This window comes from Corythoichthys intestinalis, chromosome 1 (genome assembly GCF_030265065.1).
Source record: "Corythoichthys intestinalis isolate RoL2023-P3 chromosome 1, ASM3026506v1, whole genome shotgun sequence".
NCBI lineage: Eukaryota > Metazoa > Chordata > Actinopteri > Syngnathiformes > Syngnathidae > Corythoichthys > Corythoichthys intestinalis.
This window is the reverse complement of record NC_080395.1, coordinates 44,356,698-45,507,847: the sequence shown is the minus strand read 5'-3', so window position 1 is coordinate 45,507,847 and position 1,151,150 is coordinate 44,356,698. Positions and strand designations below refer to the sequence as shown.

At 39.5% G+C, this 1,151,150-nt stretch overlaps 6 protein-coding genes and 2 long non-coding RNA genes across 25 annotated transcripts; 2 read left to right on the top strand and 6 right to left on the bottom strand.

Annotated features, from left to right (window-relative positions):
- Positions 1-41,574: 41,574 nt before the first annotated feature.
- On the bottom strand, positions 41,575-54,236 carry LOC130927164 (uncharacterized). Its single transcript, XR_009066364.1, has 4 exons — positions 53,981-54,236; positions 52,727-52,837; positions 42,624-42,695; positions 41,575-42,294 (listed from the first exon to the last, which is right to left on the bottom strand). It is a non-coding gene; the product is annotated as an uncharacterized LOC130927164 (long non-coding RNA).
- Positions 50,075-74,600, top strand: zgc:162592 (uncharacterized protein LOC561993 homolog). The gene is made up of 2 exons (XM_057852776.1): positions 50,075-51,173; positions 73,408-74,600. The coding sequence occupies exons 1-2, from the start codon at positions 50,390-50,392 to the stop codon at positions 73,698-73,700; spliced, it is 1,077 nt and encodes a 358-aa protein (XP_057708759.1). The 5' UTR covers positions 50,075-50,389; the 3' UTR covers positions 73,701-74,600.
- An 11,850-nt stretch (positions 74,601-86,450) lies between these two features.
- LOC130920253 (cytochrome b5) lies at positions 86,451-89,929 on the bottom strand. Its single transcript, XM_057843343.1, has 5 exons — positions 89,505-89,929; positions 87,868-87,996; positions 87,772-87,798; positions 87,663-87,697; positions 86,451-87,508 (listed from the first exon to the last, which is right to left on the bottom strand). The coding sequence occupies exons 1-5, from the start codon at positions 89,697-89,699 to the stop codon at positions 87,427-87,429; spliced, it is 468 nt and encodes a 155-aa protein (XP_057699326.1). The 5' UTR covers positions 89,700-89,929; the 3' UTR covers positions 86,451-87,426.
- Positions 89,930-94,004: 4,075 nt separating this feature from the next.
- Positions 94,005-113,152, top strand: dhx38 (DEAH (Asp-Glu-Ala-His) box polypeptide 38). Of its 3 annotated transcripts, none has more exons than XM_057850522.1 (27): positions 94,005-94,046; positions 94,364-94,691; positions 94,777-94,955; positions 95,029-95,166; positions 96,278-96,440; positions 96,688-96,806; positions 96,925-96,998; positions 97,603-97,758; positions 97,824-97,985; positions 98,073-98,180; positions 98,255-98,376; positions 98,461-98,598; positions 98,682-98,868; positions 100,765-100,950; positions 101,041-101,181; positions 101,278-101,388; positions 102,583-102,699; positions 102,796-102,903; positions 102,995-103,107; positions 103,193-103,401; positions 105,556-105,710; positions 105,811-105,966; positions 106,135-106,269; positions 106,361-106,486; positions 106,585-106,680; positions 108,783-108,901; positions 112,201-113,152. In XM_057850522.1, exons 2-27 carry the CDS (start codon positions 94,372-94,374, stop codon positions 112,280-112,282), a joined length of 3,720 nt encoding a protein of 1,239 aa, XP_057706505.1. In that variant the 5' UTR covers positions 94,005-94,046; positions 94,364-94,371; the 3' UTR covers positions 112,283-113,152. The 3 variants fall into 3 exon arrangements, with proteins under 3 accessions (XP_057706505.1, XP_057706486.1, XP_057706494.1); XM_057850503.1 differs by having other exon boundaries at positions 94,018-94,246; XM_057850511.1 differs by having other exon boundaries at positions 94,018-94,246; positions 94,349-94,691.
- Positions 113,153-162,751: 49,599 nt separating this feature from the next.
- LOC130912788 (uncharacterized) lies at positions 162,752-245,182 on the bottom strand. The gene is made up of 6 exons (XR_009062645.1): positions 245,136-245,182; positions 244,248-244,310; positions 243,067-243,198; positions 230,124-230,258; positions 170,580-170,651; positions 162,752-162,833 (listed from the first exon to the last, which is right to left on the bottom strand). It is a non-coding gene; the product is annotated as an uncharacterized LOC130912788 (long non-coding RNA).
- A 153,375-nt stretch (positions 245,183-398,557) lies between these two features.
- On the bottom strand, positions 398,558-932,114 carry zfhx3b (zinc finger homeobox 3b). Of its 15 annotated transcripts, none has more exons than XM_057852651.1 (16): positions 931,918-932,114; positions 795,228-795,350; positions 707,144-707,184; positions 660,324-660,414; positions 660,171-660,225; positions 610,164-610,536; positions 535,832-538,339; positions 534,567-535,146; positions 524,531-525,027; positions 489,434-489,665; positions 426,238-426,345; positions 415,784-415,920; positions 415,070-415,270; positions 412,791-412,914; positions 406,072-411,528; positions 398,558-404,986 (listed from the first exon to the last, which is right to left on the bottom strand). In XM_057852651.1, exons 7-16 carry the CDS (start codon positions 538,301-538,303, stop codon positions 403,248-403,250), a joined length of 11,547 nt encoding a protein of 3,848 aa, XP_057708634.1. In that variant the 5' UTR covers positions 538,304-538,339; positions 610,164-610,536; positions 660,171-660,225; positions 660,324-660,414; positions 707,144-707,184; positions 795,228-795,350; positions 931,918-932,114; the 3' UTR covers positions 398,558-403,247. The 15 variants fall into 15 exon arrangements, with proteins under 15 accessions (XP_057708634.1, XP_057708718.1, XP_057708885.1 ...); XM_057852735.1 differs by having other exon boundaries at positions 795,228-795,347; XM_057852902.1 differs by lacking the exons at positions 795,228-795,350; positions 931,918-932,114 and adding exons at positions 709,083-709,138; positions 709,219-709,331.
- A 149,105-nt stretch (positions 932,115-1,081,219) lies between these two features.
- On the bottom strand, positions 1,081,220-1,111,171 carry crispld2 (cysteine-rich secretory protein LCCL domain containing 2). Its single transcript, XM_057850152.1, has 15 exons — positions 1,111,062-1,111,171; positions 1,108,129-1,108,451; positions 1,106,658-1,106,776; positions 1,101,444-1,101,576; positions 1,097,878-1,097,993; positions 1,097,399-1,097,499; positions 1,096,507-1,096,680; positions 1,095,076-1,095,136; positions 1,094,827-1,094,893; positions 1,094,603-1,094,736; positions 1,094,488-1,094,531; positions 1,094,334-1,094,406; positions 1,094,184-1,094,259; positions 1,089,860-1,089,990; positions 1,081,220-1,082,336 (listed from the first exon to the last, which is right to left on the bottom strand). The coding sequence occupies exons 2-15, from the start codon at positions 1,108,378-1,108,380 to the stop codon at positions 1,082,285-1,082,287; spliced, it is 1,533 nt and encodes a 510-aa protein (XP_057706135.1). The 5' UTR covers positions 1,108,381-1,108,451; positions 1,111,062-1,111,171; the 3' UTR covers positions 1,081,220-1,082,284.
- An 11,417-nt stretch (positions 1,111,172-1,122,588) lies between these two features.
- Positions 1,122,589-1,148,559, bottom strand: usp10 (ubiquitin specific peptidase 10). Of its 2 annotated transcripts, XM_057845587.1 has the most exons (15): positions 1,148,298-1,148,559; positions 1,142,577-1,142,645; positions 1,142,281-1,142,326; positions 1,141,311-1,141,370; positions 1,137,549-1,138,691; positions 1,135,179-1,135,270; positions 1,134,858-1,134,967; positions 1,134,728-1,134,783; positions 1,134,548-1,134,651; positions 1,134,159-1,134,258; positions 1,133,801-1,133,981; positions 1,131,308-1,131,473; positions 1,130,739-1,130,883; positions 1,129,335-1,129,400; positions 1,122,589-1,129,259 (listed from the first exon to the last, which is right to left on the bottom strand). In XM_057845587.1, exons 1-15 carry the CDS (start codon positions 1,148,316-1,148,318, stop codon positions 1,129,072-1,129,074), a joined length of 2,547 nt encoding a protein of 848 aa, XP_057701570.1. In that variant the 5' UTR covers positions 1,148,319-1,148,559; the 3' UTR covers positions 1,122,589-1,129,071. The 2 variants fall into 2 exon arrangements, with proteins under 2 accessions (XP_057701570.1, XP_057701578.1); XM_057845595.1 differs by lacking the exon at positions 1,141,311-1,141,370 and having other exon boundaries at positions 1,122,591-1,129,259.
- Positions 1,148,560-1,151,150: the final 2,591 nt, after the last annotated feature.

Here is a 1,151,150-nt window from a genome sequence, read left to right as displayed (position 1 = left end):
CATGGAGTTGTTATATTGATATTTTGTGTAGTATTTGCAATTTTCCGAGATGTTATTGTAGAAGTTGTTGTCAGGATCAAGATTTTCATTTGGGTCATCGTGGCACTCTTCAAATTGGTCATCTAATTTTGGTTGTGATGAGAGCAAAGATACAGTTGTCATCATTAATTTTCAAACGGCATCAGCTACTCGAGCTGCTTTATCACTTTGGTTTTCATGTCTTGTGTCTTGATGAGGATTTTACAATCCGAGGTCCAGGTGTTTGCAATTTTCCAAGCTTTTTTGAGTTGACGTGCTCTTCTTGCTATTTCAGCATTCTGGCGAGTCAGGTTATCATTTAGGAAGATGTTTGATCCATTCAAGCGATGGCCTTGTTTAAGTAGAGCGATCTTGCTCTTCCTGTCACCCAATCTCATGACCACCATCGCCAATCTTCTCCCCCTAGATGGGAGCAGGAAGCAATGCTGAATGTTTTGGGATTCCACTTTTATTCCATATTCTTGTAGCTTAGCAGCTACCTGTTGTTCGACTATGGCCTCCCCTGGGTCCGACTCTTCCTGAGTGCCTCTAGTCGTGGCATGGGCATATGATCTTGGCTTCAGTTGTATTCCAGAGATGATGAGATCATTAGCGCGTCTACTCTGGTCGAGCTCATCCGCTAGAAACTCCAGTTTTTCAGGGTCAGCCCAGGATTGATAAATCTAAATTCAAGATTTTTAAGACCTTTTTTCATGCCATTTCAACTGAAAATTAATACTTTTCTTGCACCCATTATTAAGATAATATTGAATCATATTAAAAAAATAAAGCACTGAACATCAAATTTAACCTCAATTACTAAGTGTGTTTGACAAAAGAATGCACATTTACTGAAGATACAATTAAAACACATTTAAATATATAAGGTCTTCCAGATTTTTTCCCCCCCAGGATAAAATGGATTTTACACTATTTTTGTAAAGCAACTTCAGAAATTACATTTGCAATACAACAGGTTTCCCTTTTAAGAGGACCTAGTCAAGGTGGTAGGTTGGTGGTTGTCAAGTTGGTCACCTTAACTGGTGATTGTCAAGTTGGTCACCTTAACTGTAAAGTGCTTGGGAAAATCTTGCAATTGGCAGTGAAAGTTTAAAAAACAGCCACTAAATGGCAGTAGTTTACCATTAATCACCACAAAATAAAAAAAGCTACACATGACCATTTCCCTTGGTAATTGTTTTTTTTCTAATCACATTACAAGAAGTATACAAAGCACATGTTAATCCTTTGTTAGCTATTGAAGACATTTCTTTCAATCAGATAGAGACAATCCATACTCTTATACAATCAAGAAAAACATTTAAATATACCAGGAGGTGTTTTACTATCACCTACATTATAATTTGCCTATCACCATGCCATGTTATTCAGATCAATGTTACCCCGCACTCGTTCCAATAATAGTGTCAACCGTGTTGTGTATCTGAGGGTGATGGTGGATCTATGACTCCGGTTTATCCATGCTAAGGCTAGTGCACCTGCCAATACCCCATTGAACACGGCTAACTCTTGAGTTAAAACTACGAAATTCACATTCATTCGAAAGGCAAACCGTGCAGAAATACATTATTGCATCTAACACATTTTAATTGGAGAAATTGGCAACTTACTTTGAAATGTTAAGCAGGTCCACTGCCTTCGCATGACTCATAAAGTGCGACCCAAAGTATCTGGATGCGACTTGGTCGCCGATCCAATACCTCACATGCTGGTCCAACCGTTTGGACTTGGTTGTCTTGTTGAGGCTTTCGTCGAACATAACAACTAAGGCATCTGAGCAGTTCCTTATGTTAGCACACAGTACTGTGCGATTGCCTGCTGTTGTGATGTTGATGCTAATGATGCTAACGGCGCGCACGCACGAGGTGCATTATGATTTGTAGTGCAGTGCATCGTAAAAATTCTACGCGTCATCTTCGTTATAGATTAAAAAAAAAAAAAAAAACTTTGTCACAGATATAATTTAGGTTGCACTGAGATGTTCTTCAAAATTAAAACCACGGTGAAAAAATTCCATACTTACGACAGCTAATTTAATACTTTTAATACCTTTAATAATGGAAAACTAAATTCAATGCTTTTTTAATACTTTTAATAACCCGCGGGTACCCTGTTTTTTGATGCGGACATCTCTCTCTTCCACCGCCTGCTTGAGTTTCTCGTTTTCAGCCCGCAGCAGCTGGAGCGCTTTCAAAATTTCTTGATTTTGCCTTTGGATCAATTCGGTCATGGTGATCTCCAGTTTGTGGATGGATAATTTTATTTCTTCCAAGTCCTCAGATTTTTTCAGAGGCATATTGAGAGTCGACAAGTTCGTGTTGTGGCTATCTGCGTATGTGTTGCATCTATTAGCATTTGTTTTTTTTTCCCTTTCTCAAATCTTTTGGATTTTGCAAATTGCCTGGCACTTCCCGGCCACTGTAGGTTGATACTAGTTATTTGGATTAGCGCCCTTATCGGTGAGCCTGTGTTTCTGATTGAGCTATCCGGTCAGTGATGATCGTCATCAAATTGCGTTGAGCATGTAGGGAAAACCAAAGTAAGCCCGTCATATTGACAAGGGTAAGTGGTGTTGAAAATTGATGTATGGAATTATTCAGTGACACTTAACCATTAAAAAAAAAAAAAAAAAATGAAAGCAAAAGAACCATTGTTTGCTTTCTTGATGTATCTATATGAATAAGGAATCAATAAAATAATATGCAGATTTTCTTAACTGGAATGGAAAAACGATGGACAAATACAGTACTATTCACCAACCTTCTCTTGATCCCTTTTTGTCAAAGTCAATAGTGTACCGCACGAATGCTATTTTTAAACCATGATGTCGCCATCTTAACCAACTGCTTATTTTCTGCCGGTAATCTTTCAAAAAAGAACATGCCAAGTAAACACTGCTGCTATGGAACTTGTACAAACGACTCTAGACATTACGACATATGAAGGATGTTTTCTTCATACGTTTCCCGAAGCCAAAAACTCGGAGGAAAAAATGTGAAGAATGGATCAACTTGTGTGGACGTCAAAAGACCAGTTTAATGCCAGCAAGGTGAAGCCATTCACCTTCATATGCAGTAAACATTTTGTTGGGGGCCATGGTCCTACAGAGGACGAAGAGGTAAGCCATTTTGATATTTTTACTTGTTTTTTAGAATGGCGTTTTGCCGTGCTGCTACGAACTGACAATGAATGACCTGAAAAAAAAAAAATGGTATCTGACTGCTACTGTCGTTACCTTTTGTGTTGTTAAAAAAAAAATCTTTAGTAAGGGGGGAGTGTAAATAAATTACAGAATTAAGATGTTATTAATAAAAAAGTTAAAAGCGTTAGTTGGCTGTCACTGAGTAGCATTTGTGATCGCTACACAGAAATAGCAATGTAAATTACCCCCAAGGTAGGAGACGTAAGACAACCAAAGGATATAATATATAAGAAAGACTGGGCATATGGTGGTAAAGGATAGATTGTTGAAAAAGGAGAATGTCATTGTCAGTAGCGTAAGGTAATGCACAAAAAAAAAAGCTACCTCTGGATTAGGTCGGCTCTTTTTCCCATCTTTTTCAGCCCTCGGCACTCAAGCCATCTTTTTAACTCAACATTTGTATGTTCTTCCACATCTTTACCTGTGAATTTGGCACCACGGACATCATTTTCTGACAAAATTAGTAGGTTTAGCTCAGTAAACATCTCGTTGGTACTGTTTTTCAATGCATTTACTATTAGGGACAAACGGGAAGCTGACCCGCCTAGCAACAATTGCTAACGTCATGAATATTAACGAGCAAGAGCGACGTGTTGCTTGCGGTATGCCATTAAAATCAGATAGTTTCTTCATCTTCAGTTGTCAACCACTTTGCAATGTGCATTAATCCCATTTTCAGGACTGGAGTTGAGATTCCATTTGATGTTTTCACTAGAACGAAATTGAACAATGTGTAAAAACCTTAATAATAATGAAAGGTTAAATTCTTATTATTATTTAAACCTAGGTAACTCCAGGAGGTGCCATTGAATGAGAAGGTCCCATTCGGCATTTGGTTGCCTGACTGTAACGAGTAAATGACTAATAGGAGGCGGAGAATGGAATATCTCAGCACTAATTAGCTGTCTCCTCCTTCCCCCGAGAGAGCAGCGTACACCTTTGAAAGGCTTCCAGCGAGCTCCACTGATCTCATTCACTTGATTGCTATCCCCCACTCTTTGTGCAGGCTCCCTAATGCACGCAAAAACATACAAACACTGTGTTACCAAGCATAGCGCTTACGAAGGACATTCTAACCAAAGTTTATTGCTTTTTGTTTTATTTGTTGACATTGAATGTAGTGCTTGACAGTTGGCGTTTGTAACATATAAGTTGTGTAAAAAGCATTTTCCTAAAATGAGGCACTTGAAAACCCCTCATGTCCAAGCATCCTTATGCTTTGTGTACCTCTCTTAAGCTCACTATGCTGTTTTGCATCATCACTATGATCTGCCAAGGACTCAAAGAACGTCCTCCTACAGTGCAGCTTGCACATCTTTCAGAGGTCAGACGTCGACTAAGTTCCTTATTCTTTAGAAAAAAAAAGAAAGTTATAAGCGGGGTGTTAAAATAGTCGGTGGAGTTGATTTCAACAAATTCCGTACAGTTTGTTAGTTATTTATTAATTTCCAGGCTCCGGAGTGGCTAAGCTAGTGTGAGTCAATGCTCCCTTCCTAACATGTCAATAAAAATGATATTCACTGAGCTAACATTGTGAAATAAAATAAGAATGCAGATCGTTGTTCAAAATACCCATGTGGCCAAAACCAAACTGCCGTAATTCATTTATTTCTGCGGGACTATTTTTTTAGATGCGTAATGCGACAATAGAGAGGAGTGCTCCGGCCACTCGTGCTCGTGCTGCATTCGAGGAAGGTGAGAAGTAGGACCTATCCCACTCGAATGGTACCAGTTTTTTTATTTTGGCCATCAACAGTGGCGGTCCTGGCTACTTTCGCGCCCTGGGCGAACCACCCCATCAGCGCCACCCCCCCCCCCCCCCGACATCCAAACTACCCCCCCCCCCGCCGCCGACATCAAACACAAGAATGTGTTACGTAGGCTCATGAGAGATCAGTCTATCCCCCGCCCCCCTCCTTGCTTTTCCTCTGAGAGTGAGTGAGACTCGTCCTGCTCACTCACTCTGCAGTTGCGAGCAGCTGATCCCCCTCCTGTCTCCCCCTGCCTTTTCTTCTGACACACACGACTCTCAGCAGCAGTTGACATAATAGTAAGGGGCGCCCTAGCGCCCACTCTACTAACTTGACGTGGAAATGAGCGGTATTAGTCTATAAAACTAGCGGATTTTATTTATTTATTTTTTTTCTCGAGGGCGCTTTGCGCCCCCAAACAGATTGCGCCCTGGGCGGTCGCCCACATTGCCCATAGCAAAAACCGACTGTGGCCATCAAAAGAAATATGACTTCCAGCAAACATGGCCTCTCTTAAGCGATCTAATAGTGGAGGAAAAACGACAACTAAGGTGAATAAACCACACTGTAAACTGCCTTCTTTAGTTTTACTATTGACGGTTTGCTTTTCGACGGGCAGCGCATTTTGTTGAGTGACGTCTGATTGAAGCAATTTGTGAAGTCGGGGTACTTTTATTCTGACTTCGCGACTAGGGCGTGACGTTCCAATGTTATTTTTCCTGGTCGGAGGTTGGAAAACTCTGATTTCCCACCTTCATCGAATGCAGCATCATTCTACGGAGACTTGACTGAAGAACAGCAACATAGTGAAACGTTCATTTGAAAGCTGTGGAAACAGACAGAAGAAATAGGCAAATGAGAGTTTTAGAGCTGTCCCGACTAGTCGACATAGTCGACGTCATCGATGACGTAAATCCGTCGACGAGCACAACATCCCGTCGACGGTTAATGAAGGAGGGTTAAAAAAATATATGCGTGGAAAGTTAGAATGTCGGATGCTCTGTTTGCAAGCGGGGAAAGCGGCACAAAGCCAAAAAAAAGTGCACCAGAGTGTCCAAAACATTGCCTTATTTCAAAGAAACAAAGGAGAGTACACTCTTCTGTCCTTTCTATTCAATGCCAAGCTTGGCTGCACGTCGGCCGTGAATAAACACCTCAAGCGCCTTCACGCAGTTTGTAATTTTTTTTCTTTCATTTTTTGTACACCAGAGGGTGCTGTCGCCTTACTAAATAATAATGTTTCATTGACAATGGGCCTATAAATGCTATTAGTATTGTTCTTAATGCTAATTGAAAGGTTTATTTCATGTTATGGTTTCTTTTATGGTATAGAAAATTATATAAGGTTAAAAGGTCGTAAATATATACAGTGTATACAGTGATTGCACTCAAGGGAGAGATTGTCAATGATAAGGTAATAAATTAAGGTAAAGGCAATTCATATAGGCAATTCATTGGTATATAAATAAGGTTTAAAAGGAAAAAGGTGAAAAGTTTTTGTTAATTTCTAATTGTGTTGCTTTATTTGTGTGCACCGTAGCTCTTACAGTGTGTTTACATCAAGGATGGAATAAAAGTTGTAAACCATTAGTTTAAGAGACCATCTTTTCAATCGGGATGCTACACTAGTTAATTCTATCAGCATTTGAACTCATTGTTTATTTGTGATTTATTATTGTTATTTACGTGTTTATTTGTACTTTAATAAATAATTTGAGTGTTCCAATATGTTTTTTGTGAATTGATAAGCGTCAACAAAAATTTCATTGCTAAATTGGTAAAAAAAAAAAAAAAATGTAATTATTAGATTAGTCGACTAATCGTAAAAATAGTCGGCTGACTAATCGGGAGAAAATTAGTCGTTTGGGACAGCCCTAGAGAGTTTCCACAAATGATCAAGAATGAGGAACAATACAAACTGTGGATACTTGCTGTTGGCCACAATATAAACTCACTGGTGGAAAAAAATATCAGTCCACTCCACAGCCTGTTTTCTACAGAGCTATTGGATTACAAATGTTGCTGATCATAGTGCAGTTATTGACATGCAATGGTAAGTTTTAATAACTTCATCCTGAAAACATAACTAACACTATTGATTGCACGGGTCATCTGGGATTTTCATGCGTGCATATGTTGGTTTTTATTGGCATGCTAAAACGGACTCATTGAGTCGTGCTAGCTTAGCCACTCCGGAGGCCTGAAACTAATGAAAACTAACGGCACGGAATTAGTTAAAATCAACTCCTCCGACTAATTAAACCCCCCCTAACTCGCTTAGCCACTCCGGAGCCCTGAAACTAATGAAAACTAACGCCACGGAATTTGTTAAAACTCCACCGACTAATTAAACCCCCGCAAACTCGAATGATTATGTTTAATGTAAAAAATTCTGAACTTCCCCTTTAAGTTCATTTTTCTTAGAAGTGTTAATGTACCAGTTGCAATGAGCAACCTATGGGCTATAACCTGCCTGTTTTTGGTTTGTTTTCAAAGAAAAATCCAAATTGCCAAAAAAAACAAAACAAAAAAAAAACATCTTATTTGAGGGTGGGTAAATTTGAGCTAAGAAATGAATATTAATGTTCCTCCAGGCTCAATTTTAACTCCACCTAACATTTTAATTTTGATTTGAAGATAACAACGGGCATGAGGCAAGGTACAGCCTGAACAGGTTGCTAGCCAGTCGCAGGGCACACGGAAACAAACAACCATTCACAAACACACTCACAACTACGGACAATTTGGCGTGTTCAATCATCCTATGTTGGGAGGAAGCCAGAGTACCAGCAGAAAACCCATGCTGGCACGAGGAGAACATGCAAACTCCACACAGGAAGGCCAGAGTCAGGACTGAACCAACAATCTCAGAACTATAAACCGGACGTGCTAGTCGCTCTGCCACTGTGCCGTTTTTATCTGGTCTATGACCCCTTAAAACTGCAAAATGCTGAGTGTAAAATAACACTTCAGTTGCCTTTATCAGAATGCACATACATACAGTGTGTTGCGTGTGTGTGTCCCTGTTTGCGTGTGTATGTGTGTGTTTGTGGGTAGGTGGGCAGGTATTTGCACCTGTTATGTGCGTAGGTGGCATTGGAATTGTCTGTTTTGTTTTGCTTGCTTTTATTGTGTAAAGTGTAGCCTTTTCATGGATGAAAAGTTTTATCCAAATGAAATCAAGAAATGATCGAGAATGTTGAAGGTCACATTTACTTTTTAAACAAGCCTTTTCAGTGACTTTTAGTGTCAGAAGTGGAACCCTAGTGATTACAAATTGTAATATTCAATTATGACTCTTGGAGCAAATGGCATCAAAGGTTCTTTATTTCCCTTCACAGTGATCACTTCAAACAGGTTATTTGAGGTCAGGGATTTCCCGTGGATTTTCAAAGAATTAAATCAGTGATGAGTCCACTCAAGTCCGAAATAGTACAATCAAGGGACCACACACCTCACAAATCGAAACCTATTTACGTGCTTTATCACAAAATGGGACCAACATGCACTGCATTTCTGAAGAAGCTCCAGGTTAAACGCATCAACGTTGTAGTTATCACCTTATGAAAAAACTGATGAAACATCACTATTAGGATTCAGCATGAGTTATATTTTCATAACAAGCATTTTCGTTGTCCAATATTCATAAGTCTCAAGAATCTTCTGCACTGTTTGCCAAACACAAAATTTGTTGAGTCGTCTTTTTTTTTTTTTTTTTTAATAAAGTTTCAATTTGAACTTACTGTGGGAAACACACAGGGGAGCTAAAATATTGCAAATAAGGTGAATTTAATTTAGTTTCAGGTCCTGGCTCAGTTGGAAAATTGCATTTACTGGACATCCAACTTTCTGTCATCGAAACACTGTTATTTATAGTCTGCAAGACAGGGAATCCAAAGTATTAAGGCTTATTGCATATCTAGCACAAAGGTATGTTAGAAAGTCATTCGTCCCTCGACAAAAACACTTGTCAGAGCTTGAAATTTTAAATCAGCAAATTTTACTTGAAATTTCAAGTTTTGATGGAAACCCACACCCCCACTCCCCTCAAATCCAAGTTATCAATTAGAACTCAACATATTAAATAAACTGGACTTCCATTTAATTGTTTGAACTCAACATTTTAAGTAAACTGGACTTCAGTTACAGAGATAGAAAACAATTTGATCGTGTGCATCCCGGGGCAAAGAATCTTGTTTAATAAAATGAAAATACACAATATTTCATTTTTCCGACGTGTATAACGGAGAACATATGCATATAAGTCAATATTTAGTACTACTACATATTAATTATATACATAGGTAAAGTAGCCTATTTCTGGCATTAGGCTTAATCTTCAAATTAGCAGGAGTTTAATTAGTTGGTAGAGTTGATTTCAACAAATTTGTTTGTTAGTTATTTGATAGTTTCAGGGCTCCGGTGTGGCTAAGCTAGCGCAAGTCAATGGGACCAACTTAGCATGCCAATACAAAAACAATACAGATCTACGAAAAGATCCAACATAGTCAAATAAATTCAAAATGCAGATCTTTGTTCCAAAACACCCATGCGGCCAAAACAATGTTACAAAAAAACTGCCTTAATTCATTTCATTCTGCAGGACTATTTTTTTTACATGTGTCATCCAACCACAATATAGAGGAGTGCTTCGGCCACTCGTGCTCACGCTGCATTTGAGGAAGATTGGAAGTCGGACATTTCCCGCTCAAAAGGTACAAGGTCCAAGCGAATTTAAACAGCAAAGATGGCTGATCGCGACAAGTTGTTTTTTATTTTGGCCATCAAAATACGTTTTGACCTCCAACAAACCTGCCTTCTCGTAAGTCAGGGGTCCCCAAACTACAGCCCGCGGGCCACATACGGCCCGTCTCCACATTTGGTCCGGCCCCCTGAACAATACCAGAGAGCTTTTTTTTTTTTTTTTTTCTCTCAATAGTGTTATTTATTTCCTGGCCTTTTTCTGTGACGAACTCAGAGAGGGTTATATGGTTAATAGATACTAACTAATTAATAGTGTTATTATTATTTATTATTATTATATTATATTGTTATTTTTATTTTATTTATTTTTGTTCCGTGAAGAATCCAAAAAGGGTTATTTGATTGTGGCTATCTGAAAAACAATAAATGTTTACATTTAGGCACTCCTGCAATCGTCACACTTTTTCTGTTACAAACTGAACCCGGCCCCTCGTCAGAGAAGGGAAAAGTTATGTGGCCCTCACAGGAAAAAGTTTGGGGACCCCTGTCGTAAGTGATCAAATAGTGGAGGCGTTCCAATGATACAGTGGTACCTCAACATACGATCGCTTCGACACACGATCTTTTCGACATCCGACGTAAAATTTGACTCGCCATTTGTTTCTACATCCGAAGACATGCTTGAAATACGAAGATTTTTGACAGTGCCGCAGTTTCTTTGTTATGCCGGAAGACGGTCGCACGGCTGATTTTCCTGTGAGAGAAATCAACATTGGATCCAAAAAGGTTAGTGCGGGTTGAGAAAAAAAAGAAAAGGTGACGCTTTCCATTGAAATGAAGATGTGAATGATAGCAAAATATAACCATGGTGTGTGCATCCATGAACTGGGTCGACAATAGGGCCGTAGAATGTCGATCTCGGCCGGCGGTCCTCCTCCATTCGCCAGTCTTCATAAGTTAAGGTGACAATTCTTATTGTGGTAACATCGCTAAAGAAATCACAGCTTCGTCAGGTTTTGAATCATTTATTCCATCAACTCACCTAGTGTCCGCTGCTGTTGACGCAAGGATCGAAACAGAAAGTAAAATAGCGCTCTCTTGCTCACCGTCACGTTAGCCCCGCGGTGCATTCAGGTACAGCAAAAAAATGTCAGCCACATTAGAACCCGATTCGTTACATTATTACAGGTAATATCATTATTATTGCTATTATTGTATTATTGTTATTCTGATTTTTATTCATAATTGATTTGTTTTGCTCTTTGTAATTGCTATTTTCAATACTAACAGGGGTATTTATTAAGGATTTAGGTTGGTTTTGGGGCTGTGGAACGAAAAATGGAATTATAATGTATTCTTATGGGAAAATCCTGCTCGACAGACGACCATTTCGATTTACAAACAAAGGTCCTGGAACAAATTAACTTTGTATGTAGAGGTACCACTGTATTTTTCCAGATCGGAGGTTGGAAACTCTGACTTCCAACCTTCTTGGAATGCAGCATTTGTCTGCTATGTTAACTGACGGCTGGCAACATGGCAAAATGTGCATTTAGAGGCTGTGGAAACAGACAGAAGAAATGGGCAAAGGAACAGGTTATTTGCTGCTGGCTACGACATAAAAAATGCCCTGTGCCTCTACAGAGCTTCTTGATTATAAATGTTGCTGTTCATACTCCAAATATTGACACGCAACGTTTTAATAGCTTTATTCAACACTATTGATTGCATGGGTCATGTGTGCATCTGTTGTTTTTTATTGGCATGCTAAATCGGCTTAATTGAACCGCGTCAGCTTAGCCACTCTGGAGCCCTGAAACTAACAAATAGCTAACAAACAACGGGCATAGGTTTGGTCTCAACATTGGTCGGGATGATATTACCGTCATGCACATAATGCAAACAAGGATCCAAATAAGGGACGACTAGCTTGACTTTGTTGTACCTTGTGGAGGCTGGCCTGACTGTAGTAGGTTTGACAGTTAGCAAGTTTAATGTTATGCTAACTCTGATGCAGGTCAGACTTTCAGTAGCAAAATTAGTGGTGTTTTCCCACCTCCACAACATTGACATCTTTTTTCATGACTTACAGTACATGCTGCTAGACAAAAAAAAAAACTTCTAAGATCCCTCCTTTCCGAAGGGGGCGAAGGAGGTGGCATGTTGTCAACATGAATCTGTTGGGCTTGTGTGAGTATGTCTGTGTGTGTGTGTGTTAGTGTGTTTTTGGCGGGACGGGGTGCTTCAAGTCATCAGCCAACCAACGTTCGTTTGAGGGGGAAAAAATGGCCCGGTACATTCAGCAAGTGAAAAAGGGATAGATGTCAGTCTGAACATAATGAAAATATAATTCACTTAACAATAGTAGGGTCTATTCTATCCTTACAACATATGGTAAGACAATCTAAATTAAATAAATTAAATAAATTGACAGCGATAGACGTCAAAGCCATTTGAACTGGAGCTGGCAGCGATCATTTGGTTTCAGCCTCTCTCGTTTCAAATGGATTGGACGTCTACTGCCTTTAATGGCAGCCAGTGATTTAAATATGTGAGCTTGATTAATATGCATTTCCAAACCCACTTTGTTTGTACAGCTCTACTAAAAGAATCAACTGAACATAAGTGAGAGCAAATCACAATGAATATAAACAGAACTATGAATATAAAAACAATACCTTTGTTTTTTGTTTTTTTTTTATTAATATAGTGCCTTTCAAAAGACTCAAGGACTTTTAGTGGTGACAAATGAAATACTTGAGGCAACAGCTCGCAAAAGAATGAATTTTTCACGCTCACTTTTTGAATGTGTGCGCATTTCAATGTCAGTCATGTGAGTCAGCTCCACAAAACAGAGGTCATAACGGTGTGTGTGCTTCTTATCAGAAAATGACATCTGGCATAGACTAAAATGTTTATTATGGGATGCACAGCACAAGATAAAGGGCAGTGTGCATCCACAGTGTTATTTAGAAAATATTCTATATTCTCAGAGAAATATTGTCTCCTCAAGACAAACTAAAGATAAATACATTTTGTGCAACTCTTTGTCACTTTATAGAAGTGGAATCACTAATAAGGAGTGTTTATTAAACATCATTTATTAAACATGAGCTGCAGAGATAGCTGCCACCATTATGAAATATTAAGTACCTTCATGCAAATTGACCTCCTGGCTCACAAGCCTCCCTTTGCAAAGCAGTTGAAGTGTCCAAGAGAGTGCAATTTTGCACCCAGTAACAGCGATAGGTGTCGAATCCAGGTAAGTAATTGGATGATATTTTTTCTTAAATCTAGTTGAATAATTTTCTTCATCTTGTTTTGATTTTTAAAGGCTAGTTAACAGATTAATGTGTCAGATTCTTCCACTTATTTTTAGTAAATATTACAGTTTGTTCTTATCAAGCCCAAAAATCTAAAAGTCGGTCATTTTTCACCTAAATCAAGTAAAAGTGCTTTCAAATAATGTTTTGAACAATATCTATCCTTGATTTAAGAACATCTCTAACAAACAAGTTTTTTTTAGATTAAATATACGTAGAAGCTTTTTGCTTAAAATAGATCTGTCTCATTTTTCTAATCTCAAGAAATCTAAGTAAAATTCACTTGAAGCACTGGCAGATAGTTTTACTTATTTCTGGTAGATTTACACTGAAAACAAGAGAATTTAAGTTTGTCTTTTTTTCAGTTTTAAGGAGATGGGTTTTTGCAGTGCATATTTATAAGTTCAGGTGATACACCGTCGATTCGAACCTTTGTTTTCAAAAACTACTAAAGAAACCTTTAGAAAACTTCCAGAATAAATTTCTGGATTTTATTAGCAAATTTAAATTGCAATATTTGAACACAAATTAGTGTATTAACATTCAAAGAAATACAAATTTTTAAATCATCTCTTATCTATCCAGGAATGCAAAAAAAAAAAAAAAAAAAAAACATTTATCTTAATACCACTCAAAATTGTCTGTCTAAAATAAAAAAAAAATTAAAAATTTAAAAAAGACTTCTTAGTCTGGGAATTTAAAAAAATAAATAAAAATTTAGCCTTCCTTCAGGATAAACACTACTTTTGTCCACAAACACAGCCAAACTCAACAAAAAAATTAAAGCTCCTTTGGGCTGCTTTAAGACCACATAAGCAAAGTACAAATGAAAACTGGGAGAAAGGGGGTAAACCCTGGTTCACCACATTTCTTACAACTGAGCAGAGTTCACTATATTTCTCATATTCGCATACAGGAGGAGACTTCTCCTGAAGCAGCTTCCTACTCAGGTGAGCAAGTTAACACAGTTTAATGTAATGGTAATGCTAAACTGTGATGCAGGTCGAAATTTTAGTAGCAAAATTAGTGGTGCGTTTCCCACCTTCAAAACAATTACTTTCCACATTACTTACAGCCACATTACATTACATTACATTACTTATTGCAAATAAGGTTGCTTAAAAGTAGTTGGGGACAATTAAAGCATCATGAAAAGTTGAATTTTATTTTTTATTTCCTACCATCCCTATGCAAATCTATGCCTTTGGTGACAGAATTGTCACATTTTAACTTGAAAGTTTAGATTTATTAAACAAAAGTTGTCATGTTTTAACGTAAAAATGATGTATTAATGTAAAATTTGTCTTATTTTAACATGATGGTTTTTGCTTTTTACCATGAAAGTTGTCAGTTACTACCAGGAAACTTGTCACATTTATATGATAGTTTTTTCGCTTCACGAGTCACATTATAAAGTGAGTTTTCACGTTTTAATGCAAATTTTAACATAGAGGTTTTTGCTTTTTAATGTGAAACTTGTCACGTTATTAAGTGAAAATTTTGCTAAATGGCGTATCACACGCAGGCTATTTTTAGACCGTGAAATCGCATCGTAAAGCGGAAGTAAAACCCAAGTGGGACATTATAGACCCGCCCTCGCATAGACCCAACGTAATTAGTGCTACTTTGCTCCGGTAATCTTTCAAAAACGAACATGCCGATCACGCATTGCTTTTTTGGAACTTGTAGAAACGACTCTAGACATTACGACACATGAAGGATGTTTTCTTTATACGTTTCCGGAAACCAAAAACTCGGGAAGAAAAAATGTGAAGACCGAATCAACTTGCGCGGACTTTAACACCAGCTCGGCGAATCCATTCACGTTTCATATGCAGTAAACATTATGTTGGGTTGGCATGGTCTTTCAGAGGACAAAGAGGTAAGCCATTTTTATATTTTTAACTTATTTTTTTAGCGTAACAATGAATGAATGAATCGGACAATGAATGACCTGAAAAGAATTACAATGGTATCTGACTGTCACTGTTACCGTTTCTATATATATATATATATATATATATATATATATATATATATATATATATATATATATATATATATATATATATATATATATATATATATATATATATATATATATATATATATAAAACAACTTTAGTATGGGGGAAGTGTAAATAAATTATAGGATTTAGATGTGTTATCAATGAAAAAATTAAAAGTGTTCATTGGTTGTCACTGAGTAGCATTTGCGACGCTACACAAAGCTAACTAAATTACCCCCAAGAACGATAAGAGACGTAGGACAACCAGAGGTTAAATAAGAAAGACAGGGCTGATGGTAAAGGATAGCTTTTTGAAACAGGAGAATGTCATTGTCAGTCGCGTCGATAAAAAAACCTAAAGCTATGCTTAGGTCGGCTCATTCTTTGCGTCTTTTTCAGCCTTTGACACGAAAGCTATCTCTGTAACTGAACATTTTTATGTTCTTCCACATCTTTGCCAGTCAATTTGGCACCAGGCACATCATTTTCGGAGCGAATTGGTAGGTTTAGCTCTGTAAACATCTCCTTTGTACACGATTTTCATTCATTTCCTATTAGGGACAAACGGTGCCTTGTCCCTACTTAGCAACAGTAGCTAATGTCATGAATATTAATGAGCGGAAGTGACGTGTTGCCATTAGAGTGAAACTTGTAACGATTCAGTGCCATTGACGCCAATAGACATCAAGTGGGAGAAGTTGACAGTGATTTAGCAAATGATGGTTTTACTTTGAAATTTATCGCATTTTAATGTTAATCTTGGCATGTTTTACCACGAAGCTTCATGAAACGTCTCTATTTAACCCTCATGCGAGATTTACATATTTTGTAACGTTTTTGATGCTTTCTTCTTTTACATCAAAGAGTAAGCATAGAAATAAAAATGCTAGGGATCTGAATAATCCCCCGGATTGCTAAAAAAGTCAGATGATAAAAATGGAACAGTGTCGTCATTTGTAAACTGTTGCATTAAGTGGCTAGAGAATTTGAGTACGTATGAATTCAAATTACATAATATGTAACCATTGACTTCCATTATAATTCATAATTTTTGGTTTATTGTACACCTGATGTAATTCATTGCTATTTCCGTGATTTTTGCATGAATCTATTCAAAGGCGATCAAATAATGCGCGTGTTGTGCTTAGAGTGTGTTTGGACCGCTGAACCAACGGGTGGCGCCAGAGACCAATTAGTGATTTTCGTTGCAAACCAACGCAAACATTGGTGCCCTTCTTTCACTCTGCGACTGCTTGCTGCAAAACTTGGCTATGAAGGTCGTGCATGCTCGTGCACGCTCGTACGTGCACGCGCACGCTCCTGGACGCGCGCCACTTGCAGGAAGATTGAATTGCATAAGTTATTGACGGAGGTTTAGTGTCATTTGAAATCGTGGGGTTGTGTGAGTGTGTGCACAGGCAAGTTGCAAGTTTTGTTTGAAATCCCGCACTTTCATTGGTTGAGACACCAGCCCCTGTTTCTAACATCAAAGGTGAAGGAAAGGCAGAGATCAAAGTCTAAAAAAAGGACAGGAAAAAAAGTACTTCCTTGAATCTCAAATGTTATAGACCCTACTCACCAACGTCACAGAATGACGTGTCGCTGTATCCGGCCGCCATATTGTCCGTCTTTGTTTATCCGTATTCTCAATGGTTTCAATTTGTCGTGCAATTTATAGTGCAATTCATGGAAGCCCCGGTGCTTTCAGACGCTGTAAACTCATTGGATGCGTTGCATAAAAGGCGTTATGTGGAAAAGCTTCAGTCTATCCATTCGCCAGATCCATATTTGATGCCTGAATCGATATTTTTCGACCCGCTGTCTTCACCCTCTCTGCCTGACATCTGCTACCCTGATATCTACAACTATCTTTTCCACAGAAACTCGACCTATTCTCACGAAACTTTGAAAAACATTAGGAGCAGCACTCTAAGCAACATTACCCTGTGTGATTTCTAAAATGTCGACAATCAAAAAAAAAAAAAAAAAAGTTGACTGCGATGGCCGACGCTTCAAGGATAGGTGGATATTGGACTATTTCTTCAATAAAACCCGCAACAACTGTGTCTGCCTCATTTGCAAAGAGACAGTCGCAGTTTTCAAAGAGTTCGATGTGACGCGATAATATTACCGAACAAGACACGCTGACATGTACAACATTACAGGGAAGATACGCAGCGAGAAATTATAGCAACTTGAAGCTAGTTTAATTTCACAGCAGCAGTATTTCGCAAGAGCCCGAGTGTCGAAAGAGAACGCCACAAAGACAAGGCTGTTGAAATTATGGATTTAAACAAATAATAAAGACAATGTGACACACAGAAGGGCTTGCTAACATTTGTTTAAATAAATTGTTCTATGTAAATCAGCCAAGGTAGTCCCCCGCATTTTTACCACACCAAATCTGGCCCCCTTTGCAAAAGGTTTGGACACACCTGTTTAACTGATGATCCGTAGACGAGGCCAGCTTCATTCACTTGGTACCAGCTAAATATTATTCAAAATGTAATGATGGTGGAAGAAATAAGCATCTTGAATTTGAAACTGTATGTTGTCGGCGATTAGCCTCGCAATGATCTTATTTGTGGTTGTCAGCCCAAAACCCTCTAAATATAGATTAAATGCATCTTACCAGATATAAAATGACAACTACATAATCCGTGGTAATTGTTTGGAGCCCAGTTTTCTCGTCGAATTGCAGCAGTCCATCTCGCTCTCCTCTCCGGGTCTCTCGGAATACGGTAGAACTTCAAGTCTCTCCGTCTATCTTCTCTGTTATTGCAACCGACCGCCACAAACGCCTTCACCATTTTGATTATTAACGTTAACGAGCAGAAAAACACGCCATAATAGGAGGAATTCACGTAGCGGTAATGCGTCAACACGACAAGTAGACGGACAACATGGCGCGGAGGCGTGGTTGTGACGTCATGTGAGTAGGGTCTATTGGTCCAGCGTTCGAATTTTGTTTTAAACTTATTGGTTCGTGAACTTTTCAGTAAAGTATATAGACCCTACTCACCTACGTCACAAAATGACGTGTCGCTGTATCCGGCCGCCATATTGTCCGTCATTTTTAAGCCCTATTCTCAATGGTTTCAATTAGTCGGGCAACTTATAGAGCAATTCATGGAAGCCCTGGTGTTATCTGACGCTGTAAACTCATTGGATGCGTTGCGTAAAAGGCGTTATGCGGAAAAGCTTCAGTTTATCCATTCGCCAGATCCATATTTGATGCCTAAATCGATGTTTTTTGACTCGCTGTCTTCGCCGTCTCTGCCTGACATCTGCTACCCTGATATTTACAACTATCTTGTCCACACAAAATCAGCCTATTCTCACGAAAGTTTGAAAAACTTTAAGAGCTTGGAGGCTTATAAATACTTCGTTGCTGGTTGGGTGAAACAGGTCCTTGTCCACGAAAATTCGGCAGGAATCTATCTTGTGCTCGGGAAGGTGAGTTCCGAAATTTTCCATTCAAAATAATTTGTTCTTGCTAACATCCACTGTCAAGTCTAATGTATTTCATGTCATTTGTCAATGGAGCTAGGGCTTTTAATGTTTATATGGTTTAGCTATAGCACTCTCACTACATACATATGTAATATGTAATAAATATGAAGTGCGATACCACTACTCCAGATTGTCCCTAGTTGAATTTATTTTTTGGCTTTTGACCTCAATAGGCAAGGCAAGGCAAATTTATTTATATAGCACAATTCAACACAAGGCAATTTGAAGTGCTTTACATCAATAGTGAAATTGTAAATTAATTGTATGACAACTGTCTTATTATCCCCTTATAATTATATATTTTCAGGTAGTTCATTCACAACGTCTGAGTGTATGTTGTCGGCGATTAGCCTAGCAATGATCTTAATTGTGGTTGTCAGCCCAAAACCCTCTAAATATATATTAAATGCATCTTACCAGATATAAAATGACTACTACATAATCTGTGGTAATCGTTTGGAGCCCAGTTTTCTCGTCGAATTGCAGCAGTCCATCTCGCTCTCCTCTCCGGGTCTCTCGGAATACGGTAGAACTTCAAGTCTCTCCGTCTAGCTTCTCTGTTATTGCAACCGACCGCCACACACGCCTTCACCATTTTGATTATGAATGTTAACGAGCAGAAAAACACGCCATAATAGGAGGAATTTATGTAGCGGTAATGCGTCAACATGACGAGTTGACGGACAATATGGCGCGGGGGCGTGGTTGTGACGTCATGTGAGTAGGGTCTATAAAAGGGTCGACCGTTGGAACATTGTCCCAACTGACTCAGGCAGGATGGAGCGAAGTTCCAACTGACTCAGGCAGGATGGAGCGAAGATTCACAGCGGAGAAAGCGATGAACAGAATTTATGTCAGTAGAACAACTAACAAACAATAATAACAAACTACTGCAACAACTAACTCTCAACGAACAACAATAATTACAACTACTAACTTTTTTTTTTAACAGTTCCAACAGTCTCTTTGTGTGCTTGTTGCATATAGCAGCCCCACATGGGTTAAAGTTAAAAAATGACTTAGTTATCACACCTCAAAGTAGCCTTACATATTATGCAAAGTAACGCGAGAGGGGTAAAAACAATAACATCGCACGAGCGTTAATGTGAAAACTGTCACATTTTCCCTTGACATTTTTCACATTTTATTGTGAAAGGTGTCACATTTTAATGTGAAACCTGCTGTTCTAACAGGAAAGTTGCTACTTTTTTACATGATATTTATCACATTTTAACATGAAACGTTTCATGTTTTGTCAAAGTTGTCATGGTTTAACATTGTTTGTCACCTTTTAGTGTGAAAGTTTTAGTATTTTCAGCGTCTTTGACAGCAATGGACGTCCATTTCACTTTGACCATGAGAAGCTGACAGTGAATGATAGCTGCTAGCCTCCCCAGTCAAAATGGATTGGATGTCTGTTGCAGTCAATGGCAATCAATGAGTTAATAGAAACAACAGATAAAGCCAGAGACAAACAAAGATGATGGATGCTTCAGTGACTTTTATCAATGTGTTAGATTCAAAGCTGTACACCCTCATGTATCATCTCCCATTGGTTGGCTCGGTGAATGTGAATGGAATAAAATGACGGAGTTGTTTACAACCTCTGCTAACTCGTTGCATCCGTCCAAGATAAATGGTCTTAATTTTCTTAGGTACTTAGCCTCTAACTGCCCAAAGTTGCCTACTAACTCCACGCACTGATGCAACGCGTGCATTATCTACAAGCAACTATTGGGAGAATTGTTCTCCCAACCTCAAATTAGCCTTGTTTTTATGCGCACATTTTGATCCTCTGAACAAAGGTTGTAAACAGATTTCTAATTTAATAACTTGCTAAAAATGTCCAACTCAAACCTGTCCAGTTTCCATTTGAGAGCATGTAAAGAAGAAGGCTATTAAAGAGAAGTCTTAAGCCTGGCCTGAAAAATTAAAGAATCTAATTGACGATTATTATAAGCTGGTGATTTGTTCCTCTGACTGAAGTGATTAAAACGAGGAACCCTTTTTCTTTTCATGACATTTTTTAAGCTTCTCTTGCAGTTCAAGATGTGAAGGTGGCCTATCTATTAAACTTTTCATGTACTGATCTGTATTCTGTAAGTGTGACTAAAAAAAATGGCTGTATAGATGATCTGAAATACAAGTGTTTTTATTACCTGGTCTAGTTTCTTGCTTTCAAGGTTTCTTTGCTTTAAAGATGTTATAAAACTAATTTGCCCTATTGCATCATGTAAAGAACTGAAACTATTAAAGCAATATCTTTTTACTATATAGCCTTTATCGCATCCGCATGAGAATGCTGGTGTGCAAAATAGCTTTCCTATATTTCTTTACTCTGCAGAGAATATATGTGGGCAATGATAACAGTTAAAAAAAAAAAAAATACAAAAAATAAACTTGCACTGTAATTTTAGAAATAAATGAGGTTGGATAATGTGTTTATGCAGCTCTTAATCTCACTATTGAGTCAATGGAGATATAAACAGTGCTCCACCGAGGTTGTACTTAATGTTTGATGCTTGTCTAATTAACCTCAATGGAATGCCTTGCCTTAGAATGGGTCATTTTCTAAGTCAAATCCATTTTAACCCTTTATTGGTCTTTTATTGATTTCATTGGCTGCCATTGTGGTGCTAGACATCCAATCCATTTTGACTGGGAAAGACACCAAGGTTCCCTACAACCACTGTGTATGTGCATTCGCTGCATTACAGTACATGACACATGTATGAACTTTATTATCTCTGGGGCTGCTAGCGGAGCTATCTCAGCGATAGCAGTGGGTTGAGGTGCAGGGGCGGAGGTTGTATTTATTATTATTAGCATAAATAGTCATTTGCTCAGTCAGTAGTCAGTTGCAATTAATTATCATGTTTCAGTGCTACTGAAGGCAATATACATCCAATCCATTATGAATGGGTAGGCTGCCAGTGAATTTTCACCAGTGTTGCTAATCTTACTTTAAAAAAGTAATTAGTTACAGTTACGAATTACTTCTCCCAAAAAGTAAATGAGTTAGTAACCTACTTCAACGTAAGAGTAATTAGTTACTTGGCAATGTAACTGACGTTACTTTTCATGTTCTACACATTTTTACATGATCAGTTCTATAACGTTTTTCACATCAAATATGTTTATATAAACTGATTGGATTGAACTGCCTTTTTTACCCCCCCCCCCAAAAAAAAAACATGGGTCACCCATTTTATTTTTTTATTTCACATATATACTGTAAGAGTGCAAGGGTATACAAAATTAACTTTCAAATGCTGTGAGAAAAAAGCCTTTTTGTTTTTCCTGTTGTACTGAAACTGCAACAAACCGCGACACCCGTACAGCGGTACGTACTGAACCAAGTTATTTTGATTTTAAAAAGAAAAATCACACTAGGTTTATGAATACGTCATTCAAGAAAAGTTTAAGGCAAGTGATTATTTTTGGTAATGAAAAACAAATTATTATTAGATTTTAGTACCCACTTTGTGATGATAATGCCACTGAACAGGAAAACAGTCCATTATTTGCTATTAATTTGACCCACCTGAACGCCATGAACTGTATGTAAAAAAAAAAAGTTTGCCCGAGAGTTTAAGATGACGTTCGTCACGCTAAATGCTAATGCTAGCGAGAACGCGAATGCTATGCTAACGCTACTACTACCTAGATTCGTATTTGCAACGGCGTCATAACACCCTTCCCGCCTCCCCTATCCTGCTCTGCTCGCGCGGTCTCTCTCAGACATCTTGTCATTCAACCAAAATGTAGTAACGCATGCCTTCACATCCTCAGTAACGGCGTTGCAAAGATGGGAAAAGTAATTAATTAGATTACTCACTACAGACAAAAATAACGCCTTTAGTAACAGCGTTACAGTGATCGCTTGTTTTTCACGGTTATTGGGGACCAGAACCCACCGCGATAAGTGAAAAACAGTGAAGTAGCGAAAACCCCCCTTTTTTTTTTTTTTTTTTTTAAACCTGTCCTGTTCAGCTGCTTGGGTACAGGAGAATTTTATTTTATGTACATTACATTCTTTATATATTTTTTTGTGTATACAGTACACTAATTAGAAAAGTAAATCCAATGTTAATATACAATAACATGCATTAGATGAATAAAATGTACTCACCACACTGATGATCTTGATAAATGAAGAAAAAACTCCAGAACAATGGATACGAAGGTAAAGATGATTTATTGAGAAGCTTGAGAGTTACGCGATCTTTGTAGGCCTTAAAGCCTCGCCTCTTCACTTCTTCCTTGAAAAGGAATGTCCTGGATGGCATCCTCTTCCAAAAAAGTCCAGTCTCGTCCATGTTAAACACCTGCTCCGGGAGATAGCCACCCTCTTCAACTAATTTGAGAAATTGGTCCTCAACTTAACGAACAGCTGCGTCATGGTCCGCTGAGGAGGCCTCCCCATGCAACGTAACGTTGCGAAGTCCAAACCTCTTTTTTAATTTTTCGAACCAGCCCTTGCGGGCAACAAAACCACAATTTTCTTCACTTGAAGCACTGGTACTAGGCTGTGGTTCATCTTCGTCGTAGTCGGCATCACCGCCACCTTCATTCAACTCTCCTTCAGGAATCAGGCTATCATAAAGCGCTTTGGCTTTTGCTCGAATCATGTTTGTGTCGAGACTCACCTTCTTTTCCCGACAGTCCGATATCCACACTGTTAGTGCATTTTCCATTTTTACAATCGTCTTGTTGCGAGGAGTCACGACTCGCTTAGTGTCCCTGGAAAACAACATTGAGGCGGTCTTTCGGTTTTTCGCCTTGTCTTTTTTTATGTAACGAACGGTTGATTCGTTTAGTCCATAATGGCGTGCAACAGACACATAGCTGTGGCCAACTTTAAGCATGTCCAGTACCTGAACTTTCTCGTGCACCGTCATCATTTTTCTTTTCTTCTTGGGTTTGCTAGAGGATTGAGCAGGCGGAGGACGCTTTGGAGCCATTTACCTTCAATAGCAGCAAGGTTAAACATCTCGGCCAATCAGCTTGTGATATTCCCGAGTGATGCTGGCCAGCGAATCAGAGCGGCGGAATATGAGTTGGGCGGGCTGTCCTTGCCTTCTGTTAGGGAATGGGCAGATTTTACACCATATTTTCTCCATTATTTTAATTTTTCATGCATGTATGTATATTTTTTTGACCGAAAAAAAAAATCCGCAATAGACTGAAACCGTGAAATTCGAAGTGCGAAGTAGCGAGGGATCACTGTATACTCTAACGCCGCTAACGCATGTCTGATGGATTAGACGTCTATCGCTGTCAATGGCAATCAATGAGATTAGCAATTATATCCCATTATTCCATTTACAGTCATTGCCACGTTTCTGCTCTTAACTGCTCTGCAAGTCCCAAAGGCAGACATGAGGTCGGAGTAGCCATTTTAATTAAATATTCATCTTGGCGCTCGAGGTGGAATATAATATGCTTTGAGTCAACAAAAAAGTCTAACACCCTTGCTGCAATGTACTCTGCAAAATGATAATGCGCAATTATTGCCACTGCTTAAACGGCACAGTGTGATTGATTACATCGAAGGTTTACTGTTGCCGCACGCACACAAACAAGCAGTCCTGCTCGGAAGGTGAGTTTAATCTATCCGTATTAGTTTTCCAACAACTGTCAATGGCTGATACTGGGGCTCACTGTGGATGCAGTTTATTTACTCTGCCTCAAATACGCTTCTGAAGTTCATGATTACACTAAACCTTTCAGTCAATCTACGGTGTGGAAAAGCCGTGTTGGGTTTTGGTTTGTTTCAGTCATTCAATCACAGAGACACATACAACTTCTTAACAGTTTTAGTTCTGTGTCCATCTATCACAGTCAGGTTCAGTGCTGCTACAAAGAAGGATAACATTAGCAAAGGACAGAGAGTTACTAATTCTACCAGAGAATTTGTGTTTGCTTTGTTTTTAGTTGCTTTGTCTTCAGTTCATCGGTCTGCTTATTGATTGCGTCCTTTACCTGACATGTTCAACAAGGCATCACTCAATGCTGTTGATTTTTCACAGTGTTCAATGGAGTTTGGATGCGAAACCGAATGGCTCAATACAACTAGGCCTGTCTGTCTCTGCCATCGCAATTCTACACTTTCCCTCGCCATGTGCAGGATGAATTGTCTCTTTTGGAGGATGGATGGATGGATGGATGGATGGATGGATGGATGGATAGATAGCCATTTAACAATAAGGAGCTTTCATTCATTCTGCCTATCTTTTCATAATTCATGTTTGTTTTGTGGATTGCTTTTCATTTCTTCTCAAATGTGCAGCACAAACATTACACACAACCTAGCTGGACCTCTAGAAATATTCAACAATAAATTCAGTTTTTAATAACGAGAATAGCACTCAGTAGAAACCAGATTCCCACCAAAGCCCCAAAATATCCGAATTACTGTCTGCGCCAAACGACACAATCAGCCATTTGGTAAGTAACACTTTCATGCACAAATTAATCTTTTTTAAACACTTACAATCCACTCATTAAACTACTGAAACATGAGCATTCACAGCCAGTCTTTTTGGGTTAACGGAAGTTGACGTCTAGCTCAATGGCATCTGATGAGTTAAAAAGTACTGCAGAAGGCAAAAAAAGGCGATTTTCTCTTTTTGCTGTTTTTTTCTTTTTTCTCTCTCAAGTAAACGAACAGTAGTTGACGACAATTAATAACACTGGAAAAAAGTGAATTATGAATAAAACATGGTGTCATGGCCTCAGTCCCTGCTTCAGCATTGCCTGATTGCCTTCAATTATCCCCACCAGTTCTCAATCCACCAACTCACAGCTCAGCCAATAGCACTGCTTCATTCAGCAATCAACCTGTGTATTTAAAGCCCTGAGTTCTACTTTCACCCTTTCAGACTGTCTGCAAAGCCTGCTTTTTACCTGCCTGCCTAGCTTTTCAAATCTGACTTTTGATCCTGAACCTGCCTGACTTCACCCTGCTCTCCTGCCCCGATAACTTGTCTCTGCCTTCTGATTTTGGAATCCTGAATCCTGCCTAGCCCTATTTGCAGTGATGGTAAAGTGAAGCATCATGAAGCAATGAGGCTTTCCATCCAACTGGTTCGCTCCTGGGCCGAAGCCTCATGAAGCCTCATGATGAGGCTTCATTTGTTTTCTTGCGCCTTCATATAGAAAATAAAAGTCATGACAGACAGAGTGGTTAAAATGATGCCATGGATTTGATGGGGTCAAAAGGGCAGGGAATTGTGATGTGAATGAATGTGCCTGTGTTACTTGAAAAAATGATTGCTTTATTTTAGACATTGACATATAAACAAGGAACAAGACACAATTTTCATTCATTTTTATTGAGGAAAACTAGCATTTCAAAAGTTTTTGGCTTTAAACTGTTGCATTCATTTCATCTGTCACATTTGCAATATACATGGTAGGCTATGCTGTTTTCTCATTGCATATTAAAATGGCTTACCTGGGCGTGGTTCTATTTGAGTTGTCTCCTTATTTTCATGCAGGGCCCTATAATGCCTCAGCATAGATGAAGTGTTCTCTTGGTACCCAAGTTCTTTAGAACAAAGTTTACACTTCACCTTTTAAAATATGAGCAAGTAAAAGAAAAACATTAAAACGAGGGATACACTGTGTTGTCACAATAATTTACAATATATATTCACACAGGTTATTATAATTTGTAACTTTTTAGGAGAGATCTGCTCATAATGATCACAGACAGGGGATGTTCTCTTTTTCATTGTAGAGGGTGCGTCAATTGCAAAACATCCGACTGAATTGAGGTTTGAAGATGCAAGGTGGGTATGTCAGTGTCACCTGTCAGCTCATTGTCATCTCAGTGCACCATTTTATTTCTAATCACCCGCAAAACTATTTGTTGGCGATGACGTAGGAAGCCCGTCTCGCGAGACGTCGGACGTAGCAACGCGCGTTCAGAGGCTTTGGGCGTGGCCACAAGCGTAATTAACCCATCCCTCAATGCGCTTTACAGATTTTTTTCCGGTTTACTCGGCACACGCATTGGCGCCTCGGCACATCACTACCTATTTGTACTGCCGCCTGCTTTTCGCCTGCCCTGCTGTTGTGTGTGTGCCTCCCCAACAGGATGGGGGTGGCGTGGCTCAGTGGTAGAGTAGTTGTCCCCCAACACAGAGGTTGTGGGTTCGATGTAAAGCACTTTGAGAGCCTTGAAAGGTGGAAAAGCGCTATACAAGTATAACACCATTTACCAACACCAACCCTTCAATAAAAGTATAGAACTGTGTAAATGTGACATTTGTGGTCCTCCTCTGTCTGGCTCATGACACATTGAACAAAGTATCAAATTAAATGAGAACAAAAAGACAGGAAAGAATCAGAAAGTGCCATTGTAAACCATAATAATTTTTAATATTTAAGCTTTTTTTTTTAAAATGATCCAAAATAGTCACTTACCTTTGAAGAAGAGTCGATTATCTGCTTTTACAGTTTTTTTTAATTCTGTTAATGAAGAGATGACGACACACAATTTAGGAACAAAAAGAAAGCAATAATCACTTAAGACAAATACATTTTTTCAGAAAATAATTAAAAGCTGGCCAGCCAGGACAAACATCCCAGAGAGCCCCAAACAGGTGCTTTCGAGAAGATCTGTCCCGAACTCTTAACGCGTACACTTTTCGTTATTTCCAACGTGAACAGACAGGTCTCCAGGTTAACCCATGAAGTAGCAGCTGTGTTATTTGTATAGAAAGGAATGAACCAAGTACAATGAACAAACATATAGGAACAAATATCTCTATACCCTACAAGGGTTAAAGGTCTTAAAGGGAACCTCGATCTTAAAGACATGTAGGCTCTAATAAACCACAATTGTTCACTTGTACTAAAATGTGTTGTTAAAAACACATAAAATGTTAAATCAATGGCAATATTTTATGATATTTAGTACATATTTTGACCGATAGTTGGCGCCATGTTTTGCAGGCTCGGAGTGATGACGTAAATGGGACGTTTCCAATTGTGTACAACAACTGTGTATTGCTGCCTAAACTCACTAAGTAAAATGCCACGATGTGCTGCTTTTGGATGCATCTTCCAGTCAAATGGAAACTAGGGGAGTGATGTGACTCTCCACAGATTTCCTATTGACAAGAAGAGGAGAAAGGTTTGGGAAAATGCCTATAGACTGACAAAACTTTCTAAAGACCCAAAGCTTTGTTCTCGCTATTTTTCTCCGACTGTGTTCGAGGCTTTTAGTCGACGACAACTTGTGAAGGAGCTCACCGGAGTGGCTGGATACAAGCGGAGACTAAAATCAAATGCTGTTCCAACTATTTTCCCACACAAGAAGCCTCAACGCGCTCGGATAGCGAGTGAAATGCGTGCAATAAAGCGCCAAAGACAAGAAACTCTGGCCATTCTCTTTAGCGGGTAAGTCGCTCCTGTCGCTACAGCGGTAGGCAAACCTTCGGGCGTACTGCTAGTCACAGAGGAAGCTAATAATTCACCTCTACTGTCAGTTCATCAGGCAGTAAGTGTGTCTGTTCAGTATTCACCTAATATGAGTGATGCTGCCACTCAAACTGATCCAGATAAGTCCAATGCAGCAGTACAGTGGCCAGCTGATGCACGCCGAGCACTTATTATGGACCACCTTTACGTAGCTAAACGTGAGTTGGATGTACACGACATGGAGGACACTCGATCCCAGGATTTGTTCCCGTCAGATGACAAATTTTATGAGGAAAGTCAGCCATGAAACAATTTGGATCCTGACTATCTCACGTGTGCATTCATAGTTTTATTACCTTCAGTGAGAGTTTATAGTGTCAATAGTCATGAGTATAATAATGCACGAATGACAAAGTGTGTTCAAACTTTTGGCCTGTACTGTATGTAAAGCACACGACAGCTCTGAATGCTAACAATCTACATAATTATAATGGAATAAGTTTCATCACCCATAACTCACCTTGAAGATCTGGTAACAAAAAGCGGAGTTTTCGACAGCATACACTCTCTCTCGCCGTTGTCATTGAAACGCACTTACAATGAAAGTACACCGCCGCAAGTACACCACCAGTTTTGCCCAACTCTTGTCTCATCAGGTATTTCCTTCTCTGCATTTTGTCTTTGCTGCTCGTCTTGTGAACGACCAACAGTGCTGTACTACTCTTCACTTTTCTGCTCTGGTTCAAATTGGAAGGGCAGAACCGCCGACATATTGGGGTAGCTAACGAGTGACACACTGGAAGTCCGGCAGTGGGCCATGTGACGTCACCGCACTGCGACGTCAACAAGAATGGCGACCTATAAGTTATAATAATTTTACAAATGTTATTAAAACGAAAACATTAAGAGGGGTTTTAATATCAAATTATTATAACTCATACTAACATTTATCTTTTAAGAATTTCATTTCTTTAAGATTGAAGATTCCTTTAAGTGTCAATTTTTGAATACCTATTCACTGTAATGACCACAGGTGGATTGGTGCAGCGTCTGTAGGGATGCAGACTCTGCACCGGTCCGTAGTGGTGAAGAAGGAGCTGAGCCAAAAGGCGAAGCTCTCGATTTACCAGCCGATTTACGTTCCTACCCTAACCTAAGGTCAAGAGCTGAGGGTCGTGACCGAAAGAACAAGATCCTGGATACAAGCGGTCGATATGGGTTTCCTACGCAGGGTGTCCGGGCTCTCCCTCAGAGATGGGGTGACAAGCTCTGTCATCCGGGAGGGACTCAGGGTCAAGCTGCCACTCCTCCGTGTTGAGAGGAGCCAGCTGAGGTGGCTCGAGCGTCTGTTTCGGATGCCTCCTGGATGCCTGCCTGGAGAGGTGTTCCGGGCATGTCCCAACGGCAAGGAGGCCCCGGGGATGACCCAGGACACGCTGGAAAAACTATTTCTCTCGGCTGGCCTGTGAACGACTTGGGATCCTGCCGGAGGAGCTGGTTGAAGAGGCTGGGGAGAGGTAAGTCTGGGCTTCCCTGCTAAAGCTGGTGGCCCCGCATCCTGGATTAAAGTGGTAGATAATGGATGGATGGATGTTACGACCACTGTCCCTGAAAAGGTTCAGATTCATGCTTTTTTTCAACTCGCAAAATCAGGCAATTTGTCCTATAAGTCCACAAATAAAAATAACTCAAACATTGATTTGTTTTGTGGATATTACGTTTTCCGTTTCAGAATTAATTTATTTTGTAAATCAGTGTTCCACCGGATGTTATTGTAAAATTAAAGCTAACTTTTGATTTACTTTGTAACTCTTGATGAAGACACACTCTACAAGTAAAATGACTAGTGTCCTATTAATTATGAATCTCTCTCTCTCTATTTGGTATTCAGCAGATCATGTTTCCCAACCATGCTCCGATGTATTTCGTTCTTTCTTTCTTTCTTCTTTCATCCTTTTTTTTACTTTTACCAGCTGCTTGTTTAAGGCCAAGTAGAAGTGACAAAAAACAACCAAAAGCAGAATGTGGACTTGAGGTCACAAAGTTTAGCAGACTAAACACAAAACAACTTGATGTGAATATTAATGCATAAAAGTTTGAAATTGCATTGTATGCATTGCTTCTGTTAGCAGTAGGTGTATCAATTCTGCAATATCAGAAAGTCCATCTTTAATGTTGTAAAATCCTCTAAAAGTTACTTGACGTTTTTCCTTTCTTTTATCTGTTTTGTGTTCCTCCAATATCTGGGCTGAGGCCCAATGATGTGGTGAGCCGAGATGAAAAATCCTCAGATTGTGTCAATCCGACTCCCTCCGGCACAAACAAACTTCCATTGACATCCCACCTGTGTGTCTGACATTTACAAAAGTTTGATGCAGATATCATGTGAATAGATGGTGTCAAGATTATGCCAATTTCCAATCTTTCCGAGGCCGCTGAGACACGGAATATAGCAAATGATTGACAGGCTAAATAAATGGAAAAGTTGAGTGAAAAGAAACAGTCAGCATTAATCAAATCTGCTATAAATTTGGCAAGTGCGCTATATTTCTAGAAATATTGTGTGAGATGTTCTGATGTCACTTAAGAATTATTGGCAACAAGTATAAATGCAGTTGATATTGTTTGTGTATTTATACAGTACAAATTATAGTACATGTAGATTAAAACATACTTGTTTACTCCTTAGCTCAGAAAGATCTATTAATCGCATAGCCACCATTCTTTGATTGTTGACACATTTCTAAGGCAAGTCCTAACAAAAGCCTGGCAGAATTGATTAAGGATTATATTTGAGTGTCTCAATGTGTACTCATGAAGGCATGGATAAAGGTTAAGGATTACGCCATGTTAAATGAAGTCAATGATCCTCATCATTGAGCTTTGTGCGCAAAACCTTTCATCAACAACAAACTTGAGAGGAATTTTGCTTATATTTCTATTTTTGCAATGATTTCAAAGTGGTTCAGGCTCATTAATGTCAGTGAATTAATTAACAACATCGTCCTTTTTAAATACCAAGTGGAGTTCATTACATGCAGTACAAAATATGATTCAATTCTTCTGAGATGAGACACGATTCCTGAGGGCTTCATTTGACCTTTTGTGTTTTATGGAGCAAAATGTCTCTCCCTCCATAATTTAAGGTATGTTGACAACATTAATATCATTTTTACATTTATTTGTAACATGGCGCAAAAAATAGCCACCTTACATGTGTTTTAGGGGGAATGTGCCCTTTTTTGTGCATGCAGTATATTTTCTTATTCATATTTCAGATTTTTGTAATTGCAAAGTCTTCTAAATCAACTCACACAAGACTTTTTTTTTTTTTTAAACATAAATTTAATGTCTGCCCCACCCTTCAGCCATTGAAGAGCTTACGTGCGACAAAAACGTTAATCTTACAGCGTCTGTGAATTTGGGAGCACTACAAGTATGAATTATTTAGGATGTCTTAAGCCACATTATTTTAAATGGACACGATGTGCCCATGGTGCAATAGATTGATTCTAATGGCTCTATTCAGTCAATTGAATAATTAATAGTAATTTCCTATTAACTCATTGGCGGCCATTTACGGTGCTAGACGTCCAATTCATTTGGGCTGGGAGGGGCGAATGAATGAAAGTTCATTTACCCCTCTCATTCCATCTAATACCGTAATACCGCCAATGTCATTGAAAGATGAGCATCCAATGCCAATGTACAGTGGTATGAAAAAGTATGTGAACCTTTTGGAATTTCTCACATTTCTGCATAAAATCACCATCAAATGTGATTTGATCGTTATCAAAATCACACAGATGAAATAACAGTGTCTGCTTTAACTAAAACCATCCAAACATTTATAGGTTTTCATATTTGATGAGGATATCATGCAAACAATAACAGAAGGGGGAAAATAAGTATGTGAACCCTCTGCCTAAGGAGACTTAAAGAGCAATTGAAACCAATTTTTACCAAAAAATTTAAGTCAGGTGTGTGCCCAATCACTGATGAATGGTTTAAAGCTGCCTTGCCCAATATAAAACACACACCTGGTAAGAATTGTCTTAATGGGAAGCATTATCTGATGTGCATCATGGCTCAGTCAAAAGAGCTGTCTGAAGACTTGCGCTCAAGGATTGTTGATTCGTATAAAGCTGGGAAAGGATACAAAACCATCTCTATGAGTCTGGATGTTCATCAGTTGACAGTCAGAGAAGTTATCTACAAATGCATAGAGTTTGGCACTGTTGCTTCTCTCCCAAGGAGTGGCCATCCGCCAAAGATGACTCCAAGAGTTCAGCACAGAAAACTCAGAGAGGTAAAAAAGAACCCTAGAGTGTCTGCTAAAGACTTTCAGAAATCAGTGGCACAGTCCAATTTCTCTGTGCACTCATCAACTATATGTAAAACTATGGCCAATGGTGTTCATGGGAGGACTCCATGGAGGAAGTCACTGCTGTCCAAAAAGACATTGTTGTTCCTTTAATATTTGCAAAAAGGCACTTGGGCACTCCACAGATGTTTTGGCAAAATATTTTGTGGACTGATAAAGCCAAAGTTGAATTGTTTGGGAGTAACACACAATGTCATGTGTGGAGGAAAAGTGGAACAGCTCACCAACATCAACACCTCATCCCCACCATGAAATATAGTGGCGGGATCATCATGATTTGGGGCTGTTTTCTGCCTCAGGGCCTGGACAACTTGCAATCATTAATGGAATAATTAATTCAAAAGTTTATCAGGATGTTTTGCAGGAAAACCTGAGGCCGTCTGTTTGACAGTTGAAGCTAAAAAAGAGGATTGATGCTGCAACAAGACAATGATCCAAAACACAGAAGTACATTAACTTCAGAATGGTTTCAGAAAAACAAAATACACGATCTGGAGAGGCCAAGTCAAAGTCCAGACTTGAACCCCATTGAGATGCTGTGGCATGACCTAAAGACAGCAATTCATGCCAGACATCCCAGGAATCTGGCTGAACTACAGCAGTTTTGTACAGAAGAATGGGCCAACATTAGTCCTGATCGATGTGCCAGACTGATCTGCAGCTACAGGAAGCGTCTGGATGAAGTTATTCATTTACCGTATTGGCCCGAATATAAGACGGCCCTGATTATAAGACAGCCCCCTCTTTTTCAAGACTCAAGTTTAAAAAAAGACTTTTTCGACACCAAATTAATTTCTATACAGAAAATAATTATAGTACATCTAAAACATGATTATAACAATATATTTGAGAGAAAAAGCATGTCATTTTGCCTCATTCAAATCTTAATATCTGAACATTTAAATACGTAAACTAAAGTGCAATCACATTCGTAAATGAATGGCTTCTTTTTTTGAAATGTAAATAAACCAATCTATTGTGATAAATCAACAAAATTGCAATAACTGCATTAACCATCAAAGTGAAGTCTAACTGTAACTGTAGTCTTGAAACAAATCTGAATAAGGAAAAACATTGCAATAAAATAATGCAAACTGGTTAAACTTGAGAGTAGCTGAGATCTGTCATGACAGAACATCATTTCAATGATATCTGGCGCCATCTAGCATCTTGAATGGGTATAATTTCCAGACCGCGAATGTAAGACGACCCCCACTTTTTCAGTCTTATTTCAATGCAAAAATACACCGTCTTATATTCGGGCCAATACGGTACTTATTTTTCGACCTTCTGTCATTGTTTGCATACTATCCTCATTAAAATAACAACACCTTTAAATGTTTTGGTGATTTTAGTTAAAGCAGACTTTTTTTGTCTGTGTGATTTTGACAAAGATCAATCACATTTTATGGTGATTTTATGCAGAAATGTGAGAAATTCCAAAAGGTTCTGATACATTTTCATACCATTGTTTATGTCCCAGTGTAAAAAAATCGGATGTCTATCGCTGTCAATATCATGTAATGCGGTAAGTCACAAGTCTTTTTTATTTATTTATTTTTTTTACATTTTTTTTAACAAGTGGTCACTTGGGAACACATTTTTGACTAATACACTAGAATCTTTGTCTTTTTTTGCGGATAAAACTCTAATGAAACAATGTTTGCGAGACAGAATTGGAATACAGCGCCTTAATGAACCCATAATGGCAGCAACCATTTCAGTAATGTAAAAAATATCAGAAATAAAAATGACAGCTGCATGTGTTCAGTATACAGCAACCACCACAATGGACCAGTGTCTGCTTTTACTGATAAAAACCAAACAACCAACCCCCAAAAACCTGCAGTGTTTTGTATGGTTTCCAGAATCCATGATTTCTATTTTGCTCTGACATATTGAGGATGCAGCTACATGCTGAGCGAACAGTGCACCAATATGAATGGAAAACAAAAGGCTCAGATGAAGTTGGAATCCTGGGAGAATCTTCAGCAAGCACCTGCTCAGACAGATAAACAGCAGTAAATCCAGAAAAGGAAGAGGTGTAATGTGAGGTAGTTGGATGATCACACGTGTGTTATGTGTGTGTAGTGTGTGCCATTTTTATCTAAGCCACCGTTTGAGAATTAACACTTCGATTTTAGGGAGAAAAAAAGCTTTAATTTAATGATGGTATTTTAAAAAGAAACAATTCCAAAACATTAAAACGTATTTTTTTTGTAGTTTGAGTAGAATAAAACTGAACTATACTTGATTAATGTACTGTTTTCATTAAACAAACGGTTGAACATTTCATTCAGTCTTTTACACGCTACTAGAGGCAACCAATGTAGCACTGGTGGTCTTAAAAGCACTTTTTAAACCACTGAAATAGAATATTAGTGATGCTGCTAACTATTACAGCATAATTTCTGCCAAATTTATACACATATACAGTACATAATCATTTTGTTTGTAACAGGCTGAAATATCCCTGGTTTCCTGCCTGTTGGGGGCATCCGTCGTTTTCTCATTCATGTGACTTACAAAAGAGTTAAAAGATGCAAAATTTTAAACAAAAACAGTTCTTTGCGCTCCTTTTCTTGCAATTTTGGCTGTTTAATCTGATCTAAAACCTTAGAATTCACTGTACAACTGCAGCATACGCTCCTGCATTAATGAAAAAAGTAACTAATGTCACACATCATGGGCAGTGATGTGCATGAATGCATTCAATGAACAATCATTCCTGAACACATTCATATTTTGGGCGAACATGAACTGACGCATCATATTTTGTCTTATGAGCGTTACTGTGAACGCACTCATTCTAGCGGTTCATAGTCAAGTACTGGTGTCGTGCAGCAAAGAACATACGCGACTACTGCGGTATATGTGATATCAACTCTTTTTTTTTTTTTTTAATGCACCATAACTCTTTCGCACATCTTACTAGATGTCATATAACAGAGCAGTGATTTCCTCTATCCCCCAAGTGTCATCCAAATGGGTGTGTGAACCCGGGGTTATCATGGGACACGTAGTCCTTATACCACATTCATGAGTTCAAAATGAGTCTTTCCGACAAAACTGTAGATAAGTCAATAGGCTAAAAACACTATTTAAAAAAAATACAAAAACTAAACTTAATAGCGGAAAATTATCCAACCTGGTAACTCAAACTGCCGGGGGCTGTCACGGTTGTGTTGTTTTGGAAATATGGCAGCTCCCGAAGCTGCCATGGTGGCGAATAACCATTCTTTTACACTCAGTTGGACCTTATTTAGTATCTTTGGATAACATTTAAACAAGTTGCATCACAAACATACTTCTAAAACATTCATACGGCATAAATAAATGCTTATGCAGATAAAGGCGCTAAATAAGTACTGTCCATTTACCATTTAAGGCACGGGAAAGACGCGGTGAGAGAGAACTTTCCTTCGTGTGCGTCCATGACCAAGCGTAATTACATAATTCTTTTATTTATAGAAAGTTTTTGGTGTTTACTTTGGAATTGCTGCATTCGCGAACGTAACCTTATGTGCATGTGCAGAACCGCAAAGTAGCGCATGTGCAGAACCGCAGAGTAGCTAATTCTGATAGGGTACAAAATCTGACAGGACACTGGTCCATTACAAACATTAAAGTGAGTTTTACGAACAGGTCAGTACCGATGCAGATTTGAAATTGAATATGAAGATGAATCTGACACAGTTTCAGTGTGTTAGTGGATAAAATAACTGCTATCTGTGGTTCTGATATCAACTCTGTCAATCATAGCTTGCAACAACTTTAGTTCAAAGTTTTAAATTTTGAACTATGAACTGAACAATTCTTTTTAAAATTTGTGAACTGCAATTTTAACTAGTTCATGTAGACAATGACCTTTCCCATCACTGGTCATGGGATGGGACATTTGGATTCAATATGCTGCATAAATACATGTTTGGTACTGAAATAGTTAACACAGATCCTCCTTGTTTAACAAAAGGTGTGAATGAAGCTGCCCTCACTTCTTTCAGCATCGTCAATATATCAATATTCTAGCTGAGCCCTTTTTAGCCTCTCCCTGGACCTCACAATCTGTTGCGGAGGAGCGACCCCATGCATTTCACTGGTACTGCCTGCTCGTATCGTCTATTTAGTCAGTTTAAACTCTCATACATATTGCACACAAGTGTTTAACTTCATTTGTTCGCATTTATATTTCATACGATGTGTGGTGCATTGTGTGAAGGATTTAAATTCATACCAGATTACCAAACGGCAAACTGATAAAACCATGGTCTGCCTGTGTTATCTGTGATACTCCCAGCTGAAAAATAAATGTAGATACTTTTTTGAAATTTACAGTAAAATCTGCAATAGCTGACAGGACTTTTGTCAGGTTTGATAGAAAATGGCTTTTTCCCAAGAATAAAAATAAATTGTCGTCATCGGACCCTCATAGCGAGGTCAGTGAAAGACGAGACTCGTTATCTATTATGGTTGTCTTTCTCATCAGGATTATTACTGCGGAGTGTACATGGTATTTGTTTGTAGAACAGACACTTGACAAGGTGACCTGTTTGAATATTTTATGTTTTAATTGAAAAAAAAAAACCCTGTCATTTGCCGTATCTTATGCCAGAGTGAATATTTGTTTTAGCTATTAAATTGTGCCTTTTTGGATGGAGAGCAAGGTTGCGGGGAAGATGGTTATTGTGAATATGCAGGCTTTGTAGCTCATATTTTCACACAGCAACTCATTTTTAGTCCCGGCGTGTTACTCAGCATCAAGAGTTTGACGCACGTCGGCATGACGTCAACAGATAAACATTTCTCGCTGCGATCATTAGGAGCTGACAAAAGAAGATGCCCTAGCTGTGAAAGAGGAGCAATCACAAAGCAGACGAGGTCACCAGCCTTGTCGCAAGCTTTGTGGGCTCAGCCGCTGCTGTTTCCTTTCTTTTTGGGTTTGTTGGAAACTCAAGTCAAACCAAATTGTATCAACCTTTTCAGGGAGGGTGGTCAACACAGTAGACAGTGGACAGCTATTCAAAAGTTGTTTTCATCTAATCCAATTAAAAAGAAAAAAAAAAAAAACAGAAAAACTTTACTCTTTATAGTTATTTTTTTTTTTATTTAACTCTACCCTTTATAGTGACTGTTTCTGGTCATTTAATAAAACTTAAAGGGGAAGTTCATAATTTTTGACACAATAATCTTTGAGTTAGCGGGGGTTTAATTAGATGGTGGAGTTGATTTCAACCAGTTCCGTGCAGTTATTTAGTTATTTATTAGTTTCAGGGCTCTGGAGTGGCTAAGCTAGTGCGAGTCAATGAGCCTGTCCTAGATTGCCAATAAAAAACAACATATGCACGCACGAAAATCACAGATGACCCATGCAATCAATAGTGTTGGCTATGTTTTCAGGATGAAGTTATTAAAACTTACCATTGCATGTCAATAATTGCAGTATGAACAGAAACATTTGTAATCCAAAGGCTCTGTAGGTAACAAGCTGCAGAATGGAGTGATATTTTTTCCACCGGTGTGTTTATGTCTTAGCCAGCAGCAAATGTGCTGCCCGTCGAAAAGCAGACCGTCAATATTCAAACAAAAGAAGGCAGTTTACAGTGTGGTTTATTTACCTTAGCCTTCGTTTTTCCTCCACTATTTGATCGTTTACGAGAAGCCATGTTTGCTGGAGGTCAAAATGTCTTTTGGTGGCCAAAATAAAAAACTGGTACCATACCACCTTAGCCTCTCCGGAGCCCTGACATTAATAAATAACATACTGCATGGAATTTGTTGAAATCAACTCCACTAATTTAACCCCCACTAACTCAAAGATTAAACCTAATGTCAAAAATTCTGAACTTCCGCATATGGTATTAGCAATTAGTATTGACTTAAAAAAAATTGTATTTATTAGATTATTTATCAAAAAATATGTTAAATAAATTACAATGTTAATAAAAACTACATTAATGAAATTAAAATGAATAAAAACAGATCTATTCTCTGGCTTGTGCCCCAAGTAAAAGTTTTTTTTGTCATCGTGTCAGGGGAGATAATCTGTTTTCCCTTCCTGTTTTTAGAAGAAAAAGGCTCTCACTCCAGAAGTATTTTAGAAGTTTACTTAGTTTACTTACTGACATCCATCGCACACAGAGTCCAACGATGCTATCTACGTAGCAGAGCTCAGGGGACTGTTATAATACTGGAAAGCGGGGTTAACTGGTAAATCAATGATCCCATGATTATAAGACAAAATACGTAAGAATACGTCATATCATGAAGCGTAGGTGGCCAGGCCACACTTTTACCTATTAAATGGTACATTGTAGCTTTTGAAGAACAGCTTTACCTGCGCCTCGCCTCAGGGTGTAGACAGCTGTGCTCTGAATTATGAATTTTTAGATAACGCTTGTACAATAATTAAGCTTAGCTATGTATCAACATTTGAGAAGCATATGTCTGGAAGCAATTCGTTGACACATAGTAATTAACATGCTTGTCATTGACTGCAATAGTCGTCCAATTGAAACTGGGAAGACTAGCTGCTAATGCTCATCTTTCAGTGCTGTTGATGACACTAGACTTCCAATTAATTTTTTCCAGGGAGTCGAATAAACATATGTTCAGTCGTAATTCATTGGACGTCTAGCGTCATCAATGGCAGCCAATGAGTTAAATGGATGCCTCATAGGGTTGAAAAAAAAAAAAAAACATTATATCCAGAAAATGATCAAGAAGTGGTCATTTTCACCTTCAGTAATTCTTGACATACAGTCTTAAATGAGCTTGGAAATGTTCTTATGCAATCTGGAAATTGTTCTCTGATACGTGGTATTTTTGGACTCGGGAGCAAAGCAGAGGCCTTATGACAAGCACATTGTGTAACAGTGTCACTATGGGATGGTCAAATTACCAAGAGTGTTTTTTTTCCCCACTTTCAGCATTTCAAAGCAACAGATTTCTATCTTTGGGCTCATGCGGGCTCAGTGTTTAACAACACAGCATGTTCTTTTGCAAAATCCCAAAGATGCGCTACTGGAAATGGACTGAACTGAATCGATAAACTCCTACAGTGGTATTGTTGCTTCTGTCATACCTCGAGGATATCATCTCTCGTTCTCTGGCATAAAAGGGTACATTACTGAATTTCAGCCAAATCGTGGGCTCTGTGATCATGTCATTCTTTGGATTACGGAGGATTTTGAATATCATTTTGACTGTTGAATTCTTTACATTTCTAGATCGCCTTCATTTTGAAAGCTTTGGGACTGCCCGTGGTGACTCCACCCATCCATCCATTTTTAACATGTATCCTGTTCAAGGTCATGAAGAAACTGGAGCTTGTCCCAACTGACTGAAGCCAAATGGCAGACTGCACCTTGGACCGGTTGCCAATCAATTACAGGGCACACTGAGACAACCATTCACACTCATCACCAAGAGAATGGGGATTGACGACATATTGAGGTCATAAAAGTCAGCTCACTCTCAGATCCTTGACATTTGCCTGTATATTTATTAGGTTTTTCTTCATTTTCTTTTCAAGGTTGTTGTTTGTGTAGAGCAGGGGTGTCAAACTCATTTTTCGTAGTTCAGGTTTCCTTAGTGGTTCATTTTCTCTGCCAACAAGGACAACTAGACAATTAATCAAAGATAAAACGAATCCGTAACTATTTTCGTAGTAAAATATAATAATTTCTCCAGAAATTGCTTTTTTGAGTTTCTTAATGGAAAATATTCTTTTCACGTTTTTATTTTTTTCATTCATTCAAATTTTTTATACAAAAACCTAAAGTAAAAGAAAGTATAACATTAATGTTCTTCATTTTTAGAAATATTTTTTAATCTTAAAGACTTTTCTTTAAAATTTTCCCCTTTTTTAAAAAAAAATGTATTAAGCATTTTTTAAATAAAAAAAAATAAAAAAGGCATAAGTAAATATTCTCTCTTGTCATGTATTTAATATTTAATTAATTAATTTATTTGAATTAATATTTAATTTTTAAAACATGTTTTAAGCTGATAACAAAGGACAAAAAACGGCATCTTCTTTTTCCATTCTCCATGATCTTTCATTTTATTTATTTATTTTTTATTTATTATTTATTTTATGAGGTCGATGCTCATGATTTGCTTTTGCGGGACAAACAATATTATGTGGTGGGTCGGATCTAGCCCACTCCGAGTCTGGTGTGCTTCTAAGTAGGTTTTTCCTCAGTGTTACCCAGCAAAGGAACAAAAAAAGACAGTGACACATACAGAACATGGGAAGGACAGGGCCAGGGAGAACAGGGTCACCCAAATTCCACATAAAAATGGGAAACAACAGGGTGTAGAGGGTGGGGGAAACAGCTCCTATGGTTGAGGGGCACAGTGTGGAATTAAGAAAAACAACTCGGCACATAAGCAAAACAACAACAAAGTCAGACTTAAACATGTGATATCAGTCTTCATGTTTTGTAGCCTATTTTAGCGCTTTGTGCCATACAAAAACAACACAATTCCAAGGTGAGTGAAAACTGGTGTAAAGACATAGAAGATATCGAAGGCTTGTTTTGTCTGAGTTGGCAGAGGCCTATTATCAGTGAGACAACCTGTCAGCTTTTCATCAATCGTCCATCAAACTTCGCAGCTTCCCAATCACTTCTAAACATCATCCATCAAGCTACGCTGGCCGAATTATATAGCGTTGCTTCCCACACAAACACTCGCTTGCTCACAAGTGCACACACACAGACAAATCAAATCAATGGCTACCTTCCTCCACACCGGGAAGCTCTGCACACAGTAGGTGGCCTGTGGAGGAGTCCACCCACTCACAGGATATTCAATTGCAAGCATGTACAAATACATCAGCTCTCTCTCTCTCTCTCTCTATTGTGTCCGTGTTCGCCTGGGACCTACTATATTTACACATACAAGACTTGTGTGCACACCCACACGTGTGCTGCCAACACAAAACCACACACAATGAGTGATCTTTTTCTGCCCCTTGAAAAAAGCTCAGCAAAAAAAACATCCAAATAAAAAAATGGATTTATGAATGGATTAAGGCACTCACACCACTCTTGGTTTGTTGCTTGCCCATATTTAGCACTAGTTCCTAAGCGACCAAACAGGAAGTAGCCTGGTGCCTCTTGAATTTACATAAGCATTTTTGGTCTATTTTAATGTCGTTTTCCATTACCATTGAACTTTCAACAAGGACATTTTTTTTGCTGGATTTCATAAAATTATTTACCTTACCCATTGTCACATGATAGTATCAAGTACACACACCCACACACACAACCCCCCACCCCCACCCTGATAATATAAAGAAGCCACACATGTAATGATGTACTCATATGCTGTCTGTTGATGGATTAGGAAAGATGACATTTTCAGATGTTGAAATTCGCCCCCACGGCCAAGGCCCACGGAAACAGTGACAGCCGAACAAAGTGCCGCTCTGCCGATGCTGCCCCCGCTCGCGCCAACCGGGAAGGCAGAACTTCGCGCGTCCACCTCCGATATTAATCCTTTGTACTGACTCCATGTTCCAAAAGTTTGAAAAAGACTCGCCGAAAGCAGGTTGACAATTTATTCGTCGACAATTGTCAAAAACAAGGCAAAAATAGACGACGGAGGAACAGTTCTGGATCCAAAACAAGGCTACATGTTTCCGAGCAGCAAAATCTGTTATCTCAGTGTCCAGTCTTTTTAAAGTCCTTGGTGAAGCGGGCCGTGTCGAAGGTGTGTCCAAAGGTGTGTCTGGGCGTTGCTTTTGGGTCTTCCCCTCTGTGGCCGGTTTTGGGCGGCTTAGGTTCGTGCGCGGATGGGACACCCGCTATCAACTTTGTTGTCCGGGCAGTCTCTGCTTGTTTTAGGACAAAGCGCTTTGTCCTTGGAGTTTGCTGGGAGAGTTGATTGCAAGAGTTGGTGTGTCAATCTTGTTCGTGACGCACGGCTTCTGTAATAAGACGGCATTGTGTATCTCTTCTATTTCTTCTCATTAAACTATGGTGTGCTATTTATTTTATATTAGTAGTGCAGTCCTATCATAGATATGAAAATGATACTATTTCCTGATTAATTATATGACGTGTGTTAGAGTAATGCAAACAGTTAGTCGGTGCCTACGAGAAACTGTACCATTTTTCTCATCTCCCCCTCATTAGCCCGGATAAGGTGATTCACTTTACTGTGTCAAAGGGCATGTAGTGGAGTCTGCTTAAACAATAGTTAGATGAATGTGTTAGACTAATGCAAACAATTATATGGTGTGTGCGATGACGGTACCTTTTCCCTTCAACAGCAACATGACTTTTATGAGGCAGCACTGCAGCACTGGATCATTGATGATTTCACAGCCTTTCATAACATGGAAGAAAAGAATCAGGTAGAGGATGTGAGATGAGAATATTAATCCCGCAGCATGAGTCCAATAGCCCTACTGTCTGAACAGTATAGTATGCCTCATGTTGAACTCTGGACAAACCACTCATTAGGACAGTGAGAAAGTAATATATCAAAAAGCCAGAAGCTGTCAACTCTCCCCCAGGGATCCTATTGTAAGGGAGTGCCTAAGGGCTGTATGGATCCATGCAACGTACTGTGTGTCTGGCATTGTATAGTACATAATATATACAATACATGCAGAACGATGGTGCCTTGAAATATGAGTGAACCATCTTGAAAATGTGGAATATACACCATTTTTATTTGTTAGTGAATTAGTTAATGTGTCTCGCTCCTAGGTTAAAAATTACATGCATAGACATATAGATATACAAGTATATCAACTAGGAGAGCTGGCACCACGCCGCGAAAATGGACAGGATATTTATTGCCATCAATGGATGTGAATGAGTTAATTAGCATAAAAAAACTGTACTATTGTACTAGATCTGGTGAATTCTGGGTTATATTTCCATGCCTTGCAGCAGGAAATTGGGTGACAGTGTCCAGAGAAAGCCCTACATACATCGTCTTTAATCACCTGGCTGTCACAAAGTGTAAAACAAATTGGTTGGTTAGGGAACATCTTTCCTGCTCCTCCTTGTGTTGTGCCTGAGCGGCTGGTGCTGGCCATTTACAGTGAATATAAATAGTCAACACATTCCAGTTCAAATACCAGGAGTTTTGTACAATAAAAATGAGACAAAATTCTTTCAAAACTTTTTCTTTACAACACAATACAATTTCTTGAATCTTTTAAAGACAGGTAAGTAGACAACATCAACTAATAAAATGTGGTTATTTCTCATTTCACAGGTGTGTTTAGACATTTTACAATCACTGGCTGCTTAAAACAACCCTAAATAATGACATATGATTGTGGAAATTTGACAAGATTGGTTTTGGAAATTTCAAAACTGCGTAGATGTTGCACAACATTAATTTTCTGTGAGTTTTTAAATTTTGTATTGTTGACTGACACACTGGTATTTTTGGATGCATGAATTATGATGACTCATATCACAGTGTCATACAACTGTAGCTTGATCAAGCAGCATTTCAGTCGAGGACACCAAACAGTAAAAGTCCAATTCAACAATTGCAAATCATCAAATGAGGAAAATAAATTAGAAAGGTGAGTGGTTATTTGTCTATGTATGTCCATTTGCTTCTTTTATGGAGAAAAAAAAAAGTTTGGCAAGTGGGATTCCATGACAAAATGACTATTTTAATATGTTATTTTTAAACAACTTCCTACTAAATTCTAAAAGTTTGGGATATTCACCAATGAAGCGAAATTTCAGAATGAACCAATCACGCGCTGTCATATTTTCAGGAGTGAACAACCATTTTCAACTGTTGAAGGTTTCAGTGGTTTTTACACAGCTTGCTGTTCCCTAACAAGGTATGAAACCCCAAAAGGGTAAAAGTGAAATAAATATAAACAACATTTTGAAATAAATACAATTTTGATGAATAAAAGACAAATTATGAAATACGGCCATTAAATTGTAAATAAGGTAATGTTATTATGAAAAATAATTTACAAGATAAAAAGCATTTTTCACAAAGTATTGTTTTTTAACCTAATAATGCCTTTTTCCACAACAGCCTTTTTATTTCATGTCGTTTGTCAACACAATGAGATTTTAGAAGATAAAAAGCGTGCTACACAAGAATTTTTTTTCATAATGTCTTTTTCCACAATGGCCTTTTTATTTCATAATGTTTTTCAGCACAATGAATTGTCTTCTGTCAGTCAAATACATAAGGCGGAGTCAGTTAAGTGATTGGCTGGATCGTGGTGTCTGCTCATTAGAATTTGGCAGCGTCTGGTTGTTAGCGTTTGGTAGCGTCTGGTCGTTAGCTTTTGGTCGCGTCGATAAACTGTTACCTCGGTCAGGAAAACTTCCAGAAAGCATCTAATCAAAAACACACTGCTGCTGAAATCATCGCTCAGGTTGAGGTAAAGGCCTTTCATTCCTATCCAACCGGTTCCCAACTTCTCTAAGGCTAGGTTCATACTGCAGGTCTTCCAATTCCAATTTTTGTCATATCTGTTTTTTTTAGTGTGCCCGTTCAGACTGCCTTTGTCCATTGAGCCCATTCAAGTATTACGCATGCGCACTAATTCGCTGTCCGACATGCGCTGAGCAAACTGACCCGCATGCGCAAAAGCATCAAAAGCAAAATAACTACGCACTGTGCATGCATGACACATAGGGCTCATGTGTGTGCGTCAGTTTGCCCCGACCCAGCCATGTAAGCAATACTGAAATGTTGCTCATTTGGTGCACAGAGAAACTGAGCATTATCAGGTTTACCCTTTTCTGCATTGTATTTTTTTATGATTGAGGTCAAACCAGCCTCCTACGTAGTAAAAGCCGAGTTCAAGCTAGGCGCTATCGCTATTGAATAGCTACATCGCTCCAGTCTTGCATGCTGCGCTGCTCTCGCCCTTTGCTGACGTAATTGCTGCATGAATTATGATTTGGGAGACTTGACAGTTCAGACCGCCGCCACATTCTGTAAAAATGTGGCCCAGATGGTTTTTAAACCACATACGAAGGCGTCCCAGATCGTATTTGAAATGGTCCACTTCTATGCGACTTGTCCCGTTCAGACCGTCAAGTTAATGCCTCACTCGAGTTGGAAAAACCCGAAAAAATTGGATTTGTGCATTAAGGCCTGCAGTATGAACTTAGCCTTAGTGACTGTGAAAGTGACGCTACCAAATGCTAGCACACCTAGCCAAACACCATGATCCAGCCAACCCCTGAACTGATTTTAGGTAAAATTTTTGATGTAACAATTTAAAGCAACTCTATGTAACGTTTCGGTTTTGGTCGTTTTTAGCAATGCCGGTGGACAAAAGCAGTAGTGTTTTACCTTAAGGAAGACCAGGAGGACCAGCGCACGACTGCAGTGTCATAAAATCATCAATCAATGAAAAAAATCAATCTCCCGGTCGCCTGCAGATGGATTAAACATTTCTGTTTCCAGCGGCTGTGTGAAGGATGAACAGTAATGAGGTAATTAATCCAGTTGTGGCTAAACAATAGCATATGACAATTAGCAACCTGTGGCTTAAAGAGCATTCGACAGGAGAAAAAAAGTCTTAAATGGCATTATTATGTGAATTAGAACCATATTTTGAGACGATTCGACTATATACAACAATTTAGCAAAGCGCAGATGACGAGAAATTAGTTTTTTAATCTGCCGGTTAGCCACGCCTACCATTATAGGGCTTTAGCGTCCCCAACAGGTGGATGACGTCAGCGGTAGACTGGGCTCATCGGTTTTACTATTCAGCCCATTGAGGGGGAATTATTCAGAGCGAGGAAAACGCGACTAAGAGAGCCGCAAAATGTCATTGTTTCAGTCTCTCTACTCCAATATTTTTACAGGATATTCTTTTTATTCAAGTATTTTTCCCCAATAGCTACAGTAAATAAATGGCTTGAGAAGGACCAGTCAGCCTGTTGAGGGGGAACTATTCACAATGAGGAAAACACGACGAAGAGAGCTGCAAAATGTCATTGTTTCTGTCTCTTTACTTCAATATTTTTACAGGATATTCTTTTTATCCAAGTATTTTCCCCAATTGCTAAATAAATGGCATGGTCATGACAAATAACAGTCTTGTGCTAAATGGAATATGAAATAATAAAAATGCATTTATTCAGGACGACATGGCAAAATGACTCCATAATGGTCAAAACTGTCGACTTCACCTTTACTGTCGCACCTCCCGAACGATATTTTATGACACCTAAATCGGACATATGTCATTTCCCTTCCCGGGCTTCGGAGAATGTAAACAAACCAAAAGGCGTGACAGCTGGCCGACATGCTAACCCGAACCGAGTGATGTTTCAAAGTCTTCGAAGCGGAAAATCACACATAACGAGCCTGGATTTATTGACATGACGACTGGGTTGTCGATTGCCTTTGCGGATCGGCAAACCGCCCGGCAGAGAGCAATTTACAGTTCGTTCCCCGGAGGAGGGTGGCTGCAGTTGTTGTGCAGCTAACGTGCTGCTAATGTGCATGAGTAGAGCTTTTTACATGCCTATCAATGATCAAACGTAAGTAGTCCTTTATTTAAAGAAAGTTTGTAGTGTTTACTTTGTAATCGCTGTATTCGTATTTGACATAATACAAAACAAGATGTTTACTCACTTCCTCGTAAGTCCAATGGTCCCACAGTAAATATCCACGGTGAATGGGAACCTTTTGAAACTCCAAAAAGGCGCATACGCCTCTCCCTCATACAGAATGATTTTTCTGCAGCCGTTTGGCTGGTGTGATGCGAAAAATAAACGTATTAATCCACAAAATCAGCTGAATCCTTCGTCCTCATACACAACAGTATGCTGTATAGTGAAGAGGACGTCTTCTACTGTACACGTCACAGCGCGCTCCTCCTCAATGCAAGACCGAAGCCGGAAGTCACTCATTTTCATTGCGCGGGATTAAAAAAACTAAATAAATATAGGGATTGCTTCCACACACATCCAAACGGTCCATATCATTCAGGAGCATAAAATACCGCGTGTATTATGAAATAAACATGCTTTTTCGTGTCACATGCACTTTAAATGTGGCTAACCTCCCATCCCACCCAAACTCGTCAGCGCTGAAGAGTTCGGTTGAGGGCGTGATGCCCTCAAACACTGTATATCCTGGTAGCCTTCCTTTTTTTTCCCTCCTTAGACAAAACTGTTTGTCTCTTGTTGCTCTGGCATCTTTGCAGAATATGCGCGAAAGCGTACGCATCGACTTCCATCTTAATAATGAATGGGGAACGGGGGAAGTGACGTATGTCGTAAAGCAGTCAGCACATTTGTAGTTTTTTTTTTTGTGTGGCAGGGATCTTGCCACCCTCCTCAATGTTAATTAGTGCCGATGAAAGCGATACAGACCACCTTAGGATATTAAAGAGGTGTCATTTAACTAGTTGTCAGTCGACATATCATCACAATTGTTATGCAAATATTTTATAAAGGTTGAAAAGTTACTTAGTGTTGCTTTAAGTCAGTATAGATATATTTGTTGAGGTGGTTAAAAAAAGGCACGAGATTCACTGTCATTACTCTCAAAATACCTCAAATTGCGAACATTTGTCCTCATTGTTTCTTTCTTCTCGCTTCTCATGCATTATTTGTGATTGTTGGGAGAAATATTTTGTATTCATAAATGTGTCCTCAGTTGATGTTGAAATAATGTTCCTATATACCCCAATCAAGTGACGTCACAAATCCGCCCCCCTGACTGGTGCCGCCATGTTGTCCGTCAGCTCATCGTGTTTACTTATTACCGCTACATACATTCCTCCTATTACTGCGTGTTTTTCTGCCTGTCTAAGGAATCACCGCCTAGTAAACGAACCCAAAAACCTTCCTGACAATCGTTAAAATTGATTAATCAAAATGGTGAAGGCATGTGTGGCGGTTGGTTGCAGTAACAGAGGAGATAAACGGTCATTTTAGTAGTTGCTGTGTGCCCATTTTTGAAAAGGGCAAATCTCTAAAGCAGCACGGTTTGTTTAACTCGGTCCATGATGCGTTTGTGTCGACAGCCGTCAGACAGCGGCGAAAACATCAATATGATGCCAACACGATCGCAGACATCATCAGACGGAGACTACGAAGCTCGTCGCCACGGTTGCGCAGCAAGAAGGTGAGCGCAACGCCAGGTGTTGTGCCGAAAAATAGCCGCCCTGCGTGAAATGTCCCCTCTGACTGGAGCGCTCACACGGAAACAACTTTCTTGTACCGTGAATATGTATTATTTTACTCTGCTTGAACTAATAAATGTCATACCTGTGTGATTGTCATTGGGATATGGTTGTGAAAACCTGTAGACTAATACATTTCTGTTCAAAGATGGTTATGTGGCCCAGTCCACGATTTGTTACTAAAATACAGGAATGTAATTTAATTATTTAAAACTGATTTTACAGTCGTAAATCCATTACTGTAATACGTCCATGAAAACATTTGATGTTTTCACGTCAATAAAACGTTATAAAAAAGCGCTCCACTCAGGGGGGACATTTCACGCGGGGCAGCTATTTTTCGGCACAAACCGGCCCGTTGTCGATCAAGTTTCATTTTACAATCGTGACAACGGTGACGCTCAGCTGACCAAATGTCGGTTTATATTTGGGCCGGTGCCGATTTTGGGTACCCGACTCAACGTGACATAAACTGGAGTATGATTGGAAATTTTGTGGTCTCAGGACGAGCTCTGACACACGGGACAGGACCGGACCGGAGGAAACATCGGTTTGGGCATCAAACATGGATCTGCTGACTGGATCAGCCGAAGCTTTTCCAAATATTGGCTTTTATGCAACTCATCCAATGAGTTTACAGCATCTGAAAGCACTGGGGCTTCCATAATTTGCAAATGAATCTACCTTTAGAAACTACAATCATTGACAATACGGACACACAATGATGGTCAATATGGCGGCACAATACAGCGATCACGTGATAGTGTGACGTTGGTGATTGGGGTCTATACGGACACACAATGACGGACAATAATCCAGAGACAGTTCAGCACCTTTTTTGGACTTGTTCTTTTTCCAACAAATTTTGGAAAGATTTTTGTAAGTTTGTTGACAGGAATCTACTTGTGGACTTCAAGCTAAAATGGGAAAATGTCATTTTTTGTTTTTATAAAAAGATCAGGAATGAAGATATTTTTATTGTTAATCTGCTTCTTTTGTTGTCGAAATTCTACATCCACAAATGAAAGTTCAGCAAGCTGATACCATCATTTTCTCACTTCCACAATGAAACGGTATGCTACATAAATCTATTGAAAAAAATCAAAGAATAGAAAAGCGGAGAAAATAATTGACATTTGTGAAAAGCTATGACTTTTTTGTGAATAGTTGACTATAGTATTATTCATTTATTTTTTTTCTCTAATATGCAATGTTTGTTATGTTTGTACCCCGTGGCATATGTGTTTGTATTCCTTTGTTTTTTTTTTTGTTTGTATTAGTACTGTCTGTATTTTTGTGTTTGTATAGTTGTTTATTTTGCTGTGTTGTTATTGTTGTTAATGTAAAAAAAAAAAAAAAAAAAAAAAACAATGACGGACAATATGGCGGCACAATACAGCGATCACGTGATTGTGTGACGTTGGTGATTGGGGTCTATTGCTTGGTATTATTGACATATTATCTTTTCACCACAAGATGGCAGGATGGGACTTAATTGTCTAAGGTGCTACTTGTATGACTTCTTTTTGTTTGACTTTGATTACTTTGATTTGTGGGATTTGCCTGTGAAGAAAGCAACGAGAGAGGATGTATCCGCATGTCGATGGAAATTAAATACGCCGAGTTTTGGCTGAAAGACAACTTATTCTTCGTCAATTTTTCCTACGAATTCAACGTTGAGCTGCAACCACCTCAACAGTGATACATCACATTTGAAGTTAATGTTGAGCCTCCAGAAGGCAGCTTGGCTGCACTAATTGCCTCAGGTGTGCAGTTTACTGGCGGCCTCCCCGCGTACGTCCGCACACACATCTGCTCCCTTGAACGCACCCCTATAAAAATGTCCCTTTGAGGAAAACGAAACATGAACGCGTCCCTAAACCTATCTGGCATGGACCTGGACCTTCAAAGGATGGCGCAGATGCACCACCGCTACGTCAAGGTGAGCGTCATTATCCTCCTGGGGGTAATAATCATTTTGGGGAACATCGCGGTGCTCCTGGTGATCACGTCGTCCGTGGCCGGCTGGTCGAGGAGCTCCCGCTATTTCCTACTCTCGCTGACGGCCGCGGACTCTGCCTTCGGGCTACTGGTCATGCCCTTAAACCTGTTGGTGAGTCTTCTCAAGGACTACACGGACGGGCCCGACCAGCTGTGTCACCTGGTGGCCTTTTGCAACGCCACAGTGTACGCCACATGCATGTACACGCTGGCCGCCATCAGCCTGGAGCGTTATGTGGCGGTGCTCTACCCACTAAAGTACTCGTCCATAATGACAAGGAGACGGACTCTACTCCTGATCGCCTTCTCCTGGTGCTTCCCAGCGTGCCTCCTGTCGCCCATTTGCTTCCCGGGCGGCATCATCGAGGTCCGCTTCTCCAACGCCTCGCTCGTATGCAATCCGTCCTACTCCAGCAACGTGGGTTACTCGCTGAGCTTGGCCTGTGTCATCTTCTTCCCGTGCTCCGCGGTCATGACCTACGCCAATTTGAGAGTGTGGTCCGCCGCCCGGAGACAGAGCCGCAAACTGCGGCAGTTGGCGCACGTGCAGCGGAGGAGACACAACGTGGCCTCTAGGGTGTTGGTGCCCGTCATGGCTGCTTACTTTGCTTGCTGGACGCCGTGCATGGCGGCCATGATCTACAACGGTAAGCAATTTTGTGGAGAAAAAAAAATACTATACTAATACTAGATAGCCTAAAGGTTTAAAAACACAGGTGTCAAACACAAAACCCAAGGGCCAAATCTGGCCTGCCACATCATTTTGTGGCCGGCAAAAAGCAAATCATCTACTTAGGTTTTGTAAACAAATTATAAGGATCTATAATTCATTCATGGCATGGCATGGCTCAGTGGAAGAGTAGTTGTCCCCCAACCCAGAGGTTGTGGGTTCCATTCTCTGCCCTGATGAACTTGCCTAAGTATCCTTGAGCAAGATACTGAACCCCACATTGCTCCTGGTGCTGTGTCACCAGTAGGTAGATGGTAATGTAGTGTAAAGCGCTTTGAGCACCTTGAAAGGTGGAAAAGCGCTATACAAGTATAACACCATTTACCATTTTCCGGCCGCTTATCCTCACGAGGGTCACTGGGTTGCTGGCACAGTGGTAGTGGTTGGCACGTCCGCCTCACATTCTGAGATCACGGGCTTGTGCCTTCCTGTGTGGAGTTTGCTTGTTCTCCTTTGCCTGTGTGGGTTTTCTCCGGGTATTCCGGTTTCCCCCCACGTCCCAAAAACATGCATGGTAGGATGATCGAACACTCTAAATTGTCCATAGGTAAATGAGTGTGTGCACGAATGGTTGTTTGTCTCCTTGTACCCTACAATTGGCTGGTAACCAATTCAGGGTGTACCCTGCCTACTGCCCATAGTTATCTGGGATTGGCTCCAGCAACCCCGTGACCTGAATATGATAGTAAAAAATATTGATTAGTTATATACATTGACTCGCTATCCAATATACTGTATTAAATTACCAACTATTACATTTTTCAGGGCACTGTAATTTGCATGCCATTAACCCTTGTGAGCTGATTTTTTTTTTTTTTTTTGCGACACATACACTGTAAAAAAAAAAAAAATCTTGTTTTTACGGAAAAATACTGGCAACAGTGGTTGCCAGAATAATCATGTTAAAATACAAAAACTGTAGACAGCATTACAGAATAACTAGTGCATTTCACTGGGATTCCATGTAACATTAACTCTGTAATTTTTACAGGTATGCAATGTACAATAATCAATACATAATTGTTTATTTTACAGATATTCAATGTACAATTAACAATGAATTTGTAAACATTTATCAGGATTCAATGTAAAATAAGCAGTTTTTGGATATAAAATTTACAAGTTACAAGTACAACTGCTGTATTGTTGAAGTATGAACTGTCTTGACACTAGGCACTGTCCTGAGTAAGCCAACACTGTCTTAGGACAGTGCATCGCTCCCCTGGACAAGACTTGGTTGCCCCAGGGACAATGCCTGGCTGTCTCAGGATGGGGGCAGTGCCTGATTGTCTTGGGATAAAGCATATCATCGTGGTAGAGTGCGTTGCCGTCTCTGGACAATTGGCCATGTCCCGAGACAATGAGTAGGACAATAGCAACAGTAAAGTGCAGTTACTGTTCCCACGGTCTCTCCCATTAATTAAATCTGTAAAGCCAGTCTATAATCAAAGAACGTAGTTGCAATAGTACCTTTTCAAATGGATCGCCATTCGTGGTCTGAGAGGTCCTGAATCAACGTCAGGACTCTGGCATTAACATACAATCGCGTAGCACTGGTTCGCTCCACTTTGGTCCCCTTCTCTGGATTTATAGAGAAGAAACATGTAGGAATTCAGAGAAGACAGAGGAAACAAATGTATATAATAAACAACCGTACAGGGGAAACTCAAATACATTATACAACTGCTTACACAACAACAAAGTAAAGGATAAGTGTGAAGTTACACTTTTCCTTTAATTCTTTATTGGTAGGCAGGGAGCAAAGGGGGCTCCAGAGACCCTGTCTTTTATCTTTTCTTTCTTTCTTGCTCAACATGAATCATAACGTTAATATTTCGCATAACATGTTCGAAGTAGATAATGCATTTCCATTTCCATAAATTGCAAATTGCAGAAACGTAACTCTACATGGGTTGTGTCTTTGCACATCTACAGTAGAGGACTGAAGCAGAATATGTGTGGTTTGAGTGATACAATCGGCTTCCTCTATACAAGTTCAAAACATGTTAAGCATTTCTACTGTATCACAAGGAAAATCAGGTAGAAGTTTGGGTCTACTATTTAATAAAAGTCAATACCATTCAAATCATACATTAATGGGTTGGTTAGTAATCTGCCAAGGGGAGATTGGCCCCATTCTGCCTTCCATTCAAACTCTTGAGTTGTGGTCTCGCGTCAGACTGCGTTGACATTACTAACAGACTACTCAGGCGTGGGTGGCGAGAAAATAGGTGAGCGGTAAAGAAACATGGAGTATATGGAGACATTAGTGGTGCTGGTCTTTGCTGTGATGCTTTTACTCTCCCAGAAGATGAAAATGATAACGTAGGCTATAGCCAAGATGAGACAACTGACTAGGCTACAGAGTGTCAATAATACCAGTTCATTCACAAGAAAGAAATAGATTTCACGCGGCCATGATTGTGATGTGGATTTATGTTGTGGGTGATTAATTTATTAGGTCAAATTTAAGCACGTTTCTTATTTTCTGGCAATTGTAGAAAGTGAATATACTGAATACGAAAAGGATAAAAGCAATTCCAAACATGCAATCATTCTACTGTTAGCCATCTGTCTAGTTCTTAAAAAAAGGATCAAAGTGCAAGGCAGCATAGGCCCTGTGGGTATTTATATGCATATTGCTTTGGATAAAAACTCAGCGAAATGACTTAATAAATAGAGCATAACAATGGTTAAATTAAGTAAATTATAAAAACAAAAAACCTCTGTAGAAACTCCAGGGTTGATGCAAGTGCAGTTGGGTAATGGAGGTTGAATGAGTAATACGACCCAAACATCATGCACAAGGAGGAGATAAAGGAAGAGAGGTTCTCGTTGACGATAACGTGATCCACACACAGCATCATGCTTCTGTAAGAAAAGCAGGATTGGCCTTAAAGAAAAAAAGAAAGAAAGTAATCCAGAAATTAAGTTTACATTTTCACATGTCAGCCTCTAACTCATGTATTAATGGTGAATAGACCCTACCCACCGATGTCACAAAATCACGTGATCGCTGTATTGTTCCGCCCCCTTGTCCGTCATTTTGTGTCTGTATTATCAATGTTCTCAATTGATCGAGCAATTTATAATGCATTTCATGGAAGACCCGGTGCTTTCGGATGCCGTAAACTCACTGGATGCGTTGCATAAAAGGCGTTATGTGGAAAAGCTTCAGTTTATCCATTCGCCAGATCCATATTTGATGCCTAAATCGATGTTTTTCGACCCGCTGTCTTCGCCGTATTTGCCTGACCTCTGCTACGCTGATATTTACAACTATCTTGTCCACACAAAATCAGCCTATTCTCACGAAAATTTGAAAAACTTCAAGAGCTTGGAGGCTTATAAATACTTCGTTGCTGGTTGGGTGAAACAGGTCCTCGTCCACGAAAATTCGGCAGGAATCTATCTTGTGCTTGGAAAGGTGAGTTACGAAATTTTCAATTCAAAATCTTTTGTTCTTGCTAACATCCACTGTCAAGTCTAATGTATTTCATGTCATTTGTCAATGGAGCTAGTGCTTTTAATGTTTATATGGTTTAGCGATAGCACTCTCACTACATACATACGTGTATGTTGTCGGCGATTAGCCTAGCAATGATCTTAATTGTGGTTGTCAGCCCAAAACCCTCTAAATATATATTAAATGCATCTTACCAGATATAAAATGACTACTACATAATCTGTGGTAATCGTTTGGAGCCCAGTTTTCTCGTCGAATTGCAGCAGCCCATCTCGCTCTTTCCTCTCCGGGTCTCTCGGAATCCGGTAGAACTTCAAGTCTCTCAGTCTATCTTCTCTGTTATTGCAACCGACCGCCACACACGCCTTCACCATTTTGATCATTAATGTTAACGAGCAGAAAAACACGCCGTAAATAGGAGGAATGTAGGTAACAGGTAAACACGATGTGTTGACGGACAATTGGGCGGCACCAGTCGGGAGGGCGGAGTTGTGACGTCACGTGGGTAGGGTCTATACAAGTACATACCAGCAAACCCACGCCATCAGAAAAAAGGGGTGAATTTATTCTAGTCAACATATACAGTATGCGTCAGGCTTTACTCGTCAACTCAGGTAAGTAAGGTTAACTTACCACATACAACAATTGTTGGAGTCAAGGGAACTCGATCCATGACCACTTCTCCAGCCAGGCAAGTGTCCTCCACGTAATGGAACATCACATCATCTCTCTCATCAAAATAAGCCAGAAGAAGCAGCACTATCTCTGTGACCTGTGTGCTTACTGCCTGTTCTCCCACCATAATCTGTAGCTTTGTTGCAGCTTGGTAGAATTGGATTTGGATTTGTTGACAGCAACCGTCTTCATGAAGTGCAAGAGCCGTTCCCCCTTTTGTTCCACATTTTTTAAGAAGGTCTCCTTTAACTCAACTCCAGTGAGCTCTTTGAAGTGAACATTCATGCCAATTTCATGAAACCAATATGGCCAATTTTCCTGGAGGTACTTCATGTCTTTCCCTTGGTTCACATCTTTTCGCTGGCTGTAGAATGTGGACTTCATCAGCATTTCCAAAGGACCTGGGCTTTGTTGATTCTGGCTGAACAGATTTTTGAGCTCATCTTTCTTCTGCTCCTGGGTTTCGGCCATTTCCCCAAGGGGCATAAACTTCACATGCCAACGGATGCACCCATAGGTGTCTTGAATCGCTGCACGTTTTTCAGGTGGGACTTCGTCAGTGTCAGAGTCATGTGATTTTCTTTTTTTAATTTTTGGTGTTGTAAGTCTTTTCACATTTTCGATCCGATTTTGAATTTTTTTCACGAGGGAGCCATGCCCTGTGCCAATTATGTCGCCCTCAATCACATCTTGAAGTGACTTGGGGTATTTAGCCCCCAATTTCTTAGCCACCTCAGAAGCATTCTTCTTGTTTAAAGACGTTGTTACTTTCATCATTTCACGTACCACAATTCTGACCATCTCCTTCCTCAGACTTGGATTTGGATGCCTTTCCCTCTCCAGGGCCTGTGTCAACTCCTCTGGGAACTGTTCCCATGGTATTGTGAATGACTCTGTAAAAATGCCACTTGGGTTCTGACAGCTGCTGGACGACGATGACCCCGTTGGCGACAGACGTCATGGATTGGGAAGGTCCTGGTGAGGCAGTTAGGCAACCACTTTCTTGGGCCGGACCTTTACAACAGCATATACACGAAATAAACATTAAATTGAACTTAATAACAAATGTTGAGAACAGATCACATCATAAAACCACCAAACAGTCAGAAGGCTGAACAGTGACATTAAACTTACATTTCAGACGCCATGCGGCAACCAGCCTCCTGGCTTGTATGGGCCTCAGGGCTGACAACAGATCTTCTTTCAAAAACTGTAAGTCATCAGTGGTCTCTACCCCCAGAGACTGGAGAGTTTCCTCCAAGATCTCCCTTGAAGCATCTGGCAGGTCAGGCAAGGCCTCCATGATGGCAGAGTGTAGAAATGATATGGACATCTGTACAACTTGCATGAGTAATAATTGATGCATTACTAAATAAGTAGATAAAGATGCATAAGTAAATAATTACAAAATGTAGCCGATTTAGGGTTAGGGTTAGATTTACTACATTTACTTCAGAACATTGTAGTTTGGGACTAATCCATATTGAAGTTAAAGGAACACTCCAACATTGTGATACTTGAATATGTTATTCCCTGATACTAGACGAGCAAATCAGTACCACAACCAATTTAGCAACTGCTCGTGACAGCAAATGGATCCAAATCTTGCCTGAATTAGGAGGGAGTATGTGCTTACCCGTTTTCCTTGTTTAAATGAGGCCACATGATGTCTTGATTAATCAGTTTGAGTGGACACAATTGGACTTGATGGGTTAAAAACAAATTTATTTAATGTGGACTAACTTAGGCAAAAGCCAGCCGTAATTTTACATAGGCAAACTACGACCTCGCTTTTCTTTTCTCAACGTTTGCACGGTTCTCCCGCAAAAACGACAACGAAAGAATCATGGCAAGGGGAGCTTGAAAAAGGCGAACCAATTATCTGCCAACAGTCCAAAGCAAAAAATGTACCAATGCTGATAGCTGTCTACCAACGAGTGTAAAATAAAATGAACACAAGATGTATCGTTTAACATGAAAACAGTGTAGCTCGCTTCTGTGAATCCTAAGGTTTGACTGAAGGGCATGGACAAAGTCTTTGTTCTCACAGAGAAAATAACACTTCAACTTGATTAAAAATAAGATTTGATTAGTCTATGGTGTTAATGGTGTTATACTTATATAGCGCTTTTCCACCTTCCATGCATTCAGTTATGGCCGGCCACATGATGTATAGCCTTCGGAGAAGATTCAAAACAAGACATAGGCTAATTATGTAGGCTATATCCTCAATAACTTGGCTAAATGTTAAAAAGGTAAAACTGAAGTGGTGGCAGTCTTCCTTGTAATTTTGGAAATAGGCCTACATGTTTGAAATCTGCAGAATTGTCATTCGAACACAATTTTGCCGTCATTTAATATGCATTGTATTGTTTTGGAATACAATATTTATATGCCACAATAACACAAATAAGTAATTTTAACAACGACGTGTTTCAAAAAACCACATTTTCGTGTTAAATTTACAATAATATTTAGTGTGAAGTTTTACTAAATTGCACTGTAGGGAAAACAATGTTTAGCTGTAATACCCTTTACAGTTTTTTAATGTTGAGATTTTACAGTGTTATTCTGTCATTTCTACGGACATTTTTTACAGTGTAGGAAAAAACGTTCCATTTTGGAACGTTGCTTTGAAGTGTAATATCAAAGTCATTTCTGATTATTTTTTTACTTGCGACTACTCAAAATGTTCAGTGGCATCAGATCTATCCATAAATATATAGTTTTTATTTATTTTTGATGCACTTTATGGACAATAAATGCAATATTGTGCTAAGAGCAAAAGTAACTGTTATCTGCATACACTGTATATAAAAAACACATTCAAATTGGAATATTCAATATGGACAAATTAGAGCCTTCGATATGCGAATAAATCATAACAATAAAAAAATTTTTGAACGCAAAATTTTTGGGACGCAACATTTAAAAAATTTTTGCGACACATAGGAAAAAACGTTCCATTTTGGAACGTTGCTTTGAAGTGTAATATCAAAGTCGTTTCTGATTATTTTTTTACTTGCGACCACTCAAAATGTTCAGTGGCATCAGACCTATCCATACATATAGTTTTTATTTATTTATTTATTTTTGATGCCCTCTATGGACAATAAAAGAAATATTGTCCTCAGAGCAAAAGTAACTGTCATCTGCATATATATAAAAACACATTCAAATTGGAATATTCAATATTGACAAATTAGAGCCTTCGATATGTTAATCATAACATTAAAATTTTTTTCGAACGCAACATTTTTGGAACGCAACATTTTCAAATTTTTTGCGACACATAGGAAAAAACGTTCCATTTTGGAACGTTGCTTTGAAGTGTAATATCAGTCATTTCTGAATATTTTTTTTACTTGCGACCACTCAAAATGTTCAGAGGTGCTTGACAGCGATCCGACATTTACTTGCGGGGCGGGAATTTCTGCACAGCGGTGCTTCGCGTCACACACAGGCACACAAAGCTCGATCAATTCATTCCACAAGTGTTCGGAATACATTAATTGCAGTTAGGCTTTGAATTGCAAATCGTTGCACCGCTAGCGCGCACACACTCATCACATACTCATACTCACGTGCACGTCACTGGTATTGCGTTCACACACGCCAGCAGGCCTGAGCTTTCGATCCAACCATGCTTTATTGCTTTGGTATCAGAATGGTGTCATATCACAGCACATACGTCAGCGCAACCAAAAATGATAAATAGCTCTCTAGCGGCATCTACTGTATTATGGCGTTTATGACTCTCAAGTCAAAAAAATTAGTTTTCAGTTGTAGTTCAACCGCCTGTGAAGGGATGCATTGGGTAATTGCGGGAAATGCACTGTAACACATCAGGGGTACAGTGCATCAAAAATACATGTAAGATTAGCATTTATAATAGGTGTTTATGGGAAAATAGTCTCTAGCGGCATCTACTGTATTATGGCGTTTATGACTCTCAAGTCAAAAAAATTCGTTTTCACATGTAGTTCAACTGCCTGTGAAGGGATGCATTGGGTAATTGTGGGAAATGCACTGTAACACATCAGGGGTACATACATGGAAAATTTGCATTTATAATGGGTGTTTATGGGAAAATAGTCCAAAAAAGGGACTGTTTTTCCTGTGCGTGATAATAAAATGTATTCCCACATATAATTATGTCAATAATAATTTTGACATTTTGACATGCTTGAAAAAGAAAACATTTTTGGGACAATTGGATACCATTACAGCGATTCTCAATGGCTTTTTCATGTGCTCTCTCTTTGATGTAAATCTTGCTAGTCCCAAAATGGGACGTTTTTCCCACAAGGGTAACATACATTTACATCACCTTGTTCTGTTCTTCTGTAAGCATACTGACTCTCTGCTGGAGTTGTACGTATGTATAGTACAGTACATTACAGGTCAAAAGTTTGGACACACCTCATTAAATGCAACACAAACGAATGTTCTAACCCCATTGATAAAGCAATAAATTCCATTTATCAACCCTGAAAAGGCATACATGTGAAGTCAAAAACCATTTTAGGCGACTCCCTCTTGAAGCTCACCAAGAGAATGGCAAGAGTGTGCAAAAAAGTAAACAGAGCAAAGGGGGGGGGGGGCTACTTTGAAGAAACTAGAATATTAAAAATGTTTTTAGTTATTTCGCCTTTTTTCGGCGGCGAAGTACATGATTCCACAGGTGTTCAGTCATTTTTATTACTTTCAGAATTTAGAATGTAAATAGTCATGAAAATAAAGAGAACACACATGTGTCCAAACCTTTCGCCTGTACTGTGCATACATATACATACAGTGTGGAGAGTAATGGTGTACGATACTAGATATGTTGGCATCAATTTAGTACAAGAAACTACAGGGCTAGTATTGCTGATACATTATTTAATATGTAGGGTATATGGGTCAGAAAATCGCTGAATCAATTTTTTGATGACCCATACTAGCAGAAGAAAAAAAAATGAACGATACTATCATTTACTGCCATAGTTTCTGGGGAAAGTCGTCTTACCAAAACTTATCTTGACAGCACTACATGCATTTCATTTTTCTCTCTTAAGGATTTTCTTGCACTGAAAATAGGGTTCATTTTTATCAACATGACGATTTCTCAAGCATTTGTAAGCCATTTCACCATATAGATTTGCTTATTGTACCCCTAACTTCTAAGATATTTAAAAATTTCATAATAATCATGAAATAATCACATTTTTTCTCCTTTAAATTTGTAGAAATACAAGCTCATTAAATGTATGAACAAGCCAACAGACATCTTTGGCTTTCAAAAGTTCTTCTGACCCTCATTTTAATAATTATGGCAAACTGGCACCAGCACCCTGCCACCTGGAGTATTGTATTTGGCATCTGACATGTGATTGCGGCTCATATTGGCTTGTTTGATGCTCTTCTCAATGCATAAATGTCAGATCTGCTGAAAGCATGCTCAAACAACTTATGTATGCAAACCTTCAAATGAAAGTTTTTGAGGTCAGGAGTTGTTCATAAATCATTGAAGCAAAAATATAGTGTTTTGATGAAATGCATAGGTTACATGGCTAATTTTGAAATTATACGAGTGTCTGCTTTTGCTTGACTTTTTCAAACTAATTAGCCATCAAGTTATTGGCTTTATGATGAGTCAATTCCATATTAGTACAGTTTCCTTGTCATAATGACTTTGCGGGGGGAAACAAAACTTAGTTTGACATCCCACCTAATGAGAAACGATGTAAAGGCATGCTCAAATATTCATCTCTTACATGCAAGTTTTAAGGATCCACAGCCAGTATATGTATACATATCACTTAAAAAACAAAAAACAAAAAAAAACCCATACCTTTTGTAGTGCACTTACATGCACATTTGATTTACTCGTTTCCATGCACAAAACTCTAAATAGTATCACATAGTAATATGATGGAGTATGATTTATTGGGTTCAGACCCGCATTTTTGAGTGTTAGGTGAAATTTTCTTAGCTCATGAATAGTTCTGTTAATATCCTTGTCTCATTATTTACACACCTTAAAATGTATTTCGGTTGGTATTGTACCCATGTAACATACTGTACCCCTGATTTGTTAGTTTTTTCCCATTGGCTACAATTGACCGTGATGAAAATCCAATCCATTTTAACTACTAAAACGAATTGCACGTTCACTGCCGTAAATAGAAGTCAATAAAATAACTAAAAATCCATCTATGCTCTACACGAGAAATTGAAATAGCCTGTTGGTCAAAGAAAAAGCAGGACTGTCGGCCATTCATGCAAACGAGATTGCCAACCCCACATGCTGGTGACATTTTGGATCTTTTAGACATCTTACTGTCTTGGGCATAGTTTAGTTTGAGAAGAAAGTGTTCCTTTAAACTCTATTTCAACCCCATACTTTTAAGAGTAAACTGCACCAAAATAAAAAAAAAAAAAAAAAGTAAGCTTGGCTATTATTGACGTAGCCACATCTTAAAGTTAGAATTCCTAGAAGAAAAAGTATATCCAATATTTCTGAACATGAGTTGACTTTGGATTACTTGATTGTGAGTCATGCTTTTCATGCCTATATCCCGCACCCTCCATCAATTATAACAATTGCTTGAATGGTCCTTTTTATGGATGCCTTGGCATGAAAACACCGATTTAAGGCCAATTTTATGAGTCGTGCCTTTTTGGAAATGTTCTCATCAACTTCAGCCATTTTTGTATGGTGCCTTAATCAAGACTGAATGTGGACTCGCTGCAGAGTAGTTTTTAGACATGAAGCCCTTTTCCAAAGAGGCTTTCGTTTCATCTGATATGCAGGGGAATCCCTTAAAGTTCAATCTTACTGTATGTAAATTTATGCATGTGCAATTATTATTATTATTTTTTAAACTTATTTGAGACTTTGAATGGATCATTTGTTCCTTTGATGAGGTTTAAGTCCTTTTTATACAGGTAGGTCCTGTCTATAATCAATGAATTTTTAGAATTTTTTTATACACCATCACAATGAATTCCAAACAGTAATGCACCGATATAAAATCAATTTAGAAAATTGGTGTCTTGATTATGTATTCCCTTATTCCTAAATCCTGGTCATAAACACCTCATAATTCATATTAGTCTTGTCAGTAGTTACATACATGATCATTGAAGAACTGTGAGCCTTGGAGCTGCCATTCTTTTTGGGAAAAATAGCTCTTTGCTATACTTTTTCTTTCCATGATAAAAGCTTGATTCTGTTGTTTTATGTGAGCAGTAATGTGCTGTAAACCAACTCTATATTCTCTTAGGAGTGTTTAAAAATTTTTTTTTTTTAGAAAATTTGTCTTTTATTTCATATCTTCTGCAAATAAATCAAACGAACGGGGAACACTTTTTAAAGTTAGGTCTGACAGCTGTTTTTAACAATTTTTTGAGTCCATCCATCCATCCATCCATTATCTTCCGCTTGTTCCGGGGTCGGGTCGCGGGGGCAGCAGCTTTAACAGGGAAGCCCAGACTTCCCTCTCCCCAGCCACTTCAACCAGCTCCTCCGGCGGGATCCCAAGGCGTTCCCAGGCCAGCCGAGAGACATAGTCTCTCCAGCGTGTCCTGGGTCGTCCCCGGGGCCTCCCGCCGGTGGGACATGCCCGGAACACCTCTCCAGGGAGGCGTCCGGAAGCATCCGAACCAGATGCCCGAGCCACCTCAGCTGGCTCCTCTCTACGCGGAGGAGTAGCGGCTCGACGCCGAGTCCCTCCTGGATGAAGGAGCTTCTCACCCTATCTCTAAGGGAGAGCCCGGACACCCTGCGGAGGAAACTCATTTCGGCCGCTTGTATCCGGGATCTTCTTCTTTCGGTCACGACCCAAAGCTCGTGACCATAGGTGAGGGTAGGAACGTAGATCGACTGGTAAATCGAGAGCTTTGCCTTTCGGCTCAGCTCCTTCTTCACCACTACGGACCGGTGCAGAGTCCGCATTACTGCAGACGCCGCACCGATTCGCCTGTCGATCTCCCGCTCCCTCCTACCGTCACTCGTGAACAAGACCCCAAGATACTTGAACTCCTCCACTTGGGGCAGGATCTCATCCCCGACCCGGAGAGGGCACTCCACCCTTTTCCGACTGAGGACCATGGTCTCGGATTTGGAGGTGCTGATCTTCATCCCAACCGCTTCACACTCAGCTGCGAACCGCTCCAGTGAGAGTTGGAGGTCACGGCTTGATGAAGCCAACAGCAATAAATCATCTGCAAAAAGCAGAGATTCAATGCTGACGTCACCAAACCGGACCCCCTCAACGCTTCGGCTGCGCCTAGAAATTCTGTCCATAAAAATTATGAACAAAATCGGTGACAAAGGGCAGCCTTGGCGGAGTCCAACCCTCACTGGGAACGAATTCGACTTACTGCCGGCAATGCGGACCAGACTCTGACACCGGTCGTACAGAGACCGAACAGCCCTTACCAAGGGGCTCGGTACCCCGTACTCCCGGAGCACCCTCCACAGGATTCCCCTAGGCACACGGTCGAACGCCTTCTCCAAATCCACAAAACACATGTAGACTGGTTGGGCGAACTCCCATGCACCCTCGAGGACCCTGCCGAGGGTGTAGAGCTGGTCCACTGTTCCACGGCCGGGACGAAAACCACACTGCTCCTCCTGAATCCGAGATTCGACTTCCCGACGGACCCTCCTCTCCAGCACCCCTGAATAGACTTTACCGGGGAGGCTGAGGAGTGTGATTCCTCTATAAGTGGAACACACCCTCCGGTCCCCCTTTTTAAAAAGGGGGACCACCACCCCGGTCTGCCAATCCAGAGGCACTGTCCCCGATGTCCACGCGATGTTGTAGAGGCGTGTCAGCCATGACAGCCCTACAACATCCAGAGCCTTTAGGAACTCCGGGCGGATCTCATCCACCCCCGGGGCCTTGCCACCGAGGAGCTTGCCAACCGCCTCAGTGACTTCAACCCCAGAGATCGAAGAGCCCACCTCAGAGTCCCCAGACTCTGCTTCCTCAAAGGAAGGCGTGTCGGTGGAATTGAGGAGGGCTTCGAAGTATTCTCCCCACCGACTCACGACGTCCCGAGTCGAGGTCAGCAGTACACCATCTTCACTATACACAGTGTTAATAGTGCACTGCTTTCCTCTCCTCAGACGCCGGATGGTGGACCAGAATTTCCTCGAAGCCGTCCGGAAGTCGTTTTCCATGGCCTCACCGAACTCCTCCCATGTCCGAGTTTTTGCCTCTGCGACTGCCGAGGCCGCAGTCCGCTTGGCCAGCCGGTACCTGTCAGCTGCCTCCGGAGTCCCACAGGCCAAAAAGGCCCGATAGGCCTCCTTCTTCAACTTGACGGCATCCCTTACCGCTGGTGTCCACCAGTGGGTTCGGGGATTGCCGCCACGACAGGCACCAACCACCTTACGGCCACAGCTCTGATCGGCCGCCTCAACAATGGAGGTGCGGAACATGGCCCACTCGGACTCAATGTCCCCCACCTCCCCCGGGACAAGGGAGAAGTTCTGCCGAAGGTGGGTGTTGAAACTCTTTCTGACAGGGGATTCTGCCAGACGTTCCCAGCAGACCCTCACAATACGTTTGGGCCTGCCAGGTCTGGCCAGCATCTTCCCCCGCCATCGGAGCCAACACACCACCAGGTGGTGATCAGTTGACAGCTCCGCCCCTCTCTTCACCCGAGTGTCCAAAAGATGCGGCCGCAAGTCCGATGACATGATTACGAAGTCGATCATCGAACTGCGGCCTAGGGTGTCCTGGTGCCAAGTGCACATATGGACACCCCTATGTTTGAACATGGTGTTCGTTATAGACAAACCGTGACGAGCACAGAAGTCCAATAACAGAACACCACTCGGGTTCTGATCGGGGGGGCCGTTCCTCCCAATCACGCCCCTCCAGGTCTCACCATCATTGCCCACGTGAGCGTTGAAGTCCCCCAGTAGAACGAGGGAGTCCCCAGAGGGGGCGCTCTCTAGCACACCCTCCAAGGACTCCAAAAAGGGTGGGTATTCTGAGCTGCTGTTCGGTGCATAAGCGCAAACAACAGTTAGAACCCGTCCCCCCACCCGAAGGCGGAGGGAGGCTACCCTCTCGTCTACCGGGGTAAACCCCAACGTACAGGCGCCAAGCCGGGGGGCAATAAGTATGCCCACACCTGCCCGGCGCCTCTCACCATGGGCAACTCCAGAGTGGAAGAGAGTCCAACCCCTCTCGAGAGGATTGGTACCAGAACCCAAGCTGTGTGTGGAGGAGAGTCCGACTATATCTAGTCGGAACTTCTCTGCCTCACACACCAGCTCAGGCTCCTTCCCTGCCAGAGAGGTGACATTCCATGTCCCAAGAGTTAGCTTCAGCAGCTGGGGGTCGGACCGCCAAGGCCCCCGCCTTTGGCTGCCGCCCAACTCCCTACGCACCCGACCCCTTTGGCCCCTCCCACAGGTGGTGAGCCCATGGGAAGGGGAACCCACGTTGCCTTTTCGGGCTGAGCCCGGCCGGGCCCCATGGGGACAGGCCCGGCCACCAGACGCTTGCCTTCGAGCCCAACCTCCAGGCCTGGCTCCAGAGGGGGGCCCCGGTAACCCGCGTCCGGGCAAGGGAAACTGGGGTTCATTAATGTTGCTCATCATAAGGGGTCTTTTTCAGCCATACTTTGTCTGGCCTCTCACCTAGGACCTGTTTGCCATGGGTGACCCTACCAGGGGCTTGAAGCCCCAGACAACATAGCTCCTAGGATCATTGAGACACGCAAACCCCTCCACCACGATAAGGTGATGACTCATGGGGGAAATTTTTTGAGTGCGCGTGTAAAATGTATTTGACTTAGTTTATAAATGTATGTATGTATGTATGTATGTATGTATGTATGTATGTATGTATGTATGTATGTATGTATGTATGTATGTATGTATGTATGTACGTATGTATGTACGTATGTATGTATGTATGTACGTACGTATGTACGTATGTACGTATGTACGTACGTACGTACGTATGTACGTACGTATGTACGTATGTACGTATGTACGTATGTACGTACGTACGTATGTACGTATGTACGTACGTACGTACGTACGTATGTACGTACGTATGTACGTATGTACGTACGTACGTATGTACGTATGTACGTACGTACGTACGTACGTACGTACGTACGTACAGTGGGGCAAATAAGTATTTAGTCAACCACCGATTGTGCAAGTTCTCCTACTTGAAAAGATTAGAGAGGCCTGTAATTGTCAACGTGGGTAAACCTCAACCATGAGAGACAACGTGGGGGGGGAAAAAAATCACATCGTTTGATTTTTAAATAATTTATTTCCAAATTAGAGTGGAAACTAAGTATTTGCTCACCTACAAACAAGCAAGATTTCTGTAGGTCTAACTTCTTCTAACGAGGTCTAACAAGACTCCACTCATTACCTGTATTAATGGCACCTGTTTTAACTCATTATCGGTATAAAAGACACCTGTCCACAAACTCAGTCAGTCACACCCCAAACTCCACCATGGCCAAGACCAAAGAGCTGTCGAAGGACACCAGAGACAAAATTGTAGACCTGCACCAGGCTGGGAAGACTGAATCTGCAATAGGTAAAACGCCTGGTGTAAAGAAATCCACTGTGGGAGCAATTATGAGAAAATGGAAGACATGCAAGACCACTGATAATCTCCCTCGATCTGGGGCTCCATGCAAGATCTCACCCCGTGGCGTCAATGATGATAACAAGATAGAATGATGAGCAAAAATCCCAGAACCAATCGGGGGGACCTAGTGAATGACCTACAGAGAGCTAGGACCACAGTAACAAAGGCTGCTATCAGTAACACAATGCGCCGCCAGGGACTAAAATCCTGCACTGCCAGACGTGTCCCCCTGCTGAGGCTAGTACACGTCCAGACACGTCTGCGGTTCGCTACAGAGCATTTGGATGATCCAGAACAGGACTGGGAGAATGTGTTATGGTCAGATGAAACCAAAATAGAACTTTTTGGTAGAAACACAGGTTCTCGTGTTTGGAGGAGAAAGAATACTGAATTGCATCCGAAGAACACCATACACACTGTGAAGCATGGGGGTGGAAACATCATGCTTTGGGGCTGTTTTTCTGCAAAGGGACCAGGACGACTAATCTGTGTAAAGGAAAGAATGAATGGGGCCATGTATTGAGAGATTTTGAGTGAAAATAGTCTTTCAGCATGACAATAATCCCAAACACACAGCCAGAGCAACAAAGGAGTGGCTTCGTAAGAAGCATTTCAAGGTCCTGGAGTGGCCTCGCCAGTCTCCAGATCTCAACCCCATAGAAAATCTGTGGAGGGAGTTGAAAGTCCGTGTTGCCCAATGACAGCCCCAAAACCTCACTGCTCTAGAGGAGGTCTGCATGGAGGAATGGGCCAAAATACCAGCAGCAGTGTGTGAAAAGCTTGTGAAGAGTTACAGAAAATGTTTGGCCTCTGTTATTGTCAACAAAGGGTACGTAACAAAGTATTGAGATGAACTTTTGGTATTGACCAAATACTTATTTTCCACCATGATTTGCAAATAAATTATTTAAAAACCTAACAATGTGATTTTCTGTTGTTTTTTTTCACATTCTGTCTCTCATGGTTGAGGTTTACCCATGTTGACAATTATAGGCCTCTAATCTTTTCAAGTGGGAGAACTTGCACAATTAGTGGTTGACTAAATACGTATTTGCCCCACTGTATGTATACACACACAAAGGATTGGGCTCCATATAACTGTGTGCAAGTAGATTTGGAGAGAGAGACTGACTTTTTGTTATTTCAAGTATAAACAAGTGAATACTAAAACAAAATTTTGTTGCATTGACTCAGCTCAGTGGTAAAAGTGTTGAAATGTTGAAGTATATAATAAATAGTTAAGAGAAAGATAAAAGTAATAATATAGTAAGATGGTAACCTGTGGAGAATAAACAGGAAGTTACTGCTATTTTGGAATTAGCATGCCAATGTTAGGTTTTAATCAGCATGAAAATTTATATATATTTTTTTACCCAAAATATTTCACCACTGTACTCTATTTTACTTGTCTTCAGTGTCCTTTTCGCTCATTAGATATTTGTGAAGCGTCAAAACAACACATAAATGTGTTATTTTTTTATGACGACAAGCCTGCCTCACTTGAAATTTCCTTAAGAGTTCATTTTCTAACACCAGTAAAGCAGTTGCGAATTGCCAACTGTGTACTTTTTTTTTTTTTTTTTTTTTTTTTTTTTTTTTGGCCTTTAGGAGTAAGAAAAGTAGGCATCACACTACTGGTCTGTAAATCACTTGGGAATCAAACACTTTTGAGCCTTTGAATTGCTGTAATTCATGAATAGAAAAATACTGTACTATTTATGTCAAACATTTTCCAATGAATGCTGAAAGTACCCACTATAAGGCAAATTAGAAAAACTTCCTTTGTCCAAAATTGTCCTTTGATTTATAAGTAGGATTTGGAAGAAATTACCTTTATAACTCAAAACTGATGGATCATTTTAAGATAGATAATAGAGAGATTTAGATAATTTTGCACACTTTGGTTTACGCATCTTCGCCACCAGGGGTCAGTATATTAGACACGTGGTAAGCTTTTTAAAAATGCTTTTTTTTTTTTTTTTTTTTTTTGCTTAAAAACAATATAACCAAAAAATATTGAAAATGAGTACAACCATAATTAGAAAAAAATTGTAATTTTTAAAAGTCGTAATTGATAGGGCTGCAACTGATTATTTTATAATAGATTAATCGGATAAATAACTTTTTTTCCAATTACTTTCACAATTTGACTTGTTGCTTTACGCATGTTGTAAGAAACAATGGGGAAAAAATGGATGACTATTTCCTTCAAAAATATTTCATTGCAGCCTCCTGACTTAGTCTACAACTGTACTGTTTTAAGTACACAAAACTTGTTAAAGTTCTTAAAGGTTCTGATTATAAAACATAAAAATAATTTCTTGGTACACAATCAGACAAAAGTCCTATTCATTTAAATAAAAAAAAATGCTGCTGATTGACTTTTTTTGTGGGCAAAGCGCTAATATGAATTATGTCAATGACACATTTGCTTTCTTTAAACAAGCTAAACAACAAAATCGAATAAGGACGAGGCAGACTAATGAATCTGTTTTCTTTATCAAGCAAATGTTCATAAATGCAATCCAAATCCAATTTCAAAGAACACTCTCTTGTATGACAATTTACAGTTTGAATGGGAGTTTGTGTTGAAAGGAGAATCTAAGCTTTCATATGAATGGGTTTATCCGTGTAGTTTCTTTATAAAAAGAAATGAAACAACTTTGCTATCTAACAATAACTCAAGTGCTTATATGCTTCTCCAAAACACAATACCTACAGACACTTAAGACATTGATTGGCATAATTGCTAACTAGCTTAGCCCTCTGTGCTAACTTAGTGAGGTCTCATGAACAAAGAATACAAACAATACAATTGGCTTCATTTACCCAACTCTGATGGAGGCACACTAGATCTAAGAGCACAAAAGACAATATACAGTGCCTTGCAAAAGTATTCTGCCCCCTTGAACCTTGCAACCTTTCGCCACATTTCAGGCTTCAAGCATAAAGATAAAAATTTTTAATTTTTTGTCAAGAATCAACAACAAGTGGGACACAATCGTGAAGTGGAACAAAATTTATTGGATAATTTAAACTTTTTTAACAAATAAAAAAGTGAAAAGTGGGGCGTGCAATATTATTCGGCCCCCTTGCGTTAATACTTTGTAGCGCCACCTTTTGCTCCAATTACAGCTGCAAGTCGCTTGGGGTATGTTTCTATCAGTTTTGCACATCGAGAGACTGACATTCTTGCCCATTCTTCCTTGCAAAACAGCTCGAGCTCAGTGAGGTTGGATGGAGAGTGTTTGTGAACAGCAGTCTTCAGCTCTTTCCACAGATTCTCGATTGGATTCAGGTCTGGACTTTGACTTGGCCATTCTAACACCTGGATACGTTTATTTTTGAACCATTCCATTGTAGATTTGGCTTTGTTTTGGATCATTGTCCTGTTGGAAGATAAATCTCCGTCCCAGTCTCAGGTCTTGTGCAGATACCAACAGGTTTTCTTCCAGAATGTTCCTGTATTTGGCTGCATCCATCTTCCCGTCAATTATAACCATCTTCTCTGTCCCTGCTGAAGAAAAGCAGGCCCAAACCATGATGCTGCTACCACCATGTTTGACAGTGGGGATGGTGTGTTCAGGGTGATGAGCTGTGTTGCTTTTACGCCAAACATATCGTTTTGCATTGTGGCCAAAAAATTCAATTTTGGTTTCATCCGACCAGAGCACCTTCTTCCACATGTTTGGTGTGTCTCCCAGGTGGCTTGTGGCAAACTTTAAACGAGACTTTTTATGGATATCTTTGAGGAATGGCTTTCTTCTTGCCACTCTTCCATAAAGGCCAGATTTGTGCAGTGTACGACTGATTGTTGTCCTATGGACAGACTCTCCCACCCCAGCTGTAGATCTCTGCAGTTCATCCAGAGTGATCATGGGCCTCTTGGCTGCATCTCTGATCAGTTTTCTCCTTGTTTGAGAAGAAAGTTTGGAAGGACGGCCGGGTCTTGGTAGATTTGCAGTGGTCTGATGCTCCTTTTATTTCAATGTGATGGCTTGCACAGTGCTCCTTGAGATGTTTAAAGCTTGGGAAATCTTTTTGTTTCCAAATCCGGCTTTAAACTTCTCCACAACAGTATCTCGGACCTGCCTGTTATGTTCCTTGGTTTTCATAATGCTCTCTGCACTTTAAACAGAACCCTGAGACTATCACAGAGCAGGTGCATTTATACGGTGACTTGATTACACACAGGTGGATTCTATTTATCATCATCGGTCATTTAGGACAACATTGGATCATTCAGAGATCCTCACTGAACTTCTGGAGTGAGTTTGCTGCACTGAAAGGGGCCGAATAATATTGCACGCCCCACTTTTCAGTTTTTTATCTGTTAAAAAATTTTAAATTATCCAATAAATGTTGTTCCACTTCACGATTGTGTCCCACTTGTTGTTGATTCTTGACAAAAAAATTAACTTTCATATCTTTATGTTTGAAGCCTGAAATGTGGCGAAAGGTTGCAAGATTCAAGGGGGCCGAATACTTTTGCAAGGCACTGTAACTCTTGACACTTTGTAATGTTATTGATTCAGCAACCCAACCTGAGTGTAGCATTGAAATATTTCTGTATTGCTCCAATCACTGGCGTGTGCAGCCTCACGTTACACAAAAACAAGGACCAAAACGGGACTGCTCATAGCTGTCGTCAAAAATCGATTATCAAATTTGTTGGCAACTAATTGATTAATCAACTTTAATCAATTAGTTGTTGCAGCCTTAGTTTTAGATCCTTGCAATTAATCACTTTATTTTGCACAAAATCCAACCATAAATTCGAAAGTAGCACAGTAAACAATTGTAAGCACTCTAATGAACAGTGGCCTATACTACGAACCGAGTTCAACCTCCCCAGAAGTAATCCAGTTTACCATCGGGTAACCGGAGTTGACAAAACCTGGTTGTCTAGTTTGTGGTCAATCGGTACTACGACGCTGATTATGAGGTTGATTAGTCGAACCTGTGTCAACCCAGTCAGAGTTACTGCGCGTTCACATAAAAGGGGGCGGTGACCAGAGTCAAACACTACTTGTGACGATGGCACGGGCACCTTACTTCACGGAGGAGGAATGCGCGATGATCATGCGGAATTATGAGGAATTAAAATCCACCCTCACCGCGAAATCCAACACCGCTTCGGCGAGTAGAGCGCAACGGGTCTGTTGACAGCGAATTTACAGATCGTGTGATTTGTGAACGCGTCAATATGCCAGTTTACTTATGTCCATGAAAAGAAATAAAGCCTGCAGGACAAAGGACAATAAAATATGATTTGTTACATTAACAGTAAGAAATAATTGTCACGCATCACCACACGAAACAGGATGATTGTATGTTTAGTCCCCTTGACTGTACGAATACGTATGTTCTTTTTTTTAGTTTGGGCCTAAAAAATCCGAGTCCGATCAATAAACTTGATTTGCAGGCCCGAGCCCGACAACCCCAATAAAAAAAATTGTTATATTTGTGAGGACTCAGGAGAAGAAGGAAATGCGGGGATGCCATGCGTTGTTGCGTAAATAAAAGCCCGTCTTTTGTAGCGATTTTTCAGTTAAACAAGACTGTAAGATGCATATTCAATAAACATTTATATCTTTTATATTTGTGCGTCTGTCCTATCAGTGGATTTGACATTTAATTTAATCTCCTCCAGTTGGCAGAAAAAAACGCAAGTTTTCTCAATGTTTAAATAGTCTACGTATTTCTATGATTATTATAAATGCATCAATTTGAAGCGTTTCCATACCCCACTCCGAATCGCACGGCATACAGTGTTCTTACGCAGATATTCAGCATCACCGATGGAATACATATATTGTCCCTGGCGAAAGAGCGCACGGACAGGCACACACAATCTGCGCGGTTGTGAGGGCCTGACTCGGCGGGTTACATTAGTGACGTCTGCTGCCTAGATCAGTTGGCACAGGTTAAGAATTCCCTCAGCTGAAAATCTATATCTTTCATGGAGAACATCTTCCGGGTACGCCAGCGGATTTTGGCGGTCCCGAAATACCCGTGCCCTCCGGAGAGAGCCCCTCACAATCCGCGCGCCAATGTCGTATGGGTCGTCCAAGTACGCTGTCATTGTCAGGAGGACACGTCCGCGGAGGAGTGCTGTTTAAATAGAGCGTGGTTAATTGGAATCCTGATGTTAAGCAAGATCTATCTCTGACACGACCAGGTTTGGCGTGTGTTGCCATGGCAACACTTCTCGGTTCCAACATATCCACCTTTCGTAGTCTCGCATAACCGCGAACTTACGTCGCACGTGATAAAGTTACTCTCGAAGTTACCCTGCTAAGCCAGAAAACCGGCTTCGTAGTATAGGCCACAGGCCTCCGAATTGACAGTTCTGACCTTCTTGCCCTCTGTTTTGCACCCAGCACTCTCAGGTAGCTGTGTACCTGAATGGCTGGAATTTGTTGTAATGTGGCTGCCGACATCCAGCGGTTTTCTCAACTGCATCTTCTACTTCTGGATCAACAAAAGCTTCCGTCAAAAGTTCCACCTTATCATGCACAGACTTGCCCAGACTGTCTGTCCGGCTCTCGTCGACAACCTGGGATGGTTCAGAGCCTTGAAGGTTCCGTTTGGCTCGGCGTTTAATAACAACAATGTAGTCCATGAACGTTCTTCGAGCGTTTCCTCCACCGGCACGCTGATGACCTTGATCTAACAGTTCTTTCCACATGAACATTCCTCATTATGATAGGAGTAGGAGAGGACTTGTGTTTTTAGAGGAATGACTGGTTAATGCATTGAAAGGGGACTTGAGTTGCAAATGGTTTCATGCTCGCATTAGGCTATGATGACAAGTGTATTAAATAATTGCAAATATGCACTGTATAATGTAATTTGATTTGTTTTATTCCCTTTTATGAACGCGCAGTCTCAAGATTGTGTTCTGTTTATAACTCCTCTGTATTTTGTTTTTGTTTTACCCCAACCTATTCCGCCCACAGTGTTGCAAGGATTGAATGCACTGTCAGTGAACACCTCTTAAAACCACCTTTTAGTAGTTTTAGAGTAATGCTCGAGCCTAGCCTGTGCACCCTATACGCCAACAGTCTTTATTAAACATAGCTACGAAATTAGTATTTTAATATTCTGTAGAAGTCAATTCAGTCGACATATTTGGATGTGTGCAAACGGTCGATGTCGACATCTAACAGCTGGGAGAAGTTAACCTTTAAGTCACGCCGTTTGAGTGTACGCAAGGAGAAAAGTAATTAAGCTGCGACACTGTAGAAAGGTCACTCTGGGTGTGCTTCCAGAAGATAACTTGGATAACTTCTGAGGTTGTTTGTTTTGCTGTGACGCTCCTCATCTGTCCATCTAACGTCACTGTCGCCGCCGAGGGGCCTCTTCTGAGTGACAGCTGGCGTGAATGTTGCTTGCAGTGAAAAGGGAGGCGTTCATTTTGAGCTTTTTTTTTTTTTTTTTACAAAGGTATAAAATGTTATGTATGTAAAAAATTTCCTGTTGCAACATTTTGTTTAAATTATTTTTGTATGCTAATGGATTAAGGTTTGATAATCAATGGGTTTGTGAATGACTACGAAATAAAGCACTATGCCTTCTGAACTGTGAGAGTTGCTTAGTCGGACAAAATACTGCAATGCGTGCAGTTTGCGTGAATTATACAATGGTGATAACATAAAAGAAAAATAATCATAGCAAACCTAAAAGAAAAATACTGGCCTTAAACCAAAATCGAATTGTTTCTTTCTTGGCCCATGGTCCAACCTAATGCAACGTTTTATGGAAATCAAAGTAGATTAAGCACTATCTTGCGCACAACAAAATAAACTGTAAACACCCCTCCCTCTTCCATTTTTGTTTGGCCTTGGCAGAGTTTGAAGCTGTTTGAGTGCTTGTATTAATAGTTTGATTTTATTGCGGTAACAGAACGTAAAGGAGTGCTTTGTTATTTTGTATTATAAGTGTTGTGACTTCCATCTACCTCACAAAGATAAATTCAGGAGTTGTGTATTACAGTTCCTATAGGTTCTGATAGTACATTGAAAGTTACCTGTAGGGCTGACACACTTAATAATCTAGAAACAATGGGATAGTCTTTAATGAGCACCAAAGGTGCAGGAAATATTAGAAAGCCAGCTGTGCTTTGATATGAATAGAGATCAGCTCACCTGTATGGCTGGTGCACAACTCTATCGTTTGAATATTAAGTTAACTTTTTCACTGCCACAGATATACAGTATATCTTTAGCAATTATATATTTGAAAGGGAATGTGACAGACTTCACCAGCTTTTTTTGTGAAATTAATGTTTGTAAACTACGGTATTAAACGGGAGAAGACGGATGTATTGAGTTACAAGTCTCTGGTGATAGTGCCGGTTCTTCATTTTGAATTTGAAATCAGCACCGCTTTTAAGAAGTTTGAGAAATGGATTTGAGTGTTGGTGTGTTACCATACTTTGATTTGAGGGAGAGAAATGCCAGCAACTTGGAGGTTGACCTCACATGCCAAAAATGTTTACTCAGCAAACTTAGTTATGTGTCAAGGTATAGACCCCATTAACGTCACGTCACAACACCGCCCCCCTGACTTATGCTGCCATATTGTCCGTCAGCTCATCGTGTTTACATATTACCGCTAAGTACATTCCTCCTATTACTGCGTGTTTTTCTGCTTGTCTAAGGAATCACCGCCTAGTAAATGAACCCAAAAACCTTCCTGACAATCGTTAACATTGATTAATCAAAATGGTGAAGGTATGTGTGGCGGTTGGTTGCAGTAACAAAGAAGATAAACGGTCATTTTAGTAGTTACTGTGTGCCCATTGTTAAAAGGGCAAATCTCTAAAGCAGCACGGTTTGTTTATCTCGGTCCATGATGCGTTTGTGTTGACAGCCGTCAGACAGCAGTGGAAACAACAATAGTCGTGATGCAAACACGATCGCAAACATCATCAGACGGAGACTACGAAGCTCGTCGCCACGGTCGCGCAGCAAGAAGGTGAGCGCAACAACAGGTGTTGTGCCGAAAAATAGCCGCCCCGCGTGAAATGTCCCCCCTGACGGGAGCGCCCACACGGAAACAACTTTCTTGTACCGTGCATATGTGGCCCATTATTTTACTCTGCTTGAACTAATAAATGTCATACCTGTGTGATTGTCATTGGGATATGGTAGTGACTCGTGAAAACCGGTAGACTAAATACATTTCTGTTCAAAGATGGTTATGTGGGCAAGTCCACGATTTGTTACTAAAATACAGTACTAATATTTTGTGTAATTATTTAAAACTGATTTTACAGTCGTAAATCCATTACTGTAATTCGTCCATGAAAACATTTGATGTTTTCACTTCAATAAAGTGTTATGAATAAGCGCTCCAGTCAGAGGGGACATTTCACACGGGGCGGCTATTTTTCGGCACACAGCGGTGTTCTGTCAAAATTTACTCCCTTATAAAATTTTTCTCCCAGAGCTTTTGTGGTGCTGAAAAAGCCCCCTTTTACATTCATTTAGACCCTCAATACTATCCAAAGGTGCTAACTACACTGGATGCATCATAAACATACATGTGCAACATGAAAATGGCGTAAATTAATACTTAACGACACGGCAAAGTCGTTAACAGTGAGAGAGCGGGGTGCAGTTGTGTGCAGCCAACATGGTAGGATATGTCTGAGAACTTTTCTACATGTCTTTCCATGATCAAACTTAAGTAAATATTCATTTCTTTAAAGAAAGTTCGAAGTGTTTACTTTGGAATCGCTGCATTCGAGGCTATTTTTAACGTTATGTGCATGCACAGAACCGCAAAGTAGCAATTTTTGATGGGTTGCAAAATTTGTCACAACACCAGCCCGTTGTCCAACCACCGATCAAGTTTCATTTTACAATCGTGACAATGGTGACGCTCAGCTGCCCAAATGTTGGTTTATATTAGGGCGGGTGCCGATTTTGGGTACCCGACGCCTCATCGTGACATAAACTGGATTATATCTGGAAATTTAGTGGTCTCAGGACGAGCTCTGACGCACGGGACGGGACCGGAAGGGAGGAAACATCGATTTGGGCATCAAATATGGATCTGGCGACTGGATCGACCGAAGCTTTTCCAAATAACTGCTTTTATGCAACTCATCCAATAAGTTTACAGCGTCTAAAAGCACCAGGGCTTCCATAATTTGTAAGTGAATCCACCTTTAGAAACTACGATCATTGGCAATACGGACACGCAATGACGGACAATATGGCGGCACAATACAGCAATCACGTGATTGTGTGACGTTGGTGATTGGGGTTTATAGGTCAGGGGTCTCCAACCCTGGTGCTCGAGAGCCGCTATCCAGCTTGTTTTCCATGTCTCTCCCTCCTTTAACACACCTAAATCAAATGATCAGCTCATCAGCGAGCTCTGCAGGAGCCTGATAACGACCCCGATTATTTGATTCAGGTGTGTTTAAGGAGGGAGACATAGAAATCAAGCTGGGTAGCGGCTCTCGAGGACCTGGGTTGCAGACCCCTAGTATAAGTGATAGACACTGGCTGCTGTAATAGCGAGAGAATGTTTTTTAAAAGTGCACAAAATTACCAACACTAAATTTGTACACAACATGGATGTGTTCAAAGGGAACAAACAACAAATCATAAATTTCACAACAATACCACAGTGTGAAACAAAATTTACTGCAAATCATTTTCACGTTTTCTGTTTTCATCACTGATAACCCTTCTTTCATAATATTTTTGCACCAACATCTGTTCATTTTTTTGTTATGTCTGCCATTCTTGGCCCTTGCATCACACACTTTGGGCCCTATTTTTGGGCCCTTTGGAAGCGAAACAGCCCCACAGCATCACGGTCTCATCTTGGTCTTGGTCTCATCTGACCAAAAGCAGGTCCCAGTTGAAGCCTGGGACCGTGTGTATTTTTGTGTGAGACATAGATTGAGCTTTTTGGCAACAAACACTCTAAGTGGGTCTGGCGTGCCATGAAAGATGCGCATGCTGAAAAGCACCTCATACCCACTGTGAAGTATGGGGGTGGGTCAGTGATGCTGTGGGGCTGTTTCGCTTCCAAGGGCCCTGGGAACCTTGTTAGGGTGCATGGCATCATGAATAATTTGAAATACCAGGACATTTTAAATCAAAATCTGTTGCCCTCTGCCCGAAAGCTGAAGATGGGTCGTCACTGGGTCTTTCAGCAAGACAATGACCCTAAACATATGGCCAAATCTACACAGAAATCGTTGACAAGACATAAAATCAAGCTCCTCCCATGGCCATCTCAGTCCCCAGACCTTGTTTTGTTGGCAAAAGGGGGTTGTACAAAGTATTAACACCAGAGGTGCTAATAATTGTGACACACATTGTTTGATGTCAAATAATTTTTTCATTATGTGGGATTTTTTTCCCCACTGAATGAACGCACTTGTATTGAAGGTTGGATTTTTCTCTTTTTCCATTAAGGTCCCACATTATTTGAAAAAAAAAAAAATTATTAGAAGCTAAAAAACACATCTTTTCAGGGGTGCCAATAATTATGGAGGGCACTGTATGTGGTTGCGGAGTAAGCCCCACAATCAAATCGTTCCTCTTTGGAGGCCGGAATCAAAACTTTGCGTTTTCATCCTTCTTTTTCACCATGTAAAGGCGAGGCCATTCTGCAACACAATCGTTGCGTCTTGGTGTCGCAGCGTCACCATGTAAAAGGCCCCAAAGACTAGCAGTTAAAGGACATGGAATGAAGCCGCTTGGTTGTGTGCAAACCAGTCGGCGATATTTTCTACCATTTCAAATGCATCCCATCCTCTTTCCAAAGAGCAGGCATGCACCTGTACACAAAATTACAAAAACTGAGTCTAAAATGCCCTCTTGCAGTCTAGATTTTGACATCGCACGAAAATGAAGCCCTGTGTCTTAACTTTTACCAAATCCCTGAGACAAGCAAGTTTACCGAACACATGGGGTAGGATTGAACCCAGGTTAAGAACCACTGCTGTAGAGGAATAAATTTGCTTTCTCTGGCTTTTTTGTTGTTGTTATGCGGTTTAATGTTCTACAAAATAAGATAGTGGGGGGGGGGGTCTGACGCTAAATTACATTGAGGTTGCTCTATATGAGGTGAAACTGTATTTTATCCTTTCGGTTTATAAAATGATTTAATGATTTTAAATTTGAAAAAGGCGATCACATTTTGGTTGAAAAGTCATACACATTCGAAATACTGCTATGTATTTTCCAATGGAAAATCCTGGATTATCCCCTTCATTTGTTTGGCAACAGACATCTAGTTAAAAATGGGCATCATCAACAACAAGAATGAAATGGAGTGAAACAGTACAGGATTTATGATAGTTTTCAAATGGAGTTTACTCTTGATAACTTCAAATCAAGATAAATATCTCCAGCATCTTCTGGGAGTTTACTGCATCATTTGCTTTATAACACACCATATCAGAGGGAGAAATCTACCTTAATCTGGTATTAGTATTCACCTGAGTGCTCTTCTTATTGATCCCATTTCCTTATTGCAGCTCAGTTGATCCAATGTGCTGCTGCCTTGTTTACAGCTACACGTTATATGAATGTCCTAAAAAGGGGCATATGTCAGATTCATACATCATTCTGCTAACATTTGAACATTTACTGTACATGGAGAAATGGTGGACCAGATACATGTTGCCTACTCTGAATGCACAACACAGTGCATTTTTTAACATGTGAGATTAGATGGTATTTTAGTCATTATACTCTGGGATGTTGGTTAGTAGTTGCAAAGAAACCGTAAACTGCAGTTTACACAGATAACTAACAGATGACAAAAACTAATGTAAATTTTAAGAAAATTAACATGCTTTGGACCCTCGTGAGGATAAGCGGAATGAAAAATAAATAACATGCTTTGGGCTAGGCATGTGCCGGTATGAGATTTTGACAGTAAGATAACCTTAAAAGAGAAATATCACGGTTTCACAGTATTGCAATTACAGCTCTAAAATGTATTAGAGATGTCTGGGTGAAAAAAAAGCTTTTTTCCATTATTTTTCAAAACATTTTAGCAAATTGGAACAGAAGTATAATGTAATGTTAAATGAAAATAAATTTAAAAAACAACAAATGAAATAAACAAATATTCTAAATAAAATTAAAATATATGCAGTCCTTTAGGTGAGCCTAAACCCTTAGCCCCAGCTCAACATTATTACCATCAGCACACAAATAATTGAATCATTTTCCATAAAAGCGTGTGTACGAGTCGTATCATGTTTACATTATACACACACTATTTCTCAACGCAGACAGTCGCCAGAGAGAGAAAAACCCACTACGATTTACCACCGCAAGACACACTAAACACGTTGGCGTTAACTCTTGTAGCTTCTGGGAAACGTTAATGACAGTTAACTAAACTTTGATTTTGTATTAATGCGAAATCACATTGAAGGTATTGGTTCTTCGGTAGCCACCCTCCGCAAACATGTTTTACATGTTGGTTGGCCCTCCTCCTGTAAGCAGTGGCCATCTGTAACTTTTCTGTAGCCGAAGTATTCCCAGACCAGCGATTTCATGTTCTTCGATGGGGGAAAAAGTTCAGGACTTTCACCTCCTCCAGCCATCGTGTTGCACAGCTGACTCACTGACACTGAGCAACAACTGATGGGGGAAGGTTGAGCCTTGCAACTGCAACCGAAGGATAAATAAAAATGTCTTGCACATAAAAACAATAATTATATGAAAATCTTTTTTTTTTTTTTTTTTTAAATGATCCTCACATATTAAAAGCAAATGCACTGAATTTAACTCATGGGCTCCCACTGACAGTGATAGACGTCTAATCCATTTGATTTGGGAGGGGCTGGCAGAGAATAATCATGTTTCAGTGCCATTGAGGGGAATATCCGTCCAATCCAGTTCCCAATCCCAGTCCAAATTGATTGGACATCTCTCACCACCATTGACAGTCAATGAGTTAAAATTCAAATGCTGAAGTGTACTTCTTTGCAATTATTTTCACATGCTTAACAAAACTCACAATTACGACTGAAAATCTGATATATGAAAGGGCTCAAAAGCGAATTTTTTTTTGATTGGCAACTAATAGCAGGGAGAAGGTCAGCTAGATATAAATACAGTACAAATAATTGACACTGAAGGTACCTCAGCAGGAAAGCATTTAAATGTTCCTGAATGACCTCTAACCTTCTTCCAGGGAAATATGTCCTGTTGTATTGAAGCTTTTAGGCAGTTGTCAAAGCTTTTATAATACTCCTGGGATATTTGTCAACGGCTAGAAAATCCTTCATGCTCCTTTTCACGTGGGCGTGTCCTGAACATAAGGTCCCTGAGTGCAAATGGGAAATATCATCTCAACATTGCTCCGTGTAAAAACTAATCATGGCGAGCATGTATCCCGTGAAGTTGACCTTTTCAAAGATCATGTATTTTTTTTACAGTCTTCTCGCGTCACTAAGTGTTTTTCCAGTCATTTGCGAATTTTGCTGCAACTTGTCTCCCAGGACTGATGTGCATTAGCAGACTTGCCTCTTGTTGGAATAATTGACAGGCTTTGATGCTTAGATGAGAGCTTGGTATTCTCCCACAGGTGTTCTCTGACAGCGAGGCATCAATCCGGATGGCCATCCCTGCTGATATGGAGGCAAGTGATGAGCACAAAGACGACACTAAATAAGAAACATATTTTAAACGTATTATGCACCAGTTACATTTAAAAAAAAAAAAAAAAAAGAAAAAACAACAGCACATAGGGCACTCATTTAACTGATTTTGACTGCGGAATGTTCATTCGACCCTCCTGCTCAAAATGGATTGGACAACTAGTGCCATCAATGGCACTGAAACATGAGCATTCACGGCAAGTCTTCCCGGTTTAAATGAATTGGATGTCTGTCGCCATCAGTGGCATCCAATAGGTTAAATATTATTGGGTGGGGGGTCAATTTTAGAGCAACTTTAGGCTGTAACCAGTGTGTTTTTTTAATTCATTTTAATTTAAATAATTTAACATTCTCCCAATGGTCTATTTCACACATCCACAACGATGTGCTATATGATGTTGTGACTGTCTGGGTCGGGCTGAACCTGGAATGAAATTGATTATTTACATTGTAAATTCCGTCTGAAGGTAATAAAATTATGAATGAACACATGTGGAATTATGTATTTAGCAAAAAAAAAAAGTTACTAAAACGTGTAATATTCTAGTATCTTTAAAGTTGCCATCCTTTGCTCTGATTACTTTTTTGCACACTCTTGTCATCCCCTTGATGAGCTTCAAGACGGAGTTCCCTAGAATGGTTTTTGACTTCACAGGTATGCATTTTCAGGGTTTATTAGTGGAATTTATTGCTTCATCAATGCGGTAGGGACCTTAATTTTTGTTGCATTGAATGAGGAGTGTCCAAACTTTTGGGCTTTTCTGTATTTAAGAATACAATAACTATTTAAAATAATAATAATAATAATTCCTTATAATTGCTTAATGGTCAAAAATAGCCACCAGCTTCATAAATAGTTAAAGTGCCCATGACAGCTAAAAGCATGTTTATTTCATATTTCACGCGGTATTTTATGCTCCTGAATGAAATGGACCGCTCTGATGTGTGTGGAAGCGATCGATTTATTTATTCAATTTTTTGAATCCCGCGCCATGAAAATGAGTGACTTCCTGGATTGAGGAAGAATGCGAATGTGACGTCACCCGGGTCACCATCTCACAATACAGCCATTAGCCATAGCAGGTAGTCTTGTACACCAGACTCACCGCTGTTCCAGCAATAGAGTCTGGCGACCAATGAACGGATCAAATTTCCAGGGCGGAGCAAGCCACAGCAAACAGACAGCGGAGTGGACCAATCAGCAACGGGCAGACGTGAAGTTGGTAAAGCGACAACTCGCGTGGCCCGAGCGGAGAACGGAGAAGTTTATTTAGCATGGCTAGCGCGAGACAGCCTGTTGTCAATGACTTGTGTCTATGTGTTTTATTAATTTAAAACTCATTTTATTGTGGATTGGAACAAATTCTCGACTCTTCTGTTCGTCATCTGTGTTGTTGTGGAGACGACTTCCGACGCGGAAGAGTGACGTTACTTGTTAAGAACACGTCACGCAAATAAACAAATCTGATTGGACAGTTGATTTTGTTCTTGCTCGAGAGGCCGTTAATGGGCTGGGTCCCAGACTATCCTCACAGTGTTTGAAAAATACAGGAAGAACAGTCTAGCCGTGCCAGGCTACATAGCATGCAAAAGGGCTGCCGCTTCAGCTGATTTTGCGTATCAATTCGTTAATTTTTTCGCATCACGCCAGTCCTCTGTGCTGCAGGCTTTTGTTGCTGCACCGGGGAGAGGCGTGTGAACCCTTTTGGGTTTCATAAAGTTCCCGTTCACCGTGTGGAGAATGGCCAAAACAAGTCCGACAACTGTGGGACCATTGGACCGACGAGGAAGTGGTAAACTACGTGTTTTGTATTACGTCAAATACTGTGATCATGGCACACGTTTTAATAAGGAGGTGGCTTGTATTTTGTGGGTGACAATACTCGCTGTCGACAGAGAAGGCCACATGGCCGACGACCGGCGGCTTGTCGCACACCCCCCTTAGACCTTTTAGCGTGCCCGTCCACATAGTGCTTTCCTCGGCTTTGCCCTGAGTAGCTCCCCGCTCCGACGTCGGCCGATTTGTCCATAGAGAATGCGCTATTTTCGGCGTTCATTCCCCTCTCTCCCCTCTCTGCCTGCCCACTGGGGCCGCATCAGAACGACGAGCTGGAACTTGCTTGCCACCGGTGTTCTGTCAAATTTTGTTTTGCACCCCATCAGAAATTGCAACTTTGTGTTAAAAATAGCCACAATAACAGCGGTTACAAAGTAAACACTACAAACCTTTACATAAAAGAATATTTACTAATGTTCAATCATGGACGGCCATGTAGAAAAGTTCTCCTCAGACACATCCTGCCATGTTAGCTGCACACAACAACTGCACACTGCTCTCTCACTGTTTACGTCTTTGCTGTGTCGTTAAGCATAAATTTACGCCATATTCGTGTTGAACATGGATTTTCACGATGTTACTTGTTATTTAGCACCTGTGGATAACATTGAGAGTCCCACTGAATGTAAAAGAGGGCTTATTCACTGCCACAACAGCTTTGGGAACAAAATTATAAGGGTGCAAAATTTGGCAGAATAGGGGGCTGGCAGATCGTTGAAGACAATCAACCCTGCCGCCGTGTGTGACATGAGTCGGGGTAGTTTTGTGTGATTTTTCGTATTCGAAAGGCGAGAAAAGGACTTGGAAACGCAGCTCGTTTCAGGTTAGCATGTCAGCTAGCTGTCACGCCTCCTGTTTTATTTACGCTCTTTCCTCCGTCTCTGAAGCCAGAGCAGGGAAATGACAAAATCCGGACTAACTCCGGAGGCATAAAATACTGTTCGGGAGGTGCAAGAAGTCGACAGTTTTGACCATTATGTAGCAATCCCCCCCCCCCCCCCCCCCCCCCGTCGTACTAAACAAATGCATTTTTAATATTTCATATTCCATTTAGCATAAGACTGTTATTTGTCATGATCATACCATTTATTTAGCAATTGGGGAAATATACTTAGATAAAAAGAACATCCTGTAAAAATATTTGAGTAGAGAGATTGAAACAACCATGATATTTTGCTGCTCTGTGTCGCATTTTCCTCGTTCTGAATCTTCCCCCTCATTGAGCTGAATTCTAAATCAGCTGAAATCGTGACCCTGCCGACATCATCATCCAGCTGGGGACACTTGTGTGCTATAATGACAGGCAAGGCTAAACGGCAGATCAAAAGACTAATTTCTCGTCATCTGCGCTTTGCCAAATTGTTGTATATGGTCGAATCGTCTCAAAATATGATTTTAATTCACATAATAATGCTATTTAAGATTCTTGTTATGCTGTCCCAGGCACTTTAAAGGTGTGATGTGTCGATTTTTTTTTTTTTTTTAATTACCAGAAATAGTCACTTGCTCTATAAAGGGTTACAAGTTTAAAGTGTCAACTTTTGAATAGCTGTATTATTTTATTATTGTTCTGCATTATAGTGTTAAATGTGTAGTCAAGGCCCCAAATCACTATGTTCACGATGTCTCTGAGTAATACAGTTACCATCTGGTTAGGGAGGAATTATCACACTGCTCAAGGTGTTGCATTAGTACTTCAAGCATGTGTGACAGCTTTGCCTGTAACGCATTCATTACACGATGTTACCTGTCGTCTCCGTTTGAGGTTTTTTTTTGGTAGTACATTTTAATAATGTCTTTAGAACGACACATTGAGCTAGTAGTGTCCCCTTGTGTTCAGAATGAGAATGGCATATATGGCGTATTTAATTAGTGTGACCTGAACTTGTGCTCGTTTGATTATACTGTATTACCTCAAATTATCACAAAAGGCTGAAAAATGGGGAGGGGGGGGGGGGGGGGGGGGGGGGGGGGGTCATTAAAAACGCGATTTGGCAAAGTTGCGAACCATTGACAAAAGTGGACGAATATGGGCACCCCACCAGATTTTTGGGTTGAACTCTAACAGACGGTTATCTATCATTCAGTGACCACTGACCTGTCAAATAGTGTTCTGGATGACCGGATTGGACATAGACTCACTCTAACATTTTGTACAAACCGAAAGAAAGTGGTGGTAGTTTTATATTTAAGCTGAACCAATATTGTATTCAATATGGAATTTTTTTTTTTAAATGCATTAGTTTTCTTCACCAAATGTCCGCTTTATTCAGGAAATGCTAGGTTTGTTTACACCTAGTATCTAGTAAAAAAAAAAAAAAACAAAAAAAAACACACATGTAGGACTGTAGGCTTTATGAAGTTTTCTTTGGTTTGGTCCTAACAACTCTTGGCTAGCCAGACGCTTGGACACTGACTTTAAATTGGTTTCCGATCTCCTTTTGACGGGCCAGAGGAAGGAGCTGAGGAGTGAAAAGGTGGTATCAGACAAGCAAATTAACTTAAAATACAGAAAGACTTCAACGCCCAAGACAAGGAAGATTGGTTGGCAGAAGTTATCCAATCTGAAATCTACGTTTTGAATAAAACAGCATAAATGTTCAATGTGTGCATAATTATTCCAACACTCAAGCAATTGGATTTTCCAATCCTTCTATTTGTATGTTACTTCTTTATGTGTAGAACATGAAGTTATATTTTAAATTGTGTGATAATTCTCTACCTGGCAGGGAACAGTTATTTCAATTAATCCATCTTAAATGTCTTTTAAAGCCAGAACTGAAATACTCCCTTTTAATAGTTAACATGATGAATACTTAACTCCTTCACACTTGTAGTGCTGATAGTGATCATTTGCTGCCAGCCTCCACCAGATCAAATGGCTTGGATGTTTGTAACTGTCAGTGGCAGCATTTTCAAAGAAAGAAACAATATTAATTGCTTTCAGAATTTATTTGAATCAGGTACTTTTAATGACATGAGATGGCAGATAAAATACAACAGCATAGGAAATTTATACAACTGTGAGTGTTATGTTTTGATTTAAACAGTGCAAGTTGTAGCACATATTTTGTAAAACAGATTTTAAAGGCAGGTACTGGATATCCATTTGCACAGGTGCACAATGCTATATTAATGATATAATTAACAAAACAAAAATCATACAATTGCATGGAATCTTTTGCTGAACAGATAACATATTTTTCCACACTTCCGTGTATAAGTGTTTCTGAGGTTTGCAGACAGAAGGAATTCGGTAAAAATCGCCTAACAATAAGGGCTGGGTTAACATGGCTTCATGGGAAAAACAAGCTAATAACCCCCATTCTGCTATCTTGTTGAAATTGTTATAGTATAAATACTTTTGCCATACAACCTGGACAACAGTAAGACAACTCTACGTACATATTAAATTCCCCCTTGATAAAGTCTAGATTTGCAATTTACGTCGCCATTTTCAGAGCGCTAGTGAAACAAACTGGGAAAATATAAGACTATAAAGAATGCAATCAAGTCTGGAACTAGATTTTTCCCCATATAAACTGCAACTAAGAATAGGCATTTTCAGTCTCAATGCTGATCAGATTTAAAAAAACAGCCATTTGCTTCTAAGCAAAGTGTTCTTATCCTTTCCAATCAGACAAAAAAAGCAGACATATGCATAGTTAAACAACAATTACAACAGGCAAAATGATAACAAAGTATCTGGAGGCAACGAGTTCCGTAAAGTCTCCTCGACTGCCTGTTTGCTGGGGTAGGTGGATGTCGACTTTACGGGAGATAAACAATATCCGCCCTCCTCTTGTTGTCAAGAATAGAGACGGTTCGAGGGGATAATATGCAAGGTGTTTTGGTCAAACATGTCAAAGGCCTCCAGATGAGAAGAATGAGAAATGGTGCAGTCGGCACTCAAGAGGAGATGTAGAACCGATACAGGACTCCAATGACAGTCGCGGCGATGGCTGGTATCACCCATGTGGTCCAGGAGTTGCTGGGGTATGGGTATAGAATATTATCATTGTTGAATATTCAATGGTGAGGGTGTCATAACACATCAGGAAATAACACTTGCCCGCATGCCACTCTTTGGGAATTACTGGTATAAAAATATAAAAACAATCTGCAATGAGATTTTGATGACTGACCTGGACCCTCCTGATGGGAATTCTACATCTGGCAGCTGCAGAAACAGACGTTGGGAAGTAAAGTTTGGTTTATTACTCCAAATGTTTACCACAAGATTTTTACTCTTACCTTTGGCTTATCCTTTTTTCTGTCATCCTGCAAAGACGGGTAGATTTAACGGAATGACAGTAAATACTGTAAAACATATTCGTAGTTCAAGTTTACCATGTGAAGCTCGCCGATGTAGTACTGCTGCAGCATCTCTCGGGCGTCCGTTGAGTGACCCACATCTTCAAAGCTCTCTGTTGCATCCGAACCAGCCTGCTCCAGCAACACCTCCTCACCTCCTGGATGCTAAATGCACAAACGCACCATCACACAATAAGATAACGATTCAGTGAATGTTGAACAGAAAGATTTGCCTCATGTTCAGATTCTGTAATCAGCAGCCTCCACAAAGTATATTTCTAAGAAGCAGCTAAAAACACAGTTTAGTCAAGAGTTTGGACTACAACGGTATCTCTACTTACAAATGTCTACAAACGAAATGTTCAGGTTATGACACACCTCAACGGGAAAATATGGCCTCTTGTTACAAAAGAAATTTCAGGATACGAGAGGCAAAAATACAGTGCTGTAAAAGATATGTATGTGCTTCCTGTTTTTAAAGGTCCCGTCATAAAATCTTGCTGCCCTACTGGTAATAATCTTTCCCATCCCGCTTCACTAATGAGAATCTGCTCTCATTTTTGGCCCGTTGTTGATAGTTCATTTTTGCTGTGGCAGTACAGCACAGGCGCGACGATCATTGTTGTTATAGTGGGCTTGACGTCTTTGCCAAAACAGCACAAGTCTCCTGCCGTGTTTGTCTCACAATGAGTTTTTTTTTTTGTAAAGCTACACCAGGGTCACTATATAAGTAGCACATTACAGCACCGGTCACCTTGTGTTTTTGTGTCATAAAGGGTGGGATAGGCGTTAGGCACTTTCTTGAAAGTGAAGAAAGCCATCAAAGCAGTACACCTTCAAGAGCGTGACTATCCATCCATTCAATAGGAGTCAGTTTCATGAAGAGATAGTGAGACTTCTCTGGATTAAAGAAAAAGGAAATCACTTGAGACAAAACCACCGAAATGCTAGTCTGCCACAAAGCCAATGCCATTTTCGATCTCCTGAAAGAAGAGGACACTGACTCACTATTTTTCTTTTTTCTCTATTTGCATTATTTTCTATTATCTACTTCATTCCAGATATCAACGGTTATGTTAGGTATATGGAATGATTCAAATGTGTTTGTCTGTTGTTTTATTCCAGTTTTACCCCAATTATAAAATTTAATGTGTTTAAGTAGTACTTGGAACGAATTAGGGCATATACATGGAAAACACGTCTCTATTTATGGAATTTTCAGGTTACAAAACTAATTCCAGAACCAATTAATTTCGTAAATAGAGGCATCGTTTTTAATCTACTGTCGATAAAACTCATTTATCCGCTTTAAAAAAAAATCCTTATGTCTATGAAGATTTTAATGATTTGTAATATAATGTAATTCAATTAAATGTACGTTTGCGCAAATATCTGGTGAATCATGAATCAAGTTTCAAAGTCCTTAGATTACATTTACTGCAGTAAAATGCACTTTTACCTGAAAAGTATGACCGAAAGTAACCTTATTTGGTAACAACGGGCACATGCGCAGTTTGAATGACCAATCACCGTTCGACATTTTATGACACACCAAATCCTCGGCGAATTCCAGGAAATAGCCATCGCCGAAATTTGTCGTCTCGTACCAAACGTTAACTCACATCGCGGTTGTCACAAACATAAAAAAATTAACTTTGTAAGGGTACACTTACTTCTTCGAGGAAACTCGTGACATCATATAGTTTGTCGTGAATGATGAGCCATGTGTCGTTGCTCTTGTTATGGAGTTGTACATCTTCTAACGTGTAGTACTTAACACCATCTTTTAAGCTTTTGCCGTTTTCTTCGCCGTTCACCGTAGGTCTGTTTTCTTCATTTATTGGATTACCTGTAATTTCCTCACCCATTTTAGGTTTTGCTGCAAGAAATACTCGTCAATGTTGACTTAAGTAAAGCCACGAATTCCGTTCAAAAGGCCCACCCAATTCGCACAGCACTAAACGTGATAAAGGTTGAACGAGGATAACAACATAAACTTTAGCACGCGAAGAAATTCCGTAAATTAAAATAATATCACCCCTGGCCTGGACGCCCCTTTACATCAGCAGATAAGAGATAAGCCCAATGACATGAGTGCCTTCTACTTGGCAATCATGCGCAAACTCGACAGGTCAGATAGCCAATCAAATTGAGGCTCCAGGAGCGAGAGCCAATCATATTCAACACTTGATAAGCACTAGACCTAAAACTTCAATGTTGCGCAACGTTTACGCATAAGCTATTTGGAAGATTTTGCATAGATTTATGGGGCAAACATAATTTACTGGTCCAATATTCCGAAGTGAAATAATAGGTATATTTGAAATAAATATTACGATGTCTTCTCCAAGAGGAAAGTTGATGGATAAAATTTCTGTAGTGATCCCCACATTGATGGCAAAATATCTGAATACCTTTGGACATCGTTATAAAATATTTATGGCTTGTTTCCCCAGAGCATAACGAAGTCAAAACCTTTCACCGAGTGTTTTACACTTGCCCTCCTCCATCACAGCCTGGCCAGAACATGGAATGCACCGTTTTATTGTGTATTTCTAAAGACAAATAATCAAATCATCTACTTTGCGTCTTTCCAATATTATCTGTTTTTATTGAAATAAACGTTAGCTTGTTCTACCTTTTTCCAGCCAATTCAAACTGGGACATATATGTTAATTTGTAGCTCTGCAGCAAAGTCTACTCTGGCTAAACCTGACATCCAGGCAACGTTACTGATCCCAAAGTCCAAAATGGATTTAAAATTACATTGTTAGACTAAAATAAACAGATTATGCCCTAATTCTCACCCTGACTTTAATCTCAAACTGACATTGACCTGTCAATAAATGAAAAATGGTTGCAAAAAAAATACAGCTAGTTAAGTAAACACATATCTTCAAATTAGGGTTCCATCCATCCATCCATCCATCCATCCATCCATCCATCCATCCATCCATCCATCCATCCATCCATCCATCCATCCATCCATCCATCCATCCATCCATCCATCCATCCATCCATCCATCCATCCATCCATCCATCCATCCATCCATCCATCCCCATTCAATTCAATTCAATTTTATTTGTATAGCACTATATTACAACAAGGTTGTCTCAAAGGGCTTTCCAGAGGCAATATGACAGTCAGAAACAGCAGATGAAATAAATAAAGGTCAAGTCCTGGGCATCCCCTATCCTTAGACCCTCGATGTCGGCAAGGAAAAACTCAAACTCTTTGGGAGAAAATGAGAAAGCTTGGGGAGCACCACAGTCAGGAGAGATCCACTCCCAGGACGGATTGACAGGATGCACCAGGACTGCTAATGGGAATTAGCAGACAGAGTTACAGTTTGTAAAGATGCAATAGAGTAAGGAAACAAGAAGAGGCCCATCTAGCCAGATGAGACGGGGGGGTCAACGAGGACATCCATCCAGCCAGGGGTCCGGATAGTAAGGAGGCTGCAGCTGAAAAATAGCCCCTCCCCAGAGGGGAGAGGGGAAAGGGGACACTGGGTGACTAGTGATGAAGAGACTAGTCAACTAGATATTAAAATTAGAAACTAGAAATAAAGTAAGACGAGTGGTAGGTAGCATAAGAAAAAGGAGATAGGACTCAGTGGCTGTACTTCCCCCAGCATTATAGCTTCTAGTGTAGCTTAGACTGAACTGTGAGTCTAGTCCAATTTCAACTAGCCTGACCATAAGCTTTGTCGAATAGGAACGTTTTTAGTCTAATCTTAAATGTACAGACTGTCTCAGCTTCTTTAATACTAGCTGGAAGCTGATTCCATAAAACAGGAGCTTGGTGGCTAAAGGCTCTGTCACTGACTGTACTTTTAGAAACCCTGGGAACTACCAGTAGACCTGCATTCTGAGAACGGAGTGTTCTGTTGGGGCGGTATGGAACCAGAACATCGGTGAGATAAGATGGCCCCAACCCATTAATGGTCTTAAATGTAAGAAGGAGGATTTTAAATTTAATTCTAAACTCGACTGGAAGTCAGTGAAGGGCCTGGAGCACAGGGGTGATGTGCTCTCTTCTATTAGTTCCTGTTAAAAGTCTTGCTGCAGCGTTCTGGACTAGCTGAAGACCTTTTAGAGAACTTTTAGGACAAGCTGCAAGTAGGGAGTTACAGTAATCCAATTTAGATGTAACGAACGCGTGAATTAATTTTTCTGCATCGTTTTTAGATCAAATATTTCTAAGTTTGGCTATGTTGCGTAGGTGAAAAAAGGCCGTTCTGCAGGTTTGTTTAATATGAGCTTTAAATGATAAGTCTGGGTCAAATAGAACTCCTAGGTTTTTAACTGTGGTGCTGGAGGCTACACTTACATTGTCCAAAGTGACTATCTGGGCAGTTAAAGAGTCTCTCACACTTTTTGGGCCTATTATAAGAACTTCTGTCTTTTCAGGGTTAAGTAGAAGATAATTAGTGCTCATCCAGGTATTTATATCTCGGCCGCAGGTGCTTAGTTTATCCACTTGCCTGATCTACTCAGGTTTAATTGATAAATACAGTTGTGTGTCGTCAGCGTAACAATGAAAGTTAATGCTATGTTTTCTGATGATGTTTCCTAAAGGAAGCATATACAGCGTAAAGAAGATGGGCCCGAGGACCGACCCTTACGGCACACCATAACTGACTCTAGAGTGCGGTGATGATTGCTGGTTTACATTGACAAACTGGTTCCTATTAGATAAATATGATTTAAACCAGCAGTGGGCTGCTCCTCTAATGCCTATGTCACATTCTTGTCTCTGCAATAAGATATTATGGTCAATTGTGTCAAAGGCTGCACTCAGGTCCAACAGAAGCAGGATCGAGACTAATCCATCGTCAGCGGCTAGTAGCAAGTCCTTACTTACTTTGACTAATGCAGTTTCAGTGCTATGATGAGCTCGAAAGCCAGACTAGAAATGTTCAAATAAACTATTGTCCTGTAGGTGCTGACAGCGTTGTTTAACTACCACTCTTTCAAGGACTTTGGAGAGAAAGGGTAGATTAGAGATAGGTCTATAATTGGCCAAGATGTCAGGATCAAGAGTAGATTTTTTCAAGAGCGGTTTAATAACTGTTTAATCGGGTTAATAATAATAATAATAATAATAATAATAATAATAATCCATCCATCCATCCATCCATCCATCCATCCATCCATCCATCCATCCATCCATCCATCCATCCATCCATCCATCCATCCATCCATCCATCATTTATATGACATTGCCGTTACCTTGAACGAAATTCCAACAATTTAATGTGTAATTATAACGAGACACAAAGATGTTGTTGACAGGTACAGTCTTCCTTTTATTCACATAAACATATATAAATTCATTTCACATAGTCACACATAAACAGTCACTGTTCTCATGCCACAGTGTTTTTTCTATTTTGTGAACACCAGAGTCAAGTACTGTTTTGATAACAGTATAAGGAGTCTGTCTTGTCCAAGGTTATGTCCACATTTTCTTCACTCTAGTGTTTTTTCATGTTTTTTTTTTTCATAAAGAGGGTTGTTCTACCCTGGCATAATGACAACTTTAACAATATAATCTCGAAGGTCGGGGCAGATCTATCTACTTGGGGGCACCTGCGTGGGGCTCTCGGGGACGTTTGTCCAGGCCAGCCAGCTTTTAACTATTCATTCCTTAACAAAAGCATTTATCACAGGCGATCATTGCTTTCTTTTTGTTCCTGAACTGTGTGTTGTCACAGTGTGTGTCTTGTTTGTTAAGAGAATAAATAATCTGGAAAAAGAGAAAATTGACTTTTTTCTACTTCAATAGGCAGCAAGGTTTTGAATGGGGTCAGGAAAGGGTAAAATACATGCAGATCTTTAACATGTTTTACGTCTGAATCGTGTTATTCTTGCCTAGAGGATCTGTACTAAGTATGCATCTGACAACCGGGTTGAATAATTGCGCCAATGAGAGAATCACAACAATTAAATTTGTTGGTATATTCCCCAAAAGTATTGTTTTACTTTTAAGTTTTGTTAGTTTCCTTATTTACACTGCTTAAAATACACGTCAAACTTGTTAAAACGCCGCAGGAGTGGTTGAATTAATTTATCACACCTTTTTAGAAGAGTTGGCCTTTATTTTAAGTGATCGTCTCCTAACCAGCAGGGGGCAGCTATGCGCTAAACGTTGCCAGAATTTCAGTAGAAGAAAAAAAAAAAACAATGGCTGCACCCTGTTCTGGCAACATGTACGTTCGGTTGACGAATGTGCTTTCAAAAATAATTCTTTATTGACTAGCCACGCATGTTTTCTAGCCTTAGTTGTTTTAAGTTAGAGTAAGTTAGAGTTGCATTTATTCAGCCTCAAAGACGCGCTTGGAGCTTTTTAGCGCTTTTCTTTCAGTCAGGACTGCTAGCTTACCAGCTTTTAGGCTTTCGCCACCCCTAGGTAGGTTTTACTGTCGTAATCGCTGACGTTAACAGAGTACAATGTATATGTAACTGAACGTCGGTTACACTGTTATATGAAGTTACCTATGATTAAATCTAGGATTTCCCCTTGCAGGAGGGGAAATGGATGACGATGACTCTATGCATAGACTGGAGGGGAGTGATGCTCAAGACCAAGTTGGAGGACTGATAGTGAAGAAAAAAAGTGCCGCTGCAGAACATCATATATTTCGGGCCCCTACCCCTCGAACGTCTCTGCTGGGCTTGGATCTACTGGCGGCCCAGAAAAGAAAAGAAAGGGAGAGTAAAGAGCAGAATGATGGCGAGGACGGAGCCAGAAAAAAATCCAGGGTTTCATCTTACAAAGACTGGGAGGAAAATAAAAGTGACTCTGGTTCCGATGATGAAGATGTAGAGGATAGTGGACAAGATAAAAAGGAGAAGTAAGTTCTTGACGCCGTATGTTTCATGTGTTATTTTCAGTGTACAACCTGTCGTTGTAGCCTGTTTTTGTTTTCACCACATCAGTAGAAAATACCGTACAAGTGGCTCAGAGACGCCTTCCAGTCCCGGAGGAGTGAGTGAAGAGTTTCGCCGCCGATACGAGCAGAGGGAAAAAGACAGACGTGAGCAGGGTGTCTACGTTTCCTCCAAAGATGACCGCAACAGAGACAAAGACAAGCGAAGGGACCGACGAAGTGAAAGAGGTGATTTTTAAAGCGCTCATGTAGCTAATTGTTAGTTCTCAACTATGATGTTAACATTGCTTTTTCTTGTGAGATACCCGAGAGGGCAGCCGCTTGGAGCGTTCACACCGCAGTGAGAGAAGCGAGCGCTCGCAGAGAGACGGTTGGTTGGATCGCATCAGTCGGGGTAGCAAGCGGGATGAACCACAAACACCACAACAACGCCCCAGAGGTAGGTAATAATAAAAAAAATACACTTGTAGCAGTAGTAGTATTTTTGTTTTAAATTCTACTGTATTGCTTTTCTATACACTACAAGACAACTTTGACACCTTAATTGTATAATTACAACCAGTGCTGGGCAATATGGGAAAAATCACAATACGAGCCATTTTACATAATGACAAAATATGCCACGGTTTGGTATATCTATAATTATTTAATGAAAAAAGTTATTAACCCTTTAAAGTCGGGGCCTATTTTGTCTGATTTTGCATGCCTTTGATGTTGCCTTTATAGTTCAGAGAAATAATTGTTCACAATGGCCTGGTTGGGTTCTTTTTTCCAGGACACCATAACCTTCATGTCAAAAACTGTTCTCTTCACTGACCAATTATTATCAACAAAAACATGAAAAAAAAATCCCCCCAAATTTTGTCAAAAATATGTAACGTTGATGTCCCATTGACATCCAAATATGCTCAATGAACCGCTTTGAAGCTTAGTACAATTTATTCAACTTGTTAGGATGAACATTCAACAAAAAATAAATGAGACTGAATAGTTTTATATTTGATTATTCAACAGAAACCGCAGGTATAGCCATAGGCATTATTGGCCTTTATACATACCATGGTCAAAGCAGGTTATATTCAGTAAGCCAACAATGCAAAGTAGTGAAGGGAAAAAGAAAAAAAAAAAAAAGAAAAAAAAAAAGACTTTTAACCCTTTTAAGTTTGTGTTGTGGGGTCATTTATCTCACCCCTTTTTGGCTGGTATGGGGCCATCTACTGGCCCTTTTTGCATCATTAATATTGGAAATATCCGCACTGTGTAGAGTTGATTACGGTGTGTTTTTATCATATAATATTAAAACTGAACATAGTGATGATAGGAGGAATTCATGATGATACGTAATTTGCCATCTTTTTGGCGATATAGATCTTTGTCATCCAGCACTAATTTCTACTGAGGTAAAACTACAAAAACTAACATTTATGCAATACAGGCTGTGCTAGTGAAGTGCTAAAAATCTTTTAGAAGATTTTCATAATGTCATATTTACTTAAATACGACTTACATGTACATACTAGACCAGTTATACCTATGTTTTTCAAACTCAGATGGTTCTACGCCTTCCCGCTCTAACTGGGAAGAAGACGACAGTGGTTATGCCAGTTCCCGGCATTCCCATTGGGAGTCTCCTTCCCCCGCTCCTTCTCAAAGAGAATCGGATCGCTCAGAACGGAGTCGGCACACGGGCCGAGAAAGCCAGAGAAGAGACAGGTGAACATTTTATGTTGAAAACCGTAGTCATCTTATTATAGCATTCACAGTGGTGGCAATGTTTTATCTCGTCACATTTAATGTTTTGTATGTAAAGTACTGTCCATTATTGAATATTAGAATTATTTACACATGTTGGCTGCCATTGACGGCGATAGACATCCAATCCATTGCTCTCAATGGCAGTGGATTGGTCAACGGCAGTGAATAAGTTAATATTGCAATGTCAACTCGGCTCTGACTTCAGATCAGTGAAAGGAAACTATGCTGCCGACACACCCCTGCCCACTCCGTCGTACAAGTACAACGAGTGGGCCAATGACAGAAAGCATTTAGGATCCACACCTCGTTTGTCTCAAGGAAAAGGTAACAATAAATTGCCCCCAAACCCTTAAGTGCCACTTAAGTGAAAATATGATACTGTATTTAATGCCTCTTTCATATTATTTTGGACATGAGTGATTATTTTCTTTGTTTATTGTAGGTAAAAAAGAAGGCGGGACTGGAATTACGTTTGACAATGAGGATGAGAAAGAGCAGTGGGAAGAAGATCAGAAGGTAGGTCAGTTGAATGATATGTATACTAGGGACTAATTACAATTTATTCCATTTCCTTCATTTTGAAAATTAAAATTAAAAATCAAAATCCATGTACAATTAATTTCACATGCGCTGCATTTTAGGACGAATGTGACATCAGTTAAACCCAAGCTCCTTTATGTTGGAGTTAACTTGGGGACTGCCAGTCAGGATGTGTCTTTGAGGGCTGTGCTTTTATCAGTTTTGAGCTGTGAGAAAAAATGGAATGGCAGAGGAAATTCTTAACTCAGATATTGTAGTTTTGGATTGAATGTCGATCACTGTCAATGGCAGCTCATAAGTTTATTTATGAAATTACATTAAAGCAGTACTTTACAAAGTAGGAAGGTTTTAATCTGTTTCCTTAGTTTGTATATTGTATGAGTTAAAATGGCAAAGTTACTGTGTACTCAATGTAAAAACCTTTCCTTTTTGAAAGCATCCAAATGTTAACATATTACCCCCGTGCAATCCTCACTCCACTGGCTTCCAGTTCCTTTTAGAATTGATTTTAAACTACTAATACTCCTGTTTGTTTTTAATTTTGTGAGTTAACTATATCTGTTTGTTCCACTGTTTGCAGCAAGCCGACAGAGACTGGTACATGATGGACGAAGGCTATGATGAGTTCCACAACCCCTTCACTTCCACGTCGGAAGACTATGTTAAGAAGAGAGAGCAGATTCTTCAGAAGCAAACTCAGAAACGAATATCCGCTCAAAAACGTCAAATCAACGAGGTATATAACACTAGCATACCATTCTTGTTATATCTTAATAACAGCTTATGTTTTTCTGTCATTAGGACAATGAGCGTTGGGAGACCAACCGTATGTTGACTAGTGGCGTGGTGCAGAGGTTGGAGGTGGATGAAGACTTTGAGGAGGACAATGCGACAAAGGTTCACCTGCTGGTTCACAATTTGGTTCCTCCCTTCCTTGATGGGAGAATAGTATTTACTAAGCAGGTAGATTGGCTTGGCTCTACAATATGCAATTGTGCAGTTTTATTCATCCTCTAGCCCTAAGTCTGCTCGTTTGTATTTTCACTGCAGCCAGAGCCCATTATCCCAGTGAAAGATGCCACCTCTGACATGGCCATCATCTCCCGCAAGGGCAGTCAGCTTGTTCGTAAGCATCGTGAACAGAAAGAACGAAAAAAAGTAGGTTGCTAATCTAAAATGGAGGAATTCTTAAATCAGTTCAACATATGAAAAATAATAAAATATCTTTTCAGGCACAGCACAAACATTGGGAACTGGCAGGCACAAAGCTGGGGGACATAATGGGCATCCAAAAGAAAGAAGACGATGCTTTTGAAAGCCAAGAGGTTGGCGAGGATGGCAAAGTAGACTACAAGTGAGTGTCTCTGGCTCATAGTGGTGTTTGGAGCCACATGTATTCATCATACCAACCAGGTTCTTTCCTGATTTGACTTCATAGAGCAGAGCAGAAGTTTGCAGATCACATGAAAGAGAAGAGCGAGGCCAGCAGTGAGTTTGCCAAAAAGAAAAGCATTCTGGAGCAAAGACAGTACCTACCAATTTTTGCTGTGAGGCAGCAGCTTCTTAACATCATCAGGTACACGTGCATTCAAAGACACATCAAAGATTCAGTTATTTTAACAGACCTGACAAAATTGTCCCCCTTACCCCCTCCTACAGGGACAACAGCATCGTGATTGTAGTTGGGGAAACGGGCAGTGGAAAAACCACGCAGCTGACCCAATACCTCCACGAGGACGGCTACACCAGCTATGGCATGGTGGGGTGTACACAACCACGCAGAGTGGCCGCCATGAGTGTTGCCAAGAGAGTCAGTGAGGAAATAGGCACCAACCTAGGGGAAGAGGTGAGGCAAACTATCCTCATTTATGGTTTGTAGCTTTTTGACTTCAATGTTTGGACGAAAAGGCCACACTTGACACATTTTAATGTCATTTGAATGTTGGATATACCACCATAAAACCTTTCAGAGTTGGTTCACATACATTTTAAAAACGAAGCAAAACTCGAAATGGATGCATTGAATATTCATGCCATTTTCTAAATGTGCGTCAGGTTTACTGAAGTCGCTAAATTACTTATAAGGGTAATGTTTGTCTAAATTTGTTATGCAATTAACTCAAGAACAGTCAATGTTGAATCTGTTATTCAAAATGATCTGTGATAAGCATAAGAAAGGGAACACTCCCATCTAGTGGTGGAAAAAAGAAGTATTGTCTAATTATTTGAATGTACTGTAGATAATTTTATTTTAATTGAGGGACCCAGATCGTTGATCGCTGTCATAAAGAAAGGTGTTAAAAAAGGGACCAATATTGTCTCTGTTAGTAATTGAATTTTACAAATAGTGTTGTGTAATATGGGAAAATTCTAATCAATGATATAGGCCATTTTATATCACCATTGGGATATGCCACGATGTAATATATATTAAATTATTTAATGAAAAAATATCTAACGATTATGACAGTTTTTCCCCTGTTCTATGTTATTGGTCAGCTGAATGTATCGAGTAAGCTCTCTGACAAACCCTGGGTAGAAACTAGAGATGCATGATAATATCGGTCACCGATAATTATCGGCCGATAATGGCAATTATGACGTCATACAGATAATCCAGATAAAACGAAATTCAACCGATAATGCAATCCGATAATTATATACTTGAGTTAGCCTCCAAATGTGGGCAATCAACAGTTTTGTCCACTTCTGCTAGTTTTAAGGAGGTGTTTTTGCAGTGTAGTAATGTGATATATGTTAGGAATGGCTTACTTTTAAAGGCATTTTTGTGCAACTTGGGTGTTTACTCTCTAAGTAATTGTTGCCAAAAGCTTACCATTACACATCATTGCCATTGTTTAGTTGTTGGAATTTACTACTTGTTCACATTTGATGTGGAAAAAAATAGGACTAAATTACATTTTTGCACAGTAACATTTGCTTTTTGTATACTTTAAAATTTTACACACATATTTGAATAGAATTATCGGCGTGACATTATCGGTTTATCGGGTTGAAGGGGCAGGAAATTATCGGTTATCGATATCGGTTGAAAAATGTATTATCGTGCATCACTAGTAGAAACAGTGACATCTAGAGGTTGAACTATTACATAAAGCAGTGGTCCCCAACCTTTTTTGCGCCACGGACCGGTGTTATGTAATGTGGGCCTTTTTTCCCATGGACCGACACTGTGTAACAGAAAATACAGTAAATATAAAAAAACATGACCGGGCTAAAAAAAAAAAAAAAAACGCATGGACTGGCAATGTGTAACAGAAAATACAGTAAATGTAAAATAACATGACTGGGCTGGCTAAAAAAAAAAAAAAAAAAAAAAATACGTGCAGGGAAAATGTAACTCCGGTCCCTGGCCCGTTGGTTGGGGTTTACTGATAAAAGGTAGAACTTAACCACAATGTTAGCAAACAAGGTGTGTGCAAAATGACAAATGAATAATGATAATTGGAATTATGAAGATAGTAACTTAGTTTATATTCTGGGGAAACATATCTGTCACCATTAAGTACTACTACATAATAATAGCTCATTAGCTGCTTTTGACAGTGCTAGACGTCTAATCCATTTCAACCGGTAGGGCTTGCAGCGATCATTTGCTACTATTCCATCCCACTTAAAATGGATTGGATATCAATTGCCGTCAATGGCATCCAATAAGTTAAAGTCATTGTATAAATAGATTTTGTTATTTGCAGTTGCTGTATTCTTCTCTATCACACAGGTTGGCTACGCAATTCGTTTTGAGGACTGCACGTGTGAGAAAACCATGATCAAGTACATGACGGACGGCATCCTGCTCAGGGAGTCACTGAGGGAGTCCGACCTGGACCATTACAGCGCTGTCATCATGGACGAAGCTCACGAGCGTTCCCTGAACACCGACGTGCTGTTCGGTCTGCTCCGTGAGGTCCGCTTCGCTTGTCACCCACTCTGCTTTAAAGAGGCAAAGAGTCATGCATGCCGTGATTCATTCCTTGTTCTTTGTCGTTCCTATCAGGTTGTATCTCGGCGCACGGACTTGAAACTCATTGTTACTTCGGCGACAATGGACTCGGACAAATTTGCCTCATTTTTTGGCAACGTACCCATATTTCACATTCCGGGAAGAACATTCCCAGTGGACATAATGTTTAGCAAGGTTTGTATGCTTGAGCTTTTTGGGTTTATGAACACCATGCTGATTGTTTATTGACTTTTATTTGTCATTTCTGTTTGGTTTTTATCTGTGATTCAGACTCCTCAGGAGGACTATGTGGAGGCAGCAGTGAAACAGGCCCTGCAGATCCACCTCAGTGGGTTGTTCGGGGACATTCTCATCTTCATGCCTGGTCAGGAGGATATTGAGGTAAGGCACAGGTGCAACGACAAAAAAAAGAGCTTTGTATATACACTTCATTTAGTTCCGCTTGATAAATTAAATATTACATTTGTTTTAATTTTATGTTTTATATAGTGATGATGAAGGTTTACGGATAATTAATCAAACTTCACGTTTTCTAATTTTAGAAATTAGAATGCATAATAAGGAACAATTAAAAATGTTTTCATTGAAGAAAGAGGTGGTAATTAACGTGATGCGTTTAATAAACCTGAATGTGAGTTTAACTTTTTTAGCTACTGAAATACATAAATATTTTAATGATATTGATCTGGACATTAATAGATCATCTGGGAAAATAAAGATCGGGACATGAATGAAATTCTCTCTTTTTTTGCTCTTAACTCATTGCCTGTCATTAGCCACGTTTACATGCTGACTTTTATCCATACCGATTCAAATCATTCCGAATGGAAATTTCACATCAGCTGTTTACATGTCACTTCATCTATTCCGATCCAGCGTTTACATGTGACTGCCTTTATTCCGAAAGGACGTTTGACAACTACCGTCTGACATGCGCAGATTAATCAAAACAAAGCGTCACGTTGCAAAACATGGAGATCGATCGTCAGATCAGCTGCTGTTTTAACTTTTCGAGTGGAAACAAAACTTCAGAATGATACGCCGTTCATTTAAAAAGTTGTGTGGGTGCGCTGTGCGTGTGCTTGGAAGCCATGTTGCAAGTGACGTTACTTACGTCACCGAGTGAAGTCACCACGTCAGTACGGAGCATGCGCAGAAAGAACGCAACCAGACACCATTCCGCTTCCCTGTTTACATGATATAATTTTACTTCTAATCAGTTTGGGAAAAGGAATATTCCACCCCTGTGAATCGGAATGAAATTCCATTCGGTTTGGGCCTGTTCATTCCGAATGAGGTGTTTATATGGAACACATTTATTCGGTTTGAACAAATATTCTGATTGTAATTGGAATATTTGGCTCCATGTAAACGTGGCAATTGATGGTGCTAGACGTCCAATCCATTTTGAGTGGTGAGAGAGGTTTGCAGAAAATGATCGCTGTCAGCCCCCCAGACAGACAATGAGTTAACGGTATAACAATGGATTTAAAATCAAACGAACAAAGTGTGTTTTAACTGCAGACTTTTTGTATATTTAATATACTGTGTTGCTATGAATCCTTGTCCTTGTAGGTGACATCTGATCAGATAGTGGAGCGACTGGAGGAATTGGATAATGCTCCTGCTTTGGCTGTACTGCCAATTTATTCCCAGCTACCCTCTGACCTGCAGGCCAAAATCTTCCAGAAGGTTTCTTTATATTGTTCTCTATGTATTGCATGTTTTCTGTTGTTCAGTGAGTTTGGCTACAGACATGGTCACCACCATTTTTATTCGCCCACTTAGGCCCCAGACGGTGTTCGAAAATGTATCGTTGCGACAAACATAGCAGAGACTTCCCTCACCGTGGATGGTATCATGTTTGTTGTGGATGCTGGATATTGCAAACTCAAGGTATTCCAATGCTTCAGCCATCTTGTTATGACAGTAATCCTTCAACAATGTTTTGATATACATATATATTGATCTATGCACTTAATGATAGGTGTTCAATCCTCGTATTGGAATGGATGCTCTGCAAGTGTATCCTATAAGCCAAGCGAATGCAAACCAGCGTGCTGGTAGAGCAGGTCGTACAGGACCAGGGCAGTGTTACAGGTATTGGTCTATTTTCTTAGCTGCAATTAAGAGTGTCATCGTCCCGATGTAGTACTAATTAATTCAACAAAAAAATTCCTCCCAGGCTTTACACTCAGAGTGCCTATAAGAATGAGATGCTGACCACCACCATACCAGAGATTCAGAGGACCAATCTGGCTAATGTGGTCCTGCTATTAAAGTCGCTGGGTGTTCAGGATTTGCTGCTTTTCCACTTCATGGACCCGCCGCCTGAAGACAACATGCTCAACTCCATGTACCAGCTTTGGATCCTGGGAGCGCTGGATAATACTGGTGCGTCAAATGGCTTTTAAGTCTATGAATGATCAAGTTTTACTGCCATTGACTGTGTTAGACGTCCAATTCATTTGTACTGGGTCGAGCAGGCAGTTCAAATAGAATGAAATGACGTCAGCCGCTCTCAATATTTGAGAATGAGGCAATAGCTCGCAGAAAAGTGTTATTAATTGGAAAAAAGTTAAAATGAATAAAATGAGATTTGGTGCTATTTAGTGGTGAGTTTATAGTTTACCGTATTTTTCGGACTATAAGTTGCAGTTTTTTTCATAGTCTGGCTGGGGGTACGACTTATACTCACGAGCGACTTACGTGTGAAATTATTATATCATTTCGCATGTTTTTTAGTGTTTGAAGTGACACTGATGGTTTGGTAAATTTGTTAGCATGTTCTTTACAGTTATAGTTACCTGAATAACTCTTAATAGCTATGTTACGTTAACATACCGGCCATGTTTGCATTTCGTTGTTCATGCGTCATGTAACATCATACTCTACACTTATTCAGCATGTTGTTCTCTATTGTATTTTTATTTTAAATTGCCTTTCAAGATGACATATCCGTTCTATGTGTTGGATTTTATCAAGTAAATTTCCCTCAAAAATGCGACTTATACTCCGGTGCGACTTATATATGTTTTTTTACCTCTTCGTTGGGCATTTTATGGCTGGTGCGACTTATACCCAGGTGCGACTTATAGTCCGAAAAATACGGTACATCTCAACGAAATATTCCCATTGTTGAATAGCCTTCCCTTCTTTTGACAATTGTGTAATTTTAAATATTCTATTAGATTAAGAAATATAAAAATCGTAAGTACGCTATGACTTTAAGTAAAAAGTGTTTATTATTCCACTCCTTAATTCATGCAGCTCATACATTAAACAAAAAAACTTGAAATTTCAAAAGTCAATGAATTTCACTTTTTATATTTTGATGAAAAACTTTTAATTGCAACATTCTAAGTAAAATTGACTCCCGTTAAGTAATTTGACTCAACATTTTAAATTTGCAATACAACACTGATAACCGACGATTTATCTGTGGAAACGTCACTAACTGCAACAAACTTTGTCCCCACGTCACACATGAGACCATTGTTTACATTTGGAGTAAATTTGCTTCCATTGATTTACAAACTCTTGCAATGCTTTATATTGAGGAACACATGCGATGGCTGGAGGTTATTATGGACAATTAATTTTCGCTTTTGTTATGAATGTACTTGAAAATGAATGAATGCAGCTGGCTGTGGAAGCTTTTTTTCCTGCAAACATTCTGGTGTGGACTTAATTATTTTTTTCAGGACGTATTCGGGCAGGACTCTCGGTTGTAATGACCTGCTAGGTGTAGACATGACATTAAAAAGGAAAAAAAAAGCCTTTTTGACGCAAAACTAAAAAAAAAAGTTATTGGTTAAAACTTATGTAAACTGTACTAGAATTAAGTAGTTTGAACTCAACATTTTAAGTAAATTGGACTTCCGTTAAGAAGTTAGAATCAAATATTTGTTTAAATTAAGTTGTTAAAAGGAATTAAGTATACCGTACTCAAAATAACAAGTTACTTAAGAGAACTTAGGAATTTGAGTTCTGTCTTCTTAAAATCAAAAGTTAGCATGCCAGTGTTAAATCAGCATTGATAAACAGGCCTGGATGAGATGAGTTGGCTGTTTAGCCAGTGAACTAATTGCCTGGTAACAGATTCAGTATTTGATTCGACTGGTCGGGCCTCAATTCAGTCTCATCCTTAGCCATATTCCAAGGATTTTTCAGATTTAGGGGTGAGGAGGGACTTTTGATGATTCCCTGTATGGTGTGTTAACAGCAGATTCTCTCTGATTAAGGTTTACCCGCTCTAAACTTGCTGCTCTGCTTCTCCCACATAGTAAGCTTCTTAGACTGTCGTCTAATCATTCAAATCAGAACTGGCAAAGTTTTTTGATCTTGTTCTTTTCCCCAGCCTTGAGTATTCAGAACTGTCAGTTCATCCCTCTATGGTAAACTGATTAAAAAAAAAAAGTCATTATGCTGCCTTCTCTGTATGCTAAGCAGGCTTTTGTTGGAAAAGAAGTTTATAGGCCCTCTTGTACATGGCCATACGCCATACACTTAATTATTCTTTATGTATGTCTTCATTGCTTCTCTCAGGTTCTCTGACGCCGACCGGTCGGATGATGGTGGAGTTTCCCCTCGACCCAGCGTTGTCCAAGATGCTGATTGTGTCCTGCGACATGGGCTGCAGCGCTGACATCCTCATCATCGTTTCCATGCTCTCTGTGCCGGCCATATTTTACAGACCTAAGGTTTGACCCTCTCTGGTTTTTGGATTCTTTAATTTTGTCGCTGTATGCCAGTTTTCTTACTACTTATTAATGTATGACTACATCATATGTGCACCCGTAGGGCCGTGAGGAAGAGAGTGACCAGGTCAGGGAAAAGTTCTCGGTGCCTGAGAGCGACCACCTGACATACCTTAACGTCTACACGCAGTGGAAAAACAACAATTATTCCAGCATCTGGTGCAACGATCACTTCATTCACACCAAGGCTATGCGCAAGGTTGCACTCCCACACGCACTCTTGACAATGGATGACATGATTTTCAATTTGTTCGGCTCCAGACATTTTTTTAAGTGTCACAGTAATAGCTCTGCTTCAAAGTTTCATTTGTATAAATACTCATACATATTAGGTGTTTAAGTGTTTATTGAATGTGTTGTGTGGCAGGTGCGTGAGGTGCGCTCCCAATTAAAAGACATCATGGTGCAGCAGAGGATGAACTTAATGTCGTGTGGATCAGACTGGGATATAATTAGGAAGTGCATATGCGCCGCTTACTTCCACCAGGCTGCCAAGCTCAAGGTATTTGGTTTCACTTCTCTGTTTGGCATATTAGAGTACATGATAGAAAACTTTGCACATCTGTGTAATGTAATGTGTAATTTGCTCCCAGGGCATTGGTGAATACGTAAATGTGAGGACAGGTATGCCGTGTCACCTTCACCCCACCAGCTCCCTCTTTGGTATGGGCTATACTCCTGACTACATCATCTACCACGAGCTTGTAATGACTACCAAGGTGAAACCTTTGAACTGAACTGAACTGAAAATGCCTTAATCATTGGTGATGTGTTTTTTTTAACTTATTGTAATTATTAATTAATTATCGTCTTGTAGGAGTACATGCAGTGTGTAACTGCAGCGGATGGAGAGTGGCTGGCAGAATTAGGGCCCATGTTTTACAGCATCAAACATGCTGGGAGAAGCAGACAGGTATGACTGAATCTTTTTGTGAGTTACAGAGCCTTTCCCAAAAAAAAAAAAAAAATATCAGGTTTTATGCAGGTCATTAAAAAACATTTAAAGTCATTAAATGGATTTTGTGAAAATTCAGGCATTAAAAGCATTAAATTAAATGTGCGTGGGATTAAAATTTATGTAAACTTGACTGGTTTGGAAATGGGTGATTATACTTCCCAGTTTTGCTTCCTATAAGAGGTACGTTATCATAAGCCCAGTAATCACTCCTATGTACCGGGAGCTACTCTGGTTGCTAATTTTAGGGCGGAAGGTAATACCCATCGGGTGCTAGTGTTCCTTTCAAAACTGAAAATAAACTTTTTTTTGTTTTGTTTTGTTTTAAGCCACGTTCAAAGTCCCCTCGGCAATAAAATTTTCGCAAATGATCACTCCAAATATAATGTAGAAATTAGGCCTGAGCGATATTGGAAAAAACTATCGTTCCGATTTTCGGGGAATTTGCAATATATTGCGATATTAAAACTAGAAGAATTTTCACCAGAGTTGAATAGCTCTGTTTGGAATAGGCCAGAATGATATTGGAAAAAAATTAAACATTGCGATATATATATATATATATTCTTCATCTTTTTTAAGGTGCACCAGCACAAAATGTAGGCGCACCCACATTTTTCATTGCATCACCTTTAATGACATACTTTCAACTCATTCACACACCCACGATCCCAGAACTGTGAGGTGGAGGTGCTAACCACTGTCCCACCGTGCCGCCTTCATAATGTGAATTGTTTTTAAACAAGAATAATAATAAGAAAAATGCTTGTCTTTATCAAATGCTTTATTGAGTAAGTCCACTCAAATTCACCCACGCTGCCGAGAACAGCCTCTCACTTACACGGTGACTAAGTTGGCACAGCACACTTCAGACTGAACTGCAAGTTTAACAATGATTAACACATTTGTACCTTTGATCGTAGAGCTACCAAGCCTTCTCTGGCCAGATCAAAGCTACAAGCCTGTCAATCATCTTTAAATTTAAATACCAATTGCCAGCTGCACTGGTGACCAAGGAAACATTTGTGGTGTCCAGTGAGTTTAATTAATGAAAAATAATGTGCCTTTTTCCTGCTGAGTGTGTATTATCATCACAATGATGGTAATATCCTTGTAGACTCTACAATTATGTGCTCGTCGTTCAACGTTCATTAGAAATGGTTGGAAACATTTATTTATTATGGACTAAAACCTTTGAAGTTTAGAGGCGAGTAATTCTCGACTAAAACTAGACGAAGACAAACACATTTTGAAATGACTAAGACTAATACGTATTTTTGTCCAAAAGACAAAGCCTAAGACGAAAATTAAAAGGGCTCCCAAAAACGACAAAGGATCAATTTTGGGGCAGTTTACATGGCGACTCTGTGACACAAAGACGCAATGACTGAGTAGCGGACTCGCATCACGTGCATATGGTGTCGGGGAAGACGGAAGGTGAAGACGAAAAATTCTGAATCCTGCCTCCAAAGTGGAAGAATCCGATTGCGGGGGGTTGAGGGGGCCTCCTCGGCATGCATATCAAAGGCTCCTGCGGCGCGAAACCGCGGCGTTAACGCCAGCACTCGTACACGTCACATTGAGCGTGCGCAGCAGTACTACTAAACATTAAAAACAGCAAATATGGGGAATGTCGGCTTTAATTTACTGTTCTAGTAATATTTCTAAATTAAATATGTTGAACGTTTCAATTTTTGTGTCTTTTTGAACAAAAGAAAAATGACATTGCTTCGAGTGGGCGGGCATATTTTTTTTCGGGCTGAGGGAGCTTGGTAGGGTCAAAGTGCATCATTCTCTGTCGCCCTGTAAATCTGCACTACCCCCTAAGGCCTGGCATGAATACTACATCATTTCCATGCGGAATTGCGACATTGTTCAAATGGAGACGCAAATGCAAATTTGTAATTGTTCGTATTCTCGGTGAGTCACCATGTAAACGGCCCCTTAGTCTTCTCAAAAGATGATTCAGCTGTTTTAGCTCCACGGAAGGATGTTTTTTTTCCCAACCCCAAAGCTTTATCATTCCTCTCATGGCTTCTGTGTGTTTGCATCACCTCCAGGAAAACCGCCGGCGGGCCAAGGAAGAAATCAACAACATGGAAGAAGAGATGGCTTTGGCTGAGCAGCAGCTACGAAGCCGTCGCGAGGAGAACGAGAGGAAGAACACCGGCAACGTGAAGTGAGTTGCTGAGCGGTGACAATGACGCTCCCGTCAAGCCCACCTTTCTATTCTTTATGCACAGCAGAGATAGAAGCGGTTCATTTAGCCACCTGCCCTTGCCGCGTCTCCGCCCCTCCCTTTCGGTGGACTCTCTCACTCTTCATGATGAGCTTTTCTCACCTCTGGTCCCCGCAGACGAGACAAAAAGAAATAATATTGACTCCGGGTTGACCCCCATTACTGCAGCAATTTAAATTGGGCGGCAGCAGAGCACAGAAAGCAGGGGGAACCTTCATTTTCAAATTAGACCCCCAAAATTAATTTCACACCCATTCCCGAGTTTTACAGAGAGAAAAGGCTTTTAAAGACATGTTTAAAAACTAACTTTCTTGTTAATTAATACGCCGGTTTATCTACATTGTGTGACTGTGCCGGTGTGAAATCTGCTGAAAATAATCACACTCGAGGAAAGGGATTAGAATGAGATTCAGGCAGCAAGTGGGATGTGTGATAATGACTGTGTTGGGATCTCCGGGGTCTCGGCGGCCTCATCATCCCACTGCTGAGTGACCCACTCCTTTCTGTTGGTCTATTCATGCCAACTTGAATACTTCTTTGGCACTATTTGATGAACTGAAAAGTAATGTATTTTCCGGACTATGCCACTCTGGAGTAAAAACGATCCCCTTTTGCCATAATGGCAAACAACAAAACAAAAATAGAAACCATAGGTCGTACCACATGATAAATCGCTTTTTTTGTTGTTGTTTGTTTTAGGATAATGTATGTTGTGTATTATGTATCTATACACAATCGACTTACTTGGGGTCCAAACCACCTTCACGGCCAGCTGTTTTGCACAGCAGTGCTAATGCAAGATTCCTCCAGATTAGCAAAATACAACATTGAGATGATCAAAGGGCCTCTTTTCACCGGGCATGTCCTTCTTTCATTAATTGAAGATATATATCATCTTTGTGTGTATTGTGAGGTTCTCAACTCTAACACATTTCCAGCCATACCATACATTTCTCATACAAAAGATATAACTTAACCATTTTCATCATGATAAAATGAAGTCGCCTAAACTTAAAACTGTTCATTTTTTGCTGCAATAGACTTTTTGATCAAAACAACACGCTTTTTAGGTCTCTGGCAGCAAAACACACGGGCATGGACAGTATACGTAGATGACACATTGAATACGGCTGCCTAATGGAGCCAATGTGCCATACAGCAAGGGTTGCCAACTCCCTGAAACAAAAATAAGGGACACCTCATTGGTAGAGTTTTTTTAAATTATTTGACTCAAACCTGAAATAAGGAAATGGGTGCATATGTGAGTGATATAAGCACGTGGAAAAACAATAATTATCAGCAATGTATTTTGATTAAGAAAATAAAATAATTACTGGACTGTCTCAGGAAATATACAATATTCTAATTTCCTGATACAGTCAGGAAATTAGAATATTGTGTATTCTAATTTCCTGAGACAGTCCTGTATATATACACAGGACTGTCTCAAAAAATTAGAATATTGTGTATTCTAATTTCCTGAGACAGTCCAGTATTTGTCCCAAAACTGTATGATTTAACCTTTTGTTTTTGGCTGTTTTTTTTTTTTTTTTTTTTTTTTTAAAAGATATTTATTTTATATAATTGTTATTTTGTCTCTTTAACGCATGTAAAAATGTTTGACATGCCCTGGGTATTGTTCTTTTGTTGTTCTATTGTTCTGGGCTTGTTCGCTACAATTTTTCTCGGCACAGTGTCATCTATGTGAACTGTTATTGCGACACAATAACCTAGTACATTACCATCGTGACCCCAAAAATACATTAAAATACGTATTCATTAAGTTAAGTGTTCAGACGTCCGTTCAGACGAGCATGGGTGGCCTCTACACTGCAAAAACACACCTCCTTAAAACTAGCTAAATTCCCGTGTTTTCAGTGTAAATCTACTATAAATAAGTGAAATTATCTGCTAATGCTTCAAGTAAATTTTACTCACTTAGGTTTCTTGAAACAGAAAAAATAGGTAGCCCAAAATAAGCTTAACAGACTTATTTAACACAATAAATTTATATATTTAATCTAAAAAAAAAAAAAGCTTGTTTGTCAGAAATGTTCTTAATTCAAGAATATATATTGTTCAAAACTATAGTTGAAAGGATTTTTTTTCTTGATTTAGGTGAAACATTACCAACTTTTATATGTATTGGTTTAATAAGGACATATAGTAATAATTACTTTAAGTGGAATAATATGACACATTAATCTGTTAACTCTTTAACACTCAAAACAAGTTGGAGAAATTATTTGACTAGTTGTAAGAAAAATAAATAAAATGTTATATATTTGCAATGCAGTGTCAAGCACACACATGCACGGATAAAGACATTTACCATCAAATTAAAACAATCATATATTCGGTTCTCTGTGGTCAATCGGTGCCAAATAAAAACTGGGAGAGAATTTGAAGTCCTCACTTTCAAGTTATGCCGACGGCGCTTTAAAGACGCCTCATGATTGATCATGCATCATAGGACTCGTAAGGGTTAAATACAAAGAGCATTTTGTGCTGTAAGAAAAAGTGAGGTAAACCATCCATGCTGCTATTTTGTCTTCCTGACAATTGACAGTACCTCGACCAATGAGATGAGTGGGATTTCTCGTTGTCGTTGTTCTGTCAGCTCATTGGTCACAAAGCAGGAGGGTAAATACATTTCCCTGCATGTTCTTGGAAAGCATCAGACACCATTTTCGAGTTTCATGATAATGCAGCACAAAGCGCCTCCCCTGTAAGATAAATACAGGACGCGTACTTTTGTTTCTGAATAGGGGATGATTCCGTTTTTCAAGGGATGGTTGGCAACCCTACAGCCGTCTGGAATGGGCCTCCTATCTAATTCGAGTGCATTTATTTATGCAGTTGGCGTAGATCATAAAAGCAGTTATTTCCTTCATTTTATATCTTTACGTGATGATCTTTTTACGCCCAAAAATGACATTTCAACTATTTTATTTTTTTACCCATAGCTTATATCCTATAGTATTCTATTAAAGTCTCATGAGGAGAGGGTTGTGTGTATGTGTGTGGCTGTCAAGCGTGCGTGATTAAAGAAGATGGATGACACTCTCAGAGCGAGGCTTCATCCACTCGTCCTTTCACTCTCATCGCTCCCTGATGGCCTCGCGTTCTCGCTGCTCCTCCGGTGATCTGTCCATTCCCCGTCTTCTTATTTTGCTCACATGTCTTGTCGCTCATTGGTCCAGATCTGCCTTACACAATTTGTCTTTTCTGTGCCTTAGGTCGTTGAGAATCTGCACGCCGGGGAGACGTGAAGAGGCCCCTATGACACCCCGACGCACCCCTTCCCGATTTGGACTGTAATGGCGGAGTCATATGGCGAAGCACCAGCACCTGCAGTTCACATGCAGACCACTAGGGAGAGAACTTGTATAAGACAAGGACCACCAAAATATCCTCACGCCCTTTTTTGTCTTTTTTTTTACCTTCAGTGAAAAAAAGGATCCAGGAAAGCTACTGTATGAAATTTCTGTACAATAATTGTCCGTGTGGACAAGAAAAACCCATGTCCATTGAAATGTCTTCATTTATGAGAACTGATTTCGTTTCTATGTTCGTCATTCTGTATTGACCACGTCCTGAATTGTTGTCATAAAGAAGTCCTTCACCCACTTCAGCAATATTCATATCATTGTACTCATGGTAAAAGTGTGCTCACACAGTCACGCTCTCGTTTACTATGTGCTCAAAGTTAACTTTGCTTGTATTTTTGCAAGGTGAAATAGCTTTGCTCCATACCACATTGAACGCCAGCGATGTTAAATTCACACATTAATACTTTACCATATTTCGTTTTTGTACATCTTTGAATGACATGACGCACGGAAACTCATCTTGCATTTTTAAACTTAAAACAGTCTTCATCTCAGTGTGGGTCCCCCCCCCCCCCCCCCCCGTTTTTTTATTTTTATTTTTTGAATATTGCATGGGGCGTTTATTAATATAATTTATGTATAGCAGAAAAATAAATGTCAGCTATTTTTCTAATCTACGGTGAATTGATTATTGTGATGCCTATTTTGTGTCTGCGTTGCAAATGTCCGACAATGTCTAAATGAACCCTTTCAGGGACAGTGGTCACTACAGTAGCCTATTAAAAAAATATCATTAACTCATATACTGCTGCATAAGGTCACAGCGTATGTATTGAGGTATTAGAGGGAGATATTAAAAAAACCTATTGATGGCAAGAGTTGTCCAATCCATTTTAACTGGGAGGTACAGTGTTTTTTTTGCAAATTAGAATATACATTGGTGGTTAAGTGGTTAGCATACCTGCTTAACAGTTTTGACATCAAGGGTTCAATCTGAGGCTCCAGCCTTTCCATGTGGAGTTTGGATGTACTCTCCAATGGAGAGTCGATTATTAGATGCATCGCGGTTCGACACGTGACGATTCGATTACGATTCATAAATGTTCAAAAACGATGATTTTCCCTAATAACTTTATGACAGCCGCTCGTAGCGGAAAGAAATTCAAAACACGTCTGCAGTCCGAGCACCTTTAACGGACGCACGAACAACGTTGGATGTGAAGAGAATGCCACCGGCCACCAGAGGGCAGTGCCTTCACGTAAGAACGTTGCTTCTACTAAGAGGGGGCGAGTGAATAGTTGGGAAGCGAGATGCTGTAGTTCGTTGCTCCTTGTTTTTAAGTTGTCCAGCAGTAGGTTCAAGTCTTGTTAATTGGAAAAGGTCCCTAATGTTTTACTAAGTCCCGTGTCTGTCTATCAGAGGTGAGTACACGAACCCTCTTGTGCTGTTTAGCTATTGTTGTTGTTTTTGAGTTCTTACTAGTTAGTGCCGAGCGCTATGCTAGTCGCTAACATGTAGTTCCAGTTCAAGTTTGGTGTACAAAAGTTACTCCAAATGCAGAACGTTTACATTAAGTACAGCGGTAACACTACAAACATGTGAAATGGTACAGAAATCTGTGAAAAAAAAGTATCTTGGTTAAAAGAAGTCTTATTTAAAGACACTTTTTTTTCCAGAAAATGTGGAATTCACTCCACAAGTGTAAATGTTATTGTAATGTTTAGAGAAATAAGTAGTGCCTTTGAAACAGCTAAGAATTTTCACCTTCTTGTTGCATAGACCCCAATCACCAACGTCACAAAATCACGTGATCGCTGTATTGTGCCGCCATATTGTCCGTCATTGTGTACGTATTGTCAATGATCATAGTTTCTAAAGGTGGATTCACTTGCAAATTATGGAAGCCTCGGTGCTTTCAGATGCTGTAAACTCATTGGATGAGTTGCACAAAAGCCGTTATTTGGAAAAGCTTCGGTCGATCCAGTCGCCAGATCCATATTTGATGCCCAGACCGATGTTTCCTCCCGTCCGGTCCCGTCCCGTGTGTCAGAGCTTGTCCTGAGACCACAAAATTTCCAATCATACTCCAGTTTATGTCACGATGAGGAGTTTGGTCCCCCAAATCGGCACCGGCCCGAATATAAACCGACATTTGGTCAGCTGAGCATCACCGTTGTCATGATTGTAAAATGAAATTTGATCGACAACGGGCCGGTGTGTGCCGAAAAATAGCTGCCCCGCATGAATTGTCCCCCCTGCCGGGAGCGCTTATTTATAATGCTTTATTGACGTGAAAACATCAAATGATTTCTTGGACGCATTACAGTAATGGATTTACGACTGTAAGATCAGTTTTAAATAATTATATTACACAAAATATTAGTAATGTATTTTAGTAACAAATCGTGTACTGGGCCACATAACCATCTTTGAACAGAAATGTATTAGTCTACAGGTTTTCATGACCATATCCCATTGACAATCACACGGGTATGACATTTATTAGTTCAAGCAGGGTAAAATAATACATATTCACGGTACAAGAAAGTTGTTTCCGTGTGGGCGCTCCCGTCAGGGAGGACATTTCACGCAGGGCGGCTATTTTTCGGCACAACACCTGTTGTTGCGCTCTTCTTCTTGCTGTGCGACCGTGGCGACGAGCTTCGTAGTCTCCGTCTGATGATGTCTGCGATGGTGTTGGCATCATATTGATGTTTTCGCCGCTGTCTAACGGCTGTCGACACAAACGCATCATGGACCGAGTTTTATATACTCAAACCGTGCTGCTTTCGAGATTTGCCCTTTAAACAATGGGCACACAGCAACTACTAAAATGACCGTTTATCTTCTCTGTTACTGCAACCAGCCGCAACACATCCCTTCACCATTTTGATCAATCAATGTTAACGATTGTCAGGAAGGTCTTTGGGTTCGTTTACTAGGCGGTGATTCCTTAGACAAGCAGAAAAACACGCAGTAATAGGAGGAATGTATGTAGCGTTAATATGTAAACACGATGAGCTGACGGACAATATGGCGGCACCAGTCAGGGGGGCGGAGTTGTGACGTCACGTGATTGGGATCCATAGGCATGTTGAGAAATAAGTACTGCCTTTAAAATTGTTAATGTTTTTGCACTTTCTGTTTAAGGGCAGCTTTTTGTTGTATGGGCATGTTTCCATCGTTCCTGTTGAATCATTAGGATGTTTTAAATGAATAATGGACATAAATTTGTTTGGCTACTTTATTAATTAGCAATGTATATGATGCATCGATAATCGTGATAACTGTGATCATCATTCAATAATCGAATCGTCGCAGCACCCTGAATCCTAATCGAATCGAATCGTGGGGTGCCCAACATGGCACACCCCTATTCTCCGTGTCTGCATGGGTTTTTTCTGGGTGCTACAGTTTCCAACCACATCCGAAAAACATGAATGCAAGGCTGATTGAACACTCCAAATTCTCGATAAGTACCCTGACTCCTGTCAATAGTTAGCTGGAATAGGCTCCAGCAACCCCGCGACCATCGTAAGTCGAAGCAATTCAAAAGAATGAATGGAATCCACTCCCGTCTATTTATGATTATTCATTCAGTATTGATCACAGTCTTCTACGTAATGTTAAATGGGTGTCACCTGCAACACTTTAGAATGTCTTGACTATTTTTCAATTGTTTAATTAGGCTTTTATTCCCCTCCACTATTAAACCTGATGAGTTCGACTTGATGATGAACCCTACCCATTTAAGCTTACTTCAGTCACTAATTTAAGTATTAACAACTATTGAATTTACAGTGCCCTCCATAATTATTGGCACATATTCAAATAATATGGGTCCCATATTATGGGTTTTAATTTGAATTTTTAAAAAAATTATTAGAAGCTAAAAAAACATCTTTTTCAGGGGTGCCAATAATTATGGAGGGCACTGTAAGTCCGTTCATATTAGCACCCTGCGACCCTGATCAGGAAAATTGTTCAAAATGAGTGGATGGATGGATGTGTTGTGATGAAGACATGGAGGTGAGTGAGCATAGCTGATAAGATTGAAATAAAAAGTTCGGGTCTGTCCATCACCCCCTCCCTCCAAAATATGTCAGCCATCTTCATGAGTGATATGAGCCTTTGAAGCCCCTCAGCTGCATCAGACGTCGATGCACTTTAGATGAAGGGCTCGCCTCCACGTGGGCGGATCATGTGTGGGCCTCTATATGTAAATCTTCAGGTCAGAAGACTGTTGAACAAAAAGGCTGTGCTGACATTTCTTGATGTCTCTCGGCAGATTCCTCTTAACTAGCGCGCATCTCTTTGGACCCAAAACAAACTTCAAGTCGTCATTTTCCCAACGGCCCTTTCTTCCTGTCCCCTGATTGACTGTCTCTGGCTTGCGCTCATGCAAATAAGCATGATGATGAGGGGCCGCCTCCCTCCGTTTTGCCAGTGGGCTTGATTGAGAATGGCAGGCGGATAAAATGGACCGAGGCAACTTTAATGAGACAAACGCGAGCTTACAGGCTGACATTTGGAAAAAGTCGGTGTGAACGACATCGTCAGCAGTCACCTTTTCCGCAAAGCTCTTGGTGGAGGAGTTCCTGTAATGATGGAGGGAACGAAGAAAGAAAGCCAAGGATTAGGTGCGGAGGCCACACCTCTTCAAGTGGCTCCTCTGCCACACCCAAAAAAGACATTTGATAGGAGAGAGTGATTAAATGAACGCACATAAACAAACAAGGAAAAGTTGCTGCTGTTGGGCAGAACCCCATATACCCGTATATGGGTGAAGTAGATCCCTCCAAGTTCTTGAGTGATGATTGACTACTGTACCCCAGTAATTCAAGTTTGGGAGTCATTCTGATTTAATAGCATTTTAAAAGTACTACGTATTTTACATTTTTGTGAAGTGTAGTATTCTTCCAGCTTCACGTTTTTCCACAAACTGAAAGATCATCTCTTGTGATAATCATGAATTCGAGTATTCTTTTTCATGATACCCCATTTTTTTCACAAATTTTGGGTATTAAAGTATTTCTCCACATATTCACAATTTTTCCGAATTGGCGTTTACCTCGCCAATTTTCGATTTTTACCATTCGAAGTAAGCCTGAACGATATATCGTTTAAACATCGCCATCGCGATGTGCGTGTGCGCAATAGTCCCATCGCAAGCACGTGCGATAGTTTTTCTTTTTTTTGATCCACATATGCCTCACTTTCTGGTCTGCGCACAGCCTCCTACCCTCCCTCTCCCAGCCTTTTGATCCTCTCAGTCACTGCGGCACAACAATGGCTTTGATCTGGCCAAAGAAGCAGACTTCACACGGGCATCTGTCAATCATCGTTTAACTTGTTAAACATTTGCAAGGAAGCCGCGCTGGAATGAATGTGTGTACTGTGGGGACGTTGGAGACATTTAAATGCCAGAAGTGATCATGAGGAGTTTGAAATTTCTACATGTCACTTTAACGGTCACAGCTAAAGTAGATAAACAGAAGCATTTAATAAAGCCAAGCATTTATCTGCTACAGTACTTTATTCTTGTTCAAAAATGATTTGGTTGGACAGTTCTGTTTAAAACTTATCATAATTATGAAATTTGAAGTGCTTAAAAACCATTTATTTATATACATTTTTTAAATCACTTTGGGGGGGAGGGGGTTGGGGGGGGAGTGAGAAAAAAACATGTCTTATACACGGTGACCCAAAAAAAAGTTTACACTGCCATAATACAACTTAAATGCCATGTTTATTCACCTTAGAATTAGAATTGAATCACAAATTATACATTATTGTAAAGAACATGTACAGTCCAATCTATTTTTCAATGTGTCCTCCCTTAAGTGTCACAACAGCCTCCAGGCGCCTGCGGAACGCTTCTTTATGTAGGATGCTGTCATCTTTTCCCAAGATCTAACAATGGACCTCTCCAAGGCTGCCGCAGAAGTTTGTGGCTTCTTACAGGCACTGTCCTCCACAGTTGCCCATATGCTATAATCCAGGGGATTGAGATCTGGACTGGGGTGGCCACATATCACCTTGTCAATCAACTTTTTGGTCCGCACTGATCGGCACTTCCAGACCCAGGTTTTCGTGAGGCTGTTCCAATATCTTTCAGCTTCTTTTTAACTTTGTAGACTGCACATCTGGATATTCTCAGATTTGCTGCAATCTCAGTAGGTGTCAGACCGGCACGCAGCAATTCATGTACAGCTAAAGTTTTCTTCATTTTCAGCAGAAGCACAGGAATTGTAGAGACGAGAGATTACCAGCTGCATTGAGTGACCTTAATGAATCACTTAAGCATGACAACCTATTTAGATGTGTTTCAATGGCTTTTAAACAAGCAGTCAACTGAGTGTAAACTTTTTTTTGGGTCAACCTGTATGTATCTCTTTCCAATGCTAAATCTGAATAAATACATTGGGCACAAAAAACACACACAAAAAAAAAAAATTAAAATGGGGGGGGTGGGCTACTTCGCGGTTTTTCACATATCGCGGCGGGTTCTGGTCCCCATTAACCGCGAAAAAGAAGGGATGACTGTACACTGTGGTGATCTAAAGTCTTTCTAAACAGCTATTTAAGTCATCTTGTGAAAATGTCTTGAAAAAAAAATATATAATTTTTTTTAATATCGCAATATAATATCGCAATATATCGCAAACCCCAAAAAAAATCGCAGCAATAGTTTTTCCCAATATCGTTCAGGCCTAATTCGAAGTATCCTGTTTATTCACGATTTTTACGAACATGAGTATTCCCTGCCAATTACCCTGTTTATTTGTGCAATTTGGATTATTCCCCACGTTTCTTGAATTGAAGCATCTCATTGGTTATTTTCTAATTTGAGTATTCCCTCACTAATTAGAATTTTTTGCCTTTTGGAGTATTCCCCCATTTAAACGCGATTTGTAGTAAGCCACGTCTATTTGCATTGTTGGGTTATTCCGCTGATTCAAGTTTTTCAAGAATTGAGTATTTTTGGGGGGGTTTCTGATGTTTAGCGTATGAATTGGAGCATCCCCTTGTTTATTCTGGACTTGAAGTCTTCACCTGTTGATTCAGGTTTTTTGCCTTTTGGAGAACTCCTGCGCTTACTTGCGCTTTTGAGTATTCCGCGCGTATTCGCGAGTTGACATCATCCTCATTTATTTGCATTTTAAGGCATTCCCCCACTTATTTGTATTTTTGAGTAAATTTGGACCTCTCTCTCGGTTATCTGTGAATGGGAGTGATTTCCAGGTGATTTGCATTTCACATAAATCCCTGCTTATTCGCAGAGGTGTAAGAGTAGTAAGAGTAGTGTTACTTCAAAATAATATTACTCAAGTAAATGTTGTCATCCAAAAAATGGTCAAGTAAATAAGAATTTGGTTAAACGAATACTCAAGTAATAAGTAACATTGTGAGTAATTGCTAACGATGTTTGATTTATTTATTTTTTTCAAACAATGGTATTTATATTTCCTCAATCTATATGAACTTTTATTATTATGTTGTACTACAACATATTACATAATCACATTAAGCCAAATAAATACAAAAAAAACCCATTGAATTACGGCGAGAGAAAAAAATACAGAAATTAAGTATAATTCGTCCTAAGAGCATAAATGCCATCTAGTGGAGAAAACATTTCCTCTTATGAAACTAAGGCCATGTGTACATATAGCAGGGCATTTGGCAAGGTGTATACATGGCCTCAAAGGATCATATCTCCGGTTTTCGTGGTCAGTCGGTGCTAAATAAAAACTGGGAGAGAGATTAAAATCCGAGCTTTTGAGTCATGTTGACAGCGGTGCTCGATGTCAAATACTTAATATATTACAGTGCTTTAAAGATTTCACGTGATTGAACAGGCCGGCGTGATCATAGAACGGCAAGCTGGAATCTGATTTCTATAATGGAGTTATGTGATTAATGTCGCGACATCTCAGTGGTGAAACTGGTTGAGCCACTGTTGGCTTCTCAGGCAAAATAAAAAGTAAAATACAATATGTAGAATAAAGAGAAAAATGTAACGATTACAGTAGTCCAAAGTAATGGAGTAAAAGTAGTGTTTCTTCTTTACAAATCCACTCAATAAAATTAAAGAGTATTGCTTTGTATAACCACTCTTAGAAGAACATTTTTCTCAAAAAGTTAGTCAAGTAAATGTAACACTTTACTACCCACCTCTGCTTATTTGTGATACCTCGCGTTCTCCTTGCATTTGGAGTGATTTCCTTACTTGCAAATTGTAAAGATTGCTCACTTATTTAAGTTTTTGACAAATCTCCAGTTTGTTCACAAATGGGCTCTACGTGCAAGAGAATCATCTTGCCTTCTCTCATGCATAGAGCCCATTGGAATGATCCCCCATTCACAATGTATGCATTTTTCTTATTTTTTAAATGGCAACTATAACTGTTAATGATGGATTTTTGCCATTCACTGTCAATTATACTTGATATTTTTCACCATGCAGATTTGGCAGGTACACTCACATAATCACAAGTAAGCCCTCTGGTCACCAATGTCAAGGCATCAAGATCTGTTTTAATTAACAGCTGCAGAATGAGAGGTTTGGTGGCTCCCGCGTGGGTTTTGTTGGCCGTAAATGAAGAGACTTCTGGGATGCAATTACAATCCAAGGCTGCATTAGGAGCACAGCGGGCCCGATAGAAACTTCAGCCCCCCGTCCTCCGCTCCCTGTCGCCCAGCAGGAGACGGCCTTCACTTGATTGAATTTTCAATGCTACGTGCACCCCATCGCCCTCCTCTCCCCAAAACACATCTCTCCATCTAGTCTAGACGCCCACATGTGGTTTAAGACTGAAACGAGGCAGCGATGTACTGCTTTTGTATACAGTGTGTAAAGCAGGGGAGGTTGAACTGTTGTTTTCCTAATTCGCCCTACTGAGATGTAGTGATTTGACTCAATGGGTGAATCTGCAATGATTTAGGTGCTCTTAACAACAAATATTCAAGAAAATATACAACTACTGGTTGAAAGGAACATAAGTCTTTATAATAAAACCAAGAATTAGAATCACAGTAATGGAAAGAGGTATAGATGTGAAAATTGTACATTTTGGGAACAACTGCAACAAAGAAACAAGTGTCAAAGTCAAGCCACAAACCCCAAGATTACACACCAGTTATTATCTGCATGTCAAGTGACAATAAAAAGGTCACACAACTGAACAATTGATTGTAAGAGGGTTTTACACAGAACGTTATCCAAATACAGTGGGGGGAATAAGTATTTAGTCAACCACCAATTGTGCAAGTTCTCCTACTTGAAAAGATTAGAGAGACCTGTAATTGTCCACATGGATAAACCTCAACCATGAGAGACAGAATGTGGGAAAAAAAAAAAAAATCACATTGTTTGAATTGAATTTATTTCCAAATTAGAGTGGAAAATAAGTATTTGGTCACCTACAAAAAAGCAATCATTCTGGCTGTCAAAGAGGTTTAACTTCTTCTAACGAGGTTTAACGAGGCTTCACTCGTTACCTGTATTAATGGCACCTGTTTTAACTCATTATCGGTATAAAAGACACCTGTCCACAAACTCAGTCAGTCAAACTCCAAACTCCACTATGGCCAAGACCAAAGAGCTGCCGAAGGACACCAGAGACAAAATTGTAGACCTGCACCAGGCTGGGAAGACTGAATCTGCAATAGGTAAAACGCTTGGTGTAAAGAAATCAACTGTGGGAGCAATTATTAGAAAATGGAAGCCATACAAGACCACTGATAATCTCCCTCGATCTGGGGCTCCATGCAAGATCTCACCCCATGGCGTCAAAATGATAACAAGAACGGTGAGCAAAAATCCCAGAACCACACGGGGGGACCTAGTGAATGATCTACAGAGAACTGGGACCACAGTAACAAAGGCTACTATCAGTAACACAATGCGCGGCCAGGGAATCAAATCCTGCACTGCCAGACGTGTCCCCCTGCTGAAGCTAGTACACGTCCAGGCCTGTCTGCGGTTCGCTAGAGAGCATTTGGATGTTCCAGAAGAGGACTGGGAGAATGTGTTATGGTCAGATGAATCCAAAATATAACTTTTTGGTAGAAACACAGGTTCTCGTGTTTGGAAGAGATTGAATACTGAATTGCATCCGAAGAACACCATACCCACTGTGAAGCATGGAGGTGGAAACATCATGCTTTGGGGCTGTTTTTCTGCAAAGGGACCAGGACGACTGATCTGTGTAAAGGAAAGAATGAATGGGGCCATGTATCGAGAGATTTTGAGTGAAAATCTCCTTCCATCAGCAAGGGCATTGAAGATGAGACATGGCTGGCTCTTTCAGCATGACAATGATCCCAAACACACAGCCAGGGCAACAAAAAAGTGACTTCGTAAGAATTATTTCAAGGTCCTGGAGTGGCGTAGCCAGTCTCCAGGTCTCAACCCCATAGAAAATCTGTGGAGGGAGTTGAAAGTCCGTGTTGCCCAACAACAGCCCCAAAACATCACTGCTCTAGAGGAGATCTGCATGGAGGAATGGGCCAAAATAGCAGCAACAGTGTGTGAAAAGCGTGTGAAGAGTTACAGAAAACGCTTGGCCTCTGTTATTGCCAACATAGGGTACATAACAAAGTATTGAGATGAACTTTTGGTGTTGACCAAATGCATATTTTCCACCATGATTTGCAAATAAATGATTTAAAAATCAAACAATGTGATTTTCTGTATTTTTTTCCACATTCTGTCTCTCATTGTTGAGGTTTACCCATGTTGGCAATTACAGGCCTCTCTAATATTTTCAAGTGGAAGAACTTGCAGAATTAGTGGTTGACTAAATACTTATTTGTAGAGGTGTGCAAAATTTCCGATTCTTAGATTATTCGCGATTCGGCCGTGAAAGATTCGAGAACGATTCACAGACATCCAAATTCCGATTATTGAAATATGCCAAGTAAAGCTGGAAGTACAACACACTCAGCGCGCCGCGCGGTCAATGAGGAACGGAGCGAGAGTAGCTAAACATCATGCTTTTCATTACCCGGCCCCTCGCGTAATGCTAATGCTCAACTCACGGCTCTAGCTCAACTCATGCCACGAGATTAAAAAAACACAACAACATACCTGACTGCTGCCGAAAAGCTGCTACAAAGTACATCCACATAATGTTACAGTAGATATCATTTATATAGGACTAGATGCAATATAGATTCGGTAGCGTTAGCAGCACACCTACAAAAAGCTAGATGCGGGCGTTAGTAAACGGCCGCCATCTTAAAGCAGTACACTTCCCTGCAAGGCTGTTGTAGCGAACCTTCCAAGCAAACCTAATTAACTTTTTATCTAAAATACTCCTAAATCGGTAAAATATTGACTTGAATCTATCTTTAAAATAGTTTTAAAACTTTCACATGTCGAAAGTAGACAAAAGGGAAATTATGGAATAACGGGAGCAATTTTAACAACTTTAACGGTTGATTCACAACATTAAATTAATTGAATGTAGTTTAACCCTTGAGAGTCGAAGGACGCGCCGGCGCGTCCTCAGCGCACGTCGTCTTTGAAGCACCCTCGCGTTTTAATTACGTCACCCACATGCCGTTGGTTGGTCTCGTTTTAAAGTGCGGAAGTTGCGGTTTACTCTCGTTGTTATTTGAAGTCAATCGACCAACTAAAACGTGAGATATTGTCATTTAAGTTTTATAGTTTTATTGTCCTCTCAAAAAAACATTAAAACGCTGCATGGATCATTTGTTTATGTCTATATTTCCATCATTTCTTGTCCTTTTTCAAAACGGAAGCTCCATGAAAAAAACACAAATCAAACGAACCCTTTCGAAGTCACAGTGGAAGCACAAAATGCGTTTTTTTTTTTTATAAATATAACTGCCGTGCGAGGTTCCACCGAACGAGAGGCAGGAGTGTTCTGACGCAGCGAGGGGGCGAGCGACGGCCGTTTGAATCAAGCAAGCGGGCGAGCGACTTTGTGTGACTTTGAGGATGAACGGAAAACTAAATTTAGTGCAAGCAATTGTGCTTTTTGATCAACTTGAAGAAGAGGGTGGTCCAAATTCGTCATCATCGTCTTCTTCGGAAGAGTCCTCGAGTGAAGATAGTGACGGATTTGAACACGTGGGTGACGCCATCGACGAGCAGAGGTAAGCCAACTCACTTTTTTTTTTTTTTTTTTTTTTTAATGCTGTAAAAGTTTCTTTTGATATTGCAAGACAAAGTTAATTTTGATGCAATATAAGTGCGTGTTTGTGTATGTAATATTAAAATGTGCATATCAGATCAAAGTATAATTTGTGGTCTTCTTTCTATATGAAGATTAGGGATGTAGCACATATTCAGCTACGGTATTCTTTCTATTGTCATACATATAGATTTCCATTATTATTTATTGCTGTATATATTTTTATTTTATACTTTATTATTTTCATAAATACTGACTTTTGTTTCATGTACATTTATAGTGACAATGAAAGTAAAGTGAAATGAAAATGGAAGGGTGGAAAGAGGACCGACACCCCATGGAAGTGTGGGCTGTGATGTAGCCCTGTGTCTAATTCCAGGACGAAACTGCTTTTCGGAGTGGCATGCCTGAAAAATATTTAACTTGTTTATTGTAAATATTTTTGAAAATACTTTTTTCCCCAATGTTATATATATATATTTTTTCCCACAATCAGTCTTCTCAATTTGTGTATATAAATGTGTGTTCAAGAAGCTTGATTGTGTGTACATAGTTTTCATCAGGTGATGGGCCGCAATACCTAAACTCATAAAGAGATGGCCTCTAAACACTTTTTGTGTTAGATGGTATATTTTTTCACTGTTCTTCACTGTTTGGTCTGCTGTATATAACCTGTTTTGACTAGAGCATGTATAAATGCAAAAAACGCCTATGGCTATACCTGTTGTTTATGTTGAATTGTCAAATAAAAGACTATTTATTCTAAATTTTTTTGGTTGAATGTTCATCCTAACATGTTGAATAAATATTACAAAGTTTCAAAACGGTTCGTTACGCATGTTTGGTTGTCAATTGGACATCAATATTAAAAATTTTGACAAAACGATTTTGGAATTTTTGGTCTTTTTGGGCCCAAAATGATGATTTATAATTGGTCAGTGAAGGAAACAACAGTTTGGACATGAAGTTCAAGGTGTCACAAAAAAAGGGACCAAACCAGGCCATCGTAAACAATTCTGTCTTTGAAATATAAAGGCAACTTCAAAGGCATGCAAAATCAGACAAAATAGGCCCAGACCTTAAAGGGTTAAAGCTGCTGATACAGAATGGGGACTGGAGTTTTTTATTTACTGTTATTTTTGTATATTTTATTTACTGCTATATGTTAACTTGATACTGAAATAGTAGTTTGGTTTAGCCTGAGAGTATTTTTGAACAATTTTGGAACTAATGTACAAAACATTAAAAAAAAAAAAAAAAAAAAAAAGGAGGGGGGTGCATCAATAATCGTTTTATAATCGAATCGGAGCCTCTGAATCGTAATCGAATCGTTAGGTGGCCAAAGATTCCCAGCTCTACTTATTTGCCCCACTGTAGCTCCAAAAAAAGGGCGAAAAAAGACCATTGCTAACTATTTGAACTTCACCAAACTCTTTCCCATCCTTGGCTTTTATCAAGACAAAACTTTCAAGCACCTGTACATGAACTCACAGACTACTTATCTTGTTATGTACAAATATTAGGTTGCATTGGCTAGATAATAATGAGCACTCTTTGAAACCTGTGCTTACCAAAATCAAGGATATACGTTACTGAAGCGACAATGGTAAATCGTTCTGACGTCTGAAATTACCTTCGGGCAAAAGGTAATTTTACTTTGGTAAGTGTAGAATTGCCGGCATTTAATACGCCATTGTATATTCGTATAAATGAAATCAAGTCCATCAAAAAGCCTCGGCCTCTTACATTTACTGCCAGCCATCCGAGTTAAATGGGCTGAATATCTATCGCCTTCAGAGTGATTGAATTGGCAAAACTTCAACCATAAAACTAAATTGAATCCCTAACCTGACCCAAAGTAAAAATAATGCTGGATCATTCCTGAATTGGAGGTCATTTTACATCCCACCCTACATGCCGTTTCTGTACAAATGTAATTATCCTCAGACCAAATCTTAAAAATACCATTTTTGATATTTTAGGGGAGTTGGGGGGGGGGGGGTACTGTAGGTATAGATTTTATTAACAGACATAAGGTCCAAATTACAACATCACAATACAAAAAAAAAAAATTATTTGTGCACACAACTCTGTTACTTTAAAATGTTTAGTATTGTAGAAGAAAGCAGTGAATCACATGACACATTCACATCTTACATTTGATGAATAAAACACAAATATATTGGTTTTTTATTTACTTATTTCCGTAAGTAGGTCTATCGTCTTGGTCAGAAGTCAAAGCTGGCTAAAGAAACTAGCCTCTACTTCTGAGAAAAAGCTAACATAAGTACAGATTTGCAACCCTGTTGCTATGCCAAGTACATAGGCTATATAAAATTTACTATGTCAAAGTTTACCATTGATCTGTAAGATTAACTAATCAAACCTTTAATAGTTCATTATTATTTATTATTGATGACTATGTAACAGAAAATGGGAAAAGCTAGGCCTATTTTTCAAGTTTTTAAGCAAAAATGTCCTTCAATTTTTGATTGGTCCTGCATGTGTGTGGTCAACACTATCCTAAATCCTAACTTACCGCTTTCCCTGATACGAAAACTCAACCCTAAATATAATTCAAAACCATGGCTTTGAACCTTATCCAAAATGTACTACACAAGCTGTAAAACTGAAATTAATCATGAGTAATTATACGTATTTATTCACCTAGTACACAAACTACTAACCGTAAATGGTAACCCCACCTTCTAAAAGTAACTAATCCTTATCATTGAATCAAATTTGAGCCAAGTTCTAAATCTAGTGCCAAAACCAGGGGTTAATTTTCCTGCCTGTGTTCCGGGACTTTGGAATTTGGCCAGATCCGGCACCTCTCGTGTATAGAAAATAATATAAAAATGTTTTTTAAAAATGTATTGTAATAGCCCCGAATGGAGGGAAAGGAGGAGAGGAATCGTTGATGGCTTTCTCCACTTTGTTGTGGCAACAATAAGAAAACAATAAATAAAATAACAGCGGACTGCCGCCACATTCGACCGCTGACTTTTGCTTCTTGCCCGTCTCCCCCTCGCTTCCTACTACCTCACATCCCTTCAGTTCCAGCGTCTCTTAAAGGAACCGTGCATGGTTACGGACATTATATTATAAAATAAAATAATAATATGCATAAATTCATTTACAGAACAAATCCCAAGAATTGCATGTTCATAAAAATTTAACGTCATTTGAAAGAGTCGGAGATTTGTTGATGCACTGAAAAGCTGGATAAACAAATCACGCCTCTGACGTTAAAATAAAAATAAAATTTGGAAATTTACGGCATCTGAGGAGCAAGTAGCCAGGATTAAACAGTATTTCAACATGCCAAAATGACAGTTGCATTTACTTTTTTCAAAAAGAAGAAAGGTGATTCAAAATGAGTCAGAAAAGCAACAACCAGCGATGAGGGCAGCTGCAGCGATCATGCTAACGGAGGAGGCATGCTAACAGCAGGAGGCTAGCGCCGCAGCAGCTAGCCAGGTTCACGGACAGCCAGCCAAGCCGGGGCTGTAGTGTGCTACCGTGGCAGCAGCTGGTCAGGTTCAGCGCCACCCGGAGTTGGGGCCAGCTACACTGCCAGCAGTCAGTCAGGTGGACCACCAACAGCCGAAGCAACAGGCCAGTACCCTAATGGGAAATTCGGGTTTGGTCTGCACAATTTGTAAGGCGGTGGGGATGAAACTCGCAAAAGAATGGGTTTGTGTTATTCATTAAAATCTCAATTTTATTATATTTCTTTTTTATGTTTTACAAGTTAGACTGTATGTTACTGTAAGTCCCAACAGTGGTTATGTGTGCAATTGCCCGTGCAGTGCAGAGTATAGCCTAAATAATTGTAAAATGTTGTCATAACATTATACCATGCATATTATCTGAAATTGGGGCTTGTAAGTCCCACAGCATGGCAAGTGGGCATTTGCATGTTGTTTTCAGCACCATTTTCTGCGTATGTTCCGGGAAAATTAATATTAGCCAACAGTTTGTAAGTTATAGTATATGTGTACCTCCCTGTGCTGATGCCGACTTCAGGACCATGCAAGGCATCAGTTTCCACAGAACAGACATGTCCAACGTCCGGCCCGGAGGCTAAATGCGGCCCGTGGACAAATTTCATCCGGCCCCCAGCCTCTGTCATAAAATCAATAACGTCTGGCCCACACACATACTTAATAAATTGGTCAGCAGTACCGCTACCAGCATATGAAATAGCTTACACACTAAATGCTGCTCTTCATTTACCCACTAAAAGGCAGCACTCTTAAGCAACATTACCCCGTGTGACCCTTTACTCCCAATTTTCTAAAATGGCGACAATCATCAAAAAAAAGTTGACTGCGACGGCCGACGCTTCAAGGATAGGTGGAAATTGGACTATTTCTTCACTAAAATACGCAACAACTGTGTCTGCCTCATTTGCAAAGAGACAGTCGCTGCTTTTAAAGAGTTCAACGTGAGGCCATGTTATCAAAAAAGACACGCTGACATGTACGACAAGATTACAGGGAAGATATGTCGCGACAAATTGAAACAACTTGAAGCTAGTTTAATTTCGCAAGAGCCCGAGATTCGAAAGAGTACGCCACAAAGGCTAGTTGCGAGATTGTAGAAATGATTAATTCAAGAAAATAATAAAGCAAATGTGACACACAGAATGGTTAGCTAAAATTTGCTTAAATATATTATTCTACATACAGTAAAGGATGTCAGCCAAGGTAAGCCCCCCACATTTTTACCACACCAAATCTGGCCCCCTTTGCAAAAAGTTTGGGACACCCCTGCTGTAGGCTCTGTCGGGTCACAATCACGCTGCAAAGCTGTCTGACATCCACGTTTATCTGTAAAAGCCAAGAAAAATGAAATGTTAATGAGGGATGACATGATGGGCCAGGATGAAACGTAGTGTGAACGTCACAAAAGCAAACAAAAAGTAAAATGTCTAAACAACTTAGAGTCCAATTTCCACAATTCACCTTAATAAATAAATGTCCTACTTTTTTCATCTCTCTCAATTTTCATGACATTTAATGCCACAAGAAAGAGTGAAAGAATATGCCTGTGTCAAAGTAAGAATGGACAAGTATTGCACCATCCTATAATGTGTTCTTTTCCTGCTACATTGTCTCATCCTTAACCAACGCTTGTGTACAGTGAGCTATCACGCTTAGTTTCCTTCCCTATGGACTCAATGGTTACTAACAGCTCATCCACCATTGCTTAGGGGTCTTATTTTGTTGTAGAAGAAATACTTTATACTGTCAAACTCAGACATCCCATGTGATTGAAGGCCGACAGGCATGGAACTCTCCGAGCTGCCCTCAGAGCCGCCTGCCTTCACTCAGCCAAATTCTAGTGGGTGGAGTGGAAGAACAAAGGCAAACTTGTTAAGCTTTAGACGTTTTTATTATTCTTTTATTTGGCTGCGATCCTCGTGTTCATTAAGAGTTTGCCTGTGTTGGCTCGTCAGGGTTTGTGGCTCCAGGAGTTTCATCAACTGAGTCTTGTTTTGAGAAACTCAACAAAGCTTAACTTTCAGGAATGGAAAAAAAAAAAAAAACATTAAATGTTGATTTTTACATGAATTACACATGCCCACAAAATCAGAGCACTGATGTGATTAAGGACAAAAAAAGAAACAATCAATAAGTTGCATCATACTAAACGGTACACTTAATGTCTTACATGACGCTTAGTAAAATAAGTCTTAATTGTAATGCCTCAGCATTGACTTCACCATTCACAAGACAGCTCCTACAAACATGGCGCCACGCCTTCCCGTTGGGGGCCGACCCAGGCAGAGCGTTTGGCTTTCACTGTGATAAACTCAAAACACACGCTGATGATAACTGCCTGTTTTTTTGCTTTGAACCAAGAATCTAGACTGTTCTATGTTCATATCTAAAAAAATTCCGGGATGTATGCATTTATTTACAAGAATTTTCAACTTAAAAAGGTCTTTGCTTGGTGATGGCCGCCATGTTGTATCCATACACAGTAGCGTAACTTTACGTTCAAATGATCAGCTAATTTTTGGCCAACTGCCCTTTTTTGTTTTTTTGCAAAAAAGTAGTAATTTAGCCATTTCTGCATCCATACAATTTTTTTTCCCCTTTTACGTGTTTTAAGATGTGCCTCCATGCTGAGGCAATAGTAACATCGGTATTCAACCTAAATAAGTTGTGACTCTATCTAAAAAAATGCTAATTTTGCTTTTGTTGAGTACAAATTAAGATGATTCTGCATGCATTCCTCAAGTAAGTAAAGTAAGAGAGAAAAGGGGATTTATTAGCTGTTGAAAACTTGCACTAAATTAAAAAAAAAAAAAAAAATTAAGTAGATACAGGTGAATGTCCCTGAACTTGGTGATTTTTGTGCATCTAGCGTAAAATTTGAGAGTTTTAAAGTCATTTTAAGTATTGTTATACTTGTATAAAAAATAATTGGGATTTTATTAGGGAACGACTTCAAATTTTTTTATGTCACTGCTCATGGAGTTTTGGTTTTAGGTCGCTAGCGGCTTTGGTTTTGAAAATATTTGAATTTTAAGTTTTGGAAAATAGGCCCTCTATGGATTGGCCCCGAGCTCTGTGTCCTGTCAACTGATAGTGAAGTCTATGGTCTTAGACTTTTTCTTCCACTTTGAGCCCTGCAGCCAGCGTTGCTGAGTTAGAAGAATTACTCTTGCTCGCACTACGTGCAAAATTGTTGTGAAATTAAAGTGTTTTTTTTTTTCAGGTGTCTTTTAAAGACCACGATATACTGTACAGCGCACATTTTCCCAATTTGCATTCGCCAGTCAGAGTAGAAATCATATTTTAAAATCGTCAAAAAAAATTATATTATAATTTAGAAAAACGCCATTCATCACTGTGGGCTGTTTTTAAAGTAGCTTTAAAGGCCTAATGTAAATAAGCAGTCATTAAATTAAATGGTGCAGTGGGTGCACTCAATCTACTGCAAAGTTATCACACAAAAACCAGACACGGATCGAAAACTAGCTTTTTTCGGCCATCTTAACTGTACTTTTGACAAGCTTTCCAAAGCTACAATAATAAATCCGATTAGTTCTGGTGATGTAACCACAATTTTTGTGTAGATTTTTGTGGTCAAAGGTGAGACACGTTTGCTTTCAAAAGTGTTTAGGAGCCATGCTGTATTCGAATAAACATACTTGTGATCCTCGTTTAGGGGAAATTGGCGCCACCACTCTGCCACCTAGGGCATCACATACTAGTATATTAGCTGCTAGCATATTAGCTGCTGTAAGCAAAATGATAAAAGCAACTTAGAAATAGGCAACTATTTTTTAAGCTGTTTTCCCAATGCGTGATAATTCTTATGCTTACAACAGTACGCTCAAACATTGAAGGGAAAGTTCAGAAAGTAAATTTTGACAGGCAGGGACCCAGCGGTCGCGCTTTGGGCCCTCAAGTGCGCAAGTTATTTTATAGCGCGAGAGGGGAAGAGAAATAGTTCGTTGCTCCTTGTCTTTCAGTTGTCCAGCAGTAGGTTCAAGTCGTGTTAATTGGAAAAAGTCCCGAGTGTTTTGCTCCGTCCCGTGTCCGTCTATCAGAGGTGAGACACAAACCCTCTTGTACTGTTTAGCTTTAATTGTTGTTGATTTTGAGATGTTACTGATTAGCGCCGAGTGCTATGCTAATTAGCGACTTCGTTAACATGTATTTCCATGTCAAGTTGTGCGTTGCTTGGTGGTGTACAAAAGTTATTCCAGATGCAGAACGTTTAAAACCAGGATTAAGTACAGCGGTAACGCTACAAACATGCGAAATAGTACAGAAATCTGTGAAATCAAAGTATATTGGTTAAAAGATGTCTTATTTTAAAAGACACTTTGTTTCCAGAAAATGTGGAATAGATTCCACCAGTGTAAATTTGATTGTATTGTTGAGAGAAATAAGTACTGCTTTTGACACAGCTAATGTTTTTGCACCTTGTTGTGAAAAAGAGCATCTCAAGGTCAGCTGTGTGTTGTATAGGCATGGTGAGAAAAAAATACTGCCTTTAAAAGGGTTAATGTTTTTGCACTTTCTTGTATTTGAAAAAAAAAACAAAAGTTTAAGGACAGCTTGTTGTATGGGCATGTTTCCATCGTTCCTGTTGAATCATGAGGATATTTTAAATAAATAATGGACATAAACTTGTTTGGCTACTTTATTAATTTGTAATGCATAATGCATCGACAATTGTGATAATCTTGATCACTGTCAATACCGTGATCATCATTCAATTATCGAGCCGTAGCACCCTGAATCGTAATCGAATCGAATCAGCACCCTGAATCGTAATCGAATCGAATCGTCGGGTGCCTAAGATGGCACAAACCTAGCGCAAAGTGTCTGCTTTCGGTGCAAGGGATCACAAATGCACTCAAGACATAATGCCACCAATCGTGCCTGCTCCATATAGGTTTGCTGGAGGGAGAAAAAGTCAGCTTGAACAAGGCTCATGTAACGCTGTTAACTAAATTCCCAATCAGCCAAGTCTTGCTCTTCAATTTTTGTGCCTCAGCACCCCCTTATTACACGAGTGGAACAAAAGCTTTAATGGCTTTATTTGTGAAACAGGCCTCTAACTAGATGTCAAATCAGAACAGAATGCAAATTTGGTCTGCTAATTCGGACGGAGCCTCGGCGGTGTCCAAATCCCTCTTAAGCTTCTTGTTGAGCACGTCTGCCAGCTTTGTGTACACAATCGCCTCCTCAAATATTCACACTGCATCATTAATGTTGGCCCCCTTTCGCGCCGCTCAATTCTAGCAGAATAAACAGGATCACACGTGCAAAAGTTCTTCTGTACCGCAGATAATTAGCGCATGGCACAGTCTGAGCAATGATGTGCCGGGGTGAAATTAAAACTTTGCAAAGCACGGCTAAATGAAGGGATTTGAATGCCAGGGGGAAACGCGCTTATCAAATAAAGCTCGAAAAAATGTGCAGTGAATGAAATGAGCCAATCATTTTTCAGTGAGATGGGAGCCCTGCGGAGAATAAATAAGCAATCGTCACGTCATGCAGGGAGAACAAATGAGCGTGGTACACAATTAGGCAGGGTCACATTCTGCCAGAGTTGTGAGCGCAGGATGGGCTAATGAGCTGTCCCAGTGTCTGGGTGATGAATGTGCACAGGAAGCCACACACGCGCGCGAAACAACGCAAAAGACCCTTGATAATCTTAAAACATGCTGTTTTATAGAGCATGCTCATGATAAACACAGTCATTTTTACAAAGAGTTCTTTTGGCCTTGAAATCCCAAAACTCAGGTTGAAATGTAATTCAAGACTGGCGGTACAGGTTACGGGATTGTGCACCTTTTGCGAATTTGTTGTTTTGTTCTGATTTCTGAAAAAGAACATTTTCCTATTATGTGTGTCAAAAAAGGAAATTAAGCGTCTTGCGCTTCCCTGGTCATAATTAGTAATTGAAAAACGCGCCTTTATCTGTTGTTCCATTATGAATTTATCTAACACTAGTGTGTAAATAAAATTTGTCCATTATTCGTTTCGTATTCTGTAGTTCGCATTGCTGCGACCTGGAAAAATTTCTTCTGCTGCTTTTTATTCTGCGGCTGCAGTGGGGTCTTGCGTGGTGCTACTGCTAAAACTGTACAGTGATAATTCCACATACGATTGCTTCGACACATGATCTTTTCGACATTCGACGTAAAATTTGACTCTCCATTTGTTTCTACATCCGACGACATACTCGATTTTTGACAGGGCCATAGTTTCTTTGTTTGTGTGTGAGAGAAATCAACATGGGTTTCAAGAATGTTAGTGCAGATGGTTAAAAAAGGAAAAAAATTGAGGCTTACCATTGAAATGAAGATATGATAGAAAAATATGAGCATGGTGTCCGGGTCTGTGAGCTGGCTCAACAATACGGCCGTAGAATATCTATGATCTCAATGGTTCTCCTCCGACCTCCGTTTGCCAGTCTTTAAGTTAAAGTGCGTATGTCACCAAAAAGCATGTTTATTTCATATTTTACGCTGTGTTTTATGGACCGCTTGGATGTGTGTGGAAGCGATCGTTTTATTCCATTTTGAATCCTGAGCCATGAAAATGAGTTACTTCCGGCTCCAGTCCCGGGTTTAGGACGAATGCGAATGTGACGTCACCCGGGTTAGCATCTCACAATACAGCATTGCTTTATAGCATGCAGATGGACTGCGGATTCACCTGATTTTGCGGATTAATTCGATCAGGCTTTTGTAGCTGCACCAGGGAGAGGCGTGTGAACCTTTTTGGGTTACAGAAAGTTGCCATTCACCCCGAGATCGGCCAAAACAAGTGTGCGACAACTGTGGGACCATTGGACTGACGAGGAAGTGAGTAAACATCGTGTTTTGTACTATGTCAAATACTGGGATCATGGGTTGTTGTTCCGGTATTCTGTCAAATTTTCCACCCCATCAGAAATTGAAACTTTGTGCTTTATCCAATCATTCCAATCATTATTATTATTAGTGGTATTTTTATTTTTTCTTATTCTATTTGAGATTAAATGTGATTTTTATGTATAATTTTATTTCCTGTTTCGATTCTTTGTTTTTACGTTCTATTGATTCAATGTGATTTTTATGATCTTCATGTGATGTAAAGCACTTTGAATTGCCTTGTTTTAAATTGTGCTATATAAATAAATTTGCCTTGCCTTGCCTCCTCTTTTTACAACTGAAAGAGCTTGTTAATTTTATGCTTGAATATGTCCATGGAAGACCTCGAACAACGCCCACAAATGATAAGCTTCCAGTTCAGAGGTAACCCGCGCGGACAATGACGTCACACACAAGGCTGCTCCTTTTTGCACAGGCAAAGTCTGCGCAAATGCAGGCATCCCTTGCAGGAGTGTGGCGTTTATAAACGCACCTTAAACATAGTGCGGACAGGTGCAAGGACAAGGGGGGAAAAAACTATCCTTCCTAGTGTAGACATAGCCTAAGATGCTAGTCACATGATCTGTTTAATTTTGACCCATTATGAAATACTTCGTAGGATTGTTGTTCATTGCATTAATTTTTGTTGTTTTATTGCTTTACGACTTTTATAGACAACATTTTACCAGCTATGGCTATTTTTAGATTTATATATAGGAAAGTCAATTACATGCAATTACATTTTTCGGCCACTTGTGGGGGTTGGGGGGGCACTGCCCCATCTGCCACCCCTCACGAAAATAACATGATGGGGGAGAAGGTCTGTTTTTTTTCTTTTCTTTAGGTGTGTGGAAACAAGGTTTTAAAATTGTAGAACAAGCTAATATTCGCACCAGGGGTAAGCAATACCCCGCTGCAGTCACACAATGTGAAGTAGTAGAAGAAAAATGTTTTCCAGGTCACGGTAAAGTATCATATTTCTCGTCTTGTGCTAAATAAACTCATAATGGAACATCGGATGAAAGCTAATTTTTTGCTTTTCAAGAATGGACTACAAAATCTTAGAAAATATCTGCATTAGAGATAAAAATGGTTAAATTGTATTTGGTGTGGTAACATTGATTGGAATATAAAATATGTTTCTGCTGGTTGGCTTAAGTATTCAAGATATTTAATGTTAGTTATTACAAAGACACATTGGGGTGAATATATAATATCAGTTTAACATGTTTCTACGTTTGACATGAGATGGATATATCAGTGTTAGCTACGTCTTGTGTGTCTACATACGCCTAAAATGCTTGGATTTTAGCGTTTCGGCTATAAATGTATCTCAAAAACTATAGCCAAAGCCTCATTTTTCTTTTTTTAGTGACACAAATTTTGTAAACCCTCGCTACTTTTGTCCAGGAAGCATTTTGTTAGTGGTGTTATGAATCGGGAAACCAAAGAAGATTTATGCCCAGTTTCTTGTTGAAACACACATGAAATAAGATTCGGAAAACTCTGCTCGTTTGCCGTTTTCGTTTTTCTGAAATTAGAATAAAAACAAATCGCTGAAAATGACATGAAACGTTATAATGACGAAAATGGTCTTTTGAACATTTCTTATGGGACTTTGGAATCTGGAAATTATTCCATATTCCTTTGCTATTTTTGTGGTACCTTTTCTCAATTATTCTCTAAAAAAAACAAGTGCTCTTGTCTTGTTTTCATTCCAATCTAAGAATGCACTCTAATGTGAAAGCTTGTTTTGCTTCTCAGCTGATGACTAACAGCCCGCGTCGTCTACTTTGCCATTACAACTTACATCAATTATGGTGTGCAAATGCTAAAATATGACTACAGTATAATGAGTTAGACGGTTAATATTCTCTTGCCCCTGAGTGTTGTCAAGTCAGCTTGTGTTAGTCGGACAAGATGTAGAAGCCAGAGTCACTGGTGCAGAAAAAGACAGCCTATCAGTTGACTTACCATCTGGGTCGCAAGCACCGGAATTTAGACATGCATTGGGCAGGTGCAGTGGCCAAACAGACAAAAAGAAGAGAAGCAGGCTTTTAGAGATGACTCCAAGTTATTAACTATTCAATCACAAAAAGGAGAGTTGAAGGCGTGAAAGGTTGCGGGCCAAAGCTCTTTTGCTTCAGTGCATTAAGAGCCATGGACCAGCAGCACTCTGGCAGTCGGAGAGATTGGCTCCCATGGAAGATGACTCCTTCCCCTTTAATAATAGCAATCTGCTGTGAAAATCTAATCCCAAGTACCATTTCACTGAATCTAGCAAACGTCTGCTCAGAAAAGCGTGGAACATGAATATTACATTGTCTGCTATACAAATAAACAACAGCACTCCTGCCCCGCCATCAATCATGGACAGCAGTCAAGGTAAGTGATGTGGAAGAGTAAACTGCTAATGAATACCGCAGAGTGAGAAATGCACATTTTAATATGCCATCATGGGTACACATTGCATTACCGCGTGGAATTAAAAGACAGTTCTTCAGAGGAGCGTCTAATCTATTTTCACGTGCCGATGTGAATGCGAACGAGCCGGAAAGGTCGTCGAATGTGACCCTTTCACAGTGTTGATCACCTGTGTGACACCACAACGCACAAACAACTGGCCAAGCGTGAACGCCAGCCCTTAGCGTGAGTAATGGCTCCGTTGTTGCCATTAAAGTCAGATATGGATGCTCCCTTTAAGCCCCCTACTCTCCTCCTCACTGGCCTAATTCCCTCGTCCTCGGCAGTGGATGAGAAGGATCAGAAATCCATCCATATGCATGGCTAAATATCCGAGGAGGGGCTGTCAGGTCTCAGTCTGGGCCGCTTCTCTGAAAGTAGCGCTAATGACACATAATGGAGGCAAAGGGTCAAGCTCAGAGCAGCAGTGCTCCTAGAGGGACCACCCCCACCAGCCAGCATTCAGAATGGGCCTTCCTGCACCAAACTGCCAATCAGAAGCGAAAACAGAGCAAAATGACAAAGGTTTTGCTGATCTGATTTTTTTGCTGTTCTTTGGATCTTGAGTTTGCTTTCAGCTAAAGCTGGGCTGTTTTGACGATGATCTCGGTGATCAGTTGAGTCTTATTTAGTTCATCTATGTGCAAAATGACTAATTTGGCAGTCTAAAAATCCATTGTTGAGTCAAATGATGTTTTTCAAGTGTTTTATTACAGTGCAGGTGAGGTCAATTTGTAGGCGTGGGTAGACCTAACAGGTTCTCCAATGAGAACTTCTTATTGATTTCAATCCCTAATCTTTAAGTTTAAAGGGTGGATGACTCCAAAAAGCATGTTTTTTTTTTTTTTTTTTCATATTTCATGCGGTGTTTTATGCTCCTGAATGAAATGGAATGGACCGCTTGGATGTCTATGGAATCGTTTTATATATTGAATTTTTGAATCTCGCACCATTAAAACGGGTGACTTCCGGCTTCAGTCTCGGTATTAGGACGAATGTGAATGTGACGTCACCCGGCCAAACGGCTGCAGAAAATTGTTGCTGCACCAGGGAGAGGTGGGTGAGCCTTTTTGGATCTCAAAAGGTTCACGTTCACCGCGGATATTGGTCAAAACAAGCCCTACTACTATGGGACCATTGGACTTACGAGGAAGGGAGTAAACATCGTATTTTGTATTATGTCAAATACTGGGATCATGGCACACATTTTAATTCAGAGGTGCATTTTGTGGCTGTTTGTCCACTGAAAATGCCACTCGGCTGACGACCGTGGCGGCTTGTTGCACACTCCTCCGCCGGGAGAGCGCTATACTTGGCTTATTGCCCCCTTCGTGTGCCCAGTGTTCTGTCAAATTTTCAACCCCATCAGAAATGGCAACTTTGTGTTAAAAATGGCCACAAATACAGCGATTACAAAGTAAACTCTACAAACTTTCTTTAACTAAAGGACTATTTACTTACGTTTGATCATGGACAGAAATGTAGAAAAGTTCTCCTCAGACAAATCCTACCATGTTAGCTGCACAACAACTGCACGCCGCTCTCTGTGTTGTAAAGCATTATTTTACGCGATATTCATGTTGACCATGTGGCAGCTACGTGCTTCTCCGTCGTTGGCTGGTTTGCTTGGTGGTACTCTCCAGCTGCTTACCCGGGGAGCTCTCCTGTCCGTAGCAGAGGAACCAGCTGTAAATTGCTCGCCAATAGGCGGGTTGTCGATCGACGAAGACAATCGACAACCCCGCCGCTGTGTGATGTGGTCCAGGCTAGTTTTGTGTGATTTTTTTTTTTTTTTTGCTTCGAAAAGCGAAAATAAGACTTTGAGACGTCACTCTGTTTGGGTTACCATGTCGGCTTGCTTTCACGCCTCTTGGTTTGTTTATTCTCTGAAGCCGGGGAACTGACAAAAGCCTGACTAACTACAGGGGTATAAAATATTGTCGGGGGGGGGCAGTAAAGGTCATTTTGTAGTAATATTGAGTAATTTTGCCATGTCGTACTGAATAAATGTTTTTATTATTTCACATTCCATTTAGCACAACACTGTTTTTGTCATGACCATACTATTTATTTAGCAATTGGGGAAAAATACTTCGATAAAAAGAATGTCATGTAAAAATATTGGAGTAGAGAGACTGAAACAATGACATTTTTCGGCTCTCTTCGTCGCATTTTCCTCGCTCAGAATAATTCCCCCTCAATGGGTTGAATTCTAAATCAGATGAAACCATGACCATGCCGACTTCATCCTCCTGTTGGGGACGTTAGATCCCTATAATGGTAGGCATAGCTAAACGGCGGATTAAAAGACAAATTTCTCGTCATCTGCGCTTTACCAAATTGTTGTATAGTCGAACCGTCTGAAAATATGATTCTAATTAAAAAGTAATAATGCTATTTAAGACTTATTTTATCCTGTCGTACACACTTTAAGAATTAGTGTTCCACCACACAATAGTTTTAATTTTTAGAGTTCACCAAAACCACCAGTTTGTAGATTCTGGGCTTAGGCTCTATTATTACAGTACAGTTGTACCTTGACATACGAACGCATCGACATACGATCCGAAATATGACAATTTACAACAGCGTCGCAATTTCATTGCTTTCCTGTAAGATGGCAGCACAGCAGATTTTCTTGAGAGAAATCAACACCATCGATCCCAAAGTGGTTAGTGCAGGTGGTGAAAAAAGTGACGCTTACCACTGAAATGAGGATGGAAATGATAGAAGAATATGAGCGTGGAGTGTGCGTCAGTAAACTGGCTCGACAATATGTAATATGTTTAAAATCTTGAAGACCTTTGTTCGTCAGTCTTTATAAGTTAAGGTAACAATTATTATTATTATTGTAACATCTGCAAGGAAGTCGCCAGTTTTGTCAGGTTTTTCATCATTTATTTCAGAACTTGTGCAACACAACGCGGCTACTATCTGCCGTAGCCAACACCACCACCATCAAAACATGAAAAGAGAAAGTAAACCTTTCACCACTCTTCGGCACCTCTCTCATTCTCTTGTCAGTCACACGGTGCGTTCAGGAACAGCATGCAAAACACATCCACCACATCAGAACCCCATTCGTTACATTATTATAATATCATTCCGATTTGTATTCATGATTTATTTGTATTGCTATGTGTAATTACTATTTGTAATTGTACCTGCAGTATATATACTGTAAAGGATATAGCATAGGTTTTCGGGCTGTAAAATGAATTAATTGAATTATAATGTATTTTCATAGGAGAATCCTGCTCGACATACGAGCATTTCGACTTACAAGCCATGTCCTGGAATGAATTAAATTCGTATGTAGAGGTAGCACTGTATTTATTTGATGCCAAGGATTGTTGGGTCTTCATTAGTCATAGTTGAGTCTTTTCTAAAAGTGATAGTCTTAGTACAGTTGTAGTCAACAAATTACCCAAAAGTTTCAGTAAAAAATCTTAGGTTACTAAGGCAACTACACGTGCAACACGCAAAAAAAATGTCATACATTGTGAACATCTGACAGAAACTACTCAGCATTTTCGTGTTGTCTCGTCAGACATTAGCTGACTAACTTCTCTTTGTGTTTTAGGCTACACTATGACTGATAAAGGCCTTAAATGTGTAATTAGACTATACGGCATGTCGACTACACTAGTATGCCTATTATCCGGATTAGTTGTTAGACTGATAATGTAGGCAGGCAATATTATCCGACTACACATGTATGCCTATTTTCCGGATTAGTTGTTGGACTGATAATGTAGGAGGTCAATATTATCTGCTGCTTAATGTGGACTGCGTTCTCCGTACAACAATCGGATACTTAGTAAATGACGTCATGCCGTCGCCATTTTTAGTGCGGCATGATGGCATCGTAAACAATGGAGGCGGACGATCGCGACGTGGCTTTCCTGCCCCTCTTTTCTTTTCCACATATTTTTCTTAAACTTCCAAACTACGTCTCAATAACATGCTTCAATTGAGTGCCCATTTGTGGTCCTCCCATGGCGGATGACGCAGAGATGAGCGTTTTTACAGAGCTCGTCTCCCGCGTCGTCTCAGATCAGCCAGCTGCGGGGCGGGCCCCTCCCAACTCAATGCCGACCGAACGTGAGTATATAAAAATAAGTATAGGAAAATTAAACCCCGACAAGTGACCTGCGTGGCACCCCCAGTCAAAGAGTTGGGCGATCAGTTTTTTTTCAATCACATTTCTGCCTGTCAAAACTGTCACCACTTCAAGGATCGCCGCTGTTATGCACATGTACTCCTGGTTGTGGCTTTCAGGAAATATACGCAGCGCCACTCAATATGCTTCTATTTGTTATTTTCCAAGTGGTGAGAGTGCAACTGAGCATCGATTGTAACATCCCAAGTAACGATGTCAGGCTTTCGTGTTTTTCTAAAGATTTATTTCACACGCAACTCAGCCACTGCGCATAAAACCCGAGCGTGCTCTCCCTTCACTCTCGCACCTGCGTGATGCGTTCAATTGCGTTCACGAAAAAAACAGTGATCACAAAATAATGACAGTCAAGAAGGTGTAGTAATTTCGAAATTTGCCACCGGCGAGTAATGAGTTTCCGGTTCAGAGGTAAACCGCGTGGGCGAAGACGTAACATATGAGGCTGCTCCTTTCTACGCATGCGTAGTTTGCACAAATGCAGGCATACCTTGCAGAAGCGGGGTGGAGGAGCTTACACACACCTTAAACATAAGTGTGGGCAGGTATAAAAATAGTCGGCAAAATACCCTGGAGAAAAGTATCTGTCCTAGTGTAGACGTATCCTTCTCGTCATCCAAGGCACGCCTTTAGCTCGTTATCGATAGATCATCTTCATAAAAAACAAGGGTCTTCAACGAAATATTTTCGTTATCGTTGTCATTCTTGAAAACAACACTGGTGGTGAGTAGGGAAAATTCTATTTTACTGGCCCATTGCATAAAGTATAAAGTTTGCAGCTCTTTCCTTGATGATGGAAAACTCAGAGAAAAGCAGGAGGGTCGCTGTGTCCGGCTCAAAGTAAACACAAGGAATGATGGGATGGAGAAGCTGCTCAAGCCCCTCATCAGCACAGTCAACACATAGCAGATTGGGTTCACATCTCTCCACCTCTGAATTCCCTCCATCCAACATAGAAGCAGCCCCTCGATCACTCTCATTTTCTGAGGATATCACAAAGAAGTGCAATGCAAGCAAATACCAGGTAGCAGAACCTTGACTTACATTTGAGCCAAGTGGAGATGGTTTTATAACTTGGAGTCATGTGTCCATCAACAAATGACCCTCACTCAAGTAACACTGATCACATTTGATTGTGTAGGTTTGGATTCATGTTATTAAATGCTTTGCATTTCGTCAGAGGGAACACAAGGTGTCAAAATTATTTGTCAACTGTGGGCTTGTGAAACCCTTTAAGACATTTGTTGTGATTAAAGGCAAAAAAAAAAAAAATGTTACCTGAATTGACTAGAGGTGACTGCAACCTGGCATCAGTGGAATAGGGTGGATGGATGATCCATAAATACAATTTATAAGCAGAGGCCCCCAAGCGGCCAACAGGATCTGGAGCAGAATTTAAAAAAATATGTTCTATCTTTTGGAGAAGTATCGGGGGATTAGGTGAGCAACATAAAAAAGGTAAATACAGATTAGTTGCCGGAGTTTATTTTGATTTTCCACATTTCCACAGTGGCAGTAATAATACCTAATTATTTGTCTTTACATTTTCTTCTAAAAACATTTTTGTCACCTTGGTTCAGGTACAAGTGTTCAGTGACATTATTTGAGTACTTGTTAGATTAGTATTCTGTCTTGGCGTATTCAAAGAAGTGCTGTCAAAGTTCAAGCATTAAGAGTTATTAAAGAACTTTTATAGCTCGAACTCTGACAGCTTTAACTTTTAAGTTTAGATTTGAGGGTATTTTAAAATTATTTTTGTCACCTTGTCTCAAGTACTTTGTTCAACGACATCATGTTTTTGCTGACATTTTGTTGTTGCTTTGTAAAATGCATGAATGATCTTACCTATTCTCACATTTTATTGTTTTTAGATGATGATATTCTGTTGAGCACTAAGTGCTTTATCGCTTGAAATGTTGTGTAAATCTTCTCTTGCAGTGTCATATTTATTTTATTCTTTCATCACACTCATTATAATCCCGCAACAAAGAATGATTAATAATCAACATTATTGGAAGAAATAGAGGATAAGTGTGACACCCCCACTAAGCTCTCTTCAGGTATGATTCACTTTAATATGAGCTCCCACTCACACTGATTCTTGACAGACTTTGAATGTCTGTCCATGTAAGACGATGCATTTTTTGGGGGGGTTCACTCAAGTAGGGAAAAAAGTAACCTGCAATGTGGACATCAGTGTACTTGGTACCTTTAGCATCTCCAATCTAACAGCACTAATATGCTATTAGTTTGAACATGCTTCAGCCATCAGTGTAGGGCACACAATGTGTTCAACATTGCACAAGGGGTGACTGCAATGGGTGCCACGCTGGGTTGCGTGTGAAGAACAACTGGAGTTGAGTCGGGACGAGCTATGGCTAACATAGTAAAACGATAAGGAAGAAGGCAATAATAATACAATATCAACGTATTGGTTGTCCAACAACCAAAATGGCGGCATCATAACTGCAGCTCTTTCACGCCTCCTTAGTGGCGATAAAATATTTCACCTAAAAGTTATATTTATCTTATTGTGCTTATTGACGAGCTGTAATCTTCATCCCTGCCACAAAAGTGGCATCCAAAAATAACCCCAAGTCTCTTTTGTGTGTGATGCGCCGTCTTTAGATGACATTCACAGCTATAATTCTGCTCTCCTTACCGCCTTGGTATGATGTAGTGAATTATAGATGTGATTAAAATCTGCTCAGTGTGTTAGCGGCCACCCCATTGTGTCACTGGTTTCTCCGGCTTTAGCGCCTCAGCCAATTTCTGCTTGTCAGGCTATGTGTGTGTGTGAGTGTGTGTGTGCACGACCGCCATCACAATGACCTTTCCACAAGCCCGGGGAGCACGCGATGCAGAGGAGAGGCAATAAAAGTAATGAAAGAAGCAAAGGCAATTAAAGTGGTGTGTGTGAGGGGAGCGTGGCGGAGATGAGCCTAACTGGAGGCGGCCCTGCAATGCACTACAGCAGCATATCCCCCATAATCCCTCTGTGATCGCACAGCCACCCTGGTGTGCTCCCAGTCTGATCATCCTCTTGCAGCATTCACCGCCCTAATCCCAGCAAAAGGACAGACGTCCACAGATGCCGTGTACACACACACTCTCAGTCCTTCAGTGAAGAAGAGTAACCACAAAATAATATGAGAAGTGAATGAGGAAAACTACTGAATATTAATACTAGTACATGCATGCAATTTAGAACATAATTCCCTCTACGGAAGTACAGTCTGCTCAAAAATGGAAAAAAAGGATCAAATACTGTATATTATATATTTAAAAAAAAAAAAAAGCCTTTAGAGATGATGAATTGAATTAACTCACACACACTGAAGTTTTGAAGTGTGTGAGAGCATTTCATTAGTGTCAGTGAGGGTTTAAGTATCACTTAACTAAATGGCTCCCATTGGCAGTGACAGACAAACCACACTTGCTCTCAAAATGATCTGTTTTTACATTGACCACACAGTAAAATTGGCAAATCACCACTTTCAACACTAAAACTCAGGAAACATCATTAACATTCCTACTTTTTTCATAGCTTTAATGTCATTTACAGTGATACACTGATCCCGATTTTTTTCATATACAACAGCATGCACCTTTGATATTTCAAGCAATCAGGTTTATGATAAACACTGAACATTACATGTTAACCAAGACTGTTTTTGAAACTACACATGCAGTTCTTTAAAAAATATATTGATAAGTTAAATAATTTTCTATAGTAAATATAGTAAATTTTAACAGGTCTCTATAGTTTTATTTTTGTCTTCACACGTTTTAATGAACAGTCTGAATTTAAGTCAAATGTGAGCATTCACTAAACAACAGGTTGTTACAACTTCTTAAAATAATTGTGTAAATATTTTTTTTACAAAAATCATAAAAAATGTATGTACGTATGAAAAAAAAAAATCAATGTTTTTTTTTGTGTTTCCTGAAAAATCTGAAAAAAAATATTTTTAGGGGGCGTCGAGGTATTCTCTGATTGAATTCACTCACAAAGGAAAGACTGCAAAGAAAATGACCAATAGTGACTACATAGAACGTGTGAGCCTTTTTGGGGTTTCAAAAGGTTCCCATTCACCGGTGGATATTGGCCAAAACAAGCCCTACTACTGTGGGACCATTGGACTTACGAGGAAGTGAGTAAACATCGTGTTTTGTATTATGTCAAATACTGGGATCATTTTAATACGTAGATGGCTTGCAATTTGTGGCTGACATGCTCTTTGTCCACTCGGCCGACGACCGAGTCGCAGATCCCCCCACCAGGAGAGCACTTTACTCGGTTTTATGGCCTCTTCATGTGCCCGGTGTTCTGTCAAATTTTCAACCCCATCAGAAATTGCAACTTTGTGTTAAAATGGCCGCGAATACAGCGATTACAAAGTAAACACCACAAATTTTCTTTAAATAAAGAACTATTTACTTACGTTTCATCATCATTAGCATGTAGAAAAGACCTCCTAAGACACATTCTATCTGTCATGTTAGCTGCACAACAACTGCACGCCGCTCTTTGTTTACATCGTCGCCGTGTAGTAAAGCATTATTTTTCATTACAGAGGTTGCGCTAGACTTTTTCGTTGTCTGTCATTTTGACTGACAGTGTCATAAAAATCCGGTCATAATCTATTTTTACCCGTCACTTACATTTTTAAAATGATAATAATGACATATTCAATAGTATTTAGTTTTCATTCATTTTTAATTAATATTCTGTCCGAACAAGCTTAACAAGAGGCAAACAGACAGCGGAGTGCACCAATCAGCGACGGGCAGACGTGCCGTTAGCAAAGCGACGAGGGCAGGACGAGGGACTGGCGCGCAGAATAAACATACGAGGAGAACGGAGTTTATTCAACATGGCTAGCGCGAGACAGACTGTTGTCAATGTCTCGTGTCGATGTGTTTTAGCTCATTTAAAACTGAATTTACCGCGGATTGGAACATATTGTCGGCGCTCCCGCCATCCGTGTTGTTGTAGAGACGACTTTCAGCGCGCAAGAGTGACGTTGCTCGTGAAGAACACGTCACGCAAATAAACAAATCTGATTTGTCGATTGATTTTGAACCTACTCGAGAGGCTGTGTCCCAGACTTTTCTCTCAGTGTTTGAAAAATACAGGGAGAACAGTGTGGCCGTGCCAGGCAAACACTCAGTTGCCTTGACATTTTTCCGAGTAAGGCCAACGACGTCATGCATCAAGAGAGACAATAGCTAATTAATATGCTCACTCGCCACCCTGTGGTCTGGGGTGTGCATTGCAACCTGTCAAAATGACGGATAGACATCAGTTTTTCCCGTCACCGTTTTAAAAAACCGGTCAACGACGGAAAATATTCGGTTAACGCGACCCCAGTTTCATTATATCCGTGTTGACCATGTGGCAGCTATATGTTCCTCCGACGTCGGCCGGTTAGTCCGGCGGTACTCTCCAGCTGCTTTCCTGGCGAGCTCTCCTGTCCATAGTAGCAGGGGATGGAGCTTTGACTTGCTCTCCGCTGGGCGGGTTGCTGATCGGCAAAGACAGTCGACAACCCCGGCGCAGTGTGACATTTTCCGGGGTAGTTTTGTGTGATTTTTCGCTTCGAAAGCGAAAATAAGACTTTGAAACGTCACTCGGTTTGGGTTAGCATGTCGGCTAGCTGTCACGCCTCTTGGGTTGTTTACATTCTCCAAAGCCGGGAAAAGGAAATGACAAAAGCCCGACGATAAAAAGTGGATTTCAAAAGGCCTGACCTCATATCAATCATTCACACAAGACAGTAAATTTCAGGACTTTGAAACCCTGATATCTAAAAATGGCCTAGAAAAAGACGATTTTTATAGATACCTGCAAGTTAGACACTATTTTCACCATAACATATTAAAAAATATAAATAGACATGAAAATTTGGTCCTACAAGAAATTGTAAACCTTCTTGAGTCCAAAACCTGCAATAAAATTATTTCCAAATTGCATAAAATTATTAGACTAACCAAGATGGAGAACACTCAGTATATAAAACAAAAATGGGAAGGGGAGGGAAATATGCGACTAGACGAAAAAAGCTGGGAGAACATGTGCCAACTGCAATGGACTATAACGAGCTCAAATATATGGCGTGAATTCTGCTGGAAAAACATCATGAGGTACTTTATAACCCCGATCCAAAAACGACACCTGGGTAAAGGAGATGCCTGCTGGAGAGACTGTGGAACAAATGGAGCGGACCATTCACACATATTTTGGAAATGCAATGTTATTAAACCATACTGGACTGAGATTCACACACACTTGGAGAATATTTTCGGGCAACATATCCCTTTTAAATGTGAATATCTGTATTTGGGTGATTTGAAACTGAATAAGCTGAAAGTCAATGATAAAAAACTGTTCAATATTTTATTAGCAGCCACCAAGAAATCTATTACCAGGAAATGGCTCAAGAAACAATCACCAACCATTGAGGAATGGATAGATATTATACATGAAATTTACATTATGGAGAAGCTGTCATTTTCACTTACATTGCAGATGGATAGATTTTACTTGATATGGTCCAAATGGACTGAGTACGTGAAACCAGTTAGAATGGATTTCAATTGACGCTCAAACAAAAAAGTACATCCCTATCTTGCTGGGTAAGAAAACAATTCCTGATGTGCTCCCAAATTCTTTATTTATTAATTAATTAATTTTTTTCTGTTGTTTTTTTTGTGTTTTTTTTTCAAGTTATTGTGTTATTTTTTTCTCGTTTCCTTTAAGAGGAAAAGCAATGAATCGAGAAATGGACGATCTTTATTCACTATTGTAAGTACAAAGTACTGTGTATTATTTGTGAGTCAGAAAAAAAATAAAAACTTAAATTATAAAAAAAAGCCCGACGTGGCATAAAATATCGTTCAGGAGGTGCGACAGTAAAGGTGAAGTCAACAGTTTTGACATTATGAAGTAATTTTGGCAATGTTGTACTGAATAAATGCATTTTTATTATTTATAGACGTCATCCACCTGTTGGGGACGCTAGAGCCCTATAATGGTAGGCTTCGCTAGACGGCGGATTAAAAGGCTAATTTCTTGTCATCTGCGTTTTGCCAAATTGTTGTATATAGTCGAATCGTCTCAAAATATGATTCTAATTCACATAATAATGCTATTTAAAACTTTTTTTTTATCCTGTCGTATGCACTTTAAAGCAAGTACTTTTGTACTTTTACTCAAGTATTTTTTTTTCTTAGTCTGGTACTTTTTCTTAAGTAATTTTTGTACCTATATCTGTACCTTAAGTAAAAAAGTGAGTACTTCATCCACCACTACTAATTGATTTTACAAATACCTACAAAACACCACTTGATGACAGTATTGCTCAAGAAAAACACCTTCCTCTTCCCATCAAATGTGTCATTATCACATCTTCTGTTGGTGAAGGATCTTAGTTTATCGTATCATCCCTTTTGTGATTATTTTTTAGAACGGCGATAGTTTGGATCATGAAAGGGTTAATTCCTAGAAAAGGTCCTACGATTTGTAGTTTAGGCTGCAACGTGCAAAACGAGAATAAGCAAAATAAATGAGCAAACACACATTCACACGCACAGAAAAGCAACTCTCTAAAAAATGACTCTCTGTCCTCTGCCCTCAGCAGCCTTTCCTCACGGCAAGTGAGTATCATCAATGCCCTCTACTGTAGTAGCCGCACAACTAACAGCAATTATTTCTAAAAGCAAACAGTGAAACCACTATGAAAATATGTAAGACACATAATCCTCCCCCTCCTATTTTGCCCGCTGGCCAATGCAGGGAGGGATAAGGGACTTCGGTATATGTTTTGTGACAGTGTTTAGTGACCACAAAATGGCAGCACTTAACCTTTTATAGGGTGCTGATTTTACCCATTGGCTGCCATTCATGGCACTAGCCGTCCAATCCATTTTGACTGGGAAAGCGGAATATTCATGACACATTATGTGAAGTCCTCGTATGTGGAGGCCTGATTTTTTAAATGGTCAAGTATAGTAACTTTTCCTGCAAAGAGTTAAGAACGCTACAATCAATGATGTGGTCTGACGGGGCGATAACACACAGTGAATATAAAAGGTCTATACTCCCCTGTTTAAATGCCAAGTTCACCATAAATCCTTTCCAAACTTCATGAGACCTATAATCTGCACAACTCACTTGCACAAGTGTGCACACCCGCTTATAAATAACTGGGATAGAGTTAACTGCCACCTATTTTAAAGTACCTCGATTAACCCCAAATTCAAACTTGTAAGTGTGAATTTGGGGTTAGTTTATTCTATCAGATAGCATGAAATAACAATGGATGATCAGAACAGTAGCTACCTGAACCTGGACAAAGACCTTGGCATAAGAAATACAAAGAAAGAGCAAGGCTGAGGGTGTTTGTCTTTTTAACAAAAGAATCTAATTACGACTGTAGTATACGATCCGTCAAGAGGGTGAACTCTGAAGGTTGGACACATTGTACAGTCCCGATAATGACCAGAATTCATTGTGAAGAGGCTGATGTGATGCCCCCTTCCATTTTCGAGCAACCTCACTTATGCTTATGTTAGAGGAGACGAGGCACCCTTCTTTTTTCACTTTACACGCATTATAACCACGTTTGCCACTTAAGATGCTGGGGAGGCTTACCAGTGAGATGCAGATGGGTCTAAATTTATCAATCAAGCAATCATTCATCAAACTCACCAATCCAAAAATGAAGAATTTTAATATTTATCAAGACATTTGATTAATTAGATTCTGCCCTCATCAGTTCCTCATCTATTCAACAGTCACGTCTCAGCTGTGATAGAGATTTAAAACACATAGGTGGGCAGATGAGAGATATACTCCTTAATACGCATGGAAAAAAATCAAATTGGGATTAAGGAGATTAATTTCAGATGGTAATTGAGAAAGTAACTTTTTCCATCAGATCGATCAAACTTTCAAAAAGATGTCAAGTGTAGTGTGATTTAATTTGCCAGCAGATGAATGGGTGGTAAATTGCTGCGCCTCCAACTTGTGTCCCTTTGGTTGCCGTTTAATCATAGATCACCACATTTCACCACTTTTGAAGATATGACTCATTTTGCTTGTTTCCTCTGGGGTTAAAACATAATTACTAGTTTTGAAGCATAAATTCACACTGAAACTAATTCAATTTGTGAGCATGGCTGGAGGGTGACACTTAGTGGTGTGTAAATGGTGAGAGGTTTCTTCAAATCACAAGGCAAGTATAGGGAATAATGTTATATTAGTGATGAATACATGACCGCAACATTTTCACTTTCACACTCACCAACGCGAGATTCCTATTTTACAGGTCAATGTGATTAAAAGCAACAACAAAAATTAAAGGGTTGTATACAGTGATCTATTTTACGGCTGTCAAACGATTAAAATTTTTAATTGAGTTAATCACAGATTAAAAATTAATTAATGGTAATTAATCGCAATCAAACCATCTCTAAAATATGCCATATTTTTCTGCAAAATATTGTTGGAATGGAAAAATAAGACACAAGACGGACATAAACATTCAACATACTGTACATAAGTACTGTATTTGTTTATTATAACAATAAATCCACAAGATGGCATTAATTCTTTCTGTTAATGGGATCCACGGATAGAAAGACTTGTAGTTCTTAAAATATAAATTTGAGGACAAGTTATAGTAATTTTATATTAAAACCCCTCTTAATGTTTTCATTTTAATAAAATTTGTAAAAATTTTAATTAAAAAAATAAACTAATAGCTCGCCATATTTGACGTCGCCGAGCTGGACGTCACATAGGCTCCTTGCCGTTCTTCCACAGTGTCTTTAACTACGTAAGGTAGTGATTAAGATACCCCACAAGGTGTCAATGGCGAGTTTTAAATTAATTAGAGATCTGGAAATCTAGCCAAGGCAATGTCTGAGTAAGTTATATGTGTATTTTGCATAGGTATTTTGATTGGGAATGCCAGTTTTCTTTGCATTGAGCGCTTTTTGTGAACATTATTTTTTTGAGAAGAATATTATTTTTGTTGTGCTTTCACTAAATGATACTGTAGCAACTTAAATGTTCCGCCCAAGTGCATGATGGGAAGTTGGGCAACCGTGACTGTCAGTGGTGGCTGCAAATGGTATACAGTATGTTCTGCGTTGTGTTCTATTAAGCGTGTTAAGAAAAAGATTCTCCTGTGAGGGATCGGAATATTATTTTTGTTGTGCTTTCACTAAATGATACTGCAGCAACTTAACTATTCTGCCCAAATGCATGATGGGAAGTTGGGCAACCATGACTGTCAGTGGTGGCTGCAAATGGTATACAGTATGTTCTGCACTGTGTTCAATTAAAGCGTGTTAAGAAAAAGATTGTCTCCTGTCATTGTCCCAATGTCGTTCGCCACAATACTTGTATTTGTTGTGAAACAGTTGCCAGAGCTTAAGCCAATTAAAGGCGCGGTCCAATGAATGCCTGTGTCCACTAGCGTTTCTCTGCCTTTTCGCTCTCAATGTGCTATCACGGCGTCATTGTAAACTGTTTGAGGCAACGCATGAATGGGCCATTCTGTGCATGCGTTAATTGCGTTAAACATTTTAACGTGATTAATTAAAAAAAAAAAAAAAATTACTGCCGTTAATGCGATAAATTTGACAGCACTAATCTATTTTAAATTAAGTTCAAGGGAGGAATGACTAACTTGTTATTGTTACTATAACAAAGAAAGAATGATTGCTGCCAGACCTCCCAGTCAAAATTGACTAAAACATGAACATTCACAGGCAGGCCTCATAGTTTAACCTCTTGATGCCTGAATTTACATTTAACAAATATACATAAAACATTGCAGGAACACTTAGGTACATACAAATAATATTAATTTAAAAAAAACCTAAATATAGAAACTGAAGTGGAAAAATACAGCAAAAATGTGAAAATCCTAAAACTAAAGTATACCCCCCCCCCCCCCCCCCCCACACACACACACACAATCATGATTATTTTCATGTCCTTAAATATCCCCCCAATGCTTTTTGATGTACTGTATATTTGTTACCACATTTACAGCCAGACCAGGTCACAAAGGTTATGTTATATATAGGCATATATATATATATATGTGTTATATAGCACTTTTCCACCTTATGGTAGATAGTAAAAGAAGGAAAATGATATCGGAAACACAGCGATATCATTCGATTATTAATCCTTCGATTGCTTCCAGTCCCTCCCAGTTAAAATTGATTGGACGTCTATCGCTGTCAATGGCAGCCTAAGAGTTAAATATAAATTCAGGCATCCAGGAGTTAAATGAGTTGGACATCTGTCGCTGTCAATAGCAGGCAATAAGTTTGATACTATGGGGAAAAAGGCGGGAAAAAAACCCAGTGTTGTTAGGTACTATAACCACAGTGTATTTGTTTTCATTTATTCTATTTTGATTAATTTAGTTTTTGTCAATTGATAATTTTACTTAATAAAAGAGGAACAAAACTAGCAACAAAACAAAAATATAGTCATGATTAATAATAAAAACAGAAAGTATAATTGTAATTGAGACCTGGCGTCCACACGCCTGGTGTCTCTTAGCCAAACACTGTTCATGTTGTTGTAATCACTGACTCCAAGAACATTAACAGTGATAATCCAAAGAAAAGTTCTAACAACGACTTTCAAAAAAGTAGACCATATAATCCAAGTCGAGAACAGTCAAAAATAAGGAGAACAACAATAAAAACTGTCAGGCAAACAGAGGAAAAAAGCTGGGCCCAAGGTCCCATTCAAGCAGCATGCCCGTCAGCATCCTAAGAAGTGATGACTTCTGACAGAAAGGTTCAGTGTTTTTGAAGGTGCGGGGAGGCAGATCGGAAGGGTTGTTGGGGCGGTGTCTAGGGGTGTGCCAGGAAGGAAGCGATGTCATCTTGGAATGTTGTTATCAGGCTCCAGGATGACTGAGGATGGGGGTTATTTCTCTTCGATCGTGTTTCGCGACAACCAGGCAAGGACGCGTACTTTGTTGTCCCTACCGTTCATCGCTATCTCGGCGCCATCCAGGCCAGCATTCCACAAGACACCACGAGCATTCCTTTCATCCACTCATATTTAAAATGTCTTCTGTTTGTTGATTACACTATGGTTTTAATAACAGGGTCCCCCCAGGATTGATCAATCTAAATTCAAGACTTTTAAGACCTTTTTAAATGCCATTTCAACTGAAAATTAATACTTTTCTCGCACCCATTATTTAGATAATATTGAATTATATTAAAAAAATAAAGCACTGAAATTTAACCTCAATTACTAAGTGTGTTTGACAAAAGAATGCACATTTATTGAAGATACAATTAAAACACATTTAAATATTAGGTCTTTCAGAATTTTTTTACCCCAGGATAAAATGGATTTTACACTATTATTGTAAACCAACTTCAGAAATTACATTTGCAATACAACAGGTATCCCTTTTAAGAGGACCTAGTCAAGGTGGTAGGTAGGTGATTGTCAAGTTGGCCACCTTAACTGTAAAGTGCTTGCAATTGGCAGTGAAAGTTTAAAAAACAGCCACTAAATGGCAGTAGTTTACCATTAATTACCACAAAATAAAAAAGCTACACATGACCATTTCCCTTGGTAATTGTTTTTTTCTAATCGCATTACAGAAAGTATAAAAAACACGTTAATCCTTTGTTAGCTATTGAAGACATTTCTTCTTAATCAGATAGAGAAAATTCATACTCTTATTTAATCAAGAAAAACATTTAAATATACCAGGAGTTGTTTTACTATCACCTACATTATAATTTGCCTATCACCATGTCATGTTATTCAGATCAACGTTAGTATGTTACCCCGCACTCCTTCCAATAATAGACAGTGTCAACCGTGTTGTGTATCTGAGAGTGATGGTGAATCTACGACTCCGGTTTATCCATGCTAAGGCCAGTGCACCTGCCAATACCCCATTGAACATGGCTAACTCTTGAGTTAAAACTGCGAAATTCACATTCACTCGAAAGGCAAACCGGGCAGAAATACATTATTGCATCTAACACATTTTAATTGGAGAAATTGGCAACTTACTTTGAAATGTTAAGCAGGTCCACTGCCTTCGCATGACCCATAAACTGCGACCCAAAGTATCTGGATGCGACTTGGTCGCCGATCCAATACCTCACATGCTGGTCCAACTGTTTGGACTTGGTTGTCTTGTTGAGGCTTTCGTCGAACATAACAACTAAGGCATCTGAGCAGTTCCTTGCGTTAGCACACAGTACTGTGCGATTGCCTGCTGTTGATGCTAATGATGCTAGCGGCGCGCACGCACGAGGTGCAGCGCATCGTAAAAATTCAACGCTTCATCTTGGATTAAAAAAAAAAAAAAAAACTTCGTCACGGATATAATTTAGGTTGCACTGAGATGTTCTTGAAAATTAAAACCACTGTGAAAAAATTCCAGACTTACGACAGCTAATTTAATGCTTTTAATACCTTTAATAATGGAAAACTAAATTCAATGCTTTTTTAATACTTTTAATAACCCGCGGGTACCCTGAATAAGGGGTGTGTATTGCCTAGCATCTGGCGATTCGATTCCTATCACGATTCACAGGTCACGATTCGATTTGATCCCATTTAATCCCGATACTACACTTTAAGACGATTATTGCGATATTTTTAGAAAAAAACCCAAGTCAGAATAAACATAAAAGTCACATTTATATCAATTTATTCTTGAAACCTCATCCACCACTCAAGTAAATATGTTTGTTTAATCTTTGAACAACATATGGCTTTAATGATAACACTTTCTCTTTTTTAGTGCAAACCTGCTTTAGTCCAAACTTGCTTAAATGCAGGATTATCTCTGTCTCTCTCTTTATATATATATTTTACGGCTGTCAAACGATTAAAATTTGTAATCGAGTTAATTACAGCTTAAAAATTAATTAATTGTAATTAATCGCAATTCTTACCATCTATAAAATATGCCATATTTTTCTGTAAATTATTGTTGGAATGGAAAGATAAGACGCAAGATGGATATATGCATTCAACATACGGTACATAAGTACTGTATTTGTTTATTATAACAATAAACAAGATGGCATTAACATTCTTTCTGTTAATGGGATCCACAGATAGAAAGACTTGTAGTTCTTAAAAGATACATTTGAGTACTAGTTATAGAAATTTTGTATTAAAACCCCTCAATGTTTTCGTCTTAATAACATTTGTAAAGTTTTCAATCAGAAAATAAACGAGTAGCCCTCCATTGTTGATGTAAATAATTACACAATGCTCATGGGTGCTTAAGCCCATAAAATCAGTCGCACCCAAGCGCCAGCAGAGGGCGACAAAACTCCAAAAAACACAAGTAACAAGTTGGCATTGCACTGTGCTGTCATTTTAATCTGTTTGAGCGGGGCATGTGCGTTAATTGCGTCAAATATTTTAACGTGATTAATTAAAAAAATTAATTACCGCCCGTTAACGCGATAATTTTGACAGCCCTAATATATATATATATATATATATATATATATATATATATATATATATACATACAGTGGGGAGAACAAGTATTTGATATCAAATGTGTAAAAAAAGTGTATCAAATACTTGTTCTCCCCACTGTATATAGCAGGGTTCACTAAATCCGGACCTCAGTGCCACTTTTCCTGTCGTGTTTTCCATGTCTCCCTCCTCCAACACACCTGAATCAAAATAATCAGGATCATTATCAGGCTTCTGGAGAGGTTGATGATGACATAATCATTTGATTCAGGTGTGTTAGGGGGAGAGAGACGTGGAAAACACGACAGGAAAAGTGGCACCGAGGTCCAGATTTAGTGAACCCTGATATATAGGGTTAGGGTTAGGTCAGCTGCGTGCTGCAATTTAGTGGACGGCAGTAGAAGTGCAGCCACTGTATTGTTTATTTCCATGAAAAACACACAAATGAGGATCGATATAGATGGATTTTGAATCGATAGAATTGCGTGATGTAATATCTCGATATATCTCAGAATCGATTTTTTTAACAACACCCTTAGTTTTAATACTTTTATTAAGTAACACAAGCAATAAAAACAGATATGTTTATGATTATTGATTAGCATGTTAACAAAAATACCATTCCCCTTCACCGGACATCACATTTTGGGTTATGTGGGTCATACCTGTTTACCAAATGTTAATATTACAGCCTACATGACCCAAAATGGGATGTCCACATATGTGGACATCAGGTCATAAAGGGGCTAACCTTTATTTATTTATTTATTTATTTTTAATACAACCAAAACTAGTGAATTGCCCTATTAAGGGCTGAGAGAATATTCAATACACAACACACTTTTTGTCGTAATTGTATTTGAATGCTGAAAAGATAATACTGAGCTGAATTAAGTATGCCACAAAGTGGAATAATATTGAAGGATAGCGATTGAAGGAATAATGTTTGTATTTTTTGGAAACATTTGAAGTAAGGGAATAAGAATCTTCCAAGAAATGCGACAGGAGGAAAAGACAATATGAAATAGCCGTTAGTATGATCATTTTAGCAAAGGGAATACTTCTTCAGATGGCTTGAAATGAGATGAACATTTGAATTTGGTTTGAATTGGTCAAAAGAATTAGGAAGAGAGAAGAAGTTAGGTAGAACAGTTGAATATGGGAATGTGGGATTTTTGGAAATGTGCACATTTTTGGAATTGTAAGACAGTTACCAAGGTAGTTGGAACGATGGTGATTTGAAATTCGAAACACATGAAAATTGTTGAAGTAGATGAATGTCCAAAAAGTGGTCCAAGTAGAATAAAATAAAGATATAGCTTACAGTAATCAACATTCACACCATTGTATGTTTAAAGTTGCAGTACACCTGAGTTATTTTTTGATTCAGGATGACCTTTGTAAGGTACGAGGAATAAAGCCTTTAAAGGTGCAATCATTCAAATGTTTAGCTTCAGACATTTAGGGCCTTCATGTAGTGAATTGAAGAGGAAAAGATTTGAATCCTGATAAGATTCAAGCAGATAAAAGCGGCACCGGTGTGTTTACAGAGCAGTACACCGAGACACTTGTTTCGATCAATATATTGATGCTTTGTAATAGGCTCTAAATGACTCCGGTTAGAGACTGCTGTGTGGCAAACCTTCACACTGCTCTGAAATCCTTTTCAGCCCACTTTTCCTGAAAATGTGTCAAACACAATCAGCTACATAACCTACTTAAAAAAAACCACAGTACATTATTTACTAATTTACTGCCACTGACACCAATAGACGTCTAATTCATACTGGAAGGATTGACTGTGAAGGCTCATGTTTTAGTACCATTGACAGCGCTAGAGGTCCAATCCATTTTGAGTGGGAGAAGTGAATGATCGCTGCCAGCGTCTTCAGGTCAAAATGGATTGTATGTCTAGAACTGTCAATAGCAGTCATGAGCTAAGCTAGTTATGCAATATTTCAAATAACTAAGGGACATGTTTTCTCACTTTACATTTTATTGACGTTGCTGGACATTGTAGGTATTATTATTTTATATTTTAAACAATACTCATTGATCATTTTCAATGCTGACATTTCCAAAATCAGTCCACAATATCTGTAACGTGTACTTGATTTTAAACGTTTCCATAAGCAGATTGATGTATATCTTGACCATGTGAATAAAGCTGCTTGACTGACTGGAGTTGCTGCGAGGAAGGGATACTCCTCCATTGACAAATGAGGAGGTGTAACAGCTAATCGATAGCTCATGAATTCACTGTGCTCACCCCTCACCAAGCTAATCAATATTTCGGGCAATTACAATCCCCTATCTGCATGGCTGTAGGGCCCTCAAACACCCAATTTAGTCCTTAGCCTATCACTTAATTACTAAATCCCCCCTAATGTCTATTGGCAGATGGTGGGTGGTCATCCATGGGCCCCAGTGGATGAATGAACATGAGACCTTTGCCAAGGTGCTGGTTAAAATGCTCGCGTCCCACTTTAGCCGCTAAGTTAAACACCAGATTTTGTATCGGAAATGATTCACCTATTGATCTGCTGGCCCACACACCGATGCCTGATGGAGACAAAGTCAAGGGTCTCAAGTCATATATATTCTTGGGTTTGTCTTTTTTGGAGTACAGTGGATGAAATTCAATGTCAACCAGTCAACTGGTACTTCCTGGTAATAATGGCTTTTATTTACATTTTTCTTCACTATTGCTCATCAGAAATATTAAATGTTGGTGTTTTTTCAATTCATTAACCAGAGACATTCAATTGGGATGTACATGATAAAGGTGTTGTCTTTCCTAAATGTATAACATTTATTTTCATACAAACACCCGCTTATTTGAATTATTTCAGGGACAGTGGTCACTACAGTGGACAGCTGTTAAAAAGTTGACCCTTCAGACCTTCAACCCTTTAGAGCAAGTGACTTTTTTTTGGTCATATTTAAAAAAAAAAAAAAAAAAGTAAATGTTAGCAATTATTATTATTCATATATATTTTAAATCGGTAATAATTATTGTATTTTGTATATAATTATTAAAAAAAACATTTATAGATTGATACAATGTTAATTAAAAAAAGATGAAATTAAAATGAATACGGCCCAATGTAAAACTCTATCCCCCCCCCCCCCCCCCCAATAGTATTTAACCAATTGCATGCCAATGAACTGGTAAGAATGGCTGTGAATGCTCGTTGATAGCGCTACACATCCAATCCATTTTGACTGGGAGGGCCGACAGGGATCATTCGCTACTCCCAGTCAAAATGGACTGGACGTCTAGCGCCGTCAATGGCCGCCAATGAGTTAAATGAGTGCCTTATAAGGGCTTAGAAAAAAAAATCCCAATTCGTGCATGAAAATGTTAAAACGCTTTAAATGGAAAAAAAAAAAAAACTTAAAACGAGCTCAGTCAAGTTAAAAAAATATATATACTTTATAAACACTATACATACACCTGGGCTGGCACTGAATGAAGTTAAAAATATCTTGCTTCAGATTACAGTATATATATTGCAATGCATTTTAAGCCATTTCAAATGTCTTCCAGTGTTTGTTCAAACATTGAAATTATACCTGAATGTAGCCTCCTGCCAAGCGGGGATTCTTCGGGACCTCTGTCATGTTTTACCATCTCTCACAGATTCTTTAGAGGCAATGGCTGTCCAGTGGCACGCTTACATGAAGCTGGCATCTGTGCTGAAGTATAAACAAACACTGGCAATGAAATAAAACACATTTTCTATCAGAAATAAACATGATAAAGGGGAAAAAAGGATAGTTGGTTTTTACAAAAGGCTTGTTATGTTATGTTTACATTGAAATATTTTGAAACATTTTGTCACTGAATAAATAGTTTAGATATGCCTGGTGAAATAATTTCTGACAATTACAAGTGAATTTTATGTGAGTTCTCAATGTGTTGATTAGTGATGCTCGAAAATACATTTTTCAACCGATACCAATAACCGATAATTTCCTCCTCGTTCCAACCAATAACCAATAATGTCAAGCTGATAATTCTATTAAAATTTTTTTAAAGTATACACAAGAGAAAATATTACAATGCAAAAATATAATTTACTGCTCCTTTTTTTTCAACATCAAATGTGAACAAGTAGCAAATTCCACCATCTAAATCACAGGTGTCAAACCGATTCCAGAAAGGGCCAAGTGGGTGCAGTTTTGCTTTCCAACCAATGAAGAGGACACCTTTTCACCAATTAGATCTTTTACATGTGTAAAATACTATATTGGTGGCAGCGGTGGGATGAAATGCTCAGGTGCAACGGGGAAATGTAAGAGAAAGAAGTGTTAAACATCATCTTAACCAAAAGAGCACAGGTCTCTTGCAGTTTTGTCTAACAAAGAGTGTTTTTGTGCCGACACACGGTATGCTACAATGGTTTCACTTCCATTTTCAGACCTCACCTCACACGAAAGGTAAATTTCCACATTTTGTCTTTTTTTTTTTTTTTTTTGCATTATGTTCTATTAAAAAGATTTAATGTGGTGTTTTAGTAGAGCTTGGAATAAATAAGGCAATTTACATGTAGTGATGCAACGATTAATCGATTAACTCGAGTATTTGATTAGAAAAAAAATTTGAATAGAATTTTGTTGCTTCGAGTATTCGTTTAATTACAATAGCGTTGTAATGGTTTATTTTGAAAGTGTTTACATTTAGTTTATTGATTAGGGTAGATACATTGCCCTTTGGTCTGCCTCATTTCACATGGCTGAATCCAACTGCTCCCTGTTAAGACCAACGTAAACTAAGTTTTTTTGGGGGCTAATGTTTTCTTAATGCATTCGTAATTTAGTTTATATTTAGCCATTTTTTTGTGGGGATATGAGTCTGAACCAAGAGCTTTGGGGGGGGGGGGGGGGGATTGCATTTTATAGTATTTAAGCTAGTGGACTTTTGCTATGTAAGTTAGCCAATTGTGATAACCTCATAACCTTCTGTGTGACTTCTCTCTCTGTATGTACAGTATATACATATTCACCGGCCACTTTATTAGGTACACCTGCCCAACTGCTCGTTAACACTTAATTTCTAATCAACCAATCACATGGCGGCAACTCAGTGCATTTAGGCATGTAGACATGGTTTAAGACAATCTCCTGCAGTTCAAACTGAGCATCAGCATGGGGAAGAAAGGTGATTTGAGTGACTTTGAACGTGGCATGGTTGTTGGTGCCAGAACGGCTGGTCTGAGGGTTTCAGAAACTGCTGATCTACTGAGATTTTCACGCACAACCATCTCTAGGGTTTACAGAGAATGGTCCGAAAAAGAAAAAATATCCAGTGAGCGGCAGTTCTGTGGGCGGAAATGCCTTGTTGATGCCAGAAGTCAGAGGAGAATGGCCAGACTGGTTCGAGCTGATAGAAAGGCAACAGTGACTCAAATAACCACCCGTTACAACCAAGGTAGGCAGAAGAGCATCTCTGAACGCACAGTACATCGAACTTTGAGGCAGATGGGCTACAGCAGCAGAAGACCACGCCGGGTGCCACTCCTTTCAGCTAAGAACAGGAAACTGAGGCTACAATTTGCACAAGCTCATCGAAATTGGACAATAGAAGATTGGAAAAACGTTGCCTGGTCTGATGAGTCTCGATTTCTGCTGCGACATTCGGATGGTAGGGTCAGAATTTGGCGTCAACAACATAAAAGCATGGATCCATCCTGCCTTGTATCAATGGTTCAGGCTGGCGATGGTGGTGTAATGGTGTGGGGAATATTTTCTTGGCATTCTTTGGGCCTCTTGGTACCAATTGAGCATAATTTGAACGCCACAGCCTACCTGAGTGTTGTTACTGACCGTGTCCATCTCTTTATGACCACAATGTACCCAACTTCTGATGGCTACTTTCAGCAGGATAATGCGCCATGTCATATAGCTGGAATCATCTCAGACTGATTTCTTGAACATGACAATGAGTTCACTGTACTCAAATGGCCTTCACAGTCACCAGATCTCAATCCAATAGAGCATCTTTGGGATGTGGTGGAACGGGAGATTCGCATCATGGATGGCATCATGTGCAGCCGACAAATCTGCACCAACTGTGTGATGCCATCATGTCAATATGGACCAAACTCTCTGAGGAATGCTTCCAGCACCTTGTTGAATCTATGCCACGAGGAATTGAGGCAGTTCTGATGGCAAAAGGGGGTCCAACCCGGTACTAGCATGGTGTACCTAATAAAGTAGCCGGTGAGTGTAGATCCTCATTTATTTTTTTACACCGTTTGAGGCTCAGCTCAGCTATTTTAATTTTTCATGTTCCTTATCCGATTACTCGATTATTCGAACTAACTAGTTATTCGATTAATCGACTACTAAAATAATCGATAGCTGCAGCCCTATTTACATTACGAATGAATTTTCTATCTTGAGGTACCACTATATACACTTTTTTTTTTTTTTTTTAAATTTCCTCATACAGTTCATGGTGACATTTGTTGTTACAGGCACTACCATAAGTATAGATGGACAGAAACTGCATACCAAACTTTTGTGATACTATCCACAGATAGTTGCACTCATAATTTGTTGTTCTTTTTGGATTGAATCAATTCTCCTTTACAATCTGCTGCTGCATCTCAAGGGGACATTACAGCCCTTCATGGTACTGTTGTATGGGAGAAAACATAGGATCATTTGGTTGTAGATGGTTGTGCGTGGAAGTAATGACTGATAAAAGGTTAATAAATTGAAAGTCATCCCTCACCAGTCAATATACAGTTTGCCTCTTTCCCACGCTTGTCTCCGTCACCATTTTGAGAAATGAGGCCGCCAATGAAAACCACAAGCTGAAAAAAGCAAAAACTCAATGACCCGATGAAAACACACTTCAGTACTGCACTGCCAACAAAAAGAAAGTCTCATTTCTAAGAAAATACAGTGATACCTCGGCTCACGAACGCTTAAGCTCACGAACTTTTCGCCTCAAGAACATTAAATTCGCGAGCATATAGTCTCTGCTGGCGAACTAGTTTTCGGCGGACGAACCAAGCCACGCGGTCGGACAGCGCCACGAGAAGCTGACGCACGCTCACGGCGTCCCAGTTCGTCCCCTCCCTTTCGTTGAGTGCGGACGTGGTTTGTGTTTGATAGACATTTTGGACCATATTGAGTGTACTTTTGCTATTATGGGACCGAAAAAGAGTTACATACAGTCCTTATGGAAGGTGACTCGTGTTACCAATTCGCCCTCGACTGGTAATTGGCGGTGCTTTCAGCTTCCCACCGTCGTGAGAAGTGGACCGGCGAGTCACGTTGGCTCGTTGTCGTCGGTTGTCTTCGGTTCGCCCGATTTCCTCTCCAGAAAGGAGGCGGCGTGCATACAAACACCCAGAGGCGTCGGATGGCTTTTTGTGGGCACTTTTATTAACAACCAAAAGCATGTGGGGGGCACAGCAGTGGAGTCTACGCTAACTGCGCACTTTGCCGGTAACACTCTCCTTCCAAACAGTAACTCCCTCCCTCCTCCTCCCACTCCTCCCACTCCCATACCATCGCAAAGGTAAATAAAACAACTTTATTATACAGTACAGTTTATTTCTTTAATTATAATACAATAGCACACTTATTATACATAAACTAAGGTATATTTTTGTGTAGTTTTAAGGCTTATTTAGTAGAAAATTATGTTTTATGGGGACCTGGGAACGGATTATTCTCATTTTAATGGTTTCTTATGGGAAATAAATGTTCGGAAGACGAACTTTTCGCCTCACGCACACTTTCTGGGAACCAATTATGTTCGTGAGCTGAGGTATCACTGTACCTGGGTCTCTACTGAAACTAAGAATATAACAAAGCATACAGTAATTCACATGCTTTGAGCTGGCATAATACTAACGTATGTACAGTATGTGGTTGCAACCAAGTCAATGAGGCCTACTAAAGTGCTTCCCCACAATGAGACTAAATTTAGGGCTCCCACTGATTCTTCGTTAGCGTGAAACGTAATCATTACACTGCTATGGTTCTTTATGCTTTACGGTCTGTTAACTGTTTTTTTTTTGTGCAACAAAAGAGATTGGAACCCACCGTTCTATAATGGTTTTCATGTTATATTGTGTATGACAGGACTTAAATAAAACAAACATAACTGATTACCTTCTGTGTGACTTCTCTCTCTGTATGTAATATATATACAGGTAGTCCCCGTCTACGATGTACCCGACTTATCTGATTTCGACTTTACGACGCCGGAGTCTTGTTTTTTTTATTTTTTATTTTTTTTAAATGTTGACTTTTTGTTTGTGATGCATGCTTTTATCTTGGTGCGAAAAGCCTAGAGCAGGGAGTAACAATGGTACGTGAGTAACAGCACATGTACATACGAAGAACATATTTGCGTACACGAAGAAGAGTGCACGAGCAGACATGAGGTAGAGCGCAGTTGCAGGTAGTGATAGCTCCCACGAAGAAGCCGTGCAGCCGGTTGAGAGAGAAAGGGGACAGATTACAGCTGCGAGCCAGCGTATTTGTTGCTTGTAAAGCAGCCAAAGAGGCAACACCTTTATTCAACACGTTTTGTACTGTTTTTGTTTTGTGTTTTCAATTGTGGTTGAATACCTGGAGCGAGTTTCTGATTGTTTTTGATGATGTACGGACGCTAACTGATACATGCTAATTGTTTTTTTGTGGATTGTTATGGGTGTCAGCAGCTAGTTATGAACGCAAATTTGAATTGCAACTATTGAAGATGAAACTGATTTAATTTAATTATTATTTTAGTTTCATTCTGCAAGTGATGATGTCATGAGCAGCTGAATAAAGTCAGCAAACCACACAGACATCTGACAACGTCATTTCAGAGTTTAGCTCGCTTTCTAGCTAGGACTTAGCTCCGACATCTTGGCGAGGACAGTGGAATGATGTATAATACATGTTTTTGGATGGTTATTTTGCGATTTAACCCTATATTGCCAAATGTACAGTGGGGTAAATAAGTATTTAATCAACCACTAATTGTGCAAATTCTCCCACTTGAAAATATTAGGGAGGCCCGTAATTGTCAACATGGGTAAACCTCAACCATGAGAGACAGAATGTGGAAAAAAAACCCAGAAAATCACATTGTTTGATTTTTAAAGAATTTATTTGCAAACCATGGTGGAAAATAAGCATTTGGTCAATACCAAAAGTTCATCTCAATACTTTGTTATGTACCCTTTGTAGCCCAAACGTTTTCTGTAACTCTTCACAAGCTTTTCACACACTGTTGCTGGTATTTTGGCCCATTCCTCCATGCAGATCTCCTCTAGAGCAGTGATGTTTTGGGGCTGTCGTTGGGCAACACGGACTTTCAACTCCCTCCTCACCCCGTGGCGTCAAAATGATAACAAGAACGGTAAGCAAAAATCCCAGAACCACACGGGGGGACCTAGTGAATGACCTACAGAGAGCTGGGACCACAGTAGCAAGGGCTACTATCAGTAACACAATACGCCGCCAGGGACGCCTGCTGAAGAAAGTACACGTCCAGGCCCGTCTGCGGTTCGCTAGAGAGCATTTGGATGATCCAGAAGAGGACTGGGAGAATGTGTTATGGTCAGACGAAACAAAAAAAAAAGAACTTTTTGGTAGAAACACAGGTTCTCGTGTTTGGAGGAAAAAGAATACTGAATTGCACCATACCCACTGTGAAGCATGGGGGTGGAAACGTCATGCTTTGGGGCTGTTTTTCTGCATAGGGACCAGGACGACTGATCTGTGTAAGGGAAAGAATGAATGGGGCCATGTATCGAGAGATTTTGAGTGAAAATATCCTTCCATCAGCAAGGGCATTGGAGATGAGACGTGGCTGTGTCTTTCAGCATGACAATGATCCCAAACACACAGCCAGGGCAACAAAGGAGTGGCTTCGTAAGAAGCATTTCAAGGTCCTGGAGAGGCCTAGCCAGTCACCAGATCTCAACCCCATAGAAAATCTGTGAGGGAGTTGAAAGTCCGTGTTGCCAAACGACAGCCCTAAAACATCACTGCTCTAGAGGAGATCTGCATGGAGGAATGGGCCAAAATACCAGCAACAGTGTGTGAAAAGCTTGTAAAGAGTTACAGAAAACATTTGGGCTTCGTTATTACCAACAAAGGGTACATAACAAAGTATTGAGATGAACTTTTGGTATTGACCAAATACTCATTTTCCATCATGATTTGCAAATAAATTCTTTAAAAATCAAACAATGTGATTTTCTGTTTCCCCCCCCACACACATTCTGTCTCTCATGGTTGAGGTTTACCGATGTTGACAATTACAGGCCTCTCTAATATTTTCAAGTGGGAGAACTGGCACAATTAGTGGTTGACTAAATACTTATTTGCCCCACTGTATCACATTTGATACACCTAAAATTTCACGATTTCATGATTTTAAGAATAATTCAGAATTTTGACATTTCTTTTTGAAAAAAAAATTATAATAATGATGGATGCAAGTCAGCACATGCATCTGCAGGTTCCATGAGAAAAACAAACAGGATTTAGCAAGGGTTATAGATATCTGAGCACTTATTACACATGTTCATTTTGACTTTTCTTTTTACAAATTTGGAAAAAAGGTTTCATTAGGACCTTATTTTTGAAATTTTGGGATTCTCTGATAATTGCTTCATATTGCTGGCATTAAAGGGTTAAAGGTACTTGAATGGTGAAATCCAATTTAGGAGGAAATTCGGATAACGTCGCCAGCGTAGCAACGGAACTCGTTCATAACCTGGGGACTACCTGTAAGTTTGTTGTTAATTCATTTATTAGATTAATTTATTGCTTGTGTTTGGTAAAAACGTGTGAAAAAGACCATCCATCCATCCTCTCCCGCGCCTTGACTAAATAATTGCAAATTTGATTCCAATCGCAATATTGAAGGGGTATAAAAACCACACACACACACACACATAAACGCACACAGTGTTAATTTCCTGTCACATGGGCAAGAAAATGGCCTCAGGGGGAAGTGCGGATGGGCTCATGGAGCTTCATTGAAGGGTGGAGTGGGCACCTGCCTCTCTGCACCCTCCAGCTATCTTCCCACCTGCTACACACCACTCACCCCCAGATTGCGTGCCCCTAATTTGGTTTTGCACCAACGCTGACATCCTGTACCAGGCAGAGCAGAAAAATGTGGAGGACTGGGAAAGAACAGCTTGGTGACAGGTGCCAGCTCCAATGAGCACAAGCCTTCCTCTGACTTGTTAACTATTCAATTAAGTCGCACATCACGTTGAGCGTGTGCCAGCGCATAATTACCTGTGAGACCTTGCTTGTGAATAGCGTGTGCGTGGATGACAGCTTTCACAGCAGGTTACTGTTCTAAGTAAGGAGAACTTTAACATCAACATAGAATATATCAGACTGCTCGTGTGTGTGTGTGCTTTCACCAATCTCCCCTCACCATTTCCATCTCCCAGCACCAATAAACACTTCATGAACAGAAGCTGCCTTATTGCGCTCAGTAAAATATGAGTGTGGGCATTAGGTGAAAATAAAAACAGCACCATTTAGGCATGTTTGAAAATGACTCCCGACACGTGGCCTCTTCATCTCGCGCCATTAAAATAACGACGTGCCAGCGAGAGCTCAGCTAAAGCAGTGCTGCAGCTGACACCCATCAAGATAAATCTATATTTCATGGCCACTTACAGATGTATAAATAGCCAAATGAGGTGCGCTAAACATCTATAAAATGGCACTAAAAGGTTGCCAGAAGATGGCGAGTGTCACGAGCCAACCGCGCCGGTAATCAATCTGGACCGGGGGAGGAGAGCTGTATGGCGTGGCTAAGAAGCGAGGAGCAAGCGCCACCACGGGCAGCCGGTAAATCACACGTGCAGGGCACGCACGCCCCACTGACACACAACCACTTCAGGTGACACTGGGCCTGATGGATTGCCGCAGTTCACTCCATTAAGGCAAATGGGCACTGACATAACAAACAATTAGTCACTGCTGCAGGTATGGACTTAACATGCCAAAGGCCTGGCAGGTGATGGGCAGTTGCATGAGTACAGGGTGAAATTATGTAGAACGGAATTTGCCACGATGTTGTCATAAGATGATGAGGTCCAATACAAAAGATAGACTGCAAATTCTCTCTTTACTTACAGTGTACTGTAATGCGTTGGTTATACAGTGGGGCAAATAAGTATTTAGTCAACCACTAATTGTGCAAGTTCTCCCACTTGAAAATATTAGAGAGGCCTGTAATTGTCAACATGGGTAAACCTCAACCATGAGCGACAGAATGTGGGAAAAAAACTGAAAATGACATTGTTTGATTTTTAAAGAATGTATTTGCAAATCATGGTGGAAAATAAGTATTTGGTCAATACCAAAAGTTCATCTCAGTACTTTTTTATGTACCTTTTGTTGGCAATAACGGAGGCGAAACGTTTTCTGTAATTCTTTACAAGTTTTTCACACACCGTTGCTGGTATTTTGGCCCATTCCTTCATGCGGATCTCCTCTAGAGCAGTGATGTTTAAGGGCTGTCGTTGGGCAACACAGACTTTCAACTCCCACCACAGATTTTCTATGGGGTTGAGATCTGGTGACTGGCTAGGCCACTCCAGGACCTTGAAATGCTTCTTACGAAGCCACTCCTTTGTTGCCCTGGCTGTGTATTTGGGATCATTGTCATGTTGAAAGACCCAGCCACGTCTCATCTTCAATGCCCTTGCAGATGGAAGGAGACTTTCACTCAAAATTTCTCGATACATGGCCCCATTCTTTCCTTTACACAGATCAGTCGTCCTAGTCCCTTTGCAGAAAAACAGCCCTAAAGCATGATGTTTCCACCCCCATGCTTCACAGTGGGTATGGTGTTCTTCAGATGCAATTCATTAATCTTTCTCCTCCAAACACGAGAACCTGTGTTTCTACCAAAAAGTTATATTTTGGTTTCATCTTACCATAGCACATTCTCCCAGTCCTCTTCTGGATCATCCAAATGCTCTCTAGCGAACCGCAGACGGGCCTGGACGTGTTCTGTCTTCAGCTGGGAGACACGTCTGGCAGTGCAGGATTTGAGTCCCTGGCGGTGCATTGTGTTACTGATAGTAGCCTTTGTTACTGTGGTCCCAGCTCTCTGTAGGTCATTCACTAGGTCCCCCCGTGTGGTTGTGGGATTTTTGCTTACTGTTCTTGTTATCATTTTGACGCCACGGGGTGAGATCTTGCATGGAGCCCCAGATCGGGGGGAGATTATCAGTGGTCTTGTATGTCTTCCATTTTCTAATAATTGCTCCCACAGTTGATTTATTTACATCAAGTGTTTTACCTATTGCAGATTCAGTCTTCCCAGCCTGGTGCAGGTTTCCAATTTTGTCTCTGGTGTCCTTCGACAGCTCTTTGGTCTTGGCCATAGTGGAGTTTGGAGAGTGACTGACAGAGATTGTGGACAGGTGTCTTTTATACCGATAATGAGTTAAAAACAGGTGCCGTTAATACAGGTAACGAGTGGAGCCTCGTTAGACCTCGTTAGAAGAAGTTAGACCTCTTGACAGCCAGAAATCTTGCTTGTTTGTAGGTGACGAAATACTTATTTTCCACTCTAAATTGGAAATAAATTCTTTAAAAATCAAACAATGTGATTTTCTTTTTTTTTTTTTTCCACATTCTGTCTGTCATGGTTGAGGTTTACCCATGTTTACAATTACAGGCCTTTCTAATCTTTTCAAGTAGGAGAACTTGCGCAATTGGTGGTGGACTAAATATTTATTTGCCCCACTGTATAGTGATTATTATTTAGATAATGCGGACCAGAAAAGCCTACACACCTCTTTTCAAACATATGTGATGGGGGAAAAATGTGTCTGGGTTCTCGACTTCACATCACTAACCTTGGTGCGCACTCACCTTACTCTATCACACCCCTATCTGAACAATCTTCCCTCTTTTCCTTCGCTTCAAACATTTGTATCAAGTGTTGATTACTGTATATACACTCATAAGTAAGAACAACAGAATAACGGAATGATGAAAATAAGCCTCTCAAGAAATACTTCAACCAAAATAAAGTTTTACAATTATCCCATCCAGTAAGTTGACAAGAGTGGGTCTTGTCTCATGGACATTAATAATAATAATAATAATACATTTTATTTATTGAGCGCTTTTACCGATGCTCAAAGACGCTTTACAGTTGAAACAAAGAAAAGGCTCACACAACGTGAGCAGTACAAAATAATAGAAAAAAAGAATCATAAAAAGCCAGTTTAAATAGGTGAGTTTTTAATCATTTTTTGAATGAGTGACGATCAGAACAGGTGCGGATTGGTTTAGGAGAAGGCTCTGCCATTTATGCTCTCAACATAAAGTGGACCAGAGTTCAGGCAGCAAAGACGGGTATTGAACCTACAATATTTTGTAAATATACAGTTAATAAATACAGCAAAAAAGATCGAGATTTTGTTATGTTAATATGAAAGGTATGGCACTACACAAAAGAAAAAGATATGACGTGAGGCTGTCTTTGTCTGAACTAAATATAAGCGTGATAGAATAGCAATCCACTCTTCAAGTTAAAGACAGAAAAGTTACCTTACCCATTGTGATCCATCATGAAACATACGCATTTTGCCTTTAGTGTGCCGCCTCTCCATCAATGTCCTTTTTGTCTGAAAGTACAAAATAAATCCACAGGTCTATGAATATATGCTCAGCTCTCTCAAACGCGCAACAATATACAGTAACCTGCCACTTTAGAAAAACATCAATTCCTCCTTTTCTCATGCTGAATCGAGTTGTTGAAGCCCTTAGTTACACCAAAAATATCTCTTGAATGACAATGTATCTCAACTTTTCCAAAGGATTCCCTAATGACAGTCATACTGGCCTCTGCTGCTTTTATTTTGGACCATTTTTTCCTGTTGTTCCCCTGCTGTGAGGAATGTGCGAATCAATGAGAGTCAGTACAAGGGCTTTTTCTTGATAAGCAACTATATCACAAAGGGCTGATTGGACGTGCCTGATTGAAACTCCAACCTAGTTCAATCGGGAGATATGTACACAGTGGTTAGTGTATGTTTCAATAGTAAAGATAACCTCTCAATGTGCTCCTTAACTTTCAAATTCTACCAGCTGTCACTTTGAAAGTGTATTCAGTGTAATAGAATAAAAATATTTGAGGATCATTACGGATGCTGATAACTTCGCACCGTAGTCCAATATGCACTCATAATATGATAAACAAACCAAAGTTGCTCTAAAAAATTTAAGGTGTGCTAATCGACTGGTTGGCCAAAAGATCGGTGCCTATTTTCTCAAATTTGTGAGATCAGTGATCGGTAAAATTTTAACCGATCCTGTCTGCCGATTGCGTCTAGAGTCAGTTAGCTATACTAGCCCACTAGGATTTGGTTGTAGACATTTGTGGTCATTATTATGAGCATTTAAGTTCACTGGTTGAATATTTTGATACTTTACCGATACCAACATAATGTTTAGAATCGTATTGTCTGCCACTTTTTGCTACATTAATGTGGGAGGGAGTGAAATTTTTATTAGCTTTTCATATAGTCAATGTGTGGTAATTATTTTGTGGCCGTTAGATGGCCTTATTACTCTTGTCTTTTGTTGGTGAGTAAATTCAGATAATACCTGTTTAGTAAAAGCTCAAATTTAGCTCACATTCAACCTGCTCCAGCAATAAAAGGAATTAAGATGTAAAAAAAAAAAGAGACTTGATATAATTTTGTGTAGTTTTTTGTTTTGTTTATCACTGTCAATGGCAGTGAATGAGCAATGGAATAAAATCAGACATTTGAGAATCATTAAAGATTCTTATAACTTCACAGCATAATGAAAAGTGCACTCTTTGACCACAACATTAAGCAAATATGCACATTTGGATGAGTGCCAAAGCATGTGTTTTAAGAATAAACGGTCTCGGCTCGTCAGAGGGTGAGAAAAATGCACTGCTGGTCATAGTTGAGGTTAGCCGCTAACCGTTAGTGGCCATTCCAACCACCCCTAGTCTTAAAATATTTATACCAGTGGGTTAACGGGAATGGTGGTGAGGAACGGGGATATCAATGTGTAGTGAAGCTCCATCTTTGTAACTGAAATGTTAAGTGATGCGTGGGCAACAACTGTGTGATGATGAGAGCTTTTCTTTAAAATCTGGCCAAATTGTCATATGACACAAAAAGAAAAAGAAAAAAAGATCAAGACGCTCATTGATTCCAACAAGTAAATGCACAGTATAATGTCTGATGAGAGCTTGCAGCATTTTTGTTTCAGCATTATGCTTGTGCTTGCATCGGGGAGGATGCAGCCGACGAAATTCGACACATCCTAGTGATTGTAAGCCAGCCGGATGTGCACCTCCCTTCTACCAGAGCACCGAAGGCACTTTAATGACACCGACTCGGGTGTACATTAGATTATTAGGCTCTAGAGTACAATATCACAGACTGGATAATATTGTTTTTCCCCCTGGCTGATGATTCATTATAAAAATAAGGGATGGTTTACCAGATGTCCCCTGGGGTGAAAATAAATCACACAGACCTGGAAAATCAAACTAAAACAAACACCGCATCCGTTTATTTATTCTCTTCATTCCAAAGTAGAAGAGATCATTTGACTCACTTTCATTCAATTTGCTAAACTCATTAAGTGTTCTGGCTAATTGCACGCCACAAAATGAGTAAAATCAGATACTGACTTCATTAGTGTCGTTCACAAATGGCAACCTCCAAGCTTTAGAGGGGACTTCATGAGCACCAAGAAATGGAGACTTTACATAAAAAAAAAAGCAACAGAAGAAAGCGCAGACATTTTATGTCCAATTACCATTTATTTGAAGCGTAAAAAAAATAGGACATAGACTCCACCATCAGTTGACAATACAGCTCCCACTGACATTGCGACACGCGTTCCCGTAGGGGGCCGGACCCAGGCAAAAGTTGAGTTGGCTTTCACTGAGATAAACTCAAACACACGCCGGATATAAATGGAAATAGGACGAACGTTTTATTGCATACAAGCAGGCAGGAGTGTCTCAACAGTGATTTGGTCGATGATACCAGGTAATAATATTTTTCGCACCATGCATGCACTTTTGAAACATTGTGAATACAATGAAATGAATGAAAAAAATTTGACTAACTTGAAAAATTTTCGGAAAACGAATGATAACTGCCTAGTCGTTTGCTTTTAACCAAGAGTCTAGAGTGTTTTGCTTTCATATCTATAGAAATTCCGCAATTTAAGCATTTATTTAAAAAAATGTTCAACTTAAAAAGCTGTTTCATAACGGCCACCTGGTTGGATTACACAATCCCGTAACTTTTGCTTGAAATATTTATGTAATATGAAGACCACCTGCCCGTTTTATTTATTTATGTATTTATTCATTTATTTATTTTGTTTATTTTAACAAAGAATCTAGACTGTTTTACGTTCATATCGTCATATTTATTTATATTTATTTACAAAAATTTCAACTTAAAAAGCTCTTTGTTTTGTGATGGCCGCCATGTTGGGCTCAGTAGCAGAATTCAACCTATATAAGTTGGGATTGTTTAGAGAAAAATGCTAATTTTGCTTTTGCTGAGTAAAATTAAGACTATTTTGTATGCTTGCCTCAAGTATTAAGGTTCTGATGTGAAAATTGAGTGATTTATTAGCTGTTGGAAAAAAAGTATTTTGGGCAAAAAATTATATGATATGTCAAATTTTGCTATTGATCCTAAAAATATAGGTGATTATCTATGCATTTGGTGATTTGTGTGCATCTAGCATAAAACTTGATGATCTTATCACCATTTTAAGTTTTGGTATACTTGTATAAAAAAAATAATCAGGATTTTATTAGGGATAGACTTTAAATTTTTTGATGTCGCTGCTCATGGAGACTCATATGTCTAAGGGAAGTGCCTGTTTTGTTTTAGGTCGCTAGCTTCCTTGGTTTTCAAAATATTAAAAATTTTAAGTTTTTGAAAATAGGCCCCCTACGAATCGGCCCCGTGTCCCGTCACATGATAGTGAGGGTCTATGAATAGGATTTGGACCCATCTGTTTATGTGCTAATAATAAAAAGACAGGAAAAGAACAAGTTTCACCATCGCATCAACTAAAGAGCATACAGAAAATACAGTATGTATGTATTGTACAGTGCATTACAAAAGTGAGTACACCCTTCACATTTTTGCAGATATTTAAGTATATATTTTCATGGGACAACACTGACAAAATGACACTTTGACACAATCAAAAGTAGTCTGTGTGCAGCTCATATAATAGAGTTGATTTATTTTCCCCTCAAAATAATTAAATATAGCCATTAATATCTAACCCCCTGGCAACAAAAGTGAGTACACCACTTAGAAACTACATCCCTAAATGTCCAAGTTGAGTACTGCTTGTCATTTTCACTACAAAATGTCATGTGATTCGTTAGTGTTAGTAGGTCCAGGTGTGCATAGGGAGCAGGTGTGTTCAAATTTGTAGTGCAGCTGTCACACTCTCCCATACTGGTCACTGAAAGTTCCAACATGGCACCACATGGCAAAGAACTCTCTGAGGATCTTAAAAGACGTATTGTTGCGCTACATGAAGATGCCCAAGGCTACAAGAAGATTGTCGACACCCTGAAACTGAGCTGCAGCACAGTTGCTAAGATCATCTAGCGTTTTAAAAGAGCAGGGTCCACTCGAGACGGGCCTCGGGTTGGTCGTCCAAAGAAGCTGAGCGCACGTGCTGAGCATCACATCCAAATACTTTCTTTGAAAGATCGTCGCAGGAGTGCTGTCAGCATTGCTGCAGAGATTGCAGAGGTCAGCGTGTTAGTGCTCAGACCCTACGCTGCACTCTACATCAAATTGGTGTGCATGGCTGTCACCCCAGGAGGAAGCCTCTTCTGAAGACGGTACACAAGAAAGCCCGCAAACAGTTTGCTGAAGAAATGTCAACGAAGCACATGGATTACAGGTACCATGTCCTATGGTCTGATGAGATGAAGGTTAATTTGTTTGGTTTCGATGGTCTCAAGCATGTGTGGCGGCGACCAGGTGAGGAGTACAAAGATAAGTGTGTCATGCCTACAGTCAAGCATGGTGGTGTGAATGTCATGGTCTGGGAATGCATGAGTTCTGCAGATGTTGGAGAGTCATACATTCCACTGAGGGAAACATGAACTCCAACATGTACTGTGAAATACTGCAGCAGAGCATGATCCCCTCCCTCCAGAAACTGGATCGCAGGGCAGTGTTCCATTATGACAGTGACCCCAAACACACCTCCAAGATGAACACTGCTTTACTGAAGAGGCTGAGGGTAAAGGTGATGGACTGGAGAAGCATGTCTCCAGACTTGAACCCAATAGAACATCTTTGGGGGATCCTCAAGCGGAAGGGGGAGGTCCACAAAGTCTCAAATATCCGGCAGCTCCGCAACGTCGTCATGGAGGAGTGGAAGAGCATTCCAGTGACAACCTGTGAAGCTCTGGTCAACTCCATGACCAGGAGAGTAAAGGCAGTTCTGGATAATAGTGGTGGCTACACAAAATATTGACAATTGACATGTTGTATGTTAATATTGACAACTTTCACTAAGGGATGTACTCACTTTTGTTGGCAGGGGTTTAGATATTAATGGCTATATTTTGAGTTATTTTGGCACTGAATCATGAGCATAAAAATGAATTAACTGTATTATATAAGCTGCACACGGACTACTTTTCATTTTGCAACGTGTCATTTTGTCAGTGTTGTCCCATGAAAAGATATACTTAAATATCTGCAGAAATGCAAGGGTTGTACTAACTTTTGTGATAAACTGTATTTATGAGTTGACATCTAAATGCAAGCATGAGGAGTTGCAGCGTACGTTACAATTTAGCAACAAACATTAGATTATTGAATCGATCAGGGCTAAGCTGCAGTGTCATTTTTGAACTGCTTATTTCTCTCCTTACCCCATCAGACATATGACGCTCCATGGCTATTTGTGATGAAATTCAGAGTAGGCGAGATGGCCAATGAGGTTGAGGAGCAGTATATGGGGTTTCTTTCTTTTTCAACAAGCGTTAATTTTTCATTATTCAAACAAATAACTGTAAAAGACTCCGTTCAAAGATATCATTAAAAATACACGACCCATTTGAAGATAATTGCTTTAACCCTTTAACACCTAAGCCTATTTTGGCCGAATTTGCATGCATTTGATGTTGCCTTTATATTTCAAAGAAAAAAATGTTTACAATGGCCAAGTTGGGTCCCTTTTTTCAGGACACCTTGAACTTCAAGTCCAAACTGTTGTTTTCTTCACTGACCAATTATAATCCACATTTTGGACCCAAAAAGACAAAAAAAAATCCCAAAATCTTTTTTCAAAATTTGTAATGTTGATGTCCCATTGACAACCAAACATGCTCGACCAACCGTTTTAAAGCTTGACTATATTTATTCAACTTGTTAGGATAAACATTCAATAGAAAAAAATAACATTGAACAGTTTATGTTTGACAATTCAACACAAACAGCAGGTATGGTCATAGGCGTTTTTGGCCTTTACACATACTATGGTCAAAACAGGTTATATACTGTGCAAAATAGTGAGAAAAAAAAATTTATATATCATCTAACACAAAAAGGGTTTGGAGGATATCTCTTTGTGAAGTTAGGTGTTGTATCCATCACCTTATCAAAAGTATATACGTACATGCAATCAAGCTTCTCGAACACACATCTACATAAAAATTGAAAAGATTATAGTGAAGAAAAAAAATATATAACATTGAAAAAAAGTATTTTAAAAAATATTGACAAGTAGTTAGTTCAATTCAAAATTTTCAGGCATGCGACCCAATAAAGTTTTTTTTTTTTTTTTTTTTTGGCGCACTCAATAAAGCTTCTTCTTGAACAGGTCACGGAGCTGCGTCACACACAACGTCACACAGCCTACTCTTTCGCCGCTTGCACGCTGTTGTCACTTCTACTCGCCGAGACGCCGACTCATCCCAAGAAAACAACGACAAATACGGCTCATCTTCTTCCTTGAGTTAATGAAATAATGCATTAGCTAGCGCTAAATGTAGATTTAGATTCATTCTGCACGTTTCAAAGTCGCTCGCTCAAACCAATCGGCCGTTGTTTGCTTCGAATGCCTCCCTTTCAATAGTTGGCGCCTCGCTCGGAAATTTATTAAAAATGATCACATTCGGTTCGTCCTTCTTGACATCACAACGGCTCTTGGGATATGGAGTCTTTTGTGCTGCTTTTGGTTTTGAAAAAGGACAAGAAATGATGAATATGGAGATGGATACATGGTCCATGCAGCGTTTTAATGCATATTTATGAGTGCAATAAAACTATAAAACTCAAATGACATTATCTCCTGTTTTTCTTGGCCGATTGACTTCAAATAAAAACTGGTGTGGACATCAACTTACGCACTTTCAAACGAGACCAACCAGCGGCACGTGGGTGACGTAATTACAGCGTGACGAAGCTTCAAAGACGATCTGCGTAAACACGTCGCTGCCGACACGTTTGGTGTTAAAGGGTTAAACAATCATTAAACAGCATGAATTGAATGAAAAATGATTAAAATAGAAATTGCCTTATTTTGTCACCTTAAGCACAATAGCATCTCTACAATAGTAAAAAGCAAAGCCACTAAAAGGAACACATTTTTGATGGACCATTATACTGCAAATTATTGTGTGGACCTTGTATACGGGACTATGGAGTGTTTGTCTTCTAAACAGAGTACAAAGTGTGTGAAGTGTGTCAAAAGTCTCTCCTCTTCTATGTGACTCTCAAAAGTCAAAAATTGTGAAAAGTCTTTTCGAGGGACGCACTTGAAACCATCGAATGTTTTGTCGCAAACAGTCAACAGGGCCACGAGAAACGTTTTGAGAAGAAAAGACACAAATTAACCTCCAAACATTTGAGAAGAATCAAACGTGAAGTTATCAGGAACCCATTATTCTCAAGTGCTCCCATAATCCACAACCGCAACCTACCTTGAGAAGCAAATAAAGGCCGTAACAAGACCACCTCTGAACAAGACACACAAGCCAAAATGTCAAAAATGGGCCAAGAAATACTTTATCCAAAAAAAAAAAAAAAAAAAAAAAAAAAAAAAAGATTTTTCAACGGTTTTGTTAACTGAGAATGACTGTTGATGGACCAGATGGATGGGTCAGCAACGGATGCAGAACTCCTCTTTGACTCAAATAGCAGCAAGGTGGAAGTGGGGTATATTGGTTTTATGGGGTGACTGGTGTCATCAAAAATGTACTTGTTGAACTTTTCAATTTAAAAACAGACTTAAAATCAACTTTCAGACCTACTACCAATTTTCAGAAGACAAATTCATAAAGCAACTGTACAGGAAGAAGTCTGCATCTTTTGAGAAGCCTTTATTTTTATGCAAGCTAATGCTCTATCTCATGCATATACAGAGGTATAAAAAAGTATCTGAACCTCTTGGAATTTCTCACATTTCTACATAAAAATACCATAAAATCTGATCTGATCTTTGTCAAAATCACACAGATGAAAATACAGTGTCTGCTTTAACTAAAACCACCCAAACATTATAATATAATATAATATAATATAATATAATATAATATAATATAATATATTTTCATACTTTAATGAGGATAGCATGCAAACAATGACAGAAGGGGAAAAAAATAAGTCAGTGAACCCTCTGCCTAAGGAGACTTTACCAAACTTTTAAGTCAGGTGTGTGCCCAATCACTGATAAGACACAGAAGGTTTGGCAAAATATTTTGTTGATAGATGAAACCAATGTTGAATTGTTTGGAAGTAAAACACAATGTCCAGTGTGGAGGAAAAATGGAACAGCTCACCAACATCAACATCATCCCCACCGTGAAGCATGGTGGAGGGAGCATCATGATTTGGGGCTGATTTGCTACCTTAGGGCCTGGACAACTTGCAATCATTAATTGAAGAATGAATTCAAAAGTTTATCAGGATGTTTCGCAGGAAAACCTGAGGACATCTGTCAGACCGTTGACGCTAAAAAGAGGATGCATGCTGCAACAAGACAATGATCCAAAACACAGAAGTAAATCAACTACTGAATGGTTTCAGAAGAGCAAAATACACGTTCCGGGGTGGCTAAGTCAAAGTCCAGACTCGTTGAGATGCTGTGGCATGACTTAAAGACAGCGATTCATCTCAGGAATCTGACTGAACTACAGCAGTTTTGTTGAGAAGAATGGGCCAAGATTAGTCCTGATCGATGTGCCAGACTGATCTGCAGCTACAGGAAGCGTCTGGTTGAAGTTATTGCTGCCAAAGGCGGGGCCACGAAATATTAAATGTGATGGTTCACTTACTTATTTTTCCCCCCTTCTGTCATTGTTTGCATACTATCCTCATTAAAATATGAAAAACCAATAAATGTTTGGGTGGTTTTAGTTAAAGTGGACACTGTTTTTTCATCCGTGTGATTTTGACAAAGATCAGACAACATTTGATGGGGATTTTATGCACAAATGTGAGAAATTCCAAAAGGTTCGGATACCTTTTTCATACCACTGTACGTATGTTCTTTTAAGAAAGCCAAAACTTCACTTGTGTAAATGTTCTAGTTTGAATTTGTTAACATTTTGGATTGATAGTCCTGTAACTATAAAACAACATTATTCCACAAAAGTTAGGGCTGTAAAATTTATCACGTTAACAGGCGGTAACTGATTTTTTTGATTAATCATGTTAAAATTTTTGACGCAATTAACACATGCACGGAATGACCCGTTCATTCGTTGCCTCAAACAGTTTACAATGACGCCGTGTTAGCACATTGAGAGCGAAAAGGCAGAGAAATGTGGAGATAGAGTGGACACAGGCGTTCATTGGACTGCGCCTTTAATTGGCTTAAACTTTGGCAGGCACTACTAACAGTCATGGTTGCTCAACTTACCATCATTCATTTGGGCGGAGCAAGAGACGATCTTGTTCATAACACACTTAATTGACCACAACACAGAACATATCGTATACCATATACAGCCACTACTGACAGTCACAACTTCCCATCATGCATTTGGGCGGAGCAGGAGACGATCTTTTTCTTAACATGCCTAACTGACCACAACACAAAAAATACTGTATACCATTTACCATTTGAATTGCGATTAATTACGATAATTAATTTTTAAGCTATGATTTTAATCGTTTGACAGCCCTTACAAAAATACAACTTTCCTAATGATTGTGCACACAATGTTCAATGTGTTTAACTCATTGCCTGCCATTAACAACGACAGATGTCTAATTCTTTAAATTGGGAGGACTAGTCGTAGATGATCATCATTCAGTGGCATTGGCGTCACTAAACATTCAATCCATATTGACTGGGACAGGTTGGCAGTGACTGATCCAGTCAACAGCAGCCAATGAGTTAGATGAGTGACCTAAAAAAGATTAAATGTAAATAGTAAGCTTTTTAGAAGGTCAAAGGTCTTCCCTCCTTTTCCGTCTAACCTTCTGATTAGTTGCCAACCAAACTGCTAGGCATGTGGCATCATTAGCATAACATTTCCATGCATCAAGACCAACTATGAAACCATTTCATCAAGCTCCTTGTCATATACCAAATTTCTCATTTTGTTTGTAATATCACTTTCATACGAGGCTGTGATGGCAGCGGTATTAGAGAATTGTTATTCCAAAGATAAATCGAGTCATCAATCAAAATTAATAAGGGTTAAGAACGAAGCACAGTCATGCATGCATGCTTACATACGCACATGGAGTCAAGGTCAGTGGTAAGAGATTAGGTGGAGGAGGGGTGACCACTGGCTCATTTTGAACCGGCTACACCCCCACCACACTAGCCACACCAAAAAAAAAAAAAAAAAAAAACCTAGTTTAATCTCTCATCTTGAGACACTTGAAGTTTGTAGCTTCATTGTCAAGTGTAAATTTCTACCAACACACAAGCCAGAAAAAATCATCCAAAACTTGTCAGCCTACCTCCATAAATAAATTTGAACCGCTGCTTTGATTACAAATTGTTACCGCTGACTCGCCCTCCAAACTGCCACGCTCGACAATTAATTGTGAAAAATAAGGACGGAGCGTGTTGAAGGAGCTGAATTCAAATAAGGCAGAGGAATCAATGAATTCGAATCAATCTCAACTAATTAAAAACAACTACAGTATATTGTAAAGCGATCAAGGTGGATAAAGATTAGAATAAATGTACTATGCGAGAGAAACATGCTGTAATGAAACAATGTAAATTGTGTTGTTTATTGACACCTTGAAAAAGGAGAACGTGACACCCTTGATCAGCTGTCATGACACTCACAACAGCAATTCATTATACAGTGACAACTAATAATACTCAACTAAATAACAACTAGAGCGGAGTTGCCAAACATAGAGGCGACCTTCATGCCATTGACAACATGCATAGTATTTCACGTATCATACTATTGTTAAACAAAGCAGTAAAACTGCTAATTGAATTACAAATAAAGACTGCTGATAATAAAGAGTATACATACATCCAAATAATACTTTGCTGTCCTTGTTGCGTACATGTCTAGTCAGACATGTCATTTAAGGCTGGGGTAGAAAAAAAAAAAAAGAAAACAAAAAAGAAAACAATCAGTGTCACCTTTACAAGACTCACACTACAAGCTTCCCCTACCACCATGGGTCAGAAAATATATCCTTTTGCATTTATATAATGTATTCTGTTGATTACAAACTCACATTTTATTTTGTTTTTAGTAAAAGAATAAGAAAGTAGACCTTCTTCCTCTCTCTCTATGCTACTGTAATAGAATTTTCAGTGAAATAAAGCAAGATGTCTGAATTTGTGGGTGGTGGGGTTGCCAGTTGCATGTAGCAGATGACTGATAACTAACTGCCTATTCATGAGCGAATATATGCCCTTGCCTCTGGAGAAATAAGCAGGCACTTCTTAGAAGCAGTTGGCTTGGATTTGAACTGTCTCCTTGCATTTTTCATTTGTATTTTCGTAGTTTTTGTTTAATCCTACCTCCCACCCATAATTCTCAATGTGCTTGTCCTGTCTCGTCTAGTAGTTTTTCCTTTGACGGGACGAAGAGCAGCTACAATAATTACAAATTACCCATCGATGCCACAAGATGACACAAATCACTACTTAGAAAATTTAAATTATTTATTTATATTTATTTTTTAGATATTGCTACGACATCTTGCTACGATCTTTATTTTAACATGATGCCTTGTCACCAAAATGCCACCACATGATGACAGCAAAGCAATACTTAATTATCAGACGTAGCTTAGGGCTCAGCACAAAACTGTGGAAAATTTCCCCTCAAAAATCTATGAATTCACAAATGTGGAAGAAAACTGTTTACAGCATTGTGTTATCTAAACTGTCGTGAGACCCAATACAGAAAGATAGATATATGTATGTTCCATGTTGTTCAGTTTATTCTCAGCTACAGAAAACTAGGAGAACACAGTGGTACCGTGACCTACGATCGTATCGACATACAAAGTAAAATTTGACTCGTCAGCTGTCTCGACATGTGACGCCATGCTCGAAATTCGACGGTTCACAACAGCGTCGCAATTTCATTGTTTTCCTGCCAGACGGCAGCACGTCGGATTTTGTTGTGCGAGAACTTATCAAGGTCTCAAGAAGGTTAGTGGAGGTGGTAGTAGTGGTGAAAAAAAGGAAGGCGACACCATTGAAATGAGGAAAGAAATCATAGAAAAATATCAGCGTGGCGTGCGAGTGAACTGGCGAGACAATATGGCTCACAACACGCCTCACTGTATCCTTCTCTACCTACACACCAGTTGTCTCCTCCAACCTCCGTTCACCAGGAAGTTAAGGTGACAATAAAAAAAACATTTATATATTTATTATTTATCTATGATATATTTGTTTAGCTATGTGTAATTGCTATTTGTAATTGTACCTGCAGTATTTTTTCAGGATTTAGCATTGGCTTTTGGGCTGTGGAACGAATTTATCGAATTATAATGTATTCTTACGGGGAAATCCCTCTCAACGTACGATCATTTCGACATACAAAACAGATCTCGGTAACGGATTAAATACGTATGTCGAGGCACTACTGTATTGAAATAATTTCATGTAGTCAGTGACTGTATAGTAGTTTAACTCACTTTTAATCTGATAATTATAATAATTCCTGTAATAATGTAACGAATTGGGTTCTAATGTGGTGGATGTGTTTAGCGTGCTGTACCGGAACCCATCGTATGGCTGACGTGCCAGAGAGAGAAAGGTGCGCTAGAGATTTTACTTTCTCTTTTAATATTCTTTTGTCATTAGCCTCAGCTGCGGCGGAAAGTATGTGTGGTGTGTTCAGAGGTTGCGCTAGACTTTTTCGTTGTCTATCATTTTGACTGACAGTCAATGACATATTCAATAGCAGTGTTGGTCAAAAAAGGTGCGTTACTTACTCAACTCTGAATAAATTGAAGAAACTACCAGCCATGTTGTGTCTACTCTCTGCTCTGTTGATTTGTCATCCAAGACTCCGGGTGCGTTCAGGTTTGAGAATAGCGCACGTACTTATGACTCCAAGCTGTTTGTCCCTGCTCATTCAATTAGGCTACGTTCATACTACAGGTCTTAATGCACAAATCCGATTTTTTTGTCATATCCGTTTTTTTGGCGTGCCCGTTCAGACTGCCTTTGTCCATTGAGACCATTCAAGTATTACGCATGCGCTCTAATTCGCAGTCCGACACGCGCCGGTGCGCAGAAGCATCAAAACAAATCCAAAAAAAAGTCATCCGTCATTCCAGGGCTATCATATTTTGCTTTTCAAAAGGAGGACACAAATAACAGACATAAATAATCCCCGTTTAGGCTTATATTCACAGTTTATATGGATCGATAGCATGCACGCGCTGTCCGTGCATGTCACACAAACATATGGGCAGACACACGCATACCTGACTCTCCAAGACGGGCTGCAGCCAGACCCCTCTCCCGACTCTCGGCCGTGTAGGAAATGTTGAAATATAGCTCACATAGAGCAGAGAGAAAACCGATCATTCTCATGCTTATTCTCAACCCATTTTTATTTTTTTATGACTGTTGTCAAGCCCGGCCCTTCCCCAAAAGCCGTGTTCACTGCAAGCTAAGCGCTAATAAAGCACAACTGAAATCGGATTTGGGACACTGGACGGTACAGACCGCCGCGACAGTCTGGAAAAATGTGGCCCAGATCGGATTTGAACCACATAAAAAAATGACCCAGATCGGATTTGAAATGGTCCACTTCTATGCGATTTGTCCCGTTCAGACCGTCAAGTTAATGTCTGACTCGAGTCAGAAAAACACGAAAAAATTGGATTCGTGCATTAAGACCTGTAGAATGAACGTAGCCTTAGACAATGCTCTCCAAAGCTTCCTAACGTTTCCGTGTTTGCTACACCTGAATGCTAGTTCGGACATTTTTCCGAGTAAGGCCAGCGACGTCATGCATCAAGCGAGACAATAGCTTATTAATATTGTAGCGTTTGCTAAGCGGAAGTTTGGCCACGAAAACAACACACGAGCCTTTTACCTCTTTTCCTTTATTAACTTCCCGCCACCTCACCAATGCAAAAACAACAACAACGATATACACTGACGCAATCTAGTCCACCAATCGGAGCGTCACGCTGGTGCACCAGCACACCAATGACAGCACCTCGTTGGTGCATAAATTAACCCATTGATGACAGCCCCGGCGACGCTACAATATGCTCACTTGCTATCCTGTGGTCTGGGGTGTGAATTGCAACCTGTCAAAATGACGGATGGACTTCAGTTTTTTCTGTCACCGTTTTAAAAAACCGGTCAACGACGGAAAATATTCGGTTAACGCGACCCCTGGGTGTGTTGCACAAGTTCTGAAACAAATGATTAAAAACTTGACGAAGTTGGCGATTTTTTTGGCGATGTCACCACAATAATAATTGTCATTTTAACTTATAAAGACTGCCGAATGGAGGTCTGAGGAGGACCATCGAGATCGCAGACATTCTACGGCCGTATTGTCGAGCCAGTTCACGGACGCGCATACCACATTCTTATTTTTCTATCATTTCCATCTTTATTTCAATGTTAGGCATGAACTAATTAACATTCTTGGAACCCATGTTGATTTCTCCCACAAGAAAATCTGCCGTGCGTCCGTCTTGCGGGAAAACAAAGAAATTGCGGCACTGTCATAAATCGTCATATTTTGAGCATATCGTCGGATGTAGAAACAAATAGCCAGTCAAATTTTACGTCGGCTGTGTGTTGAAGCGATCGTATGTTGAGGTACCACTGTGTATATGTAAATCTGATAAAAATCTGGTGTCCACAAACGTGGATTTTGGGTTCTATTGGTCACGCTTGTATACCAAATTATGTTATTGTGGCGTAAAATTGTGTGTGTAAATATATATATATATATATATATATATATATATATATATATTATAATTAAACATTGTATTTTTTTAATATGCATTTCTGATAAGTAAATCAAGTTATAGAATAATAAAATGGTTCTAAAAACAAAATTACTCAAATAATTTACCTGACTCAAAAATAGAAATACACTCTGGTAATGGCCCCAAAAAAACACTATGAAGTTTTTTGGGTATTTTATTTTTGTCATATTGTAGTATTTAACTAATTGCCTGCCATTGACAACGAGAGACGCCAATTTCATTTAAACTGTGCGGACTGTCTGTAAATGCTCATGATTCAGTGCCAGCCTCTGACAGTCAAAATGGATTGGATGTCCAATGAAGTAAATGGTAGCCAAGGAGTTCAATGAATGTATAGAGTGTATAGAGTATAGAGTTGACCTGTATCAAGTTATCATTAATTTGTTAAATTTTACCAACATTTTTAACAATTTTCCGGTTTTTGATGAGGGTTGGTCATAAAAACAGAAGGATATTTCAGCGTGAACACGACCACGAACCAGAGCAAGTCTTCAGTTCTATTGTCTCGTGTCAACACTTTCCGTCTACGGCTAGCCATCATCGAGTGAGTTTAAGTAAACACTACATACAGCAATTATTAAAAAGTCCCCACCCCACTTCGCACACTTTTTTGTCTCAGGCATGATAGAGTGGGGCCAAGCGCCCTTCAGCAAAAAATGAATTTTCCAATTTCAGATTTCAGTTAGTTCTTCCATGAATAAATAAACAGATGAATAATTGAAAAGAGCGACATAAATAAATAACATCACAAACATTTTCGCTGGTACTCATAAGTATTCTGTAGATAACTCGAGCTGCATATTAATGGCAAAAACAGTCCATGTAGCACTTTGAGATGCATCGTTCACCTTTCAGTTCTTAAATCAAATGAAATACATTTCTCTCAAGAAAACTGGGGGGGAAAAATTCAGCAATGATGTTTCAGGACGGTGCAAATCGAGACATGCAAGGACACTGTGGAAAGAAAATGAGTGGCCAATCAAATGGAAGGGGAAATAAATAAACCAGCAAAGGCCAGCAGCCATTAACATGATTTCAACAGCGCTCTAAGTAAAACATGCTTTTGGGGGCATTTGGACAGAATGGCTGCAAAATGCATTTAGATTGGGACAAAGGTTCTTTTACATAGAAGTGTATGGTCAAAACTATTGCAACAAATGATATTGCAGTTCCTCAATGGCTGAGACTCAGGGAACCATAGTATTACATTTCACATACTGTTGCTATAGTGATAGTGGTGGGTGTCACTCCTGAACATCCAACAGGACTGAACATGGATTATAAACGAAATGAATAAGCTTTGTTTTAGCTTGTGCAACATGGCTAGGACAACACGAGGATTAAAAACAATTTCACACTAATATGAAGATAATACGACCTCATCAAAGAACAATCTCATTACCACTTGTGATAATGAAGAAAGGATTGCCTGCATAATGTGTTCGTCTCCCAAATGGGAAGGAGGCGCTGGAGGTGACGTTCTTACGGAATGAGGAGTTAAACACTGATTACGAATAGAATGATATTAGAATAAAGAAGAGCGCATCAACAAACAGAGGAAGGATTTGCCCTTTGTCCTCTGTTGGGCTCTTTTTCCACAAAGCTCATTAAGAAATATTGTTAACATGACTTCTAAGCACAAAATGTTAATTAAAAACAAAAGGCTAGTATACATTTTAACGCCTTGTCACGGAGGAAAAAAAAATCTAATTTCCTCAGTGGTTCGGCTGATTGCGGTCTGATACGGTGTTGAAGTTAATTAGAGTCCTTTCATGTGATGTGATTGGAGTTGCTACCATCAGCTCCCCTTCCTCGCCACCGCTGCAATCACCAATGGCCTACTCATAATTACCACAGAAAAGTTTGAAGATCGCCTCTCAATTCTCGGTCCCAGTCTAATTTTAGGTCATCAACATTTACGGCCATTCCAGAGCTCGGAAATCTAGTTTTATTCTCCTAATGCCTGTTTTCACTAAGCATCTTAGGACCATGACTAGCCAAGTGATTCGTCTGGCTGTAGTGGAGGTCAGTTTTGGTAAAATTGGCAATTATGAACTCTATTTGTATAGATGTCAAATTGATCAAACTCCTGTAGCAGAAGTTCATACAAAGCCAGGGTTCGGGGATTAATACTTTACTCTGTGAAGTAGAATATTTAATCTATAAGTGGAATGTTTAAGATTTCAAGCAAAGATTGAAAAGGAAAAAAAACAAAACAATTAAAAGATACTGTATTTTCCGGTCTATTAATCACATTTCTTTTTACATCAAATAGTGGGTAACACTGGAACAGTGTTTGGAATTATCACCATTCCACGTTCCAAACAATACAGCGGGATATGAAGGAAATCGCTTGTTGGAAATGTTGCTGCTGCTATACTACGACCTTCAATCATCTATGTATTGTACTGCGAGAGAGCCTCAGAGACTTCATTAAAATAACACGTCTGTCAAAGCTTTGATAAGTATTTGCAAAACCGACACCCAAAGAGAAGGTGGCATCACTTATATGAAGTGACAAACTCGCACAGTGGCAGGATCAGCCCATAAAAGTCCACCGCGGATAAAATGAGCGAGTGTTCACTGGCGTGATAATATACTGTGGTGTGCACCTCCGTGGACCCTTCAATTAATCAACCTGTCCGCACTTTGTTTTGAGAGTAATCTCAACCAACCACCCCAGAGGCACTCAGCAATAAGTGCTGTGCTTTGAAGGCCGTTGGTTTACCGCGTGCGCTGTAAAAACACCTCAACTCAAACGCCATACTTGCCTTGCACAAATGTGAACCCACGGCGAACTTGGCAATCCTCTGTAGAACAAAAAGGATTTCTGTGTAAGGCCTACTGTATGTAACTCCGAGACTAGTCTAAAAAGTCTCTGCCAATAATTCGACGATTAGCAAATGATGGTTTTGATGAAACAAATTCAGTGACATTTAGATGTACTAGTAAGTTTGGTAATGTTTTCTCATCTGGGGGAAGCGGACAGTACATATGTTTGAAGTCTGGTTGGTGTCTTTTTATATAACCGCTGTACAGTACTGTCTGGTACTAAAAAAATATCTTTTCAGTGTTTTAATTTTTTTTTTTATTAACTCATTGCCTGTGGTTGACAATGATAGATGTTTAATACATTTAAACTGGAAGAACTGGCTGTGAATGCTCATTTTTGATTTGCCATTGACTGGTCCAATCCGTTTTAACTGAGGCTGACAGCAAATGATCACTTGGCTCCTAGTGAAAATGGATTAGACTTCTAATAGTGTCAATGGCAGCCAATCAGTTAAAGTTGCTGTTATCGTTAAATTTGGTGTATGAGCTGTCAAAGTAATACAGTAGTGATGTAGTAATGCATGGAAAATAACTAAACTGAGTCCAATGGTTACTGAACACTGTAGTGAAAAGTCGCTACCCCAACAAGATCTGTTCACATTTTTCAAACTGTCCATGTCCATTGATTAAAAACTTTCGCTTTTAACCATGACTGGTTTCCAAGGATATCAATCAAAGATGTTGAGCTCGACAGGGTCAAAGGTTTTTTGTCAGCACTCTAATGGCCACATTTCCAATTCCACAGGCTACAGCTGGCCAAGAGTAATGGTAATTAGATATTTCAGTCTTTCACTGACATTTTTGGAGTCACTGTGTTAAGAACTTATACTGAGGTGACTGCAGGCTTGAATGGGCAATAGAGAACACAATTTGCTATTGCAAGGGAAATTAAATTTCAAGCTGGAACAACTGTGTGTGAAGCAGCCCTGAGAAAGTGATTGCTCTTAAAATGGATGACCTCCTGCCTCTCACAACCATAAAGGATTACTGTGGAACTTTCTCTAAATATTTGACCAACATATGCGAATGTAACATTCAGTCTTTGAGGCCACGGAGAAGGAATGTTTTCTTCTAGCACTCGCATTGAAAAAAGCTTATGACCTCCATCCTGAAGGCAACAGACATATGTGACTGCTCCTCTTAAAATGGGAACTTAATTATTTTCCTTTAAAAGGAAAGGTCAGTGAATCTCAATATAAAGAACCACAGTTCACTGTCGTGTGTACACACACCACGCACACACACACACCTACACACACACACACACACACATTATATATATATACAGTATTTATACATACGCCTGTCGCAATATGCAATAATTCCATTTATCGCACGGTAAATAAAAATGAAGGCGATAATTTTTCCGCTGCGATTTATCGCCTCGCATGCACCTGCGTGCGCGCGTGCGGCTGACGTGCTGTTAAAAGTTCGGCTTCCTTGTTACCAACTACGCAAAATGCATTTTAGTTCTGTTTTTAGTTTAGTGCAGTTTAAGTTTAGTGCAGGTGAAGAAAAAAAAGAAAAGGTGACGCTTACCATTGAAATGAAGATGTGAATGATAGCAAAATATAAGCATGGTGTGTCCATCCATGAACTGGGTCGTAGAATGCCGATCTCGACCGGCGGTCCCCTTCCGTTCGCCATTCTTTATAAGTTAAGGTGACAGTTCTTATTGTGGTAACATCGCCTAAGAAATCGGCAGCGTCGTCAGGTTTCAAATCATTTATTCCATCAACTCGCCGAGTGTCCACTGCTGTTGACGTCAGGATCGAAACAAAGTAAAATAGCGCTCTCCTGCTCACCGTCAGCCCCGCGGTGCGTTCAGGTACAGCAAAAAAAGTCCGCCACATTAGAAGCCAATTTGTTACATTATTACAGGTACTGTACTGTATTATTGTTATTATTGCTATTATTATATTATTGTTATTCTGATTTTTATTCATATTTTATTTGTTTTGCTCTTTGTAATTGGTATTTGCAATAGTAACAGCAGTACTTATTTAGGATGTAGTGTGGGTTTTTGGGCTGTGGAACGAATTCTTGGAATTATAATGTATTCTTATGGGAAAATCCTGCTCGACATACGACCGTTTCGACTTACAAACAAGCTCCTGGAACGAATTAACTCTGTATTCAGAGGTAACACTGTATTACACATGGAACACCATAGCAGAAGCTATATTAAGTGGAATTTTATTTTTGTTAAAAAACACATTTTATTTCTTCTGTGTTTCTGTGCAGTATTAATATTGTTGTCTTTTACTTAGAGGAGGCATGGTCTATTGTTTTTAGTTGTGATTTCCTAAAAAGTATTTTGGAATTTAAGAGTAAACATTTATTGCGTTTAAATGGGTGTACATGATCTATTAATATATACTGTATTCTCACAGTGTTATTGTATTTTTTTTTTTTTTTTTAGTTGGGGGGGTGCAATAATATCGCATATCGCAATAATTTAGGAAATAAATTATCGCACACTAAAATTTGTTATCGCGACAGGCCTAATATATATATATATATATATATATATATATATATATATATATATATATATACACACTGTATGTACTTCTCCACCTTTTTGTGTACCTTTTTCTCACATTGGTGTCAGTTGGTATTGACACATCTACAGTGGTATAAAAACAGTGTTGACTTTAAATAAAACCATCTAAACATTAAAGGTTTTCATATTTTAATGAGGATAGCATGCAAGCAATGACAGAAGGGGGAAAAATAAGTAAGCGAACGTTAAAGAGCAATTGAAACCAATTTTTAAGAAACAATTTAAGTCAGGTGTGTGCCCAATCACTGATGAGTGGTTTACAGCTGCAGTGCCCACTATAAAACACACACCTGGTAAGAATTGTCTTGACGAGAAGAATTGTCTGATGTGTATCATGACTCGGACAGCGATCAAGGATTGTTGATTTGTATGAAGCTGGGAAAGGATACAAAACCATCCCTAAAAGTCTGGATTTTCATTAATCGACAGTCAGAGAAGTTGTCTACAGATGGAGAGAGAGTTTGGCACTGTTGCTTCTTTCCCAAGGGGTAGCCGTCCATCATAGATGACGCCAAGAGTTCAGCGCAGAATACTCAGATAAGTAAAAATAAAGAACCCTAAAGTGTCTGCTAAAGACTCACAGAAATCACTGGCACAGTCAAGTATCTCTGTGCACACATATGTAAAACTATGGCCAAGAATGGTGTTCAGAGGAAGCCACTGCAGTCTAAAAAAAAAACAAGCAAACTGTTGCTCGTTTAATGTTCGCAAAAAGGCACTTAGACACTCCACAGATGTTTTGGCAAAATATTTTGTGGACTGATGAAACCAAAGTTGAATTGTTTGGGAGTAACACAACGTCATGTGTGGAGGAAAAATGGAACAGCTCACCAACATCAACACCTCATCCCCACCGTGAAGCATGGTGGAGGGAGCATCGTGATTTGGGGCTGTATTGCTGCCTCAGGGCCTGGAAAACTTGCAATCATTATTAGAAGAATGAATTCAAACATTTATCAGGATGTTTTGCAGGAAAACCTGAGGCCGTCCTTCAGACAGTTGATGCTAAAAAGAGGATGGATGCTGCAAAAAGACAATGATCCAACACACAGAAGTAAATCAACTGCAGAATGGTTTCAGTAAAAAAAAAATATATACACGTTCTGGAGAGGCCAAGTCAAAATCCAGACATGAAACCCATTAAGATGCTGTGGCATGACCTAAAGACAGCGATTCATGGCAGACATCCCAGGAATCTGACTGAACTACATCAGTTTTGTAGGGAAGAATTGGCCAAGATTAGTCCTGATTGATGTGTCAGACTGATCTGCAGCTACAGGAAGCGTCTGGTTGAAGTTATTGCTGTCTGGGGTGGGGGGCACAAAATATTAAATGTGATAGTTCACTCACTTACTTTTCCCCCTTCTGTCATTGTTTGCTATCCTCATTAAAATATGAAAACCTATAAATGCTTGGGTGGTTTTAGTTAAGGCAGACAGTTTTTTTTCATCCGTCTGATTTTGACAAAGATCAAATCACATTTGATGGTGATTTTATGGAGAAATGTGAGAAATTCCAAAAGGTTCAGATACTTTTTCATATCACTGTATCACTGTTACTCTCTTCTGCTCTTTGTCCACCAACACGATGTCCGGTTTGGGTAGCCTGGAGCTGTTAGTCAGTCTGGAAGATGAAGTCCCACCGAACCTTGGCCTTGTTGTTCTCAGCCACCATCTGTGGCGTGGCCAATTAGAGAAAGAAACCATGGCAAAATTTACACATGATCACATTCATACAATGCTTGACATAAATGAGCTCACGCCAATGAAATTCATTCAAAGATAAACTTTCAATGAAAAACATTCAAAAAATTTGTTAGTGTTAGTCACTATCAAAATTATGGAAAATGTTGAAGTTTGCCAAAGAAATTACAGTATATGAAGCTGTCTTTTCAAAGTGGTATCGTCATTTATGTTCAGCACTATAAATACCATGCGCAAAATCAAAATGCAAGCAAAATGATTTTGTTGCATCCATCCACCTTAACCGTCAGTTGTCATTCTATGACCTCTAAAAACAACAGCAGAGGCGTATAGAGGATTGAAGCTGTTTCTTTCTCTCTCTTTTTTTTAGAGGTGTAAGCACACTTTACTTTTGCATAATGCATATCACACCTCTGAGATGATCCATTAGCAGGTTACTGCCAGAAAGCCCAAGCAATAAGATGACGAGACACAGCACAGTGGTGGCACACATACACGCACCTCCACGCACGCAAGCGCACGCACATACCCACTGGGTGGGCTTGTTCCTGTGGGGCAAACTTATGTGTTGCTGCATTTAAAACCACTTTTCCCGGGTTGCGACCTTACATCGCCTCCGGAGAAAGACAAAGTGTGCGAGATTAAGAAAAAGAGAACTAAAGCTGAAGATGAACATGGAGAAAAAGGTAAATTGGGAAAACACAAGTACCAGCTCATGCACATCCTATTCTGCTCTGCACCGCAGACACTGATTTATAATTTTAATATCTCTAATTTCCACAGCCGTGGCCATTTTCCAAATGTCATTTTCCAATTTGTGTCAAACCGTGTGACCATTTTTCTTAATACAGCTTATGACAAGCTTGGTGGCGAGGCAGATATGCAATTCAGATGGAGCGTTTTACAGGCGTAACAGCAGACACACTGGGGTGTTTGCGTGTTTGTCTTGATCAGTGTCAGCTCCCAATGTTGTTTTGGCCAACGACCGAGGCCAAATATGTGCCTTCGGGGAACACAACTATAATTCTGTCATAAATGGAATAATAATCTTGATCGTAAAAAGAGTGATATCTGTTGGTTCCGTTATCATTACGATAATTAAAAAGAAACTCATTTTTTAATAATAACAATAATGCATTTTATTTATAGAGCACTTTTACAGATGCTCACAGTTAAAAACAAAGAAAACAGCAGACAAGCTAAGCACAATAAAACAATAGACAAAAATAATCCTACATTAAAAGCCAGTTTAAAAAGGGGAGTTTTTAGCAATTTTTTTTTAATGAAGGAAGGTCTTAACAGGTGTGGATGGGTTTTAGGATTGAGTTCCAAAGGGAGGGGACCTTTAAATGAATACATTTCGTTGATAGGACACACGAAGCAGATGTTATAATGACGCATCGCTGAGAAAACAATGTTTCTCGTGACTGAAATGCTAATGAGATTGATGCGAGTTTACAGTCTCATCTTTGTCATCCACTTTGATGATCTGCAGCTCTTCACCTTCATCAGTCCACTATACTTTTATGTGACATGATGCACCACAGTGTAGGTTTACACATCGTTTTATTCAACTTGTAAATTGAGTATTTGACTAGAAATTAGGGCTGTCAAATGATTAAAATTTTTAATCGAGTTAATCACACCTTAAAAATTAATTAATCGTAATTAATCGCAATTCAAACCATCTATAAAATATGTCATATTTTTCTGTAAATTATTATTGGAATGGAAAGATAAGACACAAGACGGATATATACATTCAACATACTGTACATAAGTACTGTATTTGTTTATTATAACAATAAATCAACAAGATGGCATTAACATTAACATTCTGTTAAAGCGATCCATGGATAGAAAGACTTGTAGTTCTTAAAAGATAAATGTTAGTACAAGTTATAGAAATTTTATATTAAAACCCCTCTTAATGTTTTCGTTTTAATAAAGTTTGTAAAATTTTCAATCAAAAAATAAACTAGTAGCTCGCCATTGTTGATGTCAATAATTACACAATTCTCATGGTGCTGAAGCCCGGAAAAACAGTCATATCCAAGTGCCAGCAGAGGGCGACAAAACTCCAAAAAAACACAAGTAACAAGTGCACATCAAACTGTACTGTCATTTTAATCTGTTTGAGCGGGGCATGTAGGTTAATTGCGTCAAATATTTTAACGTGATTAATTTAAAAAAATAATAACCGTCCGTTAGTGATAATTTTGACAGCCCTACTAGATATATTTTATGTAACAAGTACCGACCCCAATAGCAGGCGACTGCGTGCCGGATCCGGCCTCAGCTTGCCAGATCCGCATAGCAATCACGCCCGCGTAATGTCAGTGCGCCAGATGCGGCCCGGATCAGCACGATGACAGTCCAAATAATAGGTTACGCATTGTTCCGGGGCGGACCATGCAAACCGGACGTGCTCAAAATCTGAAATTTAATGCTCAACGTGTGACGTCACTGTCAGCGAGCAACTGGAAGGCAGCTAAACAGAAGAGCACGCAGGAGTCACGACACATTAGCGGACGGCAAATTTGTATGGTAAGTGCTTTATTCAAAGTCATAATCATGTTTTAAAGTCACTGCTTGACTGTTAATAACGTTATTCAACCAAGCGTTAATAAAATGGCCGGTATATTCAAGTCAAATCTGCCATGTCCGCAAGTTAAGTAATTCAAAATTTGTTGTATAACAACATATGGAGGGAGAAGACATTTACTCTATGTTGATGTAAATGTTTCATTGTTTGAATACTATTTTTCAAACTGAGCTCCTCCTCCTTGTGTTTATGTATTTGTGTCACTGCCTTGATTGAGTCTGGGATCAGGTGCCGCTGATCATCATCAGCAGCTTACTTAAACCGTTCCTTGGACTCACATCATCGCCAGATCAAAAACTGACCGATGTGACTTTCAGCTAACAAAGAATCTTGTAATCCTGACACTAGGCCTGTCGCGATAACAAATTTTAGTGTGCGATAATTACTCTCATAAATTATTGCGATATGCGATATTATTGCGCCCCCCATCAATTTTTTTTAACCAATTTACAATAACACAGTGAGAATACAGTTTATATTAATAGCTCAAGTACACCAATTTAAACGCGATAAATATTTACTCTTAAATTCAAAAATACTTTTTAAGAAATCACAACTAAAAACAATAGACCATGCCTCTTAAGTAAAAAACAACAATATTGATACCGCACAGAAACACAGAATAAATAAAATGTGTTTTAAAAAAAAAAAAATGCACTTAATAACTTAAGCATTTAGGCAAATGAAAACTTTTCCCCTCATAGCTTCTGCAATGGTGTTCCATTGGGATGCAACGATCCAGTTAAGTCATGGTTCGGTACGATTTTTGATACAGGGGCCACGATTTTCGATCCGATTCAATACATTTAATGCTCTGTAAAAAAAAATAACAATTATATTTTTGGTTTCGTTTTTTTTGTTGTATTTTTTTTTTTTTTGCTAACGAGCAAAAATTAAATTGCCATCATATAAACATGCATTTTAGTGCATAATATTTATGTGCTTACTTCTTACTGATCTGAAAAAAATTTGGATAAAAGTGCTGAGAACAATCTTTACTGTTTGTAAAGTGAGGCAGGGCACACTGTTGATTGCTACAGCTCTCCTAGCAGCTAGGTTTACTACATGAGCAAGACATCCTATTTGTGGTCCGAATCCATCTGTGTCACGGACTGAATTAACAGTGTTTGCAACATTATCTATAGTCACTGGTATGGATTGATTTGGGCTTCTTAACTTCCATTCAGTCATGACAGTTTAGAATTCATCGATGTAGTATATGGACTACGTGTCCCATAATCACTCTGGGCTCACGTAGCCAATGGCATGGGACATAGCAAATCTAGTTTGTTATTTCATGATATCTAGTGTGTGCGCCGCATTAAAAAAGTTTGCAAGCGCCGTTGAAGTCACGTCTGCTCATTACTACAAAACACCAGCATATGACAATCGACTTTCATAAACAGGACGAGTTTGAAGCACAGCGCTCTTAATTTCATTCAGCTGTTCGTTGTCAAAGCGAGGTTGTTCGTAGCAGCCAAGTCGGTAACAATGTTTTGGCGAACTTCGTTGTAAATATCCGGCGTTGTGCCGAAAAATAGTCGCCCCGCGTGAAATGTCACTCCTGACGGGAGCGCCCACACGTCAACAACACCAGCGCGCTATTGATGGTCCACAGTCACTCCGGAGCACTGACGCGGCCAGTATACTTTGAACAATAGGATATAATGGGAAGGATTGGCTCCGGCGCTAGTTTTTGCTGGACCTGGGACGAAGATGCATTTTGCGCAGTTGGTAACGAGGAATCCGAACTTTTAACAGCACGTCTGCTGCACACGCACACACACGTGCAAGCGAGGCGATAAATCGCAACGAAAAAATTAACGCCATCATTTTTATTTATCGCGCGATAAATGGAATTATTGCATATTGCGACAGGCTTATCTGACACTGAGCTCACTTTTGTAGGGTTAGGGTTAAGGTCGTACTCCTTTACCGCTTGCCTGCCAGAACGCCTGCCTGTCCGTTCACCCGTTCTACAACCAAACTCCCCATCGGATTCTTCGGTAACTATCTGCCAATGAACTCTTTACCACTGCCAGTTTGCCTCTGACTTGTAAAAATAGGTCATCTTTAATGTGGAGTTGCTTGTTCCAATTAAAATATTTTGTGAAAAACAATGTATTGTTATGGGGCATTAACATGTTAGCATTAATAAATGGTATGAACAAGAATGTGTGTTGGTAATATTATCATTATAAATCTGGCCCAGATTTGGTAACATGTGTGCCCCATCTGGGCCATACATTAATGTAGTGTCTGCTAATTTGGACCAGTTTTGGCCCAAAACTGGTTGCTGATCCGGCAAATGACTCCATACTGAGTTTGGGCTATTGTTAAAAAAAAAAACAAAAAAAAAACACTGGGGCAGATCCGTTTTACGAAGCTGGGCCAGAATTTGCAGTACCGTATTTTTCGGACTATAAGTCGCACCTGCCCAAAAATGCGCAATGAAGAGGGAAAAAAAAATATATAAGTCGCACCGGAGTATAAGTCGTATTTTGGGGGGAAATGTAGTTGATGAAATCCAACACATAGAACAGACATGTCATCTTGACAGGCAATTTAAAATAAAAAACACAATAGAGAACAACATACTGAATGTACAGTATGATAATGATATATGATGCATGAACAACAAAATGCGAACGTGGCTGGTATATTAACGTAACATACTAGCTATTAGAGTTATTCAGATCACTATAGCATAAAGAACATGCTAACAAGTTTACCAAACCACCAGTGTCACTCCAAAACACCAAATTAACATGTGAAATGATATAATAATGTGTTAATAATTTCACACATAGGCCAAACCATGAATAAAAACTGCAACTTATAGTCCGGAAAATACGGTACATCTGGCCCATGTCCGCTCTAGTTATATTTTGCTATCAGGGGATTTTGTGCACATGCTGGATTAGAAATGCCAACATCTGGCACCAAGATCCCTACAATCGAGTGGAGGGAAAGCGGTGAAAATAACAAGAACAAGTTGCTGGAAATGAAATTTCAATTCATTCAGTCCCTTTTCTACACGGGTGCGAGAGAGCCTGTCGTTGAGAGGGGGAGATCAATAGAGTTTAGACAGCAGGGCAGATTTTCTAAGCGCCAGATCAATAGGAAGGAGAGAGGAAAAAAGACCCTGGCTTTTCTTTGCCTGTTGTAGTAAATACGGACAAATCAGTGGCCTAAGGCTAAATGGATTGATCAGCTGTTTCCGAGTTCTGTGTTGTAAATAAAGATCCATTCTGAAGTCTGTAACTGAAGCCTATGGGCCAGCGTGTGACTATTTGGACCAGTTTTGCAAGCTGCTTAAGAAATCACCAGTATGCATCTTCTTATACTTAAATCAATTCTCTACTCACATTTGCCTCCTAAAACTTTCAAAGTGACATTAAAAAAAATGTTCACTTGCATTTAAAAGAAAATCTAATCCCATTTTCTGGCTGATACACATTTTCAACAGGCATGAAATGTGACCTTTTCTCCAAACTGTCTACTGGGCCGTGACATAGGCGGCTGTGGCAGATTAAAGCCTCCACCAATATGTTGGTTGATAATCAGAGGCAAAGATCCTGACAGGATGACTGATCACATGCCTGCTTTGCCTCACCTCTGGTCTTATTAAAAAACAACACCATCAGGCCACACTTTCACAAAATGTACTGGCCAACCATATTGGGACGTGTGTGGTAACATTCATCACAAGAAGCACAAAGAAAACCTCTGATTATTATTGTTTTCAAAGTAAGATGTGTGTCCCTGTCATTTGTGAAAGGATTGAGTGGCTGTTGTGTTGACAAGAGCAAATAAAAGACAAATGCTGGCTTTTGCGCTTAAGGATTGGGCCCATGTGTCCGAAATCTATTTCCTGCAGCTTTGTTTCCTGATGCAAAGGTCATGGCCAAATCGCACCAAACAAAGGTGGGCTTGTATAGTAGTAGGGGAAGATATTTATTTGGAGTGAGGCAATAAGTGACATCTTGCATCTATAACTGAGCATTACCTTAGCAATGCCATTCTTCTAATATATGTATGCATTTGACAAAAAACAGCAACAATATCTATTAACATGCTTGAAATGCCTGCTGGAGCTATTTACAGAAGCAATAGCTATTAAAAAAAAAGGCTAGGCTGACAAAAGAGTGACAGCCCGGGTTTGCTTCCTTCGCCAAACACAGAGACAAAGTCGTCACACAGCAGTCGTTATTAAGAATTTAGATTACAGCTTCCTCCTTCTGCCTGTGAGGAAAAATGGCCTTTCTCTGTTTGTTAATAGCATTGTTTTTCTTTTAATATTAAAATGCTAGCGGTGACAGATAGTGAGAGAGCTGCCAGCTTGGGTATCTGATCAAACCTCATTTACTTGACTGGGAAATTGAAGGGAGCTTGTGAGCATTGTGAAAAGGCGGCCGGATGTTTGCTACCAACACATTTTGTCACAACACAGGCTGTGTGTCTCACTTTTGGCCACTCCTTTTTCCATGTTGTCTTTCCGTCAATCCAAATACCTCCTTAAGAAACTTCATGAAAAAATTGGGGTTGTGTACCGAAACAAAGTGCCAATTGGTTATTGGTTCTGACATATTGGGTAGGAACTAGACAGAATAAAAACAAATATTTCGGTGGCTTTTTACCACCTGCTTATTTCGTTGTAAACATGCCGTATATCTAAATGATGCTAATGACACATTTATTTTAGGGCTATCAAAATTATCGCGTTAACGCGCGGTAATTAATTTTTATAATTAATCATGTTAAAATATTTGACACAATTAACGCACATGTCCCGCTCAGACAGTGTTCTGCCTTTTGGTAAGTTTTACAGCAAGGTTTTTTGTGCTGTCTAACAGCGAACTCTTGTGGTCGCTTTGCGACATGGTTTATTGCTTTCTTGCCAGTTCAATATGGCTGCACGACGTCTCGGGCTGACGCCTACGTTGTAATGTTGTGCTTATATGATCCTTGGACAAGATTTGTCCGTAAGTATGGTTGTTGTAAAGAACGTACATATTATGTTAGTAAGCGAAATGTTATATTTTTTGTATGAGACGCTTTTTGTTTATGTTTAGTGAACTTGTATAGCGTGCTAAGCTAACGTTGTTGCTAATGCAATGCTTGTGTACTTTTTTTTTGTAGTTTCACGACGGTCTAAAGAGGACAATGGTTTGAGGCATTTTATTAATAAATCAGATGAAAAAGGAAGAAGTCTGATTATTAAGGCGTCGTTCACTAGCTGTCTAGCTTTGGAAAAAGTAGACGCGTCGGAGTGAGGACAGCATAGACAGATTTAAATGACAGTAGAGTGAAATGCCCACTACAGTCCTTATGTACCGTATGTTAAATGTATATATCCATCTTGTGTCTTATCTTTCCATTCCAACAAATTATTTTACAGAATATATATATAATTTACAGAAAAATATGGCATATTTTATAGATGGTTTGAATTGCGATTAATTGCGATTAATTACGATTAATTAATTTTTAAGCTGTAATTAACTCGATTAAAAATTTTAATCGTTTGACAGCCCTAATTTATTTACTTACAGATTATTCATTTTTAATTGTTACTAGTGTTTTCCTCAACACTACTCCTGGCGTCTCAATAAGGATAGTTTTACTGTTAAGAGAAAATACTATTTTCTATGGCATAGTCTTTTTTTTTTTTTTAAACAATAGTAATTTATACTAACAATGCATTAGATTTATATAGCGCTTTCTAGTCACTAAAAGATGCTTTAGATTGTATTGCATTATTCACTCCCACTCATACTTATTCAACATATTCTGACTCCAATGCAAGGGTGTAAGCGCTCACCATTAACGACTTCGCCTTGTCGTTAAACTGAAGCCCGCTTCACAAACATACGATGCTGGAAATTGTAGCAAGGTTTTCAATGCTCTTGTAGCGATGTCTGGATATTCCAGAATGACTTTAATCCAGAACCTCGGTAGAGTTGTTGTCTCAAATGTACGTTTAATAAGGTCGCCGTCATTTGCGATCTCTACAAGTTGATCTTCCTGTTGCACAGACATGCTCGAATCACTCGGTTTATTCACAAACGAGTCACGAATCAACTCCTTCGCAGTTCGTGGGTCTTCGAGGTTGTAGGCTCGTCAGGAGCCTTTTTCGCCGTAAAGATATCTCCAAAGACGTCTGTTTTTCAGTCATCTTCGCTCGTGTGGGGGCTAATTATTTCCGGGAACAAATGTGCTGCGCCCGCGGCCTAGCAATACGTTATTATCGAGGACAAGCGCACATAGATATATACACAAACAAGATGTACTGCTAGCAGTCCAATCAATGGATTTCTATGACGATTTTCTAATCCATCCCGTAGTATTATATCTAGAGTAGACAGGGATACTGGCGTGTTAAGCAGGGGCACAGGGTTAATTCAGCCAGAATGCGATCGTTAATAAATTATTATTTCTGTGCGGCCCGGTAGCAAATGCGCCACGGACCGGTACCTGTCCGCGGCCTGGCAGATGGGGACCCCTGGCCTACACTGTTCAATTCAAACCTTTGTTTTCAAAAACTACTAGGGAAACATTTTGAAAACTTCCAGAAAAAATGTCCAGATTTTAAGAGCAAATTTAAATTGCATCATTTGAACATAACTTCAATTATATTAACATACAAAATAAATACAAGCTTGTTAATCATCTCTTAACGATCCAGGAATTAAAAGAAATCAAAATTTGTCTAAAGACCATTTAACATTGTCTAAATAAAGAAATTAAATATAAGTGACAAAACTTGTTTGTCCGGGAAAAACAAAAAATAAAAATGGATCTGTCCTTCAGGTAAAACACTACTGCTTTTGTCCACAAGCACAGCCAAACTTAACAAACAAAATGAACGCTCCCGTGGGCTGCTTTAAGACCACATAAATAAAATAAGTCAAATTGGGGAGAAGGGGTAGACCTCAATTCACTACATTTCTCACAGGTAATTTAACGTTTACAGTAAAAAACACATACCGGAGGACCCTTCTCTCTAAGCAGCTTCCTACTAGAGTTTTGCGGAGTAGCAAGTTCAAACAGTTTAATGTTATGCTAACTCTGATAAGGCAGGTCAGACTTTCAGTAGCAAAATTAGTGGTGTCTTCCCCACTTCCACAATTTGATGCCTTTTTACATTTTTTTTTACAGTGGCTGCTACTGGCTGAAAAAAACTTCTAATATCCCTGATATCCAATGTGTGTGTTTGTTTGTTGGGGGCGTCAAGCCAATCAAGCGTTTAGGAGGGAAAAAATGGACCGGTACATTCAGCAAGTGAAAAGAGGTACATGTACATCCGTACATAGTGAAAATAATTCACTTAAAATGGTGGGGTCAATTACAACAATTAACGCATGGGAAGACAATCTAAATGACATATAACCAAAGTCATTATATAATGCAAATGAGGTTGCTTAAAAGTTGGTGGGGACAATTTTAGCATCCTGAAAAGTTGGCCGTGTTTTGTCCCTACCGTCCCTATGCAAAATTACGCCCTTGATCAAGGGCGTAGGTTTGTTCTCAATATTAGTAGCGACGATATAACAGCATAAGCTGCATGTACACTTTTTGCTGGGAACGGGACATTAAAAAGACCAAACATATTTGGTGAACGGGGGTCAGGGCTACACTTCTCACCAATATGAACCAAATGAATTGATAGGCTAAATGATTAATGCAAAATAAATCTGTATTAACCTATACTAACTTTCACACTGCAAATGTATAGTCTTAATCTGATACTTTTAATTAAATCTAGTCAAATATTTGTTTTCTCCCATCTTGTTTTGAGTGTTAAAGGCTAGTTAACAAATTAATGCGTCCGATTCTTCCACTTACTTTAAGAAAATATTACTATTTATTCGTATTGAGCCCATACATTTAAAAGTGGGTCATTTTTCAAAAATTGCTTTCAAATAATGTTTTGAACAATATTCTTGAATTAAGAACACTTCTGACAAGTTTTTCTTTTAAGATTGGATATACAAACTTTTTGCTTGAAATAAGTCTTAATCTTTTTGTCAGCTAGCTGTTTTTCTTATGTCAAGAAATCCAAGTGAGTAAAATTGACTTGAAGCACTGTAGCAGATGCAAAATTAGTGGTGTGTTCCCCACCTCCACAACATTGACGTCTTTTTACATTACTTACAGGTGCTGCTGCTGGCGGGGGAAAAAAACTTATAATATCCCTCGTCTTCGAAGGGGCGGGGGAGGGGACATGTTGTATTTCTGTCGGGCTGTGAGTGCGTGTGTGTGTGTGTGTGTGGGGGGGGTTTCAAGTCATGAGCCAATCAAATGTGCGTGTGAGGGAAAAAAATGGACTGGCACATTCAGCGGGTGAAAAGGGGTCAATATAAGTCTGAACATAATGGGAAGTACTGTAATTCACTCAGTAATGGTAGGATCAATTCTATCCTTTCAACATATAGGGAGACAATCTGAATGACCTAATGACATAACTGGAGTCATAATGCAAATAAGGTTGCTTAAAAGTTGGTGGGGATAATTTGGGCATCCTAAAAAGTTGGTAGTGTTATGTCCCCACCGTCCCTATGCAAACCTACGCCCTTGCTCCAACGTGTGGCAGCTGCCATGCACGGTGTTAGCAATCAACTGGGTTAGGGTTCAGTGTCTTGACAAGGACATTTCGACAGTGCGAAGTCGCAGTCAGGAATAGAAGCACTGATTCTTCTGCTAATTCACTATGAAATGATAGTTTGTGTTCCAAAATGTTACATTTTGTTCATCCTGTACAGCAGTACTTCTCAAATAGTGGGGCACCCCAGGGGGGCGCAGAGCCATGCCTGTGGTGGCGCATGTGACTTCGGGGAAACATACTGTGCTTTTTTGCCGTACTAGAATAAAGTGCACTTGCAAACCTACTCAATGGGTGGCAGTGGCGCTCTCATTTTCAGAGTGTGCGCAGTATTTTTTAACCAAACCGAGCACACAGCAAAGAGGACTAGAGATATGAAGAGCTAGACGAGGTAATATGATGAAGCTTATGTAGCGTTTGGCTTTTGGTTTTGAGTTTTAATACAGTAGAAGATGAGAAAAGACCAGTCTGGTTACTGTGTCTAAAATGTTGGCAGCGGACAGCGGGAAGCCAAATCAATTAAGACATCACTTAAAGATATTAGACCCTGATCACATTGATAAACCGCTTGATTGTTTTTCAGCGAAAACGTGCCGAATATTGCCAACAATCGTCCCTCTTTGTCAGTGTTACATTAGTAAACCAGCAAGCACTGTTTGCATGCTCAGTGCAAAATAACCCCACACCATAGCAAAAGAGCTGATACTGCCTGCAGCAAAAATAAAAACTGTCCTTCTGTCCAATGACACTGTCGTTTTTGTTCTAGTTTTGTTTTTTCGGTCAAATTGTTTGGCATATTGTCTTCGTGAGTTAATGTTGCTAATCAATTTGAATTTATTATTTGATTGATTTCATTGCATGTTATTTGGTAACACTTTATAATAACTATCCGTTTTACTAGTTAATAGATCATTAGAAAACTGTTGATAAATGATTTATTGTTGATTTGTGAAGTATTTGTTAACAGTTTGTAAAGCATTTACAGGGTGTTCCAATATGGTTGACCCCATTCTAAATGCCCGTGCTAGTTGATGGATCTTAATAAAACTATATACACTTTATGTTGAAGGTTGAAGTTTTATTGGTTAAATATACAAAGAAAAGTGCAAATATTTGTTGGTTGTATGGAAGATTTTCATAAATGTGCAACATGAGCTCTGCCTGCAAAATGCCTTATCAAAATGCCTTTTCTTTTGACGTGAACGGCATTTCTTAACCTGAAAAGATAGAAATGCCAAACGTTACACACAAAAACTTGAAACGTTTCTACACAAACTGTGTTTCAGGTTAAGAACACCCTGTAAATGCTTAACAAACTGTTAACAAATACTTCACAAATCAACAATAAATCATTTATAAACAGTTTACTAATGATCTTAAACTAGTAAAACGGATAGTTATTATAAAGTGCTACCTTTTATTCAGTATCAAATGGTCAAAAATATACTTTGAGTTAATTTTTACAGTTTGGATGTGACTTTTTTTTTAATTCAGGAAAATTAATGCGTTTGAAGTCTTTTCTGTTACAAACAAAACAATGTTAATAAAGTTATACTTTATTCTAGGTTGATCTATATTACTTTTTTCCTTTAATATAAAAAAGGACACAATGTGATGCAGAGGTGTACTTATAATAATAATTTTAGAGACAAATGGTGGTACTATTTACAGTGGCGGCAGAGAGCTGGGGGGGGGGGCAAAATGTTTACATCTTCTGGGGGGGGGGGGCGTAACAGAAAATAATTGAGAAGCACTGCTGTAGAGTAATCTGTAAAGATATTTCCTGACATTTTCCTGATAAAATATTAAAACGACCTCTCCTCATGCTGTCACAGTCTGATAAGAGGTACATCTTAATGACTGCTTCTTAATGTGGTCAAGTCTCCACAGACTCTGTTCCAGATCGCCTCGCTCCCCACTGTTTTGAGGTATTCTTGAGAGGAGACGTAGGCTATTGAGTGTTTATGTTCCCGACTTCGAACATGTAACACAGCGCACTTTGGTATTCAGATGCCTGGGGCTATTCTCTAAGTGGTCTTTACTTTGAAAACACAGGAGCCCTCCAGGGGGCGACGAACAGTGGTCGTGTGTTTGTGAGTGCACATATGAGAAGGTGGTAATCTGGGAGGGGAGATAAAGAAGATAAGGAGTTGGAATAAAACATCCATAAACTATCACTCCATGTTAAGGACCTTGATAGGGATTGGGGGTCTCATGGAATCCACAGAGGCTTTATCTTGTAATAATGCATTCTTCTGATGCATATATGTGAATTGACATGGACTCAGTTGGGAAAATGTTTCAACAATCAATATTGTCCCTTTGTCACAACACAACGGATTCAAACTAAAACCACACAGATATGAAAGATCTTTAGATTGCACTAACTTTTCAAACAAAATAATATAAAAGCCTAGCATGGTGTAGCGATAGACTTGCTTGACTTCGGTGCTGGTTTAGTTCCATCTATCAGCCATCTGTTATTTCCTCAGCAACATTTATCCATGTATTGTAGCTGCAAAGTACCATTAAATAAAGGACGGGTATCGAAAATGTTCTCAAAAGCTTAGTATCAATACTTCTAAAAGGCGAACATCAATGGAAATAGAGGAAGAGCACATATAAAGCATTTTTGGTAATGTCACCATTTTTTTGGCGCTAATTAATCAAGAGTTCAACCGACACAGCACAAGTAGAAAAGCAGAGACGAGACTGTGACCCAATTAAAATCAACTTGAAACTCAGACACACTCATCAAAGTAGCTCCTGCACACAATGAGCAGGAATAGAAGGAGAACAAGCTTCATCAGTACCTGCAAAGCCTCGTGCTCGCTGCATTAATATTCCACCTTAATGAAAGCAGTCCCTCCCTTCCAATTCCCTTGCACTTAGCTGCCAGTGTTTTTTTCATAAATATTGTGTCTTATAATGATCATCGAAAAATTTCCCCCTACCAGTATGCAGATCAAATCAAGAAATAATTACCAAGATGACAAGTTAAATGAGAGCACGCATTGGAGAAAAAAAGGTTGCCATGGTGATTTATTCAAAGAGTTTTTAAACCTTTGGTCATATGCTCTCCCTTATCTGAGAGCGAATGAAAAAAAATCATAACACGACTAATTTGAGTTAAACAATCTAATCTGTTATCAAATTAGCGCGATATTTCTTTTCTGGCCTCTGTGACCTCATTACCAAATAATTTACTCATCTCTTCAGTTTCATATTACGAACATATCATAAAAGTTTGATCGTACCTATTAATAATTAATTCGTTATTCAGCACAAAGGAGGAGGAGCACAAACATACAGACAAACAAGCAGACAGTGTAAATACAGTGTATCACAAAAGTGAGTACACCCCTATGAAAAAACGTACATCCCTAAATGTCCAAATAGAGTACTGCTTATCATAGTCCCCCAAAATGTCATGTGACTCATTACAGGAGTGCTGTCAGCATTGCTGCAGAGATTGAAGAGGTGGGTGGTCAGCCTGTTAGTGCTCAGACCATACACCGCATGCTACATCAAATTGGTGTGCATGGCTATCACCCCAGGAGGAAACCTCTTCTGAAGATGGTTCACAAGAAAGCCCGCCCGTCTCATCAGACCATAGGACATGGTTCCAGTAATCCATGTGCTTTGTTGACATGTCTTCAGCAAACTGTTTGCAGGCTTTCTTGTGTACTGTCTTCAGAAGAGGCTTCCTCCTGGGGTGACAACCATGCACACCAATTTGATGTAGAGTGCGGCGTTTGGTCTGAGCACTAACAGACTAACCCCCCACCTCTTCAATCTCTGTAGCAATGCTGACAGCACTCCTGGAACAAGTCACATGACATTTTGGAGGGAAAATGACAAGCAGTACTCAATTTGGACATTTAGGGAAGTGCATAGGTGTACTCACTTTTGTTGCCAGGGGTTTGGATATTAATGGCTATATTTTGACTTATTTTGAGGGGAAAATAAATTAACTCTATTATATAAACTGCACACAGACTACTTTTCATTGTGTCAAAGTGTCATTTTGTCAGGGCTGTCCCACGAAAAGATATACTTAAATATCTGCAGAAATGCGAGGAGTGTACTCACCTTATGTACAGTTCATCATTACAGTAACATCTGCCTTCCGCAGGTTTTATCAGTTGGTGGAAATAATTATTGTATTCTAAGTATTTTTTTAAATACAGTGGTACGTCTACTTATGCAATTAATTGGTTCTGGAAGTAGTTTCGTAACCTGAAAATTCTTTAAGTGGAGACTCGTTTTCCATGTAAATACCCTAATCGGTTCCAAGCCCTCCAAAATTCAGACATGCCTTTTATAATGAATAAAAATGCATTAAAACATGTAACAAATACATGTTACAATTACATTATTGCACAATAAACATAAAATCAGAGCTGTGCATAATGTAGAAAAACGAGAATACAGGAAAGAAAGTTATTTAAGTCATGTAAAGCTGTCGGAACACAATGGGCCAATGAAAAGGATGATGGGATACACACATACACATATGGTACAGTAGAGGTCCTTCTTAGCTATTGCCTAGCAATCCTGGCATTCAGTTGGCTAACGGCAGAGCAGCTACGTACAGTATGTTACGTTCAGTAAACTTTGGGAGCTGCGAGTACCAGCCACACAGTATTTTTGGCTTTCGTATGCTGAAATGTCTTTCTTAACAAGTGGCAATATTTTCCCTTTGAGGTGTGTCTTAACCTGAAAATTCTGTATGTAGTGACATTCTACTGTATGTTTGTTCTGCAAATACAACTTATTTACAGAATATGTACACCACAGACGCACGCAAAAAGATTAGTATGACATTGTGACGTGATAAATTTCAAATTGAAATTAAATAAATGAATGTTATCACGTACAAAGGTTGACTTTTATCTTCGGGAAACCAAATTAAACTATATTTTTTGGTTCACGTCACTGGCAGAGTCCCTCTTAAGTCTTGAAAATCAATGTTACTTTCTATGTGACTAAGCTGCTCTTCTATAGAACTGTATAAAAATATCAAATGATTTGGTAACGATTCATGTCTATACTTATTAAAGGCCATTCAAAAGTTCAAAGCAAAGTATAGAGACAAGAATAATGTCAGGACAGTGGAACTTGCTGACAGAGCAGCAAATATAGTATAGGTATGCACCAGCATGAAGATACAGCTCTCCTATTTCGCTGTTATTTGCATTATAACACAGTGTGCAATATTAATTCCAGAGTTTACTGCTCATTGGAAATGCAATGTATGAAAAGCCATTAGTGCTCCAAATAAGAAAGCCATTCGCCGTCACGTGGATTCGGTTCTATTAAAAAGAAAAATCTTGTTAACCATTTGGAATTAGAGTCATTTGCCAACAAGCATTCTGCCGCACTCTAGTAAAATAAGTAATTATACTTCTCTACATTCTATCTGGGTTTCTTTCCACATCTGCACAAGCAAAGTGGGAAATGGCAGAATGCGTGAATGCAAAGGTAATTAAAGTGCTCGCTATCGGTTTGTTTAATGTAGGCTTCAGGCCGGCTGGAGGCGAAGCATGATGAGAAACACGCTCGTTGTTCTGTCTCTGTCAACAAGCCATAGGCTAACCTTCTGCTGGCCTGTACATCACTTATTCTAGTCCTGCAATTCAAAAACTAAATAGGAAACTACCCTGATGAAAACCTTAATATATTTTTCTGAGTTTATCTGGCTTTTAATTGCATGCCAACTGGATGAAATTGAACATTTTTTCTTTCTAGTTTTGATGTCTACAAAGTAACAGCTGACAGGTAAATAGGTTTTGACAAGTTGTTGAAATTTCCCTTTTTAAAAAAATGTGCTGAAATAAGTGCGATGCAACAATAAATAATCACTAACCAAGTATTGTTCTGGACAGCAATGACAGTAAATGGATAGAAAATGTTTAAATGTATGTTATCATATTTTTCGCTTTAATGCATTGTTCACACCTTTGACACCTGGCAATACTGTACTGTAATAAGTATTTTTTAATAACGGCGTTACTAACCACGTTATTTTTTGTCAGTAGTGAGTAATTAATTACTTTTCCCATCTTTGCAACGCTATTACCGTGACTAAGGATGGGAAGGCTCCTGTAACTACAATTTTGGTTGAATGACGTGGGAGACACAGAGAGAGCAGAGCAGGAGCGGGGAGGAGGAAAGGGGGTTGTGATGCTGTTGCAAACCCGTTGCTAGGTGTCTTGGAGCATTAGCATAGTATTCGCGTTCTCGCTAGCATTAGCATTTAGCGTGCCCATCATCATGTTAAACGCTCGGAAAAATTTTACATACAGTTCGTGGCGTTCAGGTGGGTACAATTAATTGAAAATAATGTTTTCCTGTTCAGTATGCATTATCATCACCAAGTGGGCATTGTCCTTGTAGATGCTATATCATGTAATAATAATTTGTTTTTGTTTTTATTACCAAAAATAGTGACTTGCCCTAAACTTTTCCTTAATGACGCATCCATAAATTGTGTGTGTGTGTGTGTGTTTTTAATCAAAAGAACTAGAGCAAAGATAGAAGACGGAAGAGATTCAAGTCTCGCCTGCATATCGAAAAATATCTACATATATATTAGGGGTGTGACGGTACACACAAGCCACGGTTCAGTACAACAGGAACAGGCTTTTTTCTCACAGCATTTGAAAGTTAAAAGTTTGTATACCAATACACTCTTGTACTAGTATAAAGGGAATTTAAAAAAAAATGTAAAAAGAGCGACCTAAGTTTTTTGGGGGAATGAAAAAGACACTTCAATTGAATCAGTTAATATTAATATATTTGATATGAAAGATGTTATAGAATGGATCATGTAATAACGTGTAGAATATGAAAAGTAACGTCAGTTACTTTGCCGAGTAACTAATTACTTTAACGTTGAGGTAACTGTGTTACTAACACAATTACTTTTTGGGAGAAGTAATTTGGAGGTGGAGGTGTCACTTCCCACCCCCACCCCCAAACTACTTGTGAGTGTTATCTGGTTACATGTGTGTTGCTTCAAATAGTGCTCAGAGGGTCATGACAACTTGAGACTGATGCTGAACTATGTCATTTTGTTTGTTTAGCAGCAGATGTCAACTGGGTTTAGGGCTGAAAGATGTCTAGAAAAATAATCTAGTCTCGATTTTTCTGTCACATTTCTATTTTATTTATACACACACCTTAACCAATTTTTGCATCGGACACTTTTCTGGTATATATCTTCTGTCTCAAATCCAAAATATTCCTGAGTGACAGATGCGCTGCTTGTCAAGGAAATTCATTTTCCAAACTCTTGTTCCTCTGTAGCCATTTCCAAGTCCATAAATGTCATAGAAAAATATTAAAAAATAAATAAATAAGGTTCCGCTGTGATATTATGAGCAGGGTAATTGAGGATAGTGACGTTTTTTTTTGTGTCCTTTCCATAAGAAGTATTTTGCTACTGATTGGTCAGCAAGATCGGTATATACTGTACAGTACGTAGCATGGAACCGGTGTACAGGGCTAAGGTTTTCCTGTACTAATAACAACAGAATTGTTTTAGAGAAAGAAAATAAAAAATAGTGAGGCTCTTTTAAAAAATTTTTTTTTAATGAAAACAGCTTTGGAGTTTCAATTTATCTTAACTTATAAGGCATACTAAAAGGTTTTAGAGTGAGTGATAAAATCAATTATACACTGTGTTGAACTGAGAAGTATACTACTATTACTCATTATGGGAGTTAGTTACATTCATCTGGGAAAAAAAAAAGAAACAAATGTTACAAGGACTGAACACTCAGTCTCAACAATTGATGAGGTGGAATTTCTCTTTTGTGTTGTGTCCCGTTTATCATCGTATCTCTGTCTCAAATGGGGACCTATCCGGGAAGTTTTCTGCTCATTTTGTCCTGGGAAGGAAAGTAAAAAAGTGACTTATGGTGTAGCATGCATGGCCTCTAAGGTGTTTTATGACTGGACCTTCAGGGCCTATTTAGGAACCCCCACGTGCTCTGTCCTGACCACATGTATTGATTGTCAGAGATGACCGTGGCATGCCGGCTACTTAAAGCCCTCCGTGTGCCCTCCCAGGCAGATGAAAATGAGACCTTGGTGTGTAATGATGTGTGCATGAGCAGGGAGAGGAGACCACAGAGACGGAGAAGGAATTAAATCATTGCTTTGCTGCTTTAGGAAAGACACATTGCAGCTAGCCATGCTTGTCTGCTTAATGCTGGATCTGTTTTGGAGAAGAAAATTAAAAAGAGCAAGGCCAGAGTGAAAGGAGGAGAGGGAGATAAATGGCTGTATGTGGAGGCGGTAAATGAGAGCATCCTGATGCAATGAGCGGATGTCTCTAATGGGGAAAGGCTGATGTGAGTTGACCACCATGGTCAACCAGAGCTTCTTATAGCCCATACCAGGTCCTCGCAGCAGTAAGATAACCACACTTCATGCTAATTGGCAAAAGATAATAGTGCATAACAAACACAGAGGAGACGTAGGTCTAATTTGAAGGGGGGGGGGGGGGGGGGGGTGAAACGATGGATGAAATGCTTATAATCATATGAGGTATTTTCTAGTCTGTGAGCCAGAGGCCTCCCCCCGCCTCTAGAGAGCAACAAACCTCACATTCATGTTCTGCTTTAGGTTATCATTACTAAGAGCTGTAATTTTGGTCCCTATAAGTCTCAATTTTATTGCCTCTTCCCCTGAGTGCAGATTTTTCAGTAAAAAATGTTGATGCAAAGGACACATGTATAGGGTTGTAAAGGAACGACATCAGGGTTAATGGCTATTTTAAGTGTAAGGACATTAGTCACAAACAAAACAATGGCTAATTCAGTCCCTCTTTGTCTATGAGTTATGGGCTTCATTTGTGAGCTGTGTGATGTGTGTGAATTAGACAGCCATACCGAGTCACGCTTTTGCCATAAAAATGCAGTGAACCAGATTAAATGCAATCGATGTTGGTGGGTGTGAGGAGGCCAATTAGTGACCACCCTTCATTGTGTTTTGCAAAACACGTCAATATCTCTTGTTTAAAGTGAGTAATTAACAGTACTGTAAAGTTAAAGCTTTAACATTAAGATCTTTCCTGTACTGTACATATTTGGCATGAATACGAAGGATTTAACCTTTTAACGACGGATGTGTCGTCGGCAACAGATTTACGCATGCGTACTTTAAACTAGCGTAACTCCTAAACTGTTTGTGCAGTCGAAAAAATTTTAATGGTTTGTGGAAGCTGAGAGGTTGCGCTTGACAGCCAAATGGGTGTCATTGCTGTAATCTCACTCTCCTACTGCCAGGAAACCAGCGAATCAGCTCCTGTATTCTCTGACGTGCTGGCAGTGGCGAAGAGAAGTCAGGAGAGCGGTAAAAAACTGCGAAGAACGACAGGTTTGATTTTTTGGGGGGGGGCGAGGAAATGCCAGCAAGACGGTCATCCAGGACAATAAAACCTCCACAGAGGTTTAGAGAAGAGTTTGGAAGCAATGGTGCTATGGGATGAGCAACTTTTGGTAAAGTTTGTAAATGCGCAAATGTGCGCATGGCAATCTACTATGCATGATGCATGGATCGTTCTCTTAGCAACCATATTTGAACACTGTAACATTGTCAAAGTCTTGTTTCAAAGTATATAAAATTATTATGCTCATGTATGTGCAGTGATCCATATGCTGTATTATTGGTACTATACAGCGTTTGTGACTACAACTCGTCTGCTACAGTTTGTGTTGTGATGAGGAACAGCTATAGTGTGTATGTGCTATGAAATGACAATAAAATAAGTACTGATGTCCTTCCTCAAGTAATTTATGTCCTGAAGAGTGCTGTGGAGATGCTGGAGATTCAAATGTGGTCAAAGATCGAAATTGCAAAGAGCTAGCATAGGGTGCCAATGCAGCAAACTCTGTCAAAGCAGCACTGCCTGGATGTGTAAAACATGCAATGTTGCAAGTGTCTCCAGCCAGAGAGGAACTGCTGCTGGCAGTTCCACCAAGGCCTCTGAGGAATTAAAGACTAAAAATGTATATAATTTTCATTTTATGGTATGTTTTGCACATTGAGAGGAAAAGTATGTATATGTATGTATGTATGTATGTATGTATGTATGTATATATATATATATACTGTATGTATATACAGTGGGGAGAACAAGTATTTGATACACTGCCAATGGGTTTTCCCATTGACTGTGTATCAAATACTTGTTCTCCCCACTGTATATATGTGTGTGTACAGTGGGGAGAACAAGTATTTGATACACTGCCAATGGGTTTCCCCATTGACAGTGTATCAAATACTTGTTCTCCGCACTGTATATACTGTATATGTATATATGTGTGTATATATATATGTGTGTGTATGTGTGTGTGTGTGTATATATATATACACACACTGTATATTCACAGTTTTGCACTGTTGGTCTCCTGTATATAACCTGTTTTGACCATAGTATATAGAAAGGAGAAAAACACCTTTGACCATACCTACTATTTTTGTTGAATTATCAAATATAAAACTATTCAATCTTGTTTTTTCTGTTGAATGTTTATCCTACATTGAGAGGAAAAGTATGTATATGTATATATATATATACTGGATGTATGTATATATATGTGTGTGTGTGTATATATACATATATGTATATATATACATACATATGGCTGTATGTGTGTGTATATATACATACATATATGTATATATATATATATATATATATATATATATATATATATATACATATATATATACATATATATATACATATACATATACAGTATATACATACATATATATATACATACAGTATATATATACATATATACATATACATACTTTTCCTCTCAATGTAGGATAAACATTCAACATATATGTGTGTGTGTGTGTATATATATATATATTAGGGCTGTCAAAATTATCGCGTTAACGGGCGTTAATTAATTTTTTAAATTAATCACGTTAAAATATTTGACGCAATTAACGCACTAGGCCCGCTCAGACAGATTTAAATGTCAGTACAGTGAAAGGCCAACTTGTTAATTGTGTTTTATGGAGTTTTTCCGCCCTCTGTTGGCGCTTGGGTGTGACTTGCATATGTTATATGGCGTAATGTCGCCCTCTGCTGGCGATTCAGTGCAGCTGATTATTTGGGTTTCGGCGCGCTTTTCTGACGTGATTATATGTCGACACGAACTCACACTAATAGACAGTGCTCTTCAGACCAGCTAACGTCCGCATCCAGTATTCAGTGGCAGTTCTCATAGCCCCATCACACTGTTTGTGTCTAATACATGCATCGCTTGTGAGTTATATTCCTCCTTTGTTTATATTCATGAGCATTAGATAGTTATTGATGATGTGTATTTGAATTTGTTCACATATATGGTGAAATGCAGTTACATTGTTAGATGCTTGTGAGCTAATTGGCTAGTACTACTGCTCAAATGGACACGTGTGTGTACATTTTATGTTATTTTGTGATTTATGCAAGTTATTGACACATTGCCTTGTTATTTTCAGTTTTACAAAAATACAACAAACGTGCTCCTGTCAAAAAGAGATGACTTCAGTAAAGCCCATGCAACTTTGCCACACCGTCTGATTTCTTTTTGGAACTTATGTTCACTATCTGTCAATTTGTGTACTCACACACATTGAGGACAGAATAGGGCTACTAGTTTATTTTTTGATTGAAAATTTTACAAATTTTATTAAAACGAAAACATTAAGAGGCGTTTTAATATAACATTTCTATCACTTGTACTAATATTCACCTTTTAAGAACTACAAGTCTTTCTATCCATGGATCACTTTAACAGAATGTTCATAATGTTTATGCCATCTTGTTGATTTATTGTTATAATAAAAAAATACAGTCCTTATGTACCGTATGTTGAATGTATATATCCATCTTGTCTTATCTTTCCATTCCAACAATAATTTACAGAAAAATATGGCATATTTTATAGATGGTTTGAATTGCGATTAATTGCAATTAATTATGATTAATTAATTTTTAAGCTGTAATTAACTCGATTAAAAATTTTAATCGTTTGACAGCCCTAATATATATATATATATATATATATATATATATATATATATATATATATATATATATATATATATATATATATATATATATATATGTGTGTGTATATATACACACACTGTATACTCACACTTTTGCACTGTTGGTCTCCTGTATATAACCTGTTTTGACCATAGTATGTAGAAAGGACAAAAACACCTTTGACCATACCTACTATTTTTGTTGAATTATCATATATAAAACTATTCAATCTTGTTTTTTCAGTTGAATGTTTATCCTAACAAGTGTAATAAATATTATCACGCTTTAAAACGTTTCATTGAGCATGTTTGGACATATGGGACATATATATTCCAAATTTTGACAAACTTTTTTGATTATTTTTTCTTTTTGGGTCCAAAATGTTGATTATAATTGGTCATTGAAGAAAACAACTGTTTGGACATGAAAGTTATGGTATCCTGAAAAAAGGGACCCAATCTGGCCATTGTGAACATTTTTTTCTTTGAAATACAAAGGAATGCAAAATACAAATACAAAATAGGCTCAGGTGTGAAAGGGTTAACTTCATCTCTAGATCTAAAGCTTGATTTGTGACAGCTTGAACCCTTTAAGGTCTGGGCCTATTTTGTCTGATTTTGCATGCCTTTGAAGTTGCCTTTATATTTCAAAGAAAGAATTGTTTACGGTGGCCTGGTTTGGTCCCTTTTTTTGTGACACCTTGAACTTCATGTCCAAACTGTTGTTTCCGTCACTGACCAATTATAAATCATCATTTTGGGCCCAAAAAGACCAAAAATTCCACAATCGTTTTGTCAAAATTTTTAATTTTGATGTCCAATTGACAACCAAACATGCGTAACGAACCATTTTGAAACTTTGTAATATTTATTCAACATGTTAGGATGAACATTCAACCAAAAAAATTTAGAATAAATAGTCTTATATTTGACAATTCAACATAAACAGCAGGTATAGCATAGGCGTTTTTTGCCTTTATACATGCTCTAGTCAAAACAGGTTATATACAGCAGACCGAACAGTGAAAAAATATATACCATCTAACACAAAAAGTGTTTAGAGGCCATCTCTTTATGAGTTTAGGTATTGCGGCCCATCACCTGATGAAAACTATGTACACACAATCAAGCTTCTTGAACACACATTTATATACACAAATTGAGAAGACTGATTGTGGGAAAAAATGTATATATATATATAACATTGGGGGGGGGGGGGGGAGTATTTTCAAAAATATTTACAATAAACAAGTTAAATTTTTTTCAGGCATGCCACTCCGAAAAGCAGTTTCGTCCTGGAATTCGAAACAGGGCGACATCACACAGCCCACACTTCCCTGGGGTGTTGGTCCTCTTTCCACCCTTCCATTTTCATTTCACTTTACTTTCACTGTCACTATAAATGTACATGAAAAAAAGTCAGTATTTATGAAAATAATAAAGTATAAAATAAAAATATATACAGCAATAAATAATATTGGAAATCTATATGTATGACAATAGAAAGAATACCATAGCTGAATATGTGCTACATCCCTAATCTTCATATAGAAAGAAGATCACCACAATTATAAATTCCTGCCTTGGATACACACAGTTCACGTACGACTTTGATCTGATATGCACATTTTATTATTATATACACAAACACACACTTATATTGCATCAAAATTAACTTTGTCTTGCAATATCAAAAGAAACTTTCAAAAGAAACTTTTTCCAGCCTAAAAAAAAAAAAAGTGAGTTTGCTTACCTCTGCTCGTCGATGGCGTCACCCACGTGTTCAAATACGTCACTATCTTCACTCGAGGACTCTTCCAAAGAAGACGATGATGACGAATTTGGACCATCCTCTTCCTCAAGTTGATCAAATAGCACAATTGCTTGCGCTAAATTTAGTTTTCCGTTCATTCTCAAAGTCACACAAAGTCGCTGCTCGATCCAAACGGCCGTCGGCTCGCCACCTCGCTGCTTCAGAACACTCCTCCCTCTCGTTCGGTGGAACCTCGCATGGCAGTTATATTTATTTAAAAAACGCATTTAGTGCGTCCACTGTGACTTCGAAAGGGTTCGTTTGATTTGTGTTTTTTTCATGGAGCTTCCGTTTTGAAAAAGGACAAGAAATGATGGAAATATAGACACAAACAAATGATCCATGCAGCGTTTTAATGTTTTTTTGAGAGGACAATAAAACTATAAAACTTAAATGACAATATCTCACGTTTTAATTGGTCGATTGACTTCAACTAATAACGAGAGTAAACCGCAACTTCCGCACTTTAAAACGAGACCAACCAACGGCATGTGGGTGACGTATTTAAAACGTGAGGGCGCTTCAAAGACGACGTGCGCTGAGGACGCGCCGGCGCGTCCTTCGACTCTCAAGGGTTAACCTTGACAAGATAAATTACCACATATCGTGCCTTTCAAACTGTGACTTTGTATTTCCAGCTATGGTCATTTTTACATTTTATTCACAAATCAATACTATTAGTCACGTGGTATGTTATTCTTACTAGGAGTGGGACTTTAACTAATTGATTACAAAAGATTTAACAAATTAAAAAATAAACATGGAACATTTGACAAAGCCCAATTGATGCTAACATTAACTCAGCTAACAGTTACTGAAATAGAGGAATCCAGTTAAATCAGTGCATTTCAGCAAAAAAGATACCTTGATATGAAGAAAATGTGGGTTATATGATGTAATTCCAGAAAAACAAAGATGTGCAATTTGCTTTTTTGTCTACTAAATAATAACAATTAAAAAAAGTCCTAAAATTGTTGTAAAAAAAAAAAAAAAAATCAAAAAAAAAAAAAAAAAAAAAAAAAAAAAATCAAAAAAATGCAAATCACAAATTATTTTAACAATGATAACAGAGAAAATTATGTTCAAACACAGCTCATAAGCGCTGCCATTTTGGGATGAATTGACGTCAGTTATACCCGTGGTCCTTGTTGCCGAAGGTAACTTTAGGAGTGCCAGCCAGAACGTGTCAGAACACCAGTGAAGACTTATCAATTTGGGCCAGATGGGCAAAATAAAATGGCAGATGACTTTCCTAACTCTGATCATTTGAGTGATATGTCTTCCTCAAGTTAAGTGTTAGAAACACCTAACTACTAAAAAAAAAGATTCCTTCTGCTGGGACGCAATTGATCAGGACAATGTCTTTGCCTTAATTTTATCTTTTAGGTTTTTACTTTTTTGTATTGCAATTACTGTATTTTCTGCACTATAAGGCGCGTCGGAGAAAAAGGCGCACCTTCAATGAATGGCATATTTTAAAACGGTTTATACTCTGGAAAATTAATAGTACCATCTGTTCTGCAATTTTCTCCAACAAAGCCAACAATGTGCACTGTAAAAAACAACCTATAGAATTTACTCAACAAAATTGAGGTAACAATTTACATTCAGTTTGATAGTATAAATTTTACCCAATTTTTAAAGTAAATTGTGAAAAAAAAAAAGAGGTAGCAATTTATACTCAGTTTGATAGTGTAAATTTGACCCAATTTTTAAAGTAAATTTGGTCAAATTTACACTATCAAACAGTGTAAATTGTTACCTCAATTTTATTGAGTAAATTCTATAGGTTGTTTTTTACAGTGCACATTGTTGGCTTTGTCGGAGAAAATTGAGGAACATATGGCACTATTAATTTTCCAGAGTATATTATTTCACTCATTCGTCCAGTAAAACCCTATACAATTGATCCAGTAAAATCATATACAATTGAAATATGATTAATCAAGATTAACTAACTACAAAGTCTCTAATCAATTAATAATTCTTTTAAAATCAAGTCCCACCCCTAATTTTCTTACACCATTAACCAGTTTAAATTGCTAAAAATATATTAAGAATTAATTGATAAACTCTCGTGGAGATCTGAACTACTCGTATCTAATAACAGAGTCATAAAACAATACCTGTTCTTTAATTCAGTAGGAGCCTTATGGCATTATGTTGTTGCAAGATTGAAAGTCTGGATGTTTTATTGAAGGACAACACAACAGTAAGGTTTAATGCATTACAATACCAACTTGAAAAAAAAAAAAAAAAAAAATACACATTGAAGGGTCGCTCTGTCAAAAATAGGTGAAATCTGTGAGTAATTAATGCTCTCCCCCCCCTTCCCGAAAAAGGTTTATTACCACCTATAGATATCATCAAGCACTACATACAACTTGAACTACGCCATCGTCAAAAGTTTAAGTGTCATTTTATCATGAAGCTTTGTATTTTTGGACTTGTATGAACTTCAGTATAAAATCCAAAACAGTGCCTGTACTAAAGAAATGTTTTATGATGGCAGCAGTTTGACTCTGCAATGTATTGCATTACCATTGGAAATCAGAGATTAACGCATGTCCCGAAACGGATTGTGTTCGACCAACACTATAATTTAGTACAAGACACGGTTGGGACGTGAACCTGGAAAAGCTCTTGTCCTGCGTTTTTTGTTTCACCTCAGTGGTCTCATTAACAAAGCCCTCTTGCACATCATTGAGATGTTTGTGGCGAAATTAATTGAAAGACAGATTTAAAATAAAGTAAGAAAAATGTATTGCACAATACATACACACGCTTCATAAATCACTGCAGCAAAGCCAGAGCTGGCTTTCCATAATTAACTGCAGCCTATTTATTTTATCCTGACGGCCTGTCTACAATGCGGAACTATGCTGAGGGGTGTGTGGAATATTTTAAGAACGCAGAGAGAGGGTGTGCTAATGATAATACAGTATGTTGAAAGGCAAATATTATGTAAATGCATACAAAGCATAAAGATAACATTTGTGTTGCGTTGAAAAAGTATTCGCCGAAATAGTGCGCAAAGATATTATATATTGGAAAAGTGTGCTGCATGACCTAAAGAACTGTCAGGTAGCTGATTATATAAGAGATCAAGGATATTATTAACATATTTAAGAACAAACGTTGCACTTTATATAAGTGCTATAAGATAATTATAGAATATTCTATGTCTCCCATATAAAACTTTTAATAATCCACAAACAGACTTCACTATAAATTGACGGGACATGGGGCTCGAGGCCGATCCATATTTTCAAAAACTTAAAATTCAAATATTTTCAAAACCAAAGCCGCTAGCGACCTAAAACAAGAACAGGCACCTCCTTTAGGCGTATATGAGTCTCCATGAGCAGCGACATAAAAAAAATCCAAAGTCGTTACCTAATAAAACCCAGATTAATTATTTTTTAATATAACAAAACTGAAAATGGCTATACATTTCTCAAATTTTACGCTACATGCGCAAAACCCACCAGAGATAATCACCTATATTTTCAGGATCAATAGCAATATTTAACATATCATATAAGTTTTTGCCGGAAATGGTGACTTTTTTTTTTTTTAGTATTATATCAACAGCTAATAAAACACTCAATTTTCACATCAGAAACTTAATACTTGAAAGCATACAGAATCATCTTAATGTTACTCAACAAAAGCAACATTTGCATTTTTCCATATACAATCACAACTTATTTAGGTTTAATTCCAATGTTGCTATTGCCTCAGCACATCTTGCAGGCTATCTGCTCCTCGTCGTTTTTAGATTGAAATGTTACATAAAATAAAAACACATAAAATGTGATTTTATTTTTGTATGGACGGAGAAATGTTTAAATTACTAATCTTTTTTGCCCAAAAATGGGCAGTTGTCCGAAAATCACCTGATCATTTGTGTTTTTTATGATATCTACATAGAGAGTCTTCGCAAATACAACCAGGAACTGAAAAATGCTAGACAGTCATATTTTTCAAAGATCATTAGTAGAAACACCAACAATACTCGAACACTATTTTCTGTTGTTGACAAACTGACAAACCCACAAGCATCAATACCACAGGAATTGGCATCTGAGGTGTCCTGTAATGATTTCGCAGCATTCTTTACACACAAAGTACTAAAGATTAGACAGACTGTGTGCAACTCCAGATTAACAATTGTTACACTAAATGCCTCCCAAAATGTCCCCCACGTCAATCTTAGACAGTTTAGCCTCTTGGACTATGCCACTTTAACAGAAATTGTGTCAAAATTAAAGCCCACAACATGCTGCCTTGACATCCTTCCTTCAAACTTTTTCAAAACTGTTTTTCATTGCATAGCCCCAGACATACTTCAGATTATAAATACTTCTCTCCAAACAGGAGAGTTTCCACAGACTTTAAAAACTGCAGTAATAAAACCTCACCTAAAAAAACCTAATCTGGATGCCTCAACCATTAGCAATTACAGGCCAATATCAAATCTGACATTCCTGGGGAAAATTATCGAAAGGGTTGTGTTCGAACAGATCCAGACTTTTATGATGCAAAACAGTCTTTTTAACTCATTTCAGTCTGGATTTCAGCCACAACACAGCACCAGACCGTGCTTATCAAAGTCCTAAATGATATTCGTCAGAATACCGATGCAGGCAAATCATCTGTTCTGTTACTATTGGATCTCAGCGCCGCATTCAACACAGTTGATCACAACATACTACTCAGCAGATTGGAACAGTGGGTAGGGCTTACTGACACTATTCTTCAGTGGTTCACATCCTATTTACATGATAGGGATTTCTTTGTGTCAATTGGAAACTATCAGTCAGAACGAACCAAATTCACGTGTGGAGTCCCTCAAGAGTCAATTCTTGGACCACTCTTATTTAACATCTATATGCTTCCGTTAGCTCAGATAATGGAACAGTGTGACATCTCCTATCACGCCTATGCAGATGACACACAACTGTACATTTCTGTGTCCCCACATGATTATAGTCCCTTAGTCTCCCTGAGTAAATGCATTCATCAAATCAATGAATGGATGTGCCAGAATTTTCTCCAGTTAAATGTGGAGAAGACAGAGGTGATCATTTTTGGGCCAAAAAAGCAAAGGTCAAAGATAAGCAGGCAACTTAGCACAATGTCACTTTCAGCTACAAATCAAGTCAGAAACGTTGGCGTAATTATTGACTCAGACCTAAAATTTGATAGCCATCTAAAGTCCGTCACTAAATCCGCTTATTACCACCTAAAAAATATAACCAGAATTAAGGGGCTTCTGACTCAACAAGACATGGAAAAACTTATGCATGCATTCATTTTCAGCAGATTGGACTACTGCCACGGTATATTTACAGGTCTTGATAAAAAATCAGTCAGGAAGCTGCAGCTAGTACAGAATGCTGCAGCCAGAGTCCTCACAAATACAAGGAAGCTGGACCACATTACACCGGTTTTGAAATCGCTACACTGGCTTCCAGTGAGTCAAAGGATAGACTATGAACATGAAAGTCTAGATTCCTGGTTAAAAGAAAAAAAAAAAAAAACGGGCAGTTATCATTCATTTTATGTAAATATTTCAAGCTAATGTTACTCAATTGTGTATGGATACAAGATGGCGACCATCACAACACGAAGAGCTTTTTAAGTTGAAAGTTCTTGTACATTAATGCGTAAATTCCAGAATTTCTATAGATATGAACGTAAAATATTTTAGATTCTTGGTTAAAAGCAAAAAACTGGGCAGTTATCATTTATTTTACGTAAATATTTCAAGCTAAATTTATGCTAATTTTTTTCACTTAATTTTTTTCACAATGTTTCAAAGTGCATGCATGGTGTTATTTTATATAATAATTACCTTGAATGCTCGACCAAATCACTCGAGACAATCCTGCCTGCTTGTATGCAGTAAAACCTGCGTCCTTTTCCAAATCCGGCGTTTGAACGCAACGTGTGTTTGAGTTTATAGCAGTGAAAGCTGCACAACGCTCTGCCTATACCCGGCCCCAATGTCTGTAAGAGCTGTCCAGTCAACTGATGGTGAAGTCTAAGATAGGGTTACCATATTTTGATTTCCAAAAAAGAGGACACTCGGCCCGGCCTCGAGATACTTGAATTTTACTCGAGGGTCACTCAAAGATGCCTATATCACCCACTTTTTTTTTACTCAACAGGCTTTATTTATAAACGAATAGTGATTAAAAAATAATAATATAATAATATAATAATGACAAATTGTTATTCCCACTCAATTTTTATTCTCATTCAATGTTCTAGATTGTACGCAAACAATGACCGAAATAAACTGACAAGCTATTCAATCAGCATGTTTTCAAACGCAGCAGTTCAAAACTACATTGCCCATAATGCCTAGCGTGGCTGAGCTCACTGATTGCTACCCTATTAGCGAGTACGGGAGCCAAGGCAAAATCAGACTTTGCTATAAAAGTTTACAATCATCGGCAGCACAAAGATGTGACACCAAACAGGATTTTACAGATTACACCAGTACAAATCTCCGACAGAAGTCAACAGTTGCCATTATATACGTATTTATCGTGAAAAAAAAAAAAAATTCAAAAGAAACACACCTATTTACAATACTAGAATTCAACCAAATAAACTAACGTAGAACAATTGCAAGACTCATACAATGTACTGCATCTCTGTGTACACATATAACCTTATATACAACAGAAGACACGTGATCAACATTAACAGGAGATAAACTTACAGAAAGGTGTATGGAGCTAAGTCTTTCAGAACTCCTTATTGTAGTCTGATCTCTCGCCAAACCGGCAGTAGTTGGTGGTAATTCCCCATGAAACAAAGGGCAAACTACTAAAAAAAAGAAGAAGAAGATCTACTCCTTCTCCCGCCCCTACCAGTCGGAGCCACGTCAACGCAGGCAGGCGCTGCCCCCTAGCGGCCGGAGGGATTCTCTTCAAATTATAAATCATAAAAACCGGAAATTTTCATGAATTTATTAAACCCGGCCGGATGCTCCGGAGGGCACGTAATAAGAGAACTTGTCCGGGCAAAAGAGGACATTTGGTCACTTTGGCGTTAGGGTCAAATTGCTGTGACCATGAGTTGACCTAATTTAAGTCTTCTGCCTGCGAGTATTGTTCTTTTATCTGTCTACATGTGTTGCTCAACGGTTTATTCCGCCTATACTATCCTTCTTTTGTTTAGAGAATTATAAAACCACAACAATATATGATAATCGTGACTCTGTCAACGTTTTTTTTTCATTGTGTGTTAGCATTAAGCTAGCATGAACTTTCTTTGGGCAGGTTTTATATCTCATTTAATGTCAACCATTTTCAAAGACCCATTATTTTTGGAAGATTTAACTAATCTTTCAAGGCCAACTTAATAATTCATCTTTTTAAACTTGTCTACCATCTTGGAATTCACAGTCAAGCTGCCCCCCGCCCACTATACTCCCCATGAAGAAATGCAAAAGTCGTAAGTGATTGGCTTTGGCACGGAACATATGACGTGTTAACCTCGACAGTAGATTTCAATCAGGATTAGGATTAAATAGTGTAAATAGTTTAATTAATTTATTTTTCTTTTGCTGTTTGCCAAATTACTACTACTTAAAGTGAGTGAGCCACCATAGAGTGCTTGTATCTCAAGTTTGCGCTCACAAGTCAAAGCAGACTTAACCATAGAAAAGAATAATCGAATAGAATAATAAGAATAATAGAAGAATAATCAAACTGTGAATATGACAAAAACCGATTATTCAAAAACATTTTTTTTTCTAAAATATAAGAAGCCACCCCCCCCCCCCCCCCCACTAATAAAAATGGTTCTTTATTCAAAATTATGGTAGCTAAACAAACTTCCATTTCTGAAACAACCCGTGGCATATATAAAAAACACTGACACAACATTGTCTTACTCTCCAATGTTCCCACTACACAATGGCTGCGTCATAACCTGACTACTTCGCATGAAAATATTGACTAAATGACTCCTGCCAGTCACCCTCACCTTTCTTTCACACTTGGGATTGTAGGCCTGTTCCTGTCTGCGCATCTCTTTGCCACAGTCGGTGCTGCCTCCTCGTGGGCACAGTGCCCAGCCTGGCAGCGAGCCACATCAGTAACACTATCTTCTCTCTCGCACTACATCCTTACATCAGACCGCCTGTGGCTCTTTCCTCTGTCTTTATTCTGCACCACAGCTGAGATCAACACTTTGAAAGCATGCCCTCCAACCACTCAGGGAAAAATAACACAATCTCTGCTATTGGGAACAAATCGAGCACTCGCACATTTGATTTGCTCGATTATTATGCAATCACACTGAAGGCAAGTTATTCATAAACAATGTTACATCAAGGCGGGATACCAGGTGTAGCAGGTGTAAATGCTGGGGTACGATACCACGCTGTGTTCGTGAAGACGAATTCATTTGTGCACATTTTTAGGAATCAAGACAAAAGGATGAAAATTGAGTTTCATGTTGTTGTTTGGCAGTATTTACACAGACATGACAGGAACCATGCTAGAGGCACATCCTGGACCTGCAGTATTTTTTTTATCTATGTTAGCGCTTACAGCTATGGTATATGTGATTTACTGTAGCTGCAATCACTGATCTCGAAACTTCCAAAGTGTACAAAACTGCTATAAAAGAAGTATTGAAAAAGTGTCTGTATTTTATCATTAGCCTTGATTATGCAGTATCTAATACTTTTTTTTCTCAGCATAAGAGGAAATTAGGAAATATACTTTTTTTTTTTTTTTTAATTTGGTGAATTTACCTTACAAAATACTGCTTCTAGCACACAATTCCTGGAATTCTATTGGTGTATTTTACAGGGTTACTGGGTGTCTCCACTCGGTTGCCAAAACGTTACACACTAAATGTCTGAGATCTATGGTGCCTGAGAGGTGTCAGGCGAAATGCAAAGTCCAAACATTTTGCAAATAGAAAAAAAACACGAACCCCAGTTGAAAACGCTTTGCAAAAGAAAAAAGCAGAAATGCAAACTGCCACAACACGATCCCCAACAACACGAATGCAAAATGGCTTGCAACACGACTGCAAAAAGCCACAGCATTAAGGCAAGTAGCCACAGCACGACTGCAAGAGGACGACCTGGAAGTAAAAAAATAAAATAAAAAGGACGACACCTTGTATATAGCTATTTGTGCTTTGTGGCCATCTGAACGGACCTCCGTGAAGTTGCATCCCCTTCAGATGCAAATTTATATAAAATGATGTCAATCGTTTGTGCTGTAAAAAAATTGTCGTTTATACTGCTATCATTTGAGATATTTATACTCTTTAATAGGTTAATCTTTTTTAACTTGCAGGCGTGCTGTGGCTTTTTGCAGTTGTGCTGTGGCTTTATACATTCGTTTTGCGAGCTATTTGTATTCGTGTTGTGGCAATTGGGGTTCGTGATTTTGCCTATTTGCAATCGCACTTTAGGAATTGGGTAGTAGCAGTTTGCATTCGTGCTTTTTTTTTCTTTTGCAAACCGTTTGCAATTGGGGTTCGTGCTTTTTTCTATTTGCAAAGTGTTTGGACTTAGCTTGCATTTAGCTTGACACCTCATTCAAGATACTAAAATAAAATAATGCTATCTTTGAAACTCACACACTAAACATGTATATCAATTACTACATTCATACATCTCAGCTAAGTAATACATTTGCATTATTTTGCTGTAGCTTGTCTGGATTCAGTCCTCACACAGTGATGGTGTGAATGAGTGAGTGAATGGTTTTCTTTCGCTGTATGTGACCTGTGACTGACTGCCGACCAGTCAACAGGGTAGTAAGTAGTACAGAAGCTAGCGGTCCTTGCTTGAAAGTAGTGCTGCAACGATTAATTGATTAACTCGATTATTCGATTAGAAAAAAAGATTCTAATTCAACTTTGCTGATTCGAGTATCCGTTTAATTAAAGTGGCGTTGTAATGGTTAATTTTGAAAGTGTATTTTGTTTTATTGATTTGGGTGGATACACTGCCCTCTAGTCTGCCTCATTTCACATGAATCCAGCTGCTCCATGTTAAGACCAACATAGGCCAAGTTTTTGTTTGAGCTAATGTTTTTTTTTTTAATGCATTCGTTATTTAGTTCATAGGAAAATTTAGCCACTTTTTGTAGGAATATGTGTCTGAACCATTTGTTAAGAGCATTTTTAAAAAAAACAAAAAAGTTAGCGTTTTATAGCATTTAAGCTAGTGGGCCTTTGCTAATGTAAGTTAGCCAATTGTTCTTTTGTTGTACATAGAATCTTTTTTTAAAATTTTTTTTATACAGTTTGAGGCCCTGCTTAGGTATTTTAATTTTTTATGTTCCTTATCTGATTAATCGATTATTCGAACTAACTAGTTAATCGATTTCACCCCATTATTTCACCCGATTATTCGAACTAACTAGTTAATCGGTTAATCGACTACTAAAATAATCGATAGTTGCAGCCCTACTTGAAAGTGCATTCTGTGAGTTCCCTCCAACAAATACAGTAGCTGAGTCAACTGGTCAAAACTGAAAATATATAGTGGCCATCTCAGTTTTAATGGTGCCCACTAATTATGACTTCAAAAGGCAGATTTTTTAATTCCTTTCCTGCACTGAGTCTCTTTTGAGAGTGTTGCTGTGTTTCATTGGCAAGTATTATGATGCTTTGGTGCTGTGATTGACTGGCGGCCCATCCACGGGGGACCCTGCCCAAATGTCCCCGTTGCCAAACCTTCAACCCTGTTGAGGATAACTGATATTGAACATTGATGGTGGACGGCTGGATGGTGTATGGAGGCATAGCTTACATCCAAAACTATCTTTATTTACATATATATATATATATAAGGGCTGTCAAACGATTAAATTTTTTAATCGAGTTAATCACAGCTTAAAAATTAATTAATTGTAATTAATCGCAATTCAAACCATCTATAAAATATGCCGTTATTTTCTGTAAATTATTGTTGGAATGAAAAGGTAAGACACAAGACAAGTGTATATACATTCAACATACTTTACATAAGTACTGTATTTGTTGATTATAACAATAAATCAACAAGATGTCATTAACATTATTAACATTCTGTTAAAGCGATCCATGGATAGAAAGACTTGTAGTTCTTTAGAAGATAAATGTTAGTACAAGTTATAGAAATTTTATATAAAAACCCCTCTTAATGTTTTCGTTTTAATAAAGTTTGTAATATTTTCAATAAAAAAATAAACTAGTAGCTTGCTTGCCTGGCACGGCCAGACTGTTCTCCCTGTGTTTTTCAAACACTGAGAGAATAGTCTGGGACCCAGCCCATGCACGGCCACTCGAGCAAGTACAAAATCAATCAACAAATCAGATTCGTTTATTTGCATGACGTGTTCTTAACGAGCAACTTCACTCTTCCGCGTCGGGAGCCGTCTCCACTACAACACAGATGGCGAACAGGAGAGCCGAGAATATGTTCCAATCCATGGTAAAATCAGTTTTAAATTACCCCCCCAAAAAAACGACACAAGTCATTGACAACAGTCTGTCTCGCACTAGCCATGTTGAATAAACTCCGCTCTCCTCGTATGTTTACTTCCGCGCGCAAGTCCCTCGTCCCGCCCGTCGCTGATTGGTCCATTCCGCTGTCTGTTTGCTGTGGCTTGCTCCGCCCTGGAAATTTTATCCGCTTAATGGTGGCCAGACTCAATAGCTGGAACAGCGGTGAGTCTGGAGTACCAGGCTAGTAGCTCGCCATTGTTGATGTCAATAATAATTATGGTGCTGAAACCCATAAAATTAGTCACACCCAAGCGCCAGCAGAGGGCGGCAAAACACCCAAAAAACACAAGTAAGAAGTGGAAATGACACTTTGCTGTCATTTTAATCTGTTTGAGCGGGGCATGTGCGTTAAATGCGTCAAATATTTTAACGTGATTAATTAAAAAAGTTAATTAATGCCCATTAACGCAATAATTTTGACAGCCCTAATATATATACATATTTATATAATAAAGGCTTGTACCATTGTCTGCTTCAAATGCCACACATACAAAGAACGCCTGCATATTTGTACTAGCAAAATGTATGCTGGCCCAAAATACCAGGCAAGATTTTAGCAGTCATAGCAAGAAAAACAACTGTGTCTGCCTCAGATTTATAATTTTGTTTCCCGGGTGAGTAAAAAAGCCTTGGAGGTGAGTGCATGCACAGCAGTCATGTTTGTTAAGATACATGGTGAGAGTCCCCCCTTTTTCCTCAAAGAAAATAAATATACACTCATTACATTCTGTACACTGCATATTCCCACATCCTTAACATATTGCACAGGCTCAGAGCAAATGTGCATGGCTGCACACAGGGAAATACATACCATGAAAAATGACAACAGAGCGGGATAACTGCGGACCTGGAATATAATGGGGCGGTGGAGCGAAGGAGAAATAATCATACCGAGAGGTGGGGGTGTGCGGAGCAGTGGGAGGAGCGAGGAGAAGAGTCTGTGGCCTGTGGCGGGGAAATGGAGCTCTACTGCTCTGCTGCTGACTGCTTGGTTTCCCCAATAATGTTGCGGAGTAGCGCCTTTCTCTGTAGAGACAAAGGAGACACACACAGAGAGGCTGCAATATTGTCCATACTGTAAAGTTAAATCAGTGCAGCAGTTAGAAAGGCCCACAGCAGACAAATCATATACTAATAATTATCTAAACCCAGCAGTGTTTTCTAGCTGGCACCTACTCAGCTATGATGCCCTGCAGTTCATGCTGTGAACATTAGGTGTCTCTCTTACACTTTGCAAAGCTGACCCAAGCCTTTGAGTGGAGCTCTCTGCTCCTGAACTCCCATCCACACATAATATATACACCATCATTTGAAAATGGCAGCTTTTTGAAAATTCACCTTGATTATCAGACATTAAAAGTGACTTCTCCAGAGCTGAGTGTCTGGCTAGGGGGATGGCTGCAGACAGCGGAACAATACAGCACGCTTGGTATTAATGCCTGGCTGGGGTGTGCGGGGAAAAGAGAGGAGCCAGCCCTTTGTTCTCTCCTCTAGCCAATTATTTTTTACGTGTGCCTCTTTTCAAAACAACAAGAGAGAATTTAATTTTAATGCACTCTCTGGAAAAACGGGAGGAAAAACATCTGCAGTATTCTTAAACATAGGGACCATATAGCATCAGCACCTAAGTATATGTACATGCACATATCTCTGAGGCATAGATGGATGACAAGGGCAACAAGGATGACATCAACCCAAACGCAGAGAGGGAGAGAGCGAGAACAGCATGAATCCCTTCATACGGAATGAAATATAAAACAAACACAGTCTCGCTCCCAAACTCACGCCAAAACATAACATGGGTACAGCCCAACCCTTCCACGGAAAAAAGAAGAAAGACACCAAAATAATACCAGGCATGTTTCTTTATACTGCATTGGGGTGAAATGATGGGGACCACATTAACATGTGCATGCCCAAGGTGCGGTGATACGAAAGCTCCCTGTGAAAATAACGAGGATTCCTGATCAAATGGCGTGGAAAATAAATACCTACAATTGCTGTCGGTAGGTATGCGGCCAAATATTTTTCTAATTGGAAGGGCACTTTATCTTGCTGTCAGACAAGCTGTAAAAAAGCGGTGCCGTTCCCAGAAGGAGAGGAGCAAAGCTTGCTGGCCTTTTATTAGTGCTGGAGCTCTGATATATGCCTATGCTCCGGGCTTTCATCAGGAACCTGTACCATAAACACACAAAAACTTAGTGAAAACCAAGGCAACCAACCTGAACAATTCAACTGGTGTACTTTCCAACATGCAATTAGCATACAGTATACAGATTACTGCAGAAAGTTCTGCAACTACCGACGGCTAAAACGGGCTGCTGGTTTACAGGTAGCATAATGATAACACATCAAGTGCTCAAACACTGAAGAAACATTAAAATCCAAACGCAACAGAGCAGAGAGTAAACAAACACTGCTGTGCAACTGTAGAGTGAGACAGTTTTCTAACAACATGTGTAAAATGATTAAATCACATGAGAATAAGAAAGCACACAAAAACAGATAGGCCTATACTTCATGCAAAGCAAGTTTTGTGCTCTGAACTGACTCATGCAAACAAAGCCAGAGATAGACGCAACACACTAGCACACGTGTTTTTGTGCGCACGCACCCACGCACACTGACAACACAGGGGCTAAATTAAATTTCAGTCCTTGGGCAGACAACTAAACTGCTTGTGTGTGGGACTCACTCTGAGGCACAGCAAAAGCAATTCTCTGGAGACGGTGAAATTAAAGGGCACAATCCTGCTTGTTTATGGTTCTCACTCTCTTCTCCTCTCAATCACATGTTTTATTAGCAATCATTCGGCCTTAAAAGTCAGGCTTTTCGGCAGGCCACCACCATGATGACAGCACTTGCTGGACTTAGCTTGCACGTAGCACTTGCATTAGGTTACACCTGAAGCCTTCCATCAACATGAAGCGCCAATTGAGCTCATGAGTTTTCAGAAGAAAATACATCCATCTTCTAAGGGCATTTGTATATTTATAACTGTGCATTAAGGCAGAATACAAAAATTATGCTGTCTAATCAGCACCTTAATATGCCACACCTATGAGATGGGTTACCTATCTCGACAAAGGAGAAATGCTCACTAACACAGATTTAGACAGAGTTGTGAGCAATGATGGCCAATCATGAATGTAGAAGACGATTTCTTTATTTTTTTGTGCCACGAGTATTAACTCTATGTGTAGAGTTGTTATGTCCCAAGCATGGGCACACACAGCACAGAGCGGGTGATATGAAGTGCACTGAATAAATCCCAGAAAGACAATGTGAACAAATATTTAAATGGAATTAAAATAAAGACAGAGAGAGACCGATATAATGAAAGAAAGTAAAGTCTCCCGAATGCTAAGACCAGAGATATGTAGTGCTGGGCTTCACTGTTACTAAAGTGGGAAACAAGGAAAGACTGGTGTGCTCACTGCATGTAAAAATTTTCACAGCAGACAGCGCGAAACCAAATAAATGCGTGACACACGGACATAACAGCTCAATCATGTGCATAACTTGCTTAATATTTTTTCTGGGTTAGTCATTCTTCACTAAAACAGGACTTCATCTGTGACATCGAAAGACCATTTCACCTGTTTCCAACTGAGGGCCATGGTCTCAGATTTAGCGGTGCTGATATTCATCCCAACCGTTTAACACTAGGCCACAAACTGCTGTATTGAAAGTTGAAGCTCACAGCTGTATGAAGCCAACAGAATCACATCATCTGCAAAAAGTAGAGATGCAAAAATGAACCCACCAAACTGGACCCATGCTCTTGCATGACCCTGAATAGACCTTACAGGGGAGGCTGAGGAGTGCAATACAGTGGTATGAAAAAGTATCTGAACCTTATAGAATTTCTCACATTTCTGCATAAAATTACCATCAAAGGTGATCTGATCGTTGTCAAAATCGCACAGATGAAAATACAGTGTCTGCTTTAACTGAAACCACCCAAACATTTATACAACCCATAGCAAAATGTATGGAATCACCAGTCTCGGACGAGCACTCACTCAGACATTTTATTATGTAGAACAAACTCAGATAAAAAGCTTGAAAAAAAATAATGAATTAGTTCAAAAGTGCAAGTCTTTAGCATTCAGAAACAAACACTAAGAGAAATGAATAAAAAACATTGTGGCGGTCAGTAAATGTTACTTTTATAGAGCAAGTGCAGGGAAATAAGTAAAGAATCACTCCATTCTGAGGAAAAATATATGGAATCATGAGAAACAAACAAAGAAATAAACAATCGAAACTCATTTCTAGTGTATGAGCCATATTCCTGATTTGTATTATTATTTGTTATTTTACTCCTTGCCACTAGAGGCTGTCAATTGTGTCTTTCCATTGACATGGAGTCAGCTAAGGTAGGCTTAAAATGACAGCTAATCATCTCACAGGTGTTGGTAGTTAGGAGGGCAAACAGTTTTTGACTGTGGCTTAGTGTAGCGTACAGGAAAGGAATCTAGTCATTTAGTTTATTTGGTTGTGAATACGTTTTGGAGTCTTTTGGTTTGCTACTTTTATTTGGACAAAGTGCTTCTGAGTTAAGTTATTAGACGACACCAAAATAAACTTATTGGAACTAAGAAATTGACTCGCTGGTGTTTGTTTTGCATCTTCAGCTGCACTGGGCGCAAGTCATCATCACCAACCCCTAAATATCATCCAGTACTTGACTAGGTACAGGGCTTAGTCAGTACATCTAGTATTTAGTTGCATCACCTCTGGCTTTTATGACAGCTTGCAGTCTCCGAGGCATAGACTTGATGAGTGACAAACATTATTCTACATCAATTTGGTGCCTCTCTCTTTGATTGCAGTTGCCAGATCATCCTTGCAGGTCGGAGCGTTGCTGTGGACCATTTTTTTCAATGTCCACCACAGGTTTTCACTAGGGTTGAGATCTGGACTATTTGCAGGCCATGACATTGACTGGAGGAGTCTTTCTCCAAGGAATGCTTTAAAAGTTTTAGCTCTGTGGCATTATGCATTGTCACCTTGGAAAATAATTTCATTATCCCCAAACATATTTTCAATTGAAGGGATAAGAAAGCTGTCTAAAATTTCAATGTAAACTTGTGCCTTCATTGAAGATTTAACCACAGCCATCTCCCCAGTGCCTGTGCCTGACATGCAGCACCATATCATCAAGAACTGAGGGAATTTTGATGTTTTCTTCAGGCAGTCATCTTTGTAAATCTCACTGGAACGGCGCCAAACAAAAGTTCCAGCATCATCACCTTGTCCAATGCAGATTCTTGACTCATCACTGAAAATAACCTTCATCCAGTTATTCATTCACAGTCCATGATTGCCTCTCCTTAGCCCATTGCAGTCTTGTTCTTTTCTGTTTGAGTGTCAATGATGGTTTCCTTTCAGCTTTCCTGTATGAAAATCCCATTTCCTTTAGGCGATTTTGCACAGTTCTGTCACATACCTTGACTTCAGCTTCCACCCATTTCTTCTTCATTTGTCTCATTGTACATCTTCTGTTTTCAAGAATTATGGCCTTTAGTTGTTTGTCATGATGTTTGGATGTCTTCCTCAGTCTACCAGTATGCTTTACTTTAACAACCTTGCCATCGTGTTTGTACTTGGTCCAGCTGACTGTGAACAGCCCACAACTTTGTCAACCATACATATAGCGTTAGCTTCTTCAAGAAGTTTGATAATCCTCTCCTTGGTCTCAAGAGACATCTCTCTTGTTGGAGCCATGATTATTGTGAATCCACTTGGTCCGGCAGTCCTCCAAGGTGTGATAACTGCACTGTTTTTAACTGCTGACTAACGAGCAGATCTATTCTGAAGCAGGGGCCCATTTAAGGAAATGAAATTCACTGGGTGTGTCTGCATTTTCTACTCAAATTGGAGTGATTCCATATTTTTTTTCTTTAGAGTGGAGTGATTCTATATACAGTGCCTTGCAAAAGTATTCGGCCCCCTTGAACCTTGCAACCTTTCGCCACATTTCAGGCTTCAAACATAAAGATATGAAATGTAATTTTTTTGTCAAGAATCAACAACAAGTGGGACACAATCGTGAAGTGGAACAACATTTATTGGATAATTTAAACTTTTTTAACAAATAAAAAACTGAAAAGTGGGGCGTGCAATATTATCCGGCCCCTTTACTTTCAGTGCAGCAAACTCACTCCAGAAGTTCAGTGAGGATCTCTGAATGATCCAATGTTGTCCTAAATGACCGATGATGATAAATAGAATCTACCTGTGTGTAATCAAGTCTTCGTATAAATGCACCTGCTCTGTGATAGTCTCAGGGTTCTGTTTAAAGTGCAGAGAGCATTATGAAAACCAAGGAACACACCAGGCAGGTCCGAGATACTGTTGTGGAGAAGTTTAAAGCCGGATTTGGATACAAAAAGATTTCCCAATCTTTAAACATCTCAAGGAGCACTGTGCAAGCCATCATATTGAAATGGAAGGAGCATCAGACCACTGCAAATCTACCAAGACCTGGCCGTCCTTCCAAACTTTCTTCTCAAACAAGGAGAAAACTGATCAGAGATGCAGCCAAGAGGCCCATAATCACTCTGGATGAACTGCAGAGATCTACAGCTGAGGTGGGAGAGTCTGTCCATAGGACAACAATCAGTCGTACACTGCACAAATCTGGCCTTTATGGAAGAGTGGCAAGAAGAAAACCATTTCTCAAAGATATCCATAAAAAGTCTCGTTTAAAGTTTGCCACAAGCCACCTGGGAGACACACCAAACATGTGGAAGAAGGTGCTCTGGTCAGATGAAACCAAAATTGAACTTTTTGGCCACAATGCAAAACGATATGTTTGGCGTAAAAGCAACACAGCTCATCACCCTGAACACACCATCCCCACTGTCAAACATGGTGGTGGCAGCATCATGGTTTGGGCCTGCTTTTCTTCAGCAGGGACAGGGAAGATGGTTAAAATTGACGGGAAGATGGATGCAGCCAAATACAGGAACATTCTGGAAGAAAACCTGTTGGTATCTGCACAAGACCTGAGACTGGGACGGAGATTTATCTTCCAACAGGACAATGATCCAAAACATAAAGCCAAATCTACAATGGAATGGTTCAAAAATAAACGTATCCAGGTGTTAGAATGGCCAAGTCAAAGTCCAGACCTAAATCCAGTCGAGAATCTGTGGAAAGAGCTGAAGACTGCTGTTCACAAACACTCTCCATCCAACCTCACTGAACTCGAGCTGTTTTGCAAGGAAGAATGGGCAAGAATGTCAGTCTCTCGATGTGCAAAACTGATAGAAACATACCCCAAGCGACTTGCAGCTGTAATTGGAGCAAAAGGTGGCGCTACAAAGTATTAACGCAAGGGGGCCGAATAATATTGCACGCCCCACTTTTCAGTTTTTTATTTGTTAAAAAAGTTTAAATTATCCAATAAATTTTGTTCCACTTCACGATTGTGTCCCACTTGTTGTTGATTCTTGACAAAAAATTAAAATTTTATATCTTTATGTTTGAAGCCTGAAATGTGGCGAAAGGTTGCAAGGTTCAAGGGGGCCGGATACTTTTGCAAGGCACTGTATATTTCCCAGCACTTGCTCTATAAAAGTAACGTTTACTGACCACCACAGTGTTTTTATTCATTTCTTTTAGTGTTTCTGAGTGCCAAGGAGTTGCACTTTTGAACTAATTCATTATTTTTCAAGATTTTTATCTGAGTTTTTTTTCTACATAATAAAACGTCTGAGTGAGTGTTTGTCCGAGACTGGTGATTCCATACTTTTTGCTACGGGTTGTAGGTTTTAATATTTTAATGAGGATAGTATGCAAACTATGAGAGAAGGGGGGGAATTAAGTGGAGGGGAAATAAGTGAACCATCACATTTAATATTTTGCCCCCCCCCCCCCCCCCCCCCACCTTTGGCAGCAATAACTTCAACCAGACGCTTATATTGGCTACAGATCAGTCTGGCACATTATCAGGACCCATTCTTCTGGACAAAACTGCTGTAGTTCAGTCAGATTCCTGGGATGTCTGGCATGAATTGCTGTATTTAGGTCATGCCACAGCATCTCAATGGGGTTCAAGTCTAGCTTTTGACTTGGCCACTCCAGAATGTATATTTAGTTCTTCTGAAACCATTCTGAAGTTGATTGACTTTTGTGTGTTGGATCATTGACTTGTTGTAGCATCCATCCTCTTTTTAGCCTCAACTTTGTGACAGACACCCACAGGTTTTCCTGCAAAACATCCTGATAAACTTTTGAATTCATTCTTCCATTAATGGTTGAAAGTTCTGCAGGCCCTGAGGCAGCGAAAGAGCCCCAAATCATGATGCTCCCTCCACCATGCTTCACGGTGGGGATGAGGTGTTGATGTTGGTGAGCTGTTCCATTTTTCCTCCACACATGACATTGTGTGTTACTCCCAAATAATTCAACTTTGGTTTTATCAGTCCACAAAATATTTTACCAAAATGTCTGTGGAGTGCCCAAGTGCCTTTTAGCGAACATTAAATGAGCAACAGTATGTTTTTTTGGACAGCAGTAGCTTCCTCTGTGGAGTCCTCCCATGAACACCATTCTTGGCCATAGTTTTACATATAGTTGATGTTTGTACAGATACAGTATATTGGACTGTGCCACTGATTTCTAAAACACTCTAGGGTTGTTTTTTAACTCTCTGAGTATTCTGCGCTGAACTCTTAGAGTCATGTTTGGTGGATGGCCACTCCTTGCGAGAGAAGCATCAGTGTCAAACCCTCTCCATTTGTAGGTAACTTCTCTTACTGTCGACTGATGAACATCTAGACTTGTAGAGATGGTTTTGTATCCGTTCCCAGCTTTATACACATCAACAATCCTTGATCGCAGTTCTTCAGACAGCTCCTTTGACCGAGCCATGATACACATCAGACAATGATTCTCATCAAGACATTTCTTACCAGGTGTGTGTTTTATAGTGGGCAGGGTAGCTTTAAACCACTCATTAGTGATTGAGCACACACCTGACTTAAAATGATTCGTAAAAATTGATTTCAATTTCTCTTCAAGTCTCCTTAAGCAGAGGGTTCACTTACCTAGTTTTCCCCCTTCTTTCATTGTTTGCATGCTATCCTCATTAACTCATTTGCTCCCGGAACCGTATAAATACGTTCTATTTCCAAATGCTTCAGTGTCCCGATTACGTATTTATACGTCTTTTGTGTTTTTTTGTACAAGAAGCATCTAGAGCTTTCGATCTCTCGCCAAAACAAAAAACAAGCCTCAAAACCCATTTTAAAGCAATAAAACTGGCCACTGGAGGGCAGTAGCGCATTTGTTAAGAGCCCATAACTCAATTCAAACAGTACAACTTTATTAGGGAAGCTAGCAGAGCCCCTCCGCAGCTTGCTGCTCACGTCCACCGCACGCTCGAGGGTCCTGCACGGAAACGCGCACGGCCAAACCAGTTCCCCCCAAGGAACATAAGTTCCCCTGGTGAACGAGACAGTGGTCACCACAAAAAAAGACTTTAAAAAAAATCCATCTTTACGATACAGTCGGCAATGAGGGAAAAGTTTAACCGCTGTCGCAGCCACCAAACGTCATCTCTCAGTTAGGTAAGTGTGAATAAATTGTTACTTTGCTATGAAAAGCTCTATTTGGCTGGTTGTTCATGTTATTTTGTAAAAGGAAAACATTATTCAGATGTTTGGGATGTCACTGAAGCAAAAAATAGCCGTGTTAAAGTCAAAATTATGTTTGAAATTTTTGCGTTTACAAAAAGCTCATTTTCTCCGTTTTTTCATCAGAAATTGGAAAAATGCTCAAACTAAGCTATTTTCTAATGCTGATTTCTAAAGAATGAAATAACGTATGAACTTACTTTTTTTTTCTGCTGAAAGAAGAGAGTCTAATCTTTCTTTTGGTGGGTTCCATGTTTATATAGCAATAGAACAGAATTTTTTGTGGGCCGTGCAAAATCAGTCAAAATCCAGTAAAATGGCCGGGAGCGAAGGGCCTTGCTCCGGTGAAAATGGCTGGGAGTGAATGAGTTAAAATATAAAAACCTATAAATGTTTGGGTGGTTTTATGTTAAAGTAGACACTGTATTTTCATCTGTGTGATTTTGACAAAGATCAGATCACATTTGATGTTGATTTTATGCAGAAATTCCAAAGGTTCAGATACTTTTTCATACCACTGTAGTAGGAGGACACCCTTCGGTCCCCTCTTTTAAAAAGGGGAACCACAACCCTGGTCTGCCAACCAGTGGCACTGCCAACCAAGACACCCCCCAACATCGTTTAGAAGCCTTGAGGAACTCCAGGCAGATATTATCCACCTTCAGGATCCTGCCAAAAAGGAAATCTTTAACCACCTTGGTGATTTCAACCCAAGTATATTGGAGAGCTAGTCTCAGTGTCTACAGATTGCATCCTCCCGTGAAGGTGTGATAAGTTCATTAGTAACTTAAAACATCTACATGACCCAATAATTATGTTTGTGATTTTTTTTGTACCAAGAGTAAAATAGAGTAAAAATTCCAACCGTGTAAAATTTTACTGTAGAGAAAATGTTGACATAAAGATAGATTCTCCACATAAAGCAATGGATGTGAAACAAATTTGCTGCTTGCATAAATATCATATTTTTTTGAGGCATCTCTTTCTAAACTGCATCCCCCATTTGTACTGTAGCTTTGCTGCTCTGTCCTCTGTTTGGAAGAAGTAATCTTCTCCTGAGCCAGCACGGTTGGGATTAGCCAATGACTAGATAGGATATTTGCATCATTAAAGCAGAGAGGAGGCTGTGCACAAGTTTGAAGTCAACAAAAGAAAATAACAGGTAATAAAACATGAGAAGTGTGACCATGTGACTTCATGACTTCCTTTTGGTCGGTGCTGAATAGATAGGAACAAACGTACATACTTAAGAACCGGCTTATTTGTGGGTTTTGTTTATTTTAAAAAATTACCATAATTTCGCGAATATAATGCGCAATCCCCCCCCCCCCCCCCAAAAAAAAATCAACTTGTAAAATCATGGTGCGCATTATAAACGGGTACGACCATTACGGTACGTGACGTCACCATTTTGTTTCGGTCGCGGCGAGCTAGGGAAGGAGTCGTAGGTGGAGTAACAAGCAACGGAGCTAATCCGCATTGCTTTATTGACATTTAGGTTGTAACAAAATACGGTAGCAATGTCTGTCTCACATGCAACCCGCGGAATACAGGGTGACCCAAAAAAAAGTTTACACTCACTTGACTGCTTGTTTAAAAGCCATTGAAACATATCTTAATAGGTTGTCATGCTTAAGTGATTCATTAAGGTCACTCAATGCAGCTGGTAATCTCTCGTCTCTACAATTCCTGTGCTTCTGCTGAAAATGAAGAAAACTTTAGCTGTACCTGAATTGCTGCGTGCCGGTCTGACACCTACTGAGATTGCAGCAAATCTGAGAATATCCAGATGTGCAGTCTACAAAGTTAAAAAGAAGCTGAAAGATACTGGAACAGCCTCACGAAAACCTGGGTCTGGAAAACCCGATCTGTGCGGACCAAAAAATTGATTGACAAGGTGATATGTGACCACCCCAGAGTCCAGATCTCAATCCCCTGGATTATAGCATATGGGCAACTGTGGAGGACAGTGCCTGTAAGAAGCCACAAACTTCTGTGGCAGCCTTGGAGAGGTCCATTGTTAGATCTTGGGAAAAGATGACAGCATCCTACATAAAGAAGACCTGACAAGCGTTCCGCAGGCGCCTGGAGGCTGTTGTGACACTTAAGGGAGGACACATTGAAAAATAGAGTGTACTGTACATGTTCTTTACAATAATGTATAATTTGTGATTAAATTCTAATTCTAAGATGAATAAACATGGCATTTAAGTTGTATTATGGCAGTGTAAACTTTTTTTTGGGTCACCCTGTATAACTATCTTTCCGGCTGTTCCCTCAACAAAATACATCCGCTCAGGAACTATACAATGTGCCAACATGAGTTCCGCCGGTGAATTCTGTTATAACTCATTACACGGTAATACTTCACTCTGATTGGTCGAATGATTTCGTCTGTGTTAAATTCTTTTTTGACTCTTCATAAAGCACAGAATTTAGTTTCTTGAACTCGTTCGAGTCAAGTAATAACAATAGTTTCTCTTGTTAGTCTACAGCGATGTGCGCTTTCGGTTTTCCGACTTCTAGCCTCACTTTTATTTTACCGTATCTATCCATGGAAGAAACATTTATTCATCATGATGAAACGAGCAAGTTATACAGCAGCCTTTAAAAGAAAAGCCACATCTGTTTTGTTTTCTCCTGGATTCTGGTAAGTTGGAGAAGTTGTCAAATCATATTATTACGTACATATTGTCAGTTTATGGTAATGTTTTGAACTACCAATGTGCTATGCTTGTGCTGTGTTTAACCAGTCAGTAAAATGACATTTCTGTATCTGTACACGAGCTCTGTTTTCTTGTATTCTTCTATTCATTGGTGCTAAAATTAGGGTGCGCGTTATAAACGGGTACAATCATTTTCCCTAGATTTTACAAGTAAATATGGGGTGCGCGTTATACACGGATGCGCCTTATATTCGGAAAAATTATGGTAATTAAAAAATTATGTTTTTCTTTCCTTTTCTATTTCGTTCCGCGACCCGGTAAGTCATGATGACGTTGCCACTTGCAATGCTATGGAGATGTTTTTTAAATGGACTCTGTCCACTTCAAGCTTAGCCAACAAGGTAAATTGGATTTGTTTATTTTCTTGGCGAAATTACTGACCTATTTTTTTGTTTTGGTTTGTTTTTTAAATTAAGTGTTTTTATGGTTTCAGACTGCCTCAAATAACGTGAGCAGGACTTGTGGTGTCTGGTAACAGGGCACTGCATATGAATGAGGAGGATGCAAGTCGCCGTGTTTATGTTAATTTGGTTAATAAATGTATTTTTGATCAATCAAGAATGTTTCTTTGTAACCTCTCTCTATGTAAATATTCCATACAGTGGTATCTGGACATACCATCCTTTTGACATACGATGTAAAATTTGACTCGTCATTTGTCTCGACAGATGAAGACATGATCGAAATACGATGATTTATGACAGACTTGCAATTTCATTGTTTTCTCACAAGAGGGACGCACAGCGGATTTTCTTGTGAGCGAAATCAACATGGGTCCCAAAAATGTTAGTGCAGTTGGTGAAAAAAGAAAAAAGGTGACCCTTATCATTAAATTTAAGATGGAAATGATGAAAAATATGACGGTGGTGCGCGTGTAATACGGTCGGAATATGTCTACAATCTCGACGGTCCTCCTCTAACCTCCATTCGCCAGTTTTAACAAGTTAAGGTGACAGTTAATATTAGCCAGCTTTGTCAGGTTTTTAAACATTTATTTATATCAACAAAAACAGAACATGACAAACGAAAGTAAAAACGTTCCACTCTTCCGCACCACTCTAACTCTCGTCAGTCACAATGTGCATTCAGGAACAGCATGCAAAACACAACCGCCACATTAGAACCCGATTCCTTACATAATTATTATTATGATTTGTATTTATAATTTGTTTTGTTTTGCTACTGTATGTGTAATTATTACTTGTAATTGTACCTGCAGTGTTTATGATGGATTTAGCTTCGGTTTTTGTGGTGTGGAACGAATTAACCGAATCATAATGTATTCTTATGGGAAAATCCTGTAGTCTTGTTTGTGATTGTATATGTACATGTGTGCATACATACACAAACATAAATTTCACATTAAATACGAAAAAAAAAAAAAAGTGTTCCTTTTTTTTTTTTTTTTTTTTTTTTTTTAAATTTTATGATTCAGACATGAATTAGCGCAACACTTACCTCGCATGAAGAATGATTTTGGCTTTCCGCTTGTGATGTTAACATGTTCTCCTATGTAGCTCCTCTCTAGCTTTGTCCCACAATCCGATAGTAAAAATGAATAAAAGAGGACTGAGGCCCATACAAGGAATCCTGGAAATAACAGCAGTGAATTGGTATTATATAGCATACAATGGTGCCTTGAGATATGAACTTAACTGTATCTATGAACGTGCTTCAGAACACAACTGACATTTAACCCTAAAATGCATGAATTTTGAAATCCTAGGTCGTGATCTTTTTCTAAAGTGTTTTTTATTCTTCTTAGGGCATACATTTTCTTTTTTTTCCCCAACAATATTGTTTTTTCATGAAGTTACAGACATGTCTAATCCAGTGGATTCTATGCGCCTGCACACCCAACATAAGACAATGTGAATTTATCATTAAAACATAAAATGAATTAATGTGCCTTCTATTGTAAAAATAGAAACCTTTGTTTCTTTTTATGCTTTGGTAAACATTTCAAAAATTTTTGGGAAATTTCAACACTTTCAACATGATAGGTAAAATATATCGGCATGAGTAAGAAAACCAATGAAACTTATAGTTGTGACTTTAACACCTAAGCACTAATGTCTGGCAGCTACTTATCACGGTTGTCAACATCACTGGAGCTGGATTGATGGATTTGCTGCTTTTGAAGTCTACAAAATATGATAGACTGCATATAGTAATGCAAACTACAGCTATTCTGCACAAAATGTATATTTTAACTAAATCTGAACGATACTGGGGAAAAAACTATCATTGCGATTTTATATTGTAATATTAAAACTACAAGAATTTTAACCAGATAACTTGAATAGCTCTGTTTGGGATAGGCCTGAACAATATTAGAAGAAATTATCATTGCGCTGTATATTGCCAAGGCTCCACAATTACTTATTGCATTGGTTGCACCTAACTTTTTTCTTAAGGTGCACAAGCACAAAAGGTAGGCGCACCCACGTTTTTCATTCCATCACCTTTAACGCCATACTTTTAATCACACTCCATAACATTCATTCATTCATTCATTCATTCATTCATTCATTCATTCATTCATTCATTCATCTTCTGAACCGCTTATAGCTAGTTTTAATAATATTGTGCCAATATGTATATGTGTACCTATATACCAGCTGGGATTCCATCCTTACCTGAGTTTTTCCTGATGTATTTCAACCGTGTGTGGCATTTTGTTTATTGCACCACTGCTTGACCTGCAGTATAGAATGAGACATGCACATACTTAGAAGGAAATATGTATAACACATGGCAGGCAGATGGGCCTGAACTCGAGGCCCCCAGAAGATCATCTATTTATTTTTCTGACTGGCAGGCCAAATCGTAAAAAAGTCTAAATGTAACATGCCAATGGAGCCCAGTGCAAAAAATAATGAAGAAATACACATGATGGTGTCTTGAAACAACTTCATTAGAAAAATACATCCAAAATATTGTTCATGTTTATGTTTTTCTGGTAAATGTCATCCTAATATGTTTGTGATAGTGCATATTATAGCTATAAAGCAAGTATCTTTCAGAAGACACTTCATCAAGAACCAACATGATGTTAATGCTGACCACATGGGCCCAAGATTACTGGACTGAACCTTTTCTCAAGTGCTACAATATGTTGTGACACCCACAAATGTCAGTTCAAACTTTACTGTGCCAAAAAGAAGCTTTTATGTTAACTGTGCCCAGAAGCACTATTGACTTCTCTGTTCTTGGAGGCCTCTGGGACAACACATCACACAGAGGAGACGGTAGTTTCTTGAGAAAGAAATAAGTATAGTGTTGAAGATTCCAGATGATGGGAGGATTACAGTTTCGATTTTGCACAAAGACATTTTGGCTCAACATGCACTGTATGCTAAAGTCTTCTTTTGCCAAAGCATTTTGTAAAATACAAAGAAAAACCAAGAATGCAAATTCCTACATTAACAAAAATTGGCACTACAAGAGGATGTAGAAAGAATGATTTTGTTGTATGAGGAAAATTAAAAAATACATATTAGGGTAATCCCCAGGTTACGACGTACCCAATTTACGTGATTTCGATTTTATGGCGCCGGAGTCTCATCCGTCATTTTGCCTCAGGTTGATTCATTCATTCATTCATTCATTTTCCATGCCGCTTTTTAAAACAAAAAAAAATATAATGTTGACTTTTGTTTTGTGATGGATGCTTTTATTTTGGCACAGGATGCGCAAAGCAGGTAGTACTTCCGCATGCGAATAAACGCGCATGTACACACGAAGAAGAACGCACACGCACACACGAGTAAGAGCGCATTTATGCCTACGAAGAAGTGAGCGAGAGACGAGTGAGAGGGGATAGTTTACAGCTGCAAGCCTGTGGGCACATTTGTTGCTTGTAAACAGGCATGAAAATCTCTTACCTTTCGGCGAAATTCGCCGTTTTGAAGTAAAAAAGGATGACCTACGTGAATCGTGTAGATCCGAGGAGAAAATTTTTAAGGGGGGTGGGATGTAGGCATGTGCCGGTTACCTTCACGGTTTACCATGCTATGAAAACGTCGCGGTTACAAAACCACTAAAATTTTCCATCATACAGTAGTACATATTCGTTATTTTTCATTGTCAAAAATGCAGCCAGAAGTGGCTTGGCGCGGCAGCGCTTACCCCTTCCACTGTTTGATGCTGCTTGTGTCAGTCACGCTATTCCAGCAAACCCAAAAACAAACACTCCAAACACACGGCGTACCTTTCTTCAATTTATTGATCTCTCAAATCGTGGTAACTGAAATATACCAAATGAATACATTTAAAACGTTGTACAATCGTATTTTTCCAAGTGTGAGTAGCTTCAACAGTTTAGCTTCATGAAAAAGTTCGCCAAAAATAAAGCACACATTTTCCTTTCAAATTCAATACACAAAGTTACTAAAAACTTACAAAGACGAATGATAGGCAAGGCTTAGCTAGGAGAGCAACTTCATTGAGGTTAATCACAGCCGCTGAGAGGGAAACAAGTTTGAATGCAGGGGAGGAAAAAAAAAGAGAGCGTCAAAGATTGCTAATTGCGACTGATGATCTTGTCCTAGGCACAAATTCACGTTCGCTGGACGAGGAGAGGTCTCACTCCCAAATTTTTTTTTTAGATGAATGCATTTGCCAGCATATTGAATTTGGTGAGTAATGGTTTCAATCGTTTTCACATTTGGCGGTATGACAAAGTTACTGCCGTTCGTTGCAGCTTGCGTTGAACACTGCCAGAGCTAGCCAAATCTCCGGTGAAAAAAATAGCTCCTGTTAAGTTAGCGTCAAGCTTGTGTATTTAACGGTAATATAAAAGCAGTGTTGTCAGTAACGCGTTATGTGAGTAATGCGTAACTGTAATCTGATTACTTTCTTTCAGTAAAGAGCAATCTAACACGTTCATTTTTCTAAATCAGTAATATGATTAAAGTTAATTTTCTTGATGCCTGTGCGTTACTATTTTGTTATTGCCCCATAATGTATGTAGAATGAAGAATACTGTAGTCAGTGGAGTGACATCACATGTCACATTTTCTAATCGGGGATGGAAAAAAAAACAGGTCACGCATATTACCATGATGCGTGAGCCGTGAGTGCTAGGAGTTTGCGGCCAAAACAACATAGCCTTGCTATGTCGCCAGGATGCAATGAAATAGGCAGGAGATATACTACAAACGACTGCATTTGCACACTGGAAACACAGCCATTATGTCACATTTTTGTCCAGTAAAGATGACAAAAATATCTCTGTGCGCTGCGAACTTTGCGCTGGCTCAAAAAGACTGTTGACCGCTAAAAGCATCCAATTTAAGCACCACTTGGAATTACAGCACAACAGGTGCAAGACAGCCAGGACTTTTTGATACTGCTCATGCTCAATCCTCGGTTCAAGCTCAGTTGATGTTGAAGGTTTTGAAAGCTTAGGTTTAAAGACATTCTAAATATCCATCTTGCCTCCTCAGCTGTAGTTTTGGCTAAGCAAAGTAAACGGCTGTCTCTAAGGTGCTATAGTCACATGATCTGTTCGAAAAATAATTTGGACCCATTATGAAGTACTTTGAAAGATTCTTGTTCATTTAATTCATTTTTGTTGTTTGTTTTATTGCTCTAAAAATTTTATAGACAACATTTTAATGGCCATATTCAGTGGTCTTTATTTTAAAGGGGAAGTTCAGAATTTTTTACATTAGGCTTAATCTTTGAGTTAGCCGGGGTTTAATTAGTCGTTGGCGTTGATTTGACCAAATTCTGTGCAGTTTGCCAGTTATTTGTTAGTTTCAGGGCTCCTGAGTGGCTAAGCTAGCGCTAGTCAATGGTGGTTGAAATCAACTCCTTCAACTAATTAAACCTCCGCTAACTCAAATATTAAGCCTTATGTGAAAAATTAAAATGGTCAAATTCGCCTCATGTAGGACGTTTCGCCAACGGAGGACATTTTGGCAGAACATATTTCCTCCACACCCTTCTCACCTTTTTAACCCCTGACCCATTTTCATGCCTGTTGTAAAGCATCCACAGAGCCTGTTTATAACACCTTTTATACTGTTTATTGTGCGTTTTCAATTGTGGCCTAATACTTGGGGCGGGTTTATGTGATTATTTTTGATGATCTGCGGACGCTAACTGACACATGCTAATCGTTTGTGTGGATTGTTATTGCTGTATCAGCAGCTAGTTATGAATGCAAATTTGAATTGCTTTTAATGAAGATGAAACTGATTTAATTTTTATTTTTGTTTCATTCTGCAAGTGTTGATGTCATGAGCAGCTGAAGAAAGTCAGCAAACCACACGGACTTCTGACATCGTCTTTTCGGAGTTTAGCTCGTTGTCTACCTAAGACTAGACTCCGACATCTTGCCGAGGACAGTGCAATGACGTATAATACATGTTTTTGGATAGTAATTTTGAGATTTAGGGGTACTTGAAGGGTTAATTCCGAATTATGTGGCCAGCATAGGCATGGAACTCGTTTGTAACCCGGGGACTACCTGTATTCTAACATGCATTTAACATTAGATGGATATTTGCTTAGTATTCTGCAATTATATAAGATTAGTTTTTTATTCTTTTCTGTAAAACTGGCTGTCAAATTATGAACCAAAAAATTGTAGTAAAAATCCAAACATTTCCCCCACTCTTCAAACTTAAGGTCACCACCAATCACATGCACTTTCGGCTCCATCAATCCAAAATTTAACTCTTACTTCCAAAAGTCTCTTCGCTAGTTTTGTTTGATCATCTTTCCACTTTACTTAACGCCAATAAAATCTTTATTCAATTGAAATCAACATCCACAGGAACCACTCCAAATGAATATTCGAAACATCGAAGATTTTGCCTCTGCTGCTATAACAAACAAACAAACAAACAAACAAACAAACAAACAAACAAACAAAAATGAAAACACAAGCAGTAAAGTCTTTCCAAAAGCCTTAATATGCCATTTAAAAACCACGGCAGACTGCCATCACAAATATAATAAACAATTACAAAAACAATCTCTGACTGTGTCAATCAAACAATTAAACATTATTTGGTATTAGATCTTTTTAGATGCAATCTCCTTGGTTCTTAAAATATACAAATGTTCACTCCCATGGATGACAACAGAAACTCAACTAATAAGAATGGGGATAAGAATAATACAATTAAAAGACACAGGCCTTGCAGAAAGCAATGCACCTGCCTCTGCAATTCCTGGACCTGTCCTAGCTGTGAAACTATTGTTGGCAATACTGTAAGTTCAGTGAAATATTTTCTTTAGAAAACTACGTTAGGTCTCCACTCTTTAGAATTTTATTGAGGTACACGTTCTCCTAGATGTAGGAAAACATGGTCGGCCACTGCAGTTTGGGAGCATCCAGGCTTAAGCTATACTGCAGAGACCTCGAAATCAAGACAGGAAATTATATTAAGTACAGGCCTCTAGTGGCTTCTTTTCAGTCATTAGTCTGATTGAGGACAACACTATTGTCTTTGAAATTTTTATGAACAAAGGTATTTTGAAATATCATTCCTCAGAAAAAAAAAAATCTGTCCAAATCTTGAATAACTAAAATAATGCACGACAACAATTAAGTGTGAAAACAATTCACAAACAACTTCAGAAACTTCACATGTATACATATAATCATAACTAAAGTATAAGGATTGTTGCCTATGGCAATCTACACGTCATTAAGTTGCCTGCCCAGAAGGTGCGTTGACAACAATAAACAGGCTTCTAATTAATACAATGATGCTCTACTCAATCACACGAGAGGAAGGGATGGAAGGAGGAGAGAGCGAGTCAAAGACGATGTGAGAGAGAGAGGAAGAGTAGGGTGGGAAAACGGAAAGGATGGCAGCAAGAGAGCGGTGAACAGACCTAGCTTCGGCTTGGACTTGGACCATTTGCCCAGCGCGTCCGTGGCTGCGTGCGTGGTTGACGAAATGATGGCCGGACAAAATGGAGACTCAGACAAAGCATTTTTCAAGCACCTGCATACAGGCTTGGCGAGGATTCCATGGAATTAATGAAAATCCTGGAAACTCTATCCATCTCGTCCTGTTAAAAGAATCACTGTTGTCTCCAAGTCAAACAAAAGAGTAATTCCTAAATTATGATTCAAGATTATGCAAAAACCTATTCTGTGCATTCACTTAAAAACGCGTCTTGTCCGTTAGCGCTCTCTTTCTGTGTGCGATCCACACGATAACCCTGGTCTTGCTGTCTTTGCCTCACAATCGCTCCCTCTCTCTCTATTCTCCCCAACTGATCAATACTTCATTTAAATCCTGACATTAGCACACTAATAACGGAAAAAGGAGGCGAGAACAAACACAAGCGAATGTGGAGTGTTAAGTGGCACGAGAACGGCTGTTTTAAGTCAGCGGGTCGTGAGTTTTCATCAAAATATGATGTGGAAAAATCAAGGAACAACTATCTGCAAGTGTTGTGAGGCTGCACTGCTGTTTTGATTTGAGCTCCTGAGACTCTCACTGATCAATACGCATTTAAATCTAGGCAGCGGAGAACGACCGCAATATCTCGTCTCATCAAGAAAAAAAGGCAAACACGCCATCCCAATTATCAGCTCAAATGACTGGTGTCGAGGAGACACAAGTTGGATGCTGATAGAGGCATATTTCATATTTATTCAGCAGAATTTTTACATTAGCACCTGGGCTCATAATTGGCTAATATATATGCACGCTCACACTTTTATCTATTCACATAATTCACAATGAGCACAATCAATACTGCCCTCTCCATACGCCGTGCTCCACACTCGTAAAGTGTGTCTGCATTAGATCATATAATAAGCCGTTCAGAAAAACCCAGACGAGACCAGCTAATTCTTGGTGCTCAGCAAAATTGCCAGTGAGCGTAACTAGTTAATCTCCGATTATTTACCTGAGGAGCCTGAAAGTCACGGGCCTGCGTGAGAGAACGGCGTCTCATTGGAATCCCATCCCATCAAGATAACTGAACAGATCCTTGTCTAGTCAGATTTTGTTCTGCTCATCGCGAAAATAGACAAAAAGGCTGAGGGAGAAGAGAACAAGCCAAACACTGAGTTGAAAGTGCTTCAAAATGGAGGCAAAGACAAAACTGTAAAACGTGCACATACACGTGGTCAGGCGGCAACGTTGACCAATGAGCAATTAGGAAGACAAGTCTTAGGTTATTGATCCAGGTTTCAGGCTTTTTTCTTTGGGATAAAAAGGCTGCCAGAGGTTGTGTAGCTTATGGGATACCAGACAGTAGGGCAGGAGAAGATAAAGCAGGAGGAAGGGCAGCTTTCACTCCCAGGCCTTGAAATCTTGATTTAGTTATTACTTTTGGGCCATCAATAAAAACACATACAGTGGGGAAAGTAAATATAACCACCAATTGTGCAAGTTCTCCCACTTGAAAAGATTAGAGAGGCCTGTAATTGTCAACATGGGTAAACCTCAACCACGAGAGACAGAATGTGAAAAAAAACAACAACAGAAAATCACATTGTTTGATTTTTAAAGAATTTATTTCCAAATTAGAGTGGAAAATAAGTATTTGGTCACCTACAAACAAGCAAGATTTCTAGCTGTCAGAGGTCTAACTTCTTCTAACGAGGTCTAACGAGGCTCCACTCATTACCTGTATTAATGGCACCTGTTTTAACTCATTATCGGTATAAAAGACACCTGTCCACAATCTCAGTCAGTCACACTCCAATCTCCACTATGGCCAAGAACAAAGAGCTGTCGTAGAACACCAGAGACAAAATTGTAGACCCACACCAGGCTGGGAAGACTGAACCTGCAATAGGTAAAACGCTTGGTGTAAAAAAAATCAACTGTGGGAGAAATTATAAGAAAATGGAAGACAAACAAGACATCTAATGATCTCCCTCTAACTGGGGCTCCATGCAAGATCTCACCCGGTGGCGTCAAAATGATAACAAGAACGGTGAGCAAAAATTCCAGAACCACACAGGGGGGCCAAGTGAATGACCTAAAGAGAGCTGGGACCACAGTAACAAAGGCTACTCTCAGTAACACAATGCGCCGCTAGGGACTCAAATCCTGCACTGCCAGACGTGTCCCCCCTGCTGAAGAAAGTACACGTCCAGGCCCGTCTGCGGTTCGCTAGAGAGCATTTGGATGATCCAGAAGAGGACTGGGAGAATATGTTATGGTCAGATGAAACCAAAATATAACTTTTTGGTAGAAACATCATGCTTTGGTGCTGTTTTTCTGCAAAGGGACCACGACGACTCATCTGTGTCAAGGAAAGCATGAATGGGGCCATGTATTGAGAGATTTTGAGTGAAAATCTCCTTCCATCAGCAAGGGCATTGAAGATGAGATGTGGCTGGGTCTTTCAGCATGACAATGATCCCAAACACACAGCCAGGCCAACAAAGGAGTGGCTTCGTAAGAAGCATTTCAAGGTCCTGGAGTGGCCTAGCCAGTCTCCAGATCTCAACCCCATAGAAAATCTGTGGAGGGAGTTGAAAGTCCGTGTTGCCCAACGACAGCCCCAAAACATCACTGCTGTAGAGGAGATCTGCATGGAGAAATGGGCCAAAATACCAGCAAAAGTGTGTGAAAAGCTTGTGAAGAGTTACAGAAAACGTTTGGCCTCCGTTATTGCCAACAAAGGGTACATACTGTAACAAAAGTATTGGGATGAACTTTTGGTATTGACCAAATACTTATTTTCCACCATGATTTGCAAATAAATTCTTTAGAAATCAAACAATGGGATTTTCTGTTTTTTTTTTTTTCCACATTCTCTCTCTCATGGTTGAGGTTTACCCATGTTGACAATTACAGGCCCCTCTAATCTTTTCAAGTGGAAGAACTTGCACAATTAGTGGTTGACTAAATACTTATTTGCCCCACTGTATGCATATTTTTATGTGTTTCGGCCTTTCGGTCCTTAGGAACAAAGCTTGTGGAAAACGCTGATCAGATATCATTTTTTGTTGGGGGGGACAAAACAGAGAGAAAGGGAAAGATTGAGAGAGAGAGATAGAGAGACTTTGGCCTTCGGCATGTGCTGTCAATCCGAAACATGATTATATGTTTTTCGATTTTATTTTACAATGGACCACTCAACAATAATGCTATTACCTTATGTGCTGATTTCATTTTTTGAAATGACATCCTATGCAGCTTTGAAAGTGCACAGAGCAACCTAAGAAAATATATTCGCTTTGTCTCTAAGGCTCGGAATGCACAAGCCTGGAATTTTAAACATAAATTTAGTATGCTAGAGGTGTTTTAATGCACTGCTGAGTCAGCTACTGCTATTGTTTAAGACTGCTGTTTGCGTCTGAGAGTGAAACCCTCTTTTGTGTGTACTCCGGCCAGCTACATGAACGAGCAGTTGCACTGCGAATGACCAATGACACTTGGGCCCTTTCAAACATACCGGAACTCAGGTAAATTCCCTGGATTTAAACGGGTCGCCCCGATGTGTGAAAGCAATTTCCCGGGTCGACTGACAGGGAGATGACACAGACATTCATTGCGCCTAGTGTCTTGTCCGAGTATAATATCCGGGACTTACCCGGGACGTGGCACATGTGAAAGCAGCCGTTGAATTCCCATAAATATCATGACGGGCCGATCATCAGTTCCCCATTCTTGGCAGTGAGATGAAAAGCGGTAAACAAACTTTTACACAATTATCAACATGGCAAACCTATAGCAATAAAACTTATAGAAATAGCAAAATTAAACTGGAAAAATAACGAAATTAAACTGCTACTGGATCGTAGAGCCGAGGAAGAGACAGTCAATCATCCATCTTTGAACATTTGTAGTTTATTTTGTTGCCAATGCTGACCAAAAATGACGTAATGTCCAGTTTATAAAATTGCGCCAGCCGCATATAGCCCCGCATAGAGAGCGTCGAGTCGCCAACACGGGATAAATCTGCAGCCCCTTTCAGACATATAACCCGGGTTATTCCTGGGACATCTCTCCATGTCTGAAAGCCATGACACACGTAAATCCCGCGTCAGCTCATCACAGGAATTTACCGGGATATTGGTCTGAAAGGGGGCTTTGGTTACTACAGAGTTGCCACATTATATTTACTTCGGGAGGTGGGTAAAATTGAATGGGGTGCGGTGTTCTTTGCACAAGGGGTAAAATAAAAACATCCAGGATAAACTTGAAGACATGGCTTGACTAATGCCTGAGTGCAATTAGGTTGTAGCGTGTCTTTGAAAAGACGAGTGGTCACATTACAAGACCAGAGCCTGCCCATTCATTGCATACTGCCGCGAAAAGCGCAGTCCGACATCTGATGTCGCCGGGAAAAACTGCTGTCAATCAGTCACACTACGTGGCACGACAAGCAAAAATTCTGACACGCCAGACTTCATACATCGTGGTCGTGAGAAGTCAGATCGGCAGTTGGTTAATATGTCACACAACGCAAGGCGTCGAGACCCACCCTTACCTCGTCAGCCATGACAGTCCATATTTCTCCATGGCGTGCCTCTCGGGCCAAAATCTGGCTTGAATTGTGTAGTCTGAGTCAGGCATTAGTCTGTTTGGCGATTGGATGAATTGGTTGCATGTTTGAGAGTCAAGATGATGAGAGACAGTTAAATAAAGCTAATTGTGGATATTTACTAAAAGTGCCCAGGCATGGAATTCTCGACCAATCCACAAAATTGATCACAGAATCTTTAAGCCCTTTTAACATAGAAGTAGCACAAATGTAGATTATTCAAATGGACTTCATAGGAACTGTCACTCCAAGTTAAAGGATGTGGAACAGTGGAGCTGATGACCTTTCCACTACTCAATAGATCTCTTTGCTTTAATGCAGTTAAAAGAAGTGTATTTTACTTTGGTGATGTCAAGTATAAGTAACACAAATCTAAGTCAAACCTCTGACAGCAATTCGACAAGGATTCTTCATTAGTATTGGAGCATAATGCTAGACTAAGACCAAATGCATGAGGTGAAAGATCATTGAAGTTAAAAGGTTTAAAATAATGTGCAACTCTTCACTCTTAGCCTTATTGTCTTGTGGTGATGTAGAGTATCATAAAAGTGGGTACACTCCTCGCATTTCTGCAGATATTTAAGTATATCTTTTAATGGGACAACACTGACAAAATGACACTTTGACCTAATGAAAAGTAGTCTGTGTGCAGCTTATATAGCAGAGTTAATTTATTTTCCCCTCAAAATAACTTAAAATATAGTCATTAATATCTAAACCCCTGGCAACAAAAGTGAGTATACCACTATGAAAAAACGTACATCCCTAAATGTCCAAATTGAGTACTGCTTGTCATTTTCCCTCCAAAATGTCAAGTGACTTGTTACAGGAGGGCTGTCAGCATTGCTGCAGAGATTGAAAAGATGTGTGTGTGTGTGTGGGGGGGGGGGGGCAGCCTGTTAGTGCTCAGACCATATGCCACACTCTGCATCAAATTGGTGTGCATGGGTGTCACCCCAGGAGAAAGCGTCTTCTGAAGATGGTACACAAGAAAGCCCACCCGACTCATCAGACCATAGGACATGGTTCCAGTAATCCATGTGCTTTGTTGGCATGTCTTCAGCAAACTGTTTGCGGGCTTTCTTGTGTACCGTCTTCAGAAGAGGCTTCCTCTTGTGGTGAGAGCGATGCACACCAATTTGATGTAGAGTGCGCTGTATGGTCTGAGCACAAACAGGCTGACCCCCTACAATCTCTGCAGCAACGCTGACAGCACTCCTGTAACCAGTCACATGACATTTTGGAGGGAAAATGACAAGCAGTACTGAATTTGGACATTTAGGGATGTATGTAGTTCCCATGCGGTGTACTCACTTTTGTTGCCAGGGGTTTAGATATGAATGGCTATATTTTGAGTGATTTTGAGGGGAAAATAAATTAACTTTATTATATAAGCCGCACACAGACTACTTTTCATTGTGTCAAAGTGTCATTTTGTCAGTGTTGTCCCATTAAAAGATATAAATATCTGCAGAAATGCGAGGGGTGTACTCACTTGTTGTCATATTTGTTTGAGTTCTGTTCTTTTTTCCTATATTCAGCACCTGATTGAGCCAGATGGGTGTGGTAATGCGACACACCTGTGCTGCATTAGGAAAGCTTGATATTTAAGGAAGCCTGTCACCATCTGCAAGTGTCGGACTATTACATGCCAACCTGCTTGCTTACCGCTGTGTGCATCTCGAGTTCTACTTGCCATTTACGGTTGTATTCTTTGTTATCATATTGTTGTGCTAGTATTTTTGTTGGACTTTGCTGTCATTTAGTTTAGCCTTTTTCCGGCCCTTGCGCCTCCTCCTTAGTTTACTCGCCGACTAGGTTCGTGCCATTTTTATTTTGTATTTTGTCTCGCGTTTTCTGGCGTGCTCCCTTAGTTCTCATTTTGTAATAAATACGACAAACTTCCACCTCTGTGTTGGACCCATGCTTAACGGCTTGCCGTATCATAACAGAATAGTCCGACCACATGGATCCCACAGACTTGGAGGGTGTTTACAATGCTCTGGCTGGTCACGACCGCATGATCGGTAAACATGAGCAATCGTTGCGCGAATTAGTGCGTTTGATCGGTTCTTTAACCACAAGAATTGAAAACATGGCATCCCCTAAACAAACTAGTGCTACTAGTAATATGGTCGCGGCGTCATTTCGAGAGCCGGTACTGCCACACCCCTGTCGTTATGAAGGCGAGCCTGGCGCATGCCGACAATTTTTACACCAGTGCTCCCTCGTCTTCGATCAACAGCCATACACGTTTGCTAGTGACAGATCCCGGGTAGCGTACGCTATGAGTCTACTTACCGGTAGAGCAGCTACATGGGCCATGGCGGTAAGCAACACAAGGCCCGCGATCCGTAATTCATTTGAAACTTTTGAGGCGGAGTTCGTGACAGTTTTTGATCATCCGGTTAGAGGCAAGGAGGCAGCCAGCCGCCTGCTGGATTTTTTTCTGGGCAGTCTGTCCGCAGCTGACTACTCCGTTCAGTTCCGCATTTTGGCGGCGGAGTGCGGGTTTGGTGACGCAGCACTGTGTGGAATTTTTCGGCGAGGGCTGTCTTCTAAAATCAAAGATGAGCTGGCTTCCCGGGACGAATCTTCAAGTCTGGAGGAGCTGATTTCCTTATCCGTCTCTCTGGATGGTCGGCTGAAGGAACGCGAGAGGGAACGGGCCATGGAGCACCGGGGATATCCGTGGTCGTCGCCGAGGGGCTGCCCGACTGCCATCGGTGAGGACGGCTTCGTTGAGTCACCGGTCGTCCGGGCGCCGTCGCAGAGTCCGGGCTCGATGAGGGAGGAGTCCATGCGAATCGGCGGTGGGCGTCTCTCTGCAGCGGAGCGACGGGGACGGATGAGAGCAGGTGTGTGTCTGTACTGTGGTTTGCCGGGGCACCGTCTCGCCACCTGTGACGTGATCCCCTCGCGTCGACCTGGATCTGCTCCCCCTGGGGTTCGCCTTCCCCGAGGGGGGACAAGGTTCGTGCACGACAACATCCCATCAAGTGAGTCTCATCACGGAGAGTTAAAAGAACAAATAAAACCCCAGGATATTACGCGACTGCAATTACAGGGGGAGATGTCGCATGGTGGGGTTAATATTGGGATTACTGCTCTGATTGATTCAGGGGCAGATGATTGTTTTGTAGACCGGAGTGTTGTAGAAGCTCTCAAATGTCCTTTAATAAAGCTAGCTAGACCCAAAATGGTTTTGGACCTCGATGGGCGCTCCCTGGCGGACGTGAGGTTTATTACGGCGCCACTCAAAATTAGACTTTCGGGGAATCATTTTGAAATCCGTAGCTTTCTGGTTATGCCATGTAAATCGGCTCCAGTTGTGTTGGGGCTCTCCTGGTTAAAAGTGCACAACCCTAATATTGACTGGACCAAAACACAAATATTAACATGGAGTACATTTTGTTATTCGCACTGCTTGCGCTCTGCAAGTTTACTTCCTAGCCGAGCGCAGGCACCTACCGAGCCAGTTGATTTGGGGAATGTTCCGGCCGAATACCATGACCTCAAACAAGTTTTTAGCACGGAGTGTGCTAAGACACTGCCACCTCACCGTCCGTACGATTGTGCGATTGAATTGTTGCCTAACGCCCAGCTACCTAGCTCTAGATTGTACCAGGTCTCTAAACCAGAGCAAGAGGCGATGAGGGAATACATCTCCTCTTCCTTGGCTGCTGGCCTTATACGCCCTTCATCTTCTCCTTTGGGGGCGGGGTTTTTCTTTGTCGGCAAAAAAGATGGGGGCCTTAGGCCGTGCATCGACTACCAGGGTCTCAATGAGATTACAGTTAAAAACAAATATCCACTGCCGTTGTTAGATTCGGCTTTCGCCCCATTAAAATCGGCCACCATATTCACAAAATTGGATTTGCGCAGTGCTTACCACTTGGTCAGGATTCGTGAGGGAGATGAGTGGAAAACCGCCTTTAAAACCCCGCTCGGGCATTTTGAGTACCTTGTCATGCCTTTCGGCCTCACAAACGCACCTGCTGTATTCCAGTCTCTCATAAATGATGTATTGCGTGATATGTTAAACGTTTTCTGTTTTGTATACTTGGATGACATTTTAATTTTCTCAAGAAATGAGCAGGAACATTGCCAACATGTCCGCATGGTTCTACAAAGACTTCTCGAGAACAAATTATTTGTCAAGGCCGAGAAGTGCGAGTTTCACTGTGGGTCAATACAGTTTCTGGGTTTTGTAGTGGAAAAAGGAAAGCTCAGGCCTGATCCAGCTAAGATCCAGGCAGTGGCAGATTGGCCGACTCCCACGTCACGTAAACACTTACAAAGGTTTCTTGGGTTCGCCAACTTTTACAGACGTTTTATTCGAAATTACAGTATGAGGGCCGAGCCGCTTACTAGACTGACTTCGAACAAACGGCCCTTTGCATGGTCTTCTGCGGCTGAGGCCGCATTTGTAGGTCTAAAACGTGCATTTACGAGCTCACCTGTCCTAGTCCACGCTGATTCTGATCTTCCTTTTGTGGTCGAGGTTGATGCATCGAGTTCCGGAGTGGGGGCCATTCTATCCCAGAGGTCTACGGTTGACCAGAGACTGCACCCCTGCGCATACTACTCCCGCCGCCTCAGCCCTGCAGAAGCAAATTATGATGTCGGCAACCGGGAGCTGCTCGCTATCATACAGGCTTTGCAGGAATGGAGGCACTGGTTGGAGGGGACGGAAGAGCCGTTCCAAATACTCACGGACCACAAAAACTTGGAGTATCTTCGGGCTGCCAGGCGCCTCAACTCCCGCCAGGCCCGTTGGGCGTTGTTCCTGACCCGCTTTAACTTTGTGATCACTTACCGTCCAGGGTCGAGGAACGGGAAGCCCGACGCCCTGTCAAGGTTGTATGAACCATTGGAGGAGGGTCCTTCGGATGAGCCGGTGGTGCCAGAGAACCTGATCGTTGGAGCACTGCGGTGGGAGGTCGAGCGTCTGGTGGAGAAGGCCTTGCGGGGTGTAAGGGTGCCTGGAGGCTGTCCCGTTGGCAAGTTATTCGTACCAGACGCACAGCGCGCAGGAGTGCTTAAGTGGGGCCACATTTCGAAGTTTGCCTGTCACCCGGGCGTTTCCCGCACATACTTTCTTGTGTCACAGAGGTTCTGGTGGCCAGGCATGCGCAAGGACATCATGGACTATGTCTCCGCGTGTACCATCTGCGCTCGAGGCAAGGCAGTTCATCGGCCACCTGCGGGATTGCTGAATCCACTCCCTGTTCCATCTCGCCCCTGGTCTCATGTTGCACTGGACTTCATCACTGGTCTCCCACGATCCAGGGGCCATTCTGTCATCTTGACCGTGGTGGACAGGTTCTCAAAGATGGCACACTTCATCGCGCTCCCCAAATTGCCTTCAGCTCTAGAGACTGCTGACCTTTTAGTGACTCATGTATTTCGCACTCACGGCATTCCATGTGACCTTGTGTCGGATAGAGGACCACAATTCATCTCGCGGGTTTGGGGATCATTCTGCAAGGCCTTGGGGGCCACGTCAAGCCGGTCCTCTGGTTACCACCCGCAGTCGAATGGGCAGACGGAACGGGTCAACCAGGAGCTGGAGGCTGCCCTTCGCTGTGTTTGCCAACTGCATCCATCCTCCTGGTCATCACACCTCCCTTGGGTGGAGTATGCCCACAACACCCTCGTTTGCTCGGCCACAGGGAGGTCACCATTTATGACCGCATACGGGTTCCAGCCTCCGTTGTTCCCGTCCCAGGAAGCAGAGGTGGTTGTGCCTTCTGTCCAGGTCCACCTGCGGAGGGCCCATAAAGTCTGGAGGGACGCAAGGGCTGCACTGGTCCGCACAGCAGCCCGCAACCGACAGATTGCTGATCGCCACAGAAGGCCTGCTCCAGTCTATCAACCGGGCCAAATGGTCTGGTTATCGACGCGGGATTTGCACCTTGCGGGGACGTCCAAGAAGTTGGGCCCTAGGTTCGTGGGCCCTTTTGCTGTGGACTCGGTGGTGAACCCCGTCGCGGTCAGGCTGAAGCTTCCTAATTCAATGAAGATTCATCCAGTCTTCCACGTGTCTCTGCTCAAGCCAGTCTCCACCTGTCCCCTGAACCCTCCGCCAGTGCCTCCTCCTGCTCCTCGTGTGGTCGATGGTGGGCCAGTGTATACAGTACGTACCATACTTGATTCTAGGAGGCGGGGTAGGGGTGTGCAGTACCTGGTCGACTGGGAAGGTTATGGCCCTGAGGAACGCCAATGGGTCCCCCGCTCCTGGATCCTCGATCCGTCGCTTCTGCGGGATTTCCACTCCCTCCATCCCACGAAACCAGGTGGTCCGCCAGGGGGCGTCCGTTGAGGGGGGGGTTCTGTCATATTTGTTTGAGTTCTGTTCTTTTTTCCTATATTCAGCACCTGATTGAGCCAGATGGGTGTGGTAATGCGACACACCTGTGCTGCATTAGGAAAGCTTGATATTTAAGGAAGCCTGTCACCATCTGCAAGTGTCGGACTATTACATGCCAACCTGCTTGCTTACCGCTGTGTGCATCTCGAGTTCTACTTGCCATTTACGGTTGTATTCTTTGTTATCATATTGTTGTGCTAGTATTTTTGTTGGACTTTGCTGTCATTTAGTTTAGCCTTTTTCCGGCCCTTGCGCCTCCTCCTTAGTTTACTCGCCGACTAGGTTCGTGCCATTTTTATTTTGTATTTTGTCTCGCATTTTCTGGCGTGCTCCCTTAGTTCTCATTTTGTAATAAATACGACAAACTTCCACCTCTGTGTTGGACCCATGCTTAACGGCTTGCCGTATCATAACACTTGTGTGATACACTGTATACTCCCCCCTTTTTTCTCTCTTTCATCGTCACTGGATTTCTTTTAAATATCTGTAATGTCTCATACCTATTTAAGTAAAGTCACATTAAGTATCTTTTTGCACCTCTGGAAAGCATTCAAAATAAACTGGCTATACTTTCATTGGTCACATTTTTTATATGTGATTTGGTCTTTAAATATAAAATGCAACAGGCATGTCCAATAAATCAAGAAATAACCTTGAATATATTTATCCTATCGCACCCATCTGTGTCCCAGTGTCCAATGTGCATAAGAACATTTTTATGCTTAAACATGCAGGGACCTCGTTGCTTTGTCTGGTCCCTAGTACCCGTTTGTCCTAGCTTTCCCTACCGGAACCATAAAGCCCCTGGCAATCATCTCGACAATCAAACTGCTCCACCCCAATAATGTGACTACTTAAAAGTGATGCTATAACGGCTTAAAGCAGAAATAACGCAAGCTTTGAAAACGATCCACTAGTAGATTTCTGTCATTTTCATAAATGGATTAAAAAAAAAATCACAATATTAGTAAAATGAAAATAGATAAGAATGAAAAAGCTCAAACTAGATGGCGTGCATTTGCCTCAATTGGCCAAGGCTTGTCCCTTTTAATTACAGCTCATGTGTGTTGTGTCTGTTTTCTTTTTGAAATCACTTCCAATATTTCAAAAGATAAATGAGAATCACTCTGAGGTGATTGCTCATTCCTCCTCCATCGCCTTCTGAAAGAAGGACACCTTCAACATTTGGACCTGTCACGTCACTCTCGGCTAAATCCTTAGCAACCACCATAGCAACGGCTGAACTTGAGGATGAACGTGAAATGCATGGCAAGCACCCTCCTGCCACCAGGCAGAGAAGAGAAAAAAATAGCTTTGGGAGAAAACCATGAAAAGAGAGGCATATATTCCTGAAATACCTGTATTAAATGCTATATAGATGACAACTGCACTCAGCACACAAATTACGGCTAGCTGTGTTGATACATTCAAATGAGTGTGTGACATCAACCCTAGATTTTTATGATTGGTAGCAGCATTACCTTTGATTTGAAAAACAAAGCTCTGAATTGTTGACGGACCATAGTTACTGTACATTGAAGCAATACCCGCAATGAACTTAATACAAGCTCTGTTTACAACCCACAACTTTTACGTAGCGCTCATTGACTGATATTACCGTATTATATGTGTGAAATGTACTTTATAATCAGCAGTGCCTTTTACCAGAACTGACTATTTAGGGTTCATAATAAAGCCTATGCAGAGGAGCTTCCCTGCATTATATTCTTTGAAAAAGAAACTATCCCCTTAAAATGAGAAAGGGTGGACCTTTCCTAGTCCTTGAGTATTTATTGGCAGCCAGGGCAAAAACACACTCGCTAAAGTACTCTAAGTAGCTATTAAACAAGTGTGGAAATGACCTCCAGTTTTAAGCGTTTGTTTTTCTGAGAGCCAGAGCTGCAGAGGCCATCTTAAATGGATTTCCTGAAGTTTCGTTTTGGAAGATATAAATGATTTGGAATTCAGAGACAAGGCATACTGACAAAAGGCTTTTGTTCCAGTCAGAGGGCTAGCACTTTATAATATTGTAAAAACTGAATTAGGAACATGAATAAAACACACAAAGGTACATCAAAAGGGAGATAAAAGAGAAAATATGTTGTCCTATTGTCATTTACATACCAGATAGACCATCTATAGTATATGCATCCCTGATATGATTACCATTCAAAGTCGATTATTCAGTAATATGAATAGTTGCTGTCCGAAACTCAATCTCACTGGAAAATGCAAGGTGTTGAATTTATTAAACACTAATCCACAATGTGGCCAAACTTTCAAAGGTAAATGTAAAGCAGGAATGAAAATACCCTCAGCTCGCCTTTGACGTGACAGGGCCTTTGTATCGTGAAAGCTGAGGAAAGCAAGTTCTGATTCAGCTAGATTGCGTCCGATCTTAAATGCAATTAATGAACCTCGCAGTAGTGGAATATGCTGACGGGGCTTTTTTCAACAACAATGCGGGCAAACACTGTCGGTAACACATGCATACGAGTCTCCCTTATGTCAAAGCACATGACTTCTTTCATCAATGTTTGCCATAAAATACCTATACAGTATTTATTACTAGTCCCCTTCTGAGTTTGTTATACATCTTTTGTCTTCCAATTCATAGCTCTCCTAAACTGCAACTGCATACGATACACACACAGCATCTCAATCAGATGCAGTGAACTTTAAAAAGAAATGGTAATGTTTACGTTGCTCCAGCATTTGACTCTGGAGGAAAGCCACAGCAGTCTGGCATTTCTCGGGGCAATGCGAAATCAAATTACTGAGAGCTATGTTAATTTCAAGCAGCATTTCATTAAAAAGAAAAGATAATCACCAACAAAGTCTCCATGTCCTCTTTGACTAATCTAATAATGCTTAGTTTGTTTGCTTTAATCATATTAAACCATTAAGCAGCAGAGACAAGGCTAAATCAAGCACACAGAGGATTTCGTAATCTGTCTGTCATGGCCACCATCTGATTTCCTGACATTCGTCACAGTGTGGCGTGTAAGGAGGAGCGTATAGCATTTATAACCCCAGCTGACTTTTCACGAGGTACAGTCGTGCTTATAAGATTACATACAGGTACTATACCGTGGCTGATTTTGTCGAACAAAAAAAAAATCATCATTGATCAGGCAAACCTTTATTCTATTTTGAACAGGATTTAAATTAAACCATAATGCATTTCACAATAGTATATTAGTTAACTCATTGACTGCTATTGACAGCAATACATGTCCAATCCATTTAAACTGGAGAGCTGGTAGAAGCACTGAAACATGATCATTCGCTGTCAGCCCTCCCACTTCAAATGGATTGGAAATCCAGCACCATGAACGGCGACCAGTCAGTTAAATAAGTATCCTTTAAAGGGGAAGTTTAGAATTTTTGACATGAGGCTTAATCCTCAAGTTTGTGGGGATTGAATTAGTTCATGGAGTTGATTTCAACAAATTCCATGGAGTTAGTCATTTGTTAGTTTGAAAGCTCCTCAATGGTAAGCAAGTGCAAGTCAGTGGTGCCTGCTTGGCATACCAATAAAATACAACAACGTATGCACGCATGAGTATCACCGATGACCCATGCAATCAATAGTGTTGGCTGATAAAGTTATTGAAACTTACCATTGCATGTCAATAATTGTAGTATGAACCGCAACATCTGTAATCCAGCAGCTCTGCAGGGATCAGGCTCTCTCGGCAAGCAGGGCGGAGTGATATCACATTGTTTTTGTTTCACCGCTGATTTTTTTTTCTTTTTCTTTTTGTGGGAACAAAATGGAATCCCCAGCAGACAAGAGCACAAGTGGCCGAAACACTCCACTCTATTGTGGTCACAATAAGCATCTAAAAAAAACATACCGTATTGGCTCGAATATAAGGCGGCCCTGATTATAAGACGACCCCCTCTTTTTCAAGACTCAAGTTTGAAAAAAGACTTTTTGAACACCAAATTAATTTTTATACAGAAAATAAGAACAGTACATCTGAAACAAATGATTATAACAATATATTTGAGAGAAAAAGCATGTTATTTTGCCTCATTCAAATCTTAATATCTGAACTTTTAAATTTGTAAACTAAAGTGCAATCACATTCGTAAATGAATGGCTTCTGGTTTTTGAAATGTAAATAAACCAATCTATTGTGATAAAACAACAAAATTGCAATAACTGCATTAACCATCAAAGTGAAGTCTAACTGTAACTGTAGACTTGAAACAAATCTGAATAAGTAAAAACATTGCAATAAAATAATGCAAACTGGTTAAACTTGAGAGTAGCTGAGATCTGTCATGACAGAACATCGCTTCAAAGATATCTGGCACCATCTAGCGTCGTGAATGGGTATAATGTCTAGACCGGGAATATAAAACGACCCCCACTTTTTCAGTGTTATTTCAATCCAAAAAACACTGTCTTGTATTCAGGCCAATACGGTAGTCCTGCAGAATGCAATGAATTATGGCGGTTTGGTATGACATTGTTTTGGCTGCATGGTTATTTCAAACAATGATCTGCATTTTAAATTTATTTGACTATAATAGATCTGTTAATATCGTTTTTTTTATTTTTTATTGAAAGCAGGCACCGTGTTCTTGTTCTAGCTTAGCCACTCGGGAGCCCTGAAACTAACAAATAACTGACAAACTGCATGGAATTTGTGGAAATAATCTCCACCGACTAATTAAACCCCCACTAACTCGAAGATTAAGCCTAATGTGAAAATTCAATTAAAAAAAAAAAGGGGGAAAAAAGCTGAACTACCCCTTCCTTCAAAGAGTTTAAAATCCATTACCATGAAAAACAATGAGATCGTCCCTATTTATTCATAAATCACATTAACTGACAATATTTCAATTATTCTGTAAGGTAATGTAAATTCTCACTGTTGTACTGTACATGAGTCACCTATCTAACCTGATAGTGGTGCTGTTCTGTAGCTCAGGCTCTGGAGGCCTTACACTCTGGAGACTGCATGTTGAGTAAATTATATCTGTGCCTGTGACATGTTAATCTTTACTTAATAAGCTTTCTTACATTTCCGTGGCATTGAAATCCTGTGGTTTTACATCCAGTGAATATAAAAAGAATAGAAAAATGAGGTAAATCTGTGTCATACTGTATATATCTGTCCTATGAACTGCACAACTCACTTCATATACATTTCAAAATCTTCACGAGAGGCAAAGTCAAAATAAACAACTCAGATCATCTGAATAAGTCAAATTCAAGCACATCGAAAATCAAAGTTAGCACAAACTTGTCACCATTTAAAATACCTTACATTATTCTCTGAAATTTCAGCTGTTCTCCTGACAACTACCTTGCTTTCTAGCAGACTGCTGATGGTTTTATGCTAACACTGACTACCATTTCGAACTACTTACAGTATATGTTGTAATTCCATCTTTTTGAGTTTGGGAAAAAGAGTACCCAAGTACAGTGCCTTGCAAAAGTATTCGGCCCCCTTGAATCTTGCAACCTTTCGCCACATTTCAAGCTTCAAACATAAAGATATGAAATTTAATTTTTTTGTCAAGAATCAACAATAAGTGGGAAACAATCGTGAAGTGGAACAACATTTATTGGATAATTTAAACTTTTTTAACAAATAAAAAACTGAAAAGTTGGGCGTGCAATATTATTCGGCCCCTTTACTTTCAGTGCAGCAAACTCACTCCAGAAGTTCAGTGAGGATCTCTGAATGATCCAATGTTGTCCTAAATGACCGATGATGATAAATAGAATCCACCCGTGTGTAATCAAGTCTCCGTATAAATGCACCTGCTCTGTGATAGTCTCAGGGTTCTGTTTAAAGTGCAGAGAGCATTATGAAAACCAAGGAACACACCAGGCAGGTCCGAGATACTGTTGTGGAGAAGTTTAAAGCCGGATTTGGATACAAAAAGATTTCCCAAGCTTTAAACATCTCAAGGAGCACTGTGCAAGCCATCATATTGAAATTGAAGGAGCATCAGACCACTGCAAATCTACCAAGACCCGGCCGTCCTTCCAAACTTTCTTCTCAAACAAGGAGAAAACTGATCAGAGATGCAGCCAAGAGGCCCGTGATCACTCTGGATGAACTGCAGAGATCTACAGTTGAGGTGGGAGAGTCTGTCCATAGGACAACAATCAGTCGTACACTGCACAAATCTGGCCTTTATGGAAGAGTGGCAAGAAGAAAGCCATTTCTCAAAGATATCCATAAAAAGTTTCGTTTAAAGTTTGCCACAAGCCACCTAGGAGACACACCAAACATGTGGAAGAAGGTGCTCTGGTCAGATGAAACCAAAATTGAACTTTTTGGCCACAATGCAAAACGATATGTTTGGCGTAAAAGCAGCACAGCTCATCACCCTGAACACACCATCCCCACTGTCAAACATGGTGGTGGCAGCATCATGGTTTGGGCCTGCTTTTCTTCAGCAGGGACAGGGAAGATGGTTAAAATTGACGGGAAGATGGATGCAGCCAAATACAGGAACATTCTGGAAGAAAACCTGTTGGTATCTGTACAAGACCTGAGACTGGGACGGAGATTTATCTTCCAACAGGACAATGATCCAAAACATAAAGCCAAATCTACAGTGGAATGGTTAAAAAATAAACGTATCCAGGTGTTAGAATGGCCAAGTCAAAGTCCAGACCTGAATCCAATCGAGAATCTGTGGAAAGAACTGAAGACTGCTGTTCACAAACACTCTCCATCCAACCTCACTGAGCTCGAGCTGTTTTGCAAAGAAGAATGGGCAAGAATGTCAGTCTCTCGATGTGCAAAACTGATAGAAACATACCCCAAGCGACTTGCAACTGTAATTGGAGCAAAAGGTGGCGCTACAAAGTATTAACGCAAGGAGGCCGAATAATATTGCACGCCCCACTTTTCAGTTTTTTATTTGTTAAAAAAGTTTAAATTATCCAATAAATTTTGTTCCACTTCACGATTGTGTCCCACTTGTTGTTGATTCTTGATAAAAAATTAAAATTTTATATATTTATGTTTGAAGCCTGAAATGTGGCGAAAGGTTGCAAGGCTCAAGGGGGCCGAATACTTTTGCAAGGCACTGTATAATGCTGGGGCATTGAGTGTTAAATCTTGAGCCTTCTGAGAGAAAACAACAACAACGACAAATGTCTAGAAATATCTACGCAAACAGCTAGAATTGATTTGGGGTTAAGCAGAGGCACTAAGCATGTACTAAGTCCTAACAGTATGTAAATACCAGTGTGATCAGGTTTGTTGTTCCTAACTGTACCAACCAGTAAACTGAACCATTATTGGAAAACAAAGGCCATGAGCTGTACAGTGCAGATATATATATATTTTTTGCAAGTTACTGATCATCTGGCGAAACGCTTTTAAACATTTTACCGAATTTAAAAGAAAATAATGGCACTCAGTCGTACACAGTATTTCCTTAAGTTCAAGTAGTTACGCTAGCTATATAAGATCAACAGAAAAGGACAAAGCTGAGTTTGTGAAACATAAAATATCCATTAGCGGACATGCACTGATGTTAGAAAAAAAGGGAATCCTAAATCAAATTTTCAATCTTGAACTTCAATGCTGTAGGATATTCTGTACAAACTGGCTGCCAAAAAATACAAAAAAATGTACAAATAAAATACAATCATAAAAATACAAATAATAGTATTTACAAAAAATGTATGAATAAAATACAATCATAAAAATACAAATAATAGTATTTAAAATAATAAATAAAAAAAAATCGAGTCAGCTATCAAGACCAAAACATTCTTGCACTTGCACATCCAAATCTGCCTGGTAATTTTAGGGAATTTTCTTTAGCCAGGGTCCATTTTCTCCCACACAAAGGAAAATTTATTGCGTAGAGGTAGTTTTTAATGTTATGTAAATGTTTTTCCCTCTTGTAAGTAACTTACATTCTAACACTTCTAACGCACAGCCATAAAGAGCAACAAAGAGTAACGTTTTGCTGAATAGGTAATGAAAATGCTTCTGATGAATTTATTAAAGAAAGGGGAGGGGGGTTCTGATCAGACCTTCTTCACTGAGAAAAATAAATAAAATAACTCATTCCCCATCAGTGGGTACGATCACTTGAATGGAATCAATCAACTGTGTTCCGCTTGGCTTTGCTCTTCGTTTCCAAATCCAATCTCTTCTGTCATCTCAGAGCACATTTATAAGGGCCCAGCCTCTTGATTATCTCCCTCCCTCGCCTCAACTCCCCCGCTTCTGCATGCTCCAATGTATTAAATTAAATGAGGTGTCTGTCCAGGTCACCCTCACCCTAGCTTCCCATAGCCCTACCCTCACTGCTGGTAATCAAGGAAGAGGACCCCTCCCTGCGAGTGTTGTGCCAGCCAGGCTGCATAAATTAGCATTAATGAGGGCTGGAGAGACCTGTCGTAAAGGAGACAGGAAGAGAGAGGAGAAAATATTATAGGCAGAACTACATTTACAGGTTCAAGATGGGCATTCACAAATGGTTTTCTTTATCATTTTGTTGTGTAAAGAAAATATATTACAATTTAAAAATGGTAAGATATTTTAATGAAAAGACAATTTTTGCATTCCCATTTTCTGGGCTTGTAGACTCAAGCTAACACTCTGACCCCACCTGCAAAATAATGGAAATTGGAGTGATCTATCAATTTAACAGACAAAAAAACTGCTAAAAATTGCTTATATTTGATTGTAGAAAACGTTCCTCATTTCATAAGCATTGACATGGGTTTTGGGATTTTTTTTGTTGGTCATTTTACCCATTGCAAAACATTAGGATAGTTTAACATTCTTTTAATTGTTTTCTTTAAACACCATAAAGGTGTAAATTGGTAGATTTGTCATTTGCCGAGATTACTCTAATTAGTCAGTGAATGCTATGGACTACTGTGGCACAACAAATACACATATAGAGTGGTATTAGGTCCCTCATCATTTCTGCTAATTGACCCTGGTATTATAAACCCAAAATCCGAACAGTGAAATGACTAATCTAATTTGCATGAATACTAATGACTGCCCCAAAATTACCTAAATCTCTCAAATCGACTGAACTACTCCATAAAAGTTATCGCAATCGTCCTAGAGTCACTCAAATGGTTCTTGAATGTGACCCAAACAATCGTAGATCTGCTTACTTATGTTACTTTCATATTCCTATACAGTGTTGTCCATCTTACTTTAAAAAAAAAATAGTTACAGTCACGAATTACCTCTCCCAAAAAGTAACTGAGTTAGTAACGCAGTTACCTCAATGTAATAGTAATGAGTTACTCAGCAAAGTAACTGACGTTATTTTTCATGTCGTATATGTAATTGCATTATACATTCTATAACATCTTTCGCATCAAAGATGTTTATATTAAATGATTGAAGAATAAAAACATTACATACACTATTTTACAACATTTTGTATTTATTTGGATCAAATATATTAGTCTGTTAGGAAAAAAACAAATGTAAACTGACTATTAAACAGTGCAAAGCTCTGAAACTATATGTTAGGACTACTGCACAATAAGCAAAACACTATCCTTAAATATTCCATGAAGTAAAAATATTAAATATTGAAAAAAATTCAACTGATACCGAGATGACACGGACATTAACCAGGTCACCTCCTAGTATAATGTTCACTGGGATGCGGCATAAACATCATAGTGGGCCGATCATCATTTCCTCTATCTTTGCAGTAAGACGGAAAGCGGGAAACAAACATTGCAATTATCAACATGACAAACTGGAAAGATCGCAAAATTAGACTGAAAATAATGAAATTGAATTGCTACTGGATTTTAGAGAGGAGTAGACAGTCCATTGTCCATCTTTGGAACTGTGCGGTTGATTTTGTTGCCAATGCCAACCAAAAATGACGTAATGTCCGGGTTATAAAGTCCCGTCCCCCGCCCTCCCTGCACAGAGAGCGTAGAGTCGCCGACACGGGACAAATTCCAACCGGGGTAATTCCCGGGTCATCTCCCCATGTCTGAAAGCCATGGCACGGGTAAATCCTGCGTCACATTACATAGGAATTTAGCTGGATATGAGTCTGAAAGGGGAATTAGTCTCTATTCGTTTTTTGTTTTGTTTTGTTTAAGTCGCGTAACAGTAACACCGCTCACCATTGATGGGATGTACAGTATCTTATTTTTTACTTTATTTGATTAATATGACGTATAATACTTGTTTTTGGATAGGTATTTTGAGATTTAGGGGTACTTCAAGGGTTAATCCCGATTTACACGGAAATTTGGGTTACGTTGTATGGAACGGAACTCGTTCGTAACCCTGGGACGACAAGTATCCGACTGTATGTTTGTTGGCATTGGATTTTGCCAACATTAGACTGTTTTAAAACCAGGCTGAGTGAAGACTAAGAGACATTGAATTCAAAACTTGAATCTTTGGGAACATAAACATAATGAAGTGACCGAATCATGCACACACAGAATACACACATCTTTAGCTAGCCATTATTCAGCTGTGGTCTTCTCTTGACAGCAGCTTCAGGAGAGACCGTTATTAAGCAGAAGCCAAGAGCCTGTGCTAGAGCTACGGAGCACAATAAAAATTCCTTTTTTTCTTTAATTAACTTTTACGAGCAATGAGGAGAACATGCTGTCACCTGACTCGTGCTGCACCACTGATTATTTCTTGCCTTCCACAAAAGGCTATCCTTCATTCACCACTTCCTGAGCCACTGCAGTAAACAATATCATCTAAAAATAGGGGTTAAAATAAGACAGTTTCTGATAAAATAGTGTAATAATATTGGCTTATTAGTCAAATAGTGATTAAGTAGGACAAGTGCTTTATTCTATTATCTACAACATTTTTTTAAAGATAAAATAAAAATCCTGCACACCCACAGTGCAGCAGCTTTTTATGTCATGCTCAGACTAAGTAATTACATTTTTGCAGAAAGACGATAGAACATCTTAAAATGAAATTGTATAGTTACAAAGCAATGGGGAGTTCAGATACTGTCACATTTCTATAAAAATGTTAATTAATATATCTCCGTCACAGTATAGCAACCCACTTCTTTTTACAAATAAACACAGACAAATAACAGACTTCTTTTCATCATGAAGTAAAACGCACAGGTCCTGCTGATCTGTAGAAAAAAGGCTATTCTCTGCCTACCCCATTTTCTCTATCTTGTAAGGCATTATAAAAGACAGAATTATAAAGGAGCGGATATTGCATTTGCGCCAAGCTTGGGCTGAAAAGAAAGACAAATACATTTTCTATACAGTATATAAAGGCCATTTACATCAATATCTGACGGACATTCCTTTTCACCAGCTGAATACACAAAGAGATTGTTAATATTCCAACTTAAGTGACTTTGGTATCCATATTTTTGAATCGGCATTGAATGCTCTGTGAACTGAGGCAAAACTATATTGAGAAAAGTGTTTAATATACTAATATACAATATACTGCCATATTGGCCATAGTGGCTTGGACCTTCTTGTTTCAATAACTGTTATTGAGAAGGTGTGTTGTATGAAAGCTTGGTTAAATCATGCTCATGAATTTGCTTGCAATATGTTCTAACTCTGAATATTTAAAAGGAGGCGAGTGCAGTGGGTAAAGACGGGACATTTTAAAGTACAGACAAACGTTTTAAAAGAAACATTACAAACAGAAGATTCAGAAAACTAATCGATTGCTTTAATAATTTTTGTGAAACCCACAATCTCATAATAACTAGAGGTGGGAATCTTTGCACATAACGATTCAAATGTGATTACGATTCAGAGGCTACGATTCGATAATAAATCGATTATTGAGCCCCCACCCCCAGCTATTAGCTGCTTTTATTGTTTCGTACATTAGTTACAAAAATCCTCTCAGGCTTAAATAAACGACTATTTTAGTATCAAGTTAACAGTTCAAAACAGTAAATAAAATACTTAAGTCCCCAGTCTGTATCAGTAGCTTTAAACTACATTCAATTAATTTGATGTTGTGAATTAACAGTTAAAGTTGTTAAAATTGCTCCCGTTACGCCATAATTTCCCTTCTGTCTACTTTCGACATGTGAAAGTTTTAAAACTGGTTTAAAGATAGATTCAAGTCAAGATTTTGCCGATTTAAGAGTATTTTGATAAAAAGTTAATTAGGTTCATTTGGAAGGTTCATTACAACAGCCTTCCAGAGAAGTCTACTGCTTTAAGATGGCGGCTGTTTACTAACGCCGGCATGTCTGTCATTTCACATCGAGTTTTCTATACAGTACATGTGCTGCTATCGCCGCTGAGTCTGTCATTTCACATGTAGTCCTTTATACATGTGATATCTATCGTAGCATTATGTGGGCGTGGTTTGTAGCGGCTGTCGGCAGCAGTCAAATATTAATGTTTTTTTTTTATCTGGCGGCATGAATTGAGCCAGAGCCTTGAGATGAGCATTGTCATTACCCGGGTAAACACAAGCATGATGTTTACTCTCGGTCCGTTCGTCATTGCGTCCCGAAGACTGCGCTGACTGTGTTTTAGTTCCACTTTGGCATTTTTCAATAATTGGAATTTGGATGTTTGTGAATTGTTCTCGAATCTTCCACGGCCGAATTGCGAATAATCCAAGAATCGGAAATTTCGCACACGTCTAATAATAACCATCCTTTGTTTGATATCTGGCTCTCAGCTGCTGTTTAGTGCACTGGCACAGAAAACGGTCAGAATCTGTATTGATACTGATCCATTAATCACTGTTAACCGCAATATACATACAAATTTAAGAGAGGCCGAATATGAAAAATTGTGTTAATTTTATCTTTTATCTTTCTTAATTTCTATCTATTTTGGGATTACACAAAAACTGCTAATTTGTAATTCCACTTGACATGCATCGAAGTAAAATGTTTTAACCCCAGTCAATAATTATAGGCCTCCATAAAAATGCCCTTGACTTAGAAAGTTTTAAAAAAGGAGTCCAAAAAGATGTGAGTAGGACCTTGATTTATGATCAAGGACGAGCAATAAGACATAATGATTGAATCCACTTCTACAAAGCATGCTGATGGAACCAATTACAGCACTGTAAACATATACAGTACCACTTTCTTCAATGAAAGAGAAAAGCAGTTACAGTTATCCCCATTATTTTCAAAGCATATCCTCTGGTCATCCAAAAACCAGCAAACAGTCCATTATGGTTATAAAACATTATTACCTGGGGCTGACCAATATTCCACTAATTATTGGCTCAATTGACTGTAAACCTCAAACACCATCCCACCAAAATGACAAAACTAAAATAATAAATTCAATTTAAAAAAAACACTGATACTGTCCACATAATAGCGTTGCTCTACATTATAGTCACAAATCAAAGCGATTTGGATTTGATGTCAAATATCTGTAGGAATGGTTGTCGGTAAATACAAAGGACAATCAACTTCTGTAAATAAGATGCTCAGCTTGGTAGCTGTCATGCAATTTATATATTATGTGAAATCACAAAAAGCAGCAGTCAGACTCCCTTAACCTCTGCCAAATCAAAAACAACAAAAACAAAACATGTCATCTGCAAAAATGCTGACGCTACTCTACATGAATACAAAAAGGTTTATAACTCGATCTTAAATAACCCGAATTTAAATTTGACAGGGATCAGATATCTCAGCTTTTGGCGGGAAAACCCCCTGAAAATTCTCGTTGCATCCCGTATTGTCAAATGATTGTATGAAACTGATCAAGTACTATACAATTCCACTTAAACTGTACATATACAGCTTGTTTTAGTCAAAACATGATACAATACAAGACTTTATCTCACTTTACTTTTTTCTATCTTTCAGGACCAACACATAGTAAGGTGCAATGAAGTATGAGGAACTGTAAGGTACAGTAAAGGCCCAGGATTTGAGTGCTGTATGTTGAAGAAAATGTGCATGAAAAGGTTGACAAGCAACAAAACTGGTGCACAATGGTTGACTATGGAAGGAAAAGACAGATAGAAAGAGAGATAAAGGTTGCAAGGCTGAGAAAAGAAATTAGTTTATGTATATTGCTGGCCATTCATACACACACATTCCATCTAGACTCCTATCAGCTGTCAAATTGGAAAAACGATGTGGATGTAAGATCTGCAAGAAGACCTGAACTTGGCGCACCACTGAGAGCTAATCAAAACACAATCACGTTCACTGCCAGAACAGATGCACACAGGCCGGCATCTGAACACATTCTCTCCGCTCGCACTCACAACCCAGCAAACTGCTTGTCTCTCTCATTCGTTTTCACACTGTTTCACAAATCTCTACATAACCATGCACAGACTCACTGAAAAAATATTAACTTGCAGTCACACATCAGCGCACATGTATTCCATTCCATTTTCATTCCATACTACAGTTTCCGTCGTTCTAAAGTTAGGACATGCTATACAAAACCAACAGGTTAAATCCTAGCTCCTTTCTGCCACTCTGAAGCATGACCAGACCTACACATAGGAAAATAAAAACTGTACTTATATGCATACAAGCCTCTACTTTTTCTCTCCCATGAACCTTGCAGCGCTAATAACAAAATGACTTACCTATGGATTTTTATGGGCCAAGTAATGCCAACTTTACTTGTTGAAAGGCAACACTTTCCTTCATTTTTTTTTGGCAAGTCATGGTGATGCTGCCACTTTAGGCGGATTCAGAGCCTCTACCTACTAGCACGATCCAACACCACTCCGAGTTTCCGAGTTTAGCAGCGCACTCGGATTGCATGGTCGAACGCACCCTTAAAGCAGTAATGTGAAGTAAGGTTGGCCAACCATGTTTTTGAATAATATCAATGGCTAAACAGTTATAAGCATATTTTTGTTATTTTTTTAACGCAACCCTTCCAGATTCTTTGTTTAACCCATAGCAACGCCCTTGACAACGAACATGCTTTTCTTCGGCAATCTTCGGAAAATACGTCACACCTAGAAGTGCAAGGGAAGTCCGCCATAGAACAGTATTGTTTGTTGCATTGCTTCTTGGTAAGATGCCACGGTAGTGTGTGGCGATGTTTTGTTCTCACTCAAACGAAAAGTTGTATGAGTGGCCAAAGGATAGCAGGGCACGTAAATGGACATCTTTCGTTCGCACGAAGCGAATGAATTTCACGCCATCATCGAGTAGTGTTCTCTGCTGCAAACACTTCGAAGATACCTGCTTCCTTAACCGGTCTGCTAATGATCAAGGATTTGCCAAAAAGTAAGTGTGATTTTTGGATAGATGACTGATGACTTTGTCAAAGCAGAGCTGCCAACTGTTGTGGAATGAACAGTATAAGCTAGCGACGTTAGCCGAAAGTTAACTCGTGGCAATCCCCGATCATAGTTGTTGTTGCGTTCGCTAGGTTAAGCGTGTTTAAATTGTGCGTCATCTACGATCTTGTCCGAAAGGGTTAATCCACTGTCAATCGGGAAAGGGGTGTGGATGTGCATATAAGCGGGTCGGCGTTGCGGTAATTCACAGTCACGTTGCCGTAAGAGACACACCGCCAGTGAGTTTGTGCACATTTATTTGTATTTGTATTATGTATTTCCACCTTCATGCTTCAAGCATTGCATTGCATTTGTATGGTTCGGCGTTTCTTTCACGGTGATCGCTTGATAGCCTTCTAGTTTGTGTTTTACTGTACGAGAGCCGCTGACAAGGTGACCCCAACAAGCGTGTCTGGCAGCGAATCAGCGAGCGCGCAGGTCACGCAGTGAATCATGGGAAATGTAGTCTCGGGACAACACTGAAGTGGTGCTTTGAAATCTGTTCGCTTGTGTGAAAAAAACTACATTTCCTCACGCCATTAGATGCCACTTCCTCCCGAGAGCCCCGAGCCGTATTGTACTGTTAGCTCCATGTGTTAATAAAGAAATAAAGTTGTCAGCACGTCGTGTGTTCGATACAATTGTAAACAAAAAGCTCATAACAAGACACTATGCACGATCCGCTTAAGAGACGCTGGAGTAATAGGAGGCGAGGAGGAGATGAGCGAGAAGCAAAACTTCGCGGTCGAACGTGGCGGCAGTCCGCTATTATTTTGTTTTCTTATTGTTGCCACAATAAAGTGGAGAAAGCCATCAACGACTCATCTCCTTCTTTCCCCCCAACGTTTTTATATTATTATTTTATATGCACGAGAGCTGCCGGATCTGCCAAAATGAACATGAAGTCTGATTATTATTTTTTTTAACAATGTCATCAGATAGACAAAAACATAATATTATGTGCAAAAGCCTGCATCTTCAAATCATGAAAATAATAACAGCCTATATCTTACCAATCTTATAATCTCGATGGGTATTGAATCCATTCCATGTCAGGTAGTCTAGGCACATTGTTTGCATCCTGATTAGCGTCTGGCTAATACATGTTAGGTCCAACATAAAATTCCAAGCTCCTCTTCTTCCTCCAACTCTTCAAAAACTTGGCTCTCCTCCCTTGCGCTCGATCTGTCGCTTATATTGCTGTTTGAATCATTGTTTGAAGGGCTTTGTATGGCGGTCGTATGTATGGAGCTGCCATCGCTGTTCCCGGTGTGACGTATCACTTCCGGGTTCTTCCCCTTTCAGGCTCAAACTTCGGAAACGCGATTATTTTGTCAAATATACAACATATAAATGATTTTTTCATGCTTTATTTGTTGGACAATCTTTAATTACTTTAATTGTGACCCTATTTGGCATGTTATGAAATTACTTCACATTACTGCTTTAAGCCCGAGTTATACTCCCGCGTTGCGGTGACGGCGCAGTGACTACGGCATCATTTGACATTCGATGGTTCTCCGTCCAGGTGAGGCGCTGTTCTGTAATTCACCGCCAAGCCATTAGAGGGGTGTGGCGTTATGCTTGTACGGTTTTGGGGCATGCTTGTTGACTTCCTCTTGTCTAGTTTAACGGAAAAAAAAAATAAACAATGCAAGATGGAACGCTTGAATGTGGATCTTCAGCTCATCAACATTAAATAAATGTTGATCATACAAAGGTTGAGGCGTAGGCGACGCAGAAGACGGTTTTGAGGCGGTCTGTCCAACTTTTAATGCCGCATAGAGAGTTCTAGCCTCGGGTGGAAACCAGTTAGCTGTAGCGGATAGCTTCAAACTGGCGTCGAGCACTGTGTCCAGCGTTTTGTCCGAGGTCTGCAAAGCCCTCCAGCCCGATTTGTTTGCCGTGTCCTACAAACAGCCACTGGGAAGCCATAGCAGATTTCTGTCGTCTATGAAATTTACCAAACTGCCTTGGAAGCCTTGATGTTAACATTATCATAAAAGCACCGAGGCATTCTCAATCAGTGATGATGTATAGTGTGTGAACTGTCTGTTGTTGAAAATGAAACATCAAAAAAACTCTTTTGACACCAAACCTGTGCTTTATTTTTCATATACTTGAAGTGTGACACGTAAATAAGTCACAGACTCACAGCAAACATATGTACACAATAAATGATGAAGTGCACCGACCAGAAATACGACATAAAGTGATCAAAAGCTGGCCGTTTTTGGCCGACTGGGACGGTGCTTCGAGTGGCCATTCGATTCCGAACACACACATACTGTACTTGTCTCGGTAGTTCTTCCATTTTTTTTATTCAATCGCTGGCTGACCTCCAGCCCCATATTTTCAACAATTTCCTCCCACGAATTGCTTGCCATTTGGCAATCTTCATAACGTCTTGACGAGACATTGTAGAAGTTGTCGTACTTGCTCGTCGTTGATACTCTCGTCGGCTTGGTCCATTTTTGCGAGTAGAAAAATAATTTTTGAGAATGGCGGTGATTTCGCGCTGAACCGGATACAACAGTCTGAGTGGACCAATCATAGTCCATTTCCGTCACGTCACACGCGTTTACGCGACGCGAAGTCAGAAAAAAAAGAAAGACCCAGAGAGGCTACGGCGCAGGGTCGTAAATCAGGTATTCGTTGACGGCGAAGGTCTGACGCAGAAGCATAACTCGGCCTTTAGTCTCATTTCTTAATGACAACATTTCAAAGGTGAAGTTTGAGAGAGAGGTATTTACAGATACATGATGACAAATTATCATGAGAAGAGCCTTAGCCACTTTTGCCACAACAAAAGACTGATTTGAGGCTAACTATGAGTGGTTAGACTGTAAAAAATTGGATATCCACTGTGTTTTACATTTAAGCTGGTATGCTAATGAAACCACTTGCTTGATTAATAAAGTGCTATAGCGATTTCATTGCCAAATAAGGCTCCGTCTGCTGAATAGTGCCACTTTTTAAGAACAATTTAGGGCGAGGTGGTTCGATAGGTTTAAAAAGTATGGAAATCTAAGTTGTTGCTATGACGAACCTACTATACCAGCGCCAATAAAACTGCTAGGCAAATTGATCAAGCACTTTTATTTCACTGCAGAAAGTTCCGTCCACTGCAAGACAGGAAGTCAAGGTAAAGCTCATTTCATTTTTTTCGTCTTCGTAATTGGAGAGACACTTTTTTCAAAGTTATGTGTTTTTGTGTTTTCAGGCAGGCTCTGACACTGACTGCCATGACGGACAACTGCATATGAATGAGGAGGAGGCAACTCGACATATTGATGTTATTAAAGTAGTTAAGAGATTTTTTGATCAATCAAATGTATCTGTGGCTTGTGGTTAATAAATGTACTACAATACCTTTATGCAGTTTGAAGAGTTGATTCAATGATTGCTTCGCGTTCCAATAGTGGTACTGTGTCACACTTCTGCTAATCACTGAGCCACAGTATTTACATGTTACATTTTTCTTTTTATTTATTTAATTATTTTTAATTGTGACAAATTGGCCCAACTGAGGACATGGTTAGCTTTCCTGTTAATAAATCTGAACCCCTGGATAGTACAAGTTGTACAACCAAATGTGAGCCAACAATAAACTGAATTCACACAACATTTTGAGCATGAATATAAATGTATGGCAAGTGTAAAAATGTCTGCTGTTACATCTGATAAGACACTCTGACTTTTCTATTTGCTAGTTTGCATCAATTTTGGCATGCTTTCCTGTGATGATATTCAGACTCAGGTTTGTTTAAAATAATAAAAACTATCAAATAGTCTTGAGGTCAGCAGTAAGAAGAACAGTACTGTAAAAAATGAAAACTTAAAAGATAAACCTCTGACACAGTAGTGATGCACAAAAATCTGACTGTATAATACAGACCTCCATAAATAAGGCAATATACAGTATGCCTTTAAAAAGTCAAAAAGCGAACCTTTGCTTCTACCTCTCAATATAATTGACACAACAATAGCTATACTTAAGTAGATCTGTCAGACAGGGAAGAAAGAGTTTGAGTTATCCTGTGGGACATCATCGTAGTAATATATGTAAGTGTAGTTGTTTCTCTGCCAAATATTTGCCACTACAATTAGAGCTATACTGTGAAATGCATTGGTCCTGTCTGTCGAGCATGAAAGGGTCAACTAAAAGCCTACGTCTCCAATTTCAGTTATCACTGGGTCTTCAGTTTAAGACCAGAAAACGTAGTGCAGCTAATAAGCACTATAGCCTACTTCACCTCCACCACCCAGGAGGCAAGAATAAATGTTATCACAAAATATACTGTATATTCATATACAGTAGGTTGTACTTATCAGTTTATTGTGTGGTTTAGGTTTACATGTGCTAGCATCTCACAAAGACAACCATGGAGAATGCTTGAGAGGTTGGATTTATACTACAAAAGGCATGAAAATGGGTCAGGGGTTAAAAAGGTGAGAAGGGTGTGGAGGAAATATGTTCCAGTACACTGTATTGTACACCCCAACAAAATATTGAGCTCTGTCGACCCACACTGTGTTTCAGCAGGGCCATGCAGAGACCGGTGGAGGGGTGGGTGCTCGTAGATCAAAAGGGGCACATGAACAAGTATTTAATACACCTTAAAACAACATAACTTAAATTTTAACCAGCTTTAGATAATAATTGGCTGCGACTGTGACATACTTTAATTGGGAGTGAATAGAAATCAAAACTGTCATCAACACTTTCTGGCTGTGACTCAGTCAGTCTGCCTCTTTTCTTCCTTTAACCTCTGCATCAAAACTTCCTTCCTCAACTTGTTCATCTGAGAACAAACCACATCAGATGGTCACTGAGCCACCAACAGCAGTTTTCTTAAAACTATTATTTCATTATTATCCATACTTAACAACTCTAGCACCTAATGATTAATAAAGCAATGACATAAAAATCTTATAGAAAAATAACATTGTAATTGTGTTTATAATTGGATTTAATACCCGACTATCCTTGCAAACTTGTTTTCTTACCAGGTCTGCTATTCACCCAGCTGATGAGGTATCCACTGCCTTTAGCAGCCTCATCTAACTCCTTTTTTTAAACCTCAATCTCCCTTCCCTACGACGCATGTCTATGTAATGAAATATAAATATTTAAAAAAACAGACTCCCCCGTGGCTTTTAGTTTTAAAGCTTTCTTAATTTCTTTCTCACTCAATAACGATGGAGTTAGATTTGTGTTTTTATTATTCAATCAAAAAACAAAGTTACTTCTATCAAAAACAAAGTTGCTTCAATCAAAATACAGTATATACTTTTAATCCCAAAAAGTAGCTTCAATAAAAAAAAAAGTTTTTGATTGCAATAATAAATTTGAGACAAAAAAAGCATTTGAAAACTATTTTTCTTGATTGAAACAAATTTTTCCATTCAAGTAATGTTTTGCGTTTGGACCACATTTTGGCTAGGACATTTGTGTCTTTATTATTCAATCAAATAAGTTGCTTCAAACAAAAAAAATATATAAAAAGAAAAACTTTGCACATGTGCCAATCACCGTTTACCAAAGCCTTAGAGGGTTTGAGTAGACTCACTATGAAGCTTTTAATAAAGCCAAGCATTTTCTAACTACTTTATTCTTGTTTAAAAATAATTCGGTGGGGCAGTAACATGTTTAAAACTTATCACAATTCTTACATTTTGAAGTGCTTGAAAACCATTTATAAATGATACTTTGGTGAAAAAAGTGAAAAAACGTCTTATATATATATGTATCTTTTTTCCAATGTAAAATCTGAATAAATACATTGAACACGCACAAAAAAATGGGGGGCGGGGGGGCGCTACTTCGCGGTTTTCACTTATTGCGGCGGGTTCTGGTCCCCATTAACCATGAAAAACGAGGGAACCCTGTATTTCTGAAAAGCTTTAAGAAGCAGGACTCATTCCCACCACTTGTCGGGCCGCTGTTGTGCCGACACCGGCCGTCAGCTCAAATCCAAGCCGAAAATAACGCGTCTCCGGCGGACGACGGGAGCGATGTGAGGCGCCCCCTCCATCCGAGAGAATGCCGCTTAATTTGACTCAACAGTGTGTTTCTTCGTTTATATTACCGCTAAATACACAAGCTTGACGCTAATTTAATGGGAGCTATTTTTTTTCATGGGAGATTTGGCTAGCTCTGGCAGTGTTCAACGCAAGCTGCAACGAATGGCAGTAACTTTTTTATATCGCAAAACGTGAAAACGATTGAAACCATTACTCACCAAATTCAATCTGCTGGCAAATACAGGCAAGTGTGTATGCTGCACTCTGGTCTGCCCCGATGTGGATAAGGCCTGCTTTTTGTTTTCGCAGCTTTGCAATGCAACCGAAGGCTCTCCGAGCACTCCATGTACACGCGTAAGGAGTGCGCGCGTTTGGAATAATGGAACGCAGCTTGGGCCGATGATTGGTTCTCGTCAGCGAAGCATCTAGAAGGATTTGCTGACTGTGTTCTTAAGTGCTCAGTTTACGTACTAAGTTAATCACATGATGATAATAATAATAAATAAAAACTCCCGACCCCCCCCCCCCCACCCTCCCAAAAAGAATTTCTCCTCGGATCTACGCAATTCACGTAGGTCGCCCTTTTTGACTTCAAAACGGCGAATTTCGCCGAAAGGTGAGAGATTTTCAAGGTCCAAATGCCCACTTTACGGCACAAACATCTTCGACCCTTTTGTGAGATAGGCCTCCTAGCTGCTCTTTGCAGATAAATTATAATAATTCATTTAATTCAGGCCTTTTTTCTACATCATTGAATGTTTTCAAAGAGCTGTGGGAAAAGTAATTCACAAAATTTCTGATGTCCTCCGATGCCAACTTCGCACAATTTTTAAATACCGTACTAGATACTGTACTTTGCAAGCATTGACAGACCATCCTCTCCCAGGTCTGGCGGCCTGCTCTAATCTGCAAAATTACCAACACAATTATGTAGGGCACAGGTCTCAAACCGATTCCAGAAAGGGCCTTGTGGGTGCAGGTTTGCTTTCCAACCAATGAAGAGGACACCTTTTCACCAATTAGATCTTTTACATGTGTAATCAGTTAAACTTTGTCAGGTGCTGCTTGTTTCAGTAGAAAGTTCATTGGTTAAACTCTCTGCGCGTTATCGGTTGGAACAAAATCCAGCACCCACTAGGCCCTTTCTGGAATCGGTTTGACACCTGTGATGTAGGGGGACTGGCCGGACACTGGACTAAGTTACTTGATCAAAAACCCACCCTCTACACACAACTGCTAAGCAAGATCGACAAACACCAAGCACAAGCCCTTTTGCAGAAAATCATACTGTACAGCATAAATGTCAAACCAGTTCCACAAAGGGCCAAGTTGGTGCTGGATTTTGTTCCAACCGATACAGCGCAAACAGTTTAACCAATGAATTTTCTGTTGAAACAAGCAGCACCTGACAAAGTTTAACTGATTACCCATGTAAGAGATCAGATTGGTCAAAAGGTGTCCTCTTCATTGGTTGGAAAGAAAACCTGCACCTACTCGGCCCTTTATGGAGTCAGTTTGACACCACTGCTGTACAGTGTATCACAAAAGTGAGTACACCCCTCACATTTGTTAGAATATTTAAGTATATCTTTTCAGAGGACAACACTGACAAAATCAGTGACGTGCGGTGAAGTTCATGGTTGGTGAGGCACTGACTCCTTTAGTGTCAGATTTCCAAATACAGTGGTACCTCTACATACGAAGTTAATCCGTTCCAGGACCTTGTTTGTAAGTCGAAATGGTCGTATGTCGAGCAGGATTTTCCCATAGGAATACATTATAATTCCATTAATTCGTTCCACAGCCCAAAAACCTGCACTAAATCCTTAAAAAATACTGCTGGTGCTATTACAAATGGCAATTACACGTAGCAAAACAAATACATTATAAATCAAAATTGGAATAATGTAATAAAAAGAATAATAATAATTCCTGTAAAAGTGTAACGAATCGGGTTCTAATAAGGCGGACGTTTTTTTGTGTACCTGAACGCACCGCGGGGCTCACGTGCCAGAGACGGACCGGTGAGTTTGAGTTTCACTTTCACTTTGAATGTTCTCTTGAGAACACCGTCAATTGCGGCAGACAGCATGCGTTTTGTGTTGAATAAGTTGTGAAAGAAATGATGAAAGCTGGCGATTTCTTTGGAGACAATAAGAATTGTCAGCTTAATTTATAAAGACTGGCGAACGATGGTCGGAGGAGGACCGTGGAGATGTATTGTTGAGCCATTTCACGGATGCCCACCCCACGCTCATATTTTTCTGTCATTTGCATCTTCATTTCGAAGGTAAGCATCAACTTTTTCCTTGTTTCACCACCTGTACCAACCTTTTCTGAAACCTGTGTTGATTTGTCACACAAGAAAATCCGCCGTGCATTCGTCTGCGGTGCTGCCATTGTCGTCGTATTTCGAGCATGTCGTCGGATGTAGAAACAAATGGCGAGTCAAATTTTACGTCGGATGTCGAAAAGTTCGTGTGTCGAAGCGATCGTATGTAGAGGTACCACTGTATATAAACCAAGAACGGTAGCTTATTCAGTTGGCTACTGGTTATTTCATATCTCATCAGCATTCTTCACAAAACACGCACACATGGTACATATTATCGATACGTAAAAGTAAGAAAATAACATGCATTTGCTCTACACCCTCAATGTGTTGGCCGTCGCAATTCTATAATTCATGCAACATAAATGAGAGTAAAGAATGGTGTACAAAACCACAGAATTCAATTCTGACCTTTAGTGAAATATTCAGTTGTTTTTAAAACTTTTAATTCTGATACTTTAATCAATTTATTACAGATTGCTAAACAAAAAGTGTGAAAAGAAAAACAAAGAATATTTTATTTAAGTCCAAAATTTAGTTTTTAAATATTCTATTGTATTTTTCTTAGTGTAAGCTCTTTTTTTTTATTTTTTAAAATTTTTTTTATAAGATTGAAATGAAAACTGTTTGTGGTCTTGCGCCTGTCCTTCACCACAAAAACCGCCGTTACTTTGGAAGGGCATAGGTTTGGTCTCAACATTCGTAGGGACGATATAACAGCATAACCTGCATGTAGGTACACTTCTTGCTGGGGACGGGACATTAATAAGACCAAACAGATTGGATGAAGGGGGCAAAGGGCCATATTTCTCATGTATATGAACCTAATTAATTAATAGGCAAAATGATCAATGCAAAATAAATCCTTATTTACTGATAATAACTTTTACGTGCATTGGTTCAGATGATACACTGTTCGATTCAAACCTTTGTTTTCAAAAAATACTAAAGAAACATTTTGAAAACTTCCTGAATAAATGTCTGGTTTTTTATTACATCGTTTTATTAAATCGTTCTACATATATGCCACGTTTAGAAGAGCTTACACGCTCATCGTTACCACGAAATGTTAACTCCTGTTTAGCTAGGATGCAGGTTGCATTAATAAGGTCTTTCAAACTCTTTCGGTTTTCCTTTACCTTAGTATTGTGGATGCTACCGTTGAGCTTCCGCTGTTTGTCAAAGCCAAATCGATCCTTGAGCTTCCAAAAGTTTTTAAAGCAATCAGGCTTTGAATGTGAGTGGTCGAGCTCTCATGTTTGCTGAGGCATCGTGGTAGTTTTTTAATGTCACAATATCTCGTGTTAGTCCAGACATTGGCACAAGTTGAGAAGAAAAGGCAGGGAAAGCAGCAAAGGCGAGTTTTCGAAGGACAGCCACATAGCCAGTCTTTTCGGGTGTACCAGTCCGTTTGAAAAGCGCGAGTTATCTTCTGTCCAGTAGTTTGAAGCAAACCTTTTAGCTCCGGTGTTGTGTTAATCGCGTCCACTTTTGACGGAAAGTCCAGTTTCACGTGCGCCCCCTTTCAGTTTTGCAGAGTACTATCTGCCGCAACCTTTGCCTTTTTCACTGCGGTTTTATTTCCCATCAGCAAAACTAAATATGTCGCTAAAAAACATTAAACTTTTAGGGTTAAAGACATTTGCCAGACTGTGGAAAATCAGGTCAAATAACTGTATCTGGAAACATTATAATGGCGACATGCAGATGTACGGCAACCAGCATGCTCCAATTCCATGTATCAACCCAGTTTGTTTTGGATTGCGCATTCAGAGGTGAGGCTTTACTCGATGCTGCTGCACCTCTCGTTTCATTTCTTTATTTGAACAGGAAATAGACAAATTCAGCGATTTTGACTATAAAAAATGTTTGAAATGAGTCATACATAAAGAGCAATAGACTAATATTAATATAAATTTGATGCTATAATTATTTTTTTGTCATGATTACAGGTGAGGCTCTGCCTCCCCTGATCGCACGTCACTGGACAAAATGACACTTTGACACAATGAGAAGTAGTCTGTGTGCAACTTATTTAATAGAGTTAAATTATTTTTCCCTCAAAATAACTCAAATTATAGCCATTAATATCCAAACCCCTGTCAACAAAAGTGAGTACACCGCATGGGAACTACGTACATCCCTAAATGTCCAAATTGAGTACTGCTAGTCATTTTCCCCCCAAAATGTCATGTGACTCGTTGCAGGAGTGCTGTCAGCATTGCTGCAGAGATTGAAGAGGTGGGGGGGTCAGCCTGTTAGTGCTCAGACCATACGTCGTACCCTACATCAAATTGATGTGCATGGCTGTCACCCCAGGAGGAAGCCTCTTTTGAAGAAGGTACACAAGAAAGCCTGCAAACAGTGTGCTGAAGACATGTCAACAAAGCACATGGATTAATGGAACCATGTCCTATGGTCTGATGGGACAAAGTTTAATTTGTTTGGTTCCGATGGTCTCAAGCATGTGTGGCGGCGACCAGGTGAGAGGAGTACAAAGATCAGTGTGTCATACCTACAGTCAAGCATGGGGGTGGGAGTGACCCCCCCCCCCCCCCCCCCACTTCTTCAATCTCTACAGCAATGCTTACAGCACATGACATTTTAGAGGGAAAATGACAAGCAGAACTCAATTTGGACATTTCGGGATGTACGTATTTCCCATGCGGTGTACTCACTTTTGTTGCCAGGGGTTTGGATATTAATGGCTATATTTTGAGGGGAAAATAAATTAACTGTATTATATAAGCTGTACAACGAACTACTTTTCATCGTGTCAAAGTGTCATTTTGTCAGTGTTGTCCCATGAAAAGATATACTTAAATATCAGCAGAAATGCAAGGGGTGTACTCACTTTTGTGATACACTGCATGTGTACAACACACTCCCTTTATTGTTACAGGCATGGAATCTAACCTTGGTTAGATATAACCTTGTTAGCTCCGACACTGAAGGATAAAGAATAAGAGAGCAAATGGCCTTAGTTTTTACTATCATGTATCAAGCTCACCCCCGTACACACCCACCCCAACAACACACCTACCTATACATACACATGCTCACAAATGCAAACTGTCCCACTTATCTTTCTACCATTGTTTGCAGTGTTGAATAATTGTTAAATTATTCATGCTTTTAATAACCAGCTGAGTCTCTGTGGTGCAGAGTAGCCCTGTTCAAACATTGTTGGATGTGTTTATGTGTATGTGTGTGTGCAGAGCACAATGAAATTGAGGGCAGTGTTTGAACAACGAAGTGAACGTGTATGTAGAAGTGTCATGTATGCGATTGCAGCAAAAGTTATTACAGCCTGAGCTGAATTGACTGATATGCTATTTGAGAGGATTGTTATAGGATGGGCTTCTGTGTCAACATAAAGGTTTAACCAAACTGAAGGTCACTCTGCATGCAAAACATTAGTAAAAATCCAAAAAGCACAGAGTGATTTTTGAAATAAGCTGATGTATTGGAACCCTTTTAAATTGTATTTAATGGGGTTGAATATCAAGTTATACATTTACATTCATGGTTTGTGAGGCCCTTTCACCTTTTGCAAGGTCTTCTTTCAGTTCCTGTTAGTATTCGGGGGTTCACACCCTCAGTGTCGAACACGGGTACTAAATGCTCTATGTGGTTTTAATCTTGCTAGTGACTGGACAGTCACACTTTGTCCTCATGGTGCACATAATCCATTCAGTTTGGTCATATTTGTTTTGATAAATGGAAGTACAAAATGTTTCTGTAAACGTCTAAATATTTTTTTCTGCTAAGTTAAATCAGCGAAGAGTAATGGGCACATCACAGATGTTGTCATGTGAGCCCAAACTATGAAATGACCGCAACTGAATTTCACAGATTAGTTTATAATTGGTTGTGTTATAAACAGATTATTTTTCCTTTGAAACCCAACTTTTCCATCACTGAACGGTCTCTTCCATTTATAATATTTGGTTCCATAATTTTTTAAATTTCAGTTTTTGTTCAAATCCCACCATGACCTTCCTATTCTAGCTAATGAGAGATTTGCATCGTATGGTACAGTAGCAGTTTTAGTGAAACCTTTCCGTTTTGTGTTTCATTCTGTTAGACTGCGCTCTGATTTTCATTTTAGACAATGTGGAAATACAGTTGAGTTGAGTATTTTAAATGTCATATTCAACTGCAAACATAATATATACATTCAGCCATAGACTTCATTATCATTGTCATGACACGGGGCGCGGGGGTTATTTTCAAAAACTTTGAATTCAAATATTTTCAAAACCCAAGTTGCTACCGACCTAAAACAATAACAGGCATCTACCTTAGCCAGACATTCCGAAGGACGCCATATTGGCCATGGGGAGAGATGGCCGCTTGAGGACCGCCTGACCCGTCTCCAGCTCTCCCTTGTCCTCTGGAATATCTCCAGGATGTCGGCCTCAGCCCGGCGACTGTGTTGGCGTTGACAACCGCAACGATGAGCCTAGCGCTCTACCCCTCGATCGAAGAGCGCGCCAGCATCTTCTGGGTCAACTTGTAGTCAGCCTTGACAGACTTGTAGTTCTCTTTCAGGCTCGAGAATCGGGCCGTCCTCATCCTCTCAGGCTCCTAAAAAACATGTTTGTTTTAGAAAGATGGGTCTTTTGATTCATCTTTTTTATAAAGTGAATAATGCTGGCCACTTACTTCAGCCCCAGGACACCTGGGCAGCACCTTGCAGCCGTTGTTGTAGAAGCTGCTGTAGATGTTCTTCCATAGGTGCACGGGGTCAAAGTAGACAAAGATCTGCTTGTTGCCGTCAGCGTAGGTGTTGGTGTAGGACCAGGTGCCCTCGGGGAGCTCAAGGCTGGCGTAGCAGTCAGCATTGTTGGCGTGGCCGTCAAAGCTGACCGAGTGGAAACACCGACAAAGAGCTTTTTCCGTTGAAATTCTTGTGAATAAATGCCTAAATCCCTGTAGTTTTTGTATACAGTATACAGACATAAAAGTCTCGATTGTTGGTTGAAAGCAAAAAAAAAAAAAATTAATTAAAAAAAGAACGGGCAGTTAGTATTTATTTTACATAAATGTGTCGAATGTGCTGCAAGATAAGTCACTCTAGCGGCCCCCTTAGTACAACAAAGAGCTTTTTCTGCTAATAATTCTTGTGAATAAATGCTTAAAGCCTTGAATTCGTTATATAAATGGACGTAAAACAGTCTTGATTGTTGGTTAAAAGCAAAAAAAAAAAAAAAAAACAACGGGCAGTTAGTATTTATTTCACGTAATGTGTCGCATGTGCTGCTAGTTAAGTCACTCTGGCGGCCCCCTTAGTACGACATAGAGCTTTTTCTGCTGAGAATTCTTGTGAATGAATGCTTAAATCCTTGAATTCATTATAGAAACAGTCTTGATTCTTGGTCAAAAGCAAAAAAAACATGCAGGTCGCATTTATTTTATGTAAATATTGCAAACTATGAGGTTAGTCAGTAAGGAAATTAGCCCCCACCATGTGTAAACAAAGAGCTTTTTCCATTGAAAATTTTTGTGAATAAGTGCTTTAATCCCTGAATTCTTTATAGATATGGACGTAAAACAATCTCGATTCTTGGTGAAAAGCAAAAAAAGCAAAAAAAAAAAAACGGGCAATTAGTATTTATTCATTCATTCATTCATTCATTTTCCATGCCGCTTTTCCTCACGAGGGTCGCGGAGGTGCTGGAGCCTATTTATTTTACCTAAATATGTCAAATGTGCTGCCAATGTGGTGGCCCCCTTAGTACAACAAAGAGCTTTTTCCGCTGAAAATTCTTGTGAATAAATGCTTAAATCCCTGAATTCTTTATAGATATGGATGTAAAACAGTCTTGATTCTTGGTTAAAACAAAAAAAAAAAATCAGCAGGTAGCAGTTTTTTTACGTAAATATTGTGAAGTATAATGCCAATGCCGGAGCGGCTAATTTCTCTCATTGATTTTTTTTCACAATGTCTCAAAATGCATGAATGGTATGAAAAATATAATAATTACCTTGAATCCTCGAGCAAATCACTCCTGAGACAATCTTTGTTGTTCGTATGCGGTCCAGCTTTCGTACTTTTTCCAATGTAAATCCGGCTTTGTGCTCGCTGCTTGTGTGAGTTTTCACTGCCACCGACGGCTAATAAATGAGTCGCAGTGTTTATACAGCCCCCTACGGGAAGGCGTGACGCAGTGAATGGCTAATCTGTCCTGTCAAGTATTATGAAGTCTATGATTCAGCAATGCTTAATGTCTCAATAGTTGTATAATTATTTAATTTAACCTGGACTGGGTAACACATTTGCAACTCACATATCTGAATAGGTTTTCTGGAATGAGGCAGTAGGTAAGTATTCAAAAAAGGCACTATCTTGTAGAACAGATCTATATGTAAAAACCTTAACATAATGAGCAGCTGTTTTGTATTATTATTATTATTATTTTAAAAAAATATATAATAATTTTTTTTTTTTTTTTAGAAAAATAGGACAAAGCCCTTTTTCTGTCAGTCTCACTGAAAACTTACCTTTAGCTATAGTTATTGTCATTTTATCCTACTGTGTGTGCTTTCGGGTTTTTCTTAGTGACTTGCAGTCAGGTATAGTGTTTGTGTCTTTAACATTTTTCAGCCTGTCTTTTTTTTCTTAAAGATGCAAGGTGCAAGAAAAAGGCAGCGGTATTGTACGACCTTGGCAAAGGTCTGATCATTTGGGTAGATTGAAAGTATTGATAATAATGGAGAAATTAATAAGATGACGTTGCGTTGGCCTGAGGGATAGGCTACAAGGTTGGAGGTGGGAGTGCGGGGCAGTGGCGATCTGCAATATTGGGGATGATTGGATTCGGGGGGTTGATGCAAGGCAAGAAGTAGGAAAAAAGGGTGGAGGGGGTCGGGAGGGAGAGGGTGCAAAGTGCGCGATTTCCTTAGCAGCAGTGTGGTGCTGCAGTCCATGCTGTCACATGTCAAAGCGGGAGCAAATCAAAGCCAGCTCTTTTGATGAATATAAAACAGAGCCCTGCTGAGAACCACTCTCCCTCCCTGCTTTTCTAATCACAGGGCTGCAGAGGCGACGGGCTGCATCAGCCCCCCTACCCCCCACATACATCCCCTGTAACCCCACCCCAGTCCGTGCAGCACAAAACGAACAAAACCCAGAAACAAGGAGAGGAGGACTGACAGCACGAGCGATCACAACAATGGCTGCTTTATAATAACAGTAAACATTTGTCCTCTTGAGACGTGTGCAGAAGGATGGGTGGGGTGTGGCAAGATGCTACTGCCGGGTTTATATGTTTTATCTGCAAACATCAAAAGGGTTACAGTTATTTTGCTAGCAGGCATTTAAAAACACGTCTGACATATGCTCAAAAATTTCTTCTTCAGAGAGAATTAGATTCTTACTAGGAGTTTGACTGATGTAAACCAGTTGAATTATAAGGAAAAAAAACTTGGCTTGTTTTCTTTCATGAGGCAGAACTAAGAAGCATATGTTTTTAACAACCATTTCTGAATTTGATTCTTGTAAAACATTATGTCCGTTTAATTGTAAAAAATAATATTGACATTGGAAAAAATGGAGCTAGAGCAGTTTCATAATGAACACACAGGCATTTTCGATATACATACACATCTGACACAAAGCACACACACACCTAACACGAAAAACAATTTGATGCACACACAGATCTGACACGAAACACACTACCCCTATAACCACATCTGAAATAAGCAAACATTCATTAAATGTGTGTGTGAATTGTCTTACGTGCATTTCTAATGTGCCTTTAAGTCAAAATCCACACTCACGACTCATTTCACGCAGCCGAGAAACAATTATTTTTCTGAACGGAGCCCGTCTGCAGCCAATCGGATGTCTCCCTCCTGTACAGCCAATCACACGGGCTGGGTTCTTGTGTAACGTCACTGCAGTGCAACCACAACAGGAAAAATGGCGTCTGGCAGAACAAGCTCTGGCAGCCTATTCCAGCTCCATACTATGCCCATTCTAGCTCTATACTATGGACTACACTAGAAAAGACTGTGGCAGAGTACACCAGTGCACTCATTCGACTGCATGCCATGATTGTTTGTGAACTACATGAATACAACAGACGTGAGTCGAATCTATTTATGTGCTTCTCTGATTGATTCTTTCAGATTCAGTCAGTCCTTGTTAGCCCTAACTCTAACCTTGATTTTGAAATCCAGCCCAAACCACAGAACACCAGACTGATATTCGACTTTTCTTGTACATGGCGAAAGTCAGCCGTTTGAGGGAGCCAGGTGGTCGCAGTTCATTTTGACCGTGTTCATTTGGAGTGTTTATAACATAATTGAAAGATTATTCCAATCATGTGGCCCTTAAAAACTAAATTAAAACTTTAAATAACTTTAACTTTAAATAGGTTTATCACAAGTAGACATCCAAATCCATTTAAAGTGGGAGTTTATAACTAGTAGATGTCCAAATCCATTAGAAGTGGGAGGAATGGCAGTCACTGCCATCACCTCCCACTTCTAATGAATTTGGACAAGGGCGTAGGTTTGCATAGGGACGGTAGGGACATAACACTACTAACTTTTTAGGATGCTCAAATTGTCCCAATCAATTTTTAAGCAACTTTATTTGCATTTTATAATGACTTCAGTCGTATAGGTCATTTAGATTGGCTTCCCCAATGTTAAAAGGATGGAACTGGCCATTATTACAATATGTGAATTATTTTCATTATGTTATGACTTACATTTACCCCTTTTGACTTGCTGAATGTGCCAGTCCATTTTTTTGCCTTAAACGCACGTTTGATTGGCTCATGAGTTATACGACATGTCGACAACATGCCTCCTAAGCTCCCATCGAAGAGGAGGAATATTAGACTTTTTGGGGTTTTTTTCGGCCAGAAGCACGAGCAGCCACTGCAAGTAATATAAAAAGATGTTAATGTAGTGGAGGTGGGGAACATACCACAAATTTTGCTATTGAAAATCCAGCGTGCATCAGAGGTAGCATAACATTAAACTGTGAATTTTCTAACCTGCAAAACTCGAGTTGGAAGCTGCTTGGAGAGAAGTGCCCTCCTATATGTGTTTTCTACTTTTAACATTAATTAAACTGAGGAATGTAGAGAAACGAGGTTTACTCCCTTCTTTCCAAATGTCATTTTTATTTTATTTATGTGGTCTTAAAGCAGCCCAATGGAGATTTCATTCTTTGTTGAGATTGGCTGTGCTTGTGGAAAAAAGCAGCGGTGTTTTACCTGAAGGAAGGCTCTATTTTTTATTTATTTTTTGTTATTTCCTGACTAAGAGTTTTTTTTTTCAGTTATATTTAATTTCTTTATCTACACAGACAATGTTTATGTGGTCCTAAGACAAATGTTTTTTTTTTCTTCTTTTTTTTGCATTCCTGGATAGTTAATAGGTTATTAACAAATTTGTATTTTTTTTTTGTGTTTGTTCATAAAATTAAAGTTATGTGCAAATATTGCAATTTAAATTTGCTAATAAAATCCAGACATTTATTCTGGAAATTTCCAAAATGTTATTCTTTCGTAGTTTTTGAAAACAAAGTTTGAATCGAACCATGTATCACTTGCATCAATACACAGGAAAGTTAGTATAAGTCACTACAAGTTTATTTTGCATTGATTATTTAGGCTCTCAATTAGGTTCATAGGCTCTCAATTAGGTTCATATTCGTGAGAAATGTAGCCCAATCTGTTTGATCTTATTAATGTCCCATCCCCAGCAAAAAGTGTACATGCAAGTTATTCTGTTATATCGTCCCAACCAATGTTGAGACCAAACCTACGCCCTTGGATTTAGAACTCAAGTGCCGTCGATGGCAGCCAATGTGTTAACTATGAAAATGCAAAATTATACTCCAATACTATCAAAAGTAGTGCAAAATCAAATTTGACAGCACATTTCTGGTGACCAGTGGTCATGCAAAAACAAATAAATGAGTATCTATTCATTTGCAATCAAATATCGTATAGGGATACAACATTCCAGTATCAATACAGTACATTGATACTTTTGACAACCCTAGTTGTTACTTTTGACTTGTAGTTGAACAGGGGTCACCAATGAGTAGATTTCAAAGATTACATGAGGAGGAAGTAGGCCTGTTCTCACCGGGGATGGGACATTGTGATTTCCTAGCATTGAGCTTTGTTGTAGAAGTGATGGTTTAAAAATGCAAATATGGCAGATGCTTTTTGTTTACAGTTGTAAAAAAAGAAGAAAAAACCTTCACTTTTTGATTTTATTTTTACTTACAACTGCCACCTCCAGCCTAAAGCATAACTGCAGCCTCTGTGTTAAACCGTGCATGGCACGCATGCTTGTAAGATCACAAGCATAAAGCTTGGAGTTTGAGCTAGAGATGGGGCTGTGCTGGAAGCTGGTCTCTTCTTAGTGTCTGTAGAATTCTTGGTAAATTGTAGACCGTTACCGGCTCGTATATGCTAGAGGTGTGCATCGACACTGCCCTCACGATTCGATTCGATTACGATTCGGAAGGCCACAATTCGATTCGATTCGATTTGATTCGATTCAGAGGGTCACGATTCGATTCGGTTCGATTCGGCAATGCATTGCGATGCATTAAAGCCTGGGATGCATTAAAATTCTAAAGCAAAGCATATTTTTCGTGAATCATGAGCCAACACAAGCGGACAGACATTAAACAACTTTTTATTGGCTCTTGTGTCACACCTGGTTGAAGTCAAATGAAAATAGTATACTTTCATATATATTTAAAAAAAAAAATCAGATCACAGCATTTAATTAATGCTTTGAATGACACCAGGGCTTTCTCTTTTTTTTTTTTTTTTACACACAGTAGCAGCCTTTCACACAGTGCAACATCTGAACTCCTGTGCAAAATCAGTAATAACAGTCACTGTATTTTAGTCACAACGACCCATCAATAAAAATATTCAAGCAAATATTAAAGAAAATGACAAAGAAAATATTGTAGTGCAGCAGCATCTTTATCGCAATATCAATCCAGGGATCAGTTCAGTTGCAAACAAAACATCAACTAAATTGCAATGTAGAACAAAAGTAAAATGTAGGCCTAGCCTATCTTATATCTATAATATTTCTCGCTCCCTCTTTCTCCGTTTCAGCCATTGTTATGTTATGTCCTATCTCTCTGCTCTCTCTTTTTTTGTTTTTTATTTTTTTATTATTATTATTTTTTAAACCTGTCCTGTTCAGCTGTTTGACACAGAGAATGGAAGTCTAAGTGCCCGGATTCTGAACAGTTTTAATGTTTCACATGGAGAGTCTGACATACTCCCATTGTGATCCTTCAAAATACCTTTTTATTATGACAAAGCAGCGAACAGGAAGGGATTATGGGGGGACAGAAGAAAAGAAATACAAGAGAAGAAAGAAAAGAAACACATAAACAACAACAAGAAATACATTGAACATCTAAACTAGTTACTAATATGCTGGTGCTATCGTCAGCGAGATGTATTTCCGGTTTACACCATGTGGAGGCCAATTGGCCAGTGAAAGAGGAGAATGGGGGTGGGGGTATCTATAAGACTATAAGCTAAGTGATTGAAAGGGGTAGAGTGTACACAAATCAGTTCTGTGATCTAGAACCCAGTAATCGTGTGAATCTCTTATGAGTGTAAGCCCGTTGGCGACCAACCCTACGCCGCCGCATCGCCAATCCCGGCACCAGAACCCCCAACCCGAGCATGCCCTATCACATCCAGCAGCACGCAAGCCCCACCGGGCGCGCGACAGCCACGCAGACGGGCAGAGAAACCGCGCGGGCGCCAACCCAGGGCCACGGCCCCCACCCAGCCAGCCCGGGGAGGGAGGGCGGGCGGGGGGTGGGGGGGGCATGTGCAGCCCATCCCTCCTCCCGCCCAGCAAAGGAGCCACCACCCCCCACCCCCCGGGACCCAGGGTGGTCCCCCGGGCCACACGCGCGCCCATCAACCGGCCTTCAGGGATGGCAGGAGGTCTCTCTGCTCTCTCGATTACAACTGCGCTTGTCTGTGACATTACTCCGGTGAGGAAGCGGATTTGGGTTCCTCGTCCCCCCTGCATAGAGGTTAGATCTTGTGCCCGAACCCGACCCGAAATGTTAAGCATTCACGTTTCGGTGGGTCGGGTCGGGCCGCCGCGCCGGACTAATAAATTTTTTATTTTTTTAAATAAAAAATGCGCAGAGGGCTGTGGCGCAGCCCTCTTTTTCTTCTTCTCCTCCCGTTATTTCGTTGTGTGAATGCTTTTATAATTCTCATAAAAATATGTAGACTATTTAAATATTGAGTAAACTTGCGTTTTTTTCCTGCCAACTGAGAATTCGTTACGAAAGACACTTTTATTTATGCACACAAAGGCGAATGTAATCCTTTTGAATCTTTCCTCTGTGTGTCTGTAAAACCGTGTTTTTTTTTTTTTTTAATTAAACTTTCCCAGCGTTATTTCGTTGTGTAAATGCTTTTATAAATCTCATAAAAATATGTAGACTATTTAAATATTGAGCAAACTTGCGTTTTTTTTTCTGCCAACTGAGAATTTGTTAGGAAAGACACTTTTATTTATGCACACAAAGGCAAATGTGATCCTTTCGAATCTTCTCCTCTGTGTGTCTGTAAAACCGTGTTTTTTTTTAAAAAAAATTAAACTTTCCCAGCGTTATTTTGTTGAGTAAATGCTTTTATAAATCTCTTAAAAATATGTAGACTATTTAAATATTGAGTAAACTTGAGTTTTTTGTCTGCCAACTGAGAATTTGTTAGGAAAGACACTTTTATTTATGCACACAAAGGCAAATGTGATCCTTTCGAATCTTCTCCTCTGTGTGTCTGCAAAACCGTGTTTTTTTTTATATTAAACTTTCCCAGCGTTATTTCGTTCTGTAAATGCTTTTATAATTCTTATAAAAATATGTAGACTATTTAAACAGTAAGAAAACTTGAAGAAATGAAAATAAATTGCTGCTGCTGTTGCGTTTTTTTTTTTTCCGCATCACTCGGCTCGGGCATGCAATTCTATAGTTAATTGATCTGGCCGGTCGGGCTTCAATACCAGCGGGCCGTGTCGGGTTGGGCTGGAATTTTTTAGGCCCGATCTAACCTCTACGGGCTTGCTTTGAATGTAAAGTAGCTCTCTGTACAGGTAAACATGAGAATACCAATACAAATGGGGAAACAAAATCCATTGCCTCACGGGAATTGCGCAGGGAAGATTTTTGAACGTACTTATATATTTAAATAAATGCGCTGAATCGATTCAGCATGTTGCCCGCATCGAATCGAATCGTCCCTGCCCCGCATCGGGATGCATCACCGCATCGATTATTGTTGACACCCTTAGTATATGCAGCGTTTTTGATAAGCGGACACTAGGTGAAACAGCACTGCTGCCAATGGGATGCATGTAGGAGTGCACAGATGTGTTTGACCCAAACCCTCTCTATTGAAGGAAAGAAAAAGGGCTTTTGGGGCAGTCTCATTCAAGGCTCTGTGTACTCATCAGGGCACTGGCGGAACATGCATGAAGTACAAAAGTATTTTACATTAACACTGTAATTTCCATATTGTACCTTTAACTTATTTACATAAAACACCCATGGAAGTGTTGTTTTTTTGTAGCTGTTGAGCATGAAATGGACTCACCAAGAAAGCATTTGCCACAAGCGCTATGGCATTATCTTGTCTAAAGTCTCGCAGACAGTAATACTTTGTTAGTACAGTACATTCAATAGGAAGTAAGCTTCAGAAGCAATGCCCCCATCTCCTCCTCAGGACAGTGTTCTACTCGTCCCAAGGCAGCATTTATGGGTGACACCAAAGTCCACTCCCACCCAAGCCTTAGGCCCGGAAAGTGACACATGCATTGGTGTCACTGCTGTTTCACCTCTTGCCTGCTGAAGTATGAGGCAATTTCCTGTGAGTGGTGCATGGTGAGCAAGTGAGCGAGAGAGAGGGATGGTAGGAATAGCCTGCCTCTACAGTTCTCTTTGATACTGTCAAGGAAGACTAATAGTTCTCTGCAGCAACAGCCACAGCCAAACTAATGTAGTGTGACTTTGCTTCTCCGTTCCAAAGCATTACCAATGTAGTGACTAAGAAAGAGGGGCAGAGAAGATGAACAAAATATGAAGCGTAAAGAAGACGATAGATGGTAGCAATAAACATCATCACAATTAACAATCACTTCGGTTAAATACTAAATAAGAGTGGTTAGAATTTACCCAATTGACCAATGTTTATCCACCAAACTATTGTATTCTAGAGATTGTGACATTCCTTTTACGGATGCAGAAGAAATACACCTTCATTCCTTAAGGTGCCAGTAGATAGTGATACACATTTCAAAAAAGTTAAACAAAGCTACTGATTTTGGAATATCAAAAGCACAAACAAATCAATCTACTTCATTTTCACTCTCACTACCAGACATTTGGAATGCCTGATATGAAGTAGCTGTTGGCACTTGTGTACGAACCCTTGGTCTTTTGTGGCCCCTTTTTCACTGAGCTCATGCTCTTGTTTGTTCCGGGCTTGTGCTTAACACCGCTTCTTTTTGTTTACACAAACTAAGCACAAGCTACATGCGCTGAAAATTTAACCTTATCAGGCACAAACTCCATGCTGGCCAAGCAAGGGCCAGCAATGCACAACTTTCTCGGTGAGCGGGGTTAGCGTGACGATGCCAAAGTGGGGAACTCGTGGGAGCGAGTGGCTGTCGATGATTTGGATGGCCTTCAACTCCTACTTCATTTTCAGCTGTCTTTCAACATTCTTATTCGGCTTCACATTGGACATCTTGCACTTGGTGTCCAGCTGGAGTCCCAGCGGTGGTTAATTTTCTACATGCTCAGAGGCAGGGAGTTTGTATCGCGTGAGCGTCTGCGTCAGTCGAGTTGAGCAGCAGCACAAAAGTGTCCCTCATAAGCCCAGGACTCAATCTCAACTCGCAACTGCCAATCGATATTCTTACACGGCGTCATATTACCCATGTTGCACCTGGTGTCAAGCTGGTGTCAGTGGCTTCTGTTCCATATGCTCACGTTTTCTTGTGGGGACTGTAGATTTTACACACAAACAAAGCATTGGGCTTGGCCCTGGAGCGTCAGATTTTGCCCTTTTTGGCCAGTATTTGCTTTGCATCTCCATGACATCGCTGGTCCAGCATTTGCAAGTCAGTGCTGACGAGTTGGGTGGTGGGGTTGATGGGGAAATACTGTACAACATCAAATGTTTCTTATTTTCAACATCGTCATATGCTATTGTTTAGCCACAACTGAAATCATTACCGCATTACTATTCATCCTTCACAAAGCTGCTGGAAACAAATGTTGTTTAATCCTTCTTCAGGCGACTTGGAAACCAGGATTTTAGGACACAGTGCGCTGGTCCTCATGGGAGACACATTCTTCCTTAATGTGCATGCGACAGGATAAAAAACGTCTTAAACTGCATTATTATGTGAATTAGAATCATATTTTGAGACAATTTGACTATGAACAACAATTTGGCAAAGCACAGATGGCGAGAAAATAGTCTTTTAATCCGCTGTTTAGCCACGCCTACCATTATAGGGCTCTAGCGTCCCCAACAGGAGGATGACGTCGGCAGGGTCATGGTTTCATCTGATTTAGAATTCAACCCACTGAGGGGGACAGAATGAGGAAAATGCGATGAAGAGAGCCACAAAATGTCATTGTTTCAGTCTCTCTACTCCAATATTTTTACAGGATATTCTTTTTATCAAAGTATTTCTCCTCATTTGCTAAATAAATGGTATGGTCATGACAAATAACAGTCTTGTGCTAAACGGAATATGAAATAATAAAAATGCATTTATTCAGTGTGACATGGCAAAATTACTCCATAATGGTCAAAACTGTCGACTTCACCTTTACTGTCACACCCCCCCAACGATATTTCATGCCACCGTAGTTAGTCAGGCTTTTGTCCTTTCCCTGCCCCTGCTTCAGAGAATATAAACAAACCAAGAGGTGTGACAGCTAGTCGACATGCTAACCGAGTGACGTCTAAAAGTCTTATTTTCGCTTTTCTATGCGAAAAATCTCACAAAACTAGCCTTGATTACTTCACATGGCGGCGGGGTTGTTGATTGTTTTCGCCGATCAGCAACGCGCCTGGTGGCGAGCAAGTTACAGCTCATTTCCCTGCTATGGACAGGAGAGCTCGCCGGGGAAGCAGCTAGAGAGTACCGCCAGACAAACTGGCCGACGTCAAAGGAGCACGTAGCTCCCATATGGTCAACACGAATATAGCGTAAAATAATGCTTTACTACACGGCGAAGACGTAAACAGAGAGCGGCATGCAGTAGTTGTGCAGCTAACATGGCAGGATGTGTCTGAGGAGAACTTTTCTACCTTTCCGTCCATGATCAAACGTAAGTAAATAGTCCGTTATTTAAAGAAAGTTTGTAGTGTTTACTTTGTAATAGCTATATTCGCGGCCATTTTTAACACAAAGTTGCAATTTCTGAAAGGGTTGAAAATTTGACAGAACACCGGGCACACAAACAGGGCAATAAGCCGAGTATAGCACTCTCCCGGTGGGGGGGTGTGCGACAAGCCGCTGGTCGTTGGCCGAATGGCATTTTCGGTGGACAATCAGCCACAAAATGCAAGCCACCTCCGTATTAAAACGTGTGCCATGATCCCAGTATTTGACATAATACAAAATACGATGTTTACTCACTTCCTCGTAAGCCCAATGGTCTACAGTAGTAGGGCTTTTTTGACTGCGGTGAATGGGAACTTCTTGAAACCCAAAAAGGTTCACAAGCCTCTCCCTGGTGCATCTACAATTTTCTGCAGCTGTTTGGCTGGCGTGATCGGAAAAATAAACAAATTAATCTGCAAAATCAGCTGAATCCGCAGTCCATCTGCAAGCTATAAAGCAATGCTGTATTGTGAGATGCTGACCCGAGTGACGTCACATTCACATTCATCCTAAACTGCATTCATCCTAAACCTGAAGCAAGAAATCACTCATTTTCATGGCGCAGGATTCAAAAATTGAATATATAAAATGATCGCGTCTACACACATCCAAGCGGTCCATTTCATTCAGGACAGGGGTGGGCAAACCGGTCCTCAAGGGCCTCAGTGGGTCCTGGTCTTTGTTCCAACTGATCCAGTACAGACAGTTTAACCAATCAGGTTTCTGCTGAAACAAGAAGCACCTGACTGCGATCAACTCATTGCGCTTGCAAGACACCAGATTGGTGAAAAGGGTTTGTGGAATAGTTTGCCCATCCCTGATTCAGGAGCATAAAAAAAAACGCGTGAAATATGAAATAAACATGCTTTTTGGTGTCATACGCACTTTAAGGCAAAACACTAACGCTTTTGTCCACCCGCGTCACTAAAATTGACCAAAACTGAAGTTACCTCGTGTTGCTTTAAGAGAGAGGTCGGGCCAAGTAGTGTGAAAGGCTGAACTGAGCAGACAAGCTGGTGGCAGACAGCGACAGTGTTTTGTTTGATTGTCGCATATTGAATAAAGTGAATGAAAGAGCTTTTCCAACTAACTTAATTTTTGTCACCTAGAAGGGCATTTAGGGAACAATGCAAAGTGGGTGCCCATCGCGGTGATCTTGTCCAAAATGTCGATAATATTGCAAGCGCTTCTCAGTGGCTCGAAGCATTTGTTCCGTTCACATCCTGTGCGCAATATGCAGTATTCATGCATTGCTGATGCATCTGACGTCATTCAGAAGGAGCGCAAGCATTCTTTGCGTGGTGTAATTGTGAGGTAACAGCAAAGATTCCTCTTGCCACAATCCATCACAATTTATCTAAGTGGGTTTAGAAAGGGATTTAAATTGGGCGATATTCAAAAACTTAAAAATACAATTCATGCCATAGTCATAGTCAGAGATGCATTCAGATGTGAAGACATATAAATCTGTGAGGCCTAAGGGTGAGTAGCCAGCCCATGATTATGACCTTGACTCCTACATCCGGTCAGTGCCATCATTAGAAATCCAATTAACAGGCTCCACAACGATATAGTGCTGAGCCAGCTTTACAACTGTGTGACGTCTGCATTAAAAGGTAGACTATAGCCCGATCCGAGCATGATTTAGTTATGAGGGCGTTCTACCTCAGCTTCTGCTATGTGGCTCCATTGGGTGCACAACTACATAAAATGCAAGTTCATCTCTTATTTTTTTTTAACAGTCCCCCACCACCAGCCCCACCCCAGGGAAGACACAGCAGCTCTCTCACCTTGCTGACACTTTCGGCTCACACGCTAGCCTTTGTCTGAGCTGGCCCCTTTAAACAGCTGATCGGTGGAAAACCTTCAGTTCATTGAACCCACCGAATCTGCTCTCCATTCATTAAAAAATTGACAAAGCCCTGTTTCCACTGTATCATTGCTGCATAGGAGGTTTTGTGTTTTTGAATGGGCCATTATTACAGGTCACTGCTTAAGTCTAATGGCACCCGCAGCAGGCCAAATTTTCGGCTTGAACCGGATGTTCAAGATTTTCCCAATTTTTTGTACTACGGAGCTGCTTTGATCTCTCACCACTGTGAGAAAGCACCACCGCCAGGCTTCCTAAATGTGCCTCTTACAACGTAAGTAGCAGACAGTTACATCAAGCAAAGCTTTACAAAAATTATGCAGATCAACACAACAAGTGTAGGGTCCTGTTACAATTAACTATTAGCAGACAGTTACATCAAGCAGAGCTTTACAAAAATTATGCAGATCAACACAGCAAGTGTAGGGTCCTGTTACAATTAACTATGATGAATTTGGGGCAGATGTTAGAATTTTAAACATAAAAGAAGAGATTTGTGGCAGGGTTGTACACAAATGGCTCTTAAAAGGACATGTTTACCCACATTTCATCTGCTAAAGGTTATTTGTTATCGCCAAACACACACAAAGTGAGTACTATTATCAAATATTGTAGTACCTATCATTTTAGGTATCATATCTTTTCATACAGCAAAGAAAAAAGCATGCAATGTTTGCAGCCCTTAATCATTTCCAAGATGTTATTTTTAAACTTCGGGAAAGGAGATTTTAAAATAAAATACACTAATAACAGGTAAGGCAAGACTAAACATTTTGCTGGAATATTCCATCATGTATGCTTTAGTGAGTTTATTGAGACAGTCTCCAACACTTTTGGGAATAACTATGTGACCATATGTAACCACACATTATAAGAAACTAAAGCACATCCAATCAGTCGCCCTTTAAGGCAACTGCAGCAGTTGTCAATAAACCCACGAAACAGTGCCAAGTATACACAAGATTTAAAACTTAGTTTTAGTTTCACCTTGACTGAGCACAAAGCTGTGTTGCTATGTATGTGATATGTCTCATATTACAGTATTTAATTTAATTTTATTTAATTAAACATCATAAGTACAAACAATCAGTTTATATCTTTTAAAGTGAGCTAAAAGGGGACGTGGTGGTACCCTGAAATATCTGCATTTATGTTTTACATGTTTTCACAACTTCATTGGAATAGAGGTTGTAGTTTAATCAGAATGCTCGTCCACTTATTAAGCAGCCATCACACTGAATGATTGGTGAGCATTTTTGCCACAAACAAAGGTGCCATCTGCACTTGTTATAAGCACCAGTTCTTTTTCCCAAACAGACACTTTAGCGTAAACGCCAGAGGCCCTCTTTCTCATTCAACAAGAAATCAAAATGATAATGACTCCTTATTAGGAATTCTATCTGGAAGGCCACATAGGAAACATCAAAAGGTGCTGATAGGGTGACTGGGGGCAAGCATGGGGCTTAATGATAATCCACATCAAAGCAGAGGCCAAGGGTGTGGGGACATCTATCAGGCAAGCAGGACTGTAACACCAAAATAAATACAGAGAGGCAAAAATTCTCAATCCACGGTTGGGATAATTCACTGCCCTGAAATTGGAACACATTACTGGGGACCATTCCCAAAACGAAAAGGCACTTCTGTAGGTCTGATGAGCCCAGTTGAAGGCAAGCCTGTGCAGATGGAAAGTTGTATTTTGGCAAATTATAAATGATAGCCCCTCTGAAATGACATAAAGGAAATAATAAAATATAGCATGTTGTAGTGCTATAATGGCCACGCACTGGAAATGTGCACTTCAGTAAACAATCAGCCGTTGCCAATTTTATCAAATTGGACTTGTAATGGAGCATTGCTTTTTCTGGCTGTGGTACAGTCAACCCTCTAACGATAGACTGTGCAGTTATTGCGATTTGTTTGCTTCTGTTTTGAGCCCCCAACAAACACTTTTCACACAAATCCTTCAAAGAGCAGCTGGGTTAGTTCTTGATAGCGACCTCTTTTGCCGGCAGCTTAACCAACCATCATCACTCTGCCCATAGCTATGTGGTCATAACCTGTGGAGGCAGCCTGATCTTCTTCTAGCTTTCACAACAGACACAGTGAATTTCGACCATCATCAAACACCTTACTACATGATGACCAACTTGGCCACTTGCTATATCTTGCAACACAGATTTTAGTCACATAATAGACATTATATTTGGGTGATATTTCGAGGAGCGGGCTACTGTTTTACCAGGCAAAAATAAATAAATAATGGAATGACAATTTAAAATCATGATCTGTATGCTTGTGTCGTCAAGGTCTGTTTTCTGCACACACACACAAAGGAGAAAGACTTTGGCCGAAAGTGATCCAAGAGCATTAACACGAAGTGCTCCTTTTTGACATACCAGTTGTAATATACTTTTTAATTGCTTGTAGACAGAGCCGGTGAAGAGCTTCGTTTATCTGGGGTCCACGCTGACCGATAACGGGATCTTAAATAAGAGATTCTCCGCAGGAGAGTCCTGGCAGCCTCTGCCCTGCAGTCTCTCTGAAAACCACTCTGGTGGCACCAACCATCTCACGGAAAACGAAGCCATGTTTCTATGGCTCCGAAACATGGCCCTTAAACAAGACATTGGCCGCAAGAATAGACTGCTTTGACAGCAGGGCTCAGAACCATTGAGAACATCAAGTCGCCCCAGCAAATCTCCAACGAAACACTGCGAGCCCAGACAAATCAGCCGAGAGCCTACGTTTTCGTTGCACAGCGCCGCCTCCGCTGGCTTGGCTATGTTCTTCGTCTTCCTTCTGACCACCCGACAAGAGCCATTCTGAAGTTTGACCCAAAGGCTGTAGGCCGGAGACGACCACGAGGAAAGCCCCGCATTCGATGGCTTGACATCATCGCGGACGACCTCAAACAACACAGAGTTACACAGAGACCGCCAGTACTGGAGGGGCCTGACTCACCTGGTCAACTCTACGCAACGTAACAGGAAACCAGCCCCAACACAAGAGCCGTGATGATGATGATGGAGACAAATAGTCTGGTTTCTACCGTGACTTGAACAAATGAGCTCATATACAGTGGGGCAAATAAGTATTTAGTCAACCACTATTTGTGCAAGTTCTCCCACTTGAAAATATTAGTGAGGCCTGTAATTGTCAACATGGGTAAACCTCAACCATGAGAGACAGAATGTGGAGAAAAAAAACACCAGAAAATCACATTGTTTGATTTTGAAAGAATTTATTTGCAAATCATGGTGGAAAATAATATCAATACCAAAAGTTCATCTCAATACTTTGTTATGAACACCATTTAACACCATTTACCCTTTGTTGGCAATAACGGAGGCCAAACGTTTTCTGTAACTCTTCACAAGCTTTTCACACACTGTTGCTGGTATTTTGGTAGTGTCAAAATGATAACAAGAACGGTGAGCAAAAATCCGTAGTGAATGACCTACAGAGACCACATTAACAAAGGCCACTAACAGTAACACAATGCGCCGCCAGGGACTCAAATCCTGCACTGCCGGACGTGTCCCCCTGCTGAAGAAAGTACACGTCCAGGCCCGTCTGCGGTTCGCTAGAGAGCATTTGGATGATCCAGAAGAGGACTGCGAGAATGTGTTATGGTCAGATGAAACCAAAATAGAACTTTTTGGGAGAAACACAGGTTATCGTGTTTTGAGGAAATAGAATACTGAATTTTACCATACCCACTGTGAAGCATGGGGTTGGAAACATCATGCTTTGGGGCTGTTTTTCTGCAAAGGGACCAGGACGACTGATTTGTGTAAAGGAAAGAATGAATGTGGCCATGTATCGAGAGATTTTGAGTGAAAATCTCCTTCCATAAGCAAGGGCTTTGAAGATGAGACGTGGCTGGGTCATGACAATGATCCCAAACACACAGCAAGGGCAACAAAGGAGTGGCTTCGTAAGAAGCATTTCAAGGTCCTGGAGTGGCCTAGCCAGTCTCCAGATCTCAACCCCATAGAAAATCTGTAGAGGGAGTTGAAAGTCCGTGTTGCCCAACGACAGTCCCAAAACATCACTGTTCTAGAGGAGATCTGCATGGAGGAATGGGCTAAAATACCAGCAACAGTGTGTGAAAAGCTTGTGAAGAGATACAGAAAACGTTTGGCCTCCGTTATTGCCAAAAAAGGGTACATAACAAAGTATTGAGATGAACTTTTGGTATTGACCAAATACTTTTTTTCCACCATGATTTATAAATAAATTCTTTAAAAATCAAACAATGTGATTTTCTGTTTGTTTTTTTTTGTTTTTTTCCACATTCTGTCTCTCATGGTTGAGGTTTACCCATGTGGACAACTACAGGCCTCTCTAATATTTTCAAATGGGAGAACTTGCACAATTAGTGGTTGGCTAAATACTTATTTGCCCTACTGTGCTTGGTTGTGTTATCATAAGGGTATAACGATACATCGGTCTGGATTGGTTAAACACTTTAAAATTGAAATCGACCAAAGCACAAAACATCGACCATCATCATTTTTAGATTGTTCGTTTAGATGGTTTCATTCAAATGTCTGTAATATTTCAGCAACAAATTTGTCACAAACATGAAATTTGCTTTGTATTTCTATAGGTGAAATGTATTTGTGATAAATATGTACCGTAGTGGCCCGAATATAAGACGGTGTTTTTTCCATTGAAATAAGATTGAAAAAGAGGGGTCGTCTCATATTCGTGGTCTAGACATTATACCTATTCATGACGCTAGATGACACCAGATATCATTGAAGCGATGTTCTGTTATGACAGATCTCAGCTACTCTCCCCATTCACGACGCTAGATGGCACCAGATATCATTAAAGCGATGTTCTGTCATGACAGATCTCAGCTACTATTTTAACCAGTTTGCATTATTTTATTGCAATGTTTTTCCTTATTCAGATTTGTTTCAAGACTACAGTTACAGTTAGACTTCACCTTGATAGTTAATGCAGTTATTGCAATTTTGTTGTTTTATCACAATAGATTGGTTTATTTACATTTCAAAAACCAGAAGCCATTCATTTACGAATGCGATTGCACATTAGTTTACATATTTAAATGTTCAGATATTAAGATTTAAATGAGGCAAAATAACATGCTTTTTCTCTCAAATATATTGTTATAATCATTTGTTTAAGATCTACTGTAACTATTTTCTGTATAAAAAATAATTTGGTGTTCAAAAGGCTTTTTTCAAACTTGAGTCTTGAAAAAAGGGGGTCGTCTTATAATCAGGGCCGTCTTGTATTCGGGCCTATACGGTAATTAATATCATATAAAATTGATCGAAAGCTCTTAAATCATGGCAGACTTTGCACTGTCGTCCAAAGAATCAATATTGCATCGTATCGTCAGGAAATGAGTGATTTATTCACCTAATTACCCAGGTCCGTGGGAACTGTTTTAAATTTCGGAAAGGCATACTTCTAATAAGATACAGGGTAAGCTTCCAGCCTTTAAGGTGAGGGATAATGGCAAGTATAAACCCACAATAGGCCCAATCACTCGCTGTTTCAAAGGAACTTTGTGAAAGTATGAATCATTTTTTTAATTAACAACTACAATAGTTCCTTGTTATGATCCCATTCTTAGTCAGATTTGGGGGAACAGCATTGCTGACTGATTCACTTTCATCCTGAAGAGCAGAAAATTTGCAGTAGCAAGCATTTTGCATCTTTTTATGGAGTGGCAGAATCACATTGCACTGCATTGCAACAAAACACAATAATTCAACAATGTACTTTTTAGAGCAGAACATCAACACAAATGCTTCAATAGGCAAAAAAGTGATCACTGCCAGCTCTCCAAGTTAAAATGGATTGAACGTTTTATCTCTCTCAATGGCAGTGAACATGTTATTAAATCATCCGTTTTGCAATCAAGACTAGGTAAGAACACCAAGCACTGTTGTTGGTAAATTAAGAAATGCTTACAATTAGCTAGAGATGGTGACTTGTTTCATCATTATTGGTGTATTCATTGTGAAATATCAGCAACATTACATACAATAGATTGTCATCGAGTCCAATACAAGATCTGTAGACAAACTCATAGATTCAACCTTGCCCTTCCTCACCTAACACAATACCAACATCATAGTCTTTTGGACAGCTGGGGAATTTTAATCAGCGTTCATATCCTGCATTCCATCTCTAATTACAAACACATTACAGGGAAAACATAATTATACTTTGCAGAACAATTCTTGAAAAGAATGTTGAAAGAAGCTTTATGCTGGTTCCCGGGGGCCACCCTCTTCTCCTGTGTTATGCTCTTATTAATGTCTCCCCACTGCTTCCTGGCGGATCGGCTGTTATTCATTCTGACTCTCGTGACCTCTTTGCAATTGGAATTTCTTTCTACAATTTTCTCCTTACATTACTTGGGAGATGAGTTGTTACTGTCTGGTTCAGATGTACATTGACAACATGAAATTAAAAATTGTGTAGAAAGAAGTCACGTGATGAGGAAAAACCAAGGAAGGGAAGTTGTTTTCTAGTGCTGGTAGGCTTTCTGTCCATTGGCTAAATAGTGTCAAATTATTTTATAACTCACAGAAAAACTGATTCCAGGCTTTCCTCCTTGTTCTAGGTTGGACTAAAAGCGCTTCACAGAGTGGTATTTCAGGTATGTATGGTCATTATAGCATTGCTAAAACAACCAGTGGATGGTGCACTTGTTATCTGGGCCTTTAGTGGGGGCTGATTTAATCTACCTCTTCATACTGTGACTACTACATCACTTCTATGGAAAACATCAATACTTTACAAAAATGCAACATAGATCATTTAAAACAGTTCACAATCAATATTTATTGAATAACATGACAAAAACATATAACACATGCACAATAAATACAATCAATACCCAACAGAGAGGCTTATTATTAAAATGTGTTAATGTAGGCAGACCACTACAGATCGTTACAAGGAACAGTCCCACCCATTCCTTCACATTAGCTAGCAACACTGATTCTGAATGTCTGAGGCAGATTAGATTGGAACGGCAACACAAAGGAAAGTAATGTAGCCAAGAGTAATGATGAACAAAGACTATTGGAACCAAATTACAATATACAACTTTCCGAGGTACTTCCGCTTTACTTCTGCATTTTTACTCGCGATAACAATACTCATCAGAATCCCTCAAAAAAGACAATTTGGAAGTACTGCATCCATCTGGCATCATCACGACGTGGGAGGACAACATGTTCATGAAGGCAGATGTGGAACCAAGCCCGTGCCACCACAAAGAGTTTATGTAGCCATGTTGCTGCTGGTGTTATTGAAGTTATGTTCTTCCTATCCCTGCATTTCATGTGTCCATTTCTCATAAAATACTAAAGCTAAAACACAAGAAAGCCCGCCCGTCTCATCAGACCAGAGGACATGGTTCCAGTAATCCATGTGCTTTGTTGACATGTCATCAGCAAACTGTTTGCGGGCTTTCTTGTGTATCGTCTTCAGAAGAGGCTTCCTCCTGGGGTCACAGCCATGCACACCAATTTGATGTAGAGTACGGCCTATGGTCTGAGCACTAACAGGCTGACCACCCACCACTTCAATCTCTGCAGCAATGTTGACAGCACTCCTGTAACGAGTCACATGACATTTTGGAGGGAAAATAACAAGCTGTACTCAATTTGGACATTTAGGGATTATGGATTATGGTTTTTTCATAGGTGTGTACTCACTATTGTTGGCAGGGATTTAGATATTAATTAGGGCCGTCAAAATTATCGCGTTATCGGGCGGTAATTAAATTTTTTATTAATCACGTTAAAATATTTGACGCAATTAACGCAAATGCCCGCTCAAACAGATTAAAATGACAGCAGTGTAATGTCCGCTTGTTACTTGTTTTTTGGTGTTTGGCGCCCTCTGCTGGCGCTTCGGCCCAAATGATTTTATAGTTTTCAGCACAATGAGTGAGCATGGTGTAATTATTGACATAAATAATGGCGAGCTACTATTTTTTGATTGAAAATTTTAAAAAAAATTTGAATAAAACGAAAACATTAAGAGGGGTTTTAATATAAAATTTCTATAACTTGTACTAACATTTATATTTTAAGAACTACAAGTCTTTCTATCCATGGATCGCTTTAAGAGAATGTTAATGCCATCTTGTTCATTTGTTATAATAAACAAATACAGTACTTATGTACCGTATGTTGAATGTATATATCCGTCTTCTGTGTTCTTTTCATTCCAACAATAATTTACAGAAAAATATGCCATATTTTATAGATGGTTTGAATTGCGATTAATTACGATTAATTAATTTTTAAGCTGTAATTAACTCGATCAAAAATTGTAATCGTTTGACAGCCCTAATATTAATGGCTATATTTTGAGTTATTTTGAGGGGGAAATAAATTAACTCTATTATATAAGCTACTTTTCATTGTGTCAAAGTCTCATTTTGTCAGTGTTGTCCCATGAGAAAATATACTTAAATATCTGCAGAAATGCGAGGGGTGTACTCACTTTTGTGATACACTGTATGATGATTGTGGTGGCTACCACTACCACCACAATTTAGTGTTTCAAGATTTAGTTAATTATTTATGTGATATTTTTTTGGACATGTATTTTCTAATGGGTGCACACTTTAGTTAATATTTGTCTGAATGCCTGTTAGATTTTATTTGCCAATTTGAGTTAATGACCACAGCTGTGTAAGATCTGGCACCTACCATACTGAAGGGGGGTTATTTAAGTTGATTTAATTTTGATTGTTTGGAGTAAAGTTTTCACTGTTTGTTTAAATGCACATTAGTTAATTATTGTTTGAATATATGTATATTTTCCATCTGTTGTTGTTCAGTAAGTTGAAAATGTTTGGTTAATTTGTCATACCTCCTTCAGGTGGTCGTTAGTAGAGTCCGCCCTGATTTAAACAGCCACAGAGATGTGTCTGGGGGTCAGGTCGGTGTGGTTGAAGTCTTTTTGTTATGTTGGCCTCTTTTATGTTGGGCCCAAGATATTTTGTTAAACTGTTTGTTTTGTGACTTTATTAAATTGAATTTTTACCTATGTTGAAACACCAGTGTCCGCGTGTATGTCGGTCCACTACAATATTTAATATTATTTTCTACAACTACTTTACTGCTGTGGCTGCAAGTGCAACACATGCTATCTGCTGCTAGCTTGTTGCTCATCAGTAAGTGTAGGATGGCACAATTATGTTAACACATAAATACACGTGTTACAAGTTTTTTGTTCCTTTGTTTACAGGTGGAAAACGCTGTTAGGCAAGGTAAGACCACTCGACGTGCCTCACAACAACACTAACTGTATGTCGATGGACATATATCGAGACTACGTGCGTTGTACTTTGATGATGGACTTATGCACCTCTTTCATTGATATTTTTCTAATTTTATAAATTGTGATTTATCGACCTGTTTTGCACATGCAACAATTGTTTTACATAAAAAAAGGAAATGGAATCATGTTGTCCAAATGTTTTATTATGATCAATATCTGCAATAAAAAAAGAATTACTTACTATTTTTGTTTACATGCACATACCTTGTGGTATTTCCTTGTAACAACAAAACTCGTGTTAGCCGTTCTGCATTCGGCAACTGTAAAATTATTTGTAATTTCACCTAATTTTGGTCACTCAAGTGGGGGGTGTATCAGTCTACACCTCTCATCAACACAGGCTGAGAGGTTGCTACAATTTTGTCCACGAATGCGCAAAGAAGTGATACTGTATATATAGGCGCTTCCAGGAGTTCACGCACAGCACAGGAAGTCTCAGAGTCTCATCTACGTCGTGGTGAATCCATTTTTGGAGATTCCGTGGGTTCCTCTGGTTTCATTTTGCAGTTTTAACTTTGTCAACACACTGCTTACTTCAACCGCAACTCATGATGTTTTGTCTAAACCGGAAGTTCGGAGCAAAAATTATCAAAGATGGCACCACCCATGTTCGCTTAGGGAAACTTGTCTATAGTTAGGATTATATAATACATAGATGCTTTGTTATGGGAATAAATATTTGGATTTAGGTTGTCAATGCATGCGTTTAAATGCACACATTTTCGTCAATTTAGTTACTGTCTGCTATGAGGAAATGCATTTTTTGTGGAATTCTGATTCACTGAGAACATGGGTTTCAGCAAAAACAACAAAGCTGGCTTCGCTGGGTCGGTCAAGTAGATCCGGAACTGATAGAAGTTCCTGTTATCACAGAGTCAAAAGAAACGACAGCTGAAGTGTGTATTTTGCTAAATGGTTATTTTACTTAACTTTACTGTGTTAACATTACATATTCTTGCGTGGGCAGTCAAGACATTGTACACGTTATGCCAAATTCATTCATATCTTGATTCTATGTCTTTTGTGTACCATTTCTTTGACACAAAGCTATTGTTACAACAACAACAAAAATCTCAAGGACAGACTATAAAAATACAGTATTATTCATTGCTTATTAATCACAGAGGAAACACACTGTAAAACAAATGATGCATGAGAGGACACCCTTGCATGCCAGTAGCAAGGTACACTGTTCCCCACAAGAAACATAATCCACGGTGATCGCTTCAAATACTCACGAAGAAGTATTTCCTTAAACCTTTGTTTGTCCCTCTAATGAGCTGAATTATTAGGTCGGCAGAAGTTAGCATCACTTGACGAGATTCCATCTTGTTTGCATAACAACGAAACAAATAATTACAGAGCAGGAGTGCAAAATCTATTACTAAATTCCAAATCCAAATTTATTTGGCCTTAGCAGGGGCAACTGAGTGTCATTGTAGTTTATGTGTTGATTTAGGACAAATGGCAATAGCTGGTTGAATGAATAGATGGTTTTGAATGAGGTTTGACTGGGTAAAGGGACTGACTTTTACTGCAGCAGTCTTAATGTCAAGCTTGAACAGCTTAGCTAGGATGGCAGCTTTGGACTTGATGAAGTAGACCAGCTGAATGATATACATCGGCAGTCGCCAAGAGCTTTCCATTACTTGTGGGGGTGCCTGTAATACCTAACTTGACTACATTATTTCCAAATGCATCAGTCAGCGTCGTGCAACATAGATAAATTCTAATGTGTAGGAAGTGTAATGCGTACTCTCGCCACTGTTATATTACACTGCAGGTTAGGGGGCAGTAAGAGTGAGGGGTGAAAAATGTAATTTATTTTTCACCGCAGCCAGTTTTCTACCCATTAGTTTCAATTGTGAGGTAAATTATGGACTTAAACAAATGCCTTCAGCCACCAGAGAATGTTCCATGCAAGAATGCATACAAGGGGGAAGCTAGGCAATGAAAGACATGTTGGCAGCAGGGTGGTTTTCCAAACATACTTTACTGGTGAATTAACACTTTGTCTACCTCTATCATAGATATACAGTGGGGCAAATAAGTATTTAGTCAACCACTAATTGTGCAGGTTCTCCCACTTGAAAATATTAGAGAGGCTTGTAATTGTCAACATGGGTAAACCTCAACCATGAGAGACAGAATGAGGAAAAAACAAAACCAGAAAATCACATTGTTTGATTTTTAAAGAATTTATTTGCAAATCATGGTGGAAAATAAGTTTTTGGTCAATTCCAAAAGTTCATCTCAATACTTTGTATGTACCCTTTATTGGCAATAACGGAGGCCAAATGTTTTCTGTAATTCTTCACAAGCTTTTCACACACTGTTGCTGGTATTTTGGCCCATTCCTCCATGCAGATCTCCTGTAGAGCAGTGATGTTTTGGGGCTGTCGTTGGGCAACACGGACTTTCAACTCTCTCTACAGATTTTCTATGGGGTTGAGATCTGGAGACTGGCTAGGCCACTCCAGGACCTTGAAATGCTTCTTACGACGCCACTCCTTTGTTGCCCTGGCTGTGTGTTTGGGATCATTGTCATGCTGAAAGACCCAGCCACGTCTTATCCTTAATGCCCTTGCTGATGGAAGGAGATTTTCACTCAAAATCTCTCGATACATGGTCCCATTCATTCTTTCCTTTGCACAGATCAGTGGTCTTGGTCCCTTTGCAGAAAAACAGCCCCAAAGCATGTTGTTTCCACCCCCATGCTTCACGGTGGGTATGGTGTTCTTCGGATGCAATTCAGTATTCTTTTTCCTCCAAACACGAGAACCTGTGTTTCTACCAAAAAGTTCTATTTTGGTTTCATCTGACCATAACACATTCTCCCAGTCCTCTTCTGGATCATCCAAGTGCTCTCTAGCGAACCGCAGATGGGCCTGGACGTGTACTGGCTTCAGCAGGAGGACACGGCTGGCAGTGCAGGATTTGAGTCCCTGGCTGCGCATTGTATTACTGATAGTAGCCTTTGTTACTGTGGTCCCAGCTCTCTGTAGGTTATTCACTAGGTCCCCTTGTGCGGTTCTGGGATTTTTGCTCACCGTTCTTTTTATCATTTTGACGCCACGGGGCAGAGGTTGCGCTAGACTTTTTTGTTGTCTGTCATTTTGACTGACAGGGTCATAAAAATACGGTCATAATCTATTTTTACCCGTCACTTAAATTTTTAAAATGATGATAATGACATTGTGGTGACCCTTTGTTTGGCATAATTCACCTTCCGTACTTGTGTGTCCATTTGGCCGAGCGCGTTACCGGCTACGACAGTCACGTGACAGAGACACTTAAGAGCCGCGCGCGGTACCCTCACTATCCACTCGCTCTCGCTATATGATTGGGGGAAGAGTCGAAATGCTCTCCCGTGAAATGCCTGTTTAAAAATGTTCCCGTTGTTACTTCTTGCGTTCGCTTATAAGTGCCCATTTAAAAAGGAAAAGCGATGGATGATACTACACACAGAGCGTATTATTAACAAATGTTAAAGTTGTATAATCATATAGCGAGAATAAGGAACGTCACTGACAAGCACAAGCCCCCGCGAGTGGATAGTGAGGGGTCTAGGATAGTGCGCCTACAGCTAACAAGACTCTTAACATTGCATACCGCTTCAACATATTCAATAGTATTTAGTTTTCATTCATTTTAAATTAATATTCTGTCCGAACAAGCTTAACAGAGAATCCACACCGTGCCATCACACATCAAGCAGATGAATATGTAACTTTTTCTCCGCAGTGACAAAAACAGCTGACTGTGGCCCCAGTAGTTAGGTAGCCTACCATATGTAGCATATGGAACAATGAAATTAACAGTTCACCTGCTGTGGCCTGAACGTAGTCTCACACTTTCCTCCTGGTGCGCATGGACTTGAATTGCGTGCCCGCTAGTGCAGTCCCTGTTTTTTCACCTCTTTTGTCAACTCCATCGTCGTTTTGGCGCTTTTTGAACAAACTTCGGACACTCAGTTGCCTTGACATTTTTCAGAGTAAGGCCAACGACGTCATGCATCAAGAGAGATAATAGCTAAATAATATGCTCACTCGCCACCCTGTGGTCTGGGGTGTGAATTGCAACCGGTCAAAATGACGGATGGACTTCAGTTTTTTCCGTCACCGTTTTAAAAAATCGGTCAATGACGGAAAATATCCGGTTAACGCGACCCCTGCCACGGGGTGAGATCTTGCATGGAGCCCCAGATCAAGGGAGATTATCGGTGGTCTTGTAAGTCCTCCATTTTCTAATAATTGCTCCCCCAGTTGATTTCTTTACACCAAGCGTTTTACCTATTGCAGATTCAGTCTTCCCAGCCTGGTGCAGGTCTACAATTTTGTCTCTGGTGTCCTTCGACAGCTCTTTGGTCTTGGCCATAGTGGAGTTTGGAGTGTGACTGACTGAGGTTGTGGACAGGTGTCATTTATACCAATAATGAGTTATAACAGGTGCCATTAATACAAGTAACGAGTGGAGCCTCGTTAGACCTCTTTAGAAGAAGTTAGACCTCTTTGACAGCCAGAAATCTTGCTTTTTTTCTAGATGACCAAATACTTATTTTCCACTCTAATTTGGAAATATATTCTTTAAAAATCAAACAATATGATTTTCTGGGGTTTTTTTTCCACATTCTGTCTCTCATGGTTGAGGTTTACCCATTTTGACAATTACAGGCCTCTCTAATCTTTTCAAGTAGGAGAACTTGCACAATTGGTGGTTGACTAAATACTTATTTGCCCCACTGTACATGATATCGACCATAGCTCAACGTAATTTTACAATTCATTCTCGTTCTATTTCATCCATCCATCCATCCATCATCGACTGCTTAATCTGGGGTCGTGTCGCTGGGACACCAGAAGACAGACGTAATATATCGTTTTACTCACCTGGTTCTGACGGCGCAGCATGTCAAATACGTAGCACTCAGCACTATGCACATAGCACTTGAATTCCATGAAGCCAGTCGAACATAATTGGTCGTGCAGCCACCTTTGCATGATATAGTTGTGTTGCAATGAGCTGACTGGTCTTTTTTTTTTTTTTTTTTGTAAAGTTGAGCCAAATTTTTGAGCGCCGCCTCACTGTGTCCATGATTGTGATCAATCATTGCAATGCACAAACACGTGCTTCTTGTGGCTTCTTCTTCGTGGTTCTCGGCAGCAATTTTTTTCCACTCGGCGGTCAGGCCATTGAAACATGGAATCGAAATATAAGAATTCGAACGGTTCCGGGAGAACCGGCGTCTTAGAACCGGGTCTCATCGATGCTCGATATTCGATGCCCAACCCTACGTCTCAAGTGACAATATTTTCAATCAACGACATTCTTTTTTTTTTTTTACCAATCAATGGGGTGTAGCTGTATCCATCATCACTCTTTACCACCAATTTGGCAGATGCAATGGCAGAAGGTTTGTGTGTCTAAACCAGTTTGTTTGAAAGATGGACAGAAGTTTGATAGAGCTGATGAGCGGTAGTGAGGTAAAAGAAAGATGCACAAGGTAAGGGTAGTACCAATGATAGCAGTCATCATACTGTGTTTTGATTTTAATTTATAACAGCTTCCCAATCAATCGGCAACATAACCACAATATTTGGAGGAAAAACAAAATATCAAGAAGCAACCTAAAACCAAATTTGATATACTGTATTTCATACTTTTTCATAAATCTATTGCTCAGTTTGTAGTTGATATTGTTATCTTTACAAATTATTGAGTCCTGTACAGCAGGTTTCCTACTTACCCCTCAACTTTCCTACAAATTCAGTTGAGGATTAGGTGTCAAGTCGCCTTGTCTTACATGTCATCATGTGCTAGCTCTGTTTATCCTAACAAAAGTGCTTGGCCTTTAAAGGCAATGAATTATAAATAAGACAAGATGCTTAATTACTTTACCCACCCAGTCTGAATAATGCAGTATTCTTCTTTACAACCGTGTTAGTGCACACTGCAAGCAATGGTTAACATAATTGCTTAACACATCTGTGTTTTCTTTGAAAGGTGGTGTATTTCACGATTAGACTCAGAGATGTATTTGCATGTGTGGACGTGTTTAATGCCATTGACTATGGCGTTTGTAGCATGCTAAATGCAGCCATTCACGACAGAGACATGTGGCCATGTGCATGTTTACCCTCTGGCACTTGTCTACGGTTCACAAAGCATGAGAGCACAAAATGGGGTTATAGGCATGAGAAACAGTGCTAATCGGTGAAGCAGAAGACATGCCAAAATAGACACAGTAACTGTGTGTTAGACACGTGCACATACCTGCAGAGGTGTGTGAGCTGGATCGTGAGTTTATCCACCATGCGAAGACATGAAAGAGTGATAAATTTGATGCATAGCTTGACCTTCATGTTATCAAGACGCTGTCTGCACTGCTGGTTCATACATAACCAGATTGAGAAATTTTGTATTGTACTGAATATTAACTTTGTGCTTTCTCTCCATTAACTCATTCACTGATATTGATGGTGGTAAAAGTTCATTAACTGCCAAACCTTCCCAGTTCAAATTGATAGGACGTCTACAGCTGACAATGGCGTTGAAATACCATCATTCACTGCCAACCATTGCAGTTCAAATTGATAGGATGTCTCTCTCTATCAATGGCAGCATATGTGTTAACAAGAACGTCATTGAATTTATTTTGTAAGACCCAAGAACCTTATGTTTATCAAGAATCAATCATTTTTGAATACAAAGGATTGATAGTATTGATAGTATGCGTTGTAAAAAGGAAAAAGAACCCTGTTTTTTTTTTAGATAGGTATGTCACACACTGTCGGTAAATTCATTGGACTTCATCAATCAATTAAATCATGTATCATGTCAGAGACTTGCTGTGAGGTCACCTGACATGGAACTAGCTGAAAGTTACTTCTTATAATAAAGAATGGAGTACAACTATACAGCTGCAAAGTTTTATCAGCGTAATGTCTTCCATCATACATAACTAAGACTGTAAACCAGGGATGTCCAAACTTTTTGCAAAGGGGGCCAGATTCGGTGTGGTAAAAATGTGGGGGGGCCGACCTTGGCTGACGTCCTTTACGTAGAACAATATACTTAAGCAAATTTTAGCAAGCCATTCTGTGTGTCACATTTGCTTTATTATTTTTTTAATTACCGGTAATAATTTTAACAATCTTGCAACTAGACTTTGTGGAGTTCTCTTTTGACTCTCGGGCTCTAGCGAAATACTGCTGCTCTGAAATTAAACTAGCTTCAAGTTGCTTCAATTTCTCGCTGCGTTTGTCATACATGTCAGCGTGTCTTGTTTGGTAATATCGCCTCACATAGAACAACAACAAAAAAAACAACGACTGCAAATGAGGCAAACACAGTTGTTGCATATTTTAGTGAAGAAATAGTCCAATTTCCGCCTATCCTTGAAGCGTCTGCCATCGCAGTAAACTTTTTTTGTTGATTGTCGCCATTTTAGAAAATTGCAAGTAAAGGGTCAAATGGAGTAATGTTGTTTAGAGTGCTGCTGTCTTTTAGTGGGTAAATGAAGAGCAGCATTTAGTGTGTAAGCTAAATCATATGCTGGTATCAGTACTGCTGACCAATTTATTAAGTCTGTGTGCAGGCCAAAAGTTATTGATTTTATGACAGAGGCTGGGCCCCATTTGGCCCCCGGGCCGGACTTTGGACATGTCTGCTGTAAACCATCACTTTTATGATGACACAATATCGATTCTTTGGACAATACAATTTGCTGATTTTGCCAAATATGACGCAATTCATTATGGTTTGATTCAAGGCCTTTGTTCGATTGAATAATGTATTATAATATCTAAAATATTATGTTGATTTATGTTTTCTGTTGCAAAACATTTAATAGGATCACTGTCTAAGCAATCGGTGGATCAATCCAGCTCAAACTATCATTACATTGCTAAAAAAAAAAACAGTTTACAAGTAGCTTTCGCTTTATTTTACAGACATTGTAATTAAGACTGTTATTCTTGGACAGTCACACTGGTTTGTGTGTCTCAAAATATGTATAGATGTAGGCAGGCATATTTGTTGACGAAAACAATATTTGATTTACAAAGCGCTATAAACAGTCTACAAACCACATTTTAAATGTCAGCATTCCGTGATGTGAAAAAAAGAGGCAAGAAAATATTGAAATTACAAATAATGTTACTTAACCTAAAGTACTGTTTTTCTAATCTTCTACAGAGGGGGAATAAAGATAAATATAGTGGTACCTCGATATACGATCGCTTCAACACACGATTTTTTCGACATCCGACGTAAAATTTGACCCGCCATTTGTTTATACATCCGACAAAATGCTCAGAATACGACGATTTACGACAGCGCCACAATTTCATTGTTTTCCCGCAACACGGACGCACGGCAAATCAAAATGGGTTGCAAGAATGTTGAATCTGATGGTGAAAAAAGGTGAGGCTTACCATTGAAATGAAGATGGAAATGATAGAAAAATATGACCGTGGTGTTGCACATCTGTGAACTGCTTGACAATACAGCCGTAGATCTCGTTGGTCCTCCTCTGACCTCCGTTCGCAAGTCTTTATAAGTTAAGGTGAAAACTATTATGATTGTAACATTGCCCCCAAAAAATCACCAGCTTCATCAGGTTTTTAATCATTTATTTCGGAGCTTGTGCAACACAACATGCCTACTGTCTGAGGCAGCTGAACATGAAAAGTGAAAGTAAAAAAATCCTCTCTCACTCTGGCACGTCAGCCACGCGGTGGGTTCAGGTACACCACGCAAATCACACCTGCCACATTAGAACCCGATTCGTTACATTATTACAGGTATTGTTATTATTATTACTATTATTATATTACTATTCCGATTTTTATCCCTGATTTATTTGTTTTGCTCTGTGTAATTGCTATTTGGAATAGTACCAGCAGTATTTATTAAGAATTTAGAGAAGGTTTTTGGGCTGTGGAACAAATTAATGGAATTATAATGTATTCTTATGGGAATCCTGCTCGACATACGACCATTTCGACATACAAACAAGGTCCTGGAACAAATTAACTTTGTATGTAGAGGTACCGCTGTACAGTACTTAATCATTCTTTCATGTACTATAAGTAGGCTACCTTCTAATTGGGATTTGGCTGTGTAACCAATCATATTCCAGAATGTTAAGTAGAGAATCAGCACACACCTGCCACCACTAAAAATGCCTCTGATTAAATAAATTGAATACATTTCAGGTCTTTTAGATTCAACCCCCAGCACGGCCCCTCCCCCCAATCGTTTATTGGTTATACATACTTGATAACACTTACTATTGTTTTAAACTGCTCCTAACTCCTTCCATTTTATCTAAGGCCCTAGCTCCACCTGAAGAAAAAAAAAGTAGCTAACTCCTGCAGTAAGGTTATTACTGTGGTTACTGAAAGTCATTAAAAGGAAGACCATCATTTGACAAGTTTTGTCAACTTTGGCATATTGTTTTATTTGTCATTTTCAGTAGACTGATGCATTGATTGTGTGATAATGATAAAAATGACAGAAAATATGGCTTGCTATTCTTACTGACCAGGAAAAGGAAAACATTTAAGTAAAATTGAAATAAATAAATAAATAAAACAACCCAAACATATGTATAAAGAACCGTATTAAACATAAAACAATTTTAAGAAAACAGTAATTTATTGGAAATATGATAAAATTGCAGACATGTGAATCACAACAATCCTCACAAAAGAGTGAAATAAGGTCGGTACGTTCATTCAAAGTATATTTTTTTCTTCTTTAACTTACGTATTGCTGTTATTATTCAAGTTAAAGATGACAAATGGCGACAAGAATTAATTTCCACAAGCAAACATACCCCTTTGTGCACACACAAAAGGACACATCTCACGGTCACACAAACAAGATGCAGATGCTCTTAAAGAAGGGAGAGACAGGTGGGCAGACAAACGGTTTATGCAGTGAGGCGGTCTTTGCGCAAACAGCTTACTACAGGAAGTTTGGGATTGTCGATGAGCCAGAAAGCAAGCATAGTCCCAAACAAGAAATTGCATTGACATTTGTAAGACAGGCCTTTTGATGAAAATCTATGGAGACCACTTTTGCCATCAATATTGTCCAAAATCAACAGGAACGATGTGGAAATGGCAGTCCCCTGTGTGTTGTCTTCTTCAATGTCCAACTGCTGCCTCTTCAGCTACTGTAGTATCCTGACAATCATTATGCAAAGCTGGGCAATTATCACAAACGAGATGTAACAAGACCACTGCAGAATCCTGATAGCGAATCAGATACGTGAGCAACTGGCATGCAGTTGTACACAACAGTAGTACACAATCGCCTCATCCAAGTCTCGCTGGATAGTCTCCGAGCTGGGCTGGTGGTGGCATCCCTGGGCACTGGTGTAAACTGGCTGGAGCCAACACATGCGTACCTTCAGACTTTCTTTCCCTTTACTTGTGAATTCCTCTCTTGCATATTCCATACATCAGTCTTCAACGAAAGCCGGTGACTAGAAAAAGCGAGAAAGTCCAGTGCAAATGTCTTTAAAAGCATCGGTGCTCCACCCGGTCAAAAATCCTGTCTTTGTTTTTGTTTCCGTTCAATTTACTGTTTTTTCCCAGTCATTTTAGAGAATTAGCGGCTGGTACTAACCCTTTGTGGAGGGATTTATGCGCAACCTCCTCTCAAAATTTACCTCTATCACCCTCCACTCCCCTTGCCAACCCCTTCAGCCTCGTCAGTCTAGCACATAAGTTTTTTCCCAGCCAGTCATCGCACCCTCTTTGTGGGTGTGCTCGTTTAGTTCTGTGTGGTCATGAGTGTGGTGCCAGCTTGGATAGGAGGAGAGAGAAGGAGGGAAATACCTCTTTGTAAGTTATGGGAACGCTATGAAACCAGCACAGGCGCTCATAAATTATGGGTCTCATTTGCATATTCCGCTCATAAGATATTATGCAAATACAAGCCAATTTGCATAATGAATTCTGCTAGTTGCCTGCATTGCTGTGAAACTAAAAAAAACAAAACAAAACAAAAAAACGGATACATTTGCATTCATTGAAGCATTTTGTCACTACTTTTCTTCTCGTCAGTATGGTTTTAACTAAATTACAATGCTGTCGCTAAATGTGGAGTGCGGTATTTCTGAATGCTGATGAATTTCCCTAAATTATCCGATTCTATCTCGACTATTAAAGCGAGAGGAAGCATTGCTAATTAACAGCAGTGGGCATTCGCCTGCTCTATACGGGGGAGGATATTAAATAATTAAACGACATCGCCGCTTTTTAATCAGCGTCTTACTAAACGAGCGGAATTAAGAGCTGTGGCAGAGATATGCAAACGTGGCTAAGATTTAATTATGCGGCAATGAAAAAAAAACGCTAAATGAAGAAAAGAAACATTTTTATGTGGATGTACGGCAAACCGACAAATGCACATTTGTTTACAACCTTATCGCTGTGCCTTTTATGCATTTGTAATGAACGTTAACGACAAAGCAGATGGTCATGTACTTATTAAGAAAAGATACACGACCATGACGAAATGAGATAAGACAAAGGACCGCATTGTTGCGAGTAAACATCAACTCCAATCAATTACAGGCTTATTTTTTTACTGCATACTGTGACATATTCAGACCCTTCTTACATTGCATTCGTCGCATTGAGGTATGCCCACAGTGGGTACTGACTCGTTCTTTCTCCATCCGGAACCAATGCGGAGGCAGGGCGATCCGCGAACACAGCTAATGCCAATATTCACTTGCGCTTCTCGAATCAATTAACCCGCATGTTAATTAATGTCAAGTCCATGGAACAAAAGAGGGCAGCGCGAGATGGGTGCACCGGGCATGTGAAAGGAAAGCAAGGAAGAAGAGGAGGGTGGGTGAGAGGGACTGAGAAAGGGGATGGGCAAATATTGGAAAAAAAGCGAATGCGCTTGATGGCAGAGAGAAGTTGGCACGGTGCCATCCACTCAGTGGTAGCATCAAGCTAGACTTGACTTCGCTCTACAAGGTAGGTGCTTAGATGGAGCGGGAAGTCAGAAGGGTACCACCGTCATTCTGGTCTCCTCAAGAATTAGATACTTTTTTCTTTGTCGTGTTTTGGCTAGATCTCCCAGGACTACTTACTGGAAGGTTGCTCTCCCCTGTGAAGAAATTGATGCCATCCAACTGCACCATGTTGGACTGCCAAAAACATGTGAGTGGACATTGGAAGAAGCCACTGAAGTAAACTGTGGAATGGAGCCAATGATCAATGGGGACAAAAAGTTTTTTCATGCGCCATGATGGACACGAGATTATTTGGCGAAAAACAGCAAAATACGACATCACAGAAGAGGCAACACAGGAAGTGAAGAGTGAAGGGAGCTCATTGCACTTGAAAGGAAGACGAAAATGTTGGCAGACTTTTGTTTAATTAATTAGATGAAATTCCCAAAAGACAAAAAATGGCATTGTTTTGTTGTTCTGTTAATAACGGGGGTGTGGCGGCGGCACAAAAGGAACTCCTCCTACTCTTTCTGACTAGCTCTCTCTCTAACAATCTGAAGCACAGTGCTCTGTGCCAGGCAGCCAGTCGACCATCTGGGCAGGACACGTCATGCCAGTTTGTGTGCAGTTTCAGACACGGATGTTGGCGAGCAACGCCATTTTGATGTCACAGTTGGCTTTAACGGACTTGGGCGGAGGAGCAATCATCTGGCCTTGGCGGGTCTAAGACATGCCAACAGGAGTACTTCAACACTGGCCAAGAAACGTGATGAAGGACAAACAAAGCGGCACAATTACAATTTATAATCCAGTCGCCTCATCAACGGGCGGATCTGTCGGATTTTGTCATTGGATCGCGCGTCGCTTCACAAAAACAAAAGAGAAAAGAACAAACAGAGGAGCGACAGCACCTGATATCGCTAATTAGCACAACATTTGCATCGTTAATCAGGGCGGCGCTTCTGAATACAGGAGTAATCCAACAATATTCATTAACGGAAAATAATCATGAGATGAGTGGCAAACCAAAGCAGCTGACTCTTTCTGCGCCAAACCTTGTAAATTTCTATCTATTCCCGCATTGGCTGGCAGCTATGGCGACCATAGGCACTGCTTCAACAGATGCTGCCAGTCTTGTTTGAGGAAGAGGAGGGGAAAATGGACTCTGGGGGACTTACTAAAGCTCCATGGCAGCTGTTGAGGCAAACATGCAAATGAGAGGATTCATACTAATGAGCTGGCAAAATAATTTCTAATCAACAAAAGAATCAGATTGACTTCACTAATGATTATGGGACTAGTACAAAGAAAGTGGACTTCTTCAGCAACTATAGAAAAGAGTAACCACTTTTTTAAAAAAATCAATATTTGCAGATATCAGCAGTGGACTGCATTTCCTTCAGGCTGAGTACGTCAGACAGCAGGGCTGGCACAACAGCAAAATGAATGGGTGCAGAAGGTACAGGGAGTCTGAGTTCATGAGGCATCGAGGGGGAGGTGCTGGCCTGTCTGCATCCAAACTGAGGCCGTGGGAACTCATTACAGCTCTCACACCCACATCTCCACCACTTTTTTGGTCCCCTTATTGCCAACCATCCAAAAGAAATGAACAAACTCCACCCTTTCAGGATTTTCCCTCTCTATGCTAAACTATCATAAGCAGAAGCAATGCCATCTTAACAGGGTTGTCTCGAAGTCTAGGAAATGCTGTGGGTCCAAAGGAGCAGCTCTGTGTATCCCAAGACGTCTGCTGGCATCGGGCACTGGGCTGAGATGGGCATTGACACATGATGGAGAATTTTCAAAAACATTTTCTATCAAGTTCATTTTCACACTGGGAATGCGGAATTACAATCTTAATTAGAAATGCTAGGATAACCGCCCGCATACAACATAAACTCTCTTTTCCACTGGACTGAACAAGAGGCATAGTTGAGGAAAATGAATAATTAAGGAAGTCATCCAAAGGGAGGGATTATCACATCTTTGTGCTTGATTCTCTGCTATGGCATGCATACTTGAACGTGGAAGTACCATCATAAAAGAAGGAGCTATGGATTTTGGATTTGTATTTTTCTTTTTTCTTTTTTTTTTTTGTCGTCTCAAGCGCGATAATTGCGATCGCAACAAATACGATTATTTTTTATTTTTAATTACAGTATTTTTTAATCACCTTGACGGGGAAGGCTTGGATATTCTTCGACGCTAATTAACTTTGGATAATCATCTTTTTGTTTAATTCCATGGGGGATGCTAATTGCGCAGTGTCTTCATTACACAAATGGATTACAAAAAAACGAGGGGCTTGCACCAGCAAGCAGAATGGAAGGGGAGGTGGAGTGTGTGCATGTGAGTTTGAGAGAGGGAAAATAAGAGAGGGAGAAAAGAAACGCAAAAACGAGGATATGTTGCTTTCTTCGATGTATTCCAGTAGTGATTTAACAGTATTGGTAAACAAGAAAAGAAAAGCTGCACTGCCAGTGACAACAAGGGCTCCTTGGAAAACCTTTTCTTTCTGCCTGCGCTCCACAGTGCCAACTGTCACGTATTAAGACAACCACCTTTACTGCGTTTGGATCTTACAAAACTGGAGCAAGAAGAACCTGGAATGGATTCTAAATTTCACCTCAAGTGGATATTTACCACGTTATTAAATGGAATACATGAGAAATATAGATTTTAATTGTACGGCGATATTGGCGCCTGGGCGAAGCGGAACGCAGGGGAAAAAACAGACTGTGGCGGGCACTGGCTAATGTCCTCTGTGCTTAATCATCCCACTGCAGAGTCGTTTTATGCATATTTCATTTGCATATCATTAAGTCGCTAAGGCATACTGGCAAATGGCAGTGGGGAGAGAGGGGGTGGAAACAGAAAAGGGTGAAATATTTATGGAAAAAAAGGCAATTCATTAGCCGATGACAATCCATACCGCTTGTTAACGCTTAACCTGTGCCTGTTTTTTGTTTCTTCAGTGTTAATTAAAGACATGTTCAGAAGCTTTACGACTGATTAATTGGGAAGTTCTCACATGCTGTTCATGTAATACTGGTGTCTGTGGTACATACTGTACAAAGCGGATATTACACATACTTATTAATACTTTTTTTTTTTTTTTTTAATTCTCTTGATGCCTGTTTCAATGCCGGATTATTATTACATAAAAGCTTTATGAAAGAAAATGTCATTTTAATTATTTAATTCAAGGGTAGAATGCAGGTAGGACCCATGACTGTGGGAGTGAAGTAAGGGAATGGACTGTATACCCCCTAAAATACAAATGAAAACGTGGGGCAAATCTTTCTTTCAGTCCACAGCTAGCAAACGTTACGAGAACTTGAAGAAAATATGTTACTTTTAGAAAATAGGTATTCTTCAGAACAAGATAAACAACAGTTTATTGGTATTTTACAACTTAAATCTGGAGATCAAAAGTATTGGTGATTATAGTCAAAGATGTTAGGATTCAAATGTGTTTGACCCTTTAAAGGTAAATACATTGGGATAGCAATACATTGCTTTGTATGGTACATTTTTAAAATTAGTGGGGGGAAAAAAAAACAAAAAAAAAATCAATACATTACAGTATTAATAGCGTGGAGAACAATTCAACGGTGCAATTGATTCCACTGAGTCTTGTGTGTCTAATTGCGGATCCTCGCTTTCACAGACATACTTGCTTAATTTTCTCTCTATGCAAAGGCAAATCCCCCCCAAAGCCAGAATATTCAAATGAAGTGAGCTTCACGCCTCACACAATTAGCCATGTTTAGTAATTTGAGAAATGAGCGCCACAGGGGATGTGGAGGAGGGGGCGGTACAGACGGTGGGCCAGCAAGGGAAGCCCAATGAAGTGGGTGGGTATGAGCTTGGCGCCCTGTAACCATGGCACATGCAGATGTCGCTGTAGTTCTTCCAAAAGCGCCTACTGTACCGATCGAGTGGAAAGAAGGAAACGAGAATCTCGTTTGGGATCATGCACCTCCATCGTGCGTTTCTGAGGTGTGTCGGCATGTAAAGTGGAGTCTGGGAAAAAGCTTGGCAGTCAGTTGGAGGAAGATCACGTGGGTGAAGCGAAGGCGAGGCGAGATCTCTCGCTGTGTGTGGGAATGTGGATGCAAAGAATAATTGTAAAATCAAGGCAATGAAGGGTTAAGCAATTGCAAGGAGGTGTCTGTTAGTTTCGGGACAGAACATGGAGACATTATGCATAGTGCTGCATTAATATGCATGTGGCGCTCATTATTATTCAGCTCACCAAGCAGTTATATCATGTATTCTGCCATGCTTTGGTTACGATCTGAGCGTGTTATCCACCTTGAACAAACAAGACCACATTTATTTCCCTTTTATTGATCATATTAAGGAATGTTCTTAGGAGCCAAACCAGCGGTAAATTTAACATACTTTTTGCCTTACTAGAGTTTTTAAAGGTAGACAGGTTTAGGTTAGGAATGCAATGGTAAGAGGGCTATTACAAACACTGTTTTTCTACTTGTAAAATTGACCTACAGTAATTGAATGAAAAAAGACTGCATATCATGTATAGAGGTTAAAGTTTCAATATATTCTGTGCTCCACTGAAAGTCAACGCCGGCCCTTTTAATGAAATGTCATCTGTGATGTCTTCAGATTAATTGCTACCTTGTAATTCTTTCCAATTAGCATTAATAGGTATCACCAAAGCAATCAAGTTGCTCCACCGCATCTAGCCGGCTCCTTGTAAATCAATGTGAAGGTCAAGTGTCAATCAACCATCACAATATGATAATCTCACTCGCAAAGTCTGCACTAGGATGCCATTAATAACATAGGTAATGTCAAATGAAAGACCAGTAATAGTGGCTAGAATATATGTGAGTAGGCTTGGAGCCCATTAAAAATAAGGCTCAACCTTACCTGAATCAGCTATTTTAGCACTAAACAAGAGAACACTTAAAGAACCACATGAAAGAATTAGGTATTTAGCAGTCACCTTGTTTTCCCATTATGTTTTGGGCAGTGACTATGACTTGATGGATGTAAAAGGCCTGAGATGGCTGTGACATTTCAAAGCAGAAGGAAGAGTCATTTATATAACATAATCTCCGTCTACCTATATTGGTCAACTTCCCGAGGTAAACACTCAAACTTATCCTATGCAAAGACATTCCTAAATGACACTCGAGTCTTGTATGCTTAAATTTGCTTTAATACAGTGCATTTTGCAATACTGTAAGTCAGTGCTGAAACGAATACTCGAGCAATTCGAGTAACTCCAGTTTAAAAACTGATTCGAGTAATTTTATTCACCTTGAGGAATCGTTTAATTTTGCCAGCTCTAAGCATCACGTTTTGCCCGGACTACTTTTAACGAGGCACAACGCGCTGACGTCACGTTGCTAAAAATTACGCCCGCAGCGTTATTAAACAGCCGCCATCTTTAAGCAGTAGACTTCTCAGCGCTAATAAATATAACGTTACTGTCACGTAACGTTAGCCCTTCGGAGGGCTAGGTTTCTATTGATTATGACCACTGTCGATGCGTGGCTAACGTGTCTTACATACAGGCTTTATTTAATCTATTAAAACACAGTGCTGTAGAGTGATGAGGGTGTAAAATTAAGTGCATAATAAAGCTAACTGTCAGTTTTAGCTCAGTAGTCATTGCTGAATAAAACACCAAGTAGCACTGGTTCCTAATGTGCTCCAATACAGCAGGTATTATATATTTATTTTGAACACTGCCAAAAACTCAAAATCCTATCAGTACTTACAGTTTAGACTAACTTAAAACTTAACTAGAACTTAAAAATAGCTTGACACGAATGGAAATTCAATTTAAACACGTGGGAAAAACACATAGCTTTCAAGTGATGTGTGTTATCAAGCATAATTACATTTTTAGGTAAGAAATATGTTTGTTTTTGTTTTTATAAGATCTAGAAGTTTTTGGAGTGAAAGCAGTGAAAAAATTTTTCTAGTCACATCTGATATGCAATTGTTGGCCGTTTTCAACAATGTACATTGGAAATAAAGACATTGATTGACTGAAAATGGTTCAATATTGGATTAAATGTCTTTTTTCTCATGTATATTCATAATTGCTCTTTAACTGGAAAAAAAAAAAAAAAGTTATCCGATTACTCGATTAATCGACAGAATTTTTAGTCGATTACTCGATTACTAAAATATTCGATAGCTGCAGCCCTACTGTAAGTGCAACTTGGGGAAAAAAGCGATTGGGAAAGATGACAGAGAAGGAGGCAGGGGGAGTGTGAAAGAGTGCATGAGGAGAGCTAGTGTGAAAGAAATGGTGTGTCAGTGCTGTGTCCCACTGGGCTTGAACTGACCAGCAAGCAAGGGAGCCATTACATGCGTGCCTCTGACAGCTTATTCTCATTACAGTAGCAGACAGTTAACACTTCTGCTCTCAGCCTCCATCATTTTCAATGCAGACTTCATCATCGCACTCTGGAAGGGTTTTAGTGGCAGATTTGACAAGACTAGTGTGGACAACGTTGTATCATTGTTACGCAGAGACGCATTTAGATGAGGGAAAAGGCAGAAGATATGTTAAATGTATTAATTTATGGTTGAATCAGAAAATGACTTTGGATTTTCAGCAAACTACATGGTACAGCGGTCTTTTGTGGAAATCAGTTTTGCATTTTTGCACAGTGCTGCTATTTCTTTATATGTCAAAATGTACCCTGAGAAACAAGAATATTGGCAGTGGCCTCATACTTTTGTATGTTGGGTCAGTGCACTAGTTGATGATTAACTATCACCTTATAGATATTACATTTAAACAGTAGCCTATACATAAGATGAGTAAACTTAATTATGCTTTTTACCATGAAAATGAAATCCAATTAAAAATTGGACAACTCGTTTTAGCTTGACTATATGCAATCCAGTAGACTGTTAAGGTATAAAATTATATTCTTCATTCGCAAAATTTTGGTAAATGAGGTTTTTCTATATGTGTACTGGTCCTTCTAAAAAAATTAGCAAATTGTAATAAAGTTTATTATTTTCTGTAATGTAATGATAAACATTAGACTTTCATATATTTTAGATTCATTACACACAACGGAAGTAGTTCAAGCCTTTTATTGTTTTAATATTGATGATTTTGGCAAAAAAAGTCAAGAAAAAGCAAAAATCCCTATCTAAAAAAATTAGCATATCATGGAAAGGTACTTTAAAGAAGCTACTAACCTAATCATCTGAATCAACGAATTCATTCAAAACTCCTGCGAAAGATTCCTGAGGCTTTTAAAAACTCCCAGCCTGGTTCATTACTCAGAACCGCAATCATGGGCAAGACTGCCAACCTGAATGCTGTCCAGAAGGGCATTACTGACACCCTCAAGCAAGAGGCTAAGACACAGAACCACAGAAAGAAATTTCTGAGCGAATAGGATGTTCCCAGAGTGCTGTATCAAGGCACCTTAGTGGGAAGTTTGTGGGAAGGAAAAAGTGTGGCAGGAAACGCTACACAACCAGAAGATGTCCCCGTACCCTTAGAAAGATTGTGGAGTAGGGTCGATTCCAGACCTTGGGGAGCTGTAGAAACAGTGGACTGAGTCTGGAGGAGAAACATCCAGAGCCACCATGCACAGGCGTGCGCTGAAAATGGGCTACAGGTGCCGCATTCCCCAGGTCAAGCCACTTTTGAACCTGAAACAGCGGCAGAAGCGCCGGACCTGGGCTACAGAGAAGCAGCACTGGACTGTTGCTCAGTGGTCCAAAGTACTTTTTTTTTCGGTGAAAGCAAATTTTGCATGTCATTCGGAAATCAAGGTGCCACAGTTTGGAGGAAGACTGGGGAGAAGAAAATGCCAAAATGCCTGAAGTCCAATGTCAAGTACCCGCAGTCAGTGATGGTCTGGGGTGCCATGTCAGCTGCTGGTGTTGGTCTAATGTGTTTTATTAAGGGCAGGGTCAATGCAGCTAGCTATCAGGAGATTTTGGAGCACTTCATGTTTCCATCTGCTGAAAAGCTTTATGGAGATGAAGATTTCATTTTTCAGCACGACCTAGCACCTGCTCACAGTGCACAAACCACTGGCAAATGGTTTACTGACCATGGCATTACTGTGCTCAGTTGGCCTGCCAACTCTCCTGACCTAAACCCCATAGAGAATCTGTGGGATATTGTCAAGAGGAAGTTGAGAGACACCAGACCCAACACTGTGGATGAGTTTAAGGCCGCTATCGAAGCATCCTGGGCCTCCATAACACTTAAGCAGTGCCACAGGCGCATTTTTTGAGTTTTGGGTAAAATAATAATGATTTTTTTTTTTTAATTCTCTTTTGTGTTTTTTCATTGCAAGCAAAATAGATGAAGATATAACTACCGAAGCATTTGTAATTGCAATCATTTTCTGGGAGAAATTTAGCATTATCTGACAAAATTGCAGGGGTGCTTATACTTTTGGCCAGCACTGTATACATTCCACGCTGGATAAGCTCCTTTTGGGGGTACAATATAGACACATACTTGTCATATAAGAATTACAGTTGATTGCTAGTGTTCAGACTTCAGCAGCCTCAAAACAATGAATCTTTGCCCTCAAGATGCAGTTTTCCGATCTCTAGGAAGACCTCTACAATTCACCAACAGAAAAAAAGTACATGTACTAGCATTGGCCGTGTGTATCCTACGGCAATGATATAGTTTACTATTTGACTGCTTAGCTCCTGCTCTGCTACTGAGTGACTTGAAAATGTATTGAATGCAAATGAAACGCTAATTTTAAGTACAAACCTAAACCTCTTTAAAGTGGGGTGGGCAAATGTTTACAGCAGGGTTAGAGCCAGAAGCAAAAAAAAAGTTAGTACCCCTGTGTAAATGCAAAGAGTGCTCACGGAAATCTTCTGATTACGTAGGATGTAGTGGAACTCTTCTGAATATGGAGGAGTCATTGTTAAAGGTATTATCCTAAACATAATGCTTTTGTTGCTTATGTAGTAAATGAATTAAGGATTAGGAGTTAAAAAGGTTAGGTCAAGGAAACATAGTTAGTAGAGTTCTAGACCAAACATACAAGATTTCGTCTTGCTTTTCTCAATATAGACTGACTGGCCTGGCAATTGCATTGAACATAAATTATAATCAATTAGATTACATGAGAAGAATTATATTGTATTGTGCACTCCGGACAAAAGATTTGCAGAAGAATAACAGATCCCAAAGATTTTGTCAGACATTTATTCCCAATTCAACCTGACAACTAAATTGATTTTGCCTGATGTAATGACTAGTCCGTACTTACTTTAGAAAAGGTTTGAGCTTGTGTGGAAACAAAGAAACTACTTCAACCTCGCATTTTTCTATTATATATTATCTTTTGACAATCTTTCTTATGCTCATTGGTGTGGTGCAACTAGTTGTAATGCTTGACTCCAGTATGAACTCAATCACTCAGTGATACATTGACACTCTGATTTTTTAAAATTTTATGTATCACAAAATACGTTTTAGAGCTGAAATGATAACTCTAATAATTCGAGTAACTCGATTTAAAAAATTGATCAAGGCATTTCTCCGCTGCCAAGAATCGTTTAATTTGCCAGCTCCAAGCATAACGTTCTGCCCGGACTACTTTTAATGCAGCACAACGCTCTGACGTCACATGCGTAGAGGAAAAAGGGAGAGGCAGCGGATATATTAGATTTCAACCACGTATAAATATAGAGGTAAGAAGCCGACAAAAGTGAAGACGAAGGCACCAAGAAAAAGCAGAAAATGTCAAAAGAGTGGGAGCATTTCAAGCTGGAGACCAGACAAACACCATTTCATGTATTCATTGTAAGACAGAGCTTGCATAATACTACCCTCACCCGGCCCTGGCTACCCGCGGCCCTGCCGACGCTTCCGCACCCCAGGCTGGACCCCACGACCGATGACCGCCCCTGAAACCCGGGCCGGGCGACACTGCGTTTACTCCGAGAGCGTAGGAGCGATACTCGGGACAAGGTAAAATTAAGTTAACGTAGCGCTAATAAGATTAACGTTACTCTATCTTGCTAACGTAACATTAGCCTTGCGGCTAAGTTTCTATTAATCGACTACTGTCGATGCGTGGCTAACGTGTCTTTCATACAGTCTTTATTTAATCTGTAAAAACACAGTGATGTAGAGTGATAAGGGAGTAAAATAAAAACATAATAAAGCTAACTGCCAATTTTAGCTCAGTAGTCATTGATGGATAAAACACCAAGTAACACTGGTGCCTAATGTGCTCCAATACAGCAGGTATCATACATTTATTTTGAACATTGGAAAAATTCAAAATCCTTACAATTTAGACTTAAACTTAAAACTTAACTAGGAACTTAAAAATAGCTTGACAGAAATGGAAATTCAATTGAAACACGTGGGGAAAACACCAAACTTTTAAGTGATGTGTGTTATCAACCGTAATGAGATTTTTAGGTAAGAAATAAGAATTGTTTTATATAAGATCTTAAGTTTTTTGAGTGAAAGCAGTGAATTGTTTTCTTCTTTCGTCACAACTGAGATGCAATTGTTGGCTATTTTCAAGAATGTACATCTGAAATAAAGACATTGTGTAAAAATGATTCAATATTACGGGAAATCTCTTGTTTTATCATGTATATTTATAATTGCTCTTTAACCAAAAAAAAAAAAAAAAAAAAGTCCTATCCGATTACTTGATGGAATTTTCAGTAGAATACTCGACTACTAAAATATTCGATAGCTGCAGCCCTACTACGTTTCATAATTGGTTGGGTACCTTGAGTACGAAACTTACATTGAGCAGCTGGTCATTACCAGCTGATCATCTGCCAAATTGTACTACTGCCAATAGTGATCCGGGAGGAAGCCTCTTGTGAAAAGAAAGCCCGCAAAGAGTTTGCGAAGATATGTCAACAAATCACATGGATTACTGGAACCATGTCATATGGTCTGATGAGACGGGCTGTGTACCGTCTTCAGAAGAGGCTTCCCCCTGGGGTGACAGCCATGCACACCAATTCGATGTAGAGTACGGCGTATGGTCTGAGCACTAACAGGCTGACCCCCCCAACTCTTCAATCTCTGCAGCAATGCTGACAGCACTCCTGTAACTAGTCACATGACATTTTGGAGGGAAAATGACAAGCAGTACTCCATCTGGACATTTAGGGATGTGCAATTTTGCCAGGGGTTAGATATTAATGGCTATATTTTGAGTTATTTTGATGGGAAAATAAATGAACTCTATTAGATAAGCTGCACACAGACTTCTTTTCATTGTGTCAAAGTTTCATTTTGTCAGTGTTGTCCCATGAAAAGATTTACTTAAACATCTGCAGAAATGGGAGGGGTGTACTCACTTTTGTGATACACTGTAAATGTCTAAATGGAATTTCAATTTACATGTAGGCCTTGTAAGGAAAATGTATAAAATTCATAATATGCTTGCTTTTTAATAGCTGGAATGCAATCACATTATCTTGTATGAGTTTTTTGATTAAATAAAAATGTATACAAATTAATATATTGTATTTGCAAAATGTTGATTACATTTTTGGAACAAACTAAATCCTAAAAGAGAAATGCTATCCTGATTTCTGATATAGACCCTACTCACCAACGTCACAGAATGATGTGTCGCTGTATCCGGCCGCCATATTGTCCGTCTTTGTTTATCCGTATTCTCAATGGTTTGAATTTGTCGTGCAATTTATAGTACAATTCATGGAAGCCCCAGTGCTTTCAGACGCTGTAAACTCATTGGATGCGTTGCATAAAAGGCGTTATGTGGAAAAGCTTCAGTCTATCCATTCGCCAGATCCATATTTGATGCCTAAATCGATATTTTTCGACCCGCTGTCTTCGCCCTCTCTGCCTGACATCTGCTACCCTGATATCTACAACTATCTTGTCCACACAAAATCAACCTATTCTCACGAAAGTTTGAAAAACTTTAAGAGCAGCACTCTAAGCAACATTACCCCGTCTGACCCTTTACTTTCAATTTTCTAAAATGGCGACAATCAATAAAAAAAAAAAAGTTGACTGCAATGGCCGAGGCTTCAAGGATAGGTGGATATGGGACTATTTTTTCAATAAAACACGCAGCAACTGTGTCTGCCTCATTTGCAAAGAGACAGTCGCTGTTTTCAAAGAGTTCGATGTGACGCAATAATAATATTACCGAACAAGACACGCTGACATGTACGACATTACAGGGAAGATACGCAGCGAGAAATTATAGCAACTTGAAGCTAGTTTAATTTTACAGCAGCAGTATTTCGCAAGAGCCCGAGTGTCGAAAGAGAATGTCACAAAGACAAGACTGTTGAAATTATGAATTAAAAAAAAATAATAAAGCAAATGTGACACACAGAAGGGCTTGCTAAAATTTGTTTAAATATATTGTTCTATGTAAATCAGCCTAAGTAGCCCCCTGCATTTTTTACCACACCAAATCTGGTCCCCTTTGCAAAAAGTTTGGACACACCTGTTTAACTGATGATCCGTAGACGAGGCCAGCTTCTTTCACTTGGTACCAGCTAAATATTATTCAAAATGTAATGATGGTGGAAGAAATAAGCATCTTGAATTTGAAACTGTATGTTGTCGGCGATAAGCCTCGCAATGATCTTAATTGTGGTTGTCAGCCCAAAACCCTCTAAATATATAATAAATGCATTTTACCAGATATAAAATGACTACTACATAATCTGTGGTAATCGTTTGGAGCCCAGTTTTCTCGTCGAATTGCAGCAGTCCATCTCGCTCTCCTCTCCGGGTCTCTCGGAATACGGTAGAACTTCAAGTCTCTCCGTCTATTTTCTCTGTTATTGCAACCAACCGCCACACATGCCTTCACCATTTTGATTATTAATGTTAACGAGCAGAAAAACACGCCATTATAGGAGGAATTTACGTAGCGGTAATGCGTCAACACGACGAGTTGACGGACAATATGGCGCGGAGGCGTGGTTGTGATGTCATGTGAGTAGGGTCTATACCTGCCTCTGGAACTTCACAAATATTAATATTATTAATTTGTGAATTTCAAATGACAAGGTAGCACTTAAATTACATGAATAATGCATATGTAAATGATTGCTGAAACATTGTTGTGTATGAATTTCCTTGATGGATCTGTCATGTCAGACAGGACAAGGCGACATACATGCTGCTTTCAATGTCACCATATAGATAAACTGAGGCTGGTGGCACAGCTTTCAAAGTCACCCAATAAATTTGTCTTGATAAAAGCTCCTGCATGTCCTTTTATAATCCAGCTATGTATTATCAGTACATTGCAGCTAAGTGTTGCAATTAAGCTCGGCCTTTTTCATGCAAATCAGTTTGACAGCACAACAATCAGTCAGTTATGCTATAGCGTTCGCTTCCTCATTATTCCCTTTTTGCTCCTCAACCTCTCCTCTACCTCATTTTCTCAGGCATTTAAAGAGGTTGCTACATTTGAATTATTTATTATATAAGGTTAGCATAAACATCACTTAAAGCACAGGACTTTACTTTTAAGCACAGTATGCCTAATCCCAAAGACAATATGTAGTCCTTCCTCATGCATGAATACATTCACTATAAACAAAACAGGATCAGACCATTTTATCATACTCAAATCAGGCATTGGATGATGGAGGCAGAACTCTGCTATGACAGCTCATTTAAAACAAAATAAAAAGCTAAGTACTTGCATACCCCTCTTCAACCTTTATTAATGGGGAAAAATATTACGTTGGACTAAGAGTCACTTGACATGCCGCACCACTATAATCAACACATTCTAATAAATAGTTGTAAAACAAAATTTCATTTTAAAAAGCTCCACAATGATAAAGCAGATGGAGGTTTGTTAGGCTATTTTGATATGTAATAAAATAATTTGGGCAAAGCGCAATCCATGTACTGTACAGTACACTTTGCTGGAGTATTGTTATAAAGGGAAACGATTACTAGTCATCTTTATGAAGGCACATTTCTCATGAAATTCTGCTTGTGTACCTAATGAAGTGTCTTTTGAGTGCTCACTGAAGGCAGTTTAGGGGTTCTTGTGATGCATGTGCTGCTGGATAGCTACTTATTGAGAATATTAATAGTATCTATTTGTCCGCAAGATGAATCCCATCAAGTGACTACATAGAGCTCAGTTGCTATCATGGATTGATGGGGCTTCTTCGCTATTAAAATCTAATTTGCACTTTCAAGACAAATGGAGACATGTGTTTTGACTAATAGTTACTTAATCATCATTAAATGAAAACTCAAAACAAACTAATATTACAAACTCTCCTAAAGTCATATTGTCCTATTCTAAGGCACAAACATTAATCCAAATAGCAGAAATTGTTCCCGGTTCCCGGTTGTTGTTTTTTTAAATCCTGCAAAAAACAATGGCTCTATTTTAACTTTATAAATACTGTACATACAATATTTGGGTATGATTAATTATGCATATTGTGAGATGATAAAATTGTTCGTGTTCGGATTTAGTAGGATATTTCTGTATGCGGATTTCACTTTTTGCTGTGGTGGTCTGCAAAGTAATCCCAGTGTTTCAATGCAACAACTTTTAACTTTAAGGTACTGTGGCCAAAGCCACAAATTGCAGCTGTGCCCACTACATTAGAAGTGCTCTGTAGATTTCCCAACAAAAACCGACAAGTAATGCTGTAGATTTTGCCTAGTTATTTTTGAAAAATCTGAAAATCTGTTTAAAAAAAAAATTTTTTTTAAAACACATCCTCAACTCCAACATTTTCCCAAACCTGGCAGGGTGACAATAATGAGTCCGTTTTAGCTTTTCTTGGACAAGCGTGTTCATGTAAGACCACGGGGCATCTTTTCTATTGGTAGTGGCTCATTAATGCAGACCAACTATGAACGAATATCAACTCTCCCTTTCATCAAAGTCCATCGTAGCAACAACTACAGAAGCAGAATGGTGAGAAAGACGGACAGAAATCAAAAGGAAATAACATCTTGCGATTTATCTTTCTTAGACTTAAAAAAATATCTATATATGATATCAAGGGAGTATTTGCTCTGGTTCAGGCAAATGTGTGTGCGTGAGAGGGCATAGTGTGTGTGCCTTTAACATGGAGTCTAAGTCTCACATAGTTTTGTTCCTTAAAAGGAAATCAGGGGGCTTAGCTACAGCAATGCCTTGAAAGTCATGAATAAACATCAGGCTCCCTTTCTGTGCGTACATCATACATCATAAGATGACACCACCTAATGGAGGAGGATTCCTCACCCTCGGATACATGAAAAGCTGTGAAATTACCCACCAAAACATGCAGCAATATGGTTTTAAAATGGACCACTGAGTGAGAGAAAAGGGGGAGGAAAGAGGAGTACTAAGAAACAGAATCTCTTATTAAAATGGCTCCCTGAGATAACAGCGCTTTCTCTGCATTCCCTCAGCTGTGATAACCACATTCGCTGTTCACTCCAGAAAAATGATACATATACTACAATACTAATCATTTACAATTACAATGACTTTTCCTCCTTTTGTGTGTCTCCTGGGAAGGTTTCTCCTCCTGTCATTCCAGCAGGTGTCATTTTTAACATAATGTGACAGGCGCCATTTCAGAGGTGGGTTATTATTCAACAGGAAATTTAGCATCACAGGTTTTTGTTGGTTAAGATTTCTCACAAAAGTTTTCATATGTATATATGTCATCAATCATTTCTTCTTTTCTAATCGGCATTCAGTCTGTAAGCAACAGTGAGTTGAAATCCTGCAAGAAGCCAAAAAATGAAACTTAAGGTTGATTTTCGGAGAGGTGAGGACTTCATTTATTAAAAAAAAATCATAACATTAATTTAATGGTGGAATATAACTGGGTACTGCTAATGTTAGAAGTCAGACTAATGACATTTAAACCAAACGGTACTGAACCAGCCGTTTCCATGGTGATGCTAAGAGAATATGACAGATTTCATGTTTGCATTTACGTACATGGTTCCATCTTGGTTCTGTCTCCATTCGAACGAATACGCAATTTTGCGTGAAAATGATATAGTATCCATGCCAGGCCACAGGGGGCTGTGAGATTTTACAAGATGATAGCCAATGATACACTTCCTTGACAACAACTTCCTCAGCCCAGAAGACACCATATCCGCCCACTCCAAGAATTGGCGTCCATACATTTTTTCTTTTGCTTCAAAAGGCACAAAAACACGACCATAAAATATATTTAAATCTAAAATATTAAAAAAACAACAGTAAATTAAAGCCGAGGTTCTACCACGTTTGATGTTTTGAATAAGCAATCCCCGCAATTGAATCGTTCCGCTTTGGATGACAGAATCAAATGTTTGTGTCTTCGCCTTCCGTTTTTGCTATCACCGTGAAAAGGGGAAGCCATTAAGCAATACAATTATTGCGTCTTGGTGTCGCAGTATAACCATGTAAACGGCCACTTAGTCAGTGTGGACTTATCTGAACATACTCTAAAATATGAATATAATAATGACACTGATAATGAATGCAGCATTGTGGCATCATCCGTCTTTGTACGAATTTACAAAAGCAAAAATATAAGTTGACTTGACTCACCAAGTTATCAAAGATTTGAAGAGTGCCTACTGTAGGTTGTGTTTTAGGGCCTTCCACTTGTCTATAGGATTCAGATCAGGACTTTCCAGAATATTTTTGTTTTCTTTAGTCTTGGGTATTTTTGGGATGTGCATTTTAGGCTAGAATCCCAGTATGCACCCTGTGCAAGGTATAGTAAAGCAGCCCCAGAACATATCCCTGTCATCTCCATGTTTTACAGTAGGTCTGGTAACTTGGATAGCATGTATATGTGAAAATAATCATTAGAAAGTCCATGTCTGGGCGTGATTGTGGGTTCAGGGTTGTGTTTGTGCATGGCAGAAAGATGCACAACCAGGGAGGCGGGAGAGCAGTGTTATACAGTCGGGTGCAGACATTTCTTTGATCATTTTTAATGGCCATTCTTTCATGCGAGGCTGCTGCTCACACACACAACTTCTTGCAGGTGCCATCTCATTCATGCAGTTGTGGGATTAGTATGCGGCAGGTAGGGAAAAAAGGCAGGCCATTACATTGTGTAGCCCATATCACATAATCTCAACACAGTGGGATCATTACCTATTCAAAAATGGTATCAATTTACAATGTGCAGTGAGACAAAGCAATAGCACATGGGGGGGGGGGATGGCAGCAAACATTATAGACTATATGGAGGGATTTTAAAAAAGGGTGGATGCAGGGGGGGGTGAATCAACATTCCATATAATTGCTATCAGGTAGAAGATGCTACTTCTCTTACAACATACAGTGGGGCAAATAAGTATTTAGTCAACCACCAATTGTGCAAGTTCTCCTACTTAAAAAGATTAGAGAGGCCTGTAACTGTCAACATGGGTAAACCTCAACCATGAGAGACAGAATGTGAAAAAAAATAAAATAAACGAAAATCACATTGTTTAAATTTTAAAGATTTTTTTTACAAGCCGATTACAAGCCGCTACTTTTTTTCCCTCATTTTGAGTCCTGCATCGTATGCAATGATGCGACCAATTTATCAATTTTTCTCAAGAATGGCAGGAGCGCTCGAGCATAAAATGTAAGCGTTAGAAACGTGGAATATATGTGTTGAGGAAGACGCTAGTTTGCACTCTTACCCGTATTTTAACTTTGTGCTTTGTGCACGAATAAAAGTAGCAGACCCTCATCGTTGTGCATTAGTAAAATTAACATACCCGCATCATGGAAAATGCTAGAAGAAATGGATATGACGTGCCGAGTTGAATTGAAAGCTTGGATGGCCAGCGGTGTCAGATCGTTTACAAAAGTGGCCGTATGCGAAGAGCAACTTTTGCAAAAGTCTGACAGCATAGAGCAGCGTGAAAAAAATCCACCATCACCAACGGTTTTCCAAAAGCCAGTCTGCTGCGTGACGAAGAGTACGACACATGCTCAGGAGTGAGCTCGAGGAGTCACCTAAGTGCCGTGTTGCTGGCGCTGTTTGGAAAGAAAAGTTAAGGTATTGTAACGATGACAAAGAGTAACCCGCTAAATTAGGTTGCAATTCTTTATTTTGGAAACTCGTCGAACAACACACGGCTGCTGCCTCTAGCAGCCGACGCACACACACAGACACTCCCGCAACAACGGCACGTCTCTTGCTCTTCCGCACCTCCCTTACCTGTAAGTCACGCGCTGTATCATAACCCGATTCATTAAAGTATGGTATTAAAACTTAGAAAACTGTGTATTTCTTTATAAATATTTCAGTTTACTATGTGGGCACACGCGGCTTATAGGCAGGAGAGGCTTATGTGTGTACAAAATGCTTTTTCCTTTAAAAATGTACTGGGTGAGGCTTGTAATCAGGGGCGCGCAATAGTACAGAAATTACGGTATTTGGTCACATACAAACAAGCAAGATTTTCAACTGTCCAAGAGGTCTAACTTCTAATGAGGTCTAACGAGGCTCCACTCATCTACCTGTATTAATGGCACCTGTTTTAACTCATTATCAGTATAAAAGACACCTGTCCACAACCTCAGTCAGTCAGACTCCAAACTCAACTATGGCCAAGACCAAAGAGCTGTTGAAGGACACCAGAGACAAAATTGTAGACTTGCACCAGGCTGAGAAGACTGAATCTGCAATAGATAAAACGCTTGGTGTAAGGAAATCAAATGTGGGAGCAATTATTAGAAAATGGAAGACATACATGACCACTGATAATCTCCCTCGATCTGGGGCTCCATGCAAGATCTTACCCCGAGGCGTCAAAATGATAACAAGAACGGTGAGCAAAAATCCCAGAACCACACGGGGGGACCTAGTGAATGACCTACAGAGAGCTGGGACCAAAGTAACAAAGGCTACTAACAGTAACACATTGCGTCACCAGGGACTCAAATCCTGCACTGCCAGATGTGTCCCCCTGGATGATCCAGAAGAGGACTGGGAGAATGTGTTATGGTCAGATGAAACCAAAATAGAACTTTTTGGTAGAAACGCAGGTTCTCGTGTTTGGAGGAGAAAGTACTGAATACTGAATTGCATCCGAAGAACACCATACCCACTGTGAAGCATGGGGGTGGAAACATGCTTTGGGGCTGTTTTTCTGCAAAGGGACCAGGACGACTGATCTGTGTAAAGGAAAGAATTAATGGGGCCATGTATCGAGAGATTTTGAGTGAAAATCTCCTTCCATAGGCAAGGGCATTGAAGATGAGACGTGGCTGGGTCTTTCAGCATGACAATGATCCCAAACACACAGCCAGGGCAACAAAGGAGTGGCTTCGTAAGAAGCATTTCAAGGTCCTGGAGTGGCCTAGCCAGTCTCCAGATCTCAACCCCATAGAAAATCTGTGGAGGGAGTTGAAAGTCTGTGTTGCCCAACGACAGCCCCAAGACATCACTGCTCTAGAGCAGGGGTTTTCAACCCAGTCCTCAAGGCACACTGTGGGTCCTGGTTTTTGTTCCAGCCGATCCAGCAGAGACAGTTGAACCAATGAGGCTTCTGCTAAAACAAGCCACACCTGACTGCAATCAACTGATTGCACTTGTAAAACACCAGATTGGGGAAAAAGTGTTGTCATCTTGTTTGGTAAGAATGAAATCCTGCACCCACAGTGTGCCTTAGTGGAATAGGTTGGGGACCCCTGCTCTAGAGGATATCTGCATGGAGGAATGGGCCGAAATACCAGCAACAGTGTGTGAAAAGCTTGTGAAGAATTACAGAAAACGTTTGGTCTCCGTTATTGCCCACAAAGGTTCCATAACAAAGTATTGAGAAAACTTTTGGTATTGACCAAATACTTATTTCCCACCATGAGTTGTAAAAAAATTCTTCAAAAATCAAACAATGTGATTTTCTGTTTTTTTTTTTTTTTTTCCACGTTCTGTCTCTCATGGTTGAGGTTTACCCATGTTGACAATTACAAGCCTCTCTAATATTTTCAAGTGGGAGAACTTGCACAATTAGTGGTTGACTAAATACTTATTTGCCCCACTGAATGGATAAGGACAGCACACAATAATAATTATGATATATAATTGTGATATATTATGATATTAAAACTAGAAGAATTTTCACCAGACTTGAATAGCTCTGTTTGGGAAGACTTTGGTTGACCCATTATGACCACATTGTATTCATTAGAGGTGTCCCGATCCGATCAGATGATCGGAAATCATGCCGATCGCGCCATTTTTCAGAGTATCGAATCCGGTGACAAGGATCGGGTTTTAATAAGTTTTTATACTTCTTGCTCGTATAGACTCTCACCCTCCCTCCTGAAAAGCAGTGCGACCAAACTGTTTTTCTTGGTCACTCGTGCAGCTGGCGTTTGGTACTTAACGGTACCGAGAAAAAAAGAATGGATCTGCTATAAAAGCAGAATCTCAAAATTGGGTGACTTGGACTCAGCTGCAAAAAATATGCGATCAGGAAACCCCTAGTATTCATATAATACTGTTTAATCCAGGCTGAAGTGGGTTTATCTGTGAATGATGAAGATTGGTGTATATAAAATTAAAGATGCACCGAGTATCGGCAGGGGGCGCCGATCCGGCCCGAAATGGTGGTATCGGTGAGTACCAACAAAGACGGCGCCGATACCATTTACCGGTCCATTATTATAATATTTGACCGCAGCCTTTTTTTTTCTCCTGGCGCTCACTACACTCTGTCTCTGTGTTGTGTGATGACACGTGAACACCAAGCAGCTATTGCTATTGGCCTGCTCCAGACCAGTGAGAATGGGCCAATAGCCACTCCTGATCAATTACAAGGCCGCTTTTTCATATGAAGGAAAAATAAACCAGGAGAAATGGCGGCGGTCGGGAAATATTTCAAAATAGAAATCCCGTCGCTTAAAATCAATGGCTGCATGCAAGATTTGCGGCCTGAAAGTTTCGAGATGTGGAGTTAAATCGGCCAGTTTCAATACCTCGAACCTGATAAAACATTTGAAGACGAAACGTGAACGAACACAACGAGTTTGAGCCTGCAAGAGCAGGACTACTATCCAGAGGAAGGGCGCTGGACCGATGCAACAATCTCTGGTCAGTTCACTACGTCAACTTTACTTTGTCTTTTACTTAAAGAAATGCTGCAGTAATTTGGGAACTGTTTCCAAAGTAGGATTGCCACCTTTCAGAAATAGAAATAAGGGACTCCCCCCTCCCGAAAAAAGGAGGCTAATAGAGAGACGGGATGCTGTGGTCAATTATTATTACTTATAATTGTTAGCGTCCGTAAATGCAGAAACAAGGTTGGACCTCGAAGCGGAAAAGTTTACTCAGTTCGTTCAGAGTTTATTATTATGAATTTATTTTTACTTTCTTGCTATTGGGCTAGTACTATACTTTGTACTAGTCTTTTTCCTATTTTGCAAAGGTAAGCAACAGCCTGAAAAAGCCTTGATAGCAATGATTTCACATCCAATTATGTAGCTCTTTTTTTGGGGGGGGGTTACATATATATATTTTTACAAACGGGGTGGTATCGCTATGGTATGGTATCGGCCGATACTGCACAGCCAGGTATCGGTATCAGGGCCAAAAAATGGTATCGGTGCAACACTAGATAAAATGGATCCAGGAAGCCATGTCTCTGCAATTGCTGCTTTTATAAAGAAAAAAAACAAAAGTTTACATAAAAAATAAATAAATAAAATTTCTGCGATGGGACTATTGGGCATGCGCACATTGCGATTTTCAAACGATATATTATTCAGGCCTAGTATGCTTTGAACAGCTCAATTAATAGCTAGAAAGTTGCTAACTTGAGCTGGTTTTTCTCAGCGCTCCTGGTTTAGTGGGTGTGGAGGAAGAATGAAGAGGACAGGTGCTTGCACAATAAGGCATGGTGTGACGATACACCGTGACCAATTTCACAACCTACCGTTTGCAAAACTAATTAATTCACTTGCAAACGCAATTGGAATAAAAAATAATACAGATAAACTTCAACCAGGGCACATTCCAATTTCAACCGATCTTATGCATGAAACAGTTCAAAATATTGGCAAATTACCTTAGTGCCCCTTTATTATTAGTTCTAGAACTTTCTATCAGTGACTTCGTGAGTGCAACACATCCAATAAAACTTTATTCATGTTATTATTAAAAAAAACAAATCCAAGTCTTTATTAGCACACTTTGCTTCCCTTGCTTCACAAGCAGAATTTCAGATTTGTAGCTTTTATGTCTTATTCTTCCTGAAATTCAACCCTCCTAACAAGGCTCATGATTTTATTTGTTATAGATAGCTGTATTGATTGTCACCAATGTGTGCTGACTGTGGCCACTTTAGAGTGCCTCATTGTCAGTGGCGTGGGAAGTGGGGTGCTGAGGGTGCTGCAGCACTCCCTGGTGTTGGGGATGATTTTTTTGTAGATTTTTTTTTTTTGTGTGTGTGTTAAAAATAAAGAAATTAAACATAGAAACAATACTGATTTAATTATGGAGATTAAATATATATCTATATATGTTGAAAAGTTTAAGTATATATATGTTGAAAAATGTATTTTTTTGTTAATAACACCACCTGACACCTTGCTTGCTACCAGGTTACGCTAAATAAGCAGCTATTGGAACAGAAAAGTAAACTGTTGACAGAGGAGGCGTTAACATGGCCAAAAACGAATTAGCGATTTTTTTCTTTACAAAAGCAGTGACATTTTCTAAAATTCAATTCGAGGTATTTCAAATAGGTTATACATCTTTGTATTGTAGCCATATTATTATTTGTTGTTGCTGCTGACTGCTGCTGTGCAGAGCGCTGTTGGATATTTGTGTGCAATTTATTTTAGTGTTGCGAAAAGGGGGTGTTAAACTGAGGCTTATTGGCCCTTTTAGTTTTGTGGGGATTTTCATTAATACACGGGCGCTTTTATTCCCAATACAAAAACTCCAACACACACTGTAGCTGAAATACAACGCTGTCTTTGTAGTAGCCTAGTAGTAATATGTAAACTATCCAGGATAGGAAAAAATAAAAAAGATCCTCAGCACCCCCTGCTGTGAGTGACTTCCAGCGCCCCTGCTCATTGTTGTGGATGGATATACAGTATTATATAATCATGGCATTCATTTTACAGTTCAAAGCAGTAGTATTTGAAAGAAGAGTGAAAGTTTTTATATCATCCAAGGCCACAGCATTTGAGAACAGAGAGAATGGCTTTATTGGGTCACACACCAAGCCTAATTTTACACAATACATCAATATTGATGATTTTTTAACAGTCCAAATTTGGCAGGGTTGTTAGTAACACTCTGTCCTGTGCAGAATTTATAGCACAACACTTCTTTTAACTTTATTTTTTCCCCCAAGGAATTTAAGCAAAACACCTAAACCAGGCTATGTTACTGTACTCAAAGATTGCTTATACTCCACCTTCACAGCCCTCCAAAGACTTCACTGCAGATTTCTACTTAACACTGCAATTAGTTGACACTAGGGAGATGCATTATGTGAGTGAGGCTTTACACTCAAAGCTGTTAAGACTCAGTATTTTTCAGTAAGCTCATAAATCACCAACAATCTGATGATATCAATTATTTCAGTAAATAAGTGTGTCGAGATCAAGCCCTTTACCCTCACTCAATGCAAGCATTAAATTAGCACACTGACAGCTTTAAGCAGCTAATTAAAGCAGAATGAAGCTTTGTAAAGGATTAGTGGAGAATGAGTTCTTGTGTTGCGCTCCTGTATAATAAGTGTTAGTACATAAAATTGTAGCCACTCAAAAGAGATGGTAAGTTTGACCACCTACAATTAAGTCCACGATCTTTGATTAATGCCTACAGTATAAAGTCATTAATATTAGATTCAATTGATCCAGCACACAATATTCCACTAATGTATTTCATGGTTTATATGATTTCTGTGGGCTTAGGCCAGTCTGAGCTGTCGGTTGCTATTCAGCATTGACCTCTTTTTGGGTCAGACTGAATTATTTGAAGTAAAAACATCTGAAAGAGATGTCTGACAGGCGATCTGATTCCCTGGGTGCAGGGGTGTGTGTGTGTGTGTGTGTGTGTGTGGGGGGGGGGGGGGGGCTCCCAATGGTCCGATAAAAGGCTTGGTTTCTTGCAGCAAACCATGCCTTTCTTCAAATGCATGCCTACGCTCCACTTTTAATTGGCCGCTTTCGGTAGCTGTGAAACTTAATGACTTTGTTCCGGGATTAAAAGCCTCAGAGTGTTCAGGCAAAGCAAGGGTCCTAACCTTTTCTTGGCTGATCTGTCTCTCATCCCTATATCCCACCCTTTCCCTAGATTCCTATTCTGCTTTCCATATTGCACCCCACTTTTTTTTCTTAGACATCACCCTCATTCTTATTCACTTTTACCATACAATACAGTCGGCTCACTGTATTTTAATGGTATGGAGGTTTTCCATCTTTCTTAATACTGACCTTTATGGACAATAGTTCTTTAATGTCATGTTACTCCAATTTTATCACTTGGCACCTTGACCTTGCCTGTCGACATTTTGCCCATTTAAAAAGATCAGTGTCGTACTTTCATAGACTTCTCTTTGCGGTGGAAAGAAGGTTGCGACAAATTATTACATGACTAGATAAAGCAAATATGTCAACTTGGTTTTACTTAACTGTAGTTACCTTGTTTTGTGCTTGGCATATTTTCTTGTGATAATAGTTCTTCTGTCTTAGACTACAATGCTTAGACCAGTCACACATTTTTCTTGCTTTCCCATTCACGTAACATAACATAGTAACGAATCACTATATAGTTTAGAGACAATGTTGTTTTCTACGAGTGGTAATGGAAGCGGTAAAATTTCAAACATGTAATTAATGTTCCGAGGTTTCTTTGTGTATATGAGCCTCTGTAACAAAATGCATGTGTTTAAACATATTGTTGTGTGTACATTCATGAGGTCATTCTTCATTTGAATGGCTGTCAGTCTCACCCACCCACACCATTAAGCCAAGCTCAGCCCAGATGTCCGACCTGGCAAGTGCGAAGTGATAGCCTAATCGATGTGCTGCCTAATCAGACAGCTTAACGCTAATACCTTGGACAGGTCCACACCATTCCCATATCAGCATCCACACATTTTGAGGTGACATAGAAGAGGCCAAAGATTAAAGGCAATCTTGTAAGATCCAGATCCCCCCCCCCCCCCCCCATTTCTCTCTCCCTCTTTATAAACTGCCCAATAAGTGACCTGTATGTGAAGGAGGAATCTAAACATGGGTGAAGTCTTATTTTCATCTCTGTTTGTGGAGGCACTACCACATTACTTCTGTATTGAATAAGCTATTTCCAATGAGAACTGAGAATAATAATCGATTGTAACTCAAAGCAGAATAGTTTGACACGACTCAGAAGCCGCTTTGAAAAATAGTGTCAAAGCATTGCAAAGTGGTAAATGTTGTATTTTAGTGTATGTCCATCCATATTTCTAGAAAGTGTTATCAACACGACTTTGTAAAAATGACACGTATGCTGTCAATAATAAGGAGCAAAACACACGAGAGGCAACGAGCGATGGCAAAATGCAAAAGTCATCACCGATCATCATTGAAAGCCAACACATGGGGCGCGATGCTACTGCAGCCGCAAGCGACAGCCATCGCCCTCTGGCTGTGCGTCATCGCTCGTCTCTGATTGGGTATGAATTTGGAGGGCATTTAAAAATTTCCAGGGTTTTCTGTGCATCAATAACTTCCCATACTGCTGCTTTTTTATATATGTCCCTGAAATCATGCCGAGAGATATCATAAAGTATTTGGTAATCGCACATACACTGCTTAAATGATAAGTCGTCCATGTTGACAGTTTTTTTTTTTTTTTTAATGACAAGCAATAATATTATACAATCATTGAAACTTGAAAAGAACTGCAAATATACAAGAGATAAATTAAAAATCCATGTTGTTGTTGTTGTTTTTTTTTTTCATGTTGACAAAGTGTTGCGTGTGGATGTCAATTTCCGGGTTGGCCAGTGTCCTCGCTGGTGATTTGTCGACCAATAAATCCGTTGCTGATTGGTTGTAGTGCCAGGTGACAGCGACAGAAATAGAACCATTTCTGATTTTCATTTATAGCATCAATGGTCCGCGTGTGTACGTGCATGGTCCGCGTGTGTACGTGTACGAGCGCGAAACTTCACGTGAACGAACGCCATGTGTCGCTTCGCAGCAACAGGTTGGCGATTTTCGCCTCATCACGCTCGTTCCATAGAAAATGTATTTAACGCGAGCTACGTCACTTCCCGTGTGTTTTGCCTTTAATTCTAAATAGTCAACTTTGAATCTCATAATGTTTGTTAACTGATTTATTTTGAGAACACGTTCATCAACATAACTATTTCATAACTAGCCAATGATTTGACAGGACCCAATAATCGAAAGATTAAAACGTCTTCAGTTTAAAAATGGTGTTAAAAATGGCACTTTATATGATAGTGGGTTCATAAGACTGTCATAAGACCGTCACAATTATAACATGATACTGTCATGAGCATTAATTAATGCTTATGACAGATGTCATTAAGTGTCATCTAGCAAATTATGTCACTTTTGAATAGATGTAAAAGATTGGACTGGACACAAATGGAGTTAGTGAAATAATTTTCTGGATGAGACTTAATGACATCTGTCATAAGCATTCCTTAATGCTCATGACAGTGTCATGTCATTCCACCAAGTCACCCCTTGCCCCATTTAGACCAATCCAGTTGATATGAACAACTGTTCCAGTGGGTTTCCATGAAAACCATATTAAGAGGGGCAACGAGACACTATCCTTCAAAACATCATCATAACCTCTTATAAATTTCTAAAGGCTTTAACTTACCAATCTTGTTTTACTTTAATTAGTCAACTTTCAAATCAAAAGCAGCGGATACTGTCAGAGCGAGAAATCATCATCAACCTTAGTGTTTTAGATGGCCAACAACTGTGCTGTCACCACAGTAATTGACATGCCAATCAATGGCTGGTGCGGCTGCGGCTTTTAGGAGGTCCCTTAGGTGACTGCCTGAAGCACGCTCAGTTTAACACAGTGGCGGTGCCAGAGTGTAAACAGACACTACACATCGACTGGCTCATCGATGTTGGTGATCAATTAGTCAACATTATTTGCAGTTTTTTGTACAGGTCTTCACATCTACTCAATAACCTACCAATGCAGTGTCCACACCTGTCTCTAGAGGGAGACAGAGCAAAGAGCAACAGTTGCAAACCATGGATCTGGTCTAAGATGACTAAAAAAAATATATATATATAATAATGAATTGAAAAAAGTAAATAAAAAGAATTGAAATAAAAAAAAAAAATTGGTGCTGATGAATGCTATTTTTTTGTTGTGGTTACAGTTATAGAAAAGTTAATTTTTGCATAATTTGTTTTTGGGAGAATATGCAACCACCAAAATATACACCAGTGTTCTGCTACTCACAGTACAAAACAAGCTCAGGACTAACGCCATAGTGTTGTGTTTGAGTGCAGAAAAACAATGTCTACTTCTCTGGTTTTAAAAATATCTACTGTATTGTTCAGCAAAACATCCACCCGATTTTCTTTGGGTGGTAGTGTCATCCTATTTATCTATTCAGTTACATCAACTGTTTTATGTTTTAAAGATTTTTTTTTTTTTTCAATTAAAAACATATCATTATTACCATGTTTCTGATTTTTATTTATGCAAAAGTACTTAGTTTCAGCTGTTTTTAAGTGCTCCATAAAGTTGCTTTTAGCACAGATCTGAAAACTGCTTCTTTGCTCCTTTAGTTGATATCCTGCATTTGCAGTAAAGTACATTATTAAAATAATGATGATAAGTGCATGTGCATGTACAGTATGTGCGCTGGTTGTTTACAAAGCCACTTTCACAATTAACAGCACAGGCTAAAAAGGCAAACCCAGAATCTAGCTTCCATGGTTTCAATTATAAAACAGGTTGGATTCAGTTTTTAATTAACATAAAATCAAGGACACTCAAACATGGGGCCAACAGATTCACTGTTGCTCCCCAAAGATAAGAAAAACTTTGGGTTCCTTAGAAGAGATAACATAAAAAGTTTGTTTTTATTACATAGCACCACAATCATGAGAACAAATATAAAGTCAAAGTAAAGTAAGTTAAAAAAAAAAAAAAAAAAAAAAAGAACATCAATAATGCAACACGAAACCAGTAGCGTGCTTTGTAGTATAATCTTGTTGGTTTTAGAAAAATATAGTATTGCATATTCAAAATACAAAATTGAAAATAAATATGGCAAGGTGAGCAAGTGGTTAGCATACCTGCCCCACAGAGTCAGGGCTGTAATAATACAAAAACTCACGATACGATTCGTATCACAGGAATGCTTCTCTTCAGTAGAGAAGTCAAGATTCTGACGATAAACTCCTGATTATAAGCTTTGAGTAGTTTCTTAAGGAGACATGACACACATGACACCATTTCAGCATTATGAAATGATGTATACTTTGCAAATATGAATGTGTGTGAATAAATTGAATTGAACTGAATTAACCTGGGAGCAATTTAACACTTCAGGACAGATTTAGAATAGTAACAAAAATTTCAAGAAATGTCAAGCCATTTTGTTTGCGAAGACTTACCGGTATGCAATGAGCTAATGCCTAATAATATTGTGGGAGGTGAGATTATTCAATTGAGACCTGTGATAACACACTTTGAGCAATGTGAGCAATAGATAATATAGGAAACATCAAAGAATTTGTACAGAATCATTTGCATGGATTTTTCAATGCATCTGCTTAAAAAAATGCTATTTTGATGTGCACAAGTGACACAATGTTATGAAGCTTGAACAACTTGTCCTGAAAATTTCAGTTCTGATCTGAGATATGTACAAAGTGACTGAGAAAAACTGTAAATGTGCACAGAGGGTTTTCAATTTCAGGCTCACCTATATCAGTCATCTTTCTCGTTACTGCCTCGACCTAATGTTGGCTTGTGTCATCGACTCTCATTACAAGAGACAACGCAGTGGGTTTTTATGAAGGCAGAAGTGTACAGCCTGACGTGGGAGAGATATAGTGAGGTTCCCGGAAGATTGGTCAGTGGTAACTGGCATTTGTTGTTGAAAATAAGTTACATGGCCAGCAACATCCATACCATCTTAGTAAAACCGTGAGACTATCATTTCATTTACATGAAGCACATGAAGCCCTGCAGAGCAAAATCGAGGGTGTGACAATCAGAATATATGAACACAAAGCTCTTTTTTTTTTTTTTTTTTTTTGCAAGCATCACAGCCGTTTCAACGCAGGCAAGCAGTTGCTAATTTCCAACTGAAAAACATTTACTGTAGTTTGAGGTGGGCTTGACGGTGTGTCACGATTCAATCATCTCACACTAAGAGTCAGAATTGTGACTCCAAAGCACTTTTCACACACATATCCAGGAAAATTCCTGTGTAAGGTGACACGGGTTGTACTCGCGTAATTGCTTTCACGCATGTAGAGATGTCCCGAGAATGATGCAGGTTGGACACATTCACACACTTGTCCTGTGTTGCCCATTGGCACTCTCTGTGCGGGGACAGCTGCTGGTGCGATTTTATAACCTGGACATTACATCATTTTTGGTCGGCATCAGCTGTCACAGTGTTGGTCAAATCGTGTTTTGTTCTGAAGGGAGTGTTCCCGAGGTCGTAACTGCAGCCAATTCAAGCTCATCAAGACTGTATTTAAGCCCAGGCGATCCAAGAGAAGGGCAGAAGGAAGAATCCCACTGGCTTGGGAAGGAAGAATCCCGCTGGCTTTGTTTTGTCTTATCAGCTCTCTGCCTACCGCTTAGGTTAGTATTTTGTTGATCCCCGTCAACCTACTATCACGGACTTATTGTGTTTTTTCCCCCCTTTTAAGCCAGCCATCACGTGTATTTTTGTATTTAATAAACCGTTGACCGTATCCCTCTGTTGTTTTCTGCTTTGAAGTACAACCTTGTTTCTGCAGTAGCAGACCCTAACATCGGGAACAAAATAAACCACACACATCAGATTGATGCTGGACTCTCTTACTCAGTTCTATTTTCACGGACGCATTGTGTAATTCCCTCTTTTCAGCCAGCGATCGCGTGCATTTTTGTACTTAATAAACCATTGAACGTATCCCTCCGTCCCGTTTTGCTCTCTCCCTTCGCCTCAGGCCCCGCCGAGTAGGAAGGCGGCCGCGGTGTGCATGGAAGCCTCGGGCATGGGCCTGGGTGGCGCCGCCGCGGGTGCAGATCTTGGTGGTAGTAGCAAATATTTATTTAATAAAACCTTGAACACATCCCTTCGTTGTTTTCTGCATTGAAGTACAACCTTGTTTCCGCAGTAGCGAAAGTTGAGTAGTAGAAGTGACGATCGGCCCGCCATGATATTTACGTCTTCAGCCATCGTGCTGTGACCCGGGAATTTAAAAGTCCGGGACGTGATACTAAGACGCGACCCATGAAATGTCTGCGTAATCTCAGTGTCAGTCGACCCGGGAAATTGTTTTCACGTTAAACTGCTACACGGTTAAATCCAGCGATATTCCCGGTGTTTCGGAGTGTGTGAAAGGAGTCCAAGTTTCACCATTTTGGTTTTGATATGCCTGTCATTACAGGCTTACCTTGCACATCCATATAAACTACCTGAATTATCCTGAAATGTATTTTTAAGAGCCTGAACAATGTTTTACTCTCGATAGCATACAAACAAAAGGCAGCAAGGGCATTTTTTTCATCGCCTTTAGTTAAAAACAATTCCGGATAAATGGCCTCTAAATCTGTACAACCCTTGAAATTCATGATGAATTTTTATTTTTGCTCTCCTCTCAAAGCATCCACTTCAGATAGATGAAAGAGTAATATTCAAGCAATAAAGCTTGATTTACATCCCCTGCGCCGTTCTCCCTCTTTCTTTTTTATTTGATCATTTAGCTGGGATCATATAACTGTATATCAGACACAAATGAAATCGGGTCCCGCGCACATTAAGGCCATGTCTTTTCTGCAGCTTACATCCCCTCCAACCTAAGCATCCAACTCTATGGCAAGCCAAGGGCAGAGTCCCATTCATTTTCAGGCCCATTTCCTCTTATGATTAGGCGATCAATCAATCCCAGCATTCAGTCTCATCAAGCAGACGGGATTATCTGCCCATCTTCCCCTCTCCCTCTTTCTACTCCCGCCCTCCCACACACGGCACAGCACATTAACATCAGTTCAAGTATCACCCAACAAAAGCAATGTGCCACATCCTTTGACTGCAAACATACTACCTCTCATTTTTGTCATCCCTCAGTCAGCCATATCTTTACCCTAAACAGCCCCCAGTGGTGCTCACACATACTCAAATACCAACATAACAGTTTGAGGTGAGTCACGGCAACAAGAATTTAAAAATATACAACATCATATGCAACCCAAGCAAACTCTACGGCACCTTGTTAGAGCCCTAAAAAAATGCTTATGCAATAATGCTATTCTAACTTGCAGGATAAAGTCATATAAGGTGATGGCAGATAAAGTGAAGATAGATATAGCATGTAAAAAGACACTAAAAATTTTAATTGGAATTGGAATGTGGTCATAAATCTGGATCAGTGTTAGAAAAACAAATATATTATTTAATTCCCCAATCTTATTTTCCTGATGCCAACATCGTTAAAAGCATTCTACCTTACCCATCAAACTTCCTTTTTTTTCTTAGAGCATTAAGATAACATCATATTGGGAAGTGTTGAAGAGATATACATGTATTAGTAATAAACATTGACTGAGAGGCTATTAAAAATTTAAATTACTTTTAAATGCCATCACTAATTTTTAATATTCATATTTCTCGCAGATAACCACTTGCTTAAAAGGAGCCTTTTCCCGCCACACTAAAAATAATCATTGAATTCCACTTAATGGCAAAAAGCTTTTTGATGTAGAAATGCTAATTCCTTACAGCACACTGATCAAACTGTCACGCTTTCAATACACACTAGCTTTTAGTGACCATGTTCTAGGTTAATAAAGTTTCACGCCTGAGATACAACATTTTTTACCGTGCTAATGTCTCATGAAGGTAGGAAGCAATTGAATTATCACTCAGCCCCACCCCCTTGTGCACACAAATGGAAAAGAAAATTAAGTTGCACAATGGAACAAAGGAAGTGAAGCCTCAATAAAAAAAAAATGTGTACATTTGTTTTCAATTAAAAAGAAGTGGTTGAGAACAACTTTATAAGACCAAGGATTTTGATGTTTTTATTTTGCTGACATATTAAATCATCAAGCGTGCCATTTTGTTCCAGCCACTTGGCAAACATTGGCTCACTTCATTGAATGTTTACAGCCAAAACCTTTAGCAAGATAACACACAAGAAATCACAACCTATCAAATGTCAAATTTATTTTGCTGAAAGGATACCGGTAAATTTGAGTATCTTATAATTAATAGTACAAAAAACAAGCCAGTTTTAGAGGGTAATCATTAGAGGTGTGCGAAATTTCCGATTCTTAGATTATTCGCGATTGGGACGTGGAAGATTCGAGAACGATTCATAAACATCCAGATTCCGATTATTGAAATATGTCAAGTAAAGCGGAACGAAAACACGGTCAGCGCGGTCTTCGGGACGCAATGCTGAACAGACCGAGAGTAAACATCATGCTTGTCATTTCCCGGGTAATGACAATGCCTAACTCACGGCTCTGGCTCAACTCATGCTGCTAGATAAAAAAAACAATAATACCTGAGTGCTGCCGACAGCCGCTACAAACTATGCCCAAATAATGCTATGATAGGTATCACATGTATAAAGAACTAGATGTGAAATGACAGACTCTGTGGCGTTAGCAGCACATGTATAGAAAACTAGATGCGAAATGACAGACTTGCCGGTGTTAGTAAACAGTCACCATCTTAAAGCAGTAGACTTCCATGGAAGGCTATTGAAGCGAACCTTCCAAGCAAATCTAGTTAAATTTTTATCTAAAATACTCCTAAATCAGCGAAATCTTGACTTGAATCTATCTTTAAAACAGTTTTAAAATTTTTACATGTCGAAAGTAGACAGAAGGAAAATTATGGTATAACGGGAGCAATTTTAACTAGTTTAAAGGTTGATTCACAACATTAAACAAATTTAATGTAGTTTAAAGCTGCTGATACAGAATGGGGACTTGAGTATTTTATTTACTGTTCTGAACTGTTAACTTGATATTGAAATAGTAATTTGGTTTAGCCTGAGAGGATTTTTGTACAATTTTTGTAACTAATGAGGGGGGTGTCATTAATAATCGATTTATAATCGAATCGTAACCTCTGAATCGTAATCGAATAGTTAGGTGCCCAAAGATTCACACCTCTAGTAATCATGGTGCATATAATGCACGATTGTGTTCTATATATGAGAAATTGGCATCTTCTTTGTTCGAAGATCTCTAATTCATGGACATGCTCAAGTTAGCTCATTGGTGGTTGAAAGGGACTGTTGTGTCGTGGGCGCAAATATGAAAACGAAAAGGGTCTCGATATTTCTTGGCAGTCAATGATTGCAAGTTGCATTACTTTCTAGTTTTGACATACCTTAAGAGTTGGAGATGAGATGTTAGCTGAAAATATAAAATGTAGCTGTAAGTTTAACAGTAAAAGTGCTCAATGTGCACTCATATCAGTCTTCGTTTGACCATTTAATAGTATTCATTAGAGGTGGAAATCTTGGGGCACCTAACAATTCGATTACGATTCAGGGGCTACGATTCGATTATAAATCGTTTATTGATGCAATGAGGAACGGACTGACAACTTATGCCGCAAGAATTCAAACAATGCCCAAACTATGTCCACATAATGCTACGGTAGATATCACATGTATATAGAACAAGATGCGAAATGAAGGACTCAGTGGCGTTAGCAGCGCTTGTATAGAAAACTAGATGCGAAATGACAGACTTGCCGACGTTAGTAAACAGCCGCCATCTTAATTTTTTTTACTTCCCTGGAAGGCTGTTGTCGCGAACCTTCCAAGCGAACCTAATTAACTTCTTATCTAAAATACTCCCAAACCGGCAAACTCTTGACTTGAATTATCTTTAAATGATAAAAGTTTTAAAACTTAAACATGTCGAAAGTGGACAGAAGGGAAATTATGGAATAAGGGGAGCAATTTTAACAACTTTAACGGTTGATTCACAACATTAAATTAATTGAATATACTGTAGTTTTAAGCTGCTGATACAGAATGCGGACTTGAGTATTTTATTTACTGTTTTTTAACTGTTAACTTGATACTGAAATAGTCGTTTATTTAAGCCTGATCGGATTTTTGTACAATTTTTGTAACTAATGTACGAAACATTAAAAGCAGCTAATAGCGGGGGGTGCATCAATAATAGATTTATGATCGAATTGTAGCCTCTGCATCGTAATCGAATCGTTAGGTGCCCAAAGATTCCCACCTGTAGTTTTGACTCCTGTCAATTTAATTCATATCGATGCACCACGCTCAGTGGGGACCAGGTAATACATTTGACATTAGATTAGAGCGATCCCACTGAGAGAATAGCAAGCAAAGATGGGCCTAGCGACAAGATAACTTTCCACCTTTAACTTGAAAAGTCTTAAAGTATTGTAACAAAAAAAGACTATGTCGGCAGAAAACAAATAAAATAATTACATCAAATGTCCAAATAAATAAGATGATTCATATCTTCTATTTGGCAATACAATCAGTCAAATCATGTCGGACTGATTTTTTCCCCCCACATTTAACTCTCAAACTTCCATTTCCACAAGGTCAAACCTGAATGACTCACATGCCTTCATATACATTTTTAATTACTTTTACCTAATGTTAATTCTAAGGACGGCAAAAAGGACAACACATTTAAAAAACAGTTTTATACCTTGATGTTAAGCAATCATGATGGCTCAAAGGAAATTATGAGATTAGTCAGATGTTTTTTTGGACCGCAGTGCAGTCCTTGGGGCAGGTGTGAATTAGCTGGCCAATATGAGCCTCTCTAGGTTCATAATGGTACTATGACTTGGCAACATCTTTGTTACAAACTAAGATTATTATCCTTTGGCAGCTCATTAGACCATCGGCTCGGGCCATTCCCCCCCTACAGCCTTTAATTAAATTGTAATGATTACAAAAGTACAGATCAGTCAACAGCTATGTGACTGCCAGTCTTAACTGTATAATGCCAGCAGGCACACTTTTGAGAAATGTTTTTTTTTTCTTTTTATATGTTATAGTAAATGTGCACGTGACCCCATCAAAGCTCCAAAGACTGTTAGTACTCATAATGTTGATGTTAATCATTGTCTACATGCTCTGCATTTCCTTTGTTACATAATCCTCATGTGAATAGATGGCGGCTTTATCTGCTTGCTAACACATTTGCAACTAATTTGATTTCTAGACCTCATTATGGCTGAAAATATCTTCATTTGCAATAGGTTTACAACCCCAGGTTACTGTGTGGCACAAGTGTCATACAGTATTGTGTTTTTGTTTGACATCAATGCAAACATTAATTACATTTAAATTACTGAGCCTTGGTGTGTGCAGCTATGGAAATCCGCCTTCTGACCTTAGGCAACAAATCTTTTGTCTTCTTTAAAAAAAAATTTTTTTGAGCGTACGTTTTGTCACAATCTTTTTAGAAGGCTGAATATTTTACTGCTTTGGTGATGCACTGCATGCCTGCTGTATATCTTAGTTTTACTAGTTTTTGTGTCTTGTACCGTATTTTTCGGACTATAAGTCGCAGTTTTTTTTTCATAGTTTGGCTGGGGGCACGATTTATACTCTGGAGCGACTTATGTGTGAAATTATTAACACATTATTATATAATTTCACATGTTATTTTGGTGTTTTGGAGTGACACTGATGGTTTGGTAAACTTGTTAGCAAGTTCTTTATGCTATAGTTATTTGAATAACTCTTAATAACTATGTTACGTTAACATACCGGCCACGTTCGCATTTAGTTGTTCATGCATCATGTAACATTATCATACTGTACAATTTTTCAGCATGTTTTCTATTGTATTTTTATTTTAATTTGCCATTCAAGATGACATATCTGTTCTATGTGTTGGATTTTATCAAGTAAATTTCCCCCAAAAATGCGACTTATATTCCGGTGCGACTTATATATGTTTTTATTCTTTTCCTTGGGCATTTTATGGCTGGCACGACTTATACTCAGGTGCGACTTATAGTCCGAAAAATACGGTACACCAATTTGTGACCTGTTTTGAAAGTGCCATAAAATTCAAGTTTCTATTCTTAAAAAGACCAACAGGTATCGTCCAAGATAGCCAGAGCATATAAAATGTTATCATATGGGTCAGTCTCGGGTGAAAAGAGCATTCCTGAAAGTGTGAGAAAGACAGTTCTGATCATCTAACAACTGACTTTTTTTATCCACTGTGCTACACTACTTTTTTCAAACCTTCCCAAATCCAACAAATGTACTGTATGTTGTAACTACAGGAAAAAATAACTTCTTAAGTAGAAATGCTATCCATTATTCCCTGCGGCCACTGTTAAGCATTAAGCTGAAGCTAGAGTCAAAGCACAATGTGATTATGAATGTGATTAGTTTTCCGAGTGGTGTTTCTGCTTGGGCCTGACAAGACAGACCTGCCATTAGCTGAGGGGAAAGTGACCTTGGAGGCACCTCGGATTGCTTATAATCACCAGCTATGTTAAAGGTAGAATTAAAGGTTTATATGACTTGGCGCATGTGTTTGGAATAAGACTGGATTATCAATCTACTTTATATTTAAAAGTAATTAGAATTTGTCATTTCTTTCAAAGTCCCAGCAGAAAGATGTCGGGTGGTCTTGGTGGGGGTTGACAGGTTAATTGAGGAATAATACCCTTCAGAATGATGGATTTTGGTGACTTGAGATGTCAGAATCCATTACAGGAAAATTTAAAAGTGCAATTAACGGTGAGGCTGGGTGCAAATTTCTTTCTTTTTAACTCCCCCTTGCTTCTCTTGCATTATTATTCATGTTCTATATTAAATGTCCAGACGTTCTCGTCTGTGTTTTGGCACTGGCCCACCGTCCAATATAGTTTGGCACAAACAAGGCTTAATTAATGATCTCATTCCTTTAGTAAATCAAATAGCTCGAGTCTGAACATGGTGGTGAACTTGACAGACATTTTATAAGATAAGTGAGAATATGCAGATCATTGCTTTAAAAGAACAGGACTTGACATGGAATGACATGAAATAGAAAAAAGCTTTAGCAGTATTGTCTCACATTTAGTCAGTGGCCTTCAAGAGATACTTTTCCAAGAGGTTATTTTCGTTCAGGAAGGACCAAGACGGTAATGTGACGCAGATAAACAGGTGATTACTGGAGCGCCCATATTTTCAAGAACCGGGTGTTGGATGTCAACACTTGTGTCAATAAATTTGAAGTGTGACATGTTTTACCACCTGCTACAAGCTAAATTGTGTGTCAGCACTGCTCTGCAAAGGCTGATTTTAATGACACGTCTTCTTAATCTTGTTATTGTTATCTCATTTATGATCTCAAATGTCTTGGTGGTATACGGCCATCATAAATTAAGAATGATGTCCACCATGGTCATTACTGCAGTATCAACAAAATGTTTTAATTTGGGAGGTGGGAGAGGCAGTAATAAGTCTTTGTAGCTAATTGATGTGATTGATATATTATTTCATTTAGTGACGCTATACACACACACATATATTTATTTATTGATACACACATATTATGCAGACAAATGGTTGTCTTAATATCTTTTGGACGCACTCTTCTCTCCTGTGCTCATGTCCCCCATCATTCGGACAGCTGGAAACAAAATTCATCCGATTCGTTCTGCTGCTTTTCTCTCTCCGAGCCACCGCCCCCGCCCCCATTCCCCCTCACTGTCGTAATAGGATCTGCAGGAATCATTCAAAGGCGAGATATAATTTACTGCTTGCCGTGCACAATAACCCCTCCCACTTTCACCCCCTTTCTCAATCGCACAAGGTGCCCTGCGGATGAACTAATCATACTTGAAATATTATTTCTGCTTCTTATTCCACCATTTTATGAACAGCGCCTTTTTTATGGTGCGATGGGTTTAACCCATGCCTGGTCCTCCCCACATCAGTCTGTAGGCGGCAAGAGGGAGGGTTTGTGTGTGTGAAGGCCGCTAGAGACTGATAGAAAATGCTATGCCATACAGTGTATATTTCTTTGTTCACATATGTATCTGTTATATGTTTGATGGATTTGATTAATTCCTGCGGTAGTCCAGAGAAACAGCATGTATGTAGTACAACATACGATAATAAAGCATTCAAACAAAAACTCAAAATGTAATTTTTTTTTTTTTTACCGGGATGTCACCTTGATCTCTTCATGCAATCGTCCGTTTTGACCGGTGACCATTTGTCATTAACAATACAGTTCACAATATCAGTGTCATTAAATATTCTCATTATGTCAACACCAACGTACCTGTAAGATTATGACATCACTAAAACATCTACGAAATAGTTGCCTGAAATACACACCAGATAAAATTACCAGACGAGAACATAAGAAGAGCTTGGGAAACTCAAATGAAGAGGTGAATGTTGGGATTGACTTGAATTCAGGAAACCTAAAGCAAACAGAATGGGGAAAAAATGGAAACCAAAAGGACAGCACGGCAAATTTAGTGATAAGACCCAAACTTGTCAACCCAACTAAAAGTTCGATAAATGGAGTAATATGGATGAAGAAAATTGACAACCTGAGCCCCACTTGGTGTCTAACGCTCTAAGATGAATTCAAAACTTCCAATAATATTCTTTCCATGCACAATTATTTGGCATGCACTACTAGTATATTGACAAATGTTTTAAGTATGCAACTCCCTTCATCTGAAGCAATGTGGTAATGTGTGACAGCAGAATGAAACAAATAAGAGACTAAAAGAATTTAGCATCTCTGTGAAATATGAATGGATGAAAAAAAAAAAATGAGAAAATGAATGTAGCTAAAGAACACCTCAGTAGTGCTGCTGGTAAACTGTTGTGCAATAAGGTGAAACCAAAATAGATATATTTTGAAGCAACTCACATAGAAAGGGGGGTGCATCAATAATCGATTTATAATCGAATTGTAGCCTCTGAATCGTAATCGAATTGGTAGGTGCCCCAAGATTTCCACCTCTAATGAATACTATTAAATAGTAAAACGAAGACGAATATGAGTGCACATTGAGCACTTTTACTGTTAAACTTACAGCTAACCTACATTTTATATTTATTTTATATTTTTATTTATAAAAATTGTACAAAAATCATCAAAGTAGATATATTTTGAAGCAACTCACGTAGAAAAAGTGTGCAGAAGAGAGGCACGAAACGCCGCCATGTCAAGTTAATCCTAACTATAAATCATGATGGAGTAGGTACAGTTTTTGAGAATTGCTTGGCAACCCCAGAATGTGGACGAACAACTGTCTTCGAGAGAATATGAATCATTAAGTTTATCTAGTCATTTTAGAGTCGGTCAGGTAAAAAAATCCCTAATAGCAAGAAATACTTCTTCTAGAATTGAAAATTAAGTCACAATCCAACCAAATTGAGATACTGTGGCATGACCTCAAAAGACAAATTCACATCTAGCTTCCTAAGAATATTGCTGAACTAAAAGACCTTTTCTGAGAGTTATGGTCCAGAATTCCCCCTGAGCATTGCAGGTCAGATCTGGAAGTACAGCACATTTTTGGTAGAGTTTATTAGTTGTGGTTTTAGTATGACCAGACAGTGGTTGTCTGGTGCTGTGAATGAGTTGATCAGATTACATGTTAGTTAGGGAATTACATATACAGAAAAAAAAACACCTAATGTTTAGTGCCATTGGTTGCTGCTTTTTAAGAGCGCATTGCAGCTGATGCATTGCCGTATTTGTCATACAACTACAGCTTTTAGGCTTACTCCATTTATTAGACCAGGAAATTTAAAAAATAACACATAAAACAGTGACACATCATTTAAGTAACCAACTGTTATAAAACATAAACTATATATATTTTTCATGATTATTACGGATGTGTAGTGGCTCAGCAGATGTGATCATTCGAAATAGTGTGGAAAAAGGGGAAGAAAAAAAAAGGCTAACTCAACGAGGAAGAGCGAGGCAGACCACAGGCAGCCATCAGCTGCTCACTTGTACTTAAGGAACACATTTACTTCTTATTGATTCCCCATGCTTTAGTCAATTTCTTGTCACTTTTCATTGCCTGTGCATGTGATCTCAGTTTAGCAACTTGTAGGAAAGAAACAACAAAAGTAGAATTCAGTCGAGATGATGAGCGAAAAATATTTTGGATTTAAACTATGAACTACTAACAATTATGTATGAACTGTACAAGTATGCATGCAAAATAATAGGTATGTTCCTATTATCTTAGTGATGTACCGAAAGCAAAATTCTTGGCTGAAACCGAATATTGAAAACCCTTGGCAGAAAACCGAAAGGCTGAAAAATACACATGCATATATATTTTTTTCTTATTTATTTTATTTCATTATTTGACCATTAATGCCCTTTGCCTTGGCATTGGTTCTACAACCCCGGAGGCTCAAGAAATTTAGTTTGAAAGGATCCGATTCTGAAACCCCATGGGCAGGGGCAGATCCACCTGGGTAGCATTGGAGGGCCAACTGCCTCCCTAAAAGACAGGCTTGCCACCCCAGTCAGCACCGATGTGGAAAAAAAAAAAAAAGCTTCAGTCAATTTGTAATTTACTGCCATCAGTTAAGTAGTGTCAGTGAGGATTCTTACTATAATTAGAGATGTCCCGATCGATCGGGTCCTATCACGTCATTTTCAAAGTATCGGAATCAGCAAAAAAATATTGGCCATGCCTATTTTTAATATATATATATATATATATTTTTTTGGATTAAATCGTTTTCCAATTGTATTTAACGTTACAGACATAATATGTTACACTCATCCAGTCTTTAGTTTAGGCTTAAGGTAGGGTTATCAAATCTATCCCGATAACGGCGGTAATTTAAAAAAAAAAAAAGTATCACGTTAAAATATTTAACGCAATTAATGCATGCGCTACACGACCCACTCACGCATTGTCGCGCTCAATCTGTAATGGCGCCGTTTTACCTATATAGAGAGATAAAAGGCAGCGTAAAATGAGTAGAGTGAATTTTGGCAGCCTTTGGAGCCTTTTTTTAATTGGCTAAAGCCTTACAATTCCTCTCCCTACGATTAGAAATATCATGGGAAGCAATATGGGGAAGCAAGGTAGCAATTGATCTTTTTCTAAACACCTTATGTTATTTCCCAACGCAGAGAACATACATCAATTGGTAGCACTACGCACAGTCATGGTTCCACTTCCCATCATGCATTTGGGCATGGCTACAGTATCATTTACTGAAAGGTCAACAAATACACTACATGGCAATATTTAGTCACAATATACAAAGTCACAAGTCTTTCTATCCGTGGATCCCTCTCACAGAAAGAATGTTAATAATGTAAATGCCATCTTGAGGATTTATTGTCATAATAAACAAATACAGTACTTATGTACTGTATGTTGAATGTAGAATAGATTCGTCCCAGTTTTATTCAATTTTTTTCTTAATGCATTGCCAAAATGTATATGATCGGGAAAAATTATCGGGAATGATTGGATTTGAATCGGGAGCAAAAAAAAGCAATCGGATCGGGAAATATCGGGATCGGCAGATACTCAAACTAAAACGATCGGGATCGGATCGGGAGCAAAAAAACATGATCGGAACAACCCTAATTATAATTATAATAATAATTAAAAAGATTTGATGGAACTTTCTCTATCAGTTTGTAAATGTCACTTGTGCCTTTTCGTAATGTCTACATACGATTTCTTAGCAAACTGATTCATTATGTATACACATCTGCTATATATTAACACAGGGGTGTAACAATTAGTCAATGTGAATCAATATATCAATTAAATAAGCACAATTGAATGTAATTTGATCAAAATGTAAAATGATTATAATTTCAATATCCTTTTTGTTAAAAAAAAAAAAAAAGTTTTCTTCATTAAAAAAATCTGATGTTTCATCAACAAAATTTTCATACACATAAAAACTAATTTGTATTTGTTATTTCATTAGGTAATTGTGTTAAATGTGAGGTGTATTAAAGATTCGATAATGTATTATATAATCGTGAAATATTTGCCACCCCTCAAAAAGTTCCTGAGCCCCTTTCGCCACTCTATAAATATTTTTCGAGATCTGCCCTTGCCCATGGAAAGGGTGCATTTCCAGCGACAGTGAGTGCTGGCTTCATCATAGCATCCGTTAAGTGGATGTAGACACACGTCACAGCCGATGAAACCTATATATATATGCTTTCTTGGAAGTTTGCCTCCAATTGCTAAGCTAAATGAGATCTTGATATATGTTTGTGTGGAACTGTAATTCACAACAACAACAAAAAACTTTTCCGTTCTCGCCAAAACAAGTAAAACTCTTTACAAGGCTATTACAATTTCTCCTACTCTTTAAAAATAGGTGTTTTCTTGTGCAATAAGTGGATTCGATTGAGAGCCAGGCAAGTGGAGCCAGTTCTAGTGGCGATGAAGCTGGATTACACGGCGACTGGCAAAGGGGCAGTAGAAGTCGCGGGAGAGAATGTGACAAAAAGAGGAAGTGGTCGTGCCATAAACGTATCGTACTAAACCACAGAAAATGCACATGTATGCATTTAAATACTATTTGTATAATGTTCACTTGATGAGCAGCAATGAAGCAAATTTATTTTATTTTCATCATTTAATAAGTTCTATATTTCTTTGATACCTTAGAAAAATTCCACACCACGAACATATTGGATGTGAGCCAGTAGTGTTGCTTCTCACCGTGTATTTTTTTTTTTTTTTTTTAAACCTGTCCTGTTCAGCTGTTTGACACGGAGAATGGAAGTCTAAGTGCCCGGGTAGTCTGAACAGTTTTAATGTTTCACATTGAGAGTCTGACATACTCCCTTTGTGATCATTCAACATACCTCATTTATTATGACAAAACAGCGAACAGGAAGGGGTTATGGGGAAACAGAAGAAAAGAAACACAAGAGAAGAAAGAGAAGAAACACAACAACAAGAAATACATTGAACGCCTAACTACACTAAATACTAATATGTTGGTGCTATCGTCAGCTAAATGTATTTCCGGTTGACACCATGTGGGGGGCCTGTTAACCAGGGAAAGAGGGTGAAGAAGGTGGGGGAGTCTATAAGCTAAGTGATAGAAAGAGGTAGAGTGTACACAAATCATTTCTGTGATCTAGAACCCAGTAATCGTGTGAATGCCTTGTGAGTGTTAGCCCGTTGGCGACCGACCCTACGCCGCCCCATCGCCAATCCCCGCACCGGGACCCCCCGCCCGAGCGCACCCAACCATATCCAGCCGCACGCGTGCCCCGCCGGGCGCGCAGCAGCCACGCAGACGAGCAGAGACGCCATGCTGGTGCCGACACAGGGCCACGGCCCCCACCCAGCCAGCCCGGGGAGTGAGGGCCGTCCTGGGAGGTGGGGGGGGGGGGGCACCGCAGCCCACCCCCCCTCCTGCAGCCCAGCAAAGGAGCCCTCGTTCACCCCCCCCCCCCGGAATCCAGGGTGGTCCCCCGGGCCTTCTCACCGTGTTTTGATTACATCATCACAAAAGTACTACGGTTCTTCACACTTTTTGGTGGTAACTTTCAGTCTTTTGACCAAAAACCATTTTTCTGCCAAAAGTTTTCGGCGTCGAATTTTCGGTCATATTTCTAGAACATACCAATATTACAACTATTATTAAATAGCAAGTTGAATATACACTATTGGGAAGTGTATATAGTCCGGCCATAATAAAGCTCCTACCTATAGCAGATCTTGCGAGACACAACTCAATAATTCAAACTCAGCAGTCAACAGCAGTTAGACAGCAGATGTTGCGTCCCAACAGTTTTCATAAATCACTGGGAAAGCATTGCATTACAGTATTGTAACCAAATTATTTTCCTTACTTTGGTTGTATCTGTTTTGTTTTCAGCTTTTTACCTGTTCATGTTCTGCACTGTTAACGAACACATGTGATTCTCTTACCTTCTTAAGTTGCATTTCATCTACACAAATAAAAACACTTACCTGTGTTTTTTCTCATTTCTGTTGCCTGGGGAGAACATATCCAGTCCGTAGACTTCATAATATTATAGAGTTTTGAAGTCTATGTCCAGTCAAACTCGAAACCTTGAAAAGAAATTAGAGATCAACACAGAGAAAAAAGTGCATGAAGCCGCATTTTCCCCTAAGAAACAAAAAATTGTAGGTACATATTCTGGCTCAAAAGCACACCCTGGAACCGCTTACATTTTGGTACATTGAGAATTTTACTTCTAATTATACAACCCTTATCTTCCTATGTGCAGTTTGCATACTCTCCCCTGTGCTTAAATTGTTTCTCCAGGTACTCTAGTTTCTGTCCATATTCCAAAAAGTTGAATGTTAGGTGACTGAAGGCTAAATTGTCTCTAAGTCATAAAGGGAAAAAAATGGACCTCACACAAATATCAATTAAATTAAAAAAAAAAAAAAAAAAAAAAAAAAAAAATCAATGTATCAAGAGTAGTAGTAGCAGTGATATGTTGTGAATTGTTTACTGCTTATGCTGTTAATACAAACAAATAATATTAGAAACACTTTAAAGTTTACAGTATAGTAGGCCACGGGCCACAGCGCAAGTTCTACATCGCTGTAAACTTCAACCACAATAATGAATAATATGTCAATGAATAAATACGGCACTGGAAGTGGTATTCAAAATGTCCTGTTATCGTTAAAAAGCCTGAAATCAAAATAAGTCATTTTAGGTAATTTTTCCTTTTTATCATACATTTGAGAGGACAAAGTGTTCTTCTAATTACATGAATATAACAAATAATTTAACATATAACTTCATCTACCGTTCAAGTAGTTTTCAAATATGTACTGTAAATCAGGGGTCCCTAACGACTGGGCCGCGGACGGGTACCGGTCCGTGGCGCATTTGGTACCGGGCCGCGCAAAAATGATAAATAATTTATTAACGACTGCATTCTGGCCGATTGACTTTGGCCTGTGCCGCTTCACACACCAATATCCCTGTCTACTCCAGATATACAACTACAGGATAGGAGGTCGTCATAGAAATGCATTGATTGGACTGTTCGCAGTACATCTTGTTTTGTATATCTATGTGCGCTTGGCTTCGGTAATAACGTAGGTCGTCGCCCATCACATTTGTTCCCGGAAATAATTAGCCCCCACACTAGAATGACTGAAAAACTGACGTCTTTGGACAGATTTTTACGGGGAAAAGGGAACCTGACGAGCCAGAAGATGAGCCTACAACCTCGAAGAAAACAAAATCTATGCTACTTCCCAATCACTAAAGACCCACGAACTGCGAAGGAGTGGATTCGTGACCCATATGTAAATAAACCGAGTGATTCGAGCATGTCTGTGCAACAGGAATATCAGCTTGTAAAGATCGCAAATCACGACGACCTTAAACGTACATTTGAGACAACAACTCTACCGAGGTTCTTGATTAAAGTCATTTCGGAATATCCTGACATCGCTAGGAGAACACTAAAAACTGTGCTACAATTTCCAACATTGTATGTTTACGAAGCGGGCTTCTCTCACTCTCCCATCTTGGGACCATCTCGTCTCAACGAAACAAGTTCAGGCCTCCCACTGATTCAAATGCAGTCTGATTCAGCGGGTGAGTTGTATTTTCCCTGCACCTAACACGACGGGGCTAAAAACATGTTATTTTATATTTGCTGTGTTTTTCTGCCGCACATTGCCGGTGTTCTGACAAATTTGGCATCCGTGTAACGTTAAAAATGACCGCGATTGCAGCGATTCCAAAGTACACACTCCAAACTTTCATTAAAGAAAGGAATATTAACTTACGTTTGCCATGTTTGATGCACACAACAACTGCACGTAGCTCTCTCACTTAACGACTTCGCTGTGTTGTTAAGCATTAATTTACGCCATTTTCGTGCTGCACATGTATGTTTATGATGTAAATAGTTTTTTTTAGCACCGTTGGATAACATTGAGAGTCCAACTGATTATAAAAGAGGGTTTTTTTCACCGCCACAAAAGCCTTGGGAGCAAAATTTTAGAAGTGTGCAAAATTTAAACTGTCATTGTATCTCTTTTGCATCCTTAAGCATGACCACATTAATCTACACACACAACAATAATAACACACAAAATAAATATTACGTAATGAATGGCAAATGAATGGTTACAAAAGGTGAGATGAGTCTAAATAAAGGTAATTATTTGGAGCAAGTTGCATGTTTTAAGATCAGGCTAATGTAAAACAATAAGAAACAAAGAGCGTTTCAGAGAATGGATGGAAGAAAAATGGTCCAACTAAATACCTGATTAATTTCAAAGCACATCAAAAAAAAAAAAAAACACGCATCCTACACAGTCTCTCTATTTCTCATCACTCTCAATGTTGACTGCAATGACATTAGCTACCACTGCTTGTTTGTGACTCTAATGACAAGAGGGGGCTGCTGTCGCCATAGCAACAGCCAAGATTTAATACATCATACCTTGATACAGTAGTCAAGACGGGATGTTTTGGTCAAAAATGAATATCTCACATTTCGGGATGACTTTTCAGCAGTTATTATAAGCTCACTAATTACAAAAATAATTCAGTACTGCAAAAAGAAGCAACGGTCTGCAGTAGATGTTCACTGACCTTGGCCTGATATTCTGAGTGTCATATGTGCATGAGGAAGACACTAAGATGATAAAGAAGCTGAACAAAGATTGGTGTGTGTGCTGCTGGGGGGTGGGCACGAGCTCCAGGCAGTGAATGCTGCAGCGCTTTAATTGCATATGATTCACAATAGGAAGGAAAACAACATTAAACTGCCCACACTCATCTGAAGCTTGACTGAGAATCTGTTATTTTGTGGGTTTAGGTGTTTATGATTAAATAAAAGTTGAGGTGTGATAAATAAATGATTTTTTATGTTTTTAATTAGCTGTAAAAGGGAGTAGGCCCTATACATACATATATATATATATATATATATATATATATATATATATATATATATATATATATATATATATATATTTTTTTTTTTTTCCCCTCCAAGACTGATTGGATGGATTAAGGCATGAAACAACATAAATATTTCGTGCATATGTGTGTTACTCCATGCTGGGCCCGTTCATTAATGTTAGATCAACATTAAGTAACTGAAATACAGCAGCAACTTGCACATACTTTGGTCTTGGAACAATAAAACAAGAACATGTCAAACATCTGACACAGCTTTTTCATCATTAAGGGTAATGTGACTTTTTCACTGATGAAAAAGTGACTGGTTGTGCTCCAGTCATTTTGATGGGAAAGATGATTTACTGTAGATGCCAGTGTTTTTAGTTACAAACATTAACTCTTTCACTGCTATTGACAGCAATGTCAGCCCTCCCAGTTGATGTCTATCGCCTTCAATGGCCGCGAATGAGTTAAAACTCAAGATCGGTGTACCAAATGAAGTGTCCGGGTTGAGTGTGTGTAGTCTTTCGTCTTTGAAAGCCTACTTGTATAATTGCCCCGATTCAAACACTGTCTACATTATTCCCATGTAGTCCCTTGCATGCTTGTTCATAATGTCGCCACTGTCATTAGCCCACATTCAATGAGAATAATGAGCAATTCACTCACTTGACAAAAAGCCCTCAGTAGAACCCTGTTAGGTTTAATTATAGGATAATCTCAGGGAGACAATGGACAATGATGATAAGAAATTCACTGCTATTTGTATGTAATCAATGTTTAATATGTAAAGGCTCTTCAAGATAAGGCATTAAGTGGGATGTTTCCTCACTTGAGAAGTGTTCCCTTGTTTGCGGTTATTTGAGTTACTGAGCTTCCACAGAGAGGGGGAAATATGGGACATATTGTTCTCCCACTAGGTTTGCTTGGAATACATTCTTGGAATGTTCCTCTTAAGGGTTAAATTGTTGATGTTAAATGGCATGCTGGAATCTGCTATCTACCCGCTAATTAGATAGCAATTACAGCAGAGCTATGCGAGCCTGTCTGTTCCAATTAGAAACACTTTTAGCAGTCAGTCCGCCTGACCTTTGCTTTACTTTCTCTACTTTAAATTAATGGCAGATACGAGGGGTAAAATGTGCTTGGATGGTCAGCCTTGTTGCTAGGAGAATCAAAGACATACCCACACACATTTTAGGCTAAATATAAATTCATAAGAAAAATTCTGTAAATATCAAGGAATCCAGCAGACTTCAGACAAGAAGTGGGTACACACTGGATTAGTTGCCAGCCAATCATAGGATATAGACAAACAAATAAAGTTTATTGAATTGAATTAAGCCATTCACATTCACGCCCAAAACACAGTTTAGAAAGTTCATGACACAGAGAAGATGAGAACTCCATAGTGGAAATAACCTGGCACGCCAGATTGATTGCTCCATATGTACAATACGAATATATTACACATATTAATCTGGGAAAGATCCAATCGAGAACCGTTTCATGGGAGGAACCTTAAAAAATATACATGGCTGCTGATTGGATGATGGCTCATCTCGTCACACTTGGGAAAACATTTAGCTTCGCAAGGAGAGGAATGAGAGTAATTTTTCGAATGTCCCAGAGCTCGTGAAGGTTTTAAAAGCGCATTTATCAAGGTTTCGTCAGCCGTGGTTTGCGTATCTCGGTCTGCCAAAACAGCCTGATAGCACAGAATAAGTACGCCTGCCCCTCTGCAATTGGATGCGTTGTTGACGTCAGCGCGGTGGCTCTCTGAAGATAGAGCAAGGCTCTATTCTGGGCCTCGCCTCTCAGCGCAAATTCATTCAAACTTGCCGTTCCGCCCAAAACAGCCTCCCTCCGCACACTATGACGAGAAGTCCCCTCCCATATACACAATGAAAGGGTTGCCGCTGAAACCTTCGCACTTGGTTGCAGTTAATTTCAAACGGCCTTAAGTGTATTTTTCTTCAAAATTTCATAAATTGAACTTACTACAAGAACTGCTTGCACCCCGACATTATATTCAACCAGAGAGTTGCTTCATTTTCACGACTGCAGCTCCCACCTCTTTATACTGATTGGCTCGAACATCAGATGACCAGGGAAGTGGTTGGACAGTTGAGGTCTGCAAGACAGTACTACATGATGAATCAGGAAGTACCGTTTGCATGCACAGCTATTGACTAATCTGAGTAAAGATTTGTGTATGTCGCCCTCTAGTGGTTGACTGCCATTACTGGGCTGTTTGCACACCTATATAGCAGCCCAGCATCAGTCAGTGTAAACAGTGGTAACGTTAGCTGCTGTCTGCTGTGTGCTCTGGGCGGCATAACTCAGCAATGGCGGATGGTGTACTTCCAGTCATTTTGCTTGGATTAGTCAATAGAGGAGCATAAACAACCTCAACCTAGACCTTCCCCATAGAGATTTGTAAGGACAAAAACATTCAAGCACAAACAAGTCTTAGAATCAACCCCAGCACGCATACATTTTCATTAAAAAAAAGGTGTAAGTCCTATAAATAAACTCAATCATAAAAAAATATCATATAATATATTCACAAAGTCCTATAAAACAAGTAAATTTTCATGCATGTGAGTACACTAAGATTGTGCACTAAAACATGGTGCCAGTATGGTACCGGTTCCCGAAAATTAAATACATTGAATAACAGAGATTCGCCTTTTGAATTAGTTAAAGTCAAAGGCTTGTTAGAAGAGGTGGGAATCTTGGGGCAACTAACGTTTTGATTACGATTCAAAGGCTACGATTTGATTATAAATCGATTATTGATGCACCCTTCCCACACCCCCGCTTTTAATGTTTCGTATATTAGTTCCAAAATTGTTCAAAAATCCTCTCAGGCTAAACCAAACTACTATTTCAATATTAAGTTAACAGTTCAAAACAGTAAATGATATACACAAGTCTGCATTTTGTATCAGCAGCTTTAAACTACATTCAATTAATTTAATGTTGTGACTCAACCGTTGAAGTTGTTAAAATTGCTCCCGTTATTCTATAATTTCCCTTCTGCCTACTTTCGACATATGAAAGTTTGAAAACTGTTTAATCATTTAAAGATATATTTAAGTCAAGATTATGCCGATTTAGGAGTATTTTAGAAAAAAAGTTAATTAGTTTCGCTACAACAGAGCCTTCCAGAGAAGTCTACTGCTCTAAGATGGCGGCTGTTTACTAACGCCGGCAAGTCTGTCATTTCCCATCTAGTTCTCTATACATGTTCTAACGCCACCGTGGTCTGTCATTTCGCATCTAGGTATTGTTGTTTTTTTATCTAGCGGCATGAGTTGAAAATGATATTTACTCTCGATCTCTTCCTCATTGCGTCTCAAAGACCGCGCTGACTGTGTTTTAGTTCCGCTTGACCTGGCATAATCAAATAATCGGAATTTTGTTTGTGAATCGTTCTCGAATCTTCCACGGCCGAATCGCGAATAATTTAAGAATCGGAAATTTCGCACGCCTCTACTTATTAGACTGCATTTCTTTACAGAGAAAAGATGATTTCTATGACTTGTAACTTAATAGATACAGTATATATGCATAAAATTTTTTTAGTGTACAGGGGAAATCGTATGAACCACATGGTGTTGTCGCAAAGCACACATTTTCAAGTTGAGGGATGTCCTGTTTTAGGGAGTCAGCATCATACCATTCTCTCCAAATGACTAGTGTGGCTTGAACATCCAAACCAACAGCGATTTTATCCGTTTTGTTTTCAAAACGATGACATGGATATTGCTGTTCATGAACACCATTGGTTGCAGGAATCACACTATGGGCCACTCTGTTTGGTGATGTTTTGCACTTTCTCACTGAGAGGAACTCTCTGAATGACTGAGGAGTGTCTCAGGCATCCAGTCCACCTGGTCTCCATTATCTCTCCATTTCACAGGCTTGCACCCCCTAACAGGGCAGCCTGGGAATGGGTCTGGCTCTTTCATCTTCCAATCATTATAGCAGCCAGCTAAGGGTCATGGGCCCATGCAGGCTGACAGGCATTCCAGCAGCAATACACTACAAGTGATTTTGGTTAGGATTTTGAAAAACACAAAAAGCCCAAAAAGCTTGAGAAATATCCATATACCAACAAGTCTCAAAGCACTTATTGTATTAAGAATCCCTCTTAGGGTTCACATAATATGTGAAATTCGATGCTCCACCTCCAAACTGTGCCCCTCGCTTCCCTAATAACAACGCCCTTCCTCAGCCATTGCCTAAATGAAGCCCCTTTTGTGGCACAAACACAGAGAGGCACACATGAAAATCAAAATGCCATTTTTAAAAACTTGTCCCTCCATCTGAAGGTGGTGTTTACATGTGTAAAGTGACATCATGTTGACCCCCCCCCCCACTTTCTGCTGTTTTATTACTCTTAAATCATATCCACCGAGGGACATTTGAAGACAGATCAAGGAGAAGCCAAATTCTTTCCCTTCAGCTCTAACGTCCAAAGGGATTTAACAGACCCTTCTCAGACAATCTGTGAAACACATTTATGGAGAAGGGATACACCACCTGATGGTTCGGGTCTGACATGGTACACCCATTATCATTTTGCATACGAGAGCAGAATGAGGTGTAATAATTGATCTCTCATGTACTTGCACTCACGCTCCCACAACACTGTCAGCGCAGCGCTGTTTCGAGGAGAACGCACTTGCGAGTGGAGCGCACTGGAAGCCTTTTCAATGCATCATCACTTTGAGGTTACGGAAATGACACGAAAGGCACTTTGAAGTTGAGGAAAATTCTCCCTTATTTCTGCTCCAACACATGATTTATTAAGGGCTAAAAGTGGGGAAACGAGACAAGGAAAGGGGCAGATAAAGGATAAAGAAGGACAAACACATTCCCTGCACATATTCTCTTCATTATGAGTGATGGGGGGAGCTGATCATTCAATTACCGACTGCCGTCACAGGCTAATATTCCTGCCTGTCAGGGCCCATTCTGACTCAGTTTTGGTCGGACTTCTTCTGATGGACCTCATTTCCTGTTAAACAGAACCAGAAGGTGCTGCAAAAATGCTGACACTTGATCCTGTGTTCAAGAGATGGGAAATGCTGCAGCACAGCCTTCAGCCAACTACAATCGGCTGCACACCTTCCCAGCATGGATCCTGAAGGGAAGTCAGTTTACCTGCCACTCACTCAAAGCATAAGTGGAGACTACCACTGCCTTTCTTTGGAAGCTAATGGCCTGCTTGTATTTCAGTCTACAAATGCGAGGCTGATTCAAATCAACCCATCAGAATTTCTTCACATAACACTGAACTAGTGTTGGAGTTCAAGGACCTTTTTAAGATTAAAAGATACAACACACCAAATCATAGCCACTTTTTAACTTTTGGCTTCGAGTGCATGTGACAATGTGTGGTTTTAGCAGACTGTACACCCCCAAATGGAAGAGAATACCTGTTATGTTACTTGTGAATTTACATCCATTGCTATATAAAAGTTGAAGGCATAACGTAGGAAGGTTTACAATCCGTTTCGGAGCAGTAATTCTAATCACCTAAGAGCTTTTCCCTCTAACACGCTGTGGTGGAGCGCCTGATGAATTTCTTTCACATTCATTCTGTCAGGGTTACCTTCCAGCGTCAGTCCTAGCTCCTTCCCATCTTTGTTTATGGCAGGTTATACACTTTCACATGGCTTTTGTCAGTGCACCCTTCATACATCCCTCACTACAGCCACTTTGTCAAACTTTTGCTGGGGATGCCCAGATGTTCACAGGCCAGCTGGAAAACTTTGTCCAGTGTGTCCAGGGTCTGTAGCATTCTTCCCAGTAGAACACAGTAAAAAAAGAAGGGAAGCATCATACTAGATGCCCATGCCACTTCATCTGGCTTCCCTTGAGTCTCTCATAGATTATCGAGCAACTCATCCAATCACCATGGGGAACCCTGGATATCACCGTTCTCAACTCATAAAATTGGTCCAAATCAATGTAGCCCACAGCACGAGATAGCAAATCACAGAACAATGGCAGCATCACAGTGTAATGCCGATTTAATTATGTCTGTATTTATTGATTTCATTGGATATCTGAATTTAGCAGTCTGTCCGACACTGGTGACAAGAAAATTAGTGTTTTAACAGAATCAGAAGGTTATAGAATAGGGCTGTCCCAAACGACTAATTTTCTCCCAATTAGTCAGCCGACTATTTTTACGATTAGTCGACTAATCTAATAATTAAATTTCTCTTAATTTTTTTTACTAATTTAGCAATGCAATTTTTGTTTACACTTATCAATTCACAAAAACATATTGGAACACGTAAATTATTTATTTAAGTACAAATAAACACGTAAATAATAATAAATCAAAAAAATAAACAACGAGTTTAAATGCTGATAGAATTAACTAGTGCAAAAGAATGGAATGCAAACAGATTCAGAACACTGACTTCGCCTTTCCAACATGATTCAAAACAATTCTTAAAAAAACACGTAGCATTATACTATATATAATAGTATATAATAATTATAATAATTATTCATTGCCAATCAGATTTTTCATAAAGGGTGTAATTTTAAAGGTATTCTTAGTGTAGAATCTGAATTTTGAAGTATGTGGGATTAACTCCAGAAATCACTATTTATATGAAGAGCATGACATGCTTTTATTTTGAAATGTTCACCGAAAGTACGTTTGCTAAACCGCTAACTTCAGCTTTACACTCCGCAAATAAAAGCACTTTTTGTAAATGCATGCCATGTAGTGTCAGTAATAGATTTTTTTGGTCATTTTTTTCATTTGCAAATGCTGTTAACCAGCGATTTTTCATGTTTGAAGTGTCACCTTTTATCTGCAAGTTTGCTTTCACGAGACCACTGCCAATGTTTTATAGCAGGCTAAAGTAAGTTGCCCCCCCCCCCCCCCATTCACCTCAGTGTAGCAGTGCTATAGCTACAGTGCTTAATATAGATGTGTTTTCTTATTTTGTATGTCTGAACTTTAATTCTACAGCGTGTTGATAAGAGAAAGGAATTGGAGTCTCATATGCCATCAGCACGCACGCACCAATGTATGCACGCACGTTCGCACGTGCGCAGCGATAAAAGGCAGCCGTGAAAATTACCGGCCTCATTTTTATTTGCCGTGCGATAAATGGACTCATTGCATATCATGACAGGCTTAGCAACTTCAATAAAACATGTCGTTAGTTAGTTAGATGGACTTACAAACTGGGTGATGGCGCTTTAGGTGTTTATTCACGGCCGACGTGCAGCCAAGCTTGGCATTGAAGAGACAGGACAAAGGAGGGTTCCTTTGTTTCTTTGAAACAAGTCAATGTTTTGGACACTCTGGTGCGCTTTTTTGGCTTTGTGCTGCTTTCCCCGCTTGCATACAGAGCGTCCGACATTCTGAACTTTCCACGCATATACTTTTTTAACCCTTCATTAACCGTCGACGGGATGTTTTGCTCGTCGACGGATTTACGTCATCGATGACGTCGACTATGTCGACTAGTCGGGACAGCTCTATTATAGAATAATTGACGATATGGCGGAAAACACAGACAAGGCTGAAAAAGAAGTTTCTGCTATTGCTCCCCTCTTTAAAATAAACTGCTGTATTTTTAGCCAAAAGAACTGTTGTGTTTGATAGAACAATATGTCTGTATGCTGTCATAGCAGATTCATGGCGCAATAAGCCCCCGAACTATTTTTAATTGGTCCGTTTTACCCTGGAAATCCCCGTTTACAGATGTCGCGCAACCGCTTTTGTTTCAACCTAGCCATAGAAAGAAGGTAAGTAATCATATTATTTGAAATGTCTGTCATTTTTAACTTAGAACCATTAATTGATGTCTAATATTTATTTAAGAAAAAAACGACTTAAAAAAATATTCACTCGCATATTTTGAACTTTTAAATAAATTACGTCACAATTAAAAAATTATCGTCTGTAAAAAAGTCTTGGATATCTACCTTATAACTATGGCCTAATTGTATTTTTTTTCATTAGTGTCGCATTTCCCCCAATATTTTAGATGATAAATAATCGATCCAAAGAAAAAACGTTTAAAAGGGTAAATATATGAAAATGAAAATCTCAATTACTCTTTGATGTCAGCGATTTCTGCATCGCGACCCGTGCTATATTACCATGTTTCACCCATAAAATCCCCCCAAAATCCAGCTGTGGCCACTCACAGATGTGTCTTGACACTTGGTGATACATGCTACATGGAGTTTTTGGAGTCACATAAGTCTTTTCCTTCATATATAAAAATTTATGATTTAACCCTGAAGGGGCAACACACCTTTTTGAGGTTATCAGCCCTCAGTTTTGATCTAGTATATTTCTGAGTGGGATATTTTCGAATTTCCACCATTCCTGATCTCAGACAACAACAACCTTTAAACTCCTTTAATTGTAACAACATGATGTGTAGAGTGGTACTGCTACATCACATTGCATTATAGACAAAAATAAATTGAAATCATTGCATACTCCTGTGTGGGTTAATGTTGAAATTTTGACTTTCCAATACTGTACTGTACTAAATTTCGGAGTGCTGTCTAAAGAGTTAGCCTAGTATTGTGACATCATCTTGGTTTAGAATGCCAAAGCAGAGTCGGTCCACTGAAAATAGCCATGCTTTCCTTTTATTCCTGAAAAGACATATATAGTCTTTCAGGTTTTTTTTTTTTTTTTTTTTTTTTTAAGTGTGGCAAAAGTTGACTGGCAAGATGAGCCAGCTCAAAGGTGGAAACGGTCTGCCCCATCACTTACTTAGAACGAATGACTTACTGAGATGCATTGAGAATTATAATTAAAATATGTGGGCAAGTTTTACAGAGGTGGGCCATTCTCTTCACATTGCCCAAGGCCTGTGTCAGGCCGAGGCGCTAACCCAATTTCACACTGTGTGACTTTGTCTGGCCTGTTTCAATGCACTATCGGAGTATGAGTGCCATCTGGTACTGGCCTATGAAGGAAATGGCCTTGCTTTTCACACAGATCAGATTAGAGTGTTTTTAATTCATTCGGGATGTGCCCTTGTGTGTTAATTGGCTCAACATGGGCAGTGAATCACGCCTGTTGCTCAAGAAAGGATGGCTTCTCCCTCAGGGGTTAGAGTTTCCTTAAAACCCATTCTATGATCCATTTTCTTAAAAAAATGGTCTGTTAGCTGTTTAAAATGTATCCTGTATATTGAGTATAAACATAGATTGCCATAAGACATTTCTTTGGAACCGACTATGATATGCCTGAATTGACTAGTAATTCCATTCAAGTAAGGGTTTCCCCGTGATTTATGTCGATTAACTTCAATGCTATATACAGTAGAGATGTGCTAAATTTCCGATTCCTAGATTATTCACGATTCAGCAGTGGAAGATTCGAGAACGATTCACAAACATCCAAATCCCAATTATTGAAATATGCCAAGTAAAGCGGAACTGTAGCACAATCAGCGCGGTCTTCGGGACGCAATGAGGAACGGACCGAGAGTAAACATCATGCTCAACTCACGGCTCTGGCTCAACTCATGCCACTAGATAAAAAAACAATAATACCTGACTGATCACATGTATAAAGAACTAGATGCGAAACGACAGACTCGGCAGCGTTAGTAAACAGCCGCCATTTATCTAAAATTCTCCTAAATTGGCAAAATCTTGACTTGAATCTATCTTTAAATGATGAAACAGTTTTAAAACTTTCACACGTCGAAAGTAAACAGAAGGGAAATTATGGAATACGGGAGCAATTTTAACTAGAAACTGCAATTTCGGGAGAAATTACACACCTTGGTCTTTCCTCTGTGGAGACACAGATCTTAGCCCCACTCAGGTCTATCAATAGAATGGATCATAATGCCAGTCATTGGCAAAAAACAAAGTAAAAGCCGTTAGAAATGAATGGGAGAATTGGACGTCCATGGACGTCAATGGCGGCACCTTTCATAATTGTTAATGGAATCGGGGAAGTTTGGGGGACACGTCCTAATGATATCTAGTCATTTTCTGTTGATTTGGGGAAAAAAAAAAAATTCCCATTGAAAATGAATGGGAAAAATTTTGGACGTCCATGGACGTCAATGGTATCAACTTACATAAGCGTCAATGGAATCCAAGTACATTGGCATCAATAAAATGAACAAACATGAAGAAATGCCATTGGAAATGAATGGGAAGTTTAGACGTCCATGAACGTCAATGGCATCACCCTCCATAAGCGGCAATGCAATCGGGGACATTTGGGGGAAACGTCCTAATGATATCTAGTCATTTTCTGTTGATTTGGGAAAAAAAAAAAAAAATCCCATTGAAAATGAATGGGAAAAATTTTGGACGTCCATGGACGTCAATGGTATCAACTTACATAAGCGTCAATGGAATCCAAGTACATTGGCATCAATAAAATGAACAAACATGAAGAAATGGCTTTGGAAATGATTGGGAAGTTTGGACGTCCATGGACGTCAATGGCATCACCCCCCATAAGCGGTAATGCAATCGGGGACATTTGGGGGACACGTCCTAATGATATCTAGTCATTTTCTGTTGATTTGGGAAAAAAAAAAAAAAATCCCATTGAAAATGAATGGGAAAAATTTTGGACGTCCATGGACGTCAATGGTATCAACTTACATAAGCGTCAATGGAATCCAAGTACATTGGCATCAATAAAATGAACAAACATGAAGAAATGCCATTGGAAATGAATGGGAAGTTTAGACGTCCATGAACGTCAATGGCATCACCCTCCATAAGCGGCAATGCAATCGGGGACATTTGGGGGAAACGTCCTAATGATATCTAGTCATTTTCTGTTGATTTGGGAAAAAAAAAAAAAAATCCCATTGAAAATGAATGGGAAAAATTTTGGACGTCCATGGACGTCAATGGTATCAACTTACATAAGCGTCAATGGAATCCAAGTACATTGGCATCAATAAAATGAACAAACATGAAGAAATGGCTTTGGAAATGATTGGGAAGTTTGGACGTCCATGGACGTCAATGGCATCACCCCCCATAAGCGGTAATGCAATCGGGGACATTTGGGGGACACGTCCTAATGATATCTAGTCATTTTCTGTTGATTTGGGGAAAAAAAAAAAATTCCCATTGAAAATGAATGGGAAAAATTTTGGACGTCCATGGACGTCAATGGTATCAACTTACATAACCGTCAATGGAATCCAAGTACATTGGCATCAAAAGAATGAACAAACATGAAGAAATGCCATTGGAAATGAATGGGAAGTTTGGACGTCCCTGGACGTCAATGGCATCACCCTCCATAAGTAGCAATGCAATCGGGGACATTTGGGGGACAGGTCCTATTGATATCTAGTCATTTTCTGTTGATTTGGGGAAAAAAAAAAATTTCCCATTGAAAATGAATGGGAAAAATTTTGGACGTCCATGGACGTCAATGGTATCAACTTACATAAGCGTCAATGGAATCCAAGTACATTGGCATCAATAAAATGAACAAACATGAAGAAATGGCTTTGGAAATGATTGGGAAGTTTGGACGTCCATGGACGTCAATGGCATCACCCCCCATAAGCGGTAATGCAATCGGGGACATTTGGGGGACACGTCCTAATGATATCTAGTCATTTTCTGTTGATTTGGGGAAAAAAAAAAAATTCCCATTGAAAATGAATGGGAAAAATTTTGGACGTCCATGGACGTCAATGGTATCAACTTACATAACCGTCAATGGAATCCAAGTACATTGGCATCAAAAGAATGAACAAACATGAAGAAATGCCATTGGAAATGAATGGGAAGTTTGGACGTCCCTGGACGTCAATGGCATCACCCTCCATAAGTAGCAATGCAATCGGGGACATTTGGGGGACAGGTCCTATTGATATCTAGTCATTTTCTGTTGATTTGGGGAAAAAAAAAATTTTCCCATTGAAAATGAATGGGTAAAATTTTGGACGTCCATGGACGTCAATGGCAGCACCCCCCATAAGCGTCAATGGAATTGGGGACGTTTGGGATATACGTCCTATTGATATCTGGTCATTTTCTGTTGATTTGGAGAAATGTAGTTTTTTCCCCATTGAAAATGAATGGGAAAAATTTTGGACGTCCATGTAAGTCAATGGCGGCACCCTTCATAAGCGTCAATGGAATTGGGGAAGTTTGGGGGACACGTCCTATTGATATCTGGTCATTTTCTGTTGATTTGGGGTAATTTTGTTTTTTCCCCATTGAAAATGAATGGGAAAAATTTTGGACGTCCATGGCAGTCAATGGCATCGACATCTATATAGTCAGTTGAATCCAAGTACATTGGCATCAGTAGATTCGACATGCATGGCCGTCAATGGCATCAATGCAATGTAAATTCCATTGGAAATCCCATTGGAAGTGAATGGGACTTTTCCCATTCGAAATGAATGGGATAGTTTTTGGCAAATTTCCGAGGAAGCGTAATTTTTTTCCAAATTCTGTATACAACTTTTATGCCCCTCACCGTCCCGGAATTTTTGATGCCCAAATTATGTGATTTGGTCAAAAATTGTAGGACTAGATACATTTTGAAACTTTTTTTTTTTTCACGGAAAATTGCCGTTTACGGACGAACGGAAAAATTTTCGGGGCCATTTGTAAAGTTTCCTGTGTCACGCGAAAATTCCGGTCGTGCCGATACTTGAACGGTGCCGATCGGTCTAACGGTTCGGGCTGTGAAGCGCGCGTTTTTTTTCCATTCAAAATGAATAGGAAAGTTTTTGGCAAATTTCCGGGGAACCGTAAATTTTTGCCAAATTCTGTATACAACTTTTATGCCCCTCACCGTCCCGGAATTTTTGATGCCCAAATTATGTGATTTGGTCAAAAATTGTAGGACTAGATACATTTTTAAACTTTTTTTATTTTTCGGAAAATTGCCGTTTACGGGCGAACGGAAAATTTTTCGTGGCGGTTTGAAAAATTCCCATCGTCACACGAAAAATCCGGTCGTGCCGATACTTGAACGGTGCCGATCGGTGCTACGGTTTGGGCTGTGCGTTGGCTCAAAAAAACGCGGAGAATAAGATGAATAATAATAATAATAATAATAAGAACAACTAGAAACTGCAATTTCGGGAGAAATTACACACCTTGGTCTTTCCTCTGTGGAGATACAGATCTTAGCCCCACTCAGGTCTATCAATAGAATGGATCATAATGCCAGTCATTGGCAAAAAACAAAGTAAAAGCCGTTAGAAATGAATGGGAGAATTGGACGTCCATGGACGTCAATGGCGGCACCTTTCATAATTGTTAATGGAATCGGGGAAGTTTGGGGGACAAGTCCTAATGATATGTAGTCATTTTCTGTTGATTTGGGAAAAAAAAAAAATTCCCATTGAAAATGAATGGGAAAAATTTTGGACGTCCATGGACGTCAATGGTATCAACTTACATAAGCGTCAATGGAATCCAAGTACATTGGCATCAATAAAATGAACAAACATGAAGAAATGCCATTGGAAATGAATGGGAAGTTTGGACGTCCATGAACGTCAATGGCATCACCCTCCATAAGCGGCAATGCAATCGGGGACATTTGGGGGACACGTCCTAATGATATCTAGTCATTTTCTGTTGAATTGGGGAAAAAAAAAAATTCCCATTGAAAATGAATGGGAAAAATTTTGGACGTCCATGGACGTCAATGGTATCAACTTACATAAGCGTCAATGGAATCCAAGTACATTGGCATCAATAGAATGAACGAACATGAAGAAATGCCTTTGGAAATGAATGGGAAGTTTGGACGTCCATGGACGTCAATGGCATCACCCCCCATAAGCGGCAATACAATCGGGGACATTTGGGGGACACGTCCTAATGATATCTAGTCATTTTCTGTTGATTTGGGGAAAAAAAAAAATTCCCATTGAAAATGAATGGGAAAAATTTTGGACGTCCATGGACGTCAATGGTATCAACTTACATAAGCGTCAATGGAATCCAAGTACATTGGCATCAATAGAATGAACAAACATGAAGAAATGCCATTGGAAATGAATGGGAAGTTTGGACGTCCATGGACGTCAATGGCATCACCCCCCATAAGCGGCAATGCAATCGGGGACATTTGGGGGACACGTCCTAATGATATCTAGTCATTTTCTGTTGATTTGGGGAAAAAAAAAAATTTCCCATTGAAAATGAATGGGAAAAATTTTGGACGTCCATGGACGTCAATGGTATCAACTTACATAAGCGTCAATGGAATCCAAGTACATTGGCATCAATAGAATGAACAAACATGAAGAAATGCCATTGGAAATGAATGGGAAGTTTAGACGTCCCTGGACGTCAATGGCATCACCCTCCATAAGCAGCAATGCAATCGGGGACATTTGGGGGACAGGTCCTATTGATATCTAGTCATTTTCTGTTGATTTGGGGGGAAAAAAAAATTTCCCATTGAAAATGAATGGGTAAAATTTTGGACGTCCATGGACGTCAATGGCAGCACCCCCCATAAGCGTCAATGGAATTGGGGACGTTTGGGATATACGTCCTATTGATATCTGGTCATTTTCTGTTGATTTGGAGAAATTTAGTTTTTTCCCCATTGAAAATGAATGGGAAAAATTTTGGACGTCCATGTAAGTCAATGGCGGCACCCTTCATAAGCGTCAATGGAATTGGGGAAGTTTGGGGGACACGTCCTATTGATATCTGGTCATTTTCTGTTGATTTGGGGAAATTTTGTTTTTTCCCCATTGAAAATGAATGGGAAAAATTTTGGACGTCCATGGCCGTCAATGGCATCGACATTCATATAGTCAATTGAATCCAAGTACATTGGCATCAGTAGATTCGACATGCATGGCCGTCAATGGCATCAATGCAATGTAAATTCCATTGGAAATCCCATTGGAAGTGAATGGGACTTTTCCCATTCGAAATGAATGGGATAGTTTTTGGCAAATTTCCGAGGAAGCGTAATTTTTTTCCAAATTCTGTATACAACTTTTATGCCCCTCACCGTCCCGGAATTTTTGATGCCCAAATTATGTGATTTGGTCAAAAATTGTAGGACTAGATACATTTTGAAACTTTTTTTTTTTTCACGGAAAATTGCCGTTTACGGACGAACGGAAAAATTTTCGGGGCCATTTGTAAAGTTTCCTGTGTCACGCGAAAATTCCGGTCGTGCCGATACTTGAACGGTGCCGATCGGTCTAACGGTTCGGGCTGTGAAGCGCGCGTTTTTTTTCCATTCAAAATGAATAGGAAAGTTTTTGGCAAATTTCCGGGGAACCGTAAATTTTTGCCAAATTCTGTATACAACTTTTATGCCCCTCACCGTCCCGGAATTTTTGATGGCCAAATTATGTGATTTGGTCAAAAATTGTAGGACTAGATACATTTTGAAACTTTTTTTATTTTTCGGAAAATTGCCGTTTACGGGCGAACGGAAAATTTTTCGTGGCGGTTTGAAAAATTCCCATCGTCACACGAAAAATCCGGTCGTGCCGATACTTGAACGGTGCCGATCGGTGCTACGGTTTGGGCTGTGCGTTGGCTCAAAAAAACGCGGAGAATAAGATGAATAATAATAATAATAACTAGAAACTGCAATTTCGGGAGAAATTACAAACCTTGGTCTTTCCTCTGTGGAGATACAGATCTTAGCCCCACTCAGGTCTATCAATAGAATGGATCATAATGCCAGTCATTGGCACAAAACAAAGTAAAAGCCATTAGAAATGAATGGGAGAATTGGACGTCCATGGACGTCAATGGCGGTACCTTTCATAATTGTTAATGGAATCGGGGAAGTTTGGGGGACACGTCCTAATGATATCTAGTCATTTTCTGTTGATTTGGGAAAAAAAAAAAAAATTCCCATTGAAAATGAATGGGAAAATTTTTGGACGTCCATGGACGTCAATGGTATCAACTTACATAAGCGTCAATTGAATCCAAGTACATTGGCATCAATAGAATGAACAAACATGAAGAAATGCCATTGGAAATGAATGGGAAGTTTGGACGTCCATGAACGTCAATGGCATCACCCTCCATAAGCAGCAATGCAATCGGGGACATTTGGGGGACACGTCCTAATGATGTCTAGTCATTTTCTGTAGATTTGGGGAAAAAAAAAAATTTCCCATTGAAAATGAATGGGAAAAATTTGGACGTCCATGGACGTCAATGGTATCAACTTACATAAGCGTCAATGGAATCCAAGTACATTGGCATCAATAGAATGAACAAACATGAAGAAATGCCATTGGAATAAATGGGAAGTTTGGACGTCCCTGGACGTCAATGGCATCACCCTCCATAAGCAGCAATGCAATCGGGGATATTTGGGGGACACGTCCTATTGATATCTAGTCATTTTCTGTTGATTTGGGGAAAAAAAAAAAAATTCCCATTGAAAATGAATGGGTAAAATTTTGGACGTCCATGGACGTCAATGGCAGCACCCCCCATAAGCGTCAATGGAGTTGGGGACGTTTGGGGTATACGTCCTATTGATATCTGGTCATTTTCTGTTGATTTGGAGAAATGTAGTTTTTTCCCCATTGAAAATGAATGGGAAAAATTTTGGACGTCCATGTAAGTCAATGGCGGCACTCTTCATAAGCGTCAATGGAATTGGGGAAGTTTGGGGGACACGTCCTATTGATATCTGGTCATTTTCTGTTGATTTGGGGTAATTTTGTTTTTTCCCCATTGAAAATGAATGGGAAAAATTTTGGACGTCCATGGCAGTCAATGGCATCGACATCCATATAATCAATTGAATCCAAGTACATTGGCATCAGTAGATTTGACATGCATGGCCGTCAATGGCATCAATGCAATGTAAATTCCATTGGAAATCCCATTGGAAGTGAATGGGACTTTTCCCATTCGAAATGAATGGGATAGTTTTTGGCAAATTTCCGAGGAAGCGTAATTTTTTTCCAAATTCTGTATACAACTTTTATGCCCCTCACCGTCCCGGAATTTTTGATGCCCAAATTATGTGATTTGGTCAAAAATTGGAGGACTAGATACATTTTGAAACTTTTTTTTTTTTCACGGAAAATTGCCGTTTACGGACGAACGGAAAATTTTTCGGGGCCATTTGTAAAGTTTCCTGTGTCACGCGAAAATTCCGGTCGTGCCGATACTTGAACGGTGCCGATCGGTCTAACGGTTCGGGCTGTGAAGCGCGCGTTTTTTTTCCATTCAAAATGAATAGGAAAGTTTTTGGCAAATTTCCGGGGAACCGTAAATTTTTGCCAAATTCTGTATACAACTTTTATGCCCCTCACCGTCCCGGAATTTTTGATGCCCAAATTATGTGATTTGGTCAAAAATTGTAGGACTAGATACATTTTGAAACTTTTTTTATTTTTCGGAAAATTGCCGTTTACGGGCGAACGGAAAATTTTTCGTGGCGGTTTGAAAAATTCCCATCGTCACGCGAAAATTCCGGTCGTGCCGATACTTGAACTGTGCCGATCGGTGCTACGGTTTGGGCTGTGCGTTGGCTCAAAAAAACGCGGAGAATAAGATGAATAAATAATAAGTACAATAAAGTTGCACAATAACAATACCTTGTTCTTTCTTTCAGAAAGACCAAGGTAATAAGAACAATAAAGTTGCACAATAACAATACCTTGTTCTTTCCCTTGGAAAGACCAAGGTAATAAAGTTGCACAATAACAATACCTTGTTCTTTCTTTCAGAAAGACCAAGGTAACAATGTTAACGGTTGATTCACAATATTAAATTTACTTGAATGTAGTTTAAAGCTGCTGATACAGAATGTGGACTTAAGTATTTAATTTAGTCTTTTGAACTGTTAACTTGATAATGAAATAGTAGTTCATTTAAGCCTGAGATGATTTTTGTGTATGAAACATTAAAAGCGGCTAATAGCTGGGGGGGGGGGCATCAATAATCGATTTATAATCATATCGTAGCCTCTGAATCGTAATCGAATCGTTAGGTGCCCCAAGATTCCCACCTCTAATATACAGTCAAGGGTAACAAGGGACATTATTAAAGAAAAAAAAAAAAAAATCAAACATTACTTAGTTGGGGAAAACAAACGAGTTCCGTTCCTACGCTGGTGACGTAACCCAAATTTCCGTGTAAGTCGGAATTAACCCTTTAAGTACCCCTACAAAAAAATATCCAAAAAAGTCCAAAAATATTACATTTTGTTTAATGATTGAGGACACACTGCCCTCTGGTGGCAGCCTCACAGACTCAGACGTCTGATATGGATAGAGGGACAGCTGCACTCTGGTTTGGTCCACATAAGGCTGTAAGTTGTTTCAGCTAATATATGTTTGTGTATGCGTTTGTAATTAAGTTCATGTGTACAGTTTGTAGAGTTACGTGTGAGCGATTTGCTATGATAATTGTAAATACATTAGCATTCATAGCATTAAGGCAAGCGGACTTTTGTTAGGCAAATTAGGCTTGTGTTATGTTGATCAGACTAGATGGACGTTTGAACACTAATTGTTTTGTGTCAAGTGTTTTATTGTTAAAATGTCTGTCGTTTTGAACATAAGTGTACATACAGTATGTGTGTTACAGCGTTACAAATTGTCAAAAGTAAAGGAAGTAAAAAGCTTCAAAAGCACAATTGCCTTGTTTGCTGTCTGTAAAGCTGAACAACTTCATGTTTAGTGACGACAAAAACATGTCATATTAATAAAGTAAAAAAATAAGATACTGTGAGGTAGAAATAAAGTACTGTTTATGCGACCAAAACAAAAAACACGAGAGACAAAATAGCAGACGAGACTCCCGTGTCGTAAAGTTGAAACTGCGTGAGTCGAGTACATCGTAACCCGGGGACTACCTGTATTTAAGTCACTCAATATCACTTTGGAACAGTAAAATGTCCGGCCAATTTGATCTTTATGTCGACGTAGTATCGAGACTTTGAAGATTTGCTGGTTGTGAATGACAATTGCAATTTCTGCTGGTCTAAAAATGCTCTCAGCAGCGGCGGCAGAAAGTGAAGCTCTTTCTTCGCTGCCGACGCAAGTTACGTCCAATAATGCACTGACAATTGTATGCTAATGAGAACTTTCTGTCACTTGCCGCCATTGAGGACGATAGATGTCCAATCCATATGAACTGGGAGGGTTAGCAGTTAATGATTATGTTCCAGTGCCATTGACTGCCAACCCCTCCAAGCGAGTGTTCAAATGGAACCGTTGTCAAAGGCAGCCAAAAAGTTACATGCAAATAACATTAACGTGAATTCACTGTCTCAAAGCACTCGCTGCAGTGTGGTACACAGATGAGACTGGCTAGTCTCTACCACTACCGACTAATTATAACAACAACATTCAATGCAATGGTGATTTGAATTAATTCCCATTCAGTACTAAAAGTTTTTTGTTTTGCTATGCCAGCATGTCAAAATTTGTTAAAATGTGAAACTGGTCCCTGGCACACAAAAGGTTAATAACGGCTTTTGCCTACTTCAACTTGACTTTCATAACATTATGGTGAATTATATGACGGCTGAGCAAATTCTCGTTATTGGAATGGCTGTTTGCCATTGGTTATTTTCACCCATTTTTCAATGACATGCAAATAGGAACCATTTACCATAGCTACAACATAGCACACTCGCCGCTCTCACCGACGGTAGTAGGCTAGGGCCCTTGCCCCTGCTACGATCTCCCCTTCCTCTTTAAAATGAGAAAAGTTTTGGCTTTACTGCACTACAATGAAAAATCAATGCCTTCTTGTGTGGGAAGGGGAGTGTTCATACGCCAGCACGACGGGGCTCTGTCATCTTGCACGTTGCCGCGGGACCCTTTCACACTGGGCTGCTGCTACTTGCTAGTGTGAAAAGGCCTTTACAATACCGGTACAATGTTGCTTGCATGCATGCATGCATGCGACAATCAAGTATTGATGGACCGCTGAGCACTAGCTGAGCACCTGAATAACTAGCTAGCTATATTCGATGTATTTATCTTGAGGCATCATATTAAAAAAATAATAAATGTGTTTTTTATCTAGCGGCATGAGTTTAACATGATATTCTAAGCAACCCTTGCAAGGCTCAACCAGCAATTGCAAATTATCCACCAAGCTCCGGGGCAGTTTACACGGCGACTCTGCGACACGAAGACGTAATGACTGTGTTGCGGAGTGGCCTCGCGTGCATATGGTGTCGGCGAAGACGAAAAATTTTGAGTCCTGCCTCCAAAGTGGAAGAATCTGATTGCAGGGGATTGAGGGGGGCTTTCTCGGCATGCATATCAAAAGCTCCCGCACCGCGAGACCGCTCCGATAACGTCAGCATTCGTACACGTCACATTGGGCGTGCGCAGCGGTGCTACCAAACATTAAAAACAGCAAATATGGCGGAATGTCGGCTTTAATTTACTGTTTTAATAATATTTTTAAATGAAATATGTTGAATGTTTCCATTTTTGTGCCTTTTTGAACAAAATAATTATGCCATTGCTTCGAGTGGGCGGTTATATTTTTTTCCGCGCTGAGGGAGCTTGGTGGGGTCAAGTGCATCACTCTCTGTCGCCCTGTAAATCTGCACTGCCCCCTAGGGCCTGGCATGAATACAACATCGTTTTCAAGCGGAAATGCGACATTGTTCGAATGGAGACGGGCCCATATAAATGCAAATTTGAAATGTTTCGTATTCTCGGAGAGTCACCATGTAAACGGCCCCTCAGTGACACCTTTTGCTGTGAATGGCCATTGGCGAGTAGGGTTGCAAACTCCTTGGGGGCGGGGGGGACCCAACTGGATGAGCTGGCCGGCCGGCCAGATAAATGTCTTTTTTTTTAATTACTGACTTAAACCTAATTTAAGTAGGCGCATGTCTGAGTGATATAAGCACATGGAGCACACTGCAGCAATGGCGGACAGGGTACTTCCGGTTATCTTGCTCGGATTAGTCAGTATTTCCAATGATCTACAGTATATTGGCGAAACAGAAATTATTCCACTACAATGTGCCTCCCAACTGTTTTATTTATTTGTTTTTTTCGTGGTTTTAATATCAAAATATAGAATGAGTTTTTAGGGGATATTTTATCTTGAACACGAGGTTGTAAATTTGGCTGGTTTTTATTCAACTGGTTGGGTTTTACGCTGTGATTGATCTTTCCAATCTGGCAACCCTGTAGGTGAATACCGGTGCTTCTGTTTTACTTCTGCTATCTCACGTGTTCGGGTGAGAATTTCTGAGCGGGCGAAAGGTCGTTGTTTTTCTCAAGATGCCTCCAAGTCGTGCCAAAGATTTCCATTCCAGACCATTTCAAACATCTGCAGACTCATCAAAAGAGAAGGGGTAGAAGATCTGGCTTACTAGTTTTGTTGACATTTATGAAGTTCTACAGCATAATTTACTTTTTGCTAGCTAGCTGCGACTAGCTTCATATAGCGAACAGTAAGGTTACTTCAAGTGGCCTCCTGTAGACATTTTAATGATCGGTTGGTTGTTTTATTAATAATTAGTTAATTTTATCATTAAACACTTCCTATGTCATATTGTTTTCCATCTACTGTATACCTTGATCAGAAAACCAGCATATGCTGGTTTCTTTAGGAACAAGTCTAGTGCCAAAAAACAACAAATGCTGCAAGGTTCTGTTGGAGGTGTTGTGTTTTGGTACAGGTCTTGCTGCTACAGAAACCAACATATGCTGGATTTCATGGCAAGGCCGTTTTGGTGTTTATTTATAACTTATTTTAAAGCAGCTGAGATACTCCATAGTTCTTGGCAAATTCAAACTAATATTAAAATCTGTTCTCATAAAAAGCCAACTACAAAAGCCGGGTGTTTTAGAGTGGTATTGCAGCATACAAGGGAAACGCATGGAAACATTTGTTGTAACATGACAACAGCAAACAACAATGAATAATGCAGAGCTGCCAACTTTTAGAAAAAACCTAGGAGTCAGATTTTGTTGGGGGTGACCAAAATTTTGCCTCGTGAGAAACTGAATGTATGGCGTGTGTGCGTGAGAAAACAGGCAATTGCGTGTATCTCATGCTCAAAGCGTGAGAGTTGGCAAATAGGCTAACGTAGTCCATCGTTAGCAAATGCTAACGATGGACTACGTTAGCCTACTTGGTTGACCAACGTTACTAACCGTTATGTGTGGTGACGTTTAAGGTAGAATCCCGTTTAGAATACTCGCTCAAAAGGCGCTCAGAAAGTGCTCAGTAGGCGCAGGTGGCAGCGCTTTTGTGATACTAAATAAACAATGCTATATGAGCTGATGTTTTCTAGCATGCTTGCAGTAGGCAATACTACGAGGCTAACAAGGTGATCTCCTGCTGCTTGTTATGGGAACTGAGTTTACATTTACAAACCAATATCAAGTTCACACGCTCAAACACAAACACATTTCTTTCAAGATTTAAAGTTTAAAACAGGCATGAAAACGGGTCAGCGGTTAAAAAGGTGAGAAGGGTGTGGAGGAAATATGTTCCGGTACACTGTACAACCCAACAAAATATTGAACTCTGTCGACCCACACTGCGTTTCAGCAGGGCCGTGCAGAGACCGGTGGAGAGGCGGGTGCTCGTAGATCAAAAGGGGCTCATGAACAAGTACTTAATACACCTTAAAATAACATAACTTCAATTTTAACCAGCTTTAGATAATAATTGGCTGCAACTGTGACATACTTTAATTGGAAGGGGGCAACAGTGAATAGAAATCAACACTGTCATCAACACTTTCTGGCTGTGACTCAGTCAGTCTGCCTCTTTTCTTCCTTCAACCTCTGCATCAAAACTTCCTTCCTCAACTTGTTCATCTGAGAACAAACCACATCAGATGGTCACTGAGCTCCCAACAGCACAGTTTTCCTAAAACTATTATTTCATTATTATCCATACTTAACAACTCTAGCACCTAATAATTAATAAAGCAATTGCATAAAATCTTAGAGAAAAATAACATTGTAATTGTGTTCATAATTGTATTTTATACCCGACTATCCTTGCAAACTTATTCTTACCAAGTGTGCTATTCACCCAGCTGATGAGGTATCCACTGCCTGTAGCAGCTTCATCCAACTCTTTTTTTTTTTTATCCCTCAATCTCCTTTCCTTACAAGGCATATCTATATAATGAAATATAAATCTTAAAAAAAAAAAAAAAAAAAAAAAATCAGACTCCCCGTTGGCTTTTATTTTTAAAGCTTTCTTAATTTCTTTCTCTCTCAATAACTATGGAGGTGGATTTGTGTCTTATCATTCAATCAAAAAAAAAAAAAAAAAAAAGCTGCTTCAATCAAAATATATATTTGAATCCCAAAAAGTCACTTCAATATAAAAATTGTTTTTGATTGCAAAAAATAAATTTGAGACAAAAAAAAAAACACATTTGAAAACTATTTTTCTTGATTGAAAGAACTTTTTCCATTGAAGTAATGTTGTTTTGCATTTGGGCCACATTTTGGCTAGGACATTTGTGTCTTTATTATTATTCAATCAAAAAATAAGTTGCTTAAAAAAAAAAAAAAATCAATCATAGAAAAAGTTTGCACAATCATCATCAACGTCATCATCGTCAATCATCAGTTAACAAAGTGAGCAGCCTCAGAGGGTTTGAGTAGACTCACTATGAAGCATTTAATAAAGCCAAGCATTTTCATACTACTTTACAGTAGGAAGAACAATAACATGTTTAAAAGTTTGAATGATTACATTTTGAAGTGCTTAAAAACCATTTATAAATGATACTTTGGGGGAAAAAAGTGAAAAAACATGTCATATATGTATCTTTTTCCCAATGTAAAATCTGAATAAATACATTGAACACGCACAAAAAAAATGAGGGGGGGGGGGGGGCGCTACTTCGCGGTTTTCACTTATTTCGGTGGGTTCTGGTCCCCATTAACCGCGAAAAATGAGGGATCACTGTATTTCTGAAAAGCTTTAAGAAGCAAGAGTCATTCCCACCACTCGTCGGGCCGGTGTTGTGCCGACACCAGCCGTCAGCTCAAGCCTCAGCCGAAAATAACGCGTCTCAGGTGGACGACGGCGCCCCCCTCCATCCGAGAGCATGCCGCTTAATTTGACTCAACAGTGCGTTTCTTCGTTTATATTACCGCTAAATACACAAGCTTGACGCCAATTTAACGGGAGCTATTTTTTCACGGGAGATTTGGCTAGCTCTGGCAGTGTTCAACGCTAGCTGCAAAGAATGGCAGTAACTTTATTATATCGCAAAATATGAAAACGATTGAAACCACTACTCACCAAATTCAATCTGCTGGCAAATACAGGCAAGTGTGTATGCTGCGCTCTGGTCCCGGTGTGGATAAGGCCTGCCTTTTGTTTTCGCAGCTTTGCAAAGCAACCAAAGGCTCTCCAAGCACTCCATGTACACGTAAGGAGTGCGCGCGATTGGAATAATGGAACGCAGTTTGGGCCGATGATTGGTTCTCGTCAGCGAAGCATCTAGAAGGATTTGCTGACTGTCCAAGTGTCACTTGACCGTGACGTCGCATCGTAAAGCGGAAGTAAAGCCAAAGTGGGACATTTTAGACCCGCCCTCGCATAGAAACAACGTAATTTGTGCCACTTTTCTCCGGTAATCTTTCAAAAACGAACATGCCGATCACGCATTGCTTTTTTGGAACTTGGAAAACCGACTCTAGACATTACGACACATGAAGGATGTTTTCTTCATAAGTTTCGGACACCAAAAACTCTGGAGGAAAAAATGTGAACACCGAATCAACTTGCGTGTACTTTAACACCAGCTCGGTGAATCCATTCACATTTCATATGCAGTTTTGTTGGGTTGTCATGGTCTTTCAGAAGACAAAGAGGTAAGCCATTTTTATATTTTTAACTTTTTTTTTTTTTAGCGTAACGTTGTGCCGTACTGCTTCTGTCTGACAATGAATGACCTGAAAAGAATTACAATGGTATCTGACTGCCACTGTTACCGTTTCTGTTTTATATATTGTTATCAATGAAAAAAATTAAAAGTGTTCATTGGCTGTCACTGAGTAGCATTTGCGATTGCTACACAAAGCTAACTAAATTACCCCAAAAAACGGTATGAGACATAGGACAACCAGAGGATATATAAGAAAGACAAGGCTGATGGTAAAGGATAGCTTGTTGAATCAGGAGAATGTCAGGTCGGCTTGTTTTTTTCGTCTTTTTCAGCTTTCGACACTCAAGCCATCTCTTTAACTGAACATTTTTATGTTCTTCCACATCTTTGCCAGTGAATTTGGCACCAGGCACATCATTTTCGGAGAGAATTGATAGGTTTAACTCTGTAAACATCTCCTTTGTACACGATTTCCATTCATTTCCTATTGGGGACAACCGGAGGCTTGCAACCTAGCAATAGTAACTAATGTCATGATTATTAATGACCGGAAGTGACGTGTTGCTTGTGGTACGCCATTACTCAGTTTACGTACTAAGTTAAACACATGATGATAGTAATAATTAATTAATTAGATAACCCCCCCCCCCCCCACAAAAAAAAAAAGAATTTCTCCTCGGATCTACGCAAGTCAGCCTTTTTTTTTTTACTTCAAAATGGCGAATTTCGCCGAAAGGAGATTTTCATGCCAAGAGTGGGTACTTAATTGACAATATATGTCACTAATTATAACATACCTAATCTCTGTCTGTAATCTTCAGATTGGATATGACTTTCTTCAGAGATTCTTTCTCCATTCGATTTTCTCACGTGATTGTCTTCTTGAAGGTGTTCTTCTGTCGCGACTAGGATGTTTATGCAGCGAATAGGGTTACAGTGGCGAGTAGCGCCACCTACTGTCGGAGAGTTTGAAAAAGAAACGAACGAGTCTCGGCCCAAAATCAGATTGTTTTTTTTGCATGAGAAATTGGATGTGTGGCGTGTGTGCGTGAGAAAACAGGCAATTGCGTGTCTCACGCGCAAAGCGTTATTAATGACGTATAGAAGACCTGACAGGAAGATGTTTTTTTTAATGCTTGAAAGGCTAATTCTCAAAAAAATTCTCTCCATCTCAAAAACTGAAAGGTAAAAGACCCTGGCCCTACGGATCAACGGTTGCCATATAAGTGCACCTACTAAATAGCGTACCGTACGAATGCTATTTTTAGACTGTGACGTCGCCATCGTAACGCGGAAGTGCGACATTATCGACACACCCTCGCATACAAACCATGTTTTTTCTGCTTGTTTTCTCCGGTAATCTTTCAAAAAAAGAACATGCTGATCAAACATTACTGCTATGGAACTTGTAGAAACGACTCTAGACATTACGACACATGAAGGATGTTTTCATCATACATTTCCCAAAACCAAAAATTCTGAGGAAAAAAAAAAAAAAAAAAACTTGCGCGGACATCCAGAAGACCAGTTTAATGCCAGCAAGGTGAAGCCAATCACATTTCATATGCAGTAAACATTTTGTTGGGGGCCATGGTCCTTGATAGGACGAAGAGGTAAGCCATTTTGATATTTTAACTTATATTTTAGTGTGCCGTTTTCCCGTACTGCAAATGTCTGACAATGAATGACCTGAAAAAAATTCAAATGGTATCTGACTGCCACTGTTACCTTTTATGTTGTAAGAAACAATTTTAGTAAGGGGGAAGTGTAAATAAATTATAGAATTAAGATTTGTTATTAATGGAAAAATTAAAAGTGTTTGTTGGCTGTCAACGAATAGCATTTGCGATCGCTACACAAAAATAGTAAATTGCCAGAGAGACGTAAGACAACCAGAGGATATAATATACTCGTATAAGAAAGAAAGGGCATATGGTGGTAAAAGGATGGATTGATGAAACAAGAGAATGTCATTGTCAGCAGTGTAAGAAAAGGGTGTTGATAAAAAAGCCAAGACTAAGCTTAGTTTGGCTTGTTTCCTTTTTCCGTCTTTTTCAGCCCTCGACACCCAAGCCATCTCTTTAACTGAACATTTGTATGTTCTTCCACATCTTTACCAGTGAATTTGGCACCAGGGACATCATTTTTGGTAGGTTTAGCTCTGTAAACATCTCCTTTGCGTGTCCCCCCTAGCAACAGTTGCTAACGTCATGAATGTTAATGAGAGGAAGTGACGTGTTGCTTGCAGTCCGCCATTGCCAAGTTAAGTATAAATCTAAAGTTTGTAAAAACACAACATTGATATAGACCCTGAATCCCAGTTGATCAAAACCACAGAATGGCCTCTTACCTTGTTGTGGTTTCACCATCCCAACAGCTGTGCAAATCAAGGGAAATTGTTAGCAATGAATGATTGTGCCACAGATTATTGTTTCAGGATAACTGTGTTTATCATCCTTGAGAAAGTATGCTGCCCTCTGATGGTTTGGAGTTTTAAAATTTAACAAACATGATTCTTCACAGAATTTAGCAGTAATTCAATAATTATGAAAACGATAAGATGATTACAATTTACAAATTGCATAAAACTAGTTTTACACCAATGTGTAATGCCCAAGATCAAACTTTTTGTTAGTGTACAGCTAGGATACATTTTAAAATACATAAAACTTGTTTTCCTCCACGTCTGCGTTTATTCATATCATTAGGTGTACTGTTCAATGTCGACCACAAGACAGAATTCCATTCATGAAGAGTAATTAGATTTTGTGTTAATTTCATAAGACTGAGAATGTGCGTATATATTTCTCTAAAGTGACTATGAAGGAAAGGGTACATGAAAATGCCATACATTAAGGAAGAGAAGAATGAGTCCAAAGGCCAGAAGTATATGCTCATACTTATTTTAATGTATCACAATGAGCAAGAAACATACTTGATGAAATATTTTCAAAGGAGTATATTCAATTAACATCTACAATCAACTTAACTAGGACAACAAGGTTTTGTGACAAAAGTTTCTTTAAAAGTCTGAAGTTCCATGTGGTTTGTATGTATGTCAGTTTCCATGTCATTTGGTACAGTCTGGAAATCTTCATCATATAATTACAGTAACAAAAAAGCTAACAAGACTACAGTATAGAAAAGACATCAAGAACAACATTTTTGGTTTAACTTGCTCTTTTTTGTACATTGCAAGGCTGTTTTTTTTCTACCCCCAGCAGGGCTGCCCGGAGCCCCGGAGCCATGCTTATGAGGCTCGAACGAGGAGTCATTTAAGGAAACCAACGACAACAAAAAAAGTCTAAAAGGTTTAAAAAACAAAAACAAAACAAAAATAGTGGCACCAGAAGTCACAAAAGGAACAGATTGCCCCAAGTAACAGTTCATCTTTGAAATTGGAGCAAATGGTTGTTTGGTTGTAAGTTTGGTTGTTGATTTTGGTTAATACGCTTCTCTTTAAGTGTACAACTGCCTCTTAAAAAAAATAAAATAAAATGACAGTTTGGAGAACCCGACCCCACCCTCTGGTGTTAATTTCTTCTTTTTTTACCACATAACCTACAGAGAGAGGGGCGAGCTGCCGTGTGACTTGAGAGCTTTACTTGTCCTAGCGCAGACAAGCAGAGAGGGAGAGGAAAAGGGAGACAGGTAGCAATGTGAAGGAGGGGAAATAGGCCAACGTCCCTGTCCGTCCTGTCCTGAAATTTGGGAAACGTCCAACAGAGGGGCAGAAGCGGAGAAAGAAAGGAAGAAAGAGCAGCTGGAGTCAAGATTCAGTTCTCTATCTCTCAGTCACATGTCCGTCACTTCCACTGTCCATTCTGGTTGTCACTAATCTGATAAGGAGGTGGTATTTAAAGCTGTTTTGGAGCCTGCCATCGGCCCCCATGCCCAGTTTTGGTGTGCCCACAGCCCCTCGTTTCCTCCTGACGAGAGTTCCAAAGCTTCCCAGAGTCTTTAATTTTCTTTTCAGTCTTACTTCATCTCAAAAACAAACAAAATGTGATGTCTTGTTTTAAATATATCTATATCTGTATACAGGTACACACTCCTTTTCACAGTGGGCTAAGGTGACCTCTACGGCATTACCTTGTTGCTTTTCAATGTCCGTCAAGTATCCCAATGTAAGTTTTGTGGAGAAAGATATCCACGGTAACATTTCGATAAAATATACACTTAATTTTTTAAGGGGTATGTGTACAAATGTTCTTTTTTCCCCTCAATTGCTTAAAGCTTTGGCCACATTCATATGATCAATCGAAGTAAACGCTATCACAGTCACTTTGATCATTTGATTTTCTCAATTACTCAGACTGGTGGTTCAGTTTGTTTTGATGTGGAACACAAAAACAAGGGGGAAATTAATTGGCTCTTTTGAAACACGCACACACACTAACTCACAAACAGTCCATGCTCAATGCATATGATGAAGGGATTGGATCATCCACTACAAAAGAGTCAAAATGATTACACTTAGACTTTGGAAATCAGAGAAATTGGAAATTTCATTGAAACGCGTACAAATTATTAAAACAATAAAAACATTAAAAACAACAACAAAAAAACAAACAAACAAAAAAACAATAAAGTGACCAGGACATATTTTTGTTTCCTAATTCAAGGCTAGTGTTAATTTATGATTAAAAAATATTACACATTAAGCATAACAACGTACAAATATTTAAGAAAATTAAAATACATATTTGACATTATAAGGGAATTAAAATATATTTATGGGAGGGCAATATAACTTAAATTAAAAAGTACATAGTTTCATGGTGATTGAACTTTGGAGAAGTGGTAAGCTTGCAGAGTCAATCTTTGATGTGGACAACACACAATGGTATCGACGCCAAAAGGCAGGCGAGATTATTGGGGTGGCATATACATATCTCTATATAAACTGGCTGTACAATATTGGTCAAAAAGAAATTCTTCACAAATTTAATACGTCTTGGTTTTGGTTTAAAAAAAATATACATTTTTGTATGTTATCAGTGAAAGGGCAAGTGTTACCGATGCGCAGCTAATTCGTTTGATGAAGTAGGTGACTTCTTTGGGACATGAACACCTCCGAGCCGTTTGAACTAAAGGACTTCTAAAAAGATTTATATTAAAAAAAGAGAGAGGGAGAGAGACCAGAAAGAATGCTTTGGAATGAAGATGCCCATCAAGACCTGCAATCTATACGTAAAAGTGGCACCCTGCTTACAAATGGGAAAAGTCATTGCTGGAGTTCCCTGGGCGGAAGGGGTGGGGGAATCGCACCATAGTTAGAAAGCTATCATTCGCCTTTGAAACTAGTTTTATGTCGACTGGCAAAAATATGATTAAAACCTAGGAGATACATCAGTACAAGATGTATTATATACACTTTTTGGTAACCACCATTACTTGCTTAACAAGTGAGCAACAACCTCAACTGGATGGAGTGTTCCACGCCTGCACAAACTGATCTTTGAAGATCACTTTGTTCAGTTAAATGTACACAACAGCGGACACATTGAGTGAAAATAGATAATGACACTTAAAAGAATTCACATGACAAAAGATCAGTCCTTGCTTCTTCACGAAAGAAAGACAAACAATGTGATATTTGGAATGCACTGTTCTTCACAAACGTCAGAATCATTGGCTTCAAAACATTGGTCTGTCCAAAAATAAAAAGGAGGGGGGGAAGAAATCAGCAAGATGTCCTTTGGAACATACATATTCACAGTCTTCAAAGTTCCGTTTTTGCAACAAGAAACAAAAAAGGTGTTGCAGAGAGGCAAGAAATTGGTTTATTGTTGGTTTTTGTTAAAGCTTCGCCAAAAAGCAAAAATGAGCATGCATCTAGGTACTTTTTTTTTTTCTTTCAAAATTCTACATTAGCAGCAAAACGTTGTCCAGACCTAATACATGATCTTTGAGAAAGAAAAAAAAAAAAAAAAAGACATTTGAATATGTCAAAAAGTCAGACTCGCAACTCTATCTTACAAACTGCAATGGCTCTGTAACGGTGCTACTCCACAATGCAAGGACGAGGGCCCTTTTTGGTTTTTGGTATTTACGTAAAAAAGCCACCTGTTTGCTTGCAAGGGAGCAAAAACGGCAACTCTGATGCGTACTCCTTTATCTTTTAAAACTTGGTTTTCTTTCCTTAAAAACAGCAACAAATTATCAAGTATAAAGAAGCCTCTTTTCTCTTTATGCACCAATGGTGAAAAGTGTTCAGTCTTTGGATTTTCTTTTTGTCTTTAAAGCGTGAGAATTATTATTAGTATTCTTTTTTTCTTTTTCATGAATGACAATAAAATAAAAAAAAATAAAAAAAGTGTAGCCACACTACACAGACAAGAAAGGACCTGCATTGCATCTACAATACAGGACAGCTGAGGGAATAAGTGCGAAGACGAGAGTGGGAAATGGGAGTTAGACAGTAATAAGTGCACGAAGGTAACAAAAAAATTAAATACAATTTCATTATTTCACCCACAACATGTTTTCATCCAGTTGATGCATTACCAACTGACCCATATGTTTTAAATAATGCTTAAAGCGGTCCCTGCCTTGTCAGGAGGGGAATCTGGATGAATATCCCCCCAAAGGGTTGGGAATAAGACAGAAATATAATTTGGATAAATTACCTGCCCATCATCTATTCTATGGAATGATCAAGACAACATCAAATGAAGCGTCTCAAAGTTGGACAATACAAAAGCTAAAAGTACACAAACTTTTTTTTCAGGCTACCATACTGCTTGAATTAATTTCCAATCCACCAATCCACATAACACCAAAAATGTTTGGAAATAGTATAAATACAGTGAGTTGTTTTATTTTTTTGGTTTCCTTCTTAATCTAATTTCTTCGTGGCCCTTCCTTTAATGTCGATGCTCTCCCTACCTCGGTGTGAATGGATAATAATTCTCCTCCATTTAGCCAATTAACTGTCATTTTAATGCCCAGAAAAATGCTTTATCAATTTCAACTCCTAATTAAAATGTTGTGGTAAATCTCGAAATGAAGAAAACAAACATGTAAAATATGGATTTTTGTAACAGAAACAAAACATTTTTGTGAGCCATTGACCTGAGAATAAAATAGACAATACATTATTATTTTACTTTTGCAAGCCATTGGTGTCTGAATGCTTAAATAGCAAGAACATGGACCGGACTATTCTCCCATACAGTGCATACTGGCTTTTTGTGAGTGTGCTATTAAATATGAATTATTACCAAACAAAAGGACACAGCTAACTCAAAATTTTTCGAAGGGGTTTTGGGGCCATTAGTCAGCATTCCTCTGCATCAATCTTTTCTCATATATTAATATGCAATGTGTTTCAATTGAGCATAAGAAAACAAATGGAAACCAGCATGTTGATATGGGAAAACAATCCACTAACATTAAAGTTTTTTGGTTACAAGCTTTGGAATTGCAGTAAGTCTTTACATCTTTTTTGTTCTGAAATTGGTTTGTATACCTTTAATGTATTTAACATTGCTGCTTTTTCTGTTTTTTCCCCCATTTGTTTTTTTTTGTGTGTGTGTTTTTTTGTTTGTTTTTTTGTTAAACATTGTCCATCACCGAAAGCTCTTTTACAATCTGATGGAGTCTGTTCCTACGCTAGCGAGATTACTACTACAAGTACTACTGTCTTTGACAAAGCCAGGTTGCTGCGGCTCGTCTGCCGTCCTGCCCAGTCTGTCTGCCGACTTCTGACTGCTGTCAGAGTCAGACTCGTCGGAAAAGACGTCTGTTGGTATCGAGGTCTGAACTCCTGAGGTGCTCAATGAACTTGAGGTAACCGTTGAAGGTGAGGACACTGGGGGAAACAGGGAGGAAGCATAGGAGGGACTGGCATTAGGCTTCCCGACTAAAGCTCTGGAGAAAGGGGCCTGGGGCCAGGGTTTGCCGGCAGCTGAGGCGTTGAGTTGGGTATTGGAGGGGGAGGAGCAAAGGGCGGTGGACACGGCAGATGATGGCATGGTGGCAGATGTCGTTGGCGACGGGGTGGGACTGCTGATGGGATGAGTGGCAGACTGCGAGGTAGATGTGGCGTTAGGATTGGGGAAGCAGGCTGAAGAGTGAGGTAATAAACTTTTAGCGTGCTCTTTGGCATTTCTGGCTGATCGCTTGATTGTTCTGTGTTTGTGCAAAGCTGATTCCAGATGTTGACTGAGCGCTTTTTCCCCATCCAACGTAGTGTCACAAGCTAGGCAGTCGTAGAGACTTCCAGCCCCTGCACCTACGCCGCTGGGCACACGCAGCAACATCTCTTGCAGGTTTGCCACAGACTGACCGAAAAAACAGTTTGACTTAAGGTGGGCAATAGCCGATTCTTCCTTGGTGAAAACTGCTTGACACTTCCGGCATGCCAGTTTATACTGCACCTTGGGGACGATGAACTGGTCTAGATGAGTGTCCGGATTTTTGCCGTCCGACTCATTCTGCTCTGCGCATACTTTATCATGAGTGGAGGGGGTGGTCGGTGTGGTGGGAGACGTGCTGTGGTTGTTGCCCTTTGGCTCCTCAGTTTTTACCAGATCTTTGGCAGATTCTTTACGATCCCCCAAGGATTTATGGGGAGCTTGAGTTTGGCTTCCCTTGGGTTGTTGGATCTGCTGAAGCTGCCGCTGCTGCTGCTGGAGGGCTTCCTGCAAGCTCTGCTGATATTGCTGGTAATGCTGCAGCAGGGATCCCGGAGACAGGCCCATCAGTGCTTGTGACAACGCGGGGTTGTAGGGGAAGAGACTTTCCATACCATACATGGGTTGCAGGTAACCACCTTGGAGTGCGCCAGGGATCTGTGGGGTGTAGTAAGGGGAAAACCCAGGCATGAAATATGGAAGGAACTGGTTTGTGAGAAGAGCTGTAGGATCTGAAGCCAAGGCAGCCTGCAGGGCCTGAAGCTGTGCAGGGTCTACCACATACTCCATGCCAGGTGTTGGCATAGAGGTGGCGGGAACAGCTGGGTCGGGCTTTTCCTTCTTGGCGCTGGCAGCAGAAGTAGAAGGAGCAGGGGTGCTTCCAGTTGAAGATGGGGTTGACGGCTTCTCTGTCTTTTCCTTAGGCTTATCTTTTTCTCTTAGCCTCTCAACCTCACGTTCTTTGGGGTGTTCAGGCCGAGAGGCGGGTGGGGTGCTTGAGGAAGTGGATATGGATGTAGATGTAGTGCTGGAGAGGGAAGCAGATGTGGTTGCCTGTGCTGGGCTTGGTGTGGACAGCGACGATGATGAGGGCGGCTTATTGGGCAATCCAGATGTGGGCAGGCTTGGCGAAGGAACACTGGCACCAGGCATGTTCAGCAGGTTTGAAGCTTTGGGAGGAGTTAAAGCTGCAGTTTTGTAAAGTACAGAAAACAGAACATTTAGGGCATCAGTGGTGTTCACAAAAAATTAATCCCCTTGAAAAAAATGTTTCAAGCATAATATTAATGATAGCAAATTGAAATAGTTAACACATAGATTACTGTTACTATTAAGATTATTTAAGTGCATACTACTATCAAATAATACATACAGTATTTGAAAAAACCAACAACTTATTAGGCCATACTGTCGTTTCTACTGTCCAATAACAAAGCAAAACACATTTGTGCATACTAGATTTTTTTTAGGAACATAGAAAACACTGCTATTCTATTAAAACATACGATAGTGATATTGAAGATCTAAGAGACGAATAGATGATTAACTTAAAATAAAATATTCACATACAATATGTTTGATGACATGAGCCATTTCACTGAAATCAGAAAATTGGGGTGGGGGGGAATGATTTCAAGCTATGATGCTTTCAGACCAGCGTTACAAAACTGTAAAGGTATTTATATTCTGATAAAATGTCAAAAGAAGGTGTTTGCTTTTCAAAATACTTATAAACCATGCTTTATTTTGCCACAGACTACTGAAAATTTGCACAGGGCAGGGACACTATCATGACTACAGTCATAATAAAAATAATAACAATAGGTTTAATTTATAATGCACTTTACATTTACTAGAATTTCACTACACTGGCAAGTGTGCTTTACATCGTGCTTAAATGAGTACGGTACATGGGGTTTGTTGACAAACTTTTGTTTTGTTTACCTTTAAAATGCACATCCTTTAAAACTGCAACATACCAAACACTGATGACAGTCACAATAGGAACACTATTTACCTACTGTATCTTCAATAAGGTACAGCCCAAATAGATAGATAGATAAATATAAAAAAGCTAAAAAACAGGCATCTTTGGGATATTTTTCAACAGTTTTCTCAATGCGTGTGATAGTTGGATTTTTTTTCTCATGATTTTTCAACTTTGTTTTTAATGTGTTTTTAACGTTTAATTTTGCAACTACTTTAAAGGAAGTTACACATTTTACATAGTCATTACAATTTTTTTGTGTACATTTAAATAAGAGCAACATACCTGAATTAGACGTGTTAAAGCTTGAAAGAGAGGGGCTTCCAACCCCTGGCAAGAGGACAGGTGGAATGCCTTGTAGATTGGAATAGGCTGACTGGAGATTAAGCGCCTGCATTGCAGGGTTATCAAACATTCCCTGTTGTTGCATGGCCTGCTGCTGCGCCAATCCTAAAACTTCATTGGCCTTTTTAATGCGGTCCATCTCTTGCTGAGCCATGAGTTGACGGACAGTAGCTGGGTCAAAGTATTCCTTCTCCTTGTCAATCTGACTGCCAATGGTATCCTTAACCTTGGAGATGTGTTGCTGGGAGAATATGTGATCACGAACAGAGAGGCGAGCACTGTACTTGACACCACACAAAGTGCATTCAGTCTTGGGCCCCTCGTAGGATGTCTGATTAATTCCAAAGTGCTTAGCCATGTTGAGCTTTGCCTTTTTCTCCTTGGCACGGGCGTTTTGGAACCACACCTGAACCACCCTCTTTGGAAGTCCAATATCATTGCCAAGTACTTCACATTCCAGCATGGTAGGAGTCCTGTAGTCGTTAAAACAGGATTTCAATACCTTAAGCTGGAGATTTGTCATCTGAGTTCGGAAACGCTTTTGACCAGGGCGATCACCACTGTCGATGCTCCTGGTGCCTGAAGCTCCAGGACTAGGTGAGCAAGGGTCTGCCAGGCTGGATGTCTCACTGTGGTCAATTATGTGTTCATTTTCACAGTCCTTAGCATAATAGCTTGTAGCAGGGCTTACGAGCCCCGAAGACATCTGGTCATCATTTTCAATGATGGGGACAGTGCCCCCAGGCTTCGGCAGGTAATCACTACTACTCTGGCTGTGTTTTGCATCAGCGCTGTCATTATCAGCATTAGCCTCATCACCTGTTGTAGTATCTGTGATGGCTGTGTTAACAGAGGAGCAGTCGTCATTATCCAGTTTGTTTTGATCAAAAGTGAGGTTAACAGCAGACATGGCTGAGGTCTCAAAATCTTCCATTCCTTCAACTTTAATTGAGGAAGGACTCAGTAGAGCCCTGGGAGACAAATCCATTCCTCTATTCACTGGAGACATAGAGGAACTTTGTCCATCCATATTTGAAGACGCCATTTGAGAGTAGTTGGATGCCTCCAAAGCATCCAACTTTATTTGGATCCCCTCATGGTCAGGTAACATACCAGAAAGGGTTAAATTGTAGCCAGCACGTTTGGCCTCATGCCAGTGACGAGAGCGAATGTGTGCTTCGAGGGCAGTTTTTGCTTTAAAGAGAGCTCGGCAAAAGGGGCATCTTCGATGAGCTTGAGCTGGCCCCACTGCTCTGAACTGGCCTTTTCGCTCTCTTGCTCTGGTATTTTGAAACCAGACTTGTACTACTCTCTTCTTCAGCCCCACCTCATGAGCAATGTGGTCAAGCATCTTGCGTGTAGGATTAGAGTCCAATAGGTACTTCTGATAAAGAACCTCTAGCTGCTCTGGTGTGATGGTTGTTCTAAGCCGCTTGTCTCGATGTGGTTCTTCACTGTTTGTGCTGTCATTCTCTCCAGGGCTAGTGCCAGCTTTCTCCTCTAGCTTCCTCTTCAGGGAGTTCATTGTGGATGTTGGGGTGGATGGAGAAGAGGCTGAGCTGCTGGGGATCTGGGGCATTGCCCCAGAGAGTAACTGGCCAGCCAGGAGAGGATTACTCGGGTCAAACAGCATGAAAGGCATGTCCATTGAGCGATCAATGAATTGTGGGTGGATGAACTGATTCTGCACGGAGAGGAAGTGTAATTGCTGGTGCTCTTGCCAGTGCTCAAAGGAGGGGAAACCAATCTTGCACTGATCGCACTGGTATGGGATGAGTTGCTGTGCCATTTGCTGTGTAGCAGAAGTCAAATGTGGATTGTGGCTTATGTGAGAGCTTTGCGAGGAGGCCTGGCTTGTCTGAGAAGCTGATGGACCACATTGTAGTTGCTGTTGAGTAAAGGAAGGCGAGGAATGTTTGTTGGACTTGGAAATCGGTTGAATATTCTCTTCTCGCTGATGTCTCTGCTTTTGCGACTCTGATTGGGATTGGGGTACATTTTCCTGCTTAATAGATGTCTTATTCAGGGGATCAACTGATATGTCTGGTAGCTCTTTTGGCTTTTCTTCATGGGGGTTTGAGGTGGTTGCTGGTGACGCCTCCTCCTTATCAGCAGAAGGGAGGTGTGAAAATGCTGAAGTAGTAGGTGGAAGTGGGCATAGACTTGAAGAGGAGGGCATTGGAGTGTGGCAAGAGGAACCAGAAGGAGTGTAACATTCATTAGAAAGATCAACAGAATCCTCATTGTGGCTGTCATACTGTCCATCCTCATCTTCATCTTTGTAGCACAACTTCTTTTGATGTTTTATCAGATCGAATATTCTCTGGAAAACCAAGTTGCATTTTTTGCACTGATAGTTCAGATTTGACGTACGAATATAACGATCGTTTGATAGCTCGCGTCTCTCACCATCCTTGGCCCCTTCACTCTGGTTCTCATAGTTCTTTCTTGCCTTCTGGCGAGCATTTTGGAACCAAACAACAATAACACGAGTAGGGAGACTTAGAAGGTTGGAAAGCTGTTCAAACTCATCGTCCTTAGGATATGCATTGGCATCAAAGAAATCTTGTAAGATTCTCAGCTGGTAGTCTGTAAACCTTGTTCTCGAAGATCTCTTACTCCCATAGAAGTCTTGCTTTTGTGGTTCAGGAGAAGGTGGTTTTGAGTCAATTTTAGTATCTTCAAGTGTTGTAGTTGGTGGGTTATTGAAGTTGTATGGTGAGTCTTTGTTGCGTTGTCTCTCTTTAAAAAGTGTGTTTCTGAACCAGTGCTTTATAACTTTTTGCTGCAGTCCTGATTTATCTGCCATCTCTTTAATCTGGTCTTCATTAGGTGAATTGTTTATATCAAAGTATTGTCGCAGGACCCGAAGCTGATCATCTGTGATACGTGTCCGTGGCCTCTTGTTCTGTTGCTGCTGAAGCATGGCCGGGGTGAGCTGTTGTTGATAAAGCTGGGCCAAGTCTGAGGCCAAGCTGGGTTCAACGGATGGTATCTGGGGGGTCAATTGGCTGGGCAAAGACTGGAGTGACATGGGCTGCATCATTAGTGGTGAGAAAATGGGCAAATCCATTGGCATTGGAATTTGTGGCATTGGAACTTGAGGCTGTGGAGTAGGCACAGTTGGAGGTGTGTGTGAGGCTGCGGACACAGGGATATTTGGTGTAGGAGCTCTTTGGGGTGGAGGGGGTGGCGGAGGAGGGGGAGGTGCTGGAGGAGCCTCTGGTGTAGGGGGTCTCAGCGGATACTGTTTATCATAATTCTCTCTGTATTCCTTTGCAAATCTCTCAAGGGATCGAAATGGGAAGAACGCCTGGTGTATGTGTTCCTGGTGGCTCTTTAGAATCAGTATATTTGAAAACAGCTTGCCACAGGCTTCACACTCCAGTTTTTCCAATCCCTCAATAGGATCCACCACTCTAGTGATCCCACCTGGTCCACTCGATCCTGTTGGCCCAGCTCCCCTTTTCTGGGCTTTTTGTTTATTTTCATTGTACTGAATTACTAGCTCAAATCCGAAATTTTCCAACAGAGCTTTGGTTGCGTTTCCACGAGCATCGGAAGCAATCCTTGGAGGAAGTAAGCCAGAGTCGTGGTTAATACTGGTTGAAATGTGTTGAATGTCCTTCCTTTCCTTTACTTTCTCCACTGACTCTTTATTGACATCCTCATTTTTTTCAGTTGCATCTTTGTCTCGTTGTATATCTTTGTCATTTTGCGAGGAAGGAGGCTTCTGCTTTTTTTCAACCTGCTGGTGGAGAGAAGCACTCTGTTGTAGCAATGCCATTTGTCCCTGTACCTGTGAGTGAGACTGCTGCTGCTGCTGCTGCACCTGCTGCTGAAGGTGGTGATGCATCAGCTGCTGCTGCAAGCAGCTCTGTTGGGCTGAGTTTTTTAGGTCTTCCAGTAACGAGGAGGTGCTTGCTCCTGTTAAGCCAAGTGCTGAGTTACTTATGTTGATCTCTGGGTTTAGTTGAAATTCTGCTCCAGGGATATAGAAAGGAAACAGCAACTGCTGCTGCTGCAACGGGAGAAGTGCATCAGTTGTCATGGGGAAGTGCTGCAGAAGTGCTGGATTAAAGAGCTGAGATTGTAGAAGAGCAGCCTGCTGCTGGAGTTCTTGCTGAAGCTGAGCTTGAGCTTGTGCTTGAGCGTGAGCTAATTGCTGTTGTTGCTGGAGCTGTTGCCCACGTGTAGGTAGCATATCTGCATATTTAGCCTTTTTTACCTCATTGTTCTCCGATGGCGAGGACTGGCTGCTAACTGAACTGCTCCTTTCATGACTATGACTTTGCGAGGTCTGGTTTCCTCCAAGAATATTTTGAGCAGTTTGAGACCCAGACGACCCGTGGTTGGTAGAATTTGTTGTTGAGTTGCTTGTTGGGCCTGGACTTGCTGTTGAAGTGCTGATAGTCGTACTTCCTCCACCTCCACCAGTAACACTTGCGGAGCTAGTTATGCCTCCTGCCGCTTCAAGTTTGGCTGCCCTTGCTTTTGTCTGGTGCAGAACAGAGCGCATGTGGATCTCCAAAGTGGAACTCTGGCTGTATGCCACATTACACGTGCTACACTTGAATGGCTTGTTGTCAGGGCTGCTTGTCAGCTCTGGTTGACCAGTAGTGGACTCCTGGAGAGCTCTCTTCACCTTGTGCAGATGGGAGACAGAGTTATAATGAACCAACAGAATATTCTTCTGTGTGAATGACTCTTTGCAGACAGTGCACTTGAATGGACGAGATGGATCCAAGAACTTCTCCATGGTGAAGTTGGGGCCTTTTCTGAATGGCAAAGCACGTTTTGGTTCAGAGCCAGAATCTTCTAACAGTGAGCCAGAATCACTGCCTGTTGGGCTTTGCTTTTCCTCTGGGTCACTCTCTTCTCCCTCTTTGTCATCTTCTCCCAGACCTCCATGTTCTTCACCGAGAGCTGAGTCACCGATGACCATAATGTCACCATTCATCAATAAGCCACCGTACAGCTGCTGTATATCAGCTTCACTAAGTTCCAGGTGGCTGGTTTCCAAATGTTTTTTCAAGGCTTGTAGTGTCCTGAAACTCCGCTGGCAGAGGCAGCACATAGTGGCTGCTCGGATCACATGGTACTGGGAATGGAGCTGCAGCTTTTCCACAGTCTTGAAGGCCAAGCTGCACTGGTTACAACGATACTTGTAGACATGGCGATCAGAAACAGGAAGCTGAGGCCTTTTGTTGTGAACTTCATTGAAGTGCATCTGGAGAGAGTTGGATGATTTAAACACTTGACTACAGCCTTTCTTCCAGCACAGAAAGCCAGTTGCATCATCTTTCTCTGTTTGTTGATCTTCCTGAGGTGACTTGCGTGCCTCAGCTGTTTCCATAGGAAGTGAACCTCCCCTCTCCATTTCAGCATCTAAAGCATCTGTGGAGAAAATAGGAAATGTTAAAGCTTATTTAATGTATGCAATGATCTAGTTTAACTCATTGGTTGGGAGCATATGGGTCGCGAATCATAACTGGCTTTTTGATAAGCGCATCTGGCTCTCTGCCGACCTGGCATCATAAGTGTGGGACCGGCTAGCTTGCCTGGCATGAACAAGCTGTGCCAAGCTGCTTTTTTATTGACACATTAATCTTGGACACTTCAAATCGCAATAATGCGCTTCAATTCGGTGCGCATCGGTGGTCTGCTCGTTACGGCTTGTGCAGAGACGGGCGTTAGAGCTCATTTAGCCTTCACTCAGCCAATGGCAAGGCTGACGCCTCACAACTCAGTGCTGAGCGAACTGGAGTATTTAAAAATGAGTAGGGAAAATTAGACCATGATAATCAATTGTGTGGTACCACAGCTCACATACGCCAAGATGCATGCAACCAGTGCAACTTTCATCAGGCATGAGTTTTTGGGCTGTCAATTTAACGCCACTTCCAGGAGGAGCCCTGAGAGGCTGCACCTGTCCCGGCAAGTGTTATGCAGTCATCCCCTTGGTTGTGGTTTCCACTTCCAACAAATTTGTGCAACGCCACACCATGTTAGTGTTTGCTAGTGGCCAAGTGATGAGTGCACAACTCAAACATACTGGACTGTCTCAGAAAATTAGAATACACAATATTCTAATTTTTTGAGACAGTCCTGTGTATATATACAGGACTGTCTCAGGAAATTAGAATACACAATATTCTAATTTCCTGACTGTCTCAGGAAATTAGAATACACAATATTCTAATTTCCTGACTGTCTCAGGAAATTAGAATATTGTGTATTCTAATTTCCTGAGACAGTCCTGTATATATACACAGGACTGTCTCAAAAAATTAGAATATTGTGTATTCTAATTTTCTGAGACAGTCCTGTATATATACACAGGACTGTCTCAAAAAATTAGAATATTGTGTATTCTAATTTTCTGAGACAGTCCAGTATATTGTAAATAAGAGACTTTTTAAAAAATCAATAAATCAGATATTTCCCTTACTGGTTTTTAGCTGGTTGTTAGGCGAGCTAAAATGGAGTCTTAGTTTTCGTGTGAAGAAGAAAAAAAAAAACACGGGAGGAATTCTACAGTAATCCTACTGATTTAACCAAATTTACAAGCAAATACCTATTTTTTCCCCTTAAATCTTTACATTGTATAATCAAAATTACACCATGTCTTTTGTTCAAGGGAAAAGCCTAATACTTACCAGGGTGTTGCTGTTGTTGCTTGTCCTCAGCGTTGGCAACAGCTTGAGAGGGGTTTTGAGACTCTTTTTCAGGACCAGGAACAGGTATGAACATGCTTTCTGGTAGGACATCTGTTGCTGTAACCTGGGAGATAAAACAAAGATTTTATTATCATCATTTAATTTATATTTTAGAACACCCAAATCATCTAATCTAAGCAGTCATGCTTATGAAACATAATTTATTAGTGTCATATACTGAATCGGACAACACATGAGTACTGACATGTCATTTAAAATGAAAATACTGTTATTGTCCAATTGATGTCTCACACTCTTATCAAGCAGAATTGAGCCAAAGGACAATAACAAAGCAAAATGGTGCAAGACATATATATATATATATATATATATATATATATATATATATATATATATATATATATATATATATATATATATATATATATATACATATATATATATTTTTTTATTTTATTATTAGAAGAAAAATCAGAGCATCCCAAGGTCAGTTTTGAATTGCCCGTCTAATTGGCAAACATAGTTCAAAATGGCCATCATCCAGTCAGACCCAAAATTAATGACTCTAATTTTCATCGCTGCAGTCTTACACAGACTGATAATGAAGCATGAAGTGAGAGGGATGGCTAGGGGATATAAAGAACTATTTGTAACACAAAAAATGATTTGTTTAATTACAAAATTCATATGTAAGATTAAGAAAACAACAGTACTAGTAGCCAAATAGCTGGGGGCATAATTAAACATTTATATCAATTATATGATGAAGTAATAGCATGAGGTTTTAATTAAAATTATGCTCTGAAAAATTAAAAATACCCACATCGGGAATTATAAGTGTACAAAAAGAAGTCCTACAAAGAAGACTTGGGTGGGAACGAACAGCTTGGAGGTGAGATGTGAAGACAATAAGATGATGAAAGGATGGAGGGTAGGAGAGAACTTATCATTATGCATGCTTGGCAAGAAATAAGTCACCTATTTCAGAATTAATTATGCCTTTCTCCTTAGATGAGTGAAAAGGATAAAGTACTTTTCCATCTGCATTCACTAGTTATAAAAAGGTGTTGGCTTTAATGTCTCTCCTATTACAGGTCCTCTGTCATGCTACTCTGTAGTGGTTCAGTACATTACAACATCTATAAAAGAAATAAATATTGCATGCAGTCTACCATACTAATGTGCTTGCCATTTACTTTAGAGATGGGGGGATGAACACGGCCAGGCGGCAATGTATTACTGTGTGATCGTCCGGCCAGCTATTGAGCCGTACAAGATAGAACAGAACAAAGATTTGCTCAGTGATTTACAAGAAAACGGGGCAAATAAAGTTTTATTTCCCCTTTGATGAGCATTATTGGAAGCAAGGAGACTACTTTCAGAAGTGAACAATGCACAAGCACACTGCAGCTGATATAAATCTGACTGCAGGCTTCAGTGTCTCCCCTTTCGTTTCTTTACGGACACTAGTACACTGGTTGGTTAATTAATTACTCAATCATTCAGAAGTCTGATCTGTTCCCAATGAACATCATTATTATTATTATTATTATTTTTTTTTATCTTTCAGGGAATCCTGGATAGGTTGGCAGTCAGCCCCTTTCTTTGTACAAAATGATAAAAATGTGTTTGGAAGTGTCTGGTGCAAGAGGACATGAAAGCATTAAATAAGACATAACTTTGCAATGAACTGCATAACTAGAAATTGTAAGCCAACAACAGTGGGTTCTGACGTCACAAATATTCTCCTAGGTGAATTGATGTACACTAATAATATAAAGTAATTGTAGAACATTCTTCACCCTGCCTTTGGGTCTAGCTTAAGGAAAAACAATGTCAATGCAGCATGCCACCACCATGCTTCACTTTAGGTAGGGTGTTTTTGGTGAAGAGCAGTGGTGGGTTTGCGCAAAACATATCTTTTAGAATTATGGCCGGAGCCTTCAACACGGGCCTCATTTGGTCATAAAAGAATCTTGCAAACACATGTGGGCATGGAGAAAGAATTCTGGTCCAAAAGACCAAAGCTTTTTGAGCCATATTTCCAAAAGGTGTGTTTGGTGCAAACACAGCACTTCACATCAAAAGTAGAAAACAAAAACTTGGCATTTGAACAAGGGTGTGTCAACTATTCATATCCTTTTTACTCCATTATAATCAATTACTCACTTTGAATAACCTAAACACAGTAATAATACCCATACTTTGCTGGCTAAAACTTTGTACTACACTCCTCTGACATCTTACAGCATACTTACTGTGGCGATGAGCTTGTCCACACAGTCGGGTGCGACACTGTGCAGGTGCGTGAGGTGGAACTGCAGGTGGATCTTGTTGTTGAGCATGTCCTGGCAGAGCGGGCAGCGTAACATGGGCTGAACAGAGTGCTGCGTCATCACGTGCATTCTGAGACGATTCAGGTCCGTGTTGGTGAACTTGCAGTAAGGGCACTGGTACATCTGAGTGAAAGTAGATAGAGAAGCAGATGAGAGGGAAGTGTGGGGTGTACTCACGAGGGGTTAATAGGGTGAAATGGCTTTGTGAGAGAAGAGAAGCTGTAGATGAGGAGGGAAGGGTGAGGCGAGCCTTCCCTCAAGCAACCAGATTCCTCTGATCACAGAGAATTGTGTAATAGTGAGAACCACTCACTCTTGGCACCCACTTCAAAGTGCTCTCATCTGTCAAATACCTTATTGATTTTCCACCTTATACACAATTAGTAATGCGACTGCAGTAGAGAAGCAAAAATAATTTTGAGAATAGTTGAAAAGAAAGTCCCAAAGATTAGGAAAATGCTGGGTAAAACTGATACAAAATGTATCCAAAGTAGTTCTTCTTTTAAATGGAGTTAAACTGATAATGAGGGCCAACTAATTGGAAATTAAAAATAAATAAATAAATAAATAAAAAGTTGTACTTCTCGGAAGCGCATGCATGGCTGCTCCTAAAGTTCTGTGATTTGTGGTGCTCACCTGCTCCGCAGCTCGTTTTTCAGCTGCCCGGGGACGCTTTGAGGACTGCGGGCTCTCAGAGGTCTCCGACTGTGACGAGGGCCTTTTGCTAGCAATCGGGGAATCTGACTGGTGCTGTTCCGAATGGCCGGACACTGCTGAGCAGACACACATGCACAGAGGGATAAAGAGGAGACGTCAGGACGAGTTGAAGGCTTGGCAGCACCAGACAGGTCAATCAATATCAGTGAGTGTAAAGAGCTAAAGGGCTGCCTTTCGTAAATGTGCCATATCTACATTTAATGGGAAATGGGCTGTATATCATACACATTTACTTTTTCTTTCACGCTGCTTTTAACGCTGGAGACATAGACAACATCATATATAAATGTTAGTTTGCCGCAGGGTGCAGCTTTAAGTTTCACCCCACCTCATATTTTCAGTCCATGAGTCCTTTAAATCAAGACAGACTACATAAACATCTTGGGCCCCTTAGGTTCACGTCCATGTACGGGCAATCTTGTTCTACGTGTGCATTTGTGTCAAACCAGCTATATGAGGTAATATTGACTTAGAATAACTGCTTCAAAATGATTCCATAGTTTACCATCCTTACATCGAAAAGACTGCCTCTTTTGTTGCCAGAGCTATGGCCATGACTTTATGTGGCCAATACAATACACTACTGGAACAGTCAAAACATCACATTCACTCTGTGTTAGTGGTTTTGTTGCTTAGAATTGTGTAGAAAATGTCATCATACACGCAAATGATTAGTAAAACTATGGTGGGTTAGTCACCATAAACATAGAAGCATTAGTGATGGACTAATGGGATTCTTAGAGGAGAAAAATCACTATTAGTTCACAGAAGCAAAAATCGAGCATGAAACGTTATATATCATTTGAGTACAAATGACAACAATGCAAATTAAAAGTCTTATCTCATGTTGCATGAGGAGGCGCATAGCACTTCTGAACTCCTCGTTGTTAAATGACAGAAAATGGAAGTGGCACAAAGTGAATCATCACACTAAATGCTCAGTTGAGCTGGAGTTTACACAGTAACTGAATTCACTCACAGACAACACAAGGAGAGCTACAAATTCACAGCAGAACATAAGGAGGTTCCTTGCTAGCCACTAACAAGCCTATAAAGAGTTAAAATTGGCCTGATTTGTACAGTCCTAGAAGGGCAAATTGAGAACAGAGGGCACTGGTAGGGGCGGGGTGCTTTGGCGGGGGTCAGGTTAAACGGGGCTGACCACGCTCTCGCTCCAGACATTAAAATGTCACCTCCAATCAGGAGGAGTTGAGCTGATTACCCAGTGGGGAACCAGGCTTTGGACAACGCCGCCTGCTAGATCTCCCAGAGACATTGGGATCAGTCACCAATGCCCTGTTAGGGTCCAGTCACAGCCAATCCCATTAAACACATCCACCTATAAACAATGGGAATGTTAAACAAAAGGGAGACTCCCATTCCTAACTCCAACTGCTAAGTCACGGCACTGTCCTCGCCAAAACCCTATCAAGTCTACTTTGGTACTCCCCACTTTACTAATCTTGTGTGGTAAAATCTATGCCAGGCACAGTTATTTTGTTAGTCAGCATTATTTGCCAAAAACTACAAACTGTTAACTGGAAGCCATTTGAGATGGGATTTCCGGACTTCGGCCAATAGTGAGGTAGGTATATTGAAGGAGAAAAAAAATGGTGCTGGTATTTACAAAAGAAGGAATGAAGTCCAGAATTTCAAGAATATAGTTATATAATAATATATTAATAAAGGAATTGAATTTTGCAGACACCTGAACACGACAATTTGCCATTACACAAAACAAGGTCTCATATGCCTTTGATTAACATGCCATTCAAATTGTTTTAGTGCAAAATATCAGTTACGCAAACAAATGCTTCCTCCAAGCCTCATAATTCTGGTAAATGGTAAATGGACAGTAAGGAAGCAACAGGATATAATCCAAGCAAATTCCATGTTATTTAGTACGAAGAGACTCAGGAGGCTCTGGAGATCTTTGCTGAAGGACCCACAACTGCCTTTCTATCAGGGTGTACCACCCTGAGCGTGAGCGGGAGACACAAGCACCAGAAAGCTTACTTGGACACAGTGTCCCTGGTCACGGTCAATTGTGGTGCCATAAAATGTGATCAGTTAGTTTTCTTTCGGGAATCCTGTAGCCCAACACCAGTACCATGACTAACATTCAACTACTGTATCCTGTTCGTCCTTGTCCAGAAGAGGATGACAATAAATGAGCGTCAAAATGGAGTGGGCAGAGTGATGAAAACAGTTGGATTTCAGTATCCGAGTAGTGTTAGACACACATACAAACCGTATAAACAGGTAGTCACAACCAATGACCGCAACATTGACAACAGATAGAGAATTGAGGTACTATAGGTCTCGCAGATGTTGACAAAAGAGAACAAAAAGATACTTTGGCTTGGTGAAACTCTGTAGGAAAACATAAAAAATAATAATGATTCTTAGAAATATAGTTGATCTTAACTATGGACATTTCGGTTGTTGGGAAGTCAGACACGTTTGTAATGTATTCCTTCCTGTCCTGTATCTCCTGTCGAGTTGTTAGATAGAGAAGGGCAATTTTTAGCAAAGCTCTTCTGACACATTGACAGTGCGGCACCTTGTTTGAAAGCACAAATGTCAGAGGCAGAATGGAATCAATTAGACGATTATTAATTCATGCGCCTTTTTCCATAAACCAGAGGCTTTTGTCCTGTTGAGTCCCTTAAGTGAATTGGACTTTGGCACCTTGTCTCACCTCTCACGTGCCAGCAGTGTATTATTTAGGGAGCGTAGGGACTGTGCAACAGATTCCAAACTTGGCTGAAGCCTTGGTGTGCTTTCAAGGATTGAGGGTGGCAGCTAGACAGAAAGCATCCAGTCACTACTGGAGGATCTGCTGCCGTCAGTCTACTTAGTCCTCAGGGGTCAGTGCAACTCAGGTGAGAAATAAAGTGTGGCTGTCCATTTTTTGAAAAGTTGCTGGTTCTTCTGTCAAGCTGCAGCTGCAACTGTCTCCAGTTACTTCTGTTTGAGCATCTCTGTTTGAGTGTGTAGTACCTTAACAGAGTTATTTGTCAATTTTTATTTTATACAATTACTTCTGTAGAAAATTGGTTAACCATGCTAAATTGTTTTTAGAGAGATGTGCTATTTTAAACACACGTAAAGAGACACTGCAGGAGTGCATTCAGCCGGTGATGCCTTAAGCGACACAGCAGGGCAAGCCCCACCTCTTTAGGAAATGGGGGCCTTCTATTGGCCAGGTAGCAGAAATAAAGGTATCGGGGGTATATAAACAAAGTTTGGGTGGGGTACGTGCTCCTCTCTTCTCTTCACCACTCCTGAGAATGATACAACTGTTTGATTAGGGTTTATCAGGACACATGAGATTTCTGTGTGAATAAAGCCTCCACTTGTTCAACTAGAACGATCGTGCACTCTGTTTTCATTTCTACATCACTTCATCTTGGCGACCGGTTGGAGAGTCTCCAAGAAACCACAATAGGCTCCACAAAAATTAATAAAAAGTGAATTACTTGAAAGTAAAAATTTGGACTAGGCAAAAGTGTGTCCCAAAGGTAACGACCGTTTGTTCGCTCATTTTGAAGTTTAGTGGATGTTTGTGTTTTGCTACGAAGATTTATACAACAACAACGGTATTACAGCTAATTACGACAACAGATAGTCTGTTATTGTTATTTATTTATTTATAAACACAATTTCTAACTGCTGAACATGCCTCAACATGTCATGATGCCCACAAATCTCTATGGTTAAACAAATGGTTGGATTTGGTGAATAAGGTCACGAACTACAATAGCACCGAATATAGCTGTATAAAGCGTACAATGAAAAAGGAGGACAATGACTGTACATAACCCCAAACAACCGCAATTGATCCCAGGTTCGCACAAGAGACCCTGAATCAGTTCAGAATGCGATCTTTTGAAGAGACCTTTACTCAACATTTCTTACTAATTAGTATTGAGATGAGTCAACTTCCATTGTAGCACAAGTCCTTCGCTCTTTTTAATATCTGAATAATAACTGGGTATTTAATTTTCTTTTCTATCATATTTTTGCGACAGCGGATGTCTGGAGAGAGAGAGAGAAAACAAGGTGCGATTATCGACCAGAAATATAAAATGAAAATATAAGAAGTGCTTTTGAATGAAACAATTTGCTATAATGTATCACACTCAGTTCTTTTATCCAAACAAAACGACACACTTAATGGTAAAAGCAAGGGCAATTTCTTCATGACTAAGCGCATGGTCTAGCAGTGGGCGAAATGAACATTATGACATGCAGAGGGGCTATTAATTAGCTGGCTCGTTATTCATCAGGCTGAGTGAACAACAAGATGACGTGGCGTTCACCTTTACAGGACACACAACTGGAGCAGGGCCATTAGACAGCCTGTGCTACAACTCGTAAACACCGAGCTTTCAGGGGCTTGGCTCACAAACAAGGACAATTTACGGCCTATTATCTTCAAAGACAAAGGGAATTATAATTTGAAGGATGACAAGCAACCAGAGGATGCATTATGAATATGTAAACATTTTTATATTGCTTCGTCTCCTGATTTGTCAGACTACTTTGACTTTAACTGCAATCAGAAAGCCTGGTTGCACAATTTAAAAAAAAAAAAAAAAAGCCTCCTCTCAATTCAATAGGAAGAAAGCACAAGCAGGTAAACAGCTCATACTTGTGCGCCGTTATATGCAAAACAAAGCGCAATATTTGTTTTATGCAGAGTGAGCACAGCCTGCAATGCCTCAGTGGCGTATCTAGGGGATGCTAATTACCATGTTCATTATTCTGCCAAAATGCAGCAGCTTTTGCATTGCTTCAGAATCACACCTGGACACGCAAACCGCACATGGCTGCGTAACAGGTGTGCCAAACAGGAGACCCATGTATTAAAACTGTCACACTGGTCGATTTGGGACTGAAAATAATCGTTCCTGCAAAGTGTTTGTTGCTCTGTTAACAGCACTCTTTTGCACCGGTAAGAATTAAACACTAACAAACTTAAAATTTATAACACATTGATAAACGTGATAAAGTGGGAAAAACATTGTTGAGCTAATTGCATAACATTAAAATTGTGTCCTGAATAAACACTAACATTTTGGACAATGGGATCAGCACTCAAGTGCCCAAGTTAACATTTTACAGACACTAGGAGCATCATCAGCATTGGCACATGTGTACACATTTGAGTGACTTGTTTTCAGTTACTGCTGTCATTTGCTTTTGTCTTGTAAAAACGTCGGACTGCATTTTGTACAAGACAAATTATAATGTGCTTCACATGTGGGGGAAATTCAACTTATGGATTTCCAGGAATAAAACAATTAAATGTTAACTGTGTCAGAAATCCATCCACTTCAGTTTATTATAAATACTGTAAGTCCCAAAATGTGCAGTGGGTCTTTTTGCATTAGGCCACCGCTCATCTTCTCAGGTAGGTGTGAGGAGAGGGCTTATAGCTGGCCCACATACGAGTATATACATATTTCATAACTAGCTCTGAAGGATGGCCCCTTGAAAAACAATGATACCAAATTTATGGGTTTTCCAAGATGCAAGCCTTCACCCTGCTTAGCTAAATGCTAACAAACAATGCAATTGAATAGCATCCATGTCGAAGAAAGGCTGACATTAATACCAATTTCTGCTGAGTTCCTGAGACTGTATACCACATATGTCTGTGTTCTATAGGCACACACAGTAGAAGGAGCAGCACAATATCCATTGAACTGAAACAATGAACTGAAACAAATGTTGCAAAAACGGTTTGATTGTTTACATTCTATTTAATGACTACATGTTTGGAAAATCTGGAATAATAGCGTTTCCATTTATGTCATTGCGGAAGCAGGATTTGAGATACAACTATAATTGTATTGAGTTATGAGCAAACTTGTACATCAAGACAAAATTGCACATACTCAGTGGACTTTTAAAGCTCATATTTGACTGACACGGATGCCTTAAAGTGCCTGTGACACGAAAAAGCATGTTTATTTCATAATACACGCGGTATTTTATGCCCCTGAATGATACGGGCCGCTTGGATGTGTGTGGAAGCGATCGCTATTTTTATTTTGTTTTTTGAATCCCGCGCCATGAAAATGAGTGACTTCCGGCTTCGGTCTTGCATTGAGGAGGAGGGCGCTGTGACGTGTACGGTAGAAGACGTCCTCTTCACGCTACAGTGTACTGTTGTGTATGAGGACGAAGGATTCAGCTGATTTTGTGGATTAATACGTTTATTTTTCGCATCACGCCAGCCAAACGGCTGCAGAAAAATTATTCTGTATGGGGGAGAGGCGTATGCGCCTTTTTGGAGTTTCAAAAGGTTCCCATTCACCGTGGATATTTACTGTGGGACCATTGGACTTACGAGGAAGTGAGTAAACATCTTGTTTTGTATTACTGTATGTCAAATACGAATACAGCGATTACAAAGTAAAGACTACAAACTTCCTTTAAATGAAGGACTACTTACGTTTGATCATTGATAGGCATGTAAAAAGCTCTCCTAATGCTCATTAGCAGCAGCACGTTAGCTGCACAACAAATCCAGCCACCCTCCTCCGGGGAACGAACTTTAAATTGCTCTCTGGGTCGTCATGTCAAATAATCCAGGATAGATATGTGTGATTTTCCACTTCGAAGACTTTGAAACATCACTCGGTTCGGGTTAGCATGTCGGCTAGCTGTCACGGCTTCTGGTTTGTTTACATTCTCCGAAGCCGGGGAAGGGAAATGACATATGTCCGATTTAGGTGTCATAAAATATCGTTCGGGAGGTGCGACAGTAAAGGTGAAGTCGACATTTTTGACCATTATGGAGTAATTTTGCCATGTCGTCCTGAATAAATGCATTTTTATTATTTCATATTCCATTCAGCACAAGACTGTTATTTGTCATGACCATGCCATTTATTTAGCAATTGGGGAAAATACTTGGATAAAAAGAATATCCTGTAAAAATAATTGAAGTAAAGAGACAGAAACAATTAAATTTTGCCGCTCTCTTCGTCGCGCTTTCCTCGTTGTGAATAGTTCCCCCTCGACGGGCTGACTGGTCCTTCTCAAGCTATTTATATAGCTATTGGGGAAAAATACTTGGATAAAAAGAATATCCTGTAAAATTATTGGAGTAGAGAGACTGAAACAATGACATTTTGCGGCTCTCTTCGTCGCGTTTTCCTCGTTCTGAATAATTCCCCCTCAATGGGCTGAATAGTAAAACCGATGAGCCCAGTCTACCGCTGACGTCATCCACCTGTTGGGGACGCTAAAGCCCTATAATGGTAGGCGTGGCTAACCGGCAGATTAAAAGACTAATTTCTCGTCATCTGTGCTTTTCTAAATTGTTGTATATAGTCGAATCGTCTCAAAATATGATTCTAATTCACACAATAATCCCATTTAAGACTTTTTTTCTTGTGTCATATGCTCTTTAATGCTTTAATGTATGCTATGCAGTAGTACATCTAGCAAACTGCCACCACAATAATAAACAAACATTCTCAACAAAAATTGTCACACAGCTATCATTAGATCTCATTAGATGGCATAGGCATACCTACTGAAGTGACCGCTGAGGGTGAATTCACGTCTAGCACGTTGATCACAGAAATCAGCAACGTGTCTCCTGTTTTTGGAGAATATGACGTTTACACGTGTCTGCATGCCTACACCGAGCGCATAAAGGCATCATCTTTGCGATAAACGCAACTAAATAATGAAGGCATCTTTCAAAATAAAATGACATCCTGGAAACATCTGCATTTTACACCCACTTCTGATGTACTTTTAAATAATTTTAATGAACAGCGAAGAGATGCAGAACAAGAAAGGGAAAATGAGATTGACGGTGGCTTTGTGCCTTTCTTCTGTGCCGGCTAATGTCGCCTGTGTGACAGTGACTGTCATTTGTAAGGGAACAATTGCGCCCTGCTCCAGCAGCTACATGACAATGATGAGAAGGAACACTTCAGTAGTTGTAAGGGGTGAACTTGAAGGAAAAAAAAAACTCAAACAGTTGGGTGCCAAAGCACCTTTTAGATAACTAACAGCATGGCCAAGACACTTCGTGGCCGTATTATAACCTGCACAACATCTGTGTGCCGCCTGTGTAAACATCATCAGACCAAACAAAGCACTCCTCTGTTTACCGCATCAACCAGCGGACCCGACTTGCTCAAAATACGCTTTTTTGCCCTTGCTTTCAATGGCCGTTGTGTTCATCAGTTGCACACCTGAAAAGTTTTAAGCACAAACAGGGACTCTTCCATTAAAACTACAGCTGTCTGCCTTTTGCTGACAACACTGCACCCCAACCTCTCCACCCACCTTTTTTCCCCTGACATCAAACACAACCTCAGACCCGGTTCCCTAATGCACATGCTATTTTTAACTAAGCGTTTCTAATAAGCTGCTGGGAAGCTGTAAATTTTTCATATGCAAGCACATATTTCGTTTGTGAAAACACAGAAACACACTTATTTGGTGATTAGCGACTGACAGAGGGGAGGAAAAGAAGCCAATGCACTTGTATCAAATTGCATGCCTTTCAAAAAAGAAAGAATCCTAATGCGAGGAGTCGTCTTCCTGCGCACCACAGGTATGAGTGAATTATTAATCGGCCGGCTCATTTTAATGCTTTTTAAAGTGCTTTATTTTGATGTGCTAAAACATACTTTTAGCCATATTCAGTCAGGCATGCATATCATTATTTCTCCCATCAAAGAAGAGTGTCACCCTTTCAAAGAGCACAAACAACTCAGCCTCATTTAAAATAGAAAGTTCGAATATCAAAGATATTTTGAAAAGACCGGGCTTCAAACGCTGATGAAGTTTTTCTTTTCTTTTTGTTATTTTTCAGCACTTTATTAGGGGGAAAAGAGGGTATGCAAAAGGTCTGAATTATTTTCCAGCTATTAACCTAACGAGTGTAAATCAAAACAGCCTGCAGCCACACAAAAGACTACACAAGTGAGCAGAATCTACCCAAGCCTGTTATAGTGTTGAGTGCCACCACGATCACAACCCTCCTGTCATTAATAATGCACCTGCATTGGCAGTATTGGGTAGATGACAGTGGACAATGTGCCCAAACATATTGGGGCAGTTGGCTATAAAACAGCAGGAAGTGAGAATGGGAAAATATATCCTACTTGCAGGGAAGAGATGCTGTACCATAGTGAGGGCACAATCTTTGTTCTATATCAAGAGTCAGCAATTATGTTGACACATTTTTTTCTGACATTTCAATCATGAGCAGGAATTTGATTTTCATTACACCTTAAAAAAAAAATGTTGGTAAAATTTGACATTTGAAGTCCCCCAATTTCACCAGAACCTTAAAGTTTTGATGGAAAACTGGGAAAAATCAAGTTATCAATTAAAACTAAATATTTTAAGTTTTCAATTAAGTACAGTAGTTTTAACTCAACACGTGAAGTAGTGGTTCGTTCAGTAGTTAGAACTTGACATTTTAAATTCACAATATTCACTTGATACTCCGATTAAGGAATACTGAAAAGAGTTACTTAAGATAATTTAAAAATATGAGTTCTGTCTACTTAAAATCCTAAATCCGGGTGACTTATAGCAAGTTTCGTTTTTTTTTTTTTTTTTTTGGAATTTAGGAAGGTTGTTTATGTTTCCTCAGTTTAAATGTTATAAATATTAATATGCCATAATTACTGTGTGGTCAATGTAAAAACAGTTCTTGACTGTTAAAAACAGTTCTTAACTGTTTTTAATGCAACTCTGATTTGTTTTTAATCAGAGTTGTCTCTGTTTTTAAAGCAACTCTGATTTGTCTGTCATTGTCAATGGCAACCAATGAGTTAAAAAAAATGAGTTAAAAAAAACAACAACCAGACCAATAATAATAATAAACCAAACTCAAACCTAAAAAAAAACTAAATCGGCTTACTCATAGCTTAATACACCAGCCTTGTGAAAAAGTTTCAAAAGTAGAAAAGCAGGATTATAATTGCCCAGTGATATTCAACACAAATAACGCAACCAATAAAACAACCCCAACTAATGCTCCCTCAAGTCATCTGTCTCTACAAGTGTCCTCGGCCACAACACGGCATGCCTCACACAGAAACCCTCCTGATGGGATGGTGTCCAAGTGAAGTGTGTGCTCTTGCTTCGGTGTGTAAGGGGGCGGAGCTAAACACACACGTGCTACAACTAGCACCAACAGTACACTTGCCCCGAAAGGACGAGCTGTGATTGCAACTGCTCTCACTATGTTGTTAAAATATGGTTCAGTTGAACAAAAGGCCTTATGTTCAGCACTATTCAGGAGCGGGGCCCCCCGTGTTTCCCACCCGCAGCGCCCCTGCCCGCCCAATATGTGTGCGTTTTGTAAATATTGGCCTTACCTGTCCCTTTGGTGAGCTCCTTCTCCCCCCCACTTTCTCTGTCTTTGGTTTGGTCCTCCTGGTCTGTGGTGGTCTCACTAGCAGCCTCCACATCCTCACTCAGCTCTCCTGAAGGGGGAGGGAGAACGGGAAATGTAAATCACCAAGCCATCAGAATTGGTGGAAGCACTTAAAGGGACGGCAGCATTTTGCTTCTATAGGAGCTCGCAACAATTACATTTGCTGACACACGCTTACGAGGTTTGCAAACAAAGAGGACACATCTGCTGCCTGCTTTCACGCTTCTGCCTCCACTGGAAATATATTGAAAGAGAAAAAGATATATATTTCCATTTCTACAGTGATGTGGTTTTACATTACGTGGTCAACTTAGCTTTATTTTAAAAGTGCAAGAGACAGACCAAAATACACTGTTGTAATCTGGGTGTATAGATTGATGGGGAAAAGAAAAATCATACATATTTAAAACCTTCAAGAGGCAAAACTCCTTTTATTTCATTCCAAGTCAAAGGCAGAAATCCCTTGTCACCATCTTAAAAGCCTCCGCTCGATATATCAGCCCATTTAGGCGGCGTCGAAGTCCAAACAATAGATATCCAATAATGACGTTTGTAAGTAACACACAGAGGAAAAGATAACGAAAACAGATAATAAAAAGGCCATCAATCACCTTTATTTCCCTCCAGTGCCCCTTGAACATCCCCTTAGCCTGTAAAGTTTGTTTAAAAGTAGCGGGACCCCGCATGCAACGGCATTGATCCCAAAACACTAAACTAGGCCGCGTGGTCAATAGGCCTTATCAGTTATTACACAAGTCAGCTAATTCTCAGCAAATGTGCTTAAATGCTCTTTAGAAAATGCTTTCATGCTGAGGTCCCGACACTACGAGCTATTGACGTATTGACGGCGTTACAACAGCCGTACTGAAATATCCTGTTCAAGTATTCAGCCCCGCAGCCATCACATGGCCAGCCCGACTGAGCTCGCCACATGACTACCCGCAGCAAAAACCACTTTTATGATGTTACATTATCCCCGACATTTGCTGTTTATCCTTTCAGTGGTCTAACACGACGCGCACACGTGAAGATAGGACGTCATGGAAGCTTTGTGAACAAATCGAACTGCCGAAAGGAGTGCAATGGATGGCCCTTGTATGACAATGGAGGAAACTTGCTCTGAAGTTTTTATATTAGCCTTTTTGTACTTGTGCTTATGTTTTATGTGGTGCACATTATGGTGAAGCTTTGAATCTCGTTACAAGAACAATAAAGCCTTTCTATTCTATTTGATTCTATTCTATGAATGGTAGTATCACTTTGATATAAATTAAAATATGTTTACAAATTAAAATAAACACTAAATAAAAAATACCTATTATAAATCCAGAACAAAGATATCAGGAGGGGTTTAAGAAACACATTAAAGAGTGAGATATGTTTTAGGGGGTTCACACTTTTGAGTGTATTGTCTGCCAGTTAGATTGCTAAATAAACCCAAATTAATGATGCATAATAACAATAGCCAAATAAGCACATTTGAAACTGATATTTTTAAAAAATTGTTAAGGATAAAATAAATGTATACACAGTTAACATTGCACTTCTTCTATCATGACTTAAAAAAAACATAGCAAATTGCTTCCAGTACTAATTAAGCTATTAAATTTGTTAATTTATTCGTAATGCAGTGTTAGGATAACAATAAAATAGAAAAAACATTTTATGTAGAGCAGTGGCGGTTTGGGCCGGAGAGCAGCATGCGTGACCAATGACTGACATATCGTAAGTCACGCTTAACAACCTGAAAGGTTGTTTTTTTCAGACGTGGTGGTTTCTTGTATTTCAAGTAAGACGGCAGGTATTTTCTCACCAACGACACATTTTATGTACTACTACTGTCAAGTTTTTTTTCCTAACAAAAATCCAAAAGAATACTTTTCCCATTTATTTTGTCCAATGTTACTTTTATGTTACCAAAACAAACCATCAAATCTACCCAGTGCAGCCTATCCCCAGCTGGGGAGCCAGCTCTTAAATAGTCCTTCACAACAAGACATCCTCAATTTTACTGGAATTATGATACTGCACAGCTGCACGAGTACTAAGATTACAAAATAATCCCCAGGTACATTTTTTAAGGGGGTGGGGAGTACTATTTTGTTCCACTGTGACACTTGTAGTGGGACTAATTCCCCCTTCTACATTATTACAGACTTCACACACAGTATGTTATGCTTTACATAGACATCTGATGCACTAATGCCTGTCAGTTTCCCTTTAGACTTCCTGTACATAATGCCCACATGATACATTTTCCCCTTTGTGTTTTGAATACATACACTGGCCAGCCACAACATGATCAATTCAGCCAGTAGTTGGTTTTAACTGATATTAACACAAAGGTTACAATATTAGAAACAATTTTCTTTTCATTGTAAAGTTGCAATTTTCTGGGGTCCCTCCAATATAGACAAACTTGTTGTCCAAGCAACCCAGAGTAAGAGCCCTTTTAAAAATTTATTTAAATCCAGGAGCAGCTTTTTATCTAAGTATATGTATATTTAAAATAGTCTCAACTCTAGTCTAAAATACATAAATAAATAAAAGCCATGCAAAACACAATTAATGAAAGGTCAAAAGTGGCCTAAGAGTAAAGACGCCAAATGAACAAAACAGTTTATAAAAAAACAGCTCTAGAACACTTCAGACAGCAACACTCCAAGGCATGGCAGCAGGCCATTTGTAACCCAAATTTGGGATATGCAAAGACCAATAGCCTGAAGGATGTCTCCTAATTAATTGTCTTCATTAACCATCCTAATACAACGATATGAAGCACTTCCATTAATCTAATCATGCAGGCTGAATAAACTCTCGGCTGACACACACATTACACCCATTTGTTCCAAGCAGACGAGGATCAGATTTGCTCTGCCACTCACTCAGTAAGGACAGTCCACATCAGCCACACACAAACCTACACACCCTAGACATCTAGCAGCTTTCCTTCCCTCTTGTGTGTGTGTGTAACACGGTGAGTGCAGGGGCCTCATCAGGCCCATAGATGTCACTCTTTACAAGCCGGGAGAACTCACACACACATTAATGAGGTGCACAAGAGGGAGGGGGAGCCAACAAAAAGAGAGAGAGAGACAGAGGATTAGAGAAGAGAACAGGAGTGTAGAAAAAAACGGAAGAAATATTTGGAGATGACAAAAGCAGATGCTATGCAAAGGACGTCCGGTGAAGATGAGACTGAAACAAAAAAACAATATTACCTTCATGATGAGCAGGAACAGCCTTGGTTTCCCCCAGCCACCCACACACACACATAGGAGCAGTGATTACACTGACGCTAATCAGACTGACAAGCACAAACGTCCCTAATAAATAATTGATGGTAACCACTGCACTTTCCAGTATTCCTTCCCAGACTGTGGAGAAGAAGAGCAGCAAGTAATAATAGTCAGTCTGAATATCTTTCACTAGGTCAGGCTCCTCCCTCCATGCTCGCTTGTGATGGCGGCTGACTTTCTTGAAAGAGCAGTCGCCGTCCTACCTGAGAGGGGCTTCCTCAAAACACTCTGCCTACATTTACAAAAGGCCAGACGGGGGCCTCATTCTCATCGCTCTCGTTTTAACCAGGTGTCACCCGACTGCTGTGTAACTCTGAGGTGAACTTCCACTGCTTTATCCAGGCCTCGACATATTCCTTTTTTTTTTCTTTTAGCTCTGCACTGTCGCATAAAAAGCGATCTTATTTCACAGTTCATAGAGCCTCTCTCTCTTTTTTTTAATCCCCCTTTTGCACCCCCCTAAATCACTCCATGACGCCTGCACCCCTTTCCTCGTATCAAAGTTGTCCTGACTCTGGACTGGAGGGTGCAAAATGGAAGTGACAGGAGGGGCACCGCAGGACAATGAGACACAGGAGCCGTGCTGAGGGCTTTCATGCATTGTCCTCATATCAGCACCTCTGCACCCCACATATGCAACATGACCACCCCTCCCAACATGCATCCAATCAAAAGCCCACACTCTCTGACACACACTCCTAAACTGTTCAAGTTCTCCCTGTATGGCCAAGTTACATCGTACGTTTCCCCATTATGTAAGATAAACTTACACACAACTCTAGATCATCCTTCATTTGTCATTTTACCGAATAATTGTGAGACAGATTAGAAAAGGTCTTTAGTCCTTTCCCAATACAAAGCATGGTGTTTGAATGAGGTAGTGTTGATGAACCTGAGAGACACGACCCATGAAAAACCTTTACGACAATCTACAGACAAAGTGTTGCTGCAGAACTCCACATTTTCACTTACTGTAAGTGTCCCAATATTTTAGGCTATAGAGTAAAGATGCAGGAATTCAACATTAAAGTAACTCAGATTTGCGGATACACAGTGCTCCCTGTCTCCCACACATTTTCACAGAAAGGAAAGAAGCTACCTCAGTGCTGCTGGTCAATGTTACGTGTTAGATTCCTGACCTGTCTATTGAGGGGGGGGGCACGACACATGCAGGCAGGCAGGCATCTCCCTCTTGCTGCTGGCCCTGCTGTGACCTCAGGATCTAAATGTGAATGAATACTTTGTGTCTCCATGGGGCTGAGGGCGAGTGTAGGGGAGGGAGGAGCCTTGCAAGATGGAGGAGGGGTACGAGGGTTAGGGCAGCTAATAACTAAAACAACTTTAAAGGGCAAGTTAATCACAAACAGCAGCCATGGCTCACACCGACCCCCCCAACTGCTCATCACACACGAGCCCTACAAGTCTTCCATCCTAAACTTGTCACATTCACCCCCACATGTATAGTACCATTTTAAAGCAAGAAAACCTTTAGAGTTTGCCATAACATCAATATTTAATTTGTCTCTCTGTTGTGTGTGACTCTTCTAATGGCAGACAGTACAGACACAAATGAAGATTTTCAAAACTACAGTAAGTTACTCAGTAAACTACTGATTTTTGCAGAGGATAAAGAATACATGCCTCTGAGTGCATTACCTAAATGTGTTGCATTACCGTTTACTTAAATGCTCATTGCTCAAACAACTGCAACCCTGCAGCATAAATGTAGTTGCTCTTCTTTAGCCAGTTTGTGTAATGTTTCCCATTACGTGTTAGCATTAAGCTTTTTGGGAAAAAAGCCGACCGATCGGGTCCGATCACGTCATTTTCAAAGTATCGGAATCGGCAAAAAAATATCGGCCATGCCTTTTTTTTTTAATATATATTTTTTTAAATTAAATCGTTTTCTAATTGTATTTAACGTTACAGACATAATATGTTACACTCATCCAGAGTCTTTAGTTTAGGCTTAAAGGTAGGGTTATCAAATTTATCCTAATAATGGCTGTAATTAATTAAAAAAAAAAAAAGTATCACGTTAAAATATTTAATGCAATTTAATGCATGCGCTGCAGGACCCACTCACGCATTGTTGCGCTCAATCTGTAATGGCGACGTTTTACCTATATAGAGAGGTAAAAGGCAGCGTAAAATGAGTAGAATGAATTTTGGCAGCCTTTGGAGCCTTTTTTTAATTGGCTAAAGCCTTACCATCCCTCTCCCTATGATTAGAAATATCATGAGAAGCAATGTGGGGAAGCAAGGTAGCAATTGATCTTTTTCTTAACACCTTAAGTTATTTCCCAACGCTGAGAAGATATATCAATTGGTAGCACTACGCACGGTCATGGTTCCACTTCCCGTCATGCATTTGGGCATGCCTACAGTATCATTTACTGAAAGCTCAACAAATACACTAGATGGCAATATTTAGTCACAATATACAAAGTCACAAGTCTTTCTATCCGTGGATCCCTCTCACAGAAAGAATGTAAATGCCATCTGGAGGATTTATTGTCATAGTAAACAAATACAGTACATATGTACTGGATGTTGAATGTATATATTCGTCCGAGTTTTATTCCTTTTTTTCTTAATGCATTGCCAAAATGTACATGATCGGGAAAAATTATCGGGAATGATTGGAATTGACCCTGCCTACTGCCCCGAGTTAGCTGGGATAGGCTCCAGCACCTCCGCGACCCTCGTGAGGAAAAGCGGCATGGAATGAACGAATGATTGGAATTGAATCGGGAGCAAAAAAAAGCAATCAGATCGGGAAATATCGGGATCGGCAGATACTCAAACTAAAACAATCGGGATCGGATCGGGAGCAAAAAAACATGATCGGAACAACCCTAATATATATTATAGCTGTTTCAGTGATGCTTAACAGCTACACAACAAGCATTTTCATATTAAATAATTTCATGAGGTAAAGGTCTTTGTTTTTTTTTTTTTTTTTTCAAATTCAGTGTTGTCATTTTTTTTCCTAACTTAATTTGATAACAAACATTGTTCATGATCAAACTGCTATTGGTTGTGAAGTGAGTTGAGTTCACTACCGCCAACTACCAACTGGTATATCAAATACATGCAAACAAGTCAAAGGAAAAGCGACATCTCGTTAAAAAAAAAAAAAAAAAAAAAAAAAAAAAAAAAAAACATCAATCAGAACACTCTTATCTCAAAGCGGCAGTGCATTTCTATAAATGAAGAGCTGTTCTATAACACCCACCAAGCAAGATGAATTAGATATTTTCCCCTAAAGTGGTGTCTCTCGTGGGAAATATCGCTAATTAGAAATAGTTCACCATAATGGCATGTTTACATACATTACAAAAAAAAAAAAAAAAGTGAGTGGCGCTCTACTTCTCTTTGTGTTGAGTGATGAAGAAGGATCTAGGTTAATGTGGCTGCACAGGGAGTGAACATTCAGGGACTGCTCACTCTTCTGCCCTGCCACACACATGCACGCGCACAAGACTGTGAATTTCTTGAATGTCCGCTTACTAACAAATATTACGTCCACAATGGGTGACGCGGGCTGCACTTTTGCCTGCTGGAAGATGGGGACTAAAAGCCTACATGGGGGCAAAAGCATCACTGGGCACTACTCTTCCATCTAGTGTGCCCGAGGGACAATGTCCCGCACAAAGGGTCATTCTGGCTCCATGCCACCCCTCCCATGCATGTTTGCGGTCACTCTCTTTAGTTTCCTCTTAAATCACCCTCCTTTTATTAATGCATCTTTTTCCCCTTCTCCCTCTCGTTCACACTACAATGCCTTCACCTATTTGCAGCTATTCAATAGGAGCTCACAGAATTGGTGGGAGGGTGGAAAGGGTGTCTGAGAAGAAGAAAAAAAGCCGCTGTCATGAAGGGCAATCACATCAAGTCTGAAATATTCACCAGTGGCTTGGAAAATGCGATGGTACAGTTATGACAGGCGAACAGGCCACTCTCCCCACAGTCAACCCCCCGCCCACCAGCCTGCCCTCCCAATTCAGGGCAGAAGCACGGTGGACACTCTGAATATGTATAGCCTGGAAAATGTATTGATTTTTCATTTGGCAACAACTAAAAAAAAGGGACACACTCATGCACAAAATTCATCTAACCTGAAACTGTCACAACTCTTTTGTTCATATCTCATCTCTCCTGATGTTTGGCTTTTGCCACAAACTCTCTTTAATTACCAGGTAGAGCCCGCTTCAGAGCCTCCCCTCCACTGAGACACAGCCACACACAGCCTGCTGGGCTTAACAAGACAGCCCACATCTATTATATATGACATACACCCAGCAGCTTTTGTCTCATATCTGACTAATAAGCACGCCGAATATGACTATACCCACTGTTTGTTTTGCTATTATACACAAAATATACTTGCTTACGCGGGGGGAAAACTTGACAATTAAAAGTATAGACTGCTGTGAAGAAAGTCACACTTTTAATGTTCTGTACTGTGTTCATTGAACACAGACACAAATAATGACTGTAATATGACAAAATTAACAGTACATACAGTGAAGTCTCCATATTGTTGACCAAATAGCACTTTTGTATGAATATAAATGTGTGCTCTGCTCACCACATGTGTACCAGCATGAGAGTAAAAAAAAAAAAAAAAAATACCAATTTCAAATTTTATCCATTCTTGGACAGCTAAGCGCATATCATCATTTGAAGGATGTCAAGTTAAAACTTTGAGAATTGGGAGAAGAGTAATCTCATTCAAGGTATCATTAAGGCTGTGATGTTTCCCTAGGACCACATTCCAAAAACAAAAGTACACATGAATGGTTGTTTGTCTCTATGTGTACTGTAATTGACAAGTGAACGGTCCAGTGTCTGTCCTGCCTGTTGCCTGTAGACAGCTGGGATTAGCGCTAACACACCTTTGAACCTAGTGTGAAGAAGCTGTGAAAAAAAATGGATCGATTGATGACAGAAATGACAATTTGAATATTTATCAAGTAGTTTCTGGTAGAATTGCCATTTTCAATTTAATTCAATTTACACTTTTCTCAAACAGTCCTGATTCCTTGCCACTGACAACGACAGACGTCCATTCTATTTGAACTGTAAGGGCTGGCAATTTAATGCCTGCCAATGAGATAACAAACGTGAACTCCACAAGTTTGTAGGGTTCGTATGTGCAGATTCGTGCGTATGTGCTCATTAACAGGTGCTTATCTGTTTATCTGCACTTTTAGGCACCACAGACCAATACGGTGGACTTGCACTGACTGAAAAAAGATCTCTACTTGTCGATTTATTGAATGCGCAATTTGCATATCTTTGTAGTACATCCATCTGTCGGTGGACTGTTGTGTGGAGGTATTAGCGCAGAAAATCAATGTTGCCATGGCGGGACGTGTGTAAAGCGCTCAACCCAGGGCTTTAGGTGTCCGTTTCGCAGCTCTCACACCGAGTTGAGTTCTCAGCGTAACGGCAAGCCATTCAGTATTTGTAAACTTGAAGTAAACAAGTTTCTTATTATGCCTGTCCACAGTGGGCTGCTTTGCCATCCTCCACTATGGTCATCGCGCCGCCTGCCTTATCTGCAGCCGTGGGCCTGACGGGTTGTTTGTTTATGGCAGCATACGCTGAGATAAAAGAGACTCAGCTGAGTTATGAATATCAATTTTTCCAATCAATTTCATTTAAAATATAGGGCATCGTTGATGCGTGTTTTTCTCTCCTAACTTTAACAACTTGCTAAATCAAGATTTTCAATGATACAAGGGAAGGAGAAATGGAGAGTGGGAATTTAACTTTTTTCTTTGCCAAGGAACATTTTCATATCTGCTTATTAGGAGTGGAAAACCGATGAATAACCACAGCATGAAAAAATGCAATTCTATAACAAAAAGAAAATAAGAATAGAGAAGTTGTAATGAGCATGTTAATATGAATGAACATTTTATATTAATGCACCATTTAATACTTGTCCTTTTGCTAATCCTATTTGTCGTAATGCTTTTTGTAAATGTTTACCATGTATCATTGTTTTAAAATAAGGAAATCTGTATGAAAATAAACTTATAAAAACATGCAGTAATGACAGAACTAAATAGAATATACACTTCTTACAAACTGGTGGCAGAATAATGTAGACATGCTGTACCGATACAGTATACATGCATACAGCCTTAACTCCTGCGTAGACTGCCATTATGTTAGTTGTTTTTTTGCACATAAGAAAAAATGTGCTTCTGTATTGCTACATATTACTGCCTCTGCTGTTTGAGTGTAAACTTCAACTGGAAGTGAAAATCAACAGCCTAAAGCCTGATTGATTTTTTGAAGAGTTGTTCACAATCTGCTAAACTGCTGCATGTTGTGAATTCGGTCTGCTGCCAAAATTTAGCGCTCATCTGAAATCTCAAAAATCTCGCATTTCAAGGCACCACCCTTGTAGGGCACGAGCACATCTCTGTTTTTCTTGACAAAATGTATATACAGGAAATTGGTGTCTACCAAGGCGTGCTCCCAATTAAGATTGCTTGGCCTTGGTGGAGGTATGTGTTGTATTCATTACATTGCACAAGGGGGGTATATAATGGATATACAGTACATTTTTCTCCAGGAGAATAGAGTGGATAAACCGGGCAACCTTTCTTCTAACAAGCACCCTTGCTGGTCGCTCATAGCTAATTGCTAAAGAAATCCAATGATTACACTGCACAGGCACTTAAACCATCCACGAGAGTGCTCGCACTTACTGAAAAAAAGCTCTCCTACCTCTATCCATTTCTAATACAAATCAAACACGGGGGGCTTTCTTTCACCATTTGTCTTTCTTTCGGTTCCTCTTTGCATAGCCCATCCATTACTTTCACATGAAATATGAAAAGGCAATATCCTCTCTGTGTTTGTACTGAAGCGTAATGCGATTGTGTTGTCATTTATAAGAAATAATCGCAAACCTCTCTTTCATTTTCCAGTTCAAATAACCATGAAAAATTAGCCTTCAATGTCAGGGAGGACAACAAAAGGATGCACACAGACTATTGCTTCGCCACTGCGCTTGACATTTCTCCTTAATAGGAAACCGGCTGGTTGTTCCTATCTTGCCTTTTCAATCTAACCTTTTTTTTTTTTTTTTTTTTTTTTTAAAACCCAATTAAAAAGCGCTGTACTCAGATCTTTGTAAATGTTTCCTTCATTCTTTATTCATTGTGGAGGGTCTGGAGGTTAGGAAGGATATGGAGTGGATTACAATACTATGGCCCTGCTCATTAGCACCCTTTCCACAGTGCGCTAATGGCCACTGTCGGAGGGAGACGTCATCAGACGAGCGCTACGGGCCCTCTGTCGCTGTGACGACTGTCCGGCGGCTTGGCGAATAAATAATTCAAAAGATATCAGACGCCCTGGTAGCGAGGGAGAGGCCCCCCAAAAAATATACACTGAAGAGGCAGCTTGTGCAGTGCTCCCTCACTGTTGGCATTTAATCCTCACACACAATGTTCGGACAAATGTCAGGACATACAATTAGACTTTTTAGTAGGCACAGGATGCTTTTCATTGGCACACATCTTTGGTCTTAGTGTGTGCGGCAAAGTAATGGTGATTCTGAAGCGTACTGCTGCCATAAAAAGCTTAAAAGGCTGGTTGTTTTCCACAGTAATTATGTACAGAATGATCAACTTTGCAGTGCAATTAGATGATGTAATTATGTTTTGTCCAAAGTATGGACGGAATAAAAAATATAAATTGAACATAATCATTTACTTTTTATCAATCTGCTTACCAGAGAAATCCCTACATTTTTTCTACTGTTACTTGTTTATGTTGGATTTTACCTTCTATATAGGGCTACAACTAAAATTTATTTTTATAATCGATTAATAAGACAAATAATTTAATGATTAATTGGCTCAATGTCACTTTTTTCTCAGTTGTTACATGCATGTTATAAGTAACAATGAAGGCAAAATGGTTGACCATTTCGTTCACAAAAAAATATATATATACAGTGCCTTGCAAAAGTATTCGGCCCCCTTGAACCTTGCAACCTTTCGCCACATTTCAGGCTTCAAACATAAAGATATAAAATTTTAATTTTTTTGTCAAGAATCAACAACAAGTGGGACACAATCGTGAAGTGGAACAAAATTTATTGGATAATTTAAACTTTTTTAACAAATAAAAAACTGAAAAGTGGGGCGTGCAATATTATTTGGCCCCCTTGCGTTAATACTTTGTAGCGCCACCTTTTGCTCCAATTACAGCTGCAAGTCGCTTGGGGTATGTTTCTATCAGTTTTGCACATCGAGAGACTGACATTCTTGCCCATTCTTCCTTGCAAAACAGCTCGAGCTCGGTGAGGTTGGATGGAGAGTGTTTGTGAACAGCAGTCTTCAGCTCTTTCCACAGATTCTCGATTGGATTCAGGTCTGGACTTTGACTTGGCCATTCTAACACCTGGATACGTTTATTTTTGAACCATTCCATTGTAGATTTGGCTTTATGTTTTGGATCATTGTCCTGTTGGAAGATAAATCTCCGTCCCAGTCTCAGGTCTTTGCAGATACCAACAGGTTTTCTTCCAGAATGTTCCTGTATTTGGCTGCATCCATCTTCCCATCAATTTTAACCATCTTCCCTGTCCCTGCTGAAGAAAAGCAGGCCCAAACCATGATGCTGCCACCACCATGTTTGACAGTGGGGATGGTGTTTTCAGGGTGATGAGCTGTGTTGCTTTTACGCCAAACATATCGTTTGCATTGTGGCCAAAAAGTTCAATTTTGGTTTCATCTGACCAGAGCACCTTCTTCCACATGTTTGGTGTGTCTCCCAGGTGGCTTGTGGCAAACTTTAAATGGGACTTTTTATGGATATCTTTGAGAAATGGCTTTCTTCTTGCCACTCTTCCATAAAGGCCAGATTTGTGCAGTGTACGACTGATTGTTGTCCTATGGACAGACTCTCCCACCTCAGCTGTAGATCTCTGCAGTTCATCCAGAGTGATCATGGGCCTCTTGGCTGCATCTCTGATCAGTTTTCTCCTTGTTTGAGAAGAAAGTTTGGAAGGACGGCCGAGTCTTGGTAGATTTGCAGTGGTCTGATGCTCCTTCTATTTCAATATGATGGCTTGCACAGTGCTCCTTGAGATGTTTAAAGCTTGGGAAATCTTTTTGTATCCAAATCCGGCTTTAAACTTCTCCACAACAGTATCTCGGACCTGCCTGGTGTGTTCCTTGGTTTTCATAATGCTCTCTGCACTTTAAACAGAACCCTGAGACTATCACAGAGCAGGTGCATTTATACGGAGACTTGATTACACACAGGTGGATTCTATTTATCATCATCGGTCATTTAGGACAACATTGGATCATTCAGAGATCCTCACTGAACTTCTGGAGTGAGTTTGCTGCACTGAAAGTATAGGGGCCGAATAATATTGCACGCCCCACTTTTCAGTTTTTTATTTGTTAAAAAAGTTTAAATTATCCAATAAATGTTGTTCCACTTCACGATTGTGTCCCACTTGTTGTTGATTCTTGACAAAAAAAATAAATTTCATATCTTTATGTTTGAAGCCTGAAATGCGGCGAAAGGTTGCAAGATTCAAGGGGGCCGAATACTTTTGCAAGGCACTGTATATATTACAGCTCCCTGACTGTAGTCTACGACTGTACTATTTTAAGTACATAAAAATAATTTCTCAGTACACAAATCAGACACAAGTCCTCTTCATTCAAATAAAAAAAAAAGTGCTGCTGATTAACCTTTGTGTCTTGTAGGCAAAGCGCTGATATAAATTGGTCAATGACTCATTTATTTTCTTTAAACAAACTAAACAACAAAATCGAAGGAGGAGTTCATAACCGCAATCCAAATCCAATTTCAAAGCACACTCTCTTACAGTTTGAATGGGAGTTTGTGTTGAAAGAAGACTAAGCTGTTGTATGAATGGGTTTATGTGTGTGGTTTCTTCATAAAAAGAAATGAGAAACTTTACAATCTAACAATAACTCAAGTGCTAATATGCTTCCCCAAAACACAATACAAACGGACACTTAAGACACTGATTAGCATAATTGCTAAATAGCTTAGTGCTCCATGCTACATACATACATCTTATCAACAAAGAATACAAACAATACAATTGGCATCATTTACTCACGTCTGACAGAGGCACACTGGATCTAACAACACAATAGACAATCTAACTTCATAATACAGTACTGATTTAGCAACCCAACGTGAGCTCTCTCTCTGTTGCTCCAATCCATACACTCCCTCACATTACACATAACAAGGACCCAAACGGGACTGCTCATAGCTTTCGGCATAAATCGATTATCAAATTACTGTATTGGCCTGAATATAAGACGGTGTTTTTTGCATTGAAATAAGATTGAAAAAGAGGGGGTCGTCTTATATTCGCGGTCTAGACATTATACCCATTCACAACGCTAGATGATGCCAGATATCACTGAAGCAATGTTGTTTTATGACAGATCTCAGCTACTCTCCCCATTCACGACGCTAGATGGCGCCAGATATCATTGAAGCAATGTTCTCTCATGACAGATCTCAGCTACTAGTGTTACCAGTTTGCATTATTTTATTGCAATGTTTTTCCTTATTCAGATTTGTTTCAAGACTGCAGTTACAGTTAGATTTCAATTTGATGGTTAACGCAGTTATTGCAATTTTGTTGTTTTATCACAATAGATTGGTTTATTTACATTTCAAAAACCAGAAGCCATTCATTTACAAATGTGATTGCACTTTAGTTTACATAATTAAATGTTCAGATATTAAGATTTGAATGAGGCAAAATAACATGCTTTTTCTCTCAAATATATTGTTATAATCATTTGTTTCAGATGTACTGTAATCATTTTCTGTATAAAAAATATTTGGTGTTCAAAAAGTCTTTTTTCAAACTTGAGTCTTGAAAAAGAGGGGTTCGTCCTATAATCAGGGCAGTCTTATATTCAGGCCAATATGGTAGTTGGCAACTACTTTATTAAATTGATTTAGATAGATGTAATCGATTAGTTGTTGCAGCCTCACTCTTATACTTTAAACCAGGGCTGCAGCTATCAAATAATTTAGTAATCGAGTATTCGACTGAAAATTCTATCGATTAATCGAGTAATCGGATAAAACCTTTATTTTTTTATTTTTTATTTTTTAAGGTAAAGACCAGTTATGAATATACATGAGAAAACAAGACATTTTACCTAATATCGAACCATTTTCAGACCATCAATGCCTTTATTTTCGATGTACATTGTTGAAAACAGCCAAAAATTGCTTCTCAGATGTGACTCAAAAAAAAAAAAAAAAAAAAAAAAAAAAAAAAAAAAAAAAAAAAAAAAACAGCTTTCACTCAAAAAACTTCTAGCTTTATATATATATATATATGTTTTCCTACCTAAAATGTCATTACACTTTATAATACACATCACTTAAAAGTTAGGTGTTTTTCCCAAGTGTTGAATTTTCATTTGTGTCAAGCAGTTTTAAGTTCTAGTTAAGTTTTCAGTTAGTCTAAATTGTAAGTCATGATAGGATTTTGAGTTTTTGCAGTGTTCAAAATAAATGTATGATACCTGCTGTATTGGAGCACATTAGGCACCAGTGCTACTTGGTGTTTTGTCCAGCAATGACTACTGAGCTAAAATTGACAGTTAGCTTTATTATTTGTTTATTGTACACCCTCATCACTCTACACCGCTGTGTTTTTACAGACTAAATAAAGCTTGTATGTAAGACACGTTAGCCACGCATTGACAGTAGTCATAATTACTAGAAACCTAGCCCTCCGCAGGGCTAACGTTACGTTAGCAACGTTAATCTTATTTATGAAAGCTGAGAAATTAACTGCTTAAAGATGGTGGCTTTTTACTAACGCCAGCAAATCTGTCATTTCGCATATAGTTCCATGTACATGTGATATCTATGAGACACATCAGACGCTATAACCTTAGGATCATGCGGGTGTAGTTTGTAGCAACGTTGGCATAGTTTGTAGTAGCTGTTGGCTGCAGTCAGATATTACTGCTTCCTCTACGCACGTGACGTCAGCGCGTTGTCCTGCACTCAGCCTTTAAAAGTAGTCCAGGCAAAACGTGATGCTTAGAGCTAGCAAGATTAAACGATTCCTTGATGCGAATAAAATTACTCGGATCAATTTTTAAACTTGAGTTACTCGAGTATTCGTTTCAGCTCTACTTCAAACATTAAACAAGAGCTTCTAATATCCCTTGAAATCGCTGAAATAGTAGAAAAAATGTGCAGACAAGACAAGTCCTGATGAGACAAAAGCTTCCAAAAAAGCAACATTGTGTTGTTATACCATCCTCCCAAACTGTCTCAGAGTGTTTAGAGGCATGAGTGATGGAATGAATAACCATGATCAAGCAGTTTAAAATGCAAAAATGGACCGAGACACTCACTTTCTTAGATGGCAAGTTCCTTCCTCACCAAAAGCATTCCAGTGATCCATTTAAAAAAAACAAAAAAAAACAGGAATAATCAAATGGGGTCTAACATAGGGGTCAATCAAGAAGACCGGATCCTGGTCTAGCAGGATCCAGTGCTTCTTGATTTTGGCCTCACTGTGTTGCATGACTTATTTGGGCTGATCCGGCAACTTGTTGACTGGCTTTCATAATCGACTTGTAGACTTGGCCACAGTTGTGGAGTATCACGTTCAGCAGAAATCGTTATTGGCTATGACCACTGGGCGGAGCTGTTGTATTATGTAATGATATTAACAATAATATCTGTAAATATGTGTGTCGCTTTTAAGAGAATAGACCCGATGGAAGTATGAAGCCAGTCCAGTGGCAGTGGCGGCTATATTTAATCGAGTCCTGTATGTGAGTTTGTTTGCACCTGTGGTTATGTCAGCAATGAATATACATTTGCCTGAGTAATTGTAAATATTGTCAATAACATTTAGCATGGGTATTACTATATCTGAAATTGGGATTTTTAAATCCCTTAGCATGGCAAGCGAGCATTTGCAAGTTGAATTTCAGTTCAATCTGCATTTATTCTAGGACTCGTGTCAAACTTGTCAGTGCATACGTACTTTGCGTTCTGGCTGTTTGTGATTTACAAATTAAGGACTGGTCTAACTTAACTACTTTCAGTCATGATCATCTAAGGAACGGTCAGATTTTCAATCTGTAAGTGACATAATGCCAAACGGCTGCTGCACACTGAGGGTTGAAAAGGAATTTTAAAACACTGCTCAGACAAATTAACATTTAAAAGATATGATCGATTTGCTTTCAAACTATGTTGAACACTCTCAAATTGTCAATGATGTGTAACAATAATAGACGTGGGGACAAACCAAGTTTTTAAAGTTACATTTAATTATTGTAGTACCAGTTTGTATCTGTGTAGAACTGCACTTGATCCTCCTGAATAAGATGACTAACCACACCCCAAATTATATGGAAAGGAGTATTGTTTTTGTAGGTGTACCATAAGAGGAGGCTTGTGTCGCTCAATATGTGCTTGCATATTCCTGGCCTTTTGATTTCATCTGCGTGTATGCCTCGTGATGCATATAATGAAATTCCCTCTGAAAAGGCTAATGAAAAAGACTTGCATGATGCAATTAGCTTCTCCTTAATTCCTTTCTGGTAATGTATTAATTCATTATCAAAATAATTGTGCCTGGATTATTAATTTATTTATTTACTTGATTATGCGGCTTCATCTGAAAAACAGACCGTGCCGGGTAACAGGGATGCAATGTAGCAACTCAACCGTCATTTTGGAACTAATTCTGCTTTTCCTTGTGGTATTTTTAACTTTAATCAGTATGCCATTTTGCTTTAGATTTTCAATTTCACCTGAGATCCAAAATGCTCCTGAACGACACTTGACGGAGCTCGCCTACACAGTTCATTGTGTATGAGAGCTTCCTTTTGTTTTTTTCCCTCTTTTTAGTTTTATTAAATGACTAGTTGTACCACTTGAGAAGAGCGTACCCTCTCACAGAAGGTCATATTTACTTACTCTGACAGCACAATTTGATTTGAGCTGATTCCGAGAGAATCTGAAAGACAAAACTAAACAGTGAGTGTTCTTGTGCATTAAATGAGATAAGTGTGGAAAAGTTATCTTCTCTGATTCCTCATGAACACACCACGGCACTGTGGAAATGGGCCGAAAGCTCTCAGAGGTTTGGAACTGTGCTGCCCGCTGTGCTACTCTCCAGAGGAACACACTTGGAGTGATTACAGTCACACTTAGTTAGCTTAGGCAAAGCCACATGAGAAGCAGAATAAAAGACAGTAAAAGAACAAAAAAACAAAATGATCATGTGGCTTAAACATGAACCGAATATTTGGAAATACACAAACCCATTTCTTTGGTACTGTTTTTTGAACTTGGATACTTGGAGCTGCACCAAATTATACAATATTACCTCTTTCGACGCTCTGAATTTTGAAAAGCATGCTCATACCAATGTGTAAAACATTTGAAGCCCAAGGAAAACCTAGTCTGGTTCATTTGTAGCCTGGTACACCAGACTCACCGCTGTTCCAGCTATTGAGCCTGGCGACCGTTCTGCAGATCAAATTCCCAGGGTGGAGCAAGCCACAGCAAACAGACAGCGGAGTGAGCCAATAAGCGACGGGCGGACGTGGCGATGGTAAAGCGACAAGAAACTAGCGCGAGGACGTAAACATATGAGGAGAGCGGAGAACGGAGAAGTTTATTCATCATGGCTAGCACGAGACAGACTGTGGGTGTTAGCAACTCGATGTGTTTTTGGTCATTTAAAACTGAATTTACCGCAGATTGGAACACATTCTCGGCTCTCCCGTTCGCCATCTGTGTTGTTGTGGAGAGGACTTCCAACGCGCAAGAGTGACGTTGCTCGTTAAGAACAAGTCACGCAGATAAACGAATCTGATTGCACGGACAATTTCGTTCGAGCTCGAGAGACCAATAAGGAGCTGGGTCCCAGACTCAATAGCTGGAACAGCAGTGAGTCTGGTGTACCAAGCTTGTTCATTTGACGAGTGCCATCAAAGCACTGTAAACTACTGCAAACTGTTCTAGATATGTTCATTCCTACGCTGACTTATGACAACCGCCAATTTATGATGAACATACTTTTAGCTTTGCGACCATTAGGGATGGGAATTGATAGGATTTTTATGATTCCGATTCCATTATCGATATTGCTTAACGATTCGATTCTTTATCGGTTCTCTTATCGATTCTAATTTGGGGAAAAAGAACAAACGTTTTGATTGGCATCGAGTTTGTTTAATCAGAAGTCACAACCTTACAAACTCACAACGAGATCAAAAGAGGCCCAAAGCCTCAATGTTAACTGTGGCAATAAGTGGCAAATACACAAGAATGTGTAGCATTTTAATGAAACATTTATCTAATAGAAATAAAAAATATTGGTATATATTGGCAGATAGGTTTTTGTTCTGCCTTTGGCAATATGTGTTAAAGCAGGGGTCCCCAAACTTTTTCCTGTGAGGGCCACATAACTTTTCCCTTCTCTGATGAGGGGCCGGGGTCAGTTTGTTACAGAAAAAGTGTGACGATTGCAGAAGTGCATAAATGTAAAAAATTATTGTTTTTCAGAAGCCACAATCAAATAACCCTTTCTGGATTCTTTATAATAATAATAATAATTAATAATAAAACACTATTAATTAAATAGATAATAACCAAATAACCCTCTCTGAATTCTTCAAGGAAAAGGCCAGAAAATAAATAACACGTGTTCAGACCTAGCCTTCGACTCGTGGTCGAAAAAGGGCCTGCAAATTCTTGACGATTTTTATATTGATGGCATATTTCCCTCATTTGCTGACTTGTCAAAGAGGTTCACTCTTCCAAGCTCTCATTTATTCCGTTACTTTCAGATACGACATTTTATTCAAAAACTTTTTCCTCATTTTCCAAATCGCCCACCTGAAACGCCGATGGATGCCTTTCTTGTACTCAAACCAACACAGAAAAGCTTATTGTCTACTTTATATGGTTTAATTTTTAAAATCAATCCAACTTTTTTAAATTCTCTTAGAACAGCGTGGAACCAAGACCTCAACATTAATACATCTGATGAACAATGGAACAACATGCTTCATCTTGTTCATTCTTCATCAATTTGTTCCAGACATCAACTCTTACAGTGCAAAATTCTCCACAGGGCTCATTTTACATATGCGAGGTTGGCCAAAATTTTCCCGGGAAGATCTGATGCATGTAATAGATGTAAACTCTCACCAGCCAATCATATACATATGTTTTGGTCATGCCCCAAACTAGTTGTCTTTTGGCAAACTCTATTTGACACTTTGGGAAAAGTGCTTCGCACTAAGCTGAATCCGGACCCCCTAACGGCAATTTTTGGAACATCTCCCTCACCTGCTTTGTCCAAACCATCAAGAAAAGTGATTGCTTTCACAACACTACTTGCTAGGAGGCTAATTCTCCTTAAGTGGACTCACTCATCCCCACCTACACACAACAAATGGATCCAAGAAATCCTGCAAAACCTTAGACTTGAAAAAATTAGATTTTCCTTAAAGGGTTCCCTCCAAACCTTTGATACAATCTGGCAACCCTTTCTACTCTACATAGATTCCATACCTATTGAAGCTGAAAACCATTGAGCTACTAACACCCCCTCCCTTTCTTTCTTTTTCTTTTTTTATTTTTATTTATTTATGTATTTTTTTAAATTTATATATATATATATATATATTTTTTTTTTTTTGTGTGTGTTTTTTTTTTTTGTTTGTTTTGTTTTGTTTTTTTGTTTTTTTGTGTGGGTGTGTGTGCAAGTTGTGAATGAGAACGTCTGCTGTCTTGATCGTGCCGGGAAGGTACCCTTATCTTGACCTTATTGGAATGAAGCTTACTTTGTGTTATCAAAACCTTATCTAGCATCAACTATCATTTATGTGTTTCTACCCTTGTTGTGTTTTGCCTGTACCGATCCCATTAAAGTATGAAAATTCAATTAAAAAAAAAAAAAAATAAAAAAAAAAAAAAAAAAAAAAAAAAAAAAAGAAAATAAATAACACGATTGAGGGGGAAAAAAAAAAATTCAAAATGGCCGGACCAAATGTGGAGGCGGGCCGTATTTGGGCCGCGGGCCGCAGTTTGAGGACTGCTGGAGCACGCATACACCCAAAGAAGAAATGCCGCATCCAAGTGAGTGAGAGAGGGAAACACTTCTACGAGCCTACTTCTTTGTTAATGTTAATATCTACAGCGGCAACGCCTGTATGTATCATCTTTTGTGTTGTTGTTGTTGTGTTTCCACTCGCGATCGGACACTTAAATCCAGTTGTGTAGTGGTTTGAACGATGTGCTAATGCTAGCGAACGAATGCTAACCATACTGTTATTAGCAGCTAATCATCACTGATTTACGTTGATGCAAACCTGTTTGTTATTGGGGACGAAATTGATTTGTTTCATTTCTATTCTTTGTGTCACTCTTCAAGTGATGGTTGAATAAAGTCAGCAAATTATACCAACGTCTTCTGCATCGTCATTTGGGAGTTTAGCTAGCTGTATAGCCGGGACTTGCAATGACTGCAAGTCGCTTTGTTGTAATTTTTCCTCGTGAAGTGAAGACACACTTTCGAGCGTTTGAACCTACGTGCTGTCATTGTTATGTTTATGGCTGCAATGCTCGTGCTTACCCGTCGTCACCTTTCATTTTCACACTCTTTCCTGGTGAAGTGTAGTCAAACTTTGGAGCGAGTGGTTCTTGGCGCCATGCTAGTTTGATGCATCTGGACAACAACACATGTCACGACGCAATACGCGTCTTTAGGAATCGTTAAAGGGATCGTTAAGGCTTTTTCATTGTGATGTCGAGGCCTCGAAACACTCGGAACCGGTTCCGAATTGGAATCGGATTTCAATTCCAATCCCTAGCGACCATAATAGATGGAATTTGATTAGTGTGTCCAAATAAAGTTGCCACAGGCAAATGAGTGAACACCGAGTATCTACAGATGCACTGCATGGAAAAACTGTGTCCCTGTATTTGGGTTTTAAGAACCCTTCCACACATTTTCAAATATGAACCACAAAAACATGGTGTGATTGTCAAGAACAAATTGGATTGTCACAAATTGAAGTGATTGGGGTCATGGGGATTGGGGCAACGGTGGCGCAGTTGGTAGCTGGAGTTGTCCTTGGACCGAAGAGTCAGCGGCTCGATTCCCGGCTACGACTGCCCACTGTCGAAGTGCCCTTGGGCAAGGCACTGAACCCTGATTTGCCTCCATGGGTTGACAGCGCCTTGCATGGCAGCAGCCCCATTGGTGTGTGAATGTGTGCGTGAACGGGTAAATGTGTGCTAACTTGTGCTAATGTAAAGCGCTTTGGCCATGGTAACCATGCAGATAAATGTGCTATATAAGTACTGTCTATTTACCATTTTACAAAGGGAGGGAACAGGACTATCAAGAAGTGTGGGCATTGTGAGAAAAAAAACACACAAACAGTAGAAATGTTGTCTAAAACTCCAAAAGATCTTATAGGAGACTGTCGCAACCCCCCAAGGGTGGCTTATGCTCATTTTTCCAACACAGTTCTGCAGGAGATATCATTAAAGTGAATTTCAAAATGCCCTTAGATTCTCAAATGGAAGCCAATTAAAAAAAGCTTTGCAACATTCCTTTTGTGCCAAGTGAACAGGTATGGGCAAGGAAGGGGTGCGGATGAAGCAATTTGATGGATGCGGCAGAGACTGCTGTGCCCGGTTTGCGACGTTAAATCACTCTGTTCTATGGCTTCTGAATTCAGGGGCATCGTGGAACATTCTACTCAAAGTAACTTTGATTTCGATGAATGTCACATCGGCAGCATCGGTTACTTGTGTTTTCCCACCTCTACCTTCTTCATAGCTTTGGTGCTGACCAGGCACACAGACATTGAAATGAGAAGTTATTTCCAATTCTAGCCTCTATAAGGCGTTCTGAGGGATTAATAACCACTGCCCTGTGGGTATGCTCTTTTGTTTTATTTATTTACGTATATATATATATTTTTAACAGCAGCTCATTCACTCATTAGTCAGAGTTGGGAGAGTTTGTGGTGAAATCCCGATAAGACAGCAAATTAATTATTCATTTGTGCTGCTGCTGTTGGGTGCTGCTCTGGGGCCTAACTAATACAGGTCGGCCTCGGGAGGACTACCAGAATAAACACTGTGGACAAACTGTATATTGTAGGTGTCAGTAAAGCAGGGAAACGCAAACACTAATCACCAAACTCATCATTAAAACAAGCCGCTAACAATGATGCTGCCCTGTGCGCATTGCTGCTTCCTCCCCTGTGAGCTGATCCAGCATCCTAATGCCCCATCACGCACACGGTGTAGAGCAAGCCACTGGCTCGTGAACTGAAGCAGACACAGCTCTCTTCCTCTCCATCCAGCCGGCGCTCCTAGTGTTGGCTCCAGCCACGACCGCTGGCCCTCCTGAGAAGTCTGTGATAAGAATTCATTTCTCCCTATTATGTGCTCTTGTCCATTGCCTCAGTTCATCAGTCCAGTGCAGCCAAGTCAATGAAAAGGCCCTGTAATGAAGCAATCAGATGCAGCCTGCTTGTCTGGGCCGGCCGCTCCATTCTGGGCTCATGGGCTCGTGTTCCCTGCACAGGCCATGGGTTGAGGTACCATTGGCGCAGTTTGCACGCAGACATTGTTTTAAGACTTTGCCTTTGACTGAGCGGAGGATAAGCTGCTCTAACGTGTGCTTCACACCGGGTTCACTGAGTCCTGTGAGCACGAGAATCCTCCCATTTTAGAGAGCTCCATTAGTTTGAACAACCTTCTATAGTTCTGCTAAACTAGTAAATCATGTTCCTGCGGGATTCCATACTCAGATTACCAGTGGAAGTGGTCGGATGGAGAAACTTCTATCCAGCGTCTTCACTCTCCTTAGTGCCACCTCTTACAGAGCTTCGACATGTGGAAACTATTAAGAGGATTTGGAGAGAGGAATGTATGTGTTGAAGCTTAAGCTGCGCCTCAAAGCAGAGGATTCAGTGTCTCATTTGTTTTATATTGCTATGAAAGTTTCTTTTCAAATTAAAAAGGGGAACTTTTTGATATAACTTATATTGTTATTTCTACCTTTGGGGGTTGGAAATGGCTTAGATGTTGATAGTATGGGGTGATCGAGCAATCACTGTTCGACAAGTTAAGATGAAAGTCACAGGGTGCTGAAGAAAATTATCTTGAGGACACTTACAAATTGTACATGCACGTAATGCTGAGAAAAAAAACCATAAACTCCAAGTCACCCCCAACGAATCTGTTCAACAAAGGTCTCAACTCCATTCTATTAATTAGTTTTAGTCAGCACTTTAACTCATTCACTGCTATTGACAGACTGCTACAGACATCAAATACATTTTACTTTTGATGGCTGGCATTTAATGACCATGTTTCAGTGCCATTGACGGCAACAACTGTCTAATCCACTTCTAATTGGTCTCTCTGCTTGCTCTGTGTGAAATTTAGAGTTCATTTTGAGATTCTGCTGTTTTCAAATCTTGAAATGGAACAAATAAAATTGTACATGGAACAAGCGGAGGGAAACCAAATAGAAGTTATGTGCTCCCTCTTACATGCACCAGTTAAAAGGTGCGATTTGTTCTCGGACACATGCACAAGTGTCCCCTCTTGCAGCCAGCTTGGGCAAAAAGGACCCCCCCCAAGGCTGCATTTTACCTGACAGCAGCTCTTTAACAAGCAGCAATCATTAACCTCAGGAGCAGGCAGCTGCCATGTGATGTAGTACACTCGGCCTACTGCAGAAGGGCCCTATTGATCCCAGACATACTTGGTGCCTTCCTGGATGTCTCTAATCAATATGCAAATGGCCCACGGCATCGATTCAATATTAATTTTCAATTAGGGAATTCTCAGTGGGTCTTGAGGGGTCAATACAGATGTATTCAGAGCAAAGGCTTAAGCAAGTTGCAGGCATTGACGTTCCTCTGCCCAAGACAACTTACTTACTGTTTATTTAGCCTGCCCCGCTGTACGCCCTGATTAAGGCTTCGAATAACAGGCCGAGAGACAGATGGGCCTTTCCGCGCTATCCCAACTAATAAGTCATCATCTCACGGTTAGTTCAGTTCCACTGTCTTGTTTAGTCAGTTCCTGGAACACTTGGAATGGCTTTTACAAATATCGCAAATACTAGTGCATACACCCACATGCAGACATCATTTCTACAATTTAAATATAAAGCTAGCCACATATCTATTAAATAATCATGTTCATTTATATTTTCATAAATAATTTTAACTGCCAACTGAGGCTCATGTACAGTAAGTGACTGGTGGAGGAATTGTGTGACTACAAAGCACAATCTTTTCCAAATCAGACGAACCAAATTTGTCATACACTTCCTTAAATTCATGCCATCTTTTTGTGTCATTGAACTACAATGGTTTAAGCATGAGCGTGAACAATAACAGTACAATGTTGAATATTTCAGGCGTGGAAAACTTCGACCTTAAATAACTCATTGTAAAACAATGAGAGCGTTTTAAGCCTTCTGTTGTGCATCAGTCAAAATGTCTTATGGTTTGTCACTTGGCTCTTACTCACTGTCACCTGTTTGCAACTATCAAGCTAATCAGGTTCTTCAACACCTCACATAAACTACTTCCAATATTTATAATTAGAAGTATTATTGTGCTTATACTTACTCAACTATAAATACACATGTGAGGAATTAGACCAGTCATTTAGATCTATTGTGTATTGACACAGTTAAAATACACAAGGATAAAATTGCAAATAAAAGAAATACAGTCCTGACTTTAGGAGCAGGAAAGGATGGATAAAAATGTAGCAAAGAGCAGAGATAACCCAGCCTCACTCTGTCCAAGGTAATTGGTTTAGGGATAACATTAATTACCACATTGCTCATTAATGGCCGACGCCTTTATTGGTTGCATTGATCAGCAGGACCTGTTAGCCATCATCCTAAGCAATGGTGGATGTAACAAGCTTACATATTGGCATACCAATTAATGCAATCAATTCCTGTCTAGATCTTGCTATTATCCTTGTCTACCCACCCCCATTACAATTAACCTTGTTTCTCCTGTATCAATTGCATTTCACACACAAAATAAGCGTAAAAATAGAAAGAAAAAAAAAAGATAAGGAAACAATCTCACAGCAAATCACCCAACAAAAATTGGAAATGATGATCATCTCTTCTAAATTTGCTAACAAAGCGACTTACTCAGTTTAAATTCTGGGACTGACACAAAAATATTATGACCAATTCCATTGTAGGGATTGAAACTGGTGGATCAGGTCTAATTACTTTCTGTCATTTCACGCAAAAATATTTAATTGTTCTTCCTGCCATTATACACACCCTGGCTGGGAATCACTGATAAACATTACTTACAGTATGTGTGTTAAGAGAATGTGATGAAGAATTCAAGCTCAACGTTGTCATTTATCATGCACGGTGCTGATATACTTCAATTTGGACATTTGTGTTGATGTTTAAAAAATGACACAAAATGTGACAAGTTGTCAAGAAAGTTTGTAGATTTCTTTAAAATAGAATTTTAAAATGAAAAGACTAAGGACTGAAAACTACTGATTTATGGAGCTTTTACAACCAAAAATCACTAAGTAGTATGAAAAGACTAAGGACTGAATACGACTTATTTGTGGAGCTATTACCACGACGAATCAGTAAGTAGTATTCAGTCCTTGGTCTTTTCAATATAAAATTCTATTTCCAAAGAAATCTACTGTATTAACTTTCCTGACAACTTTTCACATTTTGTGGAGGACTGAATACTACTGATTTGTGGAGCTATTGCAACCACAAATCAGTAAGTAGTATTCAGTCCTTAGTCTTTTCATTTTAAAGTTCCTACTACCCGCCACGCTAAAAATTTTGCTTTTAGTGATGTTAAGAGATTAAAAAAATAAAAAAGAAACAGTAATTACGATCTGTAGTTAAATCTTTGATCCAATAAATTTTTAAACCTCACCAACAAACCGCTATAACTTTTTTTTTTTTAAAACATTGTTTTAAAAATACAATTTCAGCCATTTACATTGACAGCCAATCAAGGTCCCCTTCAGGGTGTGTTTAACTATCGTTCCCCACTCTAACATTCCCAATCACCCCACGATAAAAGGCAATGCACAGATAAAAAACGTAAAATTAAGGATTACGGTTTAGATGGATGCAATAATTCAAAGCCTCTAACTGTCATGCAAAAATACTCTGCCTCAATAAAAAAAATACGCCGTTCTGCTGCAACTGGAGAGGAATAAAGCTGATTGTCAGGCCAGTGTCTTTCAGACCAGAATTGGATTCCAGCCCAACAATGTAGGAATGTGTTGGCATGAAAAAGTTTTTCAGGTGGTAGGAGTGCTATTTGATTGACAGTTGAGCAGGGTGTGGTATCGGGCATTCGGTGATTTTAAAAACATACTTTTGCACCTAACTCGAGTGGTAGAGACCTCACTACTTTCAGCTGCCCTTGTCACAGATCAATGCTCTTTGAAAGAAGTCATTGATTACAACTTGAAATCCTGCGCGCGCCACTCATGTTCCACGTCCTTAACAACACAAAGCACAGTGTGGTGTGTGGTATAGCGTTGTGAAATGAGTAGAACATTGGCAATGAATGAGGGAGCACGGTGTGATAACTGAAAGCACACCATGACAAAGTGGAGGGATTTACCGTTGGGCCCGGAGCACTTCATTTGCTTAATAACAGATGATTCTATAAGAAAGTAGCTGCTCCAAGGCGGGATATCACCCAACGAGGATGTCTCACTCGCAGAAATCCTATTTGAAGACAACACCTTCCCAGCACTCATCCTCCTCCACGCCTAAGACGATCAACGCGCATGACAGGCCCCATTAATATGACGCCCCGTGTAACTTTGCTCTTTCCCCCCTCATCCAACAGGAACAAAAACTGATAGCCACGAAAAGCACAGCATTATGCTTTGAATGAGCATGTACTGGGCGGGGTGGCATTCATTTTAAAGGGACGTCTCATGCATCCTGCTCTGTGGTGGAGCAGCGAGCGAGAGGGGAACTTGCACTTTTGCAAATATATGGACACCAATCCAGAACAAAAATTATCAAAATTTTAAAAAAGCAAAGAACACTAAAAGTTTGTAGCTCAATTTATAAGTAACAATTAACACTATGATCGATTACTGGATGTATTTGGCCATTGAGCGAAATAAAATGAAACATAATTTTGGGTTATTTCACTGCATGTGCATCCCTAACAAATACAAATACAGATGATACATTTTGTTATCACAGAAAGACTACTGCAAATTCATATCAGAACATAGTTAATAAATACAATTTAAGAGAATAAACTACCTTGAGCAGTGGAAAAATAGTTACACCGTTCAGTTCAGTGAGTGAGTGAGTGAGTGAGTGACTGACTGAGTGGGAAACTTTCTGTATATTCAATAATTTTGGTATTACTTTGTATCAATAAGGTACTGCCCAAATTATTTGTTAGTTGTTGCACACACACAATACTTTTGCTGCTGTTGTTGAATCGCTGCAACTTACTTTGTGTCTGCATGCTGTCAAAGTGCATCACAGTTCATGGACTTCCTGACTCAAAACGGTCTTTTGCAGTACTCCTACTCAAATGAGGGGTCTTGGGAACATAAAACTATTATTAATATTAATATCATTGATTTGCTTTTGTTGCTTTTTCAGTTGTGTAAATATTAAGGGTGTAACGGTACATGCATTTGTATTGAACCATTTCGGTACGTTGTGCTCGGTTCGGAACGGTGGCGTACCGAACGAGTTTCTGATGTAATGTAACCCTTACTTTTCGAAGCTGTGAGTCGAACGGTTTACAGTTTCTTTGTGTAGATTATATTTACTCCGTCTTCTCTACTATAATGACGACCAACACGGTAGGACAGTATAACCCAGAAACGTCAACGGCGCGACAACGTGGACGCCGCGAGAACGCAGTGAAACGCGGGCGTTAAAGTCAGCCAATGCACACCAGTCGCAGTGCGGCGACGTGTTAGAAGCGTCCCAGAAGCGGCTCAAGACGACGCACGCGAAAAGAACGACAGAGTTTATTATTTGACGCGAGACGCGACCCTCCTGCGTCAATACTACTACCGGTAGCTGGGATCGGGCAGACCGGAAGTCACTCGTGTAAAAATACGGTGGATTCGGTCGATTTTCAAACTAATATGCAATCGTAACCCACTTTTTGAGTCCATCAGATCTCTTGAGTGGTACATTGGGGCACAGTTGACTTGTCTTTGTTGATTTACTGCTGTCTTGTCTGCTATAATAATAACCGACACGGCTCCGTGTTTAATACAAAACCCTCCTACCACAACAACACAAGTAGGAACTAATATTCACATAGGAACTAAAGTTATACGACATAAAATATACAATATATATGAATACTACATCACATTTGTAAAATATAAAAACATAATAAAAATAAATAATAGCCCATTTAAATAAAATAAATTGAAATGAGCTAAAACACCTGTAATTAAATAATAATACACAGATCCTGCTTACACAATTAAATTTATTAATTTCTGTGTGGCGCTTTAACTTGAGAAAATCCACCAATAAAGCTTTTGAAAACCGTTCATAAGAAAAAAAAAAGATTCATTGAGGCATTTCATTTTTAAAATACATGTTAAAATCTTTGTCATTGGGATTGCTTTTCACTTTAGCACAGGACTTCTTTTTTCTTCTTTCTTTCAGAAAGAAAGCTGACCAATACGCGGGGTCTGAAACACAAATTTTTGTTAGATTATCTTTAAATACCCCCTACTTTTTCTGCAGAATTCTAGTTTTGTATCGGCTAATGTTCCTATTGTTGAAAGCACAAAGGTGTGTAATAAACAACTAGCACATTTGTATTTTGCATTTTGTTTTCTTACTGTACCGAAAATGAACCTAACCGTGACCTCAAAACCGAGGTATGTACCGAACCGAGATTTTTGTGTACCGTTACACCCCTAGTAAATATTGATTTCTTGCCATTTTTGTGAATCATACACAATCAGGCTATAGATACAGTTATACTGTACATCAGAATTGATCAGAACATTAAATACACAATCAGAGTATACACTTTCGTCCATCTAACACAGCATTAGCACCTCGAGCCCACACTTGCTCACTGTGGGACCTCCTGAAGCAATGCACAAGTGGGCAGAGCAATTAACAATTTCATGCTGATTGCCTGAAGCATGTTTTGCTATGCCATAAAGATAATAGCGTGATGGGTGCTGTGCAGCGTCCCCCTCTCTTCTCTCCTCCACCCCCGGCCGCCTCCCACCACCTCTGGTGTTCCTCTATTGCTTCCATCTCTCAATTCTCTGCTGTGCAATTCACATGTTGGAATGACGCTATCCCTGCTTGCTTTATTAAAGACACTCTCCTGCTTAGATGGCGCATTTAAGAAAAAAAATTACAGAAAGATGACTCCCTGAAGAGTAAACAGGGATGATTATTAAAGGGAGGGAGAAAACTAGTGTCGCGGTCCCCCACTGGCTTCTTGATTTGAAAGTCTAATTTGGCAGCCGCACACGACAGGCAGGTAGACAAAAACAAACAGGTTCCATTTCCCCAAGACAAATGGAGCATGCTCGAAGGGGCTGCTAGTGACCGCCCTCGTAGCCCTCGTTCTCCTCCCCGCCATGGCGTGACAGAAATCCACTCAGACCGCTGTGCAACAGGAAAATGCATGTCACCTATTTGTCTATAAAGTACAACACACAAAAGGCTGCAAGGATGTGACATGTGACTTTTCCCCTCAGTGATGTATGCAGCAAACCAACAGCTTGAGATTTCAGATTGCTTAGTTAGAAATTTGCAAGAAAACATAATAAGCTGTCAAGAGGCCAAGCAAAACCTTCGACATATAAAACTTTTTTCCTTTTTGACATGCGACCAGACATTTCAGACAACTGCTGTTTAGTGACAGATAGTAAACAAAATTGTATATTGCCACTCTTAACTGTTTAGTTCAGGGGTCCCCAACCTTTTTTGCACCACAGACCGGTGTTATTTGGGTCTTTTTTTCACGGACCGGTGTTCTGACAAATTTTGCAACCCATCAAAAATTGCAACGATACGGTTCTGCGCATGCGCGTAACGTTAAACATAGCCGCAAAATGCGCAAATGCAGCGATTCCAAAGTAAACACTACAAACTTTCTTGAAAGAAAAGAATATTAACTTACGTTTGATCATGGAAGGACTTGTAGAAAAGTTCTCCTCAGATTCATCCTGCCATGTAAGCTTCACACAACAGCTGCACACCGCGCTCACCATTAACGGCTTCGCCTTGTCGTTAAACATTAATTAAAAAGCCCGCTTCACAAAGATACGATGTTGGAAATTGTAGCAAGGTTTTCAACGCTCTTGTCGCGATGTCAGGATATTCCAGAATGACTTTAATCCAGAACCTCGATAGAGTTGTTGTCTCAAATGTACGTTTAATAAGGTCGCCGTCATTTGCGATCTCTCTGTTTATTCACAAACGGGTCACGAATCCACTCCTTCGCAGTTCGTGGGTCTTCGAGGTTGTAGGCTCGTCAGGTGCCCTTTTCGCCGTAAAAATATTTCCAAAGACGTCCATTTTCCTGTTATCTTCGCCCATGTGGGGGCTAATTATTTCCGGGAACAAATGTGCTGCGCCGCGGCCTAGTAATACGCTATTATCGAGGACAAGCGCTCATAGATATATTATATACACGAACAAGATGTACTGCTAGCAGTCCAATCAATGGACTTCTATGACAACATTTTAATCTATCTCGTGGTATTATATCTAGAGTAGACAGAGATATTGGTGTGTTAAGCAGGGGCACAGGGTTAATTCGGCCAGAATGCGGTCGTTATTAAATTATTTTTTTCTTTGCGGCCCGGTCGCAAATGTGCCACGGACCGGTCCGCGGCCCGGCACATGGGGACCCCTGGTTTAGTTCACTCCTGTTGAGGCCAACTGCAACATTAAACACACAAAACATGGAAAGTTGCACCGATTGGTAAAAATACAAAACATTTTTTTTTCTTTTGCGAACGCGTCTGCTGAATGTTAGTATATGATGCAATACGAAATTCAAGCACGGACGTGAAATAGCATTTATTTTCCTCATTTAACTTTGAAAAGTATAAATTACACACACACACACACACAAACTCCACCACATTTCTTGTCATTACAAGAAATATAACAACAGTCATGGGCAAGTTTTATGAACCACCAGTAATTCAGGCATTTCTATAAAGTGCTGGCTCCCAGTGGCCATAGTCGGAACACACTCAAGACTGTTATTTAACCGTAATTTTGATGTAATTTCTGTGTTGTGGAGGGTCCTGCAATGGCACGTTATGTTCTTTGACTGTCAAATTTGGCCAGATATATATTTTCTGTTGATTTTTTGTTTGTTTTGTATGTATATCTGATTAAATTTGTTTGTTAAGTGTTAACAATGTTTGTGCCTGGTATATTTGATTCAGTCGTTCACAGGGATCTAATACGAATTTAATTCGTTCCAGAACCATGATTGTAACTCGAAATGGTTATATGTCGAGCAGTATTTTCCCATAACGTTATAATTTAATTAATTCGTTCCACAGCCCAAAAACCTACACTAAATAGTTACAGATATTGCTAGTAGTATAGCAAATGACAATTACACATAGCAAAACAAATAAATTCTAAATAAAAATTGGAATAATATTATGATAATTCTATAATAATCTAACGAATCGGGTTCTAATGTGGTGGATGTGTTTTGCGTGTTGTACATGAACGCTACGCGTGGCTGACATGACAGAGAGTAGGGTGTGGTAGAGATTTTACTTTTTCTTTTATGTTCTGTTGTTGTTGGCGTCAGCTGCGGCGGACAGTAGACGTGTTGTGTTGCACAAGTTCTGAAATAAAAACCTTACGAAGCTGTCGATTTCTTTGGCGATGTTACAATAATAATAATTGTCACCTTATAAAGACTGGTGAACGGAGGTCAGAGGAGGACCGTCGAAATCGTAGACATTATACGGCTGTATTGTTGAGCGAGTTCATGGATGCGCAGACCACCCTCATATTTTTCTATCATTTCCATCTTGATTTCAATGGTGAGCGTCACCTGTTTCCTTTTTTTCCCCACCTGCACTAACCCTCTTGGAACCCATGGTGATTTTTCTTACAAGAAAATCCGCCGTGCGTCCGTATTGCGTGAAAAAAAAAAAGAAACTGCAGCGCTGTCATAAATAGTCGTATTTCGAGCATGTCATCGGATGTAGAAACAAATGGCTAGTCAAATTTTACGTCAGATGTCAAAAAGATCGCACATCGAAGTAATCATATGTTGGGGTACCAAAGTACTGTGCATATTTTGTGGAAAAATAGTATTTTGTGATTAGAATTCAATAAATCAATATACATTTTAAAGTTGCTAATCAATTAAGATTTTCTTTTTAAATCAAATTCCACTCCTAATCGATATATCAATTGGGTAAGCACAATCTAACCAAAATTGATCAAAATGCAAAATATCGATCGGTATCCTGAGCTTTCAGATATACTGTTTTGTTAAAAAAAAAAGAAAGTTTTTCATTCAACATTCAACAACATCAACATTGTTTTGGACAATTACTTTAGTTGAAAATTGTAACAGGTTGTGTTATATTTCCTATTAAATTGGTCGAAGGGCCTATAATGAAATCAAATTGAGGCAGACTTTGTAATATCAGCAAATATCGTATAATACCAAAGAATCAACATTGTATCATAGTGTCATGAAATTGGTGGTTTATACCCTTACTAATGATGAGCTGTGAGTGTATGTTTTTATAAAGTACAATACTGTTGATTGCCAATTTCAACATTCAAAAACACCTTTTTGGAGGCTGGAACAAATGAATGGCATTTTCTTTCTTTTGCAAGGGAACATGATTTCAGAAGAGTGCTTGGAAGTGTATGAACTATTACCAGAGGGTGGTAGTAATGCATTACTTTTATAAATAAATGTACTTTTTGAGAAAAAAAAAACAAAAAACTTTTAAGAGTTGTTTTACTAAGCCATACTTTCTACTTTTACTTGAGTAGATTTCACTTCTTTCTTATTGCCAGACGCGCCAACAGTGGCTCAACCAGTTTCACCAATGAGATGTTGCAATAATAATCACATGACTCCATTATACCAAACAGACTCAAGCTCGCCGTTCTATGATCAAGCCGGCCAGTTCAATCACGTGGCATCTTTGAAGCACTGTAAAAAAAATTAAGTATTTGACATAGCGTGCCGCCGTCAACATGACTGAAAAGCGCGGATTGTAATCCCTCTCACAGTTTTTATTTGGCACTGACTGACCACAGAAAACTGGAAATATAATACTTTTTGTTTCATAATAGGTCATATGTTTTTTTCCACAAGAGGGCACTCATGCTTTTTGGATTCATAATGCTTAATTTCTGTAGATGTTTTTTCTCTCAGCGGAATTCAATGGTTTTTGTTGTTGCACTTCTTTGGCTTGATATGGTTATGTAATATGTTATAGTAGAGTATAATAACAACAGTTCATATAGATAACTTTGTGCTAAGAAAAAAAAAAATACCACTGTTTATATATATATATAAAAAAAAGCAGTTACAATGGTATTCATTACTTGAGTATTCTTTTCACCAAAATATTTTTTACTTGTATTTCAGTACATTATTTGAATGACAACATTTACTTTTACTTGAGTAATATTATTTTAAAGTAACGCTACTGATGAAAAATTTTTGGCAACTCTACCCACCTCTGACTATTACATAATGTTCTTCGTACTAACCAATGCTGTTAACTTAGAGCAGCATTTTCAAAATAGCTAGTATTGTGTGATAGCGTAATAAATTTGTTTTTTTTTTCCAGCACTAAGGGGAACATATTCAGCATCATGAAAACTAGTTGATCCCCAGTGGGACAAATTGTGGTCATCTACGTCCATGCATTTGCAGTGAACATATTGCCTTGCTGTATTTCGCCGACCATGTAACACTGTATTATTCTTCCACGTAATGATATGAACAGCTGAAAGAATATGATATCCCCCGCAGATGTAGGAAGTTATGAGGCATCCTGCCAATTAAAAATATAGAATATAAATTCACAATGTTATTTTTACAGCTGCAAACGTCCTCTGCATTTTATAGTATTTTGAAAGAAACCAAGCGAACACAACTAACGCCCAAAAAATACTGCACAGAATTAAAGGGGACCATCTAAGTGTCCGGCCATCGGCGTTATTAATCATCTACCGCCGGCATCATTGTCCCTGCTATGTGAAAACAAGAGCAAAAGACATAAGGAGGAGCTGTGGACAAAGGGTAGCGGCACCAGCCCCCTCCGGCCCACCCCCCCCTTGACCCCCCTGCTCACCTCCCAGGCTTCTGGGACTGCGTGTGAATGTCCAGCTGGCGTAGCGAGCGCACACACACACCTCAACCCAACATTGTCTATGATATGGAAAAATGGCATACTGGTTTGTGTGTTCACAACACTCACACTTAGAAATTGCAGTCACATCTTGGGGATGATAATTGCGGACAGCCAATAAATTACTGTTGCCTCCACATCAATTATAAGCATCACGTCTGGCAATGAGGAAAATGAGATCTTGTGACAAATTTCATGAGGCTGGGCTGCCCGGCAGCCTTTCTTAACATGCTACAGATAGCAATCCCTTATCTAGCCTCTGTAATGGGGAGCTACGGATAGAGAGATGGAGCTGCAGCCATTTAATTAAAAAGCTGGGGGTAGGGGGTGGAGAGGTGTAATTCATTGAAAAAGGCACAGGAAGGAGACAAAGCCTTTGTCTCAATACATATTTTACTCTATATTGTCACTCATCAGAGGCCAAGTTTATGTGTGAGCCCTGTTCTCCTGCTTTGTGCGCATCTTTCCTATTTTTTTTCTTGTTTCTCTCCATTTTCTCCCCATGTTTTTTTTTTTTTTATTTCCCTTGAGTCTACTGCAAGGTTTCTCCACTGGGACCCCCCAACGCCCCCACTTTTTTTTTTTTTTTTAAACAAATGACTACTGCGGACAGACAGAGGCACTGAATGAAATGGCCCCTGCACCTAATTGTATTCCCACCTGGGGATGGTAGGCAAGGGCAGAGGCTTCAAGAGCACAGCAATGAGGATTTATGGCAGATGAGGAGACGGGAAAATAAAACACCAAAAGGGATGGCTCTTAAATCTCATTTCCAGCGCAATATTCATTGTGGTTGCAATTGGGTACGCCGATAGAGTGCTGAAAAAACGACCGCTGTGTTCAAATTATAGCTGTACTCTCTACTAACATTTAACATCATTAGAAAATCATTAGAAAACCGTCATAAAACCTGGGATTATGACCAGAGCATTAAACACAATGATTATGCAGTGTGTTCCTTCTCTGCTTTGCCTTGTAAATGTGATTTGCTGTGCTGTGGCACCCATAGCAGAGAACTAAGAATATTTTCCATAATTACTGGAACATTTGGAAAACACTGGCATGCATAAACGTATATACCATTAGGCATTTGTCTGCATGTAGAAACATTTTCTATGAGATTATGTGGGGTGGTATCATGAAAGCATTTCAATGGTAATACGCGTTACAATAATAACAATATTTCAATAAACCTATTTAATGTTGTGCATAAAATAGTCCTCTTTTTGCATTTTATCCTATCACACTGAAGTAGTCTTTACTAAAACAGCCATTAAGAGCTTCTTCAAAAAATACATACAGTGATCTTAAAATAACCCGTTTCTAGTTATTTAGTACAGTGGTACCTCTACATACAAATTTGATTCGTTGTAGGACCTGGTTTGTAAATCGAAATGGTCGTATGTCGAGTGGGTATTCCCATAAGATTACATTATAATTTGATTAATTCGTTCCACAGCCCTCAATCCTTAATAAATACTACTGGAACAATTACAGAATCAGAATAAAAATATAAATAATAATAATGTAACGAATCGGGTTCTAATGTGGCGGTTGTGTTATGCATGTTCCTAAACGCACTGTGTGACTGTCGACAGAGAGGTGCGGTAGAATTTTTACTTTCTCTTTTCATGTTGTTGTTGTTGGCGTGGGATATGGTGGACAGTCGCCGTGTTGTGTTGCAAAAGTTCTGAAATAAATTATTAAAAACCTCAGGCGATTTCTTTGCCGATGTTATAATAATAACAATTGTCACCTTAACTTATGAAGACAGGAATATGGCAAGTGTCGCCTGTTTCCTTTTTTCACCACTTGCACTAACCATCTTTGGAACGAATCCACCGTGTGGCCGTCTTGTCATCGATCGTCATATTTCGAGCATGTCGTCATATGTCGAGACAAATGACATATCAAATTTTACGTCATTTTTCGTTTTACGTCGAACGGATCATATGTCGATGCGATCGCATGTTGAGGTACCACTGTATTTAAGAGTTGTACAAGCTTTGAGCCAATTTTACACAGAAAAAATCTAATGGCACACCTCCAAACCAAAATACACCCCCCCCCCCCTCCCCCAAAACAAGAACTTAATACTGATTATTTTGCATTTATTCACAAAGTTATATAGTCCATGTGAATCTGGGCCTGTTTTATTGAACATTAATTTGATATATTTGCATGAAGCTATGACGTTCTCAGTTAAACGAATGACAACACCTAACATAGATATGTACTTTAATTGCACTTTTTTCTCTTCAATCAAATGGAACATCATTTGTCATTCTGCCTGTTGCTATACAGTGTGTCAACATCATAGATGATATACTTAATTCATGATTAATTAAGAACGAATGTTTGTTTCAACACATGATGGTGGCGCTTTGACTGTTGTTGATGTATTTTACTGTAGTAGCTGAAAATTGAAAACTAAAAGACATCTTTAAGAATGCCTTTGGTTGATTAGATTGGGTTTACCTGCAGCATGCCGTTAAAAATACACTGCAAAATTGCCATTTAAAGGTGATCTTTGCGTACTTGGAATTTCAATCATTTAAACATGTTTTGTTTTTATTTAAAGAGAAGCCTTTTACCGTTCTGAAGGTTTCGATAGGCAATACTCAACCTTTTTACTGGATATGCCTCCAGAGTGTCGAGAACTAAACGACAATATTCAGATATTGCAAATGTATTTGTAATATTGGACATTACAAGTGTATTCAGAAATGCAAAGTAATACTACAACTCCACAATGAAAATGTGCTTATCCCATTTCGGATTTTTTACGGAGTACTTCGGATTTCTAAAGACACCTGGTTACACTGGGATACTATGATGATGTCTACGGAACTATACTTTTTGGGAGTGTGTCTGGGTGTGTGTATACATGTGTGCGTGTTCATTCATTCATTTTCTGAGCCGCTTATCCTCACGAGGGTCATGGGGAAGCTGGAGCTAATCCAAGCTAACTAGCAACAGTAACAGTACAGGGTGACCCAAAAAAAAGTTTACACTCAGTTGACTGCTTGTTTAAAAGCCATTGAAACATATCTAAATAGGTTGTCATGCTTAAGTGATTCATTAAGGTCACTCAATGCAGCTGGTCTCTCGTCTCTACAATTCCTGTGCTTCTGCTGAAAATGAAGAAAACTTTAGCTGTACCTGAATTGCTGCGTGCCGGTCTGACACCTACTGAGATTGCAGCAAATCTGAGAATATCCAGATGTGCAGTCTACAAAGTTAAAAAGAAGCTGAAAGATACAGGAACAGCCTCACGAAAACCTGGGTCTGGAAGTGCCCGATCTGTGCGGACCAAAAAGTTGATTGACAAGGTGATATGTGGCCAGTCCAGATCTCAATCCCCTGGATTATAGCATATGGGCAACTGTGGAGGACAGTGACTGTAAGAAGCCACAAACCTCTGTGGCAGCCTTGGAGAGGTCCATTGTTAAATCTTGGGAAAAGATGACAGCATCCTACATAAAGAAGACCACTCAAGGGAGGACACATTGAAAAATAGAGTGTACTGTACATGTTCTTTACAATAATGTATAATTTGTGATTAAATTGTAATTCTAAACTGAATAAACATGGCATTTAAATTGTATTATGGCAGTGTAAACTTTTTTTTGGGTCACCCTGTAGGTGGGGTACACCCTGAATCGGTTGCCAGCCGATCACAGGCCAATTTGCGCGTGTGTGTATGTAAACAAAAATAACAACAATATATACTTTGACAACAAGTATTACTAGAAATTCACGGGATCATTTACAATGTTGTAAACATTGTACGAAAATTTTCTTAAGTCTTCAAAACAATTTATTCCAGTTATTCCCACCATCTTCTTGTGTCATTACCATTCACAAACAGTAATTCAACTGAAAATGAATGATACTGTATAAAGCACACATAAAACTATTTGGCAGCCAATGTGTTAAAAGGGGACAATACTGTATGTATCATATATGAAATGTACTAAATAACATGAAATATAATTACTTACATCACTAACTGTATTGTTGTATATTCAAGATGTCTTGTGTAGATGTACTGTGGTGGACGTGCACCAAACATGATTCGTATTCTTAAAGTTATAGTCACAGTGGCTGACATCCACATTAATCACCCCTCATTATGTTGTATGTTTTGCTTACAATGTCTATTATGCAGCTCATAAATGCTAAGTGGTTCCTAAAGTAGTGCTACCAAGTATGAACGGACGCGTATCTGCTTTTTGAGAGAGCAAATACGTCTATACGTTCTCTATAGTCTGATGTATGACTCTACTTAAAGCCAGCCAATAGTGTCAGAGTCGAGTCTTCACTTTTTGGGATTTCTCGGCAGCCCCATTATCAGGAGCAGCCATCAGCACAAAGATAAAAGATCCTAATGGAGCTGGCCCTCATGGAGATGAAAGGTGCAGAGATGGCACACAGTTATGAATCTCTAATGCAGCCCATGTTTGGACGCTAATGACTGACACACTAGGACACATGCAGTGCAAGTCTCTACATTGTCCCTGAGGCAGACACCTCTTGCTTTGAAAAACCACAAGTCTGACAGGGTATGGGATAAGATGTATGAGAAATCTATCATGGTTAAATAAGTAGACCACACTGTTATTTACTAAATAATGCTGATTAAAAATATATATTTGGTTTAATTTGACCAGAAGACTGTCTCATTTCATTGTCAGTCATATTGTATGGAAGACGTGTATATATAGGAGCAAATGGTTGTCGGGCTTTTCAGCGTAATTGAAGTGACACTTATGAGGGCCAATGTTCTTTTGAATGCGTTACTTGGCAGATATTCAGCTTTTGTCCCTTCAACTTTGCCAGCGAGAAATTACATTCATTGAATGACAGGCAGAGGTGGAAATATACACGGTGAGAAAGAGCAAGTCGTCTCTCCCAGCCCCTTTCACAGAACCTAATGGATTGTGAGCACTTAATGCATTAATCAATCAATATCTCTCACTGTACATCAACAGTGCGACCAAGTTATGAATGACCTTTCTAACAAAAAAAGGACACTTTAATGCAGAGAAAATTACTCCTGGGTTAGTGACTTGGGCCCGGATTTTGTCACGCGTGATTACACCTTCACAAGGCGCGGGACCATTAACGAAGCACTAACTGGACTAGTCAAGCTCATGCAACTTGCATCAGCTGCCTACTGGAGTAACCTTGGACGAGGCCTCACTCAATCACCTGTTAGGACTGCTTTGTTGTTGCCATGGAATACCAAATTCATATCATTTACAGTGCCATTATAAGATAGCAATGTCTTGTTCAAATAGTGTGCATAATGAAATACTCTATATAACGGGCTTGGTTACAATATACATGAATTGGTCCAAGGAGACATTGTGAAAGAAACAGTAAGCACTCTTCTATGAATAGTTTAAAGATAGCCGAAATCCTGATAACAAAAAAAAACGTAACCAGAGGAATCATTATTAGATGCCACATTGGATGCCAGAAACTGCAGCTCCTCCAGAACTCAGCAGCACGCCTCATCACTCGAACCCCCGCAACTCACCACATCACCCCCATCCTCCGTCAACTTCACTGGCTTCCCGTCAAACAAAGAATCAACTACAAGATCCTCATCATCACCTTCAAAATACTCCATGGCCTGGCCCCTCCCTACCTTTGCGATCTTCTCCGTCTAAACAATCCAACATGTTCACTTCGCTCTACCGCTATTCTTCCCCTCTCCGTCCCCCGTGTCCGCCTCTCCACCTTTGGTTCCAGAGCTTTTAGTCAGTGCGCCCCCCAGCTCCGGATCTCGCTACCCCCTGATCTTCGGAGCATATCTACCCTATCACTTTTCAAATTTAGACTGAAAACACACCTGTTCACTCTTTCTTACCCACCATAACAGCTAGCTCTGTTATATTTTTACTTCTTTTTATTGTGCTTTTAATTTTTTATCCTTTTAATACTTTTTTATCGTACTGTGATTCCATGTCTCTTGTGAAGCGCCTTTGTGTGTTTGGAAAAGCGCTCTAGAAATAAAATGTATTATTATTATTATTATTATTGTGAGAAATATTCTGTATTAGCTTTTTCTGTTTCTTATTGCATGCCACATGATTAAAAAACTACTGTACGAGCTACTGTACATTGATTTTGAATTCCCTTTTCAAGATTTTGTGTCCTGTAATTAGTTTTGACCAGACAATTTGATTGGACAAGAGTCATTTAACATGTCTGACATTGTATGCAAATGTACAACAGACAGTCCCAATATTATCAATCACTTCACCTCACGTGTGCACAAAACCATACGTTACCGAACATAGTAATTACACAAGGGAAGACAATATTTGTTGTTTTTGGGCTGACATCTGATTTTTTAACTAATTTGTAGGTACAGAATCCAAAAGTAATTTTGATTCTTTGAACTATTGGATTCCCATTTTCTTAATATGTTTTTTTTTTTTTTTTTTTTAAATTTTAATCCTGAATTAAATATATTTAAAGACATACAATAAAATATGAAATAAACAGGAATGACTGCAAAGTTTGTTTGACACTACAGTGGTACCTCAACTTACGAAGTTAATTCGTTCCAGGACCTTGTTTGTAAGTCCCTCAAGAATACATTATATTTCCATTAATTCGTTCTACAGCCCAAAACCCTACACTAAATCCTACTGCTGGTACTATAACAAATGGCAATTACACATAGCAAAACAATACATTATAAATAAATATTGGAACAATAATAATAATTCCTGTAATAATGTAACAAATTGGGTTCTAATGTGGATTTGTTTTGCGTGCTGTACCTCAACGCACCGCGTGGCTGACGCCACAGAGAGAGAAAGGTGCGGCAGAGATTTTACTTAGGCGTGTAGGCGTGTTGTGTTGCGCGAGTGAAATAAATAAAAACCTGACGAAGCTGGAGATTTCTTTGGCGATGCTACCACAATAATAATTATAACCTTAACTTATAAAGACTGCCGAATGGAGGTTGGAGGAGGACCGTCGAAATTGTAGACATTCTACGGCTGTATCGTCAAGCGTGCACACGTACGCACACACCACCATCATAATTTCTATTTTCATTTCCATCTTCATTTCAATGGTAAGAGTCACCCTGTTCCTTTTTTCGCCACCTGCACTAACATTCTTGGAACCTGTGTTGATTTCTAGTACAAGAAAATCCACCGTGCGTCCGTCAATGAAATTGCGACGCTTAAACCGTCGTATTTTGAGCGTGTCGTCATATATCGAGACAAATAATGAGCCAAATTTTCCGTCGGATGTCTAAAGGATCGATGTTTTAAGACCAGCTTTCCCAAAATATTGAGTCCATGGTTAGCTTTATCAGGTCACTTACTGACAGGTCGAGTAAAATGCTTTTTTTGATTGTTGAGATGTTTACGATTGTTTACGATTTAATTACCTATATTTGCGTGCCGCAAAGGACATATTTCTCATGTAGGTGTTGAGGAACACCGCTTTGGTAAATGCACCGGTGATGGTGGGGAAGGAGGTAGTCGCATTGGGGGGCATGTTGTTGAGCCATTTCCTTAGCACTGGTGGAGTGTGGAAGTGAAGCAAAGAGACAGAGTGGAACGGATATGAACTGACTGCATAGAGGCGAAGAAAAGAAGGGCAAAAAGTAATGCTATTGTGGCTACTGCACAAAGGATCAGGCAAAGTGACTGCAGTGGGCCCTTAAACAAAGACACCATTGCCATTCCGTACTCCCCCAGCCAATTAGATTATTTTGCGGGATTTTACATGACAAAAACGGCCTATTTTTCTTAATTCAGGGCCCCGCGTCACCTTAAATCCAGTCTCAGAACATGAGCCCGTTGGACTGACGTGACATGTGACATGGACGCCAACGCACGCGATCTGTTCTTCATTGTAAGCCTCACACACCAACATGTGCCCCATCTCACTTTCCCAAGTGCTTGAAATATTTAACATATACATGCCAGGCTCTCATTTCCAGTATACCTGCATACTCAGTCACAGATAACACTTTATACATCACACTTATTTGGGGGCACACAAACATAAAACATACTCAGAGTTTCCAGTGAAAGTCTACCAAACAAACACGCTTTTACTCAATATTGTTCACGCCTACATAAAACATTTGGAGTAACAGTTATTTCACAAATACGTTGTTGTTTTTCATGCATTACAAATATTTACTCAGTTAACTACCCTTTTTGTTTAATCCTTTTTTACTGCTCACAAGAATGAACACAAGTTAGGGATGTTTTAGATCAGTCTGATGTAATTAGAGGGGAAAATGTTGCATAGAATTAATATGTAGTTGCTAAGCATTTTACACATGTAAACACTCCACTCAGTACATCAATGGGTAAAACATTTTTATTTCCTATTTATAAGCTGAATAATTCATCACCTTATGTTCCTGGAGAAAACTCAGTATGCTTATTTCCAGAGTTACACATATCATTACAACGCTGCAACGTCCGCAAAGTGAGAGTGACAAACCTCAGTGGAAAATAGTGGGATTTTTTTCCCCTGCTATATTGCATCTCTTAGACTTATAGCCAAGTAACTCCAACAGGGGAACAGAAATTGCAAGCCCTTCCCTCTCGACAGTGCACTGCAGCTGAACTTAATCGATGCGCTCTGCTGTTTGCTTACTGAGCAAGTAGCAAGAAAATTGACCTTTGCTTTCTTTCTAAACAGTGGATTATTCATCGTAATGCTTAGAAATGAGTTTTTACAATTGGTCCCAAATATTTGTCCCATTTCTATGTATTAGTAAACTTAACTCTTTCACTGCTATTGATGGTGATAAGAGATCCAATATATTTAACTGTTACGTTGCGCTCACGGTTAACTCATTGTCTGTCAGTGACAGCAGGGCTGGGTGATTGTTTAAAAAAAGACCACAATGTTTCTTTTCCATATTTAATATCTCAATTCCAAGATTTTTTTTCAAACGTGCTTTTTATGTTCTTGTTTTTTAACTTTTTTTTTGGTCATCCATTTTATATTGGCATTGAGCTAGCTAAATCTAAAACTATTGAAATGTACAATAATATGCATTTTAGAGAACGATAAGTGTAATTTTTCTTTTTCTGATTATCTTTATAGTTGACTTTACCTAGAGTTAATATAAACTGCCTGAAAACCATCAACAATGGACTCTTTGATGGACTGTTCAAAATCTGCATGAACTTGTCAGTTTGTATCTGTATATGGTCAATTAAATATGACACTTCTTATAAGAGACAACATTATTCCCTTTTTTTAAATAATCTTCAATCTCAATTTCACCCAGCCCTAATTGAAAGTATTAGAGGAACTAGAGTTCTTCTGAAAAAGACCATTTTTACTAAGCTTGAGAACGATAAACCGATACGACCGGATATCCGGTTTTCCAGGTGAGAGATACAGATGTATCGATTGTAAAGTTACCATTCGACAGTAATTAGCCATTAAATATTCAGTGAACCGATAGTAGAGATAGAATTCGGCTATCGCGAGCACAAGAATCGGCTTCTAATGCCTAGTTCAATGCATTGCTTAATATGATAATTTAGCTTTTACTTCACATGCTACGCTTGTCTTTCAGTGAATGACACAAGTGCGCGTCATTCGCCACACAGCGCACACTTAGATCGAGACCGCACGCATGATATAATATGGACAAGCACTACTCACAGTCGTGGTTGCCACAAGTTACTTCCCATGCATTTCGGCAGAACCGCTACTAGTCGGCGTCATTACCTGATCGTCACGGGCGTGTCATAACAACGCGAGAGCTAACGAAACCACTGTAACGCACGCAGCGTCGCGTTTTCTTCACAGCCCAAAACGAAAACGAAACTAGTAGTGGCAACGAAGCAACATGCTAAAACAATGGACAGTGTGATCACCGACGGCAGCGACGTGCTGTGATTGATTTTCAACGCACCCAGGAAAACAAAAGTCGGACTTTTAAGTGATGAAAGCAGCCAGATCTGTTCGCATGGGACAGAGCTTGTGTGAAGTGTGGAGCGGTACAGAAATCGTGAGTTTTAACCCTGAAAAATAACCCACTACAATGCTGGAAAGGGCGGCATATTGTTTCCACGAAACGCAGTCTGCTTAAATATGAACATGTGGATTAGTTGATCTTCCTCAAGAAAAATTTGCCCTTCAAAAAAGATATGGACAGTGATGAGCAATAAAAAATGAGGAAGCACGGGCATAAGTGAATGACTTTGCAGTGTATTAGGTTAAAGTAATGATTATTGACCTGTCTAAAATGCTGTTTTTATTCCCCCAATTATACCAGTCGTAAAGCATAATTTATTATTTATTTATGATAACACTAGCAGGTTTAATTTTTTTTTCAAGAGCTGCTGCATATAATTAATATTTTTTGTTTGTAAGATGTTTACATTGAAAGTTTGCACTTGAATTACTTACCTCTTGTGTTAAAAACACCAGGAAATACAGTAATTGAATTACTGCACTTTATTGTTGTCTGTGACTGGAGTTTTATTGTATTATCAGTCCCATCCAACAAAATGACGGTCATATAGTAAGCTTTATTTATTTTCTCATAAAAAATAAAACATAACATTGGTATCAAATTTTGTAAATTTTGCTATTAAAAAATATGGTCTTTTTTATATTTTTAAAATACTGTACGAACACACACAACAAATGTTTACTATCGTATCGTTTTCACTCTGTATCGAACCGTATCGTTCTTAAACTGTATCGAATCGTATCGAATCGCTGGGCCTTAAAAATGTATCGTTTTCACTCTGTATCGAACCGTATCGTTCTTAAACTGTATCGAATCGTATCGAATCGCTGGGCCTTAAAAATGTATCGTTTTTTAATCGAATCGTAACCTGTGTATCTAGATACATATCGAATCGGCTTCATGCCAGAGATTCCCAACCCTAATTTTTACAGGCTCAAGTAGTAGTTATTGCTCTTCTACACTTCTTCTTAAGGACACTAACTTTGAAGTCCTACTCCTCTGTCATTCGTAAACGAATCATCCTGAAACATGGTAGCTATGTCGCAGCGGCTGATATCTATTGATCCTCAAAGCCTGATTTTTTCCATTTTTTGCATCAGGGCTGGTTAATTAATTGCTGACTAATTGGTGCCTGTGTTATCTGTAGATTACGAGTTAGACAGTCGAGGGTGTATGCAGAGCACAGTGTAAAGTAGTGACCGCTTAAAACACTCAAAATAAAGAAAAAAAATAACCTTCCTATTGTTATTAGTAGCAATGTTATTTCATTAATCAACACATCTGCTGCCATTGACCATAATAGATGTCCAATCCATTTGGACTGAGGGTGGCTTCCAACACTCGTTTGATCACAGCCTCAATAGATTGGATGTCTATTGCCATCAATGGCGCTGAAACATGATCATTCAAAGACAATCATCTCTATCAAAATGGATTTGATGTCTATCACTGTCAATGGAAATTAATCAGGTAAAATCGATTCGATTAATAAAGAATCTATGATACACATGTAAAATATTTCTCCTCAGAAATTCCAATTTCTGTTCTATAAAAATCGATACATTATGCTATGCTATGTCTGTAGTCAGAAACAATAAAAGCAAGGTCCTCATACACCGTGGTTCTTTCATCATTTAACGTAATTTCCCGAATATAATGCGCACCTTTTTTCCCCAAAATCAACTTGTAAAATCATGGTGCACATTATAAACGGGTACAGAGATGGAGACAAAAATCTAAATATATTATATATATATAAAGACCGATTTTTTTTTTTTAATTGACACGGCCATGTTGTGTTGAAGAAACGTATGCGGCGATCCGTTGCCGACCATTACGGTACGTGACGTCACTCACAATTTTGATTCGGTCTTGGCGAGCTAGGGAAAGAGTCGGAGGCGGAGTACCAAACAACTGAGCTAATCCGCGTTGCTTTATTGACATTTAGGCTGCAACAAAAGACGGTAGTAATGTCTGTCTCACATGCAACCCGCGGAATATAACTATCTTTCCGGCTGTACCCTCAACAAAATACCTCCCCCCAGGAACTATACAATGTGCCAACATAACTTCCGCCGGTGAATTCCGTTATAACTCGTTACACGGTAATACTTCACTCTGATTGGTTGAATGATTTCGTCTGTGTTAAATTCTGCTTTTTTCACTCTTCATAAAGAACAGAATTTAGTTTCTTGAACTCATTTGAGTCAACGTTTATTGCAGCTCCGCAACTTGGACCATAACAAATGTAACACAACACAAGACTTTCTGTGTCCGTCAACTATATCTGTCCCTCGGGAAACTCAAACCCAAATAACAATAGTTCCTCTTGTTAGTCTACAGCGATGCATGCTTTCGGTTTTCCGACTTCTAGCCTCACTTTTATTTTACCATATCTATCCATGGAAGAAATATTTATTCATCATGATGAAACGAGCAAGTTATACAGCAGCCTTTAAAAGAAAAGCCACATCTGTTTTGTTTTCTTCTGGATTCTGGTAAGTTGGAGAAGTTATCAAATCATATTATTATCGTACATATTTCAGTTTACGGTAATGTTTTGAACTACCAATGTGCTATGCTTGTGCTGTGTTTCACCTGTCAGTAAAATGACATTTCTGTATCTGTACACGAGCTCTGTTTTCTTGTATTCTTCTATTTATTGGTGCTAAAATTAGGGTGCGCGTTATACACGGGTACAATAATTTTCCCTAGATTTTACAAGTAAATTTGGGGTGCGCGTTATACACGGGTGCGCCTTATAATCGGGAAATTACGGTAGATTTTAATTAGAATTTTTTTTGTTTTTTTTGTTACTAACATCAGTCTCTTGAGGCAAACACCTGTCTGTTTACACAGTGTAGGGCTAAGTGACACAGGAATGCTAATGGATAGCCAGCAGAATTGGCAAGGGAAGAGTGTGAGGTCGTTCGAATGTATTTCATCACGAGCGAAGGGTTACCTAAAATGCCATTCTCCACCATCAATGACCTGACTTGCAGCAGAGCTTTCCTCCCACTCTTTTTGTGATTTTTTGGGAAAGCTCAAGCATTTCTCTTCACGCGCCCTCCTCCTCTTCCCTCCTCAGGTGCTGCGCTGTCGGCCACGGCGTGAATCAATGACTGGTGCTCACGCCCACAGGTAAAGGTTAGAGAGGTTCTCTACTGAATTATTTCTGCACCTCTCCCATCGCTGCCATCTGCCCCGCTGCTTTTATTTGATATGGTTGAGATGCTGGAGAGGACTCATTTTACTAATGCGAGACAAGGACGTGTGCAATTTTGTGTGTGCGCGTGTGTATGCAACAACCGTGATCGAGTCCATGGTGTTTGGCTGTAGGGATATTTTATACTTATACGCGCTGCGCAGGCTTATGTGTCAGAGTGGATAATGAATCACAACGTCTGTGCTTTCACATAAGTCTTTGTTTCATCTGGCTTCATTCTACAGGGGCCTTGGAAGTGTGAGGGCAACATGCTGCAGCACAGGGCATCCTTCACTCTCTGGTTTTGTTTGGCTGTCAGCGAGGCTAGTCGTCTCCTCTGGGCCCAAGGGTGAACTCATCCATAGTACAGATCACGGCCTTTGATCCAAACCATCTCTTGGGGAGGACAAAGGGCCTTATTAAAAATGCCTAAATAAAACTTTCCGAACCTAAACTCAATAGTTCCCAAACTTGAGCCATACTTCTTCTCTCATGGTGCCTATGGCCAAATTGAGACTGTGTGCATCACTGTGAACTCAATAATGTAAAAAATGTTAGTGCACTCTCGGAAACTTAAGTACATTATTGTACTTTGAGGGGCAAATGGCTTGTCATTGGAGTGGTAAACTCTAATCCACTGCTATTGTACTCTTGAAATGTTTGAGTTATAGGATCTTTTCGAAATATCATAATTCAGTCCCCAGAAATGGAACAAATCATTAACGACTACCCACAAAAATATACCCATGGGTTGCAACAATGTGCACCCTTATTCTTAGACTAACACAACTGCTTCTATAACTCAAGCTATCGCAACCATTATGTCTCTGTCACCTAATCTGTCGGCTCCTCTACTGTCTGCGTCTTTCCCGAACCACTGACTTCCATCCTGCACTCCTGACTGACAGCCCCTCTGGGGGTTGTGGTCTCTGTGTGCAAGAGGCATATGGGGTGGGAGGGCTCCTTTCAATACTTCCTTCTCCTGAAGATTCAACAACCAGGCAACTTACACCGAGCAGCGCCACCTTTACGCTGACATCCAGAAGCAAAGCGAGCCTGAAAATAGAACTCATTAACACGTAAGAAGAAATGAGACGGCTGTCTCTTGATGGACTGTCTATCTTTTGGATCAGCTTTCAAAGAGCCCCTGGTCTAGTCATGATGAGCCAGGGAAACCAATATTATAATGTACTGCCAGGCTCTGAAAATGGGCTTGATGACAGGCAGAGCCCCTCGCACCTGAACATAGGCCAATCTGACATCATGTGTATGCTGAAATTATACAGCATGTAGGTATGCCACTATGAAGGCTTTAGATATTTATATGTTCATATAATGTGGTATAAATGGTGGCAGAATAAAGCAATAGTGAATAATTTTCTGCTGACCAAGAAAACACAGAGATCAAGTCAAGATCAATTTGTGTAGGGATCAAGTCTAAGACCGATACTAGCAACCAAATATACTGGCTCTTTTGGGAGTGTGAGAAGACCAGACCCTAGATAGTCAAAATGTGGTCTTCAATCAACACCGATGCCTAGTGCACAGTCTTAATTGTGAGTGCTAAACCATTCATTCCAACCCAATGGATGTTTTCACTTTTCTCTTGGCTGGCAACAATTATAAAGAATATGTGATGTACTGTTTTTTATTTATATTCTAGGTTGTGGGGAGTGGGAGTCCAAATGCCTTTTTACTCTGCTTTTGTATTGGTGACCATGGGGGAGGGTGTACCGACACTGGGCTGCTTGGTGCAAGCATGTCCATATTTGACACTGGTTGCTAAGCTGCCTAAGAGGCAATGTCATTAGTTTTGAGTCCAAAAACTTGTGAGGCAATTTTCCAATCACCTTCCATCTTATTTTCAAAATGATGTCCCTTTTAAAACAAAGTTTTCAATAAGGTCTTTCCCTTAGTTGGGCAGGTTGGTAATGCAGACAACGGGAGCTAAATCTTTAAAGCTATCATTTTGACTTTTTAATAAACATGGTTTCTTTTGTAACATTTTCAAAAAGAGAAGTAAAAGGGTATTTATGAATTTCCTGGCACGTTCCATGGACAGCAAACAATTTCCTACGCCGTTTAGATGCCCTTCGGACAAGGATTAGGAAGCAGGCGGCTGACGGAGGTCTGACTGAGCTGCAGGCCCCTCTGGGGCCCGGACTCATCCCAGCCCGTACAGTCTTCATCCTCATATCCACTCTGCATCACCAGGGCAATAACCCGCCTTTATTAAAAGCGCATTGCACCACTGTCTGACTATGCAACGTACTTTCAGGTTGGCCATAATGTGGCACGGACAGGATTTCAGTGGTTAGGGGCTACAATATCCTGTTTCTGGAAAGGTTTTCTTTGCGTCTTAACAGGCATGAATTTAAGAGAACATTCCAGAAATGGCTACTGTCTGTATCACTCTCGTCTGCAGGGAGAAAAAGCTTAGGCATGACCCCTTGCACGCCATCAGAACGTGGCTCGACTCAACCCTGATATTACCTGGCTATTAAGGCTTTACTCCGGCGAAAAAAAAGCAGCATCTGGCATGTTGTGTGATGGAACGACAAGAAGATGAATACACAGTCGAATAAAACGACATATTTGTTAACACATTGCCTTAAAAGCATATGAACTGTAAGTGACTTTCCTGCATTTTCTTCATTAGAGAATGTATTCTTCATCACAGCCTATTTTGCAGCTTTTTGAATGTCTCAAGAATTATGCATGAGACAAAAGGGGGGGAGGAAAGAGAAATGCATCTGTTGTCAGGACAGGCCTCGCTATTAGGTGTGTGACCCTGGAAGTGCACCCCTTTTAGTGGAACAAGTAATGGATCTCATTTTGGATACCACTATTATGCAGTCATTTGTATGCATCCTTTCGTCTCATTTCCATTTAATAATGCACATGGCTCCACTGGCCAGTTTCTCAAACTGGTCATTAAAAGTAACACTGATCTAAACTGGAGGTTTAGACTCCACTTACAAGCTCTGCCGGTGTGCTGGATGAGACAACTGCAGGGTTGCAGTCTAATAAGCCCTCTCCAAACCAGTCTTTGCCCTTGAAGACCCCAGGTTTCTGTGTCTACACACTCGGCTAACAATGACGTTTGGCCGTCCGTGTAGCCCAGCTCCAACCTTCTCCTCCTCGGCCTCTTCGGCTGACGGAGGCAGGGATTTCCTCCCGTGCTGAGAGCCAAGCCGTCACAGCCCAGAGATCAAGAGCCTGCCATCTGTGACTGTGGCAGATTTACAGCGGGAGCTAATCCACTGTCAGCCACGTTTGTTCTCCATCTTTGCTTCCCCTACACACACATGTAGTAACACGCACACATACACATGCTGGGTGTCACCAGTGAGATATATTTCAGCTTTATGTTCTCTGAATTTTGAAGAACCTCAAAGAGTCATCGAGCTGTACCCTGGTGAACACCCTTCATACAAAACAGCCATCATAACTTCAAGTCTCATGCTGGCCCACCACAGACAAACACACACACAAGTTTTCTAAACCATGTTTTATGGTACCCATCTTCTATCAACGTGTGATTAAAAATACCTGTATACACTTACTAGACACTTCCTTCCGCACAATTTTAGTGCAGGGCTGCGTTGTGGGCAATATGGAATAATACATACAAAGATTAGGGCTGCAGCCATTGAATATTTTAATAATCTAGAATTTGACTGAAAAATCTAGTGATTCATTGAGTAATCGGATAAAACGTTTTTTAAGTAAAGAGAAATTATAAATATACATTAGAAAACAAAACATTTCACCTAATATTGAACCGTTTTCAGACTATCAATGTTTTTATTTTCGATGTACTGTATTTTTCGGACTTTAAGTCACAGTTTTTTTTCATAGTTTGGCTTGAGGTGCGACTTATACTTTGGAGCGACTTATGCGTGAAATTATTAACACGTTATTATATCGTTTCTCATTTTATTTTGGTGTTTTGGAGTCACACTGAGGGTTTGGTGAATTTGTTAGCATGTTCGGTATGCTATAGTTATGTGAATAACCCTTAATACCTATGTTATGTTAACATACCGGCCACGATCAAATTTCGTATTTCATGCATCATGTAACATTGTCATACTGTACACTTATTCAGGATGTTGTTCTCTATTGTATTTTTATTTTAAATTGCCTTTCAAGATGACATATCTGTTCTATGTGTTGGATTTTATCAAGTATATTTCCCCCCAAAATGCGACCTATTCTCCGGTGCGACTTCTGTTTTTTTCCCTCTTCATTTGGCATTTTGGGCTGGAAAGACTTGTACTCAGTTGCGACTTATAGTCCGAAAAATACAGTACATTGTTGAAAACAGCCAACAATTGCATCTCAGGTGTGACTAGAAAAAGAACAACAACAAATTCAAGGCTTTCACTCAAAAAACTTCTAGATCTTATTTAAAAAAAAGAAAAAGAAAAAAAAAAGAGAAAAAAAAAAGAAAATCGTATTTCTTACCTAAAATGTCATTACGATTGATAACACACATCACTTAAAAGTTTTGTTTTCCCATGTGTTTCGATTACATTTCCATTTGTTCTAGTTAACTTTTAAATTTGTCTGAATTGTAAGTCCTGATAGGATTTTGAGTTTTTGCAGTGTTCAAAATAAATGTATGATACCTGCTGTATTGGAGCACATTACACAGTAGCACCAGTGCTACTAAGTGTTTAATTCAGCAATGAATACTGACCTAAAATTGACAGTTAGCTTTTTTTTTTTTTTTTTTTAATTAAATTTTTTTTTTTTTTTTTAACAACTTCATCACTCTACAGCTCTGTGTTTTTACATATTAAATAAAGCCTGTATGTAAGACACGTTAGCCACGCATCGACAGTGGTCATAATTAATAGAAACCTAGCCCTCAGCAGGGCTAATGTTACGTTAGCAAGGTACAGTAATGTTAATCTATTAGCGCTGCTGCTTTAAGATGGCGGCTGTTTACTAACGCCGGCAAGTGTCATTTCGCATCTAGTTCTATGTGCATCTGCTAATGCCGCCGAGTCTGTCATGTCGCATCTAGTTCCATATACATGTGATATCTATGAGATGCATCAGACGCTACCTGCTACCACCGTAGCATCATGCGGGCGTAGTTTGTAGAAACATTGGCATAGTTTGTAGCGGCTGTCGGCTGCAATCAGGTATTATTTGCTTCTTCCTCTACAGATGTGACGTCAGCACGTTGTCCACCATTAAAAGTAGTCTGGGTAAAATATGACGCTTAGAGCTGGCAAAATTATACGATTCCTCGAGGCAAATAAAATTACTCTGATCAATTTTTAAACTCGAGTTACTCGAGTATTCGTTTCAACTCCAAAAGATACCATCATATTATTGCATATTGTGTACACACTTGCCCCTAAATGTTAATGCGATTATAAACACCATATACAGTACACCACATACAGTATATCATAAACTGAGTTTCATTTTATTGAATCGCATGCACCTGTGCAAGTCTATTAGTGTGTATATGAGTGGGTATATCGGACGTCAAAAAATTGCTGCACCCATAAACTGTTAATCTTTTGTGTTTAACCATTATTTTCTCCACGATCAATGGACTAAGAAATTTGCAATTTGCATACTTTAAGCTACTGTCTTTTACATGAACGTCATTTATACAAGGCATTTTCTTACACTTTTAACTGAGAGGACTGGCCGTGAATGCTCGTCTATCAGTGCCATTGGTGGCGTTAGACATCTGATCCATTTTGACTAGGAGGGCTGTAACCGATTGAACCTCTCCCACTTAAAATGGATCGGAAATCCAGCGGCGTCAATGGCACCCATTGAGTTAAATGAGTGCCTAAAAGGGTTAATGAGATCCAACAAAGTGGCAGAGAATGGTGTTGAATTGTACTGCGTCAGTATTGTTGCATTGTTGGCCCTCTCATGTTGCCACTGTAAATGATTAACAAAACTAGAGAGGACTCTAAGGAGAGGGTGAAGTTCTGTACCTGACCGATCAGGTGTGACTGCCTTATTTTGTATTCAACAAATGTCTGTCATTTCCATGGCTATGTTCTGACCAACTAAATATGACTGATGAATGAGAAAGTACAAACTATTAGGCACAAACTAGCACAATTAAAGCCCTGCAAATGGCCATTACATAAAAAATGCAGGACAAAGTGAACTTTTGAAGAGAGTTGGTCTTTGGGTGTACCTAATTAAATGCAGACTAAGTGCATTTCTGCTAATGGCCTATTCTGGCCCTGTGTGTGCTGTGGTAGTAGTTAAAAAAAAAAAAAAAAAAGTGGCTTTTCGTCAGGCGTCTGTGCACAAAAGGCAGCTGTGTGGCTGGGCTCCCACTGAGGCCTCCTTTGTTTCACCCCAAGATAAAGGGTTAAAGAAGACAAATGGAGGCGGGGCCACCGAGCAACTTGCCTCAGCAGCACATTGTCAGTATGAGTAAGAGTTAAAACAATGGAGGCCTTTATTCCTGTGCGAGTCTAATTGGAAAGAAGCTCATTTCTGCTGTATTTGCTCTCCTCAGACATCCAACATGGAGGGAATATGTGGCACCAAATCCCCGGAGCCTGCATTTCCTGCACCCTCATTGGGAGCATTAATATGCAAAGTGGGCGGATGTAAAATGGAGACAAGGCTCATTTCAGCCTATTACTCTTAGAAATGTCATAGAAAGATAACAGTTGACAACCACATATAATTGACGGTTTTCTTCTTCTTTTGTAGGATGTTGGGCTTTTTTGGGGAGGGGAAAGAAAACAGGAACTAACACTCAAAGTGCTTGTACGATCCCAAAACAGCAACAGGCCAGAGAAATGCCATGTAGGTGACCCATGATTCCTAGGGCAACTTTGTTTTAACAAGCCAGGCAATGTTCCACCACTTAGCAAGAATGCTCTGACCACAAAAGAGAGCCATGTGTCGCACAAGTACTAATGGGGAGGAAATTAAATATTACACTAAGAGGGAATAAGAGGTTCAGCTGTGCAAGGAGGCGGAGCTACGAGGAGGTCTGCGGCAGTTTATAGGCGATATTACACTGAGGGAACTTGCCAAGTGAATGAAAGTTTACAGAGATGGTCATTTAAACCAGTTCTGCTTTCACTAGGGTTGAACCTCACAATTTGCCATAATCACTTTCCTGCAACTGCTCCGATATAGATCCTGATCTTGCCAAGGCGGAGCAAACCAGAACATGCCTGGAGTTATGCTGCTGGTTCAGTTGACATTGCGGTAGAATCTGTCACAAAAGTCGATTTATGAATGCGGACTATTAATAAGTGTGGAGCCGGAGACATCAGTTTTTAATCAGAAGTACAGACCACTGCAGAGGTTATTCAGTGAAAGGGGCCTTACTGTGGGTGGGTTAGATCATCAGAACATAGTTAAACACACTCTAAAGCTTCAAGGCACACTAAAAAGGCATACAGGGTCCCTATGGTGGAGAAACTCCCTTTTGGTGTCAAGCCAATTGGCCAGCGAAAAGGTCATGCAAGTACAACAGAACGATAGGATGGCGTAATTTGTAAGATATTATTTTAAGCTACTTTGCTATTTGATGTGTTCTATCAATGACTGCTTTGTAACTTTTAACCAATATCAATGTCCTCACTTACTAAGGTATGCATATTAATGTTTTTACTCAGTGCAAAAGTTCAGTGTATAAGCAAAACTGCAGTCGATTCACGATATGTATGCACCAGCCAATTTTCTTCTCACTGGTGCAGATATGTTAGTGAATCAGAATTTATTCTAATTGACGGTTATGCCCGCAATCTGAAATCTGCATAAACCTATTTGCCTAAAAAAGGACATTTAAACTCTGCTACCTTACATGCTGCTATTTTGTATTGTTGCAGAGTTTAATCGAAGATGAAAGCTTTAATGTGAACAGCGAAGAAGTGTCTTTTCACAGTTATCTTCAACTATCCATTGTGTGGGGAGGATTACATTTATTTTCGGACTATAAATTGCAGTTTTTTTTCCATAGTTTGGCTGGGGGTGCGACTTATACTCAGGAGCGACTTATGTGTGAAATTATTAACACATTATGATATCATTTCACATGTTATTTTGGTGTTTTGGAGTGACACTGATGGTTTGGTAAACTTATTAGCATGTTCTTTATGCTATAGTTATCTGAATAAAGCCTGAGTTATACTCCCGCGTTGCGGTGACGGCGCAGCGACTACGGCGTCATTCGACATTCGATAGTTCTGCGGTGAGGGAACGTGTTGCTCTGTAATTCACCGCCAAGCCACTAGAGGGGTGTAGCGTTATGTTTGTACGGTTTTGGGGCATGCTTGTTGACTTCCACTAGTCTAGTTTAAGGGAGAAAAAATAAACAATGCAAGATGGAACTCTTGAAAGTAAATATTCTACTCATCAACACCGAATAAAAATGTTGAGGGGCGGGCGACGCAGAAGACTGCTTCGAGGCGGTCTGGCCGACTTTTGATGCCGCACAGAGTTTTAGACTCGGGTGGAGAGAGCTAGCTGTGGCGGCTAGCTTCAAACTGGCGTCGAGCACTGCGTTCAAGGTCTGCAAAGCCCTCCAGCCCGATTTGTTTGCCGTGTCCTACAACCAGCCAGTTGGAAGCCATAGCAGATTTCTGGCGTCTATGGAACTTCCCAAACTGCGTTGGGAGCCTTGATTTTAACGTTATCATAAAAAGCACCGAGGCACTCTCAATCAGTGATGATGTATCGTGTGTGAACTGTCTGTTATTGAAAATTAAAGATCAAAACAACTCTTTTGACACCAAATCTGTGCTTTATTCTTCATATACTTGAAGTGTGACACATAAATAAGTCAGACTCACTGCAAACATATGTACACAATAAATAATGAAGTGCACCAACCAAAAATACGACATAAAGTGATAAAAAGTTGGCAGTTTTTGGCCGACTGGGTCACCGCTTCGTGTGGCCACTCGATTCCGAACACACACGTCTCGGTGGTTCTTCCATTTTTTTTTTTTTTTTTTGCTATTTGGCAATCACAATAATGTCTTGACGAGACTTGCTTTTCGATGATACTGGTGTCAGCTTGGTCCATTTTAGCGTGAAGAAAATAATGTTTGATTCTATTCTACAATGGCGGTGATCTCGCGCTGAAGCGGAAACAACAGTCTGAGCGGACCAATGACAGTCAGTTTCTGCCACGTCATACGCGTCTACGCGACGCGAAGGTTAGAAAATTTGAGAGAAGCGCGTCAGGCTACGGCGCAGGGTCGTAACTCGGGTCTTCCTTGACGGCACAGGTCTGACGCGGAAGTATAACTCGGCCTTAAAGCTGTAGTGTGAACTAATTTCTTCACATGCCAAATAGGGTCACAAGTAAAGTAATTAAACATTGTCCACCAAATAAAGCATGAAAAAATCATTTATATGTTGTATATTTGACAAAATAATCCGAAGTTCGAGCCTGAAAGGGGACGAACCCGGAAGTGATACGTCACACCGGGAACAGCGTTGGCAGCTCCATACATACGGCTGCCAAACAAAGCCCTTCAAACAATGATTCAAACAGCGATATAAGCGATAGACCGAGCGCAAGGGAGGAGATCCAAGTTTTTGAAGAGTTGGAGGAAGAAGAGGAGCTTGGAATTTTATGTTGGATCTAACATGTATTAGCCAGACGCTAATCAGAATGCAAACAATGTACCTAGACTACCTGACATGGAATGGATACAAGACCCAACGAGATTACAACATTGGTAAGATATAGGCTGTTATTATTTTTATGAATTGAAGATGCAGGCATTTGCACATAATGTTATGTTTTTGTCTATCTGATGACATTGTTAAAAAAAATAACAATCAGACTTCATGTTCATTTTGGCAGATCCGGCAGCTCTCGTGCATATAAAATAATAATATAAAAACGTTGGGGGGAAAGAAGGAGATGAGTCTTCGATGGCTTTCTCCACTTTATTGTGGCAACAATAAGAAAACAAAATAATAGCGGACTGCCGCCACATTCGACCGCGAAGTTTTGCTTCTCGCCGATCTCCTCCTCGCCTCCCACTCCAGCGTCTCTTAAACGGATTGTGCATAGTGTCTTGTTATGAGCTTTTTGTTTACAAATGTATCGAACACACGACGCGCTGACAACCTTGTCTCTTTATTAACACATGGAGCAGTTCTTATGGAAAAGTTAGAACACAGCTCGGCACAGCTCTCGGCAGGAATTGGCGTCTAATGGCGTGAGGAAATGTAGTTTTTTCACACAAGCGAACAGATTACAAAGCACCACTTCAGTGTTGTCCCGAGACTACATTTCCCATGATTCACTGCGTGACCTGCGCGCTCGCTGATTCGCTGCGAGATTGACTCAATGGCTACGCTAAACCAACACGCTATTTTTCAGCTGTCACCTGTCTGCGGCTCTCATAGCTTATACTGTTCAATTCCACAACAGTAGGCAGCTATGCTTTGACAAAGTCATCAGTCATCTATCCAAAAATCACACTTACTTTTTGGCAAATCCTTGATCATAAGCAGACCAGTTAAGGAAGCAGGCATCTTCGAACTGTTTGCAGCAGAGAACACTACTCGATGATGGCGTGAAATTCATTCGCTTCGTGCGAACGAAAGATGTCCATTTACGTGCCCTGCTATCCTTTGGCCACTCATACAACTTTTCGTTTGAGCGAGAACAAAACATCGCCACACACCGCTGTGGCATCTTACCGAGAAGCAATGCAACAAACAATACTGTTCTATGGTGGACTTCCCTCGCACGTCTAGGTGTGACGTAATTTCCGAAGATTTCCAAGGAAAAGCATTTTCGTTGTCAAGGGCGTTTCTATGGGTTAAACAAAGAACCTGGAAGGGTTGCGTTAAAAAAAATAATGAAAATATGCTTATAATTGTTTAGCCATTGATATTATTCAAAAACATGGTTGGCCAACCTTACTTCAAAGTTCCCCTTTAACTCTTAATAGCTATGGCCACGTTCGTGTTCTGCCTTTGGCAATGTGTGTTCAATTGTATTATTGACTTTTTTACATTGAAATGCATGCTTTTAGTTTGTGGCTCTTTCACGCCCAAGTGGGGGCGCACTCGCACTTGTTTACGCGAAGAAGAGCGTTCACACGACAGAAGGAGACGGACAGCTACGCAGCGTCTCTGACCAAGTGGGCGAGTTAGAGAGAGAGACACGGCTGCGAACCTACGTTCATTGTTTATGCTTGTAAAATATCTCTACAGAGGCAACGCCTGTGTGTATAATCTTGTCTGTTGTTGTTGTGTGTTTTCCAACCGCGATCGGACACTTAGAGCCAGTTGTGTGGTTGTTTGAACGATGTGCTAATGCTAGCGAACGCATACTAACCGTTTGTGTCATTGCTGTCATAGCACCTAATTAACATTTATTTACGTTGATGCGAACCTGTTTGGTATCGAGGATGAAATTGATTCAGCAAATTATACGGACATCCGGCATCGTCATTTGGGAGTTTAGCTCGCTGTATACCCAGGACCGAGCTGTAGCGTCCTGGTGAGGACAGTATATTTGCATTTCGTTGTTCATACATCATGTAACATCATACTGTACACTTATTCATCATGTTGTTCTCTATTGTATTTTTATATTAAATTGCCTTTCAAGATGACATATCTGTTCCATGTGTTGCATTTTATAAAGTAAATTTTCCCCAAAAATGCGACTTATACTCCGGTGCGAATTATGTTTTTTTTCTCTTCATTGGCATTTTATGGCTGGTTCGACCTATACGAAAAATACAGTACATTTTTTGTTGCACAGTAAGAACAGATTGATAATTCATAGTTCCATGTGTCAAAATTTCAAATGCATATTTAAAGCTCAATTTTTTTTTTTTTTTTAACCAACAATTTCATGTTCTCCTGGTAGCGCGACTGAGTATAAAACTAAAATGATTCCACTAGGGCTGCAGCTATCGAATATTTTAGTAATCGAGTAATCGACTGAAAATTCTATCGATTAATCGAGTAATCGGATAAAACAAATATATTTTTAGGTGAAGAGCAATTATAGATATACATGAGAAAACAAAACATTTTATCATTTTCAGTCAATCAATGTCTTTATTTTTGATGTATATTGTTTAAAACAGCCAACAATTGCATCTCAAATGTAACTAGAATTAAAAAAATTTAAAAAAAAAGACAAATTCACTGCTTTCACTCAAAAAACCTTTAGATTAATATATATATATATATATATATATATATATATATATATATATATATATATATATATATATATATATATATATATATATATATATATATACACACACATACACACACCTAAAAATGCCTTTACGCTTGATAACACACATCACTTAAAAGTTAGGATTTTTCCCCACGTTTTTCAATTGAATTTCTATTTGTGTCAAGCCATTTTTAAGTTCTAGTTAAGTTTTAAGTTAGTCTAAACTAAGTCCTTATAGGATTTTGAGTTTTTGCACTGTTCAAAATAAATGTATGATACAGGCTGTATTGGAGCACATTAGGGACTAGTGCTACTTGGTGTTTTATCCAGCAATGACTACTGAGCTAAAATTGATAGTTAGCATTATTGAGTTTTTATTTGACACCCTCATCACTCTACAACGCTATGTTATGTTAAAGCATTTATGTAAGACACGTTAGCCACGCATCGAAAGTGGTCTTAATTAATTGAAACCTAGCCCTCCGCAGGGCTAACGTAAGATGAGCTAGTAGTGACAGTAATGTTAATCTTATATATTAGCGCTTAGCGCTCTTTATTAGCGCTTGGCGCTCTACTGCTTTAAGATGGCGGCTGTTTGCTAACGCTGCCCAGACGCGGCCTAGTCTGTCATTTTGCATCTAGTTCAACATACATGTGATCTCTATGAGACTCCTCAGACCCTAGCTGCAACTAACGTAGCATGTGCGGGCTAGTATTTAGCAACGTCGGCGTCGTTTGTAGCGGTTGTCGGCTGCGGTAAGTTTTTTTTTTTTTTTGCTTCTTCCTCTACGCACGTGACATCAGCGCGTTGTCCCGCATTAAAAGTAGTCCGAGCAAAACGTGATGCTTACAGCTGTCAAAATAAACGATTACTCGAGGTGAATAAAATTACTCGGATCAGTTTTTAAACTCGAGTTACTCGAGTTGCTCGAGTATTCGTTTCAGCTCTAGATTCCACTAAAGAGACTGGCAGGCAGTAGCTTGTATGTGAGTGCGATAGTATCCCGTCACACCAGAGGGTTCCATTAGTTCTAACCTTCGGCTTTCATCCATGAAAGGGGTTAAAATGGGCAACAAGCACATCAAACGTAGAATAAGAAAACAAAAAGTGGACTCATCAGCTCATCCGCCATTGAAAAAAATAACACCTAAGTACACACTGTGGCTCCACTCTCATCTGCACAAGAGAGGAAAAGTAAATTCTTAACCCTTTTAACCTAAATAGCCTTTCCTCTTGCTTTTGCATGTTCGCTTGTCCACTGTACTGTAGTCATTAACATATTTGGAGTGCAGTGAGCAGAAAGCTTAATTGTCCCTAATTGCCGGGCTAAATATGTTCTCTAATGATTTGCTTCAGATCTGTGACTGCCTTTTGCGCAATTTCCCGGCCGCTGGCTTCATTATCCCTGCCTCCGTGGAACAAAGCGTCTTCACAGTCTGGCCTTTTTTCTTCCATAACGCAGACACTGAGTATGTGTGTGAGGGATGTAATGGCTCCCTCTTGCCGGTACACACAATAGAGCCCCTTTGTGAGGGCACACGAGTTAAAGTGATTAGAAAACCAAATCTCTGCTAAGAAAGCGTGTTAATTGACCACAGTTCGCTCATCCTAATCAGTCCATAATAAACGAGCAGTCTGGGCACTTTGTTTTAGCCGTGCCAATGAGTTTTGTCTACTGATGGCCTTTGACTTCTTGCTGCAGCTGTCTCTTGACTTCGCACTCTTCCCTATCATTTAAAGACCCTTGTGACGTGAAGGCAGAACTTTGTTTCTCCATATGTATATCAACACTTGACATTCACTTTTATTTTATTTCATTTTTAGGGCATGGCTAAAACACACTTTAGAATCCGGCAATGGTTACCTGAACGACCATGCCAAATCAGAAACCAACAATAAAAATCATTGTAGCAATGTAAAAATCAAACAAACAACCTAAATTGTAGCCACTGAAAGCAAAAAAGTTTTTTTTTGCAGCTATTCATGTATCAGAAGAAGTACCATCCACTTTTTCAGGTGATAGAAGAGGGATTTGATTATAAACCTGGACAGTTGAGCTGAATTCAATTCTATTTAAAGTTTAAAGTTTTAAACTATAGGATCACCACTTTATTTAAAAATATGAAAATACTGTTCTGCTCTTAACATATGTCCTCGTTCATAAAAATGTTTAATGTTAACATATAATATTATATGAAAGAAAATGGTATGACTGAAATGTTTATCTAACACTATCATATTATCACAACATATATGACTAGTATGCACGTAGGAACAACATAGTAAGGAAGTAAATTGGAGAAAAAAACAATAAGAAAAACATCAGTTTTGGATTGCACATCCAAAAAGGAATTAATAACAGCTGTTAGACCTAAAACAATAACACAAATAAAATTGTTGCCTAGTGCAATCATTATTTTGGGCTTATATCTACTGATTTGGGACATTTATTACATTATATGGACAAAAGCATCACATCACAAATAACTAGAACTGCATTTAAAGTTTTTCATTTAACAGGGATATTTTAGATAGACTTTCTCAAACCAATTTGGGCAAGGCCCCAGGCTCCTGGTCAAAGCAAAGTCTACAAAGCCAAGCTTGGACGAGATTGGAAGAACCTGAGAGCCTAGACTTTAACCTTTTAAGGTGAACAATACCATACATTCATTGTGAACCTGACTCTGGAAGCTCTCAAGTCCAACGTAAGTGCTGTCTAACCTCATAAAAAGGTTAACAACTAAAAAATGCCACAAATCCACTTCAACATCCAACAGCATCTGAGCTGTTATTGCTGCAAAAGAACAACCAACTGGATATTTTCATTCACGTCCACTTTTTTTTTTTTTTTTATGTTTAATGGGCAGTTGACCCACAATTTTTGTCCACATAGTGAATGGAAGATAAGAGAAGAGAGTGACAAGAGGTCTGACCTGTATCTGAAGAGGGGCATTTGCGAATGGTGAAGATGGAGCTGAGGTCTTCGTCGTCCTCGGGCAGGCCCTTCTGTAAGCGCTGCAGCTTCCTGAGGCTCTCGCTGCGCTGGTGCTTCATGGAGCGTACATGCTGGATCAAGTTGAGCTTGGCCTTGGTCGAGTAGTTGCACAGCACACAGTGGTAGTAGCAGGCATCGCCCTCCACGGCGTTTTCGTGCTGCTGCAGGTGCTGTGGGAGGGAATGGAGGGGGAGACAGAGAGAGGAGAGAAGACGAGTGAGAAAGCGCTTCTTTTGGATGGCACTTCCGTTCACACGGTTGGCAAATGAACAAATCAATTCCCAATCACGGTCCTGTTGTTTAACATCCAGCCCTCTTCCACTTCAGAACAACTGTTTGGACTGCGCACTTTGTCGGCATTGAGTGTCTGTATCAGCGCACTAACAGGACAGGAAAGGCCTGAGTCGGAGGCCGGGGGGGGGTTGTTTTGGGGTGGACGCACAAATCTCCCAAGTGTAAAGGCGGACAGCGACGGCATCGGCTTCTCTTCAGAAGCCTTGAGCTCAGCGGTCCGGCGGACGGAAAAGAACATCGATTCCCTTCACTCAACTCAAGCCTCCCGCCTCTGAAAAGGAAACTCCAAACATCTGCCTGTTTCACGCTTGGGATACTAAATATTGATCACGGCGTGTTAAATCCCAGCTTTATCATAGAGCACGGCATGCAGGCCTAGAGAGGCAGGAGGGTGACCGGAACATTCCGCAACAAGAGGACGACTGTCGGAGGACAGTAAATCAGCATCACTATTGACCTGTCACCCTCATCTCTTCCGCCGTGGCTAAACAGAGACCCTCATGCTTGCCTTCATTCGTTACCCAGCAGTATCAAAAAATACCCCAGCCACGCTGCCACAAAGTCTTGACACCCCTGAGCTTCGAGTCTAATTACCTCCTGCATTGCTCAATCAATGATGCAAGACTGGACCGAGGGTGAGCAAGCCGGTTATTGACTATTATCCTAAAGTATCACACTGGCTGCTTCTTAAAAGCCCCTCGCTTTGCGTGGACACTCGTGTTGCGTCTGTCATGTGACACCCTGAAATCCCAGTCCGAGGAAGTCCAGCTGGGCATTTGATGTCACCGCAATCAATGTCAATCAGCACATGTTTTCCATCAGTTCTGAGTTGGGAGGATAAAATGCCATATATCGTTTTCATGACTTAGTGTGCAAATAAAAATTTTCCAAGAGTTTCACAAATGGTTGATGCGAATGATACTCAGCAATAATTTTCAAGTTGACTATTTAGGAATAACTGAGAAAAATATCTTTTGCATAATATTTGGGAAAAGTGACTAACACTAATGGTCAGCCCCACAATAGGTTTGTTGTCAATAAAAATTATTGACCCATTTAAAATTCTACAAGGACGCAGTTCTGGAACTAGCCCATCACCAGAAATATGCAACATTTAGCACAATCTACCTGTAATAATATAGAGGTTAAGAGCCGTATGATAAAATTGGTCCTTTTCAATGATGTGGTAACCAAATTTGGACATATTTCAAGTCATGAGCGTGTTATTTTATTATTATTATTTTTTTTTTTTTGGGAGGGTGAGGGGCTAGTCAACATTTGAATTACGAGATAACTTCATACTATGCCACTAGAGTGAACGGAAAAGAAAAGGATGTCTCTGCACTTTCCACTGTTTATCTAATGTTGCAAACAGTCAAAAACATAAGTACAAAATCAAAGTACAGAAGTACCTCTACATAGGAATTTAATTACTCCCAGGACCTGGTTTGTAAGTCGAAATGGTCGTATATCAACCAGGATTTTCCCATAAGAATACATTATAATTCGATTAATTCGTTCCACAGCCCAAATATCTACGCTAAATCCTTACCGTAATTTCCCGAATATAAGGCGCACCCGTATATAATGCGCACCCCAAATTTACTTGTAAAATCTAGGGAAAATTATTGTACCCGTTTATAACGTGCACCCTAATTTTAGCACCAATAAATAGAAGAATACAAGAAAACAGAGCTCGTGTACAGATACAGAGATGTCATTTTACTGACTGGTGAAACACAGCACAAGCATAGCACATTGGTAGTTCAAAACATTACCGTAAACTGACAATATTTACGGTAATAATATGATTTGACAATTTCTCCAACTTACCAGAATCTAGGAGAAAACAAAACGGATGTGACTTTTCTTTTAAAGGCTGGTGTATAACTTGCTCGTTTCCTCATGATGAATAAATGTTTCTTCCATGGATTGATACGGTAAAATCCGTGAGAGCTCATCACTGTCAACACGACAGTAACCAAAGGAACTATTGTAATTTGGGTTTGAGTTTCACGAGGGACCGATATAGTTGACGGACACAGGAAGTGTGTGTCCTTACATTATTTATGGTCCGAATTGCAGAGCTGCAATAAACGTCGACTCAAATGAGTTCAAGAAACTAAATTCTGTGCTTTATGAAGAGTGAAAAAAGCAGAATTTAACACAGACAAAATCATTCGGCCGATTAGAGTGAAGTATTACCGAAACAAAATGGTGACGTCACGTACCGTAATGGTCGGCAACGGGTCGCCGCATACGTTTCTTCAACACAACGTGGCCGTGTCAATGAAAAAAAATCGGTTTATATATATATGTAATACATATATATTTCTGTCTCCATCCATGTACCCGTTTATAATGCGCACCATGAGTTTACAAGTTGATTTTGGGGAAAAAAAGTGCGCGTTATATTTGGGAAATTACGGTAATAAATACTTCTGGAACAATTACAAATAGCAATTACACAAAGAAAAACAAATAAATTCGGAATACAAATTATAATAGTAATATAAATAATAGTAATAATAATGTAACGGGTTCTAATGTAGCAGTTGTGTTTTGCATGCTGTTCCTGAACGCACCGTGTGACTGACGTGAGAGTGAGAGAGGGTGCGGAAGAGTGGGAAGCTTTTACTTTCTCTTTTCATGTTATGTTGTTGTTGGCGTTGGCTATGGCAGAAAGTAGCCGTGTTGTGTTGCAAGGGTTCTGAAATAAAATGATCGAAAACCTGACGAAGCTGGCGACTTCCTTACCGATATTACAATAATGATAATGATAATGTGAGTCGTCCTCGAGATCGTAGACATATTCCGGCCTTATTGTCGAGCCAGTTCACTGACGCGCACACCACGCTCATATTTTTCTCTAATTTCAGTCTTAATTTCAATGGTAAACGTCACCTTTTTCCTTTTTTCACCACCTGCACTAACCTTCTTGGGACCCATGTTGATTTCTATCACAAGAAAATCCGCTGTGTGTTCTTCTTTCGGGAAAACAATGACAATGCCACGCTGTCATAAATCGTCGTATTTCGAGCATATCGTCATAAGTCCAGACAAATGACGAGTCAAATTTTACGTCAGATGTGGAAAGGATCATATGTCAAGGTACCACTGTACTCACAAAGATCAGGAATAGATCACAAGGATGCCGAAGGGATCGTATGTCGAGGTACCACTGTACTCACAAAGAGCAGGAATAGACCACAAGGATTATTACAGTGTGTGCGTGTGTGATTTTCACTCAAAAACATTCATTCATTCATTCATTTTCCATGCCGCTTCTTCCTCACGAGGGTCGCGGAGGTGCTGGAGCCTATCCCAGCGAACTATGGGCAGTAGGCAGGGGACACCCTGAACTGGTTGCCAGCCAATCACAGGGCACAAGGAGACATACAACCATTCACGCACACACTCATACCTACAGACAATTTAGAATGTTCAATCAGCCTACCATGCATGTTTTTGGGATGTGGGAGGAAACCGGAGTCCCCGGAGGAAACCCACGCAGGCACGGGGAGAACATGCAAACTCCACACAGGAAGGCCGAAGCCCGGGATTGAACCCTTGATCTCAGAACTGTGAGGCAGACGTGCTAACCACTCAGCCACCGTGCCGCCTCAAAAACATTTAATCTTTTATATTTTCTTCACTGTTTTAATAAAAAAATATTTTTTTATTTGCGACAGTTCGTGTATAACACATAATTGTGGTGGCTTTTGGGGGGCTTGAATCTTTCATTCATTCATTCATTCATTCATACATACAGTACATCTTAAATTCTGCTTATCCTCACAAAGATCTTTGGGGTTCTCCAGCCTATCCCAGCTAACTATGGGCAGTAGGAGTGGTACATCCTAAATTGGTTGCTAGCCAATCGTAGGGGCTTGAATCAGTTAATGCTAATTTATTTCAAAGAAGAAATTAAGTAATAGTAAATTGAGTTATGAACTACTTATACCTTTAACCAAAGTTTCATATTAAGTTGGGAGTTGGGTTAAAAGGAACGTTGTTTCAGGATCAGGTAGATTAGTAATAGGCCTACTAACCCAATCCCCAATCCAAACGGATAATATTTCTGGGTCAGTGCTTTTGATTCAGCACCTCAATTGTGTCTGGATGTACCTAATACTGTGGCCACAAAACCACCACTGGACTGCATTTAAAACACATTTAAATGAAAAACACAGTCCACTATTTTTTCTATTCATCTAATTAAGAGCGGTAAAGATTCAAGATGCAATAAAACTGACTCCACTCCGCACTGCCAACATTTCCCCCCCACATCCTGCATAAAACTTGAACTTCTCTACAAGCTCATCAATCTCCACTGTCGTCCTCATATAAAGTCTCTGAAGACGAGAAGAAACTGAGCTAGATGCCCTGCGCACATCAGCAATTTAATCACATTCCATTTAAATCAGATTGCTTACAAACTGAAAGGGGACAAAGGGGAAAAAAAAATCATTCCAATAATGATTAACGTCCTTGACAGGATTGTGTCGCTATCTCCTACTGTTTGTTTCTTTCTGGTAATCATTTAATATTCTGGCACGATTGTATTCCATTGCCTTTTGTTTCATATTTGTCTGTTTAACACCTAAAATGTGTATTACGAGGCCGCTTCACGGCAAAAAGAAAATATATTTTCTTTTCCAAGTTTTTTTTTTTTTTGTGAACCCCACAGTGCAATGTAATAGAGTTATTAGGTGATTGCAAAAGGCTCCGTCTCTGCATGCTCTCTTTTCTCTCCTCATTTTAAGCTATCCATGATGTCATGAATAGGTGTTGGTGGATATTATGAGCCTTCCCCTCCCCACCTGCTTTCCCTCTGTGCACAAATATTGCATCGGAAGTGAGGTACAGAAACCTGAGAGATTTGGTAATAGACAACACCAAATTCATCATGCAAACTACTCTTAGTCCTAGCAGATGTCCTGAATTAAAACAAATTTCTACTGAAAATGACACACAGCGCCAAAAATCTATGTCAAGTTGGAGAAGGGAAAAAAATGACAGCACCTGACTAAAACTTCAAAGCTAGTCTCAGGAGGTAGGGGAAAAAATGCTGGGAGTTTTATAGTTTCCCATAAAAAGCCCGGGGTTTATATAGGAGTAAACCTGAGACCGCCTGCTCAAGAATCGGCCGTAACTCACCCGCCGACTGACTGGCCAGGACTGTGGTCTCAGCAGAGCTAAAAGCGGCTCCTTCCAACGCCCGTAGCTCTGTCTGCAACATCAAACGCTTATACCTGTAAAGCAGCACTTGAACCACCTCTGCTCCGGCCGTGACCCCGGGCAGCTCCCAGTCAGCCAACGCGGTGGGAGATCAACCGGGATGACAATCAGTCAAGTGGCTATTTCTCTCTCAATTCATTTCTAAAACCAACGAGGCAACATGATAAAATCATCCCAATTGTATTTATTGGGAAAATATGCAATTTGCCAGAACCCTACCTCTTGTTCACATATGGACGTTAAAATAATGCACAAGACAGACAGAACTATGTCTGTTTCCTATGAATCTGCAATGAAGCCCCTAGTTGATAAATCACCTCCAACTGGAGTGCAAGAATTTACCATCTTAATGAAAAAGTCATGTTCACTGAAACGAGTTGTTCTGCATGGTTTTGAGCATTCTAATCACCCAATAGAGGCCAACAGAAGGAGTGCTGTGGCGCAGGGGGGAGGTTTGCCATGTCAGTGGAATGGATTCAATAAGTGTGGGACTGCCTTAGATGCATTCAACACAAGTACTTGTGTATGGTAATTTCATCATCACAAATCATTTACAGTTTAATCCTAGAAATGACACAAAAAATCAGTTTGTGTGTTGTCAAAGTCAAGAAAGCAGTGATTGTTAGGCAATTATATGAGGTGAAGATGGCTAAAAGAAAACAAAACAATGGAAGGATTTAAAACTTGTGTCAAAAATCTAAGTGACACCTGCTGTAGAATATTAGAGGTGGGAATCTTTGGGCACCTAACGATTCGATTACGACTCAGAGGCTCCGATTCGATTATAAAACGATTATTGATGCACCCCCTTCTTTTTTTTTCTTCTTTTTTTTTTAATGTTTTGTACATTAGTTCCAAAATTGTTCAAAAATCCTCTCAGGCTAAACCAAACTACTATTTCAGTATCAAGTTAACATATAACAGTAAACAAATATACAAAAATAACAGTAAATAAAAAACTCCAGTCCCCATTCTGTATCAGCAGCTTTAAACTACATTCAATTAAATTAATGTTGTGAATCAACTGTTACAGTTGTTAAAATTGCTCCCGTTATTCCATAATTTCCCTTCTGTCTACTTTTGTCGAAGTTTTAACACTATTTCATCATTTAAAGATAGATTCAAGACAAGATTCTGCCGATTTAGGAGTATTTTAGATAAAAAGTTAATTAGGTTCGCTACAACAGACCCTTCTAGAGAGGTGTACTTGCTTTAAGATGGCGGCTGTTTACTTACGCGGGAAAGTCTGTCATTTTGCATCTCTGTTCAATAATACATTGTCTAACACTGATGTCGTCTGTCATTTTGCATCTAGTTCTACACATATATGATATCTACTGTGGCCGTATGTAGCAACTAGCAACTGGGCTTTCTTTGTAGCGGCTGTCAGCCGCAGTCAGGTATGATTGTTTTTTTTTAATCTAGCGGCATGAGTTTAACATGATATTTACTCTCGGTCTGTTCCTCATTGCGTCCCAAAGACCGCGCTGACTGTGTTTTACTTCCGCTTTACCTGGTATAATTCAATAATCGGAATTTGGATATTTGTGAATCGTTCTAGAATCTTCCACGGCCGAATCGCGAATAATCTAAGAATCGGAAATTTTGCACGCCTCTATAGAATATCATCCACAGTCTTGACTTTGAGTGTTTTCAAATACTGTTGCAATTAGTTAAAAATGCAGTAACTGTAAAGAAACATTGCATACCATATATCGAATAATTTGCAGAAATTTGATTTAATGTTCAATCATGCTTATTTTCAGTCTGTAAAAGGCCAATCACAAATGATGTCACAAGGTTAGTAAAAGTTTCAGTCTCTCTCCAAAATTTTGGACAGTCAGGGCATTTAGCAAATGTACAGAACGTGTGAACGCATCTTGAAACAATAAGCTTTTTAATCCATTAACGCATTCACTGCCATTAACACCGATAAATATCAAATCAACTTCTTACTTGGGTGGCTGGCATTGAATGATCATGTGTCAATGGCGGCCAATTAGTTTATGAAATAACATAAAAGCCGTTAGAACAGTATATTATTAAACTGCATAGTAGGTTGTTGATCTGTGTCCTTATTTTCAGTGTTATAAGTGGTAATACCCAATTTACTGTTTTAATGTGTGGTCAGTGTAAAAGCTGTTCATTTTCAGAGCTACTCTGGTTTGTCTTTAACAGTCAGTGATAAATGGCAGACAATGAGTTAATAACTATCCATCCTTCTGGGATACAATAATGCAGAGAAAAGTACATACATGACATGATGGTTTAAATCCAAACATGTTGATTTTCTTCACAGCATCATGTCATCAACTCAAGTTATGCTGATGGTTTAAAAAGGTTCTGGCGATAATTGTCTATGGTTAGACTGGCAAATTCAGAATGTATGTACACCTAGCTGCTCCACATTTACACAGAAATTAGCATGTTATGCAATGAGACCTGGCCGCCAAAATCAAATGTCGCTTAGAATATTTTAAATTACACTTTTAAATTCCAGAACAGATTTGCTGTTCTTGTTTGGTGCTCTTCAGCGCTGGAGTTTACACTAGTGTTTTTCAAAGTTACACAAGTATATGATGGGTTATCAAAGCTCTTTTCGTAGAGCACCTTCCCTCTCTCTGTGGAGGCTGAGGTGGTAGCTCTATGCTTTTTTTCAGGTAAAGTGAGAGAGGGACGGGGCGGTGTGGGCACCACCCCGTCCTCCCGCTCACAATTCTACGGTGCACCATGCCCTTTGAGTGGGCAACGCACGCCTGTATCCGTTTCACCACCCACCTAGAGCACGGCATACATCTGCATTTCCATCCACTTAAACGCGCAAGTAAAAGTGCACCTTTAACACAAAACTGTGTGGTTGCTGAGAGTGTCCGACTCACGCAAGATGGAGGTGGGTATTACTGGAAGGGTGGATGGGAGACAGAGAGACGGTAATTCCAAAGAATGGGTCCCGATGGAGCTTTATAATACAGTGCACACACACAGACACAAATAAAAGTATAGACAAAAAGCACAACAATATATAAACACACATGCACAGACTAGAGCACGCACACAAAACCACAAGCCATTAAGTTCATACCCTGATTTCCACCATTACATTTGGCAGTGCTGTTAATACAAAATTAATGCATTAAAACAGATGGCTATCTGTGAGCTAAATAGCTATCAATTCTAAGAGAGCTGCCAAACCTTCCCTCTTAGACAGTCAGAGAGGCTCTGCTTTGCAATTGCTTTGCTATCTCCCCAATCTCTGGGTTTTCTCTATTGTATAGTGGCAAATGTTAGAATGTGCCAAGTCAAGTGTCGATTGGTGGTGGCCTAATATATGAGTTTAATTAATTCCCAGACCACACTTGTAACCCAAATAACTCTTATCTCAAATCATATTTCCCCATCCATCTCTTAGGGAGAGCCAGGACACTGCGTGGGAAACTGATTGAAATGAATAGAAATGGCATTTATCCATTTCGGTTTGACAATACACTCCAATTGAGAAAGACATTATGATGGTTTAAGCACTTTTTTGAAGACTCTCCTAACACATTCACTGCCATTGACAATGACAGACATAAAAATCGGTTTTAACTGGAATAGCCAGCACTGAGTGATCATGTTTCAGTGCCATTCACGGCAATAGAAGTCTCACAGCCCCCCCAGACAGAGTGGCTTGGACGTCATTTGCCCCAATGTCAAACAATGAGTTAATTTATTAAATAACAGTGAGTTCATTTATGACACAACATGCCAGTTGTAGGAAGTTTTTTTTCCTTATTTTCATTGTTGCAAGTTGTTATATGTCCAAGTTACTCATGTGTAGTCAATGTAATGTCATTTTCATCTTCAATGGCAGCCAATACAGTCAGTGCTGCTATTGCAAAGTGACCTGAATTCACTGCTACCGACAATACAATGCTTGTATCTCCAGCTTAATATTGTTATTCAAAGCAAAACTTCTGAACGACTACTCCAATCTCAAAAAACTTTGTACTTCACTTGTATCCCAAGACCCTTTTTGTAGTCCTCATTATTTCTCATTTATTTCATTTTAATAATCCGTCCAGTTACAGTTACAGTTAACTGATGTAGAAAATGTATTTCACACTGGAAGGATAAAAATCTGCCCGTTGGGATAACAAAATAGAAAAAGCTGTGGTTTCAGTCTCACTGTCGGACAAATACGTCTGTGGGCTGTATTTGTAGCTTCCTGTTACATCCAAAAGTACAAAGTGTTTGCACAACTGGTGCCAAATTGCCGAAGGTTCTAAATCAGGATTATTTATCTCTTTTAATGACGATGACGAATGCTGGGAGAGAAAATCTCAGAGGGGAAAATATGGCTGTGGCTGGCGATGATTGCACATTTGTACACTGAATTTGACTCTGGGATTCCCCTGGAATGAAAGCACGTTATTTAGCGAAGCAAAGCAGAGCGGAGCTGGGCTTGGGATTCCGGGTCTGCCAACAGCACCGACAACAGCTCGCGACCGCAGAGGCCCCGCTGGCTTCCAAGTGTGGTGGCTGCTTTGAATTAGACCCAGCAAGCTGCAACATGCCTCAAAGATAGCTTATGGCGGAAAGGAGGCGTATTCCAGGACTGAAGTGGCAACAGAAAGCCTCCTCTTTCTCATTCTCACTCTTGTCCCCTCTCTTCTTTTACTCCCCTAATACATGTCATCCCTCCACCCAATACTGGTTTGCTTTCAAAAAAGTGTTTCCTCTACTTGCTTAGACATGATCCATCACTACCCGCGAATAAAAACAAGCTGTATATTTATCTTTGGGGAGGGGGGAGAGAAGCAAAATGGACCTGTGGGCAGAGAAGTAAAGATGAATGTCTTCAGGTGTCCTTAGAGAGAATGCCTTAACGCAAGGCTATGAAACAAAGTAGTAAGGGAAAATGGGGTGGGGGTTGCAGTTAAATAAAAAACAGCAAGCCGTGCTCTGCAGCCACCACTCTTACTTACTTTAACATTAAATAAAGCAATAATTATTGAATTCTGTTCGAATGAGTAAGATGCTGGAAAGTAAACAATGGGAACATAATTGCAGAAGGAAGGCAATCAATGAAGACACATGTATGAGCCTTGTTGATTGTTTATGCTGGTATGTGTTATGTGTGAGCATTTGTACATTTGTTTATATTATCGGAGCTGTAAGGCGGAATCCTGCATCTCCGCTGGTATCTTGCTGGAGCAGTGTATTTCTGAATTTTGTATGATTTTGTCTTGTGTGAAATATGCACAACAATTTATCGTAAAGAAAACAAAAAATGGAGGATACATGTTGTACATGTGTACAAGTTAAATTATGAAGCTGTGTTATATTGTATATATATGTTCACTAATAATACCTCTGTGTTGTAAAAAAAAAAAATAAAAAGATGAGCTTTCATTCCGATAAATGTAATGCCTAATGTGACAAATTTATAAACTGCATAGTGCATGATATAATTAAACATAATTTTCCTAAAGTTAAACTGTAACAATTAGAGTGGTATGAAAAAGCATTTCAACCTTTTGGAATTTCTCACATTGCTGCATAAAATCACGATATAATGTGATCTGATCTTGTCAAAATCACACAGATGAAACAACAGAGTCTGCTTTAACTAAATCATTACCACAATTACCACCCAAACATTTATAGGTTTTCATATTTTAATGAGGACAGTATGCAAACAATGACAGAAGTGGTGGTGGGGGGGATACAGTAAGTAAGTGAACTATCACATCAAATATTTAGTGCCCCCACCCCATTTGGCAGCAATAACTTCAACCAGATGCTTTCTGTAGCTGCAGATCAGTCTGGCATACCTATCAGGACTAATCTTGGCCCATTTTTCTCTACAGAACTGCAGTAGTTCAGTCAGATTCCTGGGATGTCTGGCATGAATCGCTGTCTTTAGGTCATGCCAGAGCATCTCAATGGGGTTCAAGTCTGGACTTTGACTTGGCCCCTTCAGAACGTGTAGTTTATTCTTCTGAAACCATTCTGAAGTTGATTTACTTCTGTGTTTTGGATCATTGTCTTGTTACAGCATCCATCCACCTTTTAGCTTCAACTGTCTAACAGATGCTCCCTCCACCATGCTTCACGGTGGGGATGATGTGTTGATGTTGGTGTGCTGTTCCATTTTTCCTCCACAAATGACGTTGTGTGTTACTCCCAAACAATTCAACTTTGGATTTTTCTGTCCACAAAATATTTTGCCATAACTTCTGTGGAGTGCCCAAGTGCCTTTTTGTGAACATTAAACGAGCAACAATGTTTTCCTTAGACAGCAGTGGCTTACTCTGTGAAGTCCTCCCATGAACACCATTCTTGGCCAAGGTTTTACATATAGTTGATGTGTGCACAGAGATATTGGACTGTGCCAGTGATTTCTGTAAGTTTTTAGCAGACACTATAGGGTTCTTTTTTACATCTCTGGGTATTCTGCGCTGAACTCTTGGCGTCATCTTTGGTGGACGGCCATTCCTATGGAGAGAAGCAACAGTGGCAAACTCTCTCCATTTGTAGACAACTTCACTGACTGTTCATTAACGAACATCCAGACTTTTAGAGATGGTTTTGTATCCTTGCCCTGTTTTATACAAATCAACAATCCTTGATCGCAAGTCTTCAGACAGCTCTTTTGAACGATGCATATCAGACAATGCTTCCCATCAAGACAATTCTTTCCAGGTGTTTGCATTATAGTGGGCAGGGCAGCATTAAATCACTCATCAGTGATATGGCACACACCTGACTTAAATTGTTTGGTAAAAATTGGTTTCAATTGCTCTTTAAGTCTCCTTAGCCAGAGAGTTCACTTACTTATTTTTCCCCCTTCTGTCATTGTTTGCATGCTATCTTCATAAAATATGAAAACCTATAAATGTTTGGATGTTTTTAGTTAAAGCAGACACTGATTTAACATCTGTTTGATTTTGACAAAAATCATATCACATTTGATGGTGATTTTATGCAGAAATGTGAGAAATTTCAAAGGGTTCAGATACTTTTTCATACCACTGTATCAAATGTTGTGATTTTGCTGACCTAAAATCACAGTAAGTGGATTTGTCCGTAAAAGGGTACAATAAATAAAAAACTAAATATGTTGTGTTTTTTTTGTGTAAAAGTGGTGTTCCACAGATGACAAGTAGTATTCTCTAAAGCAAGTCTTGCTCCACCACAGGGTTTGACAAGGTTTGAGTGTTGATAGTGTTTAACGCAGGGGTTAGCACGCTGGACTTCCATGATGAGAGAGCATCTTCGAGAAAGGGAACGCACGGCTCTCTGTGAGTAGTGGGTGCATTTCGGGAAACCTCACTCTTGCACTGTTTTATCCAAAAGTTTCAAAAATACAAAAAAAAATATTCAATGTAGTCCATTTAAACTACTGTGTATAGTTAAATGTATTTTTTTTCTGTATTTCTTTCCCAATAACCAGGGGTGCACATCAGTGGTCCGCATGCGCGCATGCGTACTGGACGTAGACAAACGCGCTGGCCCTCAACAGCTTCCATACGCTTTTGCATACCGATGGCTTACCACTGTATTTGCGGCGGACACAAGAAAATCACTTCTCAAGATGTCAAAGAGGCAGGCCCCACTGATTAATTATTTCCATGTTCCCCCACCCGTCAAAAGACAGACAGACAGACAGACAGACAGACAGACGACAGAGACGTCACCGGAGCTACCGAAAAAAAATGACTTTTGCTGAAAAGTGGCTGCAGGAGGTACCATGGCTAGAAGCAAATGATGCTCGCACGGAAATGTGGTACAAAATTTGCCGTGAGAATCCCAATGTCGCTGATAAGAGCAACGCATTTTATGTAGGGTCAAAGAATTTCAGCCATCCAAACTTTGAAAAGCACGAAAAAAACAGAGAGCATGTGGCAATTAAGCAAACTATCAATGTCAGACAGGACCCCACTCGCCCTATGGACAAGTGGCTGAATAAAGTTAATGAAGAACAGCGCCATACACTGACAAACCTGTTTTCGCTCGCATTTCACAAAGCTAAACATGCACGTTCAATGAGCTCTTATGAGGAGGACGTCCCACTTTTACAAAGGCTTAGAGTTAATGTGGGAGCCGCATAATGCCCTTTATTTTGAATTAGTGCTTTTATGTTTATTTCTTTACATTTCACTTCAAAGTAATGGCAATTTTGTTGTGCCAGTTGATAATCAAGCATTAATTGTTAATATAATTAATTAAAGGTAATTGGTTCTAAGTAAAGCTTGTTATAATTTTATCGCATCAGGCAGGTCGGCTCTCAAGCTCAATGAGGACCAAGTCACATTTCCGGGTCCTCCTCTGAGAACCTGGGCAAAAAAAATATGTGCACCCCTGCCAATAACATACTTTTCAATTGTTGCCAGTAACTGACTATTCACACGCACATGTGACAGGGTAACCAATGACGTGCTTTATGTGGAAAAGTGGCATCCCCAAGACATTAAAGCAAGCCCTTCTTCGCGCCACACGGTAAACACTGTCGCACATTCGGGACAAGGCTTGAGGATGGGCCAAGGATTGATTTGTGAAAAAAATTCAACTTGTCCACAATTGGACTAACTGAGGTTCCCGTCCTACCAGTAACAAAAAATGTTAAAATGCATCCTATGTTGAAAAGGGGCTGAACAATGCACTCGGCCATAAGGACACACCAAGCAAGGGCTGGGTAATCTTTCTTTTAATGGCGACTGGCTCAAAAAGATGGCTCTCAATCACATGATCAATGTATCCAAATAATTCATGTGCAAGTGTATGTCTTTGAGAGGCCAGGAGGGGGATAAGCATGCATGTGGCGCTGAGATCAATGCCCCTGCGTGGTGATAACGAGCCTGAGCCAATGCCCACAGGAGCCTCACGCCGCCATCCAGGGTCTCGCTCATTAGGAACATTTGGATAAGCATGGCCATACATACATAATACACACTTGTAATCTGATCCAGATAAACACATTTCGCCACTTCTTAATGAGCCGGGCCTTGCTTTTGTAACCCACCATACTGACAATACAGAGACAGGAAATGTCAACCCTCGCCTCCCAAATAGAAATGAAAAAAGATAGATTGTCAGCAAGCTGTTGCCTTTCTCTGAAGGTAGCTAATTAACAGCTTAACCTCCCGATGCGTTTATTAAATCTCTTCTGGCACGAGCTTGCCAAAATTGTAGTACAATATGTCTGCCTGGAGGGGGTTGGAACAAGGTGGAGCCAATAGGGGCACCCAAACAACAGTAGCAGACAACTGACAACTGGCAAGGTACCATCTGGAAGCTGAACGGGACAACTCGGGACATGCCCGGCTCCTTTACTCTATGATCGAATTCTGAAGCAACATCCTTCCGTTGAGGAGAATTTCCTGAGCTAATTAATGTTGTAGCTTATATATACCCAATTTGATTCTGTATCATATTTTTATGTCCTAAGGAAGGAAAATATTTCAAGAAAACTTTAAAAGCTGCATTGAGCATCAAGTGGCAATACTGACAACTTCAACTTCACGTGAAGTATTTTTACATGAAAATGACAACACCCATTAACTTAATTTTACACTCCCTTTCTTCTGGCTATGAATCTGGGCCATCGAATACCATTAAAATGTGAGTGGCATACAATGCAGCTAGTGAGTAAAAAGTGTTGTTGTTCCTGTTTAAGAGAATGTTTGTAATGATAATATTCCAAATTACGATAGCCTATGGGCCTACAAAGCTTCAAACCAAACAGAAACCTCTAGCTCATGCATGATAGAAGTCATATGTAATTTGAAAAAGCACCAAACTAGATCTTGGTTAAGACATTCTTCGCTTGTCATCCTATCTTCTGCATCCTCCTCTCAAACACCGACTCCCTCGTCTTCCCTCACTACTGTATCAACCTTCTCTTAGGTCTTCCTCTTGCTCTCTTGCCAAGCTGGTATCATGATCATCCTTCTGCTAATGGACTTACTATCTCTCATTTAAATGTTTCATTTATTTCTCATTCTGTCCAACTTGGTTCCTCCTGAAGAGAACCTCAACATCATTTCCACAAACTACATCTCTGCCCTTCAGCTATTCAGTAATGACAACCTAAGTATAACGACAGTCACTAAGTAGAGAGATCTGCTACTCAAGAAATTAAATTATAATTGTAAATGCATCAAACTGAAAGATTCAGATGCGCCTACATATATCAGTTCCAAAACAGAACTTGGCTATACTTTTGCATAGAACAACAGGGAGGAAAAAAATGTTGTTTAATGTAAACGAAAGACAGAAATTTAGTGATTCAAGGAGCAAGTGAGTTTGGAACAAAAGGGTGCTGTATTAAGGCGCAAGCAAACACCACTTGCAATGATTAATGCAGTCAATGTGAATTAAATGCAGAGCAGGAACATGACCCAAACACAATTAGTCTGGGCGAATAAACAGCACATGGACATGAATGCAGATTCATTGCTACGCGTTCCTGAGACAATCAGCAAAACTAAATGAAAAGGATTGTTCTCATCTGGATGTGCAAGTCAACATGACCTTCTTGTGTCTCCATTCCCTGTAGTTCCCTGGTTAGTATGAACCAAAAAGACCTCCAGGGGGCCAGGAGCCATAATCACAAATTGGCCCACGCTCTGTGCTTTGCAGCAGCTTGTGTTAGTCAAACTCGTGTTCCATGTTTTTGCAAAGACAACGGTGGAAAGCAGACAGGAATACCACCTCCTAAGGCTCATATTATCTTGCTTTCACCCCTGGTGTCCTTGGTTTGGTAGTGTAAATATTTTATTACCTCTTAATTGGTTGTTGCTTCAAGTTACGTAATAAGGCTGCCGTAGCCGGAACACTGTATGTTTTCTAACTATCCTGTATCCCGTTTTATGTAAAATTCATGGCAAAGAGTTAAGAGGAGACTGGGTGCAAGCTCGCTACACACAATCTTATTAAGGACAGTGATTATGTGTTCAGATAGTGTCAATATTTAACTCTCGCCTTATGGGGCTATCTTTATTAGAAGCATTGTCATGACAAAAGCAACACGGTCTACAAGAGGTGCCTCTTCTTAAAATGAAAATTAATGAGTGGGGTTGAGTGGAGGTGAAAAAAATAGAGTGGGTCTATATGTGGGCTTATTTGCATGGAGCGTCAAGTGCTCAGTTGGAGTGAAAACGGCAGCTGAGGGTTCTTCACACAATCTGTACACCAAACACCCACCAGCTCCACCGGTCAGCACTTCTCCACTGGGAAAACACAATGTTGCAACTTGGATGAGTGCAGAGCTTACAGGGCACTTAGTTACTGCAGTCTTTACATTGGTGGATAAAAATGTAGCATTTACATTCTTTCACTCTTAGAAAAATGTTGAGCGAGAATAAAACACTACTTTGAAGACCCATCTCATCAGCATGTTGTCACGGTCAGTTTGTGTAACTTTAACCGTTGTTTGGAGTTTATTCAAGTTTTCCGTTGTTTGTTTAGTCATGTAAGCCTTTTCGTATAAACAGAGTTAAACATTGAAATAATTGATCAAGAATCTGTTCCTTGGTAAAGTAGGAATGCGTGACTTTAAGCGATGAGCCAGCATCTTCTTTTTATTTGATATCAGTATAGTTAACAACACAAGGTTTTCTTGCTAAAAAAAATAGGTTCCAATAATATATATTTTTAAATGCCATTAAATGAATAAGAATTCATATTGAAAAAAACATACTACTTCTGTCACTACTTTTATTACCACACAATATTTGATTGGATCCATATATAACAGTGACCCTGTTAGCAATTCCCCTGCTGGTTGGGCTATAAAGAAGCATTGTCCAGAAGGAGCAGCACAGTGTCTATTGAATTTAAGCACAAAAAAAAAAAAAAAAAAAAAAAAAAAAAGTTTAAATCTTCACATTTTAGTAAATGTCATTACTGTACATTTTCATTCATGCCACTTAACCTCACAAGGGTTGCAGAGGTGCTATAGCCCATCCCAGCTAACTACACCAGGAAGCAGGGTACACCCTGAATTGGTTGCCAGCCAATCACAGGGCACAATGAGACAAACACAATTTGGAGTGATCAATCAACCTACCACGCAAGTTTTTGGGATGTGGGACGAAACCAGAGTCACTGTAGAAAACCCACGCAGGCACGGGGAGAACATGCAAACTCCTCACAGGAGCCCAGGATTTAACCCTTGAGCTAAGAACTGTGAGGCAGACGTGCCCTTTTCATAAAATACAATATTACAGACTATAATTTTTTTAAATTGCGAAAACATTACAAAAATATTTAGTTTTTATCTTAGATAAGCACAGGAGGAACAAGAAAACAGGGAATTTCAGCCACAATTGAATCTCAGCCTTTTTTTGTTGTGGAGCAAAAATGTGTTTTCTGCCCAACCTGGAATAAATGTTTTCATACAGTATAGTCGCCTTTTGACCTACACCCATGGGAATGAAGTACACTTGTGTTGACAATAGGCATGTTCCGGTATGAGATTCTGATGGTATGATAACCTTAAGCCAAAATGTCAGAGTTTCACGATATTGTAATTACAGCCTCAAAATGTGTTACTTTGATATATATCTGGGTTAAAAAATAAATAAATCATTGAACGGGATTTTTTTTTTTTTTTCAAAACATTTGCAAATTGGAACATAAGTATAATGTTAAGTTAAAGTAAATTATAAAAAATAACAAAATATTCTACATAAAATTGGAATAAATGCAGTCCTTTAGGTGAGCCTAAATCCACAGCCACAGCTCAACATTATTACCATCAGAACAAAAATGTTTTGAATTATTTTTCAGAAAAAGGACGTGTGTATGACTCGTATCATCTTTACACTCTCTTTGTCAACACAGACATTCGCCATAGAGAAAAAAAACACATTTTACCACCGCTAGAGACACTAAACATGCAAGAGTTTACTCTTGTAGCTGGTGGGAAATGTTCATGACAGTGTATACTAACTTTAAATTTTGTATAAATGCGAAATCAAAAAGGTATTCTTTAATTGAATACCTCGGCAGCCGAACATGTTTGACATTTTTGGTTGACCCTCTTCCTCTAAGCTGCGGCTGTTTAAGTTTTCTGTTGCCGAAGTATTCCCATTCCAGCGATTTTATTTTCTTCGATTGGGGAAAAAGTTAAGGAGTTTCCCCTCCTCCAGCCATCGTGTAGCACAGCTGACTCACTGACAGTGAGCAACAATCGGTGGGAGAGGGTTGAGCCTTGAAGCTGCAAACGAGGGATTTCTCCCTGAATTTTTGGGTTATAAAAAATAGCTAATACAGTAGGGACGATATGATCAAACATTTTTGCAGTTTTGAAACCTTGACATTTTCATACAATGGTATACCTTGAAACCGGTAATTGGCACATGTCTAGTTGACAAACTACATTCTAAAAAGTACCAATCCTGTTAACCTCATGAGTATGAGCAAACTCTACCACTTATACATACCGCGTGGCTAATACATTACGTGGCAATACACATTCACGGTAAAATTCTATTGACTATGCTCATTAGCTGAAGCAGGGAAAAAAAAGGCTCTATAATTTCACTTTCCTTATGAAAGAAACAAAAGTGCTCATTGATCAGGGCGATCAATGAGGGATCAATAAACTAAACCCTCATCATTCCCAGAGCAGCATAATTGCTGCTGAGATGTAGTTGTCATCACTAAAAATCAAACGGAGGCTCAACTAATTGGAGCAGGCCGTTTGCTTTCGGTCATGCTTGCAAAATGCACCTGGAAGTCCCAAAGACTAAAAGTTAAATGTGAGTTGGGCAGGCTCCATTATGCTGGCTACCTAACACTATGCACATGCAAAATCACATCAAAGATACAACTTCATGAGACAACTTTTTGTTAATGTCCTTATTAGACAATGTGTTCCTGGCACAGGTCAGGAAAAGATGTGTCATCTTTCCACTCCAGTAGTTGTGGGCTGTAGATTTGGGTGTGCCTGATCTTCCATCGGATATATATTTTACTGGCTGGCATCACATGCAGAAACTGCTTGAAAAAGCCTTCAAACTGCAGTTCAAAGACGACCACTTTGCCCCTTCCTGTTTATTGATCAGACAGAGCCCCTGTTGGGTAATTGTGCAGTAAATCAAGCACGGTGAGCACTAATCTCAACCCCGGGAGGAAAGTGTTAAAGGTAAAACCTGCTGAAAAGTGCATAATGATGGCGCAGTGTTGAGCCAGGAGAGAGGCTACGCTCCGCCCTCTCGCATTTCTCACTCACTGCCTGCCTGCGCAACCGGAGGCAGAAAGGAGAGCGCTTGGCAAGAGGAGCAATAGGAAGAGTATACAGTTTCTAACCACCTCGCACTCTCTCACTTACTCTCCCAGTCTCTGTCAGTGCATTCCCAACCAAAGCGCCGGGGGCGCCATGCTTGTAAAGAAACCACAGCCTTTTTAAAGGCTTCTTGTATTTACAAAGGGAGGCATGTCGGAATCAAAGGCATTACCACATGACACAACACATTAAACAGTTGGCAGATTGAGAATTTATAGACTGCAAAGATAGTGAAGGGGGTAAACAGGAGTAAGGCGATTGTTGGAGAAGTTCAACTTACCTAAAGAGAGTAAGTATCAGTGGAGCCGCTCTCTGCTTTGCCTTCCCGCAGACCATACGCCTCACGCTGTACTCCAGGTGGAGACAGCTATCATTTTCCCATCAACTTCCTGTTTCTCTTGTCTCCCCACCCCCCTTTCCTAGCTGCTCTCTCACTCGCAGCTGCACAACTTGATTTTCTGTGCCAGGTTTGAGGAAATACAAAGGTCTGCCTTTCACCCATCTTCTGAAATAGCTCACACGCTGCAGTTAGGAGACTTTTTTTTTGTTCTTCCTCCCCTCCACTGTTATCCTCCTGCCCCTCTATTGCTGCTCACCCTAATCTTGCCTCAGTTTTTATTTCACCTTCATCAGCAGGGACCTAAAAATACTTGATGAATGGAATATGATATTTTAAAGTCTTATCCCGCCTATCGGTTCTTACAGTGCGAATAATAGGGTAGTTAATCCTGCAGCTCCAACTCAAATTGATTAATCAGCACATGCGGACAATCAAATAAATGATTAATACTCCTCGGTCCTGTGGTCGGACAGTTACCCCCAAAACCGTCAGTAATAATTCAGTAACCCTTCCCAGACCACAGGCTGCATGGGCTAGTCAGCCTCACTCAGCATCAGGCGTCTGATGTTGAGCAGGACTTTGAACTCTGTGCATACAAACTGAGACGTGGCGGTGTGAAAACAATCTGCAGTCTACTAGTACTGTATGCTTGGTCCGATCATCCTATCGTGGCTGCTGTCGGATCATCTTAAAGGCCGTAAACAAAACGAATGGGCACAGTGAGCTTCTTCGGGAAAAAGGCTCTGCTGTAGAAGTCTGCATGGTTCAGTTTTTCTTCTGAATGGACATGTTCTGGACATGGACATGGACCATGTTCTGAATTGTGCCCTTGCTATACTGTAGCACATTTCTTGAAGAAATATTTTTTTAATGTGATGATAAATTATGATTTACACACCTTCATTGCAGTACCGAATTGTGGCAATAGCACAGCTAAGCTGCAGTCGATGTCCCCACAGAGCTTGTAAGTAAAGATGTAGTGTCACTTGTTGAAATATTTTGTTGTTTAACTATTACATGTTTCATTACATTTTGTTGTATGCTGCTTTGGGTTTAGGTAACAGTTGTTTGAAGATTTATAAATGTCAGGGGTCACCATTGTGGTTCACATGAGTAGCCTACAGGCCCCTTGTAGAAATAGCTCACCAGTGGTGAAACATTGCTATTTTCTAGGAAGGTGTGACCTGTGAAATGTAAATATTGGCAGAGATTTATCAAAATAAATTGGTGCACATTGATATTGATCAGTTTTCTAATTATTGTGAGATATACAGTAATTGTAACTGGCGTGACAGTGACGTTTCCACTTGGCAGGTAGGGACGCTAACCACTGCGCTATAAAGCTCGGGCCAACGGCACAGCCGCCAGCGTCCCTACATTAAGGAATTGGCAGGGAGGTTTCCACGCTCCACAACGAACCTGCGTGTACCCATGACACTCAACCCCCGAAACCTTTGCTGCCAATCCGGGTCACGGCACCATTGTAACCGGTAGAGCTGGGAATCTTTGGGCACCTAATGATTCGATTACGATTCAGAGGCTCCGATTCGATTATAAAACGATTATTGATGCACCCCACTCCCTTTTTTTTTTTTTTTTTAATTTGTTTTGTACATTAGTTCCAAAATTGTTCAAAAATCCTCTCAGGCTAAACCAAACTACTATTTCAGTATCAAGTTAACATATAGCAGTAAACAAATATACAAAAATAACAGTAAATAAAAAACTCCAGTCCCCATTCTATATCAGCAGCTTTAAACTACTTTCAATTAATTTAATGTTGTGAATCAACCGTTAAAGTTGTTAAAATTGCTCCTGTTATTCCATAATTTCTCTTTTGTGTACTTTCAACATGTAAAAGTTTTAAAACTATTTTAAAGATAGATTCAAGTCAATATTTTACCGATTTAGGAGTATTTTAGATAAAAAGTTAATTAGGTTCGCTTGGAAGGTTCGCAACAACAGCCTTGCAGGGAAGTGTACTGCTTTAAGATGGCGGCCGTTACTAACGCCCGCATCTAGTTTTTTGTAGATGTGCTGGTAACGATACCGAAGCTATAATGCATCTAGTCATATATAAATGAAATCTACCGTAACATAATGTGGCTTGTAGCAGCTTTTCGGCAGCAGTCAGGTATGTTGTTGTTTTTTTTTATCTCGTGGCATGAGTTGAGCTAGAGCCGTGAGTTGAGCGAGGGGCCGGGTAATGAGAAGCATGATGTGTAGCTACTCTCGCTCCGTCCCTAATTGCGTACCGAAGACCGCGCGGCGCGCTGAGTGTGTCGCACTTCTGCTTTACTTGGCATATTTCAATAATCGGAATTTGGATGTTTGTGAATCGTTCTCGAATCTTCCACGGCCAAATCGCGAATAATCTAAGAATTGGAAATTTTGCACACCTCTAGTAACCGGTATCTCAGCGCCGCCCCGCGTTCTGCTCCCACCTCTGAATAGGCTGGGACGCAAACCCGCGCGCCACGACGCTTCCACTTGGCAGGTAGGGACGCTAACCACTGCGCCATAAAGCTCGAGTCAACGGCACAGCCGCCAGCGTCCCTACATGAAGGAATCGGCAGGGAGGTTTCCACGCTCCACAACGGACCTGCGTGTACCCGTTACATAATTATTCGCATCAGCATTAAATGTTCGGTGTTTCACTGCACTTAAAGACTTATTGGCTCTCGTTAACAACAATAAACATTGCTTCCACTTGAACTGGAAGGGCAGGTAGTGAATGATCCCAGTTCAAATGAATTTGATGTCTATCGCCATCAATTGCACAGAAAAATTATCATTCATTGCCAGTCCTCTCAGTACAAATGTATTTTACATCTAAAGTTCTTAATGTCAGCCAATCAGAGCTTAAAGTATAAATGTTTTTATTTATTTTTTAATTATTATTTTATTTTTTCTAATGCTACACAGCAGGTTCAAGGGTTTTCCTGTAACATATGCCCGATGATAATTCAAGGTTCACTGTATCTGAAACATTAAACGTCATGTATATGACAGGTGAAGCGGTGGGAAAAAAGAGAAACGTCACCACCTTCCCACTTCCAGAGAAGCAGATGTCTCATGGCATGAAGTTGACAGAGGCTTTTCTCAAGCAGCAACTCCACCCGGCTTGACTACATGGATGAAGCACAGCCCATCCCTCCTGCTGTGGGACAAAAAGGGGGAAGAGGCAAAATCTTTTTTTTTCCCTCTCTCTTCTCTCTCTTGCTCATTACCAATGCTATTCTTCCTCCCACAGAGGTCAGTGAGCAACCATCGTCATCATGTGCCTCTCTCTGAGCTATTATTAATCAAGCAGAGGGCCAAAGGCAAAACAGAATACCTTTTGACACCAGGATGAATTTGATTGGGGGCTGAGCCAGGACATGGTAAATCCATGTGTATTTATAAACTGTACATACAAAATTCCCAGCTTCTTGTAAACCACAAAATTTGGACGTACAATGTTACGCAAGCCCAAAAGCGCGCACAGGCTAAACACACAGGGACTCAGCCCCTTCCTAATCCCTTGTAACTGCCATACTGGAGACTCGGCCTTTGTGTTGCGTCTGACCAGCTGGCTGCCAGAATCAGCATGTGCAGCTGTCCACTGTGACAAATGCTAACACACCACTGTCGGTACACGGTAACTCCTCCTCAGTGCGCTGCTACCGTGACATTGCCAGAAACACACCTACGTAAAAGTCCCTTACCTCAGATGAGGTCAGTATTGGGTTAGAAGCTCCTAGAATGCTTACAGGGCATGCACTCAAAGTGACACCAGGCAATTGGCCTCATAATATATAATGTTGTCATTAATAGGCCCCCCTGAAAAAAATTGTATAAACATTAGTGCTCACTTTCATCTCTTCTCTTGTTCAACTGTTTATAAATCAGCTGCACAAATATTTATATGTGGAACGAGGAAAATGGCTGGTCTGGGTTCTATCTCTGCCCGCCTTCCCTCCCTCCCTCCATCACTCCCTCTTTGTGCGCACGAGGCCACCACAGACGCAACACGTCAAGGCTCCAGGCTTCATCTGTCAAATTTGCCCTGTCGCCGGCTATTGTGTGGCTCCTGAAAAGGCTGACTGGACAGGAGCAAGTGGGATGAACTGTTTAAAAAAACATCAAAAATAGTCAGCCTTAATCAGATAATGAGTGATAGCTGGAGATTTGAAGGCAGTTCAACTCAAACACATTCATTTGCGTCCATAATGAATGTATCACCATCACAAAAAAAAAATACAACCATTACAGTGTACGGCTTTTGTCACCCTTTAACTTCATCTATCCGTTTCCAACAACAGAACACACAAGGGGACAGGCCCTGAGATTCTGGATCCATGCTGTGTAATTGCTCCCCTTAGCCCTGACCTCTGATCCAGATCACTGTGATACACAACATCTCTGTTAAATTGGGAAGTGGGCAAATATTCTTCTAATGACCCGCACTACTACAAATGTAGATGAAAATAGAGCGGATGGTGAAATCAATCTTTCTTTTTGCTGCCCTTCACTAGCTCTATTAGTCTCTTTTTCTTTCTTTCTTTTTTTTTTTTTTTTTAATCTAAAGGTTCGCTCCCAAAACTGTGGTGGAGAGCTAAGCAGTGCGGAGTGTCTATTTTCGTTCTGACAGCGGGGCGGACTTCACCGAGATGCATTACATTAACGAGGCGATAACCAAGCAATGCTCAGAAGGAAATATCTTTTAAACAGCATCTTGACTGCCCTTCGACGTAACACACTGTGTTTGCTGAGCTGCCTTTAAAAAAAGACAACCTTAATCTAAACTGTGCGGAATGCAATCTACACTTCAGATAATTAAAAAGATAAGTCAGTCGAGCGGGGATAAAACCAAGTGGACTAGCATTTTCACCATCATACAGCATAGAAGGAGAACAGCAAAGATGATGTTAATGCAACACTACATGTGATTGTGTGCGTTATACAGTAAGGGTGCATAAATTGTGTGTTTTCTGCGGGCGGGGGCGGATAGGGGCCGACGGGGTGATAGTGGTGAGCTGGCTTGTCGATCGATGCAGTGATTGGCAGTTAATGGCTTTTCCTGTTCTGCCTTGGTAACCCTGGCCTGATGGCTGTTGCATCTGATCAGGGATGGCAGATGGTGTTTGATTTTCGTATATAAACCTCTGACTTTGTGGAGATGGCTTCATCATGTTTAATGATTTAAAAGTTAAGTTGAAAACTGGGTGGGGTCCATTGCAGGAATGCTCATTTGAAAGAATCAAACTATCCAGATGTGATCTGTCTCTAATATGTGCATGAATACATGTTCTTTCTCCAGCATATGTGAGCCATTCCATCGAACCAAATACTTGGATCAAAAATTGATAAATGAGATTTCGATTTTGAAATCTGGCAATATGGTTAAAGATGGGCCTGGCTTTTCAAAGGTATATAGCAGCCATGCTTTACTAAAAATGAATGGGCTTCTGGTCTTCATTTTGAAAATGCATGCATTCGGCAGTTGATCGCTGTAACATGGAGAAAGCTTCAGGAAAAGGACTATTTTTTAGTAGTGTCCACAATACTTATGATGGGTCTGCTTTAGGAAAAAAAAACTAAACAACTTCGGGATGCAAACCTAGAACTGAATGTTTCTGAGGTGAGTTTATATTCATGTAATACAGATAATATAACCAACAAAAGATACATACTGTAGATACATACATAATTCATATCTCATTCTGACTTGAAGAGTCTGATTTCAGTTGAATGGCTCACATAGCATTGCTATCGCTCAGATTCCTTGCATACTATCCAAAATCATTAGATCCCAGGAAAAACAACAATGAAAAAAAATCTTGCATGAGTTACCAAACACCACCCTAGTTGATTTGACTGCTAGCCACATTAACAAAACACCACTTCAAATTCATGTTTAATCACTAATTTACTATGCATGAAAAAAAGGGTGGCTATAAATATGATGACTTTTTTAGACTATAACCCACTACTTTTTTCTCTCCGTTTGTACCCTGTGGCTTTTATAACGAAGAAATGTATTTATTTTTAAAATTGTATTCATTCATTTTTATAAATGAGCTTTAATTTTTGTCTTTAATTTTTTTTTAAATGACGGTTTCATTTAATTTCACTATGTGGCCCAGCGCATTGTGATTACGTTGCCACATAGGGTATGTTCAAAGTTTTTACCACCAGAGCGAGTTCCATTTTGACAACTCTTTAATTCCCATGGGTATCATACGTGTTCTGTGTGTATTTTATTCTCCAAACGACCCCTTAGCTAGTTAGCTCCATAAGCTCCAGTGTGCAAAAACGTAGTAAATTTTAGGTATAATGGTGACTTTTTGACAGCAAAATAGTCTCACCATGGAAAATGGTCTAACCGGACAATCAGACATATTTTATAAGAATGCCTCTCCAAATTTTGCCATGACATATCTCAACTGCTACACTAAAACTTTATTTTATAGATGAGTAGGACTCCATCTGTTTCTATATACTGCTACAAAATAACAAATTTAAAAGGATGGACATCCACTGTTTGCTTCAACGAGAGGATGCTAACTCTGATTAGCTTTTTTCTAATAGTACTAAGAGGACTTTATTGCCCAGGAAGTCGCCGTCAGGTGCTTTATCTCACAGATGAACAGACCTGTTTTTCATTTTATTTTTTTTACTATTTGAAAGAACATGAGTGAAACTTGGGGTGTCTGGCTTTCTCGAATGACAGGCCATTGCATATGAATTATGATGCAACACAGCATGATGATGCATGTTAATTTGGTTAATAAACATATTTTTGACCAATTAAATATTTCTATATAACATGTCTTTATATCCTATATGAAAACATGGACACCTGTGACATATGGTTAGGTGTGTTATGTATTTGGATAATTTACCAAAGTTTTGTGAAATTTTGGTGATGCAACTTATAATTAGGTGCACTTTGAAGTCTGGAAATTACGGCATGTGTGTGTGATAAACAAGTAAATATTATCCACATTTAAGATTTTCCTAAAAATGTGTTGACATTGTTGTTTTGGGCTTGTTTTTTTTTTGTGTGTTTTTTTTTTTATTTTTTATATTTTTCGTTCATACAGCTAACAAGCAACCACACTTAGAATCTTTCGATGAGATTCTGTGTTCATCTCTTTGTGTGTATTTCAGCAGCAATCATTTGGGCTATAAATTGCATTCCAGATCTTACCATTTCCAACTTTGAACAGTTCCAAAAGCAATCACTTTAACGGTAGCTGCACAGACAGCCTCGATGCTTCAAATTATTTCAATATGGCTACACCAACCTAACGAGCACATATTAAGGAAATTCCTAATTAGTGACAGAGCTGTGTCATCTGAAGTGAGGATTTATGCTTGAATGATCCAGCTGTTCTTCATTTCAGGGCTCTTGCTGACTTGACTTGACTGATGTTGACTGACACAATAAAACGATTTGCCAAGAAGGGCATCAATGTGAATCTGTATTTCATTGAAAAGTACTTAGAACTGTTTGTCTCGGAGAAAAAAATGATGCTACTTGCTCTTGTTTCCAAATAAAAGTGATAGGGTGAGGATAAGGTGAGAAAACAACAGCAATGGTATATGGGCGGGGCTTAAAATCACCATGTAGTTAGCACACATTACAACTATTTTTTTCCTAGACTATCAAGTCTATTTTGAGTATCAGTTTGTCATGGAGGAATGTGAAGGCCATAAAGTATCAGCGCCCTTGAGAAGCTAAAGAGCATTCTTATCCCCAACTGTTCTTGGTGCCTCTCACTTTCATTGACTATCACTTTCTCCCACTCAGACCCCTTTCCTTTTATTCCAGGAGAAGGTTTAAAGTAAAACACAGGTGTAGAAGACGACACCCGTGGGAAAGATAACGTTTGGGAACATTCCTGGCGCTGAAAATGCCTGTTCGCCCCTAAAATACTTCATTTGAAGAACTATAAAATTGCCTCAATTCCAAGACTATGCCTTTGACCCCTTTGAGCCTCCACCCAACGTTCCCCGTCGCTACCTCTGACATCACTCCCTAATAATTTAAACAAGGGATTCTATTCTCTATCTTTTTCCCATATTTTGTATTGAAGAATCAGACACATGATGAGAAAACAAGATGCAAATGATATTTTCCAGAGGCCCCAATAAAAACCGCATGACACTCGGAGCAGCGTCGTTTAATTACAGAAGAATGAAATCTTTTCTTCTACATCTGGAGGAAGCATCATCCACACAACACTGATAGATTTACAGCTCCCATTTTGAACCCTTGACTCCAGCACATGGCAAATTAGGCAAAAACCGGATGGACAGCCAGAACTAAAACCAACATCAAGTCTTCATAGGTCAGAGATATTTTTGTGCACCAAATATATCTGATTTGAGGAGTTTTCAGGACTTTACTTGAAAATGATAAATAACAGATGAGACCTTTCAAAAACAAGCCGTTATTGTTTTAAAATGGAAAGACCGAGTGTAATGGAGTGAGCACTCTCAACTCCCAAGTAGCTGACACAGGTTTATACAAGTTTAGGTTCAGGCTGGACAGCCCAGTATTACCAGGATTACATGAGGGAGACAGATTTGTTGATGAAAAGAGAAAGTGGGAAGAACTAGCAGACTGTCCCACATGCAAAGTTTTCAAAATCAGAAATAAGACCGTAGCTGTCAATTCATCTCCCTCCGGTTACAGTTTACACCTCTACACCAATGTGTCCCATCGGGCTAGTTACTAGACTCCAAATTAGTTCCCAGTATAAAAGGATGTATCTGTATATGTTTCCAAGACCCATATGAATGAATCAGTGAATCAAGAGCAAGTGGCACATATCCACGATTTGGCACTTTATACAACTATACATGTCCCACAGTTCAAATAGACCATAGGTCCCTATTAGTTGCCCCTGGCCTATGAGAGAGAAGGTATCCTGACTCCTCTTCAGTCTAATCATCGAAACTGGCTTTCATGTAGAGCCCTACTGAACACAGACCTCAGAGCTGAGTAGTTTTGCAGCCCCAACCACGCGGAGGCCATTAATCTGGCGGCTAAGCCACTGATGTATTGATGGCACAGAGCCGGTAAGCCTGCCTGCTTCACTCACTTCAACCCTTCAGTTTAAGAACTACATCAGGTCACAGGATTGTCCATCTGCCAATCATCACCGCAACTTTTACCTGCCCACTGACATTGTCCATTGGGTGTTGCAGCCTTTAGTCATTAGATCCTGACTAGATTGGTCACTGGAGAATGATTTATGTTGCATAGAGAACATTCATCTGAGCCATGATGCAACCTCTAATGCCATAACATGTAAACAAACAAATAAAACAATTCAAACCAGCAATGCAACAGCATACTAAAATATTATTAATGCTTTGTCCTTTTTGAGTAGCAGTGTCTAGGATTATGGCTATCAAGGTTTTAGTTTACAAATGGTCTCGAGAAAGACTAAGCACCTTATTAAACAAACAGGTTAACAGTCACAATTGGTTTAGTGTGTTAAAAGACTTGATCTGTATTTGTACCTGATTGACTTTCAACCTATTTAACTGTAGATAACAACAAGTAGGGGGGTGATGACAAACACTTGTGTAAAACTATGAATTGGGTAGAAGTCTCAAATATGTGATGATTAACTGTAATTTATAAGATGTGCATGGGTATGTCTACTTCTGTGTGCAATCAAAAGCTTATGCATGTAAAATGGCAGAATGGGCTGTCTCCCAGGATGTGCAGCAAGCGCTTTATTAGAGCGGTAGTACCAGTAAATCAGTGCTCAGCTCTTCCTGGAACTGCTGCAACCTTTCCCACTGAGCACTATTACTGAACAATCATAGCCAAGCCATGATAATTAGAGTATCTATCCTTCCCACCCTCCTGCCCCCCATCCCATCTCTCCATCCTGCTCCTACACCTCCTCTTCATAGATGTCTAGAGGGTTGGACCAAGGTCTGACTGGACGTCATATTGCCAAGAAGCTTCTAACATTACCTGACACTCTTTTTGTCTCATTCCACATGATTGAAAATTTTAACCCATGGGAAAGGATTTAAACTGACCGGCAGAGAACAGGATGGGCTATAACATTCGATAACTCTGATGACGGGTCAGATCTTGAAACTCGTCAAAGTCAACCATTTTTTTTAACCGCTCACACTTTCATATATTGCCAGGTGTGGAACTACAACTTAGTAGTGATCATCCTTCAAGCACAAGCTATAGCTCACTGCAGAAATAAATCGTGGCAGCTCTAATCATGGATGTAAAGAGATCATCCAACCTGAAAGCCAGTGAGCAGGATCATCAATGAAACATGCTGATGCCATGCAGCTGCTAATCCCTTCATTTACTTTACAGTCTCTTTCGTCTTTGCTCTGTGGATTTTATAAATACGTATTCATCATGCTGGAGTGTACATTAACTCTTCTGGAACGCACTGGAGGGTAAAATCATTGTACAATCACTATCCAAGACAGATGTTTTTTGTTTGGTCTTTAGCCAGCCCCTGAACTCCACTATAAACTGTATGTTGGTATACATATAAAGAGCAGATCATATGTTCAAAAGTTGTGCATGTATGATAGATAACACTGCGAAATTGGATTGGAGAGAGAAAGTTTAAAACTTTGCATATGTTCAACAATGCAAGTCCAGACTTGGAGTCATGGGTGTCAGGACTTTCAAGAAAGATCCCCTATTTGATAGTGACGGCACTCTCTGCCTCTCAGTCCATGGCCAAGCGGCATCTGGAGTGGATTTTGTGCGAGCAGACACTGAGGAACATGATTACATTCAGCTAACTGCGCTCTAAACTGATTATGCAAGTGCCAAGCTAATGGACTACATTTGCGAGAAGAAAAATAACATTCAATCAATCTCAATTACCGCCGATTGCACCGGCCCGCGAGACAAGGAAGGTTGCCAGCTAACCCTTACCCCCCCACGCGCACCACCCATGTTCCTCCCCTTTTCCCGAACCCTTGACTGGAAGCTAGGCCTTGTTTGGCCCCACCCATTCTGTCTGGCCAGAGCTGCCTAAGAGCTGGATTAGTTCCACTCATCTCACCTCCAAACTAACACATAGTTTGCCCTGAGGCTGTCTGTTAGTATCAGAGCTATCATATTCACATGTAGAACTCGAAAAGGAGAATAGAGGCTACAGGGCCTGCATTTTCCAAAAACAAACTGCACACAAACTATTTTATTTTGAGAGGGATTTTTGGGGGGGGGGGTCACAGGGGTGACTATCATCATCAGAGGTACATAAAAAAAAAAAAAAAAAAAACTCTTTAGTCCAACCTGGCAAAGAAGAAATTCAGACTCACAATACAAGAGAATGTTGGCAGAGCCTGCATTACTTAGAATGGAATCTGTCATCAGAAAGCACAGTACACTGCAAAAGAAGTCATCACCCCCCAATGTGTGGTGGTCTGTGCGGTTATGGTGACTTGCTGGATGTTTCTGTGGTCGTTTGGAACATTCCAATACATGAGGTGGTGGGGTTGATATTTTTAGAAAGCCCTAATATGGGCCACATACCACAGACTCTCAAATTATCCCATGCAGCTTAGCTCAAGGTTTCAACCTCCCTTTTTAATTCCAGTAATTACAGGGTCCAATTTATATAGAGCTGTGCACACAAAGGGCTTGTTTAATGCAAACCAGTTTGATTTTGGCAAAGCATCCTCAGCGTCACCCACATCTTACAGTCTGTTTATGCTGATTTGATTTATTTTCCCTAAAAAGATTGAAAATTGAGCTATTTGTATGAGATTCATTTGAGGAGGAATACATGTGTGGGGATTTTCCTTTCTTGTCCTATGAAGTGCCAAGTTGGGGGTTACAGGCATGGGCTAATACGGGTTTGTGTTGCCAGTATCTCCACCAAGACAGTAAATTCAACAGTGCTAAGACTGTGACACCAAGTGCAGAGTCAGTGCTGCCAAGAGGCCTTACAACCATGTACTTGTTGTCCGCTAATCACATTTGTGAGTCATAAAATGCCAAGTCATAAAATAATACTTGTCAACAAGCACGCATCGTTGTTTCTGTGTTGTCGAGTTTGGTTGAGGGTTTAGGCGAGTTTAAGCAATCCTCTCTGAGTGAAAATGCAGGTAAAATCTGGACAGTTTTTCTGCAAAGATCCACCAATTTTAAGAAACACGGAGCCAACGTAAGAAGCTTAAGTCATAAAAATGATCATTCCTCGATGTGTTGTACATATTTAATCCCTCCACAGCCCGAGCAGCGCTATGACATATGTCTTCTCTTAAAAACTTGAGCAGAAAGAGACTGAACAAAATCTGCAGCCAGCCAAGAGAAAAAAACATGAACCAAATACAAAATCATACATATGTAACATAAAGTGCACAGTATATCCTTTGAGGGAAAAAAAAAAAAAAAACCTCCCACCCAAAAGGTGTTAGGAGGACAAAACGAGTTGCCAGAATTCCATCTGGTTTAATGCTAGACTCTCATTTAATTGTAGGCCAGAATAAGTCCAGTAGAAAGGTCTGTCATGGCTGTGGACTCTGAAAACTGCTTGCTCAATGTGCTATGCATTCTAAAAAGCAAAACTAGGGATTATTTCTGTTCTTCCAGATTAAACTAAACTTCTCCTCATGCTCTGACATCTTTGATGCCATTAATCGGAGCCTGTTTCTCACCTTCACCTTTAACCAAACTCTTAGCATTGATTTCTCTCTCTCATGTTATTTCACTACTCATGCCTCACAGAAAGGAGAGCGGCATACTATGCCAGTGGTTGCAATAAAGTATTCATAAAGCAAAATTATTTTATGGACAGTCTTTTTGAGGGGCTTTTGCAGACCACTTAAAATTGAGCTTTTAATGTGATTGGACAGCGCATTTGCTCACATGCCTTTTAATCTGTGCTTGTTAAAATATACTATAAAATAAACCTATATAAAAGTGTGGACTAATGAAAATGTATTTTCTGTAAAATAACCACTTTAGGCTAAGGGAGAAGACATTGAATGGAGTCAACATTTTCAAGGAAAGGATGTGTGTATAGGCAATACTGTACGTTTAAGATTATATTGCAGTGTATATAACGGCTTATAGAGAGGATGTGTTATCCGTGCTTGTCTGTGATTTGTTGTGTGTGCTTATTCTATGTGTGTGTGTGTGTGTGTGCCAGTTTGGGTTAAGTGTAGAGTGGTCAAACCGCAGACTCACAGGATAGGTACCTAAGTGGAATCAGGGCTGTTAGATTTATGGCCATTTGTTCGGAGAGTGTTCATCCATTGGCTATTATGGAATGATTAGAGGAGAAGGTGAAGCTCCAAGTCCAGCAAAAATCAATACGGCTGTCGAGAACGATTCAGCCTCTCCCGCTCCGGGGAGTATTAGCACCAAACCTCTGTCTACTCGCACTTCTTCATTCGTCTCACAGTGATCCACCTCACATCTAAAGACCAGCTTTATCTGCTGTGTTCTTCTCGTGGAAGTAATGTGGCCTTGATTCCATGGAGCAACCAACCAGGGCATGATTGCCTCAACAGCGGAGCGAGGTCACTGTATTGTAATTACTCTGCTTAACATTAGAGAGACCGTTTCTACGGGTTCTTGTGTACAGACTTACTATAAGAACAACCACACAAGGTAGAATTCGACAATAGCAGTACCAAAGTGAAGCTACCCAATTAAAGGAGTATGTTTAATTTTTTTTACGTTTGATGAATGATGGTAGCTTAATCCTAATCTTTGATGCTCAACTACATTCCCTCTCAAGGCGTAACTGGATATCACAGAGGATAAAGAATATGTGGATCCATCCATTATCTACTGCTTAATCCCGGGTTGGGTCGCGGGGGCAGCAGCTTTAGCAAGGAAGCCAAGACTTCCCTCTCCCCAGTCACTTCAACCAGCTCCTCCAGCAAGATCCCTAGGTGTTCCCAGGCCAGCTGAGAGACATGGTCTCCCTAGCAGGTTCTGGGTTGTTCCCGGGGGCCTTCCGCCGGTGGGACATGCCAGAACCCCTACCCAGGGAGTAATAAAGGAGGCATCCGAACCAGATACCCGAGCTACCTCAATTGGCTCCTCTAAACGCAGAAGCGTAGTGGCTCGACCCTGAGTCCCTCCTGGACAACTGAGCTTCTCTATCTCTAAGAGAAAGCCAGGACACCCTGCGGAGAAAACTCATTTCGGCCGCTTGTATATAGCATCTTGTTCTTTTGGTCATGACGCGTAACTGGTTAACACTGACAAAGCTGAGTATTGGGTCTCAAAGTCATCAGAGCTGTGAGTATCAGAAGTTTGTTCATTTTATGATATTCCAACTAACATCGTAGGCTAAGGCCAGCCATATACTGATCAACACGATTGAATACGACTAAACTGCACAAATGTGAAATTAAAAAAAAAAAAAAAACATCTAAATGTTACTACGCACCGGACATCAGGCATTTGACTCTTAACAACCACCAAAAAAATATACTTATATAGCTTGTGTATATTTGGATATTGCATATTGCCTTTCATTACTTTTTTTTTTATCTTTTATTTTTCTAATTCACAAATATGATCAATACAGTTAGGCATTATTTGTTTAGTAGGTAATTTGTTTTCCTTGTTATTATAGGTTGCTTTTAAAGGTATAGCATTGAAAATAAAGATTAAATGATTAGAAAGTAATAAAATATATTCACACTTTATACTTCATTATTGGCGTATTTGATCTGGGAAGCTGAGTCACTAATTTCTGAACCATTGTACAACTATGAAAAGTAGTTAGTAAACCCAACAGCATTTTCACTGGGTATGATTTTAAAACCACCACAATAAACTGACAGTGATCTGTGAGTACATCAATCTGGTAACACACTGATTATCGGAGACTGAAGGAATCAGCTAGAAGACCACTTACCTTGTAAAGTTTGAGGCTTGCCTCATGTCGGGAATTGACCGTGTGCATCCTCAACTTTTCCAAGCTGTTCGTGTAGTAGTCGCAAGCGTTGCACTTCAGGTGCACTGGGTTACCGATGGCCACACATTTTAGCCGCCATTCGTTGCCTTTGCCTCCTTCCTTGATATGGGCCACGAGCTGATACTTTTGAACGTGCTTGTCCGTCTTGCAGTGGAGCTGGAAATTTGCCTTGAGCTGAGTGGTGTAGTGGCACAACTTGCACTGGTGAGAGTCGCCCACCACGGCGCGCCACTCCTCCTCAGGTAGGCTGCGCTCGGCACCCATGTGGATGCCGAGCACGTCCAGGTTGTCGGTGGTAAAGCGGTTGCACACAGCGCACTGGAAGAGTTTGAGCGAGGGGTCGCTAGTTTGCGATAGACTTTCTCCTAGCGTCATCAGTTCTTCTGACACCAACTGGCCACTGCCCAGGCGCATATCCATAGGAAGTTCCCCACCTACTTGGATGTGTAGTGGACACAGATGAACAAGGACAAAAAAGAGAAGTGGGATATTAATAATTAACACATTACATCTTTAAGAATGGAATTACAATACAGCATACATCAAATTTTGTCTTATGCATACTATTGCTTGAAGTAAACATTTAAGGTTGATTTAAAAGAGGCAATCACGTCTCCTTTTGAAAACATCATTGGTTGAGTAAAAAAAAAAAATTGCTTGTTAAATGATGACAGTTGACTAATTTCATACCATGATTGCTAGGGGTGTGACAAAATATCAAAATGGTGATATATCGTGATACTTTGTATCCCAAAAGGTTATCGATATGGTCCTGCCAAGAATCAAGATATCGTTTTAAAAAGGTGTCAATATCTAAAAAAATAAAAATAAAAATGAAGCAACAAGTTGCCACCAAAATCTTCCACCACAATAGTGTTTCAGTTAACTCTAATGATGCATTGACGGTGCTCGACGCCCAATCCATTTAGACTGGGAACGTTCGTTTATTCCAAACCAGAGCATTCACAGTCATTCTGTCTGATTTTCACGGCATTTACAGGTCACTTTCTGTTCATGTTAGGGCATTTACAGTTCATTTTCTGTTGAGTTTGAGTCACTGCCTATTTATTTGGGTGATTCCCAGGTCACTTCCTGTTCTGTAACTCAAAATAAACAGAAAGAGAGCCATAAAATACCCCAAAATCAACAGGAAGTAAGTGAAAATCAACAGGAAAATGACCTTAAATGGCCCAAAATTACCTCATTGTCTGGCATTGGCTGCCACTACCAGCCATTGACGTTCAATTCGTTTGAAGTGGGAGGGATGGCAGCGAATGAATGTTCATTCGCAGCCACCCTCCCACTTCAAATGGATTGGATGTCTACAAGTGATAAACTCAATCCAATTCACAGCAGAAGCTTGTTTTTCTGTTTATTAGTTGTTTGTAGAATATCCTAGAATGATTTCCTGACCAATGCATCGATAATCATTGTATCGCCATATCGTCAGATCATCGTTATCGTGAGCTTTGTACAGGCATGAAAATGGGTCAGGGGTTAAAAAGGTGAGAAGGGTGTGGAGGAAATATGTTCCAGTACACTGTACACCCCAACAAAATATTGAGCTCTGTCGACCCACACTGTGTTTCAGCAGGGCCGTGCAGAGACCGGTGGAGGGGCCGGTGCTCGTAGATCAAAAGGAGCACATGAACAAGTATTTAATACACCTTAAAACAACATAACTTCAATTTTAACCAGCTTTAGATAATAATTGGCTGCGACTGTGACATACTTTAATTGGGAGGGGGCAACAGTGAATAGAAATCAAAACTGTCATCAACACTTTCTGGCTGTGACTCAGTCAGTCTGCCTCTTTTCTTCCTTCAAACTCTGCATCAAAACTTCCTTCCTCAACTTGTTCATCTGAGAACAAACCACATCAGATGGTCACTGACCCACCAACAGGACAGTTTTCTTAAAACTATTATTTCATTATTATCCATACTTAACAACTCTAGCACCTAATGATTAATAAAGCAATGACATAAAAATCTTATAGAAAAATAACATTGTAATTGTGTTTATAATTGTAGTTAATACCCGACTATCCTTGCAAACTTGTTCTTACCAGGTCTGCTATTCACCCAGCTGATGAGGTATCCACTGCCTTTAGCAGCCTCATCTAACTCCTTTTTTTATCCCTCAATCTCCCTTCCCTACGACGCATGTCTATGTAATGAAATATAAATATTTTAAAAAACAGACTCCCCGGTGGCTTTTAGTTTTAAAGCTTTCGTAATTTCTTTCTCTCTCAATAACGATTTGTGTTTTTATTATTCAATCAAAAAACAAAGTTAGTTCTATCAAAAACAAAGTTGCTACAATCAAAATACAGTATATACTTTTAATCCCCAAAAAGTCACTTCAATAAAAAAATTGTTTTTGATTGCAAAATTAAATTTGAGACAAAAAAAGCATTTGAAAACTATTTTTCTTGATTGAAACAAATTTTTCCATTGAAGTAATGTTGTTTTGCATTTGGGCCACATTTTGGCTAGGACATTTGTGTCTTTATTATTCAATTAAAGAAGTTGCTTCAAACAAAAAATATATATAAAAAGAAAAACTTTGCACATGTGTCAATCACCATTTACCAAAGCCTGAGAGGGTTTGAGTAGACTCACTATGAAGCATTTAATAAAGCCAAGCATTTTCTTACTACTTTATTCTTAAAATAATGGAACGCAGCTTGGGCCGATGATTGGTTCTCGTCAGCGAAGCATCTAGAAGGATTTGCTGACTGTGCTCTTAAGTGCTCAGTTTACGTACTAAATTAATCACATGATGATAATAATAATAATAATTAAATAAAACCTCCCGACCCCCCCTCCTCCCAAAAAGAATTTCTCCTCGGATCTACGCAATTCACGTAGGTCGCCCTTTTTGACTTCAAAACGGCGAATTTCGCCGAAAGGTGAGAGATTTTCATGCCTGTTTGTATCGCAAATTGTATCGTATCGTGAGGTACCAAGAGGTTCCCACTCCTAATGATTGCCCAATAGGGCACAACCTAGATTTCAATCAAAGTATTATCCACAAAATTGATTTGTTGGGACTCTTGAGTGTTCATGACTTGTTTGTGAGTATAATCTATAAAAAAATATTTTCTGGAAAGTTTTCAATTATTTTGAAAAACAGAATACTTTTGCTCACTGATTAAGAGAGATGGGTACAACATGTTAATAGACAAGAAAGAAAAAAACAACAACAACATTGCTACAACATCAAGACATTTGTTGTAAAAATAAACATATTTAATATAGAAGTCAAGCACTTTTAGTAAATACCATAAATATTTAAGCAACTCAAAACACTTGTGGGAATAGACCTAAGTCAAAAAGGTATCCGAAAAATCTCACGGCCCCCAATCACAAACACTCCCACACTTGTTTGTGTTTGTTTAAAGCTTTCCCAATTCAATGCTCTGGTAGGCAGATGTGTAATTATTTTCCGAAAAGAAATGTCAGCCCTTCCTCTTTTCTAGCGCTCTCACGCACTATTATGTTTACTCCTCGTACTACATACTGTAAGTGCTGGGAATAAGGATGATCAGAGAGTGTATGATGTACAGTACTGTACATTGAAGCCATGAAAACTACATTACTGCAGAGTCATGATTCTTTTGGCGTGAGGTCGAAGGTGTGTGTGTGTGGGGGGGTCAAAAAATCCTCTATTGTGTGATTAAGGATGACACAACTGACATTTATGAACCCAACATGTGTCATCATTGCCTCCCTGGTAACATGCTTATTAGAACTCACCTCACAGGAAAATGAAGCAGATGGTGAAGGGGGAAAAACATTAGTCACAGCAATCAATTCCTGTTTGTGTCTTTGAACTGGCAACAGTTAGAGACAAGTCTGCACAAACTGTGGGGTTCCAACGGGCATGGTAAACACGCTGCCGTTTTGCTTAATTGCCTATGCCGAGCCCTCTAACCTTACTTCTTCGACCATGATAAAATACATAACTACGGTTACACAGCTGTGTTAAAAAAAAAAAAAGGACGCCAAATCGCGAGCTTCAGCAGCAGTTTGGGAATAGTGTTATAAAAAGGAAAGCTGCCTTTGGGGAAAGACAGGGAAGGGAAATTTTGCCCCCGTAATTAACCTTTTGGTTTCAGGGAAAATTGGCTATTGCAAAAACTGCTGTCACAACTACATCAATATAGTGTCACCTAAAAGTGAAACCGAAGACAAATAATATTCCAAAGCAATGACCGTCCTCCCAAAATTTCGTCACTGCTTACTTTGTCTATTATATTACTACTATTGTCTATTATAGCACACTAATTGAACTTATTGGCAACCACTGGCGGAGCTAGACCTCCAGTCCATTTTAGAGTGCCAGCCTCTCCCAGTCAAAGTGGATAGAATGTATAGTGGCGTCAATGGCACTGAAACATGAGCATTCACATCCAGTCCTCCAGTTTTAGATTAGTTGGATGACTTTCGTGGTCAATGGCCGGTAATGAGATAAATGCTATGAAATTTAAGAAAAAATATACCAGTTAGTCCCAAAAAAACAAAGTTTTACATGGGGGCCATATTATAGTAATGGGTCCAGTGACACCAATGCGCCAGTGCGCGCGCCGAGCTCATGGAGCAACCCCTGCGTCGGTGCACGTATCGCTTTATGAAAATCACGTGACTGATGCATAAACTCATTGAACTGCATCGACACAGCAAAGACGCGGGAAACTGGTTTAAAAGGAAGCGCGTCTGTCAAAGCGATGGAGCTGCTGTCTTCATGCTGTGGAAACAGACCTGTGCCGCCCATAAGGCGATTTAGGTAACTGCCTAAGGGCGCCGCAGCGTCCTAAGGGCGTCAAGAAAAATATTCAAACAATATTTCATGATAACAGCATTCAAAAAATTAAACAAAACAATAAAACAAAAGAACAAAAAAAACGTTCATTTTAAGTCTTTAAATAATAATTAAATCATTTTTCTAGTGTGCCTTCTGCCTGTTTCACTTTTTCCTGTGATGCGATAATTTCACCACAGACCCTAGTCTCCCTCACCACCCAGCAGATGAGCGAGCTACCTGAATGTGCTCTTTTTAGCCTCTGCAATTGAGCGACGTTACGGTGACAAGTCAACTTCGTGAAAAGACAAAAGCCCTCTTGTTCGGAAGAAAAAGAAAGAAGAAACCATAAACGTGAAGAAAAACAGATGTTTATTGTGATTATTTTTTCCAACAGAACAAGCACGTAGACTTAGCGCAACTGCAAGCTAGCGGTTATTTACATAGAGTTTATATGACTTAGTGCTAAAGCAAAATTATACTGTATCATTAGCCAGGCTGTTGTTTTAGAAATATTTTCAGTATTCAGCCAGCTGTTGATTAGTTTCAGTTAAATTTACTCCCCCTCCAATTTTTGAGAAATTTGGACAAAGTCCATGGGGGACTAAAATTGTCTTGCTTACTTTCATTTGATGTGAACCACTTTTACCTTGTGTTAAATTGTGCTTTTCAAATAAATTTGTGTTGCCTAAAAGTGCCAAGGTTAACGAAATAAATACACCAATAAATATGCAATTAATAATTTCAAAGTTCTGTGGTATGGGGGACTAAAAGTGCCGCGGATTTAAATGCAAACATTTTTGTTTTTAAATGTGTCATGAATTCATTAAAATGGCAATCACGTTTATGTAAAAAAAATATTCGATTTATTTATTTTTTGCTATCATATATTATTTAATTCATTATTATTGGATAGTCCTGTGTAGTTGCAGTGCTTCAAGAATTTATTTTCCTTCAACTACGCCCATCAAAGATAGTGACCGGATCCAATAGAAAGGTACAGTAGGCTGCAAGAATTTAGGCGCTATTATGGTTATGTCATGCTGGTTTCACAATCAGCAGCTATTTGAGTAATATAATGTAACATTCCACTGTCTTCTGTTTGTAGATGCGCTTCTGAAATATTTCCCTTCTACCTCTGTACATCCTGGGCCATCTTTTACAGCGAACCTATCCACATCAGCACCAAGTCCAAGCCCACGAAGTCCAGGAAAGAAGTGCACCTTCCAAAACAATTGTCATATGAAAGTGCAATAGATTCTTTTGCATCAGTGAAGACAAGGTGAGTAAGGTTATAGGTCAAGGTAAAAAAAAAAAGGTGCATTTAAAAGTGTTCTGTGTGTCTTTATATAGGTTTGTGTTGGTGGGTGGTAATCATATTGTAATAACAATTGTAATTTATTTAATGCATTTGTTTTTGGAGTGTTTTTTATTGGTGCTTTTGAATAGGTATTAGAGCATAATTCTTTTTTAATTTCTGCATTTGTTCGTTGTCTTTTTTTTATATAATAAATTACGAAGCGATAAGGTGCTTTTTCAGTGTGAGTGTTTAAATATATGTAGTGAAAGGGGGGGGGGGCACAACAAATATGTTGCCTTGGGCACCAAATTGGTCAGGAACGGCCCTGTGTGGAAATATATGGAGCTGCTGTCTTCATGCTGTGGGAATGGACCAAACACAGGGAAAATGCACTTAGCCTCTTCCATTCAAAAGGTAAGTAAGGTAACTCTTAGTTTATTTGTGTCACGGGTACACGCAGGTCCGTCATGTGCGGTGTGTGGAAACACCCCTTCCGATTCCTTCAAGATGCTAGCTTAGCGGTCAGAGCACCCGCCTCTCGTATTGGACTCGTCATTCGCGCGGGTACGAGTCCTGACCTGAACGTGTTGATAATGGATCGCGTCGCACAGTGCGGTTCCATGAACACCGTTTACGTTATTCACTTATTTTTGTTTGCAGGTGAAATGTAGCATTTGTACTTTCAACATGTCATACACAGACAGTAGCCACCTCCTCAATGCTGAGGTATTATTGGGCCAAGCATTAGAATGAAGTTTCTGATAAACTCAGGATAAACAGTTATAGAGCCATTCCTATACTTTCCCACAGTAGCTTTGTTGGTAATTTATTAGAAATTGTAATTAAGCTATAATTTATTTATTGTCTACTTCAATTTTTTTCTGATGGCCTATGGTAGCACTTAGATGACGAAGTGGGGAGTCAAGGAGGTAATGCAACTGTAGATGAAATTGCAAAATTGCAAAAACGATACATGGCTGAGCCCAACATGGCACGCAATGCAGATTTTCTTCAATACTGGAGAAGCCAAAGGACATCTTATCCAAACCTCTTTCAACTGGCTAAGGAATTCTTGTGCATGCCAACTACATTTTAAACATTAAAAAAAGAACAACTGTTTTTGAGTAAAATTTTAGCAGACCAAAAATTCCACAAACATACTCATTCAACCATTCATTATTGCTTACATTTCCACATTAATAAATATGTTCACATAATTTATAGATATGGAATAATGCAATATGAATGCAAAGACTTAAATGATTTTATTTTACATGCTACGTCATCAATTCAGTGTCAGTCTGTTGCCTGTAGCGATTTTTTTATGTCCAGCAGGTGTCAGTATTCAATGACACAGTATCAACACTGTGTCAACACAGTGTGTCACTGTGTCAACACGCTTCATGAGGCCTCACGGACTCATCACTAGCCGCCATAACCAAAGTGTATTTATATTTTTATCAATTTTAATGTTTTTTTTTAAATTTTTTATTAGACAAAATATTCATTAATTATTTTATTCATAAAGGAAAAATATATTCAAATGAAATTATACAATACAATAATAATAATAAACGTATAAAGACCTGGCATCCACATATGTGGGCATCACATTTTGGGTCATTTAGGCAACACTTGTATACATATTTTTGGTGGCCTACATGATCCAACATGTGATGTTTACAATTGTGGGCGCCAGGTCTTTATGAGGATAACTGACCAAAAATAGACACTTTGTCACAATTTGCTGCTGGTCAGATTTTGTTTTGTTACAGAGCTGACTGTAGGAGGCGTTCCCGACATCACACCTGCAGCTAATTCCAGCGCATCAACAGTTGTATAAAAACACAGGTATTCCATGAAAGGAGTGCTGAGATTTTACCTTGCTGGTTGCCATTCGACACCTTGAACTTTTGAGTCGCTTTGCATTGTGTAGTTTCACCCCAGCCTTGGGTTTTGATCGTCTGCCCCTTTAGTTTTGTATTCCTCTACCTTGTGCAGGTATTTTGAGTGTATTTTTAGTTATTTTATTGGCTTTTTGGCTACCACCTTGGTTTACCCTCACGTTTATAATATTGATCCCTGACGACCCTCTGTCTCGGACCCATTTTGTTATTTCCACTTTTTTCTGCGATTGTGTGTTGAATGCATTCCTCGGTTGTTTGTTGTGAGGTTCAACTTAGTTTCCGTGTTTGTGGACCCTGACATACTTGCCCTTTTAAAGGGCTAAGGTCTTTTTTATTATGATTGTTATTTATTCATTTCACTTTTAGTAAAAAAAACAAAACAAAACAACACACTATACTCATTTACCCATTGGACAAAAGATATTTAGGAGATTTAATTAGGGCTGCAGCTATCGATTATTTAAGTAATCGAATAATCTATCGATTAGTTAGTCGAATAATCAAGTAATCGAATTAGGAACATTTAATGCATTGCAGAATAAATTTTAGGAGATGTAATAAGACTGCGCTTTCAAAAGAGCATTAAATGCAAATACAAAATAAAATTCCCGAATGTGTTTTCAAATTATGCAGGATTGCTCTTTCATTCCGCAAGAGCAATACATGCATTTAAAAATTAAATTTAAATATGTGAGCTTAGACCCAAACGGTATTAAAAAAAATAATAACAATAATAAATAAGGATCGAAGTAATATACAATGAACAATTGGCTAACTTGCATAACAAAAGTCTGCTAGCTTAATGCTATAAATTGCTAATTTTTTTTTTTTTTTTATAAGCCTCTTAACAAACCGTAAAAACAAAAAAAGTACTAAGTATACCTCTAAACTAAATTACAAATGCATAACCAATCATATTACCGCAAACAAAAATGTACTTTATGTTGGTCTTAACAAGGAGCAGCTGGATCCAGCCGTGTTAAATGAGCTTTGTTATATTCACTGTTGCCACTAGAAAGCAGACCAACAAAACTAAATGCAAACCCTTTCAAAACAAACCATTACAAAACCACTGTAATTAAATGAATATTCGGAGCAGCAAAATTTGATTCAAAGATTTTTTCTAATCAAATAATTCGAGTTAATCGATTAATCTTTGCAGCACTAGATTTAATTAGAAGAAGGTATGAAAATGTCATTGCGAAAAGCAACGCTGGTAAGTAACTACAGCTATGTTTCAGTGTCGTGTTCGAAAATGTGAACAATTTGGCATATGATCTTTTCTGTGGGATGGAAAGGTCACTTTTTTTAAAGTGAGTTATAGCATATTCACTAAATACGTAATGACTGAAGTAGTGCTGCAACGATTAACTCGAGTATTCGATTAGAAAAAAATATTCAAATTAAATTTTGTTGCTTCGAGTATTCGTTAAATTAAAGTGGCGTTGTAATGGTTTATTTTGAAATGTTTGCATTTAGTTTAATTGATTAGGTTGGATACACTGCCCTCTGGTCTGCCTCTTTTCACATGGCTGAATCCAACTGCTCCCTGTTAAGACCAACGTGAGCTAAGTTTTTTTTTTTTGAGCTAATGTTTTTAAATGCATTCATAATTTAGTTCATTGGTATATTTAGCCATTTTTTGTGGGAATATGTGTCCGAACCATTTGTTAAGGACATTGTGAAAAAAACTTTAGCATTTTATAGCATCTAAGCAAGCAGATGATTTCTATGTAAGTTAGCCAATTGTTTTTGTTGTACATAGATCCTCATTTTTAAAAAAAATTATACCGTTTGAGGCTCAGCTCAGGTATTTTAGTTTTTCATGTTCCTTATCTGATTACTCGATTATTCGATTTAACTAGTCCATCGATTAATCGACTACTAAAATATTCGATAGCTGCAGCCCTAGACTGAAGTGATTTCACAGGGCTAGTGGCATGTAATTTAAGAACAAACTCACCAAGTGCAGGGGTCAAGGCAGCCATGCTGGGATCCAAAGGAAAGCCCCCCATCAGGAATTGGGCCTCCGCTCCTGTTGGGTCTATCTTGAGGCCCGGCGGCAGGCTCATATTCTGTGTCAGGTAATACTGATAGAGCTCGGCCTCTGAAGGCGAGGGCATGGCTCCAAGTGCCAGTCGACCATGTTGCATCTGAGTCACGTTCTGCTGGAGGAGCATCATGTTGTGCATGTGCTTCTCGCTCGTCATGTGGATACGGAGGTTCCGTGCCACGTTGGTTTCGTAGTCGCATACCTCGCAGCGCCAAGTCGGTTTGCTCTTTGGCTTGGTCGGTGAGGGGGCCCCGCATGGTCCAGTTACATGGGCGGAGGACTGCGTGGGATGGTGGTGGGCGGGGTGATGGCTACTGGCCTGGGTCACAGAGGGCACAGCCACAACGCCTCCCGGGCCGTGTCCGAACACTTGTTCCGGTGCGGATCCAATAGAACCTCCATTTTGCAGCGTCTGCATGTTGTTTAGGTGTTTATCCGACTGCATGTGGATGCTTAGGTTTCCTTTAGTGGTGGTTGAGTAGTTACACACCTGTAGAACATCGGCAAACAAGTATTGAACCCAAAGCATGATAATCAATGCAAGACTACAGAGCTGTCTTGAGATACTACTATTAAATTGTTCTGGGCTCATGCTTGTAACTCAAAATGCATATCTCAAACTTAGCCAGTGAGATGAAAGGACTTGTGATTCATTTGTTCTAGTTCACCATTCCCACAGAGTAATAAGAGAATTCAATAGAATGTAAAGAATTAAACAATTTGTGCATCCTGAGTTATAATTCAAGTTTAATTCAACTCATTTTGCTGCTCCTTCTAGTGTGCCCACCTTTGTCATCGTCGTTCAGACAAACGAAGAACAGATACTGTATACTCATTGACTCAATAAGCTTCAATAATATTACTCAGTTTGTCACAGTGGATAAAGAATACGTGTGGTGACTAGTGAGATATGTGTTGTTCTGTTGGTATTCAAATATCCGTTGCTCAGAGGACAATAACACCACAACCTAATAAAGATAACCATTACCATATCAGTAGTGTTTAGCATCATATGTGAGTACTAAACTTAGCGGGGGAGCATTGTTAAGAAAAGTTGTGAGGTCATTTTAAATACAGCGCTTGTAATCCTTGTTGAAACCTCTTGCCATTTCTCCACAAAAAATGTCTCAAACTTTCTCTCAATCTCTATCAAACGTTTGATATAGAATACATACCTCACATCGAAAAGGTTTGTATCCACAAGTATAGCTTTCTCCACGCGCTAGACGAGGATGACTTTGACCACTGCTGCAATATGCGCAGGAGCCTCCAGAATCTGGATGCTTTTCTTTCATGTGTGCCTCCAAAGTCTGCTGATATTTGTAATGCCAGTTGCATTTGGGACACTTGAGTGTCTTGCATGAGTTACGCGAATGCATCATGGTCATGTGACCACCCAAAGAGCGTGAGGAACCTAGAACGGTGTCACATTTAGGGCATTCCACCCCACTTCCTACAGTACCACCAGGCCCGTGGTTCTGTGAACAGTCATTCATCCCTGTTATGTCACAGGAACCTCCGGGTTGGGGGTGAATGTGGCCATGAGATGATGGATGCAGGTGATGATGATGGTGGTGGTGTGTGTGGTGTTGCTGCAGAAGGGATCCGTTTTCCTCCTCTTCCTCAGCCGGGCAATCATTTGGTTCTGGAGCTGTGGCACTATCTCGATTGGCACTTTCGTCAGCAGCAGCGTTGGAGGACAGAGGTGAGAAAGAGGTGCCAGCAGTGTCCTCCTCACTCTTTCTGACATTGGCTGCCGCCATTGCCATGGGTACAGTAGTTCCCTGGCAGTTAAAGCTCAGAGGGAGCTCTGAAGTTCTCCCCCCACCTTCTGTAGATGAAACCTCCTCTTTGACAGGGGAGGAAGTGGAAGCAGGGGATTTGCTGTTTAGTGTGTAGCTGACCGCAGGGTTGCAGGCAGAAGGCTGAAGAGTGCTACTAGGCATTAATAAAGGAGATTTGGAAATGCTTTGGTTTGAAATAGCTGGTTCCCCTGCTTCACCTCCTCCACCGCTACTATTAACACCACTGGTCACTCCTGTGCCTTCTGCCTCCACCTCATTTTCCTCCCCTAATGACGTTTTCCCTTGCTCTTCTTCTGTACCCCCCACATGGCTGGATAGGTGTGTTGTACTGTTATGGCCCTCGCTGGCCCCATCCATGCCCGCATAAGCCGACTCTTTCCTGTTAGGCTCCTCTGTTCTCCCCCCATGTAAAGACGGGGCATTGGAGTCTTTGGCAGAGCCTGGGGTTGAGGGAAGAGTGGATGCTTTGGGAGTACCCAGTCTTCCAAGAGGCAAGACCGAGCTTAGCTGGGCTTGCTTCTGCTGGAGGCTAGAGTCAGAATCTTTGTTCAGGAGGGTCTCACTACCTCCGCTGCTGCTTCCAGGCTCCAGATGGACACCACTAAAAGTGCCGTAAAATGTCTGACCAGAGTTCATAGGAAGCAGGGGAGGTGGCACAGGAGTGCTCTTACTTTTTGGTTCCAGGAAGCTGATGAGGGGCTCTTTGTCTTTCCCAATGCCCTGGATGATAGCAGATGCATGGTTGTCCCCCAATAGACGGCGTTCATCCTCACACAGCGTCATGCGGTGGTCATGGACAGCATGCGTGGCAAAAGAACGAGCATACCCAAAGGACAGCTTGCAGAGAAAACACATGAGAATCGGTTTACCCTTGCCGTATAGGGCCAAGCCGTCAAATTTGGAGAAATCCACATTATTGGGAACATCTTTGGATACACAGGACTTCTTGGCAGACCCATCGCTGTTAAGGTAATCCTTGTTACTTTTGTGCCGCACGTCAAAGACACGAAAACTGTGCAGGACAGGACTGAGCCCTGTCATGGATGAGGTATTGGAGAAACCTTGGTCTGAGTTGCCAAACCACTTCCCAAAGGACGAGGCTATGTGGAACGTGTTGATGATCTGAGGGTAGACCGAGGATGAAGCGCCGGCAGGTTCTCCTGCTTTTCCCCCACCAGAGAGAGAGTTTGTGGGAAGCAAGCCAGGAACCACGCCCCCACTGCTTTGGATCAGCTGACTGAGGCTCTCTACAATATAGGCTGAGCCATCTGGTTGGTATACAATCTCTCCAGCTAGGTTCTCCACATCACTGCTCTCCTCTTCCTCTTCCTCCTCTCCCTCTTCACTTCCGCTCTCAAGCCCACCTTGCCGTTGAGTGGGCTGATGACGAAGAAGTGTTGGCATGCCTCCTCCGCCTTGAGACATCACTACCCCGGGAAAGGGTTGAAGACCTGGGAAACAGCTGTCAATTTCCATTTCATCCAAGTCCTCCGATTCTTCCTCTTCTCCACAGCTCAGTCCGTCTTGCCCCTCTCCTTCACGGCCCCCTCTCTTAGAACGCGGCTGACCGGTGGCCACGCTACCCCGGTGAGCCTGGGTTGATGTTTGTTTTGACTGGGACTGCAGTTCTCTCACCTCGTCATGGAGAGCAGAAGGGTTTTGGGATTGAGAAGGATAAGGAGCAGAAAAAGACAGTGGGTCCAGGGAAGGGGCCTGGTTGGTGCAAGGAAGGTGTAGGCTCGGGTGATCGTTCCAGGGCTGTGGAGGTTGCTGCTGCTGCTGCTGGGAGGAGCTGAGCCCATCGTCTGTCCCAGAAAACACGGGAGACTCACAGCTGTCCATGCTGATGCCTACATGAGGCGTTCATCGCATCCAGGCCTGAGGAAACACAAATAGAGAGAGGAGTTTATTGTGTTGTTTCTATAGTGATACAACATACTGTATATAGTATATGAAGGGAGAAATAGTCATGACAAAACCGCTAAATAAACAGTGTATTCATTGCTTCTTGAGAAAATGCTCAAAAGGGACAGTACTGTATGTATGGAGAAGAAAATCAAATCTATTCAAGAAAAAGGCTGAATAAAAAAATGTCAATGTGTTCATTACGTAAAATTAGGCAGCGAAACAATAGAATGATTCATCTTCCTGCCATATCAGGTAGGTAACATCTTTTATCTTCACCTTCTAAACAACATTCTTAATCTTATATGCTGCAAATCCTACATCTATTTTTAATTAACTTGCAGTCAGAAAAGGAGAAACAGCACTGTGTAATGGATCAAATAGATGTGAGATAATTAGACACAGAGACGCCATCCCTTCAGCACTTTGAACATTTACATAACCTGCAGAAAATGTGAACGCTGCGGCTAAAATTAAAATTCTTAACTGTATCACCATTTACACTTCAAAATAGGAATATCGAGGCGTGTATTAACCGCAGCAATCAAAGCATTTTCTATAAGCCAGAACTTCAGACTTCAGTGCGGCTGTGTTATGATCTTGCCTCACAGTTCAGCCTCCTGACTAAACAATACAACCATCCTCCACCCTAGAAAAAATAAATGGTAGCTGAGCTTTTGGGGATCTGGCTATGCCCTGAGCAACAGAGAGGCCCAACACGGGCTTCAATGCAGAGCACAGAATAGATAAAATGATAGCTCTGGATACTGCTGAGCTAATACTTTTATTAAAGGATGCAGCCAGCATTGATTAAAGGGGGCAATCGGGCTAAAACCAATAACTCTCTGCTACCCTTTAACCCCCCCTGTGCTGCATATTACATGAGCAAAGTTTCCCAGCACCAAGCCCACCGCCATCCCCCGGCTGATTAGCACATTCATTGCTCGCACTTGATTTATTTACTTATTTACTTATGGATGCAAATTTGAGTTGTGGAGTCTACCCCCACACCCAAACATATAAAGCACTGAGGGAGAGGGGAGATTGATAATGTCTGTCTCACTCTTCATGAATGTCTGATGAGGCTCACCCACACAACCTACCTGATACCTCTGTGATACGCGTACCAAAAAAATGTACACTTTCAGCATTATAAAGACAAAGGTACAGAGAGGATGTCCAATAATGATGATGAGAGTATGGCCAAAAACTGATATTTTCTCTCATCTATTTCATTATGCGTTTGTTTAACCTCAAGAGTTCACGAACCATTCCCGCTGAACTGAATAAAAACACACTGTCAGGCTTTTCGGACCAACTTGCTTAATATGGCAAAATATGATTCAGAGATATATGCCTTATTGAATGTGGGAACTACTGGTCGGCATTTATTATCCACCGGATTAATAAGCAGCTATGGGCTTCGCCGTCAAAAGGGAATTGAGAGGGAACGTAGAAAAATAAAGTCTAGACAGCAACACTTCTTGAAATTATACATTCATGAATTAAATGGCCAGAACAATTTGTTAACCCCAGTATTGCCACCTACAGGACTGGCTGGAACATTATCCACACACAGTACGTCAATATCCATTTTTGTTTCGTAGAGTATTACTTGGTGTGCCATTAGACTAGCATTATTGATCAGCTTGGGTATGATCACTCCCATCCTATCTTTCAATAGTTTTATGGAATGCTTTAAATAAATGAATGCTAGCATCTCGAGACAAAATCTTTCCAGCAAAAAGTGAACCCTATCCGCTATTTCTTACTAAGTCAAACTGACCTGTATGTTAATCATAACATGGGTATTGACCTCAAAAATCTTCTAAATGACCCAACATTAAAGTGAACACAGTTTTTGTATTTACAATATATAAAAGGAATATACCTATCATTCCAGGTATAGTTTTTAAGATTTGTGAAACAATAAGATGTGTCCATGATTCTACAGATATGTGAAACTATGGTTGTCTCCACTGCTTACAGAAAACAGAATTGGCCTTTAAAATCAAGATGGTGTAATTCAATAAAACGCAGCGGTTACTGATGAGCTATGGGATTGTCTGGAGACGGTGAGTCTCAGATTGGCTGGCTGATATGAACCTCGTCTGAAACTGTGCCTGGTTCAGAGACACCTGTTTAGGGGAAGGGAAAGGCACTAAACAAGTCAAAGAGACAATGAGACTTAGTTGACCTCCTCCACTTGTTTAACCATGCTATAAGCACAACTAAAAAGTGACTTTTTTACCATGGCATTATGTCGTGTTTTTAATAGAGAACGACCGATATGGGTTTTTCAGGACCGATACCGATTATTAGTAGTTACAGGGGCTGATAACAGATTTTTTAAACCGATATTCATTTGAAGTTTGAAGTAAAAGTGTATAAAAAAAAAAAAAAAAAAGGCGTAAAAAAATTGAATCATGCAAACACTGAACTTAATTGAAATGTGTAAAGTGTGTTTACTGCATCACACAAATAGAAAATAATACCTAACAATAGGGGGTGGGGTGTTTCAGTGGTAGTTGTTCCAAAACCCAGAGGTTGTGGGTTTGATTCTTCACCCTGATGACCTCGTCTAAGTATCCTTGAGCAAGATACTTAACTCCTGGTGCTGTGTCACTAGTAAGTACATTAGATGAGTATATAGTGCGAAGCGCTTTCAGGGACATAGAAAGGCACAATAGAAGTGTAACTACATTTACCATTACCATTTAACCAATCAGAGGACAGGGTGAATACTAGTGCAGGAGAGAGAGACACAACTGCATCTGAGTCGAAATAACTAGAGGTGGGAATCTTTGGGTACCTAACGATTCGATTACAATTCGATTATAAATCGATTATTGATGTCACCAAAACCCCCCCTTTTAATGTTTTGTACATTAGTTCCAAAATAGTTTAAACATCCTATTAAGCTAAATCAAACTAATATTTAAGTATCAAGTTAACAGTTCAAAACAATAAATAAAATACTCACGTCCTCATTCTGTATCAGCAGCTTTAAACTACATTCAATTAATTTAATCATGTGAATCAACCGTTAAAGTTGATGAAATAGCTCCCGCTATTCCATTATTTCCCTTCTGTCAACTTACAACATGTCAAAGTTTTAAAACTGTTTCATTATTTAAAGATAGTTTCAAGTCCAGATTTTGCTGATTTATGAGTATTTCAGATAAAAGGTTAATTAGGTTAGCTACAACAGAGCCTTCTAGAGAAGTCTACTGCTTTAAGATGGTGGCTGTTTACAACGCGGCAACTACTAAACGGCAAGCCTGTTGTTTCGCATCTAGTTCTTTTTATATGTTCTAACACAGCAGTCGTCTGTCATTTAGCATGTAGTTCTGCATATATGTGATATCTACTATAGCCGTATGTGGCCGTACGTTTGTAGCAACTAGCAACAGGGCGTTGTTTGAACCAGCTGTCGGCCGCAGTCAGGAAATTATTATCATTTTTTTTTTTAATCTAGCGGCATGAGTTGAACATGATATTTGCTCTCAGTCCGTTCCTCATTGCGTCCTGAAGACCGCGCTGACTGTGTTTTAGTTCTGCTTTACCTGGTATAATTCAATAATCGGAATTTGGATGTTTGTGAATCGTTCTCGAATCTTCCACGGCCGAATCGCGAATAATCTAAGAATCGGAAAGCGGCATGAGTTGAAAAAGATATTTGCTCTCGGTCCGTTCCTCATTGCATCCTAAAGACCGCGCTGACTGTGTTTTAGTTCTGCTTTATCTGGTATAATTCAATAATCGGAATTTGGATGTTTGTGAATCGTTCTCGAATCTTCCACGGTCGAATCGCGAATAATCTAAGAATCGGAAATTTCGCACGTCTCTAGAAATAACCCAGTTTTAATTGATTTTTTTTTTTTTTCATATTGGCCGGTCGTATTAAAAAAAAGGCCGATACCGATATACGTCAAATTTCCAAATATCGGCACCGATAATCAGCATGGCCGATAATCTGTGTATCTGTAGTTTTAAACTGACATACAGTATATGCAAGAAGTTGCCATTTATATTTGAATATGAGCTACGGATGATGTCACCGTCTTTCAGTACTCGTGTTGAATTGTACAAAACCCAAACAAGCATCAACTCACAATGAGAGATAATAGGCAGGAAGAAAAAAGCTAAATTCCTCGGCCGATCTGAGGGTCTGTTTTAGCGCACAATCCTGTTGCCACCTGCCTTCAAAGCTTTATGTAAATGCCCCTTTCCCCCATTAAGTCATACTTCACGTCTTACCAATATGCTACCAATCAGTACACAGTCAAGTTAGAGAATAGTTCATTTGACATGAAGGGGAAGTGATGTTTAGTTATGCGTCTTTTCACCAGTGTTTTCTCGCCAAATGACAGTGGAATGCCTAAGCAATGAGGTGATGAAAATGCTGTCAAATCATGGAGGAGCGGCTTTATAGTCAGAACGCTGTTTCTCCAAGGGGGGTTCTCCATGGGTTGGCTTTGACCCAACCCCAAATATGAACTGATAAATTGTAAAAAATACTGTACAAAAAAAAACAAACTAAAAGTTAACATTCCTATTTGACTATTATAATTCAAACTAATAAACATATACATGTGCAAGTATTTAGATGAATGAACATCTGTATTATACACAGAAATGAAAATGAATTCGATACAACGAAATGGATACTACTACCTGAGCCTGACATACTGTATAACTGTGTAACTCTTGTCCTGGAGCAGAATAACTGCACAGCGTACTTGGCATCGGCGAGAACTCAATTGAAAGGACATGTACTTAACCTGGAAAGAAAGGGTATCGGTGCAGCTCGACGACCAGCAATGCCAAATGTACCTTTCTGTCCCTCTTTTATGTTGTGTGTCTGCATCTGGTCTCTGAGCCTTCCCTTAGCTTGGCCAGCCACCGCAGGGTAAAGGGCGCTTATTGGAAAATCAATGGCGTGAACACTAAGCAAGTTACAGGAAGATGTGGGAAGGAAGGGTTCTTATTGATAAAGCAGGGGAAGGCCTTTGATGTTGCACTAGGGACATGCTCATTGATGGGGGAACCATTGTAATCCTCAGGCAAATCGGGGCTTGGCTTTATCTGCTAAGTTAGTTTAAATGAATGGCTTATAAAAACAAGAGTGTGTACCACAATATAACCCAAGTTGAAAGGTCATTCTTTTTGACCTGCCACATACTGGAATGCATAGTTTTTGTTCCCTTACTGCATACAACATGTTTAATTAAAGAGCCTTTACTGTTTTATGCTTTAGAATAATGATTAGACACTCGCTTTACTGTAATCCAAGTTTTGCAACAACACACGCTTCCCTTATAACACTCAGAGGACACTTTAATGTACACCTACACATCCAATATTATAAAGTACAATAACTGCAGCAAGTGTACTTTTTGCTGTGGTCAGTGACTGAACTATAACTGATGTCACTCACTAGCTGTTTGCATTTATTTATTCTTTTTTATTAGTTTGTTTTTTAATTCTATACTAGTTGCAGATACTTGGTATTCTGGTCGATTCAATTGTACAGATTTCCCTGTGTGAAAGTATCAATTAACCACAAGCAGATACAGTGCTACATTGTTGTTTATTGCCACTGTAATTATTTGCTCAACCATTTTGCTCATGCAGGCATAAAGGAACTTCAGTACTGTTCACACTGCAGGAGTTAAAAAGTCACCTCAGGTCGATGGCACTCAGCCTGTAAACAGGGCTTCCCGTAAAATCAATGATCTTCAGTCGGGGATATCAGCGCTGGGGAACAGAAATAGCCATGCTGGTGTTGAGTACGGGGGAAGAACAGCGCTGCGTGTTTACACCAGACTGTAGAGAGACAGTAGGGGGTTGCGGGAGCGGCTCACTGGCACCTCAGAATATTTAGAAGATATGAAGTCAGAACTAGTAACCTTCTACCAAGCAATGGAAGTACAGAAGATTAGCTTAGGTTTCTATGGAGACAACAATTTTACAATAGTCTTATTAAGTTTATATGCAGTGGAACCTAGCTTTTGTGATCAACGTCAGTGTTACTGACTAAAACCGCATTGTATGAAAACCAAAGCAGTATTCAAAGCTAATCCATTCCAGACAAAGCCAAAATGGTAAAAAACAAAAAAAAAATAAAAAAAACATGTTGGTGTGTAGGGAGAAAGTATGACCAATGAAGTAAACGAACATTTATTATTGATAAAGGTAAAACAATTGAGTAATCAACAGCTAATTTATTATCAAATTAATCAACAACTTTGTAGATAATTGATTTACAGTATTAGACGGAGATTATCTTAAAATTGCCCATTGTTGGACGGAATTGTAACCTCTCAAACTTCGAAAAGCAGATTATTATTCTGTGATTAACCAGATATTTGCAAACATCAAATCTACACATTGAATTTACGTAATTGTGTGCATTTTCTGCACTGTCAAATTTTGAAATATTTTTTAAAATGTTTGTTGTGAATCAGATTCATCAGGAAAAACTGAAATTCAACAGATAAAATCATTAATTGCGCCCCTGAATATCACTCAATTCAAAGCATATAATTGTAGAGAGACGAAAAGGGGGAGCCTGTTTTGTCCTTTGTAATATTAGTGTAACTTGTAATAGTGTAGTTTTCTTGAATTCTATCGCTGATAATAGTTGGCACTCAGAACTTTGTCGTATTGTATAAAAACTGTCCAACAAATGGCCTGCCCAACAACGTAAGACTCAAGGAAACCAATGTGTGCTTGGCACTATTTGGTCAGAGTTGGGGCAATATATAATTGCAAAACATTCTGTCAGAAGTCAAGACTTCAAACCTAAAGTATTGAAGCATTGTATCGGTTTCACCACACTTCCTGTGGTTCATTTTGTTTTGAAACACTGACTTTTGTCAGGCTGTGTTCAGGGAATTCTGCCTGAGTGAAAGCTTATATTGTGGAGTATGCCTTGCTGATGGTTAAAACTTTTTCCACATCATTTACAAAATACTCCAGATGAACATACGGAAGGATGCTCACAGAACAAGAAACAAAGAGAAAGAATCATAACTACAGGTAATGGCGCAGTCTTGTATTTTTTTTTATTTACAAAAACAAAGTGGGTGTGTGGAGAAAAAAAAGTGCTTTAAAATTTGAGGATCTACAAAACAATGTACTTACTAACAAAAGTCAAAAAAGGAAAGGAGATGATGAAAATTAGTTTTTCAGTATTAGGGGGTTGACCAGAGGGGGAAAAATATTGTGCACAATTTTTTTTTTTTTTTAAATGTTTAAATAACGTAACATGATGTTACATGGCAGCATGATCGGGAACTGATCAAAACTCAAAACAACTTTCAACGACTTCATTGAGTAATTTCCATTGGCGGCTGTTTCCCCTCAGCTTTCTTTTGGTGCGATGGAAATGGCCTGCTGATGTAATTAGGAGTAGTTAATTAACTGCGGGTTAATTACTGGGTTCTGCAGTGTGCTAGTAAGAGACTTGGCGGGTGGCAAAGCAAAGGGAAGCAGTGTACACACAGCGAGAAGCCCTACAATTAGCAACTAGCACAAAGGGGGGTTGGTTGGCTCATATAATTTCACTTAACGACGAGATAAAGTGAGAACTGAGGAAGTAGATTATATTAATTTTCCATGCATCTGAATACTTTGTATTGTAATCCTAAGAACGACAATGACAATGAGACTTTAACAATTTCTGCAGAGGCCAGTCCAAAAGTGTATGCATCATCTATTTTACAAATTGGAGACAATGATACTTTTGTACATTGTTTGGTTACTTCACTTGAAGGCGTCAAAGATTGATAAGAGAAATGTGTAATTTTTTTTTTTTTCAAAAATGTCTCAGATTAGTAAGGTAGACATCAACACTTGAGCCAAATAGATATGGACTGAATGATTTGCTCCGGTTTAATGTGGAGCTTCTCATCAATTTGCATGCACTACTGACTTTCCCATCGTTTGGAATGCAGAAACTCTGGGAAGACACTCGCCACTTTGTACACTACTCTACCACACTGGCACTATTCTAAACACCAAACATGCTGCATCTTAAGAGATTTGCTGAACATACAAATCTTCATGAAGAAGGCAAGAAAAGCGAGAGAAAAATGGACACATGCAAAAGGACTTGAAAATGGGGGAAGAACAGAGATAGAAGGTCAGGGATGAAGGGGAGAAAGTAGCTGATCATAGTGTGTGAGCCCCAGGTCTTTCATTTCAACTAATTATAAAATCTCCCCCTATTTATATCTGCTGGAAGCAAACATTCTCTCATGAGAGGAAATATGCTAAAAGCTTTAAAAGCTTCTGTTTGCACTCACTCAGTTTCATTTTCACCACAGAAACAGCACGAGGATGGCAGTGAGGGTGAACCCGAGGTCAACGAAGCACACATCAGCATGCGCTGAAAAACATCACCAAGGCGTGAGTGAAAAATGTGAAGTATAAAATTACAAAATTACAAATGTGAAGAGGGCACTGCCTAAAAAGCAGAGCAGGGCCACGTACACAAACACATGTACCTTCTAGCAGGATGGCAGTTAAGGAAACCACAGACACAGTTGTTAAATTGATCAATACCCTTGAAATATTAAACCGTAGGAAGCCACAGTATTGAATAGGAAACCAATAATAAAATGGTTTACGTATCACTATTGAAGGAGTTTGGGTAAATATTAAAGGTCATTAGCTGTAGCTTAATACCACACAATCAAAATCAGGGGTGTATTGCACAAAAGTAGGATTAACAATTAAAGGATAATCGTGAAGCTGCGGCTTCACTTAGCCTGATCAGCGTTATCTTGGATGAATTGGTTGCATGTTTACCGTGCCAGGATGAAGGTGTGGATGTTTAGGATAAACGCGTGGGCACAAGAACGAAACGAAATAAAAAACGAAAAAAAATAATTCTGTCATACAATAATGGATGGTTTTATTGTTGAAGTAGCGCAAACTTGTACAGTACATTGATACAATGTACTCCTTAGGAACTGTAAATAAAGGAGGCATGGCTCGTTAAAGTAATCTTTATTAGCAGAGTATTGAATATAACTCCTGGTTGAAACCAAATGAATGAATTGAAAGATTGTTGGAGTTAAAATCAAATTTATAATAATATGGAACCCTTTCCATTTTGGCTTTGTGGTATTGTGGCGATATATAAATAACCCGGGCACATCCCCCCCTTTCATTATCATGCAGGATTTATTTTAAATAGGTGTAAGGTATCATACCTATTTAAATAATCATGTACGTTAATGAATATCAGCAAATGAAACAAATGTAGTTAAAATATTTGAATGTAGTTACATTTGTATGGTAGAACTGTCCCGACTAGTCGACATAGTCGACGTCATCGATGACGCAAATCCGTCGACGAGCACAACATCCCGTCGACAGTTAATGAAGGGTTAAAAAAATATATGCGTGGAAAGTTCAGAATGTCGGACGCTCTGTATGCAAGCGGGGAAAGCGGCACAAAGCCAAAAAAAGCGCACCAGAGTCTCCAAAACATTGACTTATTTCAAAGAAACAAAGGAGGGTACACTCTTGTGTCCTGTCTGTTCAATGCCAAGCTTGGCTGCACGTCGGCTGTGAATAAACACCTCAAGTGCCATCACCCAGTTTGTTAGTCCATCTAACTAACTAACTAACGACATGTTTTTAGTGAAGTTGCTAAGCCTGTCGCGATATGCAATGAGTCCATTTATCGCCCGGCAAATAAAAATGAGGGCGGTAATTTTCACGGCTGCGTTTTATCGCACACGCACCGCTGCGCGCGTGCCTGCGTGCATACATTGGTGCGTGCGTGCTGATGGCATATGAGACTCCAGTTCCTTTCTCTTATCACGCTGCAGAATTAAAGTTCAGACATACAAAATAAGAAAACACATCTATGTTAAACACTGTAACGTTAGCACTGCTACACTGAGGTGAATGGGGGGAAAAAGGCAACCTACTGCTATAAAACATTGGCAGTCGTCTCGCGAAAGCAAACTTGCGGTTAAAAGGTGACACTTCAAACATGAAAAATCGCTGGTTAACAGCATTTGCAAACGAAAAAAATGACCCAAAAAAATCTATTACTGACACTACATGCAATGACAAAAAGTGCTTTTTTTGCGCAGTGTAAAGCTGAAGTTAGCGGTTTAGCAAACGTACTTCCGGTGAACATTTCAAAATAAAAGCATGTCATGTTCGTCATTTAAACAGTGATTTCTGGAGTTAATCCCACATACTTCAGAATTCAGATTCTACACCAAGAATACCTTCAAAATGACACCCTTTATGAAAAATCTGATTGGCAACGAATTATTATTATGATTATCATAATACTATTATATAAGTACTATACTATAATATTAATGCTAGGGTTTTTTTCAAGAATTGTTTTGAATCATGTTGGAAAGGCGAAGTCAGTGTTCTGAATCTGTTTACATTCCATTTTTTGCACTAGTTAATTCTATCAGCATTTGAACTCATTGTTTATTTGTGATTTATTATTGTTATTTACGTGTTTATTTGTACTTTAATAAATAATTTAAGTGTTCCAACATGTTTTTGTGAATTGATAAACGTCAACAAAAATTTTATTGCTAAATTAGTAAAAAAAAAAAAAAAAAAAAAAATTTTTTTTTTTTTTAAATTATTAGATTAGTCGAGTAATCGGAAAAATAGTCGGCTGACTAATCGGGAGAAAGTGAGTTGTTTGGGACAGCCCTAGTGTATAGGAATTCTGAATAAAACATTTCTGACACTACTAACATTGTGTGCTATATTTTGCTGAGAGGGGAATTCTGTTTACAAGCACTTTTAAAGATTCAGGAATAGAAGAGTTCTCAATAAAGGTAATTCTTTAAATGTATCCCGAAATCGCCTTTAGTGGGTTTTCAATTTTCTCCTCCTCATCAAACAATACAACAGCATATGGCAGTTTAGCGCTACGCATGTGTTAGGCCTGTCGGACTTGAGTAGTAGAAGAAGAAAATGGAGGTGAAGAAGATGACTGACATCGGTGCTACCCAATAGAGGCACATAATTAAGTTTAGCCGCGGAGTTAAACCTGCTGTACAGCAGGCTAGCTGCTGGGGCTCAGTCGCCATGGATACTTGCCCAGAATCAGACGTATGGAAATATGCTGCTTTTGTGAAACCATTTGAGGTTTAGATAATCCGGAATGACCGATATTAATGGATTTAATCCCTTATCCTGGTTTTGTGCAACACCCCCCAGCAGGTATGTCATTTTTTATTTCTTCCTTTCCACATGGATGTCAACACTAGAGTTGGGCGACATGACCTACAATTATATTACCAGCATAAATTGGAATGCATATTATTATTAATAATCGAATGGAAGTATTTCTGAGTTTGATGTATGGGGTTATTCAAGTTATTAAGATAATTCCTCCCGTATGTGTATGAGCATGTGGCACTCCCTGGTCAGACATGCTTAAAGTCATTTTTACACTGTGAAATGATGACATTATCAACAAGCTTTTGCACGAAAGGCCGGGAGAAGGCAAATGTATCCTAAAGCCCCAATTTATATCTTGTCCTGCAATTTTTAGCACACCTCTTGTCTACAGTTTCTGTATATGCTCATGGTGATACGTTTACAATGTATAAAAGGATGGAATTACAGAAGTTAACATTATTTCGGTATGCTAACGGAAGGCTGGTGGTTACAGTGTGAGTGGTCAGAAGGATGTCAAGCTGAATGCTCAAAGTACTAAAGTTGTTTTAATTGTGATTTTTTTTTTTAACCTGTAGAACAAGAATCGTCATGTCTGAAGGTAGTAAAGAAAAATAACCTGGCGACAGCTCCATACAGAGATCATGCCCGACAGACAGAAAGGGGACACGGTAACACGTCGATAATCCTATGCCTCTTTGTGTAATCTGGAAAACAAATACCTTAGTAATGACCCGGGCCCACACCTGGTAAAACACAGTGTTCACTGGCACTTTGAATAAGACAAACAACGAGTTCTCAAGGGGACACCAGTCATGAGAAAAACCCTTTGTCATACTAGGCGCACATGTATTGATTAAAAGCGCCTATACTCGTAAAGGCAAGTCGCAAATGAACACATAGGCGAATATGTCGCCAGAGGAAGCGTTTGACCCAGGCTTCACTTTAAGGTCTTGGCCTCTACGGTGTGATGATTCCCATTTTGGAGGCACTTGAAGGCCAAATGAGCGAAAAAGCAGTCAAATGTGGTTGGAAGCTGTCTGGGGTGAGAGCAGAGATGCGGAAAGTTGCACAGTGTTTAAGTGTGGAAAAGGCTCAATTACTATCTTTTTCGCAGCACACTGATACTGAGAGGTGGTGAAGACTCATGCTCAAATGTCAAACACACACACACACACACACACACACACACAGTATACGCCAGGGATTAGAGGCTGTCCCGGTGAAAATGCTCAGTGGAAATCATTTCTTTTTAGGGAGGAAAGATGCATGAAAGCCATCGGTGAGCTGGCCTCTAATTCTAGAGTGGGATCTCCTGGATAAATAATTAAAGGGCCTTTTGACGACCTTCCACAGCCAAACCCTTTGCTCCCTCCATGACATTTGCTAAAGTCATTAATGACAAAGAGTTAGGAAGAAAATGCTAAACTATTTTCACCACAGGGGAAAAAAGGTTGCTCACAAGGCCGGTCCCAAATTCTTTTCTTTTTAGCGAGAGCTCTTATCATAATTGTCACCTTAATGGACGTGATGCTGAAGGCATGGTTATTTTCATACCATGGAGCAGTGATTCTCAACTGTTAGATAGGGAACCAAAAGTGGGTCATGGAGCCATTATGTCTGGGTCACAAATAATGTTTTTCACAGGATTCTTTAATATTATCTCATTAGCTTCCATTGGCAGCAATGAACGTTCTATCCATTCTAAATGGGAACGGATGGCAGATTATTCACTGCTAGCCTCCCTATTTTCAAAAGGATAACACAATCATTGCCATTAATGCCAGTCGATGAGTTAATTTAAATGGTTTTCACATGTTTTTCATACAAAAATCAATCATGTAATTTTAACTTGAATACTTTGGTAAACCCACCATCCCCCATTTACAATCACTTGCATAAACAAGATCGTTCACTGCCAACCTTCCCAGCTCAAACAGATCGGATGTCCATTGTTGTTAAGGGCAGGCAACGCGTTTTAATAAGGTGCTGTGATAGGCAAAAAAATAATTAAAAAGACTACATTTTCTTAATTGAGCTTCAGATCTATTAAAGTAGGGCGCACTCAATGACAATAGAAAACTGCAAGTCCTCGTATGACAACAGTTGAGAACCCATGCCATCGAGGCATACATCTCTAGTGAGTACTCACACTTGATCATAAACCCTCTAAATAGCTATGGTTTACCATCTTCACATTGCATTCATCAAATGCAGATCGCACTCATTCCTGCTCAAGGAAAACACACTTTTTTATGCATTTACAGTATGTAATCTATTGCAAACTGCTTGAAGGCAGTGAATTTGCATGTATTTTACATGCAGATTGGATAGAAAATCTCCAGTGACAAATTATGAACCAATGTGTGCAACTCTTACAAAGCTGGATTGTAATGTAAAGGATGTAAAATGATGTTCCTTAACTTGCCAATGCTGTGACAACTAAGGGAGGGGAGAAATTGAAACATTTACAGAAAATGTATAAAAGGTGTCCCAGAATGGGACTACTGAAAGATAGACTAATGTCGTCCATGCTGTTCTTAAAACCCTTGAGTGAACAAAACCACTGGTTTATCTTCAAATCTGGGGGATCAATATAACCTAAAGACAACAAGCCCGTTTGCCGTTAGTCATTTGTGTTCATATGCACCTCATCAAAGTTCCGTCCCTATTCAGAGAGCTCCAGGGAGACCCACACATGCTGCCACACGACAACAACTGAAACTGACCAACACCAATTCTAAAACTCAATTGCAAACAATGAAACAGTTCATTCTGGCTATTTGCAACGCTGTGGCTAGAAGGTACAGTATGTGTGCGTCAAAGAGAGAAAGCGTGAGGGGGAAAAAGGCCCTGGTGCCACACATCCTTCAACTGTGACAAATGGTACAAAGGTCAGAGAGAAAGCAGCTGGACCGTCCAGTACAATATACAAACACCAAAATGCAGATTCCCCAAGGAGTGAAGCAGTTTTATCGAAGTTTAGAATTTGTACAAATGAGATGAATGAGAGCCAAGGAAAAACATCAAGCGGAATGATATTTTAAGAGAGTGTGAATAAATTCTTAATATTCCTTGCCCCCTCCCTACTCTGAATGTTGTGACAGTCTCAGCGGTGTGAAGCTATATTTGAGAAAGAGCAGCCCCCCCTGTCCCTCATCTGCACAGACACATGCACACAGTGCTGCCCTTGTTCATTTGCCTTAATGAAATGGCCACATGCCTCCTGTCATCCCAGAGCTGCGTGCACACTGTCGCACCTGGTAGATATAAATCAGGACAGCCAAGCTGTATTTGGGAAGTGAGGCATTAAGCATGACAGGCACTGTCAAAGTTCAAATGGCAACAACCGCGACATATAGCCAGAACTGCAGCGGAATGGACCCAAAAACCGAGGTGCAAACACAGCGGACCCCTTATCTGTTGCATTTCCAGCTCTGCGTGACACAGCTGGCACATCTGTTGCCGGGCAGCCCGCTGGGCGCACGGCTCGGCAAAACTCAAGTGGGCCGGGGGATGGCTTTGGCGAGCCCTCTGACGGCGCGAGTCATCCTGTGTAGACTTCCGCATCCTCCAGGAAGACTTGACTCCACACTTGCTGTCGTTTATTTTGGGCTTCCTTATCTGCGAACTGAATTTCTGTCGATTCTAATTCCAAGTAGGGATGGGGAGATAAAAGTCATTGAGTGTATGTATTGTTTAAGTGGAATATATGGAAGTGTGTGGAATTTCAGTCATGTGAGTTCAGGGTCTGAAGGTCAAACTTTGCCAAGAGAGCCAACACATTCCTCAGAGGACAGGAACATATCTTAAGTGTGCTGGCATGTGTTTGCTAAGACTTCACTGCATGTGTAAGTAATATCTATACAGCACTATATATATTAAGTGTCACATCTCTACTTGGCGCCTCTGACGCCAACTATACTCTACACAAACAAGACTACAGAGGCGCACCACTTATTCACTTTGGGTTTGTCCTAAACCACTAGAATCGTAACTCTTAATCTCACCAAAATACTTTGGATAGCTTATGCTTTCAACTATTGAAAATAGAGTTCCCCACTTTGCTGACTGCTGTTTTAGCATTGAAGTTTTTATTTATTTATTTATTTTAAAAAACAAGCCATCTTATCTTGTACCATAGCACGTTTTAAGATGGGACATTATTGCCAGGCTACTTCCGTACTTCTGCAGCGTTTCTTTAAATATATTCTTGAATGACTTGGATGTTTTAAAGGTGACCTTTCTTCTTCTTCTTTTTTTTTTTTTTTATAACCTATAAAAGCACATTTGCATTGAAAATGGAAAGAATGTTCTTTTTGTGTCAATTTTATGTTTTAGCGCTTTGCTTGTCTCTGCCAACAACTAAATTTTCATTATAATATAGGTAACTGAATAGAATTTCTTTAAATTTTAAATCTGAGCACTGCTTGGCCATTGGCGAGTAGGTGTGCCATTTGCCAAGTGTTTATATTAAGAACTTGCTGGGCCGTGACTTGCATAATAAGATGTGGTGTAATGTCGCACTGTTGGAATCTGCTCATCTGCTTGTTTTCGTCATCATAAAGTTGTTTCCCTACGCATTACTGCCAGACTGAACTACATGGCAACAAAACGGTGTGTCACTTCAATGCTCTCATTCCTGGAAGCCATTTATGTGGTCCCACAGTTCTGAATATTTTAAAACTTGGGGCGATTGGACAAACAGTATCCGCCTCAACAACCACCTTTGATTCTCTATCACCCGTTCATCCAAATAAACAATATATCGCCTTGTTTGCAGAATATTTGGCTGCTTCACAGAATGCATTTGTCCAGCGACAGCAGAAGACAAGCAAGTCGTAAGTCCTCTGTCAACTAGCCAATAAGACTAGATATTGGGTTAGGTGACGTCAAGCTTGAAAGAGTGGTAAAGCTAACCAAGTGGGTCAACACCTTTTTCAAATTTCATTGGAACAATTTGGGATAGACCTTTTTCTGTTCTCAGGTCACAAAACAAAGCCTAAGTAAACACTCTTAGATGAGTTGGATGAGTTTAGTCTGTAAGTACTTTCACAAAACCCCAAGATAACCTTTGATAAAAACCAACCGACCGACCAAACAACCAGCCGACAAACTCAACTTGCACTCTCTGAATAGTGCAGAAATGACAGCAAGTGCTTAAAGAACTGGATCTCAACAAACAGACTGTATAAGGACAAAGTTGGCCAAGGCATGAGCACATATTTTCCGGGGGATTTGGTTGTGGGTTCTCCCAGATGCTGATGATGATGATGTCTCATGTCGGGACAATTCAAACAGCCCTGCCTCGACTCAACCCAACTGTAAATTAGAGTGCTGATAATGAGCTGCAGGATCAAGTCAATGACAGATGCATCTTGCAGGGGGAAAAAGAAACCACGTGAAGAGGACCGCAGGATTACTTTTATGACACATAATATCAATTGATTCAGGCCTGTCGGGGAGGGAAGGCGTGTGTCAAGGTCATAAAAACTCCACCATGTTCTGCGTAAAATACAGATACATTTACGTTATCTTCGCCGGAGGTCTATAAAACGTGCTTATTGTAAAAGGAGAAGACCTGGTATTGTCCACTTCGTTTCATTCTTTTTCTTCCTCACAGAGGCTAAACTATACAACATTATAATTTAGCTTCAGATGACAAGGGTGACCACATTAAGAATCTGAAGGAGTTAGAACAGATGTGATCACACATAAATACTAGTGAATGACATGTATATAATAACTACGTACAGTGATACTAATGTCCTGACTGAAAAACAAACCAACATGAAATTGTCACAGGATATAAAAACTTTGAGCATTCGGACGTGGCCCTTGGAAAAAGTATATTTAGCGCCCTATTGGTTAATGATGCAGTTGTTTTGACAATCCACATCACTGTGTCATTTGGTTGTGGCACAATGTATTGGGATGCTTTTTTTTTTTTTTAATTCAGTTGATATCTTTTAATGTGGCTAAGTCCAGTGACGCAGTGTTTGTCTTTTTCGTGTCACCAAACAAACATTAAACAGTTCATTGTAAGATTTAAAAATCAGCCATCTTTTCAGATAAGGTGTGATCAGATTGGGTTAATTCTACAAGGTCTGGTATGTTATAAGACTTATACCATGTACTATAAGTTATGCACATATGTACAAGGTCATGTTCATCATTGGAGACACACATGAGGTAATATCTTGAATGCTTTGCTCAGAAAGAGTAAATTTTCAATCAAGTTAATGGACATATGGCATAGGTGCACCCACTCGCCATTACGATGTACACTGTCAAAATATTGAAGGAACATTGTAGGTCTTTACAAACACGTGCCTCTAAGAAGGCTAAAATACGTGAAACTTACTTTGGCTGAGCTTTAAAAATATGCAGACATGAGAATTAATTGTCATTCGAGTGTACAGGCCAAAAACTTGCTAATAAATATCTGCGCGCACCTATTTGCACAAATGGAAGACCCAAAAAAATAAAAAATGATAAGAAGGTATCAATTCCAGCAGAGCCAACTGGCTCGTCCTGAAAGTTCAAGTCGAGTGCTACTACAAATTACAAGTTGACAGGTTAAATTATCCCCAGTATGTGTTTGGTACAATGTATGTGCATGTCGAAGCAACTGCCTCCAGACAACTGTTCAGTACGAGGTATTTACATGTCAAGCATCATCTCGCTCGAGGAAAAAAAGTCTAAGACGCCAGAATAGATCCTTTGAGCTTCCTGGCAGAAGCTTCCCTGCCACCTTCTTCATGTTGCCTCTGATATCACGCTGACACATCTCTAACAGATGCCCTCCTATTTGAGTTGTGACAAGGGGGAGCCCTGATGGTGTAAAATGAGACAACGACTAATTGGTTCATAACCCGTAATTGGGAGGATGTAATTGGAGTGCACCTCTAGATGCCAGGTGCACCTTTAGGAGCTGGGGCAGCGGTTTGCCCTTTGACTGGCTACTAAGGCATGTGTTGGGGAGGGTAAACATGTACAAATGGGTGTGTAGGGTTAAATGTGGGCGGATAAACAATGCTCCACTGCAGAAGGCCCCCAAACAAAAGCACTTGAGTTTGGTGTGTTGATTGGGTCATTAAAACCACATGGAAGCCAGTGCGTTGAAACTTCATAAAACTCCACGAGTTTGTGGTTAATGCAACTAGACACACGTATATAAATGCATTCACTCAAACAACACAGGATACGGTCATTTGCTAAAATTAGGAACAGCTGCACAATTTAATGGGATTCAACAAAAACATGTATGACCTTTGCGAAGACAAGCTCAGTCTTGATTGACACTCTCATTCAAAGTCCATGTAAAGTTTAAATGAATACGCAAGTTTTCTAAGTTTGGCAAACCACAGAGAAAAGTGTCGTTAACGACAACAGAGGGGAAAAAAAGGATATTATTTCAGCTACAAACCTTCTTATTCCTTCCCATCCCCTACATGTTTGAGCCATGAAAACATACACTTAAGGCCTCCGGTTGCTGGAGTATATCACACGGGTTCAGCGTGGGGCTTTCCATTCTACGATGAGAGGAACTAACCACCAGTTGGCTCACACCCTAACAGGCTTTAGGGGCTCCTCTCGGCCCCGGACCAAAAGTGGGCTTGTCCGTGACGCGTCATCTCCTTGTTTGGGACTTGTAAAAACTATATTGGGCAGTTATGTGAATTAGGAAGGAAAGTTTACTTTTTCATCATAACCCTGACAGCATTACCTAAAACAATCATCAAAGGATTTAACACTGCCATTGACAGTGATATACCGTATTGGCCCGAATATAAGACAGCCCTGATTGTAAGACAAACCCCTCTTTTTCAAGAGTCAAGTTTCAAAAAAAGGCTTTTTGAACACCAAATTCATTTTTATAAAGAAAATAATAAGTACATCTGAAACAAATGATTATGACAACATATTTGAGAGAAAAAGCATGTTATTTTGCCTCATTCAAATCTTAATATCTGAACATTTAAATATGTAAACTAAAGTGCAATCACATTCGTAAATGAATGGCTTCTGGTTTTTGAAATGTAAATAAACCAATTTATTGTGATAAAACAACAAAATTGCAATAACATCAAAGTGAAGTCTAACTGTAACATTACTCTTGAAACAAATCTGAATAAGGAAAAACATTGCAATAAAATAATGCAAACTGGTTAAACTTGAGAGTAGCTGAGATCTGTCATGACAGAACATCGCTTCAATGATATCTGGCACCATCTAGCGTCGTGAATGGGTATAATGTCTAGACCGCGAATATAAGACGAGCCCCACTTTTTCAGTCTTATTTCAATGCAAAAAAAAACTTCTTATATTCGGGCCAATACGGCATATTAAATCCATATAAAATGGGATTGCTGGCATTGAATAGTCATCTTTTAATCATGTTTGAGAGCCACTGACAGCACTAGACGTCCAATCCATTCTGACTGGGATGGTTGGCAGTGATCGCTAGTTGTCAGTCTCTTCTCAGTCAAAATGGATAGGATGTCTAGCAGCGTCAATCACAGTCAATGAGGGCCCTACAAAGGGATAATTATTATTGTTGTAATTTTAAATACATGCATATGTGTGGCTGCTTTTGTGGTCAAACATCTTCAAGTCCACTTGCATATTAAGCTACCAACGGGTGAAAGAAATGCAGCTCAACATTTTCTCATGGTTCAGATGATGGGTCAATGTGATCAATAACTTCACGACCTAGCTGGCCAATACGAGACTGTAGCCAATCAACATAAAGGAGGCTGAGTGTTAATTGGTACAATCAGAGAGGAAGATGTGCAATGGTACAACTGGTGCTTTATTTGCAGAAACATAAAAACCAAAAAAACAAAAAAAAACAAAAAAAAAAAAAAACAGCCTCGTGCCAAAGTGAGCAAATTGTCAAGGTGTTTGTTAAACGCTTGTCTAAGGAATGTATGTACACCACGACATAAAGGAGATGGCGTGTGTGCTTTTGCGGTGGTGCGGGGAGGGGTTTATTTGTGGGAACATCTGTTCTTTCCACCTATCACCATATGATTTTCTGTAATTAGAACACCTGCACTTGCATGAGTTTGGTCTTGCATTAGCTTCTTTTGGCAGGTAACTGAGGTTTTATAAAATAACTAAGTTGTAAACGGTATAATCATAGTAGATGGTTCTTGAATTTGTAATAATAATAATGGAACAAAGGCCAGCAAAGTCACCGTTGGGAGGAAAATTTTGAATCTTCAGGAAACATTTTATTTTAACACATCTAGTTGAAATTAAGCTTCTCTTTATATTTACTTATAGTTAAGGTTTTCTTAAGGTTTTTCTTTTTTCAATAGATAGAAAAAAATCAATAGATGTTATTCTTTTATTTCCTTTGTACTGAGATCACTCTCAATGGTTATCCTTGAAGAAGACCAAGTCATATTTCCACGAATACAGATTGATGAATGACATCAATAGCCTTTACAATGACTGTCACAACAAAGTTGAACACAAACATACTGTCAATTGAACTCAGTGGGAAAAGTTATTACCCCTTACCACAGACAGAAAGCTTAGCATATGTCCAGATTCAGCCCATTCCTAGAATAAAATAGCTGAGATTCTTTCCCATCATCAAACATGTTTTATCAGTCAGGAAAGAAGTGTTAGTAAGCTGATGAATATAAAATATTTCTACCTGTTAAAAAAAAAATATATATATATATACATATATATACATATACTGTATAATACTGCCCACAGTTAGCTGGGATTGGCTCCAGCACCCCTGTGACCCTCGTGAGGATAAGCGGCTCGGAAAATTCATGAACGAATAATAATAATGAAGTTGCTTGGAGAAAGTTGTATGTTAAAATAAAACGTTTAACCACACTTTTCTATTGAAGGGAACATCAGGAAGTGTTTGCGTAAGAACTGAACAAATTAAACAGAAGAGAGGAAACGTGAGTGGGGGACACATCTCTGAATAACTGTTTACCAAACCTAGTCAGTGCTTGGTGGGATTTGTGTGTGTGTGTCTGATGAGAGGCTGCAGCTGACAAGCAAAGATAATGTAGAGCAAAGAAAAAAAATTCTGGCAGATATTCTGTCAGTTAAGTGGAAGTGCGAACGCATGGTAGCAGGAAACGGTCTTTAGTCTGGTGAGGGCCCATGCTGCTGTCTTGTGCTGTCTTTACAGACCTCCAGATGAGTCAGTGTGGCTTTGAACCCACAAGAACAGCACCCTGTGTGTTTATAAATGCAGCATGGTCACCCGCACCGCCTCATTTTAATATGCTGTCAGTAAATCATTGCAATGTTTCATAAAAACTATTACTCCAATTTGCTATGAATCTTAGATTCAAATCCAGCAGTGAGGACATATGATGGAAAGTTATTGATTCCACACTTCTCTGCTGCAATTTGGAGAAGATTAATTAGCATTTCCCCGTTGGTCTACGCTGCTGACATATTGGATACCAGTGAATTAGAGGAAGGCCTAAAAGTCAGGACACGTTCAGTCCAAAAATGCTTCCTCATGGGACCATGGCATAACCCTAGCCACTAAATTACTTGAGCTGACACCAGTGGCCCACTTCTGTTCTGTGCTCAGGCCACTGGCTGAGCAGGTCAAGACCTTCCCTATAAGAGAGCAGGCCAGAGCCACATAACTCTTTACCTAAGGTGAGGGTCACTGTGATGCTCTGTCTTGCCAGGGTCAACCAGAGGTTCCTGGCCACTGAGGTTCATGGCAATACTATAAAGTAATCAATGTGGGCGCTCAGCCCTTGTCAATAATGTACTCTAGACTGAGGAGGGTCACCACCTGTTCCCTGGCCTCTCCTTGGACTGTCCTGGCCTCCTGAAGTGCTCGTGTCTTGGATTTCACTGTCACTGTCATGAATATCAGGCTTTGACACAATGGCCAATCCAACACAAGGGGAGTGACCAAAGCCCATTAGAAGACGAAGCTTATATGATCATTCAGATGTTGCCAAATATAACAAATGTTTATAAAAAAATAAAAAAGTTTTTTTTTTTCTCTGCAAGAATGAACTTAATTCTACTTGATTGCCAACAGTGTCAAGACTTTTGCTTCCTTCGTATGATTACCATGAATGGACGCCAGACAGCATTGTCGGTGACTGCCAAGAAAAGGTAGCAGTTGATTCTGGCTGTACTCCTTCCCTGCTTAAAAGACAGGTATAGGATTTCTAGCAGATCCAATTGGCTGGATACAATGATGTGAGTGTACAGATTTGAACAGTTAAACTAACCTCTCCTTCCTTTCCTTACATCAACCAACAGCAGCACTTGTGACATTTTTTTCCTCCAATGCATTTTTTTTTTTTTTTTTTTTTAAATAAAACAACACCTTGCATTACAGTATTTTCAGTTAAACCCAATTTTGATGTCATAGACATCTCCTGTCCGGCAGTCTCAAATCGCTGGCTAGCAAGATGCAAAATGGATAACAGAAGAGAATGTAGTTTATCAAACTTCAAATAAACTCAATTGTATTTACAGATCACCTTAAAATCAACAACAGCTGAAACAAAATGGTGTGTGTACATCTTTTTAAATACAATGAAAAAATTGAACGGATCTTAAATTAAAAACAAAGAAACAACACTACAAATAACAAAAATCTTGTGACACAATGATAACAAGGCACATTCTACAGTGCGACAAACAGTCACTGAGACGGTCGGTTGATCCCAAGTAGCCCAATGGTAACACAACCAATGATGCAATCCCATGCTAAAAAAAAAAAAATCACTGTCACTCTACTCCACTATACCCTAGCCACTGGTTAATATCAGCCAATCTGAATTACAGTATTTGTGAAAAATGCAAGACAGTGATATTGATAACAGTAGATTGAGACAAAGCGGATTCCTTTTTTCAGACAGTACTGAAGTTGACAAAACAATAAGTTTATATTGTTTTTCCCAAAGGACACATATATACAAAAATATCTATAAGCAAACGCTGACAACTAATGTTTTTTGGTAAGCTTCTCCAAAAAGTCAGTTGACCTAAATTGAGTTAGAGTGTTGTCGAAAGGCCAAAAGGCACAGAATATTACATGTTTTTAAAAATACCGATTTTGTGTGGGCACATCCTAAAAATAAATACCAAAGGCAGTGAGAACAGGGAATTACACATTCACTGTATATATGCGATAAAATGGCTTGGTAATTCCACAAATTGTGTTTCTCTGGTGGAACTTTTTTTTTTTCCCCTCCCTAAAACTCAATCCCTCCTGACAACGTGCCATGTCATTAAGCAGCTCAATCTGCATTCTATTTGCATACATCTGTTGTTTTATTGATTGCTTCTTATTCTTTAGGATTCATGAAACATAATTAATGACAACCCCTCTGGTGCCACACCCAAGGGACAGCTAATTCCACTGCACACCAAGGGGATTTCATCAAGTGGCCTTGTCACAGTGGGCACCGGGCCAGTTTCATTCTGGGTCCCTTGCTGCCTCTGGCTGTCCTTGGACTCAGCCAATGCCCCTAACAAGGAGAGCCCTTCCTGGGCCACGTTAACTAAAAGGACAATTATCCTGAGAACAACGACGCTTTTCACAGGGGCTACGTTGTCATTAATGCAATGTATCGGGTTACAGCAAGCAGCTTGACCTAATTAAGGTCTGCTATCTGTGGTGTCTCATTGTTTTTTGTTTTTTTCCTCAAAACGGAGACAATTTTTTTTTTTTTCTTTTTTAAAGAATAAGCATGCTGTGCTTTCCCTCTTAATGATTTGGCAGTGTATTTTCACATGACACAGAATGCGTCATTCAACATTTTATGGACAGTTTCATCGCAATCAAAGATTCCATGTCCTAATTATGATATTAAAAGCAAAATAATTTGATTTGTTTGTCAAGCATACTTGGCCGGCCAAGATGGCAGAGCATCTAGAATTAACTGTCATTTTTTTTTCCCATTGTTAAATGCTTGTCCGGAAAGAACACTGTATCAACCTAAGTATTCAGTCACATCATTTAATGATTGAATCAATCGGTGGCTGGCTGAGACTCACTGAATATTATATTTGCAAAACATTAACTGTACATAACATACTACGAGCAAGGTTCCGTTTCTGGTCAAACAACAGTAAAAAAGCACCATGTTTTCTTATATTGTCCTTTCCTGTTTGGCGTAACGGTCAGGTGTCCTAATACAAGTCTTCCCAAGTATCTTCTCTGGGGATTGCCACTTTTCAGTGGCTGTTGACTTTTTCTTTCCTTCTGAAATTTTGGGGGTGTTTAGTTACCAGCTAATTACCATTGACCGACTACACACTGGGAAAACTGAATGAATAACAGAGGAGCCAATGTGTAATTATGTGTGGGTAAAGTGACAAAGGGTTGGAATCATACCCATCTTTGAGGAACAGTGGTGAATGTTAAGATACAACATAAAATCATCCAAAGCCATTAGACAGCTCCAATGAAACATTTCTGCTGTCTCAGGACTCTGAGACAATAACAGGCAGCAGAGCAGCCAATCATATGGAATCCGGAATCATAAAAAGCCACCTTCAAAGTCTGTTTATTTTCAGTATCTAAGAGGTGTGTGTGCTACACTTGGGAAAGTAGAGAGAAGCACAAACAACGACGCACATGTGAAGGGGATCTGGTTTGGCAAGTATATGTATATATAAATATATATGTGCCCTTACTTGTCGGGTATTGTGATTGTGACTGAAATGTCAACAAAGGGCGAGTTCAGAGAAAGGACGACTATGCGAGTACGAGGGTTTATCACCTTTACTATTGCAGCTTTGTAAAAGCTTCTGAAATTTTCATATTCCTCACAAAAGGGCAATAAGAACAAAAGAAACAAAGAGGTAAGTCAGTGAAACTATCAGCTAAATGAAGATTACCTCCCCCCGTGATACCCACGTCTGGGGTCGCAGTGACCCCATCATGACTGCTCTTTGCATCTGCAGCAACGCTGCCTCTTCCATTTACCCTGCTTTTAGCTGCTCAACAAGAAAAATGTACTGTTTTAAGTAATCCTTGTTTGTACTGACCATAATTGATTAGGTAATCCTGGTTTAACATGCACTAAAGCCAGTGCTTAAGAATCTATTAAGAGGGCTAGCAGCTTAAAGAGGAAGGATCTATCTAACGTTGACTGCTAGATCTCTGTTATAGTGCTTAGATGTTGGAAAGTTGGAAGCGGACTGCTCGCCACTGATCCAAAATAGGTCACGTTTCCAGGTCACATGGCCAGTTCTGTCATTTTATTGTTTCTCTTGCTCAGTTCCAGTCTATCACTGTCTGCCGGCACAATGATACATCCATATGCCAAGGTTTATCCTCAGGTCTCCATCAGTAAAAATATCTTGGAATTCTTCCATCTAACTGCAGACACATTCCTGGTGGCATTTGGGGCGACTTCTACCTAACGCCACGGGCGCCCGAGTGTGTGTCAACTTGACATGACACATGCCACGCCGCAAGCTCATCACTGTGACAGCCCTGTCATAATCAACACAAATCTCTCAACGTCAGCATTAGCAGAGAAGGTATTATGTGGCACAGCTCGGAGAGGAAGGGAAAGGCAGGCGCAATAAGTGCAGGTCACTGTGCTGTCATCTCCGTGGTTGTGGGCTGAATATGCACACGAGACATGCAGGCTTGCAGTGGGCTAATTGCTGCTGCTGCTTGTCCTCTGCGTCCACTGCTGTGGTCTGTGCATGACGTAGGCGCGGGTGCCTAGCTCTCGCACTTGCTCCCGCTCACCAAAGACGAATAGAAAAATAATCCCCACCAAGACCTTTACCCTAATGGGGCCCACTACTGTAATTACAAGGCACAGATTTCAGATCAGGCACTTAAGTAGCCAGCAGAGAACACGCCGAAAACAAAAAGCTCTGTAATTATCGTCTGCCTCTTATGCCCCTCCATCCAACTTCGGTTACCTGTCCTGCTATTTTGTTGGGGAGTCCGTTGCTGCCTGGATTCTCCCTAATATGTGGCTGCTAGTAGCCCTGCCAATGCGCCTGCCTGTGCAGGATGCACATTTCTACTTGCTGGGGCGAGTGACGACATGGCACACAAAGACTGAGGAAACCTGAGTCCTCGTGAGCACATGAATGCATTTTTTTTTTTAAACAAGAGAAGCGAGGATAAGAAGGAGGGGGGAGCTCAGTTTGCTCCAGACAAAAGATCTATTGTGCATTGAAACTTTATATACATATTAGAAACTTGACACCCAAAGCCTCAGAAAATAGGATTTTTGTAACTGTGAACAAGATAATATTACCTATTATTTTCTTCAGTCCGAAACAAAAAGCAAAGCTTTCAAGCTTTGTTTTTTCTCTCACTCTCTATTATTCTATGTGATGGATTCTTTGTTTTTGTGCACAGTCATCTAATATCAGTGATAAGAGAGCTATGGTCTCCAGGCAGTTTTGTGGCCCATTAGGTAACACATTCCCTGGGCGGAGCTAAGCGGGACACACAACTTGTCGACTGAGATTTGCACTCGTTCTCTCACTACCTTAGCCCCTGACGCTCAGGTGTTCCAAAAGGAATGTGAGTCCAACACTACTCTGCCTCTCTCACAGTTTTCAATGTGAAATCTATTCAGGATTCAAACAAGAGCAACTTGTTTCTCTTAATGCACCTTTTATTGCTTTAGTCCCCACCTTTTAATTGTGTTCCTTGCATTATCAGTGACCATAGAGGAAACAAAGTTAATGGAGTGTATTGTGAGTGAGTCACGGAAAGCAAACACATACACATGATACAATGTGTGCTTTCATGTATGCCTTTTTGAGAGTTGCTTTTAACTGACGTGCATGTTAACATCAGTGCCTTAAAACAAGTTACTATAACGAAGGAACTCTAGAACGTCTTCAAATTCTGCATCATGTGTATCAGACATTTAATTAATATGGACCAAAGGAATGCTAGGCAGCTAGAGGGCTGTAATGATGACTTGAAAAACTATAATTATCTTTTGTTGAGTTGTTCAGAAAACAAATTGTGTTAATCAAATACATGTACAATATGTGTAATTAATATAATCAAGCAGAATTTGACTGTCTTGAATTTGTCAGATTGCCAATATGTCCAAATACACTTATACACACTACATATCATTTACTAGACATTGAATATGGCAACAGCAACAAAGAAATCAGCACACTTAAAAAGAGCATACGACACGAGAAAAAAAGTCTTAAATGGCATTATTATGTGAATTAGAATCATATTTTGAGACGATTCGACTATATACAACAATTTAGAAAAGCACAGATGACGAGAAATTAAGTTTTTTAATCTGCCGGTTAGCCACGCCTACCATTATAGGGCTTTAACGTCCCCAACAGGTGGATGACGTCAGCGGTAGACTGGGCTCATCAGTTTTACTATTCAGCCCATTGAGGGGGAATTATTCAGAACGAGGAAAACGCGACGAAGAGAGCCGCAAAATGTCATTGTTTCTGTCCCTTTACTTCAATATTTTTACAGGATATTCTTTTTATCCAAGTATTTTTCCCCAATAGCTATATAAATAGCTTGAGAAGGACCAGTCAGCCCGTCGAGGGGGAACTATTCACAACGAGGAAAACGCGACGAAGAGAGCGGCAAAATGTCATTGTTTCTGTCTCTTTACTTCAGTATTTTTACAGGATAGTCTTTTTATTCAAGTATTTTCCCCAATAGCTATATAAATGGCTTGAGAAGGACCAGTCAGCTCGTCGAGGGGGAACTATTCACAACGAGGAAAACGCGACGAAGAGAGCGGCAAAATGTCATTGTTTCTGTCTCTTTACTTCAATATTTTTACAGGATATTCTTTTTATCCAAGTATTTTCCCCAATTGCTAAATAAATGGCATGTTCATGACAAATAGCAGTCTTGTGCTGAATGGAATATGAAATAATAAAAATGCATTTATTCAGGACGACATGGCAAAATTACTCCATAATGGTCAAAAATGTTGACCTCACCTTTACTGTTGCACCTCCCGAACGATATTTTATGACACCTAAATCGGACATATGTCATTTCCCTTCCCCGGCTTCGGAAAATGTAAACAAACCAGAAGCCGTGACAGCTAGCCAACATGCTAACCCGAACCGAGTGATGTTTCAAAGTCTTCGAAGTGGAAAATCACACATAACTATCCTGGATTATTTGACATGACGACCCGGTTGTCGATTGTCTTAGTGGATCGGCAAACCGCCCGGCAGAGAGCAATTTACAGTTCGTTCCCCGGAGGAGGGTGGCTGGATTTGTTGTGCAGCTAACGTGCTGCTGCTAATTAGCATTAGGAGAGCTTTTTACATGCCTATCAATGATCAAACGTAAGTAGTCCTTCATTTAAAGGAAGTTTGTAGTGTTTACTTTGTAATCGCTGTATTCGTATTTGACATAATACAAAACAAGATGTTTACTCACTTCCTCATAAGTCCAATGGTCCCACAGTAAATATCCACGGTGAATGGAAACCTTTTGAAACTCCCAAAAGGTGCATACGCTTCTCCCTCATACAGAATGATTTTTCTGCAGCCGTTTGGCTGGCGTGATGCGAAAAATAAACGTATTAATCCGCAAAATCAGCTGAATCCTTCGTCCTCATACACAATAGTACACTGTAGCGTGAAGAGGACGTCTTTTACCGTACACGTCACAGCGCCCTCCTCCTCAATGCAAGACCGAAGCCGGAAGTCACTCATTTTCATGGCGCGGGATTCAAAAAACTAAATAAAAATACCGGTCGCTTCCACACACATCCAAGCGGCCCATATCATTCAGGGGCATAAGATACTGCGTGTATTATGAAATAAACATGCTTTTTCGTGTCACAGGCACTTTAAGTTTTGTTTAATTGTAAGTACCGTATTTTCAGACTATAAGTCACCGTTTTTTTTTTTCATAGTTTGGTTGGGGGTGCGACTTATACTCAGGAGCGACTTATGTGTGAAATTATTAACACATTATGATATCATTTCACATGTTATTTTTGTGTTTTGGAGTGACACTGATGGTTTGATAAACTTGTTAGCATGTTCTTTATGCTATAGTTATCTGAATAACTCTTAATAGCTATGGCCATGTTCGCATTCTGCCTTTGGCAATGTGTGTTCAATCGTATTATTGACTTTTTATGTTGAAATGCATACTTTGAGTTTGTGGCGCCTTCAAGCCCATGTGGGGGCGCACTCGCACTTGTTTACGTAATGAAGAGCGCTCACACGCCAGAAGAAGACGGACTGCTACGCAGCTCTGAGTGAGTGGGTGAGTTAGCGAGAGAGAAACACGGCTGCGAACCTACGTTCATTGTTTATGCTTGTAAAATATCTCTACAGAGGCAACGCCTGTGTTTATCATCTCTTCTGTTGTTGTTGTGTATTTTCCACCGGCGATCAGACACTTAGAGCCAGTTGTGTGGTTGTTTGAACGATGTGCTAATGCTAGCGAACGAAGAAAACAGAGCTTGTGTACAGATACAGAGATGTCATTTTACTGACTGGTGAAACACAGCACAAGCATAGCACATTGGTAGTTCAAAACGTTACCGTAAACTGACAATATTTACGGTAATAATATGATTTGACAACTTCTCCAACTTACCAGTATCTAGGAGAAAACAAAACAGATGTGACTTTTCTTTTAAAGGCTGCTGTATAACTTGCTCGTTTCCTCATGATGAATAAATGTTTCTTCCATGGATTGATACGGTAAAATGAAAGTGAGAACGTAAGTCGGAAATCCGTGAGAGCTCATAGCTGTCAACACGACAGTAACAAAAGGAACTATTGTTATTTGGGTTTGAGTTTCCCGAGGGACCGATATAGTTGACGGACACAGGAAGTGTGTGTCCTTACATTTGTTATGGTCCGAATTGCGGAGCTGCAATAAACGTCAACTCAAATGAGTTCAAGAAACTAAATTCTGTGCTTTATGAAGAGTGAAAAAAGCAGAATTTAACACAGACGAAATCATTCGGCCGATTAGAGTGAAGTATTACCGAAACAAAACGGTGACGTCACGTACTGTAATGGTCGGCAACGGGTCGCCGCATACGTTTCTTCAACACAACATGGCCGTGTCAATGAAAAAAAATCGGTTTATATATATATGTAATACATATATATTTCTGTCTCCATCCATGTACCCGTTTATAATGCGCACCATGAGTTTACAAGTTGATTTTGGGGAAAAAAAGTGTGCGTTATATTCGGGAAATTACGGTACTTACGTTTGATCATTGATAGGCATGTAAAAAGCTCTCCTCAGGCTCATTAGCAGCACGTTAGCTGCACAACAACTGCAGCCACCCTCCTCCGGGGAGGGTGGCTGTGGCTGGTGGCTGCTCTCCGCCGGGCGGTTTGCCGATCCGCGAAGACAATCGACAACCGACAACCGGGTCGTCATGTCAAATAATCCAGGCTAGTTATGTGTGATTTTTTTGCTCCGAAGACTTTGAAACATCACTCGGTTCGGGTTAGCATATCGGCTAGCTGTCACGCCTTCTGGTTTGTTTACATTCTCCGAAGCCGGGGAAGGGAAATGACATATGTCCGATTTAGGTGTCATAAAATATCGTTCGGGAGGTGCGAAAGTAAAGGTGAAGTCGACAGTTTTGACCATTATGGAGTAATTTTGCCATGTCGTCCTGAATAAATGCATTTTTATTATTTCATATTCCATTCAGCATAAGACTGTTATTTGTCATGACCATGCCATTTATTTAGCAATTGGGGAAAATACTTGGATAAAAAGAATATCCTGTAAAAATATTGAAATAAAGAGACAGAATCAATGACATTTTGCCGCTTTCTTCGTCGTGTTTTCCTCGTTGAGAATAGTTCCCCCTAGACATACTGACTGCTCCTTCTCAAGCCATTTATATAGCTATTGGGAAAAAATACTTGGATAAAAAGAATATCCTGTAAAAATATTGGAGTAGAGAGACTGAAACAATGACATTTTGCGGCTCTCTTCGTCGCGTTTTCCTCGTTCTGAATAATTCCCCCTCAATGGGCTGAATAGTAAAACCAATGAGCCCAGTCTACCGCTGACGTCATCCACCTGTTGGGGACGCTAAAGCCCTATAATGGTAGGCCTGGCTAACCGGCAGATTAAAAGACTAATTTCTCCTCATCTGGGCTTTGCTAAATTGTTGTATATAGTCGAATCGTCTCAAAATATGATTCTAATTAAGCCTGAACGATATATCGTTTAAACATCGCCATCGCGATGTGCGTATGCGCGATAGTCCCATCGCAAGCACGTGCGATAGTTTTTCTTTTTTTTGATCCACATAAGCCTCACTTTCTGGTCTGCGCACAGCCTCCTACCCTCCCTCTCCCAGCCTTTTGATCCTCTCAGTCACTGCGGCACAACGATGGCTTTGATCTGGCCAAAGAAGCAGACTTCACACGGCATCTGTCAATCATCGTTTAACTTGTTAAACAGTTGCAAGGAAGCCGCGCTGGAATGAATGTCTGTACTGTGGGGACGTTGGAGACATTTAAATGCCAGAAGTGATCATGAGGAGTTTGAAATTTCTACATGTCACTTCAACGGTCACAGCTAAAGTAGATAAACAGAAGCATTTAATAAAGCCAAGCATTTATCTGCTACAGTACTTTATTCTTGTTCAAAAATTATTTGGTTGGACAGTTATGTTTAAAACTTATCATAATTATGACATTTGAAGTGCTTAAAAACCATTTATTTATATACATTTTTTAAATCACTTTGGGGGGAAAAGTGAGGAAAAAAAACATGTCTTATATGTATCTCTTTCCAATGCTAAATCTGAATAAATACATTGGGCACAAAAAACACACACACAAAAAAAATGGGGGGGTGCGCTACTTCGCGGTTTTTCACTTATCGTGGCGGGTTCTGGTCCCCATTAACCGCGAAAAACAAGGGATGACTGTACACTGTGGTGATGGTGAGTCATCTAAAGTCTTTCCAAACAGCTATTTAAGTCATCTTGTGAAAATTTTTTGAAAAAAAATGTACTTTTTTTAAAAAATATCGCTATATAATATCGCAATATATCGCAAACCCCCAAAAAATCGCAGCAATAGTTTTTTCCAATATCGTTCAGGCCTAATTCTAATTCACATAATAATGCCATTTAAGACTTTTTTTCTCGTGTCGTATGCTCTTTAAGTTACTTACTTTTGTCCTAATACTTTTGCACAGCCCTGTATGTATCTTTAAAGACACATCAACTCAATAAAAGGGCAGTAAGCCCTCGCCTTTATAATAATAGACAACAAACATAGGCGTGGGGTGACTAATCCTGGTGCTTTCCATTTTGGTTCTGGCTTAGTCTTTCTATCACAAAGACATTCAGTGAGTGTTTGGATAGCAGACAACTTCCATTTTTACAAGTTCTATTAATGTGGGCTCGAGGTGGATGATTCATGGAGAACAAGACCTGGAATTTGTCAGCCCAAATTCTTCCATGATACAGAGGTTAACTTTTTCCACTGATCTGGAGGTAGCTAATAACAACTACAACCACTACATATTAAGCTGATTTAAATGTTTATCGTGCACTGCTGAATTGAGTGTTAAGGTTATCCATGTGCCAGGAAAAAGAAATATAACGGCGCAGGTTTGAGCAGAGAACAAAATGTTCATGTGATTTGTGGGTCTCAGAGGTTCGGCATTTGGAACCATTAAATGACATCAAGTTAAATGATGAAACGGGACTAATGGGAAGAACTGGACAAAACTGCCCTAGACCAACACAAGATCATATTCATATAGTTTAAATAATTTTGTCCGTGACATTCATGTTTGGACTGGCTGCTGTTGCATTGTCACCGTGCAGCTCAAGGAAGTGGCAAACATGAGTTGGTGTGATCTTAAAAGCCTTTAGAGAGCAAAGAGGACTCTAAGTTAGTTTTAATAGGCACATTATTTCTCCCCCTAACACCCGCACAGGCTCCACTCTGAGCCAGTGGCTGTTTGAAGTTGGTAACAGCTGTAGTGTTCCAGCCTTTATTTAGAGGTCAACACACTGACTTCACTTAAAAGCAGAGCAGGACTGAAGGAGAGAAAGAGAGAGAAAAAAAGAAGACAAAGCAGTGGGTGGAGAAGTAAAGAGGGAGACCGAGGGAGAGGTGAAAGAATGAGTAACAAAAAAAAAAAAAAAAAAAGAGAGTTACTAGCACAGCCGGGGATTAGCGCAGGGAGAGGTTAAAAGTTTGTAGTGTTGCATCTGGCCTCCTGCCTGCTCTGTTGTTTATTGCCGCGGGCCTAAAGAGCTTCTGCCAACATTAACCACACCTGAACCACTAGACAACACACACACAAACACACGGACAAAACAGGAAGAGGCAAATGCAGCGCCTGCATTTCACTCCACTGCTTTGGCAGCTTCTAAATTGTGTCTGTCTGCATAAAAATACTCAAGACTTCACAATTTTCAATGCTGTGTGGTATAACATTCTAACACTGTGGATGTACACCTGTTTTTCTAATCTAACTCACACAAGTCACCTAAAATTATCCTAATTCAGACACTGCTGTTTGCAAAAAAAGTAAATAAGTAAAATGGCAATTTGCCACAACCAAGCCAATGAATACTGGACACTGACGCTGCAATTCAAGAAACACCATTCCAGAATCAGATTCGGAGGCTCCACGTACAATATATCATTTGAACCTCAAAAATGTGGCTGTGATTGTCACCAAGCACATGACCACAAAGAAGAAAAGATGGTTGTGGGTATTTGAGTGCATGTTAACATTAAAAACATCACATTGTATCGATTTAAGCGTTTCAGCTGTCACAGAGTTCAACTTATCTGACAGTAAATGATCTAATGAGCAGCTTTATTTTGTTTGTATTAAAGCTCACGATTCACTGGTGAACCGAATAAGGACAAGCTTTGCTTTGGGCCTATTTTTGATCATGCAACTTGGACACAAAAAAATATTAAACGCGATTGTGCTTGACTTTGGAGATTCCACCTAAAATGTGTGTTCCCAAAATGTGTGGTCCTGACCCCCGCCCCAAGAAGTAAGCAGTAGCGGTCAAAGAATCTTGAGACAAGTGATGTGTCTTTCTAAAGCTTTTGACTCTATCTTCTCCATGACATCATCTGGCTTTAGAAGCAACCTACAAAAGCTGCCGAACATTAGTTGGGACAAGTGTTTCCTCTCAAACCAACACAAGAAGTTCAGTGAAGTCAAGGCACATGGGAGTTGTCATACTTCATATAGAAGTCGTATGCACCACCAGGCAGCAGCAATATATCATTGTCTGGGGCCAAAGGGACACACAGAGCCACTGTGGGTAGAAATCACACACACACAAAGAAGAACGTTCAGATGCCACCCACCACAGTTCCGGGGGACAAATCCTTCTCTGTTCCACCTCTCTCTTATTGCTGGAAATTCCCATAATGACATGCCATCTTACATGGTGTACATACGCAGAGCAGCATGCAAATAGTCTCGTAATAAATGGTGAGGGCACATAAGGCCAGAGGAAAGAAAGGGAGAGGACATTTAAAAGATGTCAAGAAAACAGGTTCTGGGTATTCCCTTGGCCTGAGGCTGTTAAGCCAATAAGCAGAAGCCACCCGTGCAACACCCACACTACCTCGCCCCGGTCCTCTGAACTTGGAATGGCCAGTGCTGGAATGTTGAAACGAGTTATGTTCACATGCACATCAAAAGTGATTAAGTACAAGCCTTGTGGATTAAGATGAGTCTGTAGACCTTCACATCTCTAGTTAACCTCCCTGAAGCACTTGGCTTCCTCCTGCCACAACAGTATCCAAGTTCATCTTGGCCCCGACACTGGCTCCTCCTTTGCTTGTGGAAGTAATACCAGATTACAGAGCAACTGTTGTTAAATGTTGATATAATGTGTTTTTCTTGTTCTTTTTTCCCCCCTCCGCTCTCTTTGTTTGGACAGCTGCACTATAACAGCGGGACATCTAGCGCTGCCGCTTACTTTCAGCAGAAATGGCATTTCACTTCAGTACAACACATTAGGCCGTACTAAAAGGGGAGCTTCTATTGGCCACAATGTCCGATTAAATAAGGGGTGTAAACTGTATGTGGTCGTTATTTTCAACCTTTATTTCTCCTGCATGTCTTTGTTAAGACCCATCTGTGTCATGTTTGGCACCCTCTAAAGTGCTGTGAGGGTTAACTAATCTGTCTGTGACTCAGGTATATAGGACAAGTACAGACAGGTTACACACAGCTCTTACAAACTGATATTGACAGTCTACAATAAGAGGGTATTTTCACACAATGCTTTATGAAAACAACAAGGTGAACACCATTCATGTAAAAAATTGAAACAGAACCGCTACATATGCTACTACAGTGGGAAGAAAATCTGACATCACATTCACAGAAGCAACAGCCCTTTGACATTTGAACTAAAAACCCTAACCATGGCTCACATGCTCCTCCCTCAATGTGTGAGTGTGTAGATTTTGATGACCCTTCTGCAGCTTGGATGCTGTCCCAGGACTCAGATGGGCTCTGTCAACACAGAGATTCCAGAGAGGAAGCAGGGTTTTACGGCAGCGGCAAGCTGCACATGCAGCCAGAACCTGCAAAGACCGGGAGCCGAGTGAAGACAACCTGCTCCGCATCAGCACAAACCTCCCTGTGTCAAGTTTGAGCCCCGCGGCTCAGAGAGCGTTAGTAGCAGCGAGCCACATGCTTCCTTCCTTCCTTTTTCCACCTGCCACCGTCAAGAAGCAAATCGCTATTGGCTGCTCAATAACGTGGCTCTAGTGCATTGGCGGAAGCGCCCCCCTCGTTCTTCTACGCGCACACACAAACACACTCTCCCCGCCTTGACAAGGTTGTATTGACAGAGCAGTTACACACCAACCCATTGGGGGAGATCCTCCACATTGTGCCCCAGGCAGCTGATAAATGGAACTCATACAGTACCTGTAAGCATGATCTCCTGCGCATGGACACGCAAAAGTGCATTTGTGAGTACACACAGCTCAATATTACTGTACTAATGCAGACATAAGTGAGGGGAGGGCCTTTATGATATATAATGCAATAAAGCTTTGAAGCTGCAGGGGGAAGAAAAAAACAACACAAAAAGCAGGCAACCCTTTGTGTGTGTTTGTCTGAACGCGGATGCTGTCATACAACAGCTAAAAGCTGTCTAGGCATGTAGCGCCTTGGGTGGAACTAAAGTCTCGTCCTTACCAAGGAGCACAGTTTGCGTCACCGCGAAGTGATGGGAAAACCCTGATAGAGCTGTGATCGGATGGCAATCAGTGTGACACCACACTCGCATTACCAGTGTAACCTGCTAATGAATTCAAGAGAAATGTGAAAAGGAAACAAAGACAATGACAATAGCGGGAATTCATCTTTGTATTTTCTTTCCTTTTGGCATTTGTCTGTTCATTAGAAGAAGACAACGAGGTGTTTTTCTTTTCTTCCATGAACTTATAAAAGAGTGCCAATTTCTTCCAGCACATTTAACAGCCTGCAGTTCACCTTTAGGTACTGACTACTATATTTAATAACCCGGTAACAGTGTAACAACATTTGCTTGCAAGCAAACATGAAAAATCTCAGAAAAGTAAATAGCCACCCTACCGTATCCATACATGAGCCAAAGCGGCCTTATAGGAGGAGGAGTGAGATCGGGTTTTAGAAGAGGATGCACCAAACTGGGTGAGCAACATGCGTCAATCCCTTGCTCATCCCCGCCCTCACTTTTCCACCTCTTTCATGTCGGATCTGCCACTGATAAATAGCTTGGGGTTCAGCACTCGCTTTCACTTTGTGATATGATGTCAGTAACCTTCATTGATCTGCAGCCAGGCAGCGGGCCTTATCTCTGCCTCTGCCTCGTGATATACTGTGATCCAGGGCCTTGACTGCTTTTTAATACAGTGCACTTTAGGTAACGGTGTCGCAGGCTAACCACCCTGCTTACCGACACCTGAAAGTAAATTTGAACAGCAGGGTCATTCATGTTGGCTGCAAAGACAAAAAAGAACAGGCCTGACTGGTTAAAGGAAGACGATTAAGCCAGGTAATTTTTTTGTACAACTTAGACATGGCAGAGGAAGTGGTCAAGTACTGTATATTAAAATGGCTTTGTTCCCAGGGGTCATCCAATCTGAGCACTCCTTAGCCTTTCAATCTGGTGGCTGTGTCAGCAGTGCAAACTGGGATGTATTCATTGGCCAAATCAACACAAGTGTCAGAATATTGAACTTGTGTTGACAGAGCACAGCGCTCTTAGCAGGACAGTGTTAGTGCTGACAGCCACTTCCTCTCAGCAGATTTATATACACCTGAACTGAACGTCATGAGCTGGACTGTTTTATGTTTGCCCTTAAACCAATAAAAGGACACTGAAATCCGCTTCTAGTGAACTGACACTGAGGCGTTCATGTAACCCTCACACGTTATGCTTTGTACTTAGATAAAGCAAGCGCACCTTGAACATCGTTGTTAGGCAGACAAGAGCGAGAAAGAAAAATTGAACTGATTTTAAATATTTGTTCAAGTTGATGTTTGTTGCTGATGTGAGCCTAAATGACAAAGACCAAGTAAATAACAACTGATCATGGCTCTTCCTAGAAATAAACAACAGTTTCTGGTATTACCAAGGCATTATACTGTCTTTGATCACTTGAAAAAGTTTGTGTGTGTTGGGGTCAGATAAAAGACGCGGAAGGGGAATTGACTCACTAATTTAGAAACATCACGTGACAAGAGGCAACAATAATCTGATACATACTGAAAGGAACTAGAGAACGAATTCCAAGCAAAATGATGAGACATGCCTGAAAAAGAAGTGACTGGAGGGATCTTATTGGTTAACACAAGGAACAGAGCTTATGAGAACAGGTGGAAAGGAAAACCACAAGATGACAAAAAAAATAAGAAACATGGCAAACCAAGACAAGATGAAAAAAAAAAGACAAAACTAACAAAATGAAAATCAGATTATGATGTGTTTAATGGTGTACTGCTACCATACCACAAACTCTATGTACATAGGTTAAGGAGAGCTGCAGATAAAGGAGACTGGACAAGGAACAGGAGAATTATCCCAACTATTGATTTTAGCTGTTGGGTATTACAGAAGGAAACACCGGGTTTATCTGGCTAGGATCCCTCTGCACTTTCACTAACTAAACGAGTATTTTCCAAGCTTATCAGGCAAACAGCCTATTACCAATGGTCTCAGTCTCCTCCGCAATTGAAAGAAAGGTTGATCAATGTTCTCTCTTTACTCAACGGGATTCGCTCAGTAGACCAATAAGAAAGCCTTCATAATTTTTCCATTGCTATCTGAATAGTATAACAAATACCAAGAAAAATGTCTTGATCAATTACAGTAATTAATCACTCAGGGTTAACACTATTGCAATTTATTATCTTAGCACGTCTCTTTGTAATTTAGTTGAGGGAGAGTTTGGAGTTTTCTTTTATGACACTAAAACATAGGTTCTGAGCCAGCAGGCCCTCTCTCAGGTCCAATATTAATTACCTCTGAGCTCAATTAACACACTGAACATAATATTTCTCTTTTATTTTGTAATGCCCACATATCTTAATAGTGTAGCCCATATGTTATATGCTTTCCATCCTCCATTGTCTGCCGCTATCTGTGGGTCAATGTCATTTCTATGGCTTCACAGAACTAGAACCACAAATAATAGGAATTCCTATAATCACTTTGAGGTGCCCAATACCAGTCCTAATCACATGGAGAAATGTATGTTTTAAATACCAACAGATTATTTCTGTGTGTTATCTACAACAAGTGAAGAAGGCCTTTTCAACTGAGCTTGTGGGTGTATGTGTGCCTTCAAAGAAGGTGAGATGCATAAAAAAATAAATAAATAAAAAAAAATATATCATACTCAGAAACATTCAAAATGTGTAGCCATTTCCCAATATTAATAATGACGAAGAAGCGAGACGCGAAAATTTCCCTCAGCAATTACTGCAAAAATCCATATGTCCTGATCAATGCGCAATCCCAAGGATTGTCTTAATACATATAGAATATAGACAATACCATGTGCATGTGTGTGTGTGTCAATGCGCATGAATTTACTGTGGCGTAAAATGAGCTCAACAATATGGGAATATTATTGAAGGAATAAAAGCCGGTTGTAATGATTTACATATTTCATCACAGGCTGCAATGAACACAAGTGATTAAACACATTCAATATGGGAGGGTAGGGAGGGGATATTGACAAGTATGAACAAGACAAAGTGCTGAACACGAGAAAACGATAAAGAAATAAAACTACTTCCCATTTGGATGAGCCATACTAAAAGCGTATCAAGGTATTGAACCTGTATCAAGGTATTGAACGACACAGTGGATAAATATGTTAAAGATGCACCTTATCCTTTTACGAACTAGTCTTGTGTTCACTGAAGACTTGATCAGTTGGGCAAACACTATACCTCTTCATAGCTTACTTGAAATAAGCAAGAATGCCACGAGCAGTGAAGCAAGGAAGGTAGTGGAAACCACCCTGGTCCCCATTCTTGGCACCCACCTAGGGGAAGCACTTGTCTGCCCAGAGGGCTGCCTTTACCTCTCCATGTCAGCCCTGCAATTTGCTTGGGGCAGAGATAAATCTTATCTCGGAGACCTGATTAAGTTTTTAATTTACACTCCAATCAATAGCCCAGGTCTATTGGCAATGTGTCTAAAACTCTATTTACCAAAGGATTCCCTGCTATCAATTGATCAAGGACCCGGCAGCCATAAATTATGGGAACATGTGCGGGAGCAAGGGGGGTGGGGTTAGACAGAAAGTAGTCTGAAAGTGAGATTGCTAGGTCAAATGTGTCTGATATTTCGGCGGGAACGGGTACACAGAGTGAACGGCTGCTCATTATGCTACAGCAATTAAAGTCAGACAGCTGACCAGGCAACTATCGGTATTTGGCCCATGCAGACGAGTCAGGTTACACTGTAGAACATTAAAACATTGCAGTAAAAAAAACTACTGTATACACACTTTTAACCCCATTACGCTTGAGCCTAAAAATTCTGATGGCGTGAGAGTACTCACTTCCGGTGGTTTCTGGAAGAGTGTAATGATCTGTTTACTCTTTCAAAACAGACCAATTCTACTTTACACCAGCAGAATTCCTACATGCGTTCCCTAATTTAACATATTTTGCCTGGGAAACATGAGCTAAGGACTGCACAGACACCCACCAAAACATCCAGGAAAAGGCTATTTTAAGCCATCCAGATATTTGCTTGGGAGGAAAGGAGATGGAAGGATTAGCTATGGCGCTCTTGACCATCTGAAGTGCAAAGATCCAGTTAATCCCAACCGTCTTCACCTGATTTCAGAGTGGGGCTCGGTAGGGAAAATAAAGGATGGTACAAGTGGGCTTCAGAGCAAAGGGCAGAGACACAGTTCAGACCAAAGAACTGTGCTGTTCCCATACAGAGGAAGCAAAGGGGAGGGGGAAAAAGGGCAGCGTTATCACCGCTTGAGAGTGTCGTCATGGCGGTTGTGCTCTGACCCTGCTGACTCGCCGATTCCTTAACATGAGATCATTTTGGACAGCTGACCTCAATATTGGTCAGAGGATTCTATGGATCCTCTTCAGCCCCTCACACTGCTTACAAAACACATCCCTGCCGCTTATTTAACAGCCACAGCCAAGTTTGTTATTCGAAATGTCTTTCGTCACAGCATTAAGACATTCTTCAGTGTTGTGCCATTGATGCTCCTGCATTCCAGAACTGGACAGATCATAAAATTAAGCATTACTTGTGGAGGGCTGGAAAGTACAGGTGAGACGAGCATTGCATGTTTTCCAACTGCCACTTAAAATTGTAACATACAATAATAATAAGGTCTGAAAACATTGCAACACCAAATATTTGAGAGGATGTTCTGAACTACTTTGTCATTAGTGGAGGAGCTGTCGGCCAACATCAGGCATAAACATGTTAGAATTACACGTAATTATAGGTGAACAACTTCCGTACTGCAGTATTAATCACCTGCGCAGCTGGTTGTGTGGTGAGACAGAATAGAGAGCAGTGCCATGCTCACCTTCAGATCCTTCCAAAGAGGACACAAAGGGTTCTGCGAGGACAAGGGGGAATCATATGAGGCCGAAGAGCTTGAGTTGAGGGTCCTCTGCTGGATTAAGAGCCACCGACGGATACGTGTAATCAGTCCTATCTTTGTGTTTCTCTAGCTCTGCCTCTCTGGCTAATGTCTCCGCCTGATTCGATTGAGGCAATTAGGCAGTAATCTATAGAGCCAGGGAGTGATGGAAACATTTCCCACTGTCCTCCTCATGTTTCTCAGAGCTGCTATAATTAGCTAACTTTGTTTCTCATTAAACATCAGAGCAGTATTTACATACCCAGATCCAATTTGACTCTGCAGAGCCTATTCCTTTTAAACCATGTTGAAAACTTGAAGCAAATCTGTAAACCTCGAAATAAAAATAAATAAATAAAAATGTAAAAAAGAGAAGCCCTCTTCTAGAGTTACTTGAATCAAATATTTATTCTGATAGCAATAAAACAATGTGTATGAATTGAAAAGATTAAAAACAACTTGAGGTGATATAATACACAAGACATGTATTACAGGTTTTTGTGTTGTAGTGGTTATGAATTAAAGAGGAACAGGAAGTTTAGTTTTATAAAAATGAGGCTATCAGTCATTGTTGCATTCAATGATCCGACAGAGGAATTGGTCCACTAATATTTGCCTATGACTCATCTACAATTTATTAACAGGGAACATTAAGAGGGCAGAGCTGAAGTAAACACTTGTGTTCTGTGCATATCTTTATAAAGTATATAGCTGGTTCAAATGATATACACTATTTATAAAGTATATAGCTGGTTAGAATCATATACACTACAGGTATTTTTTGCAATATACAATATTGGCAAGTCAGTTTAAAAAATATATATTTTTTTTAAAGTAAGTTTCTTCTCTTTTTTAAAATCATATAAAGTAGCCAACTGATAATGCAAAATTAAGATCTAACTTACAAATCACGATAGATACGGGTACTGCAGGTACTAAATTATTACATTCATATGTCATTAAATAGTGTCATAACACCCAACATTCATCCAAAAAGAAAGCCCTAAAATGTTGGCTAAAACCCAGTGAATACTCTGATTTCTTTAAATATTGTGCTACTGAGTCTAAATCATATAACCCTTGGTTCAAAATGAGCTGTCACTTCCTCATTTAATGTCAGATATGTCTAAATCAATCAAGGAAATAAATAATCAAGTACTTGAACATGTTATATGACTACATGTGGCCTTTAATGACTACATACAATAACATTTTAGCACATCGTGTTTGCAATGGCATCCTTACTGGTGTGATAATTATCGGTGTGATAATGCTGTGATTTGGAATCATCTAGCAAGGATGAAAAGCGTGTTATCTAAGTATGTGCAATACGCGCATAGGTGTTGAAAGTAGGTAAGAATCTCTGCATTTTAATTGCCTAATTTATGGATGAACTGCGTGCAAATCTAACATAGTCCATATGCTTGCCTATGGTTGGCTGTAGCTTGAAAACAGGCTTCCAGCCAAGACTGAGGAGAAGGGTAATTCAATCAGTAGCACTCCATCTTGACACAGATTCACTTTGTCAGTTCTGCCTCACCAGTAATTCATCTTTCTGGAAACTTACACTATCCCAACAGTCAGTCCTTTCAACTGCAGTACCTGCTACATTGGTGAAAACACCAATGCCCCTGAGGATCGCAAAAATAAGTTTTCTTTTCTTGTTTTCTCTGAGAAAGAAAGTCCTACTCACTCAGGGAAAGAACATCTTGCAATTATGTTTAATGCAAGTGGTCAGACTTTCAGGTAGATAACACCATTGCGCACACATACACGCTGCAACCAGTGATGGAATGCAAAAGTAAACAGTGCAAGGGTAGGGGTCTAGATGGGCAGTCAGGGAGGCCTGTCATGGGAAAGCGCTTGCCCTGAAAAGTGCACACCCCTCCACAGTATGCTCCTCTCTGGCCTTCTGTGCTTGCTGCTGTGAGCATTACAGGGTTAACTGCTGTGCCCAGTCCCAGGCGTGAACTGAAACAATCAAATTATGGCTGTGAGTGAGCGCTCAAAGGCAGGGGGCAGGGGCGGGGGCTCGGCATAGGCTCCTGCAGATGTTGCCGGGCTCCGGCAGGTCACACAATCACGCGTATTAGCATTCCTGATGGAGGGAGCCCGGATTATGGCAGTGAATGCCTTTCTCGGCTCTACTCTGGTCTGAACGCTGCCGCAAAAGACAGAAAGGAAGGTATGAAATACCAGGCGTGTGGGGAGGAAATGCGGAGACAAGAGAGGAGCTGTCAGGATAGCCAAGCTCACAGCACAATGTTTGGAGAAAAAAGAGGATGTGCTGAGAAAGGCAGAACCGGCCTTGACAGACTAATTGTGACAATTTTACTAAAACAGCTAATGAAAGCGTCGAACAAAAAAAGACAAGAGAAACCAAACACGCTATGATTCCACGAGGGAGGAACTGAAGTATGCAGTACTGTATATGTGATGAAGCTCTCTATTGCAGGTAGGATGATTGCATACTTGAATGATTAAAAAAAAATTTTTTTTTTTTTTTTATGTCTACTAAAACAGATTAGCACAGAGGTGTCCAAACTATTCCATGTAGGGCAGCAGTGGGTGCTGGATTTCATTCCAACAAAAGAAGATTACACCTTTTCACCAATCTGCTGTCTTATAAGTGTAATTGGTTAATTGCAGTCAGGTGCTGCTTGTTTTAGCAGAAACTTCACTGGATAAACTGTCTGTGCTCGATTGGTAGGAACAAAAACCGGAACTCACGGCGGCACTTGACGACCAGTTTGGACACCCCTGGATTAGAGTGAGTATATGTGCTACCGCCTGCCATGTCACTTATGCATGTTTCCCAGGACAGAAATTAGGGGAGGCCTCATATTTCTAGCTGGCTACTGTCAGACAGGCCAGAGTAAGAAGCAAAGACTGCATGGAGCAGCTGTTCCCTCATATTGGCCTATCCTCCAGCTTCATTGTTCAGCCTAGCGTCCCCACACACCCTTTTCCACCAAGCACAACAGTACATATTCACACAGATTTTGGTTAACTTCCATTGAGACACCAAACACAATGGTATAGTTTGATATACAGTTGTCTTCAACTGTTCATGGGAGCAGGAATCGGGGAATCAGCCAGAGTATTTATTCAAAGCCTGATTTAATGTTTAGTGTGGTCAAACAGGTTGCTGTAGCTGATAGCATAAGTGAGAAGCCAGTTATCACAGCAATTGTGCCAACTTCCTACTATGCATTATGGTGACTAACAGCAACAGGCTCTGAGCCACACTTCAAAATAAATGCCAATAAAATTACATTTGGAGACGGACATCTTACTTTTGGCAGAAAACACACACAAGGCTGAAAAAGCCGTTTCTGTCCTTGCAACCACCTTTTAAATAAACTACTGGATTTTAAGCCAAAAGAATTGTTGTGTTTGATATAATATATGTATAACAACATATTGTTCTATGTATACATGCTACATAGAGTTTTTGGATTGAAACAAGGTAGGTACTAGGTACGCGATAATATCTGGTTAAAATCAGTATGTCTTTAACTCCACGCATGTTTAATCGCACAACAAGTTACCGGAGATGTAGCGCGAGCCAGAAAAAAGATTTGCAGTCGAAAGCTAGCGCGGGAAGATTTACAGGCACAGCAGGCTAACTGGCTAGCATGCTATTCATTATCTTTTCAATCTGTGTTGCCGTTTGGATTACTTATTATGGGATGATCTTGATGCATTATTATTAGATACAATAGAACTTAAATTATAAATCCTAGGTCCTAGGCTTCGAAGCGAAACACAATAGATAGTATTATGTACTCACATTTAAATGTTCACTTGTATGCATTATTATTTCTTTGTGTCAATCGGAAATCATCAGTCAGAACGAACCAAATTCATGTGTGGAGTCCCTCAAGGGTCAATTCTTGGACCACTTTTATTTAACATCTATATGCTTCCCCTAGTTCAGATTATGGAACAGTATGACATCTACTATCACACCAATGCAGATGACACATAACTCTACATTTCTGTGTCCCCACATGATTGTAGTCCCTTAGTCTCCCTTAGTAAATGCATTCATCAAATCAATGAATGGATATGCCAGAATTTTCTCCAGTTAAATGTGGAGAAGACAGAAGTGATCATTTTTTGGGCCAAAAAAGGAAAGGTCAAAGATAAGCAGGCACCTTAGCACAATGTCACTTACAGCTACAAATCAAGTCAGAAACCTTGGCGTAATTATTGACTTAGACCTAGAATTTGATAGCCATCTAAAGTCTGTCACTAAATCTGCTTATTACCACCTAAAAAATATCGCCAGAATTAAGGGGGTTCTAACTCAACAAGACATGGAAAAACATATGCATGGATTTATTTTCGGCAGATTGGACTACTTTAACAGTATATTTACAGGTCTTGATAAAAAATCAATCAGGAAGCTGCAGCTAGTACAGAATGCTGCAGCCAGAGTCCTCACAAATACAAGGAAACTGGATATACAAGTATAACACCATTTACCATTACCACATTACACGGGTTTTGAAATCGTTACACTGGCGTCCAGTGAGTCAAAGGATAGACTATAAAATACTACTGCTCGTCTACAAAACATTTAATGGCCTTGGACCAAAATACATGCTTGATTTGTTAGATTCCTATGAAACATCTAGACCCCTGAGGTCGTCTGGAACCGGTCTCCTGTATGTTCCAAGAACAAGAACCTAGCAGGGTGAGGCAGCATTTAGTTATTATGCTCCTCACCTCTGGAACAAGTTACCTGAAGGTCTGAAGTATGCTCAAACTGTTAGCTCCTTTAAATCAGGGCTAAAAACGCTTTTGTTTAAAACTGCATATCCATAACTGTCTATATATGTCAATCTATTTGCTTTCTATTCCTCTTGTGCTTATCTCCATTGCTGATTTCAATTATTAGCAGTAGTAGTATTTGTTTTATTTTTTATTTTTTTTATTTTATTCTATTCGTGATTAAATGTGATGTTTATGTATAATCTTATTTCCTATTTCGATTGTCTGTTTTAATGTTCTATTCATTTTAATGTGATTTTTATGATCTTCATGTGATGTAAAGCACTTTGAATTGCCTTGTGTTGAATTGTGCTATATAAATAAATTTGCCTTGCCTTGCCTCATGTAGCCTTTTATTCTCAGTCAAAGCAATCATGCATTCCATTTTTTTAATTAAAAAAATATATATATATATTTAAAAAATGACAATGTGGAGTACAAGGTAGGTTTTGTTCATCAAACTTCATATGTATTGTATGTTATGGAGGGTCTTTTTTGTTGTTTATGTCGTTATTCATCATTTCAATTGCTTCCATTCATCACAATAAATCAACATTTCACGACTTGACAATGCTGCCCCACAGGGCTCAACATTACTTCTTTGGCTCTGCGCACTGCCAAGAGGAGAGTGAAGGAGAGACTGACTCCCTCCCAGGCCCTCAGAAGAGCCGTGTACTCTGGAAAAAACCTCCACAACGCCAAGGACATGGTTGAGTATCTGTCCGAGAAGCATGGCACGGCCCTGTGATAAAGTTTACTTCTCTTTTTCATACAAGTCGATGTGTCCTTTCACCCAACGCCTATGAAATGACGAGGAGTGGGGATATCATCTTTAAGATATAAATAAAATAAAGTTTCTTTTACAAAATGGTACTTGAAGTATTTGTTATTTGTTATGTACCAGGATAGGTGTCCAAAACCAAACTGAAATCTAAATGAGAAACTTTTTTTCTTCCCCCTAGACAGATATTTTAAGCTTTCCAATGGTGTATCACACATGCACGAAGGACAATTTTGAAATTTGGCCAAATTGGGGTCTCAGAGAGGAACTTTAAGCCACCTGAGTGTTTTCTTCTTTTGCTAAATAGTTGGAACTTCAAACCAGTACTATTGCAAGGCCGGGGACATCAAAAGCTTTAGAAAACTTTTCCACTCATTATTTAGTTATTTTATTTTAAAGTGGGATCAATGATTTTGACAGCCATTTAACTTTAATCGTGCACCCACAAAATCTTTCCATTCTTGTCATGCCAGATTACTCAATCAATCAATCAAATTTATTTATATAGGCCTTTACAAAACCCAAAAGGTCCTCAAAGTGCATAAAGGATTTAATTAGCTTACTATTGTGGTTATTACCTGAACAAAGGAATGCGGTAGTGGCATGATGCAGATAATGTATGTTGTTTTAGTATCTTTACATGATGTGCCTCTGGAATCCAAAAATCACTATCTGTTGTCACACTATGACACACACTATTGCGACCTACACACCCAGCTGTGGAGACAAACCAGATTGGGGTTTACTGTTCCAAATCACACTCTTGTGACTTATTGGAATTGTTCTTCTTGTAATACTTGGGAACACAAGGCTGTATATACACTACACGCACTATACTCCAAGTTTACTATAAACATTATGCGTGTCATATGTACATATGTCAGAGGGAAGGAACAAACAATGACACTTCACTTGAGGGAAGTTGAACTGTAACAAAGCCAGAAGTTTGTGCTCTTGTGATTTCTTTGTTTTAGCACAAGCCAAACAATTCCATAAGAATGCTGCCTCGCGGGTTTACTATGGTTGTATATTCAGTCGAGATTTAGTATTACAAATGGGCACTTACAACAAAGCATACAATGAGAAGTAGTTCCTGAAAAATAAATGTGAAAATTGAGAGCAGAACCAAATCAGAGTGAGAGCAAGGAGGGGGGGGAAAAGAGCATATTGATTTAAGATTTTTCTTTTCCATTTGAGCTTTTCCAACAGGAATCAACCTGGCCTGTCTTTACCTCTGACACCCCTTGATCACACGATCAGATGATGCGCCGAGATACGAGCGTGAGTGCACATACACACAGAGAACACTTTGCTTATTTACTGCACCTTCTCTGTTGGCAATATTCACACGAATTGTCTTTAATTATGAAACCCTCTAAACACAAAGATGCAGATGTGGTTTCATTGCTACAAATAGTAACAGTTGGGCTGCAGGAACATCTCTATTTCAGACATGCCTGAGTTCTATAGGATTACAGGTGGGGGAGAAGGGGGCTTCATCCTGCTCTGACTGACTGAAAGAAGGAATACAACCCCTCGCAATTGACAGGTGAGGGAGGCGTACCTTTGTCCCCATCCTTTGAATATCAGTGACTCCACAAGTTAATATTTGCTTCTGCCTGCTCATAAATTTGCATAGCATTAGTACCTGACCTAAATGCATTTTTATAAACCAACGCAATTAGCAGCAGATCAGCTGTAGGAGAGAATACTACGAGGCTGAATGCTCCCTGAGTGTTCTAGTGGAGAGGCTGAGGGAGTAAAAGCAGAGTTGGGCCCACCTGATGAAAGCAGAAGTCAACTGGGCCCTTTTGCTGGCATTGATAATCTACTGAATCAACTCTAACACCCCAGGGAGGTGGAGCCAACATGCAAGCAAACAGCTCGGCCACACAAAAAGGGGCGTGTAAATGATGAGGGGGGGATAATAAGGAAAGACAATGAGTAAACAAGCAGGGGAAGTCCGGGGCCGGCGTCCTCACACACTGCCAGCTTCTGACAGCCTGGCACACACAAAGGCCCTGTTGTAATTAGCCATCCCAAAAGGTTGTTCAGCATTTGCATATAAATGCCCTCACAGCAAACACTAATACACAGACACAAACCATGCCGAAAACAGACATTCGCCACATCACTCTCACCTCGAGGTTCCACGACAACAATGCAGTAATGTAGTGCCTTAAGGTATGAGATTCATTCATTCTGCGACCATGCTCTCACTCAAAACAGATCTCATTAATCACTTTTATTAAATGGTTAAACTAGTTATTTGGTGGTTATATGAGTGGTTAGCATGTCTGCCTCACATTTCTGAGATCATGGGTTCAATCCAGGGGTGAAAGTGGTTAGAATTTCTTGCCGGAACTGCCCGATGTCAAGGTCGCCATGGAGCCAGAAATTTTATTTATTGATTGATTTTGGGGGGTGTCATAAAAAACTACTGAAATGCAAAAAAAAACCCTCTTTTTGGTCAGTTATTTCTATAACACATACAAAAACTAATTTTCATTCAAAATTGTATGTTTCAATGGTTTGCAAAATAAAAGTTAACAAAAACAGCTCCAACCTCCATCTCCTAATTTTTATTTTCCCTCATTTCCTCACATACTAAATGCCAAATCTCAATTTTAACTACTTAAGAACATAGGATGTATATTAAAATTGAAGTTAATAAAAACATTTACTATTACTTACTTTTTTTAATAATAAAGATATAAGTAACATACATTCAGAAAAATAAGTACAAATGACATATTATGCAGAGTGAAATGGAATATATTTTGAAGATCGCGCAAAAATTGACTTTTTTAAATTAAAAGGTAATGAATAAGGAGCCTAACATAAATGAACAAATATAAGTCCAAAGTGCACATTGACAGCTAAGATGTTCTGAAGCTCCCCATCAGAGCAAATAAAATTGAATATGATAAATAAGCCACCTTAACTCTTTCCTTGCTCTTAAAGATTTGATCCATTTTCTGTTGCATTGCCCTTTTTTTATTTTTATTTTTTTTATTTTTTTGCTGTTTCAGAAAACATGCACATTTGAACCAATCAGCGCTAACTATCTCTGGTGATCACATGTCAGTATGTCAGCCAAATGAACCGATAAATGAGTCCAGGTGTTTTGCTTTGCTGCGTGCGTTCGCACATTAACGTGACTCGTCATCGTCAAACTCAGATAACTACAGCAGCTGGGGAAACCTCCATGCCGTCTGTGGAATTAAATAAATAATACATATTGGTGGAAACGGATTACGCTACACAAGCAATTTATTATGCTTGTTGTTAACACTTGTGTATGTAAATCTGATTCTTGTAGATTGTTTTCTTCTTGGAGATGAAATGCCTGTGTAGCAGCTTTGTATTATTATTTTTTTTTTTTACATAGCATTTTGACAGTTGCCGTCATATTTTCGGAATCAAAGCACCGCATACCGGAACAACGTTCTGGCCCTGAATCTAAAACCGGAACTGCATTCTGACCCTGATTCTTATACCGAAACTGCGTTCCAGCGCTAAATCTTATACCGGAACTGCGTTCCTGACCATTCCCGCCCACTTTCACCCCTGGTTCAATCCCGGGCTCATGTTGAGTGCGTTCACAGTTCATTTTTTCTCATTCAGTACCTGATTAAGCCGGATGGGCACGGCCATGCGACACACCTGTGGCGCATTAGGAATGTTCAATATTTAAGGACACCCACCACCATATGCAAGTGCTGGACTATTGCTTGCTTACCGCTGTGTGTGCCTCATCATCTTCGTGCTTCCCGACGTTTCTACCATTGTGTCCTAGTTTGATCGTTTTTTACTTTTGTGCTATATTGGACTTTGTAATCAGATTTTTCTACTTTGTTATGTTTGCGTTTTCTGGCGTGCTCTCTTAGTTGTACTTTGTTATACTCCATTTTTTTTGGCTTGCTCCCTCAGTTGTACTTTGTTATATTCGCATTTTTGGCATGCTCCCTTTGTTGTACTTATTAAATATCAATATTCACTATTCCTGGTCTCCAGGTCTGTGATTGGGATCCACATCAATGGCTTGCCATTCATAACACCATGTGCCTCCATGAGTTTTTTCCAGGTACTCTGGCCTCCTCCCACATCCCCAAAATATGCGTAGCATGGGCTGATTGAACACTCTAAACTGTATGTATGATTCTGTGCGGGAATGGTTGTTTGTCTCCTTGTGCCCTGCGATTCGCTGGCAACCAATTCAGTGTGTACCCCGCCTACTACCCACAGTTAGTTGGAATAGGCTCCAGCACCCTTGCCACCCTTGTGAGGGTAAGCGGCTCGAAAAATGAATGAAGGAATAAATAAATAAATAAATAAATATAAATATGTTCATTCTTAAAGATTAAAAAAAATAATAATAAATAAATAAAAATTATATAAGCCGCACAGGACTATAAACCACAGGTGCCCACATTTTAATATGGGACATTCACACGTAAATACATAAATAAGCCACTCTAGACTATAAAGAGGAGTTCAAACTAGGAGGGTGGGTGGAGGGTAATGGCTTTTAGTCCAAAAATAACGGTGCATAGAATTATAAAAAAATTAAACTGTTCCTGTCAAACTGCATTATTGGATGGCCATTGTGCTGCTCTTTCTAATGTGCCCTCCTTGGCAACCTAAGGGCAATACAATGGTCTCCAGACAATTACTGATGAGCCGCACTAACAGTCATTCATTGCAGAGGATAAAAAAAATATGCCTGTAGATACTGTCATATTTTCTGTCTACATGTGTGCATACAAAAAGGTGTAACTCTTTTAGTCAAACTGTTTATTTTTAATTGTAAAGTGAGTGTAGTTCACTTGTGTCAAATACAAAAAAAAAAAAAAGAAGTCACTCGTATCTTAGGGCAGCTCTGTTCTAGCCTTGCGATTACGCTGCAACATATTCGAAGTGTATTGCCCACCTTTGTATGCATTTGACTCGCTTCTTTTTTCTAGAAAGATTGCGAAACAGCAGGGCCCCTGCTTCCTGTTGAAGACCTACAGAGCCGCTTGATGCGTGAGAGCAGATTTCACCCAGACCACATGGTCTCGCCAGGACATGGGGTGCAGGTGCCGCCCTCCTCTTTGCTTGCAAACTATTTGGGGAAAGGGGAAACAACGCATACAATACAGATATAGCACAGAGCACAAACGTGCATGCAGGCACATGTGACCGCACGCAAAGATGTCCTGAGGAAGCAGCGGGTCCGCAATGTGTGAGAAATGACTGTTCTCCCCAGATCAGGGTCAAAACATACAGCCTTGTTTTAGGTTGTCTGTCACATGGTGGGATGAAAAATGCAGTTTTGGCAAAACACACTAAGCTGATTAGCAAGATAGGCCACATTTACACAAGGTTAACAATGCTTGATAACACAAACGCTGCAGTTTTACCCACTTTTTTTTTTAAATAGTTAAACTGTTTTGATAAAAATTCAGCCTCAGTCCTACACTTCCTTTTCTGCCTAATGTTATTTTGACAATGATGATTCATTAAAAAAAAAGACCAATATAAAGGAAGGAAGTGATGGGACTTGTGTCTGCACCCCCCACCCCCCCTTTCCTGTCCCTGACCACTACCTCGCTCTCTGCAGCACTTCCTCTAAAGTCATATTTTCTAGTGTAAACAAAGCCTGTGTCATCTACTCACTGCTTGATAGACAAAAGTAATGGGACACCTCACAGCCAAAAGATGATACTTCAACTCTCTCTCTCGAGGAAGACTTTTGACTTGATTTTGGAATCTTATCTGTTGGAACACTGAAGGTCAGGGGTCACTGATTTTGGCTCATGAAATGTTCTAGAACATACCAAAAGGAATGTAATCTAAAAATCTACTGTAATCCCAAAATTAAATTATTCAAGATAAAGATATTTACGTTTCAAACGTCTATCTCCTAAAAGGCTACCAAAACATACAAACTAGTACTAGAAATCCATCTGTCAGCAGGGTGTGTGACATCGGGGCAAAACCCGACAAGAGGAAGCACCTGGCTGCAACAGAAAGCCAGCAGTGAGAGGGGCCCATTTGGCCGCTATTCTCCTCATGCAGATACACACCTAGATCTTGCCAAAATCAACCCTTTTCAAACATAGGATGTGTATGAGTTTGTCTGTTTGTAAGGAGGGGAAACATTGTGTGAAATCAGTATCCGTTTATATTCTAGCTGTTACCGTAAACTGATGTCCTACATGGTCTTTCACTACTGGAGCTCACCACTGATATCCGTCACTCTGACACACAAAATAACGTGTATGCTCCCAAATTAGAAAACATACATCCCTGCTTTGAGAAAAGCTGCATAAATGAGCCTCCCTCTCCATCGTGGTTCATTAAGGCAAATGGATGCCATGGCGACCAGACGAGACAAACGACACCACAAGGCCGAGGTCACCTGTCTATCAGGGCTGTCTGGCTCCCTTCCATCCCCGGGGGACCTGACCCGTTCCCTGTGGACCACCTAGACCCAATCTATGCTCTGTGCCACTGCACATCTGAATGAAAAGCAAGCAGTCAAAGTGCGTGGTAAATATGTAAATCAAAAAACAATGTCCCCGCGTTGAGCCACTGGGCACAAAACAGCACACTTGATCATACAGAGGGTGAAGAATGAGAGCTACGTGCAAAAACTGCTTTGAGACACATACAGTAAAAGATTATGTTTGGTGGGAGACTGTGCAGTTCTCCATGCAGGCACATATTTCCATGTGCTTTGTGGGAGCCTCCGTTTTAATCAATTTATTATGAGACACCAAGGTCCCTATGTTTGTTCACTTACAAGAGGGAAAGCCAGACACTGCATTTGTTTTGGGTACAGTGAGACCCATGGTGGGAATATTTGGGGAGGAGTGTGAGGGTAAAAAATCACAGCGGTAGGAAAAAAAAAAATCACAGCAGTAATGTACAGTAATGCCTTGGGATACGGCTGACCCCACTATGAGTTTTAGACAGATACTAGCAGGATTTAAACATCTTACATGATTTTGGAATAAACTTGCACTTCAGAAACTCTTTACATTTTAAGAATATTTTAACCAATTTAAAGATAGTAACTTCCAAATGCATTACCGTGGGTGAAAAGGTGGTGGCACCAATTTCCCATAAATTATGCAAATGAGGGTCAGTGTGAGGATTTGAATAAAGGATTAGTGCTAAGAATTTCTGACAAGCAAACATGCCTTAGAGCTTCTTCGGCCATTTCCTTAAATTTGAAGAGAAATAAAATACAACAATTTTGCCAATTCTAATCTCATTTGGCCTCGGTACACACAAAAATGGTAAAATGACTTACACTTGTTTAGCCATCAAGACACTCAAAGCACTTTGACACCATATGCTCATTTAGTCCAGCTACTGATGAAGTAGCATCAGGAGTAACGTAGCGTTCAGTATCATATCTCAGGGATACTTAGGCGAGGTCAGCAGGGCAGGGAATCTAACCCATAAACTCTGGGTTGGGGAAAAGAATACTCGACCACTCAGCCACGCCACCCCAAGAAGGGACAGTGCACCACCCATTGAATTGAAGCACATATAAGGAGTGAATTAATTGATGTTGAAAAAGACTGGCAGTATTTGCATTCATTTAAATGGGGAAAGATGATTTTCCCTATAACACTGTACATATTACCTAGAAACTAGGTGTATAATTTGTTTCTGTCCATTAAGGTACATTCAGAAAAGAAAAGTAGAGCCAGAAAATAAAAGTTGCTTGAGGATCACTACACCGTACATTCACATTGCACAAGGCCAGTGGAAAAGGAGACCAAAAAATGTCATTTTTCAAATTCAGTGGACTACCCCAATAAATGCAAAGGCAATAATTTTGCTTCTGCTTTGACACAGTTGTTGAATGTTGGTTTGATTCTAGCCAGGTGCAACATTTAAAACACAAGCTGTGCTACACTTGGCATGAAAGGATTACACATTGAGACTGTGCCATTTATAATTCAAAATCTTTCATAAATCCACAGACAACCTCACTACTACTCTATGCTTATTTGACAAGCCGGCGTGGCGGCAGAAGCGCAGAGTATATCTTTTTTTGTGTGTGTTTAATTACGACGTCTGCGACAGTGGGCTATAAACAATCATCTCTGCAATCAAACGCGGCAGCGTCGACACGGTGCGTTGATATCGTACATTCTCAAACCCTGAAAAACTAAATTATTCATTATTTTTGCATCATTATTGTCACAAAAATCAAGTGAACACGGGTGTAAAATAATATAACAGCTCCCAGATAGAAATATAAGGCGTGCATCTGCGGCTGCCTTAACATTTGCATTGCATTTGCCACTCATGTAATCAAATATAACTCTTCTGTTGAATGCAAATACATGTAAAGGACAATCTTGGAGTTCAATAATGTGCCCTATGGGGTACATTTGTGCAGCCTTGATGCTTACTATCCCAAATGTATTTATGTAACAACAAAAAAACTCATTTCCAAACATGATTCAGAATATTGTCTACAAACTGTCTGGCACGTCCAACACTGCAGATGCAAATAGCCCCTTCACTCATTTATACTGTTTTGCCTATTTGCATGCAGAAAAACTAAAAATAGTGAAAACGTGCTTGGACTATCTAATATCATACACACAGGTGTGTGCACAAAAAAGGGAAGTGAAGCTACAGAAGCTTTAGAATGGAGCTGACACGATAGTACTGTGCGAAGGCTCCGGCACTTAGAGGCCATTTTATTGCTTGTGCTGTGGTCAAGTGAGGTGCACCGAGCTCAATTCCACCACAACAATGGCAAAGAGGGCCGCAGAGACAAAACGAGGCTATCCCAGCTCCTTAACCCCTTTACTGCTGGCCTGACAGTCGCCTGGGGTGCTGGTGATGACAAATAGCCAGCTGAAATTTTGTACACCTAGCATATTGCGGTTCTTATACACACACACACACACACACACACACACACACACACACACACACACACACACAGAAGATTTGTTTCAAAACAATAGATTTACACAAAGCTCCCGTGAATCTATTAGGTAGCGGATGGAGTTTCGTTTCCTGACCAGAAAGAGGCAGCCGGTAGCTTCACCTCAGCCTCTTCTCTCACCCAAATACGCCGCCGTGTGCTCTTTATGCCTTTGCATCCCAGCCCCTCCCTCACTCGCTCGCTTCCCTTCTCCCTCTCTTATCCCCCTCACATGCAGCACGGACATGGCTACTGCACATTTGCAAGTGAATCGCACTTTTTGTCGGGGATTTTATTGTGCGCGTGAATTGCCAAAAATCAGGGAAAAGGGTGCAAGAGCGAGAGGGCGCTCCGGCATTGGCTCTTTTCCTTTTCTTCTAGCCGTAATCCCGAGGAGGATAAGCTGGAATGTACACAGAGAGGAAGTGGCACAGACCTTGGGTCCGGCACATCCGAGCGGTACATTCAGGCATCTCGGCTATCACCAGACAGAAATATAAGTAAATGCGCAAATAAAAATCTGAGTTTACATGAAACAAAACATTTACTATATTGTAATTTAAGGAATTATATTTTTAAAAAACATGATAAAATTAGTTGAGATGTTTATTTTGAAAGAATAAGAAAATTGTGGGGATATTATGTGACAATATACTGTTCATACATCACATTTTACCTGTTTTTTAAAGGAGCCGGAGACACACACATTGCATTTGCTCCAAATGGGAGTGTGGCTAGTCCATGATGTTGGGTCACCTCGCCGTAAATTAGTGATGAAGGAAAAAAAATGTGGGGGGAAAAATGACACGATGATTGCCTGAATCACAAATCACTAAGCAGTATATATCTATTTATCATCTCATAGAAGATCTAAGGTCAGTAAAAGAGGTGTTAATATGTTGTTAGTATCTAACTTTTGCAGCGGATTATTTTGAAATAGAAATATGTAAAACAATAACAGTATGTATGCAGTGTATTCTAAATATTCCCCATACAGTTTGGTTACACAACACAGATTTCCAACTGACAAACAATGCCCATGCGGTTATCACTCTGCAGAGAGCAGTAACATAAAGGAAGAGGAAGAGGATGACAAAGGAACAGGGGAGGATAAAAAGACGGCGTATGTGTCGTCAGAGTCACAGGCCGGAGGGGCCCGTGTATTGTTCCAGGGCTCGGTATGGCCAGGGAGAAAGGAGACCTGTCTAAGCGTCCTCCATATTTTATGCATTCTGTCCTTTGTGATGATAAGCGCCAGCGCAGAGGGTGGAATGCTGGCCTCCAGGGTCCATGAGAGGGGTGGGCTTATGCGGCATGGCTACGGTCCGTTTTTTTGTTTTTTTTCCCCAGCCCTCAGAGCCCGGTTTTTAGCATCGTGTATAATCGTGTTGTCTAATGATTTCAATTTGTCCTATCTCAGGCAAAAAATGGGATGCCTCTACGATGCTTCACACGCGCACTCCCTGTCTGTCACTTCTGAACAGGTATGCTTCACATGGGTCGTCTCTTGACAAGCCAGCACTGTTTGGTATAAAGCTGACGAAGCAATATTAAGATTCTAGTCACTTCCATAGCCACATTTCTATGTAACAACTGGAATACAGATTTGCACAAATTCACGAGATGTATCACTGTGTCGTCTGTGAGGGTATATCAAATTTGAAAACCCTACACATTACTGAACGGAAAAGATTGTTCTACTGCTTGAAACACAGTGACTGGAGAATAATGTGAGCATACCACGTCATTGTAGGTTGACTGATTCATCTGCATAGTCACGCAAGTTTGTATTTTTGGGGGTAAATCAATACAAAAATTACAAATGTGGGAAAGTCCAACCAGGCATCATGTGTCATGTTTAAAATAATACAAAGCAGCCGTAATGCAGCTGCACACACACTCAACTTTTGAGTCGTAAATCTAGGTGTCCTGTGGTGATTTAACCATGATTGTTAACATGATAGCATATTGGTAAAGAGCATACCACAGACAAACTCTGCCAAAGTTGCTTATAAAAGGATGTCACTGACAAATAGGGGAGGGAAAAAAACCAGACATGGAGGAATTTTGGAGAAAAGTGGAGGGGGAAATGACGCCTCTTTGGACACATGCGCGTAGGCAGTGCACCCCCCCCCCCCCTTCCCACACACACACACACCTGAGAGCATGGCAGTCATATCATCCCACCCTCCTCACGCTGAGCCGAAGGCCTGCCCACCTAATGACGTGTCGTGCCGCTTAAGATGCGGGATAACTGGAAGAACTGGTCTTTAATATGGCGTCTTGCCTGGCATATTCAAAACCAATGGTCAGATTTAAACAGCCGTCTGCGTCCACGGCCCCCCCTCATCGCTCACATTTGCCTTCAGTGGGGAAACATACACAAAAGAGGCAAACCTCGTCACGGTCGTGGTGCAGTGACAAAGGATTCGACATTTTGACCAATTTCACATAGCGGTAATGTGTATTTATCATTCTATACAGGGCCGCCCTGTGACCGAGGACATGTCAGAGAGCTCCCCTGCTGGGCCAGCACCCGCCAACAGGAAGGAGGGAGGAAAAGAGGGGAGCTACAGTATTTGGGAGACACACTAAGGAGCAGATAGCCAGCGAAGGAGGGGAGGGAAAGGGGTGACGGCTGCCACAGGCGCCGACCTCCCCTCGGCCCTGTACTACCGCTATACAATGAGGCGAGCCTATCAAGAGCCTCGACTAGCACTCGTTTGCTCATCGAGGCTTGAAATGCCGAGTTGGAAAAGAAGAGAATACACACACACTCGAATCTATCGTTGTTATTGTGCTGTGTGATAACTATCGTCCACTGACTAATAGTCAAGAATTGAATGTAAAATGCAACATTTTATTTCTAAAATAAAGATATCATTCTGGAAATCTTTTTTTTTTTTAATTGATTTATCATGTGTCTAGAAACACTAATATAACACGTTAGCAATCTGATTTTCTATTAAGGAAATTTATTGAAAATATATGTGATTCAATTTAAGAGGTATTAAATAAAAATCAACCTATATGAGCACAAATATGCCTTTAATGAAAATTCCCAAATGGAAAAATATTTTAAAATTGACCAGAGGAAAATCATTTGAAAACATAACACCTATGCTGTGATTTAACTTCTCACTTCAAAGTGATGAGTGCAAAATTAAAATGGCAGCTTTTCAATTAATTTTCCATAAATGTCATATTATATAGCCACGCTTGCATTTTTAACTCCCTCCAACCCGGCCAATGCCAAAACACACACACACACACGCCATCATCCTACAACACTAGACTGGTACGATTTAAAAAAATTTACATCCTACCAACTAAATGACAAAGACACAAGACAGAAAATATGGCTGAGCTAAATATTTCTGCATGTCTGTTTTGTAACAGAAAAGGGAGGCGAGGATGAGGAGGAAGAAGACTGTCTGTGTGAAAGGGGAGGAAAGCTGATCACTTGAAATATACCTGCGTGCTTTACACGCTCGCATCGCTGCAGTCCGAGCGTACAAAAAATGCCAACATGCAGAAATCGCAGGATTGCATAAACCTAAGTGATTTCTTCCATCTAATTCTGAAATCACAATAATATAAGCATGCCTTCTAAAGTCAACGTAGCTGCTGCTCTCTACTCGGAGAGGTAGGGATGTGTTTATCTGACCTCTTCTCTTTATTCCCTCTCTGTGGCCCGTGGCTATGTGACCCCTCATACCCCGAGAACACCCTCGCACCCCCGCCATGCACTTTTCCCTCATTGCTATATATGTTAACAAGTCTATCATTTTTCCTTCCAAGCCAGCTATGCAAATTGGTATTTGTTGTGTGACAAGCATTACTGTTTTGCTCCAACACCCCCCCCCCACACACACACACAAAAACACCCAAAAACAACATCATGGTGTTTCTCGTTCCAACAACTCCTCCACCACCCCCAAGCCCTAACATGGTCCCACGGCTGTTTTGGTGAGGGGGTTTCCTCTCGTTTTTTTTTTTTTTTTTTTTTTTTTTTTAATCTGTGAACTCACTCCGTGACCCTTGTTCCCCTTGTTTCTTGCTGTCTGACCTACCCCCCCCCCCCAAACATCATCCTCAAACACTCTGTGTAAAATAGCTAAGCCAGTGCTCACATAGGCTATACTCTTCTTGTCTCACCTTGACCCAAAACTAAATTTTCCTCTTACATTTTTACATTGGATTTAAAGTTGTTGTTTTTTATTCTTTTATTCCCATTTGGGGGGGGGGGGGGGGGGGGGGTCCTCCCAAAAGTGCCATACTGACACAATATGAAGTTTCCACGCCTGTAATGTACGGATAGGCAAACGTTTTGTTTCCAGTGCTCCCGGAGATATGTACGCGGAAGAAGCAGCCTGCCGAGCGGCCGTGTCGCCGGAGAGAACGTGCACTCGGCTGGGCTAGCGGTCCTGCCTGACCCGCTGCTGTCACGAAGGAGAACCCAGGGCTCCCTTTTTTCCCAGCCCGCACGAACTCGCACGTCACGTGCACGCGCCAAGCGCTCACGCACGCACAACACACACGCGCGATCGATTTGCACGGGACTTGGTCGGGGAACGGCTGAGAATCGACTTTCCCAAAAATACACGGCTCGAAAGAAGCCACGAGCGAGCGAGCGAGGGAGACGAGACGAGCAGAGCCGAGGAGGGATGAAGCCGAGGGGGGGAAAGAGTGGCCGAGAGTCGGGGCGGAGGGCTCACACATGCACGCTCACACACACGCACGCACGCAACCCCTCCAGGAGAAAGGATCTCATAAACCACCACACTGAAGCCCCACCATGGGACGGCCACGCTTTGAAATGTTTTCCCCCAAAATGTGAGAAGCGCGAGAACCGAGAGTCGCCGGAGCCACGCGGAGCCAACAGGCTGGAGTCGGAGCTCCTTCCCCGGGCTGCGCTCCGCGACGAGCCGCCGACGAAATCCGGTCGAAAAACGTCTCTCGACAGCCACGACCCCTCCACGCACGTCCTCTCCCCTGCCAAAAGCCCCATTCTGCTTTAAAAACCGCTTTTTTTCCTCGTCTTGGAAGGATCCGAGTCGCCGTCGCCCGTAGACGATGAGGAGAGGACGAACACAGGTAACGACACGACGGCCCCCAAAATCTCGAATAAAGCTGGAAACTTGCTCGAAACGAGCCGTTCTCGCCACCGGGACGCGAGTTTTGAAACAGGGGGGGACCAGTTCCGCTACAAGTCCACCGCCACGGAGGGGGAAACGAGGCTGAGAGAGAATAGATAGGGTCGTGCGGCGAGAAGACAAAAAAGGAGACAAAGTTGCAACTTACAATGTGCCGCTTTGTGATGTTCGCTTTTTAATCCAGTAGCGAGACGATGGAGCTAAAGATCCCATCAAGGCGAGAAGAGTCCCCTTTCGGTCAGTTTGCTCTCGGGGGTGGCCGGAAAAAAAGAAAGATCATTGTTGTTGCCGAGTGCTCGGGTGGGAAAAAAGGGGCGCAAGTAGGTAGCTATTAGTTGTTAAAGGCGATATCAAAAATAATTTGGATGCAAAGCAGCCGAGTCCGGAGTTGGAGGCGCGCGAGGAAGAGGTGAAAGTGAGATCTGATGATTGGGGGAAGAAAAAAAACTCTTTGGATCTTTATTCCTGCTAATTAGTTTCCTGCGAGGGAAAAAAATGGCTGTGATTAATTCAGTGCGCATGTGCTTCATTACACAGGCACGAAGGGAAGGGCTAATTAGCCGCCTTGTGGATCAATAAGATTCAGCAGAGGAGAGCCGGCGGAGGGAGGGCGAGAAGGAGGGAGGAAGAGGAGGGAGGGAGGATGGATAGATACAAGGAAGGGCGAGAAAAAGAGGAAAGTAATGATCAGGAATAGAAAATATGGAATTAAGAGAGGCGGGAAGTAAGAGTTTGATTAGTGAAAGTGAACGCTGGCTGGCCGCCGAGCGGGCGGGCGAGCGAGCGAGCGAACGCTGCATGCGAACATTCATTCCGGCTTCCGCTCGGCTTTCTTCCCCTCACACACACTTTTAAAACACTTGACATATTTTAAAATACTTTTTAACGTGCGTTTTGAACGTGGTTCGCTCACTTCAAGCGACGCGAGATGGGGCATTATTTTAGTTGTTCTTCCTTGCATGAGTTCGCGATGGTTTGCCATAAGTTCAAAAAGTCGAGAAGACAGAAAAAGATGGTTGCTATTCAACTAATATTGATGCTAAATCTATAACTATATTTTATAATAACTTATTAAATCCGTAAGTTATCACACAACATTACTGTATCTACAGTCATTTTACGTATAGATACGATAGTGCCTTCGTATGTAAATTGTTAAAACACAATGTCCGTGTAAAGGAAATACCGTTACATATATTCAAATCACACAAATCTATAGGAATGTTAGTGACTTTTTTTTTTCAAGGAGTAAATATAGTAAATATAACTGTCTTAACACGGATATTTATTAAAAATCTATTAAAACTATTAAAAAAAAACATGACTATAAAAAATATGTAAATATAGGTACACTACTTGTGTCATATGCATTCTTACGTCACTTATTCATGCAGAGGCAAATATCAAATATTTTGGAGAATCCAAAGAGATGATTTTAGATTTTTTAGGAGCGATGCATTCTTGTTTAATTTTTGTAGTTGTGTACAAATACAGTGAGAGCTTTCGCTTGTTGAAAAAGTGTTGTGTACATTTGTAGGGTTTAAGCTATTGGAGAAAGTGTTAGACGTATAGAAAAGATGGTTCTGATAATGTGAAGATTGAAAATAAACATTGTTATGCACATCTCTTTTTTTGCTTGTGAAATAAATTGAAGGACTTTGCTCTTGCCTTAATTTAGATGCTATATTTACCTTGTGGAAATGTAAAAACTCCCCTGTATAAGTAATATATACAGTACACTCTCGTCTCTTGTATAATAAATGATTTCATATTTATACCCACTGTCCTCTGTGTCTATATTGCACGAACATCTACTGAACGCCTCGTGATAACAATTGATTCTGTGCTCCATACGTTTAGTTCTGGTCCAGCTTGAAGTGATCACATAAGGTGCCATGTTTACGGAAACAATGTGAATTCGATATTCTACGCCTTAATGCATTCCAGCACTGGGTCAGGCTGCAGTGAAGACCAATCGTGGTTTACATGACAGAAGAAGTTGTTTAAGGATATTTTCAAGATATTTTGAGTGTAAAGGAGTATAAGAGTGTCGTGTATGGCTGTTACAGCGCTCCATGTATACTATAGGTAGGACACCCCCTCCCTCCCACTGAGAAAATATATGCTGTGTTGCATCCTGGCATTTCCTCCACTTGCCATCCACAAGTTGAGGCATGCATTGATACCTGTTTTTAAAAAGGAAAACACACACAAGCGTGTATGGTTTCCACTTCTTTGGCAAAGTGCAGGAATCTGGAGTATTTGCGACATGTCTCCTCTCCCGGGAAGAAGACTTTGTAAAAATGAAGAGATTAAAAATAGCGTGCGAAGGCCCGCAGTAATTGGAAGAAAAAAACGGAGTTTACTAACAAAGTGTACGCAAAAAAGACATTAGTCCATCATCATCAGTGGGGGCGGCTGGGCGGACGGGACCCTTCATGCTTTTAGGGACTCTCTGAAAAGGGGGGTTTCAAAAAAAGTGTGGGGGGGGGTCTGCTTTTGTGTGAGCAGCATTCAATTGTGACTCTCTGTGGGAAGGGTAAGCGTCCACGTGCCAGCCTCAATAGGAATCACACATCCACGATCCACGAGTGGCATTCGACGCAACCTGTGGCCACACGACACGACGTGGACGTGACAAAAGCAACCAAAGTGCAAATAAGGGAAGAAAATAAAAATAACAGCAACGTCCGCGCGTGTCACGTGAACGCAACATGATCTGGAGATTAGTCCAGTTTAAGGAACCATTTCAATGACTATTATTCTTATTTGTACTTTATCTGCATCAGTCAGGCGCGTGTGGACGCTTCTTAGATAAAACAAAGCACAAAGGGAAGGTGAGTATTTAGGGATTCAAAATTCTATCGACACAAGTCTTCAGTTTTTTTTTTCCTGTATTAACGAGAAATTGAATTATTTGTGATCATGATTTGATGAGCAAAATGAAAAGGGACATCATCTGTAAGGTAAACATAGTTATTTAAAACACGTTGAAAATAGAACAAAATATGAACGCAAGCGTATGGGTTTGAGATTAGGCAACAAACCGTACTTTTCAAAATACATTATGAATTTACGTTTGGCATCTGAAGCGTGAAGTGGATGAAAATAGAGCCTGAAAGGTGCTATATTGGAACTGCAGGTTGATATAATTCACTATGCAAGGTGACACAATGGTATTATAATTCTGGTTGACTTTGAAATATGATTTATAAATTGTTGTGATTTTATTCTAATGTGTCATTAAATATGCAGAACAATGATGACTGCGAGTTTTTTTTTCCTCGATGGAAATTGACAGTGTTTGTTTGTGGATGCACCTCGAACGTGATTGCCCATGTGAGGGGTCCGGCTGTCCCCTGCCTCGATTGAGGGCAGCCCGGCCAGGTGCAATGGGAGCGCCCTCTTATGTTCAGCTGGACCACGGGGAGCGTGCAGCGTGACAGCAGCTTCACGGGAGACCTGTACGCCATTTGCGATCGCACAGGAGCGACTTGGATTGCAGGTTCTGAGGGTTGTGATGGACCATAACAGCAGCGACAACAAGTACACGGGGCCAAGCAAGCGTGCACGAGTGACGTAGATGGCGAAAAAAAAAAAAAATTGCAGTCCTACAGTGATGTCACTGATAGTGAATTTAAGCATCATTTTCAACATAAAGCTGAAAAGATTTCGTACAAATAATTTGAATTTATTAGGAATTCATTTATAATATGTTAAATAAAATGCTAATTTGCACATTTTACATGATTAAGATTAGAGTACCTTTTTAAAAAAATACTTATTTCGTCAAAATTGGGCATACATACATATATACATGTACACATATGTTGTATATATTGTATGTATGTTATTTGTTGTTCTTAAGTTTGTTTCTTCTTTCCTTTGGTAATTTGAGACGTTAATTTAATTTGAATATTCATGAAGGATTTTTTTAACTGCCACTAATTGACATTTGAGGTAAGAATACTTCACACATATATTTAAAACGTTTTGTGTTTTTTATGCAATCGGTTTATGATGTGAAAAAAAATCTGAGTGCTGACTTTCAATCAGGCTGTCCAATATTTGAAATATTTGTTTTGCTTCCCCACATATAGTAATTTCCATTATTTCGCTCTGCATATAATGTTTATTTAATTTCAACATTGTTTAAAGAAATAGGACATTATACATTTTTGATTGACACCTCATTTTTTTCTATCGTGGATGATAATATGAATACACAATGATTTATTAAAATGACACTGGACCAACTGGTGTATCATTTATGTACATTTTTCCCCTCGAAATGAAATCTTGAAATATTTCCATGCAGCATAAAAATTTGATGCATGACAGCATACACGTGTGTGCAGCTTGAGGTGAGAAATCAGAATGCAATGTGCGATTGTGAGCCTCTGCTGCTGTAATGCTAAGAGTTAGAATTAAAAAAAAAAAAAAAAAAAAAAAGATTAATAAAAAAAGATTTAAAAAAAAAAAAAAAATCATGTGGCCGTCTGGTCAGTCTGCCTCATTTACATAAGAAACAAGGCGCCATATCAATTCATCTCCTGCATCTATTTGTCCCGCCACCATATTAATGACCACATGCATAATTCAATAACATTTTGGACGTTAGCTTCACATTATTATTTTTCTTGAAGTTTTTTTTTTTTTTTTTTTTTTGCAATAGCTCAATACTTTAAAAACAAAATCTTAAAACATTACAACGAGGTAGTGATGATGATGATGTATTGATCATGATAATTGTTCATCTTAAATAATAGACCCCCCCCCAAAAAAATCGAATACAAATAACGTTTAAACATGCAACTTTATTTGTTTCTGTGGGTGCGCGTCGTGTGTGTGCGTGCGTTATAGCTTTTCTTGTTTCAAATCAGAAACTGTATATTTACATGAATTTTGTTTGATTTCTATATAATATGTTTGCATTAAATAACACAAAAACACGAAATAGTCTGTATGCGTGTGCGCGCGTGCATGGAAGCGTGCGTGCACGTGCAGTTTACTGTGTGTGCGTGTGTGTGTGTGAGCTCTCCGACTCAACCTTCTCCCACCTCCTGACTGCTTCAATGTCAGAAAATTGTCGTAAAACTGTCTAAAAACTGCTGGAATATATTTTGTTTGTTTTGTCGTTTTTCAACGTTATAACGATGGCCTTTGACGTTTTTTTTTTTTTGGGGGGGGGGTTGGTATATTTTTCTGTTATTTCCCCAACTGGGAACTGTCAGATCTCAATGTCTAGCACACTCTCTAATATATATTTGTAGAAAAAAAAAAAATCACAATAAATACAGCGGTGGGGGGTGGGGGTGTCACATTCAATTTAAATACAGGCAACAATAAATAATAACAGACTATTAGAATAGAAAAAGATTTACATGAAAATTGTCCAGTGTTTCATATTGAATGCAAAGACGCTTTGCAAGCTGCAGTCGGGGTCGAGACTCGGACTTGTCTCGTGCGGTTTTTATGCGCTTGGGAGAGGTTGACTGATCCCAAATAAGAGCCATATGAGCCCTCCAGGCAGGAGCAACACTATCTGCTGGTAAGTCGACCCAAACAGAACAGAAGATAATCACTACGCCACAATGCCAAAGCCATTAAAATGCCTCTTTGCTCTTGAATATACAAACTTAAAGCAAGTAATTTTCCTTCATGTCAAGCAACCCCCCAACAAATTCCCCTAAAACATGATTTGATGAGAGTTGACATGTGGAGGAGATGCATGAGACAAATACAGATCAAGGATCATTGCCAGGGGTCAAATTCACAATTTTGCATAACAGCCAGGATGAACTCGACATCGTCAAAATGTTGCTTTATGAAATAGCTCATGCTAGTTGCTTTTTCACTGGCAGGTGAGCCCACCCAAGCACCACGTTGGTGGGGGGACACGGTCACCGGGAGCCGCTGTCCTTCAAGTGGCTTGCCCTCAGTTGGGAGGCCCCCCTTTAAAGTCCCGCTCAACATTTCCAGGGACCCATAAAACCTTGTGATTAGTAGAGTTGTTCCATTTTTAGGTGTTAGCTCGTTAAAGGAGTTAATAGAGAAGGTGTTTACTTTAGCATGGCACGCATCGACAAGTACACATACACACATACACCTGATATCAAAAAGAGTATCTGGATGTGAATGTTTTGTTTTTTTAATACAACAGCTCAATGGCGGAACAACTCTAAAATCAAGCTCCATTTTTTTCAATGATTTTTATTGTGTCCAATAAGTCAAAGCCAAAACTGCAGCAAAAGATCATCTTATCAATGTTGGCAATGATAGGGTAAAAATGGACCCAGCCACCATATTAGTATTTCTCTTGTAATAAGGCACTTCCAAGTGTACAAAACATACAGTTTTGTGTCACCATACCATTAAAGGACACAATATTATCATGATTATGTGCTTACGCTGAACATAGAAAACTATCCTTTCACAACCAATCAGAGGAAAGCAGGGACCTTAGCTCCACCCAATATTTACCCGGGCTATTACTATACATCGGTTAAGCAACAATCAAATCAAATTGATCAAAACGTAAAACATCGATAAACATTACAATCTTTTAGATATGCAGTTTTGTTAAAAAATATATTTTTTATTCAAAATGTCTGAAATGTTTCAGTAACAACATTTTCAAAAACGTCAAAATTGCTTTGTATTTTTATTGCTTTAGGTGAAATGTAACAGATAAATCTGAGCATAACTTTTTTGGAAACTAATTAAAGGCCCTTTAATCAAATTGAATCATGACATGGGAGACTTTGTAATATTGGCAAATATCTTATTGTCCATTGAATTGATATTGTCGTATCGTCATGAAATTGGTGGTTTACGTCCTTACTATTTACTAAAATGGCGTCATCAGTTTGAATTGGGCAATTTAAGAAGCTCACAATGCTTTATAATCTCACCAGTCGTGCACCTTTGCATGTCCAAAACACTGACCCTTAAGATATTCCAAAACACAAATTTCAAATGGTATTCAAACCTTCTAAAAATAAAATAATAATAAAGTGAAGGTCAAACAGGTTCGTGGCAGCACTGTCTAGTGGCATTCAGAGGCTACCTGCACATCATAGCGCAAAAGAAAATGCTGTTTTCGAGCCACCAAACCACTGACCCAGTTCCTGCGGTAGGAATTGAAGAAGTCTCTTCATTGTGTTTGCTTCTGTCTAACAGTAGGCACAAGTGTTTTGAGGTTATGAAATCAGAGCTCGCCATGTAAGTTCCTTTCTGCTCGGCTCCCCGGCGTCAACACGCATTCGCAATCGTGTGACGGACAGACTTTTAGGACAGCGCGCAAGGACTTTTAATTTCATCAGATGCACGGCGTGCTGAATTGTAGTATAAACACGTTTTGATGCTTGCACGGGCAAAGAGACATCAACGTGAAAAATTGTCTTTGGATTCCAAAAAGGTCACACCCCCCTGTGGTCAAATGACAGTGATGTGATATTCTCCTTCATAGCTCAGAGGATAAAAGTGCAAGCATGAGATCACACATAACACTTGACACTCAAAAATCAAACTGCTGTCTTGCTTGTCTTGGACTTATAATTAACAGCACAAATAGTATGTGTACTATGTCTAAATATATCACTGTGTCTGATATGATTTGCTAGATGTAATCATTTTCGAATGTGAAGTTAACAGTGGACAGCAGTCTAACAAAATCATCTTTTTTCTCTCTAAAAAGTAATCCATTAAAAAAATATGTCAATCTGTCATTTTAACACAGCAATGATGATCATGAAAGAATAATAACTAAAAATAAATAACCATGTAAAACTTAGTATGTTACGTTTTCCCGAAAGGATCAGACAAATATAGTGCAGCTTTGAGATAAGAGTTCATTTTAATTGATGCGTATAAATCAAAACACTCATATTTCAAATCATTGTTCCCAATGAAAGATATAAACCCACAATCAGTTTCAGCCTCTAAAAAAATTAAACGATTAAATCGTTGCTGCTCCTTTTGGTCCATGCAACCTGGCCACCGGGGGCAGTACAACACAGTCATGCAACTGGAAAGAAATAAGAGTGCTGTAATATTGTTCATTTAGGCTTGTGACTGTGAGTACTTTTATATTTTCTATCTCCATGGTTGCTGCACCATCTGTGTTGAAATATCTGTTTAAAGTGTTATAATACCACACCGCCACATATATGCTGTTTGTTAGCCTGTCAATGGCTTTTTTCCATTATGTGTCAGCATTAAGCTCTAGTGACTTCAATTTGGCAACGTACTGTGGCTGTTTGAAATACATAATGTGGAATTCTCACAGTTTTTTTTTTTAAATTTGATAGTAAGATTCATTTGGGAAATCCATTAAACAGCAGTAAATTTCATCTCGTATCTCAAGGTACTACTATTGCCTGGGATAAAAGAAAGGGTTTGACGAAAACCACTACAGTTTAATTTGATGGTAATAATATTAGCAAACATGACTATTACGTATGTCATATGCACTAAACCACGTCCTGTAAGGTAAGGGTGTTTTAAATCAGTTATATTCCTTTTTCCTTTATTTCTTGTAATTCAGACATACACATGAATATTTGAGATTATGCGCAAGTAGTCATGAATTTAGAGAGAATTGTGATGTTCCAATTTTGACAATTTTGTATGAATGCGAATACATTTATTTATAATATTAAAATAAGTAGGATTGTGCCGTATTGGACGTCTATCGCCGTCAATGGATGTTTTTCTACTAAAGATGACAAAATGTTTATGAGAGCCTAAATCCAAGATTATACATGATACTAAATAAATGAGAACTCAAGCGATGCCATGCGCTTGTATATTTTAAAAAAGCATGAAAGAAGAATGATAACCTGTCTTGTCAGGTTTTTTTTCTCCATATACATCCCATGCATTTGGATATGCACAAATACATCTCCTCGGGAAGGAAGATGGAGGTGGAGGGGTTGGGTCACAGGAAACCGGTTTTACCGTGGTCTGTTTAGAATTGTAAATGTATCGCAGAGGCCATGCTGTCAAATTATATATATCTTTCATGTATGAAATCATGCATGTCTTTTCCTCTAGAAGGGGGAGGGCCGCCACAAAGGGAGCAGGAGAACAGTGTGCAGCCCTCATGAAAAATAAGCAAGTGTCGGAGCCCTGGGCGAGGAGTGCGGCTCCATCAGCACACAGGCCACAGAGGGGAGACACCCCCCGCTCCCCTCCACACAGGAGCCCACTCCACCCCTAGCTCATGCTGTATAACCACTGCCCTGTTACGACACAGCTGACCCCAGCTGAGACTTCTAAGAAAATAAAAATCCAAGCTCATGATGTTAATTAGAGCCACAGCAATGAGGTCATAGTCAGGATTTCAACTTATTTTCAACCTTCTCAATCAGTCTTGACTAAAGATGCAAGCAAGAGAGAAAAGCCACCTTAGAGTCTTTTGTACCTCAGCTCGTTTTGCTGGGTCATTTCTCTCATTTTGACTATAAGCTTCTCAGAGCAGAAAGGAGCAAAGATGGACAAACTGGCTGCCATTGACAGCCATAGAAGCCCAATCCATTTGAACTGGGAGACCAGTTTGAACAGTCCAAATGGACTGGATGTACATCACCGGCAATGGCAGCAAAGGCGTTAATCTCAATACAGGTAAATTAAACTTAATTTCATAGGGTACAATAAATCAGCATATTGGAGCGCAACTAACCCAGAATATTTTATTCAAAAAACGCAACCCTTTTGTTGTCAACCTATGAAATAGCTTGGTAATCGGACACTAATAAAAGTCAAAGACTGAAGCCGAGTTAAATCAATTTGACTCAGAATGGAAATACTCATTTCAAAGCTCTGTGTAATGAAGCCCCCCCAAAATGCACATAACCATCACAAGGTGTAACTTCTTGGCCAAATTCATCCAATGCATACTATGCTTGATTACTCAAATGACACATCTTGGATTTTATCTGTACATGTACAAGGTAGAAGATTAGTTCTCTCATACTAGACCCCCTTCTCAAAATGCTATGCTTTTACACATTGACGCACTGCGTTTTTGTCAGAAATACAGAGATGCTACAGAAGAGCGAAACTTTCTACAGCTCAACAGATGTTCAGTCAAAAACAAAGGACATACACAAAAAATTGTATAAGATTCAAAAATTAGAAACACATTTCACTATTTTTGTGGTATCAAAAATTTGGGCACCAAGATGGATACTTAGAAAAGGTAACTGAAGGCTGCGAAATGGCAGAACAAAAAGGCCAGAAAAAGCCTACTGGAACATCAGAGATGTGTTTAACTCCATTTTAACCAGTTTGAATGTGATTAATTTACCATTACATCCCTTTTCATTTTTTTCCCCATAGGATTTGCACTGATTATAAATCACATTATTTGGGTACATTAGAAAAAGCTGGCATTAAACATGGGTGTGCTTACTTTTTACGTCACTTTAGGTAAAATAGATTGCGAAAACATGCTATGAAATGAATCCACCTGACAGTGTTAGATGTATCCCACGATTATTTTTGTGTTGGCAGAATTTTCTACACGTGTCCTGGATTTCGATGTCCAAACAATGTGGCAATGAAAACCCTACCAGCCTGGAACTGAGTCCAATGGAGAACTCAGAGAGAAGGTCTATTAGCCAAACAACATCCACATATTGTGAGTCAGGTACCCATAAAGGAAAGGAGCAGAACATGAAAGTGAGACATTTATCAACCAAGTATTGTGTATGTGAACACAGAAGGGGAGCTAACAATAAGGAAGACAGAAAGTGGGGATAAATGTTTTCAAAGCCCAGCGAAAGGTAAAAGGCTCAAGCTTTGGACAGCAGGGGAAGAGGATGGTCATCACCTTACCTGATGGGGTTTTTGGTCTCTCTTCCTCCCACACTGACTCTTCTCTGGCAGTGCTGTCTTTTCAAGTGTCCGTTTGAAGCCAGCAGGCAGAAAGGTCACGTCCTACCGGTCACAGTAGGTTCGTCCAAACAGCGGTGGCCAAACGCTGGCTGGTTGCCAGCAATCGCCGGTGTACTCGCTTCCGTCTCTTCCTTTGTTGTGTTGTAAAAATTATACTCTAGTCTTTAAAGCTATTAATGTGGTGCCTGGGCACCTTGAAACATTTTGTTGATTTACTCCTAGAATTCCAGGTATTTCCAGAGTTTTCCAAAGCTATACTGGGATTTTAGGGACTCCCCGGTCCAAGAAGAGCAAAACTGGATGAAGGCATCACCTGCAAAGATAAACAAAATATTAGTTGAATACACAATTTCAATGCAGTGCTACATTTCTGTAAAAATGTCAGGAATAATCAGCTGTTCCTAAAACTAGAAAATGAGTCTCTATTCATTTGTGAGCTCCGACAGGAAGACAGATTTTTGTGATTACATTTAATTTCTCTTCTCATACCGCTGCCAACTTCGAAAAGGACTAATGACAAATATTTCTGACGAAACTTAATTTTCTCGTAAGCAGAGCAAGACATATTCCTGTAATAGCAAACATAATTGCCTGCTCTGCACAGGATCTCTCGCGCACAACAACAAAGTCTCATAGACAATACGTATTTATTCTGCTGTCAATTCCAGTCGAGGGGGGGAAAAAAAAAGTTTTTTTTTTTTTAAAAAGGCTTTGAATTCCACATTGGGTCTGGTTTGTGAAGCGGGGTAAATATGCTTGTCATGTGTTCCAATAGTTCTTCAGCAACAGAGATTTAGTGGGGGAATACAGGAGGGAGAGGCACACACTTTGTGATAACTGAATAGCTCTTTTGAAGTCACTTCCATTTGGAAACATTGCGTGATTATTTTTACCTCTGACTCAAGTTAAAACCCCCGTTTAATTGTTCCCAAGAGTTCTTATTGTGCCGCTGATAAGGAGCTGAGGGAGCAGCTTTTAAAATTGCGTCAAAAATAACTTGACTTTGTGCTCATTGGCCACAGGTCTGAAAGAGTGACAAAGACATGACTGGTATTGAACTTCTCTGATTGTAATGTGCGCTCAGCGTTTCTTAATGCTTTTTGTTTGAAATATCAATTCGACCAACGACCCCGAGCCGCCGTAAATAAAGACGGCGTGGCACATTAGTGGTTAATCAATAGAAAAAAATAATTTTACGAGTGTTTCGTCAGCAGTTTGCAGCTGACAAAGTATCAACAATAATTTGTCGTCTCCCACTTTCCGTGAGGCTGCCACTTCAAGGTTGGTCAATGCGACCTGTGGAAGCGTGTTTGTCAGATCAATAGCCCACCCACAGCAGCGCCGCGGGCCATCCCTGACCCGGCCCATTGATTAGGCTTCGCTCAGCTGCCAATGGCAATGTACTGCGTGTGACACCAGGCTATGGCAGGAACGCTGAGGAAGGGGGATGCCGGATTGCCGGTGGCAGCCCCACAGCACATCGCAGATAAAAGTCAATTCCACTTAAGCAAATCATTGATGACTAAATAGTTAGCACGCGGAAGAATTCGGAGAGTCTCTGACAGCAGCAAGTGGATGGCTATGGGGATTTACAACACCATGACCCTGTGTCAACAGAACGTGAGCAGGACTTCAATTTGTGCATGACCCTAACATCCATATTTAGCTCCATTAGACATCTCACTGTCAACATATATGCATATGCAGGCCACATTCTACCCATAAATGGGAGCAAATTGTCTCTAAAATTTGAACGCAGGTGCATTTCTTCATCTACTCGCACCTGAATGACCAATGAATTTGTTGATTTGTATTTATTATTGATCATAAATATTCTTGAATATTTTTTGCTGAAAAAAACTCCATAAAACACTTTGGCCCAGTTGTTAATTATAATGCACAAATAAGACAGTAAAGTATTTCTAGGTACTGTAGTGACCATGGATGGAGATAACGGGTGTAATGATTCATTGAGCTGGATCGATAAATCGATTACAATCGAAATCAATCAACACACAAAAAACTCCTCAGTTTCTTGTCGAAATCATGGCAATATCTCAACATTTTGTTAAAAAAAATGCTTTCATTCAAATGTTTGAAATGTTTTAATCAAGAATAATTGTCGAAAACATCCAAATTGCCTTATCTAGTTCATTACTTTAGGTGAATGTAAGTGGTGGTGTTAAACAAGATTAAAGGCCCTTGAATCGCTTTGACTTTGAAATACCGGCACATATCATTTTATTGTCAAAACAATTGGTATTGTATCGTCGTGAAATTGGGAACTTACAACGCTAGTGGAAATGTTAATAATTACTTAATAATCAATTTATATTGCAAACTTTCTAATTACATATCCAAAATTTCAGGTTCAGGATGAAAAAGTCCCAAGTAACTCTCAAAAATCTTGGCAAAGCAATTAAGGCTCAGTTTTGTTTGGTACTGTCCGAGTTGTTTATATAACAGATATCAAAATGTATCATTATGTTTGTGTAGTAATTCCTCACTTTACTCATATCCCAATTAATCAGCTGTATCGCCAGAATGTTACTGAAGACCCATTTGATAACAGAGAGAGACAAAAGAGGAAGAATGTCCTTGTTTTATCTTATTCAAGACCACATACTACAACAAACTGTAATCTGTAAACACATGGTTGGGGTAAAGGGAAAATACCTTTATTGGAAGGGTGGGCAAACATATTCTTGGTCAACTTGTCGAGGACCTCAACTAACAAGCAGGATTATTACATTTTGTACCTGTATTTTATTGGAAATTAGTCAACAACATGTAAATAAACCCCACACAAAAAATGTTAAATGCTCACATACAAAAAACGTTTAAAAGTTTCAGTTTGTGCATGTGGTGCTTTGACCAAATTTCCTCAATTCACCCAGGGTTTGTTTGCTAACCACCATCAAAATCCCGGGTTTATTGTATTGTTAAATTATGCCAATGTAAATGCATTTATTATTATCATTAGAGCCCCTTCGAGACATATGCTTAAATCTGCTAATATTTACTTAGTACGCGCTTATGTGTGAATGCAATTTGCTGACTCAGTTGACATTGACAGTGCCGGCTCGCAACTTCGTCACAAGTCTGGTATATTGCCAACCGGATCGTCTTATGTGTGACTGCTGCAGGTAAAGTACCATTGACTACACTGAATCTCCTCACTTTAAAATTGAAAAACAACATTTGACAAACAGCAAACAAGTAGCTTATTAACTAACTCATTAACAAACTAGACCAGACAACTGTTCACTGATCTCAGAGTTTAGGAAGAGACTGTTAACTTTTTGTAGGACAGTGCAGGACTCTTTGGCTGAGCAAAGGAATACGAGTGTTCATTTTCTTTGTATTATTGTTATTTATTTAAAAACAACTTTGTGATTGAGGATGTGTCGTTGTCTAACAATTGAATAGGTCAGAATGTTACAGTTATTAACTTATTTAATTAATTATTAAATTAACTTTACTCAGTGGACCGTAAAAAAGTAAGCAGACATGACACCATTCCCGAGTTGCACAAGTCATGTGAATGCTGCAGATCAAGGTTAGGTTAAATTCCCTAACATTCCCCTGTGCCTGAAATTCACGATGCTGGTAGATTGCGGGTCGCTGTACCTGGTAATGTTGACGTTTATTTTGTCTGAAAGTGGCTTAGTTGTCATGAATTAGTGTTGATAATGATACAATGTATACTTTCTCCCAGTATGTTCGAACCTCTGTTGAGGCAAGGCTCAATGTTATGTCATAAAAACCTCACAAGACAGCGACAAACCCTATTCACAAATTATGATGATGATCTGGTCTCTATTTGATCGCAAATGTACTTGAAAACTGGGCCTGTTTAATTGAACACAAAACTAATGCTAGAAGTCTTTATTATGTTTTACAGTATGAATTACACCCCGATTTTATATATATATATCCCATGACTCAATGCCACACACATGGATCTTGGAATGTCTGAAGCTGTACAAGGTCAACATCACACTAAAAGCCGTTGTTGCAAACTCAATGAGGCTGTGGCAGACCACCCTATAGGGCAACTTCGAGCCAACTGCGCAAGTCTCCATGAAATGTGAATTACACCAAGGAGCTGCCCTATCGCCACTGCTGTTTTGCTTAGGCCTGAAACCCTCGGCCAATTGATCAACAAAACTGGCTATGGATACAGACTTAAGAATGGGGCCATGAAGAGGCAACAAGGAAAGCTGCAACAGTCAAGTAAGCTTCATGAATACATCACGAAGATAGCCACAAGAGATGAAGCACTTAGTGAATGTCTCAGGCACTGGAAACTGGAAAAGAGGAGTTGGAGGAACCATCATGGGAGGAAAAACCTCTGCATGGGATGCACCACCGACAGATAACTGAAGTGAAAGATCTGAACAAGTCCTACCAACGGTTAGAGAGGGCTGGACTGAAAGACAGCACAGAGGTGCTTATCATGGCAGCACAGGAGTAGGGCTTGAGCACCAGAGCAATAGAGGCCCAGATATACCACACCACACAGGATCCCAGGAGCAGGCTGTGCAAAGAGGCCCCTTAAACAGTCCAGCAAATAACAGCAGGGTGTAAGATACTGGCAGACAAAGAAAACATGGAACACCATAACCAAGTAGCCAATATAGTGTTCAGAAACATCCGTGCAGAGTATGGATTGGAGACACCTAGATCGCAATGGGAAAACACCTCCCATGGTGGTAGAAAATGTGAGGGCTAAGATCCTGTGGGACTTCTAGATACACACTGATAAGATGGTTGTGGTCAACAAACGGACGTCGTGATCACGGATAAGCAGCAGAAGACAGTCATTGTGATCGCTCAAGCCATCCCCAACAATGGCAATATCAGGAAGAAGGAACATGAGGTACTAGAGAAATACCAAGGTCTCAAGGAAAAGCTGGAGAGAGCCTGGAAGGTGAAAGCAACAGGGGTGCCCGTGGTCATAGGAGCATTGGGGGCTGTGTCCCCCACACTGGAGAAGTGGCTCCAGCACATATCTGGAAAAACATCAGACTAGGGCTGCAGCTATCGAATATTTTAGTAATCGAGTAATCGACTGAAAATTCTATCGATTAATCGAGTAATCGGATAAAACAAATATATTTTTAGGTGAAGAGCAATTATACATATACATGAGAAAACAAGACATTTCATGTAATCTTGAACCATTTACAGTCAATCAATGTCTTTATTTTCGATGTATATTGTTGAAAACAGCCAACAATTGCATCTCAGATGTAACTAGAATAAAAAAAAAAAGACTAATTCACTGCTTTCACTCAAAAAACTTTTAGATCTTATTAATATATATATATATATATCTTACCTAAAAATGCCATTATGCTTGATAACACACATCACTTAAAAGTTAGGATTTTTTCCCACGTGTTTCAATTGAATTTCTCTTTGTGTCAAGCCATTTTTAAGTTCTAGTTAAGTTTTAAGTTAGTCTAAACTGTAAGTCCTGATAGGATTTTGAGTTTTTGCTGTGTTCAAAATAAATGTATGATACAGGCTGTATTGGAGCACATTAGGGACCAGTGCTACTTGGTGTTTTATCCAGCAATGACTACTGAGCTAAAATTGATAGTTAGCATGATTAAGTTTTTATTTTACACCCTCATCACTCCACAATGCTATGTTATGTTAAAGCCTGTATGTAAGACACGTTAGCCACGCATCGACAGTGGTCTTAATGAATTGAAACCTAGCCCTCCGCAGGGCTAACGTTCCGTGAGCTAGTAGCGACAGTAACGTTAATCTTATTTATTAGCGCTTAGCGCTCTTTATTAGCGCTTAGCGCTGTACTGCTTTAAGATGGCGGCTGTTTACAAACGCTGCCCAGACGCGGCCGAGTCTGTCATTGTGCATCTAGTTCAACATACATGTGATCTCTATGAGACGCACCAGACGCTGCCTGTTACCAATGTAGCATTGTGCGGGCTAGTATTTAGCAACGTCGGCGTCGTTTGTGGGGGCTGTCGGCTGCGGTAAGTTTTTTGTTTTTTTCTTCCTCTTCCTCTCCGCACGTGACAGCGCGCTGTCCCGCATTAAAAGTAGTCCTAGCAAAACGTGATGCTTAGAGCTGTCAAAATAAACGATTACTCGAGGTGAATAAAATTACTCGGATCAGTTTTTAAACTCGAGTTACTCGAGTTGCTCGAGTACTCGTTTCAGCTCTACATCAGACATCTCCATCCAGAAGAGCGCAGTCCTAGGAACGGCAAAGATTCTGTGCAGGACCCTCAAGCTCGCAGGCCTCTGGTAGGGGAGACGAACACCCACCGACCCTACCAGGGGAGATGGGAAGAGGGTGAGGTCAAGCTTGGGTCCTCTACCAGAGCCTGGGAGCTTGAGGGTTCTGCGCAGGATCTTAGCTGTCCTTAGGATTGCGCTCTTCTGAACGGAGATGTCGGTTGTTGTTCCTGGTATCTGTTGGAGCCATGCACCCAGCTTGGGGGTTACTGCCCCTAGTGTCCCCATCACTACTGGCACCACTATTGCCTTCACTCCCCACATTTTCGCCAACTCTTCCTTCAACCCTTGGTATTCCACCAGCTTTTTGTGTTCCTTTCTTTCTGATGTTGCTATCACTCGGGATTGCTACATCTATCACTACTGCTGTCTTCTGATTTTTATCCACCACCACTATGTCAGGCTGGTTGGCCATCACCAGTTTGTCTGTCTGGATCTGGAAGTCCCACAGCATCTTGGCTCGGTTGTTCTCGACCACCTTTGGAGGTGTTTCCCACCTTGACTCTGGGGTCTCCAGTCCGTACTCGGCACAGATGTTCCTGTACATTATGCCCGCTACCTGGTTATGTTGTTCCATGTATGCCTTGCCTGCCAGCATCTTACACCCTGCTGTGATGTGCTGGACTGTCTCAGGGGCCTCTTTGCATATCCTGCACCTGGGGTCCTGTCTGGTGTGATGGACCCCGGTCTCTACTGATCTTGAGCTTAGGGCCTGTTCTTGTGCTGCCATGATCAGTGCCTCAGTGCTGTCTTTCAGTCCGGCCTTTTCCAGCCACTGGTATGTTTTGCCCATGTCAGCAACCGCCTGAATTTGACGGTGGTACATACCATGCAGGGGCTTGTGCTTCCATGATAGCCCCTCAGGGTCCTCCGCCTTACTGGGCTTCTGTTGCCTGAGGCATTCACCAAGCAGGTCATCACTGGGGGCCATTTTCATGATGTAGTCTTAGAGAGATGTAGTTTCCTCCTGGACAGTGGCTCTGATGCTCACTAGTCCTCGGCCTCCCTCTTTCCACTTTGTGTAGAGCCTCAGGATGATGGACTTAACCCTCCGTGCATTGTAAGGAGCTGCCTTGTCTGTCTTGATGTCAGTAAATACCTACTTATAATTGTTTGGAGAATTTTTGGAGAATTTTTGTTTTTTGGTGTGCTGTGGGATTTTGTAAAATATGTGCACTGGCTCAATAAAGCTTATAGGAAACACAATTGTTTGGTTATTTATGTAAATTAAGCATTGTGTGGATTCTTATTTATTAATTAATTTATTTTTAATAGAGCATAGCAAACTCAGATAATAGCTATATCCATGCACACACAGTCCCACTGAAGTTGTCAGACTCGTTTTGATTCATCTTGCTCACAGCCATTACCGCTCCATATTAGAGTAGTTTATATGTCACTTTACTGCTCCTTTCACTTGTGAATGTAATATGGTGACCACTACCTCTTTGTGCATTCACATCCTATCTACAGCTCTATATCTCTAGCGGTAATTGCTGAGTGACAGAAAGGCAATAGTGACCACTTCATTATAAAGACAAGCAGGCTGACCAGATGCTGGACTATTGGCTTGAGGTCACGATGGCCACAGCAACTTTATCTGCTCAGGTTGTCAGAGGTCAGTCCCCCAGAATCTATAAGGAACCCTACTGGATGTGCTGTGGCTGCTGTACAGGAGGGTCTCCTGACCCTGCTGGGCTGCTTATATCCTCTATTGATTGCACTTTGTCTCCTTCATTCAAGGGTGGAGTCACATCTTAACATTAGTCCCACATTTCTTCAAGGTTTTAATAATAGGGAATATGAGAGTGGTGACGAAGACTGCTTAGTATGGGTGTGAAGTTGTTAAAGACAAATTCTCCTTCAAATATGAAATCTGTCTGGCAGGTTGATGTTACTTGAGTCAGACCCACAAGTTAGTCACACAATTTAACAAATAAAGACATATCTGTGCAGTCAAAATGCCACTGTAATGAGGAGAGTAGATTAATGTAGTGACTTTTGAGTTACTTGACTACTAAAATGGAAAAACATGGGTGAGATTCTTATAGAGAGTTACTGTATAAAAGTACAGCCTTGGACATCAGAGATCCAGTTAACGAGAGAGCTTTTTTTTTTTTTTGCTTTGACATGTGAGCAAAAATTTGAGATAGGAGCATAATATCATGGCAGATACCACCATTGTATCTTTAAGCAACATATATTTTTTATAGAAATGTTAAAGCAATTGACATACAGATAATAGAATGCATGCAGACATGTATTCTGAGCTAATCATACTCTGGCTTACTGAGGAGTTTCGACCATCTTGTTAAGCGTGAACAACAGCATGTGCCATTAATTGTAGAAAATAATGTTAACATTTTAAGTGTAATAACTATCACTTAATGCATTGCTGTATTTTAAAGTGCTATTTCCTTTTTATTAAAGTTACTGTATTTTTTGTTTGTTTCTTTTCTAGGCTGAACTTGAAAGAGTTTTTTTTTTTTTTTTCCAAAAGGACGGTATAAATATTCTATCAATTTTTAATTGGAGGTACTTTGTCATGTATCGAACTAAAATCATGAGAAACCACTGTACACTCTTAAAACATTTTACAAATCCTTCGGCATAGCCAAAGAGAGGATTCAACGCACATGGAATTTCCTTAAAATTTAATTACCTTATACTGTATATGGCCAGACCAGGTATTTCTACTCAGCATCTTTTCCATTGTCATGTGGTAGAACAAGATGGTTAGCCTTTATAGGACAACTCATTGGCTGCTATTGTTGGCGCTAGATGTCCAATCCATTTTCACTGAAAGGGCTGGCAGAGATCATTCGCTGCCAGCCTCTCCCAGTCAAAACGGATTCGATGCATCATTTGTACTTACAGACCTATCTATTGATTTTGAGTGTGTTTTGGAATGCTCAGTTTTCTTAAGATTTTTTTTTTTATGAGCATACTATTGTGTTGAAGTTGTCCTAAAACTTTATTAGGAACATGAATGCTGCTAAATCTTCTGTATCACCCAATCAACAACGTTGAAGATCCTCCGGTTGAAAATGAAGGAATTGAACAGTTCATGTTTACCATTGTTAGAGTCAACATATGGATGGCAGTGTGTTTAATTGTTTGTTCAAAGCTAAATGTGTACCCAGGTTGCCTTCGTGATAGCTCGTATCTGCGTGTGGCTATTATGTACACACTAAAGCATTTGTGATTTTCGTTATATCTCGTCTCTTGGCGGCTGCGTAGCACCGTTTATATTAAATCACCACAATGGCAGATGAGCTCCAGCACTGGAAAGACAAGCATCTATTTGAAACTGCACTTTATTATAATTTGTTCCTTGTAATATAGATATATATATTAAAAAAGAATGGAAAAAGATAACCCGGTTTTAAGGATCCCAGATAAACAGCAACGATTGTGTCTTTAAATAATAGATGACCCCCGTCTGTTACAGACGAGAATATAACTGAAAATAATTGAAGACAACAATGTCCTATAAGAGCCCTATTCCAGCAGTGCTGATTCGGAATGTGTTACAACTTCAAACAGTCAGTCATAAACTATGGATAATCTGTACAAGAAAGGCAGGCGCCTGTTCACAATTTCCTTCTAATTAAGGCCACAGGACGAGTCCTACCTTTCTTCAAGTTTATGTGTGGTTGCACGATTTACGGCGCGGGGGGGTTGGGGGTGAAGAACCTGTACGACGGCAAATTAGGGTTGGAAAACAAAATGAAACAAACAATAACACTCTAATATGAACTGCAGTCAAAGGAATAAATATTTAACTATCTGTCTACATTTGACACACTTTAGGTGGGGAACAAATAGATCCTGAACAACACAATCCCAAACTTGCAACAATAACTCCTTTGACCACATTGTTTAGAATTCTACTTGTACCGTGATTGTGATCCATCCTCATTATTTTTGGGAGTCAACACCACTGTGTTAATTCCGTCTCAAAAGGAATGACACCGATCTAGCAGCAATCAAAACAACGACAAAAACATCGAGCTCATTTGGGGGATGCATGGATGTGGGGAAGAATTATTGAGTTGTAGAAGCATTTTTGTTGCATCTAAAACTAGTGAGCGCGTGTACTAGCTCATGCTGAAATATTGCTCTTTTATATAGTATGTTGATATTGTTGCACTTTCAGGACTATAGAGAACAGTGTTATGTCATTTCAATTTCCAGTTGAGTATGGTATGTAATTTTTTTTATGTTGTCCCACAAATTCGTAGATGTTACCGAAAACAGACATCCCACTTAAAGAACCGAGTACTGTAGATCGTCATGTTCCGGATTTAAGTTCCAAACTGTACTGTGGTAAATTGAAATCTAACAAGTTGAACCTGAAAACATTATGACGACAAACCCATGAGATGTCTTTTACGGGTAATACCGTAATTTCCCGAATTTTTTCCTAAAATCAACTTGTAAAATCATGGGTGCGCATTATACACGGGTACAGGGATGGAGACAGAAATATAATATATATGTATATATAAAGACAGATTTTTTTTTAATTGACACGGCCATGTTGCATTGAAAAAAACGTATGTGGTGAACCGTTGCCGACGATTACGGTACATGACGTTGCCATTTTGTTTCGGTAATACTTCACTCTGATTGGTTGAGTGATTTCGTCTGTGTTAAATTCTGCTTTTTTCATTCTTCGTAAAGCACATAATGTAGTTTCTTGAACTCATTTGAGTCAACGTTTGTTGCAACTCGGCAACTCGGACCATAACAAACGTAACACAACAGACTTCCTGTGTCCGTCAACTATATCTGTTCCTCGGGAAACTCAAACCCAAATAACAATAGTTCCTATTGTTACAGTCTACAGCGATACGCTCTTTCCGATTTCCGACTTTAGTCATCACTTTTATTTTACCGTATCAATCCATGGAAAAAACATTTATTCATCATGATGAAACAAGCAAGTTATACAGCTGCCTTTAAAAGAAAAGTCATACCTGTTTTGCTTTCTCCTGGTTTCTGTTAAGTTGGAGAAGTTGTCAAGTCGTTTTACTACCGTACATATTGTCAGTTTATGGTAATGTTTTGAACTACCGATATGCTATGCTTGTGCTGTGTTTCACCAGTCAGTAAAATGACATTTCTGTATCTGTACACGAGCTCTGTTTTCTTGTATTCTTCTATTTATTGGTGCTAAAATTAGGGTGCGCATTATACACGGGTACAATAATTTTCCCTAGATTTTACAAGTAAATTTGGGGTGCGCGTTATACACAGGTGCGCCCTATATTCGGGAAATTACTTTAGGTCCAAACAGTTACATGATATGAAAAATTAAATCATGAATGAGCTCCAAAACTGGAACGATGGGAAATGTAGTAGATCACATAGTTGTGCAAATAGTTAAATAGTCACATAGTCTGTCTTTTTAACATCTGATCTTGAAGTTATCATATTTATATCTGGTATTTACATACTTCCTCTGGGGAAAACAAATGCTCTGAGGAGTGCATTATTTTCTAAAAACCAACAGAATAATACTCTTTAAAATCTCTCTATTATTAGAAAACTACATCACACACTACACCACTAGAACTGAAAAAGTTAAACAGCATTTCATTTCAATGGGAAAAGTTTATTTGAAATACAAGTAATTTGAGTTGCGAGCACCGAGTGAATTAAATTCCCCAGGTGAAGGGACCACTGTAAAACTGTAGCCTTATTAAAGATATTGTGCCATTTACCAGCTTTCCTGCAAGCACCATGACAGCGCAGATGCTCTTTTTGTATTCTGTGTATGAAGCCGGGTAGCAATGTTGGAAGGAGGAGGTGGGATAAAGCCGTTTTTGATGATTAATCACTGGACATAATAAAGCTTCTCACCACGAGTCCGGAGTCCAGCTGATTCTATGATACGATCGGAGTCGATTAGAAAGGAAAAATAATCATTCCTTACAGTGCATTGGTAGCACATTCTAATGATGTCTTCTGATTGGACCGTGCGGAGAAGATAATAAAGGTGCTTCTTTAGAATGGACTCGAAGATTATTTCTTTGCTTAACTTTTATGAAACAGGGCAATGAGCCTGTATGCTGCCGATTTGAGGATTAAGATAAGATGACCTTTCACATTATGTCCCCATGTATAAAAGATGAAGTTTACAGTCCCTCATCACATTAGACCTTATCAATGGTCCGGACCTCTGTGACATGCCTTTGAACAATAAAATGTTTTTTTTCAGGGTGTGATACAACAGGCCTTTACCCCCCAGTGTGGGATTATTGTTCCAGAGTGTGCACATGTATTGCATAGCAGTAGCGGGGAGAGGCACACTTGCTTTGTTTGGACATTGTTATATTTGATAATTCAGTGTAAAAGAGATCAAGTTTTTCTAATCAGCAGCTTTTCCATGCAAATGAAGTAGATCAAGATGGTTAACCCTTTACAGCGCTATTCATTAGCTGCCTTTGACGACGCTAGAAGTCCAATCCATTTTGACTGGGAGGGTTTGCGCTATCAATGACTGAAAGATGAGCATTCAAAGCTAGTCCATTGACTTCATAATTGTATTGACAAGTGAATTCGGCCAGTCACTGCGCAACGCCTTCAAGCAGGGGGCCCATCCACGATCAGCTTAAGTTATCCGCAGTCGGTCGCAGCGACACATGCAGCGATTCAACGGCGGATTTAGGATAGAAGTACAAAAGCTGTACCGCATACAAACAGGAATGATTGTCTCAGGAGTGATTTGTCAAGCATTCAAGGTAAATATTATATTTTTCATACCACGCATGCATTTTAAAACGTTGTGAAAAAAATCAATGAGAGAAATTAGCCACTACGGCATTGGCATCATAGTTTGCAATATTTACGAAAAATAAATGCTAACTGCCCGGTTCTTTGGTATTTTAACAAAGAATCGAGACTGTTTTACGTCCATATCTATAAAGAATTCAGGGATTCAGGTTAATTTATTTATTCACAAGAATTTCAACGTAAAAAGCTCTTTGTTATGGTCAGACTGCACCACAGTGACTTAAAGATGAACAGGACATTCGACATATTTACGTAAATTAAATAATACTGCCCGTTTTCTTTTTTTTTTTGCTTTTAACCAAGAATCAAGACTATTTTACGTCCATATCTATATAGAATTTAGGGATTAAAGCATTTATTCACAAGAATTTCAACGTAAAAAGCTCTTTGTTGCAGTAAGGCGGCGCCAGAGTGACTTAAAGATGAGCAGCACATTTGACATATTTACATAAATCATACTGCCCGTTTTTTTTGTGTGTTTTTTTTGCTTTCAACCAAGAATCGAGGCTGTTTTGCATCCATGTCTGTAAAGAATTCAGGGATTCAAGCATTTATTCACATGAATTTCAACGTAAAAAGCTCTTTGTTTTGGTAAGGCGGCACCACAGTTACTTAAAGACAAGCAGCACATTCGAAATATTTACGTAAAATAAATTATACTGCCCGTATTTTTTTTCGTTTTTTATTTTTAACCAAGAATCGAGACTGTTTTACGTCCATATCTATAAAGAATTCAGGGTTTTAAGCATTTATTCACAAGAATTTCAACGTGAAAAGCTCTTTGTTGTGGTAAGGCGGCGCCACAGTGACTTAAAGACGAGCAGCATACTCAACATATTTACGTAAAATAAATTATACAGCCCGTTATTTTCATTTTTTTGCTTTTAATCAAGAATCAAGACTGTTTTACGTCCATATCTATAAAGAATTGAAGGATTTATGCATTTATTCACAAGAATTTTCAACATAAAAAGCTCTTTGTCTGTGTTTCCACTTGGTCAGCTTTGACGGAGATAGGCCCCCGATAAATCGACCCCGCGCCCCGTGTCCCGTCAATACCATTATGAAGTCTATGGCTAGTCCTCTCAGGTTAGACAAATTGGACAGGTATGGTTGTCAAGGGCATGTAACGAGTTAAATACTATGAATTAAAAGGAAAAAAAAAAAAGAAAAATGAAAAATCAACTTCAGTTATTGGGTGGCCATGACAGTAGTGTATTTCAGTGTGTATTCCATTATAATTGTATTAATCTTTTCATTAACATTTATAATTGTTTCATTAATTGCACTTATTCATTAAAAAAAATACAGTGCATATAATAAAAATAATAACAATTGAGATCCTGCGTCCAGATATGTGGCCATTCGATTTTGGATCACGGAGGCCACACTTGTACACACCAAAATGGGATGTCCATGTATGTGGATGGCAGATTTCTATGAGGCTGTTTTTTACTCCTTTATTTTTTTTATTTTTTTTTTATGACCAAAAATAGTCACTTGACCCATCAAGAATTAAAGTATGGCGAATGATCAAAAGAATTTTTTCCCCCCTCACAACTTATGGCTTGGTATTAAATAATGGGATGGCAGCTTGGTATACGCTGTGGACTAGATAGATAATTTTCTGCCGGAATACAGTTGAAAGTACCATTTTATTTTATTTTTTTTTAATTTTTTAAATCAATATTAACGGTTGTTTGAAAATGAGCAAATTTAAATAACCGTCAAATAGAAGGCAGTTGTTTCAAATGCAAACCAGCATGTTTGTTGGATCAAGATGTGTTGAAGTTCAAGATGTGCTGTTAAAGCTGTCACTAACGGATCCTGTCACTTATTTCAATGTCAAAGCCAGTGAAACTATATTTGAAACCAGTCAAGCGATCTCACCTCAGCAGCACATCTGTTTTGTTTGGAAGTAGAACAAAACTCAATAGTGGTGCTTTTAGATTAGAACGAAACTCACTCTCTCTGCCGTTTTCAGGCTGAAAAGGTAGTCAGTGTTTTACAGGCATCAGACAACTGGCCACCATCGCCCTTCTCCTTTGATACAGGAGTTATTGTTTACCCCTATAACTTACAGCCCGGCTCTGCGGAGACTTATTTTTATAACCTCTATTATTTTCTGTCATAAATATTCAAATCCAGATCAGAAAACCTCAAGCTTAGCGAGGAGAATAGCCAAAAACAACACGCGTCTTTTCAGCTTCCCCCAGCTCTCGGTCTTCTATAGAAAATCATTAAGAAGATGAATAAAGAAATCAGACAGAATGCTGAGACGAGCTCTAGTAAAAAGCACTCATGTGAAAGAGTGGGGATGGAAATTTTTGGCCAAGGATCCTCGCTTCTTTTGTTCTTTATTTGTTTGAGCCTTTCGTCACGTTCTGCATTTCCTCCTTTTAGACAGTGAATTAATATTTGCGCTCGGAATATTAATCCCGATGCAGTTGTGGATTAGTTCGCTATTGTCCTCTCAGTGCTGAGCCGTAAATAAAGGCGCTGACATGGAGAGGAAATCTATACCTCCCTGGCCTGCAAACAAAGACCTCTGCACCCCGAGATAACATGTGTCCCCGCAACACGGACCCCCTCCGTCGCCCACATGCCGGATCCCTCTCTTGCACTCATCATCCTCCCTTCCTCCCTCCTCCTTCAGAAAAAACTTTGCCATGGTAGATTTGCAAGGCAATTGTGCCCTTAAAGCGTGCCTCTTCCTCAGCTTATACCATGCATTTTCCAGAGTTTATCAAAGAATACAATGGGGTTATGCTTTCGCCATTATTCTCCAGGCCAGAACAGTAATTCAACTGCGGCGCTAGCACTGAGGCAGCCATGATGTCTCACTACGAAACACAGAAAGCGAGCGAGAAACGCAATGCATTACTTTGTTGACCTTTCCTGTTCCCATAGTTTACAAACAGCTGTGAAGCTCATTCCTTTGGGCTCTTTGTACATCACAGGCTAGGACTGATGGAGGCACGCCAGGCTTAAATGAAGGGCTTTTTCCAGCTCGCCTCCATCGCGGCTGACAAACACAACCCAACAAACGTGCCTTCGCTTTATCTCGACCGCCAAAGCCGTCGCGAGCGCGCGGGAGGAAACACACAGGCAAACAGATAGCGTGACATTCTTTCATGTAAGTATATATTTTAACAGACAATCTGTTCAACAACAGAAGAAGAGATCTAAACATATCCATGCATCAGTACAGCCACCCACACGCGCCAGAATAAGTTTCATTGGCTCGTTCTAGAACGTCTAAAACTACAGTAAACTGTATGTCTTTCTTCTCAAACGAACTCATCATTGTGATTACTCTCTCAGTAAGACTGATTCGATAATATTTGCAAAAATGCACTTTTTTGTGTTTTGTGTGGAGCCTTGAGAGAATTCACTTTTGCGAGACATTGTATCTGAAGTGCACTCATGTTTTATCACGACAATGTGAAAGCAGATGAGAACACGTACTGTAGCTCTGTGCTTCACAGTGCAGGTTCACTCATGCAGTGTGCCTACAGTTCAATGGCAGGTCAGTATTTGGACAGAACTGAGAGGAAAGGGTGGAGCAAGAAGGTACGTTGGACCAAGGAATATGAAGACCAGAGTATGAGGAGAGAAGAACAATGTTCACAGAGGAAAAGGAATAACAGTTAACTCATTGGATTCCATTGACGGCTATAGACCCTACCCACAGACGTCACAAAACCACGTGCTCGCTGTGTGGTTCCGCCCACTTGTCCGTCATTTGGTCTCTGTATTAGCATTGTTTTCAATTGATCGAGGAATTTAAAATGCATTTCATGGAAGACCCGGTGCTTTCTGATGCCGTAAACTCACTGGATGTGTTGCATAAAAGGCGTTATGTGGAAAAGCTTCGTTCTATACAGTCGCCAGATCCATATTTGATGCCCAAATCGATGTTTTTCGACCCACTGTCTTCGCCTTGTCTGCCTGACATCTGCTACGCTGATATTTACAATTATCTTGTCCACACAAAATCAGCCTATTCTCACGAAAATTTGAAAAACTTAAAGAGCTTGGAGGCTTATAAATACTTCGTTGCTGGTTGGGTGAAACAGGTCCTCGTCCACGAAAATTCGGCAGGAATCTATCTTGTGCTTAGAAAGGTGAGTTACGAAATTTTCAATTCAAAATCTTTTGTTATTGCTAACATCCACTGTCAAGTCTAGTGTATTTCATGTCGTTTGTCAATGGAGTTAAGGCTTTTAATGTTTATATGGTTTAGCGATAGCACTCTCACTACATACATACGTGTATGTTGTCGGCGATTAGCCTAGCAATGATCTTAATTGTGGTTATTTGTCAGCCCCGTAGACGAGGCCAGTTTCTTTCACTTGGTACCAGCTAAATATTATTCAAAAAATAACGATGGTGGAAGAAAGGGAAGTCACAAACATCTTGAATTTGAAACTATGTCGTACTACGTCGTATGTTGTCGGCAATTAGCCTCGCAATGATCTTAATTGTGGTTATTTGTCAGCCCAAAACCCTCTAAGTATATCTTAAATGCATCTTACCGGATATAAAATGACTACTACATAGTCTGTGGTGATTTTTTTGGTGCCCAGTTTTCACATCGAATTGCAGCCGTCCATTTCGCTCTCTTTGGATCCCTCGGAATACGGTAAAACTTCAAGTCTCTCCTTCCATCTTCTCTGTTAGTGCAACCAACAGCCACACACGCCTTCACCATTTTGATTATTAATGTTAAGGAGCAGAAAAACACGCCGTAAATAGGAGAAATGTACGTAGCCGTAACAGGTTGACACTATGTTTTGACGGACAAGTGGGCGGTACCATTCAGGAGAGCGGAGTTGTGACGTCACGTGGGTAGGGTCTATAGACGCCCAACCCATTTTGAATGGGAGGGTTGCCAGCGACCATTCTGTTCTCCCAGTCAAAATGGATTGGATATTTAGCACCTTCAATGGCAGCAATGAGTAAACTGGTATGTTGGCAGCCAGTGTTGTTAATAACGGCGTTAGAATATAACGGCATTACTAACGGCGTTATTTTTTTTCAGTAGTGAGTAATCTAATTAATTACTTTTCTCATCTTGGCAACGCCGTTACCGTTACTGAGGATTGAAAGGCATGCGTTACTATACGTTGCTATATTGGCTGAATGACGCGATAAAAGTGAGGGAGACGGACTCACCGAGATGACAGAGCAGAGCAGGAGTGGGCAGGAGGCAAAAAAGTTGTGATGCTGAGCAAACGCGATGCTAGGTGGCTCCAATAATACCTGACTGTAGCCGATAGTCAACAAACTACGCCCACATGATATGGTAGATATGGTAGACATGGTAGATATCACATATACTGTATATATATATAGATCTAGATGCGAAATGACAGACACGGGTGTGTTAGCAACATGTACAGTATAGGAACTAGATGCGTTAGTAAACAGCCGCCATCTTAAAGCAGTAGACTTTTTAGGAAGGTTCTGTTGTTGAGAACCTTCCTAGCGAACCTAAGTAACTTTTTATCTAAAATACTCCTAAATCGGTAAAATCTTGACTTAACCTATCTTTAAATGATGAAACAGTTTTAAAACTTCCACATGTCAAAAGTAGACAGAAGGGAACTTTGCAATAATGGGAGCAATTGTAACAACTTTTAACAGTTGATTCAGGGTATAGGGTCCCAATTGTCCCAAAAACCTTTTTCACTTTTTTTTTTTTTTTTTTTTTTTTTTTTTGAGGGGGAAAAAAAAAAAAAAAAAAAAAAAAAAAACATGAAAATTATCACCAGTTACTTTGTAACAAGTACAAGTAACTAATTACTCTTACATTCAGGTAACTGACTTACTAATGCAATTACTTTTTGGGAGAAGTAATTTGTAACTAGAATTAATTACTTTTTAAAGTAAGATTAACAACACTGGTGGCAGCGCTTCCATGTAGAATGACTCTGAAGTCTACCGCCATCAACAGCTGTTAATGTGCCAGGTATTTTGATTTCCAATTTTAAGGTGAACCAACCAAGATGAACCTTTCCCCTTGACCTTTGTATCATCCCTCCACAGTTTCATGGAATTCTATTTTGTAGTTCTTGTGTAATCTTGGAAATAACCCTTCAAATTACTTTAATTTAATCACAAAAAAAGAAGGCAGCCTTTGTACTAGATTTAACCGAAGCTAATTCTGATATGCTCTTTCTTTAATTGGCGATGAATGAACTTTACAGGAAATGGTGTTTTGCTCAAAGGCCGAGGCGTGTTTTGATTTTAGATACTCTCTACCGCGTTCATTTGCAGGTAATACAGATGTTAGAGTGAATTCAGAGATTAGGTTTGTAGATAGCCATAAGAATGTCCACTGTAGACTAAAAACTATGCAGTATTCCATTGGTAAAGAAGTATAATCAAATTGTTATTCTAAATTTTCATTTTCGTTCCCTCAAACTGTGCCATGTGACACATTTTGGAGAATGACCCGCGCTCGCAATATAAAAATTTGAGTGCCTTTGTTTGTGTCAACAGATTTCTGGTGCAACAGATACACCCTACATTGTCCAGAGTGAACGTGAGCAAATCATGGAGATAAAGTTGGAAGAGTGCTGAGATGTACAAAGGGTTCATACATTTAAATGTGAGAGGATATTAAAAACACTGTTCTCTGTTGTGTCCAATTCAAAAGACATTTTCATTTGATACAGCCTTTAAGTCAGGACTCCAAATTAACATTTTTTACTAGGAGCACAGTGGCCCCTAACTTAAAATTTAAGGGGCGCAAGCAGAAGATTCAGGGGTGCACACTGTAAATTGACAAGTTTTCCTCTAATTTTCACTTTTGAACCGATAAATACTTTCATAACAAATGCATAAAAATACAAATTTTAGAACCTATATTTTATCCTCTATTTGTTTTGACATCAACCAGTATACTGCATAGAAATTAGCTTAAACATGGGAATTTTGTTCAATTTCTGTCATTGTCACCTGGCACTACAGCCAATCAACAATGGATTTATTGATTGACAAATCACCTGCGAGGACACTGACCAACCCAGAAATTGACATCCACATGCCACACTTTGTCAAAATGGAGGAGTGTATCATTTTAGCAGTGTGCGACCACGACCAGCACATACTTTATTATACCTTTTGGCATGATTTCTGGGAAATGAATAAAAAAAGCAGCAGTATGAGTGAATGAAATGTTTATTGTCATCATCATCGGTTTCATTGACAGTTACAAAATGTGGAATAATTTGCCAAGAATGGGATTTTGTAGGCGCTCAGAAAAGACCGGAAATTTTAAAATGTCCTCCCAATTTATAGCTAATCAGAGACGAGCGATGACGCACAGACAGAGGGCGATGCATGTCGCTGTAGTATGTCGCTGCAGTTGCATCGCGCCCCTTGTCTTAGCCGGGGCCGGATGTATGGGGGGGCCAGGGTGGGCACAGCCCACCCTGACATGATTCGTACCCACCCAGTCAAAATGTCGGGAATATCTATTGTAGTATCGCACTGGATATAGAGAACGCACGGAGAGTTGGTCTCACCTACTTTTTTGTTGCAGGATTAACGGTTACTGTTGGCCGCAACCACGACGAACAATCAATCACCAAAACAAGCTGTTTTTCCAACCTCGTTTGTTATCCGCACACTTCCTCTCTCTCCTCCAGACAGTAGATAGATGAATGAAATTTAAAAAAAAAAAAATTAATAAATAAATCCCCCCCAAAATTAATGCAGCCTCAGCGGGACACAAGCCAGTGCCCTACTTGCGCCAGTGTTGTGCCGAAAAATAGTCGCCCGGCGTGAAATGTCCCCCCTGACGGGAACGCTTATTTATAACGCTTGTTCGCAAGTGCTGCCAAGTTTTCCCGCCACCCCAATTACAACCCACTCCACACATCGCCCACTTCCAACTTCTTTTTCTTCTGTTGTATTTTCCTTTGGCAAACGAACTTGTTACATTACCGCCAACTAACGAATTTAACAGTGAAGGAGTTTGTCAATGAAAAAAACAGCAACAAAAAGAAAAAACAATTTTACTGGTTGTGCATGTGCGAGTAGATGAAAAAATACTTGGACTGGCTGTAATTTTTTGCCTGGCTCTGCCAGACTATTCTCCCTGTATTTTTCAAACATTGAGAGTATAGTCTGGGAACCAGCCCATTAACGGCCTCTCGAGCAGGTACAAAATCAATCGACAAATCAGATTTGTTTTGTCTGCGTGACGTGTTCTTAACGAGCAACGTCACTCTTGCGCGTCGAAAGTCGTCTCCACAACAACACAGATGGTGAACGGGAGAGCAGAGAATATGTTCCAATCCACGGTAAAATCAGTTTTAAATAACCGAAAACACATCGACACAAGTCATTGACAACAGTCTGTCTCGCGCTAGCCATGTTGAATAAACTCCGCTCTCTTCGTATGTTTACTTCCGCGCGCAAGTCCCTCGTCCTTCCCTCGTCATTTTACTAACGTCACGTCTGCCCGTCGCTGATTGGTCCACTCCGCTCTCTGTTTGCTGTGGCTTGCCCCGCCCTGGAAATTGTATCCGCGTGAATGGTGGCCAGACTCAATAGCTGGAACAGCGGTGAGTCTGGTGTACCAGGCAAACAATTTTAGTCGCAAGATGCTACCATTTGGTCTCATCTAGATCCCTGCTTTAAGAGAATTTTGTACAATTTTTGTTAAACATGTATCAAAAAAATTTAATCCTTCTATGATTATGATTTTAGGCTCTTTTGGTATGATTTATTTTAAAATTATGCTTTTCCAAGTTAACTCCAGGAAGTTTGCAAACTAATTGACTGCCATTGACAGCAATAAACGAACCAGAAAATTTACATTGACCATACAGTAACTTTGTCATACTAACAGAACACCAAAAATTAGAAAACAGATCAACAACCTACCTACAGTTGTGACGGCTTTCAGGTTATTTCACAAATTGATACTAGCTTTTATTGACTGTGCTAAGTATTCCGGTGCTTTCTGAATTCCACAACAAGACGTCAAATCCATTTGGAATGGAAGGAACTGAAATGAATGTCTTCCGTCGTCAATGGCACTGAAACATGATCATTCAATGCCAACCATCCCAGTTAAAATGAATTTGAGGTTTGTCAATGGCAGTCACTGGGTTGAATACAAAATCCAATTCAATTTATCTGTTTTGGGCGCATTCTCGTCAGAACAGGTTGGAGAATTCAAAGTCGAATGACTAAAAGTGCAGTAAGCAGTTGAAGAAAACCATGTGACAGACAAAACCAGGCATTGCATGTTTAATCAATCTGGTTTGTCTGCATGTCTGGGCAGGGAGTTGCTCACGGTCTGGAAGGGGTTAATGGGAAATCAATGAGGGGGATGCGCTTATGAGCAGGACATGTGGAAGGAGGGACGCTGGGGTGAGAGTGAGAGGAGACAGAGAGAAGGGGGAGATAGTAACATTGTTTCCTGTGATAGCAGCACACTTCCCAGATGTTATCTGTCACTCAGAGGACAACTCTGGTAACCAGATGTTTAGGCTCTGTGTGCTAGATTGGCTATACATCTTATAGGCTGATCAATACAGGTCAAGTGCAAGGCAATATTTATCAGCAGTCGGGAAACAGAAGGCAAAGATCTGAAAGACAGATGTGTAATGAACTTGGGCCTTTATTTACGCACAGTAAGCTTTTGTATAGAGAAAAACTAACTTCCAAAATGGTATGAGAAAAATGGATGTCATACATAAATGACATTTACCATTAGAGGTGTGCAAAATTTCCAATTCTTAGATTATTCGCGATTCGGCCGTGGAAGATTCGAGAACGATTCACAAACATCCAAATTCCGATTATTAAAATATGTGAAGTAAAACGGAAGTACACAACACTCAGCGCGCCGCGCGGTCTTCGGGACGGAACGGAGCGAGAGTAGCTAAACATCATGCTTCCCATTGCCCGGCCCCTCGGGTAATGCCAATGCTCAACTCACGGCTCTAGCTCAACTCATGCAACGAGATAAAAAAACACAACAACATACCTGACTGCTGCCGAAAAGCTGCTACAAAGTACATTCATATAATGTAACGGTGGATATCATTTATATAGGACTAGATGCAATATAGATTTGGTAGTGTTAACAGCACATCTACAAAAAGCTAGATGCGGGCTTTATAAACGGCCGCCATCTTAAAGCAGTACACTTCCCTGCAAGGCTGTTGTAGCGAACCTTCCAAGCAAACCTAATTAACGTTTTATCTAAAATACTCCTAAATCTTTAAAATAGTTTTAAAACTTTCACATGTCGAAAGTAGACAAAAGGGAAATTATGGAATAACGGGAGCAATTTTAACAAATTTAACGGTTGATTCACAACATTAAATTAATTGAATGTAGTTTAAAGCTGCTGATACAGAATGGGGACTGGAGTTTTTTATTTAATGTTATTTTTGTATATTTGTTTACTGCTATATGTTAACTTGATACAGAAATAGTAGTGTGGTTTAGCCTGAGAGTATTTTTGAACAATTTTGGAACTAATGTACAAAACATTAAAAAAAAAAAAAAAAAAAAAAGAGGGAAAAAAAGGAGGGGGGTGCATCAATAATCGTTTTATAATCGAATCGGAGCCTCTGAATCGTAATCGTAATCGAATCGTTAGGTGCCCAAAGATTTCCAGCTCTATTTACCATATTTACATATTTTGAATAAGCACTCTTCATATACCCCGATATAAAATATAGGCTATATAGGCCAGATTTTGTTTTCTCGTTTACACAGCTCATATTATGGCTGCAATGTCTCCTTTGTGTACATCCATTGCTGGTAACAAAGGGCAAAACTCATTTGAAAGGAAAGTCAAAAGAAACACAACAAGAAGCGTCCCGAGCCGTCCTCCAAAGGCCCCGGGGGGCATGTGGGGAGGTGGGCCGGTGTTCGGAAAGGGGGAACCCAGAGCAGGTCCCAGTGCGCTTGGGCTCTTTGTAGTTGGAGCGAGCTGAACTTGCCAGAGGCTTTCTGCTCTAACCCGTACCACTCAGACTGTTTGGGGAAATTACACCGCCGAGTAATAATTAATCAAGTAAATGTTGAATCGCTTTGATTTGGATTACATTAACATATGATCAATAATGCATTAATCAAATACAAATAAACACCTAGGTATAATAGCATACTAAACAGAAGACAGTTTCACACTTATTTTGTCAATGGGGATGATGTCAGCCAATTACTATGGCAACTATTGTAAGTGCCAAGCACTTACAGAAGTATTGTATCTTAAAAGTCATTTTCATGTGCCACTTCACTTCATATCGTTACAATTTCATTCTCTGGTCCACTCGGGTAAAAAAAAAAATATTAATATGGGTTTGTAACACCGATTTACTCCTGGTTCACTCTGGCATTTGATCAGTGGCATGAGAAACATGCAAAAAAATCCCGCCTTAATGTGGTAGAGTGATGGCATCATGTGAAAAAACAAACTCTTTTTGGTTGCATTTTTATTATATGTGGCTATACTTTTTACTTGACAACATTCTAAATATTTTATTAGAAACTGCAATAAGTGTCACATACACTGACATACAGATGGAGTGAGTGATATGGAATGCAGTGGGGCAAATACGTAAGTATTTAGTCAACCACTAATTGTGCAAGTTCTCCCACTTGAAAATATTACAGATGCCTGTAATTGTCAACATGGGTAAACCTCAACCATGAGAGAGAGAATGTGGAAAAAAACAAAACCAGAAAATCACATTGTTTGATTTTTAAAGAATTTATTTGCAAATCATTGTGGAAAATAAGTATTTGGTCAATACCTAAAGTTCATCTCAATACTTTGTTACGTACCCTCTGTTGACAATAACAGAGGCCAAACATTTTCTGTAACTCTTCACAAGCTTTTCACACATTGTTGCTGGTATTTTGGCCCATTCCTCCATGCAGATCTCCTCTAGAGCAGTGATGTTTTGGGGCTGTCGTTGGGCAACACGGACTTTCAACTCCCTCCACAGATTATCCATGGGGTTGAGATCTGGAGACTGGCTAGGCCACTCCAGGACCTTGAAATGCTTCTTACGAAGCCAGTCCTTTGTTGCCCTGGCTGTGTGTTTGGGATCATTGTCATGCTGAAAGACCCAGCCACGTCTCATCTTCAATGCCCTTGCTGATGGAAGGAGATTTTCACTCAAAATCTCTCATACATGGCCCCATTCATTCTTTCTTTTACACAGATCAGTCGTCCTGATCCCTTTGCAGAAAAACAGCCCCAAAGCATGATGTTTCCACCCCCATGCTTCACAGTCGGTATGGTGTTCTTCAGATGCAATTCAGTATTCTTTCTCCTCCAAACACGAGAACATGTGTTTCTACCAAAAAGTTCTATTTTGGTTTCATCTGACCATAACACATTCTCCCAGTCCTCTTCTGGATCATCCAAATGCTCTCTAGCGAACCGCAGACGGGCCTGGACGTGCACTTTCTTCAACAGGGGGACACGTCTGGCAGTGCAGGATTTGAGTCCCAGGCGGCGCATTGCATTACTGATGGTAGCCTTTGTTACTGTGGTCCCAGCTCTCTGTAGGTCATTCACTAGATCCCCCTGTGTGGTTCTGGGATTTTTGCTCACCGTTCTTGTTATCATTTTGATGCCACGGGGTGAGATCTTGCATGAAGCCCCAGATCGAGGGAGATTATCAGTGGTCTTGTATGTCTTCCATTTTCTAATAATTGCTCCCACAGTTGATTTCTTTACACAAAGCGTCTTACTTATTGCAGATTGAGTCTTCCCAGTCTGGTGCAGGTCTACAATTTTGTCTCTGGTGTCCTTCGACAGCTCTTTGGTCTTGGCATTAGTGGAGTTTGGAGTGTGACTGACTGAGATTTTGGACAGGTGTCTTTTATACCGATAATGAGTTAAAACAGGTGCCATTAATACATGTAACGAGTGGAGCCTCGTAAGACCTCGTTAGAAGAAGTTAGACCTCTTTGACAGCCAGAAATCCTGCTTGTTTGTAGGTGACCAAATACTTATTTTCCACTCTAATTTGGAAATAAATTCTATAAAAATCAAACAATGTGATTTTCTGTTTTTTTTCTCCACATTATGTCTCTCATGGTTGCGGTTTACCCATGTTGACAATTACAGGCCTCTCTAATCTTTTCAAGTAAAAGAACTTGCACAATTGGTGGTTGACTAAATACTTATTTGCCCCACTGTATAGACCCTACTCACATGACGTCACAACCACGCCTCCGCGCCATATTGTCCGTCTATTCGTCGTGTTGATGCATTACCGCTATGTAAATTCCTCCTATAATGGCGTGTTTTTCTGCTCGTTAACATTAATAATCAAAATGGTGAAGGCGTGTGTGGCGGTTGGTTGCAATAACAGAGAAGATAGACGGAGAGACTTGAAGTTCTACCGTATTCCGAGAGACCCGGAGAGGAGAGCGAGATGGATTGCTGCAATTCGACGAGAAAACTGGGCTCCAAACGATTACCACAGATTATGTAGTAGTCATTTTATATCTGGTAAGATGCATTTAATATATATTTAGAGGGTTTTGGGCTGACAACCACAATTAAGATCATTGCGAGGCTAATCGCCGACAACATACAGTTTCAAATTCAAGATGCTTATTTCTTCCACCATCATTACATTTTGAATAATATTTAGCTGGTACCAAGTGAAAGAAGCTGGCCTCGTCTACGGATCATCAGTTAAACAGGTGTGTCCAAACCTTTTGCAAAGGGGGCCAGATTTGGTGTGCTAAAAATGCGGGGGGATACCTTGGCTGATTTACATAGTACAATATATTTAAACAAATTTTAGCAAGCCCTTCTGTGTGTCATATTTGCTTTATTATTTTTTTTTAATTCATAATTTCAACAGTCTCGTCTTTGTGACATTCTCTTTCGACACTCGGGCTCTTGCGAAATACTGCTGCTGTAAAAAATACACTAGCTTCAAGTTGCTATAATTTCTCGCTGCGTATCTTCCCTGTAATGTTGTCGTACATGTCAGCGTGTCTTGTTTAGTAATATTGCGTCACATCGAACTCTTTGAAAACAGTGACTGTCTCTTTGCAAATGAGGCAGACACAGTTGTTGCGTGTTTTATTGAACAAATAGTGCAATATCCACCTATCCTTGAAGCGTCGGCCATCGCAGTCAACTTTTTTTTTTTTTTTTGATTGTCGCCATTTTTGAAATCACACAGGGTAATGTTGCTTAGAGTGCTGCTCTTAAAGTTTTTCAAACTTTCGTGAGAATAGGCTGATTTTGTGTGGACAAGATAGTTGTAGATATCAGGGTAGCAGATGTCAGGCAGAGAGGCCGAAGACAGCGGGTCGAAAAATATCGATTTAGGCATCAAATATGGATCTGGCGAATGGATAGACTGAAGCTTTTCCACATAACGCCTTTTATACAACGCATCCAATGAGTTTACAGCGTCTGAAAGCACCGGGGCTTCCATGAATTGCTCTATAAACTGAACGACTAATTGAAACCATTGAGAATAGGGCTAAACAGAGACGGACAATATGGCGGCCGGATAAAGCGACACGTCATTCTGTGACGTTGGTGAGTAGGGTCTATACTGATTGAAGTCCAACCTCAACATGCAGAATATATAGATTTATACTGTATATCTCTAAGCTTTTTGACGTCCCACAACTAAACGTTTAGGCAGCGTAGGTAAAAGGAGGCGTAGCGTCAAAAGTGATGCCCTTCTGCAAGAAAATGATTAACATTTATTCATTATTTTTAGGCTATTTGAGATCATTTTAAAGCTCATCTTTCATACTGGAGCATAAGTAAACCAAATCATAACAGAATTCACTTTAAAGAGATCCACGATAGAAAGACTTGTAGATCTTAAAAAGATTTATTATGAGTTAAAATAATTTGATATTGAAACCCCTCTTGATGTTTTCGTTTTTATTCAATTTGCAAAATTAGTTCAACTAGTAGGTCTCCATTGTTGTTGACTTCGCACGGCGGTGACGTCGAATGGTTACGCTGCCGAGCTTCCAAAGTATGACTCTAGCGACATAAACATGTCATCTGTTCAACCCTTTCAATTTGAACCCGAGAACATTAATGAGCATGACAGCACTGTCGATATTTCACAAAACAAGCAGCAAAAGCAAAATGAACAGGAAAGACTGGATGAGACGAGATGAGAGTACGGGAAAAAAACGGTGTTCTGCCAAAATTTGCTACACCGGCAAAACATCTACGAGAGGCGAATTTGACACCCAAAGTAATACCGTGCGCTTTCAGCTTGTTTTGTTTAGATGCATACAGACAGTACATACTAAAGATGCCTTAAGAAAATACTTAAACGTACACATATCAAATAACTGTGGTTTAAATATGCTACGTGACTAATGTGGTCAACAGATCAACAATCTGCTTTAAAACTACCACAACGCTTAAAAGTATGAGAGGGTAACACATGCAAAAAGTATTTTTGAGGCAATGATATGGTAATAAAAGACTCAATAAAAACACAATAGTAAGTATTTGCCGCTTTTAACCGATGACTGCATGTGTTGGACATTCCATCATGTAGAAGAAATTGCATAGTATTCGTCGAGTGACAGTGACAATCTATGTCATCACCGCAAGCGCCCATAAAAAATGGCGCCCTCCGTAGGTCAAAACATGTACTAAATATTATAGATTTTTAAACCAATTGCAATATTTTATGTGTTTCTAAAAGCATATTTTAGTAAAAGAGAACAACTGTGGCTAATAAGAGCCTAAAAGTCATTAAATCCGAGGTTCCCTTTCAAGACCACCAATATCACTTTTTCAAACCGCTTGGATGGTGCACACCGATGTTCTGATGATTGCATTTGCACTCCGCCAAACAAAGTTCATTATCAAGAGAAATGGTACCAGAGTTTGTTTTGGCAATTGTGAACACAGTCTGAGTGGGTAATAACATGGTTTCAAGGACATTGGCCCAAAACAAGCTTTATACTATCAGGAAATGCTCCCTCAGATTCACTCCACAATTAGAAACCTGTCTACCACATGTCTTTGTCTGTTGACTGATAAATGCTTAATCAATTTGTAAATGTATTTATGAGAAAAGAATAAAAACTAATTTTTTGACAAAAAAAAGGGTGAGCCCTGGAGGGAAAAATGTACAATTATTCCAAATATACTGTACTAAGAGCTTGCTTTATGACTGCCTCAGCCAATCCAAGTGCTCACCGCAGAAGGCAAAAATAAATAAATAAATAAATAAATCATGACTCTAATCTTATTTTTTTCTTAACAACAGCAGCTTGCAGTCGACAGAATAAATAAAAACAGTACTAATGAAGAGTGGGAAACACAATGCATGCAATTTGTGCAACGCTACTCAAAAAGTAGCCAAGTGGATTGAAGGAAATTGTTAGTTACCGCTATCATTTGCAGAGGAGTCGAATCAGCACTGCTTTTGTATTTTTATATTTCCCCTTAAATGCATGTTCTGTTTTCCTCAGATAAAGTTGTGCTGTTTAATAAAAGCAACCGTTGGCGCCTTATACTTTGTTCATCGGGGAACTTCATGCCCAGGGATTTTCTAAACACAATTCATCAAAGTGGAACAGTACTTTTTTTTTTTTTTTGCATTCCTAATCCTTTTTGCTGCAGATGAGAGATTTGCTGTTCAGACTCATTAAGATTAAAGCATTTTGCCAGAGTTATTTAAGAATGCAAAGTTCCATGTGAGACCTTTCAGAGTTCAGAACAGAGGAAAATCCTATCAACATGCTTGGTGCACTAGGGGCATATCTTAGCCTATATTTCTATATTTGGTGTCAGTGATTGAATGATAGCATGTCAAATTCTTTTTCACATTGCATTATGACTGCAATCAGTTTAGCTCTCTCACCATCAGCAATGAAGGTGGGTGATTTCTTCTTTGGTCTTTACTGTGTAAGATTCGATTTGTGGCTGGAGCATTTTTTTTTGGTAGGGGGTAATACAAGTGTGCCTTCAACATAATTTCCTCTTGTTTGGCATAAACTAAGGCACAAATCAGTTTTCCTGAGAGGAGCAATACATCAGGCGTATAATGTTTACCTGCGTGGTTTCCATGAAGATATTTCACTTTCTAGTGTAGCTCCGCCAGCACATCATATGGTGGAGTGCACACACTAAAATATTTAGATCGTCGAGGTAGCAGACGGGTATCTTAAAAAAGAAATGATGATTCCAAGACACGTGTGTTGCCCATCTGCTTGAAAATTATGAACATAATTTTTTTTCAGCCAGCGGCTAAGCTCCACAGCTCCACTCTCAGCACCTCTCCGAAACTTTCCAACTCCAAGTGTCACAATCTGGTTCCATTTTACAGCTGGCCTTGGGATTGTAACAGAGCTCCTTTCTCTCCCCTCTGAACCGCATATTTAATCCCTGCGCTTATGTCAAACTTAATTACAGGACCTTGTACGAAAAAATAACAAGTGAGCCTTGTAGGAGTGGGCGAGAGGAAAGGAAAGTATTAAGAGAGTGAGAGAAAACGAGAACTAAAGAGAATGCTAAGAGGTGCGAGGGGGGGAGGAACAACAGAGACATTTAATCTGTTGACTCAGTATGTTAAATAGCCCAATACCAATCTTTGATGTTGTTTTTTTTCTTTTTTGCTCCTTGGAAAAGACACTTTATGCATATAAAAATCACTAAGGATTTGCTGAATCCATATTAATGGCCTTAAACGTTTTCTTGGCTGACATACAGCACAGATATGTCATTTGTAGAACAAGGAGATGCCCAAAACATCAGGAGGTGTCCTAAGCACCATCATTTTCACTTACAAATCCCCCTGAAACCACACAAGCCAAAAATAAATAGTCATTAAACCCTATTTGTGCCTGTAAAACTATTTACTCTGTAGAAGTGGAAAAGTCAGGAAGAGAGATGTTTAGTCTGTCAGTTTAAAACTATTATCTCTAACTCAGAAAACATCAGCTGAGCCTGTTGTGCACCGACAAGGGAAGACGGCACTCTGAAGAACAAACCTTTGAAAAGTCAAAACCATTTCGTTTTTATTTTTTTGAAGGGGGTGGGCATGGCAGCTACACTTCACTGCAGTGCGGAAAAGTCGAGTTTGAAAAGCCCTTATTCGTACAATCTTCTTTAGACAAACCGCATAAATGCTGTATACATTGTTTTTTGAAAAGGCATATGGTGGGAAGGGAGAGCAAGAGATGCAGACAAAACACATTGTAAGACCACCATGGCAAGATTTTCTTGCACTCCCCAAACATTTTTCCTTTCCATGTTCTTCCGCCCACATTGAACATGCTTCCCCTCTTCTCCTTTTGGCTGGTCTGGAGGCTAAATCCTTCCCAGACTGGCCTTGAGTGGCCAAGCAGTGGACCAGAGGAGGTTCCCATGCCACTGGTGCTGCAACTGGCGCGCCACCCGGAGGTATTTATAGCAGGCCAGCACCAAAGGCCAGCGAGAGAGGGCATGCTTGTTTTCCTTTCCGTTCCCTAGGCACTCTCCCTGGCCTCACATGTGGGTGTTAAATATATACCCAAATACTGGGAGCAACATACAAGGCTTTTGGTTCCTTGAAAACAGAAGTTAGCTCACGGTGAACAGGGAGCCAAGACGGAGTCCGAACCAGGAAGGAGGCAAGACTTGACTTGTAGTGGATGCGAGGAAAACGATAAAGGAAGGGCAAAGTCCGGCCAAAAGAGGAGTTGGTGGAGCAGGCCTGTTGTTGTGCTCGCCAACATCAAATAATATCTGGATCCAAACACTCGCCTGACTGTCTCCATGTGCTTCTGTCTTTACGCTCTGTGATGTAGCTTTCTCTCGCCAACTCTTTGCACGAGAATCCCGGAGTGGCTTTATTACTATGATGAAACCAGACCCTATAAATACGGAGCACTGTGATGAATATAACAGCAATTATGGGATATGCGATAATTAGATCAGCACAGAAAGAAAAATTCATTGAAGTTGGCAGTTTTTTTGTATTTGGGAATTCCTTTCAACCTTGAGTCCCAATGTATGAAGAATTACATAGGCAACAGCGGTGTACTAATCAGGATGGTCTCGACAGGGGCCTCGTGGGACGTCGTCAGTGATTCTCTACACCGCGGACCCGTCTCACATGCACGGCTTTAATGATGCCTACCCAACAAACAATTAAAAAAAGTGGACCCTCAAAAATGAACATGCAGGGACGTGGAGCACTCCCAAATGGGCCCATCAACAAGCGTGGCTCATCAGCTTTTAACCTCGTCAGCAGCTTGCCAACTCGCTCGAGTCCTAAGACTGGGGCCTTCCCGCTGGATGATTGCGTCAGAAAGATTCCATAGCCACAGCCTCTGTTTTTTCATACTTGTGGGAAAATCGCAGTTCATGTTTCCTTGGATGCTTCACACATTCCTCACCCTGTCTTCACATTGCAGGGCCCCTGAGACTGGGTAGGGCCAAAGGCGCTCAGAGGGAGGTGCTCGGCAGATAAGAGGTGGGGCCAAATGAAAATAATAGCCATTTATATTGTTTATTTAGAACCGAGTTGCTAAGCGATGTGAACTCAAAAAAGGCACTAATTACATTTCCCAGAGTCTGATGAGTTTAACAGAGCACGGTCAGAATTTTCCAGACCATTTAACATCTCCGGACACAGGTGGGAATCATAGATAACAGAACATCTGGAAGTCACAAAAATACATCTGTAGGGTGTAATACAAGCAATGCACAAGTCGCCACTTACTATAACAAATGACAACCAAAAGTCACAGGTTTTACCTTTAAAATACAGAGCCATCTTTGAACACCATTCCAGATATTTGGGAAGATGTTCATCAGGCATATATATCAGTCTGCTTAGTATTCCAAAAGTAGACTGAATCACAGCACGTGCAAAAGCCATCTAAGACAAAGATTCATCTTCATTTACCTGTAGTCACACATACACACAAATCCAATGAACTTGGCCATATTCAAGTTTGGTCTCATCCCAAATTCCTGACTTCCAAATTTCAAGACAAAGGTGATTAAGGCTGATTTATTCATGCGTCAGTGTAAGATGAAGGGAGCAGGACAGAGCAGCAAAGCAATTAATTCAGATGCTGAAAACATTATTAATGGTAATGTTTAAAACATCAAAGCACAGACTTGCAGAGACAAGGCATCCAGACTCTGACAAGATGGAACAGATGAGCTCACTTGAGTCAGTCAAGGTGAGGCACGGGAGAAAATGTAATTTGTCTCTCCACTGATTTTCATTAAGACTTCCTGGAGAAGCTGTTGTTCAAGCACTAGGTCGAGTTCAAGAATAGCCTCTCTTCACCCTCATTGGCTTCTAGATGAAGGAAATGTATCATCGATCAATAAAACAATCAATCAGACGATGAATCATTGCCTCTTGCATGGTTCTTAATTCATCTTTTTGAATGTTGGAAATTTCAATGCATCCAAGACTCCTCGCTGTTCTAAATCCACAAAACGCAAGTCCACAAATGCATGATGGATGTGCTTGATGTGGAGGAACTTTCACAAAACCCTCATTTCAACCCCATCAAACCCCTTGAGATGAACTACAACAACAGATGTGTCTCAATTTAGAGGACGCAATGTTCAGAGCACGTGGCTAACAAAGTCTGAAGGCCTTTTCACACAGTGTTTAGCACAGCACAGTGTTCCTTCAACCAACCCATTCATTCTGTATGTGCTGCCTCTGTGACGGCAAATGTGTCCATATCGAAAAACGCTGAATTGGGATGGAAACGCTGTGACGACAGATGCAGTATCCAAAAGAAAAAGTGATGGCAGAGCAATTTCAGTGTGATAATAACTGGATAATTTAACAGAGTTGCACATTAGACATGAAGAAAATTGGGAGGAAAAAAACAACACAAGTGTGGTTTCCCATTGTCCAAAGAATTGGGACATAAAACGTGATATATGAAGTGATAAAAAAAATAAAATAAAATGGAGAAAAATGAAACAACATGTATCATTCGTTCATTCCATATCTGTTTTCGAAGCAAAAATCGAAAAACAGATTACAATTTATTTAATTTCTCGTTTTCAAATCCCAAATCGGAAAATGGGTAACAACTTGTAATTTAGTTTCTCGTTTTAGAATAAAAAATCGGGTAACTACTTGTTATTTCGTTTCTTGTTTTCAAAGAAAAAATATCAATGAATCATTCGTTCATTCCATATCTGTTTTAAAATCCAAAATCACAAAATGGATAACAACTTATTTCATTTCTCGTTTTCTAAATCAAAAGTCGGAAAACAAATAACAGCATGTTTGTCTCTGACTTAATTTTTGTTTTGAAATTTTAAAAAATGAATATTAGGGAATGGAATTATCATGGTATTTTTGTTCTATTTGTTTTTGGTTTTTATGATCTCCGATGTATAGTGTAGTGACCACTCTCTACTGGGTAATTCCATTGATGGGTCAATCGAACAGCACGACAGCTTAAGTTTTACATTTATTGTTATTTAACGTTTTTGTCAAGGATGGCGGACGTGTACGTGCTATTTAAAGAGGGGAAAACGCTGTTTTCTAACAGCAAACTCGTATCAGTGTATTAAAAACTTCCGTATCACCACATCCAAAAAGTCGACAGATATGGAATGAACAAATAATACACTAATATTTTTTATTTGAAAACGAAAAATGAAATATCAAGTTGTTATCCATTTTCCGATTTGGATTCTAAAATAGATATGGAATGTGTCATTCCTCGAGTTAAGTCCTGTCAAGTTTGTGCCATAATGTGTCTTGTCATTGTGATTACTTTTAGATTACACCTGTTGTGCCCTGCTCCTTGTGTGTTGAGCAATCTGCTTCCTCTTGTGTCGCCCACCTGTGCCCCATTGTCTCGTAACTTGTCTGTGTATTTAAGCTCCCAGTATCTGTTCAGTCCTTGTCTGTCGCTTGTTGTCCATCCAGTGTTGATTTTAGCATCCAGCCCCCGTGTTCTTGTTCTCCTAATAAGTAAGTTTTCACCCAGCCTTTTGTTTACTTCTTGAGTTTGGCTGTACTTCGGATTTTTGTACTTTTGTTTGTACTTTTTGTCACTAATGTTAATAAAGATGCACCGATACTGATACTAGTATCGGCAGGGGGCGCCGATCCAGCCCGAAATGGTGGTATCGGTATCATTATAACATTTGACCGCAGCCCTTTTTTCCTCCTGGCGCTCACTACACTCCGTCTCTGTGTTGTGTGATGACACATGAACACCAAGCAGCTATCGCTATTGGCCTGCTCCAGACCAATGAGAGCGGGCCAATAGCCACTCCTAACCAATGAAAAGGCCGCTTTTTCATATGGATGAAAAACAAACCAGGAGAAATGGCGGCGGTCGGGAAGTATTTCAAAATAGAAATCCTGTCGATTAAAATCAATGGCTGCATGCAAGATTTGTGGCCTGAAAGTTTCCAGATGTGGAGTTAACACGAGCAATTTCAATACCTCGTACCTGATAAAACATTTGAAGACGAAATGTGAACGAACACAACGAGTTTGAGCCTGCAAGAACAGGATTGCTATCCAGAGGAAGGGCGCTGGATCAGAGCAACAATCTCTGGTCAGTTCACTACGTCTACTTTACTTTTATTGTGTTTTACTGAAAGAAATGCCGCAGTAATTTGGTAACTGTTTCCAAAGTAAGGTTGCCACCTTTCAGAAATAGAAATAAGGGACTCCCCCCTCCCGAAATAAAGGAGGCTAATAGAGAGACGGGATGCTGTGGTCAATTATTATTACTTATAATTGTTAGCGTCCGCAAATGCGGAAACAAAGTTGGAACTCGAAGCAGACAACAAGCGGGGGATACATACAAGGGTTTAATGATTGCAAACAAAAAAATAACACGCGATCGCCGGATAGAAGAAATAACAAAAGGACCCCGTGACAGCAGGTCAACGGAACTCAATACTACAAACTCGAAGGTTAACTAAGACGATAGACAGCAAGCCAAAAAGCCAAAATAAAAACACTAACATACCTGCACATGGTAGAGATTACAAACGAGAGCAGCACGCTAACAGAAAAAAACCCAACGCAGGGCATAACAAGCAAATGTAGCGAGACTCTAGTGCGAGATGTCAAATGACGATCAGCAAGGCAAATATCTTTGAGACCACCCGTGCTTAAATGCTGCGCTGATGAGCCTGCATTGGATTCAGGTGCGACGTCAGGAACGCCCCCACTACCAGCCCAGCAACAAAACACAATCCTACCAGCAGCAGAATGTGACAATAATTTCACGAAAGTTGCACTGTTTGGCCTTTGAGAGGTTTAAAAAAAGTTTATTCAGTTCATTCAGAGTTACTTTCTTATTGTTGGGCTAGTATTATACATGTTTTATTAATTTCACAAATGTAGCACTATTTTGGCCTTTGAGAGCCAAAGGTTTATTCAACTATTGTCTACTAGGGTTTAGTAGACTATTCACATTGTACTAGTCTTTTTCCTATTTTGCAAAGGTAAGCAACAGCCTGACAAAGCCTTGATAGAATGATTTCACATCCAATTATGTAGCTTTTTGAAAAAAAATAAATAAATAAATAAAAAAAAAATATATATATATATATATATAATCGGTATGGTATCGGCCGATACTGCACAGCCAGGTATCTGTATCATCGTGACATTGGTGATTTACACCCTTAATAACGGCATGTTTTTTACTACAAATGAATGTGTCAGTGTTGCTATGACCATTTTTAACACAACAGAAAATATTCTAAACATACTAAAAATTCCTGCAGAGTTGAGGCTTTTTATTTGAGGATGGGATCAGAGTCCTCCAATTCTGCTTTCTATATATATATGAGCGTTAGTCAGATGTCCCAATACTTTTGTTGACAGTGTATTTTGACGAAACTCTCTATACTTTTTCATTGATAGACGGTTGTCATGTCATGTGATAATTAGAGACTCTTCTGATGTACTGAAGCATTCAACACCAGAGTGAATGCAGGACATACAGGACAGCAGAGGACACTCAATAATGACTGATGGGGTAAATGAAGAGCCCCTCCCCTGCCTGTGTGGACTCCTCACAGTAGCTTTGGGCAAAGGTATAACGCTGCTCTCACTTTGTCATCTTCATTTACCCCCTACCATCAGACCAATTGAACCAGTGGGTCTGGGGGATGCCACATTGATATTCACAACACATCTTCATCCCCCAGCCATAACCATCCCACTGGAAAAATTATTTCATTACATATATTATGCAGTCAGTGCGAGGGAGTTGGTGGTCGTGCGGCGTGTAGGCACGTGGGTGAGCTCAGACGCTTTGCTCTATGTATGCAGTACATGTCTGTGGCAAGTGTATAAAAGTAGTTTTTAAGAGTGTGTAAAAAGATATATAATGCTTCAGGGGCCTAACGTTAATGGTACTTAGTTTACTTTGTTAGAAGGAGTGAAGACAAAATATATCCTTAATGCTTAGTGTCAATGTTATAAAAGTGATGTAGATGTGTTTTTATTTTACTGCTGAACTTTCCAACAGAGTTCCCTTGACATTCTATGTACAATGTGTCATACAGAGTAGAAAATAAATAACATGCCATCCATCACATGCCAGTGGCCTTGCATATTTTGGCGGCTTAACACTGGACGCTCTTGTTTGATTTGAACTGGAATCAATTTGGAAACGAAACCATTTCACCTCTGATTAAGCACTGCTCGCTCTGTGCTGTGGCATGCTGACCTTTCCGGTCCGTCTTGTGCTGGCAGGAGGGGGCGGTCAGCTGGGTGATATGCTCGGCTAATTAGTCTGACTGACGTGAAAGGGCGGGGCTTGAGAGTAGCTTGAAGTTGAACCCTTAGCCATTTGATGAGTCCTGACCATATCTCCCCAAGTAAATCCAAAACAATCGGATTTTAATGGCTAATTATACATAAAAACATGTGTCACAAGGAAGTACATTCTTGGCATGGTGCATAACCTTTATCCAAGAGTAAAATTCATGTGGTTTTTAAGAATAACTGTGTAAATTCTTACTTATCCAGGTCAAGAAAAAGGTTGAATTATGGACCTGGACTCTTGGTTGTCGAAGACATTTCACCTTTTACCCTTTACGGAGCACTCATTTAACTCATTGGCTACCATTGATGGTGTTAGAAATGCAATCCATTTTGAATGGCCATCATTGGCAGTGAAAGATGATCATTCAATGCTGGCCATCCCAGTTAAAATGGATGGATGTCCGTCACTGTCAGTGGAAGATAGTCTGTTAAATACTTTGCCAAAAAACATTGACAAATCTAGAATGTTACTGGGGATTATAACTTGAGAGCATTTAAGTTTTTATTCATTTTGATTTGATTTTTTTCAATTAACATTTTCAAATTTATACGTTCATTTATTCAAACAAAAAATACAAACATAAAGATTGATCTTTAAAAATAATAATAATTATAATTGAGACCATACGTGTACACCAAAATGTTAATATTATGGCCAATATGACCCAAAAAGGTCTTTATGGGATTTTTTTTTTATTACCCCAAGTAACTGGTACTGTTTTATTTTCATTTTGAAAAACAGATTTGAAGGAAAAAAAAAAAAAAAAAAAAAAAAAAAACGACAAGAATATTTAACCCCCTCCAAAAAGTCACTTGTAAATTAATGAAGAAATAAATGTATACATAAATGAATAAACAATACTGAATGTACTAGAATTTAAAGCACTCAGTCTTCTCCCCACTGCTTTAGGTTGCCGAATGATTGACATGTTGATACCTTTCTGTTTATATGATTTTAACGATTTGTATCCTATGAGGAGCAGCCACCGGTACCCTCATTTTCTCTGAAAATAAATGGATGAGAAATGAAATGTAATGATTTGGTGTTCTCCTGCACAATTCACCAGAAGTCCCGGTAGAACCGAACCTAACCGTCAGATCAAGTGAATTCCTCTCCTCTTCTATTTGCACTCGTTTGGCTGCGGGGGGGAAACATGCTCCACTCTGACCTGGGGGCACTCATCCAATCAGCTCGCTATCTGCTGCAAAGGCCTCCATAATAGTGACATTTTTCCACATCATCAATAAAGTGGTGAAAGCCACCCTCTACCCACTACTTGACCGTTTAACTTCCCTGTGAAAAGGCCCTTTCTTCGCGTCCGTCTCCATGTCTGTCTGAAATCAATAACAGCAGAGCAATGGAAAGAGGACGATCCAGAGGCTGCGTTAACTGTTGCACTGCCTCCTTTGATTGTGCAAAAAGAAGCTCTGGTGTGTCTCATTCACACAGCAGCGGGAGAACCCCTCTTCTTGTTTACAGATATACACGGTTGTGACAAAAGTGACATATACATTAACAGATGCAAACTGTCAACTCTTTAACGATCATTGCTTGCCAGGATTCATTTAGCCACAGCAGTCACACATCAGCACACGTCTGTAGTGACTGACATAATGGCATCAGAGTGAGAACAAAATGTCTTCCAATGCAGAATGAGAGAGATGGGTTACATCGAGGCCCTCGCCGAAATGAGCGTGGAGCTTTGTTTGGTTATGCTGTCTGAGCTGAAATTGATTTCTGCTGGAAGCATGCACCAAAGAGTCCCTGCATTCATATGAAATGAATAGCATGCACTCACACAGATGGGAAAGGCAGGTGGAGGAAGGAGCAGGAGGTGAAAAAATGAAGAGGGAAATGATGGCTAGTGTTCAAAATGAATATACAAATAAAAAATAGGTGCGTTGGGAATAGATGAAAGTCAGGCACGTACAGCATGTCCATGTGGCATTAAAAAAACATGGACGAGTGTCAGCTAAAAAGACCCTGGGAGAAGTGGTGGAAGAGAGAAATACACACAACTCTCCCAACAGCAAACAACATGACAATGGACTCAGCTCCTTCACAGCATGCTATGGTATTGAATGGCCTTTGGTGTAATTACAACTTTATTGTTTGAAGGAACTAGAAATATTTCAAGGCACTTTTCCAGTTGTCCATCATAGTCTGCAGTTGGCAAAATAGTGAGTGTTTATTCGCAATCTTCTAATCTGTGTATAATTACATAATCCAACACTTTGGTCATTCAGCAAAGTGTTAAAACAATATGGTGCTGTACCTGGGTATCTGCATGTGAAGGAAAAAAGGGGTGTTAACAAAATGGTCTCAGACAAAAACAAACAATTCTAGTCGGTCTTATGGTGGACAGATGTTCAGTTATCCTGTTCAGTAAGCGCTGGACCAGGAGAGCAAGTTACATCATGTCAAAAGTTACACTGTTATTATCTCCTCTGTGTAAAGTATCGTAATAAACAATTTCATCACTGAAAAGTTATTAGCACCTCCCAATTAGGGTCAAGCTAGTGCAAAAAAAAAACAACATATACTGTATATATGCCACGTCCTCTTAAGGAGTCATGTTTTTATTTATAAGAATCCTTGTTCTACAACTCATCTTAAAAAAATTTCTAAGCGCTTCCATTGATAGTTTAATGTTTTCTGTGCCTTTGTGGAGCACTTTAAATCTCTTTGTTACAACCCAGTGATGACACACTTTGACATTTATTGACTAGAGAGTAACACCAAGAATGTCATTCAACACTGTCTGGCATCTACGTTTTAGCTATATGAAGCTTGGACATTGTCACACCTCGGTAGTCTTGTTAATGTTTTGTGTTGGTTCATGTCAGATTCTTTTATTTTGGTATTAGCGTTCCTCCTTGCTTTAACTATACTTCCTGCTCTTGCCAATCAGGCTGATCGTGTCCACCTGTGACCCTCTGTGTAAATAGTCATTGTCGGTTTGTCTGCTATCCTGCCACGTCCTACGCCACATCCTTGTGTAAGCCCTTTTTGACCATAATTGATGTTTTTGAACAAATGCCTTTTGTTTTTGTGGATTTGACTCAGTTGATTGGTGTCCAGTAGTGATGGTGAGATGAAGCCTCATGAGGCATTGCACCACTTGAGCCAATTGGTTCGAGAAAGGGTTCATTTCTCGGAGCTTCATGTGTACACGGACCACCTACTGGCTAAGTGTATCATCACAGTCATTTGTCTCCCAACCACATGAGTGAGGCAGTACCCCCTGAATCAAAAATAAAAAAAATAAATGAATAAAAAAAGGACCTATACATATGAGACAAAAAACGCACACATCGACATAATCAGCACCTCAGTCATAAAAATATATGATATGATGTCTCCTGTAGGTCAGCAGTGCCAAGCAGCGCCCCAAAAATCAACGTACAACAAATTAATACATATAAACGTATGAACTTTTGAGTCCAGTAAGAGGAGTGGCCACATGGCGACATACAGTCACAGTCATACGTCACTCATGAACTTAAACCTACAATATACAGTATGTATATATATTTTAATGTAGTCTGTGTATGTATGAAAATAATTTCATAAATGACATTATCATAATGTGGCAGGTTGTGCAATGTTACTTTTTCTGTTAATGACATGTGCGAATGTAGCCGGTGTTGCATGGATCCGGGCCGTGCGCGGCAATCCGTAGCCTTACCCAGGACAGAACTCGAACCCACTCGCACGACGCGTCCAGCACGGCAGGCGGATGCTCTGACCACCAACCCAAAAGCCCGGGCTACCCCGTTTGCCTGCCAGCGCACCCACATGAGGAAAGGGAGGTTTCGACACAACGGACTTGCGTGAACCCGTCACACGTAATCAGAGAGAACACGAAACGCTTTCGCGTAACATGAAAAAGGTTACTGATTATGCTTGTGCAATTTGGACATTGATGTAGCGACAGGATGGTGGAGATTTTCATTCTGTTTTATTTAAAAAATATTTCTTTTCCATAGAGAGAAAGTCCTCTTTCTTGCTGGCTTTATACTAGTATCAGCTGCTGTACCCTTCTCTCAACTCACTTCAACTTTTCACTCTCCAAACCACCTCCAAATTATCCAAACTCTTACCTGATCACAACACTCCTTCTAACACCCACATTTTGAATGCAGCCAGAGGTGTTGATAGACTGTAGCGAGCTGTCAAACCGCGCAGCAAATCTAAAGCACTCTCTGAAGCAAACACGTGGTACAGCTGGGCAGCGAGGCTTTGGACGTCATCATTTTCAGAACCTCCCCTAAATGAAGCGAGCCTCAGTACGCGCTTCGCGGAAAAGTCCCTTCATTACTCGACACACGCTTCGAAGGCTCGGCGCACCTCATGACATCACTAGTGTCCAGCTGTTGCTGTGATTTTCGCTATCTTCCTTTTTTTTTTAACCTTATCAACTGGTAAAAAAAAACAAAAAAACTTTTGTTTGAACTGAACTGTTTCAGCATTTGGGTCCTTTGGTACATCTGTGTCAGACATGAGAAATGTGAGGGATATTGTCAGAATGTGACCGAATGGGATGAAACCTACTGGCATCCTTGGTAAATCCCAGGCAAAAATGCAGTACACTGTTGATCCTGGTGTGGCCTGTAATACATATTGTGATAGCAAAACTTCAAGTGGCCTTATAAGGTGCCACAAGCCAATGTTCACAAAAGGTATGGGATGTCTGAATTGGCTAATACATTTCCTGCATAGCCTTCTTCATCATGTTCACATGCTAACATAAGACAAAGATCACACCTGACGATTGATCATCAGTATTTCACAGTTGAGAAGCTTCAGACAGGATGTTCACCAAGGGTTGTGGCCACTGAGCTTATTGTGTCATCAGCAGGTCGCACAAGAGAGAGTAGAAGAGTCACATAATGGCATACAAGTGCATATCCTTGAAATGTTCTAGTGGATTAAAAAAAATTCAATTCTACTGCTTAGGAAAAGGTTACTGTTCAAAAAGTACTGAAATGAGACAACACGTTCAAACAGCTACCTGTATTCAGGGTCTTAGACACTGGCTACTGGGTGAACTGACTTTGAATATGTTGTCTGTCTCTCCATTCTTATACATGGATAATGAAATTGTCTATCATTATACAGACCTGTGTGTGTTCTAACAGGCTGCTAATTTTGCCCAATGAGTCATTTTGTTTTGTAGCAACATGCAAGACAACTATTCATGGATTGATCCCTGTTGGAAACAGGCACATGCTGGGTTAATGGTTCTCCTTTGGCCCCACTCTGACATTCATGGTTTTGGGGAGATTGTATTAAACGACACGTGCTAGCAAGCTGGTGTTTTCCTGCTAAAAGAGGCAAGCCAGCGTGAATTAAATCATCGTTAAGAGCTGCCTGCAGGGTTGCTAATTTATGCAAATTAATTTCCCTTAGCCTAGTGAATGGAGGGGAAGCGGGTGCCAACGCTTGGCCAGCAGTCAACACGGGGCGGTGCTCTGCTTTGGTGGTCCGGGAAGTTTTGCAGAGTGAGCCAGGGACCAGTGTGCCAAACCACGGTGACCAAGACTCCACACGGCGTACCAGCCCTCTTCTCGGCACCGCTGGCAGCCAATCGGGGCGGCGGTGGCTCTCTCGCCGAAGAATAACATGGCACGCTGGCCCTCTCGCCGCCCCGCCTCTCTGCTGCACCGTGACTGCCCAGAAGGATTTTCTAAACATTTTGCCAGGGGATCAATACCTGTATTGATCAACCATTGTGAGAGTGATCCGTCTAAAACCCAGAGCAGCCTGGGAGCTGGGAGGAGCGAAAGAGAGAGGCTGCAGAGAGGATGGAGAAAGAGAGTCCGCAGCCACAGCGAAAGGGAGAAGAGGTACAAGGAAGAAGAGGGGGAATCCTAGCGAGCGACGGACGCAGAGCCAAGCAGGTTGGGATGCCATGTCCGGACTATGCTGCCGGGCCACTGGGATTGGGCTACAACCTATGGTAATTGCTTACTCATTAAGCGCGCGAGGGTGACTAATGACTACTGCGCAAAGTAATCGGCTAAGTAATAGATGGCGCGATAATGCTAAGAAATTCATGCTTTGTGTTAAAAATGGCGGTCCACTCAACACCTGAGGTCACTAATGCTTCTAATGCTCCTGGCCTGTTCTGACGCACTCTCAGGTAAAGTGTTGCATGTGTGTGGTGGGCATGATTGCACGAGGCAAGAAGGACATTAGCTCAAAAAAGCTAAGGTCAGGAGCCATTTATCGCTCCTAAAACTGACAAAACCACAGCAATTGATTTATCTACTGTTCTTCTAACACTCTTTGTGTCTTGTGTAGAGAAACTCATCGATCAGCTCTCGGTCTCTCAAACCCAATTTGGAAACAAGAGGCCCAACATTTTGAGCTCACATGCTGAACTGCAACAATTACACCTGAAATGGAAATTTGGGAGAGAAAATCATGGATCTGGTGAAAAGGAATAGCCTGAATCCTGGATACAAAAGTGCTTCTCTTCAGGTGTCTTATCAAACTTTGATTTTTACCTCAAGCAAGCAAGTCACCATGTTTTGGGATTTTCACGGATGCACCCAAAATGGAATATACAGTAGAGATATTCATCCACTTCCGCTTTTGTGGGAAATGTTTTGTCTTTTTGGCAATATAAGTGGACTGGCCAACAAAAGCGAAGAGCATTCAATGAAAGGCCTTGAGCTGTGCTGCACCTGAAGGAAGGTTACCAAAACCCTTTGGGAGCCCTCCCACCAGCCCCAAATGCTAAAGCGAAATCAAGTTTGTATTGATTGGTTTTAAATGCAATGTCCTTGTGCATAATTGAGGACGTGAGCGAGACTACATTCCAAGCTGCCCGAAAATTATTGGAAGACCTTGCCATTTGCGACTGTGGTTTAGAAAAAACTCATGTAAAGAAGATTTGGAAAGGAAATAAAAAATGTTATCCGTCAAGGACATTATAAACATACCGTAAAGTTTGCAATTTGGTTTATTTATTATTTGATCATGTGTTTTCTCATGATATGGTTCATGATGTCATACCGTTTTAGCGCATGTTTAACTCATTCACTCCCAGCCATTTTCACCGGAGCAAGGCCCTTCGCTCCCGGCCATTTTACTGGATTTTGACTGATTTTGCACGGCCCACAAAAAATTCTGTTCTATTGCTATATAAACATGGAACCCACCAAAAGAAAGATTAGACTCTCTTCTTTCAGCAGAAAAAAAAAGTAAGTTCATACGTTATTTCATTCTTTAGAAATCAGCATTAGAAAATAGCTTAGTTTGAGCATTTTTCCAATTTCTGATGAAAAAAACGGAGAAAATGAGCTTTTTGTAAACGCAAAAATTTCAAACATAATTTTGACTTTAACACGGCTATTTTTTGCTTCAGTGTCATCCCAAACATCTGAATAATGTTTTCCTTTTACAAAATAACATGAACAACCAGCCAAATAGAGCTTTTCATAGCAAAGTAACAATTTATTCACACTTACCTAACTGAGAGATGACGTTTGGTGGCTGCGACAGCGGTTAAACTTTTCCCTCATTGCCGACTGTCTCGTAAAGATGGATTTTTTTTTAAGTCTTTTTTTGTGGTGACCACTGTCTCGTTCACCAGGGGAACTTATGTTCCTGGGGGGGAACTGGTTTGGCCGTGCGCGTTTCCGTGCAGGACCCTCGAGCGTGCGGTGGACATGAGCAGCAAGCTGCGGAGGGGCTCTGCTAGCTTCCCTAATAAAGTTGTACTGTTTGAATTGAGTTGTGGGCTCTTAACAAATGCGCTACTGCCCTCCAGTGGCCAGTTTTATTGCTTTAAAATGGGTTTTGAGGGTTGTTTTTTGTTTTGGCGATAGATCGAAAGCTCTAGATGCTTCTTGTACAAAAAAACGCAAAAGACGTATAAATACGTAATCGGGACACTGAAGCATTTGGAAATAGAACGTATTTATACGGTTCCGGGAGCAAATGAGTTAACAGTACGAACATCTGCCTTTCTGCGCTTAATCCATACAAGAATATTTTGAACAACTGAGTACGATGCAGTCCAGTAGTACTGCATTAAAATATTGTAAATATCATAGCCCTAAAATATAGGCATGTGCCGGTATGAGATTTTCACGGTACGATAACCGTGAGCAAAAATACCGCGGTTTCACGGTATCACGGTATTGCAATTATAGCTCCAAAATTTTGAGATGTATGGGTTTAAAAAAAAAAAAAAAAATCCATTGAACAGGATTTTTTTTCAAAACATATTTGCAAATTGGAACATGAATATAATGTGAAAATAAATAAATAAATTAGCAAAAAATAACAAACATTATATAAAATTAAAATAAATAGAACCTAGACTATACCCACAGCCACAGCTCAAGTTGCTCAATATTAGAGTAAGAACAAAATAATTGCTATAAAAAGTAAAAACACTTCTAAATAAAATTAAAAATATATACTGTATGACTTTTTTTTGAGGGGGGAATCTCAAGTGAAGTTTCGCCATTTTCAGCCACTGTGTCAACTCTAGTCTACATGATGCCATGCCTTTGTTAAAAAGAACAAAGAATTCATAAGTTAATAAGTTAGTTAAAAATGTCTAAGTTAGTTTTATAAATTAGTTAAAATGTAAATATTGTTGAGGAAAGGTTTCATCTAAAAAAAAAAAAAAAAAAATTTTAAGGAAAAAAAAAAAAGTGAGGAGTGAGACCTCCTCTCTCAATTAGCGATCTTTGACGCGATTCTTTTTCTTTCCCCCCTGCATTCAAGCTTTTCTCTCACTCAGCGGCTGTGAGACATAAAAGAAGCTGCTCTCCCAGTTTAGCCTAGGCTAACATTCGTCTTTGTAAGTTTTAGTTAGTTTGTATATTGAATTTGAAAGGAAAATGTGTGTTTTGTTTTTGGCGAACTTTTTAATGGAGCTACTGCTATCCTGTTGAACCTAATCACACGTGGAAAAATACAATTGTACAGCGTTTTAAATGTATTTATTTGTATATTTCACCACGATTTGAGAGCTCAATAAATTGAAGAAAAGCACGCCTTGTGTTTGGAGGATTTGTTTTTGGGTTTGCTGGCTGTTTAGTGACACGGCAACAAACGTGAAGGGGTTAGCGGTGCCGCACCAAGCCACTTCGGCTGCATTTTGGCACATGAAAAATAGCGAATACCGTACTAAGGTATGACGGAAAATTTTAGTGGTTTTGAAACCGCGACGTTTTCACACCACGGTAAACCGTGAAACCGGTAACCGGCACATGTCTACTACAATACGACATATGGATTTATTGAATTGGTCATTAGTGTCTATTGTGGTTAGATAGATGCTGTTACTGGAAACCCTGTTTGTTGAAAAATTGTAAAGGTTATCGTTTCACAAATCAATGGTATTGGTCTATCCTTGTATTGCTATTAGAAGTGGTGAAAATAGTAAGAGTCATTTCAGAAGTGTGATAAACTGGTGCCTCTCATTTACCTTGAAGGAGCAGTGTGACATTATGTTGACTCAAGATTGAAAATCTGGGTGTTTTTAAGAGTTAGGTAGGGTACATACATTTAACTTCTTGGCTCCCACTGATGGTAATAGGTGTCCAATCCATTTGAATTGGGAGGGATGACAGTGAATGATCATTCGCTATCAGCCCTCCCAGCATGGTTTGGTTAAAAAAACTATCACTTGCGATTCTTAGGCCTTGGAGGGAGAGTTTGGGGAAATCATTTAATCATTGTTGTTCCCTTTTAATCAGTTTTTTTTTCTTTTCCTGGCGGGGGTTGGGGCTAATGGCAGACTTTGATGATGTGGACTGGTTCAATTTATCAGTGACAACTTCTCTCTCTTTTCTCTCTCACTTTTACATATACTGTATATTTATGAGGAACAAATGAAATTATCAGTTAGTAACTGGTTAATAAAAGTGGATGTCAAGTCTATAAAAAATATTTTTTAAAATAATTATTAATAATTTTTGTATTTTTTTTAGATTATTTTTTATAAAAAAAAATTTGTAATAAATACATTGAATAAAAACATAAATACACTAGTTATGGGCCTCAATAGCATTCTAAATTTTAATTTTAAAAATAAATTTTATATAGTATTTAACCCATTGCATGCCATTGACAACTAGAGATGTCCAGTTGATTCATAGTGGGAGGACTGGTTAGAATGTTCATCTAAGGTGGTTCTGTGTTTATGTTGGTACAAGACTGTATGCTACCATCTCAAATGATTGAGTAAAAGGACATTTGTGATTTTGTGAAAAACTGTTACAATACAATACCGGAAATTGTAAACTCTGAAACTTATCCCCACTATTGTTCTGACTTGTAAAAAGATTAATTTGCTGGTGGATACAATATGTATATTTGACCGAGAGTATTGGTAATTAATTGTTTTGGTTGCAAGTTCAAGATATGAAAAGAATAGTGTCTAGCATAGTTTCCACAGGGAGCACACAGTCTTGATTAATAGAACGGTTAGCATTTTCTGACACTCCTGTTAGGACAATATGCAAAATGGGTTGAATTAAAACGCTAATACAACAATTTCAGTGGTGTGTAATTTGTTTTCTACTCACATCAGGACCTTGCCATAAAATAGCAAGCTTCATTTCAAGGAGATAACGCTATTAAATGCGATCACCTTGCACATTTGATTCATCTGCTTTCAAAAGCCGCCTCTTCTTGTTGACTTTCATCCCCTCTGCTTGATTCTACACTCGAATCAAGCTAACTCTTGGATGGGTGCCAAACAGTAAATGAGCATCTTCATTAAACACATCAGATCCAAATTAGTATTCAATTAACAGGCCAGTCAACCTCAGCTAATCAAGCAATTAGGCCGCGCGTGTTGACAGAAATGCTAACAAAAGCGCACAAGTCCCGTGGGAAAGTGTTGAAACGCTGCAAGGCAGACATGTTGAGAGTGATGCTCGTTCCAGGAAGACGGGAGGAAGATCGGGTAGTGGAAAATACCTTTCAAAGGAATTACATTGACTTCATATCCTGTTTCTCCCAGACATGAAGGATGAATACAGGTACAACTGTGTCTCATCCAGAAATTCCATAATTCTTAATTCACCTGATAGGTTTATTTGTTTGAGCAATTGATTATGCACAAATCTAGTGCCTGTTTTCATTCTGGCCAGAATATATAGCCAAAAACACATTTTTCTGTGGTACAGAAAATGCAAAGATAGCATATCCCAACAGTTTGCATTAATAATGCATTAAAACAGGAAATCCATTATTCCTAAGTCCTGGTTTGTTTAACCCTATATTGCTACATTTCTGGCCCTTATTGTGTTCAATCTGACTTTAGTTATTTTTGTTTCACCACGAGAACGGCATGTAATGCTTAATGTATCATTTATGATACAAATTAGATAACATAATGTATATGTATGTTATTATTATTATTTATTATGTTTAAGGACCACATAAAGGTCCAAATTTTAAAAAATCAGAATTTTGTGTTACTGTTATTTCTGGGGTCAGGCATTTCATTAATAACATTTTTTGAATAGTAAAGAAGGTCGACGAATGTTCTTTTTTTGTTTGTTTTGTTTATCTAAATTAAAAACAGCAAGTTTACTATGCTTGTGAAATATACTGTAAATTCTTTTGTTTGTTGGTATTAAAGTACGAAAGATTAAGGAAGTTGATTTATGAATATTTATATGTAAATTAAAGCACACAATTGTTTATTAAAATTAAGACATGCTAAATACAAATCAACTTTTGTGCTCAACAAACATCTTAACATTTGCTTAACAGTGCTTATCATAATATTACTTTTTGTAAAACAATATTTGCTAAACAGTCATGACTTGACATGATGAGTTGTGAAAACAAATCAGCCCTTTTACCTACTGAAATCCAAGAAAAACCAATCAGAGACGAGGTGTAACAATCATTTGTCTCAGAGTCACTCAACAAAGAAATATGTCAACGTGAGGCCAATTTAAGAGAAAAATGTTTGTATGCTTTGTTTTTAATTGCCAACTTTTCGTGTCTACATGGAGCTCCTGTAGCTTTTGGGTTAATTCCGTGTTTAACTTTCGTTTCAATGGTTTTGTGAGTCTGTTACTAAGTGGCACGCACCTTTTGATCACAGTAGCTTGCAGGCTATTCAAATGACTACTTCACAGAAGGCAACCTATGAAAGAAAGAAACAAACAGCATGTCAAAAAGTCAGACAGACACATAGTATATGTCTGATGTTTTTCTTTCGTTCTTTTTTTATTTTATCCTTACAGTCTAGTGGCCTCTTTTTCTTTTAACTCTCTTTGCCCCGACATCTAAAGGTCTGGTGTCATATGTTTCTTCCAGAGCACAGTGGAGACCCCTATTAATGCAAAGAACAAATGTCGGAACAAGCCCGTCTAATTGTGTCATTACTAATTCATGTTTATTAATGCAGTGATGTAAGATGGCCTCTAAAAGTGGATGAGGCTTGTCTGGAGCCATCACATGAGGCTAAATCTTGGCTGACGAGGTCTGCGGGCAGTATGCTCCGCATATGGTGGCTGTGGGGCATCTGCCGCATGTAGTGACAGTGCCAAGTGGCGTGTGAGTTAAAACACAGGGGTGACGGATGGTGCCGGTGTCTTCTATTGGCCCCGTGCCAGTCCAACCCCCCCTCTGCCCCAGTCCCCAGTGCCCTAGCCCCTCTCTACTCCAGAGCCTCTGGGCAAGTGCTCTGTTATTGTTTTCACTGGTAAGCAATTAGCAGCACTTAAGATGTATTTAGTCATGCTCTAATGTGCGCTGATTAGCTGGGGGCCCAAACAAGCCTCCTTCATCGCGTCACCTTGTCGCAGACTGCGAGGGAATGCGAAGGAGGTTAGGGGAGGGGGACCAAGGTGGAGGATTACATGAGCGCTTGTGAATCAGCGCTATTTTTTTTTTTTTTTTTTAAAGAGATCTTCAGGGGCCTGTTGGCTGAACACAGAGCAAGAGGAAAGGGCAAATACAGCCCAGTTACACTTTTATAGAATGCTTTGTGGAAAAACACCCCTGACGCCCTCCGCGTCCCGGCAGCTCCGTTCGTCATTCGGCCCAAGGGGCTCCGGTGGCCAGTCACGTGACCAGCGGAATGACCTTAAAGGGGAACTAGAAGCCCCACCCACAAGCCGGAGCGCTCTTCGGAGGAGGAGGTTGTTTGGGTGAGTGCATAATGCGAGATGCATATGGCCCTCGGGGTGCCATCAAAAGAAGAAGGGGGGAAGGAAAAAAAAATACACAAGAAACCAGGTCAAAGAGATTATTCACAACCTTCTTAGCAAAGAAATGAAAGACAAAGAAAATGATAAATGATATCATGTTGTTGGTATGTAATGCTTTGGGGGATATCCGCACAATATCCACTAATATGAATTATTTTGATGTCGTACATTTGTTATACATGCCAGAGTATCCTTTATTAAGACATAGAGATTTTGTGATTGGAGTCGCATTAGCTCGGGCTTTATGCCTGACGCTCTCGGCAATTTACTGTACAATTTGCTTTGGTTATTTTGGCTATTTTAGGCTCTTGCCTCTCTATTTCACATTAAAGCATTGGTCAAAAAACCTGCACCATCTACAATTTCCGACACAAACAATCATATGTTTCCCGCATAAAGAATGCGGGAAACATATACTTGGGAAAAGAGCTCAACATTTTTTGAATGGTGCTTTGAGATACAAGTGACATCACACATGAGCGCTGCACGGTGGCAGTGCCTCATCTCACGTCGCAACAATTAGCAGTTTGAAAAATTCCTCATAACAAGGCATCACACTGTTTATTGCCTCGCCCAGTTGAATTTTCCAGACAAACTGGAGAAATCACTCTGGGTCTTTGCTGTGTGGAGATACAGATCTTAGCCCCACCTAGGGTTATCAATAAAATGGACAAACATGCCACATAATGGCATTTAACAAAGTAAATGCCATTAGAAATGAATAGGAAATTTGGACGTTCATGGGCGTCAATGGAAGCACCCTCCATAAGCGACAATTGAATCAGGGATGTTTGGGGGACACGTCCGATTGCTATCTGGTCATTTCCTGTTGATTTGGGGACATTGTTTTTTTTTTACCATTGAAAATGAATGGGGAAAAATTTGGACGTAGGGCATGACAAGTTGTCTTTTACAATACCTACGCTTGTTCAGTAAATAAAGATTATTAATGCAGCTTCATTAAGAAAACGGAGTCTCCATGTGTATCAGTGGCGCCTCCAGAAATTTTTCATAGGGGTGGCCAGATGGGGCCACTTAAAATCTTGGGGTAGCACACCAAAACTAAAAGCCATAAATTCAGGTTTTCATTATATTATTGCAGTAAAAAGGTCAGGGGAAAACTATCAGAAAGACTTTAAGTCTTTCTGATATACTTTGGTGTATTGTGTAATATTTGTTACTAATGATTTAATGTGCATAGTCCAAAACTGTCCAGTCAACATTTTGAGTTCCACAACAATTCTGTTTTATTGGGTTATGTATATATTAGGCATAAGGTGTACACTTAACACAAAATAAATGCATTCATTTGGGATGAAATGCGTGACTGATGTTACAACAATCTAACGATGTACTGGCAAGTGGGGTGGCCAGTGGGGTGGCCAACAAATTTATAGGGGTGGCCATGGCCACCCCTGGCCACCCCCTGGTGGCACCACTGATATGTATCCATATAACTGTGTTAGGTATAAACATATGGAGCAGCACAACGTCACTTGCGGGGAAAAATGTGACGGAAATATTTGCAATTTTAGCTATTTTATTTAATAATGTCATTAGGACGTATTTTTGAGAAAGCAAAATATTATAGAGCACAATTTTTGTCATTGGCTGCCATTAACAGCGATAGACATCCAATCCGTCTCGACTGATTCGGAAAGATCCAGTTCAAATGGACAGGACTTCTATCAACGTCAATAGCATCTAATAAGTTTAAAAAAAGACATTGAAATGGACTTGATTAACATTATCCATTAAATATCTTGCTAAATATGTGTGTTTGGAGTTACAAGCGTGGCTTTGGAACAAATTAAGCTCACATCTCAAGGCATCACAGTAATGTTTTACATAGAATTGAGTCTCAAGCAGCATTAGCGTGTGCTGTTTTTCGCGATCTACTTAAACTAGAAATCTATTTTGCTGTGGTGAATGTTACAATAGCTGTGAGCAGATGGAGGTCAAATGCAGGTTCAACTGCATGTGCGCAGCATATACATATGCATACAAAAAAGCCATCAATCTTTGCAGGTTGGCGGGGTACTCAGAGAAAAGCGAAGAATGAAAAAAAATTGCTGATGCAAGATATTATCAGCAACATTTTTGCATCTCGTGCTGACTGTTAGATGCTCTGTAATCGAGGCACAACTGTGCACTTCCTCACTGAACCATTGCCTAAAATCGCGGCACAGTCTCCAGAAATGGTGCCATAAAAGAAATACCACTGTTTGTTTTATCTTAGAAAAGGGACGTGTGACGCTCAAAACCAATCAAAATCTTACAGGCTAACCCTTGACCTTTTTCCATCTCAATATGACGAGCATTATCTGGCAGAAAATTAGAAGTGTCTTGCTTTTGTTTGCAGGCGGAAGCAGGCACGGATTACTTCAAGATAATACGCCATGGCGTTTGCTACAAAGGACGCGGAGTGCTTTTATACAAAGGAGGAAAAACTCCTACGTCATATGACTGCACCCATGCACATACATCTAAAAAGATTTCTCTTGATTATTCAGGACTGCTGTGTCTCTAACATGGTGAACCATTTGTTGGACAAGCGGGTCAAAATTCAAATGTTATGACTATATCACATTCATTTTGTCCGTCTGCATTGGTAAATGACTCACTGTTGGCATTCCAAACACGAGTAATGAAAGCGATAATATTGTGGTAGTTAACACAGTCGTGATGGGATGAATGTGAATGGGGCAGATGGAGGGATAAGGTGACATCTATTGTGGGTGACACAAGTCGAGCCTCGTAGCATTAAAATACTGTAGCATTATGATCTAAAAAAGGGGTGTGCATTTGATTAATGGATTTTCAATGCAATAAAATCATAAAATTTAACCAAAATAATATATCTGCATTCATGTATAAAATTGAAAAAATATAGGCTATACATATTCTAAAAGGAATGCATACACAAACACCGTCACAAAATCAATGCTTCCAAATAATTTTCTGTTAGCACCCTCAAGCATTAGGGAAATTATTTTGTGACTATAAATGGTATCATGTGTCTATAAATTTGTTATTAGTAGTGTAAGAATGCTATTAGTAAGAATAAATGCAATATTATGGCTGTTTTCGCAGGAAAAACTAAAGCGGCTTATGAGCGTCACTGTCTGCGACCAACATTATTAGACTGTTAACACACTATTTTTTACCTCATCTCCCACCATAGTCACAGTGAAGCCAAGTGCTACATAAACCTTGTCATAATTCCTCATCTTAGCCTTCAAGAGACTTTCCTTTGTCTCATTATCTCCATCTTTCATTCCAGTTATTTATTTATTTGTTTTTGAGGGTTTGTTCATTGTACTTTATTAGTTTCTTCCTACGATATGTGTGCACATACAGTACTCGGCGCATAAAACCCTCGGCCTGTATAAATCGAATGGACACATTTTCTCTCAATGATGGTGACAGACGACAAATACTGGCAGAACTGGCATTAAATGAGTCAACTAATTGGCTGTCATTGACGGTGATAGACCTCCAATCGGTTTGAACTGGGAGGACTTGTAGTGAATGATCACTGCTAGCCTTCTCAGTTGAGATGAACTGGTCATATATAATTATCAATGGCACTGAATGAGTTAACCCTTTAACACCGAACGTGTCAGCGGCGACATTTTTACGCATATTCTCTTTGAAGACTCATCACGCTGTAATTACGTCACCCACGTGCTGCTGGTTGGTCTCATTTGAAAATACGGAAGTTGAGGTCCACGCCCGTTTTTACTTGGAGTCAATCGACCAAGTAAAACGGGAGATAATGTCATTTATGTTTTATGGTTCCATTGCACTCATAAATAAGCATTAAAACACTGCATGGACTATGTGTTTATGTCCATATTTCAATTATTTCTTGTCCTTTTTCAAAACCAAAAGCACCACGAAAGATTACATATCCCAGGAGCCATTGTGAGTTCTCAAAGGAATAACGTCATTCGAAAACTTTTAATATATTGCCGAGTGAGGCGCGATCTTAAGAGAGGGAGGTGAGGGACCGAATGCCGGCCGGTTGGATTGAACGAGCGACTTTGAAATGTGTGGAATGAATCGAAAACTAAATTTAGCACAAGCTTATGCATTATTTCATCAACTCAAGGAAGAGGATGAGCCGAATTTGCCGTTTTTTTCTTTGGATGAGTGAGAAGTGACAGCAGTGTGCAAACGGCGGAAGAGTGTGCTGTGTGACGTAGCTCTGTGTCCTGTTCAAGAGGAACCAGAGTAGCATGCCTGAAAAAAATTGAACTGAACTAGTTTGTCAATATTTTTTTAAAAGACTTTTACTCATTATTGTATTTGATTTTTTTTCCCACTATCAATCTTTACAATTTGTATATCAATGTGTGTGTTCCAGAGGCTTGATTGTACTTTTGATAAGGTGGATGCCATACCCAATAACCTCACAGAGATATCCTCAAAACCCTTTTTGTGTTAGATGGTATATGCTCTCGCTCTCTCTCTCTCTCTCTCTCTCTCTCTCTCAATATATATATATATATATATATATATATATATATATATATATATATATATATATATATATATATATATATATATAAATTATCGCGTTAACGGGCGCTAATTAATTTTTTAAATTAATCACGTTAAAATATTTTACGCAATTAACGCACGCAATGAACGACCCGCTGGCATATTGCCTCAAACATTACAATGAGGCCGTTTATGGACATTAAGAGTGAAGAGAATGCCACCGGCCGCTTGGGGGCAGCGCCATTCCATACTCATGTTATGTCTTCTAAACGTGGGACAATTAGTAGTTGTGAGACGTTTATGCTGTATTCACAATGCAATGCAAATTGGTATTTGTGCTCCACACATATTTCGGTTACTTTTCTTTCTTTTAGTGGCAATTATGTGTCTCTTGTTTTATTTTGGGTAAGATATTGGCAGTGTATCAAATACTTGTTCTCCCCACAGTATATGTTATACAGTAAAGGCGAGTGGACACAGGCGTTCTTTGGACCGCGCCGTTTATTAGCATAAGCTTCTCCTTCACAACAAACACAAGTATCGTTTAGTGAAAGCACAACAAAAATAATATTCCTATCTCTCCAAAAAAAAAATAATGTTCTCAAAAAGAAAAGCACTTCAGTCTATAGTAATGAGGCCCTATTCTGACACACAGTTACACAACAATGCAAAATGAACTGGCATTCCATATCAATTTAGCTATGCAAAATACACATAAAACTTTTCACTCTATTATTGTTATTTTTATTCTTATTATTAAATTAACTCTACTTTTGATTGAAATTTTACAAATTTTATTAAAACGAAAACATGAAGAGGGGTTTTAATATAAAATTACCATAACTTGTAACTATAACATTTATCGTTTAAGAACTACAAGTCTTTCTATCCGTGGATCACTTTAACAGAAAGAATGTTAATACCATTTGTAGATTTATTGTTACAATAAACAAATACAGTACTGAGGTCCGGTATGTTGTATGTATATATCCGTCGTGTGTCTTATCTTTCCATTTCAACAATAATTTACATAAAAATATGGCATATTTTAGAGATGGTTTGAATTGAGATTAATTAATTTTTAAACTGAAATTAACTCCATTAAAAATTTTAATCGTTTGACAGCCCTAATATATATATATACATACATATATATATATACATATATATTTATATGGCGGAAAAAACAGACAAGACTGAAAAAGCAGTTTCTGCTCTTGCAACCTTCTTTAAAATAAACTGCTGTATTTTAAGCCAAAACAACTGTTGTGTTTGATAGAACAATATGTATATATGCTGCCATAGCAGATTCATGGCGCATTATGCCCCCAAACTATTTTTAATGTGTCCGTTTTACCCTGGAAACCCTCGTTTACAGACGTTGCGCAACCGCTTTTGTTTCCACCCAGCCATAAAACGAAGGTAATTAATTATATTTATTATTCAAAATGTCTGTCATTTTTAGCTTAGAATCATTAATTGATGCCTAATATTTCATTTAAAAAAAAACAACTTTAAAAAATTATTCACTCGCATATTTTAAACTTTTAAACAAATTACGTTACAATGAAAAATTTGGCATCTGTAAATAAGTCACGGATCTCTACCTCATAACTATCGCTTAATTGTATTTCTTTTTTTTTTTTTTTTTGTTACTGTCGCATTTTCCCCGATATGTTTGGAAAATCTCGACCACTCCTTGTTGTCCGCGATTTCTGCATCGCGACCCTTGTTATATCACCATGTTTCACACATAAAACTCCCCAAAAATCCGCTGTGTCTTGACACTCGGAGATCCATGCCACATGGAGTTTTTGGATCGAAACAAGGTAAGTATGCGATAATATCTCGTTAAAATCGTGGCGTCTTTAATTCTGCTCTCGCGTGCCCTCACCTCCAGTAAGGGTTTTGCTTTTTAAAATGTTTTTTTTTTTAAATGCCCTCCTGTTCAAAATTTTTCTTCCCCCAGAAAATTGAGATTTTAAGCTTTCCAATGATGTATCACACATGCATATAGGACAACTCTGAAATTTGGCCAAATTGGGGGTCACAGAGCAGAACTTCAAGTCACCTGAGTGTTTTCCGCTATATATATATATATATATATATATATATATATATATATATATATATATATATATATATACATACATACATACATATATGTATATATTAGGGCTGTCAAACGATTAAAATTTTTAATCCGAGTTAATTACAGCTTAAAAATGAATTAGTCGTAAATAATCGCAATTAATCACAATTCAAACCATCTATAAAATATTCCATATTTTTCTGTAAATTATTGTTGGAATGGAAAGGTAAGACACAAGATGGATATATACATTCAAGATACGGTACATAAGGACTGTATTTGTTTATTATAACAATAAATCAACAAGATGGCATTAACATTATTAACATTCTGTTAAAGCGATCCATGGATAGAAAGACTTGTAGTTCTTAAAAGAAAAATGTTAGTACAAGTTATACAAATTTTATATTAAAACCCCTTAATGTTTTCGTTTTAATAAAATTTGTAAAAGTTTCAATCAAAAGAATAAACTAGTAGCCCGCCATTGTTGATGTCAATAATTACTTACACAATACTCATGGGTGCTGAAGCCTATAAAATCAGTCGCACCCAAGCGCCAGCAGAGGGTGGCAAAACTCCATAAAACACAATTACTAAGTGAGCGTTTCACTGTACCGTCATTTAAATGTGTCTGAGCGGGGCATCTGCGTTAATTGCGTCAAATATTTTAACGTGATTAATTTAAAAAATTAATTAACGCCCATTAACGCGATAATTTTGACAGCCCTAATATATATATACATATATATATATTTATGTTGAATATTTATCCTAACAAGTTGAATGAATATTATTGTCAAGTTCAAAAATAGACCCTTAGGTAGACATTTGTAAAATTACCCAAAAATAAGGAGAGAAGACACTCAGTTTTCTTGGCCAAAGAGAGCAAGGAGGGACTAGAAGAGAAATGCTAGATTACGCTGTATAGTCACCAAAATTGATCTAAAAAAAAAAACCTCCTTGCTCTTTTTATTAGGGGTTTGTCCTAACACAGAAGGGTGCCGCCCTAAAGGGAGGGGGAAAGCAAGCTGGAGACACCCATGTGATTTTGGTTGGCTATGTGTGAGCATGTAGGTGGAACTAACTAAATACACGTGTGTAAGCAAGAGCACTTAGGTAAAGTGGTCAGAATGACCCAGACACATCAGTTATGCAACGCTGCGGCCATGGAAGATGTCCTCGAATGGAAGATTGTCCTCGAAAGTCTAGACGAAAGTCCAGACATAAGATGCTGAAGATGTCCTAGAAGGTCTAGTTACGCAATGTTGCGGCCATGAAGCAAGGCAGTTGTCACCCCGACCCTTTTTAACACTTTGTAACACTTAAACATTATACCTAGTATAGCAAGCAATAATCATTTACTGGTTATATCAAATCAGAAAAAATATGGCAATATGTATTATGTATGCATTAGGTATATATGAGCACAAGCAAATATTCAATCAATCAAGCAAATATTCAATCAACCCTCGATAATATACTCAACAATTATCAAGCTTCAAAATGGTTAGTCGAGCATGTTTGGTTGTCAATGGGACATAACCATTATAAATTTTGACAAAAAGATTTTCAGTTGTTTGTTTTTTTGTTGTTGTCTTTTTGGGTCCAAAATTTTGATTATAATTGGTCAGTGAAGAAAACAACAGTTTGGATATGCAGGTAATGGTATCTTGAAAAAAAGGGACCAAACCTGGCCACTGTAAACATTTTTTTCTTTGAAATATAACGGCAACATCAAAGGCATGCAAATTCTCCAAAATAGGCTTAAGTGTTAGAGGGGTCATTTTAAACTACTGGGTGGGTTTTGACACTGGCTATCGATGTATGTATGTACGTACATTATGTATGTATGTATTAATACAACAATATTGTTTGTTAATTGTTGTGGTTGTAGTTTGGCAGTGGCAGAGAACTGCAGTTCATCACACTGCGTTTCTAACATACTGTCTCCATCACCTCATGTTGCTGAATATGGTGAATAAACAAATGAAATAATAAATAAGGCAAACATGAAGAAGCACCTTTCAAAATGATTGCATGCAGTTCTACCCCAGTGCAAACCACAACTATATTAATAACTGCAGTGTTCATATGTTCATATCTCTCTGTCAAACCTGAGCATTAATTTCATCAAGAGAGCAGAATTATGTATTAGTGCTCTTGTGTTGAAAAATAGTATGAGTTAAAAAGGGATTATTTATTGCTTAAAACATTTACCTTGATCACTAAAATGAATGGTAAATGTAAAATGTGAATGTTAATACTGTGGAATAGAAAGAAAATGACCATGAATTTGAAATAGCCAACAGACATGCAAAGCAGCAACTCAGTAGCTCGCCCCAACACGCTTCCAAAATAAGTGAATATATTAACATTTTTGTTCACCGTACGCACCTTTAGCATGCATTATTATCTATTACGCTGCATGTGTAATGTTACGGAGGGTCACAGGCTAGTACTATTTTAAATGTTATATTTCCATGATTGGTTCATTTTCTCCATTTCCTGTTCATTGTGCAAGAGCTGGCGCCATTGTCTGAGCCTGGGTTCTGCCGGGCCCTCGGAGGGGCCGTCCCCAGGGAGCACTGCATCTTTTATTAATCAGGGGCGCTGTGCTACAGCCCTGCTTATCTAATTTAGCAGCCCGTCTCAGCTTTAGCCTTGTTGGGTTCGGTCTGCAAAGAAGGCTGGGGCTGGGGTGCGGGGTGCGGTTGGTTGAAGATTGGATGGGGGTTGGGGTGCTGCCTTATTTTATTTGAATTATTATTTTTTTTATTTTCATATTGTGGGTGATGCTCCGGTACGATGGTGGGAGCTGCAGCGGGGCCTCGTGACTTATCAGGCACCCCGTCACAGAGTTTTAGGAGTGAATCACAATACAGCAAATTACCTTTTGCTGACAAGGAAAAATGAACACAGGCTTCATACCAAAAAAAAAAATAGGATTGTCAGGAAAAAGGTGACACATTGATTGCTTAGCATGCACATGTAGAACGATGGGGTTCACATGCAACCTCGCTATATATGTATATGTAGAAGTGGTGCACTAGTGCACATCGGGAAAAATTGAAACACCATGTTAGATCGGACCCTCTTTCTTATTGTCACCCATGAACCTGCCAATGGAGTTTAGTTCACAATGTCCTGATAGTAAACAGAATATGTGCATGCACCCCATCCTGTCTGCCCTCCCCCACTCTTTCTCATCTGTGTCATAGCGCAGATGAATCAGTGTCGCCGGTGTTGAGAGCACTTACTGTCAACCCTGGCGCCCTGGGCTATGCCACTGATGGACACAAACTATAAAATATCAGCCCCCTAGGGAGACATCGCTCAAATGCTGGCCCAGAGCCCCAAGGGGGTGTGATCTGGTCAGTGCGCACATGCTTGTGTGAGTGTGTTGGGAGGGCAGTGGGGCGATATGTTTGTCTGTGGTTTGGTTGTTATCCCGTAAAAATGGCCGTGTGTGTCCACTCATGTGGAGCATTTGCATTAAGAACAAGAGCACTCAGAGAAGCGCAGAACCGCTAAGACCAAAGTGGTAGATTCCTCCCTCTTGGCTTATCGGTTAGTGTCAAATTGTTGGTAGACAACTGTCATATTCAGTTGCATATTTGAATGCAAGTAGTTTCTGTATATGTTTTTTAACTCTTCATGACATTAGCTCCTCAAAAATTACCTACTGGTAATTGGCAGTCACTGACGGCAATCATTCTATCGCTGCCGGTTCCACACATTCCAAACAGATGGGGCATCTATTATCATCAATGGCAGCCATGCCAATTCAAACGGAGTTGATGTCTATCGCTGCCAATGGAATTGAATGAGGTTCACTGTAGTTCATGTTTTCCATTTTTTGATACAAATCCATTAGTCAAGTTTATATATTAGTGCTGTCAAGCGATTAAAATGATAAATCACAGTTAATTGCATTTTTTCATAGTTAACTCGGACTTTAAAAAAAAAAAAAAAAGTGTTATTTTTTTTGTCCTATTAGTTTATCAAATTTTAACATGAGCAATGTAAAGTGATTAAAACAGTTTTATTTTTTGTATCTTTATTTTATATACTTCAGTTTTAGTATGTATGGTTTGATGAAATATATTATTTGTTATCACTAGTTTAATATTATTTTTTAATTAAATTACAAAAAAAAAATTTGAAAAGTAAAAAATGACATAAAATGATTGAACTCACCAAAACGCTGCCACATTTTGGGTTAAAATGCCTAAGATACGTTTTGCCTGAGAATGATTGCACCCCGATCCGCCGTGTCCTTGTGCCCTAAAATGCTGAGCTTTGGGCGGACAAGAGAGGAGCGCGAACCGCCTGGAGCCGCCATGGATTGCAGCTCAATGAATGACAATAAATGCCACAATCCGCCAGAAAGTTCCACATTTCCTCCATGTGCTTTTGCCCGCATACAGTGTGTCTCGGGCGGCCTCAGAGCTGTGCCAGGAGTGCCAGGAGGTTCATCGCTGTATTTTGCATCCGAACATGCGTGAAAAAGACCACAATGGCGGCAAGTTGCTAGGCGAGTTCACGCTCGTCACACCGCCTCAACATGCCCCATTTTGTCCATTAAAATCCAAAATTAAGTTTCGTCTGATAACCAATATTTCACTTTGGCTCTCTGGTCTAGAGCTGGGTGGTTACGCGTTACATGTACTCCGTTACATTTAGTCAAGGAACTTGAAAAATGTACTTCTAAAAGAGTAGTTTTACTAAGCCATGCTATTTAATTTTACTTTTGTGAAGAAAAAAATCTTACTCTTACTACGCTACTTTGGGCTACACAAGAGGCGCTACATTTTTAAAACACCATAAAAAATGAAGTATTTGACATAGAGCGCTGCCCTCAACAAGAATCAAAAGTGCAGGTTTAAGCCTCTCTCTCTCTCTTTTTATTTGGAACCGATTGACCACAGAAAACCGGAGATAATGGATGATTATTTTAATTTCATAATAGTATTCGCCATTCAAACTAGGAACTATTTTCTCCACTGGGGGGCACTCATGCTCTTTGGGCGAATAATGCTTCATTTTATTATTATTATTTTTTTCTATTACCGGAATTCAATGATTTATTCTTAATTATTTTGTATTTCTGTTATTGGTTATTGTACAGTATCATTATAACAACAGTTCATATAGATACATTTGTGTTGAAAGAAATACCGTTTGTTTAAAAAAAAAAAAAAAAAAAAATGAAATAAGCAGTTACTCACAATGTTACTCATTACTTGAGTATTTTCTTCACAGGATACTGTTTTACTTGTACTTGAGTACTTTTGCACTTTCTAATATACTGTATGAACCGCTGTGGAGTGTAAACTGCAGTGTATGTACATTGAGACACGCAGTTTATTAGTCAAATCAAATCCATAAATAAACCGCTTTGGACTGTGTGCACTATTTCATGAACAAGTTACGTATACTGTGCAAACAAGTCCTGACAGTGTATCTTGTAATGCATTTTGGCTCTACTGATTCTTCTCTCTATGCTTGTCGCAGAGAAAAGCATTTAGTTGGCAATATCTGAAGGGGAAAAAATATGGAGCTTTCTATCCATACCAAAAGTGTCCCCGCAAGTGCTCTAGTGAGGCCCAGACATTTATTTGCTATTTCCATACCACAACAGAGTTATCCAGGGGGACTTACTGACGGATTCCATGAGTCTTTATGAGCTTAGACCAAAAACTGCGAAGCATCCACGTGGAATCAATCAATAAAATCAATATCCCTGTCTGTCATGTCCTATTTTAGCTGTTACGTGTTTGAACCTCCTTTTTCAACTAGTCTGACTGCTAGATTTGAAACGTGGAGGAAGAGCAGAGGCAACATAAAGCCTCTGCCCTACGAGGTCACTGGCTGCAAGGACAAGGCTTTAATGAACATATTTATGCATCAAGTCAACGTAATAATAATTATTACAAACGCGCGGGGTGAAATGGTTTCGAAAACATAGGGGAGAAAAAACTCCATTCCCACAAATATAGACATCTCTAAACATTGCTCATTATTCTTCCAAGTATTGATTATTCAATTAGACTGTCTGCAGCTGCTTGATTGGCCTAATATAAGTATATTAGCAAAGGATCCTTTGGGATTCAAGGACAAAGGCACGAAAGGAACATAACACTGTATAGCAAAGAGACACGACACCTTTGTTCAGGGATCCTTGTACTAAAAGTAATACACAGCCATGACAAACTAGATAAACAGCTAGTCTAAGTGTTAAAGTTACACCTGTATTGGGGGGAAATAAAGGGGCTTTTTATTACTTATGCTCCGAGCTGAAGCAAAATGTGTTTTTAGGTGAAATTAAGGTAACTCAAGATATTTTATGTCAAATGATATTTCACTATTGAAATGAATAGAAAGAGCAAAATACAGTATTGACAGAATGACGACCCAAGAGCAGATCAAAGCTGGGTCATGTGTATCTCAAGCCACCACTGCACTTTAAATGTGCATTGTTTCTTAATGTGGATTTAACAGACAGTGGGGCAAAATAAGTATTTAGTCAACCACCAGTTGTGCAAGTTCTCCTACTTGAAAAGATTAGAGAGGCCTGTAATTGTCAACATGGGCAAACCTCAACAATGAGAGACGGAATGTGGGGGGAAAAAAACTGAAAATCACATTGTTTGATTTTTAAAGAATTTATTTCCAAATTAGAGTGGAAAGTAAGTATTTGGTCACCTACAAACAAGCAATTTTGGCTGTCAAAGAGGTCTAACTTCTTCTAACAAGGTCTAACAAGGCTCCACTCGTTACCAGTGTTGTTAATCTTACTGAAAAAAAGTAATTAATTATAGTTACAAATTACCTCTCCAAAAAAGTAATTGCGTTAGTAACTCAATTACCTGAATGTAAGAGTAATTAGTTACTTGGCAAAGTAATTGGTGATAATTACTTTTTTTTTTTTTTCCCCTCAAAAAAAAACAAAAAAACATTGGCCACATTATGTGAAGTTTTTTGTGAAGGTTTTTGGTACAATTGGCCCGCGCCCAATTCTTTACCCTAATTTACCCTTTACCCTGAATCAACTGTTAAAAGTTGTTAAAATTGCTCCCATTTTTGCATTAGTTCCCTTCTCTCTACTTTCGACATATGCAAGTTTTAAAACTGTTTCATCATTTAAAGATAGATTCAAGTCAAGATTTTGCCAATTTAGAAGTATTTTAGATAAAAAGTTACTTAGGTTCGCTAGGAAGGTTCTATACAACAGAGCCGTCCTAAAAAGTCTACTGCTTTAAGATGGTGGCTGTCTACTAACTCATTTAGTGCCATGTCTGTCATTTTGCATTTTGCAGGCTCTCTAATATTTTCAAGTGGGAGAACTTGCACAATTAGTGGTTGACTAAATACTTATTTGCCCCACTGTATATATATATATATATATATATATATATATATATATATATATATATATATATATATATATATATATATATATATATCAGGGGTCGCGTTAAACGAATATTTTCCGTCGTTGACCGGTTTTTTAAAACGGGGACGGAAAAAAATGAAGTCCATCTGTCATTTTGACAGGTTGCAATTCAAACCCCAGACCACAGGGTGGCGAGTGAGCATATTAATTAGCTATTGTCTCTCTTGATGCATGACGTCATTGGCCTTACTCTGAAAAATGTCAAGGCAACTGAGTGTCCTAAGTTTCTTCAAAAAGCCCCAAAACGACGATGGTGTTGATAAAAGAGGTGAAAAAAGAGGGACTGGTGCAGTGGAGGATGAAGGATGACAACAAATCAAGTGAATCGCCGGTTCACTCCTCACTGTGGCGAGCAGTTGAAAACACCGCCAATTACTAAGAAGGGCAGAATTGGTAACACGGTGAAAGCGGCATAAAGCCAAAAAAGCGGACCAGACTAGCCAGAGCCTGAAATTATTTCAAGGAAAATATGGAGGGTGCCACCACTGTGTGTACTCTTTTTGCCAAGCTGAGCTCGCATACCACGGTAGCACGTCGGCTATGAACGAAAACTTGACGCGCCGTCACCCAGGTGTATTTCGGAAGACAACAGGAAACAACAAGCTAGCGGATTGTAAGTCCATACAACTTTCTAACGATTTTTTTTAAAAATTGAAGTTGCCTTTATGTGCGTCGTATCAACGTGCATTTTTATTTAGTAATCATAATACATTAATATATATATATATATATATATAGATATATATATAAATATATATATCTATATATATATATATATAGATATAGATATATATTTTTTACATATATAATGGAATTATATAATATTTTATTATTATTAAATGTATTAGGATCATGGAAGGTCCCACTTGGGGGAAAAAAAAAATATATATATATATATCCTGTATATACATAATATAATAAAAATATATATGGAAACACAGCACTGGCCTGCTTACTGTAATCCATGACTGCACTAATGTTAGTTACTTTATATTATGCATCAAGATATAGTCATTTTAAAAATTTAAGTGACTGGTAAAAATAGATTATGACCGGATTTTTATGACCCTGTCAGTCAAAATGACAGACAACAAAAAAGTGTAGCGCAACCTCTGATATATATATATATATATATATATATATATATATATATATATATTAGCGGTGCGCCAAAAAAACGAATAGCAGATGCATCGAGATTTGACACGTTACGCTTCGATCATGATACATAAATGTTCAAAAATGATGATTTTCCCTAATAACTTTATGACAGCCACTAGTAGTGGAACGAAATTCAAGATACGTCTGCCGCCCCTACCTTCAACGGACGCACGCACAACGTTATGATGGATGCAGCTAAAGTTACTGAGCGAGAGATTTGCTCCTGTTCAAAAGACTCGAAACTAAATTTGTGTATGAGACGGGCAGTCCCCCGGCGGTCGCGCTTTGGGTCCTCTTCTGTGCTCAAGTTATAATTTAGAGTGAGAGGGGAAGAGAGTTCGTTGATCCCTGTCTTTCAGTTGTCCAACAGTAGATTCAAGTCATGTCAATTGAAAAATGTCCTGAGTTGCTAAGTCCTGTGTGCATCTATAAGAGGTGAGTACACGAACCCTCTTGCACTGTTTAGCCTTTATCGGTTGTTTTTTTAGACGTTAACAGTTAGCGCCGAGCGCTAAGCTAATTATCGAATTCGCTAACGTGTATTTCCATGTCCATTTGTGCGTTGTTTGTTGGTGTACAAAAGTTACTCCATATGCAGAACGTGAAAAACCATGATTAGGTACAGCGGTAAAACTACAAACATTCGGAATAGTACAGACTACAGAAATCTGTGAAAACAAAGTATATTGGTTAAAAGAAGTCTTATTTCTAAAGACACTTTGTTTGTTTCCAGAAAATGTAGAATTCATTCCACCTGTGTAAATTTTATTGCATTGTTAAGAGAAATTTCAATTTCAAACAGTTTAAAGTTTTTCCACTTTCATGTGAAAAAGAGCAACTCAAGGTCAGCTGTGTGTTGGATAGGCATGTTGAGAAATAAGTACTGCCATTAAATGTTTTTGTGTTTTATTGTAAAAAACAAAACAAAACAAAAAGCAGCTTAAGGGCAGCTTTTCATAGCATGAGCATGTTTCCATTGTTCCCATTGAGTCATTAGGATATTTTAAATGAGTAATGCATATAAATTTGTCTGGTTTATTAATGTAATATGCATCAATAATTGTGATAATCTAATCAAATCATCGCACCCTGAATCGTAATCGAATCAAATTGTGGGGTGCCAAAGATGGCACACCCCTAATATTTATGTAAAGTAATAACTGTTAATAAAAAAGTAATAATGTTGTTCTCAAGACCAAGGCTAACCAAGACTTGCTGAAAACTAAAAATCATGGAGAAGTCAAGATGAAGACTTTGGAGACTCAAGATTAAGATCAACACCAAGACTGAGATTTATACTTTTGAGATTTGATTCCACGAACTCCAAAATATGATCTAAATAAAGGACCTGCCTCAGGTGTACAACACAAATGAATAACCAAAAAAAAAGGCAATCAATGCTCATGCAACTTTATACATTGTATAAACTTTGTGAAGGGGTGAACTGTAAAAGCTTTAGAGGAAAATCTAATAGAATGTAGTTAAACTGTTCCATTTTTTTTGACCCACAAGGAAACCTGATACCTCATAATGAAATAAGACCAACAGGTGTCCCGTCAGTTGTCTTGGTAACGCAATTCATTTTGTTTACCTAAACAATGCATATTTAGTATTGCATTTTACTGTATAATGCTCACTTTCAATGTTCTTCCATCTGAAGGCATATTGCAAACCCTGAGAGTCACTTAAGTGAAGCACTTGCCTGCCGGGCCTGCCACCACACACACTAAAATTCATCTATAATTTGTGACGAGTGTAATGCCATCTCCACTTTATGATGATGTGATATTCTTCACCTTCGCCACAGCCAATGAGGCCAAGAGCTGGCAGTCTTATAATGAGGTGCCTTAAGAGTTCAGCTTAGGGGGAAGCGAGGTGGAGAGGAAATGGCTGATGATCGCTACATTAACATACAGTGGACAGAAAATGTCGACATACCCCTGTTCAAATGGCAGTGATGAGACCAAGATAAATTATTTCAAAACATTTTTCACCATTGACCAATGACCAATAAATTAATGTTCTTCATGTGTCAATATCAATTTGAATCTCCATCAGTTTCATACAATACATACCATACTTTGGGCACAGTGCGTCACTTCCTGAGAAGTGATGTTAAGATGTGTTGCCACGGTTACGGTGGTTCCATATCCACCCATGGGACTAAATGATGAACCAATGTTAAAAAGAATAGTTCACACCTTGTGAGATTAAACTTAAATTGAAGCATTACTCATGTTCTGCTGGCGGCCCTGCTGGCAGTTTTTCCGTCATTTTCCAACATGTTTGTTGTTGTCATTACTGTTGCGGTGCAATATATCAGCTGCTAATATTTCCCAAGATACAGGAGTGAGCAAACGTCTTAAGAAATCATTAGATTGTTTTTGCAACGCTGTAATGAATGTCACTGATTAAAGCACAGATCTCCGCCAACGCAAAACTTTTATTGTGGGAGGAAAGAGAATGTGAACCCTTTGGAATGCTAAAAAATGTCTGCATATATCAGTCATAAAATATGGTCTGATTTTAATCCAAATCACAAGGATAATCAAATACAGTCTGCCGAAATTATGGAACACAAATAGTTATATGTATGCATAAATATTCACAAGATACAGATGGAAAAAGTAAGTAAACAACTTGAATTTAATAACTGGTGACGCTCCTTTAATTTGCAGAATCAAAAATTATTAAGATTTTTTTTGTCCCAACTTTATAAAACTGTTGCAGTAAAACAGGATTCATGGTATGTCTGGTATAAATAGTTCTCCTGTGGTCATGCATTGACATTTTAGCTTGGTCGATGACAGGACTAGCTTACTTCAGAACCAGAGGTGGGTTGTAAAGTGTTACATTTACTCTGTTACATTTACATGAGTAACTTTCTGACACAAATGTACTTATAAGAGTAGTTTTACCATGCCATACTTTTTACTTTTACTTGAGTAGATTTGTGAAGGAGAAACTTTACTTTTACTCCGCTACTTTGGGCTGAACTAGTCGCAACTTTTTTTCCTTTATTTTTACCAGCACAGTTGCTCACCCAGTCTCACCAATCAGTCGCAGCAACAATAATCACATGACTCAATTATACCAAAACATAATAATACAGATACATCACCACACATAACACAAGCTTGTAGTCCAGTCATATGATCATACGAGCTTATGATGCGATAGAGCGCTGCCGTCAAAAAAAAAAGTACGGATTTCAAACTCTTTATTTGGCACCAATAGACCACGGAAAAGCAGAGCGAGTTTTAGTTTTATCGTGGAAAATGTATTTATCCACTAGAGCTGTGTTTTTCAACCGGTGTGCCGTGAGAGGTCGTAAGGTGTGCCGCGAGAAATTATTCAATAGCGCATTTTTTTGTTTGTTTTTTAACATCATCGGGCGGATTTGCAGTGGAAAGGACAGAGTACGTAGACGATTGCGGTCGTGTGCAGATGAGCGAGGTATTGTTTTTGTCGCGTTCAAGAACTGCTCCGATTTCTAGCCATCAGCCACCTTTCTGTCTACGACAATGTGGACCCCAGCAGGTCTACTGTACATCATTTGATTTGACTCCTCGATTGTGAATAAACACGAAAGTGTCCTTTCCATTTTATCCATATGTGGCGACTGTCACACCTCCCACGTTTTACTCTAACACACGTCATCTCCAAACGAAACACCCGTTGTTTCAGAACAACTCGATGGACTAGCCTTCATGAAAACACATAGAAACAGGCACCTTTTTTTGAGAAAAACTATAAAGGTCAGTGAGAAAGCCCTCAAAGCCAGTTACCTTGTTGCTGAACTTGTTGCTAAATCTAAAAAGTCCCACACAATAGTAGAGACATTAATACTACCAGCCTGCAAAGCCATTGTCACCAAGATGTTCGGCCCTGATGCGGTTAAAGACATTGATTAAGTCCCCCTGCCTGATAATTCTGAGCTTTTCAAGCCTGAATGCTATAAAAAAAATAAAAATAAAAACAGAGAGCGACTGAGAGCTGTTGAAGATTCCTCAAAGGATTGTGTTCATCTAAACAGGCTCAAGTTTCACATTGAGTAAGAATAAAAATGATTATATAATTAAATATACTGTACTGAAAGTAATTTTGGAATATTTTTTGTTTGTTGTCTGCTGCAAGATTTTTTCCAATATAAAAACGTGGCGTAACTCACAAAAGGTTGAAAAACACTGCACTGGGAGACAGTCAAGCTCTTGGGACGGGTGATTTTCATTTCGATTTTTTCAGTCGGAGTTCGATGATCCTGGTATATTTTTGGCCTAATATGGTCATCTAATAGGTTATAGTATAATAATGATAACAGTTCTTATAGATGACCTTATGCTGAGAGAAAACATATCATTTTGAAGTCTGAGATCTGCTGTTACTTGGGTACAATTTTTGGCTACTCTACCCACCTCTGCCTAGAACACAAATTATTCTGATAGATCACACTCTCATCACTCTTTTGAGCATCAACTGTTGAAAGGATGGCTTCAAGTTCATTTACAAAATATCTTGATAAATTTGAGAATTTAAATTTCATTGATGAATACAATCTGTCCAGGCTATGCGGGAGCAAAGTGTTCAAATGCAATAATGTGCCCACCATGTTTCACAGTTGGGATAAGATTTTGATGTTGGGATTTTGTGCCATTTTGCCTCTCTAACAGTTGAATGTGTCCACAGAAAGACTTTGTTTAACCAACTAGAGCTGCCTCAAATGATTGTTTTGATAGTGAACGTATCACTTATTTTTTAGCAATAATTGGCCTAATTGGTCAAAATACAAAACTTGTGCCATTGCATCAACATACAGTACATCTGGTCGGCTATAACCATCATTAGCGCCTGGCTTTGGGTTATTCAGGTATATGGACATTATAAATGTACCGAAACAGTATTTATGAAAAGTTTATACAGGATGTAAATCAAATTTAACGTGACACTTTGGACTTAATAATTTACCTGTAAATGTATTTTGGAACAAAATATTAAGTATTATGAAAAGTTGGATAACGTATTATATCATGCACTGTACATCAGAAAGTAAAATTAACCAATTATATATTTAGTAAATTATTCTTTTTTTTTTTTTTCATCATTCATATATCTAGCTATGGCAATTCAGAATATTCTGATTTGAAAACTGGCTGCCAAATGCAAAGTTAAAACATTTTGCTTTACTTCAGTTGTATGCATAATTTAAGCAACAAATTGATACATGCAGTACTGGATAAAAATGAAGTTACTCTTTTAGCACTGTAATATAGTGTGATAAGATGATTTATTCCAAAATGACATCACTTTTATAACATGACATCAAACAAAAATTGTCAGTGCTGGGTCTGGTGATACTATGTTAGCGGTTAACGAGCTACATATCTTATTGACTCTCCCTCCCTCTACCCCTGTTCGGGAGTCATGGAGTCAGCCATGTTGCCCGTCCATTACTAGCTCACAGGCTTTACATCTCATTTTTCTTCACTATCTAAAACTTTCTAGGCGTCCAGTAAAGGACGCGACTTTCACTCCGTGCCTTCAAGTAGTGAGCTGGTCACCGGTTGTTAGTCGCCAGCTCCCATCCTTTCAAGTGGAGAACCTGTGGCTTCTGGTGGTTCCCTGCCTGGCACTGCCCGACAGCGCAGCTGGTTGCTGGTTTAGCTCAGTGGTTAGCGCATTCAACACCCCACTAGTACACATGTGCCTTCACATCGATGATGAGTAAGACACATTAGCATAAAAAAAACTAGTTGTGTCTTCACAACTAGTCAACAAATCTTGGCAGCTCCGTAACCAAAAATGGAAAAAGATAGAAACAAACTTTTTTTTCTGATAGTGGTAGGTTTTGTGTTTCTTTTGGCACAGAACATTGCAATATTGTATGTGAGTCTTGAAAGATGTGTGGCAATTAGGGGAACTCTGTTTTTGAAAATGTCAGGCAGTGAATAAAGTTTTAAACAGACAACTTACCTAGGACAAAATTGTGCATATTCTTATTTGCTAAAAAGTTTTATATATCATTGACTAATCATGATATGATAGTGTGGTTTCAGTCTGAGCCCTCGTCAAAATATAAACAGCAAGCCATTAAATGTCTGCCTGGTGCTCAAGACAAGGCAGGAAAAAAACACTTGATAAAGTGGGGAAGGCATCCAGGTTTTTCTGAGGATTATGTCCACCAGGGAGCTCTCACGAAGAAAACCTAATTTGCTGTGTGCATTGCGATGCGCTTATGTTGGATGTTATGAATAAGTAAATAACGACACTTTTCCAGACGTTTAATCTCCATAGTGCTACAATTAGTAAGTCTGTAGTTTGTGCTGCTTTTTATCTGCAGTTTATTGCTATTGAAACGTCACACTCTTATTTAGCACAAGAATGAATAATAAATAACCTATAATTACTATCTTCAATGAGCTGACGGCTTGACTGGGCCAATGGTGAAGTGAGACCCCCACTCCAATCACCCCCTTTAACTCACCCCCTCCTTCTCTCTCTTTAATTTGATCTTCGTAATTAGTTTCTCTGATGGATCTGGGAGGTCTGTGGCATCCATTGCAATGTTCATTAGTGTTTCTGTAGGAGGGTGATGTTTTTTAAAAAGAAAAAAATTATTTTTTTTAAAAAAAAAGCCTATTCTGTCACTCAGATGTCATCAGACTATAAACAGATGATCTATTCAATAGCAGCAAAGGTGCCATCAAGATCTAGTCCAGCACTTGATGTACAAGAAGTGTGTACTCCTCATTATCCACCCCCCTAAAATGTAGAATGTGAGCATCAACAATAATCCAGTTTCCAACAGTATAAAGGGTGGTGACTTCTGATACAAATTTTATTTGTTCAAGTTTGTAAATGAATGACTGAGATGGTGAGAAATGCCATTAACTCATTGGCTGCCATTGACAGTGATTGGCGTCCTATTCATTTCAAGTGGGAGGGCTAATCCAGTTCTAATGGATTGGACGTCTATTAGTGACATAACTAATTTCAGCAGAAGGATGAAAAGAGTCACATGATTGGAGTTAATATGTTCCAGACTCCCACCTAGAGTACAACAACTAATTCTGTATTCATAGAAATACAGTATAATAATAACCGGGGTATAATGATACATCAATCTGGATTGACTGATTGGTCAGGCACAACAAAATTGAAACTGATCAAAATCCAAATTATTGATCAAGATCGTTCAATCTTTTAGGTGTACCGTTTTGAGAATGGTTTTTCATTAAAATATCTGAACGGTTTAAGCAAAATTGTAAAGAAAAAAAATCAAAATTGTGATGAATGTTTCATTCCTTCAGGTGAAATGTAGTTGATTGTGTTAAACGTCTACATAATATCATATTAAATCAATGTAAACCCTTAAATTGAATCAAATCGTGACAGGCTTTGTAATATTGGCGAATATCGTATCGCTGTCCAAAGAATCGATCTTATTGCATAGTCATGTAATTGGTGATTTACGACCCTAGTAACAGCACAAGAAAATATAAAGAATTAATTCAGGACTAATTTATTGTGACTTCTGCTGATACAACTTGGCCACTGGGGGCAGTATAATACAATATCAACACACTGATAAAGAAGAATATTCCAACTACTCTAAGGCTAGGTTCATACTGCAGGTCTTAATGTACGAATCCGATTTTTTCATGTTTTTCCGATTCGAGTGAGGCATTAACTTGACGGTCTGAATGGGACAAGTCGCATAGAAGTGGACCATTTTAAATCGGACCCTTTGTCACTTTCGTATGTGGTTTAAATCCGATCCTGGCCACATTTTTTCCAAAATGTCACGGCGGTCTGAACTGTCAAGTCTCCCAAATCGGAATTCATGCATCAATTACGTCAGCAAAGAGCGAGCGCAGCAGGCAGGAAGGCAGCGATAGCTGTACATTAGTGGCAGCACCATATCGCCTAGCTTGAACTCGGCTTCTATGTAGGAGGCAAGCTTGACCACACTCATAAAAAAAAAAACTAAAATGAAGTAACGGATGAGCCTGATTATGCTCGGTTTTCTCTATGTGTGGCAAACAAGCAATATTAAGTATTGCTTACATGGCCGAGTCAAGGCAAACTTACGCACACACATAAGGCTTATGTGTGCGTCATGCACGCGCGCGCATGCATTCTATCAGTCCACATAAACTTTGAATATAAGACTAAACGGGGATTATTAATGTCTGTTATTTATGTCTTCTTTTTGGAAATCAAAATATGATCACCCTGGAATGACGGATGACAGCCAGCATGTGTCGTGACTAGGGATGGGAATCGAAATCCGATTCCAATTCGGAACCGGTTCCGAGTGTTTTGAGGCCTTGACATCACAATGAAAAAGCCTTAACGATCCCTTTAACGATTCCTAAAGACGCGTATTGCGTCGTGACGTGTCTTGTTGTCCAGACGCATCAAACTAGCATGGCGCCAAGAACCACTCGCTCCAAAGTTTGACTACACTTCACCAGGAAAGAGTGTGAAAATGAAAGGTTACGACGGGTAAGCACGAGCACTGCAGCCATAAACCTAACAATGACAGCACGTAGGTTCAAACGCTGGAAAGTGTGTCTTCACTTCACGAGGAAAAATTACAACAAAGCGACCTGCAGTCATTGTAAGGTGGAGATAACTGCATCGGGAGTGTCCTGCGCTGTCCTCACAGAGAGGCTAAGGCTCAGTCCTGGCTATACCGCTAGCTAAACTCCCAAATGATGATGCAGAAGACGTTGGTATAATTTGCTGACTTTATTCAACCATCACTTGAAGAGTGAAACTAAGAATAGAAATGAAACAAATCAATTTCGTCCCCAATAACAAACAGGTTTGCATCAACGTAAATCAGCGATGATTAGCTGCTAATAACAGTAATAACAAATGGTTAGCATTCGTTCGCTAGCATTAGCACATCGTTCAAACCACTACACAACTGGATTTAAGTGTCCGATCGCGAGTGGAAACACAACAACAACAACACAAAAGATGATACATACAGGCGTTGCCTCTGTAGATATTAACATTAACAAAGAACGTAGGCTCGTAGAAGTGTTTCCCTCTCTCACTAACTCGCTCACTTGCTTGGATGCAGCATTTCTTCTTCGGGTGTAAGCGCGCTCTTCTTCACGTGAGAGCGTTCTTCTTCGCGTGAGCTTCCACTTGAGCGTGTAAGCGCCACAAAAACAAAAAGGCATGCATTTCAATGTAATGGTAAATAATACACGTTAACCCAGCAGTCCCCAAACTGCGGCCCGCAGCCCAAATACGGCCCGCCTCCACATTTGGTCCGGCCATTTTGAATTTTTTTTTTTTTTTTCTCAATCGTGTTATTTATTTCCTGGCCTTTTCCTTGAAGAATTCAGAGAGGGTTATTTGGTTATTATCTATTTAATTAATAGTGTTTTTATTATTAATTATTATTATTATTATTTTTATTATTATTATTATTATATTATATTATTATTTTTATTTTATTTACTTTCATTCCGTGAAGAATCCAGAAAGGGTTTGATTGTGGCTTTCTGAAAAACAATAATTTTTTACATTTATGCACTTCTGCAATCGTCACACTTTTTCTGTTACAAACTGACCCCGGCCCCTCATCAGAGAAGGGAAAAGTTATGTGGCCCTTACAGGAAAAAGTTTGGGGACCCCTGCTTTAACACATATTGTCAAAGGCAGAACAACAACCTATCTGCCAATATATACCAATATTTTTTATTTCTATTAGATAAATGTTTCAGTAAAATGTTACACATTCTTGTGTATTTGCCACTTATTGCCACAGTTAACATTGAGGCTTTGGGCCTCTTTTGATCTCGCTGTGAGTTTGTAAGGTTGTGACTTCTGATTAAACAAACTCAATGCCAATCAAAACGTTTGTTCTTCTTGTTCCCCAAATCAGAATCGATAAGAGAATCGATAAAGAATCGAATCGTTAAGCAATATCAATAATGGAATCGGAATCGTAAAAATCCTATCAATTCCCATCCCTAGTCGTGACGTGTGTTGTTTTGATGCTTCTGCGCATGCGAGTCGGTTTGCTCAACGCGTGTCGGACTGCGAATTCGTGCGCATGCATAATACTTGAACGGGCTCAATGGAGAAAAGCAGTCTGAACGGGAACGCCAAAAAGACAGATATGATGAAAAATCGGAATTGTGCATTAAGACCTGCAGTATGAATGTAGTCTAAGTGACTCTGTAAACTATTATAATATTAGTATACTAGTATACTATTACTATACTACAAATACTATTCATAATATTTAAGTCCTGACTGGTATGGATTTTTTGAGGCCGACACTCGTTCCCATATTTGACAGAATAGAATTCTGGTAACTGATGAATTGACTGATTAATGTAAAGAATATATATAATATTTGGCATCTTAAAGCTTACAAAAATCAGGCATGAAAATGGGTCAGGGGTTAAAAAGGTGAGAAAGGTGTGGAGGAAATATGTTCCGGCGTTCTGCCAAAATGTCCTCTGTCGGCGAAACGTCCTACATGTGGCGAATTTGACCATTTTAATTTTTCACATAAGGCTTAATATTCGAGCGGGGGTTTAATTAGTTGAAGGAGTTGATTTCAACCACCATTGACTCGCACTAGCTTAGCCACTCCGGACCCCTGAAACTAACAATTAACTGGCAAACTGCACAGAATTTGTTCAAATCAACTCCAACGACTAATTAAACCCCGGCTAACTCAAAGATTAAGCCTAATGTAAAAAATTCTGCTTCCCCTTTAAAATAAAGACCATTGAATATGGCCATTAAAATGTTGTCTATAAAAGTTTTAGATCAATAAAATAAACAACAAAAATGAATGATATGAACAAGAATCCTTCAAACTATTTCATAATGGGTCCAAATTATTTTTCGAACAGATCATGTGACGATAGCACCTTAGAGAAAGCCGTTTGCATTGCTTAGCCAAAACTACAGCTGAGGAGGCAAGATGGATATTTAGAATGTCTTTAAACCTAAGCTTTCAAAACCTTCAACAACAACTGAGCTTGAACCGAGGATTGAGCACGAGCAGTATCAAAAAGTCCTGGCTTTCGTGTTACCTGTTGTGCTGCAATTCCATGTGGTGCTTGAATTGGATGCTTATAGCGGTCGACAGTCTTTTTGAGCCAGCGCAAAGTTCGCAGCGCACGGAGATATTTTTGTCATCTTTACTGGACAAAAATGTGACGTAATGGCTGTGTTTCCAGTGTGCAAATGCAGCCGTTTGTAGTATATCTCCTGCCTATTTCATTGCATCCTGGAGGGGAAGCAAGGCTGTGTTGTTTTGGCCGCAAACTCCCAGCGCTCACGGCTAACGCATCATGGTAATACACGTGACCCTTTTTTTTTCCATCCTTGATTAGAAAATGTGACATGTGATGTCACTCCCATGACTACAGTATTCTTCATTCTACATACATTATGGGGCAATAACAAAATAGTAACGCACAGGCATCAAGGAAAGTAATTTTACTCAGATTACTGATTTAGAAAAATGAACGCGTTAGATTGTTCTTTACTGAAAGAAAGTAATCAGATTACAGTTACGCATTACTCACATAACGCGTTACTGACAACACTGCTTTTATATTCCCGTTAAATACACAAGCTTGACGCTACCTTAACGGGAGCTATTTTTTCACCGGACGCTCTGGCAGTGTTCAACGCAAGCTGCGACAAACGGCAGTAACTTTGTCATACCGCAAAATATGAAAACGATTCAAACCATTACTCACCAAATTCAATATGCTGGCGAATGCATTCATCTAAAAAAAAAAAATTGTGAGTGAGACCTCACCTCGTCCAGCGAACGTGAATTTGTTCTTAGGACAAGATCATCTGTTGCAATTAGCGATCTTTGACGCTCTTTTTCTCCTCCCCACATACAAACTTGATTCTCTCTCAGCGGCTGTGATTAACCTCAATGAAGTTGCTCTCCTAACTAAGCCTTGCCTATCATTCGTCTTTGTAAGTTTTTAGTAACTTTGTGTATTGAATTTGAAAGGAAAATGTGTGTTTTGTTTTTGGCGAACTTTTTCATGAAGCTAAACTGTTGAAGCGACTCACACGTGGAAAAATACGATTGTACAACGTTTTAAATGTATTCATTTGGTATATTTCAGTTACCACGATTTGAGAGATCAATAAATTTACGCCTTGCGTTTGGAGTGTTTCTTTTTGGGTTTGCTGGAATAGCGTCACTTACACTCGCACCATCAAACAGAGGAAGGGGTAAGTGCTGCCGCGCCAAGCCACTTCTGGCTGCATTTTCGACACATGAAAAATAACGAATACGTACTACTGTATGACGGAAAATTTTAGTGGTTTTGTAACCGCCACGTTTTCATAGCATGGTAAACCGTGAAGGTAACCGGCACATGCCTACACCCGAACCCCCCCACCCCCCTTAAAAGTTTTCTCCTCGGATCTACACGATTCACGTAGGTCATCCTTTTTGACTTCAAAACGGCGAATTTCGCCGAAAGGTGAGAGATTTTCATGCCTGAAAAATAAATATACAACAATCGAGCAGAACATTTACATACTGTATATAGACCATACATAGGTGCAGTAGAGGTGATCAAAAGTGAACACTCTTTTCAGATACAAGCCTGCATGATTCACATTTATATACAGTACAGAAAACACAATGTGCAGCTTTATAATATTCAACCCCCTCCAGCACCCCAACAACACCCCCCATCCCCTTCCCCCCCCTCCCCTCCCTCCACTGGCCAGGCAACACTAGACATCTCTCCCTAATCAGCAGCCTTGTCTCGCTCAGACCGGTTGCCATAGTAATATGCTGGCTGGTCGACATGGCAACCACTCTGAGGTCCACTATTAAATGAAAAAAAGAGAGGGAGGGTGGGATGGGGAGGATTGAGTTGGGATGAGAGAAGGAGAGAGGGGGAGAAAACGAGAGACAGCAGGCCAGGGAGAGGTGGTCCAAGATGGGGGAAGGGGTCTTTGAGGGGGTGCAGAAGGAAAATGAAAAAAAAAAAAAAAAAAAAAAAAAAAAAAGGGGGGGGGTGAGCAAAGAAAAATGAGGAGAGCGACACAGAGAAGGAGGGGCGACTGCTGCACAAGTAGTTCAGTTTGCTGTACCTTTTGCATTGTGGGCTATTAAAAGCCATACGCAACAATGCCATTAAGCTAATGCATGACGTCAGATACTTAAGGACTTACTCTTGTAAATGTATATACATGAAACATGCTTGCACAGCCTCTTCCAATCTGGAGAAAGGATCATAAACTAATAGCATGTTTTAAGAGCTACTTATGTGATCATCGTCATTCCGCATGAGACGCGTCTAAAAATATGTCGTAAAAAAATTAATATTTATAAAGTAGAAGGGTTTTATGGACTGCAGACCCGTCATTAGGATCAGGGAAGGAATGTAAAAACGTTTATGTCGAAAACCGATAAAATGGTTCATTTTTACGACGGTACCAAATGAAGGAGTGGCCGTGTTATTTTTCCAATTGCTGGCAGCATCCCACATGTGTTACACTTGATATGTCACTTTAGGTGAAATATGTAAAATGGGTGCAATTCCCAGATCCCGCACATGCCGGATGGTTCCGGGAGACATATTGTCATCGGCGCGCCACTCGTTCACAACTAAAGTGACATTTTGCCAGGGCTCGCTCGCACATGCGTCTCGGCTGTGATCGCCCTCAATCACTCTTAGCCCGCTGCCTCAGTCTTCATTTCTTATTTGCGCCTCACCTCTATCTTGGCGTCGTCTACGGCTTTTTATCACAGCCGCTAGCTCCTTTTGACCACTTCTCTCTGTCTTGCCTTTCCCTCCAATGTACGTCTCTTTAATGAATAAAATGTCAGTCCATCAAGATGCCAGCACAAAATAGCATTTGTTGCCTCGTGTGTCAAATTCCTCCATGAATTGGAGCCCTCGCTTGCATTTCCACTGCTCCCCCAAAGCAGCTTAGGAAAGATAGCTAATTGCGTGTCCACATTGTGCCTTCGGTCCCCGCTTCCCCAGTGCACCATTCACAGGCAATTAAAGTGAGCTTAAACAGAGTAAGAAAGTGCGTCATCCTCTTAATGCAATTAAGAAAGGGTGCACACAAACATTACAGTTATTCTCTGAAGCACAAAAACAGCAATGCATAGTTAGAACACAAAAAGGGTTTCATAAATTGTCAGCTCCTCCTGTTTTATCATCATGATTTTAACGATAAAATTGTCTTCAACAGGTTTCCCTTTGATATGTCACAGTACACGGGAGATAACCCAAAAGTTAAACATACCAGACTTTCCATTGTGGTTGTGGTTGAAGGTTACTAAAGGGCCAAATAGCTGAATGTGGATTATGTAACTATAAGATTTTTTTAACATAGTTGTCACTGACAAAATATGGTCAAAATATGTTATGAAGAACATGATAATAATAAAATGCAATCCTCAAGCTAGTGATAATTTTAAGTACTCTTTAGCGAGGCACACTTTTAAACTAAATTAAAAAAATAAAGGGAGGGGATGTTATTTTGTATGACTGGCATTAGAATCAGGATTTTATATCACTCATTTTTATTTAAAAATCATCCCCTAAATGATTTCACTCACATCATGGAGAACACTGGGCTCAACACACCAGTGTTTGGAAGAATTTTTAATTGTTTGCTCCTGTTAAAGTTGTATGCTGTACTTAAAAGCCGATCTTAACTTTGTTTGTATAAAGATTAAAATAGAGTGGCATATAAAATACAGCATAAAAAAGTAGAATTACAGAAAGTTCTAGGAAAATTTTGAGCCCAATCATGACACTGGCATCATATTTAATACAATAAAAATTAATACTTAATAATAATCACATTAATTAATTTAAAAATCCCAAGAGAAATAATTCAATTTACAGTGGTACCTCGACATATGATCGCTTCGACACACGATCTTTTCGACATCCGACGTAAAATTTGACTGGCCAGTTGTGTCTACATCCGACGACATGCTCAAAATACCACGATTTTTGACAGCGCCGCAGTTTCTTTGTTTTACCGGAAGACGGACGCACGGCTGATTTTCTTGTGAGAAATCAACACTGGATCCAAAAAGGTTAGTGCAGGTGGAGAAAAAAAAGAAAAGGTGACGCTTACCATTGAAATGAAGTTGTAAATGATGGCAAACCATAAGCATGGTGTGAGCATACATGAACTGGGTGGACTATAGGGCCGCGAAATGTCAATCTCGGCCGGCGGTCCTCCTCCGTTCGCCAGTCTTTATAAGTTAAGGTGACAATTATCATTGCGGTAGCATCACCAAAGAAATCGCCAGCTTCGTCAGGTTCCTAATCACTTATTCCATCAACTTGCAACAGCAGCGGAAGCCAGCATCAAAACAGAAAGTAAACCCTTGCTCACCGTCACGTCAGCCCCGCGGTGCATTCAGTTTCAGAAAAAATGTCTGCCACATTAGAACCCAATTCGTTATATTATTACAGGCATTATTATTATTATTACTATTATTTTATTATTATTATACTGGTTTTTATACATATTTTAGCTGTTTTGCTCTTTGTAATTGCTATTTGCAATATTAACAGCAGTATTTATTAAGGATTTAGTGTAGGTTTTTGGGCTGTGGAACGAATTAATGGAATTATAATGTATTCTTATGTGAAAATCCTGCTCGACATGCGACCATTTCGACTTACAAACAAAGTTTTGGAACTAATTAACTTCGTATGGAGAGGTAACGCTGTACTTGAACCATTAATGTAACTATGAACTTTAAACATCAATTGGAAAAGAATGTTTTTGTTTTGTTTTTATGCCATCTAGTAGAAACCTAAAGGTTTAGTGCAAGCACCTTAACTTGTCTCTTGTTGTTTAGGTTGAAGAAAAAAAAAATGCTGAAAACAGCAGACGCTGCCACCATCACGCTTGACGCATCGCATGCATCACTGCAGGTATAGCCTTCTAATAATTTGTTGGTCCTAAACTTTTTTACAAAAATCTTAAACCGAGGCGTGTAAACGTTGTACATCCACAGAAAATTGCATAGTGGTACCTTCGACATGCTTCGACACACAATCCTTTCGACATCCGATGTAAAAATTGACTCAGCATTTGTTTCTGCTCGAAATACGATGAATTATGACAGCGCCACGGTTTGTTTTCCTGCAAGACGGACGCACAGCCGATTTTCTTGTGAGAGAAATCAACATAGAATCCAAGAAGGTTAGTGCAGGTGGTGAAAAAAAGGGAAAAGGTGACGCTTACCACTGAAATGAAGATGGAAATGATAGCAAAATATGAGCGGCGTCCGTGAACTGGCTCGACGATTGGGCTGTAGAATGTATACAATCTCGACGATCCTCCTCTGACCTCCGTTCGCCAGTCTTTATAAGTTAAGGTGACAATTATTATTGTGGTAACATCGCCAAAGATATCTCCAGCTTCGTTAGGTTTTTAATCATATTTCAGAATTTGTGCAACACAACACGCCTACTGCCACTGCAGTTGACGCCAAAAACAAGAGGACATCAAAAGTGAAAGAAAAATCTCTACCGCACGCACCTATCTCTGTGTCACATCAGACACGCGGGGCGTTCAGGTACAGCACCCAAAACACTTCCGCCACATTAGAACCCGATTCGTTACATTATTACAAGAATTATTATACTATTATTTTGATTTTTAAACTAATTCATTTGTTTTGCTATGTGTAATTGCCATTTGTAATGGTACCAGCAGTATTTATTAAGGATTTAGTATAAGGTAGGTTTTTGTGCTGTGGAACGAATAAATGGAATTATAATGTATTCTTATGGGAAAATCCTGCTCGACATATGACCATTTCGACTTACAAACAAGGTCGTGGAACGAATTAACTTTGTATGTAGAGGTACCACTGTATTTGGGTTTTCAAGACTCAAGCAAATTCTATGTACTAGATCATCATTTTGCAAAAAACAAGATTCACTCATCTTGCATGTAAAACAGCCACCAATATACTGCACCGAAAAGCAAAGAAGGCAATCTTTGTATTGCCAGATCCTTTAGGCCAGTAGAAAAATTGTTCCTTTTCCTAACTCTCTCTGAAAAAACAACAATATCAACAGTCTGCTCAATGAAATTCAAAACAGATAAATGAGTCACCCACTGGAGAATCATTTAAAAATAATAAAATAATGGCAGGATTTTATTAAAAGTAATAATAAAAGACAGACGCTGTTATCACACTCACTAATATACCTGTAGTAACTATGCAAAATGGTTATTACAAAGAAAATGTTTCATTCGTCGAACATAATAGACACAATAGAGTTTGTTCTGTATTTGTACTGCCTCGTGTTAAAAAGTGTGACAGTATGTGTGAATGTATAAGATTTATAGATACAGTTTGTATGTGCGAATAAGAACCTAATCTTTTTCATGTGAGACTCATGTAACATTTTTCTTAAAGATTAGCGTGTTGCAAATGTTTTCCCTTATTTGTTTGGTGGTTACAAATATTCTATAATGCAGAAAATGACACAAAATTAGTCCCAAGTAGAGACAATTGACAATTCAATGACACAAATACCTGTGCGAAAGATCCTTTAAAAGGATACAGCACTAACTATATAGTAAATCGCTTGCAGTGACTAGATTTTAAATCATACTAAATAGTACGTCTTTTCTCTCACAGTGTGAGCCTCTTGTGTTGATTTTTTATTGTTGCAAGAATATACGTTCAGACTACTCATAGACACATTATGATGCATGCCTTGATTTAACTGGAGGCTTTTGCCACCTTCGTTGCCCCCTCCCCTTTCTCAGCCTAAACACGACCGCAAATGTTTCCGGCACCAAATGTAAAGTCCAACTGCCCTCCAAATCCCTCCCAATTATAAAAGGTCCTTGAGTTGCTGTTTTGCCCCCCTCTCCATCTCCTGTCTGATTACTGAGTGCGGGGCATGCGCCGAAGGCAATCAACGCTAAAGCACATAGGACCAAGAGGACTGGAGGTGTTGGCGTTGGGGGGTCCAAAACACTGAGAAAAAAAAGAAAAAAAAATAAACTAAAAGGGGACTTGTGGACCACAATTACAGGCCATCGAGCTAGGCCTCGGCTCCAGCACTCGAGCAGCAGTGATTTCTGACAGAAAAGCTTATTAGTTTTTATTGGAGGAAATAGAAGCTAGGTGACTTAAAACGGCAAAATAATGTTTTGAGGGGCTGAGGGGGGGCAGAAGAAAACCCCATGGCACAGGTCTCCCATGGGCCCCACTGCACTGTCAGAGAGGTACACTGAAGTCAGAGGGCACCCTTTGCCATTAACCCTTTATAGAGCACTGATTTAACTTATTGGATGTCATTGCCGGCGGTAGATGTCCAATCTATTTTGACTAGCAGAGCACGGTAGGCTCTCCAAGTACCGAAAGAAGAGCAGTTACATCTACTCCTCTCATCTTAATTGAATTGGATATCCATCCTTGTCAATAGCAGGCAATGACTTTAAATACTATGGAATTTTAAATTAAAAAAGAAAAAAAAAAAAAAAAGAATCGACATGAGAATGTCACTGGAGGCCATAACCAGAGTTGGTTTCATTCATGTTAAACCTAAGTTTAGGTAAGTAAGTATAATTGTATTTATTATTACAAAATATATATAATAACATGATTAATAATCAGGTAACACTTTATAATAACTATCCATTTGACTAGTTATTAGATCATTAGTAAAATGTTGATAAATTATTTATTGTTGATTTGTGAAGTATTTGTTAACAGTTTGTTAAGCATTTACAGGGTGTTCCAATATGGTTGACCCCATTCTAAATGCCCATGCTAGTTGATGGATCTTAATAAAACTAAATACACTTTATGTTGAAGGTCATAAGTTTTATTGGTTAAATATACAAAGAAAAGTACAAATATTTGTTGGTTCTATGGCAGATTTTCATAAATGTGCAACATGAGCGCTGCCTGCAAAATGCCTTATCCAAATGCCTTTTCTTTTGAAGTGAACGGCATTTCTTAACCTGAAAAGAAATGCCAAACGTTACATACAAAAACTTGAAACGTTTCTACACAAACTGTGTTTCAGGTTAAGAACACCCTGTAAATGCTTAACAAACTGTTAACAAATACTTCACAAATCAACAATAAAGCACTTATCAACAGTTTACTGATTATCTATTAACTAGTAAAACAGATAGTTATTATAAAGTGTTACCAAAAATCAAAATTACGGTGTACAATCATGGACTTTACATTTTGAATTATGAAGGCCACACTTGGCCCAAAACATGATGTCCAAGAATGTGGACGACAGGTCTTTATGTTTTTTGTTTGTTTTTTAGATAAATGACCAAAATTAGTCATTTTTTACCACACATTTTACCAATTAGTAGACTTAGCATATGCATAAACATACTACTGCTAACCACCAAAAGAAGACCATATCTCGAGTTTAGCATGATGGTTGAAATCATCAAACGACTTTTCTTCACTTGAACATTGGGCTTCATGAAAAATTCAGAAGAGCACTCAGTATGAAATGACAACCCAAAAAAGCAAAAGCTTACTAGAACAAATGACGACTTTATGTGAAGTCAGCTGAGTTGAGTTCATTGCTACCATGCAGCGCTCAAATCAGATATTTTGCCTGCAAGTCAAAGCAAACAACTGGATGAACCGTGGCTTGTATCTTTAAAAAAATAATTAAATAAATAAATAAATGAAATAATAAAACTAACAGGATGGGTTAATTGTATGTCAAGGCACTACGGTATAAGGAATTGCACAAATTAGAAAAACTATCTTCAAGGACCCCCAGTTTCAATGTGTTGCCTTGTGTTTTGTAGTTACGCTGCATGAGTATTTATTTAGTTGAAATCATTTGCATTTAAAACATTTTTTTTCAGCCAAAAATGTTTTATCATTTTTAAGGCAATTTATTTTGAAGCAAAGAATGACAGTTTCACCTTGAAAAGGCAATTTTCACACTTTTCAAGCCCTGTGGGTACGCTGGGATGATTGGTCATATTTCTTATGTTCTTTTGCCATCTCAAATATTTCTTGAAAAGACAGTAATAGACAAAGTGAAATTCAGAGGGGAACGTAAAGTATTGGGATGCAGTGGTGGCATGTCCTGATACGCTCTGTTTCGTAGCATGCTGGAAGAAAAATGGACAAGAATCAGATGTTCTATCAGTGCCATTCATGGTCTTATACACAGCCACCGGTCTATTACATTGAGACATTTGATCCTTGTGTCTGTATGCTTGTCAGTGCACGCATGCATCAACACAAGAGTGGAACGTGCAAAAACATTGTGAGCGACAGCGGCGACCAAGTGTTTGCTCGACTCGCAGTAATGACTGCCTGCAGATTTCTCGTCACGAGCGCGCGGGTCGAGGCTCGGAATGGACGAGCCAAGTAGGCGACCGTGTTTGCTTTTGTGTGAGGCCGTCAGCGTGTGTGTACCGTGCAGTGTGTGACGTTATTTCAGAGCGCGTAAACTATGATGTGCCGCCAGCTGCCAGATGAAGTGCTCGTATGTCTGTGTGCTTTTCACAGCCGGAGGAAATACTTTCAATCGAACCATTATTTTGTGCCTCTGATGCAACATCTCAATCACTTAGGTGTACACAAAGCAATTATTCTTTTTAGGAGGGGGTAATAAATGAAGCCACTGCATGGCGAGGTAAATCATATATTAATTTTATCAGTTCTGAGTGTGTGTTTGTCTTCATTGTGTTTGCAGCTCATACTCTCTTCTCCTAATCTGTATTCAGAGCAGGTGGGCTCCAGCACAGACCAACAGCTCAGTAACTAATGGAGGGGCTGATGGGAGCCTGATGACGACCACAGGGCCATTTATACGCACATGCACGCACACACGCATTGTGGACATTTACAATCCCACAAACACGGCGGTCATTTCCAAGCACATCCCTATCTATCGTACAGCAAGGCGGATAAGTTAATTACATTGACTATTTCATATTTGTATGTCCGTGCGTCCATGTGTCTGAACCAGTCTCATTCTAATGTTGTCGAACACCTACAGTATTGCTTCAACAAGTATGAATAGTCCAGTTGAGTAGTTTTGTTAAAATACATCATACATTACTTGGTTACGATAATACAGTGTCTTTATATTTCTTTCAGATTATCGTATTGAATTTAGGTCTAAACAAGGAAACATAGGCTACGTTCATACTACAGGTCTTAATGCACAAATCCGATTTTTTTCCGTGTTTTTCCGACTCGAGTGAGGCATGAACTTGATGGTCTGAACGGGACAAGTCGCATAAAAGTGGACCATTTCAAATCCGATCTGAGTCACTTTCGTATGTGGTTCAAATCCGATCTGGGCCACATTTTTTCAGAACAAGACTGGCGGTCTGAACTGTCAAGACTCCCATATCGGAATTCATGCAGCAATTACGTCAGCAAAGAGCAAGAGGCACGGAGGACGGCAGCTATGTAAGCATTAGCGCCTAGCTTGAACTCTGCTTTTAAGCACGAAGCTGGCTTGACCACAGTCATAAAAAAATAAAATGAAGAAAAGAATAAGCCCCGCAATTTTAGATTTCATTCTGTACCCCAAATGAGCAATATTTCATTATTGCACACATGGCAGAGTCGGGGCAAAATGACGCACCCAAGGTCATTTCACACACACACGTCAAGGCTCGTGTGTGCGTGTATGCGTTCTATCAGTCCATATAAACTTTGAGTATAAGACTAAACGGGGATTATTAATGTCTGTTATTTGTGTCCTCTTTTTGGAAATCAAAATATGATCACTCTGGAATGAAATACAACTAGCATGTGTAATTTGTTTTGATGCTTCTGGGCATACGGGTCTCTTTGGTGAGCGCATCTCGGACTGCGAATTAGAGCGCATGCGTAATACTTGAACGGTCTCAATGGACAAAGGCAGTCTGAAAAAAATCGGATTTGTGCATTAAGACCTGCAGTATGAACCTAGTCAAAGTGAATTATGAATTTGGTATAGTGAGTCTTTAACATGAAATTGTTTTCCTGCATTTCACAATTCTATCAAATCGATCAAAATGTAAAACATCAATCAACATTGTAATCTTTTGAATGTACCATTGTTGTGTGTGATTTTTTTTAAGTACAGCTTTCATTGAAATGTCTGGAATGTTCAGCAACGAAAGTGCCAAAAACATCCAAAATAGCTTTGTATTTTTTAACTGCTCTCATTAATTTGTAACTTACTGTGTTAAGTGTGTACACAACATTGTACTAAATCAACTAAAGGCCCTTGAATAAAATTCGAGACAGATTGGTAATATTGGCAAGTATCAAATAACTGTCCAAAGAATATTGATAATATATAATATTGTATTGTATCATCATGAAATTGGCGATTTACACCCCTATCAGTGAACAACTAAAGGAAATGTGTTGTTTTCAGAAAGCCCTATCATCACCTCTTTGAATATTTTTTTCAGGAACATTTTTATTTCCCAGGATTAACATCAGTGTTGATTTCGTCAAGGATGACTATAATGTATATATTTCATTGGAGAACCATTTTTCATGTCGATCACGTGACGATAACGAGCTAAAAACATATCTTGGGAGACTAAAACAGACAAGATGAGAAAAAAATGAAAATGCGCCATAATTTCCGTCACATGTTCACAATGTGTGACATTTTATGTGCAGTTAGCATACATCGTAGCAGTGTCTGGTTGTGTCACTCATGTGACATGCTAGGCCACCTCAACTCTCCACTCTCCAGGCTTGCTTGTTTTGAAAACACACAAATGGTCAAATTTGTTTTCTAATCGTTGCAAGACAGAATATGCAATGTTGCTTTAGCCTTTAAAGGTCTGTGCTGAGAGATCATCAAACGCTTATATAAGTCGTACAAGTAGCATAGAATTCACGTTAGCATGAGGCTACTACTTTTTTTAAACCCTCAGACAACTGTTTTTGGCATCCAGGTGGGTATAATGTACTGTTTTCCTGCTGAGTGTGGATTATCACCAAGTTGCCTTGAAGACGATAATTAATTCAAAATAATGTACTGTTTTCCTGCTGAGTGTGGATTATCACCAAGTTGTCCTTGAAGACACTACTATATGTGCTCGTCTGTCAATGTTCATTCGGAATTATTGGAAACCTTTATTTATTTATCTATTTTTGGAGTAGAACTTTTGAATTTTATTTGAATTGTTTTGACCTACAGAGTGTGCCATGTTTTACGTGTGCTATGCACACCAGGGGTGATAATGCGGTTAGGTTGTACTAGAAGAGAATAGTTGTGCTCTATACTAGCATTTCTAGTGTGACGACTGGCATGACTTTGTCACATTCTTTTGCTGGTCAGATTGTTTTTTGTAGAGGTGTGGGATGAGTTCCCAACATCGTACCTGCATCCAATTCCAGCTCATCAGCAGCCATTTGACAATTTGTATTCTCGAGCCCTTCGTTGCTAGTTGCATCCTTGCCTTAGGTTTTTCATTTGTCTGCCTCTCACCGCGGTTTTCCGTCTGTTTTTTTTTTTTTTTTTTTTAATCAATTAATAGTCCCTACTGTCATGAACCCTTTTTTGTCTCCAGTTTTGTAATAGCGTGTTTTTTTGTGTTCAATAAGCCCTTGCACGAAATACCTAAGTTATTGTTGTCTGCTTTGGCGTCCAACCTGGCTTTCGTATTCGCGGACCGTAACAGATTTGCTGGTTTTCATTCGAGGACTTGAGTTACTGATTGCAGCTAATAGATCCTGTTATCTGTATGCTTACCTGCTGTAAGATAAGTTTCCCCTTCTTAGGGGACAATAAACTTAAACTGACTTACTGACTGATAAAAATTATACATACTATCGATGTAGAAAAAAATAACATGGTCCTTGTGGTGTTAGTTACTAAAGAGTGTGGTCTTGAATGCTACCTTTCAATACAAATAAAGTACACGACAGCCCTCTTATGTCTCAAAGTGCAAAATAAGGCATCATTATAATCTGTTGGGCAGAAAATTATACGAATAGCCAGCAATCAAACTAAATTCAATACATTCCTTTTCCGTGTCACTTATCCGTCTTAAGCTTTTATTTATAACGTATTCATGTTGCATATGCATGTTTAGGATGTTACTTGTTTATTTAGCACCTTTTGGATAATGAGAGTCCAACTGAATGTAAAAAAATGCTTATTCACCACCACAAAAGCAACATCTGATTGAGGCGCAAAATCTGAGAACACCAGCAGGACGATCATCAATCTTTACAGCGCTTTTACGTGACAACAATATGATGGTTGGTGACCCGGTCCCGATCAGGTAAAATCTCGGTCACGGAGGCCGAGCCCATTTGACATCTCGGTTGAGACAACCTGCATCGAAGTTTTGGTGTGCTGTGATGCACAGGTTATCTGTAAAAATAATCAAACTGCTGTCCTTCACTGTATATCCTAATATGTAAAGAACACGAGAGCTCTGGATGCTAACAATCTCCATAATTATATTGGAATAAGTTTGATCACACATAGTTTACCACAAAAACTGGAGTTCTTGACAGCAATCACTCTCCTGCTACGTCACAAACTATTATCTCCTCAGAAACACTTTTTAACTTGGTTGTGGAACTTGTAACCGTGAACGTGCACATCACTTGGACTACTTTTCTATTTATTGAAACTTTTTAGTGCTGCAACGATTAATCGATTAACTCGAGTATTCGATTAGAAAAAAAATTCAAATTAAATTTTGCTGCTTCGAGTATTCGTTTTATTAAAGTGCCGTTGTAATGGTTTGTTTTTGAGTGTTTGCATTTAGTTTCATTGATTTGGGTGGATACACTGCCCCCTAGTCTGCCTCATTTTACTTGGCCAAATCCAGCTGCTCCCTGTTAAGACCAACATAAGCTAGGTTTTTCTTTAAGCTAATGTTTTAATGTTTAAAGGTATATTTAGCCATTTTTTGTGGGAATATGTGTCTGAACCATTTGTTAAGAGCATTGTAAAAAGAAAAAAGAAAAAGAAAAAACACGTTAGTATTTCATAGCATTTAAGCTAGTGGACTTTTGCTATGTAAGTTAGCCAATTGTTCTTTTGTTGAACACATGTAGATCCCTATTTTTATTGTTTGTTTTTTTTAATACCATTTGAGGCCCAGCTCAGGTATTCAAATTTTTTCATGTTTATCTGATTAATCGATTATTCGAACTAGTTCATTGAATAATCGACTACTAAAATAATCGATAGCTGCAGCCCTAGTGTGTTACCAAGCGTAATGAAATTTTTAGGTAAGAAATATATATATATATATATTTTTTTTTTCCAATAAGATCTAGAAGTTTTTGAGTGAAAGCAGTAAATTAGTTTTTTTTTCTAGTCACTTCTGAGATGCAATTGTTGGCTGTTTTCAACAATGTACATCGAAAATAAAGACATTGATTGACTGAAAATGGTTCAATATGAGATGAAATGTCTTGTTTTCTCATGTATATTTATAATTGCTCCTTACCTAAAAAATGTTTTATCCGATTACTCGATTCATCGATAGAATTTTCAGTCGAATACTCGCTTGCTAAAATATTCGATAGCTGCAGCCCTAAAATTTTTATATTCATAGTCTTTTCTTGGGGTTGCACAATAACGCTGCTAAATTAGGACCGCATTGCATTATTTCTGTCATGCACATATTTCAGTCTAAGCAAGCTATAATTATGCACTTATAGCTCTACAGCATATATTTTCCTATTCATGTTATTGTGTTCAATACATATTTTCATACTGACGTGCTATGTTCAATTTCGTTGTTCACAATGTTCTGTTGTTGACAATGACAATAAACACCTGTTCTATTCTATTCTATTCTATTCTATTCTATTCTATTGTAAAGTAGGAGAGGGTTTGCTGTCACTGTCACTAGACGAACTTGCCACATGAACACTATGGGTTTGGTCCTACTCTTGTCTCGTCTCATGCCATTTCCTGTTCATTTTGCTTTTGCTGCTCGCTTTGTGGAATATTGACAGTGCTGTCCTGCTCATTCATGTTCCTCTCGGGTTCAAACTAAAGGACAGAACAGTTGACATTTTTATGTCGCAAGAGCCATACTCCAAAAGGCGGGCAGCCCAACCCATTGACGTCACCACCCACAGTGCATTGTGACGTGAACAAGAATGGTGATCTAGTAATTAAACTAATTTTACAAATTAAAAAATATATATATCAAGAGGGGTATTAATATCAAATTATTAAAACTCATACTAACATTTTGTCGCGTTCTGCTGCTGTTCAGATTTTGTTTTGTTGCAAAGCCGGTTGTGGGGGCGTGCCAGTTCGTCAGCGGTGGCAGATAAACGCAGGCCATCCGGGAGAAGGACACCAAGGTATTTATTACCTTGCTGGTTGATGTTCTGATAGTCTCGAGCTTGTTATTCACAATTGGCTAGTTTCGTCTTGCCTTGGTTTGTTTTTCTGCCGCCTTCGTTTAGTAGCCTGTACCTTGTGCAAGTATTCGAGAGTATTTGTGTTATCGTTATCATTTTGGTTTACCGTCGGGTTATTTATAGTGATCTCTGTCGACCTGTTTGTCTCGGACAAGCGATCGCGTGTTTTTGTTTGGTTACAATAAATCCATTTATGCGCCAATCTTGTTGTCTGTTTTGGATGTCAACCTTGTTTTCTGCTTTCACGGAACCTAACGCATTTATCTTTAAAGAACTACAATTCTTTATGTCCGCGGATCTATTTAAGTTACTGTTAAGTTCAAGTGTGAAGTTTATTTCAAATGACTCAAAAATATACAGTTCAATAAGAAACTTTTATTTTCCAGTATTTACCACTTAAAAGATGTTTTTACTGTGGCATCTTTCAGTTGTTGTTTTCGGTCATTAGTATCCCTTTTAGCAGGTATAGTACTGCATATGCTCTATGGGGTTTAAATCTGCATATTATCTCGGCCAGCATAAAGTCTCAACACTGATGAGCTCCTTTGTTGTGTTGGGTCATTATCTTGCTGTCTCTCTAAGCAGGCCCAAGCAGTGAAATTGCCTCCTTTTCTCCACTCAGAGTTAGTCTTGAAGTCACATGAAGGACACTTAATGAGTATTTTTTGTTGTTGTTGTTGCACATTTTGAAATAGTTTGAGTGTCTCAATAACTACCCCACCCCAGACAAACACAATTAAATAAATAACTATGGTAAACTTCACAAACTCATTTTTTTGTTCATTGGAGTTAGACAACTGCGAAGGGATTGCACAGTTACATGTATGTGAACTCACCTGTCCCATATATTATTGTACTAATAACAAGTATGATTTTGTTTTAACACTAAACAATCAATAATGGAAAATTTAACAGCACCTATATTTTCAACTCTGAGTCTAAACAAGCCCCCACAAAGACAGCAGGGAGTGTATTTACCCTTCCAGGAGTCAGCGCTTCATCACCCAGCATGTTTGTTAGACAACTAGTTTACTTGAATAATGGCTGCTTTATTAATGTGGGTTTCTATTGCTATAAATCTACCCATGACTCTTAATCTATGATAATAAAAACATTGTTGTAATTGCTGTGTAAGACAAAACTGTCCTAACACTCAGTATGCAGGTCTTCTTCCCTCTCCCCTAATCATATTTTCTCGTTTGACTTCCTCTGGTTTCCTTTCCTGCTGCTTTGCTTTCCCTTTCTTCCTCCTCCTCCGCTGATCTCAGGCCAGTGAGCTGACTGAAAGCGTGACCTAGTGGCCTCCGAGGCTCTCGGGGAGAAAGGTAATGGGCCCAACCCCGGAACACAATCTCACTCCGGGTGCAACTCGGGGCTGCCGGCAGCTTTGATCCGGTAGCCCCAGCTTTGGTCTCCTGACGCCCGCTGAGGAAATTCATAGGAACAACTGGAAGAGGCCTGTGTTTATTCAGCTCCTTTAATGAGGAGGGAGACGGATTATCAGGGGCTACGATCTCCCCCCCAAAAACAACACACCGAAGGAAAACTGCTGCTCCTTCCAGATGTTGCTCTTTCACTGGTCACTCCAAAAGAAGCATAAGGAGAGGGAGAGAGAGAGAGAGCCATGGAGAAAGTGCAGTATACAACATAGAGAACTAGAGGTTGGCAAAAGGATTCCCCCGTATTGTAAGAATGAAGTAGCAATGCTGCTCATGCAACATTTTACCTGCAGACATAACACAGATGTAGGCTGTGTCACACTCTTGACCCTTTTGCCTGAAGCCTGACCAGATCAATACACTGCTCTATTGTCAAGTCATTTAGGAGAGGATGATGGGTCAGCTGCTGGTCACAAATCGACACCGAGGCTACAGGTCAGTCTGGCTGTCCCCGTTTACATGTCATTTACATACCCTTTACATACATCAGCTGCTATTGAGATTAACAGGTTGTGTTAGATGTCTGCCCCATTGAAACAAGGTTCATGTGTAAATGTGTCAATAGGGATGTGACAAAATATCGAAATGGTGATATATCGTGATACTTTGTATCCCAAAATGTTATCGATATGCCCCTGTCAAGAATCGAGATATTGTTTTAAAAAGGTGTCAATGCTTTAAGAAAAAAGAAAAAAAAGGGACCATCAAGTTGCTACCAAAATCTTCCACCATAATAGTGTCACAGTTAACTCTAAGGCTGCCACTAACGGTGCTCGACGCACATTCCATTTAGACTGGGAACGTTCGTTCATTCAAAGCCAGAGCATTCACAGTCATTCTGTCCGATTTTCGGGGCATTTACAGGTCACTTGCTGTTCATTTTAATGCATTGACAGGTTTTCTGTTGAGTTTGAGTCACTGCCTATTCATTTGGTTGATTCCCAGGTCACTTCCTGTTCTGTAACGCAAAATAAACAGGAAGTGACCCATAAAATACCCCCAAATCAACAGGAAGTAACTGAAAATCAACAGGTAAATGACCTTAAATGCCCCAAAATTACCTCCTTGTCTGGCATTGGCTGCCACTGACGGCCATAGTCGTTCAATCCGTTTGAAGTGGGACGGATGGCGGCGAATGAACGAATGTTCATTCGCTGCCACCCTCCCAGTTCAAATGGATTGGACGTCTACTAGTGATAAACACACAGCCGAAGGACGAAAATTGTGTTTTTCTGTTTATTAGTTGGTTGTAGAATATCCTACAATTACTTCCTGACCAATGTATCGATAATCGTTGTATCGCCATATCGTCCAATCATAGTTATCGCAAGCTTTGTATCGCTAATCGTATCGTATCGTGAGGTACCAAGAGGTTCCCACTCCTATGTGTCAATATAGGTAATAATTTCTGACTGTGGGAAGCATTATCAACAATTTTTCTTGACATATTCAGACATTTTATTCAGCGCACTCTTGAGAGTTTTTTTTTTTTTTCATGAAGATGCACGTAATAAAATGTTCCATGTTATGTTAAATGTTAATGCCGTCTTCTTTGACTCATGTTACACAGCTCGACCAGGTTTCATGTGTCTCATAGTTTTTGTTTCATCCAACTGATAGATAAAAATGTCCTAGTAAAGGACACAAGAAGCTACTTAGAATGGATTTAGTGTCACTAACAACATTAACAGCATTTTTTTTTTTTTTACTTGAGTATTTTTGTCAAGACGAATGCCGACTTTTGCTCCATCACATTTCTTTCAAGGCATCAGTTATTGCTTGTGCAATTTATTAGTTTTGATTCAGGTACTGTCAACAATTACACATATATGTAGTTCACCAAGCAAACAGAGCCAGATAGTCAAATGACAGCACAAATTGCATTTGGGGTCCGACATAGTCGTTCGTAAGTTTCTAAAGTAACTAATTTATGTCAAACACATAGTTCATAGCATGACAAACGAATGAAAACTTCACTCCAGAAGGCATCACATTCCAGCTTTTCTTTATATAGTATTTCCTCTATGATTCATGAATAAACTCTCACTTCAGAAACATTCACTTCCATGTTTGCATCCTAAAGTTGTGTTTGAGCAACTTTTGTAAGAAGACCCATGACAAACTTTGAGAAAACAGCTGAAAGAAAATACCTCAAAGTTCCCCATTTTCGAGAGTCTTTCACCATATTATAAATGTCAGCCTCTAAATGTAGTATTGTAGGCTTCGTGATGGTGGTGCCAATTGTGTTTACATGAAACAATCAATTCTCGTCGTATTAAGTTTTGAAGGTGGGAATGAGGCATCTTCACGATTCTGATTGCATTTGAAATATTTTTGCAGCTTGCGAAAGCTCATTAAGCACAATAGGGACAGTTAAAATCTCATCAAGTTTTGACCTAAAGGTAGAGTTTTGGTGGAATGACTCAAGTAACAGAACACATACTTGGCGTTAGGTGGTGATATGCTGGTGTTTGTGCTTGTGTTTTGGAATCAAATCTAACTTGAACAGAATGCCTTTCAAACTGAATTATTCAGGACGGAGACTGGATTCACTCCGAAAACGTTATTAAAACATTATTGCCAATGTAATTTTGCAGCGCGATATGAGGTAGATTGTCCAAAAACTACAACCAGAAAGAAAAGATGAACTGGTTGAATTACTGTAGGCTATATCTGAAATAGTATATTCATTTGACTGTATTGCTTAAGTTTTTTTTCCTGGAGAAATTAGACTACATGCAAACTTTACATAAAAATGTCTCAGTACAAAAAGTTTTAAGGAACTACTTACCAACTGTGAAGCAGAGGAACACTTCCCTCGCAGTCCTACGCCTGCAAAACATAGGAGAAATGTATCATTGCTGACATGGAGCCTTTAAATCTTACATTCTTGATTGTATGCAAGAAAAAAAACAGTGAACCACAAGTCTTACTGCTCATTGTACTTGTACTAACATTCAATTTCCTAACCTCATGCCGACATACATTTTACAGGACAATAATATGTGCCCCAAAGCTGAACTTGCAAAACAATATTGTGTAGGCTATGGGTGGATAAAATCTAAATAGAGCAAATTGATCAGAGCCATTATTATCATTATTATTATTCAGTATGCCACTCGATCTGGGTGTATGCTGTCTGTTGTAAAGTTATACTGCAGCCGAGAGCAGGCAAGGGACAACAATATGCTTAAAATTCAGAAAAGCAACAACAAAAGTATAATCAAAAACGGCTACTTTCTAAACTCTTATTTCACTGTAGACAAATCAAATTCCCTGTATATACAGTTGTTATGAAAAGTCAAGACACCCACTTTAAAATGCCAGGTTTTTGTCATATAAAAGCAGTCCAACACTACCATTAATGTTACCTATAATCTGCATGACTCAATAAAGAAATTGAAATATTTTTGAGAAGGGAAGTAAAAAATAAAAACTTGAAATAATTTGCCTCTTTTAATGGCAAATATGCTGTTATCAGAACGAAGAAAGCAATATTATGTCCCTGCTCAAAAAGATTTTTTTTTCCTTTCCAATTGAGTTGTACAGGTTATAGGTTGCATTAATGGTGAGAAAAAAAGCTTTGAAATGATTTGTCTTCGTGACAAAAACCTGTTATTTGAACAAGCACGTGTAGACCTTTTAGATCAACCATCTACTATTCAAAGCTAGTTTTCAAAGATGGAACTCAAAGACACGGCCATTTCAGATACAGTACTGTATTAAAACTTAATCACCCTTTTTGAGATGGAGATCCAAACCTTGGAAACATGACCTTGAAAATAATTTCCTTTCTTTCATTTGTGAAGAAATAATTACAGACGACATTCTAGACTCCTTCAGTGAGCAATATATTAGAGTTTAACTTTGGTGGCTAATCTCCACTTCAGGGAAAAACACTGACTGGAATATTATACTGTGAGTTGAACTCCCTGCTACCATACAACATTCATATCTCAAGCCTGCAGGGCAGGGTAGTCATTTATCTTATTGGCTGCCATTGGCAGTACTATACGTCCATCCATTTTGACTGAGCGGATGATTGTGCCAGCTTCTCCCAGTCAAACTGGATTGGTCTTCTAGCCCCATCAATGACATTGAAAGATAAACATTAAATGCCAATCCTCCTAGTTTAAATAAATTGGACGTCTACCATTGTGATAAGTAAAACGTTATAGGGTTCCCATAGCAAAAAAGTGGAAGAATTTCCGAGACTAAAGATAAGGTAGTCATAACATGCCTTAACAATCAGCTCTGTCACAAAGACAGAACATTATTCCATCTGCTGACATACGCGAATGCTGTCGAGTTTTGATTAAATCTGTAACAATTTTTGTGTCATGGAACTGCTTAGCTGGTCACTAAGTACTTTGGACACAATTTTCTCAACAATGCGAGAAAATCGAGCCAACGCCCAGGTCTGGCCAACACTTTAACGTCTGGATTTTAATCAATGACTGTTGGGAAGATAGTTCATGTGTTAAAACAAAACAAAAAACAAAAAATACTGTACTTGTGCCACAATGTGAAATGCCTACTTTGTATGCAATAAATGACATTTCCATAACACAAAAATGTTAATTAGGCTCTCAAAAGCATTTTTTTCATGCAATACTATAAATGGTACATTTTCCATAACCAAAAACAGAAATTACATTTCTTTTCTTTCAAATGGAAAATATATTTTATACCATTTCAAACAGCAGTATATTTTAATAAAAATATTTCACCGAATAGTCTTAACTGACGACGCTTGGTCCTCTTCCTCTCACACAAGGCTTTTGGCCTGCATGAATAAGGCGCTAGCAATTAGCCATGAATGCAAATTTAGCATTAGCGAATTAGCGAATTGTTTCCACATCTTACTGAGTGGTTTCTGCTCAATATTTTCACCACGCGACCGTCTGAATTCGCTTCAAGCAACAGACGCCACACAACAAGTTGATGCATTCGTCAATTAGCTTTTCTTTATCTTTTTTTAAATTTCTTTCTGGGGCGAACAAAACTTTACCCCCTCAGTTAGAAAAGGCCAACGATCCAAAAGGAAGTGCGCATGCGCTTACGTCATAGTTGTGAGTCTCTGACTTCATTCAATTGTCGCTCATGCCCTCTAGTGTTGTTATTGGGTATAACGCTTCAATATTTTTCTCTGGGCTACACTATCTTGTAACTATCAATGATACCGATGATGATGACAATAAACAATAAAATAAAAAATAGAGCACTTCTTAATTCCGCGACTTAAAATTAGTTTTTCCACAGGCAATATACAAACAAGCTAAAATGACCATTTATAAAGCAAATTTATGCAACACTGATGCAAAAATCATCTTATGAAATTATTTGTAATACCAAAACACTGTGAAACATTGTAGTTATAGATTAATAACAATCAATATTGTCTTTGTCAATCTTGGGCAGAAATTATTTGCATTATTTATGAACAAATATTTCATCAAATAATAGGTTTGCAGCAGATGTAATACTGAAAGGAACAATTCAAACAAAGTGCAAGCTATCCACTTGACCTGCCACTAACATACAATCAAATGATTGAAACCCAGCTAATACCAAACTAAAACCAACACTTTGTCTCACCTGGGATCAGGTGACAAGCAAAAGGATGCTGAAACCTCAATCAGTCTTTAACCTCCTGCCCGAAGACAAGGTAAAGCCATTCATTCCCTTGACTCCAGGTCAGTAAGTAAGCTTGTATTTTGGGATGGCTGCTGCTGATTGTGTATGCACTTTAATAAGCAGGCTGCGGGTCCGGCAGATTTATTGGGACGTGGTGCGGTGGAGGGACCGGACTCCCTTGGCCTCCAGCTTCCCCCGGTGCCATTACGCTAGAGTGAGATATAGTGGGATATTGATCCCAATGCCACTTTATTTTGCAATAACTATTACACGATATTCTCCCGGGCTGTGCACGGGTGCCTGATTTATGCCGCCTTGCTATTTACATTAACAGTAAGTGTTTTTCTATACCGGCTGGGGAAGGTCTTCCAAGCAAACCGATGGATATTCACATTTCGCCCTATACCTGTGAGTGTTTTTGTAGCTTTTGAAGCCTTCTACACAGGCAGAGGTGATGAGCACTCTGCAGGCCCTATGTGGGTAGTGAAAAGTACAGACATCAACATATTGCAAAGTATATCCCAGCCGTCATTACACATGTGAAATTGTCCTTGAGGCAATGTTACTCACTCGTATTAAATTGCATTTAGATGATCTGCATTTTAAAACAGCTGAAACATGTTAGATTGATTTCCGTTACACAGCAGAGGGTATAAAAAGTGTAAACATCCTCTATTTTAAATATATTTTTAGTGACGTAACAAAATAACCAACATTAGATATGACTCATATTTAACTCATTGTTTGGCTTGGACAACAAAAGACATCTACTCCAGGTGACTAGGGGAGTGCTAGCGTTGAATTATCAATAAGTTAATTTTTGGTATTTTGAATGCATTATACAGTGCAAATTACACTGAAAATACTAATGGCAGAAAACAAGTAAAATCTGAGTTATAGTAAAGTTAAACACACCTTGAGTTTGAAAACGTAATTTTCTTGAGTTATTCCTAGAAGCGATATTTCAAAAATTGCAGCAAAGTACTGTGACTCAAGCGTGTTTTTCTAAAAAGCCTCGTAACTCGTGAAGTCTCATCCCACAAGATTTTACTGAAGGAAGATGGATGCCGAAAATCTGTTGTGTGAGGGGGAAAGGTGATCCGGTGACTGGGTACATCCCATCCTGGGGTGTATGAATACAAAATATACAGTACTGTGCAAAAGTTTTAGGCAGGACACCTGCCTAAAACTTCTGCACAGTACTGTATATTTTTATTATATTATGTATATACAGGATATACTGTATGTATATATTTTCCCCAAGTGGAAGCTTCCATGATCCTAATAAATTTAATAATTAAAAAAAATATATATACAGTACTGTGCAAAAGTTTTAGGCAGGTGTCCTAAAACTTTTGCACAGTACTGTATATGTGATATACTTGTGTTATACAGTATTTTCTAGGGGTGTAACGGTACAAAAAAATCTCAGTTCGGTACATACCTCAGTTTTGAAGTCACGGTTCGGTTCATTTTCGGTAGCGTAAGAAAACAAAATGCAAAATATAAATGTTAAATATAAATTGTTCATTACACACCTTTCAACAATAGGAACATTAGCCTATACAAAGCTAGAATTCTGCTCAAAAAGTAGCGGGTATTTAAAGATAATCCAACAACAATTTGCCTTTCAGACCCCGCGTATTGGTCAGCTTTCTTTCTGAAAGAAAGAAGAAAAAAGAAGTCCTGTGCTAAAGAGAAAAGCAATCCCAATGACAAAGATTTTAATATGTATTTTACAAATGAAATGCCTCAATTAATCTTTTTTTTTTTTTCCGTATGAACGGTTTTCAAAAGCTTTATTGGTGGATTTTCTCAAGTTAAAGTGCCACACAGAAATTAATACATTTAATTGTGTAAGCAGGATCTGTATTATTCTTATTATTTAATTACAGGTGTTTTAGCTCATTTCAATTTATTTTATTTAAATCAGCTAATATTTATTTTATTATCTGTTTATATTTTACAAATGTAATGTAGTATTCATTTATATTGTATATTTTATGTTGTATAACTTTAGTTCCTATTTGAATATTAGTTCCTACTTCTTTTGTTGTGGTATGAGGGTTTTGTATTGAACACAGGGCCGTGTTGGTTATTATTAAAGCAGGGAAGACAGCAGTAAATCAACAAAGACAAGTCAACTGTGCCCAGGCTACCTATCAGAATGCTAACAGTAAAGGAGCCGGAGAGATACAACAAACGGCTGCATTTGCTCACTGGAGATATAGCCATTACTTCACATATCCGTCCAGTAAAGATGACAAAAATATCTCCGTGCGTTGCAAACTCTGCGCTGGCTCAGAAAGACTGTCGACCGCTATATACTCGACATCCAATTCAACAAGGAAGCACTTGGAATTACAGCACAATGCGTCGCGAAAAAAACTCGAGACAAAGCCGACAGGTAACGAGACAGCCAGCACTTCTACAGTTTGTAACCAGCCTTTATAATATGGGTTTAATTATGTACATTTTATAGTTAGAGTTTGTAATCATAGGCGGAGTTTTACATTTGTGGGACTGGGGGGAGAAGCATGTTGAAGACTGAAACGAAAGTCAAAAGTTTGGACACACTTCATAATTTTTGCGTTTTCTATATTTTCACTACTATTGTATATTCTCACTGAAGACATCAAAACTATGAACGAACATGTGGAATGGCAAAAAAAAAGTGAAATAACTGAAAACAGGTTTTGTGTTCTACATTCTTCAAAGTATCCACCTTTGAGGTGTCTCCAAACTTTTGGCCAATGCTGTATATATATACAGTATATATATACTGTATATATACAGTATATATACAGCATATATATATATATATATATATATATATATATATATATATATATATATATATATATATATATATATGTGTATATGTATTAGGGTTGTCAAAATTATCACGTTAACAGGCGTTAATTATTTATTTTAATTAATTAATCACGTTAAAATATTTGACGCAATTAACACATGCACTAAATGACCCGCTCGCACATTGCCTCAAACAGATTACATACAATGAGGCTGTTTATGGACATTAAGAGTGAAGACAATGCCACCGGCCGCTTGGGGGCAGCGCTGTTTCATACTCATGTTATTTCTTCTAAACATGGGAGAATTAGTAGTTGTGAGACGTTTATGCTGTATTCACAATGCAATGCAAATTGCTATTTGTGCTCCACACATATTTCGGTAAGTTTTCTTTCTTTTAGTGGCAATTATGTATCTCTTGTTGTATTTTGGGTAAGATATGTACAGATATATGTTATACAGTAAAGGCGAGTGGACACAGGTGTTCTTTGGACCGCGCCGTTTATTAGCATAAGCTTTGGCAACTCCTTCACAACAAACATAGGTATTGTTTAGTGAAAGCACAACAAAAATAATATTCCTATCTCTCCAAAAAAAAATAATGTTCACAAAAAGAAAAGCACTTCAGTCTATAGTAATGAGGCCCTATTCTGACACAGTTAAACAACAATGCAAAATGAACTGGCATTCCATATCAAAATAGCTATGCAAAATACACGTAAAACTTAGACTTTGGTCACTCAATTTTTATTATTGTTATTTTTATTCTTATTATTATTATATTAACTCTACTTTTGATTGAAAATTTTACTAATTTTATTAAAATGAAAACATGAAGAGGGGTTTTAATATAAAATTACTATAACTTGTAACTATAACAATTATCTTTTAAGAACTACAAGTCTTTCTATCCGTGGATCACTTTAACAGAAAGAATGTTAATAATGCCATTTGTGGATTTATTGTTACAATAAACAAATACAGTACTTATGTACAGTATGTTGTATGTATATATCCGTCATGTGTCTTATCTTTCCATTCCAACAATAATTTACAGAAAAATATGGCATATTTTAGAGATGGTTTGAATTGCGATTAATTGCGATTAATTACGATTAATTAATTTTTAAGCTGTAATTGCTCGATTAAAAATTTTAATCGTTTGACAGCCCTAATATATATATATATATATATATATATATATATATATATATATATATATATATATATATATATATATATATATACATATATATATATATATATATATATATATACACACCTTGACACTGTTCAAGTTCAGTCAACTGTTCAAGTTGTTGTTGGCAGCGTTTGAAAGCTTAGGTTCAAAGAAATTCTAAATATCCATCTTGCCTCCTTTTGTGTAGTTTTGGCTAAGCAAAGCAAAGGGTAGTCTCCAAGGTGCTAGTCTAGTCACATGATCTGTTCGAAAAGTGATTTTGACCCATTACCTAATATATATATATACACACACCTTGACACTGTTCAAGTTCAATCAACTGTTCAAGTTGTTGTTGGCAGCTGAAAGTTGAAAGCTTAGGTTTAAAGAAATTCTAAATATCCATCTTGCCTCCTCTTGTGTAGTTTTGGCTAAGCAAAGCAAAGGATAGTCTCCAAGGTGCTAGTCACATGATCTGTTCGAAAAATGATTTTGACCCATTATGAAAACTTTACGTTGAAGGATTTTTGTTCATTTCATTAATTTTTGTTGTTTGTTTTATTGCTTTACAACTTTTAGACACAACATTTTAACGGCTAGGTCTTTATTTAAAAGGGGAAGTTCAGAATTTTTTACATTAAGCTTTATCTTGGAGTCAGCGAGGCTTTCATTAATCGTTGGGGTTGAAACAAATGTTGTGCAGTTTGTTAGTTATTTGTTAGTTTTAGGGCTCCAGAATGGCCAAGCTAGGGCGAGTCAATGGTGGTCGACTAATTAAACCCCCACTAACTCAAAGATTAAGTCTAATGTGAAAAACTCAATTACACGCGATGACATTTTTCTGTTATTTTTAGGTTGAGGCAGCAAAAGGGGAAAAATTGGTAAAAAGTAACTGATAAGTTACTTTTAAAGTAACTTAGTTACTTTGATAATAAAGTAATCAGTAAAGTAACTAGATTACTTTTTTTTAGGTGTAATCAGTAATCAGTAATTAAATTACTTTTTTAAGTAATCCGTGACAACACTGGTTGAGGTGTAGGTAAAATCAACAGTTAAAAAAGTTGTGAAGTACCATATCTTGGTCTTGCTTTCGAATTCACAAAAACTGGTTTTGAAAAAACCTGTGTCGACCTTTTGTATCAACAATAAATGATCGATGTAGTTAAAAGCCACTTTGAGGAAAAAATACACATGCACCCAAGTCATTTGAATAACTGGCCCTCTAATAGATTTAAATAAGCACACCCACCATTGTGTTCCATTTACACTGCTATTGAGTGTTTAATTGAATGCTGCCAGTTGGCAAGCCTCTCATTTGAAAGAAACTGATGAGGTTAATTAGGATAAGCAGGCTGGGCTCGGTGACCCGGCATGTGTTGCAACCAGCTGCACACTCCAGAGCTGGGCCTTTGCCAAAGTGCTTCCCCGTGCAGTGCCAGCCTGGTGCTGAGTGTTTGTTTACATACAGGCGTGCAGTGTGTCAATGGCAGCCATGAAAGAGGCGGTGGGGGTGGGACCGCCACCTCGCACGGCGCCGACATTCCCACGGGCAATCCCCTCAGGGGTCACGGCGCCCCAGATGCTGTCACTGTTACACGGTGCCATGAGACAAAACAAAAGGACTAATGACCCTTAATTGCTTTGGCACTGTTTAGAATCAGATGAGTGTTGCCTAAGCGGCAGTATGTAAATCAAATCCCCCTCTTTGCCCCTCTTTCCAACCTACTCCCTGAGCGCTCTCCCTTGGCACAATCAAATCTTTCTATGATAAGGGGGCGGGCAGCTTAGCAGGCACACTGCCAAGTGACGGGAACTGGCAAGCGTGGTAATCCGTACGCACTTGTTGCCACAACGGCCGCCTGTTGCGCCTGCGCATCGTGACCATGGGTCGACGTGCGCAAAGAGCAGATGGGCACCCGGAAACCCCCGCGTTTCAGCGTTTGACGATGTAGAAGAAAAGAAGTGTGCCCTTGCTGTGTGTGCATGCCCCATTCATTAATAGGTCCATTCATATGCAACACTTAGTTTGATTGTAGACAAATGTCCCACTTGGGAGGAAGGGATTGCCAGTGAATTAAAATTAGTATGTGCGCGCGGATGTTTGTGCAAGTATGAGATCTTATTTGCATTAGGTTTGCATATATTTAAGTTTGCAAAGAAAATACTTCCAACGTATTGCTTGCCGGAAAAGCTCAAGGCCATATAAATAACGCCTTTGAAATGAATTCCACTTGGTAAACGTTTATGTATTACAGTAGCGCTTGCTGAACATATTACCATATGAGATGAAATAGAAGAGCTGCAGCTAAAGAGAAAAATACTGACCGTGGAAGTATAAAACTACTATAAAGGGAAAAAAAACTCATCAACAGACCCTGGACTAGGTTTCGAGGTTGTACACAAAGCATACTGTCCTGCATCAATGTTTTATTGAACCACAAAAACATGGTGTGGTTGTATGGGAAGAAAGATTGCCACTAAGGTCTGATACACCCACAGGGATTTTTCAAATCTTTCAAGATTTTGCATATGTGACAGACACCACACGTATGGAAATTCACATATTTGGTTGCAAAAACTCTTTGACAAAACTGAAAAAAATGTAATAAAACTATTGCAGAATGTGCAAATGTATTCAATGTATTCAACGCACTGTACAAACAGTACATAGTACTTCTGTTTAACTTTGCCGTATGCCTTCTTTACACTTAGTAGCCAGAAACATGTTTGACTATTGAATTTATGAAATTGCAAGCCTTTCTCGGGTGATTCAAATTGGGACTCACAGCAGAATTTACAGCAGTTCAGTTCCGTTCTGTCGTCTTGCGAATCGGGCCTTAAGGCGTATGATCCGCCAAGATACAGTGGCTGAGCCAATCCATTTCCTTTCAATAATATTGTTCAAATTATTCCGGCCGCACATGCGCTACGGATTGACTGTGGACCATCTCCGATGTGCCGTAGCCCACCGGATGGTTTGGGCTATTTTCTATTTTTGCTGGAGACGCATCAGTCAAAATGGGCGGAGCCAGGCCTGCAGTCAACAGGCCAGTTGCTTATTCATGGTTTAAACACCAGGGAACATGGACGATGAATGATTCATTACGGAGGTGACAAGTCACAAAGTTTAAAAAGGAATCTGCACGGATAGCAATAGCAGAAGCTGAGAGGATGGACGGTGAGTTATGCAAGTTATGTAATTTAAAACAGTAATTGAATAGTAGAGAACGGGTTGTTGACGTGGTCAGGGTGTCACATACCCATAGTAAATACAAAAAAAAATTCGGGAAAAAATGTTCAGTCAAATCTAGTCCACTTCTCTCTCTGCTTCTATTTTGAGCACAGACTCCATGTGTTTTTCGTTGTTTTTAATGCCACATTATCGCGCACGATCACGCGAGAGCTCACGACACGATGGAGACAACGTTTTGTCCTATTTTTGACGTACTGCGGAGCACGCTGTCAACACGGACCTTGGCGGATCCGTACCGCAGAAGAGTCCGGTATAATTTGGCCTTTAGTAGTATTCGCCTGTAGGTGAAATTTTTGCCTAAAATTTAAATTTTAATAGGGAACTTAAAAGGGAGTTTAAAAACCTTGTATAAATTACAAATCGTCGTATTTCGAGCATGTCGTCGGATGCAGAAACAAATGGAGAGTCAAATTTTATGTCGGGTCTCGAAAAGATTGTGCGTCAAAGCGAACGTATGTCGAGGTACAACTGTATCCCTAACTTTGTGACAAGTATATATTGCATTTAATAATGTAAATCCCTCAGTAGTTCTCCATCACTGCAACCTGCTCAAAGCTATACAATCAAATTCACAAGTCTTTCGCAGTGTCAGTTGCAAATGGGCATTATTATCTTTGTCAAGTTATGTTACGCGAGTGGAGATGGTCTGTCAGTGGCGGTCGTGTGAAACCTGCGGCCCAGTGAGATGTGAGCAATGTGCCCACGGGTGTCCCCCGGCTCTTGCCACACCCATTAACATCAAGCCTTAATGCATTTCCCATACCTGCATGCCTTTCTGCGATATGGACCTCACTGATGATTTAAAGACAGCAACAAACCTGTCCCATTTTCAGAGTGATATTATTGATAGACTGTCACTTCAAATTGTAGGTGACTGCTAATGGTTATTTTATGGCACCCGTGTCAGAACTGATGTATACATGTTTTTCGCCCCCGCCTCTCTCCACATATGACTGTTTTATTTGAGTGTAATGATTGCCTTGAGATCACTGTCCCACTTTCACAAGAGCAAACGTGACTCTTTGTACAATGGACCAACATTATCAAGTTTAACCTATCCGAAAAAAATGACACACCATTTGCCAAATGGACAATCTGAATTATTTAGTTAGCTAATGTGGCCAAAAAAGAAAAATGAGAAAAAGTTGTTTATTAAAGGAGTCGCCAGCAATATCAATTTTGTCTCCCGGGCTCCATGAGGGTTGAACTACCTTTATGCCATGGTAGGCGCGTCTTGCGCATAAGTCCAAGTTATTAAAGAGATGCTACACTGAATACTGTCAAGGTTCTATTAAGTAAGGCAGACATACACTTCTGTTTTTTCTAAAATCACTCTCATTTACTCCCAAAAATGTATAAATACGTTCTATTTTTAATTGTTTCAGTGTCCCAAAGATGTATTTATACGTCTTTTACGTTTTTTTTCACAAGAGACATCTCTGGGTTCTGATTCAACTTAGCTCCAAAGCACAATGCCAAAAATCCATTTTAAAGCAATAAAACTGGCCACTGGAGTGCAGTAGCGCATTTGGTATGACCCGCAACCCGATTCAACGGAACGAACAGCTGGCCGCGTGGCCGGGGCGCCGGTGGGAGACGACCGAATGGACGTCCAGGATGCCAGGCGGCGGACGACCAAGCAGAACAACCGGGAGGACGCCCAGGATGCCAGGCGCTGGACGTCCGAGCAGAACGACCAGGACCACCAGTGCAGCGGATGATGCCGTTAATCCCGTGCTGCTCGCTGAGCAAAGACAGGCGGCGATGAGGGAAAAGTTTACCCTGTTTGTCATGGCCACAACAGCGTCATCTCTCAGTTATGTTTAAATAAATTGTTACTTTGCTATCAAAAGCTCTATTTGTCTTGTTGTTTATGTTATTTTGTAAAAGGAAAACATTATTCAGATGCATGGGATGTAACTAAAGCAAAAAATAGCTGTGTTAAAATCAAAGTTATTTTTCAAATGTATACTTTCACAAAAAGCTAAATTTTTCAGTTTTTTATCAGGGATTGGAAAATTGCTCAAACTAAGCTATTTTCGAATGCTGATTTCTAAAGAATGGAAAAAGATATGAACTAACTTTTTTTCCTGCTGAAAGAAGAGAGTCTAATCTTTCTTTTGGTGGGTTCCATGTTTATATAGCAATAGAAAAGAATTTTCTGTGGGCCTTGCAAAATCAGTCAAAATCCAGTAAAACGGCCGGGAGCGAAGAGGGTTGCACTGGTGAAAATGGCTGTGAGTGAATGAGTTAATTACTGTATTTTACTGAATTTACTGTCCCATCAAAATAACTCAACACACACAATAATGTCTAAACAACTGGCAACAAAAACGAGCATACCCTTGAGTGAAAATTCCCAATTTGGGTTCAATCAGCCATTTTCCCTCCATTGTGTCAAATGACTCCGTTGTAAACTTTATCAGATGTGAATGGAAAGCAGGTGTGTTCAAAACATTGCTTTTACATGCTATCATACTGTTCAGTGGAAGTTCAATACGGCACTTTCCTGCATGACTAAGACTACCTAATATGACAGTGAATGATCACTGCCCTTCCAGTCTAGCCCTTCCAGTCAAAATGGATTGGGCCACCATCAATAGCAGCCAATGAGTTATTAGCTTTAGCTTAGTCTAATTTCAAATATACTTGCCAAACATAGTACACAAATAATGAATCTATTTGTACAATGAACAGAATATTTTATGTTCTATTCTATTTACATTGCCCGATCGAAAATATTCCTTATTTGCTTTACATGACTCTTAAAATAATATGTCCGCTCAAGCTATGTTGATGCTAGGGCACAGCTAGTGCTTAGGCACGGTCCTTATTGTTGCATGCACCTTTCTAACACAGGTATGCATGTGTTCTAAAGGCCTTTTCGCACTCACGGCAGCCCAGTGTGAAATGGTCCCACGTAGGGTTGCCAACCATCCCTTGAGAAACAGAATCGTCTCGTCTTCAGAAACAAAAGCACCCGTCCTGTATTATGCTTACAAGGGGCATGCTTTGTCCCGTAGCATCATGAAAATCGAAACTAATGTTTTATTTGCAGAATGAACCAATACTGGGTATGGTGCTTTTCAAGAATATGTAAGGGAATGCATTCCCCCACCTCTCCTGCTTTCTGACCAATGAGCTGACAGAACAATGACAATCCTGCTCATCTCATTGGTCAAGGAGGTACTGTCGCTTGCCATGAGGAAAACGGACGACAATATAAGAGTGTGGGAGATAAGAAGTTGGAGTGAAGTGCGAGTAAAAACCATGTTTAAAATGATCATTTGTTTTCTTGTTTTATTCTGTGTACTTTATTTTCACTATTTATATTATATTTTTTTTCCTGTCAATGTCGTTTGCATTTTCACATTAATATTTGGAATTATCATTTGCAAAACTGTTATTGCTTAGGGGACATTGCTTTGAACGCACCTAAATTGTGATTTAAAAAAAAAAAAAAAAAAAGTTCACCTCAGAGTTAATGTTAGCATATTTTAAGAAACGGCCCCAAAACAAACACACACACCATTTTAAATTGATTTAATAATGGTAATTAATTAATTTAAATCAAGCATGACGTGTTAATTTGAATCTAGTATTTTTGTATTAAAAATTCATTGCTGATAATTATTGTTTTCATATGCTTATATCACTCAAATGTCTACCTAATTAAGTACTTTTTGAGTAAAATTATTATATTATAAATAGCGCTGTCAAAATTATCGCGTCAACGGGCGGTAATTAATTTTTTAAATTAAACACGTTAAAATATTTGACGCAATTAACGCACATGCCCCGCTCAAACAGATTAAGCCTGAGTTATACTCCTGCGTTGCGGTGACGGCGAAGTGATTACGGCGTCAATGAGCATTCGATAGTTCAGCGGTGAGGGAACACGTTGCTTTGTAATTCACCGCCAAGCCACTAGAGGGGTGTGCCGTTATGTTTGTACGGTTTTGGGGCATGCTTGTTGACTTCCGCTAGTCTAGTTTAACGGAGAAAAAATAAAAAATGCAAGATGGAATGCGTGAATGTAAATCTTTTGCTCATCAACATTGAATAAATGTTGATCATTCAAATGTTGAGGGGCAGGCGACGCATAAGACGGTTTCGAGGCGGTCTGGCCAACTTTTGATGTCGCACAGAGAGTTCTAGACTTGGGTGGAGACAGCTAGCTGTGGCGGCTAGCTTCAAACTGGCATCGAGCACTGCGTCCAAGGTCTACAAAGCCCTCCAGCCTGATTTGTTTGCCGTGTCCTACAACCGGCCAGTGGGAAGCCATAGCAGATTTCTGGCGTCTATGGAACTTCCCAAACTGCGTTGGGAGCCTTGATTTTACCGTTATCATAAAAAGCACCGAGGCACTCTCAATCAGTGATGATGTATCGTGTGTGAACTGTCTGTTATTGAAAATTAAAGATCAAAACAACTCTTTTGACACCAAACCTGTGCTTTATTCTTCATATATTTGAAGTGTGACACGTAAATAAGTCACAGACTCACAGCAAACATACGTACACAATAAATGATGAAGTGCACCATCCAAAAATACGACATAAAGTGATAAAAAGTTGGCAGTTTATGGCCGACTGGGTCACCGCTTCGTGTGGCCACTCGATTTCGAACACACACGTCTCGGTGGTTTTTCCTTTTTTTTGCGTGTAGAAAAATAATGTTTTACAATGGCGGTGATTTCGGAAACAACAGTCTGAGAGAACCAATCACAGTCCATTTCCGCCAATTCATACGCGTTGACGTGACGCTAGGCTGACGCTAGGGTTTGAAAAATCAATAGGACCGCGTCAGGCTACGGCGCAGGGTTGTAAATCGGGTCTTCCTTGACGGCGCAGGTCAGACGCGGAAGTATAACTCGGCCTTTAAAATGACAGCAGTGTAATGTCCGCTTGTTTTACTTGTTTTTTAGTGTTTGGCGCCCTCTGCTGGCACTTGGGTCCAAATGATTTTATGATTTTATGATTGTGATATTTTATGATTTTAATGATGTTAATGCCATCTTGTTGATTTATTGTTATAATAAACAAATACAGTACTTATGTACCGTATGTTGAATGTACAATGGGGAGAACAAGTATTTGATACACTGCCAATGGGTTTTCCCATTGGCAGTGTATCAAATACTTGTTCTCCCCACTGTATATATCAGTCTTGTGTCTTATCTTTCCATTCCAACAATAATTTACAGAAAAATATGGCATATTCTATAGATGGTTTGAATTGCGATTAATTACGATTAATTAATTTTTAAGCTGTAATTAATTCGATTAAAATTTTTAATCGTTTGACAGCCCTAATTATAAAAAATAATTACTTTTCACGTAAAAATAATAATTAATGGGTGACAATTATCGGGCCGGCCGGCTCCACCAATGAGGTGTCCCTTTTTTTTAAGGCGTTGGCAACACTATTCCCACGTCAACACGCAATATGATTGCTAAACAACACAGCCCTTGTAGTGTACGTACTCGGTGCTCTGCTCCTGTGCAATGAATCCAAAACTACATGGTAAATGGATCCAAATTGTACGGATTATGACATAATTATAAAATGGGGTAGTAATTGATAGCCAACAACCAATTAGACATTACGATTTACTCAGTTCTCAAGTAAGACCGAGAATTCCATTGGTGTACACTTCAATTGTGTTTGAAACAGACATCGCCAATGACTCTTTTCTTGCATCATTGTTGCAAGTTTGAATGATAAGGTTTGACAATGTTGTCATCTTGAAACTTTTCCAAAACAACAAAAGAAGAAACTTTGCCTTTCCTTTCAAAAGGGGCATCGTTTAAGACCCTGTAAATCAGGGTGGGAAAAAGTATTTAAATTTTGAAAGAAAAGACAAACAAAAAAAGCGTGTTGCTAACTAGTCTGTCTAATTTAGTCGGATAAAAACATCGATCAGTATCAAATATGAGTTTTGAATGTTGATGACGTTTCGGTCCTAACCTGTTGTTTACTCTTCGCTTTTTTTCCACTCCACTGTTTCCTCCCTTCAAATGTCGACAACCTCTTACCATGGATTAGCTTCTATATTTGCCTGAAAAGAGCTGTTCGGGCGCGTTTACGTACAGTCCACACGTGGCATGAAGAGTGAGACGCATCCCCCACTTAAATCCACATCTTCGAGGGCCCCAATTTGCTAGTCATTAATCAGAACACCTGCTCTGAGGACCTGGTGCTTTTCCGACAAGACTTTTGCCTCCACCACTTGAGTCATCAGTGTCATTTGAATTACATGCAATGATTGTGCCCGAGACTAATTTGAGTATGCAAATGTTTTTCTGCGAAAAGAGCGCTGTGCATTACGTGGAGATTAAACAGCAATATGTAATTCAAGTGTTGGTCCAGCAAGCACGTATAAACACAGGCCACATTTAAATAAAGTTGAATTTGGCTTCCAGCATTGACATGCTTTGTGAGGAGGACAAAGCATGTGAGAGAACAATGAGGGGGAATAAGGAGTAAAATACTCTGACAGAACAAGGAAGACTAGGCCCAGGGAAGAAAGGGCGACTAAGAAAAGAGGTAGCAGAGGAAACAAATGAATAAATTCATGGGCCACAAAATGAAAGTGAAGATGGAGGGGAGCGGAGTGGAGAACAGGGGTCGGAGTCATCAGTGGAAGATTTTTTATTGTCCGGACACAGGAGATGCACACAAAAGCACCGGGAAGATTCAATTAAGTATCATATGCAGTGACCTTATTTCCATGGTTACGGAACAGTGGAAAATATTAATCAAGCCTGCACTCTGAACAGAAAGGAAGCGGGTAAAAGGAAAAGATGGAAGGAAAAAGGCATTGATAGCGAGTAGAGGAAAAATGAATATGGTTGTTTGTGTTTTACTGACCCTTACCGTCTAACGCCGACAATAAAAACTTGTGAAATATAAAGATACATTTTTTTTGTCCAATGCTGGCATAAAACTCAGTTCACTTCATGAAATACAGTGGTATGAAAAAGTATCTGAACCTTTTGGAATTTCTCACATTTCTGCATAAAATCACTATTAAATGTGATCTGATCTTTGTCAAAATCACACAGATGTAAAAACAGTGTCTGCTTTAACTAAAACCACCCAAACAGTTATAGGTTTTCATATTTTAATATGGATAGCATGCAAACAATGGCAGAAGGGAAAAATGAGTACATAAGTGCACTCTCTGCCTAAGAAGACTTAAAGAGCAATTGAAACCAATTTTCAGGTCTGTGGTAAGAATTGTCTTGATGAGAAGCATTGTCTGATGAGCATCATGGCTCGGTCAAAAGAGCTGTCTGAAGACCTGCGATCAAGGATTTTTGACTTATATAAAGCTGGGAAAGGATACAAAACAATTTCTAAAAGTCTGAATGTTCATCAATCGACAGTCAGAGAAGTTGTCTACAAATGGAGAAAGTTTGACACTGTTGCTTCTCTACCTAGGAATGGCCATCCACTAAAGATGACGCCAAGAGTTCAGCGCAGAATACTCAGAGAGGTAAAAAAAGAACACAAGAGTCTCTGCTAAAGACTTACAGAAATCACTGACACAGTCCAATGTCTCTGTGCAAACATCAACTATATGTAAAACCATGGCCAAGAATGGTGTTCATGGGATGACTCCACAGAGGAAACCACTGCTGTCTAAAGAAAACATTGTTGGTCTTTTAATGTTCACAAAAAGGCACTTGGACAATTCACAGAAGTTATGGCAAAATATTTTTTGGACTAATGAAACCAAAGTTTAATTGTTCGGAAGTAACACACAACATCATGTGTGGAGGAAAAATTGGACAGCTCACCAACATCAACACCTAATCTCCACTGTGAAGCATGGCGTCCCATGAATCTGACTGAACTACAGCAGTTTTATAGAGAAGAATGGGCCAAGATTACCCAAGGGGGGAGTGTTCACAAAATATTAAATGTGATAGTTCATTTACTTATTTTCACCCCTTCTGTCATTGTTTGCATACTATCCTCATTAAAATATGAAAACCTGTAAATGTTTGGGTGATTTTAGTTAAAGCCGACACTGTTTATTCATCTGTGTGATTTTGACAAAGATCAGATCACATTTGATAGTGATTTTATGCTGAAATGTGAGAAATTCCAAAAGGTTCAGATAATTTTTCATACCATTGTAATTTTCCAAACTATTTTGTGCAGTGCTGAACTTCATGACTCACAAAAGAATTGTTTTAGTTTCAGCTTGGATTTTGTATCTTGATGCCCTCTTTGTGGAGAAGAAAAAGAAAAAAAAACAGTATCAGCCTCACAATTGTTCGCCACACGACAATGTTTTTATCCATCAATGAGTTGCCTTCCTATTTAAGAGTGCACTTACTCCGAGCTGGGGAAAAAAGGCTTGTGGGATAAAAAAAATAAAAAATAAAAAAATAAAAAAAACAGCGTTTGCATATTGTTAGAGACACAGACAGTAAAAATTATGACAATGGTTTACAATCATATTCCATTACAATGCTCCTTTCAGTCACATCCCCCTGCACGCGGCAGAGGGGGAAAGTTGAAGATAGTTGTGTTTGATGAAGCTGTAGAGTGTTTGCTCGCTGTCTGCAGGGACTGTCTTGAAAACAATCTATCTGAAACTCCCCCGCTGTGCAAAATGTTAAATAAACAAAAGGCGAGGATAAACAAAATCACTCCATTTCAATGTCACCGAGAAGAAAGCCGACATTTCAATGTTGCTGTGGTGAAAAAGAAGGTGGCAGCCCTAACGTTTAAACTTTGGACACATAGTGAAATGTTTTTGTTTTTTTTCCGGTGAATATTTATTTATAAATATATTGGCAACACAAATGTGTTTTTTGTACTTTGTGGTGACGAAAAAAGAAGCTTCAAGATGTGGGAAAAGTAGTCAACTCAAGTTTTTCCCATTTGCCTTTGGAAATGAAATGTTTTAGACTTTTATAACTGTTTGAAATCTTGTATACAGTATACACAATGTGAAAAGCGGTGTCACTGGTTTAGGGGCAAAAGACCAAAATGTCCGTCCAATTATTTGAGTCCAACTTCTAAAAAACCCAGAATAAGTCCAAAAATAAGACATGTGCAGCATACTATAAATCTTCATGTGTTTGCAACAACACTTACATAATGCTAATCGTAGTTTTCTGTAGGACCTGTCCATTATACAAGTACTTATAATTGTTACTTCTTCATTATTATCATTATTGAGTAAAATATTGAATTGAGACAACTACAGTGGTACATCAACATACGATCGCTTCGACACATGATCTTTTTGACATCCGACGTAAAATTTGACTCGCCATGTGTTTCTACATCCGACGACATGACAGCACCGCAGATGAACACACTGCAGATTTTCTTGTGAGAGAACTCAACACAGGTTTCAAAAAGGTTGGTACAGGTCGTGAAACAAGGAAAAAGGTGACGCTTACCAAATTTTAATTAGAAAGGAGGGCAAAATATAGAAAAATATCAGTGTGGGGTACGTAACCATAAACTGGCTCAACAATATATCTCCATGGTCCTCCTCCAACCACCGTTCGCCAGTCTTTATAAGTTAAGGCATACCTGTAAAGTTGTACGGTTTCGGTGTAATTTGTAAAAGTGAGCACTGATTTTTAAATGTGTACGCCTTACGTTCAAAATCTGTATGGTTTTCGTGCATTATGTTTTTTTTCTTCTCCGTTCGGATTTTGTCACCGTTTCGGCAACGAGACAATGGACCGAATTAGTCTGTAGCCATTTGCTAGCGAGAATTACGCGTTGAGTCTAGCGTCTGCTTCTTCCAAACACGTGACTGCACTTGCACTTCCGCTACCATTTCGTGACTCGCAGTTGACAAAGTTGATACGAACGTGATCAAAATATGGATGAACCAGCTCGTAAGAAAAGAAAAACTGTTGCCCACAGACACCATCTACTAAACTAGTGAATCTAGACACAAACTAGTGAATACGCTGGATGGATAAAAGCGCCTTTGAAAGGACCACAGTATTCATTTTGCGTGCCGTGTGGATTGAACATTAACGTTTCGGCACCAGGATTCTGCGATCTCAGCAAGCACTTCGCGACAAAAGGACATAAAGATGCATTCTGCAGAATGAAAAGCTATGCCGTGACAAAAGCGGAGATTTTATTCTGCCAGTTTGTTGCCTAACACAATTTGCCTGCAACTATTGCTGATCACTTATCAGAATTAGCAAAAGAAATGTTCCCTGACTCAAAAATTGCATCATTAAGTTAATTTTATCAATTGACCTTTTTAATTTGTAACTGGACACACTAACGAACTACCTTCAAGTCAAACTGAATCACGAGCTGAAGTGCAGCCATCAAAAGACATGACAGAAATTGCCAAAAGGGCTACATACAATTAAAACAAAAGTCACTGTTAAATTTTAGTAATCATGATGTAGCTGAAGATATTGATTGTTCTTTGATTGTGCCAGGTTATATGTGACAATATTACCAATAAATTAATATTATTTTAAAATTTAAAATATGTTATTTTATTTTTTCACATTGCACGCTATACAAAACGTTGTAAGATTAGCCACCATTTTGTAAGGGCATACGTCACTATTTGCAAGATTGCCAATAGCCTCGGGTTGACAGGTATGTTGAGGTGACAACTATTATTGTGGTAACATCACCAAAGAAATCGGCAGCCATGTCAGGTTTTTATCATTTATTTCAGAACTTATCCAACACAAAAGTTGACGGTGTTCTCAAGAAAACACTGAAAGTGAAAGTAAAACCTCCACCGCTCCCTCCCTCTGTCACATCAGCCGCGCGGTGCCTTTAGGTACAGCAAAAAATGTCCGCCACATTTGAAGCCGATTCGTTACATTATTACAGGAATTATTATTATTATATTAGGTATTATTCCGATTTTTATTCATAATTTATTTGTTTTGCAATGTGTAATTGCCATTTGTAATAGTAGCAGCAGTATTTATTAAGGGTTTAGTGTAGGTTTTTGGGCTGTGGAACGATTTAATGGAATGGCGTACCGCACGCAGGCTATTTTTAGACCGTGACGTCGCTTCGTAAAGCGGAAGTAAAGCCGAAGTAGGACATTATAGACCCGCCCTCGCATAGACCCAACGTAAAAAGTGCTACTTTTCGCCGGTAATCTTTCAAAAACAAACATGCCGATCACGCATTGCTTTTTTGGAACTTGTAGAAACGACTCTAGACATTACGACCGTGAAGGATGTTTTCTTCATACATTCCCGGAAACCAAAAACTCGGGAGGAAAAAATGTGAAGACCGAATCAACTTGCACGGACTTTCACACCAGCTCGGCGAATCCATTCACGTTTCATATCCAGTAAACATTATGTTGGGTTGGCATGGTCTTTCAGAGGACAAAGAGGTAAGCCGTTTTTATATTTTTTACTTTATTTTTTTAGCGTAACGTTGTGCCGTATTGCTTCTGTCTGACAATGAATGACCTGAAAAAAATTACAATGGTATCTGACTGCCACTGTTACCGTTTCTGTTTTATATATATATATATATATATATATATATATATATATATATATATATATATATATATATATATATATACATATATATACATATAACAACTTTAGTAAGGGGGAAGTGTTATCAATGTAAAAATTAAAAGTGTTCGTTGGCTGTCACTGAGTAGCATTTGCGATCGCTACACAAAGCTAACTAAATTACCCCCAAGAACGGTAAGAGACGTAGGACAACCAGAGGATATATAAGAAAGACAGGGCTGATGGTAAAGGATAGCTTGTTGAAACCGGAGAATGTCATTGTCAGTCGCGTCTATAAAAAAAAAGCTAAAGCTATGCTTAGGTCGGCTCGTTTTTTCGTCTTTTTCAGCCTTCGACACTAAAGCCATCTCTTTAACTGAAAATTTTTATGTTTTTCATCATATATACCAGTCAATTTGGCACCAGGCACATCATTTTCTGAGAGAATTGGTAGGTTTAGCGCTGTAAACATCTCCTTCGTACACGATTTCCATTCATTTCCTATTAGGGACAAACGATGGCTTGTCCTTGGTTAGCAACAGTAGCTAATGTAATGAATATTAATGAGCAGAAGTGACATGTTGCTTGCGGTACGCCATTATAATGTATTCTTATAGGAAAATCCTGCTTGACATAGGACCATTTCGACTTACAAACAAGGTCCTGGAACGAATTAACTTCGTATGGAGAGGTACCACTGTACTTGTTTGTTGAAAAGTTTTTACTGTTAATCTATCATTCGTATTATAGACTTCAAAATGTTAAAGTTTAGCTTTTTTTTTTTTGTCTGTGGTGGGTGTGCCCCCTGTGGATGGTCATTCGTGGGTTGTTTTTGTTTTTGCCAGCCAAGCCTGGTGATGGACTATCATGCAGACCAACAACTTGTTCACCTGGCTGGTGGCAAAACAGCTCGATAGTGGCAGTGGAATGAGACAGTTGGTGGGGAAAATATGTCAGGACTATTGTTGGTGGATCATTTGGTCTGGGTTTTTAATGTAACATACGATTTACTTTTGATTATTGAAGTTAAGAAGAAAACTTTACTGTTACCCGATTCCATTTTCCTCTCTACTTTTATTATCCGTTATGCTTGTGTGATTGCATGACAGTGTTACATCAATCCAGCATAAGTGTGATGACATTTAACTACACTTTGCAATTAAAAAAAAACAACAACAAAAAAAACGCTAATCAGTCACATGAGCACAAACAAAGCCACAACTGTAGGGTTGAGCAAATTTATCATGGTATAAAAATCTATATAACTGTCCCTAAAAAAACACTCTAAATGAGCTGAACAGTAAAGCTAAATACAGAAAAAAACAGTAAAGCTAAATAAAGAAAAAAATAAATCAATCAAATTAACGCTTGCTCATGCTAACACACGGTCATAGACTCCAACATCAGCTGACAAGACAGCTCCCACAGACATTGCACCACACTTTCCCATTGGGGGCTGACTCAGGCAGAACGTGGAGTTGGCTTTCACGGTGAAAAACTCAAACGCCGGATTTAGGTGGAAATAGGACGAAGGTTTTACTGCATACAAGCAGGCAGGAGTGCCTCAAGAGTGATTTGGTCGAGGATTGAAGGTAATTATTACATTAAATAGAACCATGCACACAGTGAAACATTGTAAAAAAAACAAAACAAAAAAAAACATTTATTTACAAGAATTTTGAACTTAAAAAACTCATGTTGAAGTACACAATACCGTAACTTTTGCTTTAAATATTTACGTAAAATGAACGATATCTGCCCATTGTTTTACTTTCAACCAAGAAACTAGACTATTTTACGTTGATATCAATAGAAATTCCATGATTTAAGCATTTATTTACAAGAATTTTCAACTTAAAAAGCTTTTGTTCTGTGACGGTCGCCATGTTGGATTTTGTGTCTACACAATTGCGGAATTCAACCTATATAAGTTGTCATTTTATATAGAAAAATGCTAATTTTGCTTTGTGGAGTAAAATTAAGATTATTTGGCATGATTTTCTCAAGTATTAAGTTTCTGATGTGAAAATTGAGTGATTTATTAGCTTTTAAAAACACTAAATTAAAAAAAAAAAAAAAAAATCCTATTCCGGGCAAAAACTTATATGATACAGTGGGGTAGTAAGTATTTAGTCAACCACCAATTGTGCAAGTTCTCCTACTTGAAAAGATTAGAGAGGCCTGTAAATGTCAACATGGGTAAACCTCAACCATGAGAGACAGATTGTGGGAAAAATAAAACAGAAAATCACATTGTTTGATTTTTAAAGAATTAATTTCCAAATTAGAGTGTAAAATAAGTATTTGGTCAACTACAAACAAGCAAGATTTCTGGCTGTCAAAGAGGTCTAACTTCTTCTAACGAGGTCTAACGAGGCTCCACTTGTTACCTGTATAAATGGCACCTGTTTTAACTCATTATCGGTATAAAAGACACCTGTCCACAACCTCAGTTAGTCACACTCTAAACTCACTATGGCCAAGACCAAAGAGCTGTCGAAGGACACCAGAGACAAAATTGTAGACCTGCACCAGGCGGGGAAGACTGAATCTGCAATAGGTAAAACGCTTGGTGTTAAGAAATCAACTGTGGGAGCAATTATTAGAAAATGGAAGACATACAAGACCACTGATAACCTCCCTCAATCTGGGGCTCCATGCAAGATCTCATCCCGTAGCGTCAAAATGATAACAAGAACGGTGAGCAAAAATCCCAGAACCACACAGGGGGACCTAGTGAATGACCTACAGAGAGCTGGGACCACAGTAACAAAGGCTACTATCAGTAACACAATGCGCCGCCAGGAACTCAAATCCTGCACTGCCAGACGTGTCCCCCTGCTGAAGAAAGTACACGTCCAGGCCCGTCTGCGGTTTGCTAGAGAGCATTTGGGTGACCCAGAAGAGGACTGGGAGAATGTGTTATGGTCAGATGAAACCAAAATAAAACTTTTTAATAGAAACACAGGTTCTGGTGTTTGGAGGAGAAAGAATATTGAATTGCATCCGAAGAACACCATACCCACTGTTAAGCATGGGGGTGGAAACATCATGCTTTGGGGTTGTTTTTCTGCAAAGGGACCAGGACCACTGATCTGTGTAAAGGAAAGAATTATTGGGGCCATGTATCGAGACATTTTGAGTGAAAATCTCCTTCCATCAGCAAGGGCATTGAAGATGAGACGTGGCTGGGTCTTTCAGCATGACAATGATCCCAAACACACAGCCAGGGCAACAAAGGAGTGGCATCGTGAGAAGTATTTCAAGGTCCTGGAGTGCCCTAGCCAGTCTCCAGATTTCATCCGCATAGAAAATCTGTGGAGGGAGTTGAAAGTCCGTGTTGCCCAACGACAGCCCCAAAACATCACTGCTCTAGAGGAGATCTGCATGGAGGAATGGGCCAAAATACCAGCAACAGTGTATGAAAAGCTTGTGAAGAGTTACAGAAAACGTTTGGTCTCCGTTATTGCCAACAAAGGGTACATAACAAAGTATTGAGATGAACTTTTGGTATTGACCAAATACTTAATTTCCATCATGATTTGCAAATAAATTCTTTAAAAATCAAACAATGTGATTTTCCGTCAAACCCCCCATTCTGTTTCTCATGGTTAAGGTTTACCCATGTTGACAATTACAGGCCTCTCTAATATTTTCAAGTGGAAGAACTTGCACAATTAGTGGTTGAATAAATGCTTATTTACCCCATTGTATATTAAGCTTTGCTATTGATCGTGAAAATATAGGTGATTATCTCTGTATTTGGTGATTTTTGTGCATCTAGCGTAAAATTTGAGAATTTTATAGCCATTTTAAGTTTTGTTATACTTGTATAAAAAATAATTAATCAGGATTTTATTTGGGAAAGACTATTTTTATGTAGCTGCTCATGGAGACTCATACATGCCTAAGGGAGATGACCGTTTTGGTTTTAGGTTGCTCGCGGCTTTGGTTTTGAAAACATTTGAATTTTAAGGTTTTGAAAACAGGCCCCCCAAAGATCGGGCCCGAGCCCCATGTCCCGTCAACTGATAGCGAAGTCTATGATACAAAAATTAGCATCACTTCTTGTCTCAAAACAAAAGCTCTCACAGGCATATACTCTTTCTTAACTGCCAAAAACAAGTTGTATGGACAAAGCTTTTTTCATTGTTTTTCTCTCCTCTGCTACACTTGTTACTTGCGTTACTGCCGCACTGCAGAGTTGCCTCCCAGTGGCCATGGTAATATGGGAAGTTCATTTAATGAATTCCGTGCTTTACGGAGAGAATAACATATTTTTTTCTTTTTTTTCAATTTTTATTTCTTTTATCATTATTGCCTTGGTATGTTAGGATGTCACTTTTAATCCGTATTTCACTGAAGATGATGCACACTCAAAGAATCATCAATGTTAACTGTAAAGATTTATATACATTTTATACACATATATACAGTATATTGTAAGGGTGTTAGAAAAATCGATTCTGAGATATATTACATGACGCTATTCTCGTATTGATTCAAAGTCCATCCGTATCGATCCTCAAAAGTGTGTTTTTGGTGGAAATAAACAATACAGTGGCTGCACTTTTACTCCCATCCACTAGTCAGCAGCGCACAGCTGCCTTGCATTTTGCTGAAGAAACAACAGCATCTTGCGAGAGTTATCCCGGCTGGCTTTTTTACACTATAGTCCCGTGGGAATTGGCACCACAGAGCAAAGGTTTCAACATGGCAGGGATGGAGATATATGATGCCCCGAAGCCCCTTTATAAGTCTGAAATTTGGGCTAACTTTGGCTTCTACTGTAAAAACTGAGGCATGGAGTGTGACAAGAGCCAAACCAAATGTAAGTTGTGCAATGCAAAAGAAATACTGCAGAAACAACAAGTTATTTTTGGTCTTTTAGCCCTGTGGTGGTTGGTATACCACCATACATATATATTTTTATTTCATTGGTTTCATTTATTTTTGACTTTGCATTTTTGTAAAACATAAGTTTTCAAAGTAACTCATTTAGAGGAAGCACGGAAAAAACAACGGCAGAAAAAAGAACAACGTGCCACTCACAGTCAGAAGCAGAACACACCGTGCCGATTGGCTGGAGAAATCACATGCTTCTACTAACTTCAGATAGGGCACAGTGTCAAGTTTTATTTGCATAAGACAGTTCCTTGACTTACACAGGGCTAAATCGATATGATGATCACTCCCACCACAAACTGAACATGAAAAGAGTATGAACAAGTACAAATTGTCACAAACTGTATGCATGAAGGCCAATGGTAAGTCTTATAGTTGTAACCAGAGAGGGCCCAAGCTGAGTGGCTGTTGAAGTGGCTGATGTGACCGTGACCACTTCCAGAAACAATTTAATTCCAGCGCTTCAGCCATCTCCAGCTGATCTACTCCTCCAAGGTCATTAAGTGTGGCACGGAAGGTCACGTGATTAATGAGTGACAGACCCTCCGGTGCAATAACGGGTATGAATGTGGCCCATTAATTAGACAGGAGGGCCAGAGAGAATGAATGGCCAGGGACAGCTTGGCCCCCTCACGACCCCATCCGTCCCAGACCACATTTTTCATTTTCATTTGCACAAACACACACAGATGCACGCTTCAAATATTTCCAGAATTTAAAAATATGTTATGAAAAATTCATTCCTGTATCTGCAAACGGACAAAAAAGCATGATGATCGAGCAAGTGAGCCTGTTCTTTAAACCTGGATGAAAACTAACTAACTAGTGTGATTAAGGAATAGTGTAATTTATTTTTAATAAACAGATTGAAAAAAGTATTTTAATTTCAGTAGTGCAAAGAAATGTTTCTGATTGTTAAGGACTGTATATGAGTAGTTTCCATGAGTATATGTGCTAAATACTGTTAAAAAACAAAAACTGTGACAATAATTCCGTGCTGTATGTATTTGCTATAACCATATAATACTTGCCAGCTTAAAAGAAGAGTAAACATTGTTTTTGACTTCTTGCAAATAATGTGTCCTTCTGCAGAAATGTGTTTGATGTAAAAACAATGCAGATTATTAAACACCACGTTAACACCCTGCATAAGAAAGTTTATCTTATAATGCCCTCAAATTCTGCTAATAAATGTAAATTGTATACAAAAACAGAAAAATTAACATAGTTTGGGAATTATACAATGAATACTTTATCCATTTGGAGTAAATATTCGGATATTATTCAAATGACTTCAAATATAATGTTGCGTTTACTCATAAAGGCTCTCTGTTGAAAGAATATTGACTTAACATTATAATTATTCCTTTATATTTACTGTACATACTAAATTACGCAGTTAAAAACTTAAAAAAAAAAAAAAAACATGAAAAATATGCCATTGTACTTAAAAGGGGAAGACGGAGGATAAAAAAGCCATATTTGTTTCAACAGTAATTATGACTTGACAGTATACATGATAAATCTGATCCTTCAGGGGAAAAAAAATCTGATGTCTCTGCCCTCATCGTCAGCCTCTATTTTGATACACGTAACCACACTTTCTAAAAGACAACCAATCAGAAATGCAAAGTTGTAATTTCTGGGAAGAAGCTTTAATTCCTTGTAATTTGAAGAGGATAAAATATACAAAACTTTTTTTCTAATGATTTTTTATTATATGGTGTCAGTCATTTGTTGAAAATTCTCAGGCACACATAAAATAACGTTTAGCATCACAGTAACGCTCTCCAATACTAATGTGTGAGGGTGTAAGGGCGTGCCCAGAAAGAGTTTGCCCATGACTGCATGCCAATCTAATTGGTTGTTTTCATCGGGCGTGGTGGTTTCTTGTGCATCAAATTACAGACACGGGGTGGGTCAAGAGATGGCATATTTTTCTTGAAAAATGTACTGTGAAGTCATAAGTTTAAAATTTCCTCTTACTTGGCACAGTATGTTTCAGGTGCATCCACATTAACTGTGGTTCTCAGACCAACTGTTTCTGTTCCGCTGTTGGCATGGTCCTCAGGTTGATCTGGTTATCAAACATCACAATGTTGACTTTTTCCAGTCTTATAAGCCCACTGCATTAGTGAAGACAATTTCTAGGAGGAAATGAAACATTCTACTGCTACAGACTGACTTTACTATAAAACAAAAAGGATATACAGTATGCGACACAGATGAGGGCATTTAAATGAATGTTGATGCACTCTTCAACTGTGTTGAACACTGTATTTGTGTCTTATTCTAATCAATATAATGCAACGCCAGCAAGACGTGTAGTCTTTTTCCAGCATTATTTTCACCAATGTAAGGCTTGCAAAGTATATTGGGCGATAATATCAAAATCCAATGCATCCAATGCATGCATTTCAATTTTACCTCAAGTCATAGCATTATGGATGCACCCCAGCGGGGTCATTAATCAAAAAACAAAATGCATGCACAGTGTGTAATAACACGCGGTAGGGAGAGATAGACTTGAGATGAGGTCGTGCACAATATCAGGCGACACAATGGCTATCTATGTACACAATCTGATCAGTTGGCACTCTGCACCTGGGTCACTTCTCCACAAACCCCAAACGCCATGTCAGCAGCGAGTAAAAGGAGCTAAAACACATTTTCAATTGTCCCAGAAACACAACAAGCAGTGACAGTCAGCCCAATCTGACAAAACAAAAAAACAAAAGGGAAGCGTCGAGATATGAACGTGTTTGTGAAATTACCCTAAAATGAATTCTAGGTCACAGAGATTTATTTGTAGTTATGAATATGGAGGAGAAATAATTTACGAGGCGCGTCGACAATAAAGATGAAATTGAAAGCTGCGGCTGATGCTATTTACCGCTGCTTTTTTGAAAGAAGGAACAACCAAAATGACGATATTAAAAATATTCTTTCATACATCAAACGCAGAGTGAACCCGTTGACCCTTCTGAATAAAGCCTCTCTCTGGAGATTTGACACACATCTTTCAACACACATCTGAAGACAGACATGGATGTTGTTTGCCCTCTGATATATTTTTAATATTCAGATCATATCAAATGTGTCCTCTTTCAATTATTGATCCATCTATCTACTCGCAACATAACACATGCTGAGCTCTGGCATATGATTCCATCGGGCCAGTCGGTCGAACCTCTTCTTCGACGCGATAAGCGCAGGTCGAGCCACATCCTGCGTGCGACGCGCTCGGCCGATGGAACTACGGACACATGCTCCATCAAACACCATCAAACAGCTGCCGGGCTGGCAGCCCGGCAAACACACATGGCAGAGAGCAACGTTTGCAGTGTCTACATAACCATCAAAATACACTGACAGCAACACTTGAAGAGATCGCCACGAATATTTCTGACCTCATTTTCATCACTATTCTACTTGAAACACTATTAAGAATGCACAGTTCTGACTAAGAAATGTGCTGTATTTAATATGTCGTTTTAGAAAGACACTTGCTTTTAGTAGAACACAGATGTGCCCATTTCATTTCATTAGAATAATGCAAACATCACAGCAAACGAAAAGAGATGCAACAATCAAGTATCAGAAATCAACATAATGAAATCATATAATTAAAGAATAGGAACATAAACATACCCGGACATATTTTAAAGTGTTGTATGCGAGCCACTAGCATTACAAATGCTCCCTCCAGTGGCATGAAAACGTGACAGAAAAGGCTTGAAACTAGACCCAAATGAGTTTTCCTTTTTGTTCGCCCCACCCACACAAAAAAATCTCCTGACAGAAGTCGATGTCACGACCAAAATGAGCTGCAGATTTTTGCTGTCTGCCAGCATGCTATTCATAGGCTTTCTATTCTGTTGTTTCTATGTGTCCATTCTGTCAACATTTACTAGCTAGCGCAACCCTAGAAAGCCAGATTTGATCATAAATTCTGGTTGTGACATCACGACAAGAATTGCAGAATTTTGGATGGAATAGCAATGAAATGGTCAAATACAGAAAGATTTGCGTGCTTAATTCATTTTCTATATGATATTGCAGTCATTTTCATTTTTTTGACCTAGTCACTATTTCTTAGGACCTTTAAAGTTACTGATTTAAATTTCCAATCTGTACCATCTTGGAAAGTTTTCTCATGAAGTGTAATCCACCTGCGAGTGTCATCATTAACCACCGATTCACACATTCACGTACATCAAGTTATCATGTTGGGATACTTTTGTTTGTACTGTTGAATTTTAAGACAATTGACATGTGTTAGATTGATGTGTATGATTTAAAAGTTAATGTAAAAATGGTTTAATCCAATGAAGCTGTTTTAGAATGGATTGCTTTAATGACCTTTTTAGAAAGTTTTTATATAACATTTGTGTAAAATTAATTTTGTCATTACTTAAAGATTTTTTTAGGGGTGCACGATATCCATTTTTTAAAAGCGATACCAATGACTTCCTGCTCCTCAAGGCCGATAGCGATACAATAACCGGTAATATACATATAATTTTTAAATGTCTATACACTTGAGTTTTTGAACACGCGGAGGTAAAAAATACTAGTTGTTGATTCAGCATAGATTTGCCGTTGACCTAACTAGATTTTTCATGATGACATAAGCATTATTATAATGAACAAAACAAAGACGAGAACAGTTTTGACTTATCAGTTTTCCACTGATAACTAGAAAAAAAAATCCCACACTACCGACGCCATGCTTGTTGTTTACTAGCCAGCCGTGCTGCACACTGTTGTTGCTTGAGCGTTACGTCACAGAAAGGGAGTGCTTGATTTGTGGCATAACTCCCTCTTCCTAAACCACACACTGTCACTGATACATTGTACTGGCAAAACAGGAGTGGAAACAAACGCACACATCCCAATCCACCGACAACGTGCTAAAAATATGATATATTATCAAGCCTATTAATAATATTATCGGATTTATTGGGATGACGTCATAATTCCTATTATCAGACCGATAATTATCGGACCAATAATTACCGTGCACCTGTAGTTTTTTGTTTGTTTGTTTTTTTCAATGTCCTATATTTGAGTGCAGTGTTAATGTTGAACGTGCATTAGGTAACAGTGACCAAAATGATATTATGATTATTATTATTATTTTAGAAATAAAACAATTTATTGTAAACATATTGGTCTGCTTTGGTTCTTTAATTTATTATTCTTCACTATAGTGGTTCTTGGATCACTAAATATTTTCCCATCTGCACCTTAACTGTGTATAGTAATTCAGTGCTTGATGTTGCACATTGGATGCTTCCAGATGTATGTATACTTACTGTGTGTGACATTTGGCAAGAGTCAATTTTACAAAGGACGATAAAGCAACAATGTTATTTAATGGAGAGAATGTTTTCCATACAATCTTTTGACCAACAGCATCTCCTGTGGCGGCTCATTTCCGTGCGTGGCGCCCCCACCCTCCGTGTCCGGCTTCAGGGGGCGCAGTAAAGCAAAGGGAGCAAAGTAGAGGAGGGACACCACGCTGGCAGAAAGGAAACCTTCCATGCGCGCGAGCCCGAGTGGCTAGAGGACATTTCACGCTAATGGCGGCCGGGCCAATTGGAATGACTGCAACGCTGCATGATTTGAAGGTCAGGAGACAGCGGATTATATTCCAGTGATGGCGGCGAGGGGGGGATTGGCGGAGTAAAATGGTGCCTCCTTTCTTTCACCCCGCCCCTTCTCGCATGCTCCTGAATTATTGCAGAAGAGCCACGATTGAATCAACATAGCACCAAACACCAGCGCCATTACTCTTTCAGATAGCACGCTATGAAACACGGGGCAGGAACAGTACATCAAAATGAGAAATTTTACTCAGGGAAATTTGAAAGTTGCCTTTTTCATACCGTAAAACAAACACAGTACTGCTTTTTCTAACTCTTTACTCTAGTACATCCTATTGTCCGCAAGGAGAAAATGGAATTCACGCCACATAATTGTTTTCCTCACTGATTGGGATATTGAATTATTTGTTATGGCCAAGAGCATGCTGATAAAACAAACAATTGCATTTCTTCTTATAGACACAGGCGACAAGCCAGATAAACGAGAAGGCCTGAAAATGCACAATAATTTGTCAGGATTGCAGCTGGGGGTGCAAAAGTTACTCACACATAACCAAAGCACATGCGTGATTATGCACATGACTGCAGTAATAAGCTGTAATAAGACGAGGAAGGACCGCATGTATTTAGTTCAGACATTTTGCAAGTGGGCCCAACGTGATTACGTTGTCGTTCCTTGTTGCAGATTTCCTGAAGCCAGAGGCCAGCGTGGACACTGATTTGAACGACAACCAGGCAGCAATGAGAATGTCTTGATTGCATGAAACTAATACTTCGGAATTGGCTTTGATGGGATGACTGAAATACTTTGGGTAAAATTAATGGTCAATCGATCTATTTTCTTTATGGGACAGGAATATTTCTGATTAGCTCTGTGCATAATGCTGCCATGGATGTACAAACTCAAGACCACGTAGCTGACATCTTCTTCTTTAGATCACAAATTAATGGTTTAGTGCAATCAATTTTGTACAAGAGACAATCAGTAGAGAGCTACTCAATGTGATTATTGTATCTCACACAAAGTCCACTGTAACTTGGCCATCCTGAAAAGGGGATCTCCCAGTCATCGGTCCCTTTCTTGAAGCTTTCTTTCTTTCCCATTTGGGGTTCAGAGTCTTTTCTTCCCTTTTGGGGGTGTAGGAGGTTTGTTAGATTATGGGATGTTGTCATTTTTGTCAGCTTTGGCTCCGTAAATCCCTTTGAGTCTTTTTTGTCATTAAGGGCTGTATCAGTAAATGTTACTTGAATCAGTTAACAAATTAATTACTTACACACAAGACAACATTGCTTTTGCATACTAAGCTCATCACTACAGTGCCATCACACATAAAATTCAAGCATTTAAGTAGCTGGAAATTTCAGATGCTGAAACATAGTAACTGTCTTCTGAAAAACTTTTTTTTTTAGAAAAAAAATAGTGTTGGGATTCTCTTTATCAAGATGAAATTCTTTCTGAAAAAAAGAATAGCTGAAGTAGCTAAATTCAGAAGAAAAGTCTTGCAGAAAGCTTTTTGGTCAATGGAAAATCGAGCAATCCAGAAATACAAATGTGACTTTTGGAAAGAAAAAAAACGATGAATAAAATACATAAATAAACAAATGAATATATGAATACGTACCCATTTTAAATCTTGCCAAATGCCATCTCTCATCTTAGAATCTACAAATAATCACCAAATGTACTTTTGGGAGAAACATAAAATAAATAAATGAATAAAAATAAAAAGTTACTTATTATTTTTTTTATACCATTTTCAAGGTGAAATCACCAATAAGAAAATCTTACAGATAGGAGGGATTGAATTGCCATCCTCTTATGATGGCAAACAACGGAAAATATAATGTTATAAATATATATATATATATATATATATATATATATATATATATATATATATATACATATATATATATATATATATATATATATATATATATATATATATATATATATATATATATATGTGTGTATATGTGTATATATATATATAATGTTAAACCTTTATTAGTATTAAAGTGTGTATTTACAAATGTTTACTTATATCTATATATTAATTTAATATTCAATTCTTTACAGCCTGACCCAGTAAAAAGCGCAGTGCAAAATCCATCAGTATTAGCATGTTGTTTGCTTGCAGTGTACTGTATAACAAAAATTCATATACAATTCTGTCAACATTTTTCATTCCTAATTATAATAATGATTCCCAGCATGTCAAACCAGATGAGTGTTGTCACAAGGCAAAGTGTAAGGACTGATGGCTCCCCCTGTATTCTTCCTGCAGTCGACAGGCGCTAACAAGCAGCAAAGTCAATCCAGCGCATGTTTGAATGAGCGACCATGTTAAGCTCCTAAAGAAGCCATTAATCCAGGATTTTGGGAGCACGCGTAAATTTGGCACATTATCATGGTCGTGCCCAGACCTTAGTCTGAGTTTAATCACTATGACCAGGAGTACTCAAGGTCTCACGCAGACCTTTTAAACTTCAGCAAGACACTAAAGAAGCAATGTCATTAGTATTGTCATGCTCCAGAGCGACATTTAACCAGTTAACTGTTGTCTGCTTACATTAGTGCTTCTTAAACTTTTTACGCCAAGAACCACCTAAAAATAATACTTAGCTCACAAAGAAAGTCTGTTAATAGAACATAATCTATGTCTAACCCCTAAAAAGTATATTTCATCAAGCCACTGTCACATTATGCAGTACTCAAAGATTGTAACCAAAATAATGATTAAATTAAATTGGGGCTGTAATTATTTTTTTAAATTAATCATGTTAAAATATTTGACGCATTTAACACACATGCCCCGCTCGAACAGATTAAAATGACAGCACAGTGTAATGTCCACTTGTTACTTGTGTTTTTTGGTGTTTTATCGCCCTCTGCTGGCGCTTAGGTGCGACTGATTTCATGTGTTTCAGCACCACATGAGCATTGTGTAATTATTGACATCAACAATGGCGAGCTACTAGTTTATTTTTTGATTGAAAATTTTACAAATTTTATTCAAACGAAAACATTAAGAGGGGTTTTAATATAAAATTTCTATAACTTGTACTAACATTTATCTTTTAAGAACTACAAGTCTTTCATCCATGGATCGCTTTAACAGAATGTTAATAATGTTAATGCCATCTTGTTGATTTATTGTTATAATAAACAAATACAGTACTTATGTACCGTATGTTGAATGTATATATCCGTCTTGTGTCTTATCTTTCCATTTCAACAATAATTTACAGAAAAATATGGCATATTTTATAGATGGTTTGAATTGCGATTAATTATGATTAATTAATCTTTAAGCTGTAATTAACTCGATTAAAAATTTTAATCGTTTGACAGCACTAAATTAAATATAAATTTATACAGAAATTGTACTTCAAGAAATGTTCGAAATAAAACAGTTCTAAAAGATTAAATGCAAATTTACCTTAATTTTATGACTGAAATGTTAACCTGGTTATAAGCAGCATCAACAATAACTGTAAAACTGCACTGGACAAAAAGACAAGAGGTGTCCACATTGTGTTATGGGATATTTACCCCACAAGACATGCAGCCTGCAAAAATCCAAGTAGCGTCAGAAGTACTGGCTCATAGTGCAAAAATTACAATATTGTATTTAAAAGTAAAATACAACTCTAAATGCTACTTAAAAACGGTGTTGCACTGAATAATATAAAAAAAAGAGAACACTTTACCATACTATTGGTTGAATCCCTAAGACATTGTTCTGCATAACACCTGTCACTAATCTCTACACTTTGATTAATTCTAACTAATTTGCATATTTTTTCATTTAAAATGATCATTACATTGTTGTAAAAGTACTTTCTTAAATGATGTTAAAATAAAGACACACGTTTTATGTTGATATACTGCATGCTTGATGTTTTTAATTTAATTTTATTCTGACAGAAATGCAGTACATACTGGCTAGAATTAAAACCATGACTAATTGAAAACTCGCTACTGTGCGTTTAATCCTTTACATTGATGCATAAAGCAAGCTAGAAACACATTGGCTTTCAGGGAGCCTGAGTGACCTCTCTGGCCACGAGGCCACCAGACGTGTGCAGGCTAGAGCAGGCCGACAGATCTCTGCTGCCCTCAACTCCAGGCACACACAGGCCAGACGTGCGTCTGTCTAACACAGTAACGCAGACAGATAAAAACATTAACAGCTGACAGCTCTGGCTTCAGCTCGTAACCGAGCATCTGCATGACAGGCATCAGACAATATGGCAGAATCCATGAGGAAATTCTCACGTGACTCACAATCCAAGGGAGCAGTCATGGGCTCAGGTCAAGGTTTAGGACTTGAGCGGGGGCTTTGCTACTTGCTGGATCGAGGATATTAGTAGCAGTGGACCGACTGATAAATCTGCTTGTGCAGGGAATAGGACATGACTTATCATAGAACATATGAAAAAATACCACAGAAGCTGTGGCAAAAAAGGAGGAAATGAAATGAATAATGGAAGCAAGCCTGCTTTCCTGTATTTTCCCCCCTCACAGTCAAACAGTGTAAACACACTCGTCAGTGTAGTTTTCACGCAGGCTGATGCATCCACTTGTCATGCACGCGAGCAGATAAAACGCAAAACCAGAATCTGCCATGATAACCTGCTCCTTCCTGGGAGGGGTGCTCATCACCGAGCTAAAACAATCAAAGACCAGCCCTACTTACTTTGCTTGGAGTTAAAATATGACAGGAGCAATAAAGCAAAAAGTTACTCCCAACACAGTCAAATACATTGTGAGAAACATGCCAATGCAGCTCAGGGAATTCTCAATTAAAACTTGTAGACGTCAAATAAATGTTTATTAATATCATGTGAGTGGCAGTACACGGTTTTGTCGGTGGGGGGGTTTGCGTGTGTGACAGTGAATGTGAGGAAGTGAGTGAGTTAGCGAGGGAGTCCAAATGGATTTCAGCCCACGAATAAATCACTGTCGCCACAGAAACGGGCCGACAGTTGTGATGGATGGTTGAAATTTTTGTGTTGATGTCTTTAGTATTGCTGACAATTTGGTCGAGGTGGCTTTTTCACTTTTGCACAATGCATTTAAATGCCGGCATGTATGGTGTAACTGCAGTTCTCCTGTAACCCCTTGAGCAAAAACCAGCCATGAAGCTTTTTTTTTTCTTTGCATTGTAAAATGAAGAAAAATTAATATAATGCCGTGCACATTTTTGGCTAATAGTTCAGTCACCTGGTATAAAAACACACTAAAACTCAACGATTTTGCGTGTTTGTTTAGTGGGGGGTAGGGGTGGTGGTCTGTGTCTGTGATGGTCACATGGACACCCTGACCCTTCTCATTGGCCAACATCACCACGACACACAGACTGCTTGCAGTCTTTGACAAATACACCCTATGTGAATGGTGGGCTATTCGGTATTGTTGTAATGTATGCAATTTAATTTTAGATAAATTTACAACCATAGCATTCTGGCTTGATGTAGTATATATATTTTTTTAATCATATCCAAAATGTCAACAAGTTATAGCCACTCAATAAACTCACTGGCAGCCATGGACGGCCCGAGACGTCCAATCTATTTGGACTGGGAACGATAATTTGCTGCTAGCCTCCAAATCAAAATGAATTAGACGTCATGTGCCGTCAGTGGCATTGAGACATAAGCATTCACAGCCAGTTCTCCCAGTTTAAATGAATTGAATGTCTATCGCTGTCGACGGCAGGAAGCGAGTTAATTTCTATGAAATTAAGAAAAAGAAAAAAAAAAAAAATCATTAAAATTTGTGTTATTGGGAGCCATAACTAGTGCATATTTCTGATATTGTTAATTGTAATTTTATTAATTTTGTTGTTAGTAATATTCTATGGATTTATGTTTGTATTCATTCATAAAAAAAAAAAAAAAAAAAAAAAAAAAAACTTATCTGAAATCTAATTATCTAATAAAAATTAGTAATTAAAAAAATCTATATTTTAGAATTTTCATTGGGACGGGGCGTCCACATATGTGGACACCACATTGGCCTACATGACCCAAATGTGATGTCCACATACGTGGATGCCAGGTCTTCATAAGTTTTTTTTTTTGTTTGTTTTTAAATTACCGAAATAGTTACTTGCCTTATAAAGGGTTAAATGCAGTTGAGGTTTGAGTCTAGGCTATTTATAATGTACCCTAAACAGTCTATATGTACTTTTGCTTTCAGTTATGCAAACACAGCACTTAACTGTATAGGTTCCAAAAGTCCAGCATTATGCACAGAGATTACCATGCACTTTAAATACATAAATGAGAGCATAAGTAATTTTTTACCTAATATCACAACAACAACACCAATATAAAATAGCCAAACACGTTCTGTTTTTGTCAAAAAGTGTTAGAAAATGACTTCAGCAACCCTCATTTTAGGTTAAATGCAAACAATTATGCATTTTAAGCACACATAAGAAAGTATACCTTGCAAACCCACAGCAAACTTTAGAGTTGGGACACTCTGGGTTAACCCCCCCACCACCACTTCCACCCCCAACACACTCACACAAACCTCTCCCCCCACCCTCCCTGGCAGCACCTCAGTCCAGTGTTACCAAGTGCTCTCAGCTGGCAGCCTCAAACCGGCGCACACTTGCCACAAACTTCCACAATCAATACTCCAAAGTCAACTGACTCCACCACAGTACACGTTACGAAAGGATTTACTGACCTTACTGTCTTTTTCCCCCTCTATGTTGTTACAGTCCCCTCTCTGCTGCTCCTCTACACCTCTAGTCTCAGTAAGTCATGCAGGAGCCGCCTCGTGCTTCTGCTCAAGCCCCACGCATCTGTATGAGTCTGATTTCACAGTCCTGAAGGGGGTAAGGGGGGTGGGGGACCATGAACGTGCTGCTTATTTAGAAGCCGGCGCGCAATACCTGGGCTTGTAGGCAGCTGTTTAAAGCAACATCCACGGTGCATAATACCCCCTCTTCCTTACACTCACTCTCACACACACAGACACACACACACACACACACACACACACGCTGTCTCTCTCTCTCTCTCTCTTGCTGAAGCTCCAACACACGTGCACGCACTCACTAGCCGGCTCACAAGGACAGCACAAATACACACACAAAGTGAAAGAGACAGACACAAGCAGCAGTCTGTCAGAGGTCTCTCTACCTGAGTCAGGACAGCGGGCAGAGGGAGAAAAGAGTTAGAAAGGCTGGCTGCTCCGTCCCGTCTCCTTGTCTTTTTCCAAAGTGTTTAGAAGACAATTTCAACAAGGGATTGCTCCCAATCTACTAGGGTGATCCACATGGATGAGTTATAATATGCTTGCCACTCTCTCCCTCTCCTGCCCCTCCATCTTCTACTACTCTCTCACTCTTCTTCTCTTTTCTCACTCTTTTGGCGTCCGAGCCTATCATCAAGCCGTCACCGGACTCCGCTCCCCCCTGTCTGTTGTTCAATATTTTGCTTTTCCCTGTATGTGTGAGCAAAGGGGCCAAAGACTGACTCCACCTGAATGCGTATTACTGAAATGCATTATTTATTGCAAAAGCTGTATGCATTTTTTTTAAACACTAGTGGACACTGGGTGAAGGGAGTGGGGGTGCATAAGTGATAGGTTTTTGGGGAGGCGGGGGGAAAAACACATGGAATATAAGTTAAATGTATTTATTTATGCAGTGACTGGGATTGCCTTATCATCCAGGGTGATACTTGAGGGCATCGTTCTACGAGCCATCCCAAATCACAGTGCCATTCGTTTTTTTCCCCTCATCACAATGGCTTCAATTTATTACACTTTGTGTGTATGTGTGTGGAGAGTCAGTGTGTGTGTGTGACTGAAGAACTGTCAGCAAAGAAAGGAGGGAAGACAGAAACAGTAAATGACAAAAAACTGGGAAAAAAAAAAAAAAACCTTTATAGAACAAAAGAGACAACAAAAAGACAAGGACAGGAAAAAATAAAGAGAATGAGCAAAAGAAAGAAAACCGTTGGAGTGACTAACGCTCATATCAGATTTTTTTAATGCAGTATGAACAGTCCAATTCCAATTTGATCTGGGCTTAATTGTTTGTGGATAAGTATCAGATGTCTGGAGAATGAGCGCATATCTGCATGAATGTGACCAATATATCATCAACAAGTGACATACGTCCCTACTGTTAAACAAAACAAACCACAAATGTGAACGGGTATTGTGGACGAAGGCGCACAAAAGACCATTTCATTCCAGATACCGCACATGAAGCTATCAGGTTTACAAAAAATGTTGGCTCCAGTAGCATAAAATTCTCAAAATTTGTAACTAAAGTGTGACGGCTGAGACCTCTCCATACTTCCGTAAACACTGTGACACATGACAATGAATTGCCGAATTGGACATCATGTCCTGCAGTGTGAACGTAGCCCAAGACAATGTGAAAAAGCTCAATGGCTAGAATGTAATTTTACATTTACATTTTTCAAAAATCGTTCATTCTAATGATACTAATTGCAAACAACTCATTCTGAGTGTTTTCTCTTCATTTGAAAAGATGCTTAAACATTTTCATTCAATCCTAAAAGTTAATTTTGCCCTTCCTCTACGTCATTATTTTCGTGAACGATGACGAAAATCGAAAATATTAGTTTTTTATGACGATGACGTCACGATGAAGCGCTGAAAACGTGTCTTGGGAAACTAAAACATAACAAGATGGATGCCAGTTTTCTCTCTGAAAATGTGCCATAGTTTCCGTAATAAATTCACAATGTGGGATATTTTCTTATTGTACGTGGAGTTGGCACAGATTTAGCAGTGTTTGGTCGTGTCACTCATGTGACGTGCTGTGCCTCCGCCCCCCAAACCCCCCGCCCCACCCACACGCTTACTCACTGGCGGGTGAGTAAGCCTGTGTCCATTCCAATCTCCTTTTGTGAAACGTATGTGTCAGGTGCTGCTTGGTAAGTTTAGCTTTCCTATCTAGGACAGATATGCCATGTTGCTTTTGCCTTTAAAGCAGTGGTCCTCAACCTTTTTTGCATCACGGACCGGTGTGATGTGGGCCTTTTTTTCACGGACCAGCAATATGTGGCAGAAAATTACAGTAAATATAAAATAACACGACGGGGCTTAAAACGAACATTAAGTGCAGGGAAAATTTAACTCACTGTACGCTCATTCAACCTTTTTTAACAGTGCCCTCTCCTAAAACTTGACAACAAATACCTGTGGTCGCAGCTGTAATGAGTTCTTCTCCAATCGTGAAAGATTTCTTGGCTTTAGCAATACGGTTCGCCACAAAGTAAGATGCTTTCAATGTATTTCCTTTTCTTGCCTCGTTTGCTAGCTTTTAAAAGATATATTATGCCGAATGGACTTTGTTGTAGGCTCCTTTTTTGGCTCAGCAAGTGGCCTTTTTCCCATAAAAAAGCTGTTCAAAGACATCTGTTTTACAGTTATCTCCGCTAACGTGTGAGCTTATTATTTCTGGGAACAAATCTGATGCGCCTACGTCATTATGGAGGACAAGTACACATCAATGTGCCAATAGGCACAGGCCGGATTGCGGTCATTAACAAATTATTCATTATCTCTCTGCGGCCCGGTCACAATTGCGCCATGGACCAGTACCGGTACCGGTCCCCAGCCGGGTGGTTGGGGATCCCTGCTTTCAAGGTCTGTGCTGAGTGACCATCACACACTGAACTAACTTGTAGCGTTAGCATAGCGTTCGCGTTAGCATTAGCATTTAGTGTGGTGACTTGGTGTCTTCATAAACTCTTGGAAAACATTTTACATACAGTTCGTGGCATCCAGGTGAGTTTAATTGATTGCAAATAATGTTCTGTTTTCCTGCTGAATGTGTATTATCATTATGAAAATGGTGATATCCTTGTAGACTCTACAGTTATGTGCTTGTTTGTCATGTTCATTTGAAATTGTTGAAAACTTTTTATTTATTCATGAACTAAAACTTTAGAAGTTTATAGACACAACCTTTTGAGAACTGCTGGCTAAAACTAAGCGAAATTTGATTTTTCGTTGACTAAAACTAGACAAAGACTAACACATTTTGAAATGACTAAAATATGACTAAGACTAATAAGTATTTACGTCCAAAAGACTTAAGATGAAAATTAAAATGGCCGCCAAAAACAACACTTCTCTACATTTTATCACGAGTCATTATCAAAGCAATATTTCCATTATCTGTTTCAATCAAAAAGTTTGAATGCAAATTATAATTAAATTAACTTGACATGCCTGAAAAAGCTTACAACAGTTTGCTAATTTCATGATTTAGATGGAGATTAATTAAACAAGCAGGCATAATCGGAGCGCAAAAAAAAAAAAGAAATTACAACTCAAGGTAAAAAAAAATAACACACTCCTTAAGATGACAGAATTACCTTTTGAAAGGTGTACCAGGTCGAACTCACCTCCATTAGTGTGGCTCCAATCATTTTCATGAGGAACGTAAAAGGCCATCCAGTACACCTGCCAAATGTGGTCCAGGGCCGAGTCGGCCTGTTCTATCACCGCCATTAGCACAACTGCAAAATGACTATATTGGCTGTAACAGTCATTCAGAATCATTTTAAAACTGTCTTAATGATGTGGACTTTCAAAAAGCCTTTGTAAGTAAAAAATAAAAGGCCTTTTATTTCCATTTTCTCACCATCTGAAAATGAGAGTAAAGTGATATGAAATACACATTCACTTAAAATTGCCCACTCTACCTGTACGTATGAAGCACTATTTAAATACTAAATCTAAAATAATCATCTATGGTTCGATCAACTCTAACACCGTCCAGTGAATTTCTTTCCCCACCCAACAGAACCCCCACTGGTGGTGTGAAATTAAACATTCAGTCTGTCCAACACTCTTGCCCAGTTGCGTCCACGACTTTCTCGACATCTTCCAGTGTCATTAAACAAAACACAGGAACAATCTTCCTTTCCTTTCTTCATTTTTTTTTTTTTTTTGAGACTCTAGATGTTCCTGAACGGCATTATTATGTTTTATTAATATCTCTGAATTATTACTCATTTCCCTCTTAGAATTGAGTGCTTTAATCCACATCTGAAGTACTCATCAAGGCTGTTGAGGGAAATCAGTGTGGAAGGATACATTATATTTGCAAAAATGCAAAGGACGGATGAAAAATATATGGTGATACTGAAATATTAACTTTTAATATTAAAAGGATAATTTACCCGCAAGATTCAATTCCTTTCAGAGCCCCCCACCCAAAAAAATCTTTTCTGATTACATTTTAGTAACCATCATAATATTTCTATGTGATTTCAACCTTGTGTGCTCATATTCTTTATTCCACATACATGAAGGAAGGTTTAAATTTGACATTGGGTGAGAAACAGTTTCAACAGTCTTGCCTTCATGTACACTGTTTTTTTTTTTTTTTTTTTTTTTTTTTCTTAACAATAGTGAACTGTAATTCCCATGATCACCCTTGAAAGCATGACCTTGTGCTGTGTGACGGCGAGATAGCTGCAGCATGAAGACAGGACGCCACTTATCATCAAGGGATGAGGTGGCTGTTTAATTTCACACCACCAGTGGCTAAAACCCCTGTTAGTGCTGAGCATCACAATGGCGGCTACGCTGGGGGAGCAGATGTCCCGGCGAGTGGGACACAAGGGGGGTAGAAGGACAGGAGGTGGGTCGGAGAGGAGGGGGGGCTCGTGAGTGGTGGTAAAAAGTGTGCGGTAGAGTGGTTGCACTGTCACCGTGTATTGTACTCACAACAGGCCGACCCCTGTGGGCACGGGCCAGAAAAAAACTGCATCTCTCTCTTTATGATGCACAATAAACACACAAATAGCCAACCGGGTGTAGTGGTTTATAACTAAAAGTAGCTGGACGCACCCATGGGGGACGTGAAGCGGATGCCGAAGAGGCTCACTGCCGAGCAAAGGTGGCGGAAATGCGATTCGGGCCAACATTAGCGAGTGGCCGATTGTTTTGTGAAGAGCTTCTCATTGTCTGCGGTGATGAACTTGAGCTTTGGCCTCCAACCCAGGGGTCTTTTTGTCTCATCCAGAGTGCCCCTGGCTCCCCTCTTGCAGTCCCTCTCTCATGCATCAAACACACACACACGCGTTCATGGCCAGACATAATACACCCCCCTTCAAGTGACGCCTGCAGGGTGGAACAGTGACCAGCACGTCCCTGCCCTGCTGAAAATCAAACACAGTAATGAGCAAACCAGAGAAAATGGCGGCCCTCTCAAACATGGCGGCTCACGGACGGTCGCATGCAAACCACGGAAGAACAATAAGGTCACTTCTCTCATCTTTTACTCCCCCCAGCTCCCACCTATCATATAGCCTTTCAGTTCTATTCGCCCGTATCCCTCGCAAATGTCTTCTTTTGGTCTTTTATTTCCCCAACCCAATTCAGTATGCAGATGTAAAGGCTTATTATTTAAGAGACAAATGATGGGAGAGATGAGAAGAGACATGCGGCCGCATCTGAGTGATGAGAAAATTAGGGGAGTGAAAGGCAGTTCCCTGAGAGCCCCCCAACAACCCCCTTTTTATGGAAGGTAATAAAAATATAAAAATAGGAAAATACAAATAATGGTGACCCTGCCCTGTATTGTGCAACTCAGCAAGAAAAAGCAAAGCTGACGGCAATTCTTTCACGGCAAAAACTCACCTCAGAATGCTCCAAAGCAGTCATACGTATTCACCCCGCCAACACCCCCCTCCACAGTACAATTTTTATATATTTTCTCCATCAGTGGGTGATGTACACAACATTCCAAATTCATTTAGAACTACCTGATTTCTATTTTTATAATATCAGAACATCAAGTTAAAGAATATAAATGTTTATTCGGCAGAGTGGGGAGCGAAGTCCAATGAGAGAGCCCATGCGGAATCAGTAAATCACTCCATCTGGAAGATGAACGGCATGTTTTGGACTTCATTGCCTTTCGTCTCGGCCGAGTGGCCAGTGTGGCGGCTGCGGTAGCGGGCCCAGCAGGCTGGGTTGGGGGGTGACGCATAGGGTTCCAGAGGGAGATAATGAAGCGGGGACCAGCCATGTTTGGCTCACCCCAAGTTCAATATAACACCTAACATTTTTCGTAGAATGCTTTGTGCCACCGTTAACTTGAAATAATCAGATCTTCAAAAATTAGCTTTGTCACTTTATTGATTACAGGTAACATACTGTATGTCAGGGTTTCAAACTCATCTTTGACACTGGCCACATAAATCAATTTATCGACAACTAATCAATTATCAAAAGACTCAACAATTGTTTTGACAGTGATGAATCGTTTAGACACGTTTTTAATCTGAAAAATTTTCAAGTCCTACTTTTTTTTTAAGTTGACAGATATTCAAGAGTTGTTTTGTTCTCTATGAAGAGTAATAAAAACACTTGAGGAAAAAATAAACTCTCCTTTGGTTTTCATAATTTTTGCATTTAAAGATAATAAAAAAAGGAAATTCTCTTTTTTAATTTAAGTTTTAATATTTACTTATTGGCTTTTTTTTTATTATTAGAGAAATAGGGGAAACAGTAAATATTTTCTTTTTCATTCAACTTTTTTTTAAATCAAGACAAAACGAGAAAAAACGAAATATTTTTTCATTTTTTAAAAAAGTGTTTACCGTATTTTTCGGACTATAAGTCGCTGTTTTTTTTTTCATAGTTTGGCTGGGGGTGCGACCCATACTCAGGAGCGACTTATGTGTTAAATTATTATCACATTATGATATCATTTCACATGTTATTTTGGTGTTTTGGAGTGACACTGATAGTTTGGTAAACTTGTTAGCTTGCTCTTTATGCTATAGTTATTGGAATAACTCTTAATAGCTGTGGCCATGTTCACGTTCTGCCTTTGGCAATGTGTATTCAATTCTATCATTCGCTTTTTTATAATGAAATGCATGCTTTTAGTTTGTGGTGCTTTCACACCCTCGTGGGGGTGCACTCGCACTTGTTTATGCGAAGAAGAGCGCTCACACGCCAGAAGAACACGGACAGCTACGCAGCGTCTCTGTCTGAGCGAGTGGGCGAGAGAGAGAGAGAGAGAGAGAGAGAGAGAGAGAGAGAGAGAGAGAGAGAGAGAGAGAGAGAGAGAGAGAGACAGCTCCGAACCTACGTTCATTGTTTATGCTTGTAAAATATCTCTACAGAGGCAACGCCTGTGTGGAGCATCTTTTCTGTTGTTGTTGTGTGTTTTCACCCGCAATCGGACACTTAGATCCAGTTGTGTGGTTGTTTGAACGATGTGCTAATGCTAGCGAACACATGCTAACCGTTTTTGTCATTGCTGTAATAGCACCTAATTATCATTTATTTACATTGATGCGAACCTGTTTGGTATCTTGGACGAAATTGATTCAGCAAATTATACGGACGTCCAGCATCGTCATTGGGAGTTTAGCTCGCTGTATAGCCAGGACCGAGCCGTAGTGTCCTGTTGAGGACAGTATGTTCCCTTTTCGTTGTTCATGCACACTGTACACTTATTCAGCATGTTGTTCTCTATTGTATTTGTATATCAAATTGCCTTTCAAGATGATCTGTTCTACGTGTTGGATGTTATCAAGTAAGTTTCCCCCAAAAATGCGACTTATCCTCCAGTGCGACTTTTATATGTTTTTTTTCTCTTCGTTGGGCATTTTATGGCTGGTGCGACTTATACTCAGGTGCGACTTGTAGTCTAAAAATGTGGTATATTTTTCAATTATTTAAGTTTTTTTAAAAATCCTGGCCAAGAGCCTAGAATGAGACAGCGTTGACGTAATAACACTGTATGAGTGCCACGTATTAACATAAATCATAGCACGCACAAGTTAACGTAGTACACAGCTTAGCATAGCACGCTGACTTGGTACACAAAAAGTGAGTGTGACAATTGCACACACGTACACCCACCCCCACACGCCAACCCCACAAACACACCGAATGACAGCAGAAAACTATTTGGTTGACGCAAATGCAAGCAGAAGACATAACACAACAAACTAGCTTTTTTTTGGTACATAGTAAGGCCTGTGGAACCACAGGTACGCGTTCTGACAGTGTTAAAAAATATGTTCACAGCTTGTTGTGTAACTCACTGGTCGTTCGTGTCACCACTGATATTTGGAGAACAGCATGGATCCAATGTCAGGTAGCAGTTGATCGATGATGGTTTCTAACTTCATTGTGTCACGCTTAACTGTTGAACCTATTCAATTATGCAGTTCAATTTATTTTTGAACAAATACTAAAACTCTGTGGTTGTTTCCGTTAATTCATTAACAATTAACCTTAACCTCATGGAGAGATGTTTTTGCTTAATTTAGACTAACTCTGGACTAACTTTGTCAGAAAAAGACAAAGTTTGTTTAAAAATATGTCTTGACTGAATTTTTAACAAAAGTGATAGTGTAGTTATTACTTGGTTTTAATATCGGTACGTAGTCGAAAACACTGGTATCGAATTATGATAATGCATAATGAATGTATGCTGATTATCTGAAAATACTACTGTGAGCTACATTATATTACTACTACATTAGATTAAAAGCGGCATTTTACTGACAAAAGAGCCTCAATCATTTTTTGAGATAAGTGTATTAACATTTTCAAAAGTTGCTCAACAAATCAAACAATTTCCGATCATCAGGTCAATTGAGACAAAACTGTCCACCATCTTTAGAACTACAGTGGTACCTCGACATACGGTCGCTTCGAAACACGATCTTTTCGACATCCGATGTAAAATTTGACTCGCCATTTGTTTCTACATGTGACGAAATGCTTGAAATACGACGATTTATGACAGCTTGAGCTGGTGGGTGAGGCAGAGAAGTTCCGACTAGATATAGTCGGACTCTCCTCCACACACAGCTTGGGTTCTGGTACCAATCCTCTCGAGAGGGGTTGGACTCTCTTCCATTCTGGAGTTGCCCACGGTGAGAGGCGCCGAGCAGGTGTGGGCATACTTATTGCCCCCCGGCTTGGTGCCTGTACGTTGGGGTTTACCCCCGTGGACGAGAGGGTAGCCTCCCTCCGCCTTCGGGTGGGGGGACGGGTTCTGACTGTTGTTTGCGCTTATGCACCGAACAGCAGCTCAGAATACCCACCCTTTTTGGAGTCCTTGGAGGGTGTGCTGGAGAGCGCCCCCTCTGGGGACTCCCTCGTTCTACTGGGGGACTTCAACGCTCACGTGGGCAATGACAGTGAGACCTGGAGGGGCATGATTGGGAGGAACGGCCCCCCCGATCAGAACCCGAGTGGTGTTCTGTTATTGGACTTCTGTGCTCGTCACGGTTTGTCCATAACGAACACCATTTTCAAACATAGGGGTGTCCACATGTGCACTTGGCACCAGGACACCCTAGGCCGCAGTTCAATGATCGACTTTGTAATCGTGTCATCGGACTTGCGGCCACATGTTTTGGACACTCGGGTGAAGAGAGGGGCGGAGCTTTCAACTGATCACCACCTGGTGGTGTGTTGGCTCCGATGGTGGGGGAAGTTGCTGGCCAGACCTGGCAGGCCCAAACGTATTGTGAGGGTCTGCTGGGAACGTCTGGCAGAATCCCCTGTCAGAAAAAGTTTCAACACCCACCTCCGGCAGAACTTCTCCCTTGTCCCGGGGGAGGTGAGGGACATTGAGTCCGAGTGGGCCATGTTCCGCACCTCCATTGTTGAGGCGGCCGATCGGAGCTGTGGCCGTAAGGTGGTTGGTGCCTGTCGTGGCGGCAATCCCCGAACCCGCTGGTGGACACCAGCGGTAAGGGATGCCGTCAAGCTGAAGAAGGAGGCCTATCAGGCCTTTTTGGCCTGTGGGACTCCGGAGGCAGCTGACAGGTACCGGCTGGCCAAGCGTACTGCGGCTTCGGCGGTCGCCGAGGCAAAGACTCGGACATGGGAAGAGTTCGGCGAGGCCATGGAAAACGACTTCCGGACAGCTTCGAGGAAATTCTGGTCCACCATCCGGCGTCTGAGGAGAGGAAAGCAGTGCACCATTAACACTGTGTATAGTGAAGATGGTGTACTGCTGACCTCGACTCGGGACGTCGTGTGTAGGTGGGGAGAATACTTCGAAGCCCTCCTCAATTCCACCGACACGCCTTCCTTTGAGGGAGCAGAGTCTGGGGACTCTGAGGTGGGCTCTTCGATCTCTGGGGTTGAAGTCACTGAGGCGGTTGGTAAGCTCCTCGGTGGCAAGGCCCCAGGGGTAGATGAGATCCGCCCGGAGTTCCTAAAGGCTCTGGATGTTGTGGGGCTGTCATGGCTGACACGCCTCTACAACATTGCGTGGACATCGAGGACAGTGCCTCTGGATTGGCAGACCGGGGTGGTGGTCCCCCTTTTTAAAAAGGGGGACCGGAGGGTGTGTTCCAATTATAGAGGGATCACACTCCTCAGCCTCCCCGGTAAAGTCTATTCAGGGGTGCTGGAGAGGAGGGTCCGTCGGGAAGTCGAATCTCGGATTCAGGAGGAGCAGTGTGGTTTTCGTCCCGGCCGTGGAACAGTGGACCAGCTCTACACCCTCGGCAGGGTCCTCGAGGGTGCATGGGAGTTCGCCCAACCAGTCCACATGTGTTTTGTGGATTTGGAGAAGGCGTTCGACCGTGTGCCTAGGGGAGTCCTGTGGAGGGTGCTCCAGGAGTACGGGGTACCGAGCCCCCTGGTAAGGGCTGTTCGGTCCCTGTACGACCGGTGTCAGAGTCTGGTCCGCATTGCCGGCAGTAAGTCGAATTCGTTCCCAGTGAGGATTGGACTCCGCCAAGGCTGCCCTTTGTCACCGATTCTGTTCATAATTTTTATGGACAGAATTTCTAGGCGCAGCCGAAGCGTTGAGGGTGTCCGGTTTGGTGGCCTCAGCATTGCATCTCTGCTTTTTGCAGATGATGTGGTGCTGTTGGCTTCATCAAGCCGTGACCTCCAACTCTCACTGGGGCGGTTCGCGGCCGAGTGTGAAGCGGTTGGGATGAAGATCAGCACCTCCAAATCCGAGACCATGGTCCTCAGCCGGAAAAGGGTGGAGTGCCCTCTCCGAGTCTGGGATGAGATCCTGCCCCAAGTGGAGGAGTTCAAGTATCTTGGGGTCTTGTTCACGAGTGAGGGTAGGAGGGAGCGGGAGATTGACTGGCGGATCGGTGCAGCGTCTGCAGTGATGCGGACTCTGCACCGGTCCGTTGTGGTGAAGAAGGAGCTGAGCCAAAAGGCGAAGCTCTCGATTTACCGGTCGATCTACGTTCCTACCCTCACCTATGGTCACGAGCTGTGGGTCGTGACCGAAAGAACAAGATCCCGGATACAAGCGGCCGAAATGAGTTTCCTCCGCAGGGTGTCCGGGCTCTCCCTTTGAGATAGGGTGAGAAGCTCGGTCATCCGGGAGGGGCTTGGTGTCGAGCCGCTACTCCTCCGCGTTGAGAGGAGCCAGTTGAGGTGGCTCGGGCATTTGGTTCGGATGCCTCCTGGACGCCTCCCTGGAGAGGTGTTCCGGGCATGTCCCACCGGTAGGAGGCCCCGGGGTCGACCCAGGACACGCTGGAGAGACTATGTCGCTCGGCTGGCCTGGGAACGCCTTGGAATCCCGCCGGAGGAGCTGGCTGAAGTGGCTGGGGAGAGGGAAGTCTGGGCTTCCCTGCTAAAGCTGCTGCCCCCGCGACCCGACCCCGGACTAAGCGGAAGATAATGGATGGATGGATGGATGGATGGATGACAGCTTAGTCAAAACTTTTCTTTTATCCCAGATAATAGTAGGCGATTTAATGATGTGAGATGTTTAGGCGAACACTTCTGCCATCGTCTGAGGGTCACTGGTGTTGGTATGACGCGTCTTTATCAGCTGATGGATGAAGGTGTGTCACGCCCTCTGCTGACCATTCACTCTTCCAGGATGCTGTTCCAGGTCGCCAGGTGTTCGCCGAAACATGTCAGGTAATTAAATCACCTACTATTGTCTGGGATAAAAGGAAAGTTTTGACTAATCTATGAGTGTAGGCAAAATGAACTCAATACAACGATTTATGACAGCATTGAAATTTCATTGTTTTCCCCGCAAAACGGACACACGGCAGATTTTCTTGTGAGAGAAATCAACATGGGTTCCAAGAAAGTTAAAGCAGGTGGTGAAAAAACAAAAAGGTGAGGCTTACCATTGAAATGAAGATGGAATGATGGAAAAATATGAGCGTGGGGTGAGCATCCGTGAACTGCTTGACAATATTCCTCTGACCTCCGTTCGCCAGTCTTTATAAAAGTTAAGGTGACAATTATTATTGTGGTACCATCGCTAAAGAGATCGCCAGCTTCGTTAGGTTTTTAATGATGTATTTCAGAACTTGTGCAACACAACACGCAAACTGCCAGCAACAACATGACGATCAAAGAGAAAATAATATCTCAACTGCACTCTTTCTCACTCTGCCATCTGCCGCGCGGTGCATTCCAGTACACCACGCAAAATACAACCGCCAGATTACAACCCGATTCGTTACATTATTACAGGTATTATAATTATTATTATTATTAAATTAGTATCCCAATTTTTATTTACAATTCATTTGTTGTGCTATGTGTAATTGCCATTTGTAATGGTACCAGCAGTATTTATTAAGGGCTGTGGAACAAATTAATGGAATTAATTATTGTATGTATTCTTATGGGAAAATCCTGCTCGACATACGACCATTTCGACTTACAAACAAGGTCCTGGAACGAATGAACTTCGTATGTAGAGGTACCACTGTGTATTGAATGAACCATGTTGCATCCAATTTAATGTCTCCAGCTTTCTCGTGGTTATCGATTCATGATGGATGGGTACACTCGTATAATAAAATATGATCGTTTTAATCATTACCAAAGAAAGCGATACCTTTCCCTTTTGGATCATGTTGAGTAAAGCAAATACAAAACCAAAATGCATGTAATCCAGGAAAAAGAAAAGAACGAATGTTGTTCAACATACAAGGACGGTGGGTTCCAAAGTATTCCCTGGTGGGATGCAATTATTCAGCAGCATGGAGCTTTGTTCATAAGAATTGGTTATGGGAATTTATCTTGGCGACTGCGGGCTCATAGCTGGGATACCAACACTTACTAAGCAGAAATAGAATAAACGGGACTTACTGCAGAGGAGAAGCCAGTATAAACCCTCAGCTATACTAAAACGCCAAATCCCTAATTTGCCCTTTAACCCCATCACCAATTTGATGTTTGTCAAGCTCTCTAAAAAAAAAAAAAAAAAAAAAAAAAAAGCACAAATGGTTTATGAAAACCTTCCACCACCCTTGGACTACAGAAATCCGAAGCACTTACAATTGCCAGATAATACAAGTGCCTCTACAGGTTAGGCTACTGGATGACTTGTGTTGAAATACTAGAACAAACAACATGAGGGAATACAAGTAGAAATTTTCCTCTTGCCATAAAAAGGAACATTTATTTACATTTAAATAAGTTGCTCTAAATGATTGACTATGGCTTTACATACTAAATGAGAGCCATTGGAGTGGTACATGCAGGCCAATATATGTTAGTGAAGAAAATGTTCTTGACTTGCTGGTGGACAGCCGTAAATTAAATATCCTCTGAATCCATTAAGCTAAACAGCCTGGGGAAAGAATTTCTCTCAACACAGAAAAATGACAGTAAACGCATGCAATCATGAGTCAATCAATTATGCATGAATTATAGTTTTCTGTGTAAAATGTCTTCTGTTAATTCCCCTTTGTGTACAACGTCCATTACATTAGAGGGATTCATCCGTATGAACCGAATGAGCGTTTGCCTCGACAATTCATCAGGCGCTTGCTGCCAGCTGGAATGAAAACACTGGCCGTTCAAAAAACAACTGCAGGGTCCACAAGCAAAGCCTACAGATTCTCAGTGTTGATAGTTTTGGCTCTATTGAAAAGAATGGCATTGAAAATAAGTGCTAAGTGTCTGTTAAACAGAAATGTATTTGAAAATGTCGTCTTAAAATTATGGCTTGAATAAAAGAACATTAGGTCGGCGTACATTTTAGCCATATTTTTTTTTCTAATTTCGGAAAGAAAAACGGAAAACAAACATGTTTTTGTTTTTTTGGTTTCTGTGTGTTAACAAAAAAATGAAAAACAAATAATTTTCCATTTCCAGATTCATACTTCGAAACGGAAAAATGCATAAACGAGCTTTGTTTCTAATATGAGTTTGTTTTACACAGGTAATAAAATAAAACACGACAATGATTTATTTTACCCAAGTTCACTCTGCTGCAGTGTTGTTTTTGTCAACTATGACGATAAAATATTTCGTCAACGAACAGTTTTTTCATGACGACGCGCTGAAAACGTGTCTTAGGAGACTAAAACATAACGAAATGGATGCCAGTTGTCGTCTGACGTCACGAGAATGAGATGAAAATTCCCCATAGTTTCCGTCATGAATTCACAATGTGTCTTTTTTATTGTATGTGTAGTTAGAACGCATTTAGCAGTGTTTGGTTGTGTCACTCATGTGACGTGCTGCACATTTACCCCGACCCCCCCGACCCACACACACGCTCCGGTGAGTAAGCCTATGCCCATTCGAGGCTCATTTTGTGAAACATATGTTTCAGGTGCTGCTTGGTAAGTTTTGTTTTCTTATCTTGCATAGATATGCCATGTTGCCTTAGCCTTCAAAGGTCTGTGCTGAGTGAGCATCACACACTACACTAACTTGTAGCATTAGCATAATGTTCGCGTTAGCATTGGCATTTAGCAAGCTGACCCGGGGTCTTCTTAAACTTTTGGAAAACATTTTACATACAGTTCGTGACACCCAGGTGAGTTTAATTAATTGCAAAAATTGTGCTAATTTCCTATTGAGTGTGTATTATCATTATGAAAATGGTGATGTCCTTGTAGACTCTACAGTTATGTGCTCGCCTGTCATGTTTAGTGCTGCAACGATTAATCAATTAACTTATTATTATTAATTATTCGATTATGAAAAAAAATTTGAATTAAATGTTGCTGCTTCGAGTATTCGTTTAATTAAAGTGGCATTTTAATGGTTTTCTTTGAAAGTGTTTGCATTTAGTTTTATTGATTTGGGTGGATACACTGCCCTCTAATCTGCCTCATTTCACATGGCTGAATCGAGCTGCTCCCTGTTAGAACCAACATAAGCAATGTTTTTGTTTGAGCTAATGTTATTTTTAATGCATTCGTAAATTAGCCTATTGGTATATTTAGCCATTTTTTGCGGTAATATGTGTCTGAACCATTTGTTAAGTGCATTGTTAAAAAAAATAAGTTAGCATTTCATAGAATGTAAGCTAGCGGATTTTTGCTATGCAAGTTAGCCAATTGTTCTTTTGTGGTACATAGATCCTCTTTTATTATTTTTTTTATACTGTTTGAGGCTCAGGTCAGGTATTTCAATTTTTTATGTTCCTTATCCGATTACTCGATTATTCGAACTAATTAGTTCATCGATTAATCAACGACTAAATTAATCGATAGCTGCGGCCCTAGTCATGTTCATTCGAAATTGTTCGAAACCCATCATTTATTTATTTATTCATGGACTAAAACTTTTGAAGTTTATAGACGAAAACATTTTCAGAATTGTCAACTACAAAACTAGACGAAATTTGAGTTTTCATTGATTAAAACTAGATGAAGACGGACATATTTTGAAATGACTAAAATATGACTAACAGGTATTTTCGTCCAAAAGACTACGACTAAAACGAAAATTAAATGGCTGCCAAAAACAACACTGCTCCGGAAGACCCAGAAGAACGTCTTCTACTGCTTCTGCGATTTCCAGGTTATAGCAAGGCGAACTGGGGTAAAATTAACAAATAATGATCGTATTTTATATCGCGATTTGTGTTGCATAAAATCATAATGTAAAAACTGCTGGGGTCTCAATATCCATTTTACAACAAACAATCATGTATCGGGAAACAAACATTTCCCGTTTTTTGTTAACACATGAAAACAAAAAATGGAAATTGGCTCATTTTTTGTTTTTCCTAAATTAGATGAAAAAAACAAATCGCCGAAAGGTACACGGACCTTATTTGCTGTAGGTTTTGCAGTAATACACATAACCCTGTGATTAACAGACAAGCAGACCAGTTGATAGTCCACAACTGAAAAATGAAAATCGCGCCAAAACTACTTTTTTTTATGAGGTATGTTACAAAATTTGGTGTTATAAAACAACAGGAAAATTTGCAAAGATCAAATAGAAGAAAAAAAAAACAGGCCTTTGCAAAATAACAGGTCCTGGAAATTTAGAAATGAGGTTAATAGATTGTTCTTAAAAACACACACTCAAATGAAGAGTATTATCAGTGTTTCTTCAATCCTTGCATTGGTTCTTAAGATTGCGTAAATACAATTGTGGATTATAACAAATGCAAAAGTGTGATTCTTCTGTATGCAAAAATATGTACATACACACAATTCCATCTAATCAAACAGCGGTTCACTCTTCCTTGCTGCTTTCTCGCATCACTGACATCCCAGCCAATATTAAATGCAACACAATCAACCCATACACACTAATTTGTTTTCTTTGCTTTGTTTTCTTGACTTTGTGTAACTGACTCTCGAATATACAAATTCAATCGAGCTAATTGAATCATTATCAAATTCAGATCAATATAAATTTAGCCCTAGTAGCAATAAAAGCCTGCAATATTGAAATACAACACTGGCTATGTTCGGTCATTTTTACATCTACAAGTGGCGCTTTGCTGCCATCAGACATGAGTTACCAGACAGGCACATTACAGCTAATAAGACTCCAGCAAAACAGCTTTTATTAATGCATGAGGCCATGTTGAGCCTAGAGAAAATCTCACGGGAAGAGGAGTCATCAATGTACTTCAGAAGATACTTGTGGTTGATTACAAATTGAAAGCTGCAAACAGTTACTATATCACAACAATGAAGCAAATTCAAGTATGATGCATATCGAAACTTTGTAATTTGCCATTACAGTTTTGAGTGACAGCACAGGTGATTTTGAAAATATCTTCATTAATCTGATTGTATCTTTCATTGATGTAGAAACACACTGGACCTGTAGTTTGGTAACAAATCCAAATGTTATTGTGTAGTACAGCATGATAGCAAAGCGGTGATGAGCAGAGTAAAACACTTGAGGCAATCCATTATATATATACTGTATATAAATCATTCATACATTATTTACTCGGATAATGTCAAAAAACATTTCCTCATCTGATAGAAATCAATATTCTGGAAATATTGCTGCACACAAGTGATCCAAGGAAGATATTTTCAGTTTCACTGTTATCTCAATATTTTAGACTTTAACACAACCCACTATACCCGCTATGACGTCAATTTAGTTAAGAGAAATAAAGGATGATACGTGGGAGCTGGACAAAAGTGGTCTAAGAGTAGTCATTGTAGTAGTCTGTCTCCACAAAAAAAAAAAAAAAAAAAAACGCAGGTAGACAATAGGGAGTGGCTTTGCAACATCTCATTTCGTAGCAAGGCGGAGGGGCAGTTTAGAATGATGGAGGGGTCACTACAAATTCATGAGCTATTTCAGATTAGGGGGATATAGTACCTGGATTTAGCCTGGATCTGATGGGATCCAATATCAGTGCTCCATTCTCATAATAATGGTCCTTCTAATAAACCTTATTAGGAATTGTGTGCCTCATTAACTCATTTGTTACTATAGGCATATGGGAGGTATATATATTTGAAAACCATAGATAAGGGTTGCAAGATAATGATAGTTTAAAAAGTAGTCTATACAGAAGTAAAAGTCATACCCAAATTTATTCTGACTTCCCTTTTCCTGCCTTATTATAATGAGCTGTAATGCTACTTATAGCAAAGTAGCCTATATTGTAATATAATATTGTAGACCTCCGTGAAGTTGGCCCACCATCAGACACAAATTGATGTAAAAATTATGTCAATTGTTTGTGCCACGTTTGTATCTGTTTGTTATGTAAAAAGTTGCATTTGTGCTGTTATCATTTTTAAGATGTTAGCAATTCTTTTATAGAACAACCAACCCTCATTTTGATTAAAAATTGTAAAAAAAAAAAAAAAAAAAAAAAAAAAAAAAAAAAAAAAAAAAAAAAAATAGTGTAAATCGTCTGTGCTTCGTTTGTGCTATAAAAAAAAGGCTTTTGCTGCTGTAGATATTATGCTTTTACTGTATTGGCCCGAATATAAGACAGTGTTTTTTGTATTGAAATAAAACTGAAAAAGAGGGGATTGTTTTATAATCGCGGTCTAGACATTATACCCATTCACGACGCTAGATGGCGCCAGATATCAATGAAGCAATGTTCTGTCATGACAGATCTCAGCTACTCTCCCCCTTCATGACGCTAGATGGCGCCAGATATCATTGAAGTGATATTCTGTCATGACAGATCTCAGCTACTCTCAAATTTGACTAGTTTGCATTATTTTATTGCATTTTTTTTCCCTTATTCAGATTTGTTTCAAGACTACAGTTACGATTAGACTTCACTTTGATGGTTAATGCAGTTATTGCAATTTTGTTGTTTTATCACAATAGGTTGGTTTATTTACATTTCAAAAACCGAAGCCATTAATTTACGAATGTGGTTGCACTTTACATATTTAAATGTTCAGATATTAAGATTTGAATGAGGCAAAATAACATGCTTTTTCTCTCAAATATATTGTTATAATCATTTGTTTCGGATGTACTGTAATTATTTTCTGTATAAAAATAAATCTGGTGTTCAAAAAGTCATTTTTCAAACTTGAGTCTTGAAAAAGAGGGGGTCGTCTTATAATCAGGGTCGTCTTATATTCGGGCCATTATGGTCATTTGTAGTGATGATGTCACGCAGCCACCCATCTACGCCGAAACGGAACTGCCATGGTGCCATCCGTTTGTGCTTGTTCGTGCTTTAAAAAGTTTCGTTTGTGCTATTTTTTTATAGATATTAGATATTATTTTCGAGTGATTACGTCACTCGTAGCTCTTCCATATCGCAACTCCCGCAGCCAACGGAGCGTACAACCTCTCTTGATAACAGAGGGGTGTCTCAGCAACTAGCACAAAAGTAGTACAAACGAATTTGGTCATTTTTTTGTAAATAGGAGGCTTGAGATATTAATTTCGAGTGATTAAGTCACTCACAGCACCGTGCAATTCGTTTGTGCTACATTTGCGCTAGTTTTTGGGACACCCCTTTGGTATTGAGAGAGTTGGTACGCTCCGTCAGCCATTAGAGTTAGGACACAAGGGCTGCGAGTGATGTAATCACCCAAAATTGATATGTCAATAAAATGATAGCACAAACACAACTTTTTACGGACTCAAAGTTTTATGTGGCACTGGTTAAATAGTTAACAGCATTAATTCATATGTGAGTTGACTTGGTGTTAACTTGTGTGGCCTTAAAAATAATGTTCAATTAAAAAAATGGTCAAGTTTACTGCAAAACCTGCTCTGAGCATGTGAGATTTGCATTTGACCTCGACAGCAAGAGCATGCAAATCAACCTCAAGGGTCAAAGTTCATGTCTGGACAGAGATGGCGTCCCAAACTGGCCTCAACAAATGCCGAGGAACATCTGCTGTGTGTGCGTCACACAAAGCTGTTTCCTAAGAGGCTCATGCAGCCCCCAAGAGCCTGGGAACAACTCAAAGTCAAGGGCAGTCGATGCAGTGATTGAGTCCTGAGTGGACACAGCGGCATGCTTTCACCGTGTAAGGAAACAAGCTGGATTCATTGTAGGAGACATTTGTTTTACTGACATCTGGTCTTGTTGAAAATGTGATACCAGGTGCTGTTATCCAAGAATTTAGGTTTAAATGCAAATAAAAGCACATTTTCCCACGTTTGGGAGATTTTGCTGTAGTCCCATGAAACAGAGGTCTAATTTCTAAACGGTATATTTTGCATAAACACAACCACCACACCTATAGCGAATCATAATGGTGGCATTCATTCACACTATTTCTGGTTGTTTGAATTCAGTGGAAACTTGAAACTTGGGTGAAGGGTGGTATGAGCATTTTAAAATAGCAGTCAGTGTTCACAAAAGGGGTGGAAAATGGATTCATGTAGAAAGCACAAAAGTGTCACAAAAAAGCCTATTAGACAAATTATACTATTCCTGGGTCAATCTGAGGAATAGCGGTGTTCTGATTCAAAATTTGCATGACTTTCAATGTGTTTAGTTACTTGTAAGCACACTTACACATCACCTCTAAAGCCTGAGTTATGCTTCTGCATTGCGGTGACAGTGTAGCAATCATGTAGACCAGGGGTGTCCAAACTTTTTGCAAAGGGGGCCAGATTTGGTGTGGTAAAGATGTGGGGGGCCGACCTTGGTTGACGCCCTTTACGTAGAACAAGATATTTAAGCAAATTTTAGCAAGCCATTCTGTGTGTCACATTCGCTTTATTATTTTTTAAAATTATTTTTATTATTAAAAATCTCGCAAGGCGTTCTTTCGATTCTCTGATTCTTGCGAAATACTGCTGGTGTGGAATTAAACTAGCTTCATGTTGCTTTAATTTCTCGCTATGTATCTTCCCTGTAATCTTGTCGTACATGTCAGCGTCTCGTTTGGTAATATTGCCTCACATTGAACTCTTTAAAAACAGCGACTGTCTCTCTGCAAATGAGGCAGACACAGTTGTTGCGTATTTTAGTGAAGAAATAGTCCGATTTCCACCTATCCCTGAAGTGTCGGCCGTCGCAGTCAAAATCTTTCTTTTTTGTCTTGATTGTCACCATTTTAGAAAATTGGGAGTTAAGGGTCACATGGGGTACTGTTGCTTAGAGTGCTGCTGCCTTTTAGTGGGTAAATGAGGAGCAGCATTTAGTGTGTAAGCTACTTCATATGATGGTAGCAGTACTGCTGACCAATATATTAAGTCTGTGTGCGGGCCAGGCATTATTTATTTTATGACAGAGGCTGGGGGCCGGACTTTGGACATGTCTGATGTAGACCCTACGGCGTAAATGAGCATTCGATAGTTCTGCGGCAAGGGAACGCGTTGCTCTGTAATTCACCGCCAAGCCATTAGAAGGGTGTGGCGTTGTGTTTGTACAGTTTTGGGGGACTCTTGTCGACCTCTAGTTTTCTTCTGGTTACACAACAATGGCAACGGAGGTGGAACGCTCGAATGTGGAACTTCAGCTCATCTATATTGAACAACAAATTTCGATTATACAAATGTTGAGGCACAGGCGACGCAGAAGACGGCTGCAGAAGTGGGTTGTCCGACTGTTGATGCCGCACAGAGACAGGCAGTTTACGAATTCTAGCATAGGGTGGAGGCCAGCAAGCTGCGTTGTCCAGCGTTTTGTCCAATTTATTTGCCGTGTCCTACAACCAGCCAGTGGGAAGCCATTGCAGATTTCTGGCGGCTATGGAACTTCCCAAACTGTGGTAGTAGCCCTGATAGTAAACACGTTATCATTAAAGAACTGAGACACTGTCAATCAGTGATGATGTATCAAGTGTGTGAACTATCTGTTGTTGAAAATTAAACATCAAAACAACTCTTTTGATACCAAACCTGTGCTTTATTCTTCATATACTTCAAGTGTAAAATGTAAATAAGTCACAGACTCACAGGAAGCATATGTACACAATAAATGATAAAGTGCACCAACCGTCTTTGCATGTAGCACAACAATGTTTGAAAATGGCGGTGATTTCGCGCTGAACCAGAAACAACAGTCTGAGCGGACCAATCACAGTCCACTTGTGTCACGTCACCATGCGTTGACGTGACGCCCAGTCAGGATTTTGATGAGGTGGACGTCAGGCTATGGCGGAGGGTCGTAAATCGGGTCTGGCTTGATGGCCTAGGTCTGCCGCAGAAGCATAACTCGACCTTAAGAGGGTGTTCACAACTGAGCAAACATTATTATTAAAATCGAGGCTTATGTTGTTATCGTTTTTGTTAGGGCTGTGTACACTGTCATTTTCACTGTCATTGTTTAACCCTTTCATGCATGGCCCATGATATATTGAGTTAAAAAAATGTTACTAAGTGTTTTTATGTGTTTTTAGACATAAAAATAAGAACTGATTTGGTTCTGTTTTTATACACCAAATTTTCAAGGAGTTATGAACATGTCCACATGGGTGGACAGCATGCGTTTGTGGATTTTAACTAAAATATGAAAAAAAAATCAACAAAGATCAAGTGATATAACTTTCAATGTTTATTGAATTATGCAAAAACTATAAATATTTTTCAAAATATTTTGCTCCCTTCAATACACCATTCTGGGCTTTTCTTTTTCACAGAAAAATGAACTACAGTGTTTTAAGTGCGAAACTAAGCAACCTTCAGTGCTTCAATTGACAAAACTAAACAAACTGCAGTGCTTCAACTAACAAACTACACAAATTGTAATGCATCAACTGACAACCTCAAAAGGTTAAGGCTAGGCCACAGGTGAGGTGCTACAACCCTGCTACAACGCTGCATGCTTATGTACTTCCAGTACTTGAGCAGTTCACCATCTCGTGTGAAAATTTGTCATGTACTCAGGACACACAGCCACATTGCAACACATGCAGCTGTACTTCGTTTTTCGTGTGCATGCAGGGTCTTGGCATCTTTGGGCATTTTTTATGTTGTTCAGCTAGGGCCACTGGTTTCCAGGACCAAGCCTGACCTCCCGGGGTACCTTGGAGGCATGTTTGCGCTTCACAGGAAGAGGTGGTGGGGAAGTGTCACTTGGTCTCCCCCTTTTGCGGACAGTGCCTGAATTTATCAATGAACGAGCCACTGATGCCTTGAAAGGCAGAAGACCACCCTCCTCCAATCCAGAGAATCTGAGGAGATGCCAGGCATTCACAACAGTTACATCGAGGAAGTGGAAGAACATTCTGATGTACCAGCGTTTGTTCTTGTGTCTGTGGGGATACATTGCCACCATTTGGTCCATCAGGTCAACCCCTCCCATATAATGGTTTATCCTTCACTGCAAATGGCCTGTCAATGGTGATGATCTTCTTATCTTTCTTGGACCATCTCTGTGCAACATCCGTCGGGTGCTTGCCAAGACAGGACGAGGCCATGGGAATACGTGAAGTGTCAAGCCAACATGTGACAGTGGCATCTTCACCATTGGTCACAACAGGGATAGCTCCTCGTCCTTCTTCTTTGAGTTCTGTTGCACTGCTGAGTTTCGTGCCCCCTGAAGCCTGTTGACCCGGCATGTGCTAGTGCTATAGATGGCCTGTTCCTTTCAAGACAGTAATCAGTGGAATGCCACAAAAAATAGCTATCAAAAAACACCTTGTGGTTCTTGAATTGGATGTCATCACAGAGGCGCAAGATGACGTCTGCAGCCATTCCCAATTCGCTGACTGCACCTGTGCTGGCTCTACCCCTGTACACTTCAAAGCGGTACATGTATCCTGAGGCCCCTGATCTTGCCCAAATTTTCACACCCCAGGGTTTTGGTTTTTTGGGTATGTATTGCTTGATAGACAATTTGCCTTTGATGCATGATCATATCATCTACGGCTTGAAACTCTTCAGGATCCACAGCAGAGAGGAAAATTGCTTGAAGAGTATCTAGCACTGGTTTCATTCGGAACAGTTTATCGTGTCCAGGATCCAAAGGTATCGGAAAATGTCCTCAAAAGGGTTCACTGCCATGGCATCAGCAATCAAATGCAAACGGAGTCCCTGTTCAGATGACCAATACGTCCGTCTCCGTGGGTAGCAGATGTAGGACATGACTAAGTTTATCCCGAGGAACATCTTCATTTCTTTTGCTGTCGCATTCAGGTTCTCCCTTACCTTCTGGAGGGTATAGAGGTTGGTGTGGTATGTCATATCGTCTATGAGTTCTTCTGGGAAGAGGTGCAAGAAGAACTCCAGGGGCTCAGTTGCGTTAACATTTAGACTCCACTTTCCCAAGAAGTCAGGTAACACACCCTCACATGTATTGTGCTTTACTTTCCAGATTATCGTTTTTGTTGTGTTTTCTTTGCTGTGGCAAGTGGTGCTGGTGTATCAACAGGTCTCTCTGCTTTCAAATCGGGTTCTGCTGCTATCTCATCAGGGCTTCCGTCCTCCACATCCTCTGCATCCGGTCCTTCCTCCTCAGAAGCACTTTCACATTGATCTCGAGTTTTTTTTACTTGGCAACCACTCTTCATCACTGCTGTCAATGTACTGTGAATTTTCAGAATCAGGAGACAGTTCCTCCACAATTCTGTAGGCCTGGCTGGGCCTGGCTGGGCCTGGCACGCCCAGCACTAGCCTGTAAATTGTGAATTGTGCCTATTGCTCATAATGAAAAATGCACAAAACACACATATTGATATATAGAATGCAGCTTGCAATCTAATAGCAAAAAAATGTTGATTTATACAAAAGAAAACTATTTCAGATAAAGCATTGTCAAGAGTGACATACTGTTCAGTAATTGCATGCAGTCCAATTCGATGGACATCTGAAAAATTGCAATTTCCTCCCAATCTAAAATCAATACTTGGAAATTTTCACAACTATGGTGATTATTAGGTGTTACTTGATGTAAAAATATTTTTTTTTACCTGCAGGAGTCTCCTACTGTAGAAGAATTGAACAGAAATCCCAGAGGTGCTAGGCATGTTTTCATTCCTGGCAGCCAACTTTGATGTTGACACATTTATTCTGCAGTTACAAAGGTTGACCACACAAAGCAGTGTTGGATGGATTCTCAGGCGTCCACTTTAGAGGCTTATAAGCAACACTGCCATCAAAACCTATTCTAATACTTGAAAATGACGTTTTAATAGCTGTCTACTGCAGTGACCGTCATGCGTGAAAGGGTTAAATGATTTTTTTTTAAAAACCTTGAAAACTCAATGTTAAAAAGCAGGACATATTGAGAGCATGTATACACTGCGCCTTGATAGTAAATTTTAATTAATTTGATCATGTTTGCACACAAACTGAAATTGGTATGCTACAAAACAGCCCATCATATTAATGGATTTCGGAATGAATGTTATAGGACTGGGAACCTCTTGGTACCTCACGATACGATACGATTTGCGATACAAAGCTCACGATAACGATGATCTGACGATATGGCGATGCAACGATTATCGATACATTGGTCAGGAAATCATTCTAGGACATTCTACGAACAACTAATAAAAAGAAAAACAAGCTTCTGCTGTGAATTGGAATGAGATTATCACTAGTAGACGTCCAATCCATTTGAACTGGGAGGGGCTGCCAACCCTCCCACTTTAAATGGATTGAACGTCTATGGCTGTCAGTGACAGCCAATGCCAGGCAATGAGGTAATTTTGGGCCATTTAAGGTCATTTACCTGTTGATTTTCAGTTACTTCCTGTTGATTTCTGGGTATTTTATGGGTCACTTTCTGTTTATTTTGAGTTACAGAACAGGAAGTGACCTGGTCACCCAAATGAATAGGCAGTGACTCAAACTCAACAGGAAATGACCTGTGGATGCCCTAAAATGAACAGCAAGTGATCTGTAAATGCCCTAAAAATCACAGAACGACTGTGAATGCTCTGGTGTCGAATGAACGAACGTTCCTAGTCTAAATGAATTGGGCGTCAAGCACCATCACTGCAGCCTTAGTGTTAACTGAGACACTATTATGGTGGAAGATTCTGGTAACAACTTGTTTGTTCCTTTTTATGTTTTTTAGACATTGACAGTTGAATTGATAGTTGAATTTTCATATTTCATCTATAACCTGACTCAAAGAACAGGCTCAACTACACAACCCTTGAAGGCAAATTGACTAGTACAAGCCCGGTGGAGATGCGTTTACATCAACCAGCTCTTAAATAAAGGCTGCAGACTGGATTAAGTCAGTCATTCTTTTGTTGTTTTTTTTTTTGTGTTTTGTTTTTTAAGCCTGTCCTGCTCAGATGCTTGACCCGGAGAATGTATGGCTTGGGAGTATGACATACTCCCATTGTGATTATTCATTGTTTCGTTTATAATAAAAAAACAGTGACAGGAAGAAGAGGGACAGAAAAAAAGAGGAGGATTTAGTCAATCTCTTAACACAAGACTAATCACGTAGCACATTAAACATGAGATCCTTGAACACCCCTAAATAGTTTGCCTTGGCAGCCTGACACTACGCTTGAAAGGAAACATCAAATGAAGTCAATAGATGGATCAATAGCCATGGTTGTGTGAGCTTGCCCCACAGCGAAAAAGGACCATTGTACATATCCTCCTGGCCTTAGCTCTGGTCTTCATTCTGTTCCGCCACCGCTGAGGGACACTTGATGTACATCTTCTTCCCTGCCGCAGTTGCTTAGTCTTTTTAATGTGTGGCTGATGTGCACCTGCTGGGACAAGGGTTGCATGGGTGCACTCTCCTCAATGACGGCATCAATCACTCAGTAGGACTTTTTATGGCCGTTTAAACATGCATTTCACCGCTGTTACTCTTCCGCATAGCAAGTATGTGATGAGAGTGCGCTGCGCCAGGTTCACTCGCTTTCAATTCTGTCAGAATTAGGAGGCATGATTTGGTTTTCCAAAGATAACGAAAGCTTGAAATAAAATAGATAGGTTGCATACAAACAGACTGTAATAAGTACATAAAGTATCTTAATTTTAGTTATTGAAAGAGCTTTAGCTTAAATACTGGCTCATATGAAAGTAAAAACCATGGAAATGGCTTTCAAAAAGGCAAAATATAGTGTTTGTGTAACAAAATACTGTAATTTCCAAGTAGTGCTTTTAGCATAATCCTGTAGTTCAAACATGTTTTGGGGAGGTTGTTGTGACAGGACTCGCCATGGATTTGTGCTCCTATTTATTAACAAAATATAACGCCCAGTTTTCCAAACTTTCACGTTTATTTAGACTTTTCCACCGTTTTTTTTCTTTTTTTTTTTCTTTCAACATGTTGGCACGTGCCCATTTGGTTTGGAGAAAGTCTGTATGTTGTTAACCCTTTATTGGCTGCCATTGACGGTTACTGTACCTTGCTAACACAACCTTAGCCTTGTGGAGGGCTATGTTTCTATTAATTATGACTACTGTCGATGCATGGCTAACGTGTCTTTCACAAAGGCTTTACTTACTCTGGAAAAACATAGTGCTGTAGAATGATGAGGGTGTAAAATAAAAACATAATAAAACTGTCAATTTTAGCTCAGCAGTCATTGATGGATAAAACACCAAGTAGCATTGGTGCCTTATGTGCTCCAATACAGAAGGTATCATACATTTATTTTGAACACCGCAAAAACTCAAAGTCCTATTAGGATTTACAATTTAGACAAAGTTAAAAGGTAACTAGAACTTAAAAATAGCTTGACACAAATGGAAATTCAATTGAGACACATGAGGAAAAACACCTAACTTTTAAGTGATGTGTGTTATCAAGTGTTAGGTAAGAAACAGTGTTGTTTTCGTCAACAATGACGATAAAATATGTCGTCAACGAACTATTTTTTTCATGACGATGACGTCACGATGACGCACTGAAAACATGTCTAAAACAGACTAAAACATAATGAGATGGATGCCAGTTGTCGTCTCACGACACGAGAACGAGATGAAAATTTGCCATAGTTTCTGTCATAAATTCACAATGTGTGATATTTTCTAATTGTACAGTGCTGCTCAAAAGTTTGTGAACCCCCTCAACATTTTGGAATTTTCTATTATTTCAACCTGATTTCCTAATCAATCAATTCAGTAGTTTTTTTGTTTTGTTTTTTTAACAGTTGTGTTGTCGAGACTAAATTAAAAAGAGTTTTCATCAACTGATGTAGGTGCAAAATTGAACTGTTTGGTCACAACCAAAACCGCCATGTCTGGCGAAAAGTCAACACTGCATACCACCAAAAGAACCTTCTCCCAACAGTGAAGCATGGAGGTGGGAATGTCAAGATCTGGGCTTGCTTTTCATCCTCAGGACCTGGACAACTCCACATAGTCCAGGGAATCATGAATTCTGAGGAATATTGTCAAATCCTAGAACATAACCTGACGCCATCTGTTTTGAAGTTAAAGCTTGGCAGAAGGTGGATCATGCAACATGATAATGATCCAAAGCATTCCAGCAATACAACCAAGGAATGGCTGAAAAAGAAGAAGATTCGTGTTCTGGACTGGCCCAGTCAAAGTCCTGCCCTAAATCCCATTGAAATGCTGTGGCGGGACCTGAAGCGAGCAGTTCATGCCAGACGCCCATCAAACCTCTCTCAACTGACTGCGTTCTGCAAGGAAGAATGGGCAAAAATCCCCCAAAGTAGATGTGAGAGGCTGATTAGTCACTACAGAAACCGTTTGGTTGAGGTAATCTCTGCAAAAGGAGGCGCAATATCCTATTAACTGAAGGGGTTCACATACTTTTGCACACATGATATCTGAGTTTTTCTTAAATCAACCACTTTTGTTAAATAAAGAATGACAATATAACTATTTCTTTTGTTTCAGTCCATTATTTGGAATGTCAGTATTGTGGATTTGGGTATAACTTAACATTTAATAAGGTTATTTTAGTTTTTTTTTACAAAAAATCTGACCATCGCTGTGGGGTTCACAAACTTTCGAGCAGCACTGTATGTGTAGTTAGAACGCATTTAACAGTGTTTGGTCATGTCACTCATGTGACGTGCTACGCCTCTCCCCCGACACTCCCCGCCCCACACACACGCTCCCATGAGTAAACCTGTGCCCGTTCCAGGCTCATTTTGTGAAACGTGTCAGGTGCTGCTTGGTAAGTTTTGCTTTCTTATCTTGGCTAGTTATGCAATGTTGCTTTACCCTTTAAAGGTCTGTGCTGAGTGAACATCACACACTACGCTAACTTGTAGCATTAGCATAGTGTTCGCGATTGCATTAGCATTTAGCTCGGTGACTCGGTGTCGTCTTAAACTCTTGGAAAACATATTACATACAGTTCATGGCGTCCAGGTGAGTTTAATTAATTGCAAATAATGTGCTTTTTCCTGCTGAGTGTATATTATCATCTTGAAGACTCTACAGTTATATGTCATGTTCATTCTAATTGTTGGAAACCTTTTATTTATTTATTTATTCATGGATTAAAAATTTGGAAGTTTATAGACGAAAACATTTTGAGAATTGTCAACTAAAACTAGACAAAATTTGTCTGCGTTTTCGTTGACAAAAACTAGACGAAGACGAAAAGATTTTAAAATGACTAAAATATGACTAAGACTAATAAGTATTTTTGTCCGAAAGATTACGACTAAAACGAAAATGAAATGGCTGCCAAGAACAACACTAGTAAGAAAAGAAATACGAATTTTTGTTCGTAAGATTTTAAGTTTTTAGAGTGAAAGCACCAAAGCAGTGAATTTGTTGGTTATTTTCTAGTCACATCTGAGATGTAATTGTTGGCTGTTTTCAACAAAGTACATCTAAAATAAAGTCATTGTCTAAAAAAGGTTCAATATTAGGTGAAATGTTTTTTTTTTTTCTCATGTATATTTATGTATGCGCTTTACCTAAAAAAAAATATATATATACACATATATATATATATATATATATATATATATATATATATATATATATATATATATATATATATATATATGTTTTATCCGATTACTCGATTAATGGATAGAATTTTCAGTAGAATACTGGACTACTAAAATATTCGATAGCTGCAGCCCTACTCTACATCCAATACATTTTGACTGTGAGAGACTGTTGGCAAATGAGCGCTCAGATTTAAATTTAGTACAACTAAAGTGGCTGCAAATGTGCTTTTTTTTCTTGGTTTACCACATAATGTTCAAGCACCTTGTTAACACGTGTAGAGAAGGGAGGGGAGAAACTGGATCCCGGCCATGCAACCCACATATGTAGTGATTCAGGGGAGCGGTAAAAATGTTTAGACACTAACTTGTTCTTTCTGAGTGCGATCTGGATTCACAGTCCGGCTGTGATGCCCTAATTTAATCACGTCAAAAGCATTAACAACATGTCACAGTTGCCCAGCCTTGTGAAGCCCCTTTTAGAGAGCGCAACTCTGTGAGCTCTCAGGTGAGTTTAGTAGCAGACAGAGCTTCTTGTCCAATTCCCTTTTCATTCTCACCTAAAATTGAAAGCTGACAAATGTAGCCTTAATTACATTCTTCCCAATCACTGCTTAAATGTAACCTTGTGCCCCCAGTCCACCCGCCCTCACTGACAAGAGTGAAGTGTAGTGCACCCTCCTCAGGTCTATATTTCACCAGAGGCAGTAAATGCATCGAAGGGACACGAGATGGATACATTATGTATATAGGACACACAAGTATGCGATTTAAGGACTAGGATGCTGCGTCAGCACTGAAAATGCAAGCAGATCAAGGAACAAACAGGGCAGTGGAGCCCTTCTTATATACAACCAGGCATGGTCTATTGACCCAAATGTAATCATTTTATACACTCTCTGTCACCCTTAATCCATTCTTCATTTCAAGATGTAAGACATTGCATATATTTATATTTTATAATGTATAGTAAAGCCTAATATGATCTGGCTCCCCAGAATACTTTCAGAAAGCTGTAAAATAATATTTGAGATGTGCTTCTAAATACATGAAACAGCTAATTGCAGCCAATTGCTGAGAACTATGCATTCTTCAATCACTTTTGACAATCTGTGTTCAAATACTGTATTTTATCATGAAAACACTGTTGTCATGGGCCTATTCAGTCACTAAAAATGGTGAATCAAAAAGCAGATTGTCATTTAAATATGTAATATGGAAATGTGTTAATAAGCGTCATATACAGTAGAAAAAACAACAACTATTTATTTATGCATAAAATGTCGCTATGTTTATCCTTCTGCCTGACGCTGCTGCTGTCTTTTAAGGCACCTCCTCACAAACATGGGGGAAGTCTAAAGGTAGCTACCATCCACACACAGCTATTTTCTATCCTCTCCAATCACATGATCAGGGTGACGCCGTCATGTCCTTGTAGTGGAGGGAGGGGCTAAGCAGTGTGTAGCTTGCCGCCATTTTGTGTGGCTACCTGGCTGCGTTTGTGCAAGTTCCCGGCTGTTTACTTACACGGGCGTTTTAGACAAGGTGCCGTGACTTTGTTTACATTCGATGATGCTAAAAGGAGCACAAACAGAGTATAGTGCTGGAAGTCTCGTTGAATTTGATGTCATACGTTTTCCTCCGTCTAGCTGTCCTGGTGACAGAGCCCCTCTCCTCCCCGCCATTCGCCATGTAAGAGTCTCATATGGTGCATTCAAATTGCTGTCTGGCGGAACATGCCTCTGCCTGTCCGGACTCCATCACAAGGATTAAAGAAAGGCTTCGGGGGGGTTGATAAAGGGATAGTTGCGAACCCTTACCGTGCATCACAAACATGTACAAATGTGCAATGACAGCGACGCGATGGTTTGCAAGGAAATGGTTGAATCATGAAAAATGGAAAGTAAATGACAGTGCCTACTCTTATGGGAGCATATTGCTGCTAGACCTGAAAGATAAAGTTTAAACATTACGCGATAGTGCTATATAGTTTACATTTAACATTTAATGACACATTGCAGTGGTGCAAAAATTAATTGACAACTATTCCAGGTTTTCCAAAATGGTTTATAGACAAGTTTCCGAGGTACTTCCGCATTACTGCCGAATGTCTGCTCGCAACATCCGTTTTAGAATTTCTACATCCAAAAGAACAGTGGAGCTGGAGTAACATTACTCATCAAAATCCCTTAAAAAAGACAATTTGGAAATACCACATCCATCTGCCATCATCATGAACAACATGTTCAAGAAGGCATATGTTGAACCAAGCTCGTGCCACCACAAAGACCGGGTGTTTTTATAGCCATGTTGCCGCTGTGTTATGGAAGGTATGTTCTTCCTATCCCTGCATTTTCATGTGTTTGGTGTTCAAAAAATACTAAAGCTAGAATCTTGTGCATGAAACGACTTGTTGCCTTTGATATGGTTTCACGATCATGATTGTTTTTATAATGATCTTTAATATTATTTGCTACAATTACTGTATCTGCTGCTAGCCTGTTGCTAATCAGTACGTGTTGGATGGCACAATTATGTCAAGGCATAAATGCAAGTGTTTAAAGTTCTTTGTTCATTTGTTTACAGGTGGAAAATGCTGTTAGGCAAAGGGAGACCACACGATGTACTTACAAGAGCACTTACTGTACGTCGATGGACATATATCGAGACGATGTGCGTTCTACCCGGGGGCGGCCGAGAGGCTGGGAGACGGTGGCTCGCCTCACGGCGGACCGCCAGCTCGATCCTGAGATCCAACTACGAGCTTTTTAACTGCAGCAACTTTAAGATACGCTATTGAGCTGGAATTACCAAGGACAGCGGGAGAAAGCCCGTCCGGAGGCCACCGATGGTCTCCCTACTGTTGGGTGAAAGTTTGGCGTGGCTCTGGAGCTCTGCTGTCTGATATCACATTCTCGTGTGCTATTTTTCTAATAATTTCTAAATTGTGATTTACTGACCAGTTTTGCACATGCACCAATCATTTTAATTAAAACAAGAAATGAAATCATGTTCTCCAAATGTTTTATTGCGATCAATATCTGCAATAAAAAAGAATGACATAGCATTTTTGTTAATACGTAAATACCTTGTAGTATTTCCTTGTAACAACAAAATCCATTTCAGCCCTTCTGCATTCGGCCAATGTAATATTATTTGTAATGTCACATCATTTTTGTCACTCGAATGGCCGGCGTTTCAATCTACACCTCATGTCAACACATGCTGACAGGTAAAATTTTGTCCACGAACAGTCAACAAAGTGATAAGATCAAACGCACAACACAGAAAGTCCTGGAACTTCATCTCTGTCGTGCGGGATCCATTTTTGGAGATTCCGTGGGTTCCTCTAGTTTAATTTAATTTTGTCAACACACTGCAACCGCAATTCATGTTGTTCTTTCTAAACCGGAAGTCCGGAGCAAACATTTTCCAAAATGGCGCCAACCATATTTCGCTCTGGAAACTTGTCTATAAGCCTGGCGGGCTGTACTCACACTTGAACTCAGGTTAAGTCTGGTTTCCTATAATCCCTTGAGAACCAGAGTTGGGTTTGAAAACAAACTGTTTCTGCATTGACCACACAGTAACTTTGTCAAAATACCAGTTATAACACAGAAACCAAGCTATCAATTCAAAAACATTCATACTTCTAACAGCTAAAATGTTTTTCATGAATCAACTCCTTGTCTTCAATTGACGGTGGTATACAGCCGATGTGGATCGGATGTCCGCCGTCATTGGCACTGAAACATGAACATTCAAAGCCAGCCACCCCAGTTAAAATGGCTTTCATGTCCATTCGCCGATTTTCGGACAGATGTTTACACTTAAAACTAGTAACTGAATTATAATCAACAATATTTTTACTCAATCATTTTAAAATGTCACACAGAGACACCAGGCTTACCCACGTAAGTCTCCGCCAGCAGCATAAACTGCAAGAAATCGTATTGTTTGTGTCAAATTTAAACTGTTTTAAAGTGATAATTCATCACATTAAAACATGAAAATGACCATAGTATAGTGTGACACTGACTTTCTTTCTTTCCTGGTATGCATAGTATTTTTGTCTAAACCCCTCTTTCACTTGCAGTTTTTGGATCCTTGAATGAGTACTAAATAGTTCCCAGTCTTTGCACGTTTTTAGCATTTGCCCTCAATGACCTGTATGCTGCATTTAGAAACAAATCTCTGCATTCATTAAACAAGAAGAAAGGTGACTCAGTGGTGCAAGTTTCTGATGATTCCCCCTTTTCCTTTTTTTTAATGATAAAAAAAAAGTGAAAGACAAAATGTGTCACAGCAGGAGAGAAGGGCGGGGTGCAATTGTGCTTGCCGAGTCCGAGATTTTGGGAGCGAATGATTGCGGGATATTAAGGAGTAATGGAAGTCACAGCAGGCCCCTGTGACACATTCCCATATGCTTTCATGGTGACACTGATCAAGGCACAGAGAAAGGTCCATTACTTGCATCAGCAACACTAGCGTTATTACGTGGAGAAAGTCATCCTGAAAGACGCACGTTGGAGGGCAGAATGTTAATTCTGATGACGGGCGAGATCATGTACATCTCCATAAACAACAAATGACGGAAGATTGCGATATATGAAATGAAATAACATCAAATCCAAACAATAGCACAAGAGTTCAGAGTCAAGATCAGTTGTCTATGAGTGCATAAGGATGAGATTTTTCCAGTGATCCTTCTAAATTCGAGTAAATAAGTCTATATTCTGTGCTTTATTCTGGGATTTGCCAGACACAAGGTCTGGCCCTACATTTGAGACAACAAAAGGCAGTCTTGACATCTTGCCCAGCCAGCAGATAATATTTGCTGTTCAGAGACTGGCTTTCTTTTGTTCCAGGTTCTTATAAGCCCAAGACACTTGAAATTTAAACTCAGTTCAAAAAATATTATTTGCCACAGGGCAAGGTAAATCTCTTGGCAGGACCTTTCAAAGACTTGCCCTGGGTTTGTTTACAATTGATCTTATTTAAAAGTGGATTTTTTTTTTTTTTTTTTACTTTTCAAAGACATACTTTCTGCCATGATCTTAAAGCTCAAAAGGAACAATGAATGTGTTTTTATTTATGTAAAGGAATGATATAAAAAGTTATATAATCAAAAGATAATAAAACCAGGCGTCCGGTTGCGACGCTCATCTTTTACTTGTATTTGTTAAATTAAAAACGCATGCAAGATAACATCTGCCACTGCTACAAAAGGGAAAAATAACCCAAGTGAGCAAGCAAATAAATTCAGCTGCCAAAAAATATGAGTCACAAAAACAAACACAAACATTTTTGTAGGTGCACCTGCATAATCTAATGTGACCTAAAATAGGGGGGGAAATCTGCCAGAGATACAGAGATAATAATGCCGCATTTTTAAAGATAATTATTCAGTAATATTGTCCATGAATATGGTGTACAACTACACTGAGGATTCCGGAATTAAGACCCTCTTATATTCATCATATAATCAAAATACCGTATTGGCCTGAATAAAAGACTGCCCTGATTATAAGACGACCCCCTCTTTTTCAAGAATCAAGTTTAAAAAAAGACTTTTTGAACACCAAATTAATTTTTATTCATAAAAGAATTACAGTACATCTGAAACAAATGATTAAAACTGTATATTTGAGAGAAAAAGCATGTTATTTTGCCTCATCCATATCTTAATATCTGAACATTTAAAGACCAAATGTGAAGTAAGGTTGGCCAACCATGTTTTTGAATAATATCAATGGCTAAACAATTATAAGCATATTTCCGTTATTTTTTTTAACGCAACCCTTCCAGATTCTTTGTTTAACCCATAGCAACGCCTTTGACAACGAAAATGCTTTTCTTCGACAATCTTCGGAAATCTTCGGAAATGACGTCACACCGAGAACTGCGAGGGAAGTCCGCCATAGAACAGTATAGTTGCATTGCTTCTCGGTAAGATGCCACGGCGGTATGTGGCGATGTATTGTTTTCAATTTAAAGAAAAGTTGTATGAGTGGCCAAAGGATAGCAGGGCACGTAAGTGGACATCTTTTGTTCACACGAAGCGAAGAAATGGTTGGAGACAAAGCGCTGGAGAATTCTGAGGTGGCCATCGATGAGTCCGGATCTAAATAATATTGAACACTATGGAGAGATCTCAAAATGTTGTTGCAAGAAGGCACCCTTCAAATCTGAAAGACCTGAAACAGCAAAAGAAGAGTAGTCCAAAATTCCATCTGAGCGGTGCACAAAACTTGTTGCTGGTTAAAGCGATTGCTTTCTGTTCTTCTAGTAAATGCATTCATCAAATCAATGAATGGATATGCCAGAATTATCTCCAGTTAAATGTGGAGAAGACAGAAGTGATCAATTTTGGGCCAAAAAAGGAAAGGTCAAAGATAAGCAGGCACCTTAGCACAATGTCACTTACAGCTAAAAATCAAGTCAGAAACCTTGGCGTAATTATTGACTTAGACCTAAAATTTGATAGCCATCTAAAGTCCGTCACTAAATCTGCTTATTACCACCTAAAAAATATAGCCAGAATTAAGGGGCTTCTGACTCAACAAGGCATGGAAAAATTTATGCATGCATTCATTTTCAGCAGATTGGACTATTGCAATGGTATATTAACAGGTCTTGATAAAAAAAATCAATCAGGGAGGTGCAGCTAGTACAGAATGCTGCAACCAGAGTCTTCACAAATACAAGGAAACTGGACCACATTACACCGGGTTTGAAATCGCTACAATGGCTTCCAGTGAGTCAAAGGATAGACTATAAAATACTACTGCTTGTCTCCAAAACACCTAATGGCCTTGGACCAAAATACATGCTGGATTTGTTACATTCCTATGAAACATCTAGACCCCTAAGGTCGTCTGGAACCGGTCTCCTGTATGTTCCAAGAACAAGAAGCAAGCAGGGTGAGGCAGCATTTAGTTATTATGCTCCTCACCTCTGGAACAAGTTACCTGAAGGTCTAAAGTATGCTCATACTGTTAGCTCCTTTAAATCAGGGCTAAAAATGCTTTTGTTTAACACTGAATGTCCATAACTGTCTATATATTTCAATCTATTTGCTTTCTTGTGCTTATCTCCATTGCTGATTTCAATTATTAGCAGTAGTAGTAGTATTTGTTTTATTTTTCATTTATTTTTTTATTCTATTCGTGATTAAATGCGATTTTTATGTATAATTTTATTTCCTATTTCGGTTGTCTTTGTTTTTATGATTTATTGATTTTAATATGATTTTTATGATGTTCATGTGATGTGACGCACTTTGAATTGCCTAGTGTTGAATTGTGCTATATAAATAAATTTGCCTTGCCTTGCCTTCTAAAGCAGGGGTCCCCATCTGCCGGGCCACGGACCGGTACCGGTCCGTTACGCATTTGCTACCGGGCCGCACAGAAATAATAATTTAATAACGACCGCATTCTGGCCGAATTAACCCTGTGCCCCTGCTTAACACACCAATATCCCTGTCGACTCTCGATATAACACTACAGGATAGATTAGAATGTCGTCATAGAAATCCATTGATTTTACTGCTAGCAGTACATCTTGTTTGTGTATATAATATATCGATGTACGCTTGTCCTCGATAATAACAAATTACTAGGCCGCGGGCCCAGCACATTTGTTCCCGGAAATAATTAGCCCCCACATGAGCGAAGATGACTGGAAAACATACGTCTTTGGAGATATTTTTATGGCGAAAATGGCACCTGACGAGCCTACAACCTCGAAGACCCACGAACTGCAAAGAGGTGGATTCGTGACCCATTTGTGAATAAACCGAGTGATTCGAGCATGTCTGTGCAACAGGAGGATCAACTTGTAGAGATCGCAAATGACCGCGACCTTATTAAACGTGCATTTGAGACAACAACTCTACCGAGGTTCTGGATTAAAGTCATTCCGGAATATCCTGACATCGCTACGAGAGCATTGAAAACCTTGCTACAATTTCCAACATCTTTATCTTTGTGAAGCGGGCTTCTTAATTAATGCTTAAGGACAAGGGGAAGTCATTAATGGTGAGAGCGGTGTGCAGTTGTTGTGTGCAGCTAACATGGCAGGATGAATTTAAGGAGAACTTGTCTACAAATCCTTCCATGATCAAACGTGAGTTAATATTCCTATCTTTCAAGAAAATTTGTAGTGTTTACTTTGGAATCGCTGCATTTGCACATTTGCGGCTATGTTTAACGTTACACGCGTTAACGTCGTTGCAATTTTTGATGGGTTGCAAAATTTGTCAGAACACCGGTTCGTGAAAAAAAGATCCATATAACACCAGTCCGTGGTGCAAAAAAGGTTGGGGACCCCTGTTCTAAAGGATGCGTAACCAAATATTGAGTGGAGGGTGCCAACAATTTTGTCCAGCCCATTGTTTGCATTCTGTGTAAAACTGTGTGCATTTTGGCTTTTCTCTTCAGTTTTTTTTGTGTGTTTTTTTTTTTTTTTTTATGCACATCCAAGAAATAAACACATTCATCCTGAAAAAAAATGTAATTGCATTAATTTTTGTGAGAAATGCTGTATTTTTTGGAAAAAAAATTCCAGGGATGCCATACTTTCATCCATGAGTGTATGTATATGATATTTACACCAAATGCATGTTGTTCATGATCCTGGAAACCACTGTAAAATAAGTTGCGCTGGGCTTTAGAGCCACAGGGTTCAAAGTGGGGAGAAAAAGTAACTGTTTATCGTCCAAAAATTAAGGTAAATCTTAGTCCATATTCAATACTTATTGAAAGTATATGTTTAAAAAAAACAAAGGAAAAACAAATCTAAAGATATAAACTTCTTTTATGAAATGTCTTTGAGCTGAAATTCACACACATTGTGAAATATTAGTATGTTGACGTGTGCCTTTCAGGTCAGTGGCATCAAGAGTGGCATTACCCATTCTGACCGCAGCCGCATGCTGTTGCCTAACAGTGTCTACGCCACATGTTCCTTGTGAGTGTATTCATTTTGGGCGCAAAGGATTGTAACTCAAGAGTTAGGTTGAAGCAATTTTAAATTAATGTTCCCCTTTATTAGCATATAAACAAATTGGATTGCTGTAATTTAGTCAAGCTAGAGTTTGGTTAAGATTAATCAATGAAACCATAAGAAAATCACTTTATTTTTGTAGAGAAACACTAAGTGTGAACGTTAGGTTGAATGGGTGTGCACATATTTATAAGATTGATGTCAATTAAGCTATGGTTGTTGGTGCAAGAACTTTCCAAATGATTAAAGAGAATGGAGCAATTCCTATGTTGCAGTGACATTTCCATTAAGGACAGTTTGAGAAAGGTGTGGCAAAACGTCATTAAAACAGCGTTGCCAGCACAACACTATGGCAAGTTTGTCCACTGCTACGACCATTTTAAAGCACATCTGTGTCTCTTATGGCTTGCTTAAGCTTGAAAGAGGCTCCCCAGAGGCACCTTCATTTCCCCACAAACTCCCTTTAAGGCTGCACAGGTTAACGTGTCCACTTTGACTACCTGATCAATAGCTGTAAAAGTATTCATCGTGCCACTGAGACAACTTTAGGCCCTCCAGGTAAAATCCAAGCAAATCTAACAACCTATGCTGAAATTTTACATCCTACATTTTTTTTCCAATGCTATAACATTGCTGCGTGCCAAGGTGATGAAGTCGGTATCAAGTGGCCTTTCTGTACCTCTTTTGTTCTTGGGGGAAGAGGTGACGTGAGTCCACTCTCACACATCCCAAAAATGCCCCACGATTGCATCCTCGTGGCCCCTGAGTGGGACTGTGTAATCGGCCCTGGCAGAGTGCTGGCTAATGGGGAGAATGGGTGGGGGGACGGGGGCACGGCTTTGAGATGTATTCATGTGCGTGGCGTCGTGCCCGGACCCAGGGTGACACTCTTCCATTCTCACCGCCTCGGGCCAGGATTAGGCGAGCGGGCGGCCTGGCAAAGCTGGCCATAATGCGGCATCATTTTCATATTAAGCTCATCTCTCCTCCGTGGGCCTGACGGTGGACAGGCCTCCTCTCTCTGCTGCTCAAATTATCCTCAATTACTGGGGAAAGGCCAGGCCAGGGGACGTCACCTAACCTTCACCATCTGTTAGGTTCAAAGCGGCTGCACTCGGCCGGCCCGCCTGTCTCCCGCCACCCAGAACTCCCCCCGCTTCGACCTTTCCGCCTAGGCCTGCTCTGACACTATACGCCTCTGCGTCCCCGCCCCCTACCTATCTCGCCATGATTGGCCGGCAAGCTCCTCTTTGGACACAGCTGGGAAGTGCATGCGCACAAGGCACATTAAGGGAGAAAAGGTTATGTCACGCTCCTTCAACAAGATGTGAATATTCAAAAGTACACACGCGCGCATGTCAACACAGAGGTTAAGTCCATGTCCTCGGGATAACAGCATAAATTCAAGAGCAGCCTTTTTGAAAGTATAATTATGTAGATTGAATGAACAATTTTTGTTTTGTTTTTTTTCAATGTTCTTTGACGATGCAAGGTTTCAGAACACAGCTTTTATTTTCTCGTTTTGTAAATGATGATCTAATCCAGTTCATCACCTGTAAACTACAACCACAATAATGAACATCGTCGAATTCGGTACTTAAGAATTTAAAGCCATTTGCCAACCCAAAGTCATACTGAGCAGTCAAAGTACCACCATGTCGACCAACAATAAAATACAGCAGCATAGTAGGCCTAAATGTTCATCAAACAAGAGAAAGAAGTGCTATTTCTGAGAAGTACATTTCATATTATTGAAAGTCACAGTAGAAATATGCCAATTTTTGAATATGAAAAAGCTTATAAAATGGACTATGATGCAATTGGAAAAACATGGAAAAAATATGCCTGAATTATTTAATTTTAATGTATTCCACCCAGAAAACTGGATACAAATTGGACCTATGTAAATGTGGGGGGAAAGTACTCTGATTTTTTTTTTTTTTTTTAAGTTCAAGTTCAAAGTGTGTACTTCACTCAGTTACCTTTGTGTGTGGGGCGGAATGGGGGGGTCCAACTACAAGGAGCCCACATACCATAGTTTGATTAATAATCCTCTGGTTAGGTTTTCAAAAATAAAATGTATTAAAAATATATAATTTAAAGAATATTAAGTTTAGTGTTGTCATTGTATTTTAATAGATTATGCAACATATGAAAACACTTTGCCATTTTTTAATTTTCTCAACTCTTATTTATTTATTTTTTTTTTACAAATTTACAGCAGGACTGGTAAATAAAATGTTTAAATTTTCATCACAGCTTAGGTTATTTTTGACTTTGTAAGACTTTCTTTTCTTGTTTTGTGGTAACCCATCCAATCTTTCCCAGCAATATTTTCTTAAATTGTTTTCATGAATTCCTACATTAAATATTCTTCAATTTCAAGCATTGATTTCTGGTCGACACAGTATCATTTGGTGTTGATTGTTGGGCCTGTGCTCAACTGGGTGCCATTCTAGTTTGAATAAATGATGCCCATGTGAGAGATCCTTTTAGTGCCTTCTAGTGAAATATAGTTTTTTAGTCTTTGCTTACCTGTGCGGGCTAACTTGTCTTTAATTAAACATTCATCTATATTTGAAACTGCGCTTGTGAAATATTCAGGAGCTCTTATTCCTGCAATGGCGAACGCACCTCTTAATAATGCAGGCGCTGTTTTCTGTTTGTTTCCATCTTGTGTGTTTTAGCGGCTCCACTGTGTCCATTTGGGCTTTGCAGCGTGTCTGCCCACTCAGAGGCCCCCGATGGCAGGTCATCTGGCTTTGAAAATAACTTTTAATAAGGCTGCTGAATAATAGATGCGCTGTTGGCTAAAATCAAGCAGGGAGGAGCGCGGCTGAGGACAGCGGGTTGCGGAGACAGACAGTGCACAGGGCCCAGACGCTTTCCTCTCCATCATCATCAACAACCACCTACCTCAGCCCTTCGCCAGACTCCCTGAGGTCAGAGGTCATGGACTTGACCTTGCGTCCCCGGCAGAGAACGCTCACTTGATTCGAGGTATAATTTGGGATTTATTCAAGGGGAGAGGGCCCCATCTCAGACAGCTTTATGTCTCATTATCTGCAGCCCCTTTTTGAGCTCATCAGCACAATCATGATTTTTCTTTCTTCATAGCAGACCAAAACATGCTCATTTTCTTAAAAATGTTTTATTTTTGTTTTTCCAAATGTCTATCAGGCCAGTGCTAATGCAATATGAATGTGTGAGTGACAGCTAGCAAAAAAAATATATTACAATATAAAGTACTCACACACTTAAATATGCACATACACACAAACTACACGATTCTACATTTTATATACATTTGCATATACAAGGTATATGCACATATATGAGCAAATATATATATATATATATGTATTTGCATATTTTACATACATGGAATACGACATTTTATATACACTTGCATATACAAGGTATATGTAAATATATGTGCTATATATCTCTTTATTTTATATATATATATATATATATATATATATATATATATATATATATATATATATATATATATATATATATATATATATATATATATATATATATATGGCACACATTTCCATGGATGTAAAATATGCATATACATCATATCTATACACACATATCTATACGGGCAAATTCATATATCAGCACACACACCCACACCCATATATATATATATATATATATATATATATATATATATATATATATATATATATATATATATATATATATATATATATATATAAACACACAAATATATGTAATAACGTATGTATGACAAATATATTAATGTGTATATACAGTAAATATACAAAAATACTGCACAAGTGTATGGATACATATGCAATTATGTTCCTCCTCAGTTCCATAAATTGCTCTGAGATGAAAATTAAACTGCAGTAGAGATCATAATATTTTATGCATATAATAAATGTAAATTATGTGTTGTTTTAAACAGTTTTTCAAATGCAAGAATATATGGATTAACTTTGGATACAGTATAATGGAAAAAGTTATGCTTATTTTTATATTTATAAAGGCCATTAAAAATAATAATTGTTATTTTCTTGGATCAAAAATTGATGAATAATTATTTTCTATGTTTTAAACACAGATTAGTGTTACCTTGAGTCATTACTATCCCAATTAACCAAAAAAAAAAAAAAAAAAATTTAAATCACGTGAAATTTAGGTACATCTTTTATGCCCTCTTGCTTTTCTCAGCAGTGCAGAGAGAAAAGTCGTACCAATTTTTGTGCAGATTTTTCTTTAAAGAGAACACGCTTGCGGCCTATATAGCAGCTAAGCTTTTCAAATGCTTGTCACTTACAGTATAAAGTGGAGTGATAGCTTTCATATGCAAGCTAAAAAGACTGATCATTGCTATATGCGCCTCCCACTAAGTGGGTCCCTGTGGAGGACAATTTGGGAGAGATTTTCGCCTGATATGAAACAAGCTCTGCATGCATTAATATTACATTACAAGGCAGACTATCACACAGGGCGCCTTCTTGCAGGCGGCCAGGTATAGAAGAGCTTCTCATCGACGTCTCCTTATCATGTTCACATAACTCTCATCAAAAGAAAACCAGCGAGATTATGAGATTTTTTTTTCCTTAGAGCTTTTATTTAGGATGCGATTCAAATGGGCAGCGTGGGCAATAAAACGCGTATTTAGGTCACGAGAGGAACGAGACAAATGCCGCAGGAAAGGCGCCTCAAATGTGACACGCATGGTCACACACCCACGAATAGAAACCCACGCGCACGCGCGACAATGTGGCAGGTGCGCGCACGGATTGTGTTCTTGTCGGTTTTTTAAGACAGTAAAACATAGGAGGGCCGCATGGTTAACCCTTTTTGAAAATTTATTTTAACCCATTGGCAGCCATTGACGGCGATAGACGTCCAATCCCACACACCCAGTCAAGATGGATTGGTAGCGTCGTCACCTGCATTAAGACATGAGTATAACCAGTCCTAGCAGTTTAAATTAAATTTACGTCTATCATTGCCAAAGCATGGCAGGCAATGAGTTAATACCTTTAAAAAGGGTTAGGGTGTTATTGGTGACCAAACCAGCGTGTTTTTTTTTTTTTTTTAATTATTATTATTCATTTTAATTTATTTTTATTTATTTAATTTTTTTGTATTAAGGTTTTATTAATGTATTATATATTTATTCATTATGTAAATAATATTTACTAAAAAATAATGGTAATTATAATTGGTCATGTAGACCATACTTAAATAGCAAATGTTAATTTGTGGCCTAAATGACGTGGACGCAAGATCCTTACAGATTTAAGTTTTTTTGTAATAACCAAAAATAGTGTGTTGCCCTATAAAGGGATTATTGTATGTGCAGTGGTGCCACACATACACACAGAAGCGCGCGTGTGACAAAAGGCGCCTCGGGGAGGTCGACGCGTGCGTCCGTGCCAAAACGTGTCCCCTCTCATTTGAATGTGAATGCCGCCTGCATGCACGCACAGCCTGATCTCAAACACCACCTAACACATACACATAGGCGCCTGTGTGTTTTTTCAATTAGTGCCACCCCCTCCCTTGCCAAGCTTCCGCCCACCCTTCAGAATCTAATGGGGGCTAATTGGGCATCATAGCGGATTAATAGGCTGCGTTAATTGGCCTGCTGCAGACAAGGGGGGGGCAGTGGAGGAATTTGGCAAGCGAGTCGATTGGGAGTGACATGTTTATTCCGTCCGTTTAGCATTCATCGTATTCTATTAGGACACTTGTTTGCATGAGGGAATAATTAGGGTGATTGTGGCAACAGGCTGACAGATGAGAATGGGAGGGAAACACGATTCGATCGCATTGCTCTTATTAATTTCGTTATAACAGCATCGGAAGAAAAACAAGATTTGCATTATTAACATATTAGTGTCGCTGCAGAGGCTTTGCAGATGCATATTTACTATTTGTTCTTTTTAAGCTACAACAGCTAATTTAGACCATTTTGTCAATGCAAGTCTTTATTAAAATTAACTTATTTTAATTAAATGATTGAGCTTTGTGGTTAAAGTTTAAACCACGTTTCTTTAAACTTTAAACCTTAATTAATTCCAATTTAGGTTGCTCGGTAATTCTTCAGTTAAGAAATTATAGTATTAACCCTTTATAAAACAAGTAACTATTTTTAGTAACTAAAACAAAACAAAAACCTTTAAATACCTGGCGTTCACCTATATGCGGACATCATATTTTGGATCACCTACGCCACAATATTAACATTTGGTATGCAAGTATGGCCTAAACATGACCCAAAATCTGATATCCAGATATGTGGACGCCAGGTCTCAATTACATAAATATTTTTCGTTAATAATAATTACTTTTTATGTAATCTGTTATAAATAAATAACATTATGAATTAATAAAATGTTAGCAAGACAAAATTTAAAAGAATAAAAACAAAACCACTCTGGTTATGGCCCCTGATAAAAAACTAAAGTTGATTAAAATGAAGAAAAAAAAAGAAAAAAAAAGAGGAAAAAAATCAACTCATTCCTGCCAATGAAAACAAAAGACATCCAGTGAATGTAAACTTGCAGGACTGACTGTGATTGCTTTTCGTTCAATGCCACTGACGGTGCGAGACGTCTAATCCTTTTTTGGCAACTATTTTTTCGCTGCTACCTTCTCGCAGTCGAAATGGATTGGACGTCTAGCGCCGTCAATGGCAGCCAATGATTTAAATAAGCACCCTATAAAGGGTTAATAATTACAAAATAAAAAAAATATACTTGTCAAAAATGAAGCACAAACAACAAAGTTCCTTTTTTAGGAGGAGCAGTCATGACATCATCTTAATAGCCACATGTAATCTAGAGGCCTTACACAGCCAAAAGTGATCCGTGTAGCAACGCAAATAGAAACATCGATGCAGGATGTAAGTGTATCTACTGCAATGAAGCCCCTTTGATCAACAATCAATCAGCATTTGTGAAACCAAACCCAGTCAAGAAAAACTACAAGTGCAGCCTGACGAGAAATGGGCCTCAACATGCTTCCAATCTTTACACGTTACTTTTATTTTTAAACAGTAAGTACATAACTATAAGCCTGGAAAGATGTGTTGCAGACCAGTCAAATTAAGTAAATGTTTTACTTTTGACTTCATTGAAACTGGCAAAAGAGATGATTTAAAAAAAAAAAAAAAAAAAAAGATGTAAATGGTCAAATTTGTGAATAAAAAAAACACCGAGTGCAGCATGTGTGCAGACGAGTGATTGCGACTTTACAGCAGCCACATGGAGGCATATGGCTCTCAGCTGACCGCCCATCGGCCAGACCCCTACCTTCTTTAACCCCTTTACCACCCCCTCAAGCCCACACCAGTGAAGTTCAAGGTCTCTGCAGTCAGTGACTGTAAAAGGCAGCTCTTCTTAGACACGCAGTCCCCTTTTGAAAGCATTGTAACAAGAATTTACATTTTTAAATTGTTATTTGTATTATAATTAAATGATCTTCAATCATTTTAATTGCCAATTTAGATAGACATTTATGTTTCATAATTACACAAAACGTAAAATGGATATAATCAAAATTATATACATTTTAAATTTAAAAAACAAAAACCTTCGTGATTTAAAGCAACAATTACAAAGGCCCTGTTGTCTCATTTGCGTTTAAATGAAGTGGTCACAATTCATACTTCAATTAATTATTGATTAGCAACTAGACTGAAAACTCAGTATTTATTATTTTTTTTGTGTGTGTTTTGTTTTGTTGAATAATGAAGAAAAACAAACAAATTCAATCTAACAGAATAAATACTCCAGTTACGTAGATTCAACCTTTGTGGATTATCATACTGTATTCAAAAGAATAACAATAGCCGGGCCTAAAAGAACCAGTTAAATTAGTAAGACTTTTTTAAATTATGAAAACAATGCAAAAAATTAAGCAAACAATGCAAGCAGGTTGTCTGCACCAAAATGCTTATTTGTTTTTAATACTTAATATATCATATTTTCGATTTGCTGCTTAACATAACAGTGATAACAATACAAGTGAATTAAGACAATAAAGGAGTCATTACTTTAATGATGTTCAAATGAATCTCTTGTAAAATTTAAAATGCTATTTGTCCATGCAAAACAACAGAGTATATTCACATTACTTTTAATTGAAATAACACTAGCACAAATGCGAAACAAAAGTACTATAGCATATAATAAATCACACATGTTGAATGTACCGTATTTGGAAATTAAAATGCCAATTCATTCTATCATAAACCAAAAATGTGTGTATTGTCTAATGAGGAGCTATTTAACATTAAAATGAATGTTAATTGTTTTGAAATGACGATTGATGACAGATAAGGGTGAGGCGCTGATGGAGGAGAGAGATGATGCTAGGTGGTCCCAGGTGTGTGTAATGACATCAGAGGGGCGAGACATCCTGCAAGCACTCGCTGGAGGAAGAGATCCAGTTTCCTTTAGAAGGTCTCTTCGCGAGTGCCGGGTCATGGCCAGCGGCCTCCTCCTGACATGTAATTGCTGATATTGATTATAGGTTATCATATGCTGCAGGCCATTTGTAAGATAATGCTGCAGGGGTTAATTTGTCAGCCATTAACATCCTGCTTGGCAGAGATACGAACATGTAAATCAAGTTTAGAACAAGTTCCAAATGGGCCACTTAGCTTCATCTAATAAAAGGAAATGGATTTAAGTGAGACAACACCTTCCATGAGGGCAGTTTTAAGCACATTTGTAAAAAGTGTAACCCTCCTGATGCTTCCTATAGGGCAGAACTTGCAAAGAATTCCAGTGCTGACCCTTTAAAAAAATATCCTCCTCATGGAAAAATGAGAGTGGCATTTCCAGGAAACGCCTTTTCCTTTTTTACCAATCCGCGAAGGAGCCACATGCAGGCGGAACGCGAGCCTGTCAGAGAGCATGAAATGACCGCTTGGAAACCAAACGGTACTTTGAACTTTGCAGCTGTTTCGAGTATTTGATTTCTGTGGAGTTGCCTTTTGAAAAAGATGTGGCGCAGTTGTATAGCTTAATGAACATACAGGACACTCACAGTGTCAATCAGAACAGGACATTCTCTTTGCAAAGGAAAAGCTTGTCTATAAGATTTTGTGTCTAACATGCATGTCTAGTAAGTTAATGCACACAATCAACAAACAAATATAAAAATCAAAATGCAAAGTTGGCAGTTTTAACTTGCGGTCTAGCATTTTTAAAAACAGAAAAGCAGCCACTCTTGATCTCAGCAAAGATTCTCATTCCTCCAGGTTAAGTTTGAATCGAGAAACTAGTTTAGATAACCCCCCACCCAAATATTCAAGTCCTGGGTGTCACCTAAATTGTTGAAAGCCCCCAAGGACCACGAGTAGACCGTGTGTCTGTTAGAAATAGCTCTTCTGACATGGGTCAATGTGATTTTTTTTTTTTTTTTTTAGAAATTCTGCTGAAGTGATCATTTAAAAAGTTAACAATACCAAAGGTATATAGAAATAGTGTTGCAAATTGATATTTATCCCTAACTTGATCAGTATCTTTACAGAAACTAGCAATATATTAATGTCACAATTAGTAAGTTTTAACGTTGACAGCACTAATATGCATACAAGAACAATTAAAAAATAACAAAGACAATTTCAGCAAATCTGCCTTTTTAGGAGTGTGCGTGCATCAAACTCGTAGCCTTTCGCGTCAATCAATATCCAAAAAGTAGGTCCAGGTTTCAAAAGGGTTCATGACACCTGACTTGAGAAATTGTGCTTTTAGAGTTACAAAATCATTAGAAACTCTTACATAAACATTGACATTTACAGCCCTTATGCTGGGTCACCATACCTCGTCAAATATGTTTGCAAAATTTCAGCAATCACCTCAGGGTACAATGCAGCAAAAATGTTGAAAAGCCGTCAGACAGATTTAACTGCCTTGCAATCATCGCGCTTGTTCACACATTGCTTTCCACCCCCCGCCCTTTCTTTTCTCAGCAAGGAATCGCACATCAAATACACAAAAATCACAGAAGAGAGAAACGCGGTAACCTTTGAGAGAGTCGATCAGAGGTGCGCAAGCACCCGGTACAGCCCAAAGCAGTAAAGACAACCCACTTGTACTTCAAAAACATGACATTTGCCACCTCAGAGCACCAAACATGTCTCTCTAAGTCTACACCTGTAAACCAGCAAACCCACACAATGTAGATCAAGAGCTTTCCCTGCTCAAGCAAACACTATTAAAAGTTGCACAGTAGCCTGCCTCTTTCAGAGTGTGTGTGTGTGGGGGGGGGGGGGGGTTGCGTGAGAGAGAGAGAGAGAGAGAGAGAGAGAGAGAGAGAGAGAGAGAGAAAAGAGAGCGAGGGTGGAGAGTGGAAAAAGTGTGTGTGGTGGTCAGCAAATCAGTCAGTCAGCAAAATACAGTTGTTGGATATCATTTAAAGAAAAAAAAAAAAGAAAAGAGAGAGAGCGATAGCGCCTCACATACCTGTTTGCAGCAAATTGGCGGCGGGGTCAGACCTTCTGGCAACCCGGTGGTACCTCGTGTTAATTATCCTCCCGGAAGGACGCTGCTGGCTGCTACGTCCTCTCTCGTGAGGCAGCAGTCCTACTGTCCCACGGTCGGTGGATGGAGGTGAGCGGGAGAAGAGAGGAGCAAAGAGAGTGAGTCAGATCCAGCGGTGGGCCCGAGTGCACCATGACTGGCCTACGTGAGATTGATCGCACAAGCTGAGGCCTCTGCGGCGAAAAGGGGGGGAACTGTCTGGAGAGCGCCGTGCTTTGTGTCGCCTGGGGATGCTGGCCGGTCGCACGCACCATCACATGCACACGCGTACATGTCACATAATCTCTGTTAGCATTTGTGCTAACACAAAAAGAGGAATGAAAAGTGTGCCGCATGTTTGAATGTCATCATCCTGGCGGATGGAGGCCCTCATTTGCATTCACTGACAACTGCAAGGACATCTGCTCACGTACGACTAATGTGTGTCGGCTGAGCACGGACAAGCAAATAAAAAAAGGTCAAAAGTCTGGTAGGGAGAAGGGCCCAGAACAGTGATTACAAACAAAAGACTAAAAAAGAGATTCATATGAGTGGTGGGAGTGAGCCTGCATGGCCTCGGAACGTTTCAGGGGAACTGGTGCAGGCTAATCTTATGAATGCCTTAAAAACAAATACAAACACCTGCCATTTATCTGATAGCAAAAAAATCAGCAGTCAGAAAATCTTAAAACGTCAATGAGGGTGATGCATTTAAAAGAAACAAGCAGTCGTTCAAATGATTTGTAGCTTTGATCTGGGAGCGAAATGATATAGGAGCTGGAATTTGGCAAACGCTGCGGTGTACAAATCTTTCAACAACAACAACAAAAAAACGAAACAGAAACGATTCACTATTTCCAAAACCAACCACAGAGGAGCTAACAAAACTAAAATATACATATGTTGCATTGTGAAAACCCTTCAGGAAAAATATTTGAAGTAAGCAGCGGGACAAGTACACTAAAACAATATGATAATCAAGCATATATTCTTTATCCTCTGCCCAAAATATTACTGTCAAGCTTGGTTTACGTTTGACATGCGTACAAATAAGGTTGATAATTTTTGCAGCATTCTATTCAGGTATTAGTCAATAATCGCCCAGATTATAGAGGGCAGTGTGGTGCATATATGGAATGGAAACCAAATTACACCATGATAGAACTAGAAAGGGTTCAGACTATTTGATACAAAAGGAGAAAAAAAGGTTTAATGCTTTATTTAAAACTCATTGGCGGCGATAGATGTCCAATCTCATTTGACTGGGAGGGTTGGCAGCAATCGTTCGATTGCTGACGGCCCCCCAATTAAATGGGATTGGACGTCTATCGCTGCCAATGGCAGAGAAACATGATTATTCAATGCCAGCCACCCCAGTTGAAATGGATTGGCTGTCGGTCACCATCAATGGCAGTGAATGAGTTAATTATGCCAATCAAGGATCTTATTTTTCCAGAATAAAATGCTATTGTATTATTGATTTATGTTATATTACTGAATATTTTCTTATTTAAAAATAAATAAATAAATAAATAAATAAAGAAAAAGTTTTTTAGGGGGGAGTAGGTGATTGGAACATATTTCTATTCATTTCAAGAGGGAAATATGGCATGAATTTTTTTTTTTTTTTTTTAGTTTCAATTAAATATTGCATCGTCAGGCGCCACTGTGCATGCATTTGAGATGCCTGGATTTACCATCACTTATTTCAGCCTAATTTTCTGATTTTAATGAAATATTTGACTGCAACCGTCCATTACAAGTCAAATAAACATGAGACCGGGGAGATATAGGCAGCAATGATGATGTTGAAAATCAATTTGCATTGCATTAAGCAAATATAAAGGCCTGCGGTTGAGTTCTCTACAGCTTAGAGAAATCACATTTCCCAAATCAAGCGTCCCCATTCAGCCATCTTCTCCTGGCTGTCTCAGCCTGCCTTGCCCGGTATGCAGACTGATCCAGATGGACACGGCACCTAGACCTCCATTCCCCCATAGACCCTCTGGCTGAACTTGACTCTCAGTACTACAGATGGTGAGGAGTAAACTTCACCTTTTGTGAACCTTGGGCTGTGACATGCTCAACCCCACCGCACGAACCACTATCCTGTAGTGGCCTTCCCATTGCATTCAGGTCACATTCCCAGCAGCTATCATCACGGATACCTGATCAATACTGGGGAATTATCACAGAAGACTTCCTCAAACATAGTGTCAACATGCTAGCGTTGACCACAGAGCGTGTGTGTGATCACTGGGGTGGAAAGGAGCCGTGACCGAGTGGTGGAACCTCAAAAGAGGGAGAGCCCCTTGCAGAGCCCTGGGGGGGTGGTTTGTGGGTTTGACCGGCTATGTTGCTGAGCATTCTGGGCCACAACTTAAAAGGACATCAGAGGGCTGTCAGACAGCAGACGTGCAAAGCCCTCTTCCTTCCCTCTTCTTGATTCATGACCACTGTTCATACAATTCAAAGATTTTTCAGAAATAACTGTCAGTGCTTATATGTGTTTCCACCACACACACATTGCTAGAATCACTCAAGTTAGGCCAATTAAAGACTTACATTTCTAAATGTTTACCTGGGTTCTGTGATTGACTAGCAACCAAGAGGATGCACTCTGCCTTAGGCTTCAAATCAGTTGGAATATGTTCCACCCTAATGAGAACAGGCGCAGAAGGGAACCTAGTGTGTAATAGCTTTTAAAATCAGAGGTTACTAAATTGCTATTTTTCTAACGTTTAAAGCACAAAAATACTCAAAGGGTATTATGCCCATTCCATCCCACACCAAGTGACACGTTTGAAAAATAAGTCAATCATCACGGGAGAAAAAAAATCCCAGTTATCATCTTTCTGCGATGACAAGCTAATATTGACAATGATTCAGAAAAGATGTACTGTACATAACGATGCGAAAGACAACTGGTATTGGATGACAATATACTGGATGAGGAATCTCTATATAATAGTACTAATATATAGGGTTGGGCATCAAACATCGAGTATCGATGGGACCCAGTTCTAACACTCCAGTTCTAATTTCCGTTCAAATTTTTACATTTCGATTCCATGTTTGGATGCCCTGACCGCCGAGCGGGAAAAAATTGCTGTCGAAAACCACGAAGAAGAAGCCACAGGACGTGCTGTTTGTGCATTGCAACTTGATTACAACCATGGACACGGTGAGGCGGCGCTCAAACGTTTGGCGTAACTTTAAAAAAAAAAAAAGTGCAGCTCAGTGCAACATTTGCAACACAACTATGTCATGTAAAGGTGGCTGCACGACCCAATTATGTACGACCGGCTTCTTGGAATGCAAGTGCTATGTGCATAGCTAGCTGAGCGCTACGTATTTGACACGTTGCGCCATCAGAACCAGATAAGAAAAACAATACATTACATCTGTTTTCTGCTGTCCCAGCAGCTAACCCTTACCCCGGATTAAGCAGTGGATGGATGGATGGATGGATGGATGGATGGATGGATGGATGAACGGACGGACGGACGGACGGACGGACGGATGATGGATGGATGGATGGATGGATGGATGGATGGATGGATGGATGGATGGATGGATGGATGGATGGATGGATGGATGGATGGATGGATGGATGGATGGATGGATGGATGGATGAATAAATAAATAAATGAAATAGATGAATAAATCGTATTATTAAGTCGGGCTATGGTCGATATCATGTATATAGAACTACATGCAAAATGACAGACTCGGCGGCGTTAGATTATGTAAAGAGAACTAGATGCGAAATGATGCGCTAGTAAACAGCCGCCATTTTAAAGCAGTACTGGTATATGCCTCCACAGTATTAAAAGGATTTTTGTTTTAGAATCTGTTGTGTTGCTTATTTAGAAAGATACAGCCATATAAAGCATTTGATTACTTTTAATGAACTCATAGCAGTGAAAACATAGCATCATATCACATAGCATCCTTGCCAGACACTCTCATCTCTTCTTCTCCGCAATATACGTACACTCCTACAGTGCCACTCATTGGCCTAACTGGTATTGTCACCACATAAACATTGCATGTGTCTGTAGTGTAAACACAACAGAATTGTTTTTTACAAATAAGGATTATTATTTTGCCTCATGTACATCAAATTATAACAATAAAAGAATTTGCAGTATAGTAATGCTTTGTTGTAGCTCCCAGCTAAGGTACATGTATGGCAAAAGAATATGAGTAAATGTTTTTGCCGTGAGCTTTTGAAAAATATACATCTTTGTGATAGTGCACTCCAGTGAAAAGAAAATTCATCACATTCAAATTCAAAGACTGATATCTATATGGCGGAAAACACTCAGGTGACTTGAAGTTCGGCTCTGAGAACCCCAATTTGGCCAAATTTCAAAATTGTCCGATATGCATGTGTGATACATCATTGGAAAGCTTAAAATCACAAATTAATGGGGGAAGAAAAATTTTGAACAGGAGAGCATTTAAAAAAAAATAATAATAATAAAACCGGAAAAACTCTATCTGGAGGTGAGAGCACACGAGATCAGAATTACAGAAGCCATGGGTTTAACGAGATATTATCACATACTTACCTTGTTTCGATCCAAAAACTCCTTGTAGCATGTATCACCGAGTGTCAAGACACAGCTGTGAATGGCCACAGTCAGATTTTGGGGGGATTTTATGGGTGAAACATGGCAATATAACAAGGGTCGCGATGCAGAAATCACAGACATCAATGAGTGGTCGAGATTTTCTTTTTCATATACTGTATTTACCCTTTTAAACGTTTGGGTTTTTTTTTTTCCAATTTTTCTTTGTTTGGATCGATTATTTATCACCTAACATATCAGAGAAAATGCGACAGTAACAAAAAAAATACAATTAAGCGATAGTCCGATATCCTGACTTTTTTTACAGACACCATTTTTTTATTGTGACGTCATATGTTTAAAAGTTTAAAATATGCGAGTGAATAATTTTTTAAAGTCGTTTTTTATTTTTAAATGACATATTAGACCTCAATTAATGATTCTAAGTCAAAAATGACAGACATTTTGAATAAGAGAACAATTAATTACCTTCGTTATATGGCTGGGTTGAAACAAAAGCGGTTCCGCGACGTCTGTAAACGGGGGTTTCCAGGGTAAAACAGACTAATCAAAAATAGTTTGGGGGCTTAATACGCCATGAATCTGCTATGGCAACATATAGACATGTAGTTCTATCAAACACAACAGATGTTTTGTCCAAGAGCAGAAACTGCTTTTTCAGTCTTGTCTGTGTTTTCTGCCATATACAAGTTAAAAATAGCCCTGTGAGAAGTTCATATAATTTATCAATTTCATATTGTGTTAATAATAAATAATAATAAATAATAAAACAATAATCATAAAAATTTATTTTATATTCATATAATTAAAGAAAAATCTAGAAGATATTAATATATACTATTACATTTTTAAAATGTAATTTTTTTTACCCTGCCTCTTTTTTTTTTTTTTTTTTTTTTGACCCTGCCTCTTATAAGAATCGGAATCGAGAATCGTTCGGAACCGGAATCGAAACATGGAACCGGTATCGGAACCGGAATCGTTCAATTTTAAATGATGCCCAACCCTACTAATATAAACTGATGGCAGATTTGAAATTAGCGACCAAAACTGTACGAAGTCAGTTAGAAAAATAGTCATGCAACAGAAAATGGAAGAAAAAATGTTGGCCAGTCTTCTTAGAGCTAGTCTAGTTCAACCCTTTCCCTTGTTGATTGATTGATTGATTGATTGATTGATTGATTGATTGATTGATTGATTGATTGATTGATTGATTGATTGATTGATTGATTGATTGATTGTAATACAGCAATACAGCCCAACTTTGACCTAGCTTCATCAAATGTGATCAACAGAGAGAGAAAAGGTGGATTGAAGGACTGCCTAATAAATTATTGAGGTTAAAATCTCACTCGCATTACCCAGCTTTCCCCTGTTCCGTTCCATTTTCTTCCACCTTTTTATTTTTAAGTTGAATTTTAAAACATTTATATCACTCTGTTTCGGGGTAAACGAGCAGAGGGAAGATTTTCCATTAAAAATAAAAGTTGAAGAGATGAGGAAAGGGAAGTAGTACCTATCTTGGTGCCTTTTGGATTTTAGTCATCTTTAATCAATTCTGTGTTTCTGCACCGGGGTAAGCATCAGAAGAAACAGCCTCGTCATTTTTCTTGTCTCAAACCCTCTCTCGGAGGTTGGGAACTTGAAAGGAGCGTAAAAAAAAAAGAAAAAAAAACTTTTTACCTTTTATTGTCATTGTATGCGAGTCCTTGTTCATCCTTACTTTTGTTTGTTGGTTTAAGTGAAATTCCACCATATTTTGACAAATGAGACATTAACCATTTACTTTTTCCAAGGTCAGCTACAACTGAATAGTGAATTTAATGCTGAATGCAGGGCATTTTAATGATATTCTATGTGCACAGAAGAGGCCTTCCACCTGTGATATCACATTTCTCTTCTTCATTGTACCTGCATATGCACCAGCTTTTGCCAGAACTCATTCATTCTCGAGGTGGGGGGGATACAAGAGCTAAAGCTTTTTTTTCTTTCTATTTTAATTTTAGAGCCCTGGTGATGGTGTGTTCATCAACATAATACAGAAGGGAGCTGTCAATCAAAAACACAAAGCCTAATTTGAAAAAGCTGTCAGAGTGAACAAAATCACACAGTAAAATTCATACAAGATCTTTCTCTTTAAAAGTTAGTGCAAATGTTTAAAGAGCATACGACAGGAGAAAAAAGTCTTAAATGGCATTATTATTATTACAACAATTTAGCAAAGCGCAAATGACGAGAAATTAGTCTTTTAATCTGCCGGTTAGCCACGCCTACCATTATAGGGCTCTAGCGTCCCCAACAGGTGGAAGATGTCAGCGGGAGACTGGGCTCATCGGTTTTACTATTCAGCCCATTGAGGGGGAATATTCAGAACGAGGAAAACGCGACGAAGAGAGCCGCAAAATGTCATTGTTTCAGTCTCTCTACTCCAATATTTTTACAGGATATTCTTTTTATCCAAGTATTTTCCCCCACTAGCTAAATAAATGGCTTGAGAAGGACCAGTGAGCCCGTCGAGGGGGAACTATTCACAACGAGGAAAACGCGACGAAGAGAGCGGCAAAATGTCATTGTTTCTGTCGCTTTACTTCAATATTTTTACAGAATATTATTTTTATCCAAGTATTTTTCCCAATTGCTGAATAAATGGCACGGTCATGACAAATAACAGTCTTGTGCTAAATGGAATATGAAATAATAAAAATGCACTTATTCAGGACGACATGGCAAAATTACTCCATAATGGTCAAAACTGCCGACTTCACCTTTACTGTCGCACCTCCCGAACGATATTTTATGACACCTAAATCGGACATATGTCATTTCCCTTCCCCGGCTTCGGAGAATGTAAACAAACCAAGAGGCGTGACAGCTAGCCGACATGCTAACCCGAACTGTATGATGTTTCAAAGTCTTCGAAGCGGAAAATCACACAATATTAGCCCAGATTATTTGACATGACGACTGGGTTGTCGTTTGTCTTCGCGGATTAGCAAACCACCCGGCGGAGAGCAATTTACAGTTCGTTCGTAGTGTTTACTTTGTAATCGCTGTATTCGTATTTGACATAATACAAAACAAAATGTTTACTCAATTCCTCGTAAGTCCGATGGTCCCACAGTAGTAGGGCTTGTTTTGGCCAATATCCACAGTGAATGGGAACCTTTTGAAACTCCAAAAAGGCGCACACGCCTCTCCCTCATAAAGCAGGATTTTTCTGCAGCCGTTTGGCTGGCGTGATGCGAAAAATAAACGTATTAATCCGCAAAATCAGCTGAATCCTTAGTCCTCATACACAACAATACGGCTGTTTAGTGAAGAGGACACCTTCACCCGTACGCGTCACAGCGCCTTCCTCCTCAATGCAAGACCAAAGCCGGAAGTCACTCATTTTCATGGCGCGGAATTCAAAAAACTAAATAAATATAGCGATCGGTTCCACACACATCCAAGCGTTCCATATCATTCAGGAGCATAAAATACCGCGTGTATTATGAAATAAACATGCTTTTTCGTGTCACATGCACTTTAACCCTTTATAGGGCACTCATTCTCTGACAGCAATAGACTTTCAATCCATTTTGACTGAGAAAGGATAGCAGTGATCATTTGATCCCTGCCTTTCCCTTTCAGTCAAATTAGATTAGCCGTTCAGAGTTGTCAATGGCAACCAATGTAAGATTTCCCACAAAGCTTTATGAGCCTGACAGGCCACTACACTTATTCTTCATTTGTTGACCATATATAAGGCAAGGCAAGGCAAGGCAAATTTATTTATATAGCACAATTCAACAGAAGGCAATTCAAAGTGCTTTACATCACATGAAGATCATAAAAATCACATTTAAATCAATACAACGTAAAAATCAAGACAAAAGATTGCATTTAATCACAAATAGAATAAAAATAAATAAATAAAAATAAAACAAAACTATAACAAAAACTACTACTACTAATAATAATTGAAATCAGCAATGGAGATAAGCACAAGAGGAATAGAAAGCAGGTAGATTGAACTATATAGACAGTTATGGATATGCAGTGCTAAACAAAAGCGTTTTTAGCCCTGATTTAAAAGAGCTAACAGTTTGAGCATACTTCAGACGTTCAGGTAACTTGTTCCAGAGGTGAGGAGCATAATAACTAAATGCTGCCTCACCCTGCTTGGTTCTTGTTCTTTGAATATGCAGAAGACCCGTTCCAGACGACCTTAGGGGTCTAGATGTCTCATAGGAATCTAACAAGTCAAGCATGTATTTTGGTCCAAGGCCATTAAGTGTTTTGTAGACGAGCAGTAGTATTTTATAGTCTATCCTTTGACTCACTGGAAGCCAGTGTAGCGATTTCAAACCCGGTGTAATGTGGTCCAGCTTCCTTGTATTTGTGAGGACTCTGGCTGCAGCATTCTGTACTAGCTGCAGCTTCCTGACTGATTTTTCATCAAGACCCGTAAATATACCGTTGCAATAGTCCAATCTGCTGAAAATGAATGCATGCATAAGTTTTTCCATGTCTTGTTGAGTCAGAAGCCCCTTAATTCTGGTTATATTTTTTAGGTGGTAATAAGCGGATTTAGTGACGGACTTTAGATGGCCATCAAATTTTAGGTCTGAGTCAATAATTACGCCAAGGTTTCTGACTTGATTTGTAGCTGGAAGTGACATTGTGCTAAGTTGCCTGCTTATCTTTGACCTTTCCTTTTTTGGCCCAAAAATGATCACCTCTGTCTTCTCCACATTTAACTGGAGAAAATTCTGGCACATCTATTCATTGATTTGATGAATGCATTTACTCAGAGAGACTAAGGGACTATAATCATGTGGGGACACAGAAATGTACAGTTGTGTGTCATCTGCATAGGCGTGATAGGAGATGTCATACTGTTCCATTATCTGAGCTAAGGAAAGCATATAGATGCTAAATAAGAGTGGTCCAAGAATTGACCCTTGAGGGACTCCACACGTGAATTTGGTTCGTTCTGACTGATAGTTTCCGACTGACACGAAGAAATCCCTATCATGTAAGTAGGATGTGAACCACTGAAGAATAGTGTCAGTAAGCCCTACCCACTGTTCCAATCTGCTGAGTAGTATGTTGTGATCAACCGTGTCGAATGCGGCGCTGAGATCCAATAGTAACAGAACAGATGATTTGCCTGCATCGGTATTCCGACGAATATCATTTAGGACTTTGATAAGCACGGTCTCGGTGCTGTGTTGTGGCCGAAATCCAGACTGAAATGAGTTAAAAAGATTGTTTTGCATCATAAAAGTCTGGATCTGTTCGAACACAACCCTTCCGATAATTTTCCCCAGGAATGTCAGATTTGATATTGGCCTGTAATTGCTAATGGTTGAGGCATCCAGATTAGGTTTTTTTAGGTGAGGTTTTATTACTGCAGTTTTTAAAGTCTGTGGAAACTCTCCTGTTTGGAGAGAAGTATTTATAATCTGAAATATGTCTGGGGCTATGCAATGAAAAACAGTTTTGAAAAAGTTTGAAGGAAGGATGTAAAGGCAGCATGTTGTGGGCTTTAATTTTGACACAATTTCTGTGAAAGTGGCATAGTCCAAGAGGCTAAACTGTCTAAGATTGACGTGGGGGACATTTTGGGAGGCATTTAGTGTAGCAATTGTTAATCTGGAGTTGCACACAGTCTGTCTAATCTTTAGTACTTTGTGTGTAAAGAATGCTGCGAAAGCATTACAGGACACCTCAGATGCCAAATATAAGAAGGACCTGACCAAAGAGATGTTGTCCACCATAACACAATCCTTTGGGTTCACTGAAAAACTAATGTTAACCCTTAATAATGCACAAATTTAAAACTATAGGAAAATTTTATTAATATTTTCTTATTGTTGCAAAAATGTTGCTGCTAACTTAGGACCTCATTGCAGTATTTCTCTTGTTGCACATATTTCAGTCTAAGCCAGCTGTAATCACCTATTTATAAGCCATAGAGTATATATTTTCCCATTTTTCTTTCTTTCAATCATTCTATATGTTTGTACGGGAGTGCCACGTCAAATTTTGTGACTCACAATGTTCATTTCGTTGTTGACAATAGCAATAAAGCCCATTCTATTCTATTCTATTCTATTCTATTCTATTCTATTCTATTCTATTCTATTCTATTCTATTCTATTCTATTCTATTCTATTCTATTCTATTCTATTCTATTCTATTCGAACAAATAAACACGCAAATAAGTTAGCTTTTGAATGTTATTGGACGCCATAACCAAAGTGTATTTTTGTTTAAATTCATTTTAAATGTATTCATTTAGATTTTAGGAACGTTTTTTTAATTCAGAATTTCGAGCTCGGGCGTCCACATATGTGGATCACACGTGTATACCAAATGGTCTATGTGCCCCAAAACCATATAACCATGTATGGGGACCCCAGGTCTTTATGAGGTTATGTTTCTTTGTTTGCATACATACAGTGGGGAAAATAAGTATTTAATCAACCCGTAATTGTGCAAGTTCTCCCACCTGAAAATATTAGAGAGGCCTGTAATTGTCAACATGGGTAAACCTTAACCATGACAGACGGAATGTGGGGAAAAAAACAGAAAATCACATTGTTTGATTTTTAAATAATTTATTTTCAAATCATGATGAAAAATAAGTATTTGGTCAATACCAAAAGTTCATCTCAACACTTTGTTATGTACCCTTTGTTGGCAATAACGGAGGCCAAACGTTTTCTGTAACTCTTCACAAGCACACACTGTTAATGGTATTTTGGCCCATTCCTCGATGCAGATCTCCTCTAGAGAAGTGATGTTTTGGGGCTGTCGTTGGGCAACACTGACTTTCAACTCCCTCCACAGATTTTCTATGCGGTTGGGATCTGGAGACTGGCTAGGCTACTCGAGGACCTTGAAATGCTTCTTACGAAGCCACTCCTTTGTTGCCCTGGCTGTGTGTTTGGGATCATTGTCATGCTGAAAGACCCAGCCACGTCTCATCTTCAATGCCCTTGTTGATGGAAGGAGATTTTCACTCAAAATCTCTCGATACATGGCCCCATTAATTTTTTCCTTTACACAGATCACTGCACTGTCCTGGTCCCTTTGCAGAAAAACAGCCCCAAAGCATGATGCTTCCAGTCCCATGCTTCTCAGTGGGTATGGTGTTCTTCGGATGCAATCCAGTATTCTTTCTCCTCCAAACAGGAGAACCTGTGTTTCTACCAAAAACTTCTATTTTGGTTTCATCTGACCATAACACATTCTCCCAGTCCTCTTCTGGATCATCCAAATGCTTTCTAGCGAACCGTAGACGGGCCTGGACGTGTACTCCCTTCAGCATGGGGACACGCCTGGCAGTGCAGGATTTGAGTCCCTGGATGCGCATTGTGTTACTGATAGTAGCCTTTGTTACTGTGGTACCAGCTCTCTGAAGGTCATTCACTAGGTCCCCCCGTGTGGTTCTGGGATTTTTGCTCACCGTTCTTGTTATCATTTTGACGCCACGGGGTGAGATCTTGCATGAGCCCCAGATCGAGGAAGATTATCAGTGGTCTTGTATGGCTTCCATTTTCTAATAATTGCTCCCACAGTTGATTTCTTTACACCAAGCATTTTACCTATTGTAGATTCAGTCTTCCCAGCCTGGTGCAGATCTACAATTTTGTCTCTGGTGTCCTTCGACAGCTCTTTGGTCTTGGCCATAGTGGAGTTTGGAGTGTGGCTGACTGAAGTTGTGGACAGGTGTCTTTTATACCGATAATGAGTTAAAACAGGTGCCATTAATACAGGTAACGAGTGGAGCCTTGTTAGACCTCGTTAGAAGAAGTTAGACCTCTTTGACAGCCAGAAATCTTGCTTGTTTGTAGGTGACCAAATACTTATTTACCACTCTAATTTGGAAATAAATTCTTTAAAAATCAAACAATGTGATTTTCTGTTTTTTTCCCCACATTCTATCTCTCATGGTTGAGGTTTACCCATGTTGACAATTACAGGCCTCTCTAATCTTTTCAAGTAGGAGAACTGACTAAATACTTATTTGCACCACTGTACTGGTATAGGAGACCAAAAATAGTTACTTGCCTTATAAAGGCTTAAATTTGTAACTCATTCTAAAAATGAGCATTGCAGTTAGTCAATTTAAACTACATAAAACAGAGAGGCCGTGAATACCTAAGGCATCATTATTCAGGAGGATGACCTGAGATTGTGATTTTTCTCTACTGTGAAGGGCCATCATAACCTTAGCATAAGGTCAAAGGTCCCATGGCCCCAAGGACCCATCAAGATCCCGGAAATAATGCAAGTGCTCCACGGAGGGCGCTCCTCTTTGGCCAGCAGATACCGCGTTCTGATCTCGCGTGCGTTTTGTGGTTTCCGACTTGCTTATTTGTGATGCAGATATGATCCACAGGGCTCACCATGTGGTCATACATCCTAAGTAGTGTGTGTTAAAATACGCTCTTAATAAAATATTTCTGGGGCAGCGCAGTTGTGCTCCCCACGCTCGTTAGAGGTCTCCGACCAGCTTGATAAGTGCAGCTCTGCTCCGTGATGATTTATTAAGGCTGGGAGAAGGGGGAGGGCTGCCCGGTCCAAAGCGCCTCAGGACACTCCGACCGCAGAGACATTTGAGGGTAAAGGCTCGGAATAGGGGGCGCCTCTGAACAGATTTACATCATCCAAGATGCATTTCCAAATGAATTATAGAGGGCCAAATGAAATGCATCAGAGTCTCACAAATTTTACTTCGTTTTGCAGGCCCGGATCTTTTATCTACTCTCGCTTCCTTCTGATGCGCTCGTCTGTACTGCCGTGAGGTAAATTCACGGCCATTTGGTTCTTATAGGGAGCCGCTAATGGAGGGGTAGGTGAATATAACGGATGATGTTAAAAAATAAATGAAACTGTATTGGTCAGATGTGAGCAAACAAGTCTCACTAATTGACAGGCTCAGATCAAGGTAGGTTAGGCAGATGCAAGTGGGAACATGATTGAGAAGCATTTTTTATCGGTCAAGTCTTGTTTTACAGACTACCACTGTATATTAATCCAAGTGATTTTTCAATAATTTAGAAAATTCTAACTTCATAAAGACATATGTAGGTACTGTATGTATATATACTGTATGTATGTATGTATGTATGTATGTATGTACAGTGCAGGGGTCGCGTTAACCGAATATTTTCAGTCGTTGACCGATTTTTTAAAACGGTGACGGAAAAAACTGAAGTCCATCTGTCATTTTGACAGGTTGCAATTTACACCCCAGACCACAGGGTGGCGAGTGAGCATATTAATTAGCTATTGTCTCTCTTGATGCATGACGTCGTTGGCCTTACTCTGAAAAATGCAACTGAGTGTCCGAAGTTTCTTCAAAAAGCCCCAAAACGACGATGGTGTTGATAAAAGAGGTGAAAAAACAGGGAGTGCACAAGCGAGCACGCAATTCAAGTCCATGCGCACCAGGAGGAAGGTGTGAGACAGCGTTCAGGCCACAGCAGGTGAACTGTTAATTTCATTGTTCCATATGTAGCCTACCTACTGGGGCCACAGTCAGCTGTTTTTGTCACTGTGGAGAAAAAGTTACATATTCATCTGCTTGATGTGTGATGGCACGGTGTGGATTCTCTGTTAAGCTTGTTCGGACAAAATATTAATTTAAAATGAATGAAAACTAAATACTATTGAATATGTTGAAGCGGTATGCAATGTTAAGAGTCTTGTTAGCTAGAATTGCTGTGTCCAGCCGCTGTAGCTCTGCTGCTCTCTGTGAACTCTCTATTCAAGCCGGAACGCGCGCGGCTCTTAAGTGTCTCTGTCACGTGTCGTAGCCGGTAACGCGCTCGGCCAAATGGACACACAAGTACGGAAGGTGAATTATGCCAAACAAAGGGTCACCACAATGTCACTATCATCATTTTAAAAATTTAAGTGACTGGTAAAAATAGATTATGACCGGATTTTTATGACCCTGTCAGTCAAAATGACAGACAACGAAAAAGTCTAGCGCAACCTCTGGTACAGTGTATCACAAAAGTGAGTACACCCCTTGCATTTCTGCAGGTATTTAAGTATATCTTTTCATGGGACAACACTGACAAAATGACACTTTGACACAATAAAAAGTAGCCTGTGTGCAGCTTTTATAATAGAGTTATTTTATTTTCTCCTAAAAAATAACTCAAAAACAAAATAACTCAAAATATAGCCATTAATATCCAAACCCCTGGCAACAAAAGTGAGTACACCCCTTAGAAACTACGCACATCCCTAAATGTCCAAATTGAGTACTGCTTGTCATTTCCCCTCCAAAATCTCATGTGACTCGTTACAGGAGTGCTGTCAGCATTGCTGCAGAGATTAAAGAGGTGGGGGTCAGCCTGTTAGTGCTCAGACCATACACAAGACACCCTGCAAACAGTTTGCTGAAGACATTTCAACAAAGCACAGGGATTTCTGGAACCATGTCCTATGGTCTGATGAGACGGGTGGGCTTGCTTGTGTACAGTCTTCAGAAGAGGCTTCCTCCTGGGGTGACAGCCATGCACACCAATTTGATGTAGAGTTCGGCGTATGGTCTGAGCACTAACAGGCTGACCCCCACCTCTTCAATCTCTGCAGCAATGCTGACAGCACTCCTGTTACGGGGTCACATGACATTTTGGAGGGAAAATGACAAGCAGTACTCAATTTGGACATTTAGTGATGTACGTCGTTTCTAAGGGGTGTACTCACTTTTGTTGCCAGGGGTTTAGATATTAATGGCTATATTTTGAGGGGGAAATAAATTAACTCTATTATATACGCTGCACACAGACTACTTTTCATTGTGTCAAAGTGTCATTTTGTCAGTGTTGTCCCATGAAAAGATATACTTAAATATCTGCAGAAATGCGAGCGGTGTACTCATTTTTGTGATACACTGTATATTGTGCTTATAACCGCCAATAATATCCCCTAATTTGTTGGGTTTTTTTTAAATGGTATTGAATCCACTGACAACAAGAGATGTCCATTTAAAAAAAAAAAAAAAACGAGAGGATTAGCTAGGTATGCTCATGCTTGAGTGCTTCTGACAGAGAGGCTGGCAGTGAATGATCACTGCAAATCTTATGGCTTGAATGTCTAGCGCTGTCAATAGCATCCTATGAGTTAAACAAGTGCCCAATAAAGGGTTAACCATGGAGGTTGTGTTCAAGGACGCAACATCTCTTTGGTCAGGTTGTTCCTATATATAGTGTTTGAACAGGTGAGAGCTGGAGTGCTCAGCAGTCATCATGAGAGAAGTGAGTCTTGAAGACGTCTCCACAGAGAAAAGCTTGGTATACTCCAACAGAGGAAACAGGCTTAGTGGTTGGTGGATAGATCGTTTTTCCTCCTTGCCACAGTTAATTTTCAAATCTCCAACATCCTATGGCTGTCTGTTTTTCTTCTTATGTTTTTTTTTCCTGCTTTCATTCTTTTCTTTTAAAATGAAACTGGAGCTGGGGCGTGATAGTGATAGATGGCTCAGCGCTCAAACACTTTATCCAATCCGGCGCAGATTTCATCCAATAAAGAATCACTTGTGCACTCTCAAACTAAATGGAAGTCAGGCAGCGGAGAGAAAGGGTCTGCCATGTGTTTCTGTGCTGCGAAAATCAAATTTTCGTAAAGCTGCCGCAGCGGTGGCTGGCGGACAAGGCGGCAACAGCCATGACTGGCCAGGGCCGCAAAGTCGGCACACACAATTTAATCCATCACGGAGCCCTTGACACCATATCAATCAACCTTTCATCAGCATGCCCCTCCTCAAAATAAAAAAAATAGAATATTTATATACGGTCACCTCTGACTGAGCTGAGCTTACAGCCCACTGACCAATGAAGGGAGACGGGAATATGATTATGAAGTCAAGCTGTATCCAGAAATAAGAGTTCTGTTTAAGTATTTGTCCCATAGGGAATATACAATGCTCTTTAACACATTGGATGCCATCGACGATGTGTGTTGAATGATCGCTGCAAGCCCTCCCAGTGAAAATTAATTTGATGTCATTTGGGAGTTTTTCGTATCGTTTTAAAAATTGATATTAAGGTGCTTTTATTTAGCATGGCTTCTTATACTATTTCCTTTTCCTTTATCTCACAGTTATTAGATATCGGGTATTCATCAGTTGAAATAACAATGAATTACTCAATTGCATGCAAAAGATTGTGACCTCAAGTGCTTTTCACCCAAGACAGTAAGGGTTCATCGATCACAATTTTTTGGACACTCACCAATCTCTGATTTTTGAAAAATCTGACCTGTCGATCTCGATTTTTACTGATCCAGATTTTTTGAGAGATCACCAAATAACCAATCCTCCAGAATTCATTAAATGGACCCCAATTGATTGGCCAACAGATTTATCGGTGCACCTTTACTTGGCATGGCACAGTTCGCTGTCAACCATCCAAATCGTTGTGTTAGCGTAACTGTGCGCAAGTTGGATGCCGACGTGATAGCTATTGCGCCTGAATTGATAAATGTTCCATTTGGACAGCATGCTATGATGACAGATAGACATTTAATCTAAAAGGAGAGTTTGTGGTAGACTGATTTTAAAGTGACAAGAGTGAGAGACCTAGGTTAAAATGTGCAATGAATTATGTGAATAAACTTTAATAATTGTTGTGTCCTGTGTTTTGGGACAATCAGAAAATACTAACAGAACAAACCTTTGATGTCATCACCCATAGCCATAGCTGGCCTTCATTTGCTCCCCACATTTCACTGTTCAGGGAGCCATTACAAGCACTTTTCCCATCTGCGAATCACATATACAGTATGGGGTATTTGGGCAGGTATAACGCGCTCGTCTCTTCCTCACAAAACTAGACTGTGATCAATATTCAACTGTGTGTTCAAGTTTTCAATAAACACAGCAGCTTGTCTGCACTTCCGATCAGCTCTGAGAAACGAACATTGTTAACCCCTTCAAAAAAATCACGAGTCGAAGTGGGACTTCCGTGGTAGCAGAGGGTTTGTCCCAGACGTCATACATTTTGACAGTGAGATTACGATTTAAAGGGGAAGTTGAGGACTTTTGAAATCAGGCTGTATCTTCGAGTTAGCGAGGGTTTAATTAGTCGGTGGAGTTGATTTCAACAAATTCCGTGTAGTTTGGTAGTTATTTGTTAGTTTCAGGGCTACGGAGTGGCTAAGCTAGCACATGTCAATTAGGCCATCTTAGCATGGCAAAAAAAACAACAACAACATATACACTCATGTAAATCATCGATGACCCATGCAATCAATAGTGCTGGCTATAATTTTTAGGACATAAGTTAGTAAAACTTACCATATCATGTCCATAATTGCAGTATGAATTGGAACGCGTCCACTATTTGATCATTTACGAGAAGGCAGGTTTGCTGGAGGCCAAAATAAACAACTTGTCGGGATCAGCCATCTTTTCTGTTTACATTCGCTTGGGACGCTCTGAGGTCACCACTCGTACAATCCGAGCGGAAAAAGTCCGACTTCCCAACTTCCTCGAATGCAGCATGAACACGAGTGGCTGAAACACTCCTCTCTATTGTGGTCGTATTACGCATCTAAAAAAATAGACCTGCAGAATGAAATGAATTATGGCAGTTTGTTGTGACATTGTTTTGGCCGCATGGGTGTTTTGAAACGATGATCAGTATTTTGAATTTATCCGATTATGTTGGATTTGTTCGTAGATCTGTATCGTTTTTTATTGGCATGCTAGGAAGGTGCCATTGACTCGCGCTAGCTTAGCCGCTCCAGAGCCCTAAAACAAATAAATTATTTGAAAACTGCACAAGATTTGTTGAAATAACCTCCGCCAACTAATTAAACACCCGTTAACTCGAAGATTAAGCCTAATTTTAAAAATTCTGAACAAACGCTTTAATGAATGTGGTACAAGAAATTAACCCACCATACAATTGTTATAAAATGATGGTGTGATCACAGTCCAAATCCAAAGTTTGCACCAGTCTTTAAACAGGTTTATTTTAATGGTGAAATTGGACAGGTTTAGAACGGGGCTCTAAGGAAGATTGCTCAGAATGGACAACCTCCTGTGGCAATATTCATCATTAAAACACTTTCAGGGCTTCCCCAGACTTTGCCCCTTATTTGGAACACGAGAAAAACGACTTACTGTGGTGGTACAGTAAACCCAGCGATGCCACCACAGTAAATTGCAGCTTGGTTTAAAGTGGTAGAAGAAAGACACCGTTATTACTTTCAAACTAAGTGGTGGGACACATTAATTAATAGCGATGTGCGAAATTTCCGAATCTTATATTATTCGCGATTCAGTCGTGGAAGATTCGAGAATGATTCAAAAACATCAAAATTCCGATTACTGAATTATACCAGGTAAAGCGGAAATAAAACACAGTCAGTGCAGTCTTCGGGACGCAATGAGGAAAGGACCGAGAGTAAATATCATGTTCAACTCATGCTGCTAGGTAAAAAAATAAATAAATAATACCTGACTGTGGCCAGCAGCTAGGCCTGTCGCAATATGCAATAATTCGATTTATCACACGATAAATGAAAATGAAGGCTGTAATTTTCCTGCTGTGATTTATCGCCTCACGTTCGTGTGTACGTGCGTGCGCGTGCAGATGTGCGGCGGACGTGCAGTTAAAAGTTCGGCTTCTTTGTTATCAACAGCGCAATATGCTGTGATGAGTATTCACTCTGTTTTATTGACTCCTGGGTATGTTTTTTTACACATTTGAACCTAGCCTAAGGCTACATTCATACTACAGGTCTTAATGCATGAATCCGATTTTTTCGTGTTTTTCCGACTCGAGCGAGGCATTAACTTGACGGTCCGAACGTGACAAGTAGCACAGAACTGGACCATTTCAAATCCGATCTGGGTCACTTTCGTATGTGGTCTAAATCCAATCTGGGCCACATTTTTCCAGAATGTGGCTGGCGGCCTGAACTTTCAAATCTCCCAAATCGGAATTCATGCAGCAATGACATCAGCAAAGAGAAAACGGCAGGCAGGACGGGAGCGATGTTGCTGTGCATTAGCTTGTAGCTTGAACTCTTCTTTCATGCACGAAGCGGGCTTGAACATGGTCATGAAAAAAATCAATGAAAAGGATAAGCCAGACAATTTTCGGATTTTAATTCTATGCGCTGAATGAGCAATATTTCAGTATTGCTTACATGGCCGAGACGGGGCAAATTAACACACCCACGTTATGTCACGCACACAAGTCAAGGCTTATGTGCGTGCGTGTATGCGTTCAATCAGTCCATATAAACTTTGAATAAAGGACTAAACGGATTATTAATGTCTGTTATTTGTGTCATCTTTTTGGAAATTAATACATGATCACCCTGGAATGACATACAGCTAGCATGTGTAATTTGTTTTGATGCTTCTGCGCATGCGGTCACTTTGCTGAGCGCATCTCCTACGGCGAATTAGTGTGTATGCGCGATACTTGAACTGGCTCCATCGACATAGGCAGTCTGAATGGGCACGAAAAAAAACCAGACATGACAAAAAAATTTGAATTTGTGCATTAAGACCTGCAGTATGAACCTAGCCTTAGTGAAGCCAAATTTTAGTTACTTCTACTTAATTAATCAATTTTTCTCTGTTGTTGTTGAAGTGCAATTGTTTGTGTTACGACAACTGTGCCTAAATGTGTAAGTTATTGAAGTGCAATTTTATCTTTCTTTGGAAAAGACATTTGATTTATTCTGTGTTTTTGTGCGGTATTGATTTTGTTGTCTTGTACTTAATAGAGGCATGGTCTATTGTTTTTAGTTGAGAGTTGAGTTCTTAAAAAGTATTTTTGAATTTAAGGGTAAACGTTTATTGCGTTTAAATGGGTGTACTTAATATTACTTATTATTATTAATATATACTGTATTCTTACTGTGTTATTGTAAATTGGCTAAAAAAGATTTGGGGGGGCGCAATACTAAAACTAAAATTTGTTATCGCGACAGGCCTACCAACAGCCACTACAAACAGCACCCAGTTGCTAGTTGCTCCAAACATACGACAACATACAGCTATGGTCAGGGGTGAAAGTGGTTAGAATTTCTTGCCGGAACTTTTTTATTTTTTTTTTTTTTTTTTACAATTTTTTTATTTTTTGGGTGTGGGGGTCAAAACTACTGAAATGCAAAGAAAACTGCTTTGGTCAGTTATTTCTATAACACATACAAAAACTGATTTTCATTAAAAATCGTATTTTTTCAATGATTTGCAAAATAAAACTTAACAAAAACAGCTATAACCCCATCTCCCAATTTTTATTTTCCCTAATTTCCTCACATACTAAATGCCAAATCTCAATTTTAACTATGTAAGAACATGGGATGTACATTAAAATTGAAGATAACGTAAACATTTTTTGTTGTGTTTTTTAATAATAAAGATATAAGTAACATACGTACATTTACAAAAATAAGTACAAATGACATATTATGCAGAGTAAAATGGAATATATTTTGAAGATCGCGCAAACATTGACTTTTTTAAATCATAAGGAAATGAAGCCTTCATAAATGAACAAATATAAGTCCATAGTGCACATTGACAGCTAAGATGTTCTGAACCTCCCCATCAGAGCAAAAAAAAAAAAAAAAAAACTAAATATGATAAATAAGCCACCTCTTTCCTTGCTCTTAAAGATTTTTTTTTTTTTTTTTGCTGTTTCAGACTATCCCTGGTGTTTACATGTCAGTATGTCCGCCAATTGAACGGATAAATGAGCCCAGACGTTTTGCTTGCTGCATGCATTCGCACATTGACGTGCCTCGTCAGACTCGGATACCTGCAGCAGCTGGGGAAATCTCCATGCCGTCCGTGGAATAAAATAAATAGTAAATATCGGTGGAAACGGATTAAGCTACACAAGCACTTTATTATGCTTGTTGTTAAATCTTGCGTATGTAAATCTGATGTTGGTAGATTGTTTTCTTCTTGGAGATGAAATGCATGTGTGACAGCTTTGACAGTTGCCGTCATATTTTTGGAATCAAAGCACCGTATACCGGAACTGCGTTCCGGCCCTGATTCTTATACCGGAACTGCGTTCCTGACCGTTCCTGCCCACTTTCACCCCTGGCTATGGTAGATATCACATATACTAGTATGTAGACACAGATGCGTAATGACAGACAATGGCGCCGTCAGAACATCTACAGAGAACTACATGCGAAATGGCAGACTTGCCGGGGCTAGTAAACAGCCGCTATCTTAAAGCAGTAGACTTCTCTAGAAGGCTCTGTTGTTGCGAACCTAATTACTTTTTATTTAAAATACCCCTAAATTGACAAAATCTTGACTTGATCTTTAAATGATTGAAACAGTTTTAAAACTTTGACATGTCGAAAGTAGACGGAAGGGAAATCATGGAATAACGGGACCAATTTCCAAATGTTTTTAACTGATAACTTGATACTGAAATTGTACTTTGTTTTAGCCTCAGAGGATTTTTGAACAATTTTGGAACTAATACTGTATACTAATATTAAAAGTGTGTGTTTGGGGGATTGTGCATCAATAATCGATTTATAATCGAATCGGAGCCTCTGAATCGGAATCGAATCGTTAGGTGCCCAAAGATTCCCACCTCTATTAATTAATATACGGTACAATTTAATGGAACATGGGGTTATGCCAGCAAAGAAACACCATTTTTTTCTTAAAAGATACTGAATAAGAACTATCAGAAGCTCACCAGGTAAACCTTTACTGTTTGACACCTGCTCCAACACCCTTTATCAACTCTCTGCCTCACCCCCTCCTTTGGCAGTCCTTTGTTCCGGGAATACAGTCCCTATTACCCCCTCTGTATCCCACAGGCTGTGGCTCCAGTGGCCTATGATTTATTATTCATAGGGGCCGCTTTTATATAGGACCTTAGTCTACCTGATACTCTGCCACTGGCCCCGTCCTGGGACAGTGCAAGGGGGCTTCTTCGTTACGCCTGGCACCGGAATACTAACATGACACCCGTTTCTTTGAAGCGTTCCTTCTGCATGTTAAATGGACATAAAAATCGTAAAAGTCTTGTTTATAGAATTTTTTCACTTTCTTTTGGGCCACTACACAAACATTAAATGATTCTCAGTCCAGTGAGCTGAAGCCTCATCTTGTTCACAGCCATGGGTGATGATGTTCTTTCTCGCGTGCACCTGTAAAGCTCAGTTCTCAGGGTGAGCTGCGTTCCCAATCCGCCTCACTCAACATAGCATAGAGGTCTTCGCTCTTGGCCCTGGACTCCGCCGGCTGCTGAAAACCCCAGTGAGGCACCAAAAGGCCAAATATACTGCTATTTTGCGGATGCCCCCCACCCACTAGTGTGTGTGCTACAACAGAGTGAAGGTGAACGTGCCTTGTCTGATTGCCAGCAACGGCTCAGATGACAAACAGCCAACAGCACAGCATGGATCAAACTTGTATTGTTGTTGTTCCGAGGTGCTCCTGACTAATTATTCCTCCCTCATTTGCTCATTTGCATTTCAAAATGGGGCAAAGCATAGGGTTTGGTGTCAAGGAGTTAAGCGAGCGGCTAAGCTTGAGGAGCAGAGAGGCTTACATCACGACCATCATGACATCTCCTGCTGAGTTAGCCTAATAAACCACCAAAACAGAATGGAAGATGTGCTGTTGTTTGTGTGAAGCCCGGGTAAGGGTGATGGTGGGTAGGGGGTTAGATTGACATTGCAAAGAGCTCTCAGTCAAATCAGCGGGTTGCCCCTGGATTAGTTCAGTTGTAGCACAACTCAGCGCTCCATGGAGATCATTTATGCAATTATCAAGAACAAGGCCAGCCGCGGCGCCGAACAGCTCACTTCAAAGGCCAACGCCAGATGAACGGTTACAGCACGCCGGTCTATTTCCATACAAGCCGGCCCCTCCCTCGTTGTTCATCTTCACTCTCTATGCCTGCGGGCATTTAGACTGTGCTAATGAACATAGGGCCCATTCCCCACCCAAACGCACACTCGCAGCTACTGTATGATTAGAGGTCCATGGTGCACAAAGAGAAACGCGTCCCAGTGAAGGACAAGTAAGGCTGTCACACTCCCGCCTCCTCAAACGGGCTTCATCGCTTGTATGAAATTGACTGGCTTTAGGGTTTCTGAACTTTATGTCTCTGTAGTTTATAAAGCTGTTTGGGTGTTACTGGGTGGGAGGGCTGCATCTCTTTCTCTTCCTTTATATGTATCACATATTACTGTGCCCAAGAATCATGATTTTTGGCTTAAAAGGTCAGCCATACTTCAAAGCTGGTCGTAAAGGCCTATTTTCTTGATTTTGGATTGATATTTACTAGGGGCGAATCACAATTTTCTGGCCAAATATGGCTTCACACATTTACTATTTGGAACATAAATACAAATTCCACTGCTTTCTACATAACGTAGCAAATAGTGGCAGAAATTGGGAAACGTAAACATCATTTTTCTGTTGTTAAAGTATGAAAATAATAGTGATGCACGATAATACATTTTTCAACCGATACCGATAACCGATAATTTCCTCCTCATTCCAACCGATAACCGATAATGTCAAGCCGATAATTCTATTAAAAGATTTATGTAAAATTTTAAAGTATACACAAAAGAAAATATTACTGTGCAAAAATATAATTTATTGCTCTTTTTTTTTTTTCAACATAAAATATGAACAAGTCGTCAATTCAAACATCTAAATAATGACAGATTGTCTGACATTGTGTAATGGTAAACTTTTTGCAACAATTACTTAAAGAGTAAATACCTAAGTTGCACAAAATGCCTTTAAAAGTAAGCCATTCCTAACATATATAACATTAATACACTGCAAAACACACCTCCTTAAAACTAGTCAGTTTTAAGTGTAAATCTATTGGCAATAAGCGAAATTATCTGCCATCGCTTCAAGTGTATTTCTCTCAGATTTCTTGGAAGAAAAATAGCTAGCTGAAAATAATCTTAACAGCCTCGTTTTAAGCAATACATAATTATACTTAATCCTAAAAAAAACAAAAACTTGGAAGAAGAAAAGATTTTGAATAATATTTGTGGCTACAGAATATTGATTTAAGAATTTGATTATCTACTGTGACTGTAATTGATCAGAGAAATAAGTTAAATAATTTGAAAAGTGATTGCTAATGTACATGCTCCGTTGCACACTGTGAAAATGATTAACTCAAAAGAGCGAGATGTCATGTACCCATTCTGCAGCGCTTTGTTTACATTTGCGGCTTTCACGACATTTGCTTTACAGCAGCTAAAGTGACACACGGCAGTACTATTTGGACGGAGTTGGAGCTCGTATCCGCGTGCGTGTTGTTTTGTACCTGAGTTTTGTTAAGCCAAAAATAAAGGCAGCGTTACAAAGTCATCTGACCGCTCTTCATTTTACATACTGAATGCATTATTGACTGGCTGACTTCGTTTTCTCCATGTTTAAATTATCATCTAACCACTGTGCTGTCATGATAAGCTTGCTTACCGGACATCACTTTTTCATTAAGAATGGTGGTCGTATAAACTGCATTATTTTTTTTTATCCAGGGCTTTGGTTCTCGGGTCATTTAGGTAAAAAAAAAAATAAAAAACATGTCTTGTCTTGGTGGCGGCGGCAGCTACGTTCGTACCGGATGATCCGCCCGCCTCAGCCGGTTCGCCGCGGCATATTCGGGTCCTGGCTCTGCTCGCACGCCGTAGGGGAACGCTCGAGAAACCGGGGTGTTCGCCGGAGGTCCCGAAGCCGGGGAACCGGGCTCAGCCCGCCTCGCCGTGCGGCGGCCTGCCGGACCGGCCAGAACGGCGGGCTCCGTCGGAAGACGGCTACTTGCCGACTATCGGTCTCCAGTCGTGCCAGTGTTTAGCCTTAGATGCGAATTTGCCACCCGCCTTGGGCTGCATTCCCAAACAGCCCGACTCTGTATCGTCACAAGCCCTGTAGTTTAACTTGGTTAGTGTTTACAATAGCGCTACCATTCCAGCTAGCAGCAGCCTCGTATTCGTTCCAAAAATCTTTGTGATGCAGTTTTAAATGGCTACTGGGTTAGTGGTTTTGAATGAGGACGCTTTCTTTCTTCCTCGTGGAACTTCTACGGTACATGTTTCGCAGATGGCGAGAGCGTCGTTTTTTTAGTAACAGCCGCCATAATATTCAACTACTTCTTGTCGTGTAACTCCGCCTCCTCAACCCCTTCTCCCTCAAGGGCTTCAGAGAGGGGAGGGGTTGAGGAGGCGGCGTGCTGAATTCTTCAGTTGCGCACATTTGGAGGCAAAATCAAGTATATAATTATCGGATTGCATTATCGGTTGAATTTTATAATTATCTGGATTATCTGTGTGACGTCATAATTGCCATTATCGGCCGATAATTATCGGTGACCGATATTATCGTGTATCTTTAGAAAATACCCCGCAAGTGCACTTTTTTCTATGCTCATACAAATGACCAAAAATGTCCGTGACCAAATGCTAGCAAGATAATGTGGTTAAATGACGCTAGTAACAATTGGCAGGAAAGATCGGTTATATTTTTAGAGATCGACTAATCACAGATGGTCTATATTTATTAACAGGGGTGCACATATGTTTTTTGCCCAGGTTCTCAGAGGAGGACCTGGAGATGTGACTTGGTCCTCATTGAGCTTGAGAGCCGACCCGCCTGATGCGATAAAATTGTGACAAGCTTTACTTAGAGCCAATTAACTTTAATTAATTATATTAACAATTAATGCTTGATTAACATCAACTGGCACAACAAAATTGCCATTACTTTGAAGTGAAATGTAAAGAAATAAACATAAAAGCACCAATTCAAAATAAAGGGCATTATGTGGCTCCCACATTAACTCCAAGCCTTTGTAAAAGTGGGATGTCCTCCTCATAAGACCTCATTGAACGTGCATGTTTAGCTTTGTGAAATGCGAGCAAAAACACGTTTGTCAGTGCATGGCGCTGTTCTTCATTACCTTTATTGCGCCACTTGTCCATAGGGCGAGTGGGGCCCTGTCTGACATCGATAGTTTGCTTAATTGCCACATGCTCTCTATTTTTTTCTTGCTTTTCAAAGTTTGGATGGCTGAAATTCTTTGACCCTACATAAAATGCGCTGCTCTTATCAGCGACATTGGGATTCTCATGGCACATTTTGTACTGCATTTCAGTGCGAGCATCATTTGCTCCTAGCCATGGTACCTCCTGCAGCCACTTTTCAGCAAAAGTCCTTTTTTTCGGTAGCTCCAATGACGTCTCTGTCGTCTGTCTGTCTTTTGACGGGGGTGGGGGAACACGGAAATAATTATTCAGTGGGGCCTGCCTCTTTGACATTTTGAGAAGTTATTTTCTCGTGTCCGCCGCAAATACAGTGGTCAGCCATCGGTACGCAAAAGCGTATGGAAGCCGTTGAGGGCCAGCGCGTTTGTCTACGTCCAGTACGCATGCGCTCATGCGGACCACTTATGTGCAACCCTGTTTATTAAACTGGCCCTGATCAGTGCACCTTTTAATATTTACCAATGTGCACAAATCAACAGCAACATTGCCGGAATAAATCTGAAAAACTACTGCAATTCCTGAACTTTAAATTGCTCAAATAATTAATGAACTGAAGGTGAGCACTGTTCTTAATATGTAGTTGTAAACGTAAATCGGGGGGGAATGGGGGGTTGAGAAACTCATAAAATTATTAAGGGGATTACTATTATTTATTTCTCTCTAATCTTAATCCTTAATTTGTTGTCTTTATTTTCAATAAATGTTTTGAAATGTTTCAAAAATACACCAATGGTCAAAGGTTTTGAGACGTTCGCATTCCACTGAATGGTGAAAAATCTCAAAATTTAGGACCGCAGGTGTACAATTGTGCATCATTACCTGGAGTGAACTTACAAAGAATAAATAAAAATACATTTCACAGCATCCTATTTGATGACAAATGATTAGATTAGCCTATAAAACCTTTAGGATACTGTCGTAATCTGAAAATTGAAATCCACAGGGAACTGATAAAATATTTGTGTGACCAGGATGTCTAAACTGTCTCCCAGAGCAGTGACAACATAATTTAGTGATAAACTACACCCTTAGTGTATCAGTCAGGGTTATGGAAACAAAAAAACCCAGATAGATACCCACCACTTCCACATTACTGGATTTTGTTCTTCAGGGTAGATGCAGATAAGTGCCAACAACTTCATAAAAAAACGAAGAAAAAGAAAGGTGGTTTTCCTGGAATTTTGCGGCGCCAAGAGATGGAACTGAGTCTGAGCACATAACATTTAGAACAAATACAATTTTCCAGTTCCAAGGAACAAAAACAGGGTTTTATAATCTTGAACTAGAACCACACATAACTCTGCTGGGTACGTCTACAGTTCATGCCACACACCTTTAAAAAGAAAGAAAATACAATTAGAAAAAAAAAAAAAAAAAAAAGAATCAGAAACCAAGGAACTTCACTCTCTCCTGTAATTTCTTTAACAGACACAAGCTCGACAAGCTCTGTGCCACAGGACTTTCTAATCAGATGGAGCCATGTTATACTGTAAAGACCCAAGACAAACATACAAGCAACAAGATCCTCCACCTTGGATAGTGTTTCTAATAAGGCACAATAAATTATTCAGCTTCCAAAGACCTGCCTTTTCTGAACCGTTTATTGATGCAGGATAGACAGTGTCAGCACGCTGACATAGATATGGATGCTGCCATCAAAGTTCTGACTACTATACGGGGTCGGGCGAGAGTTGGCCCGGGTCACAAAGCCAAGGAGAAATAGGCAGCGAGTCAGATGAAAGCCTGAACATCAGCAGAGGAGCTGATCGATCGACTCGAAAGATGCAGACACGAGAGCAGACAGATCATTTGAATGTAGTAAATGTCGAAGATAAAGCAGGGGCACCAGCCTTCAATCAATAGAATTACAGCACAACTTTGATTTCTATGGAGTCTTTTAAAGAGTTCAAATTAACTGTGTGGGTGCTCATTTCTGTTCATGTTGCATTTTTATGCTTATTTAGTCAGTAATGTTACTCATAATCCACACTGCAATAATGCAAAATCTTGTCTCTTGAAAACCTTAGTTTGGTCTTTAGTTTTTACCTCAATTTAACATACAAGATCTATATTGGCAAATACTTTCACTTAAATGAAGACATTTTGTGGCTATAACTGGTGAGGGAAATTATCTAGTATGAATTGACATCATTCTTCAAGTCAGATTCTTGATTTTTTTTTTTTCGAATGTCTAGAAATAAGTACAGAAATAATTACTCTTGTGTTTTTCTTGTTCATTAGAATTTAACATTATTGATGCAGAAAATTAAGTAACGCCTAGGCCTGTCGCAATAACAAATTTTAGTGTGTGATATTTCATTAAAAAAAAAATACAATAACACTGTGAGAACACAGTATATATTAATAGATCAAATACACCCATTTAAAACCAATAAATGTTTACTCTTAAATTCAAAAATACTTTTTAAGAAATGCCTCTTAAGTAAAAGACAACAATATTAATACTGCACAGAAACACAGAAAAAATAAAATTTCTTTTTCAAGAAATAAATAAAAGTGCACTTAATAACTTAAGCTTCTAGGCAAATGAAAACTTTTCCCCTCATAGCTTCTGCTATCGCGTTCCATGTATAATATTGTGATTGGATGTTTTCCGAGGCACCATGAAGCGCACGCAACGGTGTTGTTGTCTTGTTAATGTGACGCGGCAGTGAGAGATGCAGTGTCTCTACACAGCTGTCAGCACGTCGTGTGTTTGATATCATTGCCACAAAAACACACAGAATAGGACACCATATAGTTTCCTTTTTAATGTTGTCCTAATAATGCTGATCTGCTACATCATAAATCACTTTGTGACTTTCCACCTCCATGATGGAGCGTTCTTCGTCCATGTTCGCTGGTTAATCCGTGAATAAGCAACTGGGCTGTTGACTCCAGGCCCGGCTCCGCCAATTTTGACGGATTCGTCTCCGGCAAAAATAAAAAATAGCTTAAACTATCCGGCGGGCTCCGGCACGCCGGAGATGGTCCGCAGTCAATCCAGAGCACTAACGCGGCCGGTATACGTTGAACAATAGGATATAATGGGAACAAATTGGCTCGGGCGCTATTTTTTGCCGGACCCTGAACGAAAATGCATTTTGCGTAGTTGGTAACAAGGAAGCCAAACTTTTAACAGCACATCAGCCGCACACGCGCACGCACGTGCACACGAGGCGATAAATCGCAGCGGAAAAATTACCGCCTTCATTTTTATTTACCGTGCTATACATGGAATTATTGCATATTGCGACAGGCTTAGTAACACCCGTTATAGGTATTATATGGAATTTTTAATGTTAACGTAAAATAATTTTATACCTCATGCATGCTCCACCAATGCCCTGACATTTTAACAGAGACTGTGCCAAAAAGCCATTTTCCTTCCCTTCATTGGAGAGACATTGGCTCGAACACTCTAGGCGAACACGCGTTTGTGCACGTCATGTGCATCCCCGCGGCGGCAGCGTTGTTTCACCAATCAATCAATCAATCAATCAATCAATCAAATTTATTTATATAGCCCTTTACAAAACCCGAAAGGCCCCCAAAGTGCTTTACAACAAAACATGGCTCAAGATAAATAAAAGGCAGGAAAATATTATACAATGACATTTTACAAAATAAAATAAAACAAAGAGCACATCGCAATAAAATTCCAGCAAGTAAAACAATAAAACCGATAAAATCGAAAAGAAACATTAAAAAAGCCCTTAAGCTAATAAAACCAGGCTATCCTAATCTTTGTAAAAGGCGAGTCTAAAAAGGTGTGTTTTTAGCCGGGACTTAAAAAGACCTACATCCGTGGTGGTGCGGATTTCGGGGGGAAGGCTGTTCCACAGTCTGGGGGCAGCAACCGCAAAGGATCGGTCTCCCCACTGTTTAAGTTTTGACCTTGGAACATCTAAAAGAAGCTGGCCGGTCGAGCGAAGAGTCCTGCCAGAGTTACGAAAAGTTAAAATTTCCGATAGATAAGATGGAGCCTGGCCATTAATAGAATTAAAAACAAACAGTAAAAGTTTGAAATCAATTCTAAAATGGACTGGAAGCCAGGCCTCCACCTAGTCTTCGCTTGGCAAAAAACACTTTTCTAACCCATTTTTGGAACCCACTTAAGACTTGCTACGAACAGTAAACAATCAATTTTGCCGTTTTTATGTTTCTGATTTGATAGGCTCATTGCATTATACTCGTGCTTGTATATCATGTGCGCCATGCACGAGCTTAACACAGGCTGCAGTTACGCTTAAGGCCGGAGGTGGCAGTCGTGAGTAAAAAAGGGACAAACTCTACAGTATATTGCATCTTTAAAATACAGTGGTACCTCAACATATGATCACTACGACACACAATCTTTTCAACATCTGATGTAAAATTTGACTCGCCATTTGTTTCTACACCCGACGACATGCTCAAAATATGTTGATTTATGACAGCGCAGCAGTTTCTTTGTTTTCCTGCAAGACGGACGCACGGTGGATTTTCATAGGAGAGAAATCAACATGGGTTCCAAGAAGGTTAGTGCAGGTGCTGAAAAAAGGAAAAAGGTGATGCTTTTAGTCGGAATGAAGATGGAAATGATAGAAAAATATGAGCGTGGTGTGCGCGTCCGTGAACTGGCTCAACAATGCGGCCGTACTGTCTACGATCTCGACGGTCCTCCTTCGACCTCCGTTTAGAAGATAAGGTGACAATTATTATTTTGGTAACATCACCTAAGAAATCGCCAGTTTCTTCAGGTTTTTAATCATTTATTACAGAACTTGAGTCACACAACACACCTACTATCCGCCGCAGTTGACGTCAACAACAAGAGAACTTTAAAAGAGAAAGTAAAATCTCTGCCACACCTCTCTTACTCTGACGCCTCAGCCACACGGTGCGTACAGGTACAGCACGCAAAACACATCCGCCACATTAGAAACACATTTATTACATTATTACAGGAATCATTATTATTACTATTATTATTATCATACTGTATTATTATTCCGATTTGTATTTATAATTTAGTTGTTTTGCTATGTGTAATTGCCATTTGTAATGGTACCAGCAGTATTTATTAAGGATTTAGTGTAGGTGTTCTGGCTGTGGAACAAATTAATGGAATTATAATGTATTCTCATTGGAAAATGCTGCTCAACACACAACAATTTCGACTTACAAAAAAGTTGCTGCAACAAATTAACTTCATATGTACAGGTATAATTGAACAATAAATCTTGATTTAATTGAGAAAATGAGGGGCATCAATTCAAGCTTACAGCTCCAGGCCAACAACAATAGGTGAAAACCAGTGATTCACGGGTAGATTTACCTTTTTATGTTATATTTTCTTTCATTTCCGTTATGATTTTTCCAAGTAAGAGTGTTTATTCAAGCTGTGTGTCACTTCCAGTTGAAGCTTTTTGTAAAATTGACAATCAAGCAATCTACATTCAACACCAAAATGTTCAACCTAACCATATTACTACACAAAATAAATGAGAGAAAATATGATTTGTGCATGAAATGTCTCTAAAACGAATGTTCACAAAGACCACAGTATCGGTTTCCTATATTGCAATTAGGAGTGGGAACCTCTTGGTACTCCACGATATCGATACGATTTGCGATACAAAGCTCACAATAACGATGATCTGACGATATGGCGATACAACGATTATCCATACATTGGTCAGGAAATCATTCTAGGATATTCTACAAACAACTAATAAACAGAAAAACAAACTTCAGCAGTGAATTGGAATGAGTTCATCACTAATAGACGTCCAATCCATTTGAACGTTTATGGCGGTTGGAGGCAGCCAATGCCAGGCAATGAGGTAATTTTGGGCCATTTAAGGTCATTTACCTGTTGATTTTCAGCTACTTCCTGTTGATTTTTGGGTATTTTAGGGCTCTCTTCCTGTTTATTTTGAGTTACAGAACAGGAAATGACTTGGGAATCAATGAAATGAATAGGCAGGGACTTAAACTCAACAGGAAATGACCTGTAAATGCCCTAAAATGAACAGCAAAGACCTGTAAATGCCCTGAAAATCGGACAGAATGACTGTAAATGCTCTGGTTTCAAACGAACGAACGTTCCCAGTCTAAATGGATTGGGCGTCGAGCACCATCAATGCAGCCTTAGAGTTAACTGAGACACTATTATGGCGGAAGATTTTGGTAGCAACTTTTTGGTTCATTTTATTTTATTTTTTCGACATTGACACCTTTTTTAAACGATATCTAGATTCTTGGCAGGAGCATATAGATAACCTTTTGAGATACAAAGTATCACGATATGTCACCATTTCGATATTTTGTCACACCCCTAATTGCAATGTTACAATACACAATATGATAACCCTGATATCAACCACTGCTCTTCTTAGTATCACTCACTGATGGGTTAAAAACATGATTCGCCACAATCCTGGCACCTTCGAGCTGGTTTATGCTTCTCACGGACCCCACTGGAGCACTCTGACCCTCTCATCTAAATATTACATGAATTACAAGTGCTGAGTTTCCCACTACGAGTTAACCACTGCTGATAAAGACAGATGCTTGTCTCATCATCTGTTTAGGGACCTGCTAAATTTAGCTACTCCCAGATGGGATTGCTGTGATATATAGGCATGTAGAGAAAATACCCAAGACGTGGGAGCTGAGGGCAACATCAAGTTTGGAGTTAGCTTGCAGTTAATGGATTCACTCTCTAATTCTTTCACTTCTCCAGTACTGGGTGAGCCAACAATTATCTGCTGAGAGTGTTTTATAATGCTGACATAAAGATATCAACTAAGAACATGTGATCAGGACGCATTAGATATATTGCCTGGAAGCAAGCCCTGCACGCTCAAGTTTAATCCTGCTGATCTATATGAGTAATTGTGGTGCATTACTTCTAATTATGGCAGGAGCAGTGATAATCCCTTTAATACCAATCAGATAGACGGTGCAATGGGAGTCGGTGGGGGAAGGAAGACAGGGGATGCAGCAAAAGTAGTTTAATGACTGAGGAAAGAGAAGTAAACTAACTATGCAGAAAGTTTGAGTAAAACTGCTAGATTGCCATTGGTTGCCAGAATTGCCTCTGAAATGTATACGCTGTTTAGACCAGACCATCATCATTAACAAAAAAAGAAAAAAATTGAATACAACAATTAAACTATTAATTGAATTGTTGATTTCAATGTGCAGGTGTGGCTTGAGGTACCACAGTAATATGTTCTCCATGACTATGCTTGTAAGCAAAAACACATGTACCGTATTATTTGGACTATAAGTCGCGGTTATTTTGATAGTTTGGCTGGGGGTGCGACTTATACCCTGGAGCGACTTATGTGTGAAATTATTAACACATTATTTTATCATTTCGCGTGTTATTTTGGTGTTTTGGAGTGACACTGACACAAATAGTGATGACTAATTAATATAATTAATTATTTATAACTAATTAATAATAATTGATGACTAATCTTACAATGTTTTATAATGTGTGCAATATGAAACAAAAATAAAACTCAAATTTTAAAATAATATGAATTTATTGGTAATATTGTCATATATAACCTGGAGCAATCAAAGAACAATATCTGCAGCTACATCATGATTACTAAAATTTAACAGTGACTTTTGTTTTAATTGTATGTAGCACTTTTGGCAATTTATATCATGTCTTTTGATGGCTGCACTTCATGGCACTTCAGCTCGCAATTCAGTTTGACTTGAAGGTAGTTTGTTAGTGTGTCCAATTATAAATTAAAAAGGTCAATTGATAAAATTAACTTACCGATGTAATCTTTGAGTCAGGGAGCATTTGTTTTGCTCATTCTGAGAAGTGATCAGCAATGGTTGCAGGCAAATTGTGTCCGGCAACAAGTTGGCAGAATAAAATCTGCGCTTTTGTCACTTTTCATTCTGCAGACTGATTCTTTATGACCAGTGTTGTTAATCTTAAAAAGTAATTAAATACAGTTACAAATTACTTCTCCCAAAAAGTAATTGAGTTAGTAACTCAGTTACCTGAATGTAAGAGTAATTAGTTGCTTGGCAAAGTAACTTGTGTTTTTTTTTTTTTTTTTTTCATGTTTGCAAAAAAATAAAAAATAAATAAATAAAAAAAATATCATAATAACCTTTGCTGTGTTTAGAAGTCATTTAATGTTGTGAATCAACCGTTAAAGTTGTTAAAATTGCTCCCGTTTTTGCATTAGTTCCCTTCTGTCTACTTTCGACATGCAAAAGTTTTAAAACTGTTTCATCATTTAAAGATAGATTCAAGTCAAGATTTTGCCGATTTAGGAGTATTTTAGATAAAAGGTTACTTAGGTTCGTTAGGAAGGTTCACTACAACAGAGCCTTTCTGAGAAGTCTACTGTTTTAAGATGGCGGTTGTTTACTAACGCTGCCGAGTCTGAATTTCGCATCTAGTTCTATATGTATATGATATCTAGTGTAGCATCAAGTGGCCGTAGATTATAGGCTGTCGGCTACAGTCAGGAAATATTGGAGCCACCTAGCCTAGCATCGCGTTTGCAACAGCATCACAACACTTCTTCCCTCCTTCTCACTCCCTCTCTTCTTTCTCCGTGTCTCAGACTTTTCTCGCATCATTCAACCAACGTAGTAATGCATAGTAACGCACATTGTGTCGTTGCCGAAACGGTGACAAAATCCAATGCACGAAAAATGTACAGATTTTGAATGTACGGCATACACATTTAAAAATCAGTGCTCACTTGTACATATTTCGCCAAACTGTACAACATGACAGGTATGCATCATGTAACATTATCATACTGTACACTTATTCAGCATGTTGTTCTCTATTGTATTTTTATTTTAAATTGCCTTTCAAGGTGATATATCTGTTCTATGTGTTGTATTTTAGCAAGTAAATTACCCCCAAAAATGCGACTTATACTCCGGTGCGACTTATATGTTTTTTTTCCTCTTCATTGCGCATTTTTTGGGCTGGTGCGACTTATACTCTGGTGCGACTTATAGTCTGAAAAATACGGTACCTAAAATCCTCTCCTGCAATATAAAGGAAGTGAAATGTCACATACGTTTTAGTCTTACCTTGAAAAGAAAAAAAACATTCATGTAGTTTTAAAAAAAAAAAGAAAAAAAAGCAGCCAATACTTTTAGAATTGCATTAAAAAAAATTTTTTAAAAAGAGACGCAAACAAAAATAATAATTAAAAAAACTAAACTAAACAAAAAAATGAATGAATGAATGATGTTTTAAAACAACAACAGGTATGATTGGGGCCTGGTATTTCAGCTTGAGACGTACTATGCTATGACACAATATGGCAAAAGCATATTGCAATACACATTGCAATATTGTGGGTAAAGCTTGTCAAACTTTATTTTTAAATTTACAGATTAATCAAAAACAGAAAATTGTTATTGGTAATTCTTTGTTAAGTGCAAATGCAAACAAGTTGTAAAAACTATAACTAAATGTAAAACCATATAGCTTAGGCCTTCATATTTGACATTTTTCATCAGTTTTTTGAAAAAAATCCTGAGATAATTATGATTGTAGTGTCATCTGGTAAGCCTAATTCAATGAGGTGTTAAGAATCCATTGTCAAATTCAAACGAGAATCACGCACGCATGTGACCTTAACCTGTAACGTCAAATACTCAGTGTCTGTGAGAAAACTGACGAAGAAAATAAATCGATAATAGCCTTTTCTAAAAAGATATTTACAAACTATGTCAAAAAACGATCATCCTATTGTGATATACAAGTAATATGGCCCAGTTCTAGTTATGAATAAAGATAACGTATACGTACAAGAAGGTCATAACTCCCAATTAGCCACCGCAAAATTAGTCAGGTGGAAAATGAACACATTTGTGTTAAGTAATTAGGTATTCTAATTTTTTTAGTGAACAACACTTGTGTTTAGAATTCATTACTTGAAGAGTTATAATACCACAAAACTGATGCTTTTTGTTAGGCTGGCTTTGACATTTAGCATTGTTCGTCAGCTTCCCTCAGGTGAGTTATGTGGTTGTTTTAAATGTGTAATTATTTTATATTTATTAAATTTGCCATAAGAAATCATTACTGAATTCATATAAGTCCTTGCTTAGACAAAGACATTCATTAACCTTAGGCGAAATAAACACTGAATTGCACTTGTGCATTACATTGAGATAGCTGTGAAAAGATGAGTATTGGCATTGTATCAGTGCTAAATCTGTCTAATAATAGTCGTTTGTGGTCTGTATTTATTATGAAATGATTTGCTTTTTTATTGCTCCTGAAAAAAGCAGTAATGTGGCATACGCTGTTGTCATTGAACAGCAATGATATGTTTCTTTTAATAATCTTCTTATTGTTTTTGTTGGTGTCACAAACTATTTAAGTCAGATGTAGATGATGGAGAATGTCCTTGCCCGATTCACATTGTTGTTCCCTCTTGTCCTCTAACTGTCGGTTGCACATTTCCAATCTATTCCATAACCTCCCCCATCTTGCACTGCCCAGCAGGGAGATGCTGCAAGGAAAGGAGGGTGGGGGCAGATGATTTTAAACATGAGGCTAGGTGACATCTGATGGCAGGCTGGTGATAAAAAAGCAACATAGGAAAAGGATGAAAGCAAAGAAAATAGATGCAGATCAGCAGTGGAAGCAAATCCCTCCCGTCTCCATCTAAATGAGTCAGAAGGGGTCCAAAGAAAATGGCCTCCATTTGCCCATTTACAATTCAAGTAGCACACAGTGGGATATTAAAGCGCTTAGATATTGGAAATACCCCAAAATTAGAGTAGTGCAGCAAGATCAAGATTAGAAAATACAATGAATTTAATGCCTCGGAATGACCAAAAAAAAAAGTTAACTTTCAGCTAGGATTTTTTTTTTTTGTTTGCCTGGGGAACAATGTTGGTGGAAGAGCGAAGAAAAGTCATGTGACGCTTGAGCTGCTTCATCCTGTTTATTACAGTGCTGGCCTGGCTCTGTCCTCAAGCCTCTCTGCTCACCACTATTTAACTACACCTGTCATTTGCGCTCCAGTCATTTTTACCTCTCTGCTCGCCTTTCTTTCCCCTGCTCGCAGGGACCGTTAACTGGGCCTGTCTGTCATGCTGGCTAGGGTTTGGGTTAGATTTAGGTGCGGGTGAGTGGCGAGAGCGGGGCAGACTTTTGAAAGGGGAGGGTTGCTCAGCTTACCGCATAGTTCTTTCGACTACTGTGACGCAGCCATCTTATAAAACCAATGCAGGATGTGGAAAATCAACAAAAAACAAAGTGATCAGCAAGAAGCAAAGCTTTGTTCACAAGTTTGATTAATTCTGTGATACGAGCTCGTATCTTGTACATCTATGTATCTAATACATGTTCTTCATTGATATTAACTGAAATACGATTAATTAATTAACTCACAGCACTCATTTAACTTTGGACTTGGAGAACCCGGCAATGAATAGTCAAAATGGATTGGATTTCTAGCACCATCAATGGCACTGAAAGATGGGCATTCACAGCCTGTCCTCCCCATATAAATGGATTGGATGTTTATCGTTGTCATTGGCTGGCAATAGTTACATACTGTGAAATTAGGGGAAAAAAAAAAAAAACTAAAGTGGTACTCCATGATACGAAAGCTTAGGAACAAGAAAATTTCAACCTACACAAAGTATTCAATGCTCTTTCCGATTCCTACTATCCAATATTCATTTACATGCAATATTCTATGTGCAATACTTACTCACAAGCAATATTAACGTGCAATATTCAAGGCCTTCATTGTCAAACTGCTGCTACTTCACTTCTATTCACACATATCCGATGTGCAATACTTACGTGCAATACTCAATGCCTTCACTGTCAAATTGCTGCTACTTCACCTCGATTATTTTATATTTTTTTAGATTTTATACTTTTATACTTGCAAGTCACTTTTTAGATTTCAACTTATCCTGCACTTTAAAGGGAGATGCTCCATAATTTAATTGTACAACTGTATAATGACAATAAAGGGCTATTCTATTCTATTACGAAAAAAATATTCATTATATGAAAAATCATACGTATTGTAATAGATAATTCCTGCTCGCAATAATGCAATAATGTAACTACGTTTGACTATAAATGTAAACAAACAAAAAAATATATATATATACACAGCACAATATGCTACACAAAACTCATGTATATGAATTGAAGAATATGCATAATTTATACATATATATGGCGGAAAACACGAACAAGACAGAAAGAGCAGTTTCTGCTATTGCAGTCCTCTTTAAAAGAAACTGCTGTATTTTAAGCCAAAACAACTGTTGTGTTTGATAGAACAATATGTCTATATGCTGCCATAGCAGATTCATGGCACATGAAGCCCCCGAACTATTTTTAGTTTGTCGGTTATACCCTGAAAACCCCCGTTTACAGACGTCGCGCAACCGCTTTTGTTTCAACGCAGCCATAAAACGAAGGTAATTAATTATATTTATTATTCAAAATGTCTGTCGTTTTTAGCTTAGAATCATTAATTGATGTATAGATATTCACTCATATATTTTAAACTTTTAAGCAAAATATGTCACCATGAAAAAAATGGCGTCTATAAAAAAGTCAGAAAACTATCTCATAAGGATTGCTTTTTGAAAATTGTCGCATTTTCTCCGATATATTAGATGATAAATAATCAATCCAAATAAAGAAAAATTGGAAAAAAAAAGTTTGAAAGGGTATATGAAAAAGAAAATCTCGACCACTCCTTGATGTCTGCGATTTCTGCATCGCGACCCTTGTTATATGACCATGTTTCACCCGTAAAACCCCCAAAAAATCCAGTTGTGGCCATTCACAGCTTTGAATGGCCACAACTTCAGTGATACACGCTACATAGAGTTTTCGAATCGAAACAAGGTAAGTACGCGATAATATCTCGTAGAACTTCAAGTCACCTGAGTGTTTTCCGCCATATACATGTGTAGAAAAAAAATAACTTAGAAGTGATGCTTTATCGAGGCACAAACAGCGAGATGAAACAGCAAGCAATAGGTGCCGATATTAACTAGTTTTTTAGCACTCAGTGTTTGCTATGAGCTTGAGTATCCATGTGATAACGTCTGTACAATGTGCAGGAACCTAAAAAACTAGTTACACTTAAGCGCCACTAGGGGACGAAAAAGTATTATAGAGAAGACATGACAGCAAATTTACGGCAGTCCTTTAGTGGAGCTTCAAACAAATTAGGCGATTTGCATGTAAAATGCGATTCATTACACGAACAAATCATGACACAAAAGCCACTCGAATTGATTTCTTATCTTGAGGTACCACTGTACTTTAGTTTGCTATTTTATTATTTATTATTTTAATGTTATTAGTTTTGTTTAATAAACATTTCAGTAAGTCAGTTTGGAAAAATTCATATGAAAACGATAGAAACAATTAATAATTTTAAAATAATATACGTATAGAATATAGATGAAGAAAAAACATGCACCAACGCAATGCAACAACGCATAATTCGAAGAATAAAAATGGTTGTTTGTTGTGGCAATATACTTAATAAGCCTGAAACAACAACAAAATTAGGACAGTCACAGGACATCACAGATTGACATTGCATTCATCACTGTAAATATACTGAAGGATGACTGAGACGGACGACAAAAATCAAAAAAAAAAATTTCCCAGAATCACCAAACACACCTTCAAAAAGCGCAATCCAACTCTCACTTTACCACATAATGCGACAAAAGCCACCATTAGCTGTGAACAGACCCTTAACAAAGCGCAGAGTGTCTGCTTGTCCCTTGCTCCACTTTCTGCCACATATACCTTGGTGTTGTTGCTCTATTATTACATTAAGCGTAAATCCTGTCTGTGCCATTTCGCCCAAGCTTGGTCCAGTCCAGCCACTCTACGCTCAGCAGGTTAAATTATAATTTAATTACCATGCCTTAGCTGCATAAGCTGCTTGGGAGCACTTGCCCCCCAGAATAATTTGAAAAGATTGTGTCTTCCCCCCCATGATCCACCAGAGCTGAGCCCCCTGGAGGCCCACTTCAATATCCGACCTAATTATCTCTGTTAAATCGGGCACCTATTACGTAGAAATATCAGTAATTAAGTTGGAAAGAAGGAGGGGAAAATGAGTCTTCGCTGAGAAATCCTTTTAGGATTTCTTCTTTTTTTCCCCCCGTAGAGAGCCAGTTCTAAGTGCCCTGAGGAAATCCTCCAGAATTTACTGTTTCAGTAAAGCAACTGTGTTCCTTTGGCACAACAAACAGATGAAATGTGTTGTAGTCACAAGTACCACACCCCTTTGATTCACTGTTTCCTGCAGTCAAGAGAGATGTGAAAAAAGAAATGCATTACCAAATGAGTTCTTGTAAATTGTTAAATTTTCAAACTTAAAAAAAATAAAATAGAATAAAAACTAGGGGAAGTAATAATTAGGTTTGATTGTGTCAGGGCTCCCCCTACAGTTTTGATGAATGCTTTTCTTTTAAACCACAGTAGTAATTACATTTTGACTGTGATGGCTGGCACTGGCTTTCACACACACGCCAGGTGGTGCTCAAGCACTGGCCCTTGCCTGCTTAACCTAGCAAGTGCCCTGAACAAGGTTATTAAGTCATGATCATTATTATGTTAGTAATGTGTGTGCCCCCAAGCGCCATACTCCCTGTGACAGCGCCCTCTGTCTTCCAAACATGGAAACACAGCACAGTACAAAAGCTTCCATCCATGCCCTCTTTTCGCTCCCGCATGCAGCCCCTACGCAGAGGTAACAAATAATCAACGTGTGTGTGCCCTCCTAAACCTCAGTGACGTAGCCCTTTTCTCTGTGCAACTCTCTAAATTAGCCGAACGTCCAGTTCAACCTGTTAAACAAGCTAAGCAAGCCGCTCATCATAAATAAATTAATAGATGTAACGTGGCGACCAGCACACAACCAGTGTCGGTAGGAAAAATAAATGAAACTATATACCGTATTTTTCGGACTATAATTCGCAGTTTTTTTTCTTAGTTAGCCTGGGGGTGCGACTTATACTCAGCAGCGACTTATGAGTGAAGTTATCAACACATTATGATATCATTTTACATGTTATTTTGGTGTTTTGGAGTAACACTGATGGTTCGGTAAACTTGTTAGCATGTTATTTATGCTATAGTTATCCGAATACCTCTTAATAGCTATGGCCACGTTTGCATTCTGGCTTTGGCAATGTGTGTTCAATTGTATTATTGCCTTTTTATATTGAAATGCATGCTTTTAGTTTGTGGCGCTTTCACGCCCACATGGGGGCGCACTCGCACTTGTTTACGCGAAGAAGAGCGCTCACACGCCAGATGAAGACGGACAGCTACGCAGTGTCTCTGAGCGAGTGGGCGAGAAAGAGAGAGAGAGAGAGAGAGAGAGAGAGAGAGAGAGAGAGACACGGCTGCGAACCGACGGTAATTGTTTATGCTTGTAAAATATCTTTACAGAGGCAAGGCCTGTGTGTATCATCTTTTCTGTTGTTGTTTTGTGTTTTCCACCCACGATCGGACACTAGCCAGTTGTGTAGTTGCTTGAACGACGTGCTAATGCTTGTGAACGCATGCTAACGTTTGTGTCATTGCTGTAATAGCACATAATTATCATTTATTTACGTTGATGCGAACCTGTTTGGTATCGAGGACGAAATTGATTCAGCAAATTATACGGACGTCCAGCATCGTCATTTGGGAGTTTAGCTCGCTTTACAGCCAGGACCGAGCCGTAGCGTCCTGGTGAGGACAATATATTCACATTTCGTTGTTTATGCATCATGTAACAACATACTGTACACTTATTCAGCATGTTGTTCTCTATTGTATTTTTATATTAAATTGCATTTCAAGACGACATATCTTATCCTATCACTATCCTGTGCGACTTATATATGTTTTTTTTCCTTTTCGTTGGGCATTTTATGGCTGGTGCGACTTATATAGTCCAAAAAATACGGTACTTTAATGTGACAACAATGAAAACAATAATACAGCATGTTGCAGCTGAGTGCGACTGCTATCACTAGCTCGGCTCCCAGCCTGTTCTCTCTCACTCCACTTGCTTGCTTCCCCCTACGTCACAGCCCACAAGCCCAGAGTGTTTCTTAAAGGGGCCGCACATAGTTACACATGTTACATTACTAGAGGCGTGCAAAATTTCCGATTCTTAGATTATTCGCGATTCGGCCGTGGAAGATTCGAGAACGATTCACAAACATCCAAATTCCGATTATTGAATTATACCAAGTAAAACGGAAATAAAAGACAGTCAGCGCGGTCTTCAGGACGCAATGAGGAACGGAGCGAGAGTAAATATCATGTTCAACTCACGCCGCTTGATAAAAAAAAAAATAATAATAATAATAATACCCGACTGCGGCCGTCAGCCGCTACAAACAGCGCCCAGTTGCTAGTTGCTACAAACATGCGGAAACATACGGCTATGGTAGATATCACATATATCTAGAACTAGATGTGAAATGACCGACGACGGCCGTGTTAGATCATATACCAAGAACTAGATGCGAAATGACAGACTTTCCCGCGCTAGTAAACAGGCGCCATCTTAAAGCAGTAGACTTCTCTAGAAGGCTCTGTTGTAGCGAACCTAATCACTTTTTATCAAAAAAAAAAAAAAAAAAATCGGCAAAATCTTGACTTGAATCTATCTTTAAATGATGAAACAGTTTTAAAACTTTCACGTCGAAAGTAGACAGAAGGGAAATAATGGAATAACGGGAGCAATTTTAACAACTTTAACGGTTTATTCACAACATTAAATTAATGGCGTACCGCAAGACACACGTCACTTCCTCTCATTAATATTCATGACATTAGCTACTGTTGCTAAGTAGGGACAAGCCACCGTTTGTCCCTAATAGGAAATGAATGGAAATCGTGTACGAAGGAGATGTTTACAGAGCTAAACCTACCAATTCTCTCCGAAAATGATGTGCCTGGTGCCAAATTCACTGGCAAAGATGTGGAAGAACATAAAAATGTTCAGTTAAAGAGATGGCTTAAGTGTCGAAGGCTGAAAAAGACGAAAAAAACGAGCCGACCTAAGCATAGCTTTAGCTTTTTTATAGACGCAACTGACAATGACATTATCCTATTTCAACAAGCTATCCTTTACCAACAGCCCTGTCTGTCTTATATATATCCTCTGGTTGTCGTAAGTCTCTTACCGTTCTTGGGGGTAATTTAGTTAGCCTTGTGTAGCGATCGCAAATGCTACACAGTGACCGCCAACGAACACTTTTAATTTTTTCATTGATAACACATCTTAATTCTATAATTTATTTACACTTCCCCTTACTAAAGTTGTTTTTTTTTAATATATATAACAGAAACGGTAACAGTGGCAGTCAGATACCATTGTAATTCTTTTCAGGTCATTCATTGTCAGACAGAAGCAGTACGGCACAACGTTACGCGAAAAAAATAAGTTAAAAATATAAAAATGGCTTACTTCTTTGTCCTCTGAAAGACCATGCCAACCCAACATAATGTTTACTGCATATGAAATGTGAATGGATTCACCGAGCTGGTGTTAAAGTCCGCGCAAGTTAATGCGGTCTTCACATTTTTTCCTCCCGAGTTTTTGGTTTCCGGAAACGTATGAAGAAAACATCCTTCATGTGTCGTAATGTCTACAGTCATTTCGACAAGTTCCAATAAAGCAATGTGTGATCGGCATGTTCGTTTTTGAAAGATTACTGGAGAACAGTAGTACATATTACGTTGTGTCTATGCGAGGGCGGGTCTCTAATGTCCCACTTCGGCTTTACTTTGCGACGTCACGCTCTAAAAATAGCCTGCGTGCGGTACGCCATTGAATGTAGCTTAAAGCTGCCGATACAGAATGGGGACTTGAGTATTTTATTTACTGTTTTTAACGGTTCACTTGATACTGAAATAGTAGTTTGTTTAACCTGAGAGGATTTTTGAAAGCGGGGGGGCATCAATAATCGATTTATAATCGAATCGGAGCCTCTGAAACGTAATCGTTATTGAATCGTTAGGTGCCCATAGATTCCCACCTCTATACATTACTATGGCTCAATATTTAGTTGTGTGTTTTCATGTTTAGTACGCGTACTGCTACTATGGGAGATTGTTGCTGCCTAACAGGAATCAGGAATGAATAAGAATCAAAATAAACACACACAAAAAAGTATATATTTGAAACTCACTTGGAGGAAGTGAAACTGGTGGACATGTTGGCTGTGAGCCAGCAGTGTTGCTTCTCACCGTGTTTTAATGACGTCATCACAAGAGGACTACGGTTCTTCACACTATTCAGTGGTAAACCTTCGGCCTTTTAACCGACAACCGAAAATGCAATTTTAGCTATTCCCGGACGGAAGCTTTCGGCGCTGAATTTTCAGTCACATCTCTAAGAAATACCTATCAGGGCCACATTTACACATATATCGATACTACACAGAAGATTGCTACAACTAGCGCGCTTTTACAGACGGAACCCAAGCCAAGTTATTTTCTCACCTGGAATCAGAGAAAACTTACTGTATTGTTAAATAGTAAAGACAGGAATTCACTGTACATGTGCAGTCTGACTGACATGTCAAATTGTCAGATAGGAGAGAAAAAAAATACAAAGCTATAAATCAGCTTTGATAGTCTTTGAGGCGAACAATGACAACTATGTTTTACAGTGTGGCAAATATCTTTTCATAGGAACGTCCCTCGTCTGCATTTATTTGAATGTAAATACGACTCGGCAACTACTGGTTTATTATTCCTTGTCAGATGATCTCTCACCAAGAATGAATCATTTATGAGGAGATTTATTTTCAAAGAGAAACAAAGCACAAACTTCTACAGTATGGCATATGTCGTAATATACAGTATATAATTGGCATGTCCCCGAAAAAGGAATAATTGCCTTTGCGCTAATACAAGCAGAGAAAATTGGAATTTTCAGAAACATAAGAGATTTTTATTGCATTTATTCAATTTAATCAGGAGGGTTTTATTCGTTGTTTATGCATTTTCTGGAACTGGCTTTTGTCTGTTATTGCAAATGAACTCGAATAACTCTGTTTTATTAGACAAGCAATGAAGAGATGAAAGTAATAATTTGCTTTTCCTTCTGCTTTCATAACATAACTACAGGTTAAATTTAACTCAAGCGTGAAGTTTAGTTAGGAATCCTGCAGCATCCTTTTAACACATCTTATTCCCTGTGAGAAGCATACACAATCGGCATAAATACACAGCAGATAATGAATAGACAGGAAAATGAGCATTACTGCTCTCCCTGTTCAATCTTGGTACACAATTGCAGTATTTTAGATAAAATTGCCGGCACCCACCGTCACTCCGTCGACACACACAAAATCACTCCCTCATTTTTTTCATCCTTTAATACTGTTATAAAGGTCTCCTCTCTGTCCCGTAGACCCCCCACAAGGAGGGACACAACCATGGAAAATTAGATGGGGGGAGTTCCTTTGTTTTGCAGCACTCAGCAAACACTGAAAAGAACTAAACTTAAAAAAAAATCTGAATTATGTCTTGAACTGGAGCAATTTGGCATGCTGTGATAACTGCTCTGTCAGAAACTTCTTTGGCATGACTGAAAAGGAAGATTTTTCACCACACAAGCGTTGCTCCTTGTGTCATAAAAAGAGCCACGGACTCATTAGACTTCTTAATTACAGCTTGTGCACGTCTTTGGTCATCAACCTTGTCAAAATAGCGGGGAAAACAAACTGTCCTCATAGGAAGTCATAATTTCCTCTTTTGTCTGGCTTGCACAACCCTGTCTTGTCACAATAGCGCATCTGTCTTTTACCTTTTCTCGTCTCTTTTGTGCTTGGCCTTATTTCACGAGTGAAAGAACGATCACCTTTATGCTCAATCTATCACTGTTCTTTGTGTTTTCCCCCCTCCTAGTCAGTGGAATTGTTAGTGACGTGCTGTTGCAGTAAGGCCCTCTTGTCAGTTTAGGACGTCACGTTTTGTTTGTCCTGCCTTGCACTACTTGCCTATAGTTACTTGCGTAGTGCCAATGGATGTACAATAAAAAATACAAAACACAAAAGCAATCAGATTGACTGACGGGGAAACACAATGTTCATTTGCCGATGAAGACATTTGATTGTCGCCACAAGCAACATTGTTGTAGTTGATGTGAGGTTACATATTCGCATGTGTGAAGATGTTCCACACTGGCTTTAAGGTAACTTTCAGTTAGGGCACATGTAAATTAGAAGTCCTAGAGAGTCAACAAAAAAATTCTGAACTTCAGAAAACTTAAATCTGTTACCTTAAGTAATCATGCAAAAATGATTGCTTTAAAATTAAAATTGGTCACGATGTGAATTATCCAAGACCCAGCTTTTTCATAAATCAAATCAAATTTGAGAGTGTTATTTGGGGTTGTAACCAGAGTATATTTCTGTTTTTATTCATTTCAATGTTATCTGTTTTTAAACATTTCTTCATTGAAAAAAAAATATATAATACTGAATATATGGAGGCTATATACGTAGACATCATATTTTGGGTCATATACCCACAAATCGCTGTGGCGACCCCTGAAGGGAAAAGCCAAAAGGAAAAGAAGATTTTGATACATTTGGTATAGTAGAAGTGTGACCAACATCAACCACTGGGTACCAGTCCGCAAGAGAAATAGTTACAGGATTTCCATTTTAAAGGCCTCACACACGAGGTGCCAGCGACGCTCAAGTATGGAGATCAGGAGCTCCAGGCTTCACCTCAGGGTTGCCAGATCAGAAAGTGTCTCCAGCCAGATCACACTGTAAAAACAGTGGGGCAAATAAATATTTAGTCAACCACTAATTGTGCAAGTTCTCCCACTTGAAAATATTACAGAGGCCTGTAATTGTCAACATGGGTAAACCTCAACCATGAGAGACAGAATGTGGAAAATAAATCCAGAATATCACATTGTTTGATTTTTAAAGAATTTATTTGCAAATCATGGTGGAAAATAAGTGTGTGGTCAATACCAATAGTTCATCTCAATACTTTGTTATGTACCCCTTGTTGGCAATAACGGAGGCCAAACGTTTTCTGTAACTCTTCACAAGCTTTTCACACACTGTTGCTGGTATTTTGGCCCATTCCTCCATGCAGATCTCCTCTAAAGCATTGATATTTTGGGGCTGTCGTCGGGCAACACGGACTTTCAACTCCCTACACAGATTTTCTATGCGGTTGAGATCTGGAGACTGGCTAGGCCACTCCAGGACTTTGAAATGCTTCTTACGAAGCAACTCCTTTGTTGCCCTGGCTGTGTGTTTGGGATCATTGTCATGCTGAAAGACTCAGCCACATCTCATCTTCAATGCCCTCGCTGATTGAAGAAGATTTTCACTCAAAATCTCTCGATACATAGCCCCATTCATTCTTTCCCTTACACAGATCAGTCATCCTTGTCCCTTTGCAGAAAAACAGCCCCAAAGCATGATGTTTCCACCCCCATGCTTCACAGTGGGTATGGTGTTCTTCGGTAGTAAGTCAGTATTCTTTCTCCTCCAAACATGAGAACCTGTGTTTCTGCCAAAAAGTTCTATTTTGGTTTCATCTGACCATAACACATTCTCCCAGTCCTCTTCTGGATCATCCAAATACTCTCTAGTGAACCGCAGATGGGCCTGGACGTAAGCCTGTTGCAATAAGCAATAATTCCATTTATCGCACGGTAAATAAAAATGAAGGCGGTAATTTTTCCGCTGCAATTTATCGCCTCGCGTGAATGTGCGTGCACGCGTCCGGCTGACGTGCTGTTAAAAGTTCGGCTTCCTTGTTACCAACTACGCAAGATGCATTTTCGTTCTGCGTCCGGCAAAAAAATTGCGCCGGAGTCAATTTGTTCCCATTATATCCTATTGTTCAAGGTATATCGGCCGCGTCAGTGCTCCGGATTGACTGCGGACCATCTCCGGCGCGCGGGAGCCCGCCGGATGGTTTAGGCAATTTTTTAATTTTGTGCAGTTTAAGTTTAGTGCAGGTGGAGAAAAAAAGGAAAAGGTGACGCTTACCATTGAAATGAAGATGTGAATGATAGCAAAATATAAGCATGGTGTGTGCATCCATGAACTGGGTCGACAATAGGGCCGTAGAATGTCGATCTCGGCCGGCGGTCCTCCCCCGTTCGCCAGTCTTTATAAGTTAAGGTGAGAGTTCTTATTGTGGTAACATCGCGAAAGAAATCGCCAGCTTCGTCAGGTTTCTAATCATTTATTCCATCAACTCGCCGAGTGCCCACTGCTGTTGACGCCAGGATCGAAACAGAAAGTCAAAGTCAGCCCCTCGGTGCGTTCAGGTACAGCAAAAAAAGTCCGGCACATTAGAATCCGATTCGTTACATTATTACAGGTGCTGTACTGTTTTATTATTATTATTGCTACTATTATATTATTGTTATTCTGATTTTTATTCATATTTTATTTGTTTTGCTCTTTGTAATTGCTATTTGCAATAGTAACGGCAGTATTTATTAAGGATGTAGTGTGGGTTTTTGGGCTGTGGAACGAATAAATGGACTTATAATGTATTCTTATGTGAAAATCCTGCTCGGCATAAGACCATTTCGACTTACAAACAAGCTCCTGGAACGAATTAACTTCGTATGTAGAGGTACCACTGTATTACACACGGAACACCATTGCAGAAGCTATGAGGGGGAAAGTTTTCATTTGCCTAGATGCTTAAATTATTAAGTGGAATTTTATTTTTTTCTTCAAAAAAAACATTCTATTTATTGTGTGTTTCTGTGCAGTATTAATATTGTTGTCTTTTACTTAAAAGAGGCATGGTCTATTGTTTTTAGTTGTGATTTTTTAAAAAGTATTTTTGAATTCAAGAGTAAACATTTATTGCGTTTAAATGGGTGTACTTGATCTATTAATATATACTGTATTCTCATAGTGTTATTTATTTATTTATTTATTTATTTTAATTGGGGGGTGCAATAATATCGCATATCGCAAAAATTTATTAAATAAATTATCGCACACTAAAATTTGTTATCGCGACAGGCCGACCTGGACGTGTACTCTCTTCAGCAGGGGGACACGTCTGGCAGTGCAGGATTTGAGTCCCTGGCGGCGCATTGTGTTACTGATAGTAGCCTTTGTTACTGTGGTCCCAGCTCTCTGTAGGTCATTCAATAGGTCCCCCCGTGTGGTTCTGGGATTTTTGCTCACCGTTCTTGTTATCATTTTGACGCCACGAGGTGAGATCTTGCATGGAGCCCCAGATCGAGGGAGATTATCAATGCTCTTGTATGTCTTCCATTTTCTAATAATTGCTCCCACAGTTAATTTCTTTACACCAAGCGTTTTACCTATTGCAGATTCAGTCTTCCCAGCCTGGTACAGGTCTACAATTTTGTCTCTGGTGTCCTTCGACAGCTCTTTGGTCTTGGCCATAGTGGAGTTTGGAGTGTGACTGACTGAGCTTGTGGACAGGTGTCTTTTATACCGATAATGAGTTAAAACAGGTGCCATCAATACAGGTAACGAGTGGAGCCTCGTTAGACCTCGTTAGAAGAAGTTAAACCTCTTTGACAGCCAGAAATCTTCCCTGTTTGTAGGTGACCAAATACTTCTTTTCCACTCTAATTTGAAAATAAATTCTTTAAAAATCAAACCATGTGATTTTCTATTTTTTTTTTTTTTTTTTCGCATTATGTCTCTCATTGTTGAGGTTTACCCATGGTGACAATTACAGGCCTCTCTAATCTTTTCAAGTAGGAGAACTTGCACAATTGGTGGTTGACTAAATACTTATTTGCCCCACTGTATAAACCAACCAATCTGTCAACACTACTGAGACCTATGCATTTACTGCACATGCGCTCTTCACACAACAAGCCATCAGCACATTGTGCAATGGCACAACCCCAGGTGGTGCCTCGTGTGCGCCGCTTGGAGCATGTTGGTTTCATAAATGCGCTTTCTTGAAATTTCCTGATTTCTCAACCACGTTCCCACCGAAATCTTCGACCGATCTTTTTTTTACCTTTCAGCTTTTCCCTTAAGGGGTCGCCACAGCGAATTACTTGCTTCCATCTAACCCTGTCCTCTGCATCCTCTGCTCTCATACCAATTACCTTCATGTCCTCTTGAACTACATCCATAAACCTCCTCTTTGGTAATCCTCTAGACCTCCTGCCTGGCATATGGAAATTCAGCATCCATTTGCCAATATACTCACTATCTCTCCTCTGGACATGCCCAAACCATCTCAGTCTGGCCTCTCTGACCTTATCTCCAAATCCTCTAACATGCACTGTCCCTCTGATATGCTCATTCCTGATCCCATCCATCTTGGTCACTCCCAAAGAGAACTCTCTGCCACCTAAACTCTCTTGTCTTCAGTGGCACTGTCTCTAGACCAAACAACATCGCTGGTCTCACCACAGTTTTTAAACTTTTCCTTTCATTTTAGCTGAGACCCTTCTAAATGCGTTTAAATCTCGCCTTCCTGCTTAAAACAATAAGAATCACAGCTTTCATGCTTATTTTTCGTTTGACCACCCGACCCACCTTAAACAACATCATGTTGCAAAAAAAAAAAAAAACATTCTCTTCTTGGATTGCAATCATGTTATTTGTGTTGCTTGGGTCCAAGCTAAATGAAAAAGTGCCACTAAAAAGGTAAACGATTGATTTTGCTAAAATTAGAGACTATATTAAAAATTTCCCATTTTACGTCCTACTTATGCAGAACACATTTGTTCAATGTTATTTTTTTGTGTTTCAGATCAAACTAAGTCCATAAAATTAGGAGGAAAATGTACATATTTGTTTATATACAGTACATGTATATGGCGGAAAAAACAGACAAGGCTGAAAAAGCAGATTCTGCTATTGCACCCCTCTTTAAAATAAACTGCTGTATTTTAAGCCAAAAGAACTGTTGTGTTTGATAGAACAAAATGTCTATATGCTGCCATAGCAGTTTTAATGGCTCATCAGGCCCCCGAACTATTTTTAATTTGTCTGTTTTACCCAGGAGACCCCCGTTTACAGACACGGCACAACCGCTTTTGTTTCAACCCAGCCATAAAAAGAAAGTAAGTAATTACAGTATATTTATTATTTGATCTATCATTTTTAGCTTAGAATCATTGATTGATGTCTAATATTTAGTTTAAAAAAAAGAAAGAAAAAAAAACTAATTCAAAAAATTCTTCACTCGCTAAACTTAAACTTTTAAACTTTTTAAAAAATTACATCACAGTGCAAAAAATAGTGTCTGTAAATAGGTCCCGGATATCTACCTCATAACTATCACTTAATTGTATTTTTTTTTTCGTTACTGATGCACTTTCCCCGATATTTTAAATGATAAACAATTGATCAAAACAAAGAAAAATTTTAAAAAATAAATTAATTAATTAAAAAAAAACCTTTAAAATGTAATGTAAAATATTTCAAAAAGATCTCGACCACTCCTTGATGTCTGCGATTTCTGCATTGCGACCGGCTGTGGCCATTCACAGCTGTGTCTTGACACTCCGTGAGACATGCTACAGAGTTTTTGGATCGAAACAAGGTAAGTATGCGATAATATCTAAAATCATGGTGTCTTTGATTACGTATGCTGTCACCTCGAGTTAGGGTTTAGGGGTTTATTTATTTATTTAAATGCCCTCGTTTTCAAAAATTTTCCCCCCCAGAAAATTGGGAGTTTAAGCCACGGGTGTCACACCAATTCCACAAAGGGCCAAGAGGGTCCTGGATTTCATTCCAACCAATGAAGAGGCCATCTTTTCACCAATCTTGATTTCCTACAAGTGTAATCAGTTGATTGCAGTCAGGTGCTGCTTGTTTCAGCAGAAAATTCATTGGTTAATCTGTTTGCGCAGTCTTGGTTGAAATGAAATCCAGGACCCTCTTGGCCTTTTGTGGAATTTGATTGACACCCGTGGTTTAAGCTTTCCAATGATATATCACACATGGATATAAGTCACCGGATTGTTTTCCGCCATATATATATATATATATATATATATATATATATATATATATATATATATATATATATATAAGCATTAGAAAGTGCTACAGTAAAGAAAAGTGGAAAATAGAATTTCAAAGTCGAGACAACTAACCCAAACTTTTTAGGAAACAAATGTTTTCATATAACAAACTAGGAAATACCACTTGGAACCTGGGAACAAAAAATAAAATGTTTATGTGTTTTTAGCCTGCATTGTAACAGTGTGTGGTTGTGTCACTCATGTGACGTGCTGCACCCCCCCCCCCCCCCAACTCACCAGTGTCCTCTCCACTCACCAGGCTTGCTTGTTTTGAAACATTTTTTCCCTATCTTGGCAAGAGAGAATATGCAATGTTGCTTTAGCCTTTAAGGGTCTGTGCCGAGTGATCATCACACACTAAATGTAACTCGTGGCATTAGCATAGCATTCACATTATAAATAGGCTAATGGTGAGCGTCCTCTTAAGCTCTCTGACATTTTTTTTTTTTTTTTTTACACACAGTACGTGGATTTCGGGTGGGTATAATTAATTTAAAATAATGTACTGTTTTGCTGCTAACTGTGTATCATCACCAGGAAGTTGGCTTTGTCCTTGTAGACACAACAATATGTGCTCGTCTGTCAATTGTTAATTCAAACTTGTTGACAGTTTATTTATATATTTTGGGACGAAAACCTTTGAAATTTACAAACGAAAACACTGAGTAAACGTTGACTAAATCTTGACTAAATTAGTCTGAGTTTTCGTCAACGAAAACTGGACGAAGATTTTGAAATGACTAAAATATGACTAGGACAAATAAGCATTATTGCCCAAAAAACAGACGAAAATTCAAAGTGTTTAATAACGTCAACATCAACTCAGATTTTCTTAATAGCAGTCAATATCTAAATCAACTTGTTCCCGCCAAAACATCCTCCCCACTCTATGAGATCGAGGTTTTTCACATTGTTCTGGTCAATACCAATGATAGAAGCGCATCAATAATCCACATTTTTGCTGTATGTGTATCATTTCAAAACAGAAATGTATTCCTCTGCTGCCCTCTGCTCCTTCTTCCTCATCCGCTAGCAACCACACGGCTCATGCTCAGCCAGGCGCACAGGATATTAGTGTCTCCACCAGCAAATTTGCTTTTCACATCTATTTCTTTCTTCTTCTAACCACTTCTTGGATGGCTTGTTATTGAGCTCAGTGTCCACAAATGCCATTGATCCGAGCCACAACTGAGATCCATACTCAGGCACTTTAACAGTCTCTCAGTGTGTTAGTAATACTAATCCTGTTCCTCGGGCAGGCCCATTGATTTTATAGATTTCCCCCCCAAAGTTGTGATAATGATATATCATTGTTAAATTTGGTAGAACAAACTGCTTTGTCAATTTATCAATGGGTGTTAGCGGCTGTGATTCAAAAGATGGCCTACAGTTACAATACTATAGCTACTGTATGCTTTATGCTTTAAGTCCAGTGTTTTTGTCCTGTGAACAACAACATACACAATGAAGAACGGCATCATTGTATTGCATCCAAGGGGAAACAATCTTATTTCATAAAATGTAAAAAAAACATACGGCAAATATTTGATCAATACTGGTATTATTTTAGCCAATTATTGCCCGTCTCTCCTCGCGATATCATTAATACCCATCGCATGCACCAGTGCCCGGGTCTATCAGTGTTATGTCCGCGAGTATACCTAATATCACAATTAGAAAAAAAAAAAAAAAAAAAGTTTAAAAATTATCTTCTCCATTTTATCAAAGTTCTAATTGACAATGTGATTTGTATACATACTTTCAGGAACAGTATTTTACATGACGGTCATTTATATTGAGTGTTGTCTTTCCCTTAAAAAGTAAAACGATTAATTTCACAGCTTTCCTCACCTGCTAAACTGACTTCAACTCTTTTAAAAGAAGTACAGTAAATTGATCAATTCTGGCTCTCTGGTGAGCGAAAAACAAAGATCGTAAAACCACAAATTTCATAAAGGGTCTTGCTATGTGTTTTGAAGTGGTTAGAAAATTGTTAACGAATAGCAAGTTGAAAAATTGCCTTTATATGCTAAAGTACTATTGACGGTGTTCTACATCCAATCCATTTTGACCTGCCAGTTGACATAGGTTGGATAGATTTTCTGTAACTTTGCCTCCGTTCACGAGATACCCAATTCAGACTTTTTTTTTTTTTTTTTGTTAGAATAACTTTTTTTGTGTAGCCGTTCCTATTGCATGGACATATATGACTTGCGGTGTATATGGAATGACGTAAGATGCGTGCTTACTGTAATTATGTGTTAATTAATGCAAATATTAATTATGTAATTATAGATGTATGGCGAGGACTTGACTGTCATGATTTTGTGGTAACCTTTAAGGAATTTATTCTACCAGAGTCAACTTTTATTCAATCTGATAGCTTCAAATGCAGTATAAAAAAGAAAAAGGTATTTGTTGAACCTTAATCTACCTTTATTTCTATAGACCCTACTCACCAACGTCACAGAATGATTGGTCGCTGTATCCGGCCGCCATATTGTCCGTCATTGTTTATCCGTATTCTCAATAGTTTCAATTTGTCGTGCAATTTATAGTGCAATTCATGGAAGCTTTCAGACGCTGTAAAAACATTGGATGCGTTGCATAAAAGGCGTTATGTGGAAAAGCTTCAGTCTATCCATTCGCCAGATCCATATTTGATGCCTAAATCGATATTTTTCAACCCGCTGTCTTCGCCCTCTCTGCCTGACATCTGCTACCCTGATATCTACAACTATCTTGTCCACACAAAATCAGCCTATTCTCACGAAAGTTTGAAAAACTTTAAGAGCAGCACTCTAAGCAACATTACCCCGTGTGACCCTTTACTTCCAATTTTCTAAAATGGCGACAATCAATTAAAAAAAAGTTGACTGCGATGGCCGACGCTTCAAGGATAGGTGGATATTGGACTATTTCTTCAAAAAAACACGCAACAACTGTATCTGCCTCATTTGCAAAGAGACAGTCGCTGTTTTCAAAGAGTTCGATGTGACGCGATAATGATATTACCGAACAAGACACGCTGACATGTACGACAACATTACAGGGAAGATCCGCAGCGAGAAATTATAGCAACTTGAAGCTAGTTTAATTTCACAGCAGCAGTATTTCGCAAGAGCCCGAGTGTCAAAAGAGAACGCCACAAAGACGAGATTGTTGAAATTATGAATTTAAAAAAATAATAAAGCAAATGCGACACACAGAAGGGCTTGCTAAAATTTGTTTAAATATATTGTTCTATGTAAATCAGCCAAGGTAGCCCCCCGCATTTTTACCACACCAAATCTGGCCCCCTTTGCAAAAGGTTTGGACACACCTGTTTAACTGATGATCCGTAGACGAGGCCAGCTTCTTTCACTTGGTACCAGCTAAATATTATTCAAAATATAATGATGGTGGAAGAAATAAGCATCTTGAATTTGAAACTGTATGTTGTCTGCGATTAGCCTCGCAATGATCTTAATTGTGGTTGTCAGCCCAAAACCCTCTAAATATATATTAAATGCATCTTACCAGGTATAAAATGACTACTACATTGTCTGTGGTGATCGTTTGGTGCCCAGTTTTCTTGTCTAATTGCAGCAATCCATCTCGCTCTCCTCTCCGGGTCTCTCGGAATACGGTAGATCTTTAAGTCTCTCCGTCTATCTTCTCTGTTACTGCAACCAACCGCAACACACGCCTTCACCATTTTGATTATTAATGTTAACGAGCAGAAAAACACGCCATAATAGGAGGAATTTACGTAGCGGTAATGCGTAAACAAGACGAGCTGACGGACAATATGGCGCGGAGGCGTGGTTGTGACGTCATGTGAGTAGGGTCTATATGTTTGTTATTTGTTTTGTCAAATAAGCGGTGGACGTACTATGTGACTGATTCTCATAGTCATGCATAACAATGTGACAAAAGGAGTCAAATTATATATGAGTTTAAAGGTTGTGGCATGCATTTTTTCTAGATCATAGCTCTTAGACGGTTCGCAATGCATGAAAAAAAAATGATACGTTTTGCATACAGGCAAAGAAATCGGAATTGAACTGCGGTGTGAATATACTGTATAGCCTTAGTTACTTAGTGATAAGCCATGTCGAATGATCGCTACCAATCCTTACAGTCAAAATGGTTGGGATGTCTAGCGATGTCAATGGCGCTAAGACAGTATCTCTCAAATAGTGGGGCGCGCCCCCCCCAGGGGGGCGCAGAGCGATGCCAGGGGGGCGCATGTGACCTCGGGGAACATGCTTTTTTATTTTTATTTTTTATTTTGCCGTACTGCAATAAAGTGTACTTGAACATCCACTCACTTTGTGGCAGTGGCGCTCTCATTTTCAGAGTGCGCGCAGTATTTTTGAACTAAGGAAGAGCACTCAGCACACAGAACACAGATATGAGGAGCAATGCGCCGCCGCTGTTTTCGAAAGCCGTTTTCCGACCGGACTCACTCGCGCAGCGACCCACTGTCTTGTCCGGTTCTCACTTCTCCGCCCGAGAAGTGCCATTTTCGGCTTGGGATCGTCACGACGACCGCCCTCACCTACGGTTCTACCTCGGCCGCCGAGAATGCACTTTTTTCGTGCCGTTTGCCTTTTAGCTTTGACTTTTAATACAGTGGGTGATGAGGAAAGACCACTGTTTACTGTGTCTAAAAATAATTATAGCGGACAGCCAGAAGCCAAATCAGTTAAGACGGCACTTAAAGACATTAGGCCCCAATCTCATTGAAAAGCCGCTTGATTGTTTTTCAGCGAAAACGTGCCGAATATTGCCAACAATTGTCCTGCTTTGTCAGTGTTATATCAGTAAACCAGTGAGCATTATTAGCATGCTCATTGGAAAATAACTCCACACCATTGCAAAGGAGGGAATACTGTGAGCAGCAAAAATAAAAACTGTCCTTCTGTCCAAGGACACATTTTTTTTCTTTTATTTAGTTTTGTTTTTTCGGTCAACTTTTTTGGCATATTGTCCTCATGAGTGAATGTTTCTAATCAATTTGAATTTGTTATTATTTACTGATTTTATTACATTTTATTTTTCTGTATCAAATGGTCAAAAATGTACCTTGAGTGTATTTTTACAGATTGGATGTGACTTTTTTTGAAAGTCAGGCAAATTGATGCGCGTCAAGTCTTCTCTGTTACAGACAAAACAATGTTAATAAAGTTATACTTTATTATAAGTTGATCTATGTTACTTTTTTTCTTTATTAGAAAAAAAGGACGCAATGTTAGGCAGATGCGTATTTATAATAGTAATTTTATAGACAAATGATACTATTTACAGTGACGGCAGAGAGTTTGGGGGGGCGCGAAACATTTACGTCTTCCTTGGGGGGGGCGTAACAGAAAATAATTGAGAAGCACTGCGCTAAGAGATAGGCATTAAAGTAATAAAATGTCAATTATTTTCAATGGTAGGCAATGATATATACAGTATATATATATATATATATATATATACTGTATATATATAGTATTACATTTTTAAAAACTCAATTATAAATATATCAATTATATATACAGTATAAATGATGATTATTACTAGTATATTGCGGCCTACATTACTCAAAATGTATGTCCATGTATGCGGGTGGCAGGTCTTCACTTTTAATTACTTCTTAATTACTAAAAATGTCACTTGCCTGATAAAGGGTGAAATATTGGCGGCAATAGGCATCAAACCCAATAGACACAATAATAATGATAATATCTCTGTCATTAGTTTTGTTATATTATGCACATATGCTACACTTAAAACTTCCATTCAGGTTGCTTATCAGAGTAAGGAGCTCAGTTCTGGGTTCTGCCTTTTACATAGTCAACAAATGCATCTTCAACTTCCATGTATAACACTACAGGTATGAGAATGGTAACTCTGGAATAAACGATGGTTCCTTACTACTTCATTCAAGTTGGAAAGAGCAGCTGGAGGTGAGCGAATTTTGGCAAGACTGAGTAGCAGTAAGGTAGTCCAAGTTAGAAGTGCCGGGAATAGTGAGGCCTGGAGAGACAACTAATGGGCAGAGCAGTAAATGCTCAAATCCAAGGCACAGCAAGGCACCAGTGTCCTAACACAGCAGAAGGTCTCAGAGGAGAGGCAAGCCTATTAAAGCAAGATAAGGGTCTGTTTGGAGAAGGTATTCTCTTAAGGGTGCAGCGAGTAGCATCACAGACATGGACATCAATTAAAGAGAGAAAATATGACACCGGAGTAGCAGCGCATTAAATAAAAACAACAAACTGCCAAGACTACTTCCCTCCCCACTGAAAAGGCGAGGGATGGGCAGGGAGCATCAGAGCTGAAATATGGTCGATTTATTCTCTACAGAATTGTTGAGAGGGGCTGGATATGATGAGGTGCGATGTAAAGGGGAGAAAAGAAATGAGGCAGAATGCCTTCTGGACACAGAACTGCACAAGTAGATGAAAGATGAAAGATACAGACTCACCTAAACACTTAGAATCCTTAAAGAGAAAAAAATGCAAGATGATGGCTTCAATTATACCTAATTTAGTGTTACCGTCACCTTTTGTTTTGGCGGCCTCGATTCTATCTCAGTCTGGCCAGTGAAATCAAATCATGTGACCTGTTTGGAACGCCAACGCGAATGACAGCAGGTTTTCTAAATTGTAGCCCTGCTATTAACGTTATGGAGTGTCTGAGTAGGTCAAGCACCCATCATTGTCCAAAGCCCTTTTGAAAGCTCATCAGCCAGCCCCAGGAGGTGTGGATGGCAGACGGCCTTCACGGAGCAGCGGTAAACAACGCTGAGCCGGGCTGACACCAACGACCAATGAAGAGGGGAAATGATAAGATTCTTCTGTTGTTTTGTTTAGACTGAATGTGCGAGAATACGTGGGCATTGCTTTTGGTTTGGGCCGGGTTAATGTGATTTCCGTTCCGCTTGTCGGTTCCAGAGAAGCGGCTTTGTGAGCAGTGGTCAGGTGAATCTCGGACTCGGCCCCCTATGGCCATTAGTGTGGAAAGAAGACAACCCGATAAACAGAGGGGAGCTTGATGTGCACAGGTCACTGCACAACTAGCAGTCAAAAAGCATTTGGCCCGGGAGATTTTTCTTTAAAGCAATAACATGCATCATAGGAATCTGAGGACCTTCATTACCAGTTAACTCGCTCACTGAGAAAGAGTCAAAGGATAACAAACTAAAAGAGGTGTTGATGCTGATCTGTGTAGTAAAAACTAGCATGGGAAGTCATTTTGTGACTTTCAAGTTAAATAGTATTCCCTTGACAATTATTGTGCGCTTTTGTTTGTATTTACCAAACTCCCATTTTCACTTCATGTTATCTTGCCCTTTTAAAAAACACTGAGAGCGAAGCGGCAGTAAATCTTTAAGGATTTGACTTGCAAAAAGCAGCTCATATATTGTTTATGGAGGAAAAAAAGCAGATGTTCCCATCCCTTCACCTGCCTCTGAGCATGTTAGATTTATTCTCCTTATTTTTAGACTTGCACTAGTTAAGGAGGAGAGGCACACTTGTCTGACTGCATCTATACAAATAAAGACAGGCGGTGTCCTCATCTGTCATTTCTCATAAGGGGAGTCAAAACAATTCTGTTCACGTTTAAGTTTCATGGGTTGCATCCTGATTCGAGTCAAAAAAAGGCATATTAAAGTTGTATTACCCCTTAAGAAAGAACACAAACGAGAGCTGGATTTAAAAGAAATGCAGAAAGTGACATCATAACATTGAAATATTATTGGGGGCAGAGGGGTGTAAAAGATTCCAAAAAGAATCTGTCATCGTGTGTCAACTTGATCCATTGTGCAGAAACCTTCTTTTGTTCAGGGATCTATGCAGAAATGGGCAACGGAGGAAAAGTGCCCTTTGTAAACCGGCTTCTTGATCACGGACAGCTAGGACTTCTGAATAATACAGCCTTTAAATTTTTGGGTAAAGCCACCTTTGTACTACAGTTAAACAGTGACAACAAGGAGATATTTTGTTTCCTTCTCTATGTAGGCACCAATATCTGGCGATACAGCTGATTAGGCACGTGCCGGTTACCGGTTTCAAGGTTTACCGTGGTATGAAAACGTCACGGTTTCAAAACGACTAAAATTTTCCGTCATACCGTAGTACGGTATTCGCTATTTTACATGTCTCAAAAATGCAGCCAGAACGGTCTTGGAGCGGCAGCACTCACCCCTCCCTCTCCGGTTGTTGCTGTGTTTGTCAGTGAACTATTCTGCTAGACAACGTGCGAACCAAAAAAAAAAAAACTCCAAACAAAAGGCCTACTTTTTTTGAATTTATGAAGGTCTCAAATCATGGTAACTGAAATATACAAAATAAATACATTCAAAACGTTGTACAATAGTACTTTACATGTGTGAGTAGCTTCATTAGCACAAACACAACAGAATGTGAGGAAGTCATCATACCCATGAACACCATGAAAAAGTTTGCCAAAAATAGGGTGACCATATTTTGATTTCCAAAAAAGAGGACACTCAGCCCGGCCTCAAGATACTTGAATTTTACTCGAAGTTCACTCAAAGATGCCTATATCACTTAATATATTTAAAGTGTGCCCCCTCACTCTGGATGGAAAAATGCAGTTTGAAAAAAATAAATAAATAAATAATGACTTTTAAATACATATATATATATATATATATATATATATATATATATATATATAAACGTATAATATATAATGCAGACCCATAGAAATGTAGGCCAGTCAATACACATACACACAGTAGGCTATGTGCCAACTAAACATTTTTATAAATTACTAACACGACAATTGTCCTTGACAAATTGTTATTCCCATTCAATTGTTATTCTCATTCAATGTCCTAGATTGCACACAAACAAAAATCGAAATAAACTGACAAACTATTCAGCCAGCATGTTTCCAAACGTAGCAGTTCAAAACTACGTTTCCCATTATACCTAGCGCGGTTCAGCTTACTGATAGCTAGCTGAGGCAAAAATCAAACTTTGCTAGAAACGTTTACAATCATCGGCAGCGCAACGATGCGACACCAAATGGGATTTTACGGTCAAAGCTCCGACAGAAGTCAACAGTTGCCATTAGATACGTATTTATCGTAAAAAACTTCAGGCGTTGTGGCCAAGTCGTCAACCCAGTAGATGGCGGTAATGCCTCATGATAGGGGTAAACTGCCAACAAAAACAAGAAGAACTACTCCTTCCTTCCCTACTACTAGGAGCCATGCCATCACAGGCAGGCGCTGCCACCCAGTGGCCAGCGGGATTCTCTTCAAATTGGTCCCGTGAAAAATCATAAAAACCGGACATTTTTATGAATTTATAAAACCCGCCCGGACGACGAGGATACTACCCGAAAGTAGGACTTGTCCAGGCAAAAGAGGACGTTTGGTCACCCTAGCCAAAAACAAAACACACATTTTAAGATGGAACGCTTGAATATGGATCTTCAGCTTATCAACATTGAATAAATGTTGATCCTACAAATGTTGAGGCGCAGGAGACGCAGAAGACGATTTCGACGCGGTCTGTCCAACTTTTGATGCCGCATAGAGAGTTCTAGCCTCGGGTGGAAACCAGCTAGCTGTGGCTGCTAGCTTCAAACTGGTGTCGAGCACTGCGTCCAGCATTTTGTCCGATTTATTTGCCGTGTTCTACAACCAGCCAGTGGGAAGCCATAGCAGATTTCTGGCGGCTATGGAACTTCCCAAACTGCGTTGGAAGCCTTGATGTTAACGTTATTATAAAAGCACCGAGGCACTCTCAATCAGTGATGATGTCTCGTGTGTGAACTGTCTGTTGTTGAAAACTAAACATCAAAACAACTCTTTTGGCACCAAACCTGTGCTTTATTCTTCAGATACTTGAAGTGTGACACGTAAATAAGTCACAGACTCACACCACACATATGTACATAATAAATGATGACGTGCACCAACCAAAAATACGACATAAAGTGATAAAAAGCTGGCAGTTTTTGGCTGAATGGGTCACCGCTTCGTGTGGCCACTCGGTCCGAACACACACGTCTCGGTGGTTCTTCATTTTTTTTTATTCTATCACTGCCATTTGGCTTCGTAATGTCTTGACGAGACTTGCTCTTCGATGATACTCCCGTCGGCTTGGTCCATTTTTGCGTGTAGAAAAATAATGTTTGACTCTATTCTACAACGCCGGTGATTTCGCGCTGAACCGGAAACAACAGCCTGAGCGGACCAATCACAGTCCATTTCTGCCATGTCATATGCGTTGACATGACGCTAGGGTTTGAAAATTCAATATAAACACGTCAGGCTACGGCGAAGGGTCGTAAATCGGGTCTTCCTTGACGGCGCAGGTCTGACGCGGAAGCACAACTCGGCCTTTAGTTGGGAGAGCAACTTCGTCGAGGTTATAAATCTCATGGCCACTAAGAACCAAGCTTGAATGAAGGAAAAAAGGATAGCTTCAAAGATCGCTAATTGCGACAGATGATCTTGTCCTAAGCACAAATGCATGTTCACTGGACAAGGAGAGGTCTCACTCCCAGTTTTTTTTTTAGATGAAACCTTTACACAACAATATTTACATTTTAACTAACTTATAACTTATTAACTTATGAATTATTTGTCTTTTTAGCACAAAGGCATGACACATAGACTAGAGTTGACATAAAATGGCTGAAAATGGCGAAACTTCACTTGAGCTTATGCCCCCTCAAAAAAAAAAAAAAAAAAAAGTCGTACAGTAAATGTTTTTCAATTTTATTTAGAAGTGTTTTTACATTTTTATAGCAATTAATTTTGTTCTTGCTCTAATTTTAAGCAACCTGAGCTGTGGCTGTGTATAGTCTATAAATTATATTTATTCTCATTTTATTTAAAATATGTTTTTGTTTATTTATTTATTTTAACATTATATTAATGTTCCAATTTGCAAATATATTCTGAAAAATAGAAAAATCCCGGAAAATAAGTTTGTTTTTTTAACCCATACCCCCAAAATAACACATTTTGGAGTTATAATTGCAATACCGTGATACCGTGAAACCGCGGTATTTTTGCTCAAGATTATCGTACCGTCAAAATCTCATACTGGCACATGCCTACAGCTGATTAGACTTGATCATACTTTACCCAAATCACAACCAAAGAAAAAGATTTTTCAGTAAGGCTATCACATTAGGGGCACAGGAAAAAAAGTGAGATGTCAGATAGGGACAGTATTCCATGCTTTAACATGAGAAGCCTCAATAGGACAAGCCCACTGTCCACAACACATAATGGGTACAGAACAGCTGAGTCGTCAACTTTTGCATCAGTAGTTGATGGAGTGGGGCGACAAGAGAAAGCCCTTTTGGCTCCATTATTTATCTGAGGACGGGATGCTTTCTGAGAGTCAGCAACATGCAACATACTTACCACACATCAACAAACAATGTGCGTGAGCAAATCAGGTGTGAATGAGGGCGAGGTGATTGAGGTCAGGGACTGGTTTAGCCACATTTAGTAACACTCGTTGGGAGAAACTCAACCTCTAGCCATTGGCAACTTATCTCTAACATTACATGTCACAAAGTTGAAAGGTAATAACTGTGGATCAAACCACCACAAAAAACTTAAATGGATCTTAATAATAACCAATAAGATGGCTCTGCCTACATTTCAGGCATTTTGACTAAGTTTACTCAGCTCTTTGATCAGGCCCACCTAGCATTGTCATGATCAGGAGTACTGCAATATTTGCTTATTTAATTTAGCCAATTACATTTACACCACACCCCAATACAGATCTAACAGAAAAAGGACAAATAGATTGTAAAACCTCAAACTACAGTGATTTGTAAAGCTGTGCAATATTACGAGCACATTGGTATACAGTGATCCCTCGTTTTGGCAGTTAACGGGAATCGCCCCCAATCGCGCAAAAATCGAAAATCCACGAAGTAGAGGCGGAGCTTTTTTACTTTTTTTTTTTTGGTTTGTTCAATGTATTTATTCGGATTTAACACCATTGGAAACAGATACAGTGATCCCTCAATACTTCGCGCTATCAGTCCATCACTGATTTTTTTTTCCCAATCTAAAAAAAAAAAAAAAAAAATACAGATGAGCTGTCCCGAGCCGATCGCGTAGTCTCACTGTTATTTATATATAACAGGGCGTAAAGTTTGAAGCGCGAAGTAGCCAGGGATCACTGTCTTGTGATATGAAGTGACCCAGTATGCTCATCGCAGTACGGCGGTCAGTTACAGTATATTGTAGGGCTGCAGCAATCGATTATTTTAATAGACGATTAATCGATTAACTAGTTAGTTAAAATAATCGAGTAATCGAATAAGGAACATTTAAAAATCAAAACCTGAGTTGAGCCTCAAACGGTAAAAATAAATGAATAAATGGAGGATCTATGTACAACAAAAGGACAATTGGCTAACTTTCATCAAGTCCACTAGCTTAAATGCTATAATATGGAAACGTTTTTTTTGTTTTGTTTTGGTTTTTTTTACAATGCTCTTAACAAGTGGTTCAGACACATATTCCTGCAAACAACGGCTAAATATACATATAAACTAAATTACGAATGCATTAAAAAAAACACTAGCTCAAACCTGGTCTTAACAGGGAGTAGCCTGATTCACTCATGTGAAACGAGGCAGACCAGAGGGCAGTGTATCTACCCAAATCAATAATACTAAATGCAAACACTTTCAAAATAAACCATTACAACTCCACTTTAATTAAACGAATACTCGAAGCAGCAAAATTTAATTCGAATCTTTTTTTCTAATCGAATACTCGAGTAGATTAATCGTTGCAGCACCAGTATATTGCATAAATGTCTTTTTCACAATTACTTTAGAATTATTTTCTATGTCAATCTTTCCTCAAAGGCACTATCCTACAATGTGACTTCGCAGTTCAAGGTTACACACCTGTGATTCTCGTTTGAAGCGCGCTGCAACAAAGACAATGGATACGCTAGACGTTGCACTGAACACGCGTTGCCGATTTGAGCCAATGTAATAATCCTCATAATCTTTTTTTAAACTGGTTTTCACATGGTTGCTTTAAAAGTCAAGCATGTAGGCCTAGCTAAAGTATATGGCAATGTCAAGGCACATTTTCTCGCACATTAAGGCATCAACTGACTGACTGTATGTCCTATGTATCTACTATGTCTGTGGTTGCACCAGGTTAGATCTGGTGTTTTTTTAATCGTTTTTTTGTTTTACCAAGTGGTTAATCAAGACGAGTATGAGCAAGAGCAAAACCCTCAATTGCGAGTGGTTACTGAAAAATTGATTGCAAATGCATATAATAGAATTAGTGAAACAGAAATTGTTTTTTATTCATCTGTAAACAAAAAAAAAAATTGACAACCATAGCCCGTTATATTGACATATTGAATATAGTTTTTTTTAAATTGTATAAATATTAGGGCTGTCAAAATGATTGTGTTAACAGGCGGTAATTAATTTTTTAAATTAATCACGTTAAAATATTTGACGCAATTAACGCACAAATGCCCCGCTCAAACAGATTAAAATGACAGCACAGTGAAATGTGTACTTGTTGTGTTTTTCAGAGATATGTCGCCCTCTGCTGGCGCTTAGGTGCAACTGATTTTATAGGCTTCAGCACCCATGAGCATTGTGTAAGTAATTATTGACATCAACAATGGCGGGCAACTAGTTTATTTTTTGAGTGAAAATTTTACAAATTTTATTCAAACAAAATCATTAAGAGGGGTTTTAATATAAAATTTCTATAAATTGTACTAACATTTATCTTTTAAGAACTACAAGTCTTTCTATCCATGGATCGCTTTAACAGAATGTTAATAATGGTAATGCCATCTTGTTGATTGTTATAATAAACAAATACAGTACTTATGTACTGTATGTTGAATGTATATATCCATCTTGTGTCTTATCTTTCCATTCCAACATTAATTTACAGAAAAATATGGCATATTTTATAGATGGTTTGAATTGCGATTAATTGCGATTAATTAATTACGATTAATCAATTTTTAAGCTCTAATTAACTCGATTGAAAATTTTAATCGTTTGACACCCCTAATAAATATCTACAATTAAACAAATGGTTAGTTAGTTTCCTGAAAAATCTGAACAAAATGACTTGAGTGATTATGTTAAGACGCCATCGATATTGCATGGCTTATTGCAATATGCCATTCCCATAAAGGATTGTATCGCAATACACTTAAAGCTGCAATACCCAGCACTAGTGATTAAGCACAATTCAGACAAGAAACGTAAAACACACGCTGAAATTTGAACATTTTTCAGTGAATGTTTGTGTTAAAATTCATGCAGAATCTCTAGTTACTTTGAAAACGAGCCTAAGCATTGAGCAGATACCTGGAAACAGGTAAAATGGTCACCACAAGAACACAGTAACTAGAGGGATAATATACTTCTTGTAAAGGATCAAATTGTCTTCAACACCCCCATTATCACCCAGAACACTCCAATGGAAGTAGTGAGTGGATTCTTTGTGCAGCTGATGGTGCATCTCTCATTAGTTCCCAGTGTGGTGCTGAGGGGGAGCAAGGTGGTGTTATTTATGGCTAATTTGATATATGGCCCAGAGGAGACAGTCGTCTGGCCCCAGACAAGAGTAGAAGACAGAGAGGTCACTGAGGTCCAGGTCAGAAAAATTACAGGTAGCCAGGCACATGAATGAGTGTCACAAACGGCAGTGCCCCAATTGCACAGACATTCGCATCAGGAGCTTTCTGGTATTAAAAAGACTCATCTTTTTTTTAATCTATTACAGCAGGCTAGGGCCACCATCTATTTCATATCATTTTACAATTTAGTTTCAAAAATTGCATTTACTCTCATATAACACACGAGACGAGGCTATTTAGAGGTGCAGAGGTCACTAATCACCCTTTGTGGCCTATTGCAGTCATTCGCACCTCCACACATGCTCCCCTTCAAACAGCACCGCCATCAGCCACCTCTTCCCAACCTACATCCACACACCCTTGCACATTTCAAGGACAAAGTGCAGTTGTGACTGACACTCAATGCAGCAGCTCATTATCACCTTCCACCAGCTGCAAATGGTGCCAGTACCGGCTACCACACACTTGGTTCATGGCGAAGGGCCATTGTTGCAGGCAACACCAAAGAAGCTTTCCATCTGGGATACCATTGGCTATGCAGTGGCAGGAAGATATGTGCACTCAAACAACGATCCTCAAAGAAAGTATATTGTCTATTTACATCTATAGTTCACATTTACTGTCAATCTCAACATAAAACAAAGCAATTACACATTCTTCATGTAAAGGTACCGCAAAACAACTTCTACATATAGCAGCTACAATATACTGTAAACTTTAAGCAACAAATTACATGTGGTAAAAGAATATAAAAGTCCTCAGTCATATTGTCTTTATCCTCTGCAAAATACAACTACTAAATGTTAGGCCAAGGGTCTCAAAAAAAGGGGAAAAACAATAATTATTCTCCTCAGTTTAATGTATATTTTATTGTAATTAAAAATGGTACATTCAGGAAACATTGCCTTACTTATTTATTTAATTTATATTACCTCCGCCAGTAGGTGAAACCTTCAGAATGTGGAGGTTATGTACCGTATTTTTCGGACTATAAGTCGCACCTGAGTATAAGTCGCACCAGCCCAAAAATGTGAAATGAAGAGGGGGAAAAAAACATATAAAAAAGACATAAGTCACACCGGAGTATAAATCGCATTTTTAGGGGAAATTTACTTGAAAAAATCCAACACATAGAACAGATACAGTATGTCATCTTGAAAGTCAATTTGAAATAAAAACACCAATAGAGACCAACATGTTGAATAAGTGAACAGTATGATAATGTTACATGATGCATGAACAGCGAAATGTGAACGTGGCCCGTAAGTTAACATAACATAGCTATTAAGAGTTATTCATATAATTATTGCATAAAGAACATGTTAACAAGTTTACTAAACCATCAGTGTCACTCCAAAACACCAACATAACATGTGAAATGATATAATAATGTAATAATTTCACACATACAGTAAGTTGCTCCAGAGTATAAGTCGCACCCCCAGCCAAACTATTAAAAAAACTGACTTATATGGTATAGTCCGAAAAATACAGTAGTCTGTTTCCATATGTGTTCAAGATACAGGTAGTCCCCGAGTTACGAACGAGTTCCATTCCTACTCTGGTGACGTAACCCGAATTTACGCGTAAGGCGGAATTAAACCTTTAAGTACCACAAAATAACCCTAAATATAAAAAATAACCATCCAAAAACATATTATACGTCATTGTACTGTCCTCGTCAAGATGTTGGAACTCAGTCCTAGCTTGACAGCAAGCTAAGCTCCGAAATGACTATGTCAGACGTCCGTATGGTTTGCTGACTTTATTCAGCTGCTCATGCCATCAACACTAAAGAATGAAACTAAAATAATGAAATTCAATCAGTTTAATCCTCAATAAAAGCAATTCAAATTGGCATTTATAATTAGCTGCTGATACAGCAATAACAATCCACGCAAACGATTAGCATATGGCGGAAAACACTCAGGTGACTTGAAGTTCCGCTCTGAGACCCCCAATTTGGCCAACTTTCAAAATTGTCCGATATGCATGTGTGATACATCATTGGAAAGCTTAAAATATCAATTTTCTGGGGGAAAAATGTTGAAAAGGAGGGAATTTTTTATAAACAGCGAAACCCTATCTGGAGGTGAGAGCAGGAAAGAGCAGAATTAAAGGCGCCATGACTTTAACTTATTTGCTCCCAGAAACGTATAAAAATGTTCTATTTTTAAATGCTCCACTGGCCCACAAACGTATTTACACGTCTTTTGCGTTTTTTTTTTTTTTTTTTAATAAGAAGCAAATATAGCTTCCGCTGTATCTGAGAAACTAAGAACAACGCTCCAAACCCCTTTTAAAGCAATAAAACTGGCCACTGGAGGGCAGTAGCGCATTTTGGAAGACCAGGCAACCGATTCAACAGCAGTGAACGGCCGGGCAGCTTTGTCAGAGCGCTGGCGGCATGAAGCCAGGCGGCTCTCCAACCGGACAAAACAACGAGAGGACGCCTGGGACGCCAGGCGCTGGACGACCGTGCAAAACGAGTGAAACCCCCCATGGAGCGGCTCGCCAAGCAGACCCCGCAGAAATGTAAAAATAATCCATCTTTGTGAGACAGACAACGATGAGGGAAAAGTTTACACAGCTGACGTGGCGACAACGGCGTCATCTCGGCGACAAACCGTCATCTCTCAGTAGTCGTGTGTGAATAAATTGTTGCTTTGCTATCTAAAGCTCTATTTGTCTGGTTGTTCATGGTATTTTGTAAAAGGAAAACATTATTCAGATGTATGGAATGTAACTAATGCATAAAATAGCTTTGCTAAAGTCAAAGTTATGTTTGAAATGTATGCGTTTACAAAAAGCTCATTTTCTCGGGTTTTTCATCAGAAATTGGAAAATTGCTCAAGCTAAGCTATTTTCTAATGCTGATTTTTAAAGAATGGAAAAAGATACGAACTTACTTTTTTTCTGCTGAAAGAAGAGAGTCTAATCTTTCTTTTGGTGGGTTCCAAGTTTATATAGCAATAGAACATAATTTTCTGTGGGCCTTGCAAAATCAGTCAAAATCCAGAAAAAATGGCTGGGAGCGAAGGGCCTTGCTCTGGTGAAAATGGCCGGGAGTAAAAGAGTTAATGAAAAATTATCGCGTACTTACCTTGTTTCGATCCAAAACTCCATGTAGCATGTATCACTGAGTGTCAAGACACATCTGTGAATTACCAAAGCTGGATTTTTTGGGGAGATTTTATAGGTGAAACATGGTAATATAACAAGGGTCGCGATGCAGAAATCGCAGACATCAAGGAGTAATTGAGATTTTCATTTTCATATATTTACCCTTTTAAACTATCTTTTTTTTTCTTTGTTTGGATCGACTATTTATCATCTAACATATTGGGGAAAATGCAACAGTAACAAAAAAATAATAATAATAATAATACAATTAAGCGATAGTTATGAGGTAGATATCCGTGACTGTTACAGACACCATTTTTTTCATTGTGACATAATTTCTTTAAAAGTTTAAAATATGCAAGTGAATGATTTTTTACAGTCATATTTAAAAAAATGTATTAGACATCAATTAATGATTCTAAGCTAAAAATGGCAGACATTTTGAATAATAAGTATAATTAATTACCTTTTTTTATTGTTGTATGTTGTATGTATTGTTTTATGAATGGGTTGAAACAAAAGCAGTTGCACGACGTCTGTAAATGGGGGTTTCCAGGGTAAAATGGACAAATTAAAAATAGTTCAGGGGCTTAATGCACCATGAATCTGCTATGGCAGCATATAGAAATATTGTTCAATCAAACACAATAGTTGCTTTGGCTTAAAATACAGCAGTTTCTTTTAAAGAGGAGTGCAAGAGCAGAAACTGCTTTTTCAGCCTTGTCTATGTTTTCCGACATATATCAGTTAGCGTTCACACATCATCAAAAACAATCACATCAACATGCCCCAAGTATTCAACCACAATCGAAAACGCACAATAAACACTACAAAAGGTGTTATATACAGGTGTTGTCTCTGTGGCTGCTTCACTAGCAACAAATATGCACTCAGGCTTGCAGCTCATTCCCCTCTCTCTTCGTGTGTGCAAATATGTTCTTCTTGTGCGCAAATAAATTCTTCTTCGTGTTTACATGCGCTCTTACTTGCGTGCGGAAGTACCACCTACGCCACGCTTCCTGCACCAAAATAAAAGCATGCGTCACAAAACAAACGTCAACATTATAAAAAAATAAATAAAAATAAACGACTGGAGACTCCGGCGTCGTTAAATCAAAATCACGTAAGTCGGCTACGTTGTAACCCGGGGACTACCTGTAATCTTTTCATTCATTCTTGAGTTATTATCAATCTTGCAGGATATGTTTGTAATATGAAACGGAAGAGGTGGTTAAATTTTAGGGTGATGAAGGCAAATTTCACAGAAGCTAGAAAATCATGTTCTTGATAACTTGAAGATGGATTAGCCTATTTAACTCAGATTTGCAGGGTAGGTGATATGATGAGAAGAGAAAGTATCAAAGGTCAAGAAGGTCACTAATACAGTATGACAATTAGGAGTGGGAACCTCTTGGTACCTCACGATACGATACGATACGATTTGTGATACAAAGCTCACGATAACGATGATCTGACGATATGGCAAAACAACGATATCGATACATTTGTAGAATATCCTAAAATGATTATCTGACCAACAACTAATAAACAGAAAAACAAGCTTCTGCTGTGAATTGGAATGAGTTTATCACTAGTAGACGTTCAATCCGTTTGAAGTGGGAGGGATGGCAGCAAATTTCGTTCATTCGCTGCAATCCCTCCCATTTCAAACGGATTGAACGTCTATGGCCGTCAGTGGCAGACAATGCCAGGCAACGAGGTAATTTTGCGCCGTTTAATGTCATTTACCTGTTGATGCTCAGTTACTTCCTGTTGATTTTGGGGTATGTTATGGGACAGGGGTTAACAAGAAGTGACCTGGGAATCACCCAAATGAATAGGCAGTGACTCAAACTCAAGAGGAAATGACCTATAAATGCCCTAAAATAAAACCGCAAGTGACCTGTAAATGCCCTGAAAACCCCGTCTAAAAGGATTGGGCGTTGTGCACCGTCAATGCAGCCTTAGAGTTAACTGAGACACTATTATGGTGGAAGATTTTAGTAGCAACTTGTCGGTTCCTTTTTTCATTCATTCATTCATTCATTTTCCATGCCGCTTTTTCCTTTTTATTTATTTATTTATTTATTTATTTTTAGACATTGACACCTTTTTAAAACTATATCTCGATTCTTGGCAGCAGCATTTCGATAACCTTTTGGGATAGAAAGTATCACAATATATCACCATATCGATATTTTGTCACACCCCTAATGACAATGCTTTGAATTTGGCTGCTTGGCTCGAGGTCTACTCTCTCAGTCCTCCTCTAGCTTTTTTGTTTGTTTGTTTGTTTTTTTCACATTCATTGACATCTTTTAATTCAATAAAACTTTAAAGATTCCCTATATTTTCATTTTTTTTTTTTTTTTTACTTCCGTAGCCTTCAATCTTTCATTAAGAACAGCAGAAATTTTGTTTAAATTTAATTTTAGCAAAATGTACTTCTTCAGGCCACACAAAATTACGTGGCAGGCCAGAATTGGCCCTGGATCTTTGAATCTGCCACCTGTGTGTTGGACTGAAAAACCGAGAAAAGTTGACAGAGTTGAACAGCATTGGGCCAAGTCGGACAAAATATCAGGCATCACTAAATGGAGCAGCTTTCCCTGTCAACATTAACTGCAACTTTGTTTCAGCATGAAGATATACTGGGAAGAGGGCAACTACCAGTCAAGACTAGCAGAAATAATGGCACTGATAATCACTTTAAATCTGCTCTTAAAGGATCCGGGGGCACTGGACGTGTTAGACCAAGTCCCATGATGGGGAATGTGTTAGGCATGGATTTTAGTTTCACACTTCTTCCTTATTCTCAAAAGGCTTATAACTCACACTTGAAGCATTGGTGTATATAGATACAGTAGACATGTCTACTGGAGAGACAATAGATAAGCAGTAGGGCTGACTTTGCAGGTTTTCCTTGTGGCGTCAAGTCCATTCAGCTAAGACGACACTTCCTCATTAGCCAACCTCAGCTTGAGACAGCAGTGGGGCTCAGAGAGCATTCCTGACAGTATTAAGGAGTCAAACGTGTGAGACATGAGCATGTATCATAGACTTGTGTATTAGCAAGTGAGAACAAATAAATGAAAGTGAAGAGTGCCCCACCATTTCTGAACGTACCACAGAAGAAAAAAAAAAAAATCCCTGGAAACAGGTTTTTACTGTAGGAGTTCATCGAGCAAAGTTAGACCTTTCTCCTACATCTTTGACCAGTCAAGGCTATGTTGCCAACCCTGACCCCCAGATGTCCAGGGCTTTTTGCAACCTATGCTTTCGAGCACAGACTAGGTTATGTCCCTGGACACAGATAGAGAGTCAAGGCCAGGGCGAGAGCTCTGAGAAAGGTGCTACTGTATGTATTTTAGCCTGCCCTGATCTGACCGATGAGAGGATATGTGAGGGATAAATCACTAAGTGCCTCACCTTGGGTCACCAATCACACCAAAGGCCACAGGCCAATCTCTATTTGAGACAGTGAATTTGCTGCTTGGGGGCTTTGCTCTCTGGCCTTGCTATAAATCAACATGCACCATCTAACCCCACTGATCCCGTTTCACCACCCACTCCACGTTTACTTAAATTGCAAATCACATCTTTTTTTTTCTCAGCTAAAAGTCTGCTAAATAAAAGAAGGATGGGGTTGAAATAAATCAAACTTGGGTACATGATTTGAAAAATGATGTCCATGAAAACCGATATCCCTGTCAATAAAGAAAACAAAGTAGCAATAAGAATGGAAAGACAGAGACATCCACCGAGGCCAATTGCCTAATTATCCATCAATTGAAATGTACAACTGAATGCACTATGTGCAAATAGACAACGCTTTGTTATACATGTCAAATTAAGTGCCATTTCCGAAAATGTTAAAGATCCTTTAATTTGTCTTTTATTCAAGATGGATATGTAATTAGTTATCCCTCTATACATCGAATACCCCTGTCAAAATTAAACTAAAAAAAAAAAAAACACTCATTTGAAAATACGAGGAAACCAGAGAAAAAGAAGGGATTTTACTAGCCTGGTACTCCAGACTCACCGCTGTTCCAGCTATTGAGTCTGGCCACCATTAAGCGGATAAAATTTCCAGGGCGGAGCAAGCCACAGCAAACAGACAGCGGAATGGACCAATCAGCGACGGGCGGGACAAGGGACTTGCGCGGGGAAGTAAACATACGAGGAGAGCGGAGTTTATTCAACATGGCTAGCGCGAGACAGACTGTTGTCAATGACTTGTGTCGATGTGTTTTTGGTAATTAAAAACTGGTTTTACCGTGGATTGGAACATATTCTCGGCTCTCCTGTTCGCTATCTGTGTTGTTGTGGAGACGACTTCCGACGCGGAAGAGTGACGTTGCTCGTTAAGAACACGTCACGCAAATAAACGAATCTGATTTGTCGATTGATTTTGTACTTGCTCGAGAGGCCGTTAATGGGCTGGGTCCCAGACTATACTCTCAGTGTTTGAAAAACACTGGGAGAACAGTTTGGCCGTGCCAGGCAAGGATGTTAAATTTCTTTGTTATTTAGTCAAATGAAACTAGAAACCAAACCTGAGTTATTAGCTGGTCTTTGACACACACAGTCAGACCAACGAATAAATAATATTAAACTGGGGGAGTAAATGGGCACAGGCTTTGCCCTCCTCATTTTTTCATGCTTAGAAATAAGTAGAATGATGCCCATGACGACTGGTTTTGTGCTACTTCTATGACGACAGTAACAATCACCAGAATACATTTATTTACTTCAGTGTGAGGATTTGTAAAGTGACAATCATAAATCAAATTCCATTTGATGTGAAAACCTGAATCAACCTGGGAAACCCTGAAACAAAGAATTATCTAAAGGCGCATTAATTTGCAGATTAATGTGAAAATAGACATTCACATTGCAGTCATCTCGACTTCTTGTGTTCTTCATGGCTCTCTCCTCTTCCCATTTTGCACATAACTTCCTGCTAATAGCCAAGCTATTTATCCTGTAAATACATCATTAAGTTACACTGTCACACAGTTTTAACCCTCCAACTGATTCTTGTTTTTTTTTTTTTTTTCACTTTTTCCAAATTTGCTTTTTTTATCATGATTTTGTCTGTGTTAATCTATACCCTGTTCCAATAGGGATAGTTTAGTGAAAGGCACCCATTGTTTTTTTTAAGGGGGGAGGAAATATCTAATCTCTATCTATCTAACCCTTCATAGTTCCTATTTAAAAAAAAATCGTAACGACCAGGTGTTGAGGCTAATGGAAAAAAGACAATGTACTAACCACTTTAGCCTGCTATAAACATTGGACCTTCTCCTAAACACAAAACTGCAGTTAAAAGGTAACACTTGCAACATGAAAAATCACTGGTTAACAGCATTTGCAAACGAAAAAAATGAAAAAAATCTATTACTGACACCACTTGCATGACGAAAAGAGAAGTGCACTTTTTTTACAAAGTGAAATGGTTATCAGTTTAGCGAACGTACTTCCGTTGAACATTTAAAATAAAAGCAGGTCATGTTCAACATATAATGATTTCTGGAGTTAATCTCTCATACTTCAGATTCCACACTAAGAATAGCTTTAAAATAATACCCTTTATTAAAAATCGGATTGGCAATGAATAATTTGGCTTCAATTTGCCAACATGTGCACTTTGCAGGACAAGATCACTGTTATTTTGGTTCAAATACTGTGTAAACACTTATGATGGCCTAATTGTCAGAGAACAAAAATGGGACTGGGTTTCGCATCAATTTCATATTCTGCACTTAGCTAGCTTTCAAATGACTTTTTTTGATATAGTTTGTGTTTTATTTCGGAATAACAATTTATTGAATTTGAATAGGTGATTTATTAGGATGTACTAGTCCTTCTAGAAAAATTAGCATATTGTGATAAAGTTCATTATTTTCTGTAATGTACTGATAAACATTAGACTTTCACATGTTTTAGATTCATTACAACGGAAGTAGTTCAAGCCTTTTATTGTTTTAACATTGATGATTTTGCCAAAAAAAAAAAAAAAAAAAAGTCAAGAAAATACAAAAATCCATTATCTCAAAAAATTTGCATATCATGAAAAGATTCTCTAAAGAAGCTACTAACCTAATCATCTGAATCAACGAATTAACTCAAAACCCCTGCGAAAGATTCCTGAGGCTTTTAAAAACTCCCAGCCTCGTTCATTACTCAAAACCGCAATCATGGGCAAGACTGTCGACCTGACTGTTGTCCAGAAGGCCATCATTGACACAATCAAGCAAGAGGCTAAGACACAGAAAGAAATTTCTGAGCGAATAGGCTGTTCCAAAAATGCTGTATCAAGGCACCTCAGTGGGCAGTCTGTGGGAAGGAAAATGTGTGGCAAGAACCGCTGCACAACCAGAAGAGGTGACCGCACCCTGAGAAAGATTGTGGAGAAGGACCGATTCCAGACCTTGGGGGACCTGCAGAAACAGTGGACTTAGTCTGGAGTAGAAACATCCAGAGCCACCGTGCACAGGCGTGTGCTGGAAATGGGCTACAGGTGCCGCATTCCCCAGGTCAAGCCACTTTTGAACCTGAAACTGCGGCAGCAGCGCCTGACCTGGGCTACATAGAAGCAGCACTGGACTGTTGCTCAGTGGTCCAAAGTACTTTTTTCAGATGAAAGCAAATTTTGCATGTCATTCCGAAATCAAGGTGCTAGAGTTTGGAGGAAGACTGGGGAGAAGGAGATGCCAAAATGCCTGAAGTCCAGTGTCAAGTACCCCCAGTCAGTGATGGTCTGTGGTGCCATGTCAGCCATGTTCTACTGTGTTTTATCAAGGGCAGGGTCAATGCAGCTAGCTATCAGGAGATTTTGGAGCACTTCATGCTTCCATCTGCTGAAATAAACAATCACACAACAATTTATGAACAATCAGAGGGGATGGTTATTATGAAAAAAAAAAAACAAAAAAAAAACTTGTAATCACTACGAAATCTGAATGTCAAAAATTGATATTCGATATTTTCTGCGTCCTATATAGTATACTGGGGAAGGTTTTCAATAAGCTTCGGCTTCTCCCGTCAGCCCTTTTCTTTTCGGGTTGAATTAATTGTAAACACATATAAATGTTTGTTTGGATTTGTCATGCCTGAAGGGAAACTAAATAAATAACTAAAATAAAAGCTTTATAGAGAGGAAGATTTCATTTTTCAGCACAACCTGGCACCTGCTCACAGTGCCAAAACCACTGGTAAATGGTTTACTGAACATGGCATCACTGTGCTCAATTGGCCTGCCAACTCTCCTGACCTAAACCCCATAGAAAATCTGTAGGATATTGTGAAGAGGAAGTTGAGAGACACCAGACCCAACACTATGGATGAGCATAAGGCCGCTATCGAAGCATCATGGGCCTCCATAACACCTCAGCAGTGCCACAGGTTGATTGCCTCCATGCCACGCCGCATTGAAGCAGTCATTTCTGCAAAAGGATTCCCGACCAAGTATTGAGTGCATAGCTGATATAATTGAAGGTTGAATTTTCTTGTATTAAAAAACACTTTTTTGTATTGGTCGGATGAAATATGTAATTTTTTTTTAGATAGGGATTTTTGGTTTTTCTAGACTTTTTTGCCAAAATCATCAATATTAAAACAATAAAAGCCTTAAACTACTTCAGTTGTGTGTAATGAATCTAAAATATACGAAAGTAATGTTTATCAGTACATTACAGAAAATAATTAACTTTATCACAATATGCTATTTTTTTTAGAAGGACTAGTATTGTCACTACATTAGTGGTTGAATTGGTTAAAAAAAATTGGCAATAATATTGCATATCAATAATAGCAATAATTTATGAGACAATATATCGCCTACTAAAATTAGTTATCGCGACAGGCCTAATGTCTAATTAATTTTACCTTGGCGGATCGGCTGTGAATGCTAATCTTTCAGCGCCATTGACGGCGCTAGATGTCTAATACTTTTTGACAGGGACTATCTTCTAGCGCTCTCAATGGCAGCCAGTGAGTTAAATTTTGCTCTATAAAGGGTTAATAAATCATTCTGTTACAGTTCTTAAAACACTTACACCTTGATAATAATATCTGGTTTACGGTACACGAATGAATAATTTGAACGTGCACACAAGCAGACGACATACTGGCCATTTTAATGAAAAGCACTTAAAGAATCTCTGCTGTTGCGCTGAATGCCACAATGTTGTTTAGAGCCATTAAAAGATCCCTTGACATCACTGTGCTCTGAGCCGGTAAGTCTATTCTTAATATTACATCCAAGACACTTCTTTTTTTTGATTGATACATTATGTAGATCAGCATTATTATATGGTGATGAATGCGTCGATTGGCGCAAATGTGCAAAATCTTGCATACTGATAAGAGTAATACCTCATCTAAACAGGATGCAAGCATTATGTTGTGTTGGAACACATCATACACACCAAACACAACCCAGCTTTAATTTACAAAATGGTCACATCAAAATAAGCGTGAATAATATTTAGTCTTTGCTGTGTATCTTTTTCGACTTTGATAACTATGCAACTTCAGAGGCTGTTTATAATCGTGAAATGCTTTCCAATCTAAGAAATTCTACTCCGGGAGCTGGCTGTCTCCAAGTGTTATTTGTCCCCACCCGGCCGGAAGGAAAGTCTGTCAAGCTTGTATATCTGTAAGTGTGACTGTTCTCCTCCTTTTCTCTCCCCCATTCTCTCCTTAGGTGCCATAATGTCAGCAGACCAAGCCTTGATGGACGCGAGATGGGAGTAATAAAGAATGATCCGCGGGGAGCAATGTGGGGGGTGTCAACTGTACAGCGGTATTGTCGTTGGGAGCAGCAGGCCTCAATGCATCAGGAGAAGGCTTTTACTCTGAAGGAATGCTGCAGGTGTTACATGCAATTATGTGACATCTAGAACTCTGACAGGCGGCAGCCATGTTTTGCGTCTGTGTGGGCAGAGACAGTGGAAAATGGAGACGAAACAAACAAAGAATGCAGCTATGGTATATTTATTCCCCAAAATTGAGCATCCTATTAAGAGTAGAAAATTAGTTTTCTCATTCTCATAAAAGGATCTGCATCAGCAATTCACGATGAATCCTAATAATAATAAAAGCACTCGGGGACAAGAATAAAGGATTCAAGGCGATAAGAATAACTAGTGCAGCATTTGGCTTCAAAAATACTCATGATTGAGGAAAAAAAGAGGTTTGGAAAGGAGTTTGTCAAAGGGGGTAAAAAAAAAAAAAAAAAAAGAATATTACTCCCTCTATTAACCTGCCGTGATTACAAAAGCCTGATGGGCTGCCTTATTTCATGGAATATTAATTTCAAATGTGGCTGAGAAGAAAGGACATTATATCCTCTCAATGAAACCTCAGGAGGCTGCAACAGGTAAGCAGCAGATCTGTTTTTTTTTTTTTTTTTCATGCTTTCTGGACCCCCACACCATCCTTTGCTGGGGTGTCAAACTCATCTTTGTCACGGGCCACACCATAGCTATGGTTTCCTTCGGAGGGCCATTATGTCAGCCACCTCTTATGAATTTTTAATTCATTTTTGCCACAGACGGCACTAGACGTCAATCCATTTTGACAAGCAGAGGCTGTCGGCGTTAATTTGATCGAATCGGTTATTAAATGAATCGCTAACCATTTAATTAGTTGATGAACCGGTAAAACGGCAAACAATCGCTTTTTCAATTTATTTTTTTTATTTTTTATTTTTTTTAATAAAACCAAATGCAGTAAATATTCTCTTTTTATTTTAAACAGTGTTGTTAGTCTTACTTCTTCCAAAAAGTAACTGAGTTAGTAACTCAAAGTAAGAGTAATTAGTTACTCGGCAAAGTAACATGTTACTTTTCATGTTCTTCACATTATTACATGATCCATTCAATTCATTCTAACCCTTATGTTTATATTAACTGATTTAATAGAACTGTCTTTTTCATTCCAAAAAAAAAAAAAAAACATAGGTCCCCCTTTTTACATTTTTTAAAAATTTCACCTATATAAGAGTGTAATGGAATACAAACTTTCAAATGCTGTGAGAAAACATCTTACAGCAGTAGACTTCTCTGGAAGGCTCTGTTGTGGCAAAACTAATTATTATTAATAACTTTTTATCTAAAATACTCCTAAATCGGCAAAATATTGACTTTAATCTATCTTTAAATGATGAAACAGTTTTAAAACGTTCACATGTCGAAAGTAGACAGAAGGGAAATTATGAAATAACGGGAGCAATTTTAACAATTTTAACGGTTGCGTCACAACATTAATTGAATGTAATTTAAAGCTGCTGATACAGAATGAAGACTTGAGAATTTTATTTACTGTTTTAAACTGTTAACTTGATACTGAAATAGTAGTTTGGTTTAGCCTGAGAAGATATTTGAACAATTTTGGAAGTAATGTACGAAACATGAAAAGCGATTGGGGGGGGGGGGGGGGGCATCAACAATCATTTTATAAACGAATAGTAGCCTCTGAATCGTAATCGAATGCCCCAAGATTTCCACCTCTACTCACTACTGACAAAAATATCGCCGTTATTAACAACACTGATTTTAAGTAAATGTTAATTGCTCATTTTAAATATTGAGAAAAGGAGGGAAAACAGTCTTCGTTGATCTCTGGTGTCCTCCAAATGAAGTCAGTGCACATGATTTACTTTCACAGGCCACACAAAATGACGAGGCAGGCCGGATCTGGCCCCTGCAGCGGCAATTTGACAGCTATGCTCTTTGGTATCAATTACAACACGGAAAAGAACTTCTCAAAGTTCTCAAATATAAATTACTATAATTATAACTATTGAATGTAATTCATTTGTTATTTTTACGCATTCAATTGGGAGCCAAAATGTAACCAATTGGAAAATACAAGACATTTTTTAATTCATGTACAAGTAGTGAAAACCGTTTTCTCACTTTTCAATGAAAAAACTCTCAATCAAATCAAATTCCATAGCTGTGAACTTTATTTTGCCTTGTTGCTCAATTATTTAGCAAGATATTCTTCTCAACTTTTGAAATACTGAACAACAATATACACAGTGGTGCCTTGAGTCAAGACACTCACATCCTAGTTAGGCATTAGTTCATACAGTCTGATTTTTTTTCCTTTTTTTTTTTTTTTTTTTAAACAAGAGTTTGAAAAAAACAAATGTAGCCATGAGAAGTGGTCGACAAAAGAAAGTTCTCTAACCACACTTTCTGAATCCCCACAAAAATGGAATGTATTCTTTGGCTGATGCAAGTTTTGTGTAATAACTAAACAACCAGCAAACCATCATAACCTCTCGCACTGCGATTTGGCAATGTGTGCTAGTAATTACATTACAATGCAAAACGTCCAAACACAATGGTTTTGCACACAAACAAGTTTCCCTTTAAAAATACAATGCAGCAATTTTCCTTCGGGACAGTTGTTATTTTCTAACCTCGGTTGCATTTTTAGCAGCCCTGCTGGTAAATGACAACTCATCCTGCTATTAGCAACTCTGTCTAAGTCAAGACAAGAGGCAAAATAACGAACAGGGAGGGGGTGGGTCATTTGAGTTACACTCAACAGCTTATTGTAACAATTCATTCAATCGTCTGGAAAAACTGGACTTATGCCGCCTCATTTCACAAATGTACCTCAGACACTTGGTCCTCCTTTTTAACACTTCATCACTGGGAAAAACACAGCTGTAATGTAATGTTGAGAGGAAATGAAGTTAGAAGGCAAAGTGATCATTAGTCTGCAGATGAAATCAGACGAGAGTGGGTGTTCAAGCATCATTATACAGACTGGGCTTTTATGAGCAAACACGGTGCCTTTATACGGGATGCAAAATATGCACCTTTACCTCTCTTCTATCAGCCTGAATCTACACTATTAGTTCCCTGAGTGGGACACTGCACCGAGACCCATTCCTTTAGGAGGAAAAGAAAAAAAAAAACACAAAAAAACAGGCTGTAAAACGCACCTTTTTTTTCATAGTTTTGCTGTGCCTGCGACTGAGTCTGGAGCGACTTGTATAAAATATTCAAATATTCAAAATTTTACGTGATCTGAAAAGCTATTTTACACAAACTGACACTATAATGAACATTACCCACGACCCTCTCTCAGCTTGTGATTCAGGGCCATTTACATGGTGACTCTCCGAGAAGATAAAAAATTTCATGTTTGCGTCTATAGAAAGCCCGCTCGTCTCATCAGACCATAGCACATGGTTCCAGTAATCGATGTGCTTTGTTGACATGTCTTCAGCAAACTGTTTGCGGACTTTCTTGTGTACCGTCTTCAGAAGACGCTTCCTCCTGGGGTGACAACCAAGCACACCTATTTGATGTAGAGTGCGGAGTATGGTCTGAGCACTAACAGGCTGACCCCCACCTCTTCAATCTCTGCAGCAATGCTGACAGCACTCCTGTAACAAGTCACATGACATTTTGGAGGGAAAATGACCAGACATGGACATTGGACATTTAGGGATGTATGTAGTTTCTATGGGGTTTACTCACTCACTTTTGTTGCCAGGGGTTTGGATATTAACGGCTATATTTTGAGTTATTTTGAAGGGAAAATAAATTAACTATTATATAAGGTGCACACAGACTACTTTTCATTGTGTCAAAGTGTGATTTTGTAAGTGTTTTCCCATGACAAGATATACTTAAGGAGCATATGACAGAAAAAAGTCTTAAATGGCATTATTATGTGAATTACAATCATATTTTGAGACGATTCGACTATATACAACAATTTAGCAAAGCACAGATGACGAGAAATTAGTCTTTTAATCTGCCGGTTAGCCACGCCTACCATTATAGGGCTTTAGCATCCCCAACAGGTGGATGACGTCAGCGGTAGACTGGGCTCATCGGTTTTACTATTCAGCCTATTGAGGGGGAATTATTCAGAATGAGGAAAACGCGACGAAGAGAGCCGCAAAATGTCATTGTTTCTGTCTCTCTACTCCAATATTTTTACAGGATATTCTTTTTATCCAAGTATTTTTCCGCAATAGCTATATAAATGGCTTGAGAAGGACCAGCCAGCCCGTCAAGGGGGAACTATTCACAACGAGGAAAACTCGACGAAGAGAGCGGCAAAATGTCAGTGTTTCTGTCTCTTTACTTCAATATTTTTACAGGATATTCTTTTTATCCAAGTATTTTCCCCAATTGCTAAATAAATGGCATGGTCATGACTAGGCATGTGCCGGTATGAGATTTTCACGGTACGATAACCGTGAGCAAAAATACCGCGGTTTCACGGTATCACGGTATTGCAATTATAGCTCCAAAATTTTGAGATGTATGGGTTTAAAAAAAAAAAATCCATTGAACAGGATTTTTTCAAAACATATTTGCAAATTGGAACATGAATATAATGTGAAAATAAATAAACTAACAAAAAATAACAAATATTATATAAAATTAAAATAAATAGAACCTAAACTATACCCACAGCCACAGCTCAAGTTGCTCAATAATAGAGTAAGAACAAAATAATTGCTATAAAAAGTAAAAACACTTCTAAATAAAATTAAAAATATATACTGTATGACTTTTTTTTGAGGGGGGAAGCTCAAGTGAAGTTTCGCCATTTTCAGCCACTGTGTCAACTCTAGTCTACATGATGCCATGCCTCTGTGTTAAAAAGAACAAAGAATTCATAAGTTAATAAGTTAGTTAAAAATGTATAAGTTAGTTTTATAAATTAGTTAAAATGTAAATATTGTTGAGGAAAGGTTTCATCTAAAAAAAAATTTTTTTTAAAAAGTGAGGAGTGAGACCTCCTCTCTCAATTAGCGATCTTTGACGCGATTCTTTTTCTTTCCCCCCTGCATTCAAGCTTTTCTCTCACTCAGCGGCTGTGAGACATAAAAGAAGCTGCTCTCCCAGATTAGCCTAGGCTAACATTCGTCTTTGTAAGTTTTAGTTAGTTTGTATATTGAATTTGAAAGGAAAATGTGTGTTTTGTTTTTGGCGAACTTTTTAATGGAGCTACTGCTATCCTGTTGAACCTAATCACACGTGGAAAAATACAATTGTACAGCGTTTTAAATGTATTTATTTGTATATTTCACCACGATTTGGGAGCTCAATAAATTGAAGAAAAGTACGCCTTGTGTTTGGAGGATTTGTTTTTGGGTTTGCTGGCTGTTTAGTGACACTCACGGCAACAAACGGGAAGGGGTGAGCGTTGCCGCACCAAGCCACTTCGGCTGCATTTTGGCACATGAAAAATAGCGAATACCGTACTAAGGTATGACGGAAAATTTTAGTGGTTTTGAAACCGCGACGTTTTCACACCACGGTAAACCGTGAAACCGGTAACCGGCACATGTCTAGTCATGACAAATAACAGTCTTGTGCTGAATGGAATATGAAATAATAAAAATGCAGTTATTCAGGATGACATGGCAAAATTACTCCATAATGGTCAAAACTGTCGACTTCACCTTTACTGTCGCACCTCCCGAACGATATTTTATGACACCTAAATCGGACATATGTCATTTCCCTTCCCCGGCTTCGGAGAATGTAAACAAACCAGAAGCGTGACAGCTAGCCGACATGCTAAACCGGACCGAGTGATGTTTCAAAGTCTTCGAAGCGGAAAATCACACATAACTAGCCTGGATTATTTGACATGACGACCCGGTTGTCGATTGTCTTCGCGGATCGGCAAACCGCCCGGCGGAGAGCAATTTATAGTTCGTTCCCAGAGGAGGGTGCCTGGAGTTGTTGTGCAGCTAACGTGCTGCTGCTAATGAGCATTAGGAAAGCTTTTTACATGCCTATCAATGATCAAACGTAAGTAGTCCTTTATTTAAAGGAAGTTTGTGTGTGTTTACGTTGTAATCGCTGTATTCGTATTTGACATAATACAAAACAAGATGTTTACTCACTTCCTCGTAAGTCCAATGGTCCCACAGTAGTAGGGCTTGGCCAATATCCATGGTGAATGGGAACCTTTTGAAACTCCAAAAAGGCGCATACGCCTCTCCCTCGTACAGAATGATTTTTCTGCAGCTGTTTGGCTGGCGTGATGCGAAAAATAAACGTATTAATCCGCAAAATCAGCTGAATCCTTCGTCCTCATACACAACACAGTACACTGTAGCGTGAAGAGGACGTCTTCTACCGTACACGTCACAGCGCCCTCCTCCTCAATGCAAGACCGAAGCCGGAAGTCACTCATTTTCATGGCGCGGGATTCAAAAAACTAAATAAAAATAGCGATCGCTTCCACACACATCCAAGCGGTCCATATCATTCAGGGGCATAAAATACCGCGTATATTATGAAATAAACATGCTTTTTCGTGTCACATGCACTTTAAATATCTGCAGAAATGCGAGGGGTGTACACACTTTTGTGATACACTGTAGTTTGGATTGGATTCATCAATATAGGGCCAGGAAAAAATGATATAATGGACTATTTCATTTACATATATTTACAACTGTAACTCTGTTCAAACCTTGATGGTGTTATTGAATTGTTTTGATTTGTGGTGAACTGATGAGATCATTTTCCTGGTGTGAAAATATGATTTTATATATATTTTTAAGTGTTATCTAAATAGCATTTATGTCAAAAATGACATAAATAGAGTGCATTAGGAACACCAGCTATGACAAACTCCAGATTTTCTTGTCCAAACAGTTGGAAGCAATTTGGGAAATAGTGCCTTCTTTGGATATACAGTCTGATATGCACAATGTTCTTGCTATTACAGGATGCTGATGAAGGCCGAGTGTTGCAGGATCTTGCAGTTCAAACGCTTAAGGTCTCTAACAGTGGTCTCCAAACTATTCCACAAAGGGCCGCAGTGGGTGCAGGATTTCACTTCAACAAAACAAGACCACACCTTTTCACCAATCTGGTGTTTTATAAGTGTAATCAGTTGATTGCAGTCAGGTGCTGTTTGTTTTAGTAGAAACCACATTGGTTAAAAACAGAAACACTTTGCAATTTTTCAGTTTTGCTCGATTTTAGCGACGCTGGTGGACAAAAGCGGTACTGTTTTGCCTTAAGGAAGACTGCATCATTATTATACAAATTACATTAAGGAACCGAAAAAGTTAGCAGTCAAAAAGTACACTCATCACTGATACGTATATGCCGAGTAAAAATATTGATTTATAGCAGCAGCCACATTCACGACTTTGATAATGCTCATTTTTAAATACCACGACAGAAATGGAAAAACTTCCTAGTTCATCAGTACCGTACCTACCGTTAAAGGTAGATTCGTCCAATGAGCGGTGAGTGTACCTTTTGACTGATACCTACCTTTTCCGGTTCTTTAATTTAATTGTTTTTTTATTTGCCGTTGTGTCTTCTGATTTTTCGTTTTTTTAATTTGCAGTTGTTTTTAAATTTGCCATTTTGTTTTTGGATTTGCCTTTTTGTGTTTTTTATTTACCGTTTTGTCTTGCACTTCAGGGCCACCGTAGTATTGCCTCATATCTGGCGATACAATTCGTATCATGATTCACGGGTCACGATTCCATTAGATCCCAATTAATCCCGATACTACACTTGAAGATTATTTGTATATCAATTTAGAAAAAAATCAAAATGGACTTAAGTACATATCAATGGATTCCTGAATCCTCATCCAGTGCTCAAGTAAAAATGTTTTTGATTTATTTTTGAACAACATATGGCTTTCAATATACCATTATCTCTTCTTTTAGTGCAAACCTGCTTTAGCCCAAACCTGCCTAAATGCAAGATTCTAATTATTCCATGCCTTTGTTTTTGCAGGAAAAAAACAAAATGTGCCCAGATTTCAGACTTATATAAGGACTAATCCGAGCAACAACTAGAGGGCGACGAACACAAATCTCTACTTGGATTAGTCTAATGTTGTTGTTACTTCAGGAGACTGCAAGGCAATGCTGCTGTCCATTGTCAACTACTAGGCGGGAGTAGAGGTGTAGCCACTGAATCGTTTATTTCCACCAAAAACACACGGGTAAGGATTTTGAATCGATACAAGAATTGTGTGACGTAATATCGCGATATATCGCGGAATCGATTATTTTAACACACGTAGTAAAAAGTGAGTGTAGCAGTCACTCAAATAAATAACACCATGTAACATGTTTTGTTCCCACGTTGTAAGTGGTATTTCCTAGTTTGTTTCGTCGTTAACATACAGTATAAAAACACATTTGATTCTCAAAAGGTTTGGGTTTGCGGTCACAACTTTGAAATTCTATTTTGTTCTTTTCTTTACACAAAATGCCGTTTTGTTTTGTTTCTTTATAATGCCATTGTTTTTCATTTCTTTTTCAGTTGATGCCATGAACTGGACTGGTGAGCATCACGATTTAATTGTGGAAACATTTATCTACACAAACAAATCTGTAACTGTAACACAACGAGCGTTCTGCTTGCATTTAAATCTTGGTAGACATAATCCCGTACCAGTTCGAAACACGATCTTGTTATGGGCAGTGTTGTTAATCATACTTTAAAAACGTAATTGATTACAAATTACTTCTCCCAAAAAGTAATTGAGTTAGTAAATCAGTTACCTGAATGTAAGAGTAATTAGTTAATTGGCAAAGTAACATGTTTGACTTTTTATGTTTTTTTTTTCATTTAAAAAAAAACTCCAAACAAACAAACAAACAAATAGGTCACACTATGTGAAGTTCAAAAGGTTTTTGGGACAGCCGCGTTAGCCCAATTCTTTTCCCTAAACTTAACTAGACACAGGGGTATTGTGGATATTGCGATAACTAGATAGTATCTTTGCTATGTTTGGAAGTCATTTAATGTTGTGAATCAACTGTCAAAGGTGTTAAAATTGCTCCCATTATTGCATTAGTTCCCTTCTGTCTACTTTCGACATGTGAAAGTTTTAAAACTGTTTCATCATTTAAAGATAGATTCAAGACAAGATTTTGCCGATTTAGGAGTAATTTACGTAAAAAAGTTAATTAGGTTTGCCAGGAAGGTTTTCTGAAACAGAACCTTTCTGAGAAGTCTACTTCTTTAAGATGGCGGCTGTTTACCAATGCCGGCAACTGTATCATTTCACATCTAGTTCATATACTATTACATGTGGTATTTCGCGTAGCATCATGTGGGCGTAGTTTGTAGGCTGTTGGCTACAGTAAGATATTATTGGAGCCACCTAGCCTAGCATCGCGTTTGCAACAGCGTCCCAACTCGGTCTGTGTCTCTTTTGGTAATTGGATATTACGTTTTGAAACGAGTTTGAAAAACAGAAAAACGGCTGGTTATTTGGTTTTCGTTTTAAAACGGAAAAATCAAAATTGAAATACAGCTTGATTTTCTTGTTTCTTATATGGAACGAATAAGGAAAAGTCCCAAAACAGTTTAATTTTAAATTTTAAATTCTTTAACCAAAATAGAATTTAGCACGAGACAAAAATCGAAAAATGGTCCGTATATTTGTTTTTAGTTAGCGGAAGTTCTCCTACTGACCGGGAGATGGCGACAGCTTGACGCCTACACATATGTCTGCCATCCGTCGGTCTTTGTCAGGTGACGTAACACTTGCAAAAGCTGCAGTGCATTGTGGGTCGAATCGCCATTTTGGATGTAAACAACTGAACAGTGATAAACGTCTGCTTTCATTATTGTCTTTGATAAAATGGGACACTCGTGTTGTGTGAAAGGCTGCCATACTAAATCACAAGACAAAAATGGCACTACGACGTAGGATTTTTTTTTCGTTTTCCCACTTGGAAAAGAGGATATGGACAGCAGGTTGAACTAACGAAGCGGCGTCGGATGGCCTGGGTCAGAGCGGTGAGACGGAAGGGCATCACTTTCAACACCATATCTCCCTTCATGCGTGTTTGCTCTCGGCATTTTCATAAAGGCAAGTCAGAGTTTTTTTCCGTTTAAGTATGGATACTGAATATGCTGGTTTTTTTTTTTTTTTTTTTTTTTGCTTTCTAAAGTCGCTATTTTCTCATTGACTAACCTTAGCTAGCTAGCTTCAGTTGTAAACTACAGGCAAAGAGGGGGGCAGTGGAAATGGGTTAAACTGTTCGTGATAAATCCGTGTTTTAATTTATTTAGTCATCGTTTATAAAAACATTACAGAGTGAATGATTTGAAAGATAAACAGCAAAAATGCACAGAAATATTTATCAATGCGTGAGTTTTGTGATCTGATAGGATGGTAGCATTTCTAATTAAGTGATTACGATTGTGAAATGCCATGGAAACATCCAATCTTACCTAGCTTTCTAAATAAAACCTAACGTGATTGCAGGTGAACCAGCTTATGAAATGATGGAGACTGACCCAGACTGGTCAGTGGTCACCTACATCTGGGACACACATCTGTTACACCGACATACACTGCACGCTCTGCAAGTAGGCGTGAGCAGCTACGGAAAGAGTCACTGCAAGCACCAGAAATGGGGGTCCAGCAGGATGCAAACATTGAAGAGCTGCAGACCAAGGAGAGACCCTCTGAGCCTGGTGAAATAAACAGTCACCAACAGAATAAGGAGGGGACACCTGATGCTGGAGAAGAAAGTGGTCAGCTACAGACTGAAGAGGGGACACATGAAGCTGAAGAAGGTGATCAGCTAATCATAGAGGATGAGACACACAACACCAGTCAGGATGTGACATTGTGTGCAAAATTGAGGCGTTCGATTGTATGGCCAGGTAGAGACGCTCTGCACACAATTATGCCTCACCAGTTTGTGGAGGCCTTTGGAAACAGTGGCAGTGATTATTGACTGTTTTGAAAATTTCACTGAGAAACCATCAAATATGAAAACATGTGCCCAAATGTTTTCTAGCAACAAGCACCACCACACTATGAAGTACTTAATAGGTATTACACTCAAGGGAGCTATTTGTTTCTTATCAAATTTGAGAATCCATGTTTAAAGGGTCATCGGAAATGTTTGTCAGAAGTATAAGCTCTTAACAGGAACCATGCCCATAAACATGATTTTTCCATGTGAAGGTGAAGAAGCCAGAATGTTCGATAAGGTTGTCACTGTGTGCTGTGCACTGACAAACCATTGCCCAACAATAGTTGAGTATTTGTGCAAGCAAAGTTTTTATACGTTTTTAGATGACTTAAACCTGTTTAATAAAGTATGTCAATGACAATTTTGATGTCTTCTTGACTCTCTGCCTCTCAAGTACATAAAGAACCAGTGTTGGTTTTGATAATGAAAAGTTCTTTACTAATTACATTCAATTTTGTGGAGATTAAGACTGAATAGGAAATACGATGTTTGCTAACAAAACGAGAAGCTTTACGGTTTTACTTTTAGATGTATAATTTTTACTAAAATTCTCAAAACAGCAGCAACACAATGGTAAACAGAAAATAGCAATACAAGGAAATATAAAGTGTGCATACGAAGTAAAATAACACTAGTTGTAGAATAACGTATTCAAGTAAATTTGTCCCACTTCACATGACAAGTCCTGCGTTGAGAGAAGTGCACATTTTTACATGGCAATGTCAACACTGAAACAATATATTGTGCACTATACATGAATTTGCATGTCATTATGACAGTTCATTCACCTGTTTTAGTCATGTGATGTTTAAGATGATATTCAAGGAAGCGCTATATAAGTATAGCACCATTTACAATTCAAGTTCAACAATGTTCAAGCATGGTCTATGGTTCAAGTGAGAGCTGTATCATGTTTCTTGGAGGAGCAACGAGAGCAGATCCAAAAGTCTTCTTTAACGTTCTGTGTTGTCGCAGTCCTGCGGTCGAAATGCTGAGAGATCCTGCACCCAGCCATTCGAGAAATGTCCGTGAGCTTCGAGAGATTTATAGTTTAAACTGTTCATATGTGTAAGCAATGATACCGTAAACGAGGTAGTTTGTTATATCCAGCGATGAAGTTGGAGGCAGTAATGTGGCGTCGGAGCTCCATTCTTTTGTAGGGAGGTCGTACGGATCTATATTATTGATAGTCGGCAATTTAGCCAAATACCGATCCCTTGCCTCCTTGATAAGTTTGTCCCTGTACGGTATCCTCTCATGCTTTAAGCAAAAAGTTTTAAAACGGTTTAAAAACTCACTGCTTCCCTGGCTACTCCTGCTCTGGTTTTTTACATCCGCGGTACACCCAAAATGGCGCCTGGGGGCGCGTCCACTAGTTTGGGCATGTGACTGACAAAGACCGACGGATGGCAGGCATATGTGTAGGCGTCAAGCTGTCGCCATCTCCCGGTCAGTAAGAGAACTTCTGGTAACTAAAAACAAATATACGGACCATTTTTCGATTTTTGTCTCGTGCTAAATTCTATTTTGGGTAAAGAATTGAAAATTTAAAAATCACACTGTTTTGGGACTTTTCCTTACTCGTTCTAGATAAGAAGCAAGAAAATCAAGCTATATTTCAATTTAGATTTTTCCGTTTTAAAACGAAAACCAAATAACCAGCCGTTTTTCTATTTTTCGATTTTTCTATTTACGTAATATCCAATTACCAAAAGAGACACGGACCCAACTCCCTCTTTCCCATTCCCGCTCTTCTCTCTCCGTGTCTCGCAGACTTTTCTCACGTCATTAAACCAACGTAGTAACGCAAAGTAACGCACGCTTTTACATCCTCAGAAACGATAACGGTGTTGCAAAGATGAGGAACGTAATTAATTAGATTACTCACTACTGAAAAAAATAACGCCGTTAACAACACTGGTTATGGGTTGCCAACTTCAGAGCTACTGGATCTGCATTGGAACAAAAATCAAGTCAGAATTCAGTATATGGGGTCTGTACTTCTTCAAAGAAGACAACATTACAGTGACTGTGAACTCTGATCCATATTTTAAGATGCTAGAGACTTTTCTCAGATCAAAATTGAATATGCTCCACGATATGGACAATGTTTGGTCTAAACAGGATGCAGCAACGGCCCACACTTCTCGACGTGCGATGGGGATATTGAGGGAGGTGTTCCTTGGTCATTTGATCTCATTGCGTGGTGACATCAGTTGGCCCGCCCGTTCACCTGATTTAAGTCTGTGCGATTTTTTTTCTCTGGGGATACCTCAAGTCAAAGGTATACAGTAATCGCCCTCGATCTACTGAACAACTTAAAGATGCAATTCGTGAAGAAATTACTGCCATTCCACATGAAATGACCCGCCGAGATATAGACAACTTTCGGGAACGCCTCTGACAGTCTATGGATAGTAATTGATCAGTTTGACTGATTGAATTTTTAAAACCTAATGAAATAGAATGGTATTATATGTACTTTTATGTATATGTATGTGTACCGTATTTTTCAAACTATAAGTCGCACCTGAGTATACGTCGCATCAGCCCTAAAATGCCCAACAAAAAGAAAAAAAAACATCTATAAATCGCACCGGAGTATAAGTCGCATTTTTGGGGGAAATTTACTTGATAAAATCCAACACAAGAACAGATATGTCATCTTGAAAGGCAATTTAATAGAAAAATACAATAGAGAACAACATGTTGAATAAGTGTACAGTAAGATGTTACATGATGCATGAACAACGAAATGCGAATATACTGTCCTCACCAGGACGCTATGGCTCGGTCCTGGCTACACAGCGAGCTAAACTCCCAAATGACGATGCTGGACGTACGTATAATTGGCTGAATCAATTTGGTCCTCGATACCAAACAGTTTCACATCAACGTAAATAAATGATAATTAGGTGCTATTACAGAAATGACACAAACGGTTAGCATGCATTTGCTAGCATTAGCACATCATTCAAACAACCACACAACTGGCTCTAAGTGTCCGATCGGGAGTAGAAAACACAACAACAACAGAAAAGATGATACACACAGGCATTGCATCTGTAGAGATGTTTTACAAGCATAAACAATGAACGTAGGTTTGTAGCCGTGTCTTTCCCTCGCTCTCTCTTTCTCTCGCTCAGATACGCTGTGTAGCTGTCCGTCTTCTTCTGGCGTGTGAGCGTTCTTCTTCGCGTAAACAAGTGCGAGTGCGCCCCCACGTGTGCGTGAAACTAAAACCATGCATTTAAATATAAAAAAGTCAATAATACAATTGAACACACATTGCCAAAGGCAGAACACAAACATGGCCATAGCTATTAAGAGTTAGTCAGATAACTACAGCATAAGGAACATGCTAAGAAGTTTACCAAACCATCAGTGTCACTCCAAAACGCCAAAATAACATGTGAAATGATATCATAATGTGTTAACAATTTCACACCTAAGTCGCTCCTGAGTATAAGTCACACCCCCAGCCAAACTATGAAAAAAACTGCGACTTATAGTCCGAAAAATACGGTGTATATACAGTGCTGCTCGAAAGTTTGTGAACCCCACAGCGATGGTCAGATTTTTTGTAAAAAAAACTAAAATAACCTTATTAAATGTTAAGTTATACCCAAATCCACAATACTGACATTCCAAATAATGGACTGAAACAAAAGAAATAGTTATATTGTCATTCTTTATTTAACAAAAGTGGTTGATTTAAGAAAAACTCAGATATCATGTGTGCAAAAGTATGTGAACCCCTTCAGTTAATAGGATATTGCGCCTCCTTTTGCAGAGATTACCTCAACCAAACGGTTTCTGTAGTGACTAATCAGCCTCTCACATCTACTTTGGGGGATTTTTGCCCATTCTTCCTTGCAGAACGCAGTCAGTTGAGAGAGGTTTGATGGGCGTCTGGCATGAACTGCTCGCTTCAGGTCCCGCCACAGCATTTCAATGGGATTTAGGTCAGGACTTTGACTGGGCCAGTCCAGAACACGAATCTTCTTCTTTTTCAGCCATTCCTTGGTTGTATTGCTGGAATGCTTTGGATCATTATCATGTTGCATGATCCACCTTCTGCCAAGCTTTAACTTCAAAACAGATGGCGTCAGGTTATGTTCTAGGATTTGACAATATTCCTCAGAATTCATGATTCCCTGGACTATGTGGAGTTGTCCAGGTCCTGAGGATGAAAAGCAAGCCCAGATCTTGACATTCCCACCTCCATGCTTCACTGTTGGGAGAAGGTTCTTTTGGTGGTATGCAGTGTTGACTTTTCGCCAGACATGGCGGTTTTGGTTGTGACCAAACAGTTCAATTTTGCACCTACATCAGTTGATGAAAACTCTTTTTAATTTAGTCTCGACAACACAACTGTTAAAAAAACAAAAAAAAAACTACTGAATTGATTGATTAGGAAATCAGGTTGAAATAATAGAAAATTCCAAAATGTTGAGGGGGTTCACAAACTTTTGAGCAGCACTGTATATATATATATATATAGATATATATATCTATATATATATATATATATATATATAGATATATATATATATATATATATATATATATACATGTACTTTACTGTATTTGGCTTTATTAAACCTAAAAATGTGTCAGCTCATTTGCCTGACCCTGTATAACCCTTTAAGCTTACAAGCCAATAAGCTAATCTTTTTCCATGTTTTGGTCAGGTGAAATTGTACAGATGAATCAAGGTGACCTCTGCGAAATATTTGCACAACATCTGGGGCCTGTTTGACATATTGGACTTTGAGCCTGGTTCAAAACAATTACATAGTAAGGACAGCTGTGAAAAAGATTTCATTAATGTCTGTTTCATACAGCGAATTAAAGTCAATGACTGCAATTTTAAAAGGAGGTCATCAGTTCATAGCCATCTTCTTTAAAAAAAATAGTGTTAAGTAAGTCTAGAAATTTTGAACTGCAGGATGGGCAAAAAAGAAATTGACATAAAGCAAAAACGGGAATTAATTAATGAAATGAAAGAATCACTAAACTTAACGGGCAACAACGGAGGAACCAAAGCAATATAATATTTATGGATCTCTCACATGTGCATCAAAAATGATTTTAAGAGATTGTTCTTTGACCACACGTTATATACTCCGCCGGGTTTATCTGGTGTTGTGGTGTTGAAATCCTTTAAAATATATGAAAAGCATGATCCTTGATTCCGATTCAACATCACGTTCCCCACAGGAAATATCGAACAATTGTAGTCTGACCAGTGTTCTGTAACAAAACAAAACAAAAAAAAAACATGCTGTGTAATATGCTGTTAGATAACATACTAATATAACAAATTTTGTATACCTCTTTCTAACAGATTTCAGGCTGAACAAAAGTATTTGGGAGGGTTTTATAAACAGAACTACAAATAGTCTAATTATTGGGGTTTGGCAAAGAGAAAATTAAAATGCAAGCTCCGAATTCTGACCGGTCAGGCCAAATAATACCCAGTTTGTGGAAATCTTTTTTCCTTTATCCTTGAATCCAAATATTAACATCTTTAAAAGACTACAGTTTAGGCCAAACAAAGCAAATACTTGAAAAAGAATATTTCTACAAATGAAGCTACAAATGTGTGCTGTTTGCACACTATTCATATTACTTGCATACTAAACGTAATAAAATAATGAACTATTTCTGGAATTTAAAACCATCACAAACTTTTTTTTTGTGTGTGACTGGAATAGTTCACGTTTCTGTATGATTGCCCCCATTATTTGCTTGACTGTTGTGGAATATTGATTAAGATTATATTCAAAATAACATGCCATTCAAGATTACGTATCACATAACTCACTATGCTGATTATAATTACATACCCTTTTTAAACACAGCAGCTAAAGGGCAAAAAAAATTGTGATGGGCTAACCCGTAGAATAATATCATTTAAATACCACCATAGGTGTGATTGATAAGGATTTATGGTTTAAAGATTCTGCATGGTGGAATATCCTCTGACATTTATAAATGTCTGCAGTTTTACAAGCTCAAGGGCAAGCTCGAGTCTTGGAACCATTTAAACATACAACACACAACATTAGGGACCAATACAAGAGCTATAACGACAATGTTAATTTTTTATACCTTCAGAAATGTATATGGCGCACTGGCCGGTGTCGTGAGTCCAGTGTGAAAGGGCCTTAGTTCAGTTCCGTTTGATGTAAGCAATTTTGATGAAGGTCTAAATACTTTTGCAAATGATCTGCACCTATAATCCGCCAAACGTGAACCTGTCCTTCAGTGTTGGGCACGTTACTTTAAAAAAGTAATTAGTTATAGTTACTCACTACTTCTTCCAAAAAGTAACTGCGTTAGTAACTGAATTAGGCTATAGTAAAAGTAACTAGTTAACAGGGAAAGTAACTATTTCCGTTACTTTAAAAAGTTGTTTTATGTCAAAGAATTTGAAATTTTCTGAGCAGTATTCGAGTCAGTTGAATAGAGAACAACAGACAGGTACTGTAGTCGTATTATAGAACCTTGTAATATTTATTGCACCTCACCAGCAACAGATTTATCCTACACTTGAAGCGAAACAAAAATAAACAGATTTGAATTGCTTACCACAGATGTCAACAAAAGCTTTGCCACGGGACATAAATTACACTTTACATGCACATTCTTTCCTTTAATTTCGACCAACTTTTTCAAGTGATACACTTTTGATAGTTTTTATATCTCCACCTCGTAAAGGACAAATTTTCCTCTGAATGCTCTGCTATCATATCCCTCTGCATCTGTTTTGCGTGTGTGTGTTTGCCACACGCGCTGTTCCGGTTTGTGTGTGAAAACACCGGCTCTGAAGTTTGTTTAAAAAAAAACAAAAAAAAAAACTTTATTAACAACAAATACACGTTCGCTATTAGGCTTGAGCATTTACGTCACATAGTGGGGGATCACTTGAAGTATGACAACAACGCACCTATATTGGAAGCAGGTCTGGCTCGCGGACATTAAACTTTAACTTGCCAGTTCGATAAAGAGACAAACTCGTTACTAAGGCGAAGAACAGATATGTGATCAAACTTAAGGATGTGAACAATGTTGACCCTTACAACCAAGCTGAAGACAAACGGAGTAAATATGTCGCCGGGCTTCCACAATTACGCGAAATGGACATTCTGCAGTATTTATTGTTTGGTTTATGTTACTAAACTCATCAGCGATTCCGAAATTACAAATCGCTACAAAGCTACGAACAGTTTTGCTGCGGATGGTTGCAGGACCCGCACATTATGACCGTATCAAACGGCAACTCCATCGTTCTTGCAAAGGTAGGCTATGTGTGTTTACTATTTTCATTGCCATGAACCTGAACGCACCCCAAGTCTTGGATGACGAATAAACAGAGCAGAGTAGACCCGCAACGGCTGGTAGTTTCTTCAATTTATTCAAAGGAAGTAACGCACCGCTTTTGACCATCAGTAACGGTAACGGCGTTGTAACGGCGGAAAAAATTAGATTACCCCGTTACTGAAAAAATAACGCCGTTATGTAACGGCGTTATTTATAATGGCGTTATTCCCAACACTGCTGTCCATAGAGTTAAATATTTCCCTAATCAGTGACTTCACTTCATCCTCTACTCCAAATGTCTCCGACACACAGAATTTATCATTGTTGCCAAAGCATGTGAATTCACATAGCGAGTCATAATAGATGTGTCAAAATAATTTGTGTTATGAACGTGGAGCTGCACTTCTCTTTTACAAAAAAAGAACATCAATGTGGCTCTCTTACAGCTTACTTAGCACGATAACCCATGTACACAGAGGAGCAAAGCAAAACTATTGCGTCCAATATCCCGCCTTGAACAGCTGTAGAAAATGGTTTACTGCCCATTTCAAGTACTACCTTACCTTGCAAACGAGACTTTGAAGTAAGTGCTTCCTTTCTCCACGTCTGTGTTTAAAAGGAGCAAAGTGGTCATCTTTTATCACCGATTTACAACAGGCTTTTATCAGATATTATTGGAGCGATACACAACAATGTGTTTGTGTTATTTGCTTGACTGCTGATTTTGTTTTTATTCTCTTAGGCTACTCTTAGCAGAGATTTTTTTTTTTTTTCAAACTACAGTTGAGTTTCCAAAACAAGTATTTCTGTCATACAGAACAAAAAGGCAATCTGAATAAAAACTGATTCAAATTTGACACACAGTAAAGAATGCTTACCTTTGCTCTCTTTCTTACACAACATGACTAAGGGAAACCGGTCATTACATTTGGCTCAAATTTATTCTTGAGCTACCTTACATATAGTATAATGAACACATGCAAAATTCTAGACCCATACTCCAAGTGGTTTCGGAGATACGCCCCCTTAAAAATTAGGAAGCCTGTCATCGTTTGGCCTCGTGAATCGGAACTTAATTTCATATTCTGTTAGGAGGTCAAAATAAATGAGCGTTAAAGGCAGAAAATCGCCCTACCTCTGTTCATTTCCGAGTTGTTTGCTTCTCAAATGTTTCTTTTTATGAGCAAAAATCACAAAGTCAGTTTTCAAACCCCCCTGTTAGAATGATAGCAGTTACAACTTGTAGCGTACCGCACGTAACACATCACATTTGCTCATTAATATTCATGACATTAGCAACTGTTGCTAGGGGGGTCAAACTTGCGTTTGTCCCTCATGCTAGAGCAGTACTTCTCAAATAGTGGGGCGCGCCCCCACAGGGGGGCGCAGAGCGATGCCCGGGGTGGCGCATGTGACCTCGGGGAACATACTTTTTTGCCGTACTAGAATAAAGTGTAATTGCACATCCACTCAGTGGGTGGCAGCGGTGCTGTCATTTTCAAAGTGTGCACAGTATTTTTGAACCAAACATGAGCACACAGCAAAGAGCGCTGGAGATATGAAGAGCTAAGACGAGGAAATATGACGAAGCGCATGTCATATTTGGCTTTGACTTTTGATACAGTTGGAGACGAGGCAAGACCAGTCTGTATGTAAAAATGTTTGCAACGGACAGCAGGAAGCCAAATGAATTAAGACGTCACTTAAAAAGATTAGACCCCAATCATATTGATAAGCCGCTTGATTTTTTTTTCAGCGAAGACGTGCCGAATATTGCCAACAATCGTCCTGCTTGGTCAGTGTTACATCAGTAAACTAGCGAGCACTGTTACCATCATATAATGTGGCATAACAAGGTGCTCGATGCAAAATAGCAGAAATAAAAACTGTCCCTCTCTCCAATGACACTGTTGTTTTTGTTCTATTTTTGTTTTTTCGGTCAAATGGTTTGGCATATTGTTGTCATGAGTTAATATTGCTAATCAGTTTGAATTTATCATTTATTGATTTTATTAAATTTCATTTTTCAGTATTAAATGGTCAAAAAATGTACCTTGAGTGTATTTTTACAGCTTGGATGTGACTTTTTTTTTTTTTTAATTCAGGCAGTCTTTTAGATTACCAACAAAACTCTGTTAATAACATTATACTTTATTGGAAGTTGACCTGTGTATTTTTTCTATAATATTAAAAACTACACAATGTTATACTGAGGTGTAATTATAGTAATAATAATAATAATAATCATTTTATAGAAAAATTATACTATTCACAGTGGCGGCAGAGAGTTGGGGGGGGGGGCGCGAGACGATTACGCCTTCCTGTGGGGGGGCGTAACAGAAAATGATTGAGAAGCACTGTGCTAGAGGCATCTAAATAGCGTACGAACGAGATGTTTACTGAGCTAAACCTACCAATTCTGTCTGAAAACGATGTCCCTGGTGCCAAATTTACTGGTAAAGATGTGGAAGAACATACAGTGCTGCTCGAAAGTTTGTGAACCCCACAGCGATGGTCAGATTTTTTGTAAAAAAAACCTAAAATAACCTTATTAAATGTTAAGTTATACCCAAATCCACAATACTGACATTCCAAATAATGGACTGAAACAAAAGAAATAGTTATATTGTCATTCTTTATTTAACAAAAGTGGTTGATTTAAGAAAAACTCAGATATCATGTGTGCAAAAGTATGTGAACCCCTTCAGTTAATAGGATATTGCGCCTCCTTTTGCAGAGATTACCTCAACCAAACGGTTTCTGTAGTGACTAATCAGCCTCTCACATCTACTTTGGGGGATTTTTGCCCATTCTTCCTTGCAGAACGCAGTCAGTTGAGAGAGGTTTGATGGGCGTCTGGCATGAACTGCTCGCTTCAGGTCCCGCCACAGCATTTCAATGGGATTTAGGTCAGGACTTTGACTGGGCCAGTCCAGAACACGAATCTTCTTCTTTTTCAGCCATTCCTTGGTTGTATTGCTGGAATGCTTTGGATCATTATCATGTTGCATGATCCACCTTCTGCCAAGCTTTAACTTCAAAACAGATGGCGTCAGGTTATGTTCTAGGATTTGACAATATTCCTCAGAATTCATGATTCCCTGGACTATGTGGAGTTGTCCAGGTCCTGAGGATGAAAAGCAAGCCCAGATCTTGACATTCCCACCTCCATGCTTCACTGTTGGGAGAAGGTTCTTTTGGTGGTATGCAGTGTTGACTTTTCGCCAGACATGGCGGTTTTGGTTGTGACCAAACAGTTCAATTTTGCACCTACATCAGTTGATGAAAACTCTTTTTAATTTAGTCTCGACAACACAACTGTTAAAAAAAACAAAAAAAAAACTACTGAATTGATTGATTAGGAAATCAGGTTGAAATAATAGAAAATTCCAAAATGTTGAGGGGGTTCACAAACTTTTGAGCAGCACTGTACAAATGTTCAGTTAAAGAGACGGCTTGAGTGTCGAGGGTTGAAACGACGGGGAAAAGAGCTGACCTGATCCAGAGGTAGCTTGTTTATGGACACCTTTTTCTTGTTTGCATTGCCTTACGCCACTGAAAATGACATTCTCCTGTTTCAACAAGCTATCCTTTACCTCCATATGCCCTGTCTTTCTTATATATTATATCCTCTGGTTGTCTTAGGTCTCTGACCATTCTTCGGGGTAATTTGCATTGCTATTTTTGTGTAGCGATCGCAAATGCTACGCAGTGAAAGCCAACAAACACTTTTAATTTTTTCATTAATAACAAATCTTAATGTTATTAATTTATTTACACTTCCCCCTTACTAAGGTTGCTTTACGTTTCTTTACAACAGAAAAGGTAAAGCTGCTAAATTTAGACCCTACCCTTTGGCATGAATAGGCTTACTCCAAAAAGACCAAGGCCAAACATGGCTAATTTATTTAAATATCTGTATTTTAGAAAAATAGGCCTATATGACTGTTGTGATATATAAATAAAATTTTCTTTTTTTTTTTTTGCTGGTCATTCATTGTCAGACAGAAGCAGCACGGCAAAGCACCACGCTAAAAAAAAATATCAAAATGGCTCAACTCTTAGGGGCAGACAGACTATGGCAGGCAATGGATCAGCCCCAACAAAATGTTTACTGCATATAAAGGTGAATGGCTTCACCTTGCTGGCGTTAAACTAGTCTTTTGGACGTCCGCACAGGAAGATCTATTGTTCAAAATTTTTCCATCTGAGTTTTTGGCTTTGAGAAACGTATGAAGAAACCTCCTTCATATGTGGACGGTCGTAATGTCTAGAGTCGTTTCTACAAGTTCCAGAGCAGCAGTGTCTAGTCTTTTTTTTGAAAGATTACCGGCAGAAAACAAGCAGTACTAGCATGGGTTGTATGCAAGCGCGCATCTGTGTTGACCCCCTTCTGGTTTACGATGGTGACGTCAAGCAGCCTTGCGGTCTAAAAATAGCATTCGTGCGGTACGCTATTAATTGTGTTAAATTCACCTCTCTATGGACAGATCTGTGTGTACAAGGGAGACTAGCTGGATCCAAGACATAATGTGGGAGATGGGGCACTCTGAAGAGATTCTGACAAAAAATAAATAAAAAATATCACATTTTCCCCATTTTTGTAGGGCAGGTTAACTATGTGGGTAATTTGCATGATAATTAAGCTTTTTTACTTAATCCTACCTCTATTTGGTCAAAATTTCAACTTCTGTTCTGGATAAAGTTTGCGCTTTTGGTAGAGGAACTCCGGCAGCAGATTGTCTGTACCAGATTTACCCCGGGTATGACATTCCAGCCTTTCAAGAAACTAGTGCTGCAACGATTAATCGATTAACTCGAGTATTCGATTAGGGAAAAAAAAGATTCAGATTAAATGTTGCTTCTTCGAGTATTCGTTTAATTAAGGTGGCATTTTAATGGTTTGCTTTGAAAGTGGTTGCATCTGGTTTTATTGATTTGGCTGATACTGCCCTCTAATTTGCCTCTATTCACATGGTTAAATCCATCTGCTCCCTGTTAAGACCAGCATAAGCTAAGTTTTTGTTTGAGCTAATGTTATTTTGAATGCATTCGTAATTTAGTTTATAGGTATGTTTAGCGTTTTTTTTGTGGGAATATGTGTCAGAACCATTTGTTGAGAGCATTGTTAAAAAAAAAAAAGAAAAGTTAGCATTTCATAGCATGTAAACTAGCAGACTTTTGCAATGCCAATTGTTCTTTTGTGGTACGTAGATCCTCATTTTATGTTCCTTATCCGATTACTGGATTATTCGAACTAACTAGTTCATCGATTAATCGACGACTAAAATAATCCATAGCTGCAGCCCTAAAAGTAACACTACGTAACTTTTAAACCTTTATAAAATATTTTCATAACATTTGTGATGTCGACTGACAACTAGTTGAAAGACACCTCTTTTATATCTTGTGTGTGTGTGTGGGGGGGGGGGGGGTCTGTATCGCTTTCACAAGCACTAATTAACTTTGAGGAGGGTGGCAGGCACCCTGCCATACACAAAAAAAAATACAAATTTGCTGACAGCTTTACGGCATACGTCACTTCCCCCTTTCCCCATTCAAAATAAAAACGGAAGTCGATGCTAACGCTTTCGCGCGAATTCTGAAAAAATTGGCAGAGCAACAGGAACAAAATGTTTTTGTCCAAAAATGAAACAAACAAAAAAAGGCTACCAGGATAAAAGGATGCTCACGAAAAAACATGGGTCCGGCTTTCACTCGCTGGTTGACCTCCAAAAACCTTATAAAATGAAAATGGCACAAACCCTTTAGTTTTTACATTATTTTTCAAACCCTTGGATACCATTTTACCAGCTTGGCATGACAACTGCCGTTGAAAGTGTCAAGATTTTTTTTTTTTTTTTTAAGCCATTTTAGTTAATCCTTTTGAGTTTCTATAAAATCCCTTTTCTCATTATTATGCAGCTGACAGGATCAAATTTCAATATTCAATATTTTTTCAATTTCGACTCTTTGCTCCCATTGGCCATCAGTAGAGTGGATGTGTGGTAAGCGCGTGGGCATTGGGAATGCCTGTGGTGACTTTACCACATTGTGGAGACACGAACTACAATTGTTCTTCAATGACACAAAGCTTCGGCATTGCACAATTAAACAACAACAAAAATCACTCACTTGACACTCTCGCTTAAGACAGGCATATTTCAGTCTGGATCTAACCTTACCCGAGGACTTCCCAGTTTCAAAATATATTCCTTATTTCTACTAAAATAAAACATCCACCTGTGACTGGCAGGCAACCAGTTCAGGGTGTACCGTGCCTCCTGCCTGTTGTTAGCTGGGATAGGATCCAGCACCCCCGTGACCTTCGTGGGGGTAAGCGGTTTAGAAGATGAATGAATGATTGAATAAAACATTCATTCACTTTATGTCAACACACTCACACGGTGAGTCATTGTTGTCTTCGGTAGGCCATGCAAAGGAAATACAAGTGGATAGTGATCGATGGCCAGGCAAGGAAGACGACTTTTTCCAGCACGTAAGTCAAGAAAAGCGCCTCTTGTCCGGGTAAACGGCAACTTGCAAAGGGGATTTGGAGATCACGTAAAAAGAAACTGTGACAAAGACAGAAACTGTTTGTGCGTCCTACATATTGCACTAAACCACAGCAAATGCATATGTATAGATTTGAATACTGCATTATTTATATATGGTATGCTTTAGTGATGCACGATAATGCATTTTTCAGCCGATACCGATAACCGATAATTTCATCCTCGTTCCAACCGATAACCGATAATGTCAAGCCGATAATTCTATTAAAAGATCTATGTAAAATTTTAAAGTATACACAAAAGAAAACATTACTGTGCAAAAATATAATTTATTGCTCTTTTTTTCAACGTAAAATGTGAACAAGTATTCAATTCCAACATCTAAATAATGACAGATTGTCTGACATTGTGTAATGGTAAACTTTTGGCAACAATTACTTACAGAGTAAATACCTAAGTTGCACAAAAATGCCTTTAAAAGTAAGCCATTCCTAACATATATAGCATTAATACACAGCAAAACACACCTCCTTAAAACTAGTTAGTTTTAAGTGTAAATCTATTGGGAAAAAAGTGAAATTATCTTCCAGCACTTCAAGTGTATTTCTCTCAGATTTCTTAGAAGAAAAATAGCTAGCTGAAAATAATCTTAACAGCCTTATTTTAAGCAATACATTATTATACTTAATCCTAAAAAAAAAAAAAATTAAAAAAAACGAAGAAAAGATTTTGAATAATATTTGTGGCTACAGAATATTATTGTTATTTCATTACAACAGGAATGTGCATATTCAAATTGATAAGTGTTAATAAGTGCCAATAAGTTTTGAATTATCTACTGTGACTGTAATTGAGCAGACAAATAAGTTAAATTAATTTGAAAAGCGATTGCTAATGTTATATGCTTTGTTGCAAACTGTGAAAATGATTAACTCAAAATAGCGAGATGTCATGTATCCATTCTGCAGCGCTTTGTTTACTTTTGCGGCACTCACAACATTTGCTTTACAGCAGCTAAACTGATACACGGCAATACGATTTGGATGGAGTTGGAGCTCGCATCTCGGTGCGTGTTGTTTTGTGCCTGAGTTTTGTTAAGGCGAAAATAAAGGCAGCGTTACAAAGTCATCTGACCGCTCATCATTTTACATACTGAATGCATTATTGATTGGCTGACTTCGTTTTCTCCATGTTCAAATTATCATCTAACCACTGTGCCGTCATGATAAGCTTGCTTATTGGACATCACTTTTCCAAATGTCCGCGGTGAAAATGTGATTGGCATGTTTTTCATGAAGAATGGTGGTCGTATAAACTGCATTATTTTTTTATCCAGGGCTTTGGCTCTCGGGTCATTTTGGTAAAAAAAAAATCGTGTCTCGTCTCGGCGGCTACGTTCGTACCGGATAATCTGCCCGCACTGGCCGGTTCGCCGCGGCGTATTCGGGGCCTGACTCAGCTCGCACACCGTGGGGAACGCTCGAGAAACTGGGGTGTTCGCCAGAGGTCCTGAAGCCAGGGAACCGGGTTCGGCGGCCTGCCGGACCGGCCAGAGCGGCGGGCTCCGTCGGAAGACAGCTACTTGCAGACTATCGGTCTCCAGTCATGCCGGTGTTTAGCCGTAGATGCGAGTTTACTATCCGCCTTGGGCTGCTTTCCCAAACAACCCGACTCTGTAATGTCACAAGCACCGTAGTTTAGCTTGTGTTTACAATAGCTTTAGCATTCCCGCTAGCAACAGCCTCGTATTCGTTCCAAAAATCTTTGTGATGCAGTTTTAAATGGATGCTGGGTTAGATGTTTTGAATGAGGACGCTTTCTTTCGGCCTCGTGGAACTTCTGCGGTACATGTTTCGCAGATGGCGAGAGCGTCGTTTTTTTCAGTAACAGCCGCCATAATATTCAACTATTTCTTTTTGTGTAACTCCGCCTCCTCAACCCCTCCTCCCTCAGGGGCTTCAGAGAGGGGAGGGGTTGAGGAAGCGGCGTGCTGAATTCTTCGGTTGTGCACATTTGGAGGCTAAATCAAGTATATAATTATCGGATTGCATTATCGGTTGAATTTTTTTATTACCTGGATTATCTGTGTGACGTCATAAGTGCCATTATCGGCCGATAATTATCGGCGACCGATATTATCGTGTATCTTTAGTATGCTTAGTGCGGCTTAGAACCAAAAAGTGGCCAACGCGAGTCGAAATGAGCTTGCCAGGCTTCTCAGCAATCCCAGTATTAGTAGGTGTGGCGGAAGAACGAAAAGGGCAGGTACTTGCAAAATAGGTTGTGAAGTTACAACGTGAATAAATCCAAAATCCTCCATTTTCAGAATGAACTTTCTTGCAAACGCGATTGCAAAAATTACACATATACCACACTTCAACCAGGGCACACTCCCATTCTGACCTAATATATGCATGGCACAGTTCAAAATATTGGAAAATGACTTTAATACCTTTAGAATTGCAATACACAAGGCCCAAAAAAACGGCATGGCACCCAAACTTTAGGAGGACGTATCTTTCCCACCATGACTATACCACTTACATGTATTCAGGTTGTCATGCTCAAACCCAAGTTGGTTTACGTATTGCAAAATACAGACCTTTTCATTTGAGCATCTATTTCCTTTACATCTCTCTTCCTCTGATTAACTTTTTTCCTTCTCATCTGCTTTTTTCATCATTTGACCTGCGGGGTGACTCGACTGTGTTCAAGGTTGAGCTGAAGTTAATAGGAAACAAAGTGAGCATGTTGGTGGGAGCATGAGTGTGTTGAAAGGAGCAAAAGAAAACAGCACTCACAAGTAACCTTTAAGCAACGTGGTCATTAACACCTCCATTACCGGCAGCTCTCAATGAGCAGCACCATTAGTCATTCGGAGCCCACGCTCGTCTCCGAGACAGCCGTGCACATTTTGAAGAAAACAGCGGGGACTGGGTGAATGTGCAAAGATGTTGCTATTTATTCAATTGATTTCAAAGTGCACCGTTTTTCTCATGTTGTACTGATGACCATTTCTTACAAGCCATCCCAGATAAACTTTGAGGATTTTTTTTTTTTTAAAAAGATGTTTTGTCGTCCCTAACTATGGTTACTCTACTGGACTTCACTGAAAAAGGCATAGGCATTAACCTAGCTGTTAATAGGTGAGGCATAAATGAAAAAAATGATTCGTTTGAGGTCTGAAAATACTTTTTTTTTTCTTCACCCTCATTACATTTTTGAAGGATATTATCTCATTGGTATGACTCAAAAGCGGCTTGTGCTTTGTGCTAACTAGGACTTCAAAAACTGCATTGGAAAGGGCTAAAACTGTCATTAAAAAAGGTACCTATATCAATACATATCAACCTGTGACGCTCCAACATTAATTAAGTAATGAATCTATAATTTTAAACTATGTTTAGTATATTTGTAACTCCTCCACTTAGAATCAATACATCCTCAATACTCAAATTAGAATAACAGTCTAGCTTGGACTACAAAATAAGGAATATATCATATATTGCCAAATTTGTGAACAAATTCATTTGAATGAAATTGATGAAACACAAATATGAATGAAAAAAATTAAAATGGTCTTTTTCTCAGGAATCAAATATTTTTACCAATATATCCTAAACACTACCAGAGAGACAATTAATTTTACAGAAAAACCTAAAATCTAATATAAGTGACTATTTTTGGTAAAAAACTAACGTTAATCTTACAAAGACCTGGCATACACTATGTTAGCATCATATTTTGAGTTATGTTGGCCAAAATATTACCATACGATCGTTGTTTTAGTATTTCATATTATTTCTTCGGAGCTTTTTAATGGTTAAATAAAAATATCAATAAATGTATTATGAGGCTCTGTGGCAGAGTGGTTAGCATGTCCACCTCACAGTTCTGATATCAAAGGTTAAATCCCGGGCTCCGTCCTTCCTGTGTGGAGTTTGCATGTTCTCCCTGTGCATGCGTGGATTTTCTCCGGGTACTCCGGTTTTCCCCCCACATGCCAGAAACATGCATGGTAGGCTGATCAGACACTCTAATTTGGCACTAGGTGTGAGTGTGTGTGCGCGAATGGTTGTTTCTCTCCTTGTGCCCTGCTGGCAACCAATTCAGGGTGTACTCTGCCTACTGCTCATAGTTGGATTGGCTCCAGCACCCCCGTGACACTAGTGAGGATAAGCTGCTCGAAAAATGAATGAACAAAAAAGGAAATGTATTATGAAAACAAAATTTATGACATTTAAACAATAAAAGAAATACACCTTGGTTAAATGGGAGAAAATGGGTGGATGGATGGATTTTTCTTAAATTTCATAGTATCTATCTCATTGCCTACCATCATTAAAACAGAAAATTGACTGTGAACAATCATGTTTCAGTGCCATTGACGGCGCTCAGACGTACAATCCATTTGGCTGGGAGAGGGTTATAGCGAATGATCGCCAAATGTCAATAGCAGCCAATTAGTTAAAATTAGTATTGTGTAAATTGTTTGCACAGTAAAATAAACCTAAATGACTAACCGCGAAATATTACATTAAATATTATATATGTTAATTTTATTGGCGGATGCCATGAAAGATTAAAGCATTGAACTTCAAAAATGACAAGATGCCTTTTGAGGGAAACAAAACATTTTTCCTTTCTAAAAACATAAATTGAACCCACCTTTTGTTTAAAAATAAATAAGTCAAGCGATGCACAATGATAAATGTCCATGTAGAAAGCAATGAAATGAATTGTATACTTGCACATGGGCAAATCAGATCCCAAATAAACCCTATTCTGTAAAGAAAACACATTCAGCAGTGCAATTTACAACACAAACACAGAGCTCGACTGACTGGAACACAAGCGCACATAGCGCACCTAAAGACAAAATCTTTTGCAAATACTGCCAAAGTCAATTTCAGATGAGGTCGTGCATGGTGATGCTCTCTCTGATATTGTAGTGGTCACGCTCTGTGTATCGGTGCGGTGGACGAGAGTGGATCCTGCCAGGGGAGTTAGCAGTTGGGATGGGAGGGGGATGCCGAATGGGCCGAAGGTTGCTTTGAAGTCTGGATTCCAATTAAACCCCTGACTGAGTTCTAAGCGCAGAAGAAAAATGGCTGTGGTACATGACATGGCCGGGTCCCCTCGTCCAGCAAATCCTTTCCATTTTAGCCCTTTTGTCTCCCTGCAGCTCCTGATATTTATGATCACCCCCCGACATAACCCCCACATTGGGTCTACTGCCCCCCCAACACCCCAATAAAGCAAAGTCAAAACGATTTATTTATAGAGTTCTTTTTTCTGCACAGGAAAGCGCGAACAAATGGGAGGTGAGTTGTTGGCTAGGAAAGAATAATATCCTTGTAGTTTACTAAGAAAAGTAACTTTTTGACAGATTATTTTGTATTACAGTAAAAAGTATTTTGAACAGAAAAAAAACATATTTTATATATATATATACTGTATATATATTGTATATATACAATTATTTTCATGCTTTTTTAAATACAGGTATACAGAGAGATAGGGCAATATGAGCTCTAAGTGGTCATACTTGTTGAAAATTAATGGGCCTGTCAACACCTAGTATAGATAACCTTCATGTAATAAGCAGTTGCTCAAAGTATTGTAAATGGCGAATTTCTTGTACCTCTGTTATTGGAGAAAATTTGGCTAAACAAGATATGACACAACTTACGGGCACAGTCATTTTATGATATCAGTTATACCCATGTGATAATGAGTATTAAAGATGTCAAAAGGAAGGGCAGGCAATCTCGGATACTAATATTTGTTCGGCAAAAATAGTATGGCCATCACTTACAATGGCATCTTCCTGGAAATTCTTGATTTTATTCACTTTTTTGTCTACTATTTACACACCTGAAAAATGAAATGTCTTTTTGTTTGTTTTTATTTATATAATGTTTGTTAATATAATATAATATAATATAATATAATATAATATAATATAATATAATATAATATAATATAATATAATATAATATAACATAACATAACAATATATAATATATAATAATATAATATAATGTTTATTTTATAATGTCTTTATTCAGCAGTGGCGCAGTTCCTCAAGTTGTCCTGGGACCGAAGTTTCAGCTGATCGATTCCTGGCTACGACTGCCCACTGTCGAAGTGCCCTTGGGCAAGGCACTAAACCCTAATTTGCCCCGAATGGGTTGGCAGTGCCTTGCATGGCAGCAGCGCCATTGGTGCGTGAAAGGGTTAATGTGTGCTAATGTAAGGCGCTTTGGGCTTGGTAAAAACTTGTAAATAAATGCGATATATAAGTACTCTTCACTTACCATTTACCTTAATTTTCGGACTATAAGGCGCACCTGACTATAAGCCGCCACACACAAAATTTGACACGAAAACGGCATTTGTTCATAGATAAGCCACACTGGACTATAAGCCGCAGCTGTCCTCACTGTATTATGAGATATTTACACCAAAACATATTAACAGATAACACTTTTGACAGGGGCGTCATAAAACTTTCACAAGACAAAATGAGCCATCATGAAGCTTTGAACTAATTGGCTGCAAAGCTTCATTGCTGCAAGAAGCTTCATTTGGTCATCACAGCTCCCTTGGGTGAGACAGTCAACCTCTGCTGCCACCTGCTGTCAACACTTTTGTCATCCAACATGCATCCAAGCATGCATTGCAGCACTACAGATTTAAATATCAATCAAAATTCAAGTTCTGTGCTAATTATTTCGTTAGTTACTCTTCCAGTTGTTTCAATAATTGCTAGTTATGGTATTTGGTAACACTTTATTTGACAGTGGCGCCATAAGACTGTCATAAGACCATCATAATTATGACACTGCCATGAGCATTAATGCATGCTTATGACAGATGTTGTTTTGTGTCATCTAGCAAAGTATCTCAGTTTGAATGGATGTAAAAGCTGGACATAAATTGAGTTAGTGACATAATTTGCTGGATGACATTTAATGACACGTCATAAACATTCATTAATGCCTGTGACAGTGTCATACCATAGTTATGATGGTCTTATGGCAGTGTTCTGACGCTGCTGTCAAATAAAGTGTTGCCTATTAACCCAAATAAATCAATGAACAAGCTGCACTAGACTACAAGCCGCATGATTCAAAATGAGGGAAAAAGATAGCGTCTTATTGTCGGAAAATTACGGTATTCAATTTATCAATGATTCGTTCAGCTGGGATGCACATGCAAAAGGCGTTGTCCCTCCCTTTAACCCTCTGATTGCCGGACACTTCTAAACAATTCCATATCTCCAAACCATCCAATTTTCAAAAAATGCAGTCGTTCGATTGCTGCTAGTCCTCCCAGTCCAAATAGATTTGTTTTCTATCACCGTCAATGACGCTGTAACAGGATCATTCATTGTCAGCCACCCTACTGAAAATAGATTTGATATCTATTTCTCTTTGAGAGTTTTTTTTTGTTGTTGTTGTTTTTTGTTTTGGGAGGTGGATTCAGCATAAAGCTGTATGTACAGCTATGATTTGTAGTCCATTGGATCTCCTCAGTTATGCATTGCAACATAAAGATGTATGGGGAGTGACTAACTCAAAGCACCTAACCACACCCTTACAAACATTCATCTGACTGCTACTTCTTGTAGTTTTGTCTTCTTTTAAGAAAGTAATGTTTGAATCAGGCAAGGTGCACCTTAGCTGGGTGGTGTACTTTTCTTTAAAGGGAATATAAGAGAAATGGTGCAAATCCGAATATTCAGCGCTGGGAGGCAACTGCGGGCGATTTCGACAGTACCCGACACGATGCCAAAGAGCCACTGCAGTTTTTCAGTTTTATTTTGGCACATGAATTCCACTCACTCACGCAGGCTGGAAAACACACAGGAGGTAACGATACATTCTCCATAATTCATTCAGCATTGAATTTCATTTCCTTTCCTCTTAAAAGTAAACACAGCCGCAGTCTACACCGCACAGACGTACAAAGAGCAAAAGTATGTGCATCCATTTCTACTCTAGGAGCTGGGAACACAAAACGACAGTGGGAGTTCACACACTAAACACACAAACATGCTACTGAAAAGTGTCGCAGGCACCTGGTCAAATGCTCATATGATTTCCAAAGAAACCACCCGGCATAAATGGCTTCCTTGGGGAGAAACGGATGCAGCTAACAGGATTTGGGTAGGTTTATATTCTGTCTGTTCCTAGCGGAGATGGAGCTGGAGGTGGGATGAAGGAGGAAAGGGTTAAGACGGGGAGCAAGCAACATTTTATCACACCGGAGGGGGACAGGGAGCTGCGGGGTGAGGAGCGGTAAATATTTCAAGATGATAGGTGACACGAACAAAAGGTTTATTCTCATCCTCACTTTTTAAGGTGCAAAATTTGGGCTCGGTAATCCATAACAGCAGTCCTGGCTGACACGCGAATACAGCACTGAGGAATAGGCCTCTCCGCATCACAACACCCCCCACTAAAAATATGTGTTTTTAGTCAGCGTTAGCGACAAAAACTCAGTAAAAAAAAAAAAAAAAAGTACAGTGTTATTTTAATTACCGTTTTCCAAAACTGACAAAGTAAAATAGATATGAGTAGCAATTTGAATGTTATTAATTAGGGTTTCCTTTCACAAAGGTTTAACCCTTTTTGGGCACTTATTAAACTCACTGGGCCCATCCTTCGCTGTCAGCCTCTCACAGCCAAAATGGATTGGACGTCAAATGCAATCAATGGCAGACAATGGGGTAAATAGTAGAGATGCACTGAAAATTTGGTGGCTAAACTTGGACTGGAAACATTGTTTTGTTAATGTTATTTAGGTGGGAAAAAAAGTGTTTCCAGACCAGAAGTTAGCGCAAGCAAATACTCGACGGCATGTACTTCTCTTTCAACATGTCCAGTGAACGGAGGTTTGTGGCCCGATACTGATATTAGCACTTAGCCACCTTTGAACAACTAACTAAAGAAATAAGTTCCCCTGTTGACCTATAATCACGACACTCACTTGTCTTTTAGGCACATAAGTTGAGACCATGGAGTGAAAACAATGATGACCGATGAGCAGAGGAACAGAGGTGAGTGAGATGGAGTAGAAATCTACTTTTTTTTTATGCTACTTTAACTCAAGATGTAGAATTGGCTTTGCAGCAGCTTATATACATGTACATTATTGAATGGATAGTGTGTCAAGTTAAGCATTTAAATTTATCATTTCATGTTGAGCATTGTCATGTCAGTACCAAATAAAAATAGAATTGTTTTGTAATTCTAAACAGTAAGATTTTTTTTTTTTTTTTTAAATCAATGAATAATAATCAGAAAGAATGGCTAAATTGTGTGGGGTTTTTTTCAGTAAAAAAAATATTTTGAATAAGCTATGTCATTTTATTTCAACATTATTTTCTCCATTATCAGAAATTTGCGATTTGCATACTTACATACTTTGAGTTAGTCTTTCACATGAAGGTCATTTAGTGTATACTGTTGTCCTTTTCTTGAATAAAACTACTGTCAAAATTTACTGAATCATCTTCTCAACAACTTCTCACTTGTTTTTAGCAACTTGTCCTGATTTTTTTTTTCATGTTTGTTAATAAATTAATGAACTTCTCATCTGTCAAAGACACCGTACTGGCTCCTTGTTCAGAGCCACAGAGTGGTCTGTCACAGCGCCTGTGAAAGCCAGATAACCCTTTGATGGAGAGTAAGGGTGCTTATTGTTGTCTGCAGCCTCCACCTTGCCTCAAACACATATGAAGATTTATTGAAGGAGAGGGCCCAGCAAAGGGAACCCGCAGAAACATGACGAGCTACGACGGCAACAGGAAAAGGGCAAGGAGAAAAAAAAGGGGGAGATGCACTAGTAGGGGGGACTCTTGTGACCTGCCTGTGGAGGACACAATGCTCCTGCAAGAGATGACCGCGATTATCTGACTATTAAAAGCAGGACAAATGATGGTGGAAGTGCTCTTGCTGCTTGTCCTCCACTGCAACAAAGGAGCAGCAAGTATCACACACGACAGAGGAAAAGAAAGGGCCAAGCTGAGGAGCAAAAAAAAAAAAGAAGAAACTAGTTGAAGAGGAAAGTTACTTTCAAGGCGCTTTGGAAAGAGTTTTGGAAGTGGAAATACAAATGTGTTGCAGGTGAGAAAAAAAAACAGGAAAAAAAAAAGAAGACGTCTTTATCAAGGACTATGTGTATTTCAATTTCTGAAAACCATGCAACATACTCAATTCTACAAGACAAAACATTGAAAGAAGAAGTTGTGCTTTTGTACAAGAAAAAAATCCTATTAGAATAAAGTAAAACTTTTTCATACAAAACTGACAATCAACTTGGCATCAATGAAATTGTCAAATGGGACAAAAAAACGAATGAGCACTGTAAAAAGCTTTTAAGGGTTCTCTATTTCAAAGAATATTGGAGATACCATAAAACTTAATTTTCCTTGCATCATGTGGTTAGAAATGCATATTTGTCAATTAACTGCAAAGACACCATGTCAATTCAAATCACAAAATGAGCAAGCTTGCTGTTAAATTGATCATTTTTCCACTAATTGATTTTATATTTTTAAAAGCCTTAATTAATTTATTTTTTCCACCATGACAGAATAGACAACATCCACCTGCACACATAACAATGACAATTCTGATATTGTTTGGCTGGCTATGATTTAAAGAGAGAAAAAAAAAAAAAAAAAAAAAACATAAATAAAGGCAAAATACTGGTTGTAATGTCAGCGTGTCTCCCAAAGTGCCAGGTCATATAAGACAGGGAGGCAAATCAATTTCAAGGACTCATGAAAGTTGTCAAATTTGAGAATGAAAACATATATGATCCTAAATGATTGTTTTATTAAATAATAATGAGGAGGATAAAATTAGATTAAGAAGTGATTTAGTGTCATATATTAACTTAAATGCATAACTAATAAAGCTGTACAATGAAAACAGAAAATGTAATATTCATGTAATCTTACTTAAATCACAATATTATGTCCATGGATGTATCAATTTTAATTCTTGACATATGCCGTTTAAAATGTGCATACCTATACGTTACCCACAAGTAAAATACACATTAATGAATTCCATATGAATAAAAGAATGAAGGTTATGTACAAAATTCAAGTGTCAGCTGAATATTAAATGTACTTTTCTACACTTGCAAGTGAAGCCAAGTATCAAGTATCTACATTTACACAGCTATGCATTTTTTCGGGGCCACCTGTGTAGGTCCCTTCAAGACAGATTCATTTTGAGTATTGCTTCGAAATTCAAAAACCCTGTGTTGTTACACAGCGAAGAAAAGGAAGTGGGAGCAAGCAGGAGAGAAAGGAGGAGGTTTGAGAGAAAGCTGATCAGCAACTCATAGTGCCCTCTTCTGATCACACACTGTATGGTGCACAAAATTGGGAAGCACCAGTTTTTTTGTTGTTGTTTTTACACAGGAAAGTGTTTTGTGCCTTAATAAAGCAAAACAGATAAGAATATTGTTGCACAAAGGAGTACTGGAGACCTTTTTTTTTTTTTAAATGACCTGATGCACCGAGTTACTCCAGGTTAACAGGCAAGTCAAATGGCCAGTTAAACAGTTGTCCTGAAGAAGTAAGTATAGTTTCAGTGTAAATGTGCAATTTCAAATAAACGTAACTTATCTTGTTATTCTCCTACTGACCAATTGGTTTTACACAATGGTAACAATCATAAGTCGGGATGGGCGAGCGGTCTGGGACGCAGCATTTAGTTTGCCGTCTCCCCAAGAGGCATAGGTCTCAAAGCAGTCATTTTCTCAGTTTCTGCAACACTGACAATAAAGCATATCCTCTTTTTATTTTTTGCATTGTTTAGTAGCAGAATGTCAGCTATGTGTCTGGGGTGTGCTATGGCTATTTTTCAGAATTTATCATGACTGCTTGGTTTGCACTTTTCGCGACACCAAGCCCTCATTAATTATCTCAGAAAATAATTGTTAATGGCGTGGTAAATAATCATGATTATCAAGTAGTTTAAGTCACCCTTCCACCATATGATAATGTTTGTGACTGAAGACAAACAATATCCAATATTATGTACTGTGCAACAGTAGAGTATAAAGGGGTTTCCTGGTCAGGCTTTGTTAGTGTATTAGTGTTACACTGATATAATTTTTTGCTCCCTATGCAGATTCTGATACCGGGCTATGTGGTAAGTGTCAATGAGATACTGTACATGTTTGTTTGTTTTTAAACATACAAAGTATATATATGTTTTTTTTTTTTTTTTAACTAAATCATGGCATACTTGAATGTAAAAATAATTGCTATCATGGCTTTGTCAGACACCGCTGAAATAACTTTCTGAAATAGGAAAAAATACATACACTAGATACAAAGATACAAACTTTGTGAGTGCACAGTCAATCCCTTTATCCCACATTAGTTAGTTAGTTTAGCTCATGTGCTAAACACTTTTGAAGACTATATACGTTCGCTAGCCTACTAGCCCGTTTTACCACCATCTAACAAAGCTGACATCTTTTTAGATGATCATGTAAATGTCAGTGTTCATAAAACAAATCTTCGCAGGTATTGCTGTTCGAGATGTACCTTTATCCACCATTTGAAGAAGAGCTGTTGTTGCTAAAAGCATTTTAAAACGATATCAGATAATACCGACATCGGTTTTGGGCCAATATGCAAGTTGCCTTCAAAGTGAATGTATAGGCCTTCTGACTTTGTACAAGGGCTGGTCGCAGCACAGCAGTATCCTTATTAACCATTAGAGGTCTCTAAACTAAGATGCTTGGAATTTGTTATGTGAGCATTATCATTATTAAAGCATCCAGTGGGGCATCACAATACAATTAGCCATAATATGTCAAGTCCACGACCGCATATATCGGTAGCGGCACACCCGTCGACAGGAGGGGGTAATTGGGTATGTTGTCCCGGGCCTCAGGACCATAGGGGCCCATGAATGATACTTAATTTTATTTTACTTTACATTCACATATTTATGTTTTGTATTTAAATCATTGTCCAATTAAATATTATGTTATGTTATTATATTATGTTATGCTCGATATATACTTAAAAACTTTAACATATATTCTAAATATATACTTTTTCCTTTTTTTGCACAACCCCCCCCCCCCCCCCTTTCTGTCTTAGCAGAGAATGGTTTGAACCCGCTCTGGCGCACTCAAGGCTGCACTATGTACGTGCCCTGAAGCGGGAAATTAGAATAAGTCATTGTTATAAACTCTAAACATGGCGAGTCGTCATAAATCGGGTATGTAGAAAAGAAAGAAAAAGAGATGAAGATCATAGAGGTGAACGAGAAAAAATGATTACGTTTTTAAAAGGGGGACAAGAACCCAGAGAATTAGGGCTAGAGTTGGCTGTGGACGGTGATATCGGTAAGTGAACAACAGCCGCTAACAATGAACGCTTACTTTCGCAATCACCGTGACCAATGCCCGATTCGAGTCTGTCACCGGCCGCTTGTAGCCTATTGAGCTGCAGAATGGCAAGACAAGCTGTTTGCGTTGAGCCAAGAAGAGAAAAGGTGATGGGAGATCAGGGATATACTGTATGTTAAGTCATTATGGAGCAGGTGCGCGAGGATGAACAGACTCTGGTCTGGCGACGCATTTTCTTGTTTTTGCTAGTGACCGTAGCTGGAGGAGGGCGAGCCTTCAGTAAATGAAAATAATAAAAATTACCTACACTCCACCATATCACAGGGCAGGCTTAACAACCTAGCCATGCTCTCCATCGAGTGTGAGCTTGCTCAAAAACTGGATTTCACCAATGTTATAAATGACTTTGCTGTCAAAAAATCTAGTCGCATCACTGTTTGAGGGCTTGATAACCCCAGGGATGTGGAGGGGACAGGATGTTTAGTTACACTGTTTTGTTGCTTAGCAGGCAGGCATAGCACTCTCAGTTGTATTGTATTGTATTGTAGCCTACATAGGACAATAGATGTAAATTGTTTGTTTATATTGTCACATCACATTACGGTTTGTTAAATTTAAATGTCCATCTCAAACTAAATAATTTGAAAATTTACACCGTCATTGCTTGCAAAGCGTTAAAAGTACTGTGTATGTTGTCGTGACAAGTCGGTGGCAGGGGTGGTGTGGTCGGCCCTATAATGGTCTCTTGTCCCCGGGCCCCTGCAAGTCTGTTGACAGCCCTTGGTAGCTGTTTGGTATCCGTGCCGCATTTTTGGAGTTCGACAATATCGGGATATCGGTTATTGTTTAAAAAGTCATTATCAGACAACTCAAATTTGAAGTATAGGCCTTACCATCAAAAACTTGACTGCTAAATTAGCTGAATGAAAACTCGTTGGCTCAAAACACCACAGGATTTGACTGTCATTTTTCATTTCACGAAAAAAAAAAAAACTTTTAGCTATTTCATTCTAACATCAGCCTGTTCTTCTTTGTCTTCTTCTTCGTTTTCTTTTTCGGGGAGCATCTTGGGAAGAGCGAGATTCCCTTCTTTTACGGCAGGCTTTGCAACAGGCAGCCATCATGGGAAAGTCAACCAATGTTTGGAAACTAAATCGCGAAGAGTACATATTGTGCAGTAGGGGTGTGACAAAATATCGAAATGGTGATATATCGTAATACTTTGTCTCTCAAAAGGTTATCGATATGCTCCTCACAAGAATTGAGATATCATTTTAAAAAGGTGTCAATGTCTAACAAAAAAAAAATTAAAAGGAACCAACAAGTTGCTACCAAAATCTTCCACCGTAATAGTGTCTCAGTTAACTCTAAGGCTGCATTGACGGTGCTCGACGCCCAATCCATTCAGACTGGGAACGTTCGTTCATTCGAAACCAGTGGATTCACGTCATTCTGTCCGATTTTCAGGGCATTTACAGGTCACTTGGTGTTCATTTTAGGGTATTTACAGGTAATTTCCTTTTGAGTTTGAGTCACTGCCTATTCATTTGGGTGATTCCCAGGTCACTTACTGCTCTGTAACTCAAAATAAACAGAAAGTGACCCATAAAATACTCCAAAATCAACAGGAAGTAACTGAAAATCAACAGGTAAATGACCTTAAATGGCCCAAAATTACCTCATTGCATGGCATTGGCTGCAGTTCAAATGGATTGGACGTCTGCTAGTGGTAAACTCATTCCAATTCACAGCAGAAACTTGTTTTTTCGTTTATTAGTTGTTTGTAGAATATCCTAGAATGATTTCCTGACCAATGTATTGATAATCGTTGCATTGCCATATCGTTAGATCATCGTTATCATGAGCTTTGTATCGCAAATAGTATCGTATCGTGAGTTACCAAAAGGTTCCCTCTCCTATTGTGCAGCATCTGTGTATCATTTCTTAGTATTCTAGGGATGAGAATCTAAATCCAATTCCAATTCCGAATTGGTTCTTAGTGTATCGAGGCCTCAACATCACAATGAAAAAGCCTTAACAATCCCTTTAACGATTCCTAGAGACGCGTATTGCGTCATCACGTGATGTGTCTTGTTGTCCAGACGCATCAAACTAGCATGGCGCCAAGAACCACTCGCTCCAAAGTTTGGCTACACTTCACCAGGAAAGAGGGTGGAAATAAAAGGTTACGATGGTTTAGCACAAGCATTCCAGCTGTAAACATAACAATGACAGCACGTAGGTTCAAACGCTCGACAGTGTGTCTTCACTTCACAAGGAAAAATTACGACAAAGTGACATGCAGTCATTGCAAGGTGGAGATATCTGCATCGGGAGGGAATACGACTGCACTGTCCTTTCCGAGACGCTAAAACTCAGTCCTGGCTATACAGCTAGCTAAACTCCCAAATGACGACGCAGAAGACGTTGGTATAATTTGCTGACTTTATTCAACCATCACTTGAAGAGTGAAACTAAAAATAGAAATGAAACAAATCTATTTTGTCTCCAACAACAAACAGATTCACATCAACATAAATCAGCGAGGATTACCTGCTAATACAGTAATAACACAAACGGTTAGCATGCGTTCGCTAGCATTAGTACATCGTTTAAACCACTACACAACTGGATTTAAGTGTCCGATCGTGAGTGGAAACACACAACAACAACACAAAAGATGATACAGTGCCTTGCAAAAGTATTCGGCCCCCTTGAATCTTGCAACCTTTCGCCACATTTCAGGCTTCAAACATAAAGATATGAAATTTAATTTTTTTGTCAAGAATCAACAACAAGTGGGACACAATCGTGAAGTGGAACAACATTTATTGGATTATTTAAACTTTTTTAACAAATAAAAAACTGAAAAGTGGGGCGTGCAATATTATTCGGCCCCTTTACTTTCAGTGCAGCAAACTCACTCCAGAAGTTCAGTGAGGATCTCTGAATGATCCAATGTTGTCCTAAATGGCCGATGATGATAAATAGAATCCACCTGTGTGTAATCAAGTCTCCGTATAAATGCACCTGCTCTGTTATAGTCTCAGGGTTCTGTTTAAAGTGCAGAGAGCATTATGAAAACCAAGGAACACACCAGGCAGGTCCGAGATACTGTTGTGGAGAAGTTTAAAGCCGGATTTGGATACAAAAAGATTTCCCAAGCTTTAAACATCTCAAGGAGCACTGTGCAAGCCATCATATTGAAATTGAAGGAGCATCAGACCACTGCAAATCTACCAAGACCCGGCCGTCCTTCCAAACTTTCTTCTCAAACAAGGAGAAAACTGATCAGAGATGCAGCCAAGAGGCCCATGATCACTCTGGATGAACTGCAGAGAGCTACAGCTGAGGTGGGAGAGTCTGTCCATAGGACAACAATCAGTCGTACAGTGCACAAATCTGGCCTTTATGGAAGAATGGCAAGAAGAAAGCTATTTCTCAAAGATATCCATAAAAAGTCTCGTTTAAAGTTTGCCACAAGCCACCTGGGAGACACACCAAACATGTGGAAGAAGGTGCTCTGGTCAGATGAAACCAAAATGGAACTTTTTGGCCACAATGCAAAACGATATGTTTGGCGTAAAAGCAACACAGCTCATCACCCTGATCACACCATCCCCACTGTCAAACATGGTGGTGGCAGCATCATGGTTTGGGCCTGCTTTTCTTCAGCAGGGACAGGGAAGATGGTTAAAATTGACGGGAAGATGGATGCAGCCAAATACAGGAACATTCTGGAAGAAAACCTGTTGGTATCTGCACAAGACCTGAGACTGGGACGGAGATTTATCTTCCAACAGGACAATGATCCAAAACATAAAGCCAAATCTACAATGGAATGGTTAAAAAATAAACGTATCCAGGTGTTAGAATGGCCAAGTCAAAGTCCAGACCTGAATCCAATCGAGAATCTGTGGAAAGAGCTGAAGACTGCTGTTCTCAAACACTCTCCATCCAACCTTACTGAGCTCGAGCTGTTTTGCAAGGAAGAATGGGCAAGAATGTCAGTCTCTCGATGTGCAAAACTGATAGAAACATACCCCAAGCGACTTGCAGCTGTAATTGGAGCAAAAGGTGGCGCTACAAAGTATTAACGCAAGGGGGCCGAATAATATTGCACGCCCCACTTTTCAGTTTTTTATTTGTTAAAAAAGTTTAAATTATCCAATAAATTTTGTTCCACTTCACGATTGTGTCCCACTTGTTGTTAATTCTTGACAAAAAATTAAAATTTTATATCTTTATGTTTGAAGCCTGAAATGTGGAGAAAGGTTGCAAGGTTCAAGGGGGCCGAATACTTTTGCAAGGCACTGTACATACAGGCGTTGCCTCTGTAGTTATTTTACAAACATTAACAATGAACGTAGGCTTGTAGTGTTTCCCTCTCTCACTAACTCGCTTGGATGCTTTGTAGCTGCACTTCTTCGCCTGTAAGCGCGCTCTTGTTCACGTGAGGAAGCGCAAGGGCGCCCCCACTTGAGCGTGAAAGCACACTAAAAACTAAAAGGCATGCATTTCAATATAATGGTAAATAATACACTTTAACACATATTGCCAAAGGCAGAACAATAAACTATATGCCAATATATACCTTTTTTTTTTTTCATTTCTATTACAAACATGTTTCAGTAACATTATAAGCATTCTTGTCTATTTGCCACAGTCACATATTGCCACAGTTAACATTGTGGCTTTGGGCCTCTTTTGACCTTGTTGCGAGTTTGTAAGGTTGTGACCTCTGATTAAACAAACTGGATGCCAATCAAAACATTTGTTCTTCTTTTTCCCCAAATCTGAATCGATAAGAGAATCGATAAAGAATCGAATCGTAAAGCAATATCGATAAGGGAATCGGAATCGTAAAAATCGTATCGATTCCCATCCGAAGTATTCAGTGATACAGATATGTGCATTACAGTACCGTATTAGGGCCGCTTACGATACTAGTATCAGTACAACGTAATGACTCCTTTTCAAATCCGCTTTTGATTACCGGATTTTATTACATTTGGATCCAAAGAGACTGTTCCCCGTCTAGATTTGAACTCTTTGGCTTGCATTGACAGCTGTCGTCGTCCAATCTATTAGAACTAGGAGGGTCTGGACCAAATGAACATTCATTCAGTACAGCCCTCCCAGTTCAAAGGGACTGTATTCATAAAGCTTGCGCTGTCCGACAGGATGTTTTTGATATTACATTCATCAAAAGCAGCGACCAGGTAAGGATCGGAAAGGACAAGAGAACCGTGGATCTTGGCTACATCTCGCCTTCTTCTGAACCCCCACTCCCCATTTGCTCCCCTCACTCAGAGAAGCTCAGTAGCTGAGAAGAGCCAAGGACACATGCTGCGTGGCACCCCTCTCTCATACCTCTTTCTCCTCCTCCTCTCATACCTCTTCCATTATTCATACTAAAATACAAGTGATGTAAAGATGAATAATAAATGGAGTCAACACAAAACAAAAGTTGGCAGGCCAGTGCTGTCAGCATGGTCACTTGACAGAAATAAAAAATAAATAAATAAATAAATAAATATTTAAAAATAAATAAAAGAAGCCTAATAGCATAATTTCTTAAGTCTTTCTTAAGTTGGGGGACAACAAATGTTAAGAGTCCAGTTGCCGTAAATTAAATCTTGCAGATCGCTAGGAAAAGAAGAGAGAATTTACATAGAAAAAGTAAATTTTTAGGAAGCATGATATATATATTTTTTAATACTGGGACAGCACTGTATTTTTCGTCACACCATCAATGAACGATTTTATTTTCATACATAAGATGCACATGATTATAATTCAAAATAGTGCCTCAATGTACTGGTTTGTCATTTGTCATCTTTTCACATTCTATAGGTCATGTTTATTAATGTATTATTTCATTTAACCGTTTTAGTTTGATTAATGATCGATGTGTGTTTTCAGCACTTTACTGGAGCAGTATAATGTAGTTATGCTCCAACAATATAGGTTCCCGGTCATTTAGCAAAACCAGAATTCATGCAAAACATGAACTGGATTATAAAGCACACTGTCAATTTTGGGGGGAAACTTAAGGATTTTAAGTGCACCTCGTAGCCCGAAAAATATGGTAACTTAAATTTAACTCAAAATGTATGCAATTTGGTTATTGATATTTCCTTTATTCTAAAAACATAATTTTTTAACACTTTTGGAAATAAAAATTAAAAAATAAATAAACTAAAAAACATCAAGTCATCACGTCTCGATTCAACTTTAACCTTTGAAAATTAGCATTACTTAAGATGAAAAAGAATTTTAAACATTTTATTTATATATAATGTGACAGAATTTTTAATGTGCTTTCAAGCTTAGCATTTGTTATCTATGCCTCATTATTTGAACAAGTTCAAAATAAACTACAACCGCCCAGTTCCCTCTACTGGCTGATTGAGAACCTACAAGCAGCAATTTGTCCGCAATTGATTAATGTAATTAATCAGCTCTGAGGGTGAAAGGGAAAAAATAGGAAAAAGGGCTCAAAGGATTAATGCGTACACATACCTAGAGTATACCTACCAAATTTCATTGTAATTCGTCCAAAAATAACAGCGTAGCAATTTTAATTCTGCTATTAATTAATGTAATTTATCAGCCCTGCGACCAAAAAAATAACAAAAATCAGTTAGACCCCAAGTATTGATCAGGGTCCCCCCAGGATTGATAAATCTAAATTCAAGACTTTTAAAACCCTTTTTAATGCCATTTCAACTGAAAATTAATACTTTTCTCGCACCCATTATTTAGATAATATTGAATCATATTAAAAAAAATAAAGCACTGAACATCAAATTTAACCTCAATTACTAAGTGTGTTTGATAAAAGTGCACATTTACTGAAGATACAATTAAAACACATTCTAATATAAGGTCTTTCAGATTTTTTTCCCCAGGATAAAATAGATTTTACACTATTTTTGTAAAGCAACTTCAGAAATTACATTTGCAATACAACAGGTTTCCCTTTTAAGAGGACCTATTCAAGGTGGTAGGTTGGTGATTGTCAAGTTGGTCACCTTAACTGGTGATTGTCAAGTTGGTCACCTTAACTGTAAAAGTTCTTGGGAAAATTTTGCAATTGGCAGTGAAAGTTTAAAAAACAGCCACTGAATGTCAGTAGTTTACCATTAATTACCACAAAATAAAAAAGCTACACATGACCATTTCCCTTGGTGATTGTTTTTTTTCTAATCACATTACAAGAAGTATACAAAACACATGTTAATCCTTTGTTAGCTATTAAAGACATTTCTTTTAATCAGATAGAGAAAATCCATACTCTTATTCAATCAAGAAAAAGATTTAAATATACCAGGAGGTGTTTTACTATCACCTACATTATAATTTGCCTATCACCATGCCATGTTATTCAGATCAACGTTACCCCGCACTCGTTCCAATAATAGTGTCAACCGTGTTGTGTATCTGAGGGTGATGGTGGATCTACGACTCCGGTTTATCCATGCTTAGGCTAGTGCACCTGCCAATACCCCATTGAACATGGCTAACTCTTGAGTTGAAACTACGAAATTCACATTCATTCGAAAGGCAAACCGTGCAGAAATACATTATTGCATGTAACACATTTTAATTGGAGAAATTGGCAACTTACTTTGAAATGTTAAGCAGGTCCACTGCCTTCGCATGATCCATAAACTGCGACCCAAAGTATCTGGATGCGACTTGGTCGCCGATCCAATACCTCACATGCTGGTCCAACTGTTTGGACTTGGTTGTCTTGTTGAGACTTTCGTCGAACATAACAACTAAGGTATCTGAGCAGTTCCTTACGTTAGCACACAGTACTGTGCGATTGCCTGCTGTTGTGATGTTGATGCTAATGATGCTAACAGCGCGCACGCACGCAGTGCATTAGGATTTGTAGTGCAGTGCATCGTAAAAATTCTACGCGTCATCTTCGTTATGTATTAAAAAAAAAAAAAAAAAGTTTGTCGCGGATATAATTTAGGTTGCACTGAGATGTTCTTCAAAATAAAAACCACAGTGAAAAAATTCCAGACTTAGACAGCTAATTTAATACTTTTAATACCTTTAATAATGGAAAACTAAATTCAATGCTTTTTAAATACTTTTAATAACCCGCAGGTAACCTGTTGATGCATACACATCCCTTGTATTTAACTATCAAATTTCATTCTGATCCCTCCCTAAATAACACAGGAGTAGCAATTTTAGTTAGTTAGCAAGAAGAACAACAAAGTAAGTGAGATTTTGAGACCCCCTTCGGGACAGTTTAATAAAAATTGGGTCATTTTCTATGTTTAAAGAGTTACAAAGAAAAGCCAAACACAGTTCAGAATAGAGAATAACTCAGTCCAGAGTATGTTTTAAAGCCAAACAAGTGTCGTACCAAAGCACAGCTCCAAAAATCACAAACCTTCACTCAAGCAAAAGAGGCTGACCACAAGAGCCGCATTAGACAACTTGAAAGAACAAAGAATCACGGCTGAATCTCAAGCTAGTCAGGTGGAAGGGAGGGGCGCTTGAGTTTTTTTTTGTATGCCAAAATGCTGCTCTTGTTTGAGGATCTGGCAGAAGGGACAGCCGCACACTGTATCTCAAAGTGAAGGGGAAAATGAGCAGAGGAGCATATTTTCTCGTGCCATACAAACAAAACAAAAAAAAAAAGACGGAGAAAACTGATTTCAGGCCTCTTTCAAGCTGATTAGATCAGTGCCTCTTTTCTTCAAATGTGTTGTGTATAAATGCTGTCATTTATTGCGAGCATTTCAGACAGCATGAATCAAAATGTCCTTGATGTTTGCTTAGCGATTAATATTGTGTACATTTGTCATGCGTGGCGTCTCGCAATTAATATGGGAGCCGTGTGCCGAATGTCTGCCTGAATATCTAATATAAAAGAAAAATGGGTGAGGATTGCATTTTGTTTTTAATGTTTTGCTCGAGCGGAGCACTGCTGTCACGCCTGCTTCTTTTTTTTTTTTTTTTGCAGGATGTCAGACAAAAAGAAAGGCGAGATAGAGAGGGAGGGATCCTGGAGGATGGGGGGTAGGAGGGGGAACGAAGGGGCTACTGACATGCACTTGTCTCCAATCTCTTCGAATCCATTGCACAATTCATCTGCTTTGTCTCTAATGCCACGACTGAGGACAATCAGACCAGACGCCCATTAGATTTCTCATACTACCCCACCACCACCATGAAGACCCCTCCCTTACACCTCTTTTTTTCTTCCTCCATGTGACATGCTGACTGAACGAGAGCTAAGGCAATTCACCAAAGCGCCAGAGCAAAAAATATCCTTCCTAGCCCAAAAAACAGGGGTATGTCAGGGAGGCAACCACATCAAAACCATGTTGTCATGGAGATATAGTACGGTCAACAGTCCCTGAGAGACCCAGAATATACGCCATACAGTATACGCACACAACAGCCTTTATGTATTTATCCGGGAAAAGATTTGCTTAAAAATAAAATGGAAATACAGGATAAGGAACATTTGTAGCAGTGATACGTGTAGCCTTATTTTTATCAATATGATCTAAAAACAGTGACAGTTCACCATTAAATATGTGGTACAATGTGATTGCGTGAATAAAACAATTTTATTTGCTTTGAAAGTCTTTTCTTCGACACTATTGTGTTTTATGACGCTGCATAGTTAACACATCTGCTGTCGTGTCACTATTACCTTGAAAGGGCACGCATTTAACTGATTGGCTGCCATTGACGGCGCTAGACGTCGAATTCATTTTGACTGGAAGTCCCTGGGAGCCTCTCCCAGTCAAAATGGATTGGATGTCTAACGCTCTAATGGGAGGTGGAGGTGGAAGGAGCTTCGTCTGAGTCTCAGATGGTGAAAATAGAAAGACAGCAATAGATTTAACGGGTACAGAAACTATAAACCGTGTGTGTCTGATTTTCTGAGCTAAGTTTTTTATGTTTCGAGTGTATCAGCATTTTATGTGCTGTACGTGCCTGGCATGCCGCACAATGGTCGTGAGCTGTGTCATTTTCTGTTTAATCATTATTTTCTCCATTATCAGATGTCTAATAAATGTGAAATTTGCATACTTAAATGCTTTTTGCAACAGTCATTCACACGATGGTAATTTATACTAGGTGTTTTTTTTTAATGCAATTACCAAAAAGTCGTTTTCCCTGTGGTTCTTGAGTTTATATCCTCAACATTGTTACCAGAGTTGTTCTGCTCTAGTTAACATTTTGAGTGTTATAACATAGTTAGCCAATAAATGAGGCTGTGATCACAGAATTCATACCAAATGTTAGATCAATTCAACACCAGTACGAAAAAAGAAATTATCGACTCAGACGAGCAGGACTTGCGTAAGCGGTGTACGGATGCCAAAATGCTTCCTCTTTTGAGGTCATGTGACCACAGTTCCTCAGCCAATAGCATTATCAGAGAGAAAAGGAAGAAATCTTCCTGGAACGCTTGGCAAGTCGATGTTCTGCTTGCAAGATAAGGAGCATTCAGAATGAGGGTTTTAAAAAAAAAAGGATCTAAAATGTGCTCCTTCACCTCACTTGTTCAGGACGCTGGCAGCACTTGACTTCAGCTTTTGAGCAGAACTACACCAGAGCTCTAGCCTCGTACAAGAGGATCCTCCATCCCAACAGCTCGCCGGGGTCACTTTATTGAGGTTACTCTGCTGTGCACTACATAAAAAGGCGGGAGATTGAGGGATATTAATGGTAAATGTGGCATAGCTACGGCATTAAAACCCCTTCTTTGTCCTCCCTTTTTTCTTTGTTTGGCCAGAAGAGCTAAAGGCTTAAGGATAAAGGTAACGCTGGAATCATGAGACAGGGATAAAAGCCAGAGAGAGATAGTGAGCTCGGACCAAACGACACAGCAGTGGATAATTAAAACACCCAGGGCCCCTGAACTTCCCCCATCCATCCATCTACTCTTTCCCCTCCTAAAAACACACATTCTTACATGCTCACAAAGAAAAAAAACATAGAGGCCGACACAAATGCATACTCCCATGTAGTTCCGACAGTGGCTCCCCGCTTTAAGAAATCCACAGAAGCGGAAGCGCGTATATCTCCCACTGCTGGCTTCTGTTTATTTTTCATTTGTACATTTTTAAGGATCATGAAAGAGTATTGTTTTTATCTGATTACTCCCAGACTGCCTGCCTCCACTGTCTCAAAATGGCCCAGGAATCATGAACCATATGGACTTTTTCATTTAACAAATGCTTTCTTTCTTTGCATGTAATGCATTTACTTCAGATTACATTTACAGCATATTAAGTATATAAGTACTGAAATACAGATTTAAAAAAAAAAAAAAACAAATACTAAGTTTAAAAAATTGAGATTAAATGAATATTAAAGTATTTTACATACAGTACTATGCAGTTTATCCTCAATTAGCAGGGTGCAATTGCGGCGCTATCCCTTTTGATCTTGAGGCTTAGCAGCGATCATTCGCTGCCAATTTCTCCCCATCAAAATGGATTGGACATCTAGCACTATCAATGGCAGGCAATGAGTTAAATACTATGGAGTTAAAATAATTATGAATGTGTTTTATTAACATTTTATTAATCTATTATTTTTATTTATAAATGTATCATAAAAAATCATGATCAAGACTTTTATACATATAAATGTATAAATATATTTATTAAAATTGTAATTGAGACCTGGCGTCCACATACAAATGTTTAATATTGTGGCCTAAATGATCTGGAATGTGACATCCACACATGTGAAAGCCAGGTCTTTATGGGGTTAAGTTGTTTATTTATTTATTTATTCAATAAATTTATAAAAGTATAAAAAATAATTACTTGCCCAATGGAGGGCTGAGAAATAAATGCAAGGCTTTCTTCATTATAATGAAAAAAAACTATATGCAAAAGGTATGTATTGTATTTATGTCTATGTTTGTGATCAAGCTTTAAGTCCACTTGTCAGGCCACACTGCCCTCTGTTGGTGGCCTTGGATTAAGGCATGTTAAACCTGACATCAACAGTTAACATTTTAACTCCATTTTATGACTGTCTTACATTTTAAAAGATCTCAAAAAAGTCTTACATACTCTCATGCATGGTTGTATTTCTAGTTGAACTTGATGAGGTGTGACTTGACTAGCTGGCTTCATATGTCATTGGCGTGGTCAATGACCTCGCGTGGGAGAGCGGTGCGGCACCCAATGAAAAAGTGGTGAATAAGGATGTGTTAAAGCAGCATGTTGACGGGGGAATAGCAGCTAAAAGGATCCCTACACTTTGCCCACACTGAAGTCATTACCACCAGGCCTTTGATTTCCACATGCAAAAAGCTCAGGTTGTGAGGGCCCCATGTGCTGCACCAGAGGAGTGCATTTTCGTCGGTCTTCATGTGGTGTTAATGTCTGCACCAGTCAGGGAGGGGAAAAAAGGGGGCAAAGTGCTTGCTCAGACCTTTTTTGATCATTTTGAAGATGATTAAAAGATCTGTAGGGTGGCCTTCGCACTTGGCTACCTTGTCATCTTCACTCTGTACTGAATATATAAATTCTTCTCTTAAAAAGCATATACTTGGTCAATAAAAGTACTACTTTTGACGGTAAAGAGACGATCAGTGCAGGCGGTGTCTGCGTTCTGCATGATTAAGATTTTGCTGGCTGCAGCCAAAAGGAGGGCAGGGAAAGGTCAAGGGGCGTGAGAAAAACAATCACCTGCTGTTCACTTAACCGCTTGGTCAACACCAAGTGCAGCCCACTCTTTGACTCTATCTATGTGTTATGTGTCACATAGGTGCTTGGGCACAGATGGCAGTGTACGGATACAAAACAGAGGTCTATTTTTGTGACTATGAAATGAGTATAACATATAGAACAAGTATAGTTTTTTGGAGGGGGTGGACATCTGTATTGACCTGAATCTAAAAAATGCAATGGTAATGGAATGGCAATATAATGCACATAACATCAGATAACTTTAGAATTAGCACAGTGATATTTTTTTTCTTTTTGCATTTGCTGATTTAAATGCAACACTATAAATAAATGAATTGAGTTGATATAACAGTGATTATACTACTAGAGCTATGTGGGCTGGCTCTATTGGTTCGTGAAAGAATCACCGAATTAAATGTTCAAATGGTGCGTAATGAACTGTTTAATACAGTTCAGTTATAGTCAAGTACAACGCATGTGTATTTAATGTTTTCGAACTGTTTGTTTTCAAATATTTGGATGCATTTTCATTAAAGTAGTGTACATAATTTAATTGTGTCCTTATTGAAGAACAGTTTTTATTTTACTCTGAAGACAGAGCGTTAAAACACGTGCATCATTTATAGTATATTTATACAGTATATCATAATTTTTCATACCTCTTTGTGATACTATTTTCTATGAGTCTACTTGCCACTGTTAACGCTAGAAGTCAACCCTCCTTGTCAAAGTGCATTGGACATCTAATGCGGTCAATGGAACTGATATCCAATCCTCCCAGTTTAAATGAAGTGGACGTCCATACTTATCAGTGGCAGGCAATGAGTTAAATAATATAAAATTAAAGAAGTGTACCTTTGTTTTTATTCACACATTTATTTCGTTTTTTATAAGATTGTTGTATTTATTCATAAAAAATATCAAATGAAGATTAATAATAAAAGAACTTAATATAACTGTGACATGGCATCAGCATAAATCACTTTTTCCTAATTACCAAAAAATGTCACTTGCACGATAAAAGGATTAAACGGCAAAGTTGGATGCATAATCATCAGCATAATGGTATAGTTGTCCAAGTTCAATTCAATACATGTATATTCAGAAATCGAGAAAAAAAAATGTAGCAAACGTTTATCAATATTGTTATTGAAAAGACTTGATAAATTATGCTACAAGGACAGTAATAAGTAACACATTTAACTCATGCTGCATCAGATTAAAAAAATAATAATAATAAAAATAAAAAATTGAATTTAAAAATTGTCAAGGAAATGGTAGTACTGCTCCCTTCACACCTGACTCCAGCAGAGGGTTAACGTCAGCCAGACCGGATCCGACAGCTTTAGTCTCCAGAACAGCCAGCTTACACAGATAAGTGGGCCAGGCTGGATAAGCCTCACTCAAATATTCTATTACAGTGCCAATTACCCCTCAGTAAATAATATAAGTATGTTGGAAGAAGCCACAGAAAAGTTGAAGTGTCCAAAGACTTCTAAAAACATACTGTACATTTTTGTAAACTACTATTCCAGATATTTTACTTCGATTTGACAGCAGGTATAAATGTGTCTGATTTACAACTATTCTGCACCATTTGACGACACACTTCGACACACGCCCACGGTCACTTGAAACCTGCTTGCTGTCCAGGCCCGAGCAAGCCTCTCACAGCAGACATCCACAAAGCTGGTTCTCTAATGGGGACAAATTGGCAATGTCTGTACAGGCTGGTGCTGTGTGCTAGAGCTGTGAATTGATAGTGATGCCTAATGATCCCCCTGGGTAGATCAATACCAATAATCTCCTTTCCCACCTATCCCCGTCATTGACTATAGTGAAACTAGAGGAGCAGCTTGGGGAAAAGTACTGGTCAGAGCGGCAGGGTCAGGAGTTCAAGGGGCACAACTCAAACGTGGACAAAAACTTCTGTTTTTGCCAGGAATGGATATGAAAGTGAAATCAAAGCGATCTCACACTTGCTAACAACTGAGAAACAGCCTTACAGACAGACGGGATTGTCTAAAACATAATCAGCGGAACACAGCGGGTGGGAGATTGAAAACAAACAGTAGGGAAAAATGAAAGATGTATTAGGTGATCAATATTTTTGGCCTTTCTATGGTTATTAGTGTCCAATTTTACTTATAAGCAGGGTTGAATTTATGCCCATTGTTGTAAATCCCTGAGGCGCCGACTACCGAAAACATGAATTGAAATGTTATTTGAAGATGTGATGCAATCTCATTCATAGAATTCGTTAAGCTACGATAATTTTTTGTGGTACTGTTCCAATTCACTTCTGGACATGTAGTATTTACTTATGCACAGATGCCATTTGAATCCGCATATTTCTCACATACTGTGTAGTGTGTACTATTGTATGCTTGGAATTACATACGCACAATATCTATATTTGTCACTTTGTTGCTGAAAAAACAGAATTTCCCCAATGTAGGGGTAATAAAGGCTTACTCTGTGTCATTATTTTCAAAAAACATTTCAAGACGTCTTCAAAACATGCAGTACTTTGTGTCATTGCCAGGTATTAATTAAAAATAAACATTCCTCCTGCTCCTTTTCGAAATCATAAAACACAACCTTTCCTAGCTTGTATCGTAAGAATACATTTTACCAAGAGTAAAGCGGCGAATTCATGTGTAAAGCTCAGGATGTGTTCACCAGTGCAAGAGTGAGATGAAGCGTGGCGTCCCTATGGACCTTAGCGTGCGTGTGTGCGTGTGAATGTGTTGTGTGCGTGTCCGTGAGCTCTGCAGTCATAAAGCCTCACATCACCCCCTCGAACCCCGTGGTCAGCAGCTGATTACTCCCACCAAACGCATCCATACACTTTATCCCAGCTGTCATAGTGCATACTCATTACAGACTGCACCAGCCAGCTGACTCCACGCGGCCACACCCGCCCGGACGTGGCCGCGGGGCCAAATTGGGGGGGCAGCAGCCACAAATCAGAAAGTGGGTGAGTACATTTTGCTCTCCAAATTTACCATTAGGACCACATGACATTTTGGTGTCAGTGCTTGTTTTCAGAGAACGTACGAACCCTGCATATGTCGACATCGGTTTTATGTTGGTGTTCAATGAATTAATAATTACTCTCCGTTAAATTACACTATCGCAGCTTGGTGCCATTAACTATTGATGCTAGAGTCCAAAGTTGAGTCTACCATTAAGACTACTACAGTTGTCCGATATTATCAGTTAGCCAATAATATCGGCCAATAAAAGCATTTTAAAATGATATCAGATAATATCGACATCAGTTTTTCATTATTGGTTTTTGGCCAATTTGCATACGGCAGTGCCGTCATGTCCATTTATTGACTGCCTGTGTTTCTGGTGTTTTGACACCCCCTGCTGGCACTAGGTGTAATTGGTTCTAAAAAGTTCTAGCACTTACGGATGATGTCATCACAGGTCGACACGAGCTCTTTGACCTAAATGCACGACCTAACGTCTGCAGCCATTGTGCCATAGCAGTTCTTGCCGTCTCACGATGTTGTTTGTACAAGCATCGCTTGAAAGTTATATTGTTCCTTTGTATTATATCCATGAGAGTGATGTAGCATATTAGAGATGTGTATACTTTGTTTTGTTTGCATTTGTGGTAAAATCTGGTTACATTATTTCATTGCTTGCATGCTGTACTATCAGTTGCCATTCAAATTTTATTTATTACTTTATTTCATATTATTGACACAATGTACTCTTGTCAAGAAAAGGATGACCTCATTAAAGCCAATTCAACCTAACTCCACTTCTCTTTAGAGCCTGATTTTTTCGCTATCTGTCGATTTGTGTACCCACACACACATTGAGGACAGAATAAGTGCTTTATTGGCACTTTGCACTTGCACTTGATCCAAAAACTATTTTGATTTCAACAATAAATATAGTGGTGCAATATAGGCACTTTTCCCCATAACTTCAATTAAAGTTCTCTTATTTTTCACAGAATGTTTATTTGGAGAACCTTGAAGTTATTACATTTATCATTATTAAAGCATCCAGTGGTGCATCACAATACAATTTGTTAAGTCAGAATGATATGGTATAATAATAAAATATGTTAAGTCCACGACCGCATATATCAGTATCGGATTTTTTGGAGTTGGGCAATATCGGGATATCGGTTAAAAAGTTTACAGTAAACGGACAACCTTAAAGACAACTTAAACGGGGACACATGAGGTAACTTTAGAGTTGACTTGATGCATCAATAGCAGTTATCTCATATTGTACTTGCCTCAAGCATGTGTGTGTGTCATTGGGGGATACGTGTGTGTGTGTGTGTGTCTTTCAAAAAGAAAGGAGGGGGTTCTATCAATACGAAGGGTGGCACACTGTCATACATACAGTATGTGTTTCTCCAAAGCAACCCACATCTGGCCTTTCACATTTTTCCTAAAAATAAAATTTTGACCAATGCCTCAACGTACGTATGCATTCTTAAGAATATTAATGGCAATTATATCTTAAAAGCATGTGAGAATTACCTCATTGGCTGCTATTGACAGTGGTAGATGAAACAAAATTGTACGAAAAAGATTTGCTGTTTAACATTGACTAACATTGACATTTAACTGAGCGATCTGACCAAATCACGATTTTTTTTAAGAATGCCTTGTTGATCAATTGTTAGTTGTTATAAACTGTTTTTGTCAGCATAAAAAAGCGTTGGGATGTTTCCTGCCTTTGAATGGTTCAGAGGAGTTTGTATGAGGGTGAATATTAATTCTTTATAGAGTGAAATAAGATGAATCAGTCCTAATTTTTGTTCCATTGAATATTTGCATTAAGCTAGCAGGTGTCAAAAAAACAATGGATTTTGTATTTTATTGCACACTGTATATAAATTTCTTTATGAAGGACTCATCAAAATTTGCCAAACCATAATCAATTTGCATCTCCTCCATGTTTCGTCGAATAAATATCTCAAGACTTATCACTGATACTGATCTAAACAAATCTGTTCTATCAATGACCTCCATCATAAAATCCCCCAGCCCTGCATTGACCACACTCATTAAGTCATTTGACTCAAAAAGTGGATTGGACGTCCTTCACCGTCAATAGCACTGAAACATGATCATTCAATGCCAGCCATTCCAATTCAAATGGATTTGATCTATCGCTGTCAATAGCTGTGAATGATAATAATATTGTAATTTAATTTAACATTAAAGGAAGAAAATATGAACTCTAAACTTAAAAAATGCACAATAAATTTGTTAGTATATAAATCTTTGCTTTTATGGTGCAACAGTGACAATAAACTACTGTAATTTTGTTCATAATTAAACTGCCTAATTTACAATAAGAGTTGTTAATTACGTCCTTCATTGAGTAGTACAGCTGACGAGGGTAAACTGACGATGATAATCAAGAAGATGATTAGGAGAAAAATATGTAAATACAATTAAACTAGCTGTACACTCATTTGTAATATAATCAAATCAAGAGGGAAAGGTTATTTCAATCAGCATCTCAGAGATGAGCATCAAAGAAAACATGCTATGTTTGCCCAACCCCCGGCACCCCTATCCTTGCCTCCCAGGACAGCAAAGTGCAGAGCTTAAACAGGAGCTTTTAATTCATTACATGATTATGTCATCTCATACTAATCTGTGCAGTGGCCTCCACTGCTTTGACATGCAAATGGCTTGGAAAAATGTCTAGGGAGGTAAAGAGGGAGGAGGCGAGGCACAAAATAGCAATCATCACATCTAGTCAACGAGTTGAAAATATGCCCTAAAGCACATCTGCCATTTTTTACCAACCCTTCTTACTCGATTCCCTCCACTTTCCGCCATTTTTGTCAAAGAACCCCCTAAACAATGCTGTGGCAAGATCACATGAGGAGGCGGCAATCTGTTGAAGATCGGGCTCCCTACGGAGTATGTCTAAACAGTAAAACGCATGGCGCGCGCTCGCATCCAGCCCTCTCCCATTTACGCGTGCCCCTCATCTGCATATTCACAAAAAAAGGCCCCTCTGGCTTTCCCCTCATCAGTAAACCCCTCCCCGCAACCTCATCATCAGCACACATCGCTTTTACTCAGGGAAGCCAGCTGACTAGAAAGTGTGCCAAATGGGACCATACATACACACACACACTGATAATACGGAAAACACACACGGTTCCATATTTTTACCACACACAGCATAAAAATATGCACTTGCATAGTAAACAGAGAAATCAGACCTAGTTGGATCTGGTGACACCAGTATTGGCCGCGCTCATCTAATTTCCATCCCACCTCACCCCCCTCCCCTCAATCTTCCTCCTCCTCTTCCTCCTCACCCCTCCTCTCATCATCAGGTACCTAGTGACGAGCGGCCCGTGATAATCCACAGCCTCTAACCAATCAATCAGCAGCATCGTAATCAGCGGCGGTAGAGAGCCAGAGAAGAAGAGAGGGAGAGAAAAGAAGCCCATAACTTACCACGGGTCGCCTCCAGTCTGTTGAGCGCAAGTAAAGAGTTCTGCTCGGGGGTTTTTGGCGGCAGCTATGTGGACTAGTTCGCCACAAATATGACACCTTTGGGTGATTCTTTAAAAAAAGAAAAAAAAAATTCAATGCATTATAAACATGTAACCAACATATAAAAGCACACCCCCTCCCTTTTCCTATTTCAGTCCGACTCACTACCTTTCTCCCTCACTCCCTCTTGCAGTGACTCTCTCGCTCCCTATTTGCTTCTCTCCTCCTTCAGCTTGTGCCTGTTGCAATACTGTGGACATATACAAGCCATACAGTGGAGATATGTATTAGGAAGCATGTGCCGACCATAAAAAAAAAAAAAAGCATGGCTGGTGTGATAGCCTTCAGATCAGCTGGACCTTGTGTCTGGTGGTGGGAGGGAGTGAAGGAGGCAAGGGAGGGTCAAAGCTAAATGTTCTTCAAAGAACACAGGGACCAAATTCTATGAATCGAACACATATTCCCTCACTTCCCTCCCATTGGATTCTATCCGCCACCCCCACCTCACCAGCTCCCTCCCATCACCCTCAACCCCATCCCAAACCTTCCTTGTCCTACCCCATTTCTGCTCATAGGCATTGCCTCTGCAGACATCCTTTGAGGGGGTTAGTCGTCTCCAAGAAGAGGTAATGCCGCCAAGCAGCTCCATACATTTTGCCTTGAGGGTTAGATAGCTGAAAAGCCTTGCCTGCGATCATCCATTTTTTTTTTTTAGGCAAAGACAAGAAAAACGTACTGGTTTTACACACCTCCCCAAAAAGATCTGATGCTGAATTTAGCATAGGATTACACAAAACCTCTCCTGTGCACCTGTGAACAGAACCTAGGTTTCTCCATGCTATGATTCCTCTCCTCCCCCTCACCAAAGGCGGCACACAAGCAGCAGCTGGGGCACAGTGCCTAAGTTTAGTTATACAACAGAAGAGCTGCGCCGTGAATGAAATGTTGTGTTCGAGAAGCCTCTCCATGGAGATATTCCTGAAAGAGAACACTCGATATATTTGTAACTCATGCTGCCCGTCCTGTGGTGCCTGAATGTCAGTACTTTAGCCGACATGCTGAGGTGCGCTCCGGAGGCCTTGTGCAGACGGCAGCAAGGTGCTGACTGTGACTTAAGGGAAAAATCCATTAGTCGCCAACGGCATAGCTGTGATACATTCCCTTGACTTTGTTGTAGGAAACATGGGTTCACGAATCAATGACCAAGTGAAATTGAGAGTAAATGGACTTTTAACCATATGCACTGATGGCAAACTCACCGCATCGGCCATTCCCTTACCTTTCCCGCTCACCCACCACACAGGCTTTTGGCTTTTCTTCCTCATTGGGTGTTCTCTCGGGTGAATACAATGTGAAGATTTTGTAACATTACATACTGCCAGGTAGCCAAGATATTTGATCATGTCCGTTTCCTAAGATAGTCTTCTCGACCTGTTCCCTTAAACCCCTAATTTTTTCCAGTTGCAACTTCTACTCTAACTTTAATCACTCCAGCAACTCAAGAAATTCATCATCACCATTCTGAGTGTTAAGCAGCTAAATAGGTAAAGTTTTTCAAAATAAAAGGAGTGAATGGTTGTCCTGTGAATAACGGCATGTTATTCCGTTATCACTGGGTCTGATCAAGGCTGTGTGCTGAGCTGCATTCTTGTCACTACTACACCTCCTGACCTACAACTGCTCAGTCCAAAATTCAATCCCATTGTTATAAAGTATATTTTCAAGTACAGACATGTCCACAAAAGCTACAATCTACTGAGAGAAACCACACCTCTGGCCTGGTAGGGAAAGAATGCCAGGTACTTTAATTCCAGATTAAACTAAATAATGCTGGTCTGAGGGATTCAATCTTAACAAAGAGTACCGGTGCTCTCTACTCAAGCATGTCTGAAGGAGCATTCCTTCCACCAGACAGGATGAGTGCCGCTTGCGTTAGGAAGAACTTCACACATCAATCAACTAGACTATTTACTCCACTTCCATCAGGAAATAGGAGCACCAACAGCAGGACAACACACTGTACCACAGGAATACAGTGGTACCTCTACCTACGAAGTTAAAGGGTACGACAACACCTGGGGAAATGCTAATATTCCATCATTTATGCATAAACGCATGCCTTTTGGATTCATATCATGCCACTTCATGTAATTACACACATCGCAACACCATGAAAATGACAGAAATTTGGATCGATTGTCAAGCTAAAACGACCCGCCCCTGAGATATCTAGCATATTGTGTGCGTGACGTCACTACAAGGAAACAACCGGCTCAGTGCTTAGTACTGAATGGCGGCGATGATGGCGGACAATTTTGTTTCTAGTTGCAGCGACGAATCCGACGTACCGAACATTCTTCTAATGGTGACGAGGAGAGTTATGAACCTTTCTTTGGTGTTTTGCGTTATCATTTTGAGCCCAAACGAAAGCCAATGCAGTCTAATGAAAGGATCATTGAGGTGAGCAATCACGCTGATTAAACACCGGCAACAACAGATTGTGTGGGAAACACCGAATGGTTTGTTTTGCATTTCTTTTTGTGAAGCTGATACACCGTGACCGCAAAATAAAGTAATGTATAGAATAATTATCATTTATTGTGCTATCATCGGTTTTCGCTCTGCCAACCGACACAAATATGAATGGGGTTGGAGGATTTGTTCTATATATTTTACGAGCGATAATTTATACATGTGTCCACTCCTATATCCAATGCCTGATATGTTTTTTTTAATTATAAAAGAGTACTCACTCTGGCCATTGCCCTCCTTTGCTTTGCCTGGGGTGGTGGGGTGGTCTCATCAGAGCCAGTCATCGTCCTCTTTCTTGATATCTCGAGGCATTTAGGTGGCTGCGCGTGTAGGTGGGCACCACATCTGCTTTCAACAGCAATTTCTTAGCAAAACCTGATTTCATCTGTCCATAGTTCGTATAACTTTCAGGTGTAAAATGTGCACCACACAAAACCGTGCCGGAGGCTGGGTCTGCAAAATTAGCCCTCTTAGCACTGACGAATTATACTCATTGTCTGCGTAGTCCAGCTCTTTTTCTCGCGTTCGGGAACTCATGGGTACTACATTGCGACAGATGGCTATTTGTACACCACATAGCATGACAGGTTTGAACCATTTTAGAGATTTTTTGATAAAACACGAACGCAACTCTCTTGTCGATAAACAACGATGGCACATGCCTCGACCTATTGTTTCCTTGTTATGACGTCTCGGCCCCATTCGGCTATTTCCGGAATACTTACGGAAATGTTCGTAATTTTCGATCTATTTTCGATAATTGCTCGTGAATGTGATTTATTTTTTTGTTAACTTTATTAATATTTGTTATCTTGCCACATAACAGTTCTATTGATATCTCACAGCCCCTTAGTGTTTTAATACCCTTTAATTTGTTCCAGGACCTTGTTTGTAAGTCAAAATGGTCGCATGTCGAGCAGGATTTTCCCATAAGAATAGATTACCATTCCATTCATTCGTTCCACAGCCCAAAAACCTAAATTCAATCCATAATAAATACTTCTCGTACTATTACAAATGGCAATTACACATATCAAAACAAATAAATTTTAGATAAGAATTGGAATAATAAGTTAATAATACTAATAATTCCTGTAATCAAGTAACGAATCGGGTTCTAATGTGGCGGACGTTTGTTGCAGTTTGTTTCTGTCATTTGTAGGAGTGTAACGGTACACAAAAATCTCAGTTCGGTACGTACCTCGGTTTTGAGGTCACGGTTTGGTTCATTTTCGGTACAGTAAGAAAACAAAATGCAAAATATAAATGTGCTAGTTGTCTATTACACACCTTTGTGCTTTCAACAATAGGAATATTACAGCAAATGAAGCAACAAAGATGAATAAATGAAGTTCAAGTCCTGGGTATCCCCCATCCTTAGACCCTCCATGGCAAGGAAAAACTCCAAAAACTCCATCTGCGGTGCTGTCATGTTGTCGTATTTTGAGCATGTTGTCGGATGTAAAAACAGATGGCGAGTCGAAAAGATTGTGCGTCGAAGCGATTGTATGTCGAGATTAGGGCTGCAGCTATCGAATATTTTAGTAATCGAGTAATCGACTGAAAATCCTATCGATTAATCAAGTAATCGGATAAAACATATTTTTTAGGTAAAGAGCAATTATAAGTACACATGAGAAAAAAAGACATTTCATCTAATATTGAACCATTTTCAGTCAATCAATGTCTCTATTTTCGATGTACATTGTTGAAAACAGCCAACAATTGCCTCTCAGATGTGATTAGAATTAAAAAAAGACCAATTCACTGCTTTCACTCCAAAATACTTTTAGATCTTATAAAAAAAAAATATATATATATATATACACAGTACCTGTATATATATATATATATATTAGGGCTGTCAAATGATTAAAATTTTTAATCGAGTTAATTACAGCTTAAAAATTAATTAATCGTAATTAATCGCAATTAATCGCAATTCAAACCATCTATAAAATATGCCATATTTTTCTGTAAATTATTGTTGGAATGGAAAGATAAGACAAGATGGATATATACATTCAACATACGGTACATAAGGACTGTATTTGTTTATTATAAAAATAAATCAACAAGATGGCATTAACATTATTAACATTCTGTTAAAGTGATCCATGGATAGAAAGACTCGTAGTTCTTAAAAGATGAATATTAGTACAAGTTATAGAAATGTTATATTAAAATGCCTCTTAATGTTTTCATTTGAATAAAATTTGTAAAATTTTCAATCAAAAAATAAACTAGTAGCCCTATTCTGTCAATGTGTGTGAGTACACAAATTGACAGATAGCGAACATAAGTTCCAAAAAGAAATCAGACGGTGTGGCAAAGTTGCATGGGCTTTACTGAAGTCATCTCTTTTTGACAGGAGCACGTTTCTTGTGTTTTTGTAAAACTGAAAATAACAAGGCAATGTGTCAATAACTTGCATAAATCACAAAATAACATAAAATGTACACACACGTGTCCATTTGAGCAGTAGCACTAGCCAATTAGCTCACAAGCATCTAACAATGTAACTGCATTTCACCATATATGTGAACAAATTCAAATACACATCATCAATAACTATCTAATGCTCATGAATATAAACAAAGGAGGAATATAACTCACAAGCGATGCATGTATTAGACACAAACAGTGTGATGGGGCTATGAGAACTGCCACTGAAAACTGGATGCGGACGTTAGCTGGTCTGAATAGCACTGTCTATTAGTGTGAGTTCGCGTCCACATATAATCACGTCAGAAAAGCGCGCCGAAACCCAAATAATCAGCTGCACTGAATCGCCAGCAGAGGGCGACATTACGCCACATAAGATATGCAAGTCACACCCAAGCGCCAGCAGAGGGCGGAAAAACTCCATAAAACACAATTAACAAGTTGGCCTTTCACTGTACTGACATTTAAATCTGTCTGAGCGGGCCTAGTGCGTTAATTGCGTCAAATATTTTAACGTGATTAATTTAAAAAATTAATTAACGCCCGTTAACGCGATAATTTTGACAGCCCTAATATATATGTATATATATATTTATATATTTCTTACCTAAAAATACCATTACGTTTAATAACACACTTCACTTAAAAGTTTGTTTTTCCCACGTGTTTCAATTGAATTTCCATTTGTGTCAAGCCATTTTTAAGTTCTAGTTAAGTTTTAAGTTAGTCTAAATTGTAAGTCCTGACAGGATTTTGAGTTTTTGCAGTGTTCAAAATAAATGTATTGTAACATATCAGGTTATAATATTACGGGGATATTTGCATGCGTTCCTGAATGCACCGCGTGACGTGCGGGGGTGAGGGAGGTGCGGGAGAGTGAGAGACATGCCTTCCTGTTGTTGTTGTCGTTCCACAAGTTCCCAAAAATGAAATAATTGCAACGTAACGAAGCGGGTGACTCTTTGTCAACGTTACAGTATGATACCTGCTGTGTTGGAGCACATTAGGGGCCAGTGCTACTTGGTGTTTTATCCAGCAATGACTACTGAGCTAAAATTGACATTTAGCTTTATCATGTTTTCATTTTACACCCTCATCACTCTACAGCGCTATGTTTCACAGATTAAATAAAGCCTGTATGTAAGACACGTTAGCCACGCATCAACAGTGGTCTTAATGGAAACCTAGCCCTCCGCAGGGCTAACGTTACGTACGTGAGTGAGTGACAGTAACGTTAATCTTATTAGCACTGAGAAGTGTACTGCTTTAAGATGGCGGCCGTTGATTAACACCGCTGACTCTGTCATTTCGCATCTAGTTCAACATATATGTGATCTCTATGAGACGCATCAGATGCTACCTGCTGCCACCGCATCATGCGGGCTAGTTTTTAGCGACGAGTTTGTAGCGGCTGTCGGCTGCAGAAAGGTTTTTTATATTTTTTTTCATTGCTTCTTCCTCTACGCACGTGACATCAGCGCGTTGTCCCGCATTAAAAGTAATCCGGGCAAAACGTGATGCTTAGAGCTGGCAAAATTAAACGATTCCTCGAGGTGAATAAAATTATTTAGTTTTTTAACTCGAGTTACTCGAGTTGCTCGAGTATTCGTTTCAGCTCCAGTCGAGATACCACTGTAGTTTCTTTCCACTTGCTGTGAGACTGCTAAACTTGAGGACACCAGACAAACAAATAGGAATGCAAGGATCCACTTCTTCATTCATTCATTCATTCATTTTCCATGCCGCTTTTTTCCTCACGAGGGTCGCGGTGGTGCTGGAGCCTATCCCAGCTAACTACGGGCAGTAGGCACGGGGACACCCTGAACTGGTTGCCAGCCAATCGCAGGGCACAAGGAGACATACAACCATTCACCCACACACTCATACCTACGGACAATTTAGAGTGTTCAATCAGCCTACCATGCATGTTTTTGGGATGTGGGAGGAAACCGGAGTTCCCGGAGGAAACCCACTTCTGTACTTCTTATTTTGTTTTATATTTTATTTGAACAGAAATTGTGTCAAACTTGTGTCAAAAAACCCACAACATGATGCCTTGACATCCTTCCTTCAAACTTTTTCAAAACTGTTTTTCATTGCATAGCCCCAGACGTACTTCAGATTATAAATACTTCTCTCCAAACAGGAGAGTTTCCACAAACTTTAAAAACTGCAGTAATAAAACCTCTTCTAAAAAAAAAAAAACTAATCTGGATGCCTCAACCATTAGTAATTATAGGCCTATATCAAATCTGACATTCCTGGGGAAAATTATCGAGAGAGTTGTGTTCGAACAGATCCAGGTTTTTATGATGCAAAACAATCTTTTTAACTCATTTCGGTCTGGATTTCAGCCAGCACCGCACCGAGCACCGAGACCGTGCTTATCAAAGTCCTAAATTATATTCATCGGAATACCGATGCAGGCAAATCATCTGTTCTGCTACTATTGGATCTCAGCGCCGCATTCGACACGGTTGATCACAACGTACTACTCAGCAGATTGGAACAGTGGCTAGGGCTTATTGACACTGTTCTTCAGTGGTTCACATCTTATTTACATGATAGGGATTTCTTTGTGTCAATCGGAAACCATCAGTCAGAACGAACCAAATTCACGTTTGGAGTCCCTCAAGGGTCAATTCTTGGACCACTCATATTTAACATCTATATGCTTGCCCTAGCTCAGATTATGGAACAGTATGACAATCTATCACACCTATGCAGATGACACACAACTCTATATTTCTGTGTCCCCACATGATTATAGTCCCTTAGTCTCCCTGAGTAATTGCATTCATCAAATCAATGAATGGATGTGCCAGAATTTTCTCCAGTTAAATGTGGAGAAGACAGAAGTGATCATTTTTGGGCCAAAAAAGGAAAGGTCAAAGATAAGCAGGCAACTTGGCACAATGTCACTTACAGCTACAAATCAAATCAGAAACCTTGGCGTAATTATTGACTCAGACCTAAAATTTGATAGCCATCTAAAGTCTGTCACTAAATCTGCTTATTACCACCTACAAATATAGCCAGAATTAAGGAGCTTCTGACTCAACAAGACATGGAAAAACCTAAGCATGCATTTATTTTCAGCAGATTGGACTATTGCGACGGTATATTTACAGGTCTTGATAAAGAAATCAGTCAGGAAGCTGCAGCTTGTACAGAATGCTGCAGCCAGAGTCCTCACAAATACAAGGAAACTGGACCACATTACACCGGTTTTGAAATCGTTACACTGGCTTCCAGTGAGTCAAAGGATAGACTATAAAATACTACTGCTCGTCTACAAAACACTTAATGGCCTTGGACCAAAATACAAGCTTGATTTGTTAGATTCCTATGAAACATCTAGACCCCTAAGGTCATCTGGAACCGGTCTCCTGTATGCTCCAAGAACAAGAACCAAGCAGGGTGAGGCAGCATTTAGTTATTAAGCTCCTCACCTCTGGAACAAGTTACCTGAAGGTCTGAAGTATGCTCAAACTGTTAGCTCCTTTAAATCAGGGCTAACAACGCTTTTGTTTAGCACTGCATATCCATAACTCTCTATATATTTCATTCTATTTGCTTTCTATTCTTATCTCCATTGCTGACTTCAATTATTAGCAGTAGTATTTTTTTTTTTTTTTAATTCGTGATTAAATGCGATTTTATGTATAATTTTTATAATAATTAATAATTTTTGTATAATTTTATTACCTATTTCGGTCTCTTTTTTTTTTTTTTACGTTCTACTGATTTTAATGTGATTTTTATGATCTTCATGTGATGTAAAGCACTTTGAATTGCCTTGTGTTGAATTGTGCTATATAAATAAATTTGCCTTGCCTTGCCTTATAAATGTCTTAGAATGTGTTTACAAATAATTTAGCAAAACGTAATGTTTTACACTAAATACCAACCAAAGACCTCATCTATGTACACAACTACAGATAACAAATGGCTGGACTTACTAAATCCTGGTAAATTATTTTGTTTTACTTAACCTACAACACCTTCTTGTTCAGAATTATGCCAGTTGCAATATTGTCTACTGTTAGCTGTTGAGAGGCCTTCAGAAATCAATTTCATCCCGAGCATGGAAGTAATTTTATTTGAATGAAAACTAAACACAATGAATCATTTGAATGTCTGTCCATAGTAACTAATAGGGTGCCATCGATAGTCATAGACAGCTTAAAAGGATTACATGTCAATCGCTGTCAATGGCACTGATACATGATCATGAAATAAGCGCAAAGGAAGTCCAAGAGGGAAAAGGTGTGGGACAGTGTGATGGATTCCCTTAGAGTAAGTGCACAACTGCACACACTTCAAATATCATCATATAAAGTTGGCGTATTGATTCCATAGTTAAAGCTGTATTGTAATATCCATATTTTTACCCAAGCTCTAGTGCCCACCCACCTGTGAAAGGAGGAAAGTGGACTGCACCTGTAGGACATCTCCAACTGAATAGACATCAACAGTAAACACCTCTGAGAACAATATGTCGCTGGACACACAGCACAGAAGAGGAAAAGGCACACGGGAGACGCCGCCGTCCCCATCAAAATGGATGACTGGCCTACATGCGAATGTCATTAGAAAACTCCAGAGATGAATATACGCTGGTTTAGGGAAGCTAAAGTGCACTGGTGCCTTGCTACATGAGAAGCCTCCATGTTCTCAATGAGGAGAGACAGAATTTACGCAACATGGCAGCTCTGTGTTGTAATGCATCAAGCCTACTGAGAGCTGCACTGTCACTACCACTCTTCATCATCAGCACGAGCAAAACAACAGCCATGCATTGTCTTTTGGGCAAGAAAAATGTGTATGTTTGCAAGTGTGCTCGAGTACTAGTGCGTATGTGTGTGTGGAGGTGTTTGGGTTTATGAATGTATATATACACGTGCCCGCCTCCACTACATCCATATTAAACAGTTTTGGAGGTGAATGTGCTTCCCTGGGTGTCATGAATATAAGAGAAAGCATCCATCTTCTGGAATACAATTTCACAGGTAGTGACAGTAAAACCGACTGACTCTCGGACACACGCGCAGACGAACGCAGCAGCACACACACAAAATGGAGAAGGTAAAGATATGGACAGAAGCTGCCAGCCATCTTCTGATGTTCAAACTGTGATAGCTTTCGCACCAGTATCCTGTATTAAAAGCATTACATCCTCAATGGCTAAATTCCAATAAAGGCAAACCCTGCTGATTGATTCAAGTCGATTCCACCCATGCTGACCTCATTCATGCTACGGCTCCTGTGAAACGGACCTAATACCCGTTTCACTCTCATCAGGGAGCGACATTATGGTCACTTTACAAATTCTGCTCCTTGCTAAACGAGTAATTACAATTTCAGAGGTGAAAATGTTAAGCACACAGGCAGAGGGAAAAAAAAACTTGAGAGCTATAGAAACTACTCATTTCTTCCAAAATGGAAAGGTATATTACGGCAATTTAAAAATAAAAAAATAATACAATTTTTTTTTTCTTTACATTTAAAATGTAAATAGCCATTAGAAAATTCACATTCACACTTAAAGTAATTACCTTTTAGGACATCTTCGTTAACTGTGATTTTTCATTAATGGTGTGCAACTGAAATTACAGGTGGGAATTACACCTAGGTTATAATTGTGCATAATTAATTTAATTAACTAATGAAGGAGAATCCTTTGTGACTTGATTTGAAAATTTCAGTCCAGTATTTAAAAGGCAGTTAATTATCCTGATTATGTACTTGATAATGAAGTAATTCCATTAAATCACAATTAAGGACTTAAGTATATGTAATTATGTATTCATAGAGCGCTGGCTTGTGCAGGAGCGAAAAAAAGAAGTGCTATACCAACAGGAGAAAATACATTAAAAAAGAAAGTCAAAGCTTTACAAATTCCTATTTTGTAATTTATGGTTAAAGGCGTTTGGCTCTTTGTGTAAAATGTGCAAGTTGAAGTTCCAAGACAGATAAATACATGAAAAATGTCAATAGAAAAGTTCAAAAGCATGTGAGAGGAAATGGTGCCAGCACAGAAGACTACCAGAAGCAGGGGGGAAAAACATGACTCCCACTGTCATTTGCAAAGCTAGACACATAGTCCAATACCAAAACTATCCACACCCAAGAACACACTTTAGGTGGACAATAATGAAAGTCGCTAAAAAACAAATTATATTTCAAATGTTGTCACAGTTTTGTTTTGTTTTTTGCCTGTTTTCTAAGCCGACTCACTTCTAAAATATGAATGTTACTTCAAAGCAGTGCAGACATTTTTACTACAACACTTCTGTTTCAGTACTGTTGCTTTTCTATGTTGTTATACAACTGCTAGGCTGATCTTATGGACACACTGACGTCGTGTTTGTGTTGTTCGCCGGCTCTGTTTGGACTGTTTGGGGCCTCCGTGTTCGCTCCAGTACACATAAGAGTCTCCACATGCTTCGTGCACACGACTTGATGAAAAACATCAGTGACAAGATTCATGGCTATCAGCGCAGCTGATGAAAATGGCCTGGCGAGAGTGGGAACGGGCGGTGGTGGGGGCTCACACACTTAAATTTATATTCAAGGAGAAAAGAAAAAAACTACTTTTTTTTTTTCAATGGGTGTCATTTCTTGCAAATATTTTTATTTCTCTCAGTCTCCAAAAGTCGTAATATTTTTAATTTTTGCTTTTTTATGCATAGTTAATGATGTGCTTGTAATATTTAGAATATGTCTGGTAAAATGCATTATATAAAACAAAGTCAATTAATTTTTCATACAAAAATAATCTTAAATTAGAAAAATAGCAGCAACAATAAAAATTTTCCTAGGTGCCTTCAGCTGATGTCATATTCCAGTGTTTAGCTCAGCGATGCAATGATTCCATCATGCTCGACTTTACAGGCACACGGGGAACAGCATGAGGCCGCTCGCCCCGAGATTGTGGCACTTGGGCCAGCATGAAAGCATAAAACAACATCTTTCACTTTGAGCTCCCTGAGCGAGGTCAGCTGATTTGCAACCACAGGCATCAATATATAAAATACAGTATTACAAACACTGAACATTTAAATAACAATCTTTTTAAAAAAAAAAAAACTAAGGTATTAAAACAATTAAAACAACATTTATTATGAATAAAGGTTTTAAAACACCCAGAATATGGGGGGAAATTGAAGGAAAATTTGCGCCAACATAAGGTTCGCGATGTGAAATAGCACGCGCCGTATCACCTGTGCAGCCGCCGCCTGATTTGGCTCTTCAGCCAGAGGGCGAGCGGCTCTGGGGACAAAGTGAGGAAATGTCTGCTGTGGTTGTTTGAGATGAGGTTAGCAGAGCGACTGGCTGGATGACGCTGTGGCCCCGATTTTCCGCAAACCTTTTTGTCCACTCCCTCTATGTCTGGTGGTTTCAATCAGAATATTGCTTGATTTTCAAGACACTCGCCCAGAAAAAAATCCCAACTCAAGCTCTTTGTCTAATAAATACGTCTGATATTTCATCTGTCAATTATCCTTTGACCGTGTTACCTTTTCACAGAAAACCTGTCACACCTCCCCAAACCTAAACTCAGCCAGTCAACAAAGGAATCCAAGCAGCCAAGGTGTCCTATAGTTAAAGCAAAAAAGCAGATTTACATGCGTACAGACACACAACTGCGGTCAGAGGTAATAAAACTAAGTACTGCTTGGTGAATCAGTGCCAGACTAAAACGCACAACAAAAATGTCAATGTTTTATCATTCAACAATTTATCTAAAGATGATTTTGTTGGTGTGTTGTCAAAATGATATATACACCGAGGCCTTATTTCCTAGCCTAACTGTACATTTCCCTATGTTCACTCAGATGCTTCACATGTACAACCGCTGAAAAGGCATTTGCACACATGAATAACTGTAAAAGCAGCATGTCCAGGCAGCAATAGAGATGACTGTGATTTCCAGTCAATGCTGCAAACACAAGCAGGATGCATCACTTTTGGGTAACAATTTGGGCTTCGCTCTGATGGGAGCCAAAAAAAAAAAAAGCATCTTGTAGAAGACGAGGCTCTCCAGGTGAAGCCCTAGTCACTCAGTGGTTCTTTTAAGTGAAAATGTAAAAGCATATTGAGATAAGAAAAAGGGAGATTTTTTTTGTGTATAGTCATTTCAGTAAGCATTACATTTTGTAAATTGTGAAATCAGTGTCAAATACAGTTCGAGGGCACCAAGATTGCACATGTGCAGGCAAAATAGGGACATAAACCTGAAGCATTACCATTATTATAAACAACATTTCCTATACACCCTTCTCTTGGATGAGCAATTTCAATGGCTTTTCCTGCATGCCGGAAGCACTGTTGAACATAAAAAGACAACACGAGCTTTTGCAGTCTCTGTTGCCTTCTTTGTTTTCTGGATTTAAGAACATCATAAAGCCCTGCTTCTGTGCGTGTTAAATGAAGTGTACAGCAACCATGCGAGTGCACGTGCATGTGCATACACAAGACTAAAAGCAGAAAAGGACTCAAGATCCATAAAAAGGGGAGATGTTCAATATGTTTGGTCAAGTGACTTGGTGCAGGCAGCATGTGCAGTAATATGAAATACAATTAGAGGTTTATGACAGTGGAATAAAGCAAGGGGATGGGAGAATGCATAAATATAAAAATGAAAGAATTGAGCCTTGTTATTTCCATTTGAACTCAAATCAACTCAGTCGTGTTTTTATGCCTTAATAATGCATCTGATTCTTTTACTTTTTACCAAATCACATTGGCATTCATCTCACACACATCTATTTTAATAAATGAATAAATATATATGTATGTGTGTGTGTGAGTGTGTGTATTTGGTTGGACAGTGCTGCTACAAAAGTGTTGTTGGTGCAAATATCATAGTTAAGACTGAGTAGATTGTTATCCTGATGTCAAGCAATATAAATTCATCTCATATTCATCAGAGTGGTTGTTCTCTGTGGGGGGGCTCATGGCGCTACCTATCCCACTCCCTCTTTTCTCTTTGATTTGGCTCATTTGAGCAGTGCGGTCCCCGGCAGCTTGTTAGAACTGCCACCTCGGTGACTCTGCCCCCTGGAAGGAGAGAAGGGGGTTGGTGAAGGGGGGGGCAGAGATGGAAGGGGGTGCTCAGAGGGGTGTGTGGGATGATAGGTTAGGGAGGCCTACCCCACAGTGCTTTTGCAAGTCATGGGTGAGAAAGCAAGGTTTAGTGAGAGGGAATCAAATAAGAGACACAAACCCCATCTATTGGCGAGGCAGAAGTACTGCAGTGTTTTGTAAGGCGAAAAGACTCACTTTGGAGTCAATCATAACCACGACAATATGAACAGACAGTGCAAAATTGCATGGATTTCAAAACTTGAAAATTCTGACTTAACATACATCTAATATAAATTGTTCTACTCAACTCAAACCAAAATGTCATTATTTAGCTCTCTTAAGGAGAGAGGATACAAGCCACAGACACGTTGAAATAAATGGACTAAATATCAAACCTTTCAGATGAGAAAGTACTCCAAAAGGGAGCTGATCCGGTTTTATTATTAGTGACAGGCTGCAAAAATGATCCCTTTAGGTCAAAGGGACAAGAGCCATAACTGCCTAAATTACCTATAATGGGTCGCACATGTAGCCAGGGCTTCAATTCTGCTTCAATAAATTTCGAAAGCTCAAACTAACATTAAAAAAAAGAAGAAAATAGAAAAGACGGCATTGCACATTAGCCATATACCTGCTCAACCCAGGCTACATAAGAGGGAAAAAATTAATACAAATACAAATTATTGCTCTTCAACCTTTTCTATTTTCCAAGGTCGTGTTCATTTATCACAGTGGGATGAGCTGTGGAGACTGGACAAAGGCTTGAATATATAATCAGAGCTGTTGTCTAAAATGTATAGTGTGTGGGTATGAGGTGCAAACTCATCCAACATGGTCCTGATGGGATATCCAGACGTGCAATAACCTTGGAATGAAAGGGGTTGTAAAGAGGTGGATAAAGGGTGAAACGGTGAGTTTAATGCAAAAGCACATGATAAAGACAACTGCTTTACACCACAAAAAGAAAAAAGAAAAAAATCAACCAACAGCGTAACAAGACTAAAAACAAACACTAAAACTATTTTTAAGCTAACAGAAAAGTTTGTTAGTTTTACCATTTAACTAGAACTGCCCCGACTAGTCTATGTAGTCAACGTCATCGATTATGTAAATGCATCGACGAACACACCATCCCGTCGACGGTTAATAAAGGGTTAAAAAGAATATATGCGTGGAAAGTTGAGAATGGTGGACGCTTGGGATTCAAGCGCGGAGAGCGGCACAAAGCCAAAAAAGCGCACCCGAGTGACCAAAGCCTGGACTTATTTCAATGAAACAAATGAGGGTACACTGTCGTGTGCAGTCTCTGTAATGCCAAGCTTGCACAACAAGGCAGTACGTCGGCCGTGAATGAACACCTGAAGCACCGTCACCCAGGTCTAATTTTGGAAGACGACTGGAGACAACAAGCTGGCGGATCGTAAGTCCATATAAAAACATTTTTTATTGAAGTTGCCTTTATGTGGGTCGTACGACAGAGTATTAGGGCTAATGTCGGGCTAATGTAGCTGAATAAGCAGCTACGTACTTTACGTAGCGGGTTGCCCCCTCCGTTAAAATCAACAATATTGAAACCATCTTGTGTTTTAGAATCGGTTTTACAAATCAGGAAGTCCTTATCATTTTGCTTCATCTACATCAAATTATAATCAATCGAAGAATTTATAGTAATGCTTCGTCCTAGCTCCCAGTGAAGGTACATGGCTGGAAAGTGCGTAGCGGCTCACAGCTACATTACCCTTATGTAATAATGCGACTTTTGTTTCTCGTAGCCATATTACAACTTTAATCTCGTTCTATTATTTATTTATTTGGCCCTTCCGTCATAGTGTCGTATCAACGTGCATCATTAAGTTTTTTTCACGTACTTCACTCCAGTGATACGTGACATTTATTTATCTACTCTGCTGGTGCTCACTCTAATGCTGAGAACAATATAGACATACCACAAAAAGAGAAAGTTTGAATTGTTCTGAATCCTTTAGGAAAAGTGAAGTCACAATGTTCTGAATCAGTATACATTTTGCAGTAGTTAATGCCATTAGCACTTGACCTCTCTGTATTTTTATGATTTATTATTGCTATTTATGTGTTTATTTGTACTTTAATAAAGAATTTAATTGTTCCAAAATGTTTTTGTGAGTTAACACTCGCCAACAAAACTTTAGTTCATAAAAAAAGATTATTACACTAGTCGACTAAACGTTAAAAAGGTCTGCAGACTAATCAGGTGAAAAATAATCGTTAGGGACAGCCCTACATTTAAACATTTTATAGGTCAAGTGACAATATTAACATTTGGTATACAAGTGTGGGCTGCAAAATGTCATGTCCACATACTGGATGCAAGGTCTCAGTTATAATTATCTACTGTACATATATTTTTATTAAATCATTATTTTTAAGAGTCCATAAAATTATACATTAAAATGTTAAAACAAATATAATATTAAAATAAATAAAACAATAAAATACAAACATAAGTATCTTTTTCTTTTTAATATTTAACTGCCTTTGACGGCGCAAGACATCCAATTCATTTAGATTCAGTCAAACACAGTCAAAATGGATTGGATGTCTAGTGCGGTCAATGGAAGACAAAAAGTGCCATATAAAGGTTTAATGCAAGAGTGAGTGTAGATTCATGTGGCTCATTTTTTAATGTCCAAAGTTTTCAAAAAGACGAAACCTCTTCCAGAACTAAACCATGAATGAAAATGTATGACCTCATGACTGTTCTGATCACCAGCTGTGAGAACAGGAAGAAAGGAGGAAGGTTGAGCTTCCTGAGGTCAGCAGCCAGCCACAACATGACTGCTAGTGGGCAGCTTTGTGGAACTGGAGTTAATAGGGGTTTCAAACAACTTGAGGCAAGGGGAGATAGGCAACTAAATTACAACATTGTTTTTCCCCCAATGAATCTGAATAACTTTTTCATTAGCTGTGTCACAGAGATCAGCAGTTATCAGTAGCTCTGGAGGGAACGCCAAAAGGGGAGGAGGACAATCATGGATTCTTTCACCACCTAATTTCCGACTGTGCATTTCGAAGCAAAATTAATTTCCTCAGCTATCTAACAAATCAGAAACAAGTGATTGCGGTTGGTGCCAATCCAGGCAGTCACAATGAGAACGCTCCGTTTCAGTCTGACAGAACGAATCCCGTCAAGCAGACTTCGAATGGGATCTCCTTATTCAGTTGCTGCATCACAATCACACCACCTCATTCATACAGTGACTCAGTGCCAGTTTCGCCAGAACGAAACTCATCGAGCAATTTTCATTCTTGTATGAACAGTAAAAGTCATGCTTGGCGTTCCACGGCGGGCCTTATTTGGACATCTACTATTCTAGTTTACATGCCGTTTTATGTTTGAAAACACTAACAACTACTGTTCTGCAGTTAACACACTACCTATCAACTAAAACTTGTTAAAACCATAAGTTTGAAAGCATCAGGCATGCCTTGACAAAAATTAAAGAATTGGATGATGGACAAATTCTCACAAGTAAAATCAGATACAACCAAAATAAACAGATCTTCATTCACAGGACATTATAGACAAGGTTCACCTCCAATAATACATTGAGGAACTTTGGTGTCACGTTTGGGATTTATCTTTCCATTCCCTTATTCAGTACAATACGTGTCAAGAAAGGTGTTTTTTCAGAAGCATAACATTAAAATGATCAATTTTTTGAAACTAGCTGATGCTGAAAAACTTGGATTTGGTGACGCCTGGGTTCGATTAATGCAGTGCTTCTCAATTATTTTCTCCTGCGCCCCCTCCCCAAGGAAGACGTAAATGTTTCGCCCCCCCCAACTCTCTGCCGCCACTGTAAATAGTATCATTTGTCTATAAAATTACTATGATAAGTACGCTTCTGCCTAACATTGTGTCCTTTTTTTTTCTATTAAAAAAAAATGTAACATAGATCAACTTAAGTATAACTTTATTAACATTGTTTTGTTTGTACCAGAAAAGACTTAACGAGCATCAATTTGCCTGAATTAAAAAAAAAAAATCACATCCAAACTGTAAAAATACACTCAAGGTACATATTTTTGACCGTTTGATACTGAAAAATAAAATGCGCTGCTCACAGTATCACCTCCTTTGCAATGGTGTGGGGTTATTTTGCACTGAGCATGCCAACAGTGCTCACCGGTTTACTGATATAAAACTGACAAAGCGAGACGATTGTTGGCAATATTCGGCACGTTTTCGCTGAAAAACAATCAACCGGCTTATCAATGAGATTGGCGTCTACTGTCTTTAAGTAGTGTCTTGAAAGATGTGGCTTCCGGCTGTCCGCTATAATCCTTTTTGGACACAGTAAACAATGGTCTTTTCTCATCCCACTGTATTAAAAGTCAAAGCCAAAAGGCAAACGGCCCGAAAAAAAGCACATTCTCGGCAGCCGAGGGAGAACCATAGATGAGGGCGGTCGTCGTGACGATCCCAAGCCAAAAATGCGTGAGTCCGGCCGGAAAACGGCTTTCGAACACGGCTCACAGGTCTTCATATCTCTTTTTTGTGAGCTCTTGCTTTGTTCAAAAATACTTCGCGCACTCTAAAAATGAAAGCGCCACTGCCACCCACTAAGTGGATGTGCAAGTACACTTTATTGTAGTAAGGCAAAAAAAAAAAGCATGTTCCCCGAGGTCACATTGCCATCCTTGGCATCGCTCTGCGCCCCCTCCAGGGGGGCAACCCCAATTTGAGTTGCCACCTCAAATACGGGTGGCAACTATTTGAGAAGTACTGGATTAATATAACATTCTCCAGCTAATCCAACGTGGTGCAGCACAAGACTATAAGAAGGAGATCATATTTTCCCAGAGCTAGTTTCACTGCAATGGCTTCCTATAAAATTATCATTAATTCTTTTAATTCATTGTCACCTGTGAAATCCTTAATAGCCAATACATTAACATGCAGTGCCTTAACAACACACTTTGTTGTGGTAATTTAATCTAGTATAGTACAACAGGAACTGATAATTGTCAGACTCCTTTCCTATAGAGTTTAGGGATGGGATCCGGTCCAGTATCGGGCTCCGATACCGACGTAATTCGCCAATTGGGAATTTCTGATCCAACCTCCGGAGATTTCCGATCCATGTGTGTCTGCCATGCTGTTGCTGAAAATGCTGCCTGCTCTGCAAAATGTGGGGCGGACTTCCTCAACGAAGGTGATTTAAAGGCGTAGAAATACCTACATGTCAGTTCAGGATATCGAGTTCCACAGTTTGCAGCCAGAGAGGTGCAGCAGCACTCAGTTAAACTGAAAATATGGAAATATTTTACGTTCTTCAGATACATGCTTAACAGTATGGGTTAGATGTTTACACTTTACAAATACTTGAAAATGTGTGTTTTGTTGCTGCTACAATAGCGAGAATAAGTTCGACCCAATGAACATTAGTGTTAACATTTTAATGATTTTATTTACTGTACTTTGTGTTGTTCACATACACAGTGCAGTGTGTGTGTGTGGGTGTGGGTGTGGGTGTGTGTGTAAGATGTTTGGACAATAGGGATGTAACGGTACACAAAAATTTTGGTTCGGTACGTACCTCGATTCTGAGGTCACGGTTTTCGGTACAGTAAGAAAACAAAATGCAAAATATAAATGTGCTAGTTGTTTATTACACACCTTTGTGCTTTCAACAATAGGAACATTAGCCTAGACAAAGCTAGAATTCTGCTCAAAAAGTAGAGTGTATTTAAAGATAATCCAACAACAATTTGCCTGTCAGACCCTGGTATTGGTCCGCTTTTTTCTGAAAGAAAGAAGAAAAAAGAAGTCCCGTGCTAAAGACAAAAGCAATCCCAATGACAAAGATTTTAACATGTATTTTACAAATGAAATGCCTCAATGAATCTTTTTTTTTTTTTTTTTTTTTTTTTTAATGAACGGTTTTCAAAAGCTTTATTGGTGCATTTTCTCAAGTGAAAGCGCCACACAGAAATTAATAAATTTAATTGTGTAAGCAGGATCTGTCTATTATTCTTATTATTTAAATACAGGTGTTTTAGCTCATTTCTATTTATTTTATTTAAATGGGCTATTATTTATTTTATTATGTGTTTATATTTTATAAATGTGATGTATTCATTTATATTGCATATTTTATGTTGTATAACTTTAGTTCCTATGTGAATATTAGTTCCTAGTTGTTTTGTTGTGGTAGGAGGGTTTTGTATTGAACACGGGGCCGTGTTGGTTATTATTATAGCAGAGAAGACAGCAGTAAATCAACAAAGACAAGTCTACTATGCCCTGATCTACCACTCAAGAGATCTGATGGAGTCAAAAAGTAGGTTACAATTGCATATTAGTTTGAAAATCGACCGGTTCCACCATATCTTTACACGAGTGACTTCCGGTCTGCCAGATCCTAGCTACCGGTAGTAGTATTAACGCAGGTGGGTCGCGTCTCGCGTCAAATAATAAACTCTGCCGTTCTTTTCGCGTGCGTCGCGTTGAGCCGCTTCTGGGATGCGTCTAACACGCGGCCGCACTGCGACTGGTGTGCATTGGCTGATCGACTCTAATGCCCGCGTTTCACTGCGTTCTCGCGGCGGCCACGTTGTCACGCCGTTGACGTTTCTGGGTTATATACTGTCCTACCGTGTTAGTCCTCATTATAGTAGAGAAGACGGAGTAAATATAATCTACACAAAGAAACAGTAACCCGATCAACTCACAGCCTCGAAAAGTAAAGGTTACATTACGTCAGAAACTCGTTCAGTACGCCTCCATTCCGAACCGAGCACCACGTACTGAAACGGTTCAATACAAATACATGCACCGTTACACCCTTATTGGACAATATTTGATACTTTTTTATGCTTTATGCACTATTATATTTACTTAGTTAGTATTTGCCATTTGATATGTATCTAACCATTTGATTTATAAATATTTTTATAAATTAACAGGATTCCCTTTTCTAAATTCCTTTGTCTAACTGTATACTTTCCTCAACTTAAGCCTTTTGGGACATTGAATACATTTGTACATAACACATTTCCCTTTAGAGAGGAGTTTATTGCAGCCACAGATAAAATTGATAATATAATATTAAAGTACAGAGAAATCTGGTATCAGAATCTGCAAATATTAAAATTCAAATATTGAGATCAGATGTGAAAAAATGTGGATCTGTGCATCCCTAGAACAGTTAGAAAATGTTGGTCAAGTTGTCCTGGTTCACCCCTTAGTGAAGGTGCAATAGCCTCTCTTTTCCTCAATCACAAGCACTTCACACTGATATACAATGCCAACCAGAATGGCTTCTAAGAGTAGGTGACCTACTAAGAACATAACTAAAACTGTATTCCTAAAAACAACAATTGGTAGTTGCCTGTTGAGTTAAAAACCCAATTAATTCCATTTTCAGGGTAAAAAACATTTTTATAATATTTGTTACTGATTGAGTAATAACAACAACAAATACACATACCTGGGTATTATACTGTATTTACTTCATGTATCTGTCAATTCGCTGCATGTTGCTCTGCTGATTGTTTCACTGCATGCTTTTGTGCTCTTTCTGGATTGCCCTGGTCTTTCTAACGCTTGTGGCAAACTCTCCCATGTAACTGAATAAAGTTATGGTTATGCTCAAAAGGAGGGAAAAATGTGCCACAGGATCCTGCTATTATGGTTTGAACAAGAACATCTTACAGTACATAAAGACGAACTAATCGATGATAGAGGCGAACGTAGAAACTAGCTTTTGCAGTAGTGTAAAGATGGTTATGAATGAGTGACATAAGCACATTATAAGCACACATGAAGATAGAGTAAGTCTCGGCCATGTGGATTACAGACTGCAGGTAGTATAACTTCCATTGGATGGCAACATCATCCGACAGAAGGTAAAAAAATTATTACAGAATTTCTCTACAGAGGGTAGGATCAAACAAGAAACAAAACGAAACAAGGGGTAATTTAACTATTTTTTCAGAAGCTACCCAAAGAACTTCACAAAGTTCAAAAGGCAGGCCTGGTTTGTTTTTGAAGATTACTTTCCAAACATTCCTAAAGAACGACAAAGGACAGAAAAACAGCTAATTCTGTGACTCTATGTGCTTACTCTATTAAAGTGATATCATTCGGGTGTCCATAATATGCACATACTACATTATACATGCAGCATCTTGTAAGGTTCATGGCATGTTTTCTACATGGCTTCCCTCTGGAAAAAAAAGAGTAGAGGGTTTTGAAGATGAGCCATATGCTAAAATGCCTCAGGCAATCTTTACAGGTTGATAGAGCATTGAGAGTAGCAATGCACCACAAGGAGGTGAGGAAGTGAACTCACCCTATACACTCGTACTCGACCCAAATTCTCAGTGCATGCCTCTGTGGATCCTTCAATAGCATTAGGGCAGCGAGGAGTGGAAGAGTTAAATAATAGTGTTGTTAAACATTTATCAGCATCAGATAGAGCATTAAATAAGCTGAACCGAACTTCCTGCTATTATAGAATTGACCTAACTCTGGCCATAACGTACACTCAGTGCCTGATCCTACCACATTATTGATTTTCACACCCAGAGACAATGACTATGTTTCCGTGCACAAATGAAACTTCACAGACATATTTCATTCCCTCCACTTTTCCACATTCAGTTAAGTCCTGATTTTATATGCGCTGAGTGATCATCGGGTAACTTACTAACATTACCACTAGGGTTGGGCATCATTTGAAATTAAACGATTCCGGTACCGATTCCATGTTTCGATTCCGGTTCCGAACGATTCTCGATTCCAATTCTTTTAAGAGGCAGGGTCCCAAAAAAAAAAGGCAGGGTCAAAATATCTATAGTTTAAAAATGTATTTGTTTATAATAATGTCTTAACGTCTCCATTTTTTTTTATTTATATGAATTTAATATTTACTATTATTATTTATTATTAATTCAATTAATATGAAATTTATAACTTATATGAACTTCTCACAGGGTTATTTTTAACCTGTATATAAATATCAGTCTTTGAACTCGAATGTGATGGTTTCTTTCCACAGGAGTGAATCTTCACAAAGATGTTTATTTTTCAAAAGCTCAACGAGAAAACATTTACTTATATTCTTTTGCCATACATGTACCTTAGCTGGGAGCTACAACGAAGCATTACCGTAATTTCCCGAATATAAGGCACATCCGTGTGTAACGCTCACCCCAAATTTACTTGTAAAATATAGGGGAAATTATTGTACCCATGTATAACCGCACCCTAATTTTAGCACCAATAAATTGAAGAATACAAGAAAACAGAGCTCGTGTACAGATAAAGAAATGTCATTTTACTGACTGGTGAAACACAGCACCAGCATAGTGCATTGGTAGTTCAAAACATTACCGTAAACTGACAATATGTACGGTAATGCTATGACCTGACAACTTCTTAAACTTACCAGAATCCAGGAAAAAACAAAACAGATGTGACTTTTCTTTTAAAGGCTGCTGTATAACTTGCTCTTTTCATCATGATGAATAAATGTTTCTTCCATGGATTGATACGGTAAAAAAAAAAAAAAAAGTGAGGATTTACGTCGGAAATCGGAAAGAGCGCATCGCTGTACACTAGACTGTAACATTAGGAACTATTGTTATTTGGGATGGAGTTTCCCGAGGGACAGATATAGGTGACGGACACAGGAAGTCTGTGTTGTGTTACATTTGTAATAGTCCGAGTTGCGGAGCTGCAATAAATGTTGACCTAAATGAGTTCAAGAAACTAAATTCTGTGCTTTATGAAGAGTGGAAAAAAGCAGAATTTAACACAGACGAAATCATTCGACCAATCAGAGTGAAGTATTACAGAAACAAAATGGTGACGTCACGTACCGTAATGGTCGGCAACAGATCGCCGCATACGTTTCTTCAACACAACATGGCCGTGTCAATAAAAAAAAAAAAAAAAATCGGTCTTTTTATATATACATAATTATTATTTTTTTTTGTTCAGTCTCCATCCCTGTACCCGTGTATAATGCACACCATGATTTTACAAGTTGATTTGGGGGGAAAAAAGTGTGCGTTATATTTGGGAATTTACGGTAATATAAATAATTTTATTGATTATAATTTGATGTAGAAGGAAAATAATCAGGTTTCCTTATTTGTAAAACCAATTCTGTTGTGTTTACAGACACATGCAATGTTTATGATGTAACAATACCAGTTGAGTCGGTGAGTGGCGCTGTAGGACTGTGTACGTATAATGCGGAGAAGAAGAGAATAGAGCTTCTGGCTAGAAAACTTTGTGATGTGATGCTACGTTTTCACTCCTACGAGTTCATTAAAAAAGTAATCGAATGCTTCATATGCCTGCTTCTTTCTAAATAAGCAACACAACAGATTCCAAAACAAAAATCCTTTTAATACTGTTGATTTTAACGGCGGCGTCCACTGCTTTAAGATGGCGGCTCTTTACGACCGCCAGCGAATCTGTCAATTCGCATCTATTTCTCTTTATATATTCTAACGCTGCCGAGTGTCATTTTGCATCTAGTTCTATATACATGATATCGACTATAGCCTGACATAATAATACGACTTATTCTCGTCATATTTTCCATCCATCCATCATCTACTGCGGGTCGAATCACGGGAACAGCAGAAGACAGACGTAATGTATTGTTTTACTTACCGGGTTCCGACTGCGTAGCGTGTCAACTACGTAGCACTCGGCTAGCTTTGCACTTGGCACTTAGGCTTTATTCCATGAAGCGAGTCGTGCATAATTGGTTGTGCAGCCACCTTTGCATGATATAGTTGTGTTGCAAATGTTGCACTGAGCAGACTGGTCATTTTCTTTTGTAAAGTTAAGCCAAACTTTTGAGCACCGCCGCACCGTGTCCATGGTTGTAATCAAGTTGGAATGCACAAGCATGCGCTTCCTGTGGCTTCTTCTTCGTGGTTTTCTGCAGCATTTTTTTTCCGCTCGGCGGTCAAGGCATCGAAACATGGAATCGAAATTTAAAAATTCGAACGGTTCCAGGAGAACCGGAGTGTTACAACCGGGTCCCATCGATGCTCAATGCTCGATGCCCAACCCTAATTACGACGTTCTGTTCAGCCAATTTAGCAGTAGGGTTAAAAATAGGAAGGCTTTATGCTGCTTGCAAATTTGGACGGGCATAGTTGAAGGGAGACTACAGTCATGGAAAAATCATACATGAGGGAATGTTCTAGTTTCTTACAAAGGACTCTTTTGCTTATAGTTATAGTCAAGGCAGAGCAAATAAATACTGTAGCTGCTGGAATGTCTCATCTTGAAACACCACTGTCTACAAAGGACTTCAAAAATATTTGATGCCTATCAAGTAGGCATGTGGAGGTATGAGATTCTGACGGTATGATAACCTTAAGCCAAAATATCATGGTTTCACGGAATAGCTATTACAACTCTAAAATGTGATACTTTGAGATATCTGGGTTTAAAAAAAAAAAAAAAAAAAAAAAACTTTTTTCCATTGAAAAGGATTTTTGTTTTTCAAAACACATTAGTAAATTGAAAAATTAGTATATTGTTAAGTTAAAATAAATTTAAAAAATAACTGAAATATTCTAAACAAGATACTGTAAATGCAGTCCTTTAGGTGAGCCTTATCCCACAGCCAAAGCTCAACATTATTACCATCGGAACAAAAATAATTGAATTATTTTCCATAAAAAGCACGTGTGTATGACTCGTATCATGTTTACATTATACACACTCTCTTTCTCAACACAGACAGAGAGAATAAAAACAAAACATGTTTTTCCCACCACTACACACACTAAACACGCTGGAGTTAACTCTCGTAGCTGGTGGGAAACGTTCATGACAGTGTTTAGTAATCTTTAATTTTGCATAAAAGCGAAATCATATTGGAGGTATTGCCTCCTCGGCAGCCACCCTCCGCACACATGTTTTCTCATGTCGGTTGGCCCTCCTCCTCTAAGCCGCGGCCGTCTGCAACTTCTCTGTAGCCGAAGTATTCCCATACCAGCGATTTGGTTTTCTTCGAAAAAGTTAAGGAGTTTCACCTCCTCCAGCCATCGTGTAGCACAGCTGACTCACTAACACTGAGCAACAACCCGTGGGGGGAGGGTTGAGCCTTGCAGCTCAAGCGAGGGATTTCCCACTGCATTTTTGGAACATAAAGAAATAGCTAAAACCTCAGGGACGGTATGACGGGGAAAAAATTCAGTTTTGAAACCGTGACCACAGTATTTTAGTGTATGTGCATTATTTTCCTAAATTGATTTGAATGGCTAAAACGCCCTCTGATACCCTCGTGAAGATAAGTTGCATGGAAGATGAATGGATATATAAACAGAACTATTGTACTTCAAGAGAATATCCCCACTTGTAACCCTGTTTGCAATATTTTCTAAGTATTTTTTTCATGGTGAATAGAAAAAAAAATCACCTCTGGTTTTGAAATATGCCTGTTAGATGCATACAGGCAGACGAAACTAATTCATCATGTCACTTTTTAAAATACACATTCCAATGATGTCCGGCTGCTTTCCAAGTAGATATGTTTTCTTCCATCTATATACTTAATATATTAACTTCTTTCAGCTCATGTGGCATGCATCCCACCCGGCTTCACTCAAGTCGGGGTCAGACATCTTTTTGCCACAGAGGCTCAAATGCTTGACTGAAGTGTATATGTAAAAGAAGAATTTGCTTTCCAATTGAATAGCCTGTGCGTGTTATGCCAACAGTTTATAGTCTGGTTTCAATATATTTAATGCAATAGGTTGGTTTTCTTTAGTGCATGTAAACGTAGCGAGTGTGCCCCCAAAGGGCAGTATATTACAGGTCACCTTCAATGAAATTACGCATGCATTGAAAACTACAGAAATATCACTCTGGTATTTCCCGCAGATCAGGAGATATGCTGGACAAATATGGAGTTTCGTTTCATCCTTTTTGCAACATGCATTAGGCCCAGGTGCTTCTTCAATCACAGCCAGTGAATACAGCAGGCATACGCCTGCTTTGAGTTTCGAAACACATTTTTTTCAAATTATTCGATTTTTATAGCATTTCTTTTTTTATGATCAAAGCAGCTGGGAAACGAAACACATGCAATGCCACTCGAACATTTAAAAAAGTTTAACCATATAAGAGAAACTCTTTCGGACTTGCCTAAAAAATTGAAGCAGTGAACATGGCAAATTATTTTAAAAGCAAGAAAAATCCATAAAGATGAAAAGGGAACGCATGAAGAATATTCATTAGTATTTAGGGATGTCCAAGTCACCTATTTTTGCATTCAATTCAAAGTCATCCGATTTGCCAATAATGCGTCATGATCCAACACCTCTGCAACTTATTGAGAAAAAAATTAGAGGGTTCAAATGTTTTTTCATTTGAAAAAAACATGTCATTTATTTTTTTTCATTAGTGCAGCAGTGGTTTAAACCATTCATTCATCGCTTACGTTTGTAATGAATTAATATACAAATGCTTTCTTATTTTTTGCCCATCAGTTGTGCAGCACAAAATTAGGTTGCGAACAAATTACATCAATTTGGAAGTCTTATATAAATAAACATACAAAATAAAATACTGGAAATTCCACTAATTGCTGCAACAACAAAAGATCTTTAAAGGTCAATAGATCAATTTTACATCATTTCAAGTGAAACTGAATAGCTTCAATCCATTCATAAATAAATAATAAAACATTTTTAAAACTTAATCTTTTTCACCCCATTCCAGTTCTTTGAATGATATGATCTGACCTGATTTCCAATCACGTGATCATATTCATTTGTAATCACCTAAAACCCACAAACCACCAAATGTGTGTCAGATCATCACTATGCTGCTATTCTGTGTAGGAAGAATAATAGTTCAAGAAGGGTATCCTTGATAGTCTGTGTCCTAACAGGAATGACAGAAAGACAACAGCCTTGAGTAGAGAATTGAATGGAATCAACAAAAAGATTCTCATATAGGCCTGTAAAAAGTGCCGTAAAATGTCAGTTATTTCGTAAAGCTCATGGTGATAATTCAGAAGGTAGCAAGCCCAAATTGAACACATCTTCTTGGGCAAAATACAATAGGTGGAAGAGATGAAGAAAAAAGGGGTATCTGCACAGCTGCGGTGAAATATGTGAAGTCAGAGATAATAAACCTTCAACTCTGCTACACCTGGATATATGGTCTCCAATTCTTTCCCTCGCTCAGTCACTCCTAGTAAAACTAGCTCTCAACACCAGCACTCACTGACCTCAGGATAGCCCAGCAAACATGAAAGAGCTTTTATATGAAACAGGTGTGGGCTGGTTGTGTGTCGGGGGAAAGTGACAGAGATGAACATGTATGCAGATGATATAGGATTCAAGCAGCTTAAAACAAGACAGCTATACAGATGCAGAGGTCCAAATTGTAAGCATGTGATAGCAATAGGATAGTCTGTACTTTAGACCCATTATCATGTATCCAGACAGAGGCTGTGCATATCTGTTTTATGTCAAATCTGAAAAGGAGTCCGATAGATCTCAGTTGACAACTTGATCAGATTTTGATCCTGCATGGTTCTTGCGACTTTCAAGACCAGAGATGACTAATTGAACTTGAATTGAAATAATCGTTAGCTATAGTATAGTTCAAGTAAGGTATTAGGCACATTGTTGATGAGCGGTGCCCTGCAGAGAAGTAACCACGCCGTCTATCCCCTTCCTGTCACTTTGTCTGGTTTCAGGTTAAACTTGACCCCTCACACTTGACCTTGGGGGCTTGGTTGAGCTGAAAGGGCACAGCTGTTAGGGAGGGTCTGCAGCAGGACAGACTCCCGGCTGACAAAGGAAGAAATTCAATTGGAGCGCGTTAGCAACCGAGTCATTGAGTATCACTCATTTTGGCTAACTGGAAACATCTTTTTGCTCTGCACTCAAAGCAAGTTCCACTAACCTCAAAAGTAAAGGGAGGGCCAGGTGGCTCCCTCAGCTTCAACTTTCAACACTCCTCTGCGGTGCTCTATTTTTAACACTGATACATATTGCTGTGGTCATTATTTTCAATGTCTCTGTCCTGCACTGTCAAACGCCTTGCGGTTTTGATGCATGAACGGGGGTCCATCACTTACACAGTTCTGCAGGACAACCTATGTGTGTGTGGTTCCCTGTAGTCGCTAAGACAAAGACAGATAGATGGCTCTGGCTCAGGCCACAGGTACCTGGGGACACTTTGCAGGACAGCTTACAAATAGGACCGAGAAGGAAGGGATGAGGCTGAATAAAGGCTCAACCTATAACTGTCACCTCTGCAGATTGAACAGCTACCCCAAATGAAGACAAACTATCGATCCGCAGAGTAATATTTGCTGTTTGGTATGTCTACAAAGAGAACAAGAGATGCCAGAAAAATATTCTCTCGCCATGTGAATATTGATCTAAATCGTGACATGTAGACTTTATAAACATGGCAGGAAAGCGATGCGGTGTAGATCCAAGTTTGTCTGTGAGCTGCTTTATAACAAATTAAAAACATGGAGGAAATCATACTGAAATTGGGTCTCAGCTTGCAGCGGCAGCACTCCACCCCTACGTCCTCACCCCCTGCCATCCCCAATGTCTCTTTTCTCCACAATCAGTGTCAGAAGAAGCGGCGAGGAACGGTTTGTGAGAAACACTTATCTAGCACAGCGGCAGAGCCCTGTTCCTCCACCCTTTATCTCACCAGGAGATGGAATTCAATATACAAAAAACCCCATCATGCAGCAGCATCACGCCTATGCTGGGGATAAGGGCAGGGTTGCCAGGTAATTGGTTGGTGGTGGACGAGCACAAGGTTTGAGACTACCCGTGGAGGAGTGGAGATTACAGCAAGGGGTGGAGGGACTGGGTAACTAGGAGTCGGTGGGGGGGTTGGGGGGCTTCTTGACAGGCTTCCTCCATTCTCCCCCAAAACCCCCTTTCTCCTGCAGCCGTACATCTCACCCCCACCTTCGCATGTAATCTCCAGCAGCACAAATGTACATGCGTGTTGGGGTTTTTTTGTTGTTTTTGGCTCCAGAAGGAACAACAAAGCACATCAGTTCTTTTGTACGCCGCCTACGTCACAATGCAACCCACACATTCTCATTCAAAAAAGGACATGTGACTTTTCTCTAAATGTGCAGTCCTTGTGTCTCTCGTATATTCATGACATTTCAATTGAAATTAGACCTGATAACGTAATAACAAGCAGGGAATATCATAACAGAGCAAAAATAATTTCATTCCTCTGAGATATACTAAAAAGGGGTTGGAAGGTCCTCATATTAAGAACAGTGACGGGAGAGACAGGCACAGGAAATCCACCGGCACTCCATTTCCCGTTTTGCAGCATCTCCTCAAGATAACCGTTGCAGAAGACTGAGAGATAAAGAAACACGTGAGGGAAGAAGAAAAAGTCATTTCTCTGATTTATTTATGATGCGGCGAGGTATGCTGAACGCATCAGAACATGCAGCAGTGGTCATACTGTCAAAGAAGATGAAGTGTCTTCATAGTCGACTGAGCAAAAGAGCGGGGAAAAGAAAGAGGGGGAAAATTAGAGGGGCGAGAGATGAGGATACTGCAGAAGGGTGTTAACCACCTCATCTCTACCGCATCACCCCGTTCGCCACAAAATGGCTACTTCGCTCTTTCTGACAGGCGGCACCAATGAAGGGGAGGAGGGGGCTATCCGAACCGCCACTGTGTCACCATTCTTCGACCTCAACTTGCGTGTATTCTTGTCACAATTTCATGAAACAGTGTCGAATGGCACCACCACTAGTTTCCGCCAGAATTAAATTTAGAAAAAGCGGAATCGTTCTCAAAGTGTCCAACTTATCACTGCTCCCCATGGGAGCGGATTTTCGTATACAACAATACATATCCTTTTAACAAAGTAGTATTTGTTACCTTTAAATACAGCCATACTCAGCATTTGGGACTTGTGCAGGTTTTTACAGAAAGTTTTGCATACTCCTATGCTATAACATGTAACAGTAATGCAGTGCTATTATCTTAAAATTAACTTAACATTATGTAATTACCTTATTTTGATGAAAATGCATTCAGCCCAAACCTGTTACATTAAACTTTAAGTGAGAAGTAAAGACAAAATGAAAGTTTTTATAGTTTTATTATGTTCTAGTAGTTAAGACCCGCAAAGCAACCCATTAAGCAGCAACGGAGGTGAGTGAGTCACTGCAGTTCCACTTAGAAACAGAAGCTGAAAGCTTTTGTCCAGTGCAACATCCCCCTCTGCAGGCAAAGAAAATACAACAGTGTAACACAAAAGCCCTGATTTTTTAATATGAAAATAAGATGGAACTGTGGTGGCCATTCCCCATGTCACATTAGTTTAATGGGTATGGATGACTGAAGGCAAAGAGATTGTGTTTTACAATATTTGCAGACTCTGCAGAGGTTTGGCCCTTCTAGTTCCCATTGCATAACTATGTGAGCTAAGCAATATCCAGCTGCAACAATTTCAACCGAACACCAATTTAAGTTCATTCTCTGCCTTAATATTGCTCAAGCTTCATATCACTAAATCAAATGTGTATTAGTTGTCAATGTCATTATACGTTGGATCTGTCTATAAATTCTGACTTTAATTTCAAAAGGCCAAAAGATCGACAAAATCTAACCCATTCTTTGCATCACAGATATTATTTTCACAGAGCATGTGTTGTGGTAGTTAGTGAAATTAAAATAAAGTTTATATAAAAAGCAGCTATCAACGGCAATAGAAGTCCAATCCATTTTGACTGGGAGCGGCTGGCAACGGATAATTGCTGCCAGTCCTCACTGTTAAAAATCTTTTTTCATCAATTGCAGCCAAAGAGTTAATGACAGAACCTAAGTTCTATGCTGACCGGAGATTTACCTTTATTTGAAAAAAAAAAATCACACAGTTAAAGAAACTGTTGGCATAGCATTTGGGGTCGGGCAATCAGGTTGTAACTTCCTTAATTTAGCTGGAGTACATAAGTACTATAGGCAGGGTTTCCCAAAATGCGGACCACCAGGCTTTTTGCAACACTGGATTTTGTAAGACTCTCTGGGATTTAAGTTAAAACATTCAATTTATATTGATTATTCATTCATCTTGCATGCCACTTCTTCTCACTCCTCAAAGCCTATCCCAGCTAACTATTGGCAGTAGGCGCGGTACACGCTGAATCGGCTGCCAGCAAATCACAGGGCACAAGGAGACGGACAAATATTCACTCACACGCTCACACCTACGGACAATTTGGAGTGTTAAATCAGCCTACCACGCATGTTTTTGGGATGTAGGAGGAAACTAGAGTTTTATAGCTATCCTGGTGTTTTAGTTCTTTTTTAAGAACTAATTGCATATGACAAGAATGCTCTGATACCTGAAGAAAACCTATGCAAACATGGGGAGGACATGCAAAGGCCACACTGGGCGGCCTGAACCCGGGATCTCATAACTGTGAGGCGGAAGTGCTAATCATTTACCCACAGCGCACCCAATTTAATTTTTTTTTTTTTTTATTGTATAAACATTTTTTTAAAATACTGTACATGGTCGGCCGCCGGTGGGCTTCACTAACAAAAGGCTTTGCAATTTTTTTTAGAGGGACACTGGATAAGTGTATTTAAAAAAATAAAAAAAAATACAGCGCTGGCTGTAATTTCTAGTTCTGCATTTACACTTTCAATGACGCAATCTTAGAGCACTTCACGTCAGGGTTGACTTTTTATTCACTTTTCCCATTATGTCAAACCAGAACTTACATTAATCATGTGGTGACTCCACAATCTAGCTTTGATTCCCATTCTTCTCAGAAAATGTAAACGTTTAAAAATTATTAAAAAACCTCTTCCGCTTGCATGGCACAATGGTTTGCAGCAATTTATCCAGCGATTGACCTTCCGCTTCTCCCTCTGTGTTACGGCCGACTTTGCAGCTGAGCCTTTGAATCAACTGATGCTTTAGCACAAGCCTGCAACTCCAAGGTTATTTCTTCAGGATTTCATTTAAGTTCTTTCAAGACCCACGAGCATTTGGAATATATATATTATACATAAAAACTCAGTCTAATAAACCAACAAAAGTTAGGGGCTCAGAGGCATAAAAGCATTCCTGGATTGGCTGGAACCACATGATGAGCCTGGTGTCTTTGTGAGCAGAAGCTCCTAGAGGTCCTGCGAATTTTAGAGTGTGGCTTTAGAGTTTTTCCCGAAGATTATCTTTTGGTCTTTGAAGTGCACAACCCACCTGCTCCAATCCCAAAAACGCTTCTGCTTCGGGTTCCAGGACCTAGTCTCACATAACAAACAACAATAAGCTGACCCTTGGGGGATTTCTATTTATTATGAAATCTTTGCAGAAGTGCAGCACCCAACTTGGGGGTTAAAAAAAATTATTTAAAAAAAAAAAAAAAAAAAAGTGAACCACACGCCCTATGAAGGGGGCATTGCTTACAAGAATGTCCACAAACACTAAATAATTTATAATAGCACCAAATCAATATTGTTTTTCCTTGGTGGATATTAATGCATCTTAGCCAATACTCTACAAAGTCTGCAGTCTTGAAATGTTAACAACTGTAAATTCAAGTAAATGTAGTTCAAGCATTCTCAAAAAAGCATAGCTTGTATTAATTAAAATAACTGGTAGCTTATTGCCTGAATTTTACAAAGCCTGTGGGCTGCCATTTGATGAGGCATCTTTTCAAGAATTTCCAATTTAGGATGATTGTGTTTAACCATTCTTTAACATGATACCGTAGTGATATCCTTAAGATAGCAAAACTTTACTGTAGTTGCACTAATCTAATAGCACTGTATTAGACAGTGTAATAAAGGTGTAAGGTAAACATTTGTTATGAAACATTTGTTTAAAAAAATCTGATGCAAATGAAGGTACACAAACTTTGCTCCCTTTTAACTTTGTGGTTTGCTCATTGAGGCACAAACTGAAGACAAATGAGATCTCCTTCACTGCTAGGCTTTGTGTCACTGTCCTGATTACCCTGCAGTGCGACACAGAGGCAAATGGGCGAGCGGCAATGGGAGGGAGTGGGGCGGGCTTGTGTGAATGAGATGCTCACTGACCCTGCCATCATCACAAACCGCCATTCTGATCTAATATCCTGACTAGCTGAGTGACTGGACGGCTTGATACATATTACGCTTACAGTGCCGAGCCCAAGCCCTTGTTTTAGCATCAACTACTTACCAATTAAGGGCACCCATCAAAGACTAAGAACAATAAAAGTCAAAGTTAGTAATAGGAGTACACCGATCGTAATTTTCTAGCCAATCACTAACTCTTCCGTATTTCCCTTCCTAAACAACAGTGTGCACCATTAAAATTCTGATCAATTTTGTCTCATTGTAAAACACTGAACCTTACCTGAGAAATATTTTTTTAATGCAAGTACATTAGTTGCCAAAAAATATTTTTTTGAAAATTTGAAAAAACTTTCTTTCCAAAGCCTAAAATTACATATTTGTTTACAAAAAACTGAGTCAGCAGCATTTTCACATTATATATAGAGAATCACGAGCCTTTAAGAACTTGATAATTACTCAGGTCACTATAAATTAGCTTTTTATTTGGAGTTTTTTTGCATCTTAGTACCTATTATTCCTAGAACAGACTGAATGAGAGCCCAATGTGAGCATTTAATAAACAGGTATTATCCGACTGAATTCACTCAGAAAGGAGAGGCAAAGTAACACAATACAAAAACCAATACAAATTTCACTCCTCCTCGCATTAACGTAGCGGCAGACGATAGAATCACAAATATTTTGATAGGGCCCCAAAATTGTGAAAATGCCAAAGTGCACTTACATACTCGTTCGTATAAACGACCACGAATGTCCCCGACCATGACGCGATTGGCACTCAACATTTTTAGTCATCGACCAATCACCGATCTTGCAGAATTTATTAAATCGGACACGATCGATCAGTGCACCTTTAGTCTACAGTGTAACTGTGAAGAAGCATTATCTATGCACCACACATTCAGAGCATATTTCCCCATAACTGCAGTCTGCATAAGGTGGTGCCACTTTGAAGGTTAACAAATCAATATTCCAGAAGCTTGTCGTTTATTAACACAGGAGATGGGGTTGGATAATGATACGTGTGCAGACATGGAGCGACAGTCCTGCGGGTAGAGGCTATTAAGTATTGCACACACCATAAAGTACAGAAAGGGACTCTAATTGAGAGTATGATTATTTGTCTGCAGCACAGTCCCCTCAAATATCACAAAGCACTTCTCGGGAGCGAGATCTGTCAGCCCCATTTGTGTCCATGTACCAACATCTGAAGTAAAGTTCAACTCCAAGTAGCAAATGAGAACGACTTAATTTTTTAATTTGCTCATGAAAAGTTTGCTCCTAAACAAGCCGCTACAAAGTTAAGCATGTGCAGTTTTGATTTGGTCAAACGAGTTGCGTGGCGGCTTGTATAGACAGCCCACTCAGCGAAACGGAGAGGCATGTGAGGGGCCGGACACATTCCACGTCTATTCGCATTAAATGAGAGGCTGACGATGTTAATTAGGCAGCGCAAATTTACATCAGCAAATTATGTAAGCATCTCGAAGAGTAACAAAGCGTGATACCAGCTAAATCACAGCTTGGCTGACGCTGGCCTGCCACTTCATGCTGATGTGGCCATGGTCGATCAAGCAAAGAAGCCTCAAATGCCAATTAGACATGAGTGGGTAATTGTGTCGGGGGGGCTGGTGGCACAAGGGACATTGTTACAATGTCCTGAGGCACTTTGCCTTTTCAACCTACTCCTACATTGCAAGTGACACATCTGATACACATAGAAAACACACGTACACATGTACACACTCAGCCACACTAAAAAATTAATATTTATTTGACAATTATTGGTGAGGGTTGTTTTGATCTTTGATTTGCTCTAATACTAGGCTTCTTAACTCATTCACTTCCAGATATTTTAAGGAAAGAGTTATCCATATATCAGTTGTTTAAGAGCATCTTTTTTCATGTTAAGACCAATGTTGGGCACGTTACTTTAAAAAAGTAATTAGTTATAGTTACTCACTACTTCTTCCAAAAAGTAACTGCGTTAGTAACTGAATTACTCTATAGTAAAAGTAACTAGTTACCAAGGAAAGTAATTATTTCCGTTAGAGATGTCCCGATCCGATATTTGGATCAGATCGGACGCCGATATGGGCAAAAAAATGCGCATCGGTATCGGATCGGCCGACACGGAAAAATTCCAATCCAGACTTCCGATCCAGTTTTTTTTTAACCCGGTCCGGGTTTTCCAGCGCACTGATTTACATAATCCATTCCAGTTTTTGCTTCGATTTCCCTAAAATCCGGTCCGTATTTTACGGCACACCTTCAACACACTACATTACCGTCTCCCAATTTACCGAGAGACTTTATCGGTAAAAATGTCAGCTGTGTGGGATCATTTCACCTTAAAGGACGACAAAGACGAAGAGGCAGAGTGCAACATATGCCACAATAAAGTCAAGCGTGGCGGTAAAGCGGTAGGAAGTTTTAATACAACCAACCTAATCAAGCATTTAGCGAAATACCACCACAAACAATATAAAGCGTATGTTGAGAAAACAGATGACAAAAAGAAAGGTCCTACGCAACTAACACTGGCAGAAACTTTTGCAATGAGTGACAAACTGGCACTCGACAGTCCCAAAGCCCAGGGAATAACAAGAGTCATTGCCGAAGAATTCATTCTGGATGACAAGCCATTCTCTCGTGAGTAAAGACGCACCATCCAACACTTAGAACCACGGTACAACATGCCCAGCCATTCATTACATCCTTGAGCCATTCGGCCATGGAAGATTCGAGAACGATTCACAAACATCCAAATTCCGATTATTGAAATATGTCAAGTAAAGCGGAACTAATACACAGCGCGGTCTTCGGGACGCAATGAGAAACGGACCGCATTGCGTCCCGAGAGTAAACATCATGCTTGTCATAGACCCAGGTAATGCCAATGCTCAACTCACGGCTTAAGCTCAACTCATGCCGCTGGATAAAAAACACAAGAATATCTGACTGCTGCTGACAGCCGCTACAAACTACGTCAACATCGTTTTACTGTAGATAATAGATATCATATGTATATAGAACTAGATGTAAAATGACAGACGTTAGCAACACTGAAGAATGGAAAACTAGATGCGTTAGTAAACGGCCGCCATCCAAAAGCAGGAGACTTCCCTGGTAGGCTGTTGTGAACCTTCCAAGCAAACCTAATTAACTTTTTATCAAAAATACTCCTAAATCGGCAAAATCTTGACTTGAATCTATCTTCAGTTTTAAAACTTTCACATGTCGAAAGTAGACGGAAGGGAAATTATGGAATAATGGGAGCAATTTTAACAACTTTAACAGTTGAGCCGCAAAATTAAATGAATTGAATGTAGTTTAAAGCTGCTGATACAGAATTGGGACTTGAGTATTTTATTTACTGTTTTAAAATGTTAACTTGATACTGAAATAGTCGTTTATTTAAACCTGAGAGGCTTTTTATACAATTATTGTAACTAATGCACGAAACATTAATAGCATCTAATAGCTTGGGGGGGTTTGTGGGATTTTCCACTGAGGTTGTTTGTGTGTTTTGCTTTTTTAAGACAGTTTACAATATTATTTGCAAGTTTTACTGACTGACTATGCCATTTCTGTTTGTTATTTATAATGTTTTGTGTTTGTCATTGAATAAACAGGTCAGTTTCTTGTTACCAACCGTTGTGTGTTATTCAAACTCACCTAATTCAGCTGGCTAATTGTTATCAAGAGTACTAAAACTCTTTTCAACATGAGTCTGACAACTAAGTGAGGAGGCTAAATAACTTTAAACTTTAACACATGCTCAGATAGGCCGGTATCGGTATGGGCCAGTATCGGTATCGGATCGGAAGTGCAAAACAATATCGGTATCTGATCGGAAGTGCAAAAATCTGGATACTTTAAAAAGAAGCTGTTGTATGTTTAAGAATTTGAAATTTTCTGAGCAGTATTCGAGTCAGTTGAATAGAGAAGAACAGACAGGTAGTTGTGTTATTGATCCTTGTAATATTTATTGCACCTCACCAGCAACAGATTTAACCTACACTTGAAGTGCAACAAAAATAAACAGTAAACAATATAATCAAATAACACTCAGCAGTAAACAATATAAAGTGAGTTTAATCAATTAAATCTAACTCTCACAACCTGAGACAACTGGTCAAGTAGACATAGACTACTGTACTTCAAGTATTTTGACTTGAAATAGTGTTTATATCTCATCTCGTAAAGGACAAATTTTCCTCTGAATGCTCTGCTATCATATCCCTCTGCATCTGTTTTGCGTGTGTGTGTTTGCCACACGCGCTGTTCCGGTTTGTGTGTGAAAACACCGGCTCTGATTGGCTTACCATGACATATGACTCTAACCCTCAGCCAATCACAATCACTTCCATCGCATCTATCCAGGTGGTGCATTCAGGTAGCCTCGTCCCACTACTCCTCCCGTCACCCTCAAAGCGCCTGCCGTCATCAAGATGGAAGCAGCATTCTTGCTGGCTGACAGTGGGGGATGGAAACGAGGCTAGCATTCAGGTGTAGCAAAAACAGAAACGTTAGCAAGCTTTGGAAAGCATTGTCTAATTGAATGAGCAGGGACAAACAGCCTAGAGTCATAAGGAGTACGTGTTGTAATATTCTGATACAGAATTATCCGAGGCACCCTAAAGTGCACACGGCGCCAATATTGTTTTGCTCACATGATGCGGGAGTGAGTTAGAGACACGGCCTGCCGAGAGCCGTACGTTTGTGTTAATGTTGACGTTATATGTGCTATTAAAGAAACAGAGTGCCAGCACATCCTGTGTGGTATATCTTTGCTAAGAAAAAGCACAAAACGAAACACGTGCACTATTCTCGAACCTGAACGCCCCCAAAGTCTTGGATGACAAATAAACATAGCAGAGTAGACTCGCTACGGCTGGTAGTTTCTTCAATTTATTCAGAGTAAGTAACACACCGCTTTTTGACCGTCAGTAACAGTAACAGCGGAAAAAATAATTAGTTAGATTACCCTGTTACTGAAAAAAATAACGCCGTTATGTAACAGCGTTATTTATAAGGCGTTATTCCCAACACTGGTTAAGACCCATAAAATACTCAGAATTAGCACTGAACCGACCAAAAAGAAAACCTCCTCTTTGGCAGACAGGTTTGCCAGTAGCGCTTTATCATTGACCATTGACACTCATCTGTTTGTCATCATATTGGTTTACATCACAAGCTGGGAGAGACCTGCTTCCGTTAGTTATAGGAATTAATTAATATGGGAACTCCAGAAAAATAACGAAATAATCCACTAACATGTCAGCCAACGTTGCGGTTTAAAGTGTACATGACAGCAAAAATTGAAACCTTAAATAGCATTATGACTGGAATTAAAATCAAGACGATTCAACTATATACAACAATTGGGCATAGCGTGGATGACAAGAAATGGGTCTTAAAAGCTGCCGTTTAGCTCCTCCTGTCATCATAGCAAACCAGCACCACCATCTTTATAATATTTTCACTAGGTGACATATTTAGCATTGACCACAATGGAGCACAAGTTTCAGCAATTCTGGTTCAGGTGTGGCTTTTTCAAACAATATTGTTGATCCAGAGGAAGTCTGTGACATACAGCCATACTGTATATTTTTGAGTCGTATTTGGAGAAGGAGGAAGATTCAGAATGAGAAAAAGGCGACAGAGACAACTAACACAGGGCTGATGACCAGAGCAGACTGAATGGGCAACACAAAGTCTCATTATTGTTTTTATTTCTCTACTCCAATATTATTACAGGGTATTCTTTGTATAAGTATTGATTCCCTGACTGCAATATAAATTGTACTTTCATTACCAATAACTTTGGTTCTAAATGGAATATGAAATATTAAAAATGCATTTAATCAGTATGACAGGGCTAAATTACTGCAGATCAGTCAAAACTGCCTACTTTTTGCACCTCCCAAACTGTTTTTTGTACCACCGGAGTTTTCACGGATGAGAACAGCTCGTCATTTCCCTGCTGCGTTGTCAGGAAGCAGTCCCGCCAGAGCCAGGCGGGAGTGCTTGCCGAGGCAGGGGAATGACAGAAGTCCCCTGCTGCGGCCTCGGCGAGCAGTCCAGTGTCCGAGCCGAAAAAGGCGCACTATCAGCAGGCACGTGAGAAGTGATGGTGACAGCGGGGTACAACGCAAGCCCAAGTCGAGAATTGAGTACTCTTGGCTGACACACCGGCTGGTGAGCGCCGGACATGGGAGTGCTCACTTTCATCGGCCAGCGTCCAGTGGAGAGTGCGCGACTCCTTGGTCACCCACAAAATGGGAGCCCCCTCCTTTATAAAAAGTGTGACATGATCCCAATATTTGACATAGTATAAAACACTTACGCTTCCTCACTTCCACTGCCTGCCCTTCCATACAGTGGTACCTGAATTGGTGGACTTGTTTTGCCCATTCTTCGCGCTGAACAGGATCTTTTGGAAACCCAAAAAGTCTCACAACATTCTCCACAATGTTGGAACAAAAGCCTGCAACGCATCGTTTTGGCGTGGTGCCAAAAATAAACTACCGTAATTTCCGGACTACGAGCCGCTACTTTTTTCCCCTCATTTTGGGTCCTGTGGTGTGTGCAATGATGCGGCCAATTTGTGTATTTTTCTGACGGCCGCCAGGGGCGCTCGAGCATGGAATGTGGGAGTGAGACACGTGGAATATATGTGTGGAGGAAGAGGCTAGTTTGCACTATTATCTGTAGCTTAACTTTGTGCGTTGTGCATCCGCCTTTGTGCATGAGTAGAATTGGCATACCTGCATCATGGAAAATGCTCGAAGAGATTAAATTGGCCACCCGAGTTGTATGGAAAGCTTTGATGACGAGCGGCGAGAGAACGTTTGTCAAGACTCGCCGCATGCAAAGAGCAACTTTTGCACAGGTTTGCCGGGGGAGCCTGGCAGCGTGAAGCGCTGTGAAAGAGTCCGCCATCACCAACGGGTTTCGAAGCGGCCATTCTGCTGCGTGACGAGGAGGACAGCACGGTTTAGGAGTGAATTTGCCTCATTATGGGAGACATTGAAGGCGACAGCGAAGGAGAGACTGAGTAGGTGCGTGGCGAAGTGCATCTGAGCGTCTTCATATCCGACACTGAGGGTGAAGACTTCCATGGTTTGAATGCACAGGAGGAAGATGAAGATTGCTAACAAAGACTTTTATGTTTTTATTAACCAGCACAATTAGTGGTGCACCGCCATGCTGATGCTATGTAACTTCCGTTCCGCTGCTATATAACTGCCATGCTTGCCGACGCTGTTTGGAACGAAAAGTTAAGGTGTGTTATTAAAATTTTGAAAACTGTATATTTCTTTGTCAATGTCTCTTGTTACTAAGTGGGCACACGCGGCTTAAAGGCAGGAGAGGCTTATGTATGTACAGAATGTTTTTTCCTTTAAAAATGTACTGAGTGAGGCTTCTAATCAGGGGCGTCCAATTGTCCAAAAATTACGGTAATTATCCACAAAATCAGCTGAATCCGCAGTCCTTCTGCATACTAAAATACAGCGGTACAGTGAAGTACGTTGCTGTCATCCACCTACGTTACATCTGCCTCCTTCCTCAATCTGAGACTCGAACGGGAGTCACTCATTTTCATGACCCGCGTATATCAATCGCGTCCACATACAGCCAATCGGTCCATGTCATTCAGGAGCATAAAGTACCGTGTGTAATATGAAATAAACATGCCTTTTCGTGTCATGATCACTTTAAAACAGGGGAGCAATGTTACCTCCACAGTTGCATTGGATCTGGTCTGAGCTAGCTAGCTAATTGCATTTACATTGAGCTGACAAACACATCAACAAGGTAATGGAGAGGAGGAAGTGGTGCAGGTGCATAAATATTATAAGTAGGGTTGAACGATATTGGAAAAAACTGACATTGAGGTTGCAATATATATAGCGATATTAAAACTTTAAGAATTTTCACCAGACTTGAATAGCTCTTTTTAGGAATAGTTTGGTTGATTCACTATGACCACATTGTATTCATTAGGGATCTCCCGATCTGATCACATGATCAGAAATCAGGCCGATCGCGCTATTTTTCAGAGGATCAGAATATGGTAAAAAATCTGGAGTTTTTAATTTTAAAATATATTCATGTTTTTCTGCTTCATATTCATACAGCCTTTCATGCTCCCTCCTGAAAAGCAGTGCGACCCAACTGTTTTTCTTGGTCACCAGTGCAGCTGGCGTTTGGTACACAAAGTTAACGATGATTGACAGGTTTGTAGCTTTGATCTGGCCAGAGACGCAGACGATCAAAGGCACAAATGTGTTAATCATCGTTAAGATTGGTACATAGACAAACATAAACATACACACAAAAAATATATATATATTTTTTTTTTCCTTTGGTATCAGATCGGCACTCGGTATTGGCAGATTCTCAAAATCACGTGACCTGGAATCGGACTCTGATGCATAGATATGTGATTGCTAGTAGAGGTGGGAATCTTCGGGCACCTAACGATTCGATTACAATTACGATTCAGAGGCTACTATTCGATTATAAATCGGTTATTGATGCAAACCCCCCCTTCCCATGCTTTTAATGTTTCGTACATTAGTTGCAAAATCGTTCAAAAATCCTCTCAAGCGAAACCAAACTACTATCTCAGTATTAAGTCAACAGTTCAAACGAGTAAATAAAATACTCAAGTCCCCATTCTGTATCAGCAGCTTTAACCCTTGAGAGTCGAAGGACGCGCCGGCGCGTCCTCAGCGCACGTCGTCTTTGAAGCACCCTCGCGTTTTAATTACGTCACCCACATGCCGTTGGTTGGTCTCGTTTTAAAGTGCGGAAGTTGCGGTTTACTCTCGTTGTTATTTGAAGTCAATCGACCAACTAAAACGTGAGATATTGTCATTTAAGTTTTATAGTTTTATTGTCCTCTCAAAAAAACATTAAAACGCTGCATGGATCATTTGTTTATGTCTATATTTCCATCATTTCTTGTCCTTTTTCAAAACGGAAGCTCCATGAAAAAAACACAAATCAAACGAACCCTTTCGAAGTCACAGTGGAAGCACAAAATGCGTTTTTTTTTTTTTTTTTATAAATATAACTGCCGTGCGAGGTTCCACCGAACGAGAGGCAGGAGTGTTCTGACGCAGGGAGGGGGCGAGCGACGGCCGTTTGAATCAAGCAAGCGGGCGAGCGACTTTGTGTGACTTTGAGGATGAACGGAAAACTAAATTTAGCGCAAGCAATTGTGCTTTTTGATCAACTTGAGGAAGAGGGTGGTCCAAATTCGTCATCATCGTCTTCTTCGGAAGAGTCCTCGAGTGAAGATAGTGACGGATTTGAACACGTGGGTGACGCCATCGACGAGCAGAGGTAAGCCAACTCACTTTTTTTTTTTTTTTTTTTTTTTTTTTTAAATGCTGTAAAAGTTTCTTTTGATATTGCAAGACAAAGTTAATTTTGATGCAATATAAGTGCGTGTTTGTGTATGTAATAATAAAATGTGCATATCAGATCAAAGTATAATTTGTGGTCTTCTTTCTATATGAAGATTAGGGATGTAGCACATATTCAGCTACGGTATTCTTTCTATTGTCATACATATAGATTTCCATTATTATTTATTGCTGTATATATTTTTATTTTATACTTTATTATTTTCATAAATACTGACTTTTGTTTCATGTACATTTATAGTGACAATGAAAGTAAAGTGAAATGAAAATGGAAGGGTGGAAAGAGGACGGACACCCCATGGAAGTGTGGGCTGTGATGTAGCCCTGTGTCTAATTCCAGGACGAAACTGCTTTTCGGAGTGGCATGCCTGAAAAAAATTTAACTTGTTTATTGTAAATATTTTTGAAAATACTTTTTTCCCCAATGTTATATATATATATTTTTTCCCACAATCAGTCTTCTCAATTTGTGTATATAAATGTGTGTTCAAGAAGCTTGATTGTGTGTACATAGTTTTCATCAGGTGATGGGCCGCAATACCTAAACTCATAAAGAGATGGCCTCTAAACACTTTTTGTGTTAGATGGTATATTTTTTCACTGTTCTTCACTGTTTGGTCTGCTGTATATAACCTGTTTTGACTAGAGCATGTATAAATGCAAAAAACGCCTATGGCTATACCTGTTGTTTATGTTGAATTGTCAAATAAAAGACTATTTATTCTAAATTTTTTTGGTTGGATGTTCATCCTAACATGTTGAATAAATATTACAAAGTTTCAAAACGGTTCGTTACGCATGTTTGGTTGTCAGTTGGACATCAATATTAAAAATTTTGACAAAACGATTTTGGAATTTTTGGTCTTTTTGGGCCCAAAATTATGATTTATAATTGATCAGTGAAGGAAACAACAGTTTGGACATGAAGTTCAAGGTGTCACAAAAAAAGGGACCAAACCAGGCCATCGTAAACAATTCTGTCTTTGAAATATAAAGGCAACTTCAAAGGCATGCAAAATCAGACAAAATAGGCCCAGACCTTAAAGGGTTAAACTACAGTACATTAAATTAATTTAATGTTGTGAATCAACCGTTAAAGTTGTTAAAATTGCTCCCGTTATTCCATAATTTCCCTTCGGTCTACTGTCGAAATATGAACGTTTTAAAACAGTTTCGTCATTTAAAGATGGATTCAAGTCATGATTTTGCCGATTTAGGAGTATTTTAGATAAAAAGTTAATTAGGTTCACTACAACAGAGCCTTCCAGAGAAGTCTACTGCTTTAAGATGGCGGCTGTTTACTAACACTGGCAAGTCTGTCATTTCGCATCTAGTTCTCTATACATGTTCTAACGCCGCTGTCGTCTGTCATTTCGCATCTAGCTCTATATATACTAGTATGTGATATCTACCGTTGCATTATGTGGCCGTATGTTTGCAGCAACTAGCAACTGGCCATTGTTTGTAGCAGCTGTCGGCCGCAGTCAGATAGTATTGTTTTTTTATCTATCAGCATGAGTTGAACATGATATTTACTCTCTGTCCGTTCCTCATTGCATCCTGAAGACCGCGCTGACTGTGTTTTAGTTCCGCTTTACCTGGTATAGTTAAATAATCGGAATTTGGATGTTTGTTAATTATTCTCGAATCTTCCACCGCCGAATCGCGAATAATCTAAGAATCGGAAATTTCGCACGCCTCTAATTGCTAGTATTCATAAAATAAAGCTTAATCCAGACTAAGGGGGTTTATCTCTGAATGACAAAGATTGGTGAATATAAAAGGGATCCTCGAAGCCATGTCTATGGACAACTGCTGCTTTTATGAAGAAAAACTAAAGGAAGAAAAATTAAAGTTTGAAAAAGAAAAAAAAACGCATGACCTGCGATGGGACTATTGCGATGCGCACATTGCGATGGCGATGTTCAAACGATATATTGTGCAGGCCTAATTATTATTCATTCATTTTTGTCATATTCTGACTGCATGGTGTGAAAAACATTTCGCCTTTCATTGTTTTTTAGCTGCTATAATAGAAAATGTTGTTCTTTGTGGACTTGTCAAACAAAGGCAAAAAGCCAAACGTTGAGACAGCAAAACTGGATCAATTTACATTATGTGCAAAGCAATTCTTGTACTGTTATAATAACTGATAATCAATACATTATTTGTTCGATATAGATCTTGTTAACTGTGTTCATGTAAGGGAGAAATCATATGACTGGTCTTGGTTCTAAACATGGAAGTTAACACTCCAGCTGTGATTTCCTCTGTGTCGCTTGCCCTCGCAGTGGGACCTGGTGGCCAAAGATGCCCACCCACATCTCCGCTTTTTGTGCTTTTCTTGATTCTAATTGGCCTGGACTCACTTTATGCCTCTGAAGTCCCTGCATGTTAATACTCCCACGGTAACACTCAGTCACCGATTGGTTGCCGCGCAGCAAGAGGCCTTTTCAGCCACATTACTTCTTATTGAGTTAGGGAGCCCCTATCGTTGCAAATACAGCAAATTTAATTGATCTGGTCTATAAAAATCACTGTGCCGCTGTGAAAGAACGGTTTCTTGGATTTTTTTTATTTATATATTCACTCTATTTTCCCACCTTGCAGAGTGAGCCACTGCATGAGGCACGGGAAAATTAGGTTTATCCTGCACCACACATAAAGGAAAAGGATGCAGGGAAGGAATTAGAGGCTTTCAAAATTAGATCAATGGTTTCAACAATCTATCATAGGAGGGGTTCCACGGGAGTCAGCTTATGGTGCAAACTTAAACTCAACCTTTCAAACAGCAGGTATAGAGTGCATTCACAAGAAAAGCATGCGTGGGGCAGTAAAAAATAACGTGGGGACACAAAAGTACACATTTTCTGACAAGTTACCCTTCTGCAGGGAGAAAGAAATGTACTTTGTTTTATATAGCTTAAACTAGCCAGCATTTATATGGCTATTTCCCCACCGCATTGCTGTTCGATAATGAAAGCGCATTCAAGGAACTGTGTACTTTTAACACCTGCCTATACAAGCTCTTATACTGAAAGCATTCAGACTATCAAACCATTTTCAGTGAATTTGAAGTATTTGTGCCCTGCCTTTCACCTGTCACATACATAATCCTACAGCAGACTATTGAAAGGATTGAACATTAGAACACTGGTCTTAGCTCAGCTATAAAAATGTGGAAGTAATGCAACTAATAGAGTGATTCCCCTGTGATTTAACAATTCCCAGCAACTGCATTTTGTACCACAGAGCAGATCTTTATGGGTTTTTTTTGTTTGTTTCTTTCTTTCTTTCTTTGTTTTATAACCAAAAATAGCCACATGCTCAAAAATGGGTTAAATGTTAAATATTTTTAAAAAAAGTAACTTAAACAAAGTTCAAAACATCTTTTTCACGTCTCCTATTTGTGCTGTCAGCCCCAAATACAAAGAGATAAATTCAGAAAGAAAAAAAGCTTTTTAAATCATCAGCAATTCAAACTTAAATAAAAGCATAAAATCAATTTATTCCCCACGCCTACTTTTAGTTGAATTATCACTAACAAGGTTTCCAGTGTGGTGTAGTCTTCTTTTCTAACTATGTTCGTTTCTACTCGGTTCCTGGCTTCAATTGTAGCAAAATTTGGGTTAACTAGAAGGAAATAGTAGAGGTGGAATATGGAATTAATGCTAAAATTCGGGCATAAAATGAATTCTAATTAAGTAGACGAGACAATATATGAAAAACATGGGGAATGGGGCAATTAACGAAAGCCTGAAGCAACTTTACAGAGTACAAGGCTTCCCGTCTTCCTAATTAAATTCACTCTAAGACACCTGGCCTTTCACCTCCTCCTCCATTTCCCTCTTTTCCCATGTGGCTGTCACAAAAAGGGGTAGCTCTTCTACTTTTTGCACCTTTATCCAGAAAGTACAAAAATCTCTCATTTGCCATGGCCAAATTCTCTCTTCGGCTAATGACAGGGATAACAAACAGTGTTAGAAAGCATGCTTGTCGGCATAGAACCAGTCACGACCAGGCGCATCTTGTTCGGTCATCTCAGCTCATACCCTCTTGGCACTTTTCATTTCTTTTAATCAAATAGTAGCACATGAATGAAAACTATTAAGTAACTTGCTTAACTGGACACTCAATCAGATTATGTCCCAAGAGATAGTTTCATGCAAGTGCGGTTAGATTTAAATAGCAAAGAACGTGTATTACAAGTACAAAAGAATCCCTGTTTGAAAAAATAAAAATAAAAAAGGAACAAAAGATTGGAAATGCAAGGAATCTTAAGATGAAGGCCAAGATGCGAAAACCATTTTTTGAACAGAGACTAATGAGGGTCGAAGCATATTACACATTCTGTGGTTTCCCATTCAAAACACATTCACACCATCTCATTTGAAGTTTATATGTTCATGGCATGCAGGGACAACAAGCAATATATGCCAAGGATAATCAAAAAAATCATCAATGTGAAAAGTTGCCGCAATATTTTATTCCTTTTAGCCAAAAGTAAGTATTTGTACGAAGCAATCAAAGTACAGTGGTACCCCTACATACGAAGATAATTCATTCCAGGACCTTGTTTGTAAGTCGAAATGGTCGTTATGTCGAGCAGGATTTCCCATAAGAATATATTATAATTCCATTAATTCGTTCCACAGCTCGAAAACCTACACTAAATCTTTAATAAATACTACTGGTACTATTACGATTGGCAATTACACATAGCAAACCAAATAAATTATAAATAAAAATCAGAATAATATAATTATAATAATATTAATTACTGTAATAATGTAACAAATCGTGTTCTAATATGGCCGACATTTTTTGCGTGCTGTACCTGAACACACAGCGTGGCTGACGTGACCGAGTGAGAAAGGTACGGTAGAGATTTTACTTTCTCTTTTAATGTTTTGTTGTTGGCATCAACTGCGGCGGACAACACAGTCCGCCGCAGTTAATGCCAACTCTTTGTGTTGCGTTGCACAAGTTCTGAAATAAATGATTAACAACCTGATGAAGCTGGCGATTCCTTTAGCGATGTTACCACAATAATAAATGTCAATTTATAAAGACTGGCGAACGGAGGTGGGAGCAGGACTGTCAAGATCGTAGACATTCTACAGCCGCATTGTGGAGCCTGTTCTCGGACGCGAACACCATGCTCATATTTTTTATTTTTTCCATCTTTATTTCAGTGGTGTCACCTTTTTCCTTTTTTTCCACCACCTGCACTAACCTTCTTGTAACCAGTGTTGATTTGTCTCACAAGAAAATCCGCCGTGCATCCGTCTTGCGGCAAAACAAACAATCTGCAGCGCTATCGTAAATTGTCGTATTTCAAGCATGTCGTAGGATGTAGAAACAAATGGAGTGTCAAATTTTACGTCGAATGTCAAGCGATCATGTGTCGCAGCGATCTTATGTAGGTAGTAGGTACCACTGTACATTTTCCAAAATGTTGTTACAGCGACAAGAACGTCGCCAGCTATATCAGATTTTTAATCATTACACTAAAAATATGTACGTACCCTTTGAAATAAACCTTACACTTATTTTGTAGCCATTTTCCCCCTTTGTATCAAAAATGTAATTAATTAGTGGTTCATTTAGGCCATTCGTGATCACGCTATTTTTAGAGAATTAACAATGAGGCCGATTTTAATGAACAATTTTAGAGCTAATTGCAGTGCTAATACACATATGATAGAATAAGGGCACTGGTTTCCAGAACAGAAGTTTCTCAAATAGAAATATAAAACACACATATTACAGGGGTTTCATGTTTTGATTTTTTTCTTAATTACCTGTCAGAAGTGAGTTGAAACATTAAAACTTGTTTATCAAAACACCGACTTAAAAAAAGATTAAATCCACATGTAACTAGAGCATTATCTCCCTCATCCATGTGTCTTCTGAAAAGTATAGTACTGCAGCAAATAAATGTTGTTCATTGATTCCTAAAATATAGTGTTTGACTGAAGGCAAAGTCAAATAATGGAAAATCACGGATAGGCTAACGGGTGGGATTTCGTCTAGTGGGCAATTTCCTTAAAACTTTAAAGAATGGACTACGTGAAGCTTATATTGTGCATACAACATTGGTGTTACCCTAAAGAATTCTGTAATGTTTAAGGGAAATGAAGCTACTGCAACTGCTGCCTAGAAACAAAGTTTTTTTCTGCGTTAAAACATAATCAAAAGGTAGACTAATAAAGGTCTTTCTGCACTCTTTAATAGATAAATCACAGAAATGTCATATGGGGTTATGTTAGGAAATAAAGTTTGCCATTTGCAACTTTTACAAAAAGTGTTCCAACACTGAACAGTTAAACATATACATTCAAAAGTTTAAATAAGGTCGTTTTTTTTAACCTTAAAGTGCATTTGGGAACATCCTGAAATTTCACCCGAAAGTCCAACATCCCTTATTTTTGGGGACCCTCAGAAAAAAAAAAAACTATTCAAATATGCAATGCTTTGTGTTCATTAGAAGAGTTTCGAGTGATACAGACAGGAGTGAGTTTAAAATTCAGCAGTGTAAGATACTTGATGAATTAGAAGCAAGGACAACTTGGCTGGGTCGCTGTGCCCCAGGTTGGCCCTGACTGGAGCGGACCCAGCCTTCATAGAAAGGTGCGCCGTCTAATCTGGCCTCATTTTATGCCTCTTTAACCGTGACCAATGTATTTAAATGGCTGTTTCTTTGACAGATGCTCGGTTCAAATCATTCCTCACTGGGAATTTGTAGGAGTGATATTAAAAGTCCTTCGGGCCAGGCAGCCTGAAGAGAACATTGGAACATCAAAAGGCCAAACACTTCAAAAACTTCAGCTAATGATGCTAGGCTAGGACACCTCCGGGGACAAGGAGGGCTTCAACTTTGTCCAATGAACCCCGAGCTGCAAAAAAAAAAAAAAAAAAAACTCCACTCCTTTAAAACAGAGATTTGGCTGTTCTCCCAATTCTACTTGCTCTGCATTTAGATGTGATTTAACGTTAGATACATCATGTATTCCTCCTTATCTCTGAATCCACAGGGGAGCAGTCCAGGAGAACATGTGCAGTCTTATCTAACACATCTTAACCTGTTCTTAGCAAATATACAACAAGAAGCGCACAATGAACATGAACTTCCACTCTTGCAAGTAAATGTGCACAAGGGATTTCATCCTCAAATACTTGAAACTAGTTTGTCAAATCTGCAGCGGATTCATCACTGAAAGACCTGTACCACCGATCTGAGGTAGAGTCAGAGAAAGAGACGGACAAGTGGGGAAATTAGGAGTCTAGAAAAGCAGCTGGCAACATTCAATTTTAAGCCTGATGGAAGGTGACAGCCATAATTTAGTCATAATAAACTACCAGATGAGTGGGGTGAACATAGAGGCACACCTGGTCCAGTCACCTCATATGTACACAAGACAGCACAAACTAGTGTTGTAATACTCAAGACTTGTCTTGGGACCACATTTTGAAGTTCTTAGTCTTGGAACAGAGACTGGTCAAGACCTTGTTTCTGTCTTGATCTTGAATCACTCATGACACCAGAAGCCTTTGTCTTGTTTTGTGACATTATGAGTTCTGGTGTTGAATCGTGTTGAGCACAACATGAGTACAATCGAAAATGTAGTAAAACGTTTATTTTGTATACTTTTGCATCCCAATGAGAACATGTACAATATAAAGTGGTGCCCTTTAGGTTTTTCAAGATCGAAGTCACCTATTGGACGGCTTATAGCTTTGACGGAGTAAAAACTCAAGATCAAACAAAGTAAAGTGGCAATGCAAAATGTTCAAAATGCTGCTGCTTGATTTTTAACCAGTACACCCGGACTTGAACAAGGGTTGTTCCGATCATGTTTTTTTACTCCCGATCCGATCCCGATCGTTTTAGTTTGAGTATCTGCCGATCCCGTTATTTCCCAATCCAATTGCTTTTTTTTTTTGCTCCCCGATTCAATTCCAATCATTCCCGATAATTTTTCCCGATCATACACATTTTGGCAATGCATTAAGAAAAAAAATGAATACAACTCAATTCAATTGCTCCAAGTATCTTTTTTTATTGTCCAACATGACACTGTTCCACTGCTTTGGATCAAAACAAAGCTAATCAGCACTGTGCCATAAAATATGTAAACAATAAACATGTTAAATAAACAGTTTTTTTCGGTGCCACACTTTGTGAGTGCGACAATAAATGGCAGGGGAGGATGTTTGTTGTTATTATGAACCAATCTTTAAACCAAAACTAAAGACTCTGGATAAGTGTAAGACATTTTGTCTGTAACGTTAAATACAATTAGAAAACGATTTAATTTAAAAAAATATATATATATATTAAAAAAAGGCATGTCTGATATTTTTTTGCCGATTCCGATACTTTGAAAATGACGTGATCGGACCGTCAATTTGAACATATTACCCCTGTGCTATCATCGCTCCATTGGCTTCCAGTTCATTTTAGGATTTCAAACGTTTATTGTTTGTTTGTAATTCTATTGATGGCCCACCGTAACTCTGGCAGGGCTCTTCGTTCTACAGGTCAGCTTCTTTTGCAAGTTCCAAGGTCGAGACAAAAACAGTGGGGTGACCGATCTTTTGCAGTTGCTGCCCCCAGGATGTGGAATAACCTGCCCCCTGAAATACTCACCAGTACGATCCTAGGCCTTTTTAAATTGCAGTTAACGACCCGCTTTTTTTAGACTCGCCTTATCTCCAGACTAGGCTATCCTGGTTTTCTTTCTTAAGGGTTTTAATGTTATACTTTTAACTTTTATCGCGATGCGTTGCTTTTGTTTTTCTTTTTTTTCTAAATGTCATTGTATAATACTTTCCTGCCTTTTATTTATCGTTGTTGTAAAGCACGTTGAGGACCTATCAGTTTTTTGTAAAGGGCTATAGAAATAAAGTTGATTTGTTTTGATCACAAACGGTGTAACATATTTGAGAGGCTCGGGTTGATTTTTGGCATTTCTAAACTTATCATTTCAATCAGGGAAGTCCTTTGAGATATGTGTGTTTTGTGTTACAAGCCAGATCATGAAACTATTAACTCAAGGTGGTTTTGCTACATTTGTCTGAAATGTTGCCATAAAATTGGCATTTCTTGGCTCTGGCATTTGAACCATGCACATCACGATTTCTGATAACAAAGTCTGTTGCAAAACCCCTTCGGATAGAGATTCATCAATACAGATGAAGCATATTTGGTCAACAGACGTCACAATGTCGTAGACTTAATCCAAGTTTTTCGATGTCTTATTTGATGGATTTTCTCCAGTACTTTTAGAGACCACAAATGTAAATATATGTACTGTACATCTCCGGTTCTTACATTTACTGTAGAGCGTTTAAAAGGAAAAAGCTATTGAATTACTTGTACTTGCGTCTTGGAAACAAAACAGCAGCCAATTTTCACCCTAAAATTATTACGTTTAATGGATGAAAATTAAATACAAGTTCCTTCATGTTCCAATTACATACCCACACAATGAGTACAGGCATAAAATTTAAAATAACTCTAAGCTGACACCAAATACTGTTTCCTGGGCGTCAGTTTGGTTTGAGTAGACGTACCATCAAAACTAATAAGCCCAAACTGGCGCCACCTTGCTCTTCAGGCTTTATTCAAAGTAGGATTTGGCTATGGCAGTAAAGAGATTGGAGTGTTTAATTAAATCTATTAATCACTAATAATTCGTTCAGACTGCTATGTCCACTAAGTTATACACAACAAGCACAAGATTACGAACCAAAGCCAAAGCTCCACTGTCCCTGATGAAAATCCTTTAAAATAAATTTGGCTAACCTGCAAACATTAACCTTGAACAGCTGTCCTCAAGAACTGCAGGGTCTGCCCTCGGAATAATAAGCCAACAGCCCTGTTAGCCGCATGAGTTTAATTTCCAACATCTGCCAGCTTCACGCTTCTATGCTTTCCATTCCCTTGCACATTCTTCACAAATCCAGTAGCTTCCTTCTCCTGCATTTGTAAATGTTGTTGATGGTGGAAGCGTTCCATGTTTACTTTGAATCCCTGGCCATTTGCGAGCTGGCTGGAATTACCTGCAGCTGCTCACTTCGCTGCTTTCATTGCCTATACTCTTCAACAACAACAAAAAAGACTTACCATTGCAAATTGTTACCAGTAGTTTATGCAGTACCTGCCTCGTCAACTACTTTGAGCACATTCACCCGTTCACTTATGCACACTTGTGAAAACGGTGTCTGGCTCAGTTCAGGATATCTCCAATCACAAAACTCTCATCTTTTGCTGTTGCCTTTTAAATTCCTATGATAAAAGCATGAAATAATAATTTGAAGCATCAGCATTTACGAGGCGGCACAAAGTTTGTGTTGTGATACTACTTTGATCTTTAAAGACAGCCACGCAAAAGATTAGCATAGTAAAATTTGACCCTGAACAAAACAGTGTTTTACAACTTTGAGCATAGTACTTCACTGTGAAACAACTTCTACATTTATCAACACACACTTCTAACAGACAATTACCAAGGTAAAGGAGGGAGGGGTGAAAGAATAAGGAACGTGAAGACCAGTAGACGTTGCTTCGCCTGAGGACCTCGTCTGTTCTCACTTGCTCTGTTTGGCAGCAGTGGAAACTGGAAAAGCAAATTTTACACTGTCTGGGACACAAATTGGCATTCTGAACTCTGGTTATTCATCCTCCATAATTTAATTAAGAGACTCTTCTGTCGGTCGAGGAAGAAATCAGAGCATTATCAAGTTTGACTGACAGACAGACATAAAAGTGTTAGCAATTTCACTACATGCTGGGCATGAGTGGAAAACTTCAGAGGCTCAGCGAGAGGCTTTGAATTGGTCCAACACCATGCTCACTGGCGACTTGAAGTAGAACCTTAAGAGTAGAATCAAGTTACCAATTGCCAGCTTTGAACTTCAGTCCAAAATCTTGTGACAATCTCAGAAAATACAAGTCAAAAGGGGACATTATATAAGATTTAGAAGAACATGTTTCCCAATTGTTCTATTTGTGAAAATTAGATTATCTTAAAAATAGAGTATACAATATTTTCCTTATTTATACGACACTGATGTAGAAGACTGAAGAACTAACAAAGCTAATCAAACAATGCTAGTTTAGTTGTTTGGACAAGTTGAGGCAATTATAATGTTAGGTTAATGAAGCATAGTTTGTGTTAATAAATGCTTCGTAAACCTGCAATGAATTTTTCTGTTAAAACTATTTTACTGTTATGCTGCAAACTCTTTATGATGCAAAGTAGCTTGGAGAAAGGCAATTATGTAAAGAATTCAGATTGGAAAAGAAAATGTTCAAAATTATTTTTCACATCATATTGGAACAGGTAGGCAAAACAGCTTGAGGTATTCAAACGAGGCCACCATTATTATACATCGGCAATCAAGAATGTCGTAGTCATGCTATTCTCAAAATTACCGTACCACTTGTGTTATTTCAAGGTAAAATAACTACCAATTACTGCCCTTGTATTGGCTTTTTCCAACAAGGTGCCCTTTATTCTGGACTAAATTGGAATTCAAACAAAAGGGCAAGATCTCGCTCATTTCGCACTTGAATCTTTGTGCATGAAAGGAGATAATATATTATATAACCCTGATCATAAATTTACAACCTCTTAACAGACTATATGGAATCATTGTGCTCTTCAAAATGTCAAGGGCAGGTGTCTGAAGTGTTAACGGCAATAGTAAAACAAGACAGAGGTCATGGACATTTTTGACAGTGTACGTATCACAGAACATCTTAGTGGAGATATGCTCTACATCGAGAATTTACACTTCTTGGGTGACTTAAGCTGTAAACATGGAAGAAATGTCCATTTTGATTGAGCCATAAAAATGAATGAGGTCAAACAATGACAATACATCATTGATGTAATTGGGTGTAGGTGCTAAAACTAGACGCGTTTAATTGCACTTCTGATACGCGCAGTGTTGAAGAAAGACTTGAGTGGTCATCTGCCATTTAATGATCACTGTACATCATTTAAGAAGGATACTTGTGCTGCGTAATTATTTTTCTTCAATTGAAAATGCAGTTTGTTTCATCACTTACATATACTAGTAGCTGATAATTATTTCTGCTAAACACGAATTCTTGCTTTGCAAGGGATGATCAGTCCAGGACTCCAGGTTGTGGCCCACCTCTAACCAGAGGTGTGTAGAGTAGCCAAAAGTTGGGAAATAGTTTCATTACTCCCCCAAAAAAGTTTAAAATCCCCCAATTACAAAACCTGTTGCGTATGGAGAAGTGATCATGTGACTGGGTGGGTCACCTCCGGTGGTGTGTAAATTTGAAAAAAAAATTTTTTTTTTAATTAAGATTTGGTGTGTGATCTACAGTATATGACCCAAAAAGTGATCTCTACATAAGTGGATACCAGGTTTCAAGTTATTAATCATTGTATTTTTTAAATATTTTTTAAATATAATTTTTCATGAATAAAAAATAATAATCTAGTTATGGCCACCACTGATATTCTAACGTTGATTTTTCTCTTATTTTACACCTTACTGAACACACTACCTGCCTTTGAGAATGATAGATGTCCAATTCATTTAGAATGGGAGAACTTGTGAACGCTAAAGTTTCAGCGCAATTGGTGGCACTAGACTTCCAGTCTATTTTGACTAGGAGGGTTGGCAGTCATCATTCAGGGCCAGCCTCTTCCAGTCCTAGTCAAAATGGATTAGGTGCCTAGTGCCGTCAAAGGCAGCCAATGAGTAAATGTTGTAACCGAGCAAATGTAGTTTATTACCCACACCTGCCTCTGACTGACTGAATTGATCGTTTGCAAAAGCGATTGGTCGTCTCTAATGGATGGACAGAATAGCTTCTATTCAAAACTTGGTAATATTTTTTCTATAATGAGTCTAAAACTCTAAAATGGCTGCACAGCTATGGAGAAAAAAATGACGTGATTAAAACGTAATTTGACCCAAATATGATTTTTTTTTTTTTTTTTTTTATAATTTTCACTGAACATGAATATAACAGCGGGGGAGAAAGCATAGCGTGTCTCACACTCATTGTAGCCCATTCTTCTGTTCATGATTCCCAATACTAAATTTCCTGAGACTCTAATGAGAAGGAATGAAAGAAAGCCAACCATGAAAATGGCTCCATGTTTCCATTTTCTACCTCTCCTGCCGGATGGTTTTTATTAATTTCATTTAATTATCCCTCATTGCTTTTTTATGTGTTTTTTTAATACTTAGCCATTTTCGCTCTCCTCTCACCATGTGATTTTTTGTAATTTAATAAAGCCTCATTTGAGTGAGAAGTTGATTAAAGGAATTAAGCTCCAGTGGTCACCACAGCTGCCGTCCTCCCAATTTCTTATAAAAGCATCCAATAGTTTATATTATGAACATGTCAAGCAAAAAGTATCACCACAGGAGACGTTCCACATCCTGTCATTAAATGCAAATTCCGATAAAGGGACTATCTCTTATACATGATGAGTGACAGGAAATAATGGAAAGCATTTCCTGTTCTTGTAGGTCAGGCTTTTCTTTTTCTCTATTCCATTCACTTAGCCCTTTATAGGGCACTAGTTTAACTCATTGCCCCCCCCCCCCCCCCCATCCCCGCCCTTGACGGCACTAGATGTCCAATCCATATAAAGTCAAAACAGATTAGGCGTCTAGCGCCGTCAATGGCACTGAAACATGAGCCAAACCTCTTAGTTTAAATGACTTAGACATCTATCGTTATCAGTAGCAGGCAATAAGTTAAAACTATGAAATTTAAAACTTTTTTTTTTTTTAATGTAATTGACCTCAGATTGTTTTGGGGGTAACTATTGATCTATCAACATTTATTCAATTTAGAATTTTACATATACATAAAAAACATATCAAAATACAGTCATACCCCTACTTACAAAATTAATTGGTTCTACAAGTAGTTTCTTAACTTGAAAATTCTGTAAGTAGAGACACATTTTCCATGTAAATGCCCTAATACCTTCCAAACCCTCCAAAATTAAGACATACATTTTTTATAAAGCATAAAGATGCATCAAAACATGTAACAAATATGTTACTATTAGATTACTACACAATAAACATCAAATCTGAGTTGTGCATAATGTAAAAACCAAGAATAAAGAATAAAAGTTAATGCACTCTTGTAAGGCTGTCGGAACATGAGGGGCGAATGAAGAGGACGCTGGGATACACACATACACATACAGTAGAGATCCCTCTTAGGCTACGTCTACACTAGGACAGATAATTTTCTCCAGGGTATTTTGCCGACAATTTTTTTACTTGTCCACACTTTGTTTAAGGTGCGTTTAAGGCCCCCCCCGCTTCTGCAAGGTACACCTGCATTTGCGCAAACCTGCATTTGCGCAAACGACGCATGCATCCTCTTGTGATCACTGTTTTTTTCGTGATCGCAATTGAACGCATCATGCAGGAGCGAGAGTGAGTGAAGGGAAGGTTCGCTCGGCTTTTATGAGCAGTCGCCAAGTTGTGATTGAAATAAATCTTTACAAAACAACAATGAAAGCCTGACATCGTTACTTGGGATGTTACAATCGATACTCAGTGACGCTCTCACAACTTGGAAAATAGCAAACAGAAACATATGGCGCCTCCGCTGCATATATTTCCTGGAAGTGGACACTGCAGCATGAAGGGCTTTTAACAGTGGCGCTCCTGGAAGTGGCAACAGTTTTGACAGGCGGAAATGTCTGTCAAAATGAAACTGATCTAGCGCCTCTGTGACTTGGGGTACCACGCAGTTCATTTTTTGGAGTTTATTTTTCGTCTTTGCATTTTTATATTAAGTACTTCAGTTAGGCATTGTGTGGCGAGGGGCCAGCCCCGCTGCTGGCTGATCGGAGATGACGAACAAATCCGCGATGGGAGGTCCACAAATGGGCACTGAATGGCGTACCGCACACATCCTATTTTTAGACCGTGACGTCGCATCGTAAAGCGGAAGTAATCTTTCAAAATCGAACATGCCGATCACACATTGCTTTTTTGGAACTTGTAGAAACTACTCTAGACATTACGACACACGAAGGATGTTTTCTTCATACGTTTCCGGAAACCAAAAACTCGGGAGGAAAAAATGTGAAGACCGAATCAACTTGCGCGGACTTTAACACCAGCTCGGTGAATCCATTCACATTTCATACGCAGTAAACATTTTGTTGGGTTGGCATGGTCTTTCAGAGGACAAATAGGTAAGCATTTTTTATATTTTTAACTTATTTTTTTAGCGTAACGTCGTGCCATACTGCTTCTGTCTGACAATGAATGACCTGAAAAGAATTACAATGGTATCTGACTGCCACTGTTACCGTTTCTGTTATATATATATAAAACAACTTTAGTAAGGAGGAAATGTAAATAAATTATAGAATTAAGATTTGTTATCAATGAAAAAATTGAAACTGTTCATTGGCTGTCAATGAGTAGCATTTGCGATCGCGACACAAAGCTAACTGAATTACCCCCAAGAATGGTCAGAGACGTAGGACAATCAGAGGATATATAAGTAAGACAGGGCTGATGGTAAAGGATAGCTTGTTGAAACAGGAGAATGTCATTGTTAGTCGCGTCCATAAAAAAGCTAAGGCTATGCTTAGGTCGGCTCGGTTTTTTTCGTCTTTTTCAGCCTTCGACACTCAAGCTGTTACGGCTCACTCACCTTCACCTCCTCCCACTCCTCACTGACTCTGCTGTGCACACCTGTCATCAATTTCCACACCTGCCTCCACTTCACAATCAACAGCCTGCCACTATAAAAGACCGGTCTGCACGTCATTCAACGCCAGAGCTTCACCTAACCTCACATGGTAAAGTACAGGCCGCTAAATCCACCAAACTTTGACTCATTGAAACGCTTTTTCTTCACAGCAACTCCAAGCCATCCCAGCCTTTCCAGCACTGCCAGAAAATCTACAGAGCCACAGCTTCTCACCGGTTTTTCCTCTTTTTGTGTTCAATAAATACGCCCTCGGGCTGCTTCTGTTAACCGACTTCTCACTGCTGAGCTTTTGGGTCACATCCTCCAGCCAACATAACACAAGCCATCTCTTTAACTGGACATTTTTATGTTCTTCCACATCTTTGCCAGTGAATTTGGCACCAGGCACATCAATATCGGAGAGAATTGGTAGGTTTAGCTCTGTAAACATCTCCTTCGTACACAATTTCCATTCATTTTCTATTAGGGACAAACGGTGGCTTGTCCCTACTTAGCAACAGTAGCTAATGTCATGAATATTAATGAGCGAAAGTGACCTGTTGCTTGCGGTACGCCATTGAAGCATATTATTGCGATGTACATTTGAAGGTTCTAGAAAAATGTGTGAATGCATGATCAGCTCATCACTGCTCGTTGAAGTCGAGCCAGCCCACCTGTGGAAAAGAAAAGAGGAGCAGGAACGCTAAGTCGTGATCATCCGCCTCCATTGTTTACTATGCCGTCATGTCGCACTAAAAGTGGCGATGGCACGCTCCATGACGTCCCTTCCTTAGTATCCGATTGTTGTACGGGGACAGCAATCCATATTAAGCCGTGGGTAATATTACCCACCTACATTATCCATCTAATAACTAATCCGGATAATAGGCATCCTAGTATAGCCGACATGCCGTCTAGTCCAACTAATTACACGTTTAAGGCCATTATCCGTCCTAGTGTAGACGTAGCCTTAGCCAACTGGATGCCAGGAATGCTAGGCAATAGCCAATGGCAGAGCAGCTAGTATAAGTAAGTTACGTTCAGTAAACTCTGGGAGCTGCGAGTACCAGTCATACAGTATTTTTGCCTTTTTTATCCTGAAATTTCTTTCTTAACAAGAGGCAATATTTTCCCGTTGAGGCGCTTCTTACCCTGAAAATTCTGTATGTAGAGACGTTCATAAGTAGAAGTATCACTGTAATATAAGAAATTAAAGGTGCACCAATTGATCGTTTGACCCATCGATAGGGGCTGATTTATGAAAATTATCAGGATTGTCAAAAATCGAGATCAGTAGGTAAGCCTTTCCAAAAATCAGTAAAAGTGATCAACCAGAAAATTGTGATTGGTGCAACTCTATTTAAAAAAATAATAATAATAAAATAAAAATTCTTAAAAGACCTGGTCTGCTGTCCACATACGTTGCCATTTTGAGTCATGTAGACCAAATGTTAAACTTGTTGCATACATGACCTAAAATATGATGTTCATGTATATAGACACCAGGCTTTTATGATGTAGTCTTTTGTTCAATTAACAAAATGTGCCACTTGCCCTATATTAATCCATCTTCTCACTTTTTTTACATTCTTACTACTTTTTATCCACAATTTTGCTGCATACAGCTGTTCTGAAGGCAATTTCTTATAGTTGTACCTTTTTAGGTTGAATGATGACACTGGTTTGCAATACTCGGAGGAGAAATGAGGAAACATCCCAGCTTACTGCCCTGCTTGGTTTTGTTGTAATTGCATCAAAAGTAATTGCTCAGACTCTGAAAGTCCACCCACCCCATCCCAAGTTATCCCATCTATGTTGCAACATAAACAAAACAAATTAAAAGCAATATGCAATATCTACAGTGCGGCATGCAGTTAAATAGCTTATTACCGCTGGGGAGACAATTAACGCCTGAAAATGATAGGCGAGATCTAGTGGCAGTTTTGAACCATAAGTTATTGATTTGGAAATGAAAACCTGTGCTCTTCAAGGTTATAGCCAGCCCAGCCTCATTACTGCTCTGTCCTTGAGAGGCCCGCACCAGCGTGGAGAGGACCGTTTTAATGAAGGTGAATTTAATGGGATTTAATGTAGCTGGGGGCAATGGAGCGGCGGAGATATGGTTTTAACAAAGAGCAAGGGACCAAGGGTACAGCCAAGAGAGCAGTCATTTCCCTTTCTTTCTTTTATATTTATTTATTTTTTTCCACATTTGGCCAGGCAGGGAAAAACCACACCATTTTGTCAACTAAGCAAACCGGGAGGTATGAGGACAGCGCAGACTTGAAGCTTTTCATCTTGGTGCGATGGGTCGACTTTATGGTGTCACTATTGAGATTACAACCTGGCTATCATCGTCAGTTGTCCGTTTGAATATAAAATTCAACCTTGTATTCATCAGAAAACTCATTTTCATACGTCTTTTGGGGAGATTTTGTCATGGTCAGGTGAAACCAAGATTTCAATTTTTATCTCATCCATTTGTTCGCCATCATTTGTTAAGATGTATTTAATGTACACAAACCATGGGTCATAGCCAAAGAACAGCATGCCCACATTTAAAAGTATGGTATCGGCAGCATCATACCGGAAAGAGTTATGAACAGTTAGAAAAAGCATTCAGCGTTAGCACAAAAGCACAAGAATGTCAGGAAAGACCTAGTAGAACATCTGAACTTTATTCAGGGTTAATCAGAGGTCATTTAAATGGCGGCAAGTAAAAGATGACTCCCATTTAACGTGATATTGAATGGGAACAGTTCATTCTGAACACAGAAGCATACGAGTAATTAAAATTTAAAAGGTCATTGGTCACAATACAGGAAGTCCTCGGGTTACGATGTCCTCAACCTACAACATTTTGACGCCCGTGTCTTGTCTGCCATTTAGTCCCCAGCACATATGTGTCTATATAGCTAGTGCATGTGCTTGTCTATGTTTGTGTGCTAGCCGGGAGGATCTTTGCCTTGTTCGCCCTCTTTTTTAAACATGATGGCTCCAAAGAAGAAAGCTGGTCTTCTAGCTATGTTGGCCCAGCCGAAAGAAAAGCAGTTACCAAGGAAACGAAGTTTAACATCATAAAACGATCGGTGAAAGGAGAGAAAAATCGACTAACAATGGTAAAGATAGGCCTTTCGCGATAACAAATTTTATTACGCGATATATTGTCTCATAAATTATTGACGATATGCGATATTATTGTCAATTTTTTTAACCAATTATACCACTAATGTAGTGACAATACATCCTAATGAATCATCTATTCAAATGCAATAAATTGTTATTCTTAAATAAAACAATTTTAAAAATAATAAATATAAAAATAAAAATAAAATTAAATCGTCATTTGAAAGCTAGCTAAGTGCAGAATATGAAAGAGGTGAGAAACCCAATGCCATTTTCTTTCTCTGCCAATTAGAGCCCATCAAAAGTATTTATTTGATCCAAAATGACTGTCATCATGTCCTGCAAAGTGCATATGGTAGCACATTTTAAGCCATATTATTCATTGTCATTCAGATTTTGCATAATGGGTGACATTTTAAAGCTATTCGTCGTGTTAATGTGAAGTATGTGAGATTAACTCCAGAAATCTTTATATACATGTTGAACATGATGTGCTTTATTTTGAAATGTTCACCGGAGTTCGTTCGCTGTGTCGCTAACCGTTAACTTTACACTCAAAAAAATTGAAAAACGCACGTCTTCAATTTTCGTAATGCCTGTGGTATCAGTAATAGATCCCCCCACCCATCATTTGCAACTTTCACCTTTTACCCGCAACTTTGCGTTTTGGAGAAGACTGCTAATTTTTTCTAGCAGGCTAAAGTGCTTAGGAAATGTTCTTTTTCCATTAGCCTCAATTTAGTAATAGTAACGTTTTACAATGTTTAAGATAGATGTGTTTCCTTATTTTGTATGTCTCAACTTTAATTCTATGGTGTGTTGATGACCAATAAACATCTATGAAAGGAACTGGAGTCTCATATGCAATCAACATGCACGTGTACGCATGCACGCACACATGTGGCGATAAATCGTCGCCGGGAAAATTACCGACCTCATTTTTATTTACTGTGCGATAATTGACTTGATGCATGGCATGACAGGCATACGTAAAGATTGCTTGTCGCCAAAAACAGTTTTGTGTTCACGATTGAAGGCTGAGAAATAAAACAACTTCTGGTTCACATAACTTAAAAATAAGGATCCTAACGTTCTATCAACCTCTCAGAAATAATGGTGAATGCAGCTTCTGATATTTGCATTTGAATGTACAGTGGTACCTCTACTTAAGAACGTCTCTACATACAAAATTTTCAGGTTAAGACACGACTCAAAGGGAAAATATTGCCTCTTGTTTAAAAATAAATTTCAGGATAAGAAAAGCAAAAATACAGTTTAGCTGGTGCTTGCAGCTCCCAGAGGTGACTGAACGCAACATATTTTTGCTGTTCCTCCATTGGCTATTGCACAGCATTCCTGGCATCCAATTGGCTAAGAAGGACCTCTACTGTATGTGTCCATTTACATGGAAAACGCGTCTCAACTTACAGAATTTTCCAGTTAAACTACTTCCAGAACCAATTCATTTGGTTAGTGTAGGTACCACTGTATTTTAGGTTTTTATGCAAAGTATTGTGATGTAAATTTCGACTTTAACGGTAAAATCAGCTATATCAAAACGTGGCATTGAATTAGAGCTATGTCGTCACTTTTTATTCATTGCATTTCATTGTAAACTAATTAACATTTTCTTTTATTAAGGATGAAGGAAATTTTGAATATAAAGTTTCAGAATTAGCCTCTGAACATATACAAACATATTGTTTCATTTTCTATGTATATTGATGGGGTGAATCAATGAACTCAAATGGCCCAATGTCAACATAATGGCACAACTGGCAAAGCACTTAAATTTCAGTCAAGCGTAAAACATCTTTATCTGATATACTGTTACTAAGCTCTTATTCACACTCACTTTCTTGCATCTCCAGTTCATCACAGTATACTGTATCTGTCTTCAGCCCCAGAACAAGCACTTTAATATTCATGTGCCTATTTCTCTCATAGGTCGTCTTGTGTCACTTAGCTATTCAGCGACCAGCTCACCATCACCTTTTCTTCTTCGCTTTTTCCTCAAGTGAATGTGTACTTTGTGCAAAAAACATTAAACGGTCCAACAGTAGTCATGTGTTTAAAAAAATGACCATTTTAAAACTTTCATACCTCGTCTTTAAACCCATGCAGAGGCACTTTTATCTTTTATCCACTTGGTGAAACGTACGGCGAGGTTATGTATTCACTTCTGTGTGTCTGCCCGTATGACTGGGTTAAAGATAGGAACAAATAAAGGGATACTTAACGAACTTGCAACATATATTTGTAATATGAAAAGGAAAAGTGATTACATTTTGGCATTATGAGAACAAAGGTCAAAGAAGTCATATTTGATGTTTAAACATACATAATGGGATTGCACGATTGTACATCCCATTGGATGTGCGTTTTTTTTTTTTTTTTTTAACACACAAACTTTTGATTTGCTTCATAAAAGCAGCAGGTGTGCAGAGACATGGCCTTCTGGATCCCTTTTATATAGAGCAATCTTCATCATTTACAGATGAAACCCCTTAGCCTGGATTAAACGGTATTACATGGATGCAATGTGGTCATAGTGAGTCAACCAGTTTTCCCCAAACAGAGCTATTCAAGTCATCTGGTGAAAATTCTTCTAGTTTTAATATCTCAATAGAAAGCTCAATACACTGCAAACCCCCAAAATGTTTTTTCCGATATCATTCAGCCCAAATACATAAAATGAGTGATTGTCTGTGTGCTAAGTGACATTGTTTCATACTTAAAAGGAGTGCCCACTCTACTGAATATGATGACCCTTTGAATTGGGATATTTTGGCCGAAGTCTGCTCTCATCTGCTGCGTTCAGACCGGATGCGTTGTGTGGCATGACATCTCGTCGCTCGCCCTATGTCGGTCGCTAAATGCCGCTTTGTGTTCATGCTGACCGAACATATTAACGTTATGTCAACCGGAAGTTAAGTAAAATAACAACTTCTATCAAAACTTTAATTTTACAACTTTTTTCTCCTCATATTACTTCAATCTCCTAATATTTCGCCAGAAGTAGGTTTGTGTTGGTAAAAACCTTGCATTGGTGAAAGTCTCAGCCAGTGAAAAAGAAACAACTTCTGGTTCACGTAATGTCAAAATAGGCAACAAAACAACTTTAGTCTTGTAATATTATAATTTTAATTCTTTAATTTTACAGTGTGTTACTTAATTCACGTAATATTATACATTCAATCTCGTAATATTACAACTAAATAATAATATAACAATATTCTTGTAGTATTGCGACTATTATCTCCTAATATTTTGACTATTTTCGTAGTCCTATTTTTTTTCCGTTGGATTTTCTTGACTGAATGTTGAGGAAGGTTCCGGGCTGGTTCCAGCCACTGAAGTCACATGGATGAGAAAACATACTGTATTTGATTGGCTGCTTCCTCATTATCTCTGAAAACGGTCGCAGAAAGATCAATTCAGCCATGTTCTCTGCGGTGTGAAATTTCAACAAGCATCATCGTAGGGAGTGACCCAATTGGTCGAACTGACGACATTGCGTCGCGCGCGACTACATTGACTTTGTATGGGAACCAATCGCGCGACGAGGAAAAAAACCTGTCAAGTCTGAACGCAGTTTTAGAGTGCTCTTCTAGTTTGTTGATGTTTTCCTTTTGACGCGGAGAGCCTTTCCGAGAGAAGATGAAGCTAATTCAAAAACAGCAAAAGATAGAAAAGATGTGATTAAGGATGCCAAAGGCATGATATAATATTATTTGAAGCACTTAGTAATTATACAAAACTGATGGCCAAACTCATCATTATCATTGCCTTCTTATGAAAAGCTTGAATAATTTTTTTTTTTTCAACCACTCTTCAGTGAATTCACACGCATGCAATGTGATTTGTCCTTGAATAAGCACTCATTTAAAGGACGCATTTGACTACTAATGAATTACGACACTGCACGATGCATAGTATTAAATGGGAAGCCTTTCTGAAATAGGGAACGAGGATAAAATATTTTCCATTTAAGAAGGGGAAAAAATGTGAAAGAAAGACATCTACTTGGTTTTACCTAACTAAAATACTCCAAATTGTGAAGTTATGAAATAAACAACTGAAAAAAGTGAAACTTGCACTTATTTCATGATCTGAACTTGACATGCTGTGCAGGGTTATAATAGTTTTGGATTGTTCATAGTTTTTAATATTAATTTTCAAATGCAGTTAGTTTTATTTCATCTTCAGAGCTGTCTTGTTACGTTTTAATTAGTTTCTTTTTTTCTTTTTTGAAAATGCAACATTTTGGTTTAGTTTTAATTTTTATAATCAGGTATATTTGTCAAATAGAGTATGGGATAGTAAAACCTAAAAAAATGTATTTTTGTATTTGGGGGGGCAGATTATCAACAACGCTTTGAGGGTACAAATGGTAAACTAATTATAATTCCCAAGTGACGGTCTGAACGACTTTAAAAAAAAAAATTTTTTTTTTTTTTTAAATTCCCGTAGGGAAAAAAAAAGATTTTAAAGTCTCACTATAATAAATAAGATTGGGTTTGATTGCAATTTCTCTGAACACTGAATTCTATGAATTCTTTATAAAAAAAAATAAAATAAAATAAAATAATTAATTCCTCTATCCTGGTAATTGTATCAGAGCATTCTTGTCATATGCGATTAGTTCTTTAAAAAAAGAACTAAAACACTAGGTTAACTATAAAAACAGCATATTGTGCTGATGTGCTCACAACTTTTGTTGCTATCAACAGAGCTGTCTGTCATCCCTTAAATATGACTAAAGTAAAATTTTGGGAGCAAGTGGTTTTAAGTAAACAATCTCACAAAGGACAAATAATACTTCAAAAATCTTCAGATTTGTCTGAATTGTGTTCATGCCTCAGCCATGGATACACTTTATAAGAAATGGCAAATTGCGTAGTCGAAAGGTCCGTTTCTTATTCAGAGCATATACTGATGAAACTTCAACCCTTTATTGATCCTGACACACAGAATCTGAAACCCCTCTTATGATGTTCGCTGTCCCGTTAACACAACAAGAAAAAAAGCACTTGAAACAGATGGGTAGCATGTGAAGAGGGGCCCTAACCCTAACCCTAAGAATTGCTATATTAATTCCGACAAGAAAAGCGGCACAAAGAGCCCCACACTTGATCCATTCCTGAACTTCTGTAAGCAGTAAACTGTTCAACCCAAGTCTCAGATTACTTAATTGACACCACTTGAAGTAATTCCAAGTTCAAGATCAGGAGTACTCAAACTATATTATGAAAGGCTTTGATGCCTCAAATTTGTTTAATGTGCGCACAAGAATTCCACGAGGGCGACACTGGTTAAGAAAACAGGTCAGAGGAGAAGAAAAACATTTTAATTAGCCTCTTTGCAAGTAGAGAAGACCTGCATAAAGCTGAACTAAAAGTATCAAGAAAACGACTGCTTTTTTATAGCACCAAACTCTTAGAAGTGACCTTCTGAAGGAGCACCTGGTTGCCTAGCAACATATCTCAAGAAAACACCTCAGAGACTCACCAGCCAAGAAATAGAATTCACAACAAATTACAAATCTATCACCTGATGATCCATATTGTCAAACTGTCCTATATCGTAGTCCCAATTCCCCTTAAACATTACTGTGACGTCATATCTTGCACACTGAGCTCAATGCCCTGTCGCACGGAATGTTTTGGGGGTTATTGATGGAGGGCGTCATCATTTCTGGCTGCCAAAGTAGTAAAAAGATTGATAAGTTGAATGAGTTGTTCTTGTCAGCCTTACTCATAGATTTCTCATCTGAATGAGATCTGTGCTCGTTAGGATGTCCATCTTCTTGTCCAAGGCACTGAACGATCATACTGGTTCAAATAAATCACCAGCACAGACTGTGGTGCCTCTCAGCACATTAGTAATGGTCCCTTTCTACGGTAGCTATGGTCCAGTCATGTGAAATATAGAAGACTAAACCCCATAAATGGAGTTTTGAAAAAAAATCTCAAACACATTTACTCAACTCACTGACTGCCATTGACAGCGATAGACATCCAATGCATTTGAACTAAAATGATCCCTGCCACACACAGTAATTCAAATGTATGAGCCTGTTAGGCGAAAACTCCAGCGCTGCATGTCCAAAAGCTGGTTGGCACTTCAGGGTACACAAAAGCTATTTGTGTCACAGAGTTAACACATCTGGGAAAATCATAGATGCTTAGAATCATGTTGAAATCAGATGAAAATGTGCACACTGGAAGACTCAATATTTTTTTGTGTGTACCGCTTTCAGAACAAAAGAATAATCTTTATGGAGGCTCAAAATTAGCTGGAAACAAAAATATGAACAGTAGCAGTGGAAAGAAAGCAAAAGTGAGACGAGCTAATCTCATACATTACACACTCGTACATTGGACATGACGTAATGGCATTTTGTGCAAAGAGCTGAACGGAGAAGATATTTTTTCAAGTTACAAATAATCTGAATTATATAGGATTTTTTTTTTTTTTTTTGAAAATTTGCCCAATGTGACTTAAATTAATCAATTTGCACACACATTTTGGACAAGCATAATGGTTAATTTCATGAATTATGTGTTCTTTCCTCTTATACACAGTTTCCCCCAGAAAATTTGCAAAGCATGGTAGTAGAGAAGCCCACCATGCTTTGGGGGGGGGGGAATAATGGCATGACAGCTCTATACAATGGCGTAGAGCTAGGACAGGTTTGTGCACATATCAACCATAAGATATCGCCATTGCGCTTTTAACCATATCACCAAGCATGCTTAAAATATCTATACTTTTTTATACTTTCGTTTGTAGCCCTGTTCTAGCCTGGCGGCCCACCAGGCTTATTGACCACATATTTATAGTACTCCTTTCTCTGTATATAAATTTACAGAGCCATTTTCAACCTTTTTTTTTCCATGCAAGCTTTTTCCTTTGGAATTATTTAATAAAAACTGATTAAACATGATATGTCAGTTCTGTACTCAGCAAGCTTTCTGATGATACTAATAGTTTAAAAATAGGGTAAAGAAAATTGAAAACTTAAATGTAATTAACCTGTTCAGGGACAGTGGTCACCAAAGCGGACTTCTATTAAAAATATAAGTCATGTGCCGTGGTAGTTAGTAAAAGAGGTTAACTGTTATTGAAAATACCTATGAAGGCAATAGATACCCAATGCATTTCAACATCCTTTAATCGCTTCCAGCCCCTCCCAGTAACAATAGATGGGACGTCAATTGCCGTCAATGGTAGCCAAAGAGTTAAGCTATGTGAGATCACAAGAAATTTAAAAAACTAAACAAAAAATAATAATAAAAATCCCAAAGTAAAATACACGCATATGGCCACCTATTTGAATTTATGTCTTTATTATTCTTGTTTTTTCCCCAATTTATAACAAATTGTTTTAATACTTTTCTGAGTTTGAGTTTGGTTTGTTTTTTTTAATTAATGTTATTGTGCTTAGAATTGTATTTATTTATTTTGCAGTTTGATTTTAGTAATTTTCCTAAATGGATTCTTTGATTAATTCAATCATTTTATTTCAATATGTGGAGGAAACACTAATACAGTGGTACCTCATATGATCGCTTCAACACAGTTTTTGACATCAGACGTAAAATTTGACTCACCATTTGTTTCTACACCGACGACATGCTCGAAATCCGATTTATGACAGCGCTACAGTTTCTTCGACGGACGCACAGCGGATTTTCTTGTGAGAGAAAACACGGGTTCCAAGGTTAGTGCGGGTGGTGAAAAAGGTAACGCTTACCATTGAAATGACAGAAATATGTGAGCATGGTCTGCGCATCCTTGAACTGGCTCGACAATATGGCCGTAGAATGTCTACGATCTCGACGGTTCTCCTCGCACCTCTGTTCGCCAGTCTTTATAAGTTAAAGGGCAACTGAAGACCTTTCCGGATTTTGGTGTAATTTTATGAATATAAACTTTGGACGAGTTCGTCAAAACAACCATGACATTATCAACACGTAATTGTAAGGATAATTTGCGTTTTTTTAGTTTTTTTGCACTCCGTTAATGGTCCCGTCGCAAACCCGGAAGTGTGACGTAGGCAACAGAAGACTACCCACAACTAGCATAGCAGCAACAACGATGTCAGTGATATTTCCACTAAAGGTAACCATTCATGATCGCTCTTTCGTGACGCTACCGATGGCAAAGGCTCCCAGGAAAGATGAACTACAATTAATCCCTACATGTTTGAACCTGAGGCGTCAGATGACGGCGATTTACTTGACACAGCAGATGGCGTCATGACGCCAATTGACAGCTCGACACTTCACGAACGGGAGAGTGAGTGGCAAGTCCAGCATCGTGATTTTTTTTATTAGAATGCGATTACATGGTTGTATATTTTTCCATGCTCTACACATAGCTAAAACTGGATATTAGGTAATGGGACAGCTCCTACCTATCTAAATATGATCAAGCTAGCCCAAATGTGGCTAAATGAATGATATGCTATTGATATTTCAAAATAAATGACAAAACCATTTTATTTTCCAGGTGTTGCTGTAAACCGTCAAGTAATTACCCTTCCAAGAGTATGCCTGTGTCATCAGGAGATCCCAGACGTGAGAGCCAAACTTGAGGAGGCTGAAGCACTGACAGGGGCATGAATTACATTAAAAAAATAAAACCATAAATTGTTAACAACATTGACACATTTTGTTGACTGTTTAATGTATTTTATTGGTATATAATATATTGTAATTATATTACATTCTGAAAAAATATTCAATAGGCCACAATAATAAATGATACCAGATTTATGTTGAATCAGCATTAGCTTTCGTTGTCAGATTGTGACACAACATATGTTATACCAAGCAGACAATGGCACACATCAAAGAGCATAATTTTAGTAAGCAACACAAAGTTAGGATAGCAACGGACTAGCGCAACATTGAAAAATGATAATGGCAGTGGGAAATATGTATTTACTCTTTTCTGTAGCATGAAGTGTTCTCTATACAAAGATAATGCATTATCATTAAAATATGAAGGTAACTAGATTTTTCTTTTAAAAAATGTGTATATATGACTAGTTTATGATTTCATGTCATCAAAATTTGCTACATTTATTTCTCCTAAGTCATCGTCATCTGATGTCGCAGACGGAAGAAATTCAGCATCTGGCAGGCCTCATAGGATCTCTTCAGTCGTCATCGCTGGACACCGCATCACTTGGGTCATCATATGATTCGACCCACTCTCTCTTGATTTTGGGAAACTGGATGGCAACTGACTTGCAACGCTTTTTTCATCGTGTTGAGGGTTTCCGCCACTTAATTTTTTATGTTTGGCTTCCTGGAGGGAAAAAAAAAAATCACAGCAGCATGAAAATATTGGATGAATCCTAATTTTAATTTAATAATAATTTCTTGGTGATCAAATAATAATGCCCCAGTCATAGCAGCATCTATTTGATGCTATTGTTCCCTCTTCAAATAGGCAGACCTTGATGTTGAAGTATAAAAAACAACGAGCCAAGGACCTATTTGGTGCTGGGGACATTTGAATTTACATAACACCTATTGATATAGTAATTAAATCACATGAGTAGACGACATGTCAGCCAACCTATCTACTTATGACAGGCCAACAGCAAAAAAAAAAGGTCGCACTTCAACAAACAGGCAGTAGGAGTCCCCCTCGTTTATCAAAAAAAAAAAAAAGCCATTAATGTTCTACTTACGTCTTTGTAAAACCAAGGCTGCATTGTTGTAGGTTTTCAAAGCTGTCCTGGCTGAAATGATGAAAACAATGAGCCGATTGGGGACCTGTATGCATGCTAACAAAAACGGCCCAAACCTTTGCAGGAGAAGTTTTTTTTTTACTATTCCTAGAGTCTCGAGTCTTCCTGTGAGTAATTCATCGCTACACATCGAGATGGCATGACGAATCCCGCGAGTAAAACCCAGAAAATGTTTGCAATATATGGCGAGGATAGCGTGGTGCTATATTTCCGTGTTCAGAGTGGTGGCGAGGCTTCCTGGAAGTTACGTCATGAGGTAGGGGTCGGCAGGACGGCGCGTCCCTCGTTGCTATGGTGTTGCTATGGCCATAACTCAAAAACTACGCGGTCAATTATTATTTTTTTTTTTTATGTGACTTTTTGAGAGAGCGAATGACGCATTTAATACAATTCAACTGAGTAAAACACTTAAAAGCGAAATCTGAAAAATTCTTCAGTTGCCCTTTAAGGTGACAATTATTATCGTAGTAACCTCGCCAAAGGAATTGCCAGCTTCATCAAGTTTCTAATCATTTATTCCATCAACTTGTGCAATGCAACACAACACGCCTGCTGTCCGCCGCAGTTGACGCCAACAGCAAAACATGAGACAAGAGAAAACAAGAGAAAGTAAAATCTCTACCGCACTCTGTATCTCACTGTTACGTCAGCCACGCGGTGCATTCAGGTACAGCATTAGAACCTGATTTGTTACATTATTACAGGAATTATTATTATTATGTTATTATTTTGATTTTATTTATAATTTATTTGTTTTGATATGTGTATTTGCCATTTGTAATAGTACCAGCAGTATTTATTAAGGATTTAGTGTACGTTTTCGGGCTGTGGAATGAATTAATTCAATTATAATGTATTGTATATGCTCGACATATGACCATTTCGACTTACAAACAAGGTCCTGGAACGAATTAACTTCGTATGTAGATGTACCACTGCACTACAACTGGTTGTCAAAAGGTGGCCGCAAAATTACGGTCCCTGGGTTGCAAATTTGAGACACCTGTCCTATATGAATGTAATAAAAACATGGGGGGGGGGGGGGGGGGTGTCATAATTCGAGCATGAAAGGGTTAAAAGTTCTACATCAAAAATCTTGACTACGGTGACAGAATTCACCTGTCCAGAATTTTGCACACTCTCACTATTTTTAAAGCTTCTAAACTTTAATTTATCGTCTGCCATTGACGGCGAAAGAAGTCCAATCCATTTTGACTTGTAACAATACATAAATCCAGCAGTACCTTGCTGGATTTGTGTGATGTTGTATCCGCCACATGCTGGTCTTTCTGGCAGGACACCCAATCAAAATGAATCGGGCATGTCGCCGTTAAGTGCAATTAATATTAAATAATACGCAATTTAATATGCATCACAGGAAGATGATATAATGGGCAACGTGGACTTGTTTTACTTACATGTTTTTCTTCGAGGGAGGGAACTTTCCGTCGCACCGTGCTTCAGTGGGCGTTTGAGTAGTTAATTGGTTTTGCGTAGTGAATGTCCGCAATTTATGTTTAGGAGACCCACAAAAACCATTAGAATTAGCGACTAAGTCAGGCGAATTTGAAGACGCCCAAAACTGCTATGGCTGCTGACGGAATTGACGTCACTAATTTCGATGCGGCCATGTTGACTGTTGGATTCAAGTGTAGCAAAAAAAAACAAAAAAAAAGTGAAATTACGTTTTCAGACATAATTATAATAAATACGAATTTTTAAAAAAATAATAATAATAAATACTTTTTTTTTTTTTTTTTTTTTTTTTTAAAGCAAGCAAGGAGATATTTTAACCAATTGCCTGATAATGACGGCGCTACGTCCAATCCATTTTTACTGGGAGCAAAGGTGAGTAGAGTAGTTTAACATTTTACCCAAGTAGTAGTAGCCTTACTTCAAAATAATATCACTCGAGTAAAAGTCTTCCAAAAAATGTACTCAAGTACAAGTAAAAAACTATTTGGTGAAAAGTAATGTATAACATTGTGAGAAACTGCTTAATATGTTTTTTTTTTTTTTCAACAACGTTATTTCATTTCTCTTTGTTTTCTATATGAACTGTTAGTATTATACTGTACTAGCTATTACATAACCACATTAAACTAAAGAAATACAAAAAAAAAAAAAAAAACGAACAGCAATCAAGCATTATTGGTCCGAAGAGCATGAGTGTCCTCTAGTGGAGAAAACATATTTCCTCTTATGAAACTAAAAGCTAAAACTCATAGCTCTGGTTTTCTGTATTCAATCAGTGCCAAATAAAAACTGAATGGGATTAAAATTTGCGATTTCGCGTCATATTGACGGCTATGTCAAATAATATTTTGTGGTGCTTTAAAGACGCCACATGATTGAACAGGCTGGCGTGATCATAGGACGGCAAGCTCTATTGTAAACCAGATTGGTATAATAGAGTCATTTGATTATTGGTGCGACATCTCATTAATGGTAGTGTTTGAGCCACTGTTGGCTTCTTTGGCAAAAAAAATCAAATCAAATCTCATATGTAGAATAAAAAGGAAAAATGTAACCTGTAGAGTTGCCCAAAATAGCGGAGTAAGAGTAGTGTTTCATTTTCACAAATCTACTCAAGTAAAAGTAAAAAGTATGGCTTTTTAAAACTACTCTTAGAAGTACCTGTACATTTTTCTCAAAAAGTTACTCAAGTAAATGTCACGGCGTAAATGTAATGCGTTACTACCCACCTCTGACTGGGAGAGGCTGTCAGCAAATGATCGCCACGGCCTCTCTCAGTCGAAATGGATTGGACGTCTAACGCTGTCATTGGCAGCAGGAGTTAAATCTATTTATCAACTATCAATTATCCTATTCAGAGTTGCACATAATCAAAATCTGATAAATTTATGAAAATGTTTCTAATACAAGTGTCACTTTTGGCCTAACAGTACACAAATTGTTTTTGAAGGAAATATTTATTATGCGGTTCTTGTTTGGTTGTGCAGGTGTACTTAATGAAGTGTCCTGGGAGTGTAAATCACCTTCTCACATGACTGACTGGACGACAGGGGGAAAGTAGTTAATTTTACCCAAGAGAAAGCAGCTTTTGTTGTCATTTTAGTCTTTGCAATGAATACATTCGCCTGCCAAAACGTCTGATTCTGAAACCTGCCAGGGGCCAAAGTTCACACTATTCCATGTTCCGCGCCTTTCTGTCCTTCTCATCTGGTTGTGTCGCTGTAAGCCTGGCTAAGTCTGCAACTCTGCTTTGCCGCTAACATAATCCATCCCTTGGTACCGCTCTAAAGATTGAGTTTTGGAGCGTCGAAGACAAAGCGCTTGTCACCCATGGACGGCTCAAATGTATCCATCTGGAAAAGACATCGGAACAAAAGAGGCTTCAGGGGCAACTCGAGGTTCTCTACCTCCAAATGCCTCCCAGGCTCGCCGGTGACTGTGACAGGGCCTCTCCTGGTGAACCAGCCTTCATGATGAATGACCACCTCTCCGCTCTTTATCGCCACACTAAATCAAGCGCTTACCTGGCTTTTATGACCAATTTTTGCTGCTTTGTTTGACTTTCCCCCCTCGTTTTTGAATGCAACTCCAAAGGCAGCGGATTGAATCTTGAAGAGAGTGTAATGTTCAAGTGGAGATTTGCTATCTGCTTTAATCCAATCCATCGAGACAAAATGTATCTGAGTTTGTTTGGAGGGAGGAAATGCTGTTATCTGCAAGAATGTGAATACAGAATATTTCATCAAGTTGATTCCATTCCTGTTTGTTACCCTCAGAGAATACCTCGCAGGGCAGACGGTGACATGGCGACTGTAATTCTGGCCCAGTATAAATAATTTATTGGAGTGAGGGTCACACTTGGACTTGGTTGGAGTCCGGCTGAGGAGATTGACAGGCGGGCTAAGGAAGAAGGCCTAAGAAAAGACAGCTCTTTCTCTGCAAAGACATAATCATATTACGAGCACACAATAGAACTCATCTTCTAGATGTGAACCAGCTTTTCGCTTTGAGCTCTTTGTGCACGTTAAAGCACTATATTACCATTTGACAGTTTAAACCACAAGGCATGTAATATACAGTGCGTACATGCATGAGTACGGGAAAAGTCAGCCAATCGTTATGAGATAAGTTTTTGAGGTAAAACAAAGAAATTTGCTCTCCAGAAGCCCCCTAAAAAAGGTGTCATATTAATGGTCACAGGGATTTTTGTTCAAAAGCCCTATGACTTTAATATGATTAATGTGCAAAAGCAATGTCCTACCAATCAGCAATAGGATTTGATGTCATGTTAAAGGCAGGATACAACTAAACGCCCACCATGCTTATATCTCTTGTGCTAAATAGGATCTATTAAACATGTCAATTTTTTAACAAGAGTCAATGGTATTTTATTAAGACTATTTTACTCATAGACATATATTTGCTGTATATCATTCAATGTGACTATACTGAGTGGTGGGGTGATGCCCTCATGTGTTATGTAATATTTTGTACTGACAGTCAGTTAATTAGGTGCACATATGTCTCAGCAAAATTAGTTTTAGATCATGAGCTTTTTGCATGTCAAATGATAATGGAATGCAGAAATACCCAAACTTTTACATAATTTTCTTGGTCACATTTAAACATTTTCTTGTTTAAATTTACTTTTTGAGGCATTTCCTAAAACAGACTCCTGAATCCATTTTTAGAATTTAAGGCATTTTGTAATAGAATCAGTAACAGTTCCAATCAAGATGAAATTGTACAAACAGGGACAACCTTTTTTGTCATTAAAAAAAAACAACTTAAGCCTTCAAAGACATTGCCACAATTTTAACATTTCAAGTATGACATACTAGTATATGACCTAAGATATGATGTTCACATATTGGATGCCAGGTCTCAGTTAAACTTATATTATGTATTTTGTTTAACTACTAATCATTAGATTTTTATTTTATTTTATTTTATTTTTTTATGAATTTATGAAAATATATATTAACAAAATGTTAATAAAAACATATTTGAAAATATTAAAATGAATTAAAACAGAAATACACTCTAGCTTTTATTTTATCCATTTATAATTTCATAGTACTTAATTCATTGCCTGCCATTGACAACAACAGGCGTCCAATCTGTTTAAACTGGGAGGACTGCTTGTTAATACTTATCTTTAAGTCTTTAAGTGCCTTTGACGACACAAGACGTCCAATCTAATTTGACTAGGAGGGCTCCAGTTCAAGATGGATTGGACGTCCAATGAGTTAAATGAGTGACCTTTGAAGGCTTAATAGATTTTTTTAATCATGATTGTCTTTAGCTCAAACTCAAATTCGTTTGTGCAAGGCTGAATTTGGTGTACTGTGTCTCCCCCTAACGGCCATATACTGTATCTCTAGTTTAAAAAATGCTTATCAAATGTATGCAACATAAATACTACACTATTAATATAACAGCAACCAGACATAAATGTATAAATATTTTTGAAACTGATCAAAATTCACAAGAATATTTTACTATTCCACCCAAAATTTTCAAATGTATTATTAGCTGTAAGCAAGCAGGACAATCAGTATTCAAGAGGGATTTTTCTCCCATTTATTTGATAGAATTAAAGAATGTAGAGGAACCTATTTGGCAGTCATCTTGGCACTTGGAGTTTTTTATGACCTATCAATCACCCAAACAAAGCTGACGTGTGCGAGGCAGCGCCCCGGGGGCGGTGGCGGGGGCGGCAGGGTTCTGACCTGCGGACCAGCGTGCCATTTAAGGAAGGAGTGCTGCTCACCCAGGAAATCCCATTACATCAAAGTATGATGGATATCAGGGCCCATGCGGCTCATATGCGGGCTGACACATAATTTGTTTTAAATTTGTAAAAAATGGTGTGTCCACATTCACCTTTATGCCTGTCTTTCATTTTTTCAAATTTCTGTCCTAATCCAGACTTAATCAGAGGTGACAGCAAGGGCTCTCATCCGTCTTTGAATGTGGTGTAGTCTTCACTACAGAGATGCTGAGTTGAGCTTTTTAATGGAAGACCTGCTTCATTTTGCAATACTTTATTTAGCTTTTCCATATTGCTTTTGACTCTCATTCGTGTATGGGATAATCTCTCAGGTCTCCTTCAAGACAGTGTTGGCTGGATGGAATTTTACAAGGATTATGATGGATGGCTAATGTTTTTGAACACATTTGCTTTCCCGCGAAGTCAATGATTCATTGCTTACTTGCATTTAGGAAAGAACTTGCACATACAGTGGTACCTTGGGCAGTTTTTCAGCTAGCGGAACACTGCGATGATTCAACTCTCTTTGCAACAAGTAAGGAAGAAAGAATTATCAAGTACTCCCCCCACCTTCAAGAAAGGCTTCAAATTAACTCCTAGTGTCAACAAAGTTTACAGTCAAACAAAACATTTTTTCAACAGTGCATTGCCTGTATTAGTATTGAGAATTACCGTATTTTTTGGACTATAAGTCGCGCCTGAGTATAAGTCGCATCAGCCCAAAAATGCGCAATGAAGAGGAAAAAAAAAAACTTTAAGTTGCACCGGAGTATAAGTCGCATTTTGGGGGGGAAATTTACTTGATAAAATCCAACACATAGAACAGATATGTCATCTTGAAAGGCAATTTAAAAAAATAAAAATACAATAGAGAACAACTTGCTGAATAAGTGTACAGTATGATAATGTTACATGATGCATGAACAACGAAATGCGAACGTGGCCGGTATGTTAACGTAACACAGCTATTAAAGAGTTATTCCGATAACTATAGTATAAAGAACATGCTAACAAGTTTACAAAGCCATCAGTGTCACTCCAAAACACCAAAATAACATGTGAAATGATATAATAATGTGTTAATAATTTCACACATAAGTCGCTACAAAGTATAAGTCGCACCCCCAGCCAAACAATGAAAAAAAACTGCGACTTATAGTCGAAAAAACATTTGGAAAGGCAATATACACTCACTGGCCACTTTATTAGGCACACCATGATAGTAATGGGTTGGACCCCCTTTTGCCTTCAGAACTGCCTCAATTCTTCGTGGCATAGATTCAACAAGGTGCTGGAAGCATTCCTCAGAGAGTTTGGTCCATATTGACATGATGGCATCACACAGTTGGTGCAGATTTGTCGGCTGCACATCCATGATGCGAATCTCCCATTCCACCACATCCCAAAGATGCTCTATTGGATTGAGATCTGGTGACTGTGGAGGCCATTTGAGTACAGTGACCTCATTGTCATGTTCAAGAAACCAGTCTGAGATGATTCCAGCTTTATGACATGGCACATTATCCTGCTGAAAGTAGCCATCAGAAGTTGGGTACATTGTGGTCATAAAGGGATGGACATGGTCAACAACAATACTCAGGTAGGCTGTGGTGTTCCAACGATGCTCAATTGGTACCAAGGGGCCCAAAGAGTGCCAAGAAAATATTCCCCACACCAATACACCACCACCAGCAGCCTGAACCATTGATACAAGGCAGGATGGATCCATGCTTTTCTGTTGTTGACGCCAAATTCTGACCGTACCATCCGAATGTCGCAGCCGAAATCGAGACTTATCAGACCAGGCAACGTTTTTCCAATCTTCTACTGTCCAATTTCGATGAGCTTGTGCAAATTGTATCCTCAGTTTCCTGTTCTTAGCTGAAAGGAGTGGCACCCGGCGTGGTCTGCTGCTGCTGTAGCCCATCTGCCTCAAAGTTCGACGTACTGTGCATTCAGAGATGCTCTTCTACCTACCTTGGTTGTAACGGGTGGTTATTTGAGTCACTGTTGCCTTTCTATCAGCTCGAACCAGTCTGGCCATTCTCCTCTGACCTCTGGCATCAACAAGGCATTTCCGCCCACAGAACTGCCGCTCACTGGATATTTTTTATTTTTCGGACCATTCTTTGTAAACCCTAGAGATTGTTGTGCGTGAAAATCCCAGTAGATCAGCAGTTTCTGAAATACTCAGACCAGCCCTTCTGGCACCAACAGCCATGCCACGTTCAAAGTCACTCAAATCACCTTTCTTCCCCATACTGATGCTCGGTTTGAACTGCAGGAGATTGTCTTAAACCATGTCTACATGCCTAAATGCACTGAGTTGCTGCCATATGATTGGCTGATTAGAAATTAAGTGTTAACGAGCAGTTGGACAGGCATACCTAATAAAGTGGCCGGTGAGTGTATATGGACTGACGGCTATCAACACTTATTTGAAAACATATTATGTACACTTACAATATAACAATACTCACAGGGATATACTCTTTATCTTCTGCGAAGAGCAACAAGTATTACACTGAGAATCTTGTGGCCAAAGCATGCACCAAAAAGGGCACCTCAATGTGCATTGAAATGAAGAAGAAAGTGTGACAGCAACATTTTTATTATTCTTGTTTCCATTTGATAATGCCATTATTTCCTAGTCACTATTGTTTTAGGAAAAACTCGGTGTGAAATAGAACAGTTTGACAGCACTACACACTAAATTTGCTTTGCTGGTACACCCTAATGCTGAAAACTATCTTAAAATCAGGTTTAAAAAGGTGCATAAGGTAACACAGAAGGAAATGTCTTTGTAAAAGAGGCTGCAGTGTGAGCAAATGTCACTTGAGCCTTTTGAGGTGAGGGACGACATTGCTGAATACCTTATCCCAAAACTAAAGCAAAGGTTAATCAGCCACTGGCCGTAGCGTTTTTAAAAGGTCTCCTTCTCAGAGCACTTTATCACTATTGTGTCTTCAATCGATTGTACAGGAAAGAATAACACCATAAACGCTTTTTGCTCAAATTGGATAAAGAGACATCCAAGCATGCAATCGTTATTCTTGTCCTATTGATGACATTTAGCTTCATCATGCACTCAGTGATGGTATTTTGTCAAAACAACTATCAGTATGACATCCTTCCACCATGTAGCTAGTGAAGACCTTTAGGATATTTTCATACATTTGTTTCAGATACTACTATGCAACTAGAATGTAGTTGCACATCCCAGTGGTGAAATTGGTCAATTACATGTCAAGCATTCTTCCATTGAAGAAAAAAATGTCATAATTGATGATTTTCACCCTCACTAACACCAGTAGATGTCCACCCTATTTAGACTAGGCGGGCTAGCATTGATCAAACGATTCCTTTGACAGAGATCCCATCGGTGTGTGTCATCAATTAAAAAACTGCAATTATAAGTTATGAATAAGGATTGGTGGCCGAAATGGCTATTTTTATCTGCCGATTGCCAGTACAATGGGCCAAATTCAAAGTCAATTTCCGAAACGTTAATAGGTTAGTGGTTTCCCCAATCGATAGCTCCACTAATCTTTTGAGCTCTGTGTACATTTTCTGATTGAATTTCCCTTGTAATCTTATTCTCTGCTTCTAATTAGTGTTGGAGTTGAATTAGACCATTGAGTTGCCACTTCACTGCTAAATGAAGCAGCTTCACCGACAGACCTCTCCTCAAATCCAGATCACTGCGAGGCAAATGGATTCTAATCTCTTTTAATTCAATCGAACTGATCTTTGACCACAGAAAACATTTCCTAGTTAAATTGTAATCCCTAGCTGCTTCATTTTCCCCAACTAAGCATGCAATTTACATACGTTATAGCCTGAGGTATCAACAATAGGAGCATCAGTGCAGGAAGACTGCTCCCTCAGTGTGCTTTTAAGGAGACACAATCTGGCAGCAATCAAGCATTGCTGGGATGCAATTTGGAGCAACATACTGTCGACGGAGGCCTGATTTCAAACTGTAAAGAGGCTTGTGGATTTTGGATTGCCCCTGACATCCAAGTGCTTCCATTTAAATGAGTTTTCTCTTCCACTCGTGTAATAACTAGCTGTGTTTCTTGGGGGACACGTACATTTCTACCTATTGCTTTGTTTTATCTTTACCACTGTCACCTCTGCTCTGAATTTAAGATATGATGCATGGTATCCCCAAGGCTTTAGAGAACCTTCTGCATAGAAATGTCTGTGCCGCTTATCTCCTTCTATAGAAGATTCATGATAACGTTGGATTGATTAGAGCAATGGTTCTCAACCATTTTCATGCACAGAGTCAAACTCATCTTTGACGCAGGCCACATTGTAGCTTTGGTTTCCTTCGAAGGGCCAATATGTCTGTCAACTAGGTAATACCGTATTGGCCCGAATATAAGACGGTGTTTTTTTTGCATTGAAATAAGACTGAAAAAGTGGGGGTCGTCTTATATTCACGTTCTAGACATTATACCCATTCACAAACCTAGATGGCGCCAGATATCATTGAGGCGATGTTCTGTCATGACAGATCTCAGCTACTCTCAAGTTTAACCAGTTTATATTATTTTTATGCAATGTTTTTTCTTATTCAGATTTGTTTCAAGGCTACAGTTACAGTTAGACTTTGATGGTTAATGCAGTTATTGCAATTTTGTTGTTTTATCACAATTGATTGGTTTATTTACATTTCAAAAACCAGAAGCCATTCATTTACGAATGTGATTGCATTATAGTTTACATATTTAAATGTTCAGATATTAAGATTTGAATTAGGCAAAATAACATGCTTTTTCTCTCTAATATATTGTTATAATTATTTGTTTTAGATGTACTGTAATTATTTTCTGTATAAAAATTAATTTGGTGTTCAAAAAGTCTTTTTTCAAACTTGAGTCTTGGAAAAGAGGGGGTCATCTTATAATCAGGGCAGTCTTATATTCAGGCCAATACGGTAAATTGACAACTCTTTTGATGTCGTTCAAGCGCTTTTCGATTTAAAAATGCATATAATAGCATAATTTTGCATAATTGCACATTTTCTCCTCAATCTTTTTTTGTTTTTTAGGCTGAAAGCCTGTCAAGGTGCCACTCAAGTAGTTGTGGTTCTTCTATCTAACGTTCGATTGTACTCATCTGTCTTCTGAACACCCCCCCCCCCCCACTGTTTTACTGCTGATTAATTGATTGCAGACTTAAAGCAGTAATGTGAATTAATTTCATAACATGCCAAATAGGGTCACAATTAAAGTAATTAAACATTGTCCAACAAATAAAGCATGAAAAAATAATTTATATGTTGTATATTTGACAAAATAATTGCGTTTCCGAAGTTCCAGCCTGAAAGGGGACGAACCCGGAAGTGATACGTCACACCGGGAACAGCGATGGCAGCTCTATACATACGGCCGCCATACAAAGCCCTTCAAACAATGATTCAAACAGTGATATAAGCGATAGATCGAGCGCAAGGGAGGAGATCCAAGTTTTTGAAGAGTTGGAGGAAGAAAAGGAGCTTGGAATTTTATGTTGGACCTAACATTTGATCGCTTGTCTGATACACTCCCGCTTTTTCGGTGAGGTCTATTGTGTTTATTCGTTATTGGATCATTTTTGTTCACCACTGTAAATAAGAGCACTGAAGCAAGAAGGGGGAAGTCGCCATTTCTGTTCAACCCGTTTTCTCCTGTTTTTTTTTTAGCGTAAGTAGCTAGGCTAGTGGCTGTCTTTTCTTCGTTCTTTTTCATGATCAAGGTTTAGGGTGGAGTTTTAGTGTAGATTCCTTTTGTTTGTTGTTTTGGCCTGGGCTTACCCTGAAGCCGCGCTTCATCTACATTTTGTACATATTCATTGCGAGTTTGATTGTTGTGTAAATTTTGTGGCACTTGTGAAATTATGTGGCTCGTTTTATGTTACGCCCTTCACGAGCCGTCCTTGGGACGTAACACTAGCGAACACAACAACAACTATGCCACGACTATTGCCACGAGTTGGCTTTTGGCTAACGTCGCTAGCTTCTACTGTACATTCCACAACAGTTGGCAGCTCTGCTTTGACAAAGTCATCAGTCATCTATCCAAAAATCACACTTACTTTTTGGCAAATCCTTGATCATAAGCAGACCGGTTAAGGAAGCAGGCATCTTCGAAGTGTTTGCAGCAGTGAACACTATTCGACGATGGCGTGAAATTCATTCGCTTTGTGCGAACGAAAGATGTCCATTTACGTGCCCTGCTATCCTTTGGCCACTCATACAACTTTTCGTTTGAGTGAGAACAAAACATCGCCACACACCGCCGTGGCATCTTACAGATAAGCAATGCAACAAACAATACTGTTCTATGGCGGACTTCCCTCGCACTTCCCGGTGTGACGTAATTTCCGAAGATTGCCGAAGAAAAGCATTTTCGTTGTCAAGGGCGTTGCTATGGGTTAAACAAAGAATCTGGAAGGGTTGCGTTAAAAAAAATAACGAAAATATGCTTATAAATGTTTAGCCATTGATATTATTCAAAAACATGGTTGGCCAACCTTACTTTACATTACAGCTTTAATGTTGCTGTTGCCTATAGGTTAGGAGTCAACCAGTAGAGCATTCAGCCTTTGGTAGCACACTAGTGCTTGTTTTATGAAGTTTGTCGTTTAAAAAAAAAAATCAAAAAAGGAAAACAACTGTCAAGTCTTTTTATTTCGTTTTATTCATTCATTTATTTTATTTTTCCGTTTCCATTCATTTTTAATGTTTTATTGTTGTTGGGTTTTTTTTGTATTTTTTAATAAAAATGGGAAAACAGTAAATATTTTCTTTTACATTTTTTTTTCAAGGGGAAAAAAATAATAGCATTAGTATTATTATTTATTTATTTATTTATTTCTATTACTGGATCTGGCCCATGGACCATGAGTTTGCCACCTGTGAAGTAATGCCTCAAAGAATACTTGACTCTCTAATACTATGATGAGGGCAAACAGTAACTTATCTGCCATTGACGGCGGTACTCGCCCAATCCATTTTAAAGGCTGGCAGTGATCATAAACACTAAGACATGAGCACTCACTGCCAGGACTCCCAGTTCCAATGAATTGGACGTCCAACGTCATCATTGGCAGACAATGAATTAAAATGCAATACAATAGCGAAGTAGCCCAAAATTTAAAAAAACAAAAATTAAAAAAGGCATGTTATAGTAATTATTAAAATCCACAGCATTAACATGATCAAACATTAATTCACTTAAAGATCAAGTTAGGTGCAATCAATTTTTGTATTTTAAAATAACAATGATTCTTAAATATTGGGAAAAAAACTTTAAATGTTAGTCCAGTGGTTCATAACCTTGCTAAATCTACCGAACCTAATTAGATTCACATGTGCATTCACCAAACCCTTTGAAAGTTGATTAAAAAAAAAAGCTTTTTTTTTTCAATTAAAAAACGATATAGCTAAGCAAGCAAGCTAGTATTTAAGTGAATTCCCATTCGAATTTCAAATTTACAACAAATTATTTTGCCTTTCGCTTTTGATTTTCATGTTGGAAAATGTAACGAAACTCATTTCAGTTGTTGCTGTTTTTCGTTTTTATGTCTATAGTCTCATTTTATTGTCGCATCTTCGTATCACATACTATTTTCATGGCGTAAAACTCACTGGTCGATCTACGTTCCTACCCTCATCTATGGTCACGACCTGTGGGTTGTGACTGAAAGAAAAAGACCCCGGATATAAGAGGCCGGAATTATTTTCTTTCGTATGGTGTCCGGGCTCTCCCTTAAAGAAAAGGTGAGAGGCTTGGTCATCCGGGAGGGTTTCGGGGTAGAACTGCTGTTCCTCAGCATCGAGAGGAGCTAGATGAAGTGGCTCGGGCATCTGATTAAAATGCCTCCTAGACATCCCTGGTGATGTGTTCCAGGCATGTCCCAATGGGAAGGGGGCGCAGGGCCGACCCAGGACACGGTGGGGAGACTATGTCCCCTGGCTGGCCTGGGAATGCCTTGGGATCCTCCAAGAAGAGTTGGATGAAGTGACTGGGGAGAGGGAAGTCTGGGCTTCCCTTCTGAAGCTGCTATCCCTGCGATCCGACCTCGGATAGTTGGGGAAAAAATTGATAGATGCATGTAAAATTAAGTTTTTTTTTTGTTTTTTTTCCATTATCTGCGCAGTCCATGCTGCCTGCAGGTCTGTAATACTTACACATACCAGAGCTAGTCAACCTTCCACTGAGCAAACCAGTTCCTCTCCCATTAGATAGAGGACTAGCAGTTGAAAGAAATGGAATAAAGCATTGGTAAACTGGAGCAAAACCAGTCCAAAACCTGGTCAAAAATTAAACTTTGACTTTGGTCAGTGTATGAAAATTGGGCCCTGTGTGTCTTAACCTTCGCTGAACCCCTTAGACTTACTCACCAAACCCCTGTGGTTCGATCGAACCCAGGTTAAGAAACCACTGTATTGGTCTCTTGATTAATGCAGTAATCTTTTACTTGCCACTAGCGGAAACCCATGTACCACTGGTGGTACTCAGACCACACCTTGAGAACCACTGGATATCAAATATGGGTGTGTTTGAGATGGTAGCCTATGCCAATACAGCCTGTACAGTAGGGCAAATAAGTATTTAGTCAACCACCAATTGTGCAAGTTCTCCTACTTGAAAAGATTAGAGAGGCCTTTAATTGTCAACATGGGTAAACCTCAACCATGAGAGACAGAATGTGGAATAAAAAAACAGAAAATCACATTGTTTGATTTTTAAAGAATTTATTTCCAAATTAGGGTGGAAAATAAGTATTTGGTCACCTACAAACAAGCAAGATTTCTGGCTGTCAAAGAGGTCTAACTTCTTCTAACGAGGTCTAACGAGGCTCCACTCGTTACCTGTATTAATGGCACCTGATTTAACTCATTATCGGTATAAAAGTCACCTGTCCACAATTTCAGTCAGTCACACTCCAAACTCCACTATGGCCAAGACCAAAGAGCTGTCGAAGGACACCAGAGACAAAATTGTAGACCTGCGCCAGGCTGGGAAGACTGAATCTGCAATAGGTAAAACGCTTGGTGTAAAGAAATACACTGTGGGAGCAATTATTAGAAAATGGAAGACATACAAGACCACTGATAATCTCCCTCGATCTGGGACTCCATGCAAGATCTCACCCCGTGGCGTCAAAATGATAACAAGAACGGTGAACAAAAATCTCAGAACCACACGGGGGGACCTAGTGAATGACCTACAGAGAGCTGGGGCCACAGTAACAAAGGCTACTATCAGTAACACAATGCGCCGCCATGGACTCAAATCCTGGACTGCCAGACGTGTCCCCCTGCAGAAGCCAGTACACGTCCAGGCCCGTCGCTAGAGAGCATTTAAATGATCCAGAAGAGGACTAGGAAAATGTGTTATGGTAGATGAAACCAAAATAGAACTTTTTGGTAGAAACTCAGGTTCTCGTGTTTGGAGGAGAAAGAATACTGAATTGCAGCCGAAGAACACCATACCCACTATGAAGCATGGGGGTGGAAACATTATGCTTTGGGGCTGTTTTTCTGCAAAGGGACCAGGACAACTGATCTGTGTAAAGGAAAGAATGAATGGGGCCATGTGTCGAGAGATTTTGAGTGAAAATCTCCTTCCATCAGCAAGGGCATTGAAGATGAGACGTGGCTGGGTGGTTTGGGGTTGGCTGTAATATACATTCAAGGCCACAGACTTACAGAAATCTGCACATTTTTCTTCTCAAGGACTTTTCATAAAAAGGGATGGAAATTGGTCCCAAGATACTTAGGAAATTTGACAAAATGACTGAAAAGCAACATTATCGAGAGCTTGAGGAAGCAAAAAAAAAAAAACACTTTTATATTTTGAGAAACTAACACTTTGAAGGATTCACAGACATTCGTATGAATTTGTGATATGTAGGTTCTCTTAACTGCTCAGAATGAGAGATTTCATCAGCATGCGCAAAAATTAGAGCAGACCCTTGTGCACCAGGTACAGCTGACACAAAGTTGTACAATAATGAGGAAGGTGTAAGATGTATTAAATTGTAGCTGTAGGCTGGACTCCGAAATGACTTAATTGCCCTGGGAATCCGTCGATTCACAACCAAATTAATTGCACCATTAGTTCCGTAATTGTGTGCCTCTGTTCATATATATATATATATATACACATAACAACCATGTGAATAGAAAATACTGCAGACAGACAAAAGTGTTCATGCAAGATCTAACCTTCACAGTTTTCAGAGTGCTAAATCACCTTGCCATCTCCTTCATTTTGTACACAGTCTCACACCTGTTCCAAGGCTCATTCCCACTTTGCGGTATCACCTGTACCCGCTGTGAACTCGCATTATTCCTTGCTGCTTCCAGTTCACAAACAGGGATGTCACCCACCAGACCTAAAGTTAATTTCAGCATGGCATGTAAGCTTTGAGTCCATGAAGCAGCAACTCCTCCTGCTGGTGGAATGTGACAAACTGAGTTTTGTAGTGTCTTGATACTGTAAATGATAAAGCAGTGATTTTAAACCACTGTATCACAGGATATCAAATTATGTGAATTGCAATGATTTTTTTTTTTTTTATTATTACAAAAATAATAATGCCAGCCAAGGAAGGATGAAGTCACAGAATTACTTTTGGGAAGAACAGAAAGCAGGATGCTCATGGTCAGTAATAGACCCTACTCACCAACGTCACAGAATGACGTGTCGCTGTATCCGGCCGCCATATTGTCTGTCTTTGTTTATCCGTATTCTCAATGGTTTCAATTTGTCGTGCAATTTATAGTGCAATTCATGGAAGCCCCGGTGCTTTCAGACGCTGTAAACTCATTGGATGCGTTGCATAAAAGGCGTTATGTGGAAAAGCTTCAGTCTATCCATTCGCCAGATCCATATTTGATGCCTAAATCGATATTTTTCGACCCGCTGTCTTCGCCCTCTCTGCCTGACATCTGCTACCCTGATATCTACAACTATCTTGTCCACACAAAATCAGCCTATTCTCACGAAAGTTTGAAAAACCTTAAGAGCAGCACTCTAAGCAACATTACTCTGTGTGCTCCTTTACTTCCAATTTTCTAAAATGGCGACAATCAATTTTTAAAAAAGTTGACTGCGATGGCCGACGCTTCAAGGATAGGTGGATATTGGACTATTTCTTCAATAAAACACGCAACAACTATGTCTGCCTCATTTGCAGTCGCTGTTTTCAAAGAGTTCGATGTGACGCGATAATGATATTACCGAACGAGACACTCTGACATGTACAACAACATTACAGGGAAGATACGCAGCGAGAAATTATAGCAACTTGAAGCTAGTTTAATTTCACAGCAGCAGTATTTCGCAAGAGCCTGAGTGTCAAAAGAGAACGCCACAAAGACGAGATTGTTGAAATTATGAATTTAAAAAAATAATAAAGCAAATGTGACACACAGAAGGGCTTGCTAAAATTTGTTTAAATGTATTGTTCTATGTAAATCAGCCAAGGTAGCCCCCCGCATTTTTACCACACCAAATCTGGCCCCCTTTGCAAAAGGTTTGGACACACCTGTTTAACTGATGATCCGTAGACGAGGCCAGCTTCTTTCACTTGGTACCAGCTAAATATTATTCAAAATATAATGATGGTGGAAGAAATAAGCATCTTGAATTTGAAACTTTACGTTGTCGGCGATTAGCCTCGCAATGATCTTAATTGCGGTTGTCAGCCCAAAACCCTCTAAATATATATTAAATGTATCTTACCAGATATAAAATGACTACTACATAATCCGTGGTAATCGTTTGGATCCCAGTTTTCTCGTCGAATTGCAGCAGTCCATCTCGCTCTCCTCTCCAGGTCTCTCGGAATAAGGTAGAACTTCAAGTCGCTCCGTCTATCTTCGCTGTTATTGCAACCAACCGCCACACACGCTTTCACCATTTTGATTATTAATGTTAACGAGCAGAAAAACACGCCATAATAGGAGGAATTTACGTAGCGGTAATGCGTCAACACGACGAGTTGATGGACAATATGGCGCGGAGGCGTGGTTGTGACGTCATGTGAGTAGGGTCTATAGTTTGACTGCTTGGCAATGGTGAGACGCAGCACTTATACAACACTCAAACTAGGGAACACATCAATAACCTTGTTTCTTTTCAAATGGCTATATTGTTAGTTCATATAAGAAATAAGAAGCCATGACCGACAGGCAGAGTGGAAGGCTTAATAAAAAAGAAAAAACAATGGAAGAGAATACTGGCTATTAAAAGTAATAAATAAAATATATATGATTTTGAGTACACTGATATGTATAGAGCCCCCTTGGTGCCAAGGCAGAAAAAATATTTTTCATTAGGTACGTAATCTGTATCCACAGTTTAAGAATCTGTGGGTACAGATGATTTTTTTTTGTTTGTTTCTATCCCGGGACCAGAAGGGCTCCATAGAATAGAGATAATTAGAACATATGTAGAGACGGGAGTTGTAATTACTTAGGTACAAGTCCTAGCTTTAAAGTTACTAAATCAAAAATCAAATTGTGCAATATTGCTTTTACAAAAAGCATGTTTGAACATTAGTACTCTGTAGTGGCAGTACTGTCACCCAGTACTGGCTATATTGACAGTTCACTGAATTTAGCTTGGATTGTTTTCAGCTAGTTTATATGTGCACTGCAATTTAGAAAAAAATTAAAAGTTGGCTGAATTTGATTTTTCAATTTTTGTACGGAAAAAAAAACAGTTGAGCTAAGCAATTTATGTTGAACTTGACATTTTAAGTAAACTACACTTCCGTTAAGTAAATTGAAGCCAATATTTTAAGTAAACTAGACTTCAGTTTAAGTGAATATATAATACTAGTAATTTGTTGCTATTTAGGAATCAGGCCCGAACAGCCACCATGGCAATGGATTGCCAAGACAACTGAAATAAACACTCTTGCTGATTGCTATGCTGTCAGTGAACGTATTAGGAGTGAGGCTTATTCACACAATTTATTTCAAGTTGTGTTTACAAAGAATTGTAAATATGGTCAAAAAACTAATTATGCAAGTTAACTAATTCAATCAAGCTCACAATATTAACTTTATAAATTGAGTTAGGACAATCAAAATAACATTACTTCAGAGAACACAAGAATTTGACTTATGTCAATTTAAAATCTTAATCTTCTTTCTACTGCCTGACCTTCAGGGTAAAGATTGGACAGTCACCATTGAGAACAGGTGAAGCCAAGATGGACACACAGTAAATGACAGGAGGCCAAAGGTGAAGCGGGACTCTGTACCAGAGGCTCCAGCCATTCAATTATTGTTGTTGAACGTAATCTGTCTTGGAGTGGCTTGCTAAATTCCTCTTCTCATATCTGTCTGTCTGGCTGGCTGACCCAGTGCCTCTGAGTGGTTTAACCACTCAGACTGGCACTAAGGTGTACAGACTTGGAGATGTTGCCAACATGACCATATTAGTATCGTCCACCAAAACAAGTAACAAATCAATTTGGGAATGCAGATCAGCCCAGAGGATACAAAAATACAACCAAACGGACACTAATAAAGGACTAATAGCAAAAAAAAATGTAGTCACCAATTTCCTCTTTATGGTTTTTTTTTTTTTTTTTTTTTTTTTTTTTTTTCTGGGATACGAGGTGCAAGACCCAGTTCTAACAGCAGAGGGTGTAAAAAGACCATAGAAAACAAAGAATAGCTGCGTCCGTCCGACCTTTTTTACTAGGAGCTGAAGTATTGGACTGCATTTGTAATGTCAAAATAGGAGGCTGGGGCCTTGTAGCTCTGTCATCAAAGTTCACAGTTTGGTGAGGGATGGAGAGCAGACCAGCGTGAGATGACCGCACCTTCCGGGAAAGGGAGTAGGTCAGTGAAGTATGGCGGGGCCAAGAAATAGTTGGATTTGTATGCAAGTATTAAATGGGATTTTTAAAAATATGAGTGACCAAGGGGAAAATACAGGAAACTATGCATAAAACATTAAGGACATTTGGCTGTCTGAGAACATTTTCAAGATGCCTCAAAACGCACCTTTATAGGTGAATTAATTTTCACATACAAAACTCAAACTGCTCACTATATCTGCGTGTTTTGCTGATTTTGCTGTTCCCTAACAAGGAACTGAATGGCAAAATTCAGAACAGGTGTTGGGCCCTTGAATGGAGCAAAACATTTCCTTGTTCAATTAGAGTTGGTATTCAAACAATTCCCTTCAACATGCTGTTCACGTTTTAGCATCACGAGACCAAGATGACCAGTTGATTAACAGCACCTCGCCTTCAAATAGGAAGTTATCAGAGGGAAGGAGCCACAAAAAGGTGTAGAAGTGTAAGAGAACAGCAAGTTGAACAAAAAGAATTGAAACTTTGAAGTCTATTGCGTAATAACATAGACTTCATAGCACTTGACACAGGGGGCAGGGCCAATCCGTAGGGGGCCTATTTTCAAAAACTTCAAATTCAAATATTTTCAAAACCAAAGCTGCTACCGACCTAAAACCAAAACAGGCACCTACCTTAGCCATATATGAGTCTCCATGAGCAGTGGCATAAAAAAATTCAAAGTCGTTCCCTTATAAAATCCCAATTTTTTTTTTTTTTTTTTAAATATACAGTAAGTCTAACAAAATTTAAAATGGCTATAAAATTCTCAGCTTTTTCACTAGATGCACAAAAAACACTAAATGCAGAGATAATCACCCATATTTTCAGGATCAATAGCAATATTTATCATATAAGTTTTTGCCCAAAATACGCAGCAACTTGATTTTTTTTATTTTCTGCAAGTTTTCAACAGCTAATACTCAATTTAACATCAGAAACTTAATACTTGAGGAAAATATGCATATTATGAATGAATGAATGAATGAATGAATGAATGAATGAATGAATGAATGATTATATTTATGATTATGTTAAATTTTATATACAATCACAACTTATTATAGAATAGAATAGCCTTTTATTATCATTATACAGTTGTACAGTACAATGAAATTGTGGAGCATGTCCCTTTACAGTGCAGGATAAGATAAGTTAAAATCTCAAAAGTGACGTGCAAGTATGATATCTAAATAAACATGTAGAAAATACATATGAGATAGTCCTATCATCCAAGCAGTGCAAATAATCTATGTGGTGTTACCAGGATGTGAGCCTCGTCTTTCAACAATCACATAGTCTTTTTCTATGACTTGCATTTTCTGTTCAGCTTCCTTGACTTGTACAAATCCCTGTTCCTCACCATCTCCTCTCTGCCCTCCTTTACTCTATTCCTTTTCCTGCCGGTCGACCACTCCAAAGCGTTGTTCTTACTCGCTTATGAAGTCACATCCTTGAAGGAGTTCGCACCAAAACAGTTGAAGAGGAACCGCCAGCAACTCCAGCAGGTGGTCTTGTGCTTCCTGCACATCAGTCCCACAGCAACATTCCGAAGGACGCCAGGTGGGCCATGGGGAGAGATGGCCACTTGAGGACCACCCGGCCCATCTCTTTGTTCTTCTCTTTGGTCATGGCGAGGAGCCTCAGACCGGCGACTGTGTTGGCGTTGAAGACCGTCATGATGAGCCCAACGCTCTGCAACTCGCTCAAAGAGCGCGCCAGCACCTTCTGGGTCAACTTGTTGCCGGTCTTGATGGACTTGGAGTTCTCCCACCTAGCCAGCACCTTCAGACCAGAGAATAGGGTCGTCCTCATCCTCTCAGGCTCCGAAAAAACATGTTTGTTATAGAAAGATAGGTGTTTTGAGTCATCTTTTTTTATAAAGTGAATAATGCTGGCCACTTACTTCAGCCCCAGGACACCTGTGCAGCACCATACAGCCGTTGTTGTGAAAGCTGCTGTAGATGTTCTTCCAAAGGTGCACGGGGTCAAAGTAGACAAAGATCTGTTTGTTGTAGGGGTGGGTGTAGGACCAGGTGCCCTCTGGGAGCTCAAGGCTGGCATAGTAGCCAGCATTGTTGATATGGCCAATTTTGACATAAAAAATAGTGTGTTTGTATGATCGTGACAACCAGCCTTGTGAATGATCCGTAATGCCCTTTTCTGCAGTACATTTACTGAATATAGCGAAGTTTTGTAAGTATAGTCCCATACCTCGGCAATTTATTTCAAAGGTTGCCTTCACAGGCTTAATTTGTGGGATGGGTATTTATTTTATGGGTTTGCACTTTGCACTTTACCAACTTAGCTGTATGAGCTGGATGGATGCTCCAAACAAAGTTTCGTTGTGCTTTTTTTTGTAACAATGACAATAAATATTCTGAATCTGAATCTGAATCTGATCCAATAATCTTCTCGGATCAATACACCGCTTGGATCTACTCAAATTGATCAAAATGCAAAACAATGCTCAGCATGGTCATCATTTAGATATGCCATTGTTTTCCTTCAAATGTTTTAAATGTTTCAGCAATAAAATTGTAGAAAACGCTGCTTTATATTTTATCAGGTGAGGTGAAATGTAGCGGTCCGTGTAAAATGTAAACATAACATATTAAATCAATCGAAGGCCCTATAATCGAATTATAGACTATAATCAAAGCAAATGTTCTATTGTTCAAAGAAATCATAAAGTTGTTGATTTACATCAATTAACCTATCCTCTTTTGACCATTATAAGCAGGGATGCTGTGCAAAATGCTTTTTTATAAATCGGTTGTACAGTTAATGCATGATAACAATACCATAATACAGCTTCTAATTATATCAGCAACAATAACATCTGTACACCATGTTTCAGTACCACTGACAGACTGATAGATCATGGTTGGCTTGCGTTTTTATTTTATCCTCTTAATGTCCAACATAGTAGCTCAAATGTTGATGTCTTCAAGGAATAAACAATGAGCACTGTGGTTATCCCTTTCAGAGACAGTAGTCATAACAGTGGACAATTAGTAATTTAAAAAAAAAAAAAAAACTCCCTTTTTTGACACTTCAGGCCCAAGTGACTATTTTTGACCATTAAAAACTTAAATATTCGCATTCATCCTTGCCGCTTATTGCACGAGGGTCGCGTGGGTGCTGCTGCCTCCGTCCATCCATCCATTTTCTCCCGCTTATCCGAGGACGGGTTTCGGAGGCAGCAGCTTCAGAAGGAGAACCCAGACTTCCCTCTTCCCAGCAACTTCAGCCAGCTCTTTTTTTCTTTCTGTCCTGGGTCGGCCCCGTAGCCTCCTCCATGTGGGACGTCACCAGGGAGGCGCCCCGGAGGCATCCTAATCAGATGCCCGAGCCACCTTATCTGGCTCCTCTCTATGTGGAGGAAGAGCGGCTCTACTCCAAGCCCCTCCTGGATGACCGAGCTTCTCACCTTATCTCTAAGGGAGAGCCCGGAAACCCTACGGAGGAAACTCATTTCGGCCGCTTGTATCCGAGATCTTGTTCTTTCGGTCACGACACACAGCTCGTGACCATAGGTGAGGGTAGAAACGTAAATCACCACGACGGACCGATGCAGAATCCGCATCACTGCAAACGCGGCACCAATCCGCCTGTCGATTTCCCGTTCCATTTTTCCGTTACTTGTGAACAAGACCCCGAGATACTTGAACTCCTCCACTTGGGGAAGGACCTCATCCCTTACCTGGAGAGGGCATTCCACCTTTTCCCAACTGAGGACCATAGTCGAATTTAGAAGTTCTGATTCTCATCCTGACCATTTCACACTCGGATGCGAACCACTCCAGTGAGGGCTGAAGCTCATGGCCCGATGAAGCCAACAACCCCACATCACCCGCAAAAAGCAGAGATGCAATATTGAGTCCACCAAACCGGACCCCCTCAGTGCCTCGGTAGCGCCTAGATATTCTGTCCATAAAGGTGATGAACAGAACCGGTGACATAGGGCAGCCTTGGCGGAGTCCAACTCTCACTGGAATCCCAATTATTGTTATATACCATATTGGCCCGAATATAAGACGGCCCTGATTATTAGACGACCCCCTCTTTTTCAAGACTCAAGTTTGAAAAAAGACTTTTTGAACACCAAATTAATTTTTATACAGAAAATAATTACACTGCATCTGAAACAAATGATTATAACAATATATTTGAGAGAAAAAGCATGTTATCTTGCCTCATTCAAATCTTAATATCTGAACATTTAAATATGCAAACTAAAGTGAAAAATAAAAATCACATTCGTAAATGAATGGCTTCAGGTTTTTGAAATGTAAATAAACCAATCTATTGTGACAAAACAACAAAGTTGCAATAACTGCATTAACCATCAAAGTCTAACTGTAACTGTAGCCTTGAAACAAATCTGAATGAGGAAAAACATTGCAATAAAATTATGCAAACTGGTTAAACTTGAGAGTAGATGAGATCTGTCATGACAGAACATCGCTTCAATAATATCTGGCGCCATCTAGCGTCGTGAATGGGTATAACGTCTAGACCGCGAATATAAGACGACCCCCACTTTTTCAATCTTATTTCAATGCAGAAAACACCGTCTTATATTCGGGCCAATACAGTATGTACTATTTAAAATTATGATTTTTGTATTTTAGATGTCCAATTAATTTAAACAGGGCGGGTAGGCTGTGAATTCTTACGTTTCATTGCCATTGAAGGAGCAAGACATCAATGGCAGCCAATGAGTTAAATGAGTGCCCTGTAAGGGTTAACAAATAATAACAATCCATGCATGGAAGGGTTAAACCAGAAGAAGGACACGTGAATTGTGACTGTGTAGGGGACGAGTGTTGACGAGTCCCGAGTGAGTCAAAGGGGTACAAGGGGCCTCTACATCTCAGAGGGGCTGCGTTCACTTATTGTATTAACTTACTGGCAAATGCTTCTTCCTCATTATGAAAGCATTTCTCCTTCGTTTGTGTTCCCACGTTAATCACAGATATCTTAGGAAAACAGAGTAACAAATCAAATTTTTGTTTACCCCTCAAGCAGATGGCAACTAAATCCACAGCAGCGGCTATAATCTAAACACTGTGTTACATTGGCAAGATTGGTACAACAGCGCTAACTGAAAAATACTCAAGCTAGGCAGCAATCATCTTAGCAAAATAGTGACGCGTTCCATTGGAGTCGCCAGTATCGGGCCTGTGACATCAGCTGTTCTCAATTAGTGGAATAACGTTTCAATGAGTTATATAACATTATATAATCCTGTGAAGCTAAGAGGTTCAGTATCAGGAGTGGAAGGTCTCCTCACCGCAGATGGTGTAGGTCTTCCCAAGTTTACATTTCACTGACAGCACGCAGAGCATAACACTGGCCGCGCCCCAATCAGATGAACAATGTGTGTGTTCATCCTATAGAACAGTCATTTTAACTGCGGATAGGCTGTTTTATGGATAGGGAGCAGATGCACTTTGGAACAACACATTTCACACAACTGCCAGCGTGGGGAGGTTATTTTACAACATATGTGGCTCAGGCACAGCCTACTTGAGATAAGTTGTAATCGAGTAAAGATGGATACAAATGATGTGTGAAAATGAGTCTCTTACACTGTCAGCTTCCAGACAGAAGAGGGGTTAGGGCTTGCAGTCATATTTTATTATTCTACAGTATTATGAAATATTACCAGATTTTCATCTGGGTCGTGACCATCATTTTATAGGGAACTCATTGCTTTGCATAACAGTAATAAAAATTACGTAGCCATAGTAAGAGGCAGGAGTCAAAACAACAGCACTGGCACCATATTATAAACAATTAGAAGGCTGTCGTTAGAGGATTATTTAATATTACCTCCAGTGGAGATTCCAGTTCGCTCAGACCAAAACATGGCAAAGCTGTGGATGTACCACTCAGCTGCTCCTGATAATGACTGAGCCCCCACCCCCTTTTTTTAAGGTAAAGACAGCTAACATATCATGTCTATCCCAACGGATAGAATATATGTTAATAAATTGAAAACTAACAAAAAAACAGAATTCAATTTTTCAGATGTGTAGTAGTAATAGAGGGGGGGGGACTATTTCCAGGAAGTGGGCATGGGGGCAGACATTTTATCAAAGCTGATACTATTTTAGCCAATAAAATCTGAATATCTAAAAATTCCCACCCTTTCTCATTATGTCATAAATACCCATTATCACATGCACTTGTGTTCAATTCTACTGGTGTGTATGTGCATGGGTGTACTGTAAATGCCATCATAAAATGGCTGCACTCATAAGCTATGTTATTTTTTGTGTTTAAACTTTATTTTCTCTTTACTTAGAGGTCTGAGAAATGTTCAATTTTTCATAAAAACACAAATGAACATATGTCTTTTAGTATATGAATGTCATTTACTCTAAGTGTTGTCTTGCACTTAAAATATTTATATAATCAGTGTACAGTGGTATGAAAAAGTGTCTAAACCTTTTGGAATTTCTCACATTTCAGCATAAAATCGCCACTAAATGTGATCTGATCTATGTCAAAATCATACAGATGAAAATACAGTGTCTGCTTTAACTAAAACCACCCAAACATTTACAGGTTTTCATATTTTAATGAGGATGGCATGCAAACAGACAGAAGAGGGAAAAATAAGTACGTGAACCCTCTGCCTAAAGAGACTTAAAGAGCAATTGAAACCAATTTTTACCAAACATTTGAAGTCAGGTGTGTACCCAATCACTGATGAGTGGTTTAAAGCTGCCCTGCCCACTATAAAACACACGCCTGGTAAGAAATCTCTCGATGAGAAGCATTGTCTGTTGTGCATCATGGCTCAGTCAAAAGACCTATCAGAAGACCTGCGATCAAGGATTGTTCATTTGTATAAAGCTGGGAAAGGATACAAAACTACCTCTAACCCTTTATTGCCAAATGTATAACATTTGATACACCTAAAATTTCATGATTTTGAGACTAATTCAGAATTTTGACATTTCTTTTTGAAAAAAAAAAAAAAGATGGATGCAAGTCAACACATGCATCTGCGGGTTCCAAGAGGGAAAAAAAACAGGATTTAGCAAGGGTTATAGATATTAGAGCGCTTATTAAACATTCATTTTGCCTTTTTATTTTACAAATTTGAAAAAAAGGTTTGATTAGGACCTTATTTTTCAAATTTTGGGATTTTCTGATAATTGCTTCATGTTGCAGGTATTTAACCCTTTGTTGCCAAATGTATCACATTTGTTACACCTAAAATTTCATAATTTTGAGAGTAATTCAGAATTTTGACATTTCTTTTTGAAAAAAATAAAATGATGGATGCAAGTCAACAGATGCATCTGCAGGTTCCATGAGGGGGAAAAAACAGGATTTAGCTAGGGTTATAGATATTAGAGTGCTTATTACACATATTTATTTTGACATTTCTTTTTACAAATTTGAAAAAAAACGTTTCATTATTTTTCAAATTTTGGGATTCTCTGATAATTGCTTCATGTTGAAGGTATTTAAGCGTTAAGGGCTAAAAGTCTGGATGTTCATCAATCGACAGTCAGAGAAGATGTTTACAAATGGAGAGAGTTTGGCACTGTTGACTCTCTCCCAAGGAGTGGCTGTCCACCAAAGATGATGCCAAGAGTTCAGCACAGAATACTCAGAGAGGTAAAAAAAAAAAAAAAAACCTCGAGTGTTTGCTAAAGACTTACAGAAATCACTGGCACAGTCCAATATCTCTGTGCACATATCAACTAAATGTATGTAAAACTATGGCCAAGAATAGTGCTCATGGGAGGACTCCACGGAGGAAGCCACTGCTGTCTAAAAAAAAACATTGTTGCTCGTTTATTGTTTGCAAAAAGGCACTTTGACACTCCAAATACATTTTGGCTAAATATTTTGTGGACTGATAAAACCAAAGTCGAATTGTTTGGGAGTAACACACAACATCGTATGTGGAGGAAAAATGGAACAGCTCACCAACATCAACACCTCATCCCCACCGTGATGCAGGGTGGAAGGAGCATCGTGATTTGGGGCTGTGTTGCTGGCACAGGGCCTGGACAACTTGTAATCATTAATGGAAGAATGAATTCAAAAGTTGATCAGGATGTTTTGCAGGAAAACCTGAGGGCATCTGTCCGACAGTTGAATCTAAAAAGCGGATGGATGCGCAACAAGACAATGATCCAAAACAAAGAAGTAAACCAACTTCAGAATGGTTGCAGAAGACCAAAATACACGTTCTGGAGTGGCCAAGTCAAAGTCCATAGTTGAACCTCTTTGAGATGCTGTGGCATGACCAAAAGACATTGATTCATGCCAGACATCCCAGGAATCTGACTGAACTACAGCAGTTTTGAAGAGAAGAATGGGCCACGATTAGTCCTGATCAATGTCCCAGACTGATCTGCACCTACAAGAAACGTCTGGTTGAAGTTATTGCTGCCAAAGGGGGGGCCACAAAATATTAAATGTGATGGTTCACTTACTTATTTTTCCCGCTTCTGTCATTGTTTGCATACTATTGTCATTAAAATATGAAAACCTATAAATGTTTGGGTGGTTTTAGTTAAAGCAGACACTGTTTTTTCATCTGTGTGATTTTCACAAAGATCAACTCACATTGGATGGGGATTTTATGCAGAAATGTGAGAAATTCCAAATGGTTCAGATACTTTTTATACTACTGTATACAATAAATATATAATTTAAATAGCAGTGCTTAGCTCTGGTGACTAAATTCAAAGTGGTCACCGTGTTCATGTTCTAGAGCAGGGGTTTAAAACTAGTGGTCAAGGGCCAATTGAGACAATATTTTGGACAGTTATTTCACTGGGCATTTTCAGTATTACCATATCTCAGGCTAAAGACCGTTTTCGGCGGTGTCTATTGACAACTTAGACACAATCATTTGGCAACTACTTGGTTACTTGGTATAAATTGTAATTTAGAAGTGGCACTAAGTCAAAGGAAAATATATCCTGTCATCCAGTCCCAATTATGCTTCTCTCAAAACCCGTCGTGAATAAATTGGTTAGTAACGCATCCAATTTTCGGAGAAGTGGGACTGTAGCATTTAACTGACCTAAGGCACACAAGAGTTCATTAGTAAAATGTAAAATTTCCTCAATATAAACAACAAAGAAAAAATACTGGTGAAACACAATATAAACCAGTCCAAAGTAAAAGGAAATCAAACATGCCTGATCAAAAGCATAAATTACACCCCATCCGTAACATTGATCTTAGGCTAGTGGTTCGTAAACATTTTAAAAGTACCTCCTCAAAGAATACATGCCTGTCTGAGTACCACAATCATGGCCGAAATTAACTCATTGGCTGCCACTGACAGCAACACACAGCTGTCTATCAAATACTAAATATTAATAAATGTATTATTTAGATTTGCTTTTTAACAAATTAGGTTAATATCGCATCTTTACGCCGTTTGTTGCGATACTTGGGTTTCATTGTTGTGACGTGGGTTCTTTCCCAGGGGTCCGCTGAGTCGGCATTCTTTTGATCCGGAGAGCTCAAAGAGAGCACAGTTGTCAAGACTCAAAGCTCAACATTTGCTCTCGGTTAACATTGTTTCATATAAATTTATGCAAAGTCCTCACATTAGTTCCATTTTCTGCATCACTGAGAGAGTTTCAACACGGAGGCAGCCAAACATTGTGGATTCCCTTAGATGTCTGGCCATGAATAAATATTGTGTAATCTTCAAAAGTTGCCATCTACGCACAAGCCATGCTGATTAGGTTGGTGTGGAAAGGTTTTGCCGGGAAAGAGTTTGGACACGGTCGTGACAGTTGGGAAACACTGACATCATTAAATCAAAGATAATTAAATCCTAAATTTTGTATGTCAAACTTAATCATCATGTTGAACTTGCGAACCTTCACTTTTTGGATCGCCTAATGACACACGTGAAAAGAAAAACAGGGGAAATACTTGGAAAACTACCTCTAAGTAGCCATGCATTATTCATGCGTCACAATTCAGGAGTAGCAACTTCGGAATGAACTGAGCCAAAATGTCTATAACTCACTGGCTGCCATAGACAGCAATAGTGGGCCAATCCATTTGAACTGTGTTAAAATGAATCGGACGTCTCTCGCCGTCGATGGCAGCCAACGAGTTAAAAGTCGCAATTGATGCAGAGTTAACCCTCGTAAAATATATCAAGAATATTAGATGATGGAGATTGCCGGTTTAAATCCCACGTGAATTAGGGATGTCCCGATCCAGGTTTTTTTGCACTTCCGATCCGATACCGATATTGTTTTGCACTTCCGATCCGATACCGATACTGGCCGATACCAACCTATCTGAGCATGTCTTAAAGTTTAAAGTTATTTAGCCTCCTTACTTAGTTGTCAGACTCATGTTGAAAAAGGTTTCAGTACCCTTGATAACAACTAGCCAGCTGAATTAGGTGAGTTTGAATAACACACAACGGTTGGTAACAAGAAACTGACCTGTTTATTCAGTGACAAACACAAAACATTATAAATAACAAACAGAAATGGCATAGTCAGTCAGTAAAACGTGCAAATAATATTGTAAACTGTCTTAAAAAAGCAAAATACACAAACAACCTCAGTGGAAAATCCCACAAATCCCCCAAGCTATTAGATGCTTTTAATGTTTCGTGCATTAGTTACAAAAATTGTATAAAAAGCCTCTCAGGTTTAAATAAACGACTATTTCAGTATCATTTTAAACCAGTAAATAAAATACTCAAGTCCCCATTCTGTATCAGCAGCTTTAAACTACATTCAATTCATTTAATTTTGCGAATCAACTGTTAAACTTGTTAAAATTGCTCCCGTTATTCCATAATTTCCCTTCTGTCTACTTTCGACATGTGAAAGTTTTAAAACTGTTTTGAAGATAGATTCAAGTCAAGATTTTGCCGATTTAGGAGTATTTTAGATAAAAAGTTAATTAGGTTCGCTTGGAAGGTTCACAACAGCCTACTAGGGAAGTCTTCAGCTTTAAGATGGCGGCTGTTTACTAACGCATCTGGTTTTCAATACTTCAATGTCGGCACCGAGGGGTAAACTGCCGATAAACAAAAAGAAGAAGAATACTTCAATGTTGCTAACGCAGTCGAGTCTGTCATGTAGCATCTGGTTCTATATACATATGACATCTATTATCTCCAGTAAAACGACGTTGACGTAGTTTGTTGCGGCTGTCAGCAGAAGTCAGGTATTCTTGTGTTTTTTCATCCAGCGGCATGAGTTGAGCTAAAGCCTTGAGTTGAGCATTGGCATGACAAGTTATGTTTACTTTCGGGACGCAATGCGGTCAGTTTCTCATTGCGTCCCGAAGACCGCGCTGTGTATTAGTTCCGCTTTACTTGACATATTTCAATAATCGGAATTTGGATGTTTGTGAATCGTTCTCGAATCTTCAGCGGCCGAATCGCGTGTTGGATGGTGCGTCTTTACTCACGTGAGATAATGGCCCGTTCTTTCTTCGGCATTTCTTCGGCAATGACTCTTGTTATTCCCTGGGCTTTGGGACTGTCGAGTGCCAGTTTGTCACGCATAGCAAAAGTTTCTGCCAGTGTTAGTTGCGTAGGACCTTTCTTTTTGTCTTCGGTTTTCTTAACATACTCCTCACATTGTTTGTGGTGGTATTTCACTAAATGCTTGATTAGGTTGGTTACATTAAAACTTCTTACAGCTTTATCACTTCGCTTGACTTTATTGTGGCATATGTTGCTCTCTGCCTCTTCGTCTTTGTCGTCCTTTAAGGTGAAATGATCCCACACAGCTGACATTTTTACCGATAAAGTCTCTCGGTAAATTGGGAGACGGTAATGTAAATGTAGTGTGTTAAAGGTGTGCCATAAAATGCGGACCGGATTTTAGGGAAACTGAAGCAAAAACTGGACTGGATTATGTAAATCGGTGAGCTGGAAAACCCGGACCGGACTTTTTTTTTAAAAAAACTGGATCGGAAGTCTGGATCGGAATTTACCCCATGTTCCGATCCGATACCGATGCGCATTTTTTTGCCCATATCGGCGTCCGATCCGATCCAAATATCGGATCGGGACATCTCTAACGTGAATGGGGGAAGTTAAATTCAAGGCAGATGCAGTGCAGATTTTCCTTTACCCTCAAGGGTTCTTTAGTTCAGATTCTTCCAGAAGATACAAAGTTTCTATTCATGTCATCACTGCAAAATTCCTCACAGTAATGGCTCTCTTCTTTGTTCCTTGTTGTTTAATGTTATGGCACCAACAGTTAAAAATGCAAATGACAGATATATGAAACACAGAGACTGTTCTAGCACAAATAAAGTTTCATCAGGAAGGAAAAGAAGAAGAAGAGGAAGTCAGCATAAAAACTTAGCCATTTAAATCATGCCATGAACCTTGATGTAAGAAGCAAAAAGGAGACAGTAAAGTTTTTATGGGGAGATTTTTGGATGATATTGGAAGCCCACAAAACTATTCAGCGTAATGTAAAACTGTCTCCTTATAATGCATTGATTTTTTTTTTTTTTTTTTTTCAGGCGTTTTGTTTAGCCATGATTGGCAGATCACACAAATTGCTTTGCACTGATTGTAGGGGGCATTCATAGTGACAGCCAAGGAAGTTTGCCTTTCCACTGGTCATCCATATTCATCGCTTGATAAACAAGTCGAGTTGGTTGCAAGGACAGGGAGTTTGTGCTTCTATGAAATCGTTTGCCTATGAAGTCCAGTGTCCAAATGTTTTTACTAGCCTCTCAAGTGGTGGAGACAGACAGCGGTCTTCTTTGTGTTATGTATTCATGACTGGAAACTTCAAACTAAATATAGTCATGCGAAGAGCTACCTCTTGCATTGGTCTCAATAGGTAGGGCCAATACTTCCCTTAATGTTTTAGAAAAATGTTGGATTTTCATATTTGTGTCAAGAAAATTCGGCTTGCTAATATTTGTATTATTTTTGTTATTTTATTTTGTATTATTTTTTTTTTTATTAATTCATGAGGAACCTTTCAATGTGATTTCATAGCATTTTCCAAGTCCAGACTTTGACTCAACCTCTTTCATTATAAAACTAATTCAGAGCTCAACTCCATGTTGTATTTTCAGTTATTTCTCTGCTGTACAACTCAAGTGCTCGAGGTCACTGATGGCTGAATATTCTTCTTCAATAAGATTTTTAGGTCGTGACCAGAACTCATTATGCCACCAACCACAGCATGTTGTCCATGTCCTGGAGCAAGCCATGTAGCCCCAGATCATCACACTAGTATATTGGTATAATGTTATTTTTAGTGTTTTTGTTGTACTTTTTTTTTTTTTTTTACAATTTATCATTGTATTTGTTCATAAAACAATGTGTACACACACACAGCGAAAGACAGAGGCAGACACATAGAGCAAGAGACAAAAATATAATTTTAGGAGGCTTTAGTTCCCCATCTTATTTGAAAATGAACCTTGACAGCTCACTATTTTGGAACAAAACATCAACTACCTGCCGTGTTGTCACCAACGCATTACTGTAACCTCATTACTTTCAGTAACGAGCAATGTAACGCGTTGTTAGGTTTTGTGTTTGTTTTCTCTTAGTGTGACTTGTCCCTGTGATTGCCCATTGATTTCACCTGTTGTACCTGCTCCTAGCGTATCCTCCAATCTGCATACTCCTGTCCTCACCTGTTCCTCGTTGTGTCGTTACCCCTTGTCTGTGTGTGTATATAAGCTCCTGGTTTCTTTTCACTCCTTGTTGCGTCATTGTCAATGTCGATGCCGAAGTCCTGTCCAAGCCCTCGTGTAGTAGACCCTCTGATAAAGTAAGTTTTGTTTGAACCTTACCTTTTTGATCCCCAGTACTTTTGGTTTTACTTTGTTTTTGTTAGTTATTACCAAAACGTTTTTTGAGTTCACCGCCACCTGCTTAGCTGCCTTTTGTTTCCCTGCATTTGGGTCCACACCACCTGCCTGCTCGGTTTTCCTGACACGCGTTCCTTTTTCCAAACCAGTAAACTGATTAGTTTCCTTAGTACCTGTGCGTTACTATTTTGTTATTGTCTCATAATGTATGTAGATTGAAGAATACTGTTGTCATGTACGAAGAGCATTTCAAGTAGAAATGTTGCTCTTGAGTTGGGGAGTGACATCACAATCACATGTCACGTTTTCTAATCGGAGGACAAAAAGAATACGGGTCACGTGTATTACCATTCTGTGTGAGAACTGAGTCTGCGGTGGCAGCCAACACAACATAGCTTAGCTACCTCGTCAGGACACAAACAGTGAAAGAGGCAGGAGAGATACTTCAAACGGCTGCATTTGCTCACTGGAAATGCAGCCATTACTTTACACTTTTGTCCTGTACAGATGACAAAAATATCTCTGTGTGTTGCAAACTTTGCGCTGGCTCAAAAAGACTGTCGACCGCTAAAAACTCCACATCCAATTCAAGGAACCACTAGCTCGTATTACTTTTTTGCACACTTCTGTCCCTCTCTCGATGAGCTTCAAGATGCAGACACCTATAAAGGTTTTCACTTCACAGGTATACCTTATCAGGGTTAATAAGTAGAATTTGTTGCCTTTTCAACAGGGTTGTGACCATCATTTGTATTGCATTGAATGAGGTGTGTCCAAACTTTTGGCCTGTACTGTGTATATATACTGTATATACATCTTGACACTGTTTATGTTCAATCCTCGGTTCAAGCTAAATTGCTGTTGAAGCTTTTGAAAGCTTAGGTGTAAAGAAATTCTAAATAATCAAAATATCTTGTCTCCTCAGCTGTAGTTTTGGCAAAGCTAAAAAATTTTTTTTTTTTTTTCTTAAAAAAGGGCTTTCTCTAAGGTGCTAGTCGCATGATCAGATCGAAATATAATTTTAAACCATTTTGAAATACAGGACTTTGTAGGATTCTGCTTCATTTCATTCATTTTGTTGTTTGTTCTATTGCTTTACAACTTTTATAGACAACATTTTAACGGCTAAGTTTATTTTCAAAGTGGAAGTTCAGAATTTTTGACATTAGGCTTAATCTTCAAGTTAGTGGGGGTTTAATTACCAACCAATTCCGTGCAGTCAGTTATTTGTTAGTTTCAGGCCCCCAGAGTGGCTAAGATGGCGCGAGTCAATGGTGTTTGAAATCAACTCCATCGACTAAAACCCCCGCTAACTCGGAAGATTAAGCTTTATGTGAAAAATTCATTACATGCGAGGACATTTTTCTGTTTTCATTCTTATGTTGAGGCAGCAAAGGGAGAAAAATGGGTTAAAAAAATAACTGATAAATTACTGAAGTAACTCAGTTACTTTGATAATTTAAGCGTCTTTGGCTTGAAAAGCACTGTAAAGTAACTAGATTACTTTTTTGAGGCATAATCAGTGATCTGTTTATTAAATTAAATTACTTTTACAAGTAATCTGTGACAACACTGACTACCTGTACGTTTTTGTGGTGAGGTTTGCTACATGAATCATCAGCATTATTAAACCTAATATTTGCTTTTTGTCTTCATGGTGGTCAACAGATTTTAGCTGCCCTCACACGTTTACGTTGGTAAGTTGTGGTAGGGAGGAACACAGGCACATCATAAGTTTGTGTGTGTTTGCTCAAGACATTTTATCAGAGGTGAGCAAGGTCCAAAAGCAGAATCTGACATTTGCTGTGGCGGGAAGAAACATACAGAGCCTTTGAAATGATAATGTGTGAAATCAGTATATCACATGTTGACAGTTGAGTGTGCTGATACCAAGCCGCAGTAGAATTTTTGGGAACGGGAAGAAACATTACAGTTTTACTTCTCTATACAACACCATTCTGAATGTGTGGAATAAACCGAGCGTCCCCGTCATGTGCGACTCGCTGACTGTTCCATCACCGTATGTGAGGCCAGACCACAAGATGTTGAATAATATTGTGAAGTTAAAGGAGACCAATGCCAGAGAGCTAGTCCATAAAACCCTGATATATGATGCATTCATTCAAGGAAAATATTGCACATGTTCGCGCATGACACTGAGCTCCAACTGGCCGTAAGATAAGATGATCTGTCTTAATTACGCCAGTTATTGTGTAAAAAGGACCGTTATACCAATGTACTGCAGTGGAAATTCCCCAACTATGAGGTGTTGAGGTTTGGTCCCACTGAGGAGCTTGTTTTTTTTTTGTGTGTAACAAGGTGACTTCAAGGCTCCTCTGCATCACGGTGGGCCGCTAACCTCAAAGTAGGCAGCATCTCGTCCCTCGGAGCGTTTGGAGAAACAAGGCTAGTGGAAATTCAGCACTTCGGGCTTGGAACGGTCAACTGGGATGGCGCTAAACACACATCGGTGCCTTGTCCTAGTAAACACAGCTGTACAAGTTACAAGTGACCCAGAATACATCTCCATGAAATTGTGTTTAATGAGTATTTAGTTTAAGATCCTCAAATGTAAGTCTCCTCTTTTGTTAGCTTGTCTTTATTGCTGTACATCTAGAACTCTTGTAAAAATAGTACTCACCCAAAGCAGAGACTGTCCGCTCATAAAAGTCAGCTAGAGTATTAAGCAAGAGCACTGAAGCCTTATATTGTAAATTGCACAGTAAACCTTACACAACAATTACCTAATTGTACTTCACAGCTCAGCAGAATAATATTTGTGGCTTGCCATTCTTATTTCGTTTGTCTAGCCCACATAATGAACACTTAAGTCTGTGCCACAACAGACGCCCAATCATGTGGCTTTATATTTAATTTGTCACTATTGAATGTTCATTCGCTGTCAGCCCTTACAGTTCCAACATATTGGACGTCTCTCACTGTCAATGGCAGTCAAAGAGTTCATTAAAAATTGTCAGTATTTAAAAGAAAAGGAAGGCACAGCTTTAACAACATTGACATTAAAGTGCCTGTGACAGCATTTAAAAAATCTTAAATAATATGAATTAGAATCGTATTTTGAGTTGGGCTGTCAAACTATTAAAATTTTTAATCGAGTTAATCACAGCTTAGTTAATCGTAATTAATTGCAATTCAAACCATCTCTAAAATATGCCATATTTTTCTGTAGATTATTGTCGGGAAGGAAAGATAAGACACAAGACGTATATATACATTCAACATACTGTATATAAGTACTGTATTTGTTTATTATAACAATAAATCCACAAGCTTTCATTAACACTATTAACAATCTTTCTCTTAAAGGGATCCACAGATAGAAAAACCTGTAGTTCTTAGAAGATAAATGTTAGTACAAGTTCTAGTAATTTTATATTAAAACCCTTCTTAATGTTTTCGTTTCAATAAAATTTGTAAAATTTTCAATCAAAAAATAAACTAGTAGCTCGCCATTGTTGACATCGTTGAGCGGTGACGTCACATGGGCTCCCTGCCGTTCTTCCACAGTGTCTTTAACTACGAAAGGTAGTGATTGAAATACACCACAAGGTGTCAATGGCGAGTTTTAAATTACTTAGAAATTAAGCTAATGAGTGTGTTTTGTCCCTCGACTTACGACGTAGTTCCATTTTTACTGGTCCGTTGTACTTCACGGTCATTTGAGTGGTGGCTTCACAACGTACAAGACCTCTGATAGTTTGTATATTGTGACAATAATATTGTCATCCGGTGTATTTGTTGAGCTAAACGAAATGTTTGAATAGAGTTTGACAAAAGTCTGAGTAAGTTTTATGTGTATTTTGCATAGCTATTTTGATTGGGAATGCCAATTCTCTTTGCATTATTGTTTAACTGTGTGAGAACAGGGCCTCATTAATACAGATTACAGAATGAAGCGCTTTTCTTTTTGTGAACATTATTTTTTTTGGGAGAGATAGGAATATTATTTTTATTGTACTTTCACTAAATGATACTTATGTTTGTTGTGAAGGAGTTGCCGAAGCTTATGCCAATAAACGGAGCGGTCCAATGAACGCCTCTGTCCACTCATCTTTCTCTGCCTCTTAGCTCTCAATGTTCAAAAAAACAGCGTCAATGTAATCTGTTTGAGGCAATGCAAGAGCGTGTCATTCCGCCCATGCGTTAAATGCGTCAAATATTTTAACATGATTATTTAGAAAAAATAATAACCGCCCGTTAACGCGATAAATTTGACAGCACTAATTTTGAGACGATATAACTATATACAACAATTTGGCAAAGCGCAGATAACGAGAAATTATTTTTTTAATCTGCCATTTAGCCCCTGCCTGTTATTATAGCGCTCTAGCGTCCCCAGCTGGAGGATGACATCAGCATGGTCTCAATTTCATCTGATTTAGAATTCAGCCCATTAAGGGGGAATTATTCAGAATGAGGAAATTGCGACGAAGAGAGCAGAAAATGTCATTGTTTCAATCTCTCTACTCCAATAATTTTACAGGATATTCTTTTTATCTAAGTATGTTTCCCCCAATTGCTAAATAAACGGTATGGTCATGACAAGTAACAGTCTTGTCCTAAATGGAATATGAAATATTAAAAATGTATTTATTCAGTACGACATGGCAAAATTACTCCATAATGGTCAAAACTGTCGACTTCTTGCACCTCCCGAACGATATTTTATGCACCGGAGTTAGTCCGGCTTTTGTAATTTCCCTGCACTGGCTTCGGAGAGCATAAACAAACCAGGAGGCATGACAGCTAGCCGACTTTGCTAACCGGAAGTGAGCAGCGTTTCCAAGTCATATTCTTGCCTTTTGAAGCTAAAAATCACATAAAACTACGACGGCTCATGTCACAAGGCGGCGGGGTTGTCTATTGTCTTCACGGATCGGCAACCCCCCGCCCCAGCGGCGAGCAAATTACAGCTCATCGTTCTCTTGCTAAGTGCAGGAGAGCTTGTTTACCGGGGGAGCAGCTGGAGAATGACCGGATGAGCGCGTAGCTGCCTGAGCCCAACCCGAGGATAGTGATCTATTGCCGGACACACGAAGGGAGCAGAGGGGGCTGGAAGTCTGGACAATACGGAGAACCGCACGAGTATAAGCCAAGTGTAGCGCTCTCCCAGCAGGCACTCGAAGAGGACGGAACCGGACAAGGAGCATTGTCAGCAACAAAATGCAATCAACTTCTGTATTAAAACGTGTGCCATGATCCCAGTATTTGACATGATACAAAACACGATGTTTACTCACTTCCTCGTAAGTCCAATGTACAAAAGGCTCACACGCCTCTCCCTGGTGCAGCAACAAAACCCTGCAGCACATTTGGCTTGTATGACGCGAAAAATAAACAAATTAATCCGCAAAATCAGCTCAATCTGCAGTCCATCTGCATGCTATAAAGCAGTGCTGTATTGTGAGATGCTGACCCAGCTGACGTCACATTTGCATTCGTTCTCAAGTCAAAACTGGAGCCGGAAGTCACTCATTTTCATGGAGTGGGATTTAAAAAAAAGCACAAGTCAAACGATTGCTTCCATACACATCCAAGCGGTCCTTTTCATTCAGGAGCATAAAGTACCACGTGAAATATGAAATAAACATGCTTTTTGCTGTCATAGGCACTTTAAGACGTAATTTTTGCTGACCCCATAACCACCTCTTAAGAACAATAACTTTTAGGTAAGTGTGAATCACCAAATTCTTGATACCAATTCGATATATATGATAGGCACACTCTTCGTGGAATACATAAACTTAAGAGACTTGTGCTGTTTTGGCCAAATCTTTATTGAACCGCCAACAACAACAACAAAATCAACCTTCTCTCCCTTTTTTTGTCTGTCACACTTGTGCACGTCATCAACCTGAGACTCTCAAATTTAATGTTATAATGTTTGTCAATGATTTTTTTTTTTTTTTTTAACATAATAGCATATCAAAAATATGATAATGTTGATTGTAGTTTTGCATTTAGGTTGATTGTTGCCTAACCAATCCATCGATCTGGAACGATGTATCGCTAGACTCCTAGAAAGCGTGTAAATAATCAATTTCATGATTATACAATACAATATCGATATGATATTTGCAGATATTATAAATTCTACCTTAATTCGACTCAAGGGGTTTTTGATTGGTTTAATAAGATATGTGCACACTTACTGCAAAAGTTTCACCTAAAGTAATAAAATATACAAAGCAATAATGCCATTTTTTGACAATTTTGTTGCTGTAACATTTCAGACAATTGAATTAAAACCATACTTTTTTATCAAAATAGCATATTCTAAAAGATGACGATGTTGATTAAAGTTTCATCCAGATCAATGCGTTCAATAGCTTTCAAGTGTTCTGCTTTCTCCTTTCAACCTGAACAAAACATCCCTAATGTCCTTAGTTGCTCCCTGAAATTCGTGTTTAGATTTACATTTGGAAATCATTTTCCTTTGTTTGGGTGAATTCATTTCTGATTTAACACTTAGCAGCAAAATCTGAGGCCAGCGCACAGCCATCTGTAACAGTTTTTTCAGTTCAAATCATTGGAAAATTACATTCTACCTTAACTCGAATCCGTTTGGCGCTTCCATGGGTAATGTGTATCTCAAGCTGAACATGTTTAAAGATGCGTGACTTAATGTACTGCGGTGTGAAAAACGACTTTGGTGGAAACAAAGCTACGGTATATGATATATTAATGGCGCAACGGCACACTTTATTGTTTACTGGCTAAATTCCTGCATTACATAATCACCCTAGAAACTCATCAATCCAAAAACGAGGCAGGACAGCACTGTGATTGAAGACACCAAAATCCACAAAGCAATGGGGCCTCTAAGGCGAAGTAAAAGATGGCTCTACCCAAGAGAAAGAAAAAAAAATCCAACAGCTATGGCTCAGTTGTAAGAAAAGTATGAGGACACTGACTGATCTTGATAAACAGAGCCAGAGAGATAAAGAAATTAAAAGGAAAAACAAGCACGAGGAGCTAAAGTGCGATGCTGATCCAACACGTGAACATATGTCTAGTCCACGTGTCTAGAAAAGAAATATTCCTTCAGTCACTTGGTAAAAGGAGCATAAAAGAATCTTATTTGATGAACTAAAAAAATAAAATAAAACATAATTTAAGGTTTCTGATGTGCAGTGGTGGAGAAGAAGGAATGCAAAGCCAGTATTTCCAAGGAAGCACATGTGCGTATCCCAGATTGCACTCTAAGCCTGCACAATATATCGTTTGAACACCACCATCGCAATTTGCTCATGCGCAATAGTCCCATCGCAGGACATGTGATTGTTTTTTTGGTGTGTTTTTTAATCTAAACTTTTGCTTTATCTTCATAAAAGCAGCAATTGGGCAGAGACATGGCTTCCTGGATTCCTTTTACGGACTAGTATATACACACCAATCTTCATCATTCACAAATAAACCCCCTTAGCCTGGATTACATGGTATTATATGAATACTACGGATGTCCCGATCACATATTTTTGCACCCGAGTCCAAGTCACCTGATTTTGAGTGGCGATCCAATACCGAAAAAAAGTTTTTTTTGCTTGACGCTCACGCTGCCGAAAACAGCCTCTAAGGGGCAGTTTACACTGTGCCTCTGCGACACAAAGACGCAATGACTGTGTTGCGGAGTGGCCTCGCGTTCGTATGGTGTCGGCGAAGACGGAAGGCAAAGACACAAACCTTGGAATCCTGCCTCCAAAGTGGAAGACTTTGATTGCGGGGGCTTGCTCTGCATGCATATCAAAAGCTCCTGCGGCGCTGGACTGCGCCGATAACATCAGCACTCGTCAACGTCACATTGGGCGTGCGCAGTGGTGCTACTAAACATGAAAAACACCAAATATGGCAGAATGTCGGCTTTCATTTACTGTTTTTATAATATTTTTAATTCAAATATGTTGATTGTTTCCATTTGGTGCCCTTTTGAACAAAAGAAAATGCCATTGTTGGAGTGGGCGGGCTTGTTGTTTTCCGGGCTGAGGTCAAAGTGCATCATTCAGTGTCGCCTTGTAAATCTGCACTGCCCCCTAGGGCCTGGCATGAATACTACATCGTTTTCATGCGGAACTGCGACATTGTTCGAATGGAGACGGAACCATATAAATGCAAACATGAAATTTTTCATCTTCTCGGAGCGTCACCATGTAAACGGCCCCTAACTTAACACAATGAATGAGTTGCCACGGCACACTTCAGACTGTGTTCCAAGCTTAACGATCATTAACACATTTCTGCCTTTAATCGTAGAGCTACCGAGGTGTCTCTGGCCAGATCAAACCTACAAACCTGTCAATCTCATTAAGTTTAAGTACCAAATGCCAGCCGCACTGGTGAACAAGAAAAACAGTTTGGTCGCACTGCTTCGCAGGCGGAAGGGTGAGAGGCTCTATGAGCATGAAACAGAAAACCATGAATATTTTTTTAAATTAAAAACTAGATCCTTTTCACCCGATTCTGATCCTCTAAAAAAATATGGCGCGATCGGCCTGATTTCTGATCATGGGATTGAATCTCTATTCAATACAATGTGGTCATAGTGATCCACCAAAATCTTTCCAAACAGAGCTTTTCAAGTCATCTGGTGAAAATTCCTCTAATTTTAGTACCACAATATAAATTTCAATATATCGCAAACGCCCAAAAAGTCGCAATGCAATGTCGTAATGCGATTGCGTTACCCACTGTTGTTGATAACGGTGTTAGACTATAACCACATTACTAACGGTGTTATTATTGTCAGTAATGATTCAAAGACTCGATAATGTAATTAACGGGACACAGGGCGCAGCGCCGATGAATAGGGGGCCTACATTGTCCTTGGACCACTCCTTTTCACGTTATACATTAAAAATATTATTCTTCCTAATCAATATTGTAATGTCCACTTTTTTGCTGATGATTGCATTCTATATGCTCCCGGTTCTTCCCCAGCTCCAGCTCTGACTCATTTATAGACTGCTTTTGATTCTTTACAGATATCTCTTCATAACCACAGACTAGTTTTAAATGCTGAAAAAGCTAAATACATGGTTATCTCCACTTCCACCATTACTGACAATGACTTATCCGGAATCAAATCCCTAAATGGTACCCAAATTACTCTCTTTGACTCATACAAATACTTAGGAATTTGAATTGACAGTAATTAATCATTCAAAACTCATATTCATCATCTAATCCGTAAACTTAAATTCCAATTTTGTCACGTTCCGATGCTGGTCAGAATTTGTTTTTGTTGCAGAGCCGGCTGGGGGGCGTGCTGACGTCGCACCTGCAGCTAATCCCTGCTCATCAGTGATAGTATATAAACGCAGGCCATCCGCAAGAAAAACACCGAGATATTTTCCTTGCTGGTCGCCATCCATGTAAACTGCTTTCGAGTCGCTTTGTATTTGTATTTGCCATCCAGTTCGTCAGTCGTCTTAGTTTGGTGATCCTCTACCTTGTGCAGGTATTGAGTGTGTTTTTGTTTGTCTTTTGGCTCTCTGCCCGCCGCTCGGTTTTCGCGTTTTTGATCCCCGTCGACCTATTTGTCACGGACCCCTTTTGTTATTCCCTTTTTACCGTGTTCGTGTGTTTTGTTTTATTTGTGATTAATAAATCCCCGAACGCATCCCCTTTGTTGTCTGTTTTTGGGTCCAGTCGTTTCTCCGCATTAACGGATCCTTAACAAATTTAGCTTGCTGTATAGAATCAAATGCCAGGCCCTAGGGGGCAGTACAGATTTACAGGGCGACAGATGATGACAATGATGCACTTTGACCCCACCAAGCTCCCTCAGCCCAGAAAAAAATATGCCTGCCCACTCGAAACAATGGCATTTTTCTTTTGTTCAAAAAGGCACAAAAATTGAAACATTCAACATATTTAATTTAAAAATATTATTAAAACAGTAAATTAAAGCCGACATTCCGCCATATTTGCTGTTTTTAATGTTTAGTAGCAGCGCTGCGCACACCCAATGTGGCGTGTATGAGTGCTGACGTTAACCTCGCGCCGCGGGAGCCTTTGATATGCATGCCGAGGAAGCCCCCGGCAATCGGATTCTTCCACTTTGGAGGCAGGATTCAGAATTTTTCGTCTTCGCCGACACCATATGCATGCGAGGCGAGTCTGCTACTCAATCATTGCGTCTTTGTGTCGCAGAGTCGCCATGTAAACTGCCCGTTTCCGTTAGCGTATTTTGTGTTGTCTGATATTTGTGAATGTTTCTTTGTGCTCTGGCCTTTCTTGTAAAAGAGATATTAATCTCAATGAGACTGCCTGATAAAGTAAAGATTAAATAAAATAAAATAAAATTGTTGGTGAGGCAGTCAAAGCTGACCAAGTTGAGTCAGAGACAAAGAGCTTTTTTCGTTGAAAATTCTTGGTAATAAATGCTTAAACCCCTGAATTCTTTATGGATATGGACGTAAAACAGTCTCGATACTTGGTTAAAAGCAAAAAAAAAACATGCAGGTAGCATTTATGTAAATATGTCGAATGTGCGGCTCACCTAAGTTCACTGTGATGCCGCCTTACCATAACAAAGAGCTTTTTACAGTGAAATTCTCATGGATAAATGCTTAAATCCCTGAATTCTTTATAGATATCTACTTAAAACAGTCTCGATTCTTGGTTAAAAGCAAAAGAAAAAAAAAAAAAATGTGCAGGTAGCATTTATTTTACTTAAATATTGCGAACTATGATGTCAGTGCCTTAGCAGCTAATTTCTCCATTTTTTCCACAACGTTTCATAATGCTTGCATGGTACGAAAAATATAAAAATATAAAAAATATGATACCTATATTACCTTGAATCCTTGAACAAATCACTCCTGAGACAATCCTTCCTGTTTGTATGTGGTACAGTTTTCGTATTTTTGAACCGAAATCCACAGTTAGTTTGTTACGTGTGTGTGTTTGTGAATAGCTCCTCTTGATGTGGGCGGCCCCCTGCTTGAAGGAGTTCCGCAGTGCATGGCCGAGTTGACCCGTCAATAACGATGATGTCCATGAGTGAGTAATCTAATTAATTACTTTCCCCATCTTTGCAACGCAGTTGCCGTTACTGAGGATGTGAATGCGCGAGTTACCACAAATTGGTTGAGTGACTAGCGAGATGTCTGAGAGACACCGACACAGAAGAGCGGGAGAGGGGAGCGGGGGGGTTATGACACTGTTGCAAACACAATGCTAGCTGGCTCAGAGCGTTAGCAGAGCATTCGCGTTCTTGCTAGCATTAGCATGGAAAACGTCATCTTGAAAAAAAACAACAACAAAAAAAAACAATTGGCCTAAAGTTTAACATACCTTTCGTGGCGTTCATGTGGGTACAATTAATTGAAACATTGGACTGTTTTCCTGTTGAGTATGCATTATCATCACCAAGTGGGCATTGTCCTTGTAGATGCTACAGTATAATAAATAGTTTTTTATGACCAAAAATAATCACTCGCCCTAAACTTTTCTTGAATGACATGTCCATAGACCTTGTGTTAATTTTTTTTTTTTTTTTTTTTAATCAAAACAAATTAGAACAAAGATAGGAGAGGGAAGAGATTCAGAGCCTCAGCTGCATATTGAAAATATATATAGCGGAAAACACAGACAAAACTGACAAATCAGTTTCTGCTCTTGCACGCCTCTTTAAAAGAAACTGCTGTATTTTAAGCCAAAACAACTGTTGTGTTTGCTAGAACAATATGTCTATATACTGCCATAGCAGATTAATGCCGCATTAAGCCCCCGAGCTATTTTTAATTTGTCCATTTGACCCTGAAAACCCCCGTTTACAGACATCGCGCAACCGCTTTTGTTTTAACCCAGCCATAAAACTAAGGTACAGTAATTGATTATATTTATTCTTCAAAATGTCTGTCATTTTTAGCTTAGAATCATTAATTGATGTCTAATATTTCGTTTAAAAAAAAAAACCTTAGAAAAATTATTCACTCACATATTTTAAACTTTTAAACAAATGACGTCACAATGAAAAAAATGGCGTCTGTAAAAAAGTCCCGGATATCTACCTCATAACTATCGTTAATTGTATTTTGTTTATTTCTGTCGCATTTTCTCCGATATGTTAGATGATAAATAATCAATCCAAGCAAAGAAAAATGGAAAAAAAAAAAAAAAACGTTTAAAGCGGTAAATATATGAAAAAGAAAATCTCGACCACTCCTTGATGTCTGCGATTTCTGCATTGCGACCGTTGTTAGATTGCCATGTTTCACCCATAAAATCCCCAAAAAATCCAGCTTTGGGCATTTACAACTGTGTCTTGACACTCTGTGATACATGCTACATGGAGTTTTTGGATCGAAACAAGGTAAGTACGCGATGATATCTTGTTAAAGTCATGGCGTCTGTAATTCTGATCTCTCGCGTCCTCTCGCCTTCAGATAGGGTTTTGCTGTTTAATTTTTTTTTTTTTTTTTTTATTTATTTATTTTTTTTAAATGCCCTCCTGTTCAAAATTTTTCTTTCCCCAGAAAATGGATATTTTAAGCTTTCCAATGATGTATCACACATGCATATCGGACAGTTTTGAAATTTAGCCAAATTGGGGGTCTCAGAGCGGAACTTCAAGTCACCTGAGTGTTTTCCGCCATATACAGTATATTAGCAGTGTCACGGTACACACAAGTCAAGGTTCAGTACGTACCTCGGTAAGGGGGTCACAGTTTGGTGCGGGTTCAATACAACAGGAAAAACAAAATGCTTTTTTGTCACAGCTGTCATGAAATTTTTGCCTGAACCTCCGCAGCTGAGTCCGGCTCGTCATCTCGGCCTGACAACAGCATTTGAAAGTTAAAGTTTGTATGCCATTATACCTATATGGGTGAAATTCTTTTTAAAATGTGACTTGTGTTTTTGGGGTAATGAAAAAGACAGTTCAATTCAATCAATTAATATAAACGTATTTGATGTGAAAGCCGTTATGGAATGGATCATATAATAATGTGTAGAACATGAAAAGTAACGTCCGTTACTTTGCAAAGTAACTAACTACTCATACATTGTGGTAACAGAGTTACTATATAGGGCAATACAAATAAAATTGAATTGAATTACTTTTTAGGAAAGGTAATTTGTAACTAGCTAATTACTTTTTTAAAGTAAGATTAACAACATTGGCGTAACCTCTTTCAGTGCCATTGACGATAACAGATGTCCAATCATGTGGCTCTTTCCAGCCTTCTGTGAATTATTAAATTCCTATGTCACTATTCTTCCATTCGCTGTCAACCATACCGGTTCAAATGGATTGGACGTCTAGCACCATCAACAGCAGCCACTAAGTTAATTGATACTCATTAATCACACACCCCTATGCTCGAGTCCGTCAGTGTGTTTGTGCATGGGTATTCCTGATGTCACAAAATGACTGCGCTCTTAAGCGATCGTTTTTTTGTTCTTTAAATTAAACAATTTGCATATATAAATACTTCTGGCAACCACTTTTCACATGTGTTTGCAGCATTTACGATGGCAGTAATGCATGCTGAGCAGCACCAGTGATTTTCCGAGTCATGATGACAAAAATATGGAGCACATATTTGTGGGCTCAGGCTGAATGGAAATATTAATTTTGCTTTTGAAAGAAATGGACATTATGCAGTTGTACAAATACTGGAAAGTAAATATGATTAGCTCATTGGCTCCCATTGACGGTGATTGATGTCCGAGCGATCTGGAATTGAACCTCACCATCAATGAGCGTGAATGAGTTAGTCAAGTAAATTTAGTGTATATATAGAATTAAGTTTGTGTGTTTTGCTTTCTTAAGTCCTCACTGTGGATTTCTTTTGCAATCTTCCAATAGACAAGTTTTCAAGGTAGTTCCACTTTACTTCCGCCTGTATGCGAGCAACTTCCGTTTTAGAATTTCTCCATCCAAAAGAACAGTGGAGCTCGAGTGATATTACTCATCGAAATCCGTTAAAAAAGACCATTTGGAAATATCGCATCCATCTGCCATCATCACGACAGGGGAGGACGACATGTTGATGAAGACAGATGTGGAACCAAGCTCGTGCCACCACAAAGACTGGGTGTTTTTGTAGCCATGTTGCCGCTGTGTTATGGAAGGTATCTTCTTCCTATTCCTGCATTTTCATGTGTCCGGTGCTCAAAAAACATACCAAAGCTAAAATCTTGTGCATGAAACGACTTGTTGCCTTGTTATATAACTTCTTGATATTGTTATTTCGATGATGATTGTAATTATGATGATCTTTAATTGTATTTATTACAACTACTCGGGGGCCTCGCATTGGACCATCAGCTCGATCCCGAGATCCAACAACAAGCTTTTTAACTGCAGCAACTTTATGATTACGCTATTGGAGCTGGAATTACTGAGGACAGCGGGAAAAAACCCGTCTGTAGGCCTCCGAGGGTCTGCATAACGTTGAGTCAAAGTTTGGCGAGGCTCTCAAGCCGCTCCGGAGCTCTGCTGTCTGATATTACATTCTCGTATGCTATTTTTTCTAATAATTTTATAAATGGTCATTTATTGACCTGTTTTTTACATGTAACAGTCATTTTAAATAAAACAAGGAATGGAATCATGTTGTCCAAAAGTTTTACTGCGATCAATATCCGCAATAAAGAAGAACGACATACTATTTTTATATATATATATATATATATATATATATATATATATATATATACATATGTACATACCTTGTAGTATTTCCTTGTGACAACAAAATCCGTTTCAGCCCTTCTGCATTTGGCAAATGTAATATAATTTGTAATTTCACCTCATTTTGGACACTCAAGTGGCCGGCGCATCAATCTATAACTCAAGTCAACACAGGCTGACAAGTTAATATAATATTGTCCACGAATGATTAACTAAGTGATAAGAACAATCCTACAATCTCATCTACGTCTCATCTACGTCGTGCTGAATCCATTTTTGGAGATTCCGTGGGTTCCTCTGGCTCGATTTTGCAGTTTCAACTTTGTCAACACACTGCTTACTTCAACCACAATTCGTGTTGTTCTTTCTAAACCGACGGTTCGGCGCAGACATTTCCCAAGATGGCGCCGCCCACATTTCGCTCAGGAAACCTGTCTATAACAGAATTCAGATTTCACAGCATTTAGTCAAACAGATGCTCCATTCCTGACCTCTCTGCATTTGGTGCAAGATGGACATACATCATTATATTTGGGAGATTTTTAAAAATGTCTCATGTGTTTGCATTTCACTATACAAGTTTCCATTTGGGAATGTCCATCCAACACTCCATCTAAAGCCTGGATTGATCGTCTGTTGTGAAACTTGCAGTTTGTGGCTATGTGATTAGTAAATTGTGTGCGTCTTGCCTATTGCTGAAATAAACCATATAATGCCAAGTGGAACAAGAAAATGGAGAAATTGCATGGAAATGCTTTCACATCACAGTACACTTCCTTATCTTGCTGTTAATTTAGGGGCTTTTCCTGGTCACTTCCTGTTCATTTTGTTCCACGTGTTGTTCATGTTGGGGCATTTCCTGGTCTCGTTCCGTTTTATTTTGGGTCATATCTAGTTCATTTTTGGGCATTTTCGTGTCATTGATTTTGGGGCAGTTCTGGGTCACTTCCTATTGATTTAGTTTCATGCCTTGTCAATTCTTGTTCATTTTGAGTCACTTCTCGTTGATTTTGGGGCATTTCAGTATCACTTCCTGCCAATTTTGGGTCACTTCCTGTTTATTTAGGGGCATTTGCAAGTCAGGTCCTGTTGATTTTTTATTAGAATGACTTTTGGGGTGCATATTGGTCCAAGGTTTGGTTTCTGCTGTACTTGCTCACACTATACAGATTATGAGAACACTCTATCCATGTGTCAGACATGTGACTGACCAGTCATCAATCCAAAGACGACAAACAACGCCAATGTTGGATGATTGAAAGTCAAACGGTGAAAAAAATAAAGCCACCTGGTTCTCATTGAGACAAACGTCATGGGTTTCTTAAAAGCCACCTGGCTGACGCAGCCTCCATCAGTCCCCGCGAAATTAACGTGCGTCAGCAGGACTATCAGGATTCACCCTCACGTCTGATCCGCTCTTACCGCTCACACTGGTTCCAAAAAGACAATGCCGCAAAAAGTCAGTAGGCTGGTTAAGTCAGACGTCAAATTCCAACCACCGCTCTCAAAATATCATTTACAGTCATTTTCCTTGGAGGGACAAGAACAGAAACGTTGCTCTGTCTTCTCCACACAGACTGTTTGTCTGAAGCAGATTTTAAATAGAACTACACTTGTAAATACAGCCATCCACCCACTATCATAATTAGTGACTATGAATTGTGGAACGGGGGGAAAAAAACCTCTGCTGGTTTGTGTGTTATACCATGATAACATAATGGTCGGCTCCCTTAACAAGAAACAGCGCTCGCAAAATCAAGACCAGATACAGCTAGAGAAACATTCTTTAAGAATGAATGCAGCCTGTTCAAAATGCACATGCTAAAGTAAATATGCCTTACTGTACATTCATCACTGATATGTAAGCCTGGCCTATCAATGCACAAACTAGAATTCCAAAGAGTCAACATATTTCAACTTTGAGAGCAACAAAGAAACTTTGAGAGCCCTGCAAGAATCCTCGAAGACAAGCTTGATGCTTTTCAGTCTTTTCTGTCTGGGAACTCAAGATTTCCCAGAGCCTTAAAGGAACCAGCGGGCAAAAGGCAAAGACTATAAACTCACCATGGGCTGGTTTTTCAGGGAGTGAGGCCCAGTCTGACATTTGTCTTGGCATGAAGCGCGAGTGCCAACGTGAATGTAGATAGCTCGCTGACATCACTAACATGGGAAAAGTGACCTCAGGGCATTATCCGGGACGTTCATTCCTTTTGGCTAGCTTCGACCCTGTATTAATGACATAGAACTGGCAGTAAATCTTATTTGTAATGTCCCAGCTGGGAATACTTGGTTGGAGGATACTCCTTTACAACTACGTCGTAAATGACAGCGTTCCAGTTGAAAATGCTGCTGACGTCGGCACACTTCCACAGACTTCATTTTAACTCATTAGCCGTCTTTGATAGCAAGAGACGTCCAATCCGTTTGGACTCGGAGGGCTGCCAGCCCATCCTATCGCCATAAATGGCAGCAAATGAGTTAAATACCAACTTGCCAATGTTTTCCCCATATTTCTAACTTTCTCCAACCTAAAATAAAGCTTTCCAAACCGCACTATTATGAACTTAAAGGCCGTATTTATGTTTGGTTCTGTTCAAAGCATGAAATAATACTGTGCATCATAGTAATAATAGTGCGTTCCATCCCACATTTGATCCTGGTTCACAACCATCACACCATCGGACCAAAAGCTGCCCTTTATGCATGAGGATGGAGTGACATGATGAAAGTACAATTTGCGTGAAGAACGAGGTATTTGAAAACACACTTATCATTTATTGGGAAATTAATTAAAATGTGAGATGTCATCAATCCTGTTATGATCGTGAGCAGACAACCCTACAGCAGGCACGTGAGTTGGCGTGGTTAGGAAGTCAAAAAGTTTATTCAAAAATGGAGTTCGTTGGTGTAGAGAGCCTGGGCGAAGGTAACAAGAGACGTGAGGCGCTGGCGAGATCCTAGGGCAAAGCAAGAGAGGTCTATGATCAGATAAGGTCAGTCAGAAATATTCAAAACACGAGAACGCACTAACAGTGTACTGAGAGAGACGATCCAGCGACGTGGTGGAGCTCTGGCTGGCTTATGTAGGCTGGTGATGGTGATTGCTGCCAGCTGCCGTCGCTCCACCCGTCAGGTGCTGGGCCTGTAATTGGATGACAAACACAGCCACACACCTGCCCAGCACTAGGCCTGACAGTACCCCCCCCTCTACGTGCGCCTCCAGGCGCACGACGCAAAGCATCCGGGTGGGCCCGATGGAAATCCCGGATAAGGGAACGACAGAGGACCTGGCGCGCCGGGACCCAACTACGCTCCTCCAGGCCATAGCCCTCCCAATCCACCAAATACTGCAGGCCGCGGCCCCGGCGGCGGACATCCAGGAGCCGCTCCACCCTGAAGGCCGGATGCCCGTCGATCGACAGAGGAGGCGGAGGGGGCGGAATAGGGGGGGACAAGGGACTCACTCCGACAGGTTTCACCTGGGACACGTGAAAGGTCGGATGGACTCGAAGTGCCGCTGGAAGCTTAAGTCGCACGGCGCATGGGTTGATCACCTTGACGATCTCGTAAGGGCCGACAAATCGAGGGGCCAACTTTCTTGACTCTGTCTTGAGCGGCAGATCCCTGGAGGACAGCCAGACCTTTTGGCCAACTTATTAGGCAGGCGCTGGGGCACGGCGACGGTTGGCCTGTTTCTGGGTACGCGTAGACGACCGCCCGAGCACAGCACGGGCTTGCTCCTAGATCTTGGCACACTCGGCTAGGTGTGCTTGTACGGAAGGGACGGCAATCTCAGCCTCCTTAGATGGGAACAAAGGAGGTTGGTAGCCGAGCGAGCACTGGAAGGGGGACAGATTGGAAGATGCGTTTGGTAGCGAGTTATGTGCATACTCAACCCAGGGCAGCTGATCACTCCAGGTTGTCGGACGGGCCTGGGTGGTGCAACGGAGTGCCGCCTCTAGCTGCTGGTTCGCGCGTTCACACTGTCCATTGGTCTGGGGGTGAAAACCAGAGGAGAGGCTTGAAGTAATACCGAGACCGGAGCAGAAGGCTGACCAGACGTGGGAGGTGAACTGAGGCCCACGGTCTGAGACTATGTCGGCTGGAATCCCATGTAAGCGAAACACGTGCTCGACCAGTAAGTCTGCGGTCTCCTTGGCTGTGGGAAGTTTCTTGAGGGCGACAAAGTGAGCAGCTTTGGAGAAACGGTCAACAATGGTTAAATGACAGTATGACCCCGAGATGGCGGAAGTCCAGTAACAAAGTCTATGGCAATGTGAGACCAAGGACGGCTTGGTATCGGCAACGGGAGGAGCAGGCCTGAACTAGGCTTGGTGGACGACTTGCTACGGGCACACACGTGGCAGGCAGAGACAAAGGACCGGCAATCCTCCCTCATGGTTGGCCACCAGAAACGCTGGCGCAAAACAGCCAAGGTGCGGGTGATGCCAGGGTGGCAAGTCAGGCGGGAGGTGTGTGCCCATTCCAGCACCTTGGGGCGGAGTGATTCAGGGACAAACAGATCACTCTGCGTTCCCTGTCGGGGGTCCGGATAGTGGCCCTGAGCCACCAAAACCTCATTCTCCAGGTCAGTCATTGCTGCAGCTACCACGCAGGATGGTGGGAGGATAAGTGCGGGTTCCTCTTCGGAATCGACGGGTTGGTATAGGCGGGACAGGGCATCCGCCTTCCCATTCTTTGAGCCTGGGACATAGGACAAAGTAAAATCGAATCTGCTAAAAAACATGGCCCGCCTGGCTTGACGGGGGTTCAGCCTGCGGGCTGACTTGAGATATTCCAGGTTTTTGTGGTCTGTCCAAACCACAAATGGATGACGAGATCCCTCCAGCAGGTGGCGCCATTCCTCCAGGGCTAACTTTACCGCCAGCAGCTCGCGATCCCCAATGGCGTAGTTGCGTTCTGCGGGAGTGAGCCTATGGGAGAAGTAGGCACAGGGGTGTACTTTCCCATCCCCCAGCCTACGCTGTGAGAGGACAGCACCCACCCCCTGCTCAGAAGCGTCCACCTCCACGATGTATTGCAGTGCGGGGTCCGGATGAGCGAGCACAGGAGCCGACGTGAAGCGGGCTTTAAGGTCGCAGAAGGCAGCCTCGGCGGCCTCCGACCACTGGAATGGAGTGTTGGTGGACGTGAGGGCCGTGAGAGGGGCCGCTATCTGGCTGTAGCTGCGTATGAATCGCCGATAAAAGTTCGCAAACCCCAGGAATCTCTGCAGCTGTTTCCGATCGGCCGGCCTGGGCCACTGGGAGACAGCGGTCACCTTTGCGGGATCCATCCGGAGTTCCCCGTTGGCCTCGATGAACCCGAGAAAGGAAGTCTCAGGTACATGGAAGGCACTTTTCTGCTTTCACGTAGAGGCGATTCTCCAGGAGCCGTTGCAGTACTTGCCGCACATGCTGCTCATGTTCTGCAGGAGTACGAGAGTAGATAAGTATGTCGTCCAGGTAGACAAAAACGAACCTGTTCAGCATGTCCCGAAGGACGTCGTTGACGAGGGCCTGGAATACGGCGGGCGTGTTGCAGAGGCCAAATGGCATCACCAGATATTCGAAATGACCCAGTGGGGTGTTGAAGGCGGTCTTCCATTCATCCCCCTCTCTGATGCGAACCAGGTGGTAGGCATTGTGGAGATCCAGCTTGGTGAAAATGCGGGCGCCATGGAGCGGCGTGAAGGCAGAATCAATAAGCGGCAGAGGGTACCTGTTCTTGATGGTGATGGCGTTCAGGCCACGGTAGTCAATGCAGGGTTGTAGCGTGCCATCCTTTTTCCCAGTAAAAAAGAAGCCTGCACCAACTGGGGAAGAGGAGGGGCGGATGCAGCCAATGAGTCGGCGATGTAATTCTCCAGGGCCTGCTGCTCGGGCTGCGAGATGTTGTAAAGGCGTCCCGTAGGCAGAGCGGCACCCGGCAGGAGCTCAATGGCGCAATCATAGGGGCGATGAGGAGGAAGGGCTGCTGCGTGGTCCTTGCTGAAGACGTGCGTGAGATCATGGTAACAGTTAGGAACGGCAGAGAGGTCAGGCGTGGGTGGCGTTGGAGCCGGTCTAGAGGGAGTAAGAGCAGACTGCAGACAACTTGTGTGACACGTGGGACTCCATGCTATCAGCTTTGGGTGAGACCAGTCAATACTGGGGTTGTGCACTCTGAGCCAAGGAAGGCCCAGCACTAAGGGTGTGCGTGGGCAATCAAAAACATAAAAAGCAGTTACCTCACGATGATTCCCGGAGAGGCAGAGGTTGATGGGCTCCGTTTGGTGTTCCACCCGGCACAGCAGCTGTCCGTTGAGTGCAGTGGTTTTCAAAGGAGTGTCCAGCTGGCGCGTTTTGATGCCCAATTGTGACACGATTGAGCGGTCAATGAAGCTCTCGTCCGCCCCGCAATCGACCAACGCAGAGATTTCACAATTCCGACCCTCCCACGTGAGGGAAGCCGGCAGCAGGAGACGGCGGGAGAAATTGTTCATTGTATGGCTCACCAACGCCTCCCTTGCTATTGGTGAGCCCGATCTTTTACTGGGCGGACTGGGCAGGCCCGCAGTATATGATCATTACCACCACAATAGAAACATAAACCCGAGCTGAGTCGGTGCGAGCGCTCCCCCGCCGAGAGCCTAGCACGGCCCAGTTGCATGGGCTCCGAGCCCTCCGCTGGGGGAGAGGCCACCACCGCAGGAGGTGACACCGAGGCGGGCTTCTCTGATGCATGCGTGGGGGCGGCAAGTGGGAAGTCACGCCGCTGCCGTCTACGCTCCCGGAGTCGACAGTCAATCCTGATTGCCAGGCTAACGAGCTCGTCGAGAGAGGCGGGTTCGTCACGGGACGCCAGCTCGTCCTTCAAGGATTCCCTGAGGCCACTTACGAACACTTCTTGGAGGGCTTCTTCATTGAACCCGCTTTCGGCGGCGAGGGTACGGAATTCCACGGAGTATTCCGCCACACTGCGAGCGCCTTGGCGAAGGGACATTAAGCGTGTAGCAGCCTCTCTACCGCGCACCGGGTGGTAAAATACCTTCCGTGAAGCTGGCATAGGAGGAACATGCTGCCGAACCCCTCTCCCATTCGGCGCTTGCCCACGATAAAGCGTTGCCGCGAAGACACCCAATGAGGTAGGCAATCTTTGCTCGGTCGTTGGCATAAGTGAGGCTTTGCTGCTCGAACACAAGGCCGCATTGGACCAGGAATGCCTTGCAAGCACCCAGATCGCCATCATAGGGAGCGGGCATCGGCACCATGGGTTCACGCAGGGGCAGCGTTGGCGGTGTTGCAAACGGGGCAGGTGCTCGTTGAGGTGACGGTGGTTGGTGTGCGCGTGGCAGGGGCGTGAGCTGAGCTTGAAGTGAAAGCAGCGTTTGAGAGATATTTGATACCTGAGTGAGGAGGTAATGGATAGCTTGGTTGTGCTGTTCCACGAGTGGAGTTGGTTGGTCCTGGGGGGTCTGTTCCGTGCCTGCGGGGTCCATTTCGTGGCTGGATCGTGCTGTTATGATCGTGAGCAGACAACCCTAAAGCAGGCACGTGAGTTGGCGTGGTTAGGAAGTCAAAAAGTTTATTCAAAAATGGAGTTCGTTGGTGTAGAGAGCCTGGGCGAAGGTAACAAGAGACGTGAGGCGCTGTTGAGATCCTAGGGCAAAGCAAGAGAGGTCTATGATCAGATAAGGTCAGTCAGAAATATTCAAAACACGAGAACGCACTAACAGTGTACTGAGAGAGACGATCCAGCGACGTGGTGGAGCTCTGGCTGGCTTATGTAGGCTGGTGATGGTGATTGCTGCCAGCTGCCGTCGCTCCACCCGTCAGGTGCTGGGCCTGTAATTGGATGACAAACACAGCCACACACCTGCCCAGCACTAGGCCTGACAAACAGTGTTGTTAATCTTACTGAAAAAAAGTAATTAATTATAGTTACAAATTACTTCTCCCAAAAAGTAATTGAGTTAGTAACTCAATTACCTGAATGTAAGAGTAATTAGTTACTTGGCAAAGTAATTGGTGATAATTACTTTTTTTTTTTTTCCTTCAAAAAAAAAAAAAAAAAAAAAAAAAAAAACATTGGCCACACTATGTGAAGTTTTTTGTGAAGGTTTTTGGTATAATTGGCCCGAGCCCAATTCTTTACCCTAATTTACCCTTTACCCTGAATCAACTGTTAAAAGTTGTTAAAATTGCTCCCATTATTGCATTTGTTCCCGTCTCTCTACTTTCGACATATGAAAGTTTTAAAACTGTTTCATCATTTAAAGATATATTCAAGTCAAGATTTTGCCGATTTAGAAGTATTTTAGATAAAAAGTTACTTAGGTTCGCTAGGAAGGTTCTCTACAACAGAGCCGTCCTAAAAAGTCTACTGCTTTAAGATGGCGGCTGTCTACTAACGCATTTAGTGCCATGCAGTGTTGTTAATTTTACTTTTAAAAAGTAATTAATTACAGTTACCAATTACTTCTCCCAAAAAGTAATTGCGTTAGTAACTCAGTTACCTGAATGTAAGAGTAATTGTTACTTGGCAAAGTAACTAGTGATATTTTTTTTTTCCTCAAAAAAAAAAAAAAAAAAAAAAAAAAACACACAGGTCACACAATGTGAAGCTTAAAGGGTTTGGGGGACAATTGGCCCTAGCCCAATTCTTTACCCTCCACTTAACTAGACACAAGGGTATTGCGATAACTAGCTAGTAACCTTTGCTATGTGTGGAAGTCATTTAAAGTTGTGAATCAATCGTTAAAGTTGTTAAAATTTCTCCCGTTATTGCATTAGTTCCCTTCTGTCTACTTTAAACATGTGTAAGTTTTAAAATTGTTTCATCGTTTAAAGATAGATTTAAGTTAAGATTTTGCCGATTTAGGAGCATTTTAGATTATAAAAAATTACTTAGGTTCGCTAGGAAGGATCTCTACATCAGGGCCTTCCTGAGAGGTCTACTGCTTTAAGATGGCGGGTGTTTACAAACGAATGTAGTCCTTAAAACATGTTGGCAATGCAGCAGTGTCTGTCATTTGAATCTAGTTCTATAATATGATATCTACCGTGTCATGTGGGTGTAGTTTGTCGGCTATGGCTGCAGTCAGGTATTATTGGAGCCACCTAGCATCGCGGTTGCAACGGCGTCTTCCCCACTCCTGCTCTGCTCTCGTCCCCGTGAGTCCGTTTCTCTCAGACTTTTTTTTAATTCAACCAACTTAGTAACGCATAGTAACGCACGCCTTTCCCGCCTCAGTAACGGTAACGGCGTTGCCAAGATGAGAAAAGTAATTAATTAGATTACTCATTACTGAAAAAAATAACGCCGTTAGTAACGCCGTTATATTGTAACGCCGTTATTAACAACACTGCTGACAAATCCGGTCATGTGATCAGTAATCAGGTACGATCATGACATTTTCAGCAAAAAAAATCAGGTGGAAAATGATTGGGTTTTTTAAATGTATTTTTTAGAGCAGAGTTTGACAAATCAGTTTTAATTGCACTTAATATTGTTCAAATCATAATTAAAGGAAAACTTGGATGTTTTTTTTTTCTCCTGAATACATTGCCAAAGTATCTGATCCAGACTCAGGATGCAGTGTTTCCCACCAATGAACGAGACTGTGGCGGCCCGCCACAGTCTCGATTGGGCCCGCCACAGTCTCGTTTGCCCCCCCGCCGAGGGAGAAAAAAGAAAAAAAAAAAAAAAGGAAAAAAAAGATAATAATCAGATGCGTCAGTCAGCCGATTACACAGCTGTAGCCCACTCCACTCTACTACCCGCGCGCGCAGGAGCGCGCGCGTGCGTGCGTGCACACACACAGACACACGCGCCAACAGGTAGCGCTCATAGACGGGACTACTAGACTGGTACACCAGACTCATAGCTGTGCTATGCAGGCATGAAAATCTCTCACCTTTCGGCGAAATTCGCCGTTTTGAAGTAAAAAAGGGCGACCTACGTGAATTGCGTAGACCCGAGGAGAAATTCTTTTTGGGAGAAGGGGGGTCGGGAGGTTTTATTTAATTATTATTATTATTATCATCATGTGATTAACTTAGTACGTAAACTGATCGGTTCTTTAAAAAAGTGACACGGACAGTCAGCAAATCCTTCTAGATGCTTCGCTGACGAGAACCAATAATGGCCCAAGCTGCGTACCATTATTCCAAACGCGCGCACTCCTTACATGAAACAAGGAGTGCTCAGCGAGCCTTTGGTTGCATTGCAAAGCTGCGAAAACAAAAAGCAGGCCTTATCCACACCGGGGCAGACCAGAGCGCAGCATACACATTTGCCTGTATTTGCCAGCAGATTGAATTTGGTGAGTAATGGTTTCAATCGTTTTCACATTTTGCGATATAAAAAAGTTAATGCCATTCGTTGCGGCTTGCGTTGAACACTGCCAGAGCTAGCCAAATCTCCCATGAAAAAAAATAGCTCCCGTTAAATTGGCGTCAAGCTTGTGTATTTAGCGGTAATATAAACGAAGAAACACACTGTTGAGTCAAATTAAGCGGCATGCCCTCGGATTGAGGGGTCGCCTCGCATCGCATCGCTCCCGTCGTACGCCCTAGACGTGTTATTTTCGGCTGGGACTTGAGCTGACGGCCGAGTGGTGGGAATGACTCTTGCTTCTTAAAGCTTTTCAGAAATACAGGGATTCCTCGTTTTTCGCGGTTAATGGGGACCAGAACCCGCTGCAACAAGTGAAAACAGCGAAGTAGCGCCCCCCCCCCCCCCACCCCCACCCCCACCATTTTTTGGGTGTGTGTTCAATGTATTTATTCAGATTTTACATTGGAAAAAATATACATATATGTAAGACATGTTTTTTCACTTTTTTCACCAAAGTATCATTTATAAATGGTTTTCAAGCACTTCAAAATGTAAGAATTATAAGTTTTAAACATGTCACTACCCCACCGAATTATTTTTAAACAAGAATAAAGTAGTAAGAAAATGCTTGGCTTTATTAAATGCTTCATACTGAGTCTACTCAAACCCTCTCAGGCTTTGTTAAACGGTGATTGACACATGTGCAAAGTTTTTCTTTTTATATATTTTTTTTTGTTTGAAGCAACTTATTTGATTGAATAATAAAAACACAAATGTCCTAGCCAAAATGTGGCCCAAACGCAAAACAACATTACTTCAATGGAAAAATTTGTTTCAATCAAGAAAAATAGTTTTCAAATGCTTTTTTTGTCTCAAATTTATTTTTGCAATCAAAAACATTTTTTTTTATTGAAGTGACTTTTTTGGGATTAAAAGTATAACTGTATTTTGATTGAAGCAACTTTGTTTTTGATAGAAGTAACTTTGTTTTTTGATTGAATAATAAAAACACAAATCTACCTCCATCGTTATTGAGAGAGAAAGAAATTAAGAAAGCTTTAAAACTAAAAGCCACCGGGGAGTCTGTTTTTTTTTTTTTTTTTTTTTTTTTTTTTTTAATATTTATATTTCATTACATAGACATGCCTCGTAGGGAAAGAAGATTGAGGGATAAAAAAAGGAGTTGGATGAGGCTGCTAAAGGCAGTGGATACCTCATCAGCTGGGTGAATAGCAGACTAGGTAAGAACAGGTTTGCACGGATAGTCGGGTATTAAATACAATTATAAACACAATTACAATGTTATTTTTCTATAAGATTTTATGTCATTGCTTTATTAATCATTAGGTGCTAGAGTTGTTAGGTATGGATAATAATGAAATAATAGTTTTGAGAAAACTGTGCTGTTGGTGGCTCAGTGACCATCTGATGTGGTTTGTTCTCAGATGAACAAGTTGAGGAAGGAAGTTTTGATGCAGAGGTTGAAGGAAGAAAAGAGGCAGACTGACTGAGTCACAGCCAAAAAGTGTGGATGACAGTTTTGATTTCTATTCACTGTTGCCCCCTCCCAATTAAAGTATGTCACAGTCGCAGCCAATTATTATTGCTGGTTAAAATTGAAGTTATGTTGTTTTAAGGTGTATTAAATACTTGTTCATGTGCCACTATTGATCTACGAGCACCCGCCCCTCCACCGGTCTCTGCACGGCCCTGCGAAACACAGTGTGGGTCGACAGAGCTCAATATTTTGTTGGGGTATACAGTGTACTGGAACATATTTCCTCCACACCCTTCTCACCTTTTTAACCCCTCACCCATTTTCATGCCTGGCTATGAGAGTATGAGTCTGGCCACCATTCAGCAGAAAAAAAATTCCAGGGCGGAGCCAGCCACAGCAAATAGACAGCGGAGCGGACCAATCAGCGACGGGCTGACGCGACGTCGGTAAAGCGACAAGAAACTAGCGAGAGACATTTCAACATATTCAACATGGCTAGCGCGAGACAGACTGTTGGTTTTAGCGACTCGATGTGTTTTTGGTCATGTAAAACCGAATTTACCGCAGATTGGAACATATTGCCGCTGAGTCTGGTATACCAGGCTACGGGACTACTGTCTGCTGCATTCTGCTGCATTTGGCGCGATCCGGCGACACCGCATACAGCAATTTATATTACATTAAGTGGTCTCAAAATGCCCCAAAGAGATACACCAGGCTTGAAAATGTACACACACACCCTACCCCGAGGGTCAGAGACCCTCCCACCACAGTCTCCTAAAATCCTGTGGGAAACACTGGGATGGGCAGATCGTCAAAACATTAATTAACTAGGGTTACCTTCACCTCAGGGTGTAATGCCCAACTCAGATTTTTTTTTGTTTTTCTTTCATAGTAGCCGTTCATATATCATCTGCCACGATGTGAAAGGAATGAGTGTTACATCACGCAAGTGCACTGTAACAAGTCGCAGTACTTATGGAAGTAGGGCAAAGTTTAAGCGATCATGCTTTTTTGGCACCTTTCGAGGATTTTAAGCTACCGGAGCCAACATTTTTTAAACCTGATAATTTCACGTGCAGTATCAAGAAGGAACGGGTCAGCCTTCGACTGACATCACTCAGTCACATCTGGTGTTTGTTTTGTCAAAAAGTGGTGACGTATGTCACGTTTTGACATGCCTCCAGTTACCGCATAAGAATGAGCGCAAGTCAGATATGGAAAAAAATATTTTAAAAAACTAAATTGGACTGCTCATAATACATGGAAATTTTGGAATCATACATATGTCATACTCAGATTTCCAAGAAGGCTGTGCCATTAAAAATAATAAATAAAATACAAGTTCCACTTGTGCAAAACAAAAAATAAATCCAAGGAAGACTAGATGAGAAATACAGGTACTCCCCAGGTTACGAGGTACCCAACTTATCGTGATTTCTACTTTACGTTGCCGGAGTCTCGTGTTTTTTTTTTTTTTTTTTTTTTTTTTTTTTTAAATATATACATATGGCAGAAACACTCAAGCGACTTCAAGTTCCGCTCTGAGACCCCCAATTTGGCCAAACTCAAAATTGTCCTATATGCATGTGTGATACATCATTGGAAAGCTTAAATCTTCGGGGGAAGAAAAAGTTTGAACAGGACAGCATTTAAAAAATAAATAAATAAATAAAATTTTAAAGAGCAAAGCCCTATCTGGAGGTGAGAGCACGCGAGAGCAGAATTACAGACGCCATGACTTCAATGAGCTATTACTGCGTACTTACCTTGCTTCGATCCAAAAACCCCATGTTGCTTTTATCACTGAGTGTCAAGACACAGCTGTGAATGGCCACAGCTGCATTTTTGGGGATTTTATGGGTGAAAAATGGTAATATAACAAGGGTCGCAATGCAGAAATCGCAGACGTCAAGGAGAGGTCAAGATTTTCCTTTTCATATATTAACCCTTTTAGACGTTCTTTTTTTTTTTTTTTTTTGGGATCGATTATCTCTCATCTAACATATCGGAGAAAAAGCGACAGTAACAACAAAAAAATACGATTAAGTAATAGTTATGAGGTAAAGATCCGTGACTTTTTTACAGACACCATTTTTTTCGTTGTGACGTAATTTTTCAAAGTTTAAAATATGCGAGTGAATAATTTTTTAATGTCTTTTTTTTTTTTTTTTTTAATGAAATATTCGACATCAATTATTGATTCTAAGCTAAAAATGACAGACATTTTGAATAATAAATATAATTACCTTCGTTTTATGGCTGGGTCGAAACAAAAGCGGTTGCGCAAAGTCTGTAAACGGGGCTTTTCAGGGTAAAATGGACAAATTAAAAATAGTTTGGGGCTTAATGCGCCATGAGTCTGCTATGGCAGACATATTGTTGTATCAAACACAACAGTTGTTTTGGCTTAAAGTACAGCAGTTTATTTTAAAGAGGAGTGCAAGAGCAGAAACTACTTTTTCAGACTCGTCTGTGTTTTCCGCATGCTTTGATGCATGCTTTGATCTTGGCGCAGGAAGCGTAGAGCAGGTAGTACTAATGGCACTTCAGTAAGAGCGAATGTACACACACAGAAGAACGTGTTTGCCCCCACGAAGAAGTCACTCAGCCGAGTGTGAGAGGGGACAGATTACAGCTGCAAGCCTGCGCGCAAAATTATTGCTTGTGAAGCATCCACAGAGGCAACACCTGTATATAACACCTTTTGTACTGTTTATTGTACGTTTTCAATTGCGGTCGAATACTTGGGGCCAGTTTATGTGATGGTTTTTGATGATGTGCGCATGCTAACTGATACAGCAATAACAAGCCAGACAAATGATTAGCATGTAACAGCAGCTACAGTGGTATGAAAAAGCATTTGGACCTTTTGGAATTTCTCACATTTCTGCATAAAATCACCATCAATTGTGATCTGATCTTTGTCAAAATCACACAGATGAAAAAACAGTGTCTGCTTTAACTAAAACCACATTTATAAACAACTTTTATTGGTTTTTGTATTTTAATGAGGATAGCATGCAAACAATGACAGAAGGGGGGAAAACAAGTACGTGAACCCTCTGCTTAAGGAGGACTTAAAGATCAATCGAAACCAATTTCTTCCAAACGTTTTAAGTCAGGTGTGTGCCGAATCACTGATGAGTGGTTTAAAGCTGCCCTGCCCACTATAAAACACACACCTGGTAAGAAATGTCTTGATGAGAAGCATTGTCTGATGTGCATCATGGTTCGGTCAAAAGAGCTGTCTGAAGACCTACAATCAACGATTGTTGATTTGTATAAAGCTGGGAAAGGATACAAAACTATCTCTAAAAGTCTGGATGTTCATCAATCGACAGTCAGACAAGTTGTCTACAAATGGAGAGAGTTTGGCACTGTTGCTTCTCTCCCAAGGAGTGGCCGTCCACCAAAGATGACGGCAAGAGTTTGGCGCAGAATACTCAGAAAGGTAAAAAAGAACCCTAGAGTGTCTGCTAAAGCCTTAGAGAAATCACTGGCACAGTCCAATATCTCTGTGCACACATCAACTTTATGTAAAACTTCAGCCAAGAATGGTGTTCATGAGAGGACTCCACGGTGGAAGCCACTGCTGTCTAAAAAACATTGTTGCTTGTTTAATGTTCGCAAAAAGTCACTTGGACACTCCACAGACGTTTTGGGAAAATATTTTGTGGACTGATGAAACCAAAGTTGAATTGTTGGGAGTAACACACAGCGTAATGTGTGGAGGCTAAATGGAACAGCTAATCAACATCAACACCTCATCCCCACCGTGAAGCATGGTGGAGCGAGCATCGTGATTTGGGGCTGTTTTGCTGCCTTAAGCCTGGACAACTTGCAATCATTAATGGAAGAATGAATTCAAAAGTTTATCAGGATGTTTTACAGGACAACCTGAGGCCGTCTGTCAGACAGTTGAAGCTAAAAAGAGGGTGGATGCTGCAACAAGACAATGTTCCAACACACAGAAGTGAATCAACTTCAGAATGGTTTCAGAAGAACAAAATACACGTTCTGGAGTGGCCAAGTCAAAGTCCAAACTTGAACCCCATTGAGATGCTGTGGCATGACCTAAAGACAGCAATTCATGCCAGACATCCCAGCAATCTGACTGAACTACAGCAGTTTTGTCGAGAATGGGTCAAGATTAGTCCTGATCGATGTGCCAGACTCATCTGCAGCCGCAGGAAGCGTCTGGTTGAAGTTATTCCTGCCAAAGGTAGGGGGGCACAAAATATTAAATGTGATGGTTCCCTGACTTATTCCCCCCCCCCCCCCCCTTCTGTCATTGTTTGCATACTATCCTCATTAAAATATGAAAACCTATAAATGTTTGGGTGGTTTTAGTTACAGCATACACTATTTTTTCATCTGTGTGGTTTTGACAAAGATCAGATCAGATTTGATGGTAATTTTATGCAGAAATGTGAGAAATTCCACAAAGTTTGGATACTTTATCATACCACTGTAACACCTTTTGTTCTTTTTATTGTGCGTTTTCAACTGTAGTCAAATACGGGCGATATTATGTGATTGTTTTGATGATGTGCAGACGCTAACTGATACGTGCTAATCGCTTGTGTGGATTATTATTGCTGTAGTAGCAGCTAGTTAGAAACGCAAATTTGAATTGCTGTTATTGAAGATGAAACTGATTTAATTTCATTTTTATTCTAGTTTCATTATGCAAGTGTTGATGTCATGAGGAGCTGAATAAAGTCAGCAAACCACACGGACGTCTGTCATTGTCATTTCAGAGCTTAGCTCGCTGTCTAGCTAGGACTTAGCTCTAACATCTTGGTGAGGACAGTATAATGACATATAATACATGTTTTTTTATAGTTATTTTGAGATTTTGGGGTTTTTAGGGGTACTTAAAGGGTTAATTCTGACTTCTGTGCAAATTCGGTCTACATCACTAGCGTAGGAACTTACCCGGTTACCCGGGAATTAACTGTAGTGCTTGGTGGGGCAGTTCATGGGCATCTTAGTGAAACAGAATGTTTACCTTTGAATTGAATAATGTTTGGAATCAAATCAATTGTGAGGAAACCCCCAATTTTTGTAAAAACAAATGATCATTATCATAGATCATAAAATAAACCCTATAAATTTCATAGCAGTCTTAAAATCTGTAATCCCTCTCCTGTAAAAAAACAAAAATTAAGTGCTTTTAAAATGTTTCTGGAACACAGACGGCAAACTTAACAATTGGTCTTCTACATGTGCCAGCGTTACCAGTATAAAAGTAAGTTTCTAATTTCTCTAGTATGCACTCCAATGTTTTGTTTCATCTGGTCATTGTCTTTATTCACACTTGACCTAAAATGAACTAAACCACACCTTAGTTGATTTATACAGTAAGCAGACCGACAGCCACTTCTTCAAGATGTTGTGGTCCAGTTGTCGCACGGGAGGGTGCTGATGTTAGCTCCCCCAACCACAACGCCCGACCTCAATGGCGTCGGTTTATTTGAACCCAACTCAAACCTGTCATGTGCGAACAGAACGCCAGGGCTTTTGCAGTATTACTGAAGCCACATTCAACTCTTGTCAGTGCTTTCCCAGCTAAGAAAACAGCAGGAATAGGATTTAGGTTGACAAATTTTGGAGTCAAACCCTATGTTGATGCCTTTTCCCAAAAAGCTCTACTTTTGTCTCATCTGACCCACAAACATTCTTCCAAAACGTTTTTGGCTTTCTCAGGTAAGTTTTGGCAAACTCCAGCCTGGCTTTTTTATGTCTCTGGGTCAGAAGTGGGTATCCTACCATAGATTCCCGTTTCATCCAGACGGCTGACGGATAGTATGGGTTGACACTGTTGTACCCTCAGACTGCAGGACAGCTTGAACTTGTTTGGATGTTAGTCGGGGTTCTTTATCCACCATACGCACAATCTTTCGTTGAAATCTCTTGGCAATTTTTCTTTTCCGTCCACATCTAGGGAGGTTAGCCACAGTGCCATGGGCTTTACACTTATTGATGACACTGCACACGGTAGACACAGGAACATTAAGGTCTATGGAGATGGACTTGTAGCCTTGAGATTGCCCATGCTTCCTCAAAGTTTTGCTTCTCAAGTCCTCGGACAGTTCTTTGGTCTTTTCTTCCTTTTCTCCATGCTCAATGTGGTACACACAAGGACGCATGACAGAGGTTGTGTCACCTTTAATCCATTTTAATGTCTGCAAGTGTGATTTCGTTATTGCCACTACCTGTTATGTGCTACAGGTAAGTAACAGGTGCTGTTAATGATACAAATCAGAGAAGCATCACATGATTTTTCAAAGGGTGCCAATACTTTTGTCCGGCCCATTTTTGGAGTTTTGGGTAAAATCATAAGGATTTTGTTTTGCATTCTCTTTTGTGTTTTTTCTTTGCAAGCAAAATATATGAAGATATTATCGTATTGGCCCGAATATAAGATGGCCCTGATTATAAGACGACTCCCTCTTTTTCAAGACTCAAGTTTGAAAAAAGACCTTTTGAACACCAAATTAATTTTTATACAGAAAATAATTACAGTACATCCGAAACAAATGATTATAACAATACATTTGAGAGAGAAAGCATGTTATTTTGCCTCATTCAAATCTTAATATCTGAACATTTAAATATGGAAACTAAAGTGCAATCACATTCGTAAATGAATGGCTTCTGGTTTTTGAAATGTAAATAAACCAATCTATTGTGATAAAAGAACAAAACTGCAATGACTGCATTAACCATCAAAGTGAAGTCTAACTGTAACTGTAGTCTTGAAACAAATCTGAATAAGGAAAAACATTGCGATAGAATAATGCAAACTGGTTAAACTTGAGAGTAGCTGTGATCTGTCATGACAGAACATCGCTTCAATGATAACTGGCGCCATCTAGCGTCGTGAATGGGGAGAGTAGCTGAGACCTGTCATTACAGAACATCGCTTCAATGATAACTGGCGCCATCTAGCGTCGTGAATGGGTATAATGTCTAGACCGCGAATACAAGACGACCCCCTATTTTTAAGTCTTATTTCAATGCAAAAAACACAGTCTTATATTCGGGCCAATATGGTATTACCAAAGCATTTGTAATTTCAATCATTTTGTGGGAGAAATTGAGCATTATCTGACAGAATTTCAGGGGTGCCAATATTTTTTGCCAGCAGTGTAAACACACACGCACACCCAACACACAATATTTTATGTTGATTTTTCTGATTCTTCTACTAGAAGAAAAAAGATAGAACTTGCTGTTTTTTGCTTTATTTTCACCATTTAAATGTTGAACAAAAACACATTTCTTTTCCCAAATGATAGCTGCTATGAGCCTCTCCCACACAAAAAGAATTGGGTGCCTAGTGTAGTCAATAGCAGACAATGAGTTAATAAAACTCCACTCCAATAATGTCGTTACACGGGCTGCACGTTACATAACCTCCCTAAGCTTTGTCCCGAAGAGATCTTCTTCAAGTGTGATGAATGCACACCATCTGTACTCTGTTCTCTATTGAGTGTCCCGTAATCAATGTCAACAGCATTAAGTTGGTGGTTGGCAGTAACAGGTACAGTATTCTTTTTCTGAGAAAACTGTGTATGGGGTGGGGGCAAATAGATGTGAGTTTAGTTTTCCAGCACACTTATGAGAAAAGCCTGATAGATATGGTGGTTGCTGGAGATGAGCTTTACAACCTGCTCCAAGATCACACACGCTTTGACGTGCCCCTTTGACTTGTGTAACATGAACAAAAACAGAAAATTCTTGTTAAGTCCAAATACGGTATAATTTGTGGTCTTGTTTAAGTACAAAGAACATGATTCACCAAGCATTAGTAGACAAACTAAAACCCTGTAGCAGCATAGGGTCAGTTTCACCACTTGAAGCAACGCATCTTATTCTTTTTACTGTGGTTCACTGGCTGTGCACTAGAGCAAGTCCACCGAGAATTGAACAATTCAAACTAACAATAACACTGGCCCTCAAGCGTGTTTTCGTTGGCTTACTTTCCACTTGTTTTATTGCTTCATTGAGAGACCAAAGTGGCGGCAAACTCTCCATTCATTGGCTTAGCGGACTCTCAAAAGGGGCTTTAAAAGAAGCACCCGACCGTGATGAGCCAGCAATAATGTGTCGGCTCCTCTAAACTAAATGAGCTTGTGTGCATCTTCTTTGTAGTGTGGACACAAACAAGCATCCTCTATAATTAGACTAGCTGGATCAAAGTGGATTTACATAACTTTAAGACTAGTTAATCTTGTGTAATGGTGGATCCTTGGAGCAAAGTTGGGTTTTCAGTTTTTTTTTATTTCAAATCGTGGAAACTGTGAAATTATGTGAGCAATCTCATCATGCTATTTAAATACAAGAATAGCCGAACAATACTATGAACGAGTTTATTTTCAGACACGAGGTGCACCTAATCAGGCACATTAGTGCATTTGTTATTGTTGCTATTAACAATGTAAATATTGGTTAACTCGTTAGATATTGTTTTGTTTCATATATGGGTATATGAGCGTGTCTTGAGCACTTTACAGACACAATATTACAAAGGTTCGCTCCACAAAAATAGGTTTGAGGTCATTAAGCACATACCAAATTCATACTTGTATTTAAAGGCGGAAAAAATAAAGGATTTTAAGTGTCTTGTAGTCTTTACAAATAATAACAATGTAATATAAAAACAGTCTGAATATTCAGTATACTTGATATTTTAAATTCAAACTCTGTTCAAACATTTTGTTTAGCTAAACAAATACACCAGATGGCAATATTTAGTCACAATATACAAACTCACATTTATCTTTTAAGAATTATAAGTCTTTCTATCCGTAGATCCCTTTCACAGAAAGAATGTTAATAATGTTAATGCCATCTGTCAGGGAAATTCAATTTTGAACTCCGAGACAAGTATCAACTCGATAGCTTGATGAGAAATGAATCAGACCCAGCCAAGGATTGCTTGCTTCGAAGACTTTATAAACACTATGTATCAAGGGTACAAAACGATGTGATTCAGCCAGGAGCTGTGATCACCCAGAAGTACAAAGAAGTACAATAGAGGCTGACATTTATACTGTTGAAAGGGCATTACCCAAGGATGCTTACTGTGAAAAGATACCTATGAAAACGAAAGTTAAACTTAAGTATCAACTCTGGTGGTTTTCCACAGAAAAACATCATGACTTACAACCTTGAGAACCTGGCTGTGGTTGGCACCAAAAGGGAGTTAAAATCTGATAAGACAGTCAACAAACCTCTTTGTATTATGTTCAAAGAAATACAACAGACGAACCTGGATGAATAGTCTAACAAATGAATATAGTATCACACCAGTTATGTGTTTTATAAGCATGAATAAAATTTCTTTCACACCATCTTGTGGATTTATTGTTATAATAAATAAATACAGTACTTATGTACAGTATGTTGAATGTCTTATCTTTCCATTCCAACAATAATTTACAGAAAAATATGGAATATTTTAGAGATGGTTTGAATTGCGATTAATTACGATTAATTAATTTTTAAGCTGTGATTAACTCGATTAAAATTTGTAATCGTTTGACAGCCCTAATATGTACATAGGTTTTTTTGTTTGTTTTTTTTTATTATTATTATACTTTGGGAAAAAACATGATGTCTTACATGTATCTCTTTCCAATGCTAAATCTGAATAAATACATTGAACACACCCTTAATAAATAAAACATTTGGGGAGGGGGGAGTGCTACTTTTTCACTTATCGTGGTGGGTTTTGGTCCACATCAAGCGCGAAAAACGAGGGATAACTATATCCCTAAATGTACTGAGTGTCTGACTCAGTACATGGCTAGTTGAATTTGTTGGCATTGGCTACGTCTCACGGTAGACATGTTCTGTGCTTCCGGTTGCAAATAAACCAATGAATGGTAAGTACAGCCTCTTACTTTTTTAAAAATTTTATTTCAATGCATTTTACACAAAGTAATTATCGTAATTTTAATAGTGAAATCCGACCAGCACCAGCGTAGGGGCAAACCAGTTCATAACTCGAGGGCTCCCTGTATATACATATTGTATTAATTCCATGGAATCGAAATGTGGCAATGTCAAAAGAATCTGTATTCTTGTCATGAAATTGATGCTTTACATAGACAGCGATGGAAAATTGTTGACAAGCCAAAATCGTAGTAAAATCGAACCAAGCCAGAATGTCACTACAAACCAACCTTTTCTTAATCATCGTTTAAATATCTGTTCATCTGTAAGTGCTGGATAAAAGAGGATTAAGCCCCAAACCGCAAAATGCTGACTGATCTGAATGGAGCGCGCTCTTATTTTTGAGTAATGTGCTGTGAATCCTCACTGTTCCCTTCCCAGAATGGGAGTCCGTCAAAGAAAAACCGTGCACGACCGTCGGCGCCGATGACTGAGCTCTTGTCGTTTTAGACCACAATACAGAGCACGGGGATGAACCCACTTATTGTGACAGCACTGGTTGACTGAACCTCGGATTCCTGATCAGATCCTCGCAAAAAGCCTTTGTTCTCGTATTCCGGGCCAGAAGTGCAGAGGGACCGGCGCCAGGGATTCACTGTGCTGCCTCTTGCGCCAAGGACAAACAAAAGAAAGCCAAAGCGGTTAAAATCGCTATGAGGAACGCATGAGAGGTTTGGCGGCATCATCGTAGATGAGTGGCGGTGTTGTGGTTGAAGAAAACAAACATCTGAAGCATTTTTGCGTGGAGTTAACACGCTCTCCGTGATTGGCGAGACCACCCTTTGCTTTCAACAAAAACAGAAGCAGCGAGACTACAACTAAAGGAATTTATTTTAAAAAATATTAACCCATTGGCTGCCATTGAAAGCAATGGAGGTCCAATCCAATTTGTTAGGGAATAGGGGATTATTTGCTGTCAGACCTCCCGATCAAAATAGATTAGACGTCCATTGCCGCCAATGAGTTAATGGAGACTCAGAGAAAGATGAAAGAGCATAAACAAAAGAGGAGGGTGAGAGCCAGGCTACATGCTAACCCGAACTGAGCGGCTCTTCAAAGTTTCTTCCTCACCTTTCTAACACGAAAAATAACACAAAACTACCCAGACTCATGTCACACACGGTGGCGGGAGTGATTGCCTTCACCGATTGGCCAGGCTCCGGTGGCGAGCACTTTCAGCGGACTATTACAGCTCGTCATTCCCGTGCTGCGGCCCCGGCAAACAGTCCCGCAGGAGTGCTTGTCGCCGAGGACGCTGCAGGGGAATGAACGCCAAAAATGGCTAGTCTTTGGCGGACAAACCGGCCGACAACCGGCGGCTTGTCACTCAACATTGTCGCCAGCCGATGAATGCAAGCACGCCCTGCTTCACTGGCCGAAGGCAAGTATTGTCACTGAAGTCAGTATGCATCTTGCCTAATGCAATCAAATGGAGTTGTTTTTCACAGAAACTGCTGACAGTTAGTTTTGCCTCAGATAATCATGGACTTTTGACTGCCAACCAGCAAGACTCATGACCTAATCACCAATCACCACACCTCCTTATCTGTACAGCATATAAGCAACGCCGAGCCATCTGTCTGGTGTGCATTTATCTACACAGCTTTTGTTCGGTCATTAAATGCACCGAGAAATTTCTGAAATTAAAGCTGTGCAGTATTGCTCTCTTGCCTCCAGTTTTTATTTAGCAATCCAGTCTAGCCGTCTCACCTGAATTGAAAACCAACACGCGGAGGACCTGAAAGACTGTCTCCAACATCACTCACAAAATTCAAGCCACCTCCTTGTTAAAACGTGTGCCATGAGTCCAGTATTTGGCATAACATAAAACACGGGGCTTAATCACTTTCTCGTCATTGGTCCCTCTATTGTCGGACTTGTTTTGCCCATTTTTCACCGTGAACAGGATCTTTTGGAAATCCAAAAGGCTCACACCTTTCCCTGGTGTAGCAACAAAAGCCTGCAGCACAATGGGCTGGCGTGGCGCGGGAAAAAAAACGAATCAGCAGTCGTTCTGCATACAATAGTATGGCTATATAGTGAAGATGATCTCATTCTTTGACGTCAGATCCGCCTTCTTCCTCAACCCTAGATTCTGGCCAGAGGTCACTCATTATCATGGCGCAGGATTCAAAAAGTTCGATTGCTTCCCCACACATCCAAGCGATCCATTTCATTCAGGAGCATAAAATACCGAGAGTAATATGAAATAAAACATGCTTTCTGGTGTCATATTAAAATAATTAAAAAATTAGACTTAAAACACTTATCTTGTTCAGACAGATGACTTATCATTTTGGAAGAATCCCATGTAGATAAGTCATAATGCGACAACCAACCCCTAATTGGGGACGGTTGAAATAAAATGTTTGTATGTCTTTAATCGATTATAAATTACTAGGGAGGGGGGTTGAAAAATAAAGAGCATGTCAAATCCAACCTAAGATATTAGGCTCTCCTGTCCAGAAAACATGGCTATTTTAAGACATGCTGATGGGAAGATATTTATGGAATAGTCAAAATTGTGACAGCAAACCCCATTCTCCCCTACTTAATGTGGCCAGCCTATGTTCTGTACTTCCATCTATGATATTTTCCACAGCAATTACATCAGCCTTTCTATCAACCGTGTTTTATATCAAACAGCTTTAAAGAAATATCATCACATCACAACATCTGGTCTTTATGACTATGGAATCTATTACATATTTTTGTCTGGTGCTCAGAGGTCTTGTCTGGATTATAGGAACAATACTTCTGTATCCCCTTTGACCTGGAAAGTCCAATAAGTGTTTCCAATAGTCAATTTGTTAAACATTTCACTTCTTAACATCACAACCAGCTACTGGTATGATAAAGTGCACTTCTAAACTACCTCACACACACCTACTGTAACCACATTTGCAAACACATAAGAAGAGGTAGCCTTCATTTGAGCCTACTGAACTGTTGAGTATTTTATAAGCTTTCAAGTCTAACTGAAATGATCTTTAACTTTCAGTTACAATGTCTTTGTTTTTAAATAGTTTTTTGCTTTACGGGGTTCATCAAGTGAAATTTAAGACTTACCACATAGAACAATTTAATGCCAACAACTAACCTTGCAAAAAAAATAAAAATCTAACTTCCAGGATTTCAGAAAAATTCAAAGACACAACTATGCAATTAGCGCGATTTAAAATAAGGAATTTAAGACTTAGCAGATCAAAGTCAATGCCTTTTTAAGACACTTAAAGGGATCCACGGATAGCAATTCTTAAAAGATACACGTCATTATGAGTTGAAATAATTTGATTTTGAAACCCCTCTCGATGTTTTCGGTTTTATACAATTTGTAAAATTACTTTAACTAGTAGGTCGCCGTTGTTGTTGACGTCACATGGTTACGCTGCTGGATATGACTAGCGACATAAACATGTCATCTGTTCAACCCTTTCAATTAGAACCCGAGAGGAACATTAATAAGCATGACAGGCAGTGTTGTTAATTTTACTTTAAAAAAGTAATTAATTACAGTTACAAATTACTTCTCCCAAAAAGTAATTGTGTTAGTAACTCAGTTACCTGAATGTAAGAGTAATTAGTTACTTGGCAAAGTAACTAGTGATAATTTTTTTTTTTCTCAAAAAAACAAAAAACAAAAACAAAACAAAACAAAAAAACAGGTCACACAATGTGAAACTTAAAGGGTTTGGGGGACAACTGGCCCTAGCCCAATTCTTTACCCTCCACTTAACTAGACACAAGGGTATTGCGATAACTAGCTAGTAACCTTTGCTATGTGTGGAAGTCATTTAAAGTTGTGAATCAGTCGTTAAAGTTGTTAAAATTGCTCCCGTTATTGCATTAGTTCCCTTCTGTCTACTTTAAACAAGTGTAAGTTTTAAAACTTTTTCATCATTTAAAGATAGATTTAAGTTAAGATTTTGCCGATTTAGGAGCATTTTAGATTTAAAAAAAAATAAAAAATTAATTAGGTTCGCTAGGAAGGATCTCTACATCAGGGCCTTCCTGAGAGGTCTACTGCTTTAAGATGGCGGCTGTTTACTAACGCATGTAGTCCTTAAAACATGTTGGCAATGCAGCTGTGTCTGTCATTTGCATCTAGTTCTATAATATGATATCTACCGTGTCATGTGGGCGTAGTTTGTCGGCTATGGCTACAGTCAGGTATTATTGGAGCCACCTAGCATCGCGGTTGCAACGGCCCCACTCCTGCTCTGCTCTCGTCCCCGTGAGTCCGTTTCTCTCAGACTTTTTTTATTCAACCAACTTAGTAACGCATAGTAACGCACGCCTTTCCCGCCTCAGTAACGGTAACGGCGTTGCCAAGATGAGAAAAGTAATTAATTAGATTACTCATTACTTAAAAAAATAACACCGTTAGTAACGCCGTTATATTGTAACGCCGTTATTAACAACACTGATGACAGCACTGTCGATATTTCACAAAATGAGCAGCAAACGCAAAATGAACAGGCAAGATGGGATGAGACGAGACGAGAGTAGGAAAAAAACTCTGTTCTGCCAAAATGTGCGACACCGGCGAAATGTACTACAAGAGACGAATTTGACATCCAAAGTACGACTGTGCACTTTCAGCTTGTTTTATTTAGATGCATACAGACAGAACATATTAAAAATGCCTTAAGAAAATACTTAAACGTAGTCATATCAAATAAGGGTGATTATAATAGGTTACAGTCAACGGATCAACAACCTGCTTTAAAGCCACCACAAGAAAACACAATCCTTAAGAGTATGAAAGGGAAACACATGCAAAAAGTATTTTGAGGCAATGAAATGGTAATAAAAGACTCAATAAAAACACTAATAGTAACTACTCGCCGCATTTATATGATGAGCGCATGTGTTGGACGTCGCGCCGCATAGAAGGAATTTCAGTAACCCGGAAGTATTTGGCAAGTGCCAGTGAAAATCTACATCATCACCCCGAGTGTCCATTGCGCGCTTAAAACATGGCTCCCTCCGTAGGTCAAAACATGTACTAAATATTAATTTTATGTGATTCTAATAACGGTTTAGTAAAAGAGAGCAATTGTGGCTTATTAGAGCCTACAAGTATTTAAGTCCGAGGTTCCCTTTAATGTTAACGTGTCTGTATAAAAAGACAAACAAGGAATTCATGGAATTCTCCAATGAATTAAATGAAGTCCTCATAAAACAACATGCAAAGAAGCAAACATGCAAAGAGGCAAACACTCACCAACACAGGGAGCGTAACATGAATAGTGGAACATGGCTCGCGACGATATACAGTGGGGCAAATAAGTATTTAGTCAACCTCAATTGTGCAAGTTCTCCAACTTGAAAAGATTAGAGAGGCCTGTAATTGTCAACATGGGTAAACCTCAATCATGAGAGACAGAATGTGGGAGGGGAAAAAAACTGAAAATCACATTGTTTGATTTTTTAAAGAATTTATTTCCAAATTACAGTGGAAAATAAGTATTTGGTCACCTACAAATAAGCAAGATATCTGGCCGTCAAAGAGGTCTAACTTCTTCTAACGAGGTCTAACGAGGCTCCACTCGTTACCTCTATTAATGGCACCTGTTTTAACTCAGTACCAGTATAAAAGACACCTGTCCACAACTTCAGTCAGTCACACTCCAAACTCCACTATGGCCAAGACCAAAGAGCCGTCGAAGGACATCAGAGATAAAATTGTAGACCTGCACCAGGCTGGAAAGACTGAATCTGCAATAGGTAAAACGCTTGGTGTAAAGAAATCAACTGTGGGAGCAATTATTAGAAAACGGAAGACATACAAGACCACAAATACTCTCCCTCGATCTGAGGCTTCATGCAAGATCTCACCCCGTGGTGTCAAAACGATAACAAGAACGGTGAGCAAAAATCCCAGAACCACACGGGAGGACCTAGTGAATGACCTACAGAGAGCTGGGACCACAGCAACAAAGGCTACTATCAGTAACACAATGCGCCGCCAGGGACTCAAATCCTGCACTGCCAGACGTGTCCCCCTGCTGAAGCCAGTACACGTCCAGGCCCATCTGCAGTTCGCTAGAGAGCATTTGGATGATCCAAAAGAGGACTGGGAGAATGTGTTATGGTCAGATGAAACCAAAATAGAACTTTTTGGTATATACACAGGTTCTTGTGTTTGGAGGAGAAAGAATACTGAATTGCATCTGAAGAACACCATACCCACTGTGAAGCATAGGGGGTGGAAACATGCTTTGGGACTGTTTTTCTGCAAAGGGACCAGGACGACTGCTCTGTGTAAAGAAAAGAATGAATGGGGCCATGTATCGAGAGATTTTGAGCGAAAATCTCCTTCCATCAGCAAGGGCATTGAAGATGAGACGTGGCTGGGTCTTTCAGCATGACAATGATCCCAAACACACAGCTAGGGCAACAAAGGAATGGCTTCGTAAGAAGCATTTGAAGGTCCTGGAGTGGCCTAGCCAGTCTCCAGATCTCAACCCCATAGAAAATCTGTGGAGGGAGTTGAAAGTCTGTGTTGCCCAATGACAGCCCCAAACATCGCTGCTCTAGAGGAGATCTGCAAGGAGGAATGGGCCAAAATACCAGCAACAGTGTGTGAAAAGCTTGTGAAGAGTTACAGATAACGTTTGGCCTCAGTTATTGCCAACAAAGGATACATAACAAAGTATTGAGATGAACTTTTGGTATTGACCAAATACTTATTTTCCGGTATGATTTGCAAATAAATTCTTTAAAAATTAAACAATGTGATTTTGTTTTGTTTTTTCCACATTCTGTCTCTCGTGGTTGAGGTTTACCCATGTTGACAATTACAGGCCTCTCTAATATTTTCAAGTGGGAGAACTTGCACAATTAGCGGTTGACTAAATACTTATTTGCCCTACTGTATTAAAACAGGACAAAAAACAGATTGTACGACACAAAGAAACTAAATACACACAAACTAATCAAACGAGCTACACTTGGACAATACGTGAGCAGCCGGTGGAAGTTTATTGGCTAACACAAGAGAAAGGGCTGATGAGCACAGGTGTTAAAGGAAACAATTCAAACTAAATGCAGAATGAACTCAAATTCCAATCGAAAACACTAATGACATGATGACCGTTGCAGTTTAAAATACAACTTTATTTTCAAATTGTGCAAAAAATATATAAAACCCATTTACAATATACATGCCTGTATAAAAAGCAGTCAACCAAGAGAATTGATAGTCACACATTCGTTTCATGACTTGCTGAAAAAACAAAACTCAATGATTCCCATCTATTTACAAGTCTCATAACTTTACAAAACCCACTTCCCATTATGATTGCAGAATGTTAAAGGTACAGCCAAGCATAGTAATAGGATTGAGGTAGAACAAAGAAATACGCTGGAGATATTTTCATAGTGACCACATGCGAACGTGATTGAACAAGAGGACCAAATTCCGTGTTTTGTGGTTGTGGTCATGTATTTTTGCTCATATTGGTGACAATTCTCTTAAAAATTGCAGTGAAGTGTAGAAAACAAAAGTGCGTAATGATTTTTTTTTTTTAATTAAACATGAAACTTCCTACACTTCCAATTATGACCCCCACCCGCATCAACTTATGAAATTCTTCTGTAACTGAAAGGTGACATATTCATGTCTTCCGTAGAGGAGGGGAGGCAAATGAATTATTTTCAATTGAAATCAAGAAAGAAGTAAATACAGAAGTGAACGTTCGCTTTTCCATTTAACCATATTATTTAGCAACAAGCTGCGAGCAGAAAAGGGGAAGTTTCGCAAAAGACAGTCAAATTACAAATGTTAATATACGGTACTTCTTCAAAATATATAGTATGTACAGGCTGATTAAATAAAGTGTGATCAGTATACATTCCTGCGTATGAAAATATTAATTAACAACACCAATGTAAACATACATTTTTTCCAATGATCCAGCACCAGCTGTTCAATGCATTATAATTTACAACACTCACACGTGAAGCCTTTCTAAAGGTTTACTAAATTTGGGAAAAGGTGACAATTTCCTTTATTTACTGAAAGAGGGAACGAGTCCATGACTGTGTGAAGACACTCCGCTTCCACCGAAGGCACGTTGAATGGTCGTGGTATAAAACCTGGAAGCACTTCCTGCTCCTCAAGAGCAGCCGAGGTGACTTTCGGAAATGTTGGTGGACGCCTCACTCCCTCACGGCAAAGATGCGGAAGGAACCTCCCTCTGTGTTGCTTTTACTGGAAAAGAGACCAGTCATATTTATGTGATATTGCAACAACATATTTTCATCCAATTCATTCGAACTGGGAGGGTTGACTTTGAATGCTCAGACTCGTTCGAATCAAGGGCGTAGGTTTGGTCTCAACATTGGTAGGGACGCTATTACAGCATAACCTGCATGTACACTTTTTGCTGGGGACGGGACATTAATAAGACCAAACAGATTGGGTACATTTCTCAAAAATAGCTGGTTACAACATAAAAATGAGAAAAGTTAAAATTATTTTCATAAAGAGAAAGTCATTTTTCAAAATGCTTGCTTCATTTCAAAGAAATTTACATGGGTTGTGTTTTTGTGTGTGTGTGTGGGGGGGGGGGGGGGGTTAGGGGGTTGGGGGGGTTAAAAATGTGCATAGGCTGCAAATATACTTTTTTAAAAATGATGTAGAATAAAAATATTTTTAATTAATAAATAAATGCACAAAATGCACAGTTTATGTTGACAGTAGAAATCATACAGGAAGACACCTCTAAGCAGCTTTCTACTCGAGTTTTACAGGTTAGCAAACTCACACAGTTTAATGTTATGCTAACTCTGATGCAGGTCGGACTTTCAGTAGCAAAATTAGTGGCATTGGGGGGGAATTGGCCAGCACATTCAGCAAGTGAAAAATGGTGAATATAAGTCTGAACATAATAAAACTAATTCACTTAATAATGGTAGGGTCAATTCTATCCTAACAACACAAGGGAAGACAATCTAAATTACCTTTATAGCTGAACTCCTTGTATAATCCAAATAAGGTCACTTAAAAGTTGGTGGGGACAATTTGAGGATTCTGAAAAGTTGGTAGTGTGATGTCACTACCGTCCCTATGCAAACCTACGCCCTTGATACGAATGAACTAAAGTCATTTGCGCCATCAATGGCAGCCAGTGGATTATCATAGACACTATTCTAGTGAAAAATGTTGGTAGCAACCCGTTGGTTCCTTTATTAAACAGTGACATCTTTTTTAAATGATAAATCCATTTTTGGCGGGAGCATGACGATAACCTATTGGGATAAAAAGTGTCGCGAAATATCACCTTATCAATATCTTGTCACACACCCAGCGTTCACCTATGAGTCGCAATTGTTTTTTCAAATTTGAATGGCTACACATGCACACAAAAAAATCTGAATTAAAGAGGAAAAAAGCAAATTTGGTATTACACCAAGTGTGAACATAGCCTTTGATTTTAAATTATATGAGACAGTGACACTCGCAAATGTTTAGTTGTATGCGCAGTATTTTGATAACATTTTCTTCATCGGATTTTTGTGGGCATGTGGACCGGAGAATTGGCATCATGTGCTAGCCAAGCATGTATTTTAAAAAAAAAAAAAAAAAAAAAAAAAAAAAAAGGGCGTAGGTTTGGTCTCAACATTGGTAGGGACAATATAACAGCATAACCTGCATGTACACTTTTTGCTGGGGACGGGACATTAATAAGGCCAAACAAATTGGGCAAACGGGGGTCAGGGCTTCATTTCTCACAAATATGAACCTAATTAATTGATAGGCAAATGACCCCCGTTTGCCCAAAAATAAAAATGAAAATTGGGGAGAAAGGGGTAAACCTAGTTTTACTACATTTCTCACAGTTTAATTAACGTTAACAGTAGAAAACACAAACACTTCTCTTTAAGCAGCTTACTACTCATGTTTTGCAGGTTAGCAAATACATACTTTAATCTTATGCTATGACTCTGTTACATGTTATGACCGATACAGATCGGACTTTCAGTAGGAAAATTAGTGGCGTGTTCAACTCTACAACATTGGCGTGGCTGCTGCTGCCCGAAAAAAAACTTCGGTAACACTTTACAATAATGATCTGTTATGACTAATGAATACATCATTACTCAACTGTTAATAAACGATATAGTACCGACTTATGTGTTTGTTAACAGTTTGCTGTGATGTATGGATGTTAGATAAATTGAGTTTATCATGTGTTTAGCCCAATAACCTCCCCAAACTCATGGGTTTTTGTGGTTCCACCACGGGAAGTCTCAGTATGTGTGTTTTTATGCATTAAACAAAATGTTCAACATTTCCTCTGTGGTGTTTCTTTGGTAAAGTACAGCACACAGAAAGGCATATGGGTGGAACAATCTTGAGGTACAAAAATTTGATATTTTAAATGTCACGTCAAATTTCTGTATCTCGAACTTGTTCGACCTATTAGCTGCTCTTCAAAGTTTAGTAGATGGTTAGCACACTATTAACAACTGATCTGTAAAGTATGAGTTAAAATATTAAGTATTAGTTATACGGTTGTATATGTTATTGGGACGTTATACTAAAGTAGCACTTATTCCTCATATACTAACAATTAAGAAATGAGTAGTTGCAACTTTAGAATAACATCGCATAACATAAATAAACTATCAACTGATACTTAAGAAATCATTAGTTAATCATTTACAAATAGTTTGTTTATGGTATATTACAAATTTATAAGGTTTAGGTATAAATCACTGATATATAGCTTACATGTCATTTATTACCCATTAACCATCAGTTTGATATACCGGTATTATCTATAAGGCATCATCATAAATTATTTGAAAACTTAGCAAAGAGTTAACAAATCAACAATAACTCATTCATTAGCAGTTTACTAATTATCTATTAACTAGTTATAACGGAAAGTAGTAATTCTGGAGATTATAGTTTGAAGTTTGACAGGAATAAATACAACTTTTACAGCGAACAGTTTATATTTGACAGCACTGTACATTAGAGTTGTCAAAAGTATTGATACCTTTTTTTTTTTTTTTAATTTGTATGACCGCGGATCTGCAGAAATTTGTTGTTATGGGGTAAATTTGACTTTACTTTTGATAATAATGGTCCTAATCGTATATTTTTGCATACATATGACATTTTAACAGCCAACATTTTAAGCCTGATAAATTCACATGCGATATCAAGATGCAAAAGGCATTTTTTGCCCCTTTATCTGCCATTGCTCGTTGACATCTGTTTGTTTTGTCGAACAGTGGTGACGTATTTCACTTGTGGATGACATATAGTTTGGATTTGTATGGATCAGCATTCATAATACTCATAATAGGCATTGGACAGATATCGGAATTATATCCACATATAAAAAAGGCCGAGGTAGGATTTGAAAAAAATGGAATTGGACTGTTAACACTGCATGAAAATTTCAGCATATTGGCAAAGAAAAAAGAAAAAATCTGAATTAACCTGCGGTGTGAACGTAATCCTATTTGCTCACATACGAGTGCTACCTTATACAAATATTTCATCATAGCAATAAATGCAAGCCCGACAAGAAAAAAACAGGAGGTTGACCAGAATGGAAAATTACGAAACTGATGACATGTCGAACTTAACACTTTACTTTATTAATCATGACATTAGGATGAAAAATGTATCGATCCATTACATGTATAATATTTGATAAAAGTTGTGCTGACTATTTGCATTATAATAACGGATATTACATCTGTTTAGCAACTTGTGAAACCTTCATTACTGGCATGGCACGGCTTTCGTGTTAACTTTAAACGACTTGATGATTCGTTCATCAGTGAGACCTTGAAGCTACACGTTTATTGCTTATTACAATAATCGCAATTATTCTGACAGTATAGATGTATGTATGATTATACTGTACTTTGGTGGGCATTTTCAGCCAGAAGTAATCAGATACAATAGTAGAGGACTGTAGCTGCCATATCGTTGGCCCTCAGCTCCAGCCTTCTATTGACCCGAGTCCTGCCCGTGGGGGCTTTTTACACTTTCATTGTAGTCGTAGCGCTCCCATTTTCTGGCCCACTCAGCACTTTGCACACTCTGTTGAAATGCCAGGCTGTAAAGTAAGCAAAGATCCCATGTGTGGCCCATCCGCACAGCCGACCGCACCATTACTCTTACAACAGCGCCGGCCACAAAGACTCCCCCCCGCCACCCCTCCACTACTTTTTGCGCCATTCCGGCCGCAGCGATGTGAGAAACATGGCATTCACGCAAGTGGGCCGGCGTGCGCTTCTACACACATAAACCCTGCTCTGCTGGGAGGAATAAATGTTACCTTTCTCTCACATGGACTTCAACTTTGAGCTGGATCCAATGGGTTTTGGCCGGACGTTAGCCCGATGCCCGAGAAGATAAATATTATGTTTGATTTGATTTTAAAATGGACTGATTTGATTTTGGGATTCATCCAGCGTGAGGGATGATTCTGACCACAGTCAGTCTTTAGACTCGAGCAGGTTTCTTTTAGCCTGCTTCCAAAGATGCACCACAATTTGTTCAGCAGATCCGATGTCATGTTTAGGCAAAGTTACTTTCTTTTCAATGAAATCATTTGTGATTTGTGAATCAACTGAAGCATCAGCGTTTGCATGAATGGATGTTGATTTTGTTTCTGTTTGTTTCATCGTGCTATTGAACAATTTATCGATGATGGTTGTGATGTAGAGCTGCATGATTAATCGACAAATCAACAACTAATCCACTATTAAATGAATACACAACTATTAAGATAGTCGAATAATCGTTTAGAAACATCTTTTAATTAAAAAAATGTCCAAATACTTTTTTTTGGAAGCTGTTAACCATAGATTTCATAAAGGTATTTACCGGTCATATCGGTCATGCACTGCGCCTCACATTCAAGTAGCGGGCCGCCCACATCAAGAGGAGCTATTCACAAACACACGCACGCAGCAATCTTACGCCGGATTTCTGTTGAAAAAGTAAAAAAGCTGTACCGCATGCAAACAGGAAGGATTGTCTCATGAGTGATTTGTTTGAAGATTCAAGGTAATTATTATATTTTTCGTACCATGCATGTATTTTGAAACGTTGTGGAAAAAATCAACGGGACAAATTAGCCGCTACTGCATTGGCATCATAGTTCGCAATATTTACGTAAAATAAATGCTAACTGCACAGTTTTTTTTGCTTTTAACCAAGAATCGTGACTGTTTTATGTCCATATCTATAAATAATTCTGGAATTTAAGCATTTATTCATAAGAATTTTCACCAGAAAAGCTCTGTTTACATAAGGGGTCGCTAGCTACATTCACTAACAGACTAGCATTGTACTTCAACATATTTACGGAAAAATAAATGCTAACTGCACGGTTTGTTTTTTTTTTTGCTTTTATCCAAGAATCGAGACTGTTTTATGTACGTACCTATTTATTAAGTATTCAGGGCTTTAAGCATTTATTCAATAGAATTTTCAACGAAAAAATGGGATTTCACTCGGTCAGCTTTGACGGCCTCGCCAACAATGCAGGCCCCCTATTTATTGGCCCCGTGCCCCGTCAATACATTATGAAGTCTATGTGTTAACTCATTGGCGCCATCTTTAGTCGCTTCCAGTCCTTCCAATTCCATATGGATTGGACGTCTATCGCCATCAATGGCACTGAATGAGTTATAAACTATTTTTTTTGTTTACTTTGATACATTTATGTGACATTTACTGCTATAAACAACAGCAATGAGTTCATGTTAAATATTGGCTTATTTATTTTATTCCTTATTAGTTCAGGGTGTATAACTGCTCCTGCTCGGAGCTAGCTGGGATAGGCTCCAGCAACCCGCGACCGTCATTAAGATATGTGACTCAGAAGATGAATAAATGTTTTGATTTTTAAAAGAAATATTATTATACTTTACATATTTTTTTATTAGGATTCGTTTATATATTTACATTTTTAAAATAAACATTTGAAGGAAAAACTGACAGGGTTTCTCCCAGTGCTGTAAAAGCCTGTCCGCCCGCCAGTGCTTTCCTTGCCCACCCGCCAGGCTAAAACAGGGTGACAAAAGATAAGTGTAAAAAGTAGATGTATTTTTTCTACGTCTAGTAATACGTTTAAATAGTAACATATTATGGTCAAAATGTGAATAAACATATCCCACCTCGCTGCTATTTCACTCAAGTGCAATGTATTTTTGGTCGTTTGTAAAACTTTCACAACAGTGTCTTTTTGTCAAACTATGTTTAAGCATTGTTAATAACTGTTTAGAATACATAATAGTCATCATTTACAAAAGTCGGTCAATTTAACATTTTTACTTTTATATATTTATTCATTCCTTTTCTAAAAACATGATGGGCCGCAAGTGGGCTTCTCTACTACCGTATTGGCCCGAATATAAGACTGTGTTTTTTGCATTGAAATAAGACTAAAAAAGTGGGGGTCGTCTTATATTCGCGATCTAGACATTATACCCATTCACGACGCTAGACGGCGCCAGATATCATTGAAGCGAATGATGAACTTGAGGAGTAATGTTCTGTCATGACAGATCTCAGCTACTCTCAAGTTTAACCAGTTTGCATTATTTTATTCCAATGTTTTTCCTTATTCGGATTTGTTTCAAGACTACAGTTAGTTAGACCTCACTTTGATGATTAATGCAGTTATTGCAATTTTGTTGTTTTATCACAATAGTTTGGTTTATTTACATTTCAAAAACCAGAAACCATTCATTTATGAATGTGATTGCACTTTAGTTTACATATTTAAATGTTCAGATATTAAGATTTGAATGAGGCAAAATAACATGCTTTTTCTCTCAAATATATTGTTGTAATCATTTGTTTCAGATGTACTGTAATTATTTTCTGTATAAAAATTAATTTGGTGTTCAAAAAGTCTTTTTTCAAACTTGAGTCTTGAAAAAGAGGGGGTCATCTTATAATAAGGGCGTCTTATATTCGGGCCAATACGGTACACGGATTTGCAAGTTTTTGGCCCACCAGGCCTATAAAGCTCCGGAGAAAAGCAGGAAGGCTGTTGCTGTTTCATTAGTTTGAGTGGTGTAAGTGGTAATATGTCAAAGTTACTGTGTGGCCAATTTAAAAAGTCAATTTTTTTTAGCAGATATGGTTCAGCCTGGAACTCCAGACTCACTGTTATCCAGCTATAGAGTCTGGCGACTGTTGAGAGGATCAAATTCCCAGGGCGGAGCAAGCCACGGCAAACACAGCGGAATGGACCAATCAGCGACGGGCGGATGTGACGTTGGTAAAGCAACAAGAAACTCTAGCGCGAGGACGTAAACATACGAGGAGAGCGGTGAAGTTTATTCAACATGGCTAGCTGTTTTAGCGACGCAATGTGTTTTTGGTCATTAAAAACTGAATTTACTGCGAATAGCAACATATTCTCGGCTCTCCTGTTCGCCACCTGTGTTGTTGTGGAAAAAACTTCCGACACGCCACGCAAATAAATGAATCTGATTGCATGGACGATTTCATTCGGGCTCCAGAGGCCAATAAGGAGCTGGGTCCCAGACTTTATAGCTGGAACAGTGGTGAATCTGGAGTTCCAGGCAAGATATGGTTCATCTGACCCCGTCTTTATGAGCCAACAGCAACAACAAAAAAACTAAAAATCAATTCCCATTTTGTATCAGCAAATATGTTACCATGATCTCAAAATCAGAAAGTCGTTCTTGGTTGGTCACAAAACAAGATAACCAAAAGAATACCTTTCAGACTGGATGCCGTTTTTCAGCACACCAACATAACTCTTTCTCTTGTCCAGGGGCAGGACATCCACAAAGCCCCCGTCAGGTGGGATCACCCCTGCATGGATGGCCGCCTTACAAATACTGGAGTTCTGTTGAGAGAAAGCCGGCACAGTTTAGCACCGCGACGCAGGTTTACGTTATGTTTCTTTTAAGGCGTGTCTAAATGTGTGCCAGAGAGCTTGTGTCTTTTGACTAGAAACCAAACTGACAGTCCAGGTGTCTCTGTGGGGCTGTAATGTACGGCCAGCCGAACGTCATCGCAGACTAAGTTCATACAAGGTGAAAGTCTATTAAACTTCACGTAGACGTTACATGCCAGTGCTAACGCAACACATTGACTCATGATGACGTGAATTCTTGCAGACCTCTGTTTAGTCTGCTTTACAGTCAAGCCGTCCACTTTCAACAGGACTTAGTAGAGCTTACGATCATAAGCGGATTTTAAGGGGGGGCCAGGGGGCCAGGTCCCCCTGGTGGCCGAAATGTGTCGTTGCATGTAATCGACTTTCCTATATATGTGTATATATATATATATATATATAAAAGTTGTAAAGCAATAAAACGGCAACAAAAATGAATGAAATGAACAAAACAATATTTTTATTATAGGTCAAAATGATTTTTCAAACAGATCATGTGACTAGCACCTTAGACAGTCATTTGCTTTGCATATAATTCTTTAAAAAAAAATGAGGGGAGGGCATTTTTATTTTTCAAATGATTTTTTTCTTTGATTGAACTTTGTGGGGATTGAATGATTTAGACACAAATGTCCTACCCATAATATGGCCCAAACGCAAAAAGGTTTGCTTCAATCAAAGAAAACTTTTTCAATGAAAAATTAAGTGTTCAAATGTAAATTTTTAAATCTCAAATATTTTTTCGCATTTCAATTTTTTTTTTTTATGATTGAAGTGATATTTTTTTAAATATTTTTTGAAGCAACTTAGACAAAAATGTCCGAGCCAAAATGTGGCCCAAACACAAATCAACATTACTTCAATCAAAAAAGTTGCCTCAATCAAAAAAAACAAAAAAACAATGAATCAAAGAAAAATAGCTTTCACGTGCATTTTTTTTAGTTTTTTGAGTTTCAAATTTATTGTTGCATTCAAACACTTTTTTTTATTTAAACGACTTTTTGTTGAAAATATATATTTGTTCGAAACAACTTTTGTAATTGAAGCAACTTTTTTTGGGGATTGAATAATAAAGACACAAATCTACCTCCATATGGCTCCGCCCAGGGGATACAATCTTTGACTGGGGTAACTACATTGGCACGACAGCGGCGGGCGTACCATATTCATTGGATGACGATCTTGGCGAAAAGTATTGCCTAAGCAGCCTGATTTAGAATTCCCCTCAAGAATGATGGGAAACAAAAAACGCTCATTGTCATCTTATTATTATAAATATTCTTGTAAGTTAATTTTATTGATGACATTGCATTTCGGGGTCATCAACATGTTGTGCCCCCCCTGCTAATAATTCTAGGATATTCTACAAACCACTAAAAAACAGAAAAACAAGCTTCTGCTGTGAATTAGATAGAGTTTATCACTAGTAGACGTCCCATCCATTTTAACTGGGAGGGTGGCAGCAACATTCGTTCATTCGCACCCATCCCTCCCACTTCAAACAGATTGAACGTCTATGGCCGTCAGTGGCAGCCAATGCCAGGCAATGAGGTAATTTTGGGTTATTTAAGGTCATTTACCTGTTGATGTTCAGTTACTTCCTGTTGATTTTGGGCTATTTGATGGATCACTTCCTGTTTATTTTGAGTTACAGAACCGGAAGTGAACAGGGAATCACCCAAAGGAATAGGCAGTGACTCAAACTCAAGAGGAAATGACCTATAAATGCCCTAAAATGAACAGTAAGTGACCTGTAAATGCCCTGAAAATCTGACAAATCTGACCTCTTTAAAATGATATCTTGATTCTTGGCAGGAACATATCGATAACCTTTTAGGACACAAAGTATCACGATATGTCACCATTTCAATATTTTGTCACACCCCTAATATGCAGTTGTACCTTTACTCAGATTGATCGTCGGGATAAATTCCAAAACACAGACAGATGGTGGAGGGAGGCCAGAATCAAAAAGTTATGAGCTTCCTCTTGGTGTTCCAGTTAAGAGGTGAGCAGCAGCATTTTGAGCCAACTCACACGTAACTCAAATTTTAGAATCCAAGCATGAGGAGAAGCAGGATAAGGCAGGCGAAGCGGACTCCACGCTATCTGTTTTCCCTCCCTTGCTCGCTGCCTCGCAGTTTTTAGGTATTCAAAATTACCAAACAAATCAAAGATAGAGTAACGTTCTAGAACAGGTTGTTCTTGAGTTTCATTGTTAGACATGCTGAGAGAAAACACAACAGATGTGGATGTCCAAGTTTTGCAAAGGCTAATATTCATCCTTTTAGAGGGGATTTTCCTCTTTGTTAAAAAAAAGTAATAGTCATAATAATTGGAAACACATTGAATTATATTTTCTGCTGCGTAATTGTGGACAAAACCTTAAAAAGGGAAGCTCAGAATTTTGACAGTAGGCTTAATTTTCAAGTTAGCGGGGATTTGATTAGTCGGTGGAGTTTGTTTCAACAAATTCCGTGCAGTTTGTTAGTAACTGTATTTGTTAGTTGCAGGGCTTCGGAGTGGCTAAGTTAGCGCGAGTCATTGGTGCTTTCTAGCATGCCAGTAGAAAACATATGCACGCATGAGAATCACAGATGTCCCATGCAATCAATAGTGTTGGCTAGTGCTGCAACGATTAATCGATTAACTCGTGTAATACGATTAGAAAAAAAAAAGCTTTGAATCAAATTTTGCTGCTTCGAGTATTTTTTTAGAGTGCCGTTGTAATGGTTTGTTTTGAAAGTGTTTGCATTTAGTTTAATTGATTTGGGTGGATACACTTCCCTCTAATGCCAATAGTGAATATGACATAATTCATTTAACATGGCTAAATCCACCTGCTCCCTGTTAAGACCAACATATGGTACGTTTCTGTTTGAGTTAATGTTTTTTTTAATGCATTTGTAATTTAGTTTGTAGGTATATTTAGCTGTTTTTTTTTTTTGTTTGTTTGTTTTTTTGGTGGGAATATGCATTTCAACGATTTGTAAAGAGCCTTTTATAGCATTTAAGATAGTGGACTTTTGCTTCTGCATAGTTAAAAGAAACACTCGGGGATTTTATTTTGTATTCGCAATTAATATACATTTGAAAGTGCATCTTAGCAAGCCTTTGTTTTACATCTCCTAAAATTTATTCTGCAACGCATTATATGTTCCTTATCCCATTACTCGATTATTTGAACTAAATAGTTGATAGATTAATCGACTACTAAAATAATCGATAGCTGCAGCCTTAGTGTTGGCTATGTTTTAAAGATAAAGTTATTCAAACTTACCATTGCATGTTAATAATTGTGGTATGAAAAGCAACAGTTGTAATCCAGCAGCTCTGCAGGGAACAGGCTGGCTAGGCAAGCAGGACGAAGTGTCGTCACATCGTTTTTTTCACCCCTGATTTTTTGGGTGGGAACAAAATTGTTTCCCCATACCCCAAATCAATCACCCTGATGCACTGTATTGTTTACTCTTTGACCACGACATGGCTTCATTTGAACCGTTAGATCTGTTAGTATTGTTTCTATTGGCATGCTACCAAGCACCATTGACACGTGCTAGCTTAGCCACTCTGGAGCCCTGCAACTAACATAACTAACAAACTGCACGGAATTTGTGAAACCAACTCCACTGACTAAATCCCTGCTAACTTGAAAATTAAGCCTAATGCCAAAAATTCTGAGCTTCCCCTTTAAATAAAAGCCAGTATTTTCAGTATTTTAAGCGTCTGCCTAACATGGGAGAAGACATTTTATCCATCCTGGTACTATTTTAGCCAATCGAATGCAAGTATCCCAGGTTGCCTGTCCTTCTTCATGACATCATTAATACACATTATCACATGTACAGTATATGTGCTTAAGTTTATCAATGAGCATATGCATGGCAGTGGAATGGCTATGCTTGTAAGCGATGTCATTCTTGGTTTTAAACATTATTTGCTCCATTATCATAGGTCTAAGAATTTCACAATTCACTTAAATACTTTGAACCACCATCTTTCAAGTGAAGGTCATTTTTCATTGGATGTTGTCTGTCCTTTTAAGTAAAATGGGGATAAAAGAGGACAGTGTGGCATCCCTCCCACCACATAAGTTAACCATTTATCCATCTTGGATGTATTTCCAAAATCTCAACACTTACATCTGTGTAGAAGTTGTTGCCAATCACTGGTGACCAATAAGAGGGTTGATTCTTGCAGTCAGAAGGACAGAACATTCTGAAGAAGCAATCAGATAATTTAGTGTCAAAATGCGACATCAAAAAATTAGGGAAATTATGATGATGCGTCACCTTGGACAATGTGAAAGTGGCTTTTTGAATGGGCAGATGTCAGCCACTGTAGTGTAGCAGTCAATATTGGTTTCTGTGAAAACAGCAAAAAAAACGCATCATGAATTGTGTCTTGCTGGGTTATCTTATGTTAGTGCAGTAATTAATATCTTACCATGTACTTTGGACATCATAAAGGCATTTCCTGGCTTGTATTTACTGCAAAGGAAATATACATTTAGAGATCTGAAAATGAAAACATTGCTGCATAAAATATATCTGTGCGTTACCTAAAAGACTCGATGGAATTCTTGGTGGCTTTGACAAAGAAAGGAACCTTTGCTTCCATCCTGGAGATGTCCACAATTCCTCCATTATTGTCGATTGCACCAAAGTGAATTGCAGCTCGGCAAATACTCGATTGCTATTCCCACAATGAAAAAACACGTTCTTTGGTCACAATTATTCAATGAGAAATTGTTTTGTATTGTTATTCTCTGGCAAGCGTGCTCACCACATCATAGTAGAGTGTTCCCCAAACCTTTCCTTTTCTATTCATGCAGTTAGCGGGACACTTATATCTGAAAAAGGAAAAAGAGTAAATAATTTGAGTTAATTATAAGGGAGACACTTCTATCTGAAAAAGAAAAAAAGGGTAAATCATTTCAGTTAATCATAAGGTATGAATGTATCATTTCAAATAAATGTACTCATGTCATGTAGCTAGACAATACCAAAATTTCGGTAACATAAATGATAATACCTGTTGCAGGTTACGCCTCTGCATTTATCTCGCAGTCTGGTCTCACACTTGATGGGCTGAGCTGCAAAAAAAATATGACGTGAGAAGACGAGGATATGAAATATTTGAAACAATATCAACGTACTACAAAGTAGACAATAGAACAAGAAAATACTACTAAACGACTACAACTTTTTTTTTTTTTTTAGAAATTGCATGGAAATGCTTCCTGTTGATTTTGGGGCATCTCCAAAAAATTGTTGATTAAATATAAGGGCCGCAAATTTTTTTAGTGGGTCCAAGAGTCGTTTGCGGTATTGATTATAGTGGTTTAATAGTTTAATTTGAGTGGGAACCAATGGGGAGGTTTTTTGTTGGGGCCAATAATGTTGGACCAATTTTTATATCTGTCATAGACTTCAGAATACTTGACATGACAGCTTCTCCAGTCACTGTGCCCCGCCTTCCCGTAGGGACTGCATAAACACTCCGCTTCATTTATTAGAAGTCGGTCGGTGGCAGTTAAAACTGCAGCTAGCACAAAGCCGGATTTACATTTAAAAAGTACGAAAGCTGTACCGCATACAAACAGAAAGGATAGTCTCCGGAGTGATTTGTTCGAGGATTCATGGTGATTATTATATTTTTCGTACCATGCATGCATTTTGAAACGTTGTGAAAATAATCAATGGGAGAATTTAGTAGCCACAGCACTGGCATTATACCTCGCAATATTTACGTAAAATAACTGCCAACTGCCCGGTTTTTGCTTTAAACCAAGAATCGAGACTGTTTTACGTCCATACCTATAAAGAATTCAGTGATTTAAGCATTTATTCATAAGAATTTTCAATGGAAAAACCTTTTTGTTTACACATGGCAGGGGCTAATTTTCATAACTGACTAGCCTCATAGTTCTCAATATTTACGCAAAATAAACCTTAACTGCACGATCCTCAAGTATTAAGTTTCTGATGTGAAAATTGAGTGATTTATTAGCCTTTGAAAACTTGCAGTAAATTAAAATAAAAAAATACGTTGCTATTTTGGGCAAAAACTTATATGTTAAATATTGCTAGTGATCATGAAAATATAGGTGTTTATCTCTGCATTTGGTGATTTTGTGCATCTAGTGTAAAATCTAAGAATTTTATAGCCATTTTAAGTTTTGTTATATCAAAAATAATTAATCCGGATTTTATAAAGGAACGACTGAATGTTTTGATGTCGCTGCTCATGGAGACTCATATATGGCTAAGGTATCGCCTGTTTTGGTTTTAGGTCGGTAGCAGCTTTGGTTTTGAAAATATTTGAATTTGAAGTCTTTGAAAATAGGCCCCCAACAGATCGGCCCTGCGCCCCGTGTCATGTCAATTATTATGAAGTCTATGTGTGAGTCTTATTTTTAGGTGAACTTTACAGAATATTTTTATACAGCGTTATAATACTTACCCAGGTAGGTGTTACTCGGATTCCTTGAGGACGGGGTGCTTGGCGCAGATGGCCTGGACACAGGTCTCCTTGGAGTGGAGGGCTTGGGTGCTGGTTTCGCGGTCGTGCGAGGCACGACAGGCACCTGTGGCTTCTCCACCTCATTCATATCCTCAGTTTCAGTACGCTGGGAGTCTTGCATAGGAAACAAAGTCAAGTCAGGTTTTCAGGTTGAGAGATAAAAAATGGGATCTCAAAAGATCAATGCCTTTGAGCAGGAGAAAAATAAGCAAATAAACTTGCACCTCAGAAAGTTTAACTTCAAGGTTTGCATCCTAAAGTTGTGCTTGAATATATTTCTTTAGCACACCCATTATAAACTTGTGAAAACAGAAAAAAAAATTAACTGTTTCAAAAGGCTTCCACCATGTTACAGATATCCGCTGCTGAATGTAGTGACGCAAATGGCAGGGTGGTGGCGCCAATTTTCCATAAATGGTAACATTAGGCGTCCAATCGTGGCTCTTTCATCCCTCTGTTGTGAATTTAGTTTGTCACTAGTAGACAACTAATCCATTTGAACTGGGAGGGCTGGCAGAATTTGTTCATTTGCTGTGCTGTCAGCCCTCCCACTTCAAATGGATGGGATGTCTATCACTTTCATTGGCATCCCATGAGTTACTGATTTTAACTTCCTCATATTCTCATATTTGATGAAAAATATATAATGATGACTTCACCAATTAAATATATTTAGCTTGTCAAAATCACATTAAGGACAGTCGAAAATCTCCATTTTAAATTTTTGAACCAAATGTCTAATTGCTTGCATTTCTGGAGGTTGGTTTTAGAAGCACTGCCTTGTTGTATCCACTATTTTGAATTGGAATGTAACAATGACCTCTATGCTAACCTTTGTAGCACAAATTATTTCTGCATCCTCCACCGTAGCTAGGAGGGCACTGGGAACAAGGGCGTCCATTTTTGTACGGAGCCTCCCCGATCCAGTTTCCCCTGCAGGGACACAAGGCACACATGTTGACTGTGGTTGAAACTTGTCAGCATCACTTTGCTTGCTGCTCTTGTAATGACTTTAACACCATTCGCCTGCGGTCAGCGCTCCTAAGAGGCTAATAAAAGCCCTCCTCGTTGTCTCTAAATGGAATGGAAATAAGCTCTTATTTTTCTTTCCCAATGCTTGATTATCGTTTTTCTATTTTCTGACTTCTGGAGGAATTCAAGCGGCCCCAAAATGTCACTCAGCGTTCAAAATGAGCGGTCAAGCCGACAGCTGGGAGTACGTTTGGAACATATTGAGCACTGCCAGGACTTTGAGGAGGGAAAAATGTCAGCAAAGCGCAAAGGTGTCACTTCTGGAATCTTTGGTCTTACTTTGGAGAGTAGTTGCAAACGAGGTAGACGGCGTTCTCCCACGTTTCCCCCCACACGTTCATCACGGGACACACGTGCACGGCACAGCCAACTCTGCTCGTGGTGGCCCAAACCACCTGTGAAGAGAGGAATCAAAGCAAGGCCAATGTAAGCTCCACCTTGTGAATGAATCAAAATATGCAAAACCTATAAAACTGGCGGCCCATTTTTCATCTCTCCCCTCCAGTTTTCGGGTCAATGGATCATTCCAGAGGAAGCAGGCAGACATGCGGTCACGATTAACGAGGCTAGTGGGACGCGGCCGAGTTGCTGGCCTCTTATTATGCCCCCGTCAGACGCTCATCACGTGTGAACACTCTCATCAAGCAAATGGAAAAGCCGCCGTGCCCTAACATCTTACTCGGGTGCGTCCAAGGTCAAATAAAACACCTTATTAAACGGAAAACTGCTACAGTGGTGCTCAAGATGAATGATGTGCCACTTAAAGGGGAATATGACACTGGCTTCCAAAACTCCTAACTTTTCCTCACTTTCCTTGAAACGTGTGTGCGTGCTCTCCTTCTTCAGGAATGTTCATCTTTTTTTCCTGCTTAGACATTTCGAGGCCACTGGAAGCAGTGAGTCAGCACGCAGATTCGTGTGATGTGAATTGATAGCTGAGTTGGGCGGCTTCTTTGACTGCCGTCAGTAGCACTGAAACATGATCATTCGATGCCAGTCTTCCAAGTTCAAATGGATTTGACGTCTATCACTGTCAATGGCAGTGAATAAGTTTAACTAAACTACTTTTTGCACTTCAACTTAATGGACATTGTTCAGCTCCCGCTTGGTTTTTGCGACTTAGCCACTTGGGGGCGGTGAAATACAGATATACGTGGTGTTGTTAGAATTACTTGGGCTAGGTTCATACTGCAGGTCTTAATGCACAAATCAGATTTTTTAGTGTTTTTCCGACTTGAGTGAGGCATTAACTTGACGGTCTGAACAAGACAAATTGTATAAAGGTAGTCCATTTCAAATAGATCTGGGTCACTTTCGTATGTGGTTTAAATCCGAGGTGGAACACATTTTTCCAGAATGTCGCGGCGGTCTGAACTGTCAAGTCTCCCATATCGGAATTCATGCAGTAATTACGTCATCAAAGAGCGAGAGGGACAGGGGGCTCCGGTAGCAGTGCAGCTGTGGGTTAGTGCCAAGATTGCCTTGAACATGGCTTTTGGGGAAGGGTCGGGCGTGACAGCAGTCATAAAAAAATAAAAATGGGTTGAGGATATGCCTGAGAATGCTCAGTTTTCTCTCTGCTCTATATGAGCAATACCGTATTTTTCGGACAATAAGTCACAATTTTTTCCTAGTTTGGCTGGGGGTGCGACTTATACTCAGGAGCGACTTATGTGTGAAATTATGAACACATTATGATATCATTTCACATGTTATTTTGGTGTTTTGGATTGACACTGATGGTTTGGTAAACATGTTAGCATGTTATTTATGCTATAGTTATCTGAATAACTCTTAATAGCTATGGACACCTTCGCGTTCTGCGTTTGGCAATTTGTGTTCAATTGTATTATTGACTTTTTTATATTGAAATGCATGCTTTTAGTTTGTGGTGCGTTCACGTCCACGTGGGGGCGCACTCGAACTTGTTTATGCGAAGAAAAGCGCTCAAACGGCAGAGAGAGAGAGAGAGAGAGAGAGAGAGAGAGAGAGAGAGAGAGAGAGAGAGAGAGAGAGAGAGAGAGAGAGACACGGCTGCGAACCTGGGTTCATTGTTTATGCTTGTAAAATATCTCTACCAAGGCAGCGCCTTGTGTATCATCTTCTCTGTTGTTGTTGTGTGTTTCCACCCGTCATTGGACACTTAGAGCCAGTTGTGTGGTTGTTTGAACGATGTGCTAATGCTAGCGAATGCATGCTAACCGTTTGTGTCATTGTTGTAACAGTACCTAATTATCATTTATTTACATTGATGCGAACCTGTTTCGTATCGAGGATGAAATTGATTCAGCAAATTATACGGACGTCCAGCATTGTCATTTGGGAGTTTAGCTCGCTGTATAGCCAGGACCGAGCCGTAGCGTCCTGGTGAGGACAGTATATTCGCATTCCGTTGTTCATGCACTGTACACTATACACTGTACACTTATTCGGCATGGTTTTCTCTATTGTATTTTTATACTAAATTGCCTTTCAAGAGGACATCTGTTCTATGTGTTGGATTTTGTCGAATAAATTTCCCCCAAAAATGCGACTTATACTCCGGTGCGAGTTATTTATGTTTTTTTTCTCTTCATTGCGCATTTTATGGCTGGTGCGACTTATACTCGGGTGCAACTTGTAGTCCGAAAAATAAGATATTTCAAGATTGCTTACACGGCCCAGAGTCAGGGCAACGGACAGTGCGTGCATGCTATCGAACTATATATGCTTTGAATGTAAGCCTAAATGGAGATTATTTATGTCTGTTATTTGTATCCTTTTTTTGGAAATAAAATATTATCTCCCTTGAATGACGGATGACAGCCAGCATGTGTAGTCATTTGTTTTGATGCTTCTGTGCATGCGGGTCTTCTTGCTCAGCGCATGTCGGACTGCGAATTAGTGCGCATGAGTAATACTTGAACGGGCTCAATGGACAAAGGCAGTCTGAATGGGCACACCAAAAAAACAGGTATGACAAAAAAATCGGATTTGTGCATTAAGACAACCTAGTATGAACCTAGCCTTAAAGAGCCATAGTAATATTAGCCATTTTAAGCGGAAGACGAAGAAATTTTGCCTGTGAATAACGCAACAGATATTGCTGTTGTGTTCTCTGTAAGAACTGTAAACTGTCTGGTAATTGCTGCTTGTTGCGATGTACTTCCACCAAGGAGCACTCTTATCTAAACTTTTTGTTTACCAGTCAAAGCAAAAACAATGAACTGAATGATGGTTTGGTCATTCGAAATTTTATGGCAGGGCTTTACTTTTGATTCAACATCTAACTTTAGATCCTGATATTGTGAACAGATCTTTACTTTTTATCTTTTTAGTCAACTATAACCTGAAAAGTCAAGTCGAATTCAATTAATCGATGACTTCAATGATTGTTCACAGGACGATATTTTTTGCGCTTGCATGTTTTGAAGTATATATTCTGTACGCTCAGATTTGAAAGGAGAGGAAATGCATTGACAAGGTTCGGATACTTGGTTCAAGCAGTGTCACCCCTCACAGCAGCATCTTTGGAAGAATCCAGGTCAAGCATGGAGGGATGAGTGCGAATGACTACCAGATGGCTCTGGTCAGATTTCAAGCTGAGGGGCAAAAGGGGGAGTTCGGATGTTTCTGTAAACACATCCCAGCAACTTCAAAGTCAACTTGATTTTTTTCTTTTCTTCTTTTTTCAAAATGCAGCTACTCAGCAGCCAGTAGAATAAGTTCAAGAACCTTTAAAATAGAATTTCATCGCGTACTTAATATTGTGGGCATCAGGTTTTTGTGTGTATTTTTTTCTTTTATAGCCAGCATTTCATGCTTTTTTTAAACCTTTTTCTCTTGTGTGTTTGGGCTTCTCTCACCTGGGTGTAGTGAGTACACATAGGCCCCGAGCAGCGCTCAGGACACCAAGGGTTGCACTCGTGAGGGTAGGGGTAGGTGTAATCTTTCACCTCATCGTACCAGGCCTGAACATGGAAGGCGGGCGAGCGGTATCTGCACACAAAAAGTAGTATGTTTAGTCAACCAGCATTGGGTAGAAGGGAATAGTAGAAAATTAGTAGGAAATTTAAACGACAACCAAGGGTCAAAGAGAACTAAACACAGCCACAACCATCTGACAAATCAGTACTGTAAACATGTCTTTTTAGGGTATTGAAATGAGCGCAGCGCGATGACGGTGAGAGCAAAGGGAGCGGAAAGAAGGGAGTCCTCGCTGGGTGTGCTGGCACAAGAAGAAAAAGAAAGGGAAGGGGGTGGAATGAACGGCTCAGTGAGAATGAGAGCAGATTCCTGGAAGGGCACCTGCTGTGACGGCAAACGATGTCATACAGAGGCCTACTGTGGACAAACACACATTGAGTCAAGCCCTGCATAGGCCTATATAGTACACTATATGAACTAAAAGAATCATAGAGCTGGCGCCCAATTTGGTTCTGTTCAATACAAAATCAAGAGTGAGAAACACGTTTTTACCCATCACACTCATCTAAACATCTAAACAACCCAACCAAGCATTAAACGTATTGACTGCCATTGACGGCGCTAAACATCCAATCCATTTTGAAGATAAAATTATAGTTCATAAAACGTGAGGAATCTGTGATCGATTGATCACTAAAAATATAACTGATGTTGTACGCTGATCGCAATGAGCGTCACTTAGCCACGGCCATCGCTAAATGGCCTCATTACTGTGGCTTTCCTTTGTGGGTGAATTGAGTCAGTTTTATCTTTATTTAATTTGTTTAGTGAATATTCACATTTAGCTCCCATTCAGACTGTTGTCGCATTAAATGGTTGTTCAGTGAGGCAAATAAGTATTTAGTCAACCACAAATTGTGCAAGTTCTACTACTTGAAAAGATTAGAGAGGCCTGTAATTGTCAACATGGGTAAACCTCAACCATGAGAGACAGAATGTGGAAAAAAAACAGAAAATCACATTGTTTGATTTTTAAAGAATTTATTTTCAAATTAGAGTGGAAAATAAGTATTTGGTCACCTACAAACAGGCAAGATTTCTGGCTGTCAAAGAGGTCTAACTTCTTCTAACGAAGTCTAACGAGGCTCCACTCGTTACCTGTATTAATGGCACCTGTTTTTAACTCATTATCGGGATTAAAGACACCTGTCCACAACCTCAATCAAGTCACACTCCAACTCCACTATGGCCAAGACCAAAGAGCTGTTGAAGGACACCAGAGACAAAATTGTAGACCTGCACTAGGCTGGGAAGACTGAATCTGCAATAGGTGAAACGCTTGGTGTAAAGAAATCAACTGTGGGAGCAATTATTAGAAAATGGAAGACATACAAGACCACTGATAATCTCCCTCGATCTGGGGCTCCATGCAAGATCTCACCCCGTGGCGCCAAAATTATAACAAGAACGGTGAGCAAAAATCCCAGAACCACAAAGGGGGACCTAGTGAATGACCTACAGAGAGCTGGGACCACAGCAACAAAGGCTACTATCAGTAACACAATGCGCCGCCAGGGACTCAAATCCTGCAATGCCAGACATGTCCCCCTGCTGAAGAAAGTACACGTCCAGGCCCGTCTGCTGTTTGCTAGATAGCATTTGGATGATCCGGAAGAGGACTGGGAGAATGTGTTATGGTCAGATGAAAACAAAATAGAACTTTTTGGTAGAAACACAGGTTCTCGTGTTTGGAGGAGAAATAATACTGAATTGCATCCAAAGAACACCATACCCACTGTAAAGAATGGGGGTGGAAACATCATGCTTTGGGGCTGTTTCCTGCAAAGGGACCAGGATGACTGATCTGTGTATAGGTAAGAATGAATGGGGCCATGTATCGAGAGATTTTGAGTGAAAATCTCCTTCCATTAGCAAGGGCATTGAAGATGAGACGTGGCTGGGTCTTTCAGCATGACAATGATCCCAAACACACAGCCAGGGCAACAAAGGAGTGGCTTCATAAGAAGTATTTCAAGGTCCTGGAGTGGCCTAGCCAGTCTCCGAATCTAAACCCCACAGAAAATCTGTGGAGGGAGTTGAAAGTCCGTGTTGCCCAACGACAGCCCCAAAACGTCACTGCTCTAGAGGAAATCTGCATGGAGGAATGGGCCAAAATACCAGTTACAGAAAACGTTTGGCCTCTGTTATTGCCGGCAAAGGGTACATAACAAAGTATTGAGATGAACTTTTGGTATTGACCAAATACTTATTTTCCACCATGATTTGCAAATAAATTCTTTAAAAATCAAACTGTGATTTTTTGGGATTTTTTTTTTCCACATTCTGTCTCTCATGGTTGAGGTTTACCCATGTTGACAATTACAGGCCTCTAATATTTTCAAGTGGGAGAACTTGCACAATTAGTGGTTGACTAAATACTTATTTTCCCTACTGTATATACGCAGGAATAAAGACTTAGACGGACTTAGTGGTTCTCTTCTGCAGAAATTGAATTCATCAATTTCCTAAACAGCGTGATTGTAAAGCAAAATACCTCTGCATTTTACTTTTTGTTAAAAACAGATATAATGCTGACTACCTAGCTAATGAAGACCGGTTGGAGGAAGTTCTGCCGTATTGAAGGTTAGGAAAACCCCTACTGTCTGAGACTGGGCTTTTTTTGTTCGACTGCTACAGTGACGATGCGGATTGTCACTACAAACATCAGACTAGTTACACATACATACTTTTTAGAAAACGATAATCATAATACAAATAATATCAGTTAAAATGCAGTTCTTTTTATGACTTTTAGTGTGTAATTTGACCTTATTTTTTAACGTTACAATTCTGACAACCACAGTACCCTGTGTTTAACCATAAATTTAACATTCCATTTAAAGATAAAATGGCACAGTAGGGGGAATGTATCATAGCGGTTTCGTGGCTTCCTATTGATATATTGAAGAGGCCTCACATAACGTGTACATGATAAACACCAAAGATGTTAACACATTTATTTTAAACATATTACCACAGTTAGGCAGAATTTTGGCCCAGATTTTTCACCCTTTGGGAAGGAGGGGAAAAAGAAGCATGAAAGAGAGTGTAGTGTCGTCGGCCAGCAATGGAAAAAAAAAATCCCTGCAATTGGCTCGATTTTCACCATCTCTCAGCCAGACGGACCTGTCGACAACACTTAAGCGATTGCCAGTGACTGTCAATGCGAAATGAGTTACCGGCACATGTCGTTAGCGACACTGTGTGTGAGTAAGCCAAGAGCACACACACTGTGTTGGATCATGTGTGAGGAGGGAGGAGTCGCTCATATGATACCACTTGCTTCATTACTATTAACCTATTTACTGCCATTGTCAGCGATAGACGTCCAAGCCATTTGGACTGCGTCGATTTTCGCCACCAATTACACTGGGGAATTACACATTCTAGTTAAGTTTGACAGCTGTTTTTAATTACCGTATTTTCCGCACTATGAGGCGCGCCTTCAATGAAAGGCTTATTTTAAAACTTTTTTCATGCATTAGGCGCAACGCTGGGGTTATGTTATGCATCCATTAGATAGAGCTGCGGTCCAAGTTGCGGCTCAATATTGATTCATATATATATAAGGTGCATCGGATTATAAGGCCACTGTCAGCTTTTGAGAAAATTTAAGGCTTTTAGGTGAGCCTTATAGTGTGGAAAATACGGTAACTTATGGATGCAGAATTTAAACTGATCTTAGTTTTTCTCTATCACATCAAGGTTTTGAACCACACGATCCCTGTTTTCTTGAAAAATACTGTACTTAACCCTTTATTGAGCACTCATTTAATTGATTGGCTGCAATTGTTGGAGTTGATGGAGAGGCTTGCTTGAATGATTGTTCCCAGCGATTACATTCAAAATGAACTTGACATTTAGACCTGTCAGCTGCAGTCAGTTAAATACTATGATTTTTTTTTTTTTTTATCGATTTTTAAGTGTTGTATCACATCGGCCAGTAAAAGCATTTTAAAAAGATATCGGATAATAACGACATCGATTTCAGGCCAATATACATGTTGCCTTCAAAATGAATGTAGAAGCCTTCTGCCTTTGTACAAGAGCTTGTCACAGCTTAGCACAACACTTATACTTCTTGGACATTAAAGTTTTCCAAACTAAAATGCTTGGGATTTGTTATGTGAGTAGACCATTTGACCTGGGCCTCACAATACAATTAGCCATAACATGTTAAGTCCACGACCGCATATATTGGTATTGGTTTGATATTGGTTTCGGATTTTTGGAGTTGGACAATATTGTTATCAGTAAGAAAATCATCATCGGACAATGACCAGAGTGTATTTCTGTTTTTATTCATTTCAATTTTATTCGCCCTTTTTATTAACATTTTATAGATGTTAAAATGTATTTATCCAAAAATGTTTGAATATAATAAAGACAATAATGATCAATAATTTAAAAAATGAAAAAAAAAAAAAAAAAACATCATTGCTAACATAATATTTTAAATTGCCAAAAGGTTATTTAAATATATGCTAGCCTTATAGAAATGTTCAAATATTGACACACAACGACAATGCAATGTTTATCAAACGCTATTGCTAGACTTCATCGTATAGTGACAGGACACGGGGCGCTGACACTGCACCATGCCTTCTGGTAGGGGTCCTGCCCACACCTAGCATCAAGAGGAGTTTTTCTCAAACACACGCACGCAGCGATCTAATGCTGGCTTTAGGTTGAAAAAGTACGAAAGCTGTACCGAATACAAACAGGAAGGATTGTCTTAGGAGTGATTGATTTGTTCGAGGATTTAAGGTAATTATTACATTTTTCCTCCCCTACATTCATTTTGAAACGTTGTGAAAAAAAACAATGGCCGAAATTAGCCACATTGGCATCCTACTTCGCAATATTTACGTAAAATAAATGCTAACTTCCCGGTCTTTTAACCAAGAATTTAGACTGTTTTATGTTCATATTTATAAAGAATTCGGGGATTTCAGCATTTATTTACAATAATTTTCATCATAAAAAGCTCTTTGTTGTGCCACATTGGCCAAAAGACTAGCATCATTTTGTAATCACGGTGCAAATTTTAGCTTTAATCGGCATAAAAATCTCACTGTGTGGGAGCGACTCACCTTCCCCAATGCACGGCAAGGTTCTGCCCGATGGACATGAGCAGGTCCTGAGGTCCGTGATCCCACTGACACATCTCAGCCCAGTGCGTGGCAGACCTCTCTAGCTCATCATCCCACACCTGTCGACATTAAGCACTGCAGTTTAATCACCAAAAGAGAGTCTGATAACAACAACAATATATAACAAGCCCACCTAGTCATTCATTAAACTAAATCTGGAGGATATGTAATACATCCTTAAATGGCTTTTCATAACAGCAAAGACACTTCACTACTCAGCCTCTCAGCAACTCCTCAGTAAATTTCCAGCCTTTTGGTGGTCGCGCACACACAAGGACACACACGCTTTTCCTCTTACACTCCCTAACCTTCAAGCTGCCCCGACAACATTAATTCCTCTACTTTGCCCACTCCAGTGCCACACGGGCTCCTAACAAGCACCCCCTCCTCCCTCACTTGTCTTCTCCAAAATGAAGCAGGTAGACTGCACAAAGTCAGCATTATTATCCAGCTTGTTAAATAGAAACACACAGCACAGCAGGCGGGTAATAGCCTGATGTCATGACTGCATGTTTCCAGCTGAGAGAAAAGACTTTTTAAACATGCAATTAATTCAGTGCAATGGCAGAGAGCTGGAACAGGTTTGTTGGCATACCAACCAAAAGATGGCGCTATTGCACTTTGAAGCTACAGTACATCTGCCATGTAATCTACATCTACAGGGTGACCCAAAAAAAAGTTTACACTCAGTTGACTGCTTGTTTAAAAGCCATTGAAACATATCTAAATAGGTTGTCATGCTTAAGTGATTCATTAAGGTCACTCAATGCAGCTGGTAATCTCTCGTCTCTACAATTCCTGTGCTTCTGCTGAAAATGAAGAAAACTTTAGCTGTACCTGAATTGCTGCATGCCGGTCTGACACCTACTGAGATTGCAGCAAATCTGGGAATATCCAGATGTGCAGTCTACAAAGTTAAAAAGAAGCTGAAAGATACTGGAACAGCCTCACGAAAACCTGGGTCTGGAAAACCCGATCTGTGCGGACCAAAAAGTTGATTGACAAGGTGATATGTGGCCACCCCAGAGTCCAGATCTCAATCCCCTGGATTATAGCATATGGGCAACTGTGGAGGACAGTGCCTGTAAGAAGCCACAAACTTCTGTGGCAGCCTTGGAAAGGTCCATTGTTAGATCTTGGGAAAAGATGACAGCATCCTACATAAAGAAGACCTGTCAAGCGTTCCGCAGGCGCCTGGAGGCTGTTGTGACACTTAAGGGAGGACACATTGAAAAATAGAGTGTACTGTACATGTTCTTTACAATAATGTATAATTTGTGATTAAATTCTAATTCTAAACTGAATAAACATGGCATTTAAATTGTATTGTGGCAGTGTAAACTTTTTTTTGGGTCACCTTGTATATTTTGCCTTATCGACAAGTCATCAAATATTAATCAGCGTGCCTTACCATGTACTCCATGTCGGCCGCGCTGGGATACACCGAGCCCCTCAGCTTGTTATGCAGCTGGAGGATCTCCTGGCGGTCCGACCAGCGGATGGCGCGCCTGCTCCTGCCTCGGCTGGTGCCGTTCTGACCAGTTTCTTGGTCCTCGTATCGACTCAGTAGCTGCCTGATCTCCGGAGTGTCGGGCAGGAAGAACGATGACGATCTTCCGAGCCAGGAGACCAGCAGGAGGGAGAGGAGAGGGATGAAGGCCATGGTTGACGGAGATAGTTGAACACAGTGGCTTTTTATTTTTTACACGAGAGGGGAGTCAGTCCTGACAAAACCTGAAAGGAGAGAACATTTGATTACTTCATTCCCGTTGTTGGAGATTACAAAATACAAGTTTTACGTCATAAACTGAACATTTCCTCTTGCTTGGAGTTTGTACACACGCCTTTACCGCATCGCATTATGACCCAACACTGCGGAACTATATGTGCGTAATGTGATGACCGAATAGTAACTAGAAATGCTAACACTAATGCACAAATGACTCATAGACATCATGTCATCAACATCATGAGTATAACAGTCAAATGGGTCAATTTAAATACCAATAGCATCAGTTTTTCTACTGAAATTAAAATATTAGTAATAAAGTTGAGTCTAATTTCCGTTGCAGCTTTCCTATCTAGTGTGGAAATTCCATGTTTTTCTTCATCAGTTGGACATCTATAGTTGAGTACATTACCTTCCCAGCCCAACAGTTGTTGATGTATAGCAGTGCCGTGAGAGGCCAGGGATAGTTCAAGATAATTTTGGGGATGTTTTGAAAACAAGTGCATTGGCAACACTGAAGTCCCTCAACAATCAGTGGTTTGGTATTTAGTTAAAAAATCTCAAACAAAGGCTTCAAGCTGATTGCCTTTTCCACTTTAAGTTGAACTAGTCATAAAACAAAGAGAATAAACATACAACCTCACCTGTCTGTTAGCTCCATTAATACTGTGGTGTAACAACCATTTAGTGAACACATGTAAAGTGTTATATTCTTTATCCTCTGCAACAAATGACTTGGGAGCTAGGATGTGTCCTTATTTATTTTCATTGAATAGAAGCAACTTTCGAGTCATTTCATTATTGCAAGATGTCAGAAAGTACAATGCTAAGGAATGATTATTTCATGATTAATTAAAAAAACACATTTGTGGGTCATTTTAAGCGGCGTTTTCTGGAGGCTGGAACAGATTCATTGTAAATGCATTAATTTCAATGGGGAGGGACGATTTGAGATACGATTGTTTTAAACGTAATGATTAGATTCTGCCCGAACACAATATCAGATAAACTTGCGAAAACCAATGATATTCTATACATGAACCCCATTCAAAATTTTGCCCTTAAAGAAACAGTCATGTAAAGCATTATACTTAAAGGTTTGAAAAGTACAAATTACAACCACAACAATAAACAGAGCTGCACAAAGTGTTAAATGAATTCCGAAAACATCTCAAACCAATGTTTATAGAGGCTGATTTATTTTGCTCCGGCTCAGTATTGGATCTCGTTTTGTTGCTAATGTTGTGGCCAATAATGATTTAATGTCCAGCAAGAGGGAGGACTTGTTCAAATAAAGCAAGAAAGGTGCAACGGGTCCGTGTGAACCGAGAAGAAAATAAACAGGAGTTTCTCGCTAGCACTGCTCCGCTCCTTATCCTTGAATCCCTTCACCTCTTTCCCTCTGGCTGCAAAGAGGCGGCTTGAGGTCTGGCACCGGCTCTGTGTCAACACACCGTGCCAGTGCTGGCATGCTGCGGGGCAGCCGAGCCAGGCAACCAGGCATCAAGCACAAGGCACCACACCCTAGAGCCGCCGCTCACACTCCAGCGAGAGCAGCTTCTCGGACTGGACCCTTCTCACGGGTCTCCTGAATTTTAGACCCGAGTGACAGACGGGCCGAGAAGACACGGAAGCGCACTGTAGCCTCACGTAGTTCGAAACTCTCAGGGGAAGGGGGCCTGACCTTTACTTCACCTCAGCGTCATGCTGGCATGTCAATACTACTTTCTGTCAATGAGCTAGAATGGGTGGAGAGTAACAATTCCCCCAAAAATCATAGTTTTCATCTTTTATACTATTCTCCACTGTTAAATGTTCAACAAAGGGTGATATGTCTTATAAAGTATACTATTAGTGTTAAAGTTTTTTTTTTTTTTTGGCTTATGAGTTTAGAGGTTACTCTATAACACCTTTAAACGATTCATCATTTACGCCTTGTTTGAAGTAAAATTTGTGCAGTTTTATATCTGATTTGTCATTCGCCATGAAAGCAGACCTATTAAGGATTTTTTTTTAAAGCTGTTGGCAAAAATCTGTTTCATTTCGAAAACGTGTTCAATTAAAACTGGATTAAAATTCCTTTCATCAATAAATATGTTCCTTATTTCCATCACCCGCTATCAAAGCAGACTGATACAAACTTCCAAAATGAGACATTTCAAAGCACCTGCTTTTATTTTGGAAATCTTTTCAACATTTTTGCATATTTTCTGCTCTGTTGCTATGGAACCCAATAAATTAATCAATATGTTTGTACACTTTCCCATTTTTTTAAAAAATTAAGTTAAATTATGTTAGCTTACACTGTGGCCCTCTCATCCTTTTTAAGAATGTGGCTTTTAGTGCAAAAGTTTGGACATCCCTGTCCCTATAAACCTTGTATAATCCGTTTTACAGCTCTCAATAAAAACTCAGTGATTGAATAAGACTTTCAATGTGCAATATTTTGAATACATATTACATCTTCGCGCATGCAGACAGCCTTGTTCATTGTTTAACTCTGTGATGGAAGCACAGAGGCACAAACGGCAATGATTTTTTAAAAATGAAATATACAAGACAACTCTGACAGGAATGTAGAAAAAAATGTAAGCAACAACAAAAACTTATCTCACCTCTGCTTGTCTTCACTCTTCACTAGTTTGAGGCTTGTCTTGTATTCCTGTGTGAGGATCTGCTGCGAGTTGCCTGCACGCAGGATGTGAGTCTACAATAGGAGCAGCTCTGAGAGCCTTATATAGAGAAAGGACCCCTTAGGATAAGAGGAGGGAAGAGGGGGGAGAAGAGAAAACCTCCCCCGCGCCATCCAGCCTCCCTGAAATGTTCCTGGCTCAGCACGCACCCAAGCAGCAACAGCAGCAGCCTCACGTCAGAAGGGAAAACTACAAATAATGTTCATCATCACGCTGACAAATGAGTCGAGCAGCTGGATCAGCAGCTCACATTGGAGCTTGGCTGAATGACTGCTGCTCACATGTATGCATGTGCATCCACTTGACATCAAGATGCTTTTACTCCTCTAATTCAAACTGTGAAAGTGCAGTCTATGGAATGGAATAGAAACCATAGGCATACAATAGGCCAAACTAGCTCAGACTTTAATTCATCAATTTTAAAATAAATTACTTCAGTTCATTGTTCCAAAAATGAACTAGTTCATACCAACAGTCGCACGGGTTGCCAGGTTAATAAAAAATAAGGCTCGTTTAAAGTGTGTTTAGGTGGGTTTTCACGAAAGAAACCTGGCATTCTGGTAGGAAAATGAACTGCCATCCGAAATGCGCTCATTGGGTTCTGAAAGAAGTCTTCACAAAAACGTCCACAAAGTCAAAATGCACTACACTCAGGTCACATTCACTCAAAATCTGAACCAGTTCATTGAACTCATTTAGGTACAATAATTGTATTATTACTTTTTTTTTTTTTTTCCCCCAAGTACAGTTGAAAAGTCCGAGCACTGATACTACTTTATTGAGAATAGAATTTCATGCTACATCGGGGGAAATTTTGCAGCCAACTTTGTGAAAAATCAGTTCCAGTATGTATTAGTATGTCTCAGACGCAATATCTCTGCATCAGTTTTAATATTTAGAGAATTTAAGACCTATGAGACCAAATTCTGAATTTCTTAATACTCCGAGACTTATTGTGAATCACACATACGTCGACACACACACAAACAGGTGTTTGATTCATCAATGCACAAAAATACTGGGACAGGAAATGAAAAGTTCCCCTTTTTTAGTGTCCCTTTTTAGAGCTACCACTCTTCCAGGAAGGTTTTGCGCAAGATGTTGGAGTGTGTCAGTGGGGATTTTCAGTCCACACATCCAGACTAAAGTTCTCCAAGCTGGCTTTTATAAACCTTGGAACCAAAAAGGGCCTTCCCAAGATCTTCTAATAAAGCTTAAAAGCACTGGTTCAATGACTATTGTGGGAGCTGGGGCATCAACTGTTTGATGCGGTGCATTCAGTGCCAATGACGGTGAAAAACATCCAAGAGGGAGGAAAGGAAGGACTAGGATATGACAGGGCAGGGTGAATGTGACATTTTAACACATTGGCTGCAAATGATCATTGCCAGCTCCTGCCAGTCAAACTGGATTGGATGTAGTGCTGCAACGATTACTCAATTAACTCGAGTATTCGATTAGAAAAAAAGATTCGAATTAAATCTTGCTGCTTCGAGTATTCCTTTAATTAAAGTAGCGTTGTAATTGTTTATATTGAAAGTGTTTGCATTCAGTTTTATTGATTTGGGTGGATACACTGCCCTCTAGTCTGCCTCATTTCACATGGCTGAATCCAGCTGCTCCATGTTAAGACCAACATAAGCCAAGTTTTTGTTTGCGCTAATGTTTTTTTTAATGTATTCGTAATTTAGTTATAGGTATAGGTATATTCAGCCGTTTTTTTTTTTTGGGTGTGAGGAATATGTGTCTGAACCATTTGTTAAGAGCATTGTAAAAATAAAAAAAAGTTAGGTGTTTTATAGCATTTAAGCTAGCGGACATTTGCTATGTAATTTAGCCGATTGTTCTTTTGTTGTACATAGATCCTTATCTATTTATTTATTTTTGTATCGTTTGAGGCTCAGCTCAGGTATTTTAATTTTTCATGTTCCTCATCCAATTACTTGATAATTCGAACTAACTAGTTTATCGATTAATCGACTACTAAAATAATCGATAGCTGCAGCCCTAATTGGATGTGTATCGCCATCAATGGCAGCCAAAGAGTTAATGACTCAAATATACAGTAATATTTTACAACTTGGGACGTTCCACTCTTTAATTGCATTTGAACTTCAGTAATGTGCCATTGCGTTGCTTTGGACATCCTCAATCACCTTTTGCAAAAATTGTATTGAATGATAATTAGGAAACAAAGGTCATGACCAAGGGTGAAAGTGGCTAGAATTTCAGGCCGGAACACCCCGACATGAAGATCTCCACGGAGCCAGAAATTTTGTTTATCTATTTATTTTCATTTTTGTGGGGGTCAAACCTCCTAAAACTACTGAAACGCAAAGAAAACTGTTTTGGCACAGTTATTTCTTGATACATACAAAAACTGATTTTCATTCAAAATTGTATTTTTTCAATGATTTGCAAAATAAAACAAAAACACCAATAACCCCAACCTCCATCTCCTAATTCTTATTTACCCTCATTTCCTCACATATTAAATGCCAAATCTCAATTTTAACTACTTAAGAACATAGGATGTATATTAAAATTGAAGTTAACGTAAACATTTACTTGTGCTTTCCTTTTTTTTTCAATAATAAAGATATAAGTAACATACATTGAGAAAAATAAGTACAAATGACTTATTCTATGCAGAGTGAAATAGAATATATTTTGAAGATTGCGCAAACATTGAATTTTTTAAATCATAAGGAAATGAATAAGTAGCCTAACATAAATGAAAAAATATGTCCAAACAGCACATTGATAGCTAAGATGTTCTGAACCTCCCCATCGGAGCAAATAAAACTAAATATGATAAATAAGCCTCTCAACTCTTTCCTTGTTCTTAAAGATTTGATCCATTTTCTGTTGCATTGCCCTTTTTTGTCGCATCAATTCAACAAACTTTTTTTTTTTTTTGCTGTTCCAGAAAACATGCACATTTGAACCAATCAGTGCTAACTATCTCTGCTGATAACATGTCAGTATGTCAGCCAACTGAACAGATAAATGAGTCCAGGCGTTTTGCTTTGCTGCGTGCATTCGCACATTGACGAGACTCATCATCGTCAGACTCAGATAACTGCAGTACCTGGGGAAACTTCCATGCCGTCCGTGGAATAAAATAAATAATAAATATCGGTGGAAACGGATTACGCTACACAAGCACTTTATTATGCTTGTTATTAACACTTGTGTATGTAAATCTGATGTTGGTAGGTTGTTTTCTTCTTGGAGATGAAATTCATGTGTGGCAGCTTAGCATTTTTTTTTTTTTTTTTAACATAGCGTTTTTACAGGTGCCGTCAGATATTTGGAATCAAAGCACCGGAACAGCATTCTGGCCCTGAATCTTATACCGAACTGCATTCCGGCCCTTAATCTTATACCGGAACTGTGTTCCTGACCTGAATCTTATACCGAAACTGCGTTCCTGACCGTTCTGGCCCACTTTCACCCCTGGTCATGACCAATTATATACAATTACGTACAGTTTGGCTGCTTCAACATTAACAGTGCTCTTGAATATGGGGAGGGGGTCTTCAACTGATTCAAAGCACTGAAACTAAATTGTTACGTACTAGTATGTACATACAGCTGAAGATCTATGCAACTGTACTTTCCTCCAATGGGTGATAAACATATAATGTACAGGCTTCAGCCCAATACGTAATTTATACAATTTCAGTGGAAACTCTTCTGACGTTATATAATCATAAACAGGTGGGAATGCAATTTTTCTACACGATGTTCAAGGGGTAACCACCGTCATACACACACTGTACTCCATATGCATTACAGTGAGCTAGTTTATTTAGACAGGGGCTTGGAGGTGGTGGTTGGAGAACCTCTAAACATGACGCACACACACGAACTGTAGCGAAGAGGAAAGCAGTGAAGAGACTAAATGAAGAAGGCATATGGAACATGCTGGAACATGCGGCTGATTAGCAAAACAAACCACAGAAGGGCATTGAAACGTCCACGCCGGTCGCTTTAAGGTTGCCTTTGACTTCACGTGCTGCGGTAAAGTGATGCCGGAACAGGGTAATTTCCTAACCGCAAGTGTACATGGGGGTTCCTGCAGTATCATTTGGTATGGTTGGGGATGCTAAAAACACAAATGACGTCATCTATTCACTCGTTTTCAACTTATTGTAGTCATAGGCAGAGTTTGACTTTTGTTGCAGGGGGACAAAACATGTTGATGACCCCAAAATACGGTGTCGGCTATAAAATTAACTTACAAGATATATGCTCAGTTAGTAGCTAAGCCCATGCTTGTAAATACAGGCATCCCAGCTGTGTGTGTGTGGGTGCTCGTTTTTCTGTGGAGAAGTAGACACCGATTTTTACATTCCGCGGAGATATCCAATTTAATGCCAAGTTTTTCCAGTCACTCACACCCTTGCGAAACGAATCCTCACCATGGAGAGTTTGAAAATGGCGGCAGGCAAAACTGCATCCTTTTTGACTGAATAGTCCAGCAAGGGATATTTATAATCATACATTGAAAATGAGTTTTTTGTTTCCCATCATTTTTAAGGGAATTCTAAATCAGCCTGCTTAGGACAGCAATGCTTTTGGCCAAGGACGTCGTCCATTGAATATACGCCCGGTTGTGGCTGTGCTGTACAATTAGTGTCTTTAGTGGGACAAACAAACTCCACTCACCAATTTGGAGGTGCTCTCCGGCATTTCATGGTCCACATCTTCAATCCTTGGTTCTCGCTCAGTAGTTGTTGTCGCTTTTGAAAGCTTAGTTTTGGAAAAAAAAAATATGTATATCCATCTGGTTTCTTCTGTCCTCAGGTGGTTTTGGTTAAGCAACGCAAATGTCTCTAAGGTGCTAGTCACATGGTCTGTTCGAAAATTACATGCAATGATATTTTTGACCACCAGTGGGGCTATGCCCACCCATGTCCCCACCTTAATCTCCACGTATGACTGTAGTCTATTACTAGTCATACACAGTGGTGCTTCAAAAAAATTTTCGTAGGGGTGGCAAAATTGGTACACTTAGGGCCCAAATACACCAGATGCATCATCTTTTCGGGTCCGATCTGGCTTTGTGTTGACTGCGTGCCACACAGTATGTCAAAAACAGGCAAATCATATCGGCTGCGCACTGCTGCAGTCCGACAACTTCGTTCCCTCGTGAGCTCTCGTGCGATAATGTAGCATGTAGAACGACAAACACACGGCGTCTGCACTCATCAGAGAAGCAGAAAGCGAGCACATTTTTCTCCTTGCATGTTGGTGTCTTAGTTGTGTCTGTCTCTTAATTCCAGATTGACTGCATCATGTTGAGATCAGGGCGGAGTCTATTATGCCCTTGGTTGTGTTGGCGGGCTTATATCTTTGTGCACATTTAAAATTTATGGCCCATAACATCTCAAAGAGCTGTTATAAACTCTTAAGTAATGTGCAATATTTATTATTACTATGGATAGCGAATTATGTACTACACCAACTAAAAAACGGCATACTTGGAATTGGTGTCTCATCACTGCAGATTCCTGTGTGCAGCGCAAACTGGTGGAATTTCTATGAAAAGTCAAGTAACATGTAGGAAAGAGAAAAGAAAAACGTCTTGAATAGACCCTCTATATTTCGTACTTTTCTCCCTCGACTCTGTATACAAACCAACATTGTATGTGCGCTGGGCACGAAAATTTCTGCAGTGGAACCACTTTCAGATACGCTGAATTTTTCCCCCGCTCCTTTTGTCCGTCTACTCTGTAGCCTACCCCATCGACTGATGAAGTTTTGTTGTGTTTTGTTTGTAGCACCCGACCATTCTGTAATATGCAATTACCGTTTTAAATTACATAACTTGCATAAAAACTCCCCATCCATCCTCATAGCTTCAGCTATGGCATGTTATGTGTAATATTCTGATTGGACATTTTCCGTGGCACCCTGAAGTGCACGCTATGGTGATGTTTTGTTCATTTGGTGCGGGATTAAGTCTACCGAGAGCAACAGGTTGAGGAAGTGTTGTTAGCGCCGTGTGTTAATTTAAAAAAAAAAAAAAAAATTGTGTTTGAGCTCATTGCCAGAAAAACACACATAATAGCTTGCAGTTTCCTTTTTAACGCTGTCCTTATAATAATGATCTGCTGCAGTGACGTGCGGTGAGGTTCATGGTTGGTGAGGCACTGACTCCTTTAGTGTCAGATTTCCAAATATATAAACCAAAAAGGGTAGCTTATTCAATTGGCTACTGGTTATTTCATATCTCATCAGCATTCTTCACAAAACAGGCACACACGGTACATATTATCGATACGTAAAAGTAAGAAAATAACATGCATTTGCTCTACACCCTCAATGTGTTGGCCGTCACCATTCTATAATTAATGCAACATAAATGAGAGTAAAGAGTGGTGTACAAAACCACAGAATTCAATTCTGACCTTTAGTGAAATATTCAGTTGTTTTTAAAACTTTTAATTCTGAAACTTTAATCAATTTATTACAGATTGCTAAACAAAAAGTGTGAAAAGAAAAATAATATTTTATTTAAGGCCAAAATTTAGTTTTTAAATATTCTATTGTATTTTTCTTGGTCCAAGCTCTTTTTAAAAAAATTTTTTTTAATAAGATTGAAATGAAAACTGTTTGTGGTCTTGCGCCTGTCCTTCACCACAAAAATCGGCGTTACTTTGGAAGGGCATAGGTTTTGTCTCAACATTCGTAGGGACGATATAACAGCATAACCTGCATGTAGGTACACTTTTTGCTGGGGACGGGACATTAATTGGACCAAACAGATTGGATGAAGGGGGCAAAGGGCCACATTTCTAATGTATATGAACCTAATTAATTAATTGGCAAAATGATCAATGCAAAATAAATCCTTATCTACTGATAATAACTTTTACGTGCATTGGTTTAGATGATACACTGTTCAATTCAAACCTTTGTTTTCAAAAAATACTAAAGAAACATTTTGAAAACTTCCTGAATAAATGTCTGGTTTTTATTAGCAAACATAAACATAGTGAAAATAATTCACTTAATAATGGTAGGGTCAATTCTATCCTTACAACATACGGAACTATTGAAAGATCTAAATTCTCTATATAACTGAACATTATATCATGCAAAAAAGGTAAGGTTGCTTAAAAGTTGGTGGGGACAATTTTAGCATGCTGAAAAGTTGGTAGTGTTATGTCCCTACCGTCCCTATGCAAACCTACGCCCTTTTAGTAAAAGTCCTCCTTATTTTCCTTTACTTTAAAAAAAAAAAAAAAAAAAATCTCTCCGCCTCAATGGAGAGGATTGCTTCAATTAGATCGTTCTGTGTTCTATTTGACAAGCCAGAAAACACAGTGGATGTGTCCAAATGTCTAGCTAACCTTTCATCTTTCTCAGCAAAACCATGTAATCGTTCTACATATATGCCACTTTTAGAAGAGCTACACGCTCATCGTTACCACCAAATGTTAACTCCTGTTTAGCTAGGATGCAGGTTGCATTAATGAGGTCTTTCAAACTCTATTTCTTTACCATAGCTTTTGAGGATGCTACCGTTGAGCTTCCGCTGTTCGTCAAAGCCAAATCGATCCTTGAGCTTCCAAAAGTTTTTAAAGCAAACAGGCTTTGAATGTGAGTGGTCGACCATTTGCTGAAGCTTCGTGGTAGTTTTTTAATGTCACAATATCTCGTGTTAGTCCAGACATTGGCACAAGTTGAGAAGAAAAGGCAGGGAAAGCAGCAAAGGCGATTTTTCGAAGGACAGCCACATAGACAGTCTTTTCGGGTGTACCAGTCCGTTTGAAAAGCGCGAGTTATCCTCGGTCCCGTAGTTTGAAGCAAACCTTTTAGCTCCGGTGTTGTGTTAACCGCGTCCACTTTTAACGGAAAGTCCAGTTTCACGTACGCCCCCTTGCAGTGCGGCAGAGTACTATCTGCCGCAGCCTGTGTCTTTTCACTGCGGTTTTATTTCCCATCAGCAAAACTAAATATGTCGCTAACAAACATTAAACTTTAAGGGTTAAAGACATTAGCCAGACTGAGGAAAATCAGGTCAAATAAAGTATCTGGAAACATTATAATGGCGACATGCAGATGTACGGCAACCAGCACGCTCCAATTCCATGTATCAACCCAGTTTGTTAAGGATTGCGCAATCAGAGGTGAGGCTTTACTCATTGCTGCCGCACCTCTCGTTTCATTTCATTATTTGAACAGGAAATAGGCAAATTCAGCGATTTTGACTATAAAAAATTTTTGAAATGAGTCATAAATAAAGAGCAATGGACAAATATTAATATAAATTTGATGCTATTATTATTTTTTTGTCATGATGACAGGTGAGGCTCTGCCTCACCTGCCTCCCCTGACCGCACGTCACTGATCTGCTGCATCATAGAATCACTTTATGATTTTCCACCTCCATAATGAAACGTTCTTCATCCATGTTCGCTGGTGTTTAAACCGTGATAAGCAACTGGGCTGTTGACTCCGGGCCCATTTTGATGGATGCGTCTCAGGCAAAACCAGAAAATAGCCTAAACCATCCGGCGGGCTCCGGCACACTGGAGATGGTCCGCAGTCAATCAGGAGCACTGACGCGGCCGGTATACGTTGAACAATAGGATATAATGGGAACGGATTGGCCCCGGCCTTATTTTTTGCCGGAGCCGGACCGAACCCGGAACGCTGATGCATCTGCTGTATATGGGCCCTTATTCGGCAACAACAGTAGGAGGGTTGTGGTAATATGTTGAAGTTACTGTGTGATCAAAGTAAAATAGTTCATATTTAGAGCTACTCAACTTCATCTCTCTCTGCCAATGGCAGCCAATGTTAACTTATAAAACAACATTGGAGCCGTTCTAACAGTAACAAGGTTGTTTATGGGTTTCCTGAGTTTGTGTTTTAAACATTAATGTGCCAAAGTCACTGTGTGGTCAATATAAAAACAGTGCATTTTAACCTATCCAGTGTTTCTCCTAGATAACTTGCAAACTTAGTGGTAGAGATGCCGATTAGCAACCATTTTTGGGGGAAATAAAAGCTGACAGAATTTTCCAAATTATGACTATTGTTTTAACATTTAGCTGACAATATCTTAAGTCTTACAAGACTCCACCTTTTGAAATAAAGGTTAAACAATAATACAGTGCAATTCAGTGCAATGGCAGGGGGCTGGGACAGGTTTGTTCCCATAACCATAAGATGTTGCCATTGCACCTTCATCGAGATGACCAGATGTGGCTAAAATGCAGTCAAAAGATTATACTTTTGTAGCACTGTTTTAGCAGGGTGATGGGGGCGAGATAAGGAACTGCGGGAATCCCTCTAGTCTTATCCAGATAGTCTTTGGGTTACTAACAAGTTCCATTCCTACACTGGCGATGTAAGCCGAATTTCCGTGTAAGTCAGAACCGTTTAAGTACCCCTGAACACCCCCTAAATCTCAAAATATCCAAAAACAGTATACATCATTGTACTGTCCACCCAAAGACTTGGAGGTAAGTCCTAGCTAGACAGCAAACTAAGCTGTAACCCCCCCCCCCTTCACTCGGCTGCGCGACGACTTTGTGGGAGCAAATACGTTCATGTGCGCAAATACTTTGTTCTTCATGCTCTTACTCATGTGCGGAAGGTCTATCTGCTCTATGCTTCCTGCGTCAACTTAAAAGCATGCATCAAAAAACAAAAGTCAACATTATAATCAAATACACATTTCGCCAAAGGGCAGAAGTTATAAAGTTTATTAAAAAAAAAAAAAAAAAAATTTAAATAAAAAGATAGTGTGGGGAACAATAAGGTACTGTTTATGAGACTTTTAAATACAAAAAAAGACTGCAAAGTGGCGGATGAGACTCCAGTGTCGTAAAGTCGAAATCACTTAAGTCGGGTACATCGTAACCCGGGGACTACCTGTACCGCACTACATGTACTGTGTAGACAACTGTTTTATACTTTGATTTGCTTTCAGGGTTACTAATGCTCTAAATTGCACTAAATTAGGATTTTGAGTTTACAGCACTGTACTTGGGTATTATGCTGCAGATTTGAGATGAATGCATGACAACTACATTCTAGACTAGTCAATGGGGTGGCCTTCAAAATTGTAGAGGGTGGGAGGGGCCACCCTTGGTGGCAACATTGGTCGTCCAAGCAATTGTCAACAGAACAATGAAATACAGTACTGGGTTTGACCTTGGAACTTAAAATCTTACCTTAAATTGCACAATGCCGAGATGCTTTCACGGGGCTGATTTCAAGAGCATCAAATTTGGGAATAACAGTCACTGGTTTTTCTGTTTTTAGAGAACATAAACCAGTTTTCTTTCTGCTCTGGTCTTCTGCAACAACTCCTGTACTGCAGTGACCCTAGTATAGTTCTGGCTCCACCTGGTGGCAACTACATATCACTGAAGTACAGAATGCTGAAGTAAATTGAATTTTAGACCAGGAGGAAAAACACAGCTGATGCTCTTCAACAACACAGTATAAAGAATGTGCTAACCAGTGTTGTTAATTTTACTTTTAAAAAGTAATTAATTACAGTTACAAATTACTTCTCCCAAAAAGTAATTGCGTTAGTAACTCAGTTACCTGAATGTAAGAGTAATTAGTTACTTGGCAAAGTAACTAGTGATATTTTTTTTTCTCAAAAAAAAAAAAAAAAAAAAAAAAAAACACACAGGTCACACAATGTGAAGCTTAAAGTGTTTGGGGGACAATTGGCCCTAGCCCAATTCTTTACCCTCCACTTAACTAGACGCAAGGGTATTGCGATAACTAGCTAGTAACCTTTGCTATGTGTGGAAGTCATTTAAAGTTGTGAATCAATCGTTAAAGTTGTTAAAATTTCTCCCGTTATTGCATTAGTTGCCTTCTGTCTACTTTAAACATGTGTAAGTTTTAAAACTGTTTCATCATTTAAAGATAGATTTAAGTTAAGATTTTGCCGATTTAGGAGCATTTTAGATTTTAAAAAATTACTTAGGTTCGCTAGGAAGGATCTCTACATCAGAGCCTTCCTGAGAGGTCTACTGCTTTAAGATGGCGGCTGTTTACAAACGCACGTAGTCCTTAAAACATGTTGGCAGTACAGTCTGTCATTTGCATCTAGTTTTATAATATGATATCTACCGTGTCATGTGGGCGTAGTTTGTCGGCTATGGCTGCAGTCAGGTATTATTGGAGCAATGGAGCCACCTAGCATCGCGGTTGGAACGGCGTCTTCCCCACTCCTGCTCTGCTCTCGTCCCCGTGAGTCCGTTTCTCTCAGACTTTTTTTTATTCAACCAACTTAGTAACGCATAGTAACGCACGCCTTTCCCGCCTCAGTAACGGTAACGGCGTTGCCAAGATGAGAAAAGTAATTAATTAGATTACTCATTACTGAAAAAAATAACGCCGTTAGTAACGCCGTTATATTGTAACGCCGTTATTAACAACACTGGTGCTAACGTTAAGAAATTGTTGAATACAAGTTTGAATGCTAGTCCGTGTACAAGCATGTGATTTTTAGAGTGAAAAACATCAATTGTTGCAAAAATAAAACATCGCTATTATTGGTTTGCGGAAACCACATGTACAACGAGAGTTTAATGTCAACATGAAAAGGCCGTTGATTACTTCTGGACATGTAAAGCAGCGCTGCACGAGTATACATTTTGAAACCTCAAGCTTGCGTTCCAAATGCAAGTGTACATTCTTTAAGCAAAATGGGCTCCATTATAATAAACGACTCGCTCGGCTTTCATAAAGGCGAACCCCCCGCAAGCTTCCTCGTGTTACATTTGAGACTGTGGAAGGCTTTTTTGTGGCCACGACGAGTCAAATTAGATGCCAACTTGAAGGCCACGGTGGTCCGAGCCTGAATATTAGAATAGAAACTCTTCAACAGCCTGTAATTATTCATGTAGAGTTTGAATTCAGACTGACAGCTTCACTGGCACAAGTGTGTGCACTGTCATTTGGAAGCATGCTTCTGACATACATGCTGACATGAGTTTAAAAAGGCCTCAATGGGTGCATATGGAAGCAGATGCTAGAGTGAGTATAATGTGTCTTTCGCACGGGAGCCCAAGGTTACTAATCGAGCCCCAAATTTCCCTCATACAGATTTGGAGTTCTGCTCTTTTATGAAAACTGGCACACGGTGACGCCATGGATTCGGGGGGTGCCTAATTTACAGCAAACCATGAAGTCTATGAGCAACCATACCAGATTTTCTCGCACTGCTACAGAATCATGTTTATGGATTTTGGGTGGGCATTTATTCCATATCCCTTACTAATTGGGTTCCACACTTGTAGCACAACTACATACATACAAACAAAACCAAGTGGCCAAGGTTGCCCTTAGGAGGCCACAAAGTAGGTATGGTTTCATTCAGTGGGTTTCTGCCGATGTTCTGTCAATTTGAGCTCCGTCGATGCACCGTATTTTTCGGACTATACGTCGCACCTGAGTATAAGTCGCACCAGCCAAAAAAATGGGCAATGAAAAGGGGGGAAAAAACACATACTAGTCCTTCTAAAAAAAAAATTAGCATATTACGATAGTTATTTTCTGTAATGTACTGATAAACATGAGACTTTCATATATTTTAGATTCATTACACACAACTGAAGTAGTTCAAGCCTTTTATTGTTTTAATATGAGTTTGGCAAAAAAAAAAGGCAAGAAAAACAAAACTCCCTATCTCAAAGAATTAGCGTATTTCATCCGACCAATACAAAAAAAAGTGTTTTACTCCAAAAAAGTCCATCTTCAATTAATTATATCAGCTATGCAGTCAATACTTGGTTGGGAATCCTTTTGCAGAAATGACTGCTTCAATGCGGCGTGGCATGGAGGCAATCAGCCTGTGGCACTGCTGAGGTGTTATGGAGGCCCAAGATCCTTCAATAGCGGCCTTAAGCTCATCCAGTGTTGGGTCTGGTGTCTCTCAACTTCCTCTTCACAATATCCCCCAGATTCTCTATGGGGCTCAGGTCAGGAGAGTTGGCAGGCCAATTGAGCACAGTAACGCCATGGTCAGTAAACCATTTACCAGTGGTTTTGGCACTGTGAGCAGGTGCCAGGTCATGCTGAAAAATGAAATCTTCGTCTCCATAAAGCTTTTCAGCAGATGGAAGCATGAAGTGCTTCAAAATCTCCTGATAGCATTGACCCTGCCCTTGATAAAACACAGTAAACCAACACCAGCGGCTGACATGTCACCCCAGACCATCACTGACTGTGGGTACTTGACACTGGACTTCAGGCATTTCCTTCTTCCCAGTCTTCCTCCAAACTCTGGCACCTTGATTTCCAAACGACATGCAAAATTTGCTTTCATCTGAAAAAATTACTTTGGACCACTGAGCAACAGTCGAGTGCTCCTTCTCTGTAGCCCAGGTCAGGCACTTCTGCCGCTGTTTCAGGTTCAAAAGTGGCTTGACCTGGGGAATGCGGCACCTGTAGCCCATTTCCAGACTCAGTCCACTGTTTCTGCAGGTCCCCCAAGGTCTGGATTCGGTCCTTCTCCACAAACTTTCTCAGGGTGTGGTCACCCCTTCTGGTTGTGCAGTTTCCTGCCACACTTTTTCCTTCCCACTGAGGTGCCTTGATACAGCACTCTGGGAACAGCCTCTTCGCTCAGAAATTTGTGTCAGCCTCTTGCTTGAGGGTGTCAATGATGGCCTTCTGGACAGCAGTCAGGTCGGCAGTCTTGCCCATGATTGCGGTTTTGTGTAATGAACCAGGCTGGGAGTTTTTAAAAGACTCAGGAATCTTTTGCAGGGGTTTTGAGTTAATTCGTTGATTCAGATGATTAGGTTAGCAGCTTCTACAGAGTACTTTTTCATGATATGCTAATTTTTGGAGATCGGGATTTTTGCTTTTTCTTGACTTTTTTGCCAAAATCATCAATATTAAAACAATAAAAGTCGAACTACTTCAGTTGTATGTAATGAATCTAAAATATATGGAAGTCTAATGTTTATCAGTACATTACAGAAAATAATTAGCTTTATCACAATATGCTAATTTTTTGAGAAGGACCAGTATAAGTTGCACCGGAGTATAAGTCGCATTTTTGGGGGGAAATTTATTTGATAGAATCCAGCACCAAGAACAGACATGTCATCTTCAAAAGCAATTTAAAATACAATAGAGAACAACAGGCTGAATAAGTGTACGGTATGGTAACATTACATGACGCTAGAAGTTCGATCGGGCCTAAAAAAAATCCAGCTCTACCCGACCGGCTCGCGGGTATTAAAGCCCGACGCGAACCGAACCCGCTGACAGAGTTTAGTGGTGAAAAGGCACAATAAAATGTGTGTGTATATATATATATATATTTTTTTTTTTTTTTTTTTTTTTAAAGCAACAACTACAGCAACAATGTCGTAATCAAAATGGTAGTTGAACTCGGACATTTGACATGTGGTCACCCCTGGAGGGGCGTGGTTGTCGTGCGCATGCTCAGTAGCACTTTGGCTATCAATTCGACTGGGATACCTATTTGTCAAACACCCCGGCTAAAGTTTGCACAATTAATAGACAATTGATTATTAAATTAAGGGAACACCATTTCGATAATACAATAGTTTAGGTATTGCAGACCCAAATTTTTTTCCAAATTCTACTTTTAAGAGTCATAATAACTATTTTCATTATACAATTTAAAAAGGCGTGGGAGAGTATTTTTGTCAATTTTGTTTTCAATTTAAAAAAAAAAATGTTTAACTGTTCAATTTTTTAAAAAATGAAAGAGGATCAGTCATTTGTACATTTAAAACAGGAAAAATCAGTAACCATTTATCAAACAAGGAAAAAGGCTAATTTTTAAATGTTTTTACACAAAAAAAAATAAAAATTTAAATGTGTGGTCATCATTTGAGTGCTACAGAAATTTTAATTGAAGAGAAACTGAGTCAATACGCACGCTTTTCTTTCATGGGCACCACAAATTGTGGCCGGGGGCCTTGAGATTCATACCTGTGTGTGACATTAACCTATATGATGTGGACCTTCTCGCTTGACATCCATTTCGAAATTTAGACCAGATTTCTATCCCGCATGACTAGTTTTGCCGATATGTCACAGAGCAGGACGGCCTAGTTACCGTGAGGAAAGGGGGGGTTGAAAACAAGCAGACCCAGCAGATTTTTCACTGACGGGTCTGCTTTCCATTATACAGAGGAGAGCTACGCCACAGGACTGAGTCCCACCACATGTTGACGGCGCACGCCTGAAGCTGCGACTTGCGTTGTTTTTGTGTCGGTTGCGGGGATTACAAAAATGACAAGACGTCTCTGCCTCCATGTCATCATTAGCAAACTGTATTTTGCACAATCCTTTATTCGAACAACAAACAAAATAGAATGCTGGACGCCTGAAATTAAAAAGACAAAACAGATTGTTGTGTAATCCCAGCAGACAATAAGTGTTAGGCGCTCATACCCAAGACAAACAAGAGGCCTGAAGCAATTCAGCAACGCACATTGGAAAAGCTCACTTAGTTTCAAAGTCCAAACGTCCTGACATTCTTCTTGGGAAAATAAATATGCAAATGAAGATCCAGGTCACAGTTTGAGGAGAAATCACTACAAAGCTTGTAGCAAAACAAGCAGGAGATGAAGCCAGCCAATAGAGAATTCCGTTCAGTTGGAACATAAGGGGTAAAATATAGTGCCCTTTGGTTAAGTTGGCATGGGGAACCCATGAAAGGTCTAACGGCATTTCCACATCAAAATCCACTGAATTAGTTTTAAGTAATTTTTAATTCACAAGCAACCTTGTTTTAACTTTGAATCCTGAACAGTGAATTCAGATATCAGAGCTATTTAGAACTCAATTGTGGTCATAACATGTTACACTTTTCTTTTCTGGACATTTGTTTCAATATTTTTGGATAAGGGGCAAAAGGATTTCTGTAACGTAGGGTTGCGAAAGCATGAGTACTCTGAAAATACGAGGTTTTTTTTTATGTCAAGTGGTGGCACTAAATTTTAAGATCAAGCTACATTAAAATTTTGTTCAAAAAATATCTTAAAATTATGTGAAACCACATGACAAAAAAATTCACAAATCATTATCATTGTAACCTCCATTTTTGCACACTGCCACAACATTAAAGTCCCTTGGCCAGCTAGGCTTATGTACTAGTGAGAAACCCTGTATTATCTCCTTCACTGCCATTGACAGCGATAGACATCAAATGTAGTTTAACTGGGATGGCTGGTATTGAATTGTTTCAATGCTACTGACAGCAATAGATGTGCAACCCAACTGGACCTCCCAGTCTAATTGGTTTGGACGTCTATCACCGTCAATGGCAAGACAATGACTTAAATAAAAGCCGTTCCTACAGTAGTTTGGTTGTGCTAATATTTCAAAGTTACAGTGCGGTCAATGTAGAAACTTCATTTTTAGATAAACTGGTACATCTATCATCATCAGTGGCAGCCAATGAGAGGATGTTTTTAATATGAAGGGGTCAAAGTAATTTAAAAATGAAAATGTGACATTTCTAAAAGTGGTTATGTGAGCGCAAATAAAATATTGGAAGAACGACTTCATCTTTATTCATAGTTGTGCTTTAGCCTGTGTCATTTCCTTTTGAAAGGATCCAATTCAAATGCAAGCTGAAGTCAGGGGGGAGCATGAGCGTGGGGACATCCAATAATTGACTGAAACATACTAACATTTTAGTAGCTTGAACAAACAAACAAACAAAAATAAATCACAATCATTGAATTATGCAAGGAAAAAAAATCAAAACCCTCAACAAAAGCAAACACTATCTCCATTTGTATGTGCACACGCCTCAGCGCTGGTTTCGCCCACTTTCAGTTCGCACCACCCTTAAATACGCCGTGTCACTTCAGACGTGCAGGCCGGATTTGGGTGTGGAAACGATCACGGTTTGGACCTAAGGCTATCCCCCTGCAAACCCCGGTGAGCTTTTGGGGCGCGGGTGGAAGTTGGATGAGTGCTGCGACCTGGACATAGGCGGCGACACAGATGACGAATGGATCCGGAAGGAAATGTCAAAAGTAAACGAGGGCAGCTTCTGCAGTGGAATCTATTGTTTCATTAGTTGCCATCTCCAGTGCAAACAATCTAAAAACAAGCAAGTCCTTCTGGACTGCATATGTTTTTTGTAGGTTTTTTTTTTTTTTTTTTGACATTTTAGTCTAAATAGTTGCAAATATGCCTGCCACACTTATAATCATCGGTTTATACTTTGTGCACAGAAAGCTTGTAATCTGAAATTCTAAAGCGCATTAAAGACTTTGTTTAGATACTCTTCGAAGACGTCAAAACCCAGAGAGTGTTCGCTTCAGATTCACCTTCGCTATGTGTGAGGGCCCAACCTGTACCTGGTGGAGGAAGAGGAGACGAGCAGGCTTGGGGATGAGGATAATGATGCTGGTGCTCGGCCCTGGCAATGAGCTCATTGGAAAACAGGCCTTTTGACTGCGGCTCAGCTTGTGAAAAAGGCCAACACTGATAAATTCCGAGCAGTACAGTTTGCAGTTCTCCATCTGAACCACCTATTCTTTTGACCATAATGTTGAGAAGAACAGAAAATGACAGCAGTGGTGCACAGAGAAGAGCGAGTCATTGCAAGGAATTCGTGGTGAATGCAACTTGTGTCTCCTCTTGGGAAGAGGTGCTGGAAAAGCTGGCTCTCAAGGAAGCGGGGACACGAGGAAAGAGGAGGAAAATCTTGCAAGAGAACAAAGTCGGGCAGTGTTCCTGTTCATCATATGTTCCACATGTGTTTGTATGTGTCACGTGTAAGATGAGGGGGCTGTGTTAGGCGTGTGTGTGTGTGTGTGTGTGTGTGTGTGTGTGTGTGTGTGTGTGTGTGTGTGTGTGTGTGTGTGTGTGTGTGTGTGCGTGCGTATGCATGTATGCTCGTGGCTCCGTTGGCGATTTTGTGCGTATGTGCGTGCGCCTACAAGAAGTCGACGCGGCGGTAGTACAGCAGGTAAGCGGTGCGCTCGGCGATCTGCTTGACCACCAGGTACTGGTTGATCACTTTCACTGCCTGGTCGTCAATGCGCAGCCAACCGTTAAGACCGATGTGGAAGACATCCGTGGTGTAGTGACCGCCAGTCGCGCTGTTCCCATGGTGATAGACCACTGCCGGTGACAAATTAAAACACTCTTCCAAACTGTGACTTGGTGCTAAATTACTTCCAAAACTGCAGAACTCACCTGCAAAGAGCCTGTATGTTCTTTGGCCTTTCATAACTTTGCTCCTCACTCCAGAAGACAGGAGGTCTGTGGTATATCACATAAAATACTTAGTAGCTACAGAGTAGGTGTATTGTCTCATATCTAACGATACGATTATCACGACTTGATTCGATCCAGATTAAGCCCGATACTACACTTGAAGACGATTACTGCAATATTTGTATACTTTAGAAAAAAAAACATCAAAATGGACAGAAAAGTACAAATATATCAATTTATTCCTGTAAACTCATCCAGCACCCAAGTAAAAAAATGTTTTTGTTTTATGTTTAAACAACATGGCTTTCATTATAACATTTTCTCTTTTTAAGTCCAAACCTGCTTAAATGCAGGATTACATAGTGGTCTCTCTACATACGAATTTAATTCGTTCCAGGACCTGGTATGTCGAGCGGGATTTTCCCATAAAAATACAGAATTCAATTAATTTTTTCTACAGCCCCAAAACCTTTGTTAAATCCTTAAAAAAATACAGCAGGTAAAATTATAAATAGCAATTACACATAGCAAAACAAATACATTATAATTACAAGTCTGAAAAATAATAATGATGCAACAAATCGGGTACTAATGTGGCCGTTGTGTTTTGCATGCTGTTCCTGAATGATGCATTCTCAGGTTTTAGCACCATTGAGAGCGCTAGACCTCCAATCCAATTTGACTAGGAGCGAATCGCTGCCAACCTCTCAGTCAAAATGGATTGGACATCGAGCACTGTCAATGGAAGCCAATGAGTTAAATAAAGGCTCTATAAAAGTCTCATATATCTTATTTTTACCAGTATACATATTATATTATATTATATATAAATAAAATTAGACATACCTGTACAATATAAACGCTTCAATTTATTGAAGTGCCTTGCAAATAAAACTCAAAGGTTTTACAAGGACAGTGGTCTCTTAAAACATTCGTACCTTTGCTTATTTCCAGGTCTACGGGGTACTCTACAGGGTACTCGATGATTTTGTTGATATATATTCTATATATATATGAATAAAATTAAATAGAATGTTGATTAAAAAAAATGTTTTAAATTTTTTTTATTTCGTAGTATTTAACACACTGCTACCCATTGACAACGATAAGGACTGGCTGTGAATGCACACGTTTCAGTACAATGAATGATCACTTCCAGCCAAAAAAGACTGGACGTCTCACGCCGATAATGGCAGCCAATGAGTTAAATGAGTGCTATAATGAGTTAATGAATTCTACATTAGAGGCTACCTTGTTGTAGTCATGTGACACAGACATTTACAACAAAGATTTGTACAATATAAACGCTTCATTGAAGTGCCTTGCAAATAAAACTCAATAAAAAAGTTTTACAAGGACAGTGGTCTCTTAAAATAGTCGTACCTTTGCTTATTTCCAGGTCTACGGGGTACTCGATGATCTTGTTGAGTTTCTGACAACCTCCAGTCTTCTCAAAGACAAATCTCTTGAGATGGAGCACGAGGACAGGGGGCAGCTCCTCCAGAGTCACCCTCCGACTGACCTCGATCTGACACCAGGGACAAAAAGTACATTTACTACTAACTCATTTATAAGCAGGGAGCTTGGATGAAAATAAAAACGTGTAAATAAGAGAAGGCGGCACTAGAGGACAGAAGAGAACATTTGGATCTCGTCAACCTGTAAATCATTTTGCTATTTTGGAGGCTTTCAACACAACATTGTGTGTCTGCAGTTAACCCAATACGATAACCTTCACCAGCTGCCCCCCTCACACCATATGTTCCAGAACAATCAGAGGACGATAACAAATCTCAGCCACTTTGGTGACAGTTTAATAAGGCACCAGTTGAAAAGGATGTTGCATTCTGGTTTTACTAACAAACGAGCCAACTAAAACTTTGCGTACGTGCCAAGAACAGTACCAGCGGTGAACAAATGATGTCTAACAGAATGTGGCAATACTTTCATACCTCCTGCTTGCTTTTAGAAGTGTAACCCTGGACCGACTCTCGTGCCACGAGCGTTTCCAGGGCCTCCTGGACCGTGCGGACCTTCTCTGACTGGATGTCCAACTGCAGCGTGAAGAAGGGCTGTAGCGTGGCCGACTCCTTAGAGTTCTGTTGGTACACCACCGACCTGACATGCGAGCCAAAACCAGAATTCTGGTTACAATCACATCTTTGCTTGGCAACAAAGTTCCTTTTTCACCGTTCACCACATAACACACATTTGAGTGGGTGCACACATAAATAGGAATCGCTAAGAAAATATTGGTGTATAACTGTTAGTGCAAGGATTAGCGATAACATAGCTAAAAGGCAGGATGTAGACTCACTAATGTCATGCGATTTGTCTTAAAAGTGTGTTCCCATTGCACACACGCACCATGCCCTATCACATCCTATTTTGACCTATCTTCCATCTTTGTATGCTAACTGTTACGAGCTATCTTCCTGTTCCACCTGATGTCTCTTGAGGGTGTTAGTCATAAAGTGCTTGCACCGCTAAATACGAGATAGCATACTGCATTCATACATTCAATGTTTATGTGTCACCATTTACCTCAGTACTTAATGTCCCTTTAAATGGAAAGACAACTCCAAGCACAAATGACAATATGAAACAGTTTCCCCAAAATATTTAGGTATGCAAATCACTATAAACACAAAACAATGGCCCTACCTATGCTCGCAGCCATTATGTGATGTATTACCCACGCATTGCCACTTCCCGGAAATATTGGCTTTTTTTTTTTTATGTTCTTTATTAATCAAATAAGGTTTCCGCTGGGGTATATGTGAAAAAGGTGTCTTCCCCTTTAAACCAGGGGTCTCAAACCCAGGGCCAATTGAGGACCGTGAGACAATATTTTGTGGCTTCCTATTCGACAAAGTGTGGTACTATTGTGAATAAAAATGTATTTTTAAAACAAAAAAATTGAAAATTGTAATAATCTTTTTTTTTTTTTTTAATGTAAAAAAAAAAAAAAAAAAAAAGTTTTTAATAGTATTAAGTATAAAGTCGTTTTTTTAATGAGCCCGTGCATATTTTGCCCAGGAACTTTTATGTTACTTTTCATTTTTCAAATCTCTTATGGCCTAATATAGTTCACGCTAATGATTAGGGGTGTGACAAAATATCGTAATGGTGATGTATTGTGATACGACAAAATATCAAAATGGTGATGTATCGTGATACTTTGAATCCTAAAAGGTTATCGATATGCTCCTGCCAAGAATCGAGTTATCCTTTTAAAAAGGTGTCAATGTCTAAAAATAAATAAAAAGGAACAAACAAGTTGCTACCAAAATCTTCCACCATAATAGTGTCTCAGTTAACTCTAAGGCTGCATTGATTGTGATTGGCGCTCAATTCATTTAGAGTGGGAATGTTCGTTCATTCGAAACCAGAGCATTCACAGTAATTCTGTCCGATTTTCAGGGCATTTACAGGGCACTTGCTGTTCATTTTAGGGCATTTACAGGACATTTGCTGTTGAGTTTGAGTCACTGCCTATTAATTTGGGTGATTCCATGGTCACTTTCTGCTCTAACTCAAAATAAACAGGAAGTGACCCATGAAATACCCCAAAATCAACAGGAAGTAACTGAAAATCAACAGGTAAATGACCTTAAATGGCCCAAAATTACCTCATTGCCTGTCATTGGCTGGCACTGACGGCCATAGACGTTCAATCCGTTTGAAGTGGGAGTTTAAATGGACTGGACGTCTAGTAGTGATAAACTCATTCCAAATCACAGAAGAAGCTTGTTTTTCTGTTTTTTAGTGGTGTGTAGAATATCCTAGAATGATTTCCTGACCAATGTATCCATAATCGTTGTATCGCCATATCATCGTTATCGTGAGCTTTGTATGGCAAATCATATAGTATCGTGATGTACTAAGAGGTTCCCACTCCTACTAATGACATTACTCCCTTTTTTGGGGAATCCTTGATGCAACCAGACTATTTCCAGTCTCCAGTCCCCCCCCCCCCCCCCCCAAATTAGGTTTATTGAGACCCCTGCTTTAAACCCTCTTGTGTCTAGCTGCACAATATAAAGAATCACAAAGAGTATACGAAACTCTGTGCTGGCATATTAAGTGTTTCAGCCATTAAACACTCAGATTTACCATTCAGCAAGTCCAAGAAGCAGATCAGGAGAGGTTAAAAAAATCTTCCCTAAAATACACTAACATTTACTCATGCACAAAATGAGCATAAAGGGTAAATGAGTAGACAAAACAACCCCACTTTTTCTATTTTTCTGCTTCCACACAATGTTGTGAAAATATTGCGGCCAGTGCCAGACCAGACACTCCGAGAACATGTTATTACGGCTCGCTTCGCCCACTCTGATTCTTGCCCTTAAAGCGGGCTAGAGGTTAAGTGTGTCTGTGGGTGGACACTGCATGCTCACAGAAGCGCCGCCACTATTTTCGTTTTGGTTTGGTCGGCGTACCTAATATGTCCTCCGAATATGTCAGTGATGGGCGTACGGACAAAGTCGGCTTGGCGGGTGATGGAAGTCTTGTTGCGGGGACCGACTTGCTCCCACTCGTCTTCGCTCCCCTCTTCATCCTTGTCTGCGTCAACTTCCACCAAGCCGGCCAGAGACTCGGGACCGTTGGGTGTAGGGGCTTCTGCGGGCAAAAGCTTGAATCAACTTCCAAAGTAACTCACTGGCTGCCATGGACAGCACTAGTTGTCCAATCCATTTGATTGGGAGGGGCTGGTCAGTCAAAATGGATTGAACATCTATCGGAGTCAATGGCAGCCAATAAGGTAATTCCACTCGCATGCTTCTCCAAGTTGCTTACTCTCTTCCTGTGGAGAGATTAGTTTTTTCAAAGCCAGCATCTCTTCGTGCAGCCCATTTAGAGTGAAACCAAGATACTCCTCTGCGTCTTCCTGTCGACCCTGGCAAAATCATCAGCGCCAATTAAAATACAAGAATGCTTACTCTCAGAAATCAAGTGAAAGTGTGTGCACATATTCAGACACTCATTACAATATTTTGGATTTTGTCATTACAAAACATCTCAAGCATTAATTCAGCACATTGAATTCCTACATTTCCTTGCCTTCTAGAATCCTAATTAAAATGTGCTTTTGGAAAATAACACTAGGTCCTAGTACTCCATGTTTCAAAACCACCCAACCTAAATTTGTCAAATTAGGCTTCTTAGGACTTTTTGCGCAGTCTTACCTTTTCTGAGAGACTGGACTTGATGAGCGTTAGGAGTCTGTAAATGTACGTTGGCTCAAACGGAACCCCTGGTCGAATGTCTTTCACCAGCTTGTCACCGACAGCTGCGGACACCGCTTTAGATCAGTGATGCAAAAAGTAGAAATAAAAGTCAAACCACCTTTAGGATCGGTCAATCACCTGGTTTAGGTTTAGCTGGCACTGGCATGTTTGTGAACTCATTCACCAACCTCACACTGGATAGTCGAGACACAAAGAACCAATCAGAAAAACAATGTCACTGCAACAGTAGAGTGACGACATGACTCACAAGTTGTCAATCATGGGTGTGGAGGAGCACGGTCTCTGGGTTTCACTGAGCAAAGGAATAGACTTCATCAGGTGATACATAGGAGGACAAGCTATCAGGGCCTGAAGAGTCTGAAGGCTTAGAGTCAGGAAAGAAACTATCAGGGTGAAAAGATCGCTGATGATTCATGAGACACTGTTTCCCAGCCTTTCAGCCAAGGACATTTTTCATTTGAAAACAAACCTCACAGCACACCAAAGTCATTTAAAAAAGACGACAAACTCATCCTGAATCAGGCTCAAGTCTATCTTCGTGGTAAGGACATCAACAGGTAAAGGATACAGCGTTGATATAGCACCAGTTCCCTTTGTTGACGAGTCCTCTCGGCTGCAAAGACACTGGTTTATGTATCAACTTCACATTCTCAATAAGTTCTGGGGATTCAAACAGACAACAATCATTAAGAAGTAGCCTCTTGCATTTATCAGCATCAAGTGATGGCAACATGTGTTCCTTCTCCCAGTCAAGTCTCTTGAGACGGCAACACAAGAGATGTGAACGGGTGCAAGGTAACAATTTACCACGCCTAGGAAGGGAGACTGCCATTAGACACAGCTCCCATGGTAACGTGGACAGGTTGGAGCTTATGTTGAGTTGCCAAAGGCTATTACAAATGGTTCATAATTGGACAAAACTTATCACATTCAATGTCATTAGCGGAGAGTCGTTATATCTATTTTGACTGGGATCGCAGCCAGCCCCCATCTGTTCAAAATGAACTTAACATCTATCCACGTCAATGGCAGCCAATGAGTTAATAAAGAGAAAACATCCTAACACATGGTAATGCATAAGTAAAAACAAAGACTGATGTTGTTTTGAGATGACTACAAATATGTTCTAGATTATTAGCGTCAAACGAAAGCAGTCTGTGAGCTTTCCGACTGAAAAACAGTCCAAAGGAACCCAAAAACAAAAACAGGCACAACTATTTCGCGGCAAGGACAGAGATTAGGTTAGCCAGGATATGTGTTCTCGAATTGAACATGTGGCAAAAAGTCATCTGACACACTAGAAGTAAAAACTATGACCTGAAATGTAACCAACCCATCACATCAGATTGCAGAGGCCCCAGATTGTGTAACTATTTTCCCTACACGCACATTTAAAAGCGCCCCAAATATGCTCAACTAGGCACCCACCTCTGCATATTTATGTATCTTAAAATGTTTTGAAATGGAATAGAACACTTGAAAAATGGTGTAAAAACAATTATATCACACAAAATAAATCTTATGTATCATCCGCTCCTGTAGTTGGCTCATAAATGCATAAACATTGCCACCAAGTGGAGAAAAAAGTAATGGCGGTTCCTAAGGGGAACGTTAATAATAAAACAATGTGTATCAGATTAGGCTATTTGTTTGCCAATCTTAGCATAAGGATCATGTACTAGTCTTCTTGTCATAATTTAGCACACTACTAGAACAACTCTCACAAATTACCTTTTCACTAAACTGCATATCAAGATTAACAAATTTGTTACATTGCTATTATTGGATTATTCAATACACGTGCCCGTCTAGGGAACTTGTGGGATTTTACAAAAAAGCATGATACTTCTGAGAACGGCTAACAATTTCAATTTCTACTGGCTGACTTTTTGAGCAGATGTTGTCGCAAAGCAAGATCTGCCAAAAAAATTATCTACCATTTAGCGCTGCAACGATTAATCGATTAACTCGGGTATTAGAAAAAATGATTCAAATTAAATTTTGCTGCTTCGAGTATTCGTTTAATTAAAGTGGCGTTGTAATGGTTTGTTTTTGAAAGTGTTTGCATTTAGTTTTGATTTGGGTGGATACACTGACCTCTATTATGCCTCATTTTACATGGCCAAATCCAGCTGCTCCCTGTTAAGACCAACATAAACTAGGTTTTGTTTGAGCTAATGTTTTTTTAATGCATTCGTAATTTAGTTTAAAGGTATATTTAGCCAATTTTTGTGGGACTGTCTGAACCATTTGTTAAGAGCATTCATTCGTTCATTTTCCATACCGCTTTTTCCTCACGGTCGCGGCATTGTTTTTAAAAAAAAAAAAAAAAAAAAAAAAGGTATTTTATAGCATTTTGCTTTTGCTATGTAATGTAGCCAATTGTTCTTTTGTTGTACATAGATCCTTATTTCTTTTTATACCATTTGAGGCTCAGGTATTTTAATTTTTTTATGTTTATCCGATTACTCGATTATTCGAACTAACTATAACTAGTTCATTGATTAATTGACTACTAATCGATAGCTGCAGCCCTAATACCATTGCAAGTCTGCTTCTGTTTTACACTAATACTTCCGGTGTAGTCATTTGTTGCTTGTACTGCGGCTATTTTTTTTTTTTTTTGCTTTTGCAATGCGTTTGCAATATTCTAATTGCCTGATACTTCCGAACAACTGTAAAATCTCCCTCGTGACACATTAAAACGTTTCAGCCTTTGACGGCACACAGATTTTCCATTCTGCATTTCCCAGCAGCTGAATACGACAGGTTAAAAAACAGTTGAAAAGAGTACATTTCTATTTACATCCTAGTTTCCTAGACACGCAAGAAACGATGCAGTTTTTCGATATTAAGGATACCTTAGAATTGCTAAAAGTGCCTTGCATACAGTGCGCGCTTTTGAGCGGCAACATCATGAAGCATCTTCTTGGTATACCTGCAAGCTTAGGTGCCATAGGGTCCTCTGATACATGGACAGGGCCTTCCTTGACCTCAACAGCTTTCTCCTCGGGTGTCTCCGGTGTCACGAGCGGAGGAGTCACAACTTCCACGGCATTCTTAATCTCCACAAAGGCTGGAGGACTGCCTGGAAGTGGTTTAGAGTTGTGGAAGAGGCTGGCCCAAGATTTTGGGGGGATGGGGGCGGGAACGGCCGCCACCGTGGGAGAAACTGACAACTCCTCCGCCGTTTGCGTAGAGACCTGCAAATGGTCTTTCTCACAGTCTTCATTGTGTCCGTCGGCACAAACTGAAACATCTGACTCGGCCAAGCCGTTACTCTCCGCCGCTTCCCTTCCGTCCGGTTCAGTAGTCGCAGCAGCAGAAGCGGAAGCGGGAAGCGGTGACTTAGATCGGGGGCTCTGTGGACTATCTGAAAGTTGGGGGCTCTGCGGAGCCAAATGATCTGGCTGCTCATCTGCAGTCCTCGGTCCATCCGTCACGCCTCTACTTTGGCATGAGGACGAAGAGGGTGAAGTTGCATTGGTGCCATCTGAAAAAGACAACGCCCCGCTTTTTAAGTCCGACAAAAAGTCGTCGGGACTATCGCAAGTCCTTTGGACGACAACAGATGCGACCGTTGCTGCCGAGGTAATGCTCAGAGAGGAAATCCCAGATAAAGCTTTACAATCCGCATCCTCGGTGTTGTGCTGCGAGACGCCAAGCGCGTGTCCGTTCACGAGTGCCGTCACCGGCGTGCTGTCTGCGGCGTTGGTGTTGCCACCGCCCGAAGAGTCAAGGTAGTTATAGTACCCCGGCGGCCGCTTTTTCTTTTTCTTCCTCTCACGCTGTCCCATGCCGCCGGGCAGCCCATCCAGGTCCTGGCACGCCTGGTGATTATCCAGGGCCGAAGCCTCCGAGTCGGGCCCGTCCTCAGAGTTGAAGTGGCTCCCATCTGGACCGCTGTCCGCCGGAGTCGTCGTCTGTTGGGGTTTCTGGGCCGATTGGCAGCCCAGGATGAACTCTGGAGCCTGCGGGTTGAGGGTGCTCGACACTTTGTACAAAGTATCGTTTACGCCGTCGACGGTCTTGGAGTCTATGACCTCATCGACGCCAAACTTGATGCGCTGATAGTCATCCCCTGCAGATAACATCACACGGAAATAACTATTTGGCACATTTCAAGAGATACTTTAAAGAGGTACTATTATTCTTTTTTTATCTCCATTGCTACCAATAGACGTCCAATACAGTTTAGCAAATGGCAGCGATCAAGTATTCAGTATTCATGTGAATCATTCATATATCATACCAAGTTTGAAATAAACTGATCAATATTCTAGTGTATTAAGATGCACCTGTACTTAAAAAAAAAAAAAATTAATACTGCAAAAAAAAAAGTATGGCTGCGTCAAAGGATTAAGCCTGGAATACACCAGGCGCATCTGCGGCGCGGGTGCAATGCAGCGAAACGCGGCCGTTAAAGTCAAGCAGCGAGTGCACACCAGTTATTGAGCGACTGCGTTTCAGACGCGTCCCAGAAGCGGTTCAACGTGTCGCACCATAACGAACGGCAGAGTTTATTATTTATCGTGCGACGTAACTAGAGGTGCACGATAATTATCGGTCCGATAATAGGAATAATGACGTCATCCCAATAAATCCGATAACATTATATATTATCGACCCTATTAATAATATTTTTGGCACAGTGTCGGATTGTGATGTGTGCGTTTGTTTCCACTCCTGATTTTCCAGTATGCAAAGTTTTGTTACAGTCTTTGTTTTGTTCATTATAATAATGTTCATGTCATCATGAAAAGTCTGGTTCGGTCAAAGGCAAATCTATGCTGAATCTGAATTTGACCTAAAGGTGTTCAAAAACTCAGGTGAATATACATTGAAAAATTATATATATATATTATCGGTCATCGTATCGGTATCGGCCTTGAGGAGCAGGAAGTTATCGATATCGGTTTCAAAAAATGGATATCGTGCACCCCTAGACGTAACGGTCATGCGTCAATTGAACTAGGTAGGATCGGACAGACCGAAAGTCCATCATGTAAAAATACTGTGGATTCGGCCAATTTTCAAAATAATATGCAATTAATTTTATCAATTTCTGTGTGGCGCTGTAACTTGATAAAATTCATCAATAAAGCTTTTTAAAACCTTTCATAGGAAAAAAATGATTCATTGAGGCATTTTATTTGTAAAATAATGGTTAAAATCATTGTCATTGCTTTTGTTTTTTTCCTTAGCACAGGACTTTCTTTTAGAAAGCTGACCAACATCCGGGGTCTGAAAGGAAAATGGCTTGTTGTATTCTAATCTCTAAATGCCTACTACTCTCGTGCGCGATCTTGTAATCCTCGCCGCTCCACAGACACTCTGCTCGTAAAACGCATCCTGTGGAAATTGGGGGCAAGCGTCAGCGGTGCATTGACGCGTTGGCAACGTTGACGCTCCGCAGATGCGCCTGGTGTATTACCGGAGTTACTTTTGGTAGACGAATAAATTATTTTGTGTTAGTCAACTTACAGGCTCATACATAAAAGTTATATATTGTTCATCCGCCTCAATGGAGTTATCAGAATATTTTTATCATTGTTTTAATTAAAAACCGGAAGACAGAGGTAATGCTTTCTGTTCCGTTTGTGTTCAGCATAACTGAAGATTGAGTAAAGGGATTATTATTAAACTTGCAGAATGTTCGTATTACGAAACGGAAGATGTGAATAAATTTTACGGTGATGAGGTTAAATAATACCCTAAAAAAAAAAAAAAAAAACTGGCAGAAAATCAATCTCTGCCAACGCTTCACTGCTCAAATGGATTGGACGTCTAGAAACGTCAATGGTAGCTGACAAGTTAGGAGCATCAAAAAAAATTAAAGATTTTAGGACATTAAGTTAAAAATGTCTAAACGATTTATCAAAATAATCATTTGAAGGTTGATTAATCATGGCAGACGTCATTTTTCAACTTAAAAAGCTAGTCTAATTCCAGCTATTTTTTACCCAAAAATGCAAAAATCTTTTTTTGCGCCTCAATATTTTCTATAATAAACTATGACAGTATAAATGCCATCATGTGCTTCAAATAAATTCAATTAGAATCTAACCCACATTTGTCTTTTTTTACAACATGTAAATCAATGTGCATTTCTGCAGTTAGACTGTAGTGCATGTGTACAAAGCCTCAAAGTGAAGCACAAAATAAAAAACGTGAACAAACAGGAAATATTAGTCCGTGCAAATTAGGAAAATTGCCTCATTGTAATGACTAGGCAAACTGGTAACGCAAAGTACACAAAGCAGTGTCCGTAAATGGTCAACAGGACGTGAAGACTGCAGTTTACCTGCTCTGCACAGATAAGAAAAAAAGGCCCTCTCTGTTAGTAGGACTGAAATCACACTCCTTTAGTGGTTGAACCTCAAAAAATGTGTTAGGAACACACCATTACCAAAAAAAAAAAAAAAAAAACTGAAGTCAATTTGTTAGAGCCAATTCTTCCCAAATAGATTGAAAATCACCTTGGGACATTGCAGAGGTGAAATGCATTATTATGCAAGAAAAGATACATAAGATCTTGAGCATGCAAAGCTCTATAGATTTGACCAACAGGCAAGAAAAATACAGGCACGAGGTTTAGGAAGCCACCAGTCATGAAGGCTGGATTTGAAAAAAAAAAAAAGGTTGGACAGCAAAACGCACAACAGCGAGTCGAGCCACGGCATCGGGCTCCTCCACTCACCGCAACCCTGCAGTCCCATTGACTCCATTTTATATGGTACAGCGGGAGTGCAGTAACCTCCTAAATAGTCAATACAAATCAAGTTTAGCAAACCAGGTAGTGGATGATCATATTTAATTGCCACTGTCGGCGATAAACGTCCAATCCATTTCAATTGCAGTTCAAATGAATTGGACTTTATCGCCGTCAATAGCAGTGAGTTGGGGCGGGGGTTATTGGTGGCTTTCTTTAATAAACATTTCAAAATAATCTATTTGAAAATGAATTTTTGTTTAGATGCAAGCTAAAAATGTAACAGTACCCCTTTCCCTGGCGGGTGACACCGGTGCAGTCTGGGATATAAATAGTAATACAATTTTAAATGCCTGCTTTGATACAGTGTGTAATAAAACTATTTATGAGATGGTGCTTGACATAAATAAAATGAAGTCAGTTTTTTTTTTTTTAGCAATTTCTTGGTGAACACAAGAACAATTCTCAAAATGTTTATGTGGTTGCATTATTGTGAATGACTTTTGTTGTACAATTTTTCTTGGCTTCACAGTCAGGGTTTCCTCCAGTGGTTTATAATGTCTGCCAGGTTTGTCTTGCTTGCCCCTCCCAGGCAAAAACAGTGCTCCAAAAGAAGTATACATATATAAACCACATATGGTGATACAGGTAAAAGTGCAACGGCAGTACATTATGGTCGATCTATGAGCGTACATGTCCCAGCTGTCTGCCATTGCTCAGTTCATTAAAATTTGTTTTCCAAGACTGCCTTTTTGCAAGGCTTTATGTTCAATATTGTTGATAAAGGGTTTATGACAATGCATAAAGGTCACAATTTCAAAACTGCTGAAAGCATTTTTATTTAAAAATGTGGCAGGCTTCTCACCCACTAGGCTTTGCAAAGTTTTCTGAAGGAAACCCTGACATTCAATGGTGGATGTCATAATTGTAAAAAAGTATGAGTTAAATGTGTTCATACCAGAGGACTGACTGACACACGGCGCTTTGTTGTTGAAAGGTGGAAGCTGTGAAGGAGGGAAAAATTAGAACCGTTATACGGAGAGGACAGTAAAAACATTTTGTTTAATGGTGTGCTATGAGACTATCCTAAAGTAAAATGTGCCTCTATATATAACTGTGAAGTCACATTTATTTTAGGTGGTCCAACACTGTAGCCAGGAGGTACATCCTACCTACAGCTGCTTCAACTTCAGTGTACATAAAAAGGTAACAACAGTTTCAAGAAAATTTAAAAAATATCGTCTAATTCTTTACCTCGACGTGACATCGTGGAGTCACAAAGAATTGATTGATCTCATCAGGGCTGAATTCCCCGAAGATGTACTGCGGAGAGACAATTTAAAAAGTCAATGCTTTCAAATGAGGTCAAATGTACAAAATCGAGGACAAGGTTTACTCACATTAGGGAATGATTGAAAAATGTATTTTAGAAGCATGAGCACTCAGCATCTGAGCAAAGCTAAACAAACTGGAAGTGATGAGTCATGCTGGGTTAAACAAACCTTGAATATAAGACACTAGGACTCCACAAGGTTTGCTTGCCAATCTAAAAAAGGCATAATAGTGGTTGGTTCTCAATTTATGAACAAAAATGTCTTTCACCAGGGTACAACGCAGAGTGCGCTCAGTTTATGACGGGGCAATCAGGATTTAGGACGGAACTCTCGACTAACCTGCCTTAACTGGTTTAATGATGTGACCCGAAGACTGAACCAAGATTATCCCAGTTCAAATGGGTTTGGCACGTGTTTTGCTGGTTCATTCGGGCTTCCTCGAATGTAGTACTAGAAGATTGGAGGGGTGGAGGTGACATCACGATATGCCATGAAATGAAATATGTATTAGTAGATCACTTGATTTTAAAATGACATTAAACAGACCTGCCAGAAATGGGAACTGCATCTAATAGTGCTGCATCCTGACAATATCCAACTTTGATCAAAGCGTTACAGCAGCATACATATTTTTGCACATATGTTAAGATATCCAATTCCTACGATTACGTATAAGTGGTTTTAAATGACGATATTAAAGTAGCATAACGCAATTAGTAATGAATTGGGTTGTCTGTGTACTTTGTGGGTTATGCTTGCTGTTTTGATGAGCACAAGATAGGGTTGCAGAAATATTACAATTTAAGGATGTTTTACATAAAAAAAAAAAGTTTTTTTTAAAAAAGGCCAATGTGAGTTACTTTGGCTGTGATTCTTTTTTCGCCGTCGCTTGATATATTCTTTGTTCAAGTTTGCTTCAGTAGTGTAAATCGTTTTCATTTTATATATATATATACAGTCAGTGTATCACAAAAGTGAGTACACCTCTCGCATTTCTGCAGATATTTGAAGTATATCTTTTAATGGGACAACACAGACAAAATGACACTTTGACATAATGAAAAGTAGTCTGTGTGCAGCTTATATAATACAGTTCATTTTCCCCTCAAAATAACTCAAAATACTGTATAGCCATTAATATCTAGACCCGTGGCAACGAAAGTGAGTACACCCCTTAGAAACGACGTACATCCCCAAATGTCCAAATTGAGTACTGCTTGTCATTTTCCCCCCAAAATGTCATGTGACTCGTTGCAGAAGTGCTGTCAGCATTGCTGCAGAGATTGAAGAGGTGGGGGGTCAGCCTGTTAGTGCTCAGACCATACGCCGTACACTACATCAAGGAGATAAGAAAGCCCGCAAACAGTTTGCTGAAGACATGTCAATGGATTACTGTAACCATGTCTTATGGTCTGATGAGACAGGCGGGCTTTCATGTGTACAATCTTCAGAAGAGGCTTCCTCCTGGGGTGACAGCCATGCACAACAATTTGATGTAGAGTGCGGCGTATGGTCTGAGCACTAACAGGCTGACCCCCCCACCTCTTCAATCTCTGCAGCAATGCTGACAGCACTCCTATAATGAGTCACATGACACTTTGGAGGGAAAATTACAAGCAGTACTAAATTTGGACATTTAGGGATGTACATAGTTTCTAAGGGGTGTACTCACTTTCGTTGCCAGGGGTTTAGATATGAATGGCTATATTTTGAGTTATTTTGAGGGGAAAATACAACTAAATACTACTTTTCATTGTTGTCTCATGACAAGATATACTTAAATATTTGCTGAAATGCGAGGGGTGTACTGACTTTGATTTACACAGTAGTCTTGTTGCTTGGCATTACTTGAATTAATGTTTATTAACTCACTGCCTGCTGTCGATGGCTATGTATTTCCAATTCATTTGTATGATTAATGGTAGACCCTTCGGTTAAAATGGATTACACGTACTGTACATCACCATCACTTGCCCTGAATGAGTTAAGTTTCATTGGGACTGATGGATTTATTTTGAAGAGTGCGCCATCCAAGCGCAAAGGTGAAACCAGCTCACCAGCCACGCTGCTGCTTCCACCGTCATGGTAAAACAAACAGCACCGCGTGAACAGTGGGACGTGCGAAAAAAGAAAGTGCAAGTCAAGCATATAGAATTCTTTGCAAACGAAGCCCCAACGTGGGCCCGCATTGCTGAAATCGCACTCCGACCAAACGCCGAATAGCCGGCTGTAATCCAACAGCTTCAGGCGGCTGATATGTTGACAACGGGGTGAATGGCGCTTTGCTTTCCTCTGTAGGCGTGCCACGCGTACTTCGCTAAGCTGCCTCTACTGCCGCTTTCCACTGAGGATTACAGCAAATTAGCCATCTGCATCATTTTACCACTTAAGCCAGGACAACACACACCGACCCACAAGAAGTTCACCCTACAGCGAGTAAGTGTCGTCAAGTATCAAAACATTAAGCCATCCCCATTTGAATTTAAAGCTTCGAGAACATGTTTGTAGAGAAGATAAAACATGCGGAATGCACCGATACCAGTATGGTAGCTTAAAATTCAGTATCTGTACTGCTCCGATACTACAATCTCATCTTCAACCAGTGTGCTGGAATTACACTGGAATTTATATTGACCAAATTTAACTCATTAGTTGCAGCTGATTGCAATAGACGCTCAACCTATTTTAACTGGGAGGCCTGGCAGCGATCTTTCAAAATGGATTGAACGTCTATTGCCACCAGCGATAGGTTTCCAAAAGCAAGGAATTGAACTGACTCAGCAGCACATGAATTTATATTATTACCCAACCCTAATATCAGGAATAACAGTTGCAATTTCATTTAACATGGAACAAGACAGACTACAAACTGTTGACAGCGATCCAAATTTGAGCACCTGAGGCAAGTGGTCATGCAGATCCTATTTGGTGAGCTTGAACTTATCTTATAGTATAGCAATAATGACTATGAATACTACAGTGGTGACTCATTAAAAATTGACGTTCGCGAGAGCCCTCACAGATGCAGTTGTGTGTTTTGGGCAACAATGTGTCAACCTGAAGCCATATTGTCAGATATTTTTTAGAAAACCTTTGGAAAAACCCTCAAAAATAGTTGTGGGAGGTCGACAACTTTGATGTTTGACTTCCTCAGTCTTGCCCAATGGAAACAGGCACATACACGAACTCGGGCGACCCGTGGTTGTTAACTCTCTCGCAATCAGGAACAGAGTGTAAGGTTGAACGCATGCTCCAAGTGGACCTTGTTTCAAGTTAACCGTTGCCTTGAATCACCCGAATAAAGTTCAGTCCACCATATACCCTCTCCCCTTAGCTTGCATAGCTATGACACCCAGTGCCATTCCTTCAATAAAACAATGTCAAATCTGTATGCATAAACATGAAGGCCATCTTAACTGTTGCAATTGAAACTGGATTGCAAAATGATGTTAAATATGCCTGTGCAAAACCTGCAAGGAAGCCAACCGTGAAATGTGTTTATCAAGCAATTTGTTGATTAACTTATTCGCTGCTAATGATGCATGCACTCATCAATTACGTTTTATGGGGATGGGCACAAGAGTGTCCATTAATTCAAGAAAATGACAACATTTGTGGTAGAAGTTCACTCATTTTACACTTGAACAGAGATATATACAGTGGGGAGAACAAGTATTTGATACACAGTCAATGGGGGAAAACCCATTGGCAGTGTATCAAATACTTGTTCTCCCCACTGTATATATAATCTCCAATGTTTCTCCCAGTGCTTGATAAGCCTGGCGGGCTGCCTGGCCTCTATTAACAACCGCCAGGATAAAACTAGTGCAACGAAATAAAATACAAAAATTATACATATTCTAACCGCATTTTAACCATGTATGGTAAAAGGATTGGAAGTGCAATGGTCACATCATATGGTTGATATGTGAACATACATGTCCTAGCTAAATGCCAATGCAATGAATGGTACTGTATTTCTAGACCAACCAGACGGAGCATGTAGGACTGTAGGGTCTCAAAATCTCCTGGTTTGCGCCTTTTGTTCTTTCTGGGGAGAACACCATCTAAAATTGCTACACCTGTTATTTGCAGACGGAACAGAAATAAATGTTGTATATTTTCTGGAAACGTATACGCACTGATCCTTGGAGCTGGATCTTTTTTTTTTTACCCGAGGGCTGAGTAAATCAACTAATTGGAGAGTTATTTGTCTCGGGCTGATTACATAGATTACTTAACTGCGGACTTACTGTTGCCTGTAGGTTTCGAGTTAGCCAATAGAGGGAGTTGGGCGGTTGTAGTTCATTTTGGTCTTGTTTACTCAAACCGCATTTCAAGGCACTGCCTATTTGTAAAACTATGTCTAGGCATTGTCAATAAATGGCTTCTAATAAAAACATTTCAAAACTACTGTCAGTTTTACATTTTTCTATCATGCCCCCCCCCCCCAAAAAAAAACATGGTGGTTTGCTTTTCTACTTGGCCTGAAGTTTTCTGGGGAGGACCTCAATATGTATAATATTTAAAGAGTGTGTGTTGTGGTATTTCGCAGTCCCCAGTTCTTTCGAAAATGGAAGTTTTACCTCTTTGGCATTGACTTGGCTGGCAGTAAATGGTCATGTTTCAGTGCCATTTACAACGACAGACCATTCAATTCATTTCAACTGGGAGGGTTGGCAGCACATCCAGTTCAAACTGATTGTACGCCTAAAGCCGTCAATGACAGCCATTAGTTAACTGTTACCTAGTTTAGAGAAATACATCACTGTTCAGATCAACGCGATGTCATGAAAGCCAAACATAGCATCAAAGTCACAATTTGATATGGTTCATATATATGTATATATATGTATATATATATATATATATATATATATATAGCGCCTATATAGCATTTTTTCCCGTTTTGAGGGAAAATGTGGTGCATTTTGTAAAACTTCCCTAATTTCTAATGCAAATTAATTAACACAGGAAAAGTTTAATTTAAAAAAAATCCTTTGTGAGGTGAAAAGTAGATTCGAAGTTTACACATAAAATAGAAAATTTCTTGTGGATCTTGGGATAAGCCGTCAAAAGGCTCTAAAATGGCTGTCAGCGTGGCCTTAGCTGCTCTGAAAACTGCTGTCATTCAGTAGATTGACAAACTTACACTCTTTTTAAAGCAGTAATGTAAACAGAAACGTGTTCTCGATGGAATGCTTGATGACATGCACTCGGGGAAGGAGGCCCCTAGCCAGAGCAGGTGGGCCGTGCAAACACGCAGCACTTTTCGGTGTCACTTGACTCTCTGGAAGAAACACCGTGTACTCGCGTACCCTCACCGTCCCGAGTTTCAAAGCAAGTGGGTAAACCAAGCCTTGCAAGTCTTCCCCACGGGTGCTCAGAAATCCGTTGAACCGCCTTCAACGGGAGGAACGCAGGGCCTGTTAGTGGAAGCATTAGCAAGCACTTTTCCCACACTCACGTTTTCAATGACAAGAGAAGCTCACTCGAAGAATATCCCCATAATTGTAGTTTTAACGCACTTCTATGTCAACTGAAAGAGTTTGTTTACGTTCAGGCGGCTGTGAGATCTGAAAGGAACGTTCCAGAAAGTTGCATGTAATGCTAACATTAGCTGGTTAGCTAGGCTAACTACCTGGTTGCCGTAAGAAGCCATGCTCCCGGTGAGATTTGCTCTCCTCGTCGGGCAAGAAGGGAGGTCTCCTGGGGAGACGTTGTAGCTCAGCGGTGGCCGCTTCGACAGGTGTCCTACTTCGACGCCGATGTCATTCCCGCGGCAGTCAGATGTCTCCGATCCATGGAAAAGCCGTTTAGCGACCTCGTGCAGCTTCACTCGCCGTCAGCGCCATTTCTATCCAGCGTCTTCTTCGCTTGCTCAAGCGGCGAGGGGAGGTACAGCCAGGAAGCGGGAGCTCAACGTAAAATGGCACGTACATCCGGTGGAGGTCTGGCCTTTCACAATAATATCGTAAAACTGCTAAAGTTCAAGGCAGCACCTAACATAGTTGCGCAAAGCATTTTAGAATGCAAATAGCGAAAAAGCTCTTATAATGGATAAAAGAATGTTTAAAAACAAAAAAATGACAACTGGTGGCAGGAACCCTACACACACAACCAGGGCTGTCAACAGACTTGCAGGCAGTGTTGGGCACGTTACTTTAAAAAAATAATTAATTATAGTTACTCACTACTTCTTCCAAAAAGTAACTGAGTTGGTAACTGAATTACTCTATGGTAAAAGTAACTACTTACCAGGGAAAGTAACTATTTCCGTTACTTTAAAAAGAAGTTGTTGTATGTCAAAGAATTTGAAAGTTTCTGAGTAGTATTGGAGTCAGTTGAATAGAGAAGAACAGACAGGTACAGTGGGGAGAGCAAGTATTTGATACACAGTCAATGGGAAAACCCATTGACAGTGTATCAAATACTTGTTCTCCCCACTGTAGTAGTGTTATAGAACCTTGTAATATTTATTGCACCTCACCAGCAACAGATTTATCCTACACTTGAAGTGCAACAAAAATAAACAGTAAGATTTTTCGCCACTAGCTTTGTGGTAACGTGTGTAGTTGTTAGGTGCTTCAGCAGATTTGAAATGCTTACCACAGATGTCGACAAAAGCTTTGCCCCGGGACATAAATTACACTTTACATGCACGTTCTTTCCTTTAATTTCAACCAACTTGAAATAGTGTTTATTCTCCACCTCGTAAAGGACAAATTTTCCTCTGAATGCTCTGCCATCATATCCCTCTGCATCTGTTTTGCGTGTGTGTGTTTGCCGCACGCGCTGTTCCGGTTTGTGTGTGAAAACACCGGCTCTGATTGGCTTACCATGACACATGACTGTAACCCTCAGCCAATCACAATCACTTCCATCGCATCAATCCAGGGGGTGCATTCAGGTAGCCTCGTCCACCTACTCATCCCGTCACCCTCAAAGCGTCTGCCATCCTCAAGATGGAAGCAGCATTCTTGCTGCCTGACATTGGGGGATGGGAACGAGACTAGCATTCAGGTGTAGCAAACACAGAAACGTTAGCAAACTTTGGAAAGCATTGTCTAATTTAATGAGCAGGGACAAACAGCCTGGAGTCATAAGAAGTACGTGCGCTATTCTTGAACCTGAATGCACCCCAAGTCTTGGATGACAAATAAACAGAGCAGAGTAGACTCGCTACGGCTGGTAGTTTCTTCAATTTATTCAGAGTAAGTAACGCACCGCTTTTGACCGTCAGTAACGGTAACGGCGTTGTAACGGCGGGAAAAAAAATAGTTAGATTACCCCGTTACTGAAAAAATAACGCCGTTATGTAACGGCGTTATTTATAACGGTGTTATTCCCAACACTGCTTGCAGGGGCCCAGGGACAAGAGACTAGGGGTGTGACAAAATATCATAATGGTGATATATCGTGATACTTTGTATCCCAAAAGGTTATCGATATGCTCCTGCCAAGAATCAAGATATCGTTTAAAAAAGGTGTCAATGTCTAACAAAATAAAAATAAAAAGGAACCAACAAGTTGCTACCAAAATCTTCCGCCATAATAGTGTCTCAGTTAACTCTAAGGCTGCACTGACAGTGCACGACGCCCGATCCATTTAGACTGGGAACGTTCTTTCATCGAAACCAGCATTCATAGTCATTCTGTCCAATTGTCAGGGCATTTACAGGTAACTTGCGGTTCATTATAGGGCATTTACAGGTCATTTCCTGTTGAGTTTGAGTCACTGCCTATTCATTTGGGTGATTCCCAGGTCACTTGCTGTTCTGTAACTCAAAAAAAACAGGAAGTAACCCGTAAAATACCCCAAAATCAACAGGAAGTAACTGAAAATCAACAGGTAAATTACCTTAAATAGCTCCAAATTACCTCACTGCCTGGCATTGGCTGCCACTGACGGCCATAGACGTCCAATCCGTTTGAAGTCTCACTCCAATTCACAGCAGAAGCTTGTTTTTCTGTTTATTAGTTATTTTTAGAATATCCTAGAATGATTTTCTGACCAATGTATCGATAATTGTTGCATCGCCATATCGTCAGATCATCGTTATCGTGAGCTTTGTATCACAAATCATATCGTATCGAGAGGTACCAAGAGGTTCCCACTCCTACAAGAGACCATTATAGGGCCCCTCCACCCCACCCCTGCCACCGGCTTGTCATGACAACATACGCAGTACTTTTAACTCTTTGCAAGCAATGACAGTGTAAATTTTCAAATTATTTAATTTGAGATGGACAGTTAAATTTAACAGACCGTAATGTGACACAATATAAACCAACAATTTCCATCTATTGCCCCCCGTAGGCTACGGTACAATACAACTGAGAGTGCTATGCCCGCCTGGAAAGCAACAAAACAGTATAACTAAACATCCTGTGCCTGCCCCCTCCACTTCCCTTGGCTTATCAAGCCCTCAAACAGTGATGCGGCTCGATTTTTTGACAGCAATGTCATTCATAACATCAGTGAAATCCAGTT

Excerpts from the sequence above, each read along its gene's own strand:
- zgc:162592 (XM_057852776.1), top strand. The coding sequence starts at position 50,390 with ATGAACGCGTCCCTAAACCTATCTGGCATGGACCTGGACCTTCAAAGG. Across the intron at positions 51,174-73,407 it reads GGCGGCCATGATCTACAACG|CACTCTCAGGTAGCTGTGTA; the intron begins GTAAGCAATTTT and ends TTTTGCACCCAG.
- LOC130920253 (XM_057843343.1), bottom strand. The coding sequence starts at position 89,699 with ATGGGTGAGGAAATTACAGGTAATCCAATAAATGAAGAAAACAGACCT. Across the intron at positions 87,997-89,504 it reads TCACGAGTTTCCTCGAAGAA|CATCCAGGAGGTGAGGAGGT; the intron begins GTAAGTGTACCC and ends TTGTGCATTTAG. Across the intron at positions 87,509-87,662 it reads TTCCCATCAGGAGGGTCCAG|CAACTCCTGGACCACATGGG; the intron begins GTCAGTCATCAA and ends CCCATACCCCAG.
- dhx38 (XM_057850522.1), top strand. The coding sequence starts at position 94,372 with ATGGATGACGATGACTCTATGCATAGACTGGAGGGGAGTGATGCTCAA. Across the intron at positions 102,700-102,795 it reads AGGCCAAAATCTTCCAGAAG|GCCCCAGACGGTGTTCGAAA; the intron begins GTTTCTTTATAT and ends TCGCCCACTTAG. Across the intron at positions 105,711-105,810 it reads CCATATTTTACAGACCTAAG|GGCCGTGAGGAAGAGAGTGA; the intron begins GTTTGACCCTCT and ends GTGCACCCGTAG.
- zfhx3b (XM_057852651.1), bottom strand. The coding sequence starts at position 538,303 with ATGGACAGCTGTGAGTCTCCCGTGTTTTCTGGGACAGACGATGGGCTC. Across the intron at positions 535,147-535,831 it reads ACAAACCTTTTCGATGTGAG|GTGTGTAACTACTCAACCAC; the intron begins GTATGTATTCTA and ends GATGTTCTACAG. Across the intron at positions 404,987-406,071 it reads CTTTAACACGTCTAATTCAG|CTTTAACTCCTCCCAAAGCT; the intron begins GTATGTTGCTCT and ends ACAAAACTGCAG.
- crispld2 (XM_057850152.1), bottom strand. The coding sequence starts at position 1,108,380 with ATGGCCTTCATCCCTCTCCTCTCCCTCCTGCTGGTCTCCTGGCTCGGA. Across the intron at positions 1,106,777-1,108,128 it reads CGGCCGACATGGAGTACATG|GTGTGGGATGATGAGCTAGA; the intron begins GTAAGGCACGCT and ends TAATGTCGACAG. Across the intron at positions 1,089,991-1,094,183 it reads GCAACAACTTCTACACAGAT|AACTCCAGTATTTGTAAGGC; the intron begins GTAAGTGTTGAG and ends TTCTCTCAACAG.
- usp10 (XM_057845587.1), bottom strand. The coding sequence starts at position 1,148,318 with ATGGCTTCTTACGGCAACCAG. Across the intron at positions 1,141,371-1,142,280 it reads GTGTGTCAGTCAGTCCTCTG|GAGGTTACTGCACTCCCGCT; the intron begins GTATGAACACAT and ends TTGACTATTTAG. Across the intron at positions 1,129,401-1,130,738 it reads AGACCTGGAAATAAGCAAAG|ACCTCCTGTCTTCTGGAGTG; the intron begins GTACGACTATTT and ends GATATACCACAG.